Source organism: Carettochelys insculpta, chromosome 8 (genome assembly GCF_033958435.1).
Source record: "Carettochelys insculpta isolate YL-2023 chromosome 8, ASM3395843v1, whole genome shotgun sequence".
Classification (NCBI taxonomy): Eukaryota; Metazoa; Chordata; order Testudines; family Carettochelyidae; genus Carettochelys; species Carettochelys insculpta.
The window spans coordinates 10,755,092-11,908,524 of NC_134144.1; the positions used below are offsets into that span (position 1 = coordinate 10,755,092).

A 1,153,433-nucleotide genomic window follows, 5' to 3' on the forward strand; every position below is an offset into this window, starting at 1 on the left:
CATGGAAGCACTACTGCGGTTTGAAATGGCCATGCATCTGTGCCCACCACACAATGCTTAGTTCCCATGGAGATGGTGAGTACTCAGAGCCACACCCTAGCTTGTTAGGCAGTGCCTCTGTCCATAGACAAGCACCTGCAACACGCACAAGCATTCATATTGAAGCACTCCTGATGATTTCATATACATCTTCCACAACTCTTTTGATATATTTCTTTTTATCTCAACTCTGCTGTCACGTCTCTTCCTTTGCTGTCTCTTGTCTTTTTCCCTTCTAATGCCTTACCACCTTTTTATCACCCCTGGCTTATGTTGGGTCTGTTTAGGCAGTAATTCTCCTTCTGTGCCAGATTTATGTGTGTTGTCAAGCCCTCCTGCCATATGTCCCTGGCTTGATGTGACCAGCATGTGTCTCGTTAACAAGATGGGCACTCCCGTTCCAAGTGCCTTTCACCTGCCGCAGGGGCCATAGAGACAATTTGACTGATGTAAAGCAAACAGATGGCAAGAGCACGGTCTCTGCGCTCTAAGGCTACATCTACACTACACAATAAAGTCCATTTTATTGAAGTCAACTTTTTAACCACTCGTGCCCAAGTGTTAAGCACCCATGTAAATGGCTTGATGGTTTTTTTTAAGGTGCTGAATCACAACGAGTGAGAAATTTGTTGGTACACCTCTGACAATCATGTTATTTAGGGGGTTTAAATGCAGTTAATTTTTTGCTAAAATTTATTCCGCAGTGATATTTAGATACACCTGAAGAAAAACTATTTCCTGCGCGTCTTCTCTTTGAATGGCTGCTTCCATTTTTGCTGCTTCTGTGCTGTGCTATTCCATGGGCTAAAATGGCTACTACAGAGATCAAAGGAAAAACAAACAAAAATCTGTCCGATCAAGGGAGGGCTGCACGCAAATGGGCAGTCAGAGCATTGGGGAGTGGGAAATATCAATTACAATGAAGAGTGATTGAAGAAAGGCTGCTGGGGGTCAAGGATGCTGCTTTGTTCTAGGATGGAGTACAAGCCTTATTTTCTACACAGCCTGTTAAGCAATCAACAAGATCAGAGACTTAACCCAATCAGGCAGCATAAAAAAAGAAAGCTGCCCCTTGACCCGTATGGAAGTGATTAACCAGGTGGTAAAAGAAAGCTCCAAGGATTTGACATGAAAGCTGCAGTAAACCCTTGGATCCAGCCCTGCTTTTTAAAAAAGGGTTGAAAATCAAATTAAATGATAGAGCAACTCACTTGGCTTTGCTCTGCTCTGGGGTCGGGCTACATGGGGGTGGGGGTGGGGGTGGGGGAATAGCAAAACTTCTTCAAAAGCTACAAATAGTACATTTCCACTGGGGGAGACTACGGTGAGTACATAGTGTAGACACAAGTCACTGTCCTCAGTATTAGTTATTATTGCAACCGTATCTAGAGCCCATGCCCAGTGATTGGGTCTCATTTTATTAGGTGTGAACAGTAAGGCTCTGCCCTGGAGTGCTCAGAACCCAGAATTTAGGGAGACAATCACGTATTACATGTCTTGCAAAATGCAGAGTGCCCCAGCCCCGCTCCAGGAAAGCACTGGAGCATGTGCTGAAGTTTAGCCATACAACTTAATCTTGGCGGTCACTCGATAACGAGTAGGATGTCTTCATGTATCAGAGAGGTAGCCGTGTTAGGTTGTGTCTTCGAGAGCAACAAGACGTCCTGTGGCACCTTATAGACTGACATATGTTGCAGCATAAGCTTTCCTGGGTAAAGACCTGCTTCGTCTTTGCCTGCAAAAGCTTCTGCTCCAAAATATCCGTTAGTCTATAAGGTGCCCCAGGACTGCTTGTTGTTCTGGAGAGTATCTTCCTGTTACCGTCCTATTTGTGAGGCCATTGATGGCTGATCAGCCCGATTCTGGAGCTGCGATCTTAACACAGAAAGGGCAGGTGATGGTAGCTGTTGGAGGGGCGCAGGGCAGTTTTTGCTGCTCTTTGCTTCTTCTCTGCTTCTCCTGGTCTGTACTGCGGAAGGACCTCTCAAACTGCACCACCCCCTCACGGAGTACCACTCTCCATTGGGGATGGGCCTGGGCAAGGGTCTCCCAAGTGCCAACCCTGATGCTGCACTTTTTCATGCATGCCTTCAGTGCATCTTTACATCACTTCTGCTGGCCCCCCAATGCTCCTCCATCCTTCCTCCATCTCGGAAAAGAGAATATGTTTTGGGAGGTGCTGATCAAATGTCCAAACCATGTGACCAGTCCAACGAAGTTGTTGGTGAATGGGTTAGTCACGTGCTTATAGTTAAGCGCGTACAACACAGCCATCTCAGAGCTAGAGTGGGCAGTAGTTTTTAGACTGAGCCCCAGGTGACCAATTCAACCAGTGTTGATTCTCAGTTCAGGGCAAGCTGCATCCCTGAGTCACTTCTTTGGGATTTCTGAGTACATCTCTTCCAGGTTTTAGGCCTCAAACCTGTACCTCCTAAAGGTGGAATTCATCTAGCCTTTGATCAAGCCTAGGCTATAGCCCCCATATAGGGAGCCTGCTTACTGCCAGCAGGTCCTACCTGGCTTCATTACCTCCAGTTCTGCCCTGAGGAGCTGTAACCCATAAGGAATTCAGAGACCCAAACCAGCCTCCTTAGAGCACTTATTCTTAACAATGAGAACAGGGCAAAGCCTAGGCGGTGAGCTTTGTTTAAAACCAATAATCTGTGTGTCTATCTTACTGCCCAACCGTGGCATCTGGGTGTTAATGTGCTGCTCAACGGCTGCTGCCTCAGCCAGCCTGTTCCGTCAGGGACTCCCTTTTTAAAACCAGCCTGTGGTCTTGGCTCTGTCCTGCACCTTGTGACCCCAGCTTGATCACAACGCGCTTCAGAGGGGGCAGCTCAGCATTGCGTCTTACCTTTCGAAAAGTTCACTGGGGACGTGAATGTCGACAGACCCACCTACTCCCACTTTCTGGGTGTAAAGCCTGGACATCCAGCTTGGGAAGGAACCCGCTCTATGCCTACAGAGAATGCAGTGAGCCAGTGAGCAGACTGCTTTGTCAGTTTGCAGCTGATGAAGCGGGTCTTTGCCCATGAATGCTTATGCTCCAAAATATCTGTTCCATCACAGGACTTCTTGTTGTTCTCGAAGACACAGACTAACACAGTTGACTCGATCATCACATGTTTGTGGGTTATCCTGAAGCACAATGCAGGCAACCAGCAGCTCATATCTGGGGAGGGGAGCTTTGCTCAGGGCAACTCCCACACGTGTGTGTCTAGCAATAAACATTTGTGGGTTGGCCAGCGCATACAAACACATTAGCAAGCTCAGTCCATTAGCCGTCACTGTACTTGAGTTAGGGAACTTCATTGCAGTCAAACCCCTAGATCATAAAATGGTTAAAAAGCCCTGCCCATCTGGGCCATCCTCCTCTAGAGTACCTAGTGCTGCTCTCAGAGGCAGGACTGTGACTTCACCATTGGCATTAGTGGTGGGTATTTTCTGGCATAACTACCACAATGTATTTGTTTAATTCATTTGAATATTTGATAGAAGAGGTGCCCTGGTGACAAGAAACTAATTAAAAAAATCAGACAAGATCTCAGAAGAGAGAAAGTGAATAAGCAGAGAAGAGCCACAGGCTGTGCTACCTGCTCCCACAAGTAATTAATTAATTACTAAGCCATTCATTAGTTCAGACCTGCAGTTGGATCTCTTCCTCATTCTTTAGAGAACATGTTTTATTTAAAAAAAAGAAAAAAAAAAAACGCCTCACTGAAGCACACCACACAGCACTTGCTTATACAAAAGAGCCTGTTAGTTTGCAATCACCTCTCACATACGTTCTGGAGGCTGCACTTGTGGCAGTCTGAACATGGGAAAAAATGATGAGCTTGTAAGGCCTTGGAGTAAGCTTGCAGCACAATAGAAACACCTCCACTCCCCTGTCACTTGCAGCTGGCCTCAGGATGGCACAAGGTAATTGTTTTCCAGAGTGCAAACACAACAGCAAAGGGGCATCACCTGGTTTCAAACCGCCATTTTGGGGAAAAAAAAAAAAACTCACAAAAATCTTGTAACAACAACAGGCTGAGCCAATCTGCTGGTTTTAAAAAAAAAAAAGAGAGGATTTGGGATTTATGGTGTGAATGTTTAACTCTCTCTGGAGCTTTAGCAGAGCCGTGTCCTCATCGATTAGATTTTAAATTCAGCTGCCTTTTTCTCCCATTTTTCTATTACCTGCTTTTTGTGCTCCACTTTGGCAGTGGAGCCTCCTGAGCAGCAGTGATTTACAGGCTCTGTTATGGCAGGACAGGTCTGACACTGATGGAGTTGCTTATCTCTCTTCTCAGTCCTGCCAGGTGACAGCCTCTCCCTCAGGTATCAATCAGTGCATCAGTTCTTTATTCCTCAGTGAAGGAAGACCTGTCAGCATTGCATTCTGACTGTCATCTTCATCTAACCTGCCAGCTGCCCTTGATTGCTTAAAGAGCATCTTTCACGCACACCAGGCCTAAGCTTTGAGCACGGTGAGAGTCATAACGGCAGCCAAATTTCATTTGCTTTGCAGGAGGCTGGCCCTGACTGGCTTTAACTTCCGAGGCCATCCGTAAGTAAACAGGTGTGTGCAGCCTCGCTTCTCCCTGCCATTGTAATGGCCTCAATCTTAGCCCTAACCTGGGAAGATGCAAATGAAATACTGGGGATGGTGGTATTGCTATGGGATGCCGAAACTATGCCCTGAATGCAAATGTCTTGGAACAAACAGCATCAGCAAGCTGATCTAAACTGCCAGTAGGCCAGGCTGTCTTCCTGCCATAAAGGGAGGTGGGTGAAAGAAGCCCCTTCTGTGCGCAAGCCTGGCTTTCAGCTCCGTCCCGGTGCAATGATGTTTTCCTGTCACAGTGCAGGGAAATGAGACGAAGAGGAACATGAACAAACCGACTCCTCCACTGGATGGGCTTTAGACAAGCTGCCTATTGCAGGAGGCTTCCCAGCACTGATTGGGTGTTACCCTTCGAGGGCTACCATTACCATGACCCAGGGAAGGTTAATGATGGAATGGTCAGGTCCTTCATGGGTACTTTGCTCGGGGGAGGGGGGCGGTGTTGATAGACTATCCCTCGCTTGTGGGTCTTGGCTGCCATGTTCCAGGTCAGGGCTGAGGATAACGCCCTGCACACGTCGGACCCAGCTATGCTATGTGGCTGTGTTTAAATTGCCATGTGGAGCTGCCCCAGGCTTCCTGTGTGACACAGCAGAAGCCTGGACCGCCTTTTCCAGTCAAATTCCTCTGTCCCTCTGCCTATGGAGCCTGTAAGCTCTTTGGGGCATGGAAATAGGTTTGTCCAGCACCTTGTGCCAAAGGGCCTCGCTGTTGGTGGCACTGTTGATAAAGGAAGTAGTTTCAGTAACCATGCTGGGGAGAACCATATGTTCCTTTAACGCCTAGGGCCGAGTTCTCTTCTCAACTCTGCCAGGGTCGTTCTGTTTAAGTCAGTGCCATTTCTTTGTGGACAGATTTGCCTCTGCGCCCCCCTCCTGACAGTAAGACAGCGCCGGGGCACTGACAATCTCGTGGGGCATTACCTTAAGAGTCCCAACACGGAACGTTTTTATGGTGTGAGTAGTTCTGTCCGGCTGCACCTCCGGCTAACGTCTGGAACAGGAGCTCTCTGTGGGATTCTGTACAAAAGTGAGACCCAGGGTGGCAACTGGCAGCATCTGCGTGGAGCAGGGACCAATGAAAGTTCACCCAGTGTGTGGTCATGCGCTGACAAAACAAAGGTTGCCTTTGTGTTTGCCTTTGGCACCAGTTTTAGCGCTCAGCCCATGTACACACAGATGACATTTAGGGAAGCAGAGAAAAGGAGAAATCCTTGCTAAGGAGAGACTCTTGTGCTAGTCAGCTGCAGCATGTTGACCGACTCCTTGGTAACCTTCCGTGTAAAGCAAACTAGCCTTTAATATGGGAAGCAATGGTTGGTAGGGCAATGTTAGCCAGTGGTAGCTAATGGACTATTAATGGGAGATTTGACATTAAACAGTGTGGCACAAACTTGCCCAGTCGGCCCGGTAGGGGGCAACTGGTGGGCGGGGCCCAGGTGGTGGGCGGGGCCTAAGGCAGCATGCTGGCAGCAGGCCCAGCCAGTTGGCTGTGGAGGCTATTCTTCAAATGGCGCAAGGGGCCATGAAGGTGCATGGCCCCAGGCAACTGCCTTGCTCACCATGCCCTAAGGCTGGGCAGCTCTCGGCTGGTGCTCTGAAAGGTTGTAAGACTGTCTGGGTAAGACCTACCTGCTTACACCAGCTCTGACTGTAGCTCAAGATGTTCTGCCAAGTGGCACCAGATGGTGCTGTTATGGGCTGTGCATGCCAACAAATTCTTCGTCTTTAGCACCACGACAACACGTCTTTAAACAGTGATCCTTGAGACACACCGTGGCAGCTAGTTTCAGCTTGTTCTGCTCCGCGTTTGGCAGCACTTTTCGGGACAGCACAGCTTTCTTGGAAGGAGGGCTTGGTGTGTGGGCTGCTAGTCTTGGAAGAGGGTGTTGCCAGTGTTTGTGACTGACTCTGCTTCAGAACTGGGGCGCACGTAAGTTACTTTGAATGCGTGCAGATACTTGTCGCTGATTTCTCCTCTGCTGGGTGCCACCTTGCAAGGCCCCTGCTAGCATTTGCCAAAGGGTGCACTCGTAAGCCAAGAAGGGGCAGCAATGTATTGTTTAAACTCAGTGCTGTTGACTGGGCAGCTAAAAAGAAAATCCTTCTGCTGAAACTCCCCCATCCCACCTAGCCCAGGTACAAATGTAGCACAGACATCCATGTGACTACGTAAATGCAGGGGTGGCCAACCAGTTGGAGATGAAGAGCCAAATAGCTGTGGATAGAGTGCTAAGTGCCACATATATATTTATTTTTATCTAGCTATATAGATAGATAAAAATCTCTCTCTATATCTAGCTAGCTATGTAGATTGCGAAATATAAATATATAAAATATATGGGTCAATGCCCTCCCCCAGAGTCAGGCACCCCTACCCCCCAGCCTGCCCATGCTAAGCCATCCCCCACCCCATACCCCGGTTAACCCGATGCCTGTGCCTCACCGGAGCTGTCACCACACACTTTTCCCTCCGGTGCTGGGGCCCCTGTGCAGAGCGGTGGTGAATGGTCCAGGCACATGGCTCCGAGCAGGTGCCACATTTCATTGCACGATGAGCCGCATGCAGCTTGAGTGCCATGGGTTGGCCACCCCGCGATTCAGTGTTTACACAGCCGTTTGCTCCATTGCCTAAGGAGAACAGCCGGTCAACCCGGCTGAGGACGAGCAAGGGAACTTGGTATCATGGCACCTGCAGTGTGGTTAGTCTGCCATCAGCCAAAAGCGTGAGAGGGCTATTTCACAGCCTGGCTGCCCTCAGAGGCTGCTGAGTTGAGCAGGCTTTGCAGGGGCCAGAAGTGAAAAGCAGACTGTGCTGGGGCGATGGATGTGAGCAGGAAGGTGGTCTTGCTGTGAGGCCTTCCTCTGCCATTTGTTTTTGTGTGTGGCCCTGGACAATTCACTTTGCTGCACTGCCTCAGCTGTTGACTACAGCCAATAATGCTGCCCTTTTGTGAGGTTTTGTGTAATGAATTAGCGCCACAGGCTAGGAGCACTGATATGTTTGCCCAATGGGGCTCTGATCTCAGTTCAGCCAAGGACTGCCCAATACAAATGTCGGTGCACCAGTGACAAACCAAGATGGCATTTCTGTTGAGACCAGCCAACTCTTACAGCCGGGCTGAGAAACTGGGGCAAAAGTTCACCACGCAAGCCAGTGGCCTTCTCCAGACCTCAGCCACTGAAGGCAGCAGCTTAACCATGGCAAGCTTGATTCCGCTGTGAAGCACTTTCATTGGCTACACTGCGACATGCTTGGCTAACGGTAAGGATGGGTGCCTGTAAGACTTGTGCATGGAAAAGATATTGCCCCTCAAGTTCCAGCCATCTGCAAGACCTACAGGTCAGGGTGCTGCCCCTTTACCAGCATGCCTAGCCTAGACCACAACAAAAATGGGCTCAGGGAGTCAGTGCACTGAGCAGAGCTGAGCATGGTGGGCACTGTAGCACTTACCCACGTCACGCATGCTGTTCTGTCTGTGCCAACATCTGTCTCCCATCCGGGGCTCCAGCGTGTATGCGGTTGAGGGAAGCAGAGGCAGAGCAACGAGACGGGCTCCTTAATGACGCAGGGAGGGAGGTTAATGAACTTAGCAGAGAGCTCCCTGGCAAGGGGCTGGTTGTGAGCCCCTCTGTTGTGTTTGACAGGGGTTAACAGCCCATCTGAGCATGCCGCCACCCCCGCCCAGCCCAGAGCAGCGGCATTTGTTCTGGCAGCAGCTGCGCCGATGGCCTGAAACATCCGGGCATGGAAAAGCACAGCCTCACCATTCCTGCCACCAGCGGCCTGCTGGCCCCCAGAATCCAGCTGGGCCAATCACAGCCTAATCCCATCTGCCTTGGTGCCAGGTCCAGCGCTCTGCAACTCCTGCTGCTGGCTCAGCCTGTGTCAACAGCGTCAGCAGGCCGCAGCTCAGAGGAACGCGTGCTGGGAACAATGGAGTGCAGCGCGCCAGGAGGCAATTTTGTAATGCTGCAGCAATGTCAGACATCCTGCCCCAAGGCCACTGCACTGGGGGAGGGGCAAGAAAGTAACTTGTTTTCTGGTCTGAACTTTATGTTTGTTCCCATGATCAGTAATTAGGCCAAGAGCGAACCAGCTGCTAGGCAAGTGTGTATAAGGTGACTGGCTGCAGGGGAGCCCTAGGGCTCTGTTTCTGACCCAGGCTCACCACTGCAATCAGGCTTTGCTGGGCTAGGCCCGGCCTGGGCTGCTAGTGTGGCACAAGCTACTGCAATGTTTCTCCCCATCCTTTTTCCTCGTGCTAGACAGCCCAGTTGCAGGGCAGTTGGCCCCTCCGCTCCAGGCGGTTGTTGGCGGCATGACGTGTGGGATCAGAACTAGCGGTGGTGCTCATTGGTGACAGCTAGCGCTGTTAACTGAGCCCAGCAGCTCACGTCACCTATCACAACTCACACCATTGTAGGAAGGGGTGGGTTACAGCTGACCTAAGGCTATTCAAGCTACAGGTTGAACTGCTCTCGTCTGGCACCCTCAGGACCTGACCGATGCCGAACGAGAGAATTTGTCTGCTGACAGGAGGGCAGTATTGCCTAGCACATTACCAGCACTTCCACTGCTTACTGGGCTCCAAGACGACTTTTGGGGTAAATTGCAGCTGACTAAGAGCACAGAACCCTGAGGGCCAGGCCTGGTGGCTGGAAACTAACTTTGTGAGCCATGTGAAACGTGGCCACAGCTGTGGTAAGCGGTCGTCTGGGTAACGAAATTCATGCCGGATTACCGATGTTGCCAGGTGAGCGAGGACCGCATTAGAGAGGTTCAACCTGTAGAGCGGCAGAACAGCCAGTCTTTTGCCGTGTCCAGTCTCCTTTAAGACCAGACAGAGGTGATTGGTGAGGGAAGTCCTGGGGCCACCAGCCATGTGCCCCCACTCCAGCTCAGGGAAGGGCTGGGACAAGCCCTACCCCCCCCCCCCCGCCCCCGCACAACCCGCCTCGCCTCGCCTCCCCCACCCCAGCTGAGGTGGCCTGGGGGATAGTGGGGCCAGCACTGGCAGCAGGGCAGGGGGAGGGGGTGCGCCCCTCCCTCGCAATCTCCAGCAGGGAAGGTACAGCATGGTGGCCGCACCTCGTTTTACGCCACCAGCTAGGCGGTGCCTTTTCCTGCCAGGGCAGGCCTGGCCCCCTTCCCTGGAGCGGCACAGCTGGTGAGCAGCACGATCTGGGACTGCCTTGCTGTGCGTTCACCGCTGGTGCCAGTGTGTGTGTGTGTGTGCACGTGCCCCATGGCTGCTGGCCACAGGCTTTGGGGGCATACATGACACCTTGTGTTCTCCCCCCCCACCCCCACAACCCGAATATCACGCAGGCTTAAGGCAAGAACTTACCTCAGCAGCGCGACTGCTGCAGATTCACCTTTGGTGTCCTCCTGTGGAGCGTTTGCCTCAGGCTGGGAGGTCAATGGGCTGCTTGGGATGCTCCAGTCAAGCCCACCCCCGCCATCCCTTTCCAGTATTAAATGACGCAGCCAAAGGCCCCACACCCTGGACTTTCAACCCCCCTCAAGCTGTGGCATGTTTCACATGTGGACCCCCTCTGCCTTACACAGCGCCCTCCACTACTCGCTGGTAACAAGCCGCCCTGCCTGGACTCAATCAGTACTTTTGTCCTTACTGCGCCAAAGCAGGGGCAGGATTCCCACAGGGTCAGATGTGTCAGGGTCCGGCAGGGCAGCAAGATGTCAGTAAATGAAGCCTAGTACCTGCCAAGGGCCTCCAGCCCAGTTGTACCATACTGCCTCGGGCCTCATCCTTCTACCCCGCCCCACCTTCTTAAAGTTGTTCTACCGCCTGCCCTAAGGCCCCCTCCCAAACACCATGCCTTGGGCCATCCCTCTGGCCCTGGCAGAGGTCTTAGTCTTACAGTTCCCCAAACTGCACCAGTGTGAGCAATAGCCTTGCCCTGTATCCACTGCCCCAAAAACGTCACTCATCAACCCCCTCCCCCCAAAACTACATTTCCCTGGGATCCTTTGTGTTAACAGGCAAAGCCAGCAGCGCTGGGGCGGGGGGGTGGGGCGGGGGGGATTGTACCACTCCCTCCACACTCCTCTCTCTTACTTTTACATTTTTCTTTTACAAAACAAACTGGAACAGCCGCTCTTCTGTCATATTTATTAAATAGTCATTTTGAAGGGTTTTTATACAAATCATAGAAACACAGTTTGATTTTTCTTTTTTACATGAAAGCATCACAGTTAAAGAGCTGACATCCTTCTGGCCTGGCTCAGCCAGTGAATGGGTGACTATCTTGCCCTGCAAACCTTGGAAAAGTTTAGCTTCTGCATATGGTTTCTTAAGAGGTAATTCCCATGCTCACCTCCCTGCAAAACAAAGTCAGTCGCCTGCCAACTGTGCCTGTGAGTAAAGAGACCCTGACACAGGGAGCGCATGGCAATAACAGACTACAGCAAAGGCTTTATTAACACTGCTTGAGTGGTGTATTTTGGAAAGGGCATTGTGCAACACCATGGATCAGCAACTACTTTGTATGACAATACACTGAATTGCCTGCACCAATTATATTTTCCCTGTTAAAGTTTCACACACAAACACTGTATCAGAACAGTAAAACACAGTGCAGCCAGTGAAGTGTTACCTCTGCAGCATTATTGGCCTGGTTCTGCTGAGCAAAGGTGCACCATCAAGACGCTGTACCAACCACCATGGCATAGAAATGCAGGACTCGTTGTGGGATGTGCTTTTCCATGACGCACAGTTTGGCTCGATCCCTCTCAAATTAGTACCAGGCTCAGCCGTACTCTCATGTCACAGACCAGAGCTACAGTAACACTATCCAGTCCCACGTAATCATTAACATACACGATACAGAGAATTCACATGCGTGCGGAAACACACACAGCAGGCTGACTCTATGTATATACGAACTCGCCCCTTCTAACCGCCTACTAGACACTGTAACGTTACTGTTACGATATATTAATGACTATTGTTCCCACAGGTTGACTTTTATAGGTAGGTGACTGTGGTCATTTTCCATTCACCCTTCCCCTTTTGTGTGATTAGATGCAGGATAACATTGTTGAGGCATAGCAGCAATCGGTCTTTGAAATGGTCTGATACCTTTGCTATCCCTGTGTGGGGGCATTTTTTGGTAAAGGAATGGGTAGTTTGTGTGTGGAGAATGACAACATTAAAGGGACCAATTTTTCAAACTAATAAAAGGGCTGATCTTGTGTGAACGTTTTTGTTAGGGACATGACATGGTCAATGCACTCTGTGTGTGTTTGTGTCATGACTGCCAACTTCCAAGTTAACAATCGTGCGTGCTTATTTTTCAGGAGGATTTTTTTTTTCCAACTACATGCTAAGAGAGCGTTTCATGAACCTCTCAACATTAAGATGCATGCTGAGCTAAAGCACCCTTGAGTCGTGCACATACTCATTCGGCTGCATGTGCGTTCACTCCAAATGCTGCTCATTGTACTGAGCACTTGTTCTGCGGGCTGGCTTGAGCAATGTAGCACGATGCCCAGAAAACTGAGATTGTGCAAAAAAAAAACCAAAAACCTTACACCCAAAAAATGCAAATAGCCTCCCGCCCAAATATTTTGTCATCAGAAATGAAAAGCCAAACCAGGGCAGGTGTCTCACAAGAAGATCCTGGAAGATCACATGAAAACAGGATCTATGGGCACATTAAGAATAAAATTGCTGGCAGGGTTCCTGCTTCCATATGGCTAACCCATGTGCGGTAAGATAGAAACATAAATAGAGCTACCCCAGCTGTATTAAAACTGAAATAATGTCACTCGTGAAAGAAAGGATTTAAAACTTTTTCTTTCATTACATTATAGTCATAACACATATCTTATGTAGCATGATCTCTCTCTCTCTCTCTCTCTCTCTCACTCACACACACACACACACACACACAAAATCAGCCCACTTGCAAATACAGGGATGATATTTCAATTAGGCTCTACCCAGTAGAGCTCCAATGAAGACTATATTACAAAGAGGAAGATGAGGGGAAGGATGAATGCCTGGCTTGGAGTTTGATACATCACTGATCTCTAGGTATAGAAATGATATGGTTTTCTAAGGCACTTGATTAAAACCAAACAAAAGAACACATAATTTTGTTGGTGGTGTTGGCAACAGGTCAGAAGCAGAGCAGCTTTGCTTTGAAGGGATGAGAAGGTGCCTGCATTTTGGTCTAAACTCTTACTTCCTGTCCAAACTGGAGTCTTACAGCTCATGTCTTTGACACTATGGAAAGCAGATGATGTTACCATAATCCAGAGGAGAAAGGATAGTTACCGCCTTAGTAGAGCAGTCAACTAAGCTAAGTGTATGGGGGGTCTCACTCACACCCCATCCCACTCCACAGTATGGTGGATGATTAATAGGTTATTATTCTTCCTTTTTATTCTGTGTGGCCATCACATTATCAAACTATTTAAATATATAATATATAGCAGACCATTCTCTCAAACAAGCCATCTCCAGAGTCTTGGAAATCTTGTGTCTTTTGTTTGCTACCACTTTCTCACATATACTTTAAAAAGAATGAAAGAAATAAAAAGAGCCCTTCTGAGGAAGGCTGCTGCTGTTTCAATACAGGATCTGGATTTAATAAATGGCTCTTATTCATAAATCGCTTTAAGGCTCTTCAGCTTCTCTCTGAGGGGGACTTCTGTGTGACTTTCTATTTTGCTTCTTACTCTCAACGAAGCACGCCTGTTTCCATTGACCCGAGAAGTGGTGTAATTCTTTCCACCCCTGCCCCACCTGGATATGGAATGCTAAAGGCAACAACACGCTTTCATCTTAGGCATAGAAACTGCAGCTCGCCGGGTTTGCGTAACGTGCACGAATAACAAATCCCTTAATTCAAAAGACTATCTGAATGGGCACAGAAGCTGGATGGGTTTTTGTGTGATGGTCATTTCTAAAGATACGATGGCTGAGGAATTTTCAGCCACGTATTTGGGAAAGGAAGTGGGAAATAATGGTCAACATTTTATTTCTCACGCCCGAAAGATAAACCAACATTTCCTTGGACATGTCTCAGTCACTCACAGAAAGGGGGCAGGGCCAGTGGGGAGAGGGCATCTGAGCTCCTTTCCTTGTTCCAGCATGGTTTTCATCGTTAACACCATTATTTAGATACCAAAGTCCTGGCAGATTGTAATCCTTTTATGGGAGTCTACAACTGTGGTTTACCACATGGGCCACATGCCTCCTTCTGTATTCCAAACGGGTTCGAGATTATGGCATTCCATTCCCATAGAAAAAAAAGTAATCTTCACCAGCTGTTCTTGCTGGAATGAAACGTCACATGTGATTCCGTTGCAATCAGTCATGCCTCAGAGCAGCACTTCTGGTGGTTCGTTTTGACCTTGTGCTTGATGCCATCATACAGCTCGAAGTTATAGTTCTCCAGTGTAGTGGAGCTTCGAGAGGACAGACCCGTATAGGAGCATGTACAGTAGAGCAACAACCCAGCACAAATGGCCCCTAGGAGAACGCCAAGAGAACTCATAGCTATGATGGTGACTAGGATGGGATCCAGAGTGTAGAGCCAGCTCTTGTCTTTGTCCAGCTTTGGGGTTACGGGGGAGTTAGAGGAGAACAGCGAGGCGTTGTTGCTATCCAGACCAAAATCATCTGCAACGTAATTGACATTTATTAGCCAGATATCATTTTTTCACCTTAAACTTATTTGTAAATAACAGTATTGGCCACGGTCGGAGTTAGGATCAGATCCTCAGCTGGTGCAAATCAGCAGAGCTTTAATTCAGTCAGTGGTGATATATCAATTTATTCCAGCTGGGGATCAAGTGCAGCTGTAGTAAGAAATCGGGTTTCTTTGGGAATGACCTCTCAGGGTTCTGTCTCTCTGACCTGTCAGAGCACCCATACCTAATGTGCTCCATTTACAAGTCAAACGGCCTTGTGAACTCCAGTTAATGCTTTGAAGCTCATTGCCTTTTGTGCCACCAAAATACAGCTTGTTAGTGTTGCAGTGCTGAGAGCAGTAACAGAACATCATATTTTCTAGAAATGTAGCTGCAACTTGAATGGTTAATAAAAAGGCAACAGGACAGCAGATGTTTAGTAACAGGAGGGCTTTTACATAACCACTTTTTTTTTTTTTTACCCTATCACATATTAAGCCCTTGAGAAATATACAGAGCAGGTGTTAAGCAGCATCAATGTAAACTTTCCTGTACTAGGTACCTCTGTCTTGACTGAAATGGCTCCTTCGTCTGACAAAGTCTTTTCCTATAGCACTGGTGTCAGTGGGAGCTTGGCCATTCACGGCAATAGGCACATGCTAAGGCCCATCATTGCTGGGCCGTATCACTGTTGGATTTCACTGAAGGCAAGGCTGTTACTTGTAATTACTACTGCACTATACTTCTATCAGTCACTGAGATGATTTCGCCTATAGAGCACATGTTCAGAACCCCGTACGTGCACAAATTAATACTCACAATATCCCTTGTGAGGCAGTGGGATAAGTATTATCATTCCAAAGCCACCTAGAGAGAACTTCCAGACTTCAAACCTTGTGTTCAGGTGAACTTTAGTTATAGAGTGCACAAAGATATAAGAACCAGATTCTCAAGTGCCTTGAGACTGGCTTCAGTGGAACTACACTGATTCTCCAGTTGAAGAGGCGGCTTATTATTCTGACAATCTTCTATACATTATAAACTCTGGACAACAGAGGAGGGTGGGTTGGTTTGGGGGAAGCAATCACCAAATCTCATTCCAAATCTTGAAATGAATCCCTAAGAAGCTTTGACATTTTGTAAAGTTCTATATCTAAGGCCCAGGTCTCCCTGACTGAAGAGCTGTCCTCATCCTATGCTGAAAGCCACCAACAGGCTCTCAGCAATTCTGCCAGCGTCTCCTAAACTGATCTGGCTGCTGTCTTAATTGTAACACTTCATGATTGTGCAGAACTTTTCATCTGCAGATGTTAAAGTACTTTACTCTGGAGAGACAAGTATTTTTATTCCCCACTTTGGAGAGGGGGAAACCAAAACAGAGATATTGATAACTGGCCGAAGGTCATGCATACAATGAGCCGCTAGCAGAGAGCTCTCCTGATGGGCACTGGTTTGCTGTGACCTCTAGCTTACACTGCCTCCTCAACTTTTGTCATCAAGCTGTACCTCTCCTAGTTCAGAGCCAATATCATGCATTCTCAACAAGTTGTCATGTGGCAGAAAAGTTGGAGCATGTGAGATTTTAGCAGACCAGCCATTCAGAGCCCACCTGATAGACAGTGATACACCTGGGAATCCACCCTACAAATGATAGTTTACTAACAAATACAGAGGACCAATTTGGGACTTGTGAAAGGGCACTGAGGGGGGTAAGGTGTTTTCTGGTTGGCTGTGAGGATCAGGAAGAAAGAGTCAAGATGAATGGGCTCCCTGGGGATTGGAAGACATAATAACTAGAGAAAGGCTTTAACCAGAACCCCAGGTTCCAAGTATGCCCTATCTCTGGGATCTTTCATTTAGTTTTATGGCTTGCCTGTAGGCCTGAAGAGTTCCAGCCGAACCCGTTGGATCCAAATACTCTTGTACTTGAGGAAAGTTTAGACCAGAATCTAAAAACTGTGGCTTGTACCCTTCTCCAGTAATAAGATCAGACTGTGATAATACAGCATAAGCACCCCCCTATATTGTCTTTCTGAATAGCATTTTATACTCACTGTCTTCATTGTCATCTCCAAAGTCTTGCCCAGGAATTGGAAAGCCCTCCTCTAACCTTGGGAAGTCCACTAGAATGACAAAACATGGTTTTGGATATTGACAACAGTCACTTTATGACGCTTGTCATGTCTGAACTGTATCAAAGTTTTCCACAGCTCTGGCTAAAGTCAATGAATAATACAGAGCATACAACAAAACGGTTGCTTCATGGTACGTTACATCACATTTCTTTTCCACTAAATGACCAGCTTTAAAAAAAAAAACAGAAAAAAAGAAACAGGGAGAAAAGAAAGAAAGCCGATAATCTGAATACCACTGAAACATTGTCACTAGTGTCTTCGTAACGGCCATAACTCATTATTAATATGGTCATGGGTATTATCCTTAGAACTTTCAATAGTATCTTAGTGCCCATCATTAGTTGCCATTAATGCTAGATCCATTTAACACACTCTACATTTCATCATCCCACATACCTCTTAGTGGACACAAAGCCCAATGACCCACTTTCTCTTTGGTTTCAAATAAATTCACAGTAATTTAAGGAAGTCATGTATCATTCTTACAAGTTTTAATGTAAAAGCTAGAGACACAGACCGAGCAAGACAGGGAGATTTGTAACTGGCTGTCCATATTCAGACTTTTATGGTAACATCTCTCTGATCCAAATGCCTTTTAGTGGTGACATTTCTTTTTATTGTTCAGCATAGATCAAGCCCTACTAACCAAATGTGCATTCCTTATTTGGAGTAGAGCTAAATTACTTTCCAATACAATCTTTCCAGTATTGGTTCTAGTCCCGGACAAATGCTTTTATCTTTAAACCTGACTACCAGACTTCAAAACTGATTGTGGGGTGTCCTCCTGGAGACATTTAAAAATATCAAGCTTGTGGAGCATGCAGCCACCTGAAAATCAGGTTCCGAAAACGTGCCTCACGTTACACACGCCAAAAAGAGGCACTGGAAGCACACGCCCCCCTCCTCCCCGGGACAGGGTATCTTGCACTATTTGCAAAAGAAGAAACAGACTGAAGAAAAAGATGTCTACAATTTAAAAAAAAAAATCATCTAAAAATGATAGGGCCAAAGAAGTGTAATAAGCCTGAACAGTAATGTCGCCCAGTTCTAAGATCCATTGTAAAAAATTTCAAGCTACTGATTAAACCTAAATTACTGTGTTTGTCATGAGACACTTTGTGAATCAATGCTACATAGGTGCCTCTGTTCAGAAATGTGTATAGTGATCTACTGCTTTCAAGAACTCCAGCTTAATACTGTTAATTTAGAGAGTTAGGGCAATTTATAGCTCAGAATGACTAAGCTTGACAAGAAGGGGAAAAAGACATACACACATCCACTGAGTAGTTTGAACCATTACCCCCATCGACACTTATCAAGAGGGAAAGAACTTCAGTGCCTTGGCAAACAAAATCAATAGGCTATCCATCACTGCCTCCGGGTCCACTACCCTAGAAGCCTTGGTTATACCAGCAGCACTCTGCACCTCAAGGGAATCTGACAAAGCCAGTTGTTGCCCATGAAAGTTTCCGCTCCAAGAAATCTATTAGTCTGCAGGGTGCCATAGCACTTCTTGTGTTTTCCACCTGAAGAGAACCTGTGGGTCCCAAACTGAACCCTTGTGTCCCACGCCCCCTTTGGGCCCCCACCATCATTCCAATTAAGGAGAAATTTGATGCAGTTCTCCTTCCAAACATATCAGGGTTACTCCTCTAGGGCCACAAGTATAAGTGTGGAAATACCTCAGTTTTGGGGTGCCCAACTGGAAACACCTTAAAGAGGCCAGAGTTAGTGAGGTGTTATCCTGTGTAAATCAGGCTTCTTTAAAGGCAATATAGGTAAAAGTAGTTCATCTGGCCTTTAATCAGGGCTTAAGAAGCGCAAGGCACGCCTCCCTTCATGGGCCTGGTGGGTCAAATTCCCACCTGCTGTAAACAGTTTGTTCTACCGCCTTTCGTGCTTCACAGCCTCTTGTGGAGAAATGAGTCCAGAACTGGGACTATAAGGAAAGCACATCCTCGAGGCCATTGCAACAATCCTGCCAAAAATGTTCAGTTCCACCACTGTTATGATCACACTTCAAGAGCAGAGCAATGATCTCCACAATGAAATGGAATAGGTTATCGGACACCACGGCTTCAAGCAGAACGCTCCCATGTGGAGTGGTCACAGAATGAACAGCGCTGCTTCTAGATGGTAATTCAGGTGCTCTGTTTGAATCAGGCATCAAGGGAGCAGGAGCGCCCAGGATGGGGCAGTACTATCTACATCCCCCCCCAGCCTTTGGGTCTGATCCCAGACCCCACTAAAGTCAATGGGAGACTTTCACTGACTTCATTATGCATTGGACCAGGCACCTTATTTAACATGAACCAACAGAGACACTCTGCAAAGCCCGTAGCTACATCTACCCTAGAGCATTTTGGTAACAAAATTCGGAGTGTCCACACTAAAAGTGCGTTCTGTCAGCAGTAACACAGAACATGACACTTCTGTCAACAGCCTTCTGCCCCTTCCCCATGCGGCAGAATGCTTTCCTCAACATAATCTGTTAACAAAAAAGCCATGTGGCCGCTCCCGAGGGGGGCCCTCTGTCACCAGACAGGGTGTCCGGGTCACTGTGCAGCCCTGTCTGCTGTGCTTCCGGTTGGCTGTTCTGTCGAGGGAGGGCTGGTCAATCCGGCCTCTCTCTGTCCACAGAGCGGGTTGTTTTTTCGATCCCCTTTGCTGGATGCCTGCAAACTGTCAACAGGCGTTTTGTCGGATGATCTCTTCTGACAGTAACTTCTGTTGACAGATCGCGGTAGTGTAGACATAGCCTGTGAGTTTGGGATTATGACTTTTTGAAGCATAAGGAAGTAGCATGGTATCTACAGGCTATCTGCATGCTTTTGTAGCTATCAATAGGTTTCTCAGTCCATATCTGGAGATAAGCCCCAAATAGAACCCCAGGTCTAAAGCATACTTAAATTTTGGACACAGAGTTTGAGCTTTGCATGCTCAGGCTAAGCAAAATCTAGCTCTTTCAGTTGGTCTCTCAGCATTCGTTCAGCTCTCCAGGAAAGACTGGAGACTGACAGCAATATGCTTAACACAAATGCTATTGTTTTTCCAGGCTACTTATTTGCACAGCATTTCCCTTTACCCTCATTGTTCACTAAATGGTTCCTTTAATTTTCAACTGAAGATGGGACTAGAAACACAGAAGGGACGGTTTACGTCCCGTATAATGCTTGGCGATGAAACCAGAAACCCAATTAATTAAGCTGATGCCCAGCTATCAGTAGCTTTTCAAAAAAGATGGAGCACATTCACCTAAGTCTGAGCATTCTAAGATTTGGCCTGCCCAGATGGAAACATTTTAGGATCTGAAGAACTGCCCGAGGGCCTCTCATAAATATTTGGAATTGTTCATGTGCAAAAATCACTCAGAAAGGGCTTCTTCAAGCTAATCATCAATCAAGAAACAAGAGGTCAAATGCTGCTGTCAGTTTCACCCATGCAACCCGTCTCAAAACATGGATAGCGTGAGCATAAGTTAAGCTGAAATTCGGTCCATTACCTGAAGAGGGAATTCTCTGGACTCCTCTGAGGCAGCAGCAGAGATTTCTGCCTCGGGGTATTCCAAAGCCTATTAATTTTGTTTGAAAATGTATTAGAAACTGAACTCTGTTTTAGTTTCTTCTCAATTAGTTTTGGTACACAGGAAGGAACTAAAAGCATATCAGATAAGCAACACTTCTGAAAGAGTATCAGTCCGCTCGGCCTTAAAGCACTGGGGAAAACTTGAATAAAGAGAGCATTTATACAAAAAGCTATTGACTGAGTTAGCCACTTTTCTCTATTTCCTTTGCTAATATTGGTGTTTTGAGGGCCTTCTCTCCCACGGTCCATTTCCTTTTTTAGCTCAGTCCTGTAGCAAAGCCACACACCTTTATTTATCTGAGGGAATTTTATTGCCATTGACTTGTTTGTTATCAGGCATCCGCTCCAATATACTGTTTATGGCTGCAGCTACTCTTCCCCCACTTTTTCTTTTTCCATCCCAAGTAATTAGCCAAATTGGCCTCCGAGCTTGTGCGACCGAGGCCATCAGACTCGCGTCCAGGTCTTGATGGCTATGTGCTCCCTTTGCTGGAAACAGCCCTGCATTTGGCATTAATTAGCCCCTTCATTGACAAGTCACAGCACAGATGCGAAGACCTGAGTGGGCCATTTGAACGGACTCCTTGAGTGTACTCCCTCTAAGTCAGGTCCAAGGCATGTTTTGGGCAGTAGGAACAGGATTTCTACAGCTCGCCTGTGCATAAAGAAAGGGTTTTCATTCTCAAAGCGCCATCCATCTGCTGTCTCTCACATGTACTAAATTCACTTGATGTTTTAAATGAACAAATCATTGAGGAAAGCTATGCAAAAAAGTTAAGTGAAACGCTATTTCAGTATGATGCATTTGGAAGCTCTGCCTGGCTTGAAAGGCACTTTTTAAGACTATGTGGTGAATTATGGCTATGAACCTCTAGCTATTCAAGCTGAAAAGCAGTAAAGATGAAGCCCAACGTAAGTGATGGCTTTCGAAATGGCCGGATGCCTAGCAGAGACTGTTATCTATTGTATCTGAGATCACCGCCAGCAAGCTAAAAGGCTAATTTACGAATCCTGAAAGAGGAAGATAAAGCAGTTTTAATCAATGTAGCTGAACCATCTTCTATAGAATACACATACCAGCTCAAGACATGGGGAGAGCAGGACAGAGGTTGGCAGTTTCAGAGACATTAGGAGGTTTAATATTTATCGCGCTAAAAAAGTTACTGAACGTAATAATGCTCACAGGGGGGATGTGATATAGGAGGCAGCGTGCTGATGCTTTTTTGTTTTTTTAGCTGTAGCTCAGATTGGGTTAATGGTGCAAGTGAAAACAGCATAGAGATGTCATTGTAGTCTGGCACCAATATATATGTATGTCTTGGTCACAGCTGGGTAAATGGTTTTACAGGCACCCAACCAGCCTTGCATTTGGCTAGGAAGGTCAGTTTCAGTGCAGTGGCATTGTTGAGGGACTGACGCTTGCTAAACATGACATCTCAAAAGAAAGAAATCCACCTTCATGCTCATCTCTCACGCTTACACACTTATCACTGCCCCTTCTGCTGGCGAGAAACGTTGCCTGGTAAGCCCACCGTGACTGCAATTGAAAAATGAGTGGCTGTACTGGAATATTGGTGATCTGAAAGCCAGAGTAGCGTCCTGTGACCAAACAGTAATGCACAGACCAGCTTGATGTATGAAACTTGGCCATTCAGGGTTACAGTTGTCCTGCCCACCTGTGCACTTTCATACCTTCAGCCATTTAAAATTAATCCGTTGCTTTTAAAAATAGTTAGAAGAATGATCAGAAACCTTGCAGCTTACCAGGGTTTGGGGCCACTACTCTTTTGCCCTAGTCAGAGTGTGGATGACGCCAGTTGTTTTAAAAGGGAGCACCGGGCAATGCATTGTAGTGACTAGCCTTGGGCTTGAAGAACTGTGGCCTACATAGCTGTAGAATCTGTCCATTGCCTTTAACAACTACGGAACTTGAGTTCTGTATTTTTGGCATCTCCTCGATGTTCTCTACAGTTTCTAAGGAGATAACATGGACTAGTTGATAGAGCACTTGCCTAGGACTCAGGACACCTCCGTGCTCTGCTGCTATTCTCAGAGGTGAGCAAGTCACTTCCTTTCCTATTAATGGGGATAATGATACTGACTTCCTCTGTCAAAGCACCTTGAGGTTTATGGATGCTCAGTGGTAGGTATGAGCTACAGATTTAGTAGTGGGTCTTGAGTAAGGCCCTGATTCAGGAAAACACACAGGTCAGCAAAGCTGAAAGTTAAATACATCCTTATGTGCTTTGCTGACTAGCGTTGCGGTTGAGTGTATGAGAAAGTATTTGCCTGGCTCAGACTCGCCATGAGGTAAGCTAACATAGCAAGCTTTGAAAGGTCACTGCTGTAAGCACTCTTCCGTCTGTCTTGTCCATGCACCCATATGCTCAGCTCCATTGTATTTAGGCATTACCACACTTTGGGTCCTCTGCCGTGGGAGTCACACATTACTGGGTACGCCCATGTGGTCTCTGTGGTTCATTATGCACAGAAGGCAATACTAGTACCATGGCACACAACACAACCACGTTGTCCCTCAAAGGCATGTGATGTTGTGTCGTAGTGGGGAGAAGAAAGGGCTAGATTCTATGTACAGAATCTACAGCAGCGTACCAGTGCTTGCACGCCATAACAAAATGCTGTAACTGAAACAAGAACCTCTCTGTTCATAAGGAAATAAGGACCCAATATTATTTGAACCAGAGTTTTAGCCTTTTACTTCCTTTAGTTGTTTATTTTTAGCTCTTTTTGTAGTGTTAGAACATCTCAAATTTATGTCATTTTGTTCTGACACCAAGAAGCAGCCTGTATGGACCTCCCAGGACATTGTTTCATTCACGTCCCCATGGCAGTGTTTGCTCCCGAGGTGTGATCGCCAGATTGTTGTGAGGTCTCAACATGAGAGAACCTTTACAAAAACACACTGTATGACTGGTTGCTAACTCATATGCTTAGCAGCTGTATTTCATACTGAAATATTCTCACCTTTTCCTTCCTGAATACTACGCACCCTGAAGTTACACACACAAGGACTAAATCACTGCCAACTTTTAAATTAAAGCCATGTTTTGGATAGAGCTTAATGTAAAGGTAAAAAGCCTCTTGTATCAGTTTGTCACTCCTGCTGAGAGTTGTAACTACTGTTCGCTGTATTTAAACCACCTCCTGGCAACTCAGGCCTGACCACAGAAAGGGGTGGGATGCAGGACCATGTATGTCACTGTGGACACAATGCCACAACAGCTGGAGGAATAATTCCCAGCATGGCAACACATGCGCACCCTCGTTCTGCTCCAGTCAGAATGTTACAAATAGCTCCAGGGTTGTGGTGACACAGGGGCGGTGGTGGCTTGACCCAGCTACACCCAATTATGTACCTAGCCTGTTGTAGCTGGGCAGGGGACAAGTCCCACCTAGCTACACTGCCATCATTATGCATGCTGCTGGATCTAACGTGCAGGCATGCCTTGGCATTTTCCACCTGTCAGATGCTGTGTGCATGTAGCTACAGGGCCATTCTCAAGCGCCTGGCGCATGTTATGGTCTTGAGTAGGTTTGAACCTTTGTATCAGTTAAATACGGAAGGAAGTTTTTCTTACTACGAAAGGAAAACAAACGACTGGTGATTCAGACACCCAGGTGCAAAGCTAATCAGAGGGGATGAGAGTGTGAGGGAGGGTCAGGCATCTCTCACTTCCTTCAGACAGCTGCCTTCCAGAGGTTCCCCACTCGCTTCCACTGAAGTCAAGGTCAAGAGCTCCAATCATGTCAGTAATATGGGCTCAGGCATCCAGCCAGGTGTCGCTCAGACATTTTTCCTAACACATGGGCACGGGCAGCAATAAGAACAAAGCTGACAGAATAGATTTAGCACTGATGTCACACCAGTGCTGCCTTTAGCAGGCATGTGGCAAACCAAGGCACCCTCCCTGCCGCTCCACACCCAAATCTTCAGCCATTTCAGACAGACTCCCTGAAGGCTTCTGATTTCTGCCAGTCACCAATGAAAGTTGGGGTGAAATGACGCAGATTGCAGAGGTGGCCAATAACAACCAGATAGACCACCAAGCTCTGTTATGCTCCCCGGAGTTAGAATAGAGTGTGAGTGTCTCCTGCCTTTATGGGTGTACACAGAAACTGTATCCTCAGACACTGCCCGGTCTCCGCAGGCACAACCACCAGATTTTTTTTCTCTCATTCCTTCTTACATACCGAGTAAGCAACAGTCACTGCGACTAGTGCCACCATACTTAGCCAGCGAGGCCGCCGGCTGACGGATGTGATTCACAATGGACTCTTGCATGTGCAGGCCTCGGCTTCAAAGCCAGGCCAGAGTGGGGATCGGGGTATCCGCTTTCCCATCTCATGTCTATTGTGCAGTGAGATGCCCCATGTGGCAACGCACAGATAAGTTGGTGCCAGCTGGTGTCATTTCCAGCTGAGAGACTGCGTATTGGGTGCACACAGAGACCGACCTACTGTCAGCAGGTGCATCTGTAAGACAGGATTGAGTAGCAGTGGCAGGGCAGTCTGAAGCCAGCTTACCCATGCTTGGTGGGTAAAGCTGTCAAGCCAGAGAGGCTTGCGAATACCAAAAAGTATGAGGAAAAGCAGAAGTAGCTGTTCTGCTACCTCACTTAGCTTTTTACCACCCTCCTTGTTGCTGCTGTTTTGGATAGTGGGGAATGACACCATCCCTCAAACTGGCAGTTGTTTCTCTGATTGCTTTGCGGTGGCCATGAGCCAGGATGCTATCTAATCTCGCTTCTGGACCCAGCCTAGAGTCCTTGAGCCTGAGTCTGCTGCCACTTACTCTGGTGTAATTCAGGAAGGGTCATGCTGAAGTCTTGTAAATCCGTCAGTGTAAAAACCAGCATACATGAGAGCAGCCTCTTGCTTCCACCGTTCTTTTCTCTTATCTGTGCATCACCAAGCAAAACATTTCATCCAGCCCCAGCCCAGAAAGAGCCAATGTTACCCTCTCATCACATGGGAAACAAAATCCAGTTATTGCTCCTATCTGCACTCCGGGGTAAGCTACTCTGGAATCAACAGCGTTCTTCCACCAAGGAATTTGGCCAAGTGTGTGGCCAGTCATGTTGCTCAATGAATAATTATTGCACTTTCTGGACCTCTTCTTAAGCAATGGTTCATCTAAGTCACACCCCGCCCCCGCCCCCGCCCCCCCCCCCCCCCGGATATGAAGGAATACAAGAAAGAAGCAGCACTGACCTCTCACCAGCACAGCACAGGGCTTTTTTTTTTTTTAATGCTGTGATTTGTGGTGGCTTCTTTCGTCCTGTTCTACAATTGGTGGACTATTCAGGCAGATGCACACTTAGTACGCATGGTGTTTGTGCCTATTGTTGCATAGTACAAAAGAACTCCAGCCTACAGGTGCTAGCATAATACAGCTAAAATCATCCAACACCTTGGTGTCCAGTGGTACCATACAAGTTGAGTGGTATGAACATAATTTTACGGCAAACAATTAACTGCGGAGCAATTAAAAGCTGCTCTCAGAACTGCCACCGAGTGACACTGGCAGCCAACGGGTCAAGGCCAGAGGCCATGGGGGCTGAACCACCCTCTTGTCCATAGACAACACTGCTGGAGATTAGGAATGAAGACCACTAACAGGGTGGTACAAAGATGTTGGCACTGTCAGTGCCAAGACGGTGTCTCGGAGGTGGCTTATCAGGTAGCTTCAATATCAACAATAGTTAATTTGGCTTGTTTCACAAGCAACTGATATCACCTCACCCACCCTGTCCCTAAAACTGTAGCTATTTTCGAGTACCCCCCGCCCCACAAGTAGTTATATGTTCTATACACAGAAACAGCCATATCACTCTATTGCTTTCTACATGCACCTTTCAGTCTGTCACAGAGCAGTAGCCGTGTTAGGCTGTATCTTCACACACCAACAAAGCAGTCTTGTAGCACTTTAAAAACGAACAACTTAATTTATTAGGATACTAATTTATTATTTATTTCATGGGCCAGACCCACTTCTTCAGCGCTCTCTATCTGTGCTTTTGAATGCCACGTGCAGACAGTGGCCCTGCTTCTGAGCTCACTTACATGTGGCCGTGCCACTTAACTTAGATTTAAGCCAACCTGGAAGCCTAGCGCTTCAGCACTGCTTCATGTTAGTAGGTGCATCTGCAAGACAGGATTGAGGAGCCGTGGCAGGGCAGTCTGAAGCTAGCTTGCCCATATTTGGTGGGTAAAGCTGCCAAGCCACCATGGCTCATGAACACCAAAGAGTGTGAGGAAAAGCAGAAGTATGTTATTTACCCTGCAGGGTGAATGCCATTCAATAGCCTTGCATTCCTGTAAAACAATCAAACGTCCTTTGACCTTGCCTGAAGGACCAGTGGCATTTTAAGGACCAGCTCTTCAGCTGGTATAAATTGCTTCGCCCACAAACAGTCAGATCACTGGTATGTAAGTTAACTACCTTCTTGTTTTGTAGCTAAGCTAGTTTCACGTACTACACGTTAACCACTTGCTTTAAAGTGCCCATTCTCGCCAATGCTACAGCAGAGTGAGATTTTTTCCTCATGCGTATACCTGGGTGCCTAGTATCACCAGCCACTCTACACCTCACACTACAGGCCTGCTACTCATGCTAAGAACTGAACACTTTCAAGGTTTTTTCCCCCCCCTTCCTAAGTCCATGTCTACACTTGCGGACTAGTTTGGCTCAAGCACAGTGGTTAGAGTTTGAAAAAAAAATCCATACTCTGAGCAGCATAGCTACATTGGCCAGAGTCCCTGTGTAGCCAGTGCTAGGTTGGTGGAAGAGTTCATCTGGTGTATGTTTACACAGCAAAGTTATTTTAGAATAATGGCCGTTAGGCTGCAATAATTTTGCGAGGGTCTACACAACACAACCACTATCGCAAATAATTCCAAAATAGCTGACGGCTTATTTCAAATTTGGTCAACCTCATTCTAAGAGGAATCGTGCCTATTCCGAAATAGCTAATTCAGAATAGGGGCTGTGTTGACAGAGAATGCTATTTTGAAATAAAATATTCTGGCGTACTTTATTCCAAAATAAATCTGCTGTTTAGACATAGTATGTCAGATTAGAGCCCCCTAGAAGCGGTGCTGTATTCTGAAATAGGTTCTATTGTGTGTAGACACATTATTTTGGAATAAATTTGGCTTATTCCTGGACTTCTCTTTAGTGTAGACACATTACTCTAGAATAGCTCATTTTGGAATAGCTGCTCCAGCATAAACTATTCTGGAATAATTTTGCTGGGTAGACCTAACCCTGGTGACCTAACTACCGTCTCTCAGGGTGCTGGATTACCTGCACTGTGCAAAAAAGTGTCTCTTCGTGGCCTAGGTGATGTCTACACTGAAGCACTATTGTAGCATTTTAAGTGTAGGCACCACTCTTTGTCACAGACACAAGCTTATGTCTTCCTTCAGTCACACACTGGCTGATTATCTCTCTGTCTGGCAGCATGCTCAGGGTACAGCTCAGTGGGTACATCTCTGGATTAGCACCACAAAGGTGTCTTTATGATGGCCCAGAAATATCTTTGCAAATGTAACTACAGAGTTTGGGTCTGGGCTGTCTGCCCAGAAGAGTGAGCAGCTACTTCCAGGCTTTGCTCTAAAGGAAAGGGATGCTGCTTCTTTACAGCTGTCCCTTCCCAGGAACGCTCTACTGCAGGGGTAAAAGCCATATGTTTTTGTCAAGCTCCATATGTCTTGGTCAAGGTATAGTCAAGATCCAGCCCCCAGAGAAAATACTTATCAAGCAAAACGCTCCAACGAGAAGCAAAAACATCTGGATTTGTTGCATGAGCTGCCCAGTGACAACCTCTGTTCTATTTTTTTGATAGTGCTTTTTAGGGATGACTTCAGTGCTTCAGATTTATTGCTGAAGAGCTCTGGCTAGAATTGCATATGTGCTGGTTTTTGCACTAATACACTAATTTGGGCTGTTTGTGTGTGATGTTCTCCCCTCTCCAGTCTTGGTCATCTTATGTGCGAAGTACGTAAGGGGTAATTAACCCCGCACTACCCTTCCATTCGTTTCCTTAATGGTTTTTGCTCCTTGTGACACCATCAGACTGTTTTCTTGCCTGCTTTCTTTTTTGTGCATATGTGTTTTGCATTTTGCTGGGATGTACAAAATGCAAATTCTGGGTGTTTGAGGGCCAGTGATCTGCACAACTAAAGCAAAAACCAAAAAAAAGGGCTACAGCTAGGCGCATATTTATACAGCCGCAGCACCCGGGCACAATTTGAACTCTGAATTCTATTACTTTGACCTAAAAGCCAAGTAAATCCAGAAAGTGCCATTGCAAAGCCTTATGAATGTCAGGCTACGGCGTAACGCCAAAGCAATCCGACACCAGAGACGACTGTATTAATCCTAGGGCTTGCGACAGTGCAGCTGGGAGCCTGCTTCCCAATGTGGGGAGAAAGACACGCCTTAGCTCAGCTCGAACGAGAGCGCTGATACAGCCAAGAGGCTGCAGCAGCTCAGGCTAGTCACGCAAGTACTTATCTGGCTCTCTGGGCTTGGGCAGCTATCCCAAGCTGCCACATCCGGGCTGCTGTTTTTTGCCGCCTGCAGGCACAAAGCTATACGGTGTACCTGAGTGGGGAATTACACCTTCCAGCTGCAGCACAGCCATACCCTAAACTTGCTACCCTAACCCTCTTCTTATGCCCTGGGACCACGCTTCTAAGCCATCAGCCTTGTACCTGGCTCCATGGCTATTTAGTGGTGACGTAGCCAGCATGCCAATTTGCAGCCCTCCTTTCTTGGGGCTCAGATGAGCAGCACACACATTAATGGTGCTGTGCTGAGTGACACTAGTTGAGGTGCAGGCCCTCACTTCCTAGTTTTGCTTCGGTTTAAAAGCGTTATCTGATGGATGCCTTTAACCACACAACTGTCCTCCTCCTGCTCAGAGTTCTCACCTCTGCAGCAGCCTTCAGCCGCCTAGGCTGCTTTTGAGCACAAAAATCCAGGGGGCCAAGGTCCATGGCTGGTGTAAAGTGGCACAATTCAACTGGAGTTGGTGGAGTGGTCCCAACTGACACCAGCAATGCTGCCTTGACCTTGTAATTTTAAACACAAATGCCTGGCAATGGTGAACAAACCGGTGCCGCATTCCTATACATCTGACCCACAGAAAAGATTTTTGGAAAAATAGCTGTGATTTTTAAATGGCGTATTGTGTGTATCGTGTGGGGAAGCGAGTGCAAAATTTAGCTGAGCTAGCCGGCTTCCCTTGGGCACCAAGATATTATTGGCCCCGCGGCTTATGAGCCTGTGAAATTCCCTGTAATCACGTTTAACAACTTAGCACTTAAGTAACTTTAGGAAACTCCCAGAATAAACATATTGGCTCAGAGGCCCCGAACCCCTACTAGGACTGCTACAAAAGAAAAGAGTCTAAAAGCCACCATTAAGGGCCTGATTTTTGAGCACGGGGGGGGGGCAGATTTTTAGCTGATTATAATCTTGGCAAACCAATGCTTTCTCCGTGTACACCAGCCAGGGATCTGGCCCAGAGGTTCTGGGCACTAACTTGGGCGGAAGTAGAGTCAAAATTAGAGTTACTGAAGGCAAAAACCCTACAGCTGTGAACTGAATGTATAATGAAACCTCAGTTTGCCTCAGTCAAGGTCATGCTCATAAACAAAGAAGCAGAAGCTCCACCCTCAGATGTTTGTATAAAAATATTATCCTTTTATTACATTCCACACAATACATTTTTAAAGAGTTTTGAATTTCCACAAGATATTTTCACACACAGGCAACTGGGCGATGCTGGGGCTGTCACAGTTCTAGAAGGGGAGAACTGGGAGTAAAAATTAAGTGACCTTTTTTTTGTTGTCTTTGGTGATTTTTATTTTTAAGACCGACCCTCGTATTCTTCTCTCACATACACCAAAGCACTTGCCCTGAGGTCAGCAGGCATGCCTTGGTGTAGCTGGGAGGAGAATTTTACACAGGGACGTCATACCAACTTTGCAAATATTACAAGAGGCTCTCCTACCCTTTTGAAATGGGAAGCATGATCTGAAAATGCAGCAACGGTAGGTCAGTATTTTATATCTGTTCTCGTCTATGGTAACAGCATTGGGGATGTCACATCAGAAAGGATATGTTCGATCCTGCCGGTGCTATTTAACGGAAACGCTTGCTAATGAATGATTTCTACACTGGAAGGAGCTCTGAATATACTGAATGTATCCTCAGAGCTGATGGCTGCTCCTGACTGCCTCCTCCTGACTGCAATGGGAGTTGAAGGCACTTAATCCCATGGCTTGCAATCCCAGATGTGTTTACTCTCTGCCTCTGTCTCGCTTTCTAGGGGCATCCACCCCCACACGCGCTCAACATGGGGAATCATTTTTAGAAGTTGGGCACATTTAAAAACTATTTCCCCGCCAAAGCAGTACGGTGTGATCTTCTCAGTTAACCAGGCAGCTCCGAAATCGGCAGAATAAACTGCCACGTGAGCTGAAGTGTGCTCTGTCTAAGGCTGGGTCCAACAGGTATGCCATCAGGGACTGGCTAAAAGTTGAGCGGCCCTAGTCACCATTGTGATATGTGCTCACTCTGCCCAGGTATGACATGGTTTCCTGATCTGACAGAATGAGCGAGGCCAAGAACAGTTAGCATCACAGTTGTCTTTTCTGTGGTGGGGGTTGGAGGGGCAGAAAGGGTGGCCAGAAGTCTTAAAGCAGGGGATCTGATCCCTCGCCACAGCTGAACATAAAAAAGTCTGAACTTTGTTCCACAGAAGCGCATTTTGCCTGCAAACAGATCAGATTTAATGATTCCAACCACCTTCGTGTGTCATCGCTTGGTAATTTATGTAAGGCATTTTCACTGCTTTACTTCAGAGCCAATCAACAGGCAGAGGCTTATCTTGGTTTCCATTATTTCTCCTTAGTTAAAGATGCAGGAATAGCTGGATTTCACCAGGCCTGCCTGCCAGTGCTTTGTTTGTGAGCTGTTACTGATGCTCTAAGAAGCAGAACATTAGCAAATGCAAAACTAATTGACATTCTAGAAAGTCAATTAGCCATTTTATGATCCAGCAGCTACAAACTTGGGCAGAGAAAACAGAAGGTAAATTAGACTCATCTTTTATAAATTTCTAGTCAAATGACAAGGACGATTCTCCCCCACCCCCCTCCCCTTGAAAAAAGTAAACATAAAAACTTCAGCATCTGCAGTGAGGTTCCATAAAAAATAAATAAACCTCAAATTCAAGAAACTACAGTATTTAACATCCACCTTTGATCTGCTTAAATCTACATGTTACTCCAAGGCTGGGTTTAACTGATATAAACTAAACATTCGTTATGAGCTTCTCTGTTATAAGGCAACTTGAAATCTATTCACTTCTGGGTAGTGGGGTGTAGTTTCTGCTACCAATGGCTGTGTTATCACGCCGTCTGAAGAAATAATAAGACAGAAAGGTCTTAACTTTGACTGTCTATGAACCTCTCTGGAGTGATCGCACCATCTAAGGGGGCCTTTTGGACCGTCCAGCATGGCCTGTTCTTTTCATTATGCACTCGCTGACGTTACAGTATGAACTATAAACCCAGCCAAAGCTAGATAAGGCAACAAAAAGCATTCTTCTCTTCCCCAAGTAAACAAATCAGTATATTACTTGCAAACGATACCCCAGGCCTTCCACAGGGGATAACGCATTCCCTGCATAAGCAGAAGCAATACAAGCAAGTTAAAAGGGGCTTCTTTTAAATATACATTCAGTCAGTCAGCCTCAGGCACTCCCATGCACACTTACATACATATATTGATATAGACCCATGCGTGCGCTCACACACCCATCCACACCAACTTCTAGATTTGCCATCACTTTTCCTTGCAGGTTGCCTATTGGGAGGATTAGTCTTTGAAAACAACACAGAGGAGTGTTCCCTTTCAACGTGACACGGACGGGATCTCTCTTCCGCCGATCCAAGATGCAGCATTAGTTTAGAGCTTGTAAAAGAACAGGAAGGACCCGGGCAGGGGTGGGGGGGGGGACAGCAATGTCTAGAGTTCACACGGACGCTAGGTGAGGAGAAAAAGTGCAAAAAATCGAGGCAACGTATTTGAAGTCTGATTTTGTCCTTGCTCCTGTTCCGCTCTCAGCAGCGCGAGCTGTGGCCTTGCTCTAGTTTTATTGTTAAGGTGGGCTCCACTGCCAACGGGGCCCCGTTGGTATAGTGGGAGGTTTTGTAGGTGATGGCGTGATCACTCTTCTTGGCCGCATAGCGGAACCGGTGGTAGTGGAGCACAAGGGCCAGCGCGACGGAGACCAGCACCAGAACAGCACCTCCGGCGGCCATAACGTAATACCAGTAGGCTGGGATGGGCTGCACTGACACCGTGTCCACTGTGGGCTCGCTCCCTGGCAGAAGGGTGCCCCCTGGTGGAGAGACATAGAAGAGTGTTGCTAGGTGGGAGGCATGCAGACTAATAATAAAGAAACACACATGCTTTCAAGAGTACAGAGCAGCGTTAAGTGAGGTTATGAGACCCAGCTCCGGCTATGAAACCTCCTCTTTGGGAGGAACACAGACTTGGGTGTTTGGGGCGTGGACGTGCTAAAGCAGATTATTAATTAGGCAACCTGGATTTAAATACAAATTCCAGCTCTTTTGGGTTACAAGGCCTTCCCCAACTCAGCCGGGCCTTGTCTCCACACGACAGTGGCGTCAGGCAATGACAAAAACGTGTCAGTTTTAGCGGGAGGTAGAGTTTCATAGCAAAGCGGTAGGGAAGTTGCAACAGACTGCTGGGAAAGACGTCAGAGGGAGAAATAGCCTTCATCTGAACGCAAAAGGCAGCGAAAAGATCTCTTACACAGCGTGCCCTAGACATAAATGAAGAGATATTAAAGGCCAGATGGGCCCATCCTACGGTCACCCAGCAATTCCTGCATTGAGCCTACAATCATCAGAAAGTTAGCAAGCCAGGAACGCACAGTCCACGCTACTGCAAATGCAACTCCGGTTTGCGAGCCTCAATTCAGCGACGCGGGTGGCTAACTGTCTGGGGCGCCCTCTGTGTAACCCGTTCTGTGCCTGCACATGTCTAACAAACAAGGAAGAAGGGAGGCGTGTTGGGCTATCAGTTTTAAAGGTCATGTCTGAATAATATGGCATTTGTACGTATACTCTTATTTGCAGCCCATCCACACATGTGCATCCCCAACAGACTCAGACGATGCTAATGTGTATGTCTAAGCTAAAACCCACAAAGCTCACTAGAGCAGGGCAGCACGAACGCTGGTCCAGCTATTACGCAGTCCTTCCAAATTTTGCTTTAGGAGACAAGTCACAGCTAACTGGGGATTCACTATTGGAATTTATGGATTGGCTGGTCCTGGGCGAGAGTCTCTGAGGGAGCGTTCTGGACGACTTGTTCTGCTGTTGAACAAAGACATTTTAGTATTTCTCTGGAGGCAACCCGACTCTCCTCTCTCTTCACTATCATTTCTGTAATAGAGACTCTTCCCACACAGATGGAGCTGCCAGGAGCATCTTACAGCAGATAGTTTGTGGGCTTCTGTGAATTGGCGTCAACTTATTATTCAGCTCACTGATAATAACTGCTGCTTGGCAACCAGCTCTGTGCCTGTTTTCAGTGCGTGCGCAGAAGATTCCAAGGGAAAAATGAAGTATGGAAGGATGGGTCTTGCTATGTGCACAGCAAGGCAGTTTCTCATTGCCGCTCTCCCCACCCCAAGCATCTGATGAGATGGAGGTGGTGACCTATGTGGGAGATTTGCAAAGTTTTGTTCTGCTACAGCTAACGTAGGCGATCAGTTGTTCTTGGTCACAAGAAGTCATGGGAGTGAAAAACAGGGATCAAAACTACACCCAGAGTCTGGGATAAAGACTGGCAAGGTACATGCTGTGTCTTCAGTGCAGGAGATGGATGGGAAACGACCCACCCATTTGTAATTCTTGACAAGCACTGTATATCCCGCTCTCCAACCCCCCCGAGACACACAGTTACACCCGCTGTTAACTGAGATTCTGTCTCGGCAGAGAGGCCATTTACTGGATGGTAACAGAAGGATGAATGCCCCTTTCACTCTCCGGCGGAGGCAGTCCCTCCAGGACAGAGTGGAGGGACATGGGTGGAGCAGCATGGCTATTCACGCGGCACCTCTTCCGGGCTCAAGCAGAGATGCCAAACCTGTCTGACCTACGCAGGACCGTGGGCAAGCCGCTCTGTTCCCCACCAGTTCAATGGGGGTAGCAGCACTGGACTAACATCCAGGATAAATCTGTCACAGATTGCAAGGTGCAGAGATGCTCTGGGAACAGGGGCAATGGACAGTAAGGAAAGAAAGGCACAGTGGGATCATGGGCCACGACGAGGAGCTACAATAATATACATATTAAATAACAAATCACTTGATAGCACCCTCCTGCCCACTCTCCCTGAGTCAGGTTCCTGAGGGACAAAGGGTGTTGACTATCAATGGCTGGGGTTGTCCAGTCTGTCCCCTCTTCCACACAGGTCCTAGGCACTGTTGTCTCCTCACTCAACTGTGGCAGCTCCTTGCTCCTTCCCCTAGTTGCTACCATGAGGGAGACTGGTTTGCACCCTGCCAAATATTAGGGCCCCCTAAAAACTCCCCAAAGCATTTATTTCAATAAATAGACCCTTACTGGGCTATTGCTGCCATGCAAAGGTTGGGGCCAGAGGCCCTGCAGCAAGCACCATTTGGAGTGGGTACGCGTGGCTCTCTGACATCAGTGTGGCTGGCAGCATTCGAGGTGCGAGCGGCTGGCCTGGCGGAGACTGATGACTGCCGTGTGCTAGGAAAGTGCTCACAAGCGCCTGTGGAAACGCATTTCCAACTAGAGTGTTTATTTAATGGTCTTGTGGAAAAATTGCCTTATTTCATGCTGGCTGGTGTGCTGAGAGGCGAGTTTACAAAGTGGTCGTAAAACAATACCCAAGTAATAAAGTGCTGAGCTCTTGGGGGAGAACGTAAAAGTACAAACTGTCCTGCAAAATGATGAATGATTTGAATAACTCCACTTGCCACCCAGGCAGCAAAGGAATGGAAACATGCAGCCATTGTAATTGTGGCCATTTGGCGCATCCTGGCACTTCAAGGGGCAGTGCTTCTGCTGGTGTATGCCATCAGGTCGCTAGGGAAGGTGAAGGCGTGAGGCTCTGACCTGCAAGGCCTTTCTGCTTGGAAAGACTGCTTTCCAAAGGCTGCTGCTCTCCTGTCTCTAAAACCAAGGCTTGCGCTTCCTTGAAGAGGTAAAGGATGCAGAAGGCTGTGAATGAAACCTCCTTCCCTCTGCCAAATGACCCAGGCAGTTGTTTCATTCTGAAGGAGGGGGGCTTTTAGGGCTTCCACGAGGATGAATAATATACTGTGCGAAAGAGCCTTACAGATAACCAGCCACTGCTTCCAAAAGCAAATCCACTTAGCTGAGTGGTAACACATTCACGTATGTCTAATCACCAGCCCTGCTTGCTCAAAAACACCTCCATTTTAATCTGACTGCTGGGGGAAACATGAGAGGGAGCTGCCTCTCAAAAGGCTGAGTTCTGACTGCAAAGGCCAGTAGTATTTAAGATCTTGTGCTTTTACGTAGCACTGCCTAGTTAAGAGAGCTTTACAAACAATTAACTTCCACATGGATGCTCTGAGCTACCACTCCCGCCTTCCACCCAGGAACAGCATGGTAGTGACCACCAAATTTGCCCCGGGCTGCAGAAATCATGCCCCAAATCTCAATGCTCATTCAAAAAAACGTTCTTTCATCCCTATGCTTGCAGGCATCACCTTAAAATGTGCATCGTTCCTGAGCCTGCAGAGCATCTGAGCCAGTTTCTTGGAGAAGTCTGACCCAAACCCTGTGACCTCTGCAATTCCATACCTGTGGAATTGGGTATTTTCCCGAGAATTTGCATGGGGGGGCGGGGGGTCTTTGTCATTTTGTTGCACCTGATTTTGAGGCTGTCTCCTGACTCTGCTGCTGCCTGCAGCTGCCTAAAAGCATGAGGCAGCTGCAGAGAGAGTATGTAAGAGAGTATATGTGGAGTTCACGGTCTGCCTTGTACCTTGCGATCAGGCAACCGCAGCTTCGGAGGCTGGAGGTCAGGGAACAGAAGAGCCTTGGTCATTTTGGCTGGCAAGCCAGGCTGCCTGGAGAACAAACAGTCCAGCTGCCAGTACCGCTCATTAGCATTGGGAGCCAGGGTAATGAGCTGCTAAAAGCACACATAAGCTCCCCCTTCCCCAGGCATGCATGAGGGGAAAAGGGGGTTCTGAAGCACCCAGTGGGAGCTAAACCTTTTGCAGAGTCGCGAGAAAGAACCCAGACTCGAAAACTATTGTTGATGACTTTCACATGGGGGAGCATCTTCAGAAGCGGCCCATCGCTTCACGGGGAGGAAGAAAAAGGAGGGTGATCAGTTAACGCCCCAGTGGATTTTAGGGGTTGTGGCTCTGGAGTTTGGTCTCCTGCCACCACAGAGACCAGGGGGCCCTGACTACCAGATATGACTTCATTATCTGATGCATGTATTTGAGAAGTACATTGAGACGGAGAGAGATTAATGCCCAGGGCTGTACATTTGTTGGTGCCAGAAATGTCACCCGAAGCCCTGACCTCAGCAGCCACAAAACTAGCTTAGCTCTTATTCCCCTGAGCAGCGAGCGATCCCAGACAGTACAGAGCCTGTGCAGTCAGCTCTGTTTCATCCCTTCCCAGCCCCACTCATGCAGATAGCATGGCAGGGTTGTGTGTGTGTGTGACTGCAGCACCTTCGGACTCCAAAGAGTCCCAGCTCCTTCGAGGCTAAGGCCCGGTGTGTGTGACAACTGCCCTTGCACTATTTAAACTTGCGCCAGCAACTGAGCCAGGCCACAGCTGGCTTAGAACCGTCATGTGTAAAGATGGCTTCCAGCCACCTCAGCTCCGCCCCACTCAGGCCAAGGCTGAGTGAAGCTCAGCCAGTGCCTAAATCTATCCCCAGGTCTCCTAATTCGCTTCCTACGTTACACTAGCCTAAGGTAGGCTGAGGAGATAGCAGAGCTCTGGGGAAGTCAATTTAGCAGCTGAGGTCGGAATCACGTTCCTTTGTCTCCCAAGTGTTAACAAAAACAACTTGTGGCATTAACAAACAACAAGCAGTCCTGTAGCACCTTAGAGACTAACAAATATATTAGGTCAGGAGATTTTGTGGGTAAGTCCCCTTCCTTAGGCTGTTGACTGGTAAAAATAGCTGCGAGCCATTCAATACATGCGTAACAGTGAGGTCATCAGCTCTGTTTTTATTGGGCTCCTTATTTTCTGGAAGTTTTATTTTAGATATAGAAAAGTGATTTGCTAAGAGGAAAAAAAAAATCCTCCGAACACCATCACTTTTCTGGGCTCGCTTACACACATCTGCACTCTCTCCTTCCATTCATTCATTCCAGCCTTAGTTCTTAAGGCCCCTTCTGTTTCTGCCGGGTTTGTGCACACTTTGTTTTATGCAGCACTTGTGACGGATGTCATTGTAAGTCTCATTCAGATCTGGGAGGTTCTGCGTGTGTGCAACACAGTCCTGTCCGCTCACGGTATCCTCCATGAGCACCTCTCCTTCCCAGCCACACAGCAGTTTCAGGATTTAACATGAAAACCGAAGACGTAGAAGAAAAAATCATAAAAGGAAAAGAGGAGGAAATATTACGTTAGAATACCTAAAATGTGGTCTGTGGCTCTGAGGTGCAGCCATGTGACACAAATATGTTCCTCTTTGCAGGAACAAAGAGAATCCTTTGGCACTTTATAGACTGACAGATTTATCGGAGCATAAGCTTTCGCGTTCAAAGACCCACTTCATCAGATGCCTCTGACGAGGTGGGTCTTTGCTCATGAAAGCTCATGCTCCAACAAATCTATTAGTCTATAGGGCACCACAGGACTTCCCATTGTTCCTCTGAGAACTCACTGAAAAATACGCCCATATGGATTATTAATGTGTCGGAGTTTTCACAGATTCCTAGGTCAGAAGGGAGCATTATGATCAGCTAGTCTGACCTCCTGTGAAACCAGCTATAGTATTTTACCCAATGTCTCCTGCATCAAGCTCATATCTTCTGGTTGAGTTAGAGCATCTTTCTTAGCCAGACATCCCTTTTTAGTGATGGAGAATCTACCCTGCTCCCAGGGAAATTGTATTTGTCTAGCTTCATGCAGCTTGCAGACACTGGCTCTTTTCATGTCTTTTTTGTCAGGGTCAGATGCTTCATCTCTCAAAGAGGGCCACAGTTGATGAGTCTTATCAACGTCTGACCCACTAGCTGAGATGTAAGGTTAGACTTACCGCAGCCCATGCACCCACACCAGGTCATTGTTAAACTGTGGAGAATTTTTTTTTTAACTTGCCCTTTGAGCCAGCACAGTTTCAATAGATATAAAAGGACATTAATCTAGGGGAGCATGAACTTCATCCTGCCAGGAGCCAAAGGGATGCACTAATTAGAACAGGCTGATTCCAGCCACCCTCCTCCTCGAACAGAGCTGACGCCCACAGACTCCACAGGGGTCAGCAATTCCCAGCACAGGGGCCAAGAGCAGCACACAAACTGATTTTCATCGGCACGTGAGGCAGGCGCTCAGGCCCCCGCCCCATGCAACCGGGAGCTTGCTGAAAGCCATGCCGCCTGTGGATTAACAAAAGACCAGCTAATGCTACCAACCACCACCTAAATGGTAAAGCTCTGCATCTTATTCATTTATTTATTAATGAAGCTGTTGTAAGTCAGACTATCAGTGACTTTAGAAAGTATCACCGGCACTCAGACTGTCCATAGAGGTCAAAGGTCAAATTTTGTTACTCCGCCTTGGAAAGGTTGCTGACCCCTGCCCTACCACAAAGCCCTCCATCTTGATCTGTGTGCCCATCCCCTGCAATGAGCTGGAGCGCTGCATGATGGGACCTGGAGCAGTGCCTCAGCTGTGAAGGGGATCGTGGTCCTAACACTAGGTCATTCCCGTCAGCCTTCCGATTAGCGAGCACTCTTCAGACGCCTCTGCTTTAGCCGAAGGCTCAGGCTTTGTCTACACTGGCACTCGAGTGGCAGAACTTGGTTAAACAGGTGCCCTGAATGACAAAAGTATTGCCCCAAGTACTAGAGCAAACGGCGCTTTGTCGGCAGGAACCAACGCTGCGCGGAGGCAGTGGGAGCGTTTTGTGGGCCAAGATGCGACCGTGTTCACTCTGCCGAATTTAAGGGACACGGCTGTATTGCTAAACGCCGTGTGGTGTAGCCATTCCCTCAGCCTGTGTTGATCGTCTTTTGCCATCTAGGAAGGAAATGCTGCTGCTGCTGCTGGTTTGCAGAACAAATGACTAGCTGGCATGGGCTTTGCTGCTGAGCCACAGTGAGCTACTCAGTGCGCTTGAACAAGGGCTGGGAGGGAAAGCTGCTGGTACTTCTATCACTTCTGGGACACAACAGTCAGCCAAAAGACTGCCACTCGCCTCCCTGCCCCACGAAAAGCTCTTGTCTCTCCTGATGCTGGGTCTGGCCCACCTGTCACCCATTCCCCCACCCCTGTCCTGCCTCAGGTTAGCGAATCCTGTCTCCCCCAGCCCCAGAGCAGAGAGCCAGGCAGTGCGGCTACAGCCTGTCTGGCCCTGGAGGTCAGGGGAACCAAGGCTGCAGCACCAGCCGCCCCAGGACATGCCTGCTGGCCTGATCCCTGGCCACAAAGACCTCCTTCTGCCTCTAGCCAAGCTGCCAGCCCCAGCACTGGGCAGGCAGCGCAGCCAGAGTGTCCCTAGAGTCAGGAGGACATGCAGCATAGTGCAGCCCTCAGCTCCAGCCTTTGGCACGGGAGGAGCCAGCAGGAGGGGGCGTGGATGCTGGTGGAGCATGGCTGAGGTTGTGTGCAGCAGTTTGGGAAAGCAACGCCTTTCCCTTCCGGGGCGTGTGTGTTAATGTGCGCACAGACTTCCCGCTGCGGGGCTGGGGGGGGTCTTTGGGAACCTCCTCTGACTCGCGCGGTGAAGACGGGGAGTTGACAGACCAACACGGAGGCTCTCCAGAGTAGGGAGCAGCCAGGGAATTAGCATTTCCCACAGCAAGGAGGAGGTAGCTGTTTGGTCCAGCTCCTTGGGGACAGCTCTGTAAGCCAACAGACACTTCTTATTCAAACTGCAGCCGTGGGCGCTGGGTGGGGTGAACCTCTGGCTTGGGAAGGCTCGGCCCCCCCACAGCCCCATCCCTCCATCCAAGGCACTGCCCCTTCCATGCCAAGCAGAGCCCAGCCCCCCCTCCACTGTGAACAGCGCCTCCTGCCTCAGAGAAGCTACTCCCGTCTCCTGGAGAGCAGAGTCAGGCAGCAGGGACACAACCTGCCCCTGCCCTGGGGCACCAGAGAGGAGAGCTTGGAAACGTGACTGCAGCCTCCTCGACTCTGGAGTGCCAGAGAAGAGAGACGGGCAGCGGAGCTGCAGCTTGCCCTGGCCAGAGCTCCAGGAAACATGGCCTCAGAATCCCAAAGCCACACCCGCCAGCTTGATCCCTGGCCAGGACGACCCTCCACTCCTGAACCAGCACTGTGCAGCTGGAGTGGCCCCAGAACTAGCAAGGCAGGCGGCATGGCATGCCCCAGCCTGTAGCATGGGAAAAACAGGCAGGAGGGAGCTTGGACTCCGGTGGGGCATAGGTGCGGCGACATGAGGCAGTTTGGAAAGGCGATGCTTACCCTGCCAACGATACCAGCCCCTGGGCTAGAACAGTGTACCAGCTTCTCCCCAAGTCTACGGGGCTCAGCTGAAGGCTGTATAAACAAGCCACGTACCTAGAACCCTTGCACTAACAATATTACCGTAACCATAATATTAGCTCACTCTTAACTCCCAGCGTGCCTCTTCTGATGCTAATAACTTACAGACTGGTCCAAACCCCACTGAAATCAAAGGAAGAGTCTCCGGCAACTTCAATGGGCTTTGGATAAATTGTATCCGGAACGGGGATCCTAAAACATTTTCAAATACAGCCACTTCTGGGGTGAAACCCAGCAAGTTTTAACCGTTCCATGCAACGGGTTAGGAGAGGAGGTCAGGAGGAATACGATAACCAGCTGAAAATAAAGGGGCCATTTTCAGAACACCCTTTAAACCTAAGGAGTCCCACTTTTAATTCTTTGGCGTTTGACTTCTGGCGAGTGAGTGAGTGTTAGACACTGAAAGAGAGGAAAAAAATCACGCCCCAAAGAGGACAGCTCACACTTTTCCAGTACAGAAAGCAGAATCCTTGCTGAATCAGAAGCGTGTTTAATGAGCAGGGCACTAGCTCCGAACTCCTCTTCCTTTTGTTTTACGCTGCAGGTTTTATCAAAGGAAAGGATCCCATTTGGTAGTCTTTAGACCAGCCTCACGCTATGAAATGCATCGTTCCACCTTATTTCCCTGTTATTGAATGTCAGCTTCCAAAGTCCTGGTGGCAGTTGTTCTTTCAATTCTACCGCCTCATTCCTCCCTTCCCCTTGCAAGAGAGCTGCCTGCCACCGTACCCCACTAATAGTGTTGGCATCTGGAAAAGCAACTCTCTTCATGCTTAAATAAATTGCTGCCACCTCATGTTACTCTAATTCACTGCCAATTTTTATGGTTACGTCTGTTGGTGGTTTCCTTTTGCTCCTGGCTCCTATCTTTTAAAGCATCAAAACTCCTCACCGGGCCTTGCCAAAGAGAACAATTTATCTGGGTCTTATTAGTCTTGTTTCCGGGTGTCCTAAATTTAGCTAGCCGTGAGGTAACAAACCCTGCTCTGCTGTCCTCTCTATGCCCCCCATGAAGAGTGCCTAGGCTAGTGCCCTCTGCCAATGGGAAAGCATAGCGTCATATGCTCTTTCTCTTGACTCAAGCCAGGTCCCGTTACTTTCATATGCAAATGCACATTGATTTAAAAAAAAACGTCAAATCCAAAATGAAATCATGCCATCAGAGAAATTACGCAAATAAGTGCAGTTTTACCTGGAATGTAGAAGTTCTCACCTGGGAAAGCTGTGAGAGGTTCTGCAAAGGGAAAACATATTCAGGTTTTAGACAGGAGAATGTTTAACCCTAACAGACGATCCCATCTGAGGCAACGCCATCTATTTATTTGTGACATCTCTGCAGGCCAAACGTCACCATCTGTCCCCTTTTGACTATACGAGGAGCCCTAATCCAGGGGTTTCCAAACATTTTGCTGTGGTGATTCACTAACTCATGGGTTGGGCCCAAAATCCAAAGCGATCGCCACTCAGATTGGGCCTGACTACTGAGGAAGAACAGGAGCTGATGCGGTGGGGTGAGTACAGGGTGGGCTTACTCTCTCATCCTGCTCGCCCAGAGCCCCTCCACACATGGACTACAATCCACTGTCTGGGACTCAGGTTACCATCTGGCCAGTATCCGACTGGCCAGGTTGTTTTTTTTATGGATTTGCCAATTGTCAGAAAAATAATTTAATCTGACAGGGCTTTTTTAATGCGGGTCTAAAGATTTGCATGGTCATCACAACACACTGGGCTAGCTGATGCCAAAAGTGACTGTGTCCAGTTAAACATCCTGCAGCGTTCACGCTTCTGCAGTTTCAGGGATAATCGATCAAAAAGACTGCAAATGCGGCAGCTGTCTGCCCACCATCACAACAGGGCACCTCCTGCGCGCATGGAAGAGGACAAGAGTCAGGAGACGTGAGAGGCATGTGAAATAATGGGCAATCAGGGTGACGGTGTTCCTACCGCACGCCCGAAGAAAGGAGCTCAAATGAGAAAGCGCATTTTCAGTGAACATGGGCTGAATGAAAAAAGGCTACCACGCCTGGCAAAACACTCCTGTCTGTCATCAAGGAAGTTACCAGTCATTACCTCTTTGGTGTTATATGTGGCTTTTGAAGGGGGTGTTGAGGACTGCCTGGTGGTTGGAAGCTGGACTGGTGGTAGGGTGGCTTGGGCAAGGTGGGCACTTTGCTGGGCTGTTTTGGGTGTTTCAGGAGGTGGTAAGATAACGCACAGGAACCTCTCAGCGGAGGCAGGCGTGAGGATCACAACCTTGCAGAAAGGCTGGGGTCCCCTTTCATGGACTTTAAGAAGGAGTGATCAACCACCTGCCCATTGTTGGCCACAGAACCTCACCCTCCCACTTCTGGAAGAGCCACATGACCTCCAGCTGAGTTACTTTAGTCCTCAAACCATGGGTTAAAGACTTCAGAGAATTCACCGTCTGCATTAGTTTACACCTGCAAATGACCCATGCCTCCAGCTGTAGAGGAAGGCAATAAATAAATAAACAAAAATGGTCCCTGCCAATCAGATCTAGGGGAAAATTACATCCCAACCTCAAATATGGTGGTCAGGTAGACCCAGGCCACGTGGGTAAGACTCACCATGCAGATAGACGGGAAAGAATTCTCTGTTGTTACTCAGAGACCTCTCTGTCTAGTGTCCCACCTTCAGCAGCTGGGGATTTTTGTTACTGGCAGTTGCCAATGGGCCACATGCCATGCTAGGCAGTCTGAGACTGAGCGAAAAAGTTGGCTTTTTAAATCCACAATGCCCCAAGTTCTGAAGTGTCTGACTGCAGGGATTTGCTCATCATAAAGCTAGGAGCCTGCTACCAACTGTGATCTGACTCAGTGACTGGTGTTTGGCTTTGGAGTCTCACTTCCAGCCCATCTCTAACCTCACTTTGCACAGGCAGGCTCCGTGTCATTAACGGCTCTCCATTCACTCTATTGTCTTGCAGTTCCAACACACAAAGAGGAGAGATTTTTGACACTGCTTTGAAAAAGTGATCTGTTGCAAACTACCGGATCTGAAAAGCAATCATTAGTGATTACTCGCTCTCCGGAGTTAACAGACTTCCGAGTATTTTTAGTTTACTTCTGCATCACGCCTGTGAGTCACACCACCAAGCTGTGTCTGTACAGAGCACTGTGAAATCATTGCTTAAATTCACACCACAAGTGACAGGTTTTCTGAAGGAAAACATTTTCGAGACTTATTAGAGTTCTTTTCGGGCTGAAAGGGAATCAGATTACTTCCCAGGATTACATTTGAAAAAGAGTCGCCTGTTAAATTTGTCAGTTACTTTTATGGTGCTGACAAAGAGGGAGTGTAGTATGGTGCATATTCTTTCATATTGTGGTGGCTTCAGAAGTGACCTTACAGATGAGATAGCGTTGTATTTTTCAGTTAAAACCATTTTAAAATCCCTTTGTCCGGCATGATCAAAATCAAAATATCGCCATTTACTAACTGGTTCGTAGGTCCAGATTTGAGTTCCTGAAAACATACGTATGTAGCAGTTCGAAGCAAATTTTTAAAACCAACATTTTTGGACCTTTCTGATGTACAAATGACATTGTTTTAACACTTCACGCTATGCTTACGGGTAGATAAAAAACAAATTATCAGCTATCCGGCACGTTTATTTGACTGTTTTAAAAAAGCTCAAAAAGAAAAAAAATATTAGCATTATTGGTCATTTGTGCTTCTTTGTTATGCTGTGGATGCCCTGCCACATTTGTCAAATGCCAACACAAAATTTTACATATGCAAAATGAGCTCTTTTGGCATAAGGACAAGTGGACGCTAGAATTCAAAGAATTCAAGGAAACGGGTCCACAGAGCTCAGAACCACTTCAGGACAATCCACTGCCCTCATTCCATTCTATTCTATTCTACTCTGCTTCTTGTACTGCTGTCATCACCATAGTATCTGAGCCTTCCGGTGGCGTATTAAGTAAGGTGACTAACAATTGTCCCGTGTTCATTTCCTCACGTGTCCCAGTGCCCTATCTTGCTGAATGTAAGAGGTCCCCTGACACCCTGTGAAGAGTCATCTTGCTGATGTGAACCTTTCCAAGTCCACGTTGGGCCATGCCAGCACCAATGGAAAGACTTTGATTTCAGTTTGGCTGGCTGTGCGCCCTTCAGAGGTGTGTTACAGCCAAGCCCCTCTCTGCAGCTGAACAGAAGTGAAGACCCACTCCCCCGGACATCTGCCAACACAGACCTTACTAATTAGGTATTTTATGTAGTCCAACCCCACCCACCACTCCTCTAAGGCCAGACTTTGCTGTGACATTGAAATCATGGCACACTCTATCCCCTGCTCATTATCTGCCATTACAACAGAGGGATGGTTAGGCGAACTAAATGAACGGTTGAATTACCATTCCAGTGGTAAATCTCCAATAAATGTTTTTAAAGCTTACGTAGCTTTCATGTTTAATGAACCTGTCTCCCTGACTTTTGCCCTGGATCAGGAAATGATGAATTCTAGTACCAGCTCCTCTTTCATTATCATGTTAACACCACTATCAAACCCCTCTGCTATTTATTTCTCATTAGAAAAAGCTCCTATTGAACCCATCAGCCCCTCCAAGCATGTAATGCTGACTGGCAGCTGGTTTCCTTTGTCTAGCACTTTGCTTTTAAATCATGTGTATGTCCTTTTTATAGCGTATTCTTTAATAACCCCACCTATTGTTTCAGCCCACCTCTGTAGACAGATATATTCCTCTTGATGCCTTTGACACCAGTACTGTCAGTACCTGTGTTCTCTAGGGACATATTTCCCCTGATTTCGTTCAGATGCAAAGAGCAGCTTTACTGAAATCCAGAAAATCACTGTAAATCAGGCAGGGGAAGAGTTCTCGTCCCTTGGCAGACTCCTAGAAACAAAGGCTCTTGTGAAGTGGACTATTTTTGCACACAAGAGTGATTCCTTATCTAATCTTGTGCCAAGAGGACACCAAAATCACCAGGTGCGAGTCCAGAACAGCACTACACTGGGGGTCAGACTGGCTGTTGCAAAGGTCCATTTGGGCTCTAAGCATCTCTGAATCTGTGAGAGAGCTGTTTACGTACCCATACAATTTTCTAGGGCGATATCAGAGCCGATCCGGATGTCATCGATGGCAATTTCTCCCGAATGTCCTTTGTTTATAACACCCTCAAACACAATCTAGGAGCAAATCAGAACAGAAAAGTCAGAGTTAAGATTCCACTCCCAAATGGACCTTCTTGCACAGGGCGAAAGAGCAAGAAATGTGCTTCCCACTTTTCGATCACACCTGACAAGGGGCCAAAGCTGCATGTTCAACTCCGCCTGGCAGTGAGAATTCTGTCCGACGGGTGACTGAGTCAAAACGTGGCAAAGTCCATCATTTGGCCTGGTGACGGCTGGATTCCCAGTTCGCCCCACTTTTCACAGACTACAAGGCCAGGTGATCAACTCAGGGCGTGTCATCAATTACCATGAGCTCAGCAGGAGTGAATCAGCATAGTCCCACTGAAATCAGTAGAGGCGTGGATTTATAGCGGCCCATTAAGCTAGTACAGGACATGACTAAAAAAAGAGCGCTAATACATGGAATAAGTTTAAAGTGATAATAAATATTAAAATACTGCAGGAGAAATGGGCACATGGTCTCTATCTCATCACTGAGGGCTTTTAAAAATGAATAGACTAATTAACTGTGGAAAATGCTGGGTGAAAACACCTGCATTATTTAAGTAATATTCAACTAGCTGATGTCTGTACATCATTTTTAGCATGTAGCGTACTGCAGGTTGAACCTCAGTCATCCAGCACCCGACTGGTGGTGGATAAGAGAATTTGCTGGATCACAGGAGGTCGCTATTGCCTTGCACATTACCAACACTTGCACTGCTTACTGGGCTCTTAGGAGACATTTAGGGGTAAATTACAGCTAAATAACAGCACAGAACACTGAGAGCCAGGACTGGTGGCTGGAAACAAACTTTATGGGACCACGGGAAACTTGGCCATCCCCATGATGAGTGGTCATCCGGCTAATTAAAATCATGCCGGATTACAGAGTCTGCTGGCCCAGAGAGTTCCAGAATAGAGAGGTCCAATCTGTATATAGATGCCCAGTACTCTTTGTTATCTGTAAGCATATTGTGTGCACTAGTATTTTATTAAAATGAACATACACAATCCAACAACACGTCTTCAGGGATGCCGGTGCAAAGACCTGTGCTTCAGATTTGTAGTCATCGCTTCCTTGCCACTGCTAACGTAAAGCCAGTTTTGCAGACCTCACACAAGCAAAGTGTCCCTGAAGTCAACTGGGAATTTTGCAGGAGTCGAGTCTGCAGGGCCAGACCCTCAGGCTTGATCTACTCTAGGCAGGTAAGTCCACTGCAGATATGCAATTCTAGCTATGGCAATTACATAGCTAGAATTGACTTATCGGCAATCGACTTACCTGGTCGTCTTCACAGAGGGACGTGACAGGAGAAAATCTCCCATATCGACCTCCTTTACTCCTCGTGAGATTGAAGAGTACAGGGATCAACTGATGATCTCTAATATTTTCATTTTGCGTGTCTCTGCTAGGTGTGCAAAATCAAAATCCCGAAAGATCGACCTGCTCAGGGACTGTAGACATACCCTCAGTTTCATAGGACAGAGACTTTTTTCCATTCCCCTTTAGACACTGCATGCTAAGCACAGTGACTCATTAATAAGTAAGATTAGGCAGCCCATATTCTCTGGTGAGCTGGCTGAGTTTTGGGTTGCCTTTCCAGCCAGCTGTGGCTGCTCTTTGGCTGGGGAAGAGACTGATACACTCTCCTGCAAACTCTACCCACATGACCCTTCCATTAGCTTCGCTATGGGGTGCTTGACGGCCTAGGAGAGATCTTATGGGCCCAGTCCTCTTCCACTGTCACAATGGAGGCAGCAGAGTCACAGAGCGGTAGCTGTGTTAGTCTGTGTCTTCACAAAACAAAAAGGAGCAGCCCTGTAATACTTCAAAGACTAACAAAATAATTTATTAAGTGATGAGCTTTTGAGAGACAGATCTACTTCTCCAGATCTGGAGATAGTGCCAGGTCATTTTCCGCACTATTTCCAGATCTGAAGAAGTGGGTCTGCCTCACGAAAGCTCATCACCTAACGAATTATTTTGTTAGTCTTTAAAGTGCTCCTGGACTGCTTTTTTGTTTTGTGGAGGCAGCATCAGGCCCTTACCCATACTGTCTGCATGCCTTCTGGTCTCAAAGTGTCTAGATCTACTTTCAATCTCCCCACGATCCCAATACCTAGACTTGTAGCCAAGGTCAGGAAAGTGATGTTTGATTTTTTTTTTTTAAATTCTCTTTCCAAGAGGGATCCCTGCCCCCCTCCCCGCCACCTTCCTGCTGGCAGCATTTGTTTGTGTTTGCTCCTTAGGGCTTTGTGTCTCTTGTCAGATTACCTGATAATCATCTAAAAGAAAACAGAGGAAAATATTTGTAAAAGGGGAGATTTCAGGGATATAAAAGGCAACAGGATGAACAAAGACCTAAGTCTTTGGATAAAGACAGGCACATTCTGAATAACAAATAGAGTGTTATTTAGTTACTATAGCAACGTAAGAAATACAATGAAAACAGCCCTGCTCCATGGCGTTTCCTAATGATGAATGGGCACAGCTCTTTGAAATATTGACATAAGTATCACTAAAATCCACTGGAAGCTCAGAACAAATGTCCCTTTATCATCTTACTTGATAGTCCATGTCGTAGCTCGGCAGAATGATTCGTCCCTCTCTCCACTCATCCCCTTGGTCTTCTGAGATGATCCACAACAGCTTATTCTCCTGGCTTGCTTGCCGCCACACCTGCAGCATTATCCCACTCCCGCCGGATGCTTGATACTGGAACACCATGCAGACAGCACTCCTGGGCATGTAGATCATGGGGCTGATGAGCCGTGTGTGCTGGTCTTCTCTCCTTCCACTGCTCTGCAGCCGCAAGTAGTGTTTACTCTCTGTTCGAGGAGGAAAGGACAACCTGATCAGATGACCTGTTAGCATTTGTAATGAGTATTGCCCCTTGCAGTTCTCAGCCCAAGATTATAGCAAGCACAGCTGCCAGCACTTTATAGTTCTCATCCAAAGGAGACGTTCTCCCATCAGAACCCAAAATTGTTTCCACCTGTTAATCAGACCAATTTGCAAACCCAGGACGCTCAAGAGAAAACAAGAGCCTTAAACAGATCTTTGGGAACTCACGTGGATTGGAGTGCACATATAAGTAGTTGGGTTTGAAAGTGGAGCTCACAATATAGTCTTGTGAAGCTTTATCTACCATTTCTTCTGAAGTACATCAGCTCATATTTGGCTTCACAGGCTGCACTGGTCTTCAGAACCTACACTATACACATTAACGTTCACCCTTTGTGAGCATCACGGTGATTTAAACTCACACACAATTGTTCAGCAAATCATTTGCTGAACACAGCCAGCTGAATTTCATATTTAGGTTCAAACATATCCCCAAAGTGGGATTTCCTTTCTATTTACAACACAAATACTGTGCTTTATTTCCTACTGATGCTGAATGAAAAAAAAAAGTGAAGAAAAAATAAGTATGTCCATTCTTGCCATGTATCAAGAGTGAACTAGCTCAAAACATAATCTCAGAGGAATCACAATATGGCTCCCCACAAAATGCCATAGCAGGACAATCCTGGAGCTATTTCTAATTACACAAATGCACACATTATCCCTGATGCTGGGAAGACAGAGATGTGAACGGAAAATGGATAGCGACAGATTTTAGAGCAGAGAATTCTGCAACGAGACCAGGATTGGAACAAAACCTGCTGAGCACGTCTACATCCCAAACAATCCAGATAAACCAAGAGATATTACTGGGCATTAGAAAACCTGTGTTGTATCAGGCATAAATTTGGTGTTTCTGCGGTGACTAGTGTATGAAAGAGAAATACCCACTGTATAAATAAAAACCCTGAGACAGAGCAGTAAGGGAGATATCTTTCTCACCAGAAAGCCGTAGTGTGGTAGGATACGATAATGACACTGAAAAGCATAAACCAAAGATTGACATAATTAGGACAAATTATAGTCAGAAAAATGACTCTGTGATAACGACATTGTGGGGGGTTCCATATTTATTCTGCCTGAAATTTGCTTGGCTAACAAGCTTCAAGTTGATTTTTCTAACAGCTCGCACTGTGAATGCGCCTTGCTCTCTGGAGATCAAGCTTGTCAAACTGTGTTCTTTGTGATTCTTTTCATCACTGGTGGTCAGTATTTTGCAATCAAAATCTAGCTGACTACTGTGTCAACGGTACATGAGGCACAATGAAGCCCAGCTCTCAGGTTTTCCATGCTGTAGCTGGATTGCTCCTGAAGTGCAAATAAGAGAGGAAACTTGTTTTTGTAAGAAAAGTAAGCAGCTATGACTCAGACAGTATTGAATGCGGGTGCGTTGAGTACAACAATGCTGTTTTCTAAAACATATAAGTCACTTTTTGGAACATGACTGTATAAAATCCCTAGGGAGAAGGAAGGCCAACCACAACTGATCATATAAGTGACGTTCACTGGTACAACTAGACTTGGAAATGCATGTGCAGGGTGAATCTCTCTCATCCAGCACCCCAGGACTTGACTGGTGCTGGATGAGAGAATTTGCCGGGTGATGTGAGGTCAATATTTCCTAGCACATTACTAACACTCCCACTGCTTACTGGGCTCTTAGAAGACATTTAGGGGTAAATAACAGCACAGAATGCTGAGATCCAGGACTGGTGGCTGGAAACAAACTTTCAGGGACCACAGGAAACTTGACAACACTCAGGATAACTGGTCGTCTGGCTAACTAAAATATGCCAGATTACAGGGTTTGATGGATGAGGGAGTTAAGGATTATAGAGATTCGACCTGAAGCAGCAAAAGGCCTCAGGCATTGCATTTGGCTGGGTTAATCTCCATTACTCAATATCCTTATCTAACCCATGGCATTAAAATAAATTCCACAAAAGAACTATGTGGTCCCTTCTATGTGCTGCTCCTGTAGTACAGTATGTGGAGCACTGGAATGCTGAAATTCATTGAATTTAGAGGGAAGGGCTACTGCTGATATTACTATATTTTATCTGACAGTTTTCCTGACTATTCAATACAAAAATGAACATTGGTACTATATGGCTGGTTATTTGCAGACCATGTGACATCCCTTTCTTCTTACATCTGGCTTGGACTACACTAGGCAGGTAAGTCGATTGCTGATACACAGTTCTAGCTATGGCAATCGACTTACCTGGCCATCCTCACAGATGGAGGCCGACGGGAGAGTTTCTCCTGTCGACCTCCCATACTCCTTGCGACATTGAGGACTACGTGGGTCGACTGCCAACCCAAGATAGTTTGATTTCCCGATTCTCTACCAGATGCACGAAATCAAACTCCAGAAGATCAACCTTCCCAGTACTGTAGATGTACCCTCCAAAATGTATACCACTGGCTCACCATCTCATCTAGACATCTGTAGTTTGCTCTTCCTACTGCACTCCTGCTGCCTTAGCTTCTTTGACCTTAATGGGTAGGACTTTGTAAACCTCTCCATTGGCCTAAATCTGCTCCCTCTGAAGTTTCACCACTATCAACAGAAGAGTTAGCTCCACAAGTCAACACTGAGCAATTTGAAAGTCACACCATATGCATCTCCAGAACTTAAAAACAAGACCTCTAGATTGACTTAGCTCTGCTTTCAAAACCCGAGAAGGCAGTTCTCCTCGAAAAAATCATACAATCAGTCTTCTGCTTCTGCATCAGCTAAACGAAGCTAGAGTCAAATTTCGTCTGAATAAAATACCGAACTTTTGTGCATCCCCTGGACATATGCTCAAACAATAATGGAGACACAATTATTCTGTAAGAAACTCCACTGAATTTGTCCACCTCTTCCAGTTTAATGCAAACATCAGCAGAGAAAAGATCAAAGAGCGTTTGCCAAGTCCCAGTTGAATGAAAATTTCTGAAAGAGTACCATACTGTTCGGTAATGGAGGAGGGGGCTAGTGATTCACTACAGAAAGGTGGCGGAGGAGGAGATGCGAGAAATAAACAAGTGGAGGAAGGAAAAAGAACAAGCTGTACTTCATGTGTAAGCAGTGATAAGATATAATCAGTTGCCAAGGTCTCCTGAATTCAAATTCTCTTTCTATAATTCACCACCAGCCTCTTCAAAAGAAAACCAAACATAAAATTATATAAAAAAGAACAACTCTCAAAAGGAGGGAAAAAACCCCCACCAAACAGCAACAGTATAATTATCTTGAAGCTAAAAGTGCTTCCCAGGCAAGTCACCCAGTCACGAATAAAAACTCCACTTCAATTTATGAGTTTTTAGCACTTTCTGAAAATAGAGTATATTTGACTGTATCTTTGTCATCCACGTGTTGCTTGTTCTCTTAGACTGATCCTGCCAGGAGATCCTTGTGTACCTGGAGAGACCTACTCAAGTCAATAGGGCTCCCATACCTGGGAGCTAGCTGACTGGCTCCAATTGCAAAACAAGTGCCTTGACCTGAAAGCCGTTCCGGGTAGAGATAACTTCCTGTGTCTTTGTATGGGATCTAGCACCAAGGGGCCATGATCCCAAACATGGCCTCAGCATACCTGGTTTTCCAAAGCTAACATCAATCGTCATTCGGGCATCCAAAGAAAAGTGGGTTCATTGAGTGAGGGGCTGAGCACTGAAGACCATGAAGACATTCAAAGGCTCTCAAAAACCAGGAAGTTGCATAGCTGAAGACGACATTGTATCGGCACCTTGGTGCAGGCATATGCAGGCAGTAGATCTGGCTCTGCATCACACCACCCCTGGGCCAGGAAAACAGTCTGGGCTAAATACAGCCCTGGCCAAATTATGTTGACATCCGTAGAGCTGTGTCCACTTACAGCAGGGCTGATGTGACTGGTTAAACTGTTCCCATCTCCATCAGTCACAGTAATCAAAGAATCTTCTGAAATGCTGCCCAGAGCAATCCAGTATCACCTTGACACCCCTTTCAGAGATAGAGTAACCTGCTGAAACACCAGGCTCCCTTCATTCTCAGCTGGTCTCTTTTTGGAGCGATTAAGTGCAGGCTTGACCTGTTTGAACAATCTCAAGTAGTGTGACCCACAGGTGTGCTCATTGCTGGGGCAATTCTACCAATTACACCCCTGCAGCTGACAACAGGTTTTATTGGGATGTGTTTCTGTGCTTTATAATGCAGCGTGGAGAGCCTAGCGGAGGAAAGGCAGACATTACTTGCTATGCCATTAGAAGCTACTGGGTCTCTCTAACGGCTGGCGAGACCTTAATGAAAAGCCTTGTGAACACGCTGACACCAACTAAACAAGGCCACCACGGAGCTAATTGCTGACTCAGCATGCGTGAGCCATGCTGTTCCAGTAGTGGGTATTTTTGACGCGGTTAATGGAAGGCTTGCAGAGCAGAGATGACACCGGAAAGAAAAAAAAAATCCCTTTGGTTGTTAAAACATGTGAAGAAAGACGACATGGAAGATTGGATCAATCCTTTCAGGATCAAATAATGCATTTCAGCCACTTCCTGGGATCTTTGATTCTAAGCATCTGCTCTTGCTAAAGACACAGTCAATAAGGCTCCCACAGAATTGGCATCACAGGTTCAAAAGGCCATCTTACAGGGCAAATCTCTTCAGGCCTCTTTGCTTCTCTGCAAACGGTGCTTCTGCCTCTTCCCATGAAGATTTATGGGTGCATCTGGATTTAGTAGAGCTAGAGCAGCGTGAACCGTCACCGGCCAGACAAAAGTGTAATCAATTATACGTGCACCTTAGCAAACCCCAGAGCTATCAGAAGACTGATTATCCAAATAAACCATCTGGAAAGCCAAACAAACCTTCTGGCCAACGTGCCCTTTCCCCTCCTATTAGGCAGCCATCTCAGAGAGTACTGGGGGCAGGAGGAGATGGGGTCTCAAAGCTCGGGTCATGCTGAAGTCATGAATTGGTACACCAGCTTATCTCACAAGGTCAATCTATTTGCACATGGTTCCTGAATAAATGACAGTGGGCTCCCAAGAAAAACAGTAACACTGACTGGCCACAGCAGCACATCTGGAAGCGTTCCCACAAAACACGTTGGGTGATACAGGCAATCAATTACAACAATTCTCAACTTCACTAAGGGTATTACAGTCTGGCTCTGGAAGACAAAAGGTGCACAGGCTGAGCCCTAGCCCCACCCCAGGAAATTAACAGCAAAACGTGTATTGATTCAGTGGAGCAGGATTAGGTTCTGAGTGCCTACGTTGTCCTGGACTGCAAACAAACAAACAAACAATACAGCCAGGTAGACTTTAAAAATCCCACACGAATAATACGGGGTCACCAGCAGCTTACACATGGCCTAACATTTTTTTTTAAACAAAACGTGTTCTTGCAAAACCTCAAACTAATTTAAACATTTCTCTATGGTTAACAGTTTTGAACAAATAAACCTTCCCCTCCTGGGCTGTGCTTATGGCCCTGAAAGTGGGGCAAGCCACAGGCTAAAGCCACAGTGAAATTCTCTCCATTGATTGTCCTGGTTCAGTCTGAGACAACAACAGAGAAAAAGATACAGAGTAAAAACCTTACCCATTTGTTGTGTATCGTTTCGGGTGTGGTTAGCAATGGTGGATTGTCCATGTGCTTCGGTCTACAGACTTTGGTCTGTCCATACACATGCTTTCCTATCTATCCCAGCTGCCTCTGAAGACAATTCAGGATGCTCATCTTAACAGCTGGAACATGTGGGTGTCTATTCTAGTCCCTTGGGACTGTGATCCTGCCCCACTGACCCCAACCGGAGTTTTGCCATTGACTTCCACTGGAGCAGGACCAGAACCTCATTGAAAACTAGTCCTCTTGCAAATGGTGGTGAACACACTCAATGCAGCTAAAAGGGGAAAAAAACTGCAATCCCTCAGCAGGGCATGACAGTGCGAGAACCTGGGTTCCTTTGCCCCACGTAAAAGGCAAACAGCAGCTGAAGAAAAGAGTTGAACGGAGTTAAACAGTTAAAACAGAGAAGAGTTTAAACAAAGTTAAACAGCTGGGTTCCACTTTTGCCAATGGGGTAGCTGGATTTGTCACGGGAGGTTTTATGGGATGACTAGGAGACAATCCATGTGGCTAAAAGCACAGTGACATGGTGTTCATAAAAGAAAACTCCGAGGTGCTGGAGATTATCTTGGCAATAAAACCAGTGGAAGGAAAGCAGTGGGTGTTGTGTCAGTCGCAAGGAGCTGTGCCGAAGAGGAAAATAATTGTGAGCACACACAAAAATGAAATTGAAAGATATCTCAGGAATCTGAGGCTGTCTTTCAACAGATTTTTCTAATCAAACATCTTTCAGATGATATTTCAGCACAGCCAATTCCTCCTTCCCATGCTCCCTCAGCCAGGGCCCCTCCTTTTAATTTAATTTTTTTGTTTTGCCATTTGATGAAGAACCAGAACCACATACCTCTTAAAGGCACAGTGCATTTCTTTCGATCCTGGGAGAGCCAAGCATTCCATGTCAGCACCTTTACATGTAAGGATCTCCGATAACTCTGAAACAGCCCCTGCACCCCCCTTTAGCGTGTGCCTAGCCCCTAAATTAAACACAGCTGCTCTCCTTCACTCAGCTGCTCACTCTTGGTGGAGACAAGGGTGCAGAAGGAAGGACTTTCTTGCCTGGAGTCTGCCGACAAATTTTTCTAAGTAGCAGCAAAATGCCGGAGGGGGTAACTAGAAAACCACCAGAGGAATGATAGAGTGTGAAGGAACAATATTGCTGTTCTGCTTCCAGGCAGCAAGGCTACAGGAGGCTCTTTTTAACATGACAGGTCTCTTTTTCAAGCAGGGAAGAAGCATACAGTTGCTCCTCTTTGCATTGTGTTATCCTTCCGGGTTTCTTAATGCAGGAACAAAGTTAGACCCAGTGGTCCTTTCTTTGCATCCTTTCAACGCAGTGAAAGGGAGACACACTCCCAGCCAGGCAGCCCAGACCTGATCTTGTCTGACTTTCTTCTCACAACAATGGGGTATAACTGATCTCCGTGGCAGGGCCAGCTTTGGTGCTAGAGCACCTAACTCCTCGGACAGACACAGCGCTCCAGGTGAGAGCACGGGCTGAGGGAGGAGAAGGGGCCAGAACCGCTTTGGGGAGCCAGCTCACATTTCAGTAGCCTGTCCCCCCATGGAGCATTGCAGGCTAGGTCTACACCGGACCTGAAAGTCGGCTGTAGCTATGCAATTCTAGCTATGGCAATTGTGCAGCTGGAATCAACTTATCTACAATCAAGTTATCTGGCCATGCTCAGGTGAGATTGAGGGGTACAGAGGTCAACTGTTGACCCCTGATAGTTTGATGTCACGCACTCCCACTAGACATGCGTAACTGAACCCTGACTGGGTCCGTCTCCCGGGTAGTAAAGACATACCCTCAGGCTCTATTCACAGCTCCGCCACTGATCTGCTGAGTGACCCTGGGCAAATCACTGCCCTCCTTGGTGCCTCGGCTTCTTCTCTGTCCTGTCCATGGCAGGGAATGTCGTGTGCTATGTGTCTGTACAGCGCCTAGCACAATGGGGCTGTAAGCCCTGTGGGGGACTCTAGGCATTACTAGAGAGATAACATCCCCCCTTCTCTCTCTAACATCTAACGTGGCTATAGCTACTCTTTCAGTGCTACTGTAATGCAAACAACTGCTTTGAGAAATCTCCACTGTGGTGGCCAGAGGCAAAGCTCACTAAATCAACAGAAAGCAGCCCTAAGGCTAGGGAAACTGCCATTCAGAAGTACCAGAGAAAAACAGAGGCAAGGAAAGACACAGAAGGACAGAAGAAGAATGGTGCAGACACACAGAAGGCCATATCCTCTGCAGGAGCGTCATTCACTCCAGCTTATCCCCAAACAAATGTTTTAAGGAAAAAAAAGGGCAATTAATTGTTGGAAGACTCAGGGGAGAGGAAATGAAATGAAAAATTGAGTCCAAGTTCTAAAAATAAGTCATTTTTCCCCTATTTGCAGGAGGCTTATTACATTAATTAAACATTATTACAGCGAATGAGATGGGGAGGGTTATTAAGCCTGGGACTGGCAGTAAGTGTTCTCTCCTGTTGCCTGAGGTCCCAGTAATCTTCAGCTAGTAATCTTTTCAAGCACTCAAGGGCTGAAGAGATAAACACTCAAAATATGAAAATGCGTTTCTCTGTTTTTCACACTGCGACCTGTGTTGAGCCCCGGAATACGTCAGAGGGTCCACAGAACCTGTGCTTGACACAGACCAGGGATAAGAAGAGAGCTGGGAGGCTCACTGGTCAGGGGGAAAAAGCAGATGCTCACTGGGATCCTTCACCCTGATCCTGAGCCTGCTGGCTGCACAGCTGGCGCAGAGGGGCAGGTCCTGGCCTTACGCCGTGTCAGGGTTAGATGCAACCTCACTGCTGAGTGTGGGTTGGTCTACACAGCAAAGTTATTTTGAAATAAGTAACCTAGCGTCTACACAACACACATGCTACTTAGAAATAAATTCAAAATAGCGTTCATGTTATTTCAACATTGGCAATCCTCATTTCATGAGGGCTAATGCCTATTTCGAAATAGGCCACAGTGCATCCAATAGCTCTATTTCGAAATAGGCTCCCGGTGTGTGGATGATGTATTCAAAACCAGCTAAATGTTATTTCGAAATGCATTTTTGTTGTAGCAGTGCTATTGTGGAAAAAGGCATTCTGCAACAGCTTATTTTGGAACGAGGCTGCGGTGGGGACATATCCTACGCGTCCTGGCGGGTAAGGGACTGCACAGCGATCGCCCATGTTTGTGTATTTGTATAAGTGGTTTGTGCTGCTTGCCGCCAGGCGGGAGCCTCTGCATTTATTTATTGACAAATAAAACTTGGCAGAATTTTAAAATAGTCTGTGCAGAACCTCTAACGTTTCGGCACAGAATTTTTAACGTTTTGGTGCAAACTACCCTCAGGAGTACCTATATTTGCAGGGAAGGTGGGGATGGGCTTGAACCAGGCAGCTGGCTTCAAGCCCCTTTCTAGCACAATTCAACGCCACAGTTATTGGACCTGTAAGTAAGAAAAGAGCCAACCAAACAGAACATCCAAAGACTTAACAAAGGAAAACAGCCACTTCTGCAGAATCTCTGCCCCTGTTCAGCAGTATTACAATAATCTTTTCCATGGAGAAAATGCTACTGTCCCCTCCCCCCGCACAATGTATGACTCGGCTTACCAGGTAAGGAGCCAGTGCTTGGTCCTGAATTGCTAGGCCAGGTACTTCGAGAATGGAACGACCACATATAATCTGTTGCAGGGTCATGAGACCAGCCACACAGGTTTTCAGGAAGGTCAAAGTTGCAACTGAATCCTACAGGAAGCTGGGCATCTTTTAAAAAGACCATAACAAAAATAAAACTTAATTAAAGAACAACCGGCAATGGAGCAATGCTATTTAACAACTGAAATAGCTGGGCAGTCATAAATACTGAAGAAAGGCTGAAATCTCTCTCTTGTGGATGCTTTCCACCTGTCTCATGTTTCATCAGCTCTGAGGATCAGCCTTGAGTTCTGCATCATCAAAATGTTCACTTCCAGTCCCTCAGCTAATCCACCAAACTAAGCAAATATAAGGGCAGGCACCAGATGCTTCCAGGCTCTAATCAGCACCTTCTCTTCCTTGCCAGGAGTGGCCTAATATTAAATTCCTTCTTAAATGTCAGAGACGAATGTTTCCCAAGTGCCCTGGTGCAGTTCCACTCTGGCTCTAAAAAAAGAAGACTCTTTAAGTGCCCCAAAAGTGCAGCTATCGAGTGACAGGTCTAAGCATACATGCCAGAAGGGAACAGGATGCCTCGGATTATGAGTGGTCTCTCCAGAGTTCGTAGCCGCAAATGAAACTGTTACCTATGGGGATAGAGGGCCGCAGTGGTCTCGTGGTTTTAAAGCAGCACTCTGAGAGCACCAGTGAGCATTAGCCAAATACAGTTGGAACCTCTCTAGTCTGGCACCCTGTGGACCTGACCAGTACTGGACAAGAGAATTTGCCGGACCATGGGAGGTCAATATTGTCTAGCACATTACCAACACTTCCACGGCTTACTGGGCTCTTAGAAGATATTTAGGGGTAAATTACAGCTAAATAACAGCCCAGAACACTGAGATCCAGGACTGGTGGCTGGAAACAAACTTTATGGGACCATGGGAAATTTGGCCACACCCGTGGTAAGTGGTTATCCGGCTAACTAAAATCATGCTGAATTACTTGCCACACAAGAGAGTGCCAGACTAGAGAGGTTTAACCTGTATAGCCAAGGTTTGTTTGTAGCTTCCCTCAACAAAGAGGAATTTTAAAATCACTGTGCCCCAGAGCCAATGACAGTCTGCAAGAGGTCAGTTGCTCATTTGGTAGCCATCCGAAGAACACTACTCTGCAGTAGAAAGAGCCGTTCCTTGCCTAGTCACACCTCAGAGTAAAGCAGTGTGGCCACGACTCTTTTTATTACAACCTACTCTAGTCCCTCTAGGGAGACCTACTATTTCCGTTGGCTTCTAGTAACTCTGATTAAATATGCCTTGTTGCTTGTAAAGTCTGAGAATGAAACTCATAGCTAAACACAAAAGGAACTCTCCTGGGTGCTGGCTCTACATGCTAAACCAGCTCACCAAGGGAGAATGGACCTCTCACACTGCACTGTTCAGCATTCTGGATTTCTGTGGCTGAGTGAACCCTGGTATGCTGGATTCCAAAGTCACGCCGCTGTCGTCAGTAGCCTTTGGGATTGGGGCCTTTTTGCTGCACCTGGAACTTTCATTTCTAGAACTTAATCTTTAGGGACAGTGCGAAAGAGTTTATTTGTTTTCAGGATCTCAGCTGGGCCTTCTTTTATGTTTCCTTCCAGGTCTTAAAGCCGACAAGCCAAAAATCTTACCTGGAAGCCTCTTCCAGTGCAATTTCTAGCAAAAGTTTGTGGATTCAAGGCATCTGAAGAAGGGTCCATGCACTGGGGTACTTATCCAAACCCTCAACTGGGAGGCCAAAGTCAGTTTACATTTACTGTGGTGTAAACTCACTGAATTCAGTGGAGTCACAGACTACTTATGTGGTACCATTAACATGATATCTGAGCATCCCTCACTTTAATTCCTTTATTTTCTTAACATGGGCATGAGGTAGGACAGGGCAACTATCCCCATATACAGATGTGAAATTGAGGCATGGAGACACCACAAGGAACCCATGGAGGAGGAAGGAACTGAACCCAGGTCTTCAAAGTCCTAGGCTCATGCTCATACCCCTGTAGGTCCCTCTGTCTACAGACCTCTGACTGTTACTGGGAAGACCCTTTGTACTGCAATCCAGCTCTAGGGACTACAACTCCCATGATGCTCTGGGAAGAAAAAAGGAAGGAGCACATGGCTTTTCAGTTAAGCTGAGTGAGTTAAGACCGCTGTGGTGGGACACTGTGGCGGAACAGACCACTTCAGGGCAGGTGTGGGGTTTTCTCCCAGCCAGGAACTGCTTTGGGGAGCGAGAGCCTGCTGATGAGAGGCCCTGAAGAGGAAGGACTTTATTTATCTGTGCCCATTAAAGTGTGGCAGGAGCCAGCTCCAGTGTCGGAGGAGCTGGTCTGCTTGTTGCCTTGCCTGGATCGACACACAGAACCCGCACTGGGCTGTCTGCAATCGGGTGGAACGCCGGCAGTGCGCCAGCGCAAGCACCTGCAGTTCTGATAACTGACGCGTGCACATTCGGGGGAGGGATAACTGATGGCCGTGCACATGTAGTTACGTAAGTTTCATTTATTTCTGTGTATATTGTTAATTGATTTTATTCAAGTTTAGTCTGTAACCCTGTTTCCTTAGGTTGTTAAGTAAAGGTGCGTGTTAAGTCTAACTTGGTCTATTTGATATAGACTATCTGTAATTGCTGTGTTGGAGTTAAACCTAGGTTATAACTGGAATAAGTATTTCTGGGGGTTTCCAAAGGCACCCCCTTACACGTGCACAGTAGCCAGCCAGTTGGAGGCACCACCATTTCACATAGCTTTAGAAACCTGGGGTGCAAAGGGGATTCTCAACTATCCAACATCACCCCTGGGACACTCAGGATCTCTTTTAGTATTAAACCCATCAGGCGCACAGGCACACAAGTGAGTGTTGCCTGTTCCCCAGTAAACCAGGGAGGAAAGAAAAGGGGTCACACCATCATATTGTCCTCCCTGTCTCCCTATCTGTACTATCCTTCGCTAGTATAACAGGTCAGACTTTGAGCCTGATTCATCAGTGCTTGGTCCATTGCTAGTACTATCATTCTGCACGTTTCCAGGACTCATGCCTACAGGGTAGGATAAGTGTGTTCATGAAATTGCTAACCCACCACCTACTGTGCTAAGGGTGCTCAGGTCTGGTACGTACCATCTGCTTCTCCACAGCCATCACCACACTCTGTCGTCTCCTCATCAGTAGGGTATGGTGGGGTGGTCTCCTCACTCTTCAAGGTGGGCGTCAGCGTCTCTGAAGTGGGCTTTACATCTGCATTGAGAAAACAAAGGAGAAGAGGAGATAATGAACAGCTTAGTCAGAGAGCCCAAGGGAGGAAACAAAACGAAACTCTTTCTTTCTGAGGGTACGTCTACACTACCCAGGAGACTGACCCAATCAGGGTCATTCTTCTGGGGTTTGATTTTGAGTGCCTAGTGGAGACATGCAACATCGAATTATCAGGGGTCAACAGTCAACCCCTGTACTCCTCAATAACACGAGGAGTAAGGGAGATTGATCGGAGAGTTTCTCGCATCGACCTCCCTCAGTGAGGACAGCCAGAGAAGTTGATCATAGACATATCGATTCCAGCTACGCAATGGCTTTAGCTGAAATTGTGTATCTACAGCTGACTTTAAGGTCTAGCGTAGACCTGCCTTCAGTCTTAGAATGAGAAGATCAGAAAGTGGCAATAGTTTCCAACATGCTGCAAATGTCAACATGGATTGAATCACTTGTGTGGCATCTTTTACACACGGAGGCTTTTTTTCTCCCCCCACCCCCCGCCACTTCCTTCCCCTGTATCTAGCTGATTCATCAGCTTTTTCTTTCTTTTTCTTTTCATTCTTTTTCTCCCAGTTATCAGGTTTTGTTCTCCAGATCTGAAGAAGTGGGTCTGTCACACGAAAGCTCATCATCTCATAAATAAAACTGTTAGTTTTTAAGGTGCTATAAGATTGCTTTTTTTGGGTTAAAGTGATCGGAAACTCACTGCTCTGTCGATCCTGTTTAAAGATCTTTAAACTAACATACTATGTTTTTATGTCCCTATGTAGAGGCTAGCAGGTTTGTTATGTCCTAGGCAGCATATTCTTTTCTTTCATAAAGACAAAGCTACAGAAAAATATTCCCACTGATTGTGCCAGTTTTACAAAGACAAGTCACTCAACACCAAACTTGATGTAACCGCAAATGGACTCAGAGAATCCCTAACTCACTCTGGCTCGGAGCAGAAAGCATCTGTTTTCACGCTCCACCCTCCTGATTGAAAATTTAAAGTGGCTCTGTCCTATTTCCCTCTTCCATATCGACTCTGGGAACCCACCTAAAAGCAGGTGTCAAGGAAATTTAAGTGAGAATGAGAAGATACTACGATTAATGGAACATGACATGAAGTTCCGTTTTCCTCTCTATTTATATGGGTAGTTCAGCAGACAGCAGAGTCCAGTGTTTCCCCAGTTTTCAAAATGATTCTCTGCTCTATTACATGTTATTAGGATTGTGTGTCGGCAACCTTCGGGATATTATTGAATAAAGCCAGAAGCAGAAAGAAATAGCGAAATACGTTGAATATTTTCCATACGCTACTTCCCACCTTCTGTGACTGAACATATTGCACATAGATTCTCATGTTCCTTTTTTGTTTCAGCTGCCTTTTATTCACTGTAAAATACTAAACAACCTCAAAGCCTCCTGATATTTGAGTCCAAATTTGCTCCTATCTGTAAAACCTGAAACGTTGCAGACAAGCAAACTGGGAGCAGCAAGGCACAGTCATTTTGGGGGAAAAAAACCCCAAACCCATCAGCTGAAAGCAGTGTGTCAAAAGCTGTAAGTTGCAGCCACTCCATATGTGTTTTTCTTATTGCTTTGAGATTTATAGTAGGAATGTGACAATGGGAAAGGACCTTGAGAGGCAAAGTACCATGTGCAGTCCATATGCTCAGATCGTCCCACTGCCCAGCACAGCAGGTAGCAATGTACCCTGGGAATCAGTTGCTACAGCTGAGCACAAGATGGGGAGACGAGATAATGAAAATCGCAGAGCCAAGGTCGGATGTGAAGTGGAAAGTGAGAAGGAAAAGGTCTCTCCACCCAGCATGTCTGTGCGGTGAGAGGTACCTGCTGATCATGTTGCGCAGTTGTTGGGCAATTGAAACCAGATGTCTGGAACTTCAAAGGAGAGAAGTGTGGTCAGAAGTGAATGTTCGTGAGTCTTCAAAGGAAAGATGTCAACAGACCTTTGATACAGCCTGTTGCTGACCAGTCACTTCTTTTTTTTTATTTTAAGCTACCTGCCAACAACCTCTTTTTGAGCCTACTAGCTATTAGTTACCTGTTTGAATCAATAAAATGGCCAGATGTTGACAGAAACAGTGGCAGCCAGGTGGGATTCAGGAGGCTGAATCTCTCTAGTACAGCCCCCTCAGGATTTGACTGGTGCTGAATAAGAGAATTTGACACAGGTTCTCTCTGCTCTCTAGATTGCAGTTGTAACCAGGTTTGCTCCCACACTTCCAGAATTACAAACCATGCTACTGTTACAGTGAGGAATTCTTATAAATAAATTGAGCACGTTTTATAGCCAGCAGTTTTTCTTTGAAAAGTTACAAATTACAAACGACTAGACAGTCGCACTGGGAAGTGATGGTCAAGGACATTACTTGGAAAAGCTGAGCTTGGGGATCTTTTTTTAACATGGTTATTGTTGGCACAAGTTCAGTGCTCATTGTGGATAGATGCATATAGGTGAATTTACACAGAAAAGCAGAAAGGGTTGAGAAAGATGTACTGAGGAATATGGCCTGGGTTCTTTGCTGTAACAGAGTTAGTGGTGGGGGCGAGGCAGGAGGGACATCATGGAATCGATTCTCTGCCTATCTTAGCATATGTTAGAGTCGTCTCTGAGCTGCTCTAAACTTCACCAGCTGGCAACGGTCCTCAAGGGATCTGAGGATAGCAGAAAGCTGCATGGGGCAGGAGTTTGTTCTGCTGGCTCTACAGCTGATGGTGACTCCTCCATGCCAAGAGAGATCTCAAGGGGACAGAGAACATGAGTTTCTGTTCCCTGGTAGTACCAGAGCAGCACACGAGGCCTGAGGAGAAAAATCTGACCCAGATTAAGTAAACCTTCAGATAGCCTAAGGGTTGTTCTCTCCTTTCTAGGTGTAAACTGTGACAGTCTCAGCCCACCTTGGCAGACACATCAGGGATTGGAACAAGTAAAAGCAAGAGTCCCTATAGCTTGACTCTAAAGTTACGTCCACGCTGGAAGCATCTGTCGACAGAAGTGTCTGTCAGAAGAGATGTTCCGAGAAAGTGGTAGACAGATCGCAGCTACACATCGAAGTGGATCAATTTTCAATGTGCTCTGTCAAAAAAGGGCCCTCCCGGAGCATCTATGTAGCATTTTTATTGACAATTTCTGTCAACAAAATGCATTTTGTGTGTAGATGCTCTGTAAGCGTTGTTGACAAAACCCTCTCGAGTAGATGTTGCCTAAGATCCCCGCTCCAGATGAGGGCTGTAACAGATTCACACAGAGGGGATTACACAACTCATGCTGGGCCTGGGGCACTACACCTGCTAAGTTTTTACACGAAAAATGAACCACACATAAGAGGTAGAAACTTTTGCATTTTGTTGACAGAAACTGGCAACAAAAAAGCTGTGTAGATGTTCGGGGGGGCGCTTTGTCAACAGAGCAGATTGAAACTCAGATCTGCTTCTATAATTCAACTCATGGTGCAGTTTACACTTGCCGAAAGTCAGGCTGCCTGCTGAAAACCTGTGCCATGCTATGAATAAAAAGTCCATAGACTTATGATTCTTAAGGCCAGAAGGGACCGTTGTCACCATATAGTTTGACCTGATGTGTATCACATGCCATTAAACTTCAGCGAAAGAGGTATGCAACAAGCCTGGTTCTTCTATTTGTTTGATAAGATGTCTTTTAGAAAGACCTCCGCTCTTGGTTACAAATTAAATAATTTAGGGTAAGATCCTGGCCCCAAAGAATTTTTGCCACTGATTTCTACAAAGGCAAGATTTCACCCTTTCTACGTGTTGTTTTGTTTTTTAATTTACTGGTAAATGATTGTAGCATATTTTGTATACATAACAGAAGAAAGGGAGAGTACAAGCGCAGTGAAAGGCTAGCACTGGGTTTTACTTTGTTTAAGCTTTTGAGGCAGGAACTCACACAAGAAAATGCCTTTTACAGATGTTGTTTTACATGGAAATCATACCTCTTTATCACAGACATCTGGAGACCAGAGCCAGATTTAAATAGATCATTGAATTATTGAGAAACCCCTCCAAACCACAGGAATCATCCTCCAGCCCAATGGCATAGTACCAAGATCAAATTACACTTTTTAAAAAAAAATTCAGATACGGACCAAGATGAAACCACTTCACATTGTAACTCAGAGGACCAAATATAGCTCTGGGGTAAGGGGCACAATTCTTCTCAACCTCAGCAAATTTGTTTTGTAATCTCCACGGGGCCCACCTCTGTAGTCAAGGCAAGAACACATGTTTCAGTCCATAACACAAAGTGGACAAACTTTTGGTTCCCTGATCCTAGAACCTCTATAACTATCTCCAGACCCTTTAGCATCATGATTTCTGCAATGCTCCATGTCAGAGAAAAAGAATCCTTAACAGAATTCTAGCAGACAGGATGCTGGGCTGGCAGCCTCTGGCAGTAACCTGCTCTGTAAACTTGTATGGTTCACACTTCACCTGGCTGTGCCTCTTGTTTCCCTCCTACCCGTTACCTAATCTATTTGGATTATAAAATGTTTCTTTCTCCATATTTGCACAATGACTAGCACAACAAAGCCTTAATCTTGGTTAGGGCCTCTAAACACAAATGTGGTACAGGTTGAACCTCTCTCATCCAGCATCCTTGGGGCTTGATTGGTGCTGGATGAGAGAATTTGCCAGACAACAGGAGGTCAATATTTGCTAGCACATTGCCACCACTTCCTCTGGTTACTGGACTCTTAGAAGAGCTAAATAAATTACATAATAAATAAGTAAATTAGAGCTAAATAACAACACAGAACACTGAGAATGATGACTGGTGGCTGTAAACAAACTTTATGGGACCACAGGAAAGTTGGCCACACCCATGATAAGTGGTTGTCCAGCTAAATAAAATCACTCCAGATTATGGATGTTGCCAGATGCGAGAATTCTGGATTAGAGAGGTTCAACTGTATTGTAAGTAACATTAACAATGGGAGATGTTCACCCTTTAGATAGTAAATGAGAACCAGAGCTGGGCTTGCCCCAAACCCCCAGATCTGAATCCTCCAGAACATTGGGAAAGCTTGGCTTTGGGTGCAGATTTTGCAGCAAGATCTGGTCTCAAGCAAAGCACTGGCTCTGACCACATTTTAGTATGAAAAAAAATTGAATTTCGATCACACTGTAAACTGTAGTTTCACAGCTCAGGTTTACCTCTGTTGAGGTCGCAGAATTAGAACACTACCTCCTGTGGGGATGTAGGGACAGACAGATAAGTATATCCCACCTACTTTACTATTTCAAGAAGTATCACCCTATCCTACTGACCTACCGAGTGCAGAAATGAAAGCAAGGTTCAAACCTGTCCAATCACAGCCCAACACCTCCAAACGCATCCCAATCCCAGCTGGAGACCATCGTTCAGGGTGAACACGGATGTACTGGGCAGGAACAGGGTCAAACCTTCGGACTTCAGGGATGTCATAATGCATGTTGCCTTCAAAAAGCTGCAAAAAGAGAGAGATGCTCTCGTGATGTATGTTAGCTACCCACAAACCCAGAGCATGAAGCGTTCTGGCAAACCAATTACTTATTACATGTTCCTCTGAACCTTGTGTTCCATGGCCTAAAAATCACTGTCCATTGCCACAAAGAAAAAGCACTGGAAGCACAGTAGATATAACAAGGTATCTGTAGCCGTAAGATTTCCAAACTTGGTGATATCCTATAGGCCAGAGGTGAGCACACTTTTTTGTTAGGCCCCACTTTTCATCCCTTTAATTAGCAGGGCCCCTCTCAACCTAATGTGATATGAACCAATGGAAATTTCAGTGGTGTTCATATGAAAATAAAAACCCTTTCGGGATGCGTAAGAAACCAGGTCTATAGAATGTAAACACTTTATTAATCAGTCTATAACTGTGAATACACAGACATATAAACAGGAACATATTTCAACATTTTTACTGAGATGGATGAGGCTGAGACCCAGCAACACAGCAACCCCCCCCAACTTTTGAAATTTCATGACCTGCCAAAGGGAGCCTGCCCCCCTCTTTGCTCACCCTTGCAAGAGTCCCTGCACATAGGATGGATAAGGGACAAATGATGACAATGCAGAAGTAATGCAGGAAACTAGCTGTGATAAAATAAATGGGCATTAGAAGGCTGCTCAGGTTCAGTTTAGATCATGCAGATCAGGTCCCTGAAATAGTCAGTTTTGGGTGTACTATTCTGGGTCTGGTTTCCAGCCTGTCACTCCAAGTGAACATATGCTGTTCCCAACTCAAGAGAACCAGAGTTTGTTTCTAACAAAACCGCACAGCACGCCTCAGCCCAAACTTTACATCACCCAGACACCTCCAAGCTGCTCACTGGTGCATGGTTACCATAATTCCATTGGCTTCCAGCATAAATGACATCATACCCCATCTCTGCCTCTACAGAGCGGCTATTGTCTGAGATCATTTGAATTCTCATTTTTCCCCAGTGACTAAAGCAGTGGTAACTGGCAGACAGCTCCCCTTTAGGTTGGCTCTGTGTTGGGAACAAATTTACGGTTACTGCCACAGCTAGCTGCGCAAAAGTCATTTGTGGGATTGGAACTGCCACAATGTTGCAAAAAGTTCATATCTTACAAACATTCAGGGGGAGAAACATTCACCCACACGCGCAGGAAGAAGTTTGCTAAAATCCAATGACTTAAAATTCCTTTGCATCCTGCCTGTCCCATAAGCGCTACATACAGGGACAATGGGAGTCCCGCCCAGCTAGGAAAAGGAAATTCCAGAAACGTCCCAGGAGGCAAAAAGAGGTTTGTAATACAGAAAAAGTTGAGAACATTATGCGCCCTACATCATCCTCTTGTCTCAAGGGGTCAGTAACATCTAGAAGGCATCTTCCTTTGAAAACCGGGTATTTAGCTTTCCCGCAGTGATACCACTCCCTGTCCAGGGGTTCTTTTGTTCTGCTGATAGCAGCCGGGAGGATCGCAGAGATGATGGTGACACTTCTTGGAAGTGTCTGCAGTTCTTTCAGCTCCTAGCAGGCCCAGGATGGGAGCTCCAATAACAGCTCCCCATCTTCAATGGCCAGTGCAGGAGATGCAGGGCACTGCATCTTCCCAGGGCAGGGAGGTCTATGGAGTGCAATGAATGGGGGGTAAAGTCATGGCTTTTCACGAAAGCCTGGGGCTGATGGCTCAGTCCTCACCCCACCACAGCCCTGCCAGCCTATGTCAACACAGCAAAGCTATTTCGGAATAACTTTGCAAGCGTCTACACAATGTAACGCAACCACTAATTTGAAATGGTTTTGAACTAGCGGACTCCATATTTTCAATTTGGTAAAGCTCACTGTACGAGAAATAGCATCTATTTTGAAACAGACACCAGAGCCTCACAGTGAAGAAAGACAAGCGTGGGGAAAGTGAGTGGGGAACAGAAACGCCCAAGCCACCTGTCATTCTCCTTGGAGGTCCCATTCTGCCAGAAAGGCCCTACCTTGGGTTGCATGGTTTTGGCGTCCTCTATATACTCCCAGTCCTTTCCATTCATGCTGTAGGACACTTTAAACTTCTTCACGAAGGAACGAGCCTCCACCATGGTGATGCTGTCTCCTCCTCGGGCCCCTTGGATGACCACTCCTTTCACAGTCTTAGGGACTCCCAGGTCAACCTGCAGCCACTCTTCTCCTGGCTGGGCTTGAGGAATTCGTGGGAACCACCCCGAGCGGCTGCTGACCAGCCGCGCCATGCTAGGGGACCAGTCGTACCCTCTGATCGAGGAGGCAGAGATCTGGGAGTCTGAGATAAGTCCGGAAAGCATCCCCAGCATGTTGGAACAGGGTGAATCTGCACAGAGAGAAAAGGAGCAGGGAAAAACCGTACAGCAACATGCTGAAGTATGCCAGCATTACACCTACAGGGGAATTAACTGCTAGGTACTAAAATGTCAAAATGCTCAACCCAATTGTAATTCCCTCTACTGCAGCCATCGGAGGCAGCAGGACACCTCCCAACAGCCTTGCTCAACATCCTTGCTTTGGGAAGCTCTGTGCAAATTATCCCCTGCCTCCAGTTGTTGGCTTCTCACCCACATCTGCTTCCGAATCTGTTAAAAACATCTCTTTCACAGCAGAGTCCTGGCTGCTGATCATACAGTCACAGCTTCCTTTATAAAACGTGGATCCTCTCAGAAAGCCTGGGCGTGTTCTCCTTCCTCAGGGGCAGAACATCTGCACTGCCAGCTGCTGAGAAGACTAAGGCTGGCAGAATTTGGGGTGGGGATGTGTGTGGGAGAGTGAATTAAACTTAAGGCAGATTGGAGAATTCATGTCCTTGGCTCGACTCTATACCGGAGAGGCTAACACTGACCAGAGGAGCAGGAGTGGGGAAGGAGAAGGGACAGAACTAGCAATTGCCTAACCTGTGATTCGGCAGCCGTAGAGCTCAAGTCTGAGGGCAATCCCATTGTGCCAGGCTTGGGGACGGATCCGGACAAATCGGGTCAGCACTGGGGTGTGAATCTTGTTCAGGACCACTTCGGTGACATCTGTGTTAGCCTGAAATACCTGCAATGGAGAGAAAATATCAGGATATCCTTGGCTAAGCAAAATAATCGCCCAATGCAAAAGGACGGGCAGGGGCTTTCTAAGGCTGCGTCCACACTACCCTCTCCCTTTCGGAAGTGGTATGTCAGTGGCGCGGATTGGAAATGCTAATGAGGCGCTAATGTGACTATTCAGTGACTCATTTACATAATGGCGGTCACCTGGCGCATCCAAAGTGCTGCTTTCGAATTGAAAACTAGCCATGTCGATGGGGTTCCTTCGAAAGGAAACCTCCATTTTGAAAGCGCCCCCTTCCCAATTGCTTTCGAAATCGGGATTTTCTTTAGAAGGAGCCCAGCGATACAGCTAGTTTTCAATTCGAAAGCAGCACTTTCAGTGCTCCCGGGTGGCTGCTATGATGCATATGAAGCACTGAATATTCACAACAGCAGCTCATTAGTGTTTCTGATCTGTGGCATTTACAAACCCTTTCCAAAAGGGGGGGGGGTAGTGTAGACACAGCCTAAGACAGGCTAATGCCCCACTGGCAGGCAGCTTTGAGGACCAGTGCGCAGGGTGCTGGCCTACCACGGAGCCATGGTGCAACCTGGGGGGTGGGGAAGTAGTGGAGGCCAAAATGGTTGGGCCTCATTTCCTGTTGGTTTGAATTGGAACAACATAGATGACTGTCAATAACTGCCTCAGTAAAATCCTCCGGACCAATGGGCCATACACTCTCAACAAATGAGACCTGTGGCAATTGACTCACCAGCTTCCTGCTGAAGAAGAAGGCAGGAAGAGAAGATGGCGATGGATTGGACATACCCTTACAAAGTCAACCACCACATCACAAGGCAAGCCTTGAGCTGGAACCCACAAGGAAAAGAGGGCTCCCAAGAGACACCTGACTTACTGACCTGAAGGCAGGCACTAAAAAGACAGGATACAGCTGGTCAGAACTGGAAAAGATCGCCCAGGACAGGGGACACTGGCAAACGGTTGTCAATGGCCTATGCTCCAAGCTGTAGGAGTGGAAAATGCTTACTGCTACTCACCTGGAGCAGTGGCTCTTTAGCTCTAATAACCTCAAGCACTCAAAATAAAAGGCTAGTTTTCTTTGCCTCAGTTTCCTCATCTATCAAAAGGGGAAAATAGCCTTTTCGCACCTTGGTGACCATGTATGGAGATCTACAGAGACCATCAGCGTGCCAGGTCTAAGTAACATTATTTTGGCCACGCTACGGCTTCCTCTTCATAACCAATGACCACCCGTGCCTCACACACACAAAAGAAAACTTGTGGGGTGACTTTATGATCCAGCATTGTGCAAACAAGCTGTCGTCTTACCAGATGGCCATCATCAATAATTACCGCGTGGCTTTCTACCTCCCCCCCATTATTTTAATAGTTTGGTACGTGCTGTATACACTTGTCACTTAGTTTTCAGTGCCATCGGGTGAAACAAGGGAAAAAGGTAACATCCACCGTGAATGTTGTTTTAAACCAGTTCCCTGTGCCTCACACCTGCCCCTCCTCTCACCCCGCCGCACGGAGCTGAAGTCATTACTTCCAGAGAGAGGTTGGATGTGCTCCTCTCTCGCTGAGTACGCCAGGATTTCAGGGTGAGCGCATCATTTGTTTCAAGCCAGGCACTGCACAGACACTGCAACGCTGGCTTCGCTCTGTGTTCTCTCCTACCCAGCGTATGCATTGCTAAGCACAAGAGCTTCCGTGGAGTTTATCTGAGAGTAGAACAGGAGGGCAGAGGAAGAAAATGCCTGGCACAGGCTCACCTTGCTCACAGGCAAGAATTAAATAATTCAACCATCGATTCCCGCGCTTCGCGGACAAGCGAGTGAGGCTGTAACCTGGCCCGTTGCCTTGAACAGGAGCTAAGAACCATTTCATAAGGTTCCCACTGACATAATTTTTGTAAAGCCTGCAGACAGAACATATTAATGCAGCTCTCCCGGAATCCAACACACTGGGGCATGGAGATTGTTCCAGCAGGGAGAGAGTAATTCAGCGCTAAACCCGTCATGGTTGCTGCTGTCAATGTTCACAGTGCTGCAACCCATATTCGGCTTTCCAAGCAAAGTGCTGGGATCCTGCCTCTGGGAAGTGATGGCATTAGTTATGGGGTGAGAAGGAGGGGGGTGCTACGCCAGGCTCTGTCTGGGTGATTATTGGGCTTCAACAGAAATGCTAATCCAAAGTTTATAGATCATGCTGGTGCTGTTTAACAACACAGCATGGCTTATGAGTTCCTAATATCCTATTTTATCATTGTCCGACCCCTTTCCCATCCCTTCCTTGCTCAGAGGCTCCCAAACACCCTTCTTCCAGCAGGAGGGCTCGTCAAATGGTAGCTGCTGTGAGACAGAGAGAGAGAGAATGTGTGTGTGCGACAGCAAGCGGGAGAGAGAACAGGCCCATGCTCTGAGTGAGAGGATATTTTTCCACCCTAAACTGAAGGCTCCAGCTTTATGTCACCTGAAAAGCTGATGTGCAGCACATTGCCTCAAAACATGAGGCAGGAGAACTGGAATTGTTTATCCGGCTCAGATGTAACCACCTTTTATTTGGTTTAATGTAATCCCAGTTTCCGGTGCTGGGCGCATCGGTCCCTTTCTTCTCCAGGCATATGTCTGTGTGTCTCTGAGGGGTTTTTATCCTCCTTGGTTCAGGTACCTTTCCTGATAATTTATTCCACATGAGGATTACCCTCGTTCCAGCCCATTTGCTGATTATCCCCATTTTGGCTTGTTTCATAGTTTGTTACTTAATTTTCAAACTCCCTCTGCAATATGAAAAATGTGGGCCTCCTTCTGAATTTACTCAAATGCAGGGTGTGATGGACTTCAGCACAGTGACTCTGGGTTTACACACATCAGATAGATCAGCATGGGCCCTTACACCTTTATTAATCTCCTGGGTAGTGCTGAAAACATTTCTTAGGTTGCCTGAAATCCTCCTCCGGTTTCTAATGAGACTAGTCCTTTCACCTCACATTTTGCTTCAGACTGTGGAGACAAGTTCCTTTCCCAGACAGAATGGGATTCTGTAATGCACCACAGCATGCGTTTCAAGCTAGGAAAGGTGCTGAATCCGGGCCTTAGTTATGCATTATGGGCAACTCCCATCAGCAGGAGATGCTAGTAAGGAAGCACAGGTCAAAGTGTTTTTGCCGATCCGTTTTTTAAGGCCAGCTAGCATCTTTGTTGTCCTTGCCGCATTCTTTCCTAAGCGATGGCATCCTGTCTTGGGTACCACACAAAGATTAGTACCGCGTACGGCAGGCAGGAGGAAGCACGTGTCTTAGGCTTTGAGGTACTTGAAAGAGTAACACTACCTCATATAACGGGGACAGCCACTTTTCCGAGGCAGAGTACCAAAATTTGACCTTTTGACCTCTTGGTACTTGGTATCACCGGTCCCCAGCGCCGGTGATACTTTTTAAAGTCACTAATAGCCCTACTTATAACAGTGTCATTAATAAATAAATTCAGATGCAGAGTGTTACCGTTTAGGTGGTGGGTGGTAGCATTAGCTGGTCTTTTGTTAACCCACAGGAGGTGTGGCTTTGAGTACGCTCCTGGCTGCATGGGGGAGGAGGGGCAGGGCTGAGCTCCCGCCTCACGTGCCGATGAAAATCAGCTAACGTGCCACCCATGCTGGGGGTTTGCTGACCCCTATCATATACGATAGGGCTGAGGCCTGGTCTGCACTTCAGACGGAGGCTGGCATAGCTATGGCACTTAGGGCTATGACTGACACACACCCCTGAGAGATGCAGCTATTCTGAGCCATGCCTGGGTGCAGACACAGCTGAGCTAACCTAGCCCTCATTGCTTGGGGAGGTGCTGTCCCCACAGTGATGGAGAATCCCTTCTGCAGGAACAGGCTGCAGCTGCATTAAGGAGTTATGCTGGCACAAGCTGCAGAACCAGAGCTATGCTGCTCAAGTCTTTGTAGTATATGCTTGGCCCTAGGATCTCCTGTGCTTTATTACTGCCTCTCTGCTCTGGGATGACAGCTTTCACAACTTCTCTGCAGTAAGCCCCAAACCCTTGTCTTGATCACACAAGCCATTCACTTTGGCTACTTGCACCAAGATGACTTATGTTGCATTACTCAAATAGGGTTTTTTTTTGCCGGTCCTCTAAACGGTCAGCCCATTTTGAAGCTGGCTGCATTGCTACCCCTTACCTCCACTTTTCCTACCACCTGCACTGACAGGACTGGCCTCAGAGCTGCACATGACTGACTTGGAGGCTATTTTTTAGTGCCCAGCATGGCACACCTTTGGGGCTGGATCAACGGAGGGCAAGTGCTCAGCATGGTCAGAAAATCATGCCCTTGAAAAACATCAAGACGTCCTGTGGCACCTTATAAACTAATAGATATTTTGGAGCATAAACTTTCGTGGGCAAGGAGCCACTTCATCAGATGCATCATCAGGTCACATGCACCTGATAAACTGGGTCTTTGCCCATGAAAACTTATGCCACAGGACTTGTTGTTTTTGCAGATACAGACAAACACAGCTACCCCGACACTTGTGCCCTTTAAAGTTTCTCAAACTGAAGTTTCCACCACCCCACTGCACTGAGTCACCCTCCCCTACTGAGTGGAAACCTTGGCCGCCCTTTGGGTTTCTTCTGAGCTGCTAGACACCGACCTGCTGCTGAGAAATCTATTGTTGAGCAAATTCATTTTAACTAACAGTCTGATCCAAACCCCTTTGAGATCCATGGGAAAAGATTCCCATCGATTTCAGGAGGCTTTGAATCAAGCCCACAGTAAGTTCCATGACACAGGAAGAAGCGGCACCAGTTGTGTAACTCAGAACTGCAGGAAAGCAGAAACCTTCTGTTACACAAGGAGAACATCACATCGTCTCCCTCCCCCTGTAGGCTGCAAGTCACCCAACACACCTGATGCACCAGATCCACTGCTGGCGTAAATCAAGGGAGATCCATTAACTTGCATGGCTCTGCAATGATTTACACAGCCCAAGGATCCGGCTCTGAAAGAGAGAAAATGCCCACAAGAGAGTGGCAGAGTTGGAAGACAAATGTGAAAACTATTAACAAAATTAAAAGCATCTTCTAAGGAGCGGCCAAGACAGCACATGCTCACTGCAGCATCGAAGACCTGCCCGTCCACTCCCTATGCATTTATATTTATTTACTTCTGTTTCAGTCCAGTCGGCAGGTCTGCATGTAAAATTCAATTGCTAATCAATGAGAGCTGCCTCACTTAATGAATTTGCTGCAGAAAGGCAGGAAAGGGGAGGATGCCAAGGCTGGATGAGGCTAGGGGTGAGCGTTCCACCCCCCAGCCCCCACTTGTAAATCATACTCAGGACACACTTCACTTTAAAACTTCCCCTTGTCAGCTAGGGGATTTTTTAAAGCTGCATTAGTTCCAGCAAGTGTGGGAATCCTGCCAGCTGCCAAGTCAGAAGTGAAGCAAAGGCAAGAAAAGCACCATTAAATCCCTAAAGCAGTTTATGATTGGGGCCAACCTCTTCCCTTATTTATATTTAGGGCTTTTTATGTCATCATGCGATTTCTTGGGGCATTCTGGGGGGGAAGCTGCGTGTTTTCTAGGGTGACGGAAGTGACAGCAGCCCCCTCTGCGTGTGTCTCTCTCTAGGCACAGACTAGATTTATGGCAGGATTAGGTTACCCCACGGAGACGGAGGCCTGGAACAGAGCATGTTAACTGGATTAGGGTTTCAGGATTTGAGAGAGAGGAGCATGAAGGAGAAAAGTAGGGAGATTATTTTTGCTGGCAGATAGAAAGGACCCAAAACAGGGAGCAGGGCATATTGGTGGCAGGAGGATCTCAGGGGAGAGGAGAGCGGTAATTCTGCATTTATTAAATCCCCGAAAGGAGAGTGGTGGGGGAAGGTGCAACTCAGTCTCTACACCTCACTCCAGAGGAAGGCGTGCAGGACTGGGCCCTGCCTACAGCGGGCAGAGCACCAGCACCGGAGTGCAACCACTGCCTCCGAGTATGTCCTTCCCCGGATCAAAAGTTATTCCCATTCAAAATACCACATAAGATCCTATATACCTGGATCAGGGAGTCACCCGGTGCCCAAGAGAAATGGAAGCTACTGGTATGCTAGAGAGGACGAACCGGGCCCCAGCAATGTTGGATTGTAGCACTGCTAGGAAAACTGGGAATTGTAGGTCTCCACCTGTGCAGCTCCAGGGGGTGAACAATCACTGTAGGGACAAATGCTGAGTAACCCTCGTTTCACCTGCACAAACACTGAAAGCGAGTCAGGGTTTTGGAGATGGGTGAAACGCCTGCAGCAGAGGAGCGCGTGGGCTGAAGGCTCGTGGCTAGATGTTCCCCGGAGAGCTGTGGATAAAGAAGCCATAGGACTTGGCCTTCACCGAGCTCATCGGACGCGGAAGTGCAACGTGAGAGATGAAGCACTGTTTGTTACTTTTTGTTACAGTGACTGATACAAATGGCCGTTATACTAGGCTTGGAGATGTGGCCTGTGGGTCCACAGGGTCTCTGGTTTGTGCTGTAATTATAAAGAGTGCATGACAAAGGTGGAGCCCCCAGCTCTGCCCCTCATCTCTGTTACTGAGGTGAAACAAAATGCTGGCTCTGTACCCGTCAATATTTTAGAGCGTTGGAGATTTGCACCTGTATTCTGCATCGGGGGTCCATGTCTCACACGTGCGCGTGTACGAGAGAGAGAGACAAATGTATAACAGGCATGTCTGTTCCACAGTCATGTAGCTCCATGTGGACGTATTACCCACGTGCGCAATTTTCTGGGCTAAATCTGGAGCGAAGCACGCTTGCAATGCCCCAGCCTAAGCCGTAATCACTTTCCTCTGGACTGCATAGCCTCCCTCACCTGTTGACTGAGAGCAGCTGGCCTGAGGAGGCAGGTTGGTGGACCGGAGTGGAAACAGAGACTCTGATTAGTCCTGATCTCATTCAGGCAGCATGTCTGCAATTTGGCTCCCCTTCCTTCCCTCTCCCCTCTCCCACAAGCAGAGCAGCACTTTGCAAGACAACAACAGTCAGCTCCCATGGCCTTGATCACTCATTAATCCCATTCTCCTTCTCTTTCCTCTTCCCTTGGCTTTAGTATGTTCTGTATCAACACTGACAGCAGACAGGGAATTTATGCCTCGCCTTCGAATTCTGCAGTAAACACGTCTACCCCCCTGCCCTCTCCCTCAGCACCACGAGCACCAGCAGGGAAGTCGGAACTGCCCTCCGCTTTCTTGAGAGAACATTATTTGCCATCCGCCTGCCTATGCTTGCTCCCCCTGCTCCCCTTTGGAGGAAAACGTGGCTCTTAGTCGACCTGCAGGTAGCGCCACTTAAGCTTGGCTGGCAGCCCGCCTTCTGCAGGCAAGAGGGAGATGGGCCAGTCTTTCTATATGTGCACACGCAGTCAGTAAGACAGAGTCCTCTCCCCTCCCTGCTCCTGGTGGCATCAAATCAAACTGCGGCAGACTTGACAAATCTATTTGGCACGGTGCACTCCGCTATTCCTCTTTGAACCATGCGGCGAGCTGCACTGACGCACCCAGAGCAGTGTGGAATCTGCACATTAAATACAGACATCTGGGAGGTTTCCTAATGAAAAAGCAGCAGCGATTAACGCGAAGGGGGAAGCACGGCCAGCTCGCTGGTGCTCCGTGCACAGAGCTGCGCTGCAGGGCTCTGGGACGTGCAGGCGACTCAGATCAGAAGGTTTCGCACTCATCCTGCTGCTGTTGGAGGCTGAACGTTGAAGGGGAATAAACCAGTCACCCGGATTTCAGGGTAGGCAGGTCAACAGAAAGCAATTACTTCTCCACCAGCCTCGGGAGGTGTGTGCTAACTTGAGCCCAGCTTAAAGGAGAGAGAGAGAGAGTGGAATGAGCATAAAGCAATCAAGAGGGAGAGACTGATTTTTGAAAGCCAAGGGAGAGAATAGGCTTGAAGGAGGCTGCATAGCTGAACTGTCTTTCTAAATACAAAGGGGACAGCTCGTCAGCTGGTGTCACCGGACACAGCTCCACTGACTCCTGGGCAGCTAAGCTGAGTGACACTGGCTGAAAATCTGGCACCTTTCGCTTTGTGGACTAGACCTTCAGCTAGCGTAGAACAACTTAGGTCTAACCAGGCCTGCTACCCTGTTTGACATCAGCTGAGGATCTGGTCTTGTGTTTTCAGAGTCAAATGGGAAGGAAGGATAAATTCAGAGGGGACAAAAATCACCTTCTAGGCGTGGTCTACACTAGACCTTACAGTCAACTGCAGATACTCAATTCTAGATACAACAATTGCATAGCTCGAATCAACATACCTGCAGTGAACTGTTAGCTCTGTCCTCACTGAGTGAGGTTGCCGGGAGTGTTTCTCCCGTCGACCTCCCTTGCGCCTCACGACAGCAGGAGCAGAGGGGGTCAACTGCCGACCCCAGAGAGATCGATTTCACACGTCTTTACCAGATGTGTGAAATGGAACTCCGGGAGACGGACGCTTTGACCTGGCAAGCACAGACATATCCTAACTCTGCTTCACACTGAAAGGGACACTGGCTTGCAAATCAAGTGAAGCCCCAGCCGGCCCAAGCTGGTTTTACACGGCACCTCTTTCTAACAGTCGTTTGGCCTGTATGGCGTACAAAAACAGTCCCAATGAAACTTCAAACTCCCCCGCTCGCATGTTTTGTTGTGCTCTGGAAACTCAACCAACGCTCACCAAGAGGTCTCCTCAGGCCTAGGAGCTTTCTGAGACAACCTGGGCCCAGCTCGGAGGCAGCAACACGCTCTGCACAGTTTTATACTGGAATCATGTCACATCCTAGAGATGGGCCCTACCCACCATGTGCAGATCTGGATCCAATTTGCCCAAAAGTGTTTGGATCTGGAGTCTGGCTCAGGTTCGTCTCCAGGAAACGTGGAGTTTCATGACTGCAGTGTGAATCCAGAGGAGCTAGCTGATTTGCAGTGAGCTTTCAGAGGAAGGGTGGGCTGAAGGTTAGGGCATTATTGCAGGATTCAAGAGCCCTGTGGTTAGTTCTCTGTTCCGCCACAGACTTTGTGTGTGACCTGGGCAAGTCACTTAGCCTGTCTGTGCCTCAATTCCCTCTCAGACCTCACCAGGGATGTTCTGGGGATAAATATACCAGTGTGAGGTGCTCGAACACAACAGTAATGGGCCCAAATAAACCCTTTGGACAGTTTGTTTGAAGCTCAGACACATGCTGAAAGACAGTTGTGGGGTAGGTGAGACCACAAGGAAACAAAACGATTGGACGGATGGCTGCAAAGCAGAGGCAGAGGGTTTCATGCCAGCAGTGGATCTGCCAATGGAGGGCTGAGAGCCTCACTCAGGCAAAAAAAAAAAAAATAAAGGCAGAGTGAAGGAACTTCACCTTCATTTCAGCTTTGTGCCCAATCCTCAGCAGGGAATGTAACACAACAGCTTGTGCTGATGCAATGCTTGTGTGGGAAACAAGTGCTCCTGTGCCCCTCAGTGCACATTTATACAATCCGCTAGGGGAAAGCCAATGGGGCAGCCAACTTCAGCGCCAACCACTACAGAGCGCTAAGGGTACATCTAGAGGATGCAGAAGATCGACTTGGTCAGGGTCGATCCTCCGGAGTTCGATTTCCTGTGCCTAGTCAAAAAACGGAAAATGGAACTCTCTGGAGTCAGTAGTCAACCCCTGTACTTCTCAATATCACAAGGAGTAATGGAGATCAGTGTGCGAGTTTTGCTCATCAACCTCCCTCAGTGAGGATGGCCAGGTAAGTCGACTGCAGATAAGTTGATTCTGGCTACACAACTGCTGTAGCTAGAATTGCGTATCTACAATCAACTTACCTGCCTAGTGCAGACCTGCCCTAAGGGTCATTTCAGAAGTTCCTTTAATTAAAGGGCACCTGTAAAACCCCAGGCGAATTACAATGCTGCACCTACTTAACGCCACTTCTGTTTTATGTACATCTGACCGCTTTGCAGCCAGCTGCTCCTCTATCCATTCTCAAAAACACAGCACCCCACGAGCGTTCCCTTCATTGTGCACGCATGGTGCAGCCAGAGGCTCAAAAAGATCTCCAGGGGTCAAACATCCATACTACACACGACCCACCTCCCCGCTCCTCCCCTCCTGGAGCGCCAGCAATGGCAGGCCCAAGAAGCCCTGGCAACTGTGATTGCTATTGCAGATCCCATACGCCTGACAAACTGAATTGCTCCTTGTTATTTATTGTTCGCTTTATTCTCTAGGACACAGTGATCCCCTCTTAGGATTTGTGCCCTTTCATTTCCAGGCCTCAGTAACTCCTGAATTGCAGTTTCATGTGGTTTTGTGATTGTTAACCCAGCATGGTGATGGGGCTCCAGCCATAAATGCTCAATGAATCTTGTATGGCAAAACACAGGCTGTGAAAAGCATTTTCTCCTTCATTTGCAGTCAAAGAACACACTGCAGGCTCTCGCCACTGAGCAAGGCACAACAGCAGCCAGGTTTTCCAAGGAACAGCGTCTTCTCATCACTCTGTCGATGAGAGAAATCATTTCTGGAGAACTCCCCACGCAGCCTGTCAGCTCTGACCCGGCGGCTCAGCAAAACAGCCCTCAGCAAACAAAGCCCTAAGTCAGTGAAATGGAGTCCCGCCTTTTCCCTCGCGCTCCCCCACCAATGGCCAGTGTGCAGCGGTTACGCAACGAAGAATTTACCTTATGGTTTTTACCATGCCGGTACATCATCCAATCCTCACCATTGGTGCTGACCTCCAGCTTGTAGGAGCGGACGTAGTAGCCGTTCTGCGTTTCTCTGGAGATGGCGCCCTGGGTAGCAATGGCTGTCAAGATGGTCAGGAAACGGAGGTCCACCTGAGCAGGGGGTGACGTGAGAGTGCAAAGAAGACAAGGAACAAAATGTGATACCATTGCAACTGCCATGAGGCAGGCTCGAGCCTGGGACTTCTGGAGCTTATTGCAGGAGCCTCTACAGTCTGAGCTAAAAGCCAGCTGCCTCTCAGCTAAGGCTGTGGAGACTCCTTTTTTCCCTTTGTAAGTAGTCTAGGTGCCACTACATGGGACAGTGACTCACCCCCCATAGGTGCATGGCTTATACCACAATGGACTGGATTATTCCCTCAGTTTAAAAAAAAACTAAGGGCCAAGGGAGCTTTCGTGGGACAGACCCACTTCTTCAGACCAACACGAAAGCTCACCTAATAAACCATTTTACTAGTCTTTAAAGTGCTACTTAAGGGCCAGGGGGTGGAGCTTGACTAAAGCTTTGTTGATTTATTCCCCTTGAGGCGCTAATGTCTCATTTTCTTTTGTTAGAGCAGGAAGACACAGCTGTGACTTTTGCCACTGCTGTCACCTGAATGCCCTGCGGGACGGTCACACAGGTTTGGAAACTCAGCAGTACTGTGTCAGGGTTGATTTTCAGACCACTAAACTCAATATGCTCCAGAGGGGAAAAAAAAACGTACCCCGCGCCACAGTTTTGCAGCAATTTTATACTTCCAGGGGACAGCAGTGACTCTGTGCATGGACAAGGGTAAACAAAATGTCTCACAGGCCACAGGTTGCTCACCGCTGCTCTAGAGAGTCTATTGAGGGAGCGTACGGTCAAGTCAAGACTTGTGCTGGAATGTTAGCAGGCCAGCAGCAAGGGCTGGCTCCTTTCACAAAGGCAGAGTCCTTCTGACTTCCCTAAGCAGCCGCTCAACCTCTGCCTGACCAAAAGGCAATGAAATGTTCCACAAGCCTTATGATTTTTCAAGAGTCAGTTCAGCAGTGTGCCAGTCAACGTGGCTCAGACTGGAGGTGGGAGAAAAGCGGAAGGTTTGGAATGCAACGGTGGGGCTCTGCCAACGCTGGCTTTGCGTCTAGCAGAGACGCTTTTGCACAGTGTGGCGCTGCCGGGGTCGGTTACAAGGACCGCACAATGGTGCCAGCCAGGGCCAGCATGTCCTGTCAGCACTCACTAAGAACACAGCGCTGGCTGGGTCTCTAGCAGAGTGTGCTTTTGACAAAAGCAGTCCAGGGGTCAATTTCACACTGCACATTGCAGCAGCTGCCTGGCAACACAAAACCATTGTTAAGCCTAGTATTATAGTCCCAATTCCCCCATCTCTTCAGCACATGAATCACAGAATCATAGACATGTAGAGCTGGAAGAGACCATGAGAGGTCATCTAGTCAAGCCCCGCATGATGCAACAGGGCCAGGTGGAACCAAATAATCCAGACCATCTCTGCAAGATGTTGGTCTAACGTGTTCCTAAAAACCTCCAAGGATGGAGATTCTCTTCAACTTCCCTTGACAACTTACTCTGGTACGTAACTATCTGCAGAAGTTAAAAGGGTTTTATAATATCTAACCTAAGTCTCTCTTACTGCAGATTAAATGGATTATTTCTTGGCCTACCTTCTGCAGACATGGAAAACTATTGATCACTGTCCTCTTTATAACAGCACTTAACATATTTAATCTTCTTTTCTCAAGGCTGAACCAATCCACTTTTTGTAACCTCTCTTCACAGGTCAGGTTTTCTATACCTTTTATGATTGTCATCGCTCGCCTCTGGCCTCTCCCTCTAATTCGTCCACATCCTTATTGGAGTGTGGAGTCCCAAACTGCTAACCGTTTGCAGCTGAACTCTCCCCAGTGCTGACTGGAGCAACATCTTACATATGATACTTCTTGTAATACACCCCAGAATGAGAGTAGCACTATTCACAGCTGCATCAAATTGTTGGCTTATAATTTAATTTATGATACATGATAAGCCCCCAAATCCTTTTCAGTACTTCCACAGCCCGGTTACTGCCCACTTTGGTGTTGTGCGTTTGATTTTGCCTTCCTCTGTGTCTTTATCGAATTTCATGTTGTTGATTTCAGACCAATTCTCCGTTTTGTCAAGGTTGTTTTAAGTTCTAACCCTGTAGTACAAAACGCTTGCAATCCCCTTCAGAAAACTGCACAAGCACACTCTCGGCTTCCTGATCCAACCCATTCATGAACACGGTGACTAGGCCCAGACCAAGTACTTGTGCTCAACCTACAGTATTTTCCATTTAGTCCATGTTTCCCTAGTTCACTTAATTTGTCAGGTAGGACAGTGTCAAAAGTCTTAATGAAATTAAGACATAAATATTCAACCCCGATAGCTTAGTGCTCTGTTTCCTCTTCCTCCCCAGGAAGCTCTTACAAACCTGGAGGTACTCCCTGTTGGAGTCCACGTTGGGGGTCCATCCGTTGTCATCACTGTTTAGCCGGCTCTGCTGTGGGGTCCACCTCCCATCAGAGTAGGTGGAGGAGGCACTGATCTGTTCATTGGAGACCCTGCCGGATTCCATCCCCAAAGGAACGTTGCACTGGAAGTCTGGAGTATGCACACACACAGGCAAGTTTACAAATTCAGCATCTTTCTTTCCCAGCTGGAAGTAAGCCACGAACTACTCTCCAGCATCCTAGATCAAACCCACATGTCTGGCAAGATGATCGGATTTATGCATAAATAGCTTTGTACATATCCAATGCAAAAATTGTGCCACATGAAGGAGAGGATGGGGTTTGACGCTAACTCTTTACGCGTTGACTTGAGAGCGGGATTTGTACATTGTGTGTACGTTTAATTTCCCTGGTTTTAAAAGCAGGGAATAAGAAGGGGACAAAAAACACAGGGGAACAGGGGAGGGAGTAAAAATGAAAAGCTGAAGTTCTCCTAACTGAAGCATCCATCACTCAGGCATTCCTAACTGAGGCTTGATCTACACTAGGCAGGTAAATTGATTGTAGATGCACAATTCTAGCGCCAGCAATTGTGTAGCTAGAAGCAACTCATCTGTTATTGGCCTTCCTGGCCACCCTCACTAAGGAAGTTTGACGAGAATGTTTTTCCCATTGACCTGCCTTACTCCTTGCAATAGCGAGGAGCACAGGGGTTGACTGCCAATCCCAACAGGTTGGTTTTATGCATCTCCACCAGGGTGCAAAATCAAAGGCTGGAAGATCGACCCTGAGGTCAGTCACTCTTCCAGGTAATGTAGACCTGGCCTGCAACACACCAAATGAAATGCCCAGAGGCAGTCATAATACAAATATCCTTAGCACAGCAGACCTTGACTGTGCACGTCCAGTATACTAAACTGCTCTAAGTCAGGGGTTCTCAACTTGAGGGCTTTCTATTCTTTTCTTTCCTTTTGGAGGGTGAGGCTTGAAACTTATGAGGGGAATATCCTGAAACTATTTTCTGTTGTAAAATGACATCACAGTGAAAGGTTTGACAGTGGTCTTAGGTGAAGGATGCCATGAACAGAAATAAATGAAGTAAAATTGCCACACATGCGTGTGCGAATGTGCTGGGTTTAAATGCTCATAATTTTAGAAGAGGAGAACTTATTTTCATCACATCAAATACTTTCCCCTTCCTTAACAAAGGCTAACAAAACAAGACCAGGTTTGAGCTTCAGGCATTTTTGAACTAGACAACCACAAAATTGCAACTGGCATTTTGGGAAAGTGTATTTTTGGGAAAACAGTACTTTTCCACCCATCAATAATATGGTTGCACCAATGTTGCCCACATTTTCCAAAACTCATTTGCATAGATACCAGGCATGGAGAGTTTCAGCCCAAAAGGAGCATGAGAGCATAAGGAACAAGAAAAAGAATAAGACTAAGATGGAAATTGCAATTCATCATTAACTATAGTTTCCATGCAAAAGCTAAAATATATCTCGTTTCTCTTCTCTCTTTACTGCTGTCTGGGAAAACAACCTCTTGAAAACACTCATCCCAGCTCTCTCATACAAATGCTTGCATACACAGACACTCTGAGTGATGGAAACACTTCAGGGAATTCAGTTAAAAAAAAAAACCCACCTCAAATGACTGCACGAGTACCAGAAACGAGCTTGACTGTAAAATTTCCAACTTACTCTCTGGGATCTCCTGCTTTACCAAGTAGTAGCGGGCAGAGAAGCCATCTTTAGCCACCGCCAGATCGGTGTGGAAGGTCAGTGAGAGAATGCCAGTAGCTGAGCGTATCTCGGAAGGAGTTTTAGTGCCGCAGTACCTGCCTATCAAAGGGCCAACTGCAAAAGAAAGGACAGAAAGTAGCTCCAGCCTTTTGATTGGACTCATTAGTCTTTACTTATTGTCAGCTCTGCTTGCCAAGAACACCTTGGTAGTAGATACAGAGTAGTAATCAACCCAGCAGCATCAGTCAGGATGAAATGAAGGCATTTTTGATTGTTTAGTTTCTGTCACTTATCTTTTTACAAGAAGAGCAGTAGAACAAGCGTAGTAACAATCTAATGCACATTTGTGGGTCTATCTTCCCACATTTCTAGTGCATTTCTGTGTTATCAGTCTACTCACATTACTAATGCATATATTATTTATAATATCTGATACATCCTTTATGGAGCAGTCTTTATTCTTTACTTGCAGGGAGACAGACTCAGTGATCAGAAGATATTTTTCATCTCTAGCTCAAATGATCCAATGATACCATTAGAAAATGAAAGGTGTAGGTTTGTCAGTACAGGGTGAACCTCTCTGGTCCTGAACTCTCTCATCCAGCAACATCCATAATCCAGCATGATTTTAGTTACCCAGACAACCACTTAGCATGGGTGTGGACAAATCTCCTGCAGTCCCGTAAAGTTTGCTTCCAGCCACCAGCCCTGGCTCTCAGTGTTCCGGGCTGTTATTTAGCTGTAATTTACCCCTAAACGTCTTTTAAGACTCTGGTAAGCTGTGAAAGTGTTGGTAATGTGCTAGACAATATTGACCTCCTGTGGTCCGGCAAATTCTCTTGTTCTATGCCGGATGAGAGAGGTTCAAATTGTAATATGAAGTCTATGCTGACAATTCATGGGGATAAACATATACCGTGTCGTTCATTTCTGGGGAGAGAAGGAATTTGTATCATCACTGGATTTAATGGCTGAGAGAAGGCCAACAGGATCTGGCATTTGTTTGGTGCTGCAGAGTACCGATGAGCCCTGCCCCCTATGGAATTTTTCAGACTCACCACTTATGACTATTTAATGGCACAGACATATTCAAAAGCGCTGGCGACGCATCACCCCAGTGCCTACCTTGAGGGATGCCATCCCAGATGTCCAGCCAATCATATTTGCAGTCTCCCTCTCCAACTTGCAGTGGGTCATGCTCTAAGTCAAAGGTCAGAAACTGAAGGATGATTTCCATCTTTGGCTTGGCCATGATGGTGAAAGTGCAGTCCAAGTTGTGGGGATACTTATCGGGGAACCCGGGGGACTCAATAGTGCCATTGGAGCTGGTGAAGTTTCTCGAACAGTCTTCAGAGCCTGCAATGGTAGAGACAGGAGATGTGAAGGCTGTAGCGTGGATCACTCTCACCTTCGTGTGTGCTAGGCAATCTTCTCCACAGCAACAACAGTAGTGGGTCAGGCACAAGGACAACTTTTGCTGTTCATTTTCACCCCATTCCCTCCATCTACCAGATGGGCTTTTGGAGCACAGACTCTTCTGAGCTGGCACTGTGATGTGAAGACCCCAAGATGCAACTGTTCTTGTGACACAACAACACCAACAATGGACCTGGACTCACCATGTTCAGGGTCAGCTCAGCAGATTCTCACTGGCTAGTGCATCCTGGCCTAATTGATATGGGCTGTAAATAATGTACTTGTTCCCTCAACTTACTATGGAGAGGCAGTGGGAGAAATGGGCACAAGGGATAACGCACACATATGGCCAGATGAAAGAATTAGCTCTCTTTGGCTATGTTTGGGGAACTTTCTGAAGGAATCATTTCCCACCGTCAGGGAGGAAAAAGGAATGGAAAGAGATCTCTATGGCCTGCTCATTTTGTGTCTATCTATTTTAAAATATAGCACCATCATAGCGACGCTAAAATTTCCTCTCAACGGTCATGCGATCTGGAGTCTTTCCAGGGCTCTGACACAGACTTCCTGCAAGGCCTTGGGCAAGTCACTTAAACTTTCTGTGTCTCGGTTTCCCTATTAGCAAAATAGGGATAACAACATTTACCTACAAACAATGGTGTTATAAGGCTTACTTCAATGCAGACTGTAAAGCATTGTGAAACCATCATACGGACAATTACTAGCGAAGGGAAAATTACCGACTGTGAGACTGATGCAGCTGACTGGAGAAACAGAGCTCTCTTTCTCATTCGGCGGTCTGCACCAGAAATGTTAGTTATTTCTATTCTTGAGGACGACTCTGGGGTTGCCAAGAAGGCACACAATGTTGCCACTTATATACTGCTGACCTTGACGCTGGCCTCTATCACAGCCAGGGAAGTGCCTCCTTTTTCTCACAGATCCAAGGTGCCTCAGGGTGGTGGGAGGGGGGCGGGGAAGGGGAGTTTGTGTCCTATTCATACCATGACTGCTTTAGAACCACTGCTCTTTTGAGGCTGGACAATGGACAATGGAAATCTCCAGCCTGTGAGCCATCAGAAGGGTAAGAGGGTGTTAAGAGAGGCCTTTATCTCCAGGACTGTAACATTCACTTTTGTCTCATAGGGAGGCTGTGCTTCTCTGTAAATTCGCTACTCCCACTCACCCAGTTAGTGCAAGTCAACTTGGGGTCAACTGGGGACTTGTTATTCAGATCTGCACTAACCTATGCAGGATAGGAGGGAAACTTACGATAACAGCTGGACCACTGGTACTGAAGTATCCCGAGCTGGAGCAATGTTAGAGGAACTCTTAACTGACTAGAGCAGATCAGCTAGCTTCTCTGGTGTGATCACGCAGAGAGAAATTCAAGAGAAGCACAAATCACAAGACAACTCAGTGATCAAGGATAAGAAAGTATTTACTCCTGATCAAATAGAGGCAGCTAGATTTAAGAAGAACCTAATACACACTCCAAGCTGAGAAGGAAAGCTCAGAAATATTCAATAAACCAGATGTCGACTGTCAGGAAATGTCCTCTAGGGACTGCACAGAAATGTAACTGTGATACTGTTAGATAGCAACGATTTCCTCATTTGAGTCACTTGTAGCAGTTAGTATCTTTGTCAATAGCTTGACTGTAACCAGCAAACAATGACTGGTTTTAAAAGTAACCTGCAAATAATAAATGAAAATCTTGTTTATCTCAGCAATATGTATTGAATGCTCCTGTTCACAAGCCTGGGAGATCAATTCCGCATATAAAAAGCAACCCCTTAAAAACAGCCCTGACAAACTGCTCACACTGTAATGCCCCAGAGGCAGAGATGGCCAGGGTCAAAGTTCAGATCTGATCTCTCCCGGAGGATAAAAGCATTTGGAGCGAGGGCATTGGTTTGGACAGATCTCTTCTAGAAGGCCCCAGTGGCATGGCTATACAAGGACTCCTACATTAAGGGGAGTGGGTCATTTTTCTTTTTTCTTTGGAATGGGTTTCAGAGTTTGCTTCGTTTGCTACTCTTTCAGTTTTAAAAATGAAAAGAAGCTTTAAAAACTCCACCAGGTAGTGAAAGAAATAAGAACTAAGCCAGGATGTACCTGGCAGCAGAGTTTCCTTGGTACCATGTGTGCCATGGGGTCAACCTTTTCAAAAGCATGATTCTGCGGGCCCAACTTGGGACACCCTTATTGGGGCCTGATTTTCCCATCCCCTAGTTCCTTTCCCTCCTTGGTGTCCTTTCCCCATGACTTTAGCCCCTCCCTGGCTCATAATCATTGGAGAGAGAGCTTCGTACTGCCTGCCCACTGAACCTCCTACCACCGGCCTAGTGGCACAATGGCTCATCTTGGTCACTGCTGGACTATGCAGGGCCTGGGATTCATAACAAGGGCATGTGGGATGAGGGATCGTGATAGGACCAAGGCTTATGGACAAGGGAGAGGTGAGACAGCCCTGATTTGAGTCAACCGTTTCCCCTCCTGAGCAAAGATTCATCCTGAACCCCGCCCCCCCAGCATTTACCATTTCCTCCGCAAACCCCAGAAAACAGCCAGTCCTGATAGGTGAACTAAACCCCCCAGGGTCATCTGATGAAGTGAGTCTGTGCTCACGAAAGCTCATGCTCAAAGCTTTTCTGTTAGTCTATAAGGTGCCACAGGACCCTTCGTTACTGTTACAGATCCAGACTAACACGGCTACCTCCCGATACTTGCCCCCAGGGTCAGCATTCCCTATAAGTGGTGTACCTGTGGCCTGCTCAGGAGGGATTCAAAGGCTGCCCAGCTGATTAGCAGCACGCCCACAGCTGGGTTATGCGCTTCAGTTGGCGGTGCACGTAAAAAAGGTGTTCCACGTGTGGATGGAAACAGTCCGCGCTAGGGATGTGAGAGGTTAACCAGTAAGCCTCACCCTAACAGAGGAGGCTTACTGCTCATGGTTAAACAGAGCAGCGCCCCTCACCTGCCCCATGGATGGGGGCCACTGCTGTCCTGCTTGGTCCACTGCAGATGGGCAGGCCTGGGAGCACTGCATGCGGGGACACTCCAGCCCGGCTGCAGCACCCCCACCCCCACCATTTAATCGGTTAACTGGTTAAACTTAACATTTAACGGGTTAACTAATTAAATGGTGTTTTACATCCCTAGTCAGCACATGGAGGCAAAGAGTTACCGGGAATATCGCTCAGGATTAGTTAATGTCCTAACCATTAACTGAAACACCAGTATCATGAGCTAGCTGGTGCGTATTTGCACCTCCACCCGATTGAAAAAGAACGGCTCGGCTGCATGCCAGACGCGCTCCATGGCTGCCAATTCATATTCTCCAATTTAACAAGCCACCCCGGAACAGACAGACACATGGACGGATTTTTTTTTTTTTAATCCACACTTCAGCCCTTCTAAATTAAAGTTAGGAAGCCCTGCTTCATTTCTGTCTCCATCCCCAGGCACCCAGTCGTCCGCACCCAAGTCTGTACGTACGCCTCTGCCTCTTTAAGACCATCTGCCTCTCTAAAACCACAAAATACTTATCAGCTTGCATTAAGATTCTGGAAAGAAAACACACAATGCTGCATCTATTTTTGATTCTCCAATATATTCATCCATTTGTTTCATATTCTCTTGATGAGGTGACGGACATGCGTTTTCTTCCAGTACTCTAGCAATGGAAGGCAGGCACGAGGCCTGAGCCTGTGACAGGTATCCTGGTGCAAAACATAGTTATGCCCTTCCACCCCCCGAGCGTACAAGCTTGCTCCCTCTCTCAACTTCTCTCGAACCAGTCTACACAAGAAGCACTAAGTAGTACAGGTGCACTCCTGTAGTGCATCTAGTGAAGAAGGGTTACACCAATGGGTAGAGCTCTCCCGTTGGCCTAATAAAACCACCTCCAGGAGAGGTGGTAGGTATGTCAGTGGGAGAAGTTCTCCTGACAACATAGTGCAGTCCCCACTTTAGGATGGATAACTTAGGGTGTGTCTACACAGCAAAGTGGTTTCAAAATAACGGCTGTTTTTTCGAAATAAGTTTGCAAGTGTCTACACGAGGCAACTGCTATTTGGAAATAATTTCGAAATACCGAACAGCTTAAAACCTTGTCGAGGAAGAGTGTCTAGTTTGAAATAGATACTTCCAAAAAGGGGCTCTGTAGACAGGGAATACAGCCAACTTCGAAATAAGCCACAGTGGCCTTGTCTACACTGCCCCTCCCTTTCAAAAGGGGCATGCAAATGTGTGGGCTGAACATGCAAATGAGATGCTAATTTGCACATCCGGTGCCCCATTTGCGTAATGGTGGCCGCTCGCCATTTGAAAGTGCTGTTTTCGAAACGCAAACCAGCCATGGAGACAGGGTTCCTTTGAAAGAAAGCCCCCCTTTTGAAAGCACCCTTCTTCCTCATTCTTTTCAGGAAGGGTGCTTTCAAAAGCAGGGCCTTCCTTTCGAAGGAACCCCATCCACACGGCTTGTTCTGCATTTCGAAAACAGCACTTCCGGAACGGCAAGTGGTGGTTGTAATGCAAACGATGAAGTGAATATGCAAATTAGCACCTTATTTGCATTTTCAATCCACTGTATTTGCATGCCCCTTTCGAAAGGGCAGGATAATGTAGACGCGCCCACTGTGTCTAATGGCCCTATTTCAAAGTAGGCTCTGTTGTGTCTGGACACTCTATTTCAAAATAGCCCTCAGCTATTTTGCAACGCATTTTGTGCATAGCAGCGTTATTTTGAAATCTCTCTTCCAGAATAGCTTATTGTGACATAACGCTGCTGTGTAGACATAATCTACATTGCTCCGAGGGGTTGTTTTGTCACACCCTTGAATAACATAAATTACTTTGCCATATGTGGAGGTATGTTCAAGTCCTCTCTCTTACACACACACACACACACACACACACACACACACACGCGCACAGAGTTTTTTGTATTTTCTTGAGACTACTTTTTCCTCATGCATGCAGTGTGGACAAATATTTAGACAGAACTGACGTAAAAAGGCCTTTAGAGCTGCTGTTACTTCCTTCCAGAATAGTTTTATACTGAACAGAATTATGAATAGTTCCTGTTACATGAACTCAACCGCCGCCTGCCTGACTTGGTTGGTGACACTGCAAGCAGCAGCCCCCTTTAAACCAGCAATCCACCCATTACAAAAACCTTTGCCTTCCAGAAAGAGAAAACAAAGTCATTGATCAGTGACTAAGTTGTACGTCCACAGGAGCCCTTCACAGTTCTAAAGGAGGGACAATCTTCACTTAGCCTTGACTTAACAAGCGCTATATATGCCATGAAGAAAAGATACAGTGTTTGTAGTTCTGGAATGTGAGAGAATTTAATGAGGAAACTGGCTTTTCATGCCAAGATACGACTCAAAAAGCACTATAATGCACTACTAAAATCTTTACCTTCTTGGAAATGTGATAAAACAGACTTACTGAAAAGGGAAAAAAGAGTAAAGCCCTTTGTATTGAACCAATACTAAAAATCCTATGGAAAGCATGGTTTACTGGATTTGCTCTGTCATGTTAACTGCTTGGAAGACAGAGGCTATAGGACTGTCAGTCCAACGTTTGTCTTTGACACTGACCTGTCTTGTAGATCTCATAGCGCAAAGAGAAGCCAGCACCTTGCCGTGCATAGTCTGAGGTGAACTTAATGTAGAGTGAGGAGCCCGAGGAGATGATGGTCGGAGGCGCAATGTTCCCACAGTGCTTGCCCAGCAGGTCTGCTGACTCACTGTCACCGTCACGTATCTCGATAAAGTCGTATCTGTCCATGAGAGAGGCAAAGGAGATAGAGGAGACACATGACAAAGAGTGATGTTACGGAAAGGACGCCACAAACACAATGCACCCTTCTTCTCGTCTGACCCATGCCAATACACATCACAGAACCATTGCCTGCCTGTTTGCTTCAAACACGGCATCCCCTCACGTGAATCTCTTCATTTCCTCTGCAGTAAACACAAACTACTGGCTTTCATTCTTAAGGTCTCTTATGGCCTACACCCATCCTACTTAGAACCTGAAATCTGCTAAACAAATACAATTCACTTCCACACCCTGAGCGTTGCACTTTACTACTCCTTTGCTGAATTTCTGGACAGGTGGTCGTCATGCAATCTCCCCTGCTACCACTTAGGACAAGCTTCCTATAAAAATCATCCAGGCCACTATCCTCCTTTACCTCTCTTTTCATGAGGCACCGTCCCATAGTGCCCACAAAACACTTGACAGTTCTTAGGAAAATTGGTGTTCTGTGATCACTGCTCATTCCCCTGTTAATAACAACCTCACTGCTTCTCTGTGTATTCCCACCTCTTTGCTGTATCCTTGTTATAGTTTACACAGCTTCTGGTGCAATAGGGCTGAGGCCTGTAGGTGCTACCCACAACACAAATAAGAATATGAATTATAACAAGCACCTCCCCCATTGAAACCTTGCTCTTAGATCTAAATCCCATTCCATAACTAGCTACTGTGTTTCCTTTGCTGCGATTCCTTACTTTTGCTCTCTGGTTTAAGTTATTTGTTATATTCAGCTCTCAGATATCGCTTCCTGGTCAAATGATCATCCGCTCTCATGCATTCTGCACAGTAGGTACCTATCATTATCCCTATGTCAAATTTGCCAGCGAGATAAAGATGGGATTTTCAAATGCACCTAAGTGATTTAGAAGCACATGTCCCACGGGATTTGAAAGCCCCTCACTAGATGACTTGCCCAAGGGCACACAAGGGGGCAGTGGCAGCGACAGGAATAAAACTCATAAGTCCCAGATCAATGTTCATTCCTCCAGACTACTTGTAAGAGTTCCCATTCTAATGCGATACACAGTTTTCCTTCCCTCTCGCTTTGATTGGCTTAGATGAGTTCTCTCGTTATCCATCTGACCACCATGTGGGAGTGGACGAAACAAAAAAGCAGTCATATAACGCTTTAAAGATTAACAAAATGATGCATTATGTGATGAGCTTCCGTGGGACAGAAGAGGGTCTTCAAAGTGCTGCATGACTGCTGTTTTACTTTGTCAGAATACAGACTAACACAGCTACCTCTCTGTACTATGTGCGAGTGGAGGTATCACATCTTGTGCTCAACCCTGAAGCCTTCATACATATCCCCCGATTGGCCAATGATTCACGTGGCCAACGATTTAAGGATTGTTAACACACCTGCACATGCCACCAACTCAGTCCAGGGAAAGCAGAGATAGGCCTCGCGCAAAACTCCTAATGCAAACTCCCTCAGAACTTGGGCAATTCAGTTTCATATCCAGAAGCAGATCCCCAGCTCGTGCCAACTCATCTGTGTCAGTGTACATCAGCCTGGGATCTGACCTCCTAAGTTTAGTGGCTCAAGGCTATCTGGAACAATATGAGCACATGTGTTCACTGCAGCCATCTTTCAGCATTAGCAGGGACATCCTGGTGCTGCTGCTTTGACTTCTTTCAGAATGCTCACAACCTTGTATTAACTACACAGAATGTCCCAAGGCCACTGATTGAATAATCCAGCACCACATCCAAGTAAAAGGTGGAATCCAAATTACTTTACTACTGATTTTGTTACTTTTTGATCAAATTCAATAGAGTTAGTTTTTGAGTTTTGAGTTAGTTTTTGATCAAATGCAACAGTGCTTGAAGTAACCTGAAGGAAATATATACATTTAGTTATATGTTGATTTATTTCATGTTCATCCAATAGTAAACGGCTGTACATGTACAAAAATTACACAAGCAGCGAATGCTCAAACATGGCCACGTAGCCATTTAGTTCAACGTGTGTACCCTTCCAAATGTGACATTGTAACAATTAAGGACAGCATGATCAGAGCGCTGCTTTGAACTGTTGAGAGCCAGGTTTTATGCCTGGCTCTGCCTTGCGCCTGCTGGGTGATAGTTTCCCCCTCTGTAAAACCAGAATCATGGTGTTTACCTTTGTAAAGCACTTTGAGGACTATGGATGATGGATAATTAATCATTATCATCACTCTATCAGCTCTTCCTAATGCACCGAGTGAAACCCTAACTGCAAATATTAGGGGATTGACTGCAAATTTAGGTCTAAGTTAAGCGCCTGCAACCTGTATTTTCATACTGTTTGGTTCAGAGGTTTCCCAGTTCCACGTGAAAGGCCTAACTGGACATTTATGCACCCAGGTAAGGTGTTTGGGTGCTTGCGTTTGGAAATTGGGCTCTGTAACTCACACAATCAACATCAGGGAAGGATTTACACAGGTGCACACAATGCTGAGAGAAGCGACATAAAAGTGACCGCTGATAATGTGGACTAATTAATCACATACAGACCCCCTACTGTGATCAGCACTAGGGCAGATGCCATGTAAGAGTGTGTGTGTGTGGTCAAATGAGTCTCCAAGAAATTCTTCCCTAGTGTGCTGATCATGTCACTGATGTCCAACTTCTTGTTCTCTGGGACTTCCCATCACTCTGTCCTGCTGGGCCAGACCCTTTGGACTCTCCCAGGCCAGGCACGGAGTTGGGATTACTGTCCCCCTGAGGAGTAATACAGACACTGAACCCACTTCCAGTTCTAGACACAGTTCTAGGGTTCAGCAGCCAGGAAACCAACCCCCAAATGGGAACAACTCACCCCATCCCCATGAATCTGGGAAAGCTTATCAGATAAGCCCCCTTTATCATTGAAAGAGAGATCTGCAGAAGTGTTGTTCACCCCAGATAACAAGGATTTACACTGGGCCTGACAATAACAGAGAGGTGGCTATGTTAGTCCGTCCTCCAACAAAACAAAACAGCAGAAATGTAGCACTTTGAAGAATAACAAAATGATTTATTTGGTGATGAGCTTTCGTTGGACAGACCCACTTCATCAGATCAATCTCATTTCCAATGCAGACTCACATTAGTAAGTACAGAGGATCAAAAAAAATTTGCAGTAAAAACTGACAAATCAAGTACATAGGATTGAAGTAGGTGGCAGAGGGAAGGGGCATGTTAAGTGAACAAGGAAGTTTTTATGAAGTACAAGCAGCAGGATTTAAGTGGTTGAAGTGGAAACAGACAGATCAAAGTAAGTTACTAAATTAAAATGAAAACTCATAGCTAGTTCTAACTCATTAAGAAACTGATTGCATACAGACTCTCACCCTGAAGAGCTGTTCTTATTTCAGGCATAATCTTCAAGTCAGAGACAAACTCTTTTACTCTGACTTGGGTCTCCAGTCCTCTTTGTATCCTTTTGGGTTTTGCCAGGCCATTTCTCAGGCCACACAGAAGACGAAGAGCTGATAGCTTCTCATTAGTTAAATAGACTCTGCTCCTCAAGGGTGGGAATCCTTTGTTTGGCATCCCACCCCCACCCCCTTCAATGGAAAAAAACACCAAATCAAAATGAAACCCAATACCAGATGGCGCTATCACATGTCTTCCTAGGACTGTTCAGATTTGCAGGATAAACAAGGTTGTTTACAAGTCATTGAGTTGATTACCCAATTGTTTAGGCTTGGGGGGGTGATGGGGGTTGCATCAATAATGCCTCTCATCAGCACATTAAAAACGACAAACAGACTTTCACTTTATATTTCTAACATCACACACAAGAATGATACATGCACCACAACCAGATAATACTGATCCAGCAGATTGTAACATAAAATGTACAGGTTATTTAAGGTGCAGAAATCTGGAATTCTCTCATCTAACAACATCCGACCATGGATGTTGCAGAACCAGAGACCTGGGTTTGGGGCAGGACCTGCATTAACGAGGCAGGGGCTGGGGCCATAACAGTGGCTGGCAGCCCAGTCCGTGCCACAGCTTGAGTCTCCACCGGGCCTGCTACACATAGTGGGGAAGTGGGATACAGCCCCCGCTAGAGAACAGGGCTGGGGTCAGAGTCCCCGCTGAGCTCCCGCCGGAGGAGGAAGAGGAAAACTGGGGAGCGAAAGCCAGCAGGGCCCAGTGACTGGAGAGCCAGCAGTGACCACTGGGGCCCCAGTGGCTGGGGACCTGGTCGGGGAGCAGTGGGGCTGAGAAGCCAGGGAGCTGGCAGGAAGCTGGCCAGGGAACCATGGGCTGGGAGCCAGCCAGGGAGTTGCAGGGCTGAGAAGCCACAGGCCAGCAAGCCGCCAGGAAGTCAGCTGAAGGGCCGCAGGGGCGGGAGTGGCCAGGGAACTGCAGCTGGGGAGCTGTGGGACTGGGAAGCCGCAGGCCAGGGAGCTGCTGGGGAGGCCTGGGGTAGGAGCGGCCAGGGAACCACAGAGCCAGCAGGAAGTTTTGAAAGTGGCTGGAGGACAGGAGGGAAGCCCCAAGGGCACTGACCACCCCTCGTCCGGCAGCATCCCTTGCCTGGGACTGCTCAGGTGCTGAGGGTGCCAGATGAAGGAGGTTCAAAGCATCTCTGTGTTATGCATATTTACGTTTAAAAGCCAATTTTCACAAAGCATGGGGGAACTATCACAATATATCTGAAAATGAACCCCCTCCACTGCAAGACTCTTACAGCTAGGCCCAAGTTACAGAATCCAGATCTCCAGCCAGATTTCAAATCATCCAAAGCTTAATGGGGTTAAATCCTTAGCGCTATGCAAAGACCCCTGTGTCTATTGTGCTGACCAATATCACTTTGTTCCTCTGTCAATCTGTATCCACTTGTCTTCGCTTGTCTTACACTTCAATTGGAATCTTTTTGGGGCAGGAACTGTCTCTTTGTTCAGGGTTTGTACAGAGCCTGGCACAAAGCCGCTCCACCTACTACAAATAAATGATAATTTTGCTGTTTGTTTGGCCCATTATAGAAATAAAAGCCCACTGTATAATTCTGATCTGAATCCAAATCTCCCACTGAACCACTTGGAGCGTTTATCTGGAGAGCCCTGTGCGGATACAAAATTGGCACCCGTGTCTGCAGAAATGATCTGCGGATACCCACAGATATAAAGTGAATATCCATGGATTTGCAAGGCTCTGTTCATCTGGCGTCATGTCTGGCTGCAGGGTAGCTCTGGTATCTCTGTGTGGCAGATAAACAGTTTTTACATTGAGCATCATGCAATGTTTAGCACTTTCTCTCTCTTTTCTGTGTTTAGTCTCTGAACAGCCTAATCTTATTTACAGAAAACCTAGCTCTTCCTTTCTCCTGTTTATTTGCTTAGCATCAACCTGTTAAAACAACATGCTACTCTTGTCCTCCTCCGGGGAAACAGGAGAGCCCAGCAGTCGTACACACGGGCAGAATTCTCACTTTCCTTTTTGTCACAAGATCTTCTATTTGGAAACTGAGAGCTGAAAGAAGAAGTAGCTTGTTGGACACAGAAGGATTCTCATGTGACTCATTCCAGTTCTGCAAGACACATATGCTTGATCAAGCAGCAACCCCAGAACTGAATGTGCTGCTCAGAAAAGGAAGGCAGCCCAAATAGACCAGGTCTCACTCCTTTCAGGGAGTTAATCAGGCTGGACTCCAACTGAAAAATGCCTGAAGCGGAAATGCTATCTCTACTGGGCCAGGCGCTGAGTTACCACTAACTAGCCAGCCTATCATTTGGTGACAAACACAATCTGGCTGGCTAGCATGAAAGAAATCAAATCGCATTCAAAACTTCCCTTTAAAAGAATGATCTACCAGAGGAAGAACATTTATGAGGTTAGATCCACAGCTCATATATGGAGCTATGCTGATTTATACCAGTTGAGGATCTGGCCTCGCATGGGAGTATCAAAGGAGCTTTCATAAATGCATTAAGCAATGCGATTAACATCTGTCACGTGGTTTATTTTCTTTCTCATCTTCTCCCCAGGGGAAAAACTGTATGTGCAGAGCACTGCTTTGTTTTGGTAGGGTTATGTTTCTTTGTTTACTTCACCCAGAGCTCAGCAAACACTGGAGACATTTTTCCCCCTCTGTATAGCTACTCAAATTCAAAAGACCTTTTTTCTAACCATGTCTGCAGCCCTTTCACATTCAGTGACTATCTCTGTGCTCTGGCATCATTAGCATGAACTCCTGAATATTCAACAAAAGTGAACTTCAAATTGTAAATTTGATTGTAAAATTTGCCATTTCTGCTGAGTAGATTAGTTTACATACTCATAAGTCAGATCACTGTTGTTTCTGTTCTCTTGTTTATACAGCTCAATGGCACAGCAGGAATTTTGAGTTCATTCCGTCTCTATGACATGAATCAACCAATCAGTTTCCATTGGTTGATTTATGAAATCAGCTAACACATTATGAAACAACAAGTTCTAAAGCAAAGCATAGACCAAGAATTAGTGAACAGTTTCAAAAAACATATTAAAAAACCCTGTGAATTTTGCAATCTGCTCCAAGATAATTTGCAATTAGAAAAAAAGACTCTGTTCATCTAATGTGCTATTCACTGGGAAATAATTGTTCCTCTCTACATTAAAACGTTTGGCCTCATCCAAGCATCTAAGGAGGAGTTTTTGCCTCATGAAACTAATCCTTAATAAATCAAATCTTACAACCAACTAAATAAGTCTGCAGGAGGTCCAGAGATCATTTTTGTCAAATGTGGAATTAATATGAGGGATTTTTGTTAAAAAAAAAAAAAAATCTTGGCCCAAGCTCTGCCATCCTTACTCAGGCAAAGTTTTCATTATGTTTTTACAGTCCTGATAAACAGATTTGCAAAGTGGGTTGATATTCACACTAGTATATTACTTCTGCCAAAAGGCACTATAAAAGCATTTGATTTCTTGACTAGTTATACCTCATTCTTGATGCCTTAACTGTGAAATGTTCATTCCAAGAATCCATGAGCTAAGCTGAGAATCCAGGCTAACTTCTGCAACAGAAACTGCTCATTTTCATTCACCCACAGGTTTTGCCCACACATAAAACAACACTGGCCAATTCTCAGGCATGTTATTAAATGTAGTTCTGTTAGAGCTGGGTCATTGGCCAAACCATATTAAAATCTCGGTTTAATAGAACTTTGTTTATGTTGTGCTTAAATACAATTTCTAGGCTTGGTTCCCGTGTGGGTGGGTGGGGGAACAGCTCATTGTTGAGTGGGGCAGCGTAATGGCCTGATGGCATCTGAGCTATCACGACAGAGGGTATTCATTCATATGCAGTACTATAATTCCAATGATTAAGTAAACATGGCCCACCATAAGGCACAATTTTAATGGCTAGCTGAACTCCTTGGTCAAATCTTCACTCTCAAATACCACAGCAAATTCCTTTTCCAATTCTCAACAAGAAGTTGACACTCACTGTAAGAAAATGTGGTGGAGGGATTAATAGTACGTTTCTTGCATGGATGCAGACCACTGTCTACACCAGGGGTGGGAAATAATCCAAGATTTTGCAGGCAAATGGTCAAGGGCTGCACTTTTCTGTGGAGGGAATGCAGGGTGGGGAAGGTCTGGGACAAAGGTTGGGTAAAGGAGATGAAGGAGGATTGTGATCTGGGGCAGAGGATTGGAGGGCAGTGTACAGGGGGGCGGGTGGTTGGGTCCAGGAGAGGATTCTGGCCTGGGGGAAGGGTGCAGGCCTGGGGTGCCAAAGGCAGGTTCTGGCCATGAGGCAATTACCTAAGCTGTCACTGGCCAGCAGCACCCTCAGGTGTTCGACTTATTGAAGAGTCTTTCTTAACAGAATGTGACCTTGCTTTACTGGCATTAAGAGACTTCACATAATTCAGTATAAGACCCGTTAATGTTTCTGTTACTCACGCTCCTTTTTCTCATCGCCAGCCCTGTCTGTTGCTCAGCATCTTGCAATTCTGTTTCCTCCAGTTTCCAAGCCGCTTTGGTGACAGCCCATGGAACACTGAAGGCAAGGTTTGGGGTTGCCGGCCTTAGGATTACAAGCATTGCCTTGGCAACCAGCTCATATGCTGGAATGAATCTAGCTTGTCTCACTCACAGTAGTAGTCTAATCAGTGTGTGACTATCACAAACCAACCAAAGTCCTGCAGCCCCAATTTGCACCTCAATTCTTTCTTACAGCTTGGCCCCCAAATGGCATCCAGACGAAAAGCCACACTGCCTCTTGGGATGCCTCCACTCCAAAGCCTTCTTCTTACAATTGATATGCCTCAACATACACCTCCACCTTTTCATGGATCTAAGTTCAGAAACATCAACAATATGCCTAGTGAGAAAGTACCCAGATACCACTGGGTTCTCCGGCCCAGTGGTTCTCAACCCTTGGGGTGCTCAGAGGTCTTCCATCAACGCATCTAGCTATTTGCCTAGTTTTACAACAGGCTATATAAAAAGCACTACTGAAGTTGGTACAAGCAAATTTCATACAATGATTTGTTTGTGCACCTTTGTGTTTTACACACTCAGACGTAAGTACAACATTTATATTTTAATTCATTTATTTGACAATGCTACAGCAAACATGAAAAAGGTAAGCCATGGTCAGGAAGAGTGTGTTGTGACACTTTTGTATTTTAAGGCCTGATTTTGGGGGGCAAGTAGTTTGTAAAAATGAGGTGAAACTTTGGTCCTGCGTGATCCCAGCAGACTCCTGAAAGGCTAAACTTATCTAGAGCGGTTGTCAACCACGGCTCTGTAATATTCAGGCAATCATTCAGCAACTGTTTTCAGAAGGTCTAGAACACTACACAAACTAGTAACACTACACTGCAGCACAACTTGCTGTGATACAGTAGCACAAATGTGTTGCAAAGGTAGAAAAAATTGTGTCTGAAAATTGTAGGTACTGGGGTAGTCTTATATATAAATATAAAAAGGGGTGCTTCCTAAAAAAAAAAGCTTGAGAAACACTGCTCCAGCAGACTCACCCTACAGCTACCCTGCTGAGCAACACAGACCAAAAGGGCAGATCTCAAATTCATGCTGCTTGATGCAAATCCAAGTATCAACAAACATTCTGTCAAACACATCCTCATAGCTTCTGAGGCCAGTATCATCCAGACCTGGTAAGAGAACATGGCAGGGACATGTAAGCAAAAGGTAACAGGAGGTGGAAGGGATGCAGTCTCTGGGAATGGAAGGCAGAGATTACATCAGGACATAAAAAAACACACAGGCTGTGTCTAGACTACAGAGTTTTGTCGAGAAAAGTCATGGCGCGCCCACACTACAAACGCTTTCTGTCAAGAAACTGTCGACAGAACACAGCCGTTTTCTCGGGAGAGTTAAGTCACTCCTGTACAAGGCAGAACACTTCTGTCGACAGAGTCTGTAAAAAAAAGATATTGTAGATGCTCCGGGGTGGCCCTCTGTCGACAGAGAGGCCTTCCAGTTCACCGGGCAGCCCTGTTTGCAGAGCTTACGGTTGGCTGTTCTGTCGACAGAGGGCTGGGCGGTCCAGCCGTTCTCTGTCAATAGAGGGCGTCAACAGGAGGAGTCTCTATTAGGTGTGGATGAGTTCTGCTAACAGAGGTTCTGTTGGGAAATATGTCCTGATTGTAACTTCTGTTGACAAACCTCTATAGTATAGACCCAGCTATAGATATTTATTACTTCTCAGCACAACTCCAGTGCCTGCTGTCAAAGGCTCTAAATTAGCTAGTTTCCTAACAGTAACAGTCAGATCCAAACCTTTAGCTCAGACAGTATTTTATCTATAGTTTTTATTTTGGCCTTTTTTAAAAGCAGAGATACTAAAAAGAAAGAGAGTCTATCTCGTCAAGCCACACTTGTGAGATAGACATGGGAACTAGCTGCAAAGTTATAATCTCAGCTTTCCCAACATTTTATTATTAGTTTTATTTATAGCAGAGGCATTTCCATGGTGCTTGTGACTGCAATATCTCTGCACCTGGCAAACATTAATGAATGTATCCTCAGAAGACCCTAGGAGGTAGGAAAGTAGAAAGTATTGGTGACTTGCCCAAGGTCACACAGGAAGTTTGCTGTGGAGCCAGGAATAGGATCCAGACTTGATCAGACAGAGTATATTATATTAGACTAGTCTAGGCTACCCAGACACACGAACAAAAAGATGGACAAAAAAGTACAGGCTGAACCTCTCTAATCTGGAACACTCTTGGCCAGCAATATCCACAATCTGGCATGATTTTAGTTAGCTGGATGGCCACTTATCATAGGTGTGGTCAAGTTTCCCAAGGCCCCATAAAGTTTGCTTCCAGGCACCAGTCCTGCCTCTCGGTGTTCTGTGCTGTTATTTAGTTCTACTTTACCCCTAAATATTTCCAGTAAGAGGTGAAAGTGTTGGTAACGCTGCTAGACAATATCGACCTCCCATGGTCCAGCAACTTCTCTTTTCTGGCACCGGTCAGGGCCTGAGGGTGCTGGATTAGGGAGGTTCGACCTGTACTTAGATTAGATACAAACATTCCCAAATTTGGGAATGTTCAATGTTGGTCAGGTCCCCTACCCTGTATTCATTATTTTGTCCTTTTTAGAACAGAATTTCCTACTATAGCTGCTCTTAATAGGAAGAAATGTGGAATCATTGTTAAAATGCAAATTCTACTAAAAGGGCTAATATATACTGCCAGCTACTACAGGTATATTGGAAGATTGATTAAGACTTAGTCAGAACTTTTGCCAGCCAATCAAACAACCTCTTTTACAATATCTCTTTTATATAATTCCCTGAAAGTTATGGATTTTTTAAAATATGTTTAAAGAACATCTTATTTCATGGTGATAATGTCGCAGCTGAGAATCAGCAGTTTTGGTAAAGATGTTTATGGAACAGCTCAGCACAAAGTGGAAAACGATGTAAGTGAACCAGTAACTCAGTCTAACACTAATGTTTAGCAGAAGGCAGAATTAATGTCAACTGCATGTTGGGTAGCTCTGTTAGTTGCTCGGATGTCACCAATCAACATTGTGCTTTTTCATAAAATGCCTTCAAATCAAATAAGAGCATTTTGGAAGCGTAAAAAGAAGTTCCCAGTTACTTTTATCACACCTTAAGCAACAGCAGCATGCAAATCACACAAGTCAAATTGTTGCAAAAAATTCAGGACATTTTTAAATTGCTTAGTGTACGGTCACAATGTCAGAGGCATGAACGAAATCTCTTTCTGATGACGTCATAGCAAAGAACTATACTCTTATATTTGCTGCCAGCAGGATTTTGTCTATAGCCATTAATTAGAAACACAGTGGATGGATTTGACTTACACAGGTCTAATTCACCAATTTATGTGAGGTCACTCCTAATTTAGATGGATATGAGAAAAGAACCCGGCCCAACATATAACCGCATTTGTATCTACACTGGCACGTCCTTCTTCTTCTTGGCGGTCACTCGATAACGAGTAGGACATCTTCATGTCACCCTCCTATTTGTGAGTCCATTGATGTCTGCTCAGCCCAATTCTGGAGCTGCAGATATCATCTCAGAAGGGGCAGGTATTGGTAGCTGTTGGAAGGGCGTGGGGCAGTTTTTGACGCTCTTTTCTTCTTCTCCACTTGCCCTTGTCTGCACTGCGGCGGGACCTCTCAAATTGCACCACCCCCCTCATGGATTACCATTTTCCACAGGGGATGGTCTTGGGCAAGGTTCTCCCAAGTGTCAACACCAATGCTACACTTTTTCATGTGTGCTTTCAGCACATCCTTATACAGTATCCACTGGCCCCCATCGCTCCTGTGTCCTTCCTCCAATTTGGAAAATAGAATCTGTTTTGGGAGGCACTGATCAGACATCCGAACCACGTGACCAGTCCAGCGAAGTTGCTGACCAATGATAATGGCTTCAATGCTGCTCATGTTCGACTCTACCAGGATGCTAGTGTTCATGCACCTATCCTCCTATTTAGGATTCTCCTGAGGCAGCGTTGATGATATTGTTCAACTGCCTTCAAATGATGCCTGTGTGTTGTCCAGGTTTCACATGCATATAATAGCATTGGAACAAACACTGCACAGTATATAAGGAGCTTTGGCTTGGTATAGATGTCCTGGTTCTCGAAGACCCTTTGTCTCAGGCGGGCGAAAGCAGAGCTTGCATGGCTCAGTTGATGCTCGATTTATACATCAACTTTGACTTTAGTGGAAAGATGGGAAGAGCTCCACATCTTCCAGCAGTTCTCCATTGACTTCAGTAGAATCTTCACTGCAGGACAAATATCACGAACACAACCAAGCCTTAGCTATGAGGTTCATCGACCTGACTGAAGCATTTAACTCAGTCATCTATCCCAAGACAAAGCTCAAAGGTCTCAAAGACTGGCTGCCACAACAAATTCATTAGCATTTTAAGGGTGCTTCACGGCAACATAACTGCCACAATACTGAGCAGCAATGGATCCCAAAGCAACCCCTTTGAGGTCCAAATGGGAGCCAAGCAAGGTTGTGTCATTGCCCCATCACTGTTCTACATCTTCATCTCCATGAGCCTTCACTTCATTGATGGCAAGCTTCCAGATGGTGTGAAGATTGTCTAGAAAATGAACATGAAGCTTTTCAATCTCAGGGGACTGAAGGCTAAAAGCAAGACCTCCACAACCTTGATCATGGAGCTCCAATATGTGGATGACAATATGGTTGTTGCTCTTTCTCCCACAGCCCTTCAGACCACCTTAAGTGCCTTTGCTGAAGTGTACGAGAATCTCAGCTTCACACTCGTAATCAAAAAGACCAAGGTGCTCCACCAAACTTCACCGACGGGACACTGGCATGTAGACATGATGGGTGTGATTCTAGTCTGCAGCTTGTATACTCATTCAAGCTGTGCAAAATGGGAACAGACTGCTACTAATTCAGAACGGTGTGTTTTATGCCCATGTGACTCTCACTGCAGAATAATGAAGTATGAAAGCCCAAAGGGCCCGATCCTCATCTCCCGTGCAAACCAGAAGTGACTTCACCAGTCATTGGGTTTACCATGGGTTGAAAGGGGTGTAAATGAGAGCAGAATCAGGCCTAGAGTTGCGTGGCGTGTGCATGGTATTGCGGGGTTTGTGATGGGGCATCTGCCCCACACTGGCACTACAAGGATTAAAACCAACCTAAGCAGGGTGAGTGGTATACAGCCACAGGTGCCGGTGCCAGTAATTAATGCACAGCTGACCCTGATGAAAGGGCAGCCATAGACCAGGACGGGGAAGTTCTGCTACAAGGATCTCAAGAGGGAAGGATAGTTTCCTACCTAGCGGGCTGCACAGCCTGTACTGGGAATGGCCCTGTTACATCTGGCAGGGTCAAAGCACTGGGAGAAGAGAGCTTGGGGCGGGAACCAAAGGTGCTGGGGCTGCGGGGAAGTGGCCCAGGACAGCAGGTGATGTTAGAGAGGGAGGAGGGGCCATGAGAAACTGCAACTAAAGGGTAGCTCTGGGTTGGGGCCTAGGATAGTGGGTGGGCCTGGCCCCTCCTTCCCATCTCCCCCCATGTGCCAGTGATGAAGGTGGCCAGCATAGACTGCAGTGTCTCTCTGGAGTTAAGAGGCTAGACTGAGGTCAGCAACAGACCCCTGAGGCAAGTGACAAGACAGTGGGTTGCTGCTCCCTCAGGAGAGGGGAGGAGCAGTAGTACTGGGACTCAGGCACAGGGCTGTGCCCCAAGGTGAACACTGTGGGTTGGGACCAACATGGGACCAATGGGGAACAGAACAGAAGTGATGGTGAAACACCTCTATCAGAGGGTACTCGGGAGGAGTTGGAGGTGGGGGCTGATGGAGCTAATTCCCAGCATGACCAACAGGAAGCTCTGAGGCAGTGAGTAAGCCCCGTGACAGGGTTTTAGCAATAAACAACACTTCAACTCTGTTTCAGTTATTCTCTCAAATCGTCCTAGCCTAGATGACCAGAACTTCTGAGAAGAAAGAGGAACTAGCCCGCCAGTTCCACAATAATGCAAGAAACACTGAAAACTGCTTCCAAAAGGCCCCAAATAAATAAAAAGAATCCACAAATAACATCTATTTATAACCCCTAGGATTTTCGCCACCACGACAGTAGTGCCAATGGAGAGGTTCTTCCAGCTATTAGTGTACACTATGTGAAATCCTTCCAAAGATGCCTTGTCGAAAGGAGAATCAAAGCTTTTTAAAACCACTTCATTGGCAAGCTTAGACTCAGGTGAAAATTTAGCTCCTTCCTCTCACCAAAATAGGTTCTGAATACTTCCTCCCCCTTCTCCTCTCTCTGCCTTTTTTATGATCCTTTCTTCAGGCTGCATTCTTGTGGCAGGTCCCAGCTGAGAGGAGCATTGAAGTGAAGAGCTCGCAGCTGGGACATAGCTGGAAAACTGTTCATTATATGAGAAAGTAAGATGTGCTAACATGCACTTTAGGGGTTTTCCGCAGGTTATTATTCAGGAGTTACACATGGCTGTTAAATTTTATTTCTGTCTCTTTTTATAAATTCCTCACCTTTCTATCTTTAGCTTTGGGGCTCTTTTCTTGCAAGAGGTTGTTTTTTTTTTCTCTTATTTTTCCCCTCCTGGAATACTAATCAGAATAAAAACAGGAAGAAAGCAGATTAAATACTTCAAGGTTCACCCCCTCCCAACCCACTGCCAGCTTCCAGATTGTTCTACTTTGTTAATACTGTAACAGAATTGAAACAACTCACAGCACATCCTGTCACAAAGACACTTGAGAAACTAAATTTGCACCTTCCCACTTCTGCTACAATCCATTTGTGGAGAAAATTGGACTTGGTTTTCTGTTTTATTTTACTGTCACCACTCACTGGCACTTGCTCACTAAAGGAAGAAATATAATAAATAAGAGATAATAATAAGGACAAACTGAACCTCTCTAGTCCGGCATTCTTGGGACCTGACTCGTGTTGAACGAGAGAATTTGCCGGATCACAGAGGTCAATATTATCTAGAACATTACTAATACTTCCACTGTCTCTTAGAAGACGTTTAGGGATAAATTACAGCTAAATAACAGCACTGAACAGTGACAGCCAAGACTGATGGCTGGAAACAAACTTTATAAGACCATGGGAAACTTGGCCACATCCATGATCAGTGGTTGTCCAGCTAACTAAAACCGTGCCGGATTATGGAGGTTGGCAGACGAGAGTGCCAATCAGAGAGCTTCAACCTGTAGCATAAGGTTCACTGAAGAAAAGTACAAGGCAGAAGCTCAGTGATAGACCGAGTTGGTGTCATGTCACATCCATAGACTGAGACCTAATTACTCACCTAGGAGCTACGGAATAGCTACCAGAATTGGAGGGAAAGCTCAGGCCACTACTGCTAGAACTCATTTACACTTATGGCACTGCCTTTTGTTTGTTTCATTATTGGAATAAACATAGCACACCAAGCACCAGCCACATTAGCCTAAACCTAAGGGAACCCCAACATGATCACCCCAGCCTAATTCTCCAAACAGTTTGTTTCCCATCATCCCCTTAACAAGCCCTGTCCTTAATGATGGCACAGGGAAGTCCTTCAATGGCTGGCCTGCTAAGCTGACTTCTTTTGCTCAGTAGTTTCTCACTCTCCTCCAGTTCACATTCTGGCTCCTTGTCTGAAGACACTGCTCAGTTTAAAGGCAACCCTGATGCAGTCAGGCTGGACTAAAGAGCTACCCTATGTTTCTACTTCTTTAGTGCTGGATTGGTTGTGCAACTGACAATGTCTAACCATTACTGTGGTACACCATAAACCATCATGTATTTGATAATCTGCATCTAAACCTCAACACCCCAGACAATTAGGTACAGAGCAGTACAAGGACAGATCAAGCCAGGGTACTTGGATGCTAAAACCGTCCTGGCGCCTGCACTTTGCCCTGGCTTGGGTACAACTTTCAAATGTTTAATTTTACACACCAGCTAGAAGTACAGGCCATTCCCTGGAAAGCAGGAAAGACCCCTGGGAACTGTAGCATTGGAGAAAGGGCCGAATGAGGACATGGCTGAGGAGAGGACTTGTAGTGGGCACAACGCATGTGCCATCTCACAAGCCCTACAGCGGAAAGTACATCCACTCTTTGCTTGCTGGAATCCACCCTTAGTCGAGCAGGTCCTCAAAGGGTGTCCCTGCACCAGGAATGTTCTTGCCCCTTACTCCCACTGGTTAGTACTTCATAGATACTAGCACCCGGGCAAGAACTAGCGCAGCCCAGAGAGAAGCATTCTCCCGCCACCCACCGTGTCACATGCCATGTGAGCACAGGCTCTGCGACTCACATTGTAAAGCGCTACCTCTTGGGAGCAACGAGTGACAGAACAGCCTACAGTGAGCCAAGACAGAGGGCAACACTTGTAAGGAAAAGCAGGAGCAGTGGGTGGGACCGTGAGGTGATTGCTGTATTTCCTCTTCCCGAGGGACTATTCAAAAGCAGGGTGGCTCTAATCTAACCCAGCGGTGTCCAATGGGAATTCAAAGACTGCCACACTTGGGGTTGCCATTTTTTCTCACTCGCCACAGCCTCCCCCACCTACCTGAATGCCCTCCCCTGGAGCGAGACACTCCCAGGCCCCACCACTGCAAATAAATGCCCTCCCCCACTGCCAGAGCCAGGCACTCTCAGCCTCCCTGTCACCAGAGCCACCGCCGGGGCAGCTGCCTCTGCTGCCCCGCACTTTTCCCACCAAGCGGTGGGTTGCGTGAGTGGAGCGGGCAGACAGCACGCCCAGAGCACAGCTCTGAGGAGGAGCTGTATTTACCGACTCCAAGAGCCACATGACGCTCCCGCGCCTTATTCATCACAACACACTGTCTTATTCACCACTTGTGGCAAGCGGCACATTGGACAATGCAGATCTAACCAATCCAGGAAACTGAAATCTCCTCGTTCCCCCCCACAAGCAGTGCCCAGCTACTTCTCTGTTCAGAGATATTTCTTCCCTTTACTATTAGAAACAATCCTTTGTCCCACTCTCTCTCTAAGGCTATAGCTGCGCTACACCGCTCTTCACACCAGGGCTGTGTCACACAGCCCAGTCGCTAAGAGCTGGCGTGCGTCAGTGCTGCTGGTCAGCTCTTTTGCTGATGAAATACTTCTAACCCCCAAAAGCGGTTTGGTATTTTTTAAACCACTTGCGTTTAACTGCAAGTGTGGACTAAGCCTCCATCTCCCCCACCTGTCTGTTTTGCCCCGGCAGCTCAGCCACAGAGTATTCACATGCCTTGCTCAACCTCCAAGGCTTTGGTTCAGCTGCATTGACACTAAAGGCAAGAGAATTCTCTGGGAGCATGAGGAATCAATAACTCTATTACTATGGGCCTTACAGCTCCAGATTCCAGAAGAAAAGAAGGAGGGAGCATGGGAGGGAGGACTATCCCAGGCTGCCATACGGAAGCAGACAGAAAGAGGTCTCGCTCTGTGACCGCCTGCCCAAAATGGGAAGACGCATGGTGGGGAAAAATCAGAGAAATCAAAACACTGATCGCAAAGGAGATCTTAAGAAATAACTTTAAGCAAGCTACAGCAAACAGGGTACTAGTGGGTTCTGGCCCCTGTAACAATCATGTAACACACAAGCATGCTGATAAGGGATTGGTATTTATTTCCTGCCGACAGCCTCTCGTCAGGCCTACCCTTCTCAAATGTCCTGGCCGGTATCCCAACTCCTAGGGCGACTGTTATATCTTCCTCTTTTATTTTAGTAAAAACAGAAATAAAACCTTACATTGATATACCCAATTCAAGCAGCAGTCCTAGAGAGAAGTCAGAGCAGGTGTCCTGTACTCCCCTGAAATTGTAACTCTCAATGGATATCTGTCAATCACTTTTAGCTCTGAAGCCCCACTGAATTTCTGGGGCATTGGCCGCTTCCTGTTCTGATGGATCCATGAACCGGAGTCTGTGTTTGTCACAGGTGACATTTCTCGCTATGTGTGATGACTCAGTGGGCCTGTGCTCCTTGTGAACAGCATGAAGTCTTGTGGCACCTTATAGACTAACAGATATTTTAGAGCATAAGCTTTCGTGGGCAAAGACCCACTTCATCAGATGCATGGGGAAGGGTTTGGTTTCAGAGGGGTATTTAAAGAGTGGGGTCCCAGTAAGAGGGAGGGCCAGAGCTGACAAGGTCTATTCAGCAAGGTGGAAATGGCCCAGTAGCAACAGCACTTATGAAGGTCCCCAAGAAAGAGTCACTTCCTTTTTTGCTTTTTTGGGGGGTCTTCTGTAGCCCTGCCCCTCAGTGCCACCTCTGGCATACAGTCTGTTGTAGATGGTTAGCTACTCAGCCACTTTCTGCTCGGACTCCAACAGCCTGTCACGCTTGCAAGAGCGGTAACTCTCTAACATCCTTGGTATGGGGGTTTGTGCTAATGGTTTCCCTGCTACTTCAGGATTAATTGGCTTTGGCTCAAGAAGCTTATTAGATATTGGCATCCTTCATCTCTGAGCTGTTTCTTCCATTAAAATATAAAAGCCTTGAGTTGCAATAGTCTAATAACGCTCCATGAGGATCCAAGGAACCTCCCAGGGCTTTTCTCTTTAAACGGGGAAAAAAAAAAAGCTTTTTTGCTGTTTGTAATGGTTTTTCTACTAGCCCAGCACAGAGAGGGCTGGATACTGCATGCTCAAACTCACAGGTCAGTTTGGCTAAAACGAGCTAGTCATGAACAGTAGGCCATATGCATTATTAGCTCATCTGGAATGGCCTGCCAAACAAACGGATTTACGCTGTGTGATGTTTCATTGCTACTCCAAGTGTTGTGCAACAGTTGGCAGTTCAAATTGGTTTTGAATGTTAGTCTCTTCCTAAGAACTTGTATCTCCTATTTAAATAAATAGATCTGTGCCAGCCTCCTTGGGGTCCAGTGACTCTTCTGCATTCCTCTGCCTACGGTCTTTGGACGGTGAAACTCCTGCCTGCTCAGAAGACTTCGTGGCCTCTAGTCTTAGGTGAGCAGTATGCTTGGGGCCTACCAACATCATCTGATATGGCATGGCATGGCATCCTTTGTAGAGAATCCCGCTCATCTGCAGGAATTCCAGCTCTAGCTTTTTATGCTTGGAGTGGGCTACAAGTTAAATAACATCTCATATTTTACAGCTGGTGAAACTGAGGCACCCTATGTAATCTGTCCAAGGTCACACAGGCTAAGTCTACACAGCAGCATTATTTCCAACTAGCACGTCTACACACAAAATGGGCATTGAAATAGCACTCCGCTATTTCAAAATATGGCAGCCACAGATTGGACACTGAATTGCATTTATTTGATTGATTGCCCTGAATTGCAGGGCTATTTCAAAATAGTGGGCTACCCTCTGGGTAGGACTGAAGGCCCACTATTTTGAAATAGCCCTGTTCCCTGGCCGCGTCTACACTAGCAAGTTCTTTTGAAACACTAAAAGGGCTCCTCTGAAATATCCAGAAGAGCACCTACACACAAAAAGTGTTCTGTAGAAATTAAATCAAAAGAACGCAGCACTCCTTCCGACAGCACTCTTCCATTCCCGTTTCAGGAAGAGCGCCTTCCTTTGAGAGCTTCTTTCCAAAGAAAAAAAGTGTGTAGACACTCTGTGGGTCCTTTTTTTTAGAAACAGCAGTCTTTGTGGCGCCTCATTTTTTGATTCCTGGCCCATTCTTTTGAAAGAGCAGAGACTGTGTGGATGCTCTCTTTCAAAGAAGCAGATTACTCTTTTGATACCCCTTTGTGTGTGTGGATGCACTCCTTCGAAATAAGTTCTTTGAGAAGAGATCTTCCAGAAGGAATTCTTTCAAAAGATCTCTGTAATGCAGATGCAGCCCCTGTGTATACAGCCCCCATTCTGAAATACCTATTTCAGAATAGGCGCTATTCCTTGTAAAATGTGGTTGATAGAACTCAAAATAAGCTGTCCGCTATTTCTAAATTATTTTGAAATAGCAGCTTTGCTGTGTAGATGCTCACAAAGTTATTTCAGAATAGAGGTCATTATTCCAAATTAACGTTGCTGTGCAGACACACCCAAAGTAAGCCAATGATATAAGCAGGAACAGACTCTAGATCACCTAATTTCCAGTCCTGGGTGTTAACTGCAGGTCCCTTCTTTCTCTCAGACATAAATGAATGTCTGAATAACATAATAAAGAACAGCAAAGATGGTTGGAAACTCTCTCAAGGACAGCTACGATGCCCCCTAAACATTAATGGAAAGGCAGCAGACTTTGGATTGGGCCCTTGAAGAATAATTTTTTTATACCTGTGGCACCTTTCATACAGCCACACATTTCTTTACAAGTAAAAATTAATGAATCCTCAAAGCAATCATCTCAGGTGCAGAAGAATTATTATCCCCATTTTGTAGAAGGAGGCACCGACACAAAAAGAAGAGAAAAGTGATTATCTCAAGGCTGCACAGCAAGTCCGGAGCACGGCCACAAACAGGGCCTAGGCATCTTCATCCCCAAGCACAAGCATCTCATTCCTTGTGGCGATTTTCCACTTGTTTTAATGAGAGCGCTTTATGATTTTTATATTGGATTTTCGTTAAGTGTGGTCAATACAGAATACAAGAGGAAATACAGAAGAAATATGGTGGGGCAGAGTGTGACTTGAAGGAATTCCCCTCATAGCTGTATTGGGCTGTTGTGGTCTTGGGTCCAGACGCACAGAAGTAAGCAGGGCTACTCATATGCCTGCTTCTCCCTGCAGTAGGTGAATAGTGTCTTGCCTGTATCCCCTCCCCTCTAACCAGAAATGCTGAGCCAGCAGCTGGTGAGTAATAATTTACTCATGGAATAATCTAGCAGTAAATCACTATCCCCAAGAGCAAGGATTAACCAAGGGAAGTCCCATGACTCAGAAGTATGTCTCTAAGGCCCATAGGGACATCGTCCAAAGCAACAATCTGGCCCATGACTATTAACAGTTCCACCAGGGATACCAAATCCTGACCTTTCCATGCCCAGCAGGCTGGGTAAAGCCATGCGGTTGGGCTAATAAACCACAGCAGCACTTCTTCTGCCCCATTGGCATCTCAAGAATTCCATCATTTAAGGATTTACAACCGAGAACACAAGCAAAAACTGGTGCAGAACTGACGCAGGCTTGGGTAGACAGTCAGTGGGCCACAGTAACTCAACGAGCAAGCTGAGAGGCCCCATTCAGTTGAGCGGGGGGTAACTCTGCAGACTAAAGGAATGTTTAAATGTCATTGTGGTCAATTTATTTGCTGTTGATTGTTTTGGGAAACGCACCCACCTAGAGAGGAATTATTAAGGGGAATTGGGGTTGTGGCAGAATTCTGCTCCAGTATGTCCCAATTTCACTACACATTTCATTGGAGATGGTATTGCTCTTCAAAAGGCTCAAAACGCTGTTTCTGTCTGTCCAGCCTATAAACCTACATGAGCCAAGTGCCATCACAATGATTTCCTCCATGATTTCTCTTCCCCGTCATGGTTAAAGTTGCTCTCCTCCCATTGGTTCATTCACAAATGATCTAGTACAGGTCCTTCACTGCATCCCCATAAAACGCATCGCTCTCTCTCTAACATTAGTCAGACATTTCTATTTTCTAGGGACTTCCCCACTTCAGCAAGAAATAGCCTTGTTTCTCAAATGTTTCACATTTACTAATTAGCCACCTATAAGTGCTGAGTTGTCGGCTCTTTAACCCCTGCTGACGGAACGAAGGCTTTTTGCAATGTTATATTCTTGAGTGAAGGGATACGGTCAAGGACAGCGTTTCTTAAACTATGCTCCGCAGAACACCGGTGGTTTGTGAACAACTCGCAGGTGTGCCACAAGCATTTGGAAAAATAATTCGAAGTTTTACAACAAATAACCATTTTACGGTAACAGAAATGGAAAATCCTGAAACACAGTTTTACTTCTACATCTTGCAAGAGCGGTAGTAGTCCGGCAGCACCACATGGTTGATTAACAAGGCGCTAGCTGCCCCTCTCCTATCTATACGGCGGCGTAGCAACTAGCAATGACATGCAGCATGTGCGCTATGCCAGCGTGGCAGCTATGCTGACAGCCAGCTGCTTCATGTTGGCCAATATGCATGGGTGGCACGTGACGATTTACTGAATTTGTTATTTCCACTGACATGAGCAGACAGAGTAAGTTACATTTTGTTTTTGAAAATGCCAGGAGCGAGTCAAAATACTACTGCTGAGGAACCAGGACCATCAAGGAGTGAAGTCTGTTGCTGCACAGAGTTCTGCATTATTGTTTGGTGTTCCACGGTCTCAGAAAGTTTAAGAGACACTGGACAAAGGTGCTGGGCCTAAAATTATATGTGTCAGCTGTGGTTTAGTGTGCAGGCACGCAGCCACTTTGCACTGAGTGTTGGCTTTCTTCTCCTGAGCATGCAGGATACGAAAACCTACCGGACTCAGCCTGCTGGCTAAGAAAGCAGGATACTTTTGTTTGCTTCTTTCAGTGTCTAGCTTGCTAGAAATGTGGAGTGAGGCTCATGCAGCTACCATGGCACCACGCAGGCTAACTAGACTCTGGCTTGAGGTCTCTGGCCAATTCCCACCCCGCACGGGAACACCCATGTCTGCAATGGAACACACACACCATGGTTGTTATCACTGGCCAAGGGAGAGGCCTTTTGGTTGATCTAGGAGTCATGAGCACTGGGTCTACTCTTGACTCCTTGACTGACAACTATATAATCTCAGGCAAGACACTTTACCTCTCTTTCCCTTCCCATCCTGTAGCTATCTAGTCTAGAGAGTCCTCTCTTTGGGGGCAGGACTGTCTCCCCTTCTCTCTCCCTTTGTGTCTATCACTCAAAGCTGCCACCCTCCTTTGGGGCACTTGGTGTTTTCCAGCATCGACAGGCCAGCTTTAAAACAATATATGAGATGTGTACGGTGAGTTAAATTACGGGAATGTCAGCACAGGCCGATTTGTGCCTGTCCCTTTAAATTCTGTTCACCTAATACCAGACTAATTTACATGAATCTCTCATAGTACTTTATACTTCTTCTAGAAACAGTCTGCAGCTAAGATCAGGCCACACCTTTGGATCCAAATTCTGAGTAAGGTCCAACTCTGCACCTCAGGCCCATTTTTTTTGTTTTCACTCTGCCGGCCATCTCTCCAACGGCAAGGACCAAACTCTCTTGAGATGTTTGTCTTGTTTGGCATCATACCACCAGAGGGGGCTGCAAGTATTCTTGCTGAAGCCAACACTGCATGTGAAATCATCATAGTTGAGAGACAGCAAGTCCATTGGACTATTCATAATTCAACGGCATTTTATGCTCAGAAAAAAGTAGAGAGAAAAAAATCCTGCTGGGCTGTTTTTTATGTACGTATATTTTTAGATCATGTTTTCCTGGTTATTCTGTTGCATCTCAAAGGAGAGGTTCTTTTGTTTGCGGTGGGAGGAAAAACCCCTGTTAAAACAGAAAGAACACGGGATTCAAAGGCAGCTTTGCCCACGCTAATCCTTCAGCGGAGTAGTGGCTGGGTGATTTCAGAAGACAATCACTGGAAGGGGCTTTTAACAATCCAAAGAGATATGTAGCTGGGGAAGGGATCTATGACTGGAAAAGGTGGCTATAGAATGAAATGATTCACGCAACATTGAAGCTACTGACCTGGATTTTCCAAGCAAACAGCACATACTGAACAGAGAAATGGCAATTACAAAGGACTGGGTAGAACAGCCATGTGCCAATGGCATTGGGGGCATAGTCGTCATTTCTCAGCTCTGGGAGGCTGGTTTGAGTCTTTCCCATGAGCAAAAATAAAACTTGGCCCATGGACGGCTGCATGGCTTATGCAATGCAATGTGACAGAATGGCAACCTTTCCCACAAGCAGCATGGTCTTTCAAACCGGAGGCTGCTTCCCGGTTCAAATAGCAGATACCCAATCCCACGGCATGGGGCTGAAGAGCAGCCGTAGGAAAACGGCAGCTGCGCTTGCAGTGCTGAGCGGAAGAAATGGCAAACAGACAGGCTATTACAATTATTTCCAAATAGTTGGGCTGCTCTTAATCCGAGCTCCTCTCTCTCCCTTTCCCCTTTTACTCCAGGCTTTACTGCTGCATCTGAAGGGCAGTGCAAACAGAGGCCTGTTTTTTCCAGGCTTTATTTTAGAAAGTGCCCCTCCTACGAGCCCTAAGATGCTGGCTGTGAGTAACACACAGGAGAAGAAAATAACCACAGACAGCCAATTTTCTTTGTTTTGAAGTGCTTTCCAAACTCAGGAGCTTCTCTGGAGCAGAAACAAAGCAAAGAGAGCGAGCAAAACCTTCAATTACACCAAATTATTCCTTTCATGATGGGGAGGGGGAATCCTAGTTCCTCCCTAATGTGGCTGGACACAGCTCAAAAAAGAAAGAAATATGGGACTGAACAGATGTGCTTCCCCACCACACGCACACACAGCAAAGGAAACAAAACAATCTGCACTGAAAGAGAAACCTTGCAGCGTAGTTAGTGCCCCTTCTGGCACCAATACCCTGTTCTGACTCTGGCCTTGCCCCCACTGGAGCAGAAGCACGCATCCAGGCCCTTGCAGATAATGGAAGGAGGACGAGGGACTGGGGTGTGGGTATATTCCAAAAGTGCAACTTGCATTATTTACACACATGCATCAGCCCTAGAAAAGAGCTGTAGGCAGCCCCCAACTTCTGCAATCTCACCCGACTGAGCTTTGTCTAAGAATTGAGTCTAACCAAAGAGCACTGCAGGCAGGAAATTTCTCTTTCTGCTCACAGGGCTCCCTCCAGCTAGAGCAGGGGTCTGCAACTTGCACTGTGGAGCCGCATGCAGCTCTTTAAGGACTTCTTTGTGGCTCGCAATGCTATAACTGCAGAGTAAAAAGACCCTCCTGATTATCTAAAAGCCCAATAACGAACTCATATCTAAACAGCAAACGAGATGTGACTGCAAAATGTTTGATAACTCCTGCTTTAATATGTGTGTGGTACATTGTGGGATATGATCCTCGACCTGCGTTTTGATCGTGTTGCTATTAAAGTCTTGATTTGGGAAAGGAACAGGAAGGTTGCAGAATTCCTGCTGTGAAGGGCAACACGTATTTTAAGAAAGAAAACTTAAATGAAATGTGAAGAAAAACTGGCATAATTAAAATAGGTTCCAGAGTTAAAGTCAGGATGATAGTGGTACAAACACACACACCCGTAAAGTGTGAGGAAATAGAACATGTAAAAAGTTTGTGAACATTCTGCAGTAAACATATATCACATTACAAATTAACGTGTGTGTGCACAGTTTTTAAAATAAGAGTTAGAAAAAGTACGGTTTGATGTTATTTATTACGGACTACCTCATATTCACATACATTGCGGCTCTTGAATTACTGAGTTTTTTCACCGAATTTGAAAAAAATGGTTCTTTTTGCTATTTTGGTTGTCGACCACTGAGCGAGAGCAACAGAAAATACCAGCACAAACCTTTCTTCTAAGGCTACAAAACTGCTCATCCAATAAGAAAGAAGAGCTCGGAAAACTTAGCTGTAATAATGACAGCCAGGTGACACGTGCCACAACTGTTTTCTTATCCCCATTTTACAGATGGGGAAAATAGGCACCAAGAGACATGGGACAACAATTTCAGGTACAGCTCCTAAAGCGCTCAGCACCTGCAGTTCGGACCAGCTTTTCAAAAAGAACTCAGCTCCCACACAGACAGCTGAAGGGCCAGATTTCAAAAAGCTTCTGACATGCTAAGTTCTGAAAAGCTGGTGCTGTGTGTGGGTGCTAAGGACTTTTGCAATATTGGCTGTAATTCGTGCAAGGCAAAAGAACAAGTCAGTGCCTGGACTCTGACCTGCTAATCCCATATCACACTCCTCTCTCTGTATACTAACAACTAATATTACCAAGTTCTTATATAGAGTTTTCACTGGTAGATCTCAAAGAGCTTCTCAAGGGAGATCTGTAGTACCCATTTCACAAAAGGGATCCCCGTGAGGAAGAGTGATGTGCCCAAGGCCACTCAGCAGACCAGTGGCAGAGCCAGAGATGGAACCCACATCACAGCCCAGTGGCACTAGAACGTTTTTATGACCACGAGTTTCGAGTGACCACAATCATGCAACAGTAAAACCCTGATCACATCCATCACTGTTTTGGTTTGGTTACCTGTGCTCATTTACGTCCATGTCCAGGGTTCCTATTTTTCTTTTTTTTTTAAACTTCTCCTATACATGGGCCCGATTCTGCAAAGCAGTGAATTCCCTCAGTATTCACCAACTTCAGCACTGGTTGTGGCTCAAGGTGGGCCACATCCTCAACCAGTGTAGAGCAGTGTATTTCCATGAAGCTATGCTGCTTTACACCTGCTGAGGATATGGCACCCTAATTTTTAATCTTCAAAAAGTGCACCTAAGATTTTTTCTGATTGTTTGGTGTCAGTGGACCAGACCCTATAGTCTCATACACAGATGCTGTCACAAATCAAAGGGAATCCTGGGCGTGAAATGACTGCAGGATCAGCCCCATTTCAGGAGACCCTAAACTTTTTCACATTTCAGACATCCCAATAGCTGTTCGTGAGCTCTGCAGGGTACATACTGGCTTATATATCCACAGAGACCACATCATTAATTCAGCTTTTCATGGCACCCACTGATGCTGTTAATTATTTACTAGCTGCTAATTGATTTTCCTGGATATCCCGCATCCTGATCTCTCCTTAAAAATTACAAGTTATCAAGTGCGGCAGAATCACAAGCAGGGCAGGAAACAGAACCAACAGCTTCTATGGGCCAAGGATCACAGTGTATCAGAGACCTGCAGCTGGGCTTCAGCCCCTTTCTGTGTGAAAGACTCACACAACAGCCTGTTACAAGGTAAGCCAGACAGACTCTTATTCAGAAGGATGGTGATATACTGAGGCAAGTTTAGCAGATCAGGACTATCACTAAGGCCATATCTACATTACCCAGCAGATCGACCAGATCAGGGTCAGTCTTCCAGGGTTCGATTTTGCGCGCCTGGTGGAGACGTACAAAATCAACCTATTGCGAGGAGTAAGGAAGTTTGATCGGAGAAACTCTCCTGTCGACCTTCCTTAGTGAGGATGGACAGCGAAGTCGATTGCAGATAGGTGGATTCTAGCGACACAACTGCCATAGCTAAAGTTGTGTATCTGCAAATGACTTATCCGCCTAACATAGACCAGCCTCAGTTTCCTGTTCCGAGGAGTGCTTGGTCCTCATGTTACTAGATTAAGAGAGGAAGAAGAGCAGATTATCTCATACAGAAAAAGAGGAAGGCTCTTACTTGCAGTCATGTTTCTCAATTTCAAAGTGAGGGTTGAAGTTGAGGATAATCTTTTGATTTGCTTCTGGGGCATAAATGACCCACTCGCAGTTCTGGTGGGAGGGGTAGTCATGTGGGTATCCTGGCGACGTGATGTAACCAGCATCCTTCGAATTCAAACGACCCCCGCAGGGCTGCACTGCAAAAACAACCAAGAGAACAAGCGTCTGAAACCAGCTCCAAAGCTCAAAAGCACTACCACCATTTACACCTTGGGCCGCCTATTAAAGGCCTTTTATGGCACCGGCAGTATGGTCGGCAGCTACAGAGCTAATCATCGGGTGCTTGCAGTGAAGCTGATTATTATATACAGCAATCCCTCCCCACTCCCACACACAAGCCAGCACACTCACTCCTCGCTATACAGGCACAATTGGTTCCCAACTTTCTGCTCAGAGGCGAAAACTTGTAAGAGGGACACTACACTCCCATTAAAATACAGGTAAAAGCCTCTGATTGGTTCCAAGTGCTGGTAACTCAGCAAAGGAGAGGGTTAAAGGCTGGGGGCAGTTTGGGTCCATGAGCGGAGGGAGGGTTAAAACCTTGTGGCAGGCTGGGTCCGTGGGGTGGGTGGGAGGGTTAAGCCTGCGGCAGGATGGGTCTGAGAAGCTGGTGGGTTTCAGGCTGCAGCAGGCTGGGTCTGCGGGGCTGGCAGGTGACGGGTTGTCAGGCTGCAGTGGGTTGGGTCTGCGGGGGCGTGTGTGTCAGGCTGTAGGGGGTTGGGTCTGCGGGGCTGGCGGGGTGTGTGTGTATGAGGCTGCAGCGGGTTGGGTCTGCGGGGCCAGCAGGAGGGGTCAGGCTGCAGGGGGTTGGGTCTGTGGGGCCAGCATAGGGGTCAGGTTGCAGAGGGTTGGGTCTGCCAGGACAGCAGGGGAGGTCAGGCTGCAGCAGGTTGGGTCTGCAGGGCTGGCAGTGGGGAGGTCAGGCTGCTGTGGGTTGGGTCTGCAGGGCTGGCAGTGGGGAGGTCAGGCTGCTGTGGGTTGGGTCTGCGGGGGGTCAGGCTGCAGCAGGTTGGGTCTGCGGGGTAGGGGTAAGGCTCGTATTAGGGCAGGGGAGTTCACTTGTCTAATGAACTAAGGTAGGTATGTGTGTCCCTCATTTTAGCGAGTACTAGTAAGTAAAGTACTCGTTTAAGGGGGGATGAGGGTACCATATTTTAGACAGACCAGAAAAGAGCTATAAACACTCCTGCCTACGCAATTACAAATTTATTAAAAGAGAGGCAGCAAGACAGCAGATCATTTGGAGCTAGCTTTATTTCCTCCCCTCTACTGGCTCTTTTACAAGCTTTCTATGGCAAACTTCCATAGAACCCACAAAGGTACTGTACTGACATTCCTGGATGAAAACTCACAATATCCTCCAGCAACTTAGGGAAGTAGCATCATCCTTGTAGCGTAGGTAAGGAAACTGAGCTGCAGAGGGTTAAGTGATTTGTCCAAGTCCACATAGGAAGTATGTGGCAGTGCCAAGAAGAGCTCCCGAACTCCCGACTCACTGCCCTATGCTTTAAACCACAAGACAGCTTTCCCACTCCCTTCTTCCCGCCCCTCTTCTAATGACCTCTCCCCTTGGTCTTGTCTGCCACCTCTTGAAACGCTTCAAGCCAGTGGAGCGGATAGAATGAGAGACTCCAATAATCAACAATGGTGGTTTTGTGGCCCAGAAATGGCCTGGTAACAATTACAAGCTGAGCAAAGGAAACACTTTCAGCTTTGGGTTATAAGAGGCCCTAGAGGGTGATCTCATCTTAAAAAAAAATTTAATCTTCTGAAGACCACAAATCTGATTTATTATTTCATTACTCGCTGGGAGGAACAATCTGCATCAATTGATAACACACTAAGATTCCCAACAAATTCCCGTTCTCCAGGAGGCATCTATATTTGACATTCCTTGATTCCTCCAATCCCAGCAGAGCTGCCATCACTACCACCAATGCAAACCACAGCTGACTCTTTCCAGCAGATGGTGCTGCTCCTTTGCAATCCAATAGGAGCTGCCAACCAAATGATGCTGAGCCAACAGCATCAAGTGGCTATGGAGAAAATGCTTCCCAGATGCAGACACTGCTCGGGTGACAAAGAGTAAAGCCACTCCTGTGGCTTGATCCCTGGATCAGAGACAGGGTGCTTCCTCCCTCTCATTCCCAGCCTAGACTAGAACAGTGAAATAGACACAGTAGAAGCAAGGGCAGGTGGGTGCCAGTCATGCCTGAGCTGGAAATCAGCTGAGGCCCACTCTCTTTAGGGACTTAGGCTACATCTACATTACTCAGAAGATCGACCTTTTCAGTATCGGTCTTCCAGGGTTCCATTTCGAGCTCCTGGTGGAGACATGTGAAATTGACCTATCGGGGGTCAGTAGTCAACCCATGAACTCCCTGCTATCACAAGGAGTGAGGGAGGTCGACGGGAGCAACTTTCCCGTCGACCTTCCTGAGTGAGGACAGCCAGGTAAGTCGACAGCAAATAAGTCGATTCTAGCTAGAATTGCACGGCTGCAATCAACTTGCCTCCCTGGTGTAGACCAAGCCTGAGTGACCTCAATTGTCACTGAAGCCATCTTTGGGTCATGAGCCACCCGCCACTGGAAATGTGAGCAAAGGCTGAAATCCCTCAACTCTTGTGACAGGTTGAATATAAGAACAAGACAAAGAGGGGAAAGGATATGCCTTCGAGAGTCTGTGCTGCTGGCATTAGTCATGCTTGAATATCACCATCTGCATGAGGCAGCCAGGCCTTGTGAATTATAGATCGCCTCTCAGCAGCCACCCCACAGGACCGGATCTTCTTCACGACGGGTGCAGTTCAGCAACTCCCAAGCCAGGCAACGTTACTGTCTGCGGCACTGCCCTTCCAGACGAACGGACAGCTTGCCAAGCATTCGGGTGCACCGGGGAGAGCGACTGTAGCACTGCCCCACAGCTGGACAGTGAGGCGGTAAAGACACGCTGCCTCCATTCATCCCAGCTCAGATGTGCTAATCCACCTAAGATCCCCACACAGAGCCGTGTCATTTCCTTTAATGGAGATGCACAAGCTTGTTCTCCCTGACAAAGCAGAGGAGGGAATGTGATCTCTAGCGCAGATGAACAATTACGCCGGGTCTTACACAAAGGCAGAGCTAATTAGCCCATCATAAATGAGCCCACTTCTGAAAGTTACTCCCGCGCCTCTTTAAACAAACTAAATTACATTCCTCTGGGTGCTCTGTGTACTGCATACACCACAGGACTGCACTTCTATCCATTCTGTAACAGCTTGTTAGTCAGTGCCACTGGAAATTTAGGCTTAGCCTTTGGGAAGATTTGAGGCCAAGATCCTTAGCAGGTGCAAACTGGAGTGGCCTAACTCCACTGATGCCAATGGAACTACACCAGTTTACACCAGCTGAGGATCTGGCCTTAAACGTGTCTGGACGTGAAGCAGCAGCTCTCCTGTAGGTTGCAGAGGGTGTAATTTTCCAATCTGCATGCTCTTCTGCCAGCTCTTGGCAGGAAAATCACAGCCCGGCAATTTCCTTTGCCCCGTGCCAGTCTTTCTGCAATGAGAGCCAAGCATCCAGCAGCCTACGCTGGGCTGGTTCATCAGACACCACCACCACTTCACCTGCTGCCCCCCTCTGCAAATTCCCTGGATGAAGAAAAAGCATGCGCCGTGTACAGACCCAGTAGCGAACGACCGTGACAGGAAGACTCCGCAAAGGAGGGGAGGGGTGCTCTGTCTTGCCCACAAGGGATTAATCACGGCTTGGTCACCAAACAGAACTATTTTTATCGTCTCCTACTTTTTGATGTTCTAACTCCCACTTAAAAACAACTTTCTCCTCACGCCTCCAAAGGAAACACGGTGACTTTTCCTTTGCCCAAATAAAATAAACTGCATAACCAACCGGCTAAGCACTCATAAAAACATCTGGTTTTGTTCCACGGAGAGCTTGCTCAACACAAAAAGATCTGCAAACGCACATTCTTGCCCAGATCTCTTTCCCTCTCCTCTGGAGAGCATGCACCCGTATGTGGCTATGTGGATTTTAGACAGGCAGGCAGACACAGGCACACACGCATGCCTGAGAGAATTCAGCTGTTGATGCTGATATAATATGTGTGATTCACACTTTGCTCATGTACACACTACCACACTCTCCCATGCAAATCCACATATCGTTGCACACACACACATACACCTAACAGAGACAAAGATTCTAGCTGCAGACTGTTCTTCCTGGAAAGGGTGACACAACGACAAATTCAACCCCTACACGCCATCTTCTCTCCAGCTTCTCCACGAAACTGCTACCGCCAACTAATCACAGGAGTCATGCTGAACCGTCTCGTGTGTTAACGGGCTCTGCCACGTCAACTTGGGTGTCAGAATGTGACCCTTCTGAGGTGTTATAATGAGGTGCCGAAATGTACTTTCACCGCAGAGCTCAGGGTCACACCTTGCTCTGTAAACCCATTCCAGGTCCACAAGGCAGGACTGACCAGTCCCAGAGGCTTGAGCCTGATCGCCCACCGGTTTTATCCCTGAGTATTTCCATTGATTTCAGAGGAGATACTCCTGGTGTAGCCCAGGTAAGTGAGATCAGAAACAGGCCCGATGTTTTATACCCCAAACATTTTTACAACCGAAGTGTAAAAGACAAACTGGCCCACAATCAGCACTTTGGTACAGGTTGAAACTCTCTCGCCCGGCAGTCTCTCGCCAGGTAACCTCCCCGGTCGGCACGACCGTGGATGTTGCCGGACCAGAGAGCTCCAGCTCTGGAGCTGCAGCGCAGCTCTGCTGGTGGCAGGGAGCCCGGCTGGCAGCCTGCTCTGGGAAGCCCTGGGTGCAGCCCTGGTACAGGGATCCAGGTCAGGGAGCCCCATTGCAGGGAGCCCCGCCACGGCTGTGGAGTGGGGAGTTGGGCTGGGGAGCCCTGCTAGGTAAGGGAGCCTGGCTGGGGGACCTTCACAGCCCCATGGTGGGGAGCTGGCCAGGGTCCCAGCTGGGGTTTGGAGCTCTACCAGCAGCTCTGGAGCAGTAGGGACCCCAGCAGCATCAATGCAGAGAGCCAGACCAGGGAGCCCAGCTGGGACACGAAGCCCCTTCAGCAGCCCCACAGCAGCGGGGAGCCCGGCCAGGGTGGGGGAGCCCCACAGCTCCATGGCAGGGAGTGCCATGGGGAGCCCTGGCTGGCAGCTCAGTGGCAGGGAGCCCTGGTAGGAGTGGAGCATCTCAGACAGCTTGGAGCAGGGAGGAAGGGTGTTGGCAGTAGCCAGGAGGGGAGCCCAGCCAGCAGACCGACATCCCCATCAAGGGCAGCCAGAAGGCTTGACACCCCTGGTTCAGCAAATCCCCTTGTTCAGGACCACTCAGGCCTACAACTTGTACTATGATGGCAGATATTACCAACAGCTGGATGAGGCCTCATAAAGCAACCCTGCCTGGGCAAATGATCTAGCGGCTGCTGGAGGGGCCTAGACAACTTGGTGTGAATGTCAATCCAGCCTCTAGTGGACAGACACTCTCACCACAAAAGCCACCACCAAACTGGTCACCTCTTGAGTGGCTGGCAGCCCCAGCAGAGACATCATGCACTGATGGGCATGAAAGCTGAAGGCACAGTAAGAAAAGCAAATATGGTAGGCAGCCAGCTTGGCTTACCAGGGAAATCCTTGGCAAGCTTAAACTCAACAGGGAGACATATAAGAAGTGGAAACTTGGACAGATGAGTAAGGAGGAGTATAAATATATTGTTGGACAATGCAGGGGCGTAATCAGGAAGGTGAAAGCACAATTGGAACTGCAGCTAGCAAGCGATCTGAAGGGTAACAGAAGGGTTTTTACAGACATGTTGATAATAACAGGGTTATCAGGGAGGGTGTGGGGGTCATTACTGGATGAGGGAGGTAACCTGGTGACTGATGATGTGGGAAAGGCAGAAGTACGCAATGTTTTTTTTGCCTCTGCCTTCAAGGGCAAGGTCAGCTCCCTGACTACGGCACTAGGCAATGCAGTATGGGAAGGAGCTGGGCAGCCCTTGGTAGGGAAAGAACAGGTTAAAAGCTGTTTAGAAAAAGCTAGACATACACAAACCCATCGGTCCAGATGTAATCGATCCAAGGGTACTGAGGGAATTGGTAAATGTCATTGCAGAACCTTTGGCCATTATCTTTGAAAACTCATGGAGATCGGGAGAGGTCCTGGATAACTGGAAAAAGGCAGATGTACTGCCCATCTTTAAAAAAGGCAAGACAGACAATTAAGGGTACTACAGACCCATCAGCTTTACCTCTGTCCCTGGAAAATCATGGAGAGGATCCTCAAGGAATGCATCTGGAAGCACGTGGAAGAGGGGAAGCAATCAAGAGTGGACAACAAGGATTCACCAAGGGCAAGTCATGCCTGACCAATCTGATCAGCTTCTATGATGACGTAAATGGCTCTGTGGATGTGGGGAAGTCAATGGATGCGATATACCTTGCCTTTAGCAAAGCTTTTGATATGGTTTCCCACTATATTCTTGCCCACAAGTTAAGGAAGTATGGATTGGACACATGGACTGCAAGGTGGATAGAAAGCTGGCTAGACGGTCATGCCCAATGGTTAGTGATCAATGGCTCAATGTCTGGTTGGCCATCAGTTTCAAGTGGATTGCCCCAGGGATCAGTTCTGGGGCCGGTGCTGTTCAACATCTTTATTAATAACCTGAATGAGGGGATGGATTGCACCCTCAGCAAATTTGTGGGTGATACTAAGCTAGGGGGACAGGTAGATGCATTGGAGGGTGGGGATAGGGTCCAGAGTGACCTAGATAAATTGTAGGATTGGACAAAAAGAAATCTGATGAGGTTCAACAAGGACAAGTGCAGAGTCCTGCACTTGGGATGGAAGAATCCCAAGCATTGTTACAGGCTGGGGACCAACTGGTTAAGTAGAAGTACAGCAGAAAAGGACCTGGGGATTACATTGGATGAAAGGCTAGATACGAGTCAACAGTGTGCCCTTGTAGCCTAGAAGGCTAACAGCACATTGGGGTGCATTTGGAAGAACATTTCCAGCAGACCTAGGGAAGTTATTATTCCCCCACTATTCTGCACTGGTGAGGCCACAGCTGGAGTACTGAGTCCAGTTCTGGGCCTCCCAGTATAGAAAGGATGTGGATGAATTGGAGCAGGTTCAGTGGAGGGCAACAAAAATGATTAGGGGGCTGTGGTATATGACCTATGAGGAGAGGCTGAGGGACTTGGGCTTCTTTAGTCTGCAGAATTGAAGAGTGAGGGGTGATTTGATAGCAGCCTTCAACTTCCTGAAGGGAGGCTCTATGGAGGCTGGAGAGAGGCTGTTCTCAGTAGTAACAGATGGCAGAACAAGGAGCAATGGTCTCAAGTTGCAGTGGGAAAGGTGTAGGGTGGATATTAGGGAAAACTGTTTCACCAGGAGGGTGATGAAACACTGGAATGCTTTACCTAGAGAGGTGGTGGAATCTCCATCCCGACAAGTTTTTAAGTCCCGGATTGACAAAGCCTTGGCTAGGATGATTTAGTTGGGGTTAATCCTACTTCAGGCAGGGGGTGGACTTGATGACTTCCTGACGTCCATTCCAGCCCTAGGATCGTATGATTCTACGATTCCATGAAGCAAAAAGGTTCTATGATTCCAGGAAGCAAAAGGCTGCGAGCATGCTCGCACGTCAGCCAAAATCAGGCTTTAACTTATGTCAATGAGGAAAAATGCTAAACAGAAATAAGAAACTCTTAAACCAATGTTACAGAATCCACTTAGGGAGCTTTAACTAAACCAGAACAAGTTTATTTGGGGACAAGGCCTGAGTCACCCTTCCAGGCCTGGAATGTGTCCGTGCAGGCACGTGGGCTGGACAGGCTGAGGGAAGTGGGCCCAGCTGCCCCATGAGCGGTATGCACTGCTTGGATGAAAGAGAAGACATCAGTCTTCAGTGCGTTCTGGCAGCTTTCAGCAGCCCTCCATTCACTTAATAAAATTAAAATGAAATGTTAAATATTAGCCAGGTCAGCTCCGGGCCTGGTGTGGTCTGCCACTCAATAGCTAAATGGGCTGTTTGGAACCAGCTCCCCCACAGCTCCTGCCAGCCCAGCCTTGCTGCAGGAAGGGAGCTAGATGGAGGGTGGTGGGGCAGCAGAGGAAGTAGCTCTGCTCCAATCCTGTGGAAACACCACAGAGCTGTCATGGCTGGGGTGGGGGCAGAAGCTGCTCCCCAGGCATCACCCTCCCTCAGCCCTTCCAGGGAAGTCGGAACATTCCAACATAACCGTACACTGCTTTCCCTCCCCCCACACGTACCCTGGGAGTGATCCCAAAAGGCTAACAGGAAGGCCACTGAAATGCAGCGCCCTAAGTCCTGTGCAGTGCTGTGATGGAAAACCAAAAGCCTGAGGCATCACATCAAGCCAATGGGAACAGCCCAAAGGCTCCAGCCCTCCAACCGTGTCCTGTGAACTGCAGGGTTTCCCCACACCACTGGGTTTGGGGTGCTAAGATCACTGTCCACTCCCCGGCGCAGAATATATTTCCCCTCCTTGCCGCATGGAGAAACCTCTCCTGGCTCAGAGAGGTAGCCGTGCCAGTCTGCATCTTCACAAAACAAAGCAAGCAGTCCTGTAACACCAAAATGACTAAGAATATTGTTTATTAGGTAATGAGCTCGTTTGGGGAAGACCCACTCGTTCAGGTTCCGGAGCAGTGAAATTCACTGGCTGAGATCAGCCTTTCACATGCAACACGGCAGGGGTTAGACAAGTGAATCACAGGGGATGATGGGGCCCAGGGATCTAACTAAGGGATTGCACGAGATGGCCCTGATGCCTTCAAATGTTGTGAGTATTCTGCCAATTAAACTCCACCAGATTTTTCTGACGTCAGAAGAGCAGGACTCAGTGTATCTTCTGATCTCAAATGCAAAAAGCGAAGGCCAAGCGTAACTTAAATTAACCTGAGCCAAAGAGATGCTTTTCAAAACAAACACACATGCTGCAGCCGCTCAGAGCTGGTAGCTTCTGACAAGAAACCACCAATATAATCTTTTTGATTCACCGGAATCATACTTGATTACAATGCTTTTGTGCAAAAATAGCACATGACATAGAAGCATATCCTGCTCTCTTACCCATTCAAGGAAGGAGACAGAGCTGAGACATTCCAGCACCGGGTCGCCAGCAGGAGGCCTGCTTGCATGAAGAACAAGGATCAGGCTAGGAAAGTCATGGCCAGGACTTCAGAGCCACCAGAGAGGAGGATGCCACCCAGAGGAGCCTTTCAGGGACTTCGGGATGTAACCAGACCCGTGTGAACACACCTGCTGAGCACACATGATCTATGCCATTTATGTACCTCCTTGTTAAGTCCCAATGCCTTAAATTAAGGCGCTCCCTAAAACTACGTGACATGGCGGCCTTTGGACTCCATATGAAGAGACCTAGGAGAGTGAGAGTCAAAACTCCCTGCATGCAAATAGGGAGCCCTGTGAAACATCAGGGCTGCACAGGCATGGATTTGTAGTCTCAGTTTCCGTGCTCCTTGACTCTACAAACGGGGCCCATCACCTGGCCCACAGAAAACAAATCATCTTTATCTGGGTCAGCACTATCACTCAGGTGCAGCTGAGTTCCGAATTAATGCTGTTCACCTGGCACTGGCCTCTCTCAGAAGACAGGAAACTGGGCTAGATGGTCCTTTGGTCTGACCCAGTGTGGTTGTTATGGTCTTAAGTGGTTGCTGAAGCCACAGCCAGGGAGAAAGGAGGATGCAAGAAGAGGGCTGCGAGAGCTCTGTCGGAGGAGAAAGAGACAGGAGGCGAGGATGGGGAGCTGTTGCCCACTGGTGGTCAGGACTCCATCCCATCCAGTGGCATTCTTTGTGTACGCTGCAGCCCACCCGCCATTCCTGCCATCCCCACAGGCCCAGAGATCCATGCACCTTGGATTTCAGCATGAAGGAGAGACGTCCTAAAGCAGCCAGCTCCCTCTTCCTCCCCCACTTCCCCCATTCACCCTCTGCCCCACGGATCAACTCCTCCCATCCCTCCCGGGACCTACCGCCCACCACAATCAGCTGTGGCAGTGTGCAGGAGGTGCTAGGAAGAAACGGGAAGAAATGGGGAGGGGGTGGGGGACAGAACTTAAAGCAGAGCGAGAACAGGAAGAGGCAGGATGGGGTGAAACCTTATAGGAAGGGGTCAAGTGGGAGTGTGGCTTGGGACACAGCTGGAGGGTTGAGTATCCCTTGGGCCCAGCAGAAGCTGGTGCCTATGTTTGTTAGTATTACTAATCACTTACCACAGCCTCCCAGCTAGCTACTACGTGTGCTATGAAAAGGGGTATTAATGCTCACACAAATACCACTTTTCAAATAAGTACTTTTACTACTGAGGCTTTGAACGGCCACATAAATAAATTACAGTGAGCTGGATGCATTTATGTGCATACTTACTTGTTTTTCCTAAAGTATTTTAGGGGAAATTGTCACAACCTGAGGCCACCAAAAATTCGTTGTGTAGTCCAAGGCCCTAAAGGCAACTTTTTCATGCTAGGACGTGTTCGCTTACAGTTAAGTAACTGCCATGGCATACGTGGCTCTTGTGAAGAGCAGACTGCCTTCACTTCCCCGTGAAATGAATGAAATTTGAGGGTACTCAGCACCTCCCAGGATCAGACCTGGAGCTTCAATTCAGCAAACTATCCCCATTCACCAGTGCACTTAAGCATGTACTTAAGTCCTGCTAGAGTCAAATGGCTTAAAGAAGTCCTTTGCTGAATAGGGCCTAGATAGGAAAAAACTAGTGTTCTGCTGACCTGGTGGATATAGGATTATTAAACCCTCCACGGTACTTTAGAAGTCTCTATCTAGGTTTTTATGCGGTCCCCCACCACAGTGCTATCTGAGCCACTACCATATGATAAAAACCTCACCCCAAAGAGCTTCCAATCTAGAAACATGAACAGGGATCAAACAGTACATGTGACATCCGTGATTTAAACACTGCTTACTGACCTGTCACAGAAAGACACACAGCACAGGGGAAAGTTAATAGGGTTAGTTATTTTAGCCCCAATAGCTGAGCTCATATTTCACTGAGGTGTCATAATGGTTTGATTTCTGCTGTGGGATAAAGTTTCAAAGGCTTCCTGAACAACTTAATAGATAAAGATATACACGAACATGCAAACCTATGTACTTAGCTATATGGCACCTTCTGTAAGATTATCACAAAGTGATTAAGCACATGCACAAACTTTGGGGGATTTTATAAAATGGGAAGTTCCCCAGATGCCGTACTATCCGAGTCCCTCCAGAATTAAAATACATTTCATAGGAGAGCCACAGCTAAGCTGATTTTAAGGACTAGGTCTGTGATCTGAACTGGGATTTTGTTTTATTCAAAGTGACTTCAGCCTGTCACGAGACTGCCTCATAAAAAGTCTGTCTGGGCTTAAACAAAAAAGAAATGAGGCAATCCATCAGCTTGGAATGCAGCCGTTTGACCACTTCCTAAGGCAACTGGGAAGGGATACAATATATTTTCTTCCTAGCACTGGACAGCAGTGAACAGTGAATTCCTGGAAACCAATCAAATGCAACTGTACCCTGTGAACTTTTACAAGGAAAAAATCATATTCATTTTTTAAAGGTGACAAACAAAAAGATTTCCAATCTTTGCACTCTACCTTGCTTCCTGACCCCAGGAGGGAACTTAAAATAGAAACCTTATGCTGGGACAACTAGAAACTCTTCCCTGAAAATCACAGGGCCAGAACCTCAGGTGGTGCAAATCAAAGGCGCCAGCTTGATTTACGGCCGCTGAGGATGTGACCCACAGTCTTTAAAAATAGCATTTTTTTAAAATGAAATGAGAACTTTGATGCGATTTCACATCATAGCCATTTCACAACATGATGCCACCTGCACTAATTTTGTTATTTGTCATCTGATATCATAAACAAATGCAATTCCAATAAAGCAACTGGTCTAATAGTGTTAGTTTATATTTATGTCTACTCTTTTCTGGGCTTTACTGCAAATGTAATTCTGGAGCCATTGGTGATAGCTTTGGAATTACATTTCATGTCTGCTCCAATAGTCATTTTTGTGGGGGAACAAACAACATTACAACTTTCAAATCAATGAGGAACAGTAGCTGTTTTCACTTGCTATTGTATTATAATTCCAAGCACCTGAAATTGGAAAAAAGACTACTACCATTTCAGAGTGATACATAGCACCCACAAAGGAATTTGCACGTGTAGATCAAAGAACGCCACTCACAGGAGAGATCAGAACCTCTATTTTACAGTTGGGGAAACTGAGGCCCACAGCAGTGACATGACTCGCCTGAGGTCAAATGGCAGCACTAGACGTTGAACCCAGCTCCTGTATTCCCCCCTTCACTGTGCTTCTGTGACAGAACATGTACTAAGCAAAATAAATCTGATCAGCCTCCTGCTGCAAAAGGCTAGTTTGGGGATGGTGGAAAAAAATTAAGAGGCAATTGAGCATCATGAATGAAGGAAGGGACCATGAATTTGCAATAAAGAGCTCTGATCTCTTTCAATGATAGATGTTACATAAATCTGAAATTATTATTATTATAATGCTAAGAAGGAGAACCTGCATGTTACCCTTATAGCCCCCATCTCCACAACACCTTCAAGGGTCACCTGTCTTATTTTCTTCTGTCTCTAAGCAATTACTGTTGCAATTCCAAGCCAGTCAACTGCAGTTCCCTTTTTCCCCTCTGTGGGGCCTGTCTCTCCAAGAAGGAACCGTATGAGTGGGCCTGCTGAAGCTACTAAGTTACACGGATTTACACTGAGCAGTAGGTGCAAGGCTGTCCCACAGGCACGCTAATACACACTGACCCACTGGAGAAGATGCCACTGCTGTAGTCCTCCCCGACTCTTCTGAATTAGATCACGGTTCTTTTACGGAGCCACAGGAGGGGATGGTATTATTTAAGAACCTTGCTAGGCAAAAGCTGTTTTGTCATTTTGATGGCTCTCTCAAACTAAGTGACTGTTAAGCCTTAATACCACAGCAGACGTTATTACACATTCTGGAAAATGCCTTAAATACATTGTTTCCTGCTGAGCAAACGTTCAGTGGTCAGACAGGAGGAAGGAAGAGACTTGAGCAAGGGTGGGTGTGGCAGGTGTGTGGAATTCACTTTACATCTCTCGCTGTCCCTCTCCACCCTGGGGAGAAAGAATTCTGAGGGACTCCTCTAAGCCAGCACTGCACAAAGTGGGGGGCAAGCCCCCTTGGGAGGGGCATGAAATGTCCAAAGGGGGGCACAGCACAATCGGCTGCTGGGTCTCAGGCTCATCCATCTCATTAAAACGCTGAAATCATGTTCCTGTTTTTACGTCTGTGTATTCACATTTTATACCAATAAAGTTTTTACATTCTACATACTTAGTTTCTTACACGCGTTAAAGGGGACGGGGGGATTCATATGAACATAACTGCAATTTCCATTGGTTTGGATTACATTAGACAGGTTGGAGGGGGCGAGGGGTGTGGGGTCCTGTTAACTGCAGGGGCAAAAAGTGTAAAGTTTGCTCACCCCTTCTCTACGAGGAAACACAAACAAAGTGAAAACGAATAGGATCAGCACAGAAGCCTCTTAACCCTATCAGTTAGCGGTAGCTAGGATTCCATAACCCAAACCCCACGTGGTTCAGAGACAGGCTCTCAACCATCAGAGTGAAAGGTGTCTGGAACCAAGCTCGCTTTTGTCTCACCTACCTAAGGGGCTAAGTGGAAAAGACCCAAAACACAGGTGGTTCAAGTTTTGGGTCCTATTTTTCAATATCTTTGCATCAGCAAATATTTTTTCCAATATGTTTCATGGCAAGAGGGGAAAGGCACAATTCAGAGAAAAACGTCCAGTGTTGTCCACCCTCTGTTAATATGTGGGCTCTCTTTTCACACCAGCTAATGCACTCTTCATCACGATCCCTCCCCACAACACATGAATCACTTCCTCTACCTCCCTTTGAAAAGGAACAGCTCTAAGAGACTATTTAAAAAAAAAAAAACCACTGCAGGCACAAAGGAAAATCCTTGTCCCAAAACAAAATCTGTAGATGAGGCCAAACTGACAGCAAGTCACCTGCATCTTTTAAAATTCCTAGTTCTTGTTTAACTCCGAGGATCAGGACCCAGTCCTACAGGTCCTTAAGGCATCCCCATTGAATTCAGCTTGTATGAATAACGTCTTACTGGGATAAGTCCTTGTTCTTGAAGGGAAGAAGAATGGGCTGATCAATCTGGACCAATTCCTGAAGCCCTCCTTTAGACACAACTCCCACTGAAGTCACTTCTTATGTCCATCACTGTACAGGGATAAACTCTGGAGAATGACAGGGTCCTTTAATATTTTAATGTGACTGTGACTTATGGGAGGAGGACTCTGATTGGGAGTATGATTAAAACCATGCTATGGTAGCCCAAAACAGTGCAAAACAGTACCCTGAGGTGTGTAGACGCCACTGCCACAGTTTCAACCAGAGGGTGGAAAGGGATTTTGAAATTAACCTAGTTATCCCTTTGTTACAATGAGAAATGTATCAAAGGGACTTTGTATGGGGAGGAGAAAACAGGAGCTGTTCACACTCCCCATGCGTACATTCTGTCATCTTTCCCTGCTTTCTGGAGGAGAGACCCTAAGAGGGAGACCCCGAGATGTGAGGCTTGCCTTTGCCACTTCACTTCATGAGAGAAGGCGGCTTACCAGCTTGCAGTTCTCTCTCAAACTGCTGCACTGGCCCCCACCATCACTGCTAAAAGCCTGCTTCAATATTTCAACTTCTGATTGGGCCATGGTGTTCAGAGATAGACGATGTTATTTATACAGCACAGCTGGTCTGTCAGAGGTCACATAATTTGGCAGCCATCCCAGTGCTTAAAAATTAATTTTTCCTTATTAATACAACCGAGGGTCCCATAGGATAGGATCTCAGCCTTATCTGAACCTGACAGCTTCCTAAACCCTGTGAAGGATGCTTTCTCCTCTAAGGCTATCTGTGATACAAGGCCACTGTGTCCTGGAACTCAACTGCACCAGATCTGCTTAGGAAACCAATCCAATAGCTGGTGCAGAGTCACGTACTGCTGAAGTAGGGGAGAGCCACCTTCTATGGGCACAGCCTCCCAAAACCCAACTTTCTCATCTAACCCCCCTGTTATCCTAGTAACAGAGAGGAAGCCGTGCTAGTCTATACACTATCAAAACAAAAAGCAGTCAAGTAGCATTTTAAAGACTAGCAAAATAGTTTATTAGGTGAGCTTTCGTGGGACAGACCCACTTCTTCAGACCATAGCCAGACCAGAACAGACTCAATATTTAAGGGTCTGGCTATGGTCTGAAGAAGTGGGTCTGTCCCATGAAAGCTCACCTAATAAACTATTTTGCTTGTCTTTAAAGTACTACTTGACTGCTTTTTGCCCTGTTATCCTGTGTGTCTTAAGCATAGAATGACTAACGCATGGAGGAGCAGCAGGGAAATGGAGATGGGAAGTGTCTCTTAGAGCCCTCTGGGGAAAAAGCACGTCTGCCAGCTACAGGAGACGCCACCAACAATGATAGTTCTGTGCCAGAAAAAAAGTTAGAAAAACAAGTACCCCCTTGACATGGGTTATAGTCTCTCACTGAGTACATCACTGATAGGTTTTAATGAAGCTCCTGGCAACTGCCAGATTCCTAGCCTAAAAACCCTCTCTCTCTTGCTTCCAGTCAGATTTCAGTTAACAGCACAACAAGATTTTAAAAGGCAAAGCCATGTGTGTGTGTGTGTGTGTGTGTGTTTTCACCCACGCGTGTGTGCATACAAGTAGGTTGTTGGTTCTGCTAGATTACAGAAGTCCTTTCTAAAAATACCATCTTTTAGGAAAATATTTGAAAGTATTCACAAGTGAGCATTGCTCATAGTTGCATAAACATCATCTGAATCATTCCATACCGGGGTCACTCAAAACCTTTACTTTCTTATTTGATTGCTTTTGCAACTAGCTGTGGCGGGGGGGGGGGAGATGGAGAACACACAGTCGTCCAGACATCAGATTTATCTCCTCAGGGTCTTCAGCCCACTCCCTACATAGTTATTGCTTGACTACAAACAATTTGCCAGCTGCACTGTTTATCTCTTACAGTAAAAATGACTGCATGGGTTTTTAGTTTGTGGATTATCATATTATTGTCTATTTAAAAAAATCTCTCCTCTCTCTATTTACCTCCCTTGGGGGAACTTAGAGAGGGACTTTCATAATGGGGAAAGCTTTCAAATAAATCAGACATCCAATATAAATCCATCCACCTCTGACATGTTTTTCTTCCCACTTGCTAATTACTAACATTATTTGTATATAAATCAGGGGGTGCACCTTGTCATAGATTATCTTCTCTTATTGATTTACAGACAGATGTCATATTTCAGTATTTTGATATCACCACCATTTCCTTGACAACACATATTCTGATGTCAAACAGGATGAAAACTTCATTGCAAATGCAAACAGCACTGGAGGCTGTACTGGGGGGAGGAGAAAAGCACTCACCCAAATATTTTATTAAAATGCACAACACCAGAGAAGGACAATGGGAATCCGTCACCTCTAGAAACCTGATTCTGTAGCCACTCAAAGGCATGAGGGCACACAGCACCTAACGGAATCCAGCCTGTATCTGTTCAATGCATTACAGCATCAAGACTTAGGTCAGCAGGAGGGATCTATCCCAGCAGGGGTGCCATGGGCCAACAGTCAATGTGACATCCCATCTGAATAAAATACGAAGGATTTGGCCTTAAAGGCTATGACCACCAGATCAAACCCCTTGTCTCAGAGCTCTCCCATCCCACCTAGTGGTCAACTAGTGTTTTTCCAATCACTCCTGTAAATCTGAACACCACTGTAATTTCAAATTCCCAGGGAAAAGACCGATCTGTTGACTTGTTTTGCTGAACAAGGGTGTCCCCCACCACATCCCCCTTCAGTCTGCGATAAAACTCTTTCCAGAGATTCCAGCATCAGTGCGGGCACAAGAGAGAGAGATTCTACTGAATCCCTCAGATAAGAAAGTCTTCCTATTTTTTAATTTGACATGCAAGGTAGGGGCAAGAGGCAAGGCAGAACTTGCAGGAAGGACCTGTCGATTTCTTCCTGGGACCTTTTTAAAGAAAAATAACTGTCATGAAGTGCCATCTTGGCCATAACAAAGGCAACGACTTCTTTTAGGCGTGTGGTTATGAAACACCAGGGATAAATCTGCTTTGACAGAAATGTGCAGGAATGGGATGAACTCAGTCAGTCGGGGCACATCTCTAAAATCCCCACCAGGGCATCATTTGAGCTACTTGGTGGTACAGATGATCGTAGTTAGATGGTCTTACAGTTGGAGGGGGGAGTCTCTGGTAGGGAGGGTCTCTAGTGCGGGGTGTTGTTTTTGCCCTCTCGTGGCTTCTCCAGAGACAGGGGAAAGAACCTACTACTATAATCAGCACTAGATCCCATTCAGCTGACAAACCCACAGTTCTGGAGCTGAAGAGCATCATTCAAGGCCCCGCTACAAGTGCCTTATGCTTCTGTAATCCTGTGAGCTCCCTGCAGCACATCCATTCTGCACACCCTGAGTCCAGCTCCTTAGCCAACAGATGTCTACACATCATTACCCTCCCTAATTGCCTGACCCTTCCCAAAGGCCAAGGGCTGAACTCCCACATGGCCTCCCTCAGAAGTGCTCTGTCTGGAGCAGGTTGGGGAGCCGTGGAAAAGCCTGAGCCAGCTCTGGCTGTCCAGGGGCAGCAAGCGGGTGGGGCATTTTAGTGCCCAGGGCTGTGGCCGTCAGATCCTCCTTCCCTGACACCCTAAATTCCCAGGAAAAGGATATTAATTCGATAGCAAGCAGAAGAAACTCCAAGCAACTGTCCTTAGGGCTAATGATCTAGCTCCTTCTGGCACGGCCCGTCGACGCCCCGACGGGAGCCCCAGCCCAGCCCCAGCTCTCCCCTAGGAAGGGGGGCCGATCGTGCGGCGGGGAGGAAGCGTTCGCCAGCCCGGCGGCCTCACGTGGGACAAGCAGCCACATCCGCGGCGCGTCTGCCGCTGCAATCGCCCGCTCGTGGGGCGAGTCTCGCTGTGACTCGGCGGGGGAGGGGGGAGCGGGGATGTGCCCCCCCCCAAAACGCGCGCGGACAGCCCGGAGCGCACAGGGCGGGGCCAGCGCGCGGAGGTCGCCTCCAGGCACGCGGCGGCCCCGGCTGGCCTGCGGGTGCGGGAAGCGCCCCTCGGGCTCGACCCCGCCCTCGCTCGCCGCGCCGCCGGCCCGGCAGAGGGAGCCCCGGGGGAAGGAGCGCGGCTGTCCGCACGCGAGCGGTAGCGGGTGGGGGGTGGGGCAGAGGCCTGTGCCGCTGACTGCAGAGCCCAGCGCCGGCGGGAGCGGAGGGGGCTCCGATGCAATGCCCCCCCCACCCGGCTTTGTGCCAGGACCACACCGGAGGGCGGCACCCAGGAGCAGCCCGTGGGTCAGAGACCGCGGGGGGAAGGGGGGGGCAAATCAGGTCCCCTCCTCCCGCCGGCGCCTCGCAGCTGCGGCCCCGATTTGCGGGACACCCCCCCCAGCTGGTTTGACTCTCACCCCCTTAGAGGGTTCCACTGAAAACTTTCTCGCCCGCTGCCCACGCGCAGGATCGCGCCCGGCTGGCGGGGTGGGGGGGGGGGGAGACGGGGTTCGCGAGGGACGTGGCAGGCGGCGGGGGTGGAGGGGGGAGTCTAATGCCCACCGGCGCCCCGATCCTGCAGCGCGTGGGACTGGCAGGCAGCAGGAGCCGGCCCCCGCCGAGGGAGGCGCCCCACGTCCCCCTCCGGGAAAGCGTCTCGGAGCTGGCCCGCTGCATTTCTGCCCGGCTCTGAGAGCGCCGGGGGCACCCCCGCCCCGGAGTCCAGCGGCAGTGGCAGCTCCAGCCCCCTTACGCCCCGTTCGTAGCGGCTGAGCCCGGCAGGGGAGTTTCCAAGGGCCACCCCAAGGGGCAGGGTCCTTCGAGCAGGCGGTCCCGACGGCTCCTCTCGCAAGCAGACAATTATCTCCATTGCGCAGAGCCCCGGGGGGCGGCTGCGGGGAGCGGGGGGTGCTGGCTCAGCCGAGCCCAGTGCGCCGCCCTCCCCCTCTCCACTCCTCAGCAGCACCTTCCCGGAGCTGCCCCTGTTCCCCCCGAGAGCACGGCAGGCCCTGGGCGGGTTGTGCTTATTTTCCCGGGGATTTCCATCCCCCCTCATTTCTCTTCTCAGCACTTCTTCACTCCCTGGCGAATGGAGTCCCCGGCTGTGACCATTCAACAGGGGGTTGCGAGCCGAGCGGAGGCTCTTTGTTGCTGCTCCCAAAACGCAAAGCGCGAGCAGCCGCGGAGCACCTTGGAGGCCAACGCGTGTCGTTAGCAGGGGTCTAATTGTCCACGGGAGTCCGACCGGCTCCCCCAGAAGCTGAGGAAGCGGGTCTCACCCGGGAAAGCGCGTTCCCCATAAATGACCGTATTGGCCTGCCAGGTGCTCCGGGGCTGCGCGTTATCTGCGAAGCTACAGAGGGTCGGGGTGGGGGGAAGGGAAATCTCCCTCCGAGTTCTCAACACCACCCTCCAGCTCACTCCCCTTTTGGCAACTGCGCGGGGGCCAAAGTTCCCGCAAGAAAAGTTTCTAACCACTTCAGAGGGCTCCTTAGACCTCTGCGGTCTCCACTGTTTGTTTCATGCAATAAACGCGCGTATACACCAGCTTCTCCTTCCTTGCGAGCGCAGACACTGAAAGGGGCGGGGTGGGGGGAAGACATCCCGAGCTGCTACCCAGCGGTGCACGTTGTTAGTTAGACACAAAACGAGCTACTCGCTCAGCCCGCGGGGTTGTTTTGTTTTGTTTTGTTTTGTTTTTAAAACACGCCACCCCCGCTTACAACGTATCCAACTTTTTCCGCAGATGCAAAAGTAGGTTGGTTGCCTCCCTGGCCCATTCCAGCCTTATTTAATTACACTTGGTAAACGCTGCCTACCACCGAGAGGCTATAAATTATTTATGCCTTTCTGGCTGGGTTGCGGGGAGGGGGGAACCCGACTCGGGAGATAAGCGCTGAGAGCAAATCTCCTGCAAACTGGAAGGCGAAGGCTTTGTAGTTTTTTGGGGTTTTTTTCCCTCTTTTTTTAAATACAAAAACAACCTTTTGATTTATTCCATCTGTGACATCTGAGCGCAGCCCGAGGCCGTGAGCGTGTTTCAAAACACAGACACCCACACTGCATCCAGGGAGCGAAAAGTTGGGTCTGCAGCGCCGGGGAAGGAGTCCTGGCTCTGGCGCTGCCGAGCGGTGCAGCCGGGAGAGCGCGGCTCAGCCGCGGCGCAGGAAGGGGGCGCACGGCTGGAGGAAGGAACTTCGGTGGCTCTTACCTGCTTCTCCCCGCGCTCCGGATCCAGCCGAGCAGAGAGCTAGCAATCCCCAAAGCAGCGGTAACGTATCCATGTCCAGGGGCAACCGGGTCGGCCTTTGCCAGGGGCTTTCCTCCGCCGCCGGGAGTCCCGCCGGGTATCCACCCCGCTCCCGAGATCGAGTCGGCTTTCGCTTCTCCTCCGTGCACGGCGCCCCGCCTTCCCCCTCCGCTGGCTCGTAACAGCCCCTGGCACAGGAGAGCAGCAACTCCGGCAATGCAGAGAGAGGGAGGCGGTGGCGGCTGCCCCCCCTCCCCCGCTTCCCCCAGCGGAGTCTATTGGAAACCAAACAAATCGCGCGCGTGGGTGAGCGCCACGGGCCCGCCGCGGGTCATTGCCTTGAAGGCGCCTCCATCCCCGGGGAGCCGCGCTGGGCAGCGCACTGCCAGCGGCCGGGCGGGGGGCTGCAGGCTGGCAGCACGGCGCGTGGAGGGAGGGAGCAGGGGGCGGCCCCCGGGCGTGCCTGGGGCTGGCTCGGGCCGCGGGCGCTCGGGAGCGGTTCAGGCGTGCGGCGCTGGGAGCCTGCCTGTGCCTCCCGCCCGGCTCCTCGCAGCCTTTTCAGGCCGCCGCGCCTGCATGTCAGAGCCGAGAGGCAGAGCTATCGCATTACACGCTCGCCCAGGGCCCGCCCCTTCTGTCTTCCCCGCTCCGCACCGCCTGGCACGTGGCGCCCCAGCGCCTGCCTGCTCCGGCCCGCTCGGCAGCCGCGTCCCCGAGCCCACGCAGGCCGGGGAGGGGGGGTTGCCTACCGCTAAAGCCCAGGCCGTGGTGCACCTGGCGGCTGCCTCCAGCCCCGGGCTTCCCAACCTTTTTTACACATATATAAACGCTTCAGCGTCCCACGTCCCGACAGTTTTCAGACATTTTTATCTGCTATCGCAAGACATGGGTTTAAACAACTTAATAGTAACTGGTGGGTTGGACGAAATTGCCTAGAGGACTTGCCCTGGGACTCCTGGGTGTGCAGAAAGGATATATGGAATAACAGATTAACGTAAAGACCCTTTTTAATTCCTTAAAAGGATTAGAGGTGGAGATACACCTGTCTCATGGAGCTGGAAGGGACCGTCACAGCAGGAGGCATCACCAGCCCTGAACTCCATATGCCCCAGATCCCTAACTGGCCCCCTCAGGGGCTGAGCTCACAACCCTGAGTTCAGCAGGGCCAGGCTCAAACTCTCCAACTGTCCCTCCCCACAGCTGAGAAGCACTCAGTTAATGGGCCCTCTGGAAGAGTTCCACCTACCCCCCCCCCTCCAGTGAGAACCACTGCTCCAGCAATCTAACCCAGCCCTCCCACTCCCCTGCTCAGCCTCCCAGTAGCAGGACAGAGCTGACAGGCAGATTAGCTACACCTTCAGAATGGCCATAGTGCCTCAGATCAATGGCCCCTTAGCCCAGGAAACCGCGTCCTGTAGGTGGCTGCGGCCAATTGCGTGAGGTGGGGAAAAACCCAAACGGGAATTATCAAGCGATTCAGCCCCTGGCACAGGTGCTGGAAGGAATGCTGCACCCCCTGCCTTGAAGTGGGCGCTATTCTGTACAGAGTTTCTAGCTGGGTCTAACAGCTGTCAGCACCCTCACTCTAAAAACTGTTCCAGCAGCCCTGGCAGTCAGCGGCTTAGGGATGTCTGGTGCCTGGGGTTGCGTCCCTGAGCATCAGGGCTAATGGCCATTGATGGAGCTATCCGCCACTCTGCAAATGGCCCAAGGGGTTTTGCTCAAGCATATCAGCAAAATAAATAGGACGGGACCTCCCAGCAGAGACCAAGTTGGCCTAGGCGGTGAATGATATGAGCCCATGGTGCCCATGATTCACGAATATTCCAGAATGTCAGCCTGGATCCACCAACTCCCCCAGGTCCCAAACTTCAGGGAGACGTGGGGTCCAGGGTGGCCTAGGGGTTAGTGGTGGGCCTGGAGCCAGCAGCAACAAGTAACCTGGCCCCAGCCTGCTTCGTTCCACCCTGCCCCCACTGCACTTCTTTCCCCAAACCCCCATTCTTGCTCCACCTCTCCCTGTCCCTATTCTGCTCCTTCCCCAAGCCTCTGCCCCACCTTGTTATAGGTCCCGGCCCCTTTGCTGAGCAATGTCAGGAAACAACAGGGTGGGGAAAAGTGCAACAGGCTACCGCTGACCCATTTACTGCATCCAGAGCCAGATCCCCCACTAACCTCCTAGACCACTCTGGATGCGACGTAACCCTGAAGCATGGGGCCCAGGGCAGTCAAACCAGTTCATCCTATGGGTTGGACAGCTGTACTTGGAGCCATTCTGGGCACCACCAAAATTTATGCAAACTTGGTGGCCATGCAAGCAGGGCAAATTTCAGCTAAAAAAAAAAGGTGGACATATGAAAATGCAGTGACTGCTCTGATGTATCCTCCACAATGCCCAAAGGTTAGTAGGCATCCATTACAATGCTGCAGCAGATCAACAGTTGAGGCTAGGTCAGTGTTTAAAGAAAGATAACTGTATCCTTGCATTCACCCTACATCCTGATTTAAATCAAACCAAACACACCCACAACTTAATTCCTCTTTACACTATACCATGAAAGAAAAAAAAAAAGTAGCGCTCCGGCTGTTAAATAATCACATGATAAAATACATGCTTTCATAATGATCGGGAAAGCATTAATTAATCATGAGATTTTTGAAAGTATAACTACACATGCTGATGTGTAAATACTTCTTGGAATTAAACATGAAAATTTATGGGATTTTTAGCTAAGAATAAAATGGTACTGTTAGTGCAAAGAAAACGAACCAAACAAAATCCAGAAAGAAGCCAGCTGGAAAAGAGGAGAAGCTAAGACAGGAGGCAGCGAAGAAGCTTTTGTCCTGATGATAGCATGGTCACAAATGTTACAAGAAGCAGAGAATCTATGCCTAATAATTATTTTTAAAGCAAGATGAAACAAATGTTTACACAGAGCTTTAGGCTAACAATTTTTGAAACGCTTCGGCTGGACTTTGGTATTTTAGGATGAGCTTATGGGTTCCAAGCTGTCTGACTTTAATAAACATCATTACTGCATTATCACAGAGACTGTAAATATCAGGAATAGCCAAAATGATCAAAATGATAAGACAATACCAGGGTTAGCTTGACTTTTGATGAGACTCCGTGACAAAGCAGGAGACAGAAAAAAATGTCAGATGGGGTCACGTCAGGACAAAAATTTCTTATGCCCCTGGGCAAATGTGAGGGCAAATTGTTTCCTTTCCATCTGCTGCTGGAAGGTTGAATCCAGTTCTTCTGTTACATGGGAATCCAAGGGACTGTTTCCTTTGCCTACGCTTCCAGCCAGCCCTATATAGTACAAATTAAACAACACTGGGAAAATAAAAATTCCCTTCCCCATCCCATACATACTATTATCCCATCTGTGGCAATGATAGCTCCATGAAGAATTCAGTTCATTCCACAACCATGTGATACACTGTTATTTCATCTTTGACTGCTTCCCCTGGAGTCTGCTCCCTGAGCTCTAGCAAGACTTTAGCCTACCAAACTTTAGCGTACATTTCAATTTCACCTTAAAAAATCACGGCACAAAAAAGCTTGCGGTCTTACCCCAATCCAGTGCAGACTCTCCATCGTAATTACAGTGTCCAGAGAGCCAGTACGGACAGTTAGCACCGGGCCCAGTACCAGTTTTAAGAGCAGGTGTCTTGAAAACCACCAGAACTAAAAATTCTGAATTCCATCTGAGCCCTGATTTACACTACACATTTAGGTTGGTACGACCACATCACTCAGGTGTGGTAAATCCACACCCCTGAGCAACACTGGTATAGTGCTTGAACTCCATGTGTAGACAGCACTGTGTCAGTGCAAGGGGATATTCCATCAACATAATTTTTGCCTCTTGGAGAAGTGGGGTACATTCACCTGGGGGGAAAAGCAGTTCTATTAGCATAGGTAATGCTGTCATTAAGTGGCACAGCTGCTCTGGTGCAATTGCAGCATTGTAAGTGTGCAGAAGTCCTGAGGCGAGGTGGAATTTCAGAATAAGGGCAAAAGTTGGAGTGAACCCTAAAATCATGACCCACACGTGCAGAAAAGCGACCAGTAGCTTTGTTTAAACAATCTACTCTGTACTTCCTATCATTCAGAGATCTGTATATGGTAATTTAAGGGAGCCTGGGTTTACCTGAGGTAGGTAGGTTGAGGGGGGAAAAAAAAACATGCCACTTAAAAAGATGGCTACCAGAAGACAACAGAAACAAAATACATAAAGGTGTGTGGGGTATAAAGGTTTCGCTGGGGTGATGACAGGCACAATTAACTAGAGCTCCACCACTTTATTATACTGTTCATGCACATGCACCCAAATAGGAACTGACTCTGTTACCAGGTAAATGAACAAGCCCCTGAGCGTAAATGCCAGGGGCCTTACTCTCAGGTTGAGGCACCTAAGTCCCACTGATAGACTCCACTGCTGTCCATAAGACTCCTGCAAATCCCTACACGAGCCTAAACTGATTCGGTGCCTGCAATGAAAGTTCTCTCAGAGCCTTAGTTCCTGTTTCCAGATATGTCCATTGCCACTTCCCCCTAGATAAGCAACGAAGGGTCCTGTGGCACCTTATAGACTAACAGAAAAGTTTTGAGCATGGGCTTTCGTGAGCATAGACTCACTTACCTGGCTACCCCTCCGATACTTCCCCCTAGATGTTATTATGAAACTAATTTGTCACCTAAGCCCCAGAGAGATTCACAAACCAGGGGAAGAGAGATGGTTGCTCACCTATCGTTTGGGTTCCGATTTGGCAGGCTTTGTCAAAGACCACCTACTCAGTAGGGTCCCCTTCAAAGTCCAGCTACAGGAGGAGCTGCCGTCACCAGTTACCTTATTAGTTTAGCCCAGTGCACAGGCCATTCACCTGAGATATAGGAGGCACACTCTGTTCAGGAGAAGCAATTTGAACAGGCCTGCCAACTCCCAGGGGGGAGCTCTAACCACTTAGCTAAGGGACCTTCTGATGCAGGGCTCCCTCCATTTCTCCCACTGGAGCTATTCCTCTGTGGATAAAGGATGGAAGAGTGATTAGAGCAGGGGGACTGAACCCACAGATTCCTGTCTCTCGCGTGGGTGGTCTAAACACAGGCCTGTACATCATTCTCTTGCTCTCCGGCTCTCTCTTTCTGGCCCAGTGACTGCTTTGGATAGATACTTAAATTGTCAGTCGGCCTGAGAGAGAGGTCTAAGTCCCTTTGCAAGTCCAGGTCTGAGAATCTTTCCATTGACACCAATGGATACTGGACTGGGCCCACTTGTTACAGCACCTGTAATGAGCATTACCTTCCATGCTTCTTCTGTCTGCTTTGATACTTCATTCTGAGTCTTCATCTTAGGCCTCATCAAATTCCCACCAAAGTCAGTTCAAAGATTCAGCGGGAGCAGAAGTGGGTCCCGTATTTTTTCATTTCCAGTTTGAAAATATGTGACTATTATTTACTACTTGCTAATGGTTAGATGACTAGCAAACTAGCAAAGTGTGATTTTTACTATATAAATAGTTCTTCTCAGATCATAACACAGATATCAGAGTGTTACAGAAATCCACAGAATGAATCATTCCTCTCATGGGATGTGTATCAAAAGAGCATGGAAAAAGGAAAGGTTACCAAGCCCTAATGAGAGAGCTCACTGACTTTGCAGTGGTCCTGATCTTGCAGTGCTTACAGTATGAGAGCAAAATTCCTGTTGACTACATATGGTGTTTTATCTGGGGTTTGTCTGATTGGGTTCTTTACAGTCGAAAGGAAAGGTATGTTTATACAGGGACCACTAACGTGAGTTTTTGTTGTAGCAGCACTTGTTGTCACTGATTGAGAGAAGATGATAAACTTAGGAAAGAAAATATCAGTCATCAATTCTGAAGTTACTTGCGGTCCCTTAGAGATTTCTCCCACCCACTTTTTGGTATCTCTTCATGGCCACTGCACATGGGGCCTGCCACGGGTTTAATAGCTGGAAGTATCCTCTCCAGAATGTGTTATTTCTATTAAAGACAGAATTAAAGTAGCATTGCCCAGTTCTGTAAACATCACTTTCCACCGTGTGTCTTTAGAAGAGGAAGCTAACCAAGTTGGTAGCATCTACCAGTTCAGAGTTAGGGCAGGGGTGAGTCAAATATCAACTTTGGATCAAAAAATATTTCAGCCCAATATGGGAACAAGCCCTTGGCCAGTTTTTGAGCTGAACCTATTGAGTCTTCACATAAATTTGAATGTTAGAATGAACCACAAGAGCATCTAATTGGCCCTTCTGGGTATCATTTGTCAGTAGCTGTTCACAACAACTTTTTTGCTGTGGCTTAGTGCAAAATTTAGGGCTGGATTTTGCAAGCTCTCTAACACACAGAACCCCACTCTACTTCAATGGGAGCTCAGCTCATAGAAGGCTCTTAGAATCAGGCTCGTTACGCTGTTTCCCTGAAGTTTTAAAGGCTTAACAAGTGTTCACCAGACGTTGCGGGGATGGCAACATTTTTTCCGTATTTGACTATGAGAAACATCCACAAAACCTCACTGAAAATGAGACAATATGTAATTTAATTGTACTTTAATATATCATTTATTGCACCATCTGCATTAGATTTGGTTGTAAGAATTTCACAAAGTGTTGGTTACAATTTAGATGCCATGGAATTCTCCCTGTTCTACTCCTCTGCAGCTGAGGTCATCAGCTTCTGCAAATATTGTCTCTTCCTCACTTTTTCTGCTCTTCACCTAAGGGCTAATAGAGGTAGGATTTCCCTGGCTCTCTTTGGCTTTGCCATTTCCCCTAATTATTTCATCTTTTCGCAAGCAGTCGTCCAATTACTTTTTCTTTGATGGGTACAGCAGCTGTCTCCCTGACCGATGCCATGTCATTCCACGAACTGGCCAACAGGAGGTGCTAGTAAGTAAGACAGGAAATCTTCAGCCTTACCTTAGCACCTCTGTTCACACTTACTTAAAAATTAATCAAGGATGTATCATGTATGTTTATACAATTCTCAGGGCCTCAGAGCAGTGGGTTCTTTCCCTCTGCTGTGTCAAGACATATTTCTGTCAGACACCTGACAACATTCAGGCCTTCCGGCGAGTGGTGGTGGGGAGCAAAGAGGGCAGTTGCCCCCCAGTCCTGGCTTTTCAAAGGAGCAGCAGACGGTGCTCGAGACCCCTGTGAAAGGCTGTGGCAGCACTGCTCCCCCAGCGTGTGGCTGTGAGGGAGTGAGAGCTGACTGCCCTTTGGCCCGGCCACTTCTTCCTTGGCCCTGCCCCTTCCCGGGCATGGAGCTTTGCCCCCTTTCTACTCTGTCCCAGGGCCGGCATCGGCTGTTGACCCAGCTGATGACATTGCAAAGCAAGCAAACAGAATTGGCAGGGCTGAAACACTGTTAGAACTGAGGGGGTTAAAAGAGAGATGCCTGGGCCTGTGTGAGAATATAAACAGAGATTTTGTCAGTTGTAAGACAGAGAGGGCTCAGAGATTCTGTGGCAACATTACCAAGTAGTTAGAGCACAGACTTGGTTCTCTTACTGGCTCGCTGTGACCTTGGAGCAGGACCATAAGCCATCTGTGGCACAATTCCCCCATTATAAAATGATGTTTTGCTATCCTCGTAAAGCCCTTTGAGATCCACAGATAAAAGGGCTACACAAATGCAAAATATTATGACTATAAATGTATCACATCTGTGACTGTGTCTCAATATATGGCCACAAATAATAATTAACCATTATGTATGAACCTGAATTGGGTCAAAATCTCATTTGAAAAGTTGCACTCCTAGGGTGTGCCGACACTACAGTTATTCCAAACAATTTACACCGGAATTATTATTCCAAAATAAACTAATCTGGAATAATGCAGCTACGTTACAGGGATGCCCCAAAATAAGCAAAACTTATTCCAAAATAGTGTGACCACACACACAATAGAGCATGTATTGGATTAGAGCCCCTAGAGGCACTGCTTCCAGAGGCTCTAATCCGAAATATTATGTCTACACAGCCCCTAGTCCCTGTCTACACATCCTCTATTTTGAAATGGGCAGTACTCCTCGTGGAGTGAGGTTTACCAATTTCAAAATAAGCCAACCGCATTGTGTAGATGCTCACAAATATATTTCAAAATAGTGGCCATTATTTCCAAACAACATTGCTGTGTAGACGTACCCCTAGACAGGTAAAGACCAATATGAATACAATTTGTGAACCAGTTTTTCAAAGTGGGTAACTTTTCAAACTAGAATTAGCAATCTGGTTATCATTTCATTGCCAGTGCTGCAGCTGCTAATTTCAGTCCGAAAACAATGATTGAAAGAGTAGGCCTGAGAACGTTGAACTTTTGCTACTGAAAATGCGTCAGGGTGGGTCAGATACACCCACTTCAGTCATTAGTTTGCAGCCTTCCTTCCAATATTTACTCCTACATAGTTTACTAAAATGCCAGTCAAGATTCACTCTGTGGGGTCAGGGTTGTGTGCCCCCTCTACTTATTTTGTAATTAACAAAGTTACTTGTTTGGAGAGGACAGACTTACTTTTTATTCCCTGTCTTTACTGTGTTTAAAATACTATCCGATGCAGGCGTTTCCCACTTCTACTCTTGCTCATCATTCTTATCCATATTAGGCCTTGCTGTTTTTCCTTGCAGCATTGAGCTGTAATGTACCTGGGACCCGTCAGGGGGCAGCTGTGACCAAAAATGAGCACAGCAAGAGAAAACAAAGGAGAAAGAAAAAGAAGACACTAAGGAGGAAATTAAGGAAACACACTCAGGCAAATCAGGAAGGACTTGGAAGAGAGAAATAAGGAAAGAAAAGGTAAGAAGAGAAAAAAAAAGAAAGAAAGCCAGAAAGAGAGAGTAAGAAAAATAGTCGAAACCACAACAAGGGAACGGGAAAATGGATGAACAAATAAATAGAAATGTGAGCAAATAAAAAAGCTAACTAATAGAGTTAAAATACATAATCGGATTAGCAGAGGGAATGATTCATCCTTTCTCTAGGAGATATCTCTCTCACTGAGAGGACTTTAAACCCTGAGGTTCTACACTGAGCTGGGCTTTTTCAAAGCCTGTTCTGAGCTGAGTGTGCCTGAGACAGGTTTGCGATACACCAGGAAAAAAAGCTGCATCTTCAGAGTTAATAAAAAAGCTTTCAGACTTCAGCAAGCTGACTAAATTAGGCTGTGAATATAAAGGTGCTGTATTATTTCTCAATACAGCAGCACTGTAAAAGGAGGAATGGATTTCTTTTGAAGCAGCTGCACTATAATCCAGGGCTTTTGGGTATATTTCAGCCAAATGTGCTTTCCTGGTTTCAGCGGGTTAATTTCATTAAAGGCTCCAACCACTGCTTTAATGTTTGATGGAATCGGCACTGGTGAGGACATTAGACAGCAGCAACCCCCAGTGGAATGATTATAAGCTGATGGTTTGCGTGGCAAATGGAATGAAAAGGGAACACAGAGCCTGGGATGTAGGGATTGGCTTCTAGCAGAGCAAGCAAGACCTGGAGCTACCCTGATGTTTAAAGCCATCACTGAGCCGAATCCCTAGGGACGTTTGGGTCTGGGTCCAAACTTCTCCTGCAGCCCACAACTTCCTTGTGATGAACAATCAAGTGGTTGCAGGGTTTCTCTAGTTCCTCTTTCTCTGGGGACTGTTTTCTGCAGATGACTGGCAGAGGCAGCGTGGAGGGAGTTTCTCTTCTGGTTTCTGAATTCCCTTAAAAAGGGGATATCTGAGTTTGCCCAACCTAGGGTTGCAGAGGCAACTTGCCAGATGTCCAGGGACCACAGTAAGGGCCCAAGAGTACTGAGGTCACAATAAGGCTCCCAGGAATGTCATCACACTTTGGGTCAGGCCTTCAGCTGCAGGAAATGGTGTACACAGCAGCAGGCCCACCAGTGGGGGAATGGTGTAAAGAGAACACCTGCCCCAGGGCCTGGTGACTCAAAAGGCCCTGTGGGTCCCAGCCACCATTAGGGCTGCATCTGGAGTCCTGGGCTCTTTAAATCACTGCCAGAATCTTGGACAGCATGTGCCCAGGAGCACTGGCTAGCCCCCAGCCCCACCCCTTCCATCTGAGAGCCCTGCCCCCCCATACACACCTTGCCCAAGGCCTGGGAAAGGCTGTTGCCTGCCCTGCATAGCAGGGAGTCTCCTCAGTAATAGGGAAGGGTTACGTGCAGACTTTATCACTGATCCCCCTCTCGCTCACACCAAGTAGTTCCGTTGTCCAGTGTTGGTATGGCCTTGACTTTCTTACACCACAGTAACTCATCCCTCATGGTCAGAATTACCCCAGCGTGACTGAAAGGAGAATTGGGCCCCACATATCCAGCCTTTGAGTGTTGCATTGCCCGATGGGACCAGGGTCTTCCCAGTCAGCACCACCGTTTTAATGATAAGGAAGGTCACTAGCCACACGGAAGTGTTCCTTGATCCTCAGTTTACACACACGCACCCTCCCTGCCCAGCCTATGAGCAACTAGGGCCTGACTCTGCTCCCAGTATGGTCAATGGCAGAACTTCCACGTAGCAAACTGAATGGGAGGGAATAGGATTAGGCAGCCAGTCAACTATGTTCACAAACTCAGGGCTGATCTAAACCCCGTTGAAGTCCAGAGTTGGTGCTCATGCCTGGATGTTGTTCACAGAATCATAGACTCATAGAACAATAGAGCTGGAAGAGACCTAAAAAAAGCCATTGAGTCCAGCCCCCTGCTCTAAGCAGGACCAAACCCATCAGATCAGCCCCGCCAGGGCTTTGTTGAGGCGAGACGTAAACACCTCCAGGGATGGAGACTCCACTACTTCCCTGGGTAGACCATTCCAATGCTTCACCACCCTCCTAGTGAAAAAGTTTTTCCTAATATTCAACCTGGAGCTTTCCAACTGCAACTTGAGACCATTGTTCCGTGTTCTGCCATCTGTGACCACTGTGAACAGCCTCTCTCCAGCCTCTTTGCAGCCTCCCTTCAGTAAGATGAAGGCTGTTATCAAGTCCCCCCTCAGTCTTCTCTTCTGCAGACTAAACAGTCCCAATTCCCTCAACCTTTCTTCATAAGTCATATGCTCCAGCCCCCTAATTATTTTCGTCACCCTCCGCTGGACCCTCTCCAGTGTATCCACATCCTTCCTATAGTTGGGGGCCCAGAACTGGACACAGTACTCCAGATGCGGCCTCACCAAAGCCAAATAAAGAGGAATAATCACTTCTCTGGATCTACTGGCAACGCTCCTCTTGATACAACCTAATATGCCATTAGCTTTCTTGGCTGCAATGGCACGCTGTTGACTCACGTCCATCTTCTTGTCCACTACAACTCCCAGGTCCTTTTCTGCAAAACTACTACCAAGCCAGTCGGACCCCAGCCTGTAACAATGCTTGGGATTCTTCCGGCCGAAGTGCAGGACTCTACACTTGTCCTTATTGAACCTCATCAGATTTCTTGCAGCCCAGTCTTCCAATCTGTCTAAGTCAGTCTGGACCCTGTCCCTACCCTCCAGCGTATCTACCTCTCCCCCTAGCTTATCTGAGATTTGGATGAGGCCTACAAACACTGCAAAGCACAGAGATGATCCCTGTAAATAAACCTACCTTCTCAACGTCTCCAAATCCCTCCTTAGCACTCCCCTTGGCTCCAATGCCTGCTAAAAACATGATAATAATTTGGCTGCTGGTGTGCAGAGACCAACGCTATCGTGCTGACCAATATTGTCTCATTGTTTCCTTGTGTTCCCTCATCTGTCTGTCTCCATCTGTTGTCTCTTGTCTTACACTTAGATTGCAAACCCCCTTGGGCTGGAACTGTCTTTTTGTTCCTTGTTTGTATAGAGCCTAGCACAATAGGATCCTGGACCATGACTGGGGCCCCTAGGCACTACAGTAATACAAATAATAGAGAATTCTAAGCCATGCCATTGGTTTCTGTAGGACGAAAGCACCACACATGGGTAGTGAGTGCTGTTTCAGAACTGGTCCCTAACTGCCCAGTATTACAGGGTGTTTTGCTAGCAATCCCATTATCACACCTCCTTAAAACACATACATTCCTAAACCACATTATCACAGGGTCATTGCAACTCCCTCCTGCCTAGAACTTGGCAAACAAATTCGCAGCCAGAAGCAATTTCTTCTTTCTTATAAACAAAATGTCATTACTATTATTTTGGCACTTGGTTTGATAGATCCTGGCAAGGAAATACATGTGTATATTTAAAGATGCTTTTTCTTTTCTTATCATGTTTTAGCTTTTGACCTTTCCTCTCCACTCTAATATTCATGCACATTCTGCAGTGTATTCTCTTTGTGATGCAGTCACATAGCTCTCTCAGCCATGAATAGGATTTACACACATCCCTCAGGCAGATCATGCTCTCTTCTGGACCATTAGGATAGGAGATTCTTTAGTTTTGGGGGGGTTTATATCATTTTTTTAAACAAGTATTTCATTTGCTCCCTATATTTTTAATCTTTGCTTTATAGTTGCACCTCAGAAATATTGGGATTTCATTGTGCTAGGCACTGTACAAATAAATAAAAAGAAAATTCCAAAGCATTTATAATCGAAACAGACCAGGTAAAAACAAATAGCCAAACAAAACATATGTGAAACATACATGGATTATATATGAAACAAACAGAAAAATCCCAAGAGCAGTCTTTTTGTTGTGCATACAGTGCCTCACACATATGGGGACTTAATCTCATCTGAGGCCAAATATACAAACAATAACAACAGGAGGAAAGTAGAGAATTTTGTTACAGGTTGAACCTCTCTAATCTGGAACTCTCTCCTCCAACAACGTCCGTAATCCAGCATGATTTCGGTTAGCTGGATGGCCACATCACAGGTGTGGCCAAGTTTCACGCAGAACCATAAAGTTTGTTTCTAGGCACCAGTGCTGACTCTAGTGTTCTGTACTGTTAATTAGCTGTAATTTACGCCTACATGTCTTCTAAGAGCCCAGTAAGCAATTGAAGTGTTAGCAATGCTACTAGACAATATTGACGTCCTGTGGTCCATCAAATTCTCTCATCCGGCACCAGTCAAGTCCCATGGGTGCTGGATTAGAAAGGTTCAATCGGTAGTTTATAGTTATGTCTACAAGGAGTAAAAAACCTGCAGTTGGCCCAGGTCTGCTGACTCAGGCTCTTAGGCGTAAGGGTCCAGGCCTGACAAAAATTGCTGTGCAGATAAATCCAAGCTTGAAATTCGTATACTGTGATTTTTCCACTCTAGAGCCTGAACCTTGTGAGACTGAGTCAGATGATCTGGGCCAGATGCAGCTATGATTCATACCTTTTATCCTGCACATGAGACAATTTCCAGCTACTCAAGGAGAGATGACCCATGCCGCGAGACTCTCACCATCTAAGAACTGGTCAAATTTCAGCATATAAAATGCTTAGATTATTTAGTCTGACCTCCTGCATGTCTGAGGTCACTAGCCACCACCCAGGCAAACCCACAGCAAACCCAACACCCAGAGCTACACCAAAACTAGAGCAGTATAACTGGCCAAAGCACATTCTGCAACAGTATGCCACAGGCAGAGAACAGGAGGCCCCAGGGTACAACCAATTTTACTTTCCTTACATCCATATTCTTCAGTTTCCCTAACCCTTCTCCCCTCATTCCCCTCTGTGCACCTGCCACATCCAGCCTGCAAATATCAGATTTAAGAGCTCTCTGGCCACTCAACTGTTTCACCACTTAGTGCTGTCACAAGCAGCAAAGGTGCAAGGCAAGCAGTGAATCACAGAGGGAGCCGTCCATACAAATGCCAACTGACATCCAACCAGCAAACCCAAGAAGGGAGGGATGGCAGAGGGGAGGAGGGAAAGTAACCAGGTACCAAGTGATGGTTAGCGCGGGTCTTGAACAAACCCTAGTCCACCCTTCGGCCTTTCCGCCCAAGTGTTGGGAAAGTTTGGTCTGACATTTGGGGCTGACTTCAACAGCCTGAGCCTGCACTTTACCCCCATAATAGCATGTTGCATTGACTCCATGGTGGCCTCTGGACTTGAGCTGGTTTTGATGGATCATGGATCACAGTAAAGATTCCCCTGAAAAGAGTTTCTCTGAGAAGAGCAAGCCTCTTCAGTCAGGCTCTGGATGGGATGCTCCAGCCACACACATACACACAGATAGTATCATAGAACACTAGAACTAAAAGGGACCTCGAGAGGTCGTCGAGTCCAGTCCTGTTCCCACAGCAGGCCCATCTCTGACTAGCTTCCAGTTTTGTCTGCTCCCTTGCACAGACCTTGTGACTTCACCCCCCATTCTGGTCAAGGTGGCTGTGATGTGACTCCCAGTCAGTGATGCTCACTGCCCAGGGAACAAAGGCACCATCTCTTAACACGCCAACCTCTCTGTTATGCCATGGATGTTTCCAGCAGAACTTCTCATTGAGCTTAATGGTGATGCCTACTTGCCACTCAATGGCATGATGTGGACTGTAGCTGGGAACCACACATAGCTCTCCTTACAGCACACAATCAGCAGGCTGCTCGTTTATCATAGGCCCAGTGTTCCAAGCCAAGTGCATAAAGCTGACTCTGCCGGGACCTGTGGACTCTCAGCCCACCTGAAAAAACTCAGGCTGCTCATTTAAGCGACTTAGTGCAGATGTCGGGAGCTAGCTTTGGGAGCCCACACTTTAAAACATTGCCCTTTTAAGTGCTCAGAATTTGTAAACAAAAAATGAAATAAAATAAGTATGGAAGAAAGGGCACATTGAGAGGAAGGAAGTTAGAGCACTAGGCTGGGGAAGCAGGAGAGCTGGGCTTAAGGCCTGCTCTGTCACCTTCTCTCTGAGTGACCTGGGCAAGTCACCAGTCCAGTTGAAGTCAATCAGCTCTGGACTGGACCCTTAATCTCTGTGGCTCAATTGCTCTCAGCTGTACACAGAGGGGTAATAACACATCCCTTCTCACCTACTGTCTGTCTTTCTTAGGCATTGGTATCACTAACAGACCACCACCACCAATCTAACCTCTGTGACTTTAGCTGCACAAATACTTGTTGAGGCATCTTGCGTGCAGTAAGCTCAGCAGGGGTGGAGTATAGGATGATGCGTGCTCGTTACTCTGCTTAGCCTGGTGGAGTACCACTGGTAGGAGAACGCTAGGAGATCGATTTATTGCATCTACACAGACCTGATAACTTGACAGCTGGTGGATCACAAGATTACTGCAGTGTCAATCCCTGGCATCGTGGAGACAAGCCCTTGGAATGGCAGCTCCTGTCTCTTATGCTATGTCCCCATAGCACCTAGCAAAGACGCTACCATAACACAGCTAATAATTCCAGTGTCCTCGTTTTGCCTCATCTCTGTCTGTGAGATGTTCCACGCATCAGCCACAGCTGTGAAGCACACAGGATTTGGTCACTCTGACTTCATCCGGAGTGGGTGGGTCTGTGAATCTCACTATCAAGGATACATTGAGAAAAGTTGGTATGAAATGCAACTCTTGTGGCTGAGTGCACATTGGATAGTAACCGTGGGGATCATTATCATCAAAGAGAACGAGGAATGGAAGCTTTTCATTAACAAAAGAAAAGCTGTATTTAGTCTCTTTCGCCGCATTGTGATAGCAGTGAATACAGGCTTTTTCATATACTTTACAGCTGCTGTTTCATAGGTTTTTCTGCCTCACAATAGTCTCTGCAGTTCTGACTGGGAAGTTGTTGCAAAAGCTCTTTGTTTTTCACTCTTCTATGGAAATAATACACATTAATTGCCTCATTCCTGAGTTTTTTGTTGTGGCGGAAAATTTCGGAAGTGGCGAGAAGGTGTAAATGATAAGTCAGCAGCAGCTGAGAGCAGGGCTGGGGACCTAGCAAGAGCAGAGAGCAGGGTGTCTTGGGTGAGTAATGAAAGAGGAGAATTAGACGACTTATGAGACAGCTTGACCGACTTCTTCTGAGCTGCAGTACAAAGCTACGTCTACACGTGAAGCCTACATCGAAGTAGCCTATTTCGATGTGGAGACATCGAAATAGGCTATTTCGATGAATAACGTCTACACGTCCTCCAGGGTTGGCAACGTCGATGTTCAACATCAACGTTGCGCAGCACCACATCGAAATAGGCGCAGCGAGGGAACGTCTACACGCCCAAGTAGCACACATCGAAATAAGGGTGCCAGGCACAGCTGCAGACAGGGTCACAGGGCGGACTAGTGCTTCCGGGGCAACAACTAGCCGCTCCCTTAAAGGGCCCCTCCCAGACACACACAGCCTGCACAGCACGCGGTCTGAGGAGCCATAGGCACACAGACCTCGGCGAAGCAGTCATGGACCCCCAGCAGCAGCAGCAGCAGCAGCAGCAGCAGCAGCCAGAGGTCCACCCAGCCGCCCCTGCAGGAGCAGTGCTCGCCCTGCTCCGTGCCATGCAGGAGGCAGCTGAGCACCTCCTTGCCGCAGAGGAGGAGATGCCCGCAGGGGAGGAGGACGCAACCCCCAACCCTGCAGCACCCCAACCCCCCGCTGCCTCATACTCCGGCGGCTGTGGAGCTACCCCACCAGCACCGACTGGTGGGAGCGGCTGGTGCTTGGGGAGTGGGACAATGACCGCTGGCTCAGGAACTTTCGGATGAGCCGGCAGACATTTATGGAGCTATGCCAGTGGCTCACCCCCGCACTCAGGCACCAGGACTCTGCCATGTGGCGTGCCCTCCCTTTGGAGAAACGGGTTGGCATCGCTGTCTGGAAGCTGGCCACTCCAGACAGCTACTGATCTGTGGGACGGCAGTTTGGCATCGGCAAGGCCACCGTTGGGGCTGTCCTCATGGAGGTAAGAGGACCCACGGGGGAAGTGGGGGAGGCAGCCCTGGCAGGGCAGGGGGGCCCTGGCAGGGAAGGGCCACACACACCCTGCACACCCCTCATTGGTGCTCTCCCATGTGCTTCCCTTGCAGGTCGTCCGCGCCATCAACGCCCTGCTCCTCCACAGGCTCGTGAGGCTGGGGGACCCAGATGCCACCATCGCGGGCTTTACCACCCTGGGCTTCCCCAGTTGCTTCGGGGCTCTGGATGGGACTCACATCCCCATCCATGCCCCGGAGCACAGTGGAGGACAGTACATCAACTGGACGGGCTACCACTCAGTGGTCCTCCAGGCCTTGGTGGACAGCCGGGGCTGTTTCCAGGACATTTATGTGGGCTGGCCTGGCAGCACCCACGACTCCCGGGTTTTCCGGAACTCGGGCCTGTGCCGCCGGCTGGAGGCGGGGACCTACATCCCCCAGCGAGAGATCCCTGTGGGGGACACCACCATGCCCCTCTGCGTCATCGCAGATGCGGCGTACCCCCTCCGGCCCTGGCTCATGCACCCGTACATGGGCCATCTGTCTGCCAGCCAAGAGCGCTTTAACCAGCACCTGAACAACGTGCGCCAGGTGGTGGAGCGCTCATTTGGCTGCCTCAAAGGGCGCTGGAGATGTCTCCTCACCCACCTGGATGCGGGCCCCACCAACATCCCCCAGATTGTGGATGCGTGCAGCGCCCTACACAATCTGGTGGAGAGCAAGGGGGAGGCCTTCTTTCAGTGCTGGGCTGTGGAGGCCAGCAGGGCCGATGTGCAGCCACCCGCTGCCCCCAGTTGCCAGGTGGACCCCGAAGGGACCCGGGTCCGGGAGGCCCTGCGGGCCCACTTCGATGAGGCTGCGGGGTGAACGCTGCCAGGCCCCCCACTGCCCCCCCCATCCTCCACAACACTCCCTGCCCCTACACCCACACCACGGAGCACCCAACAGCACACCCCCCCCGAACTTTTCCTGGACAAATAAAAGCAGACACTTGTTTGTGAAATCAAACTTGTTTACTTTGAACTCTGTTCTAACTAATACTAACTATATATAGGAACTTCTAACTAACTTAAATATTAAATGTGTATGTATATATTAACAAAAAAAAAACAGGGATAACAAGGAAGGGGAGAACTATTTACATGGGGGGGAAGGATCAGACTGTGCAAACGGGGGTCACAAATAAATAAATACAAACTATATACAAGGCCAAACAACAAAACAGTGGGGGGAATATATACAAGGGAGGGGGGCACGTCCTGGGCCCCACGCCCCTATAGTCCAGCACTGGGGGTGGGCGGCCAGGAGCCCCGCCTCGGCCGCAGCCCTGTCCAGGGCTGGCTGGGGACTGGGCGGACCGGTAGATACGGCCGGCAAGTGTCAGCTGGCCCCAGGTCTCCCTCAGTGGAACGTCCCTCAGTGGCGGGTGGTGGGGCGATGGCGGATGGCGCGGCGATGACAGGAGCAGTGGGTGGCGCGGCGGGTGGAGCATGCAGGGCGGGCACAGCGGCGGCCGGCGTGGCATGGGGGGCCAGGTAATCCACTATGCGGTTAAAGGTCTCCATGTAGGCCCCCCATGCCTCTTGGCGCCAGGCCAGCGCCCGCTCCTGGAGGTGGAGGTGGCGTTGCTCCACCCGCAGCCACTGCTCCGCGACCTCCACCTGCCAGCCGGTGGGTCCTCCGCCGAGGGGCTGGCCGGCGCTCTCCGTTCCTTCCGATGGTGCAGCTGCGGAACACAGGAGGGGGGGAAGAAGAGTGGAGACAGGCGTTAGTGTGGGCCCCGAGCCGTGGCCCTTGTCCCCCCACCCCTGTGCTGCAGGTTCCCCATCCCCGTCCCCGGGAGATGCTGCTGTGATGGGGTTCAAGGGTCCCCCTGCACTGCACTCCGTCCCCTGGCAGGAGTGACTCTCACTTCACTCAGCAGGTACGACAGGAGGTTTATTAAGCAACAGATGCCCAGTTTCTCCCAAAAGTGACAGTACAGCAGTCAGAGACAGTCCTTCCAACCCGTCCTGGGGAGAAGACCCTGAGGGGTGCCCCTCTGGGGTGTAGCTTTCCCCCTCCTCAGGCTGGCTGCCTTCCAGCTCTCCCTTCCCCTAGCCTCTAACTGCGGCCCCCGATTCAAACCCAGCTCAGCTCCTCCCTCCTCTTTGTTCAGGGCAGAGGTGTAACCTGCCAGTTGTAGCCCCAGGATCATCCTTTACCCCTGGGAGCTATTCAGCTTGTTGCTCATATCTAGCCTGAGTCTCGCATTTGCACTCCCCCCACTCCATTACATGCTGCTGCTGCTGCTGCTGCTGCTGCTGGGTGTCCCGGGGGACCCTAGAGTTTCCACCCCTCCCTGCCCCGGGGATGGGGCATGGCACTGTTGTGCTGGGGGGGGTGCAGGGGCTGATGCACTCCTGTGAGGGACATGCCACTGCTGTCCTTGGGGCCATGGCCATCTGGGCATGTGGAGGGCCTTGGCCACATATCTATTACCCCCGCCCCTCAACCCTGGTGGTGTACACCAGGGGGGTTACATACCTGTAGGTCCACTCCCACGGTCGGGGGACACCCGGGGGGCGAATGCCCAGCTGCTGCTCCTTGATGGCAGGAGGAGGATCTGGAGCCCCGTCTCTGTGGAGGAAGAGTCCCCCTCCTCCTTCTCCTCCTGCTCCGGTGCCCCGGGGGTGGGCTCCGGGGGGGGCCCCCGGGGTGCAGGGCTTGCCTCCGGGGTGGACTCCTGCTCCGGGGCCTGCTGTGGCTCCTCAGCCGAGGTGTCAAGCGTGGCTGGAGGGGAGGAGGTGTGCCGGGGGCCCAGGATGTCCCTGAGCTCCCTGTAAAAGGGGCAAGTGACGAGGGCAGCCCCAGATCGGCTGGCCGCATCCCAGGCCCGGGCGTAACCGTGCCGCAGCTCCTTGACTTTACTCCGGACATGGTCCAGAGTGCGGGCAGGGTGACTCCAGGTGGCCAGGCCCTCGGCCAGCCGAGCGAACGTATCCATGTTCCGCCTCTTGCTCTCCATTACCTGGAACACCTCCTCCTCGCTCCAGAGCCCCAGCAGGTCACGAAGCTCGGCCTCCATCCAGGAGGGGCCCCGCTGCCGCTTCCTGGCCTGGCTCCTGCCCTGGCTGCCCTGGCTCCCCTTCGGAGGGGTTCCCTCAGGGCGCTGGGGGGGCTGCCGGGCGGCCATGAGGTCCTTTGGGGGTCTCGGTGGCTGAAGATGAGCGTGCAGGCTAGCCGCGTGTTATTGCTGCTGCCTGCAGGCTCTCTCAGCTTCCTGCACAGAAAGGGAGGGGATGAGGACCTTTAAGGGGCCGCTCCACGTGGCCACCATTGAGCTGAGGGGCTGGAGAGAGCATCTCTCAACCCCTCAGCTGATGGCCGCCATGGAGGACCCCGCAATTTCGAAGTTGCGGGACGCGCAACGGCTACACGGTCCCTACTTCGACGTTGAACGTCGAAGTAGGGCGCTATTCCCATCCCCTCATGGGGTTAGTGGCTTCGACGTCTTGCCGCCTAACGTCGATGTTAACGTCGAAATAGCGCCCAACATGTGTAGCCGTGACGGGCGCTATTTCAACGTTAGTGCTGCTACTGCGAAGTAGCGTGCACGTGTAGATGTGGCTCAAGGGTGATAGCAGGAGTGGGCAGCTGGAGTCGCAGGACAGAGGCTGGGAGGCGTAAAGCGGCAAGGAGAGGAAGCCAGGTGGAGATGTTGAGACCCAGGAATAAGGGGAAGCCAGAGCCCAGCCTGGAAAGGCTCTGACTGGGAGTACGTGCTCTGAGGAGAAACACCAACTCAAGGTGGAGGAGGACACGTTCGTACTGGGACAAACCCAGTATCAGTGCAAAAAAGAAGGACATTACTTAATAATCATAGGGATTTCCATTGCACCTTCCATGAGCAGGATTCAGAGTGGCTCAGGAAGATGGGCTAGTCATAGTAATACAGCCGTTTTGGAGAGGGGGAAGGAGAGGAACAAAATCTTAATACGCACCATGCAGACAGCAATTGGCACAGTCCAGTCAGAACATAAGCTTCTTGATCCTATCTCCACCAGAAAGCCACACCAATCCCTTTTCACCGTCAACAGGAGTTTTGCTCCCTTCAGAGGTCCTTGGCATTCTCAGGTGGAAATAATCCCGTAAAGACGCCATGTTCTTGTTTATTATTCTTCACTTGGCTTCACAGCATAGCTCCAGTTTTGTGTCTGTGAGGGGATAGATATAATGGTTGAACCTCTTGTCTGGCAGCCCCGGGACCTGAATGGTGCTGAATGAGAGAATTTGCCAGACCACGGGACGTCAATTTTGTTTAGCACATTACTAACACTTCCACTGCTTACTGGGCTCTTAGAAGACATTTAGGGGTAAATTAGAGCTAAATAACAGCACCGAACCCTGAGAGCCAGGACTGGTGGCTGGAAACAAACTTTACAGGACCACAGGAAACTTGGCCACACCCATGATAAGCGGTCGTCCGGCTAACTAAAATCATGCCAGGTTATGGATGTTGCCAGCTGAGATTAGCGAGGTTCAACCTGTATTGTCACACATCTAGCCTACTGGCCGCAGTGCTGACAGGAGAGCAGTCAGAAAGCCCCAGACTCTAAGCACATGACAAGTGAACTGACTGGAGTTCAATTCCAGTACTGCAATATATCAGTGGACTGCACACTTGCCACAGCAACCAAGTCCCAGGGTAAAATAAGTCCAAACAGGACTTAAAACCGCAGCCTGCTTCCACTGAAGTCAATGGTAATATCCCTCTGGTTCAGTGGGAGCAGAACCAGGCCTCTTGTGGATTGATTTATGACTAGCACATGCTGTACCGCTTGGGAGCTGTGTGTGTGTTTCTTTTCATTTCCATGGATGTTTTAACAATAAAGCAAATACTTCTAGATTTGTGCCTATGAATTATTGTGCTCCTAATGAGAGGAAGAATTACCTGAGCAGTGTTTAGATGGGGCTCTGCTGCCAGAACAAATGCAATTGCTGGATCATTGAGTGGCTGAATATTACTGTTCACCCCACTGGTATTTTCATTAAAAATATTGCTAAATCTAACTCAATCCTTTTTTTTGGTGGGGGGGGGCATGCAATCTGCTTCTGCAATTACAGTTGCTAAGGAATTGGAATTGAAATCATAGTCATATTACTGTAACTCATTACAGCTACTAATTGGACGCTCATCTGACAAGCACCTTATTGCTTAACTGGGGGAAGAAGACAATTAAGGCCAAAACAAAATGAAACAACTCCTTACGGCTAGAGGCAGTAGAACACAATGCTTTGCATTGTTACATGCTTGGCTATTGTGAGGCAACAGCTAAGCCTAGCCTGGTTCACTTGCATCTACACTGCTGCTGCATTCGAACGCTTGTAGAATAAGCCCAGTTTTCCGAGGTTCTGAGGACTCCCAGCAATCACTGACTTTGCTGGGAGCCGACGCGTCTCAACCCCTCTGCAAACCAGATCCCAAATTGTTTGCAGCTCCTGCGAATGCTGCCACCGAAGACAGTCTCTTTCCTTCCCCATCTGGGTAGTGGTAAAATAATCTGTTGTTTTTCTGTAATTGCTCAAACACAAATATCCAACTCTAGTCTCACAAGTATTCGCTCCACGTGAAGGGCACGTGTTCTGAGCTCTGCGAGATGCAAGCAGCTGTCATTCCAATGGATATTAATTTATATTGTCTCTCATTCGAGTGCTCTGTGCACAGATACACAAAGGCGACGGGATGCCAGCGGGTGCTTTATATGAAGACATCTGGTGGAAAGGCAGACGGTGGTCACACTGGGGAGACTGCACCTGGACTTACTCTTTAAAATCAACGTAACCTGTTGCTTCCCTGCTCTCTGCTTTGTTACGTATGTATCTTAGATTCCTCCCCCCTTTCCCACCACCACCAGTCATTGGGAGAGGAGATTCCAGGAAGGCGGGACATCTGTGGAACATGTAAATGGAAGTCAGAATTTTGGGTAATTGTGTATCTGATCACAACTGGGGCAGATTGGAAGGCAGGAGGAGGAGGAGTGGGGCAGTAATGTATAATCCTTTAGCGGGTCCCCCCCAAAAAAGGTCTCCTCAGGAGATAGAGAAATGCTGCAACACACCGAGTTACTGACTCATCACTCGAGAATATCTGAGATCATAAAAACTTAGAAACGTAGGGTGAGAAGGGACAGCAAGAAATCACCTTGACCAGGGGTGCACAAGGTGGGTGGGAGGGCCCCTTTGGTGGGGAATGAACTTTCTTACAGGGGTGCAGCATGATCGGCTGCTGGGTCTTAGGCTCATCCACCTCATTAAAAATGCTGAAATAGGTTCCTGTTTTTATGTCTGCATATTCACATTTATCTACTGATGAGTCTGGTTTTTACATTCTACAGACTTATTGTCTTACCCCTGCTGAAAGGGTTTTTTCTGTTCTTTTTTTTTTTTTTTCATATAAGAACATAAGTGAAATTTTCTTCTGTTTGGGTGACAGACAGGTGGGATGGGGCTGCTAATTGCAGGGTCAAAAAGTGGAGCCTGACGTAAAAAGTTTGCTCGCCCGTGACCTTGTCCCTCCTCTCGTGCTGAGGAAAGCCCAAATAAGCCTAGAGCATCCCTTATCGGTATTTGTCTATCTTGCTCATAAAAACCTCCATGGACAGAGAGAGTCAACAACTTCCCTTGTATTCTGGTACAACCTCTTCTGTTACTTAGTGATCAGAGGTGAAAAGAGCTTCTTACTATCTAACCTAAATCTCCCTTACTGCTGATTGAGCTTATTATTTCTTGGCCTATCTTCTACTGATATGGAAAATGTTTGATCACTTCCCTCCTTAGAGCAGCCCTTAACATCAGTAAAGACTGTTATCAGGGACCTTCTCAATCTCCTTTCCTCAAGACTGAATGTATCCAGGTGTTAACCTTTTCACATAGGTCAGGTTTTCTAAACCTTTGATCATTCTTGTTGCACTCCCCTAAGACTTTTCTCCAGTCTGTCATCTTTCATACAGTCAGGCTCCCAGAACTGATACAATACTCCAGCTTTGGCCTCACCAGGGTCAAATACATAAGGTAAATCATTTCATGAGGAATAGTGCTTATTTCAAAATAGTTAGTTAGAAATAGGTGCTGTTAAGACAGGAAATACAGCCTATTTCAAAACAAGCCATACTGCATCCAACGCTTCTATTTCCAAATAGGCTCATTGGCTACGTCTACACTACAGAGATCTTTCAAAAGAATCCCTTCTGGAAGATCTCTTCTGAAAGAGCCACTTTTGAAGGAGTGCGTCCATGCACAAAAAAGCAGATCAAAAGAGTGCTCTGCCCTTTCAAAACAGAGCGTCCACACAGCCCCTGCTCTTTTGAAAGAATGGGCCACGGATCGAAAAATCAGGCGCCATGAGGACTGCTCTTTTGAAAAAAAAGACCCCTGAGGCATCTACCTGTGTTTTCCTTCGAAAGAAGCTTTCAAAAGGGGTCTGCTCCTGAAACAGGAAAGGAAGAGCTATTTTGAAAGGAACACCACATTCTTTTTTCACTTTTGAAAGAACGCTTTTTGGGTGTAGACGCTCTGTGGAATTTTTCACCAGAACTTGCTAGTGCAGATGCAGCCCTTGTGTGTAGATGCTCTGTTTCAAAATAGGTGCTGTTAAGACAGGGAAGAGAGCCTATTTTGAAATAAGCCATAGTGCATCTAATGGCTTTATTCCAAAATATGCCCTTGTTAAGCACTATTTCAAAATGCACTTTTGTGTGTGGCAACATTATTTTGACATAAGCTATTTCAGAATAGCTATTCCGGAAGTGGACTTCGTGTTTTTTCACTTTTTGTATGAACTGTTGTATTGTGTTACTGTGCATCTAATCATTTATTCTTTGTACTGTGGTAGTACCTAGGTGCTCCAATCAAGGATTAGTGTTAGGCATTGCGTAAACATCTAACAAAGACACAGTTCATGCCCCCAAAGATCTAAATAAATTAATGGAGAAAGCACTCGTTCATTAGACTCACTTTGGGATGAAAGGCACTGACTCTATTATAGTAACATGTTATTCTGATTTCTCTACAGATCTTCACTGCTCAAACTGGGGCTACATTTTGCTGCTTTTAAGGCACATACTTCTTATAATGTGTGAGATATCAGACTTTCCTTTGCCTAATCTAAATCCCTTGAGGCTTCCACATTTTTTGCTTGACTTTTCATTGCCTTGTATCAAATTAAGTACTTTAGACCTGTGCCAAGTAAAATGCTACTATTGGGGTGAATGGAGAGTATGGATGTTATCTTCCCCCTGCTTTGTACTCATGCAAATGAAAATAATGATGCAGGGCAGGGGGGACTGGGCCTTCTACTTCTGAGTATAAACAAGAATTTATTCTGTATTTTCTCTTTTCAGAGCTTACGGTTGCCGAGGAGATGACACAAAACTCTCTTTTTATTTCCTTCTTCAATTTTTTCTGGTTCTTGCAGAGTTTAGAGTATGGGGTTCCCAGGGCTGGTTGTTGGAGTAACACTTTTATAAACAGTAGGCACGCAACACAGGCCATACAAGGGCCATGTGACATGTGAGCAACTCCCCCATGAACTATCAGAAATACTGTACTGGAGAAGAAACTGTGTTTGTAGCGGCTGCTCTGCCTCTGTGCCACAGTCCTTGCTAAGAAAGGTTATGAATTAATGGCTGTTGATATTGCTCTGCCAGACTATTCTGACTGACTAATCCTACTGAAAATACAGAACTCCTAGATTGTAACCTAGGAAAGCAATGCAGTAGGTTGGTCTAGGCCAAATGGGCTTTTCTGTAGCCTTCCTCCACTACCACCGTTTTCACATAAAGAGATCACCTCGATCAAGGACAGGCTGTATCTAGAAGTCTTCTCTCCCTTTTGCCTTCTTGTGGCTAAATGCAACTCCCCAGCCAGGGATTACTCTAGGGTCGTGCAAGGTTGAGAGTATCCACTAACTAGGATCTGGCTACAAAACTGGTTTTCAGTCACGCTATTAAACACAGACCCTTAGACCTCGGTCTGATTTAAAATCTGAAAGCCAAAACAGGACAGCCCCAACTTCTCTGTTCCCCTATCATTCAATCTTTCCCTAGGAAATGCTTTTTTACCAGATCCCCTGTTCCACCACCAACCTCCTGAGTCATCTTCTCCCTCAATTAAGAAGCATTGTGAAAAGACAAGACAAACCAAAGATAATTTTAGGGATTGAAGGCCTTTGGGCAGGAAGATTCTTTATCCACAGAACAGTGCCAAGTACAGTAGAACCTCAGAGTTATGAACACCAGAGTTACAACTCAACTGACCAGTCAAACACACACCTCATTTGGAACTGGAGATACATAATCTGACAGCAACAGAGATAATAAAAACAAAACAAACAAACAATAAAAAAAAATCCATAAAATCCCCAACACTGCACAGTACTGTGTTAAATATAAACTATTACAATAAAGGCAAAGCAGCACTTTGGTTCTGCACAGTAAAGTTTCAAAAATTAATTAAGTTAATGTTCATTTATAAACTTTTGAACAACCAACCATAATGTTTGTTCAGCGCTACCAACATTTTAGGGTTCTGGACAACCTCCGTTCCCAAGGTGTTCCTAGCTCTGGGGTTCTGCTGTGCTCTGCTAATGGTCACTGCGGCTCAGTCTTCACTAGACAATTAGGTCACCTTAACTATGTCACTTGGGGCATGAACAATTCATATACCTGAGTAACATGGAGTTAATCCAACACAAGCCCCAGTGCAGACAGTGGTAGGTTGATGGAAACTTTTTCCATTGACTTTGTTACCACCTTTTGGGGAGATGGGTTACCTACCCCACTGGTAGTCTCGGCTGGCCATTTGTCAACACGTGTAGCATCGTCATTCCCCAGCAACCAAATGGTTTGGTTAGTTTCCGACAGCCAGAGGGGAGAACGAACACTCTACCTTTTCTCTTGCTGGCATGTGTGTCAGCAAGTAACAATGGATGCATATGTTCACCAGCAGCCTCGGCGATCCAAACATCACAGCCCTGTACTCATACCAGAGATGAGAAAATGAAACCGACTAAAAACAACTGCAAACAAAAATGACATGGCAATGGCTTATTCTGCAGCTCCGCCAAGCCAAGAGCAAAAAGCAGCTTTTCAATTATGCTGTAGATACTGCATCTGTTCTGCAATTCATCCAAGCTGCACGTTTGTCAGAAAGCAAACACCCAGCCTAAATAGTGAAGAGTAAAGTGGATTTTTAATATATGTTTTCAGCTATAGTTCTCTAAACTGCTAGACGTAGTCTCGGCAAGCTCTTTGGGTTTGTCCATGTGGGAGAATGTAGACCACAGTATGATTATAACAGTATGAGGGGACATCTACACTTACCAGAAGATCAACGTGGTGGCAGTCTACCTGGGGTTTGATCTAGTGCACCAGGGGGGCTGGGGTAAATTGAATTGTCAGCACTCCACTGCTGACCCTGGTACTCTGCAAGGAGAAAGGGAAGTTGATGGGAGAGTTTCTTCTGTTGACCTCTCATGGTGTGGATGGCAGGAGAAATCAATTTAGAATACATTGGTTCCCGCTACATCACTCATGTAGCTGGAGTTACGTATCTTCAGTCGACTCTTCCCCATAGTGTACACCTGGCCGAAGTATAGCACAATAACTCTCCTGGTGAACACTTTTATGTGCAACAACTGTGCCTTTTTTCAGGTTTGCTGAATTTGCCTTGGGGTGCCCGCACATTATCCCATGTAGTTTGCCCACTTGTCTTCTAGGTGCATTGATGTTTACTTCTCTTGCAAGAGTGTGTGAGATTTAATTCATTTCTTTACATTTGTAACATGGTTTGAAATCCTCCGATGAGCAGCACTTTAAGTGTCAAACATTGTTATTACCTAGATACTCTGGTTGGATGGGCCAAATACAGCAGGGTCAGTTGTGTAGTGTATTCCAGTGCAGGCCAATGGACTGCATATGTGAAGCCTAACCCTGCAAACCTTTACACATGAGTTATCCCTTGAGGCAAGATGGGTCTACTCCCATGTCTAAAGTTACTCATGAACAAGCATTTACTGGAGTAAAGCTTTGTTTGTTGCAGGCTGCGGACCACTGAAAGATGCAAACCACTATCAACCAGAAGCAAATGGTATACTTTCCTAGTGAGGTGCACTCCCAGGGTAATTATTACCTGTATAAAAACAAAGAGAAGAATGATACTGAGCCGTCAAAAGGCAGCCACCCTGTCAGAGGCCTCTCCCTAACAACTGGCAAGTCCACAGTGTGATGTGAGGTGGTCGCTTGAAATGTCCTGCTGAATAAAAGATACGAGCCAATATTACAGAACTGCAAGGACCCCTTCTCCACGGCTCTTGTTTTCTTCATTGACACAGTAACGGAGAGCTCCAAAGGAGAAGGAAAACACCAGACTGCATGAACAGACGACTGAAGTACCGCAAGGGGGGAAACTGGAAGATGCTCTTGTTACTTGCCCTTTACTGCCTTTGCTCATCCACAATCTGTTACCCAATTAGAATCACACTTCGCCTGGCACTATGAAGTTCCTTTGTATGACGGTCTGGTCTAAGGCTAATGAGCCAGGTGAAGGGCCTCTTTTGCTAGCGCGTGTATACAGGGAGACCCAGATGCATACACAAGGCACTCTGAAGCCCTGTGCCCTGGATGAAGAATAGAGTCCCAGCCTGACGGTATTTGCCTGCAATAGCAGATTAGAAGGGAGCTGGAGGGAGGGGTTGGAAGGAAGGAACTCTGCAGGGAGGCTGCATGGCCAGCTGCTGGAACCCCATGTCAGTGGCAGGGAGGGATTTCAAAGAGGCTGAGTAGAGAGGCTGGTAGGTGGGAGAGAGAGATATTCCGCCTCTCCCCAGTGGGAACCTTGTTGTTGCCATCCGTTTGCAGAGCCTGCATAATTCAGAGTGGCTGATCAAAGCTTCTAAGAGACAGCACACTGCTCTTTCCTGCTCTCTCACAGCGGCCACTTCCCATTCCGAGGGGGCAAAAGCGCGTCTCCCTTTGTGTGCAAGGCCCTGGTCAAAGACTACGTTTTCCTGGTGATCAGATGTGTTTATTGTTGTGGAAATATTGCTCTCCCTGAGTGCGATCAGCTTCCTGGTTTTGTCCGGATTCAGCTGACTGGAAGCCTTCAGCTGTGCCTGCCATACACACTGGGGGCTGAGCTGAGGAGGTGTTGGTCCTCTCAGTAACGGCAGAGGCAAGGGTGGCCCTTTCTTGCCATTCTCACTGGGAACCGAGACAGAGAGGGAGCCAAGTTAGTCTGTATTCTATCAACACAAACCAGAAGTCATGTAGCACTTTGAAGACTAACAATATAATTTATTAGGTGATGAGCTTTCATGGGCCAGACCCACTTCTTCAGATCCTAGCCATACTAGAACAGACTCCGTGTACAAAGCACAGAGGTCCAAAAATTGTTATCAAGGTTGGCAAATCAGAAGAGCAGAGGGACAGGAGTGGCTGGGGCGGGGGAGTTAAGAGTTAGATAAAACATCAAAGTATTTGTAAAAGAGTCCTTATAATGGGTCAGAAACAACAAGAAGTCCTGTGGCACCTTATAGACTAACAGATATTTTGGAGCGTAAGCTTTTGTGGGTAAAAGCTTTGCCCACAAAAGCTTATGCTCCAAAATATCTGTTAGTCTATAAGGTGCCACAGGACTTGTTGTTTTTGAAGATACAGACAAGCTCAGCTACCTCTATCTAATGGGTCAGGTAATTGCTGTCCCTGTTCAAACCACATGTTAATGTGTCAAATTTGAATATGAATGTTAGTTCTGAGCATTCCCTCTCTAGACGGTTGTTAAAGTCCGTTTTCATCTGGCGAGCCCAGACCCCAGTGCACATGGTATGGGTGAGGCAGGGGACGGGCAAGCTCTAGTAGCAAAGCAGTGCTCACTGGTTAGTAGGGTGACCGTATCTCCCTGGGCCAAATATGAGACATGGGGAATGACCTCCATCCTGGCCAAAATGGAATGGATGGTCGCCCTATCTGGGGGGCCGGGAACAGGGCTGCTGCCCTGCCAGTGAAACTCCTGGGACTTCCTAGTGGAAACAGTCACACAAAAGGGAATGAAACACAATCTCATCTACTAGGAGCTGATCAACTATTGGTAGCCTCTCACTGGAAAGACAAAAACAATCCCACCATTGAGGAAATAGGGGAGGTGGTTGTTGTTATGGAAAAAAATTAACAAACCAATGATGCACCCTGAAAAATAGGCATAGGACTGACAAAGACTTAGCTATTTGGTTACCTTTTGTTCAATACTCACACAAAGTTTATTCACCTGCAGAAAGCCAGCACACCTCTCTAGTTTGTTTTTAGTATTAACATTTGATAGACACAATTCACATGGTGAGTTCAGTCCATTTAATAAAAATCACCAGACATATTACAGGTGTTGCAATGACACCCCCTCTCTAATACGGCAACCTCTTCTGTAACATCCCGAAACTCCAGCTCACTATTGTAACGGTCACTTTGGTTTGTTGCATTTCTACGGGCTTCGTAAACGTGCTAAAACGTCCCAAATAAAGAGTTTTACAAAATGCAGCCTGGGCCTATTTCCCCCACTGCCACGTGTAATCACAAGAGCTGTGATCTCCAGGATCATGGCTTCATTTCAGAGCTTGCAGTAAGCCACAGAGCAAGAGCGCACATAAGCACACAGCGCCCCAGGCTGATCAAGTGCAATGAAGGGAAAAGAGGATCAAACCTGCCCAGACACACAATCCCAGCTGCCATGGGACCTGAAACTGAAATCACCTGCAATCAGAATTCAAAATTTAAACAGCTGAGCAAACTCACTCTCACCAAACGCTCGTACGCTCCCCGGGCAGCCTCCTCAGCATTGGGATCTCTTTCTCTCCCTATTTAAACACCTCTGTCTGCAGCCCCCTGTCCACTTCCCTGCCTGGTCACCCTGCCTCTGGCTGTTCAAACTGGAGATGATCTGTGCCTCCCTGGGAACACCTGACACAGATACAAAGCCACCTTTATATGTCTTAGACAGGGCAGTCAGGGACTTGTTCACCCTCTCCAGCCCTAACCCCACCAGTGCGGCCTCCGAGTTGCACTGATGATAGTAGCCCCCATAGGGGCTTAGCTGACCTGTTCCCCAGGCCAGCCTTACCTATACCTATCTCATAGAGCTGGAAGGGACCTTCAGAGGCCATCAAGTCCAGGCCCCTGCGCTCACAGCAGCACCTGTCACCATCCTGACATTTTTTTTAATCTGTTTACCTAAGATCCCTCAATGGCCCCCTCAAGGATTGAACTCACAAGCCTGGGTTTAGCCTTGTTCCCTTCCTGCCCTACGCTGCCTGGGAAGAGAGGCAAACGCAGAGGCATACCGGCAGCCCTATGCTATGAGGACACTCTCTCAGAGGGGCTAGCAGTGAGATTTGTTGCCTGTGTGCGGCCCACATGCATGACTCAAGCAGCCTATCCAGGCCACCCCGCAAGAAAGACTCAGGCCCTGTGAGTGGAACATGCATGTCACGTGCATTTGGGGCTCAGTGGAAGTGCACAGTATGGGGAAAATTTGCATCCTCATTACCCCTCTCTGGCTAATTTTTGCTGCTAAGCACCCCCACCCCATAGGCCGAGTGTATTATCACTCATTTGCACGCTACTGGATACCAAATCAGCACCCCGCACAGCATGTGACCTGCCCTGGAGACATGCGGCTTACATCTCTGACCTGGGTTCATTGTGACTAGTAGCTGGGAGCATTTGGGACAAGCAAACTAGATTGGGGGCCAACAGCCCCCCATTTTCAAGCCACCTTCTCACACCTGTTGCTCTTTTGTCTGCACAGAAAAGCACTGGCACGCCTGGCCTTTGAAAACAGGAGCTTTCTGTTTTTAAGATGTAAGTGGCAATTTAAAGCACCGTTCTGTGGGGCTTTTTTAACTTGGCGCTTTACCCTGGATTCACAGATGCGATGTATGAAAAACTCCAATATAGCAGCGCCTCTGCTAGATGAAATCACGTGGCGGAGGTAAGGTTTGGCAGAGCAGCTGACAGCTCCAACTAATAGGACCGAGAATCCGGAGAAGAATGGGGTAGATTTTAATGGAAGTTTATGTTTTTTCTAATGAATTTTAATGGCAGCTTTCATGACTGCTTCTATGATTCATATGAGAAAATTAAAATCCCACCTTGAAACTTATATGACAATGCAGTTAACATCTTGCAGTTGCTGGCATTATCTCAGAGAACCTTTCAGTCCCATTTCTATGGTGCATTGTTTTCCTCACAAAACATATTTTAAATATAAACCATTGAATCCTCATTGCTTCTTTACAACATTTTTATTCATTACCTTCTGGAGGCAAAGGGCATGGGTTTTATATAGAATTCACAATTGAATGTCTTATTTTGCAGCTTTACTCGACTGTGCATGTTTCCCAAGAAATTATTTTCTTCCAGATGCAGATGTTCTTCTGGAAATGTAACACAAGCCTGTTTCCAGTTAGGGCCCTTCTGTGCTAGGTGTTTTGCTGTGAGTAGGGTGGATGGGTGTCCAGTTTTCAGCTGGAATGGGACCCCAGCAGCTTTGATAAGAACCGCTAACTGGGCTGTCAAGAGTCCAGGTGGTGACGCAAGGGGACTAATGCACACTCCTGCCTACTTTGGCTTCATATGGCTTCTGGAAGTGGTGGCACATCCCCCTTCTGGCTCCTGCACACAGGAGCAGCGAGAGGACTTTGCAGACTACCCACTTCCCAAGCTCCAGCTCTGCAGCTCTTTTTGGCTGGGAGCTGTGGCTAATGGAAGCTGCTGGGGGGCAGTGAATGCGGGTGGGACAGCATACAGAGCTGCCTGGCCTAACCTTCATGTACAAGCTGGAAAGGGGGTGCAAGATACTTCCAGGAGCTTGAGATAAGTGCCACCCAGAGCCCCAACCCCCTGACCCTCCCAACACCTTTCTGTACCCCGGCCTCCTCACCCCAGCCTCACCACGGTTCCAGAGCACCCTCCTACACCCCAAACCCTGCATCCCAACTCACCCCAGCTGCCTGCCCCAGCCCAGTGAAAATAAGTGAGAGTGGGGAGTGAGTGACAGAAGGGGAGGGGAGAGAGTGAGTAGGAGGTGGGGGCTCAGAGGAGGGGTGGGGCAGAGGTGGAGCAAGGGTGTCTGGTTTGGTGCCAGTAGACACTTGGCAACAGTAGCTGTGAGCACTGCCAGCAGTGGCTTTTTGGGTGGGTGGCTTGTCAAGGCCCATTCAAAAATTATTCCCCTTAAACGTGTAATCAAAGCATTGCTCCGAGGAGCTGCTTGGAATTGTTTAGCCAAGCTTTAAATCAGCAGGACTCACATGTAAGAGAGAAGGCTTATGAGATGCAATCAGTCGCCTGGTTCTACTCTGACCCACAACCAGCTGATCTACGTTACATTCAGCATGGGCTCGGTTTCCAGTGACTACCAAGTTATAGTCCCTGTTCCCAGTACCATCATCTCTGGAGCATGTGTTCTGACCCTGTGTAGTTCTATGGTGAAGAACTAGGGGTCACCAAACGAAATTAAGGGGCAGCAGGTTTACCATGACCAAAAGGAATTTCTTTCTTGCGCAGCACATGGCAGGCCTGGGGGACTCCTGGCCAGAGGAGGTTCTGAAGACCGGGACTTTATCAGGGTTCAAAAAAGAACCAGATAAATTCATGGTGGTTGTGTCCACCAATGGCTGTTTGCCAGGATGGGTAGGAATGGTGTCCTAGCCTCTGTTTGCAGGAAGCTGGGAATGGATGACTGGACAGGGATCACTTGATGATTACCTGTTCTGTTCACTTTCTCTGTGGCACCTGGCATTGGCCACTGTCAGAAGACAGGACCCTGGACTAGGGGGACCTTTGGGCTGACCCAGTGTGGCTGTTGTTATGTAGAAAAACATCTTGTTTTGGTAAGAGGAACTATCCCTCCCTGCCCAATTCCTTTACCACCAATTGCTACCTGCTAACTGGTAGGGTTTGGCTCCAACACTCGCCCCTTCTGAAAGTGGCCATGGTTATTTCGTACTTCAAACAGGTACCCAGCCCGCATGGTGCTAGGCGACTTTGGATGCAAGTCCAAAAACTTACCTGGGCAGCGACATCACATTCCCTGGGTGCCCCCACCTCACTTCTTGTCTGCCCGCCAGTCATTCGGGTTTGAATAAATCCATTCAGCCACATCTGCCCGCTCCAGCAACTTTCCCCTTCCCTTAGCACAGCCCGATATAGTCCCCTCCTGCCCCAGAACTCTCTCTCCTGTGACGTCACAGGAGCCTGGGGGTTCTGGAGCTGCTGTCTCTTGGATAAGACACAAAGTTGAGCTCCTGGCCTCTAGAAATGACCTCAACCAAAGGGTCCCTTGCTAAACGCCAGCTTAGAGAATTGCACTTTGCCTCAGTCTCAGCTGAAGTTGCCCTTAATGTGCTGGACTATGTCATGCAGCATATTGTTAGCCTGTTGTCACATTGCACCTGGAGGTGTGCGAGTAATCTACGTCATATGACACCCCCCTTTCTCAGCTTTGGAATCCTCCACACTTGAAGGCATGACATGAAATAATTGTTATGGGTACTAAAATAAAGACCTGTGCTAGGTGCTAGCAGCATGACTCATTAAAACAGATGTGAACAGCTTGGCTAAAACTTTTTGTGCGAAGAGGCAGCAGAGATGGAGGCTTGATACACCCTGTGGGCATGGTTCCCAGGTGAGGAGGGTTTTGCAGATGGGATAAAGTGGACCACAGCTTGCCAGAGAGGCAAGGTAACTCTTCTGAAATAAGGATGATTGTGTTTTCTGCTCTACACCTTCTAATTATCTGCTTATCCTTAGCAAAGGGGGAATGAAGACATAAAAACTTTATTTACCATCCCAGCTTGAGCAAAGTCCTGCTTCTTTGACTGATACCTTTGAAAACTGATCAGAATTTAGTACCTGTGAGAACAGACTTGTGGATATTGGTGCGAAGGGGTTCACTCACCACAGGAGCGCCTCCTTGTGGCCTGGTGTGGCATAGCAGCCATCTCAGAGGTCTTGTGGTGATCTGTCTCTCTTCCTGAAACTTGGCCCTCTGCAGCATTCCCTGTAAGCTGTGTGCCTCAGGAGAGAGTCAAAGGCCATCCACACTGAGTGCCCACAGTAAGGTTTTGTTTCTATTGCTGGTACGCATTTGCACAAGCCTCGGTACACCTAGAAGAATTTATGCTGCACATGGATGGAAACGATTAGCAGAAAACAGCTCCTCACCCCATTTTGCAATTTAGTCTATCAGTCACTTCCAGGGTAACAAAGTCCTCATGAGAGAGTCTTTGGCCCAGATCCAGGCCCCTGGTCCTCACCCACTTACCTGGGGGCATTCCAATGGCCTTGTTCTCTTCTCTGGACTCATACCACCTTGCCATGAAGGAAGGGACCCCAGGCCCTCTCGGTTGACCAGGTTCAAGCCCACACATGCTATAAACCAGCACCATTCCTTGCTGCTGTTTCTACACATCCTTGCCCTTTCAAGCTGTTTCAGTTCTCCTCATTCTTTGGCTGTGCAGAACACCCCCCCAGGACTCTCCCCCGCCCCCCGGGCACTCCAAATCTGGAGGGAAGGGGGGATTCGGGTAGTGCAAATGTAGCTGCCCACACTGGAATTTGGACATGGCAGTAACAGACTTGACTACCTCTTATCCACCCCTTTTGACCAAGAAGCTCTGCGGCACCCTGCTTCTGTTTTCCATCTTCCAGGCCCCCAAGAGCACCACACAGGCTTTTTTATGGCTGATATCACCCCTGCCTAGAGCTGGTGGAACAACACGGACAGCTCAAGAACAAGGCTCAAGGCTCCAGAATAAAGCCTGTCACCACATCTCCCACTGACAGCTCACATTGTCTGCTCCAAAGTCCTCTACCACATCCAGAGCTCTTGTTCTGTCCCAGCCTGCTGTTCATGAAGCCACTCCTGGCCCTTCCTAGCTGGAGCTCGGTTTTCGGGGTCTGGCTTCCAGCTCAAAACCCTTCCTCTAGTTGAGGGTCTCCTGCTTGCTGCACCTCTTCTACAACCTCTGCTATAGCTTCCTTCATAACACGTCTTCGCTTAAACACAGCAGCTAATCAGACATCGGTGCACTGGACCCTGAGCTAACATCTCTGCAAAAAGTGCCTGGGGACCAGGACCTTTGTTTTACAACTCACCTGGAACATCCAACAGCAGAGCATCTCCTACCACTGCACCAGGGCACTGATTCAAAGCTGGCTCTGAAGGAATCACAGGTAAGTTTAATGAGCCATTATCACAGTTTCCTGCAGCAGTGCCAGGTGGTCCCGTAAATCCTGACCAAGCCAGGTCACAACCCCGGAAGATAATGCCTTCAGAAGTGCAAAGAGGCGAGAGAATCAACATGCAAACAGATGGTGGTTTATAGTCTCAAAGCCTTTATTTTAATGCAAAATAAAACAGGTAAAATTTATATATTTGTATATAACAATGAAGAAAAATCATTTGTGGTACCAATTTTTTTTTTTTTTTCAAATTTGGTGTTGAATCCTCCCCTCATCCCCCCAGTGATTTCATAATATTTTTTTATTCCGCGTACAAAAACTATAGTCAGGTATCATAAGAAAGCCAAGAAAAAATAGAAAAAATGACTTTTTATAAAAACATCCTGGTTTATATGTTGATAGTAAACAGCGCTCTCCAGACGGAGTACGTAAGATTACTCTCCCAAACAGCTGCAATCAAGACTGCAGGGTAAGGCCTCATCCTGGGAGGAGATGAGCAACAGCAGCTCAGCGGAAAAGCCCAGGATCAGACCCCAGAAGAGTAATCAGATGGGAGTCGCTCAGAACGTCTTGCTTTCTGAAAACCAAATCTTTGATGGTGTCTATAAGGAGGAGGAGGTAGAACTTTCACTCTATACAAAAGTTAGGCAGCATGTGAAGCAATTTCTAGTAAGGGACATTGTGTGAGCTGGTGTTTAGGGCTGCATGCGTTATTTAACAACTAGTGTTGTTTTTGTTCCTGGGTCCCCTCCCTTTTCTAAAAGGCCCAATGCAGGAGTGCCCACACAGCCTCCTTATAATAGTAGTGTTCACAGTGGTAATGTTTCCTCACAGGTCTGAATGTCAGTGGATCACTAGTGTGCGGTCACTCAAAGTCACCGGTTTCTAATTCTAAATCTTTCACAGACAGTCCAACTTGAACTTCACCAGAATCAGAAACACGGGCCGCAACTCAGCCAGCCCAGCCCAGGAGCTCAGGGAGTCACAGCAGCCCTCCTGGCATGCAAGCAGCCTGCTCTTGTTTAATCTTGATTCATGCCCCTTTGCAAATGCACAGGATTCTGGCACCTGTGGCAACCTGCGGTATCCTTGCAAACTCTCCCGGCAGGAAGGTTTTTTGCTGGCTTGGCACATTTTTGATGAGGGAGTGCGAGGCAACTACATGTCAAGAGCATTTCAGACACGTAACACTCCAAAACATATGGACATATGGAGAAAAGAGCAACCTGTTACTTAACGGCTCTTTTGGATTTTGCAAGTGGTGTATTTTCAACTGTCAGTTGTAGCACCTCGTGAAATTTGCACGGTACATATTTTCCACAATATGGTGCTAAAATCATACGTTTTGCATTGCACAGAAGCAGACTATAGTTACAGTTGTTATATATTATACTTTGCAAATACCGGACCCTGTCAAGGTATTAAATAAGCCAATTGCAATGTTCTCCCAGTCCAGCCCTATGGGTTAAGAAGATGGTCTAGAATACCTTTCGTGCCTGTCCACCAACAAGATCAGAAGTTTTCTTCTTCATAGCTTCCAGCAGCCTATGATGCACCCATATATATTATATTCATGTCTACTACTTTTTAAAAAAGTCTCTTCTGTGTAACCTTTTGGGAAAGATGAACAACTTGGAAGGTGCTTCTTTGATCTGTGTGCCCTAACCAAGTGGTGCCATTGCAGTCAATGGGAGCTTTCACAGGAGGTTTCAGGTTATCCAGAGACAACTGAGGAAGCCCTTCAAAGGTCATAAATAGCCTCAACGCCATTGTCAGCCTCATTTTATCTGGCCCAGGCTCATGAACTACTGTAACTGAACTCCGCAAGCTGTGCTGTGCGGTGGAGCATTTTGCAGGGTTAGTGGGTAATGAATGATGAGGCAATAGCTTATATTCAGAGCTGTTCTTAATTGTGGTCTGGCTTGATCAAGCCACTGTCACAAATGCATGAGTTTCTTTACTGCTGGATCAAATCTGTCTGGGGCTGTATTCCAAAGAAAGCAAAGCATTTTAATTGGTTTTTGCTTGACTTTAGATCACCCTTCATATGCTAAGAGCAATCCTGGGGTTGGCAAATCTGTATTAATTGAATATACTGCCCAGCAGAGAAAGTTTGTTCAGAGACGTCTTTGTGCAGGAAGTACTCGACACATAGGCGTTTACGAGCAGAAGGGGAATGTATCTGATGACTGGGGAGCAGAGGTACAAACCTAGGAGCGATCCATATTCACCATGGACCAGGCTCTAGAGATTGCATGAGTCCTTATCAGGATAAAGGGATAATGCACCAGATGAATGGACCCTTCATGTAATCTGTAACGGGGAAGTGACCGATGAAATGAATCCTGGTGCATTTGCTGCACACAAGAGGGTGTGAGCCAAGTCAAGTCTGAGGCCTCTTTTGGAGAGGAGAGGGATTCAAACTAGCTTCTTCGCTTCCAAAGGCAGAGCTTGAAGAATTCTGGACACTCAGAAGCTACTTAAAATGTGCTTCTGGTTACAGGCTCCGGGGTTCCCTAAGTGATGCTTCACATGACAAATCACTGAGAGAAGCATGCACACAGCTGAAACCTGGTTAGACTGGGTAGCAAGTGTCTGTGGAGTTGAGAAGTCGCATGGCTGGGAGGGGCATTTCAAACTGCCTCAGAGCTGCTTCCTTCCCACTCCCTGGTCCTAGAGAACGCCTAGCAGCCCTAATCTAATGCCTGCGGAGAGCAGGGGGAAGAAGATAGATCCCTCTCCTATCTTCTCTCCCTCCTTCCTCACTTGTCCTCCTTGTCTTCTCTTTCCCCATCCGCCTCAGCTTCTCTCCTCACCTAATTTTTTTAAAAAGCCTTAATTGTTTCAAACCATTTCCCTTATCCCTTGTCTCTTAGCCCCCCAACATTTCTCTCCTCTGATGGCTTCATTCTCTTCTCCAGCTCCTGTTGTTTTTAAAAGCCTAAAATCTCCTCCCCCACCTTTCCCAGTTGCTTTGCAAATCACTGCCATGGGAATTGGCATTGTTTGGCACTTAGCACTGACCCGGCACTGCCAGAGGCTGAGTTTCTTTACAATGAACAGCAGCCCGCCCCACATTAACAGGTGACAATTCAGACGGCAGGAGCTGGGCATGGTGACAGCAGAAGAATAGGACAGAAGCTGAGTACTGCAGGCTTGGAATTCATTAACTGATATGCCAGCTGACACCTCTATGTAAACCTGACTAGAGCGGAGGAAGGCACCGAATTTGCCCTGCCGAGTCCTTCTGAATACTGTATGGAATAGCAACTTTAATGGCATTACTGTACTTCATGCCTGGGGCCAGGTCCTCAGCTGGTATAGATAGGGAAGCTACACGGAAGTCAAGGAAGTTACACTCATTGACAGCTGCTGAGCATCTGGCCCCCAGGCGTTACATTTAAGAGCTGTGCACTGTAGAATACATACACACAAGTACAGACAGACCGACACATTTTTCAGGTGATTGCCTTTTCCACTAACTATCCTGTTTGGTAGTTCTGCGAATACTCTCCCAACTGCCCACGTATGGCTGAGGAAGTTTAGTATGAGTGTGACTGTACCCTTTGCAATATGAAAAGCAAATAAACTTGATACAGAACTATTAAATATGAGGGCTCCCAGATGCACGCTCCAGCAAACAAGCAGAAGGAGGAAGACAGAGGCGAGATTAAACAGCACTGACTATAGCATTCTCCAATTTTTAAACTGCTCGTTAGCGCGAGAGTGGAGCAGCATGGAACTCCTTTGTAAAGTCATCACTGGACATAGCTCTAGGCAGAGAATACATATGTCAGGTCACTAGAAGGCTGCTCTGATATAATACTCCTGTGGCGTGGATCCAAAATGGACTCGTGATAATATCCCTGGTCTCTTACAGAGGGCGTGTTCTGTGCATAGCTGTGGTCAATAGCCCTGAGCTGTAAGAACAGTCACACTTACTTTTCAGCCACTGTTAAACCATTCGAATGCCTGGTCACTCGCGTACCTTAAAGACACTGTATCTTAATTTGATATGGCCCAAGATTCCTATGAACCTATCCTGAGGCTGGCTCAGAAAGAACGATTCCAGTTCAGGAGCCGTCCCTACATGCAGTCAAGCTTGCTAGGACCAACCATGTAAAAGAGAAAGGCAGAAATCCTTCATCCTGGCCCATGTCGACAAAGTCCAATTTTAGGCTATACAGCTGCAGTCAGGGGATTCTTCTGCCTGGACTCCTGATGTCTATATTGGTAGTGCTCTGGGCTGCTCCCACGTGGTCTGGTTCTGCTCAGGTCATTGTACGCTGGTGCTCTGTGTGGTTGGGGAGGTGAAGGTGGGACGTCCTGACGGAGGGGCCCCTTGTGCTGTGGGGTTAGTTGCTGAGCAGGGTAATACTGCGGGTGCCGCAATTCTGCTGCCCTCAGGTCTTGTGAACGAGAGTAGTTTCCTTTTGCGGGATGGACAGCAGCCTGCCCTCCTTGGTAGTATGGGAGATCTCTCTCTTTGTACATCACCCGGGGCCCTGTTAAATACTCCATTGGTTCTGCAGGTCCACGCCTGGGGAGGAAGAAAATACATCTAGATAATTAAAGTAGCCTTCCTAGCCAGTGCCACTCTGTAGGTAAAGCTCTGCATTTAATGTGGGACAGGAAATGCCAGGGACTTGTCCTGATGAGTCAAAGCAGAGCTTGAGAGTAAAAGAAAAAGCCCTCACAGCTGCAGGCTGCAGTATTTCTAATACACAGGACACTGGGCTGTGACATCCAGGCCCATGGACAAAGGAAGCATTCCGCAGCTCACAAAGCCAGCCTTTCTTGATCCATTTGCCATAATGGAAACAAAGACCCTGTAACAATGTGTGTTTGACTGTGTCTTATCTAGCCTGAGGATAAACAGATGAGTTTGGGCCCTAAGCCTTCAGTGCACAAATAATCACACCTCCCAGCCCTGGCTCACTTTTTTCTTTTAACTCGTATAACTCCCAGATCACTAGAGTGAGGAATCTTGGAACTCCTGAAAGAAACCACCAGACTCTGAGGATGCAGCGTCTGTGTTTAATGGGCTTGCACCAGTGAGGTTTCAAACCCCCCTGTGAGTGGGAGAGTCTGATGTTAGTCTGTTCTGTAACTTGTCTGCATCCATACGGATTTGGCCAGCTCCGGTGCGTGGGAAAAGTAACGTGAAGGGAATCCCAGTGGATGTTCTATAAAATCCTCTCGTACTTTTCTGTGTCTTAAGTTCTATGATTTATGCTAATAAGGGATTGATATTTCTCCCTAGTGATTTAATATGTGATAATTTTAAATGGCAAAAATAATCATTCTGCATAGATAGGTCACTGTAGCATCCGCACAATTAGCAGTTTTACCCTTGTGACTGCAAATGTACCTTGTACTTCACTAGTGCAAAACCTCTGATCGACTTCAGTGGAATTTTTTGCCTGAGTAGAAGCCAATAGAAGGACTGTAGGCGTTTTGACCCAAAGAGAAGACTGAAAAATGTAAATCAGTTACACCCACTCTAGGGGCAGAGGGCTAAACTCATTGGCTGTTTTTTAAATACATTTGTGTGGATTTATTTAAAAACCCTCTAATGTAACACATATTAGATGTCCAATTTAGCTGATGACTTTCACTTCCTCTGCCAAGTCCTCTTTTGTTCACACAGCGATTTTATAAGCATACTTCTCATTTCTTAACCTGTGCTCCCCTCCCAGATGCCACTGGAAATTGTTTTGCATGAAGTGAAACACAACATGTGTTTTTCTGCTGCAATCATTTAAGCCCATGAGGTAAATCACCGACATAGGCAACGAACAAACATTATCTGCCTTGAAATGAACCTACAACACTCCCCCTGGAATTGCTTAGTGCAAATGTTTCCTGTTTAAAATGGAAAGAGAGAAAGGAAGAATTCCAGGCCTTGGACTTTTAGGACCCTGCGATCCCCAGAGACTTTTTGCTTTAAAAACAGAACATTATAAAAGACAGGCACTCCAGTTTCTTCATGAGACAGTCCAGGCAAAGTGCTGATGGGGCTGAAGCCACCCTCTGAGATACTAAAAGGACTCATAACCCACACGTGTGTTCAGACAGCTGGTATCTCTGCTCTCACACCTCGGCCTTGCAACAAAGTCTAATTTCCACCGCGAGCCAAAAGGTTTCTCTATCAGAGGCGGTAGGAACGATGACAAGACTTGCTGATGAGTCGTCCACAGTGTATCTTGCAACTGGAAGCTTGTGTTTAAGTGCAAGAGAAATTAAAGCTGAAGCAGTTGTGTGTCAAGGAATAAAAGAAAGAGAACAAATGTTAGTGTGTCATACTAGATATCAGTTTCCCTTTCCGAGGCTACGTCTACAGTATGGACAGCCAAGTAAGCTGAGCGCAGATAGGTTGATTCTAGCTATGTAATTGCTGTAGCTAGAATTGCGCATCTGCAGATGACTTACTTTGCCTAGTGTAGACAAAGCCCAAGACTCGAGAGAAAAGGTGTTTGTCAAGATAATGCTCCTATGTTTTAATATAATCTTTCTTAAATGTTCTCATTAGACAAAGGGAGGGGCACATGTAGTCACGGCCAAAGTCTGTCTCTCAGAGTTTTCTCTTTCATGCTCACACACTCTCTTTGCCTCTCTCTGTGTTTCCCAGCCCCATCCCTTCTGCCCAAGGCCCCACCCCTGCCAGGGGAGCCCAGAGCCAGCCTGCAACTAGTACAAAAATTCACAGAATGGCCCCTCTGCAAAAATTATTGACCATCCCTGCAGCAGAGTATAGGGAATGGCTTCTTTTGCAGAGCATTGAGTGTACTGGGACCTGGAACCCTCCAGAGTAACACCTGGTAAGGAAGAAAACAGGTTCAACCATAAAAGTACTGGGATCAGGCTTGATGGCCAATTTTACCCAGGCAGAGTTTTACCCATTCCCTCTCTATGTCCTCTGTCACCTTTTCGTGGGGTGGCGTACAAATGCCTATGGAGTCAGGGACTGTCAGCTGGAGGATGGAAAAGGAATGGTTAGGCACAGATCTCCTTCATAGAGCCCCTTCGGAAAAGTCAGGTGTTAATACTTCTGTAGCTTTATCCACACGTGGGATAAGAGCAACGCATGCTCAAAGGCAGTCTTTGTGGGCTGGGAAGGCTACCAGAGCCCTGGGAACTCTGCCTCTGCTGAAGCCCTGAGGAGAATGATCTGAGGGAAACTCAACAATGGGGTCCTTGTGGCTGTGCCAGTCCAGGTCTCTTCCCCAGGGGATTTCTGAGCAAAGTGGAGGGGATGACTCAGGCTATTGTTCCTACTTATAAGCAACCCTGGATGGTGAAACTGAACTATTCCCTAATGACTCATTCTAGACCATCTCATGAGCCCTTCTGGCCTTAAGCACTGTTTCTATTACTCCCCTGCCCCAGCCACCTTCACGCCTGTTGGCTTATCATGCATGATTTGCTTAGAAATCCAGGCCTGCTGGCATTAAAGGGAGTGAGAGGGTTGTTCAAAGCACTTTCTGGAGCTCCCACTTCCTACCTCCCAGTGATGCGATCCAGCAGCTAAGGGTCTGTAAGACAAAGAAAGGCAAAGCACAACTAGTTTAACCAACCCTGACCAGCCCCTTTCTTGTTTTTTTTTTTTTTTTTTTTTTAAAGTGGACCAAAAGTCAGTTTTTTAAGGCACCCCCTCCCCCAGCCCCCGACTCTGACACCAACCTCCAGCACCTGAAGTGACACCAGGAAGATCTGTGCTCACAAGCGTAAAAGTGGATGGGGGGAGGGGCACTGTCTAATAAAGGTGATTCCAGCGAGTGAATGCATTGCTACTCCGTAGCACCTCAGTTTTCATCTGACCTTAGGTAGTCTGCTTGTGTATGTTATTACTTTTCTTGGGAAAAAAAAATACCATAAGCCAAACCAAACACCATTACAATTGCAGCCCCTTGGACACAGCATTCATTTCTGAGTAGAAAAGCAATTCTGCATTTTCTCGTGGCACAGGACCTAATGAAATTCTTCTCCTCTCCTCTCCTGCTCTGTTGTTGTTAGCTCCTGGGGGGGTTCAGAGTTCAGAACACTGCCTCACACCTCCCCAGTGACCCACAGTTTGTGGGTCAGATCAACAACCTGAAGTGGAAAATCGATGACCTGCGGGACCCATCCAAACCTAACAAATTGGGTCAAGTAGGTCCAGCCACTCCAAAGGGCCTGATTAGGAGCATGTCCCTTAAGAGCACATGCTGTGCTGTTGTGACCTTCAGCTGTTTGCTCTCTGGTTAGTTGTTTGACCTAGGGGCCGGTAGGCTTAAGGGCTGGCTGCAGATGGGGAACTTACACAGCAGCACTGGAAGGAGCCGATCTTGTTCAGCCTTTTACTGATGGTTGGGAGCAGAAGGTTCAGGACCAGCTAAATTAATATACTTCTTGTTAAGGAAGTTGTGGAAACAGAGAAGGCAGGAGCACCATCTCCAAGGAAGGAAACCAAGTCACAAGAGCTGCATGAAAACTCCCCAAATAGTGACGTGATGTAGGCAAAGTGCCTTTTAAAAGCCTGGTTATTGAATTGTGATGGTGGGAAATACTATTCCCCTCTCTCACAGAGAAGGTAAGGCAGAGACAGAGGTAATGAAAACTTCCCTGTGCGTCCTAATAACATGCTTCAACCTCAACCTATTGGCTCAGAGCGTGCTGGTTGACCTTTAAACTGATCAGTTAGGAACTGTGATCCATTTCTGTAATTAGGAGCCCAATAGACCTCTGGTTGTAAGGGTGACCTGCAAAGGATGATTAAAATACCATGCCTGTGCCCTTTTCTTCTTCCTTTGATGGATAACGAAGGCCTGACCGGGTTTTTCTTTTCCTTAGAAATATCTAGAATAATATTCCCTGTCTTTGCTGTGGATCTCAAAGAGCTTTTGGGTTTGTTTACAACTTAACTGAGAAGAGCAGAATCCTTAAGGAAGATTTCCCTTTTTCTAAAATGTTAATTTAGTGACTCAAGTTAAATGGGTGTCAATAAGAAAAGTGCCATATGTACTACAAGTAGTTCCCCTTTCAGTTGTTCAACTTCTGGTTTCTTGGGTCTTGTGACATGCCTCCAGCTATGCAAGTGAGAAAAACACGCCTCCTACTCTGAAGGGAAGCACATGTTGAGATACACCTCAAAGAGTCGCATATTCTGTAGTTAACGGAAACGCCTTTCTTGGCTTCATCTTCTTTTGCACTTTCTCCTGTACTGGTTAGTCTATGCAAGACTGAGGCTTTGTCTATGCTGGCACTTCATTGGCAACAGTTGTGGTTCAGGGGTATTTAGAAAAAAACGCAGCCCCCCAAATGGCAAACCAGTGAAAAATGCTGGTGAAAAATGCAGGGCTTTGTCAGCAGGAGCACTCCCCAGATGACAAAGAGGCTGATGCTTGGAGCATGGTGGATGTTTTTAGCAGCACAGCTACAGCAACACAGCCATGTCTATAAAAGTTGTGTAGTGTAGCCATTGCCTTAGAGAGATCCTGGGTGACAGCTTGAGGCAACAAGGCTGTGATTACACCACCAGAGAAAACAGGACCCAGTCTGTGTCCCAGGATCTCAGCAGAGGACTCTCTTTATATGCATCGCTGTGGAATATTGCTTCTTCTCAGTAATAAGGTCCCTATCTACTTATATAAATGATACAAAGAAGAACATAGAAACCAAGAACAGACCGAGGAATTAAATGAGGCATACAAGCTTACAACAACATATGAGGTGCTTCTTCTGAGAGTTTGCATTTAAAACTATTTCCAACTCATATTTTTAAAAATCCTGGCTCCAATGTAGTCAGTCTCTCTCTCTCTCTCTCTCTCTCTGATATATGAAGTCCTGGCATGTAACAGAGAAAGCAGCATTGGTTGTAGGCAGTAGCACCAAGAGTTTCAGTAGCTTACTATTCAGTGTGCATATCCCTAAAAAGTCAATGCAGGTTTTCAAAAAGTCACTGCATGGTTCTGAGTTTCATTAAAATCTGTCATTCTGCAGGCTGGTTACTCCTAAAACAAATGTTCTGTGCCATTTCAAACCAACATTTATGGGTTAAGATAATGTTTTTTTGCATTTAAAAAAGATGAATGAAACCAATTTTTATATCACAGCATGAAGAGGAAACTGCAGCACAAGGCACTGGTCTGCTGTAGCCATCAGTGAGAGATGGCTGTACCTCTCAGCAGAAGGCAGATGTCCAGCAATGTCACACTAACCTCACACACAGATTATTTCTGGGCTGAGCTAGTGGAGGTGCTTTCTCCTCCTGTTCTTTTATCAACAATGCATGACTAAAAAATCAGATAACGTAAACTAATACAATCCGAGGGTCTCATGTAGCACACGCCATGCAAAGAGAGCTGTTTTTAGTTGGAGGGCTGTGTTTGGAATTCCTTTCACGTCAGGTTTCCAGTTACCAGACCCTCCGCTCTGGTGCAGGCACGAATGCGGTTGGACAGAATTAGCAGAACACTGTGCAATGTATATTACATAGCTTCGATTTCTATAGGGTTTGTGGACTCATAAAAATAATGATAATTTCATGACCTATATTACTGGGGAAAAAAAAAAGACAGAAAAAATACCTACTTTTGCTACTTGTGCTTGCTTTGGATTGTATGGTGAGGTCCCTTGCAGTTTGCTGGGAATTCATACAGGGCTAAATTGTGGACACAGAGTACATACCTACGGCCTGATTCTCCTTCCACAGCAGCTTTACACTGTTGAAATGTCTCTAACTTCAATCGTTACCCTTGAATGACCCTAGTGTGAGAGCTTGTCTGCACATTTTTTGTGCTGTTGTGACAAAAGGGTTCAAGTTTTGAATATATTTTAGAAACCAGGATAAAGTGGTAAATTCCCAAATAGGTGTTTGTTTAGTTTACTATATACTTTAGAGAGCATTTGCCTGTCGACAGCAACACGTTTTTTCAAGATCTTCTCTTAAAACGTAAGAGCTATGGCCACAAAATTTGGATGCCACTTCCTCCTAGCCTAACGTAAACCAAGGTCGGGGTTTGGTTGTGCCTGGAAAGTGGGAAATGCCTGAAATCACAAGATTTCCCAGCATATGGAGGGGGAGGGGCACTGACAAGAAGGCCGACGTACTTCAGGCTCACCACTGGGGGCAGCAAGCACAGGGAACAGCCATACTGCAGAGTGACCACGGAGGGCAGCCAAAGCAGGAACATAGTGGCCACGTAGAGATGGGTCTCTTGACCCTGCCTTCCTCCAGACAGGTAGGTGCCCCACCCTGCGCCCCACAGGGAGAGCCCTCATGCTCCCCTGCAACAGCCCCTCTAATTAGCTCCCTCCCAAAATGCTAGGGACAGGAAACCTGTCCCTGTCCCCCCAACCCACCCACAAGCTCACACTGGGGCTGGGGAAAGTGGCCCCACCAAGCCTCGCCCCTTCCACTCTTGCTGGGGCCAAACACAACAGCCCCCTCCCCCACCTACCACTCTGACAGGGGAAAGAGGCACAGCCATGACCCTGGGCACAGCCTCCCCCACCCGCCACCTGGAGCTCTGGCCAGGCCAGGCCCAGGCCCAGGGCCACAGCTGAGCTCTGGCTCCCACAGCCCCCTCTGACTCTCCTGGACCTCGGGCTGGGGCCAGAGCCAGCCCTCCCCAGGCCCAGCCCAGGCCCAGGCCCAATGCCTCTGGCTTCAGTGTTGTCTGGCCCAGCTGCCTCATCGCCTGCTATCCCCAACTCATTCTGGAACTTGGAACATGGCCCTTCCTGGCCCCCTCTGGATCACCCCACAGACCAGTCCAGGGTTGTGCTGGGGATGCCGTGGCATCTGTCTCCCCAAGATCTCAGGCCAGGGCTGGGAGCTGGGGCCTGACCTGGACCCCCACGCCGAGGACAAGTGAACAGGAGGGGGCGCTGGGAGCCATGACGCAAACTGCCCCCCCTCCAGGGCAAGCAAGGGGGCTGGGAACCACGCCTTAATTGTTTCCCCCCCGCCGCCCATGGACAGGCATGAGGGGCCAAGATCTGCAGCTTGACTATCCCCACCCCTGCGGACAGGCAGAAGGGGGCTGGGAGCAGGCAAAAAGCCTTTAGATAAGGACAATGTGGTACCCTGGGAAGATTAAACAGATCACTGTCCCACAAAGAGATTATATAGAATGGACATTCAAGGTTGCAAACCTTCTGTAATAGAGTGAGCTGGGCACCCAGAGCTTTTACTGAACTTATTAAGAGTTGGAGATATTTATCAGGTGCCTCGGGCTTCTCAATATTGGGACCAAAACAGGGAATTTAGCTCCTGAAGACAACTCTCCACATCGGTCAAAAGAAGCACAGCAAGAACAATAAGTGAATTTAGTTATCTGAAGGAATGTTTTAAAGTTCTACCAGGAGATGACAGTAACTCATGATGTGAGGTGTTCCTAGGGAGCTTAATCATCCCTTTTATATGTATGAGCACCACCTTAAGGGCCATTGTTCTGAGACTCTAAAAGAAAATAGGAACAAACTGCTTTAGTCTGGTCAGCACGAGAATTTAGGGAGGGATTTTCACAAAACACTCAGCACTGGCTCAACTCTGCTCCTGTTTGACAGTAAGTGTGAAACTCCCATTGACTGCAGTGGAGAGAGTTTAGCCAACTTTTGGAAATCCCTTCCTGGGTACAAAAGCCATGGCCCCTTCCCCCAAAACCTCTGTCCACAAATATCAGGAGCCATAGTAATTAAATATCCCCAAAAAATCCAATCACAGTGGGTGGCGTTCTCTAAGTACCTGATACAGATACAAGACAACTGCTCTGTAATCTTTCCTAGCTTGCTGCCTCTCATTTTGTTCATATGCTCTCAAGCGTGGTAAATCTCCTCTGGTGGGGTACATGGAATAAAGAGCTGCCTATCGAGCAAGACAGTTCTATTCTGTGATCTTTTCAAGCTTTCAGGGGTCTTAAACGGATTGGAGACTTAAGTGGCAAGTCATTACCAGATATGTCATTTCAAATGTTCCTCATTATTCAACACTGAATAATGCCATGTGAGTCATTAACCTCTTGGCTTCAGCTACCTGGTCTCAATAATAGGTAGTCATGTCTCTTGCACTGGGAACCTCCACGTATTATCATGTGAAAGGCCTGGATTACATTTTCAGGTCCCCTTGGCCTTCTGTTTTCTAGATCAGCATGAACTGAAAGCTTGCTATTGAGACAAAAGTTCTCAGTCTCCTGTAACGCTATGTTGCAGCACGCTGAAGTAACTTCTCTGACCAATCAAGGGAGTTATGCATTAACAGGAATCCTATCCAGCCTGCCTTGACTATTGTAACGTAGGGTAGGAGGGAGAAAGCGTGAACCCAGTGGAGATTTTGTGCTGGGGGAAAAAATCAGGTTACATTCTGTGTGTAGAAAAATCTGTTACATACATTTTTCTATAACAAATCTTGGGGTTTTCAACCCTTACACAAATGAAGGTTATGTAAGAGGTTTATTTTCAGTATTATCAGCCCAATACAATAAAAAGTGACTCAACATCTAGTTGAAAAAAATAGGCTGTCACATCTCAAGCTGCCAAAAGAAAAGAAAGCTCAGGACCCAGCTGAATATTACATTTAGATTTGGACTCATACCCAAGGATGACAAATACTGAACAGGTGCCTCACTGCCACTATTGCAAGCGATGTTACACCAAAGTCTCTCTGGATGATAAGGATCGGAGGGGTAGCTGCGTTAGTCTGGATCTGTAACAGCAACCAAGGGTCCTGTGGCACCTTATAGACTAACAGAAAAGATTTGAGCATGACCTTTCGTGAGCACAGACTCACTTCATCAGATGCTGGTCTTGGAAATCTGCAGGGCCAGGTATAAATAAGCCAGAGCAAGGGTGGGGATAACAAGGTTAGCTCAGTCAGCAAGGGTGAGGCTTACTACCAGCAGTTGGTCTGGAGGTGTGAACACCAAGGGAGGGGAAGCTGCTTCTGTATTTAACCAGCCATTCGCAGTCTTTGTTTAAGCCTGAGCTGAGGGTGTCGAATTTGCAGATGAATTGTAGCTCAGAAATTTCTCTTTGGAGTCTGGTCCTGAAATTTCTTTGCCGTAGGATAGCTACTTTTAAGTCTGCTACTGTGTGGGCTGGGAGATTGAAGTGCTCTCCTACGGGTTTTTGTATATTGTCATTTCTGATATCTGATTTGTGTGCGTTTATTCTTTTACGTAGAGACTGTCCAGTTTGTCCGATGTATATAGCAGAGGGGCATTGCTGGCACATGATGGCATAAATTATATTGGTAGATGTGCAGCTGAATGAACCCACGATGGTGTGGCTGATCTGGTTAAGCCACACCATCGTGGGTTCATTCAGCTGCACGTCTACCAATATAATTTATGCCATCATGTGCCAGCAATGCCCCTCTGCTATATACATCGGACAAACTGGATAGTCTCTACGTAAAAGAATAAACGCACACAAATCAGATATCAGAAATGGCAATGTTCAAAAACCCGTAGGAGAGCACTTCAATCTCCCAGCCCACACAGTAGCAGACTGAAAAGTAGCTATCCTACGGCAAAGAAATTTCAGGACCAGACTCCAAAGAGAAATTTCTGAGCTACAATTCATCTGCAAATTCGACACTCTCAGCTCAGGCTTAAACAAAGACTGCGAATGGCTGGCTAAATACAGAAGCAGCTTCCCCTCCCTTGGTGTTCACACCTCCAGATCAACTGCTGGTAGTAAGCCTCACCCTTGCTGACTGAGCTAACCTTGTTATCCCCACCCTTGCTCTGGCTTATTTATACCTGGCTCTGCAGATTTCCAAGACCAGCATCTGATGAAGTGAGTCTGTGCTCATGAAAGGTCATGCTCAAATCTTTTCTGTTAGTCTATAAGGTGCCACAGGACCCTTCGTTGCTCTCTGGATGATGTCATTTGTATTACATGAGTCTCTAAAGGCTTCCAGTTAATATTGGGGTCCCAATGTGCTAAGCAGTGTAAGAGACAGTCTGCATCCCCAAAAGATTACTGTCTAAATAGAGAAATCAGAGAAAGGGTAACAGGAGGAAAGAGAAACACAGGAAGGCCAAGTGACATGACCAAGGTTACACAGCAAGTCAGTGGAAGAACCAGAATAGCACACAGGTTTGTCCAGTATTCTACCCAGTATTGCTGCTTTTCTGGATTCTGCCAAGGGGGAAATTTAAAGGGGCCAAGGTGCTTTTAGGTAGGTAATCCCAGTACCCTATCCAAAATCTATTAAAAAGGCACAAAAGCTGTATGTAATGTCCAGGACCACATGAGAGCTACTGCTGAACATGTAACAGTTCCTCCTTTTGATTGTATGCTCGCTGAACTATAAGTATCAAACCCCTTTTGCATAGCACTCGGAAAGACTCTAAGACCAAATTTCATTCCATTCCATTCGTCACATGAAATGGTTTTAAAGCCCAGTGATTATTCAACTGTGGCGTTAAAATGATTTTCAACAAATAACAGACGTCATTAGAAGCCTCTTCATGAGTAATAACAACCCAAGCGAAGGTTTTCGCTACTCTGCCTTTGAGATCTGACCATACTCTCTGATCTTCAGCCTGCTCGTAAAACCTTTAAGAATGGGCCATTAATGTTATTTGCCAAGCTTCTATTTAAAAACAAAACAAATCTTCCTTCATCTAAATAAAAGCTCTCCTAGTAGTTTCCCCACCATGGGCATGATGAAGCCTGGTTGTCAGCTATACCTCACGTGGTACAATCTGGGTGCTAAAATCAGTACATAACGGAGAGACCCAACTGGAATTAATGGTAACTTCTATTCCCCTCCAATTCTCTTTGTTTCTGGATTCAATTAAACTCACTGAGGCTACGGCTAGAGTAGCCCAGAAGATCCACCCACTCAGGGTCAATCTTCCAGGGTTCGATTTTGTGCGTCTGGTAGGAACACATGAAATCGACCTCTCAGGAGTTGTGGTTAACCTCTGTACTCCTTGTGAGATGTGAGGAGTAAGGATGGTCGATGGGAGAAACTCTCCCGTCGACCTTCTTCAGAGTTGGATGGCAACATAAGTCGACTGCAGATATGTTGATTCTAGCTACGCAATTGCCATAGCTAGAGTTGTGTATCTGCAATCGACTGCCTTTCCCTTGTGCAGACATAGCCTGAGATGTCCTGTTTTATTTTTTCTTCCTTCCAGTAAAACGTAAGCTGAAAGTCCTACAGAAGCTGACAGTTACTTCTGCATAAAAGCTTTTTTGTTGTCTTTCTTTATATGCTATTTCAACCCGCATTGGCTCCAAGGCTCTGATTTATTTATCTGTTCCTTAACAACTCAAAAGAACTGTAAGTTCATCCTTCATTCCGTATTTGCATTTTGTTTGATTCTGGACATTTACTTCCACCAGCAGATGTAAATGGGTGAGTAGACTATAGATTCCTCAGCACACTGTGCTCCAATAACACAGCACAAACTGCTCCTCTTTTAGCCAGTCAGAAAACATCAGCTACAATAATTAAAATCTAAAGGTTTATAACAGGATAAGTGACTGGACATATAATTTTACAGCTGCAGTTAAGGCACTAACAAGGTGTGTAAATCTCCGTATCTCCTGCAAGGAAAACACAAAAGAGGAAGACCTTGGACAAGGTGGAGAAGATCTGAGACTGAAAGAAAACAACTGAGGTACTCCAGAAATCAGCTACAAGTTTTGTCCCGAGACAGAGTTAAGTGGAGGAAACTTGTATATGACCTATGCTCCATCCGGAGCACAAGGGTTTAATTCAAGTTTAAGTCAAATCTCCGTATCTATGAAGGCAAATCAGATAATTATGCCTGACAACTACTCGATTTGCACTCACAAGTGAGATTATAAACTTCAGGGGTTCCTCAAGGTTGGCCCTAAATAACAGGGGCTACATCCTGGAATCAGCACGCACCTGTGAGCTGGGAATCTCACAGACTGAGGACAGGAATCCTCTGCACAGCACAGCACACAGAGCAGCTGTGGTGTTGCCTAGAGCAGCGGTGGCCAATGGGAATTCAAAGATCACCACACTTGTGCTTGTCGTCTTTCCGTGTGTGCCACCTTATATTGTACAAAACTTAACAGAGCCAGGCACTCCCAGCCCCCTCCACTAGCTCTAAATAAATGCCATCCTCCTCCTGCAGAGTCAGGTTCCCCCAGCACTCCCTCACTGTAAATGAATGCCCTCCCCAGAGCCAGGAACCTCCAGCCCTCCATTCTAATTCAATGACAGTGACTCACCAGAGCTGCTGGAGACACTGGTGGGGCCGCCACGTGCTTCTCCCACCAAGTGGTGGGGTGTGTGCTCCAGAGCTGCAGGTTGGCCACCCCCGTATTAGCCACAACACAGCATCCTATTCGCCACATGGGGCAAGTGGCGAACGTATTGGACACACCTGGCCTAGAGGCTACTACAACCACGTGGCTGAAGCAGTCCTTGTTGCTGGGATGCTTTTGAGCTGCGTTCGAGCTGGCTTTCCTCTTAAAATCGCCCACTGTAACACTACCGTAAGCGCGGCAGCATCGGGGGAAGAACTGGAGATTGGACACTACCAGTCCTGCCAATGGGGTGGTGGGGCAGTTGCCCTCAGGCCACTTGGAATTACTGCAGCAACACTGCTGCATGCAGACGGGAGGAGAAAGTGGGGGGGGGGCAGTACCGCAGTTCAGGCAGTGTTGAGGGCTGAATGCACTAGGCCCCCGTCCCTTCTGTCCTTGGTCCTGCCCCTTCCAGGGTGCAAAGCTGGGCCTCCTTCCCACCTTGCCCTGGGGCCTGCAGCGCCACTGGATACTGTCTAGCTAAAAGTTGTACACTGCTTGTAAAATTACCCTTTTTGTATACCCACTACCCATAGCATCCGAGCACCTTTCAGGAAAAGTCAACAGCTCGTTTCCCAGTAGACTTCAGGGAGTCGTTACCCTTTGTCCCTTTTTTGGTTCAAAATTACAGAGCCAGGCCTGTGATTTTTATGACCAATTGGCCTAATTCAGATGAGACCAGATGTAGCTCTTTTTTGATACCAGAGCGAGTGCAATACACAGGATGATTTAAAGGAATGCCTGTGTTTACATGCCACCACCTGCTGTGGATGCCAAGTGATGGATCCAAGCTCTTTTCCACCTTAACCCTTCCCCATACCCCAGGGACACAAGTAGCCCTGACAGAGCAGAGCTCTGAAGATCACTCAGGACATAGACTACTTTAAGCTGCCTTCTCCCCATTCCTGCCCCATTCCACAATGCAACTGCAGTTGAGGAAGAACCAAGATATGGCCCTAATGACTGCAAAAAGTTAGCTAGAAGTGAATGAATAACACTGACAGGATTCAGAACTAGAAGCTTGTAATCCTGTTGTAGTGATATATGACTAGTAAGAGGTTTACCCATGGCTCTGTGGAATGTGCTTTTGTGCTCCATGTCTGCCTGAAATCTCTGTCTCTTGCATGCCTTTTATAAATACTGTGTGCCAGTAACTGTTCCCAGTTTGTTAAGCAGCGTGATGAAGTGTGAACTTACTATTCAATTGTTTCTCGTGTTTGCAAAGTTCTTGCTAGTCTCCAAAATGGCAGCACAGGACAGTCTGCTTATTTGATTAGATTAAGAAGATTTAGTGAACCTAATTCTGGTAGCAGAAAGCACACTGTACTGAAAATTGAGAAACAGCTGTGAATCCATTTAATTCTTCAAATCCCACCTCAGCCCTTACAATGTAACATCTGTGTATATGCGCGTGCATGCGAGACACACACACACACACACACACACACACACAAACCCAATGCATTGTTAATTTGAGACTTTAGCTGCCCAAAATTCAGGAGGTTCAAGATCTAGTTCTCACAAGCAACTGTAACTCAGCCCTTTGTGCACATGTAGCATTTTTATTACTATACATGACATTAACTTTAATGCTTTTTGATATATACAAGCAATGTGGCCTGTTCACTGACTTTAATGCGGTTAAAACGCTCCACATTAACACTGTGGGAGTATTTCTTTCATTTTGTTGCTTGTAATATCCTTGCTTAAAAGAGTAAGATGCAACCATATAATCTGGTGCATATTCCTAAGTATTAGGCTTCATGGGGGAAGGTGTCGTCACCAGGTGTGTTGACAGTGGGGAAAGGAGGGAACCTTCCCTGCAAACTAGATAGAGAGGTTCATGTCTTTCAGCCCACATGGTGCAACAGCCACTGAATATACGTAGGACAGAGCACACTGGTCCTAGACACGTCTTCTATTCCTTGTCCACCTTGCACACCCTCATTGATCTATCTTTCATTTATAAGATGTGTACCCCCTGAACCACTGTGTACATGACCCACCATGCCAAGAACAGCAGTGGGATTTGCCTGGAAGCGACAGAAACAGGACAGGCTCTCCTTAGTTGAATCTGTTAAGAATCTGGAATATATTTCAGAGGGGTTTAAAGGAGGAATCTCTCAATTTTGCCAACTGCTATGTAAAGAATTACATTCTAGTACTGGAACAGATCTTTAACATAATGAACCAATCAAAGAATTATCTTTGCTTGAGTATATTTAAATCAAGGAAATCATCAATGGCAATAAAAGCCTATTAAAATAGCTAACTTAAAGCCACAGTTTTCCAGTCTGCTGATTTACTAATAAATAACAAAGGTCACTTCAATACAATGGAGTGCAACATATTTTTAGACTATATGGTGCAATGTATCTTTGTGCAGGATGTTCATAAAAAGCATCAGGATGCTTCCCAGAGGGAGGCAGAGTAGAAAGAATGCTTTGCAGGGCTGTATACAACATCTCCGGTACAGGCAGGGAGGACAATGCAAGGAAATGTGGAACAAAGTTGTATAAATTAATGGGGAAATTATAGTCAGAATACAAGAACCAAATATATTCATGAAATATCTGTATCCAGGGAGTCCTAAGCAAGTACTAGTTGTTAAGGCTCAAAAATGAATAACCTAAGGGAGAAGGTATATCCCTCAAAGTACAGATAGGGATTTTTAAGAAATCCCATTCTACACTGAGTTTTGCAACATTTTACTCTTCCTAAGGAAAGAAAGACTATAGCAGAATGATATTCATGCTCTCAAATACATTTTCATTGAACTCTGGAATTCTGTATGCGATCATGAAGGAACAGGATATTGCACATACTGGATCTTAGTTATATTTCTTGGATGTTGTATCTAACTTAATTAAGAACACAGGTATCAGACCAAAACTTCCAAATAGGGAAGCTCCTTCCACATCCCATCAGTTGTTGGTATAAATATTTAAAAGAAACCTGAATACATTTTACAAAATGAAACCCCAGGTTTCTAAAGCACTGTTTTTCAGGCAAAAGTGGATCCAAAGCTGCAGAAGAGAACACTTGGTGCCGTGCCTTATTGTTAGTCTGTGCTACTAGAAGTTGTTAAAACCCAGGTTTTAAGATTCTAAATGTAAGATCTCGAGATGAGCTAACATGACAAAATTCAGATCTTGATTGAACACCCATCCCTGAAATTACAAGGTCTGAGTTTTGGAATTGGTACAGTCCATCAAAGTATCAGCTGAAACTTTCAGACCCAAGTCTGTACTCTCACAAAGTTCAGGAGAGTTCTGTTCTGATCTGACCTGTGGTTTTGGCTCAGACCCATCAGTAGGACCAAATGTAGTAAATGATATTTCCATGAGAAAAGTTTAAATGTTTAATCCTCCCACCCTGTCCATTTTAAATAAGCAAAGGATCAAAATGTGGAGCATTCCACATACTATGAATCACTTCACAAACACTTAAAAAGAACCTTCTTGTTGCTTCCCACATGGGAATTCGACAAAAAAGTGTTACTTCTAAGGATGCAATGTGGCTCTCTGTGTACCACGGAAGTCCTTTTAAACTTTTAACACTTCCGGTGCAAGCTGATGCCACTGAAAATTAGAAGCCCAAGGAGAAAAGATCAGTTTTTTTTTTTTTTTTTATTGATTCCCCCCCTCCCTCTTCCACATTGGGATTAAAGTGATTGCCATTGTGCTCGAACACTAGACGTAATTATAATTTCCATTTATATTTGCAGACTGTGGACAAAAGTGTAATAACGGACAGTTGAACATTTTCCATTGTCCATTAAAAAAGAAGAAACATTTCTGATGAAATCTCTGTAAGACCAAGGAAACACTGGAGTAATCTCTCACTAACAGAGCCTTCCTTAGATGTCTGATAACAAAAAAAGAAAAGAGAGCAGCCTGCTCATCACACAAAGGAATGACGCTAAGATGACATTAGGGTTGATACTCGTTCCAATGTTACTAAACAAAATTCTGCATTAACAGTGCTAACAAGTGGCTCCAAAAAACAGTCACAGAATTTAGCAAATAATTAGTTTCATTACTGTTTACAATGCTAAATGGAAAATACCATACTGCAGTCATGCAATGTTAATGAGGCACAGTTCAAATTGCAAAAAACCTGGGAGAGGCAAAAGCTAAGTTACTTTAAGCAATGTTGATTCAGACATATTGAACCTCCAAACAGTTTTATAATAGGCACAAAGGCCTTTGTTTTCAGCTTTTATATTGACATTTCCTGGGAATTTATTAGTGTTTCTTACAAAAATTAAAAAATTAATTAATTCAGTTAATATCGGGGGATAGTTGGGGGAGGGAGTCGAAAAAAAGCAACAGGAAAGTAAGAGTATTGACAGTAAAAGCAATTCAATACTGTGCTTTATTTAATGAACTGTATATTAATAATACCTACACATATGTATGTGTACGTATACATGTCTTCCACAACTTTGCCTTATTTTAAGACAGACTCAAATTTTCACTTAGACTAGCTTACTAGTAACATGAACGCATCTACTTAAATGTAATATACTGGATTTTCTTAATAAAATTAATATTTTCATGTATCTGAGTGGTCAACATTTTGGTGAAATTCAGTAAAAAAAACCAACAACAAACAGTAGCTTTATAGAACAAAGGTATTTTTCAGTAAAAATCAGTAAAAATTGAAAACGAAGGGCCTTAACCGTGCAGTTAGCCTGGGATTTTTCAAAGGCACCCAGTTCCTAGCAAATATCAAACTTTTATTCAAAGTTACACATATGCTTAAGTACTTTTTTGGGCCTAAAATCCTATAGTTAGACCTCGCTCAGTTCCAATTGGGTAATTAAATTCTAGTTACACAAATTTCCCTGGAGTTTCAATTGGCTAGGCTCCACTGTTCTTCTCTTTCTACCACAAACTCTTGGGTAGTATTAGCATGTTACCTTAAACAATTTTCACATTCCAGTGCATAGGTGATTGTATTATAGCCACAGGTAAAATGATCTCTGGTACAATTTTCAGAAATGCCTTGGTAACAAAAGTGACGGTGTGTAAAGTAATATTTTTCATTGGTTCAACTGTTGTTGATGAGAGAGACAAGCTTTTGAACTTTCTTAGGTCTTGTATCATGGATAAGCACAACTACAATACTGAAAACAAGCAACGTTGAATATTTTATCCTTTATATATATAGTTGCAAAGTGTATTGTGTGTTTTGGGTTTGTTAGATGTGGTGTAAATGCCAATTTTTGTACATTAGAATATTCTTGTGTTAATTCTGTATGGTTTTATTTTGGTTTTGCTCTGTATATGCAGTATGAATCACTACTTGTTTGTTACAGTATGACAGTATAGTTGCTCTTAACTTATGTTTTTTAAACTAAGACTCATATAGTCCTGAAAAAGTGCACATGCCATTCTTTTTGTATATATCTTGTTTCACTATTTTTCAATAAATGGAGTCAAATTCTTAATGAAAATGCCAAATCTGTCTCAATAAAAGGGGTGAAATACGGTCATATGAACACAATGTGCCGATATGCTGATCTGTGTAAAAAGTTGTTCTAATAGATTTTCAACTGAGATTGTTTTTGCTTGCCAGATTTTTTCAACTGAGATTGTTTTTGCTTGCCAGATTTTGTTGCAACTTATAGTAGATTGCACCGCAAAGTACTTTTTTTGACCTCAACAACAAAGGCTATTTTTTGTCTTTAAATGGAAAAAAGGCTTCTATTATTAAGTATGTTAGGACCTCCCATTGACTCAAAGCCTACTGTTAACAACAGGGCTTTTTACGCAGGCTTGATACTACGAGTTCTTCTCTTTCACTATGCTTGGCTGCCAATTTCCAAAGCTCAGTCTGACAAAACCTACAACACAGTTCACACTCTCCTTGTCGAATTACATCTGAAGTGGAACAAAATGGGTACGTAATTCACTTTCTATTAAAGTGTAACACCTTCTGTCTCTCACTCCTTTATGGCTGTAATGTAGTAGACATGTTTCCATGTTCTGCTTTGTTTTTTCAGCTGTTGCAAGAGTATGGGATATCAATTACTTCGTGCACAGAGGATGCTGACCAGAGGAACAACACCCAGCTCACATTACTTGTCACCTCTCTATCAAGTGCAGTAACATGTAAATCAACGCCTATTGGAGTCATCTCGAAGTAAAGCTCTCTCCCTTTTTCCATTAAATGGAGTGGATTAACTCTTTTAAAAGTAATATTTACCAAAACGGGATACTTCCTGCTCTGCTTTTAAACATACAAAAAAGGAGCAATATGCTAGCAAATTGAAGCCCACTTTAATAAAGCTTAAAGTCAGTAGCAAGTACGAATTTGGTCAACACCTACTTAACTGGATATTGTTGAATTTTAAGTTTGCTCTGTGGTACGTAAAGATTTTAAGTGCAACAAGACACTAACACTGCTTAAAGACTCAGTTAAGCTTTTAATTTATTTACTGTTTCCAAAATACACAGTTATTTAAAACTCCAGAGTTTTAAATGGCCATGTTACTTATTGTCATTACTTGTGGTTCAAGCCAGAAATGAGTTACGCAAATCATCCCAAATTAGGATCAATAAACCCTTTAGGTCATTTTCTGCCATCTCGTATTTTGTTTATTCCACCTTTTGAAGAAAACCCTTAGTAAAACATTTTGTACAAGTCTCAAAAGAATTAATCTGCATATATATAATTGTTTTAAAAATTCAAAATAAAAGCCCCAAATTTTGCCAGGGCCAGAAGTGAATGTTGGAAAATACAGGAAAGTAGGGATTTCAACTTCTGGCCAGGTTTACCCTAAAGGGGAAGGCTGACTTAAGATACAAGCTCCAGCTACATAAATTACGTAGTGGGAGCCAACATACCTCAATTTGAGCTTCTACGCAGTCTCCACTGTGGGAGGTCAATGGGAGCAAATGTTTCCATCACCTTCCCTTACTCCTCACGAAGAGCAGGGCACCCTCTGAATTTGATTTAGTGTGTCCCTACTCGATGTGCCGAATTCAACTCCAGAAGATCTATCCCATTTCCCTGTAGTGAAGACATACCCTCTTTAATGGCATAATGGGACACAGCAGCCGTGTCTACACGTGCCCGCTACTTCGCAGTAGCGGCACTAACTTCGAAATAGCGCCCGTCACGGCTACACATGTTGGGCGCTATTTCGATGTTAACATCGACGTTAGGCGGCGAGACGTCGAAGCCGCTAACCCTATGAGGGGATGGGAATAACGCCCTACTTCGAAATTGTGGGGTCCGCCATGGTGGCCATCAGCTGAGGGGTTGAGAGACGCGCTCTCTCTCCAGCCCCTGCGGGGCTCTATGGTCACCGTGGGCAGCAGCCCTTAGCCCAGGGCTTCTGGCTGCTGCTGCGGCAGCTGGGGATCCATGCTGCATGCACAGGGTCTGCAACCAGTTGTCGGCTCTGTGGATCTTGTGTTGTTTAGTGCAACTGTGTCTGGGAGGGGCCCTTTAAGGGAGCGGTTTGCTGTTGAGTCCGCCCTGTGACCCTGTCTGCAGCTGTGCCTGGCACCCTTATTTCGATGTGTGCTACCTTGTCGTGTAGACGTTCCCTCGCAGAGCCTATTTCGATGTGGTGCTGTGCAACGTTGATGTTGAACATCGACATTGCCAGCCCTGGAGGACGTGTAGACGTTATTCATCAAAATAGCCTATTTCGATGTCGCTACATCGAAATAAGCTACTTCGATGTAGGCTTCACGTGTAGACGTAGCCAGCATGTGTTACTCCCCTGGGTAGCCAAATGATATGGGATCTGAATGCTGTTGGTCCAGTACTGTTACTAATCTGAACACTACCAACACTGGACAAGAGCTTTGCCCACATCCACAATAATTTCAGTCCAGTTTTACTTGATTCATATTTCAGGAAAGGCAGGATGGAATGCTGTTGAAATTTCTTTTCTTTAAAAAGCCAAAAATACCCACTGTTTAAAAGGCTGAAATGTTAGGCATAACCCTGAGTGGGCAGGCAGACTGTAGATAAGAAAAATTAAATGTGTAAATTCTGTGTGGTATATGGCTCTAGAGTTTATTACATTATCCTGGAATTTACTGTGTGGTTGAAGAAATGAAGGAATTTATTCCATGAGAGGATTTAAGCCTGATCCAACTCCTGAAGTCAGAGGAACTATTTCCAGTAATTTCAACTGCCATTGGCTCATCTTCGTATTAACTTGAGTATAATTTGTTGCTATTTCTCAATGTAAGTGGGACAGAAGCAGGTCCTTAGAAAATACCACACGTAGGTACTGTGCTGATAGGTGTAATAAAAGAACCTTGGATGCATACACAGAAGAAGAAAAAGATAGATGAAAAATAAAATTTAGAAAATTGTCTTGACATATTAGAAAATGGTCTCAGCTATTCAAAGAAAGACATCCTGGACTGCCCCCTGCATGACATCAATAACAGCTGCATTATCAACTGCTTTTATATTAACCTCTTTAGCAATCCTGCTCGATACCAAACTAAATACCTTTTCATCGCTAATAAGCCCTCTCCCCACAAGATGGCCATGGCTCCTCTGAGATCACTGGAGACCACTGACTTCAATTTTGTTAAGATGCCTTCTGCTTCTGTATGGGTCTGTTTCTCTCTCAATGGCATTCCATTTTATTTTGCATTCCTAGTGTGAAGTATCATTTATACTTGTGCCATGTGCACTGCCTTATTTTGTTATGAATCAGAACAATATTTTAGTTCCTGAGGTTCACGTGGCTTGTAATGTTCTTAAGATGGCCAACAAAAAAAACTTACCTTTCTATTTTCTTGTCATATGTTTTTCTTTCCTGTTCCATAAACGTGCAGTAGTATAGTTGCTAAGGGCGCTTTAGATCCTTGGTATGAGAAGTAGCATCTTTCTACTATGACAGCATAACACCCATGTAATACCTCCTTTACCATAATTAAACAACCCCATCTCTCTTTTAAAGATTAGATAAAAGCTAGGGCTAAGGTTATAAAAACAACATCAGCCTGTCTTGCTCATGGGCAACAACACTACAGCTATTTGTTTACTGTAGTCTTAGAGCTGCATCTTGATAGAATGGGTAAGACATTCACAGATTATGCTGCTAGATGCTTGCTGAAGAATACAGATCTAATACATTGTGTTTCTCACAGGTATGTATTGCTGAACTCCTTCTGTCCACCTCTGCTGGCTGTTTCCAATGGGTGTTAGTGCCAGGCTTCACTAATGAAGGCCTGTATCAGAGGGGTAGCCGTGTTAGTCTGGATCTGTAGAGCAACGAAGGGTCCTGTGGCATAAGGTGCCACAGGACCCTTCGTTGCTCTAATGAAGGCCTGTCTCTCAGTCTCACCTACAAGTCTATTTATCTGGAGATACTGAATCTCTAGAGCCAGGTCTGGAAGAGCTTACTTTTTCTCAACTTACTGTAAGTGAAGCTCAAGGCAAAACACAGTGTCATTTCCTCACTTTAGAAGTCCAAGATCTAGACTTTTTCAGATTTAATTTGTAGTTCATCTTAAGCAGCTATATTTTCAGACTGCGTATACAGATCTCCTATTTATAAACCAGCCAGCTGAGTTTCCCAATCTGTTGGTCTCCTGGGCGATTTCAACATCCATGTTGATAATGCAGAGGATACATTTGCATTTCGTAGCATATCTCATTCCCCAGGTTTCTCTCAGCATGTCACTCTGTTGATATATTCTGTGGGACATACCCTTTGTTTTTTAATTTGCTCTCACTCTTTTTAATTTGCATCCACTTATCTTTTTTCACAGATCCTTCATCTCAACCTAAGATGTTTTCTACTGACACTTACTTCTTTCATTAATGTTTTGTTCCTGAAAATTTGTTTTGTTCTTGTACTCATTGGAGGGCTGGCTAATACTGCTTCTTTTTCTCTAATGAGGCTGTGTCTTCATAATTTCATTATGTGTAATATAATATTAACTTAAAAGATGCTCTTTGGAGACAGGATTTTTATAGCTCTCTTTAGTTTTTTGAGCAGAATTAAGTATGGTTATATTCAGTGGGAGGACTTTATGCCTTGACATACACTAAATTCTCTACAAGATTCATGCTTTTTGTACATGTGACACTTTAAAGAATATTTATTCATCCCAGCTAATATCTACTTACAACCTAGGCCAGCTGTTTAGTTTCAAAAAATTAACTGACTTTTAAACTATTCCATATTGTATCAACTGGCTTTTTTCTGTAAGGAGCTGAGTGGCTTTATTAGAAAAACTGACAAAACCCAACTCTGTCAGTTCCTCCATCCCTCCACTCCCAAGTATTCTTCTGGGAGATCTGTTTTTTAGTTCTCTTTCCTTTTTTTTTTTTTCCTTCTCTTTTTCTTTTTTGGTAAGAAATATCCCTGCTGCTGTAGTATTTTCTTTGCCACATTTTCTTTAGTTACTCCCATGGAAATTGCAGGGTGGCCTGACAGGTGCACTTCATGACTTGATGTCTTGACCCCTGACCTTCTTGACTTCTTAAAGAATTATTTTCAGTATTAAATACCTTATTTGGCATAGATAGGAAGCATCTTGTTAATTTCAACTAATGTTCCACTCTATTTTTAAGGAAGCTGTAATTACTCCTAAACACAAATGGTCTTCACTAACAAAATCTTATAGTAGACTTTGTAAGTATGATCTTGTTTACAATCTTTAACCTCTCCGTTAGACGAGAGTTTGGGAGATGTCATGTCTGCATACAAGCCCATTTTGAGATAGATGTGTAAAATAAACAAGCCCCATCCCAAACTGTTGCTTCCTTTTCTATGCCTGATTTGAAGACACTCAGTATTTAAGACAATAAATACACTTGTTTATCATCTTTGTGCACTTTTCTAGGGTTGGAATTTGACAGTGTTTCAAAATAAGTCTGAAGCCACCAGTGTGATACTTCATCTTGATTTTAACATAAAATGCTGCATTGTACCAATATGCAGAAATGAGAGAATCTCCATGTTTCTGCTGTGTATGGTTGGCATGTATGGAATTATCACTGACATGAGCAATTCCGTTCAGGATTTAGATTCTGTCCTCCTTGAAGTATAATGATATTCTTGATTACTCTGTCTTTTAGGCAGTTTTCAGTTTTATTGCCTGGCAGTGGGATACAGCAAGTTAGACTCCAGTGTGATTTTGGATTTAAAATAATCCTTAAAGCAGTTAAGAGCTCAGTCCCTCAGCTAATGATCTACCATGGAGGAATCATCTCCTTTTCTCTGCATGCATTTATCTTGGTTGTTTTATTGCAATTTTTTCCTGAAGGGCCTTGAGTAGGCGCTATATTTCCAATAAAACTGATTCAAAATGCACCTGTCAGGACTTTAATACCAACTAAAATCCTGCACATATTTCACATATAATGAAATCATTGCATGGGATGATATCAGATTTGAAGATTTTGCTGTATCATCAATAAAGTGCCACAGTCAAGATAAAAATCCTATTTAAAATTATCTCTATTCAAGTTACTAATAATATAGATTATTAAAACTAAAAATAAAAACACCCACATGTTCCATTATAAATGATTCTATTAATTACTGATATTTGATTTGGCCTCGACAATTGTTAGGTTATTCACTTTTGTTCAAAGCTATTCCTCATTATAGTTAATTTCTGATGTTATATACTAACACAGTTCTCTTGTGTTTGGGTTTCCAACACTGAAAATGGTATTCAAATTAAAACATGTAAAATAAAATTTCCATTCATAATACATTTTGGAGCCCCCTTTTCTCCATTCATTCTTTTATACTTTTTTTTAAAAAACATGATCTAACTTCTAGCCCTAAATTAAGTTAACAGTGTGTCAGAGTTCCACCTTATGATCATTGTTGAAGCATTTGTTCTGCTGAGACTGGTTTTTCAAGACAATGAGTGGTTACATTTTTGGAATTACTATGAACCACGAATCATTAGGTCCTTTTCTTTTTTTTTTTTTTTTTTTTTTTTAAACCAAAGGTAGATTTAATTTTAGATTTAAAATGCCCATGTTTATTTTTGTAAACTCACATTTAATTAGCGCACTTAAGTCTCCTTTCTTTGACTTAAAAAGCATTTTAATTTTTACACAAAATACCTTCCTCATCTTCATTGTTTCCCTTTTGTATTGTAAAACCACTATTTGTTGCAGCAGAAAACAAAAGTAATAGAGAAAGAGCTAGGCAGAGTGGAGATCGGATGACTTCATGAGATCCCCACGCAGACTGTAATGAATAGAAGCTCCCCGATTGAGAAGCAATGGTTGATAGTATGTGCCAAGATGATGAAACAAGAGGTATGCAGAAATAGAGGGGCACACTGAGCAAAACACTTCAGCATCCTCAGGAAACCTGGGCAATAATGATGTCCACAGCAATAAGCAGTAGGAGGCAGATGGGAGAGTGACAATAAAAAAGAAAACCATTGAGAAATGGGAGAAGAACGCATTAAATGAGGAAGATCTGGACTTTCCTAAGTGCCAGCCTCGCTATGAAAGAATCTCTTTTTGGGAGCAGATATGGCAGCACACGCCAACATTACAGTGAGGAAACTGACACAGAGCTGGTACCAACTCAGGAGGCTTCCAGCTCTAGATAGTAAAGAACCATCATTTTAGATCTTTTCAGTATCAAAAGGTTTATTTCTCCCCTAAGGAAGTTTACCGGGGAGTACAGAGGCCAGCAGCTGGACTGACCACATGGCAGAGACTGGGTGGGACCAGTATAGATTAATGTGAAGAGGGGACCAAGGAAAGAGTCACCGGGTCGAGGTACATGGTTCCAGTAGCCAGAATGCACCAGTGGCATGGATGAGCTGCAGCCCCACTTCCTGCCCCCAATGGAGGATATTGGACTTGATGATCTCAAATTGATCTCCCTGAATGACCCCACACTTTTGCCTACTTACACCATTATTAGGTCTCTGTTCACACTATAAACTTTAGCCAGGTGATGGAAAAATCATGCTGTAATCAATCCTCTGACATGGTTGTTTCTGTAGTGCAGGTTGCCCTTGGGGAGTCATAGATGCCATTCAAACACGCAGAAGACACGAGAGAGAGAGGTGCTTGGGAGGGCATTTTCCATCTCAGAAAACTGATGGAAATGATGAGGGAGTTTAATCCTTCAGTGTTTAAGAAGCTCTGGAATGGGGTACCTAGGGAAGTGGTAGAATCGCTTTCCCTATAAGCCTTTATGTCCTATCTTGACAAAGGCTTGTCTGGGATGATTTAGTTGGGGTTGGTCCTGTTTCCAGAAGGGGGTTGGACTTGATGACCTCCTCAGGTCTCTCCAAACCCTACACTTCTAACTTTTTCAAGATTTGTCAAGCCTGGAGTAGAAGGCAAGATTTGAGTCAAGTTAGCCAGTTTAGATACTTGTGTGAGCATATAACCTGTGTGACAATAGTTTGCAGTGTGACTTGTGTGAGCATATAACCTGTGTGACAACAGTGCAGTAAGTTAAGGACAACTATACATATCAGAGTGCATTAGTACTATATCACTAAGATAGTTATAGGCTAGAGCGGTGGTCAGTAATGGTGTGGAGGGGAGATTACTTTGTTGCCCATCCCGTGACTAGAAAATTGTTTACATCTCAACGGAAATTTTCAGAAAAAATGCAGCTAAATCTTAGTTGTTTCAACCTTAAGATGAACATTTAAAATTCTATGATGACTGCAACAGGCAAGTAAATACTACTGAACATCAAAAGTTGACAGAATAGCTTTGAACAAATGCTTAAGATATTTTCAGCAAGGCAGCCCTCATGACAGAACACACTTCTGATAATTCCCAAGACCTGGCTGTACTTGGATTAACAAATTATTTCATTGCTAATAAAGGTTTGGCAAGAATGACACATTCATAAAAATACAACATACGAATTATTCTGTACAGTTTCCTTTGTCCCAGGTTACTGCTAGTAAAAGTTGCAGTGGTGCCAAAGATCAGTACTGGCATTACTTTGAATGTTGAATATAAAATTCTTGCCATCCTCCTTCATGGGCTGAATCTAGTGCTGCAGTAAGCAAATGCAAATTCCAAGGCAGTATGTAATGCAGATATTAACTGGAGAGATGAACAATGGAAAAGAGAAGGGCAGATAATTTTTAAGCACCAGCAAAGTGACCAGAAGAAAACTATTTAGAACATCACAGTTACAGTATCAGAGACAGAGTGACCTTTTTAGGTTAGCTGTGTACTGGGGAGAGCAGGTTGTAATTGAAATGGGACAGACAATACAAATCAAACACAAAATGTACTGAACAAGGTAGACAGCGGTTCTATCCAAGAAGGTAGCCATTTTTAATTGGGCAGGTGACATTTGTACTGAAGCAGTTTAATACTGATGCAGGTTTCAAGAAAAAAAATTAAGGAATTATTTGCATGGAAAGAGCAGTGAGAGTGATTCCAGAAGGTAAAAGCAGGATGGATGAGCAGATGAGATGAGAGCTGAGGGTTTGTGAAGGTACATGTGAGGTGGGGATATTTGCAGTGCACAAGGAAAAAGCAATGGAATTGTAAAATGAGAGCAGACATGTAGGCAAAACCAGACATCGCAATCTTGAAAAGATGACAACTAGCTTGAACTTGATGAGGAAGCTAGGAGAGCTTGGTAAAGAACCAGAACTCCTCTTTGTTTCCCTGAGGGCCTCCCTTATGAAGGCAGCAGTTGTGGAAACTCTTCTTTTGCTCATACTGGTCGGAAATGGCTTTTGCCTAAATGACTGTCACTGCTACCTCACAAACTGTCACTTAGGGAAGGCTGCGGCCCCTTTGACAGTGCTGTCTTCATGCCTTTAGTGAGAAACTGAAACAACTTAGTCTCCTTAATTTGTCCAACGTTAAGGCTATGTCTACACTAGAGTGATCTGTCGACAGATGTTTTTGTTGGAAGATATGTCTCGACAAAACACTTTTGACAGTTTGCGGCCAGATTGCAAAGTGGATCACAAAAGCAATCCCCTCCATCGACAGAGTGTGGCCAGACTGCCCAACTGCCCTCTTGACAGAACAGCCAAGCAGAAACAGAGCAGACTGGGCTGCCTGGTGTCCTGGAAGCCCTGTTTGTCGATAGAGGGCCCCCTGGAACGTCCAGACTGCCTTTCTGTCGACAGAGGTGTTCTGCCTCATGGGGGAATGGCAGACTGCTGTTGACAAAAGTGCCGTGTTCTGTCGATTTACCGTCGAGAGAATGCCTTGGGGATGTGGACGCTCTGCTGGTTTTGTCAACAATACACTAGTTTTGTCGACAAAACCCTCTAGGGCAGACATAGCCTAAGAGATGAATTGATCACTGTTTTCAAGCACGCACCGGAGCAGAGTTTGTTTTTTTTTTAATTTAACCAAAAAAGGCACAAGAGCCAATGACTGCAAGATGAAGCTAGGCTAATTCAAACTAGCAACAAGTTTAATCCGGAGCGTGAATAGCCTGTAGAGCAACTTAGCTAGAGAAATGATGGCTTCTCCATCAGTGAGGTCTTAAAATCAAGATTAGATATCTTTGTATAAGGCATGCTATTGCACAGTGTTTGACCAAACATACGACTGGCTGAATTGCATGACAATCCTTCAAAGTTCAAGAGCTGAGGCATACCTGGCAGGACTCAGGGATTCAGCCCCAGTCCTGCTGAAGCCCTGAGGCCCAGCCAGTGAGCCCTGAGGGGCTGAAGCCCCAAGGTCACCCTCTCCACTCGACAAGTCCCTATCATAAAACCCCACTGCAAGGCAGTGGTCCTGTTTTCAACCTTCTGCCTCCAAAGCTGAGTAGCTGGTGAAAGGGAAGGGAGAACCAAAGCTCTGCAAGCTACACTTGGATGGTAAAAGCCGCATGTGGATCGAGAGCCACAGCTTGACCACTCATTCGTAGCTCAGACAGAAGTCATGATCTCAAAGCTGAAATTACTGGGTAAGATTTAGTGTTATTAAGCAAGCTAAGAATAGATATTCACAGTGGTCCAGTCTGGCTTTGGAAGCTCTGATGCCTCTTTTACTTATCTAGGAAACGCAAGCTGCACAGTGGATCCTGAATATGACTCTCCTGACAATAGCAATGCAGTGTGCTGTCACTATACCATGGAGCCCGTTCTTCAATTAATACATTGATAGATTTCCCATCTTCATGGTGCATATTATATTGAACACAAAGGGTCTCGTGAATGGAAAGTGTCAGTTGGCTCAGCCCTCTTCTTCCTGGCCACATAAGAGACTGAAACAATCTGAATTCATATTTTAGTCTTTAAAGTTATTTTTAATTCTCTTTTTGCCACACTTGCTGGTTCTTGGATCAGATGAAGAGCCTTGAGGAACTGAAACATTACCTTTTGTTGGCATCATCATTTCTTAGCAAGGGGCTTAGATCTGTGACATATCTCACTGAATCACCAATCCCTGGGCCTGTCTTTGTGACTATCAGCTCAGTTTCTATCAGAGCCTCCTTCTGAATCAATTAGGAGCAAGGAATAACTCTTCACACTAAGGACATAATATTTCTCCAACTAGGGCTGCCATTGGCAAAATTATAGCTTGCAATGTGACAGACCACAATTAAATTCAAGTGTAACCCCTACCCCCCACCTATGAGCGAACAAACTGGTTTCAACTTCATCTCTCTCCACTGGTTTCATCAAATAAATACTTCATATGTGAAAGACAGATGGGTGACGGAAGATAAACAACCACGGTTTGTGGCTCCTCATAAGCCAGGCTCCTGCTTCTCATATAGCACCTGGAGGAGCATAAGAATCAAGTCCTCTTCCTGCTAACAGGGAGGATTAAACATTGCTCAATAACAACATTCAGCACTGCTAACCCTAACCCTGGGTCATCACAGGACTGAGTGCCAAAAACTGTATCTCTCCTGCAAAGCTTTACATTCTGCCTTCACTGGGAGATGACATAGCACAGGGCGGTATGAGATGGGGACCTGCCACTAGCCTGCCCAAGTAACACACCAGGAACTCTGTAGGTAACATTTGCCTCTTTCTTAAAGCCCATACTCTGGTACTAGCTTTGATAAAAAACTTGACCACATAACTCAGTTGGCTACTGATTAAGCTGGTCACTTAATACAGCTTCCTTTAAAGCTCTTGTCTTTTTTTTTTAAACAAGTATTTCTACTTTTAATTAAAATATACTCTTACATAGAACAGATTCTGCTCCCATTAAAACCATCAGGACAAACATTTGTTACTGAAAGCTATAGGAGTAGGATTAAATTAATATACTTTAAATCCTCTGCTTCTTTTTTTGAAAAGGCCAGCTCCCTTACAGACCCGCAGTCTCTCTAATTCTGCTATAAAACAGAGGTTAAGGGCAATGAAGCTACATTGATTCACACCAGCTAAGACTCTGATCCGTTGTGCTTTCATTAAACTTCTCAAAACCTAAGTTCATAGAGCAAAGTGCCACGGGTGTTTGAAAGCTGGAATTTGAACTATATGAAAGACACAGCAGCGGAATTTGGGTAGACTACCATTCACAATTGTGCATGGCTTTTCGATAGCCTCGCACACCTTCAGAGCTGAATGGATGCCCTAGGAATGTACAGTATATTTTTCAAAGTAATGCGATGGTACCTCTAGTTCTCTCTTGCCCATTTCAGAGGGATGCCAAAGCTTTCCTATTCATTCATTCCAATCTCTCATGCTCTCCAACATGGCTCCTGCTTGTTGCCAGGTAGCAGTAACAGCTTTATTGCATGGGCATCTAATTATGCCAGCTATTGTGCTGATCTTTTTCCCAAGAGAAATAAGCCACAACCCAAGCCTGGATGCTTTCCTTTCTGTTGCAAATGTATCCTTCCTGCCTCCCTGGCACTTTTTAAGCTTCGCTTGTCTGCTTGGTGAACTTTGCCAAGTCCCATATGCTGGTGACATTTTTATAAAACTATGTAAAATTTGAAACGTACTTAATTTGTTAGGAAATGGTCTCTGAAGCCCCATTCTACCACTCCTTTCTACTTCTAAAAGCAAGTTGTGTTCAGGCAATTACACCTTTTTGCACTGATTGGTTGATAACAAGAAGGTGAGAAGGATTTTGGTAATCTACTCTTGAATTGGACTGCCTATATATATAATTTTTTTTAAACTGATTTTCTACAACGTTCAAGATGCTCAGTGTCATCACACTGCGCTTGATGAGCTTTGGGAAAACTCTAGCTTATTCCCAAACTTCTATGTAGCAGAATGCTTGGGAGAGGCCAATCTGGCTGCAGACATTAATGGGCACCTGAGCAATATCTCTAATGGAGAAGGGGCACAGCATGGGCTAAAATGTCATCTGCACGCTGCTGGCTTTTAGCTAGACATCACATCCAGATCAAATAGAAACAGCTGTCTCCCACTCCCACTGGTGTCCTGTGAGTTGACTGAAGTTCAACAACTGGAGGAACTGCAAGTGAATAAAGCTAAGCCCTGGAAAGGAGGAGGCAATACTGGGAGGAGAGGAAAATACATTGAAGAACTTGCAATCTCAATAATATCACCCCAGTAATAGCTGCTGTGTAGACATACCTTCAGAGGCTGCGTCTACCCTACCGCGATCTTTTGAAAGATGGTCTTCCAAAAGATCTTCTTGTGAAGGACCGAATCCACACACAAAAAGGAGCATTAAAAGATCAATCCACTCTTTCTATAGACAGCCTCCATGTAGACCCCTGCTCTTTCAAAAGAAAGGGCTAGGGATCAAAAAAATCTGGCTCCATGAGGACTGCTCTTTTGAAGAAATGGCCCATGGAGCATCTACATTTTTTTTTTTGAAAGAAACTTTTAAAAGGAGGCTCTCTTCCTGATCCAGCGAAGAAGAGGACTTCTGGAACAAGAGCCGTATTCTTTCGATTTCGGATAGAAAGGATGCATTGTGTGTGTGGATGCCTCATGTGTTTTTTGGAAAAGGGCCAGATTTTCCAAAAGACCTTGCTAGTGTAGACACAGCCAGAGAGAACATGAAAGAGAAATGCACTACAATAAATGGGGCAGAGAAGATATACTGGGCACTCCTGTTCAGGTTTTTCTTGTGCTCAAGAACAAGCGGATAATCAATGATCTTGAAAGGCAACAAAATTTAAAACTGATTGGCTTTTTTTTTTTTTAATCTACATATACTTAACCTGTGAAACTTGCTGCTAGAAGACATAACTGAGAACAAGAACTTAGCAGGATTCAGAAAAAAAGGAATGGATGTATATATGGATAATGAGAAAAGGACAAAATATAGAAAACATTTCTGGGACTCAAATGGCACTCTGTAAAAGCAGTGCTGCTGAAGCAGTGTTAGTCCCAGGATATGAGACAAGTAAATGAGGTTTTTCTTGGACTAGCTTCTGTTGACAGAAGAGAAACACTTTCATCAAGCTTCAAAAAACTTTTCTTCAGGTCCTCTGAGGCTTTGCATGTTCTTCCACCTGCAGAAGCTGGTCCAATAAATGATATTACCTCACCCACCTCATCTGTCTAATATCCTGGGACCAACATCACGGCAAACAAGCACCAAAACAAGTCGCTAAAAGGCAGTTATTAAACTGCAGATGTATTCTGTGGTTTAAGCAACACAGCATGCATTAAAATGTTCTTGTTCAAGTCCAACGGCGCTGAAGTTTGTGAAACAGCTTTTCTTAGAGAGAATGAATTATTTTCAAGCAATGACATATTCTCAATATTCTAGTTTTTAGTGCTGTATCATATTACATTAAGGTCAATCAGCCTTTGCAAGAGTACATTTAGAAACAAACAGTCAAACGGAAAAAAAGCAAAAGAAAAAAAATGCATGTGCACTGCAGCTACATCCATTTCTAAAAATAACAGCACTCATGTGCCATGACTTTTGGGGCCCTCAGGAAATGCTGCAGTAGTTGACAGTCTCACCTTCCTATAGGAAAACTTGCTTCTCCACATAATCTACCTAAGATTTGCTTTCTTGCTTAGTATGATCGGAGGGGAAATATTCTCTATTGTCATTTTCTTCCCACTGCTCTAACCTTTCTAGCTTTCTAATTTTCACACTCTGCTATTCTAACTCCCCCAAAACCTTGGTTGTTATGTTTGAACATTATCCTCTTTGTCATGCCCGGCTGATTCCAGACTAAAATTATTCGCCATCCATTTGTTAAGAACATAAAGAAAAACAAACCTCTAGGAGTGCTCTCCCATGGGATTGCTTTACAGTATATAGTTACCATATTGGAACAGGATTACTCGTAACATTTTCCATGCAGCAATGGCGGTACTGATGGAGCTGTCATTGCTGCACTACAAACTCAATGCTCTGTCACTGCCAGTTATGATTTTAGTACTATAAACTTTGTCACAGTTCTGCCCCTACTAAGACCTGCTATAACTCTCATACAATCAGCTTCCTCAATGTCATGTTCTTTCCCCACGCATCATGACTCTTGCTGACATGTTCAATGAGAACAACTTTATTTTTTTAAATCAACTGTCTAAATTATTAATACAGTTATAAAGATGGCACTCGATCATCTGCAGAAGGCAGCGAGACAAAACAGCAACATAATCTCTCATTTCAGACATCTGTCTCATGCAGATTTCCTTAAAAATTGCAGGGAGAATCAGCTCAGGAGAAAGCCTCAGTAACATACCTGGGTAAGGATGCATATTGCCTTTCCATCCCTTCAAAGTGGATATTGTGTGAACTCCCATCTGGACCTTTTCCAGACACCTGTGGAGAGAAGAGTAATTAGAGATGAATATCAATTATACACCCCAGTTACTGACAGAGCATCTCAAAATGATAATCAGAGAACAAATGATGCTGCAGAGTGCCAAAATCAACAAAAGAAAGGCAGGGACTCAGACAATCCACAAATCTTGTACTTAACCTTATCATTGCTAGGAAGGAAGGGTTCCATATCAAAAGATTGTTCAGAACAGGTACCTTCTTCGGTGCTGGTCCCTTGGCAGAAGGCCAGCAGAAATACTGTAAAATTTTCTGTTAGTCTCCCACCCAATTCAGTAAGATCAGGAGTTAAACCTGATTATATAAAACATCGCACTACTGCTGAGTATGAGTGCATCGTTCGAAAGGAAGAGGAGTTTACATTTTAATTCCAGGCCTGTTTATCATCTGCTGTCAATTTTTTCCACAGTAAAAAATGTGATATAAACACCTTTTGCTTTTATTCATAACACAAATAAAGACACTTTCCATAGCACTGTTTTAAAGCAGAATATCTAACATGGATGCCTGCGCATTTATGATGCTCTAATCTTGTTTCAGAAATGAAGCATTATGGTGCTCAATGAAAGCATCGGCTCTCTACTTGGTCTGTTTTCAAAATGGCAGCTATAGTTGGCTGGGGTCTGAGAACCTATCAGGACTGGTCAAACTGAGGTAGGAACACTGAACTTAGATGCTTTCAGCTCAGGGGAGTCCTCCAGATTTCACTCACTCAATGCTTGTTGATGGTCCAAGTGTTAAGAGCCTTGTTAAAATGGAACTATTATTCTTTTTCTCCATAAATGCAGAAGGCTCACTGACTGCATTCAGTGTTTCAAACATTAGTATGTAGTCTTATTCTGGCACTGCTAGAATCAGCAGTTTTATAAAGCAATATACCATGAGGCCATCTAAAATCCCCTTCCTCCTTTGCAGATTAATGGCAGAAGGGAAGATTTAATACCTTTTCAAACACTATTTAACAATTCATTAAGAAGAAATGAATAAATCACACTAGGCTTTCTGTAAATGTCTGATTATAAAAAGAGGAAACAAACCAAAAGTAACATGTTTTTCACATTCTGCAGGTCAGAGCACCCTTCTATCAATCTTGTAATTGATGCACAATACATCAGTTTAACTAAAGAGATTTAAAATCTGTGGTGATGGAAAATTTGTGCAGTGGGTTGTAATTAGGTTTATTTACCTATACATAATGTTTTCATTGACAATATCTCTTGGAGAGATCCATTACACAAAACAAGTCCAAAACAAACAAATGTATTATCACATTAAGTTGCTAGGCACATTTCAGGAATTATTGCCAACTAGCCATGTGATGCCAAGTATGAACCCTAATATTCTGGAGCTAATATTAGTAATAATCCAACCTTAAGAACTGTTTCTGGAAGGGCCCTTGGCTAATGTCTCTGATTGAATCAAAATTGTAAGGGGACCTTAAGGGGTTTTTGAGTACCAGAAAACAATCGTTTGATTTGAAATGGCCCTACTTTAACAGTGCTTCACTTAAGGGGGGGAAAAATAACTGCCCTAGATTTCCAAATGGGCAGAAAGCAAAAACAGATTATCTTGTTCATTCTTCCACCAGTAAAAGTGACACACGTTTTATACAGCGAATGAGTACAAAATTTCACAGTCACTTCAGCTGTTCTCACACATCTAATCTGAGCAGGTTGGCAATTTTCCTTAAATAGCTGGGTACTCTGGTGATAGACAAAGCCAGAACTTTTTGCTATTTTTTGAGGAAAAGCAAAGGAAAAAAACACATTTAAGGTTTTATTTACAGAGCACAAAAATTATGTGAAATATGGTCTCCCTGCTTGATGCAGGGTAGAGGATACAGGATAAATGATACACAGGGTAGTCAATCCGAATTCTAAATCAGAATGCAAGTTTCCTGGTAACTACCTTTAAGCCTACTAAGCATAAACACAGTCAATGTACAGCTATGGGAAATGACGACATTTACTGGGTCTTTACCAGGAAAAACTTATGTAGTCACTGTGTAGGTGAAAAGTACTTAGGTTAGATGTGTGCATTGTAACAACCTGAAACATCAATTTTTTGATTGTTTCTCACAGAGAAAATAAAAGCAGGTGTCTCCTGCCAGTTCTCTTTGTGTAAGTGTTCTGAGATACAGTTACCATAGAAACTAATTGTGGATACAGTTTCAAACATTTGGCTCCACATAACTGATGGGTAGACACCCGTGAAAACCTTTTTCATTTTATAGTTTATTTCATGTTGGGGGAATTGTGTCTTACTTTGTTTTGTCTTGGGAGGCTCAGGTGGGGTGAGCTGCCCTCCAGTTGCAGAAAGAACCTGTTCCAACACTCACTGTACAGTGGTGTTGGGCCTGTCTCCCTGTTCTGGACATTGCAAGCTGTTGCATGGGACCACAGGGCTGTACTCAGCTTTGGCTTGGCAACCCTTCCACCACAGGGGGGGTGGATCAAGCCAAAGCGAACTGTGTGCCAGGTCATAACACCTGGAGCAGAGCCTAGCTCTGTCATCTGCAGATGCTGCTGTGAGGTTAGTTTTTTTTCATTCATGGTTTTTAACTTTTGTGAAAAACACGAGGCTCTACGAATAGTTCTCTACACCCCTTGTAGAACTATCCAGTTAGCTGGAAGAGCAAATTCTTCCTGTGTCTTTAATTAAAGACTCAGCCATCCTTTCTCATTTCCTTTTTTTCATCTGTCTAACATCAACAAAGATGACAGATTGCTCAATTAAAAGTAAAATGGCTTCTGAGAGAAGACATTGACCTGAAGAAAAGACAAAAGTTACTGCACTGGAAATGTGTGCCTCTTTAAATAGTTAGCTGTGTTCTAGAAACACCATCAGACATGGCTCTGTACCATTCTTTACACTTTTGGGGATTAGTTAGGGTGAATAATTTGCTTTGGAAAGACTAACTTAATATGATCAAGCACCAAGCAGTAAAAGTAAAGTTGATCTGCAAGTCCAAACATTGGTGCATAATCGGTTTTAAGCACAGTATTTGCTTGCCTTACTATTAACTATAAATAATTAACTGTATTAACTCACAAAAAAAGATCTAGCCATCACTATGCAGAGTTCACTATAGACCTCTGCTTAATTCATAAAAGTGGTCAAAAAACAAGCAAAACATGAGGATGGGAAAAGAATAGGATCGACAATTATATAGAAACTATTATAATGCAATGAAATAAATCAGCAATTTATCTGTAGCAGGAATACTGTGCACGGTGATACTATGTATTAGAAAGGGTGAAAAATTATTGGAAGCTGAGGAAGAAATTAAATGATCAGGACTAAATTTAGCAAGAAGATGAACATTTGAGAGGACAGAACAAACAATGAACTGTATACAATAAGCAGATTAAGCATTTTTATCTATTCTCTCAAAGGCCGTTTCTATACATGCCACTTTTTCCGAAAGTGGCATGCTACTAAATGGCCCAAAAAATGCTTATGAGGCACGGATGTAAATTCCCCATGCCTCATTAGCATACTGTCACACGATTTGGAGTTCAGAAGAAGCTCTTCTGGACTCCAAAACAGCCTGTAGAGGCGTGGCCCCGGGGGATCTCCCGGAAAGAAATCCTCCTGCGGGAAGCCCCTTCTTCATCAGCAGGTTTGGTCAAAGTCAGGTCAGGTTCCTAGAATGCCAGACTAGAAAGGCTCAGCTTGTACCTTTTTAAAATAAATAATAAGCAAACAACAAACAATTAATCTGGGGAACTCACGGCCAAAAGGTTTCACTGAGGCCAATAACATAGTAGATTTCTAAGAAGAAGAAATGATAGTTTGGTTGCAAATAATTTCCTAAATTTGCCAATTCTTCCAAGAAAAACTGCCCCCAAACCAAAAATTAAATGAATATAGACCAAACCCAGTGAATAGCTTACATCAGCAGAGGGTCTGCACTGACCGACAAGAAATGATTTGCCAGTGCCAGGAAATGTTGTCATGAACTGTTAATTGGGGTATCTGGAAATACTCTTCCATATTTACCTGCAAGTAAGTGGTGGTATCAAAAAAAAGAGTCTGGCCCACAAGAAGTCGTGTGCTTCCCTTCATGCTGAAGGTGAGACTGCTCACCTTTTCTGCTCAGAAAGGGTTTTATTTCATTCTTCCTGGTCCACATTTGACTTGTCATTGGGTCTTTTCTCTGAAGCCAACATAAGTTTAAGGCAAAGAAATTTACTTAGGCAAGTGCTAGTTGGGCTATGATATTCAACATGATGGGCGGTGAGCACTTCTGGTGTTGGTAGGGTATTCTATGCCCACAAGCACACCCATACATTATATATTTACATGGAGAGGTCATTACATTTCTCAGTATTGACTATGTGTTTGCATGTTGCCTAACAAGAAGGGGTCCTGGGTTTTAACTGCGGTCGCAAGGTACTACCACAATATAAATGATAATTCTCTTTCCATAATTCCTACGGCCCCTTTTTCGGGAGATCAAGATCCCACTCTGGATGGCATTCTGCCTCTCGCTGGGGTCCTACTTTGCCTGTTTGATAGATCATCATGACTTCCCTAGTGACCTACTGGTGTTCCCCCACTATGTCCTTTCAGTTTGTAGTGTATTAGAATGGAATTGTAACCTAACAATCCAACTCTTATGCTGACTGTAAACTCCCAAATTTCAGAGAACCACACCAGAGAGGGCAATCATACCAAGCCATGACCTCAGGTGGGGTAGGACGGGCATATGTAGGACACACACAGGACATCACAACAGTCTTACTCACCCAGCTCATAAGGCCAATGTTAGAGTTACAGGGTGGGACCCAGTGCATGAGTCCTTACACTTTAAAGGAGACTTGTGCTCCTACGTCCACCTGATATCTTCAGAGCACAAGGCTGAGAATAAGCACAGCATATTACATATTTTGCTACTTAGTACATTTCTCGTGATTATCTCTTAAGGGCTTACTCCAGATGCCTGTCTGACCTCCCTGCTTAAAGCTCTGCTTTTGTCTGGAAGCACATCTAATCACATGGGTTGCAATTCAGCATGCAAAAAAGAGCTACAGAAAGAGGAATGTGCTCTTTGACCTGCAGGTCTCCTCTCTGCTGGGACACACTTGGTTTTTGTTGTCTATTAGGTGAAAACTGAGAAAAACAGAGTGGTAAAAATTAATTTGCCTCTGTTTCCCCCTTGATGGTTTGTGCACAGATCAAAATTCAAAACTCACCAGTTTGACCTTCAGTATTTTAACTATTCACACAGCTCTAGTAACTGGACATTTTAAAACACAGCCACTTGATTGGATACATTTTTCTTTACAAGCCAAAGTGGCAGAAAGGGTGTTATAGAGGGAGATGGACTTGGTGAACAGATGGAGCTGGTCTGGATGATCTAACAGGTCTTTTCCACCTTTGATTCTGTGATCCCTTCATTATGCAGTGTTCCTAGTCCTTCATCTAGGTTTTTTAATTTTTAAAGCAAAAGGCAAACATTTAAATTTAAAAATTCTAACTGTGTCCCTAGTTCAAAAGACTATTTCTGATGTTTTCCTCACATACAGAAAAAAGGGTGTATTTTGGTTTCCTGGTTTTGTAATGAAAGTTGAAACAGTGATTTTGCGTTATTATAACACTCATCATTTCTCTCTCTAATTTGGATGGTTTTTAATAAAGCTCCATTGATTTCCCTGAAAGAAATCCCTCCTGGCAAAAGCAGAACACACACGCTGATTGCTAAATATGCAGCAATTATCATATTCAGCAGCATACTTTAATATCTTATTTATAGATGTATCTATGTATAATTTGGTTTAATTAAGTTGCATTGATTTTAATGACAGCAGCAGTCCTCAAAGAAGGAGTTATATGATCCCATCAATACCACTCTACCATTGTTTGGACATAGGATAGCATCTTCAGTATGTCTCCTTTGTATACGCCTTTCCTTTTCAAGTGGCTATGATGGCAAACCCAAGTGACATTCAGTGGAAAACCTCTAAACCACCTCCATGTGATTGAGATCACTTTGACTTTCCCTATGACTTGCCAGTCTTACATATAGGATAATTTGGGAGAATGAAGACAGAATCAATGTTTTGCATGTGGTCGTGGACTTGACTCTTGCTTTTGAAGAATTTCGTGCATTTGTTTCTATTCTAGATGAAATTTGTGGCACGTACAATTTTATATTTGCATTCCCCAATTATTATATGATGTCCTTAGTGTCTTATGTTGGTGGAGGAAACACCCAATTCTTACCCTTAGCATCTCTCCTTGAGAGTTCCACATGATGATTAAATATTTTAGGGCCCTGATTCAACAATGGCCCTGTGTGGGTTGACCTCTGCATCCGCACAGAGCCCCAGATGCAGGGCCAAGGCCTCGCATATTTTGAAATCAAGCTCTGTGGGCTCAGGGTCATAAGGTGCTGAGCATTCCAGACCTGATCCAGTAAAGTACTTAAGCATATGCTTAATTTTAAATACCTTTATAGTCCCCTTGATGTCTGTGGGTCTGGCGACATCCATAGTTAAGTGTGTGTTTACATGCTTTTGCTGAATCAGTGACAGAGCACTTAGCTTTCCAGAATCAAAGACTACAAAACTAAAACCACAGTAACAGTGCCTTTGTCCCTACTATTTTTGACAATGTTTGTCATAATTTAAACAGTGTAAAATTTCTCTTGTAAAACTCCTGAGAACTAAGATAACACTTCCTTTCTTCACTGAAAATATATAATTACAACAGGAACCATACATATTGTCAGCAGAGTGGTTCTGTCCATTTGGTGGTTCAAGGCAGGTGCTCCAGGCCTGTGGCAGTTACCTCAACAGCCCTATGGATGGGACCTGCAGAGTTGTGGGGAGGCCTGGTGTGGAGCAGGGGGTGTAGCTTGAGGAAGCTGGTGTGGGGTGTGGGGAGAGCAGGGCCCGGATCTCTCATCCTCCTAGGGATGGCCCTGTTTCTCACAAACACTTAACCACCATTCCAATAGTGGAGAACCTTCGGTCTAAATTAATCCACAAGGCCTATAATGACTGCCCTGTTGATGATCTGAAATATTTTTAGGACAGCAAATATACTGGAATGTCTTTAAAACATTATGTCTCAGGATCTCCATCTATCACCCAGTCTTAGTGTGTATATATTTTTCACACAGGGTGAAAAATGAGCACTAGTTTTCTAAATCACTGCATCTCAGAATACATCAACGTTAATTTTATAAGAATTATCCATTTTAAAGAAGTATCCATGTTAAAATGCAAGGGCATGATCTCAAAGGAAGAACTTCAAGGCAGCTATGCTACTGCATTTGTGGTTTCTGGTCATCATTTTTCATTCACTGATTATCACTATAAGTGTTGATTAATAGTTATGTTCATGCTGCTAGAATGCATTTCCCTTGGGTGAAAAAAACATTATTGTGTAAAGAAAAAGGATAATAATCACACCATTCTTCCTCTTTCCCATAAAAAAATGCACAGAGACAAGCATATCAGAGTTACTGATGATCTTGGCTTCCCTGGTTAGTGGTTTTGAACAGTTTTGCTTAAAAGATGAGCTCAAGCAGTCAGAACATTAATTTGACAATCAGTTTGTGAGACAATTAAGTGCTTCTTAATCTCATGAGCCCTCTTCTTTTGGAAAACAAACAAACAAAAAAGAGATATAATCAACAGGCCTTAGATAGCAGTTTTGCTGATATACAGTCATTTTATTTTTGGATTCCTTCTTCCTTAAAATCCCCAAACCACCACGAAGCTTCAATGACATCTGCACATCAAACTTGCAACTAGTAGAGATGATTAACTTAGTGCTTATTTTTCCTCCTCAGTAAGGCCCTAGCTCTTATTCATTGAGGTGAGCTCATGATTTAGATTTACGTACAGAGAAAAATTCTTTATAACGACAATAGAGACTACAAGCACAGACGGGAACTTTAAAAAGAAAACAGGCTGTTCTTATACAGTGGTTGCATTTAAAAACATGGCAATTGCTGTCGCTAAATAGAAAACACGATCTCATCATTTGCCATATCCCCTATAAGCAAGTACATGGAATTCAGCAAAGGGGGAAAATGAAGTTATAAGAGAGAACTAAAAAGGTTTTGAGTGCACAGTGGATATTCTGTTTTCTGAATCTCCATTCCACAATCCCTGGGTCCCAGATCCTTGAGGGCTATCAGTTTCCTTTGTCCATGCTAAAAGAGATCATTTCCTGCCCCCTAACTTTCTCCCTGGGTGGCTTTTCTTTCATTAATCCTATAATGTGTTTTTGTGACTGCTACTTCTTAATTGTCTCTAATGAACACCAGACTGGTGACAGCCTCCTCACAATACTTACTGCTCATGCTTAAAGCAGAGACCCTTCAGCTAATGATAAAAGAACTTTAACACTCCCTCCACTCCTCCCTGCTAAAAGCTCAGTATCATAATCCGCATTGTTTCTTCTTAAAAGAGTAGGTGCACTTCAATTACTTTAACACAGAGGCAGATCAATTCACATGGTCTCACCCTAAACCTCTCACAGAAGGAACCATTTAATTTGGGATTAACATTTTTTTGAGTGGCTGGGGTGGGGGGCTAGGGCGACCGTATCTCCCTGTTCCAAATACAGGACATGGAGCTATGAGGGGGAGGGGCAGCTCCTCCAAGCCCTGGGGAGCCGGGAAGGAGGTGGCAGCTGCTGGCGGTCCCCAGGAAAGCCGGCCAGCACTTCGCACGAGCCCGGGGAAAGCGGCAGCCACCGATACTCCCCAGGGAGCCCCAGGGAAGCCACAGCTGCCCAGGCTCCCGCAGCATCCACGAGCCTCGGGCGGCGGGGGTGGTGGCAAATACAGGAGAATTAGCCTCTTTTAAAAAAGAAGTCGGGATGCCTTTTTGGCGTCCCAAATACAGAACCATCCCACCTAATACGGGATGGGTGGTTACCGGTGTGTGTGTGTGTGTGTGTGTGTGTGTGTGTGTGTGTGTGTGTGTGTGTGTGTGTGTGTGTGTGTGTGTGTGTGTGTGTGTGTGTGTGTGTGTGTGTGGTGGACAGAGGACATGGAGCACAAGCCATTTATCTCCCTTTTAAGTACATTGCAACATACAGTGAGCCACTTCTTCCCATCCTTCAAAACTGCCTTAAATCCAACTCTTTCTGTTAGCCTAGAATTGCAACTAAGCTCCTTTTTACTCCTCCCCAGTCTGCGTTCTTTGCTTTTCCCCTCACTGTAATTAGTTTACAAGACTACTTATCCACACGATTACTGCTTTTAAATTGCAGCCTCCTTTTCTTTTACTCTAGTTCATCATCTTGCATCATTTTGCCTTGCTATGGGTATAACCAGTTCTATAAGGCATTTTCTCATTATGTTATCTCTTGATATAAAGCATTTTGAAATACTTTGTATGACACACACCGTATGGAGTAAATTGAATTGATTTTTTGTTCTCAAAGTCAGGGGCTTTCAGCATCTTTCTTCAGCCAAGTCAGCAGAGTTCTCTGTGCCCACTGCCAACAGGCAAGGACTACTCTTTGCAACACCTGCACAATCTTTTATTATCTTGATTAGGGAAAATGGGATTGTAATGTCAGGACCTGGGGAACAAACGGGGGAGTCTCTCAAGATTTATATTCATTAGGGTTCTAGCGGACTAACGTCTCCAGTCCAGTTTTTGTAGCATTTCATGATCAGAATCCGAGTCTGATATTGTGCTTTAACTGCCTGCACCTGGGATTGGAGCTGGATGTCGGGTCGTGTTGGAGAGGGAGGAAAACAGAAGGGTATGGTCCCAAATTGCACAGCAATGGGTGGAAACAGACAGTGAAAAGCTTCCTACAGTTAGGCAGACTCACAGGGGAGGGAAAACCTTTCATTGCCTAGAAAATCTTGCCTTGTTGGAGGCCCTCAAGAGTAGAAGTGGTAGCCTAGGGGCAGTAAATCTCTCACTAGTATTATTACATGCTAAACACTTAGCTACTGTACCAACCAATGCACTACCACAAGGAAGAAAAGGAGGAAAAGCACAACAAAGGGGAAAAAGGCAAATAAGCAGATAAAAGAGGAAACCTCCCCCCACAAACTGCTCATGTTAAAGAAAACAGCAAACAGCTATCATCTAGTTGTTAAAATTTAACCCCAACCCCTTCTATTGTGATTTAACAGCACACTGGAACAACAGTCTTAGAATTTCAATAGTTAGTCTGTTTCACAGGGTATTAAACCCACCTTAATCCTGTTAAACACTGATATGACTAAAGAGAGTCTCTCTCCTGAAATGGCATTATGACAAAAGCTCTCCAGACAGCAAATTCAATAGGACTTAAAAAAAAAAAATCCCTGGATTAATACTGAGCAAACTGCATCAGTATGAGCAGGTTTCAAAAGCAGTTGCTTTCCATATGCTCTGGCATCAGGTCCTGTTGGATCCCGTGGTACCAGTCTGCAAATGCTACAGACAATGTTTCTCGTGCGTTGCAACTGCTGCTGGGTGGGTGACCTCCTTTGCTTGCTGATACCAGCTGAGCAGTTGGTATAGTTTCTCTGTGATCTGGTACTGTCTGTTGTTTGCTGGTACCAGATGGATACCAGATGGGGTATTGTGGGCAATGTCTTCTCTGCGTTCCAGTCCCAAAATCAGTGCCGAAAGGGTCAGCCTTGTCAGGGAGTTGACTCTAAATGGCACTTCAAAGCAATATTCTGAAAAATCTCAACATCTGTTCCTTACTCCTAATGACCTTACAAATGTTAGAGTCATACTTTCCCTTGCCCAGGAGTTACAATACATCTGTAGGAAAATACAACCTCGCAGCAGCTTGCAGACATCAAACTCACTCCTGGCTAATGGCAGCTCCAGAGGCTACCACCTCCACTAGCCCTGTAAGAAGTGAATGTGAAGTATAATCAATACATTCTTTTCCTGTGATGGCGCCACAATACAGAAGTTCAGAGATACATTAGGGCAGCTTTCATACAGTAGTTTAGTTGTGAAAAAGAATAACAAGAAAATGACAACTTTAAATGCCTCTGAACTGTATCAGGGATTCCTTAATACTGAGCATAAAGCACAGAGAAGGAGGGGAAAAAAGAGAAAAAGCAGAAGGGTATGCTGTTTCAAAATAACTTTGAGAGCATCTACACACTGCCACCCCTATTTCAAAACAATTTCAAAACAGCATATGCCTTATTCCAAAATTAGTAAGCCTCATTATATGAAGAATAGCACCGTTTTCAAAACAGAGGCTGTATAGACATGAAATAGAGTCTCTTTCATAATAGTCTATAGCGTGTCCAATGGCTCTACTTCAAAACAGGCTCTATTGTGCGTAGACACACTACTTCAAAATAGCTGAGTGCTATTCTGAAATGTATTCTGTATGTAGTTGCGTTACTTCAGAATGAGCTATTCTGGAATACCGCTTCCGGAATAATGCTGCTGTGTAGACATAGCTGAAGAGACGTGTTTCTAATATTAATTTTTGATTCGGGTCTTTCAAGATGTTGACCTGACCGTGAAACTGAAGACAAGATGTAAAAAGGTCATGGACTGGTTTTGAATGCTGCATACCACAGTTACCTCCAATCTTATTTTCTATGATTTTTTTGTAAGTTTTCCAAGCTTAAGAAAATACATGCACACTTAGCTAAATTATCTATATACTCAGCGCTAGAATGATGTCTGATGGAAAATATAGCTGACATCAAAGTATAGTCCCCACTCCACCCCCAATTTGCTTTAGAGAGAAGTTATGATAAACAGGTTGTGTGTTCCCTAATGTTACCATGGAAACTCTTTCTTTTCAGGCCATCATGTACAAAGGTAAAATTTGCATTAAAATATGATAGAATTTAATTTTTTTGTTAGACTCAAGTGGGGTCATGCTACCATACAGTATAGCTATTATTTCAAACTTGGGAACATATGTTGAACGGAAAGATCTATTAATCCCTGTAAGCACGTGGGTGACCAATTACTGTTTAATTGCCAACTTGACAGGTATCTCCCTGGCAAATTAATGGAAAATACTTTGAAAATTAGCCTCTAATGCAAATAGAACTGTTAATACCAGATCTGCGAGTTGGTCACCACCAAACATACTTTATTAATTCCCTGTGTACTTATTCCTCAGGCAACACGGATTAAGATTGTCAAAATTTCGGTTTTGCTGATGGCAGAACAGATACGTAGGACACAGTCATGTACTCTGAATAATGCATGTGTACCACTTTCTTGGAAAATATGTTGTAAAATTAAATGTAATTGAAGTAGAGGTATCTGTATTAAATAGAAATAATAGTAGAAGGCGGGGAACTGCAGAGTTAGGCTCTACTTACTTTGTTTTGAATGACCTATAGTGAAATAACACTTTTGCAATTGACTTCACCAGGGTAAAGATTTCATCCTGATCTTTGTCCGCTGCTGCTGCAATTTGTTTTTGGGAACACCTTAATGGCTGTGTCTACGCTTGCATTCCTCTTTTGAAAGAGATATGCAAATGAGGCAAATCAAAAATACAAATGAGGCACAAATTTGCATATCACACACTGCATTTGCATATTCTTGTTTCAAAATAGCTTCTTTCAAAAGAAGAAAACCAGTGTAGACACTGCTCTTTCGAAAGTAAACTCCATCTTCAAAAGAATCCTTCGTCCTTTTATTTATGGGAAGGATTCTTTTGAAGATGGGGTTTACTTTTGAAAGAGCAGTGTCTACATTGGTTTTCTTCTTCCAAAAAAAGCTATTTCAAAATAAGAATATGTAAATTAAGTGTCAGATATGCAAATGTGTACCTCATTTGCATTTTCAATTTACCTCACTTGCATACCTCTTTCGCAAGAGGAATGCAAGTGTAGAAACAGCCAATATGTAAAACAAGTTATCCACTTCCCTTTCAGATAGCAACAGCCTGCATGTCCCAAAGTATCTACCTTCACATTACATATAGTTTTAATAATCTACAAGAGGATGCATTTAACAGCCTGCAGAATATATGACTGTATTCACAATGTCTATTAATTATGACAATCAGCACTTATTGAAAAGCAAATATAATGCTCAAATGGTTAAGAGCAGAACAAGGTACTCACCATCAAAACCGTACTAAACAGAATTTTACCAGAAACCCTGGAATATTCTCTTTTTTTACATAGTCTTGAATGAATAGCAGATACAGGTGGTATTAATACAGAATTTAATATACTGTTGGTAACACATTTGTGGCGATCTAGCACTTCACAATTAAGATATTATACACCAAGACCACCTGAACCTTAATGAAGGTATAGAATATGTGACAGAATCACAGAAGGTGAGGACTGGAAGAGACCTCAGGAGGTCATCCAATCCAACCTGTTGCTCAAAGCAGGACCAATCCCAACTGAATCATTCCAGCCAGGGCTTTGTCAAGCCTGGCCTTAAAACATCTAAGGATGGAGATTCCACTCTGTCTTAGGCAACCCATTCCAGTGCTTCACTACCTTCAAAGAGAAAGTTTTCCCTAATATCCAGACCAGATCTCCCCCACTGCAACTAGAGACCATTCCTCCTTGTTCTGCAATCTGCCACTGCTGAGAATAGCTTGGCTCCATCCTCTTTGGAACCTTCCCCACTGCCTTTTCCGGTAGCTGAAAGTCTGATATCAACTCCACATCCCATTTTCTCTTCTGAACATTGAATAAGCCCAGCCTCTGCTTCCCTCAGCCTCTGCTTAAAATCATGCCCCCACCCTCACCCTTTTTGTTGCCCTCCACTGGACTCTCTCCAATTTGTAAACATCCTTTCTGTAGTGGGAGGTCCTAAAACTGGATGCAATGCTCGAGATGTGACCTCACCAGTGCCAAATTGAAGAGAATAATAACTTCCCTTGATATGCTGGCAATGCTCCTACTAATGCAGCCCAATATGCTGTTAGGCTTCTTGGCAACATGGCTATATTGTTGACTCATATCAGCTTTTTGTTTGCTGTAATTCCCAGATCCTTTTCTGCACAACTACCACTTAGATGGTCCATGGACTGTAGCGGTGCATGGGATTCTTCCATCCTAAGTGCAGGACTATGTATTTTTCCTTGTTGAACCTCATCAGATTTCTTTTTCTCCAATCCTCCCATGTGTTTAGGTCATTCTGGGTCCTATCCCTAGTTTCCAGCATATTTACCTCTCCTCCCTACTTAGTGTCATCCCTGAACTTGCTGAGTGTCCAAACCAACCTATCATCCAGATCATTGTTATTAGTAGGGATAGAACCCATATCCTTCAGCTTGGAAAAGCGTTCAACCATTTGAGTTAAAGAAGAATTTCATTAGCTATTATCATTAAGGGACATATGACCTGCAATTCAGGAGCAGTGACTCCACATGATAGTGGGTTATGAGACACATTCACATTTGCTAGACCACTATTTAAATCAATAGAAGAGAAGAAGTTAAGAAAACATATTTTCAGCATTTGCTACACTAATTGCCAAATAAATAAATCAGCAAATACCATAAAAAGACAAAAGCCAGCTGAACATCAATGTTGGTCCCTCAGATCAGGTTACTTTGAATTAGTGTCCTATTATCGTGACTTAAGATTCCTTTTTGTACTGATAAATTCCTAGGCATAGAGACTTTAAAAATCCAATTTACTAAAGTATACATACACATTAAAATTTTCTTTAAAATTAGAAACACAAACGGAATTGACTGAGAATCTTTGCAGAGCTCCTTAACACAGAATATTCAGTAGGTGCAATGATTTTTAATCAGATGTTTGCAGGGTTGTGGCTGTCATTTTAGACTCAGGATATCAGAGACAAAATGGGTCAGGGTAATGCCTCAACTTATCCGAACAACTTCTGCTGGTGAAAGAGACAAACTTTTCAGCTTCACAGAGCTTTGTGGCAATCTGAAGGAAGCTTGACAGTTTCTCTCTTCCACCAACAAAAGTTGTTCCAAGAAAAGATATTGCCTTATTCACCTTGTCTCTTTTACCATTAGATCACATTTTCAGCATAAAGGGACCAGTGCTCCATTTTCCAACCTCCCAGTGACAACTGGCACAGGTCACAAAAATGTGGAGTGAAGATTAAAAAGGAGAATAGGTCTCGGATAGAAGATCCTAAGTCATGTAATGCATCAGCCTGATCTTGTAAATGGAGATCTTTTCTCCCATTTTTGATACTGTATTTTAATGCTGTCTTGTCATCAGATTAGCAGCTATACTACAGACCTTCCGTTGGGAACGGATAAAGTTATCCACCCAATCATTCACCGTCTGAGTTTGTGACTTTATTTTTCATTTAAATTTTTATAACAATGTCTCCTTTTTGTTGAGAAAAATCAAGCCCCTATATATTCATAGATAATTGCTTATACACAGCATCCAGGAATACATTCTAATTACTTTTTACATCTTTCACATCTTTGTTGTGAAGAAATTTTGAACTCTTCAGTGTTCTCAACAGCTTGAGAATAACATAGCCACAATACATTTAACACTTAGTAGTACTGGACTTGTGGCTCTGATGTGATTTAACAAGTAGTTCTGCTCACGCATTTTGCAATGAGCGCTTCCTCCAGTAAAACTGTAAGGAAACACATCTTACAGCTTATGCTGTAACATGAAAAAAAACCAACCCCCCAAAAACAAAAACAAAAACAAAAAAAACCCCACCACCCTCTCCAACTATATAAATGTATCGTAAAACTGTCAGGGCAAAAACTAATGTTTTTGAAAAGCTATTCTAAAATATCTTGAATAGTCACATATGTAACTAGAGCTATTTTATTTTTACAAATCTGAGGCTGTACTTTGGCAGGCACTCAATGAAATCATTGCCATCCCTGACCCAACTCATTTTGGAATCTACTTCATTCCATGAGTTCTTTATAAACCATCATGGGCTGTTGCACTGAGGTTATTCCGAAAGCTGCCTTCAATTTGCCTTAAATGGACAACATTTTGGAAGTCCTTACTCAAAATGGCTGTTGATGCCAGGAAGTTTTCCTTAATAAGGACCTCAGGGCTACAAACCAACATTTACCTTTTAATTGTACAGTAGCTAAGTAATGTTCTTGATCTTCAGTATGATATTTTAGGGAAATACAAATGTAAGCATATGACAGAGAGAGATTTATTTATACCATTGCAAGAGTTAGAAACCAAAACTATCAATTTATATTTTAAATACAATAAACACTTACTATTAAAAGTAGAACCTTTTGCAGCTTCCTACCACATGGGAATCTGACTTGGAGCCTTGAGTTTGGTCTACCAGTACCCAACCCAACAAAGTACTTAAAGAACTGAGTAGCCCCCTGATTTCATGGGCAAAGTGTTCTGCTGACCAAAGCCTCATTCCAGAAGTCAGAAAAAGCCCTTAACAGTGGCCTGAAAGTCAATGTTGAAAGGTTGTGTGCTTTTTGTCCCCATTGTAGTCAGAGCTGTGAGCAGCTATATTTGATCCTGTGGTATGTGGGGCAATGACTTGACGGAGGTCTGGAACTGAACTGTCATAGGGGAGTGGATTCCTGCAAGGGGGAAAGGAAGGTTCACGCAGGCGCATATACGGACTGATTCTTAGAAAAGCCTGCAGGTGGCTATCAAATTGGAAAAGCTGGACTACAGAAAGTCTGAGAAAAAAGGAGTAGGGCTGCTACCTTGCCCCTCAAATAAAGCACATTGCCCCACTAGCAAACATAAAACCACAACATCCCAGCTTTTAATGGGCCATTTTTTTGTTACTTGCAATGTTTGAGCATACAAGTGACAGTAATTGCTCACACTTCCTGTGGCATAATCACTTATTCAGTAACTCCACTGATGATCTAAATCATCAATTAGTTGTTTGTTTCAGCTGTCCCTTAACCATTTCAGCTAAGTGTCAGAGAGGTAGCCGTGTTAGTCTGCATCTTCGAGAACAACAAGAAGTCCTGTGGCACCTAATAGACTAACAGATATTTTGGAGCATAAGCTTCTGTGGGCAAAGACCCACTTCATCAGATGCACTTCAGCTAAGTGGCTCAGGTTTTACTTAATTTATAAATTAAAACATCTAGGGTTCTTTATACTCCATAAGCACATGCAGCAACAGCTGTCATATTTTTTTGTGATACAGTGCTCCAATTCTCAGTTTGGGACAGATGAGTTGATCATTCACTACCTGCAAGAGATATGATCGCTACAGATGTGTTAATATATTAAGTTCTCCTGAGTGTGCTTGGAGCTCTTTAAAGATGACTGCATCCATATATATGAGAGGCATTGCTGATGTGTTCAAATAGTCTTCTACGGCAGTAAGCAAAATAAAGAAACAGGATATTATTCGCTTCTGTTTATTTACATCATTTACTTGGAGGATGCAACAGAAAAACTTTAATATTTGCTCTCCTCAGACTCCAATGTCTACATTTAAATATTGCAAAATATTTAAATACTTAACATTTATTTAATATTTCACTACTTAAATATGGATTTTCAAAATAAGTGACTCTGTGTAGCATTGAAACTCAACATACTTTTTAAGGCATGAATGCTCTCCTGTGGAGTTTTTTAGGATGGTCTGTAATAGCATTGCTGCCCTTGACAAAGAAAAGCGAGTACTTTGACAATGTTATCTAAGACCCATCAACATTTCAGTTTCTGCTCTGGTTTGGATATTCTCGGCCTAATTCAACCTTGGCATAAGAGGACAGACTCCAAAGCTTAGGGAATCACTCATGGTTACCACTAATAATGGGGTGATTTTGGGTCTTTCATTGTGTCTTTTCTGGAACAGTTTACTTTTCACATGAGGTTTGAATAAGATTTCACAACAATCCTCCCCACCTGCAAAGAAAAAAACAATCCAGAATCTTATTGCTTAGAACAGATGTCTTCATTTCAAAATTATCCCAATCCAGACTCTTCAGAGGCCAGTCAGAACAGAAGCATTGGCCAAAGGAGAGTTCTTGATGGGTAAAACACATTTTAATGTGAGGTTTTATTTTTCATTATTAATATGATGCTTTTATAACACCACAAATATTTCTGAAGGCTTGTTTTCAAAGTTGTTTAACTCTAAACAAGTTTTCTTTTCACACTAAAAAGAATTAAATTGTATCCAACTGTGTATTAGTCAGCAGCCTTTTAGAAAATCTGGCATTCATAGGCACTCTCCTATGGTTTCCCATAGTATATAAAACTGACATTTCTCCCATTGCACTAGAAGACAGGAATGTTATTATTCTAGAAGTTGGAATTTTGGTTTTTAACCATGATCCAACACAAATGTTTGTGATTTTTGGGAAGCTAGCCTGCTCTAAACTCAACATCCTGAAGCTGGAATGAATTGTTCATTAAAATACAAAGAGCTCCTTTTCCATTCCAAAGTAAGTATAGAAACTTCTGACATGTTATGGAAAAATAATGCAGTTCTCAAACTTCCTTTTCTCTGTTTGATTTTTCATCTTGGAACTTTTCCAGATGTAAAAGAAACTGCTTGGTCTGTAACACAAATGGATATGATTCTTCTTTTTGTAATCTTAATTGGGAACTGACAAAACTCAGTACATTACAAATTTGCTTCCATCAAAACCTGTCGACAGATAGTATATTAAATCTTAATGCACAGATCTGAGTGGAGAGCACATAGCTGAATTTTCCATCAACATATGAAGCTCATTTACAAATTAGGATAAAAATTATAAGATCTGCTGTATACGAGGTATCATACAAAGTAATGTCAGGTTGCAACAATTAACTATAGGTAAAGAACCACACTCGATTTTAATGAGTTCTGTGCAGTCCTTGGAGAACATGGCCAAAACAAGGCTGCAGGAAAAATTTAATGACACAGTTTGAGGAGAGAACTGAGGTTTTAAGTAACAGGATTAGTACAAAATTTGTGAAACAATCAAAGTAAATCTTCAAATAGGTTATTTATTCTTAGTTTTTCAAACTTGCGTGAACACTCTTGCTTTCTCTCGTGCACATGCACAAACACATACACTTTATTGCCTTACTCAACACCCCTTGTTCATCCCCTTACCCCCTCATTTTTTATTTTTTTATTTTTCCTGTTTCAGGGAAGCAATGGGGAGGACAGCACCAATAAAATGCTCCTGCTGTAACTCTCCATTTCCTAAAGTGACTGTCCTAAATGCCTATGATCCACCTCTAAAAAAGTTCTCTTTGATCAACAGCTCACTTCAAGTCAGTGGAATTTCTAATGGGCTTTGGACAGGCTCTTAAACCATTTATTTCATAAAAAACATATATTATTCAACAGGTGGGGTATTAAGATATATACATCCCTGCATACCACTTACTGACATGAGAACCAGTATGCTCCAATAATACACCCATACATTCTCAGTGGACTTTACATTTTTCAGTGAAAATAAAGCAACAAACACTTTTTTATTGGAAAATATTTAGACTTTCTACACAAAATCTCTTTTCACTCAATTGAACCTAGAAAAGTAATTTCACTTTAAGTCATCTATCTGTTGTGAATCAAGCTTATCATTTTTCCCCTTGAGTTATGAAGTGAGAGAGACAGGGAGAGAGGGAGAGAAAGACTAAAGAGCACAAAACTAACCAACCAAAATCAAAACCACACATACACAAAAAAAAACCCCTAGAGTAACTGGCAATAATTTTGAAGCTTTATGCTAGACAGCACAAACTGTGACGTATAAATGTATCTTTTTATTTAGACATACTAAACTGAATTATTCAGCTGTTCCTTGGGGGGGGGGGCGGGGGGTGGAAAAACAGGCTGGGAAGGAGGAAGGGCAGAAAAAGAGCGAGGGAACAAAAATAAAACAACAACAAATGAGAAGAACAGAGTTAAACTGGGAAAAAAAAGGAGGTGGAGAGGGAAAGAAGAGAGACTAGCAAGCTGATTTAAAATGAATTTTTGACCTTATTTTTAAAACATTTATGTATCCCAATTGCCTGTCATGAGATTACGTTCCCTTACAATGCTGGCTTTTCAGCTGGCTCTGCACTTTAACTTGATTTATCCCATTTTTTAAAAAGCAGATTGTTAGAAATACCCTTTCCACCAGAAATTCTGTCCCATTATAGTATCAGCTAAAGGCCACTTGTCAACGTCAGCCCTGCAAGACAGAAATGTGCAGTGCGAGCTCTCAGACTTATTTTTGGAGAACAAGCCCTAATGTCCATCTCTGAACATACTGTTTTGCCGTGGATAACATCTTCTGAAACTGTCTGATGTTACTTCCCAACTTATTTGAATGTTTCATTAGATGGTGTATGGTGATTACAGCAGCTGCTGTATATTAGCAAGACATCTTCAAGGAAAGCTGGCTTAGGTATCATGCTGACTGACAAAAGCACAGTATTAAACTTACATAGAATTAAAAATACATCAGGAGGCCTCTCCTCTTCTCCAGCTGTTGGAAGAAAAGCCCATAACAGCAGGATTCCTTCCTGCTCAGCTGCCTACTGCCTCTTTAGGGAACAGACCTGACACAGTGGAGACTAGAGAAAGTTTTTATTTGTTTACAGTGATGGGATTGGTCAGACTGGTGAACAGAGGCTGAGTAAAATCAGCTGTTGCTCAGTCCACAAGTGCAATGGCCCTATGTCAGGGGGATGCTCTTGAACTACCATTAAGTGTGAGGTGAAAGAGGCAGCCATCATTTGTTCAGGACTAGAATATGGTGCAGTAGTAAACTGGGGATGGAAATACTGAAGGAGGCAGGAGACTTCACTCTTGTATCCCCCCAGTTGCTGGTACTTTTTAGGCAAGTCCAGGTACTCAAGGCCTCTGAAATTTTACAAATGACTTCAACTAAGGTGTTGCCACTAGCTTCCGACATCAAGGTAAATTTAAGAGTTTTGAACAAACAATAAATAGCAGGTCTTCCTCTCAACAAACACATTTAACAATTCATGTCTCAGAAAGAGGAATGGGAACAGTTTTGATGTCTAATATTAATCAGTCTAAGACTGAGAGCTTTAAATCTCTTTTGGGTGCTTTGATTAAGGACATCTTGCCTCACAAGTAAAACAAAGCTTTGGAAATCGCTAATCTTTGGGCATTACACTTAATAGAAAAGCCTTAAAAGGGATTACCTATAAGGGACCTTTGTGAATCGTTGGACTTTATATGGGACCATAAATCTGAACCTCTTTGGAGGGGTAATAAAGCCTTATCAATTTCAGCTAAGAAATGGAAATCATCAGAATCCCTTACATGCATCATTGGCCAAGACACTGATTATTTAGTTAGCCTCTGTCTTGGCTAGACAGACATATTTAATTCATATTGTAAATTATGTTTGTAAAAAGATTTTTTTTTCAAACAAAAACTGGAAATTTAACAGATTTCCCAATTTGTTTCATAGCCTTCAAGCCCACAGAATGTTTGGGATGCTATTTTTGAAATTAACTCAGAAAAATTATGATTTTATACACACATATATCAGATACAGATACATAATATGAATTCGTGATTGTGATAAAGCCAAGTTCTGCTTTTTTATTTATTTATTTTTTTAAGGAACACAAGCACAGTAACTAAAGATTTCATTTTTTTCTTTGAAACTGTAGTTTGGAAAGTTTGGGGAATACTGGAGATGTTGATGATACAGTTCAGTTATACTGTATTATAACAATTTTAAATGGCTACATGTTTGGTTTGTTTTTTTTAAAACAAAGCTTGCATTTGTAGTTGTACAGCATGCCAGAGATTTGCATGTCTGAATATTGATTGCTCAAGCAGAATTCAGAGAACTGCAGGACTGACCCTGTAATGGTCTCCTAGGATATTAAGATATTCTAAATATTTAAGGCATCAGAGGAGACAGGAGCATTGGATTCTATTGCTGGATTTATACCACACTCTCATGAAACACTTCTGAACAGTCACTGCACTTAATTTCCCAGCATCCATAGCTGTAATATGGGGAAAGTGGAATTTTGCTACTACACAGTTGTGTTATTATGCCGAATTCAGTCCTACTGTTACATCATTTGGAGATACCTTGAGTGGAGATTCTATAAAAGAGCAAGGTATTGATTGATTTTTTCCACTTAGAAACAATGCAGCTAGCAGAGGCCAGGGAATTGTCTGGCCTGGACTGTTAATGACCAGGCACAAGTATAAAAGAGGAGGGTATAAGTAACCTTAACCCCCACATGTGCTTGCACCTCCTCATTTGTGTCCAGCACTCAAGCACAATCTGAGTCTGTGCTTTCTTAGTCCCCTCGTCATCCCAAATGAAAACAGCAGGATGAGCGGAGGGACCATACTGCATGCTGCTAACAGGCCTAGTGCCACCTTGTGCGCCTGAATGTTTTGGGGGATATCATGCTAGTGGGACCACTTGTGAGGAGTTGTTCCTGGGATGGTGCATACCTGGGTTAGTGCCCATATCTAACAGTAGGTAGACATGACAGCATTTGAAATGACTCAGTTTCTAGTAGAATTCAACTTATATAAATGATTTGTTTGATGAGCTGGAATTATTTACAAAATCCAAATATTCATGTTAAACCGACAGAGATAAAAAAATCTGGAAAAACAAAAACAAATCAGCCAGTGTCTTCTTCCATATAATAAAATGATTTGCTGGTTAGCATTTTGCTGTAAACCTACCCAGTACTGATCATAATCAGATGGTCGTGTTCTCATCTCATCACCCTCGTACAAAGGCAAACCATCTCGCCTGGCCTGATGGTATTCCTTTCGTAACTTTTGGATGCGGTCTGCATTCCCACCAGCTGGACAGCCACTGAAAAAATAAAATAATAAATTACATATGTACACCACCCACTCGCCAGATGGTGCTGAAACCAATGCAATAAACATATCATGCAACTCTGGCCACCCTCTCATCTGTATGCTGCACATTCATTCCTATGAAGAATGACAAATGGCTACCATATTTAAATAAAGAACTCAATAAATATTAAGACACAGAAATGTTTAATTTTTCACTTTAAATATGGAATTTTCTCTGAAATTCCATTTGGTTGAGGTAAAGGATGGGTCGTAATCAGAGCCAGAGCAATGTAAGCTCTTTTGGTCTGGTATTTCATGAGCTATCAAGACTAGGAACAAAAAGTTCCATATCAGAAAAAAAGACAGGAATTCCAGTCTCAGTCACAGAAAGAACTAAGGTTTCAATCTTGAGAAACAAAGGGAAAAAGTCAAAACTATAAAACCATGACATTATTACAGATGGAAAAGTAGGATCTGGTCATTTTTAATGTTTGTACAGGTTGAACCGCCCTAATCTGGCATTTCACCTGGCAACATCTGTAATCTAGCATGAATTTAGTTAGCTGCACAACCACTTATCATGGGCGTGGCTATTTTTCTCATGGTCCCATAATCTTTGTTTACAGACACCAGTCCTGACTTTCAGTGTTCTGTGCTGTTGTTTGGCTGTAATTTAGCCTTGAATGTCTTCTAAAAGACCAGTAAGAAGTAGAAATGCTGGTAATGCTGCTAGACAATATTGACCTTCATTGGTCCAGCAAATTCTTTTGTCCGGCACCAGTCAAGTCTTGAGGGTGCTGGACTAGAGATGGTGAACCTGTATAATGCATTTGTCCCTATCACTGCAAAGACTTTCACACTTGGTGCAGAACTTGATACACTGAGAATAGTTACAGTCAAGTCAATGGAGTGACTCAGTGCGTGAATTTGGCACATGCGTAAGTGTCTGTGGGATTAGGGCTGAATACATTTTACAGACATTGAAAATGGCCAGATGCTACTTTTCAGTATTTATTAATATCACTATTTTATGGGTTATTATTTCCCTCTGTTTCATAGGGTTGGAATACTAGAAGCACTGTCCACATTCCTATTTTTAGAGTACTAGCACAAGCCCTGCTTGTTTAACCCCATGGAACAGTTCTAAAATAGTTTTTCTGCAACATACACTATATGGCAAATGCAGAATACATAGCAGAACAAACATTTTATTTGCATTTGTTTGAGGTGTGTGCTTACTGGCTTTGCAGTAACATAGCCCCCCCTCCCCCCGCCAAACTCATATGAATGAAACTGTAATGTTGGGGCCCATAATCACATGTTCCCTTACCCTGCAACCTTAGCTCTTCCATTTTGTGTGTATGCAAACCAATGCAGATGCTACTCATATAAGTACATAAACACAGTGCTTACATGGCACAGTGTAGGGAATCTGTCCTTTGATATATGTATTGGGTGCCTTTTCTTTAGCAGATCAAAGAGTCAACCCAAAATTCACCTGAGGCTGCAGGGATAAGATTCAACAGATAACAAAAGGTAAGGTACTTTTGAAAAGAAAATGTTCTCCATTTAATAAAGGCAGACCTTAACGTATAAACAATAAGAATGTCTCTGAGGGTGAAAACCGCCTGATTTTTCTATCCACGCATTTAAAGAGATACTTGCTTTTCAAGGCCCACATCCCATTCTTTATACTGGGAGAAAACAGAGCTGTGCTAGTGTAATATAAAACAGTTTCACTCACTCTGGAGTAATGGAAGATGAATATGATGCCTTCTCCAATGCTCATGCAACAGTTCTGAATTTCAACTTGTTTCCTGACAATTATGTGAATATATGAACTACATTCAAACTCACCAGATGAATTCAATCAGTGCTGTGCAAATATCGCATACATAATCTATTAGTTTACCCCAAAGAAACTGAAGCATTGAATTCAGATGGAATGAAGTCATCAGTAATAAAAAAAGAGAAACTGATAAGGCAATATTAAAAAGAAATTCACCATCTTCTGACATTTGCAGGGGAGATCATATGTTGCCTGTAAACTGTTCTCCCATCTACCTATAAATACATAATTAAAATATGGGTTTGATCAGTTATCAGTTCTCTAGTAGGAGAACAGTAGAATAACAATTCAAACGCTTAGGAGGCATGCCTGCTTATGCTGAAAAGAAGCCTGATCTATCAGAGAAATATAAAAATAAATTCCAGTAGAAGTCAATTTATATTTACATAGACCTAATGGAACTCCTCACTGAAGCCTGCGAGTGCAGGAGATGGAATTACTGAAGGAGTTCAATGTATACTTTGGTACTAACCTTCTGAAAGGGCTAAAAAATTGCCACTTACACAGTCTACGACATCACTTATTTCATAGACTTTCCTTTTCACAGATGAATCCCCAGGAGAGTCCATAAGCTTGAGGAGGAAACTGAGGGAGCATCTACAGCACCACACTTGGCCAGTAGGGGGTGCTATAAGGAAAGCATACCCTGAGACAGGTCCATGTGGCCTCTCCACACCCTGAGTTTCCTGGAGTGCAATGCTGCAGCAGAGAGATGATGGAGAAAAACTTTCAGGGTATAGCGCAGGGGCTCACTGACTCAGACCCCTTTGTTAGCGGCAGCTGAGGAAAGACATGTGGCCAGCACTGGATCAGTTACCTATCACCCCAGTCTCCTTTCTGCCATCACACCTCTATACAAAGTGCCTCTTTAGAGCAGCATGTGCTGCCTCCAGTATCCGAAAGGGGATGTAGGGAGGCTCTCTCTCAGAATGAATAGACACTGGCTACCAGAGGACCTCACCCCAAGTATATACCAGAGGACATCAGTGGTAGCTTGTTGGAAGACCCAGGGGTGGGGCCGATAAGGAAGGAGAGGTGCCGAGGTGATTTTTTTTTCACCCTGAGGTGAGAGAGAGCCGAAAAACACCTTTATGCACATTTATATAAACTGGGAAATTTTTTTTGTACCAACACTGTGAAAACAGCAAGTTCTTTCACACTGTTTGCTTCGCTCATTACATTCATCACTTTTGCCTGTGGGGGCTCTGTTTAATTTGCTGGGGTTAGGGAGGAGGTATCAGGAGTAAATGCAGATGTAACTTATGTCACTTTGTTCTCTTCATGAAACCTCTAAAAACAGCGAGAAGTTTTGTACCACGTTTGGCTTGTTAAGAGTTGTGTGTGTTTCCTGGTCACTGAACAATTTCATGGGGAGATTTTTCAAGACTTCTCATCTGGTTTCAGTACAGAAGCCACAGTGCAGCTAGGAGGATGTATGGATCCTCACGGGTCTCCTGGGATGCTTTAGGATGCCCCATACTGTAACCTAGCCCACAAATCAAAAGTAGAAGTTACGCTGTATGCCAGAATAGTTCCATTCCTGGAAAGTATGAGCTGGGAAAGCAGCATGGACTGTTTCTCAAAGGAAACAAATATTAAGGAGCTGGCCTGATGCTGGGGTGGGAGGCAGCAGGCACAATGGGGCTGGTGGTGGTTCCCCACCCAAGAGTCTCTTCAGGTGGGACCAGATAGCTCTGGTATTTGACTCCCTCTCCAGTGCACCAGAGAGTTGCTGTCACTGTCACGGTGGTGACCAGCAAACAGGTCTGTCTGCCTTGCAGCCTCAGCACAGCAGTCACCCGCACTGAGATGAGCTTTCCTTCTCCCCACTACTGCCATCTCACCCAGATCCTCTTCGTCCCCCACGATGGAGTTTAAATATTTTTTTACTTTGTTGCCCAGAGACAGAGCCTAGCCTTACTCTCTGCCCTCTCACCGGTGATGAATGATGCTGTGAAAATTTGAATGAAAATGGCCCCTAGAATATTATTTTCTGTTCTGGATCGAAAAATGTGGAAATGTTTGTTTTTACCTTTTTCAACAGCAAACATTTCAAATACATCAAAATGAGATGTTTCAACATTTCAATGCTGGATGAAAAATTGAAAATGACATTTTGAAATACTGGAAACTAAATTTTGTGAGACTGCCATTCCATGAAATATTGACACATTTTCCATATTTAAAATGAATTATTTATTATTATTTTGAAATTGTGAAATTGCAAATTTTGGCTTGCTTTATGACAGCTTCTCAAAGTGTGTCCACTAGATGTCTGCTACAAATTAGGTCCTCTAGTGCAGACTGAAGATTACAATGGCACTGACAAAACAAAATGGAATGAATAATTTTACACGTGACAAGTTGGAGAATCTACCACACGACTTAATTCTGGACAATATTGTGAATTTGATATCTTGAAATTGCTGTATCACAGAATGCCTGTCTATGTACCCATCACTGCCGACAGAATGGTAGACTGCAGACTAAGGACAATGGTGGATACTTAACTTTGATGACTATGTGCTGACTGGTCAAAAGCAGGACCCTGGACAGCCCCCGGATGACTTTGACCTCAGCTTAAGTCTGCTCTGGAGTGGTGAGGTAACAGTGACTGGGGAATGAATGAACACAGGTTGTTTTTAAACAGATTTCTGTATTCCTCATGTGATTAAGTACAGAACAGTGACTTCGGACTCCTGTGTAAAGTTGTGTGTTGTATAACCCACAGAGGTGAACTATGATTCCAGAATGTCTGGAGTTCTGAGTGTGTGTTTAAGTGATGGGGATATTCTGAAGGTTCATCACTAATTCCAGGAACTGGGCAGTAGGCTGTAGGACTGACCACAGCTCTTAGGGGTGGGTACTAGATAGAGGATCTGCATCTCAAGAGTGTGCCTAGGCAAGGAAAGTGCATGGACTCTGTTCAGACTCCAGAGGCCTAAGACACCTGGGCATTTAAGTGGCTGGATCTTCTCACAGCCCACTGAATGGCCAAGAGGAATCACTCAACTAAATGTTTGTCTCTGCACTTCTTAAAACACACGTCAATATTACAAACAAATGTGGCAAATAAGGACTCACCTGAATCATTAAGATATAGGCATATATTTCTAAAGGGAAACAAACATTTCATTTCCACTGTGTTTCCTACATGCATTAAAACTGCAAACTTTTCTTTTCAGCCAGTTACCTCACGATCTAATTTACCCAGTTGACCTGGCAGCCTGTAATCAACTTGCAGTTACATTTTTAATTTTTTCCACCAACTATGAAAAATGGATACCTTGCTGAAGTTTCCATTCACAAATGAATAAAATACATAGCTAATCTCATGGTGATTCAAAAGAATGGACTGAATCTTCCATTCACTGACTTTAATAACACAAAACTAAATCTATCATAGCCACTGACTACACATAATGGATATGAAGAAATACAATACACCACACTATAGATAAGTATTGTTCATCTATGGCACCTCTCATTTAAGATGTCAAGATCAAAGCATTTTAAAGGAAACAATATGGTCCCAGTTGTTGTTCCTTATACCAAGATGTTACATTGTTTATCAGGTGTTTTAGCAACCTCAATAATAGGAAGAGAAAAAAGCTCAAAAATAATAAAAAGCAAATCCACAGTAAAAATACAATTCTACAATACTTCAACTTTCATCTTTGTCAGCCACTAAAGAAAGGCGCTTTTGATATTGGCATCTGTACGTGAGAAAATGAATGATATTCCAATAAAAGACTTACCAGAAAAATTCTCATTGACAATTCCAGAGCCTGTGAGATGATAAATAAAAGTAATATCTTCAAGGTTCATATAGAGATGACTCAAGTTTTAAGACTATGAATCAGGCATTGATAATCAAATCGAGAAAATATACGTCTTTAGCATTTTGAGCTATGGAAAGTCCATGAGGTTGCAACACTTACTAATCTATAGGGTGGTTTATTGCATCTCTTCATATTTGTTATGTATGGTCAGTTGCTATGATATATTTAGTTTTGTGTTATTGAAGGCAGTAAATGGAAGATTCAGTCCATTTTCGTGTCTCTGAGCAGGTAAGTACCTTGTGTATGTATGTAATTACAGATTTTGACCATGTCAAAATGACCACAGAAGCATACTTAATTTGGCAACTGTGAAATACGTGTCAGAGTCTGAGATTAATCTGAACATGGGCATATTAGGAGGTGTGTGTATAGACGGGTTGATAGGCAAGCAGCAGATAGATACAGCTAAGTACATAGACCTCTCTGTATCTTGAACCATGCACAAATATTTATAAAGCTGCAAGCCTCACAGACAAAGGGCAACAAAACTGGAGATTAGAGATTCATTTTTAAGTATAAATCTATATACGAACATTTTTGCTGAACATCCTTGAGTTATAATTTGCTCTACAATACCTAAAGAAACCAAAAAGTCATAGAAGTTGCTCAGCCAAACACATGCTGTTACCTTTCGATTCTGCAGACTAACATAAAAGCTCTACAACCACTTATGTGCAAAAGGTCAAAGCCTCTTAAAGCAGCACATGATCATCATTTGTCTAGATGTAAATTGAACCCTACTGACCCTATAATATCACCCCTGACCCTTTGACATTAGGAGCTTAGTGGATAGAAAGCAGATAATATTCTCAGGCTCCTGTGGATTATTTTTAAAGTTCTCTTTCATTCCTATTATTACAGATTAATTAGCTGTATAATTAGCCCTTTCCTGCTCTAATCGGCTCACAATAGAAGCTATGCAAAATTATTAGAAGGCTGAGATGCATACTTTTTTTTTTAACTGTTTATAAAGGACCTTTCTGCAATTGGACATGAAACAGCCATCTATTTCCCCTGCTTTCTAGTGACATGCAGCACCGTTTCCTGCTTGTGATGCGAGATGACTAAGCCACTGAGGCTAGGACTCCATCTTCACTCAGGGCCACAGTTTGTCTCCATTTCTTTTTAAACAGCTTGTAGCTGGCTATTGCCGTGCCACGTGAAAATGGGAAGTCAACCCTCTTTTGGCTTGGAAAAACAAAACTGGCATCTCAAAGGGGTAGCCTCATCATAAGTAGGTATACATGAGAGAGTCATATGTAATTCCAATTAAACCAGGTTATTTGTGATCAAATGGGAGGAGAAGACAATTTTTCAAAAACAATTCTTGTGTATAACAAGCCTGTATTCCTTGTTACGGAAAGTGATTGTTTTGTTCTGCTAAATTTAATATGCCTGTTAGAGGAAGGCAATCACTATTTTAATTAATAAAAAAAAGTGGCTTACAGTTCAGTCTAGTCACTGGTAATGCCTGAGTTTCTGACATGCACAGTTTGCTTCTGTCTTGTTGATCTGAGATACGAATGCACCTCAGAAGGGTTAGGAAGAGCAGACAGATTAGGGGCTTGGGTGCGGACAACAACTGAATGCTCCATAAACAATAGACAGTGAAACTAATGAAAAACAGACTTTCCTGGTGTTTTCAGTAACCACTGGCCAATGCAACAGTTTCAGCTTTCTTTGGTAAAGCTATCATTTATGCATTTTATCCATCATGATAAAGTCACATGATAGACCTAATTGAGGGCCTTCTCTCTGAGGTAATTTCTTTTGGATTTACAAGGCAAAGTATTTAAATTGCCTTTTTTGGCACTTTATATTACAACACGGGTTTGTTCTTTTGTTTTCTTTTACTGAAGAAAAGCAGTTGGCATATTTGCAATGGATAGGTCATACCAACAGAAAGTATACATTTTCAACCCTCCCACACCTTTTACAGTGGCTTTAACAATTCCACAAAGCAAATGCTGAATGCTAAATCCTTACATGGAAATCATCACATTTCTTAATGGCTATCACTCCTGCATGCAGCTGGCAACTTTATTTACAGAGTAGCACTCTTCTGCACTAGAGTTTATTACCCATTTTTTTAAAAGGCAGAGAAAAATAAATAAAACACCTTGAAGACTTCTGTGAAGTGGCCCTCTGGCAAAAAGCAAAAGTGGAAGGGATATTGGGTGACGATGCACCACAGCTTAATTTCTGAGTTCCAATATGAAGGATGAGAACTCAAATATCATGAGCAATGCAATTCATATTCTAAAACACAGTTTGCTGACAATGGCAACCCGATGGCTGACTTTATGTTTTATCTCAAAGAAAGCACCTCTTCAGCTTACACAGAAGGGACATTCTGCTCTGTTAGATACATACAAATCCAGGGTATTTGCAGAGCAGCACAAACTAATTGAATGTGTGGGTTCTTTCTACAACACCTGGCCTTGGTGGAAAAAAATGTACATTTATAATGTCACCAGGAAAGTTCCTTAAACCTAAAGTTATAATTGACTGAGTTTGTAACCCTGTGGAAGAAAGAATTTACTCCACTCATCTTACGTATGTAGTCCTTGCCCAAAATGTCGGGTGAGGGGGAAGAGAAAAGATACATCAGATGGTCAAAATGCATCCTTATTACACAGTGAGTTTTTTTTAATGGATGATCGCTACTGGGATAACATTAATCTAGTATTAGGACTTTTACGGGAAAAAATACAAATGTAATTTATCTTTTTAACTGTCAGCTGCATTTCTAGAGCTTTACATTCTGTAGCTTCCAGAGACCTTTTGTCTTTCTGCCATGGCAGGAATATCTTGGACAGCTGTAAGAGCTTTGTAAGCTATCTTTCTCCAAATCCATTAGCTAATTCAAGGAACCTAATTAGAGCTGCCATTTTGATGGAACATACTGAATGCTTAGTACCAACTAGTAACACCATCAATGTTTATTAAAATTACAAGACCCAAAGCTCTCACTTCCACAAGATTATTATTAATGGACAAATACATAGCATTTATTAAAACACATATGGTGTAAAATATCTATATAACTATACTTACACTAAAAGTACACACATGGCCAGAGACCAGATGGGAACAAATATACTCAAACATGGTAAAATTAAAGTAAAACTTAAAATCAATTTTATATAAACGGTTGAAAACTAACATGGCTTCCTTTGGTGATATTTGCGTCTGCCATAAAAAAAAAAGTAAAGCAGGCTAAGGATTAAATATTTCTCGTGTTTTTACTGAGCAGCATGCTGACAATTTGGAGAGAATTTTGTACTTCCCTCAAGAATGTTCCCCAGCTAGTTTCTAGTTTTTCTTACATCAGCCACTCCAGTCACCATACCGTGCAAACATTAATACAGATTCCAACAATGCATTGGTTAAGGCATCGAAAAACTCAAAGGGAATTTGCACTGTTGAGCTGTAACTGAATTTTGCTGCTGACAGAAAAAAACAGTGAAGGGAGCCAACAAATAAAGACATCTGGAGTAATGGTCTCCTATGCTTCATTGTATAACAAACCAAATATAATGAAAGAACAAGCCTGGACTATTGAGAAAGTAGTGGATATGCTTCCCGTTCCTAAGAACATCAGAGATTGAATTACATTAGGCCGTGCTGGCATGCACCTTGCTGTGTAAATAAAAATAAGTTACTTGAGACTTCATGGCCTCGTTTTCAGTTCACAACTCTTACACACTAAAATTCAGAAGGGTTAATATTATTTATTACTCTTACCAACCTGATGTGCATCTTCACATACATCTAATTTTGTCTATCGTCTACTTTTATATACAATCAAACACTGAAATGATAAAAAAGCATTTTTAATACAGATGCAACATGAACGTTCAAAGTCATCCTTAACGCCTATATAACTAAGGTGGGCTTAAAAGATTCCTTTCCTGGGCAAGCTACAGCGGAAGGGACTAAAAACTCTATTGTAATACATTAGCTCTGCCATGGGTGGTAAAGCAAGACAAATTCATTTTAGCTGTCAAAATGATAAGGTCACATTTTCAAGGCTACGGATACCATATACGCATTGTCACAGGCGTGGACATGATAGACAATTGAGGCACAAATAGGTTTCACACATCATATCTAAACATTGTCTTGTGCGCATAAAATCTAGTGCATAGTCTTCTAGAAGCAATAACAGAGTAATAGCACCAAGCCAATCATATAATACACCAGACAAGTTTACCACACTCAGTGCACAGAAGTGTAAATTGTCCTACTCCAGATGGAAAGGGGATCCTGAATTAGCAGAGTGGTGTTGTCTCCCAGGCCACACTACCTATTCCTAATAATTCTTTGGGCAGCGTTGCATAGCAAATTCTCTTTTTCCTCCAATCTGGTAGGCTTTTCATAAATAGAGGGTCCTACAGCTTGACTCCCACTCATGAAGACTAGTATAAATATGGAAATTCATAGCCCCCTAAATGCACTTTATGGCAAATTCTGTAATTTAAAGAAGGTTTGATTGGAACTGCATTTTGGCCAAATATTTCACACCCAGAGGCCCTAATGTTTAACACTGAAATTCACTGTTATGCAGTAAAATAAGGTACCAAAGGCTTTCACATTTGGCTTCTACATTCACCCTCATTTATGGATAGGTATTATCTGAATTTGAATTCTTCCTGTTTTGTCAGTCATCATTTAGAGCATGAATGAGGCTCTGCAATTGCTATCTATGCTGGTCCACTCTTTGCAAATCCTTTATATTGTTAAATCTCAAGAGTTTTCCTCTTTAATTACAGTTTGAGATTCTTTTGATCGGCCTCTTTTACACATTCCTCTAACTGCCCAATGACGCACCTGCCATGGAAGATGTCAAGGCTTCATTTCTTTCACAGGTTGAACCTCTCTAATTCAGCACTCTCATCTGGCAACATCTCTTATCCGGCATGATTTTAGTTAGCCAGACATCCATTTATCTTGGGTGTGGCCAGTTTCCCATGGTCCCACTGACTCTCAGGCTGTGTCTACACTTGGGCAAAATTTTGAAATGGACATGCTAATGGCCAAATTGGAGAATACTAATGAAGCACTGAAATGAATATTCAGTGCCTCATTAGCATGCTGCCAGCTGCAGCACTTTGAAAGTGCCACATTTCACTCACGTGCAGCTAATCTACACAGGGGCATCCTTTACGAAAGCTGATAGGAATAAGGGGATTTTGACATTTGCAGGGCCCTTTTGAACACATGTAGATGACCTGCAAGTGAGCGAAACATGACGCTTTTGAAGTGCCGTGGCCAGCAGCATGCTATTGAGGTGCTGAATACTCATTTTGGTGTGTCTTATAAGTATTATCTGATTTGGCCATTACCATGGCCATTTTGAAGTTTTCCCCGAGTGTAGACGTCGCCTCAGTGATCTGTGCTGTTATTTAGCTGTAATTTACCCCAGCTGTCTTCAAAGATCCCAGTATGCAGTGGAAGTGTTACGGTAAGTGTAAATGTACGGCTGCTAGACAATGTTGACCTCCTGTCATTTGGCAAATTCTCTCCTTTGTCACTGGTCAAGTCCCAAAGGTGCTGGACTCAAGAGGTTCAACCTGTACATAGTTATGACAACATTAAACTAAACCAGACAGTCAAAAAGGTATAAACTAAAACTGGTCCCTACCACAGAGTTTGAATCCACGTTTCCTGAGTTAAAGGTGTTTGCATTGGTATGAGATGCTGTAGACTGAGAAAGAAACAAACCAAACATTTTAGCTTTGAGTTGGAACTTACCCCAAATAGCTAGATGTATCTTCTGGTTCACGGCTCTCTCTAATGAGTATCTTTTAATGGATTTTCCTTCCCATTCCGCACAGTTCCATCCCTAACCCTCTCTTCTCCAGTTATACCTGATCACACTGTTTCAGTGACCATTCTTACCAATATGACTTACAATTCTATCTTTCCAGGCATGAATTTTCTTTTTCCTCTCATTCTTGAATTTCGCCTGTCTTTCTGGTGACGCCGAGATGTCTTGCAGGCTAGGATGCCAGCCTCATCTACCCATTTGTTAGCTTCTCAAACCGTATCCTTCCCTAGGTTCACCGTACACTTAAAAGTTTTCTCAAACTTATAAACTGACAGGTTCTCCACCTTCAAATCTACCCTTGAGACCCAACTCCCCACAGATGACCATAAAGCAGTGAGTCAGTTAATACTAGTTGGATTGTGAGGCAGATGGGGATACCATGCCCATCCTTTATCTTTTTTTGAAAGTTTTAAAATGCTAATGAATATAGTGTATAGTTCATTAACAATAATTTCATTAAAATGTTAATACTATAAAGACAATCACTTAAAAGTTAGAAAGGCCTCTCCAAGATCTGAAGACGACCTCTGGTTAAAGCTTCTCTCTTTCACCAACAAAAGAGAAATTCTCCCTCTTCCCCTTATCTCTTTATTGAGCACATGAAAACTGCATATTTTCTAAGGTTTATAATTGGGCCAAATGGGGCTAAATTTTCCTGAGCAAAAGGCACATCACCGAGACCCCTCACAAATTCTGAGACCCTATTTCAAAGCATAGATATGCTAGAGCTTACTTAATACTAACTATGGGTAAATCAATGTATTTTTCCCTAATCTCATTGTCAAAATAGTGATGGAGCTCAATCTAATTGAACAAAGGGGAAGGTTAAGGAGTGACTTGATTATACTACATATGGGAAACAAATACAAGCTCTTTAATTTGGCAGAGATAGACACATGATCCAATGTCTGGAAGCTTAAGGTAGGAAGATTATGACACGAAATCGAATGGACATTTTTGACAGTGAAGGTAATTAACTATTGGAACAGTTTACCAAGTATGGTGGCCAATTCACCATCACTGTCAATTTTTAAATTCAAGACTGGATGTTTTCCTAAAAGATATATTCTAGCAGAAGTGACACATGGGAAGGCACTAGGGAGAATGGGTTCCCCACCCCAAGGCTGTGGATGGGATGGGCAAGGGGCCAGAGGCTTTGACAGGCACAGGAGACTAGCAGGGGGTTCTGGTGCCTGCAGCAGGGGCTTAGCTCCCTGGCACTCACCAGAAGTGGCAGGGGGAAGCAAACCACCATGGCCCCAGCCTGCTCAGCTCCCAGCTGTGTTGTTCCCCTCCCTCAAGTGACATGTCCAGGAGCCTGGGGAGCTGAGCAGAGTTGGCTGGGCCATGTCATTCTGCTTTCCCCAGCTACTGCTGGTGAATGCAGGGAACTCAAACCCTGCTGTCTGTGCCAGACCCTTGCTAATTCCCTAAACTGCAACACTCTGGAGAGGGGGCTTGGGGAAAGCAGCAGGGTGGAGCAAGGGTGGGATCTGGTAAGGAGAAATGGGGTGTCCCTGCCCTCCCATGGCTGGAGTGGCAGAGGGTGGAGTTACATGAGGGCCACATGGGCGGTCATGTGGTCTATGCTCCACAAGTCCCTCCTGAACAGTCACCCCTGTACTCCAGAAATTATTTTGGGGAATTTCTATGGCCTGTGTTATAGCAGGGGTCACACTATAAACTGAATCTGAGGAAGTGGGTCTGTCCCTATGGAAGCTCATCACCAAATAAACATTTTTGTTAGTATTTAAAGTGCTACATTTCTGCTGGTTTGTTTTTCTATAAACTCCTTTAGCTTCCAAAACACCTTCAGCCTGAGGCAGATGCTCAGCATGGGAAATTTTAGTCTGAATGTGTAAAGTTCAGCCCAGTTATAAACAAGAGAAAAGAGGATTCCCTCATAGAAAGTCACTACCAGCTCTGCTTGTAACAGTGGTATATATTTGACGGTATGATACTTCCTCCACTCTTCAGATGCGATCTGTCTTCTGGGACCGTAAGCTTCATGTACCAGGAACAGTGTCCTCTTATATTTTTTGTACATGTAGTACACTTGAGACCTAATTCTGACCTCTGAGCACTATGAACTACAACTATTTCATAACAACGAGGAATTGGAGAGCTGTCTGGGTGAGCAGGTAGCACTCCTCCAGGTGTTTCATAAAAAACTGCTGTCAGCTTTATGAGATAGCTAATTGACCAGTGCTGCTTTCTTCACTTGTCCATTAGGATAAGTACAGCACATGGATCTCTCACCCATCAAAGACAAGAAAATGCATTAATTTTGGACTTCTTAGAGCTGCTAATAAATCTGACACTGTCTGGCAGTTTTCTTCATCTCCTACCATTTGACAGGTACTGTAGTCACAAGTTACAGAGAATACATTTTCCTCTGTGAAATTATCATTCCAATAAAACTAGCCAGAAGGAAACATTGTCGAGGTACAGAAGCAGGGTATCATTTTAGTTTATTTTTAACTTTAGGAAGCTACTCTGTGCATGTCTGTTGGTCAGAGCACAATATAAATTCATATAAATCCTGCACTATACTGTATATATGAATTTATTATAACAAACAAACATAACGGGTGCTTGTTTCTGCAGCAAAGTTAGTATTCCTCTCACAGTCAGTCAGCCTGGTTTTAGACAAACCCCTTACCGTAAATCCCCGTGACTTCCCCCCCGCCCCGCCTCAAACTGACATTTGTGTGAAATCAAGCATATTCTTCCTCATAATTTTTCATTACTAATGGCTTCTTTTTGGTATGTGCATTTGAGAGGAGGGGAGGCAAAGGGCAGGAAAATCAGTTTTAAGTGCTCTGCAAATGATCTTCCTGAATCTAGGCCTCATAAATCCTATCAAATGTTGTATTTCATCAATAGGCTGGAAAAGCTTTTTTTTCTCTGCAATGATGAAGCCCAGCTTTAAAATTTATGGTTTCATTTTAGAAATGGACTATAAAAAGAGTCTGACTGAGCTGTCTGTCAACTGAACCTGAATCTAGATAGTGAGGTGTGGGCTTTCAAAGTGTTTACATATGCAATTATGTGTATATTTAGTATTCATGTATGTGTGTGCATATGTACACACCTTTTAACAGAAACTGTCCTTAAAAATGCAAAAAGGTTTGCTGTTGGCCATGACAAATTGATGTGTTGCCATAAGAATATCCATACTCTAGTGTCACACTCCTCTTCATTAACTGATAAGAGCATTATATTCTCCCTAAAATCCCTCCATTCACACTGATCATACTGCCAAAGGAAATGTCACATTAACATGATAAAAATTAGTCTGGTATAGTTTAACAAGAGATGGGCCATTGTGATCTGCCTTATGAATTTACATTTGGAGGGGTGTATATATCCCAGAATTGCTTGGTCAATCACCCTGGTGATGAGGATGATATAAGAATCCAAGAGGAAGAGAAGGGTGGGGTGGGAAATCTACAGTAACTGTTAGGTAGGATTAGCATCCTATGTTACCATGATCTTTGTGGCTCAGCTTCATCTGAAATGTAAGTGGTGGTGACACAAAACCTGTGTGCCTTGTCATTTATTATAACATGGTAGTAGCATTCGTCTCCAGGAACACAGCTAAAGCTGAATAGTGAATATGAAAGACTCAGACTGTTGAAATTATCTTTATTCCAGTCAAAGAAGAAGAAAACAAGGAAGTCTCTTCTTCTCTTGCTGCTGAGTTAATGTATGTAAAAGTAAATACTGAAAACTGAATCTGGATAATGTTAAGAGTTATTAAGGACGCACATTTGCAGGTACTTTCTGAAATAAGCCCTTAAAACAAGCTGCTGAGATAGCTCATTTATTGTCAGTAGTGGGACCTGCCTCCAGTGGCAAAGGGTAATCACCTCTCCAGGGTTAGTGGGCAACGTAGACTATTTAGAATGTTGTTATCCCCTGGCATGGGATGTCTCCTAAGTTTAATAAAGGCCTAAGGGCCAAATTGTGCTTTTGACTTTACTGTGATGTAACTGACTGCGGGATGGGTGGTGCAAGGATTGTACACCGGGGCATTATTCAGGCCTTACACATTTAGGCACACTTTGGTTTGGGTTAAGGATGCCATGTTACCTTATTGTTGGGAATGTCCTTTATTTGATCATCATGTATGGCCTCAGTATGAAGTTTCATATTTAAGTTTATATACATTTTTTCAATACTATGTTTCTAGTGACTGTAACTTGGTATTTGGGCAGGGACTGTCTTTTCATTCTGTACGGAACAATGGGGTCTGCTCTATGATTAAGGCTCCTAGGAATTACAGTAATATAACTAATAATATGAAACACAATACACTGAAATGCAGTAGGAGGTGATCTAACATATAGAAATGAATGATGCTGCAGCCTCTTTCATTTGTATGGGATTTCTTGTTATTGGAAGACACTTTTAATCAGAGGATTCTAGTAGCACGTCTACTGAATGGTATATTTCTTACTGCAGCGATGGATATTGGCACTGTCTGAGAAGGAGTAAACAAATTGCTCTGAAAAAATGTAATTATGATTTAAAAAAATAACTTCAATTCCAATAGAGCGATCCACTTCTAACATTAATAATTATGACTGTTTAAAACAATATTTAACAATGCCTGAGGTAATTACAATGTTGTTAAAGGTCTCTGGCAGGGGAGATGCAATAATTTTGGAAGTGGAAGATACACATCCACTTTTTTCTGTTTCCCTCTCAGCATTTTACATTTGTTTCCCCTCCCCTCCAAGATTTCACTTGAATGACGAACTTCCTGACTGCTTGTGCAATTTTCAATACCTGAACTGACTTTTCTTTAGGCAAATCCTCCTCTCTATGACAAGTGCACCATACATGTTTTTCTCAGTCATTTAATTCCTCGTCTTTTTAATTTCTCTCCTGTTTTCTATCTTTGCACTTGTTTTTCTCCAATTTTTCTCATAAACTTCACTGCTGCTTTTCATTCTCTTCCTCCTGTCTTTCACACTCTCTCTCTCCAGACCTATCTTTTCTTCTTTTTACCTCTGCTTTTATTTGTTTTGATCGACTAAAACTAGCTCTTGTTTATGATGGGAAATATATAGTTCAAGGGTAATAAGATATCCATAACCTTTCCCCTCTTGGTCACAAGTCTGAATCTCGGTTTGATCAGCTGTGACCAAAATTCATTGCCATCAGATGGTTTATCAGCGTCATTTATGTGAAATGGTTTGCTGGTTTTTTTCCAGTTTGTAATGGTTAGCATAACTGCCTGACTTCAGGCTTTTGGAAATTTGTCTGGTCTGTTAGACTGCCTACCAAATCTTAAGATTTGCAGTAGTACAGAACATAAGAGTTTCTTATTATTTGTATTGCAGAAGTACCTTACAGCCCCAGTCCTGAACAAAGCCTGGCATGTACTGTATAAACATGGAACCAGAAAGGCCATCCCTGCCCCAAGGAGTTTACAATCTAAATATGACACAAGAGGCATAGAACAGGCAGATGTTGGAGCAGATGGATACGGACGGACACACAGATGGAGGAGCACAAGATAACAATGAATACTCATGAGCATTGTTTGACAGTGATGCTGAATATATTGGAAGAGAGAAAGAGAGAAGTGTCTTGTCTAGGCAGGCTGCAAAGAAGAAAGTTCACGAGCCTGAGACCCCCTGTTGTCTGGAGGCTCTTTCAAGTTTACCATATATTATTCTCCTGATTTTTTTAAAATGGCTTGATATAGCTTCTTGGCAGGTTGGAAAAAATAACTCTGGTGGAAGAGAAGTGTCTAAGAGTCAGCCAAAGTAAGGTCTCAGGTATTTCAATTTCCCAGGCTGGATCTACACATGTCCCCAACTTCGAAGGGGACATGTTAATCAGGGTGAAGGGAGATTACTAATGAAGTACTGCAGTGAATATGCAGCACTTCATTAGGCTAGTTCTCCCCCGTGGCAACTTCGAAGTACCAGCATGCGTGTAGCTGTAGGCACTTTGACGTGCCCACGCTAGTTCCAAGTGCCTGTACTCCCCAAAATTTTGAGGAGCAAAGGCACTTTGAAGTGCCCATGGCGAGACGCGTGCCAGCACTTCGAAGTTGCCACAGAGAAGAATTAGTAATATCCCATCACCCTGGTTAACATGTCCCCTTCGAAGTTGGGGGAAAGTTTAGACAAGCCCCCAGTGTAGGTCATGATGGACAGGTGCCCATATCAAAGACCAAACAGGCATGAGAATGGATCAGAGCATCCAACCCCAGAGTATCACCAATTAAGGAAGTCCCAGATGTACTTTGGCAGGTTGGATTGAGGGAATTTCCACTGCTGACCATCCTGTATGTGTTCAGTGGACAGAGAAAGTCATTGTTTAGTGCTGTCTGTCCAACATCCTTCACAAGCACTAACTGTAGGGAAGAAATAAAGCTGGATTTAAAAAAATTGTAGATCCAGACTGAAAAAAGTTGGTATCAGGTTTCCATCTGATGTACTTTGTAATGACCAGTGGTTTAAAACCCCAAAGGAAGTAGAATATCACTGTCTAAAGCACAATCACTTTACAATTTCTCATTTCCTTTGAAACCCATTTTTCTATAATCAAATAGGTTTCTGATCTTATTAATATGCAAAATGACTCTTCCTTCTCTTTTCATCTGATACACTGTTCCCTATGGAACAGTCATTAAGACCGCTCCATGAATTAACTCAATTTACAGGAAAAGGAAGAACAGAGATACACCCTCACCATACTGCCACACTCCAGTCAAGAGTCTGGGACATACTGAATATACAGTTCTTGAATATACCCTGAAACTTCAGGTACACAGTCTAAAAATCAAGTCTGATCACGATCCTGAGTTTCCTCATTGGCTGGAAAATGTGTTTTCCCTAATTTCTCAGGCTGCTTTGTACTGTTAGTTGTGTATTCTACTCCAGATTTCTGCTGTATCTTATTTATTGGTATAGGAAACAAATCAACTGACATGAAGGAGGCAGCCACAGAATTCACATCTGTGAAGAAAAAACAGGAATACGCTCACATTTGCATTGCAGTATTGTGACCACCTGTAAAACTATGACCTGATCCTATGTCCATTAAAGACAATGGTAAAGGTTCCACCGACATCAGATCCTATGAGAATTGTGTCAATTACAAGTTTACCACAATGAGCAGAACGTTACAAAATTGTTCAGTACTGCTTATGGTAGTCATGGAGACAATGATGGATGGTTCACTCATCACACTAACTAAATCCTCCATTCCCTGAATCCTCGAGCAGGATCAGTCAATTCCTCGTCCTTCAGAGAGAGGTAAAATAAAAGCTGCTATATAACTTCAGTTCAACTGAGCAGTTTGACAACAAATATCTGTGTGGGTGGCATCTGGACCAATGGGTAAATTTTCTTTAAGAAAACAGACCATATTCCAGTGATTTGCAAGTGGTATAAAAACAGAATCCTTGACAAATGGTATTTCAACTTTTCATTTAATTAAAAGGGAAACAATACCCTAAAGAATGTATTACATTACGCAGGTATTTTAAAGCTGTGATATTTCAGAGGGTGGTGGTCCTCATCAGAAAGCAGTTTTGAAACTAGCTTCCTAGAGTCCTTATCTGCATCTCTTCATTACTTATTGGCAGGGATCTATGCTTAGGTAGTTGACTTTATAATTCAGATACGTGCTCAGGGTGCTTTCTTATGAATTCTTAAAACCCTGCAACAAGATGTTGGGTGAAATACAGAACTGGTTCTGTGGAAATCAATGACAGAGTAGTTGAGCTCCTACTGCCTGGCTGGCTTGAGCTCTTAAGATTCAACTCTTCTTCCTTATCTTCATCATCAACTACCATGGGCTCAGAGCTCACTGGTGTCTGATGCCTCCCTCCCTATTTCCTTCCATCTTTCCCTGTTCAGTGCAGAGTGGCGCACCAAGCTACTATATTATTACTATATTATTTACCCCGATCTTGGTAAGAAGTCAGCTAGTTTGAGTTTAAAGCACCACTTGTGCTAGAGATTTGTGTCTGTGTACAGGAGTCAGGTTAGGGGAAACCCTTTAGATACACTTCAATGTAACACTGCAGTTATCTCACTCCATTATTTCAGGAAAGCTTACATAAAGAGATGAACTGCACAGCATGCCTCTTATGCAGACACATCCTGATCTCCAGTTGTAGGTACTACCCCAGCCAAGGAGGGACTTTTGCGTAGAATGCTCTATTATATAACTTTTGCTTGGAAACTGTCAGCTTCTTAGTCTTGTTTAATCATAGCTCCTATGGGACACAGAGGAACAGAGACAGAGTATGTCTACACAACAGCCTTATTTCAAAATAAGCTATTCACAAAGAGATATTCCAGAATAGTTTATTTTGAAATAACCCTGCCCCACACAAAATGCATTTCAATATTTCAAAATAGAACATCTACACACAAGACAGTCTATTTTGAAGTAGACACACTGGGTGCATTACAGCTAATTTTGAAATGGACTACTCTCTGTCAAAATAGGAACTATTTCTTGTGGAATGAGGTTTACTTATTTTGAAATAAACCAACCACTATTTTGAAATTATTTTGAAATAGCAGTTGTGTTGTGCAGATGCTAGTAAAGTTATTTTGAAATAGCTTTGCTGTGTAGACATGCCCAGAGAGAGACGCACACACAGATGGTATGTGAGCTATCGTGGACCTAGCCCACCATGAGATTTACAGATCAGGACTGACATACTGGAAAAGATCCAGAAATGTCTGGATAGCCAGTTCCTCAGTCACAAGTGCTTCCTTTACTTGACTTTTGCCTAAAAATCATGATACACCATCGCAGTCCCTCAAATCCAGATTAATTCTTTTCACAGATTATACTCTTCATTCTATGAAACAGAGCATTTTCACCTGGACTACGCATTACCTGAAATTAGTTTAGAGGAGGCAAAGCCCATAAATGATGGATTGGGCCACAAGCGAGGAAACAGAAAAATTATATTCACCTACTACAAAAGTTAACTGAAAGATTACTGTAACATGTGAGAGTTGTGTTGTGATACTAAAACGACAGACTCTCTTTACAGAAGTATCATTAATTATTATTACATCTAATGAAAAGAACACAATTCACAAAGATGGATGCACACTAAATCAAACATACTTGGCCCGCTGAGGGTTTTGTTTGACTTTCTTATTTTTGATTAGCGCATTCATCAAGATGACATATTCCATTGCATACCCTACCATACATACTGTAAATCGCTGTCCAGGAAAAAATATTTTAATGAATAAAGATTTATTAATCTATTCACACTTAAAAAAGATTTTCTCACTATCACTTTTGTAAAACACTTTCAAGAATATTTGTGCACAAGGAGTGCAACACCAAAGAATACCAGCATCTATAACACTGATGGAGAATCCAGTACACACAGGTTTTTGTTTCACAAGGCTGTGCAACCATCCCCCGGCCCTGACAACTGCGCATATCTGTGCATTAGTGATGCTTTTCCAAAGAGGGTTTGACAACAATAGAGAGTCCCCTGCGTGCCAAACAAGAAGTGACAACTCCATTTGAAAGCTGTCCCTGGATGTGTTTTATGTGCAGAAATTATCTGTGACAGTTCTGATCAAAATAGAGTTTTCATTTCACATGGGAGGTAAATGGACAATAGAATGGTTATTTTAAATGCTACAGTCTAGTCCAATTAACGTTGCAGCCAATTTCTTATGAATTTCCTCTGTATTACTAGTTCTAAACTTTGCAAAACAATGAAAAACTCATTTTCCCCAACAATGTCTCTCTAAAAGAATAGGTCAAAAGGTAAAAAACACAGTTAACAAAAAACAGCTCGGCAGGAATATGGCAAAAAAGTTCAGGTTACACTTATCTGGCTGTGAAACCAAAGAGCATAAAATGGAAAAGAAAACATAAATTCATCATTCTTCACAGAGAGATCCCAGAGACCAGCTTTGATATCCGGATCCTTTATCATAATCAACAAGAGTTTTGCTATTTATTTCAATGAGATCGGAATTCTATTCTAGAATTCCACCTTCACAACAGACAATATAAATCCACAGGCAACAATTATTTGCATTTCAGGTTGCACAAAGGAAATCTACATCTGGAGCAGATAAAGGTAACAAAGACACAATTTGCAATTTTTTCCAATGTCAGATCTAATGGATCCTTTTTGTCTCTGATCTTAGGTACTTATTTCTGTGTATTCTGGAAAATCGTATCTACTAATTTTCAAAGACACACGTTCTCTAGCACCAGCATGCTATTTTAGCAGAAATAAGAGAGTAGAGTTTGAAATCAACAATGATTTCACATCAAAACCAAAAAGCAGTAAAGTAGCACTTTAAAGACTAACAAAATAATTTACTGGGTGAGCTTTCGTGGGACAGAATTATTTATTTTATTAAATCATTTAATTAATTTAATTGCATTAATAATGAATTAATAATTAATATTCAATTAGATTAAATTATTTTGTTAGTCTTTAAAGTGCTACTTCACTGCTTTTTGGTTTTGCTAGTATATAGACTAGCACGGCTTTCTCTCTGTTACTAATGATTTCTCGTTATTGCACGTGCTTATGTAGGGTGGCCTTTTCTTTTACAATATTTTATACTGCTGCGATTACATATTTACTGCATATAGCATTTATTAAGAAAGGATTACTCACCCCCTGAAGCAACTGCAGTTCTTCGAGATGAGTATCCCTGTGGGTGGGTGCTCCACCTTAGAAGTTTGGGCATCCCTGCGTGCCCGGCCAGATGATTTTTAGCAGTGCTTAGTGGCGCTATCAGCACATGCTCAGAAAGTCCTATTGAGTTACTGAGCACGTGCGAGCCCCTTTCCCCTCAGTTTCTTCTCTGCCCCATTAGGCACACAGAGGATGCCCCGAAGCAGAGGAGAGGAAGGGTGGGTGGTGGAGCACCTACAGGGGCACCCATCTTGAAGAACTGTGGTTACTGCAAAGGGTGAGTAATCCTTTCCTCCACTACTTCTCCGAGGCTCTCCCTGTGGGTGCTCCACCTTAGGTAACTTTGAAGCAGTGTGTCCGACAGAGGCGGGTGCTTCGGGCAGCATAGTGTATTTATGAGCAGCCATGAAGGTGGAGCAACCAAACAAGGTTCCTCTGGAAGGGGAAGTGTCAAACACGTAGTGCGTCGTGAAGGTATGGGTAGATGACCATGTAGCTGATTTCCAAATGTCTAATAGAAGAATGCCCTGGATGTATGCAAGTGATTCGGCCGTGGCTCTGGTCAAATGTGTGTGGAGCTGGGCAGGGGACTCATCTCAAATAGAGAGTACGGGAGTCTTATGCACTCCACTATCCACTTGGCAAAGCCTCTGGGAGGAGACAGGAAGTTCCAGAGATGACTGTACAGTGAAAATTAATCAGATTTTTGACGTGCCGTCTCTGTAGAGAGCAATGGCCCTGTGGAGATCCAGCATGTGGAGCATCACCTGGGTCTCATCTTTGTGAGGTTTGGGAAAGAAGACAGGTAAGCTGACGGGCTCTTTACAGTGGAATGTGTAGGAGACCTTTGGTACAAACTTTGGGTGAGGCCTGAGCACCATCGTGTCTTTATGAAAGACTGTGAAGGGTGGGTCTGTCATATGGGCTGCAATTTTTCCACTCGTCTGGCATAAGTTATGGCCACTAGAAAGGCCACCTTCACAGGATGATGGAGGAGTGAGCACGATGCCATCCGTTCAAAGAGTTTCTTAGTCAGAGCCCTAAGAATAAGACTGAAGTCCCAGGTGGCGACTGTTGGTTTGATGGGAGGATAAGTGTTTCCCAGATCTTGGAGGAATTTCCTCATGACAGGGTGAGAGAACACAGAGGCATCCTCTACACGCTTGTGTAGGACAACGATGGTTGTCAGGTGGACTTTGAGGGAGCTAAGGGAGAGACCAGAGTCCATAAGCTCCATGACATATTGCACTATAGGAGGCAGCCAAGCCACTGAAGTGTCAGGTTGGTTTCTTTGGGATCAGGCAGAGGTTTGTTGTCTTAATAGAAAAGGTGAGGGGAAAGGCTAAGGTAAGCCCTGAAGAGAGGAAATGCAGAGTGCACTGCGGTTCTGATTGGGGCCAGAGCTGGTAGCGGGGCTTGCACATGCTCAGTAACTCACTCTCTCTCTGTCAGGCTCGCTGAGCATGTGCAGTCAGCTCCACTAAGCACTGCTAAAAACCATCTGGTGGGGCACACAGGGGCACCGAAACACGTAAGGTGGAGCACCCATAGGGACAAACTTGAAGAACTATATTTATGAAGATGCCTATCTACATTCTGATGCTGGGTTATCACATTTCTTTCCCGTACAGACACAGTCATGTATGTTACATTTAAATCAATAGGTTGATTTTCTGACTGTTTTCAAGAACTATTCTATGAAAGCAAATTACACAAGTCCAGATACACTACTGCAGTGCTGCAGTTTTATAGTTTTGCATATTGCTGAATTAGGCTCACTACTGTCTTCTTAGCAGAGAGGTAGCCGTGTTAGTCTGTATCTCCAAAAACAACAAGAAGTCCTGTGGCACCATATGGACTAACAGATATTTTGGAGCACAAACTTTCATGGGCAAAAACCCGCTCCAAAATATCTGTTAGTGTATATGGTGCCACAGGACTTGTTGTTGTTTTTATTGTCTTCTTACTTGCCAGGCAGAGTTGGTGTGGGAATTAATGTTTTATATATTGCTTTTAAGATATAAAGTTATACATAAACACTTTGTATCATAATCAGACAAATGCTGAAACAACTAAGCTTGGTCATCCCAATCAAGTGCCAACAAACCTTAAGTCACACCTTAGAAAATACATTTTGAAATTTTTTTGAATAGAAACATTTTTTCTTGGTGCTTTTTTTAGTGTTTCTTTCCATCAGTACAACTAGATGGCCCTAACTACCATGGCTAGACCACAGACTCAGGGAAGGAAACTTGCACCTAATTTAGACCCCCATTATTTTGTATGCATAGCTGGGATTTTGTTTTCCAATATGCCTTATTTTGTGTTTATCAACATTGAATTTCATCTGCAAATTCATTGCTCTTTCACCCGGTGTGTGAAATTCCTTTGCCACTTTTTGCAGTCTGCTTTTGACTTATCTTGACTAATACTGTATTGTCTGCAAAATTTGCCACCTCACTGTTTTTCCCTCTTTCCAGATCATTTATGAACAGCTCTGTTCCCACGTCAGACCCCCGGGGATACTACCGTTTACCCTTTATCATTCTCAAATACGATTGCTTATTCCTACTCCTTGTTTCCTAGCTTTTATTGATTCATGAGCGGACCTTCTCTCTTACCTTGCTTAAGAACCTTCAGTGAGAGATCTTGTTAACAGTTGTCTGGAAGTCTAAGTATACTACAGTAAAGCCATGATGAACGCACAGGTTGCATTCCTGGGCAAACGTGCGTAAGTTAAATTTTGCACAAGTTGAGGCGTTTGGGGATAGGGGAGGGGCAGCATGGGTGGGGCACACTGTGGGTGACTGGGGGTACAGCAGCCTGGAGGAGCAGGAAGGGGGCCATTGGGAGAGGCAGGAGCCCCGGGGATGCTGCACCCCCTGGAACCCGCTGGCAGAGCCTGGCCCAGGGCGGGAGGTTCACACGCCACTCGCAGGCCCCTTCCCCACTGGCTGCTTGGGCCACAGAGAGACCCACTCCTTCCCCCTTCACTTTGCATCAAGCCCTTAAAAGAAACAGACACAATTAAACAGACACAGAAACACTCTCCCTCCTCCCTTCCCCTCAGCAGCGTATTGTCTTCCCCCCTGCACCTACTCCTGAGAGCAAACAAAAATGGCACTGAGTGGGGAAGACAAGGGTGCTTATTAAAGGAGAGCTGGGGAAGTGAATACCCGCTGAGCCGATGGAGTTCAATGCGGCATTCCTGCAAGCTCTCCCGCGGACCCTCCTCCAGCTGCCGTTGCTGCTTCTTCACTCCAGGGACGAGGGAAGCTGGACCCGAGAGAGCTGGCAGAGTGCTGCCGAGTGACACATGCCCCCAGCTCGTGCTCTCTGTGGCAATGCAGACTTGCCGGGGGGATTTCTTGTGATTTTGACTTTCTTTAATCCATGAAATGCACAAGTCGAAATCACATAAATTGGGGGTTTACTGTATATTTACTGGATCACCCTAACTCAGGCTATGGCTACACTTAACATAGCAGTTGATGGCTGATACGCAATTCTAGCCACGCCACTTGCATAGCTAAAATGGACTTTTCAGCCATCAACTTCTGTGCCTGTCTCCATGGAAGAAGGCTGGCACTCCTCCCACCTTTCTTAATACGGTGTCGATGTTGATCCAGAAAGCACCGTTTTGCACACGTGCGAAATGGCGCCTGGAAGATTGACCCTAAGCGGGTGGGTCAATCTTCCAAGGCAGTGTAGACATAGCCTCACGTTTGTTGAGCTCCTCAGAAAAGTCTAATAAATCAGTAAAGTACACTTTCTCTTTACAAAAGCCACGTTGTTTGATCCCCGACAAATCATGCTCATGCATATGGGTACACCATGGATTTGTCTAGTGCTATTATATTTTCTGTCCTTTTTTTCCTCTTCCTTTCCTAATATTTGCTAATACTCTGTCAGCCTTTTTGACTGCTGTCATGCACTGAGCAGAATTTTTAGAGAACTTACCAGTGGTGACTACAAGATCTCTTTCTTGGTTGTTAACAGTGTAATTTAGAACCTATCATTGTATCTGGAGAATTGGGATTATTTTTTGCAGTGTGCATTTCATCTGCCATTTTGCTGCCTCATCACCCAGAGGCAGATTTCAGTACTACAGGTGGTAGTTTTGGAATTTCCTGTTTGAACTTTATCTGAACTCTTGGGTGAAGACATCTGCTTCTGGTGACTGATCACTGTTTAATTGATCAATTTGTTCTAAAAGATCTTCTACTGACACAATCATTTGGGACAGCGCTTCAGCTATGTCACCCAAAAAATAGCTCTCATGGGGATATATCCCCACACATTCTCTGCAGTGAAGACTCCTTTAGCTTCTCTACAATGACCTTTTCTTCCTTGAGTTCTCCTTTGTGGCACCTCTGTCATCTAGTGGTCACACTGCTGGATTGGCAGACTTCCTACTTCTGACGTATTAAAAGAAAAGTTATTCTTCTTTCAGAGTCTTTGGCAAGTGGCTTCTCTAATTCCTTCTTTTCAATTTACTTGCCAGGTTTGCACTCCTTCCTGTTTTCTTCAATAGACTTTCCAAATGTTAAAGGATACCTTTTTGCTTCTAATGGCCTCCATTACTGTGCTCTTTAGCCAGGGTGGTATTCTTTTGGTCTTCCTACTGTCATTTTGATTTGGGGTATATATTCGGTCTAAGCCTCTATTATGAGTTTCTACACTATAACTGGGACAATTTATAGCAAGTAACGTAACTGAATAAATCTTTGGCACAGAATTGAGCAGAGACTGCCTGGAAACATCAGTGATGGGTGTTCACTGGAGCAATGGCATCAGCACACACCCTTGAACTATGTAGGCAAGCTTACAATGGCTGCCTAGAAACCCTCTGATTTCTGGCTTTCAGCTAAGACTCTAGAGGTGACTCATTCTCTCTGTAAGTAGCCTAAGTGCCACTACATGGGACTGCAAACCACACCGCTAGGCATGTGGATTACACATGCACACTGTAATCCTTCCTGACTACATATCTATGAAAGCAAAGGAGTGAATTTAGCCTTATTACCGTTCTTAACATGAGTGCCTCAAAGATTTAGCAGGTTATGTATAATCCAATAGATTGAGACCTTTTTCCCCACATAATATCAACAGTTTCATCCATAGGGGATCCCAACCAAAGCCAACTACAAACATTGTGAAATATGGCTTTTTTCCAGGACATGTATCTCTGCAACCTAAGTCTCACATGACCCCAATATTGGGTCAAAAATTCTACTCTGCACTGTCTTGAGGTAAACCAAATTTCAAAGCAATCCAAGTAAGCATGTTGATTTGAGAAGACTTAGAAAGGCCAACTTTTAAACAGGACTGGTGAGACAACTTTATAGCGGTGTTGCCATGCAATATAATATACTATGGAAAAAACCAGAACTAGATTAAAATGCTTTGTTGCTACACTCTCCAGAGGGATAAAGCATTCCAAAGATATAATACCTCCATCTTTCCACTAGTCCAGAACTGAAAACTGTTAGTCTTGGATACAGGGGAGGGGAATAGATTTTACCTCTAGAGAGAAAGGAAAATACGTTTTTGTATGAATTTTTTTTAAATAGCTGTCTACAGTGAGGTTTGGCATATTTGACTTATTGCTAGCAGAGATAAATTAGTGGGTAGAGTATAAGTTAGATGATCAAAGATATAAAATAAATATGGTTTGTCAGGTGGACACGTGGTGTCTATGGGACTATTTAGCGTAGCTGAACTTGGTTTGGTGGGGAAAGACTGAGATCATGTAGACTAATGACAAAGAATTGGAAAGTTGGCAGTGGTGCTTCAGAATTAAACTTAGATTTCTGCCTGTTCAGCTGTGGAGTCAGAATGTGTTGCTAAGGTGCGCAAGTCTTTTTAAGCTTTGCAGCCAGGAGGTCAAAACATCAACACTGATGCAGACAGTGGCATTTACAGAGAAAAGAAGGAAAAGATCAGTCCACACCCTTTATTCTCCCTTGTCTGAAGCAGCTGCAAAAATACTGTATAAAACATAAAGCAAACATCTTTTGTGTTCTTTCAAACCAGGGACAGCAATAACTGAAAAATTGACAAAAAAAAAAGAAAAGAAAAAAAGTCCTTATCCCCCACACCATCACTTTCTTCACGTGAGGGGCTGCAGACTGTTTGTCTGTAATTTGTGTACTTAACAATCAATACCAATTAGGAGCAGGCGCTTTGCTGATTTAATGCTGTTCCCCAAGCCTTCCTCCACTAAACCCATACCCCTGTCACATTATTATGGAAGTAGCTGCTGATTTGTAAAGCAAGGACTTGCATTGCAATAAGCTTCCTCTATCATTACCTGAGATCAGAACAGAAGCACTTCAGGTTCCCTGGTTAGCATCGCACTTACTGCACACAAGTGCTCAATTAAAGCAGCCCTTTCAGACAATTATTGAACATTACTGCAACTCAGATATAGAAAAGAGCCCCAAAAACTGAATGTGCTTTTACCCTCCATCAAAGCTGTATGTTTTGTAGCTGGGCAATAATGCAGCTGCAGATGAATCACCAGGTTATTCTGTTCTCAAGATTTTTTTTTTTAAACTCCCTAAAGTTTACTCCCCACATTCGAACTACAATTGTGTCCCTGAGAAGCAAACTTCTAGAGTGTCCTAAGACTCATGATATGTTTTCCATAGATTTTATGCAGATACCGTAATGATTATCTAAGGCTCATTCCCGCTTATGAGGTAATAAGCGTCTCCTAGGCTGAACACAACTCCAAGGCCCAAGGCAGATGTGTTTATGGTAGATAAACTCTGAGCTGAAGGATATACTTCAGTTAATACCACATTGATAGAATATGCCCTCAAGTTATTACAGAACATTTTAATTTAAAATTGAAATTTTAAATTAAGAAAGAAAATCAATCCTAACAATTGACTGTCAAACTACTGAGCGTGTATTCAAAACGTCAAAACACTTGTTTGGCCCTTTCTTGCTCCATTAGCCTTGCTCTCCTCATTGTGTTCTTGTTCCCAGCCCCCAGCCTCCCTACGAGTCAAGAAGAGTCCAGCACATTCCGCAGTAACTTGGAGGAAAGAACGTGGGTTCTTCCAATGCAATCAATGTGAACACAACACCTCACTACTATTCTGTAGAGAAGAGGCTTGCCAGCCTGTGGGACAGGAAGAGAAGATCAAGGGAAAGATGGGAGGAAGAAAATGAGAAAAAGACGGAATGAGCTTGTTTTCTCCCCCCACAGTTACATCTAACCATTTCAGAAGTTCCTCAAGTTGGTTGGCTTTGCTTTAAAAAACCTCATTTTCATATTCATTTGAGAGTTTTGCTCATCTAGTCTGAAGTAGTGAAAGTAGTTTGTTCAGCACTGGTGAGGCTGCATCTGGAGTATTGCATGCAGTTCTGTGCCCCCCCAGCACAGAATGGATGGAGAGGGTCTAGCAGAGGGCAACCAAAATGATTAGGGGGCTGGAGTACATGGGGCTTATTTAGTCTGAAGAAGAGAAGAGGGAGGGTGATTTGATACCAGCCTTCAACTTCCTGAAGTGGGGTTTTAAAGACGACGGAGAAATGACAGATGGCAGAACAAGGAGCAATGGTCTCAAATTGCAGTCGGGAAGATCTATGTTGGTTTTTAGGAAAAACTATTTCACCACGAGGGTGATGAAGCACTGGAATGTGTTACCTAGAGAGGCAGTGGAATCTCCATCCCTAGAGGTTTTTAAGTCCCGGCTTCAAAAGTCCTGGCTGGGATGATTTAGTTGGGGTTGATCCTGCTTTAGGCAGGTGGCTGGACTTGACAACCTCCTGAGGTCTCTTCCAGCCCTGGGATTCTGTGATTCAAACAGAGACAGCTGCCTGTTTTGTAGGTTCCATGTGAATGTTTTCTGTTCGTATCTAAAAATGGGACTCCAGACTTGCGGGGTGTATAATGATATACAGATACTTAGAGATAGGCTAGTCGAAGCAGTGAGTGTTTCTCTTGCCCCTGGGTCCTCCCAAGCAGCCTTGTTTTCTCTGGGATACAATCCAGAGTATGGTTACAAATGAATTACTTCGCTTTCTGTGGCAGCCCCAGTGTCAACCTCCGTACAATGGCCTAAGTTCTATGCGACTACCAACGTCACTAACAAACCTGTTGCAAGGAGTCATGCATCTGGCAGAGAATCTGTGCTAGAGAGTCAAACTCCTCAAGAGCAATTAGTTGGGTTGCCAGGCTTCCCTGTGTTGATGTAAGCAAAGAGGTCCAGAGCTTTTTCCGGTGTAGCTGCTCATTTATCATTTCTAACATTGACAGTGTGCATGAGCTGATGCAGAAATAAGAGAATGACTCCGCACTGGTGCTTAATGTTTGCAGTGACCGATTGGATCACTGGCTGTATCAACGACTTCATGGTCACTGGCCAAAGTCACATTTCAAAGTATATCAACTGAAAGCACAACACCACTGCCAGGCAATATCTTTCTAGACTGCATCTTGCCCCCTCCCAGTTCTTCCATCTCTCTCCAGTCACCCAAACTTTTTTGTTAGCAACATGCGGCAGTGACTACATCTCTCAAGGTACATTTACATTTTTCTAATGATTACAGGATCCAAATCTTGAGGCTGTATATTTGCAGTGTTGCTCAGTCTTCACTTGTCTTTCCATCAATGATATCTTGACTCTACTAGGGTCCTAAACTCTGCTTAGAAATAATAAGGCTTTTCCACTGATTTCTCCTAATGTCACACACTGGACCATGCATAGAGATGCAGTGTTGTTTTTGTTGACTCATGCTGAGTTTTCATCAGGTGGATCCTATTAGTTCTAGCCTGGGATATAAAAGGATTTGATTGATTTAACCTTGGGCTGGGACTGACTGGTCCTACAGCAGGGGTAGGCAAGACACAGAGGTTGGGAGGGAGGGGAAGGCTTTGCTTACTTCTCCCGCCCCTTTGCAAAATAACTCATCATCCCATTGGCCGGTTTACAGTTTATGGCCAATAGGAGCTCAGAGATTTCGCTAGTGGGGGCAGGAGCAGCACGCAAAGCCTCCCGCTCCCTTCCAGGTGCTGCAGATAGCTACAGGGAACAGGCAGCAGTTTTGAGCATTTTGGGACTGCAGCAGGGAGAGAGGCTGCTACGGGGCTGCTGGCCAGGAGCTACACAGGTCAGTCTTGTGGCCAGAGCCTGCCTCTGGCATCCCAGGTCTTCCCCCCTCCCCCCACTTAATCCTAATCCTCTGCCTCTCCTTTGCATAGTGACCCTGAACCTCCATCCCCTGCCCAGGTCACAGACCTCTTCTCGCTAGGTCACAGCCCAAGCCCCTGTATTCCCTCCTTCCAGACCCCCGCCCCAAACTCCCTTCTGCACACAACTGCCTTCCCAGACCCTGCACCTATTCCATTAATATTATGGAAGAGTGTGGCCCTTGACGGCTTCCCAAATTCTTGGAGTGACCCCCCTCACCCACCAAAAATTATTGCCCACCCCTGTCCTACAGTGAGAATCCTACAGAATAGCCGCCAAGCTGGCGAGAAAGTTTAGGCTGTAGGCTATGTTTTGTTATTATTTAACAATAAAGGTAAGCCCCTAAAGGAGGTAAGTTTGCACCACTTAAATCCAGTATCTGTCTGGTCTGCACAGAATAGATCAAGAACTGTACCTACTTATAGACTCTTAGGGGTATGTCTCCACTCCTGAATTAACTCAGCTGCTTGGCACTCAAGTCTGCGCATCCAGGTTAGCAGCCGCACTGCAAAGCCATCCCTGCGTTCCACAATGGCGCTTTGCTCACTTGCGCATGTTGCCAGGACTTCTGGGGGGCAGATTACTTGGTTCTTTGTGCTGCAGTAAAGCGACCTGCTGTACGATTCTTCCCCAATCAACTGTGGGACAACCTGCCTGTTATTCTAGATCCACAGGAGGGAATTAGGGGAAAATATTAGAAGACTCAAGTTATCTAGCTTGTGTCTTTACTACAAAGTGGGTGAAAGCCTCACTCAAGCTTAAGCCCATTTCACCAGATAAACTAGCCAGCTCAGATCGAAAGCATCACTCAACATTGGCCAGAGATTTTTATTTGCGGACAACAGTAGCATTAGCAGAGGCCAGATATACTTGGCAGTCAATGTCCCATCCAGAACTCCAAGCATTTGATTGTTGTGTTCTCTTTTCCTGGAGCCTCAACTTTCTTCATTCAGATCCACTCAATGCCTGTCTACTGCTGTCATTCTTCCTTGCAAAGTCTTGGCCTTGGTATGTCTGCGCTCTTAATCACAGCCAGAATTTTGGGGTGGACTAGTAAAAACAACCTTGTGCCCACTTCCCCCTCTCCTATATACTCAACACAAAAATGGTATCACCCAGAGCAACAATTGTGGCGATGGCCTTGAGAGGGAGAAGACAGACCGAGGTGCGCAGTCTTGTGACCAAGTGAAGGAACAGATATGGAAATTTCTGAGTAAGGAACTGCCTTCTGTTTGTTTCTATTATGGACAGAAGCAGGATAGCAGCAACGAACGTATGTAACACGCGTCATGCATTTCTCTTCCTAAGGAAAACAATCCTGCAAGCTGGCTGGTTCTTTGGGGCAATCAGGCAACCACTCCCATGGACGCTAAGGGGAGTAGAGGGCTGAGAATCCAACCAAGTATTACTTCAAAACAGAGTTGCAAATTTTCAGTTCAATGAAATCAACATTTTTGCAGGAGCACATCAGTTTTGATGGAACTTTCACTGGGAAAGGTTTCTTAGGTTTAGGATGATTTTTCCTGCTAAAACAAGAGAAAGACAGACACACATGCACACCCTTCCTTCAACAGCCAACGCTTAAGTATTCAAATATTACGTGGGAGAGCCAGGTTCAACTCCCTGCTCTCCTGATTCAGGACAAGGATTTGTCTTGATCTTCCACAACCCAGGCCTATCTACCAGACTACTAGCTATGCTGGGTGGATAACATTTCTGTTGTTGTAGTTCAGCTTTTTAAAAATAAATAATTAAATATTCACTGGACCAGAGACCTAAATCTGAGTCTCCAACGTCTCAGATGTGTACAGTGGACTCAGGAATCAGCTGCTCTCTCTTTGTCTGGTCCAGTGAATAGTCAGTTTTTACACAAACCTGTACAGTTCCCGTGCTAGAATAGCCAACAGCCTGGTGAGTAGGGCATTCACCAAAACTGTTGGAGACCCTAATTAGAGTTCCTGCTCCAGATCAGTCTTGGTCTTGAACATCCTAAGTAAGTGCCTGCACCACTGAGTTTAATGGAGTGAATCTCATCTTCTCTTTTTTGTTTTTCATGGAAAAACCTCTTCAAAACAGAGACGTTTTGTCCAGATGTGGAACAGGAAAATTTCTGAAATCTCAAAATTTAGGATAGGAAAATCATTTCCTGCCTATCGCTAGATGAGAGTTAAACAACACTGGAAATTAGTGGGAAAATAAAATTACAAGGGAATTTTAATAATTTTCTCCTCTTTCTGTTTAGAATTAGGTTTAGTATTTTTATGTATGATTACTAGCATCACAGAGATAGTGTATTTCTCTGTTCACATTACCACAGTGAACCTATTAATTATGAAAACTGTAAGAAAAACTGTATTTCCATGCTGCATATCTCCTAAGGTATATTTTCCTGTTCAAGAAGAACAGTTTAGTTAAATTGCTAGCCTGCTAAATGGAAATACCAGAAGCTATTAGAGGCTTCCATTTTAAATATGCAAGTGACTGGCCTATAAACAAGATTTTAACAGCTTCTCTTTTGAACAGCTCTGTTTAATTAATCTTCAGCCATTAACCATTCATTTAAAATGCCACTTACAAAATCTTAATTTTGCACATTATCAGCTGGTTCACAAATAGCTATCCATGAGCAATAGCGTAATGATCTCCCTCTCTCTTTCTTAGCGCTTACCAACCTTATAGTCAATTTTGGCTTCTTAATTAACCACATGCATATTAGCATTTAAAATTAAATGGCAGGGTTTTTTTTTTAAAGGCTTAATGTGCAGAGCAAAGTTAATACTCTGCTTATTCTGCTGCTTGTTAAAAGGTACAAAACCCCAGCTTTTGTGCAATCAACCTCCTGCACAAGTTAGAAATTGGTACCTTTTGCCTGAAGCCAATAAAATCAGCAATGGAAGAAAGACATACATGCTCATATCATATCATTTGCACATTATAAAAAAAATCTCAATATTTGCTTTAGTTTGTATGTTTAAAAAGCTGAAAACACCATCCTCCAACATAAGTGACGGCAGATCCTCAGACGCATGCATGCGTTTTACAGCTGTGTCCAAAGGACTGCATAAAAAGAGGTGGGTTTAACAATAAATAGGGAGAGTGATCACAGTATTATCACATCAAGAAAAGTTGGATCTGGAGGAAAAAACATCTCATCTACATGAATACTTATCACAGCTGCAATTTAGGGATTTGCTGGATTACAACATATACGATTTTACACATCTGTCAATAAGATCCAAATACAAACCCAGTACTTAAGCATGTTTCTGGGCAGACTTGTGACAAGTTCCAGGAGACACTAAGTCTGGTAACCAATGGCTGGCTTACAGTAAGAATTTATGCAGTATTGTAGGCTCTTCCAGGCAGCGACCATCACAGTACCTGTAACACTCATTCTCACCATGGCTTTAGACTTTTCTGCTATACAAATAAAACAGTAAATTATGATCTGTGGCAGATGAGCTTCAAAGTTATTCATGTTATGTAAAGGAAAACTGTACTCATTTTCCTCAGACTGGCACTTTGAAATTTCTGAAGATAAGCGGCATAAATAAAGGACTATATTTGGCAATGAATTTGGCATACTTTAAAACACATACTGGGCTGAGCAAACACATTGAGCAATTTGTACTTCTTTAGCATCCTTCTTGAGATACATGAAGTCTTTCATCTATCTTTTATATCGCTGTGTTTTAAAAATAAGAACAAGTAAATTGCCTTTTGAAAGTTTGCAGTGGGATTGCAGCATGTACTGTGCATGGCATGTAAGGGATATCAGTGTTGTATACAGCACATTTTCACTATGGAGTGAGACCTAGTGTGACACTAGGGCTGTGTCTACACTACTAAAATAACTTTGAAGTTGCTTACTTCTAAGAAGAGCGTCTACACACACCCTACTTTCAAGTTCAAAATTTGAAGTAGGGCACTACTCCATTCCTGGAAATGGAGTAAGGACTTTGAAGTTGGGCTCCCTACTTCAAAGTTAACTTCCAAGTACGAAGAAATGCGTGTAGACTCTCTGCTGGCTAATTTGATGTAGTCCCTAACTGTGAAGTTAACGTCGAAGATGGATCCTAGTGTAGACGCACCCTATATAATTAAAGTATGATCATGTCTATAACTGTTGCACCCACGGTTATATAATTACTGTACAACAAATCTTGTAAAAATATGGCATGTGAGGTGTCAATGGAAAAGCCGTGATTTGCCGACTATTGTGTATGCATATAATTTTTGTACCTAAAGCAATGAATACTGACTACTGTAGTGGGACAGCAGCCCCACTTTGGCACTGGAGGGACAAAGGCAGGTCAGAGAGGTTGTGCAGAACCCCAGCTTATCAAGAAAGGGCTTACTGGGAGGCAACCAAGAGAAGGCTTGCTGTGGTAGGGCAGATATAAGGATCTGCTCAGGAGAGCAGAAACCAATCTCTCTTCTGAAGGGCAACAGCAGAGGACTGGCTACCTTTGAGAGCACCAAGAACAGAATAGTGGTGGGCAAAGTCAAGGGAGCCAGAAGGAGCTCCAGCCTGATAACAGCCAGACTGGGCCCTGGTTAAAAGGGCAGAAAGGGTGCAAGGGCTATAGGGAAGTGGCCCAGGGAATTGGGGAAAAACGAGGTGGGAGCACAGTCAGAGGGCTATGCCCTGTAGAGGACACTGTGGTCCAGGAGCAACGTGTATCCAGAATCCATAACTGGTGGAGATAACAGAGTGACGAAGGACAAGGCACCTTCTGAAGAGGGCACATGGGAGCTGGATTTGAGATAACGCCCAAGACAACCAGCAAGAGCCGCCATGGTGGGAAGTGCTAGCCTCATAACATTACAGATGTGTTTGCTCAGGGCCACTTGCTCTCCCAACTGGATGGACCGGACACTATGGGTGGCAATGTCATCCAATCTGAGAGAACCGGCAACCCTAGTTTGTTCCTGCGGTGACATCACTAAGGCAATTTATATCTAGTCTAGCTACCATATTGTTAATGAACCACTGAAGTTGATGGCCCATCAATGAACGCAATGAGCCATGGAAGATGCTTATCCCCACCCTTCCCGAATATGGAACCACTTCAGCCACAATATCAGTACTGGCTGCTCCTGTATCGCTGAAGTATGCAAGGACATGTGACTTGCTCAGGTGACTGAAATCCATTTTGTTCCCATACTTCTTCAAAAATTAAGACATTTTTCCCTCCACATGGGAGACAGTATACAATGCCCTGGAAGGATCTCCATTTTACATCTTTCCTCCTCTGATCCCTGAGTTACGGACTTAAACTAAAATTGCTGAGCAACCAATGGACTGAGGATCTTCCAGTCCGTTGGACATTACCAGAGACATTAAAAGCCAGCAGTGTATTCCAACGCTGTTACAAAACCTGATTTAAGAACTTCGCAATGATTGTATGTATTTGATTCCTTTGCTCATTTTAACTCTCTTTTCTTTTCTCTTACAAATGATCCTTTTGATATTAAATACTAAAGGACTGGCAACAGCATAGCTATGGAATAAAATCTAAATATATATTGACTGTGGTATGTGGAGTGTCCTTTGGGATCAGAAGAACCCTTTGATTGATGAAATCGGTTTTAAATAACCAATCATCATTAAGTCTGCCGTCTGAGTGGTGAAACAAGAGCTGGCCAGATATGTTTACTTTTGTTACTGTTCTGGTATATTTTATGGAAAAATAATCACCAATTTAGGGGTGAAGCTGCCTGTTTTTAAGAAGCTTGTTGTGAATCTGGCCTCTTCAGTTGTGACCCCCAGAGGCACAGTGACACGTAGGTTGTGCTGCGGCAGAAGTTTGTAATGTTATGATACAGCCTAGATGACTAAGCACTGTAAAGGGATGTATGACTCACTAACCCTTTCAGTAACATACATCCCAGGGACTGTGGGTGACTGCATCCATGGGGGAGGCTAGCCTCCAGCCCCCGCCTTCTGCCTGAAATCCCTCTCTTTCTGCACTCCCTCCCCCACTGGGCCCAGGGAACACTTGTGGCTGTAACTATAGCTGCTGGTCTGCCCCACCTTCCTCGCTCTCAGCTCTGCCTTCCCAAACAGCCTGATGTGGCCCCAGCCACGCTCCACTGACAGCCCCAACCTGTTTGCCTCAGCCTGTGTCAAAAAGGGAACAGCCAGGAGGAGAGGGTCTGGGGTGGAGTATGGGCAGGAACATATCAGGCTGCCTTTAACACCTGCTGCCTCTGATATGTACCAAAAAAGCACAGCCAGTGCTGCATACTGAGGCAATACACAGTCGTCTCAGGCACAGTCCTTCCTGAGTTCCCCCAGCTGTACCACCTATGGGATAATACAGGCCCAGCTTCCACCTTCAGGCCTGCTCCTGTTTGCTCTTCCCTGCCAGAGGCTGCACCACCCTATGCCACCCATCCTCCCAGTTCTGGAGCTCCTCTGGTTGCACTGCCTGTCCTGTGCTGGAGAAAGTGAGGGGACCAGAGTGGCTTCCAGTTGTGCAGGGCCCATACTTGCCGGGAGTCGAGCTGGGTGGTGTATTCTGGGGTCATGCTACCTACCCACCCACCTGTCTGGGGCTGGGAAGGGGCAAGGAGCTTGGGCTGTGCTGCCTGGTTCTCCAGGATCAGGGTGGGTACAGGGGGTGGTTGCCTAGGGCTGGGTCCAGCAGCCAGAGTGGGGAGGGGCTTTGGGGCACTGGGCAGGGGTCAGCGGTCACAATGGTGCTGAGCTCTAATTGGTGCAGGAGGAATGAGGCCTCAGGCAGCAGAGATGAGGAACAAACCTCTCCATGCAAGGGTTCAATCCACCACCCATGCTTTCTGCTCTTGGCAGGCTCAACAGGCTGGTAGGGTGATGGGAATGCCATATGGACACATTAAGTGAGCAGACCTCCTTGTGCTCTTCCCAGTGTAATAAATATACCTTCGTCTGGTACTAACACATGACAAGAGAGACTGGGGGAAGTTCTCTGCTTACTTTTCATTCCAACACCAACTTTTCATTCCAGCCCCAGCCAGTTTTGAAGCAGTAGCCACTACAGTGGCTATGTTATTGTTATGAAAACGTATTTATTGTTGAAGCCAACTAGCCAAACAGCCACATGTGACTAGTGGCTAACATGCTGGATACCCCGGCTCTACCTGCATTGTACAAGCAATTCCATGACATTGACAGGAAAGAAGCTTCCTTTCATTTCCATATATACTGTTGACCCAAACTTGTGATGAGTGAGTGCTGTTTTTAATCAGACTGTTAGGGATACTCAATTATTGAAGAGATGAGAGCTACATCTGAACTAGAGAGTTTTGTTGACAAAACTCATGGAGCGTCCATACTAAAAATGAGTTCTGTCGACAGTACCTTGGTGCTTTTGTTGACAGCCTTTTGCCCCCCCCACGCCCCCCCCAGGAGGCCCAACACCTTTCTCAACAGACTGTTGACAAAAAAGCCACGTGGACCTTCTGTCACGGGAACAGCTGGGCAGTCCGGCCGTGTTCTATCAACAGAGCAGATCCACTTTCATGTGTGGCTGCAATCTGTCGAAAGAAGTTTTGTTGGCAGATATCTTCCAACAGTAACTTCTGACGACAGATCACTGTAGTGTAGACATAGCCTAGGTGTTGGGAACTTGGTCTATGAGCAGAAACATTTTGTTTCACTGTGGTGAAGGCCACTGATACGGTCTTCTGCTCTAGCCAGAGGGTGCTTGACTGCCCAACTCTGCCCCTTCCTGGCTCCCTCATCCAACCCTCTGATCCCGCCCCATCTCTTTCTGCCCCCTCCCCTGAGTGCACTGCATTCTTGTGCTTCCCACTCCCTCCAGGAGCCTTTGAAAGCAGCAAAACAGTTGTTTCACAGGAATGGGAGGTGTTGGGAGGGAGGTGGAGGAATAGATCAGTAGGGTCACTGTTGGGTGAGAGGGCAGATGGGGGAACTTGGCTGTTGGTGGCTGCTGAGCACCTGCTAAATGGCTCCTATGCAGACATGCATCTGAGGCAAAGGAAGTTTCTTCCTTTTCTTCATAGCTAAAGTACCTCACACATCAAACTTGGGTTTGGAGGAGAGGAACATATGATGTACTTCTAAAGGTACTACGGGCAAAATTTTCTAAAATGCTTGTGAGACTTGGTCCTGAAAGCCTAAGTCTAACTGTGAATCAGTGGGCAAGTGTGATCCCAGGTACCCTTCTATTCACACCCTATACACTACTTCAATGGTATTGTACAAAATACGCCTTGTGAGTTACCCCACTCTGCTCAACAATATCATTGTGAGAAACGTGATAATATTGTACATGGAATTATGGATACTCATGGATATTATGCTTTACAGACTGTGACTAAAATGTGTTTAAACAGCCCAAGGTATGTCACGGAGAGTTGATAAAAAGGCTTTCTCCAGATGCAGGAAGGAGATGAACTACTCTGTATTTGGAAATGTCTGGTTAATGGACTATTCATTTGTATCAAAAATTGCAGGGAGAGAGAATTTGCATTGTAAAAATTAGAATTATTATATTGTAACTGCTATATATTCTACATATGGCTTATATGCAAAACAGCCTGGGTCTTTATTTTGCTGTGCCAATTTACCAAATGTAACTATTGTGTTTTCCTCTGTTCCATGCATTCTCTCCTCCTTTACTGATTTTCCTGTAACAACTTATCTCTTTTTTGAATATTTATGTTTTCAAAGACTTTCCGCTGGTCTATCTTTTTCTAATTGCAAGGCTGTATCTGTGTCCCTTCAAGGGTTAGCGAGACTAGCTCGCTCTATATATTGGAGACAAGCACCCTGGCAATATCCTGGCAATTCTTTTAGTGTAGATCACTGGTTTGGCTAAATTGTAAATTAAGGTTTAAAGAGAGAAGCATTGTTCTTAGGTAACGTAACTGTTGTACTATATCTGAATCCAAATTTTCCAGTAACATATTTAATGCTTTTGCTGTGTTCATGAAGAACCACTTAAATTTCTATAGTACCTCTCATCCCAAAGATCTTGGCAAAATATACATAGGACTACTTCACTTTCACTGCAATGCAGTCAACGCTGAGAAGAAATGCCCCAACTGTTTAACAGTGCACAGGAATGTTACATAATAGTTTAAGACAGAAAGAAAACAATACAGAACTGAAATTACAGCTGAAGTTTTAGGTAGAAGGTATATAGCTATGATGTTGGAATTTGGCCATGACCCAATTGTTAACCTCTCAGTAAGTACAATAGAAAGCTGCCCCCTTGACGTATGCATTCACGTAGCAGAGGATAACCAGGTATTTCACAATCACCTGAGTAATCATCTCAGCACATATACGGAGCAGTACTGCCTGCATTTTTGAACTGCAGATGGCTCCTAGGATTTTTGTGAGGCAACCCATGAGTGGGACACTATAGAAAAGAATATATTGAGATCTTTTATGGGTTTTTTTTTGTAGAGGGAAGGGAAAAGCAGTTAATTATATATCACCTATTAGTAGCACTTATGAGAGAATTTCTGTGGCCAGATAAGTGGCCTCATAATTTTATAAGTCATAAAAATGATCATACTTCTTTTTAAAAAAATGTCTGATTGCTTGATTCAACTGATGAGTTTTAATTCTCTCTGGCAATGACACATAACTGGAATTCCCAGACTAAAATGAGATCATCTATGCTCTGTTTGCTGAAACCAAAAAAGATTTTTAACTCATTTATTTTAGTCACTAATCAAGCCCCCACACACTATATCACTATCTGTGCATCAGAGGTGAGAGGGGGAAAAAACAGCATTGTGAAGAAAAATTAACAGGAAGAAATCACAAGGCAGAGATAGAGGGAAATGCAGAAAAACACGAATTATTCCACAACCAACCTGCTGATAAATGCTCACTCTCATAGAAATAAAATAACTTTTGTTTGGTTATAAGCATCCATTAACCATTTCCCCATTGTTCTGAATCAGGTTGTATTCACACCTGACCTAAGACAGATTTGCTTGGCAATTAATGTAGTTTTTCTTTCCACACTTCCATCTCCTCTCAGTAGCCCACACTGGCAGGATTTCCTTGCCCGCAGTTATTAGTATTTTCAAAAACTGCTGGCTTAGACATCACAAGCCATTCTATGAATTTGTATCAGTTTATTGAGGTTTGGCAAAACTCTGATGGTGAATACAAACTACCCTTTGTCTCTGAGGGAAAGGAAAGATTAGGCTGGCTTTGCCAATACTAAATCTAACAGGAATCCACCCTCTCAATTCCAATTTTTCTAATGTGGTCAAACAGACTGTACAAGCCTCACTATTCAGCTAAGACTTTCCTGCTAGCCAATTGATAATGGACCAACCAGACAGACCAGCTCCACGGATACCTCTGCCTCATGTCTTCCACCTTTCTCAGTTTTTATATACTTTTTCCTGTTAAAGTCTTGGTTTTAGTTTTCCAGTAAATTATGTTTGTGTGGCTTGGCATTAGAGATAATGTCTAACACCCCAGCTCCAAAACCCAAGTCTGGTTGTGGTGTTTGATCAGTTTACTGCTCTATCTTAACTTTGCAGTAAACAAAGACTACATTTACTGGCAAGAAGCACTCCGCGCAACCCAAACCTTAACTGGAAATAAGATGTTCATGGGAAAGACGTACATTGCATTTCACTTTAATTTTTTTTAAAAAAGCAATATATACCACAACTTCAGTTCTAATGGAAATTTTATAAAATGATCCAGTTAAAATGGATCTCTGTAACAGAGCTCCAGCCCTAATTAGGTCTGGTGCAGCTCATTCTGTACCTAATAACAGGTTGAATCTAAGCATGTTTGTACGTGAGAAATTTCAAATTTGGATCTGGATTTTGACTCCTCTGCATTTGACATAACTTGCAACTGTGCATAGAGGGTTGATGGCATAGAGGGGAGATGCCAGTTAGCCTCCATGCACAGAAGAGACAGTTTTCTTCTTCTTGACTTCCTGAGTGAGAGCTTTCTCCAATACCATGTACAGATGAATGAGAAACAGGATTTGGCATATTCTTGAAAAAAAAAAAAAACCCTTAAATTTCTGTTCATGTCACTAACTTCCGATGAGCTCTGTCTCAATGACCCAAGACATATCCAAAGCATTGTACCTATAAACTCAAAACTCTCCCAGATCTATGCTCGCAAAGCCCCTCAAACTTATCCAGCGTAGAATGAGGCAGTGGGGAACCACACTATAAGCCACAGTGCGAGATTCATACATTAACATTTAAACTGCTCCCTCACCCCATATTCCCAATTCCTTTCATGTCCATTCACCCATCTTCCGTGCACATCCCGTGTACACTTATCACCTGCAGAAATCATATATTTCTTATACTGCCCTAACTTTAGACACCAGCTTTAGAAACCTCACAATTGCGGCTGCATCACAGAGTCAGAGGGTTTTCTTTTTAATTCAAAGAAAAACTTCATCTTTTTTTAATGCTATCAACCCGCAAACTTGACAGTAAGGATTAAAAATTGCTCCTTCTTTCTCACTTGGTTATTGGAAAGGCTGTGAAAGGTAATCAGTCTTGTGAAGCTACATTTTACAGTCTGCATAAAATGCCATGATTCCCAGTTCTCTTCCCAACCTAATTGAAAGTGTGTAATAGCGCACAGCTGGGGAAATGTAAAGCGTAAACATGTGCAATATATCACACTATCACACACAAAAAATGCATTATGAATGGGCACTGGGTGATCATCAAGACCAAAAGGGATCTAAAAACAGAATTTTGTTGAAGTATAGAACTTTTCCTGTGTAAAAGAGGGAAAAAAATCCTCTCTCAGCAGTACAGAAATTGTATTGGAGGCAGTTCCTATGTTGTGGTGAGAAATGTGGACTTTTTGGTAATAATTTCTATTTGGCTGCTGCTTTATGGGGACTCTTCAGTGGCACTGTTGGGGCAAAGGTGATTCTTCATTAAACCAATGTAAATCCAAGATAAAACCATTGTTTTCTTTCTAGGAAACGCAAGTACAGGTGAAAGTGAAAAATCTGGCAATCTGTAACCATTGGAAAGCATTACCTGTCAGCAGGATTCTGTGGGTGGTGCTGCTTGCTTATCTTTGCATAAAGTCCTTCCAAGTGCTCCCTTTCTCCTGGAATTGCAGGGATATCATGTGTGTATCCAAAGGTTTCAGCTACCGGGGGAGATGATGGCCTGTAAACATTTGCTGCTGGGTACACCTCGCGGAAATGATTCACTCTGGCATAATTTGGGTCCATCTCATCGTCATCAATATCAGGTGGGGGGCTTGTAGGGCTACCGGCGTAATCAGCAAGCCCTCTTGCCTGTTTCTGCCGTAACTCCTGATGCTTTGCACCAATCCTAATTATTAAAAAGACAGAAAACAAGGCATTTGAATTTACTCCTGGAGTGACAGAAAACCATCAAACAAAATTCTAAACACATCTCTCGGCTGTTATAAATGTAAATGATGTACCTATTTCAGAACAGTAGAACTCCAAAGCAGCCAAAAACCTCTAGGTTCTAGTCCTCTGGCTCTGCACTCTGATAACAGATTATTGAAGACTAGGGTGCAATTTCTCACAAGCATTCCCTATAGGTGGCATTTGTGTAGGTGCATAAACACACAGTTGTAATTATACACGGATCTAATACATTTCTACTAAAGGTTTGTGTTAAAACACAGCACAGGCTTAAACAGCTAACTCAGTCTTCCAACTTTTCATCTAAATTGGCCTAGAGAAATATTGCTTCTTTGGCCTCCTGAACTACAGATATACTTCTCAATAAATTAACTTGAGAAAAATAGACTGAATATGAAATAAATGTGAAGAATGCATAGTTGTCTGCAAAGCAGGAGCAAAAGCAATTTGCTTGAAATTTAAAAATATATATGTATTTGTTCCATAAGTGGAAGACCTCGTGCCTCATTATATAGGGTCTAGGGACACAGTATAACAGGGAGAAATTAATAGAAACCTGACAGAGATGAATTGGTACATATAAGTGAATTAAAGACTATTACTGGCAGTGCTCCACTGTGATAAAGCCTTAAGTGGTATTACAAAACACTTCTGCTAATCAGTGCCATTGTGTAATCTGCGGGGAATAGGAATGGTAAAACATTCAGGTGAATTTCAGACCCAAACTTCAAGGATTCAACATTTACTTCTGAGTAAAAAAAATACAATAAAGTGCCACGAATGTGCAACTTCTGTTAAATGTTAACTCCTCTTTAAGATGGCATAATTAAACACAAACACAATGACAGCAATGTGTCCATAGTGTGGAGAATACTCAGTAGTAAATGAAGTGTGGTGATGCAGGAAAAGATGCAAGGCAGAAACATGTATCGGGCCAGCACTGGTTCCTGTTAAAAAGCCAACCTTTACCCACTGTAACTGTAGCTGAAGTATAACAGCATTTCCTTACTTCTGAGAAATACAGTGAGCGTACAGAAAGAATAGTAAGTAGGAAAATATTTAATGTGGTTAAATACCAGTGACCACTGCGGCAGAAAACACAAATTGTACGTGCAGAACAAACAGTCAAAAGCCTGAAGATGAGGGGGCCCTGGAAGAATATGGAGTTTTGGAAATAAGACGACTGAAACACACAGCTGTACATCTAGCTGATCTAGCCTTTCTAGATATGTGCAACCAGTTGGAATATGTAGCAGAGGATTTTTATTTTGCTTCATCAGAAAATATATTTGTGTTCAAAGTAATTGTCCACCAAAAAAGGAGTTCGGTAAGCCATTTTATCCCATTTATCTCTTGCAACACATCAAATCTTTTCTAAATATACTCATGTACATTAATATGTACAGTGCAACCTTTCAAGACCTGCCTTCCCCTAATAGAGACCAAGGATTTCATTGTTAGAGATGAATACGCTACCCAGACTTCTGTGTGAAAAACCAAGTGCCTCCTGGGGTGGGGAGGGATCTTCCCGCAGAGAGTTTTGATGTGTGTCTGCGAGGTGTGCACACCAAGGTTTTGGCAGCTGATGGGAGGCAGGAATGGAAAAGAGGAAAGAGTATGCAGGGCTCAGCCATGTAACTAACACTCCTCCAGCCTCCTAGGTCATCTTCCCTCTTTCAGAACAAAACTAAACAAAACCTAACACTGCAGTGGGTGAAAGAACAGCAGTTTTCTGTGTCCTCCGTACTGTTCTCTTCATATTCTCTAGCCCCAACCTGTTTACTGCATTTTCTGTAATTTATCTGCAGATAAGGCTACATTTATTTATTTGATTTTACTGACTCTTAGCGTATTTCTGCTGTTGACCCTACTACTTTCCTAAAACACTTGGGCTTTCTGTTCTCATACCACCTATGTTTTGTTTTTCCTTCTGGCCTTTTCTTGTTTTTCTCCTCTACCCAATCCAGCTCTCTCTGTAGCCTTCAGTCTTCTTTTCTACTTGCTTATTCACTCACTGCACCACCTGCATTCTTGGTCTCTCCTTCACACTGCTGGCCCAGCCAGGTCAGAGACCTTGTGAAGAAGGTGGAGGCTGACAAGCAGATAGCCAGGACCCAGAGTGAGTCTTTCAGTCCACATGGAGTTCCCTGAAGTGTCTCATGGAGAGTGTATCATAGTGTTGACATATAGCAAACTCGATCAGTGAGGCATCCCTGTTCTCAGCTAGTCAGCTGTCATATTCATTGGCTCACTGGCTAACGGCGCCTTCAGCTGGGCAGCATTTGATGGGGTTTGTATAAAGTAGGGTCAGGGAAAAGACTTTTTCTAAAGCTGACAGGGCACTGGAACAGATACTGTGGAGAAGGGACATTTAGGCTACGTCTACACGTGAAGCCTACATCGAAGTAGCCTATTTCGATGTGGCGACATCGAAGTAGCCTATTTCGATGAATAACGTCTACACGTCCTCCAGGGCTGGCAACGTCGATGTTCAACATCGACGTTGCGCAGCACCACATCGAAATAGGCGCTGCGAGGGAACGTCTACACGCCACAGTAGCACACATCGAAATAAGGGTGCCAGGCACAGCTGCAGACAGGGTCACAGGGCGGACTCAACAGCCAGCCGCTCCCTTAAAGGGCCCCTCCCAGACACACTTGCACTAAACAGCACAAGATACACAGAGCCGACAACGAGTTGCAGACCCTGTGCATGCAGCATGAATCCCCCGCTGCAGCAGCAGCAGCCAGAAGCCCTGGGCTAAGGGCTGCTGCCCACGGTGACCATAGAGCCCTGCAGGGGCTGGAGAGACAGCGTCTCTCAACCCCCCAGCTGATGGCTGCCATGGAGGACGCCACAATTTCGACGTTGCGGGACGCGGATCATCTACATGGTCCCTACTTCGACGTTGAACGTCGAAGTAGGGCGCTATTCCGATCCCCTCATGAGGTTAGCGACTTCGACGTCTCGCCGCCTAACGTCGAAGTTAACTTCGAAATAGTGCCCGACGCGTGTAGCCGTGACGGGCGCTATTTCGAAGTTAGTGCCGCTACTTCGAAGTAGCGTGCACGTGTAGACACAGCTTTAGAAAAGACAAGCCTGGATATACATCTTAAGTCTATGCTGAAGTTAATACAGATGAAAGCAAACACTAATAAGCATTTATGGGTTTTCTGTATTTCACTGTAGCATCAAACCTCAAACAGCCCTAGCATGAATCATCAGTGAGTGGATGCAAATCTGCAAAAGGCTCCATCCTCTGGTCTACGGATCCCTGAATAAAGATAAAAAAGTACACAGCAGGAGGGACTAGCTGGCCAATGCCAGTGCCACTAGCACAAACTCACCACATTTTATGTTAAGTCATTTTGGAAAAAGTTATAACCTGATCAATTCTTGCAACAAAACCTCTCCCCAGAGTCAGTGCAGCAGGGATCCCACAGCCAAGGAGTGCTTACTGCACTATGACGACAGGGAAGGACAGCCATTTGCAATAGAGCTACAGATATTGCAGCAAGAAAAGGGGCCTGTATCTCCGTTGGCTTTTATACACAAATTGCCTTCACAGGAAATCCTTTTGCAGAAAGATTAATATTTTACATGCCCCACAGGGGTCTATATTCAGAAATGTAAAGATGAAAGCACTCTCTTTGTTTACTCAACCCCACAAAGCTAGTAGCTATTGGACCCAACACATTTTACTAATTCTTCAGTCCTATATCTGGAAGTTCTGCTCTTTTGCCCATTAAATCTTTTATAGCAATTCAAGATTATTTCTGCTATGGGCCAACTCTTGAGATACTTTGAGCCTATGCAAATATATCCAGGAAACCGAAGCCAGTAGATCAGATCCTCAGCTTTTGTAAGATGTCATAACTCCATTGACTTTAATGAGAGTATGCCTATTGATGCCTGCTGAGGAGCTAGTCCAATACCTTTATACTACACATCTGGGAATTTTTACAAGTGCGTGTGGGACACCATCAAGGTCTTCTACTAGCCTTACTGATGGGATGTTTTCTCTCTAGGGACGGTTTCATGAGGGATGGCAAAAGCAGCAGCACATAACATTGTCTAGAAGACACAACTAAGTGAACTCACTGGAATTGCAGCATTGAACTGAAATGGACTCTAACCAACACATACTGTAACCCTTAGAGATTGCAGACTCAAAGGCAACAGAGTAGCACAACACAGTGGCATCGTGTGTCACTTGCTTTCATGTTTGACAGTGAAAGTAATTTGTTCTGCCATCAATACTTTGTACCTTCTGCACAACAAAAGCTGGAATTAGGTTAACAAAATTTTCTTTTGTTATTGTGCATAAGCCTAGCTTCTTCAAATTTTCCTTATGAATGCAGCCTGCTATCACTTTCACTGCTATATGCTGTACCTGCTCAAGAACAATTACTTCCCTTCTATAATATGCTGACCAGTCAATATCAGGTTATGTGAATTTCTTGATGATCAATGTCTCATCTTTTCAACAGGACTATTAGAATTGTATTAATATTTCTTGTTTCTTTCTCACTCTTTCATGGGAATCTATAAAATCTGCTCAATGATCTCTCTTTTATGCTTTCTGTTTTTCATTCCAAACCAAGCTCTAACCAAAGCGTGACACAAACTACAGAGACTATGTCAGTTTTGAATCTACCTATTTTACTAAATCTTCCTTAATTCCTCTTGCCCGTGTTCTTTCTATCCCATTTTCTAAAATTTTAAATATTCGGACTGCATAATATTACTGCAGTTTGATCCAACCCTTAACAATACTGTTTTCTATAAAACATTCAGTGCCTAAAAATCTTTTATTCTGCTATACCCTATTACCTTCCTCTCTCATATAACATTGTGTCTTGCCTCCCAAACCTGTTTCACATTTGTAATGTTTCATCCTGTTCCCTTACTCTTACTTTTTTTGTTGTTGCTTTTTCTCGTAATTTATACCAGTTCCACCTTTTACCCTCCTCTCAAAACCGAGAGTACTACAGTTACAGAGGAGCCCAACATGTAGCGCAGGATGGGTCTGGTTAAACAAGTGGAAGTAAGAGATTACATGTCACTCACCACTGTGACACCAGCAGTGAAACTAAAGAGGAGAGGCACAGGTCACAATCTGAACAGTTTAGCCTAATACGAAGTTGATATAAACTTCCTGATGAGGGAATGGGAAATAAACCACACAGAATGGAGGGAAGCCAGTGATATTTCCTTTCTGTATCCCATATCATTTCTGCTCACTCTATCCTGACACCTGAAACCAAACATCCAATTCAATCATTGCATGACAACTGCATCAACTTCCGTTAGCTGTGCATCTGTGAAAACACAGCCCTCTCACCTAGGCAGCTAGAGCACAGGCCTCTTAGAAATGCTGAAGCATGTCCTGCCCTCCTGACTTCCTGTGAGCCCTCTCTCTTTTAATTGTCATCCAAACTCAAACACAAAGTTCCTGCCTAAACATTTTCTGTAGCTTCCAACCCCAGAATATATCTTGCTTTTCATTGCCTGAAATAAGCCCACATGATATTGGGTTGGTAAAACTTTCAAAATAACTTAAGTGCCATTTTTAAAAGTGGCTTAAACACTGAAGGAGTCCAAATCTCCTGGAACGTCAATAGGCCTTAGGCTAGGTTGGTTCTGAAAAACAGATTGTACACATTTTTGAAACTTTTACCCCCTATCTGAAGAACTATGGGGCTGCTCAGCACACAAACAATAATTTATGGTGTCCAAGCTAATTTATTCCTCAGATGTCCTTCCTTTGTAACCCATTAACACAAATTCAACACCCAGCACCTTCGCGTGTGTGTGTGTGTGTGTGTGTGTGTGTGTGTGTGTGTGTGTGTGTGTGTGTGTGTACACACACCGCCAGTGTGAACTTTCTAAGGAACTTCTAATCAGTAATTACATCGGGGTGGCCACTCAGTTAGGGACAGTGCTTGGTCCTGCCAAGAGGGCAGGGGACTGGACTCGACAACCTCTCAAGTTCCCTTCCAGTTCTATGGGATATGTGTATCTCCATATGTACATAAATCAGCATACGTATGGAAGAGTGCAATGAGCCATATGGGTAGACTACAAAGAGCCACGTTTTAGATATTTTTAATTTCTCTGTCTAGCTACATATATATTATACCTAGATAGATATCCATATAGAGAAATAAAAATAAATATACAATACTTGATTCAATGCCTGCCCCCTCCCACCAGAGCCAGGAACCCCCTGGCCCCCGCTCTAAACCAATCCCTCTCCCCTTCTCCAGAACCAAGCACCCCACTCTAACTTGATGCTGGCGACTCACCAGAGCCACTGCTGCCATCACACGCTTCTCCCACCAAGCACTGGGACACGTGCATGGAGCAGGGGACAGTACACGGCTCCAAAGAGGAGCTGCATTTAATGGCTCAAAGAGTAGTGGGTTGGCCATTCCCGAACTACATCTTTTCTTAGTGAGAAAGGAACAGAGGACCCCAGCCCTCAAGTTCTTCTCTGTTACGTATCAGAGGTGAGATATGCAGCGTGGAAACCAAATGTTTCCAGGTGCCATCTGTAATGAAAACATGAACAAAAAACGCAAGCTACTGCAAAACGGCTGCCGTTACAGTTGTGACTATGTAGACGCAGCTCAAAGGCTCCTACTGACAGCTCTGAAATTGCTCAAGGGATCCCGATAGGCAGACAATGCGCTATTTTCTTCTAGCTAGCATGAATAAACTTCCTGCTATAAATGCACAAGAAATAGTACAACAATCTGTTTTATTATGTCAAGCACAGATTGGAGGCATAATGCCGCGCAGAGCGCACGCAACACCACAATCCTTGCTCCAAGTTGACAAAGTCAAACAGAAAATAAATCCAAACAATGGATTTCACGGAGGGGCTGTTTGATTTTTTTTTTAAATCGAGTACATCACTATGTTTTAATACAAAGGGTTCAAACTGACAGGCTTTGCAGACAATGTGTGCTTTAAGGAGTAATTTGAGCAAACATCAGAGAAGGAAATACCCAAATGCAGACTCAGAGAAGGAACAATAGCTAGCTGTGGTGACACATACCATAGCAATAGATGGGCAGGAGGCAAAGACCATTTAAAGTAATTAGTATGTGATTTGCTATTAATATAGCAAAAAGGGAGTGGCTATGAAAAGCTGCAAGAGATGCAGATAGAATTTCACAACAAAGGCCCAATCCTGTGAGTCTTTTAACCAGGTTAATTAGTGGAATAAATATCCTTCCACTCATTTTGCCTTTCCTTGTGTGTAGCAGAATAAATGCCCATTGCATTTCTTCACTCATGTGATGCTGCCTGAGATCTCCAAACTGCAATGATTACTCAATTTACATCTGATTTGCAGTCTTAATATCTCAACCTTGATTTTACATAACATTTCTGCTTTTGTCTCTCATTTCCCTAATTCAGACATAGATTGAGAAAAGCGTTGTCTAGGAGAAAGTACCCTGTTGCCCCAGGAGGTCATTTGGATTTCATTTGGGTCTAATATTTCAATTCTTTTCTCTAGCTAGTAGCAAAATATATTTCTGTAGTTAAGACATCCCATTTTTCTTCATCTACATACAAGTGGACCAAATTACTTTTCCCTTCAGACCCTCATATGCAATACTCATTAAAGTGAATTGAGTATTTCATGGGCCTATTTGGGGGCAGCATCTGGCCCAATATTGAAACATTTTATTCTTGTTCACATGCATGAACTTTTTATAAAGTATTAACAAACCTCAAGCATAACTTGAATGTGTTACATTTAAAAGTATGATTTGTGTTTTGTTAATCTTTTCTTCTCTGGTCAAGGACAATATTTTAAAATGGAAAGTTAAGTACGTCTCCTAATTTGGGGCTTTAGTTTTCAACCTCCAAAACAATGGGTAACTGACAAAACAAAAAGCAGTCAAGTAGCACTTTAAAGACTAGCAAAATAATTTACTAGGTGTGCCAACAATGCCCAGATGCTTTGCATATTGGACAGATTTCTAACTCCCTTAGACAAAGGGTCAATGGGCACAAAACAGACATCAAAACACTCCAGATCCACAAACCAGTTAGTCAACATTTTAATGGAATGGGGCATTCTGTCAATGACCTCAAGGTATGTGTGTTACTGAAAAGGAATTATCACACCGTTTTGGAAAGAGAAACATCTGAGCTGGCTTTTATATTCAAATTCGGCACATTAACACATGGTTTAAATCGTGATGGGAACTTTCTGAGTCACTATAGGGGCTCGTCTGCATACTTGACTCAATCTAATTCTTGATCTTCCCCCGCAACCCTCCACTCTCTGATTTGCTCACTTGATTATCTTTTTCTGATTTGTCCTCCTTGCTTACTGTTTTTGGTTCTCTGTGTCTTAAATATTGAGTCTGTTCTGGTCTGGATATGGTCTGAAGAAGTGGGTCTGTCCCACGAAAGCTCACCGAATAAATTATTTTGCTAGTCTTTAAAATGCTACTTGACTGCTTTTTGTTTTGATAGTGTATAGACTAGCACGGCTTCCTCTCTGTTACTATTCAATGGGTAACTGAGTTATCACCAGGGCACCTTGGCTGGACCAATGTAAGAGAGGCTGAAATATTCTTATTAGTAGATGCTAAGCATGATGGGGAGGGATAGCTCAGTGGTTTGAGCATTAGCCTTCTAAACACAGGGTTGTGAGCTCAATCCTTGAGAAGGCCATTTAGGGATTTGGGGCAAATAGATGTCAGGAACAGTGCTTGGTCCTGCCAAGAGGGCAGGGGATGGGACGAGATATCCTCCCAAGGTCCCTTCCAGCTCTATGGGATATGTACATGAAAAGGAAAGAAACCAGCTTGACTACAAGGGCTTCTTTTAATTGCCTTGCACTTTGTATAGTGAAAAACACAAGTGTAGAGCTCCACTCATCTAAACATGCAGAGCATACTGCACCTAGTTTGCATAACTGCACGCAATGGTAACGAGATGTGCAATGCTCACCTTAATGCAGAGTCATAGTCCTTGCACCTCCCTCATAACTCTTTGTCCTTCGCTCACACTCCCACCAAAGCTGAGCTACGTAGGGTCAAATATGAATCTAGTAAACATCAATATCCCTGCCAGGTTAATAAGGTTACGTTCTTCACTACTGAGGCACAAATGCCTCTGAGGTTACATCTAGACTGTTGATAGAAGTTTTGTTGACAGAGCGTGTGCCCAGACTGCACAGCTGGAGGCAGAGATCTGCCAGTTGGGAGCATTCTGTCGACACCCCTGTATGCCTTGTTCCAAGAGGAAGAAGGGACATCTTGGCAGAGAGGGTTTTTCCCGATATTTGGCCCCCTGTGGATGGGCCAAATGTTGGAAAAGCCTCTCCCAACCGATCTGTTGGCAAAAGATACATAAATGGGTTGTGCAATTTGTGTATCTTTTGCTGACAGTTCTTGGCAATCTAGATATAGCCTAGCCGAGCCGGATTATGAAAGGGTCCTTAGCCCGGGTTCCTGAGATGCAGTCCACAAAGCCTCTCTTTGCTGCGGCCCTGTCTGGCAGGGGGATGGAGGGGAAGCAGTTCTGAGTGTTGACCTTTCCCCTGCCCCCGCAGAAGCTGCTGCAGGGAAACTCTGTCCCTGCACTCGCCTGCAGGCCTCACTCCTGCCACTCCCAGCGGCCAGGAATTGCAGCCAGTGGAAGTGGCAGGGGAGGTGCCTGCAAGTACAGGGCTTTGAAGAACCACCTGTTTCCTCCTCAGAGCAGCCCCAGGAAAGTACCCCAATCCCCTGCCTCCTCCTGTACCCCACTTCCCACCCAGATCCAGCCATACCCTCGCCTCGCTATTGCATCCTACCTCCTCTACCCAGCCCCCATTCTTGTCCCGCTCCTGCACCCCCGCCTCCTGCCCAGACCCTGCCCTCTCCCACCTTACTCCCTTACCCCCCTGTGCCATTTCTACACCCTGCTTCCCCCTAAACCCCCACCCCACTCCCAGGCACCCCTTCCACACACTGAACCCTTCATTTTTGTTTCCACCCAAGGTTCTAGGAGCCCAACAAAATCTACTAGCTGCAACCCCATACAAGAATCTATCTGTCCCCGGCCTCTGGGGTGAAACATGGTTATTTAACAGTGTTTAGCAACTCCATCTAATTGAAATTACCAAAGAAATTTGCATAAGCAAAACATACTACAACACTTGCCACTTTTTGAACAGCAGGGTGAAGGCTATATAAGATTTTCCATTAACATAATTTCAATTTTTTTCAGAGGTTTTGTTTTGATCATACTTTTCTACCTTGTGTTTTTGTTTCTGCCAATTTAAAAATGATCGGCTTTTACTAGAGCAAACAGTCAGAGAAAGAGAACTGCAAAAGGCAAGAACCAGGCAGATGCAGATATTCTCCCTGGTCTCTTTGCAACTTAACCAATCAAGGAAAAGAAACAAACCAATCGCAGCTATCCTACCTATCTCAGGTTTTAAATACGTATGATCTCTTCAGAAAGTAAACATTTCATAAACAAACAACCAGATAAGCTGAAGTAGGATTGAATGTGGGAGGAAATCGTAACATACTCACGCACTATTCACCCAACTCTAGGGAGTACTGCTCCGAAACAGGAAAAAAAAACCATGATCTGTTCTGATCCCAGGATGTGAAGATTTTGATTTTATACTGAATTCAAAAGACAGCATCTGACACTTCACGCCACAACACTGCTTCATGAACAACTAAATTACAAACCCCATTTCTGTAGCACTAGGTATTTTTGGAAAAACTCTTGTCCAAACACTACATCAGTTCTGAGTCCAGTTTTGTTGTTCATCAATGATTTAGATAAGGGCATAATGGGTACACATATGTTTGCAGATGATACCAAGCTGGGAGGGCGTTCAAGTGCTTGAGAGGACAGAATAAAAATTCAAAATGATTTGGACAAACAGGAGAAATGGTCTGATGTGAACAGGATGAAATTCCATAAGGATAAATGCAAATTGCTTCAGTTAGGAAGGCACAATCAGCTGGACACATACTAAATGTGAAATGAGTGCCCAGGAAAGACAACTGAAGAAAGGGAGGAAAAAAAACCCGAACATTATTCTAGGATGTGTTAGCAATGCTGTAAGCAGGACATGAGAAGTAATACTTCTGCTACATTTTGTGTTAATTAGGCTCCAGCTGGAGTACGGTGTCCATTTGGGGTGTCACATTTCAGGAATGATGTGGACACACTGGAAAAAGTCCAGAGAAAATCAACAAAAATGAACTGTCTGGAGACCATAAGGGCAGATTGATAAAACTGGATTTGTTTAGCCTAGAGAAGACAGAGTGGACATGATAACAGGGTTTCAAACACAAATGGTTGTTACAAGGGGCAGGGAGAAAATCTGTTCTTCGTAACCTCTGTGGGTAGGACAAGAAACAATGGGTATAAAATTGCAGCAAGGGCTGTTTAGGTTGGACATGAAGAAAAAATCCTGTCCTTGTAAACACTGGGCTAAATTGCCCAGGGAGGCTGTGGAATCCCATCACTGGAGATTTTTAAGAGCAGGTTAGACAAATACCTGTCAGGAACAGTCTAGAGGGTGCTTTATCCCGCCATAAGTGCAGGGGACTGGACTAGGTAAGCTTGAGGTCCCTTCCAGTCCTATGATTCTATGAAAAATTCCCCTGCTAACTGCTGGTGTCTGCAAACATGTGCCATAGACTCTGGCAGAGAGTGGAAAGGAAAGGACGTCTGGAGTTATGTTACTGCTCCTAGTACATGCTGACACAAAACACTGATGGTCACACTGATTTCTATAAACTGATAGCGAAGGCAAGGGTGGTCTTTCAAAGCCATTTTTCTGATTCCTCTGATCCTGGAATGGGCAAGAAGTTGCACTAGCTCCAGTGGTAATTATGAACAGCCATCAAATTCTTCTAGCTTAAAGTAGATGAACCAGTTTCCACATACTGTGAGCCCAGGATTGCTAATTTAGTGACATGCTTGAACCCCGTCTTTGAAACTCCCCTGTGTGGAACAGAATGAGTAGATCCAACTTTACGGCATGGGAAGCTCCCCTACATCAAGACATCTTCAAGTGTCTTTTGCATTGCTTGAGCAGTACCAAAGAGAATTATCCTTAGCCGAGAATCTGTCCCCATCTCCTTCTTTCTGCAAGTGTTTTCCAGCAGCAGTAACAGAACAATTGAATAGCCCTTGCTAAATGTTACTTTTTCAAGTTCTATTTTAACTCCACGTTTCCTGTTAGATATGCCTTTGGCCCCCATGAAGTTAACAATGCAATCAAGATGGCATCATTTTAAAGGTATATGTTAAAAAAATAAAAGCGGCACCGCTTGGCATATGACTCAACAGAGAGCCAGGCCATTACCAACAAAATGTTCTGACTCTTCAGATGGCAAGATAGCATAGTCTTTCAAAAAGAGTATCCAGATCACAGTAAAGTTATTATCTCTATGATGTGCAAATGAGTAAGTCTATGCCACAGAAGTGAACTCTTGGGCTATGTAGACAGTGAGGCGATGACTTATTGTGGTGGTTCCCAACGTGGGGTCTGTGAGGATATTAAATGGAGTCCAAGAAAAATATAAAAGAAATAAATATGATAATAGAAAATGAGTTTTAAATAATATGCAAAGTTAAATCAATTATTAATTTAAATTATCTTCCAACCGTTTTAATTGCTGTCTGAAAATTGAGGATGTGATTTCCTTCTTCAGTTAATGAAGTGTACACAGCAGCTACAATTGGCTTTGATGGTGGTCTGCAAATGGTTCAGGGGGTGATTAGGGGTCTGCACTAGTGAAGAGTTGGGAACCACCGAGTCATACTGGGATGTGCTCAGTGGGTGGCAGCACCTGGGAAAGAAGCCTGGCGACCGGACAAAAGGATCACCTGTTAAATAATCCATATTGTGCGGCAGTCTCGCTCTCACTGCCAGTACAAAACTCAGCTTTGAACCAGAACATGCTGGGTTCAAGACCCAGCTCAGCACTGCGCTGGCAGAGTCCTTCTTTGTGGCTGATCAGCGTGTAGCTTGCTGAATCTGTCAGAGCAAATTCTGTTTTAGTGACATAAATTGGAACTGGAAGCTCAAAACCCTGCTGCTGGGTTTAAATGCAATGTCACGACCTAGGAAAGGTGGGAGAGGATTGCTGACATCAGTCAGTCACAGCCAAGTATCAGCCTCTCCCTGCTCAACGGTTGGCTTCTATTACACATTCTGGTATGTATAGCAACAGCAGATCTAAAAGGAGACTCATCTAGAATCAATGGGATAGAATTCATCTGTCCTCCTGTCCACTGCAAGTGCCGCCAGAGTAATAAACAGAAATCTGATATAAACTTTAGACTGTCAGCACAAAACGAAGCTGTGACCTTGACCCATGCAACATCATCCAGTATTTTTTTTCATAACTCCTACATACCGTGCCACGCTGCTATGATCTAATAAGAATCTACAAGTAATTAACTGGAATTTTTTGAAAACTGAACCTTAATCAAATATGCATTCTTATCAGGGTTCCAAGGCAGCCATAAATTGGGACATTTAAAAAACTGGGATCTAATCCAATGTGTGATCTGATCAGGGTTCAATGGTTATAATAAATTGGGGCTATTAAAACTGGGACCCCATCCAACACTTTATTTGGTCTAAACCACAGGACCTAGCTGTGCTGCAAAGTCAGGAATATTCAATGAATAGTTATGCCATGTTGGATTAACCCTTAATAAATAGCAATACACAAAGCACAGAAGTCTCAAACAGGTAAGATCTTCCCAAAGTTAAGAACGTAAGAATGGCCATACTGGGTCAGACCAAAGGTCCATCCAGCCCAGCATCCCATCTGCCGACGGTGGCCAATGCCAGGTGCCCCAGAGACGGAGAACAGAAGACAATGATCAAGTGATTTATCTCCTGCCATCCATCTCCTGCCCTTGTTCTGAAGGCTAGGGCACCATACTTTATCCCTGGCTAATAGCCATTTATGGACCTAACCTGCAAAAATTTATCAAGCTCTTTTTTAAACCCTAATAGAGTCCTGGCCTTCACAGCCTCCTCGGGCAAGGAGTTCCACAGGTTGACTGTGCGCTGTGTGAAGAAAAATTTCCTTTTATTAGTTTTGAACCTACTACCCATCAATTTCATTTGGTGTCCCCTAGTTCTTGTATTATGGGAAAAGGTAAATAATTTTTCTATATTCACTTTCTCCACACCATTCATGATTTTATATACCTCTATCATATCACCCCTCAATCGCCTCTTTTCCAAACTGAAAAGTCCCAGTCTCTCTAGCCTCTCCCCATATGGGACCCGTTCCAAGCCCCTAATCATCTTAGTTGCCCTTTTCTGAACCTTTTCTAATGCCAATATATTTTTTTTGAGGTGAGGAGACCACATCTGCACACAGTACTCAAGATGTGGGCGTACCATAGTTTTATATAGGGGAAGTATGATATCTTTTGTCTTATTATCGATCCCTTTTTTAATAATTCCTAACATCCTATTTGCCTTACTAACTGCCGCTGCACACTGCGTGGATGTCTTCAGAGAACTATCCACTATAACTCCAAGATCCCTTTCCTGATCTGTCGTAGCTAAATTTGACCCCATCATGTAGTACGTGTAATTTGGGTTATTTTTTCCAACATGCATTACCTTACACTTACCCACATTGAATCGTGATACAATCAATTCCCAAGATTTTGTCTGTGAATCAGTATGACCACCTTCAGGCTTTTATTTTTAATAAAATAATAAATATAACAACAATATTCCTAGTCTCAGCACAAGCACAAAAGCACATGGGTTTATTAGCTATTTCTGTGTGGTGGTTTTAAAATGTCCTGTATGGTTAAAATTCTTAATATTTTGCTTTTGAACACCCCAAACATCCATTTCTCATTCCAAACAATAGCTGGCTGTTATCAGATTGTGACTCATGTGGCAATTCTGGTTTTCATATTGATTTCCAGTAACCTACAGATTTTCCATAATTAAATAAAATGAAATAAATGCAGATAGAACAGGAATAGCTTTTCGCTTGCTCGTATTCTCTCAAAATGTTTCGCTCTCTGAATGTTTTTGTTTCTGTAAAAAGCTTTTAGTTTGCACAGGGATCACACAGCTGCAAAATTAAATTTCTGTCTGCCAAATATCAAGAACATGTGTATTGATTTAACTATGAGAACGGCAACTAATGCTGCAGCTGATAAGACAAGGTTTCAGCAGGTTTTGGATAGAAAATTCAGAATCTTGAATGTAGAAATTGAATCCTATTAACTGTCTCTAAATTTGAGATTTGCTGTTACCTAATTTTCAGTTTAGATGGTTGTTATAATAAGGGCCATTCTTTTTGCTTTCTTTCCTTTCTGCACTAGAACTTAATGCTACTTTTAGAAATCCGCTCAATTAATTCCAATGAGAAACACAAAACTAAGGTCTAATTAACAAAATAAACTAACCTTTTCTCATAAAGAACCAGTGTAGAGCATTAGTCTGTCCTGCGTCTTTATATTAAGTAATATGTCATTTATTAAAATCATTCCGGTGACAATAAGGAGCTTCATTTAGTGAAATTTTACGCTAAGGTCTTGAAGATGTTTGACTGCTAGAAAGGATGCTTTAGTCTCAGCAAGGTTACTCCAGTAAAATAAACCTAAAAACAAATGGGGGAAAAATTCTCTTTTAACTATGATTCACTGTATTTGCATTTGAGAAGTGAATAAATTACTAAATGTAAAGCTCAAGCACCTAATATATTTTTCTCTTTTGTTTTACAATAGCTTTCAAATATTAGAAAACTAAAAGACATCCCAATATGAGTCAGAAAGGAAGAAAAAAAAATCCTTGGTTGAAAATATTAAATTAATAAAATGTCCACATCCTCTGGTAATTAATAATTTAGTAACAGAACAGCATCTCGTTTTTCAAATGTAAAAAAATGACAGTCTGGCAGTAACTTACTCTGAACTTACTAAATATAGAAATCTGGCCCAGGTTGATCAAGATTTTCTTTAAAAAATTGTATTTGCTTTTATCTTTTATGGGCAGGTCACAGCACTTTGGACTTAATGTTTAATTATGGCCAAAGCTGCTGAAGCACAAACAAAATTATATTTAAAATAGGGCCTCAGGCCAATGAACCACTGACATGAATGAGGAAGGACAAACCACCAACACAGAGAATGAAACAACTAGGTAAGGAAAACCTCCTAATATACAACATTGCCATGAAGTTCTGACATTCTTCTTTGAGGGTTTGGTCATGTGTGTGTGACTACAAGTTATGAAAAACTAGAAGAGAGTTGAAAAAAGGAATGAAGTGTAAAATTTAGAGGAGGTATGGAATTCATATGCAATTAGATACAGATAAGGCTATTACTGAGAAAGTAAGGCTAACATCCTAAATCCCCATTAACCACTTCAAGTCCATAGTAGCACCAGCTACAGAATGTAATGCAGATTTGAGAAAGAAAGGGTAGGCCTTTTTGATTTAGGCGGTAGACTAAGGGTATGGGGGCTCAGTTGTGAGTTCTGATGCAAATTTTCTTTTGTGATCCTGGACAAATTACTAAATTAGCATCTGCAAAATGAGAATAATGACACTCTTTTCTTTCTCCCATCCTTTATCTTTTATATCTACCCTGTAAATTGTTGGGGGCAGAGTTTGATTCTTTAGTGTGTGTTTTTACAGCATCTCACACAATGAACGTCTAATCTTGGCTGGGGCCTCTAGGAACTACCTTTGATATAAACAACAAATCATTAGAGCTGGTTAAGAAGTTTCAGTGGAGAATGTCAATATATCAAAATAAACTTTCTGCAGAAGCCTCTTTGTTGGGAAGGTTTTTCAGGTCCAGGAAGCAATTTCTGACTAAAACCACAGAGAAATCAAAGCCAAAATAACCAACACCCTAGTGGTTAGATCTTGGATATGGAAGATCCAGGTGTAAGTCCCTGCTCATGCTAAATTGGAGTAGGGACTACAACATGGTTTCACCACGTTGCTGGTAATTGGGCCAATGACTAAGCTGTGAAGTTACGTTTCTCTCTGACTCAATGAACATTTCATTGTTTCTCTCTCATGTTTTTGCATGAGCAATTCTGAAAGCTGTTAGGTTTGTTCTGATGTGGAATGAAAATCAATTTCAAAACTTCAAATTCTTTTTGCAAAATGGAATTCTTGTTTACCGGCCAGCACTAAAATAACAAGGGTGGTATTTTGGTGTAGGATGTGTTAATGGAACAAGACTGGAGCAGGGAATCAAGAAAAGGAAACACAGATAAGACATACTAAAGAAAGAAAAGTGTGGAATGAAAATAAAATGTCCAGGATTACAGCAACAACATTTCACTTCACAGAGTGTGCAGTCTAATGGCTGGTTGGCTTTATAAAATATTTTATTGGTTATGAGGTAATCACACTCCTCTAAGTTGTGAATGAACTTCTTGCTGGAAAACACCACCCACAGAAATCTTGTGCCTTTGGGCGAGATGCTATATGCAAAGTCAGCCTTCCCAAATCATGCAAGGTCATGGAATCATAGAAAGCTAAGGCTGGAAGAGACCTCAGGAAGTCATCGAGTCCAACTCCCTTGAGTCTAGATCCCACCCCTAAAATCAACTACTCTGACCTCTTCCACTAACAGCTGATATGCACAGCTCAGGGTCTGAAAAAAAATGTATCTGATCAACTTATACACACGTGTGGAGTACTGGTTAGTATAGTAGATATTTGAGAAACCCGGGCAGTCAGCATTTAACTGAAATAAAACCCCAAGTGGCCAAACTAAGTTTATTATTCTAAAGATGGAACTGAGACTTTGGAATAAAAATTACTCATGTAACTATTCATGGAAAGGTAAAATTAGATAGGTAATTAATATCACTTATGAAAGTCAAAATTAGAAAAAGTAATTAATACTTTGCTCAAGGTTAGTTAGGAGATTGCTTTGTTTACAGTTCTGTAGTCTATCACTCTGCAGCCAAGTACTTGTTAGTTTTGTCATAAATACAGTTCATTCCAAACAAGAGTGCAGTTGAAAATATGATGCTTACATTCTAGTAAATCTTTAGTGAAGCTTCGTTTGTTAAAGATGAGACAACACATGCAAAATTGCAGTTGGTGAAGTCATAGTAGCAGCAAGATCTATGGTGTAGGCTCCCCACATGGGTTTCTTTGCCAATATGTGCATTAAAATCTTAGGCTTGAATTACATTACACATTATAGGATTACTGAATCTTGGGACACAGTTATAAAACTCATCTTTACTGTCTTCATGAGCAACATCATTAGGTGGATAGTCCACGAGCGAAAACAGTCAGTTTCTTTTAAACTGGACTACTTGAAGCTTATTTAAATCAACTCCCAATATCATTCTTGAACCAAAACATCTTTGAGAGAAGACCAGCTAGTGTATGCCCTTTTCCTTTATTACTGATAAAAATCTTAGCCATCCTGTGACCAAGATAGAGTTCAATAGTGAACTAGTAGATAACCCTGAACTACCAAACACACAGAACTATGCTCTTGTTTTAGTTACAGAACTGGTATGACCTGTTTGTATATATATAATATGTTATACCGCTTTTGTGATGGTATAAGGATTTTTTAGTGGTGTAAGCAGAACTACCCGAAGAAGAAAGGATAGTATTTCTATTCATTTGCATTGCGGAAGAAAAATCAAATAAGTGAGTTAAAAATATCAAATGAGTTCATAACTTCTAAACTCACCTGCTGTTTTCCATTTCACTTCAAACACTTCTTGGTCAGAAAATTAAATCATTATCAGAGCAGAGAAAAAGAAAAGAAAGATGAAGACAGTAGGCTGCCTATTTCTAATACATCCTTACCAACTTGCTGCAAGTCAGGGACTATAATTTTTTTAAAAAGTAATTAACACTATAGAAATGTTAAGAACAATTATCTCATGTCCACTTGGAACATTAGCCCTTTAGACAGAAGGACTCATTCCTTTAAGTCTGCCAACATTTTAGTAAATGGCAGTGGCCCTTTAACAGATGGGATACATACTTATTAGCTTGCCAATATCCTAATAAAAGACACTGGCTTCTTTAAAATGAAGGACACATATCTCTCAGATTGCCAGCATCCAAACTGGGAATCAGCAGTTTAAAATAAACATGGCACTCCACTGCCTGGCAAAATCAGGGACACGCTACAGAAATTTTAAAGCACATGGTCTAAATCCTACCTTGGTGTTATTTAATTTTGAGAAAGTGCCTATTAAAATATTGGGCAAATGTATCCAGCATCTGTACTACAGTAACTGAAGAGCCTACAACCTCCTGAAATGGGTGGCATAAATATTTGCAGTAACAGTTTGAATATCTTTACCCATCAAATCCCTTCAGTTACCAGGTCATGTGATTAAAATACCTTGTGCAATAGATCTGCAACAGGGTAACTGTGCATAAAGGGAGAGAAGAGTCTTAATGTGGCTAGCGAGGAGGAACACAAAGGTAGGCCTGTCCATTCAGCTCGTATGTATGACATCCCTGCACGCAGAGAGAAGCCAGCCGCCCTGAGACACAAAGAGCAGCAGGGCCTATTTTCTCCTCATAATCTAACAAGGGAAGGAGAACCCCGCAGGTGCCTGCCTCCCCAGGTGACATATAATACCATGGCGCAGAACCCTCGCAAGAAAAGCATGGGCAACTTTCGCTTGAGCTAAACAACTGGGTTCCCTTGATGGAAGAGACGGGAAGCTCAGTACACAGAAGCCCAGAAGTAGTGGCTCATGTAGCACTGGGAGAGAAGGGAAGAAAAATGAGGCCAAGCTCCAGGAGAAGCTCCTCTTACTGGTATTGGGTAGCACAGGGCCTGAGGAGTAGCTGTTGCACCACGCTGTGCAGAAGCTGCATTAAGCACTCACAAGCCAGGTCTACACCAGACATTAAAGTCAACGGTAGAGATGCAATTCTGGCTATGGCAATGGCATAGCTAGACTCGACTTATCAGGCTGTCCTCACAGAGAGAGGTCAATGAGCTGAGCTCTCCACTGGCCTCCCTTAATCCTTGTGATATTGAGGAACACAAGGGTCAATCTTCTGCATAGTGAAGACATACCTTTAGAGAAGCCAGGGAAGAAGAACAGAGTCTGTTATGCAGTAGCCCAAGACAACAGCAGCCTCATGGAGAGCCAGAAGACTGGCCTAACAATGCTGCACTGCAGAGAATTTCTGGGAGGGGCTGGGATGGCATATCACTGACCCACGACTGGACCAACTGCCCTGGATTTTCCTCCTACCACAGGAGGTCCTTGCTGCTGCTGTTCTAATCAGCACAGATGTTTACACCAATTACTCACCTTTCACGCTCATCTTTCATCTTTTCTAGTTCTTCTTCTCTTAGAGTGCCATAATTTGGATTTCCCTTCTCGTCAGCTTTCCCACCTCTCTCTTCTTTCTTCTTTCCAAATCTGATTAACACATTAGGGAGAGAATTAGTAGAGGAAAAATGCAATATTTACTGAGCACACAACAAAGCTGGGGATTTCAACAACCATAACATAGTAAGCAATTGCCTAGAATAAGGGACATATCACAATAATAAAATAAATGACCAATTATTCTGATTATGGGCAATTTACGTAGTATTTAATTATGAAGTATTTGAACCTTGAGTTTTTTAAGACATTGGCCGTGTCTACACATGCCCCTCCCTTTTGGAAGGGGCATGTTAATGAGGCACTTCGGAACAGGTTAATGAAGCGCTGACATGCCTATTCAGAACCTCATTAGCATAATGGCAGCCAGTTGCACTTCGAAAGTGCTGCTTTCGAAGCATAGACTAGCTGTATAGATGTGGGTGCTTCGAAATAAACCCCACACTTCGAAATTCCCTTATTCTCAAAATAAAATGAATTTCCAAGTGTGGTACCATTGTGTGTTATGGAAATTACCAGGCCCCCAACGCTACAAATGAAAGCAGGTGCTATGGTTCGCTATTATCAGCGCACATTTCAAAGAAGCTGAAGGGTCTTCTTGCTTGAGAACACGCTCACTCTCTGAAAGTAATCTTCAGAGCAATCCTATGTACCAACACACAGAACTGACATGTTCTGTGCCTACTGGCAAAAAATGTCACTTGTTCACATATGGTTTTAATGTAAAGGTACGGGATTGATTTTTGTTGAAAATCACAGGAAGGTGCAATCAACATGAAAAATAGATCCTGTTCTATTAAATATGAGAGAGATCACTAGTTCAGAGAGCCCCGCTTTAAATCCTCTTACTTTCTGTCTAATAATATATTAATTAAATGTTTATATTATGAGATTGCCCCAAGGACCCCAGTCTCACCTGGGGTTCTGTTGAGCTATGCACTGCACAAAGATATGCAAAACTCTATTCCCGTCCTCATAAAGCCTGCAAGAGGCTATAAAGCGGCAGACCTGCATTTCATTCCTCATTGACTAGATCTTGTGTTTAGTTACATGCGGCACTATGGGCCACCAAGCACTAACCCAGACAAATCTGAAATCCTGAATTTCATAGGTCACAAATGAACAGTCATCTTTACCACATCCCAATCTTTCAAGTGCCTTTACATGCAAATTAAGCCTAATGACTTACAAAAATTATTACTCCATTGAGCATGATGTATTTTAAACCTCATTAACATGCCTCATGACTTTTTCAAGCGGTCAGTAATATTTCCACAGTGATCTTTTATCCTTCTCGTTTTTCATTTCCATCCGAACTGCCTCCAGGACGAGAAGTGAATTCCACTGCACATATCTGAGCTATAACTTGCATTCCTCCCTTGGCCAAAGTTGAAATCATGTGAATGTTTTGTCACACTACAGCTATGTTTAAAACAAGAGGTATGATGACCAGCTCAAGCAGACATGCTCACGCTAGTTTTCATTCAGCTGCTGGTCTCAAAGTAGTAGCTTAGCTATAGTATGGTCTGTGGTTCCCAGCCTTTGCAGTAACACGGAACACTTCAATGACACAAACAATTCCACCGCACACCTACTTTTTTCAGCTGAATCGATCACTTGTAAATGTCACATTTACTCACATTTATATGCTTAGAGTTTTACAAGAGAGGTTTGCAACATAGTAATGCATACAACAAGCTAAACGAGGATGAAATGCATTCATATTTCACATTCACCACAGAATACACTGTCTTAACAAGCACAGACACACTTTCAAAATCTGCTCAACACCATGCTACGGATGTATAGTAAACAAGTACCCACTGAAAATTTCAGCAACTACTAAATTACTTGCTGGTGGAGGAAGTGGCTCCAGAAAGCAGGTTCTTCTCTCTGTCACCCGCTGGAGCTGGGATGTGTCATTTAAACTGCATCCCAGCTCCAACAGGCTCCTGCCCTCCCTCTCTTCCCCTTGCCACATTAGGCAGAGGGGGCAGGTTTCCCATCAGCTCATTCAATTTGGGAAGAAGTGATTCATCTAACCCTCATCTGAATGGGGTCCTGCAAGGTTGGCATTTCCCCTCTGTGAGGGCTCTGCAAAGAACCCCCACAGGGCAGAAACTGACCAACCCTGTGCCAGCTGCAGTGAGGGGAAACTGACCAACCTGGCACCAGCAGGGTCGTCAATCCCCCCACCCCCTGTGGTGGCTCTACAAAGAAGCTCAGCAAAGGTAAATTGACAAAATTTCAACAGCACACCTGCGTGTTGCAGCACAGTGTTTGAAAACCACTGTCACAGGCAGCGGGGAGCAGCAGCACAGATTAGGTTTTCCTGCAGTCTGGGGCAGGTAGAGGAAGCATGCATCAGCAAGAGAGATGAACACAGAGAGGTGAAAAGATATAGGAATAAAAGAAGAGTGACATGGGACCTTGCAAATGTTATTTCTTACACGCATGTAAGAGAAAAACAACCCACTCCCACCTTAGTTCAACACCCCAAAGCTTGCAGGTTGGATGGGAAAAGATTTTATTTTCCAGCACCTGCACGTTCACTGTGGAGCTCTCATGGCTGTATCCTCAAGAGATGGCGCATTAGCACATGAGCTCTGGCCTTGGCCTGGCTCTGGCAGTGTGTTTGTATTCTTCCTGCTTGCAGTTCCCCCCATAGTATCAATTATGGGTTTGTGGAGTCTAGTATTTGTGGATTTTGAAAACATTATTCTTAGGCATTTTGTGTTGCTTCGGGGAAGTAAAGTCAGAGATGTAGCTTTCAAAAATGTAAAAAATGAACACCTCATTTTCAACCTGGGTATTATTTGTTGCTTACAGAAGGAATTTCTTTTTAAGCTAAATGACAATTTTGTTTGTAGTAACAGCCAGTTTGACTTGTCTTTGCACTAACACTGCTGTCTGCTAGTAGAGTGGCTGTTTTCACAAAATGGACAGGTCAAACATAATTATAAACCAACAATGGTGGGTCGGTCTTGATGAAAACAAGTTTTTCTGCTATTTTTGACTTCACCCTGGATCTGTGTAGGCTTATATTTACTTTTCATACTAAATACAAAATATGTTGCCTAAGACTGGGAAAATGTTTTGATTTCAGTCTTTTCTGTTCATTCCTAAACCTTACCTAACTTCATTACCCTTAATTTTTATTATTGTTTTGCAGTACAGCAAAAATCAAAGACTGAATATTATACAAGACTGTATATATTTTATATCTCCATCTACATATATGTGTAACGCCAACAGACCCAGGTTGCTAGCACCAGGGATTGAACCTGCAGTCATAGTGGCTAAAGCCTGGTGCTCTACTGCATAAGCTAAAGGCCAGCTGGCTCTCAGGCAAGGCTGTAGAGCATAGACTTCACTCACCTTAGTATGAGGTCTCAGTGCCTCCAGGTACTACATATGTAACTGTGAAAATCCAGCACTGATTTAAAACAAACCATACATACTACATAAAACCACAAAATATCCAGGATCTTCACTGAGTGTACAGGTTGAACTTCGGTTGTCTGGCACCTTTGGGACCTGATCAGTGCTGAAACAGAGATTTTTGCCAGACCATGGGAGGTCAATATTGTCTAGCTCATTGCCAGCACTTCCCATCCTTATTGGGGTTTTAGAAGATATTTAGAGTAAATTAGAGCTAAATAACAGCACAGAACACTGAGAGCCAGGACTGGGGGCTGTAAACAAACTCTACGGAGCTACAGGAAACTTGGCCTCACCCACGATACGCGGTCCTCTGGCTAACTAAAATCACACTGGATTACAGATGTTGCCAGACAGGAGAGCGTTGGATGAGTGAGGTTCAACCTGTATTTGCAAAGGTCTGTTTTCTCTGATTTATTCTAAATTACCAGACATGATGATTAAAAACTTCTAGTTATCGTAATTTTGCATAATTTTGTGCACTCTAGGCTTAATATTTTTCCAACGGCTAGGGTAGAAAATTATTTCCTTGCTAACCTCACACTGGGCCTGATTCTCTTTCCGCTGCAGTCAATGACAGGACTCCCACTGAGTTTAATGATATGAGAACAAGCCTGTTATCAAAACTGTGTTGTGGTGTTAATCAAGTAAAGATGAAAGTTCTCTGAAAAGTGAATGGCATTTGACCTCAAAGTTTATGAAATTTACATAGATTGCTGTAATCCATAACAGGATTACTGTAAACCCTGCCTTTTCAATTAAAATGATTGATATGCAAATAAAATCATTAGTAAATTAATTTATTGCATAACAATCTTTGGAAGCTCGTTCCACTACACTATATGTCGCAAAATTCTCTTTTTACCTGACAAAACTGTTCCTTATCCAAAAATATACATAGCAAATGGAAGAAGCAGAAGTTCTGAAGAACAAATAGATTGTGTGCACTCTCTGACTTTTCATCTGTTTAGATGGGTCTGCATAGAATGAATCCACTTAAAATAATAATAGGGGAGAAAAAACAAGCAGCACAATTATCAGTTTACGTGACCTACACAATATAGGGATTAGCTGGTGTAATGCCTGTGAGGGAAGTTGCAGCCGTAAAACCATTAGAATGCTCTCCTCTATCAAAGGCAATAATCCAAATGCACTGAGCACACTACTGCTGCACGCAGAAGAGGAGAGGGAATCTCTTTTCGTGATGTCCTCAGAAAGATGAAAATGAGTGAGTCATCCTAATGTGAAAGCCCATGTACTATATTTGAGAACGTGTTGTACTACTCGGACAGATTTCCCTGTGCTGGAATTAGCTCTAGCCACTGAAAGAAGTCACCAGTGTCCTAAGAATAACTAGAGTATTTTCCATTCAAAATGTTGAGTCATTCAACTCTTTGAATTCCAGATGTGTGATTTCTTACTGAAATATTTATTACTATATTATGGGTTCTGGTATATAAAGAGGGAACTTTTATATTTCTACAGAGACTGCCAAGCGATTATGGGTGGGAAAAATGCTACCGGAATAGTCATCCTGTCAACGTCTTTTAGATTTCAAGGACGAAAGCAAACCTCCTGTTCCAGGGCCTGCTCTGGAGTTGCTGGGGAAAATGTCTTAAATGTAAGACCTAAAACTGTGATCATGGCAACATTTCATTTCTGTGTTGAACAGTGAGTCTCCAGATCTCAAATGTGTTGACGTTTACTTCAAGGATTAAAAAGCAAGGAGTTCTCTCAAGTCCCCACACTTCTAAGCAGGAGAAACATCTGCTGGGTAGAGTCCTAAGCAGCTTGCTAGCTAAATTCTGCATTTGGGAATTTTTTTCATTAATTATGTTCCCCCTGTCGGTAGGTGTCACTGCAGCTAATAAAGACTGGAATTGCAAACAGCTGTGGTAAAAGAAAAATAATTCAACAGGGTTCAAGACATGAAAAATACACAAATCCCACTAATGCCATGAAATCTTGGCTTCTCCAGAAATCATTTGAAAAAAAGCTGGAGTGATCTGTAAAGTGTATATAGCAAAAAGAGCCACTGAACAGCCAAAGAACAACATAAAGCTCATGCTGACATTATTAAAGCAGCTGCATAATGAAACACTAGAAATATTAAAAAAAAAACCTTCAAAATTAAATCTGAATGTAAGTAACAGTGAATGGGTGAGCAAGAAAGATAAAGATACTAATAAGGTATGATTTTCAGGTCCACATAGCAACTATAAAAGCTTATTAACTGCCACTACTGCTGTGTGTATTAAGTTATTTTACCACACAGCTTTACAGCAGAAGAAATACTCTCTAGAAGCAATGTTGTGCTTTGATTAATTACTTTCATACATTCACTTTTAAGGGTATTAGACATTGCCATAAAGATCTTTAGTGAGTCAGATTAACTGCTTGTGATTACTGCTCCAGACTCTTTTTATGTTTATGTTTAACAGCAACGTTAATTAAATATTTGTTTTACATTTTTAGTGTTTTTCTAAATACCTATAATGGCTGTTATTAAATGTTTACTTACTGGACAGAAGCTAAGTAAGAGGTATAGTATTAGTGGGAGTAAAGGTTTTGCTGAAGCTACCATACTGCAGAGAATATGTAGCAGGTTTCAGAGAAGTGTGTAACTAAAAAGTGTAAGTCAGTCACAGTTAAAAATACAACATTCTAGAGAATAATTGCGTCTGTTCAGTGAAGGCCTTTTCTTTCATGTCTGGCACCACCCTTTCTACAAAGATTTGATTCCTTTTGCTGCCAGAAAATGGCTACATAGGTATTTTGGGATTCTCAAGCCCATTCAACCTGCTCTGAATCACTTCAGAAGTGACCATAGAATTACTTCCACATGAAAGTAGTTCTAGTAAATGTAATCAAATGCTGCATTCATAGGGCTGCTAGGACAATCACAGAACACTATGCAGAAGGAGAAACTGATCTGGCCACAAGCTATTGAATTTAATCATGCAGTCTCAGTCAATGTGTTTGATTTTTGGAAACTATAAATCTGATATGAATTTTTAAATTAAGCTCTAAATTCAGCCATATTTTTGGTAAATCAAAATATGCACATGGTAACCACCTTTAAATCGCTTTTGTAGAGTGTTCAATTGCCACAACGCAATAGTGGGGTTTCCAGGAAAAGGAAAGGTTAAACGGAAAACGTTGATATTCAGATTTTTCTTTCTTTATTATAGTTGAAGCAGCCTCATTAAAAAAGCCCATATTAACAACCCTCATATTGGTTGCTCCTGGTTTTTTATGCCAATTTTCAGAGAAATGAGGACATATTTTTCATTATATTCAACTGTTGGGACCTAAATGAAAATGACTGATCCAGATTCAGTCTAATGGGAGAAAAGCGTGTCTTTTTAGCAACTCTGATTAAAAAACAAAAAAACCTTCTTCCACTTCTTTGATGCCCGTATTAGCATCTTTTCTCCAGCACACTGAATTAATTAGTAGAGTGACAAAGGAATTAGTCCTGATAGGATCAAAGCTGAAACCATATTTAGTGGAATTTAAAATTAAGAACATAGTGTTAACTCTGTATTTCATGTCACTTTCTATGCCCTACTATTTGCCTTCTGAATTTCCCCACAAAATAAAACCAATAATGTAATATTTATCTTATGGAAGTTCATCTAGAAATTGCCAAAGCAGAGAACTTTTCCATTAGAACACACAAATCTTGAAGTGCGTATTTGTATATACTGCTGATTATATAAACTCAGAAGAATCTTTAGAATGACACAGAGTTCAGAGGGGATATTTAATAGCATTTATATAAAAAATTGGCTGACGAGATTGTTATTGACCCTTAAAGGCAGTCAAGAACCTCCTAGTGTCAAATCTTCTGTTTGCTGTAGTACCTGAGAAATAAATTTCTGTATAAAATGCAAAGGATCAAATTCAGAAGCTAAACATCAAAAGTAAGACCTACAATAGACAGTGAAGTTCAATATTGTGGCATCCAGGTGAAAAGCAACCAAAAATAGTCAGCTAAATGTCTTCTGACTGTGGTGTTTTGGACAAAATACAAGCTCCAAACAAATACCCCTTGCCGGCTCTAGCCATCAGAAAGCCAACTCTTTTGCATAGATGCTGCAGACAAAAGGTGGTCCAGACAGGTCATTAGCCTGGTTATTATCCTTATTTTGGTATGCCTCAAACCCCTCCTTTTAAATGTTGAATTTGCTGGAAGATATCAGTGACTAACTCGGAAGTGCTTATGTAACAAGACAGCATTATCCCCCATCACTAAAAGCCATGCAACACTTCTGTAATATAGGCATTCCACCAGAGCGAGAAAGGAAGAGACATCGAAAAGTCATCTCATACTCAGGTCTTCTCTGTTAAAAAGAGGCCCACATGCAAAAGCACAGGGGCCCTGTCTATTGAATCAATTGCATGGAATAATGCTCATTAGCTTCTCTAGCTATGTAAATACTGGGGATAAATGGTGGTTATTAAGGATAACAACAGGTTAAGATATCTATTTTTGGAGCGAGTGATAATGTCTTTAACATTGTGTGGGAACTGCAGGAATTGTGCTTTTAGTAGGTGGTGTTTTCCTGTGATATTAACTAAACATAGGACATCTATCACATCAAATGGTGGCCTTGCTCCTATTTCCATGTTCAGCACAACCTAGTGCCCAGAACTTCTAATCAACCCCTTTGTTCTTCCTTGCAAGGAGCACCCATTCCAAGCAGCATGTATTCCACATCAGGCATATCATCAAGTAAAGCCTACAGTATTCTGGCACAGCTATGATTTACAACTTAACCAGAGGAAACTGAAATTGATTTATAGTCTGTCCAATCAACCACGCTTTATTTGATTGTCCACTAGACTGCATAACTACCATTGTCCCATATATTCTTATATTTTCTTCCTTTCCCATACCAGTGGCTGATTCTTCCTTTGTTCAATACCACAGGCAAGTAGTTACAGTTTAGAAATTGAACCCCTGCAGTAGCCTAGGTATAACATTTTAAAAGGGATATAAATCCCACAGTAAAAATGATTTAAGCACTTAGGAGCCTAAGTCCCACTGACTTTCAATAGATCTTGGCTCCTAACTGCCTAAACATAATTTTTGAAAAGGGATTTAGACTCGCCAGTCACTTATGTTACTTTGAAATGTTCCCCATTCTTTTGAGTGGTTTCAGTATGAAATTTGAGGGTCAACTCCTAAAATGCGTCATATCCTGAGCCTGCAAACTGTGTCAGCAAACCGTAACAGTGGTGGTACCTCAATTTTAGTTAGCCCATGGGTATGCTTGGGAGGGCAGGCAGAGTCAGAATAGAGACAGATGACAACTAGGCTGCATATCAGGAATCTCTAAACTCCCCTTCTTCCCAGCAGAAGGCCAACAGCAAGAATCTCCTGAGAGATTTCAGTGCCAGGTCACTACGAAGCTAAGCAAATTTCACAGGACACACTTCCTTATATTTTGGCACTCTAGGAAGCTGCTTATCTCCTTTATGGCTGATATAGGGTTAGTGGCTGAATGACAAAGTGAGTTAATATGCTGTTGTGCTTATTCCCATCCCCCACCCCTGGCCCATGGGAATCTAGGGTAACTCTGCATGCAAGTCACACATATGAACGATGTTGAACGTTTTCAAACTAATTCTCACTGAACATTTACTATATATCAAAATTAACATAATGTGACACATTTAAACCCTTGGAGATGGAACCACAAACCTCTTGTGGGTCAAGATTCAAACACGCTAGCCGACTGAAGACAATATAGCTTGCAAAACATCTGCTCATATGCAGTTGGCCCCATTCAGTGTTGTCATTCCCTTACTTTTATACAGGCACCCATCCATGCTCCACAGTAACTGTGTTTATTTCCACTAAAATACGTACATCTAATTTTTGTAGTAAAGAAACAAAACTTGAGTTTGTTTACTTTTCATCAGCGGTATGGTCCAGGAAGTGGTGTTGAAAGGTGGGGGTGCCTGCTGCTCTCTTTGTACAGCGTTCTCAATCCTGATGGGGTGTTCATTGTCGTCATCAAAAACAAACAATAAACTACTACTACTATTACTACAATTAAAATAAAATAAAACAAAACAAAATACAGCACTTACAGAGAACTGAGAGCTGCTCTGCTGAGGGAGCCCTAACTCTTGGCTGGCAGATCTATGTCTGGTATGCAGTGCACAGTCAGATTGACCTAACTGTGGAAGTGTTGTCACCTAAGCGTGGTTCCTGCTGACACGAGCGCCTCGCTATGGGGACTCATTAAACACCAATTCCCTGTGTAATCAGGTCATCTCAGAGTATGGCTACACTATGCTGGTTGTGATCCACCAGCCAATCAATCAATCACATCTGCTTAGATGCAATAAATCAATCTCCCAGCGCTTTCCCACAGGTGACGGTACGCCATCCAGAGGAGGAGAGTAGCTGGCATTGATAGGATAGCAGCCCCCGTGGACCTTACCACACACAAGATGCCACAGCAACTACATCAACTTCATCAAAGCCCATAGTGTAGCTGAAGTAGATAAACAGGGCTGCATGGTATAGAGAAGGCCTCAGTGTTAGTGTAGACTTATTCCGACTGTTACTGGCCTTCTGAAGCTGTCCCACAATGCCACTCACTTACAACAGAATTGATGCAAGTGCTCTGGGGAAGGACACACACCGCCAACACAAGGAACCAAGGGTGTGTGCACACAAGCAATTTATTTATCATGGTGGCTCTATGCTAATGTAAATTAGGTCAACATTATCTTGTAGTGTAGACAAGGCCTTTAAGTTAGAAGTGAGGCTCAACTCTAGCAAAATATGAGATCTGCTGAGACTTCATAGTGGACTCTGCATAGTATCGGTAAAGGTACAAAGGAGCTTGTTAGAGACATAACAGAACTTGGACAGAGTTGGGGAAAGGGAAAGGTGAGTCTGGAGAAGAAAACAAAAAATGCAAGTCATTAGGGCTAGACTGGGGGAAAAATTAACTACAAAGCTGCTTTTACTCAAATCAAGCAGAATGAGAGACAGCAGGTCAGCAGTTAATCCCCTTGTTCTTTTAGGCTATGTCTACACTACAGGAATTCTTCGAAAGAAATTCTTCTGGAAGATCTCTTCCAGAAAAGCTTCTTTTGAGAGAGGGCATCCACACACAAAGAAGAGGATCGAAAAAATAATTCACTCTTTAGAGAGAGAGCGTCCATGTAGCCCTCGCTCTTTCAAAAGAATGGGTCAGAGATCAAAAAATCTAGCGCCATGAGAACTGCTCTTCTGAAAAAAACGGCCTGCAGAGTGTCTACACATGCTTTGTGTCAAAGGAAACTTACAAAAGGAGGCACACTTCCTGATCCGGGAGTGGAAGAGGGCTTCCTGAAGATGAGTTGTGTTCTTTGGATCAAAAGAGAACATTTTGTATGTATACACTCCCCATGTTCTTTCGAAAAAGGGCTGGATTTTCCAAAAGAACTTGCTAGTGTATACGCAGCCTAAGGGTACATCTACACTTCCTGGAAGATCGATGCTGTCAGTGGTGGTCAATCTTCTGGGGTTTGATTTAGGGTGCCTAGTGGTGCCACACTAAATTGAACCATCAGGGCTCCACAGTTGACCCTGGCACGTCTTGCTGTCACAAGGACGAAGGGAAATCAATGGGGGAGAATTTCTCCCGTCGACCTCCCTTAGTGGTGATTGCAGGAAAAATTTAATTAGGATAGCTGGAGTTCTGTATCTTGTGTTGACACTTCCCTGATTTTAATCCCTCCACTTTCTTTTGAGAGAGAGCATCCACACACAAAGACGACGATCGAAAAAAAATTTTTCCTGATTTTTCTCCCTCCACTTTCACACTCAGCAGGAAAGGGAAGAATCACATGAAGAGCTGGGAGCTCGGATGGTGTCCTACCTTTCTCCCTGGGTAGTCTGTGGTCCTGTTTCGTGCAGGGCAGAGAAAGCAGTACAGGTTCCAACTGGAACCTGTCCTTCCTAGTGATAGCTTGTGTGGGAGGCAAGGCAGAGCCCAAAGGGTGAAGACAGAAAGATTCACAAAGCAACAAACTGGAGCTTCAAACTGCGGCGTATGTCACTCCATGATAAATCTGATGCTTCCATTGGTAGTGAAGTTGCAGGTACTGCCATGTTGGTATAACATTTGTAATCTTCATGCTAAAATGTTCCCAATGAACATTAAGTTGTTAACAATAAGGGAACAATAGAACTCAACTTATTTTTTCAGAGTTGAGTGTCTGGGTCAGTTACAAAAAATTACTTAGTCAAGGATTGCTAGGTGACAGTTTGAATGATAACCGCAAACTTTACTCATAATAAAAATGATTAGCTAAGCAAACAGGCATGCAACCATCACTTACACAATAGTACGATTACAGACACTCGAAGAAATAGATTGTCAGTGGGCCATCAATCCACTGACAACAAAGTGAAGTACAGCTTTACAGTCCTGGAACCTAACAGTACCATTCAGAGGTTAATGGGCGTGCTCCCCAAATCAACAAAAACTACCCCTTCAGAATCTGTTATACCACTAACTAACATCACACCTCCTCATTACCATGTTCACATTTCTATCATCTCCATACTGGCTCTTTAAATTACACATTATTTAAATTTACATCCGCAACAATACTATTCTAATACGACCCATATAGATACCATTTCAATACATTTCATAATTCTCCATTGCACTCATTAAAAACCTGCTCAAACCAGTTGTAACCTAAACTTAAGAGCAACCTAACCTTGAATCATGCCCTTGCTAACTTCAGTTTTCTTCCTCTTACAGCCTGGAACGCATCTCTAACTTCTGCTCACACTAGAACGCAATTTTCCATATGTCTGGATGCTTAGGCTAACTTCGGAGCCTACTTTCTTCTTTACACAGGCTACCCCGGGACCCTGTTCATTAGTGTGCTCAACTTCACACCTTCTACTTCCTGACAACAGTCCAGGTCAGAGGAGTTTGGAACGTGTGTAAGGGAAAAGAATCAGTTGTCATATGAATGCTGTAATTTTATTATACCTACTTTGCAATAATAAATAATAAATCTATTATACAGATTTTATTATACCTACTTTGCAAAGGGGAAAAAAATCCCTGAAAAAGCATTTTTGTAATAATTAAAAAGTACCTTACATGTGCTGGTTAAATAAGAAAAACATTAATCAAGACACATTTTGAATTTAAAACTAACTGCTTTATTAAACAAAGGAGTTATTACCTGTAGACTGTGAAATGAACTGATTTTTTGGTCATTATATCCTGCAAAATTTTAAAATTGGTAGATCTCATCCTCTAAAGCTGCTTTTCCAACTCCCTTGGCCAAAGGGTCACAGAGATGTAATGGCATAGTTACAAAAAGATACAGGCCACCCATTCTATGTTCAATCCAACAGATAAAGCTGCTTTTATTTTGCATTCTTGCCTCTCTCATTTCTATTAGCTGCAGTGCCTTTTTCTCCTACTATTATTCATTTCCCTTTTCTCTCCTGTCTTTCCATCTTCCAAGACTTTCTCTGGACCCCATTCATGCTTTATTCTACGGAGCCCTGAAATGTGGGTGTGATGGGTACTACAGAAATACAAGCTCTGGACATTTGGACATTTCTGTTGAAGACACCACAAGAAAGGATCAGTCCTGGAAAGCAGGAAAGACAGAGATCCGGTGCCTCTTTTCAGTGACCAGTCTGGAAGAGGGGAAAAGACAGAGAGGTGGTAGAAAAGGTAGGACATACATGCAAAGAGAAGATGTTAAAAGATTCGCATTAGGCTCCCCAGTGAATTTTTAATTGCTTAGACATTACTAATTCCAACCTCATGGTCTCTTGTATATGTGACATTTCTAGGTACAATACAGAATGAAGCAAAATACCACAACAACCATCAAAGAGATTTATCGTGTTATAATTTGAAAGATTTGTTTCAATATAATAAAAAGAGGTTTTTGATTTTTTAACTGTCAAAATCAGGCTGTGTGATTTAAAAAAACAAAAAACAAAAAACACAAAAACCGTCCTGCTGTGGCCATCGCCATAAAGCTATTGTACATTTCTAATTAGACACAGTGGAATGTGGTTAACATAGTTCCCGAGGGATTTGTTGTTAGTTTGCAGTCTCTTTTCTGTAGAATTTTGCTAATGTTAAGGTCCACCAGAGGCCAATCACAAGAAGCCACTGGGAGGAGAAATCTGTCTGCCTGTCAAAACAGTGGCTGTCAATTATAACTCTAAACACAATTCCTTTAAATATCTTGGTGTAGTCGAGATTACAAGTAATTCCTGGGTCTGAGTGATTTTCTGTTGAGCTAGAGGGGCTGTGGGAGAAACATCTGCCCACATGATACAAATGCACTATGATTTTTTCAACTAAGAGTCCATGAGAATCAGTGTTTAGTCTTTTCAAAGTCCCTTTGAGAGATTTTCCCAAGAAAGCCTTATACACAGCTTCCTGTTTTCAAGAGTTTAAATGGGGCAACTTGACAAACATGGTTCTAGCTTATTTGTAGCAAAACATTTAGACAGTTACAATGTTATTAAATAATGGAACAGTTTAAAATATAATATATAAAATAAAGCTAGCCGAAGGCCGCAATTACACTGTTCACTAGAAGAACCTAATTTAGAACCAAACTCTGGAGCAGAGTTAGCTATTTGCCCTTTGATACAAGCACATAAGTCTCATTATATTATTAAAAGTTATACAAACATATTGAGGAGAACATGCTCCCATGTACTTTGTATTTCAGGAGATTAGCTGCACCTCATTCTGGGGACTAAGGGAGGTACAGTCTGTCATTTTCAGACAGCATCTCTGCTAGTTAATTAAACTAGAATCTCTACTGTCAATCTCAAGAGGGAGCTCTTGCCATGGGTGACACAAAGCCAATTGTCAAATGTCAAGAATGGCAAGAGCTCCCCATTGAGAGGGTGACATTAAGGGAAAAGCACAGCCGAGAAATTTCAACCTCTCTTTGGCCCAGCCCCTCGTTACTGAATTTATATTGATTTTGAAAATAATTATTGGAAACAAATTAGTTCCAACTGCTTTTAAATTTTGGAGAGAATTGTGTAAATTACCCTCAATTACCCCTGAGGGACTCGGTATATGGTAGTTTTGGATTACAGTTATCCTTTCTTGTAGATAATCCAAAACTGTGTGTATAAAAATAAGTCAGCAAGACTTCTAAATCTCTTGATCACTCTGCTGATAATTTCATGACAGTAGAGTGACCAATTAAATAATGTAAAAGCAGAGGACTATACCATATTCACAAGACATCTTTGGCATCTCAGTGATAGAGCTCAAGACATGGGAGGATTCGTCCATCTGTGATACACAATATATTCACCCAAACTTTGACGAAAGTAGGCTGCACGTATGAAACGCTTCTCTCAGTGTCTGACGTACAACAATAAATCTCAGAAAAATGCGAAGCTACAGTCATATCTGACAACTTTCTGACCACTATTCTATGGACTTTCCCAGTACTGCTATTCATGAGTCACAGTATTTGCAAGATTCTATTGCCAGTACTGCTTACCAAATACATAAGGTTTCAGTAAAAATGTGGTAATTGTTTCTGTTTCTTAGATGGCAAACAAGCCCTGCTTTTTTGAGGTAACAGTCAGATAAATTCATTTTGATAGATAAGGGCATGAAGAATGTGAAGAACAGAATATAAAAACAAAGTACTTGGGTAATGCCAACTACCAAGGCAGCTGAAACAATATGAACATTCTACGTTGGCTTGAGGCATAGCCGTGTTAGCCTGTAGCTTCACAAAAACAAGCAGTCCTGGAGCACCTTAAAGACTAACAAAATGTGTTTATTAGGTAATGCACTTTCATGGGAAAGACCCACTTATATAGATTTTCAGATTTGCCCCAGCTCCTAAAATCTTCTCCCCCTGCATCTTCTTGCTCATCATTCATTAGTTAGGTGACAGATGTGTTTAAACTCATTTTGTTGCATTTGTTAGCAAGTTCATGAGACAATATTCTGAAGTTCTAATTTCTTTCTCCTTCCTAGTTTATGCATTGTGGCATCAGGTTTGCTACCAGGGTTTCCCTTTGATTTCTGACCACAAAGATTTTATTCATTCATTCCATTTCACTATCTCTGATAGTCATCGATTGGTGTTAACCTGTATTTAGAGACCAGTCAATATAAGAATATGAAAAATCCCAAATACATGCATGATTACCCTCAACAAAAAAATAATAAGGTCTTTAAAAAAATTTTAATGGGTTACATGGTTTGTCAATAACTAGCAGTCCCGTAGCAAAACGTGCCAAAGGACTGCTTTTTATTTGTGAAACTACAGACTAACACAGTCACCCCCCGATGGAACGTCAAGATCACTGACAGCAAAATCCATTATTACTGTAAGAATGTCAGAAATCATACTGATAACTATTTGCAAATAAATGTAGTCCATTACTTTAGTATTTTTTGTCCCAAACTGTCCAGAAATCAATTGGGATTTTCCTGAATTTGTTCATTATTCATCATATTGAACGTGTTGGGTATTTGCCATTCGTTGTCGTTGATTGGTCAGATGGTATTGGTTCTGCTCCTCAACTGGATGTCCTAATCTTGTGTGAGTTTTGAGGAAAGATAGACTCACAAGACTTTATGGCCAGGAGGGAACATCATAATCGTCTAGTCTGATCTCTGGCAAATTACAGACCTCAGAATTTCTCCCACCCACTCCTATAATAATAGATCCTCTTGCTGAGTTACTGAAGTTCTCAAATCTTGATTTAAAAACTTCCAAGTTACAGAGACTCTACCATTTACTTTAGTTCAAAACCAGCAAGTGGCCCAAGCCCTGTGCTATAGAGGAAGGCAAAACTCCCGAGGATCTCTGCCAGTCTCATCTGAGCACAAATTCCTCCTGATCCCAAATGTGGCGACGAGTTAGACCCTGAGCATGAGGGAAGATCCATCAGTGAGACAATTGTGAAAGAATTCTCTGTAGTAACTCAAAGCCCTCCTCATCTAAGTCCTATATCTGGCCATTGGAAATATTTGCCAATAGCAGTTGTGGATGGACCATGGCCCACTGTAGGTAACCTCATCATACTATCCTCTCCATAAATGTATCAAGCACATATCAAGTTAGGATTTTTGGCTCCCACTGTTCTCCATGGAAAGCTGTTCTGTAACTTCACTCCTCTGATCATTACAAACTTTCACCTAATTTCAAGTCCAAGCCACTTTATATCCATCTGTTCAAGCCAAACTCCTTAAATATCTTCTCATTAGGTAAGTTCTCCATTCTTCTAATCATCTTGCTAGCTCACCTCTACCCCATGCCAATTTTAATTTATCATTCTTAAACATGGAAGACTTACACACAGTATTCCAGATGAAGTTTCACCAGTGTACAATGATAATTACTCTTCACTACCTCTACTGGCAATATCTCACCTGATTACTTTTAGGGTTGCATTAGTCATGGCGGCATCATACTGGTGACTCTCAGTCATCCTGTCATTGAGTTATACATTCAGGTCTTTCTCCTCCTCTGTTGCTTTGAACTGGTAAGTGTTCTGAAAACTCTTGCTCTTGCTGTTAGTCCAACTAACTGTATGATCTTGCACGCTGCAATATTAAATTTCAGTCCACTTCTATTCCTACAGTTTTCAAAGTTGTTCAAATCGCCTTGCATGGTATTCTGGTCCTTCTTCATGTGTGTCTCACACAGATTTTCCTACTTTTTGTGCCAAGGCCATTAATGAAAATGTTAAATAAGATTGGTCCCAAGATCAATCTCGGAGGAGCTTCACTATTATCCTCCCTCCTGCTGAAGAGTTCACCTTTTGGCACGATTGGTTTAGCCTCCCCTTTAACTAGTTCCTTATGCATCTTTCAATTGCTGTATTACTTCCCATCTTCTCCAATTTACTAGTAATTTCCCATGTGAAACTGTATTAAATGCTTTCCTGAAATCCAGATAGATTAGATCTACTGCATTTCTTTGCCTACAAAGTTGAATATTTTCTCAAAGAACGATCAACTTGGTCTGAGAAGATCTAACTTTTGTAAAACCAGGTTGCATTTTAACTCAGCTATTGTTTACCTCCACATCCTCAACTATTCTCTTTTTCAAAATTTGTTCTAAAATCTTGCATACAACTGAGGTCAATCTAAAAGGCCTGTATCCTCCCACATGACTTCTTTCACCTTTCTTCAACATAGGTACTGAATTTGCAATTATCTAGTCAGAGAAAATCCCTGGCACTGTGCATGTAATTTTATGTAACATTTCTTTTAGTATTCTTAGGTGGAAATTATCTGGGCCCCTTAATTTGCTCCCATCAAGCTATTTGAGTTTGGCTTCCACCTTGGATGTGGTAATTTTCTATGTTCAATTCCCAGTATCCACTCTCCTGCTGTTCCTAAGCTCCTTGCCACTCTCTCTAAAAAATGAGGCAAATTATTCATTTAGCTGTTAAGCCATATCTAGATTACCATTAATCTCTACCCCATCCTCCCTGTTAAGTGGTCCCACTTCTTCTTTCCTAGCTCTCTTCTATTTATGGCTAAAGAACCTTCCACTACTGGTTTAATTTCCTCAGAAAGAGCCAGCTTGACTTTCGGGAGACAGAACCTCCCTTTAAGGACTGTAGCTTCATATGAAATTCATAACAATGAAAAAATCACCCTTTTGTTTAATATGATTGGTATTATTCAGAAACAGATCGACACAAAGAAGCCTTTGCTGTGGAGATAGCTGAATGCTCTGCTCTTCTCTCAGAAATACCAATGGAAAGTCTGAGAATTTAAATGTCACGACAGTTTAAGAAAGGAAGCAATCTAGCATTCAGCTGCACCAAAATGCAAAAACATCTTTTTGTCATCAGAACAAATAAGGATTCAGATATGGTTTCTAGACTTACACAATAAAGCTATGTGTATACAGCAGTGTTATTCCTGAATAAATTATTCTGGAAGCTGTATTCTGGAATAGTTTATTTTGAAATAGTGCAGTTACACATAAAATGCATCCCAAATTAGAGCTCAGCTATTTCGAAATACAGCATCTACACACAATAATGCCTATTTAGAAATAGGGCCACTGGATGCAGTGTGGCTTATTTCAAAATAGGCACTATTTCTCATACAATGAGGTGTACTGATTTTGAAATAAGGCATCAGCTATCTGAAATTATTTCAAAATAGCGGTTGTGTTGTGCAAATGCTTGCATAGCTTTGCTGTGTAGACACATCCTAAGGGACAAAGAAAATAGTACAGTGGGGAGGAACATGTCTTTTATTTATATCACTTCAATTTAAACAAAAACACAGAGGAAAAAAATACTTACAGTTGAACTATTCTCAGGGATCACCATCCCCTGACCAGGAGAATGGTGACCCCCAGAGGTAGCTTATCCTATTTTTTTATCAACGCAGTTAAAGAGAAGGAAATGGGTAATGAAGTCTGAATAATCAACTTGCTGGGAATTCCCTTCCTCATCCTCTACTTCTAGTAGCTGCATTGTTTTGCATGTGAGAGTATTAGTGAGTAGCTATTTAAGCCTTCTCCTGTCTATTTGGCTCCAGCTATGGCATGCATTAACAGGTGTGTTGTGAACAAGACACGAGAAGACGTTCTTCCTCTCCACTCTGCGCTGATTAGGCCTCAGCTCCAGTATTGTGTCCAGTTCTGCACACCACATTTCAAGAAAGATGTAGAGAAATTGGAAAGGGTTTAGAAAGGAGCAACGAGAATGATCAAAGGTCTAGAGAACATGACCTATGAAGAAAGGCTGAAAGAAGTGGGCTTGCTTAGTTTGGAGGAAAGAAGATTAAGTGGGGACATGATAGTGGTTTTCAGGTATCTAAAAGTGTGCCAGAAGGAGAAGGGAGAAAACTTATCCTTCTTGGCCTCTGAGGACAGAACAAGAGGCAATGGGCTTAAACTGCAGCAAGGGGGGTTTAGGTTGGACATTAGGAAAAAGTTCCTAACTGTCAGGGTGGTCAAACACTGGAATAAATTGCCTAGAGAGGTTGTGGAATCTCCATCTCTGGAGATGTTTAACAACAGGTTAGCTACATGTCTATCAGGGATGGTCTAGACAGTACTTGGTCCTGCCATGAGGGCAGCGGGCTGGACTCAATGACCTCTCAAGGTCCCTTCCAGTCCTAGCATTCTGTAATTCTATGTTTGGAGGAATTTCATTTCCTGGAGGCAGAGACAAATGATACAAAAAAGTCTCTCACTCTATTGCTTCTTTTTCCTCTAGTACTGCTAGAATTTGCCATTTCACAGAACAGCTGCTCAGAACTAATTCAAATATTATGCTTGTCCTGCAGTTATCAAGTGATCATACCAACAATACTCATTTTGTCTCTCCTGTCATTGTTCTCAGATACCACACAGCCACATTACTTTCCCAGTATCTGACCAAGATAGAGATCGGGTGGAAGCACACTGGCTGCAATTTAATCTTGACAAGTCAGAAGTGATGACCGTCTGCCAGGGGAAGTGTTGAGATGAATGGGAAAGGCAGTGTTTGGTTATCTGCAGTGGTGGTTGTCTGCATTTTGTCAAGATGGTTCACAGCCTTAGAACATTAATGTATCCATCACCACCCTCTGAACCCTAAGGCATAGTAGCAGCCCACAGTGCCATTGTACATATGTGACTAGCCAAGAGACTCAGAGCTGTCCTCTCTAACTCATTCACATCTTTGACATATCCAGGCTAGTCTACTTTAAGATCCTGGAAGAGGAGAAGAATAATGGTATATCTATAGTTGCCGGAAGATTGACTCGTTCAGGGTCGATCTTCCGGAGTTTGATTTAACGCCCCTAGTGGCCATGTGCTAAATTGAACCATCAGGGCTTGACAGTCTACTCCTGTACTCCACATTCTCACAAGGAGAAAGGGAGGTCAGTGGGAAGTTTCTCCCATTGACCTTCTTCTGTGAGCATGGCCTGATAAATCGATCTTCAATAAGTTGATTCTAGCTATGCATTTGTCGTAGCTGGAATTACACATCTAAGAGTGACTTTCAGGTCTAGTACAGACCTGCCCTCCATGTACAGTACAACAAAAGACCTCCAGTGTGGCTGCAGCTTACCTGGGTCAGCTAACTTGGCCTTCCACAACTAAAAATTTCCAGTATAGATATTCAGGCTCAGGCTGTAGACTAGGCTCCAGTCCAAGCCTAACTGTCTACAGTGCAGTTTTATAGCCCCGTAGCCTGACCCAGGTTTTGAGACCCTGTGTCACAGGTGTTTTTTTAATTTCAATGGAATAGCTTAAAAAGTTCGCTTAAATAGCATGGGCACCAGTAGAAGAGGCTTCAGTGGGGGTCTGCCTGAGCAAATCTGCTCTGGGCTCTGCAGTGACTCACTGCCGACTTTTGAGCGCCATTCAAGTGGTGTTATCAGTTCTAGACACTTCAGGGCCACGGCTACCTAAGGAACTGTGTTTTACCTTAGATACCCTGCAGCAATTAAAACCAGCTCAGCTGTTCTACTTTCTGAGACTGACTTTCTCACTTGAGGACTCACATTGACAGAACCTGCTGCTCTTTGAGATTTGTGTAGGGTGACCAGCTGCCCCAGTTTTGGCCAGAACTGCTGGTCGAAAAGGGATACTGGTGGCCACATTCTGCACCACTGACCGGACCGATAAATATCTGGTTGACGGCACTATGCCGCAGGCTGGCATACTCCCTTCTGGCCTCTGTGCTGCACAGCTCCCAAAAAGCAGCTAGCATGTCCCCCTCCAACTTCTTCGTGTAGAGGTAGCCAAGAGGCTAAGCAAACTGCCCCTACCCCAAGTGCAGCCCCTTCTGCTCCCATTGGCTGGGAAGTGCAGCCAATGGGAGTGGTGGGGACAGCACCTGTGGACAGGAAAGTGTGCACAGCTGCCTGGCCATGCATCTGCCTAGGAGCTGGAGGAAGGATATGCCACTGCTTTCAGGAGCTACTTGAGGGAAGCTCCACCCGGAGCATATAGCCTGATCCACCTCTTATGCCCCAACATGCTCCCACCCAGAGCCACCAGCCCTGATTCTCCTCCTTCCCTCTGAATCCCTTGTCCCAGCCCAGAGCACCCTCCTGCAACCTAACCCCATCTTCTGCAGCCCCACCCCACAGCCTGCACGCCAGGCAGTACTCTCACCCCTTCCTTCACCTCAGCTCCTGAGCTATCTGAGTAAAAATGAATGAGTGAGTCAGGGAGGGTAGGTGAGCGGAGAGAGAGCCTCAGGGAAGGAGCAGGAGATGGGGACTCTGTTGGAGGGCTAAAATTATCATCAGACACTCCAGGGAACTAGCAAAGGAGAAGTAACACTGACCATTATTGGGAGTCCTTGCCAACAGCACTGCACTTAGGTCTCAGCCATCTTTGTTGCCTTGGTTTCACAGAGCTTCTCCAGAACCACAAATCACAGGAGGATCCCAACATTCAGACCGCCCCTTGCCACAATCCTCAACATCTCCTATTTCATATCCTGGCAGAGGGTCAACACCACTAGCTGGCTAAGGAACAGCAAGTTCATTACATTTGCCTTAAGCAGAAACTGACCCCTCCAAATGATGTAGGCAGGGGTGCTGAGAGCCACAGGGGAGGGGCACTATATGTGAAAAAGTGTAGAACCAAGTGAAAAAAATCTTAAACAAACTGTTCTATAGACTCTCTAGGGTGAGTAATTCCATGCTTGAATAAAAAATTAGCTGCAGTGATATAAATTACTGGCCACCAAAGCAGGATGGTGATAGTGACTGAGAAATGCTAAGGGAGATAAGGAGGACTACAGAACCCAATAATAATGGGGAATTTCGATGATCACCATGTTGTCTGGGTACATGTCACCTTAGGATGGGATGTAGAAATAACGTTTCTTGACACCTGACATGATTACTTCTTGGGGCAGCTGGATCAGAATTCCACCAGAGAAGAAGGAATTTTTGATTTAGTCCCAACTGGAGCACAGGGAGAGCTGGACCACTTGGAAAGAGTGATCGTAATATAATTAAATTTAACACTCTGTGGTGAGAAAATGAGCACACCATTTGACTTTAGAAAGGGGAACTACACCACAATTAGGTTAGTTAAACAGAAATTAAAAGGCACAGTGCCAAAAGTGAATTTCCTGCAGGCGGAACGGAAACTTTTCAAAGACTCCATAAAAGAGGCTCAACTGAAATGTACACTCTAAATTAAAATCAAAAACAAAAGTGTGCCACCAAGGGTTAACAAACAAGTGAAAGAAGCAGTGAGAAATAAAAAGGCATAGATAAAGAAGTGGAAGTTAAACCCTAGCAAGGAAAACAGAAAGGAGAATAAACTGTCAAATGAAATGTAAAAATACAAATAAGAAGGCCAAAAAAGAACCTGAAGAACAGCTAGCCAAAATCTCAGAGTAATAGCAATTTTTTTTAAAAGTACATCAGAAGCAGGAAGCCTGATAAAGAACCAGTGGGGCCTCTGGACGATTGAGATGCTAAGGCTATGTCTAGATTGATGAGAACCGTCGGCCGACAGTTCTGCAGGAAGACTTTTTTCCGACATTTGGCCTATCCACGTGGGGGCCAAATATTGGAACCCTCCCACCCTCTGTTGAGATATCCCTTCTTCTTCGTAGAATGAGGTGTACAGGGATGTCGACAGAACACTCTTGACCAGTGGATCTCTTCTGAAATAACTGCAGTCTGGATGTGTGCGTTACTGACAAAACTTCTGAGGACAGAAGTCTGCAATCTAGGCATAGCCTAAAGAGAACACTCAAGGGCAATAAGGTCATTGTGGACAAGCTAAATGAAATCTTTCCATCTGTCTAAACCAGGGTTTCCCAAACTTCATATAGTTGGGACCCGTTTTTTTTTTCAGTACATATTTTTGCGGCTCAGAAATATAAAGGTATATAAAAGAAAATGAAAAATGAATATATTTTCACTGTTTATTATTTATTCACAATAATAATAGTACAAAAGAAAATCCGTACATTTTGTAAGGACCAGTATTTTTTTTCCCCCCAAGGACTGGTACTGGGCCATGGACCACACTTTGTGAAATGCTGGTCTAAACAGTTGAGGATGAGGGAGAACCCCCTTCAGGAAGTTGAAGGCTGCTATCAAATCGCCCCTCACCCTTCTCTTCTGCAAACTAAACAAGCCAAAATACCTCAGCCTCTCCTCTTAGGTCATGTGCTCCAGCCCCTAATCATTTTCATTGCCCTCCACTGCACCCACTCCAATGCATCCACATCCCTTCTATACTGGGGGTGGGCAGAATTGGACACAATACTCCAGATAAGGCAGCTCCAGTGCTGAACAAAGGGAATAACTTCTCCAGATCTGCTGGAAATGCTCCTCCTAATTCACCCCAACAAGCCTTTAGCCTTCTTGGCTACAAGGGCACCCCGTTTATTCATATCCAGCCTTTCATCCACTGTAATCCCCAGGTTTTTTTTCTGCTGCACTGCTACTTAGTTGTTCCCCAGCCTGTAACAGTGCTTGGGATTCTTCCATCCCAAGTACAAGACTCTGCATTTGTCCTTGTTGAACCTAATCAGATTTCTTTTGATCCAATCCTCCAATTTGTCTAAGTCCCTCTGCACCCTATCCCTACCCTCCAACGTATCTCCCCATCCCCCTAGCTTGTGACATCCACAAATTTGCTGAGGGTGCAATCCATCCCCTCATCCAAGCCATTAATAAGACAGAGAATATTTTATTGCTTCTATATAAATACATCCACATCTTGAACACTGTGTGCAGATGTGATCACCTGAACTCAAAAGAGAAGTATTGGTATTGGAAAAGGTTCAGAAACAGACAACAAAAATGATTAGGGCTATGTAATGGCTGCCATATGAGGAAAGATCAATAAGACTGTGATTTTTTAGCCAGGAAAAGAGATGACTATGGTGGGGATATGATAGAGGTCTATACAATCATGACTGGTGTGGAAAAACTAAATAAAGAAGAGTTATTTAGTCCTTCTCATAACATGAGAATAGAGTCATCAAATGAAATCAGTGGGTAGCAGATTAAAACAAAAGGAGGTACTTCTTCAAACAGTATGCAGAACTCCTTGCTAGAGGATGTGAAGGCCAAGACCATAAAAGGATGCAAAAAAGAGTAAGATAAATTCATAGAGGATAGAGCCATCAATAGTTATTAGCTAAGATGGCAGCAATGGTGTCCCTAGCCCTTTTGTCAGAAGCTGAGAATAGGCGATAAGCTCATTGATAAAATGTTACATAGCATGGAGCCAACGATCAATACCGTCAGGACACCACCAACCCCACTCCCCCGCATCTTTCAATGACAACTATCTAATTCAATTATATTTTGAGACCTATCCGTTAGCTAATTTTTAATCCATTTAATGTGTGTCATGTTGATTTTGTACCATTCTAATTCTCAATCAAAATGTTGTGTTGTATCAATGTAAATGCCTTACAAGGAGTATATTGTATCAATGCCATTAACTTTAGTCAGCCAAACCAATACAGACATACACACACTGGTACTGCAATGGTTCTCCAAACTGAGAAAGGTGGACTTTCCTCTTGCAAACTAAATCTAAATAAAAATAAGAACTATTCCAACCAGCCCATTTTCAGCTCCTGGATCACCCTTCTGTCATATAATTTACACAAAAACCAGGGGAAAAATTTATGTAAGTTAAACTTTCAGGTCACTACCAAACGTTCACATAAGTCATTCTATTAGTGGTGAGGATTATACTAAAACCATGAAGACAATTACCTTTAAAGAGACTTCTAGAATCATGCATTTACCATACGAAAACTATTTACAAAACTCCCCGTAATTCAAGACACAAGAAACCACAAAGATTCTGTAAGGAATTTCTAGCCATAGAAGATAAACCACAGCACTGTTCAATGAGAAGAACAACTTTGTTGTGATTTTCTATTTACACACAAAGTTTAAATATTTAGTCCTTGGTTTGTGCTTGCTCTTGCATTCTGCTGTCATAAGGGAATCTATGATTTGTAGCCACTACAAAGTAGAGTTGCCCAGAAAACAAATAATGTAGCCCTGTTTTGCTGAATTTGCTGATTTGGCAGCATGAAAATCTTTCCTGGACATGACCTGACTTTACTAGCATTCCAATGAAACAGACAAATGAAACACTGCCTGATTTCTGGTCAGCTCACCCCCACAGCAACCTGCCTGGTCTTGGTCAGTCCACAGAGATAGGGTTGCCAGGGCTTTTGGGATAGTTCACCATGTGGGGTGGGGTGGCCCTATTTCCTTTGGCAATTTCAAATTGTGGAGGTTGGTTCCTAATCAGAACAAAACGAAATTCAGAAATACCAAATCCTCTACAAAATGGAATTTTCCTCCTCGCCTGCTCTATTATACGGAACTCTGAGTTCAATTACTGTACAAATATTTTATAAAACACACACAAACACAATCCAAGGATTGTAGGGATAAGTTGATAAGGATAATCAGTGCAATATATGGCAGAGTTAAGGATCTTCACTGTAAATCTTTCTCAGCTATTTCAGTGTCATAGAAGGATATCTGTTGTAGGGAGTCTGTTTTCTCTCAGTTAACTGTATTGTGTCTCCTGAACAACCACATACACACATCTGGAATGTAGGCAGACTAACACAAAACACGGGAAATATTTCCTACCTAGCTATGCACAGTGGAAACCATCATGAAATTCCCTAAATGAAAAACAAGTTTAGTTTTTTGTTTGTTTTTTTTTTTTAAAAAGAGAGGGTGAAAAATAGGATTTAGAACAAAAAATATCTTGAAAGTTGAACCATAAGGTTGTGACCAATGGCTCCGTAGTACACATGAGTAAAATATCCACAGAGAAGGTCTGAGAATAGAATAATTATCTTCAGTTTCTAAGGTGAATGCCAAATCCTTTGACTAAAAGAGTCATAACTAACTTGGGCTAGCAGAAACCTTGATTGAAACCATTATGTTTCACTCACTTGCTGTGGCTGATCATGCCTACAAGGACTTCCTTCATTATATAGGAGAGTAGGACATAAAAGGAATACAAATCTCTCGGACAGTCAGGTCAGACTGCATGGTCAGTAGTGACACATTTTCCTCGATCAAGGTAGAAATTTTCAGATATGATATAGATGTGTCAAGGTCTCTTTTCAGGAGGAAAAAAAGTGCTGTTAGAGCTCTTGCTGACCTTTGTAACAATTCTATATTCACAGTATAAATGTGGGGGAAAGCTGGGGAAAAAGCTGATCTCTTTCTTCTTGTCTTGATGCTTTAAGTACATGGTAAAATTTCTAACAGGATAGCAAGGAAGGAACTAAGTCAGAAGGAAGTAAGGAAAACAAAATCCGAACAAAATATGACATTTGTTTTATTTTCTTTTAAAAATCCAAACAAGTTTATAACACAGAAATAGGTTGCTTGGATGTAATCAAATGCTTTAACGATGTGAAAAATCTTTCTTTGAGATACAACAGAATACAGAAGATTGCTTCTGAATGGCTACTCCAAAAAGTCTAATCAAAGACATTTGTAAGCCTTATCAAATGCAGATGCACAAATTTAGGGAGCTGGATAATATCTCTTCTAAAGAAAAAGACTGGCAATAAAATTAGGGTGGATTCAAGTAAATTAAAACCTAATTCAGCAACTCATCCTACAAAATCCTAAATATACCTGGGTAGCTCTTCAAAGTTCAGACACAGAATAATGTCCAACAAATGTCTGTCTTTGATGTACTTTTAACTTAAAGAAGTTTTTAATAAGCCAAACCAAGGCACTGCTCTCTATTACAACAGCAAAGCATAGAAAATATTAACTTGAAAAATGAAACAGTCATAACCTAAATACCATCCAGCTGTATTCCACCTGCACATAAACACCCAACTTTCAGAGCTGACTGCTCATACCTTGAGAATAAGTTTCGAGTAAATACTCAGTGGCTACAGTTACACTAGTGAGTTTTTCTGACAAAACCTGGTTTTGTCAACAGAACTGGTGGAAGGTCCACATGCAAAATGTGTTTTGTCCAGTTTGTCAAAAAAAACCTTAGCACTTTCACTGGCAGTGTTCTGTGTCTCAGCCATGAGGCACAATGCTGCTGTTAACTCTGTCGAGAAAATAGCTGTTTGGACGCTCAGGGCAGTGGCGCTACTCTCAACAGACAGGACATCCAGGATAACGGGTGGCCCTGTCTGCTGTGCTTCCAGGTGCCTATTTTGTCAAGAGAGTGGCTGGGCAGCCCGTCTGCTTTCTGTTGACAGAGCCAAGTGCTTTTGTGTGTGGTAGCACTCTGTCCACAGGAGTTCTGTTGGGAAATCTCTTCTCACAGTGACTTCTCTCGGCCGATCGCTGTAGTGTAACCATAGACAGTATGTCTTAAAAGAATCAGAAGACACCGTGTTTAACTCTTTATGAAGAAAAGCAGCCTTTTTACCTTATCTTTTAAAAAAGAAAAAAAGCCCACTTTTTCATGGCTAAGCTATACCGTAAGAAGCCTTTAATTTTGAATTACTTGCAAACTGTCATGCACAGCAATTTGGTGCACTAAATTTACCTAAAATTCTCACATTCCTCTGTTTGTTTCCATTAAAGTGTTAAAAAGCAAAAGACACTACCTTAAAACCAAAATATTTATTTATCAAACGGTAATGCAGTCCACTCATTTGAAGGTATTTTGCAGCTGGTTAATACATATAATTTAAGGGACAGTGTCTCAAAGTGAAGGTTTTATTTAGAGCAATTTTTCAAAGCTTATGAGAAACATTTTTCTGAATGTTAGCATAAAATAAAAACAGCGTTTACGGTCAGAGCCAAGTAGCTTTGCAGAGACTTATGTATTTTGACACTGTGCTAAAGCCTACGGAATGGGAAGTGAAATTAACTCATCTATTCTCAGTGTCTCAGATGAGTGACATGGGGAAAAAAATTAAAACCGACATGATAGAAGGCAACAAGCAGACAGGATTTTTAAAGTACTTTCAGTGCTCATCTAAGGCATATTTATAAACCAAGACAGGTTTTAAAAATAAATCTATGTATTTTTTAAACAATGCAACTTTTAAAATATATGACAATATTAAATTGTTCAACATTCTCCATTTAATTCATGACATTCATTTACCACAACGGGACCACGACCATTGGGTTAACACACAATCTCTGACTCAGCATATAGCAGCAATTTATGAGTTCTTAAATGGGTTGTACTCTTAAAGTCACTGCCTGAACTTTTAACAACTTACTTGGCCCCTGGTCCTGCCTAACTTATCTATCAAATGGCGATGATAACGATTATTTACTCACTGGATGTTATGACAATTGATGCTTATAAAGTGTTATATTATTATTATTATTATTACTACTACTACTACTACAAGAACACCACCACCACCACCACCACCAAGATGGACAGAGTAAATCTTTAGCCTGACTGAGAAAAATGTTATACATAATTGACTTGAGAATTGTTGGTTTTTCTGTCTGCTTTGAAATATCCACTAACAGATGAATCTGCCTGATCCATAATACCTAAATTCCCTAAATGAACACTTGGAGAAGCAAATGAAACAAAATAAAATAAAATAGCAGAGTGAAAGATTACCGATTTCTTTATTTCCTGCAGATCACTTCTCTGCTGCAAAGCGTAGGCTTCATTTTAAAAGATGGACAGAATACAAGTACATTCTACAGAGGACAGTTATTCTGAAATAAGTGTCATTTGGTAAATGGTATAATAACCCTTTAGGATCCTTGATTCAATGGGTAATGAGCCAGTGCAGTCATCAGTGCACAATGTCAACGATAAGATTTTATTATGTCTCACATTAAATATCTTTACATATAAATAGATATCCCTAGCTATATAATATTTCTGCTTATGTTCTTCTTGATAGCGATATTTTTACTCTTTCCATGTATTCAACAAGTCACTTTAAAAATAACATCAAACAACATTTTAATTCAGTTCTCCCCTAGTTCTGTTTCATATTACCTCATCTACCTATATAAATCACATGCCTTTGCTCATCAGCACAACTGACTCTACTGTATTCTGAAGCATCAGAGATCCAAAAACTAAATGCAATTTCACAGCAAGTCATCAGAATGTATCTAGCTCATGCAGGGGAAGGCAATTTAAATCTCCAGTCTATTCTCCATGCCACCATGGAGAATAATGACAATCCATAACATATAACGTTCATAATACAGCTCAGGGGGTAATGAATTACATGGACAATTCAACTACTCACTATTAAAAGACTACCCTGGTAAAAATGAAGGTTTTTGGAGGTAAATGATCATGTGTCGACATAATATGAACAGGACAGCTCACAATATTAGTGATATCCTGCCACATTACATGGGCTGTTTGCAGCTGAGTTTTCAGATTAAATTACGTTTAAAGTTACTTAGAATCACAACCATGTCTCATATTGTCGAGCTCCAAACCACAAACATTTTTTACTCTCCAGACTTTCTTGCTCTTTTCTTTCTGAAAACTTAGACATTTGTACCAAGATCCTAAACAAAGATAGTTTCTGCTTCAGCACCTATAATTTTAAGCATCATTTCCCCAAAAAGATATCTTCTGTTCGATGAGCATTGAAATTCTGACTCATCAAAAGGACTGGGTTATGTTTAGGAAGAGCTACTACACAGTCTTTCAAGAATGAATGGCAGTGAACCTGTTCCTTATGTCTTGTATATAAATGTACATTTCCACAAAAGACTACTCAATCACCAGGCTCGGAACACCATCATTATCTACTATAAACAGACTTGTTAATATGGACGATGTGCAACTTTTTCACAAGCTCCATCTAATTATCTGCTTAAAGTTAGTTAAAAAATATTTAAAGGTTGGATTTGTATCCTTTTCGTATCTCCCCACCCCATTCCCAAGAGTGTGGAATAACAACAAGCTGTACACTCACACCAAAATGCAAGTCTACAGAGCCTGCATCCTCAGCACCCTCCTTTATGGCAGCGAGACTTGGACCCTGTATGCCCACCAGGAAAAGAGGCTGAACGTCTTCCACTTGCGCTGCCTCAGGCGCATCCTTGGAATATCATGGAAGGACAGAGTCACCAACACTGCCGTCCTCAAGCAAGCTGGAATCCCAACCATGCACACCCTCCTCAGGCAGCGTCGACTCCGCTGGCTTGGCCATGTCCACAGGATGAACGATGGAAGGATTCCAAAAGACATCCTGTATGGTGAGCTAGCCTCTGGCAAGAGACCTCCCGGACGCCCCCAGTTGCGTTACAAAGATGTCTGCAAGAGAGACCTCAGAGAGGTAGACATCGAGCTGGACAACTGGGAAGAACTAGCAGATGACCGCAGCAGATGGAGGCAGGGGTTACACAAGGGCCTTCAGAAGGGCGAGTTGAAGATCAGACAGCTAGCAGAGGAGAAGCGAGCGCACAGAAAGCACAATAAGGACTTGCCAGACACCCACTACATCTGCAAGAGATGCAGCAAGGACTGTCACTCTCGTGTGGGTCTTTATAGTCACAATAGACGCTGTAAATGAAGTCCTCAATTGAAACTTTAAAGGGCGCGATCCATAGTCTATACAGACTGAAGGATGTCTACTACTACTACCCCATATATTTTTGCTGTTCAGAGAGAGGGACGGCAAGAAAGCATATAGGTGCAAATTAAACTGTCAAAAATCAATAGTCATAACACTTTTTCTGCAAATGATTTTTTCAAAGTCTTTTTTACTTTATGTCTAACTGAACAATAACATGCATTATGCCCACTTCTCTTTCAGAAACAAGCTGAGGAGGATATCTGTGTCTGGACATAAACCCATCAGGGATTAACACAAAGGAAAATGCCGTATAATGGATTCTGGGAGGTCCAGTATAAAGAGAATACTTTTCTTGACTAACAGAAAAGCATGACAGAAAGTTAAAATTAAGAAAAAAACTGTTACTCATGTAACGAAGGACAATCACATTTTTAATTATTATTTTGTGCTCAATTTACTGAGAATTTTACCTTTAATTTTATTTCACTTATTCATATGGATTATATTGCTGTTTTCCTGCAGACATTTTTGTATTGACTAGATATGGTTATGTTAAAACCCTGTCCCCAATGTATTATCACAGAGTCCCTTATGTAAAGGGCCAGAGGTAGTGAAGCTGACTAACACCTTCTCTCTAGTGAAATGTTTGATTATTTTTTGAAGGCTCACATGGATGCTTAACTTTGGCTAACTACAACTAACTGTAAGTTTAATACAGCTGGCTAATACAATTAACTGTAACCTTTCCCTTAATAAAGTGAGGGATCAGTTGTGCAAGTCCAATCTTGGGACTTGTGTACATATGTGGATGGAAAGCAGGTGAAAGAATCTTTAATCCTCTATGCAGGAACCAAGGCCCTTGGTGTTTGCTACCCTAGAAAAGAAGAGTGGTAGAGCGCTGTCTTCTTCCCCAACAGAACTCGTCCTATGCAGGGAGTTTGCTCACTGGACCGCCTCCAATTATAGGAAGATTAGATGCATTATGAAGAAACCCACCAAATTATCTCCCCCCCCACTTTCAGGAAGAAGAAATGAAAAAGTTCAAGATAACTTTCTTTTTGAGTCAATCTCTTCATAAAGTGAAAGGAAGTAAAGACGAAAAATAGATGCATCTGAGTTTCAAGGTTAGCAGTTTCTCTCTGGACAGTAAACACTTTCATGTCTGGCATTCCATCATACGGAACTTGCAAATAACTGGCATTTTAACCATAGGTAAATTTCAGTTACGTTTTCCATAAATACAGTGGAGTGAAAGTAGATACAAATAAATACAGCAAATACAGTATAAGTACCCTGTGTACAATAGTACTGTTGTTGGTAACTAAAGTACTCTGCATATATTTTTGCTTGTTTCTTAATATCTACTTTTGTTTTTAGTTTAGTGCTGTGTATTGCTATTATCCAGAAAATTTGAATAGCCAGCAACCTCTTGGGCCCGGGATTGCTGGATATAAAAGTGTTTACTGTACTCTGAGAACTGATACTATTCACCTTCCCTCACTTTTCCTTGCATACTTTTGCTCCTATCTCCACAAATTTTTCACAGACTTATTTTATGATTTTTAACATTACAACAGCTATATTTGGTTTTGAAATGTTAGTTAACGTCTACCACAAAAAAAAAGATAAACACACTTAAATGGTCAAAATGGAAACAAAATCTTCTGAATTATCACAATATTTTAAAGTGCCCACCCTGAATTTTTCCCTCCAGAGCACTCGCTTGTGAAAATTTTCGAGACTGACCTTTTGTCTCATTTCAAGATGGGAAATTTTTTTAAATCTTGGACCCTGAGATGGGTAAGTAAACTGTTTCTTGCCCAGCTCTACAAAAGAAAAATGTTACCTTTTTTACTTAACAGATTGCTTCCCCCAAATTCAGTTATATCAGTTTACTTCAGAACTAAAGCAAGTTTTTGTTACTTTTCATTCCTGTTAATGCAGCAGATCCAACAGAGCAAACAGAAGGAGAACAGCATTGTATTCCAATTCTTGAATTTTCAACAGCATTGTACACCCCGTGCCAATTAACAGGTAAATTCTGCTCCAAATTACACTTGTGAAAGGCCACTCAAGAGAATGGGATTGCACAGACCTAACAAAGTGAAAAGCCTCGCCTCAGAAAGCCTTTGCATTTGGGTGATAACGAGTGAGCAGGAAGAAGCGTCTTTGACTTTCACATCCCAGGAAGACTTTGCAGGGCTAGCAGTTAAAATTTACCTGTGAACGGAGAAAATCTGATATGAAGTTAACGAGAGAAACATAAAACTTGGCCATGCTACCAGGGTATGTCTATCGACAGGGTATGTCTATCGAGTTCTGTTGTCGGTGTACACTCTGCTATCTGTCAGCAGAACTGGCCTCCATCAGTGTCTCACAATGCCTTGCCGGAGGGCTCTGCTCAGTGTTTCGATCTCTAGCACTCTGCAGACATGCGCCACTCCCCTTGCAAAGCTCAAGGAAGTACCTGACAACTGCCTGATCTGCTCCCTTTAGGGGAACAAATAACTGTGTTGTCCCCAGTTCTCCCCTCCACTAGGAACACAGGGAGACTGCTGTTGTGGGCGGCAGGGAAACAAACAGCTGCACTGCAGGAGAGCTCACAGAGCTGATGCTGCTCCAAGCAGCGGAGGACACCCACCCACATTGCACTGCTCACATGGCCAATGATGGTGCCCCCAATGTGGACGTGATCTGCTGGCAGAGGACGCAAGTGTGAACATGCTCTGGTGATTTTTGCGTTTGGCATAAGCTTCATCAATGGAACTTGATGGTAGAGACCAGAGGCTCAGAAAGTCGGGGGCTGACCCTGGGTGGGGGTGACATTTTGTAAGTGGAAGAACACCAGCTGCTGGGTCACAGGCTCATCATCTCATTAAAAATGTTGAAATATGTTGCTGCTTTTTGTCTGCGTATTCACATTTATATACCAATAAATCAAGTTTTTACATTTTACATGCTTTTTTTCCTACCCTTGCCAAAAGCATTTATTTTCCCCCACAGGAACATAACCAAAGTTTCCATTGGCTTGGATTAGGTTGTGGAAGTGGGTTGGGAAGTGGGATTCCTAATTGTAGGGATGAAAAGTGGGGCCCAGTGTAAAATGTTTGCTCACCCCTGCCCTAAGGTTTAGGGAAGACGTCAGTGCCTTACCTAGCTAACTTTGTGCCTGTGACAAGAATATAAAATTGCACTCCCTCATATATTCATAGGAGATATTTTGTAGAAAAAGGGAAAATACATAAACAACATCACCACCACACTGCTTACGCTGGCTGGAGGCGGCTGTGCCTGGTTCCCCCCAAGCTCGCTGGTGGGGCGGGGTTTGTGTGTGACAGACCTGCCTTGTTCCCGTCTCTCCTACCTCAGCTGGGCCTGTGCCCTTAGCAGCCGCTCGCAGTGGGCTGTGGCAGGGCCGCGCAGGAAGTTGGGGAGGATGGGGGTGCGTGGATGTGCTGACAGCACTGGGTGCAGAGGCAAGGTAGTACTGTGGGAGGTGGGGATGTGTGTAGAGCCAAGGGTGCACAAGAAGGTGCTAGTAGTGCTCTGTGTGTGTGTGTGTGTGTGTGTGTGTGTGTGTGTGTGTGTATGTGTGTGTGTATGTGTGTGTGCACGCGCGTGAGAGAGAGATGGTGTTGTGTGTGTGTGTGTGTGTGTGTGTGTGTGTGTGTGTGTGTGTAGATGCTGGTGGTATTGTGTGTTGGGAAAGGGTGTGTGGAGATAGTGAAGTGTGTACAGGCTGGGTGTAAATAATAGTGGTGCTGTACCAAGAGGCAGGTCCATGTAAGTGCTGGTGGCCCTGTGTGTGAGGTACAGGGTATCTGAAGGTGGAGCACTCTAGAGGAGCAGGGTGTGCAGAAGTGGGGCAGCGAGCGGGGGCAGGGTGTGCAGAAGCGGGGCAGCGTGGGAGGCAGCGGGGCAGCGTGCAGGGGTAAGGTTTGTGAGCTAGCAGAGGAATGTCAAGCCAGGAGGGCCGTCAGTGGCAGCTGCTCTGAGTTGGCGACAGGGGAGGTGAGGGCTGGGCAGAGGATGCTTCTCAATGGCACCTGCCCCAGGCTCCTGGGTGGTGCTGGGGGATACCGCAGCGGTGGTGGGAGCTGCTTTGGGTCCTGGAGAAGGCAGCAGCAGGGGGCACAGACTCAGGCAACAGGAACTCGCTGGGCACCCCCAACTGCACCCTGAACCGCTCAGCTATGCACCCAAGGCAAGTGCTTCACTCATCTCGCCCTTGTTACGGCACTGGAAGAAGTGCACACAGAGTCCAGCCCCTCTCAAGTGAAATTGTAACTAGAACTATGAGAAGAACTTGACTCTGAAGTTAAGGTAGACCTCTGAGTAACTTCCACTGTAACCTTGTAACCCAAAAGAAAATGCACTAGCCCTAACGAACAGTTTTTATATTGGTTCAGTTGGATCACATGGGCATAACACATGGCGATATTGGGGGTCTGAACCAATGACTCCTGTAGAGAACTGAGACACCCATTGACTTTCATGGCCTTTGAATCTTGCCCTGGATGATCTGGATACTGTTAATGGCATTGTCTTCCTAGTTGTATGGTTTCATACCAATATACGTTAGCTGGATGAGTTTACTAATTTCTTCTCTAATAAAGTCAGAATGCTACTGTATGTCCTCTGCTAGATTAGGCATACTGTTTAGCATTGGCATGCAGTTTCCCCATGACTTCCTTTAGCACCTTCTACTTCATTCTGATCATTTTCATCTGCTTCAATTGACACTGCTGTTTTGAGTTCTGTAGTCAAGCTGAGTACAAGTACTAGTTCAGCTAATCCCTATTTTTTTTCCTGAAGCAATTGGCTTAGTTTTATTGGCAGCCCCTCTACTGAGGATATTAATTTGTTCCTGCTTTCTGGAATTTTTCTGTAAGTATCTAAATGCGTACTGTGAGTCTCAGTTCTAAAGAAGTTTAATATAAAATTGCATGTTGTCAGTCATTTTTGCTCAACTTCTTTGTTTTATATGTTGAAATTGCAAAAGCGTATTCACACCTAAATCAAATTTTTCCATTTCTTCAAAAGATGAGCCTGATTATTTTAAAACTGAATTTTAAGACTGAAGAGACGCTGAGCTCACACTGCCTTATGAGAGGTCTATAATGATCTAACTGTTGCTCAGTCATGTGGTCGGTCATCTATGCAACTTTTTTACACCATTCAATACAATTGATCTTAAAAGATTTATACATTGTCAGCTGAATTTGGTATGCAGTGATTTTGCCCTCCTGTGGTTTGGGTCCTTCCAATAATCATCTGCAAAGGACAGTTAAAAGTCACTGTATTAACAGGTACAATATACCCCAACGGCACTGATACAAAGATCCACCAGCCACCCAGTATCTTCCCTTAAAAATGTCTTCCACAGATTGAGGTTCACCAGCCTCAGTGGGCAGACCAATTAAATACTTCATGAGTCTTCTCCACAAGATTATTCTTTATTTCCTTATTTCTTACCCTCTTTGTAACAGAACAAAAAGCAGTCAAGTAGCACTTTAAAGACTAGCAAAATAGCTTGCTAGTCTCTAAAGTGCTACTTGACTGCTTTTTGTTTTGATAGTGTATAGACTAGCACGGCTTCCTCTCTTTGTAACAGGCATCCTTACCACCCCAAAATTAATAAACTATCATCCCACTAATCAAATATATTACAAACATGATATGAAGAGCAGCTGATGGTTAGGGCACTACCTAGGACTAGGAAGATCAAGGTTTAATTCCATGCTCTGCCAAAGACTGTGTGGGATCTTAGGCACATTTAGCTTCTCTATGCCTCAGTTACACATCTGTAAAATGGAACGAATAATATTTCCCTTTCTCACAAGGGTGTGGTGATTTTAGACACTTGAATGATTGTGAGGCATTTTGAATTCTACAGATGCAAAGCATATGTAAGATTTAAGAGACAGAATAATGCCTAACTTTTTTTTTAAAAGATGTGTGGTGTTCTTCTAAAAACTAAATGTGTGACATTTCATGTGACTTACACATTGAGTCACGAGGTCTGCATGTGAATATAGCTAGGAATTTAAAACACTACTGTTGCAGACCTACACTATATATTATACATTATATATTCACATGTTTAGCTCCGCTGTAGAGTTTACCCATGTGTGAACATAATGTTTCGATAAACATCAAACCCAAAAAAAAGAATCTATCATTAGTACAGTTGTTGTTTACTGTGTGTTCTTTTGTTCAGTGTTGGCCTGAGATATCTGTAAACAAAAAAAACCACAGTGGTAAGTTCTGAATTATTGAACTAGTCAAACCACAGACCCCTGAGATATTTAAATTTTTGGTAGTCCCCACCCCCCACACACAAAATCTTCCTCAAATGAAAGCTTAACCTGGCTGTGCACCCAACTGAAAATAGAGCAAGTAATTGTGTGGGACAGCAGTTACAGTGTGACATACATTTTCCATAGTAAACCCTAGTCTCCAGTGATTTTTTCCATGATGACAGGATCATCTACTTACATTTTTTTAAACTCTAAGCTAAACCCAGAAAAAAGATTAAGTCCATTCATTCCAGTTTGAATACTTTCACAAGATAGGAGGAAGCCAGTATTTCAACAAAAATAAATGTTTAGGACAAAGAACACACTCCTTCCACACATCAATTGGAATATTTTTAGTGTATTTCACACAGTCTATATATGGTGAATGTCTAACTTGGATCACATATTACATACATCACAGCATGGCTACTTCTCTCTCTACTGGCCAAAAATCCAGAACTGTTCTTTGTAGAACACTCAATTACTTCTATGACACAGATATTTAACAGTAATTTCCAAACAAGATCTTTAATAAAAATCATATCTATTTTATTACAGAGGTGGGGACTGAGGCCAGTTACCCATTCAAAACTAAGAAGCTGCACACCAAATGGGTTTTCATCACTCAGTGGGGGCAGCACACATCACACGCAAGTCAACAAATTAGGCAGTTTCACACAGAACTAGACTGCAAGAATTACAAGCATAATGCAAGGTTTCACAAAACATCATCAGTGTTCATAGTGAGGCTGGCATGTATACAATGTCAGCTATGCTTTGAAGGATTTCAAATAAATGTTTTAATTTTAAATTTAAATTAATTCAGCACACATTTACAACACATAATGAAAGTGCTTAACACTAGTAGCCATAGGCAGACACAGCATACTGTACTCGAAAATTTCTCCATACAACTTTTCAAACCATCTCAGTCTGGCTCTCCCATTGCAATCCCAGTCCTTTCTTTAGGAGGCTCAACAGTTTCGATTGAAAGATTTTTTTTTAAATAAACAAACAAATATTTCCTAGGAAGCAGGAAAAGACTAAACGGGTAGACACCGAGTAATATTAGTGTCCAGAGGCGGTGAAGTAGTGTATTAATCTATTGCCTCACTTATACTCTCATATCTTAACCTTTTAAGGGAAAGAAATAATTACTACAGGTTGAACTTCTCTAATCTGGCACCTGACTGGCGCTGGATGAGAGAATTTGCTGGACCATAGGAGTCAATATTGTCAACACTTCCACTGCTTACTGGGCTCTTGAAAGACATTTAGGGATAAATTAGAGCTAAAGACTGGTGGCTGGAAACAAACTTCATGGAACCATGAGAAACTTGGCCACCCCCATTACAAGCGGTCAGCTGGCTAACTGTAATCATGCCAGATTACAGGTGTCACCGGATGAGAATGCTCCGGATTACAGACGGTCAACCTGCAATTTATTTTAGAGTAAGTTAAGTCCTGTCCCAAGAGAGAATGAAGTGGAGGAGACTTGCAGATGACCTGTGCTCCATCTGGAGTACAAGGGTTTGAAGACGACAACAGCAGAGACAGAGAAGTCAAGAGGATTATTTCCATCCTCAGGGACATATATTTCCTCATGCTAGTAAAAATGAAAGACTGCCATGGACCATTAATTATTTTTTTAGAGCAATGCAATGGGAAGTACTGCAAAATGTCCAGCTTTTGTCAAATGGCTCACAAAGTGCTCATATTTAGATTACTTTATAGAGCTGGCCATATTAAAAAAATAAAAAATATTAGCATGTCTCACTAACAAGACTAAATACATTTTAACACACTGAACTCTCACAGTCACCTTTTGTTGGTTGCCAGGGAGGCTGAGCAGCACTTAAAGGGACACACCTCTCCACAACAAGAGAATAAAGGGAAGGCGCTTTCTTCGACTAGTTTACTTCACAAACCTCGCTTTCAATCAAATGCACAACAGCAGCATGTCAGTTATACAAAACAACTCCAAAAGCAAATGCGTTCAGGATTCTAGACAAGGAAAAACAAAACAAAACCAAAACCAACAAAACATAGCTGTGTAGCTGAAAGACTACAAAGTCGTACAGTTTGCTTTTTGCCTTATTTATTTTCTTGCCAGAAAACAGAGGTCTTGCAACACTATCGTCCACCTGTCACTGGAAAATAATGTTTATAACTCTATTTTCACTTTATTGCCTATAAATCTGATAATCTGGGGTTAGCGCAAGGTCACGTATCCACCACCTTCAAATACAGAACAATAAATGGTACAAGACTACTGTATATTACTTTAAACAGAACACTGAGCTTAAATAGTGAAGAGCTATCATGTACACACTCAGAACTTTGTATAGCAGATCCTGTACACATACAGACCACTAGTCAACTTGTGAGACTACTGGCAATAGGCAGCAATACATATCTCATCACAAATTAGACAGCATAGTCATCATTTACACAGAGTTCCACATTGGAATAACTACCACAGATGTCCTCTGTGATCTTGCCTTAAATACTTTGTGCCTCTGTTTCTTCATTTTGAATGACTGCTTACCTTCCTTATATTAACATGGCTGGCTATGGGCAAGGTGTTTTGGAGGGATTAGACTGATTGTTCCACAGAAACTGAGGGTGTTCCTATTATGTATGTGCTGTAATATATTAGCAAATGTTTATTTCTGGACAGTGCGAGGTGCTCGATAATCATACACAGAGACAATCCCTGCCCATTTACACTCTACAAACATACAAAAGAGATGAATAGACAAGGGGGCAGGATATAATGTATTAGTTACATAGCAAATAATAATAATCGTGTACTATTAACTTAGTTGAGCTCCTCACAATCTTTAGTGTATTTATCCTCCCAAGAACCTGGCGTGGTTAGAAAGTTTGTTATCCCCACTGAGAAAGTGGAGAACTGTGCCAGTACAGGTAACTGGCTCTAGAGTTCCCAGGCCAATACAGTACCCATTGGGAACAACAAGAAGTCTCGTGGCACCTTACAGACTAACAGATATTTTGGAAAACAGAAAGCAGTCAATAGCACTTTAAAGACTAGCAAAATAATTTATAAGGTGAGCTTTTGTGGGACAGACCCACTTCTTCAGACCAGTATCAGAGGGGTAGCTGTGTTAGTCTGGATCTGTAGCAGCAACGAAGGGTCCTGTGGCACCTTATAGACTAACAGAAAAGTTTAGAGCATGAGCTTTCGTGAGACCAGCATCTGAAGAAGTGAGTTAACTCACGAAAGCTCATGCTCTAAACTTTTCTGTTAGTCTATAAGGTGCCACAGGACCCTTCGTTGCTTCTTCAGACCAGTGGGTCTGTCCCACGAAAGCTCACCTAATAAATTATTTTGCTAGTCTTTAAAGTGGTACTTGACTACTTTTTGCTTTGATAGTATATAGCCTAGCACGGCTTCCTCTCTGTTACTATTCAGATATTCTGGAGCATAAGCTTTTGTAGGCAAAGACCCGCTTCATCAGATGCGTGAGTGGGGGAGGGGGGCGGTTTCAGAGGGGTATTTAAAGAGTGGGGTCCCAGTAAGAGGGAGGGCCAGAGCTGACAAGGTCTATTCAGCAAGGTGGAAATGGCCCAGCATCAACAGTACTTATCAAAAGAGGAAAAAACAAGTCAGACCAGACAGGGGGATGTGAGCCATTGTCAGTGTCTAATGGGGAGCTAGCAACACCCAAAGCAGAGAAACTGTCTTTGTAAGCTGCGAGTCACTCCCAGTCTCTGTTTAATCCATGGTTAATGGAGTCAAATTTGCAAATAAATTGCAGTTCAGAGATTTCTCTCTCCACTTGACTTCTGAAACTTTTTTGTTTCAGAACTGTCACCCTTAAATCTGCCACTGAGTGTCCAGGGAGATTGAAATGTTCTCCCACAGGCTTCTGTACATTACCATTCCTGATGTCTGATTTATGTCCATTTTTTCTTTTACGGAGAGACTGTCCAGTTTAGCCAATGTAAATTGCAGTGGGGCATTGCTGTCACATGATGGCATATATTACATTAGTAGATGTGCAGGTAAAGGAGCCCCGATGGTACCCATTGGCTTACTTGTTCTTTCTCTAAAATCCTATACTGAGAAAGAGGTGCATGGAAGAGGAGAAGAGTGGACCTCCTGGGTGTGGTATTCCTAAACCATTGTTAACTCTGCTTATTCTAAAACGATGACTGCCTCAAAAAGTCAGCTCTGCTTCCTTTTGCATATCCGCAAAACAAAGGTCAGCCTAGCAAAATACTGGCAAAGCCTGATTATCTTCTATTAAGAATGAGACATATCTTTAAGCATCAGTTAAGTAAATGACTGCGTGTCTGTAATCATTGTGACTTAAAATGTCAATTGGATTTGATATGCCATGTGCATTTAATCAACGTCTCGATATTATAAAAGAAATATTACTTTAGTTTGACTGATTTGTCTGGCATAAATCGTAACTCAGTGAGATAAGTACATTTCACTTTCTGTACAGATGGTTGTTAATGGCAATACCTGTTAAACTGGCACCTGCCAGCATTTTGTAGTTAACAAATCTGTTTGCCTTCCCATTATATGTCCTTAGTTCTATAAATTTGGTGTTAATTATTTTTCTTTTTTTATTTAGCAAGAATTACTGAAATACAAGAAAGAGTCGAAGGAAAAAAATATCTGATTTTGTTGTTTAAAGGTAGAATGTTTCATACCTGCACCGTATTTATTTCTTGTTGACAAAGGTTGTTAACGTAAGTAATGGAAAAGTGTATTGGATGAAGAATAAATACAATAAATACGAGTGCACCCAAAGAGGAGACGCTGTCAAGAGCTCACCTCTTCCACAGAGGAGTGTTTTGGGAAACAAGGAAATTGTACTCCGAGGGTTGGTTTATATGGTGGGACCATATGTTGTAACCAGGGAGGAATCTGCAGCATGCTAGACTACCATGAACTAACACATGGGTCTCCAAAGTTGGCACGCCCAACGTGGGTGTGCAGAGGAACACCGGGGTGGGGACACAGGCTGCGTGCAGTGGAATGTGGGACAGTCCCCACAGTCCCCAGCTCTGCCCTCATTCCATTTCTACCCTAGGCCAGTTCCACCTGTAGTCCTGACTCCTCCACCATTCATGGTTTAGCCTCCAATTTCGCCTTCAACCCAAGCTGCTCTGCTGAGCCAACTATGCAGTAATGGGCTGGGGAGGGCACAGGATCCTCCATTGCTGTGGATGGGGTGGGAGGGTGCAGCAGGAAAAGTTTGGGCACTACTGCATTAACACATCACATAGATCCTGACACTGCACACTGTGATGGAGTGGGGGATACCTGTGTGTATGTAAGTGGCTCACAGAGGGTGTGGGTCTCCTGCTGAGGGTAACCTTGATGACCAGGTAACACCTTTGTACTGGAGACAAAGGAGGAGGTGGAGCCTGAGGGGTTTGAATTGGAACTGGGAGTTGGAAAGCAGTTAGTCTGGCCTGGGAGAGAGCGAGACAAAGGAGGGGGCAAGGCCCCGGCTCTGGGGGCCCCTCAGGGCCTCCTCTCTCCAACATGGATTGGACTGGCTGTCCCTGCCTGCTGGACTGACTCCTCTGTATGACGTTGTGTCCTGTTGGCTAACAAACCCGCTGTTCTCCTGCTGAGTGAGAGTCACTCCTGCCTGCAGATGGGGTGCAGAGCTTGGGGAACCCCGAGCCCCATCCCACACACTATGTCCCATAGTGAATGCGGCAGCAGGAGCAACATGGTAAATTAATGCATCGCAAGCTAGTGCTCTGTGGATTCAGATCGTGGCTTGTCATGCACTAACTGGAGTACACAAGCCCAGAGAAGTCTGTGAGAAGTTTGTCATCCCCAGGAAAGTCCTCCCTGTCAAATTAGACCCCGTAGTTTAAGCAGCACCGTAGTTTTCTTTAGTTTTAACAAGCACTGCAAACAGACATGAAAACCAAGCTTCTGTGTGGGTGTATACCTAAGTAGATATCTCATAGAAATGAGTATGCAGATCATCTGTTAACGATAAACCTCTCAATTGTATTAATTTAATTACAGCCTAAATAATGGTATTTTCACTTGAAGCAGAGATGCAGCTATTTTATAAAAGTATACTTTGCTTCTCAAAATACAAGTTTGTGATTTCTAGTCTTTAAAAGTAATCAAGCTGGACTATGTGCTCTGATCTGTTAAGCAAATATCTCATTATCCAAGTGAAGTAATGAGAATAAGGGGTCTATTCTTCAGTGCACTTGTATAAGTCTCATTAACATTAATGAGATTTATGCATGCATATTAAGAGGAGAAGAGACCCCATAATTAAACAAATAAGTCTTTAGTAGGCAGTCTGCATGATCGTTTTTAGGACAGAAAGATCTTCGTCTTCGCTTTGGACAAACTACAAACATAACTAAGGAGTCATGAATACTTGGAGGAGGAGAACGTCATACATCATTCACGGGTTTTTAAACATGATTTGACAAACAAACCACCAATATGCTGAATTTTTGAATTCATTAGTTGCTTCTACTTTCGCATCTTTCTGTATACATCAAAATAAACAGGTTTATTTTACTGACATATTTGTACAGTGGATTTGCTTAATGATGAAAGAAAATTAAGGTCTCATAATAGATAAACAGTTTCCCGGAAGAGAAGGTCATGTACATTGGCCACCTCCACTGGTCCTCTCTACCAAATACCAAAGGACACAATCTGTCGCAGATTTCTCTGTTAGCTGAGACACAAATGACTCTAAAAATGACATTAAGTTATTCTGATTTGTAGTTCAATCTACTTGTCTCTTTTTTGTTTATCCACGTCTACTTATTTATTTCCATCACATTTCTATACATATTAAACCTTTCTTGATGAAACGTATAGCTATTATTTGCCCTGTTTACCTACATCATATTGCTAGCTCTTCTCACAAATGTTTAACTTTGCAGAACAACACAGGCTAGGAAAAAAATATATAAAATATCACACCGCTACGCTTAATGGAAGTCAGTATCCGTATATTATGCTATTTACTTTGCAATACCATTACAGGATCAACACTGCTGGTCATAAAGTATCGTTCCAAACACAAGGCCTATAATGGCAATAAGGGGGGGATAGAAGGAAGGAGGGTCATTTTTCTCTTCCAACTAAAATGAAAAATTAAAATCAGTAGGGCATGTAGCTCAAAGGAAAATTGGCAAATTAAGAGTACACAAATAAAATATTCATGGCTTGTATTGTAAAAAGGAAAACAAATAATTTAAAATGAATTATGGGAGGAAAAGTAGCATTTCCAAAGGAAAAAAAAGCGACTGTAACTAATATTCTCTTTTTTACATCTTGTTCACTTCACTCCGAAACAGACATGCACACAGAAACACTTATGTGACCTCCAATAGCCACTGGCATACAAACCTAGTATTTTCACTAATACAAATCCAGTAAAACTAATTGTACAATGGAGCTGTGCTACATTAAGACAAGAGTTCTTATTTTCAGTGCGCTTCTGAACGCAGACAGAAAAAAAGAAAGAGATTTTTTCCCCAAATGCACCAGTTTGGATGTCCTTTTGCCTCTGAACCATCAAGTACATGGTCTAGTACTAGAACAAAACATTGTGACTGTTGCCTGTTGGCTTCTGCCTAATGGGAACTAGCTATTAAAATGTCACTGACATGGCTGCAGTACATTAGCTAACTTACCTTCTTACCCATAAAGCCGAATGACTACTCAGAAATTTTACAACCACTATATGGAAAAAGCAATATCGGGACCACAGACATGTTCATTTATTATACACTAGACCCTGTAGCAGCTGCGGTGGGATCAGGGACAGCGTAGGACAGATGTCAGACTGCTTTGGTGATGTAAAGGTTCAGTATTTAACTTACTTTAAAAACGGAGTTAAAACCCAACTTTGCAGGGAACACACATAATGACAGGTGGGACCATTAATCAACTATAGACCACCAATTAAGAATCTACAGTCCATCAGACAGCAAAGGCTTGAAAAAGATATTTTCTTCAGATTAACCTCTTAGATCTGTCCAGCGCTTCCACAGCTAAGCGCTAATTCTTTTTACACTAGTGTACAAACATTAAGAAATTCTAGTGCCCTGCACCAAAGGGTTAATTAACCCTTTGAAATAGCCAGAAGAGTAATTTAGAAAGGGCTTAGACATAATTCTCACACAATGAATGACACAATGGCCTTATTTAAAACACAAAGTATGTCATTACAGCACCTGGTTTCTTATGCAAATTTAGAATCCTTTAAGATGAAGAGAGGTGACTTGAAGAAGTACATGCCTCTTAAACCTTACCATGGCCCAAAACAATGATTAGTGCAGGAAGAAAGGGCTGAGCTAAGAAATTAATGGGATGTTGTCTAGTCTTGCTGAAGTTATGGGTCTCAATGGAATACATAAAAATTTAGAGGGTAACTGGATGAGAATATTTTGATATATTCAAAAGAGTAACTTCTTGGTGATACTTTTCCTGACATCATGGCATATCACAGTTCCACTAACAACAACATTTAATGTAATTATTTATCTGATGTAGAACATCACATGACTTCCATTGTGTTTGCCTGTTTTGGGTTGTTTTATAAAGTCATTACGAAGAAATGTCACAGAATATGACGATACAAAATGATTCTGTGTGAGCTAATGCAAACTCCAGTGGATTTCTGTTGTTCTTTGGATAGTGCATGTACGGGTCAATATTTAGGGAAGTCATACATGTATCACCAGCCACCATTCTTAGCTACCACACCAAGTATCACACAATCAAGTGTCCTGAAACTAAAAGCTGTCAAACATTGACATTGATTTTTTAAAAAAATGACAAACAGACCCAGCAATCTCAAACCTAGTCAAAGGGATAAGCACAGAAAATGTGGAAGCAGAGAGTTCCTGTTAGACTGTGAAAAACACAACACTGTTTTGAACCAGTGATTAGAATAGAAGCATGCTTATCTGACTGTCTCCCTGAATCATATCCAGCTGAATAAAACTTAAATCCATGAGAATTTTAGCAGGAAATCAATTTTTTTAATTTAAAAAATCCACAACCCCCAAGTAAATAGCCGCTGAGTAACAGATGAGGAACTAAGTGAAATCTGTTAGCAACTGGTAACAGCTTTGGTATTTTCTGTTGTGAAGTGGGGGAGGGAAGTATTCAGCAGTGATTCCAACATGTTTAAGAATTTCAGCTGTCAAAGGCTATAGACGCACACTTACATTTTTCATACTGAAGTCCAAGATTAGGGGTGGCTTTAGTACCTTAAATTGCATTGATATTCACTAGAGACACAAGAAAGCTCACGTGGACCTAGTACACATATGAAAAAAAATATGCAGTTGCTAAATACAGTGTGTATGTGTAATATATCTTGCCATACACACATATCTCTTATGATCAGTACAATGTGTAAAATATCTTTCACAGGCTATTACAGGTATTGGCCATCATGTTTGATGGGAGAGCACTCCAAGAACATGGAAAATGTTCAAGGGCCACACTCTTCCAGGTTATTAATGGAGGAAGTGTGGAGTCTGAGATGGAGGTTGGGTGCATAAGGGAGCCGTAAATTGGCCAATGAGAGCTCAGGTATTTTGCAAGGGGTCTGGAGCATCACACAAAGCCTCCCCATCCCTCCTGCTGCCTGGAGCAGAGAACTACCGTGAGCAGGAAGCTGCATAAAGCAACGGATGGCTGCTCTATGCCTGAGGCGGTCCACAGGCCAGAACCAGTGGTTTGGAAGGCTGGATTTGGCTCACAGGCTGTATTTTGCCCACCTCTGGTTTAGGGTAACTCTCCTAGTAGATATTGGATTAGTATATACTTTGACCTGCTCTTCATTAATGATGCTCTCTTCCACAAGACCTCAGGGCTGCTTCTCCACTGTATTTTCCTAGCTCTTGGGCAGAACCTCCCTTCTTAAAACCTATCCTTTTCTTGGTTTCAACAAGTCTGATTTGCTGGTTCTCTTACTACCACTTCCAGCTGCTCCTTCAATATCTCCTTTATTGGCTCTTCCTTCCTTCCTCTGTCACTGTACCACAGGGTTATAGCCTTTGCCCTCATCCTCCTATCACTCTACACTTCTTCTGGGCAACCTCATAACTAGAACCACCATCTCTAGATTGCAGAGGCTCTGGTTTCTGTTGCCATTCAACCATTCTCTTCCCTGCTTGCACTAGTATTTTGGATAACTTCTGTGACATCCTGCTGCCAGCTGAAATTCAACATGTCAAAAACTGAACTCAAAAAAATAAATCTTCAAACTTTTTAAAATAAAATATTAACTATTATCAGCTGTCCTCCACATAGCAGAGACTCAACCTATGTGCCATCTTCAGCTTTTCTCTCTGTCCCACACAGATGTTCTGCCACTAAATCACACCAGCATCAGCTCTTGTGACGTGAAGGGAAGGGAGAGTGAGCAGTGGCCTGCAAAACCCAGGGTTGTGAGCTCAGTCCTTGAGGGCGCCATTTAGGGACCTGAGGCAAACAGATTAAAAAAAAAAAAACAAAAAATCTGTCAGGGATGGTGATAGGTCCTGCGGTGAGTGCAGTCGACTGGATTCAATGACCGCTGAAGGCCCCTTCCAGTTCTGTGAGATAGGTATAACATCTTAAAAATCTGCCTCTCTTACATCCCTGCTGCTAAAATCCATGATTACCCTCAACCTTTGTTACCTAAATCCCCTTCTTCGTGATCCTTCTGACATTCCCCTCACTCTAATCAATCTAAAACTTTGCTGTGAATATCAGCTTGATACCTGATGCTAACGTAATATTAACTGTGTCTACACATGCACGCTACTTCGAAGTAGCGGCACTAACTTCGAAATAGCGCCCGTCGCGGCTACACGCGTCGGGCGCTATTTAGAAGTTAACTTCAACATTAGGCGGCGAGACGTCCAAGTCGCTAACCTCATGAGGGGATCGGAATAGCGCCCTACTTCGACGTTCAACGTCGAAGTAGGGACCGTGTAGACGATCCGCGTCCCGCAACGTCGAAATTGCCGGGTCCTCCATGGCGGCCATCAGCTGGGGGGTTGAGAGACGCTCTCTCTCCAGCCCCTGCGGGGCTCTATGGTCACCGTGGGCAGCAGCCCTTAGCCCAGGGCTTCTGGCTGCTGCTGCGGCAGCTGGGGATCCATGCTGCAGGCACAGGGTCTGCAACCAGTTGTCAGCTCTGTGTATCTTGTGTTGTTTAGTGCAACTGTGTCTGAGAGGGGCCCTTTAAGGGAGCGGCTTGCTGTTGAGTCCGCCCTGTGACCCTGTCTGCAGCTGTGCCTGGCACCCTTATTTCGATGTGTGCTACTTTGGCGTGTAGACGTTCCCTCGCAGCGCCTATTTCGATGTGGTGCCGTGCAACGTCGAAGTTGAACATCGACGTTGCCAGCCCTGGAGGACGTGTAGACATGACTCATCGAAATAGCCTATTTCGATGTTGCTACATCGAAATAAGCTATTTCGATGTTGGCTTCACGTGTAGACGTAGCCATTGAGTGTCATTCTAAAATTCCTTCACTCCAAAAGGTCCTTGTTCATGCTTTTAAGGTCATCAAACAACAACTGGCTTCTCCTCCACCCCCTTTACAATTGTTGTCTGCATTTGCCCCTCTCCCATTTAGGTTTGATTTGAGAATAAATAAGTAGATCCTTGCGCAGACAGAAAAATGTGGATCTTCCTCCACCAAGACCAACACGTGATCCTACCTGTGATGCACTAACCCACTTCTGCTTCTATCTGCACCCACAGCAGCATGCTGTTTGGGGGTGGGGGAGGGGAGAAGATGAGTGAGTGGGAGAGGGAGGTAAAGTCTTGCAGGGCAGGAACTGCGGGGGAAGAGGCAGTGCAGGAGCAGGGTCTTGAGGAAAAGGGGCAGCATGGAAGAGGGGCTGGGGGGGAAAAGGGTACCACGTCGCAGGCTACTCCTGAGAAAATGACACCCAGCAGCAGCAGCTTGCATTACAGTGGAGCAGAGGGGCCCTACCTGCTCCATCACTGGAGGTTGACCCTCCAGGAGCCAGCAGGCCTGAAGCATCGCCAGAGTTGTTGGGCCAAGCCACAGTGGGGATACTGATGCTGGCTAAGGGGCTTAACTCACTGTCTGGGAGGTGGCATGGCAAAGAGGCATTGGCCAGCCTCAACACCAACATGCTCCCTAGGCCCAGCCATTGGCTATGAAGTGGATACCCATGGATTTGCAGGGCTGTGTCAGTAAGACATGTTCTGCGTTATTTAGGGCTTTGCTAAATCTCATTCCGATGTCCTCATGCCTTCTTTGCTCAGCCTGAATTGCTCATCTCCTTTCCTTGTTTCATGTGTCCCTCTTGGCCAGAGCACCCTTCCTGACCTCACTGATCGTGCAGCTACCTGCTCCTCCACCTCCAAGTTTTCACAAAAAACAAGACAAATGAAAAACAAAAATAAAAGCCTTACTGCGCTTTAGAAGCAGCTACACACTTCTCAAGTGAGCATCACAATTACACTGTCCTTGCAAACTTGCCTTCTTCTGTTCCACCTAATCTTGTCGTATCCATTTTGCCTGTATCTTACTTGAGATTGTAAATAATTTGAGATAGGAATTCCATTTCTTTTCTGCTTTTTTGTTGTGCTATATGGCTAAATAACAACTACAGCAATGAAAAATATCAAATAAAAAGGATACCTATCAAAATTAAATCTAATTACGGGAAAAGTTCAGATCAATAGTATATGCAGGTAGTCAAAACAGGAAACAGATTTCATGCTGTTGTCTCTCTCTAGATAAAACAGTAGTACTTTTGCTTGAAATGAGGTTTAGTGTAAACAGTGCATCAGTACTGGAGTCTTGTGATTCCAAGTTTCCTATTTATTATTAACACTACCAACCATACAAACTTAATCTTGGATCTGAAATCAGGCTCTGTTCTCTCTGGCTTACATATCTTTACCAGTACTAAAGATTTTGAATGTGGATCTTTGTTAACAGATCTGTTGGTAAAGCATAAAACAGAATAACAACATTTTTGCCAAATTAGCATGCAATCCAGTTTCTAGTCCCACAGTTTTATTAGCTCTACAGGGCTAACATGAGTATGAAAGCAGATCTGGAACTAAAGATACACAGAGAAAAGAAGTTGAGGGACTCACAATTCTAACTCTAAAACCATAGTGGCCTTTCTAGCCAGATTCCATTAAACTGAATAAACACAAACATGAATTATAGGATATACTATATGCTATCTGAGCAAGTGACTCAAGACCTAATATATTTGTTGGCCTCTAAGGTGCTACAGGACTGCTTGTTATGTGTGAAGCTACAGACTAAGACAGCTATGCAGCATGTATCATTATTCAATCAGAATGTATATCTGTGCATTTATAGACAGTTATTCTTATTAATCATCGTGGTAATTGTATGCACAAATTAAATGTATACTTGTGCATGTACAGTTTGGACAATCGTACCTGAGCACTCCATAAACACATGGAAAAATTTTAAACAGTGCGCAGAGGTTTAGTAGACTTGTATTGACATTAGATGGAAGAAAAACTGCTAAGCCCTAGCACCAGTTCCCTATGGGGCGTGACCAGGACATCAAGTGGAACCATAAGCTCTAGTTTTTATGTTCCTATCTCTGTATCTTGAAAAACCCATGATCTGTGGGGCACCCTTGCAGTAGAATTATTACGGTTAGAGCAAAATTCCACATCCATTAAGACTATGCACCAAGGTTTTGTTCCATACTCTTCTGGCCTACAGGCCAGAATACACCACTAATCTCCAAAAGTTTAATGTAAAACCTGGAAATAGCAAACTTTTGCCGCTGCTCAATCATCATACAGCTTGTCTGCCAAAACCACATGAAATTTCAAGGGCACAAAAAGTTTTGCCTGCCATAGGTCTTTTTCCTTAGCTAACAGTTTGGTACAAAAACTAGACAGGGCTTTCCTTTGACCTGACAAACATTTTTGTGTGCTTAATGAGATCATCAGTGATTTCACAAAACATTTTCATGAGCTTTTGCAGGAAAATGTGTGGGGGCATGCATAGGTTTTAAACACAAGAACTGTACCTTAACATGGCACCAAACCCCTTCTTCTTAGTCTTCTTCTCAGGATCTTCATTGTCTTCTTTCCTTTTCTTCTCTTTAATTTTAGCTTTGCTCTTTCCCTTTTTCTTCTCCTTCTCTTTCTGTTTTTTGTCTTTTTTTGCCTTGGATTCTACATTTTCTAGATCAGGAGTCCCTTGTGGGGCTGAATCAAAGTTCTGAATTTCTTGAGCAGAGAGAGAGCTCTTATCAGATAGACCATCTACAGATGCAGAAAGAAAATGAGTAAAAACAGTTAGGGGCCGTTTATGACCAGGAAAATGCAAATGTGAAATATGAAATCAGGGAATGAAGTTCTGCAATAGTTCACAATGAACATTCATTTACTTGTGTACTTTAAAATGCACACTAAACACATATCTAGTTAAATCAAGCAGGGTTCTATTGTCAATTAAGCACAGAATTATTATAGTTACTTATTTTGAATTATTATTTCTGGTATGAAAACCTTGACATGTGGTAAAACACTATTCTTTTAGAAATCTGCCTTGTTAACATCCATCAATCCAAGAAAGCCCACAAGCTGGGACAAACAGCAAGAGGTTATTTCAACAAGAGGTTCTAAGAGCCTGCATCTGCTAACTACTATACAAAACTAATGCTGTCACTCCTTGCTTTCAGCTATTTCTGATGTCAATGGCCGTGTCTACACTAGCCCCAAACTTTGAAATGGCCATGCAAATGGCCATTTCGAAGTTTACTAATGAAGCGCTGAAATACATATTCAGTGCTTCATTAGCATGAGGGCGGCCGCGACACTTCGAAATTGATGCGCCTCGTGGCTCGTCCAGACGGGGCTCCTTTTCAAAAGGACCCCGCCTACTTCGAAGTCCCCTTATTCCCATCTGCTCATGGGAATAAGGGGACTTCAAAGTAGGCGGGGTCCTTTCGAAAAGGAGCCCCGTCGGGATGAGCCACGTCAATTCCGAAGTGCCGCGGCCGCCCGCATGCTAATGAAGCACTGAATATGTATTTCAGCGCTTCATTAGTAAACTTCGAAATGGCCATTTGCATGGCCATTTTGAAGTTTGGGGCTAGTGTAGACACGGCCAGTAAGAGAAAAGCAACACATTACTCTTATATTGCTTAGAGGAGAGCTGGTATAGTTTCCCTTTAGGAACTGAAGAACTGAAAATAACATTGCAATTCATGCTGTAAAGTAGGGGCTTCTCATTCTGGGGACTGTGACCCCCAAGTGTCTTGACTGACTACTCTGTCCTTCCTATATGGTTAAATGGAGCTTCAGAGAGAACTTGCTTACATGGGAGTGGGTTCCAGCAGGGTTTCAGAATGGAAAAGAGAGCTGGGAAGGAAAAAGATGGGACTCACAGTCTGTCATGAAACTAGGGTGACTGTATCTCCCTGTCCCAAACATGGGACAGGGAGATATGGAATGGGAGAGATGGCTCCTTCCAGTTCCGTCATGCCCCGAGGAGTCTGGAAGGAGGTAGCAGCTGACAGCGCTCCCTGGGAGCCTCAAGGAAGCAGCAGCTGCCGGCCTTCCCCCAGAAAAGAGACAGCTGGCAGCTTTCCCCTGCTTCCCCAAGGCTCGGGGAAGTGATTTCCACCAGCAGCTGTGCCTGGGAGGAGGATTCAAACGCGGGACAATTAGTCACTTTTAAAAAATAAGGTCAGGATGCCTTTTCAGTGTCCCAAATATGGACCCATCCCATCTAATACGGGACCGATGGTCACTCTGCATAAAACAAACAAACAGCAGCGAAGTTAAGGTGACAGACACTACTTAACAGAAATTGAAAACAAGGACCTAACTGGGTGTTAGAAGGACGAGGGAGAAAAATTGTTCTCTTTGACCTCTAATGATAGGACAAGAAGCAATGGAGTTAAATTGGAGGAAGGGAGGTTTAGCTTGGACGTTAGGAAAAAAAAAAAAACCTTCCAAACCGTCAGGGTGGTTAAGCACTGAAATAAATTGCCTAGGGAGGCTCTGGAATCTCCATCATTGGAGCTATTCAAGAGCAGGTTAGAAAAACATGTATTGGGGTGATCTAAACAATACTTGGTCCTGCCATGAATGCAGGGGACGGCACTTGACGTCCTCTTGAGGTCCCTTTCAGTTCTAGTCGTCTATGATTCTGTGAAAATAGTTACATACATCCTTCTGGATTTGGGGTGTGATCCACTCCCATAACTGAAGTCACTTCTTGGCTACGTCTACACTAGCACACTATGTCGAAGTAGCCTATTTTGACGTAAGAACATCAAAATAGGCTACTTCGATGCGTATTGTCTACACATCCTCCAGGGCCAGTGCCATCGACGTTCAACATCGAAGTAGCGACGGAGAATGTCAAAAGGAGCCACCCCGGAAGGAAATGTGGAGCGTCCACACACACAAGCGCTCCCCGTCGAAATAAGGGGCCACCAAAGTCCCAAGCTGCTCCCTTAAAGGGCCCCTCCCAGACACACTTGGCCAGCACAGCAGGAGATCCACAGAGCCGACAACCGGTTGCAGACCCCATGCATGCCGTATGGACCCCCAGCTGCAGCAGCACCCAGAAGCCCTGGGCTAAGGGCTGCTGCACGCGGTGAACATGGAGCCCCGCAGGGGCTGTGCAGAGAGTCTCTCAACCCCTCAGCTGATGACCGTCATGGAGAACCCCGCTATTTCGATGTAGCGGGACGCGGATCGTCTACACGTGCCCTACTTCAATGTTGAATGTCGAAGTAGGGCGCTATTCCCATCTTCATATAGGAGTAGCGATTTTGACGTCTCGCCGCCTAATGTCGATTTCAACATTGAAATAGCTCATGGCACGTGCAGACGCGACGTGTACTATTTCGATGTTGTGCCGGCTACTTCGAAGTAGCAAGCTAGTGTAGATGCACCCCTTAAGTGGAAGTTCCCTCTGGCCCCAGATCTGCATACACAGTAATATAGCTCTAATTCGGCAAAATGCCAGAGCACATGCTTAGTGCTTTGTTGAATGGAGCTTAGTCTGTGCTGGTGGAAGAGGTGGAAGCTTCCCAAACAAGCAAGTGAAACGGCATACCTTCTTCTGCATCTTCAGGTCCATCGTAAGATTTGTCAATGGCAGCTCTAAAGCTCTCATTACAGCCCCGACCACGGACCATGTGAGGCCTCGGTCTGTGGAAAGGAAGCTCATTCTTCCTGACTTCAGCCACAGCTGTCTGTAAGCTCTCCAGTGAGCTGGATTTTTTTAAGCCAAGAGTAGGACCAAAATCCTTGCCTGGAGACTCTGGGGAAGGAAAAGCGAATGTTTACACTTCAAGTGCATAGAAAGAAAAGTAATTAAATTATACATTTTAATTGTATACATCCAATACTCAGTGGCTTTAAAATCCAAAGTAATTAATTTTAAAAACAACATCAAGTTAAACAAAGCTCCATAGAGATTCCAGCTACGATCTGGGGAAACTTTACAGAAAAGACAGTTTACCACTGCTATACTGGCGCTCCCTTTTGATCAAACTTAAGATGAAGGTTGCAATGATTCTTGTACTTTTGATTGCAATGACCCTAACACAGAACACTGCTGAATAGCCCCTGTTTGAGATGATATATCCAGAGAGGTCACAAAAATATAAACAAAAAATGAATTTTTGGCTTTTGGACTGACTCAGATTGCATGAACAGCAGAGATTTGCAAACAAATCTCCTGTGAGAGTATATCCCATGATCTCCTACAAATCACCTAAGCCTTCACTTCAAGTCGCATAAGCTGAACATTGCTATATCATCAATATACTCGGCATGCTTTCCAGTGATGAAGCATAAACATTTTCAGAAAAACAAACAAAATATAAACATATTTACTGCTTTTTGTATTTGTCTAGTGATGCTGCCTCTTTCCTTGTCAAGAGAAAGCAACTAGATTCCTAGTCCCTCATGTCTTCTGTCTATGAACAAACACATCTATCTCATGGCTGACAATGTTTTGGGGAGGCTGTGGTTAATACAGCAGATGTGTCTCATTGTAATTTACCAAGATTTTTCACTTACAAAAAGTATTTCAAGAGGTGGGAAGCAAGAAAAAGTGAAAGTTCTGAGATATACTAATCGGGGGAGTGAAAGGTAGAAAATCCATAAATATGATGCAATTTGAAAAAACATTTTGGTTTTCACTTAATTTGTATATAACAAGCCAGGAAATGGAACTAATAAATATAGAAAATAAACATAGCTTACGTATTTCAAGGCTTCAGTGTAAATTAAAAGGCACAACATATAAAACAGTGTCAATAGGGCTACATCTACACTACAGCGATACGTTGACAGAAGTTACTGTTGAAAGATATCTGCCGACAAAACTTGTGTTGACCCATTGCGGCCATACACGAAAGCAGATCACTCTCGACAGAATTGCCAACTGAAGCACGGCAGACAGGGCTGCCCAGTGACCCAGAAGCCCTGTCTGTCGACAGAAGGCTCCTCTCAGGGCATCCACATGGCTTTTTTATTGACAGTGTCTGTCGAGAAAGATGTTTTGCCTCATGGGGGAGAGGCAGAAGGCTGTTGACAGAAGTGCCGAAGTCTGTCCAAATTATGTCGGCAGAACCCTTTTTTTTTTTTTTTTTATTGTGGATGCGCTACAAGTTTTGTCAACAAACTGCAGTTTTGTCAACAAAACTCTGCTGTAGACGTAACTTAGATGTTACCATCACTTGTAGCTGTCTGACATCAGAACAAGAGACTTACACATACAATTTCACTGGCTACCACTATTGAAAAGATGCTACGATCACAAAAAACCCAGAAATATTGATACCATGCTGTTACTTCAGCAATTCTGGAAAAGTCTCAGTCATTTTAAGTGTCCTTTTTTTGTGAGAAATAAGGGCTGGGACAGAAAAAGATAAAATTAGTAAAATCTTAAAAGAAACAAGAAAAGCTACGCATTGGCACCAAATATTGAATCATCATCAACGTCTACACGAAGCAATTTACACTGCCATTCCCTAGGCACTTTGACATGATTTTTTTTTTTTTAAAAAAAAAAAAGAAAGCCATTTCAGGGGAACCTGGTTGCTAGGTCACGAAGTGCAACCTTCTTTTGTTCATTAATTGCCATTCTGGAGTCTACCATTATTGCCAAATTAGTGTGTGCTAAAATGGATTTAGAGCACTGACTTGCATACAACATAAAGATGCTTAAAATCACTCAGAATGTGTGCATCAGTAAAGGGAACTGTGGTGCTTGTCTGAGGTGGAGAGTGAGGAACAAGAGACAAGAGAAGCATAATCACTGCAAAAGAAAGGACAAAGTGAAAACCTCTCTGATCAGCACAGAAAAGGCTTTTCAGTCAGAAAACTGCTCTGATTGCTAGGTTTGGTCAGGAAGCCACTGCACAGCTCTCAGTAACTGAGAGCATGATACGCTGCATCAGCTAAACTAAATACAATCCTGGAACTGGACAGGGCCAGGAAGCAGATCTGGGGATAGGGCTTCTTGCCTGCATTTGTCAGACAGATTATTACAGAGGTGATGCTTTTGATTTTCATGGAGAACAGCTGTGGCCCGCATCACCGGCAAATTAATAGAGCATCATTAACAGCAGGTTTGGAGAAAGTCATGTCTGGAGATCCCACCTGCACAGGAAAGAAATAATATATGATGAACACCCAGGTTTAAATACCCTTAAGTGGGTGTCTTACACAGAAATAAGCCATCAGTTCAGGCTGGAAGACCATCCTTAACTCATCAATGAAATTCAGATCAATCTCAACATAAGCAGGAAATTTTACATGGCATTTGTGCTTATGCTGATTCATTATGAGAGCAGATAAAGAGAATGGAGAATTTAAAACTCCGTCATACTAAATATAACCATTTGAGGTGAAATCACCAATATTGTGCATCTATCTTATGCTGATTTTTTTTTTGAAAGGTTCAGCTGAGAGAGTTCAGCTCTTTTTGAGAACAAGGTTATGGAAACATTTATTTTTTGTTCACGTTAAAAAACAGCTATTTAATGGAGCTGCCCGTGCCTTCCACGTTGGAGCAGGGGCTTGAAATCTAGCAGGGAAATAGTCTTGCTGTCAGAATTTTGTCTTTACAGTGTAAAATGTAAATGGATATGTAATCTAATTTGGTCACGTTCCACGTCTTTGTTAGCACATGCTCAGTATAGCTTGTTAAAATTTAACAGCTAAATTCTCCAAAGATTCCAATTGTAGGAGGTATGTGTTAGCCAGGGCCGTGGATGGGGCGGGGAAAGGCAAAGAGGACATTTGCCCTGAGGCTCAGCACTTTCAAAGGGTCTGTGGTTCCAGGCCCCCACAGATACTACTGCAGCAGCAGTGGCAGTCGGAGCAGCTGGCCCTTTATATTGCTGCTGCAACCCCAGCCGGTGCTGGCTGCTGTGATGCTGTACTTTTCTCCTGTGGTCCATCTTTCCAGAGGGCCCAGAGGCAAGCCCCACCCACCCACATAGCCAAGTGCCTGGAGAAGTCTGTTGCCAGTCTTAGTTCTAGCTTCTCACAACTACAACATATTGAGCAGAATATACACATGCCATCTCCACAGAGTGACTGAGCAGTCTCTATTTCAGATCTTCAGATATGAATCAGTTACACAGGGCTGCCAGTGCTGCAGCTGACAGCAGGGACATACTTTGCTGGGAGTAACCAATATTGCTTGTGCCTAGTATTACAAGCCCCCCAACCATGACAAGGTGATGATCCATGAAGGGGTAGAGACCAGACAAAGAGTGATCCAACCTCTCCTCAAGGATAAGGGGTTGGCGTAGAGCTAACCCTGCCCGTAAAAAGAAAACTGTTACAGAAACATCCACTAGGAAAACCTTAAATTGTCGTGTCTAGGGAAGAGCAGGAAATCCAGCCGGAACGATTACGAAGCAGGGCAGCGAAAGCTGAGAGGAGGCTGCATCGCAGATGATCCTTCTCTCACCCAGAGCTACAACTCCGATTGGAACATGGAATGTTAGAATAATGTATGAGGCTGGCAAGACAGCACAAATAGCATCAGAAATGTGACAATACAAGCTGGCAGTTTTGGGGCTGTGTGAAACAAGATGGATACAATCAGGACAACTGCGTCTAGCAACAGGTGAAACCCTTATTTATTCAGGGCATGAGGAGGATGATGCACCACACCAAGGATGCAATTGGATCCCTAATTGAGTGGACAGCAGTGTCAGCACAGATCATTACAGCCAGGTTTTACAACAAGATAAGTAAGATTCTGATTATACAGTGCTATGCCCCCACAAATGATGCTGATGAAAATATTAAAACAGGGTTCTATGAGACTCTCCAAAGTATTATTAACAAGAAAGGTAAGAAAGATATATTGATTTTGATGGGTGACTTCAATGCCAAAATCGGAAGTGACAACACAGGAAAGGAGCACGACATTGGTACAGAAGGGTTAGGAAAAGCCAATGAGAATGGCAACCTCTTCACTGACGTCTGCATATTTAACGAAGTGGTGATTGGTGGGAGTATTTTTCCACACAAAAGAATCCATAAAACAACATGGGTTTCACCAGACCACCGGATGGAAAATCAAATTGACCATATCTGTATCAGCAGCACCTTCAGACGTTCTATGCAAGATGTACGTGCAAGGAGAGGGGTGGATGTGGGATCTGACCACCACCTTGTCTTAGCACAGTTCAGGCTGAAACTGAAAAAGCACCACATACAAGTAAACAGGCCAGGGCCGAGATATAACACAGAACTCCTGAGAGATCAGATAACAAAATCACAATTCCAGTTAGAACTGTTAAACAGATATACAGTCCTTAGAGATCTAAGATCAGAAGATGTAGTGGTAGAGCAAGTACGGGAAAGCTCTAAATCAGCATGGAAAGAAGCTTGTGAGAAAATCCTGGGCAAAAGAACAAGACAACACAAAGAATGGATATCACCAGAGACTCAAAGGAAGATAAAGAATAGAAAAGACAAGAAGGCAGTTGTCAACAGCACTAAGACCAGAGCTATCAAGGCAGAAGCACTACAATCGTATGCAGAAGCTTACAAGGAAGTGAAGAAAAGTATAAAGAGGGATAAAAAGAACTTTGTGGAAGCACTATCACAACAAGCCAAGCAAGCCATAGGCCAGAAGAAAGAGAAATTACTCACCTGTAGTAATGATGGTTCTTCGAGATGTGTCCCCGTGGGTGCTCCACAATAGGTGTCGGGCTCGCCCGGCACCGCAGATTGGAAATCTTCTAGCAGTTTCTCCTGGATCGCGCATGCGCCGGCGCACGCTGCCCCCCTGCGTGCCTCCGGCCGCGTGCACGATCGGGTCCCCGCCAGTTCCTTGACCAACCGCTTCGGATGCTCCTGAAAAACACTAGACAGAGATCCGAAGCGGGGAGGATGGGCGGGTGGTGGAGCACCCACAGGGACACATCTCGAAGAACCATCGTTACTACAGGTGAGTAACTTCTCTTTCTTCTTCAAGTGGTCCCCGTGGGTGCTCCACAATAGGTGACCACCCAGCAGTAACCGAAGTAAGGAGGTGGGTAATCGGTTTATGTGCAGCTGGCCCCCGAGAGGACTGCTGTCAACAGACGGGTATCCTCTTGGAATACCCGAGGCAGGGCATAATGCTTGGCGAAGGTGTCATAGGATGACCAGGTCGCCGCTCTACAGATGTCTGTTAACGCGATGCCTTGAAGAAGGCTGTTGATGCCGCCACCGCCCTGGTGGCGTGAGCCCTGGGCGGGGCCAGCAAAGGAGTCTTTCGAAGTTCAAAGCACATTTTTATACAGGACACAATGTGCGTTGAAATTCTCCATGAAGAGAGACCTTCTCCCTTTGACCCGGGAGCGAGAGAGACTAGAAGCCTGTCCGTTTTCCGGAAGGACTTAGTTCTGTCTGTGTAGAAGGCCAACGCCCTCCTCATCTGGGAGATGCAGGCGTGCCTCGCTGCTGGAGCTGTGAGGCTTCGGGTAAAATGAGGGTAAAACTATTGGCTCTTTAAGATTGGACTCCGAAGAGACTTTTGGAACAAAGGCTGGGTGCAGCCTTAAGGTTACCGCCTCCTTTGAGAACACTGTGCAGTGCGACGTTGCCATCACTGCCGCGAGCTCACTCACCTTGCGGGCTGACGTAGTTGCAAGCAGGAAGGTTGTTTTTATCGTAAGGAGACGTAGGGGAACTGTGGCTAATGGTGCAAAAGGTGGACCCGATAGCGTGCTGAGCACCAAGTCCAAATTCCATGATGGTGGAAGCAGTTTCCGAGGGGGGAGTGCAGGTTTACCAGCCCCTTCAAGGACCCGGTAACGATAGGATGGGCAAATACCGTGGGCCCTCCCTCTGTACGCCGAAAGGTTGATATAGCGGCGAGGTGGACCTTTAGCGAGGATAGAGAAAAACCCGCCTCTCTTGAGGTCCAATAAGCATTCTAGTATTACAGGTATAGGAACGTCAAGGGGAGCTAACTGCTTGGCGGAACACCAGGCTGTGAATCGAGTCCATTTCTGCTTGCAAGTCCTCCTGGTGGAGGTCCTTCGGCTACATTCCAGGACTTGTTGTGCTCCCTCCGTACATGTGCTCTTTAAGGAGCTGAGCCATGGATTAGCCATGCTTGTAGGTGCAGACCCTGAGGGTGTGGGTGCACTGTGGACCCTTGAGCCCGCGTGAGTAAGTCCGGCGCCACCGGTGCGGTGGGCGGTCTGACATGCGCAGAAGCAAGGGAAAACATTGCTGCCTATCCCAAGCAGGACTATGAGTATCATGTGAGCTCTCTCCCTTCTGGCTATGTGCAAGACCTTGCGGATAAGCGCTGCGGGGGAAACGCGTAAAGTAGGGAGCCCTTCCATGAAAACATGAATGCGTCCCCCAGGGACCCTCGCCCCACTCCTGGCCTGGAGCAGTATTGGGGGCACTTTTTTTTTTTGTACTGGGTGGCAAACAAATCGATCTGGGGAAAGCCCCCATGTACGAAAATGTGCTGTAGCAGATCGGAGCGGATCTGCCATTCGTGCGTGATTGCACAGAGCCTGCTCGGCTGATCTGCATTCACGTTGTGAGCACCCGGCAAGTGTGAGGCTTTCAACGTTATGTTGTTGGCGATGCACTGATTCCACGACCGGAGTGCTTCCGCACATAGGGCACGGGATCGTGCTCCTCCTTGTTGATTGATGTAGAACATAATTGAGGTATTGTCAGTATTGAATCCTGACTACTTTGCCAGGTAGGTAATCTCGAAAATGTTTGCAGGCGTTGAACACTGCTCTGAGCTCCAGTATGGATATGTGCAGTGCCTGTTCCGCAGGGGACCATAGCCCTTGCGTTACCTTGTCGCCGATGTGCGCTCCCCATCCCATGTGGGAGGCGTCGGTGGTAAGAAAAATAGAAATTTGTGGTTGGTGAAAAGGCACCCCCACTAGCAGATTCTCGGGGTTTTCCCACCACGCCAGGGATCTGCGCACCCCTGTTGTGGGCGACACCACCCTATGGACAGTGTGGGATGCCGGTTTGTAAACGCTCACCAGCCAATGCTACAGGCTTGACATGTGCAACCTGGCATTCTGTACCGCAAACATCGCTGCCGCCATATGGCCCAGCAGCTGTAGGCACGTTAAGACCAGCACCGTGGGGCTGTATGTAATGACTTTCACCAGCAAAATGATTGCGCGGAAACGAGCGTCGGGTAGGTACACCCCTGCTGTGATAGAGTTTCTGCGTGCCCCTATAAACTCTATATGTTGTGTGGGTTCAGACTTTGACTTTGCGAGGTTGATGACTAGACCCAGCGAAGAAACGTGTCCGCTGTGACGCGTATCATGTGTGAGACCTCTGCCTTCGAGGTCCCCTTTCAGCAGGCAGTCGCCCAGATCTGGGAAAAATAAACACCCCCTGTATGTGCAGGTAGGCTGACACCACTGCCAGGGTTTTGGTGAAGACTCTGGGGGCCGAGGAGAGGCCAAACGGAAGAACCCTGTGCTGGAAGCGCTCCTTGCTGACCGTGAAGCGGAGGAAGCGTCTGTGTGCCAGGTGGATTGTTATGTGAAAGTAAGCATCTCGTAAGTCGAGTGCTGCAACCCAGTCTCCATCATCCAGTGCCGTGAGTATCAAAGCAACTGTGATCATCCGAAACCGTTGCTTGCACAAGTAACGGTTGAGGCCCCGAAGATCTAAGATGGGCCTCCAGTGTCCTGTTTTCTTCTCTGGTAGGAAGTAGCGTGAATAAAAACCTTCCCCTGGAATTATTCCGGCACTCTTTCCACCACCCTTATGAACAGAAGGTGAGTCACCTTCTGCTTGAGCCTCGCCTCGTGGCAGCGCCCCTGAGGTGAGGCCTGGTGGGAGGCTTCGTCGTTGGAAGCGACTGGGAGGGGATCGCGTAACCCATGGCTATGATCTCCAGCACCCATATGTCTGTGGTGATCTTTTGCCATTGGGAGTGGAACGGTCTGAGGCGATGATGGAACATGAGATGAGAGTGGCATTGAGTGAGAGTATTGATAGTGCAGCCCCCGACACCCATCAAACTTGTCGCCTTTGAGGCCTGACCTGAGGGCGTACGGCTTTGTTGAGAACGTCACCTAGGAGTTCTGTACTGTTGTCGCTATTGATAGCGCCCTTGGCCGTAGCCCCGTTGATATTGAGCACGCTGTGGTTGTAAGCGTAGCGTCTTTGCTGAGGATAAAATTTTTCCCCTCCTGTATTGGGGAGTATAAATGTCCGAGGTTCTAAGTGTAGCTCTTGAGTCCTTACTGGAGTGAGGGACTGAGTCCGTTGAGTCTGCGAACAGGTTTTGTGTATCAAAGGGAAGGTCCACGATCTTCGCCTGTAGGTCCCTGGAGATACCCGATGTCTGGGGCCAGGATTCTCTACGCATGACCACTGCTGTAGACGTTGAATGTGCCGCCGTGTCCGCCACGTCCAGGGCAATCTGGGCTCCCGTCCGCGATGCTGCGTAGCCCTCTTGAACAATCGCCTTTAACACTGGCTGTTTGTCTTCCGGAAGTGAATCCATGAGGGGAGTAAGCCCGGAGTAATTATCAAAATTATAGTTTGCTAGGTGTGCCCATAATTTGCCATTCTCAATCGTAGGATAGGAGAGGAATATACCTTCCTGCCAAACAGCTCTAGCTTCTTAGCATCCTTGTCTGATCCCCCGATTTGTACTGAGAAGCCTTTGACCTCTGCTGGGACGACCCGACCACCAAAGAATTTGGTTGTGGGTGACTGAAGAGGAACTCCATGCCCTTTGCGGGGACGAAGTATTTCTTATCTGCTCTCTCATTCATAGGCGGAACAGAGGCCGGAGTCTGCCATATAGTAATGGCTGACTCCAGAATGGCTTCGTCCAGCGGAATAGCAATTTTGGATGAAGCTGGGGGTCACAAATTTTTCAGGAGTTTGTGATGTTTCTCCTGCACTTCTGCCGTTTGAATGTCATGCGTGAAAGCCACCCTTTAAAACAGCTCCTAAAACTGTTTAAGGTCATCCAGGGGAGAGACATCCCCGGGGGCCATGGCCCCATCTGGGGAGGATGAGGAGGAACCCCTAAGGTAAACCTCCCTCGAACCCTCAGGTTCCTCCGGGCGATGACACACTTGCTCGCTGGAGGATTGTGAAGGAAAGTCGCGGGTTTCTAAAATTAACTCCCCTTGAGACAACTGTGTTTCTGTCCCGATTGGGAGTGCCCACCGGGGTATTGAGCGGACGGGGGGCGGCGGGGGGGCCCTGTCCCTGGGTGCAGGCCTGTGGTTTGTCTGTGTCCAGCATGATAGGACGACCATGGCAGCATGGGCAAGGGTCCGGGGATGGAGACCTGGACCACTCACGGGGTGTGTACCCCCAATGTCTGGGAGAGCGAGACCTTGTAGCCAGACAAAATCTTCCCCTTACAAGCCAGCTTGCTCGTTGCCCCCCGCACTGAGGAGCACACAGGGCACGGAAATGGCTGCTGACAGCACAGTCTTTGATGCCCTCATTGAGGCCCAGATATGCTAGCTTATCGTGACCCTGAGAAGCAGAAAGTACAGCTAGAAGGCTAACAGGCCAGACTGTCAACATGAGGCGGGGGGCACCCTCAGAAATCACCCCAGCTGGCATTGATCAATATGATGCACACACACAATCACCCAGAAGGGGATGTGCCCCGCCCGCACAAAAGAATGTCCTGTACTCCTAAATTGCTTATCTCTTGTCTTACAAGTGCAAACTAAGTAGAAATGCCCTTGTAACAAACTGGCGTCACAAAGACAGACCAGTATGATCTGGCACCATAGATAAGAAAGAGAATACATAACCCAAAAGGGGTATAAAAGGTGGGTCCAGCAGAACTCTAACTTGGAGTGCATTCAACCAACTACCTGCTGGTCGGGTCAGGTGATTGCCTCCCGAGGTCCACAACTGGGGACGCCCAACCTCGTATTCGTCTTTCCGCGGAATTGAGTGACCGATCCGGCTTGGCTACGCTGGTATCGAGAGACGCAGAGAGGGTAAGATACACCCATGCTAGGTCTCTGACTTTTTTTGTGCACAGCTAAAGAATTAGAGCTCTGTAACTAGATGTCATTGTGCCAAGATATCATTGTGTTAGATGGTAACAGATATCTTTGTATTAGATTGTAACGTAACTTGTTAACACTTGTACTTTGCTAGCATATTAGAAGTAAACAATAGCCTTTTGTAACCGCACGCTTATAACTGTAGCTTAAATAAACTTGTAACTAGTTAAGATCCAAGCCTAACCATTTTGTTAACCCTTTTGTCACTGCAACACAGCTGGCACAACAAAAAGAACTTTAACCGTTTGGTTACTACAGCCTGGCCGTGGGTGAGTGTGCTAGGAGCTGCCTGCTCTAACAGTAAAACACTGGGTTGTTTAGGACCCAGGGGAGTACCTCACCGCACACTACCTGGCCACCGGCTAACAGACCTCCGCGACGACACCGATAGAGGTGAAACTGGCTTGTGATAGTACTCCAGGAGATCCAATCCCAGAAAATGGTGAAGGTGGCCCAAGCCATGGTGACATTGGTTGGAGGAACGGAGAAGGAGGTGTTTTTTTTTTTTTTTTTCCCCTTTTTCCCCTGATGGGCCGGTGGAGACACAGGCCTTCATTGCGGCGTGTGTATCACAGGGGGAGGGCTTGGTGCTAACAGCAGCGCAGCCCTGTCCAGAGATGGACTGCGGTGCTGGGTTTTCGATGTTGCCTTGCCCCTCTGCTGCGGGGCCGGCACGGCCCCCTCCCCTGCCGGGAATCTCGGCCCCGCTGTAAGCGCCACGCTCGGCACCGTCAGCTGCGGTGCTGCGCGGGTATCCCCCTCCAGTGCCTGCAGGCTCTGTGCCTGGCACCCCTGTACCGCTGGTGCCGCGGGGGTCTGTGCCGCCTGTGACAGTGCCGCCGCCTGAGTATGCGGTCAGTAGCTGTGTGCTCCGCTCATCCTGCTCGCTGCAGATGCACGGCAAGGATCGAGCCAAGGAGAGTTCCCTCCATTTCTGCAGAGGGGGGCAGTGTTCAGAGCACAGTGAGAACGCAGCCGGGTAGCCTGTAATTCCCCCAGGCGTCGGATGCCTTCGCTATGCCCCACGGAGGCCAGCATAGCTTCACGGCATGACTCACGCTGTGTAAAACCTGAAGAGGCCATTGTGGTGAGTCCTTTATCGTTAAGAGGGTACTTAGTACTTAATCTGTGCCTTTCCACCCCAAAGAGTGATCAGCGGCTTGTGGCAGCGGGCGGCCGAATGGCCTTCACGTCCGCTCTTTTCTTCTCCGCTCCTCTCTGTTTCCCTCTTTTTTTTTTTTTTTGCTGGTATTCTCTTTGTCTTTGCTTTCTCTCCTTTTTTTTTTTTTTTAAATAACCAAAAAACAACAAATCACACGTGGAAAAAAAAACCTCTAAGTAATCTGACTCTGGCCTTAGCCTGAGTGGATTCCGCCTGCAGCCGATAGCGGTTGGGAAGGAATTGGCGGGGACCGGATCATGCACGCGGCCGGAGGCGCGCAGGGGGGTGGCGCGCCGGCGCATGCGCGATCCAGGAGAAACTGCTATAAGATTTCTGATCTGCGGCGCCGGGCGAGCCCGACACCTATTGTGGAGCACCCACGGGGACCACTTGAAGAAGAATCTAAAATAACGGTATAATATCACAAGGAAGTTAGCAGGTGCAAGACGGGCAGCAGATTGTCCCATGAAAGACAAGGATGGGAGAGTCTTGTCAAATCTAGCTGAACAACTTACTCGATGGAAAGAACATTTCGAGGATCTCTTAAACCGCCCAGCACCAATAGATCCACCAGACTTACCCTCAGCTCCAATACCACTACCAATAAATACAGACAGACCAACTAAGGAGGAGATAAGGAAGGCCATTTATCTGCTGAAAAGTGGAAAAGCTCCAGGGCCAGACTGCATTCCCTCAGAAGCAGTGAAGGTGGACCTTGAAACCTCCACAGACATGCTATACGAACTCTTTGGCAGAATATGGGACACCAAGGAAATACTATGAGACTGGAAACATGGACATATAATTAAAATACCCAAGAAAGGAAGTTTGAATGAATGCAGAAACTGGAGAGGTATCACTCTGCTGTCTATTCCTGGGCAAGTCTTTAACAGGATCCTGTTGGAGAGAATGAAAGCAGAGATTGACAGGCTGTTGAGGGATGAACAAGCTGGTTTTCGGAGCGAGAGATCATGTGTAGACCAGATAACGACCTTGAGGATCATCATAGAACAGTCATTGGAATGGAACTCCCCACTGTATATAACTTTCATAGACCTTGAACAGACCTTTGATATTGTGGATAGAAATACACTGTGGAGACTGTTGCAGTATCATGGCATTCCGCAGAAGATCATTAATCTCATTTGAGTCAATTACGAACCCTCCACTTGCCAGGTTGTACATTATGGCACTCTGACGGAATCTTTCACTGTCCGAACAGGTGTGAGACAGCGATGTCTACTCTCACCATTCCTTTTCCTTATAGTTATGGATTGGATTATGCTAAAAACAACAAGCGGACACCAGAGAGGTATTCAGTGGACCTTCTCTTGTCAATTAGAGGATATTGATTTTGCTGATGACAGTGCTCTCCTGGCACATTGGCATGAGCATATGGACAGCAAAGTTACAGCACTGGATAGCGCTGCCTCAAAAGCAGGCCTGAAAATCAGTAGATGTAAAACTAGAACTATGAGGGTCAACCACACTAAGCAAGACAACACCACTTTAGGGGTAGAGACCCTCGAAGACATAGAACAATTTACTTATCCTGGTAGTGTTGTGAATAAAGATGACCTAGACATCAAATCCAGGATTGGCAAAGCCACAGCAGCATTTCAAACTCTTGTGGCCAGTATGGAGATCACACAACATCTCTGTCGAAACAAAGCTGAGAATCTTCAATTCAAATGTAATGTTTGTCCTGCTGTATGCCTGTGAATCATGGCGCACCACAAAGTCCTCAACACACAAACTGCAGACGTTTTTGAATAGATGCCTGATGTACATATTACAAATAAGACGGCAAGACAAAGTCACAAATGAACATCTGTGGACATGAACAGGGCAAGAGCCAGTCGGGATCCAAATAAAAAGGAGAAAATGGGGATGGTTGGGACATACTTTGAGGAAACCCCCATCCAGCATTGTTTGATATGCCCTAAAATGGAATCCTCAGGGGAAATGCAGCCGAGGAAGACCCTGAATAACATGGAGGAGATCTACAGTCATGGAAGCACAAGAACTGGGATATTCATGGGGCCAGATTGAAGCCATTGCCCAAGATAGAACCAGGTGGAGGAGCCTTGCGGATGACCTATGCCTCACTTGGGGTTCACGGGTTTAACTAACTAGTATTACAAGGATGAGCAGCCCAGGTTCCAGGTAAACTTTTTATTATGCACAGAACTATGTACCCAAGGAGGCAAGAAACTACTGACTATTCTACGTAATTGCAGCCTGTGAGTGCCTTGTGCTGGTCGTCTTTGTTTCTGCCCCAGCCATGCAGCGTGTGTCTAAGAAAACAAAGACTGTGTACAGAGCGAACAGAAGAGTGACAACTGAACACTTTATGGAGGATTTGCCTCAAAACACAACTTCCTTTTTAAAAATTTCCTGACTGAACTAAAACACGAGCAAACTATTACAAATAAAATAACCGACAAGACGTCAGGTTACTTAAACAGAACTCTAACATGTCTCAATCAATCTCTTTGGGTGTTCCGCAGTCCTCCCAATCCACTGTACTGAAACACCTCTTTTGTAAAACCCTTGTTTGTAACAGACTCATGGTCAGTAACAGGCAGTTTACAAACTGCTCTAATTGTAAGTGAAGAGAGAGCAGACGTGTCTGTGCCAAGTTGTCACGTATCTTTGAGGGGATACTTAGATTCCTTAGTAAGAGTTCACCTTAATCAATGGCCAGAGCAGGAATAAGGTGACTCTTCCATCAATACAGCTTTCATGGACCAGTGCCATTCCTGCCATTCTCCTGCCAACAGCCCCTGTCAACACTAGTGCTTAAGTCGGCACAAGGTACGTTGCTTAGGGGACGGCTAATTCACACTTATGTCAACACATGCTGTAGCACAGCCACAATCTTGGTCCTCTGTTTTTGTTTTACAGTTGAAAATTTTCACATCAGTTTTAAAGGCATTCTCTGCACTTCTGACATGTTACGCACCTATTTTCCATTACTTTTGCTGTCACTATTCAACGGTTGCCAAAAACCAACTTCTCTAGGCTCTCTTCTTAGATATGGTCATTCCCAAGTACCCTTCATATATTGGATCTGATATTTTCCTTCTCCTCACATGAAGAGCCATAAACTGTATTTCCTGCAAGAACACTCCTGAGAGCTAATGAAAATGCCATTCTTACAGTAGGAGCGTGCAGGTGGGAATGGTTGCTTTTTAACTCCTTTGCTTCTTGCTTGTAGCACTCCTTGAAACCTTTCGTCTTCAGCAATTTTTGTCTATGATTCATCCCATATGCTTGGAGATACAGCACAACACACTATGTTCACATGCATGTTCACTGTCTGCTCCAGGCTATATATTCTCAGAGCTAGTTCTCTTGTGAGTGTGTCTGCCTTTACTAGGTGGCACGAGTTGGAACTTCTGAGTCATATCAAACCTTATCAAAAGCAGTCACTGTATCCTGGTGGTGCTCTCCAACCTCTTTTTGTGTAGTGGGTGGTTCGCAAAAATTTTTGTTTTGAAGCTCTGACTGTAGTGAAACTCATGAAAGTCATATTCAGATTTACTTGATTCTTTGATTCATGAGGCAAGACCCTGCCAAAGGTCTGTCACTCTTCTAAAATGTGTTATTTTTGTTGTTTGAAATCGACAGTCTTATTCAATTGGGTACTAGCTCTGACAATTTATGGGACTGTCCCCACTCCTGATGCTCAATAGCAGTACTGACCCAAATTATTACATCACCAATATACACTTTTATGCCTGCCAGACCCTCTAGCAAATGGCTCATTGTACGGTGAAATACTTTTAAGCCAAACATGTTCAGCCAAAAGCTGTCTGCCAAGTTATTTGTTGAGTGTGGAGATCTTGGAGTCCCCTGTGGTTAAGATGATCTGCCAAAATCCCATCGATACATCTCATTTGCTGAAGAATTTGGCTCCTGCCATTTCAGACAACAGTTTGCGTCTTTGTAGTTGCTTTTTGGCTCTTCACTTCTCCATATGATACTATCTGACATGATGTTTTTCAACTCCCCTTCCAGCCTCTCTTTTACGGTTCACGAGCTTTTCATGTGGCTTGCACCCCAGCTATGCATCTTCTCTTAGGATGTTGCATTTCCTGTGCATACACCTTTACATGATCACAGCCATACTTGAATATCTAGTTCTATGTTACCTTTCTGGTCTCTATGGTAAACTATTTCTTAACAAGACCAAACATCTCCCAGGTGTATAGGCCAAAGTCTGATTGCTTGTCTTTGTACGTTATCACAAACTCTTCCTTATATTCTCCTTTAAGTACCAGTGTGCATTCTCCCAACACTGGAATTGTTCCTCCATTGTAGTTGTTCAAAAGCACTTTTTAAACACCTGCTTTTCTGTACTTCTTATATCTTAACTTAATTTTCTGTTATCAGCTTTACTTGTGCCCCAGTGTCTATCTTGCATCTCACATAAGTACCATTTATACATGTTTTAATTAGCCACTCTTGAGTATTCAGTCTCCTTCAACATTGTGCGTAAGAAGAGCTTTTTCTCTTCATTTAAGGAATCCTGCTCTGCACTCACCACATGCACTTTCTGGCTTTCTCTTTACATTTTTAGCAGAATGATTGGGTTTATTACAGTTTCTACATATTTGCCTGAATGCTGGGTATTTTCTATACACTTGCTAGTTTCCACATTGCTGGCATTGATTCCTGGTTTTAATTTGTCTGCCCTTGTAACCTTTCCCTTGCTGGTTAAATTCTAATGCTCACATTTATGTGGTGTGTGCCTTGCTCTAGGCCAGAGTTTCTTGACCATAGGTAAGTATACCCTCGGGGTATACCTAGGTCTTCCAGGGGGATACATCATTTCATCTAGATATTTTCCTAGTTTTAGGACAGGCTACATTAAAAAAAAAAAAACTACCAGTAAAGTCAGTACAATCTAAAAGTTCATTTGGACAATGACTTGTTTCTACTGCTTCATATGCCTTACTCTGAAATGTAAGTACAGTATTTCTATTCCAATTTATTGATTTGATAAGAAGATGGCAGCAAGTATGCAAGTTTTCAGAAGTAGTCTTCTGGGATATTTTTACATGGTTTTGTCCATTCCTTGTTGCGGTGAGGTGGCTTGTGTGTCTCAAGGACCCAGAGAGCTATGCCATTGTGAGCTCCTGGAAGGGTCACCCAAACTGGACAGGTTATAGGGTAGAGACCAGACACATTTGGATCACCTCTCCCCGTGGTAAAATGGGTTGGCTTAGGGTTAACATCCGGTGCTTTAATGGAGGGGACAGCAATATCATCATGCATCATCATTGCCAGATTCTACACCAAAGCGCGAAAGGTACTAATTGTGCAATGTTATGCACCAACCAATGAAGCAGCTGAGGAATGTCAAACAGACTTCTATGAGAAACTACAAAGTGTGGTGAACCTGAAAGCAAAGAAGGATATGTTGATTTTGATGGGCAACTTCCATGTGAAAACTGGAAGCATAAATACAGGCAGAGAACAGACCGTGGGAAAAGATGACCTAGACAATATGAATGAAAATAGAGAGCACTTCAGTGACTTTTGTTCCTTCAGTGGATTGCTGATAGGTGGTAGTGATTTTCCACAAAAAAGTATCCATAAGGTCACTTGGGTTTCACTGGATCACCAGTAAGAAAACCAGATTGATCACATCTGTATCAGCAGGTCGATGCAGGACGTCCTCACTAGAAGAGGAGCCAATGTAAGTTCTGACAACCATTTGGTCATGGTAAAACTCAAGTTCAAGCTCAAGCTCAAGAGGTACACCACAACAGTGACCAAGCTGGGACTGAGATTCAACATGGAGCAGCTGAAGGATTTAGAGACAAGAGCTGATTTCCAAGTGGAGCTGTCCAACAGATACGCACTTCTGGCAAACCTCATCACAAAAGATGCTACTGTGGAACAAATTTAGTAACACCCCAAAATAGCCTTGAAGGACACCTGCAATAAAACATTGGGAAAGAGGACAAGGCGTCACAAAGAATGGATCACAGCAGAAACTCTGAGAAAAGCGAAGGAACAAAAGGACAGAACAGCAGCAATTAGCAACAGCAAAACAAGAGCTGCCAAGGTGGAAGCTCAGAGGCTGTATTCAGAAGCCAACAAAGAAGTTAAAAAGACTGTAAAACACGACAAGAAGAACTTTGCGGAAAACCTTGCACAACAAGCTGAACAAGCTGCAGGGCAGAGACACTTGAAAGAGCTCTAGAACATCTGACAGAAGCTAGCTGGGTCACAGCATACAGTGGAACAGCCAGTACCGGATAAGGCGGGGCATGCGCTAACAAACCCAAGTGAGCAGCTTAGTAGATGGAAGGAATACTTTGAAGAGCTACTGAACTGCCCTGCCCACATGGAACCTCTGGAGTTACCACCTGTAAACACACAGCTGCACATTAACAGCAACAGACCTAAAAAAAAAATAGAAATCAGAAAAGTCCTTGTCCATCTGAAAAGGGGAAAAGCACCTGGTCTAGAAAATGTCCCAGAAGAAGCAATCAAGGCAGGTGGTGAGACATCATTCAACTTGATGTATAATCCATCTGGGACACTGAAGACATCCCACAAGACTGGAAATATGGCTACCTTACCAAGCTTCCAAAGAAAGGCAACATGAAGGAATGCAAGAACTGGAGGGGCATCACATTAACATCTATTCCAGGAAAAGTGTTCAATAGGATTCTCTTGGAGAAAATGAAGACAGAAGTTGGCAGACAGCTGATGGAAGAACTGGCTGGTTTCCAAAGTGAGAGATCCTAAATCAACCAAATAGCAACTCTGAGTGATCACAGAACAGTCGCTTGAGTGGAATTCGCCCCTGTACATAACCTTCACAGACTCTGAAAAAAGCCTTTGACAGCGTTGCTAGAGATACTTTGTAGAAACTGCTGCAACACCATGGCATGGCATCCCATCCAAAATTACTAACTTGATTCATTTAATGTATGAACCCTCTACATGCCAACTTGTTCACAATGCTGTCTTGACAGAATCCTTCAGTATACTGTCACGAGTGTGACAAGTGTGCCTATTGTCACCTTTCCCATTCTTGATCGCATTGGACCAGATTATGAACAGGACAACAGAGTGGCTATCAACGAGGAACTTAGTGTAGATCTTTCGCCTAGCTAGAGGACATCGATTTCGCTGATGGTGTTGCCCTCCTTTCACACCAACATGAAAGTATGAAAGAAAAGGTCACAACACTAGACAAAACTGCCTCAATGATTGGACTGAGCATTAACAAGAGAGAGACCAAGACAATGAGAATCAAACAGTTCAACAACACCACCATCACACTGGGAGGGGATGACCTGGAAGATGTGGAGCAGTTCACCTACTTGGAGAGAATCATGGGCATAAAAGGATGAACAGATAAGGATATCAGTGCCAGGATAGGGAAAGCAACAGCCGTATTCAAGACTCTCTATCCCATATTGAGTTCACAAATAACATCCGTGAAGACGAAACTGGGGATCTTCAACACAAATGTGAAGAGTGTCCTCTTGTATGGATGTAAGACCTGGTGTACGAAATAGTTTTCAAATCACAAATCATAAACATATGCCTAAGGTACATCCTTCACATCAAATGGGAAGACTATGTCACAAATGCAGAGCTTTGGAACAGAGCAGGAAGAGGACTAATTAACATTGAAATCAATAGAAGAAAGTGGGGATGGCTAGACCACACTCTCAGAAAACCATCATCCAGCATAGTCTATCAAGCTCTCACATGGAACCTAAAAGGAAAATGCAGAAGAGGAAGACTTCAGACAATGTAGAGAAGGCCTATTGAAATTGAAGGACAACAACTGGGGTACTCCTGAAGCCAGCTAGACGTTTTGTCCCAAGACAGAATGAAGTGGAGGAGACTTGTAGATGACCTATGCTGGACACGGAGTACAAGGGTTAAGTAGGAGTAGTTTTTAAGTGACGTGTAACTTGGAAATACGCAATACAAATCTGACAGCTGCAAAGGGTACACTAATCTGGAATGGTTGAATGGCACTTGTTTCAAGATCTCAGATTACCTTAAGACCATGTTTCTCAACCAGTGGCATGCACACACTTAGGGGTATACAAAATAAGTCTGGGAGGACTTATACTTTTGTTTTTTTAAAAAGGGGTACTTTATAAAAAAAAAAGGGGTTGAGAAACACTGCTGTAGGCTTTGTTGTTGTTGAGATGGACAACACAAGAGCAGATGAAATTCAGCGTTGATAAAAGCAGAGCAATGCACATGGTACTACATTACCCAAAACATACATACAAAATGATGGGGTCTAAATTAGCTGAACCCTTCACTAAAGAGATCTTGGAGTCATTGTGGATAGCTGTGCGGAAATATCTGGTCCTTACTTAGTGACAAACAACAACAATAAAAAAACCTGACAGGATACTGCAATTCATTAGGAAAGAGATAGATAGGACAGAAAATACCCTATTGCCTTTATAGAAATCCATGGTGTCCCCACATATTGAATGCTGTCTGCAAATATATTGGGTACATAACAGATGCAGGTATTGAAGATATAATGGGTTTGGAAGAGGTACAGAGCAAAGAGCAACAGAAATTATTAGGAGTACTGAATATATTCCACTTGAGGAGAGATTAAAAAGACGGGAACTTTACTGCTTCCCCCCCACCCACCCCCTTTTTTTTTTTTTTTTATAGAATGCAGACTAATACAGCTACCTATCTGTCACTATGGAAAAAAGATGATTAAATGGGAGATAAGGCTGAGGTCTTAAAATCATGAATAAAGTGGAAAAACAGAATAAAAATGTTATATACTCCTTCAAATAGACACAAGAATTAAGACTCACTCAATGAAGTTAATAGGCAGCAGAATTAAAGCAAACAAAAGAAAGTATTTCATCACAGTCTATGGAACTCTTTGTCAAAGGATGTTGTGAAGGCCAAGACTACAACAGAGCTCAATAAAGAACTAGTTAAGTTCATGGAGAATAAATACCTCAAATGGCTATTAGTCACTGTGGACAGAGATCTACCACCCCATTCTACATGTCCCTCACCTCTGTTTGTTAGAATCTGGGAATGAGTGAAGGGATAAATCACTCAGTGATTAGCTGTTGTGCTCATTCTCTCTGAAGTACTTGGCATTGGCTACCGTCAGAAGATAGGTTATTGGGCTATATGGATTTTTAGACTGACCCATTATGGCCATTCTGATGCTCTTATACAGAACACAGACGTACCTGTCTCTATTGTAACCCACCAGACCCTGCTCCCCTACCAGAGCTGAAACAGTCCCTCTCTCATTTTCCACAGTAACAGCGTGAGAATGTATATTAAAATTTTAAACCTTACAATGACTTGCCACAGATGTCAGATTATTAGAGTTAAGTGGGTCTAATATTTGTCTCTCTTTTATACAGTAAAGTCTAAATTTATGCAGAGGTTGCATCCTGGGCAACCTCCACAAATAAAATTTCATGTAAATGGGGGAGGAAGGGTTGGGGAGATATCCAGAATTTCCCTGTCTGGGAGAAGTGGGAGGCTGGAGCCACTGCTCCAGCTAGCGATCTGGCTCCCCCTGCAGGCAGATGGGGGCCAGGCTAGGGGTGGGGTTGGGGTGCCTCCTGCTCCGGCCGCTGGCCATGCGGAGCAGCCATGGCGCCCCTGCCGCCCCCCAGCCGTAGTGTGGCTTGGCCCTAGGTTTGCTTTGGCGGCAGCAGCTCCAGCTGCAGTGGGTTTGGCCCTGAGGCTGCTCCACTGGTTGCAGCTCCAGCTGTGGCTGGCTTGGTCTCAGGGCTGCTCCAGTGGTGGAAGCTCCAGCCGCGGCAGGCTTGGTTCCGTGCAGCTCCAGCTGAGCCTGTCCCTTTCCGCCTGCGGTGTTGCAGCTCCGGACAGCTGCAAGGCAGCAGCTGCCTCCTACGGAGCCCCTGAGCCAGCTGGCAGCACAGGGATAAGTGGAGAGGAAAGGAAAATAGAACAGAGTCCCCCCCAGACTCTATTCATGTTAATATAAAAACATGTAAATCAAGTCTGGGTCTACTGTACAGGAATTAGATTGGATACAGGGATCCCATCAGGTAAGTGCTAAATTATCAGCCAGAAAACTAGAGTATTCAAGTGCCTTAATAGCCTCTGGAATCATGGTTAAAGTTTCTCCCTCCCAAACAAAATCTAAAACAGCACCCCTGCTCAGGTCTGTCCGCTCACCTGCTCGAGTTTCTATAGCCCAACTTATTGAGCTTCTGCCACCGCTCTATCCAACACCTCTTGGCCACCCCACTGTTCCCTTCTACATTTGAGTCAGACAGTTTGTGGGCACATATTAAGATGCAGCATTTCATTACATGATTACATATTATCCAATATAATCTGGGTTGCAAGAGAAGATTCTCTAGTCTTCAATAGTTGCATGGAAAACAAAGTTATTGGCAAAGTATGCTGTTTTTTTTATATAAGCATTCTTTATTTTGCCAGCTTGTCCTGCCATGAAACTCTCTCCAAGGAATTAAATTTAGCGATAACTAGGAACTTCAGGTTCCTCCTTGCTGCCGCACCCCCCCATCCCCCACACAGGGGAATGCTTAGTTTCTTCCATGTAATATTTTAGGTTTTCAGTTGAAAAATGGGGAAAAAAGAGCACTATTTAGCTAATAGATTTAGTCAATAAATAATTGAAATCCTTGCTAATGTCCCTATAATTAAAGCAAAAATTCAATAGCTTATGATTATTTTATAGCTTAGCATTACAAAATATTGTTACCTACAAAAGAAATAGTGAAGATTAACTACACATCCCTCTCACTAGAAATGAAAGCGAAATTTCATCAGTGAGCTCCCCATATTCTGTAATCTTAAAAGGTACCTGCATTTATTCAAGGGCTTATCAAGGCCCTTCTCTAACAGATTAATAGTTAAGCATTTAGTCACCCTTTCCCTCAGGCTACAATAAACTTAGTCTGAGATTGGAACTTCTCACTCTAGCACTAAAATCTGCCGATGAAAGAATATCTGAATCCAGATGAACATTGATTAAACTTTTCATTATTAATGACCTTGCTATCAATTATTAAATTATTCCCTTATTAAAATGGGAATATTTAGTGAAGGTGTTTATTTCAGTAGAAGAGTTAGGTCTAACTCTCAGATAGTTTTAAACTTTACATCTTTCCCATTTTAGCTTTTATTTCCTTCACCTTTCTTTATGAGGCTGTGGCAATCACACTAGTCAATCTACCCGCTAAGAGATGTAGGAACTGCCACAAACAGGAAGGCCAGTCACCCCTGTACTTTTTCCACAGTGGCCATTACCACATGCTTTAAGATGCACAAAACCGCATAATGAACAATTAAGGAATAGGCTTAAGGAACAATTAAGGTTGTTTCCTACCCGGCTCACCACCAGCAATTTATGATCAGCTTCTGCCCCACAGCATGAGAATTTACATCCCTTGCACAAAAACCATCCTATGCAAGAACAATAGATATTCCTACTGTTTATGTAAGTATCTATTCCTCTTCTGATTCCTATTAAATGTTAAGGCACAAATAGGAAAGCAATGAGTTTCACAGGTTAATGATTCACTATACACAAAATATTTCCTATTGTCAGTTTTAAATCTGGTGTATTTTCTAAATAATGCAACCATTGTGGGAAGAAATGTGCATGCAGAAAGTGCCAGGGCTGAGGGGGAGTTTGAAGGAAGAGAAGAATAGGAAGGGGAGTCAACCTCTATTGGCCATGTAATTAAAAAATACTCCTCAAACAGCCTGAAATTCACGCAGATTGCAGGTTTATCATAAACATTATATGGTGATTTCTCATAACAAAAACATTAAGAGCATACTTAAGGGAGAGTATTTAGAACTATAATGTGGTGAGGACAATTTTTTGAGGAAAAGGAGAATGCAACCATGATTAAATACAATGTTACATTAGATTATGCACGGTCAGGGATTCGATTGACTGGCCCGCTGAATGTTACTTTCTGCTGCAAGATGCATGGTGAGGGTGGCTTTTTTTAAATAGACCAGGCCAAAAAAAAACAAAAAACAAAGAAGCATGTATATCGTAATATTTACAAACCACAACAACATGAAGATCAGAGACAAAAAGACCTCAGCACCCAGACCAATCTCCTAGTGTCATTTGATAAAGAATAACTTGACCCAAACTTGACTTCCATGTAAGACTTGGACATACAACCTCAATCTTTTGCTTATATGCAGAGGAACTGATGAAACAGGCTGAATTTTGTATGACTGATGAGACCTGTGTGGGCACTGATGTTAAACTACAAATGTGTTTGGTCAGCTAATTCATTTACACTAGTAAATAAGCAGACAAATCTATTGCTGCTCTTAACTTGCCACAGCAGAGTTGAGGTTGGCAAACAGAAAGAAAAACAGCATTACAGAAGCACTGCAGCTCTCAGTCAAGGGCTGCATCTACACTAGCAAGTCCTTTCAAAAAATCAGGCCCTCTTTCGAAAGAGCAAGTGAAGCGTCCGCACACAAAATGTGCTCTTTCGAATTCCTTTTGAAAGACAGTGGCACTTCTTCGGGAGGCCCTGTTCCTCTCCCAAATGAGGAAGAGCGCCTTTTTCCAAAACATTTCTTTTGGAAAAAAGTGAGTGTAGAAACTCTGGGGGCCCTTTGTTCAAAAGGGCATCCTCATGGTGCTGGATTTTCCATCCCTCGTCCATTCTTTCAAAGAGTAGGGGCTGTGTCCGACCCACTTTTTTGAATGTGGATGCGCTCTTTCCAAAGAAGAGCTTCCAGAAGAGGTCTGCTGGCAGATCATCTTTCAAAAGATCACTGTAAGTGTAGCCGCAGACCAGGAGAATAAGGCAGGGTCACAACTGTACAGCATCTTAAGGTATTGGTATCAAGCTCATAAAATAATGCCTTCAAGAATCTCAAAAATCATGTATAGAAGTATTCAAACTACAGTAAAGTATACAACCAGAACAACAGACTTGGTCAACTAAAGTCACGGAGAGGATTTCCAAAGGCAAAAGGGCGGGTAGGCAACCAATGAAAATATATTACCTAATTCTCCTTTAGGCCTTTTAAAAGCCTCCTCTAAATAAACTGACTTTTTTAAAAGTGTGTTTTCCTTCTAAGAAGAATAAGGCAACAAAGGAAAATAGCAGTGATTGGGCACCTCACAAAATAGATTGTCGTGGTCCCAGCCCATAAGGGTCTCATACAATCATACAGTGACTCAGTTAATTCACGTCACTTTCCTGTGACACTGTATACAATTGAAAATGACTCTCACAAATCTCAGTCCTGAAACATCAACCACTCAGAATGATTTGGAAAGAGGGATTTCAAAATCACTGCACTTTTTAGTTTGTGCTTTTCAAGCAAACAGCTACCAAAGGGTATTTTTGTAGAGAGATCGTAATGTTGCTATGACCCTTTTGACATTGGTCCATTTAGCAAGCATGGAAGACATTATGAAAGACGTGATAAAAGCAAGGAAAAAGTGCTTATTTTCCTGCACTCACAAATAAGAAATACCATGCATCTTCTAGCTGGTTTATACTTCAAGCCAAGCATCCTAAATTAGAAATAGAAATATCAAGTACTGAATAATGTTACACCTGACAGACACATCTAAGAAAGAAAAATCAACACATCAGGAAATTTAACAAGTTGTCTGATTGAAAAAGTTTGCTAGACTTAAGATTTACTGACATTTCAATCTATTTTACTGTATATGATGATTGCAAATTAGTTCACACTTGCATGATCTATAATTTCAACTTTGAATAATGGGGATTTACAGCTTGAAGACCAGGAAAGGAGGCTGTTCATTAGCTTAGGAGGAAATGCATGGATTAATGCAGTCACTAAGTATTAGTCAGAACTGCAGGAATATGCTGCTCAGAATGAACACGGGTGTAGCCTTTTTTCGGCAGCCTATCACTAACAGAAATTGCAGTTCTGAGGCAATGTGTTAATATGGCAAGAAAAACAACCTGTCACTAAACATGAGTTTTTCTATACATCTCTGCAAAATGGTAATGAGCTTCATGCAGTCAGAGAAAGAAGAGTATGAATTAAGAACTTTAGTTTCAAGCAACGACATGTTTAGCTAGTGATGATCATTTTAGACAAAAATACAGCTACACTAGTCTCGTCACAATATTTGATGCCACCTATTAGAATAATTAACTTTTTTTATTTGATTGCAGTCTAACTGCAGGCAGTACCTTTCACTTTATACTGTAGCACCACATGCAGCAAATGTTTCTACAGGAATTTGAATCTGTGCCCCAAGCTCACTTGTCTGTTTTCCCTGCTCCCCATTTGGTACCAACTTATTGTGACTCTAAGAATATATTAAGCCACTTTAACTTCTTCAAAATAGGAGATTTCTTCTATGGATGATTCATGCTTACTAAATGAATTCTAGGATTTAGTTGTTACAACCTTCTAGTGGGAGTATGGATATGGGAAAGGCAGAACAGACTGGAAAGCTTCCAGATTTCAGAAAATATGATTCCAAGTGAGCACTTTGCAAACTGATCAGTTGAAAACTGAACAGTAGTGAGAATTCCACTGTCTGGTGATAATAGTATTTTGATTCCCCTCTGATACAAGCACAGAGAATGTGATGAATTTGGTAAACTGATTTAAATTACATTTTACAACATGTTTGACCACAGTCCAAAACTGCGCAACACACGAAGGGCCCAATAATAATGCAACTCCATTTCTGAGAGTCTGTAAGAATATGGGTGGGGCTATCTAGAATGTTTAGTTGTACTTACAAACACAGGCGGAAAGAGGCTATGGTCGGAAGCTGGGCCCCAATGCTATTTTGCAGGGGGGCAAGGGCAGTGCAGCACCATTTCTCAGCTCCCATTGGCCAGTTTCCAGCCAATAGGAGCTAAGCGATTTTGCAGGGAGTGGCTGTAGCACGTGAGATCAGCCAATGGGAACTGAAAGATTTTGCTTGGGGCGGAGCAGCACCCAAAGCTCTTCCCTCCGCCACAGCCCAAAGGGCCGGCTGCAGGACGGATTAAAATGCTTAGTGTGCTGGATCTGGCTTGTGGGCAGTATCTTGCCCACACCTGAGCTAGGACTATCAAATTCAGTATGCAGCTTCCTCTTACCCAAATGTAAAGCAAGGCGAGGTTTGGTTGTGCTGTGAACATGAGATGTGCCTGGACTGGGATTGCTTCCCATAAAATGATGCAGAAGAGAAAGGCACTGGCTGGGGGCACCCCTAACCCTCCCACCTCCCAAATGCATGCTTTGGGGGCAGTTAAAGCTCACCCTCCACACATACTTGAATGGAAACATTGCTGGCTGCTCCCCTTTGCCAGGGAGTGAAGGGGAAGTGCAGTTTTCTGTGTTCCTCACTCTGGCTGGGAAGCACAGGGGGCAGACGAATCTGAACCTGCTTCTGCTGGGGGACATGCACACCTCCACCCAGGTATTCCCACTGGCACTGCAGCAGCCCTGGAGAGGGGCTTCTCACCTGGCTCTAAGCTGCTGTGGTGAGAGAGGACTGGGGTAGTCCTCTCTCCCCAAGGCAGCCTGCATCCTGAACCCACATCTCCAGCCCCACCCCACAGCAATGTGGAAAAATAAACCTAAATAAATAAATTGAGCTAAGGACCCAACCAATGCTGGGGAAATCTTTAACTAATAAATATTTTCATTTGAGCTTCTCACTCAGCTTCTTCTCTTGCTTGATTCCAGAGTTGAAGGAATAACCTTGTTTTTATACCATCCGTCTGTTGCTAAGGAAATGACAGAGCTCAAATCCACAATAACAACTTCGCTCAGAAACAAATTCAGGCCCCGATTCTGCAGTGCACTATGCCTAGGAGGACCCCTGAAACTGGACAGAGCTCTCATAGCTTCAACATAGCTCTGTGTGGACATATGCACAAACACAATAAGGGCCGACAGAGGAAGGAAACACTTGTTCCAACAATCATAGCTCTGAATCAGCAAAAGGGGCAGCTTTTCTTTTAAACAAACAAACAAACCAAACGATACAAGGTACATAGATTTATTTTAAGACAGACATCTTTTCCTTCTGTGGCAGTTTTGTTCCTTTAAATTTAGAATACACTGGGGAACACTACCTCCTTTGAAAACAAAAAGCAGTCAAGTAGCCCTTTAAAGACTAGCAAAATAATTTATTAGGTGAGCTTTTGTGGGACAGACCCACTTCTTCAGACCATAGCCAGACCAGAACAGACTCAATATTTAAGGCACAGAGAACCAAAAACAGTAATGGAGGAGGACAAATCAGGAAAAAATGATAAAGGTGAGCAAATCAGAGAGTGCAGGGGTCGGGGGGAGGTCAAGAATTAGATGAAGCCAAGTATGCAGACGAGCCCTTATAGTGACTCAAAAAATTCCCATCCCGGTTCAAGCCATGTGTTAATGTGCCAAATTTGAATATAAAAGCCAACTCGGCTGTTTCTCTTTGAATAGCGGTGCGAAAGTTTTTTTTTCAGTAACAGGCATACTCTTAAGTCTTTAACAGAATGCCCCATTCTATTAAAATGTTGACGAACTGGTTTGTGGGTCTGGAGTGTTTTGATGTCTGTTTTGTGCCCATTAACCCTTTGTCTAAGGGAGTTAGAAGTCTGTCCAATATACAAAGCATCTGGGCATTGTTGGCACATGATGGCATGTATGATGTTAGTAGAGGAGCATGAGAAAGTGCCCGTGATTTTGTGAGTAACCTGGTTAGGTCCAGTGATGGTATTTCCAGAGAAGATATGTGGACAAAGCTGGCAGCGGGCTTTGTTGCAAGGAAAGGTTCCAGGACTGGTATTCCGGGGGGACAGACTGTGGCTGTTGGTGAGGATCCTCATAAGGTTGGGAGGTTGTCTGTAGGAGAGAACAGGCCTGTCACCTATGGCCTTCTGGAGCGTGGCATCCTGATTAAGGATAGGTTGTAGGTCTTCAATAATTCGTTGCAGTGGTTTGATTTGTGTAAAAAAGCATGTTCCAATTTTCTGTAGTGGATGTGGATTAATGCCAAAGAAAGTAAAATATCTTTTTAAAGGTCTTTCCTGGTAGGGCTGTAGTGTCCAATATGCTTGCCATTCACCACATGTGGTGAACTGGACACCATGGGGTGGCGAAATGCGGCTCCTTAGAGCCACACACGTGGAGCGTCCTCCGTCCACTCCGTGCATGCAGCCCACCACCCGGTGGGACAAGCACATGATGGCAGCGGCTCCTCCTACGGCTGCAGCCCAGAGACACATGGGTCCTGTAGCCCAGGTTCAGTTCTGGCCATGGTGTGGTCTAGGCTGGTTCCTCTGACGGTGGCTCATACAGCTCGGCGGCGGCTCTGGTGAGTCACCAGCAGTTTGCACGGTGTGTGTGCCTGGCACTGGGGGAGGGGAAGGGTATTTATTTTGCGTGGTGGGGCCCTGTGGTGATCCTTAAACTTCTAATGGACATCACTGCGGAAGAGAATAGTAGGTCCACAAATGGGGATATTTCAGTTAAGAGCAGGATAGAGATTAGGTGAGTAACACAAACATTGTTCCCCAGAGACTGGAAATATGAAGCCTGTTGCTACGTTATTAGAATCATAGGTAAAAATCCCATTGACTTCAAGTCAATGGAAATTATAGCTTTAATTTGGTAAAGGATTCCAACAAAAGCTTAACTTTAGACACATGTAAGTTCATCTATACTTAGCCAAGTAATTAAGCATATGCTTTAAGTTAAGCCTATGCTTGAGCTCCACTGATTTCAGAGGAATTTAAGCTTGTATTCAAACTGAATGCTGAATCAGGGCCAGAATAATCTCTTAATCCTTTTAGGCTCTGATTTTTCAATCAGATTATTTTAAAAACATACCTAAAAATATTTATATTGAAATTAAAAACAGAAAATCAAAAAATCTTATTATAAACTTCTAGCTTTTCATTGTTTTCTAATTGAAGCAGTTTTAATGATATTTGCACGTGAATACAAAAAAATCCTTTTATAGCAGTCATCTTATTTACAATTGATTGAATTAAGATGTGCCAAGCCAATTTTCCACAGCAAGTTGCAGTCTGGACACACTTCTACATAAAACACACACCTGTGTAGTAAAAAATGTTTCAAGAATCATTTTGGGGATTCATCAAGGGTATTATACCAACATGGAAAGATTATTAAAAGAAAAGATAAAGTGAGGGGAGTGAAGAAAAGCATTTCAATTTTACTGATTTAACCTGAAATTAAACAAATAATTGTTTAAAATAATCCTTTTGTTCTCCTTCTGCAGAAATTATAAAATAGGGAGAAAATCCAATCTCCAACTAAACAAAAGGGTAAAATCTGCGGCTTGCTAGATGTTTCTTTTGTACACCTGCCTAATCTCTGATCATTGAGCCCCATACACTTAAGATGTTTATGAGTTCATGTGATTGCAGCTACCTTTCTCCTGTAACTGTCCAACAGCCACTCTAATTTAAGAAGCTCTAAATATTGTTGCCATGGGTGACACATGAACATGGAGCAAGGGAAAGCTTGGCTAATAAAAAGGCTTTCACAGCATTTCAGCCTTTGCTCATAAGTAAAGTAAAAATTTATAGCTTTTAAAATACTGGATCTGGGAGAGGTCAGGTTAAATGGCTGCTACTAATAAAAGGAATCAATACACCACAGCATCTGAAGCCGACAGAAAACTGAATAAACACTTAATCCAAATCCACTTGGACCTGAATTAAAAGAACATAAAAATACTGTCTTGATTTTGCTTGCCTTCCTTCAGTCAGTAGTTTACATGGCTGGGCTCCCTGAATTCTGCACAAGGCAAGAAATACATATTTGTTAGCCCAGTGGCAATTAAACCCTGTGTCAAGGCTCCGAATAAGTATCAGGGCATTAACATTATCAGAAAACCACTTTTAGATTAGCAGACTACAAACACAAATGCACCTCAGGCTTTGTCTCCACTGGCACATATGGTCCAGGAAAAGTGCCTTTAGTCAACAAACCGAGTGAGTGTTCCAGACTTGTCACAGGAAAAACAGCCATTTTCATCAACAAAAACCTTCCAGCTCCACAAGGGACCCTCTTGTTTTTCCCCTCTCTGTGTTGTCATCAGACATGCAGCAGACACACCTCAAGGTGTTTTGTCGCTAATTCCAACACCCAGGAAGTGGTCCACAATTCCTAATCAGCTGTGCTAGTCAGCAGACTGACCTCAGGTGCTCCGCAGCCAGGTGACCAGTTTACCCCTCCACCTCCCCGCCCCACCTCCTGGAAAGCCCCATGAAATTTAAATCCCATTTCCTGCTGGCTGGCTTTTCTGTGGGAGTTCACTGGAAAGAATAGTGACTGGCTGGTTTCATCCACACGGGTGTTGAGGCATTTAATGTAATACATGAGGTACGCAGCACAGGACTGACGTTATAAATTGTGGTGCCCTATGGAGCCTGAGCACCTGTACCACTGCCCTCCCCTCAGTCTCCAGAGTGCTCTCACAGGTTGGCTCAGTGTGCAGTGGTCTCATGGCTTCTTCCCAGGTGCCCATACCTGGCCATTGCACCAAATGCTGACTTGCTTGGACCACCACAGAGCTGTAGGATCTCAGTGTATAGGGAAAGGAGTCTGTTCAGTCCCAGAAGGGAGCGAACCATAGGAACTGAGACACGTACGGGAACATTTCTTGATCCTTGTGAGAAAAGGGGTCTGAGCGGGACATGCTGCAGTGTAGACTGAAGACTGAAGAACTCAGAGAAGCCTATCATAAGGCACAACAAGAAACCGATGATGTGGTGTTTCCACAAAGATACGTTGTTTCTATAAGAAGCTGGACACTACCCTCAGCAGTGACCGAGAACCCTAAAGATAACTGGGTGGGCAGTACAAAGAAGACCTAACCCAGAGGATGAAACAGTAGATGAAGAGGTTGAGGTGGATGAGGACCAGGGGCTCCCTTCAGGGTCGCCCACTATGTCTGGCAGCCAGAAACTCTTCTCCACTACTGATGGACATAGCCAGCCTGAGCAACCGCTTTCCAGGGATCAGGAAGCAGGGTCAAGAGCTGTGGCTTGTGGAGAACACGGTTGAGGGCATGGAAAAGTAGGAGGCTGGCTGCATGTCTGTGAGCTGCACCTATTCAATATGGCCGAGCAGGATGGTGATGCTCACTGTGATCTGTCCTGCAGGGAGAGGCTATCAAAACTTTTCGAGAGGTACCTGTAAATTTTCTGCCTCTGTTGTTGTCCTTCCATCTCAGTAGACCTTCTCCATGTTGTCCAACGTCTTCCTTGTTTATGTTTTCCTTGGAGGTTCCATGTGAGAGCTTGATGGGCTATGCTGGGTGATGGTTTTCCGAGAACGTTGCCTAGCCACCCCCACTTTCTTCTCTTGATTTCAATGCCAATTGGTTCTTCTCCTGCTCTGTTTCAAAGCTTCTAATATGTGACAGTCTTGCCATTTCATGTGAAGGATGTACCTGAGGCATCTCTTCATGAATGTCTGTAGCATATTTGTGAATTATAATCCTTTGCCAGCACCTCCCTACCAAGCTGCCAGGAGTACATTTTTGCAGTCCAGTGCACTATTTTCCGATGAATAAAGGCACACTTTTATAATGCACCTACACTTTTACTTACAGGTCAACAACCTTGTATATTAACCATGGCAGTCTTAGATGTAGGCTTTAAAGCAGGGGTCAGCACTCTGTCTGAGGGAGAGCGTTGAAATTTGATTTTTTGACCTCCACGTACAGCCCGAGAGCTGGTGATACCTTTTAAAGTCAATAATAGCTCTACTTACAACAGCTTAATTAATAAATTAAGATGCGGAGCTTTGTTGCTTAGGTGATGGTGAGTAACATTAGCTGGTCTTTTGTTAATTCACAGGTGGCATGGCTTTCAGCAAGCTCCCGCCTGCATGGGAGACGAGGGGTAGGGATGAGTTCCCACCCTGAGTGCTAATGAAAATCGAATCACGTGTCACTCTTGGCACCAGTGCCAGGGGTTGCTTACTCCTGCTTTACAGGCATGTTCCCAGCATTGGAGGGGAAGGAGTGCAGTCCGTAAGCAACTGTAGAGGTTTATTCCAGTGCCTCTCGTTTTCAAAGTGCACCCTCAAAGCCTCCCTGACCTCCTCCAGTAGCGCTAACGTCTGGCTGCTCAAACTCTGCAGCCAAGCACTGTGCCACACAAATCATACAAAAGGCAACATGCCGCAGTAACCATAAGAATATTGCCCTCACTGAGGTCTAGCCTGCCATAGAGACCCCTCCAGCTCATCTTCAATCTCCCGAAGATGCATTTGACCACCATGCCACACCTGCTCAGGCTGTTGTTAAAATGTCCCTTACTGCTGTCTAAGTGCCCCATGTATGGTTTTATAAGCCAGGGCTGCAAGGGGTAAGCTGGGTCTCCCAGGATCAAAATGGGTATTTCCAGAGGCTTCACTGTAATTTTGTGCTCTGGAAATAAAGTCCCTGCCTGTAGCTTTCTGTACAAGCCAGAGTTCCTGAAGATGCGTAAATCATGCATCTTTCCAGAGAACCCCCTGTTAATGTGAAATGGCCATGATGATCCACAAGTGTCTGCAGTGGCAGTGAGACATAACCCCTTCCTTGCTGAGAAACTTGGTGGGAAAGTAGGCTGGTGCTAAAATCAGAAACTATGTGCCCTTTATTGCCCCTCCCACCATTCAGAAATTCAATTTCCACAAAGTCATCCACTATGTCTTCCATATTTCTCAGCATCACAGCAGACTGTGATTTGTTGCCCTGCTCCAATAGTAGACTTTTCCACCTCAAACTGATTTGCACCGATTGGTCGCAATTGGGAGTCACTAAACACACAACAATTGCCACTCACTTCTCGAACAAGAGGGCAGCTTTCATTCTGGTGTCCTTGAGCCGCAGGTCGGGGAGGGTCAGCTCAGCACACAGCTCCAGGAAAGTTGCTTTATGAATCCTAATGTTCTGAAGCCACTGGTCTTCATTTAACACCTGCATGACCATGCGATCCCACCAATCAGTGTTGGTTTCCCAAGTCTAAAAGTGCCAATCTATGCTGTGCAGCTGCTCTGCGGCTGCCAAATGCCATGATAGGTTGCCACTGCCCATATTGTGCACATGGTCAGGCTTCTCCAAATCTTTTTCCTCAGCCAGTAATTTCAAGATGTTCTCTACTGCCACGTGCAAAGTCCTCACAACAGGTATCAGAGCATGTGAGAGAAGTGTAGGATCCATTCTTTCTGTCTGCACATGCCAGATAGCACAGCTGAGAATGGAGTTTGGAAAGAAGCCCCTGAGCAAGGTGCTGTCTGATAGGATGTTTTGCAGGGTCCCACGATGCTCTGCACTCTGTTTTATGGTCCCACAATATATAGTGACAAACGGCTTCGCCAGGCACTGTGCCATACATACCCAAAGTGTACTGCTCCTGCTAGTAGTGGGAGGAGCTTCCACTGTGAACACGATCTGTCAATGGAGGGGGCAAGTAGGTAGGTTGTTTGTTTTTTAGTTGGTGTGCCAACATTAGTTTCCTGGACAACAGTTGGTAGTGTAGACATAGTCTGGGAAGATCCTGCAATATTTATGCACTGAAGCACCAGAGAACAGAGATTTTTCAGTCTTAAGTGCTTACTCACAATTGAACTAAATATATTTCAGTCCCTTACCACCTTCACTGTAACCCTTAACTGCAAACAAAATCACTATGCCAAGAATTAGTATGACCGGAAATACAGAAACCTAGACAGATTAGCCTTCATTGAACTTTAAAAACCAAACAATTCAAGAACAGAACTGATTTTTTCCTTGAACCTAAATTTTGCTCAGTGTGTGCCTAAATTTTCAAGAGTAATCACGAAAACCCATTTTTCTGTACCTGTCTGTGAGGAAATGTAGTTTTTAAACTTCAGCCTGAGAAGTGATACATTTTGCCGGAAGATGTCTTTAAATTATCCACATAGAAGAAACGGATACATTTAAGGCCCAAACACACAGGTTACCCCACGAAAAGGTGATACATTTGAAATTACAGTTTATAAGCTTACATATTTTTTTTCTTGGAAAAGCATTCAGAAAAGTCAGTGTATCTAAAGCAAAAATATAATTCTTGTGCTTCAAAATATTTATCAGATCTATTTTAATCAAGAAAAGGGGTTCTATGGTAAGTGTATCAAAAAAGCTTTAAAAAAATATGTGACAGGATTATGTAGGTTTTCAACAAATGTGCTATCATCAAAAGCATGTCTTTTTATCCCCTACTGTTTCCTAAGAAGATTATCAGAATTTTTAAAAAGGATGATATAAGCATTTTTACTAAAGCTTTCTTAATAGCTGAAGCTACAGTTGAAGTTACATTAGGAATTTATCATACCTAGATGTTTTTATATGCTCCACAGTTGAAATTATCCTGAAATTTATTAATTTATGCCCAGACATGAAGTGTTGGAGGGTTTTTTTTTTCCCCCGGTTTGTTGATGGGGACGTTTTTGGAAAATGGGGAAAATAAATCAAACTCCCTTCAACTACGTCTGAGTTACTGAGGCATGGAAAAGATGACTTGAAGAAGTGGGTCGGTCCCACGAAAGCTCACCTAATAAATTATTTTGCTAGTCTTTAAAGTGCTACTTGACTGCTTTTTGTTTTCATAGTGTATAGGCTAGCAAGGCTCCCTCTCTGTTACTATTTTCCAGAAGTATGCTACTTTCTCCCCCCACTCACTAACAACTCAAAAAGGACCAAAGAGTCTTCCAAACTTTGCATATAAATAGCCAGAGAACTAGGTTCCTTTCTAGAATTTGGGAAGAAAGTAAGCTTAATTTCCATGTCTGCTTTATTTCCTCTAACTTTATTTGGATCTGTGTAATTTTGGCAATAATCATGGACCTAAACAGCATTTCCCACAAGTGAATACGCAGACATATTTCAGACTCATAGTTAGCAATACTTGGATGTGCAATTAAGAAGTAATTATCTGTCCATCCGCCCACCTGCAGCTATAAAGGGATACTTGCAAATACTCCTCAACCGACAACTCTGAGAAGATACATGTGGTAAACTCTGGAAGGTACAAGGGATGTGGGGGAAAATAAGTAAATTAAGAAAAACTTTAGGACTGAGCAGACTGTTCTCATATGTCCTTAAAATATCAAAAACATTTTATAGCTTTTTCCATGAAAGTGAATTGTTATAAAAGCATATAAAAGCACATTCAATTCAGGAAGAAGGTGACTAAAATCATTTTAAGGAGCTACAACAACAGAAGCATTTGCTCTTCCCATTAAAGCGAGCTGATGCATGTGACAGATTAATAGCAGAGAACTCTGAAACCTTTGCTTAGTTCAGGTACCCAGGGGTGCATGATGGCTATTCTACAAATACCATCCTAATAGACCTTAACCCAGACCATCATGGACCATATTTAGGGCTGGAGGTCAAGAACCAGATCCTTAGTTATTGTAAATCATCCAAAATCCACATGGTTCAATGGAGTGATGCCAATTTACATGAGCTGAGGATCTGGCCTTTTGTCTCTCTGCTTGCACTTGGAACACTTGCACCAAACGGTGTTAATTTTGTCAGGAGACACTTGCTCATAAGGAGCCACAGTATAACATATTTCATGCAGATTACTTGCACACAGAATAGATGTTAACAACAGTAGCCTGTGTTGGATTCATATCGGTGACTTACAGTAGAACCTCCTCAGAGTTAAACACCTCAGGAAAGCAGTTTGTTGGTAACTTGCAAACATTTTGTTCAGAGTTATGAACGTTTGGTTGTTCTTTCAAAAGTTTACAAATGAACATTGCCTTAATTCAGCTTTGGAACTTCACCATGCAAAAGAAAAATTATGTTTTTAGCCATTTTAATTTACATGAAAGAAGCACAGAAATAGTGTCCTTACCTCACCACTTTTTTAAAAATTTCCATTCCTATTTTTAGCAGTTTACACTTAACACAATAATATGCTGTACTTGCTTCCCCTGTCTTCACCCCGCTGCTTTCTCATTGAGTACCTCTGGTTCCAAATGAGGTGTTTGGTTAATGGTCACTTCATAAGTCTGATGTTCGTGACTCCAAGGTTCTACTGTATATGTGGAAAAGCTTTTCATTGCTTTATGAATCCACTCAACCATCTATGTGAGTTCCCCAGAAAACACATTTTCAGTTACTAAATCACAGCTTTTATTTTGCCAATACCACAAAAAATATTTTACTGTTCTATAAATACTGTTTTCATCTATTCAAGAAATTCACACTATGGGGACAGAAATAAGAGCATGAATATTTAAAGAATGATATAAAACTACCCCTTCCACATAATCAGTGAAATATTACCATCATATACCTCAAAGTACATAATTATGTACAACTCTCATCTTTGAGGACATTCCTGCCAACTACACTCCATTGCTATGTCCACATGACACGCACCCATTATTCTGAAATATTTTCTGAAACAATGGATGCTCTATTTTGGCATCCCTGTAGTTCTCTTTGCAGGAAGAATAAGGGATGTTTGGAAATAACACTTTACTTCAACATTTGGTGCTGTCTGCTGAAATAGCCTATTTTGAACTACATTTGAAATAAGCTACATAATTTGCATATAAGCTACATAATTTGCATACCACAAATTGTGTAGCTTAATTTGAGTTTAGCGTCATATAGACATAGTCCATGAGACCAAGGTTGACCACTGCTGTCTCCACTTGCTTGTGAGGTCTAGCTATCCGACTTTGCCAAACTACTTGTGCCTTTGAGTCTACTTGCAGCAAGTTCTATTCTGAACATTCATTTTGTGTTATCTATAAAGGTATTTCCAACATGTACAGGGTGACCATATCTCCCTGTCCCATATATGAGACAGGGAGATATGGGGGCGGGGGCGGGGGCAGCTTCTCCCAGCTCCATCAAACCCCCGACACCTGGGAAGGAGGAGGCAGCTGCCAGCCCTCCCACAGAGCCCCATGGAAGCAGCAGCTGCCAGCCTCCCTGGGAGCCTTGGGGAAGCAGCCCCCAGAGCTCCTTGAGAGTCCAGGGAAACAGCAGCCAACGGTGCTCCCTGGGACTCTGGGACAGCAGCAGCTGCCAGCATTCCCTGGAAGCCTGGGGAAGTAGCAGCTGCCCAAACTCCCCCACTTCCCCAAGGCTGGGGGAAGTCACTTCTGCCAGCACGTCTGCCTGTGCAACTGCTGGCGGAAAAGGTCGGGGGGAAGCCCAAGTAGGGGACAATTCATCCCTTTTAAAAAATAAGTCAGGATGCCTTTTTGGCATCCCAAATATGGACCGTCCTGCCCAATACAGGATGGATGGTCACTCTAAACATGTATAAAAGCAACACTACCATTGTGAATTTTCCAATGACCTTTTGAGAAAACCTTTTTTTGATAAGAGCACCTTTTAAGTACCTGTCTTAAATTTTGCTGCCTTAAAAATACCCTACTCTTTTGCTGGTGTCCAGATGCCTCTTCTTGGGCCTGATATCATCATCAGAGGTACTTCGGGCCACCCTTTCTCAGTGCAAATGCCTATTTGAGGTCTCTGAAGTTTCAGCTTTACTGCTGCTGCTCCCCAGGGCCACCCTCTTGCTGACCCCGAGGAAGAATGTGGAGATGAACTCTCATCACATCACTTATAAAAGAACGAAGTTATTATTCTAATATGGATGGCAGTAATCGAGGAGGAAATAATACTTTTCTCTTGCCTCTTTCCATTCTGAATTTCGAGATGCAAGGGGGATATTTTACTTTACAATGTTTATTTTAAGATCTTCAAGCACTCTCATAAATAAAAGGCTCTCCTTTTCTACCATTCTCGCTTTGTGTGCTACATGCTGGTTCCTTAATGCTCGTGAGACAGCACATTCTTTATCAGTTGCCTTCCAGGTCTGATTCTAGATGCTGTGCTTCCCCCCACCCACTCCCTCTGTCCGTGTACACACTTTTGTTTGTTTGTTTTCCCTGCATTTGCTCACGGTGTGACCCACAGACCTTATTCACTGCACATAATTCAAACCTGGCTTTGAGGACAGAATTATGATTTTCCTTTTGAGTTTTTCTAAGGTGCTCTACAGTGTAGTATCCCAGTGCTTTACAAACAATTAATTTATCTTCACAGAGCCCTTGAGATGAGAGGGTGATATTATAACTGTTCTCCAGATGGAGAGCTGGGGCACAGAGAGATAGGCTGAGGCCAAAAATGTCCACTAATTTTAGGTGCCCAATCTGACAACTAGAACTGGATTTTTCAGACTATTTACAGTATATAGCACTTTGTATGTTCAAACCACAGGTTCCACTGATTTCAACTACAGAACTGAATGCTCAGTACTTCTGTAAATCAGGGTATGGGGTATTAAGTCAGGCACCAAGAAAGTGAGGGACCTTGCTCCGCCCTGATTGTCAAGCTGCTCAACATATTCCTTTCCCTCCATAAAGCCTTCCCTTTCCAAATTCCTACTAGGCTTTTGCTAAAACATTTTTTCCCTTGTTTATTTGACACATCTTCATTGTCAAACGCTTATTTACATTCTAAAAGTACCAACTTCCACTTATTGTTGCAATATCCTGCCTCTCAGATGTACTGATTTTATTTCTAAATGCTAGAAGAGTCTGACATAGACATTAGATATCATTACTTGTGTTACTAGCTCTTTAATAGAGTCTTAAGACTAAATAATGACAATATCACTAACATACCCGAGATTATAGCTTCTGCTTCCACTAACATTAACACCTCCCTCATAACCATTAAGAACAATGTACATTAGCATTTTGAACAATTGCAAAGATATTAAACAGCTCTGCTAAACTTCTTTTCCAATGTCAGAACATCTTATTGTGTCTTTTGTTACTGTGACTGCTGCTACAATTTAAATTACACTTTAAGTTGACCAAATGCAGAGGAAAATAGCTTCTCTAGAGTGTTCCACGTTTAGTTTAATCAAACCTTTTTGTAACCCATACAATTATATCAACTCTTTTATTTTATGCTATTGTTTCTGCTCTAACTATATGAAGACGGAATATCTGAACCTGAATTCCATTATTTGTCACACATCCTATTTTTCTTGAAATACTTTTACATTCTTCACCTGCAGTCAGTCTCTCCGTAGATCAATAAAATATATTATTTGCACTAGAAATAAGAGGAATTTTTAGGGTAGTCTACACAAGCCATTTTATTCTAATTCTTTGGGAAGGTAATTAATAGAAACATGTAGTCCTAGTGGGGGCTGACTCATGATCATTTACTTCAATATTTATAAAATGTCCAAGACTTTATGCATACCCATGCATGCTTAACCTGTGCTACCCAATAGCTTTTTCTTCTTACACTTAAACATTCAATTTATTTGCAAACAACTCATATACATATTAAGTTTACCTCTGAGCAGGAAGCTAAACTCAGATATTTGGAATATAAAGATTGTTTTTATATGATCAATAATATAGCAACAGACGTACTATGCATGCTGAATCATATCCCTTTCAAGAAAGGGTATGTCCATGCATGGGTAATATGGGATAAGGGGGAGCAAGTCTCTCTAAAATTAAAGAAATTAACAGACACAAGTGGATTTTCTTCCTAATTACACTTCCCTTGATCCATCACACATGTCCAGAGTGAAAGAAAACTGAAGCAAGGGAAAAATACTAGCATAAGATAATTACAGATATACCCAATGATAAAGTAGCCAAACAATGCACTAGCAGAAATCTAGAGATTCAGTGTATAATTGTATATGAATATATATTAAATGGACCATGCTGCTGCTTTACAGATTCCTTCTGATGATGAACAGGAATTCTCTGTGTACTAAATCCCAGAGGATTTGGTTGAGTGAACCAAGTCCCTGTGAAATGACCATCTCATTAGCTCTGTAGGCTTATTTAATGTCACTCGACGTAAGTGTAGAGTTGATATCTTTATGCAGATGGACCAAGGCATGCACCAGTCCACTCTCAGGCTCACTTTAAACTGAAGAGTTTCATGTCAGCCTTAGGCATCCATGAGCAAAAGGAAACAGTTGAAACTATGGCCATGGCTACACCAGCTCGGCAGATTGATGACCCGCTCAACGTCAATTTTCCAGGCTTCAATTTTGGGCATCTGGTAAGTAAAATCGACCTACCAGGGGTTGGCATTGACCCCTGTACTAAAGAGTACAAGATGTGAGGAGTAAGGTAGGTTGATGGAAGAAATTCTCCCATCGACTTTCTTCGGTGAGGATGGCCAGGTAAGTCAATCGCAGATTCTTCTATTCTAGTTACACAGTTGCCATAGCTAGAATTGCATATCTGCAATCGACTTACTTTCCTTAGTGTAGACATAGCCCATCTCTGGGTGTACCCCACACACTGGGAAAAACAAAGTCTCTTATCTAAGTAATCTTTAAGATGCTACCTGCTTGAGTTCCCCAAGCTCTGTGCTGTAGCAGAAGAGGGGAGAGCAAATGAAAAATGTAAAAATATGAGTAGCACAGAAAATAAAACTACATAAAATCAGTCACAGGCAGCTTCTTGCATCTTGTAAGAAGAGCAAATTGGTGCCACCACAGTGAGCTGCAGCTTAGCAGACTTTTGAGTGGGAGTTGGTAGTAGGGAACCTTTAATCCATTCACTTTGAGGACTCCAGTTTCCAACTTCTCCAAATAAGACAACACAACCCAAATACGAGGGAACAGAGGACATTCCAGTCTGCAGTAACACTGAACATTTTTGCACCAAGTGCAGAACCTGATATTTCCACCTAAAAGTACTGGCACAGTAAACACAGCCTTGAGTGGATAATTCCCTCCTGACACAGCCATTCCAGTGAATAACACAATTTACCAGTGCCAGAGATCCTCTATAACAGATAGATTCCTCAAACAATATCAATCTAAGTTATTAGTAAAAATACCAATTCATTAATTTGTTTCTCAATCTTGTTGCCTCTTCTGATGATTTTATTGCATCCTGGCTTGGTGGAATATTTTGTCGCTTCAAATCTACGAAATTTCTGACTAACATTGAAGTTACCATGTAACAAAGAGGACACCCCTGAGAGGAAGTGTATCTGTATCAGTATCTCACAATTCACGTATTAACCTGCCCTCTGCGTCTCTCTCTCTCTCCAGCCCACGTAGATACAGATACACTCCCTCTCAGGGGTATCCTCTCTTATGAAAGATTAAATATGATAACCTTAATTAACATCAACCAAAGAAGGCTGCTGTTTCTAATGTCACTTCACACTTTTCATTTAAATATTATCACTCTCATTTGTACTGGAAATATACAGCATAATAAAAAGTCTGTAATCCTTGGGTAGGCGCTGTGAAAATACAAAACAAGAAAAAGATGTTCCTCCTACAAAGACTTAAAACCCTAAGGCTATGGTTACACTAGCGAGTTTTGCTGACAAAACCCTGATTTTGTTGACAAACCTGGTGGAACGTCCACACACAAAATGTGTTTTGTCAGCAGTTTGTCAACAAAACTCAGCACTTTCACCAGCAGGGTTCTTCCTCTCAGCCATGAGGCATAATGCTGCTGTCCACAGATTCCATCAAGAAAAAAGCTGTGTGGATGCTTGGGTGGGGTAGGTGGGACACTTCTCTCAATAGACAGGACAGCCAGTACAATGGGCAGCCCTGTCTGCTGTGCTTCTGGGTGCCTGTTTTGTTGAGAGAGCAGCTGGTAAGCCCAGCTGCTCAGTTGACAGAGCCAAGCGTTTTTCCAAATGGCTTTTGTGTGTGACCACATTCTGCTGACAGAAGTTTTGTCAGAAAAATCTCTTCCAACAGTGACTTCTTGCAACACAGCGCTGTAGTGTAACCATAGCCTAAGAGTGTGTTTCCTTGCCCTTCTGCAGCCCTGACTAATGTCAATGAATGGTGTTCCTTTTGAGTGGATAGGCCGGGGGGTCTGCAACCTGGGGATCCAGAGACCCATATGGCTCTTTTAGGACTTCTTTGTGGCCCCCAACGCTATAATTACAAAGCAAAGAAAAAAAAAAAACCTCTTGATTAGTTCCAATAAACAGTGAACATCTAAAAGCCCAAAAAACAAAGAACTCATATGTAACTCTCAAACAATGTGGTCTCAAAATTCTGGATAACTCCCCCCAGCATCCTCCAGAGACAGAGAGAAAGGTCGGGAGTGAAAGTCAGGAAGACAGCAGTACAATCACGCACACAAATAGTGAGGAAATAGAATATGTAAACAGCTCGTGGCTATCCTGCAGTAACCATGTATCACATTACAAATCACAGTGGCTACATCTACACTACAGCGATCTTCTGACTGAAGCCCTTTTGGAAGATCTCTTCTGAAAGAACTTCTTTTGAAAGAGTGTGTCCACACACAAAAAAAGAGGATCAAAAGACTCATCTACTCTTTCGAAAGAGAGCATCCGTGACCCTCACTCTTTCGAAAGAACAGGCTTGGGATCGAAAAATCAGGTCCCATGAGGACTGCTCTCTCACACACACACACACACACACACACACACACACACACACACACACACACACACACTGTGTCTACACGTGCACGCTACTTTGAAGTAGCGGCACTAACTTCGAAATAGCGCCCGTCGCAGCTACACGCGTCGGGCGCTACTTCGAAGTTAACTTCGACGTTAGGCGGCGAGACGTCAAAGTCCCTAACCTCATGAGGGGATCGGAATAGCGCCCTACTTCGACGTTCAACGTCGAAGTAGGGACCGTGTAGACGATCCGCGTCCCGCAACATCGAAATTGCCGGGTCCTCCATGGTGGCCATCAGCTGGGGGGTTGAGAGACGCTCTCTCCAGCCCCTCAGCTCACTAGTGGCCGTGTGGAGCGGCCCTTTAAAGGTCCCCTCCCGCTCCCTTCCGCTGCAGGAAGCTGAGGGAACATGCAGGCTGCAGCCTGCACACGCGGCCAGCCTGCACCACCCTCAGCCCCACAGAGCTGCGATGGCTGCCCGGCAGCCCCCCCAGCGCCCCCAGGGGACCCCCCCCCCCAAGGGGAGCCAGGGCAGCCAGCCCAGCCAGAGGGGCAGCCAGGCTGGGAAGTGGCAGCGGGGCCCCTCCTGGACGGAGGCCGAGCTGCGGGACCTGCTGGGGCTCTGGAGCGAGGAGAAGGTGCTCCAGGTAATGGGGAGCAAGAGGTGGAACGCGGATGCGTTCGCTCGGCTGGCTGACGGCCTGGCTGCCCGGGGTCACCCTGCCCGCACTCCTGACCACGTCAGGAGTAAGGTCAAGGAGCTGCGGCAGGGTTACTCCCGGGCCCGGGATGCGGCCAGCCGATCTGGGGCCACCCCCGTCACTTGCCCCTTTTACAGGGAGCTCAGGGACATCCTGGGCTCCCGGCACACCTCCTCCCCTCCGGCCACCCTTGACACCTCAGCTGACGAGCCCCAGCAGGCCCTGCAGACGGAGTCCACCCCGGAGGCAAGCCCCACACCCCGGAGGCCACCCCCGGGACATCGCGGCAGGAGGAGGAGGAGGAGGAGGAGGGGGGCTCCTCCTCCGCAGAATCCAGCCTGCAGATCCTCCTCCTGCCATCCCAGAGCAGCAGCAGGGCCTCCGCCCCGCCGGGGATCTCCGGACCGTGGGAGCGGACCGACAGGTAGGTACCCCTCTCTGGTGGACACCCCTGGGCTTGAGGGGCAGGGGTAAGAGATATGTGTCCAAGGCCCCTCACATGCTCACATGGCCATGGCCCCAAGGACACCAGGGCCATGGCCCTCACAGCACTGCATCCAATCAGCCCCTGCCCCCCCCGCACCCCGCATGAAAGTGCCATGCCCCATCCCCGGGCCAGGGGGAGCGGAACCTCGAGGGGCCCCCGGGAGGAGGGGGTGGGACACCCCGCAGCAGCAGCATGTGATGGAGTGGGGGGAGTGCCAAAGGGAGACTCAGGCTACATATGAGCAACAAGAGCCGAATAGCTCCCAGGGGCAAAGGAGGATCCTGGGGCTACAGCTGGCAGGTGACACCTCTGCCCTGAACAAACAGGAGGGAGGAGGCGAGCTGGCTTGGACTTGGGGGGCGAGGGCGGGGGCCACAGGTAGAGGCTAGGGGAAGGGAGAGCTGGAAGGCAGCCAGCCTGAGGAGGGGGAAAGCTGCATCCCCGAGGGGCACCCCTTGGGGTCTTCTCCCCATGACGGGTTGGAAGGACTGTCTCTTCCAACAGCTGGTGCGGTCACTCCTGGGAGAAACTGGGCATCTGTGGCCTAAGAAACCTCTCCTGCTCTCAGACCCTGCGGGGTGAAGTGAAAGTCGCTCCCACCAGGGGATGGGGTGCAGGGCAGGGGGACCCTGAACCCCATCCATCACAGCAGCATCTCCCGGGGACGGGGATGGGGAACCTGCAGCACAGGGCTGGGGGGACAAAGGCCACGGCTCGGGGCCCACACTAACGCCTGTCTCCATTCTTCTTCCCCCCCTCCTCTCCTGTGTCCTGCACCTGCACCATCAGAAGGACCGGAAGAGAGCGCTGGCGAGACGTCAGTCGTCCCGGAGAGCCCTCCGGGACCATCGCTCCAGGGCAGCCCCTCGGCTGAGGACCGACCGGCCCCACGGCGGGCTAGACGGCGGACCCCGCGCCTCCAACCGCCGACGGCGACGGACCCCCAGCTGCTGGCCATCCACCGTCAGCAGCTGGAGGTCGCAGAGCAGCACCTCCAGCTGCAGGAGCGGGCGCTGGCCTGGCGCCAGGAGGCATGGGGGGCCTACATGGACACATTTAATCGCCTGGTGGACTACCTGGCCCCCCATGCCGCGCTGGCCGAAACATCGCCCGCCCTGCCTGCTCCTGCAGCCCCACCACCAGCTGCTCCGCCCGTCACCGGCCCGTCCGCCGTCGCCCCGCCACCCACCCGCTAGGGCCAGAGCGCCGAGGGACCCCTGGAGCCACCTGACACTCGCCGGCCACCATACCTTCTGGTCCAGCCCGCTCCCACCCAGCCACGGACCAGGCTGCGAGCGCTGCGGGGCTCCCGGCCGGCCACGCCCAGTGCCGGGTTATAGGGGTGAGGGGCCCGGGACGTGGCCCCCCCCCTTGTATATAGTTGGACCCTGTTTTTTCGGCCCCCCGTTTGCCCCGTCCCCCCCATGTACATAGTTCTCCCCTTTATCCTCCCTGGTTTTCTTTTTATTATGGCAGACAGTTGTTTCTTTGTATTGTTTTATTTTTGTACATATTGCTTTTGTTGAACGTTTGTACATAGTTTTCTGTTTGTGGTTCACATATTTATTTACATCAAAAAAAAAAGTTTCGGAAAGAAAAACAAAAGTTTACATTCAGCCACAAGTGCGTGCTGTCATTTGTCCAGGACAAGTGGGGGTGGGGGCGGTGGGGTGCTCCATGGTGTGCGCGTTGGGGCAGGAGTGTGGGGGAGGAAGGGGCGGGCAGTAGGGGGCCTGGGCAGAGTTCACCCCGTGGCCTGTTAATCGAAGTGGGCCCGCAGGGCCTCCCGGACCCGGGTCCCCTCGGGGTCCACCTGCCGACTGGGGGCAGCAGGTGGCTGGACGTGTGCCCTGGCGGCCTCCGCAGCCCAGCCCTGGAAAAAGGTCTCCCCCTTGCTCTCGACCAAATTGTGCAGGGCGCAGCCGGCACCCACAATCTGGGGGATGTTGTTGAGGCCCGCATCCAGGCAGGTCAGGAGACATCTCCAGCGTCCCTTCAGGCGGCCAAATGAGCGCTCCACCAGCTGGCGCACGTGGTTCAGGCACCTGTTGAAGCGCTCCTGGCTAGCGGAGAGATGGCCCGTGTAGGGGTGCATGAGCCACGGCCGGAGGGGGTAGGCCGCATCTGCCATGACGCAGAAGGGCATGGTGGTGTCCCCCAGAGAGATCTCCCGCTGGGGGATGTAGGTCCCCACCTCCAGCCGGCGGCACAGGCCCGAGTTCCGGAAAACCCGGGCGTCGTGGGTGCTGCCAGGCCAGCCCACGTAAATGTCCTGGAAACGTCCCCGGCTGTCCACCAAGGCCTGGAGGACAACAGAATGGTAGCCCTTTCGATTGAGGTATCGTCCTCCACTGTGATGCGGGGCGCGGATGGGGATGTGAGTCCCATCCAGAGCCCCGAAGCAGTTGGGGAAGCCCAGGGTGGCAAAGGCCGCAATGGTGGCATCTGGGTCCCCCAGATTCACGAGCCTGTGCAGGAGCATGGCGTTGATGGCACGCACAACCTGCAGAGAAAGCACATGGGACAGCACCAATGAGGGGTGAGCAGGGTGTGCGTGGCCCTGCCCTGCCCTGGCCCCGCCCTGCCCTGCCCTGCCCTCCCCCCGTGGGTTCGCTTACCTCCATGAAGACAGCCCCAACGGTGGCCTTGCCGACACCAAACTGCTGGCCCACGGATCAGTAGCTGTCTGGAGTGGCCAGCTTCCAGACAGCGATGCCGACCCGTTTCTGCACTGTGAGGGCACGCCGCATGGCAGTGTCCTGGTGCCTGAGTGTGGGGGTGAGCCACTGGCACAGCTCCAGGAATGTCTGCCGGGTCATCCTGAAGTTCCTGAGCCAGTGGTCGTCGTCCCACTCCCCAAGCACCAGCCGCTCCCACCAGTCGGTGCTGGTGGGGTAGCTCCACAGCCGCCGGCATGTGAGGCGGGGGGTGGGGCGGGGTGCTGCAGGGGTAGGGGTTGAGCCCTGCTGCCCTGGGGGCATCTCCTCCCCTGGGGCAAGGAGGTGCTCAGCTGCCTCCTGCATGGCATAGGTCAGGGCAAGCCCTGCTCCTGCCGGGAGGGCTGGGTGGACCTCTAGCTGCTGCTGCTGGGGGTCCATGACTGCGGCGCCCGGAGTCTGTGTGCCTATGGCTCCTCAGACCACGTGCTGTGCAGGCTGAGTGTGTCTGGGAGGGGCCCTTTAAGGGAGCAGCTAGCTGTTGCCCCAGAAGCGCTAGTCCGCCCTGTGATCCTGTGTGCAGCTGTGCCTGGCATCCCTATTTCGATGTGTGCTACTTGGGCGTGTAGACGTTCCCTCGCTGCGCCTATTTCGATGTTGGGCTGCGCAACGTCGAAGTTGAACACCGACGTTGCCGGCCCTGGAGGACGTGTAGACGCTATTCATCGAAATAGCCTATTTCGATGTCGCCACATCGAAATAGGCTACTTCAATGTAGCCCTCACGTGTAGATGTAGCCAAAGAGCCCTCTGTTCTTAAAACAGGGGTTACAAAAAGTATGGCTTATATTCATATGCACTGAGGCTCTTGAATGATTGACTTTTTTATTGAATACAAAAGAAAAAGCTCTTCTTGCTATTTTGGTTGGCGACCATGGGACAGGCTATGGACTTCTTGTTTTTGCAACATAATCTTTTTCTTGCAGATGATGGCTTAACATTTTATGAGCTACAGATGTATAGTATACAGTACATTCTTCCTCTTGATGTACACATCACCTTAACCTGCCCCCCACTTCTCTCCCTCCAGCCCACCACAAAGTTTTCCACTTGATGGTAAAAATAAGCAACTGTTTTGATATAAAATTAATTCTCTCAGATTTATGTTGAGATTGAACCTCAACTGTTAGGATAAGTAGAGTATTTTAGATCAATGGCTTATGTGTCGGCCTGTAATTGAGCCAATGTCAACTCCCCATACTATCTTTCAGATGAAGACACAAGTGGTTCATTTCTTGTGAAAATAATACAATCAACTTGGTTCCTGAAGTCAAGTACAGAATTTTCTGCTGGTAGGATGAACTGCTTTTGAGAATCAGTTATTCTGAGCTGGTGTTAATAGCTCTGCCCTTCCATATTTACTACAATAGGTAAATTTTCCTGATATTGTACATTCTAATCAAAAGCCTATAATCTACTTCAGCACTGACAGCTTAGTCATCAGTAGCACACATTTTGGCAGAGCATTAATACATTCTTATAGCTAACTGTATAACTCTTCGATGTCAGCATTCTTGCCTGCTGCAGGAGTTTTGAATGATGTTCAGATTCAGTGGAGCATGCTGAAGGAATTGGAAGGATAGTATTTCAGCAGTTTAATCAAAAACAGCAAGCTTGATTAATAACAAACATTGACGTTACCATATAACTACTGCATTTCAATCACTAGATTTTCTTAATCTGCTTTAGAAATTAAACAAGTTATCTTGAAAATGTCAGGCTATTGAGTTATATAAAGACATTTAGAAATTCTATGTGAAATTAAAAATAATTCCCTACAACGATAACACACACTTGGGTAACATTCGAAAATCCTTAAAGCACATCTCTACATTAGCAATTAGTATTGTTATCAATTTCACTCTTTATTTACTCAAGAATCCACTCATGGTTTTCATTTTCTGAGAACCCCACAGAATGGGACAGTCTTTCTTACAAGTGTAAGTAGAGTGCAAATTGAGTACTTCATATATTACAAGAGTAACTCGTAACTGAAGTGGAAAGAGAAATCCTGTTTTTAGTTCTTTACCATAAATAATTTCTTTAGGAATGTTCAAATTGCCATCTTTTTCACCTGAGTTGCAGAAAATTTGCTCTAACAAAAAAGAGTTTTATTTTATTTCAAATCAGGTAGACTAATCATAGAATAACGGAATTGGCAGGAACCTTGACAGATCACCAAGTCTGGTCTTTCACACTCATTGCAGGACCAAGCACAATTCAGATCAGGGGTCTGGAATCTGCAGCTTGCTTTGATTCCACCTGCCATGGGCGTGCTTGATGTGAAGACCAAACAGTCCTATGCCCATAGACTCATTGGCAGTGGACCTTGGGATGCAGCAAACATCTCAACATAACTTTACAGCCCTTTAAAAATCAGTGTTGTCTCTGAAGGTCACCTGCTTGCTCCTGTAGACAGTTGATTTTCGTTTCAGTGTTCATTCATTGTGTGGTGTTATGATCCACCATTACACTATATAGTAAACCCCCCACTTACGTGATTTAAACTTGTGTGTTTCTTGGATTAATGCAAATTGAACTCGTGAGTGGTGGGGAGCCAGGAACTAGGCAGTTCCTGGCTCCTCTCCACTTGTGGGAGCAAGGAAACTGATCAGCACTGGTGGGCTGGTTAGTTTCCCGGCTCAAAAGTGTGGTGGGAAGCAGGAACGAGGCAGCAGCCTGACCCCCAACTCTCCTCCACTTGCAGGAACTGAGATCCAGGCTGCTGCCTCGTGTTCCTGTCCCCCTGCCACTCCCAGGAGCCAGAAAACTGACCAGTGCAGCAGCACTTCCCTGACTGGCATGAAATTTGACTCATGTGTTTGTGCAGGAATGCAACCTATGCCTAAGTTGGGGATTTACTGCATTCTGTACGCTCAATACACGTTCACCAAAATTAATTTACAGAATTATAAAAGGATAAGATTGAGCCCAGCCACATGGAAGGGTGAGCAACATGTAGAAGAAATAGGTGATTGGTCAGACAAGATAAAATACAGGGCAACTGGAAGCTGAAGCCTGCAAGCTCTACTCCAGCTATTTCAGATCTTGGATACAAGAAATGGGTGACCTAAAAATGACAATGTCCTAAGATTCTGAGAAAAGAGGGAGAAACTGGTAATATTGCAGTGGCAGATTTGGGAAAGTTAAATATAACTATAAAAGTGCTGCAACTGCAAAATGTGCTTATAATGTGTTTTGGCCATAAGGTGACGTTAATACATCAACCATACTGCCTATATAAACACAGAACAGTAAGAATGAGAGGAACAATGATACCATGTGTAAGTGCAGAAGGTAGCGTGCCTGTATAAAAAAAAAGGGGGGGTAATTAGAACAGGCAAACTGAGCTTCCTATGGGAGACTCCAGCAGGAACTTCGCTTGCATTGACAACCAATCCATGCAAGATTCAACAGACGAACATCGCCTCGGAGGACGTGAGTTCATCTATAGTTACGCTTAGTGGATGGTATATAACTTTTTTGGAATTGTACATGTTGATCCTCTTGTGATTTTTATTAGAAACTTTAATAAAACTACTAAAAGACAAATACTCTTCTGATTGTATGTGTTACAGCCAACACAACAGTTTCTTGTGTCCTTAGGGAACCTAGAGCTAGAGCTAATAGAGACAACTGTCGAACTTAAGACTGTAGCCACCAGACAGGAACCCAGGGAAGTATCGCACACCTCACAGAACTGGAAGGGACCTCAGGAGATCATTGAGTCCAGTCCCTACCCTCTTGGCAGGATCAAGCACCCTCTCTGACAGATTTTTTAAAGTAAATCTATTGCCTGAGACCCCCAAATAGCCTCCTCAAGGACTGAGCTCACAACCGTAGGTTTAGCAGGCTAATGCTCAAACCACTGAGCTATCCGTCCCCCATGATTAACTATTAACAGAATGAACGACCACACTCCTAATATGATGCCCTACAGGAAAGCTTCCTGATCTGGGGCCTAAGACCAGATAGAGGACATCCATATGAGGGAAAGACTAGAGAGAAGTTGATTCCATACTAAAAAAGAGATGCTTGCAGGGAGCAGGGTCTGGCTATTGGGAAGCGCTGGGAAGTCTGGAAGATGAGAGCTGAGGTAAGAGGTGCAAGGCTGTGACGCTGCTCTGGACCTTTGGTTAAAAACAAAAAAAAACTCTCAAAAGAACTGTGCCAGCAGAGTGTGATTTCACCTTTCCTGGTGAAACAGAGTTAATTGTTACCTGTAGTAACAGCCATTGACTTCATCTCCAGTACTGCTGGTTAACTAACACCTGAATTGCTGGAGCTAACTAAGGCTACCTCTACACTTACTGGGAATGTCAATGGCTGCTCCATAATTTTAGGTATGCCAACTGTGTACCTAAAATAGATTTGCAGAGGTTGACACCGGTTCCTGTCTTCAGCCCAGTATGTTGATGGGAGTGTTCCTCCTGCCGAAATTCCTTAATCTTTGCAGCTCACGAGGAGTTCTGGGTTCTACATTCATCCTGGAATGTGCTGATTCATGCATGCACAAAATGGTGCTCCAGAAGATCGAACCTAAGTGTTTGATCTTCCGCAGCTAGTGCAGACCTAGTCTAAGTCTAAGGGATTAATGGTTAATTCAGTCAGTGCCACCCTTCAGAATGAATGGTAAAGATCAGACACTGCAAAGCAGAGTTAGAAACACAGCTAAGACTGACTGTCCTTAGAATGTTGTTTGTGTACAATAAAAAGTATTTTAGTGACCTTTTGGAAGCAATTTCTATGAAAAGTGCTAGGTATTATTATTATAGCGAGAGCTGCTAACAATGAGAGATGCTGTTCCAGGAGACGTACTAGCAACTATAGAATTCTTTCTTCAACTTCTTTCCCTGTACAATATTGCTGTGTACAGTTTTTACTATGCAAAGACATATATTAATAAGTGCAGGGAACCAATTTCTTACAATAAAACCTTATTTAAAATATTATGAAAAGTAAATACAACATAAGACAATGTTTGAGAAATGAGCTGGAGTTGGAATAGCAATTACCTGGTGCTTCCAGTAAAAACCTACATCTTAGCATAGAAAGATGAGAGGATTTAAATAATAATAAAACATTTTCAACTCTGCTGAGGATTATAGATTTTCCATCCCCTCCACAGACCCAAATCTTGAATGTAGCATTTGGTAAGCAGTGGAGTTAGGGCAGCAATTAAAAAAAAAAAGAAACAAAAGAACAAGTACATTTACGAGTGATTTCATTTTATATTTTCCAGTGGGTCAGCAATAATCTAGTCTTGCTTCCCCCCAGCCCACCAGTTTGTTGAATAGCTAGAAAAAGGGGGCATACAGTCATTCACTAATCCTCCTTCACTGTCTCATCCACTGAACTCTGAGTTAGAGGGACAGATGTAATATCTGGGCAGCTTTCCAAATTCATTAACTTGGTGGCGCCAACGATTTCAGTGTACCCACTGCCAGCACTGGCCCATAAAAACCTAACTCCTGGAGGGAAAGGATCAAGAAATGAGGCTCTCAAGAGTGGCTGCAGGTTTCTTCATTCATGAGGAACAACTCAAAGAACCAGAGTAACAGCCAATGTTTTCTAGTCCCTAGTACACTCAAGGGTTTCCCCAAACATCTGCAAACCGTTGTCATGAGCATAGAGGAACATGTAAATGTACACACTTTACCTGGGGGGTACTAAGCATAACCATAACAGGCAGAGAACAAAGACTGGTGATAAGGATACACTAGAAGACCTGAATTTGTACATTTGTAAAACAAGCAGCCAGAGGTTTTCTAATGACATCAGCAGCCTCTTCATGCTAAGGGCTGACACAGGCTCTCAGGCCATCTGTTTTGCTTTCCGCAATGGACTCAGTCTGTCAGCTGAAAGTAGTTCCTATATTACACCAATATTACTATTTAAAGCGTCCTTAGAAAGCCTTATAATTGCATGGAAACTGCCTGACCCCCTTACAGGATTCAACAGCTTCCTTTGGGTTGGAGGATTTCCATGTAGTATCTGAAGTTCCATCAGCTGAATTTTATCATTTGAGCATTTTGCTCTATGCTCACATGCAAAGATGCAGTCAGCAGTTAAACGAGTCTTGATCTAGAGATTAATAAAACATCAAAATCCCCAAGATTCTAAATGTTAAACTAACTGCTCCCAGTGTGAAGCTTAACTTTAAAGGGCCTGAGCTTCCACACTACCAACAGAAGCAAATGGGAGCTGGAAGAGATCAGTATTTCTAAATGTCAAGCCTGTTTTTTTCTGACTGCAGCTCATGCAGACTGCGTTATATATACAATTTTACTATCACTGCTCACTTAGAACCAGGGGAAAACACTAGATACTATTTCTTAATCCTATTCACTCACAGTATCACTGCTAGGAGCAGAGACTGAATGGCCTGGACTACCATATGAGTGATCTTCTCTACTTATGTATTCTGTACTGACTTCATCCCATGACACCCCATGATGTAAAAAACCCTTTTAGAATGTGTTTGTGTGCGTGAGTGTGTATGCCTTTAAATGTAGATGCCATGTCAGCAACATAATCTGTATTTACTTTTAGATGATTTGATATAGTTTTAATCTATGCGTAGTCAGCTTATGAGCTATATTTAAGGCTGCATGTGTGTCATGGAGGTCACAGAAGTCATGGATTCCATGATTTTTGTGACCTCTGTGACTTCTGCAGCAGCTAGTGCAGTGTAGGTATGGGGTGGGGGTGGGGCTCAGGGCTAGGGCAGTGTGTTGAGTGTGAGGCCACCCTTACCTCAAGGGCAGCCAATGGGAACTGCAGCAGAAGAGGCTGTGGCGTAGGCAGCGTACACAGGAGCCCTCTAGCCTTCCCTCCCGCTTGTTACTGTGGGGACATGCTAGCCACTTACAGGGATCTGTGTGGAGGCAGTTGGGTAGCTTGCCAGCCCTACCAATCCTCCCATGCCCAATACCAGTGATGTGGCACTGGTCCTGTGGCACCACCTGCTTGTACCGCTAAGCACCAGTGGGGGTCCCAAGCTGTTCACGCCCAGCAGGCCCAGCACCACCTCTGGCCTAAATTTTGGTCAGCTGTATATAGTAGATGTTAGGGGCTGTGAATTTTTGCTTACTGACCATGAGCCATCCATGACTTTTATTAAAAATACCCATGGCTAAACTGTAGCCTTACCTTACCAGCCCTGAGCGCTCCTACAAAGCTAAATCATTGCAAGTGACACACTTTAGCTGGCAAGCTACATGGGCCATAAACTATTAATTTCTGCAGAAGCTTTGAAAGTTTCATTTAAAAAAAACGTTTCTAGTACCGATAGCTGCTACTCAGAACCTCAGGGCAAAGGCGAAGTGACAAGAATTAAGCATTTGCTTGATAAAGCTAGGTGCTGGGCCTGGAGATATACACGGGGAAGGAGGACTGCAAAACTGAGGTGCTCTCTCCCCCTAATCCTCCCATCTCCATCAGCCAGAAGGTTTTACTGCAGCACATATGGGTGTGGCATAATAATGCAGAGCTCTCCACAGCCTGCACTACACTCCGGAAGCTTTGAAGGCAAATCAGAAAGCTCCTTGGCTCTTTCAGTTTGCAGAGGTAGGTGGCATATTACATCCCCAAGAGATTTTCAGTGAGTAGCTCCCTTTGGGAAATTGTAAACCTTTTCACAGTCCTGGAAGACTGGGTGGCAAGGTCAGATGGCAGGGCAAAGCGAGTGCGAAAGCTACCAAATCAGAGTGGCACCATTTTACAATCACATGGCACAACTTGTTATAAACAGCAACAAGGTGCAAGGCAAATAAGGGGAATCAGAAATGCCATGTTTGAGAGTTTTCCTGCTTTCTAACTGGAAAATGACAGACGAGCAGCTGGAGCAGAAAGGAACAAGTCCAGGTAGGCATAAGAAAAAAGGCCATGATCTTCAGCTGGAAGATGCAACTTGTGAACAACCTACAATCACTCATGCTGACACTGCACCATTCGTATGCTGAATATTTCAGTCTGCAACAGATTGAGACCTCTGTATGTGTGCCTCCTTTTGTTCCCTGCAATCTGACAGCCAATACATTCACACTCAAAAGAGGGACGTTTCCTGTAAACAGAGGCAGACCTTTTGTGAAATTACGGCCAATAAAAACCTGAATGATTTTACTCAAAGTTCTACTCAGCAAACACTTCCCTGTTTTTAATACTCTTGTTGTATTTTGCCCTGCCTCAACTGTAATTCACATACATAACAGCATCTAGTAACTCCCAGCAACAGGAAGAACTTCCGATAACATAAAAATAAAGAAAGAAAAGCTTCATCATTGTCAGGTTTGCTTAGAGCCAGGTCCCTGGAAAGGGTTCTCGGTGTCCCACTCGCAGTCCTTTTCTCCTGCCCCTGTGAATCAACTGGTACAAGGGAACATTGAAGACCTATGAGGATGGTTCAGCCTCAGCTGAATAAGCTGTGATCTTGGGCTGTGTCATAGAATCGTAGAATCTGGACTGTGCTAAGCATAACTAGAGAATGGCAGCAAAGGGAGCTGTACAACACCTTTATTTACCTTTTCTCCCCCTACAAATTAGTCTCTGATATAGACACGCTTCAGGTCATGTTCTGACATCTATGGATTACTAGAGCAATGCTCCATTTCTTCAGCTACATGCCTTCTCTGGGGGCTGGTAATGGGTGTTGGAGCTGGTACACCAGGTTAACACTGCTCAGGTGCCATTAATCTAATTCTATAGTTGCTACTTACTCCTGGAGCAGAAAATGCAGCTATAGACCTTGCTGCCCCCTGCTTCCTCTTCAGTTCCCTGTATTCCTGAATTTTCTTTCTTTAAAAAACTTTTCTTCTCAGCCGGTCTCTCTTGTTCTACTCCTGGTCACTCTCCATTGTTCCTCCTTTCCCAGTTCCCTTCCAGGAATCAGCTGAATTGGTTGTCTAAAGAGGCAGGTCACCCACTGTTCCAGATATTTGCACCAGAATAGGGTCTTTACACCTTACACACCTTCTACTGTATCTATCTAATGCATACCTTCTACAAGGTTTGTCAACAATGGTGGACCATGCATACAGGCATACATAATACAGCAGTGTTCTGCACAGGTTGAACTTCTCTAATCCGGAACTCCCTTGTCTGGCAAACTCTGTAAGCCTCCATTATTTTGTCACTCCCTTTCCAAGTCATTGAGGAGGCTGCTCACCAAAGGATGAAATCCTGGCTAGTTTTCAATCAGTGAAAGCTGTGCTATTTACCTCATCTAGCCAGTATGTCCCCAGGGGAGCTCTCTCTTCATTTCGCTGCCAAAAACATAAAAGGAGCCAAGCTGGTTTCTGTCTACTAGAAACAACTTTGCACCCTTGGCAAAAAAGATAGTGTTTTTAGGTTTAAAAAGACATCCAATGACAGTCTTTGGCAGCCTGTTCCAGAGGTTAGCTATCCTTATACAGGTGGAACCCCTAAAAAATGAGACTCTCTTGTCCAGCAACCTCTGTGGTTAGGCAGGACCATGGCTGTTGCTGGATCAGAGAGCCCCAGCAGTCAGGTCTGGAATGGCAGGAGGCTGGGAGCCCTGCTGGGTCCAGGAGTCTGGCTGAGGTTAGTGGCTAAGGGGCCAGTAGTCAGTAGCTTGGCCAGGACAGAGAGCACAAGTGGGGCTGACGGCAGCAGGCCAGCAACCCTGCCATCTGGGGCTGGAAGTGGATCCAGTCCAGGGGGGTTAGGAAACAAGGCTGTGGGGAGGGAAGCTGAGAGGCTGGCATCTGGGGCCCGGGGTGAGAATGGGCAGAGGGCTGGAACTGATCTCTTGGTTCCAGCAAGCTCCCTCCTTTGGGACTGGTTCAGTCCCTAGGGTGCTGTACCAGTGAGGTCCCACCTATAGTTCAAGAGTTTTCCTAATATTTAGACTAACCTCCCATGTTGGAGGTTCAGCAGATTACTTCTCAATGCACCTCCTCGATCTGATCCCAAGGAAACATGACCTATATGACAGGAAAGTAGAAAACTATAAAGGAAGAGAGGCCTCTCCATGCTTCTGTTACCCTTATTTCAGGTTACCCGCTTGCATGCAAAGGTATGAATTTACAGATGACAGCTTCTGCTTTGCATCACTATTCCCAGAAAAAGCAAAACAAAGGTTTAATAGATCTAAAAAAAGCAGAGAGGCAAATCCATCAGGAGTAAAAAGACATCAAGATTATCTGCCAAAATGTGTACATTAATATGTCATCCAACATCACCTCACAGTCCAAAGAGCCAAACCTTGAGAGAGCCAATCACATTAACATGGATGAAAGGCTCATCTGAGCATCATCATCAAAAGCTCTGACAATTCAGCAGAAAAGGTGGAACCTTGTATACAGGTCCCCTCTGGTCACTGAGGTGAGGTTCTCTTTAAAGCAAGACCGCCAATTACAAGTGTCATGAAAGTCAGCAGTGGTCCAAGGTATTATATTTTTGACCGGCATTTTGGTATCTAACTCCCATTGTAATTCTATGGGTGCTAAATTATTGTGCTTAGTGACTATTGCCTTAAGCCCCTTTGAAAATTCCAGCCACAACGATGGGTGTCACAGGAACTCTTGCTTTGTACAACAGCAAGACCCTTTCGAGAAGATGCTGCCACTTTCCCATCCACGCATTCAACCTGATCTTGTGACCTGGATTATCAAAAGTATGACATAGATCATAAACTTGCTACCAAGCAGTTTTACCCTTTAGCTCACTGGTGTTTTTATAGCACCTCTCTGTTTTACATCTATACAGACAGGTGTTTTGGAAAGTGAGACATTAAAACAGAAACAGGAAAGCTTTTTTAGCCCATTTTACTAATTAATATGTCACAGCTCATAAAGAAAAACTCATCAGCTTTCCTCCAGTACTGCATCATCCTAAAGAGCTGTGTCAGCAAGGACCTCAAGCAGACAGTCAATATATTTTAAAAGTGTTTCAAGCAGTAAATCAAAATAGAAGAGGAAGCTGGGGATAAAAGAAAAATAAAACAGTACATGAGTTGGATCTTTTGTCTAAATACCAAAGAAGGGCAGTAATTCTTTCTACATCAACAGGATCTTGTGAATACCACCTTCCTCCTGTTATTGTTCTTCTAGTGAAGAAAAAATGAAAGAGTTTAAGGAAGAGCTTAAAACAAAACTGAAGTAATACCTCTGGATTTTGACCTCTTGCATATTTTTGTTCCTCTCACATTTCTAAAGGCACAATGCTCGTGTCTCTCTTTGTTTCAAATTTGTTCTCACTGTGATCTGAAGCATATACGAGTTGACTATGCTAAGTGCAAAGGGAGACAGAGACAGCCCTTCCTGAAGGAATTTTGAAGATGCCCAACGCACAAACGTTGCAGATCCAGGCTCATTCCAGGGCTGACTGAGCAGATGATGTCACCACACTAATTCAGGGATTCTTTTAGTTCCACTGCAATGAGAAGAAGTTTCTGCAGAAAACATCTGCAATTGTAAAAACACTGGCTTTGCAGTGGCCTTGCTCAGAGAGGCCACATGCACAGTGCAGGTGCACAATGTCACAATAACCAGAAGGTACAGTCAGGCTTTTTGTTTATGGTGCATGTGAGTGAAATATAGGCACACCTTAGTCCTGGGGAAATCAGAGATGTTTTAAAAAGCACTTACTTTCACTTTAGACAATAAAAAAGGACTACACGTTGTGGGTGAAATATATGAGGAAACAGAGATGGGAGACTACTACAGCAGAAGCTACATATGCTTCTAATGCTTTTTTTTTGGGACACAGCTCTGTGTAAACATTTGCCTAGATACAGGTAGACCTGGGAAAACACAATGTGCCATTACTTCTGCTCTGTAACTACTAAACACCTTCCATGCTGTAACTAGACCACTAAATAGCAAAAGGATTTTTCCTTCAAGAAAGCTATTGAATCACACATGCCTCATAGTCCTGCTGAAGGAGAGAAGGGATAATTGCATTGATTGCAAGTATGTGATAATTAATTCACCAAAGAAATATGTTTAATTTCCTGAAGTCTAGCATGAGGTGGAATCTCTCCTTTGTATAATGAGACAACAGGCTGTTTTGCTCCCAGTCATAGAAAACAGCTACAGTGTCTCATAAAAGGGAAACCCAAGAAGGGTATGGGACAGAAGAAGATGAAACAGGAAAGGAGAGCTCTCGTCTTTCAGTCACTACGATTCAAGTCTGAAGTGACAATATGACCCACGAAAAGGATGAAAATGGCTCCATGCTCTTAAGCAAATTTCAATATAATTAGCTGCAGGGACAGTGCAGGAAGGTGCTTAAGAAGCTGAAGGGAGGAGTCTGGTGCCTTTGTTTTACTTGATCTGGTGTGGTGCAGGCAATACTGCTACCCACGCGGAAAAGTGCTTTTCAATCCTCTGCCAACAGAATTGCTTTTCAAGATGAAGTTAGGTAAACTCAAAGGACGACAGTTGTTCTAGTCTCCTTGAAATTGGACAAAATGGATCTACCCCACCCCAACCCACCCAAGAATAAAAGATTGGAGGCTGCTGTATCTTTTATTAGGTTATTTATAGAGAATCTGGAGAAGGCTGTGCAAAGAAGTGCTACTTAGGACCCTGATAATTCTAGGTTATTAGCACCTTTCAGTAACTGACTGCCAACAAGTTATGATCTTAACAGGCTGTTCTAGATTTCATTGATAGGAAGACCCTCTATATACCCTTCATCATCATCAACCGTGGGCTTGGTGCCCGTTGGTGTCTGATGCCTCTCTCACCATTTCCTTCCTATTTACCCTTGGCAAACAACAATATTCATGATCATTTTTCCTGATTAGAGTAAAGGACACATCCAAAGCCCTTTCTGTCTGATGAATCGTTTTAGAAGGATTTTTCATACCCAAAGGAGAGGCAGCTACAACAAAATGTTCCTCCTCATCTGTAGGAAAAGGGCATATGAATATCAGAAGGGTAGCTGTGTCAGTCTGTAACCACAAAAAGAACTAGAAGTCCCACGGCATCTTACAGACTCACACATTTATTGGAGCATAAGCTTTCATGGGGAAAGACCCACTTCATCAAATGAATGAGCCGATCCCCCAGTTTCAGAAAGAGAATATTGGAGATACACAGACCAGAGGAGGAAGTCAAAGGAAGAATTTAAAGGGAACTCTTTTACCCTAAATTAAGGAACGGATCTTCAAGTATGGAATTCTTAAATCAGAGAGCTGTATGATAAAGTTACAGCAGACATGCAAGGCTGCACAGGGCAGGTACATCATAAAGAGGAATCTCATTATTAACTAGTTTTTAAGCCCTGTTTTTTTAATCTTTTTAAAAGACAAACATGGACGTAAGGAAAGGTGTACAGTAACTCTTTGAGCGCTGAAGCAGCACCATACACCAGTGGATGCTCCATAAAGAGAAAGGCATGTCATGAGAGAAACAGAAGGACTCAACAAAGAGCAAAGCTGGAGCTGTCCAGATTTGTGAGGAGATATGGAACACAGGCATTCTGTTGGAATGGTCTGAAACACATTTCTTGTGCCAGATCAGATAGAGACAGGAAGAGACAAACCAGGCTCACAACTTCATAAGCAGTTATTCAGTGGAGCGAATGCTGGTGTATGATGGTCATTTCATAAAAAACACTGCCCCTGGAGGCTTGAATTTTCATTTGCTACTTTTCTGAGGGTTAGATGCTGAAAGAATTTTAGTGGTAGTTATATATAACAATATTATATTTAACAATATTATGTATTATTTACAGATTAATATACAGTAGACCCCTTATTTACACGAGGGTTACGTTCCCACAGGACCACGCGTACCTTGAATTTTGCATAAGTCGTCAGTGGCTTTTTTCCCTGGCGGAATGCACGTTCTGCAGCTGGGGAAGCAGCAGGAACACCTGGAGCTCCTTTCGAAAGGTAAGTCCTGGGGTTGGGCAAGGGGGCAGTTGGGGAGGGTTAAGCCTGGTGGTGGATTGGGGCTGCTGGGGTGGGGAGGCAGGGGGTTAAGCCTGGGGTGGCTTAGGGCTGCAGGGGGCGCGTGGGTGGAGTTGAGCCGGAGCTGTGCAGGGGGCAGGGGGAGTTGAGCAGAAGCTGCAAGTGTGGGTTCTGAACCAGGGCCGGGGGTGTTGAACCAGAGCCGTGCATTGGGGGTTTGAACTGGGGCAGGAGAATGGAATCGGAGTCGTGCATGGGGGGTTTGAACAGGGGCGGGACGGGGTTGAGCAGGGGGCACATGCAGGGGCGCTGAGCAAGAGCCGTGCTCCGGTGGTGAGCCGGGGGCGGGGGATTTGAACTGGGGTGGGGGGAGCGCAGTTCAGTGGGGAGGAGGAGGGGTTGAGCCTGAGCCAAGTGCGGAGGTTTGAACTGGGGGTGGGGAGGTTCAGCTGTAGCCATGTGTGAGGGATGGTGAGCCGGAGCCACAGCCAGAGCCAGGTGAGAGGGTGGGCGGTGAGCTGGAGCGGGTGTGGCGGGGAGTGGGGAGGAAGCGGGATTTTGGGTTGTGCTTAACTTGTGTTAATGCGTGTTAAGCACAATTTGAAATCAAGCATTTCAAGGGTTTGCTGTACAAATCACTGCTCAAATGGCCAAAAATGATACACGCTTGTACTAGAAAAGGAACAAACTTGTGAAAAATGAAACTTTATTGAATTAAGTAGAAAGGTGAACTTGTTTGAGATCTAAAACTGATGGAAAAATGCAGCATCAAAATTTGCAGTAAGAAACAGCACTGCATTTCATAGTTATCTATCACAGATACAAGTTCAACACTGCATTACCTAAGTTTTCTAGAAACCCTCTTTCTAAGTCACGTGAATATTTGTATCATTGTTGAGCGGCTAAGCTAAAAATCAAAATTCTTTGCTATGCATATTTGAAAATTAATCACAGAATCACATCACTGGAAGGGATTTTTGAGAGGCCTTCTAGTCGAGCTGCCTGCACTCATGCCAGGATAAAGTCTTATCTAGGCCACCACTGACAGGTGTTTGCTTTTAAGGGGCAGAGTAGCGAATCTAATGACTAAGGATCCAGAGATCATTTGCATGAGAATGCAAAGGTGTACATATGTGATACCTTGCCAACAAAGCCTGATGGGTTAGCAAGGAAGTAATAAGATTTTGTCTGTTGTAAAGACATTGTTGTAAAATCACAATTTATGCTAACACTAAGTATAAGAATTGTGAAATCTCACCAATGCTCCAAGTCATTGTGGGGGACAGGGCAGGTCATCATAACTGCATAAGACATGGATTACAAAGGGCTGCCCTGGTTTAAAGCATTGTAAAGCAGAAGGGGAGGGATATAGGTTGAACCAGCTAGCTGAGTGCCTTGGCCATATAGCTATAAGCCTGGTTTGAGTAGCTCTCCCCACCTGTTAAAAGACAGAGCTGGATACTAGGGTTTGTATCTTGTATGAGACTCTACTTTGGTAGATGCTGCAAACTGAAATCACAGGGTGGCAGCTAAGGCCACTAAGAGCTGAAATCACAGGGTTTTGCCTCAGGCCAAACCTACAGGGGCGGACAGACGGCGTAACCAGCGGCCAGCTGGTGGGAGGAGCAGCGGCAGATGGATGGCGTGATCAGTGGATGGCCAGTAGGAAGAGCAGCAGATGGATGGTGCAACCTGTGGACGGCCGGTAAGAGGAGCAGCGGCAGATGGATGGCGCGACTGGCGGACAGCCGGTAGGAGGAGCAATGGATGGAGAGAAGGCATGACTGGTGGACAACTGGTAGGAGGAGCAGCGGATAGTGCGACCGGTGGACAGAGGATAGAAGGAGCAGCGGATGGCGTGACCAGTGGACGGCTGGTAGGAACAAGCAGAACGCCAGACCAGTGCAAAGGTGGCATTATCTCAGGTTCCACGAGGGAATGCATCAATGTGAGGTGTCAGTGCCCGCATGGACTGGACCAAATTGTAAGTGGGGCATTTGAATTGGGGGTGTGGAGAAAGCTGGGTGTGTGGATTGGCTGTTTACAGTATTGGACTGGTGAGCCTGAGAGGCCAAGGACATTGCTCAATGCATTTGAGCTGGGACATTTACTTGAGGATTGGTTATGAACTCTGGGTGTGGTATTTTCCCAAGCTTATGCTAATTGACCTTTCTGCCTCTTTTAACAGAAGTTCTTTTCTACACTCAGAGTCTGTGCTTGCGAGTGTGGAAGCATTGCCTCTCCGAGGCACCCAGGGGTGTGTGAAGTTCCCAGGCTACTGGGTGGAGGCTTGAGCTGGTTCTGTGTGAGATGGAAGAAAAGGAACTCCTGGTTGCTGTCAACTCCTTCCGGCAGAAGGGCTACATGTATTTTGTATTTTGCTTGTAACACTCCTACTAATACATCCCAGAATGATGTTTGATCTGTTCCACCAGTGTTTCATTTATGATTCACTATAAACCCCAGATCATTTCCACAGTATTCCTTCCCTTGGCAGTCATTTCCCATTTTGTATGTGTGCAGCTGATTATTCCTTCCTAAGAAGGATACTTCATTTTTGCCCTAATATAATTTCATTGGGTTTACTTCAGAGCATTTCTCCAGTTCGTTTAGAATTTTAATCCTATCCAGCACTTGCAACCGCTCCCAGCCTGATATTATCTGCAAACTTCAAAAGTGCCTTCTCTATGCTGTTATCTACATCGCTAATGAAGACGCTGAACAGAACTGGATCCAGAAATGATCCCTACAAGACCCTACTCACAGACTCATAGGGCTGGAAAGAACTTAGGAGGTCATTTGATATGCCCCCCTTCTAGCTTTACTGTGAACCACAGAACTATGAAGTCTCTGGGAACTGTTTTTCAACCAGTTATACACCCACCTTAGAATAGGTCCAAGTAGGTTGTATTTCCCTAGTTTGAGAGAAAATCATGTGAGACAATATCAATACCCTTACTAAAGTCAAGATATACAACATCTACTATATCCCCCACATCCAGAAGGCTTGTTACTGTAATAAAGCATTTTGCATAGTACTGCAACTTGTGTCTCAGAATTATTACAAGGAATACAGGACTTTCTGGGAATACCATTGTATATAAACTTTCATTGCGAAGAAATATAGATCTTAAGCAGTTTAAGAAAAAGTGGATGTTTTTGACAATATAGTCATACCGAAAGATTAATAAATAAGAAAGAAAAAACCCAATAGTCTAGGCTTCAGTAGATATTGCAATATTTCAGATTGTGAGAGTAGAAAAAGTCTCCCAGGAGCACAAAGAGAATAAGACATTTATGTTATTCAAAATTTACACTGTTTAAGTGCCTACCTTGTTTTAAAAAAGACTAAAGGTTTTGCCCTTTACTTATTTTTTTAACTCACACTCGGCTCACTTTTCAATAGATATATTTTTAAAGAAACCATTACTGCTTTTCCTGAAAATGATCCCACCCTATCCATGGAGCAAACACACTGCCAATCAATAAGTAAGCCCTAGTTTATTACGGTGGAAGTGAAGTTATGCATTAATTTGCAAACCTTTCTGTCACTGCAGTTGCTATAAGCTAGGTCCAGCTGTTGATCACACATTGGTTGTTTCTGAGTGAAGGGCAGGTAAAGTTATACACAAGAAAGTTCTTACCTTGTTTGTGTCCAGACAATGAGCTAACTTGGCTTTCATCTGCCACTGAGGGGTGGGGGGAGGGGGAGAGAGAGAAACACAAAGATTAGAAATTCCTTTAAAACCAGGAGTCCTTGAAATAATGTCAAATCATTTCAGACACATTACATATTAATGTTTTCATTTGTAATGGTTTCAATAAAGGCTTCTCTCTCTGATCCACCTAAAAGATCTAGCATGTGATCCAAACCCTGTTGAATTAAATGGAATGACTGCTGGGGGTTAGATCAGGCCTACAGCATTTTTACACCCAAAGTTCACTGGTGAGAAGGGCAACAGTCTGAAAATACCATATTCTGACAGGAAAAAAATCACAGGACTTTGGAGAACTATAATCTTTCACATCAGTGGCCACCAGTGGGAACCCTCACATCTGCGCAAACTCCCATTGCAGTTGATAGACTCTGTGCATGCATCTCGTCTCCTGGAAGCAGTTAGAGAAGTTACTCACTTGTGTAGTAATGACAGTTCTTCAAGATGCGTCCCTGTGGGTGCTCCACAGTAGGCATCAGGCTTGGCCCGGCGCTGCAGATCAGAGATTTCTAAAGCTGTATCTCGTCAGATCCCACATGCGCAGATGCGCGCTGGTCCTTCATCCGCTTTTGGTCATGTGTGCGATCCGGTCTACACCAGTTCCTCGACCAACTGCCTCAGATGCCTCTGAAAAATATAAAGCAGAACTCCGAAGTGGGGAGGAACAGGTGGGTAGTGGAGCACCCATGGGGACACATCTCGAAGAACCATTGTTACTATACAAGTGAGTAAACTTCTCTTTCTTCTTCAAGTGGTCCCCGGGGGTGCTCCACAGTAGGTGACTACCCAGCAGTGACCCCAGAAAAATGGAGACGGGTACCAGATTATGTGCAGCTTGCCCCTGAGAGGACTGCTGTCGGTAGGCATGTATCCTCCTCCAGCATCCGATGAATCGCGTAGTGTCTGGAGAACGTGTCATAGGACGACCATGTCGCTGCTTTGCAAATGTCCTTCAGGGAGACTCCTTTAAAGAAGGCTGTCGAGGCCGCCATTGCTCTGGTGGAGTGAGCCCTGAGCGGAGTTAGCAGAAGGGTCTTACGTAATGCATAGCACATCTTTATACAGGACGCAATATTATTTGAGATTCTTTGCAATGATAGTCCTTCCCCTCTTGATCTAGGTGCAAGAGACACCAGTCTGTCTGTCTGTCTTTCGGAAGGGTTTAGTTCTGTCTAAATAGAACGCCAGTGCCCTTGTCACATCAAGTGCATGAAGCCGTACTTCCCTATTTGAGTTTTGCGGCTTTGGGTAGAAGAATGATAGAGTTATTGGCTTGTTGATATGAAACTCTGAAGAAATCTTTGGCAGAAACACGGGTGTAAGCGTAGTAACACCGCTTCTTTGGAGAAAATTGTGTAGGGCAGGATCACCATTACCGCAGTCAGCTTGCTCACTCTGCAAGCAGATGTGATCGTCAGAAGAAAAGCTGTCTTTAGGGTAAGTAGGTGGAGAGAAATGGTGGCTAGGAGTTTGAAGGGTGGCCTAGACAGCGTGTCCAGGACCAAATCTAAACTCCATGAAGGTGATAACAGCTTCCAAGTGGGGTATAAGTTTGTGAGGCCCTTCAGGAGCCGTGCCATAACGGGGTGAGCAAAGACAGTTGACCCTTTTACTGTGTAGCAGAAGGCTGATATAGCTGCTAGGTGGACCTTTAGTGATTGTAAGGATGGTCCCCCTTGTTTCAGATCCAGTAGATAATCTAAAGTCGAAGGGACTGGGACCTCCAAGGAGCTCAGCTGTTTGGGCAGACATGAAGAAGTAAAGCGCTTCCACTTGTACACGTAAGTTTTCCTGGTAGAGGCCCCTCGACTGCATTCTAGGACCTCTTTCACCCTTTCTGAACGTACGTCCTCTAGGGCACTCAGTCAGGGATCAGCCAGGCCTTGAGGCACAGCATTCAAGGCTGAGGGTGCCTCAAGACTCCCCAGTTCTGTGTGACGAGGTCTGATACAATCGGGAGGGGGAGTGGTGGGCAGCACGACACGTGTTGCAGCACAGGGAACCAGTGCTGATGGTCCCACGCTGGGGCTATGAGTATCAAGCGTGCTCCCTCTCTCCTTGCCTTTTCCAGGACCTTGTGGATAAGTACTGTAGGAGGGAATGCGTACAGCAAGGGGCCCTTCCATGACAGTAGGAAGGCATCCCCTAATGAGCCCAGGCCAATGGCCGCTCTGGAGCAGTATTGAGGGCATTTCTTCTTGTTGTAGGTTGCAAACAAGTCTATCTGAGGGAACCCACATGTGCTGAATATACAGCGAAGCAGATCGGAGCAGATCTCCCATTCATGTTTGAGAGCAAAATCCCTGCTCAGCTGATTTGCCTTTGCATTGCTGACACCTGGTAAGTATGCGGCTCTTAAGGTTATGTTGTTTGCAATGCACCAGTTCCACAGGGGGACTGCCTCTGCGCATAATCTGCAGGATCTGGCCCCACCCTGTTGATTGATACGATACATTGTGGAAATATTGTTGATATTGATCCCAACTACCTTGTATCGTAGGTACTGGAGGAAGTGCTTGCATGCACTGAACACTGCCTGTAGTTCCAGTACATTTATGTGCATTGCCATCTCCGTATGGGACCATCGCCCTTGCGTTGACTTGCTTCCCATGTGTGCTCCCCAGCCTAAGTGGGAAGCATCTGTCGTAAGAAAAACTGTGGTTTGCGGTTGGTGAAAGGGTACCCTGACAACAAGTTCTTGGGGTCCATCCACCACTTCAGAGACTTGTGCACCTCTGCTGGAGGCGATACCTTTTTGTGAGTGGCGTGTATCGTTGGCATGTACGCAGTTGCCAGCCAGTGCTGGAGGCAGCGAAAATGCAGCCTGGTATTCTGCACCACAAATGTGGTAGCAACCATGTGCCCCAGAAGCTGCAGGCAATTTAGTACTCGTACTGTGGGGCTGCATATCAGTACCTGTATCAGAGACTGGATAGTGTGAAATGTACAGTAGGGAGATACACTCTCGCTGGCTATGTCTACACTAGCCAAAAACTTTGAAATTGCCATGCAAATGGCCATTTCAAAGTTTACTAATGAAGCACTGAAATACATATTCAGCGCTTCATTAGCATGCAGACGGCCGCGGCACTTGGAAACTGATGCGGCTTGCCGCCACACAGCTCGTCCAGACGGGGCTCCTTTTCAAAAGGACCCTACCTACTTTGAAGCCCCCTTATTCCCATCTGTGCATAGGAATAAGGGGACTTCGAAGTAGGCGGGGTCCTTTTGAAAAGGAGCCCTGTCTGGATGAGCCGCGCCAATTTCAAAGTGCCACGGCCGCCCGCATGCTAATGAAGCCCTGAATATGTATTTCAGTGCTTCATTAGTAAACTTTGAAATGGCCATTTGCATGGCCATTTCGAACTTTTTGGCTAGTGTAGACACAGCCGCTGTGATGGAGTCTATGCGCGCTCCTATGAATTCTATGTCCTGTGTGGGCTCCATCGTCGATTTTTGTAAGTTGATGACAAGGCCCAGCAAGTGGAATGTCCTCGCAGTAATATCTATCATGTGTAACACGTCTGCCCGTGAGGTGCCTTTCAAGACGCAGTCGTCCAGATATGGGAAGATGAATACATCTTGACGATGCAGGTAAGCCGACACTACAAAGAGTGTCTTTGTAAAGAGCCTGGGCGCTGAGGTCAGGCCAAAGGGCAGGACTTTGTACCGGAAATGATCTGTATCCACCGTGAAACAGAGGAAGCACCTGTGTGCAGGATGAATGGTCATGTGGAAGTACGCATCTTGTAAGTCGAGGGCTGTGAACCAATCCCCATCGTCCAGTGCTGTGACTATAGAAGTGATAGTGGTCATCTTGAAACGTTGCTTGCGGACGTACTGATTGAGAGCCCGCAAGTCTAGGATTGGTCTCCAACCTCCTGTTTTCTTTTCTGTGAGGAAGTACTGGGAATAAAAACCTTTCCCCTGGAACTCTCTCTACCGCTTCCACAGAGATGAGGTGATCTACCTCTTGTTTCAGCAGATTCTCGTGAGAGGGGTTCCTGAAGAGGGACTGGGTAGGGGGTTTTGGTGGAGGTGGGGAGTGGAATGGGATGGTGTATCCCATGGCAATAATCTCCAGTACCCATTTGTCCATAGTGATACTTTCCCACTGGCAGTAGAATGGTCTGAGACGATGGTGAAACAGAGGCTGAGGTGGTTGCTGGCACTGAGTGATGGTTGTGGCTTCGCAGTCCTCTACATAACAGTCAAACTTGGTGCCTGGTTGTCTGTGGTGTGGGAGTACAGCCTTGCTGGGAGCGTCATCTAGGTGGCCTTTGGTGTTGTTGGAGCCCTTGGTCATATCCTCATTGGTATTGCGGGTACTGAGATTGATAGGTGTAGCATCGCTGGTATGAGTAATATCTTTTCCTCCTGTAAGGAGGAGTGTACGTACCCAGCGTTCTAAGCGCAGTTCTAGAGTTCTTGCTGGAATGGAGGACCAAGTCTGTGGATTCGGCAAACAGTTTTTGCTCTATCACAGGGAAGGTCTTCAACTTTTGTTTGCAGCTCCTTAGGAATGCCGGATGTTTGCAGCCAGGATACTCGCCGCATCGCCACTGTGGTGGCCGTGGAACATGCTGCTGTGTCTGCCACATCTAGCACAATTTGTACTCCTGTGCACGAGGCCGTATACCCTTCCTGAACTATTGCCTTTAGATTTAGCTTCTTGTCATCTGGGAGGAAGTCCATGAGTGATATGAGCTTTGTATAGTTATTGAAATTATGGTTGGAGAGAAGTGCAGTGTAGTTGGCCATGTGTAGCAGTAGGGTGGAGGATGAGTATACCTTCCACCCAAATAAGTCCAGTCTCTGCGTCCTTATCTGACACCATGGATTTGTATTGTGGTGCCTTTGACCTCTGTTCTGTGGCACCTTATAGACTAACAGAAAAGTTTAGAGCATGAGCTTTCGTGAGTAAACTCACTTCTTCAGATGCTGGTCCTGGAAATCTGCAAGGCCAGGTATAAATAGGCCAGAGCAAGGCTGGGGATAATGAGGTTAGCTCAGTCAGGCAGGCTGAGTTATCCCCAGCCTTGCTCTGGCCTATTTATACCTGGCCTTGCAGATTTCCAGGACCAGCATCTGAAGAAGTGAGTTTACTCACGAAAGCTCATGCTCTAAACTTTTCTGTTAGTCTATAAGGTGCCACAGGACCCTTCGTTGCTCTACAGATCCAGACTAACACGGCTACCCCTCTGATATTTGACCTCTGTTGAGAGGACTCGACCACAAGGGAGTTTGATTGGGGATGGTTAAATAAAAACTCCATTCCCTTCAATGGAACAAAATACTTTGTCTGCCCGTTTGCTGGTCAGTGGAATAGCAGCTGGGGTTTCCCAGATGTTCATGGCAGCCTCCATGATGGCCTCATCCAGTGGGATGGTAATCTTTGATGACGTAGGAGTTCTCAGATTTTTGAAGAGCTTGTGCTGCTTCTCTTGTACCTCTGCCACCTGTATATCCTGGGACTGAGCCATCCTTTTGAACAGGTCATGGAATTGTTTAAGATCATCTGGAGGAGATCTATCTCTTGGGACGACCGCTTCATCTGGAGAGGATGAAGAGGCATCTGTCTGATATGCCTCTGTCTGTTCCTCGGACACCTCCAGTACTCGTTCTCCCAAACACCCCAAGGAAGGATCAATAACTGCCTCTGGATCTTCTCTTAGAGGGGAGATATGGTCCCTTCTGGTAGGAAGGGGTGAATACTGTCTGTATGAAGAGCATGGATGTGGGGATCTATCCCTGGACCTTGAGTAACTTCACTACGAATGATAGTCCTCACAGTGATGTGGATGCACGTGATGAGAAGGACATGGTCCTGAGTATGTGGATCTGGAGTGTGAGCATTGTCTATACCTGTGATGATGGGAGGAGTGAGATCTCCTAGATGACATAGACCTAGGTGGAGACACACTGTAGGAGTATCCATGCAGCTTGTGCCAGACATCAGGTGCAGGATGCCTGAATCTGGGAGAAGGGGGCCGTAGGAGTGGAGACGGCGGTCTAAGGAAAGGAGATGGTGGTGTTAATGGCCATTCCAGAATAGTTGTTTCAGGAGAGGTGATGCCACAATGAGAAGTTCCGGCGATGGGCTTCGGTGCAGAGTCTTAGAACATGCTTTTCTTGGTTCGTGAAATCAGTGGTTCGGTGCCGATAAGGATGTTGTACCCGATGCCGCAGATTTCGGCACAGGTATCAGTGCCAGTGGTTCCGTACTCAGTGCTTGGGCCTGCAGTTTCACATGAGCAGAGGTATTCCGCACCACAGATCCCCGTTCCAACATCCCCAGTTCCGATGTTCTTGGTGCCGGGGGTCTCAGTGCTGCAGTCGCTGGCGCCTGCTGCTGAGAAGCCTGCAAGGTTTTCGGTGCCACATCCTTAGAAACCTGAGATCCGGGCACTGCCTTCTCTTATCTGGGCTTTACACTTCCTTTGGCAGCAAGTACATCTCGGTTCTGTGCCTCGCTTGTCCTGCTCGTAGGTAGTACTGGCAAGGATGGAGTATGGGATAATTTTTTCCTCTTATGACCCGAGGAGGTCAAAGAGTTTGCCTTCCGTTTTTGTGGCATTGAGGGGCCCTCCGGATGGGATAACTCGGTTGTTTCAGGGTGAAGGGTCTTGTCAAATAAAATCATTTTCAGTCTCATTTCCCTGTTCTTCCTCACTCTAGCAGTCAGTTTAGAGCAGTGAGGGCATTTCCGAGGAACATGGGTCTTGCCCAGACAACGAATACATTTGTTATGGCCATCCGAGGCCGGCACAGCCTCGCGGCATGACTCACATTTCTTGAAGCCTGCTGGAGACATCTTTCTTTGTTGAACACTTAATGAAGTCTAAACTTTAACGAGGGTACTTAACGGGTACTAAGGAACAACAAACAAAGAAACTGCTACTAGACCGTAGATAAGATTCAGCAATTAGTCTATGATACAGATAAGCAGGCCGCTGTGGCTGCTGCTCTGCTCTCTCCCCTCCTTTCTTTTTTTTTTTAAAAAACCATATACAGTAAAATTTTTCTAGGAATAGTTTAACAGTGAAAAGAACTAGCAAAAAGCAACAAGTAAAAGCTTTATCTTTCTAGGCATTAGAGGCGAAGCAAAAGTCCGTTGCAGCCGCTGGCAGTTGAGAGGAACTGGCAGAGACCGGATTGCACATGTGACCGAAAGTGCGCAAAGGACCAGCACACATCTGCGCATGCGTGATCCGACGAGATACAGCTCTGGAAATCTCCAATCTGCAGCACCGGAGCGAGCCCAACACCTACTGTGGAGCACCCATGGAGACCACTCGAAGAGGAGCCTTAATTTACAGGATCTGTGCTGACTGGTTTACAATTTATATTTTTGCGGTCTATATCATCTTGCAGAGACCGTCTCTACAGTCATATCAGTCTGCATCCAGAATAATTTGTCATAGCGAGTATGCCTCAGCTTATCATTATGTATCTGATGAAAACATTTTTCCAGAAGCTAGTGTGGAAAAGTCAATCAACTTTTCTTAAGAATAGCATTATGCAAAAGAACAAGTGCTAATGTAATGTTAAGGCTCACAAATCAAGTAGAGGAAATAAGCACTAAGACTGATAGTTTATTCTTAACTCTATTTGTCTAGCCACCTCTCTGGAATTACTTTTGATCTCTCTTTACTGCATAGTAATATTTTATTCATGCAAAATATAAGATATACTGGAATTTATTACACAACCATCTCTGCAGTGACCACCTTTAAAAAGGTCAACATTTACCCACAATTGCAGGAAAGACCACAGTAGGATTCGCAATACTAGAGAAACATCCTATTCTCTCTCGATGGAAAAACTGTAAAATCTTAGACATCGCAGTGTGGTAAATACAGGTAAATGACTAATCTGAAGAGCAACTACTGCACAACAAGTAACAGTATTATATGTAGCCATCAGACGTGGCTGGACAAGTAAGACTAAAGGGAGAGCTAAAAACTATGTAAATATTTCCCCAGTTTCACAAATGGGAAAAAGAGGAACAGACCCAAAGTCAAGGGGCAGACTCAGCACTAGAATCCAGGTTGCCTGATGCCCAGGCCCATGATCAAGTCTTTAGAATATACCACCCCCTGCACCCTCAATATACCCCATCCACATTCCTCATAAGTAAAAATGGCATATGGGGAGAAACTTTTGTGATAAATGACTGGCACTATATCTACAATACAGAGTTTAAACGGCACAGTTGTGATACTTTAGGAATTTAATGGCTTGGTGATCAAGCCAAAGACCTATGAATGGTTTTGTTTTTCCTGTAGGCACAAACTATGACTGGTCCTATGAAGACATGTGGCCAGGCAACCTGATGCAGGAACCCATTTTAGATCTGCTACTTTTCTAGTCAAGGTGAGAAAATTTTGAATTGAACAAAGAATTCCTGCCATGTGCAAAAAGGATATGAACAGGTGAGGTTGACCAAATAATAGGGGAGTTACCAGACATCAGAAGACTGCCCCTCCCATCCAGTAAATACCGCCTAAAATACCAGCTGGAAACATCTAAGGCTGAACAGGGGGAAGGAATGGGCCTATGCTAGGAAGCTGCAGGGGGCTGGACTCAATGGCCTCTCGAGGTCCCTTACAGTCCTAGTATTCTAGTATTTTATGATTTGTGAAAAAGATGATTAGAACAACTGTTTAGGGTAAGAATTTTTATGTAACTTCTCTTAGGCTGAGTCTAGATTCAGTCCAGCTGCCTGCAGCATAATGCAAATGAGGGTTCACAAAATTGTAAATGACTGCTCACTGGCATATTCATGTGACTCATTTGCATGCCCACAGCAGAAAACAAGCCGTGTAGATGTGGTTCTGCCAGCAAAAACCCCTTCCGTCACGAGGGATAAGGAGTTGGCGACAGGAGTTTTTGCTGGCAGAACTACATCTACGCTGCTTATTTTCTCCTGGGAATATGCAAATGAGTGGCCATTTGCAATTTCGTGAACACTCATTTGCCTCATGCTGCCAGCAGCCTGACTGCATGTAGGTGCAGCCTTAGCGTATTACACTTAGCTGGCGAGTTGTTTATTTTAATGTAGGAGCTTACTTTGATCTGTCTACTTTTACTTGCAATCACTTCAATCCTACATTTTATACTTGGTTATCAAACTGAGTGTAAATAATTACTACTTCAGCAGGAGCAATCACTGTGCATATCTCCCTTTCATTGGTAAAGAGAGCTGACCATATCAGCTTTCTCTGTTTAAAACTTTTACACAGACTAAGACATTTTTGGGAGGTTTTGGTCCCTTTTGGGGGTTGCATTCCTGGGCACTGTCAGTGGCCTTATACGTGAGCTCTCCCAGAAATGGTTAAGTGTTTGTGTTACTTTGCAAAGAGGCAGTAACCCCCAGCTCTGTACCTGGTCTGGGGGAGACGAGAGCTTCTGGCCTCAGAGAACAGGTTAGCGGGAGGCCCAGAGAGCAGGAAGGAGGGCTCATGGCTTGATCAGCACACCCAATGACAGCCTCAAGGAGACTTCTGTAATCCAACCCACCACAATGAGTTTCCGGCATGATAGTTCAAGCTCTGCTCCCCAAAATATCTTCTTTCAAGTCAAAAGTAAGCATAGAAAACTTCAGTCCCACAGGTTGTTTTGACAGTCGTGACTGCGTGAAAACAAGGGATTATAATGGAAAATGATTTGCAACCTTAATTATAGCAGTCACTAATGGCAACTGCTATAATATATGGTAATTACCTGAAGCAGGTTGTGTTACAGTACATGATAACTATTTAAAAAAAAAAAAGATACCAAGAGTCACAGCTTTTTTTTTTTTTTTTTTTTAAATGTGCTTGATTGGGTTTGCCTGGTAGAGTTTTATATTATTAAAGGGATAAACTCATTTAACTCAAGGATACCTTATACGTACAAGCGCTACACATAAAAGTAAGATTTTAATAGTGGAAAGAGAGAGGAAGAGTGAAGTAATTCTAAATTTTAAAATCTTGCAAAAATATACGGTTTGTCTTTGAAAAACTAATTTAAAGATGCCCCAGACTTAAGTGGGAAATATACTTCAGTTAGGATTCCAGCTTATGTTCATAACTTTACATATAATACTGTAACAAGCGCTTTACTATGAAATTACTGATCAGCAAGTTATAAACTTTCACACAATATCTCACATATACTGAAAAAGATTATTATTATAGGGTGCTGGTTGTAAATACAGGGAAGCATTCTTTCACACTGCCTCACATTTAAGTAATCTCACACTACATTAATTAGCGCCGCACAATAATGACACTTATCTTTCACTTGGTTTATTTTTTCCTCAACAAGGCCTAGCCACAAGGAAAGTTCTATTTTTCAAGTTCAACCACTGTTGGATTATCTGTGCAGAAAGGCAACAGAATGTTTTATTTAAAGTTGAGGGGGAACCCTCTCTGCAATTCACCAATCCAGTTATGGCTGGATACTTTTGAAGAAGCATTTAGAGAAGAAATTGCCTCGGAAATTATTGTCGCGACTAACCATGGAAAGTATCAGTCCAAGATAAAAATGCTTGAGAACGTTCTGAGCATCTAAAGACAAGTGCACACAGAAAAATCTCAAAGAACAAAAAAAAAACAGCTATGATGTTCCCTAATGAGAACGTTTATATATAGCTATATATATTACACACACGCGTGCACGATTGAAGCATTTGCAAGTGATAACTGACGGATCAAATCACCTAAAAAGAAAAAAGCCAGCTATGTTTCATACTCTAAGAAACTTGTTACATACATTTTCTTACTCTCTTGGTAGTTCAAACATCTCTTTCACAAGCTAGGCAGTCGCCTACTTTGGGTCTGATCCTTCCCCATGTTCAGTCTGAGATGTTTCTAGCAGGCATCTGAGTGGCGATCAGGGGATATTTTTGTGTCTGACATCACCTAACTCTCCCTATTATTTGGTTCACTTCCCATAAACAGATTTTGCCTAAGGCAGTAGTTCTTAGTGTTTTGCTTTTACAGCCCGACGAAAAATTACTACATTCAAAATGGGTTCCAGAATTAGGTGACCTGACCAAATGTCTTAGCAGGACCAGCCCTAGCCTGGGCTTACAGAAAGTACAAGACTTTTTAATGTTCACTGTCTTGAATACGGGGCATTAAGTTCTTTAAGTGACTCTGAATGGGTTTCACCAGCACACCTAGATCAACAAGCAGGTTTATACTTCATATTTCTAACCACAAATACAGGACTGATATATGCACAAAACAGAACACGTATATTTGGGGGGTATGAGCCATCCACTGATGGGTTAACATGACCCACTTTGCATAAAGCATATTTGAGTTATGTACATTCAAAATATTTATCCATAAAGTTATGGGGGTGCAAGGTCACAGCCACGACTTGTGATGCATTTTGGAACATTAGTATTAAGGGCTACAGCCACTTATTATAAGTGTACAGATTTGAGGAGCTAGCAAGACCCACATGACTGTCTCCTGATGACATGCTGCTAACATGCCAAACATTCTCCATTTAAACACTCACAGTTAGCATTGCTCTTTTTACAGTGCCAACACTGTATCAAGAGGTGGAAAAACTCTAACATGAATATGCAATTATGTTAAGATTTCCAATATTTCATGGTGAAATACTTGAAATAAAGCAGCAATCGAGAATATGATGTAATACTTAGTATCAACAGAAGTAGCCATGAAGGTAAAAATGCTTGGTTACTCCCTTCTAATGAATCTTTGATAAGCATCTCCATTCCAGACTCAAGACAACCTAGCTACGAGTTTTACATCAACGTCTTTCTGTTCCGTGGACTAGCATGAAGTCATATTCTAAATAGGATCATAAGAGTTTTCCTTTTTTGGCTGTAACACTTTCCTTAATGGTCAGTAAATTAATTCCCAACAGTTACTCAGAAAACCAAAATCAATGCATTTGTCAATAGAGATCAATGTTCCTCCTTTTCTGCACAAAAAAAAAAAAATCAAGATGCTCTCCTTTACAAAATTACTGTTTTAACTGACAGTGCCTCTTTATATTATAGTTTTGCATATTGACCAATATCTATTTTTTTAAAAAAAAACCCTTAAAATGCCTGAAGGCTACTGTACCATACTTCTTGTGCACAATATTATGCATGGTTTTGAAAAACAGGGATTTTTGTATTTCTGATTGCTGAAATAAAAAAAGTGAACCTAAATCAATAAAACATCAAGCAATTTCTTTTAAAATTAATTCCTCAAACAACATTCTCTGTTTGAGGAAGCCTAATATAAAACTTTTTTTTTTTTTAACAACAAACAAACCTCATCAGCAGGGATCTTATTCCCTACCTACATACACAAATGCTGCTTTACAAGTTTTTTTTTTAAAGCTAAATAAATTACTTTTCTGATTACAGTAAAGCAGGGAAACAAATTGGTCACTGGCTTTCCAGATGGATGTTGTCCTTACACAGCCCTTTCAGTATAATAAAGACATAGTGTTATCAATTAATTTTAGTCAATGATTGTGCCAGCGAAGGGACTCTCTTTAAGCTTTTATTTTCTTGTTGCAGTGGCTCCCAATCTAGACACAGGAGAGAATTATTCATAGGGATTGTGTCAAATTCTAGCTCTCAACCATCCCTTTGAATGTTTTGTACTTGTTTCACTTATTTTTTTGGAATCCTCTACGACATTTTAAAAGTGTTGGAGAATTTTATCCCATCTATCCCAGGGGCAGGGGACCAGAAGAAGGGACGGTTTACTGTTGTAAGGTAGGATACATGCTGAAAACTCAGATCAGTTTCCTAGTGCAACAGAATTTCCTGTTCCTCTTGATGCTTTTAAGCAGTCAAGGGCCTAGTACATTTTAAACAGGATGACCACCCTTCCCGTATTTGGCAGGACGGTCCCTACTTATTTTTTTAAAGGGACTAATTGTCCCATATTTGGGCCCTCCCCCACTGCTGACCTTTTCTGCCAGCAGCTGCTGGCCAGAGAGCATGTAGGTCACTTCCGTGAGCCTCAGGAAAGCAGGGGGAGCGTGAGCAGCTGCCGCATCCCTGTTGCTTCCCCAGGGCTCGGGGAAGCACTGGGGGCTGATGCTTCCCTGGGCTCCCAGAAAGCACCAGCAGCTGCCGCTTCCCCGCGGCTCAGGGAGCAATGGGGACTGCCGGTGGCTACCACTTCCCCAAGGCTCCAAGGGAGGGCCAGCAGCTGCCACTTCCCCGGCGCTCTGGGGGAAGGCCAGCAGCTGGTGCCTCCTTCCCAGCTCCCCAGGGCTTGGTGGAGCCAGGAAGAGCCGCCCCTCTGCCCCCCATAACTCCCTGTCCTGTATTTGGGAGATACGGTTGCCCTAATTTTAAACTGTGTTCATGGGCCAGATCTACAAAGTGAGCGGCACAGTCCATAGTCACTCTCTCCCAGTGATAACTATGGGCTTGATGCTGAGCACTGGCTAACTCCATTCACCTTAATAGGAAGTACAGGTGCTCTCAGTAGGAAGAGTAAGAAAAAAGTGAGGGTAAAGTATGAACTTTAAGTAGTAACAAGGGCAATATTTTCCAATGTGCCTTAATACAGGGTGAAGATCTGAGTTATTTACAGCTTGAAACATCAAGGGGTCTGAAAGATTTCTCAGATGCTTTTTTCTATATGGACTTCTTTGCTCTAAACTGTTCTTTTAAGAAGACTGTTATTAGTTTGACAGCTTAATTCAGTTATGTTCCAAGAGGTCTCTTGACCCTGTGGTTTCAATACATCCTATACTTTAGCACAAACTTCTGCTTCCACCAAGCATTACAGCTAAAAATCCAACTATTTACACCCCGTGCTACAGACTGCACAAGAAGAACATTTCTAATTTTAAATGAAAGCTTTTTTATTTGCCAGTGTGCAGCACCAATATCATCATCATCATCTTGGACTGAGCCATCGATCAACAGATCTCATCTTCTAAGATGCTGTTAGTGAGCAACTAAACAGAACCAATTGCAGATGTCACATAAAAAGCCACCAATTGCAAGTGTTGTATGTTCTTTTCACATCTTATGCTTTTCCTGTAGTGCCTGGATACACTGATTCTGAAAGCAATTAAGAGCCTGTACAGTAGTTTTCCACCACGACAATCTGTCCTGAACTAGAGTTTCCAGATCATTGGGAGATATGCCACATGGCTTTACACTAGCCTTTAAGGTGTTTATATAGTGCTTATACTGACCACCAGCAGGGCACTTTCCACGAGCAAGCTGGCCATAGAAGACCATCTTTGGTATTTGGTCATATCACTGTTATCACTTCACCAACAACAAAGTCTTCCCTTTCTTTTAGTGGCACATCAGCCCCTCATTCTTCAGCCTTACACGGTCAATTGAGGACACTGGCCCTCACTTCATATGTTTGCTGTGTAGCTACATACTTCTAGGATCAATTGTTGTGATTAATTCATATGTAATCAATGTGTGATGAACAGATTTAAACTGTAGGTAACAATGTAGGATAATGCAGAGAGGGTAGAGAAAGATAAGCATACAGTATTGGTAAGAGTACAAATTAGGCCAGACTGTAAAGTTAGATATGACAAATTGCAGCATAGGTACATCAGGAATTGGGTCAACTAGTCATGTCAACCCTTCCAAGCTTAACAGTAAAGATGCAAGGGTATCATAAAAGATATGCAACACCTGCTTTTCATTTCTGCAAGTTGCCATATTGCAGTGTTTCTCATCCTTTTTTAAACAAAGTACCCCTTTAAAAAATATAAGTATGCCATGACTTCTCTCGTGTACCCCTAAGGGTACGCGTACCACCAGTTGAGAAACATAGTCCAGAGGAAATCCGAAGTCTTGAAACAAGTGCCATTTAACCTTTCCAGATTACTGTACCCTCTTCAGGAGTCAGATTTGTTCTGCATACGACCCAGTTACAACTCACTTAAAAACTACTTAGTTACAAAAGCGTGCAAAAATATCACAGAAGACTACTATTGAAAATGTGCTTTCTACCATCTGAGTATCAAATAAATGAATTGGAATAGAAATATTGTACTTACATTTCGGCGTCAGGCATATGAAGCAGTAGAAACAAGTCATTGGCCACGTCTACACTAGCCAAAAGCTTCGAAATGGTCACGTCGAAGTTTACTAATGAAGCTCTGACATACATATTCAGCGCCTCATTAGCACACGGGCAGCTGCGGTGCTTCGAAATTGACGTGGTTTGCCGCCGCGCAGCAGATGGGAATAAGGGGACTTTGAAGTAGCTGGGGTCCTTTCGAAAAGGAGCCCTGTCTGGATGAACTGTGCAGCAGCAAGCCGCGTCAATTTTGAAGCGCTGCAGCCACCCGCATACTAATGAGGCACTGAATATGTATGTCAGCGCTTCATTAGTAAACTTTGAAATGGTCATTTGTGTGGTCATTTGGAAGTTTTTGGCTAGTGTAGACACGGCCATTGTGTGAATGAACTTTTAGATTGTACTGACTTTATTATGTAGCCTGTTGTAAAACTAGGCAAAAATTTAGATGAGTTGATGTACCCCCTGGAAGACCTCAGGTGTACCCCAGGGCTCAGAAACACTGCCCTATTGTAACATCATGAGAAATTCTGCAATGACTGCAAGTTACCACAGGGATTGATTGATGTAAATGTTAATGATGATAAGGGGAACTAAAAAGACAGGCTATGTAGAGTGAAGCACCCCACCATTTATGGGGTGTGGAAGTCCTGAAAAGGGAAAAGGGATTGGAACCATCCTGTATATGCATACGGATTATGGGTATGAGAAACACTGAATGTAAGGGTTCCATCAGCATGAAAAATCCATTAGGAGATCTTCCACCTGATGAGAGATACACCCAAGTCACAGTGGTAGTATTAGGGATGTGAATCTGAAAATACTGATGCTGGATAATTTATACTAATCCTCCATCTCCACAAAACATCTGTTATCTGCGTATTATGGTTTTTTTAATAAAGATAAGTCTGATAACTTGTGGCTGTTTCTTGGTCACTATTCTTGCCCCCTGCATGTTCCTACAGGCACTGGATCTCGGGATATTTCTATAAGTGGTTGTCACCCTGCTAATTCTGATACTACAGCCCTTAGGGAGCTTGAACCTTTGGCACAGGCTACTATGGTTTGTGATACCGTTGGTAATATAAGACCATCAACATTATGAAGGTTAAAATTGCCATTTTTAATTCTCTCTAACCTTTACAGAACCACATGACTCTCTTTCTAATAAAACGAAGTACAAAATTAAAACTGATCTATCTTGACTATAAACCTACGCAATGTAATTATCGCTTCTCCTAGGTTCCAAGAATTAATCCAAAAGTTCATATAAAATCTCTCATTTATAAGCTAGAGCCATTTGGTGGGGAAAAAGGTTTAAATGCAATTATCTTAAAACTGATCTAAAATTTAAACTTCATTATTACCTGTCCCTTTATGTTCACAACATGAATAAAATATATAGAATTACTTTTTGCTCCCAACATTTCAATTGTCTAAATCCAGTAACCCCAACATTTTTCAGCAGATTGTGGTTCATTCTCCAATTAGAGGTCTACAAAGGAGTTCTAATGTTTCCCTAATTTTTGAGAACACATTATGATCCATTTCTAATACAGGTTAAATCTTTCTAACCTGGAACCCTCTGATCCTGCAAACTCTGTAATCCAGCATGATTTTTCTTAGCTGGATGACCACTTATCATGGGTGTGGCTAACTTTCCTGTGGTCCCATAAAGTTTGTTTCCAACCACCTGTCCGGGCTGTGTGTTCTGTGATGTAGTTTAGCTGTCTGTAATTTACCCCCAAATGTCTTCGAGGAGCCTAGTAAGAAGTGGAAGTGTTGGTAAAGCTGCTAGGCAATATGACCTCCCATGGTCCAGAAAATTCTCTCATCTGGCCCCAGTCAGGTCCCAAGGGTGCCGGACGAGAGAGGTTCAACCTGTACTTCACCTTGCAGTTTGCCCTCAGATAATTTGACAGTATTAATAAGTTGTGTGTGATGTGAGCTGGATGAGTTTTGAGATGTTGATTAATACTTTGTCCCCCAGTCAGCCAAAGACTTATATAGTCTAATTTTGCCAAGCCCCATAATAACTGAAAGGAGAATCTGACATTTTAATTTTTTAAAAGGCCTGCCCCCTCTACTGGATGATTTTATTAATTAATTTTGTACCCAAATTCTTGCTAGGATACTATATTAGAAAGTAGTGACACTCCAGCTGATTTATAGTCTGCAATGACTTACTCATCAGCACAGACAGAGCTTCCTCCTTCCATTTGGTCTCCATAACTGTGAACACTGATCTTCCCCCAGCAACTTTTCAGCCCTATTGTGATCAAGATGCTCCCCAATTTGAGAAATAATAATCTACAGTACCACTCTGTCCCTGACTTGGTTACTTCCTGAACTCTAGGACCTCTCTTAGTTTCCCGAAGTATCATCCAATTCAGAGCAATCCACTAAGGTAACTGATAAAGATCTTATTTCCCATTCCCTTCTCTTAAGACGCTGGCCTCTCACAATTTTGAGGTGACTTGAAAAGTCTGATCTGTAGCCTACTAAATTCTTCATTGTCCAAGAAAAGCTTATTTAGTTAAAGGTTCTCCTCTCCCATATCCTGTGTTTCAGCATATTTATTTAGCAATTTCCACTACATAAATAAGTAGAGTTGGCTGGTGCCTCCATTAATCCTGTCCCAAGCTAAAAGGACTTTAGGCATATGCCTAAATGTTATAGCAGCTGATTCTTCATTCACATTTAAAAAGAGAGGGAAAACACCTTCTATTTTTCTAGTCCATGAAGACTCATCACTGAGCCCTATGGAGCTTCTTGGACAAGGCTGTTCTGAGCAACATCATGGGATACTGGTCATGGGCATTGTGTTGCACATAAAAATGGTACCTTTAAATAGTGATCATACACAGTATTTTGCTTGAATTGATACACAACAAAATTGCTATACACTAATATTTTTCAACTTCATGTTGCTGCAGGTTAAAGCAAGCTACAGTCATGTTTTGCATGCAGTTATGGAAGTACTCTCTATTTATGCAAAGCCTAATTTATTCCTGTGCATAACAATTTATGGAAATAGAAGAGGTTTATATACAAACAACAAAAACGCCTTTTTTTCGAAGTCCACAGAATTTCTCTCACACACACACACACACCCCAGTTTAAGAATAGCAGCAACAACAAAAAAAACAACAAAAATCCATGTTGCCATATATTATTTCTTTTGGGAAAAAATACAGTTGAGAGGGGGGAAAAGCTAGTGTAAATGGATGTTGATGAGCTATTGTAGTTATCTTCTACAACTGTGTGGGGAAATGTGCACATATAGGAGATGGTTAAAGGAGAGGGAAAAATCATTCTTTCAATGACTTGCAAAGAAATTATTGATTTCCTCCTCTCCTTTCCCATCTGTCACTATCTTTTGAGATTAAGTGTCATATTTATACACGAAATGGAAGATACAACACATTTTCATTTCTACATTTCCAAATCTGTTGTGTTGGTTTCTATAAAGGAACATAATGCAAAGGCCTAAACTTGGCCTGTAATCTATACCTAATATGCAAGTGTCAGGATGAGGTTTTGGCTGGCCTTGCAAGGGTGTCTGGAATGAAGGCAAAAGGGTCCCTTCTACTCTTTTCACAACAGTGCAAGGGACATCACTCAAATGTGTTTTCACCTTCAGCACAAAGAGCTGGGGGCCGGGTTCCACAAGAAACAAGAGACTCCAATCAGAACGGGGGAGGGAAGAAACTATACCACACCTTTCGAAAGGTAGGGTTGCTCTCAGGCACACTCCCCTTTCTACTCCTGGAGGTATTCTGGCTCCTGCAGCAAAGAATCAGGCAGAATATCAGGCAGATCTGCTGGAAGTTTAGAACCCTCTGCACCCTGCTGATATAGTGATGGTAATGCAAAGCTGGAGACAGTCCCTAATTTTTACTTTACAATAATGGAGGTGAAGGGCTCAAACCAGGCACACAGCAGGACATTTTAGAACTAATTAGAGCTAGCTGATCTCACTTGAGGCTGCCATGGGGTCCTTTAAAAAGCCTTCTTCCAATAGGGAAAGAGTGGAGAAGGGAACAGGAAATTGGAGTCAGGTGAAAAGATTATAACAAACCAGAAGAGAGTCAGAAAGCTTATAAGAACACCCACTTTGCCAGAGAGAGCCGGGGCGCTCCGACATGATGTGTTCGAGCTCCTTTCCTCCAGGTAACTTCAGAGGTCAGCCAGTGGCCATGGAGGACTGTTTACCCAACTCACACAGACCAGGGGAAACCTAAGCTAGCGCCCTTCTAGCTGAGGGAAAGAAGTCCAAACCGCAGCAAGGGAAAATGGGGCTCATGCTGCAGTATTTAAATTATCTGTGGGACTGTGAACTGAACAGGGATCTGGGGTCCAGGAGTGGGACTGACCTTGCCACACCTAAGACAGGGATGTGCACAAGGGAAGCTGCAGATAAAGTATGAGCTCATGTGGAGTGCATAATCCGACTCCCCAGAGGCTGGCCAGGTCATACTGCATCCTGCACCAGGATGTAGTACACATGATGAATGAAGTGCATCGGGAGGAGATAGGGACCCTTCCATCTGTTTGCCAGTTGTAATAGAGAGCTCTGGTGACTTATGAAATGGCTTTGTGAATTCGCTGTATAAGGCTAGGGACACCTGACGTCAAGGGAATGGAGCATCTGCTCTCTGCTTGTGGCACAGAGTTTAGAAAGAACACAGGTAAAAATATGTCCTGATTCACGTGAAACTGTGAGACCACCTTGGGCAGCAACGCAGGATAGGACGTAGCTGGACCTCGTCTTTGCAGAAAATGGTAAGGGGTATCAGATGGAAGAGCACTTAGCTCAGAGATCCCTCTGGCTGATGTTAGAGCAACCAGGAAAGCCACCTTCCAAGAAAGGTAGAAGGGAGGGCAGGTACTCATGGGCTCAAACTGAGGGGCCATGAGGCTGGATAAGACTAAGCTGAGGTCCCACTGGGGAAAGCGTTATCACATGTGGGGTAATGGCTGTCCAGATCCTTGAGCAGCCAGCCTTGGGATTCCGGAAGACTCTTATCCTCTGTCCATGGGGTGAAAGGCCAAGATGGTGGTCAGCTGCACGTACAGCCAAAACAGTCCAGTGTTTTAGCTTTTCTTGACTTTGGGGCAGCTGACCTTGCCAGTCTTTGGGTTTGGTGCATTAAACCACTAATGTTCCTGACTGAGGATGAGTAAAAAAGGCATTTTTATCCTTTTTGTAGCCCATGGTATCGTCTCTCCATACCAGCCCCGGTCTGCCCCAGCACCTGTGTTGTCTTTTGTATGGCTTTTATGAGAAGTAAGACTACCCTGGAAGGACCCTCTGGGGCATGAAAGTCTTCTGTGGGGTCCAAATCTTCCCCCACTATTCAGCCTGGAGGTATAAGTTTTGGACCACCACTTAAGAAGGTCCTGCTGAACCATCGCTGCGAGTGTGGTGGTAGAGGTTCCGGCCACAGTCTCATGTATTATTTTATATCTCCCTCTGATTTCCTGATATTAAGCATCAATCATTAAAGGTATTAGTAATTATTTAATTTGCATTGCTACAACTGAAAAACAGATCTTCAACAATTGTTTTCTGACCTATAAAAAAAAAGTGCAGGTGAAGAGAAAACAATAGCTTTAAGTGGGATACCACTGAAAAATGAGTATACAACAACATCACTGTATTCTTACTCGATAGAATTGTTCACTATGTACCTAAGAGTTCGTTTTAGGGACAAAAAGGGGTCTTATAAAATTTATTAGTTGCACCGTACAAGCCAGATAAGTAGAAGCCAGCTGGACTCTACTTTTTCTTGTGTCATCAGCTGAATTGTTTACTAATTTCCAATTACAAGGCTAATCAGTGACACATGGGCAACTGCAGTGAAGACTACATGCCTGGAATGGGCAAGTGAATGAACAACAAAAAATAGCTAAAGTAGTTTAGTGTTGATATCTGGAAAATGTCTCCCTTTTGCAACTTTTCTACACAGCCTATCTTGCAGAGATAGAGTGTGTGTGTGTGTGTGTGTGTGTGTGTGCGCGCGCGCGCGCGCGCACAGCATGCACGCGCAAGTCGTGGGTACACAACATACTTGAACACAATGACTGCACAGGAACTCAAACTATTACGGATTTTCACATTTTAGTAAGTGTCTGCAACTTTCTGTGAATGACTGTCAGTCTCCCAAGTTCTCTGCAATTTTAATTAGGTAATACCTGGCTTTTCCAAGAAGTAAAGTGCACAAGAGAACACTGGCACATAACAAGGATACGATACAACTTCATTTTAAAGCATATTCCAGTAAACTTTTGAAAGTAACAGGAAATTTACATCTAAGATCTCTCACCTTGATGACTAGTAAGATGTAAACTCTCAAAGGCAGGCAGAGGAATAAATTTAATCATATTCCACAAGCAAGCATTTGATCTAGTTTCAGCAGCTAAAATAGCAAAGATGTACAGAACTGCACAAAACTCCCACTGGCTTTGCTATTGCAACATTGGCAAAATGAGCCTTGAGAGCTTTTGTGGCTGCAACATGAGTCTCTTCACAGAAGGTGCCAGTGTAGACAGACTTAGGGCTCAAACAGATTTCACTTTGGTCTATGTCCCATATGCAAAATAGAGACTGTGATTTACCAATGTTCGACTGTTGAATATCGAATTCAGTTAAACTCATGTAAAAGGATGCCCTGTGAGGGTTGTGATTTAATAAAAGATAAGACTCCATCTCTATCATGGTGACAGGCCTGGGCCAAGTCCTAATGTTAGGCTGAGGGAACACACACATTCCAGATGGCTGTGAAGAATACCATTTTGCTGACAGACCATGCTAACCACTACTAGAATTTTATAATAACCATATGTCCTTAACTGTTGATATTGTGGTTCTAAATGTCCATTCCCTGGCCACTATGGTCTCAAGTGATCTGCAAGAGATCAAACAAGCGAGAAAATGAGTAAAATAGCAATGGTGAAAAATCTCATGATGATTCTGATTGATAGTGACAAAGCATTTTTGAAGGTTTTGTAACTCCTTTACAGGAGGCCAGGACAGTTGTCTTTGTCTCTACCCCCACAGAGTCTGCAAACGGTCAGATAATGGATCTTTTTGAACGGTGAATATCCTAGATAAACTGCACAGTATTAATACTATAGCTGATTATTTATCACTGAAGAATTTTCATTTTACTTTGTAAACAAAAGTAGTCTGATTACCACTGTGCTATCTGCCTCTACAGAGAGGAGTGTTTTCACACTCCTCTGCACCACAAAGGATGACAAATATTGTTCCACTGTTAGTTGCAGTCAGGGTGGCTCACCTTGATTATGGGAGACACTATGGACTACAACGTGCAATTTGGACGCTTGCGCTTCCTGGTGGCAAAGGGAGGAAAGTAGAGAAGTACTGGGCTCAGGACTATCTAAGATGGTTCACCTAGGAAAGAGGAATCATGGAGTAGGGACACTCTTAATCAATTACTTGTAAGACAGCTAATTTAGAAAACCAATTATTGACACCAGCAGCCTTGACAGCTATCATTCTGGCTCTAATCTCCCTTTCCTGAGGGAAAGGATGATCCTTTTTCAATCAGGTTTCCTTGACTTCGAGGCATACGGTTTTCAGGCCCAAGTACAGACTCAGAATGGACTGGCTGATGATCTGCTAACAATGGATGAAGGTCACAACAATGGCCTCATACCAGTTCTGTTGTTAGTTGTCAGCTTGCAATGCCTCCATTCATCAGATTTTTATGGGCTCATCTCTGGTTCCCAGCAGGGCAAGCAGAACTGCTACTATCTTTGTGAGATATCCCAGTGCATAGTTTTGGACAACTGGCTTTGTGTTTGAAGGATTCTCTCATCCAGGATGCCTCAGAAATATATTTTGTCACCCTCCCAGTTAACATGTATGCAGGTTAAGGTGAAAGGATATGGGTGAGGGTATATTCAGATGACGACAACAGCAAATCAAATCATCCTTTTCAGTGCTTTACATGGCTTGTGAAGTTTTTTTAATAGATGTGAGCAAAGACAAAAGAGAGCTGTTCAAATTTATCACAGGAGGAACATAATGCAATGTTGGCAGGACAGGAGAAACAACTAAAAATTGTTGAGGATGGTATTGGAACTCCAGATGTAAGGAGAGTGCCACAGAAGTCCACAGTTTGGGGCTGCTTCTGGATGCCAGGTGGCACATGTCCCCAGTAGTTATGTCCTCTGTGCCAGGTGATCTTTCTGATGTTGGCCCTGCCTTTGTCATTTTGAGACCAGGCTGTTGTAATGCATTGTACATTTAGCTACACCTATGGACTACTCAGAAACACTTTCATTAGCGATCCATACTCTGTACAGGTCATATATGGAGATCAAAATGTTGACACAAAAAGCCCTACATTGTTTTGGACCTTGCAATCTAAGAGCCTGGCTCTCTATCATATATGATACTGTGGTTACTGTGTCCATGGAGGGAACCATATTGGAGTCTTATGGTTTAAAATGGAAAAAACTGCACCCAGGGTATGTTTGTAAAAGTTCACCAAGACTTTAATATATCTAATCTTACTTCACGTTTCTGTTAGGTTTGCCACCTTTCCAAATGTTGGTAACAGGACTCCCAAGGCCCCACCCATGCCCCAACTCTTCCTCCCAAAGACCCCATCCCTGCTCTCTTTCCCTAGGCTCCGCCTCTTCTCTGCTTTCCACGCCCACCCCCAAGGTGCTGCCCCTGTTGCTTGCTTCTTGTATGCCTACTATGAAATTGCACGTATTTTCTGGATTTAAAAAAATAAATAAATCAGAACTCAAAATTCTAATACAAATCTGCAATATGTCAGAAGGAAATATAGTATGACCACCATTAAAAAGCTTTAATCTATTGGATGTTAAAAATAGCACTCAATCACAGGAGCAACAGTGATGGGAGAAATTTGTAACTTGCCATTCACGGTATATTTAAAGACTTCATCCAGCAGAAGACCCAAGTAATAAGCTTAGCACCACACCAGGGAACTACTCAAACTTACTGGATCAGGACATATGTATACAATAATTAGAAAAAGAGTGAAATGTGCTACACACAGAAGAAATACAAAAGTTTTACTTGGTTCCTGATTCTTTGAGTTTTAAAAGGCTTGGAGACTTCTTCTTGATACTGCTACAATTCAGTTTTCACTTTAGGTTTTTCACCACTTTAAAGCATGTGGGCAAAAATTAAGCAACCCACCCTCACACATATCAAAGACAGTTTGCTAATATTGTGAATACAAAGTTCTCTCAGTTTCACACACACTGCAAAATTTTCTACATCCCATTGATGGGAACTGGGCCATAACCTTCCTGCTGTTCAAGCACCTATAAAAATCTACTTCAATATGTTCAACTTCCTTATCATCACTGATGAAATAAGTCATCTGTCTTAAGAAGGTCAGCTGTTGTCTAATGCAGTTTTGCCATCATCTAAATTCTATCCAAAAATAACACGTTTATTGTTTCACTATAGATTTAGACATGTATGGACTGTTTAAAGACATAATTCTTCTGTCTCAGCTGAGATTTCAGTACAATGCCTAACAAAATGACATCTGGGGGAAAAATACCATTTTTGAACTTTAATAAAAAATGGTAATTGTAATTGGATGTTATAAGAGGCAGGCCATTGTCCCACCACAGCAGGTATGCCACAGAACATGCTCGCTGATGTATATGTTTAAGAAAAGAAAAGGTACTGCAATGTGCTAAGGCTAAAATGGTGACCTGATGTCCTCCCCACCCCTCACCTTACCAAGATCCATGCTCTTGGAGGCTTTCAGATTAATTGATTCAGGCTGTGTGGCTGGTGTCAAAGGTCTGAAGCCGATGTTCTGATCTGTTAAATATGCTGCTGAGTCCACTACAGAACTGTGGAAAGAGCCATGCAAAATATTTAGGCACAAATGCAAAAAACAAAAGTGAAACAATTAAAACTTCCAAAATATAAATGTATTTTCACTTCCAGTTGTCTGCAGTCATGCATCTTAAATCAATCTCTGATTGTCAAGTTTCTTTTGTGAGATTTAGCACCTCCATACACATGTATTTAATTATATATATTTAAATACTGATTCTTTGTGAAGATAACTGCTGTTTTTACAGGCTTAATATTTAAATATGATTTTAGTTAACAGAACAGAAGGGGAAATATCCAGTGCCAACAGTCTTGTTTTCCCTTCTGCTGAGCTCTATTTAACTGCCTCCTGTCTGAATTGTTTACCAAATAGGTTGAGCAAAATGCAGCTGCTGCACCTGGTTCCCTCTCTCTGACATGTCAACAATCTATTTGAATGATGGCATTTAAAAAGACCACCACCATCCACTCCTCTTTCACAGAAGCACCTCATAAATAAACCCGCCCAGAAGATTCAAATCTTGTTTCACAGAGAATTGGAAATTTGATTCAGCTTAGAACTGGAATGAAACCACCAAATTTCAAAATTCTCTACTCTGGAAAATTCCCCTGCCAAAAAAATAGTTTTGGTTCAACGAAAACTCTTCATTTTCATTCTTGATTTTACATAACATACGATTCAAACAATTTCAAACAAAAATAAATTTCAAAATGAAAGATTGAAATGTTTCATTCCAAAAATGTTGAAAAAGATGTTTCAAGAATTCAATTTCTCTCCACCACTTTTCTCCAAAGGGAATTTTAGTGAATAGACAATTTTGCAAAGCATTTCAATTTTGGTGTAGCTATATTTTCTGACAAAAAATGGTTCCAAGTTTTTCTGACCAGCTCTACCCACAAGGTCTCAATCACTATGTCATTTGAGCATAACCCAAGTATTTAAAAACAGAAATAACTTCTCCCTTCCTTCGTTCACAGTAGGAGCCAGATAACCAAAGCATCACTGAAAGTAAAGCGGAAGAGAAGTGGTCCATAATCTGATTAGCTTACAAAGGAATTTGTTTGCTTGTGTATTTTAATTTTATACATGACAGTGTGTTATACACCTTAAAACCAAGATAGTATGATATTAAAATGCCAAAATAGACAAGCTTGTCACTCACATACATTAAGTAAAACAGAATGAAAAAATAAGAATCCACTTGTGTATGATATGTTTAAGGTTACAGAAAATTATAGGACAATTATTCTCTGAAAAATTGTGGGGCTGTGTCTACTGGCATGCCAATAAACGTACCGAAATATGCTAATGAGATGCGGATGTGAATTCCCCGTGCCTCATTAGCATACAGTGACAGGATTTGGAGTCTGGAAGATGCTCTTCCGGACTCTGAAACAGCGTGTCGAAGCGTGGCCCCGGGGGGGTCTTCTGGAAGGAAGTTCTGCTCCCGGAGGCCCCTTCTTCCTAAAATTCTCCTTCCAGAAGACCTCCTGGGGGTCGCACTTCTACACACTGTTTTGGAGTCTGGAAGAGTGTCCTCCAGACTCCAAATCATGTGACCTTATGCTAATGAGGCATGGGAAATTTACATCCATGCCTCATTAGCATATTTTGGGCTGTTTATTAGCTCGCCACTTTTGGAGAAAGTGGCATGCGCAGAAATGGCCTGGATGAGTAAAATTTTTTTTAAAAAATTGGTATACAATGAGGATAGCTCACACAGCACAAGCGATAGACGTATTATTATTTGAAAATTGCTGATATAGACAAAATATTAAAATTCCAAAATAACCAATGATTTATATTGCAAACATGTCAACTTGACCACAAGTATTGTGGTATAGATTCCACATCTATTTATAAACATGGCAATAGTGCTTTTAATCAATGAGAAATAACATCACAATGATCAGTGAGAACCGAGCCATTCTAGCTACAAATAATAAAAATGACTTCAATAGAAAGTACATCCAAACCTATGATTATAATCTTCAGAAAGCAGCTCCTCACTGGGGTGTGGGGGCAGGGGAGGTGGCACTTCATTCTCACCACTACCATGGTCAGACATAGTCAGCTCTGAAACTAAAGAGAGTTAAACAAAGTAGTAGCAGAAATTATATTATACCAGTTCACTGATTAATAACTGGACTGGAAGGCCTGAAGTGATCCACTAATTCTAGAAATACCTACAGTAACGAAACAAGAAATAAAATCATAAGTAGAAAGGGAGTTCCTTGGGAATTCCAAAGAGCTGACTTGTTCTTTTGAAGATCCATAATTAAGGATAAATACAGCAAAACTCTGCTTACAGGCTGTGTCTAGATTAGCCCCCAACTTCGGAGGGGGCATGTGCAGCACTTCATTAGGCTAAATCTCCCCTGCCGCAACTTGAAGTGCCGGGTTGGGTGTAGCCACAGGTCAGTCGCGGGTACTTCAAAGTGCCTGCTCTCCTTCCAAGTCCCTTTACTCCCTATGGCTACATGCAAGCTGGCACTTCATGAGGTTAAATCCCCCCCACGGCAACTTCGAAGTGCTGCACATGCACCACAGCACTTCATTAGCAATCTCCCAACACCCTAATTACCATGCACCCTTTGAAGTTGGGGCTAGCTTACACACAGCCACAGTGATGTGCAGAGAAAATCCCGCATTTGAATGGATACTCACTTCAATCATATATTTTTAAACTCAGCAAATCCTAAGTGCAAGTGTTTGAATTTTGCTGGTTTGCAATATTTATTACCTCCCAGATAGAAAATCAAGCACCTTCCCTGCTGAGAGCTCCTCTTTCTCCTTCTCCATTCTCAATAGAAGGCAAGAAAAGTTGCTACTACCCTATGACAGGAGGTTAAGCAGGAAGCCCTGGATCGTAGACTAAATGCCTCCTGTGATACCATTAAAGGCAATCAAATTTTCACCCGTTTGGCCCACAGCAGGCATCAAAGTAGTCATAATGCTTGAGGAAACCATTATTGCAAAAAATAGATAATGAACAGAATTGCTGTGGCTGTCAGAATCCATGATAATGGAGTCTGAGTAGTGTCTCCTTCATTTTGGAAGAAGTACAGCGCAGTATACCTCAACAGCAGCACAGAGTGAAAGCCAGAGGACCACTTTCAGGTTCTATACAAAAGCTGTTTTAATTCTCTTCTTCTGTCTGAATTTTCTCTTTCTACTCTTCAGCAGGCCATTGCCTGTTTCAAACATGCTGCCTTCTCTCAGTTGTCCGCAATTTCATTTCATTGTGTCCCAGGGAATATCTCCACATCAGCTTCACCGCTGCCATTAGCCACACTCACCTTTACTCACAAGTTTTGCATCTGGTTCTTTTCCTCCTTGTTATCTTCTCTTCCCGCTCCCCTCCACCACTTCCTCTCCATTTCTCTCCTCCTTTGCTACCAACACGTCTGCTTCTCTTCTCCACCTCAGTGTCTGTATCTCTTCCTTCCACTGTTCACACAACTCTTCACTCCGCCCCTCAGACATTCTCCCTCACTCATCAAGCTCTAATCCTTCCAGTTATGTAACTCCCTCCAAGTGCCCACCTTCTCCCCACCCTTTCCCTCCATGTTTCAGGCTTGCCTAGATCCATGACTATCTTCCATAACCATGAACCTTCTCATACTCACTGAAAACTAGCTTTCATCATCATCTATGGCTGCCTCTCCTTCCACTGCCACATGCTCCAGCCTTTCTCTTCCTCCTTCTCAGTCTTATCCCTTCTACTTTCTATCCCCTTTGCCTCTTCTTTGCTCCCTTTCATCTCCCTCAAACAGGCTCAGTTTCTAATTCTCTAATTAGAGTTCTCTAATTCTACTGTTTCTGCATTCTCTAACTTCCTCATTTTTTCCAACCAAGCTTTGGTCTGACTCAATGTGGTGAATGAGGAAGATACCTCTAATATTTCATTAATATTGCATGCATATTGGTGTGTCTGTTATTGTGTTCTTTGCTATATGGGTCAATTTGCATGTAGACTGGAAAGTGGGCACACTTCTGGTAATAACCTCCTAACTGATAATTACAGGAGAATGTAGACAGAGGTTTGCTTGGAAGTCTGTGACACACCCTACTGGGCGGCATAAAATACTTTGAACAGCTTCAAGAGACAAAGGCAGACACAGACCAGGGGACTGATGGTCTGCTCCTGAAGATGGAAACAGAGAGACAGGGATTGCTGGCATGCTGATCAATTATGTTCTCCTTCACTAAGCTTCTGGAGACTGGGGCCTCTGGCACAAATTTAGTTACACTGATAAGATGTGTGTGCAGACTATGCTGTGTTAAAATGTTTTTTCACATTCCTTGAGAGTAATTCAGCAATGGGCAATAATTTGAGGGTGGGCCACTCTAAGATTTTGGAAAGTGTCCAAGAGTTGCATTTTTCTATGAAGGAGGAGCAGGATCTGGGATGGAGGCTGGGTGCCGAAGGGAGCTCAGGGCAGGGAAGTGAGGTGCAGGAAGTGTGCGGGCTATCAGAAGGAGTTTGGCTGAAGCGGGGACAGAGGAGATGAGCTGGGGTGGACTACAGGGATGTTGGGTCTGAGCAGGGCCATGGGTGCAGGAAAGGATTCTAGAATGATGGAGCGGTGTGGGAGTGAGTTCAGAGTCTGAGAGGCAGTTGCAAACTGGGGCATGGGGGAGAAGGGTGCAGAGGATGTCAATGTATCTGCATAACAGTCACAAGTATGAAATGGACATCTTACTAGTAAACAAATCCATTTGGAACTCTTGTGCGATCATGGTTGGTACACAAGGATGTTACACCCTGGGGACCTGGTCTAAGAGTGGCAGAATTCTTCCAACCCAGGACAGTTGAAGGCAAGAGGACTCTCACCTGAAGGGGTGCACTCAGATATGTGAGGGGGTGAAAGGTACAGCTTGGACTGAAACATGACATTCAACCCATAACTTCAGTCACCATCTTGTGATTTATCAATAAAACTCCGTTCTTCCCTCTCCGTCTCAAAGTCCCCATCTATGTCCCCATTATTTCTTACTTCTACTCTGTACTTTCCTATCACTTACTCCCTTTGTGACCACTGGTCTACTGTCATCTCTGACTTTTCTTTCTCCTATCCTTATCAGTTTCTCCTTGTCATCACGGTCACCAACATCATGGTTCACCACTGCTTCTCTCTCCATTCTCTCATTCCCTCACACACCAGTCTGAATGCTCCAGTAAGCCCCATCCTTGCCCTCCCCGCTACGTGCTCCCTCCATTCCTGCTCTCAACTTACTGCGCATCTTGGGAAAAAGCTAGTGACTAAACTGACTCCAGTGAGTGTTCTCACTCTCTCATCTTTCCAACCTTCCCTTTTTCATTTCTAGGCAGTACTACTCCTATGATCACAAACTGACCTATACCACAAGCTAATCAACAACTTTAATTCCTCCCCACACCAAAGGCCCTGAGCCTGTGAGCTATCAAGTGCTCTTTGAAATCTACTGAGTGCCCTTAAATTCCCATTGACGTTACTCCACTGGAATTCAATAATGGAGACAGCTGTTAGCTTTGAGGACCCTATAACCTGTCTCCCATGATAATATAGGGCTTGTTTTGCCAGCCTGAGGGTCTGGAAACCAAAAAGGGCACCAAACACTTAGAAAGCCCTCTTCGGAGAGTGGGAGGGGTCAACTGACAAGGGCTGTCACAGGGAGGTGGGCACGGCTGGCATAAAGAGAGGCTCTGCACAGGGAATATGAAGGAGCCCTATAGCTGCCAGAACTTGGGGTGCTGCCACACCCCCTGGAGTGAAATGGTTTTCATTACATAAATGGTTTATAATTTGATTTAATGGCTCTTAGCACTCCCACTATATAAACTGTTTCACCACCGCTGGCTCGACCTGCCAGAGTAACATCAGAGAGGCCGTAAGCTCCTGTAGACAGGCCTGCATACAGCCTGGCTTAGTAGTTTAAAATAGGTTCTTTTTAAATGTTTTAGTTCTTCATAGATAAGACTTTGCTTTTAGAGGTCTGTCTGGTCAGGGTTCCCACTGTCACAGGGCCTGAGGGGACAAAACTGCAGGTACTGCAGATAAATCAGACCTACTGAGACAATCCTGATTAAATTACAAGGAGTTGTGGGCCAAATCCTGATCTGCGAATAGGAGAATTGCTTGATTTCTAATCCAAGAGAGGAGATACCATATGAGGCCAGAGGCATGAGCAGCATATTCTCAAGGGGCCAAGGGGGGTCAATGGTGCAAGTAGCCCAGGAACTATGACAGTCGGGCTTTTAAGTTTTATGTCATTTGAGCAGGGAGTGCTTCTCTTATTGTTTTTACAGCATGTGCACTTTTAAAAAAATAAAATAGTAATATTAATTGTCTGCATCAATCTTTTCATACACACATGGCACACTTCTAAATGTAGATACTTGTACATCTATGAAGATTATTACAGGGTAGATATTTCACATTTACAATATTTCTTAACCAGCGAGATGACAGCAATTCTCCTGCAAACTCTAATCATTTTTTGGATGCAAAAGGGGGTCTGATGAGGCAGATTCCAGTAATCTTTCAGCACCAGAAATGTAACGTTGCTGGCATTGAAGTATTGCTTCTCGAAGAGGTTGTTCTAAAAATGCTATTTCTGCAAAACAGCTTGGCAAGAAAGAAAAGTAGAGACCTGTGGGTGGCAAGCATTATTCATGCAAAAATAGACTGAACATTGGCGTTTCAATATTGGATTAAAAATCCTCCTCAACTGAAATATCTGCAGGCAAGACAAAATGTAATGTTTTGGCTAGAACAGCTTTTCTCCAGACATTACATTTGGTCTTGCTCCTGTATAATAAAAAAGATCCTTTAAAAAATTTTTGTAGCAAGAAGCCAAATTCAATCTATTTTTGTTGAATTTCTAGAACAGTCTTATGCGTAGAACTGTGATTGATAATAGAAGTAACTTATTTGAAAACATTAATTGAGCGGATGTTAGTTTATTAAACATAATTCAATGTCTGCCACTTTTCTGTTGTTTTTTCTGCATTGGGCACAGTATTGTATTGACATTTCTGCCGAGTACTATTTACTTTATGGGAGCACCCAGAGCTTAGATTCCCAATGGGCAAGGCATGATGCATACATAATAGCAAAGGACAAGTCCCCTGAAACTTGTTCAGTGTGGGAAGACAAGCACATTTGAGTTCACTGGGGCCCTATGGGGGTATACTATTTCACATGCGCAAATACCGTTATAAGACTGGAGCCAATTATAGAAGAAAACACAAAAAGCGTTTGGAACTAATGATATGGGGGTGGAGAAAAAAGTAGCATTGATAGGAATCTGCATTGAAGTAGGTTAAATGTTCAAAATTGAAATAAATATTTCTGTAGTAAAATATATATGTGCGCTGTACTATATTAGGACCATAATCTCTGCTCACATTTACCTGAAGGATTTCAGCTCCGACACAGGCCCCTCTCTTAGGCATCTGTTGCCCATTTCTCCTTCTCCCACCTGGCTTTCTATCTGATATCACTAAGCTCGTTTCTCTAAAATCTGTGTCACAATACAAAGATACTTCACCTATTTTCTCAATAACATTTTAAAATCTCTCTTCTTAGCCCATTGACTGATAAAACTCATCTCTTCCCATGCCTTGGTTTCTCTCTCTTTCTTCAATCGTAAATGGGTCTCTCTCTCTCTCTCTGTTTGACCTACGTCTATGTTGCCTTCCCAACTGCTAACATCCATTCTCCTCTCCCACAGTAGCAAAACAAAGACGTACACTAGAAATTTCTACCGCTAGTATCCCTCAGTAAGGATTGCTCTTCCAAACAGGCCTTATTCTGATTCTTAAAAATGAATCTAATTAGAAATACGAGTAGTCCCAATAGATGGTGAGAATACCTAATGAGACTTGTCAGATGCTTAAAAAAAGTTAGGCAGTTGAGTCAGGGCCACGCTTAGCAGCCAGTGAAGAGGTAAGAAGAGGAGATGGGACGATAAAGTGCCAGTGTTAAAGCTGGCTGTTGTACTCAGCTATTTACCGATGAAGGATATTATAATTATTTAAAAAAAAAAAGTAAAAGTTTCAAAGTCTGGACTGTGAAACATAAATATGATGTTCTAATTCTGTTGTACATTAAAGATTTCTAACCTTAAAATATTCTAAGTCTTAATAAACTGAAATAGTAAATGTTATGACTATTATGTTACAGTATAAATTCCTACCTGATTATAGACAATTTGCTGTGTAAAATAATCACTTTCCCCATCAAGAATGTAGAGAAAATAAACTTTTTAACAGTATATACTTTGCAATCATCATGTGTTTTTTATCCAAACTTTACATGTTCGGCAGTGAGTTAGAAACTGCTACATAAGCTGGAACATGTGCCAAGAATTTAATTCACTACTTCTGAGTCAGCTCTCCCACCCTCTCTGGATCTTTATGTTTCAAAGTAACAGAGCCTGCTCTTACTCTCATTAATATGGTTTCTAGTGGCTGTGGATTTCTGAAAACCAAAAGAGCACTTTTTCTGGCATGAAGAAGGATGGACGGTGCATACCTTTTAGTCTCTCCTGTGGACTGCACGTTACAAATGGTTGCAGGACAGTATCATTGCACCTGGAGATAGTGGTAACAGTCTGACTGCCCTTAAGAGCTGTTTTTTGAAAAAAAGCATGATCTGAGTGTTCCTAAAAAAAACAAAACAAAACAAAAACACAGAACCACACATGTTAATGTGGAAAAAAAAAAAAGTCCAACACAGCAAGGAACAATAAGGACTAAATCACACTGGGATTTTGCATTACTTGTTAGGCATTTACTACACACTAACACTCCAGTGAGAAACATGAAAGATGTCTTCACATCATTGCTGACCACGGAACAAGGGATTATCCTTTTATTAGAAAGGAGGTTGCCAGATATTAGTAACGGTTATGCAGGACACGCAGCCCAGCCGTGGAATTCCCCTCTGAGAGGCGGGGGGGACCACAGTAGACCCTGGCTGGGGATCCTGTGGCTGCGATCCAGCTGGGGCACAGAGACTTGCTGGAAGTCCCAGCCCTGGGATCCTTCAGCAGGAGAGGCAGGGAACCTCAGCAGCCATGCTGCAGGGAGCCATTTGGGTCGCCAAGCCCCCCCCAGCAGCCCCAGCTAGGCGTGGAATTTCCCTAACAAGTCCTGCACCCTCCATTTATGCCAAAATGTCCAGCAGGACATTTTTGTTTAAATGAGGGATGCAGGACTTGTCAGGCAAATTTGGGACTGACCTGCAGATTGCAGGACATCTGGCAACCTGAATTAGAAACGATCGGTAAGGGTGATAAAACAGAGCAAAAGACTTTTTTCTGACCCACAACTGGTTTCATGTTATTCCTCCATCTGCAAGAGCACGTGGTGGCACTGTCAACAAAAGGGCACAGGCAAACACCAGTGGTATTTCTTCGCCAGCCAGTTGGTTCCCTTTGCTCAGAGACTCTGATGATCACACACTAAAGCAGCTTCGTAACCCCTAGAGCCAAGTCTTCTGGCTGGCGGCTGAACAAATTCTCGCCACCCCTCTACTCCATTTTTCTGTTCAGATATTTCCTAGTCTCATCTCCATATTGCAACTCCGAATTTATTCTCCTCACAGTTGCTGGTAAAAAATGGCTCAATTTATCAAGCCCAGAACAGCACTTATGTAGTTGTACTAGAGGAAAAAATGACAAATATGGACAGTAAAATATTTTGGCTAATTATTACACGCTAGAACGATATTGTCAACACTGTATTTTCTTTGAAAAATCAGATACGCACCACAAAGGGGCCTGTACTTGGCTTCCATTTGACAAAACTGCCTTCACCTGAGCCAGCAGATGTTGTACTGCAGGCATCGTGTTTGTAAGTTAGAACGTGTACGTTAGAATATGCAAGTGTTACTGTAACTTTTAACAGGAAGTGGATGGAACGCCAAAGCTATATTTCCCTTAAAAAGGAAAGGTCAAAGGGAGCAAGTTGTGGTGACAGACGAATGTGGCACCGCTAGAATACTCCAGTGCAGGGGGCTTTTGCAACCTCTGGGTTTGCCTCATTCTGACTATTTTTTTAATAGAATTTTAATAAAATTTTAATAAAATGATCCAGTTTTAAACAGTAAAACCGGCCTTGGATATGTAATACAGACACCAACATGTATGTATTCATTTTTGGGTACTGTCACTTGTGCACATGGGTAAGTGGTTTGTAACTTTTATTTTCTATGTGCGTAAACGATAGTACTGAAAAATTCACGTGAAGTAAGAAGGCCAGAAAAGTTGTGCTCAAAGTAAGAGAGACAGAGTTAAAATGCCTTTGAAACTTTTGCTTCATAAGATCAGTGATTTTCTAGAGAAAGATGGGCTGGTCATAGGACCAATTTACAGTAAACCCTCAAGATACATGGGGTTAATGCAACCACCACACCGACGAGAGGGAAACCACTCCTGTCAGGGGCAGCAGCTTGACTCTTGGCTGCCACTCCGACAGGAGCAGTTTCCTGGTTCCCGGAGTGGCAGGGAGCTGGAAATCAGGCAGCAGCTTGGATCCCAGTTCCTTTTCGCTTACAGAGCCAGGAAACTGACCAAGGCTGCTGCCCTGGTTAGTTTCCCAGTCCCATAAGCTGTAGGGAGATGGGAACCAGGCTGCCCCCTAGTTCTTGGCTCCCCACCACTCTGGGAGTCAGCAAACTGACCAGCCCAGCAGTGCTGGTCAGTTTCCTGGCTCCTGCAAGCCCAGGGGAGCTGGGAAACAGGCAGCAGCCTGGTTCCCATCTCCCCTGGTCTTCCATAAAAATGTGAGTTGGGTGGGGTTGGAAAGAACACAACTCTGAGTAATTCAAGGGTTTACTGTACCAATTTTGAGATCCTATGAGCATCTTCTTTTCTTTCAGTAGCCACTGGACAAACATGTTGACTGTCGCCCCTTGCTCTCCCCTATTACAGTGCACTATAACCAGCCAGTTAAATAATACATTCACAGTCTTTTAATTAACCATTGTTTACAATTGTATGTGCCTTTGGTGTACTAGAATTCTTTACATTACACTGGGAAGATTAACCACTTACGCCTGGAGATCCACATCTATTATCTTTTGCAAGTATATTGCTGGCTAAATCAAGTTCTGCAGTGAAAAAAACTACGACTACTAAATTAAAGACAGGGAGCCACTGGGAGAAGCAGCCTTAAATTAACCACACGTGCGCGCACGCACACACACGCATGCACACACAGCTTTTTTCAGATCTTTGATAAATGACACAATCAATATCCCAACAACTGATCACTAACCAGCCTAATTAGAGTATTCAGCTTGTAAAACAGAGCTGTCATGGAAGACCTCCATTAGTGTCCTGGCCAATAAAACAAATAATGGATTTTTAAACATATTCTGCTTGTACCAAGCTGGGATGCAGCAGGCGGGAAACAGTTTTGGGAAAGGCGAAGAAAGACTGGGTCATGGCCCATTTTGCTATAGTGTCCAGCCTCAAATGGAATTACAATTGAACCCAAAGCACATCCCATAAAATTAATTTCTGTTTAAAATGAATTGGATTCAATCAGGAGTTCATTATGTACTCTTCACAGGCATGTGTCAGAATTGTTTACATGTTTCATACATCTGGGCAATGTAGAAAATATACACTTTTATTTTTATTACATCAGTAATTCAGTTGTAGTATTTTTGCCAAAGTTCACTTTTTTAAAAACAGAAGAAGCTAGCAATGATAAGCTTTCCTTCTAGTGCTATTTGTTGGGGGGTTTTCATTCAGACTTTATCAAAACACCCAATACATATAAATGCATAATACTTGTTCTACATAAGATATAGACCAAGAAGAATAAGAGCAGTTGAGTCAATTTGCTTTCTTAAATTAAGAATAAACACCTGACAATACGTTTTCATCCTGTCTACAGTGGTAGCTCCATTGTATGTCTAACTGTGGTACAGACTACACATCTCTGGTCTGGCATGATTGGGACCTAAGTGGTCCTGAACAAGAAAATTTGCTGGATCAGGGGAGGTTTCCTGCCATGGGCCCCCCGAGCCTGCAGCAGGTACCCAGCTTTACCACACCAGACTCTCCCCAGTGCATTGCTCACCCAGCTGCTGACGATGACAACCAGATTCTGACCCCAGCCCTGGGCTGCACCCTGTGGGGCTGCTGGGGGATGCCAGCGCCTGCCCTGGGCTGCCCCTCCACAGGGCTGCTGAAGATTTTGCCCCTAGCCCCGGCTGACCCTTTTGCTCTGGCCCTCTGGTCCAGGAGCATCTGTGGTCCTGCTGGAACACAGATGTTGCCAGACCAGAGCGTGCTGGTTTTAGAAGGTGCAACCTGTAATTGGACTATACAGGGTCCATGTCTCCTACAGGAAAATACGTGAAATTATGCGACAATCTCAGAAAATACCCCAGGCAAAGAACACACTTGTTTGCCTCATCTCCCTCTCTGCTATGTCACACTGCCTTCATATGAGACAACCTTTGTGTAAAGCAACTTCCCAGTGCAGATACAGTATAAAAAGGTTTTTTAAAAATGCCAGTTAAAGTGGGCAGTAAATCACGTTTCAACATACTCAGTTAATTGGAATCTAGCATATAGAGTTAACTATTGACATTTTTAAGAGAAGACAACTTCCCTTCCCCTTAACAACCATTCTCTCTTATTTTTAAATATAAAACATATAAAATACTATTTTCAAAAATAAAAGCAAAGGTAAATTTTGCTTACAGGCTTATTTAAAAAAACAAAACAAGAAACAGTCTCACCCAGAGTATTGGGATGAGATTTTTAAAGGCTTTTTTTCTGTGTGTTCTTAATCATCTTTGCATATGTTTCTTATGAACAGGATATATATTGAAAATCCAGTAAAGTAGTTATTTTACACTGAAAGTTAAAATTTGCATGACTGGTGGATGAGAACCTCTGCAAAATGGCAGATAGCATATTTCTTTAAAAGAATAGTAAAGTCACACAGACAGCTCGCTCATCTCATTTCCTAGAGCTGAGTTCAAAAAAATTCAAGAACCAAACACACGTAACTTTTTTCAAAAAAGTGGCTTTCCTTATAGAAGCATTAATTCATGCATTTGAATCTGAGCCAGGATGTGCCATGTTTATTACAGACCTGTAATGTAAATTATTTAAAAAAGAACAGTTAATGCTACATGTTCGGTGAAATTATAACCCAATTGAAACCAATGAAATATTTTCCAATTGACTTCAATGAGGCCAAGATTTCATCCAGTAGCTTTCACACACAGATAGAAATAGGAAGATAATTTCCAAATGGTGGGTGCAGAATTGGCCTAGTAACTATTATTAACAGAAATATCCATATAATTCATCGCTTGCCACAAGAAAGTCTAATTCATGAATGAGTTTTCGGCATCACCTGCATTTGTCTATCCAGTCTCCTGAGAACCACCAACTGAATCATCCCACGAATATTCCCTTCCATAGACATGGAACGCCTTAGTGTCTCCATGGCTTCATGGTTGGATTTCCCCAGAAGAGACTCTCCATTTACTGCAATCAGCTGGTCATTTATTCGAAGGCGGCCATCCTACACGACAACCAAAACATTAAAGTAATATGAAGCAGGGGTAACATATACAGGAAAGGAGACAGTCGTTTTTCTTTCTTAGAAGCTATATACAATCTAGTTGCAAATATCACCAAGTCTATGTGAAAATCCATTTAGAGCAAGCTGGCCAATTCCCAATATTGGGAAGTAAAATCCATGAGACAATTACAATAACACAGGCCTCTCTCCTTGGGCACTGTACTTTGTGGTGGTCCTAACATGGAGAAAATGGAAATCTGGCCTCTGGGTTAGAATACATAAACCACAAAAATGAGCATCACAACAGATTTTTTTAAATTCTAAAAGCTTTTCATGTATTTTAACCTGCTGCCAATAATAAAACTGAAGTTGTGCCACCTAGAGTGGTTTGGTTTTTTTTTTAAATATCCATTCACTTTTATTGCCAGAGTTTGCCTACAGCTGTAAGAATAATAAACCTATGGACACTTATTTTCTGCCTTCTGTAGGTCTACCGCTGACTTTATTAATATCTGTGAATGATTTTTTTTTTCATTTTGGAATGCACCTGCTTAAGCAGTAAATAAAAATAAAGGGAATTCTTCCAGCAGTGAAGGTTTCCCTCAGGATGTGTCCACACCACAAAGCTATTTTGGAATAACGGCAGGTATTCTGAAATAAATTTGTGATCATCTACACAACGCAACCATTATTTGAAAATCATTTCAAAATAACGGACAGCTTATTTTGAGTTTGGTAAACCTCAGTGTACGAGCAATAGCGCTTATTCTGAAATAAACAGTTTGGAATAGGGGCTGTATGGACAGGGAGTAGGGACTATTTCAAAATAGGGGCCTCCAGTTTCGAAATAGGGGACTTTAGGCTACATCTATACAGAAGCATTATTTCAAAAGAGATGAGTGCTATTTCAATATGCATTTTGTGTGTAGACATGCTATTTCAAAATAAGCTATTCTGAAAGATCTCCTTTGGAATAGTTTATTGCAAAATAATGCTGCTGCGTACACACAGGGGTTATTCCAAAATAGGAGCCTCAATTTCAAAAAAGGGGGGCCTTGGGCTATGTCTACACAGCATTGTTATTTCAAAATAACAGAGATATTTCGACAAGCATTTTGCATGTTGATGCGCTATTTCAAAATAAGCTATCCTGAAAAATCTCTTCCAGAAAAGCTTATTTCGAAAAAAGGCTGCTGTGTAGACATAGCCTTAGAGTTCACTCAGTTCGCAACTATCAAGCGAGTGCATGAAATCTGCAAGAAGGAAGAGAAAGGGGTAGAGACTGAAGAAATCTAGGATGAATGCCGAGAAGGGTGAAAGAACAGAAGGAAAGGAACTATGATACAAAAACAAAAACACAAAACCCATAAGCTTGCTTAAAATTAATCTGGTTCTAACATGAGCTTATGTGCTGTTCAGAATTCTCTCATTAGAACGGCTTAAAAACCTCATGGCTGTGTGATCCAACATATACATACTTTTCTATTTTTATTTTGCTATCACTCTGACGTTCAATTAACTCATGTAGCATTCCTGCCAACTCTAACTAAATGATCTGGTGAGAGTGACGGCAGCCATGTCAAACCCAGGTTTTTTTAAGTATTATTTTTACTGGAACTTGGAATCAATCACTTCCCAGAGCAGTGTGCAATTAGTGCCACAGTACTTAAAAAAAGAGAGGAAAGGAAACCAAACAAGGAGAGAAAAGGAGGAAGAGTGACCTGGAAGATGAGAGAAATAATGAGAGTGAAGGGCAGAAGAAAATCCGGAGGATTAGGACCTTCCTAGAATGGGGTCAGGAAAGGAGCATAGAAAGCGGTCGTGCCATATGAGAGGAATATTGTAGAAAACATGCCCTTATTTGTCCTTTATGCCAGCATGCATTTTACATACAGCCAATAAATATGCTAACTCCACCCTTGTACCACATACAAAAGTGGTGCCTTCTGATACACGAAAGTGAAGGGAGAAAAAGAGTTAAACACTTTGGGACAAGGCATTTTATTACTACTGTGCCCTAATAAAACTCATTGAAGCAATGATTCCATTAATTTCTATGGGATCACAAAGAAAGAAATCTTCCTTTTTGTAATGATCTAAAGATTTTGCTTCTTGTGTTACAGGCTCATGTTCTTTACATACAACCCTTTTACTGTTCTGTGGCTATTTCTGTGCTTTGCTTAAAAATCTATCAAAGCTGCTTATACAAATACATACAGATACACAGGAGCTGTTCAAATGTTAGCCTACCAATTGGAATATAAGACAAAATGATTTAATTAACCAAGACACTCTAAGAAACTCCTGTGCCTTCCTGGTTTTGCTTTGCAAGTCTTTCGTGCAAGATTTAGCATTTCTGTAAATGCTGGCTATCTTTTAGAATGTCAGTTCTTAAAACCATTTTTGTCCTCTTTCAATGCAGTAGGCTTAAATGCAAAACTCATGACTCTTCTGACTGACTAAACAAAAGCAAAGTAGTCTTACTGCACGCTTTACAATAGACTCCATTTACCAAACCATCTCACCAAGGACAATAAAGAGTTGGAAGGCAGACGAATACTGTTTTTGCAGAAAATCAGGAAAATGTTTATTTAGCAGTGCCATTTTGTGATTTTGAAGAATGGAGAAAATGTCTGAACAATCCTCAAACTCAGATTTGCACATCATTGGTGGTAGTACAGGTTGAACTTCTCCAGTCCAGCATCCTTTGGACCTGACTGCTGAACAAGAGAATTGCTGAACCACGGCACGTCAATATTGTCTTGCACCATTACCAATATTTCTACTGTTTACTGGGCCTTAGAAGACATGTGGGGTAAATTACAGCTAAATAACAGCACAGAACACTGAGAGCCAGGACTGGTGATCGTAAAACTTTATGGGACCATGGGAAACTTGGCTACACCCACAATAATTGGACATTCAGGTAACTAAAATTATGTCAGACAACAGATTTTGCTGGATGAGAGAGTAGCAGACGAGACAGGTCCAGCCTGTACACTGTACTGCAAGATAATCTGTTTGTCTTAACACAGGCTACATATTTGTCCCACTGTATAGTATTTGTGCTTTTCCTTTTATCTTTAAAAGGTTTCTTTTGGTTAGGAAAACAACTTTTAGAGTCTGAACCAAGTACTATGTTCTCATTTTATCTTTGAACTTGCAAGTGGGCCACAGTCATTAAGAATGTAATTAATGGCTCCTTGCATATTAAATGTGACTTATGTGGGGAGTCAAAGCAAAAGGTAAATTTATGGCCACATCTACTTGCAGGCAGGTCAAGGGACACAACATCTTGACTGGAATACTGGCCGTGGCACATCACACTCTGGTTACTTCTTGCCTGGACCTCACTCTCTCTAAGTGAGCAGCCATTCTGCTCCCTGACCCATCTCCAACAATTAACTACTAATGTTTACATGATAAGTGTATCTAGAGGCTTCAAAGAGATTTCGACTCCCATTGTGCTGAGGTTGGTGCAAATATACAGGAAGAAACCATCTCTGCTCTGAAAAGCCTACAGTTGTAGTTCTACTGCATTTCAGCTACAGAAGAGGATGTGCAGTGGAGAAACAGGATTCGATCCCAAGTGCACTGCCAAGATGCTACAAGATGTGTGAAAACAATACAATTAAAGAATGAGGGGATGCATCTAAGGGCATTCATCCCACTGAGCACTACAGCATTGTGTCCACAGACAAAAAGTACTATATAACTGCAAATGTCACCTGGAGATACTGAAGCCAAAGAGCACATTCTCTGCAAAAATCACAGAAGGATTGGGTTACTAGGTATACTCATGCATTCATCTTGTACAGTTCTTCAAAGGCATTAGGATTTGTTTGTTGGTTTTTTTGGACACCAGATGCCTGAGTTAAATCATTCCACGATCACCAACATTTGTGAGGAAACTGGGTGAGTTGGGATTCTCTAAATCTACAGCACACTTTCTACTTTCCCTATAAAAGCTAGCCTAACATTCTCAATTTCCCCCTATATTTTTCACAATTTCTTTACTGGACTTCTTCTTCACTGCCTGCTAAAACAAATGACTGAAGTCACTGTGCTAAAATTTCAGAAGTCATTGAAAAACATTGGCCTATTTTCAGTCCTTCTGTTCAGACTGATAAGAGATAATATTAACCAACCAAAACTGTTTACATTTTGGATATAGCCTAATGCATTCTTCGTTTCATTCTGGAAATGAGACATTGGTGAAAGCAGTCTTTCAAACTTGGACATGTTAAAGATATTTGGACAGCATAAAAAGGCACTTTCCATGAATAAATATCCATTTCACAGCACAACATCGATTGCAATGTTGAGAAAAATTCACAGGTCTCCTGCTATGCGTGATCTGTAAAAGTTAAGAAACAATCTGATGATTTGAAGCTGACCTGCAAATCCTGTATTCATGTTCTTTTGAAGACAAATTGTGATTATGTGGAAGGAGGTTGTTTTTCAAAACTGTACCATCTAAAAATATAACAAAGACCAGATTCATCTTTATAGTCCAAAAAAAGTAAGATACTGTGAGATCATCCTCATGGCTAAAGGGTCATGAACTCTTTGAATCTGCAGTAGTCACTGTTTCACAAAAGAACTTTAATTCACTGAAAAAATCCCTCCTTCTACCCACCCCCCTCCACGCTATATAAAACCTGCATTATAGTTGTCTACTCAATCATCTGAAGTGGGTCTTACCCACAAAAGCTCATGACCTAATAAATTTCTTAGTCTCTATGATGCTACAGGACTGCTTATAATTTGAATAGCAATACATGTGTTTAAATCCAAGTATTGTTGGTTCTACATAATAGTAAAATAAACTGCAGGGGTAAATACTGAGAATGAGTGCAACTAAACCTTTGAATTTAAAATTCCCAGTATACGAGGCTTTTAATATAAATGTTATAAGCTTTAATTTAGTTTCTCTCTCTTGCTTGCTGCAAGAAATTTTAGAGTTGTTCACACGTGGGCTACTTCTGTGCTGTGCAAGACAGCCAACTATGGGAATATAGAGAATTGGAAGCCCAGAAAGCATAGCTTTATTTACATAACAAAATTCAGGTTGGTGTGGTGATTTGACTGTACCATGCCAAGTTACTCCAAAAGACGACTTGTTATCTGTACCAGAAGAAGGCTGTCTTTCTAGTACTAGAAAGTTCACATAATTCTTTAAACAGGAGAGATGAACTGTTCCCCTGGAAGTCTGAGAATAGCTTTGAGTTGTATGTTCAGGAACAGACAGACAGAGTAACTCCCTTGGCTTTATAGGAAAACCTGGCACCTAAACCTGGCATCCCTGTTTTTACAAAAGCTACATTCCTTATATTAATGACTATGAGTTCTGGGACCCTTTACGTTATCTTCCCACATCTGCTTTGTCAAACTCCTGTCATTCCATTACAAGCAACTGTGGAAAATAAGCAATCACTTTTTGCCATGACCCGTTCTTCTGTTGTACTTTGCTCCTCCTTGTGAAAGGACATTTTGTATCTGGCCTGGTTTTAAGGGCTGTACTGGCTCTAACATAAGAGCTTTTGAAGTGGAATGTTTGTTAACGAGCCATTTGGCCTAGTGAAATGTAAAGTAGGATTATGCACAATAGTTAATAGCACAAGCACACGTAAATCCGGTGAGAGAAAGGACGGCCCAGTTATTAGCCTAGGAATTGGGAGACCTGGATTCAGTTACACACTTCCTTTGTGACCTTGACCAAGTTATTGTGTCTTCTGTATCACATGAGGATAATCACACTGTAGTCACACTGCAATATCATAGATTCAAATCTGTGAAAATAACATGGATTTTAACATACAATTTACTACTACCTCATAGATCCATTTCTGATAGATCTATCTATCCCAAAATTATTGCACAAGCAAATATATATAGGTGGGAAAACTGATAAACAAACAGTGATCACAGAATTAAAGACATTACATATATATCTGCTCCCTTACATTCTTTATAATTTCACCTTCTGCCAAGGAAAATGCACCATGATAAACAGGTGCAATGGAAAGAGTTGAGGGGGGATAAATTGGAGAATTGACAGGCATGTTAATTGCAAGTATCTGCTGTATATGTTTCTAACTATCCATGAATTATCAATAATGCAGGAAACAAAGTTTAAAACCCTCACACAATTCTAGAACTGGAGAACTGGGAAAAATACTCATCCATTGCTGGTAAAAGGTGGGGGAGGAAAGAGGGTAGGTCATATGGGTAAATTCTGACACTCGGCAACTCAGCAAAAGGGGAAAACACAGTGAAACAAACTTTGTTGGTTAATCAATTTTCACAGAGACAACCTGTGAAGGACCTCCTCCCATATTGTATAGAAAAAGGGAGATGAATATAAATACGCATAATTCAGAAATGTTTCAAACAAAAGGTGGATTGTGACCTATCATTTTTAATGGTAGAACCTACTGGATCTGCAAAACCTATTTTTGTGCATGTATCATTTTTGTAGATGAAGTTATAAGTAGTATCTTCATATTTGTATTATAAATGTTTGTCCTTGTGAAGACATCAATAGGCGGCGTGGCTACTCTATTGTGAGCATATGGCTTCTGAGGGGATAGCCGTACTTAGTGGGTATCACCAGTTACCAGAGGAACTTGTCCATGACCATGCAATCCAGCTGATAAGCCATGGCTGGTTGCCTAAAAAGGACTTGGACAGGTCACCTGCTCATGTGAGTCTCCACCTTGAAGTATACTGTTACACAAAGAGAATAATGGAATTCTCTCCACAGGGGAAAGGAATAAAAGGACCCCGGGATTCCTACATCTTTTGTCCTCCTGCTTGTCTTTTGCCTTCATCTGCCTTGGAAAAACAGAGCACTTTACTGGAGACCCAGGTCAGGATAAGATCATTTCTAACCTTAAGATTTCACCTAATATAAAGACAAGTGTTTAGGGTGAGAACTCATGTAACTAGATTTTTAGGCGGAATCAAATGAGCTGTTTTTCCTTCTCTTTTATTTGATTTACTAATTAATTTTAATCTGTTAGTCCCTATCTGTAACTACTTAAATCCTACTGTTTTGCTTAATAAAAACTCTTTTGTTTATAATTAAACCAGTGTAAATTGTTATTACCTGGGGAGAGCTACCACAGTGAATATCTCCCTTTCTTTGGTAAAGGGGGATTATCTAATGAGCCCTCCCTGTACATATCTTTTGCACACAGAGAATTAAATTTATCTGGGGTTTTGATCCCTTCTGGGGGTGGATTCCCTGGCTGCTGTGCCCTAGAACTGCATCCAGCCAGAGCTGAAGTAAATCAGCGTCTGCATTACTATGCAGGGGTTGGTTACTCCAACTCTGTGCCTTGGCTCACGGAGACAATATGATCTGGCTCAGCAAGACAGAGAGGTGGGGAGCCCCAGAGAACAAGAACGTAGGTGTCAGCAAGAAACATCTCACGGGGTCTTCTGTAACCACACCCCATCAAACAACCCTTCTTTTTCAGAAAGGTAAACAAAGGCAACTAAGTATTAAATATTCATATTAAGGCTAACACCTTGATTGATGCCAGCTGTTATTTAACATGATCTGCAAGTATGTGGCTGTGTAGTTTTTAATGCTGTCAATGTTCTTACTCAGCAGGCAAGGAGAGAAATTTACACAAACTGAACTGAAGGTGTTTCTACAGAAAACAGAATTAATAGGATCTGCTGGGATAATACTGAAGAAAATATTATATTATGTATCTCAAACAGCTACAGGTACTACATGACCATATGATTAAGACTTTTTTTAAATTTTACTAAAAATATCTCTCAAATTTTGATATAAATGCTACAATTTGCTAAACACTTGCAAGTTATTCAAACACTTTAAAAAATGAGCAAGAGTTCTTACTTCCACGAGATAGATGAACAAGTCATAATGTTGTGATTTTTTTAGTCTGTGTTCAGCCAAGACATCAGATCTATGCAACTGTTGTTAACCTTAGCTAAGCCACATTTAGTTCATATTATTAACAATATTTTGATTGGCAAGTAAAAAGAATACAACAAACTAGGTTTCCATTGACAGTTCAGACTGAATACATTATTCTTTACCTCACAGGCTTGTTGAATATTTATTCTTGTAAACATTAAATAAGTTGGTAATTTCACTGTCCTTACACTGCATTATAGCTTCATCACACTTGGAACTCTGGAAAGACTAAAAGCAGCTATGAGCAATATGCTATTACGGGAATGCACTAATGCAGAGGTGCCCAAATTCTTCTATTGTGCCTCTACCTTGACAGTAATGGATTCCTCTATATTACTGCACAACTGGCTAGGCAGAAGAGCTTGGGCTGAAGGTAGAGCTGGCCTGGGAAAAGGGCTTGTCCTTTCTCTCTTCCTTCCTTCGCATTCTACAAAGGTACACATCCCCCACAAATCACACACCCCAATGTACAAAAATCTACATGCAGAAGAGGCCCACTGCAGTGCACCCTTCCCCACCCCAATGCTACAGTGTACCTCATGACATCTCCCAGAAATGAGTTCTCCTCCTTCCATTCACATAATAAAACTCCTGCCATTAGAACAAAGCCACCGTCATACCAAAGAATTCCACAGCCCCGAAATACTGGTCACATAAAGTTAAAGTTGCTCAAATACATTTCCTATCAGTTTAAATTAAAAATCAAGGAAATTCCACTTAAGCAACATTAATACCCACACCCACCTCAACAAAATCAGAGATCCCCCTCAACTTAAGAAAAAGGGATGGCTTTTCCAAAAGCCTTCTGCGGTGAAGGAGATGTAAATCCCCTTCACTTAGGCACTCCTGGAAATTCTATTCTAAGTCCATTCCATTCCAAAATACATTGGCCAGCAAGGGTAATTTTAAATATGAGGTATATATTGGTGCGTGTACTACAGCCACACACACACACGCACTCTAATGTACATAGGCTATTATGTGATGTGCTGGCATGAACACAATTTACAAGAGGACACCAGGAATTCTCTGCAAGTGGGAAGACAAGAATTCCCTCACTAAAAAGTGGAAGAATGATCAAGCCAGAAGCACAGCTGAGCACATGAACATCCAAGTGCTGCCACAGACAAGCACTAACACAATTTTTGCATACCTTAAAAGCTGCACCTCCATGGATAATAGATTTGATGAAAATCCCAAGGTCAGTCCCAGTCTCCCGAGATTTGTTGCCTTTCAAGCTGACACCAAGACCAGCAGAGCCTGAATCGTTCAGCGGTATCTCAAAAGTCAGCTGTTCTGTAGTTTCCAGTGAAAGAATACAGCAGTTGGGCTCTCCTTTCTGTTGGAGAAACAGAAACATGGAAACTTTGGTCGAAAAAAGAGAATATTACACGCACACTACAATGTTGGTTTCCAACATCCAATTATTCGGACAGGTTCATGCAACTAAAAATAGATTTGCACACTAGCTCCTTTATCTGGGTAACAGCTGTTGGGTACCACAAACTAAAAAACAGCACGGCAATTGGCTATGATTTGGTCACATGACCTAACACATTATGAAAATATTTATAAACGTGATTATATGGAAAATGAAAATGGAAACATATGGTACTATAAGTATATAAGTTTGATGCCACAGCATATTACAGGCAAGGACCCTGCATTTCAAACAGCTAGATGAAAAATGTACCCATATAAATTCCCACTGCCTTTTTATATAATGATTACTGATTTTAATAAAAGAACTTTATTAGAAGTAGTTAAATTACACACCGCTCTAAGTTAAATCCTTAACTATTACTGTACCCTGATTGGACGAGTGGGTTCATGGTTTGCAGGCTGGATAAATATCAATGATTTAAACAATTTTAAAACATCAGAATTTTTATTTAAAATCACATTTTTTAATTTTTTTAGATCAATGAATAAAAAATTTCTCATTTAAAAGTAAAAAGTTACATCTAATCACAAACATGCCATACCCACGCTTACAGTCTTATAAAAATAACTTAATGGCTATAGTTTGTCCAGCCTACCAACTCTTACTTTTGAAAGGTCGGGGCTTTCAACTTCTGTCTCTCAGCAAACTAAAAGGTAACATAAAAGGCATATGCTGGATAGGACTGTTTTTGTGCAGTGCTTATGTTGTGATTGATCTTGGCCAAACACAGAAGAGGGAGTTAGTTCAGATGCTGTCTTAAAGACAGGGAGAGAATATATAGGGAAGGACAGAGGCAGCATAGAAAGGAACAGTGGAGTGGACTGGAACACACATACAACTTCCTATATTCCCCCATACTTTTGCCACAGAAAAACCTTTTTTGTTTCTGAAGAGATCCTAACTTGAAATAAATGTGTGGAAGAAATTCATTCCCTGGGTAAAAAGGGAAAATATGTCAAGTGTAAGCAGTGCTGAAAGACAATGCAGGGCCCAGCTGCAAGGATGAAACAACATAAGGAAAATGGCTTATTGGGAGAAAATGATCTGGCTGAAGATGTGGATATGGCTCAGTTAATCAACTGGTTAGTAACTTAAATAATTCACTTTGAAATTCATCAGTCTCTGTGAAAGACTTTCTCTGTGCCTTTCAGCATTAGTGTGATTTGACAAGCTGTTTGCTAAGTTGGATGTAGCTAGAAAAAAATATTTAACTTAGCCAATCCCTGTGGTTTGCTTAATTAGTTAACTAGGTTTAGAATCTATTGCTCAAGGATACAATACAGAAAGCAGCAGCAAAGAGAAATCTAAACCTGCCAGTTGCCAGAGTGTTAATTTATTTTATACATAATGCATGCCGCTTATTTTGGAACATCATGGTCACAGCCCATAATGGTGATGCCATAACTCTATTCCCTATTTTACTTCAGCATAACAGCTTTTCCAAGGGAACCCCATTCTGTATTTGTTTTCTCAAAGATACAGACGTGCCAGTGAGTTCAGTGGGGCTTACTCCAAAATTAAGGGCACTCAAAGCAGAATCTGTTTTTTGGTAGCTACTTTATTCAATTAATTTTGGTGATTTAATTTAATCACCTTAATTTAAATCAATCCACTCTGTTGCTCTGGCCATCTTTTGAAGTGGAACTAAAAATGAACAAAAAGTATATGTACAAAAATACCATTTTCATCAGCACAACTTGAAGTTGACAGTTTTCAAAGGTGATGGGCTGAAGTTTTCTGTTATTACAGAGAAGGGGGCCCACACAGGAAGTGGGAGAAGAACCTTTCCCATCACTGTTCTGCCAATGTTTCTCAAATGTGGAGGTACAGTAGAACTGACCCAGCCAATCACACACTGCATTTGGAGTCAAAAGCACACAATCAGGGCAACAACAGAGACCCCTCAGCCCCAAAAGCAGTGACTTAAGTCAAGTTACTTAACCATATGGGCAGCATCTTTGCCTCCCCTCTAGCAGAAATTCATTAGGCTGGATCTTACTGATTAATGAATTATAGTTATGAAATATAACACCACAATGGGGCTGCTAGGCATATACTGCTAAGGTAGGTAAATCACACAATGTGGCTCACAAGAGGGAATCCTTCATCCAAGGAGAATCTGGGCAAGCCATAAGAAATCTTAGACATGAAATGAACTGCAGCACAAACCTGACAAGCCCAAGATCAGTCTGAGGGAACATGAGTTTTAGCATAAATCGCTGGATATTATGATATTAGGGGCTAAATAAACACCCATTAAGAGATCTTCCATTCGTGCCATTTGGAACAGGGAATGGCACAAAATTTTGGACTTTTCATGGCCCCAAACAGCTCTTTAAAGTACAAACATATGCTTTATAGCACTGTTTCTATGTACAAGTGACTTGAGTTTTAAACTAGACTCCTATATAAGTAAGCTGCTAAAAACATGTAAAAAGATAACCAAATTCTTTGAGTTTCAAATAACTTTATTTAGTTTATTTAGCAAAGGTACTCTGTATATTAGTGCTTTCCACTAATCCACTGAGATATCATCTGAATGCCTTGGCAATGTTATCTGTATTGAACGAGACCTTAGAATGTGTTCAATGAGACATAAATACTACTTTTTTTCTAGACAAGGTTTCTTTTAGATCTCCTTCAATACCCAATTTGGAATTCTTATCATTTCACTGCACCTCTCAAAGAATCACGTAATTTTATTATAAGAACCCCCCAGTAAATTAAAAGTTCAATTTAAACAACAGCTGTTTGTACCTATTACTTAGTGAACCCTCTAGACAATCTCCCCACCCCCACATACCTTTCACAACTGTTCTTCATCCATTAAAGCTAATATCATTTAAAAAAACTGCCCCTTCTTGAGTACAGATTTATGTTCTGCTTTACCCGAAGATCTAGCTAATGTATGCTGACAACCTGGCCCTTTTGGTTACAGCAAGGAGGAACTGGCAAACATGATATCAGAGGGAGCATCTGTGTTTGAAGGTAAATGCAAAGAAAAACAAATCATGCAAGTAACAAAAGTAGAGAAAAATGTTGATTGGAGTTTCAGGAGAGAAGCTGAATCAGAAGAATTTTATATTAGGAAGTACACTAAGTGCCATCCATGGGAAATCTGGACAATCGAAAAGAAGAGCCAAATGTGCATGGGCAGCAGGAAGAAAGATGGCAGGAGTACTGTAGGACCAAAAAATAAACTGAAAGGAACCATGGGCATGTGTATGCTTGTCCCTGCCTGCTCTATGGTTTAGAAAGGATGGGTCTACGGAGAGGGAAGAAATGAATATGCAGGGCATAGCAAATAGTACCCTAAGGACAATGGCACGCAAGCACAGCTTACAATGCACATGGAAGAACTCAGGAGGAAGATGACCTTGGATATCTTAGGGCATGTCTACACTGAAATTAAAAACCCACAGCTGGCCCATACCACCTGGATTGGGCTATAGGGCATTAAAATTGCATTTGGGCTTGGTCTGGAGCATACGCTCTGAGATTTCGTGAGGAATGACAAATGTCTATACCACAAATCAAACACCTCATTAACCTAAGTTTCATGAGTCCAAGTCAGTGGACCCAGGCCAGCCAGACATGTCTAACCTCCCTTTACTGATCAAGAAGCTGGGGAGCAAAGGTTTGAGATGGGCTGCACATGTAATAAAGAACAGATGGGAGGGAGAAGAGAGCAAAAAAAGACATGTATGACCAAGCATATGATGGAAAGACTCTATTAAGGACATCTGAAGAGATCCTGAAACATAAGCCCCAGTATCACAGGCCTGGTCTGAAGCCTGAGGCCTAGGGAAAAGTAGTCAAGATTTTAACATAAAGCAAAACTGAGCTGTGAGCAACAGGCAGGCCCTACTCACAGAACTTGGCAAGAACAGGGATGATATTGCAGAAATACACATACCTAAGAGGTACTAAGCACAACTCACATAAATCCATTCAAGGTTAGTACTAGAAATCTCCAGTACCAACACACTCCCCAGAGATAACATGCACTCACTGAGCCATGCTAAGGATAGATTCAGGATGATATCTTCATGATAGGGATGTTATGATCACACCAGAAGGTAACTGGTAGCACCCATGTATGTTAAAAGGTGGCACCCTGATATGTCAGGAGTGATACGTAACATGTTTGTACCTGTGCACAAAGATGTATCTCAGAGAGGCTGTCTTTGTTTGGCCTTGTGGGCAACAGGAAGTCCCAGCACTGATTGAGTAGGTCCATTCCAATGGGCATACAAATTCTAGCATAACTGTACACATCTGATCAAGGAACTTCATTGACTATAAAACTGGCCAGGTGCCTTCTCACCTTATCTGATTTTGTAGTCACTGGAGGTTCTCTCGGAGTCTGCTGTGCTGGATACATACACAGAGCAAGGGAAGCAGTCAGAGGGAGGGAGCGTGCACACACGCGCACGCATACACACACACACGAATAACTATCGATATTTGATAGAGCAAGCTACTTCTCAGGACACCACATCAATGGCATCAGATGACAAAGAGAAAAAGGAATGGAACTTCCAAGACCAATGAAACCATTCCATTGACTGGAAACAGTGGCAAAGAACTCTGGACACCTCTAATGCAATGTAAATGGGACAAAGGAGGAAAAAAAATTAAGTGACATTTACTCTAAGATCCAGCTAAATATGACTTAAAATCAAACTATGCCTGGTTTGTTTTAACTGTAATGTCACACACTAGGTAGCCATGAAATAAAATTGGATGAAATCCTGTTGACAATCACTCTTCTGAGGATAGCTAATAGGAAAGCTGCATCATATGTAAAGTCAGTTCCACAGCTGAGAATGAAACTAGGCCAGCCCTGTCCTTATCTCTTCACTTAAGACATACCATTCCTTACCTTCTCCATGGAGTCTAGCTGCAAACGCTTGGATGCTCAGCCCAGCAAGTAGCAATGACTTTATCACAAACACATATAGCAGTGAAAAACCTACTGAACATTTCTGGCAGAGGAAGAAATACATTTTCTAAAAGTCTGGTTTCCCCTCATATACCAGTAGTTTAAAATCTCATCCTTATACTCCTTCTGTTCTTCATAATAGATGCCCTTTTTCTGGTGATCACAACAGCTGCAACATTCCTAAATGAAAAGGAATCTCTCCAGAAAATTGTGTTTTTTTGGGAAACCAGTCTAGAGTGAATATTCATTCCTACAAATAAGTTTGAGAAATTAATTTCCTAAGCCTAATTTCTCCTTATGTTGCTAAAACACTATACCGATGTATCAATATTTTGTATTTTATAGCAGAGCAGTAATCCTTAATTGAAAGGCATATGGTCTGGTAAAGCAACTCCACTCTGATACACTAAATCTTCAATTCTATTAGACATATCTTTGCTCTGCTATTTACTACAAAATAATACCATCCTACAATCCTACTTCACTTGAGGATGTGAATGAAATGAGGCGAAACACCAGTAAGTTTCTTTTTGAGAAAGAGCACAGTGACTGTCCAAAATGATACAAACTTGAATTTCAGATGGATTGCTTTAGAGTTTCTCTCAATGCACCCAGTATTTTAAAATTTCTCCAGCCTGTAATTAAGGTGAAGTTTCCTTCACAATTTTATATTATATTACATATAAAGTGTTGTGGAGTGTTTAAGCTGTATTCGACTACAGAGCCAAGTGAGCAATTCCGTGGCATGGTGTGTGATGACCCTGCGCTTAACTGCACATCCTCTTCCGCCTCAATATGCTCAAGGACGCCTTTTCAGTCTTAGGTTCTCATCTCCTCTCAATGAGAAAGGACCTGCCTCTCTCCCTCCAGACCTGGGATTTAGGAGCAATTCCCTGGGACTGTCCCAGTAGGTCTGGCATCAGTCCAGCATTTGCAATTTGCTCTCTTGAACAGTAAAATGGTTACCACTGTCTACCCAACTTTCACAAAACACAGTCCATATATTTTAAAACAAAAGTATTACAAAGATAAAAAAGTCTATATGCACACTAAGCCTGTCAAGCTTCACCCATCCTACACATAGACACAACCAGTCTCCAAATTACCAATGACTTCATCCTAGCAGAGAATGAATGAAGGTTGTGGAATACACATGAACATCTTGAAGACCAAAAGTTATGGTACGGTAAAATTCGATTTCTGGTGACTGAAGCAGTAACTCCTGTCCTGGAGGCGGTACTTAGTGCTTACTAAAACAATGACTGTAGGGCAACTGTGCCAAAGCAGGTGTTGGATATGGTGTCCTTTGCCATGGAGTAATGCTGAGTAAAGGTGTGAGCTGAAGGCTGGATATATGGTGTATAAAACTTTGAGACTGGGATAACTCAGATGCAGTGTAAGTCCTGATGAAATAGGTCCTCAGCTACTGAGGGTCTATATTAGCATACAGTCCAAACCCATTTCAGAAGTATTTGGGTGAAGACTGGTTGATCCTTCATTCTGTGGGGGAACACAATAAACAGTATGGCAGAATTCCTCAACAGTCTCACTCCATTCAAATATTTTCCAGATCTGAAAGAGTGAGTCTGTCCCATGAAAACTCATCACCTTTTATTTTGTTAGTCTTTGAAGTGCTACAGGACTGCTTTTTTGTTCCATTCACAGACCAGTGACAGGCCTGATAACATCGGAGGTACGAAGTGTGGCCATCCCATCTCAGAGTCATGTGCGATTTGGCAGAAAAAAAATGGTAGGCTGATCAACTGAATAGAGGTGAGACTGGACTCTGCTAATCTTGATTGTGAGGTCAAAAGCACTGAAAAGATCCAGGACTGCATGGACCACTATTTCCAGCATTCACTAGTCTGAGCTCACCCAGTTCTAGACCTCCAGAAAAGAAAATAAAAAGAGTTCCAAACTGTAGGCATAAGGACATAAGCAACTGAAAACAGGGGTGTACCACAGAAAATGAGAGGCATCCTTAATGCATTTATCACTGCCTCTTTGGCTACAAATTCATCAATTTTAAACTTCTGAGCTGTGTACGCAAAAAATTGGAAATTGCCTTAGTATCTCTAATAAGATCTTATTACAGCATCCTTTCCCAAAGTTTTCCAGTGAGAGTGGACAGGCACTGGTATTCATATACTGATTGTGATGACAGCTGGTATTACTTGGCAACTACAGGATTTGAAATAAGTGAAAACAGTAATTTTCCAAAAATTAAACACTTTCTGTAATCAAATCTACCTTAAGTCTTATTGCAGACCTCTGAAATATATCAATATGTAATGGATATAGCCAATTTGTAGCCATTTTTAAATTTGTTTGATATGACTGAACAACAATCAATAGTCTTAAAATGTAAATGACTTCGCTGTTATATCAATAAAGCCAGAGCTCTTGTATGGGAAGTTTTGCTCCCCAAACTGGGATTGATGACTGGAGTTTAGTAACATAACAAAACAAAACAAAAAATCATCCCAAAGTCCTCTGTCCTGTAAATTCTTGTTCATTAGTCAGAACACAGAAAAAAATTAAAGAAGGACTACACTTCAAAACCAGAGAAGAGGACTGTGTTAAGTTGTTAGACATAATAGAAGAAAAACTTACAACTACAGAAGACCAGTGGTCTATGCAGTAGATGGAAAATCTTGATTTTGGAGTGTCAGAAGCCTTAAGTAGCAGTGTACTCAAAGAAGTGTTGCCACTGTTTTTTACTTAGCTTTAACAAGTGCATGTTGGTTACAAGTCTCCTGACTTGCTAATTAAAAAGTTACATGTAATCCTTCAAATGGTATAATATCTACTTATGTATTCCAAATACACTTCTGCACCTATAGGCACCTCATCAGATGCCACTGATGTGGTCCCCTGACAGAAGTTCTGGTCCATCAAATGTTGATAACTATTCAGCTGTGTGTGTGAACCCCCTCTGTGTGCTGCCCTGGGCCTGTGCAGATAGCTGTCGCAGCAAACCCCAAGAGCAACTTGAATGACCACAAAATCAGATAGGGGATGAAATCACACGGCCAGGGTTATTGCCAAACAAAGCATATTAACAGCATCCCCGCTCAATGGTTATAGGTATCCTGAGAAAGTGTACCTGCTGACAATGAAGACCAGTCAGAGGAGGGACCTTTCACTGCCTGTTACTCTGAACAAAGACAGCCTCCTGTATACATATGTATACACAGGTACAAATAAGTTATATGTTACTCCTAATGTATTCTGATCTTGTAGTTGCTGGTTTAATCAAAACAAACTATCCATCATGCTGGCTTACTGACCTTATCCTTAGGATGGATCATTTTGTTCCTGTTATCTATGGGGAGTATGCTAGTGTAGGGGTGGTCTGGTATCCTGGAATGTGTTTACATGACTTGTGCCTATTTCCAGTACCTCTTAGGTATGTGTATTTCTGCAATATCAGTTCTCTTCTTGACAGATTCTGTGATCAGGGCTTGCCTCTTGCTCACAGCTCAGCCTTGCTTTATATTAGCAAAGTCCTGACTACTTTCACCTGGACCTGCAGTCTCATACTGGGTCTGTAATACATGGACTTACATTTCAGGACCCCTTCTTACTACAGAGAACAATCAAAATGCATCTTCAGTCTTCCCCACTGTCTAAAATGGATATTGTCTTCTATCTACAACAGCAACAGAACTGTTTCAAAAACAAGCAATTGTGTTATTTCTTCTCTATAAACTCCATGGTATCCACTAAATAGTAAACTCAATCCTGCATCCCCTGAGATACTACATTCAATTAAACGTACTTAATCTAAGAATGCCTGTCCTCACTGACCACTGAATTCTTTACCTATACACTTATAATAATCTAATCCACATCTCCCTGAATAGAAGGGCTGCCTTATTTATTCCCATTGTTCTTTGGCCAAAAGAGAAACTTATAAAAAACCCTAGTTTCCACTGAAGCCAGGAAGGAAATAGCATTTGTTTAACACAACAAGAGGCCTTTCACTACCTGACTGATGCCCTTGACCAGCACACTATTATGGCCTCTCAATGTGCTGGCTGCCCCTTGCTTGGCTGCTCTGCTCTGATAAGAGATGCCAACTCCCCTGAGTGTCATTCGGAGCTCAGAGTGAGAAGCAATGGTCCCACGAGGATTAGTTTCAAAAGCTTATGAAGGAAATAAGACATTTTCATGCTGTTACTGCTATTTTCTGCACGAAACCATAGCGGCTGAAGAGCTGTATCTGAATACTCACTATTTGACAGAAAGATCTGCACCATTCTTTACCTTCTTCCCAATAGGAACTGAGATACGCTTTACAACACACACACATTCCCTTTGGTGGCTAATTATTTAGTGAGCTACCAGAAAAAAACTAGGTTATATTTTGTGGTAGATACACTGTAATACTGCTAAAAGCAATGCTCCAAGTTAACAGTCTGACGTAAAGACACAATTAGGTAAACAGAATCATAGGGCTGGAAGAGACCTCAGGAGACCATTGAATCCTCCACCTCCTCCACCACTGTGCTGAAAACAGGATCAACTCCTTTCTGCAGAACTGCTGCTTAGTTACTTGGTTCCCAGCCTGTACTGAGGCACTTGGGACTCCTCCATCCTAACTGCAGGACTCTGCACTTGTCCTTGTTGAACCTGATCACATTTCCTCCTAATCTTCCCATTTATGTAGGTCTCCCTGGACCCCATCTCTACCCTCCAGCCTATCAACCTCTTCCCTAGTTTAATATCATCTGCACATTTGCAAGAAGTGGGTCTGTTCTCTCATCTGTTGAATAAAACTGGCCCCAGAACTGACCCTTGAGGTACTCCACTTGATACCAGATACCAAACAGAGTATCCATTGAGCCTCATGATCTAGTCAGAGTCAGAATGAAACAATATAATAAAACATCAAATCAGATCCACCAGAAATTATCTAACTCAACTTCCCCATCCCACAACCCTCCCCCAGACTCCTCACCATCCTTCTGGTCTTCTGATTTGTCAACCTTGATAACAGTTTTTGGACCTCTGTGCTATATATATGGAGTCTGTCCTGGTAAGGCTATGGTCTTAAAAAATAGGTCTATTCCACGAAACCCCATCACCTAGTAAATTATTTTGTTAGACTTTAAAGTGCAACATGACTGCTTTTTTGTTTTTGTATAAATTTAGATCATGTAAACTGAGACGTTTAAAGGCTGACAACAATATCCTTCTTCTAAAGTACAAAGATACATAGCTATAGTCCCACCCGCATCCCCTCCTATCGATACTTTTTTTAGAATATTCCAGATTTGTGGTGCCCAACAACCCACAAATAAGATAGTCTGTACAAAAAATCCTTGAGTGAAATAGGATTTTGGTATGTATATCTATAAACACTCTGGAATGAAAGGTACTCTATACATTTAATATTTTCTCTGCACTGCATATGTGAGGTACAAAATATTTGTACAGCAATTGTATTAGTATATATTTTTAAAACATTAACATTTGAATGTGTATCAAGGGCCAGATTTTCAAAAACTAGGCTTCAATTTTGAGAGAGAACAGTTAACTCATAAGGTAGTTTTGTGACTGAATTTATCTAAACCGTAATTTGTGATACTTAAATATGAAAGAAATTCCTAATTTAATTAACTAATCAGGAATTTTAAACACAAAAGTAGTGAAAGTCTGAGTACAACAAACTAAAGGTATAATAATGGTTAAGGCTGTGTTGAAATTTGGTGCTGCCTTTCCTATAGATTAACAAGTAAGAATCTATAAACAAACAGGCTATAAATACTTTAAAAGGGCAACATTTCAGGCAAGCAAGAAATCTTCTTTTTGGTGAAGTATTCCAGGATAGCACAAAGAATTAATTAGGAAAAAGCTAAAACATAAAAGTTAATCACAACACAGCGAATGGAAGAAAATAAGTAACTGAACTTGCCTCTAACTGTGCTTCTGTCCATGCTGCATAGTAAATATATAAAAAAGAGAATTCTAGATTTAAAAGATAGTTACGTTACACAGATTCCTCATGAACAATATTTGTCATAAGAACACCAGTCAGAGGGAGGATTGTTGATCTGCTCCCTCTGCCCCAGCAAGGGATGAAGTAGTGCGCACTGAGTCAAGGTGAATAGTGATCACAACTAGAAATGATTATTCAAAACTATCTTTAAAATAGCAGAGATGCAAAGCTTACAGCAATGTGCACACCAAGGTTTAAAATACATAACAATGTGTGTTAACCTTTTCAACGCCCTATTATTTGTGACAAGTTTTGGGGAAGGGCACATATCTACTACTATGCATATACATCCAGTAATTTGAACACTCACAAAAGTAAGAACATTTTTAAAAGCCACTGCCCAAGGAATGAACAGCACCACACCCTAGAAGGATTAAATTTTAGATGATTATAATCTAAGTGACTTTGGAGAAAAAGGAAAATGATCTTAAAATCAATTAAAAACTAGAGTGTCACCTTAAAAAAAAAATCACACATTTCTTCCCTGGGGAAAATGGGAGAAGACACCCCTATAAACACATGATCAAAACTCTGTATATTTTCAGAACAGAACAGTAGCTTTGGTTTGATGTACATTTCGTTTATTTTGATAAGACCTGGTAAATCCAATCCTAAACAGCAAATCATTTTTTTCTCTCTGATCTACACATCCTTTAGAAAATGTAAAGAGTACTGCATAGCTTAAACCCAAAATGCACCTATATAATGCACTAATCACAGGCCAGTCTGCAGTCTGGGGGGAATTAAATAATTCAAGATCACCTTCTCAGACTTCTGTTTTCCCCATCTGCTTCAACAAGAAAGTCTCATAAAAACATCAGTTTCTTTTTGAGCAATGATAATAATAATAACTCAAAGAGTGTACTTTAGGTTTTCCCTCATGTATAGTGTGCAAACAATGCAATCACATGGTTCCCAGACAGTTACTTAGCCAGGGTAGGGATACCTAAATCCCAATCCTCTGCAAGCCAATATTAACCCCTTTTTACATCACCTCACCGACACCAGAAGCAAGAGACAGGATAAAGGTTTATTGCTCTCAAAATTGTCAGCATAAGATCAGAAGAACAACACTCTCAGACAACGCTCCTGTGCAATTGAATACAGTGCAACTATTCTTGAGTGCAAACCTTCATAAAAAGTTGCTTTTACCTTCCCTTCCAACAAACCCTGTGACTCCTGGGGACAGGGACCAGCATGTGTTATTTTACTCTTTTCTATTGGGACTAGTGCTGAAGCAGCTGGTACATTTATGTAAACAGATCAGAACACTGAACAAGCCCAAATGGAACGATAAATATATTCCAGTTTTGTGCTGCACCCTGGAGACTTTGAAAGACTTTCACGCTTATGGTGGACAGTTCCAAAGCCAAAGATGTTGCCACAAAAAAACGCTACCATGAGGACCCAGAGGCTACAGCAACACTTACCAGAGAAGATCTAACACTTAGGTTCGATCTTCCGGAACGCCATTTTGCGCATGTGCGAAATGGCACGTTCTGGAGTCAATGTCCACCCCTTAACTCCTTGTGAATCACAAGGATTAAGGAATGTGGATGGGAGGAGCACTCCTGTCAACATTCTGCAGGGTGGACAGGAACCGGTGCGAAAAATCAAGTTTAGGTGTGCAATTGGCATACCTAAAATTGCACAGCAGCTGTCCACATTCCCAGTAAGCGTAGATGTAGCCAGAGTGCATGAACAGTGCCTTTGAACATGGTTGTGAAACCAGTCAGAGCTTTTGAGTTCACCAATAACAGCTTGAAATGAACCCATAAATTCAGAGCACTGCTCAAAGGAAGAAGAGGTTTGCTGTAGCAGCATTTACCCTACTGTTAAAACTACCACCACAACAAACTTTTGGGTCAAATTTTACATTAAGTACATAGGGTCTCACGGCACAGTTAATATTATCCTTTGCACATATTGGATTTGCAATCTACTTTCCTCCTAAAAACCAACACACTTAGTTATTTTGTTTGTGTTTTCTTCTCCTTTATCAAAAATTTGGGCAGAGAATCACACTAATTCAAGCTTAAAATTAAAAAATAACAAAAGACACAATCAGCTAGCTTTGATTTCTTTTAAAAATCTCTGCTGAGATTGTTTTCAAAAGCCAGATGACTTCCGCCAACATTGTTTTAATCTAAACATCTGGTAGCCTAGCAGTATTGGAAAGCCTTATTTTTGTAGCAAGACACCAAGCAGATATTACTCAAAGGCTTCTAAATTAGAAGGATATGTTCTTTAAAATCATCCAATACAGATTTCACTTACTAAAATGAGTTACAAGGTAGCTTAGTGGGTTTACAAAGACTACAGCAGAGTCTAGAACAGGAGTCTCAAAATCTGCTTTCCTTAGCAAGATTGCCAGTCCTCAAATTCTTGTGTGGGCCAGTTGGCTGCCCCCTCTGACAAGGCTTGGGGGTCTCTGCAAGTTCCCTCTGCCCACATGCCTCCGGGGCCCCCCTGCCAGATTGTGCAATTCCCTTCCCACCCCTCACCCCCTGGGCATCCTCTGGCACTGCCTACGCAACAGGAAAATTTAATATGCTGCCCACTGGGACCCCTGACACCACCACCAGTAGCACAGAAGGGCTAGAGTGGCTTCCAACTGCTAGCTCTGCACCACTGTCCCTGTGGCCTGTGGGAGGTTTGTGTGGAATCATCCATGAGCCCCGGGGGGAGGGGACTGCCCCAAACACCCATGCTTACAGGTTAACTTGTGGGACCAGTGATGGTGCAGCCATGGGCAAGTGGAGCTGAGAATCAGTCTTCTTCACTCTGCTGCTATCTCCCAAGCCAGACCATGCTGGTGGTGGGATGGTCTGCTTCACCATGGCAGAGATGAGGCTGACGTGGGAGATGGCAGTGGAACAGAGCAGAGGCTGCTGAATCACTTCATTTCATGCTGCTGCCACCCTGTGCCAGGTCCTCCCTTGGTAATCCCCAAGGCTACATCTATTGGGGAGTGGGCTTATGGGAAGGGCAGAGCAGGGGCAGGGTGGAGACACAGCAGGAAAGGACACTCCCTTCTTACCACCCCCTCCCAAGGCCACAGGGACTCATGCCAGCAGCCGTGTGCAGGCTGGACAGTGCAATTGCTTGGGATGCAGATGGCCCACAAGCCATGAGTTTGAGACCTCTGGTCTAGAATTTAATAGCAAGCAAGCATGGCAGATAGCAATTATATACATTTGAAATTCCTACAGCTTCTTTTATCCAAGAGAACATGGCGTATAGCAGCAATGTAGAAAACATAATGCTACGCTGGAAAGACAGGCACAGAACTGGTTTAAAAAAAAAAGTATGGCATACTTAAAAATATTTAAAAACAAAACAAAACAAAAAAGCCAAAGACAATAGACTTCTCCAGCAATGGTGTTTTCTAACTTAAAACATTTTTTTAACTTATTGAATCAGAGTTTGAGTTCTGATCCTAAATATGACAGATGGATTTGTACTTAAAAAGAAACGCTCTCCTTTGTGCCCACACACAGAGTGAGTTTAGAACTCAGGAGCTTTCGGAACAGGATCTCACCAAAGTCATCCTGGTTGACAGCTCTGGGAGCCATCAGTTAGCAATGTTATCTCTTTAATTAACCTGGGATGGGTTTGACAGCATTCCGTCCTTAACTTTCCCCCTTACATAACTGCTCAAGCAAAAATGGAAAATGAAAACAAAAATAGCTGAGCTCAGCACATTACATTCTGGCTGCAGATGAAGAGGACATGTACAGAAACAGGAACCAGTGGCCAGCAGCTGCAGAAAAACAGAGGGCTACTTCACAGTAGCTAACGTACTCCAGGGCTTCCCATAGGACTGTGGACAACACACACACACACACACACACACACACACACACACACACACAACTTTGCTCAACAAGGACACACCAATGACAAGGAAACAAGAGGAAAACTATGAGAAAACCTACCAGAGTAGATTGCAAAGGGAGATGGTACTAATAGGCAGCAAAGCAACAAAACAAGTCAAGTCCTGACAAAATAGGAGAAAGCAAGTCCTTCAAGTAAGAAAACAAGGCCATTTGTTTTCTTCAAAGAAAATAGAAGGAGACAAAGGCATGAAGCACTGTCCTTCCTTTATCCTGCAGAGCTCTCACTGAAATGCCAAGCATATGCATCAGTCAAGATAAGGCAAAGGAGATGGCCTTGTCAGAGAGGAAACAAGAACATACCAGATAGCCCTCTCCACATGAATGGACTCCTCCTATGTATACTTAGCGCGGAAAAGAATATGGTTTTACTTTCCACTTTTTCCAAAGCACTGTACAGAGCCCTACTTTATTTGACAGATGTTGGCTGAGTAAACGAATCTCTTAAATCTGTTAAACACTTTCAGCTTGTACATACCGGAACTTTTTCCATTAAATCAAAGAATGTTTGCCAAGAAAACAAACTTTCTTTGATTTAATAGAAAATCTATCCCTGAAACCAAACTATGAATTTTCCCCTTCACTTCACATTCACCACAGAGTTTGCCACAACTGGCATTTCTGTTTAGAAGATGCTGAATTATGAACAACACGTTTTAGAGGTACTGTCGGTGTTGTGTAGGGAAGACTGAGCCTGTCAGCAACCAGTGTCATTAGTCCATTACTCTCACAAGCAGTAAAATTCACCATATACACTCAAATTTCAAACAAAATCTTAAGCCTAGAAATACAGATCTGTGTTTTCAGACATACTCACTGTCATAATTACTTAATTCATTTACAGCATTCTCTTGTCAACTATGCCTATGATGTCACTTCTGGGACAAAAATTAAACACATAATTATGTTAAATAATGGGAAAAATTAAACGTAGATACTTCTCCAGGGCAACCTTTAAATAATTACTGTTCACCCATTTCTCATCCAACGACAGTTTCCTTGTATTTCTTCAGTCAATTTCTAAGCACAGAGAACTATTCAGATTTGGGAGAACAAAGAAAACATTACCAGCTCTCGAGGTAGAAAGGCTTCTTCTTGCCGAGCCACAATCAGAGAGACAGTCTCCCCTTGCTTAGTGCTTCTCAACATAGCCACTAGTTCTTCTTGCGTCCTGCCGGTGACATCTCTGCCATTCACCTAATGGTTGTAATTAGGAGGGAGAAAACAGAAATGATAACTCTTACTGACAAGCACTGTCTTTTACTTCCTAATCTGGGAGAGGTGTGGGTCAGGGGTCTGAGAACCAAGAGATGTTGAGTTTTAAGGCTTGTCTATGTGGTCCTGTACCACAGAACAGTGAGTTGCAGCACACACTGAAGTGCTGAGATATGAATGTGCCCCTACTAGCGGGAGCTACAAAGTGCCTAGCTTGCATTGACAGAGTCTTCTGGGGCTACATAACTGTGAATCAGATATATGATTTATACTGACAGGGTTTACATGAGGCAATTACATGGCAACACCTCAATGTGTGCGTGTATTCACTCCCCCATAATCTACTCTGCAAAACCATGCACACAAGCACTTAATTTGGTCATCACAGTGACTTTTCAGACCCTGCACAAGTCACTTACCCTCTTTGTTATGTTGGTGGGAATTTATAACAGCTACTTGGCAGGGGTTTTGTGAAAAATTAATCTGTTTATAAAGCACTTTAAAAGTGAAAAAACCACAACAATATTTAAGTATTAATATTGTTTACATCAGTACTCTTTGAGGTTAGCCTATAAAAATAAACATTTGAAACAGAAAATACAAGTGATTGAAAATGTGCACAGAAAAATCTTCACAGTGAACACACAGATTCTTGGATATTATTTCAGAGACCCATTTTTTTTAAACTGGTGTATCTATGTTCAAAATCAGGCAGTCATTGTCAGTTCTTTTGTCTGAATGCCTTACTAGACTTTTCATATGTACCTGATTCTGAACTTTACCAATATTCTTAAGTCAATAAGCAGTCTGAAGGCCCTGTGCTTTAACATAAATAAATAAAAAGATAAAAACCCTATAAAATGGGAAAAATATGGGATTTAAATTAAAAACATGCCATGCTATTTTGGTTACTGGCAACTACAGAAACTACACATGCACAATATGATTATATTATATTATATTACATTATATTGTGTGTATTTTAAGAGTCAACAAACAATACTTAGTAGCTAGCAAGAAGAGGATGTTAGATACTCCCAGTTCTAACCTCCAGTATTCTGTCTCCTGATTGCAAACGACCATCTTTCACTGCTGCCCCTTTTGGCAAAATATTCTTCACAAAAATAGGACCAGGACCATGGACTGAAGAGTCTCTGGTAACCACAGTGAAACCAAGTCCTTCTGGACCTAGAGTATGGATAAAGAAGAGAGTCATCATAAATTTCTGAGAGGAAATATTAAAATTAAAAGAACAATTAAATTTAAAAAGTTAAGTGTCAAGGGTAAGCATTTAGATGAGCTTTCAATGAAAGCTTCTTCAGGCATTGTGCATGATTGCATGGAAGATCCAAGAGCGTGAGTGTCATGCTGCTGTCAGAGGAGAGAGGTTCAGACCTTGCTGTTCATATGAATGAACTGATTTTTTTTGTTTTGAATTACCCATATTCCAGTCACCAGCAGCACTGAAGCATGCAGTGCCAATGGGGGCCCAGCTCTGTGCCCCAGAAGAGGCATGGCCCTGCTGCCCTCTCCCCTCAGCCAGGTGCAGCAGCACTGCCATGGCAATTTGAAGGGGGATGGAGCCCCAGCCACCAGAATTCTGGGCCCCTTTGAGACATCAGATCTGGGGGCAAATGCCCGCCCCCCAGCAGCAATCCTGCCAATCAGAAATCAGTAGGAGGGCTTGCTCTAAATATAATGCCACTTTCACAGTAGTTTTGGGGCTGCTTTAGATATTAATCCATTACAGTAAATATTTCATTGTGGTATTATTTAGTGGTGTAAAGCAAACAAAATTATGGTACAAAAAATTAGGCAAAACAGGGGCTCTTGCGAACTACCAGATAAATATGAGTCAACAATGAGACACTGTTGCAAAAAAAGCAAACATGATTCTTTGCACTGATTAGACTTCAGCTCAAGTATTGAGTCCAGATCTGGGCACCACATTCCAAGAAAAAATGGGGACAAAATGGAGAGGAGAAACAAAAATGATTAAAGATCTAGCAAACATGACCTGTGAGAAGGTTTATCAGGTTGGTCCCTTACAGGTGTCCTGACTTTCTTTAAAAAAAAAAACAAAAAAAAAAACACACACACACCAGAACCAGGGTAAATTGTCCCATATTTTGCGGAGGGGGCTCCTCTGCAGGGTGGCTGCACTGTTTCCTGGCACCCTGCACTTCAGGGCAGCAGCTCCTGCTGCAGCAAATCTCATCTGCGAGGCAGCTGCCCCGTTGCCCTGCATGGCAGTCACTGCTGCCAGGGACCCCTGCCATGGGGCAGCTGTCACACTCCCCAGCCCCTCCTGCTGAAAGGTGGCAAAGCCACTGTTCTTGGCAGCCCCAGCAGGAGGTTGTGGACCCCCCACTCTTGCTTCCCTTCATCAGGAGGCTGCAGAGCCCCCCATTCCTGGTGCCTCACCTGGGGCATGAGACCTCATCACTCAGGAGCCCTGACGCAGGACAACAGCCCCCCATCCCTGGAGACCGGTGTCCCAGATTTACCATGGGGCAATGTGATCACCCTAGCTATGAGCAAACAGTGAAAGAATCCGGATTGTTTAGTCTGGAGGAGAGGAGACATAATAACTGTTTTCAAGTATCTAAAAGATTGTTACAAGAAGGAGGGGGAACAATTATTCTCCTCAAGTTCTCCTAATAGGACAAGAAACAATGGAGTTAAATCGCAACAAGGGAGGGTTAGGTTGGACCTTATGAAAAACTTCCTGTCAGGTTAGTTAAACACTGAAACAAATCGACTAGGGAGGTCATGGGATCTTCAATCACGGGAGATTTTTAAGACCAGGTTTGACAAACACCTGTCGGGCTGGTCTAGATGAGGGATGGGCAACCATAAATAGTGGGTGGGCCACATGAGTGGCCCTCCTTCACCTCAGTGGACTGCAGCAGACCATGGCCACTGGGGTTCTACCCACAGCCCTGTGACCCTCATCAGTTCCCCTCCCCCACATGCCTCTCATCCATGGGGACACAGGAGCCCTGCACTTACCCACACCTCCCTCTCTCCCCCAGAACTTTTGGAGGAACAACAAGTCACGTGATTCGCACTCCGTCCTGCTCCTCACCCTTCCTCGCAGATCTGGAACACTGTGAACAGCTGATTTGCAGTGTCCCAGCTGTGGAAGGGATGGGGGAAGAATAGGACAGCAATCAGTGGATTTGCAGTGCTTTGAAAATAGTGGGAGAGAGGGGGAGGTGAAGAAAGTATAAGGCTCCGGTACCCCAGTGTATGAGAGGCCCATGGAGATGGGGGGCAGCCAGGGTGTTCACAGGCTGTAAGTTGGCCACCACTGGTCTAGATGAGCCTTGGTCTTGCCATCAGTTCAGGGGACTGGACTTGATGACCTCTCAAGTTTCTTCCAGTTCTGTAATCCTATGACTATTACCCAAGCAAGCTCAACATTAAGTTAAAAGCAGAAAAATGGTGAAGATGAGGAGCACAAAATCTTTATATCATTCAAAGGGCATGGAAAACTCTACGTAAGTCTCAGTAATGCCAAGTGAGTCAATACCTTAAACTGAAATCTAAGCACATGCAAATTTTCATCTGTCTGGCAAGCGTTAGGAGACTGAGATCATGAAAGCCATCTCTGCATACGGACATTAAAGACACTACCTCACATGGTATGTCACAGATTACAGACAAACGTGAAGAGTACTGAAGGAGCGAAGTCCAAGTGATTTTTCTTGAGATCCTTTCTATCCCAAGAAAGGAGGAAGGCAGACTACAGCTGACAAAGTCATGTAAGGTAGCAGGTTTTAATTCCAAGGAACTCCTATGCACAGGCCGGTTGTATGGGTTGGATGGCCTCAATTTTACCAGAAGAGGAACTAAGCTTCTAGGAGACAGCAGGATGTTTAACAACAAAGGGGGTAGGGAGACAAATGAGCATCTGTTTAGCAGAAAATCATGATGCCATGAACAAATTTAATCAAGGCTCAAAAAGAAGAAAACTTTTTATTACCTACACGCCTAGCATTGGTGTACAGGTAATTAACAAGAGGAATTTCAGTTGCTCATTTATGAGCATAAATTTAATCTTGGTATTACTGAAAACAAGGTGAAACATTTGCATGATTGGAACATGCACATCACTGGTTATGACCTACTTAAGGAAGGAGCAAGTGGGCAAAAGGAGATGAGGCGTAGCAGTCTGTTTTATGATGGCAGTGCATATTTCCAAGTCATTGATAACTTTGGAAGCAAACAATCTTGAATGCTTGGGGACTGATGTTTTGACAGATAACGCACAAGTCTGGTACTAATGTTCATCTCCTCTAGACCACCAAATCAAGAGAGAACAAGAAAGGTGTTCACTTAAGCACCTGACTCTAATGTATAGTAAATCACCATGAGGGATTTCACTTTGGATTACACACGCTAGAGGTCTCATGCTGCCAGTACTACAGCACACTTGTAATTTCTAAGGCCGTGTCTATACTACAGCAATATTTCGAAAGATGATCTTCCATAAGATCTTCTTTCGAAAGAGCGCGCCCACACACAAAAAAGTGGATCAAAAGATCGATCCGCTCTTTTGATAGAGATCATGCACACAGCCCCTGCTCTTTTGAAAGAACGGGACATGGATCAAAAAATCCAGTGCCATGAGGACTGCTCTTTTGGAAAAAAATAAAGCCTGAGGAGCAGCTACACACACATTTCTTCCTAAAGCAGCTTTCAAAAGGAGGCGTTCTTCCTGATCTAGGAGCGGCAAAGGGTTTCTGGAAGAAGATCCACATTCTTTCGATTTTGGATCAAAAGAGTGCATTTTTTTTAAATTAAATTATAATTGGAGATACACATGTCACAGCTGGAAGGGACCTCAGGAGGTCATCTAGTCCAGTCCCCTGCCCTCTTGGCAGGACCAAGCACCCTCCCTGGCATCTGTTTGCCTCAATCCCTAAATGGCATCCTCAAGGATTGAGCTCACAACCCTGGGTGTACCAGGCCAATGCTCAAACCACTGAGCTATCCCCCTCTTTTTCTCCCTATTTCTCTTTTGTGTTGTGTGTGGATGTGCTGCATACTCTTTTGAAAAAGGACCTAATTTTCCAAAAGAAATTGCCAGTGTAGATGCAGCCTAAAAGTTATATATAACTATTTCCTAATTCAAAAACAGTGGTAGTTATAAATAGGGGAGCTCACTATTGAACCGCAGCTTGACAGTTTAAGAAAAATATATAACAGGACTAAAAACTAGTGGTCGCTTAGTGTAAGTGATCATGACTTTCTTACATTTGTTATGTGTAAACAGAATTTTAAATACCTAGTATTGCAAAGCTGAAAACAATTATGAGCCAACTTAGCTGAGAGAGAAAAAAAAATAAATAAAAACATGAATAAGTCGGAGCTGTGTAAGAACATTTCACTTAATGCCCCAAAAGCCACAATTGAGAAAACAGGCTATGATAGTTAAATAAAATGAATAAATAAATAAAATAAAATAAAACCTGCCAGCATAGTTCAAAGGGAAGCAAAAAAGCAGCAATGTAAACCTTTACTACATGTTGAACCTCTCCAGTCTGGCACCCCGGGGATGTGACTGGTGCCAACAAGAGAGTTTGCTGCACTACAGGAAGTCAATATTGTCTTGCAGCAATACCAACACTTTCGTTATTTACTGAGCTTGTAGAAGACAGTCAGGAATAAACAAACAGCAGCATAAAACACTGAGAGCCAGGACTAGTGGCTGTAAACAAACTTCATGGGACGACAGGAAACCTGGCCCAACCAACGATAAATGGACATCTGGCTAACTAAAATCATGCCCGACCATGACGTTGCTGGACCACAGAGTGCCGGACTAGAGAGGTTCAAATGTGGATGGAAATGGTGGGATTGTCGATAACAACAACAAAAGGACAGGTGTGTTCAATAAATATTTCTGTTCTGTACTTGGGAAAAGGACTGATGAATCAATGGTATTTGTAACCTAAGTGCTTGGGAGACCACTCAAGAGAGATTTAGATGCAGAGCGCCTAAAGCTACCAGCATATGTTTCTATTGGTGCTGCACAACCACACATGCCGAGGTGCCCACAAAATTTATTCTGCCTGTAGATGGAAAAAAATTTAGAGGGAACATTGTTGGTCACATATATCATATGATGATGAAATACTTCCCATTCTAACAATCTGAAGAACTCTTACCCACCAAAGCTTACAATTTTTTTAGCATTTAATGCGCTACAGGACTGCTTGCTATTTATGAGCTACAGAATAACATAGCTACCCCTCTGAGACTAAGAGCTACACAGAATGGTAAACAGAAGCTACGTTAGACATCTTTGAAACAGCAGGTCAAGATAACCTGCATCCAGGAATTTTAAAAAAGCCAACAGAGGAATTCTCTTCAATGTTAACTGCCTATTTTTGGTAAGATGTGGCACACCTAGGATGCTTAAGAGGACCAGAAAAGAATAATATTATACCAATAGTTAAAAACAGAACCCCGAATGACCTCCAGGCCTCCTAGCCTGATATTAATCCCAGACAAAACAATGGCACGTTTTTTGTAATGCCAGTCAACATGGTTTTATGGACTATAAATCTCATCAAACTAAGCTGGTATCATTTTTGGAGGAGACAATAGGTTCGACTGATAAATAGACTTGTGTGAGGCATTTGGCTTGGTACCACATTCTGATGAAAAACTAGAATACAGGTTGAATCTCTCTTGTCCAGCACCCTCGGGACCTGACTGGTGCCAGACAGTAGAATTTGCTGGGCAACGGGAGATCAATATTTTCCAGCACATTACCAACACTTCCACTACTTAGTGGGCTCTTAGAAGATATTTAGGAGTAAATTAGAGCTACACAACAGCACAGAACACTGAGAGCTAGAACTGGTGGCTATAAACAAACTTTAAGGGACCATGTGAGACTTGGTCACACCCATGATAATTGGTTATCTGGCTAACTAAAACCATGCCAGATTACGGAAGTTTGCCAGACAAGAGAGTTCCAAATTAGAAAGATTAAACCTGTACTACAAAAAACAACACGGCATGCATTAAATGGACTAAAAATAAAATACTGACCGCAAAACATAATTGGAAATAGGGACACAATAGGCTGTGTCTCCAGTCAGATCCTGCAGAGATTGATTCTTGTCTCTAAGCTATTTAATACTCAATGCCCTGTAAGAAACTATTAAATCACTATTGATAAAGTTTGGAGGTGACTGTGGGAGTGGTAAGTAATGAAGGTGACAGATCACTGGTACAGAGCAAATCAGGATCACTTAGCGAGGTGAGTGCTGGTAAAGTTCAATATAGCCAAATACAAGGTCATATCAAGTAGAAACAAACACTGGAGTCTATACTTAACAGATTGTGGGACTCTGTCCTGGGAAAGAGTGACTCTGAAAAAGGACTTAGGAGTCATAATATATAAACTGAGGAATACCAAATAGGAATACGGAGGTAATATTATCTGTGTTGGGCATTAGTGCAGCCACTACTGGAATACACTGTTCAGTTCTGGTACCCACAAATCAAGGATGTTAAATTCAGAGATTCAGAGAAAGGCCAAAATAACCATTAAAGGACTGGAAAACACATCTTACAGTGAAAAACTCAAGCTCAGAAAAAAAATTAAGGAATGACCTGATCACAATCCGCAAGCGTCTACAGAGGAAGAATAAAGAATTCTTCAGCTAAACAGACAAAGATGTAACCAGAGATAGTGGTTGGGAGACGGAGTCAGACTAGAACCAGACTAGAAATAAGGTACTGATTGCAACAGCAAGAGAAGTTAATTACTGAAAAGATTTATCAGTGGTTGTGGGAGATTCTCCATCACTGGAAAATTTAAAATCAAGACAAAGTTTTTATAAAAGATGATGCAGGCTTTCACACTGGCAACTCTTCTGGCCATAAGCCATGTCAGGAATGAATGCAGGGAAGGGGGTTAATATCCAGAGGTAACCTCAATTGCAGGTGAGCCAATGGGAGTGAAGTAGCTTTGTTTAAACTGAGACCAATTGCAGCTTTCAAGGAATTTGTTTCTGCAGACCAGCAGAGAGGAAGACTGGGGGGCATTCAGAAATATTCTGGTTGTTGCAAACTCATCCAGAGAGCTAAGTACAGTTAGATGCGATCAGGATATGGTTAATTTAAATTTGTTTGGACTGGCTGCTCTGTTTTCTCTTTTGTGTTGTGGTTTGACTTGATGTTTTTACCCATAACTTTTAAACTGAATCCCAGGGAAATACTTTTCTCTGTGTGCAACCCATGATTTACTTTCTCTTGTTCTGTGAACAAAGCACGATTTTTCTTTTTACTAAAGCAAACAGTCTGATACCTGTGCCTGAGAAGGATCTGTGTACATGCCTTCAGTCACATAGCCATCAAGTTACAGCTTGCTGTTCTCAAGCCCTCTGTGGAGAGGAGAACAGGGTTGGAGTTTTACCCAGTGTGCCTGCCTGGGTTAAAAGGGTCTCCAAGGACTGGGGTGTGCCAGCTACCTTCCAGGGTCCTGGGGCATCTGTGACCCTGAAGAAGTTTTACAGTCATGCCTGTGCATAGGCAAGGTGTTTTAAGTCTCTCCCAATCTCTGCACTCGGAATGTCACAGTCGGGGAGGATGAGCTGACAAACCACTTATCAGGTTATACCAAATGATCATAATGGTCCTTTCTAGCTTCAAAATCATGAACTACTGGTAAAGTCTGCAAGTCCAATTACTCCCCGGGACTGCACCATACATTTTCAACCTTCATTGCTGCATTCCATGAGCTTGCTCTACTTTATTGTGCTCTTAAACAAAATGTCTTGCACCCTCTACATAGCTTCTTCTTCAGATTATGTTGCCTCAGGCTCTAACTACAAAGCCATGGAAATGCTGAATTTGTTTTTCCTGTTCTACTCATTTTTCCTAAGAGCAGAATGCAACAGTATCACCTTATATGAACTTCCTCCCCCCGTGATGACACATCAACATGTAGCAACAAAACAGGGCAGGAAAAACTTGGCAAGAGTCCCCCAAGAACATATTTTTTTAATCTTTTATGAATGTAACAATAACTAAACTGTTCAAACACTCAGCCCCAGGTCACTAGTTCCGTTAAAAGTTGGGTACCAATAACAAAGAGCATGTAGTTGTTACAGTATATTCCTGCTGAATGTTGAACCTTTACCTTTCTTAAGATCTATTTTTATTCTCTTTGTACTTTTCTTGTTGCCAAAGCCCAACAGGGGAGACAGTGATGGTGAAGATGGTTTCTTAACCAACCGAGGGAGATTGGGACTCTTAGCATGTTGTAGGGTTGCCTGAAGATCTGATTCCAGGCTGTTCACTCCAGATGGATCTACTGCTTTTACCATCGGCTTTGTCAGAACCTTTGTTTTTTGAACTCCATCATTATCAAGCAAACATAGGGGACCAATGACAGACTTTTCATATTGTTCACGATTATATGGAGGAACCACTTCCAGGAAGACACTTGGAGATTTCATTGCTTGACGGAAGATATCCTGAGCCCTATAAAGAAAGGCATTAAAACAGATATAATCACCAAAACCAACAAATCTGAGTGTTACAAGGTTTGGGGTTCAATGCAGACCAATTCTCCCTCTATTTGTTAGTTTAATAACTCTGTTTACCCAATGCAGAAAAACACACTTTCATTGTCTTTGCCTGAAAGCCTGTCTGGTCAGAGAATCAAACATACTCCTTTGTCTAAAGCAAAGCTCTTTACCCAGTTCCCCTGAAACAAATCACTGAATCATATGACTGGAACAGACCTTGAGAGGTCATCTAGTCCAGTCCCCTCCACTCATGGCAGGGCTAAGCATTATTTAGACCATCCCACAGGTGTTTGTCTAACCTACTCTTAAAAACCTCCAATATTGCAAATTCCACAGCCTCCTTAGGCTATTTATTTCAATGCTTAACCACACTGATCAGAAGTTTTTCCTAATGTCCAAACTCAGTCTCCCTTGCAACCATTCTTGCCCTGTCAGCTGAGGTTAACGAGATTATTTTTTCTCCTTCCCCTTTATAACCATCTTTTATGTATTTGAAAACTTATGTCCATGCTCAAGTTTTCTCTTCTCCAGACAAAACAAACCGAATCCTTTCAGTCTCTGCTCACAGGTCATGTTTCTAGATCTTTAATCAGTTTTGTTCCTCTGCTATGGACCTTCTCCAACTTGGCCCAATCTTTCTTGAAATATGGAGCCCAGAACTGGACACAATACTCCAGTTCAGGCCTAAATATCATGAAGTAGAATGAAAAAAAAAAAAAACTCTCTTATGTCTTGCCTACAACACTGCTAATACATCCCAGAATTATATTGCCCCCCTCCTTTTTGGGTAACAATTACATTGTTACTCAGATTTAGCTTACAATCTGCTGTGCCCCCATAGATCATTTCCACTGAACTCCTGTCTAGGCAGTCATTTGCCACTTACTTTTCCTTCTTTACTGGAGCACTTTGTGTTTGTCCTTACTGAATTTAATCCTATTTACTTCACACCATTTGTCCAATTTCTCCAGATCTTTCTAAATGTTAATCTTATCTTCCCAGCTTGGTATCATCTGCAAACTTTATAAGTGGGCTTTCTACGCCACTACAAAAATCCTTGATAAAGATTTTAACAAAAGCAGCTCATAATGGGAGCCCACGTCATATACCCTTTTAGTTAGATTGTGAACCATTGATAACTAATCTCTGGGATTGGTGTTCCAACAAGTTTTACACTTTATACCAACTCCATCTAGTTTGTTCATGAGAGGGTTATGAGAGAGAGAACTGGCATATACCACTTCCCCCCATCCACAGGTTTGTGACCTTTTCAAAGAAAGCTATTAGGTAGATCTCACATAATTTGTTCTTGATAAATCCATGCTGTTACTTACCACGCTATTATCTTTCACATTTCCGTAAACTGATTGCTTAATTATTTACTCCAGTATCTTTCCAAGTACTGAACTTAAAACTGACTGGTCTGGAATTCCCCAGGTTGTCCTTATTCCCCTTTTTATAGATTGGTGCTATATTCACCCCTTTTCCAGTTCTCTGGAATCTCAGCCATCATCCATGAATTTTATAAAACAGTCCCTAATGTTTCAGATATCTCCTCAGTCAGTTCCTTGGATATCCTAGGATATTCTTGTCAGCTCTGGCCCTCACTTTTCCTGGGACCTTACTCTTTAAATACCCCTCAGAAGCCACCCCCCCACTCATGCATCTGATGATGCGGGTCTTTGCCCACGAAAGCTTATGCTCCAACGTATCTGTTAGTCTGTAAGGTGCCACAGGACGACTTGTTGTTCTTGAAGCTACAGACTAACATGGCTACCTCTCTGATACTTGTCAGAATTATCTCATTAACAGAACACACCCTTTCAAACCAAATGCTTACATATACTCTAGAATAAAGGAAATTAAAGAAATACTGAAATCAAGTAAGGGCAGAATTAGAAAGTTGTAAAGCAGAATCACTGTCTATTTTACATATTCATTAATAAAATCCCTTCTTAGTTTTTCAAAACAAAACTTTTCTCATTCCTAAACCACCAGCCAAAGGTTAAGTGACATCCTACTTAATTTAGCTAATTTCATGTCCCGTTCTCATATCCTCACAAGCAGTCATTTGACAATACACTGTGGCTGTGTCTATATCTGCATGGCTCTTTTGAAAGAGGAATGCAAATGAGGGAAATACAAAATGCAAATGAGGCACTGATTTACATACCTTTTGTTTTATTTGCATAGTCTCTTTTTGAAAGACATACTTTTGAAAGAAAAAAAGCAATGTAGATGGGGGTCTTTCAAAAATAATCCCCATCTTCAACAGAACCTTTCTTCCTTCAGGGGTTTATTTTTGAAAGAGCCCTGTCTACACTGCTTTTTTCTTTAGAGAATATCTTCCAAAAAGAGATTATGCAAGTGAAGCATGATATAGGCATGAAAGAGGAATGCAAGCATAGACACAGCCTATATGGTTGCTTAACAGCTCTTTTTAGGAGATGCGTATTTTAAACACGTCCCAGAGATAGGAACAGGAGACCTCTTATAAACTAAAAGTAATAGTGTGAACACCGTAAATCTGCGGAGAAACCTACAAGCAGCACCTGAAGGCAAAATAACTGGCAGGACATTTAATAAGAAAAGAAAAAGAAAAATGTAATGGGCAGAGAAAGTTAAATTTCGTAAGTGCCCAAATGCATACTTAAGAGAAGTAACAGAGAGGTGCTGAGATCTCCAGCACACAGCAAAACAGAACTGAATCTATTAACACTAAATGAAAAGGAAGATTCACAGTAGAAATGTGAATGCAGAAATACAACAAAATTTCCTTCTAGCATTCCATCTTAGAAAGAAGCAATTTTTCAGAGCAGTATTCCAAAACTTCCATACAAAATAGAAAAACTGGAAAAGGAAATGTAAGCACTACAGTCTTTGCTAGCTATTGAAGGACCTGTGCAATTAGCAGGAGGAACCATGACCTTACCACTAACAAAAGTCAAACTGATAACTTTCTGTATCAGTAGCGATTGGAACAAGTCCAGCTATTGTACCCATGATTCATTTCAGGTGATGGGGCAGGAATTAAGGCCAATATCATGCCCTTGTAGGTTCTATGGTGTCAGAAGGAAATTAAATCTTTGGCAAAAACCTAGCAAGCAAAGCCCCTTCAATCTTTCAGTTTCAAAGGGGAACTGACAGAGAATTAAGTTATAGTAGTGCTTCCAAGTATTGCAAAAAGCAAGCAGCACTGCAAAGAAACAGAGGGTGAAACTCCCTGCGCTGCTACAGGCCCAGGCATGTTCAGGAGGAGTCAGAAAGAGGACCACAAACATCTACACAGATATTCAAAATTTCAAAAATAATTTGATTAATGCAAAAATCACTTGAAAAGGATGTCTGTTTCACAAGACACTAGCTGCTAGGTGAGGCCATTCACATTTATGTTCCATAACTTCAAACTAATGTGACAATTTAGGGATCAAATTATTTTGTGATACAACTAATAACTAAATAAGTGAAAGAGCTTAATTTTGCAAACACTAGTCTATAAAATCAAGCTTTTTCACCTAATTATCAACACCACCACAAAATAATTGAAGCACTTAGACCACAACAAATGCCCAGAGAGGTTTTGTATTAAATTTGACATGAAAGATAAAACAAATCCATTGTTTTTCTAGTCAGAATTTCACTTTTCTTAAAATTTCATTTTCTGGCATAGACCAGAGAAGCAGAAAACATTCAAATGTAGCACTGAAAGCTTTTTCGGCATTTCAGTTTTATGGGACTCGATTGAGCAGCCCACACGTATTCAGCAAAGTACTTAAGAAGATGCTTAAAATTAGGCACATGCCAAAGTCCAATTAACTACGGTAGGACTTTTGTTCATACTTCTAGCCAAGCATATGCTTAAAGTCATTGAACTAGGATTTCTCCTAAGCACGCACACTTTGCTGATTTTAAGCTGACGCTGCCAGGTTTTCTTAGCTTCATCAGTGACCATTTGGAAGGGTGGAGAAGGTGAGCTTTGGCATTCCCAGTGGTCTCTTTTAGGATGTGGGAACTACTTTCCACAGAAGGGGGACAAAAGATGAGTTAGGTTATGACACTTAAACACCAAACTGAAAAGGTACCATTTTACTATGGACTAGGTTTATTATCAGGTATTTTGAACGTACTAGAAATACAACAGGAAAACCAAACTCAAAAGAAACCCTTAATCACGAATGTGTAAGATAAACACTACTTTCACCAAGCTGATGTAGATCTTCCTAATGTAACACTGAAAATTTACTTTTGCTTTTAAGTTATGAATGCTGAGCGCTTGGTTTTGATTTAAAATGTTACACAAATCAACTGCCCTGGGCCCTCAACAGATTTTGCTGCCTGATGAATATCACTCATCTCTTTTAATATTAAAGATTAAAAATAAAATTAATTACTATTTTAAACAAATATTTGTGACTGTGAAGTTTAAGAGGCTATTCATTCCAGCAATAAGACCTCTTGAATTCACAGATTATCCAAAGTACTCTCTGTTACGAAAGTCAATTGATTTTACATCAAAATTTAGCCTTGTAACAATTTAACTACTCTATACTTTGGGCGTGTCTACACAGGCCCCCAGCTTCAAAGGGGGCATGCTAATCAGGGCAATGGTAGATTACTAATGAAGTGCTGCGGTGAATATGCAGCACTTCATTAGGCTAATTCTCCCCCCGCAGCAACTTCGAAGCGTCAAACTTTGAAATGCTAATATGTGTATAGCTGCAGGCACTTTGAAGTGCCTTTACTCTCAAGACCTGTACATACATGCCGGCACTTCGAAGTCTGATGCTTCAAACTTGCCGCGGAGGAGAATTAGCCTAAAGAAGTTCTGTGACAAGTGTAGACAAGCCCTTTATGTTACAAATAATTATTTTTAATCATTTTTAGATCCCTGAAAACAGATGTAGCACAAGCAACTTCTAGACTGGTTATAGAAACATCACACTCTGGGCACCACCAAAAATGCTATATGCTCAGTTTAGGGTACCTTAATACTAGAAATATCTCAAAACATGGAAGGAAACTAAAGACGAGTAAAAAAAAAAAAAATAGTTAAGTGTGGGTGAAGGAACTGACTTACTTTTAAAAGTTGTGCAAATCATTTTTACGGTATTGTTTTGCTAAACAACTACTAACAGGTGATAATGTAACAGCCTACAACTTCTTGAAGTGAAAATGCAAATGGACTAGAGGATTTATTTATGATTTTCCAAAGGCATGCAAAAAGGAGTAATGAAATGCAACAGCATTGATATACGGGACAATTTCTTAACACTGCATAGTAATTTTTCATCAGAAGTAGTATTCCACTGTTTGGCTTCTTTAAAACTGGAGTGGACAACACAATGTAGAATACATGGTAGCACGTCCTATTTCCCTAGCAGGTGAAGATTTTCCCAGTATTAGAACTTCTATGCTTTGAATCTACAATGAGAACTATATATTACTGGATTTGGAAGTTTCATGAAAGAGAATTATGTTGCTTTAGTTATATACATATTTTATGGCATTTTACTTGAATCATGCTACATTAATCACCTCAGTAAGTACAGCATTATATAAAATTCTGGTAGTTAACAGAATCAATTAAGCAGCACTCACTGTGTAAAGGTTTTATCTACAAGGTCCACATTGTTAATTTTCACAATACACTCATTTTCATGGAAAAGACCATCACGCCTAGACCTGCTGTTCTCTTCAATACCACGGATAAATAGTCCTAGAATCCTGAAAAGCAATAATAAAGCTGATGATTATTCTGCATTAGATTTGTACACAAGACATTTATAATAATTACAAATAGATATTGGTCTCTACTGAGGAACAAAGTTCTTCTTATGGTCCACTAACCACAGCATATTAAGTCATTAGTCTAAAGGAGAGATTTTCAAAATCTCTTTTCCATCAATGAACAAGGACTCCAAAAAAGAATATGAAACCAGCAAGTGTAATTTTAGTCTGCTGACATTGTTGGTAACCCCACAGAGCACTTAAGAAAATACTAAACTATTATTCAAAGGTTGGCAAAATGGAGGGGAAAACCAGCCCCATCCTTCCAGACAGTGTTAGGATAGGATCTATGCCAAATAGGTGCGGGATGGAATCATTATAAGGAAAAGGTAAAGTTAAGTGCAAAACAGTAGTTCTAATTACACTAGATCAAGATAAAAAGGCATTGCTACAAGGAATTGGAAGCCCATTTCTGCTGAAGGAAAGACAATGCCTGACAGGAGCCGTCTCTTTCCAACCAAGACCAAAGAAACAGAAATTAAGCCAGTCTTGCCTGTATTGAAGCCTGGGGCTCCTTGAACCCCTGGAAACCACAGTGTTCAAGGTGAAAGGACAGCATACATGTGTTACTAGCATTTTGAAAAGCCCTAGCCTGGGGATCTGGATTATAGCCCTGTGCGCTTCTTCTATATTGTTTCTCAAATCAGTTAAATCTCCTCTGACCCACAGTTTCCACACCTGACAATTTAGATCAATATTAATTTCCTATCTCACAGGGGCACTGGGAGGTTTAACTACATTAGTATTTGTAAAGTGCTTTCAGAAGCTCAAAAATAAAGTGATGTGGAAGTGCCAAGTAATACTACATAAAGAAGAGTCAGACTCTGCCTTAGAGAGGCTGATGTCCTCATAGCATGCTAACCACTAAATCAGCAAAATGGGAAGGATTTCAGGTAAGAACTGTACTTTTCTGAGAGTGGATTAAAAACCTGTGGTGTCAAGTAGACTGGCCTAACATTCCATGTAGCTGTAGACTGTGTGTGTACAAAGACCCCTTAGAAATGTGATTTTATACATTCACCCATGCATGCCAAATGAGCATTGACACGGAAGACATTTAGGTTGTAAGCTACAAAGTAAGCTCAAGATTCAAACTCAGGCTCAAACCTACCCCCATCTTCTCCCCACCTCTAACCTGAATCATATTAATCCAGTCACAGGACTCCATGAGGGTCCATTCCTTATTTCTCTGCAGTACATAGGCAGCCCTAGTTATGTTTGGGTGACCAGCCAAAGGACCCAAAGTCCCAGGAGCAAACTTTCTTTGTTCGTTGGACAATCGAGTTTGATGGACAGTCAAGTTTTTCCACACTGCACCATGAACCAAGGTCGAGAGTGATCACAGTTCGGGAGGGTACTAGGAAGTCCGAGATATGGTTGGCTGGACTCAAATCTGAGCACTGAAGTATGTAGTTGGAACCCTGGGTTAGGGTCTGGATTAGAAAATTCTTAAACTTCAGTTGACTATCAATGTAGATGCTCAAGACCTGCGTTCTTTATCCCAGGATCTAATAACTTGAGTTCCACCCACCCACGGCTTACATTATAGTGTAGACGTAACCTTAGAGATCCTTTTTATTTCTATTAATCTGTGAGGGTGTGTCTACACAGAAAAGTTATTTTGGAATATTGGCTGCTAGTCCAAAATAATTTTGCGAGCAGCTAGAAAGCAAAATTGCTATTTTGAAATAATTTCAACACAACACATGGCTTATTTCAAATTCTGTAAACCTCATTCTATGAGGAATAGCATCTATTCCAAAATAAATATTTCAGAACATGGGCTGTACACACAGGCTACATCTACACTTATCAAAAAGTTCAAAATGGCCACGCTAACGGCCAGACCGAAGAATACTAATGAGGCGCTGAAATGCTCATAGGAATAAGAGGATTTCGACGTGGGCAAGGGCCTTCGAAAAGGACCCCCAGATAGCTGAGCCGTACAGGAGCAAAACGTGGCAATTTCAAAGTGCCACAGCCAGCAGCATGTTACTGAGGCGCTGAATATGCATTCGTATTAGTATTCCTTGATCTGGCCATTAGCATGGCCATTTTGAAGTTTTTGGTAAGTGTAGACAGAACCACAGGGAATAGGGGATATTTCAAAATAAGCCATAATCCCTCCAGGGGCTCTAATTCGAAATAGGCTATATTGTGTATGGATGCTCTATTTCAAAATAGCTGACAGCTACCTCCATACAAATTTTGTGTGTAGATGCGTTATTTCAAAATAAACTACTTTGGAAAAATCTCTTCCAGAACAGCTTATTCTGAAATAATGTTGTTGTGTAGACAGACTGAAGCACCAATGTGTAATTTTAATTTCATAGTTCCATTATAACACTACTATTCATCTGATCTGTATTGAAAATTTACCAAGCAACAGAATGGCGAAAAGATACAAGTTTTGTTTCTCTACAAACATATATTTTTAAAAGTGTGCACTTTTCTACTGCTGAACATTCCACTGCTAGAATAGAATTTTGCATTTTAACAAATGTGTCATGTAGGAGATCCCCTTATCAAACTTCACTATGATAAAGAAAGCTTTTCATTTGGAGAAGGGAGGCAAAATTTGACAATTTCCATGAATACCACTAGAAACAGGCAATTATTTGCAGCTAAGGAATTTAAAATAATTACATTCAGATTCAATCTAGTAAAAATAAGGAAATGAAAGAAATTGAAAATTAAATCTGGTGCTGTGATCTTAACTTATCCCACTGTGCCTAGACATTGCAGCCACATGGTACTGTAAGATCACCAACTGGCCTGATATTCCCCATATGTGCCACAGTATTTTAACACCTGGGTTGAGTTAAGTGCTCTGACAGTCTAACCTCATTACTTCATGACTTTTATTGTGGGAAGTCTCAACTTTAACATTACTTTTATGTGACTTTTAAATTTAATTTCCTTCTTTCATGGTAACTCCACATGCAAAGAAAATGAAAAACTATTTCAACTAGCTTTTGTCGTTCATTCGTACACTGCACTCCAAGCATTCTGGGAGAATAAAAAAAGCAGGATTGTAATGAAAATGTCTAAATGTTATTCACTGAAGATGAGTACTTGCATTACTGTACAGTAAAAGTTCTATTATCCAGCATCCCTGGGGAAGTGGGGGTGTCAGATAATCAAACGGGCCAGATATTGGAGCCGGGCAGCCGGCCTCAGCTGGGCAACTGTCCCCAGCCAGTCAGCCTCCTGCAGCATGCCAGTTCACTCAATCATCTGGTTATCAGGGTGCTGGATAACAGAGCTTCTCCTGTAATAGCAATACTATCCTCAAAGAAAATACCTGACAAGGTGAATGTCCAACATTCCTGCTAAAAGTGCCCTTTCATTAAACAGAAAAAATGGCTTCTCCTGCTATTTCTTGCATTTTTCTGAATTATGAATTTGTACACTGGGCCTCTTTTGATTAAACAACAGGACCAAGTAGTTAAACCATTCTTGTATTTTACAGAGACACCAGTACTATACTGCCAAGTGTCATTAGAATTTTTCAAGACAACTGAGTAAACAATCAGCCTGTCTGTCAAAAAATAGCTTGCTGTAAGCCATGCTCCACAGCATTTGTAAACAAGAATATTAACATGCACAGAAAGTAGGCCAAGGAGCTCTGCTGGTTTTTCAGCGAGTTCTTTTCAAGATGAATCCTTGCAGTTAGAATTCAGCATCACAAATATTGCAGGAGTAATAAAATTAGTGATATTTTGTGATTTTATTGGGCCTTCCACCTGAGATCTCAGAGTGCTTTAGAAGGATTAGCAAATTAAGCCTCACTATGCCTCTATTACATAAGGAAGCATTTACCTATATTTCAGGGATGGGGAAGCAGAGTGCATTGCTCAAGTTAAAACAGGAAGTCTTTGACAGCACAAATGACAGAACTCAGAGCTCCTAACTTCTAATCCCTCCTCCTGAAATAAGGTAATGACATTTTTTTTCAAGCAGCAGATGGTCGGCCTGCTTTTCAATTTGGCACCTAAAATACCCCAGTTGAATTGGAGGCTATCTAGAGTCTCAGATCCTGCTAAGAAAATAGTCACACACAATACATTACCTTAAAAGGAAAAAAAAACACATTTTTTCTTCCCCACTTCAACATTCTGAAAATCAATAAGTTAAGAAACATTTCTCTTTATGGTTAGACTGTGACCTTTTTAAAGTTTATAATTACAATTGGCCTAATACCAGAAGCAGACATTTTACTGTAAAGTGATGCCATTTAATGACACTAGCAATTTTCCATCCCTGTCACAGGGGTCTCATACTGCCAGCACTACAAATTAGCTCTTTGGCAGAGACCTGCTATGCCAAATTTCAGTCTAGAGAAAAAATTTAACATCTGAGTTACACAAGCTGGAAAATAGGGAGTTAAAATGTAAATGCTGACACACTCACCCATAGTACATCAATATGAACTTGCCACTATGGTAGGTAATCTTGTATCATCTCCATAAACTATGTTAAATTAGCTCTCTCTCTCTCTCCTCCCAGATATGTGTATATATATATAAAAATCCTCACCAGTGACAGAATGATGGTCTTCACGTCAATCTGCTGCCCAAGGGGTGGGGCCAGGACAAGGGCCAGGACCAGGGCATGGGGGGAAGGTCCCAGGAAGGTGCATGACTCCCTGACCAAGACCAGCCCTGCAACCTCCCTGAAAAGGCCTGGGTGGGATGAACAGCTCCCCATGTTCCCAGCTCTTCATCCAGCCCACAGCCAGATGTGGTTTAGCTCTACCTGCACACCTTACTGCCCCAATGGAGCCACGCACAGCAATCTCTCCCAAACCTTCCTGGGTGGCAGACAGACCAGGGCTGGGAGAAGGGCTGGAGGGGGTTGGGGAGGGGAACAGGGGTCAAGGAGTGGGGAGAAAGCTCTGGGAAGCCTGGATCTAGCCACACAGCTCCCTTACTGCCCATCCAAGAAGAGAGGAAGTGGTTGGCAAGCGTATCAAGCAGAGAACACAGCTCCCTAGTTTACAATACTCTTACCATGCAAAAGTAAAGCTCCTGGGATAGTATAGCTTTTGTATGTGCTAAAGAACATCATCTGAAAGGTGACTTGGGAAAAAAAGAACTGACCAATAAGTCATTTTGACTTTTTTGTGTCTGGTCTGCTATTTAGCAACAAGGGGTCAGGGAGAGAAATCCAAATAGACCAAAATTAAAAAAAAAATTTCACAAGAAAGATAATCATCTTAACTAGAGATCATGTTACCATGTTTTCATTCAGGAAAAGGAAACTCAAAGACTCTTGAAAGTGCCAACATAATGAATATATAAGTATTTTTTCCCTCTAAATTTACACACAGAACAACAGATGTCAGTGAAGAAAGACCATATTGGGCTTGGTTATCTTCTGTTAAAAAAACAGTTTTAGCTCCCCTTCATGCTTTCACAGTAGATATACTTCAAGAGAAATAAACACAGCTGATGCCTTTTTCATTAACTTGCTTCTCTGAAATATGGAAAACATCTTACCTTCCACTCAGAGATGAAAAGAAGGGTACTACATGTATCCCCAGAGGGCCACCTTCCCCAGAAATCTCCACTGTTCTTGTAATACCACTAAGAAAGAAGGAGCAAAAACATATGAAGTTGTACTAAGGACCACATGAGAAATGTATAGAGAAAACACATTAAGACAGACAAGAAAGGCAGACAAGGGAATTTAGGTGCAAAACAATGTACATAAAAGATGTTGCAACTGGAAATAGTTGAAATAACATCTTTGACTTTGTGGATGAGAATGTGTTTTGAATTAGAACAGAAGGCGTTATAGTAGCAGTCATTTACTTAAGGGCTTGTCTACATAGGAAAATTGACTGGACAGCTATTACAGAATGAGCTATTGTTCCCCAGGTGAATACTATTCTGGGATAAAAAATGTTTTACTGGAAAATAGGTATTGCTCCAGAATAAACCAACTCATTCCAGAACTATTCCAGAATAGCTGTGACCATGCTAACTCTTTAATCAATTTTCTTATGCAGACAATCCCTAAATATGCAGACCATATTTTAAGGATCTCTAATCAAAACAACAGGAAAAACAATCAACATGTAATCACAACAATGTGGCCCACACACTGGGCTCTCAATTACATGCAAGCAACCCTCCTGATTTAAAGAGGCAGAGTGACAGCATCTGAAAAAAACAACAATTTGGCCCATTTTAATGAGAAATAATTTTTTTGTGAAAATTTCTGAGATCTCCTATGATGGTCCAAATATGGGACATAACACCTCCTTGCTAGCTGCTACAACAGGGGTCAGCAGCCCACAGCACAGGTGCCAAGAGTAGCATGCAAACCGATTTACATCAGCATGTCAGGCAGGAGCTCAGCCCTGCCCCTCTTTCCTCATGCAGCCAGGAGCTTGCTCAAAGCCACGTCACCTGTGTTTTAATAAAAGACCAGCTAATGCTACCAACCACCACCTAAACAGTAAAGCTCTGCATCTTAATTTATTTATTAATGAAGCTGTTGTAAGACTATTAGTGACTTTAAAAAATATCACCAGCACTCGGAAAATACATAGAGGTCAAAAGGTCAAATTTCAGCACTCCACCTAGGAAAGGTTGCTGGCCTGTGCTAGAGACTGTGCTAATAATATTTTGCTGCTTCCTGGCTCAGAATTTTTTGAAACAGAGTAGGCACTGAAATGTAAATTATATATCAGAAGTGGCTAATATGGAAAAAGAAGCCATTTGGTTGGATTGACATGTTCTCAGGACAAATAATCAGGCTGAAAAAATTTCCTGCTCTCTTTTTCAGTCTGATTTTTAAATCCTTATGCCATCTAGAGCATTGTTTCTTAAACTATGTTCCGTGGAGCACTGGTGTTCCATGAACAACTTGCAGGTGTTCCGCGAGCATCTGACACCTTTGTTGATACCATACACTGATGGCATATATTTTCGGTGATTGAAGCCAGATACATTAAGTTTTTCATTGCTGTGATACTCGATTAAATTCCTTCATTTTATTTTTGCTGTGTATGTTGCTTTTTGGTTTTTTTGGTATGACAATTTTTTAAAGAAAATTTTCATAGGTCTTCTGTGGTCTGAAAAAGTTAAAGAAACACCGATCTAGAAAGTTAGAACCTCCAAAAACAGCATGTAAAAGAGCAGAAGGGAATGCAAACCAGCTAATAAACGTGTGGTGGATATTCCTTCAATATCAAACAGACCCAAATATAATCAGACTACTTTAACCAATGGTTGTTAATTCCTGTTCAGAGAAAGTATGAAGCTAAACTAGGGAGACCACATCACATATTGCCCAGAGTGATTCATCTACCTTTTTTAACCAGGAAGAGGATACTGGTTGCAAGTGAGTGCTGACTGATTTAGACATTTCTTTTAGCTTAATAAAGTAAATTTCCTGGTTAAAATTCTTTATTCAATTGCATAATGATGACTTGGAAGCAACTTGCCTTACAAATCAGACTGGTTTGCTAATGATGCTGTGGAAAAGAAAAGCTAATTAATGTATTCCTGTCCCATGATCTTTTGGAACATTGTTTTTCCAATACTGATACTGCTAAAATATGTTGCTTTAAAAAATGTATATACTCCAAAAATGGAATAAAGTGCATTGAAAATCAATAATGCCAAAATAAATGTCTCCTATGAACTAATTTATCTGATGTGGAATTCTATGCCTATAGCAGTCACAGGCAATAGACAAATGTCTGCTTTATTTTGCTACATATTGTCCTTTCTTATCTCACCTTCATGATTTACAAGGGGGGGGATGAACCCCGTCAAAGTATTAGTACAAGTTCACATAGGACTTCTAGACTAAATTTAATTGATTAATTTGCTCTTAAAAATTAAGGTCTGATCAGAACTACTGTCAAAAACTCAGACAAAAATCTTGTGAGAGAAAAGGATTTTTTTTCAATTCCATTCACACTTCCATCTATTTCCTGCTTTCAGACAGAAATGGGAGCATCAAAATACAATGAGGTTACCTTTATAATACTGTAGACCTGTTCAGAACAGAAAAACCCCAAGAAACTAAGTAGATAATTCTTAAAGACCCAACAAACATGACCACAGGAAGTGGATTTACTGTTTGATTTGTACAGGGAAATTAGCAAGAATAACAGCTGTCCCCGAGTAACTTCTTTGGGGTAGGACTTGTTTTCCTATTCCTTCTATGTATTATAGAGGAATATTCTGAGGGCAATCAAGACAGAAAGGTTCTTTGTTGCCTTAAATTATTTTAAGTCAAAAGTTAGGCTCCAGGCCAATGGAAATATACAAATTTATTTTTAAGTTTAATAAAACCAAATGAGCAGAAATACACGATATTTAAAACAGGAGATGGACAATTTATATATTAATGTCACTATTCTGACTATTTTGCAAACACATAAGAGAAATCAATTTTTACTCCCAGACATTTTGGTTAAGAGAAAGCTAAAGATGAGAAAATACAGTACAAGCTGTAGTATATGGCATCCGCAGGGAACTCGGGATACAAGGTAATAAAATGTGCTGGTTATCTGAGCTGTGGCCAGCAGTGGCCCAAGCTCTGCCTCCCTCTCCCCAACCTCTGGTAGGGCAGCAGCAGCTGGCCCTATAAGAGGAACCAGCCCAACAACTGGCGCCCCCCCCAGTTGCCAGTTAACTGAATGTGCCAGTTAGCCAAGTGCCAGATAATACGGCCTTTACCATACTGCCTTCTAGAACAACATTAATAGCCTGTAAGGACCAAATTCTACTTTTTGTTAGATATGTGAAAATGCAGAAATGCAGGGTGCGAGCAAAAAACATTTCTTTAAAATTCTGAAGAGCAGATAATTGTGAAAGCTGGCAACCTCCCATGAAATCTCACCTTTTGTGTGTTTTTACCCTCTACTATACAGATTTAAATGGGGAGACCAACATTTCTCAAACTGGGAGTCTTGACCCAAAGAGAGTTACAGAAGGATCACAAAGCTATTTTAGGGAGATTGCAGTATTGCCATCTTTACTTCTAAGCTGCCTTCAGAGCTGGGCAATTGGAGAGTCATCGTTGTAACGTTGGCCAGCCTATATGAAGCAGCACTACAGAAATAAAGATGGTAATACCATACCTATGTCTGAGCTGGGTGACCAGCGAATGGCAGCTGCTGTCTAAGGGCCCAGCCCTGAAATCAGCTACTGCTAGCAGCGTCATTGCCTCTGTGTTGCTGCTGGTAGTAGTTGTGCCTTGAGGGCTTAAATCTCCACAAACAGCTTCAACTCTCCGGCTGCCCTGCTCTGAAGGGAGTGCTGCTGCCACACCCCTCCACACACAGCTACTTTATGGGTCAGGACCCTACAATTCCAACAGCATGGAATTTCAGATTTAAATATCTAGAATCATGAAATTTACCATTTTGAAAACGCTATGACTGTGAACGTAACCAAAATGGACCATAATTTTGGTAAGGCCCTACCTATATACATGTTCACCCTGTTTCCACAGTCTGGAGCAGCTAGCTGCCGCTTTAGACTGCCCCTTAGAGTATATGAATTACAACAATGTACTGTTTCACATCCCCAGCTGGCTCATGCTGGATAGAAGGGATCTTTGGGTGCTTAACAGCCTTCAGATTCAAGTTCCTGACTGAAAAGAGAACATAATTTTGTCAATAGGCAGTGCAGCAGCTGATACAGAGAGAATTAAAAAATGCAATAGATGTCTCTCTACACCTGCAGATAATGTCGTAACACTTGCTGAATAACCTGAGGGAAGGTGGAGAGCGGTAGTTAGAAAATTTTGCTGAAATAGCTTTTGCAGCTTATGACCACATGGATGAGCCCCAAATTTCGGGCCTCAAATTAATGAATTCCACAGGCACAGTTACATAGAGTAGACTGTGGGGGCTCAGAGCAATTATAAGCTCTGCTGACAATGTGCTCACAGGCCTTATAAATTCTTGATAACTCACGTCTAAAAATTCAGAGGGGAAAAAAAAAGTTTTCCCACAACCAAAACCGCAGGAGAGGGATCCAGAGATGAGGCTATTTACAGACTCTGCACCACCCAGTGTACACAAAAAGGTGAAGGCTCTGAAAATGGATAAACAGCTCTACCATCACAGCAGAGCCAGGGGGAACATACCTTCACAAAGTGTTTGAGATCGACTGGTTTGCCTTGACTATGTTTTAAACACATGCTGCATAGCTATATACATTTTAGACAGTCTGTACATCTGTCTGAGAGTCCATCCGTCTGAGAGTCTCTTTGCTCTCTGAGACCATCTTCCTAAACGACAAGCATTAGGACCACCATATTTGGTACACAGCTTCCTCTCAGAATGTAAAGCAAGGTCAGGTTTGGCTGTGTCAGGAAAACAGGAAGTGTCTGGAATGGGATTGTTTTCCATAACACAGAAAGGGAGGGGGCTGCTAGGAAGGACAGCAATGCTCCACAGTGACTACTGGGGTCAGAAAGCATGAGGGACAATTATACTGCAGACACATTGGGGCGGAGGGGGTAGCTGAATGAGGAAGAGGTAGTCTACATTCTACATTATTAGTCATGGATAAATAGTGCCTGTCCTGGCTGGGGGCCAGGAAACCTGCCTCTGTGTCCCCCTTCGGAACCACAGTCCCCCAGCCTCAGATGAGCTATAAGCAGGAACCAGACAGTGCAGTCCCAGCCCCACAGAAGAAGCTACCAGCTGGGCAACATGGCCCCAGGAAACCCATGGAGCTACTGTTGCCAGAGCACAGCTGTCCTTGCCATCACTGGTGGTGTCCCCATGAGTCCCCCTCAGACCTCCCAGCCCATAGCCCTGACTACTGCACCTCCTACCCTCTGCCCTGAGACCCCACACAAGGACCCAAGCAACTCCAACTACACTCTCTAGTATGTTTATAACTGAAAGAGCAGGTCTGATCCAATAAAGTCAAAACTGAGTCTACCTTGCAGCTACGAATGGGAACTTCAGAGCATTTAGTTCAGTGATTGGCAACCTAAGGCCCATAGATCCCATGCAGCCTACCGGGTCTACACCTGCAACCAAACAGGCTGCTTGTCTGCCCTCATTCCCCGTGTGCCTCTCGTGCACTAGGGCACCGGAGTCCTGCAATTCCTACACTTCCTGCAACCTCCGAGCTCTTTCAGAGCGCCAGGAGTAACCCTCCCAGAACTGGAACACTGCAAATCAGCTGTTTGAGGCTGTTCCAACTCTAGGAGAGGAAGGAGCAGGGACAGAGTGAGACTCAGCGGACGGGCTGCACTCTGAAAATGCTAGGACAATAAGAGAGGAACAGAGTGCAGGACTCCAGTGCACCATTGTTCTAGAGGTACACAGAGGAGAGGGTCCAAGAGAGGTTGCTCTGCATGTCACAGGTAGGCCCACTGATGGGGGGAGGCAAAGGGGGCAACTGCCCTAAGGCCTAGCAATTCCAAGGGGCCCAGAGCTCCTGGTTGTCACCATGACTACTACAGGCACAGCAGCAACTGGAGCCCTGGGACTCTTTAACTTGCTGCTAGAGCATTGACGCAGTGCTCCATGTGGCTTTGAGGGCTAGGGGTTGGGGCTGCTGCAGTCTGTGTGACACTGAGGGCTGGCTGGCCTCACCCATCCACCAGAAGCCCACCCCTTCTAGAACCCCCACCCCCAAGCACACCATTCTCAGAGCCCTGTGGGGCCTGTTGGCCCTGATAGCCACAGGGGAAATCCCAGTGGGCCACAAGTTGCTGGTGCCCACTGAGATATGGCCTGCTCATCTGTTCATGGTTGCCCATCACTGATTTAGTCCCTACACAAAAAAATGCATGGAATGTGCAGATATATGTTGCCCTTCTAGGTTCCAGAGCACCAGGTACTACTATGGCCCCCCTTTTCATCTTGAGAGATGGTAGTTAGCAGCAGCTGTGAGGATCTACATGCAGCATTTGAGTCTGCAGCTTGTCTCATTGTGTATGTGTCCAATATTGGATTTGCAAGGTCAACTGCAATAACTGCATGTAAGTTTATTTCCAAATTCTTGAGCCTGAGAGCCTTCCCTTTTAAAGGCAAAGCTCTTTTGCATGGCTTGCAAATATACTTTCAAAGAATGATGTGCCCTGTCGTAGCAGTCGTCGACAGGTATTTTGATCTGATTTAGATTCCCAGAATTTTGAATTGATGTTGAATTTTTTCATGGTGTTTTTGCGTGCATCCTTGAATCTTAGCCTTGGTCTTCCTCTTGTTCTCAACCCACATGACAGTTCACTGAAGAGAATATTTTTGTGAACACATTCATCACACATTCTTATCACATGACCAAGCCAAAGTAGTCTTCTGCTGTTGAGGATCGCTATGAGGCTGGGTATGCCAGCTCTTGACAGGACATCTGCATTTGAAACTTTATCTCGTCAGTTGACATTCATAATTCTGCGGAGGCAGCGAAGATGGAAGCTATTCAATTTTTTTCTCCTGGTTTGAGTAGATGGTCCATACCTCAGAAACATATAGCAGGATACTCAATACACATGCCTGGTAGGCCTATTACAATATCAAGACTCTTGTCCTTACCAAACTTTCAACATAACACTCTCTCTCTCTCTCTCTCTCTCTCACACACACACACACACTCACACTCTCCAGATAAAGTCTCGTAAGATTCAAAATAAACAAACACTTTTTTAGATGCTTATTTGAATCAAGCCTGCCAGTCTTTCAAGGTTCACCCCTCACTATTAAAATCCTGTTTTGGAAAATTAAAGTTGGTGCATGTCTCTCTTTACATCTGTTGTTCTAAATCCACTGCAGTGGTCTATATTAAAAGGTAAGTATCTGCCTTACGTTACCACACTGTGGTGGTAGCGGAGACCACAGTCAGATATATCATGGACCAAAGTTACTATTATAATTCACTCTTTAAATACTTCACTGCTCTAGGCTTATTGATCTCTGACAGAGCCTTTACAGTGCATCACATTGGTCAGGATGGGTTTACACACACATTGTTAAAAATGCTGATGAATATTGTGTAAAATAAATATAGTGGCTTGCATGCTCAATAGCTCATTAGAAACACTAAGGGCAAGCTGAAGGCCTAAAGTTAGGTGCTTAAGTTTGCACTCCAATCTTCAGGCTTGCTGTGCACCTACAGTGCCTTTGCAGTCAAACAACCGGACATTTTTTGTTTTTTACAATTCTATATTAAGAATTAATGTTTTGTGAAATTTAAAATGGGAAAACTAATCTGATGTGACCTTATGCTAAGGCATTCTAAATTAGCTTTTCAGAAAAAACACAGACAACTGACCTGGACTGTTGTAGGGGATTTATTCAGAATCAACTAATGAAGCCTTTTCCTTTTTGACTTTCACAGAGTCCATGAGAGGACCTATGCCTTGGTGAAATTCCATTTCTCCTGGGAAGTATGACAGTCTGGACCTTCTTGCATTAGGACATGCTGTGGGTGGATGTATCCCCCAGTCTCAGCTGGAAGACGCTTCCCTCCATACTGAGAACAAGAGAAAAGCTCTCTCATTCATCTCTATTTAAGACTGTGCACAATCCAACAAGCAGCAATAAATGGAATAAATAAGGTGAAGGTCAAATATCCACCATGCTTTACTTTACTTACACCTTCGGTTCAAGAACCTGTCCAGCCATGTCCAGCCTGCGTGCCAAGAAATCCTTGGCACAGGCCGAACATGGGGAGGTGGCACTGCTGGGGTTGATAACTGTAAATTCCAAGAAGATTTGTAAGAGGGAAAAAATGCAGATATGAAACTGCTGCCTCTGGAATGGAATGCTCCAGAGTAAGTAGGAATGCGTAGCTGCAATCCTGAGCATATCCTGTGAAGTCTGCACTGACCATCAATAGATGAGAAGCAAAGGAAACATTTACTCCCAAATACAGGGAGGTTAAATGTACTTACTGAACTGTGCTTTTCATCCCTTGTTTGTACTACGCAAGTTTATCCAGCCGTATCGACTGCTGCAAGCGCTGCTTAGGGGAAAACATCCCACAAATACAGGCTATGCTGTTTGTTTGCCGAGCGCAGGGTTATGCTTTTCTAAAGGAAAAAAATGCTCTTTGCCCAATTACAAATGGGAATGCCAGAGGAAGCATACCTATGTTTATCCATGAAAGGAATGCGCCTGGTTCTGACCCAGGATTTTATTTACATATTATACTAATGTATTTGCATACACAATTGAAAAGTCTACACCAAATGTGGGTTTTTTTAAAAGCTGCCAGCTGACACTCACTGATGAGAGAGTAAACTGCTCCCAGGATGTCGGCATCTGCTTCGAGTAGCAGTTCCAGGGCAGTCAGTTCAATGCAGAAGACAAACTGATTTAGAAAAAACCCAAAGATGGTCAAAATCGATCCAAAATGACTTAAGACCCAAAGGAGAGACTGTAGATGAATGAATGCTGTGGAAATCTAAGGGAAAGATCTTAACAACAGTAAAAGGTAGTGAAGAATGCACTGTAATGCGATGAAGAAGGAAGCTGAACATTCAGGCCATGTCTACACTCAGTAAAAACTTCGAAATGGCCATGCTAATGGCCAGACCAAAGAATACTAATGAGGCACTGAAATGTATATTCAGTACCTCATTAGCATGCTGGTAGCTGCATTTTGAGCTCATCTGAATAAGGGGATTTTGAAGCTGGTGGGGTCCTTTCGAAAAGGACCCTGGTGTAGATGAGCTGTGTGGCAGAGAAATGCTGCAATTTCAAAGTGCCACAGCCACTGGCATGCTAATGAGGTGCTGAATATGCATTTCAGTGCCTCATTAGTATTCTTCCATCTGGCCATTAGTATGGCCATTTTGAAGTTTTTACTAAGTGTAGATGTAGCCTCAGAGGATGGTGGGAGGGGTTGCAGACTCCACCCTAAGAGAGGACAGCAGTGCTCCAATCACCCCACCCTACAAATGAGCTGCTATAAAAATGGGAAATAAGCATATTAAATGTGAAATCTCCAAAATACATTTTAAAAAACCCTGACCTTCCCCACCTCATTTATGTAACTAAAATGAATTTGTGTCACAGAGACCCAATACTGAGTAAAAAAAATCAAGCATCTTTCACATAAAATCCTACTTTTCCTATTTTTGCTTAATTCACATTCGGTCAACTGCCTAAAAATGCAGAAACAAATCATACAGCTTGCAGGCACCAGGTTTTTACAGTATGTTCCACCTCTGCTTTCCAAGCTGTCAGGATATAAAACTACAAACAAGACTATAAGCAAAGTGAACAGAGGAGAAGAAGGAAGGTGCTAACAGATATACTTTATTTATATAGTCACCGTGGCTAAATCAAGAGGGTCAGAGAACTGTGACCGTTCTGCTAAAAAGAAACGGAAGGCAAGCAGGAACAAGTGTAATTAAACACTTAATGAATTGTCCAGGCATGAAATATTCTCTGAATTCCAAGTAGTCCAATGTTAATGAACTAAATATCTACCTTCACAGGGATGAGGTTTATTTTTTGTTCACAGGGTTATTTTTACCATGGGAAAAAAAACCTAAAAAGTCTGAAAAAACAACACTTCTCTTTCCACATGGTTTGCCAAGGGGTGGAATTTCAGGGCTGGTGATAAATTCCTACTGAACTACTACAGAGTCTAGTGATCCTACCATTAGCTGTAAGCCCTTTCATTCAAGCAGATCCAATCAGAAAGGGGAATGGTAGTAAGGAAAGATGCTATATTTCTTCTGCACAAATGTGTTATTTTCTTTATAACAATCCATAAAATTGTGATGTTTGTGCTAAAAGTAGAAAATATGGACTTGATTTTAATAAGTGTTTCTTTTATTTTATACTTTAATTGTAGCAGTATTGAAGAATGAAAATTTTGTTCCTTCCCTATGACCATTATTTTCCGCACCCGTTATACAAACATAACACCTTCTCTTCTCTTGAATATCTTCATCCTAATAGTCAGTCAATCAAAAATAAAAATTATACCCTCAAAAACTGCAAAAAATGATACTATTACAATGGACTCTACCATCCATGCTGTACATTAAAAAAACTGATCACTACCCTCTCACTTAAACAGAAAACTTAGGGAGAGTTAGTGATAAAATCCTTGTTTCTCTTACTGCACAGTGTCGACCAGCTTCAGTTCTTAAAAACAAAACAAAACACCTCACCCTGACCCCTATAAAACAAGCCAAGTGCTTGGACAGTCTGGGAAGACAAGGCCTCATCCTATGTGGTTCTGAGCACCTCTTGGAAGTTCTCAGCAACTTTTATTTCCCCTTTAAGTTATTTTCATGAGAAGTCACATTTAAATGGTCACAGTTTTCAGTAAATGAACTGATTTTCTTTAAGGAAAATAGTTTTTCCTCCCTCTATGAAACTTTTAATTTCACCAAATAGTTACAAAATCACAAAATTTCAAAACATACTTAGATTTCTTTGCTTATTTATTTTTATATGTACATTACTTAAAATCAGGGAAACAGTTTTGCCAAAATTGAGGGAAAAATCAATTTATAAATATGGTGACCAATATTCAACACGATTTGGACATGGATGGTTTTGGAAACTGGAATTTGTCTGAATATGCTATTTCAAGATACGTCATCCTCATCTGATGGTAATGATTTAGAGTCTTGAAAATTTAGAAAGTCCTTAAGAAAATCACAAGACTCATTTAGGCAACTAAAGTGAAAAAATGCAGCAGTTAAATTTAAAAATAATAATTGTATAGACAGGAAGATAACTGTTTCAGAAATAGCATAGTAAAAGGATCTAATTTGAAATGCAATAAACGACAAGACTATTTCACCAATTTCTGGCAAGATTTGTTATTATTGCCAATATTTTAATATATTCAGACAGTTAAACTGAAGTATTATAAACTGAATAGTTCATCTTCAATACCTACCTCACTGTTATACACAGAAGACAATTAGTTAAGAGGGCAAAGTGTCATTTTTTACAAAATTGTAAAGAAGGGGAGGGCTAAGAGAAAGACATGCATAGAAATAAAACAAAGTGCTGAAAATTTAAGTACAAAAATTTTCCTTTGAGTTTTGATAGATTATAACCTACCACTGGCTGAATTCCACAGAAATTGCAGGACAGCTTTGGTTTTCTTTATGATAAAATCTGTCCTGAATTTAATTTAAATTGCCTAAAATGCAAAAAATTAGTCCCATCACATATTTCCAAACTACAGGAAGAAACATTTCAGGGTCCTCATTTTAATATGAGGAGGGGAGAGAATTATTTTTAGATATGTCAGATCTTTCCCACCTAAACAAGTTTAAAATGTTCTGGTATTTTCTGCCAGAAGATTAATTTACTCGTGGTTTTTATCTGATTAGCAAACTATATTTTCTACTTCCCACTTTCCAATCTGGCCACCGGAATCCTTGAATTCATCATTTGCAGACTGGATGATGGTAGCTCACAGAAGGTGGAACAACATAAACAGAGTTTGCTACAGACATACCATCCTTCTGTTTCTGCCCCTCCATGTTTTTTGATTCCCCACAATCATCTTCCACTGCCTTTTCAAGACGTGACTTCAATGTTTACTACTCTCAATAGATCAAGACCCAGCTACATCTCCATTGCATGTCACTATCCATGAAATCCATGAACTACCAGAGAGCCTACAAAACTCAGAATGAATCAAGTTCTAGGGACCAAATATTCTCATTCAAGGGCTGTGAAATGAGCTTTCAGAGAAAGCCAGACTAGTTCAGAATTTGATCAGTTTACAGGCATGCTATAACACCCTGCTAAGTGTGAAAGTCCACCCTAAGGATGATATACACAGGATAGAGATTAAATGCAAACAGATGATATAGCCTTCTTTAGTAGCGAGAGAAAGGCGTGCAGAAGACTTCGTGAACTAGACACTTCACCTTGAAAGTCTAATTTACTTTGGAAGCACCTCAATACTACAAAAGAGACAAGTGACTGACAGCTGGAGATGTGCACAATTATGAAGAGTCCTGAGTAGAAGCAAGGTCTTGGTTATCTTGATAAACAACATGTTGTCAAATAACAATATGAATCAGGGAAAAAGTTACATTACCAAAAATACACTGGTACAAGCGTAAGGGCAACAGTAATCACAAGTATATCGTGAGCATGGCTTGATTAATCCCAATTACAAATTAATGAGATCAAGAGCCATTAAACAAATGAGTGCACATATTTGGAAATACATAATAATTACATCAGGTGAAACAGAGTGTAGGAACCTTTAACTAAATTTCATAAAAAAAAAAAACATTGGCAACCGGGCTGACTATGTTCAACACATGCCTGATGAACACTAATCAGTGAGCATATAGCTTGAAGAACTGACAGGTGCACAGCAAAGATGGGAAAAAAAAGATACCTTTTCCCAACAACACTACCATTCTACAAATAGACTGGTGTCTGAATGCATTTAAAAAGAACCTGGAAATTGCCACACCCAGCAGATGGTGACCAGAGCCCCAAAGGGTGAGACTAAACAAACCAGCTATGTCAGAGTTTGGAGACCATGAACCTCCCCCATGGTTCTTTAGAAGAGAAGACAACCAGACAGAGAATGAAATGACAAAGACAGAGAAAGAAGGATAAACAGACACCTCTGTATCAATAGGGAGAATGAAAATCGGTGATGTGCACCTCCCAAAAAATAAAAATAAAAAAGATGACCTAGTAGTTGGAGCTGTAGTCTGGAGCCTGAGCACAATTCTCATCTTGGTAACAGAATTCCTGCATAACCTGGACAAGTCCTTACCTGGTTTCAGTCCACGCACCACAAATGAGGATAACAATGCTTCCCTACCTCACATGAGAGTTGTAAGAATAACACAAACGCTGAGAGGGGTTCCAATACTTTGGTGATGGGGACCATATATGTATGACAGCTAAAATATATAAGAAATCATCATGACAGTGCTGATTACAATAAGGCAAATTTCAAGAGGCAAATAATCTGAAACCAAACTCTCAAAACTCAGGAGAGATTGGTGGCAGTCTTGCTATCTTTAGCCCCACTGACAGCAACAGGAGATGATGATTATTTTGAATAAGGGAAAAATTGTGAATTGGAAGCCTTTCATCATGTTTTTATGAGACAGTTTAAAAATACCCAGCAAATGCTAGACGTGATAAAAATCACAAAAGCTGGAAACACTGTGCTTACATTTTAAAACAGACTACTCAGTAAGGATGAAAAATAATTCCATGGACATGATGCCATATGTCTAGAAGTCTAGTTAAATATTCCTGCGGTATCCCGTCTCTTTTACCTGCGTTTACCTCTACTCTGTAGGAAGGATAGGAATAGGGACCTCTCTTTTTAGTGCTAGAACACCGTAAAATGGTACAGAAGAGGTGTAAAACAAATGTGGAGGGGGGAAAAAAAAACCCAAGGTTACTGCTTCTAAAAGCTTCTCATACATCTCTGCTAAAGCCTGAAACACAGAATAATAATTTCAGAGAGAACTGGCATAATAACTTACATGGAAAAAAGTGGATAATGGAAGATGCTTAGGATGCAGAAATAGTAAGTGATCCCAAGAAAGAGCAGAATGAAGGAAGACAAAGATTTGTGAGATGGCCTAGAGTGAAGTGAGCCAGAGAGAACAAATGAAAGCAAAGATGTAGGTGAGAATGGAGACTACACAAACTGCTCAGGGCTTTTAGTTTATACGGTTTTGGCAACTGACTAGAAAATGCAAAATTATAGTAAAGGGTTATTTGCCTTCACCAAAATTGAGTTGTTAGTTTGATTATGATAACTTAGTTGTCATGTTTAGTTTTCCAAATTATACCTTTTATTTTACACCTATGCAATGTTTGACATAACTTGTTTTCTACAACAAAGCCCATTAACGGACACGAGAAGGGATTATTTCACATTCTACAAAAATGCCTTCAGACTCATAGAATCCTAGGGCTGTATGGGACCTTAGGAGGTCATCTAGTCCAACCCCCTTGCCTGAAGCATGATCAACCCCCAATTTAATCATCCCAGACAAGACTTTTTTCAAGCCAGGAAAAACGTCTAGAGATGGAGATTCCACCACCTCTCTAGGTAACGCATTCCAATACAGTTTTTTCTAATATCCAACCTACACCTCTCTCTCGGTAACTTCAGACCATTGCGCCGTGTTCTGGCAGCTGTCGCTACTGAGAACAGGCTGTGTCTTCAGGAAGTTGAAGGCTCCTATTAAATCGCCCCTCACTCTTTTCTTCTGCAAACTAAATAAGCCCAGATTCCTCAGCCTCTCCTCACAGGTCATGTGCTCCGGCCCCCTCATCATTTTCATTGCCCTCCACTGAACCTGTTCCTATGCATCCACATCATTTCTATAACATGGTGCTGAGAACTGGATGCAATCCTCCAGATGAGGCCTCACCAGTGCCAAATAGCAAGGAAAAACAACTTCTCTAGATCTGCTGGAAATAGTTCTCCTAATACACCCCAATATGCTGTCAGCCTTCTTGGCTACAAGGGCACACTGTAGACTCATATCTAGCCCCTCATCCACTGTTATCCCCAGATCCTTTTCTGCTGCACTGATACTTAGCCAGTCAGTACCCAGCCTATAACAATGCTTGGAATTCTTCCATCCCACATGCACAACTCTGCACTTGTCCCTGTTGAACTTCCTCAGATTTCTTTTGGCCCAATCTTCCAATTTATCTTGGACATTCTTGGACCCTATCCCTATGCTCCAATGCATCTACCTGACCCCTAGCTTAGTATCATCCACATATTTGCTGCGCGTGCAATCCATCCCCTTGTCCAGGTCATTAATAAAGATGTTGAACAACACCGGCCCTAGAACTCATCCTTGGGGCATTCCACTTGAAACCAACAGCCAACCAGACATTGACCCATTGATCACTAACCTGTTGGGCCTGACTGTCTAGCCAGCTTTCTATCCATCTTACAGTCCATGTATCCAATCCATGCTTCCTTAACTTATGGGCAAGAATGCTCTGGGAGACTGTATGAAAAGCTTTGCTAAAGTCACATCCATTGACTTCCCCATGGCCACAGAGCCAGTTAACTCATCCTGAAAGCTATCAGATTGGTCAGGCATGACTTGCCCTTGGTGAATCCATATTGACTACCCTTGATCACCTTCCCCTCTTCCAAGTGCCTCAAAGTGCACATCACCTGTGCAACCACACATTTACTTCCATGATTTGACTATCTCACCCTGGACCCCTTCCTTCAACAGGGACGATGGACAAGAATACCGCTTGTGCTCCATATCCCTTGATCTTCCTTCCCAGAGTTACATAATCCATGCTCAAGGTTGTTCTTTGCTGTGTCATTAGTTCCTACATGGAGAAGTAGGAAGGGGTAATAATCCCCTGCTGGATGGTTTTTGGAAGTCCCTTGTTCGCAGGTTTGATGGTTTTTGGGAGTCTCTGTCACATCCTGGATTCTGGCTCCTTGTAAACAGCAAACTTCCCAAGATTCCAGGTCTCAATGGCATACGGTTGACTGACTACCATCACCCATGTCTTCTTGGGGATGGTGGTCATAGAACTCCCATCCCTAGAGCTATGCATGCCAGGTCTTCTAGTCAGTGGGATCTTCTTATGATCCCTTCCCTGAGAGGTCTCTGCCACACCATTCTCCACTGTATCATCCATGCAGAGAGCCCAAAAGTGCTTGCTTACTTCCACCGGAATAGGAGATACCTGAATTGGCCTTCTTCACCTGGAGGTTACATGATTCCAGTTTTTGTCCTAGTTCCTTAGCCTCTGGCTTTTGAAGCCTTCTCTCCTTTGGTCCCTCTACCCCAGGTGAGTCACAGGGGGAGGGGGCTCAACCACACACACACACTCACTCTCTCTCTCTCACTGCCACAATACCTGAGCTCAATTAGTAATTGAAATTCAAATTCAGACAATCAGCCTAGCAAACTGATATTTCAAATTCAAACAATGAGCCTACCAATCAAACTCACCCACAAGTAATTGAGCCCAATCAGTAACTGAAATTCAAATTCAAACAAACAGCCCAAAAAACAAACACAGCCATAGCTTTCATCTGGTTCAGTGGGGTTCACCTTCTCTCCCAGGCAAACTCCCATTTTAGCAGCCCCCTGTTTGCAGCTCCCAAGCTGATGCTGCTCCCACTGGTCTTTCTAACAGTGTGATTGAGTCAAATAGCTTCTCAAGATTAAAATTTAATTTGGCATTAACAGGTGAACACGAGAATGGAATCACTCCGCTTTGAAGTCACTGGGCTAAGCTCTTAATGACATTCAGCATGGCAGCAATTATACCAGTGGAGAATCTGACCTACCTTGAAATTTGACAGTGTACACAAAGGTTATTTTTGGCTTTGGGTCACATTCTGAATTTTGCTTAGAATATCAGATTGGAAGAAATTTCAAATCTCAAAGTGAAACATTGTCTAGTTTCCCCAAGTTTCAGATAACAGCTTCCCATAGCCAGTCACACATACAAGTCAAGGTCATAAACATTCATCATTCAAGGTAAAGGATACTCATACATAAAAAATACTTAAGGAAACAAGGGAAGTGAATTTTCAGGATGGAAAAGGGAAAAAAAGGAAGGAGACACCCTGATGATGAGCTCATGTACTTAAAATAAAAATGTAATAGTCTTCTCAACTTGCATGGCAGAGACACATTCATGAATCAGTATTAAGCAGGTGTTCATACCTGAGGGTGAACTTGGCCTTCTGAGAACTCAGCTGTTCAGTGTGCCCAGTGAGATCTGTATCTCCATCTTCACAAGATAACTGTGTAGCACCCTATTGAGAGATTCACATTTTGAAACAAAAGATGTTTTGTTAGTTTGAAACAACAGCTTCATTTATAACTGAGTCTCCACTTGGAATGGAAAAACAACAACAACAAGCAGAAGTATCTTGGTACTTCAAATGGTAGTAGGAAGGAGAGGTTCTTTTCTATATACAGAATGGGAGGAGCTCTTTGAGCACTTTGTATCTGAGGTAAACTTTCTGGTTTAATACTCTGTGAAGTCCATGACTCTTACTTGCTTTCAAAAAGAATCTTTCAGAACTCAAATGTGAATATACTGTACAGTACTCAAGGTCACATGGGTTATATAGTCACATGACATCTCAGAGCTAGAAGGGACCTTGTGATGTCATCTAGTCCAGTCCCCTGCCCTCTTTGCAGGCCAGGCACCATCCCTGACATGTATTTGCCTCAGTCCCTAAATGGCCCTCTCAAGGATTGAACTCACAACCCTGGTTTAGCAGGCCAATGTACAAGCCACTGAGCTATCTCCCCCCCGCATTAGATCTATGTAAGATAAGGGCAAACACCCATGCCCACACTTATTTGGCTCATTGAGGCACCTCCACTTCCATTTTGTACTCATCCGCTAATTGCTCATTTTCTTCTCCTTCCCTTAGTGACTAATTCCCTCCTCAGTGATGACCCGTCGAGGTTCAGCTCTCGGCAATTCAGGGTGAAAAGGTATCAGGGAGGGGGAAAGCTGGCTCTGCTAGAGCCCTGACTCACTTAGCCATCTTGCCCCATGTCTAGATCTCTTCTACCCTGATGAGCCAACCAGAAGCACAACATACTCTTTTCACCACAGCTCTCTCCAAATTAAAGGGACAGTGAAGGAGCTGCACACTAGAGCTAGCATGCCCAAAAAGTTGCTTGTGAAAAGAAAAGGCCATCTGGCTTCCACTAACCAATCTGCCAGAGGATGAAGGGAGAAAGGCTGGAGGGAAGGGGTTGAGGAGAATCAAAATTCCCTGAGAAAGAAATTGCTTGAGGCTGAGTATTTCTGGAGTTTGAGCTCCTTTGATGTATAGTGACTGTATCGTGCCTTATACAGAGCTGTCCTGAAACTTTCACTTCTTACAATCCACAGCCACCAGCTCAGCTCATGATGGACTGGCTGTCTTTGAAGAAACCCAATAGCCTTGCCTCCTCTTCAGTGTCTGATGTGGCAATAATACTAGAGAAGGCAGAATGTTTATAAAGCAAAAGCATTTTGCTGCAACAACTTCACCAAAAAGGAAGTTACAGAGCCATTTTGACCACACACAAACTATATTGTACAGGGGGACCTGACATTCACGCCAAAGCACTTTGGAAACTATTATTTTATTTCTATTCTGGAACCTCATGTACTTTATGTTTGACTTTTTCCTTGCGGGGAGAGGGGAAGAGGTACCAAACAGATAAGACCACTGTCAACTTGTGATGTATTAGCTTTAATGTATAGTACTTCACTGTGACCCTCATGGCAATAATATAAACAGAGCAAAATCCATAACAAAGACCTTTTCTGAATAGGTCACTTCTGCCAGCTCTGTAACATGAACATAGCTGGAAGATATAAATCTTCAGATGTCAACGTATAAAGAGAATTCAATCCACTGTTTGATCTTAACCTGATAAGAAACTAAAGCTAATTTCTTCAATGGGCACACAATCTTCCTATATATATATCCGTACTGATACTAAGTTTACTTCAGATAAGCAGAGTGGCAAGGTTGCATACCAAATCTAAAAATAATATCAACTTCTCAACAACCTAGGGCCACTGAAGAAACAGTGTTGCAACTTTCCATTTCTCCCAGAAACAGAATACTGTCTCAATGATTTCTAAGATTCGTTTATATAAGCAACAAAGGAGAGAAAAAGGCAAAGTATACTCAGAGAATCACAGAATCATCAGGAGAGAAGAGTCCAACCCCCTGCTGAAAGCAGGGCCAATCTCAACAAGATGGATTTCCTTAACATCTAGCCTTGCAAACTAATGTCGTAATCAGTAGATCAAGCTGGTATTTTTTATTCTCTTTCTCAAACTCTCATTTTCCTAGTTCTCAAACTATTTTGTAACTGGAATCTAAAGTAACAGAATCATTACCTAATCTGAACAGACGTCAATTCACTGCAATTGACGACAGACAAATGAACAAAGCTAACAAAAAACAAAAGCTATTTTTGTCATTCAAGTAAGTAGGTGAAACCGTACGTAGAGGGGGCAGATGTACAGATGTTTTGCAGTTATTCTCATAGTAGAACCGTACTCAAGAGACAATTTTCTACTAAAAGTGTAAGAGTTCCGTACTTTGGATTATCTCATAAATCAACAACACAATCTCAACAAAGGATAAGCGATGCATACCTGACACAGTCTCCAACTAATGAATTCCACTTCCTGACAAATCTAGCCTGTGCAGTAACAAGGTCCATAAGTAAATAAAAGGAATGTACAGGTTAAACCTCTCTAGTCTGGCACTCCCAAGAACTAACTGGTGCCAAACAAGAGAATTTGCTGGATCCCAGAGGGTCAATATTGTTTAGCAGTCTTATACTTTCACTGCTTACTTAGAAGAGATTTGGGGTAAATCACAGCTAATTAACAGCACACAACACTGAGCACCAGGACTGGTGTCTGTAAACAACTTCATGGGACCATGAGAAATTTAACCACAGCCATGATAAGTGGCCATCCAGCTAACTAAAATCATACTGGATTAGGGATGTTGCCAAACGAGAAAGTCCTGGACTAGAGAGGTTAAACCTGTAGTAAATCTAGCAATTTAATAGCAATACAGACTTCGTATTTCTGGTGCTGAAAAGGCTTTTGCCTTCGTATAGGGTTGGCAATAGTAACATGAATAGAACTATCAGAATTTGAGATCATATTGCGCCTTTTATACTCACATATATGCCTAGATTTGAAGAACTTCTGAATCACCTGCTCTCTGACATAACAGAGACCTTAGATTCACACCTCAATTTCTGTAGGAAACCCAGAACTTTGAGCTGAGCATATTAGCTCAAACAAAAGACATAAGGCATTCAATCACAATAATCAAATCAGGAGCTGAGAAATAATACATACAGACTTACATATTAAAGCATCTTATTGACAGAAGGTAGGTGGATCAGAAATCTGGGAAGTAGCATGGATTCTCTTGTTTCAGTACAATAAACACCAGAAGTGCGCAGAAGGGAATTTCATATTATACCTCAGCTAACCCGGAGAACTGCACTACGTTTAAACCCATCACCTTCTGGCCCAAATGTGAAACCACAGGCAGTAAGCTTAAGGCAACATGAAAAACATTTTAAAAAATAAATAATCCCACAATAACGTTTCCAGGGATGATTTCAGACTTTTCAACAATCAGCAGGAGTAATAACTGTGCCATCACATAATTTACTCTGATTCAACTGACAGCATAATACAAAAGAACTACCGTTTTTATTTTGAAAATAAAGAATATAACATGTTAAGTCATGCGGAGAAAGGAAGTCATGAAATTGCACATATCAAAAATAGAAAAAACACATTTTCACTTTCAGCTTATTTAAGAAATTTAAAGAAAATACCATTTAAATTTGTCTTTCAAATTAGGACCACAGGGGAGAGAACAAGTCTTTTGTAATGAAGTTAACCTTGAAACCTATTCTCTTGGCCAATCCTGCACAAACACATATAACCCAAATCTTAAAGAAAAATATATTCCTTTTGCTACACTTCTCAAATCGTGCACACCTGCATGTGCATGAGACTATCCCATCTATTGTCTGAGATATATTAAGTACATGTTCCCAGGGTGAGGAGAGGTTTTTCTATCTTCCTACCTCAACAATAAATACCGCGTTTAGATTTGTCATACATTAAACACAATATTGAAAAGACAAAGCAATAACCAGGCAAAATAGGTGTAACCCATTATAGAGCACACGATAAAATGTCAGACCATTTATTAAGTATTGGAGGGGTAGCCATGTTAGTCTGGATCTGTAACAGCAATGAAGGGTCCTGTGGCATCTTATAGACTAACAGAGAAGTTTTGAGCATGAGCTTTCATGAGCACAGATTTCTGTGCTCACGAAAGCTCATGCTCAAAACTTTTCTGTTAGTCTATAAGGTGCCACAGGACCCTTCATTGCTGTTACAGACCATTTATTGTGAGTTTTGAAAAGCATTATGTTTGTACAGTCACACTGGATGGTAACACAATCCCAACCCAGTAATGCTCAACTTCAGAAACCATTTAGAGCTTGGGTTATAAAAGACACCACAACTCTTCCTGGTAAATCCGGAATTCTGTGAGCTAGTAGTAGTTTAAGGCAATGAGCAAGGATGGGCAGGCAGTGTAAAAAGGCAGATTCAAAACTCTTGAAAAGCTAGAGTTGTTATAAATAATTATTTTCTGCTTTTTCAAGGCACTCTGCATAGTCCTGCTTGTGACAATCTAGCTACAAGTAGGAAGAGAAACTGAGGAATTCTAATTAAATAAGAACTATTGATGAAACAATTTGGTGTCTCCAAGAAGACAGTCCCACTGATAAAACTCTATAATGGAATGGAAAGCTGCACTTGGGTCAATGGCAGATGCACAGCCTGTTTTCCTACCTCTACTACAGTTCTGCTACTATTGTTTTCAACATTAGCATTGACTAGGCGATGGACAAAGCTAAGGAGTCAGCTGTTAGTGCTGCTGAGCTGAGCGCTGTTCTTGTCTTGAGATCTTAAATAAGCCAATAACACTGTCTTGTTGGTTCAGTTTGGTGAATCACTTCATTTATGGCCCAAACTTGCTGGTCAAAAAGCAGCACACGTTGATCTGTTGGTTAATCCAGATGAAACAAATATCCTAGCCATTACCAAAATGCAGCCTCCACCTGCAAAATGTAACTAGCTTTGCATTAGGCCACCTGGGCAGGACATCAGCAAAATGGCTGCTATAAAAGACTTGGACATCATCATATACAGTACTGGAGTGACTATGCTCAAAAGATGTAGACACTTGTATAGCAGCAGCTGCTGCCGTGTTTTCAGCCCTTCGACAGCCTTTGTGGAGATACCGTGACATCACAGCTAGCTACAAAGTTGCAGTTCAACAGAACTTTGGTTGTACAAACTCTGTTGCATGGGAGCAAAACATGGACCGATGATGTCTTCATGGCACTGGATTGACTTCTATTCAGTTTGCTGTCTGCGCCAAATTAAGCTTCAGGACAGATTAGAAATGAGGATATTATAAGCCAAACATAGTAACTGCCTCCATCAGCATGGGATTGGTTTAGGCAGCTTTCTAGGTATGTACAACTCATTAGCATGGAAGGCCAACCAATCACGAGTGTTTAGCAAAGAAAGCTGCTACACAGCCAGCTACCACATGGTCACCAAAAGCTTTGATGGTGCCAGGGAGAGACATGCAGAAAATCCAGGCAGACCACTTGAGAAACCTGTTCTACAGATCAGTCTGGGAGGTGCTCAACCCAACTGAAGACTTGTTTTGTTTAGGATCTGCCAAGATGATGATGCTCAGAAAGCCTCAGAATCATATGCAGACTTGAGTGAGTAGTGCTGTGTAAATGTCTGAAGACAACCCCCTATATGAAGCCCAAGGCAAAATATCTTGATCTGGAACATTATTTTAATTGAAAGAGTTAAGAGTTATTTGAAGTTCAAGCTTACAGGGCTGCATCCCCTAAGGACACTGGTTTTTATTAACAAAGGAAACGCAGCACCAGAAAATCCTAATCCTAAAAGTAAAAGGTCACAAAGCAGCAGCAGCAGCTTACAGCTCTTTATCTCCTTATTTGGACAATGGCAGCCCTCCTTTCAAGAAAGTTCAGCAGGAGTTCAGATCTTCGCAATTTAACAAACAAAACCTTGCAGGGAAACTTGTGGGCTTAAAGGGATACTTAGTTTACAAATGCAGGAAATGTATCATCTATTGCTTTCCCAACAGACAAGTTTAATTACCACATTTAAAAAGTGAACATTTTTAGCAACACTTTCAGGATCATAGGAGCTTTTCTGACAGCCAGGATGAGTTTAAACACTGAGGAGCTATTTTTAGCTTTTAAAATAAACACTTTCATAAATACTCCCAAACCAATTAGCCACAGATAGAAAGTAAAGGTGTTTACATTTAGTTAGGACTAGACCCAACAATTCACAGACTGCATATAAGAGAGAAAAGAGTGTAAACTCAATCAGCTAACAAGGGGTGAATACAAATGTGTACGGTTTAATTTTAAAATACCCTGAAAATAAATTAGTTGAACCACTAACCTAGAACTGTTCTAATGTTTAAACACAACTGTCAGACTGCTTTTTAAAATTTGGCTAGAATGATTCCACTTCTAAATTCAGTTCCTCACAAAAACTTCAATTCTTTTCATATTGTTCTGTTAGAACAAAGCAAAGGCTATTGATAAATAAACTCATACCTATATACAAATACGCAAGCGTGTGTAAAGAGAGAAAGAAACCCAAATTAAGCATAACAAAGTCCTGTGGCACCTTATAGACTAACAGATATTTTGGAGCATAAGCTTTCATGGGCAAAGACCCGCTTCGTCAGGTCTCTCCCACAAAAGCTTGTGCTCCAAAATATCTGTTACTCTATAAGGTGCCACAGGACTTCTTGCTGTTTCTGAAGATAGACTGACTCAGCTACTTCTCTAATACTTGTCACCAAATTAAGTGCTTTTTTGTTAAATTACAACAAATCAGTGGCTTAGTTTTACAACATTACTACAAATATTTCAAGAGACAGGATTTCAATCTAAATAACTGAACTCAGGCTCTTTCCTCACTACTGAAGCACTATTCCTACCCCCAAAAAAATCAGAAACAAAAAACAAACAACTCCAAACATACCAGTGATACTACTTTGGGTTTTTTGGTCTAGCCTAGTAGCATTAGGCAAACAGACTAATAATACAAAAGCCTGCATGAAGCAGTTTACAGTTAAATATTACCAGTTGACTAATTCTGAAGAAAGTACCATCGGGAAAGCTAATGTCTATGATTTTTAAACAGACATTTAATTTAAAGTAAGCATTAGCTATTTCTTCTTCTATAGCACAAGGATATTTTAAAGCTAGATAACATATAGCTGAGTGATATCTTACAAAACAAGCCTATTTTGTTTTATTTACATATATAAAATCACTAATCACATATATAAAATCACTAATTTGTAGAAGACAGGCTGGATCAATTTAAAAAAAGAAAGTATTTTTAAACAGTAAAGAGAAAAACAAACCTGCTCTGTATGAAATACTTTTGGTAAGCAAGATTAAATTCATTTAGGTATCAGAAACAAAAACTACTGATGTCAAGATTAGCATTTCATCTGTTCAGCTAATCTTTCAACATTAGACTATCACCACAATGTCTGTCTCTACCCACATAATAACAAATAAAGATGGGAAAAAAGCTGTCTGAAATAGACATTTGAAGCAGAAGTTTTAGTACTGCACATGTAGAGCTAAGAGAGACCTCAAGAGAATTCTAGCTTCATTTTATCACCTTGCTGTTTCTTTCACTGAATTCAAACACAAAAAACTTTTGATACCAGCTAGTCATAGAAAAATGTATTTCTGAATATGCTGCTAATTTCAAAATCCATCTCAAAGATAAAAATTGCTGACTGATGGACATCTAATCTGCCATATTTTAGCTAATATTTTTGTAACTGTAAACATATATTTAAAAAATAATGAAACATTCCTAATTGTATACCATCCATTTGTCTAGGAACCTGATGGCACACTACCATTAAAAGTTTAACCAGAATCTCTTGAAATAAGCCAAACTAATGCATACGCCCAGCCAATAAAATATGGCTAAACTGAAAGAAACAATTGTTACATTTTCTACCAGACTTTTCCAGTCTTTCCAGAAGTGTGCTTAATGTAGTTCATTCTAGCACCATAAAAAGTGATATATATTTTTAAACAGCCTCCCTTACTGATTAAACTACATCATCCTCTTGACTATTCAGAATAAAACTCATTTGAAATGGATACTTGATAGAATTCTTCAGTATCTACAAATGCAATTAATCACTTGATGAAGATAATTTTAGTGCAGGCAACAAATATGAAAATATGAATGTTAAAGCTGCTTTCATTTTATAAATTAAAATATATTCCACTGGACCACTCAATATGATTTTGGAAAGTAGTATGAAGCCAGCTGGTAGATTGATTAAGCAAAGGGCTCATTTAAGAGACAAGTAGAAAAGTTGTAGTTCAGATGTTCTGAACACCATATGCACATGATCTGACATGTAATAAATACTGTGCAGAGGAAGGCCATATATATTTTTGACTTCCAGCAACATGTGATAAGCTGGGAAATGGTGGCAGGAACATTTCCTCTCTCCGCCCCTCCACACCTAGACAGGGTTTCCTGGATATGTGAATGTGGCATGAGATACTCCAATTCAACAAGACACTTCCTAAGCACAGACTTGGAAATCAGTGGGACTTGTCATGAGCTTAAAGTTAAGCATGTGCTTAAGTACCTTGTTGAATTGGTGCCAGAAGGAGACGCAGGAGGAAGGAAGGAAAGATCTAATGATTAGAAAGTTTTGTTATGGTACCATCAGCAAAATAACGTTGGAAAAACTTTACAAAAGGGAACAGAGGAGAAGAAACAAAGCTTGTAAATTAAAAAAAGATTATTGGAAAGGAAATAGCACCCTGCCCTTATTTATTTTAAATATCTTAATCTGGGCTTAGTTATCAGTTACTTACATGGGTTTACACATGCTCTGAGTTCTCTCAATTTTAATTTCTAAATAAATATGCATGCAGTATGTTAAAAAGTAGTATATCCACAAAGTATGTTTCACATTAAACCCTGCTGTCACTGCAAGATTTCTGGGATAGTAAAAACTCGACCCAGCTGTAAGAGCCAATATAAATATTTGAAAATTCAGACATCGGATGACAATTGCACAAATAATCACAACATGAACAGACACTGTTTCCTACCTTGCCCTAAAGTTCTGAAGGCGAGGGAAACAGCGATGTGCGTTCATTTGAATGTAGTAAGCAATGTATATCATAGAGAGAGCGCACTCTGTAAAGAGTTAGAAAAAACCTGAGATGGTGTAGAAATAGTAATATTTGAGTTCCTTTGAGATTATGATTCGAGTAAAAGTAAACTACGCACTTAAACAGATCTAAGTAGAACAGGGATCATTTCTGGCCTATGGGATTGTAACTAGAGCACACAATACTGGTCTGCCTCAAATTGAATAAAAGCTGCGAGGGTGATTAAACACAAGGCTGTCACTCCAAAATCAAAGGTCTCTTCCACTTAAGATAAAGAAAATTCTCCGTTTGCTGTGATACAGGTTAAATCTCTCTAGTACGGCACCCTTGGAAGCTAGCCGGTGCCAAATGAAAGAATTTGACAGACCACAGGATGTCAAGATTGTCCAGTTGCATTACCAACACTTCCACTTCTTACTGGACTGTTAGGAAAGATTTAGGGGTAAACTACAGCTAAACAACAGCACAGAATACTGAGAGCCAGGACTGGTGGGTCCAAACAGACTTTATGGGACCATGGGAAACTTGACCATATCCATAAATGGTCATCCAGCTAACTAAAACCATACTGGATTATGGATGGTGCCAGATGTGAGTGTGCTGAGTTAAAGAGGTTCAACCTGTAGTATTAGTGTTTACCCCTATTTAGTCAGTTGTTTGGTGAAGGAAGCTAGGAAGAATAGACATAGCAAATCCTAGTGTAATTAAGTGCAAGACTCAAAGGAAGAGAAAAAATATTAATGTTGGTAAAAGTCTTTAAACGTGACCTCACACCGCTCCTCTGTACACAAAACATGTCAGGACTTAAGACCAGGCCTTGAGAGCTTACATGGCTACATCAGCCCAGTGTAAAGCTGCCTTTTATAAACAAGCATACAAACTATTGGGATATAAAGTTATTACTAGTCTCAGGCCTGGTATACACTAGAAAATTAGTTCAGCACATCTGCATCACTCAGAAGTGTGAACAATCCTCAGACCTGAGTGGTGCCCACAGGGGAACCTCTCCCATGGGCACAGGCAGCGTTTGCACTGAAATTCTACAGCAGCACTGGTGCAGTTGTGCAGGTATGTGCCGCTGTAGCATTTTCAGTGCAGACAAGCCCGAAGACTAAATTTTGTTGCCTGTCAGACATCAGGCAGCTGTAAACTTTTGAACAGGAAATTCAGCGTTTGTGGTGAAATATTTTGGCAAAGCATAGTGGCCATTTGAAGTTTCTCAGGGATTTGGCATTTTAAAATAAAATCCCAGGAAAACAGATGAACGGGAAAACCAGGTGATCATCTGAATCTAATAAGCACAGATGTGTGGTGACTACACTTATCACCTATCACATACATATCAACTTTAAAGTCTAGTATGTGCACACCTACCAAAATGAATGAATTTTTCAAGTCCTTTGAGAGCTGTCATGATGAAAATATATGTATATGTAATATACGCTTTAATCAGACCTGATTTTTTTTTAAATAAGACCATCTTTCCACAATTAGAAACCTTCCCTATATTATACCACAGACCAGCTTACTAACTGCAGACAACTGTGTGTTTTTTTCCCCCAATGGAGTGCATGACAATAGAGAAAGCACAGTAAGCCCTGGATTTAACGAACTAATGGTGGAGAAGGGGTATCCCTTAATGCCAAAAGTCTGTTCAAGCCAAATGGTTATACGGTATGACAATGCACTGACCTTCCCAGCCCATCACTCTTCCCTCCCCACATCTCCATCTCCCTTTCTCAATCACTGGGAGAGAAGCTGTGTGCCAACTTGGCTCTGTCCACCTCCTGCAACTTTTGGCTCACTCAGCGCTGTGGCTCTTCTGGGCCCGACAGCCCCAGCAGTGGTGGCTCCTCTTGCCCTGGTGGCGGTCCCAGCTCCTCCAGCTCCAGCGGCTCTGGTGAGTTGCTGGCATCTATTTAGGAGAATGGGCGCTGGAGGAAAGCATCTGTTATTTCCGAAGTCTGTTAAATTGGAGTCTGTTAGATCGAGGGTTTACTATAGTAGCAAAATTAACTATTCGGAATTTATAAATCCATAATCACATACTTGAAGTGCTTCAACAAAGAATAAAAATAAGATCTAAGAAAGAAAGCAGAAGCCTTAGTGATAACGAAAAAAACATTCTACATCTGAGCACAGATTTTACTTTGCAGATTTTTGAACTCGTGTAAATAAAGCACTGAAGGCACTGCTTAGAACCAGATATTGCATGGACAGGCACTGTGGATGGCTCCAGCTGTGCAAATGTACTTTAATTTTAATGCCTTATTTACCTTTTGGTCTTTTAATTAATTTGAAGTGGATTTAGTAGAAACGTGCTGGATTAACAGCCCTGAAAATCCATGACTTAATTTATTCATGGTGAATATATGTCAACACTAAAGTCAAGTGCAAGACAGTGAAGAGCCAGGTCTTGGGAGTTTAGAAGTTACCATTCCCATTTCCTCCCACACTTGGATATGAGAGATTCGTGTTCAGATACAGCGCATACCCACTGACTATTTGAGTTCCCATCAGTGTTATTTGGGGGCATTCCTATGGGGGAAAAAAAATCACTCAGGAGCTAAGCTGGCTCGATAAACACAACTCTTTCTCAGCTGGAAGGGAGGTCCCTTGGGGCAATAAATTAATGCAACAATTAGCCTTAAAGCTCACATATATTTCTGCCAGGAAATCTATAAAATGGCCTCAGAGCAATTAACAAATTTCCAGCCTGACATGCCATCTCCAGCCCCTCAAATTTCAGCATCCCAAACATTATCTACATAAAGGACTTTCTGCTGACTTGAAGGGGGAGGAGAAACGGGAAATTGCCCACTCAACACTTCTTTAGTTTTTGGGTACTTTGTGCTTTTGCCCCCACTAAGCAGTGTCTTGGAATTCAAAAGGCAGAGACTGCAGCATGTTATTTGAGAAAAACATACGTATAATGTATCAATGAGAGGGCAGATAGCCTACTTGCAGTTTGTGACATCTTTCCATCAAATCGAACTAATCTTGGAAGTTTGTGTCCTCCACTTGTATTAGTGCACCATGGCACTATGACAAACTTAGTTCATTTTCAGCATTTGCACAAACTACAAATCAATTTGCTTGTCTGACTTTAGCAATGAAAGGCAGTGGAAGGGTACTAAGACTATTTGTACTGGAAATCTATATTTTATCTAGCTACTATATGTACAACCAGTATATCTGCAATTGAATGGTTTACATTAACAGTTTGTCAGTATGCAACATGACTTAAAAAAAAGCAGTAAGTGTATTTTCCTGCTTGCACTCCATATATATTTTTTATTTCTACCACAAGCAGCATAAAGCACCACTAAACGGCACTATTTAGGGACGATAGTTTTCTGTGTCTTGATAGCATTTGGAGCTCAGGGAAGAGCTAATTCCTGGGGTAGATGTACATTACAGCTTATGTCAACATAGCTTATGTCACTCGGGGATGTGAGGAAATCACCTCTCTGAGCAACACCAGTATAAGCACTGAGGTGGCGGTCTTCCACTTACCTAACTAGTGCTGCTCATAGTAGTGGTTTTATTATTCTCATGGGAGAGCTCTCTCCAATTGGCATGGAACATCCTTACCAGACATCTGTGCCAGCATGTACTTTTATGTATAGACAAGGTGTGTGAATGATGAGTTTACAGTTTGGTTTCTTAGTCAGTTGTTCAAAGAGTAATAGGTCACATCTTTTAAAAATAATCGCTATAAGTACTGTACTAACCAAATCAGCATTATTTCTTTAACTACACATTGAATAAACTGATAATGTACTAAATATAGCCTGTGCAGTCATGCATACTATTTCGTATCTCCAGCCACTGAAATATGGATTCCATATTTCAGTAGCACCACATGAAACTAAAGAAGGAATATTTTCAAAAGTACGCGTGGTTACTTGGAAAACTTTTTACAAACGTATCTATTAATAACAAATCAGAATCTTTAACAGCAACTAATATGCATTCAAGTGTTATTTGAAATGCCTGAAAATAGACTTATGTTCTCAAAACTGATTGTACAAATGTAACACTAAGCTTTCTTCTCTATTCCCTTCAGTTAATCCATTATCAAATTTATTTGACTTTCACAATCAAAACAGGAATTTTTTTTGAGGCACACTTACAAGCTTATTCTAATATCTGAAAATCAACAGTTACAGCGCAAAAACTTATCTAAAAGTACCTCCTCATCATAAACTGCAGTGAACTTGGCCAAAAATGGTTTCAAAATGTCAAAATCCAAGCTAGCTTCCAGCTTTCACAATGATTAAAATTTCTAGGTATGTATTTTTTGTTTGCACTTCCACATCAAAAATTTCAACTCTAAAATCACAGACAGCTTAACACTAGTGACGTGCAAAAGAGAGCAGCTTGCTTCCTCACCATCCAGTTGGTTCTCCGTTGCTGAGAATAAGACTATAAAGCTCTGTCAACAGGAGAAAAATGTGCTGATTTACCTATGTTGGTTTAGAAACTAAATTAGTTAAATCAGCGCAATCCCCTAGTGCGAGGATGACTTGACTTTGTTTCAAAAGTCCCTCACACTGACTTAGGTTCAGTTGGTAAGGAAGTGACTTGGCTCTTCATTAATAAACTCAGCAGATAAAACTTGGAAACAGTAAGAAGGAAATAACATGGCCCTGACCTTCCAGTATAGGGAGGTTATTTTATATCACACCCCGAGCAGATTACGGTCCTATGCCTGGACTTGGAAGGATAAACTCAGTGTAGATGGATTCTCTGATGCCACAGCTCCCATAGCAACCATCCCTCCCTATTGCCACTATAGGAATGATGACTGGGGAACAAGACACAGCACAGGTTTCCCTATGCACTACGGCTTTCTAAAATTTGCTTGCTTACTTAAGACTGTCTTGACATCTCTGTGCCTCATGGCAGTACTTCATATAGTGAATAGGGCAAAATTTGAGTTAGTGGAGCAGCAGGTTCTCAAGATACAGCCTGACTATCCCTCCAAAGTAAAAGAACATTAAAAAAAAATCAGCAGGTTCTCTTAACTTCTCTTCAGCGCACTGAGGTTCAAACCATTGGCCTGATTGTCCCCTGACTGTCATTCACTAACGTTACTCTTTGCAAGTGCCTGGCATACCCTCTCGCTTAAGGGAAGCGATAATGATAACATTAATAAAGGAAGGATCCTGTGGACCAGGCCTGCATGAACTGCCCAATGCCACACAGGAATTCTACCATGGAGCAAGAAACTGAATCCAATTCCCCTAAGTTTGAAATCCCAAGTACTAGACCACCTTCCTCTCATGCCCCCCTTTCAAAAATCTGCCTCCACTGTCCCCGGGATAGTCTGTGCATCCTTCCCCTCCACCCCCACCAATCTGCACATATCTGCCTCTACACAGGGAAGAAGCATCAAGCTCCCTGACCAGACAGCAGAGGCAAGATGAAGGGATGATGAAGAGACAGTGAAAGAATTAGCATGCAGTCAGTGCTGTGGCTTGGCAATCCAAGAAGCCACTGGCAGTGGCGGGACAGAGTGGGGCTGTGGTAAACATAGGTGTTGGGAAACATTAAGCATGTCAAAACTTTTGTTAATACACAGCTAAGGCTGCTTGGTGGTATCTTGTCCCCTTCAAGAATGCTGAGCCCAGCAAAACCTGCACTGTTGACAACTAGGAAACAGAAATAAAGTACACGTCATCATCTTGTGCCTCAGTAGGCTCATACCACACGTATTTGCCATCTACCTTTGAAGATACGGCAAAACACTTAAGGAGTAAGGCAAACTGACTCTTTGTTAAAGCACAACCTGTACTTAGTGGAGCCTTGTGCATGAGTTACCTACATCTGCCTGCTTGGAAACGTAGCCTAATGGACAAAAACAACCCCACTTCTATGTTTTACAATCAGTTCACCCTTAGAAAGAGGATGCCATCTAATATGGTACTTCGACTTAGCCATCATTAAACCTACAAGTGACTTTCATATCTCAGCTCACTGTTAATAATCCTCCTGGCAGGAAGAACACGAGTGCTTGCATAACCTACAGAACGTAGAGCTGCAACTAGACAGATTGCTGTATCTGGAAAAATGGGAAATATGACAAAGAGGAGTTTTGACATTCCCTTCCCTCTAGAGGAAAGGACTTCTCAAAAGGGAAGAAAACAAAATTAGAAACTTTTAGAAAAAAAGCAAGTTCAATAACTTTCAGTGCTATGTTCGTCTCAGAAATACTTCAAAACTGAGGTAAGTCAGTCCTAAGGCAAGTATATTCAAGACAAACCAGGAAAAAGACTTGCTAGTCTCACTCAATAAGGGACAACCCCATTCAGGATATTTTGAAAGAGGATATTCTAGCCTCCAGTTAACCTCTGAAGGAAATAAAATAAACACATACAATGAATAATTTAAAGAAAACATTGCTAACCAAAGTCTTGCAAGTAGCAGAATATCAAGGTCTACATTTTTTTAAGCAGGAATCCAAGCTCTTTGAAAATGTAACAAGAGAAGAGAGAATAACCAAAAAGCCTCTTTCCCAGAAAAGTGAGGACTGTATGCCTTTAGTGGTTGCCCTTGTGTTATAGGGTGAACCTTTAACCAACATCCAGGACTAGAGCAGAAGAGTGCAAACTTTCAGGTATGTCTTATGTTTAAAAAAGGGCACATGCATCCAAACATATGCATGTAGGTATTGGGGTAAATTTAAGACCTCTTCCCCTTGTGATGGCCAGTGAGGACTTAGAGATCTGTCAGTAATGGAAATAGTGACATCAAAAGGTATTCCGGATATACTTTTTATTTGACACTATTTACAAGGTCAAACACCAACTGAGAAAGCAGAAACTTTAAAACAAGTTATACAGAAATGGTTTGCTGGAAAGTAGTTATTCGGTATGAGTGCATGTCTACTTCCTGGAACTTACAGTATAATTTTCCATAACTACATGGGGGATTTGATAGCGGCCTTCAACTACCTAAAGGGGAAGTTCCAAAAATGATGGAACCAGGCTATTCCCAGTGGTGGCCATGACAGAATGAGTCTCAAGTGCAGTGGGGGAAGTCTAGAATGTACATTAGTAAAAACTATTTTGCTAGGAGGATGGCAAAGCACTGGAATGGGTTACCTAGGGAGGTGGTGGAATCTCCATCTTTAGCGCTTTTAAGGTGAGGCTTGACAAAGCCTTGGCTAGAATGATTTGCTTGGGAATAGTCCTGCACCGAACAGAGGATTGGACTAGATGACCTCCTGAGGTCTCTTCCAACCCTGTTCTTCTAAGAGTCTATCTAGATTTTTATGCTAACTCAAGACCAAGAGAGAGAGGGTGAGGGAGCAGCTTGATTGATGCCCACTTACCCAACATGCTCCCAAGGAAGTTCCAGAAAAAGTGCACAATGGCTTTCTGCTTGGTTTAAAACTTCCCCATCTTGTATCCAACTCCATGAACACTGTGCACGAAGGTGATATTTAGATTAAAGGGTTTTTTTTGTTCCTGCTGAGCATTAGATACTCACTTTATTTATTTATTTTAGTCAAATTATTTGCTCTTCAGCGGATTCAAGGACTGTGTTAAGGCAAGACTTACCAGCTCACATCAATGCAAGTAGCTTATGTATAATACAATAAGTATCAACTCTTCCAATATTTACACTTTTGCATTGTCTCCCAATTACAAATGAGGATTCAGCCTCATGAGAAATTTTTTTAAAAAATAGAGCTAAAAAAGCCCTGAAAATCATATCTTGTTATAAGGACAATAAAAAGCTTCACAACATTTCTCAGTATGGTACAGAAATCTCCAGGGTCCCAAGCTATTCTTTGTTTTGCACCAGGATATGGAAAATGTAAAGTCAGTCAATGCCTCTATTAACTCTATAGATGTATATAGATTCCTAAAATAAAGCATTTCCTATTAAACACCAATACATTGAACACATTTACAGAATCCATTCTCAGACAGGTGAATGTCTCTAAAATAAATTCACCATATGTGATCTTCCTGGCCTTAAATTACAATAACTCTATCTAGTCTTCCCCACACCCATTGTCATTTTGATTCATAGACAAACAGAAATGAGTTTTCCTGCTTTTTCAACTCCCAGTCAATTTCTTAGCTTTGAGTTAATATCAACAAACAAAGAAAATATTCTCTCTTTGCCAGCAGAGAAAGCTACTGCGCAAGGCATGATTTTGAGATGCCCATGCCATAGCAGCAGAATCTTCACAAGCTAGGCATCGATCAGGGTCGAGAATGTTCACAAAAAATGAGGTGTAGTTAGTGCTTACTCCATTCACTATTGCCTGTCATTTAACTTTCTGGTGAGGCACATCTTTCATCAATGTCTCTTGAAGTGCCTTCCAAATTTTGACAGCATCTGCAATGCAGCAGCAATTTCTCTGAAGTTTGTTTAATGCTATGGATATAGGCTTCAGTATACTGAGCATATTTCCCCGTTCCTCTTTAGTCCAATGTTTGGTAGTTGGGATGAAATACTTGCATCTATTTTATCACAGTTTGCTTCACCAAGTTTTATGATCATAGGCCGGTTCTTGATAAATTGTTCAAAACAATCAGCCACAGAATTCCATAAAACATCTTAAGGGAGAATTAGTTTGGCTCCTCTTACTCTCTGAAGCAAAATATTTCGTACAGAAGTATGTTGTGACTTCAGCAACATTTTCTTTCATTCCCAGAGAAGACATACGTAAGTCTTCAGCTAAAAGATGCATTAAATGTGCTCTGCAGCTATGTGTTATTAAAGAGCATCCTTGTATTTCTACTTCTAAATACAGACTGCACCACCAGAAACTGACAGTCTGTGACCTGGCAACATCTGTGGTGCTACCAGACCATAGATGCTCCTGGATCAGAAAGCCCAGGAGTCTAAGGGTAGGGGGGCAAGCCAGAACAAAGTGGAGACCCTGGCTGGGAGCAGCACAGAGCTGGGGCCAGAGCCCCATGGCAGGAGCCAGAGTCTGGACCGCTCAGGATACCAGCAGAAGCTGGCTCAGGATCCCAAAGGCTCTGGCAGCTGGGGGAGGGGAATGCTGAAGAAGGGTACCTGCAATAGGTACTTGGGAGCCACTGGCAGGAGACTCCCTCTGGTCAGCAAATTCTCTCATTTGGGATTGGTCAGGTCCCAATGGTGCCGGACCAGGGAGGACCAACCTGTATCTTCTCATCTTTGCCACATTTGCAGCATTGTCAGTGACAAAACTGTACATGTGACAGCTATATTTTTGATCACAGTTTATTACAGGTTTCAGTGCGACATCTTTTAAATTCCCAGTGCACATATTGTTTCTGAAGGACATGCAACCCCATCTTCAGCTTTCAAACAGGCATCTATTACTTGATCATTGTGTACACTGCTCCACCCACCAAGGTTTAAACTGAGAATTATGCCCTCAGTATTTCTTGCACACTCTTCAAATTTCTTTTCATACTCTGTATCTAGCAACTTTCCATCAATGTCTGCTCTACCAAATGGAGCGTACTCTGGTCATAAGAACTCAACCACGTCAAAGAAATGTTTGTTGTTAATGTGAAAAGAAGAGTTTGTGGAATTAATAAACTCAACAATCTTTTCATCTATGGTGTAATTTGCTTACAAAATTTCATTCTTGCAACTAGGCCCTGCATCTACTTGTTGCACTGCTTACACTTGACGCATTTTACTTTTTTACCCGAGGAAGCAATTTCTTCCAAACATTCCCTAAAAGGTCTCTCATATGCTCAGACACCATAACAGTTTTTCTGTGGCAAAAGTTTGGGAGACCATAGGAAACTACGTGTGCACTGAATAAATGTCTTCACTTTCTTTCCAACCCACTCCACTGTTCCTTTCGCTCCTCCTCCCTCCTTTCCTATACATTGTTTCTATGTTTTTAAGACAGTACCTTTACCTTTTTTTGTGCTGGTACATGGCCATACCAAATATTGTCACCTTGGCAGCCCTAGCCATGAATCCCTGGTTAGGGGACAGGGGGCCCTGGCAGCACTGTAGCATGGCACCAGCTGGGGTGCAGAGCCCCACCAGCAGCCCAAGCCATGGGCACCCCAGCAGCCCCACAGCTGAGAGCTGGCTGGGACACCAAGCCTCACTGGCAACCCCAACTCCGAAGGCACCAGACAGGGGTCCCTAGAAGTCCTGAGTCAGGGGGCCAGCTGACTACCAACTCTCTCTCTCTCTCTCTCTCTCTCTCTTTTAAAAAAAAAGTGCACTGGTCTTAACTAACTCCTCTGCCTTCCTTAGATCAGCTCTACCTCCACATACACACAGGGCAACAACAATCCTATCCATCCTGCGTCTTTCTTTGACCATGTGACTTTATCCTGCCGAAAAACAAACTGCAAGCCCCAAGAAGCAAGAGCTGGCAATTAGGCTGGACTGATTGGAGCCACTAATTCATTTTTATGAAACTAAATGTAGGTTTAACATTTTCGTGATGAGACAATTATAACTTGTATTTAAAGAAGAGAAAATTAGCATTTTATTGACTATTTGATATAACTGATTCAAAAAAAAACCAGATTTTTTTAAAATTAAAAACCCCACTTACTTTTATCCACCCTGCTCTGCCGCCTACAAGTCTCTACCCTCAGCAGGTCCAATCAAACATTCTCCTTCGTTAGAGCAGGAGAGAAGATGGGAGAGTTTGAGACAACCAATACAATGCAGATATAACAAAGGTCCAGTGAAAGCCTAAATCCCTTCAAAGATTTACGGATTGCCATTTAAACATAAGAAGTTATGCCACCCTGGCTGGATCTCTTGATCCTAATCCTCAACTGGAACAATAGGAAGTCTACAGGATTTTAATTCTGTACAATTAAATTTTAGTAAATTAATTTTATACAATTCTGTATATAAAGGTCCAATATTCTAAACTCATTTTAGGATCTGAAATAGTAGCTGTGATGTAATGCTACATTTATGAGTGGATATTTATAATAAAACCAGAAGAGTTGACTCACAAGGCTAAAACATTAATACCACTGACTTATGTTAAATCCACAAGGTAATTTAAAAACATAAAAAGAGCAAGCACCTCTGAGAAAATTTCTAACAAATCCTTTTGAATCCATGAAAGTATTTTCAACCTCTCCAGGGTTTAAAAATACATTTTAAAATAATCTTTTGTAAAATGCTTTTGGTTTTATGTTAATTATTAACTGCTTTTTGAAGTAACAGCCTGGGTGAGTAAATAGTTTGACAGCACAGTGGTATAAACTGCAATGGAAAAAGCAAAATAATTATTTCATGAAAATGTGATTGAGAGAAACCAAGGTGCACAGAAATTTTTTAAGCAAACACAGATCATCAGATGGAAATTGACTGGGAACAAATCAGCAGAGAAATAAAGCCATATGGATTAATTAGAGTTGAAATACTATAATAAGCAGTGTCTTGCATAATATACCTTACTGGTAAACATTATAAATATGAACGGACCAATCACAAGTATTCCAAGAACTGCTACCAATGCACCTGATTTCTAATTAATTGAAGGAAAGTAAACAACATGATCCCAAAGTGTTAACTTGATTTTCATATCAGATAGGTATGTTTATTGATTGAAATTGTTTTCTGGGATTATAGAAGGGTTTAACTGCTCTATAGCCATAAACTAATAGAGCACTGCTTCCTTAATTGCAAGAGCAAAGGTCAGGGAGTAGACAGTTGCTGCTGCCTAACCATGACAAGTGACATGAGCAAATGAGTACTGTTCAATGATACAAGAGAATGGGTTATTAGCTCTCCTGTTTCTTGTATACCTCCCTAAACAAGCATGCAAAGTTCTATTATTTCACAGGGAGAGCAATAAGCCAAAGTGAGTTGTAAGGATAGTTAGCAATAAAATGGGCTTCCAGCAGCAGTATCTGTTTTATGGCTGTGGTTTCCTGTAAACAAGATATCCCCAGAAGCATGTTTAGTACAGATGTCTATGATATGAAGTGAAAAGAGACAGCTAATTTATTTCCTCTAGTGCCATTTACTAATTCCAACTTCTCCCATGAGTCTGTGGGAAATCTTCAAGTTTGTTTCCATTGTGATGGAAACAAAACAGAATCCCTATGACTTGGGCAACCGTATGTCCCTCCAAATATGGGGCAGGGATATCTGGGGGGCGGGAGGGGGAGGGATGGCTCTACCAAACCTTGGGGAACCAGGAAGGAGGTGGCAGCTGTCAGCCCCAACCCCGGGGAAGCTGCAGCCGCCAGTGCTCCCCGGGCCCCATGGAAGCAGCAGGGACTCGGCAGCCACCCAGGCTCCCCCGCTTCACCAAGGCTTGGAGGACTCCTGCCAGCAGCTGTGTCTGCACAGCTGCTGGCAGAAAAGTCCATCCAGGGAAAGGGCCCAAATATGGGACAATTAGTCCCTTTTAAAAAGTAAGTCAGGATGTCTTTTTGGCCTCCCAAATACAGGACCATCCCACCAAATACAGGATGGATGGTCACCTTACCTATGACAGACTAGCCTTCTTTCCTCTACTTCCTTCAAATAGTCCTATCAGAGTCACAATAAACTTCGCAATATAGCCTCAACTGTCAAAATTTTAAAGCCATATAATAAAGAGCAAACAAAATTCCTGAACTTCTAGTGGGATTACAGTTTTACATTTAAAGCTGAATCAGAATAAATCACACCATGACAGTCAGGAAAACTGCAGGTTAGAATCACCTTAACTAGTGCACTGAACGTATAATAATAAAAATCCTTACATCTGAGTAGCATGTAAGGCTGCTGCTCAGGTTACCAGGTTTGCCATATTCCCTCTGGATTTCCATTAAGTGCCATGACACACCTGTTTTAAAAAATTAGATGCAGTTAGTTACATTGTGGTCAGCTTCTTAGGCTGCATCTGAGAATTTCCAATTCCGACCACCTCCCTAATTGTCCTAAAATGTTAGGCTGTGTTCAGTAAGGCTGGAAAACTCATTCCTGCTCCAGACAACAATCACATGGTTACTGGAAGACAAATATGCCGTTTATATCCATTAGTTTCCAAAACTGTCTTGGTCTGAGTTGGTTTCTTGTGTTTGTTTGTCTGTCTGCTTGCTTTGTTTGTTTGTTTGAAATCCGTTAATCCCTCGTAACAGCAGAAAAAAGAAATCCTAGCAGCCTAAATTCGAAAGTAGCTTGTATAGTCACTTGTGCAGGCATGCCAGGGAAAGGTACAGTTGACTGAAAGGTTTGTTTTGCACAGGGACAGTAAGAGTTGGTATGATATAACCAGCATGCCTTCATACAGAAACTAAAACACAAACACAACTCTCCTCATACCACATCCACAAAATATTTTACTGATCAACTTTTACTTCAGAAACCTGTAATTTATTCCACCCTTAAATTGTTCCACAGCGTTGAAGTTTTGTCTGGGACTGAGTTGGAAGAAGAGAATGGATTGATGTTGGAAGTGACCAGAGTCTGAGATGGAATATTTAGATGTTTAGGATGTGGTTTGAGGTATTTTAACAGTTAATGTTGCCTTAGCTCATGATTTCTTATGTTAATCAGAAATTTTCTTGAGCAGCCTTAAAAATAAGTGTGTGCATGCACGCACCACACACATGTATTATTTAGGTTTTAAAATCTTGGTTTAATGAGCTTATACATAGCACATAGTGCGGCTTTGTTTACTACTTGATTATTTCCAATATTAATACTAAAGGATAAACCAAACATGAATTATCCAGGTCTGATTATAATTAGAAATACTTCACAAGCAGAACTGCTGAGAGAACAACATATCCAGGCACATATTGGAAAATGAAGATCTATCCTAAACTAATTGAAACAAACAGCTGGTAAAAATAAATTAGCTTGTAGAATGTTTTGTGAACTGAGGTCACATATTAAAGATTCCCCACTTTGCCTCACAGAACTGTAAGGCATTTCCCACATATCTTTTTAATGGTATAAACAACTGATTTCATGCTACTGTACTCTTGCTTGCAGTTTTCTTTCTAGTAGATATGGCAGTTTCTATTTATCTGAACACTTAATAGCCTCAAAAATAAGTGTAGTACAGGAGTGACCTCCATGTATTTAAAAATTTCAAGTAAAAATAGTATATCTCATTTTTCTTACTGGAATGTAAGAGAAATATCTTAAATAGTGTGTGAGAAAGAGGGAGACTAATTTGCACTTACTTCTGCATGGGAGAAGGATAGTGGTCACTCACTCCAAAGTCCAGGGTCCTAGCTCAGGATCCTCTCAAAGTTCTCGCTGTCCGTGGTGTGTGAATGAAGGAGTGTCATGCTCGAAAGGCAATGTAACATCTAATGGAAGTCAGTGTCACATAAGGAAAGGTGCTATTCTCAACTATTTGGGTATAATCCCATAGAAGATTCTGTAAATTCAGAGCACAAACCCTGCATCACACACTACAGTCAATGGGAAATAGCAAATATGGGGGACCTGAGAAATGTGATAGTGCTGACCCATGTGAGTAAATAGATTGGTGCATTTGGTAACAACTGTAGCTGAAGGCGAGTGCTTTGGGGAGGTGGGGTGGGATGGAACTGTTGCACTCTAATGCATATCTATATTCAGTCTAATGGGAAGGATCAGAACCTCCCTAACTTATTTCCGGTTTAACTTCTCAACCACGTAAAGGTAGGGAAAGAATATATGCAGTCAATGGTATTATGTCAGAAATCCAACCTAATGAGCACAAACTTGCACCACTTGCCTATAGATAGGAGGCAGTCATCAACAAGAACAATGTGGAGATACAGTTCATTATAGCCTGCTATTGGAAGCCTGAATAAACAGGAACCTACATATTATCACCCCCTTTAGACAACATCTCTATCAGATGCTCAGGGAAGATTTTGATCTCAGATGATTTATCTGTCTGGACTAAAGGCTTCTAAATTAAGCAGATGCATTTGCAGGGATTTATTCTTAAGCTAATACAAAACATATGCATGAGCACACACACAAGACTCAAATGGGGAAAGAGCAGCCACTCTGACTCCACCTTTAAATATGTGGCACTACACCTGCAGGGCACCAAAGTGCACTAGGAAGTGAGATGGTTTCTGTGATACAGACTAGTTCAAGTGGATGTTACACCGTTTATGGAACAATTATCTTGCAAAGACTAGCACAATGGTGATGTCTCAGTATTTGCCTGTTTTGAACCCGTGGAAGGTAGCTGTTTGAATTGGACTGCACTATGCTGCTCCCTTGCAATCTTCTCTCCAAACACTGGCGAGTGTTTCCTTTTTTCCTGTTTTGAATGGGAATGCAGGTGAGCTGTCAGAAATGGTATGGATCTTGCCATTGTGCCAGATAAATGAAAAGTGGTCAGACAACCCATTTCTCCAGGATGACTTATTTAAAGCCTGATGTCTTGTGTGCAGCACACCCTAGATATGATGCTACTGCTGTGTTCTGGGGAAACGGAGAACTGGTAAACTGGGGCAATGGTTTGTGGAAAATTAGATTAAGAGTAGTAGAAGACTTTCCATACTCCCAAAGTGGTGCTGAATCCTCCCTGAGCAGGAGCAGATGCTGTGCTGCCCATGAGAGGTGCAAGTTACTACTTTCAAAGCCAGGGCACTGAAGCTCTCAGATCCAGGAAGTAGAATTCATTCCTGGCAGCAAGGAGAAGATCCACTCCACTGTTTCTGGGAGGCTTGTGTTCCTGTGTTTGGTGGGTACTCCTCTTTGATAAAGACAGGTTAAACATGGATGGCTAAGATTTCCTAAGCTGTCTAAAGGATTTGAATTCTTTACTCCCATTAAAAATGAAAAATTAGTGATATACCTACAAATGTGCATAAGTATACAAACATACATAAAGGTTGCTGCTAAAACTTCATTGACTTAAGCTGAACATGTTCTTTTCTGGGTCTGCTGTTGTGGAGGATGAAGGAGAAAAATTGAACCCGAAGAACCAGCAAAGGAGATTTTAACCTTTTCCAAGCTCCTTAGCTTATTGTTTCTCGATTCTGGAGAGAGTTTAGCTTCTCTGTGTTAGCAAACTACAAAGAAAGGAGCAGAGAAATCCAGTTGTTTATGAAAATTGGACTCGGGAGGACACAGATCATGGCTTCATTTCGAACTAGGTTAAAAGAAAGGCCCTTCTTATCTACAAATTTTGCACTTGCAGCTATGACTTTACAATGGCTTCCTGTCCTATTAGCTAGCACAGACATAGCTCATGTTCTGCTCTACCCATCTTGGAAAATAAACAAAACTAATCAGGTCTAAAAACTAGTTTATGTTGTGCTGTTCAAAGTAAATAGAAAGAGTCTGGCACAGATAAACTAATTTCCACCTGTTTCTGCTTACTGCATATACACTAACTTAATTTAGATTGATTAGATAACATCTGCAGACTTACTACAGTGGCACAAGGCTACTACATCCATTCAGATTATTTCAAAAAGCAGTAAAATGAAAAGTTCTGTGTGATCCTTTCAATTTTATTTTAGCTCTTTATTTATCTCCCCACTTCAAAGCACTTTCAATATAAGGAACAGTTTCTGTATCTGACATCTTTGTGAAATTAAAACAGAAAAAGTGGGCCAGCATCTAACTGCTTTAAATTGCAAAGCACAACAGCCTTGAGTCAGAAAAAGAGTATTTATGAGAGCACATGGTATAATGAACCCAGGAGTGACATTTGCAGTGGGAAAAGCATATTAGAATAGAATATAACCACTTTCAGTACCATTTGTCTTATTTTATAGGCACCTTCCATCCAACAATCCCGCTTATGCTTAGAATATAGCTAACCGCATACTCATTCTGGTTAAAATTACCAATAGGTAGAGCTCAAAAAAGTTAGTCCCAAATTTTAATCCCCCTTGCTTACTTGAATTAACTGGAAGAAAAGAACAAGACACATACACACATGCAAAAATGGTCTCAATTCAGCAAAGTACTTAAAAATGTGCCACTCGGGCCATTCACATGCTCAAAGTTAGGCGCATGTGCGCACACACACTATAAACATATATGTATCTTGCTGCTTCCAGGCCAAACGGATTACACATCATAAAAGACCAGTTTTCAAATGGTCTCTGGGCAAAGTTTAACGTGTTGACAACAAGATAAAACCCCTCTATATATGGCTTGGTCTGCCTGTGGGACTGCCTCTCACACCAGAGCACACTGACCCACCAGCAAGAAGTCCTGAGCTGAATCCTGCAAGAGAGGCTTAAGCCTGTGAGGGCTCCTTCTTGTCTCTCCCCATCCCGCTTGTTCCAAAAGAGCCCATATATGGTGACCTTTCAAGTGCACTGCCTAAAGCCACTGTTTGAACCAGGGTTTGGAGGTGGTTGAGGGAATGTTTCTTAGATGAGGAAGGGATAGAAAAGAGTTTTGGTCAGTATCTGGCTGGCTGAGATCCTGCTGGAATGATTATTTCAGTGCTGCTAGAATACTGTTACGTTTTATAATTAATGAAAGTACTGGGATGCCTACAGCGTTGGCTAGTCAGCTTCTAAAACTGAACACATACATTTAGTCCACTCTTGTCAAACAACAAAATACCTGAAACAAGCAAATAACTGAATTTACAGTATATCTTGGTAATAAAATTCATTATGTGAATGCACACTTGATAGACAGAAGTAACAGGACAGCACTACTTAGAATTATTTCCCAATTATGTAGCATGCCTTCATCTATGAACAGCACTGCTGGTGCCCTTTTTTCCAATTTTTTATTATATTCTTATTTGTTTCCAGAAGCCAGTAAATGTTAGGATTTATATTCTTGGTTAATCTATATTCTACCATTTAAACTTTTTCATCTCACAAACAATATTGTGTGTGTGTATTATATATATACACATCTACACACACACACACACACACACACACACACAGAGTCCAAAAGCCTGAATCATTTCATCTGATTAAAAATGCATCATAAGTCAACAGGAAACTTTGCATATCAAAATTTCAAGTGTAGCTTCTGAGGTTTAATTTTCACTTAGTAACCACATGCCTTTCAGTATTATTCCAACACTTCCTCAAAGTTGCAAAGTAGTCCCAAATGTATGCTCAGGACTCAAAGACCTTTAACTTGGTAAGTGTCTACACCATTACAAGACTGGAGAAAGGTGTTAGGATAATGGTTGGGCATTAGGTATAAATTTTTTATCACTGAAATCTTCTTCAGATCCCAACTGTGGCTCTGGCACTTGTGAAATATTATGGTAGTCCCCCAAATTATTATTTTAGACTTGATACTTGTGTTTTGTGCTTCTATATTTTCACAAAGATCATGAATCCAGAAAAGGATGCCCTTGAGGAAGCATGTGGAAACTTTGATGCCCTTGGACCTATAACTAAGGTCTCACATCTCCTGAGTGATGATTCCAAATTCTCATGTAGTGAATGCAGAAATCTAAAACAAAATAAACAAACAAACATTATTTGAAAGAAGAGCAGAATATTATTTGGAGAAGAATTTGACAGACTGCTATAACTAAATTTGTTCCCAAGAATGCTAGCTGTTTGATCTCTTTGTTGCTGGCACGTCCAAGTTTTGATTCAACTTTCAAACCAAGTAGAAGAGGATAATGTTAATTTCTTTTACTGGGAAAAGGAAACATTTCTCCTTCCTGGCTTTACAAACCATTTAATCTCTATCTTCTTCCATGACCCTCCTCTTCCCTCAATCTTCTTACAACTTTCCTAAAACATGCTTTATAAAATTCCCCTTGGAATATGCTTCTCCTGGGTCAGAAGCAGATAATTAATTTTCACTCTTACAAAAAATGTTAAAAGATAGGAGGATGAAGAATAGCTGGCCCTCGGGGTATGGGGGGGGATGCTTCCTTTTTTCTTCAGAAAAACTGACACACTACATTTTAATGTCATTTTTATTTTTTTAAATAATACTAAAAAGCAGAAGGAAAGGAAGGAAAATAGCCCAATTTACCTCCAAAATTATTAAATGTAAAATGTAAGTGATTACCTCAGACATGGAGTTATTTAGCTCTAAATCAGCTGAATCAGACCTCGCTTGTACAGAGGCTCTTTTCCTGTAGGGTCACATTACCTTGTCTGAGCCAACTGCTTAACAGACAATGCAGATGCCCACAACTACTGACTAGCTGAGACAATAAGATGAAACTATTGCTGTCTCATGATATTCCTCCAACCAATTCCCTTATGTTATGCAATTTAAATATGTAAAATATCACTCACAAAATGACCAATGATCATTGACTAATTCAAGTAGGAAATATATTGTGCATACCTGTATATTTTACTAATAAAAATCAGAGGTGGGAACTGAAGTGCATGGATTCAAATCTAAATTAAATTGAGGCTTCAGGGCTGAGTCAAGGAAATGATATTATGTTTGGCACCACCACCTTGTAGTTATTCCTAGCTGATTTTTCAACAAAACTTGCAGAAATCTCAGTTGTAACAGCTATTATTGCAAGATTTCTCTTATTTTGAGCCAAAATTTGATTTCGCCTGTGAGATTTCAACTGCACCCAGACTGCAATTGTAAACCGGGGCCATCTTCCTCCTGCCCAGATTGGCCATGCAACCATACAATCTAAATCCTGATTGTTGATTCTCTCTCAACACCTGCCTTGTAAATTAAAAGGTTAGTTCCAGCAATTATCAATACAAATGCAAGTGGCATCCAAAGTATAAAATGTACGTAAACGCTGGAATCTTCAGAAGAATATTCTAGTTTTAGTTTTCACTATATTGCTTTACAAATTTACTGTAAATTATGACTGACAATAATCAGGATTTTTCCACAGCTCATGTATGTGCTGAGCAGTAGTATGCCAATGTGATCATTTCAGATATAGAACTAAAGGTCAGGGAGACACTGGGTATCCATGATGACTGAACCCCAGACTTCAAAAATCTCTAGGATTGGGCAGCTAAGAAATCATGCTCAGTCTCCAAAACACACACACAACTATTTCAGCCAAATTAAACACGAAGTACCTTGATTCCTGGTCAATGAGAGACTGAAACAAAGCCACTGAACTCATTAGCAACAGCCTAGAGAAATGACCTAGTCCAGGGGTCTGCAACTGAAAACCGTGAGCAGAGCCTTTTTTTCAAATACAGTTACAAAAATCAATCCTTCAAAAGCCGCAGTGCATGTGAATATGAGACAGTCCTTAATAAATGATATCAAACCATGCTTTTATCACCCTATTTTAAGAACAGTGCATACACAATAATTTGTACCACTTAGTTGTTACCCTCATCTCCAGGCTTTACCCGCCTCAGCCCCCAAATCTGCCCCTTCCCCGGGCTTTACCCTCCCCTCCACAAACCAGCTCCCCAGCCCCAGGATTAACGCCCCAAAACTCAACCTCCCCCCACCTCAGGCTTAACTCACCTCAGCACATGCAGCTCTGCAGCAGCCACAGCCGCCACCTTCCCCCTCTGCTCCCCGCCATCTCCTCCTTCTTGTCACGGCTGCATGGCTTCGGCAGGGGCAGGCTCATACACCCCTCCCCACAGCTCTCCTACCAGCTCAGACTTCCGCCCACATGGGGTGGCTCCCTGCCGAGCCGGCTTTCTCTTCCAGACTCCCTGCGGCAGCTGATTGCTGAGCAGCTCTGGCTGCTACCACAAAAAAAAACTAAATTTCATTGGCTCAATGGCAGGCAACTGGATTTAGATTTTTGTTTAAGTGGTGGCAGCCTCCAGAGCTGCAAGAGGAGTCAGCGACAGCAGCTCTCGGAGCCGCGGGTGGCTCCTTAAAGAGCCACGTGCAGCTCCAGAGCCACAAGTTGCTGACCCCTGACCAGAATATGAGAAACGAGCAACATATTTCAGTACACTAAGATATGCTACATTAAAATGTTTGAGCATAGTTTCTTCTTATATACATATTTTGCTTACAGTTTGCCAATGCATCATTTTAAAAGACCTCTGCCATTACTCACCGAGTGGACTATCAGATGGACAATTATGTGCATGGGAAGTTATTTGTATAACTTCCATTTTATTAGGTCAGACTCAATGTAAGATTCCACTTTATTTTAATAAAATATATCTAAGGCTTATAGGTGCGAGAACTCCATGAGACAAGTTGCCTGTTCTCCACCTTAGTTTTTAAATTGCACTGTCAAACTTGGTCAGTGAAGTAACTTACTAAGGTTTTACTCTAGTATCTGTGCAACCAGCTGGTAACGGTGCAGTTTAGGGAACTCATGACTCTACACTACCTTATATGTGTACAATCAAACAACTGCACAATGTAGAAGGTAGTAATGAACAATCAGGCCCTAGAACTGTGACTTAAGAGCAAAGGTTTAGTGAGTATTTCAAAACCTTACACCAAAACCTTAACTATATGTCCAGCTCCATCACCAAGCAAACATCCATCTTTGACACCATGTACGTATTATATATTTTTGTTTGCACATGTTCACAAAAAACAACTACGTCTCTCTTGTAGAGAGCTCTTCAACTAGGCAAAGTAACATGTTCATAATGGGTAATCCCCATTGCTTCTACTAGATGTACACATTTAAAGTGTGAGTAAACATACCTGTCACTAAAATTTTTACTAATACAGCAACTGTTATTTACTAGCTCTTATTAAGTGCCATTAAAAGGTCTAGCTGTCTATCGCAAATAAGAAACATATGTAAATACCTAAAGGTATGTGTGTTACTGAAGAAGAATTATTGCACCGTTCTGGAAAGGGAAACAGCCGAGCTGGCTTTTATATTCAAATTCGGCACATTAACACATGGTTTAAATTGTGATGGGAACTTTCTGAGTCACTATAGGGGGTCGTCTGCATACTTGGCTCAGTCTAATTCTTGACCTTCCCCCACACCCCTCCACTCTGATTTGCTCACCTTGATTATCTTTTTCTGATTTGTCCTCCTTGCTTTCTGTTTTTGGTCCTCTGTGCCTTAAATATTGAGTCTGTTCTGGTCTGGCTATGGTCTGAAGAAGTGGGTCTGTCCCACGAAAGCTCACCTAATAAACTATTTTGCTAGTCTTTAAAGTGCTACTTGACTGCTTTTTGTTTTCATATGCAAATATGTTTATTGTTGCCCTTTTATCTCCACTAATCCCTCCTTGGTACTCAGCACTGCATAAAAACAGTAAAATCTGATATTCAAATAATGCAAGCAACCAAAGAATTAAAAGCATCTCTCTTCCTAGCATAAGACACTCACCTCCTTTTTTCAGTTAATCAACTCATTGTACTGAAATCTTGTTGAATAGTTGCACATAATTTTTAAAACCTGCTTCTGAAGTAGATACAGATTCCTTTTGGCACATATACCATAGCATACTGCACAATAAAGGTAAAAGAAAAGCTAGTGCAGGACCGAGAAACAAGAGAAAAATCAAGACGAAAGAGCAGCTTTTGTTAACTTGACAGTCCTCGGCTAGTTGCATGCTATTCTTTATCCAAGATACTTTAAAAGTAGTAATTTTTTTATGGTTTAGAACTGCCAGACAGCTTCGCTTTCTAAAGCGCCTCACACCAACAACTTCAAAACTAACTCACTCCAGATGTCCCTATGATCATCTCATCAGACATCAAAAGCAGTACACTGACAAGCTCTCACTGATTATAAGTATTCTGTATATGTTTCCACAGAGTAAACACACATACATACACACACACTTGCTACTTTAAAAATACAATTCATCTAAATCAGAGTTCTATTTTAAAACACACAAGCAATTCTGAGGAGTCCTCTGTCTCCTGAGGGACAAAAAAAAATATTTTAAATCTTCCCAAATTTTTCTGTACACTTTCTGACAAACATTTCAAGACTAGTAACAGAGAGGGAGCCATGCTAGTCTATATAATATCAAAACAAAAAAGCAGTCAAGTAGCACTTTAAAGACTAACAAAATAATTTAAATTTCAAGACTAACGATTAAATTGGATTATTAATAAGAGACCTTGATACTGAAAATGTTCATATACTATAAGCTCCCTATAACCATGTAATTCTCTGTGGAGAGGACTGGGTGATGTGCTACATCAGTGTACCACAATCTTGCCTCTTCCTCCACCACACTCATACCACCCTTGCTGTCCTTGGCTAAGAAAGTGTTCTACCACGTTCCTTGGGGACTTCTTACAAAGAGGAGATACACAGTACACTCGTGGTTCTCAAACTATGAGGCATGGGAGATACCCAGGGATGTGCAACTAGCCTGTCTTTTGTTGGCCAGGGATGTAGTTATTCTGGAGCATACCCAGTGCTCCACTGAGCACAAAGTAGGGGCAAAAGGAACCAGAGCTGCTCCTGTGGCAAGAAGGTGGACTCCATATGGCTCCTGCCCTGAGAGACATGCTGCTTCCTCCATGGCACCAGTGCAGTTACAGTCTAAGCAAATAACTGGTCCCAGCTGGGGGTGACCTTGCTTGGACTTGGCCTGCCCTAATTCTGTAGGGGGTTACCCAGCATCATCAATTTTGTGCTGTGCCAAACCCACTTGGACCTTTGCTGGTGGACCTCTGAACGCCTCAAACCCAGCCCCTGGGCTGGCGCCTGCCTAGAAGCACCAACTGCACTAAAAAAAGGGCTCTCCGCCTGTGAGTGCAATGTTCATGAATCCTGTTCTTTATCCTGCGTGCAAATTGGGAAAAGGGGAGATGCCACACAAACCGTGGGTGTTACAATTTCCTAAAATGACTAGGCAGTGTTGTTTTAGAGCCTGTGATTGGCACTCTTTTGAGCAGAACCGTGAGATAACACAAAAAGGTGATTTATGAAATTAATACTTATGACACGAACATGCAGTGATATGAACAGCAAAGTAACAAACTGACCAGTCAATACCACACCTCATCTGGAACTGGAAGAACACAATCAAGCAGCAGGGCCAAAAAATAAAACCCACATATACATTTCAGAGTAATGAACACCCTTAATTCCCAAGGTGATCATAACTCTGAGGTTCTATTGCATACTAATTTATTACTTCTTGCAAGCTACAGCATTTTTAGTTATTTTTGTTGCCTCAGTAAAGTATGGGAAATGGATATCGTTTTTTCCCAGGCTTAGGGAGGCTCACTGTAGCAAAGTTTGAGAATATCTACAATACAGTAACAGCCCCTTTTCGTCCTATGTAAAAGTTTAATCAAGTTGACTCAGTACTAGATAAATCTCAGAATATCAGGCTAGTTTAATCTCTCTCTCACCTTTGTTACTACAAAGAAAAATAACATTTGAAGTGCATAAGAGTCAGAGGTACACATAATAAATACAAAGAACACTTCATAGTTATACTACTTATAATAGATATAAAGTATTCTTGGGTTACATCTACACAGCACGCTAAGTCTGGGATCTGACTCGGCATTAAGCCCAAGCTCTCATTCTAGCCACACAGAAATTAGTCTAATTCATGTCAGGGAACCCTCTGGACTGAGACCCATCAACCCTGCATGCAGGTGGGTCAGAGACTGACCCCTGCGGTGACACTGGACAAAGCCAAAGGCATTTTTCAATTTGGACAGAGCTCAAGTCTTCAAAGTCAGCTATGGAGAATCTTCTAACACTAAAACAACAGTCTTTCAATCCCAAAACATTTTGTTTCAGGAATGCAAAGCAACCTCCTTGTTTAAATGCAGCTGCTCAGCATTTAGCCCTTCATTTCAATCCATATGGTTCAATGGGAAAAAGAGTCAATGCTCGCGTATTACCTGTCAGTTCATGTATTAACTATGGCCAGCAGTAAAAAGTTCTCCATCAAACATGTTGATAACTGGCAAAAGGAATACAGACTGATTCTGGTCCACATGTTGCATGAAGCAAGCAAAACATTCGACTTCAGAAAGAACACAGCATAGCTACAGAATGATATGCATGCAACTGAAAGCACAGCTGATTGATCAGACAGCAGAACAATGCAGCAAGAAAATCAAGTGGCTGAAGACAGACTACCACAAAGGCAAGGATTCCAATGGCACTCCTCGGAATGGCCTCTCTTCCTACCTGTTTTAGGAGGAATTTGACCAGGTACTGGGAACTGTGGCAAGCACTAAACCCACAGTAGTGCACAACAATTTGCTGAATGGGGATGTCAGCCTAAAACACCTCCACCATCATAGGCACCACTGGAAGAGAGGTAGATGAAGTACAAGAAGTGGCCTAGGTGTGAAGGGTGGTAACAGAAGAGGCTATGCTATCAGAACCACGTCAGCACATCCTCAAAGAGCTATTTGCAGATGGGCCTTGGCAGCCTACTGCAGAAATGGCATCAAAACAAAAAGGTGCTAGAGCTGGAGTCCAAGCCTGAGACTGGCAAGTTTCTGCTGCCATATTTGTTTTTACTGACATGCAAGTGAAAGGAATTTCTGGCATATGGTCCCATTAAGTTATTAATAGAAGCTGTGGTTTCGGTGTGCTTCCATAAAGTGCAGACTCCATGCCATTCCGCTAGAACCATCCCCCCAACTTTTCCTGCACACCACTCGGGATTCAAAGCGGACAGCAGAAAAGACGAAAACGAGTAAAATCAATTACAATTAAACTTTGATTAATTACTCACTGACTGTTTTAAATACTGGTTGTGACTCCACAATTAACAACTTCACATGCCCGTCCCATGTAATGCAGCATACTTTACACATCAGCCACAGAGGGGTACTGATTGCCTTGGCTACCTGGACGACAGCAGCCCCAGTGTAGGCTTGCCCACTCCGAACTGATTGCCCAGTGACTGGTAGCCTTCCAGCACTGCAAGCTTCCACACAGCTATTGCCACAGGCTTCTGAATTGCCAGAACGGTCCCACCCCTCAGCCATTTCACGGTACCAGAACCTCTGCTCCACTGTGTACAAACCATTGAGTGCAGCCAGTATCTCCCCATCCCTCCTCCCCAGTTTCTCCATTTCATGTATGTCCATGTCTTCCTCAGAATCTTCATTGCTCTCATGGCTGCTTAAGCACTGCACATACCACAGCACAATGCGTGAGGAGCTCATAACAATAATCTGTACAGGTTTTGCCCTAGCCTTGTAATGGCATCTGCATGGGTATGACAAAAAAGGGGCAAAACAATTACTTTCCAAAGGGAGAGGAAGGAGACAAGTGTCCTAAGACACTGACGACACACACTTACATTGACCTGCAGCACATTTTTGTCCCATCACACACTGGGACGGACACCCACAATTCAACAGGGCAAGAGGAACTGTGGGACAAGTGCCCACAGTGCACTGCTGACAAAGTCAAACCTGGCAACGCTGATGGGGGCACACGCTTTAGGTGCCAATGTGGACATGCACCTTCAACTTCACAAAACCAGGTGTTAGAAAAATCAGTCTGAACAAAGTTGACCTAATTCCCTAGTGTAGGCATACCCTCACTTCCTCATTAGAGAGCCATTTATGAACTAGGCCTTTAAGTGTAATATGGGTAGGTTGGATAGAGTAGTTGACCATGTAGCTGTGATAATAGGTTCAGAAGGAGAGGCAGCAGAATTGGTGTGCAAATTGACATTCTGGTAAGGAAAGGGTATCACACCTGTCTGGGCCATGTAGGAGACATTAGGATGAATCCGACACAGTCCTTCCACTGGACGATGAATGCATTTCCCAGGGAGTGTTTCCCTAGTCCTGCTCTGGAGCAAAATTTGGGACACATCTTACTGGCTTCAGTTGCAAAGTAGTACTACCCATGCTTAACACTAAAGAAAAACAAGATTAGACATTAAATGAACAAAAATGTATGCAGAGTACTTTATTTACCAACAACAGTAATACTGTACACTGTAAGCATATTGTATTTGTTGTATTTATTTGTATTTGCTTTCACTTGACTCTACTTGTGGAAAACATAACTAAAATTTACTTATGGTTAAAATGCCGGTTATTTGAGAATTCTGGATGATAGAATGTCAGTTGAGAGAATTTACTGTACATTATGAGCGACCATGTACTATAGGGATGAGATCTCTGCACTTGTGCAGTGCTTACAACATGGTGAGGAAAAACGGGAAAAGAGAAAACCCAGCATTTTAGTTTTCTGTGTTGGGTGGGAAGGTTGAGGGAAAAGGAAAAAGAAGTTCTCTAACTACAGTAGACCCCCGACTTGCGTGGACTCGACTTAGGCATTTTTATATTAACACGAGTCGAGTTGAGGGGAGACCCTGCTTCCGTGTGCCCTGCCGTGCCACTTACCTGCGAGCGACCTGCCTGCCAGCAACATTCTGCCGGCTGGCTCAGGGGCTCCTCAGGAGGCAGCTCCTGGCTCGCGGCCACCTGGGATTGCAGCACCGGGGGCAGAGGCGAGCAGGCACAGCAAGCATGGTGCATGGGCAAATGCCAGAGGGGGCTCGCAGCCCTGCTGCTCCAGCCGGTGGCTCCAGACCCCCCGCGGGCAGGTGAGCAGGTGGGGGCCAGGTAAGGAAAGGGGCGGGGCTGCCTCCTCTTCCAGCCACCATTCTCTCAGTGCAGTGTGGCCATAGCTCCCCTGCCACCCCCCAGCCCTCACCCCTCCATGGAGCCTCTAATGGCGTGGAGCCTGCAGCGGCCAGCAGGAGTAGAGCAGCCCCAGCACCATGCATGGTGAGAGAGCTGAGGGGCGGCTGCGCATGCATGTAAGGCTGAGGGAGATGAGAGGCACCAGGCCGCCTCATCTTTCTGCTCCTCCCAGAGCTGGGGCTGGCTGGGTGGGCTGGGACTGAACGGGGCGGGGGGTAGGGGCATGTGGCCTTCTGTACCCCATCCAGCTCCCAGCCCCGTTGCTGCCGAAGATTCCCCCGCACCACTCCCTGTTGGTGGAGCTGGCGGCCCTGCCCCCAACTCGAGTTGCACAAAATTCGAATTACGCCTTGTTCCCAGGAACGTAATTCTCACACAAGTTGGGGGTTCTTGTAAAGAGAGGGTAAGAACAAAAACAAAAATTCTAGCTAAGGCAGATGAAAGCAAAAGTATCTCAGACAAGGCTGTGGAGCTCTGTCTTAGGTCACTTATGGTGGAGAAGGACTTGAGGAGACTGGTTGCTCACACCCGGTATGGACACATGGCTGGAGCATGAGGCAGGCTCCACTCACGTGCAATCAGTATGTATACTGCTATAGAAACCTCCAAGTGAAGTTGTATTGACCCCTGCAGTGGAGCACCCAAAGGGTTCTCTTGAAGAAGAATAAATAATTGGCCCTGCTAAGCATGTTGGACAGAGGTTTCATCCATTTAAAACAAAGCCACATGAAAAAAGCTTCATTGCAATGCAGTTTCCTAGCTCTAGTTTTCTCAGGCTACATCTACACTATGAGATAAATTCGAATTTAAGGCAGTTAGCTCGATATTACCACACGACTGTCTTCACTGTAAATACCATTAGCTTGATTTAGGGATCACTAATAATGTCAGAACTGGCTGGGGGTAGCGTCAAGTTCGAATTTAAAAGTTCAAATAAAGGCCAGTGTGGAAGTGCCATGTCTTAAAATAAAATGTATTAGCCTCCAGAGATGTCTCATATGCACCCCACAGTGCCCCCACAGTGTTCTGCTCTGGCCGCTGCTCTCCAGGTGCACAGGAATTCAATTTGGGACCAGGAACCCCATGGCTGTGAGGTCATATTTGTATGAGAGGCTGAGAAACATCTTTCCTCCTTTGCTATTAGCTCTGTGAGCACATCTACCCATTACACATAGCCCCAACATGGTTCTGTCTCAACCTCTCCTAGCTGAGCACTTGGTATTTTTTTCTGCACTGCCTGAAGCCAGCCGCTGCCCCATCGCACCAGAGGGCAACAAGGTCGTTGTGGGGGTCATGCTTATATGAGAAGACAAGAAACTTCTTCTCAGCAGTTTATGTTTTGTGCATGTGCCCCTTCTTCTTCCCCCACAGGCACCATGCAGTCATGGTCTTTCCCCCGCTCAACCACACCATGTGGCTAGCCCCCAACTCAATAAAAGGACATCCCTGCCATTCGATGCTGCACGTCCCGGCTTGCATGTCGTGAGGGCTCCAAGCACAGGTAAGATTTCCAGCAGCTTGCAGCCGCCAGAAAACTGTGGGATAGGTTGCCACAGTGCACTGCTGCAACAGTTGATGTTTGCCAATTGAGGGTGGCAGCAATAAGTTGACTTTGTGAGGAGCACTTGGGGAGGTGAGGACAGTCAAATTTATAAAATCCAGCATTACACCACATATATTAATAAATTCAAATTTATCTCACAGTATAGACATAGCCTTAGATTCCACCTTGAACCACTGGAGATACCAATCGGACAACTTATTCTAAAATCACTGAATCCAAATGGCCTATTCTGCCCTCCAGTAGTTTAAAAAGAATGTGATTAAACACACAGAATGTTTCTGCCTTTTTTTTTTTTTTTTTTTTTTTTTTTTAAAACGCCTTTTTATTGTGGAAGAAGCTATTGCTAATCTACATGTCAAATAAAAGCATTAATTTACACCAGTGTTTACATGTCTATATAAAATGTTGTGGAACAAACAACTGAGTTGGGCTGATACATGCGCATATGCACACACTTTATGCTAGTCCTCAGGCACTTAATCATAAAGGTTGATACTTTAAAATCACAATTAACGGTGGAAGAACTGGAGGACGTTTTGACCCTTTTTAACAAGGGCTTGAAACATGAAAAGGTTCTGATTAAATATGAACTTTATCCAAAATTGCAAATTACATATCCACAATACATAAAATGAAACCAGTTTTGACATGTTTAATGAAAAATTCAGGCTGGGTTGAGCCACGGGAGCAGCTCTTAAATTGATTGGACTCTAATCTTTAAAAGATGAGTTAAATGAAAGTTAAGCAGCCCACTGATTAACTCGGAGGGCAGCTAAACACCTTCTGGGAACAAGGCAACTTAAAGGAAGTCAGAATGCATCCTCAAAGCGGGACAGAGAATTCCTGGGTGGGGTGGAATCCTGGACTTGCTGAAATCAGTGGAAAAACTCCCCTGTACTTCACTGGGGCCAGGCTCTCTCACAGTGAGCCTAGTTTGTGGGTTTAATCAAACTATGGTATTAAAATTATGATTTTGGATTCAGATTTTAGTTGTAATATTTCATCCATCAATGCTGAGAATGGATTTCAGATTCTTTTGCTTTACACAAGTTGATCCTCTCTCATCTGGTACCCTCAGGACCTGACCGGTGCTGAACAAGAGAATTTCCCAGACGACAGGAGGTCAATATTTTCCAGCACATTACCTACACTTTGACTGCTTACTGGACTCTTTAAAGACATTTAGGGGTAAACTACAGCTAAATAACAGCACAGAACACGGACTGCCAGGACTGGTGGCTGTAAACAAACTTCGTGGGACCATGAGAAACTTGACCATACCCATGTTAAGTGGTCATCTGGCTAACTAAAATTATGCCAGATTACAGAGTTTGACAAGCTCCGAATTGGAGAGGGTCAACCTGTACTATAAAGTTTATTGGCTGAACCAAATGTAACCCATATCCCATGAAGGCAGTCTTATTACAAACTCGTGTATTCAGTAGTCTTTTACCCGTCACTTCAAACTATGCATACTGGCATACCCGTCTCTTTGAAAGTTATGACACTTAGGCTGGGTCTACACGTGCCCCTTCCTTTCGAAAGGGGCACGTTAACGAGCAGGTTCAAAATATGCTAATGAGGTGCTGCAATGAATATGCAGCACTTCATTAGCATAATGGCAGCCACGGCGATTCAAAAGTCAGCTTTTCAAATCGCATGCCGCCCATGGAGATGGGACCTTCCGAAACGACTCCCCAGTTTTCGAAAGCCCTTCTTCCTGTCTGGTGATTGGAAGAAGGGCTTTCTAAAACTAGGGGGGTCGTTTCGGAAGGTCCCGTCTCTACGGGCAGTGCACGATTCAAAAAGCCGCACTTTCGAATTGCCATGGCCACTATTATGCTAATGAGGCGCTGCATATTCATTGCAGCGCCTCATTAGCATCTTTCGAACCTGCTCATTAACATGCCCCTTTCAAAAGGAAGGGGCACGTGTAGATCCAGCCTTATTGTCATATTAGTAATATCACATAGAAGCTTCTGACTTCCAGCTTGAGAATTTCAACTAAAATATGTGTTAGAATAGATTGCTGTAACCTATGACTGTGGTTACTGCTTGCTTAAACACCCATTGCAATATTCTTTTGGTTACCACATATTAGACTTGCTCATACTACTTACACACACAGATAAACTATGCAATACAAATACTTCTATTCATGTTCTGTAGGCATTATAACCAGCACATGTGGAGCTCATCACATGGTTAGCTACTAGAACTCCAAGACAAAACTTTCTTTTATTAAACTACTGCATATTTGTTATTTTCCACAATATTCTCCATCTACTTATAGTGTATTATTTGTAAATCAAATGTGTGTTCACTTCCATTGGGACTCAGATGATCAAACATCTCTCAAGATATAGAACTATATTCGTATGCCAATATACATTTCCAACAGAAATATACCAACAGACAGAATGTTCTCTTAGTAAAAAATATGTATCCATATAGTAAACGAACATAACGTTTTCAACTTCATATTCTATACCAACTAATCAAGAAGTTAACCATAATTTTAAATTTAAAGCTTTAAAAGAAAGTCACCTGTGTCACAAACACATATACTGATTTGTATTACACACAATATTCTAAATTGGCGTAATCTATTCGGGATGACCAGATGCATTTTACCTTTGGCTCTGCATTCATTAAGGTAAATTAAATTAATTAATGTTATATGAAGGGGTGTAGAAATAATTTGGATTTCCAACAGCAAAAGACAGAATAAATTAATTTTGATTAAAATAAGCTTTTAGAATAGATTTGAAATATCTAACACGTGCTAAACAAGTTTTTGATACTGCATGTTCAGTTTGCAGACACTGATTTTTCTTGTCCCTCTATTCTAAAACAAACTTTAGCTAATAATTTTCTTTCAACAACTTTTTTTGACAAAGCATCTTTCTATGCATCAGCAGTATGAACTATGCAAGTTCTAGGAATGCAGTTTAATTTGTGGTGCCGCAGTAATTACTATACTGGCATATTTATTATAATCACAAAACACTAGTTTTATTCCCCCCCTCTCTTCTTCACACCAGAATAGATTTTAAGGTGGAATTTTAAATGATATTTAAGTATCTGATGCCATTCACAGTTACCATTAGGTATTTAGATTTTGCTTGTTGCACCCACAATGGAAGGAGGGATGGTGTGTTTTGAGACAGAACTTCTTGCATGAACTGATGCAAATCACTTTATAATTCTGTGTCTCCTATATACAAAAAGTGGGGAAATAGGAACCCTATGTAATCTTTAAAGACATGAAATTTACCTCTTGCTGCAACAGCTCAACCCCGAATAGCCCCTTTAAATTAAAAAAAAAAAAAAAATCTGGCACTCATATTCCACAGAAAACTCTGAAAATCTGAACTGGCAGCCTGGCTACAATAGAAGTACAGTACAAGCTTTATTATCCGGCATCCACAAGGAACCAGGGATGTTGGATAATAAAATGTTCTGGTATTCGATTTGGGGCCAGCATCCTGCCCACTCTGCCCCTTTGGCTGGGCAGTGGGCATCTTGTCCCACTCTGCAAGCCCCAGTTGGGCAGCCAGCTTGCTCCACCAGCGCTGGCCATATAACCGGTCCCGTGGCAGCCAGCCCCAGCCCATGTGACAGCCCAGCCCCAGATGAGTAACCGCTCCATAGCAGCTGCAGGAGCCAGCCCCAGCCAGGCAATTGACCCCACAGCTGACCCCTGGGGCATGCCAGTTAACAGAATGTGCTGGTTATTGAGGTTCTGGATCACCAGGCTTTTACTGTACTGCAGCTCCAGCTATACCACTGTAGCCTACATTGTAAGGGGTTTTTGGTCAATGTAATCAATTCTCTGGAGAAACAATAACTAAGTCAAACAGAAGAATTCTTCCAGCCACATACCTGTATATAAGATAGGAGTTGGATCAAGCTAACAATGTACCACAGATTTTTCACAGCTCTCAGAGACGTAGCTCGGTATGGTATAGTCAAACTCACTGGCTACGTCTACACTAGCCAAAAACTTTGAAATGGCCGTTTCGAAGTTTACCAATGAAGCACTGAAATACATATTCAGTGCCTCATTAGCATGCGGGTGGCCATAGCTCTTCGAAATTGACACAGCTTGCTACTGCGCGGCTTGTCCAGATGGGGCTCCTTTTCAAAAGGACCCCGGCTACTCCGAAGTCCTCTTATTCCTATGAGCAAATAGGAATACGGGGACTTCGAAGTTGCCGGGGTCCTTTTGAGTTAACAGAATAACTGGAAGGGTGAGCTGCTCCATTCAGCTCAATTTAGGGCTCAGTCTAAAATATGATAATTTGAAACTACACATTGCCAATTATTTCATTGGTGATTTTAGCCTATTTTGCAGATCTTTCAAGGACACACACACACAAAAAAACAACCTGAGAAGTATTCTGTATTACAACTAAGTAGATCTTTTAAAAAAATTCATCCACATGGGCAATAGGAATCTGACAAGGAAAATCTAACTCACAGTTTAAAGAGAACAAACAATTGAAGTTTGGCTTTAGAAAGTGTTGAACTAAGACACTATACCCATGAGGATCTCTGGCACACATTAAAACGATAGTAACTTGTGAATAGTCTATAAAATATAATGCATATGATAAAATAGAAAAATTATTTTTAAAGGGGTTAGTCATGTCAACAGGATCAACAAACAAAAGAATATCCTCTAAAAGTGATAATACAGTGTTTGTCAGCAGCATTTGCAAAATGAAGACTGGCATATACATTGTTTCTACATATGTGGTTGAGTCTCATCTCTGTTACTTCAGTTATACAATGTTGTAATCTATAGTTACACCTAAATATAACCAGGATAATAGAGTGCAGAATCAGGCACATTGTGCTTTTTTAGCAAAAACAGGGCCTACAGATTATCCCCCTGCTCCATGATATACGTAAGGTGGCCCACTTCACCTACACATATACTTAATGTGACCCTCTGCAGAATCTAATTTAAAAAAATACTTTGATCTTAAATTTGTAAATAAAAGCTTTCATGTGTGTCCTAACTGCAGCACTGTTGCTTTCATGAATGTGCAGTGAATCTGAAATACTAGCCCTACGAGGCATCAACTCCCTGGCCATCACATTAACCTTACTTGTACATTAGCACTAATGCCTAATGAGAACAGCCATATCAATGTTAAAGTGATCAGCAATTAAATAGTCTGTAAAATCAGGAGATGAAGACCTCAGAGAGTGGTGACTGGATGCTGCAGGAGAAGAGAAATACAGAGTGAAGAAAGGGGGATGAAGAAAAAAAGACAGAGATACAAACAGCAATGGTGGTAAACAAAGAATATTTTGTTACTGAGTGATGCTGAATTGGATGGCAATGCAGAAATAATTAATGAGGGTAGTAACTAAAAGATCAGTTCCTACACAAAAATCATAATCCAGTCTCACACTTTACTTAAATCTCCCATTCATAAGAGACTCACAGTGAGTTAAAGATCTTATGCAATTCCAGCATAAATAGAAATGGAATTCAGCTTTTTCCATTGAATGAGCTTGACTCCATTTCTTGGAAACATTACCTTAGCTCACAAAACAAAGATACATAAACACACACACACACTCATATATATAAAATTACACACACGATTTCTCTCTTAAAAACAAACAACACAATACTTACGGTCACAACGGGCTTCAGACTATTGCCAGTGGCGTGTGCAGCACCTGGGTAGAAGTCAGCAGGTGGGCCCATCGCTGGGTCACTGCTCCGCCTCACTAGCAGCCGTGTACCTAAAAGACAAAATAAAAGGTCCACAGTCAAAAGACCTTCAGGATAAACCTCTATTCAATTACTGTGCAATTTAATTTAAAAGACCTACAACTTACCTGCACCCAAACTTACTATTTCTTTAGGTACCAGCAAATTGTGAGGTTCAATAGCATTTATTAGCTACTGACATACAGAAATGATAAAAGCTGCAGATTCAATAGTACGATCCTCCACAATGGCAAAGCTAAAGGGATCAAATGTACATTAATATAAAAACCCGCAGGCAAGCAGAGTGACATTCTTTCAAAACCAGTATAATAACCACTTTAGGATTTTATGACCATATGTATTATCATAATCCAATATGGAAACCATATGCCCACTTTAAGGAATAATCCCGTAGGGTATAAAGACTCTGCTAGTTTTGTTAGTTTCCGTTGATAAATAGTGGCTAGTGTTCAGACTGACACTTTCAGATGTACCAACAGCCTTCATGTTTCAGGCCAGCTTTTATTTTATTGTTTTACTGCAGACATTAGCTTGGTAGAATGAGATCTCAGGGTCACATTTCAGTAGTTCTCTTTTCATCAAAGGCACTCCAAAGCAGTATAGTCAATTATTCATTTATTGTAAGCCTTTTATGCAATGTTCTGAATGAATACAGTCCTCTTTTCCACATGAACATGTGAGGCCATATGGGATGCAATGCCACAAGAGAGAAAATATATCTATCTCCATCTTTTCCCTAAAATTGAAACAGCGTATCTCTCTGCTTTTCCACATGCCTGACTCAGGAGGGACCTTGAGCTGATTTAGGCCAAACAAAAGAGCTGCTGGAGTTAGGCTGAAGCAACTTCTCCACATTGCTGAGCTTGTCCATCTCAAAGAAGTTGAAGGGACATTCAGAGGTCAAGTCCAGCCCCCTGCACTCACAACAGGATCTATCACCACCCTTGACAGATTTTTTTTTTAAACTTATTTGCCCCAGATCCCTAAATGCCCCTCTCAAGAATTGAACTCACAAACCTGGGTTTAGCAGGTCAATGCTCAAATCACTGAGCTATCTATCCTACAACTTATACCACGAAGTTTCACAACCTTGGCAGCTCTGCATCTTTGACTTGTATTTGGATTTTAACGTAGCATCTATGGCCAAACGCAATTGCATAGATTTGGATCTCACCAGTTATTCATGCCTTTATGATTGCCAGTATACTCTTTCTGAAGTTACCTGTGAAGACCAAGGTGCTATCAGTACACATATTTTTGTGACATTCAATTCCACCCATATTGGTGTTCAGTGCAAACATCCCATTCACCCTCATCCTGTAACTTGACCACATCTCCTTAACCTGTCGTGTCTCACATCTTCCCTTCCTTAGCATACTGCTTGAGACAGTTGGCTTTCCTCCACTCTACAGCCACCTTTGACTAAAGTTATTTTGAAACAGACATTATTGTATAGCCTATTTTGAGTAAAGTTCGAAACAGTACCAAATGTTGAAATAAAGTGTTATTTTGAGATATCCCCTACTCCTCCAGCAACGAGGACTACAGGGATGGTGAAAGAATGAATGCGTTACTTCAGGAAAATATTTTGAAACAACAGGTGCATTTCAAAGAGACAGTAGTTATTTCGGGATACCAAGGTATCACATAATAGCTCTGCTGTGCGGTCGTAGCCTCAACGGTCAAGGTTAGCGTCAGATTGGTATTTTTATTTGTAACTTCCCAAACTCACATTCTTTTTCCAACTCCACGTAGTAGACTTTTCAAAATCAAAGCTAAAACCACAGCCTTATGACTTCCTCCCCTAAGGGTCATAAATCAAGATTTTCAGGAAGGGACAAATTTATTCTTTGCCTATGAGCATGGAATTAAAACACCAGCTCCAGCCCCTTAGCTCATGCTGCTTTCCAAAACTACACCTGCTGCAACTGCTTGGTCTTGTCCTTGTCATCCCATCATCTCTTTGTACCTTTTCCTGTATTATCCCAAATTATACCTCACCTCTCTGTTAGATTTCAGCCATCCTCTCCCACTCATCTAATCATACACAAGCCTTAGAGAGCTCATCTGAAAACAAATACCTAGATGACCTGTCATCCAAAGGATGAAGGCTGGCCCACTGTCCAATAGCAGTAGCCACATAAAGATGCCAATACTACTACATTTAAACCTTAGTGCTATGAAAGTAAAACGTGTTAGTGCCCCTACCAAGTTGCTGGACCCCAGTCTAGGAATCAATCTTCCATAACAGCTTCTTGCTAGTAAATAACATACCTGAAGTCTCCAATTACCTAAAACTGATTCTTGGCCAACAGAATGAATGAAAGAGGGGAAAAAAAAGGCAGTGTGAGTGAGAGAGAGACCAGCTTATGTCTTCTATTCTCCTCAAACCACAGCCTGGTTTTGAGACTTCTTTCCATTAAAATGCTTCAGAAACCTCAGGGCAGACACCAGTCACCAGTGCTTTGTTGTCCTCTGTGAATGGGTAGCATAAAGATATAAAAGGCAAACTTTCCTGCTGCTTTTAACAGCTCCCGCCAAAAAAACTCCATCACAAAATTAAGAATACAAGGATTCCTTCAAAAGGCTGAATGGTGCTCCCATATTAAGTAAAAATACTATGTAGCTGTGCCATCTGGTGCATGACTCACGTCATAAAAGTGTAACAGGCCCATCCATGGCTTAAGAGCTGGGAAGTAAATGTTTTTTTTCTCATTTTGTAAAAATTTTCAAGATTTCAAAACCTTTTCCAGTCCCAAGTTGGGTGAAAAAAAAAATTTCAAAAAGTTTCACAGATAATCCAGACAAATTTTGGATTGTGTCAATTAAAACATTTTGTATTAACAGTTCTGAAACATTTATTTTAGGGTTTTGACTTTTTACAATTGTTTATCTTTCTTGACATTAAATTCCAAAACAAAATGTCATTTTGAACCAAAATACTGTTTCAAAAACATCAGAGTGGGACATTTCAACCATTGCTATATTTTCATTTCAAATTGAAAGATTTGCTAAAATCAACTATTTCCTGCCACTACTTCCAGTTTGACAAATCAGCATTTTCCAACTCAAAGCTTTGGCATAAAATTCCCACCCAGCTCTACCACTACTCTGCTACTGCTGCAGTTATTTATTTTCTTCTTCTTTTTGTAAATTAAACATATCACTGATTTGCATCAATTCGACAGTTTACAGATGTTAAGAAGAAATGTAAGCAAACATCCTACTGAACTGTCAACCAGTCCCAATGTTATAAAAGGTGGTAAACATCAACGTGGAACAGAATCTAACAAAATGAGAAAGGAAATTTGCAACAGAGGAATTCATTGAATACAACGATTCCCACTCTCCCAAGCTGTGCTCATCCATAGATCACTAATCATATCTGAAATAAAGGAAGATGCATCATTTATATTGTTGCTGCTTCTATGACCTATGTTACTTTGTACCGCAATAAGAACTGCTCCCATGAAAACCATCAAAAAATGATGGCTGCATGGGCTGCCTTCCATTTCCTTCTTCACTTCATACAATAAGAGGTTAAAGATCAAGCAAAGTTGTAGTGCATGGAGGTGGTAAAGAATCTGAAACATATCTGTATCGATATATAGTACAAGATAACTACAGACCTAGAAGTTCAGTGCCACACAATTCACATGAATAATATACCAGTAGTCTCCAAACATTCATGGTCATGCCTCTTACCCTGGTCTGTACCTTTCCCCAACTCCAAGCAGGGGCTGGGAGTGGAGCCGCAGTTTGAGGAAAAAGAAGGAAGATGCAGACAGCTGGGGGTGGGCTGGAAGGTGGACCTGCAGCCAGATGTGATCTGCTCTGGCCCCAGGCCATGAACAGGGAAGCAGCCAGTGGCAATGGTGGGGCGAAGCTGCACTGGAGGATGGGGCCAGGGAGGCTGGCCATTGGTCCAGGCCAGAACTGAGGGAAGAGAGGAGCTGGATAGTACCCGCCTTCCCAAACTATCCACTAGAGAGGAGCATCCTACAGTTTCAGAACCTTTGTCATGTGACTAGATCAGATACATCTCACAAAACCCTTTCCCAGGTAAAAAGCATGTGAACGAAGCCACAGAAAGCAATCCATACCTACTGAGACATTAATTTACTCTTATTTTATTGCAATAAATATCATCAAGCCCATTTACTTTTGACAGTTAAATGGCCAGCTATGAGAAAACGAGATACTGTTTTGATATGTCATTTATTGTTTCAGGTAGCTCATAAAAACACATTCATACCAAGTCACTGGTGACTACGCTATGCATGAGAAATAGCATGGAAATCAAGGGTCATTTTTACATGATACTCTTAAATATATGAAAGCTAACAAGAATTAAAGAACTGAATTACCTGGAAGAGTTCAGTGTTACAAATATTGATATTATCTATCAAAATTATTTTAAAGCTATTTTTAGAGGACCGCTATTTGAATATTTACAGTTGCCTTAAGAAGGGAGTGAATGTTGAGATTCAAAAAGTTAAAATTTTACAAGTGTTACAAATTGTCAACAGCAAAATATACCAAGTAAACATCCTTAAGTCAAATTCCAATACATTTTCAAGCAGTGTTTTTTTTAATTTTTCTTATTGATAAGTTTAGAGGATTACTGATGAAAATACTCTGTGTGTGTGTGTGTGTGTGTGTGTGTGTGTGTGTGTGTGTGTGTGTGTGTGTGTGTGTGTGTGTGTGTGTGTGTGTGAGAGAGAGAGAGAGAGAGAGAGAGAGAGAGAGAGAGAGAGAGAGAGAGAGAGAGAGAGAGAGAGAGTGAGAGAACTCTTACCAATAAAGCTGAATCCTTCCAAACCTAGCTGTACAATACTCAAGCAATTTCAGCACAAACCATCTGTCAATGCTTGCGAAAAATGTGGATCTTTTACTAGTGATACAGATAGTACTAACACTGGTTAGAGACTATAAGCATAATTAGGAAAGGGTATATATAAATAATGGTATCTTGATAATACATATAGTTAAAAGGATGTTGTATACCCCTTACACATAGATACCTTAAATTTATTCATTACTGTCTCCCATCAGAACACTGATAATACATTCTAAGTACCATCATACTTTTCAATCCAGTACAGATACACGTTGGATAATAGGACATTTTTGATTTAGAAAAAAAGACAGGCATTTCTCTCATCAATTAGGGAACAAAGTGTTCTTGTTAATGTATTGGATCTTTTGGGGGGCAAGAGTATCTTTCCCCTTCTGGCTTGCCTTTTATTACCTTATGTTTCTATATAGTTTTTCAACTTCTTATGCTGAAGCATTGGCTTTGAATATTTATTATAATGATCCATGGAAGAACAGGTAGACAGTGCAGTTCTTCCAACACAGAACACCCTTTTCTGGATAGGTCACATCATCAGATTATCTCAAGACGCTATTGTTTGGTGGTATTCCAAAACCCCAAAACTGAAGGTATTATCACATGGTCTTCTTTAGATGATAAATTCTAGATCTCTAAAGTTGTACTGCTAAAGCTGTAAGTGCCCCCTCGTGACCATATTTTATAACCTTGGTTAATACAGGGACTTTTTTCCTACAATATAATTTTAAATGTTGAACCCAAAATGTGCCATCCTATTAATAGTTCAAAAGTGTATATGGCTGTGTTAACATTATTGTTAAACTTTGACATAGCTGATAAGAAACCACCCTGCAATCTTTCCCTCCTAAAGTAAACCATGTATTACCTAGTTACAAAACAAAAGATCAATCATTTTCCATTTACTGGCATCAACCTGTCAAAGGATTAGTATCTACAGAGATTTTCTATTAGTAATACATTTTCCCCACTAACCCTTATGTTTTGGAAAGAATTTTTTTTAAAAAACTGAAATAGTTGAAACACGCATATGGTACAATTCAAAGCTTTTTTTATACAAATATTTTAACTTCAGGAAAGAAGAGGAGAGTAGTTCTGCCATTTGAGCCCAATTAATAACTGTAACATTTGGATAAATGCTATGTCACAGGAAACATCTCCAAAAAGAATATATTTAAGCACTATATTTTTTATTTTAGAAAAAGAGTTCAAATATATGATGAGCTATCAATGCAAAGGCTAAACAGGTTATGTTGGATCTAACTTGCCACTTTCCTTGAAGAAGTGAGTCTTATCCATGAGAGCTCATTACCTAAAAAATTGTTGCTCTTCAAGCTGCTACAGGACTGCTTGTTATTTATGAAGTTACAGGCTAACATGGTTCCCCCCTTTGATGCTTTTTCTAGAGTTTGACTTTAGAGAACCTAAGTGAGCAATAAGACGACAAAGTCTGTTCCCAGGCTTCTCCTCAAGCTTGCCTGTTCCTAGAATTCTTCCTGCTCAGCCAAGTGTCTAGTTTCTCTCTGTATCAGCTGCGAAACCTAATTCCTCCCTTTTTATTTCCCTCAGGCTTGATGTTGCAGGTAGGTGATCTGTTGTCTGATTCAGCCCTGGTTCCCAAACCAATCACTAGATGCTTCCTGTACTAGTCCACTGTGGCATATGTGCACCTCTACATCAAAAAAGAGAGGGCTGAATGTGTGAATATCAAATCACAAGTGAACCTGAAAGTGAGCTTTTATTGGTGTTAGTTATGGTGAACACACCCAAGGGGCTACACCACTAGTTTGGGATGAAGCAGTCCACAGTAGTAGTATTAAGATACAAAATGCAAATATTATGGTTAAATCACATTAGCAAGTCTTAACTCTCCTGAATATTGTACATCTGTTGACAAGCGGGTGCTTTCATTTCCCCCTGTGGCTGCTCTCTCCCAGTTCCCATCTTAACCCACCTCTTTCACCCGCCACAGCTCTGCCCTCATTCTTCTGCCTCTTTCTGCCCCAGCTCCACCCTGCCCCTTAAGTCATACCCCACAGTTCTCTGCCCTCCAAAGCACCCCCAGCCAGACAGCAAACAGCCAATCAGTAACCTTGCCAAACACGCATGGCTGGGGAGTACTGAGTACCCCCTATTTTTTTCTGCAGGGGCTTCAGCACTCACGGAGTCAGCATCTACGTCAGGGGGTCTGCAACCAAAACAGCGAGAAGAGCAATTTTTTCAAATTCGGTTACAAAACCAATACTTCAAGAGCTGCACTGCACATGAATACGACGCAGTCCTTAAATAAATAATGCCAAACTGTACTTTTTGTCACCCTATTGTAAGAACAGTGCACGCACAATGATTTGTAATGTGATCCATGTAAATATTTAACCCTTTTCTGAGACCTACTAGGCTCCAAGATCGGTCCTATCTGGTGGCACTCAGTACCAGAAATTAACTGGCAATCCAAAGGGGCTCTCTTTAGGACTGTGCAGTACAGTAGGGGTAAGCAAACTTTATGCTGGTCCCCACATTTGGTCCCCACAATTAGCAGAGCCCATCCCCCAGCTTGTCCAATGCCCCAGAAGCGAGCATCAGGCTTCTGTAAGTTATGCGCCAGGCTCCATTGGTAAAGGCAGGGGCGGGGAGAAGAGCCAGCAGAGGCTGCAGCGGGGAGGCTGATTGTACTGTGTCCTGTTATAAAATTTCATGCCCTCTGCCTTGTGCTTAGAGCAGAAGCTGAGGCATCTGGAGGTGAATTCTTTTCCCACACTTCATTCGTTCAACTTAAGCAGAGTCCATAAATTGCACACCAAGATTGAGTAGCAGCTTTCAAAGCACACCAGCAGCAACATAGAGTTAGCCAAAGCCTGTTTTTCAGGCACAAGTTTGCAGTGCTAGTGAGGCCTAGCTCTCTCTCAGCCTTAGTTGCCCCATCTGTGAAATAGGTTTAATAATAATTCCTGTCTCACAGAGATTGGAGAATGAACCAGAACTTTTCTGGTTGATCCCCTTTAGCAGCCTATGGAAAACTTGCTTGAAGTATCCTATTTGCTGGGACCTACAGCCCAGAGCATGAAGGGAGCTGAAAGCTCACCAGTGGCGGGCAGACCCTGAGCCTTAGACCATAACAGACCTGGGCTACGTCTCCACGTGTATGCTACATCGAAATAGCTTATTTCGATGTAGCGACATTGAAATAAGCTATTTCGATGAATAACGTCTACATGTCCTCCAGGGCTGGTGCCGTCAACGTTGAACGTCGACGTTGGGCAGCACCACATCGAAGTAGGCGCTGCAAGGGAACGTCTACACGCCAAAGTAGCACACATCGAAATAAGGGTGCCAGGAACGGCTGCAGACAGGGTCACAGGGCGGACTAGTGCTTCCGGGGCAACAGCTAGCCGCTCCCTTAAAGGGCCCCTCCCAGACACACACAGCCTGCACAGCACGCAGTCTGCAAAGCCATAGGCACACACACCTCGAGCAACGCAGTCATGGACCCCCAGCAGCAGCCGCCGCCGCCAGAGGTCCACCCAGCCACCCTGTAGGAGCAGTGCTCGCCCTGCTCAATGCCATGCAGGAGGCAGCTGATCACATCCTAGCCACAGAGAAGCAGCAGGGGAGGAGGAAGCAACCCCCAACCCTGCAGCACTCCGCCCACCCCCCCCGCCTCGCACGCCGCCGGCTGTGGAGCTACCCCACGAGCACCAACTGGTGGGAGCGGCTGGTGCTCGGAGAGTGGGACGACGACCGCTGGCTCAGGAACTTTCGCATGAGCCGGCAGACATTTCTGGAGCTATGCCACTGGCTCACCCCCGCACTGAGGCACCAGGACACCTTCATGCGGCATGCCCTCAGTGCGGAGAAAAGGGTCGGCATCGCTGTCTGGAAGCTGGCCACTCCAGACAGCTACCGATCTGTGGGCCAGCAGTTTGGCGTCGGCAAGGCCACCATCGGGGCTGTCCTCATGGAGGTAAGAGGACCCATGGGGGGAGCGGTAGGCAGCCCTGGCAGGGGAGGGCCACACACACCCTGCACACCCCTCACTGGTGCTCTCCCATGTGCTTCCCCTGCAGGTCGTCCGCGCCATCAACGCCCTGCTCCTCCACAGGCTCATGAGGCTTGGGGACCCGGATGCCACCATCGCGGGCTTTGCCACCCTGGGCTTCCCCAATTGCTTCGGGGCTCTGGATGGGACCCACATCCCCATCCGCGCCCCGGAGCACAGTGGAGGATGCTACCTAAACCAGAAGGGCTACCACTCAGTAGTCCTCCAGGCCTTGGTGGACAGCCAGGGCCGCTTCCTGGACATATATGTGGGCTGGCCTGGCAGCACCCATAACGCCCAGGTATTCTGAAACTCAGACCTGTGCCACTGGCTGGAGGCAGGGACCTTCATCCCCCAGCAGGAGATCCCTGTGGGGGACACCACCATGACCCTGTGCGTCATCGCAGACGCGGCATACCCCCTCCGGCCCTGGCTCATGCACCCTTACATGGGCCACCTGTCAGCCAGCCAGGAGCGCTTCAACACGCACCTGAACCACGCGCGCCAGGTGGTGGAGCGCACATTTGGCTGCCTCAAGGGGCACTGGAGGTGTCTCCTCACCCGCCTTGATGCGGGCCCCACCAACATCCCCCAGATTGTGGGTGCGTGCAGTGCCGTCCACAACCTCGTCGAGAGCAAGGGGGAGGCCTTCTTTCAGGGCTGGGCTGTGGAGGCCGGCAGGGCTGACATGCAGCCACCCGCTGCCCCCAGTCGCCAGGTGGACCCTGAAGGGACCCGGGTCCGGGAGGCCCTGCGGGCCCAGTTCTATAAGGCTGCAGGGTGAATGCTGGCAGGCCCCCCACTGCACCCCCCCCATCCTCCACAACACTCCCTGCCCCTACGCCCACACCACAGAGCACAACCCCCCCACTTTTCTTGTAAATAAAAACAGACATGTTTGTCGTGAAACTAGAATATATATCTTGAACTTTTCTTCTTATATTATAACTATGTACAGCCAAAATAAATATTATATACATACACACGTATTATAAGATGAAAGGAAAAAAAAAAGGGAAGACAAGGAAAGGGAGAACTATTTACATGGGGGGGCAGGTATCATCATAACGTAATAGAACAGGGGTCTAATACAAACTATTTACGAAACATAGGTGAGGGGGATATATACAAAGGAGGGGGGCCACGTCCTGGGCCCCACACCCCCTAACGTCCAGCGCTGGGGGTGGGCAGCCATGACCCGCGCCTCGACCACAGCCCATGCCGGGGCTGGCTGGGGGCCGGGCGGACTGGGAGATAAGGCTGGCGGGTGTCAGCTGGCCCCAGGTGGTGGACAGCGGTTGGAGCGGCGGGCAGAGCGGCGGCCGGCTTGGCATGGGGGGCCAGGTAGTCCGCTATGTGCTCAAAAGTGCGCATAAAGGCCCCCCATGCCTCCTGGCGCCAGGCCAGCACCCGCTCTTGGAGCTGGAGGCAGCGCTCCTCCACCCGCAGATGGTGCTCGGAGATCTCCAGCTGCCGACGAAGGATGGCCAGCAGCTGGGGGTCCGTCGCCGTCCGGTGGTGGTGCTGGCTCCGCCGTCGTCCCCGCCCTGGGGCCGGTCAGTGCTCTGCCAAGGGGCTGGCCTGGAGTGATGGCCCCGGTGGGCTCTCCGGGACCACTGACACCTCGACGGCGCTCTCCGGTCCTTCCGATGGTGCAGCTGCGGAACACGGTGGGGAAGAAGAGCGGAGACAGCCGTTAGTGTGGGCCCCGAGCCGTGGCCCTTGTCCCCCCACCCCTCTGCTGCTGGTTCCCCATCCCCGTCCCTGGGAGATGCTGCTGCTACTGCTGATGGGTGTCCCGCCCCCTCCCCCTGGGGGACCCTAGGTTCCGCTCCCCCCATCCCCAGGGATGGGGCATGGCACTGTTGTGCTGGGGGGGCAGGGGCTGATGCACTCTTCTGAGGGACATGCCACTGCTGTCCTTGGGGCCATGGTCATCTGGGCATGGGGGGGGGCCCTGGTCATATCTATTACCCCTGCCCCTCAACCCCAGGGGTGTGCACCGGGGGGGTACATACCTGATGGTCCACTCCCACGGTCGGGGGACAGCCGGTGGGCGGATGCCCTGCTGGAGCTCCGGGACGGGATGTGGATCCGGAGCCCTGCGTCACTGGAGGAGGACTCCCCCTCCTCCTCCTCCTCTGGTGCCCCAGGGGTGGGCTCCTGGGGTGGGCCCTGGGGTGCGGGGCTTACCTCCAGGGCGGACTCCGCCTCCGGAGCCTGCTGGGGCTCGTCGGCCGAGGTATCGAGAGTGGCCGGAGGGGAGGAGGTGTGCCAGGGGCCCAGGATGGCCCTGAGCTCCCTGTAAAAGGGGCAAGTGATGGGGGCAGCCCCAGATCGGCCGGCCACATCCCAGGCCCGGGCATAACCCTGCCGCAGCTCCTTCACCTTACTCCTGACGTAGTCAGGAGTGCGGGCAGGGTGACCCTGGGCGGCCAGGCCCTCGGCCACCGAGCGAACGCATCTGCGTTCCACCTCTTGCTCCCTGTTACCTGGAGCACCTCCTCCTCACTCCAGAGCCCCAGCAGGTCCCGAAGCTCAGCCTCCGTCCAGGAGGGGCCCCGCTGCCGCTTCCCAGCCTGGCTGCCGGTCTGGGAGCCCTGGCTCCCCCTTGGGGGCGGTGCCCTGGGGGCGCTTAGGGGGCTGGGGGGTGGCCATCGCAGTGCTGGGGGGTTCTTGTGGCTGCAGAGGAGCATGCAGGCTGGCCGCGTGGCTGTGCTGCTGCCTGCACACTCTCTCAGCTTCCTGCACAGGAAGGCAGGGGGTGGGGACCTTTAAGGGGCTGCTGCATGCGGCGACCATCGAGCTCAGGGGCTGGAGAGAGAGTCTCTCAACCCCTCAGCTGATGGCCACCATGGTGGACCCCGCTATTTCGATGTTGCAGGACACGCAACGGCTACACGTTCCCTACTTCCTGATGGGGATAGCAACTTCGATGTCTCACTGCCCTACGTCGATGTCGACTTCAAAATAGCGCCCGCCACATGTAGCCGTGACGGGCGCTATTTCGAAGTTGGCGCAGCTACTTCGAAGTAGCCGGCACGTGTAGACGCGGCCCTGGACAAGTAGGTGGAAGAGAATCCAATAGCCCACAGTGAATGTGAGCATCCTTCTGCCATCCAAGCTGCACACTTTTTTTCCTGCCCTCCAGCTCCCCTGAGTCCATAGTGTGGAAAAATCCCACTACTAATTAATTTGAGCACAATGTCCAAAACCCTGACAGTAACCGTACAGCAATCAGGTCATGGTAGGTCTACATGGTTACTGCAGCAATGCAGACTCCCTGGGATCTGCTTCTCTCCCACCCCGGGGGGCTCCATTCACAGCTGGGCTGCAAGCACTCTGCCTCCTGGGTTGGGCTCACAGCCAAAACCAGTCCCCGCAAGGGGGTGCTTACCTTGCCAGTGAGTGGCAGTGCCTGGGCTGGCTGCAAACATGCTGCTGGCTGGAGGGGTTGAGCTCCCAGCCTGAACCTGCACCTCCCCCCAAAAGAAGGGTGTTTACTATACCAGAGAGAGCAGTGGCTGGGCGGGCTGGCCAATTCACAGCTGGGCTGCAAACATGCTGCTGGTTGGCTCCCAGCCTGAACCCACCCCCACAGATTTTACTTCCTTAAACAAAAAAGGCAGGGAGCCCTCCTACTACCTCCTACCGCAGCTCCACTCTTGCCCACGCTGTTTCTGACTTTGCTCCCTGTCGACTACATGGAACAGCTGTGATTGGAGCGGAGGCAAAAACAACCTGGGAAAAACTCCAAGGCTGCAGAGTTTGCAGGAGCTGAGCAAAATCCTGGATGTTTTCCAATTTTGTAAAAGCCTGGCGGACAAAGAGTTAACCAGATGTATGGTGAGCTGAATTCCCACATCCGGAGCCACAGAGGAGTCAGTGCTTGGAGCCGCAAGTGACTCCTCAAAGAGCCTCATGTGGCTCCAGAGCCACAGGCTGCCGACCCCACGCTAGGTCTTGGTTTGTTCCAAAAGTGAAAAGCCAGCAGGGGCGAGTATAGCCTCCTGGTAAGAAACTGGCCAGCCAGGAGACAGCCTATGTTAAACCAGGGTGTAGCCATGGATGGGCTTGTGTGGGCCACTTAGCATCTAGGCTCACTCCATCTGGTAGCTCCAGCTAGAATGGGAAACAGGTCCAAGGGCTTGCAGGCCTGTGAGCCCTGATCCCACTCCCCAGCAGGAGCGTCTGGTGGGCAGAGAGGAGCAAGTCCCCATTCACTGACACTGCTCTGCCACTGGAGCCCTGAATGGGGATGAACATGCTAAACCTCCATGACCCAACCCCACTCCCCCATCGCAGTGCCAAGTGGGCAAAGAAGAGCATGCCCTCAATTCTCATTAGCCCTAGCAGGAGTACTTAGCTGTGAGGTCCTTAAAACATGAATTTTTTTAAAGGGTCAAATAGAAACAAAGTACACGTGTATCACTTACAACAGTGGTTCTCAAACTTTGGTACTGGTGACTGCTTTCACATAGCAAACCTTCTGAGGAGCAGGGGGTGAAGAGGTGGTGGAGATGGAGGTTCATTTTTATGGGGCTCCTCACCAGAGCATCTATCCCTCCCCCTGCTCCAAGTCTGATTGGAGAGGAGCTAGAGATTGTCCCATCACTCCTGAACTCCTACATCATTGCTCACCCACCCATCCGCACCCTGGCTATACCAGTGCATTGAAGTGCTTCCATAACTCTGCTTTAAGCGCCGAAAAATAAGTCACTCCTCTTTTTAATTTTCCAAATAAAGAAGAAGAATGACTATAGAAATGAGCATTCATGCTTTGATTGAGCACAATAAACTGGATGGAAAGAGATTTGTAATAAATGGCCTACAAAATTAAAGTCATAATTCAAAATTTTGTTCCTAACACAAAAAGGCCAACTGTGATGGGAAAAAGTCACCCATCAAATATGTATCAAACTATCTGTTGGAAAGGTCATTCCAATGACAATTACTCTCTTGATCGGCTATGCATTCCATGTTCTACAGACGACGGTAAATCACACACCCCTAGAAATTTTAAAACTGCCTTTGTTGAAATCAGAACTCATATCCAGTGCTGAATGTACACAAAAATACCAAACACCACAGAGGTCTGAAATCACGTTCTTGGTGCAGTTGGATAATTACTGCCTGAAAAATATCTGGTATAAACAGACAGTAACAACCATTCATACCAGGGCCCAGAATGGCTTTTAAACTGGCCCTAAAAGGAATCAGCCCAGGTATTGTACACAAGGCAAATACTAAAAAAATACAATTTTGATCAAACTCAGGAAAGCATATCACTACAACTTACATAACATCATGAGACCTGAGAGACAATTAGAATGCCAGTTTTATTGTCATGTATGAGCGGGGTACCCATGTTAGTCTGTATCTGCCAAAAAAAAAAACAACAAACACGAGATGTCCTGTGGCACCCTACAGACTAATATATTGGAGCATAAGCTTTCATGGACAAAGATCCACTCCGTCAGATGTGCGCTCCAATATATCTGTTAGGTCTATAAGGTGCCACAGGACTCCTCGTTGTTTTAGTTTAATGTTCAGTAAATTATTACATCCCCTTAGTATCCAATGGCCAGTCTGTGTTTCTTATTTTTCTACAGAAATTTCAGGACACAATCACAAACAGATACTTTACCCAGTAAGTGCGCTCCATTTTAAGACAGTGCCTCTCAGCTAGGATGGTTAAATTCACTCAGACTTCAATTTCATTACTTAGTATCACCTGAGGCAACCTACATTTGTCCTAATGTACTTAAAAGGTAACTCTCAGTAGGTAGCCCATTCTAACCTCATTACAAAGCTATGGCACTTTCTCTTATATTAAGATACCTTTACTTTTTAGGTTAAAGCCAATTTTAATTACTCATAATAGCAGCTATCTACATAATTTGTTTGACTACCTGTCTTTGGTATTTTTAGAGTGCCTGTCATCATGGTATTTAAATTCTCATAAGTACAAGGACTAGCTTAACAGAAGGCGACCAGGCACACAATCAGGCAACTGGCTTACTCCAATCCTCCAAAAGAAAGTTAATCCATTTCTAAAAGTATGAACCCTTTTGTATGCTTCACTCTGGATTAAATTCAAAAAGCAACTCTAACCCTTAAAGTGAAATATAGTAGTTCTCTTTTTCATATTAGAAAAAAAAGTAAAAGTAAAAACTTAAGAGGTTTTAACAAAAATACTGACTTTTATTTACATTTTTGTTTTTAGGGATTCCAGAAGAAGTTTCAACAGCCTGATCTTTTCCTGTCACACATTACAAAACACCTATTTATTTTCATTAATTACATTTCTACAAAGCACAGTAATTGCACCTTTACTTCATATAGCCATAGCCAAACTTCTGTGGGGTTTTCAGTGTTTAGAGTGGCACATCACAGAAGCATGAAGGGAATGAAAAAGTTTTAAAATTTTTCACCTTGGATTCAGACATTTACCTATCACTACAAGAATCCGAGATGTTAAATTTTCAGTAGTGATTTCAGTTAAATTTTCAGTTAATCCAGACCCTTAAACTTCAGAACTGAAATATTATATCAGCATGAAAAGAACTTAATGCCTTCTTATCTTAAGGCATTACACAATTACCAGTAAATGCACTGCTTGTAGACTCTCTTTTTCTCCCTAATGTACCAGGCTTAAAAGAGATCGTATCTTCAGGATGAAATTTGGAGTTTGATTAGATCCTGGCTAAATCACTACATCTGCCAGTTGCAGACTGACGTCAGGGCCTAGGGTCACCTCTGTCACCATGGAGCACCTGTTTTCAGTGCTCCACCAAGGAAGTGTATAGATTGAATTGAGTTCCAGGTGCCTCTGACAATCACCACTTCTCCACTGAATCACTGCTGATTGTTCAGTTGCCTAAACTAGAAACTTTCTATTTTGTGCGCCCACGATAGGTGAACTGCAACACCTGTTGCAAGAGCTGCACGTACATACCACATTGTTATTTTGCAAGTTTTTGTGTCTCATAGCATTGCTGCCACATGGTGCAGGGATGGTCCAAAAATCAGTACTTAGCATGCTAGCGTGACATCCCATAGTGCTCTCTCACTGTGCTTCAGACATTCCAGGGACTTTTCTCTCTGTACATTGTGGTTTTCCCCCAAAGGCGACATTGGTATTTATGGCTCCAGCACAAACTAAACAAGTCCCCTGACTAACTTCCTGTCCTCCCATCATTCATCTCCATTAGAGAATGCACGTCAAATTACAGGGTAAGGTTACATCATAAGAGTTGCAAATGTTGGATTCTTGGCATTCATGTGACACTCTTCTATTTCAGAATGGCTATATCTCGAAATGGAAATGCTACACCTTACTATAGTCAGGGGTCAGCAACCTCCAACACAGGTGCCAAGAGTGGCATGAGAGCCGATTTTCATTAGCACACAAGGCTGGAGCTCAGCAGTGCCCCTCGTCCCTCATGTGGCTGGAAGTTTGCTCAAAGTCAAGCCACCTGTAATTAACTACCACCACCTAAATGGTAAAGCTCTGCATGTTAATTTATTTATTAACGAAGCTGTTGTAGGCAGGACTATTAGTGCCTTTAAAATATAATGCCGTAAACGTAAGACATAAACGTAAAACATAAAGCACTCGGACTGTACAGAAAGGTTTAAAAGTCAAATGTTGGCACTCCACCTCGAAAAGCTCTCTGACTCCTGCTTTAAGTAATATACAACCATATTTAGAGACCAAAGAACAATTGCCAATATTGTGAACTGTTTGATGCTGAGGGACTTCTGGTAACTCATCAAAACAAGAAGCAGTCAAGTACCACTTTAAAGACTAGCAAAATAATTTATTAGATGAGCTTTCGTGGGACAGACCCACTTCTTCAGACCATGGTAAGTCATGTTATCTGTTTCCTGTGTACAGCAGGAAGCATCACCTGGTAGATGATGCTGATGCTCACACTGGAACTATTGCCTATACCTATAGAGGAGTGTTCACTAAGGCATATTTTTTTCTGGTTATTAAAATTAGCAGAAAATGCAATAGATGTTTAAAATATATTCGTGGATACTCTCTACTACTATGAGCACAACACTGAATATAGGTGACCTTTCATTTGGAATCGATTTGTAGAGAGTGACTCAACATGGGTCCAACACTGCTCAGCTACTCAAGAAAAAGTATTGACAATAGTTTTGTGGTCCTGCAATTAATTTATACATAACACATTAGACCCCTCAACTCTCAAGAGCATATCTTGCACTCCTCATGTCAGTGGTTCACTTTTAATAGTCCTGAGATTAAGTGCTTATACGCTTTAACAGCTCAATCTATTAGCATAAAAATATTCAGATAAAATTGTACATGATTTATTTTAGTGTCTATTTCATTTATGTAACCACTTTCATCTTGAGCTACAGAAAAGCCCTTAAGTAATGGATGACATCCATGTACATAGTTTGCCAAGAAAAGCCTACCTCTAAGGTGAAATATGACAACTCTTAAGTGGCTAACCCCACTACAACAATAGCTTACAACAAGAAATAAAGAATACCAGTCAACTATGTATATATAAAAATAATGTAGTTCCTTTTTCTATAAAGTCTCTCAACAAGCTAACAAAAGCCAAAAAGAAGCATCACTCAATGGACAACTGAAAAATCAAAACACTAACTCAATAGAAAAAAAATGAAAAAATTCAGAGAGCTAATAAAACCCAGCCATTTCGACTGTCAGTTTACAATGCTTTCTGTAGGTTTTTTCTAATTCCCTTTATGATTATCAATTATGAATGCATTTTAGTATACTGCATACTTGTATTACAAATCCTACAGATAACATCTATTTACCTGCATGCTACATGTTTGTGTGATATTACAAATATATCTATCTATAGATAGAGATTACAAACATTAAGCCCAACTTGTGTTATTTTTAATTTGCAAGCAGGAATGTGGCCAGGACACACAAATTGTGTCATGTAGAAAATGTGAGTATTTGGTTTTATAAATATGTGCGCCTCAGTATAACAACTCTCACCATTATCCTGCCTGTGAGAGGGAAATGAACAGCAATGGCAAAGATGAGGTACCATCTTGGAGGCCTTGGGGAAACAACAGGGAAGCTACAAGTCTCCAATTAGTCTGGCAAGGTTTACTCTTCCCATGCTGAATTTAAGATCCAAGGGGAAACTGAAACCCAAAAGAGTCTAGCCTTGATAGGAAGGAGGATGGCCAATCATCAACTGAGAGGTTAGTCTCTGATGGAGACCCAACATTCTATGGAGGCCACTGGGATGAATGGAAGTGTGCCCCCCCACCCACCCAAAAAAAACAAACAAAAACCACTACTCTGCAGACCTACCACAGATGGGTATACCCAACAGCTGGGAATCTCTGCTCTGTAGCTCCCTATGTAGAATGGTGTCCACCTCCTGATGGAGAATTTCCTCTTAAGAATAGCTCCTAAACACAGACCAGGATGTGGGTTTGGGAAGTGAGTTGGAAGAGATCAAGTTTTTCATTCTCCCACTCCCACCTCCTGACTATTAACTGGAAAATGTGTGTGAAACTTATTTCTAAAAATCTGATTTGAGTTTACTTGACTTTTGACTTTACCTTTGCAATGTCTGTTTCACAAACGCAGGTTTTGTTTTAGGGTAACTCAGTGTAGCCAGTGTTTCTTGGCAACCTTACTATCCTTATGAAGTACATTTGAGTTATGAATTGAAGAGGCTGGGGTTCTGGGCTTATCATTGAATCCACGCACACTGTAATGTACACAAGATACTCAAGTGCTTTCCATTTAAAAAACAAAAACAAAAAAAGGCAAGATACAGGGAGAATCTCAGCTTTGAGTAGAAACTAACAGTCCCACCTCAATTTTCATGACACAGTCCCATCCACATTCAATGGAATGGAGACAATATTGCTATTCTTTCTGAAGAAACAAGGAAACTGGTCATGTGAAAGTATATATCAGATCTAATTTTAAGTATGTGCATACACCCTAAATGAATGAAAAAGTATAAAATTACCATACTGTATTACCATACTACCATAGCTAACAACTAAATTATTCCTCGACTGCATGAATAAGGAATTAGTCTGTGAAAAACGCCTTGGCCTCAGTGTTAATTGTTTGTAATCAGGCCTAACAAGAAACCAATAAAATAAAAGCTTGTGACTTATAAATCTAACTGAAGCAAGCGAGCCAACCCCAGTTCACTCTGGGAATTTCAGTTCTGAATTCCAAAGACTTCAGCAAAGTCCTTCTAGCAATAACAAACTACTACATAATAACTCGCTCTATAATTTGAAATCAGACACTGTTGGAAGCAATACACGATACCCTGCTTCACTTCTGCTGTGTGTGTGGTGCAAGTATGTTTATCTAGGATCAGATGCCAAAACTTAACCTCATATTATGGGCATGGCAGATACTTAAGATGTGGTGGCCTAATTAAAGGCATCATGTTCCCCTTCACTTTCTTAAAGGCAACACTTCAAAATACGGTTTAGCTTTTGTATAACAGTGGATGCAAATGCTTCCATCTGTTTCTCTGTGAAGTAAGATTTAATGAACAGAAAAAGACATTGAGACAATAATCGATAGTTGTATAATTATCTACAAACTGTTAAAAAGAAATAAGTGCTAAATATTATGAAAACAATTAAATAAAAGCTGAGATGCATTTTTGAAAAAAATGTTAAGACATATATGGGAACAATATAAGGTGGGAGGTACCCTTACCTTTAAACTCAAATAAGGTTGCTTTTAAAATAAGAATTGGATCGTTTTCAAAGTTCAAGAGATTTGCTAACAAATAATGACCATCCTGCACCTTTAAGCAGAAGGATTTTGAGCGGAAGGGGAGGGATGAAAAATGCTGTAAAAGGGGCAGAGTAGTCATTTACTCATCACCTGGGAACAGAGGCTTGAAAAGCGCAGCACAGTGCTGGGAGCCTTGCTCGTTACACAACCCAGGCTCAGGCAGGCCCATCCCTCACTGACTTTCAGGTTGTAAAATACCAGGTTTGATCAACAACAGCATTACACTAGCTGTCCCTTTTTGGAGAGATGGGAGGAAATTTTTCCTTACCACCATACTGGCTTGGGTGCAGTTGGGGGATTTTTGCCTTCCACACAGCACATTTTGGGTAGGGTTTTGCTTATGCATGGCAATGCAGTAGGCTATGTAACCCTATGACTGGTATGGCAGAGAATTCTTACAGCCCATCTTTAACCCACCTAAGAAAGTGAATGGTAAAGTCCCAGAAATGGATTTACTGGGGGGATTAGGAGGGAAAAACATGGGGAGATGGTAAAACTCGCACCTAGTAATTATGAAATAAACACAGGAGTTACCTGCATTGTACACATATCTACCAGGTAGGCCCAGAGTTTCAACAATAAAAGTTGCGACCTGATTAAACCCATGTCATATTTCTCCTGTCCTTCTTTTGTATAGTCAAACTACTAGCATAGCTAATTTGGTAAAGAGAAAACTAAAATCATAGTCTTAGTAGGACTGGTTAATATCTGGAAAGTACTGAACACAAACATATAGAAATAAGTAACTATAGCAAAGTAGAAAGGAAAAATAACAAAAAAGGCTTTAAGGCTATGTAAATGGCATAGCTAATAAAAATAAAAGAATGATTAGCAAATACTTCTGATTTCTTAAATGTTATATGGATTCTCTCACTTTTGGAAAAGAAAATAATTAAGCATCTTCTGTTTATTCAGCCCCAAATTCTACTATTCTTCTAGGGACATCATTAAAAACAAATGGACAAAATGGCAGATCCAGACCACTAAAGCAAAGATGCTTCAATTACCTATTTAAGTAAATTCAGAGATCTTTTATAGATTCAGACTCTTTCACAGCGTAAGAACTTTGGCAAATGATTAAAGTATACTCCTGTGCTGAAAAATGACTACATAAAATTGTTATCTTCTGTCTCCAAGGATTTTCTCCCTATGTATATTCACAGTCAGATCTTTCTTCAGTGAAAACACTATTTTTCACTTCAGCCAAACAATGCAGAATCAATTCGGTAATTAGAGTGGCAGTTCCCAAACTGGTACATGTATCCCAGGGGTAAGCAACACAACTCTGAAAAGGGGAACCTGTCCAGGAGTAGATTTTATTTATTATTTTATTTATTGCATTTAGATAACAGGCGCCTCAGACAAAGCTTTAAAACCTTGTTGGAATTTATTATATAAAAGACTGTAATTAATTTACACCGAGCGGTTCCAATGAAAACACAGATAGATTGAGGCACTAATGTACAGAGCCCTCACTTCCAACTCAGAATTCATGTTTTTTTTTAATTTTATATGTTATGCTAACAGTGAAAGACAGGTAGCGTTAAGGAGGAAAAGAGAAGTTACTCACCTGTGTAGTAACAATGGTTCTTCGAGATGTGTCCCCGTGGGTGCTCCACAGTAGGTGTTGGGCTTGCCCCGGTGCCGCAGATCAGAAATTTCCAGCAGTCTCCGTCAGGTCGTGCGTGCGCCGATGCACATCGGTACTTCGTGCACTTTTGGTCACGTGCGCGATCCGGTCCCCCCCAATTCCTTGACCGACCACCCCGGATGCTTCTGAAAAACACGAAACAGAGCTCCGAAGTGGGGAGGATGGGCGGGTAGTGGAGCACCCACGGGGACACATCTCGAAGAACCATCGTTACTACACAGGTGAGTAACTTCTCTTCCTTCTTCGAGTGGTCCCCATGGGTGCTCCACAGTAGGTGACTACCCAGCAGTGACCCCAAAAAAGGAGGTGGGTACCCGATTTATGTGCAGCTTGCCCTTGAAAGGACTGCTGTTGATAGGCGTGTATCCTCATCAAACACCCGGTGCATAGCATAATGCTTGGCGAAGGTGTCCTAAGATGACCAAGTCGCCGCTCTGCAGATGTCTTTTAGCGCGATTCCTTTGAAGAAGGCCGTCGATGCCGCCATTGCTCTGGTGGAGTGAGCCCTGGGCGGAACTAGCAGAGGAGTCTTACGAAGCTCATAACACAGTCTTATGAAGGATATGATGTGATTTGACATTCTTTGTGAGGATAGGCCTTCCCCTTTCGACCTGGGTGCAAGGGACACCAGGAGTCCGTCCATTTTCCGGAAGGACTTAGTTCTGTCTATGTAAAAGGCCAACGCCCTCCTCACATCTAGTGGGTGCAGCCACGCCTCCCTGCTGGAGTTGTGAGGCTTAGGATAAAATGAGGGCAATACTATTGGTTCATTAACGTGGAACTCTGAGGAAACCTTTGGAACGAAGGCTGGGTGTAATCATAAGATCACTGCTTCCTTTGAGAATACTGTGCAGGGCAGCGTTGCCATTATTACTGCAAGGTCACTCACCCTGCGAGCTGATGTAATTGCAAGAAGGAAGGTAGCTTTCATGGTAAGTAACCAGAGGGGTACCGTGGCCAATGGTTCAAAGGGTGGTCCCGACAGCGTGTGGAGGACCAAGTCCAAGGTCCATGAGGGTGGTAGTGGTTTCCGAGGGGGGTACAGGTTTGCCAGCCCCTTTAGGAACCGTGACAATAGGATGGGCGAATATGGTTGACCCTTCCTCTTTGTGTTGAAATGCGGATATGGCTGCGAGATGGACCTTTAGTGAGGATAGGGAGAGCCCGTCTCGTTTTAGCTCCAGCAGGTATTCTAGAATTACAGTTATAGGGACGTCCAAAGGAGCTAACTGCTTGGAAGAGCACCAGGAGATAAATCGTCTCCACTTCTGTGCGTAAGTCCTTCTGGTGGAAGTCCTTCGACTGAACTCCAAGACTTGTTTCACTCCCTCCGAACATGTGCTCTCTAAGGCGCTGAGCCATGGATTAGCCACGCCTGTAGGCAGAGTCCTTGAGGATGTGGGTGCACTATGGACCCCTGAGCCTGAGTGAGGAGGTCCCCCACTACCAGTAGGGGGAGTGGCAGGCGGCATGACATGCGCAGAAGCAGAGGGAACCATTGCTGTCGGTCCCAGGTTGGGACTATAAGTATCATGCGTGCTCTCTCCCTTTTGGCTTTCTCTAAAACCTTGTGGATGAGTGTTGTGGGAGGGAACACAAAGTAGAGGGCCCTTCCATGGCACCATGAAGGCGTCCCCCAAGGATCCCCATCCTATGCCTGCTCTGGAGCAGTACTGAGGGCATTGGTTGTTGTTGTGAGTGGCAAACAAATCGATTTGGGGAAACCCCCATTTGTGAAATACTTGTCGGAGCAGATCGGAACGGATCTGCCACTTGTGCGTGAGCGCAAAGCGTCTGCTGAGTTGGTCCGCCTTCACGTTGTGGACACCCGGTAAGTATGAGGCTTTTAGCGTTATATTGTGGACAATGCACCAGTTCCACAACCGGACCGCCTCCGCGCATAACGCGCGAGATCTGGCCCCTCCTTGTCGGTTGATATAAAATATGGTGGAGGTGTTGTCGGTATTTATGCCAACTACTTTGCTTTGCAGGTGTTTTCAAAAACGTCTGCACGCATTGAACACTGCTCTGAGTTCTAGTATGTTTATGTGCAATGTCTTTTCTGCGGGGGACCATAGCCCCTGAGTTACTTTGTTGCCGATGTGCACTCCCGATCCTATGTGGGATGCGTCTGTTGTAAGAAAAATCGTAAATTTGTGGTTGGTGGAAGGGCACCCCTACTAGCAAGTTCTTGGGATCTGCCCGCCATGCCAGTGACCTTCATACTTCCATTGTCGGCGATACTGCCCTGTGGATGGTATGGACTATTGGTTTGTAAACGCTCGCCAACCAATGCTGCAGGCCTCACATATGTAGCCTGGCATTCTGTACCACAAACGTGGTGGTCGCCATGTGCCCCAACACCTGTAGACATGTTAGGATAGGCACCGTGGGGCTGTACATCATTACTTGTACCAGGGATTTGATGGCGCGGAAACGGGCATCGGGCAGGTATACTCAATGTAATAGAGTCTATGCATGCCCCTATGAACTCTATATTTTGCATTGGCTCGGTCTTTAATTTCGAGAGGTTGATAACTAGGCTCAATGAGGCGAATGTGTTTGTAGTGGTGCGTATCATGCGTAGGACCTCTGCCTTCGAAACCCCTTTCAGTAGGCAGTTGTCCACGTATGGAAAAAGGAACACACCCTGCCTGTGTAGGTAAGCTGATACTACTGCCAGTGTTTTGGTAAAAACTCTGGGCGCCGAAGAGAGACCGAATAGAAGAACTCTATATTGGAAATGTTCCTTGCCTACTGTGAATCAGAGAAAAACGTCTGTGTGCCGGGTGAATTGTTATATGAAAATACGCATCCTGTAAGTCGAGGGCTGCAAACCAGTCTCCATCGTCCGGTGCTGTGATTATGGAGGCAACTGTAGTCATCGTGAAATGCTGTTTGCGCAAATGCCAGTTGAGGGCCCGTAAGTCCAGGATTGGCCTCCTGTCTTCTTCTCTGTTAGGAAGTATCCCGAGTAGAAGCTTTTCCCTTGGAATTGTTCTGGTACTCTCTCCACCACCCCTATAAACATGAGATGGTCTACCTCCTGTTTTAACCTTGTCTCATGAGAGGGGTCCTTGAAGAAGGACCGGGTGGGAGGTTTCAGTGGTGGTAGTGATTGGAAGGGGATCGTGTATCCCGTAGCTATAACTTCCAGTTCCCATTTGTCTGTCGTAATGTTTTGCCATTGAGAGTAGAACGGTTTGAGCCGATGGTGGAACGTGTGCTGAGATTGGCATTGAGAGATGGTCTTGATATTGCAGTCCTCGACATACCCGTCAAACTTGCTGTCTCAGGGCTTGCCCGGAGGGTGCGCGACCCTGCTGGGGGTGACGCCTGGGGGCCCTGTACTGCTGCAGCTGTTGGTGGCGCCCCAGTCATAACCCCGTTGATATCGTGTGCGCTGTGGTTGATAAGAGTAGCGCCTTTACTGGGGGTAAAACTACTTCCTCCTGTACGGGGGAGCGGGGCGGGGGGGAGGGTATATACCCAGGGTCCTAAGCATTGCTCTCGAGTCCTTGCTGGAGTGTAGGACCGAGTCGGTTGAATCTGCGAATAACCTTTGTCTATCAAATGGAAGATCTACGATTTTTGTTTGCAGATCTCTGGGAATACTGGACGTCTGGAGCCACGATTCCCTACACATTAGCACTGGTGTGGCTGTGGAACGGGCCGCCGTGTCCGCCACATCCAGGGCAATCTGAACTCCTGCTCGTGAGGCCGCGTAGCCCTCCTGGATGATCACTTTCAGCACCAGTTTCTTGTCCTCAGAAAAGAAATCCACGAGGGAGGTAAGTCTGGAATAATTGTCAAAGTTGTGGTTTGACAGGTGTGTGGCATAATTTGCCATTCACAGTAGTAAGGTAGAGGAGGAACAGACCTTCCTGCCGAAGAGGTCCAATTTCCTCTCATCTTTATCTGACCCTCCTGACTTATATTGGGGTATCTTGGATCTATGCTGTGATGATTCGACCACCAGGGAATTTGGTTGGGGGTGGCTAAACAGGAATTCCATGCCCTTGGCTGGAACAAAGTATTTCTTATCCGCCCTCTTATTTGTGGGTGGGATGGAGGCCGGAGTCTGCCATATGTTGGTGGCTGATTCCATAATCGCTTCCTCTAGTGGGATGGCAATCTTGGATGAAGGCGGGGGGTCTCAAATTTTTCAGGAGTTTATGGTGCTTTTCCTGCACCTTTGCTATTTGAATGTCCTGTGTTTGTGCTAGCCTCTTGAACAGTTTTTGGAATTGCTTAAGGTCATCCGGGGGAGAGATATCCCCGGGGACAACTGCCTCATCTGGGGAGGACGAGGAGGCATCGCTATGATATACCTCCTCTAATTTCTCAGGTTCCTGACTCTGTTCGTATGCTTGCTCTTTTGAGGGTTCTGGAGGGGGGTCCAGGGCCTTTGGACCAATTTCCAGCTGGGAAAACTGTGATCTTCCCACAGAGTGAGACTGTGTGAAGGGGCGTTGGCGAGGTGTGGATGGGGATCTACCCCCAGATCTGGACCCCCTGTGCCGGTGTTCAGTATGGTAAGGACAGCTGTAAAAACAAGGGCAAGGGCCCAGTGATGGAGACCTGGACCACGAATCGGAATGTGTACATATGGTGCCTAGAAGGGCATGACCTCCATGATGACATTGACAATGGCGGAGATGCTCTGTGATAGTATTCGTAGGGATCCATGCTGGAGATTGGTGAAGGTTGTCTGAGCCAGGGGGATGGTGGTTGAAGGAACGGGGATGGAGGTCTGAAGCAGGCTGTTGGAGTTGCTGCCTGGTGTATCTCAGGGGTGGGAGGGGCTAGGCAATAACGGCAATGCGATGACGTCCAGAGATGGACTGTAGTGCCGGGTTTTGGCCTTTGCTTTTCCCCGTCCCTGAGTAGCAGGTGCCGCCCCCTCCGGAGCCGGGGACCTCAGCACCGTAGTCGGTGCCGCACTCAGTTCTGCTGTGCACGGTGCCACGCGGGTAGCTTCCTCCAGCACCGTTGGGTCCCGTGCCAAGTACCCTCACTCTGGTGCCGTCAGTGCCGTGGGAGTCGGTGCCACCGATTCCGGCGCCTGTGGGGCCCTCGGTGCTGACTGCTTAATGGTCGGAGGCCCTTGCACAGCTGTGTACGCTGCAGACTTCCCGATATGAACAGCCAACAGGTCAGGGCCCTGTGCTCCGCTTGTCCTGCTCGCAGATGTTACCGGCAAGGATTGAGCTGGGGAGAGCTTCTTTTTCTTTTGCACAGAGGTGGTTAGGGAAGCCGCCTTCCTCTTGTGCGACCCTGAGGGCCCCTCTTATGGTCCAGGTTGGAGGGCCTTATCAAATAGAATCATCTTCAGCCTCATTTCCCTGTCCTTTCAGGCTCTAGCTGTAAGCTTAGAGCAACGAGGACACTTTTGTGGCACGTGGGCCTCCCCGAGGCAACGGATGCACATGCTATGCCCATCTGAGGCAGGCATAGCCTCACGGCATGACTCACATTTCTTAAACCCCGGCGAAGACATTGCCTGGGCATTTAAGTCTTTGAATGTTAATAGAGCACTTAACAGCTAATCAGTCCTGGAACAGATTGTCAGGGATTTTATCCCTTGGGCATTATCATCCCCATAGGCCAGGGGAAATAAGCCTTTGGCCATTAAACATCAATACAGGTACAGGAAAAATCTAAAGTTACATAGGCTGCCATTTAGCAGCCCCTGCAACGGTCACTCTGAGTCCGTTGGTCTCCCCGGTGACCTGAACTCATGAATTATTCATGGCTGCAGGTCCAAAATGGAGCCCTCCGATTGGCCCCATGTGAAAATTTCCAGCACCTTCAGCCGAGAGGAGGACCTGTTTGAAAGCACCTGAATAGAACCTGAGTATTTAAATCATGTAATGAATATTTATGAGATCCCTCTATAAATTCAGGAGCCACAGCCCATTCAGCGGCCCTGAGGGACTCAGGCTGAGCTCCTGTTACCTCACACGGAGGAGCGTGGCCACAAAGTGGCGTCCGCTGGATTCTGAGGCTAGGCTAGACAGCCAGAGCTGAAATCACTGTGGCCCCTTCCTTTCTGCGGCGCCAGCCAAAAGAGCTGACTGAAATCACTGCGGCGCCTGCCGTTTAGGCAGCGCCAGCCGGGAGCGGAAAAACACCGGCTCACCTCAGGAGCCCACCGGTGCGGAAGCGGTGCCAACGCCCCAACGCACCTCAACGTCCACAAGCAGCGCATTGTGTCGGGGAGCAGCAAGCGGGCCCCTCGGCCAAGTCACCAGGTGGCAAACTGGCCCCCACTCCAGTGGGGGTACTGCGTACCTGATGACATAACCAGGGACCCACCAATGATGCCACCAACGCTCCCCAGCATCTGCGCCTGCTGTGCTTACCTGGACCTTCATTTACTGGACGACACACATCTACCTGGACAAGACCTTCATTCTCCGATCGAGACACGTAACCTACTTATTGGCCCGTGGCACAGCCCAGGACCTTTGACAAATCAGACACCTCATACAGCACTTTTGGGTACTGGGTTCCCTAACGGGGGGGTTGAGGTTGCACCTCAGCCACGCCCTTTCCAGGGCCATGGAAGGGCTGCACCCGGGGCTCAACCCTAGGGCCGGGCTTGACCACCCAAATTTACAAAAACATTATACATTATCATTAAGCTGTACACTTGAATTAATAGTTTGTCATTGTAATTTAAATTAAAATAGTTACAGGATTAGTTATAGAATTAAATAATAAGTCTTACCTACTTACCACTGAGCAGGTGGGTTACTACAGTGAAGGCATAGCCTCCCGGTTCCCAAACAAACCCTGCACCTTACCTATCCCAAAATCTCCAAGCACTAACTGAGAGGGGCCATGGCAAACTCTCTGTTAGAGGAGGGACCTCAGAGGCGGAGCCTTAAGGTCCCCAGTGCTGGCCAGAGTAGCACCCTCCCCCCACTCGGAGCTAAACTGAAAAAGAAAATTACCTTTTTCCTCTTACCCTTAAAAGTTCTTCCTAACCATTTCACCTTTGCCTTCCGGATTAATAAAAAATAATACACAGGTTGCTTCAATGGACTTGATATTAATACTTGGAAGTGTTTAGATTTATATAGGATAATAATATTATGAATAGTTTTGTGTGTTTATTTTACATGTGGTATTGTTTATTTGCCTGTTGTTGGCTCTGTTAATAAATAGAATAATACGTTTACCCCTAAGCCACCTCCTTGTCCCACCTTCACCCCTGGAGCTTAGCCACTGCCTGTCAGGGGGGTTACAACTTACAGCGGGAGGGTACGTGTACAACCCCTGGTCCTCTTGCCGGCGGGGGGTGGGGCGGTCTGCAGAGGGGCGGGGTGGCCTAACATCGCTGGGCCTCCGCTGTCTCTCCAATACACCTTAGGTCCTCAAGGATCCGGACGACTAGGGCGGGGAGCCTCGCAATCCGGTCGCGCTAACCGGGCGGCTCGAAGTGGGTCTTAAGAGGGTAATAATTCCCCGCGACACAGATAACATTCGCAGCCTTAAGATAGCGGACCGCCTGAGGTGGCCGCCGCTGTTCTTGTCTCTCTCTCTCTTTTTTTTTTTTTTAAAACTATATACACATCTAACGTGGAACAACTTCAACGGTGATAACTAAACTATCAACTAATAACTATTAACAATAAGAAATCACAGTTTTATCTTTCTCAGGTTTTGGAGCTGGAGCAGATTCCGTCTGCAGCCGTTGGCGGTTGAGAAAGAACTCTTGGGAACCGGATTGCGCACATGACCGAAAGTGCGCGAAGGACCGACACGCATCGGCGCATGCGCGACCCGACGGAGACTGCTGGAAATTTCCGATCTGCAGCGCCGGGGCGAGCCCAACACCTACTGTGGAGCACCCACGGGGACCACTCGAAGAAGAACAGAAAGTATCCATGACAAGAAGGGACTGGCAAGCAGCTGGTAGAGCTCCAAACGGTGTGTGTGATAAAGTTTCAGAACCTCTAAATCAGAGGATGCCCCATATTCTTATTTTGCTCATACGTCAACAGTATTGATAACTTCATTTTATTTGCATTTTGAGGTCAGGTTGTCTTTGGCTTCAGACCTAATGTAACTGAGGACAGAAAAGAATAGACTTACATAGATGACAATAAGGGGCATAAATAGCTTTGCAGAAATTTTATCAATGAGATGCAAAAGCCAGGAAGAAAAAAAGGTGGACTTGGAGAATTCATATTAAGTTTGCAGGACACGCAATCAGAAAACCCTTCATTTAAATGAAACCAATCTCAAACGCAATCACTGAGATAAACGTGGAATACCAACATCCTCATTTTTACATACTCCCTTTTTAGGAGCAGACATTCACTTTTATGTACAGAGAAACGTTCGTATATATTGGAAATTAATTGGTAACGTAATTGGCTGTTCTTTTTACACCATTTTCATTCTCCTTAACGCTCCAGAACATCCTAGCGTCATTTCTGCCATGAAAAATGAAACTGGTAAACGACATACGGGGACCGCTAGCAATGCCAAAGCTATGCCTGGAATTGCCATTATGAACAAAAATTCAATTTACTTGCTTTACATAAGCTTGCATGAGACTAAAATACGAAATGAAATTCCTTTCCCCCTCCCCAGATGTGATTACTGTATTGAGATAAGACAGGGCATGGTTACGAATCCATTAAAATATGCTTGAGGGGGATTATGTGAACAGTACTTACTATTCAAAACATGCAAATGTATGTTTTACATTTCATGTTGTATCTTGGATGTGTAATATAGAATGTTAACTCATTCAATTAAAGATCCTTTCAGACAGATGAGACCTTTCCACACATATCAGGAGTACAGTTCAGAACATTCTTCAATATATTTAAGTTCTGAATTTACAGCATGATTACATCATTTCCTGTAACTCCAGACCAGTGTTCCCTGGAACCTGGACACTTTGGATAGCTACCCTGGAGAGATTAAGGCGCCGCCCAGCTGATCAGCAGAGTGTCCATGGCCACTATCAACTAATAGCATGTGTTTCTCCAAGTGGTGCACCTCCACACATGGCTTGGTGCACATAAAATTATTTCTGCACACGGATGGAAAAAATTAGAGGGAACATTGCTACAAGCCCAAAACATCCTGAGGAAGGTAGAAACAGCAAATACCCTGAATGACCTACTAAAACAGGTGGCCTTTAAATGCGGCTCCTCAGAGCTGCCTACCTGCTCCGCACATGTGTCCCACTGCTTGGTGGAAGAAGCTCGTGGCAGCAGTGGTGGCGTCTCCAGTGAGCTGCTGCCATTTATTTGGCAGGAGCTGGGGTGCCTGGCCTGGGGGAGGGAGAGGGCATTGAGCCACATATTATAAATACAGACATTTATCTTTATATAGCTACATCTACAGATATATAGATATAGAATAAATATATAATACATGGCTCTTTGCACTCTATCCACCATTATTTTGGCTCTTTGTCTCTGATTGGCCACCCCTGTACTATAATATAATGTTAACCCGGAAGTTTTCAAGGACTTCAGGTAGCTTGAACACTTTCCCTGAGTGGCCCAAATTAGGATAGTAAAGGTTCTATTCACAGCATTATCTTTCTTTCAAATTAAATGTTGGTGCAATGTTGTTGACATCAGTCTTTTCCTTTTGTTTTTTTAATGAAATTAAAACAAAGCAAGTAGAACGCAAAACGTTCCATTTCAAAAATCTTGAGTGGTCTACCTTTAAACAAAAAAAGCACAAATATTTTAGACCTCAGGTGGAAATTCTATCCTTAACTCACCCACTAGTGCTCAGGAATTTTATTGCATGTTGTTCTGAGACCCCTATAATACATAGTCACAACAGGGTAAAGTAAGGCAGGGTAGAAGCCTTACTACTTTCGTTTGTGTTCTAAGCCACATACTTGGAAGGAGAGCTCTCCATTCAAAAAAAACTAATGCTGATCTCTAGTTAAAAACAGGAAAACATTCAGCAGTGTCATCAATTTGCCGGATACATGTCAGACACTACTGGTACTTAATGGGCACACAGGAATGGGACTCGGCTTCAATTTGGTTTTGAAAGATTCTGTGTAACTTCACCACAGCATTATCATCAGGGAAGCCAGATGCAGCACACAAACACCATGAAAATAAAGAGGCAAAAGACCAGCAGCATAGAAATGATCTGGCTCATAACCCTCCTACATGAAGATCAGTAATTATTTTAAACATTGGAAGACATCGCACACTTACCCAATTTCAGTGAAGGAGAAGTCACCTCAATCTCACCACCAATTGGCTGAAAGGCAGCCAGCTGGGCAGTCACCTCTGTCTCAAAAGGGTCTGGGCTGTGTCTGTCTGCCATACTGCCACTGGTGCTGTCAATCTTTTCGTGCAATTCTTGCTCATCATACACAGCAACCAGCTGTAAAACAAAAGATATCATGGTTAACATTTAAAATATGGCTGACACTGATTTCTAGTGCAAATATTGCTTTGGTGGTAGGATAAGAGTATTTCAAGCACATTGGAAAATGATAGAGGCACGGATTCAGGTAAGAACTTACGCTTGTTAGTGATTTCAATGGGACTCAAGTGGTAAACTAAAAAGACATGCTTTTCTGAATTGGGGCACAATGTGCTGCTATTATTAGCAAGCATCTTAGTATTGTAGAAAATTTCTGCTTGGATTTTCATTACAAATATCTACTTAGAGGAATCACTATTTGAGCCATAAAAAAAACAAAACAACAAAAAAAACCCTCAACTTAAGCAATGCTTCTCATACTCTTCTAACTTCCCAAAAATAAAATGGGAGGTAAAAATCCAGCTGGCCAAGTTTAAGCTCCCTGTTTTTAACAGATCTCAAAGTGCAACATATAGGTACCTCTAGGTGACGTATACAAGAGTTTTTTGTTTTCAGTTTATTTTCTGGAAAATAAGAGGAACAATACATGAATATCGCATTCTTCCAATATTCTAAGATATGTACAAGATAGCACGGTCAAGAATACAAAATATCATTTAGTAGCCTCTTTTGGTTTTTCACTTTTAAAATCCCAGTGCCTACAGAGAGCTTTTGTGGATTAAACTTAAGGCGTATGTGTCTTTTGATCCACTCTCAGGGTATCCACCGGCATCAAGAGTAGATGATGTATTTGCGACCGTATTAACAACTTCACAATCCATGTATTTCATTCAGGCAGTTGTCTCATTCTAGGTTTTCAACAGACAGATATTATCCATTAAATATTATCTAAAATGGTTTCTAAGGCTTAGAGCATAGACTTAGGCTGTGTCTACACTTGCATTCCTCTTTCAAAAGAGGCATGCAAATGAGGGAAGTCAAAATGCAAATGAGGTGCAGATTTACATCTCTGGCACCTCATTAGCATATTCTGTCAAAAGAAGAAAAGCAGTGTAGTCACAGTTCTTTCGAAAGTAAACTCCATCTTCAAAAAAAAAAAAATTTTCCGTTTTTTCAAATGGGAAGAATGGTTCTTTCAAAGACGGGGTTTACTTTCAAAAGAGCCATGTCTACACTGCTTTTCTTCTTTTGAAAGAAGCTCTTTCAAAAGGATATGCAAATGAGGTACCAGATATGTAAATCTGTACCACATTTGCATTTTCGATTTCCCTCATTTGCTTGCCTCTTTCGAAAGTATGCAAGTGTAGACACGGCCTTAAGCTTTATTAAGAGACTGATTTGGTCTACACTAAAATTGAAAAGAGCACAAAAACCCTTTATAGATCACTCAAAATCAAGCAATAAGGCTCGGGTCCTTTTTTAACATGTATATTAGTGTATTTGCACTCATGCACAAATATAGATATACACTGCAGTTTAGTATCAAAAAGATAGGCTGAGATATGTAAAATAGCAAAGCAAGGAGATAAATACTAAAAGGAACTCATTTGCACAAGGGAATAAAAAGTATACAAGATAGAGGAATGATAAAATAAAGGAGAGAATAAAAGAAGAAAAATTAAGTACTTCTCAGGAAGAAATGGACATGTTTAGGTCTTCTACTCATATACAGTTTGGTTGCTAGTAAAGTTTCAGCTCATGTTTACTAATACAGAGCCCAAAAACAAAAAAAATTGCATGAATAATTAAGAAACAAAACGTTCTCTCTTTTCTATAGGTTCTCTTGTTTGTTAAATAACTATTAACATTAATGTCATGGGAAAGCTATGACAAAAATGTGTAACACTTTTTTTCCCCCAGGAATGTTGTAAAGACCATCATACATAGTTCAAGGAAGTTCACATTTGTGGGTTAGCTTCCCAGAAGGCTTTGTCTATAGCTCTTACCAGCTTCATCTTTTCTGTGATAACTTTCCCTCATTCCCCAGAATTGCAGCTGTTACTGAGGGAAGAGGAGAGTGAGATAGCACAGGATCAACTCACTGAAAGCTTTGAAGATCAACACCAGAAACAAACTCCATTTGACATTTGATGGGTAAATAGAGAAGTGAATGGAGCATGAGTGTGATGTGACGATCAACAGGCACGCTGTTCTGTCTTGCACCAGGTGGAGCTCCTCTGTTGTTTCATTCCCCAGAGCATAACAATAGCGTAAAATCTCAATATAACAGCACACATATTACAATAGTAATTTATAATACTACTACTATTATGCAACTGTTCAGCACTTTTCACCTGTACATTTTGGAGCACTTTACAGGAGGTAAGTAAAGCATTATTACCCTCTTTTTACACAACTGTAAAATAAGAAAGTACATGAAAAAGCGGCAGTAGTCTTAATAGTGTATTACTGAAATGCACTGAGAACTAAAACCACAGGTAGTGAAAAAATTACATATGGTACAACACACAATACTCCACACACTGACCAACACAAGGTGACAAAAAAACGCATCACTCCCTGGCTCCAGTCACCTTACTGGCTACTTAATTATCAAATCATGTTTATATTACTAACTTTGATTGTTCAAGTTATTTATGAGCCAGGTCCTGGCTGTCTTTGAAACTGCCTCGTCCCAGGTACAATGTCAAACCTGGAAAGAGAACCCACGCCCTAACTCCCTAATCAAAATGAGATTACAAATGAGTGGGTAATTTTGACCGAATCTACATGGCAAAAGTGGGATGTGGTCTCCAAGTCACCCCAAATTATTAAAGGCATTTTATACTGCCTTCAGTACTTGAGAAACCAGTAACAATAAGTATCCAAGTCCCCCTAGCTGTGCATCCTTTTATCAGATTCTTATCATATTACAGTAATTATTTATAAGCATTTCTATAACAGTAACCACCAATTAAGCTCTTTTTCTAATTTTAATCTCGATGCAAGCTGTCATCTTTTGCAGCATGTAAAAGAGGATAGTAAGCGGCTCAAAAATGTAAGACCATCCTTTGTCAAGGAAATAAAAACTAACTTATTTATTAAAAACATTTATTCAGGAGAGCTACGCAGGACTCCATTTACAGAAGCACCTCGCTCATAAACCACATTAACATTACAAATGCATTGCTAATCAATCAAAACATTATAAATATCAACCTCAGCCTTTCAAAAGGAATGAATACATTTAAGGATATGCAAATGAGCTATTTAAAAATAATTTTAGTAATTGACTGCTTGTTTCCAGTATGCAAAATTCTTTAATTGGAGAGTATCACTATCTTTGTACATCAGGAAAGAGCTGATAGCCTCTAAGCAAGACTTTTTAAAAAAAAAACAAAAAAACAAACACCAACAAAAATAACCCCCTCCATTAAAATATGTTTCCAAATATCCTCATGTTTTCATTTGGTCACTTTGTTAAAAGTGGCTCTTCAAGTAGTTAAGCATATTTAAAAAACTAAGCTGCCTTTGTGGATCAGCATACGAATTCTTTTAAATACATCAGTGTATCAAAAGATTATTCAATACAGACAATCTTCAGAATGTGAACCCACTCTTGAGCTGATACAAGTTTTCCACTTGGTATATTTGTTAAAGCATTTCCATTTTTTTAAAAAAAAGTGATTTGTCGAAAGAACGCTATTTTTCATCATCACAGAATAGTTTTAAAAAGCATTTGATATGATTAAGTCTTCAGCTCCACATTATCACTGTAATCTCTGTAGAAATCTAGCACCTTTTAATAAATTAATCAGTCACCAAAATGAATAATAAATTAGCAGATCCATGACACTTTTACTTGCTATTTTACATACTCTAAATACTTTGGGTCCAACACCCACCAAAAAGATACCAACATTGAACAGCGATGCTTTATTACCACTACAGTTACTAGTAACTGTAGCAAGTTTATTGTGAAGCAATTTAGTAAGGTCAAGTTTTGGTTTTGTACGGCTGTGCTATCAAGACATACAGAAATTACTGACATATTATAATTGTTCGTTACATGATTTACACACAAATTATATAAAATTTTAGAGAATACATACCCAAACACACAGAGTACAACAACAAATATATTTAACCTTATACACAAAGTTAAAAAACAACAGGAGGAAAACTATGCTATTTGAATGAGGTCTGAATACAATGAAGTGTTGTACTCTAAGGATTCAGTGGCCCACTAAGATACAGAAAATTAATGGAATGGTTCATTTAGAGTCAGCCAAAGAAAATGTTCCCAACATTCTTGATCCCCATAAGAAATATATTCTAGCCTATGAATACAATTTTCAGCAGCTGCATCTTCTCCCCACACAAAGCATGTTTGCACATGTAACACACAAACACACACACACTACAGTTATTCCTACCCATAATTTAATTATACAAACTGTATTTATTAGCATGCAACAATAAAAAGGATGCAAACTATATTATGAGTTCTAATGAAAAATCTGATTAATTTCAAGTTTTAACCAGGCACAGTTAAACCTAAATAATGTTGTGAAGTTTTACAATTTCACAAGGAGAGCAAAACAAATTATTACCTTTAAACGAACTGTGGAATGTCGGAAACTTATTTGAAAACATTTGTCTATCTGTACCCTAACAGCAACTGGCTTTTTGGATTCTGGGTATACCATTCTAAAGAAATATTTCACAATGATTTCCCTTTTCAAAAAATGCTTTTAACAACTAAATTAGTGTTGTTAATCTTATTTTTTTCTTAAAAAAATAAGACAGTCTTCATGTGTACAGGAACAGGTATAAACATACGACTTCACTAATTTCAGCCAGCACAAGTTGAACTAAAGAAATACTTCTACTTCTTCGCCAACCTAAAACATTCTTCACATTGATAGTGACACTTTGGGGTAAGACCGTAAGAAAATAACAAAACTTGCACACAATTAAATTCATCAGCTTTCAAGTACTGCCAGGTTAAAAATAATTTACAAAATAAATGTTTTACCTATGTTAACAACACATCAGGAGATTAAAAGGAAGGATTTTTATGAAGTAGGGGGATCCTTTTCAAAAGGCACAAACACGAATTTTGCATCCAGCTCTCATTAACTTTAATTTGGTGTTGGGTAACTAACTGCCCTTTGTGCCTTTGCTAATATCCTCCCTCTAAGCTTGCCAACTTCCTAATCACATAAAACTAAACAGCCTTGCCCTGCTCCTGAGGCCCCTCCCCTGTTCCACCCTTTTTCTGAGCCCCACCCCACCCCAATTCCACCCATTCTCCCTCCACCCACTTTCACTGAGCCAGTTGGAGTGTAGGAATGTGTGAGTGCTCTGGTTGCAGGATCAGGCTCCAGGATGGGACCAAAAATGGGAGGTCCAGGGTACAGCAGAGGATGAGGGTTCTGGCTCTAAGAGGGAGGGAAGGGTTGGGGCTGAGGGGTTTGGTGTTAAGTGGCTGGCTCAAGAGTGGGGCTCAAGGTTGGGATATGGGTCCTCTGAGTGAATTAGGATGCAGGGTGGCCAGAACGGTTAGACAGGAGAGAGTTCAGGGTACAGGCTCCAGCCAGGATCTGCTTAGCTAAAGTGACTACTGAGCAGTGGTGCAGCAGGGCTAAGGCAGGCTCCCTGCTTGCCCTGGCTTCATGTGGCTCCTGGAATTGGTCAGCATGTCTGGATCCTAAGCACAGGAAGATCCCGTTCTTAGTAAATCTACCACCCCCTCACACCAGCCACAAAGCCAATAGTCTCGCCCATGCCTTGAGGCCTTGCCGTTCTTCTTGTCTAAACAGCCTACACATGGAACTGGAAGCATTTCAGAAAATGCTACTGTGGAGATCCTGAATTTCAATCTCTTACCTAGCAGCCTACCTTCAACTTCTAGGACCTCTCTTCTATCCTTCCCTATATCATTGGCATCTATACGTACCACAACCACCAGCTCCTCCCTAGCTCTACACATAAGTCTATCTAGCTGCCTCAAGACATCAGCAACCCTCACACGAGGCAGGCAAGTCAACATGCTGTTCTCCCGGCCATGAAAAATCCAGCTGTGTATGTTTCTAATCATTAAACTCCCCTTTACTTACACCTGTCTTTTCCTAAGAACTGGGAGTCTCCCTCCCCCAGAGACACGTCCTCAGTGAAAGAGGATACATGACATTATGTGGAAAAAAGGTCCTAAATATGGGATAATTTCCCTCTGCTCCAGTTGGATGATGTTCTTCTAGGAGACTTTCACCTTCCTCAACAGTACAGAGGCTGTCTAACTGGAGATGGGACCATTCTGCTGTGTTCTGGAAAAGCTCATCTGTCTACCTCCCTAAGTATTTCCAGTTCTACCACCCCGGTCTTCAGAGCCTGCACACCCACGGTGTCCAATAAGCTCCCCATTTGCCACATGAGAGCTGCACACGCGGGGTACATCCCTCCGGCCGCTCCACACACGCACCCCATCACATGGTGGGACAAGTGCATGGCAGCAGTGGCAGAGGTGCTCCTCAGCCCCAGCGGGCTTCAGCCCTGGGTCACTAACACCATGCGGCTTCAGCCCAGGCCAGCTCTGAGTAATCTTGGCGGGTGCCTGTTTGGGGGGCGGAATGCCTGGCAGGGGAAGGAGGCAGCGCATAGCTTAGGGGTGAAGGGGACTGTGGCAACTGGTTAAATTTCTCATGGACACCAATGCTGTACCCAGCCCCGGAGGCCAAAGAGCTACTTGCACTCAATGCACACATATGGAACCTGCCCATAGGGCAGGTAATATACATGATACATTGGGTGCAATGAACAGGATAACCCCGACTTTGGTGATGGGCTTCTGCCTGGGCTTTCTTGACCTTCAAGTTTTGTTTTGTTATGTTAAATCAGGCAGTTTGGGTTTTAGTTTAAAGTATAGTAAGTGTATTCCACACACCCCTCTTCCCCCCCACCCCCGAGTGCGGTGGCTGACACCTCCGTCACCTGCACCACCTCTGGTGCCTCAGAGCTCTGGGGCCCACTGTTGCATGCAGCAGCTGAGAACTTTGGGTCATCCCACTGCACTCAGAGACTGATATCTCCAGAGTCCCCCGCCACAGCTAGGAGCTGCAAGTCTCCCTGCATCTTCCTCCTGCACCCACCATCACCTGCAGCAGCTTGGAGCTCTGCGGCCTTCCTCTGACTAACAGTTCCAGCAACACTGAAGCAGAAAATGTCACTGACAGATTCTGTGACCTCTATGACATAATCTTACCCTTACACATTATTAAAGATTAGTGATTCTGTCATTCAATACCAGGTAAGATATTAACTTCCATACAGTTTTGCTCACTTTGCAAACTGTTGGGTCTCCGGTCACTGAATGATGTGGGAAAACTCATGCCAGAGGCTGGAGACCGGCAGTGTATGTTTGACATCATGAGCCCAGATTTCTGGAATTCTTGATTCTGAGCATTATGCTGAGCCTAAGAGAGCCTATTAAAAAGGAGAGCTCTATAATCTGTCAAACCTACCCTATGAATTGGAAGAGATTCTTCATCTAAGCAACATACAAGTGGGTCTGTTAAGATCCTCTCCGACTGTCCTAGATTATAATACATCAAATAGCTTAAACACAACAACCCACTCACAAAAAAGGAGATAAACCCCACCTTCTGGTTTCTGGCACAAGACATTTAGCTATTTTTCTGTTACAACCACTAGTACCGATGGACAGTCTGTCCTCACTTTGAAATAACCTTATCTACAGCAGAGTTGCTCAGAAGACCTGTAAAGACTGCTATTTTGTTGTGAGCGCTGCAGAAGTGTAGACTAAACTCAACATAGTTATTCTTGGGATGTACGGCAGCTACAGAAGAATAGGTTCATTTGTCTCATCCTTCTAGCATAAACTCAGATATTGCACATTTTTGGTTTATAAACGTAACAGGCTTGCATTTAAACATTGCTTAGATTGTTCTCTGTACTGTTCCTCTGTAAAGAGATTCTTGACTTCTCACAAAATTGATATACGTTGCATTCTTACTAAACAGGTGATCCTGCATCTTCTTCCTAAGTACGGAAGATGCATGGTAGTTACCTCTCTTTCAGATCTAATGTTCCTTAGCATTATTTTCATTTAAGGAGTTTCATTTAAGGAGCCTGGTGTCATAGTCTTTCATATTCAGAGAGCCTTGACGTAATTAAGGTTAAGATTATGTCAAGGAAATCACAGATTCTGTGACTTTCACAGAGCTCCATGACATTTTCTGCTTCAGCCCTTGTGTCAGCTTCCACAAACAGCAGTAGGCCTCAGGGTAAGAATGCAGCACAGGTGGTAGAGTCCATGGAGCAGTCAGCCACCACAGATAACAGGCGGACAAAGTCTCAGGCACCACTTGGACCTAGAGCAGTGGTTCCCAACCTTTCCAGTAACACAGCACACTTCAATGAGACAAACAAGTCCACAGCACACCCATTTTTTTAGCTGAATCAATTGCCCTTAAATGTCATATTTATTTATATTTTCCATGATTACAGTCTTACTAGAGGGGTTTGCAACTTACTGGTGCACACAACAAGCTAAACAAAGATCAAATGCATTCATGTTTCAAAGCCACCACAGAATATACCATTTAGACAGCGAGCACAGACCCATTTTCACAATCTGCTCAATGCCATGCAGAGGATGTTGAATAAATGAGTAACCACTGAAAGCAGGCTCACCTCCCTGCCAGCCTACTGGAGCTGGGCTGTGGCATTTAAACCATGTCCCAGCTACAACAGGTTCCCACCCTCTACCTCTTCCCCTTGCCATAGCAGGGAGTGAGGTAGGACTTCCCACTAGCTTGTTTGGGCTGGGAAGCAGCATTTCAGGGCAAACAGGGCATTTCCTCTCATAGTGGCTCTGCAAAAACCCACCATGGGAGGGAAATTCATGACCCTATGGCAGCTGGGACTCAGGCAGCCTTGCTGCTTGAACTCCAGTTGGCATGGAGTTGTCATGGTCATGCAGGTGGTGTCGGAGAGAGGGCTTTGGATTCTTTGATCATGGGATGCTGGAATTGCGACTCACGAGGAACGTGAAGGATAACAAGAAAAAAGTTTCTACAGGCATGTTACCAAGAAGAAGGTGATCAGAGAAGGTGTGGGGCCCCTACTGGATGAGGGAGGTAACCCAGTGACAGATGATGTAGGGAAATCTGAAGTACTTAATGCTTTCTTTGCCTCTGTCTTCACGGACAAAGACAGCTCCCAGACTTATGCGATAAGTGATGCATTGTGGGATGAAGGTGGACAGCCTTTGGTAGGGAAAGATAAATCACATCCATTGATTTTTCTCCTATCCACAGAGCCAGTTATCTCATCGTAGGAACTAATCAGATTACCCTTCATGAATCCATGCTGACTATTCCTGATCATTCTCGCCTCCTCCAAGTGCCTCAAAATGACTTCCTTGAGGAGCCCCTCCATGATTTTTCCAGGGACTGATGTACGACTGACCGGCCCATAGTTCCCTGGATCATCCTTCTTCCCTTGTTTAAAGATTGGCACTACATTTGCCTTTTTCCAATCATCCAGGATCATTCCCGACCTCCACGACTTTTCAAAGATAATGACCAAGGGCTCGTCAACAACATACGCCAGCTCTCTCAGAACCCAAGGATTTATCTTGACTTTAGCAAAGTTTTTGATACGGTCTCCCACAATATTCTTGTCGGCAAGTTAAAGGAATGTGGATTGGATAAATGGAAGGTAAGATGGATAGAAAGCTGGCTAGAAGGTTGGGCCTAGAGGGTAGTGATCAATGGCTCGATGTTGGGATGGCGGTCGGTTTCTAGTGGAGTGCCCCAAGATTCGGTTCTGGGTCCTGTTCTGTTCAACATATTTATCAACGACCTGGATGAGGGGTTGGATTGCACCCTTAGCAAGTTTGCGGATGACACTAAGCTAGGGGGAGAGGTAGATACGTTAGAGGATAGGGACAGGATCCAGACTTACTTAAACAAGAATTCTTATGAGGTTCAATAAGGGCTAGTGCAGAGTTCTGCACTTGGGCCGGAAGAATCCCAAACATTGTTACAGGCTGGGGTCCGACTGGCTTGGTAGTAGTTCTGTAGAAAAGGACCTGGGAGTTGTAGTGGATGAGAAGATGGACATGAGTCAACAGTGTGCCCTTGTAGCCAAGAAAGCTAATGGCATATTAGGTTGCATCAAGAGGAGCATTGCCAGTAGATCCGGAGAAGTGATTATTCCTCTTTATTTGGCTTTGGTGAGGCCACATCTGGAGTACTGTGTCCAGTTCTGGGCCCCCAATTATAGGAAGGATGTGGATACACTGGAGAGGGTCCAGCGGAGGGTGACGAAAATAATTAGGGGGCTGGAGCATATGACTTATGCAGAAAGGTTGAGGGAATTGGGACTCTTTAGTCTGCAGAAGAGAAGACTGATGGGAGACTTGATAACAGACTTCAGCCTACTGAAGGGAGGTTGCAAAGAGTCTGGAGAGAGCCTGTTCACAGTGGTCACGGATGGCAGAACATGGAACAATGGTCTCAAGCTGCAGTTGGAAAGGTCCAGGTTGAACATTAGGAAAAACTTTTTCACTAAGAAGGTGGTGAAGCATTGGAATGGTCTGCCCAGGGAAGTAGTGGAGTCTCCATCCCTGGAGGTGTTTACATCTCGCCTCGACAAAGCCCTGGCAGGGCTGATCTGATGGGTTTGGTCCTGCTTAGAGCAGGGGGCTGGACTCGATGGCTTTTTTAAGGTCTCTTCCAGCTTTATTGTTCTACGATTCTATGTCAATCCCCCCCCTCCACCCGCCCTGCAGCAGTTCTGCAAAGAGCCACAGCAAGGGGAAATTGATGACATTTCACAGAGCGCTTGGACAGTTCTTGCTATACACTGGTTGAAAACCATTGACATAGAGCAGTCAGCCCTGTGGCTACTGGGACTTGAGCTCTGAGCTCCAAGAATTGTGGCAGGGATGCTAGAGCTTTGATTCACTGGGGCTGAGGTGGGTACTAGACACCAACCCCATCAAGCAGCCGGCTTAGGCTCTCTTCCCCCCAGTGGCCTTCAGTCAGCCCCCATCAATACCACCCCCACTACTTTAAGTACAATTCACAGACAGATCACATGCTTCCATGAATTTCTGTTTAGTGCCTGTGACCCGTCCACAACTTTTCCTAAAAAATAATAACAGCAACAAAATCTTAGCTTTACCAGTGACGACACTGAATTTATGTGTAGGACGTGTCCATGACTCAGCTGGCTAGAACAAATCTCTTTCATGGTCTGCTCAGTGCACTGGCTTCAAAATTTACAAGATGAGGATTTTCTGAGCAAGAGAAAACCATTCTGGGTAGATGAATAGCTCTTAGCTCCAGTACTTCTGCATGGAACTACACTTCCTACCAAGATCACCCTCTTCTAGGTGAAAGGCATTGTATTTTCTATTTATCACTGTCTTAACAGTTCCTAATATTCTGCTAACATTTTGACTACCACTCCACCTTTGGCTGACATTTTCATAGAACTATCCACAATGACTTCGAGATCTCTGTTTTGAAAGGTAACTGCTAATTTAGACCCCATTATTTTGTGTGTGTAGTTGAGATTTTTCCATGCCACATTAGTCTGCATTTACCAAGAATGAATGTACCTATCACATTGTTGCCCAGCTACTCAGTTCTGTGAAATCTCCTTACAACTCTTTACAATCTGCTTTGGAATTCATTATCTTGTGTATTTTTTTTTAAATCATCAGCAAACTTTACCACCTCTTTGTTTCTCTCTCTTTCCAGATAATGTATTAGTATGTTAAACAACACTCGTACAAGTACAAATCCTTAGGAGACATCCTCGCACATCATTTACCTCTCTACACTCTGAAAACTGACCATTTAGGAAACAAAGGGTAGCCATATCTTTCAACCAGTAACCGATACACAAGAGGACCTTCTCGCTTCTGATTGCTGCCTACCTTGCTTAAAAGTCCACGTACAAAAGTCCACTGGTGACAAGTATCAGAGAGGTAGCCATGTTAGTCTGTAGCTTCAAGAAGAACAAAAAGTCTTATGGCACCTTATACACTGACAGATATTTTGGAGCATAAGCTTTCGTGGGCAAAGACCCGCTTCATCAGATGAAGCGGGTCTTTGCCCACGAAAGCTTATGCTCCAAAATATCTGTCAGTCTATAAGGTGCCACAAGACTTTGTTGTTCTCAAAGTCCACTGGCTCATCCTTGTGCTCATGTTTGAGGACATCTCGATTACACAAGGATCCCTGGATGATTGGTGAACTTCATGCATTGACAGTGCACTCCGATATTTATAATTCACTCCATTAACTTTCTAAAGATTGTGGGGGACCACAGCCCACAGCAGACTATAGTAACCTTATGAAGAACAAGTATGTGGGCTGTTGGGTCAGTGCTTTTATGTTTCCCAGGAACTGAGGCTCATCCAAGGTCAGCCTGCTACAGCAGGCTAATCCAGCACCTGGGGTTACCCAACCACCTGCAATCAATTAAGGCCCGTGGAACCCTTTAAAAAGGCTTCCTTCGGGTAAGGAGAGGGAGGAAGAAAAGTGATGGACCAGGAAGGAGGAAAGAACTGCAGAGGAGAACCTCCACAAGGAAAAGGCTTACTGGAGCAGCCAGTAGAAGGTACTGGGGAAAGCATGTGGGGAAGTGGCCCAGAGAGGAAGCTTTTGCTGAGGTAGATGGTGCCTCCAGCAGCAGCAGCTACCTAAGGTCCCTGGGCTGGAACCTGGATTGAGTGGGAGGAGACTGGGTACCCTCCAGACAGCCCCACTCCCCCCAAGAGTGCTCAGAAGGAGACTCAACACCCATGGGGGACCTTCCCTGTTTACGACTGTGCTGATGAGAAGGGCTCAATAGGCTGTGCCCTGCCCCTGGGAAAACGGGAAGGTAGAGCAAAAGGGATGCAGCAAGCCTCTGAGGCATTTCTTTAACTGCCACAAAGCACAGGCCCCACAAGCAGTTGCTCAGGACCTTGTCACAATATATACTACCACTTATTTAAAACAGCAACAAAACAAGGGAGAGAGGGGGAGAGATTGTTGCAGAATCTTCGAATCATCACAAAAAACAAAAGTTTAAAGTTTCTCACAGTGTGACAAAGTGTTCTTTGCAAAACAGGCAAAATAGTTATTGCTTCTAATTCTCGTTCTCAAATCATCTGAGCCATTTTCCTTCAAATTTGGCCAAAATTCACATCTTGTAGCCCATCGATCTTATGTTGCAGCTGTACATATCTAAGTGACTGATAAGACTGCATGTATTCATTTCAGTTCAGTTTTGGCTTTGATTAGCAAGGTGACAGTAGATTGAGTAGTTAACACAGATGCGGGGCAAAAATTTAGCTGATGAACTCTTCACGCATGACTGAGTTATTTTCTTAAGCCACTTAGCAAGTATTGTAACACAGTTATGTGGTTCTATAGTAACAGTACAGCCATTCCTTTATGGCTGACTGTAGGCTGCCTTCCTGACATACAAAAATGCTTGTGCTAAAATGTCAAGGATTTATAATTATGATGGCAGATGCATAACATACATGAAGCAAGACTTATTAGCATTGATTGAAGTAAATATACCAAAGGACATTTCTCCTTTCTTGTGTAAGAAAACTCACATTCAATGTTATTTGTAGGCTGTCATACTCATTATGATTTCATACGAGACTGTTTCTGAGTTGTGCTTGAGAAGAAATGCCCTTTGTTTTCATTTTTCATCTATCCCAGTAAAAAAAACAACCAGAGGAAACACTATTAAGTGAAAGATGGATTGTTTGCTTTCTGATTTACCTTTAAACTGATTACTGTCACCTACAAGGAGTTTACAGAAGACTGAGTGCTTTGGCAAACAGCTTTTAAAATCACATGGAGATACAACCATAAAAATCTTAAGGTCTTTATGAGATATAATATGTACGATTACCAAATGAGTCTCAGAGGGGTTGCTGTCTTAGTCTGTAGCATCACAAATAACAAACAGTCCTGTAGCACCTTAAAGATGAACAGTTTTATTTATTGGGCAATGAGCTTTCATGAGTAAGACCCACTTCATCAGATTGGGAGCAGAAATAAGAGTCCAAGTTTTATATGGGGGGCAAGCGGGAGAGGGGTGGGGAGAGGAAGTAGTACTACAGTTGTTACAATAGAATTTGTGTATTTTATAGTAACAAAGTTTGAGATACAGCAACATATCTTTATTAAAGCTGTCAACTATCCAGGATTATTCTGGAGTCTTCAAGAATTAAAGATTAGTTTTGAATAACAGGTTATGTATTGAGGGGAAAAAAAAAAGAACTGTTAGGAATACATCCAACCAAAATTGGTAACCCTGATATTGAAAACACAGAAAAAGGACAGATATCTTCAAATACTAAACTGTGGCTTAACTGTTGCTAAATATTAAACTAGTTAAAATGGAGTCATGGGAGAGCCTTACCTATCTCACAAGGTTGCTCTTATACTAAATTAAACCTTAGTCCAGCATCAGAAGCTCCTCCAAAGGAATGCAACTTTTGAATTTCAAAGTACAGGTTGAATCCCTCTCAACTGGTATCCTCAGGACCTGACCAGTGCTGGACGAGAATTTACCAGACCACAGAAAGTCAATATTTTCTAGTTCATTACTAACACTTCCACTGATTATTGGGCTCTCAGAAGACATTTAGGGATAAATTAGAGCTGAATAACAGCACAGAACACTAAGAGCCAGGACTGGTGGCTGTAAGCAAACTTTATGGGACCACAGGAAACTTGTTCACACCCATGATAAGTGGTTGTCTGGCTAATTGAAATCATGCTGGATTACAGAGTTTGCCAGATAAGAGAGGTTCAGATTGGAGAGGTACAACCTGTAGTAGAAACACAAAAGTAAGTGGACTGAATTGAATTTGAAGAGAACATAATTTCATTTAATACATGAGCAAGAGAAAATATCTACTGTTTGTGGCTTTTATAATAGGTGTTCTGATTTTTCAAACCATAGCAGGTGAAGTATGATAATTTAGACACTGACAGTAAATCTGCATTCCAAATCCAAATCCGCCCTTGTGTACAGTGCTAGATATTTTTATATAAATGAAATACCAGTTTGTCCTCTTTCATCCTACGTATGACCTCCTCTCCATGATGGACACAAAATTGAAGAAAGCGGAGCCTTGGAAAAGAGGATTGACATGTTGCCTTGTTCCAACTTACTTACATGAGAACTTCTTGGTTTTATATATAAAGAAAAAGGTATCCTAAAAGGGCACTATATAACTTCAGGATAAACTTCAGTTATTTGCTTCCTCCAACTCTGTGCAGGTTTTACATAGCTGTTTACTTGGCCTACTTATTTAACGCAATATTTATGACCTAAGACTGCAAAAAGTTGTACTTCTCTGTAAATTGATAAAATAATAAAATTGTAAAAGCTGAATGTTCCTTACAGATTTCAACCCTAATTTGTAAAAAAAAGTCATCAGTTTTAGTTTGTTATGCACACAAAAATAGAGCAAAAACCATCTACCTAGAAGCTGAATGATATTAAAATGAAGAGGGCCTGATGTGGCCTGGAGGAACTTCTAACAATCTATTCTCTCCCCTCCTCCCCTGCCATATGAACTGAAGTACAGTAAACCCTTGATCTTATGGACCCTGATTTAACAGACTTTAGGAACAATGCATGTCTGCCAGACGGCCATTGCTCTCAAAGCCCACTTAAATCGGGGCCATACAATCCTAACACCCTGAGCCACCGCTTCCTGGACCGTTGCCACAGCTGGAGCCACCATGCGCTCCTCCCAGCAGGGGTGGGGCAAGTATGCAGGCAGATGGCTCTTGCACATGCCTCCCCTCCCCCCCAGCTGTGGTAGGAGGAGCGTGTGATGGCTCCTTTACCTACGCAGCAGGGTTCTGCAGCGCCCAGCGGTTCCAGCCGCATGGCAGCTGCCAGCTCCAGCATGAGCGTGGGGTCTGACTGATCCAGCCACGGAACTGGGCTCCGCTCCCCCGGGAGGAGTGAGTAGCAGGCATTTTGGGAGGGAAGGGAAGGGAAGGGACCGGGGGAGCCTGCTGGGGGTGGGTCTCAGTAAACCCTACGATTTAATGGATACCTGGGTTTAACAGACACCTCTCCCCCGCATTAGTCCATTAAGTTAAGGGTTTACTGTATGCATCAGGTGTGACAATACAGTGTTTCCTTAAGGCACATTTGTTAACATCTATACTCCATATCAAGGTTAATTTTATTTTCAAGCTTGAGTGAAACAATGTTTTGGCCTCTTTTGTCAGCTGAGGGTTGGGGGATGGGTGGAGATAAGAAGGCTTGAGGGGTAGAACAAATAGGGAAATAAATGCAAAGAATATTTAAACTGGCCACGCCTAGGGAAGAAAAACATAAAACCATCTGTACAGCACAACACACACGGCAACTTCCATTAGTTTATGCATGCTTGATAAATCTTGGGATACTGCCAATATATCTCAGAACTCTAATACTATTCTTATCCATGCAGAAAACAATTTGTTATTTACAACTGCCACAAGTATAAATCTCACTAATGTTTGGTGTAGCACGTCTGTACCATTTGCCCAGCTTACAACATTTTAGATAAAACTAAGTGTCATGATGACATGGATACGGTTATATCCAATAAGATGATGCTACAAATGTTTGAGGGCCCTCCAACTCTTTTTAAAAAAAAAAAAAAGAGGCGTTCCTGATGTATTATAAAAGCTACGTGCACTTTTGAAACAAAGGAAAAAAACCACATTTCCTATTGTCTCACGTGCACTGAGAGTGACCTTGTCTCACACCAGGAATAACCAGAAAGCCCTACCTCTTAAAAGTGTTCTGAAAGGGAGGTCATCTCAAGCAGGCATTACCCTAAAGAAACTCTCTAATGATTCCCTGAGTATGTTCTTCATGAAAGACAAAATTCATAAGAGGAAAAGAGAACAAGATTTGCACAGAAACCTTGAGAACTAGTTTAAGGTTCCTGAAGTTCACGTTACCACATAAATTAATAATTGACTGCATATTCAATTCTTGACCCCACACAGCTGACTTCTGTTTGCCTTCTACACGCAAAAATTAGAAAAAGATATTCACGTCTAGAAGGTTATACAATGCCAGTTACAGCTATTCAGTCATATTTGCAGAATGAACGACAAACGAGAAATGGCATAATGGACGGTTCGCATATGAGAGGCAGACCCCACAGAGAATGGGTAGACTGGGGTGGTGCTAGTCTACAGAAACTCAGCCACTCCGCACTGGAGAGGGAAGGAAATAGTGAGAGAGGCATCAGATACCAACGGGAGCTGAGCCCATGGTTGTTTTTGATCATGAGGAGAATGGGTGAAAGCAGATTTCTATTAAAACTATGCTCCTGTTATGAGAAGAGCCATAAAAGGCAAAATTATGTAACATTTAGTAACTTTTTTTTAAGAAGAGTTGAGATCATAAACACTACATTTTTAGATATATTAGTTTTCAAGCAAACTATCAAGGAGAGAGACTTGACAAAATATTTTGGACTTGACATCTTAATGTAGCTTTACTGTGAAAACAATGAAACTAAAAGGAACATTTCCACAGATAAAGTTGCAGCTCTGGAAATAACAAAAAACCCTTCAGTGACAATTACTCACTTCAGCAATCAGTTCCTAGCAGACATCCTACTGCTGCTTTGCTTATTACAGTCCTTAAAAGAATGGTCTACATGATGCAAATTTCAGTCCATTTTCTTCTGTAGCATTAGGTTCCTACAGTATAATTTCATAGTTAAATGTTCACCAAGTCCTCATAAACTAGAATGGTAACTTATAGTAAATACATTTAGAGCTGCTGTAATTCACAATGAATTCAGCATATAGGTGATGGAGTACCGTATGTAAAGTTAGAGGCAGGTGTGTGTACAGATTGTACATGCACACGCACACATACATGTTAGATATTTGTGAATGAGCAGGCCTTCGAGAATGTACCACTTCCTCTGTTTACTGCAAGTGATACAGCACTTGCATTTCAAATTCAGAGTGTGCACATCTCCCTTCCAAACAGAACACACATGATGAATAATGAATATTCAGAAAACTGCAGTATTAGGAATACTTGTAGCCCTAATAAAACCCAGGATTCAAAACGTAACACTACAGAATTCCTCCCTTAAATTGTGCTGTAATTGTCCTTCTCCTCTGAATTCTTGAATCCTCTAAATGTCAGGCTGTTTCACGGGAGCTCTGTGTCTAGCATGTTTATTGAACATTGCAGACTCAAATGGATTATTGTTACACTGAGTTATAAGGAGTAGCACATTGTAATACTATGCATTTCCAGTGTGAAAAATGGTTAAAACTATTCTCCCAGTAAATCTACATTAAAAAGTTTGAGAATGTCTTCCTAGGAAAGCAACAAAATGAAGGGAAACAATCTTGTTGGGTGCATACTTTTAGCAGTAAACTAAACATACCGAACCCTTCTTAACTATCTCAACCTTAAATGCCTAATACTTAAGGAATAAAGATGTTCAGAAGTACATTTGGAGAAAAAAAAATAATTAAAATTCCAGATAATATTATTTGATACAATATGTGGACTGTCAGACCGATATTTTGACAATTTTGTATGCTTAAGAAATAGTTTATTTTTGATCAAATTAGCTCAAGTTCTCTGCAAAACAATGACATAGCTTGGGAACAATCATATTTGACCGGTCAGTGCACATACAATAAATTAAAATGGAGTTCACTTTAAGGGACTTCTGGCCATTAAAAAAAAAAAAACCATAACGCTTATTGACAAAAGATGATTTTTCTAGCATTACCACTCACAAAATGAATTATGAGCTCTATAGTTCCCAAGCTAAGCCAACTCTGCTATTCTCTTCGAGGATGATATATTTAAAAACTGCAACCAAAGGAAAATTTTCTGGTTCCTGAAGATGTATGTATTTGATATATTTTAAAAATTCTCAATATAGCTTAAAAGTAGTGCTCCCACTGTTGATTCTGTCTGGGTTCTTATGTTAAATATGACAACGATTCAAGTCAATGGGTCTTACGTAAGTGCTATTAAAGGTAAGTATTGGAGGGGTAGCCGTGTTAGTCTGGATTTATAACAGCAACGAAGGATCCTGTGGCACCTTATAGACTAACAGAAAAGTTTTGAGCATGAGCTTTCGTGAGCACAGATCATCACGCATCTGATGAAGTGAGTCTGCGCTCACGAAAGCTCATGCTTAAAACTTTTCTGTTAGTCGATAAGGTGCCACAGGACCCTTCATTGCTGTTCAAGGTAAGTAATGGCTACACAATCAGATCCCTGATCACTTCAACTTGTTACAAAACCTTTAATTCATTTAAGACAACTCATATCATATTCCTAAAAATCAATTATTAACAACAGTCAAGATAGGAGATTTCAGTGATTACAGATGTATTCATTATGGTACTAAAGGGCACCAATAAAAACTGATCTGCTACTTCACACCGTAGTGTACTCATTTATCTCCTATTTTAAGTAGGAAGTAACTGAAGAGATCTAAAATAATAACTTCACCCAGTTCTGTCTGCAAAACAGCACCTCTAGTAGAGCAAAATATTGCAGTGGAAGGGATTTAGTGATAAATCATACCATGTTCTTAAAGCAGGGGTGGAGAACCACCAGCTTACAGTCCACATCTGGGCCACAGTTTGTCTGGATCCGGTCTCTGAGGCTCAGGGCTCCCCTCCATAGCATCTGGCCCAAAGCAAGATGGAGGGTTTGGAGCCCTGAGCCTCGCAGGCCAAATCAGGGCCAGATCCAGAGCACACGCTCTGCCGGGGGCCAGAAGCAGCTTCGGGCTCTGAGGCTGCTTGCTGCTGTACCCCCAGTCAGAGAAGGGATGGGGAGCAGCAGAGCTGCCTGGAATTCTAACCAATCAGAGCAGTGGAGGGCAGAGCCCAGGAGGGGGCACTGAGCCACGTGTAAAGCGTATTCTTATTTTAGCACCAGACTTCTGATGTAGTTACTAGCCCCTATCAACAGAAAGGGCAGTATCTCTGTAGTTACGCAAGCTCTTGCGAATCACTGGGGATGCATCAACATCTGCACTAGCTGCTCAGGGAAAGAGTGTGATGCATCTCTAAGAACACATCACTTTTCAGAAAGCTTCCAGCAGGGCCTCTCTTTTACAATAGCTAAACGACCATTGACGGCATAAAAATGCCAACAGCAATCTGGTGGAATGCAACATCTCCCCGAGTCCCTGGCTCATGAAGCTGCAAACTGGCCCCCTCAACATCACCAAGGAAAGATTCAACTATCTTAGTAGGTGCAGAATGACAGTGGATTGTGGTAAGATAGAGTGAAGGGAGGCTGGTGTTTGCCATAAGTCTTGTTCTCACTGAAAAAAAACATTCCTAATGTGTCCCACATAGTATCTGTGACAAAGAGGGGCAAGCTGTTGCCAGGATGGAGATGCAAATACTGAGTTGGAACAGCTAAACTGCTACAAGAGGCTTTGAAAGAATACTTTTACAGTGAGCCTTAGTAACAAGTTGTGGTGCACCAGGTTCTAACTGCTCCTGCAACTTGGGATGCGACGACAGTTAGGAGTGGATGTTCATCTATGAAGAAAACAGTGACAATGCACCAAGTAACCTATGAGTTGTGTTAAAGTGTGCAATCACAAGTAAAATGACACTTCCAATAACACCAGGCATTTTGGAGCATATGTTGGGAACTAGTTTCCAAATAGAGTACTATTGAGTAACAAAACACCCCAAAAATCTGTGCAAGTTAAAACAAATTTTTAAAGCCTTAATGAATGCATGGAACAGTGTAAAGAAGTGTATTCATACCCATATTAGCTACACATACACCAGCCAGGGCACACTCAGGTCAGTGTTTATGAAGTGGCGGTTGTTTCTGATGTCATCTGGTGCCAAGTGTGTGACAGACCAAACCCCCCCCATGCTTTAAAATAGTTTGTGAATATAAATATGCGTAACTCAGATGTTTTGAGCAAAATGGGTCTTGAAACCTATTGTGTTCAATGGTATAATCTGCTGGATCTGAAGATCTTATTCTTGCATTAAAGTTTAAGTATTATCTACACATTTGGCTTCCAAATGCTTGTTGTGGTGAAGGATCTCAGCAGGAGGTGGGGCTAGCCTATTGTGAGTATGGCTTGTAAGAGGATAACAATAATTAGCTGACAAAAAGGGCTTAATAAGAGCCAATCCTCACCTGAAGAACTTTGCTGTCCACACTGAGACCAGGGAGCAAGCAATGGTTGATTGCCTAATAAGGACAGAGACAGGCAATTTCAATAATGTGACAATTTCCACCTTGGAGAATATTTTTACACAGAGAACAATGTAATTCCCTCCACAGGGGAACGGTATCAAAAGGCCCCTGGGGCTCCTCCATTTTTGATTTTCTGCCTGCCTTGGAAATTGCCTGTCACACCCAAAGGAGAAACAGTAAGTGCTTTACAATTTACTGGAGACCAAAGACATGGTAAGATCATTCCTGGCTTGAAGCTTTCACCTGATATAAAGGCAACTGTTTAGGGTAAGAATTCACCAGGATAGAATTAACGCATGTTCTCTTTTGTTTGATTTGGTAACTCACTTTGATTTGCCTGGATTTTTTTTTTAAATTTATAATCACTTAAATCCTTTGCATAATAAAAAGTCTTTTGTTTATAATCAAAGATCTACAATTCTGTTCCTAGGTCTGTGTGCGGAGTTTACCCCAGTCTTGTAAATTGTTATTAGCTGGGGAGGACTACCATTGTGCATATCTCCCTTTCATTGATAAAGAGGGCTTACCTAATAAGCAAATCTTTTGTGCAGAGGCGAATTTATTTGGGGTTTTGATCCCTTCTGGGGGCTGATTTCCTCAGAGGGCAAGAAGGCAGGTCTCAGTGGCTTAATCAGCACACCGAGGAACATCCCAAGGGGTCTTTTGTGACCACACTTCATCACAGAGTAGTAGGATGTGGTCCTAGATGCTACTTGCAGGAGAGGGAGGGGTGTATGGAGGAGCTAAACTGAATTCTCCACAGACTGCACAGGGTGAGGGAATGCTGAGCCTGAAGGTACATAAAAGTCTGTGGCATCTGTTTCTGCTGCAGAAGCAGCCCTATTATGTCCTGTTATATCTCCTTTTCCGACTCTCTCGCTTTTCTCCTGCCTGTTCTCTCCTTACCATAAAATGTTCATCCTTCAGGGTCTCTGTTCATAGTCTGATACAGCGCAGGTTTGCAGGATCTCACTGAACATGTCGTCCTGAGTCATCTCCTTTCTCATCCTTATGTGGCTCAGGTGTTCCAGAACTGCCTTCTCTTGGTCCTCCAAAGATTTACAAATGGCACATTGAAGCTTCTGCTTCAGAGTGCTTGTGCATAGCACCACTCATGCGCCTCTAGCCAATGGTGGATATGGCCCACCAGGATGAGGAGAGAATTGGCTAGTTGCACAAAGCTATGAATATAAGGCAATGTCAGTGAGTTACTGGCATCGTTTTCAACACGAAGACAGACAGCACAACTGCTGCAGGCGTTCCAAAGCTGCCCATGGCCCCTAATCTGTACGCTGCAATAGTGCCTGCCCAACTTATTACCAGCTATATAGGAAACAGTATTCCTGTGGAGCAAGGAATCAGGCTGCTATCCCTGGAAACCTTCAGGGGAGGATGGCAGGGAACCTCCACAAGAGTTTCACTGAGCTCTCAACATCCCTTTGTATGTAAACAAATGGCTCTACTGGCCCTCCCCACCTAACTGAACATGGGAATGAAAAACAGATAACTGCCTCTCCTTGTTGTGCCACTATCACTTCAACTAGGAATAAATTAACAAAAAAATTGACAGCTGTGTCCTGCTGCATTAGTGGTGCCATTACTGAAATAAGAGATACATTTACAGACTTACCTGAGGTTCCTGTCCCCGGGTTGGGCTTGACTGTACTTGCCTGCCAAGACCGACTGGACTGCAGTGGCATCTCAGTTAGGCCCTGGCTCATGGCATAGCTAGACTCACCCTCATCCCCCAGTCACGTTCCTCATGCCTGTAGTCTTCCTCTTCCTTCCTCATTGTTCAACCAGGGATCTGGGACCCGTGCTACTCCAAGATACCCCCACCAGTGCATGGAGTAGTGGTGACGTCTGACAAGTATGGCCTACATCTCTCTGTAAAAATAGCAGGTCTGTGGCTCAGCACTGAATGGCCTACTTGCCTCTCTGCCCTTCTGGTATGCCTACCAAAGTTCCTTTGCTTTTATGTGGTATTGCTGCTAATCCCAGTCATCTTCTCCTGCATCCCCCATGCAATCTGCTCATAGATGCCCATGCTTCAGTCACTGATCCACAGCTGTGCTTGCACAGCCTCTTCTCCCTACAGGTTCAGCAGATGCAATATTTCATGTCTTCATTAAGTTGGAGCATGTCAGGAGCGTGTAGCCAGAACGGCCAGCTGTACAGTTGTGCTTGTCTTTTTCTAATTGTTCATGTGGGCATTTCAAACAAACATTCTTGTGGAACTAAGAAGCAGGGAGGCCATCTATAACCCCTAGTGAATGGCATTTACAATTATTGCCAGAGCAGTCAGTGTTGGGCATAGAGGGGCAACTGCTGGGAACTTATTAGGGTTGACCTAGTAACAGTGTCTACATTCACACAGCATCAACTTGAATACATCAAGGCTCAAGGTTGCATGTGGAGGTGATATGACTATGTTGGCATAATGGAGTAATTACAACACCTGGAAACAGATTTAAATGTAGACACATGCACAACTCAGCTGACACAAGAGTGCTTATGGAGACCTACTTTTGTAGGCTACACCAGCGCAAAGGACCCACAGTAGGTCAGTGCAGACCCATTTATGATTGTGACAAAATTGAAGATCAAAAAACATTCAGAAAATAATGTGGCTTCAACATAACCTAAGATAAATGCAGAAGGATAAACAACAGGAAACCTTTGACAAATCAGCCATTTATGTTACCCTGTCCCTGACTAAGATCACAGGCTTATTAATCTGTTTATAAAGTGTCAAATTGGCATTTTTCCAGTATACTGGGATTTGTGAATGTTCAATATGAGGGGTAAGTATGATACTAAAAGAAAGCTCTAATATGCACTAAATACATTCCTACCATAGATTCACTAAGCATATAAAATGATGTTTGTTAAGACCTCTGTAGAAAGATAATTTCTGATTTACGGAAGCAGACCGCTTCAAAAATCCATTCAACAATGGTAAATGTGATCCTTGCATCAAAAGCATGGGGGACTGTCACCATCAATCTCTAAAATAAATTAAGTTTTATTAAAAAAATACCTTCTAAGGTTATGGTCACGTGGGAATCACGTGTCATCCAAAACAATTTTATTTTTAGACTGTAGACTGACACTTCAAGTGACTTAGCTGCTCCTCACAGCCCAGCTGATCAGCACCATTGTGCAGCTGGTCAATTTTGTCTGCTGTCATTCAGAAGCTGGTGGGCAGCAGTAAAACTTGCCAGTATCATGCCATTTTCACAATTCTACCAGTCAAAATCTAGACATCAGCAGAGGCAGACCAGGGTGTTTCTCATTGAGGAGGGCACAGGAAAAAAAAGGGCTACAGAAATGGTGGAGAAACAGATCTCTTTTCTCTCCATTCCTTACAGGCTAGGGGAATGCTAGAGTGGAAAGTCAGCCACTCCCAGAGCAGCAAGAAGGCAGAGAATTTAAAATACATCCTACTAATCAGTTACAAAAACAGCACCTGGGACACGATCCTAAGAAATCCCAGCACCTCCCATGTTTGCAGTAAATCAGAGTGTCAAGCATGTGTGAGCACATGCAAGCCAGGTGAGAACAGAGGGGACATGAGCTTCTCACAAAAGTGTGCATCACTGATGGGATACCCACGCATTTAATCTCGTGACAGAAATTCTCAAATGCCATTAAATCAAGACCAACAAAAAAAAAGGCCACGCCTATTAGAGTAGTAGTAGTAGGCATCCTTCAGTCTGCATAGACTATGGATCACGCCCTTTAAACTTTCAAATGAGGACTTCATTTACAGCGTCTATTGTGACTATAAAGACCCACACGAGAGTGACAGTCCTTGCTGCATCTCTTGCAGATGTAGTGGGTGTCGGGCAAGTCCTTATTGTGCTTTCTGTGCGCTCGCTTCTCCTCTGCTAGCTGTCTGATCTTCAACTCGCCCTTCTGAAGGCCCTTGTGTAACCCCTGCCTCCACCTGCTGCGGATGTCTGCTAGTTCTTCCCAACTGTCCAGCTCGATGTCTACCTCTCTGAGGTCTCTCTTGCAGACATCTTATTAGAATGCAAACAAAAAGGGGTAGATAGAGCACGTCTTACAGCGTGAACATTCAAAGCTGTTTCTGAGGCCCATTTTCCCACATTCATTCTAATAGTAACTCGTATTTGGAAAAAATGAGGAAGATAGACATAGTGGACACCGTAAATGAATAACACCACATAGGTGACAATTTCCATTTTGATTATGCAATTAACCATCTCAAAGTTTTCCCTTACAAAAGCACCAGCCAAAACCAGATTAAGTTATTGTCATGAATGTGACATACAAGAATTTACCAACAAAGGCATCGAGTCAGTTGTACAGTTTCTTCAACAACCATGTTTGTATTTGCTCTCTAAAGAGGCTTTCATAACTCTACCCAGAACCTTTCCTTTAAATTATTTTTAAACCCGATTATGATATTCTTCCAAAATGTAGGGGTTGTTATACCAGAATTCCTTCAGCACAAAACGGACTTTCTAGATTGCCTGTAGAATTATAGGCTGGAAGAGACCTCAGGAGTTCCTTATGTCCAGCTCCATTGCCCAATCCTCCAATTTATCTAGGTCACTCTGGACCCTACCCCCACCCTCCAACTTCTCTCCCCCCCGCCCCCCCCGCTACTTTTAGTGTCATCCACAAACTTGCTGATGGTGTAAGTCCATCCCTTCATCCAGGTCATTAATAAAGATGTCAAACAACATCAGCCATAGAACTGGTCCTTGGGGCACTCCTCTTGAAACAGACTGCCAACCAGACATGGTGCCTGCTCACTACCCATTGAGCCCAACAAGCTAGTCAGTTTTCTATCTATCTATCTTGCAGTCTATTTTTCCAAGTCCTACTTCCTTAACTTGCTGGCAAGAATTATACGGGAGACAATATTAAAAGACTAAACATATTCTGAAGACTTCTTTTCTCTAACACTTGGCTAAAATCAACCAGATACCATCAAACAATTTCACCAGTATGTACAATATGGAAGATGCCATCTAAATTTTACCTTTAGAATGGACTAACAGAAAATTTTAGGGGAGAACAACACTTCACTTTTACAGAAAGGTTCAACTTCTAGTAAAGGATGAGTGGTTCTCCTCCGATATCTAAAATGGTGTGGAGATCATCTGAAAAACTGGATTCACCCAGAGAGTATTAAATGAAACAATATAATTTAGCACCTCCAGAAATGGACAAATAGGCAGTTGAACAAAATTGTGGCACAATAACCTGCTGGTCACCCTTACAGTAAGTTTCCTGTTATTAAATAACACAAATGTACATTATCCTTGAGCAGCAGGACCATGAATTTGTTATTAGCTAATGAGCTTTACCTAAATCACTTGGCCAGCTCTGACCCAAACTTCTAAGAATGTGAATGATGGCCTATGTGAAAAATTTGGAAATCTCAGTTCAATTTCTCCAGCATTACAAAATGTACTATTGAGAATCTCAGTAGAGAGACCAAGTACCGAAAGGGCATGGATATTGATGCATCTTTTTATTTCTTAAAAAAAGAGAGTTCCCCAGTAGAAGACTGGCCGATAGTGATGTCTGTCTGACACTTGGAAGACTATTAAATTTACTCCATAACTAAAAACTAAAAAAATCCCATGATCCTGCAACCTTTTAAACTACTTTAAACAATGAAAAAACGTGTTAGCACTCAAATTTTGTAGTTCTATGTACAGCCTTATAAGTCTGAGTTTGCTTTATAAAATTCTACAAAAAAGTATTTATGGTTCTAATAAGCTTAATGAATGCTTTAAGTCTTTCTTCCACTGAAGAATTAGGGACTCATCCATGTGTTTGTCAGTAAGTATCTATACTACTGAAAATCTAAATAACAAAACAAAAAAAGTATATATTAGAAATAAATATAATAAAATATAAATTTAATGGGAACAAAAAGACTTGATTTTCTGTGGAGAGTAGGTATCTAATAGAGCAAAAACAGTATACATTTTTATATAAACTGTAACAAAAGTCAGTCTACACGAAAAGTCATTTACGTACTCTACTTTAAGCCTGCAAAGACCATCTAGAGAATTTCTCGTTTTTTCCCCCTTAATGGAAGAAATGTTTAATAAACCTATACTTCATTAGTTAAACCTCCTCTATCACCATTTACCATTTAACACTGCCTACATTCTCATTTCTTAATTTAAAACTCCTCCAATAATGTAGGGTCCCATCAATTAAAATCCACTGTATATTAATTATGGCTCTAACTATGCAATGATGTACCTCACCCATCTGCACTAGTTTCTTTATAGATTTTATTTATCTATGGCTCGAGGTGATTTTGCCCTAGGCAGATATGTGCACAGAGCACTGTGTTTTTTATTAATTCTAATGATGAGAACAGTTATTACTAGGAAATTATTGCAAGTATACTACTTACTGCAATCTCAAAGAAAGCATGCCTTCACACCAGAAATGTAAGATCTGAGATGGAGGACTCTTAAAAAGCTCTCATTGCCTGAAGTGCTTTGACCTTCCTCCCACTGGAACTGGGGCTTCAGCTTATTTAATGATCCATGACATTTTGCAACTAATTTTTATTAGCAAAAAAGCAGAACTTTCACATTTGCCCTTTGTGACACCGAACGCCACAATGACAGTACCACACATGATTTTAAACATATTATCTTTCTGAAGTTTGACTAAGTGGTCTGGGGGTTCCACACCCTTTAACTTTGTTTGGCTCCTAGACCAATATTTTTATTCCAAGTTCTAATTTCTGCACTTACTGAAGAAACATAAAATGGGATTAACCAAATGTTTCCATATGAACCACCAGTTTTCATGACTTGCTCATGAATTGCTATGAGACTTTAAGGGACTTTTTGCATGGGATCGAACTGCTGTGGAGCATCAAGCTATGTAACCCCCTTATCACTTTGTCAAAATACTTGGAACTCGTGATTTACTTCATATTATTCAGGTTTTATGCCTGATAGAGAACTCTGCTGTTCTCCATAGGGCCCTATTTCAGCCTGGACTTCACAGGGAAAGGAGCCTATATGCAAAGTGATTTTAAATGAGATGAACTATCCTGCTGGAATACTCACTTTGGCAGCAGTATAGACACTCCAAGAAACAAATCTTTTCACTGAGGTTCATCAGTGGGGACAAAAGAAGGAAAAAAAAAAAGACCAATATTAGAGGAAACCTCCTTAAATAACCAACCAACTGCACAGCTGAAAAGTGGAAAACGTTCTTTAAAAAATATGTATCTTTAAAAAGTCCATTTAGGTGACAGACCCACAAGCACAAAAAATTACTTCATTCTTTAATTCTTCCATTAAGAATATACTTTTAGGAAAAAAAAAATCTTCAGTAACCACACAAAGCAGTTACATTCTTACTGAGTTTCTGTGCCAGGAAAGATAATGGAGCAAGTAACTAAGGAATTCATCTGTACACATCTGGAAGAAAATAAGATGATAGCTAACAGCCAGCAAGGCATGGTAAAGAACAAAATCATGCCAGACAAATCTGATAGCTTTCTTTGACAGAATAACAAGTCTTGTGGATACGGGAGAAGCGGTGGATGTGGTATACCTAGACTTTAGTAAGGCATTTGGTATGGTCTCGCATGACGATCTTATCAACAAACTAGGCAAATAAAAACTTAGATGGGGCTACTATATGGTAAGTGCATAACCAGCTGGCTAACTGTTCTCAGAGAGTAGTTATTAATGGTTCGCAGTCATGCTGGAAGGGCATAACAAGTGGGGTTCCTTCTGCAGGCGTATGTTTTGGCACTGGTTCTATTCAGTATCTTCATCAGTGATTTAGATATTGGCACAGAGTATGCTTATTATGTTTGCAGATGATACCAAGCTGGGAGGGGTTGCAACTTCTTTGGAGGATGGGCTCATAACTGAAAATGATCTGGACAAACTGGAGACATGGTCTGAGGTAAACAGGATGAAGTTTAATGAGGACAAATGCAAAGTACTCCACTTAAGAAGGAACAATCAGCTTCATACATATAGAATGGGAAGCAACTGTCTAGGAAGGAGTGCTGCAGAAAGGGTATTACGAGTCATAGTGGACCACAAGCTAAATATAAGTCACGAGTGTGATGTTGTTGCAAAAAAAAAAAAGGAAATGTGATTCTGGGATGCACTAACAGACGTGTTGAGAGAGAAAGACACAGGAAGTCATTCTTCCACTGTAATCAGCACTGATTAGGCCCCCATTTGAGTCTTGTGTCCTGTTCAAGGTACCACATTTCAAAACCCAAACCCAAACCAAAACCAAATGGGAAGAAAGGGCTTTTGAAGTCTGGGGGTCCTTTCAAAAGGCCCCTGACTACATAGGTGCATGCATTTTGAAAGCGGCACTTTCACAAAGTTCACAGCCACCATTATGCTAATGAGGCACTGCATATTCATGGCAGCACCTCATTAGCATCTGCTGAAGTGTCATTTTCAATCCCCTCCAAACTAGAATGGCTAGTAGTGACTAGTCAGCAATTTATAACCTCTAAAAAAATCCTATAACCTGCTTAAAGCAAGCAGGGAAGGGGAGATGAAGAATAAAAAATAATGATTTCAGACACTGGCCACAGAGAAGACAATGTTATAAATTATTTCAGTCGAATGAATCAGTACTGATTGTTGTCCCCATTTTGTAAAAAAGTGTTCAAAATTGATAAATAAAATGCAGCAGAGCTTGGTAAAGATCACCAGTTTAGCTTCACTTATCTATTGCACATCTGCCATACCACATTATCTTACTACTCAAGCATCATTTTTGCATTTCAGTGTAGCAGCTCTATCAGATTATTGCCCAAGACATTTCAGCTGTGTTGCAAGTAAGTAAGTGGACATACAGGAATATTATGCATGGCCTGTAGCAGTGACACTACGCAAAGGAAATGTGATTAGCACTAAATTGCATCTGACAGGGAAATCAGAAAGCTGTCAAACACAATGACATGGATTCAGTATTTAGAAGGTAAAGGGGGGAAAGAGAGCTGGCCAGCCTAGCAGAGAGACAGCAATAAAACACAACAGCTATGATAAATTAATTCATTTACTTTTGAAAAATTAGAGGCTTCCACACAGAGCTCTCATTTATAATCTTGTCAATCTGGCTGTGTAAATAAAAAAGTGCATATAATACACACTGGGAAAAAAAGCAAGCAAGCTTATCAGAGGAGAAAAAAATTGCATTTAAATCAACTCAAATAATTTGCTTTAAACCATACTGGACTGAAACTTTAATAGGAGTGGTTAATGTAAGGATGTCACAACTGTTACTGGGATCACTAGATATGTAGTTATTAGTTATTAACGTTTGGAGAAGTACTCCAAGGAGATGATGTGCTCTATGTGAGGGAGCATTATGATTGCTCAGAGCTCCAGTATAAGAAGGGAGAAAAGCCAGTTGAATGCGTTTGGGTTAAGCTTAGAGATGGAAGCAATAGAAGTGATGTTGTAGTTGGTGCCTGCAATAGACTGCCAAATCAGGGAGATGAGGATTTCTGTAGACAGCAAAGAGAAGCTTTCAAATCACAGGCCCTGATTCTCATGGGAGACTTTAATCATCCAGACATTTGTTGGGAGACCAATACAGCAGCGCACAGACAATCCAGCAAGTTTTTGGAGAATGTTAGGGACAACTTCCTAGTATAAGTGCTGATAGAACTGACCAGGGGCTGTGCACAACCTGACTTCCTGCTCACAAACAGGGAAGAACTAGTAGGAGAAACACAAGTGGGTGGCCACCTGGGCTGCATATCACGAGATGGTAGATTTCAGGATCCTTACAAAAGGAAGAAAAGTGAGCAATAATATACAGACGCTTGATTTCAAAAGGGCAGACTTTGAATCCCTAAGAGAACTGATGGGCAGGTTCCCCCGGGAAATGAAGATGAAGGGGAAAAATTTCAGGAGACCTGGCAGTATTTTAAAGAAGTCTTGCTGAAGGAACAAGAACAAACAATTGCGCTGCATAGTAAGGAATGCAAATACGGTAGGCAACCAGCTTGGCTTAACAGGGAAAACTTTGGTCAGCTTAAACTCAAAAAGGATGCTTGTAAGAAGTGGAAACTTGGACTGATGACTAAGGAGGAGTATAAACATACGTCTGGAAAATGCTGGGCAGTAATCAGGACAGCAAAGGCAGAATTGGAATTGCAGCTGGCAAAGGATGCGAAGGGTAACAAGAAGGGTTTCTACAGGCATGTTAACAATAAGAGGGTTATCAGGAAAGGTTTGGGGCCGTTGCTGGATGAGAGAGGTAACCTAGTAATAGACGATGTAAGAAAAGCTGAAGTCCTCAATGCTTTTTTGCTTCAGTCTTCACAGCCAAGGACACCTCCCACACTACGGCACAAGACTGTGCAGTATGGAAAGGTGGAGGGCAGACCTCACTGGGGAAGGAATGAGTTAAGAGCTACTTAGAAAAAACTAGATGTACACAAATCCATGGGTCTGAATTTAATGCACCCAGGGTACTGAGGGAATTGACAGATGTCATTGCCGAGCCTTTGGCCATTATCTTTGAAGACTCTTGGAGATTGGAGGATGACTGGAAAAAAGGAAACATAGTGCCCATCTTTAAAAAAAGAAAGAAGGACAATCCAGGAACTTATTGACTGGTCAGCCTTCCCTCAGCATCTAGGAAAATGATGGAAGGGATCCTCAAGGAATCCATTTTGGAGCACTTAGAAGACAGGAATGTAGTCAACATGAATTCACCAAGGGCAAATCGTGCCAGAACAACCTGATTTGCTTCTATGGTGAGGTAACAAGCTCTGTGGACATGGGGAAGTCAGTGCATGTGATATACCTTGACTTCAGCAAACCTTTTGATATGGTCTCCCACAACAGTCTTGCCCATGAGTTAAGGAAGTATGGACTGGATACATGGACTATAAGATGGATAGAAAGGTGGCTTGATGGTCAGGCCCAACAGGTAGTGGTCAATTGCTCAATTCTGGATGGCAGTCAGTTTCAAGTGGAGTGCCCCAAGGGTTGGTTCTGGGGCCAGTTGTTCAACATCTTTATTAATGACCTGGATGAGGGACTGGATTGCACTCTCAGCAAGTTTGCAGATGACACTAAGCTTAGGGAGAAGTAGATATGTTGGAGGGTAGAGACAGAATCCAGAGTGACCTGGATAAATTAGAGCATTGGGCCAAAAGATATCTGATGCAGTTCAACAAGGAAAAGTGTAGAGTCCTACACTTGGGATGTAAGGATCCCAAGCATTGTTATAAGCTGGGAAACAACTGGCTAAACAGCAGAAAGGGACCTAGAGGTTATGGTGAATGAAAGGCTGGATATGAGTAAAGGGTGTGCCCTTGTAGCCCAATAGGCCAATGGAGTGAAATAGGAGGAGCATTTTGAGCAGATCAAGAGAAGTGGTTGTTCACCTCTATATAGATAGGATGTGAATGTACTGGAGTAGGTTCAGAGGAGGGCAGCAAAAATGATTAAAGGACTGGAGCACATGACCTGTGACAAGAGGCTGAAGGATTTGGGCTTATTTAGTTTGCAGAAGAGAATAGTAAGGGGTGATTTGATAGCAGACTTCAACTTCCCGAAAGGGAGCTCTAAAGAGGATGGAGAGAAACTGTGCTCAGTGGTAACAGATAGCAGAACAAGGAGTAATGGTCTGAAATTACAGAAGGAGAAGAGCAGGTTGGATATTAGGAAAAACTACTTCACCAGGCAGGTGGTGAAGCAATGGAATGCATTGCCTTGAGAGGTAGTGGAATCTCTATCCCTAGAAGTTTTTAAGTCCCGGCTTGACATATTCATGGCTGGGATGACTCAGTTGACATTGATCTTGGTTGAAACAGAGGGCTCGACTCGATGACCTCTTGAGGTCCCTTCCAGCCCTATGATCGTATGATTCTATGAAGAGCCAAATAAAGTAAAACAGTAGATGCTATTAACATGTCTATCAAATGGAGTACCTAATGAAAGAGAGAGTAGAAATAACTATCATGAGGTACTGTGTGGAACTTCAAACAATGAATGTTGCTGCTGTGTACCATATACGATAGGAACCTAGGTAAAACATGTTTAATTAAGAACCAAGTCTCAGCCATACCTTTTAATTTCCTTGCAACTGTCACACACTGTCAGAACCTCAATGTTACTTAAACATATTTTGTGTGTGTTAATTGGCTACATTTGCGCATCCAATCTTGTCATACCATGGGAGAGCACCTTTTCGTGGTTTTCTCTTGAGTCAAGAAGAAAACTTCTGTCTCCTGAGAGTCAATTAAAAGGATTGAAAATACACTCTTCCACAGGAGGGGTGAAGAGAGCAATGCTCGTTAAAAATAGACAAATCACTCACATTATTAAAAACCTATACATTTGTAGTACTCCAAAAACAGCGTTCACATCATATTACTGTATTTTCAAGGAAAAAACAAAACCAACACACAAAACAATCCCAAATTGTTATAGAAAGCATATTTTCCAACATCTGCTTGGTGAGAGAACTCACACAGGAAGAGAGGAAAAAAGTGGACTATGTATGCCTTTCCATAACTCATATCAATCTAATCTCAAGTATTCATTTACCAACAATTTCATCACCAAAATCCACTATCGTTATTAGTGTTTTCAACACAATATTCACCAAGCATATAAAAATGGCCACAGCACTCAGACTATATTTTTAAAAGTACTTTACATAAACAGTTACATAATGTGGCTTGAAACACTTAGCACCACACAATAGTTAATTCACAAACAGGGGCAGTGCCATGCAGAATAAAACTGCTTATTTCCATAATGTATAGGAATTACTTTCCAAAAAATTACTACTCAACAAAGTCAGCAAGAAGAATAATCAACAGTTATTTTGGCCAGGAATAACCAGAAATATATTAATGAAGTATAAATTCCTTGGAGGCATTCTTTGCAGTACAAGGTTCCAGACAGAGATGTGGCTTTAATCTGCAATTGTTTGTACTCAGTTCTATAAAGCTTTCCTTATAGCCATGAAAGGATGAAGAGGAGAGGATGGTGAGGGATCATAAGAGATGAAGATGATGAAAGCTTGTCCTTGTTCTTATTTTGTTCTCTCTGTCCTATGCAACTCTTGGTCTCTTCTCCAGGTTTGAAGAGTACAAAAACCTCAAACACCTTCCAATGTAGCCTGTCCCCAAACTGTGGGGTGTACCCTACTATAGGATAGAGAGGAACACAACGGTTGCATCTACACTAGCCCCCTCCTTTCATAAGGGGTATGGTAATGAGCAAGTTGGGAAGATGCTAATGAGGCACTGCCGCGAATATGCAGTGCCTCGTTAGCATAAAGGCATCCACGTGCGATTCAAAAGCAACAGGAAGAAGGGGCTTTCCAAGTTTGGGGGGTCCTTTTGAAAGGCCCCGTCCCATTATGCTAATGAGGCGCTGTATCTGCCTAACTCACTCATTACCGTGACCCTTCCAAAAGGACGGGGCTAGAGTAGACGCAGCGTATGTGGGGGAGCCCCTGCGGCAGGATCCAGGCCAAACCCCATGGGGGGGGGGCAGGAAGGGAACACTACCAAAGCCTTGATCTTCCTCCAGCCTAGAGAAGACTCCAACCGCAGTTCCACTCCACCCCACCCCAAATCAACCTTTGGCCCTAAACACAGCTCTGCTGTGCCTGCCACTGCATTCCCAGCCCTGTGCTGCCCTCACTCACTCTTTACCATTTTAAAAAAAAAATACATAGGCCAGAGCTGCTGCTTAGAACACTTTTATCCAAAATATTCATGAGGCTCTGCTAATTTACACAAAGTGTTCAGAATTGGCAGGTTAAATGTGTGATTATAAATTATTTTAAACGTTCAATTTATATCACACAAAATAGAATTTAGTATACAGTATTTTCATATCAAAAAGCACCTAGAAGTACTGGGTAAAATATGGCCATGTCACAGACAAGGTGCTAGGGGAGCAGGAAGAAGGCAGAGCAGTGGCCAGAAGGGGTGGGGTTTGGAGAATGGGTACAGGCCCGCCCCTGCAAAGGCCACTGGGTCTTCCAAACTGGATTGTGAAAATCAGGTTTCCATAGATGACCTGCACGCCATGAGTTAGAGACTCCTGTCCCAAAGTATCTTGGCCTAAATTATTCTTTTCATTTGGGAGAAAAGCCCCTGGATATTAGCTACTGAAAAGAATAATTTTCCTGAACAAGTCCTCCTTATGTGTTATAGACCAAAATTTCACGTTAATATACATAGATTTACTTCTGTCTTACCTACACAAACATTTCTTTTCCATCTATCCTATAGCTAAAGAATTCACCAAAACTCAAAAATTCAGTTCCTATCAATCTCTACAAAGCTCAATTGCTGTTTTTGCTGGTAATTATAATAGAAAACATACACTGATATGCAGCTGTTTTCAAACAATTTTGTAGCTGAATACAGATTATGACATATATTCAATGATATTAAGGCAGTTGGGTAAATTATCTCTTTCCCCTTCTACTGAATTTATTACCAGACAGCTGATTCAGATCAGGTTAGCTGATCCAAATAATTTCCCTCTTTTTAAAAGCAAAGTTAAAAAAGGATCGGTTCAGTTATAAATAGGAAATAGCTGTAAAAACAGGTAAGAAAAATGCTTTCCATTTAAAATGACAAAGCTAAACATTGTAATGCAGGATCCCAAAGCAATCCTCTAAAGCGCAGGGTTTTTTCCTCCACTATTTGCATATTCTTTGCTTATGAAAAATAGGAGATTTTGCAGATGGTGAAGTAACTACAAGGCAGCACTAGGTATGTCCTCTGAAGGTACAAGGAACAATACTGATTTTAAAAATATTAAAACTTCAGAACAATTTTACATAGCTGTAAACCTTAATTAATGTAGGGCCTAAAGTGTTGTTTTCATTTCCACTTCCCCCTCCCATACAACTTCCAATTTTACAAACCAATGCTGTTCCTGGGCTCTTGAGCTTGAGATGTCCACCTTTCTCAGAGTAACAGTATCATTTTAAGAGTAGAGTAAAGTTTTAATCTGGATTTTCTTGTTTAGGTTTTTTGGGAACCACGCCAAGACACCGTCATAACCAAGGTGGGGAGAGAGGAATCACCCTGTCCAATTTCTCGTAAGTGTGCAGCTTGATAGGAAGACATGAAAAAGGATTTCAAGTGCAGAGAATACAAATGGCAACATGGATATGTTATTTTTGTTATCTGTCACGTGACGGTGAGGGAAAGGAGGCCTGAACTTTAAATCACGAGGGATTTTTAGAGTGTCAGTTGCAGCACGTTCGGGGCTTAAATTAAGCCAGCTCATGAAGGGTCTGTGGACCTATGTTCTTAAGGATGACATTCTGAGCTGCAGAAAAGGAGGTTACTCACCCTATGAAGTTACTTGACATTCTTCAAGATGAACATTCCTGTTGTTACTCCATTCTCAGTGAAGATGCGTCCTTGTACCTTCAAATGGAGATTGTCACAGCAATTCCCACACTGGCTGCGCACATCTGGTGCCTGCCTCACAAGCATTCAGTTCTTGACTACTGCATGCATGGCCTGGACTGCTCAGTTTCTTCTGTACAACAAAAAATGCCCCATAATCTGAAGCACATGGGAGGACAACAAGAAGTGGAACACCCTTGGGACACTCACTTCGAAGAAAGTCTATTTCCATGCAAGATGGGTAACTTTCTCGTCTCCTTCAACAGAGGTCCCTGTGGGTGCTCCGCTCCAGGTGACAGAACAGCAGTGGGTTTTTGGATTTTGTAAAAAAGGTGCTGTCCAAACTGCTCTACCAAATCTAGCGTCCGATGAACATAATGCGTAGCAAACGTAAGGTCTGACACCAGGAGGCCACCTTGCACATATTGAAGAGTGGAATGTTATAAAGAAAGGTTGCAGAACTGAACACAAGAGTATGTCCTGATTCCTACAGGAGGATGGACTTGCTTTAATTCATCTGATATCCATTTGCATAGTCTCTGAGTCAAGCTAGCCTTGCCCTGTGTGTGTTGAGTGATAGATGTAAAGAGCATAAGGGTCTGTCAAAATGGCTTTGTCCTAGCAAGATAGAAGGATAATGTTCTATAAATGTGGAACATTTGCATAGCTCCTTCAAAGGCCCAGGGATGTGGCTTTGGGAAGTATGTTGGCAAATGGATAGGTTTGCTCCAGTGAAAGGAGGAACGCACCTTAGGTGGAGGTCATCATTGGAAACCAGCGTAGGTAGAACATTCAAAGATTGGGCACCATTTCTCTTTACTATCAACTAATAATGGGTATAAAGCCCCTTCCCCTCTACGTTGAGCAGGAACCAACTTCACAGCTCCCAGTTGAATGATATGATGGACCTTCTGAGGGAGCAATTGTTCAAGAGAAGGGTCCCTGAAAAGTGAAGGGAGAGAGTGGGTTCCCATGGAGAGGAATGGAATGGTACAGTACAGTCTAATCAGATGATTTCTAGGGTCCATCTCCCCATAGTGAGAGCTTCCCAGTAAGTGAGAAGTGGGCCCAGTGTCTAAAGCAATGGAGGCACTGGGGAGGGTGAAAGATATATATCCTTGACTAAGACTCAAAATCCACTTGTTGGAAGCATGAGGTTGTGCCACTGTAGATGGTGAGGGTATCATCATTGGGTTCTGCATTTCTGGCATTACTGTTGTTACTATTATATGGTCTTTGACGTTATTGCTGGGTGTAAGAGAGATAGCATGGGCACTGATATGGCTGACATTTATCGTCTTGTGGCAGGCATACGGATGCTGAGAGGTCTGACTGTGGCACAAGTTCTTCACTACTGAGTCCAGGGTCAGCAACCTTTCCGAGGTAGAATGCCGAAATTGGACTATTTGACCTCTATGTATGGGCCGAGTGCTACTGATGCTTTTTAAAGTCACTAATAGTCCTACTTACAACAGCCTCATTCATAACTAAGTTAAGATGCAGAGCTTTGTGTACAGACCTGTTTACAAAAGTCATAGTAAAAGTTGTACCAAAATTCACATACACATTTGTCACAATTGGAGAAGTAAATTGTGTAGCCCTATTAGCAGGTGGCTAGTTTGGTTCCCAAACAGCTGTTTCTGGACACGCCTTCTTAATTTGCGCAAGTAGCCCTGGTAAATACTTGTGGATTTAATGGATTTTATCTGCACAGGTCTCCCTCTTCCCAAAAGGCGAAAGAAACCCAGTGTGTCCTGGTGCAGCACACTGATAACAGACTGGTCGGCTGGTGGCAGGGCTCTGGATGTTACCAGCACTCTGTGCTGGGTGGCAAGGCAGGCACTGTGCATTCATGGCACATACAGGGAGTACTGTGAAAATTTCCAAACAAACAAAGACACAGAGGGGCACCTTGACCTAGAGCAGAGCACCCTCAGGGACATCTTTCAAAGGAGAATTTTATTTTTCATTTAAAAGAGCATGCAAGTCCAATGCTTACAAACAGTGTGGACAACAGCCATGATGGGCCTGGGGGCCAAGAGGTATGTGTCTGGTGGGGTTGGGCAGCCTAGCCATCAGAAGCAGTGTGGAGTGACGTGACTTGTGACATTTCAAAGGGGCCCCTATGCAGTTGCCCTACTTTCCCTGCCCCAACCTCCCACCCCCTTGGCAAGTCAGGTCACAAAAAACCTCAACCCACACCAAAAAAAACTTTCCCCATTCTGACTCATGCAGGCAGAGTTATCCTATTCATAAGGATGAGGTGGGGTGGCTGCCCCAGGCCCCATGCTTTTGCGGGGACCTGCAGTGACTGCCCCAGCCATCTTATGGACAGGAGGGGAAAGGATTACCTGGGGCAGGGAGCGGGCAGTGGGGGCAGGCAGCAACAGCAATAGCAAATCATTTCTCTTCCCCTTGCTCCTCCTCTTGCACTTGACGGGAGCAGCAGCCTGCTGCATTTTGCCGTGGTCTCCCATGCTGCTGACCCTGGTTCTCTGCTCCCCACTGCCCACAGACAAGCAGGGCTCAGAAGGCCAGGAGGACACAGCAGTGTGTAGCAGGCTGCTGCTCAAGCCACGTGGTGAGTAAGGGATGGGTTAAGGAGAGGTGACACACTGCTGCCGGTGTCATCTGCTGCCATGCCCTGCCCCAGGTAATCTTCAGCCAGGTAATCCTCAAGGAAAGGGTCAGGGAGGGTGGGGATACAGCTGAGAAGGGGCAAGGCTCGTGGCATTGCTCAGAGCCCCTGCTATCCCTTGGGAGGGCCCTGCATGAAGGACATAAGCCAGAAGGGATTGGCAGAGCAGAGAAAGCCATTGGAAAGGCCACCAAAGTGATACCAATATCAAGCATTGCAACAGAGACCAGCATGGGACCTCCACTGAGCTATGTCCAAGGACTGCAGCTAGGTGATCCCCCACCAAGACAGAATGAAGTCTGAATAGCCCAGGTAAGAAAATGAGCCCTCTTCTTAACTGGTGTAAACTTTGAGGAGCCCTGCAGCACATGTTACCACTCTAAACTTCTGCGCTGTGAGAGGCATTTCATACTGTTTCTCAGAAAGGTAGAGATTAGTTTGAAGACCTTGGAAGAGTAACAGTGATTTTTTTTATCCCCTCACTTGGAACCATAAGAATTATAATGTGCTAGTAAAGTATGCCACTATACAATACTTCAGGGTGCTGCCGACCAAGATTTAGAAATGGAAATAGGCAATGGAAATACAATATTAAGAAAAATAAAGAAGGGGTAGAGGTTTTCATGTAAATGTGCAAGGCAATATTTAATATGATGTTGTAATAATTTTAATAGAGATGAAAATCTGCTTTATGAAAATGTGTGCATGTTATGGGAACCAATTAAAAACAGTTTGTGCAAGCTCATTTGACTACTATTTTCAACATAGCCGAGTCATATACTATTTAAGACTTACTGTGGAATCTGGCCAAAAAAAAAAAAAAAACCTGACTCAAAAAATCTGCTGTGGTTGCTTCTTCATTATACTGACCTTCCATGCAGCATATAAAATCATCTATAATATTTAAAGCACCTGGGTGCCTGTGCTATTAAACATCAATACAATCTGTGTTTATATCATCCCCATGCTAATCAGATCGATTACTACTGATATATTGCCTTGTCATGCCATCATAATACTAATCAAACAAATGGAGCTGCAGGAAGATGAATCAGATATCTAGGCATTTAACAGCACACAGCTCAAAGGGGGAAAAAAAATTTAAAAAAAGCAAAGCAAAGGCCACTGTGCAGCTCTGTCGTAAGCATTAACAGAGCTGCCAGCAAGTCGTGGATGTTACAAGTGGTGCTGCAGCAATTTTGTCAGCAGGCACCAAATCGGACTATAAGCCATTTTGGAGTGATAAGCCAGACATGAAAAGGAAATATGGCTCTTCATTCTGTTTTCCCTGCAAGAGGCAGACTAATAGATTTTTTGGAGCATAAGCTTTAGTGGGCAAAGGCCCACTTCATTAGATGCACGATTTAGGAGAAATTTGTACTTCGTCAAAATAAAAGATGAAAGAATTAAGAGTTTACAGTTTTGCTACACTCATAGGGTCCAGTCCTGCAAGCCGTTACTGATGCAGGAGTCTATAGGATCAACTCCATTGCTCGATAGGAGACAATTTACTAGGTAACAAGTTTTATATCCTGTGATTCTGAAGAGTACAGTGGTCAACTGCTGACCCCACACACACACAACTGACTCTCTCTACCAGGCACACAAAACCGAACTCTGGAAGGTGGATCCTGAACAGCCATCTTCCGCATAGTCTAGATGTGCCCTGAGACACTAATAAAAACAAAAGAAAAGAAAAAGAAAAATCCCCTCTCTCTATCTTCTGCTCATGGTTACCTTAAAAATAGCCATGGGAAAAGATTATGAAACTACAGTAACTAACCTAGGTTTCTTTTAAAAAGTTACCTGGAAGACAAAACAGATGGCTTTCCAAAAACAACAACAAATAAGCAACTTAAAAATAAAAACCCTTCCAAATTGTAGGAGCAGCAGAACCCAGCTGGTATTCATTTGAACCAGCTGAGTGCTAAAAGCAGAACTAATCTGCACTCTAGATCTCAAAATATTAACACCTGATGCAGTTTAGAAAAGGGAAAGAAAAGGAAAATATGCATGTAAGAATTGATCAACAAATACTGTTAGTAAAGAGCAAAAGAGCCATCAACTATCCGTACCACATGAGGACCGCACAAGTCTTCCCACCCCCTCCCATCACTACTTTGTAATCATACAATTCACTTACGCATAGCAGGATATTTGCTACTCAAGAGGTCATCTGCTTCTGCTGAATATTCCTCACCTAAAATCCTAGTCTACAAAGACATCACCATTAGTTTCTGTGGCGTTTATTGGGATCACACTGATCTGGGACGGACTAGAAAGTGGCTCTCCCATGAACCGTCAAGTTTCATCTTGAATTTTGCCTGGTTTCTGCTCAGAACTATGGCTTGAGCCATACTTTCTTCTAACTCATTAAATTGGGACTGGAATTTCAGGTTAGTGAGCAAAATCATGGAAGTTCCTTCGCATTGCATTATGGAAGTTGAAGACTACTCTGATTACGTTGTCAAACTGAGGATTGTGAACTCTCAATAAACAGAGACACTGTTCTCATGCAAATGCTACCTGTAATAAATAAGACAGGAAAGAAAATGTCGGTAGAATTGTTCCTGTAAGCAAAATGCTTTTCAAAGGCTTTCATGAGGTGGCAGGGGCTCTAATTAGAAGTGGATTGTACAATGAAGCAATTCAGTAGCAGGAAGTCTTCAGTCAAAGCTGTTATATTTGAACTTATACAGAGGAAAGCAATAGAAGACTGCAGTCAGTAGCCAGACACATATGTACAAAGGAACTCGGTGTGGCTTCTATAATTCAAGATTCTGATGTGTCATTTGTACAAGGCTGGACTTTTACCACAAGTATAAGTTCAACATTGTTTTATTAACAGAATTCTAGCAGCACGTTCCTCACTCTCAGAACTCCAGCAATGCTTAGTTCTTAAATCACGAAAATTACAGTGGTCAGAAGGAGACACTCTACTGTACCCCTCCAGTCTTCTAGGACTCAGTGAGGACCAATACACTAATAAATGCCTTCACAGATATAGGCAAAGGCATCACAAAAACCAACATCACAGCATGGAAACAGCAAACAAAAGTGTACATACATTATACACAGGAAGCCTGCTGAATGATCAGTGGAGCCACTGGATGATCAAGATGCTAAAAGTGCACTCAAGGATGACAAGGCCATTGAGGAGAAACTAAATTAATTCTTTGCAAAAGACTTCACTGAAGATTCCCACTTCCAAGTCATTCTTTAATGTGAGAAATATGATAACTGTCCCAATCTGAGGTGTCACTAAAGGTAGGTTTGAGCACAAATTCATATATGATACAGTAATAAGGTATCAGGACCAGATAGCATTTACCCAAGTGTTCTGGAGGGCCTCAAATGTGAAGTTACAGAACTACAAACTGGGGTTTAGTATTGGAAGGGTAGCCATGTTAGTCTGGATCTGTAACAGCAACAAAGGGTCCTGTGGCACCTTATAGACTAACAGAAAAGTTTTGAGCATGAGCTTTCGTGAGCACAGACTCACTTCATCAGATGCAGCATCTGATGAAGTGAGTCTGTGCTCACGAAAGCTCATGCTCAAACCTGGGGTTTGACAGCTATCATTTAAATCAGCTTCTGTATCAGACAACTTGAGGATAGTTAATTTGACATTAAAAAAATGCTCCAGAGTACATTATAAGTAAAGAGCAAAACTGTCAGATTAAATGACTTGTTGTGGAAGAATCAACATAGCCTTTGTAAATGGAAATGTCGTCTCAACAATCTTATTAAAATTCTCTGAGGGGAGTCAACAAACGTGGACACAGATGATTCAGTGGATATAGTACATTTAGACATGCAGAAAGGTTCCTCATATAAACAAAATAAGCAGTCATGGGATGAGGAGTAAGATCCTCCCATGGATCAGTAAGCAGGTTAAAGATAGGAAACAAAGGATAGGAATAAACCGGTCTGTTTTCAGAATGGAGACAGATAAACAGTGGTGTCCCCTGGGGATATGAACTAGGACAAGAGCTGTTTAACATGTTCACAAATTATCTTTAAAAAGGTAAACAGTGAAGTGGCAAAGTTTGTAAACAATACAAAATTATGCAAGGCAGCAATATGATTTGGATTTAACTTAGAATTACAATGGCATCTCACAAAAGTGGCTGAATAGGCAACAAAATGATAGATGTATTTCAGTGCTGATAACTGCAAAGTAATGCATACTGAAAAAACATAACCCCACTTTTATATACAAAATGATGTGGTCTGAAATAGCTTTTACTACGTTAAAAACCACACACACACAAAAAAGATCTTGGATGTTTCCAGAGAGGTGTCCACAATGACTCCATCTAATGTGCAGCAGAAGTTAAAACTAAACAGAATGTTAGGAAGCATTAGGACAGGGATATGTAATTAATAAGAAAATATCATACTTCTATATAAATCCATGATACACCCACATCTTGAATGCTCTATTCAGATCTGGTCATCTCATTTCAGAAAAGATACTAGAACTGTAAAAATCACAGAAAAGTGCAACAAAAATGAGAAGTGGTAATTGCTTCTGTACGAGGAGAAATTAATAAAATTAGGACTTTTCAGTCTGGCAAACAGATAACGAAACAAGGATATGATTGAAGTCTTTAAAATCTTGATAGATGCGTAGAAAATGAGTAAGGAAATGTTACTGACTCCTTTATAGAACACTACATATAGGGGTCACACAATGAAATTAATAGGCAACATATTTAAACAAAACAAATGGAAATACTTCTTCAGACAATTCAGTCAACACATGGAACTCCTTGCCAGGAGACGGTGTGAAGGCCAAAATTTTAACAGTTCAACAAAGGACTAGATAAATTCATGGTGTAGGCCCATCAAATGTTATTAACCAGGATGGGTAGGAATATAACACAATTTGGGGTAATTCTATACTAGGAAAATTAGTTGATTTCAGATATGCCATTCTAACTACAGTATTTGCATAGCTAAAGTTGACATACAGTAATTGATTTACTTCCCTAATGAAGACTGAGCCTCTATAGTCTCACATCAACATCCTTTACTCCACACAATAGCATTCAGTATAGGGGTCAACAGCCAAGCTGGAGAGAGTGATTTTGCCACGTCTTCACCAGATGCTCAAAATCAACTCTAAGATTGACCATCAGGACATTGGTCTTCTGGTAAGTATAGACATGCCCTTGATCACTGCCTACCGTGTTAATTCCCTATGAAGCACCTGGCATGGCCGTTGTTGGAAGACAAAATACTGGGCTAGATGGACTATAAGTCTGACCCAGTGCAGCTGTTCTTATGTTCTTAAAAAGAGAAAAAGAATACTTTTGGGGCGTCCACTCGCAAAAGTATAAACACCACTGAAAATCAGAATATATCAGCTTTAGCATTGTTCAGTAAATGTTTTTCAAATAAAGAAAGAAAAGCTCAGGAGGAGGATGACTCACGAACCACAAGACACTAAATGCAAATAAACAGTCTTTAAAAAATTAGTTTGTTTCCTTTTGGTAATCTGTGGGATTTAACACAGAAAACCTACTGATGCAGCGATAAAATAATCACTCTGATTTTACTCAGCATTGTCTTGCTTCTCATTCAAATACTTGCTCACACTATGTTTGCGAGAAATAATGCAGGGGATGGGATTTAGGATTTTACAGGGTCCATAAAAATTGAGTGTTTACTGTATTTTGTTTGAGTACACTTATGCAAAAAATCTACATTTTAAGTTGCCCTTTCTTTTTTCATTTTTATAGTGCAAATATTTGTAACAAAGTGAGCATGATACACTTTGTAGTCTGTTGTAATAGCAATCAACATATGAAAATGGAGAGAAACACACAAAATATTTACTAAATTTCAGTTGAGATTTGGTATTTTAGAAGTGTGATTAAAACTGATTAATTGTGATTAATTTTTTGACTTGATCATGTGAGTTAATTGTGATTAACTGACAGCCCTGGATACTTTGTTGTCCAGATCACCAGCGTCGACGACTTGGGGTAGTGCTGGCAGCTTTTCCAATGCTCAGGTCAGCATACAGTTCGGACAGCTTTGGCGAGTCCTCAGCTCCCCAAGAGGTCAGTAGTATACTTCCAGCTGGGAAGCAAGCAGGAGTCCGGCTCCTCTGTTGGGTGATGCTTACTGGGCTTGCAGACACACCTTTCATACTCCTGTCCTTGACGTCCAGTAGGGGAGGAAGAGTATGTTTGGTTTCCACCAACAGGGCTCAGAGAAGGGCTCGATCCCTTTGGGTCCATGACAGGGAAGTCCATTTCTCTACAACAGGCTTGTTTTATTTTTTAATGCAGGTTATTTCTCATTTAATTCTACCCTTGTAAGTTCAGCTTTCAAGATAAGCAGTCTGCACTATAGAACTGATAATGGGGGAATTGGAAAATATTTTTTTAAAGCGCAATATCATAGTGTAATCAAAAATAAAGTGAGCATTGTACACTTTGTATTGTGTTATTGCGTTGTAATTGAAATCAATATATTTGAAAACATCAAAAATATTTAAATAAATGATATTCTATTAGAGAATTGTCCAAAATATGATTTATCACTTAACACCCCTAAAGCTATCCTAATTTAAAAGATGATTCTTTTCTTTTAAAGATTTTTTTTTTTTTTTTTTTTAAGTACCTCGATAAGTTAAACCCAGCAAATCTGTAAATCTCAGGCCTGCCAGCCTGCAGTATAAAATGGCAGAAAAGGAGGCATACACCTACTATATAGTGTTACGATGACTGTTGATGTTTATGAAGTGCACCGAACCTGAAAGTTATCATACGCTCATTAAACTCCTCTTTGTCTAACAAGTCAAAAAAGTTTTAAGAACTAAGTAAATGAAGATTTATGTATATTCATACCATGACCTAAAAAGCATAATTATGATGTGTATCTGTAGTTGTATATATTCCCAGTGCTACTCTTCAATACACACACTTATATACAATAATGTCTTTCATATCTGGCAGCCTTGGGACCAGGAGGTTGCCAGATATTCAAATAGTCTGCGTAATAGAGAGGTATACCTAGCAATGCATAACACAAAAGGAAAACAAGATTACATATTAAGAAACAAAATGTATGCAGAGTACTTTACCAACACCAGTAGTATTGTACAAATGTAAACATACTGTATGGCTACATCTACACTAGCCCCAAACTTCGAAAGAGCCATTCAAATGGCCATTTCGAAGTTTACCAATGAAGCGCTGAAATGCATATTCAGTGCTTCATTAGCATGCGGGCGGCTGCGGCACTTCGAAATTGACGTGGCTCGCCACCGCGTGGCTTGTCCCGACAGGGCTCCTTTTCGAAAGGACCCTGCCTACTTTGAAGTCCCCTTATTCCCATCTGCTCATGGGATGTACATTTCAGCGCTTCATTAGTAAACTTCGAAATGGCCATTTCGAAGTTTGGGGCTAGTGTAGACATGCCCTATTTGTCGCATTTACTTTCACTATTCTGTACTTGTGGAAAACAAGCCTAAAATTATGGTTAAAATGCAGATTATTTGAGAGTCCTGGATGATAGAATGCTAAATATGAGAGTATTTACTGTACATATACAGAGAGAGAAGTGCTGGATTCCCTGCTGGGCTTGTGCGTGTGAAGGAGTGGGCTTGGCTCCTGAGATCATTTCTACATTGACATTAGCTGTGCCATCGTTTAAACCAGCCTGGGGCCGTTTTAAATTATGCCTTTTCAGCTGGGCAGTATACCACCTACAAATAGAACTGAAGGCCAGTATACAACCTAAGAATAGTTGGAACATATTAGCATTCCAGTCACACATCACCCCCAGCACTGTAGGCTTCAAGAGGAGCAGGAAATGCTGGCTCTACACCACCTGGGAACCTCCCTAAATCACAGGAAATCCCCACATCGGACAATGTGCTAGCTCTTCCAGCCATTTCATGAGAAACTTGTACAGAGTGACTAGAACGCAGATGTAGCCATGTTTGTATCACCACAAAACAAAGGAGCAGTCATGTAGCACCTTAAAGGCTAACAATTGCCCTAACCAGTCATCTAGGCAAGGCACTGATGAGGACACTGATGGATAGACTAAGCTCATCAACTAACAAATTACATCATTAGTCTTTAAGGGGCTACAGGACTGCTTCTTTGTTTTGCGAAGAACTGGGATGAGAGACTACCTTGCTACTTACAATATTAATACAGTAAATTACAGAAGGTAAAGATCACATACAAGATGCAACACATCTATCAAACCCAGCCTTTGAAAAAAATTAATTTGTGAATAGAAAACATATGTATTTTCCTGAAAGGCTCAGAGTCATCAAGTGACAATGATTTCAAAAGGCAGCCATGAGAATTTCTAATCATTTAATGAAAGCTAGAGAGAACTCAGCATGGGAGAGAAAAATGCTCAACAGTTTGTAGGGTGAGAGACACTCATTGTCATACATTCTAACCAAAATTTCCATCCCAATCTATTCTATCCTCATTCTCAGGTCTGATAAAACCTGTTTACTTTCAGCTCAGCACACCAATACATATATCAACTCTTTTTAAAATGTTGTATGGGATAAAATTTATTTCATACAAAGACATCTCATATTTGGCACAAAGAACCATTTCCTATTCTTGCTACATAAGACTCACCTCGCTCTATTGTTGTATAAATTTCTTTATGAAATATTATAAAACATTGATTCAGGAACTCCAGAGAAGTACATCAATAAACAGAAACACTACAGCCTATTTTCTCTAAAATAACTGCAAGATGTTGGCTCTGCTCCTAAGCAATTATTACAATAGTTAGCCCCCGTTCCCTATAGGGTTATGCAAATTTAAAAAAAAAAATTGATTCTGTCCATGGAAAGTAATTTGTGTGCTGCAACACATCAGCTATAAGTTCCTGTGAGATAACAAGGCTTTTTACATACTCCACTGTATTTACAAAATGCTGTGTGGCACCTTAAGACAACTAGCCAAAAGAAAGGGAGATATAGAGGAGCTGACGACTTTGAAGGCCTATAGTTTCATTAAATCTCTAGTTCTTCCTCTAGGCTCTTTCCCTCAGGATGTCACCATCAGACTTCATTTACATGCTTTCAGTCTCCCATAACCAGCTATTAAAAAAGAAAAGCAAGAAATGATATTAACACCAGGCCAACTGTTGTCTAGAAATGAGTGATTCAGAACAGAAAAAGCCCGTTAGCAACTAGTGCTTTCATAAAGAGAATAATGCCCCAACCCTTTCTCTTTTCAGTGAATACAATTTATCTCCAGCTGGAAATTTCTACTGCATGTAAGAAATGAAACTCATCCAACAGCCCTATGATCACAATATATTTTTTTGCTTCTAGAGTTCACAAAGCATTCAACAATTTCACCAATTCTTTCAAAACGCAATCATGCTGCTGCTTTTCTCCTAACTAACATTCCTTCAGAAGATCAGTACATGTCCATATAAGCCTCTAGCATGCCTAGCCAACTCCCATCTAAAATTAATCTGATACTAGCAACAAGAGTTCCAGCAGGGAGATCAGCAGTCTGAGTTCCAAAAATCACATCACGCATAGTACTCTGCTGGCAGAATTACCAGATACACTTTTCTATTATTTAGTTTTTTTTTTAAAAATTGTAAATGGTCAACCCTCAGACTGCTTAGAGCTCCTTAGGCACACAAAGGTTTAAATATTTGAAATCCACCAAAATCTTAAATACATCTATCACTAACGCAGCGTTGGGCAGTCAGTCACTTTCGCCACACAGATTCTTTCCTTCCCATTCACACATCCAGAATCCACTTACCTCCCACTCCCCTTCACCCATTCCCTGACTAAGGCTGCATCTAGAATTACCTTGAGGGTTGACAGCTGTTACGCCAATTGCATACCCAAAAAAAAAAAAAAAAAAAAAAAAAAAAAAAATCGACTTTGCAGCTGGCAACTTCTGTGCCTGTCTTCACGGCAGAAGGTTGATGGGAGTGCTCCTCCCATCAACCTTCCTTACTAACATGAGGCTCAGGAGGAGTTCCCAGGTCAATGTTGATGCTGGAATGCGCCATTTTGTACATGCATGAAATGGCACCCCAGAAGATTGACCCAGAGGGGTTGATCTTCTCCAGTAAATCTATCTGTAGGCTAAACTTCTTGGAGAACAAGCTGCTTCCCTACTGAAGTAGAAGACAATTTCTGGCAAGATTCTGGAAGAAACACCACACCAATAATACATGGTGCAATTAAAGTATGTTTACATAAATCTAAAAGCTAGAAACAGTGAAATCTTCAAATAATTCCGTGTTATCAGTGCTGTTAAAGAGGGATCTGGTATTGTTAAGCATTCAAACATCAGGAGTCTCTAGATCCAAATGATGATGATCTGATCTTAAAAGTAATGAGACTTGATCATCATAAATTTTGGGTACTTTTTATTTCTGGCTTCTTAAACCTTTACAGGTTACATTTTAAAGCTTTATCTCACAACAATAAAAGGTTAGAAACTCATTTTTAAAAAAAGAGTATGCTGAGAGTTTTGCATAATCATCTTACTCCCGGAGCTAGAGCTGTTAGAGAGACATTGAATATGGCGAGATTTACTATAAAATCATGACTTAACACCTCATAGGGATTAACAGGGAATAAAAGTAAGAAAATACCTCAGGAAGCAGAGTGTATTGCTTTAATTTTGATTGACTTTATAAGCAGGTTAAATGGATTGAGGAGCAAATAGTTAAGTCAGATGCCAATCCAAGAACAGCTACGAACCTATTAGCAGGCACGTGGGAGTCAAACCATATATAACTGAGGAGCTCATTGCATTCAAAAGGGTACAGCAAAAGTAGCAACAGGATACTGAAGAGCTCTTGCAAACAAAGATGGAATTTAGTGATTCTCTCTCTCTCTCTCTCTCTCAAGATACAAAAATTGCAGCTGGTTTTTTTCCCCCAATTCATTTTAATAATTCTCAACATTTTAAACACAAACCTTATGACATCTATGTTTTACTTAAAGCCATAGCTATTGGAGGCATATGATGTGATGAAAAAGGTAAGAGATTCACAAGAAGGTCTTAGTGCCAAAGTTCAAGATGTAGGCACCACTAGCGTTCACAAAACTCTTCCTCAGATGCCACTATGTGTGCAGGTACCTGAAGTTCTTACACCTGTACATTTCCACACTTAAAGTGCCTGAGATGCCTAACCAAAGCATCCACACAGCTGCTTACAAACAAGTCCAACAGCTCAGCACCGAACACCTCTGTTCTCCAGTATGATTCACACACTAGTTGTTTTCCTGCCTATGTCATTTTTGGGGCCTGCTCCATAGACATGTTGAGCGCACACCTAAACCCACATCCAGAGATTAGAGGACAAGACCAGGCGTCACATCTCCTCTTTGCCAGAGTTGGAACAGCTACTTGAATTTCAAGACATAGGAACGGCCATAGCTACACATTCAGACCATCTCGCCCAGTATCCTTTCCCTGACACTTTTGGCAGCTGGAGGTTTTGGGAACACAAAGAATGGGGCTGAGTCGCAGACAGCCACTGAAGGACCTATCCTCCACGAATAGAGTCTTGAGAGTCCCTCTTCTGAGAGGGTAAAGAGGACTGGAATGGGAGTAATTCAAAATATATCAACTTTATCAATTTGCCATTTTCCTTCTCTAGCCCTTATATAAACAGTTTCAAACAGTAAAAAGGATTTTTCATTGCAAATCTCTTTTTTTTTTTTTAAAAAGAGATGCAATAAACCTGCCAATTTCTGCAAAGTAGTTTCAAGGCAGCCAACTTTAATTAGAAACTCTAAAACTGAAATATCTGCACCACACCTTACTCTCTTTTAATAACAATGTTCAAGTCATATCAAAATGTGCTAATTTTTGCAGTTTTTAAACTGAAAAGCCATCATTTTATTAGGCCATCAGATACCATTTGCTTACCTCTTTTCCTGGCAACTAACTGCAAATGAAATGTTCTGCAGCAATGAAAATTATAGGAGTACATTTATAGCAGCACTCTTGTAAGCTGATGTAGATGAGGCACAAATAACAGAGGGCAATGACAGCACCCAACAATTACAGCCTCCAGGTTAGTTTAGAATGCAGAATCCTCTTTTTAAAGATGTTATTCTTGTAAACTTAAACAAGTACTTCATGTTTATTACTGGTGTTGCGGTAATTTTAACTTTTTTTTAAGCAAAAGATTTTAATTAGTTCAGTTTATAAAAGTTCCCCCATCCCTATACCCTACAAACAGAATACCACTATCTCCACCCAAGCAGAAAAAGAACACAAGGCAAACAATCAGCTACCCTACTTAAGGACTACAGTCAAAATTTGCAAACCTGAGTGGCTAAAGGTAGCTATGTAAACGTGGAGGTCAACACATCTGTGAAAGATGTGGCCTACCAACAGGGGAAAAGATGCTTGAAGCTGGGCTCTGTGTGATCTTATCAGCATATTTGAAGTCAAGGTACGATACAGATTCAGGTGCCCCACTCTAGAGAACCAGAGTTGAAAGTTATGGCAACGCACATACTTTGGAAAGCAGAGCCACTTTTCAGAGTATGTACTTTAAAAACAAACAATTTAGAACACTGAACTAAGCTATATAGGAGTTAGCTATTAACTTGTTTTTCGTTATAAATGAAATGGGGTAACAAAACCAAATAACACAACCTACTAAATCATAGGACAGGATTAGAAGGAATGTCCAGATTTCATCTAGTCATCATGGAAAGACTACGTATTATCCAGAACACCCTAAAAGGCATTCGTCCAACCTGCTCTTAAAAATCTGCAATGATGGGACTCCCCACGCAATTTATTTCTGTGCTTTATTGACCAGATTTTTTTTCCGCTGATGTCCACTTCAATGCCTGTAATTTAAGACCATCTGCTTCTTCCCCTACCTTCTTAGGCTAAGGAGAACAAAATTTCACCCCTCCTCCTTGTAAGAACCTTTTATGTACTTGAGAACTTTCATGTCTCTTTCTGTCTTCTCTCAATAAATCAATGTTTTAAAAAAGCCTTCCCTAATAAGTCTTGTGTTCTAGACTTTTAATCAATGTTGGTTTTTTTTGCTGGACTTTCTCCAACTTGACCACATCTTTCCTGAAATGTGGCACCCAGAACAGGACATAGTCTCCAGCTGAGGCCTAACCAACGTGGACTAGATCTGAAGAATTATTTCCCTTGCTCGCTGAAACACTCCTGCTCAAATACGTGTTCAATATTTTATTACTGCAAGAAATACAGTAAACTTATTCTGACACATGCATAGTTTATAGATAACAGAAAATGGAATCAGTTCAGGATAAGCATCATCATAATTTTGTCCACCAACAACAGAACTATGGCAAATACAAGTTGAACCGCTGTAATCCAGAACACTCTCATCCAACAAACTCTGTAATCCATCATAATTTCCGTTAGCCAGGCAACCACTTAATATGGGTGTAGCCAAGTCCTACACAGTTCGTTTACAGCCACCAGTCCTGGCTCTTAGTGTTCTGTGCTATTATTTACCTCTAATTTACTCCTAAATGTCTTCGAAGAGCCCAGTAAAACAGTGGAAGTATTGGTAATGGTAACATGCTAGAAAATATAGACCTTCCGTCGCCCGGCACCAGTCAGGTCCTGAGGGTGCTGAATGAGAGAAGTTTAACGTGTTGAGCTGGGATTTGCAGGGGGCTGGACCCGAGCAGCAGGGCGTGGGTTGAGCTGGAGCCCTGGGCGCAGATAAAAGCCAAAGCCCTGTGTGCTGGGGAGTGTGAGCTGGGGCCAAGGGGGGTGGAAGGGGGTTGAACACGGTGAACCGGGCTGGAAGGGTTAGTTTGGAGGGGGTAGAGCCTCATGTGCCTGCAGCAGCTGGTGGCTGATAGCCCAGTGCCTGCTGGGTGGTGGGGGGGCGTGCAGCTGGGGATGGGGGTTGAGCCAGGAGGAGGGGGAACTGAACTTGGGTAAACCAGGGCAGGGGTGGGTTGAACTGGCAGGGGGGATTGAGCCCCTGCACACGCCGGTGGCAGCTGACAGCCAGAACCTCAAGCACGAGGGGGGTGGGGGGTGAGCTGGGGCCATGGGAGGGAGGGGTTGAGCTGAGCAGCGGGATTGAACGGGGGTGCACCAGGGCAGGGTGGTTGAGTGGAGAGGTGTTGGAGCCTTGCTGGGGGCTGGGAGCCAGAGACCCAGGCACGGATTGAAGTTGGAGCCCCACGCATGATGGTGGGGAGCCAGGCAGGGGAGAAGTTGAAGGGGGTGCACGAGAGCAGGGTGCTGGAGTGGGGGGCAGGTTGCAGCCCCAGGCGTGCTGAGCCAGCCATGTGGGGGGAGCGGTATCTGGGTCTGGGGTGGGGATCAAATCCCATGAAAAATTATAGCTAACACATTCTCATTTTCTCATGAAAAATTATAGCTAACACAAAGTTCATTTAGGACCAGAAAGCAAAACGGATATTCAATGAAATCACACTGTTCAAATAAAAATGACCAAAGAAAACATTTTTAATAGCAATACATAATAATCCTATGAAATTCAGTATCATAACATGCTGAAACCAAAAGCTTAATAGAAGCCAAAAAATGGCTAATCAGAACATCCTTTCTAATGTCACCGTGAATGCAAACAGATCAAGATATACTTTAAGACACAAGCCAATCACTAACTATAGGGTATTAAAAAAACCTTCAACCATGGGCAAGTTTTCTCACGTTTGTTACTTTAATAGTAAACATAGTCAAGACAGATATAGTCAGACAACTTAGACCACTGATCCATTGCTGAAAAAAGTAGAATTTTTTTATGGCTTAAAGCACCAGACTGGAATTCAGGAAAGTTGGGTTTTCATCCAGCGTATGTTACAAGATTTCATGTGTAACACTGAACAAGGTCTGTTGTACCCAAGTACCCCATCATAAGGCATGGATAATACTTCTCAACCTCACAGGACTTGTGGGAACAAGTCCACTAAAACAAAAGGTTAAGATGTTAGGTGCCATAAAAAAGCCTATAAGCAAACTAAACAGACACAAAAAAAAACTAAACCACAGTATCAGAAAAGCCTCAGTCAAATACTTAGTGAATGCATATGCATATCGGAAAACACACACCAAACTGTGGAACCCTAGTTGGCAATCCAGCAAAGATTTGAGACTGAACTACTCACTCTCAGAAGTGGTCCTTCTAAAGTTGAGGCACATCAACGTATCTTATAGCTGGGTGACTGCAAAGTCACTGTACATTCTGTATATAGGGGACTTTAGTGTCCATGGCTGTCAGCACAACTGCATTACAACATCCAAACCACTACAATAATATTCCTGTAAAAGTTCTATGTCTTCTTCCTTGTTATCTTACAGAGAATCTATAGCCTGGTATGATTCACTGATCTGTCCTCCAGGTTGAAGGCAAAGTAGACAGATAAAAAGGAAAATTCAACATAAACAAGAAATGTATCAACATTTAGAGAGCTAACACGCATAGTAAGACGTAATTTATTCCAATGGTGCTTGAAAAAATTAACAAATTGCAGTAAGTCACTAGTGGGACTATCCAAATACATAAATAGTGTAAGGACATTACTAATCTAGTTACTCCATCCAGCACGGTAATTTGTTACAATTAACTTATCAGAGAAAGAAGGTGACCTTCAATAAACCACCATCTCAACAAATACACAGGACTCCTGTTTAAGTAATAAGACAAAGCCAGTGTCTCATGTCAAATGCTCACATGCCTCAGGTACTTTCCAAGGCAAAAGGCAAGATTATGGCTCCAGCAATGCAGAGAAGAGGATGAGCCAGAAAGCACTTGTTTACTGTAACGGTTCTCACAAATGACATTCTGCTGCAACTAAACATGCCCCTACACTTCTGAAGAATGGAGTAGTTAGCTAGCTGTATCAACCAAGGGCTTTTAGAAAAGAAAAGGCTGTTTTTCAGTTTCTCCAAGTTGTCTGCACTTAGTCTCCTCCACTCTCATACTTTTCAGGTGTGCCATGTGTGTGCTATCATCATATTTACTCTTCTGTCAGTTTCAATAATGTCTGAGTTTATCAGCCAAGTTCAACTTTCAAATTAAAAAAGCAAGCTAGACAATGTCTTTTCAGTTAGAAACATTTATGGCCTAGCACATATTTCTACTTTTCATAAGCTTCTCACTGATATATCACCCAAAGTGAAATTCTGCCTAAACTACGTACCTGTAACTCTCAAGAATCACTTTGTAGCTCTTTTTTAGGAGAAAGGTGATATGAAATATCTTAAAATGGGAATTTTGGTAGATGCCAGAAATGAACGGAGAAACAAAGCCAGGGACGTTTCTTCGTCTACAAAAGATCTTATAGCTCCATCTAGCTCTGTGCAACGGAACTCAATTTCAGCAACATTTGCCCATAATAATGTAATATAAATACTGGCTGTATAACTGGCATAGTAGTACATTTACGTTCTTTTAAATGAAACAATTGGTTCTAATAGTTTCTCTTATTTATATGACTATTCTGCATTTTGATCTTTTCTCATTAGGCTAGAATTTTTGATTTACAAAAATCATCCTTCACTTGCCAAACAAAAGAAGCCAAGTTAGAATTTTCCAGATTTTAAAACTTATAAAATGTTCCACAATAACACATTTGGTTTCGCATACATTGTACTTCCTCTCTCACTCAAAAAGATGAAAGCTCAAACCCTTTTTCAAAGTTAACATTTGTTGATGTAGCAGCATTAGATGCACTTGAGCTACAGGATAAGTACTGCTCAACAAGTCCACAGAGGCCTCGGAAACTAAGTTCTCCTAAAACAAATGAGTTAGTTTACAGTTGTACATTTTATTTGAACGACACATTTTCCAAGTTTACCATAAGGGTTAAACATCAGCAAAGATACAGATTATGTCATCAGATGTTTGTAACTTTTAAAATGAAGCATCTTTGTTATTGTTAATCATTCTGCTGCCAAAAATCATCTATTATTTCTGGCTACATCTATACTACAGCAATCAGTCGACAGAAGTCACTGTCGGAAGAGATCTACCAGCAAAACTTCTATTGACAGATTGCATTAACACACAAAAGCAGATCAGAAGAGCAATCCACTCTGACAGAGAGCAGCCAGCCTGCCCAGCCCTGAAGCTGACTAGATGCTCTGCAAACAACGCTGCTCAGTGAACCGGAAGCCCTGTCTGTTGACAAAAGGGCTCTGGAAAGTCTACACTGCACTTTTGTCGACAGAAGCAGTATTCCTCAACGTGCAAAGGAATAACATTGTTGGGGAAAGTGCTCTGTTTTATCGAGACTGTCGACAAAATGCTCTCTCAGAGAGAGAGAGAGAGAGTGTGTGTGATTTAGCTGAAAGTAGAAATGTTAATAAAAATGTTTGCCAAACTTAAGCAGTTAAAGGGAATGTTTAAAAATGTTATGTGTGACTAATTTCTTCCATTTCTATCTTTTAATTATATTCATTTAATTAGCAGTTTAAGCTGGTCTGAGAGCTCAGTCTGAAAGGATTTTGACTAACACAGAAATCTGTTTCCACATCATATTTTCATGTATCATGAATGATTAAAGTGTTACAGATTCAGATTCCCGATGTAACTTCAAAACAAAATCGGGGACTGGATTAGCTGACTATAAAGAGCCGTATTTCACAGATTTGGACATATGACCTACCAGACATTTTGTGGGTTACAGACTTTTGCAAACTAGCCAATAAACGAACAAACAAAATTAAACACACTAGACCTATGTACTGTAGTATAAAATTTACTACTTTACTTTATTTTGACATGTGTAAATTAAGTACTTTTATACCATAGCATGCTCTATTTTGCATGGGTAATAAAGATTTAGTAACATAAGACCTGAACACACTATTTGGAGGGTGGAAATTATGCTCTTTAAAATAACGACTGTGATTATTTACAGATTAGCAAAGTAAGAATTTGGGAGGTTCTGGGTTATCTAGCAAATGTCAGAAGAAAACTAAGCCCACTACAATTTATATGAAGTTTTCTCTAGCACAACAACAACAACAACAACAACAACAACAAAAGTAAACGCATAAAAAATCTCCACTCTCATTCCAGTGGAAATTCCTATATTTAGTTGCAAGGCATTTATAAAGTGAGGAGTGTGATTTATACCAAGTGGAATTTAGTAATCCTTCCCAAGAAGGATAGTGGTTGTTTTATTACTATGGATCACTCAGGCCAGGTAATCGACAACTACCTGTTCCCTGACCTTGCCTGTGTCTTTCATCAGCTAAAAAGAGAATATTCTTTTGCTTACATCCTTGAATTCCTATCTGGGCATTTTCGGACTGCCATCCTCCAACTATAATATGACCTGATCAGTAAGATATACAAACAAAAGATCAGGTTGTTTAGTCAAATGTATTATTTATAAACTTCTGGTGCTTATTTTTTTATCTTCATAATTGTTCGATTTTTTCAGTTGTATAAGAAAGTAAAAGATGGTAACAGAGGACTGTTCTCTCACACTAGTAATCAGTGTACCTTCTTTTCTAAATTTCCACTAAATCTTCAGTTAGCTGAGGTTTCTTTTCCCCTCAAAATTACCCACAAGTTAGTGTTTTAGCTCCCTTAACTTTAGTTGGCATCAACTCAGGGCATAAACACACTTTCAAGTTTTGTTGACAAAAACTGCCTTTAGTTGACAAAACAGCGAGACCATACTTATTGTAATGCAACTTCTGAGTAGGAAAAATGCCCTGATTTGGGACAAAAAACTTGCACCCTCTCAGAGAAACTTTTTTTCTTTCCCCCTCCTTTTATTATTGACATAGCTAAGATGGACTCTGCTGTTTGTTTTGTTGACAGAACTGACTTCTGCCATATCCCACAATGCCTGTTCTGAACTCTCTGCTCAGTGTTTTGCTCTCTCATGCCCCACTGGTGTATGCCCCCTATCCTTTCAAAGTATCTGACAAAATGAGTGAGTTGCTCTGTTTAGGGAACAAAAGAGCAAAATATTTGGAATGCTCCTATTCTGTCTTTCACTAGAAACACAATGGCAGGTAGACTGCAGCTGCGCAAGGAGAGAGAGAGATTGGTTGGTGTGTGGCTTTGACCTTCCTCAGCACTGAGAGCTCATAGAGCTACTCAGGATGCCACTCCCAGCAGCTGAAGAGGCTCTGGGAAAACTCAGGGAATGCCAAGATTCATAGCAATCAGCTCTGCCTTCCCATGACACTGCACTGTGGAGTACATACTCGCAGTGCACTGTTCACACTTTGGATGATGGTGCCCCCAACGTGGACATGATCCGTTGAAAGAAGGAGCAAGCATGAACACCCACTGGCAATTTTTGCTTTGTCGACTTTCTGTTGACAAGAACTCAGTATGTAGATAGACTCTCAGTCTGCGTTTTGCCCTCCTTTTTAACTTGCAAGCCTGAACTGACCTGGCATGCCTGTTTTGTTGTTAAATCCCTTTTTCAACACACACCAACCACCACCGCTGTCCACTGAAGTCACACCAGCCATTGCTTTCCCCACCCTGTGTCTCATCCCCAGCTCTCATCTGATTCTCCCCACAACAAATAAGCGTAGTCTGCAGGGATCAAACTCAAAGACCTTTTCAGGATTCACCAATCTTCTTCAGCACTGATTATTTAAGACTTCCTCTCTATAACTTCAACTTAATCAATATTTTGTCATTTCTCAAAAATTTCTGTCCTTGAACTACAATGGAGTAATATGAACTCATTTCTTAATAAGTTAAATTCAAGGAATTCATGGTCGGATTCCTAAATTCCAGTCAGTAAAACAGATGATGCTGGACAGCTTCTCCCTTAGCTGGCATCTTTATTTTTCCAAATTGAATTTTCCTTCTTTAGAACTTGGAAACTTCTTTGGTGAAAATTCTTAAGGCTGGTCTGTTGTCTCGCACATGACCAACTGTTGCTATGAAAACGTGCTTTACTCCTTACAGTACATTTGACTGTAGAATTCTTTTTTCTTTCCGGTCATCTACTGCAGATAATCACTTCTTTAATTCTTTTATAAAAGTCATTAGCAGAATGTAGCCCTGTATATAATTTTGACATCCTCTCTTTTCCCTCTTCATCATTTCATCTCTCCTCTATAGCTCATATTATATATTGTGACAAGGTAAGGCTGGGAGGGGTGAGAACAAGAGGGAAAAGCAGGGCTGGCAAACAAGCAGAGTGTGAGCAGCTGGGGAGGAAGCACCCTGGGCCAATTGGGGCCAGCTGGTCCCACTTAAGCCTGCTTTTAAAAGAACCCTTTGCCCAGTAGGACAGGGAAAATGAAAAGTGATATAGGAGAGGATAGAGATTGAAAGGAGAGACGCAAAAGGAGTTTTTCTAGATGTACCAGAGGAGAGAAGTGCTCAGCCACAAGCGGCTAAGGCCCCTGCCCAGGAGGCCCCGAGATTCAGTGTAAGGCCAAGCAGACTGACGAGACAGGAGGAGCCAATCCAGGAGGGAGAACGTGCTGCTGCCACCGCCACTACCTGGAGAAGGTGCCGGGAGTGGTGGGGGCGGGGAAGAAGAGAATCATCTAGGCAAATGGCCCCAGAAAGAGCTGTGGTGTTCATAACGAGGGGAGCCCTTCCCACCACTAGCAGCCACAGAGGATCCCTGGGCTGGAACCCAGAACGAGTAGGTGGGGCCCAGGTTCCCCCAGACCACCATCTCCCCCCACCCCACCATATCAAGAAGGGCAACGGTATTCTGGCTGTGGGGTTAGGGGACTAAACAGAGGCCTGGAGCCCAGGAGCAAGGCTAGCCTTGCCACAATATTCTATAGTGACATACTTGTTAATAGAAATGCAATAGGAAGGGTTCTCATATGTTCTCTAGATCCTCCATCCTTAAGTGTCACTACAGTTCTCGTTCTTCCTTGACTTAAAAGCTCCTCAGAATTGGACACAGAAATTGGGCTCTAATTCTTCCTATTTTGTTTCAATACATCTTCTATCTTGTCTTGGTTTATGTGCTTGAAACATGGACCAGATCAACTGACAGACATGAAAAAGATCTTCCCCCAGTTTCTTCTGTTAAATTCAGCCCACCCAGGAAGATTTCCCAATTTGGAATTTAGTAGATCTGTATTCTCTTCTGACAGCCTATTATGATTGGCTTTTAAACTTAGCTCTCCTTCACGCCATCAACCTCCAATAAAATATTGTCACACTTCTTTAAAGAATGATTTTGTCTTTGATTATGTTCTCTGAATAATAACACACATGTAAAGGAGACCTAGATTTAAAATTTCAATGTTTGTACCTAAACTGTTTAATAAATATTAAATAAGGCATTCAGTCAGAGAAAACAGTTTTGAATTTGAATATACATCTCGATGTGCAGACATCACAATTACTCAAATTCAGCCACACATTTCAAGTAAATAAGAAAGACGTGGTGCAAAGTATGTGCAAATGTATTTGCTACTGAAAAGATTAAGAGTCCAGAAGAACAAGAGTTAGAAACAAATTGTAAGTACCTATAGTTATGACTACATTTAAGCCACCCACAGAGATGGAGAACAACAAAACCAAGAACTAATGAGGTGTTGAAAGATTTAAATCACAAGAGCAGGATTTACTAGTGCTAGTATTTTCCCTTATCCTTTATTTCACCAGTAATAATTAATGCATTTGTGGATTTGGATTGGGATTGTCAAAGAAGCCTAATGAAGTAAGGCATCCAGCTGTAATGGTTTTAATATATATCAGAGAGGTAGCCATCTTAGTCCGTATCTTGACAAAACAAAGAAAGCATACCACCAAGTTAAACCTCACTTAAAAACTACCCACTTACAAAAACATGCAAAAATATCACAGAAAACTACTTCTGAAAACTTGCTGACTTTCTACCATCTTATTATCAAATGAATTAATTAAAATTGAAATATAAATAATAAATTTTATGATGCTGTAACCATGAAAGGCCAACCCACCAGGGGGTCACTGGGTGAAGAGGTTGGAACACTAATTAGGGGAGGAGCCATACAATGTTGCCACTATTTTTTTTCCATCTGTGTGCAGAATAAATATTGTTACATGCACTAGCTGGGAAGCACCTAAATCTCTCCTGGGTGGCCACTTGTGCTCAGCTTACAGGGAACACCAGTGTCATGGTACTGCCATCCTTACTGTTGCATTGCTTTAAAACCTGGCTACCCAAAGAGAAGCAGCTGCTGGCCAGACACCCATCCCAGAGGGCAGTGCTGCCACCAGCGGCAGCACAGAATGGCAATACCACACTATGGGGTGGGGTGTCTGCCCAGCAGTTGCTGCTCTCCAGCTGCTTTGTGTAGAGGTAAGGGTGGCAATAGTGCAGCCTCCCTACAGTAGCCAGATTTCATGGAGAAGACCAGGATTTCAGAGCTTATAAATGCTTTTTAAGGTTGTGAATTGGTAGCACCCAAGTCATTAAAGTTGAAACAGAACCAATATAATTATACATTGACTAAAATATAAGGACTGAAGAAACTATGCTCATTCAGGAGTATCAAAAATATGGATTGTCATAAAATCATTATATGAATGTCCTCTATAATCACTGAAGCTAAATGCATACCCTACAACTAATAAGAAAATGAATTATTTAAATATCTTTCATATAACAAATAGTACTGCCAATTTAATATCACACCAGAATTAAAACAAAAAGATGCCTTAAGATTCTTGCAAGTTTCTGCTCGAGTCTTTGCATATTTCAGAGTTTCATCAAGGTATTATGAGATTGGGTTCCTGGATGGATTATTTTATACCCAGTGGTAATGGGTATGAAGATTCTTAAAAGGACATAAACCAACCTGTAGTTCTCTTGCTGGAATGAACTCAACTCTGCAGCTCCACAGAAGTGTTTCTCTCATTTTTATGCAACATCTCTTTTCCAGGGATTATCCTTCTCTAAATTAATATAGGAGGATAATTCCAGTTTGGAGCTACAATTTATAGGTATACTTGGCACTTCATGGACTTTTAAAAAAAATAAAAATTCATTTTTAAAACTTACCTCCCCTTCTACCTGTGTACCTAAGACATGGTTTCCCAAACTGGGGAGCATGAAGAAATTTCGGGGGGTGGGGGTGCAACATGACCCAGAGCCCCACATCATCTCCCCCACTTGAAGAAAGAGCTGGCCTTTGCTTCCAGCACTCAGCCCCTGCCATTTTCATGGGCAACCCAGTGCAGCGGCTATAAAAAAAGCAGGCTGCTGGTGAAGACCCAAATAGAGTTAGCTGCCTCCTGCAAAGGTGAGTAAGCACGGGTTGGGGAAGTGAGGGGGAAGAGGAATAGGATAGGTGGGGAGGCTGGGTGCCTGGCTTTTGGGGAGAGAACGGGCTCAGGCAGAGGGGGCGCACAGAGCTTGGGCAGCCAGTTTGCAGGGCTTGGGCTGTTGGGCAGGTGGCTGGCCCCAGTGGCTTGGGTCTCAAGCAGGTGGCTCATGTGGCTGTCCAATGGCAGGGGCGGGCAGCTGGCCCCAGCAACCCAGGGCTGGGTCGGCTCGGACGGCTGGCTCAGGCAGCTCAGGGCTCAGGCAGGCAGGCAGCTCTGGTGGCTAGCACGGGACTCAGGCAGCTGACCAGCTGGGGGCCAAGCGGCCAAGAAAAATAGTTGTATTTATTTTTAATTTTAAATAACCTTTTTATATTAAGTTTGTGTTTATTTTAAATTACAAATTGAATATTTTGTTAAAAAGTGTAGGGGGCTTGGATGGTGGTAAAAAAGAGGCGTGGAGATTTTTCAAAAATCGTAAGTGGGGTGTGATGCCAAAAAGTTTGGGAACCCACTGATCTAAGTTCTGGCACTTATTCACAGTTTAAAAAAAAAAAAAGAGCACTTACTGGAAAAACCTGATCCAACCATTCAGGGAGATCCAAGAGCAGTATACTGTGTCAGCACTTCATTTTCAGTACCTTAAATTTAATTATCTAAATCAGATGACTATTTACCAGGAGCTACAGACAGTCTGATGCTACAGATCCTATGACTCTTGCTTCTGCTGCAGAGAGCTGATTTTGGAAGCCATCTTCCTTTCCATTAGCCAGTTTAAGGAAGAGTGCAGAGGAATTTTGATTTTTGAAAGCTTGCAATCATTAGCCACTATCAGAGTTAGGAGTCAGCAGATAATAATATGGACTATTATCTTTCTTATAACCACAAATGTATTGCACAAGAGGCAAAGAAAGAAACTCGGTCATTTAAAAGCTTAGAGAATCAGAAATTATGAATCTGAAGAGACCATCTTACAGAATTCAGCTCAGAGCACTCTCTTGAACCGTTCCTGCTGTGCTACATTATGCAGCTTCAGGACAGTTTTGACAAAATGTGAAACAATGGATACATTGCAGGTGAGAAATACTAGACCCACACTGAAGAAACAAGTCACTTGTCCAGCAACAAGAACATTTACTGAAATACTATTTTCTCGCTACCAAATAATTTTCTCTTTTTATGAAACTGCAACCTCAAGCCAGTGAGCACTAAGGCCCAAACTTCTACCATTACTATTTTTGTCTGTCTTTCTGTTCGTTGGGTTACTTAAGGGTAGCTATAGCAAACAGAACATTATGAACTTACCGGAAAGAGTGGCTTATTTCTTTTAAAACACAGCAATGAAGTACTACAAAGTACATTTTAAATGGCTCCTATTATTAGAGTGTTTCATACACTAGCTAACTGAGATCATGTCTACACTAGTGCATAAAGTTGACTTTAAGGCACTTAGCTCAATTTTATAATAAGACTGTCTTCACTGCAAATACCGTTAGGTCAATTTTAAGGGGTGGTAAAGTCAACTTCCTTGCCCGACCCTTCTCAAGCAACATACGGCCAACTTCAAAATTTAAAAGGTCAAATTAATGCTATTGTGGAAACAGTGTTATTTTAAATTGATTTTATCGGCCTCCAGAGATATCCCACAAGGCCCCAAATGTGTCTGTTCTGGACACTTTCACCTCCACTGCTCTCCAGGTGTGCAGGAAGTAAGTAAAAGGAAGCCCAGGAATTTGAATTCATTTTCTTTCTGGTCAACGTGACTAGCAGACCTCAGAAGCACACCTCAGAAGTGAGCGCATCTAGCCATGAGTTCACAGGATTCTACCTCTCAGAGTTACAACAGAGCCCTAGCATGGCACCATCAGGAGATGAAGAATCTCATTGCTGTGTGAATCTGAGTGTATGTGCACATGCTGAGTAAACTGTGAACCAGCAAAAGAAATGCTGACATTTATGGGAAGATTTCCCAGGGCATGCTGGAGAAAGGTTACACTGGGGATGCTCAGCAATGCTGGGCCAAAAATCAAGGAGCTCAGGAAGTTTTATCAGAAGTTGAAAGAAGCCAACAGGTGATATGGCTCATCTCCCAAAACACGCTGCGTTTATGGGCAGCCTGATGTGATTCTAGGGAAGAACACAACCATGGCCAACAAGTACTGCATGAACTCCTCAAGAGACGCTGCTTGACTGTCCAGTGAGTGCAGCAAGGATGAGGAGGTGGAGGCCAATGAAAAGGAAGATGCTGAGCAAACCAGTCAGCAACCAACTCAGCAGGTGGCTAAGGAAGCTTATCCTGCCAGCAGCCAGGATTTCATTCACACTCGAGAGGCAGTCCCCTCATTGCAGGATGCTCCAGAGTCAAGCAATGCTGGAGAGGGATCTTCTGGCAAGTATTAACTGCTATAAGTGGGTTGAGGCTGGGTTGGGGCAGAGGATTACTTCTGTTGAGCATATTTTTTAAACTGTTACTAGCAGGTTGTGGGTAGGGTGAGGTGGATCTGTGCATCCCCAACCCAGGCCCCTAGAACAGCTTATTAATATTTCTGGGGATGGTGCACTTATCTCTTTTGGAGCAGCTCTCCATAAAGGTCTCAGCCGGATACTCTTATTTTTCCTGACAAGGTTTTTGGACAGGCCTGATTTATTCCTGGTCCACAATAGCACAACTTGCTACGCCAACCCACCAGTAAGTAATCTGGCATCATGGCACCACACATCATTCTGCAAATTTTCTAGCCCTGAGCATATTTTCTTTTTCACTCAGTTACTCTTAGGAGGCTGCTATCTCTTCTTGCAAGCTAGAAGCAGCAAGGGAAGTTTCATGAAAGTTTGTCCCTTTAAAATTATCAAGCTGTTCCCTGTCCATTTAAATTTCCCACGACTGCCCTATCACACCACATGGCTGGAAGATTCTCCATCACCCGCCTCCTCCGTGTGTCTGGTGGGCTCTCTGGGTAGTTCCCCCCGGCCTCAACCATGTGTCTGTGCTTAGGTCAAATCAACTGCCATTGTATTTAATCATTTTTTGTTTAACTACGCCTGTATGTAGGCTTGTACCTTCCTTGTATTAAGATGGCAGAGTGAAGGGGCGGGGGGAAAGGGCGGCGTGACAAGCTAATCTCTCTTATATTTACACACCCACACAGAGTCCAAAAAGAATGAACATGAAACAAGTACTACAGAAATTTACTATGGTACTCACAATTTATATAAAAAATGGTTGGCAGCAGTTTCCATGACTTATAGTAGGTGAACTGCTTGGATCTTTTAAGAATCCAAATGATAAAATGTAAAATCACCCAGTTTTATTTAAATTTAAGAACAGAGCAACTCTGGATATAAAACACTAGCTTCAAGGAGTCAAACAAAGATGCCATAAGCAAAAAAAAAAAGCTATTTTAACAGAATACACTGGAGTTCAAAAGTTTGTAAAAGAGCTTTGCTTTTTTTCTACGCTCTGACCTTATTTATCATTACAGGTATATTAACTTCATAAGCAGAATGCCTCATGAACTGGCATCAAAAGGGACCAGATCTAAGATAAGAAAAAATAATTCAGGCTCCATGTCTAATGAAAGATGTGTCTCTGCCAAGGGCTATCCCATATAAAAGGAAAGATTCAAGATGTAAATATTTATATAAGTGCAAGTGAACTGAAATTACTAACACCTTTCATAAGTAAATCTTGAATTCAAGGTTAAGTGATCAAAACTGTGCTTTAAATTATGTATCTTATTATTTGGTCTTTTTAAAACACCATGGCTTCAAATGATTTATTGGATAATTGTTTAATAATCCAGAGACCAGTTGTATTAGACCAGTGGTTGATCTTCTGTGGTATTATTAGCCCTATGAGGATTCTTCCTTCATGACCTGAAGCTTTTGCATAAATAAGGTTTTCCCATCCTCAAGATAATGGATGGTTTTTAATCTGAAGAAGAAACTTTTGCATCCAAGCCTCAGACATATACACTCTATATTAAGATAAATATATAATATTTAACATATTTGGCATGGGTGATTTGAGCTCAGACTTTCCTTTTGTAATTAAAAGAATTTGGAATAAATTTAAGGGAACAATTTAAAAGCACTTTAATAGCTTCTGTTAAATATTTTACCAACACTAACAAATGTTTTCAAAATGAAGATGTCTTGCCTATATTGTAGCAACCTAGATGATAATTCATCCCATGTTAGAACATATTTTAGGTCCAGAAGTACAAATATACAATCTATACAAGATTAAAATGTACTTAAAGCTAATAGGGAAAAAAAAAAAATCAGACAAAAACTTTTTTTGTTAAAATTACTGATATATCAAAATCAAAAGTTCAATTTTAATAAAATTGTTCAGGAGACCAAACAAGTTTCATAATGTGCCTTGGTTTCCTGTCAGCTTATTCCAAACAGCAGCAAACTAGAAGATTGCCTTAAAATCCAAAGACTTCCAGGGTTACCCAACAACCAGGCAGCCCTGAAGCTGGACTCCATTCTCTTTCACAGAGAATTTTGAAAATTTTTTATTTCATTTGGACTCAGACCACAAATTTCAGGATAGCAAACTCCTGCATGCAACAGGATGCCTTTCTCCACTCAACTCTGCATTTAATATTTAACAGATACAGTTTACACGCATCTCCTTCTGTTCAACATAAAATGAAATTTTAGAGACAACCAGTTAAATCTTAAATACTTTTCAGATACATGCTTGATTTTAAATTCCATTCAGAAGCAGGCTATTCCTACTTGTTCCTTTTGAGATTTGACTTGACCTCCTGGGTGTATGAGATTCAAATTATATTAGCCTAAGATTGGTTATAAAAAAAATTCTCGATAACTATTTGATCATAAATTTAATTTCAAGTTTTACATGCAAGAATTAAGAAATGCATATATTTGGTACAACATGAAGGCACAAGAATATTTATACCATTCTAAAATGTAAGCCAAACTAGACAGCATTGCTAGTAGCCTTTACATTACTTTGAACCCTTTACATGAAAGGTGCTCTGTGTTTTAATTATTTTATTTTCCGACCTTATGGCTGCAAGATATGATTTTTCCTCAATTCCAGAGCTATTTAGGCTACTTTAAATACCTTGTTTTTTTATAATTCTAAAATTACACAGGAGATACCAACTACATTCAATATATTACGCAAAGAGTGATTCAACTATTATATTCACTAGCACCTTTGTAAATTCTTCCAACATTTGGTTCACAACATCATCCAAGACATAACAACAACAACAAAAACTGTCAGATACAGAACACAACATTTAGGAACTTGATTCAGAGAAGACAATTTAACTCCCACCTATTCATCTAAAGTAATTATTTCCCAAAACTTGTTTGGTTGTTTTTTGTTCGCAGGGGTTTAGACTTGCTTTTAAAATTTTCCTCTTACGTTATATTACGATTTACTATTCGCCACACAAAATGTGAGAAATCCACTCACATCTTCTCTTTCATTCTGCACATTTGAGAAAAGATTACTTGATTTTTTAAGAAAAGAAAGTAAAAACAACTTAGTCTTCTTTTAATTCCACAGTACATAAACCAAATACAATCCTCAGATCAGTCATCTCTCTCTACTGATATTGCTAGCACATTTAAAATTTAGTAGCTGTCTAGGAGGCCTGTTTCTCCTACTTTATGACACCAGAGCCTGGCTTGATTTAAAAGAACGTAAGAACAATAAATATATTTCCATTTCTGAATTATTGTCATTGTGTCAAAGAATCCCTTGGAAGCCATGAAAGCATAATACAACACTTTTTACAGTAATAATTTTAAGTTATTTTCAGTCTTCAACAGTAAATTCTTCTGACAGTAAATACACAACGATGTTAACATGACCTCTGGAAAAGTGCCAGTATAAGGTTTATTACCTTCTTTGTTTGAATTCCACAAACACCGCTATGTTTAACTGGAGGAAGGACAGAGGAGTGTTGGAGGCCAGCAGAAGTCATATAAGGACATGCTGAAGGCACACATGAAAAGGTTCAGCATCAGTAGTGACACCTGGGAGAACCTTGCCCAAGACCATCCACAGTGGAGAACAATAATCCATGAGGGGGTGGTGCAATTTGAGAGATCCCACCACAGTGGAGACAAGGAGAGACAGAAAAGAAGGAGGAAAATCAAAAACTGACCTGCACCCCTCCAATACCTGCTATTAACACCTGCCTCTTTTGTGATAAGAGCTGCATCTCCAGACTTGGGCTGATCAGTCATCAATGGACTCACAAATAGGAGGGTGACATGAAGATATCCTACTCATTACCAAGTGATCGCCAAGAATTCCTACAACTTTTTACAATGTTAGGAAGTTAATTTTTAAGATTACCCGATTGTATTTTTAGCAGTTCTCCACTGAAACCAATCACATTTAAACAAAATGTTTCTTTTTGCAACATTCCAGCTCAGTATTTACAGAGCCACATTTGCAGGGTTACCTAAATTTGGTCCTCTGAATAGAAATATCATCACGGTGACTACTTGAAAATAATCAGCATTAGAGTGCTACTCAGCATGAGCCTGAGAAGAAAGTGCACATAACATCTCTGCATGATTGTAATACTGCCATCAGGGATGACGAGCCAAGCACTGGTTCTCAAACTGTGGATCAGCATCCCAAAGTGGGTTGTGAGATTCCATTTTATTGGGGTCACCAGGGCTGGCATTAGACTTACTAGGGCCTGAGACCCATTTCCTGCTGAAGCTCCACTGCCTGGGGCTTTCAGCCTTGGGCATGGGACTCAGGTTACAAGTCCGCACTTGGGTCTGCACCCCTTGGGCTTTTGACTTTGTACTCCCCGTTCCACTCCTATGGCGTCAGGGAATGGGCTAGGATCAAGCTTCAATCCTTACTCCTCACGTCATGTAGTAATTTTTGTTGTTAGAAGAGGGCGTACAGTGCAATGAAGTCCGAGAACCCTCTCTACAGCTCCTAGGAGTAATGCTAGTATCCCAGACTCTTTGGCTGAGTCTTCACTACAAGATAACAATCAATTGATAAAGCCCAGTGTTAATAAATTCGATTTTGAGCATCCTCACGTTCCCACAGGCTCCCCACAAAATTGACTTACTGCTGCCACAGACAAGTCACCAAAACTGACTGCTGAATCAATGTCTTGTGGCAGCCTATCCCACAGTTCCTTGAGCCCCATGGTATTCTGGCTATTTTCACTAGCGTAGCACAGAAAAAAAGTCCTATAAATGGTTGTGGGTATCTGACATCATCTTCCCATCCTTTGTTTCCCTCATCCCCCTGCCATGTTAACCAAACATCCAAAAATCGTGCCTGCCAAAGGACACTTCCCCCCAATGGCTAGAAGTCCCCCAACCGTAGCCTGATCCCGAAAATTGTGTCCCCTGAGGGAGACTTACCCCAGGCAGCTACAAGGCCCCCAAATACCTGTCCCCGCCATGTCCCACCCACCAAGGGAGACTTCTTCTGGCCAGCTACAGGACCCTCAACGTGTGCAAGCTACCGGACACCTTGTGCAGCACATCCTTCCATTGGTTTGGGGTCAAGCCACATGATGCAGGTGGCCATGGGAAAGTTCCAGACTCCATAGCGCCTCTCGGGGAGGGAAGGGAGGGGATGTGTGGGGCAGGACATAATGTGAACATCTGAAAAGAAGTTTCTCATCCTATCATATAAGCATGATCCACACCCACATCCTAGCTGCCATGTGGTGCGGGGTGTGTGCGCGCCAGGCAGGGCAGGAAAAAAAAAAAAAAAAAGCAGCTAGCAGAGGTAGGAACAGAACCACAGACCCCCCAGTCACACTAATAGTAAAGAAAGAAAAGATTTTTCAGCTTTACATATGAGCGTGTCCCGACAGCCACAGGCTTCCAGGTGCCAAATTGAAACAAACAGTCTTCCTGTTGCCTAATTCCTGCCCATCTGAGAGCAGTGGAGATGGAAGAGGACAGAGCAGAAAACTGTGGGGCACATATGGGACATCTCCAGAGGATAATGAATTCAATTTAAAAAGACATGGCACGTCCTCACTACCCTTCATTCAGATTTTTAAATTTGAACTGAATGCTACACCTATCAGGTGACAATATTATATCAATGTTGATTTTAGTGCACCATGAATTGAGCTAATGGAATTTACAGTGAAGACAGGCACTTAGTCTTTGTCCGTCCATGTTAACTATAATGGAGCAGCACAAAAATTAAGAGGCCTGGTTTGCAAATTTCACAGATATCAGCTAACACCATGAGAAATTAGTATCTCTGAACAGCAGACCTTACATGCCCTGCAAGAATTCCATACATACGAATATTGGTATTGGTGGGTGCACACATCAATACCAACCTGTGAAAGAACTTCTAAAGCTTTATTTGCAAAAACACATACATCCGTTCCCCTTTACCTTGTTGTCTACAGTTGGCCTCCTGCAGACAGAGGAAGGGCAGGAAATTCATTTGAGACATATGGGGTGCCTGATGCATGATTTAAGATATAATCCTGGTATTTCCAGTACTCTGGCTCTGTGTTACCAAAACTCAGTGCTGATACTATGGTTGAATGTTCAGGGACATGTGCTGTTGAACCATGATGCTACTTCCTAATATAATACAGTCGGAACTTCTCTAGTCTGGCACCCTTGGCTTTGACCAATACTGAATGAGAAAATTTGCCAAAGGCTAAGAGGTCAATATTGTCTAGCAGCATTATCAACACTTCCACTGCTTACTGGGCTCTTCAAAGACATTTAGTGGTAAATTACAGCTAAACAGTAGCATGGCACGCTGAGAGTGAGCACCGCTGGCTATAAGCAAATTTTATGGGACCACAGGAAACTTGACCATGCCCATGATAAGTGGATATCATGCTGGACTATGGATTATGCTAGCCAAGAACCGAGTGCCAGAGTAGAGAGGTTCAATCTGTACTACCATGAGGGGTACACATCCTGCTTCATTTTCTGCAAAACAGCAATACCAACTTACAGAGTTACTAATACAATATTTATTTTCTATTCAAATACTACTTTTTTCCCAAGAAACAAAGGAGGAAACATGGTCAAAGACTGAACTGTTAAGAGGAGAAAATTTTGGAAAACAAGGTCGCAAATTAAAGAATAATCAGAATTTTGTCTCAGTGAAGAAGTCAGTGCTGCTAGTCACAGGATTAGTTACACAAATGCTTTACTAGTTTAGGCCTTAAGAATGAAGTGTTGTATATGTGCTATCATAATTATCAATACAGTTTTCTTGCTCTTACCTTTAAAGACCTTCACAATATAGCTGTGCTTTTAAAAACAAAAATCAAATACGTAAGCCCTAGCTGCAACATTCTGAATTAACCTGAAAAGAACAATATTGCTGCAATTAAGAGCGAGGGAAGCAGGTTTCAGTGCTCAAGGCACATTCAAAAAGGCTGCTACCATCGGCGACTCGTATTGATTGAGAGAAATGGCTTTCTGCCCTTTGTAATTCTTGCTTAATACACAATCACTACAGTCTCACTCTGGTTTCCCCCCCCCCCACCCCCGCACTCTGTAAGCTTAACAGATGTGAAATGAGTTCTAAACAAATAATACCAAATACAATAGTATGTTCTTTCATACACTGTACTGCAAAAAAATCCACTATCCTGTTCAGCTGATGAGCATAAGAGACCTAAAGAGGAATCAAGCCAGTTTGTCTGTGATTAAATTTTACTTACTCGCTTCAAATAACACTGAAGGGCTTACGTATACCCCCTGCCACACACCACAATCCAATTGCCTTAGTTATCTGCAGCACCACTGTACTGCTTTCTAAATCAATTTAATCACTGATTGAGTCTTAGACTCATGCTTTCGCAATGAGAAACTTAATTTAATGCAAGAGCTAACTCTGATCTAAAAGAAAACAATATCAGGGTGAAAGGTTAAAATTATTTATCCTTAAAAGTAACACATGGAGAAGCCATTGGTTTACAATGCCTGAGAATGTTTGTTAATATTCTGCAAAGGTGTTTTTAATCAACATGTGGTTATATACACAAAAACACACTCACATACATGATCCACGAACCACAGCCACACAGGTTTGTCGCTCTAGATGGCTTCAGTGGCTTCCTTCAATACCAAACTGACTGTTATTTTGCACTTATCTTCCTCGTCAGGTTAATATTTCAGTTAATCCTATACAACCAATTTTTCAGTTAATGTCATCATGGGGAATTTCATCTGAGGTGACAACAGACAAAATACAGACTGGAGAAACTACTCTTCACAATTAATGCACTCTATAAAACACACAAAAATAAATAATTTTAAAGCTGCAGTGCGATAATAAATGTATTTGACTAGGAAATTCCTGGGGAAAAAAAGAATTGGACTTCTTCAGAGGAGCCTTTTAAAAAACACCCTAATTCTTCAGTAACTCAATAAATTTGTCAGACACAAATCTAGGAACTGTTTACACAGATACTGTCCTCTGACACTAGAAAACAATGAGTTTCCGCTTAGCTGGTGAGAACAGATAATTTGTTATCTGGTCTTCAGGTTTGGGAAAGTTTTTACAGTGGAAAGGGTTAGTTTACTACGGCTGCTACCAGGCACATGTGATGCTGAAAATCAGGAGTCAAGACAGACATAAATATAAAACGTTAACATAACTATTGTTCTGGCAAACCTTGGCTAAATAAAAGCTCATGTTTTTAATAAATTATAAACAGAGATGTGACAACAACAAGCAAGGACCTTTGATATTTTACTCTTCAGGAAAAATAAACCAGAATTAGTTGGAAACAGGGCAGAGCCAAAGGCCTTGAGCAATGAATTTTGAAATAAAACCTATTAAAACATTTAGAGAGTCTATTAATTTTACAAGTGCTATTGATCTCACTTTGTGATTTCTTCGTTTGTCTCCCATTTCCAACAAAGGCTAGCACATGTAGCTGCGATTATGGTATACTACCATTAAAATAATGAACAATTTAGTTCTGTACCATTTTATCAGCACACAGCTATACATAAAGCTAATAGTGTTAGTCATCAACTACATAAATCACAGGAGTTGTCAACTCTGAACTCACTACATTCTTACTTTTAATACCAATGTGGAAACTACCCCAGGATCAAGTGGCTGAGAACTCTCATGCCTGTGGGTCACTGGCTGCAGCTACACTACTAAGTTATTTTGGAAAACCAAGCCCTTTTTCAAAACAACAGGTGGAGGCATCTACATACAAAAACCCTCTTCTGCTCCCGGACCATTTTTTTCGTGTGAAAAAGCAGTCCTCGTGGCGCCCGTTCTTTCAAAAGAGCAGATAGATCTTTCAATCAGCTTTTTTGTGCATGGATGTGCTCAAATAGAAGATCTTCTGGAAGAGACCTTCCGGAAGAACAACTTTCAAAAGATCACTGTAGTGTAGACGCAGCCACTGTGTTTCAGGAAGGCTTGTCCCCTCAAGTTGCCTGGTACATAGGAGAAGCATGGATGAATGGGCTATTTTTTCATTAGTCAAATGGAGAATGGACAATGGGATTGTCCATGGACAATGGGATTGGGATCATTACTGACAATGTAGGTCTAATCACATGCAATTCTTTCCTTCAGGTGGTCCCTGTAGGAGGAGTACATAAAAGTATACACTTGTGACAATCACAGTGCAGACAATGAAAGTATATTAACATACAGGATAAACAAAACAATCAAGCTAATGAGTGGCAGCTTTATGAGTATAAAGAGTGACAGAATCTGCACCCCAGAAATTCTTCCTGGCTGTTGGGGGCAGAGAAAATTAACTTTGTTACTGTAAAAGGACCAAAATGATATTTTAGGTTATTCATCACTGAGGGAACAATAGGTTAAGGTACTCTTTGTGACTGTGAAAGCCAGATGCTGTAGGTCTGAAAACCAATGATGCGAGTAAAAGACCTACTTAGAAAAAATTATAACTTGCTGAAATCAAGTTTTAGTCATCAAAGTATACCTTGTTTTGCTTGTATTCAGACCCATCTATGGGTAAGCATCACTTTAATCTTTAGTCTTTATTAATAAAGTGATTCTTGCTTTACTACAAAGCCATCTCAGTTTGTATATCAAAAAGAAAGGTGACTCTTCCTCTCACCTAACAGATGTCATATGTTCAGTCTCTTTGGAAGTAGTCAACAATTTCTCCAGTAATAGGGCCAGGACACTTCACGAAGATGTCTCTGGAGAACTCGGGTACTAGGATTCTCTAAGTGCTACCTATAAGTTAAGATTTAGACTAGCAGGGCCTTGACCAGTTTTTTGTCAAGGCAAGGAGGCTGGTACATCAATCAACGGACACACATCTTAAAAGCAACAGCAACGCACTCATTTTCACTAACGCAGAGAGATAATAGTGGCTCACAGTTCTGAGTGTCCAAACACCACATCACAGAGCTTCTTGCATCCTCTTCCTGTCCCTTCAAAGCCACAGGTGACTATGACTAGCTCTTAAGTGGCAGTGTTACACCCAGTCCTATGGAAGATGCAGGCTGATGGGAAGGGTGCCCCACGGTTCAAAAAGGGCCCAGGGCTCATAGCCGCCAGCACTAGTGCAAACCAGAGCAAATGGCAGCACACGCGGGCAGCACTACGGCCTAGTTGTGGGATGCAGGGAGATGTAATGCCCTTCAATCATCACTAAGGGCTGGCACTCCAGCCCTGCACCTGAGGACCCGGCTTCCGAGAGCGTGGAGCGCCCCCCCCATACCTTTCTCAGGGGCCCGGCAAGTGTTTCAGTCCCCCTGGTTTTAGGGCTCTTCCCAAGCTGGTACAAAATTTAGTGGATCCTCCTACCTGCCAAAAAACCCACCAAACTTACACTACCCTTTCTTGCACAATCAGTTAAATTTGGAGCCTCATGACAAGGAGCAGTGAACACACCAAATATTCCAGCCTGAGTGAATGGAAATTCGTATTGACTAGTCGCAGCTGCAAATGTACCCTAACAAGGACAAAGGCAGAAATGTGGAAACATCTCTACAAACTAATATTGTTTGTATGAAGCTTCTAGGCTGTCACGTAATACAAGGATCAGGGTCGTGCTAGACAATGCACTGGCATACAAAAATATGCTCTCATCAGGGACCATGAAGTCAATACAATTTAATAGTAAATACTACATGAAATAAATGAAAAACTATTTGAAAAGTTCTGTAAGACTCTTCCGTAAGGACTGACTGTTTATTTTCATTAAGGCTGTAATAAATATATACCATGCCTTTATATCTGAGACACTAGGTATCGGAAATAACATTTCAGATACTGTGGTAATTTTTTTTTTTAAATGGTCATCTCAGTAAAACAAAAAACCTGAACAAGAACAATCTGTGTCTGTAAACTAAGACCTCCATTAGAGACAGCCTGTGTCTATAGTCTTTCAATATTCAAGGTGGCTAAGGAAGGACCAAAGTGAGCCTGGCAACAGATAACACACAAAACCAGTGTTTTTCAAAGAGAGCTACAAAAGATTATTAGAGCCTGATTTGATATACTAATTCCTCTGGAAACAGCAGGGTCTCTTCATCCACAAAAAAAAACAGGATCTCTCTCAGATCAATCTTAATAGCTGCACGTTATAATGATGAATCCAGTGTATTAAAAAGCTAAAGTAATGTAGACTTAAGTACAAATTGGCAAATCAACACATTTCTTTCAAGTTCCCCTCATCTTCAGAGGGAAAACACAATTTAACAGACACAAACCTCCGATGAACAAGCGATTCAAATATTCTTCTTCTTGCAATCCTATACCACTTTAGATTTTCAATTTAAGTGTAAGCAGGTTACTCTCCGATTATCTCCAATGCAATGCACTTTAAAAGATATTTACGTGCATTTTTCATTGCTCCAAGTTAATTAAAAAGGGCAAATGAGAATATTTTCAATGATTATATATCTATATAGCTATGCTATGTATGGGGTATACTAGAATACTGATGTGAAGCTATACTGCATCAGTAATTAAAAACATATATATATTTGTCTTAATCTTTGCCTGCTTGAAGTATCTCATTCAAAACTTCAGATGTGAATTTAGTAAACTCAAGCCAAGCAAGAACTAATATACTTTATATGTCAACAAACAGCTGAAAAAAATGTGTTGCTCAACTCCTACAAATTTTGTGTATTTATTTATTTATTTTTTTAAAAAACAAAGGCCATGTAGTATTTAACTTCTTTCCTCTTGCAATGTAATACTGGTTTTTAAGGGACTGTACCTGCAGTGCTACTGGGGAGAAAAATTGTAATGTGAAGAATTCAGATGGTACTTTGGTTGGTTTGAATCTGCTAGACCAGAGCGTTGTGATGTGCCCACAGACAATTCCATTCATTACCAGACAAGTGTGTAAAAACAAGAAAATATCAGTGTATTTGCATTCTTAAGGCAAAACACCTTTCAGGGTCAGTACATTCACACACCAAGGGAGTTTGTTACAGGTGACAAGTATCAGAGAGATAGCCATCTTAGTCTGTAGCTTCAAGATGAACAAGAACTCTTGTGGCATCTTATAGACTAACGGGTATTTTGGAGCATAAGCTTTTGTGGGCAAAGACCCGCTTCATCAGATGCATGAGTGGGGGGGAGGGAGTTTCCAGAGGGGTATTTAAAGAATGGGGCTCCAGAAAAAGGGAGGGCAGAGCTGACAAGGTCTATTCAGCAAGGTGGAAACGGCCCAGTATCAACAGCACTTATCAAAAGAGGAAAAAACAAGTCAGATCAGACAGGGGGACGTGAGCCTTTGTCAGAGTCTAATGGGGAGATATTAACACCCAGGGCAGAGAAGCTGCCTTTGTAAGCTGCGAGCCACTCCCAGACTCTGTTTAATCCTTGGTTTCTCTCTCCATTTGATTTCTGAAATTTCTTTGTTTCAGGACTACCACCTTTAAATCTGCTACTGAGTATCCAGGGCGATTGAAAGTGTTCCCCCAAGGGCTTCTGGTACATTACCATTCCTGATGTCTGATTTATGTCCATTTATTCTTTTACATAGAGGCTGTCCAGTTTGGCCAATGTAAATTGCAGTGGGGCATTGCTGGCACATGATGGCCTATATTATATTATTAGACGTACAGGAAAAGGAGCCCCTGATGGTATGGTTGATGTTAGGTCCTGTGATGATACCACTGGTGTAGATATGTGAGCAGAGTTAGCAGCGAGGACTGTTGCACGGGCTGGTTCCAGGCCTACAGTTACTGGTTTGTGATTTGTAGTGGCTGGTGAGGATTTGTTTAATGTTGGCAGGCTGTCTGTAGGCGAGGACAGGCCTGCCTCCCAAGGTCTGTGAGAGTGAAAGATCATTGTTCAGGATGGGTTGCAGATCACAGATGATGTGTTGGAGTGGCCTTATGTGGGGGCTGTATGTGATGGTCAGTGGTGTTCTCTTGTTGCAGGTGGTTATCTTCAGCATAACCTGGTCAATTGTCCTTGTAGCTGAAAACAGCCAAAAGTTTCCGAGTTGCTGAAGCTACAGTAAAACTTTTTCATAGCATTCTATTATCCAGAACTCTCAAATAACTCACATTTTAACCATAAGTAAATTTTACTTAGGTTTTTCCATAAGTGTAGTGAAAGCAAATCGTAACAAATACAACAAATCAAGTGTACAATGTAGAACAACACTGTTGTTGGTAAATAAAATACTCTGCACACACATTTGTTTGTTTCTTCAGATCTAATCTTTTTCTTTAGTGTTAGGCACTGCTAGGTATACCTCTCTATTACCCAGAATATTTGAATATCCAGTAACTCCTGGTCACATGGCTGCCGGGTATGGAAGAGTTTACCGTAAAATGATCCATCAAACAGCCACTCCAATATCTTGCATGTGGGCAGCAAATGTAAATAGTCCAAATTCACACTGTTATAACTGAGAGCAGAATTTGGCTCTTAGTGTCCCAACTCATTTCATAATGTGAATTGAAGCACTGGACCTTACTTCTGAAACATACAGCAATAATGGAAGATTTTAAGGCAAGACACTATTCTCAGATAAATGGTGTATTAATTGTTGCAAGAAATGCCAAGAAAATAAGTTCATAGTTAATTACCAACTGAATAAAATTCACATTTTTTTCAAAGAGATTTCAATTTGATGAAATTTTAATTTCATTCTTCAGTTCTGAAAGTTATGACTGTATAATTAAAGTGTCTACCATGATGTAATGTAACTGCTATTACAAAGAGCTCAAGGACACATATGAACTTCACAAGAAAAACCTGTAAAAGTTTTATAGTATGGGGATTATTTGTTTCCTCAAAATTACAGCTCAATAGTCAATGTTCCCCAGCTTGCATATTCTATACGAAACCTTCTATACATTTTAAACCAATTATGAAAGCACTGAATTTGGAATTTCATTACCACAAATGAACAGGTCTTCACTACCATTAATGTTTCATGTGCAACAGCGGATATATTTAGTATATTCCTCTAGACATTCTGGAGTTTTCTGCCTATCCTGTAAATGTGACAAAATCTGAAAAACAAAAAATAATCAAGACATAACTAATATTGGATTGCGTACGTTAGTGCTACACAGAATAATATTTCAACCACTATGAGTATGCACCATTGGTTTAGTCAAATTTCTGTAAGAAGTATTGCAGATTTTTTTTAGCATGTGTTTATTCCTAGAAAACACATGCCTCCTTTTTGTCAGTTAGTAGAAAAGTTAATGATCCGCACAAATAAAACATGAAAAGCTGAAAGGTACGAAAATTGAAGTTTCATCTCAGACAAGTGAAAATTAATTCTGCTAATTTTTACAAAGTATTTTTATATTTTCCAGACAACACTTGAAAGACAAGGTTATTCTTTCCATTATTTCTGATACTTTTCTTCATTTGAGCAATGGATGTTAGTTTCCTTACTCTTGCTCAGTGCATCTTCCTTTTGTGCAAGGTTTTGAAATTGCTGGGTGTTAGAAGTTACATGTTAAGTTTATAAATTTATTGTTCACATCTGGATGCTTCTGTACACTCCATTTAATGAAATGAGTTTGAAGTTCTCAAATGCAGTCCCTAGACATTTGTGAGCATTACAAAGCTTCCATAAAACATGGCCCAGTGTCAAACTATGCCATCTAGGAGGAGGAGGAGGAGGAGGAGGACTGTATTAGCAGTGCATCAGAAGTCAAAACAGAAGAAGTCCACTGATGGATCTACCCCAGGGAACATGTACATCTCCTCTTAGAGCTAGTCACAATACCGGCAAACTTTGACAATACATAAACACAACAGAAGCACATATAAAATGAATAAAATTCAATATATAGTAAAAACTCTATTATCCAGCACCCACAGGGATTTGGGGGTGTCAGTAATCAAGTGTTCCAGGAAGCAGAGTGGGGCTGGTGGCCCATCTCCACCAGTTCCCACTGCTCCTAGTCTGTCAGGCAGCCCCAGCTCGTCAGCCGGCCCTGGCTGGGTAACTGTCCTCACCATTGGATAACCGAGCTTTTACTGAATCCGATTTCAAGAGTTAAGGTCTCTTTAATGCTGCAGTGAAACCTGAAATAAATTTTACACAGCCATCTCTGGTAGTTTACAAGCAATAGTTGTACTCTTTGGTTGCAAAGATGCAGAGGCCTATAAGCCAATTCTGCCTAACCCAGTTCAATTTTATAACATTTTTCCCCTCAATATGGCTCAGTTCATGCCTCCAAACTCCATTACACACTGTAATGCAACTGTATTTAGCAATTCACAAAAGCCAGCACTCCTAATAATAATGTTAGGAATTAGGGACTGTGTCTAAGAAATGTGGGGCTACAACCTCAGTTGTGAAAGATGATGCATGGGGATGTACCAGTTCTATCAAAAGCACATATGTTGCACAAATGTGCTAAACTGTTACATGCAAGTAAGGAACATCTTCAAACATTTTGCAGAAGGACTGTCCCTGGAATAGTTTTCTTGCATAGCACTGAAGCACACTATCTAAATTAATTTGCTATGATACCAGCTGCAAAACAAAAATTCCTCATAATAGCAGCAGGTTCAATCACACAATAGCAGTAATGGTAGGGGTTAGCAGTTGTCTCTTCTTACACAAAATGGCTACTACCCTTTCTGTCTGACTTAGTAATGTTCAGCCTTCACTTGATATTTATCTGCAGGGCAGAAAATAATTGGATGTCGCACCTATTAACTCAGTTTCATTCTGCTAATTATTCTTTAGTAATATCCTCATTTTTCCTTTCAGCACTGCATTTTAAAACAGGATTAAACGTATGCACTGGTGAAATAATTTTCAAGAAGAACGTAGTAATTACTCTCAAACTTCCCTTTAAATAGGAGGTAAAAACAAGTCTCAAGAGATGGATTTATATTGAATTTAAAACATCCGCACAATTTGCTACCTTTTTACTTTAATTTTAAGTATTTTTTTAAAAAAATCTCACTTTTTTAGAAATAAATTCTTCCATCACTCTCAAAACATGACGATAAAATTTCAAAAACTACCAGAAACCAGATGCATGAGCCCACTTCAACTACATAACTACTTCCAATTTCTGCATCATATTTACACCAAAGCTACAGAAACTCCTAATTTTTTCTCCCACTTAAATTTGGTTCTCCAATATATTGTAACTGATTAATCAGTGGAATCTACCTTATATTTTTCCTCCTTTTGTTTCTATTTTGATTACAAGAAAAATCAATTTGCAATTAAATGTTTTTATGTTGTAAATTAAATATACCTCTGTTTCCACTTTGTTAGAAAGAGCAAGGACAACCACGTCAGATCAGTAAACCAGATGACTTTCCTGGGCTCAAATTTTAGTGTATCTGGTCATAGAATAAAAATATATTGCATGAAATACTTCCAAGAAGATATAGCTAGTAAATATGAAATGATGCAAGATTTAGAGATAAGAGAGAGTCACTGAAAAAGAGGTGCTCGAACAGTCAAAATTGCTCAATTTATAAAATATATGTAAAGAGCTTAACAGAAAGTTAAGATACTAGGGTTTAGGGCAGGGACCAAAACAGAAAGAAAAGCAATTTTTTTCAAATTTGGTAAAAAACTCACTACTTCAAGAGCAGCAATGCAACTGAATAAGAGATGGTCCTTAATAAATAATGTTAAGCCATATGTTTTGTAACCCCAATTTTAAGAACAGCGCACACACAACGATTTGTAATGCAATACATGTTTACTGCAGGACGTTCACAAACATTTTACATACTCTATTTCCTCACACTTTCAATGTGTTTGTACCAATGTGTTCCTGACTTTCACTCCTGACCCTTCTTTATCTCTAGAAGATGCTAGAGGGAAGCTACCCAAACATTGAGATTACGTTTTGTTTACTATGTAGACATGAGTTGCTCATTCTGGGCTTTTAAACATTCACCATTTATCCAAAATGATCAAGGTTTTGTTTTTTCGTTTTGTGTTTTACTTTGCAATTTTCGTGTTGGGAGCCACACAGAAGTCCTTAAAGAGCCACATGTGGCTCCAGAACCACAGGTTGCAGACCCTCGGTTTAGGACAATGACCAAATTTAACATACACAAAGAGTCAGGAAAACAAAACACCATTGTGAATGCCTTTGCAACACACAGACTAGAAATTCCAAAGGGAATAGCAACAAGAAACAGGCATTAAGACTCTTCAAAATACAAGTTTCAGAAAAGCTGAACAAAACATTTTTTGCCAAATTACCAAATTGAATAATCTGTAACAGAAGAACAATGTAATTCTGAGTATAAATGAGAAACAGGATCCATCTATTACCACTCTCCATGAGCCAGAAGAATGAAGAGGCATCTCTCCAATTACAATCCCCCTGACCCCTGCCCGCCTGCCCCCCGAGAAAGCCACAGAAAACTGACCAAACATACAGACAAATCTGCACAATACAGATAAGTATGAGGAAAATGAAGATATTACTGGTTATACATTGGCAGCATTTTGACATACCATTATTTGGTTGCTGGATGATTTTTTTTTTTTTAAGACTTTTTAGGATTGATTTTTTAATTCATAATGTTGATATCACAACAGATGCACAAACTGGTGAAAAAGATGTTTACGTTGAGAACAATCAAAATTTACACAAAAAGTGCTGCTTGAGAGTTTAAATTTAAGGATATTTACTGTGTACTTGGACACGATAGCTTGTTTTTTAACAGCTATAAGTCTTTCACTTTCTGGCTCTCAATGCAAATAATTGTCTTATTTCCCCACCACCCCATTTCTCATAACTGTGGAAATCTGAAGAGATAACAAAATGAAAGGGTGCTATATAATAAACATCCATGTTATCTACCAAAAATGAAACAAACATGAAACCCAGTCTGAATGCCCATAACAAAATAAATAGGAATTGCAGAATTCAACTTAAAAAAAAACAACTTCACTTTAGTAAATGTTAAATTGCCCACATCTTAGCAGAGATATTTCTACACAAAATATATAGACTTGGCAAAAATCAAATTTTTATAATTGATATTAATTTTGTCCCCTCAATTTAAACTTCCACATTTGCAAAAAATTGTTAAGGGATACACAATTATAGAATGACTTGACACCATGATTATAAAGCTTGACCGTTTTTAATCTCAAAATTGTCAATATCATCAAAATATCCATGAACTCTAATAAGTTCTGAAATTAATATTTTGTTGGTCTGAATGTTTTGAGTATCAATGGACAGCATGCGCATAAAGTGAAATTGTTTACCTAGATTTACAAATAAAAGTGTAATCCTTCCATACTAATCACATAAACATATATACATAAAATTTAAGATTCTTGAAGTGTATAGGGAGGGCTTGCCATTCACGGATTCACTTATTCACAGATCAACACTCCATGGTTCATCGCACTCTGCTGTGCTGAACCACACCATTCCACCTTGAGCACAACTCAGCACACTCATGCTTTCCCAGAGCTTCATCACAACCATAGCAAGGCTTCTAAAAACATCCAGCCTTAATTATGGCATCAAAAAGAAAAGCGACTGACACAGACAGTGGTCAACAGGTCAAGAAGGGAGAAAAGGTGATGATGTTAAGTCAGAAAGTCGACTTATGGGATAAACTGGTAAGGAGTCATGCTGCGACCTGAGCAGGTAAACTGTTTGGCATTAACATCTGAAAGGTCTCTCCATTATGGCTAAAAGGGTCTCAATCAATTGGGATCAGATTGTGTCAAAAAACTATGGGGTTTGGAGTGATAATTAGAGTAAGAAAGGATTTTATTGGCATTTAAATATTTCGATGCATCTGAAATATATGCTCATTCCATGCATTTATTCCTCTAACAGCATATTTTAATCCTCATATTCCCCATGGCAGTGATAGATGTTGGCTACCTAAAACGTTTCAGTCCTGCCTACTAGCTTGTTCCTTCCTTGCCAATTATTCATGTTGGGTACCTTGAAACTGCTCCTTGTATTCAGGCTTCTAGTTCAGTCCTATCCCACTGCAACTAATCAACTCCCCAGGTGTGTCCTGTAACCAGACCTCCTTACAGAATAAAGGTTTCTGTTAAATCACAGATTCCCATATAGTGATACAAAACTCATCAGCTGGGGCATATCAATAAATGATAAGTCTTATACAGCTTTTTTCCCATCAGTAGATCTCAGAGCATTTTACTACAAAAAGAGATTATGAATCAGCTCCAGCATACAGATGGAAAACTGGATTATACTAGGTCACTTTACAGCATACTTAGAACTGAATCCTTGTACTGTAGGGCATATTCTCTCTCTCTCTCTCTCTCTCTCTCACACACACACAATCCATCATGACATGACTACAACTACTTAAAGTTACAATACACTCCCACTTACAAATCCACACTATTGTACATAAGTCTGGGTTAGAAAGACCCAACTTTAAAGCTTTTTAAACTGTTGACATCACTCATGAATTGCATACTGTACCATGCCTATGGTCAATCTAATCCAATATGTTGTCTCCAACAGTGGACAATTCCAAATTCAGAGGAAGGTGGGATAATACCTTACCACAGAAACCAAATGGTTTATTGATTATCATTACTATTACCTATTGTTATTTGTTTTCCATATTAACATCCAATCCACCTTTTGAATCTTGCTCAATGTTTGGCCTTAACGACATCCTGTGGCAACCGAGTTCCACAGTTTAACTACATAGTTATAAATCATGTCCAAATCCTGAAATTTATCCCTCTTTCCAGTTACAAGGAAATCACTTTTAGGTTAAATTTACTCCACCACCTGCACTGCAGGTATGACAGCTATCATATAAAGAAAAATGTGTACAATTATTCATTAATTTATACATTAAACAGAAATTAAACTCACAAGTAATTTAGAGATCAGATAAAATGTTCTCAAGTTCATAAGAAACATGTAAAATTCACTGTTGCACTCATTTAAAAACAGCTGCTATTTCATTGGCATCAATGATATTTATAGGAGCGGAAATGAAATTTAGACGACAAACGAAGAATTACAGCTAAAGCATGCTATAGACCAACAACATTGTCAGGTAATTAAGCTGATCACCATTCCAGCCTCACATTACATTCTGCACGTTAATATTTAAACATGAATACTGTATTTGTATAGCGTGCACTTCAAGTAAAATTAAAAAGTTACCATGTCTACTTAGCTAAAAAGAACTAATAATGAGAAATACAAAGCATATTACTGTGTAATGTAATGAAAATACAGTTCTGGCATACAAGCAACAAAAAATCCAAACAAAAATATCTTTTATTGCATATTGTATAAATATTGGTAAAAGTACCAATTATTGATGTCCACAATCACTATCTAATTTTTACTTCTAAAAGTCAAGGTGTGTTTAACAAAATATGATCAATATTTTTCAAGTTAACTAGTGAGACTAGGTTCTGATCTAAGCAAATTACTTTCTTTTAAACATACATTTACACACAGTAACTTCATATGGAAACCTAATACTCAACATATTTCCTTCCTTGAATCTGCACCGCTATTAGCACTGTGGAAATACAAATGTATTTTTTCTGAAAGGGAGGCTTCCATTTTCTCTCAAATTGTCTGTGAAGCTCTGATTACAGAATCTTAATTACTAATGACGATGTAAGAAGCAAAAAGACCACAGCTTAGTATCATAGCCTGGCAATATCAATTTAAAATACAAGTTTTGTTTATAATCCGAACAAAATTTATATCTCAAACACTGTGGAAGAATGTGTAATTTACAGACAATGCCATAGTTATTTACACTCATTTTGACTAGAATACTTTAAAATGAAAAATACATCAGTTCTCTTTTCTTTATTGTATCCCTACAGTAGATGTTATCATAGTGCCATTACAAGCAAATGGAAACAACAGCTAGGGGCCAGAATTAACAACCATCAGTAACGAGGTATTATGCTACAGTACATAGAACACAGAAGAACGTTCCACCACTCCTCGCTTCACGTTTCATCTGAATGTTAGTGGACAATTAGCTATCGTCACACACAAAAGGAAAGAAAAACGAAATAAAATATCTGGCTTAAGTTGCTCATCACATACATATTCTGGCCTACAAAATTAGAGAATCTATTTTTGCAAAAAATAAATTCCTGGAACCCACTGCCACCAACCCTACTGAAGGAATACCAACACCACCTATTTTCTGAAACATTTACGCTCTGACTGCGAAATGCTGCTATGAAAATAAAAGTTACTCTATAAGCTCCCATTCTTCTTACTCCTCACCTGTTGTAGACTAGGTTTTTCCTTAAGAGTTCCTTTTGGCAGGCGGTCCTACTAAAGACAATCAAACTCTTCTAGGAAGAGTCTGCTGCTAGTGCTTCATAGGGAGAAACTGACAATTGGGCCCCTTGACTCCTGTTCTTCTCTTCCAATGGATGCAGTTCTCAGAGGCCACACCAGTTTCTCCCACAGCTCCAATTTCTTCTGGCTAGATACCTTTATGTTCACTAGAAGACAATTGCTTGAAGCAGTTTTACAAGACACTGTATTTACTATGTAATACATTCTCTTCCTCCTACCCACTGTTTCAGGAATTCAAGAAAGGCTTTCAAATTCCATTTGGGTAATTCCAGGAACAGTCAATCTGCAGTGGAGCAGAAACCTATACTGTTTGGTGTATCTCAACAATTCACATAAGCATTCTGTAACTCCTCAGAAAGACAGAAGGGGAAGACCTCCTAAGGCTAAATCTATACTAACTATAACAGAAATCTCTCTTAATGATGCCACTATTTTAAAACTAAATTAGCCAGAATTATAGTTTTTAGAAAGCTTTTCTTCGTTATTTTAGATTTGCAATTTTTTAGCCATGGACACTCACAGGCTGAAATGAGTTTAAATTCTGTAATTTTAGCTAATAACTACTGTTGCCTGGGTTTCTATAGTTACGCATGGAAGGGTCATGACTACCTAAAATGCATACAGTCTCTCTCATAATTAACCACGTCATGATAGACTGACAACATTTAATGATTAATTAGGCTAAGACCTCAAATTCTTAGCAGGAGGTAAAGCACTGAATGCCACAATGCATGGAGCACTTGTTGGAGTGGAAGAGAACACAAAAGAGATTAAAATTTTAAAGCACAGGTCTTCAAATAAGCTACTCAAACATTAATATAATTGTTTCTTTGGGTTTTGACCATACAGGAAATGGGAAAAATCTCTGCTCATGAATAAGCCAGCTACAGTACTAAATTCTCACTCTTTGCGGTCAATCGATAATGTGTACCACATCACCCTCCTATTTGAGAGTCTGTTGATGGCTGAGGAGCCCGATTCTGCAGCCACAGGACTTACCACACAAAGGGCAAATGTTAGTAGCTCTTGGAGGGGTGCAGGGAAGTTTCTGATGCTCTTTTCTTTTCCTCCAACCCTCCTTGCATGCACGGCAGCAGGACCTCTCAAATTTGCGACACCCCCTCACAGATTACCCTTCCCCACTGGGGACATTCTTGGGCTAGGTTCTCCCAAGTGTCGACAATGATGCTGCATTTTTTGTGTGCGCCTTCAGCACGTCCTTATATTGCTTCCTCTGGCCCCCCAGCCTTCCTCCAACTTGGAAAACACAATCTGTTTTGGGAGGCTCTGATCAGACAGCCGAGTCACTTGATCAGTCCAATAAAGTTGTTGGAGAATGATAATGGCTTCAATGCTGGTTGTGTTCAATGCTATTTAATTCAATTCTAGTGTTTGTGCACCTATCCTCCCCAGAGATATTTAGGATTCTCCTGAGGCACCATTGATTATAGTGTTCAAGTGCTTTCAAATGACGTATGTTGTCCAGGTTTCACATAAGTACAGTAGAGTTGGAACAACAACTGTGTGGTATACAAGGTGCTTAAGCAGGCACTCCCAATGCACGCTTCCCCCTCCCCCCCAACAAAACACAAAATCCTATCCTGGAAAGGCACATCAGGCCTGCTCTCTCTCTTTGGGCCCCTTCTCCTCCCAGTATAGCATAACGGATATTTGAATCACCACGCTATCTCTTCAAGCCACTTCCAAACAGAAAATATCAAATGTGCAGAAGACATGGTGCTTTCCAACAAAATCAACCTGACTAATAAGAAGATATAAACTTTAAGATCAGATATACTTCAGATGTGAACCTAATCAAATTTGCAAGACAAACACTAGTGTTTTATCTGTATAGGATATTAAGTTTTTCCCCTCACTGATGATTTTCTTCACTGAGAACTGAAAAATGCTGCTTTTTACTACATGCTATTTAATGCAGTGTCTTATTACACAGATAATCTACATTCAGTGTTTTCAACAAAATATACCCCATTTTGCACAAGTGCATATAATGTCACAAATGGAAGCACAACACTTGAAAAGTATTAATACTACTCTACATTCCAACATCAGCTGCACCAGATAGGTAAAGAGGAAAAACGCACGCCACAGGAAAAGTAAGCAATGAAATTCCACTAAAAGAAAAATAAAATGGGTTGGAAATTAAGAATTGTAAAACACTTCTTGAAATGACTATCTGCCAAAGCACATATTACATTGGAACCAGAGGTGGAGAAAGTATCCTAAAAATTACTTGAGTAAAAGTGGAGTTGCTTTGGGGGAAAATGTACGGAAGTACAAGTTCCAGTGTCCCTCTGGAAAACCTGAGAAAGCACACTGCACACACGAACATACGTTCACATGCACATCTAAACTGTACTCAAGTACCCAGAAGTGAAGGCAGCTGCGCTTTTATTTGAATAACTTTTTAGGCGCTTTTTCCACCTCTGATAGGCACACTATCTGCACCTTCCCAAGGCTCCCCAAATGTCTTAGAATTACCAGTCTTCATCATCCTACCCTAAACTTTACAATCAAAGGCTCTGGGTTCATCCAGAACTTCTTACCAGCACAGACCTCTTTTTTGAAGATATTAATGCACCTCCACCAGGAGGATGCTCAAAAAGGGACCAAAGTCATGTCTCTCTCTCTCTGGGGTTCTGCTTCAGAACTTATTCACACACATGCTTACTGCTAGTTCCTATTACCTAAAATAATATTTATTTTAAAACAGTAGAGAGAGAATTGGTTAAAAGACCACACATAGGCTACGTCTACACTTAGGGGAAAACTTCGAAATGGCCATGCTAATGGCCAAATAGAAGAATACTAATAAGGCACTGAAATTAATATTCAGTGCCTGATTAGCATGCTGCCAGCCACAGCACTTCAGAAGTGCCACCTTTCGCTCCTGCATGGCTCGTCTACATGAGGACCCTGCAAACATCAGCTGACAGGAATAAGGGGATTTTGATGTTTGCAGAGTCCTTTTGAAAAGGATCCCCATTTAGACAAGCCACTTGTGAGCGAAACACCAGCAGCACGCTAATGAGGTGCTGAACGTTCATTTCAGCACCTCATTAGTGTTCTTCGATTTGGCCATTAGCATGGACATTTCAAAGTTTTTTCTAAGTGTAGACATGCCATACACACACGACTATAGCTCTCAGGTCCATTTCATAATGGAGATGGTGAGGTGTTAGAATTGTATAGGAGCTCTTTCAGAATTAGTCCATCAATTTTAGTCCAACATCCTAGTATTTAACAATAGGGTAGATCCAGGGTGTAACAGGAGACCACAGCCCTGTGACTCAAGTGTCCCTGAATGAAGCTTAAGCAGATCTGAGGGGTTTTTTTGGTCTGGGAGGTAATGTGCCTGATCCTTTGGAATTGAAACAAAATTTTCAGTACTTCCCACCATATTTGACATGGATGTCTGAGAGGAAGCATAAAGCTGGATTCCTTTAAAGAAACACTTTTTTTAGCTTCTGGGTTTCCAGTATGATAGTGGAGAAGTTATACTCTTGCTAGCTTGATGCAGTAAGTATTGGAATACCCACAAGCTTTGGGGAACGTCTCCCCTATTCTTTGCAGTTTGCTAAAAATGAGCAACCTCAGCATGACCCCATCTGGATCCCTGGTCATAATGCCAAGTAATGAAAGCTCTCCCATCTCTCTCCTCATTAATGTGCCAGCCTCACTATGAGAGGTCCAGTCACAGAGACCCCCTGGTGATTGTCACTTGATGTGCTAAAATATCATTGAGCCTATTTACTCTGCCCTCCTGGGAACCCTCAGCTCTGTCCTGCTCAGCCAGAACTTCTGCCCTCCTCTAGAACACACTCAGAGCTAGGATCACAGCCCTTTGCAGTATAATAGACACCAGGGTCAGATCAGCTCTGGGAAGGCTTAGCCAAAGAAACTTGTCTTGATACCCAAATCCACAGCCTCAATGGGAACTGAATTCCATATAAAACTATCTTACTCTCAAAAAAAAGTCTTACAGAAGGTTAATGCATCTTCATCCTCTCTCTCAGGTTAATGAGAAATATGCAAAGATTCCTTGCACCTTAGATCCCATTTCAAGTAAGGTCCTTCTCAGGCCTGAGATGTCCTTTCTGACCTGAGTCCAGCAGAATGGTCCCAACATCTGTGTTTCCAGGTGTCTCCAAGTATCTCTTTGAAGTGAAGCAGCAACCTGTAAAGCCAGCTGAAAAACATCATTGTTTACTTACCCATCTTACACAGAGCATCCTTAAGGCGAGAACCTATTGTTTTGTTCCCTCACCCCTTTGTGGAAAAATACAGAAGTCAAAATATATTCCAGTATCAGGTGGCATCGTCACATGTCTTTGTAGCACCCCAGAGTCCATGAGTAAGTAGCAGTAGCTGCCAGAAGATTATTCTCCCCCAGTCAACTGTCTCTTGCTAATGACTTGCATTAGCTGTGTCTTGTTTCTTCATGGTTGTTCATGACAAGCTGGTAATAGGTTTTTCCCCAACTTGAACACATTGATAATAAACCTACAGCCAATACTCCTAATTTCAGATACAAAAAAGACACATGCATACGTATGGAAAAGTTGTGTTCAGTAGTTTACAACTCTTCCAATGATATATTACATGAAGCATTTCACCTAAAGTATATTCCAGTTATATTCATAAGCATACAGTGCAATGTCACACTCACCCTCACTCAGTAGACTGGCCTGAGTATGTGTCAGTTCAACCCTTGCCTTCACTGGTGTCACTGATTAAGACCTACGTTCTATTGCATTCATAACAAAAATTTGCGACTCCATCTAGGAAATGAAGCCAAGAAATGGAAACAAGTTTTAATGTTAACACCGCAATAATTCTGGAAGAAAAATAGTTAAATGAAGAGATCAAAAACGTAAGTTGGCTTTCCCTATGAATTACTCTAACCATTAATTATTCTTCTCTGCTACGATTTAAAAAAAAAAAAAAAAAAAAAAAAAAATCCCAAAACAGTGAACAGAGAGTTACAGGTTGAAACTCTCTAACCTGGCACCCTGGAATTTGCTAGATCATGGGAGGTCAATATTGTCTAGCACATTACCAACACTTCCACTGTTTACAGGGCTATTACAAGACATTTAAGGGTAAATTACAGCTAAACAACAGCACAGAACACTGAGATCCAGGACTGGTGGCTGGAAACAAACTTTATGGGACCACAGGAAATTTGGCCACATGCACGATAAAGGGCCAGAGGTTCCTGGGCAGTGCCCTGCTACCAATGTCTTCATATTCTTTAGGGCTCCTTTAGTACTTTTTGCTGTATAGTCATTCACTTCTCCTTTTAATCTAGCTCTGTGTTGCTGCTGGTCAGCCAACAAATGAACAACTTCCTCAGTGCACCTGACACATCCAACACTTCCAATTTCCCTCCTGGACAGGAGGATGTCTGCAGGATCCTGCCAGCTATGCTAGCTGTAACTGGGCTGGTAGTCTCCCGTGTGCCCCGGGGTCAAACAACAAGCACCTCACCTCTCTTTGCTCTGACTGCTCAAATGAAACTATTCCCTCAAGCATTTTGTGGTTGAAAATAGCCTGCCTTTGTCCCTAGATTTATTAATATAAAATAAACTACAAATACATTCAAAATTACAAAAAGGTCTGTTCCTAATTCTGTGCAACGTATTCTCTTCCTCCACCCACCTGCTTAGAAGGCACGGTCTCTTCCTTCCCGAAGAACTTCAAAGTGCTTCCCCTGCTTTGTCACAGTCTCTCCAAGGTTTCCCTGCTCAGGGTAACTTCTCTAGTCTCTGGGTCTTTTCTGAAATAGCTTTTACTCCTTTGAAGACTCAGCCACTGCTTCCTAATCCTTCTCCTTCACTGCAGACACCTGCTGCCCTACCTAGGGAATTACCTGATTCAAAGCAGTAAGCCTCATTCTGTTCTGCAATCACGATGGGCGACCCACAGCCCTACAGCAACAACAGCAATTACTTTACCCTCCTCAGTGTAAGACTAAAAGCTTACTGTTAAAGGCTCACTGATAGCATTGTCTCAGTTACAAAATTAAAATGAAATTTTGAAATGCTACATATATGATAAGTTTAGGATAAACTACTGTGTCCAATACAGTAAATGTACCAAACAACAATGCAAATGGCTTAGCAACCTCTACCCCCCCGCCCGCCACATAATTCCTTATAAGCTATCACTGCTTTGAAGAGGTTTTATATTATTCTTGAATAAAGTACTTCTCCATAGTCCAAATCCTTGTCTAAAGGAGGAAAAAGAAAACATCAGAATGTTCACAGATTAGCTTAATACAGTCCAGCAACCTCTGTAACATCCATAATCCAGCATGCTTTGTTAGCCAAATGACCACTTATTGTTGTGGCAAAAGTTTCCTGTGGTCCCATAAAATTTGTTTACAGTCACCAATCCTTCCTCTCAGTGTTGTGCTGTTATGTAGCTGTAATTTACCCCAAATATCTTCTAAGGCTATGCCTTCACTACAAGACAAATTTGAATTTATTAAAATCAATTTTACAAAGCCAGCTTTTTTTAAATATCCTCACTTCCCCCAGACTCCCAACATATTCAGCATATTGTTTCCCCACTGAATTCACCAAACATTGACTACTGCAGCAGTGCATTGTGGGAACCTACCCCACAGTTCCGTCAGCCCTGCATTCTGAGCCAGAAGCCAGATATGGCAGCACTGTCAGTTTCTTGGGTCCCCCAAGCTGCAGGACCTGGGAAACTGACAGCGCAGCAGCCCTAGTCAGTTTCCTAACTCCCACTAGTAGCAGGGAGCAAGGTACAGCAAGTAGCATTGTGGGATACATACAGGACAGTTGTGGAGGCTAATAAGTTTGAATTATGGACATGGTGCTTCCACAATAGCCTTTATTCGAGATTTTAAATTCGAAATTGACACTATACCCATCCATTAACAGACATTTTCTTATCGATATCAGGGCAGACTAAATCGAGGTAATGACATTTACAGTGAAGACAGTGACATTTTAGTGTCCAGCTAACTCCTTTAAATTCGATTTTATCTAGTAGCGTAGATGCAGCCAAAGAGTCCAGTAAGCCATAGAAGTGTTGGCCATGCTACGAGACAATATTGACGTCCCATCATTTGGCAAATTCCCTCATTCAGCACCAGTAAGGTCCCGAGGGTGCAGGACCAGAGAGGTTCAACCTGCAGTTAAAAATTATATAACGAGAAAAACTCACTTAAGAACATTTTATATGCTAGAAGAGGAAAAGAAAGTAGAAAAAGACCACTTAAAACCTTGCCCTTTAAGTAATACTGTTCTGGTATCTATACAACACTAATGACAAAAGCAACAAAGGATAACAACAAACCCATCGCTGTGAACAGTTTTTTTTTGTTTTTTCTAAATAAAGGCATCTTAACATATGTCTTCTTAAAAATCAAAAATTTAAATGACCCCATAAACTATAATTAAGCATTAAGCCACAGCAACGTCCATTAAAATTCTTGTTACCAAGTCTTCCAGACAGCAAAGCTGACGAAAATACCTCTCTAACCTCCACAAAACATTACAGTTCTTTACATACAACATCTAATTCACTATAGGTAGAGATAATTCAAAGGGTACCCAACTGCTACCACAAAAACAGGAAACCAAGACAAAGGATGAGAAAAATGCAACTCATTTTAAATTGAGGGGGGAAAAAAAAAAAAAAAAAAAAAAATCTATAAATTACTGTAATTATTTTAATAGCCATTTCAGAAAGGACACTAACAAAGGCTTGGTTTTCTCATGCATGCACATACGTCTCTGGTGATCCTTAAGAGGGCTAAGGGCTATTCTTATCTACAATTCCTACCTAACTCTTGCAATTTGCTGAACAATAAAGCTAATTTATATCATTTCAATTTTTTTTTGATTGCACTTTTTTCTTTCCCCAACAAACACATTACAATCTGCTACTTCTTTGTTATCGAATGCAGGACTCATGCTGCTTGCCAAAATTGTACAGCAGATTTTTTTAAAGGAACTGTTTTTAAAAATAGCATGGTGCAAAAAGTAGAAAATCATTACTGATGCTCTTCAGTAGCAGATTGTGTTAATAAGACAAAACCATCATACAGATTCATGTTATAAAAGAAAGAGAGAGAGGGAGAAAAGGAACCATGCACCTCAGCAGGAGAGCTGTAAAGATTTTTTTAAACAATAACTATGCTTCACCAACCTAAGTTTTCCTACCATTTCGTAAAATTCCTGGGCACCATATTGGAAGTTACATTAATATCTCATGGATATTAAAACATCCAAACTGAAAAACAAAAAGGTTGAATGTAAAAGGGTTTCAGAGGATTCGTATTTTAAAGGTAAACATCAGGTTTGTTTAAAATACATAAACTTCTCATCCATGTACATATAAAAAGAGAGGCAGCCAAGTGGGATGTAACTGTTGTAACTCACTCTGGCTTTGCCCACCAATCGCTGCTTTGGTGTCCTGTGGCTAGAGCCACAAGACCAGGGGGTCAGGAACCTGTGGCTCTTGAGACACATGCAGCTCTTTAAGGAGTCATTTGCGGCTCCAGTTGCTGACTCCTCTGTGGCTCCAGGTGCTGTAATGACCCTGCCCTGCTGGCTGCTGGAACAGCAGCTCCTATCTCCAGCCTGGCAAGCACTCAACTCTCCCTCCTCCCTCTCTAGCCAGGTCAGGGCAGCAAGGAGATGGGGTAAGGGAGAGGGGGAGCGTGGTGTGGGGGCTGCAGCGAGCAGCGTGGCTCCAGACAGGTACAGAGCAGTTTGGGTGTCTCTTCCCCCACTTTCCTGGTTCCTTTTCCTGCCTCAAAAGCTGGCCTTCTCCTGAATCTCCCTCCCCTTAGCTGTAGTGCTCTATCCCCAGCAGCTACGTGCTGATCCCTTATGCTTCCCTGTGAGGCAGGCTAGCAACATCTCTGGCATGCAGCAGCATCCTGTCCCCATTCCACTTTGGACACAGCGTGTGCTGGGTCAGCAAAGCAGCGACTGCCCCGCTGGGTCTGTTGCTGCTGCCCAGCAGGGGAAGGGTGCAGAACAGAGACCCTCATCTTGGAAGCGCCTGCAGGATATGCATGCAGAACATCAATGTCCGTACATAAGGCAATGCACTTTATATTGTCTTTCTTTAATAGGACAGCATCTCAATGGCGAATCAATGTACCGGTATGGATCACTAAAATCTCCCTGACAACTTAAGAAGGCAGCAAGCCAGTCCCTGGGATCAAAAAGCCTTAGATGGGAGAACTGGCCATATGGTTGTGCATCCATAACCCTGCTACCAAACAGCACTTAATTATTTGAACCAGCTCAAAGACAATAAGTTCTGCGAGCTAATTTAATCTTCTATGGTTTCGGAAACAGTATTTGCTACCACTTATTACATAAGTGGTAAGCTTGGCTATAGACACAGTTATGTTTAGTGCCCTGATTCTACAAATGTCTTTAAAAGCATGTGGAGCCTCGATTCTCTGTGCAAAAACCTTATTCTGGCATCGTGTGGGCAGACTTTGTCCTACAATGAGTTTCAAGCTTTGACGTTATTTATGAAGGACTGCCTCATATTCACATGCATTCCAGCTTTTGAAGTATTGATTTTGCAATCGAATTTGGAAAAATGGCTCTTCTCGTTATTTTGGTTGCAGACCCCTGCCCAAGACCAAATCTCTCACCCGGATTTCTCCTTGCCCCCTGTAAGAATAAATGTGCACATGAAATCAAATGCATGTCCAGTTTGTAAATCGATCACTCCATAACTGATTCAGCTGTCCTCATCCTCAAAAAGAAACCTGCAGAACACCTTCAAAAGATGAGCAGGTAGGAGCTTAAATTCGTTACTCTGCTAGACACCAAAAATCATGGATTAAACAGAGACACGGGATTTACAGCTTATTACAATATGCAACCCACTAACCCCAGCTTTTTCTCTTCCAATGACAGTGTGGTTAATACTTTGAATGGTCCCTTTTCAGTATGTTCTAACAATTTATGCTAAACAATCTGTTCCAGGTTGCAATTTGCTGCGATGGCACCACAAGTCCTTTTTGCGGTCCTGAAACTCTGCGTGGCTCAAAAGCTTGTCTCTTCACCAACAGATGGTACCTCATGCACCTGGCTCACCTTAAATGTTGGTCTTGTACAATTAGCATATATCTAGTAACATTTCAAAGCCTACAAGGGCCAGAATTGAGCCACATAAAATGTATCAGTATCATTAGTCTTTGTTAATTTGTAAATAAAAATAAGGCCATGACAATGAAGTATAAATTATGAAAAGTGAAATACAGAGGCTCTGAAACCAAGACACTGAGATGGTGTTTATTGTGTGATTATATTAAGACCATAGATTACACAGATATAGATAGTATTCCACTTTTAATGTTAAGTTTCTCATTGTGTAGATAAGCCTGCTTGCTCCTTTATGAATGTCTACAGAAATAGATAAAGCAAATAGTAAACGTTCAAAAGACTATTTCTAGTTTGCTAGTCTGGACAAAGAAATCAAGTCTACAGTTACTACCTAAAGTGACACAGGGGAAAAAAAAATAAGGTCACAGTAATGGTTATCACCCTCTTTCTCCCATCCCAATCTTGGAATTCAACTGCTGGTCTTTTATATTTGTCCAGGTTATACATGTGGAACCTCTGTAGTCCGGCACCCTCGGCATCTGTGCTGACCCAGAGAATTTGCTGAACCGTGGGAAGCCAATGTGGTCTAGAAGCTTTACCAACACTTCCACTGCTTACTGGGCTCCTCGAGGACATCTATGGGTAAATCAGAGCTAAGCAACAGCACAGAACACAGAACCAGAACTGGTGCCTATAGACAAACTTTATGGGACTGTGGGAAATTTGGCCACACCCATAAAAAGGGGACATCTGGCTAACTAAAAATCATGCCAGAACACAGGTGTTGCCAGCCCAGAGAGTCTCAACCCATACTAAAAAAACTTCTTGCCATATTCTTTAAATTATTTGCTTTTCTTTTTTGTATTTTATATACAAATTCACAATTATGCAAATAATCATGTCTTCATAATTCATCTTTTGTTGTTTACAAAGTAGCACCATTCAACCATCTCTAAATTGTTTACGTTCCCACTATTTCACAAGTCTTGCACAACAGGTACCACAATAGATTGCCAGTGATCTGGTTGAACACAGCCGAACTAAAATGCTTATTGTGCAGCCACAGAAATGTATTTATCCCTGACCAAGTTTTTACAGACACTGAACCATCTCTTCCATTAGTACTTTATTGCCTGAGGTTGAATGCCACCAGTGTTTCTGCCACCTCCCGATCTCTTTTGGGCAAAGCAAAATACTACACATTATTTCTTCATGGCTGTTCCTTTCTTATTTTCAACAGCAAAGGGATGCTAAAAGGAAAGGCACAGTTATCATTGCTGTAATTTTGAAATTACCAGTATTTTGAAGCACACCACCATTGGGAAAGGGGGAAGGAGAAAAGATTGCTTGAAGTTTGGCCTCTTGACTTCTCACTGATAGAAAAGATTCTCTTGTGATAGGGAACCAGGTAGAGGCAGTTATAAAGCCTCCTCCACCCCTCTTTTTCCCATGTTCAGATATTGTACTACAACAGAATAGCAATTCCAATAAACAGCTGAAATATCTCTGCACAAAAAAATACAATACAACTGAAGTAAGCGACCATCTATTTCTACTTTTTATATAAGTGGAAAACAAAGTATATATTCCCTACTAATCCACCCACTACACATTTATGCAGTGAAGTCAGGCTATATACTTCAGAGTTTGATGACATCCAACTACAAAGCGAGCCTTTAACCTTGTTTAAGAATTTCTAAAAATGATGAAAATATGGAAAATATCTTCCAGGCTTCAGAGCCTAGCAGCTTTGTTTCTTTGAGCAAAGTCAATAGACTTTTAAATCAACAAAGCACATCCATTAAAGATGGACGGCATAGACAATGTTATGAATATTATAAGTTATAATATATATATTATATAAGTTATAAAAAACTTATTCAACCTAGTGAAATAAAGTATTTCTAAATTTTTGTTATCAAAATTCTAATTAAGATTCCAAGAAGACTGGTAGGAAACAAGGTCAAATTGCATTTTTATAAGCCTTATGGAAGCAACCAAATCCTTACTGAATTAAGTATTTTAGGAATATACTGTCTTAAAATTACAGATGGTTCTGTATTCCTGTGGGACTGTTTCAATTTTTTAAGGTAAAGGACAGGATTAATGTAATTTCTGTATTGATATTAGAAACTTCACATCACACATAGTCCCACAATGTCTCCTGGATTTCTGAGGAAACTTTGGTGAGGGGAATGCAAAATTCCAACTCCAAATCCATCTTTCTGAAGATGCCCCTTGAGCAGAAAGCCATTGTATGGTTGATTACCTATTGTAGGTTTCCTTGAGAGCCCAAATAGGATAAATGACTCTCAGCCAAGGGTGTTCTTGTTCTCCGCAAAGTGTGTTATGAACTTGAAACAGGAAAACCCTAGGCAGGGTTTTGAAGAACTCCCAGGGCCAGTAATGGAGCTGGAGCAATCTCTAATAAAATCACCACCATGGGTGCATCTATACTAGGCACTAACTGCAAAGTTAGGCGCTACTTCATAGTAGCCTACAGAGAGTCTACACGTTTTCCTGTACTTGAAAGTTAACTTCAAAGTAAGGGAGCCCAACTTCGAAGTCCTTACTCCATTCCCAGGAATGCACTAGTGCCCTACTTCAAAGTTTAGCTTCGAAGTAAGGTGGTATGCAGACGCTCCACTTTGAAGTCTGTTACTTCAAAGTAAGCAACTTTGAAGGTCATCTTTGTAGTGTAGAAACGACCCAGGTGTTCAGTTTCTTCATGATTTTTAATTTTGTTTCCCCCGTCACGCTTTTTCCTTAAAAATTAAATAGTCTTGCTTAGAAAAAGGCAACTTATGGCAAATGCAGTGTACAGTGTCAGAAGAGGAGCCAAAAGGAACCTGTGAAGGAAGCCTGCCTTTTGTTGAGAATCTCAGTATATTCAGGGTACTGTGCAACCTGGAAAAGGAGAGAGAAACATATGTCTCCCCCCAAAGAGAGGAAACGACTAGGGAACTAGAATCCCAGAGAGTGTGCCTTTGCTAGACTAGAGGGGGACTATAATGCAATTGCACAAGTTCTGTATGAAGTGAAGAATATTTTGTTGGGGCACACTGAAGGACCAATTAATAGGCCATCTACTTTAGGGGGAGAATGTAAAGGACTCTCAATGAAAAAAAGATACAACACCATGTAGTCTTGCACAAAGTGGTCTGGTACGGACTCAAGACCAAAAGAAGGCTTAATGAGAAAACAAGATTTTTCCAAATTCTTTCTACTTTCTGGATTTTAAAGAATTATAATAAAGCCTAAGGATTACTCCTTTGTGCTCTCTTGCAGTATTTGATATTTGCTGGGGATTTTCTGAAGATCACAAATGTAAATACAGAACAATTGTTTCTGTAAACTGTAAATCATTACAGTACAAGCTGATGATTTAGAACTAAGGTTATAATTCCAATGAACCTGAAAGCAATGCCATCGGGACTCTCGTACTCCCAGCAGGGTCACTCGTGGTGGCAAGGTCAAGGAGGAGAGTCCATGAAGAACAATCCTAAAAGTCCTCAACGTCAGAACAGGCAGAGGATAGCGAGGGCAATTATACAATGCTTGTGAAGGCAGATGACGGCTTCAGTGGACAGGAGACTCTCAATCATCATGGATCCCATGCCACTGGATCCGAGCCTTCTCTCTGTCAAGAACTCTGTGCTGGCTGCAGTGCAACAGGTTCTGTCACCCCATCAAAAGAAATCATGCCCAGACCTCTTCCTCTGGGTACTACTCTCGTAAACTTAAGCCCTATGGCAAATGGCAACAGGAGCAGAATTGTGAAATTTGGAAACTATTCATCATAAGCCAGCACGTAGGCAGTAAATGTACATAACACTTATTCTATTTTGATGACTGAGATGGTAGAACTGTCTAGATGCTGCATCCACAACTGAACAGCCCTATTTAGGATCTGCTCTGCTCACCCCACATGGGGAGGGGGCTAGAAAAGGGGTGCCCTAAACAAAGTCCACCTTAACCCCCTCTCCCCCCAGCTGGATAACCAAGTCCAGCGGGTTCACCTCTATGCGGCTGAAATTGAACAGTAAACTTTGGAACATAGAATATTCTTACTCTAATAGACAACCCAGACAGTAGGAAACTCAAAAGATGCATTGCAATTATCGCCAGTGAGCTGTGACAATTCAACATCGAGATAGCTGCCCTGGCAGAACCATGTAGACCAGACGAAGGATAGCTAAGAGAAGCAAGCGGAGGGTACACGCTTTTCTAGAAAGGAGCCCCAAAAGGAAGAAAAACGAACTCATGGAGTAGGATTTGCCATCAAAAATGCACTGACAAAAGATCCTATCTGAAGTCCCTGTTGACACCAAGGAGCATCTTATGACTCTTTGCTGGAAACTTGCCAAAAACTGTCATCAGTGCTTAGGCACCAACTCAACACGCCAAAAAGAGGACATAAAGGAGAAGTTCTATACCTAATTGGACACAGTCCTGAAAGACATCCCCTAGGAAGATAAGATTATTCTCTGGGGATTTCAATGCCAGCATCAGAAGAGAGGCAGATCTCTGTCAGACTACAATTGGGGGAAAAAGGAGTCAGCAACAGCAACTCCAATGGAGTGCTGCTCCTTACAAAAATGTGTGGAACATGAGATGAGCTCACAAACACCCTCTTCTGCCAGAAAACCAAAATTTAAGACCTCATGGCAACATCCTCGATCGAAGCACTGGCACCTCATAGACTATGTCATCACCTGCACTCAGGATGGGTGTGATATCCTTCTCACAAGTGCCATGACTGATCACCGCCTTATTTGATCCACAATGGTGATTACGATTTCACCAAAACAGAAAAGTCAGAGGAAACCAATCTGTCGAAAGATTAACGTATAAGGCCTGAAGTACCTCATCAGACGAAGTGACTTCCAGATAGCACTTCTAAGGAAGCTGTCAACAGTACACCCTAAAGATGTGGAAGAACACTTGTGTCAACTGAAAAATGCCATCATTGGAGCTTGTGGAGAAACTACTGGCTACCAGTCCAGGAAACATCAAAACTGTTTCAATGAGAATGATGTGGAAAATGAGCACTTGATTGAGACAAAAAGGAAAGCCTTTGGGGCCTGGCAAAGTGACATCAACTGCACAATAAAAAAGAAGCACGTGCCAAGGCAGAAGTCCAATGTAGAACAAGGACTCTGGAAAACCAGTGGTAGACTAAGAAGGTGCAAGAACTCCAGTATCTCACAAACATCAAAGATAAGAGTTTTCTTCTATACCACCAAAGCTGTTTATGGATCAAAAAAAAAAAAAAACCACAGAAACAATCCCATGAGATTAAAGGATGGTACCTAAATCTTGAAAGAATGAAGCCATTGCTTCTCGCTGGAGAGAATGTTATTTTGATCTCAAACTGCTCCTCCACTGTGGTTCTAGAATCCTTTGACCAAATCTCTCAGCAACTGCCTAGGGACAATCTTGCAACACTTCCTACCCTGCCATCAAAGTGATGAAGTGCAACAAGGCACCCAGAGTAGATGGAATTCCCAAAGTTTTCAAAGAAGGAGGGCCAGAGCACCACGAACAACTTCACCTCGAGTCTCAAGATCTGGAATAAGAAGCACATGCCACAAGATTTCAGAGACACTGATTGTCAGTCTCTTCAAGAATGGTGACAAGTCAGACTCTGGAAACTATTGTGGCATCCCCCTTCTGGCAATGGCAAGAAAAATCTTAGCTCAAATCCTTGCAAGCCAACTCCTGCCACTCACAGAAGAAATTCTCCCAGAATCCTAGTGTGGCTTCTAACTGGTCTGAGGAACAGCAGACATGATCTTTACCACCCAGCAACTGCAAGAAAAATGTGAAAACCCCAAGCTTTATATATGAGTTTCTTAAACATGATGAAAGTATTCTACTCCATCAATCATAGCACCATGGAGACCACTCAAAGATCGGCTGCCCCAAAAAATTTATTAGCATCTTGAGGTTGCTTCACAACAAAACACAACTGCCACAGTATTGAGTAACAATGGATCCCAAAGAGGCCCCTTTGAGGTCAAACCAGGAGTCAAACAAAGCTGCATCATTGCCCCATCACTGTTCTGCATTTTCCTTGTCATGACCCTTCACCTCATTGATGGCAAGCTTCCAGATGGCCTGAAGATTGTCTATAGAATGAACGGGAAGGTTTTCAATCTCAGGAGACTGAAGGCTAAAAGCAAGACTTCCACAACCTCAATCACGAGCTCCACTATGCAGATGACAACATGGTTGCTGCTCTCTTTCTCTGCAGCTCTTCAGATCATCTTAAGTGCCTTTGCTGAAGCATAAGAGAATCCTGGCCTCACAGTGAACATCAAAAAGACCAAGGTGCACCACCAACCCTCACTGACAGGATAACCTCATGTACCTTGTATTGAAGTCAATGAAGAACTGCTGGAAAATGTGGAGCACTTCCCATACTTTGGAAGTCCTCTTTCTGCCAGAGTCAGCATTGATACACAAACCCAGCATCATCTTCGAGAACAGGGACATCTATACCAAGACTAAGCTCCTTGTATGTAACTTTGTTCCAAAGTTACTGAATGCATGTGAAACCTGGACAACATACAAGAGTCATTTGAAGGCACTTGAACAATATCAATGCTGCCTCAGGAGAATCCTAAATATCTCTTGGGAGGATAGACGCATGAACACTAGTGTCCTGGAAGAGTCAAACATGACCAGCATCGAAGCCATCATCATTCATCAACAAATTTGTCGGGCCAGACACATGGTTCAGATGTCTGATTAACGCCTCCCAAAACAGATTCTGTTTTCCCAAGTTCGAGGAAGGGTGTAGGATCATTGGGGGCCAGCGGAAGAAATATAAAGACATGCTGAAGACACACATGAAAGAGTGCAGCATTTGTGTCAACACTTGGGAGAACCTTGTCCAAGACTGTCCTCAGTAGAGAACAGTAATCCATGAGGGGGTGATGCAATTTGAGACGTCCTGCCGCAGTGCAGTCAAGGAGAGGTGGAAAAAAAGAAAAGAACATCAAAAACTGCCCTGCGCCCCTCCAACAGCTACTAATACCTGCCTCTTCGGTGATAAGACCTGTGGCTCCAAAATCGGACTGATCAGCCATTAGCGGACTCCCAAATAGGAGGGTGGCATGAAGACATCCTACTTGCTGTTGAGTGGCCACCTAGAAGGCTTCTTTATAATGTGTTGTTGATATATGAATTACATTAAATGATAAATATAAAATCTTAAAGTCTTTATCCACCATAACCCAAAACTGTTTGAGGTTGAAAGCTAATTTATAATGTATACAACATATGCTAAATAAAGTAAGTTTCTGGGGATTTTTGACTTACTTTCTGAGACACTCATATGTGCTGTTGATACCATATCTAGTAAATCAGAACTTCTTGCCTCATGTTGAAATCGGTATCAAATTGTAGCACAGAAATTAATTCAATAAAAGCAAAAGGAAGGCATAGTTGGATGATAGCACCACTGAAAATAAATAACTCATAAATCCTTTAAAGAGCTACCCATCTGTCTGATCCAAAGTATATGAAGATGTGATGTTGACAAATTACAGACCTACAACTAAAACCAAATCTCTATTAGGAGCAGTAATTTACAGACCACCTCTTTTCAACAGAGAACAGCTAAAGATTAGAGGAACTGGCTGAAAAGAAATTAAGTTATGTGAAGATCAAATGTTATCAGTTAGAATTTGCACAGTGGGAATCATCTGGATTTATTGTCCTTTAAGTTTTATGAAGTACCTTTGGCTCTTCTGAAGGGGATTGGGAAGTACATTTCAAGCAGTTTGCCAACATTTCAGCATAATCTCATTTTGGGCCAAAATGCATACAAGGGTCAGAATTCCCTCTGAGACTGACTAGAAAAGACAACTCTAGTTGAGTCTGCATTGTACAAGTTCATGAAGCAAATGACAAGCTGTTTCTGGAAACACAGTGAACCTTCCTGCTTGGTGAAAATGAGAATTTAAAAATGGAAGAAGTTGTTGCTCTTGATTTACATATGGAACTGCTTAGCATTTCTGCCACACACAAACAGGTAATATGGTAATAAGAGGAACTGACATTATAGTCTAAAGATTTCAACCTCTGTCTTCACTGTACTGCAATAACGCAACTACAACAATATTGTGACACACTGATTATTTTACATACTCCTAATGTTACATGTTACAGTATGGTTTTCCATGTAAGTGGAGCATGTTTTGCTTATATTTGTTAGAGACAAGCACTGAATGGACTAGGGCAGGGGGTCAGCAACATTTCCAAGGTGGAGTGCAGAAATGTGACCTTTTGACTTCTATGCAGGGTTCAAGTGCTACTGATAATTTTTAAGGTCACTAATAGTCCTACTTACAACAGCTTCATTAACAAATAAAGATGCAGTCTTTTGTTCATCCACAGGCAGCATGGCGGCGGAGGAGCGAGGCTGAGCTACTGTCTCATGTGCTGAAGAAAAAAAAATTGGCTCATATGCCAATCTTGGCACTTGTGCTGGGGTTACTGACCCCTGGACTAGAGAACGCTATACGCTACTCTTTACTATACAAAAAAAAAAAAAAAAGGCAAGAACTAACCAAACCCCATACAAATGCATTTAACAATGTTATGTAACTATGAACATCTGGGAAGGAGAAACTACAGTGACTGACATGCTGACTATAGAACCTGAACTTTTCCCTTCATTCCTGAAATGATGCCGTTATTTTCCCCTCAAATGAGACATGTCCAAGTTTTTCACATGAGTGAAAGCTACAGCAATCTGGAAATAACAGGTTTTTTTATTCAAATGTATGCAACAGATATTAATACAAAAGCTACTGCTCCTTGTTAACTGAAGTTTTTTCAAACCATATCTAATAATGCCTGTATGTACACTGTAGTTATGCTACTCTTTGAAAAATAGTTCCCTATCAAAGCTTTTTCCCTTTCACACATTTCAACCCAATTAGAGACATGAAAGATTAGTGTGAAAGAGACAGTTATTTTTAGAAAATTTATGCATAAAACCCAAATGTGTTTAATTACTTCAATATTTCCCATGTGTAGGAGAATCATTTTTAACTAGTCTATACAACAGTGTTCTAAAAAACTGAAATCCGAGTCAGCAGTAGTTTAGGGCAGAGCTGTCAACTGGAAATCAAATAATCAGTTCACTTCTAATCCACTTTTATTCTAATGTTCATCAGTTTGTTTGTTTTTTTTTAAATATAAGCAACTCCAAAAATCATAGGCTTCTCAACATTAGTAGTTCACAGGGTTTCTTTCACAAACAGTGAAGTCCTGGCAGGTCTCTTCTTAGCCACCATGCAGTGTGCGGGCGACTGTACAAGACAAACACAGTTTCCTTACTACACAAAAATTTCTATATAGAATATACAGAGCAGATACAAGGTACAGGGAAGCTAAAACCAGGATAGGTCATTAAAAATCATCAACCAAAGAAAAAAATTAAGTTCTCGTCAATCCATGGTTAGCGGGGGTAGCAGCTTCACATACCAGAGTGGGGAGGGTTGTTGCTTGCCTAAAGAAATGAATGGAAACAGAGTGGAAGAATATGACAGAAGGAGCATGAAAGTATGCCCTCTCAGAGAATGACTGAACCCCAGGCCCCCTTGAGTTTAGAGGCCCCAGACCCCCAACAAATCTAACTTCTCATCCACGGGGTCATACTAAAACTGAAATGAATATCTGAAGATAAACACTTGAGACAGTTATTTATAAACAACTAAGTCATTATACCAATAGCATGCTTTAGGGAGCAATGTAAAGAAGTAGACAGCATTATCGTCTCCAAACTGAAACCAAAACTCATTTGTCTGACTGATTGCCTGAACATGAAGTAGGACTGAGTGGACTGGTAAGCTCAAAAGGTTTACACTGTTTTATTTTTGAATAAGGGTTTGTTTTTGTTTTTTTTAAATTCTACATTTGTAAGTTCAATTTTCATGACAAAAAGACCTCATTACAATACTTGTATTGGAGCAGTCAAAAATACAAGTATTTCTACTACAAAGAACAAAAAAGTAATAAAATATAAAATGAGCACTGAACACTTTATATTCTGTTGTAATTAAAATACTTGAAAACATCCAAAAGTATTTGAAGTGGTATTTATTATTGTTTAACAGTGTGATGGATCACAACAGCCATAACTGAAATGAATTAATACTAATAGGCATTCACTAGCTAGCAACATTCCCAAAGGCATCAGCATGACCATATTTGGTTTAATCAGAACTCCTACAGGGTAATATTTTAAATATTTGCATTTATTACAAATAAATGCCCTAGGACAGGCATTTAACTTAGTCCATACCTCTGGCTGTAAACAAGGAAACTAACCTAAACAAGGAAAAATGAATTCAACAAAAAGACATTTTATAGGCATCTCCTTTTAACATGCCAGTAAGAATCGATGACAAGTTAGAGACTTAAGTGATACCGGATTAGCTAACAAAGGTTTAAATATTCTTTACCATTACTAAAACAGAATTCTGCCATTTTACTTGTACATTGATAAAGTGTCTTTTATATTTGCATATTCCTCTTTAAATTTAACCAATCACAAGATACATTAACCGGTACAGATGCACCACCAACCACTTAGGGGTTTTATACATAATGCAAATCTAAGTAATCATACTATGTTTAACAATAAAACTCTCTACTGGGGAGGAGGGTGGCTACCTTGGACAGATTAGTACCTTTGAGTTTATTTATTTAGTTGTTAAAATTCTCTTTATTAGCACACATCCATATCTTGTAACATTGTTTGAAGTTCTGCATTCACTCATCCTAAGGAACGTTTAGATTTATCCACCTATGCCTACACATACAAAACTAACCACCACATTTGTCAGTTACACATGCCTATATATTAGGAACCTCCTGTTAGCTCCCTTACCTTAAAAAGGTGAAAAGATCCTTTGGAATGTTCTACCCTGGAGCTCCAAAAACCTGACTGCTTTTATGTTATCTGTGCATTAGGATTAGATAATGTTGTTAGGGCTCTGAAGATATAAAAGCCACAAAAACTGAGAAATACTGTAACTGGATAGGGAAGATCTTCTTTTGAGAAGATAGCATTGGGGAAAAAAAACAGGCACATACTAAGAAGATCTTATATAAGTTAATTCAAACCTCTTATTTTGTTCAGGAGTAAAAAATTATGGCTAGCTTATATGGAAGAGGGTGACAAAAACCATACCATTTCTGACAGTTAATGGACTTCTACAAGGAAGACTGCATATACCACAAATAAAAATGGCACAGGATTATCAGAGGCATGTAAAGTTTCCATACTGAAACATTTTTATTTTGCCACCTCCTTGAGAGCATTCAAAACAGATTAGAAATCAATAGCTCATTATCTTTAATAAATATATTCATTTTAAAACAGAGTGTAGTAAACAATTCATATATTCCCAAGAATGGATACATCTATTTTACAATATTTGAAATTGTACTGTATGAAAGATTTACCTGGTGACTATGATAATGCTTCATCACAAAATTCTCGTAATGCAATCCACTCAAATGTTTAGAATTTCTTTATTGCTGTTTTTTTAAATTGGAGCCAGGAGCACACTGGGTAAAATTCCAAGAATTATAATTCATAGTAACACCTACTGTTTGCAGTACCATCCAATTTTAGGAATTTAAAAAATATTTAATTTGCTATTTCTGTGATATTTTCAATAACAGTACTACTTATAACTAGAAGAGATGTAAAGTTTATGTTCTCAGACATCCTCCACACAGCAGTCACTATTAGTCTAAAGCTTGTAAAGTTGGAAGTATTTATTCACATGCTATAAAGACAGTTGGGGTAGTTTAATATAAACTGTGAATTCTACTTGAAAATAAAATGAAATAGAAGGATTTCTGTTTGACATTTGAAGAGAACTTTATCACAGCAAACATTTGAAATTTACAAACTTTAGTTAACCTGAGATCCTGTTGCTTTTTGGATGCTCTCATATTACTTATGATCAAGCAGGCAAGATGATTTTCATAACCTATTTTTTTTCCCCAGCAAGATCCTACAGTCTCTTCACCGCTCCCCCATATATTTTTGAATTGCCTTGGGTCACCAAGTCTTCTTGAATTCTCAAAATGAGTCCCCATCTGGAAAAGGTTGGGAACCACTGGTCTACACTCAAGTAACACAGCAACTGCAACCTAGACTGTGGGACTCCTGAGCCCACCACAAACCACAAGTTTGCAGTTTGCCCCAGACTAATACTGATGTGAGGTACAAGCCTCTGAAAGGCACATCACATACATGTCCCTCCACAGGCAGGGACATGCCCAACTGTCATATGAATGATCTCCCAGCCAATGAACCAGCAGTAGGGAGATTCCAGCCAATTCTTCACAATTCCCCAAATTTGCACCCCCAGAGCTGTACTGTCTTAAGCCTGGCCAGTGTCAGTTCATTACCTAGTTTACCACTGTGACAAGGAAGGTAGTGAACATGCAATGGTTTCAGAGAGCCGTGCTCCTCTATATACTATCAAAACCAAAAGGCAGTCCAGTAGCACTTTAACAAAATAATTTATTAGGTGATGAGCTTTCATGGGACAGAAGTGGGTCTGTCCCACGAAAGCTCACCACCTAATAAATTATTTTTTTAGTCTTTAAAGTGCTACTAGACTGCTTTTTTGTTATGCAGTAGCTTATGCTGAGCTGAAATTTCTCTAATGACTTCAACCAAAACACAATGGCTTAGGTAAACTATAAAACAGAAATATTAACTACAGATTACGAGTAGCAAGCAGAGAGATCAGAGCTGGAAGCTTAAAAAGTAAAAATAAAATAAAAATAAATTCACTGTCTAAGTTCTGTAAATCAAGCAAGATTTGAATCAACCAATGTCTCACCTGACATTGCTTGATTCATGATGGATACAAACAGGTAACAGCTCCTCAGTACACAGGCTGGGACTACCTTCTAGCCCAGGACCACCTTTTGCCAGTTCAAAAGTCCTTGTCCTCCAAACATTCATCCAGATGTTGAGCAGAAAAAAGGCAGGGGCAAAGTGATGTCACTCTTGCTGGAAAGATCTTTACTGTGGATCACTCCACGTGGGCACAAAGTGTGGGGGGTTGAAACATGCTTAAGTGGGGGCACAGTGCAATTACCGCCCCACCCCCGTGTGGCTTCCACTGCCTCCCCAGCCCTCTGCTTTCTCCCCTATGGCCTCCACCACTGCATCACCAAGGGACTGCCCCTACTGCTGCTGGGCCAGTCAGAATGTTCAGAGGCCCCTATTCAAGAGGCGGGGCCAAGCCAGCAAATTCATGGCTTGGTAAGGCAGCAGCACTGGTCCCTGCAGCCCATGTCACCCTGGCCCCCAGGAGTTCTCCAAGACACCATTGGGAAGTGAGCGCTGCCTGTGGGGCTGCAGGGCTGCATTCAGCTTGGTGCCACTGCCACTCATCAACAAGCCATAGTCATAAGTTCCCTTGAGTCCCGCACATACCCTCCTTTTGGGCACCCCCTGGAGCCCTCCAGCTCCCCTTTCCTGAGCATCCCATCCCCTTCCCAAGTGCCCCCTCCACACCCCTTCCTGTGTTTCTCCCACAGATTGGGGCAGACCCAGCTAATTGCAGGACTGAAAAGTGGGGCTTGATGTAAAAAGTTTGTTCACTCCTGGATTAGTTGACCCCACATGCCTCCTCCAAGAAGTCTTGTGGACAGTGGATTGTGTTGATGAGCGAGTAACACCATCTGGCTACTGAGGGCAACTACTCTGTTGTAACTGAAAGGTTGCAACATGTTTCAAAAACAAGTATAGCAATACTTCATACACAATCCAAAAGATTATTCATGTTCAACAGGTGAAGACTTCTAAAATGGTACCACACCAGATATCCTTTGCATGAAAAAAACCATCAGGATGGATATGGGGGCTCCAGATTTCTTTGAGGTACACTGTCACAGTATCACAACTGCAGTGATCCTGTTGCAGTTGTAGTGCTTCAACCAAGATAATACCTACACTGACAGGAAGCTGTCTCCAATTGGAGCAGATAATCCACCTGTCCAAGAGACAGTAGCTAATTCTTCCATTGACTTTCTTGACTTAAACCCTTACGCCCCACCTAGAGTACAAGTCATCTGTAAATTTCCACTTCACTCTGTCACTGGACAAAACTTCTAGCTGACCTCAGGAGTACTCCAGTTGTTGTCAAATCTACCATGGTTCGAAATTATGTCAGCATAGCTATATCCCTTAGAAATGTAGATTTAAGTTTCCTGTGTAGACAGTCCAAAGCATTTGTTGTTCATTTACATTTCTGTTAAAATACACTCAAACTTATTTTCATAATCAGAAAATTAAAAAACTTCTTATGGTGCCATAGTCCCGGTGGAGTTTTCACTTAGCAACAATTCAATCGCAGTCACAGTTTAAGTGTACAGAATAAAATACTGTAGCCATGGAGGAAAGTTGAGTACAGAATTAAGTGTGTGAATTCATGTATTGGCTAAATTAGATTAAGTGTTCAAATTAATATTAGAGTAGTCCTTTAAGAATTTAGCATCTGGTGTCAGAGATTGTTTCTCTCCCTCAAAATTCTCTCTGTTAATAGTGCAAATGTTTCAACTAAACGTGTGTAGACTACATTTATTTATGAAGGGGCAGTGGTAATTTCCTACCCATTATTCTTCAAAAACAAAAGTTATTTCTTCAAAGCCCATTATTTTCAAGAGAACTTCAAGCTGCTCTCTGAGGACTTCTCTTCCACAATGGAAGGCAGTGGCCTATTTATTTAAAGACAATATCTTAAGTAAGGTAAGCTATAGCTTTAGTTCTAATGGAACCAAAGAAAGAGTGATAACCTTTTGAAAGGGGTCAATTACTCTGAACTTGTCTTAAGAATATTTTTATTTGCTGATTTTGAAAATGGCCATTAATTCTAAGTATGTTTCCAAGGGTAACTAGTTGCTGCATCACTTCAACTCAGAGACGGTTGGAAGAGGAAGCTGGTGAGCAAAGCCATGCATGATCAGGTGGTAAGAGGCAAACAGTGGGGTATAGGTTTCAGCTACTTCATGCTGCTCTAACAATAAAAAAAAGAGGTAAAAGCAAAGTTGAAGTGGACACTCTGCTCTGTCCCTTAAGATGCTCTAGAGCAGGAGTGAGCAAAGTGTGTGTGGGGGGAATGAAATGTCATAAGGAGGGGGTGCAGCATGATCAGTTGCTGGGTCTCAGGCTCATCCATCTCATTAAAAATGTTGAAATATGCTACTGTTTTTAAAGTATGTGTATTCACACTTCTATACAGACTAATGAAGTTTTTACATTCTACAGACTTTTCTTATACATGCTGAAAGGGTGGGCTTTTTTCCATATGAACATAACCAAAGTTTCCACCACTTTAGATTACATTAAACAGGATGGGGGGGCCCTGATAATTGCAAGGACAAAAAATGGGGCCCCAACATAAAAGTTTGCTCAACCTTGCTCTAGAGTACCATAAAGATGTTAACTGTGTACCAAAGAATGGCAAATAAATAATTAATAATAATAATAATGAAAAAAGGGTCATACTTCAGATTTTATTGAAGTGACTGTTAAAAAACAGACATAGCACACGGACTGCGAAAGCTTCTGTTCCTCTGGGTATCATGCTTGGATTTTCCACATGTATAAGTTCTGTTTAAGAGTATACAAATATAAATATAATATATAATCGCAATTGCTGAGATTTAGGTGTATAAGTTTAACAATATTGTTTGGATACTAGCCATCAAATATTTGGGTACATCATTCATGGAAAGATTTACAGAGAGTTCGTAGGGCATAGCAAATGTATCCATCAGCGCAGATTGTCCCTCAGCAAGTCAGAATTTAAGGTTAGCTATTGGAAAATACAATCCACCAGGGAAGCATCTCACAGTTACTTTCTTTCCTGACTGAGCCACTCATCCGCATTCCTGCTCATCCCTCCCAGTATTGTCAATATCTGGTGATGTGTTCTATATAGATGTCCCTCGATGACCTGATGTGGTGACTGACTCCTGGTGTCAGACACCATCAGCCCAGCATAGCACTGACCATTCTCTACATTCTCTCAGCACTCACTCATTAATGGGCTCCCATGCACCCAGGCCTCTGATGATCAGTGCATGGAATTTGAACCTTGTAGCTCCTAGCTGTTAGGGTGTTGATCAGATATGCACATGTGTTTAGCTTGGAAGACTGGGCATTCATCTGTGACCACAAGCACCACATGCTTTAACCAAAAATCACAAGGATAGTGTATGGAGTCACCAAAAGACAGAGTTAAAATTGCTTGGATGCCCTAACTGTTTATTATGTAATATATGAAAACAAAAAAGAAAACAAAAAACAAAGGGTGTTCCAGAGGGGGGGAAAAATATAAAACACAGTTCAGGATTAATTCTAATAATCTATGCTCAAAAAAAAAAAAAATAAGTGACACTTTTAATGTTTAACAGACTGATGAACTAACATTAGGTGTATATGAAAAATGTATAGTGCAGAGACAGCAATTTTGTAGCATTAAAATCATATGTTGCAGATTTTTACCAGTTTAATATGGAGCTCTTAACTATTAAACCTATTTTTAAGGTTTAACTATTACAAAATTATAGGTATAGCCTAGACACACTGTTTCAGGGTTGCAATAAGTCTAATTAACCTTAACCATTAGTCAGCCATTTGATCCACCCTACTGACAGGTTTCACCTCGCATCCCAACCTATTTGGCTGAATGTTACTAATTTCCCCCACTTATTAACTTAAAAGTGACAGGGCAGAAAGCTGTGATCATGTTGTAGCACTTTTATATTGCCTTTCCATTCACAATTCTCTCTCTCACCTCTCCTTCACTGTGTCCCTCAATAATCAAATGTCCAGTTTCACATTATTAACTGCCATTAAAATCAATTCAAATATACAGCAGCTTCCTTATTAAAATGTACAAAGAGCACTTACGACATACATGGACATGTAGGAGAAGAATACAAAATTTGATCCTGCTGCTCATTCACCGCACTATGCCTTAGAACTTTTAAAATTAAATTTGCCTAGAAATTCTCTGCAGCCTCTTAATTGCTGCAGCAGCAGCTAAATATTTCACCTTGGTTGCATGAAAGAATATTATTCAATTATTTCCTGTTTAAATAGGTCAAAGAAAAACCTGATTTAAAAAAAAGAGCCCTTCTATCTTATTTCAGTGTATCCAAAGGGAAAGGTTTCACTACAAGAGAGGATGGAAATTGGAAGAAAAAACAACCTACGATGCTACTGAGCCAAAATATCCAAGGGCCAAATTCTATCCTTGAACAGAAGCAAGTCTCAGTTTCCAAGGGAAATAGCACATTTGTAATTGAAGACCAATACCTTCCACTCTAAGAATTGGCCAGTATATTAGCAATACAGTGGACTAGAGCCTCATCTTTATATATTGGCACAGTTCTACTCATTTACACCAAACAAGCACCTGGCCTGGTATCTTGGGAAACACTAGTAACAGTGTCAAGTTGCCAGGTATCACAAAAACAACTCTGATGCAGACCTTCTGCACTAAATTATTTTGGTCTGTCAGGATCAAAGAGTGAGTTTCAGTAGGATTACATGTCTGACTTTAATCTGTTTAAACTCATTGCTGAACAGGGACAAAAAGTTCCCACTTTGTAACAGGACTGACTGTTGGCCCAAACAATTTTTAAGCAATGCGTAAAAGGGACACTCCTACATTATAAAAACTGGTCAAATTTTTGAAATTATCTGCTACATATATACATTGCAAGCTTCAGTGCTGACTCATTAAGAAACAAAATGAAAATGTTCCTGCTATTGTTAAGGAACGTGGTACTAAGACTAATATGCCAGGTTAAAGCTAACAAATGGCAGCATTTAAAAACACAAAATGAAAAGGAGGGGGAGTACCCACTGAACCATGAGACTGATCAGGTTATCCTCCAAGCCTGAGTAACCACGGGGAATACCAGTCTGGCAACTAAGAAACTATGGGTGGATTAAAGCTCTCATTATCAAAGTATGGGTGTAACATTTATTACAAGAAAGACTCAAGTTTTAAGTCTTTTAAAATATATCAGATTTGATATTTAAGGCACTGGTTCATCTAACCTACAGGTTGCACCTGTCAAATCGAGTACTCTCTTGCCCAACATCCATCCATCATCCAGCATGACCACAAAATGACTGTCCGAGCACAGCTGGCAAGTGCAGGAGCCCCAACGCAGCTGGGAGCCAGAGCCCATGCATGTCTGTAGCCAGACATGAACCCCCCATTTGGCCTTTTCTTCTTCTTCTCCCCCCCCACTGGGAGAGACAGAGAGAGAAACAAGCAGGGGAGACAAGTAGCCTTTGATGTCCTTGGAACGCAGGTGCGCTGTCTCGCCCAGCCTCTCTACTATACACAAAAACCAGACAGTGAATGGGCTAGCTAACGGCCACCCTTCTGGCTGATCTCGGTGATTGACACGCCTGATCACTTCCCCAGAAAGAACAGGGAACCCCCGCCCATCACCTCCAAAGGTGCCCAATCGTCCACAATTCACAGGTGCAAACTGAGCCTTGCACCTTCCCTGGGAAACCTGGGGTTCAAAAACATTCCTCCCGACTGGCCACTTGAGACCAGGAAGAAGCCTACATGAAAAAAGGGGTATAAAGGGGTTTGGCAGCCCACCCCCCTTGGAGTTTCAATCACCTACACCTGCTGGTCAGGTCTGGAGTTAACTCCCGAGACTGGGGACGCCTGGTTCGTATCTACTTCTTTCAGAGGGATTGAGAGAAAGATTCTGGGTCACACCAGATCTAGGAGGCAGGGGTAAGAATTACACCTGTATTACACTTCTTTCCTCTAGGGATTGAGGGAAAGACTCTGGTTCCACCAGGTCTAAGAGGCAGTGGTGAAAATCACACCTGCAACGTGCCTTTCTTGTGTACACATTAATTGTATTAGTTTAAGCTAGCTAGTTTGTCTAAAAACTTTTCTTAAGTTAAATTGTGTTGTCTCCCATTTAAAAACCACGAGTACTAACTTGTACTTTAATCACTTGTCTTAGTTAAATTGTTTCCATCTTTGTATAAATAAAAAGTAACTGTTAAAGCCTCTCTAAGTGTAATTTTCCTCTTGCTGCTGTACCCGAACTAAACACAAACCAAAGAACCCAGCCTGCCCTGGCTGCTTAGCGTAGCTGCTGGTGTGGCATCACCCCCTTTGCCCCCCCAGACCTTTAGCTGGCACCTGGGCATCGGCTCACAATGTCTCACGGCTGCAGGATGAGATTCTGCCACAGGTGCAGGAGTCCAAGTCCCTCTTGTACCTCAGTAGTGGGGCAAGAGGCTGTTGCGTGTCCAGGAACCGAAGCTCCCCAGCAGCGGGGGGCCAGGAGTTGGGGCCCCCCACCTGCACTGCAGCAACAGGGGCCAGGATGCTGCTGCGGAGTTGTGAACCTGAGCCTCTCAGCAGGAGCTGGAGCCCCATCTGCTCTGCTTCAGTGCAGCGTCAGGACCCTGAGCACCCACTTCTCCTGCAGCACGGGGAACTGGGACCTTACTGCCAGCAGAAGTTAGAGCCCCCATATGCCCTATGGTGGTGGGTGAAGAGGGGCTGGCTGAAGCCGTATGGCAGCCCCTGGGAGTCTGGGCTGGGGCCAAAGCCCCAGGGAGGGAGGCTGGAGGCTGGTGCTCCAGCAGTCCTTAAGCACAGCCCTACACTTTCCCTTATCCAGCAAATTCTCTTGCTCAGGACCTGTCAGGTCCTGAGCATGCTGGATAAAGGAGGTGCAACCTGTACTATATGAAGAGAGATTCCAACAGCTCTCAAGCAAAATAAAAGTTCCCAAAGATAAATACTTATCATGCAAATCAAAGTAAACGTTTCATGGTTTTTGTTCCTCTGCTTACTAATAAAACAGTATAGCAGACTTATGACACTCCACAGAATCATGTGCATGGAGGTATGCTGGTTTGTCACTTGCATAGCTCACAATATGGTGCAGTCAGTAGTAAAATTAGTATGAGCAAAATCAGAAACTGAAGAGATCAGGAGCATGGCCAAAACAATTTAATATTTTTGAAGTGGAAGGCTTCCCTTCACTCCACCCCTTGCTTCTCAATAATCACTGTCAAGTCATCAATAGTATCAGTTCTTCAACTAATAAAGAATGGTTGAAAGAAAAACAGAACATGCTCATAAGATTGGTACAAACAAGTTGAGCTCTCATTGATGCCTAATAGTCAACAGCTGAGAAAAGTGTTAAAATTACAGAATATTCCCGGGGGACAGAGGGAAGGAGAGTAGAGGCAGAAGGTCTATACATTATCTCATCAAAACAACAATCACTGTTGCCAAAACTAAAAGTTATATGCAGATAGGCTTTCATTTTAGATCATTTTAGCTGAGAAATGTAGCTTCTATACTACCTTCTCAACCAAAACAAAAGAAGACCGAGAAAATAAGCTGTAGGGCAACAAAAGGTCAACTAGAAGCACGACACTCATCTAAAATAAAAAGGATTACATAGCTCTGTTCATAACTATTACTATAATTTTGGTAACTACACACAGAAGAGTTGGGGTAAAAAAATCAAAAGGATTATAAATTTCATATAGATCTGATACCTTGAAAATCAGTGACCTATATGTGGTAATCAAAACCACTCAGATAGCGTATTTTCTATCTATTCCAACAGATTAACTTCAATTTCATAAAGGCAAAGCAGTGTACAGTCATACCCCAAGATACACCCATTCGGATTATGAGAATTCAAGTTTACGAGGAGTTTTGTTTAAAACCCCTACCTCATCTTATGAGGCATTTCTTCGAATTTATGAGGACAGATTTCAATTTCACGCGCCTGAGCGGGATGCAGATGCCCTGCAGCGGGAGAAAGGCTGCGGCTCCAAGACACAGCTGCCCACAGCTGCATAAGAACATAAGAACATAAGAATGGCCATACTGGGTCAGACCAAAGGTCCATCGAGCCCAGCATCCCATCTGCCGACGGTGGCCAATGCCAGGTGCCCCAGAGAAGGAGAACAGAAGACAATGATCAAGTGATTTATCTCCTGCCATCCATCTCCTGCCCTTGTTATGAAGGCTGGGGCACCATACTTTATCCCTGGCTAATAGCCATTTATGGACCTAACCTGCAAAAATTTATCAAGCTCTTTTTTAAACCCCAATAGAGTCCTGGCCTTCACAGCCTCCTCGGGCAAGGAGTTCCACAGGTTGACTGTGCGCTGTGTGAAGAAAAATTTCCTTTTATTAGTTTTGAACCTACTACCCATCAATTTCATTTGGTGTCCCCTAGTTCTTGTATTATGGGAAAAGGTAAATAATTTTTCTATATTCACTTTCTCCACACCATTCATGATTTTATATACCTCTATCATATCGCCCCTCAATCGCCTTTTTTCCAAACTGAAAAGTCCCAGTCTCTCTAGCCTCTCCCCATATGGGACCCTTTCCAAGCCCCTAATCATCTTAGTCGCCCTTTTCTGAACCTTTTCTAATGCCAATATATCTTTTTTGAGGTGAGGAGACCACATCTGCACGCAGTACTCAAGATGTGGGCGTACCATAGTTTTATATAGGGGAAGTATGATCTCTTTTGTCTTATTATCGATCCCTTTTTTAATAATTCCTAACATCCTATTTGCCTTACTAACTGCCGCTGCACACTGCATGGATGTCTTCAGAGAACTATCCACTATAACTCCAAGATCCCTTTCCTGATCTGTCGTAGCTAAATTTGACCCCATCATGTAGTACGTGTAATTTGGGTTATTTTTTCCAACATGCATTACCTTACACTTACCCACATTAAATTTCATTTGCCATTTTGCTGCCCAATCACTCAGTTTGCTGAGATCTTTTTGTAGTTCTTCACAATCCCTTTTGCTTTTGACTGTCCTGAACAACTTGGTGTCATCTGCAAACTTTGCCACCTCACTGCTTACACCATTTTCTAGATCATTGATGAACAAGTTGAACAGGATCGGTCCCAGGACTGACCCCTGGGGAACACCACTAGTTACCCTCCTCCATTGTGAAAATTTACCATTTATTCCCACCCTTTGTTTTCTGTCTTTTAACCAATTCCCGATCCATGAAAGGACCTTTCCTCCTATCCCATGACCACCTAATTTACATAAAAGCCTTTGGTGTGGGACCGTGTCAAAGGCCTTCTGGAAATCTAGGTATATTATTAGGCATCCCACCTGCCGCATCTCTCCGCAGCACCCGGCAACTGTTTCCCAGAGCCCCCAGCCCAGCCTTTACCTGTGGCTGTCTGGGTCTCCACCTCAGCTCTGCAGCAGCGGCGCGCCCCAGCCCAGCCAGCGGCCGTGGGCTCCCAGGTGCTCCCACGAGACGTGGCTGCTGGGCGAGCAGCCCATCCTGGCCCCGCTTCTGCCGCTGCCCGCCCTGCACAGCTGTGCCTCGGGCACCGCTTGCCACCTGTGGCATTCCTTTGCATTTGGGGTCTCTCCGCCGCACAGCCCCGCACGAGCGAGGCACTGCCCTTGCCAACTGGGGGCCTCCTGTGCCTGCCTAGTTCCCTGCGTGGCCAGCCCCTGACACTGCCCTGCCCACACCCTTGCACCGGCCCACTTCTGCGGCCACGGGCAGCTACCTGGTTTTGGGCCACCCGCCCAGTCGCTCTTCGATTTCCATTGCCCTGTCTCTGCAGGTAAACAGACATATTGTAGAGTAATTAATGAAGGGAACATGCCTTGTTAGGTTGTGTTATGATAACTAATGTTAACTATTGAAGTAATTGTGTTCATTTTAATGGGATTTGGTGGTGTTTTAGTGTAAATGCGTGTAAATTCTGGGGCTCAAGAATGCATAAAAATTTTTCCCATTGAAATTAATGGTAATTACATTTTTGACTTACAAGAATTCAGCCAAGAGTTTTTCAGGAACGAATTACCCTTGTAAGGTGGAGGAAGAGTATCTCAAGACACCTAGTCCCTGATACTTCACTGTTGATCCAATCAACAAATACTGCAATTATACTAGAGGGGCTTCCTGACCATACAAGCTTTTACACACTTACACTGGTTGTTATGGAATAATATTAAATATAAATGGAAATTTTAGAACCTTTCTTGGAAGACTGCACATAAATATAAAAGGAAGAAACAGATATACCCATCTAGAACACTTTTTCAAAAACTTTAAATACAAAAGAGCGTGATCACATGGCCAGTGCTTATCCTGTATCCTTCTTTACCAGTTGCACCTGCTTTGATTCCTCAATGGTCACTAAAATCTGTGCAGTCCCATAACTGAAGAGCAGCTGCCAGTAACCTGGGTCAAACTAATTCCAGTATTTTCTTAAGCCTGGTAACTTAAGTCAGTAGCTAATGAGGACAAAGGACAATCGAGTCTTCAACTTCAGTAATGAAATGTCTTCCAAGAAAGTGTGTGTGTATCAAGTGGATTGCACAATGATGATCTATGAGAAAGTTATTATCCACTTGAAAACATGCTATAGTGATGCAAGGTATAAATAATGCACTAGGAAAAATAGTAAATTAATGTTTTAAAAAGAAAAATAAGTACTGTAACTTGATGAAACACTACATACGAAAGACCTTTAGTTCAGCAGGTATCGTACCCTTTTAGTTGTCTTCTGTACAGGTCATATTTTATAATAAATGATTTTATCAACACAAGCAAAATCAAAACTATTTTCTAACACTGCAGCATGAACTAAAGTAAGCAACAATATGAAATATGTTTGTCTGAAAAGCTACAGCATGGAAATTAGCTTCTTCCCCAGACCTGAAGCGCTCTGGGTAGTTTGAAAATGTGTCTCTCACCCCCAGAAGTTGATTCAACGAGAGATAATGCCTCCTGTACCATGTGTCTCCAAACTAACGCATCTTTTAGAAAAATAACCAAATAACAAAATATCCAGCAACAAAGAATCTACCACTATGGTTATTTCACTGAGTAATTACCTTCAGAATTAAAAATGTGCACTTTTAAATTTGTCTAGCTTCAACTTTCAAACACTGGTTTTTGTTATCCCTTAGTGGGACAATTCAGTCTATTATCTATCAGACTTGATATTTAAGGCATTCAGCTATTTAGGCCTCCCTCCTACCATCTACTGTGTTTAAATTTCAGAGAATAATATTTGTCTACCTTTTCATCTGTGATTCAGAAAATAACCTTGTACAAGTTCCCTCCAGCTTTATTTCTCTGCCACAGAACTTTTCCCAATCAAGGAAATCCTATCTTCCTTTCCAGGAATCAACCCTCCCTGTTCCCCACACCTGAGGTACAGAACTCAGTGCCACAGTGCACTCGTTCTGGCTGCTTGCTCAAAGGGGGGACCTAAAACATAAAGAAGGAAAACAAGCCATTGAGAACTACTCTGAAACAGTACTGGGCAAAGTCAGAGGGGCTCTGTATGGAGTTGGGGGCTAGCGGGGGGGGGGGCGCGCGTCTTCATTACCCCAAGCACAGTTCACCCCAGTCCAACATAAGCATGTAGAGCAGGGGTCAGCAACACTTTGTAAACAGTGGGGGCACAGCATGATAGGCCTCCCTCCCCTCAGCTTCTGCTGCATCACCAGCCCTCTGCTGCCTCTGCTTCTGCCGCCTCTGCTGATGATGCAGTGGAAGTTGTGGGGAGAAGGGGAGCCAATCACACTGGGCCCATCTGGCAGAAGGGGCAGGTGCACCTGTGGTGCCTTGCGGGTTCCCAGCAGTGGGGGTGTTCTGGCATTGAACTCAGGCTCCCCGGGGACGCTGCAGTCAGCCCTGCCCCACAGCGCTTCCCCCAGGAGGCGACACCACTCACCCAGTGCCTGAGCCCCTGGCCAGCACACGCTCCCACCTGCACCCCTTTCTGTGGTCCTCCCACAGCTTGGTGGGGGAGGAAGGGGAGCCAGGAGGCCCAGCATAAAAGGTTTATTCACCTCTGGGCTAGAGCATGCTTGTGTTTGGCTCCTGCCAGTGTTACTTCCAGACACATCAAGATTCTGGCCTGGCATCAAACTTTCTGACTTACACCAACACTCAAGAAAAGTGAAATTTCGTACAGACACACAGACATCAGTGTTGACACTAGATTCCACAGAGAAAGACGCACAAGTGTGTTGTAATAAACCACCTTACAATGCACAAATGAAAGTACCTATAGTTAGAAAATATATAGGTTAAAAATATTGATGAGATTAAAAAGCCTAATGTGACAAGAAAAAAAATTAAAAAAGAGCCAAAAGAAAAACAAAAACAAAAACACCACACAACTTACTCTGAACCATCTGCTACAGTCTGTTGCTAGAGACTAGATAACAGATTAAAATCAACCGTTGGTATGACATAGCATTGCCTATGTTTCTGTCATTGCTGTCCCACTCATCATCCTGTTTACGTGGTCTATTACATTCCCTTGGCTGAGACCCTTACCTTTTTGGAGAGCATCTTGATTGTCTCAATTTCATCTGACAGAAGATTAACACCACCCTCTAAACCAAACTCCAATTCATCTGTCCGCAGAAAATATTTTTTAGTAACACAATATGATTCAGAGAATGTTGACAATATTACACTGAAAGCATATCCCTTACACAGAGTTACATCACATAAACTAAGCAGAAAAGGCAGAAACAAGTCCAATCAAGGTTTCTTGAATTGTAATGCATATGTTAGGCTATTATACCAAAAGGAGCCACAAACATTTTAACCTTTTTGATGTTGTTTTGCTGCTGAAGTGTTTTATTCGTGGACACCACGTTACTTGTATGCAGAAGGATACAACATTTTATATGTAATAAAGATTTCATTTCACCTTTTATGGCTAATTAGTTGAACTTTGACAGTTCCATAAGCATTAAATGTTGGTGCTCAAAACAGCAATTATGGGTATTTGTTTCTAAATAGATAACTATAGCCATATTGCGGAGCTATTGTTGCATATATACACCAAGCTGGGGAGAGGAGAAGGGACTCTGCATAGACAAAGACCTGAATTTTCAAATTCTCAAGTTAACGTGCTCCCTAATGCTTTTTTAGTAGAATGTTAAAAGTTTAAATGAGCAATGAAGTGTTTATACTGAAAACAAGTCATGCAATGAAAAACTGATCTTCATAGCAAGTAAATTTAGGGTACAAAGAGCTCAGCCACTTAATTGATCACGTCTTGCCAACAGTGCTAATACAAGTATTTTCTGGCACCTTATAGACTAACAGATATTTTAGAGCATAAGCTTTTGTGGGCAAAGACCCGCTTCATCAGATGCATGAGTGGGGGGGTGGTTTCAGAGGGGTATTTACAGAGTGGGGTCCCAGTAAGATGGAGGGCCAGAGCTGACAAGGTCTATTCAGCAAGGTGGAAATGGCCCAGTATCAACAGTACTTATCAAAAGAGAAAAAAACAAGTCAGATCAGACAGGGGGAATGTGAGCCTTTGTCAGAGTCTAATGGGGAGATATTAGCACCTACAGCAGAGAAACTGCCTTTGTAAGCTGCGAGCCACTCCCAGTCTCTGTTTAATCCATGGTTAATGGAGTCAAATTTGCAAATAAATTGCAGCTCAGAGATTTCTCTCTCCATTTGATTTTTGAAATTTTTTGTGTTTCAGGACTGTCACCCTTAAATCTGCCACTAAGTGTCCAGGGAGATTGAAGTGTTCTCCCACAGGCTTCTGTACATTACCATTCCTGATGTCTGATTTGTGTCCATTTATTCTTTTACAGAGAGACTGTCCAGTTTGACCAATGTAAATTGCAGTGGGGCACTGCTGGCACATATTATATTAGTAGATGTGCAGGTAAAGGAGCCCCTGATGATGTCACTGGTGTAGCTATGTGAGCAGAGTTGGCAGTGAGGACTGTTGCAAGGGCTGGTTCCAGGCCTAGAGCCACTGGTTTGTGATTTGTAGTGGCTGGTAAGGATTTGTTTAAGGTTGGCAGGCTGTCTGTAGGCGAGGACAGGCCTGCCTCCCAAGGTCTGCGAGAGTGAAAGATCATTGTTCAGGATGGGTTGCAGATCACTGATGATGCACTGGAGAGGCCTTATGTGGGGGCTGTATGCGATGGTCAGTGGTGTTCTCTTGTTTTCCTTCCCAGGCCTGTCTTGTAGCAGGTGGCTTTTGGGTACCCGTCTGGCTCTATCAATCTGTTTCCTCACTTCCCGAGGTGGGTACTGTAGTTTGAGGAAAGCTTGGTAAAAGGTCTTGTAGTTGTTTGTCTCTGTCTGATGGATCAGAGCAAATATGGTTGTACTTTAGTGCCTGGCTGTAAACAATGGATTGTGTAGTACGTCCTGGATGGAAGCTGGAGGAGTGCAAATAAGCATACCGGTCCGTGGGTTTTCGGTATAGGGTGGTATTTATGTGACCATCGCTTATCCGCACAGTAGCATCCAGGAAGTGAATTTCTTGTGTGCACTGGTCCAGGCTAAGGTTGATGGTGGGGTGGAAACTGTTGAAATCACAATGGAACTCTTCAAGAGACTCCTTCCCATGGGTCCAGATAATGATGTCATCAATGTAATGCAGGTAGAGGAGGGGCGCTAGGGGACGAGAACTGAGAAAGTGTTGTTCCAGGTCAGCCATAAAAATGTTGGCATACTGTGGGGCCATGCGGGTGCCCACAGCAGTGCCACTGATTTGAAAGTATAATTTGTCCCCAAATCTGAAATAGTTGTAGGTGAGGACAAAGGTTTTGATCTGATCTGACTTGTTTTTTCCTCTTGTGTTAAGAATTGTTGATAATGGTTCATTTCCACCTTGCTGGATAGACTTTGTCAGCTCTGGCCCTCCCTCTCACTAGGACCCCACTCTTTAAATACCCCTCTGAAACCACCCCCCCACTCATGCATCTGATGAAGCGGGTCTTTGCCCACAAAAGCTTATGCTCCAAAATATCTGTTAGTCTATAAGGTGTCACAAGACTTCTTGCTGTTCTCGAAGCTACAGAGTAACATGGCTACCTCTCTGCTACAAGTATTTTCTGTTTCTCAGTGATGGCAACAGTAAGAAAAACAGCATCTACTTCAGAAAAAATGTAAAGTGAAATACATTTGAACTAGAAACTTTAACATGAATTTCTTGTCGTGAAGGAGAATCGTAAGAAAAATCTAACCACCTGAAGTTTGACTTCAGTTCAAGAAAAAAAAATCTTAAGTATGCAGTAGAATTGGCACAAAGTTAACCACTCCAACCAAACCAAAGATTTACATTAGCATTAAGACCTTGTCTTTTTAGGACAGAAAAGCAAGGAGAAAAGACTGAGTCTTTCTACCCATTTGTGACTTTTCCCACTTTGGCCAGATACCATAACTCAGTGTTAGCACAAAGATTATACTGCACAAAAAAGTGTAATTTAAAAATATAGGTTCACTACGAATCACCTTCTTTTTGTGAAAGCCAGACCCTTCTGTCTACATTCTACTATATATTTGACAGAGTTTGTGCATCTGTCTGCCAGCATGTCCATCCGTCTGAGTCCATTTATTCAATAATTACTCTTACATGGGAAGAGCTAGGATGACCAAATATGGTGTGTAGCTTCCTCTTACAACTTAAAGCAAGGTCAGGTTTTGGTTGTGCATGAAATGTGATTTTTCTCTCTTCAACTGGAAAGGGAAGGGTCTGGAAGCAGGGACCAGAACGTTCTAGAATGGCCACAGGGGAGCACCAAGCAAGAATGCCTCCATCAGCTTGGGGCAGCCTCAGGAAGCAACTCCGCTGGCCCCAACTGGCCACAGGAAGCAACACTGCCAGCCATCCCTGCCTTCGGCCCTGACTCCTATGCTCCCCCAACCCCCGCTCCGACTCCTGCACTTGCCCTCACTCCCCAGCCCTCCCACCCTGAGCCACCACCTCTCCAAGCCCCTGCACCCAATTCCTGCTCCTTCCACAGCTCCAGCCCATGTCCTGAAGGGCTGAATAATGTTGTGCAAATCTTCTAGTTGTATATGAATGTATTTCATCTTCAGCAACATCACTATTAATTGTTAAGAGTCTAATTTTCAACAGATTCAGAAATTAAAAGCAACGTAATTTATGTGGTCTAGCATATTTTGAGAAAAAAAGAAATAATTCAATTAGAAGAAAAGAGTGAAACCAATGCAAGTCTTTGGTTCCAACCCTGTGTAGCTGTCCAATCTCATAGTAAGGAACAGGAACCTACAGAAAAAAGTTGCCTTCATGTAAGCCTACAATTTTTTTTGCCCAAAGCAAGCTAATTCATCATATAGCAAATTTAGTAGTATCACAGAGTGGCAGAGAAGGTCAAGAGCCATAGAAAACCTCCTAATTCTGTACATTTTGACAATCCTGACATCATAAAATACTAGTAATACATTAGTTTAAATATTAGACTACCAAGTGATTGAAGCAAAATAAAACGAACAGTGCTATAGCAACTTAAAGGCTAACAATTTATTTATGGTGCTAACGGACTACTTTATTTGTTTTTGGTGAAGTTACAAACTAACACCACTATCCCTTGGAGACTGAAGCAAAATAGTTTACTTCTAATTTTATATTCCCATTTGTAACTCAAATTACAATGTGAAGTAAGCAAGGCACTTTGAGGAATACCCCAGGTTTTACCTTGTGATGAAGTGGGGGATACCTGTGTGTGTGTGAGTGGCTCACAGAGGGTGTGGGGCTCCTGCTGAGGGTAACCTTGACGACCAGGTAACACCTTTGTACTGCAGACAAAGGAGGAGGTGGAGCCTGAGGGGTTTGAATTGGAACTGGGAGTTGGAAGCAGTTAGTCTGGGCTGAGGGAGAGAAAGACAAAGGAGGGGGCAAGGCCCCAGCTCTGGGGGCCCCTCGGGGCCTCCTCTCCCCAACATGGATTGGACTGGCTGTCTCTGCCAGCTGCACTGACTCCTCTGTACGATGCTGTGTCCTGTCGGCTAATAAACCCGCTGTTCTCCTGCTAAGTGAGAGACTCTCCTGCCTACGGCCGGGGTGCAGAGCTTGGGGGACCCCAGAACCCCATCACATACCTACATTGTATTTACTAATGGTTGAGAGACCTAACACTGAAAGAGTTCGTTACAAGAGGGAACAAAGAAAAAAGAAAAACCAAAAAGCTATTGCTAGAGATAGGAGTTTGAGGGGGGAAGACTTTCTTAGGCTATGTCTACACCCAGCCTGTCCACTCTCTTGACAGAACGGACCCCAGAACCTCATCAGACAGGGTCACATGGCTGGCAATCCCTTCCAGGAGCTATGTCCTTAAAAGGGACTCCCCACCTGCCCTGACCCACTCTCTCTGCCCATGCTGAGGCTTGCCTACCTCATTGAGGGTCAGCATAGCTACTGTAGGGCTCACAAACTTTCTGTGTGAGAGTCTACACCGTCCAGACAGCCCAGGCTTGCACTGGACCCACTCAGAGTTACTCGAGCTGCTGATCACCCTGATCGCAGTCATCCTCCACCTCCTCTGGGAGGCTGCACCTAAATACCAGTATCAAGGAGCATGTCCTCAGTGCTTAAGCACCCCATGCGCGCAGATCTGGAGGTATATCACCAGTTGCAACTGGTGCAATGACCAGCAGTGGCTCCAGAACTTCTGCATGAGGAATGACACCTCCCTGGAGCCCTGTGCCTGGCTCACCCCTGCCCTCCAGAGGGAGAACACCCGGATGTGGCCTGCCCTCTCCCTGAAGAAGCAGGTCACCATTGCTCTCTGGAAAATCACCACCCCGGGACAGATATTGTTCTGTCGGGAACCAGTTTGGCATGAGGAAATCGACCAATGGAATCATCCTCTTGCAGGTGAGGCATTCTTAGGCTGCAGGCCTTGCATGAGGGAAAGTGGGGTGGGGGGTCCTGCCCAAGAGAGACCCTCAGGAAGCCAGGTTGGGGTGCAAGGAGTGGATTGGACAGCATGATAAGTACCAGTCTGCAGTACCACAGCTCAAGTGGCAATAGCTCCCTGAACTTCATCCCTCCACACAGTGCCCAATCAGAAAACACACTATCATCATGTCTCTTCCTTTGTCTCCACTACTTTTATGCCTATCCCATCCCTAAAAGGGGACAGAACTTTCCTTCTAACCTAGTGGAATATTAGGAGGAATACACGGTAGTGAGAACATCTGCTCCAAATGCTCCACACAAGCCCACTGAAAAGCAATATTCAACAATTTAAGAGTGGAAATACTGCTCTCTCATTCATCAGGTTGAAAGGAGCAATATCTAAGAATAAGTATCACATTAAACGTGTGAATTACTATGAAAACTGTCACAACAAGACACGCTCAAAGTCCATTAGTCTTCAAAGTCCAGTCAAGACTCCTTAAATTTGATGATAGCGTCAAGAATAAGCATTTATGTAATTCATTTCTCTCATGAAGCATCTGCTACAGGTTGAACCTCTCTAGTATGGCACTCTCGTCCAGCAACATTCATAATATGGCATCATTTTAGTTAGCTGGATATCCACTTACAATGGGTGTGACCAAGTTTTCTGTGGTCTGATAAAGTTTGTTTATAGCCCCCAGTCCTGGGTCTCAGGGTCCTGTGCGGTTATTTAGCTGTAATTTAGCCCTAAATGTCTTCTAAGAGCCCAGTAAGCAGTGGAAGTGTTGGTAATACTGCTAGACAATATTGACTTCCCATGGTCTGGCAAATTCTCTTGGCCAAACTAGAGGGGTTCAACCTGTATTTAAGAATGCCTACACACAAGCCAATGAGTAGTACACCTCCATTAAAAGAGGAAAGTCACAAAGCCCAGGTCCCTAACTTTTCACACCTGTCACAGTGTAAAAGTCATTTGTAGTCTAACTTCAAAAGCCACAAGATTTATTAGCACCATGTTTGCTTATTTTAAAGCAGCCCATGGATATTAATACAGCAAATGTACTAACATTTTCTGCCATATGAATGTCAAAACTAATTCAAAATAGCGTAGGCAGTGAAGCAGCTGCCCAAATCACAAAATTAGGTTTTAATTGCTTAAAACATAGCATACCTGCTTATGTCTAATTAAGACTACGGCAGTGGTTACTGTGCCAAGCTATATTAGTCTTATTATATTAAGTATCATTAGCAACATTTAAGTATGGACGCAACTGAACACAAGTATTTCCACTGAGATCACATGACCATTGAAATACACTCAAAAGTCAGACTCTGCAGTAATACACATTATAAATACTCAAAATACATAAGGAAGACTTTATTATATATTTTCAAAAAAATTTATATTTTACTATTGAATTTATTTAAAGGTAGAATTTTAAATCTGATATTTCAAAAGTCTTTTTCCTCAGAATGAATGTATGTATTTTCACAAACCACACCTCTATTTAAAATATGCGGGAAGTACTTACTGCCAAATGTGTATATTGTTTGACGTTAAGCATAATGTTTACAGATGAAGTGTTGCATATCCCATAAGCAGCATTTTAGAGTCTGTTTCTATGCTACATTACTTTTCAGTTGTTGCCTTCACTTAGGCTCAATACTGTCCACAGTGCATTCTTCAACTTGCCCCTCTCCCCACCCTCTTTTATAAATAAGTAAGTAGTTGTAAAAACATTAGAACTATGAGATGCTAATAAACAGTAATATATGAAGATTTACTCAAGCTCTCTGCAATTCTTGGTTTTCGTGTCTTTATACTAAGGATTTTATAACGTTTCAACAGTTGGAATCTTTCCAAGGATGAAGTTACTCAGCCCCACAACTGTCTCCCTACTCAAAAATAAATAAATAAATAAAATACTCTGTCATCTGTCAGCACCTTCTTGTTGATTTTTAAAATCAACTTGGCAAAGCATTATCTGAAGAAAATATTTTGACCTTCTCAGAGTTCATTAAGGTTTATGTGTAATTTTAAACTGAAAGGATGATAGATGCAAAATCCTATTCTTCATATTTAAACAAGCAATTGAACTCCAATTATGTTGACAAATAAAGCAGACTGATATATTCCATGATTGTGCTAGTCACAAACCCAGTGGTCACATTTTTATCAGACATATTTACTAACCAAAGCTTTTAATTGTACAAATTGCTACTTATGACCTTGAAATATTTGCTGCCATTTATTCAAGATACAAGCTTGATCCATCTCAATCTGAACTGATCCTTTAAAAATGTTGGAGTCCATTAAGTGAGTGCCCTTCTTTGCAATATGCCCCAAGAATTTCTCCTTTATATACCATGTCACCTGAACTTACAACAACATTAAACCTGAAGTTTAAAGCTTCAACAGATGAAAAAAAATGTAAATATAGTCAAACAGGAATTGCAATAGGGCTCTAAATTTAAGTGAGTTTTGTTTAATACACCTACACTGCTTATATGGCCATGAAGCAAGTTATGAAACAAAGTTGAACACAAAAAGTTTCCCTAGTACTCAAGAAGCATACAGCACAACTGCATAACCTGTAATACTACACTTATTTTAATGATTAGGCTAATGAGTTCTGAACTTCCAGCCTATGCGGCTACAATTTCATAATTACACAGCTTGAATCTTCATCAGCAAATCCAACTGCTCCTGAAATTCAAATCATTTTATAATCTTGAATAATGCATGGCACCTCTGCAATAAGAAATTAAAGACAAATTTCATAAAAATGCAGAGACTCATAATATATATTCGGCAAGAAACAATGAGCTGCTAAGCAACATTTAGTCTAGTAAGTAATCAATGTTAGCATTTTTTCCATCTAGCATCCATGTTTCAGACCCCATTACAGGTGAATTGACTAATTACATTGGAAATACAGTTGTATTCATGATATAACCTCTTCACAGAGATGCTAAACTACACATTCTGTTCCCTAAACATGCAGAACTGACCCAAATTAGAACCACAAGAATACTAGAACAGGAAAGGACTTCAAGAAGCCATCAAGCCCAGTTCCCCTGCCCTCACAGCAGGACCAAGCACAATCTAGCCACCATCCCTGTTAGCTATTTATCCAACCATACTTAAATATCTCCAATGATGGAGATTACACAACCACACTAGGAATTTTTGACAGTAGTTAACCACCCTGACAGTTAGGAATTTTTTCCTAATGTCCAACTTCCCTTACTGCAGTTTAAGCCCATTGCTTCTTGTTCTATTTTCAGAGGCTAAGGAGAATAGTTTTTCCTCCCTCTTCCTTGTAGCACCCTTTTAGATACTTGAAAGCTGCTATCATGTCCCCTTCTCAGCCTTCTCTTTTCCAAATTAAACCACCCCATTTCTTTTAAGCTTTTCTCTTAGGTTGTATATTCTAGACCTTTAATCATTTTAGTTGCTCTTCTCTGGACCCTCTCTAATTTCTCCTCCCTAAAATGTGGTGCCCAGAACTGGACACAGTACTCCAGCTGAGGCCTAATGAGCACAGAGTAGATTGGAAGGATTACTTCTCATGTCTTGCTCAAAACACTCCTGTTAATGTGTAGCAGAACTATATTTGCTTTTTTCTGCAGTGTCACACTTGTGGACAGTTTGTGGTCCACTTTGAACCCAAGATCCCTTTCTGCAGTACTCCATCCTAGGCAGTTGCTCCCCATTTTTTGGGTGTGTCAAACTGACTGTGCCTCCCTAAGCGGAATACTTTGCATGTGTCCCTAATTGAACTTCACCTTATTTTCCTCAGACCATTTCTCCAGTCTATCCAGATCATTTTGAATTTGGACCCTATCCTCCGAAGTAATTACAACCCCTCCTAGTTTGGTATCATCCGCGAACGTGAGAAGCGCACTATGCCATTATCTACATCATTGATGAAGATATTGAACAGAACTGGCCCCAAAACTTAACCCTGTGGAACCCTACTTGTTATTTTCATCCAGCCTGCCGGTGAACGACTAATAACTACTCTCTGTGAACAGTTATCCAACCAGTTATGCACCCACCTGATAGCAGCCCCATCTACTTTGCATTTCCCTAGTTTACTGAAAAGGTCATGCAATACTGTATCAAATGCTTTAGTAAAGTCTAGGTACACCACAAGCACTGCTTCCCCTTTATCCACAAGCTTGTTATCCTATCAAATAAAGCTATCAGGCTGGTTTGATTTGTTCTTGACATATCTATGCTAACTGTTACCTATCACCTTATTATCTTCCAGGTATTTGCAGACTGATTCCTTAACTATTTGGTCCATCAGTATTTCCTGGATCAGAAATTAAGCTGACAAGTCTAAATTTCCTTTTAAGAGATCGGCACTATATTTGCCCCTTTTCCAGTCTTCTGGAATCTCTCCAGACTTCCATGACTTTTCAAAGATATCCAAGCTACTAGCTGTTACCTCTATCAGCTCCTTGAGTGTTCTAGGGCACAATTTATCAAGCCCTGGTGACTTGAAGCATTTAACTTTTCAAAGCAATTTCTATTTTTCCCCTATTTTAATTCTTGACCTACCTCACACATAAATGTCAAATACCAAATAGCATTATTTCTTCCTCTCTTTCCCCCAATTCCCTTTCAATGGCATAGGTTTTTGTTTTTTTTTTGGGGGGGGGGGGATGGGGAGGTTTTGGTTTTTTTTTAATATTAAATAAACTAGCAGTTTTTACATGATTTCCATATAAAAGCCACTGAAAAACGATCACTTGTTTTAGCAGTTTTGTTTGAGGTTTTTACAAAATAATCCAAAAACTTAGAGCATCAATCAAGAGGAGACACAAAAGGTCCCCAGCAGAGTTCTGCAAGGAAACAGCGTAGAGGCTGACACTGCTAGATCATATTCCAACAAGTCAGATTTTTTTCCCGTCCCCGAGATCAGGATTTAAGGTCACTGATGAAAAATTGGAAAACCTACAAGAACAGCTCCTGTAAAATGTATTTATGCTTTAGAAAGAGATGTTGAAGGACTCTTTTTATTTCAGAATTTTCTTCCTTCCAATTCTCTTCCTTTTAAGTGAGAGCTATCCCCAATTGGCAACAACACAGTAACTACATACTGTGCAATATTTATTCCAACTGAAGGATGTTGTGAACGTAATTGCTAATTTAAAGTATGCAAATAATTCTCAAAAACATTTTTATTTTTACGTTTTGATTGCTGAGAATTAGTTATGAACATGTAAATACCATTTATGAACATTTTCCCAATATGGGTAAAGATTTTCACACCAAGAATTTAAGTAAATAGCAAAACATGGAGGGAGTATTTAAACTCATGGGAAAAATGATGTTGCAATGTCATCTTACACATTATTGCTGTTAACCTAAGTATGTCTTCAGACGTTAGATACAGAATGGAGAAGTCAAAGGAGTACCCTGAATGCAGCAAAGCTAAACATAGGAATACTGAATGACTGCTTTTACAAGTTACAATTGTAATACTAGGAATAATCACAATGGTTTAAAGCAAAAGTATACAGGAAAAAATAAAAGGTGAAATAGGCATTTTTATTTACCACTCTCTACCCACACAAATGCCAGGATGTACTTTCCCTTACACACATTAGATCATTACTGAAGCAATACAAAATAGGAGTGCCAACTCCAAAAGAACAGAGCAGCAGTGTGTAATTTTGGCTCATACATAAGCATAGTTTGGCTGGGATATTAAGTATCAAGGTAACACTTAAAACCATTTTGAAAAATCCAGAAAAAAATATCCCTGACTTTAGAACTGTGTATCCCTTTATCATCTCTTCATCACCAAGAAACTTAAAACAAAGCATTTAAATTTTCAACACTATAAGACACTGGCAGAAGCCCAAAGTAAACTGAAAAAAGTGACACACACATCAGTTTTCCATGCATGTTTGCAGCAACAAAGTTAATGGCCAGGGATATCAGATATGTTAAAACAATGATTTTGCTATGGTATTAATTCATTGAAAGTCATAATAAAAGCTTGGACTGTTAAACACACAAAGCAGCATTCCACACCTTATAAGGAAAAACATTTTTCTTTAAAAAAAGAAAACAAAAATGTCGTGTTTGGTGCAGGTTTCATTAAAGTCAAGAATTTCTCTTACAATATACCAGCCTGAATTATCATACATACACTTCATAGCAAAGGATTTAGACCCATTTAGTTACTATAAAACTGTTCTAAATGCACTTTCCACTATGCTATACATGTTGTCATTTTGGCAGGCCTCATGCCAAGGCCTCTACATGTTAACTGAACATTGACCAATACACAGTTGAACCAATTTGGCTCAACCATGTGTTAGTAGTGTTAAGAGAGTTAATATACATCATTTATTTATGAAATGCTTGTAGGATGCTGCATCAATCTCACATATAACATCTGTAATTCCATGTTATGAAGTTACAGTGATTTCATTTCCAAGCTCTATAACTCAACAACAGGACAGAATCATTAACTCAGCAGTTCTCAAACTGTGGGTTGAGACCCCATTTTAAATGGGGTCACCGGAGCGGGCTTAAAATTGCTGAGACGTAGTTGAAGCTGAAGCCTGAGGCAAATCACCCTGGGACAAAGCCAAAGGGCCTTAAACCTTGGGAGATGTGCCTGGATTCTAGGCCCCCTGAAACCCTTGGTCTTTGGTTCCCCTCCCCATCCACTTGGCGCTGTGGGGTTCAGGCTTCAGTCCCTGATGCTGGGGTTGTATATTAATATTTGTTGTCAGAAGGGGCTTGCAGTGCAAAGAAATTTGGGGGAAAAAAGCCCTCCCCATTAACTAATGCAAAATGCTGGCTTCCTGAAGAAAATGGCAAGTCTTGTCTATCACGAGACCTTGAGTTCCAAGTTCCCCCAGATTTGCTCCCCAGGCCAGGCCTGAAGCATCTGCCACCAGGAAGACAGAGAGAGAGAGAGAGAGAGAGAGATGCCTATGGACGGGTGAAGAGATTCCCTGCACATAATACCTGTGGATCAAGCCACCCCAGAAGGGACTCAAGAAGCAGGCAAGGTAGGGTTAAATTCTTGGCCAAGCAGTCGAGGACTGGTTGACACACTGATTCTAGCCACAACTGAACTGACTTACCTGGAAGCCTGCTATACTGTATTACACAGAGACTCTCCCATGCATCTTAGAAGCTTCCGGTAATTACTTGCTGTGGTGGTGAACTGCCTGAGACGTCGAATAATGTCACCAAAGGCCTGAAACCTTACTTCTGGGAGATACGCTCTGGCTATGTTGAGTCCAGCACTACCCCTATAAACTCTATCCTTTGCACTACGGACAGCAATCATTTCCTTCATTCAAAAGGAGGCCCAGCTTGTTAAACACTGTTCTTAGAGGGCAAATTTGGCCTTCATGGGAGGCCTGGAGCAGCCATGGACTCAATCAGTGAGGCATGGAAACACCCATACCTGTCACCTGTGCAGGAACACGCCACAACTGCTATACACTTCGGAAATACCAGATGTGCAGCTGACAGATGGAGCAGGAGAACTGAACTAGTAGTTATTGCTGGTCACCATAAGCCTGACCTATTTTCAGTTGGGTGGAGTTATTCAAACATGAAAAGTACACGTCCTTCAAACTGCAGATGATATACCAGTCCCCTAGACCCAAGGAAGGGATGATGGAGGCCAAGTTCTGCATGATCTCCTTGACCTTCACGAACTTGTGGCATTCCTGTAGTCTAGAATGGGTCTTAGCCCACATTTGGCTTTTGGCATTAAGAAATCCTGGGAAGAAAAGCTCTTGCCTCTGTGCTTCTGAGGATCTCTTCCACAATTCCCAGCAAGAGAAGCAGGCACCCCTCTTCCAGCTGACCTTGCCTACCTGTGAAATTGCTCGCATTTGACATGGACTCATCAACATGTGGGATCCATTCAGTCTATCATGATGGGCTTTTCTCAGAGCTCAGCTGGACTAAATAATGCTCTAGAACCATCGTGTCCAATATGTTCGCAATTTGCCACATCTGGTGGTGAACAAGACGATGTGGTCTGGCAATTCCAGTTCTAGGGCTGCATATAGCTCTTGGAGCCTTTAAAATGCAGCTCCCCCTAGTGCTCCATGAGGATGAGTGCCATCTGCCTGCTCCATGCATGCACCCCACTGTTTGGTGGGAGAAGTCTGTGACAGCAACAGCCCTGGCCTCTTCTGGCCAGCCTCATCAACTGCAGATCTGGTGAGTCACTGGCATTGATTTAGAATGGGGGGCTGTGGGTGTCTGGCTCTGGGGGAGGGAGAGGGCATTTATTTAGAGGGCAGGGGACTGGGGAAGCATGGCTCTGGGGGAGGAGAGGGGCATTTTTTAGAAGGTGGGGCTGTAGCAAATATGGAAGGACAACAGCCACCAGCAAGGCAATCTTTGAATTCTTATTGGACACCACTGCTCTAGAATCTCCTATAAAGACCTCTTTTCCCACCACCCCTTTGGGTTGTGAGAGATCTGATAATCTAATGAGAATAAGCTTCTCAGAAGCAGCTGTGCGTTCTCCAGATATAAGCACATAGTACAATTAAAAAACAGGAATGCAGCACTTTCGATGACACATAAGGTTATTAGGTTTTCATGTCACAGAGATCAATAAGGGCTTATCTTCACTGCGGTGTTAGCTTACTGCCTCTCAAGTTAGTCTAGCTCAAGTTCAAGAGATCACACTGTAAGCAAATATGTACTCCAGCTGCACCAGCAAATGGATTAGCATCCCAAAGTAATTGCATCCTTAACTGCATTAGTAACTCAACCCTCAAGCTTCAACCCATAACCCCAAATGGGCCAGCTAACTTGCATTTTTAAGTACCATTTACATGAGCTAGAGATTGTGTGTGGACAGGAACTGGGTTACACGTAACATGTGGTACAGATAAGCCCTAAGAATTGAAAGCTGCTTTAAGAATACAAAACCTTACATGACACTGTGTGAGACAGACTTTGTGACAGAGATTGAGTGTGTGTGGCAGTGTATGTGTGACAGTGACTGTGTATGTGGCACAGACTGGGTATGTGTGACATTGACACAGCGTGTGTGCTGGCTACTGATGGGCAAGTTTCTGAGATAAGCCACCTCTGTCTGTTTAAAGAGGGGGGGGGGGGGAAATCAGTCCTGCACCATTGTCTCCCTCGCCTCCCCTAATCCACACTTCTGAATAAATCACTTACCATTCCTGCTTCACACTGGAGCAGCTCCTTGTCTCCCCCCATTGGTCCAATACCTGCTCTACAGAGATGGGGTGCAGGGGCAGGGGAACACCCTGACTTCAGCACCATCCTCTCCCCTCCATCCTCTTCCCCTCTGCAAGCTACTAGGCAAATCCTAGGAGCAGCTCTGCTGCAGACTGAACAAGATTGTGGGGTTGGGAGGGACAAGCCCAACGCATGCTGCTGGCTGTAAGTATCCCTGCTCTGCTAATCAGCTGGGCAGGCTGAAGAGAAATCTCAGCAGGCCTGATCTGGCTCCCAAGCCTTATTTTGCCCACCTTGCTCTAGCCCCACCACTTCCGGGGCCCAGAGCCCCTCATCGAACACACACGGCAAACATAATTGTTATATAAAGACTAGTTTGTTACAAATTTAAGAATTCACACTAGTTTAATGTTACATCAGTTCTACAAGCCTTTTTTCTCAAAGTGATTACGTGATATTTATGTTGTCATCATAAAATCCCAGTGTAATTTTTCAATTTGAAATACTCGCTGTACCTACACAGAGGAAAACCAAGCCACATATAGAACACAAACACTCAACAATGGAGGACTGCTCTGAGAGTTACACATGCAACAGGTTTAAACAGCAAGTTAAAACTTTTTAAAAGGTGGAACACATTCTGCAACTGCAAAAAAAAATGTGCAAGATACTCATTTGCATTGAAAAAAACTGGTAACTGCATCTGGAGTGTCATTTGCTCATGAAAGTGATCGCATTGTGGAGTCATCAGATTTTTTTATTTATCATTTTACTGGTGTAACCCTTTGTTCTATGTTTAGAACTTTAGCCTTCTGAATATCACGAATAATTAAATTTTCACATATTCAACAAAAAATCCTCAAAGAAAAACATATTAAAAAGAATACAATTCACAGGGAGAATTAAATTTAAATGTGTGCACAGGGGCATCTTTTAAAGACTGCAAGCACTTAGGAAATTCTAAATGTATGAAACAGAATATGATGAAGATAGAATAAGGAACACAGCCTAATTTGTGCAATGTTAACATCAAAATTCCTAAAAAAATTATGACATTATGCAAATTAAGTACCCCTTCTTACTTCCTTTTACTTTAATTATTATGAGTTTTGCAATTGAGATAAAGGGGAGCAGAATTTACACAGATTTATTTTTTTTAAAAAACCATCACTGAAACGTGGACAACAGAAAGAGAGAGAGAGAGAGAGAGAGGAAAAAAAAACCCCACATTTTCACTGTAGACAAGCTTTCTACCCTAGAGCATAGCCCTCAAAGAGTTACATTTGAAGCTATTTTCCCACAAGTAAAAGGAGAAATCAACCCAGTGATTTAGGTGGGATTCTGAAGAATTAGTGAGAGAAAGATATTTTAATATTTCCTACAACAAAGTCAAAACTCTCTCTTATAGGCTGTAAAAGTTGCATACAATTCAAAACCCAAAACATACTACTAAAACAGTCATGCAAACTCCCCCACACCCAATACAACATAACTAGTCAGATTCCAGTAGCTTTTAAACAATTGACTCCAGCCTTGACATCCAATTCATTGTTACAAGACCATTGATAAGACACTTCAGTATGCCATCCACAGTTACTCTGCTTTTACCACATGCATCTGCTGAATTTAGGGCCTTGCAATGTGTCTGAATAGCTAGAGCTATTCCTTCCAATGCGAATAACCTCACAGCTGTCAAAACTTAGGTTTTCCATCATACTGCTCATTCATTCACCTAAGTCTTACAATCCTCAACACTGCTACATCCCAGCATCCCCTCAGCCTTCTTATATATCACCAACATTCCTCAAATGCACATTAGAAGTCCTGACAACAGTCTGCAGTTCAGAAAATTGACCATATACTCCAGTCTCTAACCCACGTTTCTTCTTGTTTTCGGTCTATAAACCAATTTCTGATTTATGTCAATGCTTTGCCACTCACATCCAAAAACCTGTTGCCTCCTAAATAAACTGACAATTTGTCAATCCAAATAAGTTATATTTTGTTCACACATTACACAACTTAATAGGTGACTGAAAATATTTTCTTTTTCAGAAACTGTGGTCATTTATTGCTATCATGCAATGATTTAAGGCCAGGGTAGGCAATAACGGGATGGGACGGGACTCCAAGACATTGGTTAGTGGTCAAGGCCCGCACTTTTCTATGGAGAGGGTGTGAGGTCTGGGCTGGAGGCTGGTGACGAAAAGAGAGCTCAGGGGAGGGGATCTTGGTGCAGGACAGGCAGTTTGCGTAAAGGAGGGGGGTTGTGACCGGGGGCAGAATATTGGATTTCAGGATACAGGAGAGAATTCTGGCCTGGGGGAGGGACACAGGACACTGGGGCTGGGGAAAGAAGGTGCAGAGGGTTAGGATTATAGCTAAAGAGAATTCTTTCAAAACGTGAGCTATTGTTTCAAAAATAAAACAAGGGTTCACAGTAATATAGGCCCATCATGAACTCAGTGGCAACCTTAGGAGATTTCACAACAATGTACAATTCAAGGGAGACCACTGCTAGATTATATAACGTATTAGAAATCCCAACTTTAATTACACACACAGTACAACTGTCTTTTTCTTGCATTTGTTAATTTATTGAAACACAACTAATCCAACATGAAATGCTCCAAAAGACCTTGCTGTACCTCCACATAAACTCGGCTTAAAATTATGTTGTTTTATTTGCCTTATGTTAAAGTACGTTTTGTAGTGTTAACAGCAACCTACTGTTTTGAAGCCAAAATTATTCCATGCAGCAAATCAACTCTAACTAGGAAAGAATTTTTCTTTCAATAAGCACTCATTTCTCCCCTCTTGTAAAGACACCAACATCTCAAAGGTAAGTTAGTTTAGAAAAGTATGAATCAATCTGTAATAATCGTAATTATCAGTGCTACTGAAATCAGGAAAAAGATGACCCTATGCGAAGAAAAGTCCTGCAACGAAAAGGCTTTTTCTTCAGGATAGGAAAAAAAAATTTCACAATTTTCAAAAATATATTAAATGGACACTTAACGCCTGCTTTAATGTTACTTTACACCTGTACTTTTATGGCTTTAATTTAAAATACAAAAATGAAACTGATCTGAACTACACTCTTCATATGACGTACACAACTAATTTATGGATGATTCACTTCAGCTATACTCATCTGCCAGGGTCATTAAGCAGAAGTGCTAGGTAGAGGCGGAACCTCTCTAATCCGGCACACTCTCATCTGGCAAAATCCATAATTCGTCATGATTTTAGTTAGCCGAATGACCACTTATGGGTGTGATAAGTTTCCTGTGGTCCCACAAAGTTTGTTTACAGCCACCTGTCCTGGTTCTCAGTGTCCTGTGCTGTTATTTAGCTCTAATTTACCCCTAAATGTCTTCTAAGAGCCCAAAATGCACTGGAAGTATTGGTAATGCTTATAGACAATACTGACCTCCTGTGGGCTGGCAAGTACACTAGTTTGGCACCAGTCAGGCCCCAAGGATGCTAGACTAGAGAGGTTCAACCTGTATTTTTATGAAAGCTCTTCCCATGTAAACACTGCATGGGATGCCTTAGGTCAGGAATTCCCAAAATGGACATGTGTGGGGCTCTACATCAAATCTTCTGGCTTTGGAAGGACATGGTGCCAAAGGTCAGACTGCACTGGAGCACACTGCAAGCTCAAACCATGAGGCTCGACAGACCTGTTTTTAAATGTAGATTAATCATGGTTTAGATCAGTGGGGATGGGACAAAGAGAAATGCTGAAGAACGAGGAGGAAAAGCTAGGGTCTTTGGGAAAGCAGAGGGAGAGAAATCCCAGAATTATGGTGAATAAAATACAAGGACAAACAAAAAACAGTCAGGAAATATATTTATCCACTTTCATTTAACTGCCTGAATACAAACGTAGGTACTGTATCATAACCACGAAACTAGACTAAAATCCAACTTTGCTTCAGCTGAAACATGCCAGGATTAAACACTTTTAGCAGCTTTTCTTAACTGCAATTAACATTTCAGAAATAGGATAGTTTAGTGTAGACCTGGGTTACAACACTGATGTGGCAACTCTTCAGCCTGATGATCCTTCCATTTATCTCATCGTGAATCCTTGATTACTAGCAGGACAGCAATTTTTTTTTTAAGTTTCCTGAAACACATCATAAGCCTACAACAAAGCACAATTCTAACTGGAAAATTATTTTGTAGACAGGAGAGTGCATGAATTAGGCACGACTGTATGAATGGCTATATCCCGTTAAAGGTCAGTGAGAAAAGTCTCCCATTACAACAACAATGGAAGTTGTATGTGGCCCTAAATGCTGATTTTCAGCTGTGTGTGGGGTATCTGTACAGTCCATGTGATAGCAACATGGGAAAAGGCCAGCAAAGGAAAACATGACTAAGGGAAGACAGACATAACCATGTTCAATCTTCCAGGGTTCAATTTAATGCACCTGGTAGGGAGGTGCTAAACGAAACCCTGAGGGCACCCTCCGCCCCTTACTCCTTGCGACAGTGGTCAATGGAAGTCAATGAAAGTGTTTCTCCCACTGACCTCCCACAATGGGACCATGCCAGAAATTCAGTTTAAGGTAGGTTGACTCCAGCTACACAAGTCTCATAGTTGGAGTCGCATATCTTAGGTCAAATTTCTTCTCTAGTGTATACCAGCCCTAAAGGAGCTAAACATATCCTTTTGAATTACAACATATATGTTCATTTCTATTCTCCACATATTGACCCATACCAAATATGCCCACTAGAGTATACCAGTGTTGCCTGCCCAGATTTTCAGCTCTGTTCAGAATCATAGAATACTAGAACTGGAATGGACTTCAAGAGGTCATGGATTCCAGTTTCCTGCAAACACAGCAGCACCAAGTGCCCTCTATAGCACACTGATTCTGTGGCTATGTCTACACTAGCCCCCGCTTTTTGAAAGGGGGATGCTAATGAGACACTTCAGAATATGCTAATGAGGTGCTGCAATGAATATGCTGCGCCTCTTTAGCATAATGGCAGCCATGGCTCTTCGAAAAGTACCACTTTCCATCACACACAGCTTGGCTACACGGGGTCCTTCTCAAAAGGACCCCACACACTTCAAAATCCCCTTATTCCTGTAACCAAATTGGAATAAGGGGATTTCAATGTGTGCAGGATCCCTCTGAAAAGGACCCTGTGTAGACAAGTGGGGCGCGATCAAAAGCGGCTCTTTCAAAGTGCTGAAACTGCCAGTATACTAATGAGGTGCTGCATCTTCATTGCAGCACCTAGTTAGCATCCCCCTTTTGAAAAGGGGGCACTAGCGTAGACATAACCTATGTGAATTACAAGGCAAAATTGTTGCAGTTCTTCACACCAATCCATGAGCTGTTCTCAAAACCTTCCTCTGGAGACATTAAAAAAGTTAGAATTATTACTAGCATATAATTAATATGCCATCCAACTCTACATCCTCTCCTTACCAAAAACTACCCCAGTTTATGAAAAAACTACAAGAGAATCATATAATGTCCTGAATTAAACAATTATGTTTTAAAATCAAATATCCATTTTATGTGAATATATCAGCTGTTTGCATCCTACAATTTGCTTCTGCGGTAGTACTCAATGAAGAACATAGCTGAAAACACGTCCAAGCAGACATGTTTACAGGCACCAAACACTGAACCTCACTTTTGACATCTGGTTATTGAAGACCCCACAGAAAGGCAAGTATAATACTTTAATTCAAACTCTGCCAACAGCCCCTCCCTCTTTTTATCTACCTTATCTTTGTCCTCGACCACATCTGCCAGCACATCATCTGGGTCCAGAATCCCGCCATCTGTATACTCGAGGTGGTGAATGTTCACCCAATAAGCAGGATCCTGTGAAAACAACAGAAAAACGAGTTTTTGTTAAACCAAAAATTTCAGCTTTTTAGTTCTATCAAGCCAATAAGAATTTTTGTATTTTATTTTTACTTCTCTCCTTTAGAAAACATATTTACAAAATATTCCATTTTACACAGATTATTTCTGGTTCAAGAGTTCAAAGAAACATCTATGATACAAGTACCATGAATTTTTATGTGAGATGGAATTTTACCAATAGAATGCCATTTGATATCTTCCTAAGATGTATGCTAAATCAATGCAGATATATAATCATTTGTTAAACAAAGAATTAGAACGTAAGTGAAATTGGATGGGTTTTATACATTACAAGAAAAATTCAGAGAAATCATGCTTTATCACTGTAATTTAGAGTGAAAGTATTGTCTGACAACTTGGGGAAAACATTTATATTAGTTTTCCAAAACACACACTCTTACCCTAGGACACCTCACCTGCACCATCTACCAAGAAGGTATAATGGTATTCACTGAGGCAAAAATTCACAAAACGTCTGTGAACAAACAAGCTTACTCAAATAATTAGACCTGGCACAACAGGAAACAAGTTAGTCTTCTGCAGACAGCCCCTTTTTTGCTCCCGTAGTTTCAATAAAATTCTATGCTTCTAATTGAGGCTTTATCAATGCTTCCCCTGAAGTTAATGGCATAATTATCAACTTTAATGAAAGAAGGTTTGGTTTCTGAATGAACTGCTTACTAGAGAACTTCCTAGGTCATTTCTGAGATTAAGCACTGAACCAGAGCTAATCATCAACAACATTGATAAGAAGTGCTTCTTGGAATGCTTCTCTGTAGTAGGGTAAAAAAGTATAACCTGCTTCGTTAAACAGAACTCAGTATAAAGCAAGCATACTGTGCCTTACAACTGAAAACGAATTAACAGAATCACAGGACAGGAAGGTACCTCGAGAGATCATCTAGGCCACTCCCCTGCAAACATGGCAGGACCAAGCACCATCTAGACCAGCGGTGACCACCACAAATCATGAGTGGGCTGCGTAAATGGCCCTCCTTCAAATCAGTGGGATGCAGCTGCTTACAGCCAACTGGGGCTCCACCTGGTGCCCAATACTCTGCCCCGCCACCCCCACCCATCTCTTGCACACCTGGACCCCCATGTTTAATCTGTTCCTCCCAAGACTCTGAGCACCACAAATTGCCTGATTCACATTCCATCACCACTCCTCTTGCTCCGTCTCAGTGCTGGAACAGCAGCGAACAGCTGAGTCACAGCTTTCCAGCTCTGGGAGGGAGGAGGAGAAGCCCAGACATAGCATGATTCAGGCAATTCATGGCATTCTAAAAATGCTGGGAGGGACAGGAAGGAAGGAAGCATGGGGCACCAATGTCCCAGTGTGTGAGAGATGCATGGGCCCAGCTTGAGCCACAGTGGGCTGCATCTAGCATACCCATCACCGATCTGGACCATCCCTGACAGATATTTGTCCAACCAGCCTGTAATAATTTCCAATGGACTGAGATTCCACAACTGCCCTAAGCAATTTTTTCCACTGCTTAACCACCCTGACAGTTAGGAAATTTTACCAAAGTGCCCAGCCTAAACCTCCTTTGCTGCAACCTAAGCCCATTGCTTCTTCTCCTGTTCCCAGAAGTTAAGAACAGTTCTTCCCCTTCTGTCTTGTAACAACTTGAAAACCGACACCATGTCCCGTCTTCTCTTTTCCAAACTAAACAAACTCAGTTCTTTAAATCTTCTCTCATAGGTCATGTTCTCTAGATCACTAATCATTTTTGGGGCTTTTCAAAGGACTCTCTCAAATCTGTCCACACTTCTTTTGTGCCACATGGCACCCAGAACTGGGCAAAATACTCTCAATGAGGCCTAACCCCTTACAACCCCTCCCAGCTTATATCATCTGCAAACTTTAAATGTACTCTCTATTCCATTATCCAAAACACCAATGAAGATACAAAGCAGAACCCAACAGGAATTATGCAATTCCAGCCTTAAATTTAGCCCAGTGAATTCGAATAAAGTAGTTCATAATTAAACTCACAACCTAAAACACTGGGCAATTTAAAATTCATAGGGAAGTTAAAAGCAGAAGCAGCACAAAGAGGTAGACAATCTCTAACAGTGACGTAAGTGCTAAGCGGCAGAATCATAGATAGAAAGGGAAACAGTCCAGCCAGGCTTCCCCTGCACCTTTATGACCTCTTAGATGTTGGTAATATCAGACAGAGATGATCTACATTTAAAATTTTGAAATCTAGTGTAGAAATAGCATACCTGAGTGTAGTAGCAATGCAAACCTAACTCCCAGAGTAGATGCAGATAGGTGGATGGAAAAAAAGCTTCTGGTGTCATGTTTACCATAGCTCAGGGAAGTGGTATCACTACACTGAAGTAAAAGCCTCATCTGTCAATGCAGACTGCATGTGCTCCATAAAGTTATGCCAACATAGCTGTAATGACTCTGTTTTAGTCCCAGTAACACAGGCCTGGCCAGACTCCTTGAGTAGATGCTGGTCACTAGGGCTGTGTCTACACATCCATTCCTCTTGCATGCCTCTTTCAAACTGAGGGAAATTAAAAATGCAAATGAGGTGCAGATTCACATATCTGGTGCCTCATTTGCATATTTTCAAAAGAGCTTCTTTCAAAAGAAGAAAAGCAGTGTAGATACAGCTCTTTTGAAAGTAAACCCTATCTTCGAAACAACCTTTCTTCCCCAAAAACATGGGAAGAAGGGTTCTTTCAAATATGGCGTTTACTTTTGAAAGAGCCACATCTACACTGGATTTTCTTCTTTTAAAAGAAAATATGCAAATGAGGCTCCAGATATGTAAATCTGCACCTCATTTGCATTTTCAGTTTCCCTCATTTCCACACCTCTTTCAAAAGAGGAATGCAAGTGATGACAAGTGTAGCCTAGCTGATTGCTCCAGCTTCCTCCTGTCCTCCTCTTCACAGGGCCCACATGCCCCACCTCACTCTCCTGGTCTTTCATGTTCTTGACCATTCTTCTCTACTCTTTGTTCCTCTTAATTCTTCACCTTCAGCCTTTCCCTCTCCTGCAATCTCCCACAGGATCTCCTTGATACAACCCAAATGTCTACTGGGAAGCCATTTCCTACATTATTTAAAAGTCACATGTGCACAAACACACACAAAACTAACAAAGATAAGTGGGGTGGGGTGGGGGGGAATCACAGTCAATTAACTAAAGGTTTGTTAGCCACCATCATAAGATTCTGCAATGTATCCAGTATTCCCACCTTGGGTCTCCATTATGTCGATTTAGATTTCAAGTTCCTTGAAGCAGAGAGCATCCCCATAGGTTTGTACAACATCTATCACAATTAAAATTTTGTGAGGTGCTACTGTGACACAAGCAACAAAATAACCCCCTGAAAATTAAGGGGGTGGGAGCATCCCACATCATATTTATATACACAGTGATATTTTGTCACAGCTTTCATAAAGCCCTGAACAGTCTGACCACTTCAAGGCACCCTAGAGCAGAAGGGCTAGATACGTAACACAGGTTGGCTGACTATACAGGCACATTACGGACCAGTTTTGATTTGGCCTATTTTTATAGCATGTAACCATGCCAAGAAGTTCTAGTACCTCAAAAATCAGTATGGGCATGAGATGTCAACATATTTATTACATGCTACCACCTCATCTGTGTCAGATTCAAGTCCCAGTTCCTCCAAACAGCAAGCATCTCTGTTCCTCAGTTGCCAAAGCCCACCTGCACACAACATATCATACCAAAATTATCCATCCAGTATGACCACACTGGATCATATTAACATAATTTGAACATGTAGGCCCACTTCAGTCTCAAATTTGCATGCCAGAACATAAAATGGGTACACCTTCATCCAGTGACCAAAAAGGGATTAATAGGTACTAGTCAGTTTCAAAGCAGTTGTAAATTAGAACAGGTCCACACACACACCCCCGCCCACACACCCCCCACCCCCATGCATGCGCAAGAGTTAGCACATAATCCTCTACAGAAACTCAAACGTATACTGGAAAGATAGCAAATTCCACCCTGCCATAGGTAATGTTTAAACAAGTTGTTTTTCCCTAGCAACCTTATCTAACTTTCCTTTAATGACAAGTTGTAAACTGAACTACTTTATGTTGATAAAAAAGAAGTTCACAAGCCAGGAAAAAAAGGTTTCCTTAAGAGTACTTAAAGGCCATTTATCTCCCATGGTATATAGCTAATTAGTAGCTTCTTTACTTCTACATGCTATTTGAATTGAAAATTGAATATTTTGCACAGCTCTCAATGAGAATTTTCATAAGACAGCTGAATGTGTGGACAAAAATTCATTTCATGTTTTTTTTGCCCCCCTGTGCTTGAGCCTGATACCTGTATTTTCACTACAAAACTCAAAAAATTTGCATATGTTTGCAGTTACTCTCCCACCTTCAATTACAGGGTAATATTATACAAGAACTTAGCATGCCCTACCATCAAATGTACCCTATCTGTCCAATGACTCCCACAGGTTGACCGCTGGCTTTATTGAGTTTATGTACGTTTATAAGGTTCAGAGATATTGTAACATTTTTATTTAATTACCTTATTCAGCCACACTAATAATTACATAAAAATATCTTCGTTTGAAACTACGCAACCTAATTATTCATGTTAAATATCAAAATGCGTGAATGACAAAAAATCTACTAAAAATATGCTTTTTTCATTGTACAATGGTGAAATTCTGTCTTTGCAGATCACTATTGAGATCACTCAAAACATTACTCAAAGAGTTTTCAAGAATTCAATGGATTTGAGTTGCTTTCATGATGCTTACCAAATTCTGAGGTTTTTTTTAAGAAAAAGGAAGTCTCTCTATCACAGACAAGCATGGGAAATCAGACAAAACAATTTAATGCAGAAACCTTGTACAAGTTAAGAGTCACATGACCATTAACATCAGAACGGCCATACTGGGTCAAACAAAGGTTCATCTAGCCAAGTCTTCAGACAGCGGCCATGTCAGATGGAATAACAGAACAGGTAATCAAGGGATCCATCTCCCTTCACTCATTCCCAATTTCTAACTAACAGAAGCTAGAGATATAGTTGTTTTTTTTTTGAACCCTGTTAAAAGTCCAGGCTTGCACAAGATCCTCAAGCAGGGTGTTTTAAAGCTTGACCGCACATTGTTGGAAGTACTACTTCTCTTTGTTTCACACCTGCTACCCATTAATTTCACTTGGGCTGTGTCTACACTACCACCTTCCTTTGAAAGAAGGATGGTAACGAGGCTGATTTTGAGGAATAAGGGGACTTCAAAGATGCCCCAGCGCTTCGAAGTACTGCGACAAGATGCGCTCTGGTACTTCGAAGCTTAAAACTTTGGAGTTGCCGGGGCGGGGGTGGGGGGGGGGTTGGAATTTGCTTAATGAAGTGCTGCCTGTGCATGGCAGCACTTCATTAGTAAACTCCGATCAGCCTCATTACCATCCTTCCTTGGAAGGAAGGTGGTAGTGTAGACACAGCCTTGGTGACCCCTAGTTCTTATGCTAAGAGGAGGAGGAAATAACTTCCTCATTTTATTTTTATTTAGTTTATTTTTTCCTCCACACCATTCATGATTTCATAGGCTTCTGCCATATCCCCCCCTTAGTCATCTCTTCTCCAGGCTAAAAGATGCCAGGTTTATTAATAACTCCTTTCACAGCAGCCATTTCACAAATCATTTTTGCTGCCCTATTCTGAACCTTTTCCATGCCAATGCATCTTTTTTGAGATAAGCTGACCACATCTGCACACAGTCCTCAAGAGGGGACATACATGGATTTATATAGAGGCAGTAAGATAGAGAATGAGACGGACTATCCCCTTCTTAATGATTTCCAAAATTCCTTTTGGTTTTTTGACTGCTGGTGCACATTGAATGGATGTTTTCAGAGAACTATTACAAGGACTCTAAGATCTCACTCTAGAATGCCAACAGCTAATTTAGACTTACTTTGTGTCTAGTTGGGATTATGTTTCCAATATGCATTACTTCGCATTTAACAATACTGAATTTCATCTGAAACTCTGTTGGCCAGTTACCTAATTTTGTGAGATCCTCTTGAAGCTCTGCTTTGGAATTAGTTATCTTGAGCAGTTTTGTATCAGCTACAACTTTTGCCACTTCACTGCTTACCCCTTTTTCTCCAGCCCATTTTGACTATGTTGAATAGGATTTGTCCCAGTACACACCAGACCTCTGGGGAACGCACCACTCAAAACTTCACTCCATTCTGAAAACTGACCATTTACTCCTGTTCTGTTTTTAAACCAGTTACCAACCCACAAAAGGGCCTTCCCTCTCATCTGAGGCAGCTTAATTTGCTTAAAAGCCTTTGATGAGGGATCTTACCAAAGGCTTTCCAAAAAATCTAAGTATTCTATATCCATTGAGTCCCCCTTATCCAGATGCATGTTGACCCCTCTCCCCCTCCAGAATTCTGATTGGTGGGGAAGAGTCAGCATGTTTTTGGTAAAGGGAGATTATGCATTACCAAACTATATTTATCTCTGTCTCTGAATTCTGTTTTTACTGTAGTTTCAATCAGTTTGCCAGGTACTAACGACTTGGCAAACATTAATATAGCCAGGCATAGGGTTAACTGCAGAAGAACTTTGTATGTGACAGTTCAGAGGTTAGGGGTATTTTGACAACACGCTCCCCCATATCTGATTGGGCCAAGGACATGCCTTAGGAAAAACCAGTACTGCAGATAAGCAGTGGTGCTACTGTAGCAGAACATATGTAGATCGGGATAAAAGGAAGGGAACGAAACACGTTGTGATCTAGTGCAACTAGCTGTAACAAACAAATGTAAACAAAATAAGGAACAGAACAAGTACTGATCGATCAATAACTAACAAACAAACAAATACCTTAAATGGTAATGACTGACCTGGTGGAACTGCATAGCAAAGGAAAAACATATAAGGCAGCACAGAAAGTATGGCAATTTGGACTTCCCTGATGGGCCACGGTGCCAGTGCCTCGGAAGGCTAGAGAACACACACTTGTCTGAAGCTGACCCAGGTCCCCAGCTGCTGAAGAAACATAAGAGCCGCTTTCCTGTCATGCTCTTAAGTTAGGGGTTTTGTTAAAACTTGTCAGGGAATAAACTGCTCACGTTTTACAGATACCTGTGCAGCGTGTTTTGTACTCAGAGACCAGTGTCAAACCTAAATTACTCTTGCCTGCAACACCAAGAGTATCTATAGATCCCTTTTTAAAAATTGGTGTCATGTTAGCTATCGTTCAGTCATTTGATACACAACCTGATTTAAAGGATAGATTACAAATCCCCAGTTAGTAGTTTTGCAATTTCACATCGGAGTTCTTCCAAAACCCTTGGGTGAATGCCATCTAGTCAAGATGGCGTTACTATTTCAAGTAGAACAGTTCCTTGGATTTGTCACCTAAAAAGAATGGCTCAAATTTGGAAATCTCCCTCACAACCTCACCACGAAGACAGATAAAAAGAACTGGTTCAGTTTTTCTGTAGTGACCTTGTTCTTGAGTACTCCTTTAGTATCTGAATCATCCAGTGGCTCCAATGGCTGTTTAGTTCAGCAGGCCTTCTACTCCTGATGTACTTGAAAAAAATTGCTATTTCTTTGAGGGTTTTAGCTCTTATAATAAATTTACAAAATATAACAAGCTGCTTTAATAGCAAGCGATGCTTATCGCCAACCTTTTAATGGTAATATAAAACAGATTCATAGTTCATAATACTGAGACATTTGATTTAAATGTTATACTTGAAAATTACACAAATGTCTGTGGGGTGGTGTGTTTATACCAAACTAGCCTAAAAACCAAGTTATAAATTTTATGCTATTTCATAAGTCTGCTGTACATGGTTTTAAGAAGGTTTTAATGAAAAAAACAGCTGGTAAAAATACTTTTGTTTTCTACTGTTTGTGTCCACTTGAGATTTTATAGCTTCTATCCTAGATGCCAATGTTTTAGGAAGAAAAGCTGTGTGGTCCTAAAGAATGCAATATGCTGCCCAAAATACAAGACCGAAAAGCTTAACTAAAATCCACCCCCGCATGCCATAAAGTCTTAATAAAAATTTCTGTAACTTGAACAGCAAAAAGAATCCGGAAGAGAATGCTTCTGTGGGTGGGCTTAAGAGGAAAGCAAGATCCTGCTCAAGTCTGATGCAGCAAAATTTAATTTTACCCACAAGCATCCTAAGAAAAACACTGCCAATATAAAAGTTGGCTTCTCTCATAAATACACAAAAAACAAATAAGATGTTCCAGAATAGCTTTAACAGACCTTTTCAGTATTCCCATGTGTAAGCAAAAGGAATTGTTAAAAATTTATACTAAAAGATGTGCAACTAAACAAACATCATTCCATTAACAGAAGGGAAAAAATTTCTTGATGTGTGGGAGCTACTTTCCTCCTTTGCCTAGCACTTCTAGCAGCTCATGTATAACAGCAGACCAGCACTTGGTGGAGCATCATGATCTTATGAACAAAACCTCCAAAACAAGACTGCATTTCCCATTTGGTTGTTAAGAGACCAAATTTCACATTCGTGTTGCCCAATGATTCTGAAGCCTTGTAAAGGAGCTATCATGTAAGAAAGTAGAATATGTTTGTAAAAATCATATCTGAACATAGTATCAATAGCCTAATTACAAAAAAATTCTTGAGTTCACCTCCACAAGTACAAATCATCAGTCAGATTACAAAAATCACCCATTCATTCACATGCATATCAAGTCCATAACAAGAATATTAATCTCCCCAGCTTGCCTGACTCACCCTGCAGCAGGACAGAAGCCACAAACCTCAGGGGCCAGATCCAGAGCACAGGCTGGGGGGTGTCCTTCATGTTTTAAACAGTACGGGTGGGACCTTAACTGGAGCCGATTGTCTACCACACCACAGATGCTGCTGGATCAGAGAATCCAGGTTTTTAAGAGGTACAACCTGTATTAAGAGAAACTAACTGGTCCCTTCCAGAACAAGAAGTCGTCCTGTGGCACCTTACAGACTAACCTCTTGAATGTTATGTTAAACAACCTATTCCAAATTGCATTTAGTTGTAACAATCTTCTGTTTCCCAGACCTGCAGAAGAGCCATTGTAAGCTTGTCTCACATGCCAGCTGAAGTTAGTCCAAACAAGGCAGGCCCTCATGCATCTTGACTAATATCCTGAGATCTAGAGGACTACTTCTGCATGTGCTGTTGTAAAGAGTAATTTTCTTCCTCCCAGAACATGGCGCTGCATCTCTGACTATCTTGGCTAATAGCCTTTAATGGACCTATCCTCCGTGAATTTATCAATTGTTTTACCCAGTTATACTTCTGGCATTCACAACACCCTGGCAATGAGTTTCATGGGATGATTGTGCATTGTGTGAAGATGTACTTCCTTTTCAACCTGATGCCTTCTAATATTATGACTCTGGGATCTTGTATTATGTGAAGCAGTAAATAAGTACATTTCCTTATTCACCTTCTGCTCATCATTCATGATTTTATAGACTTCGGTCACATCCTCCCTCTTAGTGGTCTTATTTTCTAGCAGAATTATACCAGTCTTATTAACCTCTCCTCATACAGAGCCTGTTCAACACCCCTAATCTTTTTTGTTGCTTTCTTCTGTACTTTTCCCAATGCAAATAAATCTTTTTTGAGATGCGGTGACCGGAAATGCATGCAGTATTCAAAGTGTGGGCTTACCACAGAGTTATGCAATTGAATAATGATATTTTGTTTTATTACTTATCTTGTTCATAATAGCTTCTAAACATTGTTAGCTTTTTTTGTTTTCCACTATACATTGAGCATAAATCTAATGTAGACCCCATCATTTTGTATGTATGGTTGGGATTGCATTTTCCTACATTTTCCAGTTCTGAGAGATCCCTTTGCAACTCTTTAGTCTTCTTTGGATTTAACTATCTTAAGCAATTCTCTTTTGACTGCAAATTTTGCCACCTCTCGGGGTACCCCTTTTTTTCTGACCATTTATGAATATACTGACGAGCTCTCATCCCAGTATAGACCCCCTGAGGGTCATCACTTCTATTCTGTAATCTGAATTTATTCCTATACTTTCTCTTCTGTCTTCTAAACAGATAGTCTACATCTACAGTACAGAGACCTGGCAACAGACATTACCATCAGAAGAGCTCTTCTGGCAAAACTTCTGTCAACAGATGACATCCGCTCTGTCAATAGAGTGGCCAGACTGCCCAGCCACTCTCTTTGACAGAATGCCTAACTGGAAGCTCAGAAAACAGAGCTACCCAGTGAACCAGAAGCCCAATCTGTTGGCAAAGGGCCCCCAGGAGCCTCTACATGACTTTTTTCCTCGACAAAGCCATTTTTCCTCATCGCAGAGAGGCAGAACGCTGTCAGCAGAAGTGCCAAGTTTTGTTGACAGACTGTCGACAAAATGCATTTTGTGTGTTGACTCTACATGCATTTTGTCAACAAAATTCTAGTGTAGACATAGCCTTAGTGATCCATGAGACGATAGTCCCTCTTACCCCAAAACATTTTGCTTAAGAGCCTTGGGTGAGAGACCTTGTCAAAGGTTTTCTGCAAACCTAAGTACACTATATGCACCAGATCCCTGTTGTCCACACGCTGGTTGATTCCTTCCTCCAAAGAATTCTAGTAGATTCTAAAGGGAAACCATGCCTCTCCAAACACCATGTTGAGTCTTCTAACGCATTACGTTCATTTGTGTGTCTGATAATTTTGTTCTTTACCACACTTTTTGCTGGTACCGAAGTCAGTCTTACCAGACCAATTGCCAGGAGTTTCATAGTACCTGCAGTCATTTGGTCCAGAAACTGATTTAGAGGATAGTTACAAAGCACAGTTACTAGTTTATCAATTTTTCCAAAATCTCCTCTAATGACACCTTAATCTGGGACAGTTCCTCAAAAAGCATGACTTAGGTTTGGGAATTTCCCCCACATTAATCAGCCATGAAGAACCATGCAAAGAATTCTTTTACTTTTTCCACAATGACCTTATCATCATGCTTGAATGCTCCTGTAGCAAATTGACTGTCCAGTGGCCTGCACGGTTGCTTAGTGGCCTTAGTTAGTTTTTACTTAGTTATTCTTCAAAGTCTGTGTGGTCTGCCTTAATATTTTACACTCAACTTGTCAGAATTAATGTTCCTGTCTATCGTCCTCAGAGGGGTTTAGTTTCCAAGTTTAAAGAAGGACCCCTTTTCACTTTTTTGTTTGGCCATCATGGTATTTTTGGTCTTTCCCCCCCCCACCCCAAATTTGGGACACACAGTTAAGCTTCCACAATGGTATTTAAAAAAAAAAAAAAAAGATTCCGTACAGCTTGCAGGCATTTCATTTTTGGAACTATAATTTTTAATTTCAATGTAACTAGCTTATTTTGTTTAGTTCCCCTTTCTGAAACTAAATGCTACTGTGTTGGGCTTCTTTAGTGTTTCCTTCCACCTTTCTACCTGAGAAAAATTAAATTATATTTTGGTTGGTGTTACCAAGTGGTTCAGCTATATTCCCCTCTCGAACCAGATACTATGTTCCACTTCGGACTAAATCCAGAATTGCCTCTCATCTTTGGGTTTCAAGACTAGCTACTTCAAGAAGCAAGTCACTTATGGTGTCTAGAAGCTTTATTTCTGATTCCCATCATGAGGCGATATTACCTCAGCCACTAAGACGATAACTGAAATCCCCAAATTAGTACTGTTGATGTTTTCTATTTTTATAGCTGCTCCAATCTCCCAGAGAATTTCAAAAGTCCCTATCCAGATCAGGTGGTTTGCTATAGTCATATCATTAAAATATGATATATCTACTAAATAAATTTTATGGCACAGTTTGATTCATTTGTGATTGTTACTTTCTTTCACATGTAGTCCCACTCCTTCACCATCATGACCTACTCTGACATTCCTATATATTTTGTACCCTGGTATTACCACACCATGATTATCACCATTTCACCAACCTTCTGTGATGCCTGATTAAATATCAGGCCCTTAAGTTCACCCACTGCCTATTGCTCTATTCTCTGTAGTTAATTTAATGGAATTAAAAAGAATTTTTGAGCACAAATCATGTGTGACATAAAAATATCAAGTCAAAAAGGAAGTATATGGTAGGAATAACATATACAGGTGACATTCAATGGGCATGTATACCAATTCCCTGAAGTAACAATCGAAGAAACCCTGCATTCCCATATTTACGGAAAACACACACACACACACACACACACACACACACACACACAAATTGCTAACAGAAGTAACAGTAGTTTGATTCAACCACTACACCTGCCCACAAGAAGCTACAGGGCCACAGGTCTACAAAAAAACATTAGGCAGGTAAAAATACAGCATTTATGCTGGGGATGGAGGGGTGTGTAGCTAAAAAATAAATACATTGGAAAACGTGATCTATTCATGCCTACAATTCAGCTATATCTGGAATCAAATCTACAAAGTAATGTAATGTCATGGACATAAGACCTCTCTAAATAATGTACACATGCCAAGAGGTTAGCTGCCAGAACACGAATACTGATTCTTTGAAATCATGTTTCTCTTTTGTTCAGCAAGGTGAGATCATCAGAAGATGGAAATCCCCACAATATCTAGTGGACAAACTACACAAAATTGATTTGAAGAAAAGTAAAGTGTTACAATGCAATACAAGGTTTTTTCTTCTGTTTTAGAACATTTGTTTTCATAATATACCCAAGAGAAATCTTAAGCAAGCAAAATATGTCTGAAAATCATTCTTCTACACCACATACTTTATGTAAGCCAAACTTTTATAGCTGCTTTTACCATGACTACAAAATGGTCATGAAAATTTATCACCACCAAACATTGTACTCAATTTTTTACCATGATGAAGAAAACCACAGAGAAGTGGAATGCAGAAAAAAATTTGCAGTTTATCAAAAATAAAAAAGGAGACCCGGGAGAGCAGAATATTTGAAGGCCACTTTAACACACTCGTCAAGTTAATGCAGCAGATCTCATTCTCAAGCTCCAAAGAAAGCTTAACTAGCAATCGGAGCTCTAGGAGTTCAAAAGAGATCAATGAAAATCAATCATGTATGAATACCAGGGAGTCACGCATTTTGTAAAAATCTTTACACCACAGTTGTCAAATGCCAGAGTCAAAATGATGGGGTAAAAAGAAGTCTTCTTGCAAGTTGCAATCACAGACCACTATTCCTGCACAAGATGCTAAATTAAATCCCAAATAAAGCTCTGATAATGTTTTTAATACCTGTTATTAATCTCAGTGTGCTAGGGTTTAAGGCTGACGAATTCAATTCCACCACACTGAGGCACTAATGTGCCTGAGCTCCATTTTTTGGCATGTTCATGGAAGGTATCTAATTGGACACAGCACAAGTCATGAGCTATGCAGTGTATCTAAGGGTACTCAGGAAGATCACCGTAGACCAATTCCCAGTTTATGATCTTGTGGTTAAGTCAGTATTTCTTTGCTAATGCTTCCAGGTTTTCCCTCTGAAGTCAATAAAGTTACTAAGATGTATAAAGTCCAGAACACAGACACGCTTGCTGGATCAGTCTTAGGGCTTATCTACACTAGAAACTTGAGCCAATGCAGCTGTGCCACTGCAGCACTTCTGGTGAAGATGCTCTACACCCATAGGCAGAATAACTCCATTCTGCAAGAGGTGGTAGCTATGTTGGTAGAAGTTCTCCTGCCTACATACCACTTGGTTGTACAGTGGTCACTCAGGGCTGTGGATTATTTGCACTGAGTCACAGTTATACTGAAATAACCCTGTAGCGTAGACCAGGATTTTATCATGAGCTGCCTTGATTTTGTGTGTGAAAATAGGGATATCGCTATTTCCCAACCTCAGAGAGAGGTTATGAACAAAAATTGAGAGACAGAGATGAAGAGCATGTAAGTACCAGCAAGGCAGGATGGGCTACTGATGCACCATGGAGAGGGAGTGAAAGAAATAACACTATGCAAAGCATTGCTTAATTTTCTTATTTTTGTCAGAAGCATTAAAGATTAGGCTCAGAAAGCAAAAGGAGCAATATCTCTGGTGTTGTACTAGGGGTGCCAAAAGCCTCCTCTTTATGCAAATCATTCTTATATGAAAGGAAAAATAATTGTTACATTTACAATGTCAATCCAATTCAAGTGATTAATCCAATTTCTAGCCAGCCTGGGGGTGAAAAGGGAGTGGGAGAACAGTCCTAGCCTCTCATGCTCTAAAAGAGCTTGAAGGAACATTTCTTGAGAAAGCAAAGGGAGTTCCAGCAGTTGGTCAGCAGAGGAGGCACTAAGTGACAACCACCAATTAGCAACAGCTGACCCGCTCTCAAGTTTTCTATGAAAATCTTTGCACCTTGATAGATGACACGTTTTACTTCATTCTAGTCAGGCTTTATAGCTACCAATTTCTCGACTATTTAACAAAGTTTGTAGCTACACGTGACCAGGCAGGCTTAAAAAATTTTTTGGCCCAACATCAAGAGCTGTACCTCCATTACTTTGAAAATGAGATGGGAGACAAAGAGGAAAAGACAAAAGCAGGGCAAGTAGTATCAGCATCAAATGGAAATTAGTAATGAGGCAAAACAGAGATCAATATTTACTTTGATCTTTCCCCTATATTTTTACACATTGTCCAGACTTTTGTTTTAACACAAATGTAACCAAAAGATTACCACATAGAATTTCATCTGAGAACAATTCTTTTCTCCCTGCCAGTTTTCTTCTACTGTTCCTTACATTTAACTCTAAAATTTTCCTTAACAACCTGCCCTCAACACAAAGGGAGCTCTTTAGAAAAAAACGTCAGTGTCCTCCTGGAGCAAGCCACATGTAAAAGACTGTGGGCAGGGTTACCTCTACTTTTTTCCCCTCCCCGGGCAGAATTTTTTTAAGTACACCCAGGCATGTGCAGATATGTACCGCCAATAGAAATACATGCCACTGGCCGTGGGCACTCTCATCGGCTAGGCGGCAATTAAATCTCTCCTGGGCAGCTGCCCAAACTCTCATCTTACAGGGAACACAGAGTGTGAGTCCCTGAAGACTGTTTGCCCAAGAAACTGACCGCTCATTTTCAAGCAAGGAGAAGATAGGTAGCACCTTCTTGGTGTCAAAGAATTAGGTCAGCAGGTTGCTTCTCAGTAGAGGGGTTTTAGGAGAAGTGGCCAAAGTAAAACAACTAAGTATTAGGATCCAATAAGACAATAATTGTGGCTATTATAAGAATGACTTGCAAGTTGTTATTCAACCTACAGCTTTGAGATCGTTCTAAAAGAAACATTCTACTAAATCATAAAATAAGCATGCCTTGAGACTAGGGAATTAAATGCATGCCTCTGTAGAAGATAAACTAGAGAGAAAGTTTCCTGGGAGTAGATGCCCTAACCTCTCAGCTAACAGCTGAATATTCTTCTGCTACATCTAGTCCCACTAACTACCTTGACTGCTTCTGTATGAATGTTGTCTGGGCCAGTTGCTTTTCTGCTTCAGTTGGGCAATGGCATTTCCGATTTCTTCTTTTGTCGGTCTGTTGCTGTTAAATTTACGGAGGTGTATCATAAACAGATGCCTCAAGTACATCCTTCACATCAAATGACAAGACTTGGTCAAAAATGAGCACCTTTGTGACAGAGAAGCAACTGACATTCAACTCAAGAGAAGAAAGTAAGGATGGCTAAGCCACACTCTAAGAAAATCTTCATCCAGCACAGCCCATCAAGGTCTCACATAGAGCCTCCAGAAAGGAAAAACGCAAAAGAGGAAGACTGTGGACAATATGGAGAAGATCTACTGAGATTATAGGTCAACAACTGGATTACTCCTGGGATCAGTTAGAAGTTTTGTCCCAAGACAGGGTGAAGTGGAAGAGATTTGTACTCTGGGTGGAGCACAGGTCCTCTACAAGGGTTTAAGTCAGAGTCAGTCAAGACAACATCTGGTTGTTTCTTTTGGTTCTAGTCTCTCTGTTGATGAGCCAAACAACTAATCTCTTAAACACACAAAACGTATGTAAGGTTTTATTTCAATCCAGAAAAATGGAAGACACTTATAATCACAACAGCTTTCACATCTGAGTGACAGCTAAACATAAAGGAGCATCAAGCATGCAGCCATCTGGAATCAAAATAGTATTCATTCACATTATTTCTTCCCAAACCTCTAAGGCAAAGAGTCAGAGCCTAGTCCAAGACTCCCTCTTAATATGATGCTCATTTCAAATCAATTGTCATTAGTAAACATTTTGTCAAAGCTGCAATACAAAGCTATCGGATTCTTCTACCTTTAAGTATGCACAGATCATGTATCTTGATATATTTTATAACCAAATGCTAAATCTAAATGTATTGTATTTACAAAGTTCCCATATGCAAAGAAACCTGAAAACACTGCTCCAAGTGTATCACTAAAGTCGCAAACATTTATTAGGCATGTTTATTTTGCTTTTCTGGAGAAAGGGAGATTAATTTGCCAATGTACATATGCAGGAGTCAGAAACCAATACAGCAAGAGCAGCCATTTTTTCGAATAATTCAAGAGCTACAATTCCTGTGAATGAGATAATCCTTATAAATAACATCAAGCCATATGTTTTGTAGCCCTATTTTAAGAACAGTGCACAGGACTGGTAATGCGATACATGGTTACTGCAGGATGTTCACGAACTTTTTACATATTCTATTTCCTTACACTTTGTGTGTGCATTTGTACCATTTTCTGACTTTCACTCCCAAACCTTCTCTCTTTGGAAGATGCTGGGGGAGTTATCCAACAAGCTGAGATCACATATTGTCTGCTATTTAGCTATGACTTGTTCATTCTGGGGCTCTTAGATGTTTATCAAAAAGCAGTCAAAGTTTTTTGCCCCCCCGCCTTTTTTTAAAAATTCTGCCACTATAGCATCAGGAGCCACAAATAAGTCCTTAAAGAGACATGTGGCTCCAGAGCTGCAGGTTGCATAACCCTGTACTTACTCAACTGCAACCTTCGTGCTGGCTGTGTTGTCACATACCAACTAACCCACGCTAACTAAACAACGTTTTTGTATTGTGTTACTGTAGATCAAGAAATGTTAGAAACCAGAAAGAAGATATAGCCACCACCTTTAACATTAAACCTTTGATATCACTAAGAAAGGTGTTATTTAACATTTTATGTATATCTATTGCATATGCAGAAGTAAAAGCCTTCTAATTGCCTTTAGTTCAGAAAGGAAACTGTAAATATTTACACTTTCAATACACACACACATGCACGCACACACACGCACGCAAAAAATCAAACTGGATGGAAAATGCAGGTTGCCAGCACCTGTTTTCCCTGAAAGCTGCATGCCTGTGCAGCTGCTCAGGAGAAAAATCAAATGCCACCCAGCTGATTATCAGAGCGCTCACAAGTAGGTGTGTGTTTCTACCGCTGGTGGTGCACATTTAAAAAAAAATGTATCCCACACATGGATGGAAACAATTAGCAGGAACAGAGGCTAGCCAGCTTTTTTCACTCAACAATTAAGGCTCAACCCTGGGAAACTCCCACCAGGTCCATCGTACTTCACCTATAACTTCTAAACAATGCCTTCCATATAGTTTTATGTGATCAGTTCTTACTGGCAGTTTAGAAGACAGAGGCAAGTGGCATACAACAGAAATCTGACACAGAAAACAAAATAACTACTTGAAAGCAAACAGTAGAGAAATCATCAGCGTTTCTCCAAGAGGTCTGGAGCATAGTTTTTCAAACAAAAAAACTGAACTTCTATATTTCCAAATATAACTACAGAGCTTTTCTGGGCATCTTCCAATCAAAGAGCTAGTAACTTTCTCTCATAGCTTGTTTAAGCTAAGAGGGGGAAAAACAAAAAAAAACCAAACCCAAAGTTGAAGGAAGCTTTCCCAAAAATTATAAAGGAGGAAAACCTTAAGTGGACTGCAATCCAATAAGCCTTTTGGCAGCTTTGTGTACCTAATATGGAATCATTTTCCATTATCAATGGCTGTATCTGTCCTACCACCCCACTTTAAAAGAGGGATGCCAATAAAACATTTCAGGATATGCTAATGAAGCACTGCAATGAATATGCAATGCATCATTAGCATAATGGTGGTCACCACACTTCGAAAGTGCTGCTTTCGATTGCATGCAGTCGTCTACTGGGGGTCCTTTTCAAAAGGACCCCGCATACTTCGAAATCCCCTTATTCCTATTTGGTTAGAGGAAAAAGAGGATTTCAAAGTGTGTGGGGTCCTTTCAAAAAGGACCCATGTAGACGAGCCACACGCGATCAAAAGCAGCACTTTTGAAGTGCCACGTCCACCATTATGCTAATGAGGCAGTGCCTTATTAGTATATCCCAAAGTGTCTCATTAGCATCCCCCTTTCACGACTGTAGACCCAGCCAAGAGGATATTTCCAGCAGAGTTCAAATTCATCATCTACAGCCTGCAACAGGGATGGGGAACACACGTCCTACAAATCTACTAGCCCCAGGCTCTCAGAAAAAAGTTAATCCAGCCCTGAGGAGGAAGGCCTGCACCCCAGTCCCCTGCAACCCCTCTGTGGCTGGAACACAACTGAAGGAGAGGGAGTGCATCTTCCCCCGCCTGCCACTTCTGAGTTGAAGACATCTGTGAGGAGTGGGAAGGAGAAAAAACCAAGGACCAGGTCAGTGAGGGTGGGTGGGTTTTTTTTGGGGGGGGGAGGGGCAGGAGGGGAAAGGAAGGGGAGATACTTTGCTTCTAACTTGTTTGTGGCCCCTGCCTGATTTTTCTGCCTGTCAGTGGTCCCTGATCCAAAAGGTTCCTCACCCCAGCCTACATAAGAGATCCTGATAAGATCTCTTGGTATCTTACCCAATGGTTAGAGCAGCGATTCTCAAAACTATAATTGGCAGACCTCTAGGGGTCCATAGATTGTGTCTAAGATTTCTAAGGGGTCTGCATTTCCATTTCAAATTTAGGAGATCACAAATGAAAAAGGTTGAAAGTCAATGAAGCAGAGACACAACTGTCCTTCAAAGTAGCACCCTAAAACTTCCATATTCACCACTGTTATGATTGTATGTTTTGTATACGGTATGCCTTGTGAGTTACTTTAAAAGCTTTTTTAGTTGAATCTCAATAGTCTCTTCGTGTTATTTCTGTATGTGAAGTTATGAAATATTGCTATATTGTAACTGAAATATGTTGTGAGACGCACAGAGTTGATTTTCAATAGCAACAAAGGAGCATCTATCACTGGCCAGACAGGCTTTGATGGTTCATCCGAAAGAATCCAATCTCAGACTCCTTGGAAGGGTCACATACGCAATGAGGGCCTCTTAGGCCCCCAGTGTCACAACAAGGATCTTTCTAGCAACTGGAAGAAAGTGTAAGAGACAGGGGCATCACTTGGCTTCTCTTCTCCACCTCCCACACTCTTCCCAATCTCAACACCCAGAAAATTACCCATAAAGCAAAGACCGGGAAGGGAATCCAGCCTGCGTACTGAGAAAAGGGAGCTGCACCGTAATGCCGATTAAGGTGAGACACTGTGACTATTGAGATCCAACTAAAAAAGCTTTTAAAGTAACTCACAAGGCATACACTAGCACACGACATCGAAGTAGCCTATTTTGACGTAAGAACATCGAAATAGGCTACTTGGACGCGTATCGTCTACACGTCCTCCAGGGCTGGTGCCGTCGACGTTCAACGTCAAAGTAGCAACGGAGAACATCGAAAGAAGCTGTCCTGAAAGGAAATGCAGAGCGTCCACACATACAAGTGCTCCCCGTTGAAATAAGGGGCGAGCAAAGCCCCAAGCCGCTCCCTTAAAGGGCCCCTCCCAGACACACCCGGCCTGCACAGCACGGATCCACAGAGCCGACAACCAGTTGCAGACCCTGTGAACGCAGGATGGACCCCCCAGCTGCAGCAGCAGCAGCAGCAGCCAGAAGCCCTGGGCAAAGGGCTGCTGCGCGCGGTGACCATAGAGCCCCACAGGGTCTGGACAGAGCATCTCTCAACGCCTCAGCTGATGGCTGCCATGGAGGACCCCGCTATTTCGAAGTAGCAGGACGCGGATCATCTACACACGCTCTACTTCGACACTGAACCATCTTTGGATAGGAATAGCGATTTTGATGTCTAGCCGCCTAACGTCGATTTCAATGTCGAAATAGCACGTCACGTGTACTATTTCGACATTGTGGCATAAAGCAGCCGGCTAGTGTAGACACACCCTGCTTGATTAGAAACTGCTTCATCTGTAGCATTTAGACTTATTTCTTCTGTATTCTACTTTGTGGGAGTCTCCATGTGCTGATAGCTGAGTGATCATAGCATCTCGAAGGGCTTATTGATTGTCGCCATCAGAGTCTTGTGATATTCCACATGGGGTGGAGAGTTAAGAGGGTAGAGTGGTCTCCAAGTTCTAGGTTATAGCCAGTGTGCACTGCAAATGGCGTGCTTGGGCAGCCACCCAGGAGAGATTCAAGTGCCACTCAGCTGATCAGCTGGGAGCTCACAGCTGGCAGCTTATTTCTCTACTAGTGGTAGACATCTCTACATGCCTCAGCACACATAAGATTTATTCCACAGATAGATGGGGAAAAAATAGGGAGAATATTGGGTGTACACCAGGGATGCAGTCACTTTCCTATTAGTATTATCCTACCACTACAGACCCCCCAGTTATGGGCCAGGATCCCATTTTGCTAAGCATATGGGCTATACTAACTGGCTGGTGACTTTTCTATTCTAGTTTCATAAAGCCTGAAGTTTTCCTTGTGTGTGTGTCTGCAATTGGTGCACATTCTTCAAAAACTTATTCGGACCAATAAAAAAATACACTGGCAGCAACTGGGATTTCTTCCATTTGATAATGGCTTTTTAGTTACACGCTCTTAGACAACTTCAAGAAATTTCAGCCACTCTTCCTACTGTTACATGAGATATAAAGAAACCAATAAGAAATAAGCTACCTGCAGGAAATGGTCTCTTTCAGAAAGGTTATCTGGATTCTGATTTTCTGTGTATTTTTGGTAAGACTGCAGGGGTAAAAAATTCTTTAGGTTCTTAAGAATGCTGCAGAATGTTTTAAACCAGCATTGATAAGATCTTATTGCTTCCAAGTGACTATCATTGAGGGTAAGTTAATTAGACCATCAGTCATGTCTTATGCCCATTTGCCTTTTGAAAGATGTACCAACGAGCAGGTCAGCCAGAAAGAGTGTTGCCTATATCTATCCCAAAGAACTATAAAAATAACCACTACTTTTGTGGCCATGCTTAGTTGGGTGACTAATCTAAAAGAAAAAATATATTATCCCACAGAACTGGAAGGGATCTTGAGGGGTCATTGAGTTCAGTCCTCTCCACTTACAGTAGGGCTTATGACCATCCCTCACAGATTTATATTTTTAACCTAACCTGCCCCAGACACTTGGAAGGCCCCCCTCAAGGATTGAGCTCACAACCCTGAGTTTACAAGGCCAATGCTCTAACCACTGGGCTATTCCCTCCCCCAAAGATGTATGTTTGAGGCAGAATTTAAAATTATTTGGCTGGTGGATTCTTTTAAAAGGATGATTTTTAGTAAAAATAAGGTAATTTTTATTTAAACAAGTTTTTTTTTTAAATGCTAGGCAATTTCTTTTTAAAATGCACATTAGTCTCTAACCTACTATAAATATCAAAACCACTGAAGTAAATTAAAAAGTTTGCTGCAGCATTGAGTTCTCTTCAAGTTTCAGTAAGTTAAAGATACTTTTATTTTTTAATTGACGATCAGAATCACGGAGAAAAACAGCTAAATTTTTATGTTAATTCATGCTTTACAAGTATATTGCAATGGTGTGTACTTTAAGTCTTTTTTTTTTTCAGTCTACAAATGTAGCAGATACTGTTATTTACATTATAAGAGATCAGGATTTTCTGATCACACTGTCAGAAAACAGTGTTTTGAAACCAAAGATTTTTGTAGGTATGATTCAATTAAAATGAAATTTTCATCAGTAAGGAGTTCTCCAGTCCAGTTAGACCAGAAACTCCATCCTGAGGAAGACAGACTCAGTGCAGAATAGGCAACAGCCTAGTGGCAAGAGACTCACCTGGGACATGCAAGACCCCCATTCAAATCCCTACACTGCATGATTTGAAACATACAGATTTTAATCCATGTTTCCCAGATCCTAGGTGGCTGTCCAAACCGCTGAACTTCAAGTCAGTCTCTTGTTTTGCTTTTTAAATCTACCCTGTTGGAACTGTTCCACTTTCAATCAATAAACTAAATATTCATTGGATCAGAGAAAGAATCTCTTCTCCCTCTTGCTCTCAAGGTGTTTATACTGCCCTAGTTTTCACCATTTTCGTGATAGCAGTTTCAGCTAAACAGCAACTGTTTAATGTTATTACAGCATGCACAAGCTGTGTCTCATATACCAGTGCTTCTCCATCTCTCTCAAGTTGTTTACAACTAACAATAATCACCAGGCCTTATAGCATTCAGCTCTATTTCCTTACTCTGAAACATTTGGGGTTAGATTCTAAAAGCCCAACAACAACTGCCAGAGTGGCATCCTCATGATTTATCCTGCCACCCGCTCAGTAACTTCACAGACTACCACACATCCACAGAATCCCCAGAGCACCATATTCCTTTAAAGAGCAATGCTGACACTAAGGTTATTTGATGTCTGATGCAGCACATAGCTACTGTGTATCACATAGATAACCTTTTAATCAAACCGCAGAAAATGCTGAGTCAAAATTGTGACTGACTAAAAATAAAGCACCTTGCAGGAAGAGTTGACACTACAGGTTGAACCAGCCCTCTCTCATCCAGCAACATCCATAATCCAGCCTGATTTTAGTTAGCTGGACAATCACTTATCATGGGTGTGGCCAAGTTTCCTGTGATCTCATAGCATTGTTTCACAGCCAGTCCTGGCTCTCGGTGTTTCTTTGCTGTAATGCACCCGTAAATGTCTTCTAAGAGCTCAGCAAGCACGGAAAGTGTTGGTAACGTGCTAGACAAACACTGACCTTCTGTGGTCTGGCAAATTCTCTCATTCTGCACTAGTTAGCTCCTGAAGATGCTGCATGAAAGGTCTTCAACCTGCACAAGCTAGACAGTCAGGGAATCAATAGCTAAAAAGCTACAGGTCCTCAAGGAAACATCCTGCAACTGGCCACTGGTAAAGAGGTTCCGCAGAGGTCACCAGAAAAGCATGCATGCCCGCCCAAGAAATGGAAAGAAAGATACACTGAGTATTCAGATATGCATACCATACATACTATGCATAACAACTTTCAAAGACTTCAGTCCTGACATTTACTTCCTGAACAGATTTTCTCTTAAGTGTGTTGACTAGCATTCAAAAAATTGCTTCTGATTAAAATGTTCATGCCTAACCACAGTCACTTTATTTCAAAGACTGCCTTGAAAGAAAATATTAGTTAGCCTTTTTATTTATACAGGCAGGGAGTAAAAGTATGAAAACAGCTGAAAAAAGCTTTTCCATTGTATCAACTGCTATAGCTCTTTGGCACCATTATTTTAAGGCTGAAAGACATTTTAATTAATACCAAGAGTGGTTTTAGATAGACACATCTTTATACCAAAACCTGCAGTGCTTATTGCACCAAACTCACTAGAAAAGCCTAAAGAATGCTGTGCTCTATATGGTGGAGGAAATCTGCTGGTTGAAAATCAGGATTCAAGGCTCTGCACAGTATGATGCAATTCAATTGACTGACCACACAGAACAAAAAAGCAGGGGAAAAAGTACATTTCATATAAAGTACAACCATAATTGTCAAGTAACTTCCACCACTTTCTGAAGAATGTATCTTATTGATATTGCATAAAATGCCAAACCAATCTGCCTGTCATTTTCAAAAGCTTGTACAGAACGTCAGCTCACCATGATTTCTAACAAGCAAAAACATTTCGCCTTTGTGGGAAATAAGTGTTTAGATCAATTTATTTCAATTCCATCCTTTGCCAGAAGCTTTTCTGAACATGATAAAGCAAGTAATCAGGGAAGGCGAGTGTGAGCACATTGATCTGGAAGAAGTGAATGGATAACAGAAATTTTGCCTGCTAATTGTCTCTCTGTATCTTCTGTAAATCAATTTAGACTAGATTGGTTTCTACTGCCATTTGCCCAAATGAAGAGTGAATTGCAACCTATCAGTATGTACTACTTTAAAAAGCCCTCAGATAGTGAAAATGGAGTTCTAGAAGGAAGCAGAGTATCTAGTCTAGCTCTCAAAACACAGAAAATTCTTAGCATTTTGAGCTTGATAAACAAAATTTATAGACCCTAGAATGATCATGTAGGTAGCATACACATTTATAGTATTTCTAGGATGGGTCATTCTTAATGGACATACTACATCTTCTCCAATTTCATCCACTTCTACTTATTTGATAGATTACCTGATGCCTGTGTGTTTAAACAAGGCACTCAGTATTAACTGAAGCCAATAACCAGTTCTCTTTTTACTGATGAAACCTGAGAAGTGGCATGACCTATTTTTCAAGTTAAAGTACAGAAAACCCCACAGGACATCATCTTGACCAGTTTGATTTTCAGCATTAAGGCAGTTTTTCTATCCAACTTAAAAACCCCATGTGATAGGAAAGGAGAAAAGCCCTTAACTAGTATATCTGGATTAATGGGAGCGATGAAGCGCATCAGTAACCATTATTGATATTCCTTAAACTATGTTTCACAGAAAAATGTTTAAGTTGTAACTAAAACTTTGCAGATTGATTTAGTGAAAATTAGCAGACTCATCAAAATTAAGACTTTAAGAAAAGCAGAGGATAGGACACCTTTGATATTAATGGCTAAAATATCTCCTCTGCTTCCACTCCTCCCCACCCAAAAGTTCGGCATTGAAATGATGCCCCAGAGCATTTAGAAAGAATAGTTCTGGTAGCTTCTTGTCAAAGAGATAATAAAACAAACTATGAGGAAATTAAAAGGAATACAGTAGAAGATGTGGAATCAATTTTAGAATTGCATTAAAAGACACTGTTACCCCTTCATCAAAACCATTTTTGTTCCCATGAAGCCATTATTTAAAGAAATTCCCACACAAACATGTTAAATACCAAAGCCAGTGTTTTTAAACAGTAAATCTTTCTTACCTATCTCACCTATCATGCTAGCAAAATACTGAAAAAGTTACAGCCAGTCTTTTGTTTGCAACTTCCTTTAAGAGTTTCTCCTCCAAGGCTCCTTCATTCCTCTGCCTACCCTCTTCTTTTCTCCCTTGTCTGCACTTCTTCCACAGTGCTTTAGTCCACTAAGTTATTAGAAACTTGACAATGAACTTAAACTTTTAAAGGGAACAAGACAATGTTTAGATATGGGGATGAGAAATTTAAGAAACAAAACCTGAGTTTTTAAAAGTCAGATTTTGGTTATAAGATCTAAGTTACAAGATACAACTTATTCCTGATGTAGAAAGCAGATTATGGATAAATACAATTTCATTAAAAAAAATAAAAAGAATGAACAATTTTAGGGCATTTAATCTAAGGACCACAGAAGCAGAAACAAAGAGGAAACAAGAAGTACAAATTCTGCCATTAATAGTCTGTATATTATTAATATTACAGATTTCACATAACTGCCTCCTACTTTTGTTTGTTCATAGCTTAAAAACACTTGAACGGTGTTTTAAGCCCACTCTGCCACTCTTCTGCTCACTCTGTTAATTTTCTAAAAACTTTGACATCTTCCACAGTGTGTGTGGAAACTTGGACTGTTTTTGCAAGTCAGATACTGAGTTTTTATTGAAAATATTTTTAAAGCTTCAGTTTTCAAAGAAGCTGCAAAAGGATATTTAGTACTCCTTCCACTGGCTACTTCGCAGCTAGATACTGTTCCAAAAATTGTGATTGTAATACTATGTGACAGGCATGAGCGCAGAGAGACATGTAAAGTTAGAGAAATATTTTATTAGCCCCAAATAAATAAAATAAAAATTAAAGGTGACAGCCTACAACATTAACCCTCTCTAAATACTTATCAGCACAATGCTTCTGACATACAAGTCAGTCAATATATCACTATTTCATATCCAATCACAAAAGCTCATCTAATAAATTATTTTGTTAGTCTTTAAAGTGCTATTTTACTGTTTTTTGTTCCAATCACAGATGTGCGACCATTGCATTTTCACTGCTACATCACTAATTCAAATTCAGTTTGGTAGTCAAGAAGTTTACCACTACCTTCGTGGAATTACTACTGGTTTTGGTTTAGTTCCTAATGACATGGTACCTAGATCACAAAACTATAAACAACTGACACTAGTAGGAAAGCCAAACATTCAGACAGCAGAAGCACTCCTGCCAAGTGAATCATCTCATGGTTAAAACTGATCCCAGGTTTGAGAAGGACACAGTTCATCTTTGAGGACAAAACATTAAGGGTGCGTCTACACTAGCCGGCTACTTCAAAGTAGCCGGCACAACGTTGAAATAGCACGCGTCGCGTCTACATGCTCCATGTGCTATTTCGACATTGAAATCGATGTTAGGCGGCGAGACATCGAAATCGCTATTCCCATCTTCAGATGGGAATAGCGCCCTACTTCGACGTTCAACGTCGAAGTAGGGCATGTGTAGACAATCTGGGTCTTGCTACTTCGAAATAGCAGGGTCCTCCATGGCAGCCATCAGCTGAGGGGTTTAGAGACACTCTGTCCAGCCCCTGTGGCACTCTATGGTCACCGCGTGCAGCAGCCCTTAGCCCAGGGCTTCTGGCTGCTGCAGCTGGGGGTCCATGCTGCATGCACAGGGTCTGCAACCAGTTGTCAGCTCTGTGGATCTTGTGCTGTGCAGGGCAAGTGTGTCTGGGAGGGGCCCTTTAAGGGAGCGGCTTGGGGCTTTGCTGGCCCCTTATTTCAAAGGGAAACACTTGTGTGTGTGAATGCTCCAGATTTCCTTCCGGGGGGGCTCCTTTCAATGTTCCCCGGAGCTACTTCAACATGGAATGTCGATGGCACCAGCCCTGGAGGACGTGTAGACGATACATGTCCAAGTAGCCTATTTCAATATCCTAACTTTGAAATCGGCTCCTTCGATGTCATGTGCTAGTGTAGATGTAGCCTAAGTGTTTCCATCTTAGAGAGGTGACATGCATTCAAACACAATATGATCATGTCTACAAGCAAGGGTCTTCCCAATTATACACTGACTCTTCTTTTATGAAAGTGAGAATTTAAACTGTAAATTTCATTTGAAAGGGAGGTAAAATGTGTCACTGTTTAAAAGAAGGGTGTTGTATATTTCATTTCACTGCTGTTCCCTTCTACTGACCATACATGAGAAGAGAAGCTCACTTATTAACTTAAATAACTTTAAATCAGGCTTTCAATGTAACAAGACAAAAACAATGCTTAGTTAAAATTTTAATGTCCAGCCTTAATTAAGGGATTGCTTTGATTGCAAAATTAACTCAAGACATAATTCAAGTATTGCCCCAGACTTCAGTTCCCTCTGCATGCAAAAACCTCTAATTTAAATGCTCTGAGCTTTTAATTCAAATAGGCGGATACCAAAACAGAAACTTAGAAATCTTAGCACTGCACATGAGCAAATACAGTACCAGCAAGGGCATAGTAACTCAAGAGTTATTTTTCAGCATGGGCTCTCTCACTGAAGCCTAATTTACAAGACATTAAAAACAAAAAGGCAGTCTTGTAGCACTTTAAAGGCTAACAATGACTTGTTAGCTGATGAGCTTTCGTGGGACAGACCCACTTCTTCAGATCTGGAAATTCTGTATGGTCATGAGACGTAATTCAAGTTAGCTATGCAATGAAGAATATCCTAATATAGCAGACATGTCTAAACAAAGAGTAGTTAAATAAAAGATGGCATGGCGGCACCCAGAAAGTTTATGTGTAGTTATTAGTGCTACTGGGTATAAATACATGAGAAAACCTTAATTTGCATACCACAAAAAACAACAAAGCAGATGTTGACTAATACTGAAGGTTTGTTTACCTGAGAGAAAAATATTGACAGAGATGAAGCAAAAGTAGACCCTGACTTCTCAGAACAATAAATCTTGATTCTCCAGAAAACAAGCACTAGAATTCCTAGAATTATCTCTGCATCACACGCACAAGTTTTTCTTTAAAACTATCTGGAATTTTTCCCTTCATCAACATAAAATTCCTAAATAGGACACCATCTTTTAAACTGATTTTTACTGGGGAGAATTTACCTCTGTTTTTTAGGCAATTTAAGTTTCCCCCAATTTTTTTTTTTTTTGTTAAATAAAGCCTGCAATGAGTCAATCAGGATGGAGCGCAAGATGTTTGACAATTTAAAGCTGCACCAGTTTATTGGCAATTCTGTCCCCATAGCTGAGCTTCATCCACAACAATGAAAGATCACCTTATTGAAGCACTTTTTGGCTGATAAATAAAATGATTTCTGACTTATTAACTATAATTGTTAAAGAGTCTTTATTGTTAAATTATGCCATGAGTCTGCCAAGTGACCAGTTCAAGTTTGTTAATAAATGCAACAGGCTATATAGCAAGAGAAGTGCCTCCAAAATTTTCTCTTTATTTGCAAAATCATATGCAAGTGGAATAGCTATCCATTTGCAGTACAGTTTTTGTCCCTATCACAGATGTTACAAAACCAGTGTAAAAAGGAGCTTAATTCTTGAGATTACGAATTTGTCTAACATTAACAGAATTATTCATACAATCTACATAAGAAGAATATTGCCCCCATGCCCTCAGTATGATCAAAGGCTGGAATTCCATCAAATGAATGTGACAAGATAAAAATGAATGCAAAGTTAAAGTTGTCTGTTCAGAGCAGCAGAATTCTATCAGAACACAGAATTAAAACCTTACATACATATTAGGAAGTGTAAATCTAGCACCACATTAATTAAATAAAAAAAAAAAAGTCTTCTGGCTTATCCACTTCTCATTCTGCATCTTTGATATATTCCCCACCCACGTCTATTTTTCCTCTTCCCCTGTCCGATCACTGCATGCCTCTGGCTCTCATCCCAGTTTCACAGTATACATTTTAACCTGTTTGTACTCCGATTACTGAAGTAGTATATTGAGTGTCTTATCACTCTGATTTTGTACTCTAATGTCAGTCAAAATAAAGTGATCTAGACATTTTAGCCCCCCCCGCCCCCCCAAACTGAAGTCAATAAACAGTTAAAACCAAGTATTAGAAATTCAAATTTATTATATGGTCTTACTTAACAGCAGATTTCAAGAAGTGACTAGTGCTACATCGTCCCAGTCTGTATCCAGTTTTTACCATTATTAAAATCCACGGGCACAACAGTTACTTTTTAAAAACTGTGAACCAAATAACAGGCTTAATTCATCCATGTTAGACTGAATGAACAAAGAAAACCACGAGCCCACTAGAACTGTTAGTGAACTCTATATACTGTATAATTAAACAACCTAAATTATCATAATGATTCTTCAGAATACTTCTAATAGTACAACCGCCAATGATACTTCACTAAAGATTTAACACCTCTGCTTATTTAAAAAAAATCACCTTTCCTTGAAGTATTACTGAACTATATGTAATGTTGCTGTAGCCGTGTTAGTCCCAGGATACTAGAGAGTTGTGTGTAAGCTCAAAAACTTGTTTCTCTTACCAACAGAAGTTGGCCCAAACAAAAGCTATAACCTCATCCAACTTGTCTCATTAGATTAGCTAGTTGGGCATCAACAAAAACAAATTAACAGTCTGGCTAAAAATTCCTTTATTCTCTCAGTTGCTCAGCCTTCATTCTGAACACCTAAATCATTTCATTAATTTGCCAGCCACCATGGGAAGACATCTAGATACTGTCTAGTCTAGAATAAGGTATTTTCCTGCTTGTTTCTTTCTGGGCTTCTTTATGCACCACAAAGCAGCAAAAAGAGCGCACAAACAAAATTTTGAAGTCACCTTGAAGCTTTTTCTCATTATTTGTTCAGATGGCTCAGCATTATAGTCTAAACTTCTCCAACATAAGCAGAGAGCTGGAGTCAAAGTTTACCTAGGCCAAAAGTCTGTGTCTTACAAACCCAAAGTATTAGTGTGACATTGATGCATTTTTGGATAGTCTGAACCACCCCCATAGGTGGGCCACAGTCTAAATAGTATTTGTTAGTTTCTGTAACTCCATGATGAGATTTAATCCTCAGATGATTCTCTTATAACTAGTGAATATATAGATATGCATGTTGTACCAATATGGCTATAACAGTACTATATTCTTTCTATACGGTATCTCACATAGGAAAGTATTTTACATGATAGGTAAAGCACTTCAGTAAACCCTCGAGTTACGCAGCAATTGCATTTCAGCAACCCCCACATAACTCAGATTTTGTGCAAGTCGAGGGGAGATGAGACAAGAATCATGCTGCCCCCTGGTTTCCTCCTCCCCGCTCTTTCAGGAGCCAGGAAACTGTCCAGCCCACTAGGGCTGGTCAATTTCCTGTCTCCCAGTGTGGCAGGGAGCTGGAAACCAGGGGGCAGCCTGGTTTCCCTCTCCCTTCACAGAGAAGGGAAACTGAACAGGACAGCAGCCTTGGTCAGTTTCCTGGCTCCAGCCAGTGGAGGGGAGCTGGGAACCAGGGAAAGCCTGGCTCCCCTCCACTCCTTGGAGCCCGGAAACTAACCAGGGCTGCTGCCCTGCTCTGTTTCCCAGATCTGCAAGCAGAGGGGAGCCGAGAGCCAGGCTGGCGCCTGGTTCCCAATTCCCTGCTGCTCCAGAGAACCAGGAAACAGCTCCTGTCAGAGGTGGCAGCAGTCAGGCTGCTGCCCATGACAGGAGCTGTCTCCTGCTCCTGTAAGGGGTGGTAAGTCATGTCAACCCCAAGGCACATGCAACCTGTTTGCACATACCTCGAGGGTTTACTGTACAGCTACTTGTGTCACAAAACATAGAAGTCACTGTAACCCCTCTATCATCGTTAATACAGACTTGTACGATAATAAATTTAGCACTTCAGTAGAAGTTGACCTAAATTAACATTCAGAATACTCTTGGGGGAGATAAATACTACAATTCCAGTTTTGCACATGAAAAAAACAAAGACGGAGGAGTCATATGATTTGCCCAAAATCACAGAGGAAGTCTGTAATAGAGAAATAATCAAGTCTCATGGATTTGATTACCCCAATCTTGTAAGCTCTCGCTCATGGGAGTAGTCTCAGCGAAACAGTCTCAATAAAGAAATAAACTACTCAACTCAAGTGTTTGCAAAAAAACAGGTCTTTGAACAAACTATTGGTCAATACCATACTGGAGTTATTCACTGGCCAGTCCTGCTATTTTTAATCTCAGCCAGACCCAGGTAAAAGAAACTTCAACAGGTGGCACCTCTATTCATGCAGTATCCCTAAAGAGCATGAGGCCCAAGCCAAAGTCTTACAGAGATTTTGTTGTAGATAAATAATACTGGTGGAACAGTATGTGTGGCACAAAATACAATCTAAAAAATGCAAAACATCTGGAACATTTAGACCAAGCCACTCTAACTAAATGGAGCTTCGCTTGTCTATACCAATTGTTCACACAGCTATTAAGCAAACAGAGACATAGCTGTGCTAGTCTATATACTATCAAAACAAAAAAGCAGTCCAGTAGCACTTCAAAGACTAACACAATAATTTATTAGATGATGAGCTTCAGTGGGACAGACCCACTTCTTCAGACCATAGCAATACCAGAACAGACTATGGCTGCGACCTGAAGAAGAGGGTCTGTCCCACGAAAGCTCATCACCTAATAAATTATTTTGTTAGTCTTTAAAGTGCTACTGGGACTGCTTTTTTGTCCTATTAAGCAAAGCTGTTCACGATAGTAGCCCACCAAGCAATGACTTCCAGCTATTATTTACCATAACAACTACTGGAACCCAACTTTCATTTAAAAACTGACTAGTTCTATTCTTCATCGCACTAGTTCAGCCAGCTCTGACTTCTAGTCTTTATTTACTCTAACAACTGCTGAAACCCAACTGTCATTTAAAAACAGAGTAGCCCCCTTCTCCAGTGACTGAGCTGCATCTCATTCCAACCCTGCAGAATCAACACCCCAGCCACCACCATTGCTTATGTCATCCATAAAGTCACTTGGTGAGAAACAGGAACAGAAAGGTAGCCGCGTTAGGCTGTATTCTGTCAAAGCACAGCAGCAGTCACGTAGCGCTGTCAAGACTAACGCAATAATTTATTAGGCCACGAGCTTTCCTGGGACAGACCCACTTCTTCCGATCTACTTCTGGTAGGGCTGAAGAAGCGGCTCTGCCCCACGACAGCTCCCCACCTCCCAAGTCATTTTGTTCGTCTTCCAAGGGCTACACCACTGCTGTTGCGTTAGTGAGAAACCACTTACCAGGTGAGGAGCTTCCCTGGGGCAGACCCAGCGACCAAGCGGGCCCAGCGACCAAGCGGGCCTGCCCCAGGGAAGCTCATCACCTCACACATTCGCTCCGTCTCTAAGGTGCCCCCTGCCTGCTCGCTTGGCTTGTTTCAGGACGACCCCCCCGCGACTCGTGAGACAGGGACACCTGGGGGGAGAAAACATCCACTTCGCCCCCGGGCGGCTCTTCTCTTGAGGCCGCAGGAAGCGGCGCCCTGTGCTCACACCCAAGTGCCTCTGGCAGCCCAGCTGGCGCGGAGGCGCAGGGGTGTGAGGCGATGGGGGGAGGGGGCGGCTCTTACCTTTTCTTTGGTTTTGAGGTACCGCTGCAGCGCCTGCTGGGTCAAGTCGCGGACGCGCAGCCGCCCGTCCTTGCAGGGCACCACGATCCCCGTCCTCCCAAAGGAGACCGTCACTTTCATCTCAGCCCGCCGCGCCGCCGGGGCCCGGGAGCCCAGGCGGGAGCCGCTTGCCCGGGGCAGGAAGTCGCGGCGCGGGCCGGGCCGGCAGGAGCAGGTGCCTGGCCCAGGCGCAGGCCCCACGGCTGCCCGGGGCGGGCCCGGGCCGCTCTCCCCACCCGCGGCCGGCCCGAGAGCGCGGGGGATGCGGGCCCGGCTGTGCCGTGGGGCTTGAGGCGGAGCCGCCGCCGGAAGGGCCCGGTCCGGGGACGCGGCGGCAGCTGCTGCTCGGCTTTGCCGGGGCTGCGTCTCTCAGCGGCTGCCCCGGGCCCGGCCTGCCCCGCGCGCTCCGCAGGGCCGGGCGGGGAAACTTTGTGCCGGCTCCGCAGCTCGCGGCCCGGCCCGGCCTGGCCTGGCCTGGCTCTTAAAGGGGCCGCCGCGCCCCCAGCCGCGGGCCTGGGCACGGCGGGAAGGCAGTGCGGGGCGCGCCTGGGGCCTGTACTGCTCACACAGCGCCGCACAACCCTGCCCAGCCCACAGAGCGCTACACAACGCCTGCACTGCTCACACACTGCCACACAATCCCGGCACTGCTCACACACTGCCACACAATCCCGGCACTGCTCACACAGCGCCACACAACCCCTCCACTGCTCACACACTGCCACACAACCCTGCCCAGCCCACAGAGCGCTACACAACGCCTGCACTGCTCACACACTGCCACACAATCCCGGCGCTGCTCACACACTGCCACACAATCCCGGCACTGCTCACACAGCGCCACACAACCCCTCCACTGCTCACAAACTGCCACACAACCCTGCCCAGCCCACAGAGCGCTACACAACGCCTGCACTGCTCACACACTGCCACACAATCCCGGCACTGCTCACACACTGCCACACAATCCCGGCACTGCTCACACACTGCTCACACACTGCCACACAATCCCGGCACTGCTCACACAGCGCCACACAACCCCTCCACTGCTCACACACTGCCACACAACCCTGCCCAGCCCACAGAGCGCTACACAATGCCTTCACTGCTCACACACTGCCACACAATCCCGGCACTGCTCACACACTGCCACACAATCCCGGCACTGCTCACACAGCGCCACACAACCCCTCCACTGCTCACGCAGTGCTACACCACCCCTCCACTGCTCACACACTGCCACACAACCCCTCCACTGCTCACACAGCGCTGCACAACCCCTCCACTGCTCACACACTGCCACACAATCCTGGCACTGCTCACACAGCGCTACACAACGCCTCCACTGCTCACACACTGCCACAATCCCGGCACTGCTCACGCAGTGCTGCACAACCCCTCCACTGCTCACACACTCACACAACCCCTCCACTGCTCACACAGCGCTGCACAACCCCTCCACTGCTCACACAGCGCTACACAACCCTACACTGCTCACACACTGTCACACAATCCCGGCACTGCTCGCACAGCGCTACACAACCCCTCCACTGCTCACACACTGTCACACAACCCCTCCACTGCTCACACACTGCTACACAACCCCTCCACTGCTCACACAGCGCTGCACAACCCTGCACAGCCCACAGAGCACTACACAACCCCTCCACTGCTCACACACTGTCACACAATCCCGGCACTGCTCACACAGCGCTACACAACCCCTCCACTGCTCACACATTGTCACACAATCCCAGCACTGCTCGCACAGCGCTACACAACCCGTCCACTGCTCACACAGCGCTGCACAACCCCTCCACTGCTCTCACACTGCTACACAACCCCTCCACTGCTCACACAGCGCTGCACAACCCTGCACAGCCCACAGAGCACTACACAAACCCTCCACTGCTTACACACTGCCACACAATCCCGGCACAGCTCACATAGCGCTACACAAACCCTCCACAGCTCACACAGCGCTACACAACCCTGTACAGCCCACACAGGGCTGCACAACCCCTCCACTGCTCACACACTGCCACACAATACTGGCACAGCTCACACAGGGCTGCACAACCCCTCCACTGCTCACACAACACTACACAACCCCTCCGCTGCTTACACAGGGCTACACAGCCCTGCATCACACAGCATTACACAACCCAACACAGCTCACACACTGCCACACAACCCCTGCACAGCTCACACAGGTCTACACCACCTTGCACAGCTCACACACTACCACACAATCCCCGCACAGCTCACACAGCACTACGCTACCCCTCAACTGCTCACACAGGGCTACACAACCCTGTAAAGCTCACACACTGCCACACAATCCCCACACAGCGCTATGGAACCCTGTACAGTTCACACAGTGCTACACAACCCCTCCACTGCTCACACAGGGCTATGCAACCCTGCACACACAGTGCTGCACAACCCCTTCACTGCCCTCACAGGGCTACACAACCCCCTCACAGCTCCCACAGCGCTACACAATCCCCGCACTGCTACACTCAACAAACTGCACTGTTGCACCCCACAACACAGACAACATACTCCACAGCATCTCACACAACACAGGATCTTACAACACACATGCCCCAGCATACACACTACACACATCAGCACCTCACACTTCAGCAGCATATCACACCATCCATGCCTTATCATACACCATATGGTACGTCACTGCAAAATATAGTCTGCCCTACAAACACAGAATTCACCAGCATATACACATCATCATTTTCACACAGCACACAAGGCACCATGCATACTTCACATGCCATACTCCATTCCACGCACAATATTCGGCAAAGTATGCATAGACATACCACACCACTGTAACAAACTATATGCCACATCCCACACACCATCACACATCATCCAGCAGTATATCACACACCATAATACACCACAGACCACACAGAGCACATTTAGTCTCTGACTGTCAGCCCCATTTGTTATGACTGAAGCCCTCAACTCCAGGGATGACGGCTGGAGACAAAAAGTGAAAAAATAGGAACCGTAAACTGATAAGAAAGTCAGTTGCAGTACTGGTAGGCTGTAAAAATGAGCCCACACCAGGCTTACAGTTCAGTCTGTCCGCCCCAGGGCAGGGGGATGCTCCCACAGTGAGCCCCACTTCAGGAGTACAGCTTGTGCTGTTTTGGCCACAGGGTCTCCAGCTGAAAGACTCATGCAGGGCAAACAGTCAGCAAGCAATGTAACAGCATCTGCAAGGAGACTGCATCGCTCGAAGTACATCAGCCTAAGTGCTACATCTCTCACAGAGATGGAGTTCTTAAATTCATAGAATCATAGGGCTGGAAGGGACCTCAGGAGGTCATCTAGTCCAGCCCCCTGCTTCAAGCAGTATCAGCCCCCACTAAGCCATCTCAGCCAAGGGCCTTGTCCAGCTGGGACTTAAAAACCTCAAGGGTTGGAGAATCCACCAGCTTTCTAGACAACGCATTCCAATGCTTCACCACCCACCTGGTGAAGTAGTTTTTCCTAATATCTACACCTACACCTCTCCCTCTTCAACTTCAGACCATTACTCCTTGTTCTGTCATCTGACACCACTGAGAACAGTTTCACCCTCCTCTTTAGAGCTCCCCTTCAGGAAGTTGAAGGCTGCTATTAAATCACCTCTAAGTCTTCTCTTCTGTAAACTAAACAAGCCCAAATCCCTCAGCCTATCCTCATGGGTCTTCTGCTCCAGTCCCTTAATCATTTTTGTTGTCCTTCGCTGAACCTGCTCCAGCAAATCCACATCCTTTTTATACTGGGGGGCCCCAAAACTGGGCACAATATTCAAGACGTGGCCTCACCAGTGCTGAATAGAGAGGAATAACTACTTCTCTAGATCTGCTTGAAATGCTCCTCCTAATGCACCCTAGTATGCCGTTAGCCTTCTTGGCTACAAGAGCACACTGTTTACTCATACCCAGCCTTTCATCCACCATAACCCCTAGGTCCCTTTCCATCGTACTGCTGCTGAGCCAGCCAGTTCCCAGCCTGTAACAATGTTTGGGATTCTCCTGCCCCAGGTGCAGAACTCTACACTTCTCCTTGTTGAACAGCATCAGATTTCTTTTGGCCCAGTCCTCCAATTTATCCAGGACACTCTGGATTCTCTCTCTACCCTCCAATGTATCTACCTCTCCCCCTAGTTTTGTGTCATCCACAAACTTGCTGAGGGTGCAATCCAGTCCCTCATCCAGCTCATTAATAAAGATGTTGAATAACACTGGCCCCAGAAACGAGCCTTGTGGCACTCCGCTCGAAACTGACCGCCATCCAGCTATTGAGCCATTGACCTCTATCCGTTGCGCCCGACCATCAAGCCAGCTTTCTATCCATCTTATAGTCCAAGGATCCAATCCATATTTCTTTAACTTATGGACAAGAATGTTGTGGGAGACCGTATCAAAAGCAAGGCTGAAGTCAAGATATATCACATCCACTGACTTCCCCATGTCCACAGAGCTTGTTACCGCATCATAGAAGCTAATCAGACTGGTCAAGAAGGACTTGCCCTTGGTGAATCCATGTTGGCTACTTTTGATCACTTTCCCCTCTTCCACATTCTCCAAAATGGATTCCTTGAGGATTCCCTCCATTATTTTCCCAGGGAGTGAGGTAAGGCTGACCGGTCTATAGTTCCCTGGATTGTTCTTCTTTTCTTTTTTAAAGATGGGCACTACATTTCCTTCTTCCAGTCATCCAGTATCTCCCCTGATCTCAAAGAGTCTTTAAGGATAATGGCCAAAGGTTCAGGAACGACCTCTGCCAATTCCCTCAGTACCCTCGGGTGCATTAAATCCAGACCCATGGACTTGTGCACATCTAGTTTTTCTAGATAGCTCAGAACTTGTTCCTTCCCCACAGATGGCTGCCCTCCACCTTCCCATACTGCATTGTCTAGGACCGTCACATGGAAATTGACTTTGTCAGTGAAGACTGAGGCAAAAAAAGCATTGAGTACTTCAGCTTTTCCTACATCATCTGTCACTAGGTTACCTCCCTCATCCAGTAATGGCTCCACACCTTCTCTGATAACCCGCTTATTGTTAACATGCCTGTAGAAACCCTTCTTGTTACTCTTCACATCCCTTGCCAGCTACAGTTCCAATTGTGCTTTCGCTTTCCTGATTACTGCCCATCATTCTCCAACTGTATGTTTATACTCCTCCTTAGTCAATTGTCCATGTTTCCATGTCTTGTATGCATCCTTTTTAAATTTAAGCTGACTAAGGATTTCCCCGTATAGCCAAGCTGGTTGCCTACCATGTTTGGATTTCTTACTATGCAGCGGGATGGTTTGTTCCTGTGCCTTCAGTAAGACTTCTTTAAAATACTGCAAGGTCTCTTGAATTCTGTTCCCCTTCATCTTCGTTTCCCAAGGAATCTTGCTCATCTGTTCTCTCAGGGATGAGAAGTCTGCTCTCCAGAAATCAAGGGTCTGTATGTTACTTCTCACCTTTCTTCCTTTTGTCTGGATCCTGAAATCTACGATCTTGGTCGCTGCAGCCCAGGTTTCCTCCCACTTCTATATCTTCTACTAGTTCTTCTCTGTTTGTGAGCAGCAGGTCAAGTTGTGCATGGCCCCGGTCGGTTTCTTCAGCACTTGTACCAAGAAGTTATCCCCAACATTCTCCAAAAACTTTCTGGATTGTCTGTGTGCTGATGTATTGGTCTCCCAACAAATGTCTGGATGATTAAAGTCTCCCATGAGAACCAGGGATTTGGAAGCTTCATTTAGCTGACTGAAGAAAGCCTCATCCATCTCATCTCCCTGATCTGGCGGTCTATAGAAGACACCAACTACAACATCACCTCTGTTACTTCCACCTCTAAGTTTAACCCAAAGACACACAACTGGATTTTCTCCTTCCTCACACTGGAGCTCTGAGCAATCATACTGCTCCCTCACATTGAGCGTAACTCCTCCTCCTTTTCTCCCGTCTGTCCTTCCTGAACAGTTTATAACCTTCCATGACCGTGCTCCAGTTATGCAAATCGTCCCACCAAGTCTCCATTATTCCAACCACCTCATACTTGTTTGACTGTGCCAGGGCCTCTAATTCTTCCTGTTTGTTCCCCAGGCTTCTGGCATTAGTGTACAAGCATCTTAGAGAAGGGGCCGATTGGCCCACTTTCTCCTCTTCACCCAGGAAACCCACTTGATCGTTCCCTCCTCCTTTGCCACTTACCTCAGGGCTTGTGTCACCTTCCCCCGACGAACCTAGTTTGAAGCCTTCTTCACTAGGTTTGCAAGCCTGCCTACAAAGATGCTCTTTCCTGTCTTTGTGAGGGGGATCCCATCTCTTCCCAGCAATCCCTGTTCAAGAAAAAGAATCCCATGGTCAAAGAAACCAAATCCTTCCCTGCTACACCACCTACTCAACCATGCATTTACCTTTGTGACTTACTTCTGCAGGAGCACCTCTCAAGTGCAGAAGCTGACAGAGTTAAAATAACTCAAGGTGGCTTAGGTCAACCTGGCTGTGTCATGTAGCCTGGGTTTAACTAGTGTTTTAAAGGTTATAAACCTAACTTTCTGAATCTTATGAATTTAAATAAAGACTTTCCCTTCTTCATTTTCCATAACTATGAAAATTCAGTGCTATAACAAATTAAAATATTTATATCCCATAATAATGCATAACTGTGAATATGTACATCAATAAATGCTTTAAATAGATATTCTCTGCTGAAATTATTTTTTGTAAATTATGCCAAGTCTAACTATACTCTGCAAAACACAGTACTACTTACAGTGCACCATAACACACCTCACAGCTTAGCAAACCATAATGAAGTTAACAAAAATTCTACAGCACATTTGCCATAACACATAAAACTTTGTGCATACCACAGCACCAATATGTGCACATGCACTTTAAACACACACAATACAAAGCGAGGGAATTATAAGCACAGCTATACAAAATTAAACCCCAAATCAACTCAAATTATAGTCTCAAAATAAGTTCATGTTCTCAATTACTCAAAATTTGATTCACTTCTCCTGAATCAAATTACTGTACTTGGTAAAAATCACAGTGAAACCAGGCCAAAATTATTTGACTATGAGGCTCAAAGAATCTCCAAGTGAAACTTGGGGATGAGATGATGGTGGTAAATCCAAATGAATTCAGGCAACAGATATAAAGAGACTGGATGGACGAGGCACTACCTTTTATTGAACCAGCTTGTAGCTGGTCCAATAAAAGATATTATCACAACTATGTTGTCTCTTAATATCCTCTGATTAGCATGACTACAACACTGCATATATCAAAGAAAAGAGAAACACAAGTTCCTTATGAACTGAAACTTACTGGTCTTGCACAACTCTTCATTGAATGTATAAGTGTCTGCCACAAGACAGTGGCACTTGAGGGTTAAAAAAAGACAAATAGCTGAAAAAATAGTAGTACTGGTGTTTCAGACACAATATTTACGGGGATGATTATTGTTATAGCAATGATCAAAGTCCTCTGTCACTGGGGAAAATGATTACCTGGAAAAAGTTACTTACCCAAGCTGCACCTCAGGATTCCAAATCATCCAGCACACACAGGTTCAGACACATGTTTCACACCCGCAGCTCAAAAATCTGTACAAGGGTACCGACTGATAACTGGTACAGGGGAGCCAGTGGTAACCTTTTGCCCATGTTATTTTATTTTAGCCCAGCATTTTAAAAAGATTACCAAAATTCTCTCTCTCTACCCATTTTTAGACATGGGGAATGTTATTGTTTTGTTTTTTGAAGAAACTAAACAAGATGAAGTTTTGACTAAGTCATTAGACTGGAATTTTTTCTCGTAGCTTGGACAATAAAAGTCAATGAAGTCATTTTCAGTTACAGGTTCTCAGTGCTGCAATGTTTGCATTTTAACAGATATTCATCTGTGGTGTTTTTGTTTTTGTTTTTGTTTGTTTTTTTTCCTCCACTGGGTTTCAGCAGAGGTCAAAAATAATTGGGGAAACATTTCTGTTGCTGGTAAATTTTATAAGGCTAACATTTCGCAAAATTTAAATTTGGGTCAAATTTAAAGTGGCCAACATCCCTTTAATATGTTAGTAGAATTAGTTAAAAGTTGTGATATATTTTTTATAAGAATTAGGGCCAGTTTCTTTGCTGATCTAATTCTGCTGATGCCAATGGAGTGAGGCCAGTCAAGAGTCTTGCCTTTTATATCTAGATGGTTTAGGAATCTAAAAAAATGTATGTGATAGAACCATACAGTTTTATATGAATGGCAATACCAAGGTAGAGTAGTGTGAGCCAGACAAAGGTAATTCATCATCCTTGGCTCAAGGTAACACAGGGCTTCTTCATGGCCCTACCTTCCCTTCTTGAATGGCAGTACATTAAACCTCTAATCTGGCACTTTGTCATCCAGCAACATCCATAGTCCAGCATGATTTTAGTTAGCTGGATAGCTGCTTATCACGTGTGGCCAAGTTTCTCGTTATTCCATAAAGTGTTTTTGCAGCCACCATTCCTGGCTGTCAGCGTTCTGTCGTGTTATTTAGCTCTAACTTACCCCTAAAAGTCTTCTAAGAGCCCAGTATGTGGTGGAAGTGTTGGTAATGCTGCTAGGCAACATCGACCTCTTGTCGTTCAGCAAATTGTCTCATTCAGCGATGACCTGTTCTGAGGGTGCCAGACTAGAGAGGTTCAACCTGTAGAAGGGGGACCCATCTGACATCAGTGAAATAAATGCAGAACAGCCAAGCTTCCTTCTTTTGACCCTCCTCCCACCTATCAGGAGCCTGAGCCCTTTTCCTCTGGGTGGCAGCAAGGTGGCCCCGAGTACTTTCATCAGCATTCAAGTTTTGTCTGCTTCGGCGAGTTGGCTGAGCTCACGTCGTTCTTCTCCTGTCACTCCCGAAGTCACATGTTGGAGTAGTCTTGGCAAGGCCTTCCAAAGCAGTGGGGATTTGATTTATCACTTCAGTCAGGTATATGAGGCCATTCAAACGTCTCAGAGCTCTTATTTGAAACTCTCTGCCGATTCAGGCAGACATCACTGCGTTAGCATTAGTTGAGTCCCTGTGTTATGTTTTCACATTTTTCTCCCCCAGCCATGGGGGGCGGGGGCGGGGGTGGGGGCGGGGGCGGTGACGTGTTTTGTGTTTTGAAAGTGAACATTGAGACTCTATGATCTATAATCACATGAGCTCAAACCTGGATCTTTAGGCACAGGCCTAGATCTTAATCTAGTCACAGATTAAAATTTGCAACATTTTTATCTATATTTGTCAGCATTTTAATTTTATTCAACACAAACATTCAAATTCTAAAGAATAAAATATAAACTTCCAAGACTTTGTACCAATGGACACCACGTGTCATCCCAAGGGATTTGAAACAATCCATCTCTTAGGGATCTCTCTCATCGCTGTGTAATTCAGTGCAAGAGAGGCCAGCAGGAGGGATTATTTGCAAACAAGGTGTATAGGAAATGGATAATATGCAACTCTGTGTGTGCTGTACTGACAACAGCACAAATTCGATCTTTGCCCTGCTGGAATGTTCAGCCAAAAATTGCAGGGGGTTCTGCTGGAAGTATCCTATTCTCACCCCAGAAGCCTTGATGCAGAATAACGATTGCCACTGTTCCTCTTTCAGATTCCCATTTATGAGGAGATTAATGAAGAGGTAGTGAAAGAGATTAAGACCTATCTTGATGCCTCTTTCATCTCTGTGCTTGATCCTGAAAGCAATCTGTTGAATGTAGTGTTAAAGAGTCCATGTGTGGAGTAGAAATGTTTCAGCTGCAAATTTCCACAGGGACATCTTTATGGTCACATGACATCTTTGCAACAGTAATATGCCTCCAAGAGGCTGGACAAATCTAATTCTCCCTCGGTAGAGCTCTCACAGAACTGCTTTATTGCTTGCAATGTGTGCAGAATAGAGCAGTATATTTGTTCACTGATTTGAGCAACTGTGGTGTCATGCTCACCCTCTGCTCTTTACAGTCTGGGATTGCACCTGTGGTGGTGCTATTTATGCACTGCCCTCTGCCTCTTGCTCAAAGCTGTGCCTAAAAGCACACTCTGGGCTTTAAAACAAAGGAAATTGCTTTTTAACATGGCATCACTGTATTATGTCTATGAAGTGTCATTTCCAGATTATATTTACCTCAAAGCTTTCTGCCACTGTTTTCCTTTGTTATGTGATACATTACGTCTTTCATTAATTGTTCAATTTACAGACATATTTTTGGCTGGTACCATGAACACTTCTATTTGCTGTAACTTGGCCAATGTACAGCCATATACTCGTTTTAATGAATAATCTTTATTTTTAGAGAGAGAGCTTCCAAACACCGTCATGAGGGTGCAGTTTTTGATTAGCTGTTTTATCTAGTCTTACTGCTTTGTAAATAAGAGCTTATTTTTCTCGTATCCCTTTTTTCTTGGGGCTATATGATAAAATCTAGAGATGACAAAACAGAATTTCTTCCAGATGCATTCCTCAAGGAGGAAGGATTTGTACAGTGTGGAAGGAACAACACCAACAAAACTAGTGACACCCAGGGACTGAACAGAGAGCAGCTTCCAGTACTGAAGAGCTCTATCAGCATTTCCTGAATGTTTCTGTCTCTGCAGAGAATGGAGAATGCATAGTAGAAATAAAGTTGATCCTGCTTTTTCTGGTGGGAATACCATCAGTGTAGGTCTCAGGCCAGGCCTGCTTTGTCTGGGAAAATGTTTAAAGATTCTGAACCAAGATTGTGGTCAGAATTTTGCATAATATTCTTGGGATCTTGGCCCTTCACTTGCTAAATATTCTGCCTTGCCATCATCTTTTTACCAAGTACACTCCAAAGCATTATCTTTTTTTCCCACATTGTCTCCATTTCTTGCAGATGTCCAAAATATTCCAACTATAATTTCTTGACCTTCTGTGACAGGCAGATTAGACCTGGCCTATAACCTGGGGTGATGAGGGGACCCTACTTTCTCTAGTCTAGGGCCGCCACAAAAGCACAATTTGCCTCTGATATTGTGTATGACATACTGCAGTGATTTGCAGTCTTCTTTGGTTTATGGACTCTTAAAAATTTCAAATGGAGTTGCAGATCCCTTTGAAAATATTAGACTTTTATAGTAACTGATGCACACTTTTTGCTTGAAGTGATAGTCATTCACACAAACATTTAACATTTTTCTAGAATAATCCACAAATTCATATGGACAACAGAAAATATTTTTGCTCAGCTGTTTTAACCAGTTCATACTGGTGAAATCTATGATTTCTCATGAGCTATGCACCTTTGCCTTCTTTATTTTCACATTGTTACTGCTTTTAGACAGAGTAATTAGATCATTTCTGGGATCTTGCAGGTTGTTTGCAGAAACTGATGATAAAAATCAGGTATTTTTTCAATACTATCCTGTTCATTTATTTTTTGGGGCACCACATTTCAAGAAAGATGTGGAGAAATTGGAGAAGGTCTAGAGAAGAGCAACAAGAATCATTAAAGGTCTAAAGAATATGAGCTATGAGGGAAGACTGAAAGAATTAGGCTTGTTTACTTTAGAAAAGATAAGACTGAGAGGGATAGCAGTTTTTGAGCACAGTGAGAACATAACAGGACCACAAATATAAGTGGGAAGCCACTTGGTGTCACTGTGAAAAATAAAATCATAGCATGGAGGTATTGAGCACTCTGAGTGCTGTCACAGTTGGGCTACGTCTACACGTGCCCCAAACTTCGAAATGGCCATGCAAATGGCCATTTCGAAGTTTACTAATGAAGCGCTGAAATGCATATTCAGCGCTTCATTAGCATGCGGGCGGCAGCGACGCTTCGAAATTGACGCGCGTTGCCGCTGCACGGCGCATCCAGGCGGGGCTCCTTTTCGAAAGGGCCCCGCCTACTTCGAAGTCCCTTTATTCCCATGAGCTCACGGGAATAAGGGGACTTCGAAGTAGGTGGCATGCTTTCGAAAAGGAGCCCCGTCTAGACGTGCCGTGCGGCGGCAAGGCGCATCAATTTCGAAGCGCCGCTGCTGCCCGCATGCTAATGAAGCGCTGAATATGCATCTCAGCGCTTCATTAGTAAACTTCGAAATGGCCATTTGCATGGCCATTTCAAAGTTTGGGGCACGTGTAGACACGGCCTTGAAATGCTAATTTAACAAAGATTCAGGAAACCCCTTTGCTAACAGAGATATCTACCATTTTGAATGACTGAGTCTTAGAAGGCAAAATCCTTATCCCTTCAAAGATAATGGTAAACTTCCATGATCTTTACTACAACTGTTTTTTGGTCTAGATCACATAAACTTGGGTTCTGACCACTACATGATTGTCATGCCATTTGTGATGGCTGTAAAAGATAATGGACTTTCTTGTTTCCTTGTGGCACCACATCTATTTCTCCTTTCGCCTTCATTCATTCAAAGGTGACCAATATTAGTGCTTTATTAATAAGAGTGGAATTGTTTATTTAGTGCACTATCAGGTGATTGCATTGTTAGTAGTTGCATGCTATTAAAAGTGAGTTGCTACTAACTGCATTCTTTCAGGTCTTTTCTCTATGGTAACAGAATAAATAGCATATTGCATCAACAGACATCAACACTTACAAGACTTTTTCTATTTTTTTTTCCTGTTCAACCCTCAGGGCTCCGGGTTCTTTTTTAACATTTCACATCTTCTCAGCAGTGAAAAAATGCATTACATCAGGCTTTAGTAAAGTTTTACTCCCTTTATCCCCTTGGTTTATTTTCATGTACTTCTATCAGGATTTTACTCTGATGATATTTATTCATGCTGGGTGCCCCATCACACACCCTGAAGTCTTTTGGAAGCTTGCTGACAATGATTAACAAGCTACAAGGGTTTTGCAGATATTGCTGTCACTCCAGCTCGCCTTTCTTTAACGGGGCTTCAGGGGTGCAAGTGAGAGGAGAATTTGGCTTGTTTCTCATTAACATATGCTTTCTGGTCACACCTAACCAGACTTTGTGCTATACAAGTCTGCTCAGTCATTTTATTATGCCCTTGCTATTTTGACATCTCTCTGCGTTCACTAGTCAGTGTTTTCTCTGCAGCAACAACACTCATACTTGGGAAGCCTGAACCTGTAGAAGTCAGGAAGAGATTTTCCAGACTCCTCTCAGGCTATGTCTACACTGCCACCTATGCCAGCAAAACTTACCTCACTGGAGGGTGTGAATATTCCACCTCCCCGAGTGACATAAGTTACACCGACACAAGGGTTAGCATACAAAGTGCTAGGCCAGCAGGAGAGCTTTTCCCATGAACACACCTTCTGCCATACATGAGGGTGGTTTTTTATACTGATGGAAGAGCTCTCTCCCATGAGAATACATCTTCACCAGATGCGCTGCAGTGTTGCAGCTGTATTGGTACAGCTGAGCCACTGGAGCACTGCATATTTAAACACGACCATAGCGTGTCAGGCAATGGGCTATAAGTTTCTTGTCCTTCAGTGTTTGCTGCTGTTTCTCCCTTTTATTATTACAATCACTCAACCCTCCATTCTCACCCTCACTCCTCTCTTTCTCATTACTTCTGCACCTGTATTTTCCCATCCTGTGATCTCTCTTCCCACATTAATACAATTCTAACAGCAGGCCTGGGCTTTCTTTGCCTCAGATCTCAGCGCAGATGAGAGGCAGACTATCTCTTAATTTATATCATTTCCTGACTCTTTCTGTCTCACAATGAGCCATTCTCAGAAGCTGGCAGAAAGTACATGAGAGGAAATTTAAATAGCCAGACTGCTCTGCAGCATCAAAACCAATCAGGAATTCTTGAAGTGAGGTGCGTGAGAGACTGTGGTAGAAATCAACAATCTGCTATCGCCAGTAGGATGTTTGACATGCCAGGAGCAACACATTGAGCTTGATCCCAACTTGCAGCACAGATGCATGGGAACTATTGACTGATTTGCAAAATAGTTCATGTAAAAATGCGAAGGAAAATGTTCCGACCTGCACAGGGGAACTCGCTCCTTCATCAATCTTCTGCTGCTTTGCAGCCACCAACTTGCTCTTGCTTATTAATAGGAGTTTGGCTTAAGGCCCTGCTTCAGCAAACCATCATACCACCATAGCTACTCAGCAAATCTCTTGGATATTCACTGAAGTTCAATTTACTTAAAGCACTTAAATAAGTGCTTGCTGAAAAGGGGTGGACTGAAGACCATGCTTGCATTTTTTTCTGACCTGAGACCAGAGGGAAGAATGAGTAGCATTAGGTTCTGGAAGTCATATTTCGGCACCTAAATAAATAGGTTAACTCATGGGCTATGTCTACGCTACAGCAAATCCTTCGAAAGAAGTTCCTCGAGAACAGATCTTCTGAAAAAACTTCTTTTGAAAGATTCACACGCAAAAAGGCAGATACAGAGTGTGCACACAGCCCCTGCTCTTTCAAAAGAATGGGCCAGATACCGAAAAATCCAGTGCCAAGAGGACTAGTTTTGGAAGAAGGGTCTGCAGAGCGTCTACACAGATTTTTTTTTCCAGAAAGAAAATTTTGAAAGAAGTTGCTGTTCATAATCCAGGAACAGAAGAGGGCTTCTGGAAGAAGAGTGGCATTCTTTGGTTTTGTATCAAAAGAGTGCATTTTGCATGTAGACCCTCCACATTTTTTTTTCACTCAAAAAAGGGCCGGATTTTCTGAAAGAACTTGCTAGTGTAGCTGTAGCTATGGAGATGAAGCAGTCCATTTCAGATTGACTTTCTTTCAGGCACTATGTGGAGAAATTGGAGAGGTTCCAGAGATGAGAAACAAAAGTGATTAGAGGTCTAGAAAACATGACATGTGAGGGAAGAGTGAAAAAACTGGGTTTGTTTAGTCTGGAAAAGAGAATAGTGAGAGGGGACATGATAACAGTTTTCAAGTACCTAAAAGCTTGTTACAAGGAGAAAAATTATTCCATTTCAACTATGATGATAGGATGAGAACCAATGGGCTTATATTGCAGCAAGAGAAGTTTAAGTTGGGTATAAGGAAAACCTTCCCATCGGGATGGTTAAGCACTGGAATAAATTGCTTAGGATGATTGGGGAATCTCCATGGCTAGTCTACACTAGAGAATTTTGTAGACAAAACCCTCAGAGCATCTACACATGCAATGCATTTTCTTGACATAAACTGTCAACAAAAAAGCTGTATAGACTCCTTTTGTCAACAGAGTGGATCAAATTACCACTTTTCTGTGTAGACATGATCTGTCAACAGAAGTTTTGTGTTAGAACATCTCTTCCGAAAGTGACTTCTGTAGACAGATGCTTCTTGTGTAGATGTATCCCATCACTGGAGACGTTTAAGAGCTGATTAGACATACTTGTGTTAGGGGTGGATGAGATGGTGCTTGGTCCTGCCATGAGTACAGGGAACTGGATTTGATGGCCTCTCAAAGTTCCGTCCAGTTCTGTTAGTCTATCTCCTTATAACATGTCTAATCTCCTGTAGCAAATGCAAACCCTGGATCAGAATGTTACCCTGGCCAGACCATCTTGTCAATGTAATTTCTCATCTCAACTCCTGTACAAGGGAGGGATGCTAGTGGGCAGGTAGAGGTGCACATAGAATGCCCTAGTGTGAAAATTGGCTCTCCTTGTGGTTGGAGCAAACACAAAATTGGTAGCGTATTGGTGTGAAAGACTGCACTGGGCAATTCCCTGATGGGAACCTTGGCTGTAAATTGATCACTAAAGCTGTGGGCTGGTTAAAACCCATACCTCTTGTCCTTCCTTTTTTCCAGGTGAACACACTAAAGAGTTTATGGCAACAGCTTCCCTCTCTTCTCAGTCTGTTCCAAGGACCAAGTCCTTTGGCCATCACTAGGAACCTGAACGATTTCCCAATGAAGAAATTGCCTATAGTAGGAGTTGTACAAGACCCAAAGGGTAGGCTTACACAGCAAAGTTATTTATATCGCTTCCAGAATAGCTTATTCAAGAATAATGCTGCTATGTGGATTTACCCTAAGAGATGTCCCAAAAGCTTCCAAAACCTTCTCTTCAGACAACGGTGACATTGCTGATTAACTGTCACCCTGTCCTAGAACAATTTAGTATCACTACTCCTAGCTTTTAAAACTCATAACCTTAGAAAACTAGACAATTTAAGGCTCTTTCACACAATATGGAGAGGAAGAACAACTGGGGAAAAATAATACAAATACACCTCCTACCTCCACCCCCAAGAAACCTCAGGTATTTTATTGGAAGTTAAGGTTAGGGCACAGGTGAATGTATCATCTGATGTCACTGAAACGGACAGGATGAGATGATGGTATCTAGAACTGGGGAAAAGACTACAGGTCATGTTTCTCCAAAGACAAGCTATAGGGATTTTCATAAAATAAGCCAAGACTGTAAAATCAGAGAAGTTTCAGGATGCTCAGTGTTAGCTGTTAAGGGCCTGGTTTTCAGAAGTGCTGAGCTCCAGCAACTCTAAATGAAGTTTTGGTGCTCAACCTCTCTGAAAATCAGCCCATAGGTACCTAAAGTTAGTTCCCTACTCCCTGCCTCCCCCCAAAATGGAAGCATCCCAGATTGTACAAGCCTTTTGGGAACATGGCCCATGATGACTTGTCTTCATTTGGCAAATCAGTCATAAAATCATGAGCAAAACCCAGAATTTCACATTTCCTGTCCTCAGCTCAAATCACAAGACTGTTTTTGTACAACAAAAAAGAAGTTTTAACATTGGCTTCAAGAACAGATTGTTAAGCTGCCCAGAACTGGAATTAATTGTCTCTTAGGATGCTCCTTTCTCTCTCCAACAGTCTTACATTAAAAGGGCCTGCTAATTACATAAGACAAAATTGTTTACTTGTTTTGCTGGTTGTTTCTTGCCATTTTCCTTATTTTAAACTACAGGTTTTGATCCTGTCATGCTAATTTTGTTTAGATTTGGATTCATTATTAAATTACTTTGACGATTGAATAACTATTTTTAAATAATATGAAATAATTTTATTGGCATTTTAGATGCTTTTCAATTAATTTGATGAAGTGTGAAATTTGCCATTTTTATGATAACTAACCCATGAAATCTCTCTCTCTTTCCCCAGGATTTACACAGTATGGATTTTCCATTGTAAGGTTACTAATTACTTTTTCATCTGTTTCCACACCAGTTATGGTGTTATGGAGTGCAGAAGCTATAATTCATCGACTGAAGTTAATTTTATGGCCACTGAAGGGTGCATTCTTGCCTGACACTGAATGCTTTCTACAAGGAGAGGAACACCATTAACACCTATTGATATCAGTAGGAGATGAGATCTTGCTGTACTTTGCAGGAGGACCAAGACTTCATAGGGTGTGCCAAGTTTTTTGTATGCTATGTGTGGGTGGGTTTAGATCTATTTTATTCTAACCCTAAATAAAAGCAAAGATGTGTCAACAGCAGACTATGGGATTGGTTTTCAATGGAAACTGATATATATTTTGCATGGCTCTTCCTGACAACTTCACCCTTTCTACAAACTTCACATGTTGTGGGAGTGCTTCTTACAAAACAATTTGCTTCAGAATTGTGTCTGCTCACTTCAGGGGCCAAAATGCATTTTTGCTGCCATTTATTCCTGTTAGCCTTGCAGTTCCAACATACTGTAGAGGTAGTGAGTGGGATTCTGGTCCTTCTTGTTTCTTGTCAACAGAATTGTGTGTTGTCAAACCAAGGGCAGCTGTGCAAATCGTATTCATGGCTCTAAGGTTGCACAGGTCTGCCTGAAAGCAGAATTTGATGATAATGGGGCTACACTGTTGCATGCATTCCCCTCTTTCCCATATCCCTGAATAGGGGTAATGAGATGGAAAGAACTCAGCTTGACTCAGCTCCCAGGCAGACTCTTCAGGACAGGCAGCTGATACATCTTTTTTGGCTTCAACACTGATTACCTTAAAGTGTAAATACCGAGCTACAAACATGAACCTCCGGTGTTACCCTTTGCACATCTTCTTTAAGTACCATGTAATCAATCCACAATCTTCCAACACAATGCTCTACAGTAAATACTTTTTTTTTTGCAATCATGTTAATGCATACTTAAGGATGCATCATAAGATTTTAAGGATACATCTAAACAAAGTTATTTGAAACAAAATAGGAAGAAAGGTTCTTTCGATGACAGGGTTTATCTTCGAAAGAGTCCCATCTACTCTATTTTTTTTCTTTTGAAAGAATCTCTCTCAAAGGGATATTATGCAAGTGAAGCCTGAGATACGTAAATCAGCACTTCATTTGCCTTTTTATTTCTCTCATTTGCATTCTGCTTTTGAAAGAAGACTGCAAGTGTAGATGTAGCTACATGGAACAGCGCCTATTTCAAAAGAAGCCATGGTGTGTTCAATGGCTCTATTTTGAAATAGGCTCTATGTGGTTAGACAATGTATTTAGAAATAGCTAAGTGATATTTTGAAATGCATTTTTGTGTGCAGAAGCATTATTTTGAAATAAACTATTTCAGAATAGCTATTCCAGAATAAGGCTGGTGTGTAGACATGCTGTAAGAAGCTATTGTGCACAAAAGTGCATTACTTCCTTTATTCACCCTGAGAAATTTAAAAAAGAGGCTTATACTTTCCAAATTAAAAAAAAAATAACTAAATAAGTCAAAATCACATTGGGACAGAGCTGAAATATGGAAAGCTTCAACCCAGGTGGTGATTTTATAATTAAAGTTATATCTGTTTGAAAACAAAGGTTTTAATGGAAACAGTTTTACTGCTTTGAGCATAGCAATTGCTACCAGTCAACCAACATAAGCACAGACAGATTGAGCCAAGAAAGTAGACTGTTTTAAGTAGTTTCATGTTCCAATGCTGTAGTCTTGAGCAATATAAAAATATACATAGTAAAGGAGAGACCCAAAGTAGGAGATAGTTGAAAAGGCAGAGTAGAGCCAAACTGATAGTAAATGGTACCGTGTGAAAAAGAGGAAGCAGTAATAGAGGGTATATATGTGTACACTTAATGGGAGATTGACCCGTTCAGGGTCAATCTTTGGGCATTCCATTTCACACATCTGGTAAAGATGCACAAAATCGACCTCTGGAGTCCACAGTCAATTCCCTGTACTCCTGCTCTTGCAAGGAGTAAGGGAAGTCGACAGAAGAAATGCTCTTCTCGACCTCCCTCTTTGAGGACAGACCTTACTGTCAACTGCAGATATGTTGATGCTAGCTACGCAATTGCTGTAGCTATAACTGCATCTCTGCAGTTGACTGTAAGGTCTACTGTAGACCAAGCCTGAGAGTGGGAGAGGCTAAGAAGGGAGACAGAGAAAGCAGGAGCCCAAAAGAAATAGGGTGTCTGCTCAGATTGTCTCAGAAAGCACTACTGCAAAAACAGTTCTAGCAGAGCTGGGTTAAATTTCTCTACTAAAATAATGTGTCGAGATTTCAAAAAGGATATGGAAAGATTGTAAAGGGTTTAGAAAAGAGCTACAAGAATTATGCCTAAAATAAGCCTTATAGTGAGAGACTAAAGCAGTTCGATCTCATTAGTCTAACCTACAGAATGTTAAGAGTTGAATTGATCATGACCTATAAGTAAGGGATGGCCAATCAGTTAGGAGCTAATGGCCACGGACAGAATGCAAAGAGCCAGGTGGATAGATTGCAAAGACCCACATATTATATATTTATTTTTATCTATCTTGGATAGATGGATGGACAGCTAATATGTGGCTCAATGCCTTCCCCCTCCTCAAGAGCCAGGCTTCTCCAGTCCCCTGTTCAACTCAATGCTGGCGACTCACCGGAGCCACCGTCACTGCTGCCACTGCCACCATGCACTTCTCCCACCAAGCGCTGGAGCATGTGGGCAAAGTGACACACAGCACTCCCAGTGCCTGGATCCAAGCCACATTTAATTCCTGAAAGAGTTGCTTACGGCTTGAGAGCTGCGGGTTGGCCACCGCTGTATTAGTACCTGCTTGGGGACAAGACTTCTGAAGCAGACGGTTCTTTAGCAGGAAAAAAAGCATGGCATAACAAGATCCAGTGATCAGAAGCATTATGCAGCATGTTACCAGTATAATAAAATAATGATTTCTCTATTAAACTTCAGCTCTTCTAATGGAGTATGTTACAAATAAGTCAGTTGTGTGTGAGAGACCCTGAGGTGTTGTAATAGGAGTTTTCTCATGCAGAGCACCACAGTAGGGAGTATACTTCAGAGCCTGATGACATTATTTAATTATGCTGATGTATCACCATGTTCCCTGTATTACCTGAATAGGGTATTATTACTCTGCATAGGTAGTTATGCATGAGAAACAGAACAGTACAGAACAGGAGGGTCAATTGCAAACAGACATATTTAGCAAGATGATAAAGAAGCATGTTGATGAGCAGTGATTAAACACACAAGTGGGGAAAATGGAGTGATTAGAGATTTAGAAATGCTATAAAAAACAAGTGGTATTTTACATTTTGTGTGACGGAAAAAGCCTGCAATGAAAGTTCCTCTGTGGTATTTAGTTTTAGTTCTGAAAGCTTGCTACAGAAAATGAAACACCTAGGGCTTTTTTTCTTGCTTGCTTACATTAAACGAGCATAAAGTGAAGAAAATAGATCCCTCCCCCCTTTTTTTTGGGCTTTTTTTTTGCCATTAAGGTTCTTGCAATAATTATGATGCCTAGAAAATATTTCCAGAGGAATTCATTTTTTTAAACATTTCAATCCTTCAGCCTTTAGCTAACTGATCCTTACATTCCAGTTGTGGGTTTGAGTGCATAATGCCAACTTCTGAAACATTTATTAAACACAACTATTTATAGGATGTGAATTGGGTTACTCATGTTTGTACAGTATTCCCATGATGACAGCTGAAACACTTTAAGAAGGAAGACATTAACAAAGCCCCAGATCTTTTCCCTTGTTGAAGAGCTCATCACCCATGGTAAAAGGATGCTGCCTTGGGAAACATGGGCTGAGATCAAGTCAGAGCACACAAAGAAATCACTTCCACTTGGAAAAGCTTGTGAAAAATCAGGCATAAGTGCTCAGAGATCCTCAGATGAAAACCACTGCAATACGTGTGCAAAATATTATTATATTTTATTTCTTAAGGCGAACCATGCCACAATTTTGGTATCTATTAGCATCAAGCAATATCGAGAACAGTAACCACATTTTGAACTTTGAGGAAAATTTCCATTCTGAAATATCAATTTCCATATCTGAGAATTCAGTGCTGTAATCTTCTGCCATATCCCATTAGGTCCATTACAGCATTAGAGTCTTGTCGTCTTTTATTACTTCTTGCAGTGCTGGTAAAGTTAAAGCTTGTAAAACTGCATGGGTAGCTATGAAGATGAAGTATTATTTTGCTACCAATAGTCCATATAGTGTTATTGCACCTTGAAATATAGTCTGTTGGGTTATTTTCTGTCTGTGGATTGTACAATTTTATAATAATGACATAACTATTGCAAATCCTCCACTTCAGTGTGTACTGCCATGATTAACTCACAGTGTTGCCAGCTCACACTGTTTTATTGGGAGTCTCATGTATCTGGTGTTTTACTTAAAATTCAGGTCCTAGAGTCAAGAGATTACAAGACAATTGCAGCTTTCATTTCAAAAATGCAGTTTCTGACCCTTAAACTTGCTGAGAACAGCTAGAGATTGTGACACAAATGCATACGTTACAAAAACAGACGACAATTTTAACAAATGTCATCTTTTCTGCAGATCTGACTCATGATTTTTAATATCTGAGGTTGGCAATATATGGAATTGGCAGAGTTGGCCAGCGATCAATCATGATTGTAAATCGAGTTTCATGAATAAATGTTATATCATTGACGTGCTTAGACAGATGCAAGGCTGCAAAATACTTTGTTAGATCTGCTTACAGTGTATGAATCCCACCCCTGTACTTTCACACAGCTCTGCTACATTAATAGTATACCATGTTGTTATGTCTGACTCTTTTTTTGGCTCTTCAGGTTGGGACACTGACACAGAAACTGGTGAGAAGCTCATCAGTGAAATTCTGTATTTCTTCCCCAGGGTCCACTTCCAGTTTAAAGAAGCTGATTTGCAGCATGCCTTTTCTATTTAATGCCATTAGGCTCCAGCTCTTGTCTGCTGGGATCAAACCAGACACCTCTTAAGCTAAGGAATGAATTTCACCCTCCTGAGCTAGAAGACGCCTTCCTCTTAGCCATGATGGTAGCATACTCATTGATATCTAGCTGACTTAGATTCCACAAGAGGAGGGCAGAATACCACACTGGGCCTGCATGGCTTATTTCAACAAAGAAACATTATAGTTGTCTACACTTTGGATGACGGGCACATGAACACCAGTGTTCCCCAAAGTATTGCTGGGGGCACAAAATAGAAAGATCCCAGATTTAGTTTTCACCACTGCATCCATACACAAGAGTTGCAGTGTCATACTTTGGTGTGTACTGCTATTCACGTGCCTATTGTCTAAACTGCTTTGTAGTGTAGACAAGTCCATCAATGACATCTTTAAGCAGTGTTGAGTCTCTTTTTTTCAGCTCCAACTGAGATTAGGGTGTGCGTGCACATAATAAGAAATTGCCCTGAAGAGGTTACAGAATGAACACCCAAGACACGCAATGGAAATATCAGCATTTCCCTGCTTTACAGATGTGGGAACAGAATTTACTGGTCCAAAGTCATACAACAAGTCTGAGGCCTAGCCAGAAACAGACTAGCCTAAAATCACAGTCATATGCTTTAACCAAAGGCCAAACTTCCTCAGCACATTGCCTGGTTTCCCTGTTCTGGGAGGTGGGAGGGGGTTGGAAATGTAGCCACAGAATATAGTTGATACTTTATTGTGTTCACATTCATCTCTGTTCACTACAAGCTGCTAAGCACTCAAATTGCTCTGAAAAGGAGACAGTCCTCTTCCTGGATTTTGCTGGAGATTAGAATTGTGTCACTGTGATTAAGAGTGGTGGAAACATGTTGAATTGCTTTTCTAATGTTATCTTTAAAATCAACAACCACTGAGAATATTTCAAACATTAATCTTCTGTGTTTTCTTAAGACAATACAGGCAGAAAATGATTTTTCAAATAAGATGTCAGTAGAAATTCAAGAGGGTCACCCTAAAAAAAAAAATCATTCTTGCTTGTAAGAGACAGTTAGCTTACCAGCTGGTTCAGCATCACTCTTTACAATAGCTGAGATCAATCTTTCAGTCCTTTTTCTGTACTTGTATTGCAGAGATCAGCATTTTGACCTGAGACCCAGTCATGGTATTGTCATGAGTGCTGAGCAATGTACTTCCTATGAAGCAGACAGGAAAGCAAATTGTGATTTTGAGAGTCACAGGCTATCTTCCTGGTTCTCCTTAAGTATGCTTATAAGATGGCCATTGGATTTTTCTAGGGATAAGCCCATATGCTGCATTTTTTAAGAATACAATAGTAAAGCATACAGCATCTGTTCACACAAACACACACAAGCACATACACTGTCCCACCATTCACTCTTGTAGTTACTAGTCCAGAGTCTGGATCAATCTGGTGACAGATTGATGATGGGTAGAGAGGAGCTGGGTTCTGTTAGTCGGACTGATGTTCCAGAATCTTGGTAGGACAGAACCTGAAGAAGTGGGCAAGACACCCCATCTTTTATAGGAATCCGTTCTCATGTAAAACTATGGACTATGCACCAGGTTGCAATCAGTCATTTTGCAACATGTGTTTATCTGGAGATTGTTTTCATTGTTTAAAAACAGTCTGCTGGCAACTTTTCTGAGTGTTGCCCCACCGTGGTTTGGATGAGATTTGTTCTCTTCACACAGTACTTGCTTTTAACTTCAGGGTCACCAATTTTCTCTGTCATCAGATACAATGGGTATGTTTAATAGTTGCTTGGTGTTCCTGAGTCTCCAGTTCCTCCTCTGACCATATGGAGGCTGTGCTGGCCCTCAGCCTAATCTCTTTTCAAACACTCACATTTTCCACTCACACAAACGTAGTTGGTTCACACAAACAAGGATTACATTTGCATTTATAAAAACAGATCTAGTACAAAATAGTCTAAGATTCAAGTAACAACTATTATTACACACACACACACACACACAGAGTGAGCCACGAGGAACCTTCTGGTCTGTTTCTGCCTTAACATTAATAACAAACACAAAAAGCCTCCTTCATGCACCTTTACTAAGAGCACCAAGCGTTCCTTTCTGCTAGTCAGAATGGCTGGCTGGCAAGGTACACTGAAGCACACTACTTTAGATGCCTGGATACAGCGTGATGGGCTATGTGTATACAGTGGAATGATTATGTGAGCTGGCTTGATCCCTGCCCACTCTCCCGGGGAAAGGAAACACAGCAGTTCTACTGTGCTGCTATCCATGATCCAGGGAGCTGGTACAAAAGAGTAAGGGAATATCACAGATCAGGGTTCAGAAACCTTTCCAAGGTGGAGTACTGAAATTTGACCGTTTGACCTCTTTGCATGGTCTGAGTGCTGGTGATACTTATGAAGTCACTAATAGCCCTACTTACAACAGCTTCCTTAATAAATACATTCAGATGCAGAGCTTTACCTTTTAGATGTCGGTTGGTACCGTTAGCTGGACTTTTGCTAATCCACAGGTGGCACGGCTTTGAGCAAGTTCCTGGCTACTTGGGGAAGGAGAGGCGGTGCTCAGCTCCTGCCTCATGTGCCAATGAAAAGTGGCTCATGTGCCACTCTTGGCAACTGTGCTAGGGCTGCTGACCTCGTCATAGATCTTCTTGCATGACCATGCCAAGGAGACTACAATGTGACAACAGGCCTTCAGTGATCCGTGTTCTTCTCAATTCCAAGGGGGCATTCGTTTTAGAGGGGATTTCAGTTGTACGGCTGTGCAGTGGGATACTCTGATTAGGCTGAAGGTTGAAGGTTCTATACAAAACTACATAGCAACTTTCACACGAACTGTCAGGAAAATGCTGGCTGAGAAAGGCAGGAAGTGATTTACAAAAAGCAATAGAGTTTGAAATAGGGAGTGTAGAGGAACAGCTGCAATAAGTGAGGAATGGAATGTTAAAGCATGTTCCATGGTAGGGTTTTTTCATCAGAGGAAAGGAGGGGAGGGCGAGTGCACAAACCCAAACTCCTTCACATTTGTCCTGTCAGTTTCACATTCAGGGGTACAAATGCTTCTAGAAAGTTACAGTCATATTCATTGACTTGGGCTTTTGGCTCAAAAATATATTGGTCAGTGAGAAAAGCCTTTTGAAAGCAGCCCCACTGTGGGATAAAATCTCATGAGAGTGGCTCATAAGCTTTTGACAGTACCTGAACCCCTGAGCGGTTTCATTCACTTATCCAGACTCTGAATCTAATCTTTACCCAGACATCGCTTCCTTAGTAATTCTACAATACAGGTTGAACCTATCTAGTCTGGGACTCTCTGGTCCAGCAACACCCCTGGTCTGGCATCATCAGGGATTCAGCGGTACTCCAGAGTTGGAGCACTCATGGGAAAAAAAAAATGGTACAGCAGCACCGCAGATGTTGCCAAACCAGAAAGCCAAGCTGGTATCTGGGAGTGGAGTTCCATGGCCAGGGCCAGAGCACATCAGCCAGCAGCTGGGAGCAGGTGGCTGGGAGAGAATCCTGGAGGTCAGAAGCAGAGGCTTGGGCTGGAGGCCCAAGGCTGGTGGCTGGGAGCAGTACCCAGCAGCCAGGAGTGGAGCGTGGAGTCTGACATTGACTCCCTTGCTCTGGCAAATGCCCTTTTTCAGGATCAGTCAGGCCAGGGTGCTGGACAAGGGAGGTCCAATCTGTACCAGGCAATGTTTAGAATCAATTACAGCCTGAAATGAACACCCAGCTTTCCATGCGATATCTGAAGTGACAAGAGTTAGCCAAGAGGAGAAGGGGCATGTCAAATAAATGGGTAACACCAGCTACCTATTGCCTCCTGCCTGCCAGAGTGAGCATTGCTGTAGGAGGTTTTCATTTCCCACAGCCAATGTTTGTCTCTTTTAATGTTTCAGCAGTTAAAGGACCCAGGCTGGAGCCTCCATTGCCTTCAATTAAGACAGTTGCAGGGTGTTATTTTCTTGTCTCTCTGTTAAGAAGGCAGACTCTCTGGGCCACCTAGCACTTTCAAGGCTGATATGGAATCATTTGGGTAAATAGCACTTTTGATATAACTTTGATTTCATGTTTCCTTTAATGTGGCTAGTGGTCAGCACGGGTTTTGCCGCATCAGTAGAATAAAAACACTAGTATTTTGCATACATGTTTCTGTGGCTGAAGTTTAGCTCTCTGGAGCCTTGGTTTAACTGATGATAGCTCCCTTCAGGTGATATTCTTTTTCTTTTTTTTTTCCCCTAAATGCTTCAGTGCGTCACATTCTTGCCTATTTGGCTTAGTCAAGGAGAAAATATCTGAGTGAAACAAATAGCATGAAGAGCAGCACAAAGTCACTGATTTGGACAACTTATGTGATAGGATTAGCAGACCTTTCACAGGGCAACCATCCCTGTGAGGAAGATATTCCTGGCCAAACTTGTTCTACCTAATGCATTTCTTACAGTGGGCTGTGCTCTGCTTTTTCTCATCCCTTGAAAGCTTCATAACAGAATACTAGGGCCCAGGGAACCTAAGTATAGACTGAGGTGCCTAAATAATTCGCGAGATCTTCAAAAAGGACAGAACACTCAGCATCTTGGTTCATTACTTAGCATCCTAAATTTAGGCTCCCATTTTTTCACAATGTTGGCTTCTGTGTCATATTCCATAGCTCCAGTTCAACCCATCCCTGGTATGGACCTAAAGTCAGGAAAACATCTCTAATCAGAATGCTTAAGTTTAAGCTAATGCTTAAGGCCCGTTGAAATCAAAGGGACTTAAGTACACATTTAATGTTAAGTCTGGGCTTCAGTGCTTTCTAGAATTATGGTTACATTTAACAGTTACTTTTCTGAATGAGGACAAATGACATCATGATAATCGGTGTCCAATTTCTTTGTGCTTATTAGGTATTTGTGCATGCCACATATTTTTGGTCAGCAAGTTGTGAGTATGTGTATGGATTTTTTGGTGGCCGTATAACCATCTGCAATGTACATCTTACATATTCAGTGTTTTCTTTCAGAATAAAACTCTCAGCCACAGCAAGCTGGCATCTTTCAGTCTTCAGTCACATTCACGGAGAATGTCACACAATTATCATGCACCTTAGCACCTGCATAATGGAGTGACAGTACATTTTCTCCTTTCATGTCTACTCACTCCTTACAATCATTCTCACATCCATCTATCCCTTCTTTTTTGCAGTTACAGCACAGTAAAGCAACGTCTGAAGCATCAAATGCAAACATGAGGAAAACCCAGTATTAACTGTGTCACTTACAATAAATGCCAAATCAAATCTCTATATTTTGCAATCTTTACTCTTTCTGCAAAATTGCTTTGTTTCCATTTTGACAGCCTTCAAATTTAGAAGGGTGTATGATATTATTAATAATATAACCGGATTCTAATTCTTTCCTGTCTTATTTATACTTTCTTTATGCCTTACATTAACGTTAGTATTTCATGTATTAGTTGGGAGCAGGATGGTGCTGTCAATGCAGAACCCTGTGGATCCAGGATCAGCACCTCTAGGTTCATGCTATACAACATTCTTGACTTGAACAAGCATTGGTGCAGCTGACACAGCTAGAAACAGGCCTTGCAAGATCTACTATCAAGCTGCTCCTGAAATTACATTAGTTAAATCAGCAGACCACGGATGTAAGCACATGGAGAATGAACCCACTGCCTTGGTGTAAGATTCAAGCAACATATAAAGACCTCACTCCCAAAGCATTTGGAAAGAATGATTAATTTATAGGTTGGGATATTTTAATACTATTTCTGCCATTTCACTTTCAAACAGAGTGTAGATAAAAAAAATCTGAGCTATTTTTCAATAGTTTACATGCATTTTCTCACTTTACCAAGTAATTTGTGTTAATATTATCCCCAAATTGTAACATGCAAATCAGCCTTCATTCCTGAAATTAAAGATCTAACAGAGGTATTAGTCTCCTTTCACCTGGAGGCATTCTTCCTAGAGTTAATAACATAAAAATGAATGACTATGTGGCCACAAAGAAGGGAGTGAAACATTATACTACATAAAAAATAGATGCAGATCTTTAAATAGGGTGCAAGGCAAGAAAGGCAACGATCCAAACAGAAAGGTAACACTGTTTTGTGACATTTCACTGCTGGACAAAGGAGTAAACAAACAGTCATTTTTTATTTTTATAGCAGCTTTCATCACAAGAAGTCAAAGTTCCGTAGGAACAGTTCACTGGTCACACCGCAACCCTGTGAGATTGGTAAGTGTTACTATCCTCAGGAGGCACAGAGAGAGGAGGCTTGGCCAAAGTCATACAGAAAGCTTCGGGCAGGGCCAGCAATAAAATGCACCTCCCATCCTCTCAATCCAATGCTTCAGCTGCTAGTGAAATGTCCCACCGCGTCAGCAGTTCTGTGAAATTTATGACACTCACAGGTCATAATTTAAGTTAAAAAGTTGGAGGTTGTCATACATTTGTGTCAATGATTGGGCTTCTGTTGCTACAATTTTCGTTATGAATAGTAACAGTACCAAGCAGGTCAGCATCATAATCCCCATTTTACCGTTATCTATGTTAAGGTGCACAACGGTGAAGGAACTTGCTCCAGGTCACCCAGCAGACTTGTAGCAGAATTGGAAGTAGAAGCTAGGTCTTTTGAGCCCCGGTATATTTTTTCAACAAACTAATGCAATGTGCTTTTTCTCCATGCCTAAAAAGGTCTGAATTTTGAATTACATTTATTCTACACAAGCCCTGTCCTTTATTTTCAAGTCATGACTTAAATGACGAGCCAAAAGTAGCCACTCAAATAACTCTTACTGACCTTTGAGTTCTGGAATGATACTTTCATTCTTCATCATGCTTCAAACACTGTATAAAAAAACATGATAAGAATCAGTTTTAAACTATAATACCATGATAGCTGAAGAAGCTCTATGGCATTCATGGTGTGATGGCATTGGACACGAGATGAAATGACATACAACTAATCAATTCATTAACAATTGATTTTCAGTTGGCAGGGGAAAGGAAACTCCTGGAGAGTTCTCCTTTGCTCCTCTTCTCTCACCTATGAGAAGATCACTCAGAGAAAATAATAGATTTCAGAAGCTGCTGTGGGCCTACAGAGAGACATGTGACTGAGTCACGTGGTACTGGACTCCATCTCGGAAAACCAGTGCTTTTCCATTGATCAGCATGGGAACTAAAGTTCCAGATAAAGGTTTCCTACCATACACAAAATATACTTAAGCCAGGGGAGGGCATCGTTGTGATCCTCCTCTGTCTCCCCACCCAAAGGAATATTGGATGAATGAAATATGTGAAGTTTGAAGCCACAGACCAATGAAGCCGGCTTTAGAGAATGTCTGCAACCTCTCTAAAACAACTTTTGGGGTACAAATTTGCTACTTGTACCAGTTTCTTTGGTACCTGAAGCTCAGTTTGTACGTTTCTTTTATTTGCTCAGTAGTCTGCTTTGATTTGTTTGCCATCTCTTATAATCACTTAAAATCTGCCTTCTGTCATGAATAAACTTCTTCATGTTCTTTCTAAAACCAGTTTGTGGAATTCATAACTGAGGTACGAGGCAGGCAAAAAGCTGTGAATATCTCTCTACATTGACGGAGGGGACGAATTTCAATGCATTTCTGCTGCATAGTTCTCTATACAGTTCAAAATTATACAGTTTGGGGTTTACACTCCCACTGGGCTGTGCCCTTGAGTGCAGGGCAATTCCTTAGCTGAGCTCTCCCATACAGAGCTGATCTTAGCATCTGGATGAAACTGCAGCTGAATGTGTCCCTACTGGAGAATTTGAGAGCAATGCAGTACAAAGGGAACCAGTATAAAGTATAAAGACTGGTGGGTTAAGCAAGCTTAGTAGTATTCCAGTCCCAAGCGGCACCCTGAGCAAGGGGAACCTGTCTTATATGGCTGTTAGTTAGAGCTGTCGTAGGCCATGTCTACAATAGAATTAAGGTCAACTGTAGATGCATAATGCTAGCTGTGGCAATTGCATCACTAGAATTGACCTATCTACAATCGACTTGCCTGGCCGTCTTCACAGAGGGAGGTCGACGGGAGACGCTCCTTCCTTTCTCTTCACAATACTGAGGAGTCAAGGGGTTGACTGCCAACCCAAGATAGTTTGATTTTATGTGTCCCTATTAGGTACACAATATCGAACCCCAAAGATCGACCCTGACCAAGTAAATATTCCGTGTCGTGAAGACATACCGTTAGCTATGATCAACAAAGTATTTTTCATGAAATATTTTAAGGGAAAAGTTTGGTTTCAATGAAACTTCCAGCAGGAATGTCTGTTCAGAATCAGCAAGGAGTTGGGGTGGGGTGGGGGAGTAGTTTTACTTACCAGCTCTCTGTTCTTGGGAAACCAGAGCCTAGTATCCAGCCTGTCTGACTCACAAAAAGACCTCCCCATCCCCCAGTCTCTGCATGAACCAAAGAAGATCAGAACTTACAAATAGCAATGAAAAGGCAGGGGAAGATACACCTAAACCTCTCCGGAAAATCCCCTGGGCTCATTTGCATCAAAGATGGGACAGAAAGGCATCTCCATTAACAGACAGAATGGAGAACAGACAGTACAAGGCAAGAACTTTCATGAACTGTGGGACCAAAAAGCAGGGAAATGGTGCCTGATGGGAAATCTCTGCTCCAGACGCAGCAGTTGGAGCCTGGGCTCTAGGACCATCCCTCCTGTTTGGGTCTTTCACAGCCCAGGCACCAGCCTTGACACATTTCCATGGAATGGAAAAAATCATTTGTGCACACACCCTACTCCCGATGACAGCCACCCGTTCAATGCTGCTATTTTTAGCCCCTTACGGGGAGTGTGAATCAGCTGACCCACCTCTGAGGATTGCTGCTGTGGCTTTTCATTTGCAGGGTAGACAGGCAGCTGCCTCTTCAGCCCCAGCTAGGCTCAATATACAGCTGTATTTCTTCAGGAGCATTCAGGTTAGGTCTGCCCTCCTCCCCAGCCTTCTTAGTTATGGGGTACATTGCCACCTAGTCAGTCATATCTCCAATTGGAGCAGGCTCTGCAAGGTTGGAGGGGCCCAGCTGTCTGGGCCCAGTACTGTCCTTCAACCTCTCCAGGAGCAAAGTGGGGTGTGTGCACCCCATCACACTCCTATTGTGCTGAATGGGAATATTGCCAGACTAGCTGCAAATGAGGCCTGGAGGGTCTGAGGGACCACAATTTCAGTTATTCAAGGTTAATAGTACAGTGTGAGATTTAACATGCAGTGCAGTGCACTTAGAATGCTAAAGGGTGTACCACATTTCATGTTTTAACTAGCTGTTATAATATAATAGTGACCTCCTCTGTCACTTGGGCAGAGCTGCTACTTAAGGGCAGGTTACAAGGTGAGGGCCATTTTTAAAAGTCTTGCCCTCGGTTCACTCAGAACGCGGGTTTTCTTCCTGCCTTGCACCAGCCTGAGAAGAGCTGTAAAAATAATGAAGGTAAAAGCTGTGGGCATATTTTATTATTCACTGAGCCATGAGTGAACAGTTTAAAATTAGAGCAAAATAGGGGAATACAGAATGTTTATTCAGCCAAACCAGTGTTTTCTCTGGGATCTAAAAAATGCTTAATAATAAATGACAACTCCCATCCCACAGCAAAGCAATAATTTAAAACTAAATTTACATTGTAATTAGCCTTTCAGAAACGTGAAGAACTTCAATATAGACGTCCATTAATAACCTCACGGCTGTTAGAAAGCCTGTTCCACCCACACGTGCTATTTAATTAAACTCAGAGTTCCTCATTCATACAAACAGACAGTTACGAAGAGCAGGTGGCTCCTGATTTGAAGATAATGGATGGATGGATCTTGATAAAATACCATGGCCCACAGTGAGATTAACTAATATCTTGCTTGTATCCTTGAATATTTTACTTAATCCTTTCATAACGCTACCCTTGCTTTTCTCATAGAGATACAAAATTGAGGATTTCTATCATAGGCTCCCATAGAATCCTAGGTCTGGAAGAGACCTCAAGAGGTCATTGAGTCCCATCCCCTGCCCAAAGCAGGCCCAATCCCAGCTAACTCTACTGGGCATTAATTTTATTTAATGCTGCAGAGCATTCTCCACAGCGAGAAGCTATTACAACCCATTAATTTAGAGTGGCTCGTTAGCAAAGCTGCAACATACCTCATTGCTAGATTGTCCTGGAGCCTACTCCTCACTCGTGGTGACAAAGTTTGCAGTGAAGACTGGGAGAATCCAGCCATTCAGGCCACAGAGGCTGGACACAATTCCATGTATACAGGTTCAAGTTCCTCTTGTTGCCCTCACAGCTGCCCTTTCATACGGCAACAAGCCCTAGAAATTCTGTTTCCACCTTACACAGCTTCACAGAGACCTCAGGAGAGAAGGACAGAGGTTAGGCAGTGGGAAGGGAGTTTTCCAGTTCTCCTGTGGTGTGAATAAACCCCTCCCCTATTTACTGGGCTTTTGCAGGTTCTTAAACTCCGCAAATCTGAGCCCACAGTGTTCTGTGGGTATTTTTCCCAGCTCTTGCAATTGGTGAATTGCACTCAGGGAATCACCTGCTGGCCTGGCCACAGATTGACGGTCGCCTCTGAGAAGATGGTGTATTGGAGCTGGAGAGCTTCAGGGAACAGGATTGAGGGACTGGGAAAGAACAGTGACAACCACAAAGCTACCTAGTGCCTGTGCTTTGGGTGTCCAACATAGGTTTTTGCTCCAGCAGGCATCCGCAGTGTATTGCAATACTCTCTGAAAGCAGGAAGTAATCTTAAATACCATCACTATGCCGGGGCACCTATTAGTGCAATGTAGGGAGAGAGCCATGTGCTTTTATCGCGGTATTCACTAAAGATTTCAAAGCCCTTTGTGGGGTATCATTATACTCAAGTTACTGTCAGGAAAACAGAGGCAGGAACGAGTGCCGTGGCCCAAACCACCTCCTGAGCAAGGGCAGAGAGCTGGATTTAGAACAGAAGTCTACCCACTCTAGCCCTTAGTTGCTAGCTCATGTTGTTGCAGCAGTGACATTATTATTATTATTATTATTATTATTATTATTATTTGAGGGCTTGTGGGGAGCCTCTGATACACCAGGACGGTCAATCAGCATACCTGGGTAATTAACAAAGGAGTTCTCATAAACACGTTGTAATGAGGTTCCCCCATCACCTGCTAGACAAGGGGAGGGAACGGAATCAAAAACCTCTATTAGAGACAAGCTTCACACCTGGGGGGTGCCTGCCAGCCGGAGATAAATGGTGTTCATTAGGCACTTGGTCCTTATAGCTGGCTAAGAAAGCTCAGTATAAGAGGACTGTAGAGGAGGTAATGCTTTCCTGCAGTGCAGAGGAAATTGCAAGAAGGGATGATAGAGGTGCAGTACTGAGTCTTGAGGCAAATAGGTGCTATGGGAATGAGTAAAGACAGTTATGCATTTATAGCTAATGTGGAAGCTCAGTGGTAGGCTATAAAAAGAGAAAAGCTGATGGACATAATGCCAGGGTCTCACCAAGAAAGATGATCCATTTTGCTTAGCAGATGCACGAGCTAAGTCAAACAATGAAGTATTTAAAATTTGAGAAACTATTTATACGAGAATAAAATGAATCTTTTATGCTCAGTTCTAACAGCCATTTCAAGAGAAAATATAATCATAGTATAATCAATGGAGTGAGGAATATGTTTGGGTTGAATGATGAATGGCTCTCTGGACAAAAAGATATCTTTATGTATGAGTGCCGACAGCTAACGTAGCTCTAAGCTTCAGCCTGAAATAAATAGCCATCTTATCTTTAGAAAGCTGAATGCTTCCACAAGTGCAGGCAAAGACATGATAACTCCCACCTCTTATGTTTTGGATTTTTCTTTGTGTTTTATTGTGTTTTGCCTCCCACTGTTGCTAGGTGAACTTCCATTTTTCAGGGGAAATTCTTGAAAAGGTGTGCTCATGTGAAGAAAAATTTCCACAAGCGTTAGAATTGATTTTTACCCTGTATTCCTTGAGCATGGCATTGACATCTATTCAGTGTACTCCTCACACTGGTGATTTCCTAGACAGGTTGAATCTCTCTTGTCTGGCACCCTGGGACCTGCCAGACCATGAAGGTCAATATTGTCTGGCACATAACCAGCACTTGTACTGCTTACTGGACTCTTAGAAGACATTTAGGGACAAATTACAGCTAGATAACAGCACAGAATACTGAGAGCCAGGACTGATGGTTGGAAACAAACTTTATGGGACCACAGATAAGTGGTTGTCCAGCTAACTAAAATCATGCCAGATAATGGATGTTGCCAGATGAGAGAGTTCTGGCTTAGAGAGGTTCAACCTGTACTAACAACCCAAGCAAAAGGGGAAAAATATACAGATCAAAATATAATAGCTAAACCTTGTACCACAGATGCGGATGAGCCCATAAACCTCTTGAACGCTTGGGCTATGTCTACACTACAGTGAACTGTTGACAGAAGTTTACGGTCTGAATAGATCTTCCAGTAAAACTTCTGTTGACAGATCATGTCCACACACAAAAGTGGATTGAAAGAGGAATCTGGTCTGTCGACAGAGGAAGGCCAGATTGCCCAGCCACTCTCTCTACAGAACAGCCCACTGGAAGCTGAGCAAACAGGGTTGCCCGGTGAACCTGAAGCCCTGCTATCAACAGAGGGCCACCCAGAGCATCTACATGGCTTTTGACAAAAGCATTATTCCTCATCGTGGAGAGGCAGAACACTGTTGGCAGAAGTGCCAGGTTTTGTCAAGACTGTCAACAAAACACGTTCTGAGTGTAGATGCTCTGTGAGTTTTGTCGACAAAACCTCAGTTTTGTCACCAAAACTCTCTAATGTAGAAGTATAATAATAGACTGTAGTATCTGACGATGACATCTTGAGCTTGCACAAGCTCTTCGGTTGTGGACTCGCATGTGGCTGAGGAGTCCTTATATTTAAAGAGAGACAAACTGCTCTTAACTCCTTTTTCCAAAACTGGCTGTATACAAATCATATAATCTCTTCTGTCCTTGACCGCTTTGCTCCTATGCTCACTGCTCATTTTGCACAAACATTCACCCTTGGTTCTTTCCCCCATGTCTTTCCTTTTGTTTCTGCAGGTGCTGTGCTGAATAGTTCGGAGAAAGTTCTGTGCTGAATTCTCTCTTCTCTGCCTTTTGTTCTCTGTAGCAGTGGGTCACAATATCCTGTATTCCTTTAGCCTACAAAGACCAACTATGCACCAGCCAACAGCCATGTTGAGCTGCCATGGGTAGGGACAAGAACCTCTTCTGAAGTGGAGTCATTTTACCCCCCACAGGTACAAACCCCAGTGAAAATTAGTCAGTGGTGTTCACCTCAGTACGAATAGTCAAAGCCAAATCATGGATGAAATTGAATGAGACCCCATTTATTTAAGAAAAAAAGAGATAAACCCAAGAAGTAAAGAAAACCGTTTCTTGTTTCTCATCTAGGCAAGGACTCCAAACACCACTAACTAAACTTCCTCTCACAGAGTTCTACTCCAGCCTTGTTTAATCACATCCTTGGATCATTTCATCGGGTTATGTCTCTTACTCCAAGTTTTAGGTCTGCTCCCATTCCTTATATTCTTTCCCAGTACAGGTAGCACTCCTCTCCTCATTTTTTTCTTCATCATCCATACTCAACTTCTCATCTTTTTCTGTGCATCTACCTACAATCTATGACCCTGAGTCATTAAATCCCATTGACTCTGTGGATTTTAAACACATACTTAAGAGCGAATCTTAACAGGTGGGTTTTACTGACTCAGCACCCATCTCTGGAAAAGCTTTAGCAAGCTTCCCTTCAGCTCCCTTTTTCATGGATGCTTGTTTCATAAAGCCTCCAAACCATAGAGAAATCCATTCTACACCCAGTCCTACATTTAAAAGACTGCCCTCTTACTTTTGTCTGACTTACAGCGTAAGCTCTTCTGGATAGGCCTGCTGGCTAATTCTGAATTCCTTTATGGTGCTACTACATTCTGTATACAAATACAAACACCAGGGAAAGTGCAAGAAGTATATCAAAGATGAACCACACTCTCTGTTTCTAGTAGGTAGCAAGCTGTGGGCATCTTCAGTCTAACAACTATATTGTTTCAGATGATTTTTAAGCCAGTGTTTCTTAAACTATGTTCCGTGGAATGCAGGTGTTCCATGGAATGCAGGTGTTCTGAGAACAACTCACAGGTGTGCTGTGAGCGTTTGGAAAAAAATTATCCAAAGTATATACTTTCGGTTATTAAAACCAGTCACTTCTTCATTGCTATGATACCTGAATAAACTACCTCATTTTGTTTTTGGTGTATATGTTGCTGCTTGGGTTTTTTTTTTTTTTTTTTTTGTCTAACAACTTTTTTGGAAGACAATTGTCGTAAGTGTTCCACATAAAATATTACTGTTTAGTGCTCTGTGGTCTCAAAACGTTTAAGAAACACTGTTCTAAGCTATTTGGAATGGGAAGGTGGGGGAAGGGAGGATGACTGTGGGAAAAAGGAGGACAGTGGGAGCTATTTTGGGATACTGTGGTATCCTGAAATAGTGGCCCTGCATCTATGCAACATGCCGGTAATTCTGAAATATTTTTTGAAATAACAAGTACGCTATTTTGACATCCCTGTACACCTCACCGCAGGAGGAGAAGGGGATGCCTCAAAATAGCACTTCATTTTGACATGTGGTGCTGTTTAGACAGCTCCGCATGCCAAAACAGTGTATTTTGAGTTTAGGCTGTTGGGTAGACATAACCTGGGGGAAGTGGAAGAGCATTACAACGTTAATGACTGTGTAAACAAAAGCACAGAAATGAATCTGGAGCTTCTAGTTTCCAACGTAATGCGAGGGGGTAGTCAGATTTCCCGTGGGAGTATGATATCCGGAGAGAATGTGTACTCATGAGAAACACAAAGAGATATTCCTTCCCTGGCCCCAAATTCCTGTAGGAGCCATTTGGAAAGACACTATGCAGCTCTCACCTTGAGTTACCCCGTGTCCCAATTTATTATTTTTGGAAAGCATAATTATTCAATTTCCACATAATTTTGAAAATTGCCCTGCTGATTTCTTCTTTTCTTTTTACAGACTGTCCAGAAAAGGGAATACAGAAATTAATAGTAAGCTGACCTATTAGTTTGTTCACAAAACCTCTTTGTAGCTGTTATTGTATGGACCTCCTGGCAATAGAATACAGTGACAGATTCATAGAAAGAGGGGAGAATGTACCAACACTTTCTTTTCTTGTTTCGTTTATTACTGAGTCTGTATGAAGGCTAACATCTTTTTCCTCTGCCAGCCTTACTGATATAATCTCTTCTTCTGTATTTTGTTCCCTAGCAAGGCTCACATTATTCTTGTTCTAGCAAGAGGGATAGCTACTTAGAGAATGAGTGTAATTAGTTTGAAGATGCGGTGGCAGTACACTTAATTGTTATGTAAGATTTGCTGTCAAAGGATTCCCACACCTGGGGCTGTTGATAAATAAGCCTGAAGCAAAGTGATTTTGGGCTCTTAGAACATCTTTATTTGAACTTTGCCTTGCTGATGACAGTATGTTCAGAAAAAAACAAAACCAGAAAGACTTTATAACCACCTCCTAGCCCTAGAGGGATCTTCAGACTTAAAGACAGCTTAAAGGAATTTTCTCTAAAAGAGATGAGTCACAGGGTGTCGGGGTCACCAGGCCCTGCACCCCCCACCCGCAGTCACAGGTGACTCTCATTCAGCTGGTAGAACAGAAGGTTTATCAGTTTACAGGGACACAGTATAGAACAGACTTGTCAGCTCAAAAACCAGAAACAGACAGTATATTCCATCTTGTGGAGGGGGTCCCTGAGCTGGGGCCCTGGCCCTCCTTCCCTTCTGTCCAGCCAGATGAGACTGCCCTACATAACTGTCCAGTTCCAATTCAAACCAGCCAGGCCCTTCCTTCTTCCTTTGTCCTGTTTCCCAGGGAAGAAAGATGTTACATGGTTGCCTAGGTTACAAAGAGCCTGGAACCCCCATTGGCTAGGTGTGAGGAGTCATCACACTGAAACTCCCATTACCACTATGCACTGATGCTGTGCTTAGGGAAACTGAGGCACCACCTGGTGTTGCTACAGGGCATCAAGAAACACATGCAACCTAACCTGGGGGTTAAAAATCCTCACACACTCAACTTCATCACAAAATGTACGCATACAGATAAGTTCTGATTGCAGGATCTTTGTTGCTTGTCATATTGTAATAAGCATAAAGAATACATCTTAGAGTTTGAGATTCCAGTATGAATCTGCAGTGTTGACAGTAGAAAAATCTGCTCTTGATTTATCATCGTAGCAAATTTGATACAGAAGTCACTGAGAGAGGATAAATTACTCATTTTTAGAGTCACTTTGACTATAAGCCTACTTTAATTGCAGAAGGATACAAAATAAATGCCAAATGGAAGTTGGAGAAGCAATTTTTTCTCTTTATTACTGACACAAAAGAAGTCATGAGCTTATTCTTTCAGATACTATAAATTCATAATACACTGTGCATTTCTAGCAGGATTTCCTAGGAAAGAGAAGTAAAGTCTCTCTACAGATTGTTACCGTTCCAAAGCAATAGACTGGAAAGACAGTATTGATTTCAGTTATCCCGCTAGTTTTACACTAAACTTAATTTCAGATGAGAAAATATAAGACTTACAGTTTAAAGATTTCCCTTCAAGGAGTAGCTTGATCAGTATGGTCACAGTCTAGATTGTTACCAGGACATTCCTCACGTATTATGGTCCTTTTTTTGCCCCGGAATAGCCATGCAACTCTATTCAGGTGGCCAAATACTGTGCACAGAATTCAAGTAACCATGGCAGTCCAATCCCTTGGGATCAAATGCAGTGAAAACAACCAGAGGTAAACAACTGTCTTTGGGGGAAAAAAATACATCTCAAGAAATATCCCCTTCAGCTGAGCTGCGGAAAAGCTACAGCTTCTTCCTTCTGCAAAAATTTAAGCCTCAGAGACTGTATCTGTGCCCATAAGCTTTAAAATCAGAGTTCTCAAGTGTTAGATACTTTTGGGATTTAGAAAATTGGAAGCACATGGCAGCTCTTTTAAGAACCAATTAAAGTGACATTTCAGCATGAGAGGAGTGCTCAGAACACTGCTGTAATCAGTTAAAGCCTAATGGTATTTTTCACCCCTTTTCCCCCTTCCTTGGAAATACCAAGGGAGAAATCCCTGGCCCAACTGGAGTTTTGCCATTGGCTACAATAAGGCCAGGATTTCACTCAGCTGTTTGAAACAATGCCACATTGGTCTATAATGTCATTATGTCTCACAAGCTACGGAGGCAGGGAGGGTGTAACGCTTGTTCAGGACTTCGTTAGCAGACCTCCAAGGAGAAAAATCTCAGGCAGCCTTAGCTATTCAGTGTAACACACTGGAGGTACCCTTAATATGAAGTGCAAAGCTGAGTTATGAATGAATCAAATCTAAGCTATGGCTGGCAGCTGAAGATAGATTTGCCACATGTAGGAATTTATTTATAAAAACGTAACACTTTTTCAAATGACCAGGAACCACGAAGTTGCACAGTATCACATCTCAATAACTATGCTATCCATTACTTTTGTCTGCCTCCCACCCCTTCTTTCCTACTGTTTGTCTTACATGATTTGCCGAGTCTCTTGTTAAACTAAGTCCTGGTCCTGCAAAAGCTTATGCATATGCTTAACTTTGTGCACTCACTGAAGATAATGGGATTACTCTTAGTACTTTGTGTTTGTGGCACGGGAGTCTCAAATTACAGACTGCAGGACAGGCATACTAGTTTCTCGTGAGTTTGTACCTAGCCAAGCACAGTGTACTAATATTCATGTAACCCTTCACACTCATTAATGAACACCTGAGACTATTTCTGTGGGAGGTGCTGGCAGTAGTGGTCTGTTCAAGAATGGGATGAACACACATAAATTTCCCCTGGAGTTACAACTGCCTTGAACTACAATAATCTTTTTCTTTTCCTAGCCTAATACAGTGTGTGCTGTAACCGTGTGTGCTCTTAAACACCTGCTGTAGTCCTTCCCACAGATGCAATTCTGTATTGGTCAATATGACTTGGATATATAGAGCTTATGATATGACAGGTAGGAAGAGTTTGAAAAGCACTGTACTAATATAAGGGAATCGTAAAATGAAATAAGATGATCTCTTTTAATGTATGCTCCCTGGAGCACTTGCGGGTGGCCCACTGAGAGCTGGCAAGTCATATGGTACTAGCTCAGCTCCTTGTCTGCAGCTGCCAAATTGTATTATGACACTGTCAAATATACATTAAATAACTTCCTAATATTACTTTCCTAAGAAAATGGCTTTCATCACCTCAGGGATGTTCTGCAATTGCAAGCAGGCGAGAGCTGATCAACAGGACTCTCTCTGTAGCAGGATGTGGTCCATTCGCTGAAAAGCTTGAGGATCCTCGAAATAAGATGCCAAAGAGGCAGAAAGAAATTACGCTTTCAGAATACTTCATCTAAATGCCTCAGATAATGAGCCCTAATGAAGACACCCCATTCCACTAGCTGAGTCATGCCACTGGCTAAGATTTTCAAAAGTGACTATTTTTTGACACCTCACTATTTCAATTCCCAAATCATCAGCCACTTTTGAAAATCCTAGACATGCCTATGGGACTTTGCACAGGTTTAACGGCTCACCTGTGTGGTTTGCCTGGCTGGACTGAAGCCAAAAGGTACAATCATGCCCAGTGGAGAAGTGGAGATTTTACAACATTGTTAACTTTTTAGGAACACAGTCTCTGTTTATTGCACAAATCCCAGAATTCCCAGATGCCTCTAAAAGCCTTACTAGACTTCCCTTATAACATGCTATGATTCTTATACAACCCAATATTTGACTGTGCAGTGCATCTATGTGTACCATTGCCAGGAGTTTAGAATAAAACCTGGCAGATGGTAACTGAAAATGATAACGTAGGTGAAAAAGTTAGCGTTATCGATAATATCTGACCAATGCAAACCAACACATAATTTGCATTAAGAGTATTTGTGTCCAGAAAATAAAGTAGACCTGAAAGACCTATTGCTAATGCCTGTGATATCTGCAAATCATTTATTTCCCTCACAAACAGCGCCCCAAACAAACAAAACAACCCAATTCAAACCAGTACCAGTACTGCTTTCCCAAGCGAAAGTGTCTCGGGCAGATGACAAATTAAAATTGTCCATTTGTCAATCACACAACTACATGTACATCCATTTTCCTCGGGTTTTGTTTCAAACCTCCCATGTCACCACCTGGTTTCCTATTTCAGAATTTGAACATATGATAACATGGCCGTCCAGGCTGGCTTTGGCTTTGTACCTTTTTGAAACAATGGAGGATTGTCTCCCCATTCCAGTATAAAGCACAGAGCACCATCTGAAATCTGCAACAAGAATATGGGAAGCCTGTAGACTTCCAGTCTCATTATAGCGTTTGTTAAAAAGACAAATTAAAGTTGTGCCATTTTCCACTCTCATTGCACTCTTTGTCATCAGATTAAATATTAGACTTTTAATGTCTCTGTGAATGATAATGGTATGCTCTACTCTGCTGACCTTTTCAATATGCTATGTTTTGATTGGCTGGCATTTCCACTCCTCCCCCATCTGGAACGACTACACTGAACCAGTTGGGATGGCTGGGATGGGCAGCCAAAGAGAATGTACAGTAGTGAAAAGGTCGCCATGGTACAGTCCCTCCCATCTTTTGCAGAATTTATCGCATCATTAAAATTCTTAAGTCAAGGCACGAGAAGACAGAGAATAGGTACCATCTAAAACCCCTCTCATTACTATGCTACAGGTGAATCGCAAGGTTTTAATAAAACAGCAAAAATGAAGAGCCAAAGAGTCAAACTATCTTCAGGCTACAAAACATCTGCTTACACTTAATGACTCCCCCACTCCTGTCCCAGGATTGTTAAATACATTGAAAAAGCAAGCTATTCCTGCACTCCCTAATCTGGGCTTGTCCACGTTCTAGGTTAACATTCAGAGTGTGGTTTTTAACAACACTAATGTGTTGTACATTAATTGGTTTGTGCAGCTCCTACTGGTGCATAATAAAGGTCTACAGACCAACTGATACACAACATGTTATTGTGTATTAGAAATTACATCTTTGGAGAACGCATTATCTCTCAGGTTCAGGGTTCTGTGCTTGAAATAAAATAGGTGACAGTAATATCAGCACAGGGTAGGTCTACATGGCACAGTTATTTTGAAAAACAGAACAAAATAAATTCCTTTGAAACGGAGGCTGTCTTATTTTGAACTTGGTAAACTTCATTTCATGAGGACTCCTCCCTCGCAACTAATCCCAGAATACAGAAACCGATTAGTACTTCTAATAAGCATTTAAAGCAGCACTATAGGAAAGACTGGGTATGCTTTATGGGGGGACCTGAACTATGTTCTGAGCCTCAGACTTGCTCTACACACAGAATTTATCCCAGTTTAATAATGTTGGTTGGTGGGGATGATTTCTCTTAAATGCAATAGTTACACCAGAGCAACCCCAAGCAAGATTCCCAAGTGTGTGGACTCTCCATCACTGGAGATATTTAAGGCCAGGTTAGATAGACACCTCTCAGAGATGGTCTAGAGCAGGGTTTCCCAAACTAAGGTATGCAAATCAGTGGTGGTACACGAAAGGATTTCAAGGGGTACACGGCAGAAAACAAATGACTAAAAATACTCAGGAGATAAGCACTGGGATGGCACTGGGAGAGAGGAGGGTTAGCTGATAAGGCCAAAGTGCTGAAAGAGGTTATGTGAATGTTTTAAGTTTGGGAAGCATTAGTCTAGAAACTCTAGATTGTGGTTGGTGCTGCCATGAGGGCAGGGGATGGGACTCGATGACCTCTCGAGGTCCTTTCCAGTTCTAGTGTTCTATGATTTTATGAACCCTGTTGTGTCAGTGGTCAGGTGCCTGATACTAGTGCAGCTGATTCCTCACGACTCCCTTCACCACGTGGACGTGTGGACAAGGCCTCAGAAGGCTTGGAACACTTTTTAACAAGCCAAGCTGGCCTTGGCATTTTTGATATGGCCTGTTTAGCAACTCTCTCTCCTCCCTCTTCTCTCAACGTGTCACTGACTTCTGTACCCTGAAATGGTGCTGGTGTAGGGCTGGACTTAGCATTTAGGGAGTGTTGCTAAGTAAGATGGTACTAGTAACACATGACACCCCAAACTGAAATGACTTCTAGGGAGATTGTCCAGGCATCTCCTGAAGGAGTGGAACCCTGTGCTTGTTCCCTTGAGCCCCAGCCATCAGTTTGCATCAATTCTCATGCTACTCTTGCAGAGAGAAGGACTAACGACTTTCTTACGTGTCTGTGTTTCTTTAGCTGAAAGTTGAGATCCTCCTCCACTGGTCTCCAGGTTTGTCTGTGCTCACAAGGAGCTCTTACATGAACCCTGCAAGCCCCCTCCAGCTGAACAGTGAGAGTTGTACTTAAAATCTAAACACATATCTTTTGTTCAGTGCTAGCTGTGAAATAATTCTTCTCCCAAAAGGAAGCTCCTTCAATGTTTTCCCTGTTCTTGTAGTAAGAGACCTTGAACATATAAACATCTTCACTACACACTCCAGTGGAGTCAAGGCCTGTTGGTAAGAGCCCTCCCTCAGGGAAGACACTGCAGAAGGGAATACAGCTCATTCCAAATCCTTGTAAGTGCTAGAGATATTTAAAGCATTAATCAGCAATTAATACAAATAAGAAACTCAATCTCTCTCATAATTAATACTAATTATGCTTTACAGTCATACTTTCCAAGTAAAATGACAAACAATATACATATGGAGGAGGCTGGCTGACAGAGGGTCAGAAAAACGGGAAAGCTGCTAAAACAAAGGAGAAAGAAAAGTGACTGGGGAACTTGAGAAATGAGTGGGACCACTCCAGCAGGAAGGTCCTATGATGATGGTATCAAAGCTGCCCCATAGGTTTTTCAGGTGGTTAGGTCAATGTTTGACAAAGTTGGGTTCTGATTCAGGGTTGCTGAGAGGTTGTGTATCCAACTTGACATATCTTGGTACTAAGTTGCAGAGATTCTAAGTAATCACAGCTTTCAATGGGTTGGTTATGGGAATTCCGCATCTAAAAAGTCAAGTCCATGGTGTCTCTCGTTGGGTAATATTGGTGACTTAGAAGACTGTTTGTACAGACTGCCCCAGAACCTGAAGACACACCTTTTCTGCAAGGAATTTCTTGCCCTGCAAAGTGAATTCCATTGAGTAACACTGAGCCCCTGGGATGTTTGGTGACCACCCAAACCTGTAAGGAATTCAGTCACTGCCAGTCCTGTAAACCGGGCTGAAGCTTATGCTATTATGGATCAGAGCCGTGACATCAGTACCCATGCTGCAAGCATAAAGGGCTGACCACCAATGTCTGTACTAAGCTAGCGGTGAAATTTACCAGACGAAGCTAAAAGCAGAGAGTGTCCTGTTCTTGCATAAAGACAAAGGATGGGACGGCATATCTTGGGGAGGGTGAGGAGGCAAGAAACAAGCAGGACCTAATCTATGGGGCAAGATGGCACCGTGTACTTGTCATGAAAAGAAGTTGTCCATTGCTGCAAGGATGCTAGGCCAGCAATAGCCTGCAAGACACAAGTCTCTTCTTAATGAAGTCTCAGTTCTTGAATGCATGTTCCGATGATGTTTTATCTGTAACCCTTTGTTTCCACTACTTCTATTTGCTATTACTTGAACCCCCATGCATCGTTAAATAAACTTATACTTAACTTCACTGCAATCAGTGATGCGTGTGGTGGAGCTGTGCTGTGAGGTGGAACTGGTAAGCTTGGATGTACTGTTTTCTGTGGAAGAAGCAAATCTGTGACTACTGCAAGTGTCCAGTGTACCAGAGGCTGGCTGCTCCAGGGAGATTCTCATGGGGCTTGCAGGCTGTGGTGTGGTCATTGCTAACTTATAGAGTTACTGGAGATCTGTAAGGCCTTGGGGGACTCATATTGCCCATGGACAGAACAACTGGAGAACAGACCCCTGACAGGCCCAGATATGACTTCCTCATGCTAAGGGCAGGTGGTCATGAGGTGCCTCTCAACCCTGGGTACCACAGGGAAGCAACACAATCTGAAGAACGGTGGCTTGGCCAGAGTACACATTGTGACTTGTCTGAGAAGATCCTCCTGAGTAATAGCAAGCATAAGCACAAGAAAGGAATTCCTAGCAAAGCACCTCATGGCATGTTGGGAGTTGCATTTATACTGATGTCCCATCAGACATGAGTATTCTTCACCTACGGTCTGCCCCCCATTAACTCTGCTCTACTGAGAGCAAGAGGAGTGGGTGTGCAGAAGCTTTAAGGTTTCGTTCTGGTCAGTGCAGAGGCTTCAGCTACACTCTGTCATTACACTGGCCATTCTGTGTTGCTTTGGGCTGTGGAAAATTTTGCACCCTGAATGCTGTAGTGAAGTCAGTCTAACCCTGATTGTAGGTAAAGCCAACAAACTACCTTTCCAAGAGCTGGCTTGACAGCCTTGATGAGGAAAACACTTCAGGCCATTGTAGAAAGCAGCTTCACTATGGTAGTATGCCTGCTGTGCTGCTTTAGTGTAGGCATGACTTTACACCCAGGCTGCAGCTACACTGCATTCCACTTTCGGAAACAGAATGCAAATGAGGGAGGTAAAATGCAAATGAGGTGCAGATTTACATATGTCATGATTCATTTGCATATTTTCACATGATCTTGCTTCTGGAAGAGCTTTTTCCAAAAGAAAAACAGCTGTGTGGACAGGGTTCCTTCAAAAACAAACCCTGATTTTGAAAGAACTCTTCTTTCTATTTTGTTTCAGGTAGAAGGGTGCTTTCAAAATGGGGATTGTTTTCAAAGGAACCCCGTCTACATGACTGATTTTGCTTCGGGAAAAGGCTCTTCTGGGAGTGAGAATATGCAAATGAGACATAAATACGTAAATCCATACCTCATTTGCATTTGCAATTTTGCTCATTTGCATTCTGCTTCTGAAAGTGTAATGCAGAGTAGCCGCAGCCCTAGTGCTTAAACTTATGTGTATCTCCCACTCTCATGTGCTCTGAACAGAAGTACCACAGTCTTGGGTGACCTATATGTAAGGAATCGAAGGACTAAGTTCATGCTCTTACTCACTCATGCCCTGGCATATTTGCAAAACACTCACAAGGCAATATGGACTCTCTTTTTAAAACAAGTGTTTGTTACCTGGATATTCTTTTGGTTCAGTTGGCCCAGCCACAAAAGTGCTGGATGGGTTGCTGTGTGTGGGCCATAGCTGGAAAGCAAACACAGGGTGGAAAGTTCATGAGAACAGCTGCCTCTGCCTATACGCAATGAGCTAGGGCTGCAGAAACATCAATTTATAGTCAGCTGGAAGCCAGTTCAGAGCTGAATTAGCAATAGCATAACACCTTATACAGGTGCTGGAAATATTGCTATAAACAAGCATATTTCATCTTCATATGTGGCCTCTAGCCCACCTACGCTTAAAGGAGCTACAGCCTGTGCACAATGAATGAGTGTACAGCCATTGCACAAACATTTGCCAACCAGTAACACCCACGTACTCCAGCTGTTCTACTGTCCTTGGGGTCTAGAGGAAAAAGGATGTCTCCGTGTAGCAAAGGCTGACATCTTAAAGTAGATGACTCTCTAAGGCTTCAGATTGTATCTGTTCTGTAGCAAAGCCCCCCTCTGCTGCAAGGCCAGTATTATTTACCTGCCTATACATCCTGCTCAGGACTGGAACACAGATATCTGAATAGCAGAAGGCCAAACAAGGGCATTCATAGAGGCTCACACTGTGCATACCTTCAGATCCCATGAGGGCTACTTGTGTATGCTGCACATAACGGGCAGCTCCTGCAGACGTTCTATGTTGAAGCAATGCCTCTGCAGCTAAGGGCTCTGTGGAAGTCGGAAACCATCGAGATTTAAAAACCAAGCTCGTGCATTGGCTTTAGGCGGAGGTTGCTAGACCTCCATGGTATGTAGAGCAGGAGTGAGCAAACTTTTTCTGCTGGGCTCCACTTTTCATCCCTGCAATTAGCAGCCCCCTCACCACTCAGCACTTGCCTAATATCATCCACACCAACAGAAATGTTGGCTGTGTTCAGATAAAAAAAAGCAAACCCTTTCAGCACATGTAAAAAAATAAGTCTGTAGAATGAAAATTTTGCTTTACTCAGGGTAGACAGGAAACTGTCCAGCACTGTGAAATCATTCTTGTTAGGGGCAGCAGCCTGATTCTTGCCACCTCTGATGGGAGCAGAAAGGCTGCCACCCCTGACAGGAATGGGGAAACTGACCAGTGCAGAAGCTGGTCAGTTTTTCCGCTCCTGTGAGCTTCAGGCAGCTGGCTCCTGGCTCTCAGCTGCCTGCCGCTCACAGGAATCGGGAAACTGGCTAGCGCTGCTGCACTCGTCAGCTGCCTGGCTCCCTGAGTGGTGGGCAATCCAGGGCCAGGAGTCAGCTTCCTGCCATTCAGCATTGCATTAATCCAAGATTTGCGCAACTTGAGTGAGCATATCTCGGAGTTCTACTGTATAGAGGAAGCATAACCCTATTGACAGCATACTGTATTGGAACTTAGGAAACCTGGGCTGTACACCTGGCTCATTAACTTCTCTTTGCCTCTGCTCCCTGCTGTCCATTTGCCATGTCTACTTAGCCTATAGGCAGTCTTGGGCTGGGACTGTCTCTCACTCGCTAGGTACAATGCCTGGCACAACGTAGCCCTGCTCTCAGCTGGGACTTCCAGGCACCATTGTAATACAACTAATAGCGATCGCTTATGAGGACTACAATGCTGCTTCACATGGGGCTCTGCCCAAAAGGCTACATGTGGGACCACTTGGCTCAGTGCTTGTATTTGAATTGTACAATGAACACGAGGCACGCTAAGAAGGCTCCGTTTCACGGGTATAACCATGGCACAAAGAAAAGAAATAACCTGCAATGATTACCCCTTTGTACATGCCTGCTAGTAAATAGCTGGTGGACATTACTGTTTATACTGTGACAGTGCCAAAATGTGCAATGCAATGTACAGACACACTGCATATTGTTCCTGTGCCAAAGAATTCAATGGTCCCAAAGGAGAAGCTGATGGGGAAGAGATTCAACAACTCAAGTCATCCTGTTGACAACTGCCATGTGCTCTTGTTAATTCCATATTGTTTATTGTTTGTTTTCATGTACACATCATAGACACATGCCTCTCCCCAGTCACTACTAAAACCAACACCATTCACATGTTTGTCTCATGTTAATAATCCTCTCCCCACCCTTCTCCACATCACAGTATAATGTTCCCTGCTGGAGCTGCTCATGTAGGGCAACAATTGAGCGATCTCATTGCTTTCAAAGGACTTTGGATCAGGTTTAGAGTACCTGTATGGGATTTTTCCTAGGCAGCAGTCCACTTTGCTTTCCTTTGCCATGGTTTTCTGTCCTCATGCAGGCTAGCAAGACACATGGGGTTTTGCTACAGTGAATTTGTTTAAAAGTCCACAGTAAAAGAACCTGGTGCTCGCCTATGTTCTATAATGTTATCATTTAGCAAGACATGTGGCTTCTGCAGTTTGATCTGTGAAGTGGTTTTCTCTTTCTGTTGTGATGGCCTTTGTTTTTGTGGTGCAAGACTAAGGAAAAGATCTCTGAATAAGGGAGCAGTTTCATTCCCCTGTAACAGAAAGATATGCAAGGCTTTTCAACAGGAGAATAAAATACAGCCCTGCCTTGAATTCCCCTTTGTTCCCCCCAAAACTTTACAACCTTACTTATCTTTAAACTAAATAGTTATGTATTTTTTCATAACATGCTGCATAAATACATCTTCATGCATCCCGGAAGCTGACAGCTGCACTCGGCGATACAGTATGACAGCTTAAAATCCAAGAATCAATCACAGAGATATAGTGACTGTACAGTTTTCACTAGGATGTATCACAGAACCTAGGAGCTATTTATCTGAGCTCTGCCATCATCACTCTGATAAATTAAAGCACCACAGCCAGGAAACAATTGTGTTAGAAAAAAAATAGTATCATAGATCTGCCAGGTTACAGTACAGATTCCAAGAGCCAACCAGGGGCAGGCAGTGCTGTATCTCTGTTTCCAGAAACCCACGGAGAAGCCTGATGACAGTTCGGTTCTCAGACAGCCCCATTATGACCTAATTAGCATACATGAATTGCAGATTCAAAGCATTAAAGTGATGTACAAATCATTAATTTTTTGTCAAATCTGTGTCAGCCGTGTGTATGCCTTCCTGTTTTAATGTTGCATGACAGTGAAAAGAAGACTATTCCTCTATATATGCAGAGGAGCGATTTGGGGTAGTGGTTATAATGAGATCTATTTAAACACTGTATCTTTTTCAGCTTTGAGTATATCTCTTTGGCAAAATGCTACACTTGTCCCATTAGGGTTAATTGTGAAAGAATGTCATTGTATTCAACCCCCTAGAAGATAGGCTGTAGCTGTCGGAAAGAGATGTAAAGCTCACTTCGTATGAAAACCTCTTTTTAATTCCGAGGTAAATAAATAAAAAATATGTTTATTACTTACATAGGCTGGGCCTGATTTAAAAATGGATGAGTATCTGTATCACCACTTCAAGGGGGTGAGAATATTGGTGTGTAACAGCTCTGAAAAAGCAAGCCATATATATGTAAGCCAATCTCTGCAAAAATTTGACCCCATTCATATGACACTGTGGCATAAATTAATGCCTGTAAAGGGTTAAACCCAGAGGGAGGGGCTTCTCTGTTGGCAAGCTGCCAGGGGAGCCAATGGGAAGACAGAGGGATTGTTTGAATTGAAGCAGTTACCTGCTGAGAGAGTCTTTTCTTTTGTCTGGCTGGAGGAGAAAGACACAGATGTTTTAATTCTAAGGAGGGCTCAATGAAATCCAGGGGATATTCAGGCCACCAGACAACCTGGGCATACAGATATGTAAGTAGAAAGGAAATGTTTAGTCAGATGTGCTCAGCTTATCTTTTACTTTGGGTTTAGTGTGAGACTTCTCAGGTTGCCTGATGTACCGCCAATACCCTGTAACTTCTAAACTGAATCCCAGGGAAGTAATTCTCTGTGCGTTCATCTTCCATTTTTTCTCAAATTGCTCTGCAATACCAAGCAAGCAAGTACATTATCTTTATACTTTGTTTTGTTAATAAATCACATTTTAAGGCAATGATTTGGTTCCTGTATCTTAGGGAAGGGTCTGTGTATATCTCTGTCTAAGCTTGTAAGTTTAATTTCTTCCTCTTTGTTTTCAAGATCTCTCATAATGGAGGATTAAGAACTTGGGGTTACTCCACAGGGAGACATCCCAAATGCATCTCCCTGTGTTTTAAAGGGGGCATTTTCTCTCTGGGGTGGTGGTGGTTACTTCCCAGGGCCAGAGAATCTGTGACTTTGGGAAGCTTCTAAGTAGACCCCATAGAGGCAAGGTATTTAAGGTCTCTTATGAGCCCCCACCTTCTGCACTCTGAGTTTCAGAATGGGACTCAGCCTTGACATACCAGAATAGACATATATAGTCATGTCTGTTCCATTAACTTCCAAACCAAATGTAGCACACACCACAACACCAGAGGAAAGGAGGACAGCTTTAAAGATGGCATTTTTGCTCTTCAGCTTTTATGAGAATATTCAATACTCCAGGCAGCCAGTGGTTGGCTGCTCTCCCAGTTGCAACACATGCAGTCAGGCTGGGTGTCCTTCCCGCTCTATGTTTTGGAAATGCAGTCCTTGGGTTCAGAGACTGACTGCTCACTACTGCCTTTCTGAGTTTCCTTGTGCTTGCCCTCCCTGAAATGGGCTTACATTAAAACCACAATGATAAAACCACTCAACTATTTGCTATTAGAGAATTCTGGCCATCCTACTAGAGTGTCATCCTGGTCCCATTTCATGCGGCTGATTATCCCTGCAGAATAGTTTACATTAAGCCTGAAGAATGAAGCAGAACAGTTCCCTAAAGGAAGACTTTTATTTTTTACATAGTGCTGCCCAGATGCAGGAAGCGTGGTGCATATTACTCATTGACTGTTGTCTGCTGTCTTTCATGCATCTTAATCCAGGCATTCATTGACTTCAGTGGGGCTGGGTAGGGTTTTGAGGAGGGGAGACTGAGCCTGAAGGCTGTAACCAAGCCTGTCAAGAGCTGCAACCAATTAATGGTGCCTTCAATTCAGACCAATCACATAAGCACAGATGCTGGCTGGGTCTAGCAAAGGGTCTAACAGAGTTAGGCACCCTTTTTCCACTCTGGTGGAGGTTGGATTCTCAAATTCCTTAAGATCCTTTGAAATTTCCCACCCCCTCCATCTCCAAGGTCATAATCCCATCCAACAGTAATGTCTTGGCAAAGCCCCATACTTCCAGATTTCCCAAGGACCCTGAAGGTGCAGTTCTGAACAAGGGGCCTTTGTTTTCATTCTGCCAGTTTCAAGAGTCACCCGTTCTTTTGGGTACACTATTTCTCCTCCATTTCCTTAGCATGACTTGTTGAGCAAGAGATACTCATCAGTGTGACCAATCTTTTCTGACAGCAGATGACTGCAGAAATGACTCCCTTCTGCCCAGTGAAAGAGTATACAGTGGACTAGAAGTGCCTTTCAGAAATCCCATTTGGGAAAGAGACAACCCAAGCTGTTTTTATGGCTGCAGAGATCCCTGTCTTATACCCCAAAGGGCCCTCTACAATACATCACGTTATTGCCAACCCAGTGGATGTCCTACTAACCATGTACAGTTTGTGTAGCAGACATTTTCATTGTCCTATCAGAGCATTTTCATTGTCCTATCACAAACCCTATCATTGGGAACAATAAGGAACCACGGCTGTGAATTAAATCCCTGTGTAGTTTAAGTGGTTTAAACTTTGACCACACAATGTCATTGTGAGAGTAACACACCAGAATCCATCTGTTAATAATAGTCAAATGGGGAAAGCCCGGTTCAGCTCAATGTCATGTGGGGTACTCTTGTCAATCAGCACGGCAGAGGTAAGGAGCTAATGGCTGAGGTGTCTATGTGAGACAGGAGCTGGCAGAGATGGAGGATGGTCTACCGGATAAGGTGTCGGACTTGGACTGAAGATCCCTGCAGGGCAATGACTTGTGCGTACTATTCCTGCCCTGTTCACTCCTGCACTTGTGGAACCCTGCCAAGGTAGGATGGAAATGCTGTTGACCTCAGGAACCAACAAGAAGAAATGGTGACAATTATAGCAGTGCAGGCCTGTTGATGGGGGTGGGAGGGCGATAGGGACAATAGCCCTAGAGTCTGGCAATACAAAAGGGCCTAGAGCTCCCGACTGTGACAGCTGCTGCTGCAGCAGTGGTAGTGCCTGGAACCCCAGGTCCTTTAAATTGCACTGAGGGTTGGTGCAGTGTGGGGGCGTACGTTACAGTCCAGGCAGCATTGAGGGCTGGCTTCCCTGGCCCTGCCCTTTCCACCCAAGGCTATGCCCTTTCTGGGGGTGTGGAACAGGCTCCCCCACCTTGCTGAGAGGCCCGGTGAGTCGGTTGGCCCCACTGTAGCAATGACCCTAGTCTGGGGAGCTTGTCTGCTATTTGTAGCTGAGGTGTGCACCTTGTGCATCTTGCTGGATGAATTCCCGGCTGCTTGCAGGTACCCATGCAGCAGCAGCAGCAGCAGCAGCAGAAGTCAAGAGTGTTTTTGACCATTGATGCTTGGCAAATAAGTCATTTGCTTCCAGTTGCATGTAGACTTCCACCACATCTGTCTACGTCTTTGTCCCTTTCAGAGAGAATTACTGCAAGACACTGCATGGATGTATGGTTTTAGGTCACTTTAAGCATGAAAGAACGAGGCAGCCTGCTTGTTGAATAAAGTTTTTTGTTGAGCGCATGTTAAGCCTGTGCTCTGCCCTAACTACCAGTTTCACACCCAAGAGTGGCCATATGTGTTCAGACCAAAGACCCATATAGCTCAGTATCCTGTCATCCAACAATGGCTGGTGCCAGATGCTTCAGAGAGAATGAACAAAGCAGGGCAGTTTATTATGTGCTCCATTCCCTGGTGTTCAGACCCAGCTTTTGGTAGTCAGAGGTTTAGGGACACCAAGAGCAAAGGGTTGTGTCCCTGACCATCTTGGCTAATGGCCATTGACAGGCCTATCCACCATCAGTTTATCTAATTCTCTTTTTAACCTGAATAAAAAAGCAGTCCTGTAGCACCTTAAAGACTAATATTACTTATTAGATGATGAGCTTTCATGGGACAGACCTATTTCTTCAGCTCTGGAGAATCCTGATAACCGATAACTGAGATGAAGAGAATTTAAAAGAAAAGATAGAAATAAATTAAAACTGATGCATCAGCAACGTATGACAGAACGAAGAGGGGGAAGGAGGAAGAAAAAAAGTTTCCGCAAGTGTCTATTAAGTGTGGTGCCTGGGGTCACTGCAAATATCAAAGGACTATTAAGAATGACTCCAAGCTCCCTTTCTTGGGTCATCATCATCTTCAATAACCGTGGCCTCAGCGCCCGTTGGTGTCTGATCACCACTAACGTAACTCCATAATTTTGTTGGCTTTCTTGGGATTATGTTTTCCAACGTGCATTACTTTGCATTTATGAACACTGAAGTTCATCTGTCATGTTGTTGACCGGTCACTCAGTTCTGTGAGACCCCATCGTGTCCCTTTGCAGTCAGCTTTGGACTTTATTGTCTTGAGTAATTTTTCATCGTCTACAAATTTTGGCATCTTACTGTTTAACCCTCTTTCTGGGTCATTTATGAATATGTCCAACAGCATTAGTTCTACTATAGATTTGTGGGAGATGTTCTATTCACCTCTCTCCACTGTGAAAACTGACCATTTATTTCTATCCTTTGTTTCCTGTCTTTTCAGCCCCTCCTGATCCAGGAGATGACCTTCCTTCCCTCTGCTCCTATGCTGCTTAGTTTGCTTAAGAAGTTTTGGTGAAGGGCCGTGTCAAAGGCTTTCTGAAAGTCTAAGTTCGCAGTATCTACTGGATCACTCTAGTCCACATTTTACTGATTATTATCAATATTATGGTAACACCTGGAGGACCCCACTGAGATCAGGGCCTGATTATACTAGACACTGTGCATACACTTAGTAACAGAGAGCCCTTGTCCTTAAGATCTTGCACTGGAAATAGACAACACAAAGGAAAGGTGGGAGGGAATGAAAGGCATAAAGACTGGCAATGACTTGCTGCAGTAGATGAATGCTAATCCAGGGCCCTGTCCACTATCAGTGGTTCCCAACCTAGGTCTGCAGACCCCTGAAGGTCCATGAGGGTATTTATTGCAGGGGGGTCCATGAAAAAAACAAAAGATAAATAAAAATGATCAAATAAAATAAGTTTTAAATAAATTGAAAAGTTACAATCAATTATTATTTTTAAATTAAATGTCTTCCAATAGTGTTGTTAATTGCTGTTGTGGTTTCCTTTTTCATTTAATGAAGTGTACATAATGGCTAGAATTGGCTTTGATGGGGGGTCTGTGAATGGTTTGTGAGGTAACTGAGGGTTCAAACTAAAGAAAAGGTTGCGAACCACTGCACGAGACCATATCGACTCTAAATTGACTCCCAGGTGAAGTTTAAGGGACTGTTTTTTGTCGCGTGACATCCTAAATGGCTTGACCCTCGGCTATTTGAGAGCTGCCTCTGTCTCCAGGCATTACCATGTGTCATTGGAAGTGTTGGAGCTCGTGCTCTTAGGTTAAATGAGAGGAAGGTGATGACAGGCTGTTCTTGGTAGAGTCCTTGACTTTGGAATCCATGCTTTCTGTCCTCTGTTGTGTGCCACTACTGTCTGCATTTTTCTGACCTAGAGGCTGCCATAGCTCACCTGTTTTTCCATGTTTTCTGTGGGCAGAAGAGTTGACTCATAAACTTGTGGGAGAATGACACAGAGTTGATTTTGGATGCATGGTTTTGAGATTATTTGAAGTAACAATCCTTTTTCCACATTCTCCATGTTTCATGTATTTCAACATGATTGGATGAATTTGCAGTTTTAACTTTAGTACCACACCTGGAGAAGAGGAGAGAGACATATGGAAATACATGGGAATGAATAACTGCATACTTGACTAGAGAGGCATCGACGTGGATGTGGGTGCAGGTACCATTACACCATAAGCATAGCCTCAAACATGAAATTCCACAAATCTCCATGTCCTTGTGCACTGAGGGTGAGACACATTTCTTTTCGGAGGCCCACAGAAGAAAATGAGTAGAAATCATTGAAGTTCTATTTCTACCTCGGGGGACTCCATAGGCCCTCTGTAAAAAGTGAATTTTATCCCCTTCCCATTCCACCAGGAGCACATGCTAATAAAGTAGTGGGCTGGCGGTCACAAATGCACATGTCTGAAAAGACACCAGCATGCAAGTGTGCTCTTTAGCTGTGTGTTTCCATCCTTGGCTTTCATCCCACTGCTAAGGAAGAGTTACTTGACACCTGGGCAGCAGTGATTTCATTAGAACAAGATATTTGTTCCCAGCATTCCTTGCTCATCACCTTATCATTTGGACCTCTGTAGACAACACTGTGCAAGACCAAGCTCTGATTCCTGACTGATCAGCTGCAGTGGATTTTGGTCACTGAGCCTGAACTTTTCAGTGCCTTTGCCAGAATGTTATTGTAAAGACCACGTCACCTTCTTGTGGACTAAAAAAAGCCAGATTCATGTAGCACAGCTCCTCTCCTGAGGTCAGAATCACATGGAATAACTGCAGCAGGATCAGAACAAAGCCCACTAATTAAGCAGCAAAATCCCAGAGTGTGCCAGCTGGCTCTGGGGATTTGTTTAATTTCATTAATTTGATAGCTGCTGCATCATCTCACGCAGTAATTGGTGTGTTGAGTCTGTCCCTGTGCTCTTATGTGAGAGAGGAGAGCCATGGTAACTCCATTTCATCTGAGTTCAGACAGTCTAGACCCAAACTGCACTTTATTAGCAATCTTCAAAAAGCATTATTTATTGAGTAGCTTTCTGGGAGATTGTTCAGTTCAAAACCATTACCAATGCAAATTTCCCATGGTGTGTTGGTTAAGCTAGTTGCTGTTATCATAACTGAACCTGTAGACTTGTCTACACATTACAGTTCTGTCTAGCTCTTTATTTGGGGTTAGTCAGCCGAGGTATAGGATTTGCACATTCATGATTAAAAGTTAACTTAGACATTTCACCTTTCTATAACAACGTATGTCACCTCGATCATTTAATTTAATAGGGAACACCCATGAGAACTCCCTATTTCTGTCTGAACACCAGGAATGTTTCACAGTTTATTTGCACCATACAATGAATCCAAATGTACCTTAAAACCCGAGTTGAAATAAAACAAAACCACAAGAGGAACAATTATAAAAAGGAGTAAAGTCCTGAAATACTTGGCCATGCTAATGACCTGAACCCATTTGAGTTCATCAAATCCCAGGCTTATCCCAGGATTCATTCTGTTTCTAGGTCAGGCTTTAAGATATTTATAAGAATTACAAGATTGCTGCTCTGATTTTCTGTTGTCCTGATCATCAACTTTGGCATGGAGGACATTCAGGTACGTTATGTAATAACTTTACTGCTCTGAGGTTAGGATTGGAAAAGACTGCAGTGATATTCTTCACCTTCTATCCATCAAAGTCTATTGAGCCATAAGGATTTCAGCTCCTGTTGTATTTCCTTTATTATACCAGACAGTCATATGGGAATTATTGCCTTAAATTTGTGTCATAAGGCCTCTTGAGTCCTTGGTCCCATCAACAGATTGGGTCAAGATGATCTTCTGTGCGGAGGACACCATTTTGTTTCTTACAACCTGAGCCCCTATGCATGGTGCACATGAGGTCATGATACATGAAGGATGCCATCCTCTTCACAGCATGACTTTGCATGCTTCATGCCTACAAGGTCACATTCTGGGGAAGATGCCATTTTGTACTTCAAAATGGTATCTTCCATGCTGTCTAGGGTCACAAAAGCAAATAGTGGGAAGTCTGGGAGCCCCTGGTAGAGGACAGCCAAGCATGGAGTTAAGGTTTGTTCCTTAGCTCTACTTCTTCATTGTAATATTCCCGATATACTACACTTGGATGTCTTCTGGCGACACAGCTATGCACCAGATATTTGTGTAGTGTGTGTGTGTGTATGTGTGCGTGTGTGTGTGTGTGTGTGTGTGTGTGTGTGTGTGTATGTAAAAACGCCTCCTGTAATCAAAGGTGAGTTTTCTATCTCAGGTCACCAACGGTATGTCTACACAGCAAAGTTATTCCAGAGTAGCTTATTCTGGAGTTTTTATTCCAAAACAAGTTATTCCAGAATAATGTCTCTACACTACAGGGAAGCCGCAGAATAAGCAAACCTTACTCTGAATTAGAACGTCTCCGCACAATAGAGCCTATTTTGAAACAGAGCCATTAGACGTACCATGACTCAATTTGAATAGCCCCTATTCCACACAGCTCCTATTTTGAAATAGGCGCTACTCCTCATAGAGGCTGTGGCCACACTAGCCCCCTCCTTTCAGAAGGGGCATGGTAATGAGCCACTTTGGCAGATGCTAATGATGTATCACCATGCATATGCAGCTCCTTATTAGCATAATGGTGTCTGCGCATGCTTTGAAAGTGCTGCTTTCGAAACACATGCCACCCAGGTAGCCAGGGGCCTTCGAAAAGCCTCCCTGATTTCCAAAGTTCCTTCTTCCCAAAACCAAATGGAATATCAGCAGATGAACACTTGAGACTTGTTTCCCTGCTAGCTCATTCGGGATAGGAAACAGCATTTCAGCTGCCTCCTGGCACTAACGAGGTCCTGTGGGGTCAGCATTTTCCTTCATGGTGGCTCTGCAAAGAGCCACTACTAGGGGCAGGGCAGGGAGGATGGGATTAAAGAACCCCACTCCAGCTGGGACTCAGGTGGCCTTGCTGGTACGGGGCACCCAGCTGGTGCGGGGTTGTCAATTTCCCCCCCATGATGGCTCTGCAAAGAGCCACCATGAGGGGAATTGACAAAATTTCACAGCCCACTTGGACAGTTCTCATGGCACACCAGTGTACCACATTGAAAACTACTGTTTTAGGGGACCCTGCATGCAGAGTAGAAGCAGGTATGCCATAGGGTGCCGGTGTAGAAACTTTTAAGGATTGTGGATATGTTGTTGGAGCCCACACTGGGGACAAAGAAGAAGCCATAAGAAAAATAAGGAAGCAAGGAATGTGAGAAGCTAGAGAAAGAAGTGGGAGAGCTCTGGGCTAGTAAGTCCAACTATCTAAAATCATGAGTAAGCCCCTCCCCAAAATCTTGGCTTGAAAACATGAAACGTAATAGTACACAAGGGGTTAATTTATTCACCTTCTTGTTTTTGACCTATGTCTCAAGCTCTGTCTCCACTGCTTTGGTGGCTGGAAGTCTGGAAGCACATATAATGAAAGCCAAGATCCTCACCTAATTGCTCCATTCACAGAGCTTGGGCTTCAAAAAACACCAAGTATCCGAAGACTCTCAATAAAATCACACCAGATGAGGGTGGACGGAAGGGAAATTTGAGGAGGAAGACAAGGAAGTGGCTTGGAAAGAGAAGGAAAACCTGTGGGGGCAGATAATGAGGGAGGAGGAGCAAAGAACTGAATGGCTGTGTTATGTGACCAAGGTCACGTATATTTATACTGAACATGCAGCTTAGGGCACTATTTCATTTGCATGAGTACTTCAGTTTTATAAACCATAAAAATATGGTGCTGTAACTTTTTTAAAGCAATGCTGGATGAGATAGTGCTCCCAGACCTCTAGAAATAAGTAGTTTTCATGGGACACCTGAAGATTTGACATTGGAGGAATAATGTTTTTGTGTATTGAAAAGGAGCTTGGAATTATAAGTATGATCTTAATTTGATGTATCTATCTAATTTTTTAGGCATCTACTTTAAAGGCCACCACGAAGCTTGCACCTACCATAAGTCAGTGAGTAAAACAGGCTGAATTTCACAGGTATATTTATTTTCACTGCTTTGCATCATTCCGGCAACACAAAAAGACTCAAGTTTATGACTGCTTTGCATTGCCAGAGCAGTCCACACAACCAGAGCACATACGCATGATTATGGCCCATAGAGAGTACAAAATAATTTTTGAAAGATATTTTTGTGAATGATAAGTTATGTAAAACTCGCTTCTTCCTGGCATTATTTATATCTGTATAGTTATCCAACTGCCAATAAGTCTGAACCAAATGCAGCCTCACGCATGAAAATTGAGAGTATATATCAAGGCACATTGTGTATAATTGGTGCCATTTGAAATGATGAAGTGGTACTAGCTGATCTTTATAAAATAATATTTTGCAAATATACAACGCCTTCCATCTGAGAGCTCAGAACACTGTGCAAACGTTACTGAATTAACCCTCTCAATGCCTATGAGAGGCAGTGAACTATTACTGTGCCTATTGCATGGATGTGAAAATGGAGGCACAGAAAAAGGGAGAGAAAAGCCAAAGGCCAATTTTTTCCATGTTGTGTACCTTAAAGTTAAGCATCTAAATCCCTATTTAAATACCAATGTTTTGACTTTTATGGGAGATGTGGGTTCTTGTCAGCTTTGAAAAAGACATTATTTTTATGCAATTGTTATCCCTCTTGTTCAGTAGCTCAGTATGTGGTTATTCAACCTAGAGGAAAGCCTTGTGACTTTACACTACTTTGGAGAACTTGGCCTGAGGTTCCTTTGTGTGCTCTGCATTGTGTGTCAGTGTGTGTTCCCCTCAGACCAGACCAACACCAACACCAACAAAACACCAGGAACAGGATTTATTCTGTAAATAACAGAGAATGATATTACAGTTCAGCAGCCTCCTCTCTGCTTACAGCCTGCATTTGCTCAGCTTAGTCAGTGCCGAGACCCTGGTGGTGGTGGAGGGAGGGGGCCAGGGCAAAGAACCAGGAAGTTCTCACAATATGCCACAATTTGTAGTTCACAACTTGTCATTCCCAGACCTGTTCTTGAAGCACACCATGCCTTGGGCTACACTATTATGAATGCAGGTACCTATCTTGGCTCTAATGATTTGCTCAGAGTCACTTAGTGTGCAGCAGAGTGACAACACTCTGGGTCTTGTTCTTGAACCAAAAGACTGGTGGGAAATGAAAGTGACAAAACGTTCAGTTCCCAAGTTCCTCTATTTCAGTGTTTCTTAGAATTTTTGAAACCATGGAACACCAAGCAAGAATATTTTTTATGAGGAACACCTATGAAAATATTGTTGTCAGACCAAACAATCAAACAAACAGCAACATACGCAGTAAAAATAAAACTAAGTCATTTAATTAGGAATCATATCAATGCAGAAGTAACATTGTATCTGGTTTTAATAACAGAAAATATATACTTTGAATTTTTTTTCCAAACACTCATGGCACACCCACCAGTTGTTCATGGAACACTAGTGTTCTGCGGAACATTGTTTAAGAAACACTGCTCTATTTAGTTCCCAAATTGTTAATTTTTTGCATTTTTGTATTACCCCTCCCCATAAGCAACAAGAGCCCCCAATTTAACAAAAAGCATGCTGAACACACTACAGCAAACTAATTTGAACTAAGGACCTACTTCAGCCAGAAATTGGCAGGGATCTCAATCTCACCAGAGCATGGGGAAATTCTGATCTGAAATTCGATCCCAGAGTTGGACCATCTCAAGCTTTAACTCTTTTGGAAAGGTACTGATTTTCCTAAGTAACCTTGTCTGTGTGAAACCAAAATAAAATGCCAGGCCAAAAACTGTAGATCTCCTCATATTCTATTTATTTGCTGCTGTTTTACTGGTGATTGTCTGTCACAAATGGAAAGGGTTGGCCATGATGAAGAACAAGACTACCTGTACGCTGAACATTTTGTCACTCTGTGCCACAAATGGCTTTGGTAAAACACAGGGTCAGCCTTTGCTGAGCTCTTTGCAAGATGAGAGAAACAAGGACACAACTAGCATTATCAGAGAAGGGAACAAAGAAGCCTTGGAACCAAAATGCCTGCTCATTTGTACCCCCTTTTTAGGACAGGTTGAGCCTCTCTAATCCAGATCTCTTTCATCAGGCAACATCCATAATCCGGCATGATTTTAGTTAGCTGGATGATCATTTATCATGGGCGAGGACAAGTTTCCAGTAGTCCCACAAAGTTTGTTTCCAGCCACCAGTCCTGGCTCTTAGTGTTCTGTGCTGCTATTTAGCTGTAATTTACCCAAAATGTCTTCCAAATTCCCAGAAAGCAGTGGAAATTTAGTAATGTTCTAGAAAATATTGACTTCCTGTGATGTGGCAAATTCTCTTGTTCAGCACCGGTGAGGTCCTGAGGATGATGGACAAGAGAGGTTCAACCTGTAGTGCAACTCTGTGGATTTAGAGTGATTGCTGGTTACACCTGTAGGATGAGAAAGCAGCCCTTAGATGGTTCATGTTTTCTGGATAAGTCTTAGTGGCTGGCAGAGGGGAATGAAAGTGGAATAAACCCTGATAGGTTCTGAGAGGCAAAGTGTCAGATGAATCATCTGGAGAACAACAGTTGCTACTAATTCATACTATGGTATTGGTGTCAGCCTCTGAAAAGAATGATGATCCACCCACCAGCACGAAGACAAATGGTGCTATTCAAGAGATAGTGTGTCTATTTAGGTCGGGAACTGAGGAATCAAAAAAATGTCAGAAAGTGGATTATAAAATATTGTAGAAGAGTAATAATACTTGGCAGGTTCATTTGCACCATCAACTAAGTACACAGTCAGCTACTATGTTTTTCACAGGACCTTAATGTCATCCACATTGATCTGTATTTAGTGTCTGATCAGTAAGCTAAGTCTGTGTTTTCTCTCTCTCTTTCTTCTGTCTTGCTGTCTTTCAAGACAACACATTCTTTCCCTGGTTTCTCAATTAATGGGCTGAAAGAAATATTTACCGAGCAAATGTGGAATGCATCAGAGTGCTTTGCAGAGCTGCCCAGAGGTCAAAGGTCTAGAGTAAAAATGATGTTGAAACAATAATTAATTAGCTGACATTCCCAAAGCAAATTTTCTAAGAAAGCGCCGTTGTAAATCAAGACACCCTGCCAAAATTGACAGGAAAATAAATAACGAGGGACAGAGGGAGAGGAAAAAAGGAGGAAAGAAAATGCTCGAGAGCAGAGCTGCTTTATTTACACTTTGAAAATGATCTGATCTTTTTCAGACATTGTTCCAGTCCCCAAACAAAATTCTTCTTCAGTAAATAATTCCAAGCTGTTTTCAATGGCTAAGCCACAAAACGTTCCTTCCTGAGTAAATTTTATTGACTGCATGGGAGACTGATCAAGGGACTTACCAAGGACTTACTTATAGGACTTCTGGTCTGGAGAGGTCAGGTGTTTTGGGAAGTGCCTGGAATATTCAGTGTTGCATACACAGCAGAACTGCTGTAAGAGCTTTGAGAAGTCTACCAGGTTCTTCATGCTACTGTAGTGACAGTGTAAGAGTCACTTGGGTGAAAAGGATGAAGGTGAGTCAGTGAGCAAATTAGTTCTTCTGTCTAAGAATCTATCTGTTGTTTGTGGTTTAACGATGTTGGATTTAGGGCAAGATGAAGACAGAGGGTTTCAGAAATGGTTGTGGCCTCGTCAGCGTTATGGATCAGAAGGGTAGCTGAGTTAGCCTGTGTCTTCAAAAACAACAAGAAATCCTGTGGAGCCTGTTAGTCTATAAGGTGCCACAGGACTTCTTGTTATCAGTGTTATGGTTAATCCTTCTTAAAAGTGAGTACAGCTTTAGGCACAATGAGCCATCATCTTGCTTCTTTAAGGACCACGTGCCCCTCTCCAGTTCTCCAGCACAGAAGGAAAGAGCAGTTAATAATTTAGGTGGTAACTCCTCAGTTTTAGGCAGCTCAAGTTGGTGCATACCTCGCAGCTGAAATAACCAGGCGGGGCTCATTATCCTCTGAGTAAGCAGTTCTTACTTTTTTCCCCCAAAGCAGGTCTTGGAATGAAAACAAAATAAATGAAAAAAATCAATTTAGTAGGCATGAAGGATGAGCTTTTCCAAACTGTGGCAGGAACAGGAACAACAAGCTGCTGTTCAGATGTATAACAGAAAATATCAACCAAAGTCTCTGTTTATTTAGATGAGGAGGGTGATCCCACATTCTTTACGCACATGAAGCTCCAACTGAAGGTGATGGGAAGGCTTCAGTGCGGAGCGCAGAGCAGGGCTGTAGCTAATTTAGTTTTAGCCACATGCTTGTATGTTTCACCATCCTCTTCACGGAAATTGTATCAGCTTCCCCATTGTTATTCCCACTGGAAGCCTATTTTCACACTAGTAAATATCCTCCTCCTGCATTCATTTTTACACATGAATGTTCCGTTTTGTGTTATAGGGCAGCTGTGGCAGCAGTCCTCTGGGGACGCTGCTGTAATAGATTCACAGGGTTGAGTTGTTTAAGTGGGATTTCACTGTATTACACAGAGGATTTTTTCCTAAGGATGTGATTATTCCAGGATTGATCCTACGGCCATGTCATGACCACTCCTGGCATTGTGTGTGCGTGGCATGGGATTAGTCTGCTCGTCTCGTATAAAGTGACTTAGACATTTTGTCTTACTTATTATCATGTAGCATTGTAGACCACTTTACAGGGGCAACAGCTGCAGCCATTGCACCTACAGTTATATCATAATTTGGTATGTCAGCCACAGCAGTAGGATGCAGGCTGCAGAACAGATTCTTCTCATTTGTCAATACATTTATTTCTCTCTGCTTTTTGAGTAGTAAAACAACCATATCGTCCAAACAAGTGGGTACCCCAGTGACTGGAGATAAAAAACATGGGATGGCATGTAATAGCATCAATACTGTCACTTTCTTTCAGTGGTTATGATCAGTGGCACTGACAGCAGCTGCAGGCCCTGGGATAAGGTCGGAGGGTGGCCCAGCTCCATGGCCTGGAAGGGGCAAGGCTAAGAGCTGAAGGGGCAGGGCTAAGGACAGTTGACCCTCAGCATCTCCTGGACTGTGGCACTGGCCTCTCCCCACCCCCTCAAAGTTGCGCAGAAAGGCAGAGCAGCACGGACCCAGAAATTCAAAGTTTTCCCAAAGTAGCAGCAGCAGCAGCAGTCAGAGCTCCAGGGCCCTTTGAAACATCTGGCCCAGGGGTAACTGCCCCTGCCCCCTCTGCCCATCACTGGGCCTGGTTGATAAATAATTAGATGCTTGGCAGTCACTGAGTATGGCTAGAGCCTGTTTTTCAGAGGTGTTGAGCTGGCTTACAGGCATTGAGACTCTGAAAATCCCCTGGCTCGACTCAGGATTGTGGGTGCCCTGCATATTTGATCGTCAGAGCCCCTGTATCTACTCCATGGAAGCACTGCTGAACCTGCATGCTCAGTGGTATTAGAGAGAGCCTGGTGTTGCTCTCAGTACTGACCCTCCTTGACTGATTAACTGAGGAGTGTCCTGACCAACCACACATCCAACAAATAAACTAAGCAGTTGCCATCACCCATGTGTGCTGGCATTGCTGGTGGTAGTGGTGGTAGAGGGGCACATCAAACATTCTGCGATTACAGCAGAACCTAACATACAAGCAGTGAAACAAAGATGTTGCTGGATTTTCAGCTGAAGTCTTATCTCCACGGGTGAGGGCGGGTTGCAGTCAAGGCTGACAAACTTTATCCATGGGCCACCACAGGCCTACAATAAATCCATCCTGGCCCAAGGTAGCTGAGGGCAGCACCTAAAATGCCAGCATACCCAGCGAATGCAGAGATACAGAGAAGGGAGAGGAATCCAGCCTGATAACTAGCATCAGCAGTCATTTGTTTCGGTTTTTTAATTAAATAATCTCCAGCCACAAAAGCGCACACAAATCCCCCACAAACACTGTCTCCACTGCTTCTTCCTGATTAAGAAAGGGGATCCCCATTAAACCAGGAATTTGGGATTTAGCCCTCCTATTTTCAGGCTGTTGCCTGCAGGTCTCTGTAGGGACTGAGGACAGTACAGGGTAATATGGTCTGGAGTAGACTCTATTGTCAAAGGGCAGTAACAGAGTAATCTAATATGGTTCTTTTTAATTTTCCTTTTTCCTGCATTCTCTAGGCAGGAATGAAGGCTGCTCTTTGTTCAGACACCCAGTCTTGATTTACTTTTAGATTTGACAGCAGCTACTGAGACCAATGATTACAAGAATGTGTTGATACTACTGGGAATTGTAACAGAGGTGAACAGGACCAGATTTACTTAACTTTTTCCAGGCCCTTTGATTGGACAATGGCTCATCCACCCAGAGTTCTCCCTTATGAAGGGCTTCATCTATTCCACTGTTCTGTGCATTGAAATCTAGGGGCAGGGTGTCTCTTGTTCACCCTAGGACAATGTGATGAACCCCAGGTCCTAGGTATCCAGCTGTGACAAGTACTTGACTGAGGATGACCTTCCTAAGGTTTAGCCTCAATAAGAGGAAAGTGATGATGGACATAGCATCAAGAAAATGTGGGTAAGGATGGTGTCAGCTCCCACAGCTTGCCTGTCCTTTGTGAGTCAGGTATGGAACTGGTGAGGAGGACTAGACCTTGGCATTGCTGGTTACCTCTTTAATGCCAGGTGACAGCAGTAGCTAAAAGTGCATGAACACTAAAACATAGCCAGTGGGACAACCACAAACATACATACATGTTGGTCCACTGGCTATGTGTCTTTCTCCCATTTGTGGATCTTGCCTTGAGCACTGTGATGTTCAGTGTGGGTTATTTCAGTGGATCTACACCTAGCTTCCTCCAAGGAGTATCTGGAAGCTTCAGCTGATGTGGCTGGCTTACACAGCAGGGCTGGCTGCCTGGACTGCATTATCCCAGGGCTTCATAGATCAGAATGATCTTGTCTGGGGAACCTCATGAGTGGCTCAGTTTTCCTTCTGCTGCAGGAAACTGCTGTAGGAGAGGCTGATCCCAGTCATTGTTTCATACACTCTCTGCTGTGATGGTGCAAGAGACCTAGCCTGGATGGATTTGTATGGTTCCTCCTTATCATTTTGATAGTTCATAATACCTGTGGTATCTGACTCCTCCCCACCTGAGAAATAGCCTCATTTTATCTAAGCCACCAAGAAATATGTCAAGTCTCTTATTCAAGCCTGAAAAATGTATTAATCTGTGGCTTCTCACTTATCATATTGTTTGTCTCGCAAAGAACAACACCACATTTTAACTCTTTGCAAAGGAGCTGGCATCCTGTTGTTATGGTAACTAAAATTCTAAAAATAATGCAAAGAAAAGACCACCTTTAATTGATATCATGAGAAGTTGTTATGGTAACCAGAATTTTAAAATTAACTAGGTTAAAACTATACTTTTTATCCAGAGCTTTGCATAAACAAATTCTGATTAAAATATCAAGTTTAATTTAATCAGTTAATTAATGTCACTAAATGTCATTTATCTTATAATTCTCATTTATATTCAATCCAATATTACCTAACTTACTGAATTCTAACTGTTGTGCCATCAATCTGGTGTTTTGGAAAGGAATTTACTCTTGGGCATGGAGCAGCTGAAATATAATTTGTTGCTTTTATCCCTGGTTTTAATTTTGCTGACACTAGTGTAAACCACAGGTCACTCTACTGAAGGCAACTTAGTTACATCAGTATAAAAGTGTTTCAGGTGAGCTCAGAATCAGTCTCACTTTATTGTAGTTTGACTGTTGCATCAATGCAGATTACCCTCAGATCACTCCCCAGGACTGATCCAGTCTTCTTTGTTTACACGAGGCCTACACTTTGAGCTGCAGGTGTGATTGCCAGTGTGATACAATCAGGCCAAAGGGTTACAAGAAAGTAACAGAAAGCAGACATATTAGTCTCTGCTTTCCTGGTAACCAAACATGGTCTATCATGGGTTAATGAAGACACCTTAATTAAGAACTTGCTAGAATCAGTTGAAACTGTTAGGTTAATTAGGACACGTGGTGGCAATCTAGAGCCTGCTAGAACCTGATGAGTCAGTAAGGTTTGTTTAGGACACCCCAAGCCAATCATGGGCCAACTGTTTAAAAGCTTCCCCTTTGGGCCACGCCTACATTACCCGGAAGATCAAACTGCTCAGGTTTGATCTTCTGGAATTCAATGTTGCATGTAAAATTGATCTGTGTGAGGTTGGAGGTCAACAGGAGAAACACTTCTGTCGACCTTCCTTAGTGAAGACAGTCAGGTAAGTAGATTTCTGATACGTCGACTCTAGCTACGCGATAATTACCATACCTAGAATTGCATATCTAAAATCGACTTTCTGATCTAGTGTAGACCTGTCCTTAGTCAGTTTAGTGGCACTCCAGGAGTGGTGAGAGGAGGACACCTTGCTGGAGAGCAGGAACTGTAGAGATGCTGTCACTTACACAGAAAGGAACCCTGCAGGTATAGAGGCAAGGGAAAAGGAGCAGCCTGTTTGGGGACCATCTCCTTTGGGTCCCAGAAGTTTGAGGGAGGTAAATCCCTAGCAGAAGGAGGAGAGACTGAGTTAAGAAATCTAGTCTAGTCTCCACATCTGGAGAGTCTACTAGACAAGAGTTGACGTGTGGGGGTGCAATAAGCTACCCCAAATATCACACTGGGGAGGGTCAAGGACTCAGCAGCTGGTGGGTAGAGCTGTCACATCTCTCTAAGCCCCCTTCAGGATCATTGCATTCTAGAATTCAGCCTCCATTTGGAAAGTGTGACCATTCTTGATTTGTAGATGTTTTAAAGACATGTTTTCCTGTAGAACCCAGCTTACCTAGCAATCCAGATGATAGAACTGATCTATCATTATTAACTGCATCATCATTCTAAGTCATCTGCAAACTTAATCATCAGTGTTCCCTCCTTCTCCCGCTCATGTGTTTCCTTTCCCTTTTGCCTCCATATTTTCCTCTGGGATGACCTCTACTTCCTTCTGTCCCTGTCCTTGCTCCAACTCCTTTGTCCTCAAGGTCAAACATTCAAATGCATTTCTCTCCTAAGGCACCTCGTTTATCCTGCCAAGAAGTGTTAAGTCACATGACTGAAAATCGATGTTTTCAAAAAATATTCTTGCCAGCAAGATGAATGCAAAATTTCCCCAGTCAGTCATCTTGCTTCTCAATACATACTACTCCTCAGCCCTCATTTGTGCCTGGCCCAGTTGGACTGCAAATTCTTTGGAGGAAGGTACCTTATCTGGAAAGCTTCCAGGTTTCTGTGCAATGCAATAAACAAGTTAATAATAATCACTACAATGAAAAATGCATGTACAGTGGGGCAAGAACATGTATGTGAATGCATAAGCACAAACAGTCAATCACAGATGTAGATCAACTAATATATTTTCCTCTCTCAATATACTGTACTTGATCCATAAACCAATTGTGGATGGGCATGTTTTTATGTTGTAATGAAATGGAGTCTTCTCAGCAGAAGTGGCTCCACTTGAAGTCCTACTTCAAGTGCTGCTTCACAAATTAAGCTTGTAATTCACTCTGGTTTTTTTTTAATCTGAGTTGCCAGTCAGAGAACAGCAGATTTTACTTTAGTTTATATCTTTATAAAGAAAATCTTCCCTTTCAAGGTTTGTTTGCATTTCCTGATTTGATTGGTTGCAATGGTCATAAGAACATAAGAACAGCCATACTGGGTCAGACCGAAGGTCCATCTAGCCCAGTATCCTGTCTGCCGACAGTAGCCAATGCCAGGTGCCCCAGAGGAGGTGAACCGAAGACAATGATCAAGCGATTTGTCTCCTGCCATCCATCTCCCACCTTCGACAAAAAGCTAGTCACTATACCTTACCCCTTGCTAATAGCCATCTAGGGACCTAACCTCCAAATATTTATCGAGCTCTTTTTTAAACTCTGTTAGAGTCCTGGCCTTCACAGCATCCTCTGACAAGGAGTTCCACAGGTTGACTGTGCACTGTGTGAAGAAAAACTCTCTTTTATTAGTTTTGAACCTGTTCCCCATTAATTTCATTTGGTGTCCTTTAGTTCTTATATTATGGGAACAAGTAAATAACTTTTCTGTAATCACTTTCTCCACACCATTCATGATTTTATATACCTCTATCATATCGCCCCTCAGTCTCCTCTTTTCTAGACTGAAAAGTCCCAGTCTCTCTAGCCTCTCCCCCTATGGGACCTGTTCCAAACCTTTAATAATTTTAGTTGCCCTTTTCTGAACCTTTTCTAATATATATATATATTAGAATATATATATTCTATATATATATCCAATATATCTTTTTTGAGGTGAGGAGACCACATCTGCTCGCAGTACTCAAGATGTGGGCGTACCACAGTTTTATATAGGGGAAGTAAGATATTCTTCGTCTTATTTTCTATCCCTTTTTTAATTATTCCTAACATCCTATTTGCTTTACTGACTGCCGCTGCACACTGCATGGATGTTTTCAGAGAACTATCCACTGTAATTCTAAGATCCCTTTCCTGATTTGTTGTAACTAAATTTGCCCCCATCATACTGTATGTATAACTGGGGCTATTTTTCTCAGTGTGCATTACCTTACACTTACCCATATTAAATTGCATTTGCCATGTTAGCTCTCCCACTCAAACAGATATTTAATTTACTACTGCACAGGGACAGATTTCTCAGCTTTTGGCAACATTCATCTTTCCTTACACCATATCTTGGCTCTGGTATTTTGCTTTCCATAGTTGTGCAATATTCAGCTGAAGTTAATGGGAGACTCCCTGCCTGTATGGAAAGCAGAATATTACAGTTGACTTGATGAGATCAGCTGGGTGGCTCACAGAGGAGAATTTTGCCCTCTGGGCAGAACATTTACTTGCCAACCTATTTACTGTAGTTGTGGAGCTTATGTAATAGCCACTTCTCCTGTGCTGCTCTTCCAAAAATAGCAATCTCAAAATCTTTAGTTATTAATTGGAGTTGGGGAGGAACATGTGCAGCAAACCAAAGGGAAGACAGCCACAAAACATTCACATACAGAACTGGAATCTGAGTATAGAAGTCCAAGAAGATGCACAGCAGCAGATACACACCTCCATTCATTGTGGTTGGAGGATGTTTATTCGGAACTGGACAGCCATGTTTTCACATGTCACCATGGAGGTGCACAAGTACACAAACTGATGAGAAGTGGCAACCCACTGTCTGTAGTCACTGTATTTGGTCATTTAAAATATAATGATTAAAACCAGGGGTAAAACAGGGTTCTTTCCCCAAAGAACTAGTCCCAAAAACAAGCACCTTCTTGTTTTTGTCAGGATGTTTAAGTAAAACTAAATAATTAAATTCTTAAATGTTCCATGGGGCCTCATGGACACTAGGGAGGTAGCTGGCCCTGGGGAGCTAAGAATTACTTTCTTTGTCTGTCCATTGTGTTGCATCAAAAGGACCTGGTTTCTAGAAGCTTCTGTAACATAAAAGGATAATTCTTTGGTGGCACCATTATTGCAGGTCACATTATTCTAGGTAGCCTTTGGGTATCAGACATGTAGGGTGAGATTATTAATGACTGACTTAAGTTTTGAAATTTCAGTGGGAGCAGTTAGGTCAATAATGAGCATTTCTGGACTGCCCAGCTAGCAAGAGGTGGAGAAAGGTAATTTTGTCTCATGGAGGATTTTAATAGAGTTTTTTTTTTCCTCTTTTATAAAGTTCAGGTGCCTCTCCTCTATAACCTGGAATCCTTAGTTAGACCACATATCTAGTGATGCACCAGTCTTCTTTTTTGAAGAGGAGAGGCAATGCGTCATGGCAAGCCTGTGGCCAGAGTGCATCATGGGAGATTAGTTCAGTTGGGAATCCTGGTGCACAGAGGTGAATGGAAGTATGAAGCACATACGCTCAAATGCTTATGAGGATCTAGAACAGCATTTTCAAATAAAAATATTTTTGCTTTTTTCATTCATTTTTGATGAAGAATCAAATTTCCCATGAAAAGGAGAAGTGTTAAAAAAGCTTAGTCAGTCAAAAACCTGATTTTCTGTCAAAAATAGCTTAAATGGAAAAAACGTTGACCAGCCCTACCAGTCATGCCAAGGAGGAGACCTTGACCAATCCTTTTAGATGCTAAGTTCTTGGACCAGGAATCATGCAATGCACACTCCATATTTTTGCAGTGCCTACCACTACAGGTTTCTGGCCTGGCTGAGATTCTTATATACTACCCCAATGTAAATACTCATAACAAACCATAATTCCTAAGATTGAGAGAGACTGGATTGGTAGTAATGGAGATATCTTTCTTCCCTATGTGGTGCACAAGGCCTTGGAAGCATATGATCATATAGAAAAGGACATGTGTGCTTTCACCTTGTATTCCATGTGACTTCAGTGCTTAAGGGCTTTGGTGAATTGTAGCCTATTTCTCTCCCAGCATATTATTTCATTTTCTGCTTCCTTTCTTAGGGATCTTCTGGTTACAGATAAGTAAATAACTGATCATGAGTGAATGGACAGATCGTTATCAGCCAGTCGGTCCAATCCATGTGAGTAGAAGTGTGAATCCTTAAACTAGCAAAAGATTATTACACCAGACAAGTGTTTAGAAGTATTGATCTGATCTGACTAAACAGCAGCTAAGCCAAGGCAGTGCACAGCTGCCAAATTACAGTGGAACAGAACAGCTGGAGACAGTGAGAGAAAGACAGGAATTACTCATCTGACACCCCTCCAAATCATGTTTGACACGATATTTATCTTCCTCTCAAAGTCATTCTTTCCAAGTAAGTGAGAGTGGGATGTGATAGTTATGGGGGTGTTTTGTTTCCTGTTGAAAAAAACAAATTTTGAATGAGCAGAATCAGAGTCTAAAATGGTGTAATAGCAACCCTGGAAACTAGTTAAAAGTGAAGGATGTTAAATTAGATCTTGGAAGGTCTTTAAGAGCAGTATCAGGGTTTGTCTTAAATTGTCAGACTACCTTCAGAGGTTCGATTGTGTGTGTCTAGTATGGATGTGTGAAATCGACCTCTCAGGGGTCACAGTTGACCCCTGAACTCCTTTTGAGATGTGAGGAGTTAGGGAGGTCTCCCCTCAACCTTACCCAGCAGAGATAGCCAAGTTAGCTGAGCTTAGGTATGTCAATTCTAGCTATGCAATTGCCATAGCTAGAATTGTGTATTTGTGGTCGACTTACTTTGTCTAGTGTAGCCATCACCTCAGAGAAAGAGTGTCCTTCCCATTCTGTCCCAGAGCACACATTCACTATAGGTGGGTATTTTCCTCACCAAAAACAAAACAGAGCTCCCCAAGTTCTGCACCCCATCAGCAGACAGGAGTGACTCTCTCACAGCAGATGGAACAGAAGGTTTATTAGGTGACGGGATACAGCCTGCTATGGGCTCATCAGCACAGCAAATAGAAATAGTCAATCTGACCCATACTGGGGGAGGAGGATCCCCAGGGGATCCAGCCTCCTTTATTTCTCTCCTGCCTCCAGACTCACTCCCCCTTTAACTGTTCAGGCTTTGAATTAAAAAACCAGCCAGGCTACATCCCCTCTTTGTCTAGCTGGAAGCAAAGGTGTTACCTAGTCGCCTAGGTTACAAATGGCCAGGCCTAGGTCAGTCAGCAGGGACCTCACTCCCAATGTGACCCACTCACACACACGCACCACCCATTTCATCACAGACATGCCTTGCTGAATGCTTCTTAGGCCAACTTTAGAGTGGAGCATGTGCTCTCTTTCTATTGCCAGCGGCTCGCAGCTCAACAGAAATGCAGTGTGTAGTCTGGTCACACCCTTGGTCTCACTTGGTAATGCTAAATTTCCTTTTGAAGTTTGTGGTGCACTCCCTCCATGGCACAGTAATCTGTCACTCGAGGTGATGTGAGGTGTGTATTTTACTTACCTCCTGAGCATGTGTGCTGGGAGAAGACCTTTTAAGTTATACATGGGGAATGGAAGAGGGGTAGCTAGCTCTGGGAATCTAAGAATTGCATTCATTTTCTGTACATTGCATAGCACCAAAAGGGCCTAGTTTCTAGAAGCTTCTGTAACATAAAAGTAATTATTTGATGGTACTGTTATTGCAGGTCATAGAATATTGGGACTGGAAGGGACCTTGAGAGGCCAGCGAGTCCAGCCCCCTGCCCCAATGGCAGGACCAAGTACTGTATAAACCATCCCTGACAGACATCTATCTAACCTGTTCTTAAATAAATCCAGCCATGGAGATTCCACAACCTCCCTTGGAAATTTATTCCATTGTTTGACCACCCTGACCATTAGGAACTTTTTCCTAATGTCCACCCTAAACCGCCCTTTCTGCACTTTAAGCCCATTGCCTCGTTCTATCCTCAGAGGTCAAGAAAAACAAGTTTTCTCCCTCCTCCTTATGACACCCTTTTAGATACCTGAAAACCGTTATCATGTCTCCCCCTCAATCTTCTCTTTTCCAAACTGAATAAGCCCAGTTCTTTCAGCCTTTCTTCATAGGTCACATTCTCTAGACCTTTAATCATTCCTGTCGCTCTTTCTTGAACTGCGGTGCCCAGAACTGGACACAATACTCCAGCTGAGGCCTAACCAGAGCAGAGTAGAGCGGAAGAATGACTTCTTGTGTCTTGTTCACAACACACCTGTTAATGCATCCCAGAATCATGTTTGCTTTTTTGCAACACTGTTGACTCTCATTTAGTTTGTGGTCCACTATAACCCCTAGATCCCTTTCTGCTGTAGGAATTCCTAGACAGTCTCTCCCCATTCTGTATGTGTGAAACTGATTGTTCCTTCCCAAGTGGAGCACTTTGCATTTGTCCTTATTAAACTTCATCCTGTTTACCTCAGACCATTTCTCCAATTTATCCAGATCATTTTGAATTATGACCCCATCCTCCAAAGCAGTTGCAACCCCTCCCAGCTTGGTATCATCTGCAAACTTAATAAGTGTACTTCCTATGCCAATATCTAAATCTTTAATGAAGATATTGAACAGAACCGGTCCTAACACAGACCCCTGCAGAACTCCACTTGTTATACTTTTCCAGCAGGATTGAGAACCATTAAGAACTTCTCCCTGGGTACGATTATCCAGCCAGTTATGCACCCATCTTATAGTAGCCTCATCTAAATTGTATTTGCCTAGTTTTTTTTTTTTAAATAAGAATATCATGTGAGACTGTATCAAATGCTTTACTAAAGTCTAGGTATACCACATCTACTGCTTCTTCCCATCCACAAGGCTCATTATCCTACCGAAGAAAGCTAGCAGATTAGTTTGACATGATTTGTTCTTTACAAATCCATGCTGGCTGTTCCCTATCACCTTAGTGCTTGCAGATGATTTCTTTAATTACCTGCCCCATTATCTTTCCTGGCACTGAAGTTAAGCTGCCTGGCCTGTAGTTTCCTGGGTTATTCTTATTCCCCTTTTTATAGATGGTCACTATATTTGCCCTTTTCCAGTCTTCTGGAATCTCTCCTGTCTCCCATGATTTTCCAAAGATGATAGATAATGGCTCAGATACCTCCTCTATCAGCTCCTTGAGTATTCTAGGACGCATTTCATCAGGCCCTGGTGACTTGCAGACATCTAATTTTCCTAAGTGATTTTTAACTTGTTCTTTTTTTATTTCAACTTCTAACCCTACCCCTTTCCCACTAGCATTCACTATGTTGGGCATTCTTTCGTCAGACTTCGCAGTGAAGACCGAAACAAAGAAGTCATTAAGCATCTCTGCCATCTCTAGGTATCCTTTGGTTGTTAGACACAGGATGGGATTATTAACAACTGGCCTAAGCTTCAAATTTTCAGTGGGAGCTGTTAGTGCAAGGATGAGCATTTCTGGACAGCCTAGCTAGCAAGAGGTGAAAAAAGGGAATTGTGTCTCATGGAGGATATTAATATTGTGAAACTTGGTTTTGTTCTGATTAGAAACAAATCAAAAATTTCAAAACTCTCCAGGAAAGGGACTGATATCCTGGAGCCACAGGCCTTAGAAGCCCTGGGCTCCACAAGTCTGAGGCAGACCATCTGGTAGACTATCCCAGAGCCACGGATGCTGGAATTCCAGAGTTCCCATCTGAGGGGCAACCATATGGCTGTGGACCCTGGATTCTGTTGGAACGTCAGCAAAATTGAATTAGCTCTATGGAACACCTCAATTTTGCCAAATCAGAAAATATTGACAAAACCATACTTTTGTCTGAATTTTTCTGATCATGTCTAATCCCAACTTTACTGTCTACGGTACCCTAAGGAAAAAATCTCTCTGTATTTAAAAGGTGTGTTCAGCAAGTATGCATGCAAGAATCACAAAGTTAAAAAAGCATTGCTATTTCTTATGATGAACTATGAACAAGACAAGCTACTCACCAACATCCTTGATGCAGTGTATTAATTTGCTATGCAGCATGAAAAAGAAAAATTAGAATTAATATAAAGCATTGGTCTCCAAACTGTTAAATAACATGGAACAGTACAATAGCCATTAAATACAGTGTGGTGAGATAAATTTAAATTAGGCTTCATGTAGTACCCTGTAATCACCCTTTTAAAAAGAAGAGTTTACATATCAAATATTTACATATTTTCTTATCACAACAGCTGCTCAATCCCTAGTTATAGGAGGCCCTATAAAACAATAAGATGAAAGATAGATCACTCAGTACAATCACTTGCTTTCATTTATTATTGTATGATTGATTATTCATATTACTGTACTGCCTATTCTTGGACCAGGATCCTATTGTGCTGAGTTCTGCACAAACAGAACAAAAAGAGTCTCTGCCTGCAAAGTGCTTACAATACAAATTCTCTGTCTTTTTATTTTTTCCATGTGAACAGTTTGCACCTGGGCCCAGGTGGCCTAGTGGCTAGGCCCCCTGGCCAGGGCCTGTTGGGTTGAGTTTGGGGCATGGCCCCAAGAATCTAGTTCCCCTTTTGGCAGGAGAGGGGTTCCCCAGGGAGGGGCTCCTGCTCCCCTCAGTACCTGGGGGAAGGTCCTGGGCTACACCGTCTAGCAGCTAATTGTGTGGCAGCTCTGGCCTGGGGCCTCCTGCCTTAGAGCCAGCTCCTGCTTCTCCACTGGTCAGCCTGAAACTGAGCTGGCTTCCCTCCCTTTATACCCCTCCAGGCCTGACACTGGCTGCAGGTGAACCGGGGTGGGGCTGATTGGGCCAACAGGCCTTGTTTAACCCCTGCCTTGCCTGGCCTGCCTCTCACCCTCCTACTCTCTGGTATTGTTCTGTTCTAAGGAAAGAGATGTGGATGGGCAGGAAGTGATTTTCCCTTGTGAAAAAACTTCATTTCAACTTTCAACTTTTTTCAATGTTTTTCTTTGAAAAGTTCAAGTTGGTTTAATTTTAATGTAGTTTTGTTTACAAATCTTATTTTAACAACTAAAAGTGTTTTGAGGCCTAGTGTTGCATTGCTTATTCCCCCAAGACTCTGGACAGTCAAGAGAAGCTGGATTTTGACTCTGTGCACAGCCCAGAGGCCAGAACAACTCCTAGGGTGAAAGCGTCACTTCGCCTGCAGTAGCCCAGAGATGTCTTGAGACTTTCAGATACACATCTCTGAATCACAGTTCTTCCCCATTCCCTTGGGTTTGCCATTTGCGGCTATCCTACATTGGTCCCAAGTGACAACCTCTCCACTGGATCAGATGGAGAGCAAAGGATGGTGGAGCTAAGACTCTAGGAAGGATGAGTAAGCCAGCACATAGCATGTTCCTGGACCCAAGATCTTTGTGAAAAGGCACAAGGGGCTCTTACTCCCTTGTTCCTGCATGTTGGCTAAATCCTAATCACTCCTGGGTGCAAGTTTGGGAGCAAGATGGCAGCATTTCATTGCACTCCATTGTGTCTTGACTCCTATATTTGCTGGCTGTTGCTTACACAGTTGTACTGTTTATGAACGAGATATCTAAACTTGAAAAGAATTTTAAAATGGAAATTACCACCCTCCCCCCATGGGCTCTTCTATCTTTGATCAGATAGAGGTGTTCCTCACTCTTGGGCTAATAAGAGTGGCAACTGAAGGATTAGCTGTACAGTCAGGAGATGAGTTACCTTGTGTGGGCTTCAATCAATTGCCTTTTTGTGAGAGAAACAGCTGCTGCCTGGGAAGCAGTTGTCATGGACAGCATGACCAGCGATATTTACGTATGAATGGACCTCTCTCTGCATGCATATTATTGGTCACAGTCAAGTGGGTAAATGTTGGACAGAAAAAAAAGGACTCTTGAAAGGACGAGTTGACATAATAATATTCCAGATGTTCCTGACTGAGCCTCAGGAGCCAAACTCTACTGTGTGCTGGCAGCAACACAGATGCGTATATCGAGCAATAGAAGAGAGGCAAATTAGCATACAGATTTCATCTGAGACTTGTAAAAAGATGGCCTCAGGAACCTGAAATGACAAGTGGGATGTGAGATGGAGGCTAGGTTTGATCATATCACTGTCCTGGCAAGTCTTTTAGGAAGACAAAGCCCTCGCTGGGATGATTTAGTTGGGATTGGTCCAGCCTTGAGCAGGGGGTTGGACTCGATGACCTCCTGAGGTCTGTTCCAAACCTAGGGTTCTATGATTCTATGGCTATTTTCCTCCACTGGCAGCTGCCACCGGATGCATCAGAAGATGCAGCTCCCTTATAATGCATCTAGGCATGACCCTGATTCAGCATGCACTAGGGCGAGGTCTAAATGACTCAAGATGCAAGGGCCTGATTCAATTCCCAGGGCAACGGGCATCTTTTCATTGGTGTCAGCGAGAGCTGGATTAGGCCTAAAGTGGGAATTGTCCCTGCAGCGACAACCCCACATCCTCACTCTGTGAACACATTCTCACAGCTCCAGGTGAGGGAGCAGGCGGCTTCTTGAGAAATGCCCACATTCTTCTGCTTCCCCTTTGTTCATCGTAGCTGTGAAAGTTCATGCAGAGCCTCAGGCTCAGCTGTTTGTGTTCCCACCGGCATCAGCTCTGGCACTGGAGCACCTACAGCCTGGCTCCAGGGAGCTGCTGCTGTCCCATGCAGAAGGAGCCAGAATACCAGGCAGGCTGGCAGCAAGTGGCAGGTTGGAGATAGAGAGCAGAGCTGAGTGAGTAATTAAGTTTTCAATTTGGCGGCCAAACCAAAAACGTCCAAAGGAAATAGACTTTCCAACCTAAACTGAATCATTCTTTAGTTTTCCTTCTGAAACAACCGAGAAAATTTCAGGCATCTTTGACTGACACCCCTGAGCCTTATTTTGTGGTGGTGCTTTGAAATGAAACTGATCCCTTTGAAACAAAATGTCAGAGCCATTCATTTTTAAATTACGTTGAAATGAATTGGTTTTTTTTCAGTTCCCTGGCTCATTCTTATTCCCCCCGAACTCTTCACCAAATTAAATGCAATGTTTTGGTTGCCCCAAAATAGCACTTGGTGGTGGACTGACTTTTTAACTGAAGTACTTTTGCCAGTCTCCAAAGGACAGCCCCCAGCAGAGGAGAAACAAAAAGAGAAGAAAGGAAGCAGAGTGTAATGGGAGTGTCTCTTGTAGCAGCTCCTCTTGCTGGACCCAGATTTGCTTGTGCTGAGCCACCGCCCTGCCAAGGAAATTCTGCTTGGAGCCCTCTCAGAAAATGCAAGGAATGCAGTTTCCTGTGGGTTTAGTCTTTATGGGCTGTTCTCTTTTACTTTAAACCTCCTTAACGAAACAGGATCACAGGTTTCACAGTCTCTGCCCTCAGAGTCTCCACAAGGTAGAGTTCCGCCCACCCCTAAATCCATCACTCCAACCTTCCTGGCTCTTGTCTCAAAGCCTTAGTGATAACGGGGCTTCTCACAGACTCCCTTCTGGCCATTGGTTGCTTGGAAGCAGTTCCCATCTGCAGCTGCTCCAGCTGCAGGCCATCAGGCATAGAGTCATTGGCCCTCAGAGTCACTGGCCCCTCTGACCTCATGGGATTTTATCCCTTGTATCATCACAGAGATAAGAAAAAGGGTAGAGGCAAGAGGGGGAAATGGGTGGCTAAGAAATGCATAGCACGGAGGACAGAATCTAAGGGATGTTGTCCAGTCACTGATAGGGTGTCCAGCGATGGTGGGGGATGACTGATCTACAGCTGGCTGCGTGAGAGCTGATTACCTTTGACACGATAGTGCCCAAGAATAAAAATAACAGGGAAAGATAGGCAAAGGCTTGCCCATTTGAAATGATTGGCTAGTAACTAGCTCCTCAAAAGCAGGGGCTTTTCCTAAAATCCCTCACTCCCATGGTTAATACTTCTGCACATAGCCCTGATAACACATATTGTCCCTTGGGTGGAAGCAGGCCAGTGGCTGTCCATGGGCTACTTGCATGAGTAAGGGTCAATGAGATCAGTTTCCTAGCCAATAGCTACCGTGTCACAGGGGTCATGGTTCTCCTTTACACTGCGCTGGTAAATTACCCTTTGAGGCTCATCGACACTGCAAAAATAGTGCAAAGGGGCATTTGTGTCAATGAGGATTGTAGTAAGTACAGGCCCAGTATGAGGCCTTAGGCCTGAACTAAAGTAATGGTCAAGACTTTGCTAACAGAAAGCAAAGTTCAGCTGTGAGCTAAAGGAATGCATTGCTCACAGAAGTGGGCAAGAAGAGGGTTGATGGTGCATAAACATATCTACCTAGCATATTGAAGTAGGAACATGGTACCAGAACACCCTACCCTGGAACATTCCACAGATAAGAAAGAACAGGCCGACCCATCCCAATGACAGGGGCAAAAGTGTAATATGATGGACAGAGTTGTTTTGTTCGAACCAACACGTACAAGGTGAGAGGCGGCACCTGACTATGTAGAAGGGTTGTACCTCAATATGTCAGGAGTGATGTGTAAATTGTTTGTACTTGTGTATAAGAATGTACTCCTGGAGTGTGGTCTGGGTCCGGCTGAGGGGGCAGTGGAAAGTCCTGCCACTGACTGAGCCGAGTCCATTGACCTGGGTGCATATTTGTAGTATGCCCTGACTTAGACTAAGAAGTCAACAGGGAACTACTATTGTGTCCAATACGGCAATAAACCTGGCCGACGTGCCTTCGTACCTTACTAGACTCTGTGCTCATTGGGGGTTCTCTTCGGGTCTGCTGTGTTGGCTATCTGCAGAGCTGGGGCAGTGCGCAGAGGGAACACATGCACGCAGCCGAGTGATACCAACATTGGAGAGAGCAGAGCACCATGCTGGTAGCATCTGACAGCAAGGATAAGGCCAGGTGTACACTGCAAAGCTGTGGGTTGGGGTGTGAAGAAAAATTACACCCCCTACCTGACATAGCAATGAAGGTAAAACCCCTCACGTAGATGCAACTATATTGACAGAAGAACTCTTTTGTCAGCATAGCTAATATCATTCGGAGGTATGGTGGTGCTATGCTGGCAGAACTTCCCCTTGTGTTGGTGAATGCCATGCCTACACCAGGGGATTCTGCCAGGCAAATGCTACTAGCAAGAGGTTTATAACAGTGGATCTTAAATTGTGGTCGGTGGACTCATGACTCCCTCACCTTTGTTCCCCAGCCAACACCCTCCCTACATTGGGGAGCCTGTGCTGGCTTTCCAGCCCAGCACTCCCCATGTTACAGCTACATACCTACATTTTTATGCTCCAGTAGACAAATGTGAACAATTTAGTATTTAAGGTATTTAGAAATAAGCAAATGCATTTTGCCATCTTGGGTGTTTGGCTGGTGTTCTGCAGAAAGGTTTGCATTGAGGAAGGTGGGCCAAGGGTCAAAAGTTTGAGAACCACTGGTTTATATTTATACCATATTGTAAGAGGCAAAAATGGACCATATTGCTGGACCTGTGATGGGATATATAAATCCATCATTGAACAGGAAAGGGTTAAAGGGCAGGTCTGGGCTCAGGAGGCCACACTCTTCTGCTTTTGCTGGTCACGCTCCAGTGGGAGGGGAGGTTGAAAAGGGAACCAGCTAGTTTAGTGGAGGGTGGACAGGACAGGGAGAAGGACTTTGGCTAGGTCTACATTAGCTGTGGAAGATCAAATGCTTGCGTTCGATCTCCCGGGGCGCTGTTTTACGCGTGTGCAAAACGGCACACTGCAGGATCACTGTCGAACCCAGAACTCCTTGCGAGCTTCAAGGATTAAGTACTGTTGGCAGGAGGAGCGCTCCCATCAACATTCTGCGCTGAAGACAGGGACCAATGTCGACGGCTGCAAAATCGATTTTAGGTATGCAATTGGTGTACCTAAAATTGCATAGCAGCTGCCAGCATTCCTGGTAAGTATAGCCTTTCTCTGAGAGTTCTGGAGAAGGACAAAGTTTGAACTAGAGAAGGAAAAGGAATGATGGTGAGCAGCAGTCCTTGCAGGCTGGAGCCAGAGAGGCAGCCTGTGAGATATTGGTTACAGGAAAAAAATGCAGCATACGGTAGGAAAGAGGACAGAAGGTGGCCCCAGGAGGTCTACTTGAGATGATGGAGGATGGAAGATGCTGTGTAAGTGTGAGTTTGAAACCCAGTGGACTGGGAGACCCTGAGTTTCCCAACCTCTCCTGCTAGGCCAGGTGACCTCTGGGAACTTATCACGAGTGGTGGACCATGGACCATTCCCACTGGGGTACCTGCTTAAAAGACTGCTAGCTCCCCAGAGGTTGTCTGTGCTACCATCAGGAATAGAAGGTGAGAGAGGTGATTGGTCACCCTCTGATATCACTGCACTTTAGAGCTGTGTTGTCACCATAGGGGCAGAACCATTCCCCAGAGCTGCTTCTCTAGCCTTCAACCCCTTGCGTACTAGTGGATGGCCGCCTCCGAGCTGCTATGGTCCAGTTTCATTGGCAAAACTAGACCGGGGAGTCCATTCTGTGATGGAGCACCCCTGTTTCCTTACCACTCACTCAAACACCTGCAAGATTCTGTAATTCTCAAAGGGTCTCAGTCTTTCGTATGAAATAGCTGGGTTCTGCTCTAACAGATTTCCAGGGCCCTTCAGTTGCCCTCCCTGTGGCTTATAAATGTGAAGCAAATAACACTCACCCAGCCAGTGGAGGGTGGTAGCAGAGGGTTGCATTTAATCAGCATCTCTACACATGCTGAGTTAACCCAGTCTAATTCTATGTCAGGTAAAATTTCTGCTTTGAGGCATCTAATTACAGAGGCTGGGTGTGTACAACCAAAGTGGTTGGAAAAATCAAGCATAATATGCTGGCATTTCACCCCTGCCAAATTAACAGTGAAGACCTTTTAAAGGCTGCTTAATTTAGGCTTGCTTACTGTCAGAAGTATGCCACAAGATAGTAACAGGCCCAGCGTGCTGTTGTGCTGGGGAGGTAACTCCCTCTGTTGGATCAATGGCTGGCAACGCTCCACTGCAAAGAAGCTTATATAGCAGCGTTGCAGACCACAACTGTCTGCACTCAACATCTCTGATTCACTGTCTGAGCACAACAGAAAGAACCACGGAGGGAGGAGAAGTAGGGGAGAGATAAAAGGAGGTTTTTCCTGGCCTCCCCTCTTGCAGCACTGTGCTGGGATTCAAACACATTTTTAAAATAAAAAAAAAAAAAAAAGGAAATGAACGGGAATAGTACACTGCCTGCCTCCTTTTATTTTCCTGCATATTTACGTGGTGGGGGAAGGGGAAGCTGTGGTTTGGGCCATGATTTTGGATGTGGCTGGGAATACATTGTTTTAAAAGAAAAGGTTTTAAAGGAGAACACTAAGCAGATGGAGAAGTGATGTGCCATTTATCCAGGTTTTGTAAAGTAATTAGCTAGATTTCTGGGTGATCTATCTCTCCCCTTCAATTAACTGCAATAAATTTCTCATAAAATATTTTAAACAACTCTGGACATTCCTCATACATTACATTATTTATGGGCCCTGTTTATTATCCTTTCCCTTAAAGCAACTTTATGTATTGTGTCTTACTTCTCAGCCAGGAAAACAAGCTGCAGCATTATCTCAACTGAAGGTTAGCCCTGCTGACTTTCTTGTAATGCACACGCATACTGCCCCTTAGAGGCAATATTCTGCCACGACTGCTGGACAAATCAGAGCTATTAAGATATATGTTGATCACAATGTATTTATGTCATTTTGACCACCTGGGTGGTTTGTTAGAACTAGAGTCGTTATAAGGGTTCACACTGTGATCTGAGACATACCAGTGTAAATAAGGTGTAAATAATACCACTATTAATTTCAAGAGAGATGCTCCACGTTAAGAATGGTGTATCTGATGGGAGAAGCTTTCCGTGTCATGTAAAGCTGTAAGAACCACAGCTATAACTGCAAAGGATTTCCAGAAGCTGCTGAACATTGCTACAGGAGGAATAAAAGAAATCTTATTGTGACTTGAGTCAAACTGATATGTTGCCATCCTCCTTAACAAATGAGTATGGCAATGATCAGAAAGGAAACAGCAGGCTAACTCTATTACTTCATCAACTGCTATAACAACCAACAAGCCCATTATGGCTCTGCTTTGCTACTCGCTGGGGACTCCGCCTCTGCAAAACAATGGGCATCCTCATGGAGTGTAAGACAATGACAGCCCAGCCAGGTCTCAGCCACCCAAGGGAGGTGATCTCATATCAAACTCGTCTCTGTCTCATGCCCTGATGGAATATAGATATACATATAAAAACCTCCCTGTCTCATTCTTTTCATCACCCAGCTGTTTCAGACTGCACAGGATAGAAGCAGTAACAGGCAGAGGGAGAACGTAATTGAGGACTAGAAAAAACCTTCTCATGTCTGTCTGTCTGATCTGACAATTTCCTTAGGACAGGCTGTATGTTAAACAACCCAGTGTACATATTTCCAAGTGGGGAATGAGCAGGAGGCTGTACAAGAGGCAAAGCCGTCATGTAAACACATTGGAAAGCAAGACATTTAATTTAAAGAGAGAAGAGCAAGGAGCACAGGAAAGCACCTGGAGTCAACAGAATTGTGAGCTGCTTGTCCATCTCAAAAGGGTGCCACGTTAAGTCAGACAGACTTTGAGATCCCTCGGTGGCCCTCTGGTCTTGTGCCCGCAGAGAATGGGAGTGCTAGAGAATAGATGGATTGGAGGCCAGAATTTGCAGAGATTAAATAATTCAACAACTCCACCATTTTCTTGACCCTATCAGTCATGCCAAATCATTGGCCACATCATTTCTCTAAGTATTTGGAGGTCTGTATCTTCTGAAGAGCTCATTGTAAATATTAGACTTTCTGTACAGAAAACATGGCTCAGGCTTGTGGATGGCATTGTACAGTTCCTCTCACTGATGCAGTAACAGAATAGGGGCCCCAGTGCAACTAGTTGTGATTGGAAATATAAAATTGACACCCCACCCCCCATCCATCTCTATTCTCTGTTAACTGGTTCCTCAAATAGGGCTGCAGGAAATGTACTGGGCTAAAGGACCAAAACACAACCAAAGGGAATTTGTTTTAGAAAACTGTGAATTCATATGCACAGGAATGTTTCTGTGGTATCTGCTCTGGGAGTAAGAACAGCCAGAGGGGGAGAAAGGGCTCTTCCCTCAGCAGCCACTTCAGGAGCAGCGCCACAGAATTCTCATGCCAGAAGGTGACTTGGCGTGAAGCTAATAGGGCAGAAATGGAAGGAAGAAAAATGGGAACGCTCTCTGCCAAGGAGACAACCACCCCAGCAAACCGTAGACTGAAAGATATGATCCAGCAGCTTAGCAACTACTAAATAACATGGGCTCAGATGCACAATGTAAATATGGGGCAGCCTGGGGAAGGTGTGCTGAATTACAGCCAGGGAACAGCCTTTGCACCGGCAACCAAAAGGTGTGTGTGGCTGTTGGGGGAAATAGGATCTCGTAAGCTATTTATGCCACCAGAAGATTCTCCTACACTTGACTGATCCAGCTCTGGTCAACTACAGCACAAAACAGCTCCATAATAGGGTACAATCTCGGCCAATAGGGCCAGTGGTTCAGCTGCAGCCGTAAAGCAGACCTCTGTGCTCTGCCTGTCTGTTATCATGACAGCACTGTTGTGGACTAAGGCCGGGATCATTTATTTCTATGCCACCCAATCTTCCAGCCCATGGCCAGTGTCAGGGTGCAGGGGTAACACATCCTGGGAGCAGTCACGCAGCACCACAATGACTCTTTGCTTGGCTTTGTGAAGCTACAGATTCACACAGCTACCCCTCTGAGTCTGCAGCCTGGAAGAAGTTATGAAATAAGGGATGGGGAGGGGGTGTGTTTTATAACAAAGATGAGACTTAGCTCTAAAATCCCTCTCAGAGTGTCTTATTCAGTGAAACTTTAATTAGCAATATGCTGTGGAAGTGCAACTAACCTTTGAGAGTGACTGAGGTCAGCTTAGAGGTCATCCCCACGCAGGCCATGCTCCACTGAGGACAGAATTCATACTGCTCAGGGAGCAGACGGTGCATCCAGGTTTGCTCAGGATTTCCTAAGGCTGGAGCACTGCAGGCCAACTTTTTCCAGAGTGACGCCCTCTGTATTGACAGTGAAAGTCTCTGACCCCTACCCGCGATTTCCTCTGCCTTTTTTTAAACTTGCTTTCTTCCTCTTCAGGGATTAATTTGTAGCATTTGGAACTGCCCCCACCCCTATGCACACGCTCACTTACACATCCTAGAGCTGGGATCTGAGTCATCTGATGAGGGTAAGTAGACTGATGTCATGCAAAACACCCCAGGCTTCCTCATTTTGAGTCAGAGAAATTGTTCCTCCAACCGGGCAGAGTGGCGGGAACGCTTCCTGATTTATGTCCCTAGCTGCGCCTATGAACAGCAAAGATGATTTGACTGGAGGACAGGTTATTTGCATCCGTGTGACCTCCCATCAAAACAAACACCAGGCTCTCATTTGACACCGCAGTTTATGTCTGCATGTGCCAGCTCTCCAATAAACAGACAATGAGGACTTCTAACAATATTTTTACCTCACAGGAAAGAGTCCCTGAGTGTTTCCTTGTGGGCAGAGGATATGTACAGATGCATTAACCACATTCCTCCTTTTCTAGCCATAATATTCTCTATGTGTTTTAATTATGAGTGTCTTTTCATTTTCTTAGTTGCTGTGTCCCAGTTATATTACAGGGTACTGCCTTGATCTAAATCACTGTCACAGTGTTTGCCTAGTGTATGACCATCAGACCCTAGTTTGGAACTGGTTCCTTCTTATCATTCTTCTAGTGAAGTCAAGGGCATTTCCTCAATAGGAAAAGGAACATATCGAGCCACTTGAAAATTATGGAGGGCTCTATATCTCATTTGAATCCACCTCGTAATCTAAGGTTAGGTCTAGATTACCAAGAATTGTTGGAAGAAGATATGCAAATTGTGCAAAGCATTTGCATATCTACTGCCAACAGTTCTGTCAGGAGATGCTTTCCCAACATTTGGCCTGTCCACGTGGAACCAAATGTCAGGAAAACCCCTCGGATAACATCTCTCTGCTTCCTTGTTGAACGAGGATGACCAGGGTGGTGGCAGAAAGCTCCCAGAATGGCAGACTTCTGCTGAGAGACTTCTGGGCCCTCTGGTCTAGCATATCTGGCATACAAGACAGCTTATTTTGGCTTAGAGCCACTGGAAGCACTATAGTTTATTTTGAAATATCCCCTATTCCTGTCTATACAGCCCCTATTCTGAAATATCTATTTCAGAACAGACATTATTCCTCATAGAACAAGGTTTACAGAATTTGAAATTAGCCATCAACTATTACAAAATGATTTCGAAATAGCAGTTTTGCTGTGTAGACACTCACAGCGTTATTTCAGAACAGTGGCCATTATTCCAAAATAACTCTCCTGTGTTGACACAGCCAAGCTACGTCTACACGTGAAGCCTACATCGAAGTAGCTTATTTCGATGTAGCGACATCGAAATAGGCTATTTCGATGAATAACGTCTACACATCCTCCAGGGCTGGCAACGTCGACAATCAACATCGACGTTGCGCAGCACCACATCGAAATAGGTGCTGCGAGGGAACATCTACACGCCAAAGTAGCACACATTGAAATAAGGGTGCCAGGCACAGCTGCAGACAGGGTCACAGGGCGGACTCAACAGCAAGCCGCTCCCTTAAAGGGCCCCTCCCAGACACAGTTGCACTAAACAACACAAGATCCACAGAGCCGACAACTGGTTGCAGACCCTGTGCATGCAGCATGGATCCCCAGCTGCAGCAGCAGCAGCCAGAAGCCCTGGGCTAAGGGCTGCTGCATACGGTGACCATAGAGCCCCGCAAGGGCTGGAGAGAGAGTGTCTCTCAACCCCTCAGCTGATGGCCACCATGGCGGACCCCGCTATTTCGATGTTGCGGGACACGGATCGTCTACACATGCCCTACTTCGACGTTCAGCTTTGAAGTAGGGCGCTATTCCCATCCCCTCATGGGGTTAGCGGCTTCGACGTCTCGCCGCCTAACGTCGATGTTAACATCGAAATAGCGCCCAACACGTGTAGCCGTGACGGGCGCTATTTCAAAGTTAGTGCTGCTACCTCGAAGTAGCGTGCACGTGTAGACACGGCTCCAAAGTGTGTGGCTTCCCATCGTATTCATGACATCAGAGAGGCTATTGGCTGCACTGGGTCACTAATCACCTGTGAACATACTAAACTTTGCTTTATGAAGACAATTGAGCTTGGAAAGAGTTAAGGCTTTCAACACTAAGGGAACAAATTGCTTCATGGGGAGGGGAGCCCTCTCAGAAAATTGGTTGTCAGTGGGTTATCCCTTCTGAGATCCATGGATTAGTGGACTTGGAGCAGGCATCCAAGTGGAAAAAATGTAATATCCCTGATGTGAGGGGAGCAATGGCTCCTTCACTCCAGCTCAATTACAGGGGCTCTCTTATCATGGGCATCAGATGATGTTTATTCCATTGCCTTTTTGACTTCAGTCTGTCACCAAAGTTTTATTAAGTCCTTGAGGACCATCTAGAATTGTAACACTTCTTGACATAGACAGGCAGTTGGGTCATGTTGGCTACTCAGTTTCCCCTAGACCCTCTCCAAGGATGACATAGGCCGAGACCACTTGAATTTAGAGGCTCCAGCCCTGCCTGGCCCAGGCCCCCAATGTATCTAACTTCTTATTTATAGGAGAATACTAAAGCCAAAAGAATACATGAAAATGAACAGTTGAGACATTGATTTATTATCAATTAAGTCGTTATATCAATAGCGTGTGTATTAGAAAGGTAACTTTAATTGTGAGTTTCCACTGCAAGGAAAGCTTGTCATTTTAGGAATGCTTTTTTGGCTTTATTGTGTGCAAACTCATTTTTAATTGAAGAAAAATCTAACTTACGTGCAACATCATTGTTAACGTTAAGCATTGTGAACCTATTCAAACACTCTTGTCCCATTGAAGAAGTTCTTTTGGTTTGCGCTCTGATTTAAAGTTGGTAGAATGTATGTTTCAGGAAGACGATCTTGTCACAGAGATCTCTTGATCAGAGATCACATGCTACTTCAGAATCTTCCACTTTTGAGGACTGCTATTGGAGAGGTTGTACAATTGATGGGTTGTTACAAAGCATGTACCTGCTTCCTTGCATGATTCAGTGCATTCAACACTGACAAGATTTAGGGTGTGGTTGTCACAACTAGAGAAAATGCTGATTGGATTTGCATAACATGGAATCATTCAGAAAAACTCAGATGTGACCGAAAAATTGATGAAGGCCTGAAATCCTACAAGGATTTAAATGAATTTTTTGCAGGTATATAGAACTTCTTTTGTTGTCTCTGTTATAACTGCAAGGTGTATAATAAATGGAAATTACTCGGTAGAAAAATTTCAAAATTTGAGGCCCCTTTGTTTTCCAAAGCCCAGGCCAAATGGCCTTCCTCCTCCACTTTTCCCAGCCCACACACTCACTTTTTTCACCCAAATACTGCAATAGTACTGTATCTGAACCCCAGTTCTGCAGAATGTGTATGATCTCAGTGGGAATGAAAAGTCTGCTGATAGAAATCAATTTCTATAGTTTCTCTTCCTTCATTCTCTGCCCTCAAACACGTCCTGTTCTCAGACCAGAATGTTCTTTCAGATCCTCCAGTGTAAATCTAGAGTAACTGCAATGAGTTAAATTCCAGAAGATGAAAGGAAATGACTCTGGATCTCCTCTGGTATAACTGTGAGCTCGGACTGCAGTCTGGGAAGAGAAATACTAAGACCTTAAATTCCTTAAATACAGTATGGCTACGTCTACACGTGAAGCCAACATCGAAATAGGCTATTTCGATGAATAACATCTACACGTCCTCCAGGGCTGGCAACGTCGATGTTCAACTTCGACGTTGCGCGGCACCACATCGAAATAGGCGCTGCGAGGGTACGTCTACACGCTAAAGTAGCACACATCGAAATAAGGGTGCCAGGCACAGCTGCAGACAGGGTCACAGGGCGGACTCAACAGCAAGCCGCTCCCTTAAAGGGCCCCTTCCAGACACAGTTGCACTAAACAACACAAGATCCACAGAGCCGACAACTGGTTGCAGACCCTGTGCCTGCAGCATGGATCCCCAGCTGCCGCAGCAGCAGCCAGAAGCCCTGGGCTAAGGGCTGCTGCCCACGGTGACCATAGAGCCCCGCAGGGGCTGGAGAGAGAGCATCTCTCAACCCCCCAGCTGATGGCCGCCATGGAGGACCCGGCAATTCCGACGTTGCGGGACATGGATCGTCTACACGGTCCCTACTTCGACGTTGAACGTCGAAGTAGGGCGCTATTCCGATCCCCTCATGAGGTTAGCGACTTCGACGTCTCGCCGCCTAACGTCGAAGTTAACTTCGAAATAGCACCCAACGCGTGTAGCCGTGACGGGCGCTACTTCGAAGTAGCGTGCACGTGTAGACACAGCTTATGTGGGATGCAGCTTCCCCAGACATCTCCATGGAAGACAGAATGCTATCTAAGGCCATGGCAGCAGTGACAATGTTCATGATTTATCACGTCTTGTGATATTTTTCTTAAATTTTTCTTAAATTCCCAGCCCCCGAGACCAGAGATTTTTCTTAAATTTTTCTTAAATTCCCAGCCCCCGAGACCAGAGATTTCATGAGTCTCAGATCACTTGAAAAGGTAGGAGAGAACCACAGTACATTTGTGTCTAGGACTCCTGGATGCAGGCAAAAACTTGAAAATAAGAGAAGGCTTAAAAATTAAAAGAACCCCAAAATTATTTTTTAAAAATCTTATTTATTTGAAGCCACATGTGATTTTTCTGGGATCTCACTTGTGATTTTTGAAGGCTTGGGGTTACCAGTATTGTGATGGATTCTCTGGATATACAGTCTCCATCCCTTTCACCTTACTGGGCATTGAGATCCATAGAGAGTCCTATGCAGGGCCTGGAGGAATGTGTGAGATAGAACTATTCCCTTTCTTCTGCACAGAGTGGAGAAGAGCCATGAGGGTGGCTATAGGGGCATGATCTGAGCCAAAGGACAAACTCACAATGAGGTTACAATACACAGGTTGAACCTCTCTTCTCTGGCACCCTCGGGATGTGACCGTTGCTGGATGAGAGAATTTGCCGGACCACAGGACCAAAACTTTCACTGCTTATTGGGCTCTTAGAAGACACTTAGGGGTACATTTCAGCTAAATAACAGCCCAGAACACTGAGAGCCAGGACTGGTGTCTGGAAACAAACTTTATGGGACCACGAGAAACTTGGCCACCCCCATGATAACTGGTCATTGGGCTAACTAAAATCATGCCAGTTTACTGATGTTGTCGGATGAGAGCGTTCTGGATTAGAGAGGTTCAACCTATACTACAATGCTGAAATCTACAAAGTGTGGGTATTTTTCTTTTTCTGCTATATTTGATGATTTGAGGGGTAACTGATGTGCTGCAGAAAACTTAGGATGGCAATGGACCGGAGCTGCCCACTAATTTGGTTGTAGAACTTGGGAGTAGTACTGAGGAGTTTGGCTGAGGCTCATAGATGTTTTAAATGCTTTCTGTTCAGAAAAAAATAAAAAAGTCTGCTGATAGAAATCAGTCTCTATATGTTCTCTTCCTTCATTCTTTACTTCTAGTGCAGTTTGCTGCAAACAGAGCTTGTAAAAAAAAAAGTCCATAACTGCTGTCCATAGAATAACAAGACAATGCTGTTAGGATTATTCCTTAAATCTCTTCTCCAGCATACTAGCATGGGAGAATGCTTGTCCTTCCAGACTAGTGCTATATTGTACTTTGCTCAGAACAGAGTTACGCACTCAATCATACAAACAAGCTAGTCCTGAGCTATGAAACTCTTTCTCACCATAAATCCTACTCCTGTTTGAGACATTGCCGCTGGCTGTTGTAGAAATGATTAGGTTGTCACAAACAGAGAATTATGGCTTCAGATGGAGACAGATGAACTCTTAGGAAACTAAGATCAGGTAACTAGTCACCTTCTAGCCATGTGGTCCTATTTAATTACATTGCCAACTCCTCAGGGAAGGAACTGTTTCTCATTGTGCGCACTGTGCCAAGGACATCTTCGCTGATCACTAAATAAATGGGCAATTAGGAGATTGAGCAGAATTGTTTCTAAATAAAATATTTTGCAAAGCCTTCCAGGAGATACCATCTGGTCTCTAAGGTGTAAGGCCTGATCCCATATGTGTTAATTTTGTATTCCTGAGGGATGCACAAAGCTAAGTGTGTGTATCTGTCTGCAGGAATGGGATCTCCTATATTTGTAATTTCTCAGCTGCAGTATTTATTTAAGGCATTTAAAAAGCATCGTGATCTCTGACAACATGTGTCAAGCACAGGCCCTTAGGGACCAGCAGCAAAGCACTGCAGACAGCTCATGACAACTCTTATTTTAATGCCCAGTTTTAACAAGGCTGTTTCCTTCATCTTCTCAGGTCACCATAGAAGGATGGCACTCGACCAGCACCCTGGCAGCTGAGACAGCAGAACAAATCACACGCCTGTTGAGAGCTGAGAGTGAAAATAAAGGTGCAAGGAATCTAAGGGAAGTTGTAGCACGCGTGGCAGATGTTGTTACTTTTTGTCTAGTAATCCTCCCTGTGTCAGTCACGTAATAGATAACATTCCCAAGAGAGGTTCATGGGCATGGAAAGTACTTTCCAAGTTTTATTTTTTTTCAAGCAAGTATGAAAATAATGTTACAAATGTACCAATATGAGCAGGATGGAAAAAATATAGATCCATAAAAATGAAGGGAGGGGAATACAGATTGATCCCAGATGCTCTGGTCTGATAGGACCACAGATATGCCAGACCAGAGAGCCCTGTTTGCAGCTGGGATCAGAGCCAGTCTGCTGGGCTGGCAGCCCACAGGGTGGGGGCAGTGGGGCCGGAAGCAGTGATGTCTGGTGGCAGCAAGAGCAGCAGAGCTCATGGGACTGGGGAGAGGAGTGTAGCTGGGGAGCTGGTGCTCCTCCCGTCCCAGTTTGGAGGCCTAACCTCCCCAGGTCAGCAAAGTCCCTTGTCTGGGACCAGTCTGTAAACTGTAATCTGGCATGACTGTAGTTAGCCAGACGACCACTTATCATGAATGTGGCCAAGTCTCGTAAAGTTTGTTTACAGCCACCAGTCCTGGCTCTCAGTGTTCTGTGCTGTTATTTACCTGCAATTTATCCTTAAATGTCTTCTAAGAGCCCAGCAAGCAGTGGAGGTGCTGGTAATGCTGCTAGTCAATACTGACCTCCCATCGTCTGGGAAATTCTCTTGTTCAGCACCAGTCAGGCCCTGAGTGTGCTGGACTAGAGAGGAAGACCTGTAGTAGTGAATTAATTGGAGGTTTGTGGCATTAAAAAGTTGGCCTCCCTGAGCCACAATACTGATAATTTTCCAAATATTCATTGAGAAAATTGTCAAATTCACTAAGCTATTCAAGGCAGTTTTAAAAAATTACCTTTTCGATTTTTAATTGTCCTCTTCATGTCCTCTTAGCAGAAATCCCAAAGAAGACATCTGCTTCACGGTTGCAACATATTTCAGCACTTTCCTCCAACACTCCTCCTCAAACTAAGCCAATAAAGCATAAGCAATTCCTCTGAATAATTTACATCTTTGAATGAACTTACACATAGCATTAATATAAGTTTTGGAAGTTTCATCATCAGTAATCTCTATTGTAACATTTCTCCAGTTAGAGTGCCCATTAACAAATGTTTGTTTTCCTTTGCTATGGACAGGGAATAATTTGAAAACATAACAGTAGACTGCCTTGGTGGTTTCTGAAAATGGAAAAACAACAACCATTTCTGTGGCCCCATTTTTCTTCGTTCTCAGAAAATGGGACTCATGAAGACCTCTAAATTGCTTTCATCCTCCAACCTCTTACTCTTTTTCTCAAATTACATATTACCTTTGTTTACTGGGACCCCACTCTTTAAACACCCCTCTGAAACCACCCCCCCACTCATGCATATGATGAAGCGGGTCTTTGCCCATGAAAGCTAATGCTCCAAAATATCTGTTGGTCTATAAGGTGCCACAAGACTTCTTGTTCTTAAAGCCACAGACTAACACGGCTACCTCTCTGATACTTGTCACCTTTGTTTTTGTGTTTTTTACTACGGCTGCATCTGCATAGGCAGCTTTTGTCGACAAAACCCATGGAGTGCCTACATGGTTAAAGCTTGTCAACAAAACTCAGCTATTCAGCTGGCAGTGTTATACCTCTCCCTGATCAGGTATTGCACTTCTGTCAACAGAGAGGGCTTCCAGTTCTCGGGGCAACCCTGTTTGCAGAGCTTCTTGTCAGCCATTCTGTCAAGACAGGGCAGAGCAGTCTGTCTGCTCTTTGTCGACAGAGCTGATTGGTTTCTCGATCTGCTTTTTTGTGTAGACGCAGTCTGTTGACAGAGGTACTGCCAAGGCTTCTCTGTCAAGAGTGACTTCAATCAACAGAGGCTGCCTGTGTAAATGTAGCTTAAGAAATATTCATATAAACGTATTCAATAAACATTTTGCTTCCAGAAGAGGATCTTCCGGAAACATGTGAGATCTTGAGGGAATATGCTAATGAGGTGTGAGATATTTTAATTCATGCCTCATTTGCATCTCCCGCTCCGCTCATTACCATGCCCCTTCCGGACATGGGGGCGAGTGTAGACACAGCCTCAGTGACTTTCAAAAGTATCACTGGCACTCGGACCATCAATAGAGGTCAAAAGTTCAAATTTCAGCACTCTGCCTCAGAAAGGTTGCTGACCCCTGTCCTAAGACAATGCGTGCGCTTCGCCTCGCTTTCCTCTTGCAGTAATTTGACTGGAACATAAGCTTGCTCAGTTGAGTTTTTCATGAGGAAGTGATACATGCTAGTATGAATCCTGGTTTTTGAGGGCTTAATTTCTAATGTGACTGATGACCAAGCCCATGACTGGATGCAGAAGGTGATTTGTGTGGTTTTCATGTCGCTATTGGGCTCTAATTTTTTACCTGATTATCAATAAAAATAAATGAAGAGCAGCCCGGAATGTTACCATGTCTGCGAGGCACACACAGCTGCTTGCATAAAACAAATTTAGACATGGGAAAAAACATTCCCATTCTCTCAGTGACAGTTATAAGGACAAATTCACAAACAGAATTTGCATATTTCTTTTCTTCTCCTCACCCCTCTCACAAACAAAAACTGCCAACCTGTTAATCAACTCCCTGATGGCAGACAAATGTTTCAGGGAAACATGTGCCAGCTATCCATTGATATTGGCCAAAATTCAATAGGATGGAATGAATTGATGAAAGCATTCCATTTGGTGCAATGCAATATCTGATCAATAGCAAGTAATTGGACATCACTTTGTGGAAGAGAGAATACTGAAGCTGTTACATCACTATGAGTTATGGATGATATTAATCACTGCCAAACTGTTTCATCAATGTAATCTCTTTTCATCAACAGGCTGTGGCATTTGAAATGTTGGACATAAAACCCTCTGCACTGTATTAACTTGAAATTAAAAGCTGTGCATCCCAATGAAATGTAACATTTGTACCATGTGTGAGCAGTGCTCCCTCATCATTGTGCAAAGTTACAGAATTCACACTTTTAATGAACAGAGAAAAATACAGAACAGAATCAAACAACAAGAGCTCAGCTTGGTTGCAGGATATGCACTCAAATACACTTTCCTTTCAGTTCCTCCTTTTTGCATGTAATCAACACAGAGCCAGCAGGGAGAGAAATCCAGTTTATGCTAGTTCCCAGATGTTTGCAACTTAGGGAAGTATTGAATACATATTATCAGGGCGGCTTTTGAAAAGAAGCTTTTGGCTCCCCTCACTGTTTCCTCCTTTGAGGTAGCTGCTGTAAATGCATACATCTCTTGCAGTACCTGTAACTGTAATTTCTGTTGCTTTGATGCTTTTGATAAATTCCAGCCACTTTGTTTTTCAAGTCTGTAGTCATTAAGAGATGTCTTTTACTATTCAGATGTAGATGTTCACTGGATTAGGTAAGGCTGCAAAATATCTAATGGCTGATGGCTGCTTTTCACTCAGCACACATAGGGGAATAGCTGTGTTATCCTCAAGGATGATTAGTGGTATACTGTTTTCGTATGCCCGTGTCAGGTGGTTAGAGGAAGATCCTTGACCTCAAGCAGTCACTAAGCTTCAGTTAAAAAGCAAAGTTAGGCTGGACATTTCAGATCCAAAGAAGCAGCCGGATGTAGCAAATGAAGCATTTGCAAATTGTAGCGGTAGTGTGCATCAAACAGCTTCTTTGGTACTTAAGCACTTAGACTATGCCTGCACTAGAAGCATCTGTGTACAGAAGTTACTGTCGGAAGGCATGTTCCTACAAAACTTCTGTCGAAAGATCGTGTATACACATAAAAGCAGACAATCTTTTGACCTGCTCTGTTGACAAAAGGGCTCCCAGGAGTGTCTACATGGCTTTTTTGTCGACAGTTTCTGTTGACAATACACATTATGGCTATAGTTACACTACAGCAATCTGTCAACAGAAGTTACTGTCAGAAGAGTTGTTCCAACAAGATTTCTCTTCTCAGATAGCGTCTACACATAAAAGCAGTTAGATGTTTTGACCCTCTCTGTCGACAAAAGGGGCACCCAGCACACCTACACAGCTTTTTTGTCAACAGTTTCTACATATGCTCTGTGAGTTTTGCTAATCTACAAAACTTTTAGTATAGGCGTAGCCTCTCTGTATTAATGGGCCTCTGTCTTTGCCTATCACCAAATGAAACAATTTTAGTATTAACTGGGGAAGGGAATGTAATATTTAAAACAAAACATCCCAAGTGGAATAAAACTAACTGAGAAGCGAAAATTTCTTTAACAACACACTGATCAGATGTTATATTGCCGTGACATCGCTCTAGGATATTTATATGCCTCCTCTTACCATGGCATGTGAGCCTATCAGTCTTTAAGGGCTTTAAGGGCTTCATATTCATAATGCCTCTGTGAGACAGGGCTATTATGCTCATTTTATCGGTGAGACACAGAGGTGTAGAGAAACTAAGTGACTTACCCAAGACCACATAGGAAGTGTGTGACAGAGGCTGGAACTGAACTCATGCACCCTAACACTTAGCCATTGCACAGATGAGATGAGCTCAATCAGAAAAGAGCAAACTGTGCAGCCAGCAATAAGAATGGAATGAAAAGAATTTACACACAGGGTCTGACTTTCAGTGCTGAGGTTCTGCATCTCCCATTGGTCCAAGCACAGCTGTGAGTGCTAGACCTTTGAAGATTAAGGCAGACTTTAAGGCACAGAGTCACCCTCATGCAGGTGAGAATGTTCTCTGTGTTCACTTTTGATATGAAGCCCAAGGGGGAAGCTGTGACAAGAGTAGATGACTGTATTGAGTCAGTGTTGCCCAACCATGATTTTATCACAGATATTGTAAATAATTTTCTCCTCCCTTCTGGAGGTTTGAGAATCTCATCTTTTCGTTTAACAGCAGCAACAAGTTTCTGGCCCTAAAGACTGGAGAAAAGCTCGAAAACCTGAAAACCGAAAGGATGAAGAAACCCAGAAGAAAAATAAAATGGCTTAAAATTCAAGATTTTTTAAAAAAAATACAAATTTAAGGTTCGATCTCATTATTTGTTATGGCCTGACTAAAGATTTTTGCATGTTTGGTAGTTTGGGTTTAGCTAAGCCCTCAAAAAAACAAACCAAAAAAACCCTACAAAAGCCTTTTCTTGCATCTGAAAAATTAGATTGCAGCAGATATAAAAGCAAATTTTGTTGTGAGACTTCCTGTATTTCCAGGGCCAAAGTATCAAGGACACAATTCAGGAAAGCCCTTAAAAACAGGCTTTTAAGTCCATTCCTGTTCTGAAAAATACAGATGGTGTATGCAGAGGGATAGTGATAGGTCCTGCTATGAGTGCAGGGGACTGGACTTGTTGACCTCTCAAAGTCTCTTCCAGTTCTAGGAGATAGGTATATCTCCATATATGCAATATACATTACTTAAGCATGTGCCTAAAACACTTATGCACATGTTTTAAAGTTGCATTGTGACATACACACATGCTTGAATAGTCTCAGATAGGCACGCGTGTTAGTCTGTAGCTTCACAAATAGCAAGCAGTCCTGTGGCACCTTAGAGGTTAACATTTATTAGGTCATGAGCTTTCATGGTTAAAACCCACTTCCTCAGATGGTTTTTTAATCCTTAAATTCACTTCCTCAGATGAATGGATCGGAAGTAAATTTAAAGATTAGAAAACCATCTGAGGAAGTGGGTTTTACCCACAAAAGCTCATGACCTAATCAATGTGGTAGTCTCTAAGGTACCACAGGACTGCTTGTTATACATGCTTGAGTTAAGCGCATGTTTTAGCAATTTTCTGGATATGGATTCATTACTGGCTTAGGGGCAACAAGAACAGTATGACTGCACTTCTGCAGTCTTCTTTTTTTGGGAACAGAGAACACCAGCCATATTTGTAGGATGGGGGACTCTACACTGTGGAGCAGTGACTCTGAAAAAAGATTTTGAGGGATAATTATTTAAACATGAGCTCCCAGTGCAATGCTGTGGCCAAAGGGACTAACGTGACCTTGGGATGCATAAACAGGGAGATCGCAGGTAGAAGTAGAGAGATTATTTCATCTTTGTATTTGACTCGTGTGTGACTGCTGTTGGAATAGTGTGTCCAATTCTGGTGTCTACAATTTAAAAAGGATGCAGATAAATTGGAGAGGGTTCAGAGAAGAGTCATAAGAAGCCTTAGAAAACCTACCTTACAGCAACAGACTCAAGCAGCTCATCTAGTTAGCTTACCAAAGAGAAGGTTGGGGGTAACTTGGTTACATTCTATACGTCCCTGAGTACAGAAATACTATTTAATAATGGGTTTTCAATCCAGCAGAGAAAGGTACAACACAATTCAATGGCTGGAAACTCAAGTGAGACCAGTTCAGATTGGCAATCAGGCATGCCTTTGTCATTCTGACAGTAATTAACAATTGAAACAAAAAATTTATCAATAGTCTGGCAAATTTTTAATGAAGATTGGATGTGTTCCTAAAATAGGGTTGCCATATCTGAACTTTCAAGAAGAGGACATACCTGGTATCTGTATCAGTATCTACCAACTCATATTGTATTAATGTGTTATAGTATATATAGTACATTAATGCAATGTGAGTTGGTAGATATTGATACAGATAACACTCCCTCTCAGAGGTGTCCTCTTTTTTGAAGGTTCAAATATGGCAAACCTAAAAGACATGTTCTGAGAATTATTTTGGGGAAATTCTACAGCTTTTACTATACACGAGGTCAGACTAGATTACAATGATCCCTTCTGGCCTGAGGTGTTATGAATCTTTGAATGCTGGCTGGATTATGAAAGCATAGAGGAGCCCAGAATTAAAAAATATCAAGTAGACTTTTTTTTTACACCTCAGAGAGGTTGGCGTTTTTACTAGCTTCTCAGAGAATGTATTGCACTTGGTTTTGTGAGTATTTTTCCCCTGAACTTGTCTGCTGACCTGTAGGAAATATATTCAATGTTTATTTTTTTGCTGCGGCTACTGGAAATGGGCCACCAAATAAAACAATGTAATCACAGCTGATAATGTGCTTACACATTAAATAAACTAAGAAGTTAAACATAAGTAAAGAAGCTAAGCCAACCCCCAGTGGATTTTGGGCTGAGCAGGGTTAGGAGCTGAGGAGCAAGATGCTGGTACTGTTGGGTATAATGTCTTTGGAGGTGTAATGCTCAGTCAGTCACACTCTTCTGAAAGGATGGTAGTCATGTTTACTGGCTCAAGAAAATAGCTTCTCTCTGCATAGGCAACCATGGGGTGGTAAGATGATTTGTTCTGTATTGCACCTTTAAATAGGGGTGAGCAAACTTTTTACGTCAGGCTCCACTTTTCATCCCTGCAAATAGCAGGGCTCCCCACAACTTGTCTAACGTCATCCAAACCAACAGATATTTCAGTTAAGTTCATATGAAAAAAACCCTCTTTTCGGCACATGTAAGAAAATAAGCGAGTAGAATGTAAAAACTTTATCGGTTTATAAATGTGAATACACAGACACAAAAACAGGAACATATTTCAACATTTTTAACGTGATGGATGAGCCTGAGACCCAGCAGCTGATTGTGCTGTCACCCCCTTATGAAATTTCATGCTCACAAAGAGGTTTGTGCTTCCCTGCCCTTACAGCAGAGGTGATCCTAAAATGCAATGGGGCTGCAGGAACTGTGGGACAGCTGCCCACATGTATTGCTGGCACAGTCGAACTTTGGTAATTTGATAGGAACACACTAAGTTGATTTTCTGAGCAGGTGCGGACACTCAACTTCAGTGTTAGAAAATCTAGTGTTAAAAATTCAACTTTAATAAATGCGACTTTATTGTCAAATGTAGACATAGCCCTAGCGAACTGCTGTCACAGAGCAAGTTGTAGGCACTACTCCAGTTTACACTGGTATATTTCCATTGGCTAATTTTGCTCTCCATCATGTCCCCAAAAAGACAACATGCTCCACATGCAAGGACCCCTACAAGGAGTCCCAGTGAAGTCAATGGGGCTCTCCACAAAGGTGTCCCTGCTGAGATTTGATTGTGGCTGAAAGCCTTTTTTAGTTAAGTTTTTCTGTTTCATTTAGTCTACAACAAACCACCTAGGGGGAGAGTAGACTGGCTCTTTGACTATGGAACTTCCCCCTGCATACATCTGTATGCGAGCATTGTTCAAATCATCAGCCAAATATTGCCATAAATGACAGCTCCACAAAATGTGTTGTTTTGCTCCTGCATTTATATTGTGCTTTATTTTAGCAACTAATTATCTAACAGCCATGCAGAGGGAGGGCCAAAAATGTAAAGTAGATTTCATAAAGGGAACCAAGACACAAGGCTGTACATAAACAGGAGGGTCTACAGCTAAATGCATTGGTGATAAGCCACTGGGCTAACTTTCCTGAGAAGGTTGAAAGGAAATTAGTTGTAATGATTGTGCTGTATTCCTAATGTGCTCACTCCAAAGTGGCCTCAGGATCAGATTTAGCTCGGTATTTTAGTAGTGGTTAGACGTAGTAAAACAGATGACTGGCAGCAATGTAAAGAACATAAAAATGGAAGTTACTGTGTGGCTATATATAACCTATGAACGACGCTCAGTTTTTCAGGGGAAGCAGCAAACTGTTCTGTCCATGGCTGAGTTCTGCTGCTGAGGCTGTACTGATTTACTGAATGGCCATGAGCGTAACACATCACTGCTCTGTGCCTTATTTTCCCCATTTGTAAAAGGGGATGATTCTATTTTTCCACCTCTGTAAAGTGCTTTAAGCTTGGTGGGCAGGGGAGGGGGTTTTATATACGTGCAGGTTGTTATTGGTAATGTGCATTCGTATTTGTACTTCACTTTGTGGCATGTATGGGATGAGAATTATAGAAGGTGAATAAATGGACTACATCTGTCTGTCCAGGTATTTATTTAGCACTCATCATCATGCTATCTGAGCATCTAACAAAAGTAAATATTAAATATTTCAGACAATCTTGTGCTTTCCTCTTTCCTAGTGATACAGATGGTTTTTAACCTGTACAGGCTTTAGAAAGCTCATAAACTCTAGTAATTATCACTGTGTAGTCTCTATCAACTATTGGTCATATTCATAAGCACAATTTACTTCCTCTCTTTTATACAGCAGTATTAATGATTAACAAACAATTGTGATGGAAATAAAATAAAAAACATTTCACGAAAGAGACAATGACCTATTTCATGTGGAGCCTGCTTTACATGTTCTCTGATGTCTACTATCATAAAGCTCCATAGGATTTAATAGGAAATCATCACCTCTCTATAAATTTTTCAGCCAGCCTATAGAAATGAGAGAATCCATATCTCTGCTGTAGAAGAGAATTCCTGTGGGATGGTTCAAAAAAAAAAAAAAGAACTATAGAAAGGATACCATTCTCTAGTTAAGTACATGTGATTTCTATGGCACTCAGTTACTTCATATAGAACCCTGCCAGTTTCATCCCTATTAAAATCTGTGAGACTTTCCTCTTAAAAGCGTCTGAATTTGAGAAGAGAAGACAGGGAAGGAAAATATCATATTAAAGAGGCAAATAATGTCTGACCTGAATTAGCCCCAACTGCAGTCCCCTTTCCTGAGAACCTCGAGAACAGTGAGACCACAGCAGCTCTGTCATACAGGAGTGTGCGTGGGTGGTGAGGCATGGCTGTTTTTGGTGCATTGATCAACATCAGAGCAGAAGTAAGTTGGTGGGGGTAAAGCCAGGGATGGATCAGGAGAGGGGCCAGGATATGCACATTACGCGGTGTTTGCTTTAGAAGCAGCTATTCAAGGCTCTGTTTTCTCCTCATTGTTCAGCATGTGGCTCCCTGGCTTATTCACTCTATGTTACGCGAACCCTCCTCCACAGACAGAGTGATTAATTTACACATAGGTTTCCTTGTGGTGCTCATCACTAAGGTATCTGTGGGTTTCACAAATATTATTTTTTTTCACCCTATGAGGTAATGTGTTATCCTCATTTTACAGAGAAGCACAGTGAAAATAATGTAAGAACAAATTCACTGATTTTTGAGTGCCCAATTGAACCACCTGATTTTTCAGAATGTGTGTCATAGTATACAGGGGTTGGCAACCAAAATAGCAAGAAGAGCCATTTTTTTTCCAATTTGGTAAAAAACTCAATAATTCAAGACCGCAATGCATGTGAATATGAGATGGTCTTTAATAAACAATGTCAAACCATATTTTTGTAGGCTCTATTTTAAGAACAGTGCACACACAATGAATTGATACATGTTTGCTGGATATCATCCTTCCTGGGATCGCCTGATTGTTCTGACTATCTTATTTGTGATTGTGCTTTTCATTATCTTTGGTCTCATCCTGTGTTGTTTGTAAACTGAGCTCTAGGGTGGCCACCCAGGAGAGATTCAGGTGCTGCCCAGCTGATCAGCAGAGCACCCACAGCCCGCGAGATATGTTTCCACAGATTGTGCACATCTGTATGTGCCTTGGTGCACATAACAAGATTTATTCTGCCCGGGGTGGAAAAAAATTAGAGGGAACCTTGGTCTCCTCTCACATTATTTACACTGGATTAAAGCTGCAAAAACAACATTCCTATATCTAGGACTGGCTTGGTTCAGATGCTTCCTGCCAAACATATTCTAGGAACATATTTCCAGTGTGCACCTAGTTTTTTTTTATACATCACCCATCCATACATTATGCGATAATACTAATGACCAGCATGTTCCCAATTTACCTAGGATGCCTGACATACTGCCTTTTAGATACAGATTAAGACAACAGTGAGCAAGGCCTAAAGAATGTGCCAGGTATAATGAGTACTAAGGTCTGTGATATCCTTTGCCAGTTGGCATTGAACATCTTTGTAGGTCGCATGGTTCTTTCTCAGTCTACTGCCTCGGACACCACCATGAGGTCCAATTTTCGTCTCCTTTGCATTAGGTTCCAGTGGCTTCCTCCTCCATGTTTCCTGGATCAAGACAGAGGATGGGAAACTGAGAGCACAGGAGAGACTCTTCCCCTTGTTTCACTACCAGATCCTGGACTTGGACTCACCATGGCCTGCGAGCAACTGCAATGAAGTCCTGCTCAGCCCCTGGGTGAGAGCATGCTCACTGTGGCTGGAATTAAGCTATGCTCAAGCAAGTCTACTAAGCAGGTGCAAACTGTAATTTTTCAGCAGTTTAAGTATACAATGGGTATAGGCAGATTTTCACAGGGATACAAAATGGTGCAGCCTCTCCTGCAGAAATCACTTTCCTGACAAAGCTTGGCAGCACTAGGGCAGTTCAGAGCAAAGGCCAACATATGATTTTTATTACAAAGGATACAACATATTATGCGCTAGCTTTATTCTTGGAAATGGCTGAACCACATTGGCTGAAATTAAAATAATAATAATCAGCCTGAGGCTGACACTTAGCATGAAAAATGTCAGCCCAAATAATTAACATCTGGCAAAGCAATGAGCAACTGAAAACAGGGTCTTCTAATGAGAACTGTCAGGTGGCCTAAAAGATAAGCTGTGCTACTACAGGTTGAACCTGTCTCGTTTGGCACCCTTAGGACTGACCAGTACAGGACAAGAGGATTTGCCGGATCATGTGAGGTCAATATTTTCTAGCACATTACTGACATTTTCACTGCTTAGTGGGCTTGGTGAAGGCGTTTAGGATTAAATTACACCTAAATAACAGCACAGAACGCTGAGAGACATGACAGGTAGCTGTAAACAAACTTTATGGGGCCACAGGAAACATAGCCACACTCAGGATGACTGGTTGTCCAGCTAACTGTCCAGGTTACAGATGTTGCCGGACAAGAGAGTTCTAGAGTAGAGAAGTTCAACCAGTAGTCTCTCTGATAACACACAATTGTATTGTAACTCTCATAAATGTAGATACCTGGGTTATTTGTGTCTAACTCTTAAAATCCCACTAACTTCATTGACTCAATAGTATCTTGTGACAGTGAATTCTACCAGTGAATCATGCCTTGTATTGTTAAGTTAGGAGTTTATGGAGAATTCAGTCAATCATGGCTGCATCATCCCATACCTTTAAATCTGAAGTCTCTAAATTTTATTGTGTGAACCTCTCATTCCAGCATTATCAGTAGCATAATGAGGAGCAGCACCCGATGGACTTCCTCTGTCACATGTATTATTCCCATATACTTCTATAATGTCCCTCAGCATTTAGCTCCTGGCTTCACTAAATAGTCCTATTTTTGCTTTAATCTCTTCTGACATTTTCTTTGCCCTTCTGGGGGACCTTTTCTATTTCTGAAATATCCTTTGAGCAAAGGAAAAAAGTTGTTGTTTTTTTATTTTAAAACCCAACAGTTTTTAGCAACACCTGTCACTGCTTCCATCTCTCCAATCAGTGAGCAATGCTTGGGTCTGTCTCAGTAGGAGCTGACAACTTGATGATACTTCATCAGCATGGCTCTCCTGCTGAGAAGTAAATTGAGACAAAGGAAATGGCTCTTGCTACTGGAACGGATGGGAAATCAGATTTTCTAAGTTATTGTTAGGTAAGTTTTATTATATGTTATCTTTTAATAAAAGATCGGAGGCAGGAAGGCTAGTTAATTTAACAGTAGACAATGACTCTTGTTTGACTCCAGCCAGTTCACTTCCTGTTCTGCAGGCTTCTCTCATGACTACATTAGATGGCTGCCATTGAAGATAAAATGTGGGTTTTGTGGTTGATGGAGCAGACTGGGTCATGAGATCTGCAGTCAATTCCTGACTCTGCCACAGATGTCCTGTGTGAAAGTGGGCAAGTCACTTACCACAATTAAGCAAAGCATTTAATCATTTGCTTAACGTTATGCAAGTTGCAAAAGGCTTGCAAAGGTCTGTATTGGTCTTGCATTCCACACATTGCCATGGTAGAGCATGGTACATTATACTGCACTTTCCTTTAAGATGAACAGGAAAGTTTATGAAGTTCTTGATACTGTTGCTTCAGCCTTGCCTGGCTGGAGACTTCACGAGAGAGGCACGCAGTGGTTTAGGTGTTCAGTGCTGGCTTTACTATCAGATGTTTGACACTTTAAAAAAAATGAAAGCTCTAGATTATGAAAAATGCAAGCTCTACTTCTGTAACGCCCAATGGACTTTTGCGTAACAGAGGCTGAAGGAGCTGAGTTAAGGGTGAATTTGTGGTCCTGTGTGGTTAGATTGTGACTGGCCCCTTTGTGGGTATGTGGTCAAAATGGTGTTGGTGGGAAAGTACAGGAAACTTTTCCTGCCTGTGTACTTCCCTCTCCCTCCCTCTGTGCAGTCCCTTAATTCTCCTACTGCTCTCTGCTATCATCCCCGGTGGTGCAAACAACAACCACACCAGCATGTGTAGGAGATGCTGAGCGTATATAGGGAAGGGTAGAAGAGATGTTCTGGAGGCCAAATTTAGGTTACTAGGAAAGAGACTGAAATCCAGAACATCTTTGGTGGCATTCTCTGAAATGCTTCCAGTTCCACGCGCAGGGCCAGATAGACAGGCAGAACTTCAGAGTCTCAATGCGTGGATGAGACGATGGTGTAGGGAAGAGGGGTTTAGATTTATTAGGAACTGGGGACACTTTTGGGGTAGGGGGAGCCTATACAGGAAGGATGGGCTCCACCTAAATCAAGGTGGATCCAGACTGCTGGCATTAAACATTAAAAAGGACATAGAGCAGTTTTTAAACTAAGAGGTGGGGGAAAGCCGATTGGTGCGGGGGAGCACCTGGATCGGACGGAGACTTCTCTTACACGAGGATCCATAGACAGGGATTCCCTAGAAGTTAGTCAGATAGGGAACGTGGGAAATAATATATGGGCAAGATCAGATGTGAAACAATCGTGCATAAAAAAATCCACCACGTCTGTGAAAGGCGGACATATAAATAGTGGTAGTTTTCTAACATGCTTTTACACTAATGCTAGGAGTCTGTCTAATAAGATGGGTGAACTGGAGTACCTCATATCAAAGGAGGAAGTTGACATAATAGGCATCTCAGAAACATGGTGGAATGAGGACAATCAGTGGGACACTATCATACCGGGATATAAATTATATCGGAAAGACAGAACAGGTCATGCGGGTGGCGGAGTGGTACTATATGTGAAGGATAATATAGAATCAAATGAAGTAAAAATCCTAAAGGAATCAAAATGTTCCATAGAATCATTATGGATAACAATTCATTCCTCTAATATGAATATGGCATTAGGAATATATTACCGACCACCTAACCAGGACAGTGATAGTGATGCTGAAATGTTAAGGGAGATTAGAGAGGCTATCAAAATAAAAAACACAGTAATAATAGGAGATTTCAATTATCCCCATATTGATTGGGTGCATGTCACCTCAGGACGGGATTCAGAGATTAAATTTCTTGATGCCTTAAATGACTGCTTCTTGGAGCAGCTAGTACAGGAACCCACAAGGGGAGAGTCGATTCTCGATCTAGTCTTGACTGGAACGCAGGATCTGGTCCAAGAGGTAACTGTTACTGGACCGCTTGGAAATAGTGACCACAATATAATAACTTTTAATATTCCTGTGTTGGGAAGAACACCGCAGCGGTCAAACACTCTGGCATTTAATTTCAAAAAGGGGAATTACACTAAAATGAGGAAGCTAGTTAAACAGAAACTAAAAGCTAGAGTAATTAAACTAAAATCCCTGGAAGCTGCATGGAAACTGTTTAAAGACACCATACTAGAGGCCCAACTTAAATGTATACCCCAAATAAAAAAACACAGTAAGAGACCTAACAAAGAACCACCATGGCTAAACAGCCATGTTAAAAAGGCAGTGAGAGAGAAAAGGGCAGCTTTTAAAAAGTGGAAGTCAAATCCTAGTGAGGAAAATAGAAAGGAACATAAACACTCCCAAATTAACTGTCATAATGTAGTAAGAAAAGCCAAAAAAGAGTTTGAGGAACAGCTAGCCAAAAATTCAAAAAACAATAGTAAAATGTTTTTTAAATACATTAGAAGCAGGAAGCCTGCTAAAAAAGCAGTGGGGCCCTTGGATGATAAAGATATAAAAGGAGCGATCAAGGAAGACAGTGCCATTGCGGAGCGATTAAATTATTTCTTTGCTTCAGTCTTCACGGCTGAAGATGTTACAGAGGTTCCTAAATCTGAGCCAGCCTTCTTAGGCGACAAATCTGAGGAACTCACTCAGATTGAAGTGACATTAGAGGAGGTTTTGGAATTAATTGATAAGCTGAATAGTAACAAGTCTCCAGGACCAGATGGCATTCACCCAAGGGTTCTGAAAGAACTCAAATGTGAAATTGCGGAGTTATTAACAGTGGTTTGTAACCTATCCTTTAAATCCACTTTGGTACCAAATGACTGGAAGACGGCCAATATAACACCAATATTTAAAAAAGGCTCTAGAGGAGATCCTGGCAATTATAGACCGATAAGTTTAACATCAGTACCAGGTAAATTAGTAGAAACACTAGTAAAGAGTAAAATTGCAAGGCACATAGAAGAGCACGAATTGTTGGGCAAAAGTCAGCATGGTTTCTGCAGAGGGAAGTCGTGTCTGTCTAATCTATTAGAATTCTTTGAAGGGGTTAATAAACATGCGGACAAGGGGCACCCAGTGGACATAATATACCTAGATTTCCAGAAAGCCTTTGACACGGTCCCACACCAAAGGCTTTTATGTAAATTAGGTGGTCATGGGATAGGAGGAAAGGTCCTTTCATGGATCGGGAATTGGTTAAAAGACAGAAAACAAAGGGTTGGAATAAATGGTAAATTTTCACAATGGAGGGGGGTAACTAGTGGTGTTCCCCAGGGCTCAGTCCTGGGACCGATCCTGTTCAACTTGTTCATCAATGATCTAGAAAATGAGGTAAGCAGTGAGGTGGCAAAGTTTGCAGATGACACCAAGTTGTTCAGGACAGTCAAAAGCAAAAGGGATTGTGAAGAACTACAAAAAGATCTCAGCAAACTGAGTGATTGGGCAGCAAAATGGCAAATGAAATTTAATGTGGGTAAGTGTAAGGTAATGCATGTTGGAAAAAATAACCCAAATTACACGTACTACATGATGGGGTCAAATTTAGCTACGACAGATCAGGAAAGGGATCTTGGAGTTATAGTGGATAGTTCTCTGAAGACATCCACGCAGTGTGCAGCGGCAGTTAGTAAGGCAAATAGGATGTTAGGAATTATTAAAAAAGGGATCGATAATAAGACAAAAGAGATCATACTTCCCCTATATAAAACTATGGTACGCCCACATCTCGAGTACTGCGTGCAGATGTGGTCTCCTCACCTCAAAAAAGATATATTGGCATTAGAAAAGGTTCAGAAAAGGGCGACTAAGATGATTAGGGGCTTGGAAAGGGTCCCATATGGGGAGAGGCTAGAGAGACTGGGACTTTTCAGTTTGGAAAAGAGGCGATTGAGGGGCGATATGATAGAGGTATATAAAATCATGAATGGTGTGGAGAAAGTGAATATAGAAAAATTATTTACCTTTTCCCATAATACAAGAACTAGGGGACACCAAATGAAATTGATGGGTAGTAGGTTCAAAACTAATAAAAGGAAATTTTTCTTCACACAGCGCACAGTCAACCTGTGGAACTCCTTGCCCGAGGAGGCTGTGAAGGCCAGGACTCTATTAGGGTTTAAAAAAGAGCTTGATAAATTTTTGCAGGTCAGGTCCATAAATGGCTATTAGCCAGGGATAAAGTATGGTGCCCTAGCCTTCATAACAAGGGCAGGAGATGGATGGCAGGAGATAAATCACTTGTCTTCTGTTCTCCTTCTCTGGGGCACCTGGCATTGGCCACCGTCGGCAGATGGGATGCTGGGCTTGATGGACCTTTGGTCTGACCCAGTATGGCCATTCTTATGTTCTTATGTATTGGCTAGGTGATCGGTGGAGAACATAGTACATGCAGGGGACTCCCTGGTGACACTGTCCCTCTCACAGTTCCTCCATGGGTGGTGCCACTCTGAACTGTCCAAAACACAGGCAGGAGCTCAGGCAGTGGTACAATCTGCTGTAGGGTGTCCAACAAACAGTGAGTCCTGGAAGCAGGCTGGTGTTTGACATAGTGAAAGCAGCGCCTTCCCTGGCTGTTTGAAAAAGCAAATCCTTCAGTTGTCTCCAGTTTGTGTTTGCTTAACTCCAGGGAGCCCACTGAAATGCTTCTGCAGCAGTGCAGAACCCATACAGCTTCCTTAACGCCTGCTTCTGCAACTCACTGGCTCCTGGAAACCCATGCACTAAGCAGTTAAAACAATTCCGTTCTCTGAGGAGCTCTCTCCTGGGCAACCTGTAGCGTGAACAAGGTATCATCTGCTGTAGCTGGGAGCACCGGGCTTAAAAAAGTCTTGATAAGGGGCATGCCTGAGCCTGCAGCAGTTCCCAGCCAGCATCACACCGTACTGAACATGGCTGCAGTTCTCCTGTGTGCACAGCGTACTGCCTGAGGAAAGCAGCAGTTCTGAGACCCAGCCTCTTGATCCCCAGGCTGACTGGGCCTAGAAACCCTCAGGGAGCTCTTGTGTAAGGGGACTGCTGGACAATACGAGATTGGTTGGTTGGCTCCCAGTATCAACAGGGAGGAGAAGGGTCTTTGAGAAATCAGGATCCTGAGACTGACAGTCCCCAGGAGCAATGGGAAGAGGCCAGCCCTCCAGGTCAGCCTGACTGCCAGGGCTGACAGGTCAATGGGGGAGTGAGGCGTTTGGGGAGAGCCTGGTCCTGCATGTCAGCTCCATTTTCTGGATCAGACTGAGACAACATTTGCCTAAGCTGAGCTGGTAGCAGAGTCACACCAGTCAGTGAGAGCCATAGCCATAGCCATAGCCCAGCGGCAGTGCATGCAGGGGAGGGAGCTGCCGTCAGAGACGCTGAGCCGCAGCCCAGAGAGCAGATCCATGCTGGGAGTGGGGCTGCACCCACAGAGCCAAAGAAGCCCCCTCAGAGCTGAGGGCAGCACAGCTGAGAGTAGAGCAGGAGCTGGGTGTGGTGATACCAGCCTGCTGTCTGCTCCTGAGCTCAGCTGGTCCCAGCTCAGGCAGGACACCTGGCCTTAGAACAGCAGCTGCCCTGTCTGATTTCCCTTCTGGAGCAGCCCCCACAACTACCACACCCAATTCCAGAAGCTTCTGAGTGTGGAGTGCTAAATCTGCGTAGCAACAATAACCAGACACAACTCACTCCTGCTCCCCTCCAGGGGATTCCTAAAGAGATCTGTCCCTATTATATACAGTGCCTGGGTTACATATAGACCAGGGATGAGCAAGCTTTTTACATTGGGCCCCACATTTCACCCCTGCAATTAGCAAACCCTTCTCTCCCCCCGGCCCCCACCAACGCTGGCCCCCATCTAATGTAATCCAAACCGACAAAAATTTCAATTATGTTCATTTGAAAAAAGAATGCTTTCAGTACATGTTAGAAAATAAGTGTGTAGAATGTAAAATCTTTATTGATCAGTACATAAATGTGAATGCACGGACATAAAAACAGTTACATATTTCAACATTTTTAATGAAATGAATGAGCATACCAGTCAATTGTGCTGCATCCCCCCTTATGAAATTTCACTCCCCTCTGCTGGAGGGGGGCCGGCGCCCCCACAGTTTACTCACCCCTGATATAGACAAGCCTCTATAGAGTATGGGTCTGATCCTGGGCTGCTGTGAATCAGCAGAGCTCTATGGCTGTCTGTGCAGACTGAGGCCAGGTGAGAATCCAGCCCAGTATAAATAAGCTGTTTATGGCTGGATTGTGTGAGAAATTAAGTCAAAGTTCCTGCTGACTTAAGCAGAAGTAGAGGAAGGCCTTTTATGACCAAGGAGGGTTTCAGAGATTCAGTGCCACAGTGGAAGGCTGAGGGTTAGTCTTCCAGAGAGGGTCAAGATGAAAGTCCTCCATAAAAGACCCCTTGCATTCACCCTCACCCACTTATTACATAACATTACTGGAAATATGTAGATATAATTATGGAATCTACCTTTCCCACTTCCAGTTTTACAAACTTCTACTAATTAAACAGTTTGCTTGTTAGCAGGAGAGGCTTTCTTCTCCTTTCTGCTTATGTTCAGTAGGGGAATTATAAGTCCCATTTCAAGGCTCTTATTTTATTTGCAATAATCTTGACTGACAGAGAGGAGTCTCTGTTTATCACTGCACACTAGATCGCCATCCAAAAAGAGCAACGTATTTCATTGTGTAACTCTTAAGGTTGCATTTTTGATGCACGTGTGGCTTCTTTATACTTCCTGAACAGACAATTCTTAAAAAGAAAAGGGTCAGATAGTTGTATCATCCTGGGAAAGGGCTAATACAATGTTAAAGGACTTCATAGCCCATGGTCCATGGTGTGAAATATTTATGTGAAAGTACGAGGGTTGGGGTGCAAACAGGCCGGAGATAGCTTCCTCCCTGCCTCTTCAGAACTTAGCCGAGGTGCAGAGAAACTTCTCATGCCAGCACGGTTCAGGGTTTGGCTCCTCCTGGGACGTGGCCGAGGCAGTAGGGTCTTGAGCTTTTCCTGGATACCTGCACCCCAGCCAAAAACAGTGGGGGAAGGAAGGAGCTTTCCAACAGAGGTGGAAAAAGTACTCAAAAGTTACTTGAGTAAAGTACAGCTGCTTCCACCTCTGGGTACCTGAGTACAATAAAAATATGATATTTGTGTGTATGTGTACTTTTACTGAGGTAGTTTTCCATAGGGATACTGGTGACTTGTACTTAAGTACATCCTCCCTCTGCCCCCCAGAGCAGCTGTGCTTTTACTCAAGTAACTTTTCGGGTACTTTTTCCACCTCTGCCTGCTGGCCAGACTGTTGGAGAGCTGACTGTTCCCCATGGGCTGGTTCTCCATGCAGTGCTGGGGGCAGGACGTACCCGACTGCCAGGAATATGGAGGAGCACTGGGCTGGTTGGGGGTGTTACCCAGGGGACAGAGGCAACTAAGGGAGAGTATTAGGAGGAAGGGGAAAGGTAAGGCAGCCCCTGTTTCAAAAGATGCAGGAACTCCTCTCTTCCTGTATCTATCACCAGGTGGATAATCCCCATGTTACATACATAATTAGAGAAACACTTTAATTAAATTTATAAACAGTATTTTAAGGTTAATTTAGAGTAACTAGAAAGAGGGCAAACAATCAGGCAATAATAAGCACCTGCCCATAAACATATAACTGAATAACAGTGCCGGCATTGCAAACAAAAGGCATAAAGCCTAGGCCTGAATATCCATTGATTGGAAAGCAGAAGGACCTTAAAGAAAAAAAAGAGAAGTCTACACTTGGGGTGGTTTTAGCTGTCACCTGGGAATCTATAACCCTTGAGCTAATTTGAAGCTCCTGGGGAGGAACTCCAGGGAGATCCCCGCGAAGGTGCTCTGTCTCCTCTTTGATGATACAGCTCCAATGGCCTGGCAGATAGATGTGCAAATGGAAGCAACCGCACTTTCCTTGGATGGAACAGCCACACCCAAATGCCTCTCAGATGGAAAGAGCCCCTCCCTTTGACGGACAGGTGTTAAATATAGTCTCTGGGCCGTGTGCAATAGTTTTAGTGCCGTGGGTACACATAGGTAGGGTTGTGGGCAGCATCCTGAGGTGATGGAATTCTCAGTTCAGTTTTGGCGGGAAAAATCCAGTCAGCACCGGCTTTGTTCCTAACCCTGAATTTCGAGATGGAGTCTTTCTCTCATAACCTGAACATGTTTAATGAGCACAATACCCCTCAACAGGGGTGAACGGCCACAGGAGAGACCAGACAGCGAGAGGGGGAGCTTGTAAAGGGCCAGTCGGTCAGTAGTGGAGGGTGACAAGTAACCAGCCGTGGCCAGCCCACTATCACCAGCCATCCCAGCAAGCAGCCAGTGCTGGCTAGAAGTGGAGGTGAGGTGAGAGCCTGCTGGCCTAGAGCCGGCATGCAGCAGGGACTGTACTCATGGACCAGCAGGGGGAGCAGCCGGCCTCACACTACAGCTTTGCCTGAGAATCAGCCTTGTACTCCCACCACCATCCTCAGCCACTGAACATCCCCACTCATCACTGGTGGGCAGGGATCCAGCAGCAGTAGGACCCACCAGTACAGATGGGAGGGGAGAGACAGAAATATGGGACAATTGGCCCATTTTGAGAGAAAGTCAGGACACCTGCAGGAAGACTTAGATACGGGATGGTTCCTTCAAAAACGGGACATCTGGTCCCCCTAGCTATGGAGGGGAGAAAACAGAGGGGGAGAGGGAGACAGAAAGGCCTGAGATAGTAAAGGGGTTACAGCCCCATACCAGGCTGGCTCCAAGAAAGCAACCAGGAGACAGAAGGGGACTGCAAGCTCCTCACTTGCAGGGCCGACAGACTCGATTTAAACCTGTAGAAACCTGATGTCTACTTTGAATGCTGGATCAGGCCCACTGAAAACCTCACACAAGAACGAAAGGGCTACAAATTATCTCCCAAGTAGAGCAAAGACAAGACATTTGTCAGAGGAAAAAATCTTTTCTCAATTAAAGAGAGCTATCTTGGAGTTACCTCTTCCTTTAAAAATCATGATCTGCCTAGTTCTGTAAATGGATGACAGAATTTTGACTGTTAAACTTAATTGATACTGAATTTAAAGAAATGATGTTAAATCATTTTGCTGTTTCCTTTGAAAATTAGTTCTTGGCATTGCATTTCTCTCTCCATCACCGTACAAGGCAAAGTTACATATACTGAGGAAGCAAGATTAAAGTGTACAAAAGGTAAAGCACTCTGAGAAGGCGACATCTGTGGCATGGCAAAAGATGTTTCAAGGAAGCATAAACAGGCAGAAGTAAAACAGAAAAATAAGACTGACGTTTAAGTAAAATCAGCAACAACTTGGATTTATATAGCACTCCATATGTTCTGCATGGATGATACCCCAAGGCACTTTAGAGTGAAATAAGGTAAGAAGAACATACTAACAGAACAAAACAAAAAAACAAAAGCAAAACAAAACAAAACAAAAAACCTAAAAGATGTTTCCAGCTCTGACTAGGTGAAAGTCTTTCCTTGACAAGACTTTTGGTAACGGTGTTGTTGAGGTGCTGTTGTTTTACATAACTGACTCTGGGCTGCCTGTAGTTGCCTTGGTTGTTGGCTTGTTTGTTTGTTTTTCATCTAATGTTGTGGCACAAGTTGCAATGAGTAGAAAAATTATAAGTGGTCAGGGTGATAATGTTATTCTGTAGGGCACTACGAATAAGGCAATTATAGAAAAAAGTTGGCTTTGGGTAAGAGGCAATGCAAAATATTGTGAGACTTGGTATTTAGCTAGTTAGCATGTTGGTTTTATTTTAGAGAGTAAAAAAAATCAAGAAAATCTCTTTTTCAGGGGCCTGTCTGGGTCGATTTACCCAGATCTTGTGCTGGTGAGAAATTAAAAAAAAAAATTACAGCTCAGCATAATATTTACAGTAAGAAATGCAAATAATTCTAGCACAAAACCAACCAGTTGTCTTAACATTGTACACCTGAATCACATCTACTCTAAGCACTCTTCAACCTCATTCTAGAGTAAAGAGTGAGTAATGGGATCCCCAGGATGCCGCCTGGGACAGTGGAACCTCTCAGCCCCCTTTACTCACTATTCTGGGTTGTCTCTCACAATGCCTTACCTGTGGTGAGCAGCAAACCCCTCCAGCTGCTGTTACCACTCAGCACAACTGCATGTGAAGCCCACACTAGCTAGAGTGCATGAATGCTTGCAGAGCCACTCATGAATGACAGAGAATGGCACCAGCCAAATCCCTTCAGCTCCAGCCTTGGATCCTAAGAACATGTGATCTTGCACTGATCAAGACCCTTTCATGAGTTATGCAAGTTTATTAATTGGTTCCCACTTCACAAATGGAAATTGGATATACCCCAGCCTTTGCAAACCAGTGCTGAGTTACCAAGGACTTTGGCAAACTCACTGGTAAAGGTAACCAGTAAAGCAACTTTATTGATTATAAAAGATTTCAAGTGATTTTCAAAGTCCGAGAAAGTTACCAAAGAAAACAAAATAAGAACACAGTCAAAATCTCAAGCCTGTATGAACCAGGCACTATATGGACTGAGCAGTTTTCTCATCTTACTATGTGCTGCAGTGCATGTTACATAGGTGTCAACCTTGAAACCTGTGCCAGTCTCCTCTGCTGGAGTTTTCAGTTCAGTCTTCTGAGCATCCTTGTTGCTTGCAACATCACTGTGGGGAGGAGAAAAAAAAGTGAAGCATGGGGCCACTGTGTTCTGTGTTATGCCATTAGTCTGCATGCTTGGAGAACACAAGTCCAGGCATGTCTGGGTAGCCATTCTGAATTACCAGGCAAGTTTGAGTAATTCCTCTGGCATGGTCTTGTGCAACGGAGCCATTGAATTTTAAGTCCCTTGCTGGACAATGGCTTTTGATGGTTGTTTGACAGCTGCCTGGGCACAGGTTAGCTCCCTTGTCCTTGTCTCTGGGGATCTAATATCTGGGGGATTCCTTGAATCTCTGTGTATTTTAGTGACAACAATACAATATAATCTCTTAACTTCATATGCATTAGTGCATATGTAGTTGGATAAGTGGGTTTAAGAAGAGCATAGCCTCTCTTGTGATCTCTCACATGACATGTTCTATATGCAATATCACAGTTATAGACAAAATGATGAACATGGGGTAACAGGGCTCTCCCCTGGGATGTAGAGTGGCACAGAGGGATATTCCCATTACAGTACACAATGGAGGCTTTCCATTCTCTCACTCTCATTCACCAAGCCCAAATCGCCAGCATCAGCTTCAGTACTTCCTTTCCCCCAGTGCATTTCTCCTGACTCTAAAAACTGTTCAGGGTTGAGGCATTCTCCCTCTTTCAGCCTAATTTTACATTTTCATTTGCCAGCACCTCAGCAAATGGTCTCTTTGCTGTGGGAACATCACTGAAAATGTACAATTTTTTTCAGGCCATTCTTGTGTAAAAGCTGACACTCGCTGCCATTGGCGTGAAAGCTCTCTGTGCTTTACTGCCTCAAATCCCCATTGACCAGATGCTGAACCTCTACAGCTAGATACCAAATCTAGGTCTCTTCACAGGGGTATATGCTGTTGTATGTGTTTAGAGGTGAACATGAATGTCCAGATGGAAGAGTTGTACTTCTTATTAATGTAATCACAGGGATTGTTTTAATTGATTTATTAGTCAGTGGTAAGGTGATGGTACTCCAGGGGTTTGTGTCCAGGCCCACCCAGGAACCCTCCAGAGGTCCCCTCATGTGCCAGCATTTGCCTCTGTATGCAAGCCTGCATGGCATGCCAGCCAGGAGTGAGGATGGAGCTGTAAACTGGGTTGGTGCACCAGGCCATACTCTACTTCACCTGGTGCTGCAGCTGGAAGTGAGTCTGGAGTTCTAGGACTTGCCCTGTTCCCTCAAGTACTGCAGCCCAAGAACAGGGGTAGGGCATGGGGGGGGCTTAATCTCCCCTGCCCCATCATTAACCCACCCACCCAAAGTTGGGGCTCACCCAAGTGTATCCTTCTGGCTACACCACAGACCCCAATTAGGATTCCCACTATACTAAGTGCTGCAGAAACCAACAACAGCTGCAGGTTTAACCTCTCTAGCTCAGCTACTGGCTCAACTTCCTCAGGCCTCTGAAAATCCCAGCCCTAATGTCCACCCATTTCCTCTATCAGGACAGAAGAGGTGCTGTGGCAAATGCTGATTCTGACTTAACTTCTCATGAATGCTGCTTCACCCCCAGGGCTAAACCCACACATTGTCTGGCTCGTTGAAGACCCTTCTCCCATGTCGGAGATGAGAGCCTTGGTGTAAAGAGCATAGTTAGGGAAATGGGACATGGTCACTGGGGACAACAGACTCACCAGGCTCATGGGCAAGGTGGGAGGAAGGGCCAGGCTACATGCCCTCAGAAGGGGCAGTGCCTCAGGTGGAAAGGTAGGGCTGGGCCTAGCCTCCCCCAGGCAGCCCTCAGCGCCGCCCAGAGTGTGCCACACCTATCCCAGAAAGCCCTCAGCACCAGCTGCCTTCATTGCCCCTATCGGTGGGCCTGGCTGTGGCCAAAGGATGCTGCAGTGCCTTGTGTCCCCAGCTGCAGCACCAGTCTCCTGGGCAGCTATGATTTGCACCAGGTGCGGAACTGACTCAGGATTAGGAACCCACAAATGTGACTGAGCTACTTTTTGTCTTTGCCTTAGGGAGGCTGCTATGCCCAGCCCACTGTCGCTGTCTCGCTCAACCACAGAGAGCCCAGCAGGGGAGTGTGCTGCACACACCCACTGACAGCTGCTCCAGAGTTCAGAGACAGAGATGGGGAAGAGCAGCCCCCACCAGCCAGCAGCAGGTTGGAGCGAGACCCCCTCCCCCCAGGAGAATTCCCCTCTGAATCTCTGCCCCGAGAACTGTAGACCCCCTCGAACCACCTGCAGTGTAGTGCTCACCCTGGAGGCAATGGGGAGTGCCCCTCAGCTCCACTGAAAAGCTCGGTGACTTTTTTACTGATATCTCATTGATTTTATGGACAGGTCCAATGTTAGCTCTTTATAGCAGACAGTCCAGGGATTTACTGGAAGAGGAGAAGAAGATCTGTGAGGTGGTGGTCTTGGGGTTTCAGCCTTGTAAAAAGCATCAGGCCTTGGGACTTCAGCCCCTGGCACACACTGGGACTCAAGAATTTAGGCCTATAAGAAGTGCCAGGTGACTGAAGCCCTGAGTCCAGTCACCCCTCCTTCCTCCTCACCCCCTGTCCCCCAGTCACAGGGCTAAAGTTCTGAGCCCTTACCCTCCCTCACATAGGGATAAAGACCAGAGTCCCAGCTGGACGAACCTACAGGAAACCATCATTGAGAATATAAGCCCTGCCTACAGGTATTTGAGATGAGCTGTCTTTGTGCCATAAGGGGTTACATGGAAAATTATCCAAATGGAAGTATGAGGATGGAAGTCTAAGTCCATGATGTGTCTGATAAATGCAGGGCATGCAACTCCACTGATCTGAACACAGGCAGAGGATGAGTGAAGGGGACTAATGAAAATAGCATGACTGAAAGGAGTGGTAGGAAAGACACCCCTGGGAAAAGCCAGGGAAGTGACTAATAGATTGCATCAAAGACATTGGGAAGCAAGTAGATTTTAGTGCCACCTCAGACATCACACAGATGGTTGATGCTTGCATAAACATCTGCCCCCCATTTGAAGAGACAAGGGGAAGAATAAGAGAAAATAAGAGACAGTATGTGATTAATATAAATGAATGCTGTAACTAAGAATAAAGGGCTCACTAAGATTTTTCAAAGGTTCTCTGGCAGCTAAGAATGCAAATAAGTGTTTTCCTTAACATGCTTGTTAAACCAGTGGCAAAAGTAAATCTGGCTCTCCCATTCACTTTTCAAGTGGTCAGGTTCATTGCTCCTGAAAGCTGGTCACTAATTGGCAGGAGATATGTATGCCCAGGAAGTGTAATATCAGCAACTTCAATGGAGTTATTGCTGCTTGTGCCATTACTAAATTTGTCCCTAGCTATCTCACTCCATGGGTTGTAAATGCTTAGCAGTAAGACATACCAGTTGTAAACATTCCATAAGGCCTTAGAATGACTTTTGCAGATGGTTACTGCATGGCACTGACAAACATTTATTTATTATTTATTTAAAATATTTTTACCTTACCTCTCTATTTAAAATATTCGAGGCAGATTACAACATTTTCAAAAACAATGTAAACATATATAAAAATTAAGGTACAGGACCTCAAAGGGACATAAAACCTACTAAGACATCTCTAGAGGAGAGTGATCCCCCACTCCTGACATACACACCAATAAAAGCACGAGGAAAAATGGTAGCTTTAGCCTGATGCTGAAACAATTCTAAGGTTCATGCCATGTGAATATGCCAGAAAAGAGAATTCCACAGCCTGGAAGCAAAAACTAAGAAGGCCCTGCTCCACATAGGTCTTAATCTTCTCTCCATAAGTCAGGGAGCAGTCCTCAGTTTAGGACACTGAGAATAGGGAAGCTTTGTAAAATGGGGGTGATTTGTGAGGATCCTCACTGGGTGAAGAGAGAGAGACAGATCATAAAACACATGTTCACAATACTACTGTTCCTATTGGCTGCAGATACAGTATTACAGGTGGCTTGCCCAAATCTGGGCTTCTCATCTTGATCTGTCCTTTCAGGATTACCTGGAGCACCAACATCAGTCCAATACAACCAAAACTGATCTGACCAATATTAAAGAAAATCAGATGAAGGCACCAAACGATGTTACTGCAGTATGGTGTAACAATTACCTCCCATACTATTTGATGGTTTTAAAATGGCTAAATTTCCCCTTCCCCACCTTCTTTCTGTGCATCTCTGTTTTGGTTAGGACCAGAAATGCAGATGCCCAAATAGCGTATGACACGGTGACTGGCTGGACTATCTAGCTGATGGGCCCAAACTGCAACTCTGGGTTCTTCACCTAAGCTTTCCTGAGGTTCAAGGGCCCTTGAACTTGGGGCTTTGGTGCATGACCTACGACACAGAAATAGCAGCTAGAAATGACGTTCTGATTTAGATCTACACTTCCCCACATCTATTGAATGTCCAGGGCAATCTAATTTCTGGCTCAGTCAGATGCAGGATGTGCCAGAGAGCTCATAAGAGAGCCTGTTTTTGCATAATTTCAGGCTAAGAAGAGGTATATAAGGCTCCAGACTTAGCCCTCACAACAGCTGCAGTTTGTCCACTACTGATCATCACAATGGTCATGTGAGAGATTCCTCTTTGTGATACACTGGCTACGTCTACACATGCAGCCAACATCGAAATAGTCTATTTCGATGAATAACGTCTACACGTCCTCCAGGGCCAGCAACGTCGATGTTCAACTTCGACGTTGCTCAGCCCAACATCGAAATAGGCGCAGCGAGGGAACGTCTACACGTCAAAGTAGCACACATCGAAATAGGGATGCCAGGCACAGCTGCAGACAGGGTCACAGGGCGGACTCAACAGCCAGCCACTCCCTTAAAGGGCCCCTCCCAGACACAGTTGCACTAAACAACACAAGATACACAGAGCTGACAACTGGTTGCAGGCCCTGTGCCTGCAGCATAGATCCCCAGCTGCCGCAGAAGCAGCCAGAAGCCCTGGGCTAAGGGTTGCTGCCCACGGTGACCATAGAGCCCCGCAGGGGCTGGAGAGAGAGCATCTCTCAACCCCCCAGCTGATGGCCGCCATGGAGGACCCAGCAATTTCGACGTTGCGGGACGCGGATCGTCTACACGGTCCCTACTTAGACGTTGAACATCGAAGTAGGGCACTATTCCTATCTCCTCATGAGGTTAGCGACTTCGACGTCTCGCCGCCTAACGTCGAAGTTAACTTCGAAATAGTGCCCGACGCGTGTAGACGCGACGGGCGCTATTTCGAAGTTGGTGCCGCTACTTCGAAGTAGCGTGCACGTGTAGACGCAGCTTAAGTGATATCCCCCCGCTACAACTTTCCTATGTATCGTAAAGTCTTGCCAGCATTTTTCATTTTTTTCCATTGCTTTCCCTATTTGCATTTACTCAGGAGCTACCAGAGCTTACCCACTTTTGAAGTAAGCTTAAGTAAATGCTGTTTGTTGATGATGATCAGTCCTACACAAGTACTTGCATACAAAGATACGTTTTCTCAAAGCTGTTTGCTTGGGGATAGGCGGCTGTTTTAATGGCAAGTTTATTGAACATTGCGCTGTTTATGTGCTGTTATTATTTGTCCTTCAGGGCTAGTGATATTATATGAGTCTTTCTGGTTTTCATTAACACCTGGATCTCTTTTTGCAATTAGCAAAATGATACACTGCATCTGCCATTCCACCCTTTGCCCTTGCCAAAGAAAAGACAGTGAATGGAAAATGTGTTCTTAACAGCAGTAAAAAGGGCTAATGTTGACCTGTACCTGCTTACAGATTTAATGGGAAGGGCTGAATTAGTCAAAGAGAATGCTTTCTATGCAAACAACCATCCCCAACATTAACAATAATTCATATCATGCATACGATGTCAGGCAACTCTGTTAATGCACCCACCTGACAAATGTTGTGAAAGTGGCTGCAAATGGGATGTATCATTCAACTGTTGTGACTAAGATCATAACAGAAATGGGAAGGGGGGCAAATGTAACTTATTCTGGATATGGTCCCAGAACTGTAATCTCATTGTTCGTCATGGTGAATTATATAGAAGTGCAGAAGAGGAGAATATGATTTTATTTGTGTTATGTATTTTAATCACTTTCCTTTGCCACTCAACGAATAACTCATTGTGAGACACTTGCAAATGGGGGCTATTAGTTTTGAGCTATGAAATAAATGGGCCAAATGAGGCTGGAATGTAAGAATGTTCTGCTAGCGACATTGAAATGTGACTAGATCTCTACCATGGGGAACCAAACTCAGCTCTGGTTTAAGCAGAAGCAATTCTTGTTGATTTGCTGTGGAGCTGGCAGCTTCATCACGGTTGAATTTCTCTATCTTTAAGGCACCCTTGGAATGCAGGTGGTTGGTCTCTTTGCTAGGAGCTGAAGGGCTTGGAGAGCATTCTGAAGCTGGAAACCACAAAAGAAAAATGTGTAATTGGTTCAAAGACTGGAGTTCGGAGCCACACTGAATGAGTTGTATAATAACAGAGAGGGAGCCGTGTTAGTCTATATCCTATCAAAACAAAAAAGCAGTCAAGTGGCACTTCAAAGACTAACAATAATTTTTGAGTCTGTTCTGGTATGGCTATGGTCTGAAGAAGTGGGTCTGTCCCACAAAAGCTCACCTAATAAATTATTTTGTTAGTCTTTAAAGTGCTACTTGACTGCTTTTTTGTCTTGAAAGAGTTGTGGTTGCTAAGATGGATTGAACCACATTGTTTACTTGCAGGAGTGGTTACAAATCTACTGACAACAGTATGGCTGTTTAGGCCAGTTTCAAAACTGGCCCATTTGTGAGGTGGTTGGTAAGAAGAGACAAAATTTGGAGGTTCCTAAACAGCTTAATTCAAAATTGGAGTCATTGGCTGAGCCTCTCCAGCATCAGAAGACTCAAGAGACTTCAGGATGGCAACCCTCTAAAGCAATGATTTTTAAACTTTCTGAGACCACAGAACACCAAACAATAATATTTTTATGGGGAACACCTATGAAAATTTTCTTTAAAAAAACTTGCCAGACCAAAATAGCAAACAAACAGTGCCATAAACAGCAAAACCAAAATGAAGTACTTCAATCAGGAATCATAGCAACTAAGAAATAACAGTGTATCTGGTTTGTACAACAAATATAGACCATCAGTATATTTTCCCAAATGCCTTTGGCAGACCTGTGAGTTGTTCACAGAACACCAGTGTTCCATGGAAGATAGTTTAAGAAACACAGCTCTCAAATGCACGCAGGTTTTCAGAGGCTGTCTCCTGTGTGAAGTGAACTTTGGGGAGAAGCTGCTACTGCGTAGTGGAATAGATGTCAGGAGGGCCCGGCCAGAGACGGTTGTAAAAGTGCACTCTAACATAACTGTCTCTCTCTTTAAAATGTGTTTGTGTAAAATCCCCTCATGTTTTAATGCCTCCTTAGCCGGGCGATCTCACAGATCTAAGACAAAGCTAATTTTACTAACCCTTTCCCAGCATTGCATCTGCTGTCTGTAACTCAGTGGAATGGTACGCAGAGAGAGGTCCAACGTGACCACCCGTGAAATAAGTTGCCATGACAACACAGAGACTGAGAGACGAGCCTGACTGCTGAATTTATACAAACCGTTTTTCTGTGTTACAGGTGATTTGGGGGTCTGCAAGTCAGTGTGCTCTCTGGTGGAGTTGCTGCAGTGGTGTACATGGAACAGTGTGAAAGAAGGTTGTAATTCTGGGTCTGGGTTACGAACTCTGGGTCAGCAGCGTCTGGGAGAGCTGTGGAGACATAGCAATCAGTAGAGTGACACATATGGCCAGAGGCATCACATCTGGGCAATTAAGGAATGGGGCTAATACATTCTGAGAAGGGTCCTATCCATGCCTCTGAACGGGTCCTGGATGTGATGAAAGGCTTTGATGGAGGAGTTGTAAAGTGGGGAATCGGTGTGCTACCTTGGCAAAACTCTGGGAAGTAAGCAGCGGCATTGTCCAGGAATCACTTAAATTGGTACAAATGAGTTTTATTAGAGTCATTCAGTTAAATTTACAGTATTTCAGCCCAGAGAGCTCTGTTGATTGACAGTATTATGGTAGCAAAGAATGGAAGAGAGGGATAGATTTTTTTTTACTTAAGTCTTTTAATAAAGATTTATAAATCAATGGGGGACAATTAAATCTCTCTTGATTCTGAGGGGCTTTTCATGTGGGTTTCTATTCTATTCCCCTTCCTATTCAAAGTGTATGTGAGGCCAACCAGGCAAGAGGGAGGAAAGACTACACTAGCTAAAACCCTTCCTACAAAAATAGCTGAAGGTCTCAGACATTACTATGTTCCAGTTCTGAACTCTGAAACATCAGCGTAAATGTAAGAATAAATCCAACTAAGTCATTGGAGTTACTTTGGATTTGCTATCATACAAGTAAGATCAAAATGTATAAGTCTAGGATTTGAAATTCCTTTGATGACTCTCTGACCTCAGGGATTTCAGCTTCTTGCCTCAAAGAATAGAAATGAAATCAACAAAAGTGATCAAATCATGAAATATTAGATTTCTGTCATTTAAAAATGTTACCACACTCTGCAATAATGCCCCCAAATCCACCTTACCAGCAGTTCCCTGTGAGCTGTTAGCTTGTGCAGCCACCCAGGAGGACTCAGGTGCCTCCCACGTGATTAGCACAGCTCCCACAGCTGCCAACAGCTGGCAACATGTGTTGCTATTGGCGGTGCACATCTGCACATGCCTACGTGCATATAACATTTATTCTGCACATGAATGGAAGAACTTAGAGAGAACATTGCTTGCAAGAGCCAGTCTTGGGCCCACCATGGCTGTGTTGCATAACTAGGTACAGCTAAGCTGATTCTGAGGAGGAAGACCCCATTCCCATGAGGCACAACAATAAAACTAAATGCAGAGCCCACCTTCTCTGCACCTCTGCCTTCTGTGACTACAGCATAGGAATGACCTCATGAGCATGCCCAGTACCTCCTGGCTAGCCCAATGTGGCGAGGCCTGTCACCTCCCTGACTAAATCCCAGAAACGGGAAAGTCTGTGTCAGCTGAGTGGCCTGAAGGCATCTTCTAAATGACAGTGAAATAGTTACATCCAGCCAGGATGTGAAGTGTGGGGGTGACTTTGGGAAAAGTTTGCTCCTAAGGACACAGATTCCAGAAAATATTTAAAGGGCCGAGTCCTGCTTACTATCTTCTCATGGAGCAGTGGCTGAAATTCCACAATTTCCCTCATGTTCCAAGAGGTGAATGTCTTCTCTTAGTTGGGACAGACTCAGCAAGCGGCCTATGCCAAAATTGCCAACTGATTGACCGATTTGACCTCTCCCCTATTGACCTGAAGAACCAACCCCCCCAAGCAGTTTACCACCATCACACCCCCCACTTTCACTTTGCACCTTGGCGCAGCCATGCTGGCACGGGGGGCTGGTTTGCATGGCCGTGTGGAGTCCTTACCTTTGAGTCAGGTCAGGGCTTTGGTGCACTGTGTTTTGCACATTCCCTGTAGAATTTTATCCTTTCCTTTAGTTCTGAGAGCTGTGAAGTTGGTTCAACACAACTAAATTGGCACTGTGCTGGTCACTCGCACTCTATATGCACATACACACCCCTAAGCAGATTTTGCTGAAAATGAGATTATAAGCCAATGAGCTTGCTTTGGACTGATTTTAGCTAGTTTAGCAGCCCAGTTGTAGTTTTCTTCATTCGCAACCTTGTTGAGCTTCAGAGAGCAGTTGGCAGTGCTTTCAGCCTTTCTATTCCTCCCAAAACAGACATCCTCAAGAGGCTGAGACAGAGGTTAGGTATACACACCCAAGTTATTTCAAAATAACAGCCTTTCTTTCAAAATATCTTTGTTAGCGTCTACACAATGCAACCGCTGTTTCAAAATAATTTCAAAATAGGAGTTGGCTTGTTTTGAAATAGGTAAACCCCATTCCATGAGGAACGGCACCTATTTCGAAATAGGGGCTATGCAGACAGGTAATAGTGCCTATTTTGAACTTAGCCATTATTCATCCAATGGCTATGTTTCAAAATAGGCTTTGTTGTGTGTAGCGGTGTTATTTCAAAATAAACTATTATGAAAACTCTCTTCTGGAATAGCTTGTTTCGAAATAAGGCTGTTACGTAGTCATTTCCAGAGAGTGTATATACTCTTCAAATCTCTGGTGAACAGCTTGCCACCACTCTGGTTGCTTTATCTTCTGCTTCCTTGGTCAGTGGTGGATAGAGTGTCAGGGAAGTGAAACATACAAGCATAGAGAAAGAGCAATTATGCACGAGGCCAGAAAGAGAAGGATTTCAGCATTCTTTATTGGGAAATGTTGACTTTTGCTCCCTTAAGCCTTTTGTCTGATATATTTGGAGACTAAACAACCTTAAAGGTCCTTTTCTCCCATTGCTTTCTTTTCCAATCTGCTTTTGGTCACTCTCGTTCATCTGTCCATGACTGGCTGCCTGGACTAATTTTGGACTGACTACATTACCTTGCATTACCAACATATGTGACAAATAAGTAATGTACCTAATCAGAATGCATTAGAGTGCAACATTCCAGCTACTGAAGGACACTTAGAATTCAGCATGTTGCTTCCGAGGGTCATTTCCCAAACACCATAACTGTATCATATAAATAGATACACATGGACTAACCTAAAGTACAGAAATACTAACTCTTTCAGATCTGTGCCTGCTTTCTTTTTTGGAACAAATATGTTCACTGTAATGATAATGAGTGGCCCTTTTTGCAGTTTTAATTTTCATTTTTTTTCAAAGGTCCATTAAATGTTTTCTTAAGCTGCTGTCTGGTCTTGAAAATATTTCCAAATTTTAAAGGATAACATGTACCTCTAAAGAATTTCTCAAAACACGTCTGACAGATTCTGTGCAGATTTCAGCTAAACCTCTCCCCCCTTCTGAAACAGTATTATTTCATGAGGGATAGGAAAAGTATTTGAAAAGATGCTAAAAATACACTTTTATCACAAGTCATCTGTACAAGCCAGATGTCAGGTATTTCTTTCAATTAAGAAGAAAAGCCTAATTTCCTGATAATTAGATCCAAATGAGGTGGCAATCAAATTGCTCTGGCACTGATCACAAAGTGTGATCCTCCTGTATTACAAATATTAGTACTTTATTGGGTGCAAAAAGCACCATGCAAAAGATGCAGGAACCTATCTTGATTCTTCCTGCAACCAGAGAGCCCTATTCTATGTGGCTATGTCTACATGAGAGGCTTTTCCCAGCGAAACTGGGCTTTCGTCAGGAAAAACCACAGTGTCTACATACAAAATCTGCTTTGTTGACAGTGTGTTGACAAAACCCAGCACATCCGCTGGAAGCGCAGCACAATACCTCTCGCTGTTCAGATATAATGCCTCTCTCAACAGTCTTCTGTTGACAAAACAGCCATGTAAGATGCTCTGGTGCCCTTTTGTCTACAGACAGGGCTTCCAGTTCACTGGGCAGCCCTGTTTGGAGAGCTGCCAGTCAGCTGTTCTGTTGAGAGAGGGCTGGGCAGTCTGGCTGCTCCATCAACAGAGTGGATTGCTCTTTCAATCTGCTTTTATGTGTAGATGCAATCTGTCGACAGAAGTTTTGCTGGGAAATCCCCGTCCGGCAGTGATTTCTGTCAACAGAGGCTTCTCATGTAGACATAGCCTGAGAGTAGAGGGCACCCAACACCTCTCAGGGCTAGACACAGGCTTTTCAGGATGGTCAGGTTTCTACTGTGGATGTCAACTAGCAGCCTTTTCAAAGGACATGTGAGCAGAGGAGCTCTGCAGCCTGTGGAATACATGAAAGCATTCTGTGGCGGGGGGTGGGTAGTATGGGAGGCTGGCACAACCTTTAACACAAGGCAGTGTGTACTGTGCCATGCATTATCCTTCCAAGCCAGCACCATGTCAGTACCCAATGTGAAATAGGGATGGGGCCTCTTCTCCCATACCTTTGTGAATCTGCACCAGTCAGTTGCAATAGCAGCCTAACCTCACCATACGGTAAGCAGTAAACAGAAGGCACAGAAGAGCTCCGATCTGGCTTCCCAGTTAAACAAGGCATTCAGTGAGAAAAACAGCACAGACACAAAACCAATTAGCTGAGGTTCATGAGAGTTTCCCATAGAGAGCAGCTTATACTTTGTTATGGAACCAGATTCATTGGAGCAAAACTCTGCTTCCATATGGCTCTGGAAGCGACTTCGGGGCTTACAAAGCCCAGCTGGTGCACTGTAGGATGGAATTTCTGTAGATGGGCAAGCTGGATACAGACTGTCGTTTCTACAGTTTTGGACAAGGATCTTGCTCTTAACACTTAAACTTCATCCAGATACTGGTATTCCTGCCTACCAGTTTTCCTGCTAATCTGCTAGGGTGGTCCTGTTCTGACACAGCATGCCAGTTGCAAACAGCGCATAGATGCCAACCTAAATTGGATTGAAAACAGTCAGCAGCAGAGCCTCCTGCTGGTGGACAAAGTGCCAAATGAAACCACATGGTCTCTTACTAGAGATTGGTGTGCCTAAAGCTTTTCACACATCAAGTAAAAGGATTTGGAGGTGGAGGAAATCACTGTTGTAAAGAGACAAGGAGAGTGAGGGAATATATTTTATTGGACCAACTTCTGATGGGGTGAGAGTGTTTTCAAGCTCCACAGAACTTGTGATACTCCAAGTGCCACAGGAGGGACCAAATTGTTTTCAGTCCACCCTTGCATTACTATGGTGCTAGTATGATGCTCTGAGAACCTTTTCCAGATCTGAAGAGAAGCTCTGTGTAGCTTGAAGGCTTGTTTCTTTCAAGGCTGGACTAATAAAATATATTTCTTCACCCCTCTGGTCTCTCTAGTAGCCTGGGATCAACAAAATTTCACCAATACTGAAGGATATGCCCTTCTAGTGCACAGGACCTCCCAGGCCACTTCCAGCTTTTGAGGTTCCAGGTACAATCGAAATAAAAAAAGATGACACATGAAAACAAAACAAGGCACCACAAATTTTTGGTCCAGTAGGGATGTGCATAAAAAACAAGTTGCAAAACGTATGAATGAATTTGTTTGCTCTCAGAATAGATGGGGTCGTGGTTTGTAGCAGAGGCGGAGGAAGGAACAGTGCTGCTCTATCAATAGGTTGCCTTTTCGTACTCACTTTTGGAACTCTTTTATCGCATTATCAGGCAAGGTTGTGATGTCTCACATGTGAGGTACAAGTTATCTGCCAGAGAGCTGCCTTATGGCAATTACACGGATTACGCACTTTCTCAAATATACCAATAAAATATAACCAGTATTCCCCCAGCAATGTAACACGTGTGGTGCCTCAAAAATTCATGAAAATACTTCAGAAGGAGTACAGAGTAAATGCTGTGCGCACTGTAATATAGACAAAGTTGAGCTGACTCATAGTAAAAAAAAAGACTTCATGCAAAGCTGGACCTGTTAAGCTGTTTTTCATAGCTGTCTCATCTGTTATATTATGCATGGATGCCTGTTGTGCAGGTTAAAAGGAAAATAAGTGAATACCTGGTAGTTGAGTGAAGTATTAAGATACAGAAGTTAAAGAGAAGAGATGCTATTCTAGAAGAAGTCTGATAATGAAGGAGGACAGCATGTTGTATTTGGGTCTGGATCCCTATTTTCTGTCACGTGGGTTCAAAGCCAAATCACGGTTAAGACCTCTTTCCATTTTATATTCAACCCAGATCCAAAACTGTATTCACATCCAGGGACTCAAACTGAAAAACATTTCCTGCCCCAACAATCGTTTCTCCCCCTGTGAAATTTAAAGGTGTTCGGGTATGTGGCTGTGCTGTTGGATTTACTGAATTCTAGGAACAATGAGCATATGCTGCCATTCTCTTTAAGTTCTGCTTTGCATTTAGGCATAGGGTAAAGCTATCTAAAATATGCTGTATTCTTCTTCCCCTGCCATTATATATTTGCTTTCCTTCTGCTATAACTTAAGCAGATGTTGCTTTTTTGCTTACACTACAAGTGAGAGGGGCCTGCTAGTCTTGTGAATTTCAGGGTGCTGGACTGGCTGTAGCTCGGGGAAGAAGAAATAGGCAAGATTATTTGAATCTAGACACTCTCATTTTAATGTTACACTATCCCTGAAATCCCAAGCACTCACCTCCTTTCCTTTTACTATTACTCACTGGATCTTCCCCTTCCTTCTACACTATCCTGACTTCCCTATTCTTTACCTCCCCCTGAAACTAGCTATTGTTCACTGGACTCAGGAAGGATCTTGTTTTGTTTCTGTTGCGAATACCACAGTTGGCTGTGTTATGGTTTCCTGTATAAGCAGAGATTGGGCAGCTCTCCAAGACCACATGTGATGCAATCATAACGTTGAATCTTTTTGCAAGTCCATACCAGAAGCTCCCTGCCTTTTTGCTTCCTTTGAAATGGTTGAGCTCTAAAGAGCCCTCAAGTTTTACACTGCTGGTGTCTCCAAAAGAAAGGAAATCTGTAAACTGCCCGGTGATATCCAGGGGAGGCATTGTTGTTTCTGGCATCGCACGACAGATATTCTTTACAGTTCTGTTTGAAAGTGTAAATTTGCCCTGAATTGCACTGGGTGAGACAGCCAGCTTTTCCTGATTCCAAGACCAACAGATCCTGTGGATTGCAGGTCCTGAGAATACAAGGGTCTGAGCTTCCTAGCAGCCAGACTACAAGTAGTTTTCAGAATCTTTGTGTTTGTAGACATCTGAGTCAAAGTTTGAGCTCATTTAACTTGATGTCATTGATTTATTCCTGATGGATATTGGTAACTGAGATTAAATTGGCCTAAGCACATCTAACTACAAGGGGTCCTTGATATACATTGGGAACAGAGACAGTAAAGTTGTGACTTAAAGCAAAACAATGTATAATGAGGAATTTTCCCCCCATAAGAAATAATGTAAATAGAGGGGGATAGGGATTGTAAGAGCATAAATTTTGCCTGTGTGACCATTTAAACTCTAATGTACTGCTCACTTACCATAACATATATTTAAAGCATTTTAAGCAACATTTAAAGAAATTATCCTAACCAAAGTACATTTTGAAACCATTTTTATCCTAGGTGCAGTATTTTTACTTGCTATTACTATACATACATGTAAAACAATGTGTTTAAATAAATCCTAACCCAAAATACATTTTAAACCATTTCTATCCTATGCGCAGCATGAGACAGGGTAGAGTGGCAGAGGATGCTGGGAGGTTACGCTGTTTTTCCATTTTCTCAATGACTGAATGACTTCAGTGCAAGAAATTTTTATATCATGTTCCTCAAAGTTTCAATGGTGTAAGTGTGAAACAACTTATATTGGAGTGACTTACATTGAGGACTGACTCTACTCGTGTCTCTTTCCCTCACTCCCTCCACTAGTCCATCGATTATTACTTAATGTTGTATGTGCTTCTATATACTGAAGAAAAATCATAATGCACTGGCAATGAATGTACAAAAGTTTGTCTTTCAGTGGTGCTAGCCCATCGCAGCTGCAGAATGTACTAAAAGAGTGGAGGTCAACCTGTAGTCTGGGGGGGTCACATGCCTGGTGGGGGAAGAAGTGGTTCTGTGTACTGCCATTCCTCCTACCTCTTGCAGGGGGAACAGTAGCTCAGGGAATCTCTGGCCTGGAGGCTTTTTCCCTGCTGCTCCCATTGGCTGGAATTGCAGTCAATGGGAGCAGTGAGGGTTGGTGCCTGGGCGCAACAGAGGGCATGGAGCCATGTATGCCCCTGGGGGGGGTTGCCCCAGGTAAGCACCTCCATCACTCTCAGGCACCCTACCTCCTGCCCACACCCCGCAAGCCCACCACCATCCTGCTTCTCATCATCTCCCTCCCAAACAATGAACCCCTCATTTTTAACACCATCTTGGGGGTGTGCGGTCCTACAAAATCTGACAGCCCCAGTTCCCCAGAAGAATTAATGTGGCCTCGGAAAAGTCCTGAGCCTCAGTCCTCTCTCTCCTGTGGGGTTGGAGTGGAAAGGGAGTTAGGTGTCTCAGTCAGGGGCCACATCGGTGAGGGTTGTTTTTGTTTTTGTTTTTTTTGTTTTTGTTTTTTGTTTTTAATTCTCACTTGAGTGTGACCCAGACTGATTTTTCTGTAGGTAAGTGGCCCTGACCCAAAAAAATTACCCCACCTCTGTTGTTAACAAAGGATGATAGAAGTGTTGTGATCTGTCAATTCAAAATGAATTTCAGGGAACACGCAGGTTGACCATGAGGATCTCTAATTTAGTTTATTGTTTCTTGCCCTGTTAGAGTTTAAATAGCAATGAGATGATAAACGTTCATGTTCACTACTTTTTCCCTCTTCTAACATTCAGACCAATGGGATGAGACTTTCTGAATGTACTTCTCCCTGGGTGGATAGAGCAATTTGCCTTATGCTGGCCCATTTAATTTTTGATAGTCTTCCTGGATGTAAAGTGGAGGGATGACAACTTCAGTGTCTAGGTCCACAAGTTCATAGCAAACTTTTCAAAGTCATAAAGCAAAACTTATAAAGGGACACTATGTAGCACAGAATCATAGAATCCTAGTGCTGGAAAAGATCTCAGGAGGTCATCGTGACCAGCCCCCTGCCTAAAGTAGGACCAGCCTAACTAAATCATCTCAGCCAAGACTTTGTCAAGCTGGGACTTAAAAATCTCTAGGAAGGAGATTCTACCACCTCCCTGGGTAACCCATTCCAGTGCTTCATGACCCACCTAGTGAAATAGTTTTTCCTTATATTCAACCTAGACGTCCCCCACTGCAACTTGAGACTATTGCTCCTTGTTCTATCCTCTGTCACTACTGAGGACAGCCTCTGTCTATCCTCTTTGAAACCTCCCTTCAGGTAGTTGAAGGCTGCTATCCAATCCCCACTCACTCGTCTGTTCAGCAGACTAAACAATCCCAAATCCCTCAGCCTCTCCTCATATGTCATGTGCCCTAGCCCCCTAATCCTCTACTGGATCCTCTCCATGAGGGGCCTAGAATTGGACACAATACTCCAGATGTGGCCTTACCAGTGCTGAATACAGGGCATTAATCACTTCCCTAGATCTGCTGGAAATCTCCTCCTAATGTAACCTAACAAGCAATTAGTCTTCTTGGCTACAATGGAACACTGTTGACTCATATCCAGCTTCTCATCAACTGTAATCCCCAGGTTCTTTTCTGATAAACTGCTGCTGAGCCAGTCAGTCCCCAGCCTGTAACAGTGCTTGGGATTCTTCCATCCCAAGTGCAGGAATACAGATATTACAAGTGAGATTAAGGCATGCACCAATTTACAAGGATTCCATAGAGTCTAACCACAAAATACAATTCTTACAAGAATGATAGTTTTGTTCAAAATAGGCAACATATATGTGAACTGGTTTGGTTTCCAGATATGAGTTTGTCTGTTGTGAGCTAATGCCCACCACCTTGACCAGAGCTGGCACTTGGTTCATGTGTGTCTCACTTCCATTTAAAGTTTTATTTGTGTACTGTATGTGTTATCACTAAGACTTTTCAAATGCCTCCATATCATAAATTGTGCTGCTTGCTGGTATGCAGTCAGTCATGAAGGATATTTGTGTCCTGGATGGCACAAACATACCAGTGGTGTGATTCCTATCTTGGGTTCTGCCACTTCAGATTTGTATCTCTTTCATAAACACAGAAGCTAGGAGGGAAGTCCTGAGCACCACTCAGAACTCTAATCCTACGGCTTAGATTGGGTAGAGAGGAATCATAACAAGGCCTGTGAGTGAGAGATGCAACAGCAGAAGGCAAAGCTGGGAGTAATGGGAGCAGGTGTCTGGCACCTCTCAGAGTTGGAGCTAGTTCCCTGACATTTAGAAGGCATAATGGTTGCAGATTTCCATGCCAAGTATTGGGCGTGTGGGATTTATCTAGCATGTGCCCACCTACTTTCTGCATGTGGACATTTGTTCTCCCACCCACCTAATTAGAAAAATAGAGAGTAGAAAATTAAGGGGTGGATTTGTTGTTCTGTTATGGCTATCTGAAGATAAAGTTTGCTTTGCTGCAGAACATGACAATCCATAGAGGCATAGCATTGTCTGTAAACCCAGCATTAGAGTTGGCTTTTCCCAGGAAGACTTCCAAGAGGAGAAAGCGATGGAATAAAATGCTGCTGCATGTGTGGTGGGGTGGGAGGGATCATGATGGGCTTTTCTTCAACTGCCACAACACTCCTGTGGTCTGGAAAGAACACCCCCACCTGCAGCTTTCTATACAGGCTGTGTTCCTGAAGGATGCATTGTGTCAGGCACCTTTCCAGAACACCGCACATTGATATCTGTGAAACACGTGGTGAGCCACAAGTGTCTGCAGCCCCATCAAGAAGTACCCCTTCCTGTTGATGTACTGGATGGCAAGGAGGGCTGGTGCTAAAGTCAGAATATATGTGCCACCTATGGCTCCTCCACAACTGGGAAATCCCATGTCTTCCAAGTCAGCCATTATGTCCTGCACATTTCCCAGAGTCACAGTCCTTCATAGCAGACTGTGATTTATTTCCCTGCACACTTGCAGCAGGATGGCACCAACTGTGGACTTCCCCACTCCAAATGAATTTGTGACTGACTGGCAGCACTTGGGAGTCACCAGCTTTCACACAGCTGTTCCCACATGCTTCTCAACTGAGAGGACAGGTCTCATCCTGGTCTCCTTGTGCCTCAGGTTGGGGGCCGGCTCAGGACAAAGCTCAAGGAAGGCAGCGTTATGCATCCAAAAGTTCTAAAGCCATTGGTCATCATCCCGCACCTGCATGACCATGCAATCCCACCACTCAGTGCTGGCTTCTTTAGTCCAAAAGCGCTACTCTCCCCTGTACAGCCGCTCCGTGACTGCCAAATACAATGACCAATTGCCACTGTCCCTATCATGCACACTGTGAAGCTCTTCTGAATCTTCTTCCTCTGTCAGTAATTTCAAGATGATCTCTGAAGCCATGTGCGAGGTCCCCACGACAGTTACCAGAGCATGTGAGAGAAAGGCAGAATCCATTCTTTCTCATTGCAGGTGCCAGACTGCACTGCAGAGGATGGCAATTGTTTAAAAGGCATGAAAGGACACCAGAACTCCCTGAACAAAACAGTGCCTGATGGGATGGGTAATTGTCAGTCAGCTTCTGAGAGTATACATCCATCCAGAAATATCCAGATATTAGCATATTGCCTACCAGAGCTACCTTCCAAGCTTAAGCACATGGGTGGGAAGTGACTTCTTATACCATAGCACTTCACTGTACAGAAAAAAAGTATCTGACTAAGGAGCATGGGTTCCCAGCTCAGAAAATCCTGCAGAATTTAATGCTCAACTCCAACAGAAATTCAGGGTTTCTGTTTCACAGGGACTGAGAACTCTGTAGCAGTCAATGGAAACTGCATTTTCTCCTGCTCAAAACAAGGCCCTAAATGTCTGCTGAATAGGGCCCTTTTAGACAGATGGCTAGAAAGGAGTTTAATGCATCAACGTTAGCTATACTTGTGGCTTTGTGGTTTCCTAGCTATGAGTTGGAACAGCAGAAGGCTTTTCCTCTGTTCAGCCTCCAGACCTTTATGAAACACAGGGAGTAGAAACTTTATTGGCAACAAGTCCCTACTTAACAATAATCAGACCATATTGGGACAAAGTATTTAAAGTATGTAGCAGTGTGGGACTTTTTAAAACGCAAGCTTTAAGATATGCAGTGCAACGCTTGCAGAAGTCTCCCTCAAAAGAAACCATTGCACATAGTGGAGCTGAGTAAAACCATTTACCTTCATGTCTTTTGAAGTGACACAGTGACATTTGTAGCTGTTGCATTAAAAGAAACATTAATAAATTGGGCTACAAACACCAGGGTGAATGCAACAGACTCCAGCTGAAAATGTGCTGAAGAAGCAGGATGTGGTCTTCAGGTAATTGGCAAACAGGCGACCTGATGGTTTACTTGTTAGACTGCAAGCTGGTGTTGAGGCTACCTGGGGTGCCATTCTATTCAAAGAGAAAATGGGGTTCTTTTAATTAAAGCAAGTTGTGCAGCATCATTTCATTTAGACTCATCTATGGCTTTGTAAACAAACGATTGAAATCCATCTCCTCAGGGCTGTTGTTTGAGCTCTCCAAGTGGAATGAGAGAGGGGCGTGGTCAGTGAGAGCACAAAGGGAGGCTGAGGACTCCAACTCAGCCTGTGAGCATTCTCACAGGTGGCTGAAGTCAATGACTGGAAGGGGTCTGGTCACTGCAGCCTATTCATTAAGCTTTCATTGGTGGGATTGGATGGTCTATTTTATCTCACTTAGGCCATGTCTACACTAGCACAAATCTTTGAAAAGGCCAGGCAAATGGCCATTTTGAAGATTACTAATGAGATGCTGAAATGCATATTCAGTGCCTCACTACCATGCCGCCGGCCGTGACTCTTCAAAATTGCTGCGTTTGGCTGCCGTGCAGCTCGTCCAGATGTAGGAAAGGACCCTGCCAACTTCCAAATCCTCTTATTTCTATCTACTGATAGGAATAAGGGGATTTCAAAGTTGTCGGGTCCTTTTGAAAAGGACCCCTGTCTGCACGAGCCATGCGTTGGTGAAACACGGCAATTTTGAAGAGCCACAGCTAGTGGCATGCTAATGAGATGCTTAATATCCATTTCAGAGCCTCATTAGTAATCTTCGAAATGGCAGTTTGCATGGCCATTTCGAAGATTTGTGCTAGTGTAGACATAGACTTAGGGTGTGCCTACACAACAAAGTTATTTAAAAATAACTTTACTAGAGTCTACACAGTGCAACCACTATTTTGAAATAATTTCAAGACAGTGGTTGGCTTATTTTGAAATAGGTAAACCTCGTTGCACGAGAAAGAGAGCCTATTTCAAAATAGGGGCTGCATAGACAGGAATAGAGCCTATTTCAAAATGAGCCCTAGTGCGTCCAATGCCTTTTTTCGAAACAGGCACTATTGTGTGTAATGTTCTATTTTAAAATAGCTAAGTGCTATATTGAAATGTATTTTAAGTGTAGCTGTGCTATTTCAAAATAAGCTATTCTGGAAAATCTCTTGGGCTACATCTGCACGAGTATTTCTGTTTCGAAAGAGGCATGCAAATGATGATAATTGAAAATGCAAAATGAGGCACAGATTTACATATCTGGCAACTCATTTGCATATTCTCCTTTCAAAAGTAGTTATTTTGAAAGAAGAAAAGCAATGTAGATGCGGCTCTTTTGAGTATAAACCCCATTTTCGATGGAACCCTTATTCCTAAAAAAAAAAAATAGGAATAAGGATTCCTTTGAAAATGGGGTTTATTTTCAAAAGAGCTGAGTCTACACTGCTTTTCTTTCATAAGAAGTTCTTTCAAAAGGAGAATATGCAAATGAGGTGCCAGATATGTAAATCTGCATCTCATTTGCATTTTTATTTCCCTCATTTGCGTGCCTCTTTCAATAGAGGAATGCTAGTGTATATGTAGCCTTGAGGAATAGCTTATTTCAAGATAATGCTGCTGTATAGACATATCCTTAGAAAGGAGTGGTTGTGGGTGTGTGCTGGTATTTCCTGAACAATAGCTCAGCATAACACCCCAATAGAACAAGCTCTCCTCGAGTTAAAGAGAACATGGGCCATGACGGCAAAAGAAGCTGAGAAGGACCAGACCTCCTAGCAAGAAACATGTCTTGCGCACATCTAAAACTGTTGCATTGCTTTGAACAGTGATGAGTGGGTGAGTCCTGAAGGGCTGCATGCCCAAATATGGCATGAGGGGCCAGCAGCTAGCAGTCCCAAGCAGGAAGAAAAGAGGCGTGACCAGAGGCCAGGATGCACAGGGAATGGAGAGGGGGATGGGAAGAGGCCAGGGCAGTAACATTCTCCCAGCCAGCCTCTGGCCAGTCTGCCTGGGTTGCTTCCAGCTGCCTGGTGCAGAGACAGTGGGACAGACCTCCTACTCTAGATAACGTGGGATGGGGAAGGGATAGGAGGGGAAAGAGTGTGGTGGCCCCAGGCTGGGGGTGGGAATGAATTATTGGGGGGGTCACCTGACGAGACAATGTCTCTCCCCCCAGTATCCTTCCCTCCTCAGTTTAGTCAGGTAGTCTTAAGGAGACAACATTACATGCTTGGAAATTGCTTTGGAATTAATGCTGCTATACAAACTGCATATACAGTGCAGTGCTGTAGTTATCCGACAGCAACACAATTTGACACAGGAAGCGAAGGGCACAGCAAGTGAAGGATATAAATAATTAGGATGCTATGACCACCATTTGTAGTCCTACTCTGAACTCTGCCAATCTGAGCTCAGTGATGACACCGTAGATGAAAGACTGAGGAAGCTGAATATCAGATTAGCAGGGGCCAAATATACAATGCAAGTGATGCACTCAACCACTAACGGAAGGAGGTGGGATAATGACCACCGATAAACCTTCTAGTGGGTTTGTCTGAAATGGGCATTTAGAAACATTAGGTAACAGGGGTCAGCAAGCTTTCCAAGACGGAGTGGTGAAATTTGACCTTTGACCTCCGTGTGCGGTCTGAGTGCTGGTGATACTTTTTAAAGTCACTAATAGTCCTACTTATAACAGGTTCTTTAATACATAAATTAAGATGCAGAGCTTTACCATTTAGATTGTGGTTAGTAGCATTATCTGGTTTTTTGTTAATCTGCAAGCAGCATGGATTTGAGCAAGCTCCCAGCTGAATGGGAGAGCGGAGGCAGGGCTGAGCTCCCGCCTCGTTTGCTGATGAAAATCGGCTCGTGTGCCACTCTTGGCATCTGTGCCAGGGGTTGCTGACCCCTGTTAGGTTACATGTTTTAAAACAAGTTCAACATCACTTAGCATCTAGTCTAAAGGAAGTCTGTGTTAGATGGTTGTGGTTAATACTAGGTAATAGTTCAAGGGTTTTCTTAGTTTGGAAACATCCATTCAGAACAGCACAAAGTCATAGATGATTTACTCTGCTGTGAGATTATTGTAACATAGCTGTGGTGGTTGCCTGGGAAAAGAAGCTGGAACATGTGGAGGAAAACTACTGGCCCATAGCGAAAAGATGCAGGAGACTGTCCCAGATGGGCCCCAAACGTCACCAGTCTCTTTCACAGAAGGGAAATGAATTTCTTTATCTTCCTTGTCTTAACCCTGTCCTGCATCTCTGAAACAGGTTTAAGATGGTTCATATTGTGGAGCAACAACAAGAAGAGAAACTCTTCGTCTTGAAAAATTATGCCATTTGGTATCTATGGCAGGAAAAGTGTAGGAAAAAGGGGAGTGACAGTAAGTATGAAGACAAGGGGACTAGTGAATTTTTGGGGAGGCCAAAGGAGAATGGAGAAAGACAAGTCATGGGCCAGGCCAGTAGCAAGCACTATAACTCCTCTAGAAAAGGGAAAAGAAAAACAAATCAAATCCTCTCTTTTTGCTGCCCTTTGTAATTTTACAGAAATCATCTGTAATTCTCCCTGGAGTCTCTTATTGACAGCTGGCAGATGTAGAATGAGAGAGGGTCCCCAGAATGACTAATCACCAAGTCACAGCTGGAATCTCCATGAAGACATTGCCACAGAGAGAAGAGGAGCTTTTGCTGCCACATAGTGGCAGAAAGAAGATTCTGCAAATTTTACATTCTTCCTTGTCCTCCTTGTCCAAAGAGGTCATCATGGTTTTTGTACTTTCCAGTAAAAGCTAGCTAATTTTGACAAATTAAAGCCAAGGAAAAGACACCAAGCAGTGCACGTAATGTGGGATTCATTTAGTGTGCAACATCATCCTTTATAATCTAGATAAAATGTTCATGTGCCACAGGCTTATCAGCAAGTGGTTTTGAACAGGTGCTTAAAAGCCTGTGTCTCAGAAGCAGTGGGTGAATGGTACCTCTTATTGCTATGGTTGCTATAGCAAGCTCTTGTTCTTAATTGAATACTACAGTAAATAATACTTTATAAGCTGGAGGTGGGAAAAGGCTCGAACACCAGTTAGAAGTGCCCTGAGCCACTTTAAATTACTTTTTTTTTTTTGCCAGAATTGAACATTTCGTGCTGTTGGGCATAGAATGGGAACACCTGTTTATTTTGTTATGATGCTTTTTTGTCTCTAAAATGCCATGAGATGCATAATGTGCATCTGAGCTCTATGGTAAACAAGTAATAGAATGATTAATTTCATTTAAAAAAACTGTTTTCCAGTTTAAACCCTGTGTGGGGTTTTTAAACCATGGACTTAAGTTGCCTCTGTTGTAACACCACAACTCATCCCAGTGATGACACTAGGATGAACTATAACTTTATTTAAGTGTGACCAGTCCTGGAACCTTATAGTCCTCAAACATTCTAATCAGAGAGCTCATGCACTTTGCACCACCAGAGTAGCATATGGACAATGCTGTCCTGGAGACACTCTCAGAATGTGGGTAGAGGAGGTAGGGGGTCCTCTATGTCAGGGGTGTTCAAAGTGTGTGCGGGGAGGCCCCCTTGAGGACAGCATGAAACTTTATAAGGAGAATGCAGCATGACCAGATGCTGGGTCTCAGGCTCGTGCATCTAATTGAAAATGTTGAAATATGTAACTGTTTTTAAGTGTGCGTGTTCACATTTATATACCAATGAATAAAGTATTTACATTCTAAACACTTATTATTCGTGCTGAAAGGATTTTTTTTATATGAACATAACCAAAATTTCTGTTGGTTTGGATTACATTAGGTGGGTAAGGGGGCCCCTGCTAATTGCAGGGATGAAAAATGGGGTCTGACTTAAAAAGTTTGCTCACCCCTGCTCTACCTGATAAACAGCTGAGAGCAACTGGGACTTCTTATTAGCTGAAAAGAGGGAATCACTGGCCTAATGTGAGGGTAGGAGACTGAAAGACTCCTGTGGGAAAACAGAGGGAACAGTAATGTTACTACTACAGGTTGAACCTCTCTCGTCCAGCACTCTCAGGACCTGACCAGTGCTAGATGAGAGAATTTACTGGACCAGAGAGGTAAGTATTGTCTAGCACATGACCAACACTTACACTGCTTACTGGGCTCTTAGAAGACATTTAAGGGGAAATTACAGCTCAATAACAGCACAGAACACTGAGAGCTAGGACTGGTGGCTATAAACAAACTTTATGGGACCATGGGAAACTTGGCAACATCCATGATAAGTGGTTGCATGGCTAACTAAAATCATGCCAGACCATGGAATTTGTTGGCTGAAAGCATTCCGGTTTAGGGAGGTTCAACCTGTAGAACCAGAGATTCTACCTATTGTGCTCTAGTAAATCTTGCTTGCTTGTATTGAACCATTGATCAACAAATCTCACCTTCTATGACAGTTGGTGAATAACTAAAACAATTCTTGATTGGCACAGAAGATTACAGATACATAAAGACTTCATGCTGGCTTTTAAGGAATATTTATAGCGCTTATACTGGCAACCAATACAGCGCTTTCCATGTGCAAGCTGGCCATGGAAGACCATCTTTGGTATTCTCATAAGATGACCAATACAGTGAAACTGTTTGTTCCTAAGGATTGAAAGCAGTAAAGTAAAGCAGTAACAGGTTAAATGAGACATGAGAAGCTGGGTTCTTATTTACAAACATGGGCTGAAGAATAGCCTTGTGGTTAAGGCATTAAACTATGAGTCAGTTTCATAGCTCTTCTACCAATTCACTGTGTGACCTTGTGCAGCTCACTTCATCTGCCCATGCCTCAGTTTCCTATCTGTAAAACGGGGCTTAATTCTCTATTTCACAGGAGTCTTGTAAAGGCAAGTTGACTAATGCTCAGATGCTGTGACAGCGGGGGTCTGGCTGTGAGCACATCTGTTGTAAGCCATCTATCTCTGGAAATAAAGGACCCAATTACTCCTCACTAACTGTTTCTCATAGATGCTGTCTCCTAATTAACAAGCTACATCTGTTTCTTACTATAATTAGCTCACAGTTCAATAGGTAGCACCCGTCTCTTACACCTGTATTACAATCAACATGGAAATTACAGTAAGAAATGCTTCCTTTCCCCCCACCTCCCTTAAAACAGCTTCGGTTACACACATTGTTAAGCACCTAATAGAAAACAACTGTGCATTAGAACCCTCACAGGCAGGAATTAAAATGTCTCTTTGATGGGTACCAGTTCCCTGTTCCAAACCTGCACAGTGTGACTGGCCTCCTCTGAATTCAAGAGGAATGGGAATACCCACAACCAACCAGGCCTGTGTAAGGCCAGAAAGCTCCATTTCCAGCCACCTGTGCAATGGAAAGGGGAAGTGGGGTGGGGGGAAGGGAGTGAATGCACCAGCTGGCCCTGCTGGTGCAGTGCTTTAACTGAATTCTTTGGGGTGGAAGAGTGTGAGGTCTCGGGTCACTTCCTGCCAGGTTTGTTCCAAATGGGAGGGGATATGTAATTGCACTGTCTCGCTGTACCATTAGTGTCAGGACTCATTAGGAAGCCAATCCACTCAGTGGCAGTAGGCACACAAAGGAAGACCCAGCCAAAGTCTGCAGGCTGCAGAGCGGGAGTTGGGGGGGAGGCGGGAGCAATTGTAAAATTTCCCGTCTGGGTAATTAGAGTCAGCAGGGAATCAGATCCGCTACCGCAGGGCTTTCATTTCTCTCCTTGCTATTTGAGCAGGATTGGCAGGTGCTGCTTTATTCCAGGGGTGAGGTGATGTGCCTCTGTCATAATTCACAATAAGAAATGATCATCCCTTTGCCGCCATGCTCCTGGAGTGGGCTGAGCAGGCAGACGGTGATTACTATTGTTATTAGTATCTTGTTAGCACAGACGGGGGAGAATGCTGCTTGTGGCTGCTGTGGTGGGGGGATCAGGGGCTGCACAACAATATACCATAGGCTGACTGGCAAATGTCAGCTTAAAAAGTTGGTAAGAAGAGAAGTTTAATGTTTTGCTTTCCCAAGGTCGGGCTCCATTTGTTATCTGTAGAAAAGAGCAAGTGTGCTAGAAGGATTATACTGTGTGCAAAAAATGACAGCCTATTAGTTTCGTTTAAAGAAAAATTGCAGCAAGACAAGTTAACTGACTCAAATATCCGGTAAACAAATGTGAAGCTTCTGACACACTCCATATTGCTTATTACTGTTTGTTAAGAGGTTTGCTTTGGACTGCGGAGCTGGAGAAAGACCTAATCCATCTCTGTGCACAGACATAATTGAGGACTTGATTCAAATCTATGGCAAGACCACCCCAGTGACTTTGTTCAGCTTTGGCTTAGGCCTTTATTCCCCTGACAGACCTAGAGGATCAGATATTCAGCTGATACCACACTTAGTCACAGTAGGAAGGCCAAGGAGTGAGTGAGAAGCCATGAAAGAGTTTCAGAAATGCTTCTGTAAACAAGACCCTTCTAATTCCATAGCCATCCCTCCCCACCCCACTCCCAGTGACTTCTGAGTTAGATTGGATCAGTGTGCAAGTCACAATCAGATTTTTGGCAGCAGTGCTGCTTAGTTGAATCTGGTATCTGAAAATCAAACTCTTCTTTCTGCTTCAGCCAGCAACAGCAAAAGGAAATATTTAAGGGAATTAAAACTTAGCTGACTGGCACATTTGTTGACTATGCATGAGGTGGAATACACCACAGCTCACTCTTCTGTGATTCTGGCTCTCTAGTTCTAATCGTAAACGCTTGGCTCCCTTCCACCCCCATATACCTAGTGTTCACACCTCTTTTTAGCATGTTTGATTGGCGACAAACAAACAAATCCCAATCATCCATCATCTCCAGCAGAATCCAGTGCACAGAAGATTAAACAATGGAGACAGAAGCAGGAATAGCTGCCGATTATAGCATATATTGTTGCATTTAATTCCCAAATATGCCTTGACAGAGGGGGGAACTACACATGGAAACAGGGAAAAGTTGGAGTTGAAACTCAGTTGAAATGGAGCCTGTCCTGGTGAGAAACAAAAGAAATGTATAGTTGAGCCTTTTTAATACCCCCAGCCTCTGCGCTTAATTGACTGCTACTTAATCAGAATAGTCCCATCCCAGGTGGGTCCTCTGTGTAGATTGCTTTAAATCTGATTTGGGATTTGAGCGTTACTTGGATTAACTCATTAGAGGAGCAGAGTTCTGGTGAGCTTGCTTCTCTCTGGCAGTAGAACATAGCACAGCAATGGTATAACCCTGCAGATGCAAAATCTAATGAGATTAGGATTTCATCCATTCAGACAGACCTCAGTGTTTGAATGGTTGGCCTGCACTTGGTCTGAATCCCTGTGGGCTGGGGAAGGAATGAGGTGACCGGATTGTGACATGGCATCTGGGCAAAGAGAAACAGAGCTGCTGTGTTGTGCAGACGTATTACAGAATCAGGCCTCTTTTGTTTCCCAAATACGCATGGGATAAAAAGACAAATTTTCTTCAGGGGGGAGGGGTGCTCTGCACTTAGGGCTGGGGGCTGACCCCTGAGGGGAGCTTTGCTGCTGTTTTTCAAGGGTAGAAGGACTCTTAACTCCACGGTTGTTTTCATGTTGTCATAGGGAGACTGTAAATCGTGCCTGCCAATATGTGTGCATCACACTTTGCTGTGTTCTAAAATTACATACACACAAGAGTAGCTGCCTGGAAATATTCCATTCAGACTTTTTCTTCGGTGGAGGAGGAAGGGTGTTTTTTGCTTTAGTCTTTTTTTTTTAAAAAAAAAAATGTAATCTGGCACCTTTCCTGCTGCCACAGAGACCTGATCAGAGAAGTGTGATTTTTTTTCTCATGTTCCCTGGAGGTACAGGTAGATGCTCAGTGGTTGGGATCTTTGAACTTGGCCTTCTGCCCCACAAAATGACTGGGGAACCTAAAGCTTCCATAATGTGTGTTTGCTAGTAAATGGTCAACTGTGGGAGCCAGTTTGGAGCCTGGGCTGCAAGCCCCTTCCTGAACTGTACTAGCCTGCCACCCAGTGATGGCTTTTGGCAATCACAGGTGCTCATATGACATGTCTTGGCAGCTACTACTTGCCAATGCTGTAAAGAGGCATTTCCTGGTGTTTGTGGCAGTTTTCCTTCCCTGATTACCGGAAAAGGGATTCAGACTCTGCCTAAAGTATGTTTTAAAATGCGATGTATGTGGGAAAGAGTATCTAGCTCCCTTGCTGTTTCTTTCTGAGACAGGAAACCAGCTATTGAGTAGTCAGTGTTGCTGTGTCGCAAACTGGTCACCTCATTTCCTTCCCAGCCCACAGAGATTCAGACCAAGTGCATGCCAACTATTCCAACACTGCAGTCTGTCTCAATGGATGAACTCCATTGGATTGCTCATTGGCAGCACTACACTGGCTTGTAGTTTTTGCATGTCCTGAACAAGCAAGAAAAGCGATTACTACTTGTCTCCTCTTGGTGGGAGACCACAGCAGTGATCACATCTTCCCCTATCCTGCAGCTGGAAGAGCTTTGTATGGATCCAAATAAAGTACAGTGGTGAAGTGCTGCTGAAATTGGCCATGGTTCTCAAACTAAAGAGCTAGAGGAGCTGATTATCCCCCAAGGCAGTGTTTCTTAAACTTTTTGAAACCACAGTAACAGAGAGAAAGCCATGCTAGTCTATATACTATCAAAACAAAAAAGCAGTAAAGTAGCACTTTAAAGACTAGTACAAAAATTTATTAGGTGAGCTTTCATGGGACAGACCCACTTCTTCAGACCATAGACATACCAGAACAGACTCAATATTTAAGACACAGAGAACCAAAAATAGTAATCAAGGTTGACAAATCAGAAACAAATTATCAAGGTGAGCAAACCAGAGAGTAGAGGGGTGGGGGGTAGTCAAGAATTAGATAAAGCCAAGTATACAAAAGCGCCCCTGTAATGACCCAGAAAATTCACATCCTGGTTCAAACCATGTGTTAATGTGTTGAATTTGAATATAAAAGAGAGTTCAGCAGCCTCCCTTTCAAGACTGTTGTGAAAATTCCTCTTCAGTAAAACACAGACATTTAAGTCATTAACAGAATGGCCCATTCCATTAAAATGTTGGCTGACCGGTTCGTGGATCAGGAGTGCTTTTATGTCTGTTTTGTGCCCATTAACACTTTGTCTAAGAGAGTTTGAAATCTGTCCAATATACAAAGCATCTGGGCATTGTTGGCACATGAGGGCAGTTGAGGAACATGAGACTCTGCCTGTGATTCTGTGAATAACCTGGTTAGGTCCAGTTATGGTATCTCCAGAATAGATATGTGGACAAAGCTAGCAGCAGACTTTGTTGCAAGGAAAAGTTCTAGGACTGGTGTTCCTGTGGTATAGACTGTGGCTGTTGGTGAGAATCCTCATAAGGGTACCTGTACACACACACCTCCTAGAACTGGAAGGAACCTTGGGAGGTCATTTAGTCCAGTCCCTTGGTGGGGCCAAGCACCATCCCTGATATCTATTTGCCCCAGTCCCTAAATAACCTCATCAAAGATTCAACTCACAACCCTGGGCTTCAGCTGGCCCCTGTTCAAACCACTGAACTATCCCTGCCTCAAAAAGGCCCCTTCTTCCCAAATGGTACACTAGAACTCATAACCTTAAGAGGTTTACCTACAACCTTAGCTACTAAGCCATTGCACTACTGAAACACTCCCTTGTTTGGCTTTTGGAGGAGAGAAGAGGCCTGTCACCTAGGGCCTTCTGGAGTGTAGCATCCTGATTAAGGATAGGTTGTAGGTCTTTAATAATGCGTTGCAGTGGTTTGAGTTGGGGGCTATAGGTAATGACCAGTGGCATTCTGTTCTTGGCTTTTTTGGGCCAATCTTGGAGTAGCTGGTCTCTGGGTATTCATCTGGCCCTGTCAATTTGTTTTTTTTTATTTTATTTTTATTTATTTTATTTGTTTTTTGAAACCATGGAACATCAAACAATAATTTTTTTTTTTATGCAGAACACCTACAAGAATAAATTATCACATGCCACACATGCGTGTTGGCTAACATCAAGCAGCTGACAGACAGCATAGCCGCCACACAGGCATAGCACTTGCGCTGTACGTCACTAGTTGCTACGCTGCTGTATAGATCGGAGAATATTAGAGGAAGGAGCAGTCCTGCTGTGTTGTCAGACTACTACTGCTCTTGCAAGATGTAGAAGTAGAATTGTTTCAGTATTTTCAATTACTGTTATCACCATAAAATGGTTATTTATTGCAAACTTTGAATTATTTTTCCAAACACTCAGGGCACACCTGCGAGTTGTTTACAGAACAGCATTGTTTCGCAGAACACAGTTTAAGAAACACCGCTCTAAGCAGAGAAAGACTTCTTACACCAGTGTAGCCTTCCACAGGCAGACTCAAGCCTGGGACCAGTGTAGCTTAGTGCAGAAGCCTTTACAGTTTGGGCTAAAAGTCAGCTAACTCTCAGCTAAAGCTGTAGCAGAGACTCATTATTTTGCTCTGTAAGTGGTCTAGGTCAGTGTTTCTGCATTTGCCTAATTTTATAACAGGTTACATAAAAACACTTGTAAAGTCAGTACAATCTAAAAGTTCATTTAGACAGAGACAGTGACTTGTTTCTACTGCTTCATATGCCATACACATGTAAGTACAATATTTCTACTGCAATTCATTTATTTGATAATAAGATGGCAGAAAGTCCACAAGTTTCCACTAGTAGTCTTCTATGATAGTTTTGTAAAGTAAGTCATTCTTAATAATGGCTGGAGATACATACCTCATAGAGCTGGAAGGAACTTTGGGAGGTCATTAAGTACAATCCCCTCTCTGCTTGACAGGAGCAAGTACCATCCCTGACATAAATATATTTTTTAATTATGTTTGCCTCAGAACTCTAAATGGCTTTTGGAGGGATTTGAACTTACAGTCCTGGGGGTTGGAAAATCAATGCTCACACCACTGAGCTCTCCCTTTCCTGAAACCCAGTAGCACTTAGTGGCACCCAAAGCAAACCTGACTCCTGAAAAGGTTACAGTAATCTGGAAAGGTTGAATGGCAGTTGTTGCAAGACCTCAGATTACTTTAAAACTATGTTTCCAACCTGGTGGTGTGCATACCCCTTATATACATACAACATCCTGTGAGAAAACAAACATCCTGGGAGAAAACGTGTCCCCCCGCACCCTCCCGAGGGCAGGAAGAGATCAGTGGAGAGAGTGCAAAGCTCCTTTCCACCCCCACCTTCATGGTGACCAGTTATTACAGATATGCTTGGATCCAAAAGGCGAGTAGGAGCATTTGTTTGGAAAAGCAACTTGTCAAGCCAGGGGCCTGTGTGTTTCAGACATCCCTGGAAAGCAGCAGAAATGTTTCATTTGGCTCAGATAATCACTTTTTTCTTCCCAAGAGTCAGTTGCTACCAATCCATTTCCACAAAACCACCCTCCCTGCTAGGACTAACAGTGCCCAAGAGAAAAAGCAGCTTGTTTTCTTTTCTTTCAAAGTCCAGTCTAGATTACTTGAGATTTTTCTTAAACACATCTTAAGTGTCATTTAACCGAGGAAAAAAGAGCTAATTGCGCATTCAACAGACAAAATAAAAATCCAGTTGTAGATGATTGTTTTAATTAGGTAAACTAGGAAAAATTAGCACATTCTTGAAAATCACGTTTAGTCCTGACTTAATAAGCAAGGGTCACTAGTTGGAAGCAACTACACACGAGCTAAAGCTGCTGCATAAGCGTGTCTTGTTGGCTGGAGAATTTAATAGACCCATAGCCTTTGTTACTGAGGCTTGACATTAAACCTTGACAATAGCACCTGGATTTATCTAGGTAATCAGATATATTGAGCAGTGGATCTTTAACATGTGGGTAGGGAGAGGGATGGCTGGTCATTTTTCTTTCATGCTGTGGAATAGATTTTGTTGCCAGCCAAAGACAAATGGAAGAGGGGGAAAATCTCATGATCAGATGGCCTTCTTTAAAGGGTGAGGTGAATTGGGTCATGTGGGAACAATGCAGTAAAAAGCATTTTTAAGGTGTTCGTAGAAGGGAAGCAAAACCTTATTTGCTCAAAAAAGCGCTGAACTTCCATTAATATGTACTGCAGCTCTTTAAATGTTCTGCTAGTCAAGTATTGTGTTAAGTGGTGGAAAAAACACTGTCACTGATTTGCATTTTGTTATTAATTCAGAGAAATGGATGTAGGGGGGGAAGAAATTGTCAGAGATGTGCCTTAGTGAATCTTTACACAATAGCAACTATTTCTGTATGGGAAGCAAATACTTCAGGGTAAAAAAATCAGTAAAATGAAGACAAATGCAACTCAGAGCAGCTCTTGTACTTTATCTTCATAGAACGATATGGCAAAGTCTGTATTCCTGCACTCGGAGGTGAATTATGGGGCATGGTAGAGCCTATGGGACTATGGCAGCTGTGTGCAGAAGGAAAGGTGTTATAACGAATTCGGTGGCAGTCTAGAAATGGCACATTTCATTTATTAGGTTATTTGCCCCTGCTTTAAATTCATGGTCTGCTGAAGAATATGAAAGCATCTTTGAAATTTGTTTAAATGGAATCTCATTTAAACGTTTTGTTGAATGGGGCTTTGTCCTGGTATTTCAGACCCACAAAGGCAGTGCGGGCCAGTGGACAGGTGCAGCACTTGAAGTCAGAAAACCTGGAGCTGTTCCTGGCTCTGCTGTATGAATTTGGGCAAATCTTTCTTCCCCCAAACCTTACCTATTTGAATTTAAATGCTTTGGAACAGGGGTTGTCTCTTGCTCTATATGTACAGGACCAACCTGGATGGAGTCATGGTCTTAGATCTGGCCTGTAGGTTCGACAGTAATATAACCATAGGCGCATGAAGTATGGAGGCTGTAGCACCCTCCAGTTTTCTACCTGGCTTCCTTCTGCCCAGGAGTCAGCCCTGCCACCAGCTCCACCTGATCCATGTACCATCATTCAGTGTCCTGGTGTCTCTGTGTCCTGGCCTCCAGGCAGTGCCCCTGGGGTCCCACCAGCCCTGGCACCCCTTGAGGTCCTCAGAGGCTCACCAGCCCACCTGCCATATGGGCCAGGCCACTGGCCCTGGAAACTACACTGCTGCTCTGGGACCTACTGCCAGCCCAGCTGTAGCTAGGCTGCCAACTTTCCTGGACCAGACAAACTGGATGCAGTTTGTGACAGTGGTGTCCGGTCTGGTATTGATGGCAACTCTATGTATGACACCATGCTGGTGTGGTGAGAGATGCAAACAGGTTTGGGGGGTTAGGGCTCAGCACCACACTCCTAAAAATAATTCCAGCGCTACTGAACAAAACTGTCCATAATGGAGTCAACACCTGATGTTTCCATGTGCTGTTCAGTAGGCTGAAACAGGGTGAGTCCTATAGATACTGTTGGTGCAAGGCATAAGCAGACAACGTACCTCGCTTCTCTCCCCAAGAGGCTCTGGGGAACCTGCTTCAGAAATACCTCACAAATGCCAGTCACCTTAGCCGTGTCTACACGTGCACGCTACTTCGAAGTAGTGGCACTAACTTCGAAATAGCGCCTGTCATGGCTACACGCGTCGGGCGCTATTTCGAAGTTAACTTCGACGTTAGGCGGCGAGACGTCGAAGTCGCTATCCTCATCAGGAGATGGGGATAGCGCCCTACTTCGATGTTCAACGTCGAAGTAGGGACCGTGTAGTCGTTGCGCGTCCCGCAACATTGAAATAGCGGGGTCCGCCATGGCAGCCATCAGCTGAGGGGTTGAGAGACGCTCTCTCTCCAGCCCCTGCGGGGCTCTATGGTCACCATGGGCAGCAGCCCTTAGCCCAGGGCTTCTGGCTGCTGCTGCGGCAGCTGGGGATCCATGCTGCAGGCACAGGGTCTGCAACCAGTTGTCAGCTCTGTGGATCTTGTGTTGTTTAGTGCAACTGTGTCTGGGAGGGGCCCTTTAAGGGAGCGGCTTGCTGTTGAGTCCGCCCTGTGACCCTGTCTGCAGCTGTGCCTGGCACCCTTATTTCGATGTGTGCTACTTTGGCGTGTAGACGTTCCCTTGCAGCGCCTATTTCGATGTGGTGCTGCACAACGTCAAAGTTGAACATCGACGTTGCCAGCCCTGGAGGATGTGTAGACGTTATTCATTGAAATAGCCTATTTTGATGTTGCTACATCGAAATAAGCTACTTCGATGTAGGCTTCACGTGTAGACGTAGCCCTTATGTAACATGGGCTCTTATCCAGTGTGTAAGTGTATGTTGGGCTGGTACATGCTTTGGTTTGTGGAAATAATAGAAGTATTTTTAGGGAGCGAGAGCATACAAGAGGGACAAAAATGCACCCCCATTCAGTGTCTCTAGTGGGTTAGCACCGTCTCTGCCTACAGACAAGCTTACCACTGTTTTGTGGGAGAAAATTGCCCTGGTGTTGCTAATTCTTACAAAATTGCACCGAAGAAGCAGGGGAAGGTGAGGAGGGAGTGAATATGAGGCAATGCAAGAGAAAGAATTTTTAAACAAGATAGTTTAATGTGTATCTTTCTTAACATTTGCGGAGGCTTCATAGCTTTAAAAAAATCTCATCTGAAAATGAAGCTGAATGTATTTTTATATATATCTACAAATCACCCCAGAATAGACCTTGTAATTTATGTTACTATGTGGTGTATCTGTCTTCGCTAACAGATATCTGCGACTGCATCTCAATGTGTCTGTAAATATTCAAGGCTTTGGCTTTAATGAAAAATACTGTCTCTATAGAGAGGAAAGGTAATGGTTTATATGCAAATGTTACAGTGCTACTTTTTTTAGTATCTCAGGAAAAAAATATCCAACCATAGCCTTCAATCCTATTTAAATAAAAATAATAAAAAAATCACTTTGCCTCAAGAGATCCAAAAAGCTGAATATATTTTCCTAGCTGATTGATGCTTTTCCATTTATTTTTAAATGTAATTTTCCCCGGGTAAGGAATTGTTCTCTTGAATGTCAAGGAGGAAATATTTCCAAAATCATAATCTCTGATTGGCTGGTTTGAGCCTAATCAGATAGCTCAGTTGTGAAGAGGGGTTGCAGAAAGAAAAGAAAGGGGCGATTTGTCACGCTGGTTTTCCAGCCATTGCTAAAGAGCTGCTTGTAATGCCAGCCTGCCAAATCTCCTGGCCACAATCAGATTACTCCCCCGCCCCATCCATGTACACGCATACACACACCCTTGCCCTTCAGATCTATCACTGACAGAATGGTTATTAAACAAAAACTCAGCCCAGGGAATTATTAATCGCAAAGATTCATTTCTTTATCAAATGTTGTGGCCTGGAGGGAGAGCTCTATAAGCTTTCAGAAAGACCATAGCACATTCATCATTGATGCAGGGGGTGTGGGCTTGGCATTCTTAATACTTGTCAGACTGGAAGCAGGAGAAACAGAGATCAAAGCAGCTGCTTGCTGTTTGGAGGGCAAAGAGCTTATTTTTTTCTGCCCTCAAGGTTGTGTGTTTTAGCCCAACAAACTTCTACAACTCCTAGATAGTGCTGGTTCTGCCAGCTATGTCAGAACACTGAAAGGAGGCAGGTTGTGGAATCTCCATGGCTGGAGAGATTTAAGACCAGGGTAGAGATAGACATCTATCGGGGATGGTCTAGAGGGTGCTTGGTCCTGCCATGAGGACAGGGGACTGCCCTCGATGAGCTCTCGAATGCCCTTCCTCTTCTAGGCCGTGTCTACACTAGTCAAAAACTTCGAAATGGCCATGCAAATGGCCATTTTGAAGTTTACTAATGAAGCACTGAAACATATATTCAGCGCCTCATTAGCATGCGGGTGGCCGCGGCACTTTGAAATTGGCATGGCTCGTCCAGACGGGGCTCCTTTTTGAAAGGACCCCAGCTACTTCGAAGTCCCCTTATTCCCATCTGCTCATAGGAATAAGGGGACTTCGAAGTAGCTGGGGTCCTTTTGAAAAGGAGCCCCATCTGGACAAGCCACACGGCGGCGAGCTGCGTCAATTTTGAGGTGCCGTGGCCGCCTGCATGCTAATGAGGTGCTGAATATGTATTTCAACGCTTTATTAGTAAACTTCGAAATGGCCATTTGCATGGCCATTTCGAAGTTTTTGGCTAGTGTAGATGCAGCCCTAGTGTTCTATAAGGAGTGTTACGGAGAGAACATGCTCTAAACCCTGTGCCAAACACTTTCACTAGTGGTCGTTGGTTTTTGGGTGCCCAGTTTGAGCCTGACTTTGACAAGAGCCACTGGCTGAAAACTGTAGGTGAAGTTGGTCAGAGCTGCTGAGGCTTGTCTCTGGTAAAAATCAGTCAAGTCTCTTCAAATCAGATTAAACTGAGGTACCCAAAAATCAGAGGCCACTTGTGAAAAGTTTGGCTTTTGTGCAAGTTTTACCTTGAGTTCACACACATAATTTTAAATTATTGTCACAATAACTGTGAGCTGTATCTCTGGTCAGTTAAGATGGTGTTTTACAGGGCCTGAGGCTGGAAGTATATTCCCTGTGATTAGTCAAATTGTTAATTAACACTGACCTTGTTCACTTTAATACCATGACTTTTAACCCCTTAGTAAGTGGGGGGGGGCGGAGGGGTGTTGTGTGCTTCTGGCAGTATTGAGCTGCTCTGTGAGGTCTATAAACTGCTATTTAGTTGGCCCTCTATGAAAGGGTGGTATATTATGTAGTGCAAGAAGCCTTTATCATTAAAGTTCCAGCAGCCCAGTGGCTGCATTACCAATTCTCACACTATCACTTTAGATCTGCTACCAAGCAATTTTTCAGACTGGTGAGATGAGTGGTGGGTTTGCATGCAGAAATCATTACCACTTAGTCACATCAATCTCTTCTCAGAGGAGAAGGAGGATTGTGTGGTTAAAGCCCTGGAATGGAACACAAAAGACTGGGATTCAGTGCTTAGCTTTGTCTCTGTCATTACGGGTGACCTGTGGCAATTCCACTTAAGGACCAAATGTGTAAGAGGGTATAAATAACAAGAGGCTCAGCTGCAAACATTCTGAGTTTTGAATACTCAGACCCGCCTATTAAATCCCTTCCACCATTTCTCCATCTGTAAAATGGAGCTAATGTGTCTCTATATGACAGGAATGCTGGAGTAGTTATTATCCCTAGAGTCTACGTAAGCAGCTGCTGACAGTAGCTTAAAGTCACTGGGGGCAAGGACATTGTCTGAACACATGCTTGAAAACTGTGCATGGGGCCAGAGACCCCAGTCTCGTCTGGAGCTTCTGGTTCTACTGCAATATATGTAGGCTCTAAAAATCATGGAGCAAAAATAATAGTGGCTCTCAGAGACAGGAAATGTGGCTGCCATGCAGTGGAATGTGTCAGGCTTGCAGTTCTTATTTGTCCAAGGAGCTGAGAAGAGACACAAAATATCCACCTTCTCATTCCTTCTGGGAAAAATGAGGCTCGTATTGGGTCAAATGGAGTCTCAGTGGCTTACAAGTGACTCAGTATTTGGCTTGTGGTGTTGCATCAACATGTAAGACTGTCTCTCTCTAGGGCTTCATCTACACTGCAGCCTTGTTCTAGAAGAGGGCTGCAACACAAATGTATTTTGAAATAGCTATTTCAAAGCACATAGTCTGTGCACACAGAGCTTATTTTGGAATAAGTGCTGTTAAAACAGCTATTTCGAAATAAGCGGCATTCTCTGTCTTGGCAGCACCTATTTTGAAATAGGTGCTGTTCCTCCTGCAATGAGGCTTACTGATTTCAAAATAATAAGTCTGCTGTTTTGAATTTATTTTGAAATAGTGTGTGCATAGTGTAGACAACAGCAAATTTATTTCAAAAACACAGCTATCTCAAAATAACTTGCCTGTGTGGCCATAGCTTGGGAGTCAAGTTACCTGATGAAGCAGCTCCTAGCTCTGCCAGGTTGAGGACTATTGCTTTTGAAGTGAATCTTTTTGGGAATGAAGTCCAGTTTCCCAGGGTCTTGTAGTTATTCAGGGTGGATTAAGCACAAGAGTTAAAATGTGCAGTTATGACCTTGGAAATTAATTCTTTATGGAAACTGCACTCCTTCCATTGCATATATCCTCCCACATCACAGAGAATATTTGAATAAACATCAGGTAGCCTCCATTATGAACAAAATAACAAAGCTGAACTACAGGCTACATACTATACCAGGGTATAGCAACCTTTCTGTGGCAGAGTGCCAAAATTTGACATTTTGACCTCTATGTACAGTCCGAGTGTTGGTGATACTTTTTAAAGTCACTAATAATCCTACTTACAACAGCTTCATTAATAAATAAAGATGCAGAGCTTTGCTGTTTAGGTGGTGGTTGATAGCACTAGCTGATCTTTTTTTAATCCACAGGCTTTGAGCAAGATCCTAGTTGCATGAGGGAAGAGGGACAGGGTTGAGCTCCGTCTTGTGTGCCAATGAATAACGGCTCATGTGCCACTCTTGGCATTCATACTGGGGGGTAGCTGACCCCTGTACTATACAAAACGTATCTGGTTTGTCCACCAGGGAAGCCCTGAAAAATCCATATATTGGGGAGGACTTTCACACTGCAAAAGCCATGTTCTTTTTTATGTTTGTTATTATTATTCAATTCAGCAATCCACGAGTTGTTTCACATCTCTGAGTGCAAGACCTTTGGTGGAATATGAAACAAAAGGAATGTCTGCAACCCCATTTGATTGACAAAACCTTTGTCCTTGACGGGTGCTTTAACTTCTGCCTCCTCCCTTGAACAACAAAGTTTTGCCGCAGCAAAGTGGGAACATTGCATTGTCAGCAAGAATGCTCTTCTGAGGACAACACAACCCCCCCCTCACTTCATAAGGGGTGGAAGTGTTTTGTTGGCTAAAGTGCTGACAAACAGTATTCACACATGTTGACTTTTAACAAGAAGGCTGTGTCATCACAGCTTTGTCACCAAAAGTTGTGTGGTGTAGACATAACAAAAATCTTGTATTGTGGGGCAGTTTTGCCACTTTGTTCTTTTATTTGCAGGAAAAAGAATGTGCACATCCTAATCCTGAAACACACTAGTAAATAGTCTTATCGTCCTTCTTAGTCTATTGCAGCCAGCACCTCCAGACTTAGAGTTAATGGGATTTTTCTTAGGAATATACAGTAAGACTTGAATTATTAGAGCAGAATCTTTGCATGGGTGGATTGCACATATCCTTTTCTCCATTACATTGGTCTTCTCACCTTTCAGTGAGAAGCTACAGCTGGGCCCATAAGTGGGGACTGTACTCAGGATCTACAATCCTCTTATTAACAGTTCAGAGGTGTAATAGATCTTTTGAGCTTATATACTTTTTTCATTTACACCTTTTCTGCTGCTTTTCATACTGAACTGCTTGGAACAGCATCAATGCATATCAGATGTATGGGTGATACCCAGCAAACCTTGGTACAGGTTTAATCAGGTGTTAGCAGTTTGTGGGGAGGTTTTTCCACAGCTATAATATCATTACTCGGTGCCTCTCCTGATATTAACCAGCTACTGGGAGACCAGGGCCTTCATTAGAGAAATGGCTTTGTCAAATAGGGTAGGACTTCATGAAAGTCTGGATTCTGGGCTTTGGTTTGGAATTATTTCTGATACCCAAAGACCAAACCATTCAAGAATCCAGCCTCTTTCATTCTTGTTCATTGAGACAACTTTTTCCTCTATTGTCTGGGCTTGGACATATTGGCAGGGTACCCAGGTGAAAAACTAGTAATAAATATTCCCTAATGCGTGAGCCACATAGTGGTAGGGAAGGGGCGCAATGATTTTGCTGCCATAGTTCAAAGACCATGTTGCTGTTCTGTTTTTAATTATGTATTGCACATGAATTACTCTTGGATGGCTATTTGTTGTTCCACATAAATATTGAACATTATCTATTAATAGTCTCATAGTAGCACCTAGAGGACCACGTTGAGATTGAGGCCTCATTGTGCTAGGCCTGGAGGAGTTGACAATTTAGGCAGCCAGCCAAAGGGCAGGGAGGAGAAACAAACACAGGGAGGGGAAGCTTGAGATTGCCCCACAGAGTCAGAACTAGAGCTCACTGAGTCCAGTGTCCTATTGATGGGCTCACACTGCCCTTTGCTATAGTTTTAGACTAACTCCGGCTATCTACAAGATAGTTTCCTTCCCAGTTACTTGTGTGTCTCCCAGCCTTCTTTTACACTAGAAAGTTTTGCCGACAAAACCAGGGTTTTGTCAACAAAGCTTGCAGGGTGTACACACACGAAATGTGTTTTGTCAACACAGTACATTGACAAATGTGGCACTTCCATCAACAGCGTTCTGCTTCTCCCCCATGAGGCAGAACACCTTTCTTGACAGAATGTGTCGACAAAACAGCCACGTGGATGCTCCAGGTGGCCCTCTTTTGCAGACAGGGTCATTGTGCAGCCCTGTTTGCTGTGCTTCCAGTCAGCTGTTCTGTTGAGAGAGGGCTGGGCAGTCTGGCCACACTCTGTTGACAGAGTGGATTACTTTCTCAATCTGCATTTGTGTGTGTTCGCACTCTGTTGACAGAAGTTTTATCAGAAGATCTCTTTCGACAGTGACTTCTGTCAACAGATTACTATAGTGGCTGTGTCAAGACTAGGATTTTTCACTTAGGCCGTGTCTACACTTAGGAGTCAAAGAATACTAATGAGGTGCTGAAGTGAATATTCAGCGCCTCATTAGCATGCCACCAGCTGTGGCACTTCAAAAGTGCCACATTTTGCTCCAGGTAGCTTGTCTACACGTGGGTCCCTTTTCAAAAGGATCCCTGTGTAGATGAGCCATGTGAGCAAAATGTGGCACTTTTGAAGTGCCAAGGCTGGTGACATGCTAATAAGGTGCTGAATATTCACTTCAGTGTCTCATTAGTATTCTTTGATTTGTCCATTAGCATGGCCATTTCAAAGCTTTTCCTAAGTGTAGACGTAGCCTTAATGTTTCCCATAGTTGCAAAACCAGTGATGGCTCTGACTACTGCTTCAGACAACTGATAGCTGTTTAACCACTGTATCACCAGATCTACTCTGAGTGGGTTTGGATGATACAGTGCCTAAACCCCCTGTCTACACTAGGGATCCTACCCTTGTGTCATGGCCAGGACCTAAGCAGTCTTGACCTAATATTCAGAGTAGGAGCTGGGATTCATGCTGGATCAGATATCAGGAGGTCAGAGTCCAAGACAGGCTAGAGGGTGAGGGTTACCAAGAGTCATGAGCAAGAAGTACAAGCAAATATTACAGGGCTAGGTTACCAGGAAAGCAGCAACAGACAGTAGGATTGCAGGGGAAGCAATCCGTAACAGGGAGAACCAGTTGCATGGAAAACTTCCTGTTCATGGTCTTCCATTAAATAGAGGCTGAGAACCAAGAAGGAGCCTCAGGGCTCCACCAATCATATCCCAGGACTAGAATATTCACTCGAAGTTCAGCAGCTGTTCGAGCAGTTGTTGGTGAGTAAGTTGGGGGGGCAGGTTGCAATTGCTTAGCTTTTAAGAACATGGTGGACGATGGTGCAAGGTCTGTGGTCCTTCATACGAGCTTCCAGGAAACCCTAGAATAAAACTGCTATAGAGACAGCCAGTGATATCAAGAACTGTCAAAACAAAACACAAACTTTAAATGAGAAAAGATGGCAAGGAACTCAAAAAACCACCCAAAGCTAACAAATTTGACAAAATGATGGCAGATGAAATTCAGTGTTGACAAATGCACTTTGGAAGGGACAAATTAAACTAATTGCATGCTGATGGGTTTTTATTGAGTTGTAACTTGCCTGGAAAAGAAGATTTCCATGAAGATGTCAATTCAAAGTGAAGTATTGGTCAAATAAAAGCAAACAAAATGTTAGTCTGTGTTAAAGAGGAGGAGAGAAATAATGTAGAATAAATGGGATTATATCAATTGATGTCACAGCTTCAACTCAAATACTGAGCTCATTTCCGATGGCTCCTTCTCTAAATGGCCATTGCAGAGAGAGAGAAAGAGAAAGAGACCCAGAGGGGAGCAAACAAAACTATTAAAAGTGTAAGGTGGGGAGGGAGGGATTCTATGCAGGATAGAATTCCAGGACTAGGATTTCTTGGTTCATCAGGGGATGGTGACCTAAGCCCTTGTAAGTGGGGAAAATGGGATAGCGGCAATAAACGTAAGAAGAAAAGTGCAACAGAGAAGGATCCCAATCAGTACTGTGAAGGTTGGGCAATTGGCTAGTTATGTTAGTGTCTGTACTCAAATGGAAGAAGCCTGGGAAACAAGCAGGAAGAACTGCAAGTCCTGATACAGTCGAGGAACTACAATGTGGTTGGAATAATGGAGACTTGGTGGGTTGTCTCACATGATCAGAGCTCCAGTATGAAATGGGAGAATTCCAAAGCGCTTAGTAACATAGAACCACTCACAGATATCTTAAATGTCTGCTATCCAGTCACACAGCAAGTTGCAATGGCAGAGCTGAAATTGGGAGCAAAGAATTAATGCAATCCACTCACCCTTGATCAAGCTCCCTCTCCACACTTCACTAAAATGCAGCCTTCATTAGAAAATCTCTTTAAACAAACAGATGAAGTACACATAATATTTTTACTCCTCAAAATCTGGAACACTATATGCCATTTACATTGAGTCATTTGAAATTGCTCCAAATGAAATATTAGACTGTGTTGTGCCAATGCTTTTAAGTCTCTGTGCGAAGGTTGTAACAAGCATGCTCGTATGCAAAAACCTCCAGTCAACTGCATTCCGGATTTTGTGCAGAAAGAATAGAAATCTGTTGTGATGCCTCATGTCTGTGAGTAGTTTTCTGTGGGAGAATATATGACTCGGAGTTCATGCATGTAAGCAGCGCGTATGGCTGGAAGCTGATGTACTCAAAGTTCAAAATGGCAATCAGATGGAAAATTTTAAGTGGTGGTAATTAATCATGGGCTCTTATTGCCAAGGCTATGCCTATGCTGCACTCATCAAGTTAGCATGAGTATAAATAGCTGCGTAGCTGTTGTAGGAAGTGGCAGGAGAGGTATGGCTGCATTGTGCTGTCTAGAAACTGGTGGCTGAGCCACATCTCCATGATCTCTACTGCATCAACACTTCTATTAGAGTGTGATCCTGGCAACCCCTGAATTTTCTGCCCCCCCCCCCCACATCACTGCAATAATATTGGCACAATGCATAAATCTGATGAGCAAACTTTCTATGTTGGGCCCCACTTCTTATCCCTGCAATTATCAGCACCCCCACCCACTCCCCATCTGTCTAATGTAATCCAAAGTGGTAGAAATTTTGGTTATACTCAGATTAAAAAAAAAAAACCCTTTTGGCATGTGTAAGAAACTAAGTCTGTAGAAAGTAAAAACTTTATTCATCAGTATATGACTGTGAATACACAGACATAAAAAACAGTAACATATTTCAACATTTTAATGAGATGGATGAGCCTGAGACCCAGCAGCTGATCATGCTGCCCCCCATACAAAATTTCAACCACCCCCCACTTTTCACACCCCTAGTGGAGATGACTGATGACCCTGAATTGAGTTTAATACCCTTAATTTAATTTTAAGGAGTAGAAGTTGGAGAGGTATTGATGTGTTTGTTCTGACTCAATGGTTTTGATAATGGGATAACTACAACCTAATCAGAAGTTCTCAGTACTATTAAACAGTACATATTAAACACGCATTCAGAGGGGGTATTGGCTACCCCAGCCTTGCATCCTCCTGTAGGGTGTGCTTAGAAAGTCTGAAGGGGGTGTCCTCCTTCTCTTCTTTTCTCTTTAGACCCGTGTGTGGGGAGGGGAAGGTGTAACAGCAATGGCCTTGCATGTCACTCTGAACCCAGTGAGATGTGTCCTCATTCTGACATCTGATGGGAGTTCCACAGCTGCATGAGCCATTGAGTACTTCCTTCTTTGCTTTGGTATGTCTTTCTCTTGGACTGTCAACTCTCTGTCTACTATGATCAGTGAGGATGATCTGCAAGACACAGGCTGCCCATGACTTAGCCAGGGCTCTACAACTGTCCAATATAAACTGTGATGTATTCCCCACGCTTTAGGGAAAATAGGTTATGAATATAAATATGCATACCTCAGAGATGCTTTGGATAAAGTGTGGCTTGTAATCTATCTTTTTTTTTCCCCAATGGTATAACCTGCTGCATCTGTAAATCCTAGTTTTGTGCATGTGTCCTTTTTGTAGTTAAAGTTATAAGTATTGTCTACATATTTGTGTTCCAAATTTTTGTTTCTGTGAAGAACATAGCAGGAGGTGAGGCTGCACTATTCTGAGAGTATGGATTGTGAGAAGATAGCAGTACTTAACCAATAAAAAGCCTTTAATGGGTGTCAGTCCGCATCTGAAGAACTTTGCTGTCACATTCAGACCTGTGAGTAGGCATTGGCTGGTTGCCTAAAAAGGACGGAGACAGGTGATTTCAGTCATGTGCCAAGCTCCATCTTGAAGAATACTTTTACACAAAGAGAGCCATGGAATTCCTTCCACAAAGGAAGGGTATAAAGAGGGCCCTGGAGTTTCTCCCTGTTTTGTCTTCAGCCTGCCTTGGAAATGACCTGTCATGCCCTAAGGTAAAACACTATGCGCTTTTCTGGAGACACAAATCAGGGTATAAAATCAGTCCTGACTTGAAGCTTTCGCCTTCTATGAAGGCAGAAGTTTAGGGTAAGAACTCACAAGTAGAGGAGTAGAATTAGCTATGGATTTTCTCTTTTGTTTGATTTGGTAGGTCACTTTGATTTATCTGTTCTTATCTATAACCAATTAAATACTACTGTTTTGCTTAATAAAAACTCTTTTGTTTATAACCAAGCCCACAGTAAATTGTTATTAGCTGGGGAGGGTTACCATTGCATACATCTCCCTTTCATTGATAAAGGGGGCTTACCTAATGAGCTCTCCCAGAGAGAGATGAATTTGTTTTGATCCTTTCTGGAGGTTGATTTCCTGGGTGATGTGCCCAAGAACTGCATCCACCCAAGCTGTGGTTAAACAGTGTGACTACATCTAAATGGGAGCTTAGCAAAGCGCTGCCAGGAGCAGTGCTGTGCTAATGAGGTTTCTAGAAATTGCAAATGGTTGGCCATTTGCAAACTCACATGGCTAATCAGCATAGCTGTGCAAGATTTTGTCCTTGGCAGAGGGGGTGCTGCCAGTACAGAGGCCGTGTGGATGTGCCTCTGCCAGCTAAACCCCACCTCTGTCTCTAGCCCCTTGTCAGGCCTCTGTATGTCCACACAGCCTCTGTACTGCTGGCACCTCCCTCTGCCAAGAGTGAAATCTTGTGCAGCTATGCTAATGAGCCAAGCAAGTTTGCAAATGGGCAACCAATTTCTAGAAACTTCATTAGCATAGCGCTGCTGGCAGCAGTGCTATTCTAAGTGCCCATTTGGACGTGGCCTGTCTGACGTGCTCTGAATGGGGGCAGTAACTCTTTGCCTTGGCTAGTGGAGACCAGAGAATCTGGTTCAGCAGGACAGGCCTGTGGGAAGCCTCAGAGAGCAAGAAGATGGGTGTCAGTGGCTTGAGGAGTACACCAGGGAACATCCCAAAGGGGCTTCTGTGACCATACTCCATCACAAACTTTACCTCAATTTTGGATGTGAGATTAGGTTTTGCCAGAGCAATGAGATCATTCTTCTCCCCAGCGCAGAGGAAACTCCCCTCAGTGTGAGGAACAGTATCTCTGCTATCCAGACTGCCATGCCAACTTGAATATACAAGATATAAGCTAAATTGTGCTAGTGGCATGTCTTTCAGAGGTGCAGAGTAGCTGCGGCATCGGTGGGATTTGTCAGTGCGCTGCACTTTTGGAAACGAAGAGTGAGCTCAGAGGCTCAGAGTCCATCTTGGAAATTTCCTAAAGTTAAAGTGAGACAAGAAGCTGACAGAGAAGAGACAGAGTGTGGGAACTATTAGAAGATTATTGGATGGTGGAAAGGAAGAGGGACATGCTAGGATGACTCCATCCCATTCCATCTAGGTGATGGGGCAGAACACCTAAAAGGTACATTGTTGACCTGTCAGCAAATGTGATTTTGAGCGAATTTGGGGAAAGTCTCACTTTAATCAAAGTATCCATCCCATCTAACCTAGGAACTGAGGCGCCTTTAAGAATATGCTGCCCCATTCAGCCAATCAACCCAGCAGAACAATTAATTGATTGATTCCAAGACTAAAATATAGTAGAAGGGATTTGATATGTGTTTGAATTCAATAAGCCTTTTGCCTGAAAAGTACGGTTGGTTTGGATTTACTTTACCCATACAGATGGAGAGTTTAGGCCCTGTGCAGTTTGACTTGTATTTTCTGAAATCCAAAATGAATGCTGTCATTAGCTTATTTCTCCTCAGTGTCCAAAGTCACTGTATACTTGTAGTCCAGTTTCTCTCTGTGCCTGAGAGATCTGCACTCCTGAGTTCTTCAGCCTTCCCAATTTTGTAGTCCAAACCTGTTGAGATGTTACACCAGTGGATCACGTTAGCCGTGTCTACACGTGCACGCTACTTCGAAGTAGCGGCACTAACTTCGAAATAGCGCCCGTCACGGCTACATGTGTTCGGCGCTATTTCGATGTTAACATCGACGTTAGGCGGTGAGACGTCGAAGCCGCTAACCCCATGAGGGGATGGGAATAGCACCCTAATTCCAAGTTGAACGTCGAAGTAGGGCACGTGTAGACGATCCGTGTCCCGCAACATCGAAATAGCGGGGTCCGCCATGGTGGCCATCAGCTGAGGGGTTGAGAGACGCTCTCTCTCCAGCCCCTGCGGGGCTCTATGGTCACCGTGTGCAGCAGCCCTTAGCCCAGGGCTTCTAGCTGCTGCTGCGGCAGCTGGGGATCCATGCTGCATGCACAGGGTCTGCAACCAGTTGTCAGCTCTGTGGATCTTGTGTTCTTTAGTGCAACTGTGTCTGGGAGGGGCCCTTTAAGGGAGCGGCTTGCTGTCGAGTCCGCCCTGTGACCCTGTCTGCAGCTGTGCCTGGCACCCTTATTTCGATGTGTGCTACTTTGGCGTGTAGACGTTCTCTCGCAGCGCCTATTTCGATGTGGTGCTGCGCAACGTCGATGTTGAACGTCAACGTTACCAGCCCTGGAGGACGTGTAGACGTTATTCATCGAAATAGCCTATTTCAATGTCGCTACATCGAAATAAGCTGCTTCGATGTAGGCTTCACGTGTAGACGTAGCTGTTGTTCCAGATACTGTTATCTGCTACATGAGTTTGGCCAAATTGCCTTCCTGAAATGGTTCTTGCCAGAATAAATTTTTGACTGTTTTTTTCCAGATTGTCGTTCAACCCACTCTCCATTTTACACCTGTTTGAGAAGGTATCTATCTGATAGGTCATACTGATGACACTATGAACACTCACTTATGGGGTGAAAAGCAGGAGCTGTGCTGAAAATGTGATTCATACAACAAAGTCCAGCCCATTTATGCTTATTAAAAAACACATAGCAAATTTCTGCAAGTGGCAGGAGTTTGTTGTAGTGAAATTCCACTTTGGGAAATTTATATCCCAGGCCACAATTATCCCTTGCATATTGGCTTGGTTACAATGTTCTTCACTTCCTGTCTTACACTAATATGTAGCACTGTGGTACACTTCTTTGCAGCTGCTGTGGTCCACCTTGCACTTTCATGCAGCTGTAGCATTTTATAACCTGCTTTGGGATCTTTGAGGATGAAAAATGATCCCACAGCATTTTACAAAATGATAAGTGCACTACAGAGTTACAGGAGATGACTTTGACACAAGATTATCCATTTTGAGTACCTCCATTTTTGAATGCCCAACCTTAAGACCCTTAAGAAGGGCATGACTTTTTCAGAGGGCAGTGCTCAGGACTTTCTGAAAATTAGGACCGTTGAAGGCATGTCAAGTGGAGCACCCAAAAAATGGGGGCCACCTCAAAATGACCATGCATTCTTGTCCCTTGTATGTTAGCAGTGTTCTTCTGTGCAGATTTTCATTCTGTGACAGCAAGAAAACAATTTTGCACATCTAAAAATTAAATCAATTTGTTTCTGCCTTCCCTAATTCTGTCCCTCCATATCCATTTGAATTACATTCTCTTTATATGCTTTCCCTTCTGCTCTTCAATTGGTTATCCCTTGGTTTTATATTCATAAACATGCTCAGCCACTCATATATAACAAAGATTAAAACTACATATATAATTCCAGCTCCAAAACTGTATTTTCCTCTTCTTGGATTTTTAAATGCTTTTCCTTGCTAATTACTGAAAAACAATAATTCATCATTTTTACTGTTTAGATCCCCACAGATTTTTTTAATCTTCCACATATATATACACAGAAAACACATCCATTGCCAATCCTTTTCTAACTATTAATCATACTTAGAAACAGAGTTAGAAAGCAGTATCTGCCAAAAAACAAAATGAAACAAAAACAAAAACGAAAAACAACTTAGCTGTTGCTTCTTTCCACAATGTTAAAGGTAAATGTGTGTTTCACATTAGAAATTTGTGTAACATATCTCTTTGCCAACAAGCTAACTTCTCCCTGTTTTGTATTGTACTACTTATGTGGTCTCCTGCTTAGTTATATAAGTAATCCAGATGGTCTAGTGCTACTTATTACTTATTTTCTGGATCCCACACATACAACTGTATTCTACTCCGCTGTGAATCCTGCAGCTCTGCAATTGTGCCTGGATATTTTTAGCTATCTATTTATCCATGTGATGCAAAAGTGGGCCAATGAATGACCTCCAAAGTGCTCTGGTCACCCTTAACATAACTTTAAAATACCCAGGTAAGAACTGATGGTAACCCACCACAAATGTCCATTTGCCTCAAATAAAATCACATCTGTGTGATTGCTCCTTTTCTCTCCCACATTTTCAAATATCTAGGCGAAAAGGTTTTGCTTTGCAACAAGCTCAGGAGGTGGAGCTGGCTAGGAACCAGAATTTCCACTCTGTAGGAATTCCCCAAATTTCAAATCTGAATCAAAAACCAAAATTTTGAAATAGTCCATCAGATGAAAAGTCTGAAAAACTTCCCTTCTGGAATTTCCAATCCATTTTGGTCACATAACATGATATTTAATACATGACATTAATATTATATTAAGTATAAATAATGGTCTTTTAATTCTGACTTGAATAGTAAGCAAAATAAGAAAAATTAATTTCAATGTTACCAAAATTAAACCTTCTGATAATGAAATGAATCAAAATGATCCTCAGTTTTTTCCTGTTGAAATCTATGCACTATCACAAAACATTTTGATTTTGATAAAACTGCATTTTCTGGTGGAAAACTATTCTGTTGGAAAAAATGTGACTGGCTGTACCCAGAAGTCATTGGATTTGAGTGATTTCAGAATGAGTGAGAGATTGAAATCCACTGCCATGCCGCCCTCACAGAGAACAATCTGCCTGCCCCTATTCCTCTCTCATTTATTCTAGTATCAGAGGGGTAGCCGTGTTAGTCTGGATCTGTAGCAGCAACGAAGGGTCCTGTGGCACCTTATCGACTAACAGAAAAGTTTAGAGCATGAGCTTTCGTGAGTTAACTCACTTCTTCAGATGCTGGTCCTGGAAATCTGCAAGGCCAGGTATAAATAGGCCAGAGCAAGCCTGGGGATAACGAGGCTAGCTCAGTCAGTCAGGCTGAGTTGAATTGTCATCAGTAGATCTGGAGGTGTGAACTCCAACAGAGGGGAAGCTGCTTTTGTATTTAGCCAGCCATTCACAGTCTTTGTTTAATCCTGAGCTGAGGGTATTGAATTTGCAGATGAATTGTAGCTCAGCAATCTATCCTATCAACCATGGATGTAGAGGCTCTGTATACCAACATCCCACACAAAGATGGAATAAATGCTGTCTGGAACAGTATCCCTGATGATGCTACAGCACGTCTGGCGGCTGAGCTCTGCAACTTTATACTCACACACAACTATTTCAGATTCGGTGACAATATATACCTTCAAATCAGCGGCACAGCTATGGGTACCCGCATGGCCCCTCAATATGCCAATACTTTCATGGCTGACCTAGAACAACGCTTCCTCAACTCTCGTCCACTAACACCCCAGCTCTATTTACGCTACATTGACGACATCTTCATCATCTGGACCCATGGGAAGGAGACTCTGGAGGAATTCCACCGGGACTTCAACAACTTCCACCCCAACATCAGGCTCAGCCTGGACCAATCTACACAGGAGATCCACTTCCTTGACACTACCGTGCTTATACACAATGGACACATCAGTACTACCCTGTACTGTAAACCCACTGACCGCTACGCCTACCTTCATGCCTCCAGCTTCCATCCCAGACGCACCACACAATCCATCGTTTACAGCCAAGCACTTAGATATAACCGCATTTGTTCCAACCCCTCCGACAGAGACAAACACCTACAGGATCTGCACCAAGCATTCTTGAGACTGCAATACCCACCTGAGGAAGTGAGGAAACAAATCAACAGAGCCAGACGTGTGCCACAAAGCCTCCTACTACAGGACAAGCCCAAGAGAGAAACCAACAGAACACCACTAGCCATCATCTACAGTCCTCAGCTAAAACCTCTACAGCGCATCATCAGGGATCTACAACCCATCCTGGACAATGATCCCACACTTTCACAGGCCTTGGGAGGCAGACCTGTCATTGCTCACAGACAACCTGCCAACCTAAAACAAATCCTAACAAGCAACTATACATCGCACCACAGTCACTCTATCTCAGGGACCCATCCATGCAACAAACCTCGTTGCCAGCTCTGCCCACATATACACACCAGCAACATCATTACAGGACCTAACCGGATCAGCCACACCATCGTGGGCTCATTCAGCTGCACATCTACCAATGTAATTTATGCCATCATGTGCCAGCAATGCCCCTCTGCCATATACATTGGACAAACTGTACAGTCCCTACGTAAAAGAATAAATGCACACAAATCAGACATCAGAAATGGCAATATACAAAAACCCATAGGAGAGCACTTCAATCTCCCAGAACACACAGTAGCAGATTTAAAAGTAGCTATCCTGCAGCAAAGAAATTTCAAGAACAGACTCCAAAGAGAAATTGCTGAGCTACAATTTATCTGCAAATTCAATACCCTCAGCTCAGGATTAAACAAAGACTGTGAATGGCTGGCTAAATACAAAAGCAGCTTCCCCTCTGTTGGAGTTCACACCTCCAGATCTACTGATGACAATACAACTCAGCCTGACTGACTGAGCTAGCCTCGTTATCCCCAGGCTTGCTCTGGCCTATTTATACCTGGCCTTGCAGATTTCCAGGACCAGCATCTGAAGAAGTGAGTTAACTCACGAAAGCTCATGCTCTAAACTTTTCTGTTAGTCGATAAGGTGCCACAGGACCCTTCGTTGCTGCTCATTTATTCTAGTGTGTCTCTTCTGCTCTCAAACTCAACAGTGGCAGAGAGATGGTGTGTTAGATGATACCCAGCATCTGTAGGTCTTAAATTTAATGCCAACACCTAAACACCTAGAAATGTCCAAGTGCAGATTCTGGAGGATTAGGTACCATGCTTGTGGCACTCACAAACACCTCAGCTAAGATTTGAGCCTCTTCTCTCTTCAGTTAATGCGGTCTTTGCCTTTGGCTGTGACTGATGCAGCATCTTGCTTTGTAGTGAGATAAAGAGATGGGGCAATCCATCCTCCATTGCTGGGACATGCTCCTTCCCTATTTATAGTCCTTTTTTTCTAAATATGTACCTAGGTTTCTCTGAATTTCTTCCTACCCACTCCTGCCAAATTTTGTCCTAGCTCCAGACTGCAATTTTCAACTCCTCCATTTACTTCTTCAGTCAGCAAATCTCTCTCATTACCTACTTTATCCCTACCACAATATTTTCCACCTATTAAAAGGAGTCACTCTGTCACTTGTCCCACTTTCAAATGTATCCTCCAGCACTCTCAATCTTACTTCAGTCTGTCTGTTAATTGTCTGTGGCATGCTGTATCACACCTGCATGCCCTTCTCTCCTATCAGATGGTAATCTATATCCAAGGTGCACAGACACACTAGATTCTGAGCTCACCATCAGTCAGTTCCATCATGCCCCTCTTTGCTTACCTGAAAGGAGATTAGACTCCCCTCAGGCTCTTCCAGCCTCATTTGCTCCATTTCTGACCTCTCAATTCAATATTTAAAAAATTCTCAGTCAAGAAATGTTCAGCTGTACTCCTATCTCCATTTGGATTTAGGGTAGGTCTACGTAGCAAAGTAATTAAAAATAACGGCCATTATTTCAAAATAACTATCCTTGTGTCTACAAAATGTAAGCGCTATTATGAAATTATTTTGAAATTGGTACACCTCATTCTACAAGGAATAGCGCCTGTTTCAAAATAAGCTATTGCGCGTCCAATGGCATTATTTCAAAATAGACTCTGTGTAGGTGCTGTGTTTCGAAATAGCTAAGTACTATTTTTAATGCATTTTGTGTGTAGTAGTGTTATTTTGGAATAGGGCTTCTGGAATAGCTCACTTTGAAATAAGGCTGCTGTGTAGACATAACCCTTATGGCCCCTCAGCACCTCAATCCCTTTTGAAAATAAGATTCGAGTGCCTAAATCAGTTAAGTGTTACAATGTAGAGCAGAGCAATGTCTGCAATAACTTTTTAATATCCTGGCCTAACCAATTGCGTTGGAACAATTTGTGCTCAGAGCACAATCCCTGTATGTATTGGACACCAGGTCCAAGCAGAAGGTGTGAGAGCCCTCCAGCCCTTCAGTTCCAGCACTCCTGGGCCCACCTGCTTCAGTTGCTGATCACTCTAGTGGATAAAATGGTTGGGAATCGGGACATGATGCAAATGGAATTCAACCAGCAGTACAGAATGCATCTTGTGCTCCTTACGCTAATGAAATCCTTCTGAGGAACCCCCTGAATAGCCTTCCACACTCTCTCCTACGTAACCTTTTCTGTGGGGCTGGCCTGGCAAAGTCACTGCTGTGCACTCTTCGACACTAATTTCTGGACACACTGTTGCTGCCTTGTTTCAGAGAATACTGTTATGTTTATGGAACAAAATGTTCTAAGAAGCAATGAAATTCAAAGCTCTCACTCTGTTAACTCAGGGTCTTGTGCTTTGGTGGTGTAGCAGCTCCAAGTCACTGGGCATTGCAGCATGCATCTTGGCCAAGGTATACACTAGACATTACAGTCAACTGTAGACACGCAGTTCTGGCTATGACAATTGTGTAGCTAGAATTGACTGATCTGCAATCAACTTACCTGGCCATCCTCACAGAGGGAGGTCAATGGGAGGAGCTCTAACGTCAATCTTCCTTACTCCTCGTGATATTGAGGAGTACGGGAGTTGACTGTTGACCCCAGATAGTTTTCTTTCAAGCTTCCCTATTAGACACGTGAAACTGAACCCCAGAAGATGAGCCTTGACTGGATCGGTCTTCCATGTAGTGAAGACACAACCTTAGTTCAGCAATGAACTGACAGAAAGAGATGAGGGCACAGCACAAAGCTCTTCTCTCAGTTACACTTTCTGTAGCCCGATTGGCTTCACTTGAGACATAGCCTGATTATAAATGAAAGTAGAATTTGGCCAAGTATGTTAATAGTTCTAACGGTCAGGTCACCTTGGCTCCAGTGCTCCTTTAATGTTGTGTGTGCTTGAAGGGATATATTCTCAGCCAGCCCGACCTCTCCCTAGTTGTGAGTGTGAGTGTTACTGCTATATGAAATGTAGGTCTAGTTTCACCTCTATTTCAAAGTGAAAATGAGAGGGACAGATCCTCTGAATCCTTACTTGGATGAGTAATTCTAGTCACACAGCTAGCCCTACTGAAATAATTGTCTCTGTTATGTGACTCTGGGTTTGAACGTGTTTTATTTCGGCTGATTCTCCATTACAATAAACACACGGTCTGAATCAGAAGGGAAAAATTCACAGGCTAATAGGATGAGGTCTAAGACTCAATTCATAGGTACTGCCCATGACTACTTTGGTAGAAAGTAATTTCAAGTTTAAAGAAGGAAAACAGCACTGGTCATTAGCCACACGTCATTATAAGGGTGGCTCTGAAATGAGGTAACATGTCTCAGTGGCTAGGCTGCTGAGCTATGAGAACAGATAGTTGACTTCTAGTCCCAGCTCTGTTGTACCACTGGACAAGCCGTATCCTTTCTGGTGCTACTTCTGCTAGTTGCCTAAGGGCCTGTCTCACACTGTGTATATGCAGTGCCTAGCACACTGGGCCTCTAGTCAATCCTGTAATACTGATTATTAGTACGTTAACAAACATTTCTAGTGTTTGTAATGGGGTGGAGAATAGAACTGATGGGGCATACAATTCCTTTACTGTCAGTTGAGGGGTGGTGAGTCAAATTAGATAGCAGGGCAGTGTTTTATAATAAGGAAAACAAGGATGGTCCATTAGTTATAGTTACTGGCTACACTAGGACTGATCCCATTTGATCAGTTGGCAGGAGTAAATGGGACCAATGCCAACTTTTGTCAAAAGTGGGGTTCAGGGGAGTAAGTGGTGAGACCAGCCGTGTGCTGGGGGCAGGCAGGGCTCAGGCCAGCTCTGTACATGGAGTACAGGGGGAGAGAGAAGGGGACAGGGTTCAGGAAAGAGGCCTGGCCCAATCCAGCCTCATATGGAGGGGAGCAGAACTCAGAGTGGCCCCACTTACTGTCCTGTTCTTGCTTTAGGAAATATATTCACCCTATGTAGTGCTAGTCTGGGATTTAGGACACCCGAGTTTGTTTCTGCTCTGCCACAGACTTTCAGTATGAACTCGGTCAAGTCACTCAGTCATCTATAAAATGCACTTTGTAATCACAGGGATGTTGTGAGAATAAATACATGAGATGCTGTGCTACTATGGTAATGGGGACTACAGTAGTACCATGACAGGTCCACAGTGAGCACTGTAACATTCAGTTTTGTTAATGTATTTTTGCATTAACTATTCTTGGAGTATAGAGCCAGCCACGTGTGTGTGAATGTTATCAAAAGGATCAGTGTTTGAAACTGGGGGAGGGGATGGTTTATGAACAATCAAAATTTGCCCAAGAGAATTCTGTCTTTTTCATGAAAGGTGTGGCACATTAGTGTGGTGCAGGCACAAATCTGAGGGAAAGGTTAGCTGTTATTTGGAAATACAGGCCTAGATTTCACTTCAGGCTACGTCTACACTAGGCAAGTAAGTTGATTGCAGATACATAGACTCGACCTATCTCCAGTAGACTTAACTGTCCATCCTCACTGAAGAAGGTCGATGGGAGAGTTATACAAGGAGTATCAGGGTTGACTGCCAACCCCTGATAGGTTAATTTCACATGGGTTGATATTCTGGGGTGATTGTAGACATGGCCTGAGTCTCAAAGTAGTGCATTGAAATAGGAGCCCTTTGGGAGAACAAATTGAAATGAACATCTCACTTGGTGAATGCCACTAGATCTGTACCGAACAGGTAAAGTAGTCACTGCAAGAAAACCTCACCTTACTCCCTCAGTGCTACCTGAATGTGGGTGCATGTGGGTTTGGAAGGAGAGGAGCAGTAAGGAGTGTGGTGTTTGGTGGTTTGTTTTTTTTTGTTTGCATGGAGATGCACATTTTGAATGTTCTGGGGTTTGTTTTTGTTTTTTAATAACTGGACCCTTGAATACTCCCCCCTCATTGGCAAGACCCCCACCTTGCCCTCTCCACCTCCTCCTTTGGGAGTTCCCTAATCTCTGTATTAGTGGCAATCCTATAATCTCATATAATTGTATTAGTGTCAATAGCAGATTAGTTTTAAGTGCCCCTACAGACAGGGAGCTGTCAGTTCTGCTATTGTTTCCTTCTTAATGTGATTCTAGGCAGTAAAGAAAAGCAGCTGAGAGCCCTCTGTCTCACATTGCAGCCCACAGTTTCTAAACCAATTAAGGAAAAGGGATTTACAGTCAACTGGATTAGGGGCTTTGTTTATATTATCCTATATTTCTTTTTTATAATACCCTCCATTTTCTGTCTATCCTTGTAATCAACTATTATTTGCTGTGCTTTTGAAACACTCCTCTCCTTACCTACCCACTTACCTATACATCTCACATGTGTGATTTCAACCCATCTGTCTAGCTACTTCTACAAGGCTGTCTTATTACATATTTGTTTTCAACACACACGGCATATGAAGCCTTTTGTGTAATGTGGAGAAAAAAACTAGTAGTTGCTCTTCGATAGCTTTCAAACAGATCTTACTAACATGTTAAGTTCTGTGCACAGATTCAGGGAAATACTCCAGTTCCACCAACAGATGTATCTTGCTGGAATGTTTATTTAAGACCCAGTGAGGTTGTCATTTGTATGGCAAGAGCATACTCCATTGTTGTCAAGCAGGGAAATGGTACCACTAAAACCCCATTACGTTCACTTATGGTGAAGGAAATGAAATCATACTCCTGTGGAAATATGGTAAATGAGATCAAATAGCTCCCAGGTATGGTCTCAGAACAGGCCAGCTAATTAGCAGACCAGGGACAGACACTGATACCCTTATGTAGTACCTTCCTCTGCAATTAGTAATTATGCTTTCAATAGTAGGGTGCAGAATAAGATCCTGTTTGAGCTGCAAAATTATCAGACTCTGGGGCTGAGTGCTAAGTGATGATTTGTTTCTGTGCTTTAACAAAACAAGTCAACAAAAAATGGCAATTTATCTGGTTCCTGGTCTGCACCCATAATAGACACACAAGTGGTAACCACAATCCATAAGCATCTGCAATGCCTTAGCTATTGCCCTACAGGGGAAATAGCCTTGAATGTCTAATTCAGAGTGAATTCCAGCTAAGGAGCACCAGCACATTGAGGTAACCATGATTTTGAATTTTCCCCAGCAGGTGTTAGTCTAGCAAATACTTTACTTTAGGGTTTGTTCCTAAGGCAGAACTGGTTTGGAGGAGCATTTTTATTCTGAATGGCGATTTTGCTATTGAATTCCATTTCCTAAAAACACTTCTTTCTTCCAGTCAGCTCAATATTTAAACAGGTTTAAATTTTAAATCTCCACCACTGTACAAACCCACTTAGATTTTTAAATTACAGTAATTCTTCACTAGCTTTCATTTTTAAAGCAATGCAATATGAATAATCCATTCCATGAATCTTAGATAAGTTTGGTATTTTGATACTGTGTAATTTGCTGCCTTCCAATGAAGCCTTGAAGTGCTGGTGAGCTCTTCCATTCCAGGGCAATACCTCCATTACAAACAGGTTTTAAAGAAATAAAAATGAACATTGATAGCTAAGCCATGCAGATGGCAGCAGAATTCAACTAAAGGGCTCTCTCTCAAAATGTATTGTTCCTATAGTGTTCATGATACTTAAGAATGGTCATATTGAGTGACACCAGTGGTGCATCTAACCCAGTATTCTGTCTTCTGACAGTGGCCAATGCAAGATGGTTTGGAGGGAATGAACAGAATAGGGCAATTATGGAGAGATCTGTCCCCAGATGTCCAGCCTCAGCACCTGGCAATCAGAAGCTTAGGGACTTGCAGAGATGGGGTTGTGTCCCTGACCATCTTGGCTAATGCCACTGATGGACCAATCCCACAGGAACATCTCATTCTCTTTTGAACACAGCCATGTATAGTACCCAGAGGCACTGAGCCCTCATCTGGAGCGAGTGAAGTCCCTGCTCTAGAGCCTCAACTGAGAGCTTGTTGGCTTTCAGCTCATGTGGTAGAGTGCAGGGCTTTAGACCCTATGCTTACAGGTTCTATTCCTGAAGCCAGCAACCTGGTCTGTCAGCATTACAACTGGTGCCTTGGCTAGGAAGAACTGCTGGAAGGTCTCAGAAGCCCAGGGAAGCATGTAGTACCCAGAGGCACTGAGACCTCATCTGGGGTGAGTGAAGTCTCTGTTCTACAGCCTTGGCTAAGAGCCAGCTGACCTTTAGCTCATGTGGTATAGTGCAGGGCTTTAGACACCATATTCACAGGTTCTATTCCTGGGGCCAGCAACCTGGGTCTGTCAGCATTACACCTGCTTTATGTCTTCACAATTTCCCCTGGCAACAAGTTTCACAGGTGGACTGTAGTTTTTGTGAAGAGCATCCTTTTGTTCGTGTTTAGACCTAGAGCTGATTTATTTCATTGGCTGACCTTAGCTATTGTGTCCCTTGAAAAGTTAAATAATGCTATCTTATTCACTTTCTCCATATCATTCATTTTTGGCAGGGGGAATGCCCCCTCCCCTTTTTCTGGAAAAAAATCCTTGTGTCTACACAGCAAAGCTTTTTATTCTGGAATAACGGGGCATTTTACTCGAACTAGTAACTTCACCAAAACAAACAACTTCTGTTGATCTCCACTCTCCACTTCAATTTCAAAATTCACTCAGTGTAAACTAAGCAGAGGTGATTACAATGTAATTGGCCTCCAGGAAGGTATACCATCATTGCTCTTATTTCATAATTGGGCTCTCTAGTATGAGCGCTCAATTTCAAAGTGCTCTTTCAGTGTGAACACTCCTTTCAGAAATAACTTATTTTGACATTGGAACATTGAAATAAGTTATTTCTGAAAAACTTTTCAATGTAGACATAGCATATTCACCTCACCTCTTTTTTTCCCAGCATGAACCGTCCATTCTCTTTTAATCTCTCCTCCTATGAAAGCTTTTCCTATCCTTAACAATTTTTGTTACCCTTCTCTGTCGCTTTTCAAATTCTAGTTTATCTTTGTGATGTGGTGATCAGAACTGTATGGAGGATTCGAGGTGTGGGCATGCCATTGATTTATATAGTGGCTTTGTATTTAATATGTCTTTCATAATGGTTCCTAACATTCTGTTAACTGTTTTTCACTGCTGCTGCACATTGAGCAGATGTTTTCAGAGAGCTATCCACAATGACTCCAAGATCTTTCTGGAGTAGGAACAGCTAAATTAAATCCCATCATTTTGTATGGCTAGTTGAATTATGTTTTCTAACATGCATTACTTTGCATTTGTGAACCAACCACAGATGATCGATAAAATGCAAAATAGCCCTTCTGCTCTTGCAGAGATCTGTTTTTAGTGCTTAAGGGTTCAGTTTCTTGTCACCTCAATGCCACACATAGCTTTAGGGGCGCACTCAGAAGAAAGGGACGTGATCGGAGATGTGAAAGATTAACAAGCTAGGCCGAGATTTTCAAAAATGATTTTTGGGGTCCAAACCTGAGGCCTTTTAAAAGAACCTGATTTTGAGATGGTGGCTGTTGTGTTTTTGCACTTGTCACAATAAAAGTGATATGAAGAAACCACACAGGTACAGTTGGGTCCCAAATAATTGTTTACTAAATATACCCAGATATGCAAGGCCTAGGCTGCAAACATACTTTTGTTTTGGCTGGTATCTAGCACCTTCTAATTCTAGAACACAGTGGGCACCAAAAGAGGGCTCCCAAACTATTTAAAGAGATAATACCTTTGCTTGGTCTTCTCCGGTTTTGACGGTCTTGGAGCCTGCTTATAGCTAATTGACAGTATATTCAATTTTTCACCAAAGCTGCTTTTCTCCAAAGTTGCAACAGGTCAAAATTAAAGTTAAGCATGTTAACAAACAAACAAGCCCCGAATAGTTTCAAACAGCCTAGCGGTAAGTCCCATCAATTCAAATTTCATCATCTAAATTCAAATCCTAACATAAACAGAATATTTGCATGGTTTATTTTTAATGTCAGTGAAGAAGGTTCTTGTTTTTGGAGTATTCTGAAACAGCTGGAGGAGAGGAAAGTGATCAGAAACAGTCAATGTGATTTACCCAGGGCACGTCTTGTCTGGCCAACCTGATTGCCTTCCATGATGAGATAACTGGCTTTCTTGTATGGGGGAGGTGGTGGATGTAACATACCTTGACTTTTGCAAAACTTTTCATACAGTCTCCCACAGTATTCTTGCTAGCAAGTTAAAGAAGTATGGCCTGGATGAATGGATTATAAGGTTAATAGAAAACTGGCTAGATCCTCAGGCTCAATGGATAGTGATCATTCTCTTTATGTCTAGTTGGCAGCCCATACCAAGTGCAGTGTCCCATGGGCTGTTCTTGGTGCTGGTTTTGTTCAACATCTTCATTAATATCTAGTTGATGGGATAGATTGGACCCTCAGCAAGTAGCGGATGACGCTAAGTTGTAGGGAGAGGTAGATACATTGAAGGGTAGGGATAGGGTACCACAGTAACCCAGACAAATTGGAGGATTGAGCCAAAAGAAATCTGAGCTTCAGGAAGGAGAAATTCAGCACTTAGGATGGAGCAAGCTCTGATATAGGATGGGGACCAACCGGCTAAGTGGCAGTTCTGCAGAGATGGAATTTGGGATTACAGTGGACTTGGTAAAGGCCTCAACACCAGTTCAGAGGTCTATGAGGGAGTCTGAGATTTGGGAGAACAGACAAGGACCAAGGCAGGACCAGCAGAAATACATTGTCAACCCCTGCATTCTGTGGCTATTACATCAATAATAAGCAATTGCCTGGCTGCAATATCTATCCTGCAGAATTCCCTGTGTTGTAAATTCCTCCTTTCCCCATTAGCTGCCTCCCATTGCACAGGGACCAGGGCCAGATCTTCCCTTGATAGAAAGTTGCTGAATGGCCCTGGCCTTTCTCCAGCCTTCTACCCATATCAGATTAATGACTGACATAGCTATTATAATAGCTGTCTGCAGTGTCCTGCCTAATATATGAAAAAGGCAAGGGTGATCTCTTCAGTGCACAGTGTAATGAGGAGGCAGCAGAGCCTGCAACAGCCTATTCATGGGCACAGATAAGCCACTGCACATGAAACTATTTATTATATATTGGCATAGTCCCTAATTTCTGGTTTTCTATAGAGTCCATTATTATAGTCATGTGGTGGGCGGGCGGAGAGGCGCACAATTCTGCACTCTTATATCAAGCTAAAATTTCCCTTTTGCAAACAATGATGGGAATGTCCTTCATAATCCAGGAAACTCTCCTTCCAAACTTCCAGGCCTCTAAAGCAGTGGTTCTCAAACTCTTTCTATTGCAGACCACCTGAATATGGCTGAGGGTCTTGGCAGACCACTTAATGATCTTTCCAAATGTTGTTTGAACCATTAGCTATCTATAGTAAAGTGCTTTGTTTAAAAGCACTGTCTAAAATACCTGAATAAGAATTAACATTCTTTGCTCTATAGTTAAAAGTGCACAAGTCATATTTTAATAGCAGTCAGGATCTCTCCCTTGCCTCAGCAGCCACAGATCTGAGGCTGGGAAGGAAGGCTGCCTCTTCTGGCAACAGCAGCCCTGGAGCTGGGGAAAGTTGCTTCTTTCTCTTGCCATTGCAGCCCTGTATATCCTAAATTCCTCTTACCCGCTCTTATCACACTGTTGCCCCACCACCTACCTCCAATTTCCTCACTGCTCCCTCCCATCTAACCCTATTTCCCCCCAAGGCCACCACCTCACCTAACATGTGAAGGTTGAGGGTCCAGGCACCTAATTAGTGCATCCACCATACAAGCCACTAATTAGGTGGGCAGCCCCTTCATTCTCTCATGCACAGCCATCCAGGTGCACACCTTAGAGGGAACTTATTGCAGACTGCCTGAATAGAGCTCACAGGCCACTTGTGGTCCATGGACCACAGTTTTAGAACCTTTGCTCTAAAGCCATTTCCTGTAGGTAAATCCTGCACCATCAAAGCTTCTCGCAGAGGTCCTCGTGGGACCTGATTCCTCCTGATGAATCTGCTTGTCCATCTTATGTTCATAACCTACACAAGTAGAAGTTAGAGAAAAACCTACATAAAATACTGTTTCTGAAAAACTGCAATGTGATGCTACTTTCTTAGAATCCAGAACCCTAACACATAAGAATTGAAAAAGCAAAGTGAGACCAAGTTGGCAGTTGCCCAAAGCACAGGAGATCACTCATCCCACCTTTCCTCTAGGCTGAAAACCCAGTTCATGCAATCCCACCAGGCCTGCAAGTGAGATGGGGTAAATATTTACATGTTCCAGCACAGCCGTCAGCATGCCATCTGTAGTCTCTGTCCTGCTCTAGATCATTTCCATACAGATCCAGAGATGCTGCCAGTCTGTCTCCCAGGGCAGCTCCTCATCCCTCTAGTCCCCACCCATCTCATGAAGTGGCATTCCTCTCTCTATTCAGCTTATTGTTCACTACTACATTCTATCTATCCCTGACATCTCCCTGCTGACCCATATCATATTTAGCTGAATGGATGAGTGTGTATTGATACTGAGGATTCTGCTCAGCACACTGTAGAATAGACAAGTTTCCATCTTGAGTCAGATCCACTGATTATCCCAGATTGTGCTTCACAGGGCCATATGATGCTTATGGCTCTCACTGGTGCCCATCTCACAGGTACACATGGTGACAAATAGCAATGTTCTTTGAGTATTTTTCTGTTGGCCTTGCACCTATAGACTTGGTTTGATTTCTATATTTGGGGGGACAGCTCCAGTCTGGCCAACACTATGTTTGTGGCGGGAACAAAAGACCACATTTCCTTGAGGCTTGCAGTTTTGGGGAACAAGAACCTCCTGACCTTCTTCCATGCTACATCTAGGCTGGGAGCGCCTCATCTCCGCAGTGGTTACCAGTGTTTGTATGTTGGCCTCAGACCATCTGGCAGCCTCTGCATCAGAAGGTTTCCAGACATAGGAAGACATGGTAGTGACTAATGCAGAATGCAATTGCCCCTGAAGTAGTTGATCATTGGGAAAATAGCACACCAAATGAACTTTGTAGGGTGTTTTTTTTAAGTCCTGTAGCCTCTGGCAACACTGAATGCAGAAAGGAGATTAGAAAGGCCAACTAAGCAGTGACTGTTGCACTGTTGAATAACAGAGTGTGGAATTCAAAGTGAGCTTTTTGCTCTCTGAGCAGTCAGTCTGGCATCTTTCATGAGTCCTAAATTCTCATACAGATGTGTTTTGTTTTGAAGGGGAGAGGAAAGCTAGTTTAAAGAAATAACATCATTTACATAAGCCATGTCGAGATACAGGTCTGTCTTTTTGCACAATGATTTTTTTTGGGTGGAGGGGGAATTCAGATAGAAGGCTCTTGTATTAATATTGTAAATCCTTCAGAAATTCATGAGAGAAGAGGCCTTTAAAAGTGTAATTGTAATTTACATTACATTACAAAATAGAATGTGTAATAGAGAGTAAAAAATCTTGAAAAAATGAGAAGCCCTGTGGCACCTTATAGACTAACAGATATACTGAAATATAAGCTTTCATGGGCAAGGACCCTCTTTGTCAGAGCAGCAACGAAGGGTCCTGTGGCACCTTATAGACTAACAGAAAAGTTTTGAGCATGAGCTTTCGTGAGCACAGACTCACACAATGAACAATACTTACACAATGCATCTGACAAATGAGTCTTTGCCCACAAAACCTTATGCTTCAATATAACTGTTAGTTTACATGGTTCCACAGGACTTCTTGTTGTTTTTGCAGATACAGACAAACACAGCTACTCCTTCAAAAAAACTTGAGTGGATGGTAGATGTTTCATAGTGTGATTTGTGAGGAGTTAACTACTGAAAAGAATCCATTTTTTTTCACCAGTTTAGGCTTATTTTCTCTTTGTGAACTGCCTTTCCAAATGCATGCATTTTTACAAATATATTTGAAATTATTCGGTGAATGGTTTGTGACTATCAGTCTGGATTTCTCATTAATTATTAGCTGTTACTTTGAATACTCACTGTTTTAATTTCATATTTGCATGGTGATATCCTGAATCACACTGCTGAACCCTGAATAGATGAACTCAACATTGGGAGCATGAGCACTTCTACAAAAACACTCATGTGGCTCAATATTTGCATGAGTATTTGCAACATTTTCTCTTTTCAGGCTAAAAGTGATTGAATGTTTAGCAGAAAGTAACTGACAGGCTACGTCTACACATGCACCCAACTTCGAAATAGCTTATTTCGATGTTGCGACATCGAAATAGGCTATTTCGATGAATAACGTCTACACGTCCTCCAGGGCTGGCAACGTCGATGTTCAACTTCGACGTTGCTCAGCCCAACATCGAAATAGGCACAGCGAGGGAACGTCTACACGCCAAAGTAGCACACATCGAAATAAGGGAGCCAGGCACAGCTGCAGACAGGGTCACGGGGCGGACTCAACAGCAAGTCGCTCCCTTAAAGAGCCCCTCCCAGACACACTTTCATTAAACAGTGCAAGATACACAGAGCCAACAACTAGTTGCAGACCCTGTATATGCAGCACGGACCCCCAGCTGCAGCAGCAGCAGCCAGAAGCCCTGGGCTAAGGGCTGCTGCCCACGGTGACCACAGAGCCCCGCAAGGGCTGGAGAGAGAGTATCTCTCAACCCCCCAGCTGATGGCCGCCATGGAGGACCCCGCTATTTCGATGTTGCGGGACGCGGATCATCTACACGTCCCTACTTCGATGTTGAACGTCGAAGTAGGGCGCTATTCCCATCCGCTCATGGGGTTAGCGACTTCGACGTCTCGCCGCCTAACGTCGATTTCAACTTCGAAATAGCGCCCAACACGTGTAGACGTGACGGGCGCTATTTCGAAGTTACTGCCGCTACTTCGAAGTAGCGTGCACATGTAGACGCAGCCACAGAGTGCAACCATCCACTGTCAAAACAAGCCCATTCTTAGGACATAAGAGTGGCCGTACTGGGTTAAAACAATGGGCCATCTAGTCCAGTATCCTGCCTTCCAATAGTGGCCAATCTGCTACAGAGAAATGAAAAGACCAGGCATTCATCAAGTGTTCCATTTCCTGTCATCCACTCCTAGCTTGAGCCAAACAACAGTTAGGAACATTCAGCGCGTCCCTGACAATCCCAGTTAATAGCCATTGATACACATGACTCTTCATACCCCTCCTACTCCCTCCTCCCCCCCAGCCACGGCTACTTTAATAGTTAATTTAGACCCCATCAATTTCTATTTCTATAGTTAGAATTGTTTTCTAAAGTGCATTACTTTGCATTTATTGGTATTGAATTTCATATGCCCAGTCACTCATTTTTGTGAAATCAGTTTTTAAGTTTTCACAGTGTCCTTGGGACCTAACTTTCGTGCATAACTTAGTACTGTCTGCAAATTTTGCCACCTCACTCTTTACCTCTTTTTCCAGATCCCTTCCTGTGACCATATGCATCTGATAATTCTGCTCTTCCATATAGTTTCAGCTGGTACTGAAGTTAGGCTTACTGGCCTGTAATGGCCAGGATCATCTTTGTATGTATATTTTTAAAATAGGTATCAGATCAGCTGTCCTTCATGCATGTGGTACAGAAGCTGATTTATATGATAGCTTGCATGCCATAATGGGTCTTGTTGAAGGAACTCATATGAAATTGCATGCTCTTGGATGAATACTAATCTGCTGCTACTATCCTACTACTGTTCAATTTCTCAGTTAATTTCAAAACCTCCTCTATTGACACCTCAATCTGGGACAGTTCCTCAGATGTGTCACATAAGAAGTATGGTTCCTGTGGCAATCTTCTTCATCTCTTTCTGATGTAAAGAATTCATTTAGTTTCATTGGCCTTATCTTCTTTGGGTGCTGCTGTAGCACCTTGATCATCTAGTGGTCCCATTGATGATTTGGCAGGTTTCCCACTGCTGATTATGTTAATTTTTTTACTGTTCAAGTGTTTTAGCTAGTTGGTCTTCAAGTGTCGTTGAAACAAATCTCTTTTCATGGCTCAAATCTACTTATGAAATGCAGAGAACAGCATGTACCACTAAGGAGCACAAGATGCTGGAAACCAACATGATTGTAATACTTGCTAAAGACAATGGCCATGTTGTTAAAGTAAATATTAAACCCAACACTCACAGCAAAAGATTTTCTGCTGTCAGTCTGGTTTTCGCTAAAGAATGCCACATAATCACAGCCTGTAGCTGAGGAAAGCCTATGAGAGCTGCCTATTGCACTGCAACCTGAAAGTTCTTAAGTCCAACCTCTGACTAGAGTTCTCCATCGGCTAAGTAAATATCATAGAGACCCCTCCTCTTAAGTGTAGTTCCCAGGATACAGCTATGTTTTTCATACCTGCTTCCTTTCGCAAACACACTTCCTTTCAAAATGAAAACCATCTGAACCTAAACTGTATCTTAGAGCCAGAACTCATGTCACTGGCTGGCTCTTGAGGCTGAGCTGTATTACTACTGCCTTTTTAAAATCTAATATAACAGAGAAAAATCTCCTTAAGTGGCCTTGAATTTTCTGACTTCAAACAGTGCAATTAAAGTATATCCCAATTCTTAAGATTCTTGAGCAAGGCCAGGTTGCATCTTTTTCCTTCTCTTTAACTCCCTGCTTCAAAGTCCTGGGCTCTACAGAGTGTTTTATTTTACTGACTACTTTAAAACAAGAAAAGGGATTTAGTTCCAGGGGTGAAATATCACTTCAAAGCAGCTCCTTTGAGAGGAGGGTCTTTGACTTTGCATCTGGCTGGGGAGACACATGGAAAAGGTTACTGTGGAGCAGCTGGGAAAGGCAGTTTCTTAATCTTAAATTACTCTTGCTGCAGCAGCAGCAGCTCCAATCACTTACACAGGCCAAACATTGTTTTTTCAGCTTATTTGAGTCTGCCCAGTTCCTTGTAGGAATTTCCCCAAGGTGGAGGGGATTTCCAGCTTGTTGAAGCCTCTTTTTCAACAATCTGGGATGACTCAAGCAGTTGCTGATGCTCAGGGAAGAGCTCAAACATAGAGTCTTTCAAAGTCAACAGCTGCCTTACTGGTGAAGGAGGTTGCCTGCTTGACTGACTCCATATATCAAGCAAGTCTGCTCTTCTTGTGAGAAGAGAGACACTCGGCTTTCTGTTGCTCATTCCAGGCATGCTGTCTCTTGCATGGGATACCCAGTTGCATTAAAGAACAACATGCAGCTCTTGTTCAATGCCATTTGTGGACAACTGCCGATTCCTGGATCAAGTTTACCTCTCCAAACTTGCTGCTTTTAACAGCTCTGATCCTGTTTTGAGTTTTTCCCCGCTTCATGTCTCTGAACAGCCTAGCAATGATGTGCTTTAATTCCATTCAGCTGACATGCACAAAAGGGTTAGTCACTCGAACTTAATAGGATGTAATGACTCCTCGCCCCACGGAATGCTCTGCTAGCCATGCATTGCTTAATTAGATGCAGATTCATGGGTGGGCGGAGTAGGAGAAGGGGGCAGCTAAAATAGTGAAGAGAATAATTGTTAGCAGCCCTGAGCACCTCAAGGCATCTTCACCCTGTAATTAGATGCCCATGACTAGCCTGTGCCAGGAGACTTGAGCTTGGGCTAAGGGGCTATCTAATTGTGGTGTAGATGTCGTCTGGCCTTGAGATGCAGACTGAGCTCTGGGACCCAACCATGGCACAGGGTCCTAGCATCTGGACTTGGCCTGAGACCAAACCTCTACTCTGCAGTTAAACAGCTCTTTAGCTCAAGCCCTGTGAGCCTCACTCAGTTGGCACAGGCCAGACCTGGGCATCTAATTGCAGTGCAGATATACCCTTTGACGCACTTCATTTCCAAGTGTATAAGCAGAGCCCTGAGAGCATCTGAAAGTAAGGAATTTTCATGCCAAATAATCACTCCAGCACTCTTTCCAAATCTTCATTACATTGGATCTTAGGCTGTTGTGACTCCATATGATTTGTTTTGGGGGGTGTATTGTCTGGATTGGTATAGAATTATACTGTAAATGATGGCTCTGGCATTTTAACCAAGCACCTCCTTGAACAGGATGTTGCCTAGTTGTGTCCAAAGAGACAAAGAAATAGCAGAAATTGCTGTTGTAAAGTATAATGCTGGAATTACTCAGTGAAGTTATATGTTCTGTTATGCAAGGAGTGAAACTAGATGCTCAGAATGGTCTTTTCTGGGCTTCAAAAATATGAAAATTGTTAGGGAGGCAGTGAAAATGGGTTAAAATTAATCCAAAAATAGTCCCCTGTAATTTTATTTGTGGTTAAGTAAACTCTTTATTCTAGTTAAATGTCATCTTAAGAGATCAAAATGAATTATTTTGAAAGTATGTTGCTTACTCACAACATTCATTATGGTAATACCCCATCATACTTAGCCAAGCTGTTCTCTTTGATCTGCTACTGCGGCCTTTTGTCTGTTCCTTCAGTGAATCAACATTTTGTTGGTGCCAGAGATAGTGGGGGCGTTTTTTGAGTTCTGTTGTATATGGTACTAGCCCTGTGGAATGACAGAATCCACCCTTCATGGTGATTTAAAAATCAAGGTTTGAATAGTCCCTCCTTTATGAAAAAATAAAGAGCAGTTGATAAATTATTGATTAGCTGATTCACTCCATTGCTCCTTATTTTTTTTAATTCACCACTGTTATCCATTGAACATTATTTTCTGCAATACAGTGAACCGTTCTGCTTCAGCTGGGATTTATTTGTATATCTTTAAAAGGGCTTGGTGTATTTTGATGAGTGGTGGTATGGTAATTTGTTCTTGTCAAACAGTTTGGGTCATGTTTTGTGACACATTCCAAATGAATTCCATTTGTCGAAAGCACCCGTCTTTAGTATCTTCAAATTAGAGCTTTTCAGTGTCACATTCCTTTTTGTTCCAATATTTTTGTGTGGATTTAGTGCTCATGAATGGCAGTCAGATTGACAGCCCTAGAAACTCCTGCCTAGGAGTGGGAGAGGACCCTGGTATAATAGGCATTACTGAAGCATGGTGGGATGACAAAAATCAATAAGGTATCGTAATTCTTGGCTACAAACTATACACAAAGGATGGCTTAGGTCACAGAGGTGGGAAAGTTGCATGACACCTGTTTAGACTCCATAGCATCGCATAAGGTAAGAGTAAAGCAGAGAATCTTGTGCAACAAATTCTATACAAATACAAATCCTCAATCACTACACTAGCAGGATTGTTACCAGATTTCTGTTCAGAAAAAGGACACTGTATGCATATTTTAAGGGAGCTCCAGGAAACTGTTTAAGGCCAGGTCTATACTAGACCTGAAAGTTGATCCTAGATATGCAATTCCAGCTACAACAACTGTGTAGCTGGAGTCGATGTACCTAAGATAGACTTATCAGGCTGTCCTCAAGAGTGTGGTCCACAGGAAAAACTTTCCTGTGGACCTCCCTTACTTCTTGAGATAATGAAGAGTGCCAGGGTTGACTGTCAAGCTCTGATAGTTTGATTTCATGCTTCCCCACTAGACTCATGATATCGAACCCTGGAAGATTGACCCCAACTCAGTCACTCTCCTGGTAAGTGTAGTTGTACCTATATAAAATAGTAGTAATAGTGAATTACAACAAACCTCATAAACTGATCAAGTATTGCAAAAGGACATGGTCTAGATCGGTCATTTTTCAACATGTTTAAAAATTGCTTTGTGGAAGAGATGATGCTCGACCACCCAGGAGGTGAGGCAACTTATGTTAATCCAAAGGCACTACAACAGGGATTAGTTCAGACATGATGATACTTAAGTTTCACATATTAGTGCTCCAGTACAATTAACTACAGGGCATTGGGGTACCAGAGACTAGCATATTGACATATTTTAGAAAGGGAGATTGCAATTAAATGAAGAAAAAGCATAAAGAGAATGGGAAGAGCTCCATGAGACTTCACACAAGTCTAACCAGGTCAAAGAATGATTTGTAGGATGGCAAAGATTTGTCAGCAATGATATTCACCTTCCAGTGGGCAATCCCTCATGTATAGGTGTCTCTGGAACCTTCTAGTTATCTCATTGACAGGTAGTGAGAAAGGAACGCAGCATTCTGAGAAGGAACGTGCAATAATTTACATACTGGCACTATAGCATTTGCAATACTTTCTGTTCTATCCATTTGTTAACTGTGAGGTTTGGGTTTTTTTTTGTTGTTGTTGTTTTGTTTTTATTTTTTGACCGGTTGTTTTTCGCTGGGATTTCCTCAGAGGTAACTGTGCCTTTTCCCTTACCAGTTATAGTTAATTTAGCTGCACCGCTCAGCCTACCAAAACCCAAATGTGTATGTTCAAATTTTAATTTCCATGGTGTAACTGACTTATTAAAAGTAATGTTAACTTGACTGACTGAAGGCAAGGGCTGTAGCTGTTTTATCTCTTGTTTGGGACCATGCAAAGGAAAGTACTCTTCCAGCCCTAAGGTATTTGTAACTCCTGAGAGTTGCTTCACCTGAGGAAGGGAAACGGCCATCAAGAAGGTATGAAAAGAGGAGGAGAACAGGCAGTGTAGCTCCCATAAATGAGTCCTCTCCTTTCCAGCAGCTCTTCTACGCCAATAGACAGAGCCTGGGATTTCTTGGCTATTCTGGTAGGCTGAGTTTACGTATGGATCTAGGCCAGGCAGATGGCATCTGTTGCCTTTCAAGGCACATGCCTCTTTAGAAGACTATCAATTTTGTCAGCTGAAATGAGCCTTCAGAAATACTTGTTTGGAAGTTCATAACAAACCAGATTTATTTAATAAAGCCCCCCGCTCTGAAGCATAGCATCAATGCAAAGCCCAACGTGAGTGGGGCAAGGGGTACAGAGCCTCTGACTCAGTGGGGTTGTTGGTCCACTTCTGGTGTCCAGGAATCTGGAAGCTGTCATTGTTAACAGGTTGTGATGAAGTGGGGTGTCTGAGGATTTTAGTCGCTTTGTTTGCCAAAAGCCTGGGGAACAAACAGGAAGAATTAGAGGCCCTGGCATAGTCACACAAGTATGAGGTGCTTGGAATAACAGAGACTTGGTGGAACAATTTGCATAACTGGAGCACGGTCATGGAAGGTTATAAATTGTTTAGGAAGGACAGACGGGAGAAAAGGAGGAGGAGTTGCGCTCTATGGCCATGTCTACACGTGCCCCAAACTTCGAAATGGCCACGCAAATGGCCATTTCGAAGTTTACTAATGAAGCGCTGAAATGCATATTCAGCGCTTCATTAGCATGTGGGCGGCAGCGGCGCTTCGAAATTGCCGCAGATTGCCGCCGCGCGTCTCGTCCAGACGGGGCTCCTTTTCGAAAGGACCCCGCCTACTTCGAAGTCCCCTTATTCCCATGAGCTGATGGGAATAAGGGGACTTCGAAGTAGGAGGGGTCCTTTCGAAAAGGAGCCCCGTCTGGACGCGCCGCGCGGCTGCAAGGAGCGTCAATTTCGAAGCGCCGCTGCCGCCCGCATGCTAATGAAGCACTGAATATGCATTTCAGCGCTTCATTAGTAAACTTCGAAATGGCCATTTGCGTGGCCATTTCGAAGTTTGGGGCACGTGTAGACACGGCCTATGTGAGGGAGCAGTATGATTGCTCAGAGCTCCAGTATGAGGAAGGAGAAAATCCAGTTGAGTGTCTTTGGGTTAAGCATAGAGGTGGAAGTAACAGAGGTGATGTTGTAGTTGGTGTCTGTTATAGATCGCCAGATCAGGGAGAGGAGATAGATGAGGCTTTCTTCAGGCAGCTTAGTGAAGCTTCCAAATCACAGGCCCTGGTTCTCATGGGAGACTTTAATCATCCGGACATTTGTTGGGAGACCAATACATCAGCACACAGACAATCCAGGAAGTTTTTGGAGAATGTTGGGGATAACTTCTTGGTACAAGTGCTGAAGGAACCGACCAGAGGCCGTGCGCAACGTGACCTCCTGCTCACAAACAGGGAAGAACTAGTAGAAGAAATAGAAGTGGGAGGGACCCTGGGCTGCAGCGACCATGAGATCGTAGATTTCAGGATCCGGATGAAAGGAAGAAGGGTGAGAAGTAACATACAGACCCTTGATTTCAGAACAGCAGACTTTGACTCCCTAAGAGACCGGATGAGCAGGATCCCTTGGGAAATGAAGATGAAGGGGAAAAGAGTTGAAGAGAACTGGAAGTATTTTAAAGAAGTCTTACTGAAGGCACAGGAATAAACAATCCCGCTGCATAGTAAGAAATGCAAACATGGTAGGCAACCAGCTTGGCTTAACAGGGAAATCCTTAGTCAGCTTAAATTCAAAAAGGATGCATACAAGAAATGGAAACGTGGATGGTTGACTAAGGAGGAGTATAAATATATGGCTGGAGAGTGCCGGGCAGTAACCAGGAAAGCAAAAGCACAATTGGAACTGCAGCTGGCAAGGGATGTGAAGAGTAACAAGAAGGGTTTCGACAGCCATGTGAAAAATAAACAGATTATCAAAGAAGGTGTGGGGCCATTACTGGATGAGGGAGGTAACCTAGTGACAGATGATGCAGGAAAAGCTGAAGTACTCAATGCTTTTTTTGCCTCAGTCTTCACGGACAAAGTCAACTTCCCCATGATAGTCCTAGACGATGCAGTATGGGAAGGTGGAGGACAGCCATCTCTGGGGAAGAAACAAGTTCTGAGGTATCTAGAAAAACTAGATGTGCACAAGTCCATGGGTCTGGATTTAATGCACCCAAGGGTACTGAGGGAATTGGTAGAGGTCATTGCTGAACCTTTGGCCATTATCCTTGAAGACTCTTGGAGATCGGGGGAGATACCAGATGACTGGAAGAAGGCAAACGTAGTGCCCATCTTTAAAAAAGGAAAGAAGGACAATCCAGGGAACTAGAGACCAGTCAGCCTTACCTCAATCCCTGGGAAAATAATGGAGGGACTCCTCAAGGAATCCATTTTGGAGCACTTGGAAGAGGGGAAAGTGATCAAAAGTAGCCAACATGGATTCACCAAGGGCAAGTCCTGCCTGACCAATCTGATTAGCTTCTATGAAAAGGTAACAAGCTCTGTGGACATGGGAAAGTCAGTGGATGTGATATACCTTGACTTCAGCAGGGCTTTTGATACGGTCTCCCACAACATTCTTGTCCATAAGTTAAGGAAATATGGATTGGATCCTTGGACTATAAGATGGATAGAAAGCTGGCTTGATGGTTGGGCCCAACGGGTAGAGGTCAATGGCTCAATATCTGGATGGCGGTTGGTTTCAAGAGGAGTGCTGCAAGGCTCAGTGCTGAGGCCGGTGTTATTCAACATCTTTATTAATGAGCTGGATGAGGGACTGGATTGTACCCTCAGCAAGTTTGCGGATGACACAAAACTAGGGGGAGGAGTAGATAAGTTGGAGGATAGAAAGAGAATCCAGAGGGACCTGGATGAATTGGAGGACTGGGCCAAAAAAAATCTGATGTAGTTCAATAAGGAGAAGTATAGAGTTCTGCACCTGAGGCGGAAGAATCCCAAACATTGTTACAGACTGGGGACCAACTGGCTCAGCAGCAGTACTATGGAAGGGGACCCAGGGGTTATGGTGAATGAAAGGCTGGATATGAGTAAACGGTGTGCCCTTGTAGCCAACAAGGCTAACGGCATACTAGGGTGCATTAGGAGGAGCATTTCGAGCAGATCTGGAGAAGTAGTTATTCCCCTCTATTTGGTACTGGTGAGGCCACATCTTGAATATTGTGTCCAGTTTGGGGCCCCCCAGTATAAAAAGGATGTGGATTTGCTGGAGCAGGTTCAGCGAAGGGCAACAAAAATGATTAAGGGGCTGGAGCACAAGACCTATGAGGATAGGCTGAGGGATTTGGGCTTGTTTAGTTTACAGAAGAGAAGACTTAGAGGTGATTTAATAGCAGCCTTCAACTTCCTGAAGGGGAACTCTAAAAAGGAGGGCGAGAAACTGTTCTCAGTGGTGTCAGATGGCAGAACAAGGAGTAATGGTCAGAAGTTGAAGAGGGAAAGGTGTAGATTAGATATTAGGAAAAACTATTTCACCAGGTGGGTGATGAAGCATTGGAATGCGTTGCCTAGAGAGGTGGTGGATTCTCCATCCCTCGAGGTTTTTAAGTCCCGGCTTGACAAGGCCCTGGCTGGGATGACTTAGTGGGGGTTGATCCTGCTTGAAGCAGGGGGCTGGACTAGATGACCTCCTGAGGTCCTTTCCAGCCCTGTGATTCTGTGATTCTGTTTGGTTGCATGTGTTTCCTACTACCCTGTAGTAACACCAGGTGGGTGCCTCGGTTTCCCTAGGCATAGCAAGAATGCATAGTTAGTGATACAAGTTTCTGTGTGATGACTTTGCACATGTACACAATGGGACTCCATGCCAGTTATAACCTAGTCAACCAGGTGACACCTCCCTTCCCCAGGAGACAGAACAAAGGAGGGAGGAGGGGCCTGGCTGGTTTGAATTGGAACTGGGCAGTTGTAAGGGGGGAGTTTTGGCTGAGCTGAAAGGAGGAATTGAGGAAGGAGTGCCAGAGCCCTGGCTTGGAGACCCACTCTGGGATCCCTCTCCCCATGATGGCTTGTGCTGACTGCTTCTGGTGCTGATGACAAGTCTGTCCCTGTTGACTAATGAATGTTCTGTTTCACCTGCTGAATGAGAGTCACATCTGACTGTGGACCCCACCACTCTGATATAGGTCTGTTGGGGTTTGGTAGGCTCATTCCCCCTCCACTGGGTTCCATATCCAGGCCCTCAAGATAGACAAGGAGAGTCAGGGTTTGTTGACTTTGAGGGTGCCCTGAGCACCTGCTTCCCTTCCCTCAAGACTCTTTACTCTGCTGGCCTGTTCTCCCCTTGCTGAGTGGTGAATCTAGGTGGCTTCCTAGCAGCCTGCTGACAGGATTTTCTGCTGCCTCCTCTGTTAGCCACCTCACCCTTCTGCTTCCCAGCCCTTGTATCCTCCCAGCTGCTGCTAGAGGCCAACAGAAGTGTCTGGCAGTGCCTATATTAAACCTTGGTTTGTGGGGCTAATGTGGGGTATATGGCATCACCTAGGCTGAGGCCACACTAGCCTCTCCTTTCGGAGGGGCTATGGTAATGTGGCACATTGGAATATGCTAATGAGGTGCTACCATGAATATGCAGTGCCTCATTAGCATAACGGCAGTCATGTCTGCTTCAAAACTGCCGGTTTGAAAACACATGCTGCCTGTGTAGCTGTAGGCCTTTCAAAATGGCCCCCTGATTTTGAAAGTCCCTTCTTCCCATCTAGTTTTGGGAAGAAGGGGCTTTCGAAATCAGGGGTCCTTTCGACAGGCCTCCCAGCTATGTGGGCAGTGTGTGTTTTGAAACTGACAGTTTTGAAACACATGTGGCCACCATTATGCTAATGAACCCTATTGTCTGCCCCTCCCCACAATAAAGTCAACTCCAGACTGTAGAGAGGTGATGGGAGTAAATGAAAGAGTACAAACACACTGTTTCTCTTTTCTGGGCCTGAGTTTTCCCCCTGCAAGGATGGGTGGGAGTAAATGCTCTTTGATAAGAGGACAACGCTCCTAAAATTCAGTTATGATTGCAAAAACGCTGGTGGTTGAGAAGTTTTTTTATGCTTGGACTCATTTGTAGCCAGTATACCCTATCAGCTCCCAGCTTCTGAACAGATCTATACCATTGTCCAAGCCTTGGCTGTAATCTGAAGGGTCTGATGGGGGCTTTGAGTGTTGGGTATGATGTAAGCACACTGGGAGCTGGGTAAGTAAGTGAGAACATTTTGCTGTGAAGTATTTCCCCTTGTTTTCAGTAGAGTTGCACATGCTTGCGAACCCAATTAGGGATGTGTGGGAAACAAAAATAGACATATCTTTTAACTCAGTAAAAATACATCGTAATGGGAGAGTCTTTGGGACAGGACACTGAATGGGAACATGAAAACATACTACTCTCTACACACCGACTGCAGGTGAAGCTTCTCTTTGGGAAGGCTAGTTCTCTGCCCTGTCTTTTCTGACTGAAACCCTGCCCCTGCTCTCAGCCACCTTGTTACCCTGGCTGAGGGTGGGATGGGGAAAGAGCTCAGTATGGGCCATGGGGATGAGAGGGGACAGAGAGTTTGGCCCTGGCCAGGACAGCAGCAGAACTCTGGGGTCTGGATGGAGCCCCTCAACCATTCTGCTCCTTCAGTCCTGGAGCTGTGGCAGGAGATGATTTTTCTGGAAGCCTCCAGGCATGGGCCAGTAACCTCCTGCTGTCCTGACCCCCACCGCCCTCTGGCAGCGTAAGGTTAGGGAAGATTTGCCCACATAAATAGGAGTGGGTAGTAAGTGGGGGATTTGTTTTGTTTGCTTTGTTAGAACCTGTCTTCTGATTTTTCACCTAGGAGAAAGAAAAGCCCACTGAGGATTTAAATGTTATGTAGAGTTCCTGCACTTATAACATCTTGAATTTCAGATGTGGGGGGCTTCTCTTCATCATTTTCCCCATTACCACCCCAGGTCTAGGAGCCTGAAGCTGTAGGAGTTTGTCTGCCATTTGGTTCTCTGGCAAGCAGCTGACTGCAAATGATTGCAGAGAGTTATGCTGTATTAGGCCTCTGCTAGAAGGTGGGGGAGGGGATGGGGAAATTAGCAGTTTCCGCATGCATGCCACTGTCTCTAGAATTAGGAGCTGACCCTCTTTATTATTGCCAGTAAAATTAAAGTGGTGCTCCAGTCATCCATGGCAGGCTTCCAGCTCTCTGCTCTTGTGGGGGATTGCCCTTTCCTCTGAGATAAGGAGGGATGGATGCTTTCCAGGAGGGAAGGAAAACCCACTTCAAACTGCCTAGGGCTACAGATGCACCTGCTTGCTTTTCAAGGAAGACGCTCACTATCCATGAAACAGCAGAACTGGAGAAATAAATCAAAGGTAATAATGGAGGACAGCTCCTCCCTAGCAAATATATGATTTCATCAGCTAAGATTCACAATACAATGGCATGTCTGGGTCTCCCACGCTTACTAATGTGGCTGCCCGGCTCATTTTTTATTAGCACAGCAGGCTTGGTGTTTTGCTTTTAGAATTCCAATTTTGTTACCAAGCAATTCAATGCAGGGAACATCCTTCACTGGAATGAATCTGTCGCCTGGGACACATTGGTGTAGCAAGGAGGACTTCTGCTGTATCCAGGTCCAAGCACAACTGGGAAATATATGACCTCAGTGGGCCTCTTAAAATTTGAGTAATGGAGCTGAGGGCATCTCATTCCATTCACAGGTGGTGATCTGATTTGTGCATCAGGGGCCTTTTTAGCCAGTCAGCCATCAGGAGGATTCTTCCAGGAATCTATAGTCCTTAAATTCAAGAGGTCTGGTGACATCCTGTTCTTTCCAGTACATTTTGAGGAAAGAATGCTGGTCATAGTGTACAGAAACAAGGTGGAAGAGAGGGATCTATTAAAATACCAGATATCTGAGCATTCCAGAGAATAGAACACACAATATGAAATTCTTTAAGCTATTCCAGAAGAGCTTATTTCAAAATAAGGCTGCTACACACAGAAATGCATTTCAAAATAGCACTTAGCTATTTTGAAATATGTCTGTGCACATGGAGCCTATTTTGAAATAAAGCCATTGGATGTGCTGTGGCTTATTTCAAAACAGGCTCTATTCCTTGTTTTAAAGGACCCTATTTTGAAATAGGCACTATTCCTCATTTACCAATTTTGAAATAAGCCAACCACTTTTTTGAAATTATTTCCAAATAGCAGTTGCATTGTGTAGACATTAGGATAGTTATTTCAAAATAACTTTGCTGTGTAGGCTTACCTTTTCTGTGTGACTTTGAGCAAACTCATTTAACCTCATTTGCCTGCCAGAGTTTGCTGCCCCATGCAGTAGAGAAGTGTCCTTGTTCCTCTCTGAGGGGGCTAAAATTAACTCATTTTCAAACACGTGAATATTCTTGGCTCCTCAGTGTTACTGTATTGTGGCAGTGCCCCAAACCCTTAATCACAATTAAGTATCCCAAACAATACACAGGAAGCCACTCCCCCTCCCAGGGATAGCTTACAATAAACAAATCCTGAGCAGACTGCAGGTGCAATCTTCCCACTGAACCCTCCTCACCTTCCAGTACAAAAGACCCAGGTCAACCTTTGTGAATCTGAAATAGAAAAGTTCTTCAGAAATAAAAGGCTGTTGCCTGGTTTTTATCCCTAAAATCTCCAAGTCAGGAGCTGTAGACAATGAATGTAGAACTGTATTGCTAGCCTCTGGTTTGGCTTCTTGTCTCCAAGATGCCTTCCTTCCTGCCTAAACAATGAACACACTCTTGAGTGTGAAGGGCCTGCTATTTCAACATCTGCACTTGTCACCCAGGCTGTTCTCCTCCAGTCATGCTTGGCCTTGATCATTCAGCGCTTCCGAAAGAAAGGAATGAGAGCTTCATAAAGAGCCTCCTGTTTAATGTTGAGTGGTTATGTGAAAAGCAGTGGCAAGGTGGGTTGGAGAAAAGCAATTTTTTCCCCTCAATGTTAAGTGGTGCTTCAGTATTGATATAGCTTCTCAAATAAGGCAGTCACGGCTACTTGGTCATTTCTACTGCCCCCTGCTGGGAACATCTTTCTGCAATTTTCTGTGTGCTGTAAATCTGACATTGTAATTGAGATTCAGCACAGACCAATTCCCATTCTACCTGCAAATGAATTTGAGTCCTGATGAATTTTATTACAGGCATGAAAAAGCTTCTTCAGGCTGTGCACTAGTAAAATAGCGCTCTTCAGAAGGAAGGTTTACCAGCCACCTGTAATCTTTAGCACACAGTATACCAGCAAGAGATGGGGGTGTGATGCTACAGAAGACAGTGCACAAAAGGCATATGGAACCCTGAGATCAGCTGCAATCATGCCAGTGTTGGAACTCTTCAATCTTTCAATCTGATCTACAGTGTCTTGGCATAGGGTTTTTGCTCATCTCTGATCATACTAAATCAGTCCTAGCAGAGCTTTTATTATTTTATTATTGCCTCACCTTTTTCATTATGAATGGACAAATTCTTCCCTTGGTTTCAGCAACTTCTCATATGACCATCACGTCAGTGTTGTCAACGTTGAATTGTCATAGGCCAGTTTTAGTCTACTGTGCATGTCACTTGTTAAGAGAATGCATGAATGATACAGTGTGTAGGGAACAACTTCTCCATCCTGCCCATCTTGTACATCCCTATGCAGCTCTGCACTGTCACTTAGAGGAAGGAAGGATAGATTCAAGCAGTAGCTCATGCTAGCCAATCTGGGTACATCTGTATATGGTTTGAAGCATTATTTCCAGTAATTTCCAGGTTAGCTCTGCCCAGGCTAGTGTGCTAAATGTAGAGGTAGAGTCTCACCAGGATGGACCAGTCACAGAATCACAGAATCTCACAGAATCATAGGGCTGGAAAGGGACCTCAGGAGGTCATCTAGTCCAGCCCCCTGCTTCAAGCAGGATCAACCCCCACTAAGTCATCCCAGCCAGGGCCTTGTCAAGCCGGGACTTAAAAACCTCGAAGGATAGAGAATTCACCACCTCTCTAGGCAATGCATTCCAATGCTTCACCACCCTCCTGGTGAAGCAGTTTTTCCTAATATCTAACCTACACCTCTCCCTCTTTATCTTCAGACCATTACTCCGTGTTCTGTCATCTGACACCACTGAGAACAGTTTCTCGCCCTCCTTTTTAGAGCTCCCCTTCAGGAAGTTGAAGGCTGCTATTAAATCACCTCTAAGTCTTCTCTTCTGTAAATTAAACAAGTCCAAATCCCTTAGCCTATCCTCATGGGTCTTGTGCTCCAGCCCCTTAACCATTTATGTTGCCCTCCGCTGAACCTGCTCCAGCAAATCCACATCCTTTTTATATTGGGGGGCCCCAAACTGGACACAATATTCAAGATGTGGCCTCACCAGTACCAAATAGAGGGGAATAACTACTTCTCCAGATCTGCTCGAAATGCTCCTCCTAATGCACCCTAGTATGCCTTTAGCCTTGTTGGCTACAAGGGCACACCGTTTACTCATATCCAGCCTTTCATCCACCATAACCCCTAGGTCCCTTTCTATTGTACTGCTGCTGAGCCAGTCGGTCCTCAGCCTATAACAATGTTTGGGATTCTTCCGCCCCAGGTGCAGGACTCTACACTTCTCCTTATTGAACCACATCAGATTTTTTTTGGCCCCATCCTCTAATTTATCCAGCTCACTCCGGATTCTCCCTCTACCCTCCAACCTATCTACCTCTCCCCCTAGCTTTGTGTCATCCGCAAACTTGCTGAGGGTGCAATCCAGTCCCTCATCCAGCTCATTAATAAAGATGTTGAATAACACCGGCCCCAGCACTGAGCCTTGCAGCACTCCTCTTGAAACCAACCGCCATCCAGATATTGAGCCGTTGACCTCTACCCGTTGGGCCCTACCATCAAGCCAGCTTTCTATCCATCTTATAGTCTAAGGATCCAATCCATATTTCCTTAACTTACAGGCAAGAATGTTGTGGGAGACCATATCAAAAGCTTTGCTGAAGTCAATGTATATCACATCCACTGACTTTCCCATGTCCACAGAGCTTGTTACCTCATCATAGAAGTTAATCAGATTCGTCAGGCAGGACTTGACCTTGGTGAATCCATGTTGGCTACTTTTGATCCCTTTCTCCTCTTCCAAGTGCTCCAAAATGGATTCCCTGAGGAGTCCCTCCATTATTTTCCCAGGGATTGAGGTAAGGCTGAATGGTCTCTAGTTCCCTGGATTGTCCTTCTTTCCTTTTTTAAAGATGGGCACTGTGTTTACCTTTTTCCAGTCATCCAGTATCTCCCCCCGATTTCCAAGAGTCTTCAAGGATAATGGCCCAAGGTTCAGCAATGACCTCTGCCAATTCCCTCAGTACCCTCGAATTCCCTCAATACTGAAGTATATTCTAATCCAAAGCTCTAGGCAAGTACAAATGATTAGTCTGCACCACTGTGGCCATGCTGCTGTTTTAAGCACTCTAGCTCCACCAAAATTAGCGTGTGTTTAAACTGGAAATTACATCTCCCAGCTTCAGGGTAAAGGCACGTCTGTTTTTTAACACAGTCTGTCCCTAATATTTAAAAGCTCACCCTCCAATCACAAGAATAAAAACGTCTTCACTTCCCCCCCGTCCCAGCATGTGATGTTAGTGGCTTACACAAAATAAAGTGGTGATTTAGAGTAGCTGTGTCTGTCTTCATAATACAACGTTTCCCCTCTTTTCTTACAAACTTTGAGTAGTGAATGGCTTCAAATGTCAACATTAACATCACTCTTGTGTCTTACTGAAAAATGATGACAACCATCTATAATCGACTAATTGCACTCCACTTTTTTTTTTTTGGGTGTACAACCAGACAGACACTTCACCTGTCAGGGTGTCTTAGAATATGAGTGAACAGTCTGTCCTATCTTGCATTTAGCTCTGACACTCTGGTACTTTCCCAGACCTGAAGAAGAGCTACAGGCATCTCAAAATCTTGTCTTTTTCCTCAACACAGATTGGTCCAAGAAAAGATATTACCTCACTACCTTTTCTGACAATAACTGTCCTCACTGGCAGCACTCATTGAAATGAAGAGGTGTTTGCAAGTGTTTCAGATTCTGCAAGCTCAGCCAAACATTGCATGATTTGTGCTCTAGGCACATTTTCAAAGGTCTTTTCACAATCACAACAGCCAAAGGCTTATTTTTTCACAAAAGCATAAACTGGGGAACATTTGACCACTTGTTCTTCATACCCAGCCACAGACAATATGCCAACACTTTGGAAATGTGGATTTTCTGCTCTGTAGCCAATATTTGATCCTGTGAGATCAATAAGAGTTTTTTTCTGTGATTTTAGTCAGACCATGATTTAGGTCACCTTTGAGACTGGCGAAAACACTGCTTTATGGTGGTGACTTCAGCAAGTCATAGTCAATATTAAGGTGTTTCTAGATTGGCCAGTACTGCCTTTAAAATAAAGGGAGATAAATAGTGTATCAGAGTTTTTCTCATGTAGCGGCAGTTTAAATTTCAGTAGCCACTGCACAGAGCACGGTTCACTGAACTTTTTCATCCCCATGTGCTAGGCATTGGTAGCTGCCATTTAAAAGTGGTTATTCCCATGTGGGAATGAGGGAGTGTTGGACAGCTCGAGTTTTGTGCTGTGGAGAGAAGATGTGCTCTCCTGTTAATGGCTTGAATTTGCAACAGGCCTCTGCTGAATGCCTTGCAGCGATGATGCAGCTTGCTGTCCCCAGAGAGCATTGGGGTAGGGGGAGAACTGGGGGAGGCAGGCCTGGAGGTAAGGGAGCAGAATGTAAACAAACCATCTGGCAAGCAGGAGACAACCAGACAACTGGAACTAACCTCCATGATTAAGACAATACAGATGGTACACTAAATAATGCAGGGCATTATCATCCCATGCTTGTCCGTGTCATTAAAAGGGTCTGCTCCTGAGCAATAATATCCTAGAAAAGTCTGCTCTTGTTAATGTCACCCAGCAGCCTCTACAAAGCAAGCATGTATGCCTCTGGATTTTTACTCCTCAGGAGAGGAAGTGTTTGCCTTTATAATCAGCCTGAGCTATCCACTGTGCACGGCAAACCCTTTTGTAATGCATTTTCACTAGAACTGCTAAGTTTTCCATCCAACGTGCCAGAGACAGTGTCTCACAAGCTGCAGTAATTATCCTGACAAGGTCAATTAGTAAAATGGAGGGGAGGGAAAAAAAGGATGCAGTAACTTGGCCACTGGTTTTCCTTTTACTGCTGTTTCTCTGCAGGCTGCTGTTGGCACAGATTGACATGGAAACTGCATTGCACCAGAGAGAAACTATCCTGATGCCAGAGGGAGAGTAATCTCCAGGCAGAGATTGCTACCTTGCTTTGTAGTTGCTTAGAGGAAGCCTGCTACCTCCTGAAACATGGTCAGTACTGGTACTACTGCAAACAGTAGCATGAGCAGCCTTGTGTTTATGGCTATCCAAAGCACCTGAGAGATCTACCTCTGTGTTAAATTCAGACCAGAAGAATATGAGGAGGGAGAGACTGTCATTTCTTTATAGAAAGGGATTGAAATAAGAGGTGTGACTTCCCAGATGTCATGTATTGTGGAGGTCACGGGCCTTTCCTCCCATCTGCAGTCAGTTGTGACTCTCATTCAGCAGGGAGAACAGAAGTTTTATTAGTAGAAGAGACCTAGTTCAGAAACCAGAAACAGTCAGTACAATCCAACTTGGGGAGAGGAGTCCGGAGGGGGTGCCCAAACTAGAGCCCTGGCCCTCCTGCCTCCTTCTCCAGCTGGATGAGACTACCCCACTCAACAGCTCAGTTTCAGTTCAAACCAGCCAGGTCCCTCCTCCCTCCTTTGTCATGTTTCCTGGGGAAGAAAGGTGTCACCTGGTTGCCTAGGTTACAAAGAGCAGGGAGGGCCATTGTCTATGTGTGAGAGGTCATCACCCTGAAACTCCCATCACCACTATGCATTGATGCTGTGCCTAGGGAAACTGAGACACCCACCTTGGGTTACTACAGGACAGTAGAAAACATGCATCCTAACCAGGGCAATAAAATCCTCGCACACCCCACCATTCATTGGAGATTTGACTAGTAATAGCTGCTCATCAAATGTATCAAGCTTTGTAAAGAACCCCTCTGGGCCTGGAGGTGAGTACATATGTACTATATCCCTGCAGAGCTCATTTGAATGAGCAAGATCTTCAGGGAAAACAGTTTATGCTTTAGCTCATTTTTCTTACAAACTTGACATTAACATGCATTATTACCAGATAAATACTTCAGCACATCATATCATAAGACAGTAAGAGTGACACCAACTGTGAATGTAAGGAAGAAATTGGGTCCTCAAGGTATCTTTCAAGACTGATTTGAGAGACTGAGTTATCAAAGAATCTCCTGAAATCTTGTTTTCTACCCTGCTCCTCTGCTGGGTCCTGGAGTAACTTGTTGTTCAAACTTAGAAAGAATCCTATACTATTTCCTTCAGGCATATTTCTTCCACACGTGAAAACTAGTAATTGAAACACCTCCTCTCCTTTTGTAACTGAGGTGGGGGGAAAATAGCCAAGGATTATTGACTGAAACCATACTTACCCAGCTTCCAGTAATTTTGATTTTTTTAAAGAAATGTAGTTAATGGGGGACTTTTTCTCCCAATCACTTCAGCAAATCTAATTTTACCTCGACTTACTAATAAGTTTTTACAAACCTTTAGCTCTTGTTCCTGACATGCGATTCTTGCCATGGGTGTTGCAAATGTGAAAGAGGTGTAGTTATAAATGCTGATTCAACTTCAGAGTACTGCAAGGGTGGGATGCTGCTCAGAACAGAAGATGATAGATCCTGGCTTAATCCTCCAGAAGTGTTCTGGGTAAAGAGTTAAAATAACCTCCATTATCTGATGACTCAGCTGAAGGCGGTTTCCAATGCTCTGTACCTTATAGCAGTACCAGCATTCCCCAAATTCCTGAAAGCTGAGCCCATCCCCCAAATGAGGAAAACTCTTCACATTGCTGCTTCTACCCTGCCATATGCGATAAGGGCCTATCTGTATTTTAGATATTCATAATACAACTTCCTCTCCTCCTGCATATGCTTCAGTGAGCTGTGAAAAAGTTAACAATTTTGGCATTTAAAGCAGCTGAAGTCTATTAAAATGAATGGCCTGTTCATATCTCAGAGCTCAGTTGGACATCTCGTTGGTTACACTCAGGGCAAGCTTTCTAAGTTCTTTCCACAACCATGGCAGCTAGAGATTTACTTTACAAAAGAATGGAAGCTGACGTTTGGGAGAATATTTGAGAGTCATTGTTAATCCTCTATACCTCTAAGTGCCCCACACCTGAGAATTGCATTTTTTTATTTAACGGCCAATTCCTGGGCCCCATAACAATGAAGTCAATAGGAATTTTCTCAGTGATTTCAGTGGGCCCATAATTAAGAACCTATTTCATATGAGACAGCGAACTCCTGCATCCCCTGTAAGGTGATGATCTTTGTCACTTCAGCTGCCCATATTCAATAGAAGATTTTGTAGTGTGGACAATGCTGCCAATGAAATAAGAGAAGGGAAGCAAATTGTGTTTATGAAGTTTTCCTGCATAAGAACATAAGAACATAAGAATATAAGAATGGCCATACTGGGTCAGACCAAAGGTCCATCGAGCCCAGCATCCCATCTGCCGACGGTGGCCAATGCCAGGTGCCCCAGAGAAGGAGAACAGAAGACAATGATCAAGTGATTTATCTCCTGCCATCCATCTCCTGCCCTTGTTATGAAGGCTAGGGCACCATACTTTATCCCTGGCTAATAGCCATTTATGGACCTAACCTGCAAAAATTTATCAAGCTCTTTTTTAAACCCTAATAGAGTCCTGGCCTTCACAGCCTCCTCGGGCAAGGAGTTCCACAGGTTGACTGTGCGCTGTGTGAAGAAAAATTTCCTTTTATTAGTTTTGAACCTACTACCCATCAATTTCATTTGGTGTCCCCTAGTTCTTGTATTATGGGAAAAGGTAAATAATTTTTCTATATTCAAGCCTGCAATTTATCTTTCTGTGCCCACTGCCTGAAACGTGCCTGCATGCCCCATACTGTTTGAAGCCAGATGGGATTCTTATTCCAAGCACTCACAAATGAGAAGATCTTAGCTATAGCCGCATTGTAAAACATGGCCATGGAATTCTGAAGAAGAAAATTCTACATGAGGTCACTTTACTATGCAATTGTTTATTGACAGAAAGCCCGTACTGAGCTGTCAAGGTAGAGAACATGATGCTTTCTATTGGCTCAAGAGCACATCTTGAATACACAAACTTTCAGGCTTTCTTCTGGGGCAGGCAGTTGACATAAAAAGCAAGTATCTCACCTGGAAGTGGAAGTAATTTCTATCCATTTTTTTTTCAAATCCTTGTTGTGTAACTTTGCTTTCTTCATTTATATATTGTTCAGGAGTGAGTTTTCCTGTAGCATGTCAAATTAAAATTCTGCTCAGTAAAACCCTTCTAAATGTGTTAGCTCTGCCAAAAACAAAGAGGCTCTTGTAGTGTCCTTCCACCATTCTTGGTCAATGTGCTGAAAGTAGATTTAGAATTGGTCAATGCCCTTTTGGTAGGCCTGAAGGAAATAGTATGGGATTTTTTTCTAAGTTTAAATGACAAGTTATTTCAGGACCCAGCAGGGTAGAAAACAAGATTTCAGGAGCTACTTTGTCTGCTGGGGTGGGAGGCTTGCTGAAACTTAGAAAAGAGGTAAATTGCAGTGCAAACCTGATCAAGGGGTACCTCATCAAGTGACCTCTTCATAACAGTGCCATCTGTTGTTATTTATTTTAATATCCATCAGCAGAACAAAGTAACTGATGGTGCTTTACAATCTACTGCACCAATCCTGCAATTGGATTCAAATGGGTAGAGCGCTGGTCCATATGTATACAGCTGCAGAATTCGGTCTTATCTAAAGAATTCATCCACAAGTAGCATAAACACAACAATTTTTCAAGTACATGCAGCAACATGACCAGGGTTGAAATGAAGAATACAAGACAAAGTTAAATTGTTTGAGGAACATTAGCCTTAGGTAAGGTTGGTGCAAGAGACAGATTATTGTCATTTTAAAAGATATTCATTCTGTAATCCAGCGTGGGCTTCACAAAAGCACTAAGTATTGGAGTTTTACCATTGACTTCAGTGAGAACAGAGTGAGGCCAGTGCAGAATGCTTTCCTACTCTGCTCTTCATGTACAATTGTGCTACCTCATCTAGACTACAACAGTGCAGCAGGAGACCTCCATGTTAAGTACATGCTTCAAAAACTGTTAAAATTACTATACTGTTTAAGGATTATTGGGGGTATGGGGCATAATCCCCTAGAAACAATTCTACTTGGAAATGGAGCATCAGCACTACTATAAAAGTGCAGCCTATCTGAGGTAATGTTAGATGGAGAGACTATTTAACTTTCCATTAATTATGATCACAAACTGGGGACAGAAAATCAAACCCCAGTCTTGGCCAAGAAAGTATGAAAGCATGATACAATGCAGTGACGTGTCCCTTGAGCCAGTGCCACAGACATGCTAAATGAAAGCTCTGCTCTGATCCTTTACCCACAAGACAAAAGCAGAAAACACAAGCTAATAAAAAAAGAAGTAAAACATCCCCTTTATTACAGCCTGATTATTCTGACCTTTATGCAATGTGTTATTGACCATTCTGTTAACATTTATTTAAATTTAATTTCACAGACCAAGACATGACAGAAAGTAAAATACGTTAATTTCAGTTGTAAAACTTTAATGCATCTTTGAATTAATTGGGCACTGTCTTCATATCAAATAAAATAAATGGGCTGATAATTGATTAAAACCTCAGGGAACAATGGAATCTGATTGGCTAGAAAAAAACAGAAGTGACCTATAAAAGGTTAAGACTTTCAAATTTCTTGGTCAACATACTTTTTTAAAAAAATAATCTAACTCCAGGATTAGATTAGACATTCTGGTTTGATAGATAACTTCTGCCAAAGCAAGTATGAGCTGTGATGAAAGTTAACTCTTAGCAAACTCTGGACTCTGCTTCAAAAGAGAGAAACGTCTCTGAGCCTCTTTTGTTTAACTTTTTTAGTGTTCTCTCTAGCAGGGGTAGGCAAGCTGTGATCCAGGGACCGCATGTAGCCAATTGTGGTTCTATGTGTGGCCCCTGAGACATTTTGTTCACCGTTGCCTGTGCACATGGTTAATTACTGGTTTTCATACACATAAGCCGTGTCTACACGAGCCCCTTCCTTTTGGAAGGGGCATGTTGATGAGCGACTTCAAAAGATGCTAATGAAGTGCTGCCATGAATATGTAGCATCTCATTAGCATAATGGCAGCCACGGCGATTCAAAAGTGCTGCTTTCGAATCACATGCTGCCCATGGAGATGAGGGCCTTTCGAAAGGAGGCCCCCCCCAGTTTTCGAAAGCCCCTTCTTCCTAACACCAGATAAAAAGAAGGAGCTTTGGAAGACTGAGGGGTTCTTTCGAAAGACCCTGGTCTCCACGGGCAGCGTGCAATTTGAAAGCAACACTATCGAATTGGCACAGCCACCATATTCATGGCACCACCTCATTAGCATCTTTCAAACTTGCTCATTAACATGCCCCTTCTGAAGGGAAGGGGTTCATGTAGACACAGCTATAGGGTTTTTCCTACCGGCCTTACATAAGTGGCACGCACTTACAGCAAGGGCATGGGAAGTGAGGTGTGTGCTGATTGTAGGCAACATTGTGAGAGCCGTGAGCATTAAGTGCTGCTGCAGTTCAACTGGAAGAACCTGCAATTCTAGGTGCTCCAGGGCAGTTAGCAGAACTACTCTGTGCCAGGAAACTGTCTGGGTTACCAGTGGTGAGGGGTATTCGGGGAAAGCCCTTATCCACCCTCCACCCCAATCCCCGCTTTGCTCTGCCCCTACCCCACCCATATCTTCCTCTGGAACTACCTCTCTGTTGATGAGTGTGGAGGGCTGGGGGGTTGGATGTAACCCCTTGGGCACCCCCTACACGTCACCTCTGTTGGTTATGACAACCTTGCAGCCCACTGAGATACAGGGATACTCATGCGGTCCACTCACTGGCCTAGGTTGCCCCTTGCTGCTCTTTAGTCTGGCATGGCTTTTTACTTTTCCCTTTCCATGCTGTGCAGTGGGAGCAGTCAGCCATATCTCCCCTGAGTAGAAATAAAGGCTCATAGATGGAGAGGAGGTCTGGTTATTTCTCTGCCTCTATTATAAAGCATTCTGCACACTGTTTCTCCTCTCTCTCCCCCATCCCTCAGGCCAACTTTGCCTTTTGAGAAGAGAGTAGAATGAGCAGCTAGAATGCAGCTGCTGCTGGGGTGCAGCTACCACTCCTACCTCAGTCTGGGACAGAGGCTATGTCTACACTAGCCCGGAATATCGACCTGCTCAGGGTCAGTCTTCCAGGGTTCAATTTTGTGTGTCTGGTAGGGATTGTGAAATCAACCTCTCAGGAGTCATGGTACACCCTTGTACTCCTCACGAGACTTTCCCGTCAACCTTCTTCAGTGAGGATGGCTAAGTAAGCTGGGAACAAATATGTGAATTCTAGCTGTGCAATTGCCATAGCTAGAATTGCATATCTGCAGTCGACTTATTTTGCCTAGTATAGACATAGCCCGAGTGCCCTTCCTTTGTGCCACAAGCCTCCTGCCACAGGGGGAGTGCTTGGTCTGCTCTTGAAACTAGTTCTTCTTCCCAGTCATGCGAAGCTCCTGCTCCCTCTGTAGGGCTAGTCTGAATGCATCGGAGTCCATAATTACAATGATCCATGCCTCCGAGGGTTAGCTGTGTTAGTCTGTAGCTTCACAAATAGCAAGCAGTACTATAGCATCTGAAAGCTAACACATTTATTAGGCCATGAGCTTTCGTGGGTAGACCCACTTCTTCTGATTTTGCTATCTGAGCTAATAAATAAATTTGTTAGTCTTTAACGTGCTACAGGACTGCTTGTTTTTAATGATTCATGTGTGAGTCCACCCCCAACAGGCAGAATGAGCTAGTTGAGTTTTACAAGTTTCCAGGTCAGTGAATGCCTCTGGAAAGTCATTCAGCCGTATGCTTGATCCCGAGCCCATACCCTACTATGTTGTAGCTGTTTCTCCAGCAGCTTTTTATTAGCTTAAAAATATTGCCGGAATAAGGTGTTAACTTGCATGCTGCTACCGCTGCTGCCTTTGTTCATGTGCCTGATTACTGTAGCACTCTTTCTGCAAACATTCTGCCTCCCCAGCAGCCAAAATGCAACAACCAGACTTCCTACTGTGAAGATGAAATCAATTAGATGCCTGGGCTATGTTTGCTGGACTGACTCCCAATTCATCAGTGTATCAGCAATAAAATGCTGAGCTTTACCTGAGTAGCCCCCTTTAACTTTTCATTTAAGAAATGCCTGGAAACCTACCTAGTCTGGGAAGCATTCCAGTTACAATGACCACATACCCCTCTCTGAATGCCTATTTGGCACCTGTTTGTGTTGTAATGACTTTTATTACAGCATAGCAGTAATGCTCCATAAGCACTCACGAAGCCAGGTTTGTCAAGAGAGAAGGCAGGTTGCTTTTTGTAATTGTGCAAGCACACTCAGAACATCTAGTTCCTAAGATATAAAACTAGGATAGCTAAGCCCTTCCCAACACTGGATGGCCTCATTTGCATAGTCACACCCATACAAATAGCTTACTACATGTTTCTGGCCACTTGTGCTTGGCTTTGAGAGATTCAGAATATGTCTCTTTTATTGAGCTCAACCTGGAGAAGAGAGCAGAGCCCCAACCCACAGCTCTCATAAAGCAATGTGCTAATAGGAGAATGCAATTTGTTGTTTTGTTTTGATGTTTTGTTTAACTGATTTGATGCTAACTGATTGGGGTCCATTCAGCAAAATGAAATCTTCCTAGTTGGCAATCTAAAACAAAAATATTTAACTTGGATTTTCCCTGTGGAAAATCAAAACTGCAATTGTCCCACAAAAAATGTTTTTTTTCTTTAATAAATTGCACTTTTGGGAAGAAATCACTTTAAATCACTCCAGTCAGGCACATTTTTCAGAGAAAAACTGACTTTTTCTATTTCACAGTGACCCCTGTCCTCATGCTGAGAATTTGATTCTGTGAATCTCCAGCATTACTTCCAGTAACCTCTGGGTTTTCTTTTAAAGTCTGCTATGTAAGTACTAGCCAAGCTCAACCCTGCTTCACTCATAAGATCTGACAAAATCACATCTTGAGATGAAATGGCTCCAGGAAAAAAAAAAGTGTACTGCTATGTAAGTCATACTTAGCACTCCTCCCATACATCACAGGTCAGGTTTCTATCCTATATCTATCAGTAGTGACTTAGAACTTCAGCTACACCAAGAGAATGTAAAAAGATATGGAGGTAATAGTCCAGGAGAGGGAATTGACTTTGGCTGGACAGATGCACACCCTACTCTCAGGAGAAACAGTGCGTCTGAAGGATAAATTGAATTTTGCCTTTGTCATTCTAACTCAGGAATGACCCACTATTGCTGTTCAAGGATGGCTAAGTTGTACATAAGACTGCTTGATTCTTCACTGCTTTATGCATCTGTTTACACGGGGGCAGAATGTAAATGCCAGCACACGCCAATGATCACATTTTACATCTACTTCGCTTTCACTTTCAAGAGGGAGAAAGGCTATGCACGGTGCAAAGCTGAAGAACTCTGTTGTTCCTCCTTTTATGGATTAGATGGCGAAAGCGCACATTACTGCAGAGGTGGGCAATAATTTTCGCAGAGGGACCATGCCAGAATTTTGGTACCGATTGTGGGCTGCTTCTGGGCTCCCTGGAAGGGGCAGGGCCTTGGCCAAAAGGGGTGGGGCTGGGGGCTACACAGAGAGATAAGGAGAGTGCGTGAGTATGAAAGAGAAACACTTTGTGTGTGAGGTAGACTTTGACACAGATTGAGTGTGTGCTGCTGTGCATATATGTGTGGCACAGACTGTGTGTGCGTACTAGCTGCTGCTGGGCAGGTTTCTGAGAGAAGCCACCCTCCATCACTTTAAGAGACATCTGTCCTGTTCTGTTGTCTCCCTGTTTCCCTGCTCTGCACTCCTGAGTGAGTCACTTACCATCTATGCTTCAGGCTGGAGCAGATCCTGACCTCTTCTGCTTCCTGATCCCTGCTCTGCAAAGATGGGGTGCAGGGGCAGGAGAACACCCTGACTTCTGCACTATCCTCTCCCCTTCACTCCTCTGCACAGGTAGCAGGAGAATCCTAGGGACAGCTTGGCTGCAGACAGAACAAGGTGGGGAAGGGGCAGCTGAACACATGCTGCTGGCTGTAAGTAAGTATGCTCTGCTAATCAGCTAGGCAGGAGAGAGAGTAATGCTTGGTGGGCTGGATCCATCCCCAAGGGCTGACTATGCTCAGCCCTGTGTTACTGAGAGCTGCCTGCATAATGCAGCTGGTCAGTATTTGTCCAGTATTCTCTTGAGCATGAGCTGCTAAGATCAGGATGTATAATTGGCATTGGACCTCGAGGTCAGGAAGATTTCTTTCTCAACAAGGGAATGAGAAGCAAGCTGGGAATCTTTTCAGTTACACTTTTCTACCCCAGTAGGATTCTTGCCTGACCTATCTGAGATACCACTGGCCTTTGCAGAGGTCAGCCTCCTTAGAACTCACTGGCCTGAAGAGCTTGACACTGAATGCCAAAAATAAATTGGCTCAGGCTCATATGACTCAGAAATCATGGGCTTATCCCTGGGATTTTCAGATTCCAGTCCCTCAGAAAGGCACACTCTGGATCTTATATTTATAATGAGTCTTGATAACTAAAAATTACACCATGTTAGGCCAAACCCTATCCTCACTCCTTTTTCAGAGATGGACTCTTTATGATGATCGACCCCTGCCATCCGCAGACTGATGGAAGTCAAGGATTCCAGAGGGATTATATTACATAACCAATGGACTGCTCCTTAACAGATGAGTGAGATGAAATAATTCTTGTCCCCAGGCAGCAGCAGACCAGCACAAAACCTCCCTTCTTATACTTTACAGCTGACTTGTGATAGAAGAGGCAGCTAGAAAAATTGAACAGAATGTCTGTACCTGCAGATGGTACAGCATCATTCTTTCCCAGAGTGTCTTTCAATCTGTCCTCTTAAATGCTTATTTACTAGAGGACCTGCAGATAGTGCCAGTGGCTCATAGTGCCTGCTTCTGTCCACAACTAACCAGAGGAGTGAGGCTGTCCTATTGGATGTGAGCCCTCTGTCTCCCAGGCTGGTTTGCTATCTTGTAAACCAGGGAAGCTTCTGCTGATGTGAAAGGCAATGGTTGGTTTTAAATGGGGAGACTGGGCATGAGCACATAATATCTGAGCTGCCCTCTGCCAATGCATTGGCTGAATCTTCAGCTGTTCAGGCAATTCAGGGAGTTAGCCTAGCAGCCTTATGTAAACCCCAGTGGCAGCGTGGTACCTAGTTAAAAGACAGCATCCTTCCCTTTGCACCTCTCTTGTTTTGTTATAGGAGTGCCCCATTTTGCCAGGCATTGTGCACACATCATAAAGACAGTTGCTGCCTCAAAGAACTGGGCCTGTTTAGTTTAGAAAAGAGAAGATTTTGAGGGGACATGATAGTGGTTTTCAAGTACCTCAAAGAGGGTTACAAGGAAGAAGGAGAAAAATTGTTCTCCTTGGCCTCTGAGGATAAGACAAGGAGCAATAGGCTTAAACTGCAGCAAGGGAGGCTTAGGTTGGACGTTAGGAAAAACGTCTTAATTGTCAGGGTGGTTAAACACTGGAAGGCTACGTCTACACGTGAAGCCAACATCGAAATAGCTTATTTCGATGTAGCAACATCGAAATAGGCTATTTCGATGAATAATGTCTGCACGTCCTCCAGGGCTGGCAACGTCGATGTTCAACTTCGACGTTGTGCGGCACCACATCGAAATAGGCGCTGCGAGGGTACGTCTACACGCCAAAGTAGCACACATCGAAATAAGGGTGCCAGGCACAGCTGCAGACAGGGTCACAGGGCGGACTCAGCAGCAAGCTGCTCCCTTAAAGGGCCCCTCCCAGACACAGTTGCACTAAAGAACACAAGATCCACAGAGCTGACAACTGGTTGCAGACCCTGTGCCTGCAGCATGGATCCCCAGCTGCCGCAGAAGCAGCCAGAAGCCCTGGGCTAAGGGCTGCTGCCCACGGTGACCATAGAGCCCCGCAGGGGCTGGAGAGAGAGCATCTCTCAACCCCCCAGCTGATGGCCGCCATGGAGGACCCAGCAATTTCGACGTTGCGGGACGCGGATCGTCTACACGGTCCCTACTTCGACGTTGAACGTCGAAGTAGGGCGCTATTCCGATCCCCTCATGAGGTTAGCGACTTCGACGTCTCGCCGCCTAACGTTGAAGTTAACTTCGAAATAGTGCCCGACACATGTAGCCGCGATGGGCGCTATTTCGAAGTTAGTGCCACTACTTCGAAGTAGCGTGCACGTGTAGACACAGCTGAAAATTGCCTAGGGAGGTTGTGGAATCTCCCTGACTGGAGATTTTTAAGAGCAGGTTAGATAGGTGCTTATCGGGGATGGTCTAGATGGAGCTTGGACAGGGGACTGAACTCGATGACCTCTCAAGGTCCCTTCCAGTTCTATTGTTCTATGATTCTATGAAAGAGTTTAGTATCTATGCGTGTGATGAGAGGACAGGTGGGTAAGGCAAATAAATTAATGGAGTGAATGGCAAAGTACTCAGTGAAACATTGTTCAGTAGCTGAACAGCTAGACATGTCGGCTTACCTGCTGCCTGGCCATTAGCAAGTGGCATCAGCACTGGCTTTCACTTTTATATTTTTCCTGGGTGTTCTCCATCCACACTCCTCACAGAGGCTCCACTTCCTCTGTATGCCTTTCCCAAGGCCCTGTCTTTTCTTTGCCTATTCCCACTCCTGCCCTGCTCCCTCTGAGGCCCCAGTCCATCCAGTACTTGCTGCTCTCTGTCTTTTTTCAGACCCTTCCCTGAGCCACCAAGCAGGTGTTTGGTGGCATCCCCAGCCAGCTATGGGTATGGTCACCAGGTGTCCAGTTTACAGCCAGAATACCCAGTTGAAAAGGGGTGCTGGTGACTTTGGTTGACACTGCCAACTGGGTGGCTCAAAGTCCAGTTGGCAGCACAGCAGAGACCTGGGCTAAGTGATGCTCCCTACCTGCCTGCTTCTGTGTGGCTCCCAGACACCAAGTCCTTTCAGTGTCTAACCTTGGGCTCTTCAGTTCCCGTTGGCTGAGAACTGTGACCAATGTGAGGTGTAGGGATTGTGTGTTAAGTGCAGTGCCTGGAGCCTCCTTACGGCTGGAGGTTGCAGGGACCTAGTAGCCACTTTCTGGAAGTTGTGGGAAATGCTACCAGGACCCCAAACTCTCTCCTGCACCCCCAACCTCTCATTCCTGGCCCAACTCCAGAGCCCTCCCCTCCTGCCTGCTAGCCCCTGCCCCAGCCCAGAGCCTTCTCCCACACCCCGAACACCTCATTTCTGGCCCCATCCAGAGTTTGCACCCACAGCTGCAGCCCTCACCTCACAACACACTCCAACCCTTGCCCCAGCCCAGTCAATGTCTGTGACAGTTCAGGACAGCAAGTGATGAAGGGAGGGGGTGGAGCTAATGGAGGTGGCGCCTGAGAAGGGGCAGGACATAGGTAGGATGGCAGGGTAGGGGACTTCAGTTTTGTATGATTAGAAAGGTGGCAACCCTAGTTGTGGGTGCTGAGCTCCCACTGTTCTTTCCAAGTATGCTCCAGCCCTGCAATACCTGCAGATTTGGCACCTATGTCAAGTGGCACGTCAGCACCCTGGTGGAGGTGAGTTTTTAGGAGGGTTTTGAAAGAGAAGAGGGTTGGGCTCAGCTGTCGTTTACAGGGAACTCTTCCCAAGCAGAGGGGCAGCCTGGGTGAAAGTGAGCTGCCCTTAGAGGAAAAGTTGGTCTAAAGGACACTAACGTCTGTCCTTATGAGCAAAGTGAGCATGGGAGAGAACGGTTTAGCAAAATGATTTGACAGGTGAGGTGAGATAGAGCTTCTCTTCACCACAGCCAATGACTGCTGGGGAGGTTTGGCTGTCAGTGCCATGGGCCTAGCAGCTTTCGGTGTGGATACTGTTTGAGCAGGGCAGGGTTTGGGGTACTTCTAATGTTAGTTGGCATAATTCTCTTCAGGGTTTGGTGTTCCTAGCTGGGCTTCTGTCAGGCATCTCTATGTGAATGGCAAATATATGGAAGTTTACTTTGGGCAGTACATGAGCTCAGCACCGTTCAGCCACTCCAAGACAGCTGCTATTGGTGTCTGGTGCTACATGATCCACACAGGTTCTCAGAAGACTGTTTTGCAGCAAGGAGGTTGGCAACCAAAGTCTAGTGCATTTGTCATGAGAATTGGGATGTTTGGAGCTCTTTGGGGTCACTGTCCTTGGATGTGTGTGGGAAGGTTTGGCGGCTGGGAGTGGCCTTCGGGGTGGGTATTTGTTAGAAGGGATCCGCTGGAGCAGGTTGGGAACGTGTTGTATTGATAAACTTAAAGTGTAAGCCAGATACTCAACAGTTCAGAGAGGCTGTGCCTGGCTGGAATGCAACCTTAATTTACTTGGGCCCGAGGTTCATACATTGAAATGGGGGGCCATAATGAGGCAGAATACCCCCCAGAGTAGCCAAGGACCAAATAGCCCAGTCCTGTTCTCACCATGTGTCTGAGAATGAGGTATCACGCTTGTAAATGACTTTCACAATGCCCAATTAAGTTGTGAGCTGCAGGGGTTTAAATCTCCTAATCACAAGGCTCAGAATCCTCAGCTGCCACTCAAGTTGCTCTCTTAATGCAAACCATTTTACAGCACTAATGATAGACTGGCATTGAGATGCACTAATACCACACCCACTTGCTATGGCATCAGTTCAGCAGTATTATTCTGTATCTCTTCCCCTTCATACTGAGGGGTTTTTGCCATGCAGACAACCATGGCTGCATTTAACAGCTTCATTACTTCAATTGCCATTTCTTTCTGTAAAAAAGGAGAGAGAAGAATGTGCCACTTCAGGAGGCAGTCAAAGGTTCTCTCGCGCTGCTTGGACAGTTAGAAATTCCTACAGCCAACATGTTGCGCAGAAACCAGCGGAGCTGCTCGGCTGGGTTTGCCAGACGGCTGCTGAACTGTGCTGCAGGTGTTCTCTGTAACAGCGACACATGTTTGAACCAGGAGCCCTGTGAAATCCAAAAATGTGCGCTTCCTCTGCTTTGTCAGCATGGCTCCTCTTCGCCTGCAAGGTTTTCAAACGCACAAGGGAAATGACTCACCCGGACGAATGTGGGAATTATCCTGTTTAGCTGCTCTGCTTTATCCTGTCAGAGAGCCACAATGAAAAACCCTAGTCACAAGAGACCAAAGGGTCTCCCACATGACTGACAGACACCAACTGTTTGAGAACTCTCAGATCCTGTTATCAAGAGGAACCTGACCCTTGTGCTGCACCTCCATTTATCATCATTTTAATCCAGTTGGAAGTCTTTTCAAAAGCCTCCATTTTCTTTCATCCTTTCCCCACTCTGTTACCCTAAGTGTTCACACCTCCTTTTTGTTTACTCACTTTTTCAAGGGGAAAAAATACCCTAACATTTTTTCATTCATTTAAATAAAAAGGAGTCACTTTTCAGAAGGTTCCAGGCTGAATCCTCCCCATTAAACCAGTAAAGGTTACTCCACTGAAGTGAGTGAAATTAATCCAGCCCATTCTTACTAAGAGGTTCTTGTCTTGTATTTAATTGTTCATGAATGTTCCCAGACTGCAGTAGAGTTTATCCAACATAAGCCCTGAGGTTCTCCACACCAACCCTTATTGTTATTAAAGTAGCACCTATCTTAGTCTCAGGTATTCTGCATTGTCACAGTGAGAGATAGTCCTGTGAGAGCTTCACCCTGACTCCAGGCTTTGTGAAAATTCGTTTATGAATATAAATATACAAACTTGGAGATACTTTGGACAAAATACCTTGTCACTCGTCACTTATCAATTTTAATGTTATGATTTGCTGGATATGTGTATCCTATTCTGATGCATGTATCATTCTTGTATGTGAAGCTAGAAATATGAAGCGTTAAGTCTGTTTAAAGTTTTAAATATGCTGATGAGAGCCATTACTGGTGCCCTGGAAGCTTAAATGACTTGTAAACTGCCTCGTTTATCCTGTAAGTCTCGGAGGTGGTTGGTCATAGAAGACATTTGACTGTACCACCTGGTATTGGGTTCCATTTTGATCCACTGTTTTTCCATAGGAAGGGGGAGTTGTAAAACAATGGTTTCCCACTCTGAGAGAGAGTTTGTTTAAGCAATAGGAAGCTACCATTTTTTACCTTCAACTAGCCTTGGAAACTGCTTATGACACCCTGGCTGTGTCTACACGTGCCCCAAACTTCGAAATGGCCATGCAAATGGCCATTTCGAAGTTTACTAATGAAGCGCTGAAATGCATATTCAGCGCTTCATTAGCATGCGGGCGGCAGCGGCGCTTCGAAATTGACGAGCCTTGCAGCCGCGCGGCGCGTCCAGACGGGGCTCCTTTTCAAAAGGGCCCCGCCTACTTCGAAGTCCCCTTATTCCCATGAGCTCATGGGAATAAGGGGACTTCGAAGAAGGTGGCGTCCTTTCGAAAAGGAGCCCCGTCTGGACGCGCCACGCGGCTGCAAGGCTCGTCAATTTCGAAGCGCCGCTGCCGCCTGCATGCTAATGAAGCGCTGAATATGTATTTCAGCGCTTCATTAGTAAACTTCAAAATGGCCATTTGCATGGCCATTTCGAAGTTTGGGGCACGTGTAGACACAGCCCCTAAGAACAAAGATCTATGAAAGGCTGTGGACCCAATGCACAGTAAAAGGACAGCTCTGGTTTGAAGACTTTACCTGACAGGAGAACAACTATTTAAGGCAAGAATCTACATGTAATAATATTATTAGAGAAGTGAGAACTAGCTATGTATTTTCTTTTCATTTTAATTTAGTAACTTGCTTTGATCTGTCTGTTTTTATTTGCAACCATTTAAATCCTACTTTTGATGCTTAATAAAAGATCTTATGTTTATGATCAAGTCCAGTGCAAATAATTATCTGTGGGGGGCATCCTTGTGCATATCTCTCTTTCATTGATAAAGAGGGCAAATGTCCTCATGAACTTTCCCTCATTAAAACTTATAGAGAGAGAGACAGACTTCTTGTAGGTCTGATTCCTTTTGGGGATTAGTTCCCTGGGTGTTGTGCCCTAGAACTGCATCTTCCCAGAACTGAAGTAGTTTAGTGTCTGCATTGTGCTGCAGGGAAGGGCAGTAACCCCACCTCTGTGCTTAGCTGAGGGAGACCAGAGGATCTGGCCCAGCAGGATGTGTGGTGGGGATCTTCAGAGAGCAAAAAAGTGGGGTGTCAGTGACATGATCAGCACACTCTGGAACAATTCCAAAGGGTCCTTTGTGACCATGCTTCATCACAGGTTTCTGGACTGAAAAACTGACAGTCAATGGCTCTTTTCCCTGGAGTGTTTGCATAATTTTTAGGCAATTGACTTGCTTACTGTGGAGCCCTAACTCAGTGCCTGAACTACAAGACCAAGAGATTCCTCTTCTTTCTGTGGAATATCTGCCCAGCCCTGGAGGAACTGCCTTTAGCTGTGATTTTGCCCTTCCAACTTGTGACCTCACTGACAATCTGCTGACAAAGGGGCTAGTTATGCAATAGCTTCTGTGCTCTTTAGGAGTAGGGAAAAGGCAGTGATGTGTTCTGTGAACACATCTGGATAGTGATAGTTTGTGTTTTAAATTAGAGCATTGGTGGGCCAAATTGGTTTTAATTCGTTATGTTTATTAGAAAAAGCATCTTTAAGTGCTTACATTGGGAGTTAAGTGCTTATGAAATGACCCTGAACATCTAAACTGAAACAGCAGGTTTCAACTTTGGAAACAATGCCTGGAATCTAGCATAATCCATGTGACTTTTAAAACAACACAGAATAACCATGCAGAAAACGTCTTGGTTTTCATGACACCACACACCAGCCACAGTCTATCCTTGTTGTTACCGTGATAGTATCAGAATCCAGAGGGCAGGGGTCGGGGGTGGGTGGTTGTGCATAGTTATTGGGAGGATGCTAAAAGAAAAATCAGATTTTTCTAAAAACAAAGCAAAGAAGAAAAAGCAGATGGGTAACATTTTTTGTGTGTGCATACATTTGATTTGAAGGCACAGTATAATTGCTGCCTCCCCCAAAGATAAATGAATGGTGGGCATGTGGCACAAGAACAGAATGAGAAATCAGGAAGAGCAGATGTCTGATTCTGGCTGTGGCACTATGCTGTGCTCTGCAGTGGAACAAAGGGGGCATGAGACTGGTTTCATTGGCCTCCCAAAGATTCCTGTGACACCACCCCTCAAACCCCTACAGGGTAGATATAGCCAGAGCCCCTGTGTGCATCAGCTGTTTCCGTCTGCTGGAACAGCAGGTTGGCATTGTACAGAGCTAGATCCAATCTAAAACTGACCTTTAAGTCTTTCTCTGGGCTCGGGATCTGGGAAATGCAAAGGTGATGTAAAGAGTCAGATCCCTGTGTAGTCAGACAAAAAAACTTCATTGCCTCAGTTTTCCCTTGTTTAAAACTTGACTGTTGTGAGGATTAATTAGATAATAACAAAATGTGTTGTATATGTGAAGTAATATATATACATCAAACATAATAAAGATAGCTCAACATGAAATGTTTGGTTCCAGTAAAGCATTGCAAAACTCTAGGTGCTTATCTGAACCACACCTGAACTGTCTGAACCTGAAAGATCAGCATAACTGTGCCAGAAGGCTCATGGATTTTTTTTGGGGGGTGGTAGGTGGAGAGAGGCACTTTCTGTTCCAGTACATGACAGTACCAGGAAGTACTGGAAACAAACCCCACATGAGAAAGCAGGAACCTTCAAAGGTTCTATTCAGATTGAATCCAAAATCTTGGTGAAAATTTGGCGTGCTGTTAGTTTAGGGGATATTCTAATTTCCTGTGCATAGTAATTCACTCAACCCTAAACTCACCTGTGTTTTCATGTTTCTGAGACACTAGATTTGAGTGTTCTCATTCCGTGGCTGCCATTGCCATGAGCAATAAGTATGTGTAATTTAGGGCAATCCCAGTAAAAATTGTCATCTATGCTTTGGGGGAGGGGAGCAACAGACTTGATAGCCCCTGGGCATGGTGGGCGGTGGGAGCCAGGTCCATGTTCCAGAAGACACAGAGCCTCAGGTGGAAGGGATAGGCTGAGTCAGCCCTCAGTGCTGCATGGATAGGGCAGTGCTCGTCCCTCCTCACACCCACCCTCAGCCAGCCCTGAGAGCTGTCTGGAGCATGCTCCACAGCTTTCTGGGGTCAATTTAAAGGGCCTGAGTCTCTTGCCTTTGCCACTCCTGTGGTAGTGATGGCAGATGCTGGAAGCCCAAGGCTCTTTAAATTGCTGGACCCAATCACAACTGCTCCCTTTGCCCTCTCTGTCTGCAGGCCTTCCTCTACTCATCAGGATAGTGTTAAAAACAGCAGACTGGAAACAAAGAGATTGGCCAGTCAGAGAGGGATGTGTACAGCCAGTACCATACACAAATTCTGGAGGATTGTTTTAACTCTCTCCTTTTCACACCCCTCTCCCCCAACACACACACTTTTTTTAGCTGTAGTAAAATTCAGAGGACTAGCATAAGAACAAAGACCCCTCATAAGACATGGAACAAAAATCCAGTCTTCAAGTTCTCTGCCCATTTCTTCTTTACGGTGTTACCAGGAAAGCCGTGATACAGTATAGTAAGGATTTTAAAAAGCGCACTATACAGTTGAACTGTCCGGGGTGTTATTTATCCTCCAAAGGGCTGATTAGCACTGAAATCAGGTTCACCAAAAGGTTTCTGATCCTTGTGCTAATTCGAATACCGTCTCATACCTGTTTATTTGTTTATTCTTCAATGTATACAATACTCCTGTAATAAAATATTAGGTGCATGTACAATCAATGTTGAACACAGATGACAAAACTGAATCTGAAATCTGCAAGTGCCGAGATTCGCCCTACGCAGTCTACCCTTTTGATAAAAAACTGGTTAAACAGATTTTGCAGGGCTTTAAATACATGGCAGCTCTAACCACAGATTTGCATGGTATAAATTTTTTCCCTGCAGGGACACTAAAGTTGTCACTTACCAAAGAAATTCTTAGCACATCACAAATAAAGTAAAACTTGACTTCTTTAGTCGGGCAGCATTTTAAATTATTCTCAGGCAAACTTTTCTGAGGGAAGAATATATTGTCTTTTCATGAAACATATAATTTAAAAAAACAGAAAAACATGAAGTTGAGTAAAATTGCTGGGTGTCACACGAAACTTAAAATGTCCTACTCTGGAAAGGGTTTTGGTGTTTCTAAAGCCTTGCACAGTAGCTCAGTTTTCTGGGTCTATCTGCTGTCTTGGGTGACAAAAGCACATTTTCCAGCTAAGTATTCCTATTAGCAATGGTGAGTCCGAACAACTGTGAGAGACTAAGTTGGTTGCTTTTTCTGTATTGCTAACAAAATATTTTGTCAATTTTAAGTCATTTGCACTTGCACAACTGCAGCTACCCACAGGGTACTGAGATCATAATCTAGGCTACAGAACCTTTGTTACTTTTGATGATGTTGAACAAATTTCAGATTAAATCTCCAAAGCTGGTGGTTGGAAATACAATAATTTCTCTATCACTTGAACAGTTTTGATTGCTAAGAAATAAATATACACAGAACTCCAAGTCACATTTTTTACCAACCCTTTTCAGAGTCTCACCTGTGATCCCATTAGTCTGCTTTTGGGGGATGAGAAAAGTAAATACATCTCAACAAATATTTTATTCAAGTTTTGCCTTTTTCAATCAAAAATAATCACAAAATTCTTACACTGGTTCCTTATTAAAGTTACTTTTTAATCAGCTAATACGATAAGCCTTCAAATTCAGATTGCTTGATCTTAAAGTATTGCAACTGTGATGCACATTGTGAAATAACTAACTGATGAACCACATGAGTTCAATATTGTCTATCAGCATTACTAATATTCCCATTGCTTAGAAAACATTTAGGAGTAAGTTAGAAGATAAATAACAGCACAAAACACTGAGAGCCAGGACTGGTGGCTGCAAACAAACTATATGGGACCATGGGAAACTTGACACACCCATGGTAAAGGGACAGCTGGCTACCTAAAGTCTTGGTGGACTGTAGATGTTGCTGGATGAGAGAGAGCTGGACTAGGTATTTACAATTTGTGCAGTGGATGTCAGTTTCATAAGTCACTCAGTCAGGCATCTAAAATCTAATAACATGACTAATGTAACTCTCAGATACCACGTGGCTTCTAACTGGGATGTTAAAGACCCAGTTTAAGCTATGCAAAACATATCTAGAGGCTATGATGATTGCCAGATAAATGCTTGTAATAACAACGTAAAAAGGTGCTGGAATTTCTTGCATACCTCAGGGTTTGGATTTTGGGTTGCCTTTCACTAAAACATTAGTATCACATATAGCAATAATGTTGTTTTGAAGGAAAATAATTTTCAACCTCTGCTCTATCTTAATCATGTTTTTTTCAAATCATGTTTGCTAAGGTGGTAATATTTTGTTTGTGCTCTTAGCTCTAACAATTGCAGAATTTATTTTGCTTGTATCATGAATAAGGGTCTGTTTCATCAGCAGTGCTGGGACAGTTTATAGCTTCCATGAAGTCTCAAATATAGCTCTCAGGCAAACTGCAGGCTCTCTTCAGTGTCAGCAGAAAACCACCTGAGGCTTCAGTCAAGTTATGAGCATCAACAGTATGAACAGTGACACTAAGGCCGTGTCTACACTAGCCCCACACTTCAAAATGGCCATTCAAATGGCCATTTCGAAGTTTACTAATGAAGCACTGAAATACATATTCAGTGCTTCATTAGCATGCAGGTGGCCGCGGCGCTTCGAAATTGACGCAGCTCGCCGCCGCACGGCTCGTCCCGATGGGGCTCCTTTTCGAAAGGACCCCGCCTACTTCAAAGTCTCCTTATTCCCATCTGCTCACAGGAATAAGGGGAGTTGGAAGTAGGCGGGGTCCTTTCGAAAAGGAGTCCCATCGGGATGAGCCGTGCGGCGGCGAGGCACGTCAATTTCAAAGCGCCGCAGCCACCCGCATGCTAATGAGGCGCTGAATATGTATTTCAGCGCTTCATTAGGAAACTTCGAAATGGCCATTTACATGGCCATTTCGAAGTTTGGGGCTAGTGTAGACATAGCCAAAGTGTGATAAAACTCACAGTCCACTGCTCAGTATAGTTATAGGCATATAGTCCATCATTGCAGCTCAGCAGGATCACAGCAGTTTGAAGTTATTCTGGCATCTCTGTAATTGAGATTAGTAGCTGTCCACCATGTACAGGCTGAACTTCTCTTATCCAGCATTCCGGAGACCTCACCAGTACCAGACGAGAGAATTTGCCAGACCACGGGAGGCCAGTATTGTCTCAAAGCATTACCAACACTTCCACTGCTTAGTGGGCTCTCAGAAGGCATTTGGAGGTAAATTACAGCTAAATAACAACACAGAACACTGAGAGCCAGGACTGGTGGCTGTAAATGAACTTTATGGGACCCTGGGAAACTTGATCACACCCATGATAAGTGGACATCCAGCTAAGTAGAATAATTCTGGATTATGGATGTTGCTTGATGGGAGAGTTCCAGATTAGAGAGGTTCAACCTGTACTGAGTTTTTAAAAAGACGCAGAGATTTCCCATGGTTCAGATAGAGGCCAGGAGATGTGTCAGTATTATGGTGCTTTGCACAGTATAAACTCTAGAGCAGTGGTTCCCAAACTTTTCATCGTCACGCCCCCCTTTTGATTTTTGAGAAACCCTCACACCCTCTGCCTCTTCTTTACCATAATCCGACCCCCTTTTAACAAAAAAATTCAATTCATAATTTAGAATAAACACAAAAACTTGATATAAAAATGTATTTAAAATTAAAAATGAGCACAAATAGTTTTTCTTGGTTCCTTGCAGGTGCCTGGTGCAGCCCCAGCTGGCCAGCTGCCTGAGCCCCATGCCAGCTGCCAGAGCTGACCACAACAGCTGCCTGCCCGCCTGAGACCTGTGCCCCCAGAGCTGCCCACCCGAGCCCAACACCACTGCGGCCAGCCACCCAGCCACCCGCCAGCCGTATGGGCCAGCCACCTGCCCACCCACCGGCAGCCTGAGCCCCACGCTGCCAGGACCGGCTGCCCACCCACCAGCTGGCTGCCCCAGGGGAGGACCAGCTGCCCACTCAAGCCCCATGCTGCCAGGGCCAGCTGCCTGCCTACCATCCCAATCTGCCTGAGCCCCATGTTGCTGGGTCCAGCCACCTGCCGGCCAGCCCATCGCACCCAAGCCCCACACTGCTGGGGCCAGCTGCCCACCTCCCAGCCCAAGCCACCTGAGCCCCATGCTGCCAGGGCCAGCCACCAGCCCAAGCTGCCTGAACCCTGAGATGCTGGGGCCAGCTGCCCAAGCACCGCGAGTCCCACAAGCCAGCCAGCTGCCCGAGCCTCGCAAGCGCGGTGAGCTGCCCACCCGAGTTCCTCCCATACCACAATGCCAGACACCCCCAACCTCCCATCCAATTCCATCCTCCTCCTCTCTCCCCAACCCACACTCACTCATCTTTGCAGGAGGCAGCTAGCTCCACATGGGTCTTTGCCGGCTACCTGCTTTTTAAAGCGGCTGCGCCAGGTCACCCATGTAAAATGGCAGGAACTGAGAGCCAGAAGCAAAGGTCAGCTGTTTATTCAGGTAGAGGGAATGGCAGGGGAGGCTGGAGCACCTCACACCCCCCTTGGAATTTCTTCATGCCCCCTCAGTTTGGGAAACCGTGCCCTGGAGAGACCAATACTGAGAGTGGCAGCAGTGCACAGTGAAGAAGCTCCTTTCTGACTTATATGTGCAAAACAGTGATGGCAATGAAGTTCACACCTGATCTGCATCTGACCCCATGACTGTAGCAGCAGATGCCAGTAAACCTGGAATCCCTGAGTCCTTTAGGTATTTTGCTACTCTTTTCCACAATGAAGGAGTGATGTGGTGCCCAATGAGGTGATCATAATCTGAGCCAGTCATTCTGGCTGCTTTTGAATGGCTGAAGTAATGTTCATTTAAGGTAAGAGGGTTAGTCTGTAATACAGCCATTTCATATAATGAGCTGCTTGCATGACTTAGACTAAGTGCTGAGGCATGGCGGTGCCACAAACACTGAACTGGTTCGGGACTCTGCCTAAAAGAGGTCCTTCCCACTGATTCAAAGTAGCACAATGCTCCATTGGAGTGAAGCTGGTGCATTGCTGGCTGCTTTGTCCACAAGTCAGCTGTAAGTCTTGTACGTTCCTCTTCTGCACTTTTTAGCGCATCACCAACATGTTCGATAAACACAAGGCAGTGGCAACAGAGCCCATGTGGGAGAGGGCGGCAGGATCTGGCAGTGGCAGATTAGCAAAAGGGCAAGAAGGGGCAGATGGCTCAGGGCACCCACGTGTGAGGGGCCTCAAGGCTCCATAACTCCATTTTGTTTACACAATTCACTTGAATGGAACAAAAGAAATGTCATGTCATTCTTATTTTAAAATTGATTTAAGTGTAGTGTTCTTGTGCATCATGAGTAATAATAAGCACAAACAGATTTAAAGCATAAATAATGATGTTACATTAAAGTTTTAATACACTGGGGGAGCCTCTTGTGACCATGTTGTTCCAGGACCCATCTGTTCTTAATCCACCCCAATTTGGAGCCTGGGTTTAAGTCTTCCGAACACGCTGTTTTGTAGTGGTACGCCAGGGCAGACACGTCTGGTTTCTTGCTAGAAGTGACTTTTAATATCCGGCCTTCAGTTTAGGACATCTTTTAAGAGCATCCCTTTCAGTTTTCTTAGCCTGTGCTCTACCCAGATGTTATTTAGGGCCCCATAAAAGTGTTGTCTGGCTCGCAGGTGGCCAGTTAGAGGGCAGCACCACAACTAAATCTGCTCCAGAGCCGGCTCCATTCTTGTCTTCTCCTACCTCCTTTGTTTTCTCGGTTTCTTTCTGGTCACTGAACAGAGAAGGATGCCATTTTGAAAGCCATGACCACCCCATCAACCTTCTAGAGCTAGAAGGAGTGGACTAACCATAATCAGTCAGGCAGCTTGGAAATGGCTAAACTATATTGCTTCCTCTTCTGCTTTTGCTCAGTGCCAGGGCCATGTCTCTGTTCAAGGAGCATGCATGTTCCTGTCAAGGAAGGAATATCACAGCTCAGCATGCTGATACCAGTCACAAAGCAGATAGATGTTCCTGCCTGAAACAAAGCGGTAGGTAGTCCTGATTCCTTACCTACTTGTGCTGCACCCCTGTTGATCAGCTGAGGTGCACGCATTGCTTATAAAAGAAGCAGAACACACAATCTGGGCTGGAAATGATTGCTGAAGTGTATCCTTATAGCTTTGTTCTACCCACAGTTACACCCTTTCCCCGTCAGGAGTGATGTGTGCATTGCAGCAAACAAACTCCATCAGCTAGGTTGTCCCAGTGAATGAGAGTGCCTCCTTCAGAGAAAGACTGCTGGTTCTGTGGAAGCTGGGCAGGAGCCTGGTTTGGTGTATGGACTGGGAGCAACTTGAAGTAGAACAGGTGCTTGCACCAGAACAAGCTGTGTGAATTTCTCCATATGACTTGACAATCTGCTTTAGGATCTCTTCTCTAAGCTCTAACTTTGCTTCTGTTTGCCAGGCCAGGTTGTAGAGTTTCTTTATTTCATGAGGAGGTGGTGAAGCACTGGAATGGGTTACCCAGAGAGGCGGTGGAATTTCCAGCCCTACACGTTTATATGTTCTGGCTTGACAAAGCCCTGGCAGGAATGATTTAGTTAGAATCGGTACTGCTTTGGGCAGAGGGTTGGACTCAATGATCTCCTGAGGTTTCTTCCAGCCCAGGGATTCTAGGATTCTACAGTGTCACCAGTGTCAGTTGGGTAGCTATGCTAATCTGTATCTGCAACAGCCTTAAATACTAACAGATTTATATGGGCATAAGCTTTTGCAGGCACAACCCACTTAGTCAGATGTGTCACTCTCCACTCTGTCACTCCAAGACAACAGGCACCTGCTGCATGCTGATAAGCACCCACTGCTTTGCCGGGTAGCAGAGTGCTATGGTACCATATTTATTGCTCTGAACAGAACTGACTCAGAAACAAAGTTCTGCTTGTCTGCTCCCATGCTCCTCCAAAAGCCACAGCTAATCAATAGATGACTGTCTCGGTGAATAAGCCGTGACTTCTCCCCCTCCCATAGGCTTTACTGCCTGTTGTCCTCTAAGCAAAGTCAGTTCTGTCTCCTTTTTTCAGTCTTACTTTGCTTGTTTCTCTCAGATAAAAACAACAGTGCATTTCCACCTAATGGCCCACCTACAGTATGAACAGGCTCAGTTCATGGCCAGGGTTAAAGTATATACATTAGAACATGTTGCTTGGTCATCAGGATGCAGGATTACAATAGTTATGCAGCAGAGTTTCCAGCCTGGCTCTGAAAGAGTTGGGGTGGGGGGGCGGGTTGGGGGACCAGTCTTGTGGTATGTTCCTTGTGGGACTTTTGACTTGGCCAAAGCAGTAGGCTGCTCAAACGTCTGGTGAGAGAACTCATTCATGGGTGATTTCAAGCTCCATATGCAGCTGTGTATGCTATTCAGCTTTTCATGTGCAGGCCAGGAAAAGAACCTTCTGAGCTAGACTGTAAGAACCATGTTCCTCTCTCCACTCTGGCAAGAAAAATGTAATTAAGCCACAGATGCCCCTAAGTTGGGTAAGAACATAGATCTTGAAGAGTAGATAGACACCGTGTTATGGCTTTATCTTTCCCACTTACTGAGACAGAGCCAAATTCATTGATGAAACAAACATTGGAGGTGCTGCCAGGACCAGTTTGGACTGGGTGCAGAACAGAACAGCCTTTGGGCTGCTCCAGCTCGCACCTGAGTGCTAATGACCCCTCTGGTTTATTTCAGAGATTGATCCCAGGCATACCCCCAGTTTGCCTCTTGCACTAGTTTTTGCCAACTGTGAACCTGCTGGGGAGGCTCCATATGTGTGGGAAAATCTCCTGGGAATCTTTTGGCTGCTCCTTTGTTCAAACCTGGCCGAAGTGGGATGTGAGGTACATGAATTCTACCACAAGATTAGCCCAGTGCCTTCGACTGCAGGACATCTGCCACCAAAAAAAGTACTTCTCAGACCACCCTTTCCTGTCTAGAATAGAAAAGGAGCTTCTCAGTGAGTTCTCAAGCAGCAAGTGGGTTAAAATAAAATCACAATCCCCACCCCCCTGCCACACCCACACACAAAGGGGATGGTGTTTTAGCAGGTAACTGGAATATGCTGGCCACAGAGCTCCAAGGAACCCATCTGTGTGGAAAGATGCCAACCCTTACAAAATGAGCAGTGAGTGAGTTCCCTGCTTTTCTCTCCTATTGCTCCTGCCGAGGTATTGTTAAGGGCCACTCTGCTCTTTTATTGTGGGGGGTACGAATGATGTGTAATGAAAATCAGGGGCATGGCTGTCTCCCTTGCGTCTACCTCTCCTCTGATTTGTCTAGTGGCTGCTGTTTGTAGCAGGTAGCAGTCCTCCTGGTATTTTATTCTGCATTGCCATGTTGACAGTGATGTCACATCAGATGAGATGCACAATTCTTATCTGCTGATGTCAGCACCAAAGTGAAGGAAATGGTCTTTTTGCCTAAACTGTTGTAAATCAGCCCAGTAAACCAGACTATACATTATGCTTTTGTTAGACTGAGAGTTAAATTACAAGGAAATGAATGGTGCATAATAATTCCCCATGTCACTGAATTCCCTGCTTCTCAGCAAAATGTTCTCTCCCACATAGAGGTTTACAACACTGGCCTTATCACTGTGGAAAAGGCGCTATCTAGTGGCTGTGATCCACAAAACCATTCCAAGGTGTGGAGGGGAGGAACAGATAATAATGGATACATGTAAACAGAGACCGGGGTATCGTGAAGGGAAGCCTTGTTCAAATGGGTCATATTACCTCAGTCATAGATGTATTACTGTGCTAAAGTCAACACAATGTCCTCTGAAGAAAATTCAGGCCCCAACTTACCTGACACATCAGTTTTGCACTGGTACAATACCAGAACCAGCCCTAGACCAAATAGTGCCCCAGGCAAACAGCATGTTTAGCACCCTCTGCCCCACCCCACCTGCAGTTTAACTTCTGAATACCTTATTTTTTATTGCACTTGTAAACCATTTCATGCCTTTGATGCAAGATTTGCATGCATGATCTGTTTTTCTTATGAAGGACAATAAATTTGCACATGAAGATCCATAAGTCTGTATTTATCCATGCCATATTTAAAGAACATGTAGCTCTGAGAAAGTCTGGAAGGTTCCATGACATTCAGCAATCCAGGAGGTTAGTGAAAAATGAGTCCACATTCGGAATACTTGGAACATTTTACTTCAGACTTTCTAGTTTCTGTTTTATCACTAACAATGTAAACAGCACCTCCTGTCCAGAGGCCACCTGAGCCTGGTACCCTATGTGGTTGACCGGGTCACCTGCCCTAAATCTGGTCCTGTGTAGTACTACTAAGATCAGTGAAGTTACTCATGATGTACTTTGATCTAAGTAAGAGGAGACTCATATGATAAATCTCTCTCTCCTTTTTATTTAATATATTAGTAACCTTTAAATATGAACTCCTATTTGTCAGGTGTTTACAGCTGAATTCCTGCTGGGACAAAGTGCTAAGCAATAATTCCATTTCTGAGGGGTACTGTTATATTCATTTCATCTTCTGCTTGCATCAAGTGATTCAAATAATCATGTAACAGCATCAATTCTTTAGAGCCCCATTTTCTTCAGCAGGGTTTGCTGATTTGAAGATTGCAGAATTAATTTGTATAACCAGTTGTTTACTGGATCTTTAACAGCTGAAACTGAATAAGCATCACATGTCTACGGTCTCTCTGTTTGTATCATTGTGTATACACACACATGGGTACACACACACATTGACAGAAGCAAATGTAACCTCTATGCCAGAGTGTGTCAAGGGAAATTCCCATAATTCAGGGCAGATTATTGGGGGTCTTTATGGCTATGTCTGTATGACAGCCTAAACATGAAATAGGCTATTTCAAAACATCCCTTACTTCTCAATGAGGACTACAGGGATTCCAAAATAGCATGCCGGTTATTTCAGAATAACATAAAAACTGATAGTTAAAAAATGTCCATAGTGTTATCTAACAGTAAATATCATGAGACAATATCTGAGTCCGACAAGTGACAGGAGGAAGAGATGCTCTTCCCTCACCACCAAAACAGAAAGAGCACTCAGACAGGTTCATGACATCCAGTGGTGGCCAAGTGTTGGCCTGACTTCATGTTGAGCGTATGTGCTAAGGAAGGAAAGAGAAACTGGCTCGCTGTAAGGAGTGAGCAGGGAGAGCACAGATTAGTCTGAAGGGCTGACTAGAGTCTGGGCTTTATTGTTATTTTTATTTTATTTTATTTTTGTGGAAATCCCTCCTCACACCTTGGTCCTGAAGGGCAGCATGGCCAAGGAAGTGAGGAGAGCCGGGGAGAAATTCCCTATACTACCAGTTATTTGGAGGACATGGCAGAGAGGAGGTGATGAGGAGATTTGTTAGACAGAGCTGGTGTAGAAACACAAGGCCTTTCCATAGATGTCCCTAGTATCTAGAAGCTTGCCTAGGGTCTGTCAGGCTTCAGGCTAAGTCCATTGGTCTCTTTGTGCATGGAAGGACACAACCCCATATGGGACCATGTATTGTGATTTGGGCAAGAGAATCCCTCAAATCCCATGCCCCTGGGATTTTGCTGGTTAATCTGGTTCCCACTGTCTGCTTGATTTAGGTTGAAGTCCTTGAGTCCCACTGGATTCAATGGGGTCACACTGCTGATACCAGAGAACAGAATTTAGCTCTGCTTGTGACAAGGGGTTTCTTGGAGGGCTATCATACCACATTACACTGTGGGGGTGAAGCTGTTCAGGGCAGAGTGGAAACACCTTCATCTCTCATGGATCTTTCCAGTGTCCCACCATTTTGAGATGAGATCAAAGTTAGGTTGCTTGTTTCCTTCAGTGTCAGCTTGTTATAACTAAATGTGACTTGGATCTGACTGAAAAGAACACATTGCTTAATGACAGATCATCTGACGTACAAGGAGCATATGATATCACTTGGCACCTTTATGTCCGTATAAAATCTCTTAAATCTGTTATTTTCATTGTTCAGAAATGTACACATTGATAATAAACAAACGTGTAGGAGGAAATGAGAGAAGAGATGCTTCTGTAGAAAGAAATGAGTGTCCAAGACTGAACACACACACACAAAGCGAGAGAGAGGGCTCTCCACATGAAAACATTTTCCTCTTATAAACACTGCAAAAGAGAATTTCATAATTACAAACTAATGTATGTGGCATTTTTAACAAAAAAAATAAAGCTTTGTTTCTCTGAGGCACCATATGTATCACATCCTGCAGTTGCTATGGTAATTACTCGTATTTTATTGAATAGCACTGCAAGGGGTTATACAGAAGTGAACTAAATAGCCCAAATGCTTGTTAGAATGAATATGCCCAGTTATTTATAAAAGGTGCCATGAAGCACTCAAAGAAAATAAGAGGAAGGGAGGGGAAATAAGGACTTTTATAAAGCCAAGACTGCCATTGTTCAGTCATTTTCCTTTTATTAGAGGAGGCAGTCTGTGACCCTCACAGTTAAAAGGAAAGCTAGTATGTCAGTCTGGGGCTGGTGAAAGTGTTTATTTCATGTATTTGCTTTGCTGCACCATTCCAGGTGGAGCCAATTATAAATAAATGAATTGGAGAGGAGCCAAAATTAGGACCTTAATCTCCCCCTTCATATTTCAAGAAGTAGGTTAAATCACCACATCTGAATCTGCTCCTACCATTTGGGTTCTAAGCTGGATCAAAGAACATAAGGTGCCAGTCTGATTGTGGCTTGATAGCTCAAACAGAACAATTTGCCTGAGACAGCAGAAATCTTGTGAGAACAATTCGCTTGTGAGATTTCAGCTTCCGAGATTTCTGTGCTGGCTTGGGCTGATTTGGCCTCAGCCCCTGGCCTAAACATGATCTGCATCTGAACATTGCCTCACTGGAACATTTTTGCAACGGAATACAGCAATTAGCAAAGCTATCCATCCAAGGAATGTTTCTATGCAGTGTAAATAAATTAACAGGAATTAATTAATCCAACTAATTAATTTGATTGCGGCAAATTGATAAAATTTTACCAAATGCACAACATAAATTATTTGCCTGTATGTCATCTGTAGGGTGCTCATTAGTTCTTTATGATATCCAGGTCACAGAAGAAATACAAGACCTCACTATCCTGTAATATAAAGGGAAATAAACATATTCCTGACATATGACATGGGGACCCTCAATTTCAAATAGTTTAGGTGTTTATGTACCTCAACCATCAGAATAACCAAATTTTATACAGTGAGTATACTTAACTTAATTGGGGAGAATGGTCATGATGTCTTGAGTCTGTGCCTTTAAAGTTTGACACCTCTGCTGAATGGGGTGAAATAAGATTCTACCGTGATTTGGCAGGCAGGGCCACTTTCTGGTTCCCATGTCCCATGTGATTCTATGTCAGGTCTAGGTTACAGACTTCTAACACAGAAGAAGGGTATCAAAACAAAAAAGCAGTCATAGCACTTTAAAGACTAACAAAATAATTAATTAGGTAATGAGCATAAGGGTGTATGTGTGTGTGTGGTTGCAGTTAGGGATAGGTTACTTTGCTTGTTAAGTTCTTTGGGTAAAGGCCATTCTTTCGTTCTGTTTTTCTTTTAACAGCTTCTAGTAGAGTGAGGATCCTGGTCCATGTCTAGATACTTTTAGGCTCTTCTACAATACAAATAATATGTAATAATACCTTATTTTGTCTAATTGTGCACCTTCTCAAACTTCCTGGATATGGAAGTTGTTTTTAAATTGAATCTGACTGAAAAGAACCACATTGCTTAATGACAGATCACAAAATTGTGCAAACTCCAGTGGGTTTAACAAACCCTTTCTCTGCACCCATAGGCTATGCCTACACAGCAGCATTATTTTAGAATAAGCTATTCTGGAAGACATTTCCAGAGTAGCTTGTTTTGAAATAGTGCGTCTACACCCAAAATGCAAATCAAAATAGCACTCAGCTATGGAAATAGAGCATCCACACTGATTGGCCAGCAGGATGGGGCTGATGGCCCCTGTTTTTGAAATAGCTCTGTTCCCTGCCTACACAGCCCCTATTCAGAAATATTTACTCTGGCATAGGTGCTATTCCTCATAGAATGAGGTTTACAGAACTCAAAATATGCCATCCGCTATTTCAAAATTATTTTGAAAGTGTTTCTGCTTTGTAGAAGCTAGCAAAGATATTTTGGAATATCATCAATTAATCCAAAATAACTTTGCTGTGTAGACACACCCTTAGGCTGAGAAATCCACAGACCACAAGGCCAACCCATCCCTCGCTCTCATTTTGGTGTCCTGGCTTCTCCTGGGTCCACTCAGGGAGGAGCCCTTTGTTGCAGGGTTCTCTCAGTACTGTGCCAATTAGGGGGGTTAGTTGCCCTTGCAGGACATACCCAGCTAAGGCTTCTCCTTGGCTCTAATGATCCATCTTGGTAAGGTAGACTGTAGGCTAAGGAGAAATTGGCAAGCTAAGTGGAGGGAACATGGCACCACAAAGCAGCCAAAATGAAAGGAATTTAGCCTGGGTCTATAACCTTTTCTGCAAAGTTCTCTATAAGGATAAGACCCCAGTAACATCTAGGGAAGTCTCCAGTAGCCTATCTCTATTGGAAGGTAGTCTCTGGGGAGACAGAGCCAGTGCCAAGGAATAGAGCCTCTGATGGATTCCTTGTGATCCTGTAGCCTGGTCTGCAGCTGGACAGATTCCAGTGCCCTCTGGTGAAGAAATGGAAGGGAATCTCTGTCAGGAACCTCCTTGGTGTGGGTTTACCGAGGAGAGGGAAGACCCTTCCCAGCTTTGGTTCCATCCACTTGGGCTAGCCACAGTGCATCAGAACTTGAGACCCCCAGGTAGTTGATGTGATGCAGAGCCCAGTTAGCGAAGCTGCCTGAAAAGACTATAGAGATGGATTTTTACTGGGATGCTTCCCAGGGAATAGATTTCACCTGATGACAATGAACTGTGTTTCCTCTTCAGCAGCTAAGCTGCTTTAGCAAGCTGTCCACTGGGTGCCTCAATTAAGAGGGTTCTCCTGGATAAAGCATCCATGCTAAATTAGGTTTGATTTTACTGTGATTTTCTCTCCTCAGTTGTTAAGCACTTCCCTTTTACGCTATGGAGGATGTGTTTTGTCTGAGCTGGGAATTTGGTCTGCCACCTCAGAGTGACATCCTCCAACCAGATGGAAGCAGGATGCTGTCTCCAGCCCTGCAGCCAGAAACAGGGATGTGTTTTAGCTGGAAAGCAAGCAAGCAGATTCTTTTGCATGGGAGGCTGAGTCCATCTCTCCACCAACTCACGCTAATTATGTCAGCTTGTCTTTCACCCAGCCTCCTCTTGCTTCTTTGTCTATGCCTACATCTGTGACTACCAATTAACACAGCAGTGACTTGCTGTTGCACCCCCAAGCAGACCAGCCTAGCCTTAGTGGTTTTCAAATACTGTTTTGACCTGAATGAATTCCTTTTGTTGGACAATTATAGCTCTATATAGTCTATAATTACAATGGGAGTCTGGGCCTGTGGATACCAGTAAGCAGTGATGTATTGAGAACAAACAATATTACAAGGCTGTCAATATGCCCAAATACTCTCATTTAGCTCATTTAAAAATGTTTAAGAAATCATTAGCGCTCAAACCAAATGCATGAAGTGTGATTATCTCCTCACTGCTAACAGGAAAGCTTGTCACTTCTGTTATGTGAAGCAGACAGCACAGCAGCAGAATTTATTTTTAAGCAGCGTGTGACATAAATAGCAATCTTCAAGGGGTTTTGCCATTAAAAACACCACCGGAGACTCAGCTGCAGTCCGAAGGACTTTAAGAAGCAATGTTTTGAGAAGCGTTTGCAGTGGAGCCCATAAAATATTTAGCGGAGGCTCTAAAGACATTGTGCTTGGCTTCCCAGAATGACACAAATGCATTATTAACTGCTCAAGAGTTTAGCCATGGGAGGGGAGCTCAGCAATGAAGATGGATCCAACATGAATGTGGGGCAACATCAGTTTGTAGGAGTCACCTCAAAGCATAGAGAACAATATTTAGCCATTACCCAACCAGGGAAGAATGCCTGGGTGGTAGTTACTCAAGTGTGTTGAGAGCCGTCAAGAGAAAAGGATGCATGAGGGAAGCTGGGTGGCTTAAGGAATTAGAAATGCAATAGAGAACATCACACCTCTTGTTGCAACCAAGTACTTATTACGAGAAGAAGGTATGGAGACTTATGGTGGATTCAGTCAACTTCTCCTTCATACTTCCCAGCTATCACCAGCAGATAGCCTCAGATTGATTGGGCTAGAGCAGGGGTCTGCAACCTGAGGCTCTTTAAGGACTTCTTTGTGGCTCTTGATGCTATAATTGCAAAGTAAAAACAAAAACAAAACCCTCCTGATTATTTTTGATAAACAGTGAGCATCTAAAAGCCCAAAAATCAACTCATACCTGAATAGCAAATGGTATGTGATCTCGAAACATTGGATAACTCCCCCTAGCCTCCTCAAGATACAGAGAAGGTTTGGGAATGAAAGATAATGGGACAAACACACTTGTAAAGGTTACATCTACACTACAGCAATCTTTTGAAAGACATTCTTCTTGAAGATCTCATCTGACAAAGCTTCTTTTGAAAGAATGCATCCACACACAAAAAAGCCAATCAAAAAACTGATCTGCTCATTTGATAGAAAGCATCCACACAGTCCCCACACTTTTGAATGAACAGGTGGGGAATTTAGAAATCTGGTGCCAGGAGGACTGCTCTTTCGAAAAAAGGGCCCTGCTGGGCATCTACACATTTTTTTTCTGAAAGAATCTTTTGGGAAAAGGTGCTTTTCGTCATCTGGGCGATGAAGAGGACTGCTGAAAAAAGTGCTGCATTCTTTCTATTTCAGATCAAAAGAGCACATTTTGTGTGTAGATGCTCTGCAGGTTCTTTTGGAAAAGGCCCGGTGTTTTCAAAAGACATTTCTAGTGTAAATGCAGCCAAAGTGTGAGGAAATAGAATATATAAAAAGTTTGAGAATGTCCTGCAACAAACATGTGTCGCATTACAATTCATTGTTTGTGCACACTGTTCTTAAAATATAGGTTACAAAAAGTGTGGTTTGACATTACATATTAAGGACCATCTTGCATTCACATTCGTTACAGCTCTTGAATTATTGAGTTTTTTATTGAATTGGGAAAAATGGCTCTTATTTCTAGTTTGGTTACTGACCTCTGGGCTAGAGGATGGGTCTTTGACTTCAATGGAATGATTGGGTCTTACCCACAAAAAGCTCATTACCTAATAAATAAATTTGTTAGTTTTAAGGTGCTACAGGACTGCTTGCTATTCACATGCATAAAGTTTAACACATTTAAGTCCCTTGCTAGATTGGGATCAGAATCAGCCTGATGTTGTAAGCTCAAACCCTGAACAGGATTGGAGATGGAGTTATCCATACTGTCTGCAAGGCAGCTCCTGTAACCTTCACTGCCACTTTGGACCTGTGCTGAAGATGGAGAACATCTGTCTCCAAGGGATGTCAACTCTGCAGCTTTCATGAACACTTAATGCATTTTTAAAGTTAAATCTATACCCATTTATTTCCTAAGTTTGTCTGCATGAATTAATTTCCCAGAATAACGGCATGATTTTTGGTATCATATGAAAGTCACTGACCTGGAGACATGCAATATATTTTTGATTAAGTAAATGTGTGATCAGCTGACCTTCAAAATCAAAATGGTAAAAATACCTTCAGCCTGCTTTTAAAGGGAAATGGAAATGCTTAATTGATTTAAAGTTCATTGAAAGTGAAAACTTAACATAGGGGCAAATCATTAATTTCATCCTGGAAAAGCATAATTGCATGAGCACATGTGCATGAAACTAAAGTGCAAAATGGAGATAAAATCTGCTTGTCTTTGGATAATCTGTATGCAGGACATTGGGATGGAAAGTCTTACTTCCCTGTCCACCTCAGACCTGGTCGTGAGGATAGGTCTACAGAGCACAGTTATTTCAGCTGTTACGTTGCGTAGCCTAGCGTCTTCATGACACAAACACTATTTTGAAATAAATCCAAAATAGTGGTTGAGTAATTTCAAAATTGGTAACCCTCATGGTATGAGGAATAGTGCCTATTTTGAAAAAAGCCATAATGCATCCAATGACGCTATTTTGAAATAGGCTTCCTGGAAGTGGACAATGTATTTCAAATAGCTAAGTGCTATTTCGAAGTGCATTTAAGTTTGCAGCAGCTTTGTTTTAAAATAAGCTATTCCAGAGTCATTTATTTCAAAAAAGGACTTCTCTGTAGACATACCCAGAATGATTACTGATGTGAGTCAGACTGATTTAGATGTGGATTGGCATGGATTGGTTGTAGGGCCTAGGCTTGGTGTACAATGTAAGGATGCACACAGTTCTGAGTGAAAGATGATGCCTGATTGACAGGCATCATAGGCTACGTCTACACTAGCACAGTACGTCGAAATAGCCTATTTCGAAGTAAGAACATTGAAATAGGCTACTTCGATGATTATCGTCTACATGTCCTCCAGGGCTGGCAACGTCGATGTTCAACGTCGAAGTAGTGACAGGGAACGTCGAAAGGAGCCGCCCTGGAAGGAAATGCGGAGCGTCCACACACACAAGCACCCTATTTCGAAATAAGGGGCCAGGAAAGACTGCAGACCGGGTCACAGAGCACACTAGCCCTTCCGGGGCAGCTGCAAGCCGCTCCTTTAAAGGGCCCCTCCCAGACACACGCGGCCTGCACAGCACGAGGTCTGCAGAGCGGTAGCCACTCTCTCACAGACCAAGTCACAGCAGATATGGACTCCCAGCAGCAGCTGCAGCAGCAGCAGCAGGAAGCAGAGGCCCTCCAGGTAGTCATCCAGGGGCAAGCGCCCTGCTAGGTGCTGCCCGGGCGGCCACCCAGTGGCTCCTGCCAGAGGAGCCCACCCCAGAGGCAGACAGGGACATCCCTGACCACCGGGATCCCCTCTTCCTCCTTCACCGGCTGCTCCCCCACCAGCTCCGAGTGGTGGGAGCAGCTGATCATGCGGGAGTGGGACGACGATATGTGGCTCCGGAACTTCCACATGCACCAGCAGACCTTTCTCGAGCTCTGCCAGTGGCTCACCCCAGCACTGAGGCACCATGACACCCGGATGCGGCGTGCCCTCCCCGTCGAGAGGAGGGTCGCAATAGCCGTCTTGAAGCTGGCCACTCCAGACAGCTACCGCTCCGTGGGACACCAGTTTGGAGTGGGAATGGCCACGGTCGGGGCCGTCGTCATGGAGGTAAGGAAGCCCAGGCACGCACCCACTGGGGTGGGGGGAGGCCGGGTGCAGGCTTGGGGAGGGAGGGAGGGAGTGGCCAGGTGTGGGTCTGGAAAGGGAAGGGTACCGGGGAGGGACGGGCTGGGCAAGTGGGGTACCCGGGGAGGTGTCTGGGAGCGGGGCCTGGGGAAGGGCCCTGGGGCACCCTGCACAGCCTCATGGGCACCTGTGTTTCCTCCCAACAGGTGGTCCGTGCGCTTAACGCCATGTTACTCCAGAGGGTCGTCCGACTCGGGGATCTGGATGCAGCCATCGCCAGATTCACCTCCATGGGGTTCCCGAACTGCTTCGGGGCCCTGGATGGGACCCACATCCCCATCCGCGCCCCAGACCACAACGGAGAAAGATACATGAACCGCAGGGGCTACCACTCTGTGATCCTGCAGGCCACGGTGGACAGTCGGGGCTGCTTCCAGGATGTGTACATGGGCTTGTCCGGCTGCACACACGATGCCCATGTTTTTAGGAACTCGGGCCTGTGCTGCCGGCTGGAGGCATGAACCTACATCCCCCAGAGGGAGATCCCGCTGGGGGACACCACCGTGCCCCTCTACCTCATGGCAGACGCAGCCTACCCCCTCCAGCCCTGGGTCATGCGCCCGTACACCGGCCACCTCAACACCAGCCAGGAGCGGTTCAATGCCCGCCTGAACCATGCCTGCCAGGTGGTGGAGAGAACATTTGGCCATCTGAAGGGCCGCTGGCGGTGCCTCCTTGCCCAAGTGGACGTCAGCCTCCAAAACATCCCCCAGGTTGTGGGAGCACGCTGCACGCTCCACAACATCGTTGAAAGCAAGGGGGAGGCTTTCATCCAGGGATGGGCGGTTGACGCCGGCACAGGCTTCCCCCAGCCGGCTGCTGCACCCAGCCGCCAGGCCCACCATGAGGGGGTACGGGTCCACAAGGCCCTGCAGGCCCAGTTCAATCAGGGAGACCCCTGAGCACCTCCCTGGCCTTCCCCGGAAGACCCCCACGCCCGCACAGCCCGCACTGCCCGCACACTGCCCCCAACACCCGCACGCCACCCCCCCAACAAGCACACACTTCCAGCTTTTTGGAAAATAAAACCTTTTTTTTTTAAACCGGATAACTTGTTTGGTTCACCAAAGAAACTGCAACTAATATACAAAAAGGGGGACAACTATATACATGTGCCAACAGCCGAGCCATCCGCTGGGCCCCCATCAGTCCAGGGTGGGGGTAGAGGGGCGCGAGCCCTAGCAGGTATGGCTCGCAACCCCCCACCCCCCGTGTCCGTGGTCCCCAGTGTGGCCGGCTAGGGGCTGGGAGGACCAGCAGGTATGGCTGGGATGCCTCCACTGGCCGGTGTTCAGCCCCAGTAGGCTCTATGGAGCTTGCCAGTGGTGAGGCGGGTGGGGCAGCAGGCAGCAAGGCAGGTGGAGCAGCGGGGAGGGCGGCCCAGGGGGCAGCGGGGGGCAGGAGCTGGGCGACGGCCTCCCAGATCAACCCGGCTATGTCCCTGAAAACCCCCATAAAGTCCTCCCATGCCACCCACCACTGGGTGGACTCCTGCTCAAAATGGAGTCTTTCCTCCGCCATCTCCGTCTGCTGCCAGAGAGCTGCCAGGAGCTGAGGGTCCACCGGGGCCATCCCCAGAGTCCGGCAGTGGTGGGACTGTCCCGCTGGCCTTGGGGGTGTCTCCGGGCGCTGGTGGTGGCTGACCTCCGGCGAGCTGTTGGGGACAACAGAGGGGGCCTGGCTGCCTGGGGCGTCAGATGCTGCAGCTGGAGAGAGGGAGACAGGGAGGGGAAGGCTGTTAGTACAGTGCCCTGGCCCGTGGTTTGTGCTCCCCACCCCCTCTTGGGTGCTGGGTCTCTGTCCCTGTCGGTGGGTTTGATGTCCCTGTTGGCTGTCGCCATGGCATTGTCCCCCCACCCCCGGGGTCAAGACTGAGTTCTGTCCATGGGTACGGGTGCTGATGGGCACTGATGGCTGTGCCACCGTCCTGGGACTGTACTGTGGCTGGGTATTTGCGGGTTGGGGTCCACTGGGGGTGTGTGAGGCTCCCGGTTGTGGCTGGTGCCCCCACCCTGTGGCCCATGGGTGTGTGCTCTGTGGGGTACGTACCTGACCATCCATTGCCACGGTCGGGGGAAGCCTGGTGGGCGGATGCCCAGGTGGTGCTCCAGGAAGGGAGGTCGATAAGGAGCCCCCCCTCCTCACTGCTGGACCCCTCCTCCGCTGTCCCGAGGGGGGGGCTCCTCGGGTGGGCCCCGAGGTATGGGGCTGGCCTCCAGGCCGGACTCCGGCTCTGAGACCTGCTGGGGCTCATTGGCCATGGTGTCAAGGGTGGCCGGGGGGGAGGAGGTGTCCCGGGGGCCCAGGATGGCCCTGACCTCCCTGTAATAGGGGCAAGTGGCAGGGGCAGCCCCAGACTGGCTGGCCAAGTCCTGGGCCCGGGCGTACCCCTGCCGCAACTCCTTCACCTTACTCCGGACGTGATCCGGAGTGCTGGCAGGGTGACCCTGGGCAGCCAGGCCCTCGGCCAGTCGGGCGAACGCTTCTACATTCCACCGCTTGCTCCCCATCACGTGGAGCACCTCTTCCTCGCCCCAGAGCCCCAGCAGGTCTCAGAGCTTGGCCTCCGACCAGGAGGGGCCCCACGTCCTTTTGGCCCCCCGCTTGGCTGCTGGGGGTGGCTGGGTCCCCTCAGGAGGGGAGCCCTGGGGGGCGCTTCGGGGGTTGGCTTGAGGCCATAGGTGAAGGCAGTGGGGATCGGGCCCTCTGAGAAGCGTACAGGGCTAGCACGTGCCTGTGCTGCTGCCTGCACACTCTCAGCTTCCTGCCACAGGAAATCCGGGTCCGTGGTGCCTTAAAGGCTGCTGCGCGCGGGGACCATAGAGCCCCGCAGGGGCTGGACAGAGCATCTCAACCCCTCAGCTGATGGGCGCCATGGAGGACTCCGCTATTTCGAAGTAGCGGGACGTGGATCGTCTACACACACCCTACTTCAATGTTCAACGTCGAAGTAGGGTGCTATTCCCATTCCTCAGATGGGAATAGCGACTTCGACGTCTCGCTGCCTAACGTCGATTTCAATGTTGAAATAGCACCTGGCGCGTGTAGACGCGACAGGTGCTATTTCGACGTTGTGCTGGCTACTTCAAAGTAGCCGGCTAGTGTAGACGCACCCATAGTGAGATAGTCCACAGCAATTGAGAAAGGAAGTAGCGGGGAGAGGATGATAGTGTGAGGGGAGATTAAGATCTGATTTAGCCATGTTCAGCTAGCGCAGATGGTTACATAGCCGTAGCTAGAGGTCAGAATAGAGAGGCTAAGATTTTAGTCTGGACACCAGGAAACAGGTCTGCTGAGGTAGTGTCAGTCATTAACAGAGAGATAACTTGCTTGCTCTTTGTTTTTCCTCTTGGCCTTCTTCCTGCTGCAAAAATCTCTGGTTTAAACTTTGGTGCCTCTGTGCATCTGTATTACACTAATCAGTAAGTTCTTGTGTCTGACTTCTCGGCCTGGTCCAGTTCTGTGGTGTGAGACTAGCAAGAGAGTCTTCCAAAAGATTTTTAAACTTCCCATCCACCTCGATCTCTTTCCCTTTCACATTTCAAGATTTCATGATTGCAAACTCACCCTTGATACCAGTGTAGTTTCTTTCCGCTCACACTTTTCTTCCTGGTGGTGTTTCAGTCACACAACTTCTGCAATAGGTTTCATTTCAGTCATCCTGGATGTTTACATTGTGTTACAATAAAATGAGCTGTGTTACCATCTTCATTCTGATAAAGAAGACTGGGGCAACTGGCTAGTGAATTGTGTGTGAGCCAGGGTTCAAAGGACAGGAGCTTATAAACTAGATAGTCAAACTCCTTTCCTATGGTCTTTCTCTCTGTATCTCCAATATGCAGGCTGAACCTCTCTCATCTGGTACCCTTGAGACCTGATTAGTGCTGAATAAGAGAATTTGCCAGACTAGGGGAGGTCAATATTGTCTGGCAGCATTACCAACACTTCCACTGCTTGCTTGGCTCTTAGAAGATATTTAGGGGCAAATTACAGCTAAATAACAGCCCAGAACACTGAGAGCCAGAACTGGTGTCTGTAAATAAACTTTATGGGACCACGGGAAACTTGGACACACCCATTATAAGTGGTCATCTGGATAATCATGCCAGATTACAGATGTTGCCAGACAAGAGAATGCCAGATAGAGATGTTCAACCTGTATGTCAATGCAGACTGCAACAAAGGATGGGAGAATTTTGTTTTAGAAGTTTCTTCTGAAGGTAATAAGGGAAATGTAAACCAGTTGTTTGTTTTTTGTTTACACTCCTGGACAGTAAGAACATAAGTAATTGTTGTTCCAAGTACTTCACTGAATATATAAAATCTTTCTATTCATAGTGGATTTCTTTATTTAACCAATAATTATTATGTAGAAAATTAGATTGCTGTAGCTCTTTCAGTTCATGCCACTGCATGCCAGCCACCCAACCCAACTCCCTCTCCCTAACCACAATGCCATGTATATCTTGGGGGCTGTCCAGTGTAACCAGCAATACCTTAAAAACTAACAAAATTATTAGATAATGAGCTATAGTGGATAAGACCCACTTCTTCAGATGATTGAAGTAGACAGTTAGAATGTAAGGTTTATGTAGTGGGGACTGGGGGAGGAAGGAGGAAAAACTGTGTTACCTGCCAATAGTAGGACCAGTAGATGGGGAAAATTAAGTAGGAAACCCTGGATTTTAAGTGTCCACTACAATCATCTGAAGAAGTGGGTTTTTGCACATGGAAGTTCATTACCTAAGAAATATGTTCTTCTCTTAAGGTTATATCTACAAAGCAGCCTTCTTCTGAAATAAGATATCCTGGAATAGCTATTCCAAAATAGCTTATATTTCAAAATAATTCTGCTATATACAAAAATGTATTTCAAAATAGCACTTAGAACCTTTGTCGAAGTAGAGTCATTGGATACACTGGCTATGTCTATACTAGCATTCCTCTTTCGAAAGAGGCGTGTAAAGGAGGGAAATCAAAATGCAAATGAGACACAGATTTACATATCTGGCACCTCATTTGCATACTCTTTCAAAAGAGCTTCTTTCAAAAAAAGAGAAAAGCAGTGTAGGTGCGGCTCTTTCAAAAGGAATCCCCATCTTTGAAAGAACCCTTCTTCCTAAAAATAAATAGGAAGAAGCGTTCTTTGGAAGATGGGTATTACTTTCGAAAGAGCTGTGTCTACATAGTTTTTCTTCTTTTGAAAGAAGAGTATGCAAATGAGGTGCCAGATATATAAATCTGTGCCTCACTTGCATTTTTGATTTCCTTCATCTGCATGCCTCTTGTGAAAGAGGAATGCTAGTGCAGGTGTAGCCATTATGGCTGCATCTACACGAGCCCCCTCCTTTCAGAAGGGGCATGCTAATGAGGCAGTTTGGAATATGCTAATGAGGCACTGACATGAATATGCAGTGCCTCATTAGAATAATGGCAGCTGTGCGCAATTTGCAAGTGCCGCTTTCAGAACACATGCTGCCCTTGTAGATGGGGGCCTTCTGAAAGGCTCCCCCGGACTTCAAAAGCCCCTTCTTTCTGTTTGGTTTTAGGAAGAAGAGGCTTTTGAAGTCTGGGGGGGTCCTTTGAAAAGGCCCCCATGTACACGGGTGGCAGGCATTCCAAAAGTGGCACTTTAGAATCACGCGTGGCAGCCATTATGCTAGTGAGGCACTACATATTCATGTCAGCACCTCATTAGTATCTTCCAACCTGCCTCATTAACATGCCCCTTCCAAAAGGAGAGGGCTAGTGTAGATGAAGCTTATGGATTATTTTGAAATAGGTGGCATTCACTGTGGCCATTTCTACACAGGCCACTTCCTTCAGAAGTGTCATGCTAATACACAGAGCGAAAGATGCTAATGAGGCATGGATGCAAATTCCCCGTGCCTCATTAGCATAATGTCATGTGATTTGGAGTCTGGAAGACCGTTCCTCCGGACTCCAAAATGCCATGTAGAAGCATGGCTCCGGTGGGGGCTTCCGGAGGGTCCTTCGTCCTGAAAATTTTTTGGGAGAAGGGGCCTCTGGAAGGAGGACTTCCTTCCGGAAGCCCCCACCAGGGCCGCGCTTCTACACGGTATTTTGGAGTCCAGAAGAACGGTCTTCCAGACTCCAAATCATGTGACGTTATGCTAATGAGGCACGGGGAATTTGCATCCATGCCTCATTAGCATCTTTCGCTCTGTGTATTAGCATGCCACTTCCAAAGGAAGTGGCGTGGGTAGAAATGGCCTGTCTTAATAGCAACTATTTTGAAATAGGTGTTATTTCTCATGAAATTAGGTCTACCAATTTTGAAATGTCACCTCTTATTTGAAATAGTTGTTGCACGCTAGGATAGTTATTGCAAAATAACGGCTGTTATTTCAAAATACCTTTGCTGTGTAGACCTACCCCAGGGTGCTCCAGGACTGCTTGTTATTTGTAAATCTATGGACTAACATGGTTACCCCTCTGAGACATTGTAACCAAAGTTTCCATCTGGTACATGAAACAAGAGGAAAAACAAGTTTGCTGTGGGGTATCTATTCATATCCATTATCTCTGACTGTTTCCGATAAGCCTGTAGTACTGTGGTAGCAGAAGCATGTTGCACACAATGGAAACATTACCTGCTTTCAAAATTTATGATTCCCCAGATGGAGGCCTTTGAAAGTAATTTAGTGTTGCACAACTTCCTGATTTCACCTGAGTGTGCAGTCTGGTGCCATCTTAGCACTATGTCTGAATGGAAACAGAGATTCCATTAGAAAAGCTTCACAAAAGGATCTCCCCATCCTCGTTCTGTTTTTACTAAACTAATTACTTCATTTGTGGAAGGGGAAAGGGCTCTTTCTTCATCCTTCAGCTCCACACTCACTACCCCCTCGACGGTTTGATCCCTGAGGGCATGATACTTCTATGGAGAACAGGAAAGGAATATTTTCCTCTTGCTTTCCACTTGAAATTTGAAGCTGTATTTTCAGAATGAGGAAACATTCAGCCTTTGCCACCAGTGTGGAGTCAAAGGGCCTGGGGTGAAAGGGAGAAAACTTCATCATTACAATATATGTGCCATTGTGCGCTGTTATCATCCATGTATTTTGGACCGCTTACTGCTCCTGACAGTGGGGACAGATTGTCCCTTCACCAGTGGGATTATCCTAAGGAAGCTTAATGTGTCTTTTTTTTGTCCTTTAAAGAATAAATGTCATTGAGGCTTCTGCAGATCGCATCACTTTCCCGCTTACAACTGACCTCATCTGATGCATGGGAGAGGAACATCTTTTTATGGTGTTCCCAGAAGATGGACACCTCAGAGCCATTCCATCCTTAGGACAATGTGGGGCAGTTGCCTCAGACCCTGCGCTTTTGGGGGCTCCGCAGCAGCTGTCCCATCCGTCCTATGCATGCAAGGGTGGGACGATTACCTGGGGTTGGGAGGGTGGCAGAGCAGCCTGCTGCTGCTGCTGCTCATGTAGTGAGTGGGATGGGGGGAGGGCCCCCCTGCTGCTACCCAGCCCCAGGTAATCTCCCAGCCCTATTGCTAAAGTGAAGGGTTAAGTGGGTGGGGGGCAGAGCAGTGCAGGGGCAGGCTCTGGTGCTCGCGGGTGTGCAGGGAGGGAACTTCCCTGAGCCTGCAGCACTGGTGGAGGAGGGTTGCCCCAGACCCTGCCTCACCCCTATTTCAGGACAGTCCTGGCCAGCCTTATGAATTCTGGTGCCCTACACAGCTCAAGCACTGGCCTACTGTGGGAGGGGAGGAGGGTATCTCCACGTGGGGGGCAGTGCGCAGGGCTGTGGGGGCAGGAATAGAAGAGGGAGGCTGGTAGAATGGGGAGCAGTGCGGCCTTCCAGAGCTGGAAGGCCGTGGGTTTGGGGCTACTTGGGCTGGGAGGCAGAGATGGTGGAGCTGCTGGGGCTGGGAGGCAGGGTAGGGGGCTGGTGCTAAGCATACACAGCACACTGCTCTGCTACGTTTGGGACACAGAGGTGTCCCAGATTCAGTGATTCCCTACCAACTGCATGTTCTGCCTATGCCTAAGGACAGGCCTGCCTGTCGGAGACAGGAGCAGGAACAGTTGGACCAGTGATAGCTCATACACCTGTGTTTTTTTGGAAAACACTGCATCTTCTCTACCAACATATGTGTCCATTTGAATGAGTTCCAGCCTGACTTGAATTAAAGGAGAAGTTGGGGTAGAGTGGGGGGAGAAAGCAACCCCCTTCATTTGAATAAAAACCTGAAAGCTAAGTAAGAAATACGGTAAACCACAGCTTCTGACCACCAAACAAAACATTGTAGTAACAATACATAGGGCGTCTCAAACCTGACTGATCATGGGATGTGTTTATAGTCTACCCAGAACTGGATGTTGTGGCTCATCCATTGCTTTAGAATGGGTTGAGTAAAATCTCTGGACACCAACACCCTGAACTTTTGCAGTAATGTTTTGAAACCCAGATCACTTTTTGTTTGCCTGCCTTCTTTTTAATAACAAAGTGCTCTCTGTGTCTTAGACTTGCTTGAACAATCTGGATTACATTTACTGTATGAGGCAGGGCTGTCACATAAGGGAACAGATGTTCAGGATGTATCATAAATGCACAAACTATACCCCACCCATAATTTGTCATCATTTTACCCACAATGGCCTGATCTTGCAATTATTGTTATTTTTTACACCTCTCACTGGGCTACAGTTTTGAGCGTGCAATAAGTGCAGGGTGAGGTCCTGAAATGTTGACTCTGCACATTCCCCAGTCACGGCCACTTTTAAAACTGTGACTAAAGGTAGTTTCCTTTGACACAGCATCCCTTGATGAACAAACAGTTACTGGATAATGCTCAGAAAATGTATTTACTGAGCTCCATTTTGCAGCCAGAAATATATATCCTTTATTGTTCCCTTTTGGCATCCTGCCCACAATGTTGATCCATTCTCAGCCATAACCCTGATAGTCAGCTACACCCCACTTCACTTCATACACTTCATCAACACAGCTGGATATCCCACAAGCTACCATACCCTTTGCAACCTTCTTTCTGCCCTTTCTTCTTTGCGCTGCATAAACCCAGTCTCTCAGAAGCTCTAAAATTACTTGTTCTGTGAAGTTAAATCTTCAAAGCCCTTTGGAAATCTAGTGTTTGAAAACTCACCCCTTTATCGCATTTGGGATTAACACAAAAAATGGCAACATAGTTTTTTCCATTCCTAAGAAAATTGCTATTGACCTTCAGAAATAAAAGCAGGGACTGGCTTGATGATTAACTTCCCCAAGGAAAGGGCCAAGAAGAAAAAAGCCAGGACAAAGCAAAGATCTCACCAACAAGTTTCAAGAAAGAAAGAAAGGAAGAAAGAGAAAAATGTTTCTGTATCTGTATTTAGGAAGGACCTAAGGTTGAACCTGAAGCAGAATTCCACAAACATCTTCCTAGTTCAGGTGCATCAGAATTCCAGAACTGCAATTTGCAAATGGTCCCTAACTTTACCCTGAACCAAATCAAATTCCAGTTCTAGAGCTTCACAGTTCACCCTCTGCTTCCAAGTATAGTGGCTTAAATCCATGTCTTAAATCTCAAAGGGAAGAAAACATTTTGCATGTCTAGAATTCAGTGTCTGGTCCCCAAGCCTTTTTACTCCCTGTGCGGAGACAAATAATGGGAACAGTGAAAATAAGGAAATCACACAATGGCTGTCTGTCACGGTGAGATTTATATACCTCCCTTATGCATGTAAAGCACTAATTAATGAAAACTGCGAAGCTGGGACTTATAACTTATCGAAGGTTTCAAATTAGCTCCTCAAAGATAAGTTTACATATCAATGTCTCACTTCTTTTATCTTAAAATGTAATTAATTCAGCCTTTGCCAAATGTCTGAGCCATGCAGCTTCTCTGCCCTGTTTTCTGACCAACGGGCTGAAATCAGACACTATAGGCCTGAATTTTGCAACTATCTGAAGTTATTTTACTCATGTGAAATTTCTGTAGGATTACTCACATGACTGAAATACTGATGTTCAGGCCTGCCGATTAGTGGGGAGCCTGCAAAGGAGCAGTTACCCCTGGAACTGGTTTGTCAAAACGGCCCAGACCTCTGGTCACTCCCACCAATACTCAGGCAGTGGCAGCAGCCAGAGCTCTGGGCCCCTTTGAAATGCTGCAGAAGCACTGATCTGGATGTGTGTGGCTGTGACGCTGCAGTCCAGGCAGTGCTTTCAGCTCACAGTTCTTGGCCATGCCCCTTCTGCTCTTGGCCCCGCCCCCTCCAGAATGCAAAACTGAGCTCCCTTCCTACCTTGCCCTGGGGCCTGTGGCAGCTGTTGGCACTGCTGTTCATGTTTTAAATGATTGAACTCATGGTCAGTTTATTTGGGCACGTTTCCTGCTCCCACTGGAGACAATGGTAACACTCCTACTGACTTTACCAGTGCAGGGAGTATTGTGCATGGTGGACAGTCACACATCCATATACTGCTCACCATGCTGACTGCAGTGTTCCCCGAAAGTTGAGCACGAGTGGCTGCCCAGGAGAAATTCCAGTGCCGCCCAGCTGTGTTTCCCACAGCTGGCAGCCTGTGTTTCTACTGGTGGTACACATCTAGACATGCCTTGGTGCACACAAAAAATTATTCCACCCTTAGATGGAAAAAATTAGAGGGAACACTGGCTTACCAGGTTGGCATATTCTCACTACCAGAACAGAGACATTCTGTCGAGTGTCTGAGAACGGGTCAATCCTTAGCAAAAGCTGGAAGCAAATTAAATTTTTTCGTTCAGCCCTAATGGCTTTGGAAAATGCCCTCTCATGCTAGGAAATGTGAAAACTGCACTGCCGTTGCATTGCCACCTTTATCACCCTTTAAAAGGGATTCACTTAATACGATTAGGCTGGAGATGCATTTTGGTTTGAGTCAATACAGGGCCACCCAGATGCAGTTCCATATTTATCAGTTTTCATTATCCTAGTTGCAGATTTAAATGACATATTTGCATTCGTCTGCCAGCGAACATGACACACATCCTAAGTTACACAGCCAAACTGCTCACAGGAATGGGCTTACTGTATGTATCTGCAGAACCATGAGGCACTGTGCCTTGCTGAGCTGTGTGCTTCCTGGCTGACTTCAGCTAAGCTACTTGACAGCTCGTGTGGAATGAAAAACGTGGTCAGCAGGGGCACTCTGGTTTTCCAGCAGACCAAAGAATGACAAATGATTTTGTCATTCCTGTTGATGAGGACATCACAGAAACAGCCCACTGGTGTGCATTTTTTCCTCAAGACAAGGGGACAGGAGAGTGTTTGAAATCAAAGTGTTTCGTGTTTCCCTTTGCTTTTATCTGTCCACAACTGTCATTCACCACTTTAGAGACAAGCAGAAATTACTGCCATTCCTGAGTGGTTTGGGTATGTGCATGCATGATAAGATCATACAATACTTGCTACTGCTAGGGTTACCATATTTGAACTTTCAAAAGAGAGGACACGCCTGAAAGGGAGTCTCTCTGTATCCATACCTTCCAACTCATGTTGGATTAATGTACTAGATATATTATAACACACTAATACACTGTGTGTTGGTAGATATGGATACAGAGATACTCCCTATTGGGGTGTCCTCTTTTTTATATGGTAACCCTAGTCCAGGGGTTTGCAACTGAAACAGTGAGAAGAGCCATTTTTTCAAAGCCAGTTAGAAAATCAATACTTCAAGATCTGCAATGCATGGGAATATGAGACAGCCCTTAATAAATAATGCCAAACCGTGATTTTTATCACCCCTATTTTAAGAACAGTGCGCACACACTGGTTTGTACCAGTTAGAAAGTTTAAGTTACTTTCACCCCTGGATTGGAGAACAAATGAGGACAAGGAAATCACTGCACCTGGGGATAGGCCCTTAAGCAGGAAGGAGCAATGTTCACATCAGCCCTCCACACACACCCATTCCCAGGCTCTATCCTCTTAGCCCCAAAACCCACCCTCCATCTCCAGGCTTTATCTGCCTCAGCTACCAAATCTGCCCCCATCCCCAAGCTTTACCCCCATATCCTGCAACCCCTGACCCCAATCCCAGGCTTAACCTCTCTCAGCCCCAAACCTACCCCCACCCCCAGGCATAACCCCTCTCAGCCCCAATCAGCCCCGCAGAACTAACACATCCATGGTACTGGTTGGAGAGCCTATGCCAGGTAGCTACGTGCACCCAGCAGAAGGAAGACAGGTGTGAAGGTGTTCTGCTGGTGGAGATGAGCAGAGTCATGCCCACTGAAGGGGTATAGCCGCTCAGGTTGCAGGACTTCCTTTCTCAGGGCCATGGCTATACCAAGGGGGAGGTAATGGTAGCATGTTGAGCTCCCAGAGAAGGGCTGGCCCAGAACACAGGGGCTGTACTAGCTACACGCAGGAGCGCCTGCAGCCTGGGGCTGCAGCCCCAAAACCCCTCTCTGAATCTGGCCCTACACTGGGGCTGAGAAGAGGTGGCACTGGCCCAACATGGAGCTGCTGAGGAGCGGAGAACATGGCAGCTCTATGCATAGCAGCGTGGAGGGGCAAGTAGCAGGGTGAATAAGGAACTTTCTGTGGCTCCCTGCTCTGCTACCTCTAGAACAGTGGAACTAAACTAAATAATTGGCTTAACAGCCAGACTCCTCCCACTGCCCTGCTGGCAGTTAAACCAATTAAATTTAGCTCTACTCTTTCAGTTGTGGCAGGGTAGGGAGCTGCAAGAGCAGTTAGCGGTGCCTACACCCAGAGCCGCAAATAACTCCTTAAAGAGCCGCATATGGCTCTGAAGCCACAGGTTGCTGACCCTGCCCTGGAGTCACACTTGGGCATGTTTTGGTTAATGAAGTGGTAGTCCCAAGGGGCATCCTGAGTTGTTAAAATGACATCCCCTGAAATGTGTATTAACACCCACAATGACTCCTCTTGGTGGGATAAACTGAATGGGTACCCCAGAAAAACACACTCACAGATGCATGCTCTTGGGTGCATGTAGACATAATCCCTGCTGGGTCCCAAGGGCCTTAAATTCTAACCCTGCAGTTCTCAACCTGGAGATTCCATGCCCCACCCCCTCCAGTGGCTTGTAACCAGGTTTCAAGGAGTTGTGACCCCGTCTTTATTTATGGTTAGAGACAAGAAGGGTCCTGAAGCTGTTATCTTTGCTAATCTAAAGCCACAGTGTGGGAAAGTCTGAGAACCACAGATCCAGCCTAGTCTGCCTCAATAACTATATTTATATTACCCGTCCGGCCCAGGCCAAAGCCTCATTTTCTGTTCAGGTCTGCCAGGCATGAAAGCAGGCAGCAAGGGGTTAGTGGCTGGGGAGTGGATGCAGCTGGAGTTCGTTAACCTATGACGCCCAGCTGACATGTATAAAAAGAGGAAGAGGAAAGGTGTGGGCCTTTGCTTGGAAAGCTGGATGCAATACAGGAAGGTACTTTGTTGGCCTGCTCAGCTCTGAAAACCTTTATTTTGAAACCTGTTTCTACCCCACCAAAGTGGGGACTCTTATGTGGTCCCCAGTAAGGAAAGGAATTACTCTCTTTTTGTCTTCTGGGAATGGCTATTTCCATAGTTGGGGAGGAGGAGCCTATGCAACCATTGTTCACTTTGATTCTTCCAGGTTGCTGTAGCATCTAGTGCCTCTGCTCATAGGTGTGGTGGGTACAGTCTAGAACAGGGCACCTACAATTTGTCACCCTCTCCAGTTAACTTATCCCCCTCCAGTGGTGTGTTGTACAGAAATCTTTAGAATAAGATGAGCTCAGAGCCAAACCTCATACGCCTGGGAGGGTGAGCAAGAGGGAGCCCTGCCAAAGGAAGAGTTTGTGCTGGCTGCTCATGCGTGGGTACTTGCTGAGGTTTCATGTAGCAGGCAAAACAAGGGGTTGGGGCCGGGGTAGTATCCATGCAGTAAAGCATCCAGAATCTCAAACCCTTCTGAGAAAGTACAGCTGCTGTCCCTTGTCTCATTATCTTTCTGTGAATCCTGCCCTCTAGCCTGTTGCACGATCTCTCCCTTTCCTTGATAGAAAAGGGCTGCAGGCCCCTCTCATGTACCTGTAGGTGATAAGGGTTTGTCTTCCCTGTTCCTGGGTTTGGGATGGACTGTGTCATCTTCCCTGCTGGCAGAACCCAATACCACCCCCTATGAAGCCCTACTGTTACATCATCTGGGATTTGGAGGCTGCGGGGGGTAGGGGTCTTGCATTTTTGCCCCAGATATATCAAGGCCAGTAAGCACCAGGGACTTCAGACATCATGTTTGTCTGTTTATATCTTGGCATAAAAAATCCTCCAGCTGCAAACTTTAGCCAGTCTGCACAACTACATCTTGCTGTCATGGTTAACTCCTCATGCCTTCCTCCTCTGGTTTGTTACACCAGCTTGTTGTTTTGGCTTAATTTGGGCTATAAGGACTTTGCATGCACATGACCTTCTCCTATGGGTGCTGCTGTCATAAAAAGAAATCAGGCTGGAAATTTGCAGTGTGGGAGCTAAGAGACCATCAGCCTGTGAGATGCTGTTGTGTGGTCTGGTGCCCAACTTTTAGGGACGTCCCAAAGGATACCTCATTGTGGGGAAAGATTCTGCAGTCATGCTTAGCGAACGACAACTCAAAGATCTGGGATTCAGTTCCTAGCTGTGCCACAGGCTTCCTTGGTGACCATTGTTCCCTGGAGGCTGTAAACTTGTGTGGTGGTTCAGAAGAAATTCAAATGCCACTCAGCTGATTGGCAGAGTACCCACAGTTAGATTTTTTTGTTTACTGGTGGTGCCCATTGACACATGCCTCAGTGCACATAAAAATGATTCTGCACTTTCATGGAAAAAAATCTGCACATATCTGGAAAAGATTAGAGGGAACATTGTGACCATTGGCAAGTCATTACTTCTGTGCTTCTTTCTCTGAAATGGGCCAGTGATTTTTCGTGCCTTCCATTCTCCCACCCCTTGTGTGTTTTGACTGATAGGTGTCTGGAGCAAGGTATGTCCCATTACATGCATGTACAACACCTATCACAATAGGGTCACAGATCTCAGCAGGGGTCTTGGGTGTAGTGATAATAATAATTAATAATAATAAATACTGCAGGGAACTGCCAAGCCTCCTCTGAAAACAAGACTCCGAGACTGAAGTTCCATTAAAGGAAAGAAGCTGACTGTCAGGCTCTGTCTGCTTTCCCAGAGGGTGGGAGCCTAGCTGAACCTGGAGGGAGGCTCAGCATAGGGATGGGTGAAGATCTAGAGTGATTCTTTTGCCAGAAATTGTCTCCCTTTCTCTCTGATGTCTCTGCAGTGAATATTGTGGCAAATGCTGCTGAAAATACTGCCATATCATGAATACTGCTGAAAGATGCTCACTCAGTCAACTGACTATGAAGGCATTTGGGGCTCTTTATTTGCTTTCCACGAATTCCCGAGCAAATTTTGGTTTGCAAGAAATGTACGTGCAAAGAGGGGATGGCATTAATATTTAGCAAAACATATTTACACAAATTTCTTAGCAGCCAACGTTGTGTATTTGTGAGTCAGCTAGTAAGGATGAAATGCCACTTGACATCAGTGCCCAGCCAAACAGCATGAATAATGACTATTTTAAGCGCTAACTGTGGCAAATAATTTGCAGGCAACAGTAGGGCTGAAATATGTTTGCATAGCCAATTTGATCAATATCAATCAAATTATTAAAGTATAAGTCCATGTAGCGATTCCCAAACAAGTAAAGGGACTAAATTCATCAGATAAATTGCTTGCTGAAAACACTTCACACAAAATTAAAACTGTTGATTGGATGCTGCTCACAAATGAATGTTGATATCTCCACACCTGACCTGTATAGAGGCCAATCTATACACCGACAAGTCCCCATCAAATGACTTAAAAATTGAAAAAAAGAAATAGGGAGCCATTTTTGATATGTCAGCTTTCTGCCTAATGCACAGTTGCTGTAGATATTCATTACTTTTAGGACTGTGAAAAAGGTATGAAACTAAAGTAACACCTTCATATCTGACCCACTAGAACAGAGGAAAAAGACCCCAGAGAGTTCCTCTCCTTTTGCTCTGGCCAGCTCTATATGCTGAGGCCTGCAGTTCTGATCTCCTCTTCTTCCGCCCCAGTAGGCTCACTCAAATACTGCTATTGCTTGGAAAATGTGGATTTATGGCCCTGATTCTCAGCTCCCTGCCTAGAACAACAATTTACCTTTGTTCTTGTCCCAGTCCCAGAATCTTATTTTTTCCTTGCACCCTGTGCAGGAGGACTTGTGATTGAACTCTTCAGGAGTTGTCACAGAGAGGTGGCTGTGTTAGTCTGTACCTTTGCAAAACAAAAAAGCAGTCATATAGCACTTTAAAGACTAAAAAAATAATTTACTAAGTGACAAGCTTTACTGGGGCAGACCAGAGATATGAAGAAGTGGGTCTGCCCCATGAAAGCTCATCACCTAATCCGTTATTTTGCTAGTCTTTAAAGTGCTACATGACTTGTTTTTTTTTCCTTCAGGATTTATGACTTAAACTAATCTCTTACAGGGCCTGATTCTGTCTCATTGCAGTCAGAAAGAGCTTTGCCCTTGACTTCAGTGGTAGCAGGGTCTAAAAGGTTAGCATTTTTTAGTTTGCACTGCCAGCTTTATCTCTAAATTATGTGCTGGTGTGCTAATAATTTACTCTTCCCTTGAGTTCGGCCTCTTCAGTTATACCATAATTCAGTCTTCCAGTCCAAACAGCCTATCTTCTGAAGAAAAGTATTTCCCCTAAATCATGGCCATTTAAAGATAATTTGGAAATTTTTTCGTGCCTCTGTCCATTGTGGGTGTGTTTTTTTTAATGGCATTCACTTCTAGAAGGGAGCTGCTCATGTTTGTTTGTTGCTCTCTTGATCGCTTTTTTGGCTTGCATTTCCCATTGTGATTATTCATGTACATTTCTAATTAGTTTTCAAACACTGTTTATATTTGCCTTGATCTGTAGATATCTGCTCATTCATGTTCATAGCATTGTCTTGGTTTGTGTAACTGGCGGCTTTTCTACCAGAATTCTATTAGCAGTAGTCATCCTTGACTAGGAAAGATGAGTTTGGCAGTTAAGAAAAGGGGCTTGGGGCTGGCACTTGGAAGACATGCTTGGTATGTTTTGCAGTGTCGTTCTGCTTTTCTTTGTTTTGTTGCTTGCTTCTCTATAGACCTCTCCCTGTGAAAGCTTTTTCTTTTTCCTGGACAGTTGAGCAAAACATTGTCTGATATTCCAGACACGGATCTGTGAATGGCTGCCAGCCATTGCCCAGAGTATTGACTTGGCTTTTCTGTGTGATCTGAAAAACAAATATGAAACTCTTAGCAGGAAAATAAAAATCTTTCCCATTACTTTCAGAACCCCAGTGGGGCTCTGTTTGGCATTTCACTACCCCACCACCCAAGGCTCCATTTTCTGGATTTTATTTTCCTGTGTCCCACAACAACAGGCGTTTAACTCTGAAATCATGGTGATACAAAATTTTGCTCTCATTAAAGAATTTACTTTCAAACCCAGGATTTGCCTCTTATACAGCATGCCTTCTTTCAACTCTTGTTACTGATTGGTGGCTCCATGTTTGACTTGTAGGCAGTATGACCTAGTTCTGGGGTCAGCAACCCCCAGCACAGGTGCCAAGAGTGACACGTAAGTTCAGCCCCACCCCTTTTCCCCCAAGCAGCTGGGAGCTTGCTCAAAACCATGCTGCCTGTGGATTAACAAAAGACCAGCTAATACTACCAACCACCACATAAACGATAAAGCTCTGCCTCTTAATTTATTTATTTCTGAATGAAGCTGTTATAAGTGACTTTTAAAAATATCATTGGCACTTGGACCATACATAGAGGTGAAAAGGTCAAATTTTGGCACTCTGCCTCAGAAAGGTTGCTGACCCCGACCTAGATGACAGAGAACCAGCTGGGTAATCAGGATACTTAGCTTCTATGTACGCTCTGCCATTGGCCTGTTGTGTGACACATTGTTTCAGGAACCAGTGCCTCAGTTTCTTGACCAAAATGGCAGCTTCCTTCTTTGCCAGTCTCTGCGAGTTACTGTTAAAAAGCACAATTTAAATCAGGGAGGTAACAGTGTCATTTATTGTCAGTCACTATGCTGAGTGGATTAAACTGTACTCAGGTAATTGTAGAATTCCATACAAGTGATAAAGACCATTTTACAGTGTTAATTTGCTTGTTTCCTAGTGACAGTTGGAAGGGTTTGTGTTGTGTAGGCCTGGTTGAAAACTTTGGGCCGCAAACTTTATTCATGCCTAAATGATAGTTTTCATAGAAAATGTGAGCAAACCTAAACCGTTCAGTGTGGCTAGTGGTTGTTCTTACTTTGGCTCCTGCCCCTGTGAAGTTATGTCTCCCACAATATCCTCAAAACCCCTACTGCCCCACACTGTCATTGTTCTGGTGGAACAAAGCTGGCAAGGGAGCATGAATATTACGAGAGAAGACATTCTTTCCAGTAGATGTGTCACATTGCATACAGGTCTTTGAAAATCAGACCTTGAACACCCTTCACTCAATGATACAGACAAGAGTGAATGGAAGGTTGAGTTCCCAGTGATTTGTGGTGTTGGAGTGCTGCCTTCTGAACTAGCTGAAGCTCATGTCTTTGGGGCTCATTTCTAGGTATATGTAGAGAATTGCAGTAGCCAAAGGTAGACATTACAAACGCATGGACCTTTGTGATCAGATCTGAGTCCAACAGGTTTGAGTGCAAATTTCTAGGCAGTCAGTGATGGGAATGGACATTTCTATTTTTGCCACTAAAGCACACTGGTCCATGTGCACTGCAGAGCTGGAGGACTCCCAGGCTTCTGACTAACTTGACAATCTGAGGGCAGGTCTTGCCAATAGATGGAGTTTTTAGGGACGAGATTTCTTCAAACACGTCCCTCTTCCTACCAGCATCACCTCAGTCTTGTCGAGGTCCAGTTTCCTCAGGAACTGATCTCAGCAAGGCCTGGCAGAGGCTGTGAAATGGTTCTTTTGTCATAGAATGGAAAGCTGAATGTTGTCTTCATACTTCTGGCAGTTCACCACTTGCTGCCTCGCCAGAGCTTCCAATATCTCCCTATAAAGAGAGATGTCTGTCGAGGTGGCAGGGGACGGGGGGCGGGCAGGAATTGAGTCTGTAAATGCACAGGCTTCTTTTCTTCTGTCTGAGAGGAAAGAGCGGAGCCATTTCAGAGGCTTTTTCCCTAGGCCCAAGTTTATTAGGTGTCAGTTCAGTCTCTTGTGCTGAGTTGTCCATCAGCAGTTATTTGTGCTTCGCTGTGTGGATCAGATATAAAACCTGCTGTAATTCTTCCCGGAACTTCCGAAGCTAGTAAAAAAGGAAAAGCAGATGCATGGGCCCTTCCTGTGCAGGTCTGGCTGCAATGCCTGTGGTTTCTCATTTCTTCATCCATTCTTACCCTTGACCCCGGTGTGCTATCCAGTTCCCGCTGTCCGAGTCTCCTGAAAATTGTGATTTCCTCTCCTGACAGGCAGCAGGAAGCATAGAAGGCTGTTGGGCAACCTTTGCTCTGGGAAGACTGGAGGGTTATTAACATAAGGCATGGTGACAGGCAGGTTTGGGAAATGCAGATAAGATCAGGAAGAGGGAGGAAAGCAAACAAGGCCATAGCTTAGGGCATAGGGACTATTTTGAAAACGGCCCAGAAACACAGCTTTAAAACGGCCCTTTCCCTCCATTGTTGTATCCATAAGGGGAGCACTGCAGACTGGAGGATTTCATTTTCCTTGTCAGCTGATGTGGATCCCAAGCCCTTCAGTTCAGATCCGAATCTGAATTGGTCAACTTGGGGTTTGGATTCAGATTCTTGGTTCAGCACATTAGAGAAAATAATATCCATAGATCTCAAAACATGTTATTTTATACACAGGCAAACTGGAGCACACAGAAGTGACTTGTTATACAGCAAATCAGTAGCAAAGTCAAGAACAGTCACCATGTTTACCTAATTCCCTTGCCAACGACCTACCCACCAGACAGCACTGGACAATGCTGTTCGACAAAGCACCTTAACTTCCCCACAGCTCTGATGAGTTCACAGCTAGCATTTTGACGTGAGCTATTTCTAATTATCAGCGACTGGCAGATCCAGGGCAAGAGCAGGGATATTTTGTTTTGGTTTGGGGGTGTTTGCTTGTTTTTCATCTTTCCTCCTATCCCACCCATTATCAGATCTAATTTGCATTGCCTCCCCAAATCAAAATATCAAAGTGGAATGTCACAGTCACGTTTTCTAACATCCTGATAAAATAATCCTCTTGCAACATCTTTTTACTAAGGAGACTTTTTTCCTCATAATGTAACATGACAACGGCACCTCCATAAGCCTTGGTGTTGCGATTATATCTCTTACCTTGCTGCAGTAACTGTTGTTTAGTGTGGCTTGTCAGGCTGTCAGATAAAGGCATGCCACTTTCTATAAGGAATTATTTATGAAGATTCCGCTAGTTTTTCTGCTGGAAACGGATCACTTCACTCTTCATCTCACTGACTTTTTACATTAGAAAACTAAAAATAGCCCTGGGTTTATACAGAAAGACCTTCAATATCAGGCAGTTTCTGCCTTGCCTTTTAGTTGTCTGTCCAGTTTCTCGGGAATAAAGCTAAGTACACAAAACCTTTTCCACACTGCGGAAGACTGAGCATACCTGCACCATAAACATGTATACAAGGTTATATCCCTGCATGCTGAGCACGTTCAATCCACCAACCCCTTCCTTCCCCTGAAGGCACAAAACTCCCATAAGTCACATTTCTGAAAAATGGATGAAGCAAGCAAAGTGCTTATAATGCCAGCTAGAAATGAGTTCATTGCTGCCAAGAGCTGTGCAAACTTCCCCATCCCTCAGGCCATTTCTGCAACAGGCCCAGTGCTGGATCTCTCCTGAGCAGTAGCTTGCAACACAATGAATGGTTTGTGTTATGAGGTGAGCAGCACAAGCAACATGTGGGGATGTCACCGGGGTCATGTGTACCTCGAGTGCTGTGGGTGGCAAGGGCTGGCCAGCAGCTAGTGAGGGTACTAGCAGGGGAGGGCCAGGTGCCCATAGCAGGGGTCTGTCCCCCGCCTACACTCACTGGCAGTAGTGGGCGGAGCAGAGCAAGGTGACCCCAGCTCACTCTGCCCTCCTGAAGCACCACTCCTCACTCAGCAGTGGAGCCAGGAGAGCAGAGTGACCTAGGGTTGCATTGCTCTGCTTACTCACAGCTGCTGATGAGTGCAGGGAGCAACTGGACCCTTCCTGCTGGCGCTGGATCCCTGAACCTGCTAATCCCTCAGTCCATCTCAGCTGGGGAGAAGAGGGGAGGCAGGGGTGGAGCTGGGGTGAAGAGGTGGGAAAGGACAGAGCAAAGGCAGGAACGGGTGAAGACGTGGGGTCTGGTGTGGAGGGGTGTTGTCCCAAACCTTCTCCAGGCCGCTGATGGGAGGTTCACGGGTACCTCTGGTTAGCAGGTAAGGATTTCTCAGGTAGCCCATTGTCCATTAGTTGCAAGATTGAGGTTAACAAACTCAGCTCTGCTAGTAACTCAGGCAGGATTTCATCTCAGGTGTTCAGAGATAAAAGTTGGATCAATTGAAAGCAACAGAAGTGACTCCTGGCCACAAGTCAGATGTGTGAACTGCCTAGGCCCCCAGCATTTCTGGGTTTCAGATGCTGAGAGATGTAGCCTGTGTAGTGTCTGCTGGTATTTTTTTGTCAGGAGAGTGGCTGGATCCTCAGCAAGATTCAATGAGCGACCAATGTCAGTGAAGTCACAACCAGCTAAGTCAGAGTGTTTCCCCTTTCAACACACATGCATCATGTTCCCATTTCAGAGCCCATGTCTAAAATTCCCAGGTGCTTGTTCTGTGTAAGACTTTTATGGTTTCCTCTTAGTTTGTTAATGATATTTTGCTTTCCTGCAGTAGGTCCATAAGATTTGTATGTAGCAAACACACATCTCAGATATGTTTCTTCACTGTTCTACCTGCAGCTTAACTGGAAGACTTGCTGCTGTTCTAGAAACTCCAGAAATGGAAAGCAGGCTGACTGCCAGCTCCTGCCAAAGAACCTGTGTTTGGTTCCACATGATTTCACAGAACTAATTTATTCTTTGGCAATGTCAGGCCTGCACTTTACCTTAAGTGATTTCCAAAACCAAACCAAGTCCACCAGTTTCTCTCCAGTATGAAGCAAAACAAAAACACACACAAGTTCATGTATTGTCACCAGACAAAAATTTGCTAAGAACCAGCAGAAATGAGGAGTTAATGGGTCCCATATGTGGTGGCTAACTTGGTTTTATGAGGTTTTCCAAGTGATTTCTGAAAAGATTTCTATAGCAGCAAATGAGATCAAAATCCCATTTTCCTGTCAAACAGGACAAATAACATTCCAGGACAACTATTATTCAGGTCACATTTTCTCCCATATTTCTCTATATACACTGGAGAAAAACTTGGATATGATTCCCACTCTGTAAAGAGTAGACCATGATATTTAGTGCCCCTAAGCAATAATATATTTAAAAATTTAAAGTTTCCTCTCAGAAAGAATAGTCTGAGGCTTTAGATACCACTTAACTTAGAGTGCATCTTGGGGAGACGTCTAAATGTTAGCTGCCTGGTTAGATATTTGCCTAATTCAGGAACACTTTACCTATCAAGTAATATCTTACACTTGCACATCAACTGTTCAGTTCAATTCAATGAACATGATTGGTGATGCAGTCACCAAACATTCCAGCATGTCAGGTTTTCCAAAAAGTTTCTGGCAATGGATAAACATGATATCTGACCCTCTAACCACACACGCAGTGAAAAGAGCTATTATTTCTTTATAACTGCGTTCTCAACAGTTGAGACAAGAAACATCACTATTTACATTTTCTGGCATCACTTCTCAAGAAAGGTCAAACCACTGGAATGCATTCCTGGGGGTGTGGGGGGACCAACAACCCAGGAGGCATTTAATACAGGATGTTTGGGATGGTGATGCATGTCTGGTTTTTCTAGCTTGGTTTTGGGGCCATTATCCTTGTGGGGTTAAGTATATAGAGAAGTTGAGATTCATCTCTTGTCACCGGACACGCAGTATAGAGGACCCAGTGGCTGAGAATCATGGTCACTGAAGGACCAGCTCTCTTTCGGAATACACGAGGCAGCTACTGCTAATGAAACTCAAAGGAGTTGGTGTGCAGCGCTGTTTCGTTAGAGTGTTGCAGCCACTAATAAGATCGCTGTCCTGTTGGCGATCCTGCCCTATTCACCTTGAGACCTCATTGCAAATCTCACCTCTTCAGTAAGACATTCCCCAAAAAATCCAGTAGTGTGCTTCAGTGTAGGAGCCAACAATGAAATGTGACTCTTTTTGGCATAGACCTTCTCCCCCATCTTATAATCTTTTTTATGGCACCCAAATACTGTAAGGGATATGTACTTTGAAAATGCTAACAGATAACTTGTCATTTAGTCCTATTGCCTCAGTTTCCCCCATCTCATAGGCATACTGGGAGACTCACTTCTTGGTGATCTTCAGATGGAAACACTTTAGATGTGCAGTGTATCATTAATAGCGGAGACGGAAAATGGAGAGGCTTAGAATTGGGTAAGAAGCAGACGGGAGGGACAAGGCTGTTAGAGGTACATATGTGGGGGACGAGAATGATGCTCACCAACAGTTTATGTAGCTAATTACACTGAAACAGACAAAAGCTCCTTTTCTCTGTGTCACAGGGTGAACTGTCCCTTTAAGAATGTTGGGCTTGGCTAGGGTCTGCAACCTGCAGCTTTGGAGCCATGTACGGCTCTTTAAGGACTTGTTTGTGGCACCTGATGCTATAATTGCAAAGGGGAAAAAAGCCTCCTGATAATTTTTGATAAATGGTGAATGTCTGAAAGTCCAACAGTGAACAACTCCTTTCTAAATAGCAAACAATATGTGATCTCGAAACGTTGGATAACTCCCACTTTAACGTGGAGTGCCTTGTAGGATATGATACTGTATCTGTGTTTCAATCATGTTGACTTTTGGAAAGGAAAAGGAAGCTTGTGGCACGCCAACTGTGAAGGACAACACGCATTTTAAGAAAGAAAACTGCAATTAAATGTGCAATAAAATTGGCATAATTAAAATAGGTTTGGGAGTGAAAGTCAGGAAGACAGTGTTACAAACACACACACATGTAAACTGTGAGGAAACAGAATATGTAAAAAGTTTGTGAACATCCTGGAGTAAACATGTATCGCATTACGAATCATTGTCTGTGCATGCTGTTCTTAAAATAGGGGTTACAAAAAGTGTGGTTAGACATTATTCAGGACCATCTCATATGCACATGCATTGCAGCTCTTGAATTATTGAACTTTTTATCCAATTGGAAAAAGTTGCCAACCCCCGGACTTGGCCGTGTCGTTGCCGGGCTATGGGGTTAGCAGCTCAAAAAGGCCACAGTAAACTGAAGAGTGAATCTACCTGGCACTAGCCTGCTGTGGATGGTCCGCCTGGACCTGCTGACACCCATTAAGAGTTCATCAGCATGCTTTGATCTAGCACTCTTTGAAGGGGGTGAAGAGGAAAGTGCATTAATGAAGAGTTAATGCCTGTCAGCAGGTTAGTCCAAGGCAGGCTCATGAGGGGTAGTCAGGGCAGTTTGTAACTCAGTAAAGGGGACAGAGGAGTTGTAGGAGGACCTGGAAGACTTCAGGGAGAGGAGAGCTGGGCATCCAGGAAGGCAGGGAGCATAGGAGGAGGCCCTGGAAAGAAGCAGGGGAAGGTTGCCAGGGGAGTCTGATAGCTTGGGTATTCAGGGCTTCAAGGGCTGGGACCCTCTATATTGCCACACAGTGAGGAGTGCAACAACCGGGCAGCTCTGGTATGAAAGGGAGAACAGAGATTCTTTACACTGCTAGAGAGTGAAGTGATGTAGCAGCCCCTGTGGACAAGGGGAAGGTGAAAGTGCTGACAAGATCCCAGAAGAGGGGCAGTATTATAAGTGTGTGCTGGGAAAGGGCAGACAGGCTCTCGGGACTGAAACTTGTCTTGTGTGTGTGTGGATTTGGTTTATGCTCTGGGATTGAGGCGGGGGGAGGCTTTTGGTGACTTGAACGGTGGACCAAGTCACCTCAGTGATCTAGAACACTGGATACCTGTAACTGAGTGGAGACAGGGAAACTGTGGTGTGATATGGATTGGGAAACTGAGGCCCAGAGCCAGACTGGGTAGGCAGACTGTTCCCCAGTAATTGCCCAACAAGTTGGGCTAATAATTTCCAAGAGAATGGTCACAGGTGACTTCTGGTAGCACTTAAGAGGCGTATCACCTTTGCACCCCTCTTCATGCCCCTGCCAAAATGTCAATTGCTAAACTGAGTGCCTCTACTTGCCCCCTGCTTTTTCCCCTGGGTGACCCTCCCTGCATCACTTCCCCTGGCAGGCACCAGTCACCTCTGGGAATGGTGCCAATAAACTGGGAGATCTAGACACTCTAAAGAAGAAGCTACAAGTGTTCATCTTTGACCTGTTTTTATTCTGTTTTTATTATGTAATTATGCTCTTGCCTGGTTTGTAACCTCCTCATTTACAGTTACTCCAAAATACATCCTTTCCTTCCTGACCCTGGCTGCTGTAGGTTCATGTCATGTCATTTTATCTTCAACTCCCATTTGTGTGACCTACACTTGGAGCTGTAGAACTATAGAATTCTGGAGAATTATACCCTCCAGGCTGGGAAGGTCTGACGCTACAACTCCCAGAAGGAGACGTAAGGTAGTGGTGGTTGGAGACTCTTCTGAAAGGGACTAAGGCAACTATCTGTCTCCTTGACATGACAGCCCAGGAGGTATGCTACCTGCCAGTGGCCCATAGCTGAGACATTACAGAGGGATTGTCAAGGATTACCCAGCTCTCTAACCTCTATCCCGTACTACTTGTCCACGTGAGCATTAATGATACTGCAAAATATGCCCCTCAGTAGATCAGAAGTGAGTACAGGGTTCTGGGAATATAGGTGAGAGAACACCAGTAATGTTCTCTTTGATCCTTCCAGTCAAGGGTGGGGCCCAAGCAGAGACAGATGCATCCTGGAGGTGAATGCTTGGCGGCAAAGATGGTGTGCCCAGGAGGGCTTTGGGGGCAGGTGGCCAAAGATTACAGGTAAGTCAAAAACATGGAGACCTGGGAGGCAGGTCAGAAATTGTGAGGTGTATGAGCTTTAATGGCAGGGATAAAGGAGAGACAAAATGGAACTGGGGAGGGAACAAATCAAAATCTTAGATGTCTTTATACTCATGTGAAAAGAAGGAGGAATAAGTAAGAAGAATTCATAATGCTAGCTATTAAACACAACTATGACAAAGCTGGCATCACAAAGACAATATGCATGACTGAACTATTGGTACAGAGGGGTACAGCTTGCTCAGGAATGACAGGTAGGAAAAAAGAAGAGATGTTGTTTTATATATTAAAATATATACATTTGGACTAGAGTTGAGATGGAAATAGAAGACAGACTTCAGGTAAGGATAAAAGACTGATATCCTGGTAGGGGTTTACTACAGACCATATAACCAGGAAAAAAAGGTAGATGAGGCTTTTAAAAAAATCATCCAAGGAACAGGACTTGGGAACTTCCACTGCCCAGATGTCACAGCAGGGGCACAGATTATCTAACAAGTTATTGGAATGTACTGGAGACAACTTTTTTCCCCAAAGGTGGAGAAAACTACTGGAGGGAGACTGTTCTAGGTTTCATTTTAACAAATAGGGAGGAACTGGTTGAAAATTTGAAAGTGGAAGGCTGCTTGAGTGACAGTGATCACAAAATGAGAGTTCATGGTTCTAAGGAACAGTAGGAGGAAGAACAACAAAATAAAGACAATGGATTGCAGGAAGGTGGACTTTAGCAAACTCAGGAATTATTAGGTAAGATCCCATAGGAAGCAAGTTTAAGAGGAAAAACAAATGAAGATAGTTTGAAGTTTTTCAAAGGGGCATTATTAAGGGTGCAAGAGCTAACTGTTCCACTGTATAGGAAAGATAGCTGGTATGGCAAGAGACCACCCTGGCTTAACCAGGAGATTGTCGGCAATCTAAAAAGAGTGCTACAAAAAGTGTAATTTGGCCTCATTTCCAAAGGATAAATGTAAACAAATAATACAGGTATGAAGGGGCAAAATTAGAAAGGCCAAGGTACAAAATAAGATCAAACTTGCTAGAGACATAAAGGGTGTAATGATGATGGTGATCACTCATTGCCAAACACAGAGGATAACCAGAAAACATTCTACAAATACCTTGGAAGTGAGAAAAGACCAAACACAGTGGCCCATTACTCAATGAAGAGGAAAAAACAATAACAAAAAATGTGGAAATGGCGGAGGTACTTAATGGCTTCTTCACTATTACCTTTCAAAAATTATGGAAGACAGGAGAGATTGCAGAAGACTGGAAAAGGGCAAATATAGTGTCCATCCTTTAAAAAGGAAATAAGGATAACCTAGGAAATTACAGATCAGTCAGCTTAACTGGAAAGATAATGGAGCAGATAATTAAAGAATCCGTTTGCAAACATCTAGAAGTTAATAAAATGATTAATAACAATCAGCATGGCTTTGTCAAGAACAAATTGTGTTAGGCCAACACAGTAGCTTCCTTTGACAGTGTAACAAGCCTTGTGGCTAAGGGAGAAGCAGTAAATGTGGTGTACCTAGACTTGTAAGGTATTTGATACAGCCTCACATGACTCTTCTTATCAACAAACTAGAGAAACACAACCAAGATGGAACTGCTATAAAGTGGGTGCATAAGTGGTGGGATAACTGTTCCCAGAGAGGTTCACAGTCATTCCAGAAGGGCATAATAAGTGGGGTTCTGCAGGGATCGGTTTTAGGACCAGTTCAGATAATGGCACAGAGAGTACACTTGCAAAATTTGCATATGATTCCAAGCTGGGAGGACTTACTCATGCTTTGGAGGATATGACTCTAAGCCAAAATGATCTAGACACACCAGAGAAATAATCTGACGTAAAGAGGATGAAATTCAATATGGAAAAATGCAAAATACTCCACTTAGGAAGGAACAATCACACATTGCACACATACAAAATGGGATATTACTGTTGAGGAAGGAGTATTGCAGAAAGGTATCTAGGGTAAGCTAAATAGGAATAATCAGTGTAACACTTGCAAAACAGCAATTATTCTGGGGTAAATTAACAGAAGTGTTGTAAGCAAGACATGAAAAGTAATTCTTCCATTTACTCCTCAACTGAAGTATTCTGTCCAATTCTGGGTGCCATATTTCAGGAAAGATGTAGACAAACTGGGAGGGAAAAAAGGTCCAGAGAAGAGCAACAAAAATGATTAAAGGTCTAGAAAACAAGACCAATGAGGGAATACAGAAAGAATTGGGATTGTTTAGTCTGGAAAAGAGAAGACTTAGAGGAGACATAACTTTCAAATACTTAGTTTGTTACTAGGAGAAGGGAGAAAAATTGTTCTGCTTAACCTCTGATGATAGAACAAGAAGCAATTGGCTTAAACTGCAGCAAGGAACATTTAGGTTGGAAACTGGGGACAACTTCTTAACTGTCTGGGTGGCTAAGCACTGGAATAAATTTCCTATGGAGGTTATGGAATGTTCATCACTGAAGATTTTTAAGAGATGTTAGACACTTGGCAGGGATGGTCTAGGTGCTGGTTCCCTGCCATGAGTGTAGGGTACTGGACTTGAATTATTGAGGTCCCTTTCATTTCATGGTTCTAGAGCTAGCTAAAAAGGCTCAATCCTGCTGGTACTGAGGCGCCTCAACCTCCCATCTAGTGCAACGGAAAATGAATCACGTTTGAAGAAAGAGGCTCAGCATCTTGCTCGGAATTAGGAATAAAGGCAAAACCTCACTCGGTCAAAGCCTTGCTGTGCCCCTGAAGTCAGTGGTGTTTTGCATCAATGTAAGCGAGGGTCTATTTAACAGTGGAGATGCTTGAGAAATGGAGGAAATCTGCTCTGTTCAAAACAAACCCCCATGTGCTCCCAGGCTGGCAGGCTGACAGCGAATTGCTATATCAGGACCAGTCCAGCTCGAGTTCCGGAGCAGCCTGACTCTAGCCGGGGAGGAGGTCAACATAGAAGACGAGTGAAAAGTCAGCATGATCCAAGGAAGTAACAGAGAATCCTGTCTGACATGTGAAATAATGTATCCAGGAAAAAGATACGGGTCTGGATGGGAGGGGAGGCAGTAATTGTTTTTAGCATAAGAAATGAGGCCTCCTCTCTGCAGTCCGCCACGCTAGAAACAGTAGCTGCCTGTGCCAGTGTTTAAATATTTAAACTGAAAGATGTAACTGTCCAGCCTGTCCCCACAGTCCTTCCCTAGGGTTGAGGGAAGAGCTGAATTTCCTTACAACTTAATTTAATTCTGAACTTTGAGACATAAACACTGACACTTGTGCCTTTTTTATCTGATTGTTTCTACACAGAGTGGTTAAGAAACTCCCCTTCCCCTGAATGGTGTATTCAGAGGCACTGCAGGCAATGAACGCCTGTGGAATGCTCACTCATTTGCCCTCCTAGGGGGCTCATAGCTGCGCTGTAAGACCTGCCTGGTGGGCTATTCCTAATCTTTCCGCACACTGGGGCAGTCACAAAAGGGAACCAGGAGGGCAGATTATGGAGTTTCCTGTCAGCCAGAGAAGAGCTTTGCCGTTGATTTGTTTGTCTCCCCTGAAGCACTATTACCAAGCAGGGGTTCCGAAGCACAGCCTAGCTCCCATTAAGGTTCTATTTGCAGTATGGAGTGATAGAGGTCATAGGTATTAAAGGAAAGCTCATTTTTCATTTTTTTTTTCCCAGGGAAAGCAAAGTACCAGGCCCTTTGTGTGTCTTTACATCCACCTGATTTGACCTGCATAGACCTGGTGCCTGGGGACCTATTAATGTCCCCTTAGGCTGCCCCTGTAAATGTAAACCAGCATCCGTACTCAAACAAGGCACTGAACTCGGTTATCTTCTCTATGGGAGGCGGATTTATTATCTTTCCTCTGCTTCCCACAAACACCCGCCCCACTTTTTCACACTCCCTTCTCCCCAGGCCTCTAACACTTACACATTGGAAAAACAGTAGTAACAACAGTTGTGCCTCTGGCAATAAAACCACAGGCCTCCCAAACCCCAAATGGCAAAAAGGCATTTCCATTCCAATCCCAGTTTTAAATTAAACTGTAATGAAAAATCAGCTGTGGCAGCTGGGACCAGAGATGGTGATTGTGTCTAGGAACAAAAAGGGGGGAAAGGCAGAGAGACAGTGAGGGAAGCTCAGTCTGGTAATAAAGCAGCTGGTAAGCCTTCAAGTAAAAAGAAATTAGAAAAACAAATCTAGTAGAGAGACAAACAAAGATGCCAGCTCTTCCTCCCGATCACAGAGAAGCCACTAATCAGCTTCCACTTTACGAATGAGTACTGGGGGGAGGGGAAGATATTATATGGTCCTGTGCTGACATCTGGAGGAGAGAGATGGGACTATTGGTCCACGTCTATCTCCGATGTAACTCTGTTGACCTTGGTGGAGTTCAACCGAAGATGGGTTTTGCCTGCTGGAATCTCCCCCAGTTCCTCCTCCTTCTGTTATCAATTTGAACTTGACTCATTCACAGTGGAAGTGACTTTCCTAGAATTCTGCAAAGGGGAGATGACGGAACTACTGATCCTACCCTTGGCCTTGTCTTTCTGGCCCATCCAGTCTGGCCAGCAAACGAAAGGCAGAGATAAGGAGGGGAGCTGGTCAGAAATCTGATTTTTTTTTTCTTTGAAAAACAATATTTTTTTAACTAGAAGTCCACCTTTGCCATGGAATGCTGACACATTTTATGGAGTAAAATTGTTTTGGCAAAACTTTTTGCCCAGTAATAAGCAATGAAAAAAGAGTGCACATCTTTGAAAAATGAGAGCTCTGTATCTACCATGAATTTATTTTAATTTTTTCACTGATTCATTAAAAAGAAGTACTTTTCCTTTTCTGTAGCCCTTCCTGAGTACACTTTAAAAATACAGTTATGTAAATAAACTACTCCAGTTAATCCTCTTTGACCTACAATTAAAGCATACAACAACCCACTTCCTAAAATCATGTTTAACTCTTTTCTCTCACCCATAGTGTTTGTTTATTACAATAGCACCTAAACAACATTGAGGTATTATTGCACTCAGCAATTAATACAAAAGAGTTCCTGCCTAGAATAGGTTACGGTGTAGAAATTAACAAGACACAGAAAAGGGAGGGGAGAGGTAGCAATACAGAGGAGTGAAGGGACTTGCCAAATATTACCCAGCACAGCAGTGGCAGAACCAGCTCCCTCAAATCCTAGGCCAGTACCTTATCCACTGAGCCACACAGATTCTCTCTGGCATCAGCTCTGGAAAAAACAAACAGACCTTGCAGGTTTGGGTTATCTACAGCCAGGCCAACTGCCACTGCAGGCCTTGGGGCAAGATGGCAGTGGGGCTTGGATCTGCACCCTGGAAGGGGTGGGGCCTAAGGTGGAAGGGGTGGGGCTTATCATGATCAGACATTAGCACCACCTGGACTGCAGCACTGGGGCCCCTTACTTCTCCCTCACAGCTTCACGGAGTGATGGAGCAGCGCTGCCACACCACTTCAAAAGGGCCTAGAGCTCCAGCTGCTGCCAAAGTAGCACCAGGTCCCTCTGAAACATTATGCCCCCCCACTTTTGGCAGATCCGTTCATCTATTATGACATTTTATAATGTGTCTGAGTGTTACTGCATGTATGCAAATACATATGTAACTGAGTGCCTAATTTAACTGAACAGTCATGTTTGTATATACCAATAGCAACAAACTTCTCCTTGTATGTACAGTTTCCCAGTTTGCATGGACAAGTGTAGCAATTGTGCGTTCATTTTAGAGGCATAAATGAACAATTGTATGCACTTATTTTAGTAAGTCAGGCCCACTCCGTAATAGAATGAATGTGGTCTTGGATGCAAACCATGACTGTCAATAAAAATTAGCAGTTCTTTGAGATGAAAATCATACATATATTAATATGTACATTTAATTCCCAATTTAAACACATTTGGTATTTTTCTTTGCATTATTTTTATTTAACTTTCAGTGGTACCTAAAAAAGAAATGAATTGTACCTGTTTCCTGCATATTCACTTCGTATTGCTTGTAAACTGCATGATCCTAAAGGGTGCATAAACCTTGGATCTATGTCCATATTTAAGCATCAAACAGCTGATCAGAGCTTTGAAAGTGCCCAGAACAGTTTACTCTGAAGCTATGGCAGATTCTCCTTGCTCTGAATGTTTGAAAACTAGGCAAATTAGGTGTTTAAATATGAATTTAAAAACTTACATTTAGGTACTCTTGCCCGAAAATCTCAACCTGTATCTATTATAAGGCTTTTGGTTTGGATTTCTCAGCACTTAAAAAAAAAAAAAAAAAAAAAAAAAAGCCCACACTTCAAAATCTCTTTGGCCACACAACTGTATGTTGATATTTTGTATAGTTCCACGTCTAAAATGTTCCCCCCCACTCCACACACACCCTTTTGGTGATTTATTGCTTTGGGAAAACTTCATGAGTATGTTGATTTGTCTAAGGAGCCAAGGGAGCTGTGTCCCACTTCTGTTGAATTTTAGTACACCTAACATCCTTAGATTAATTTGAAAATTCCAGCCGAAAAGACAGAGATGGAATTTAGGGAATTTTCAAAAGTGTCCAAGTGTCAAGTCAACAGAACTTGCCACAAAAATATTTTGAAAATTCCACTCATCTAGCTATGCTGAATACCTTCCTGTGCATCCTAGATTGTAAGGAGCTTCACACCCAGCAAACCTCTGCATTCGTCGTCTGTCTCTTGCAGGTCTCTCTCCCTCACCCACAACACATCAGTGCATGTGGTCATTTAATGGTTCTAAAGAAGAAGTCCTTAAATGAGGTCCTGAGCAACAATTGTCTTCCTATTTGTTTGACAGGTGTATAACAGATGTCTTAATTAACCATGGCTGAACCTCTCAGGGTTCAGCAATACTAGTTGGATGAACACCCAGTCCTTCAGACACTGATCTGAACTTTATCTAGATGATCCAAACCTCTTGCGCTGGCAACACTGTTAGTGCGCTCTCAGGAGCATGCTGTCTCACCAGATTTCTAGGGCAGATGTTTGTTATTCCTGGAGCTCAGAGGAAGTGTTGACTCTGGATGCTTCTTACTGTACCCCAGGCTGATGTGCTTTCACAAATTTTATTGTTATCAAGTCTAGAGACCAAGTTTTTTAAAAGATTCAGCCAAGAGCAGAGCAATATTCCACAGCTGGGTTTCCTTCCCCGCTCCCCAGTTTTGTTTCTTTGATAAGGCATCTTGGGCTATTTGCATAACAATGTGCTGCTGGATTGCATTGGGTCCTTTTGTGTGTTCAGTTATTTGTTGCCTTTCATGCTTGTCTACTGGCTCAGGACCAAATTCTGCCATCTTTTGTGTGCCAACAGCTTTCATTGATTCCAAGACAATACGAGGAGCCAATGGGAGTTTCCTATGGCTTTGTGCATCTGGGGGCAGAACGTAAACCTCAATCAGTGACTCGCTAATTCTATACAAAGCTTCAAAGACAGTGCTTTCACAAATCAAAATAAACCTGTGCAAGCATTTCAAACTGATGCAATCTGCACTGTGAACCGTTACTTTTCAAACAGAGTCATTTGGATGGGTTAAGTTTAAAACAGCTTGGGGAGACCACAATTGGTTCCTTGTAATTATTTTTGATCGTGTAACCTTTTGTTGAATACACAACCCTCTGTGCAATGTTTGTGGAGGATTCACTGACCCTGAACCACATCAAAGAAAGTTTCTCAATATGCTTTACTGAGAAATTTAAATGATAGGAGGACATGTCTATGTACCTTTTATTTTGAACCTCTCTCCGGCAACATCCGTAATCTGGCATGATTTTAGTTAGCTAGCTGACCACTTACCATGGGTGTGGCCAAGTTTCCTGTGGTCCCTGAAAATTTGTTTACAGCCACCAGTCCTGGCTCTCAGTGTTCTGTGCTGTTATTTAGCTCTAATTTACCCTTAAATGTCTCCTAAGAGCCAGGAAGCAGTGGAAGTGTTGGTAAGGTGCTAAACAATATTGATCAACTGTGATCTGGCAGATTCTTTCCTTTGGCACTGATTGGGTCCCAAGGGTGCCAGCCTAAAGGTTCAACCTGTACTTCAAAGCTCTAGAGGGCAAAGCCTTTCATGGTGTGGAAATAAATCTTTGTGCACACAAACATCCCTGCAGCTCTTGATCTGTGGGCACCATTCAGGGCTACTCTGAACTAGGAGTATTTGCAATATTAACATACTAGGGGCCTGTTAATATTCCACATACTAGAACCTGCTTCCATTGAAATGAATGGCAAAAGTGCCACAGGCTTTATTAAAAGCAGGTTTAGGCCCCAAACAAGCATCCCATATGTTGTGCTTTGCTGCACTTTTCTCGTGACCAGTGTTGTTGAGGAAGGGTAGTTCTCTGGACTATGACTTAGAAGATCTGGCTTCAGCTCCCAGCCAGGCCATAGACTCCTTGCGTAAGCTGGGGCAAGTTATTTAATCGCCCTGTGCCTCAGTTTCTCATCGGTAACATGGGATTGTTGTCCTGCCTTTCTTCCACCATGGTTTTTTCCATTTAGATTATAAGCAGTCTGGGACAGGAACTCTCTCTCACTGAGTGGATACGCAGCGTCTGAAACAGTAGATTTGGTTTGGAGCTGTCATTGCTACTGTAGCACACAACACTACTGTAACAAATAGTTTTTAAAACCAAAGCAAGAATTATTTACTTATGTGACTAATTTAGAGTCTTTACTTATCTCCTTCAGAGCATTTACAGACATGAATTTCTTGCTCCTCGCAATACTTCTATGCAACAGGGATATGTTATACCTGCAGAGGGCATGGCTGGTGAGTTGGGGTCAGTATTAGATGTAAGATTTGATGTCAGAGTTCCTGAATCACGGGGCTGCCTCCAGATTACAAGGCTCTGTCTCACTTTAAATTTCCCTGGCACTGGGATATCCTTTATGGGAAGGAAGGTGGGTATCCAGGTATTGTTCCACAAACATATCCAGTGCCCAGCATTGGAGTGTATCCATAGCTGAAATACGGTTGCAGCCCAGCTGTCCCCAGCCTCTGAGCCAGCCTTTAAGAGACATAGACCCCAATGTAGTGTAGAACAGCCCTGAGGCTTCTGTATAAAGTAGTAGAACAAGTCCAGCTAATCAGAACTTATTTCTCCTCATGGAAAAAAAATTGATTTTTCATTAGTATAACAAAAGCCCTCCCTGCCCTCCCCAAACCAAACATTCTGGCAGTCTTCTGCTAAAAACTTTCAAAAACATCTAGCCAAAATTTGGCCAAAACTTTTAAGTTTTCGTATTTTCAGTTTTTCTAACTGTAACATAAATATTTTCTTTTGTTTAGGAGAAAAGCCAATAATTTCTGCAAAAATGGTAGTTTAATTGAAAACCCAACATTCCACTTAAAAAAGGACAATTTTCACCCAACCCTGGAGGTCAATGCTGGCATAAAATTGCCCCCAGGATCCCTCAGTCAGCTTCTTTGTGGTTACTGCTCCCACTCAGCTGTGCCCAGTACTTGTGGAGGCAGTGGGGAACTAGGAGAGTTATCTCAGAATCAGGTATGGCATTAAGATAATAATTTAAGAGCTTGGCAATAGCAGCACATTTTTGCAGATCTGTAAGACAAAAGAGTCCAGTTTGCCCAGGGCCATTCATTACCCTCTGGCTCCAGCTCACAAACAGGAGAATATGGAAGTCTAAAACACTACAGATGAAAACCTTTGTTGCCTCAACTCTTGCAATATTACAGGTTAGCAGACCAGAAGTAGCTGGTATACAAGGGGGCCAACAGACTTGCCAAGTCTCTGGGTAGGGAGAGGAAAGGCCAGATCTGCAGTCCTACAAGGGGTGGGGCCTCAGGTTGAAGGAGCAGGGCCTCAGGCGGAAGGTGCATGGCTGGAGAGAGCCAGCTATTAGCTCCACACGCTGTGCCATGCCCCACAAGCAACACTCAGCTGCCTGGAACATGCCACACGGTGCTCTAAAGGCAATTTAAAGGACTTGTGCATCTGGGAGCCCCAGGCCCTTTTGAATTAGTGGATGCTGGGCAACTGCTCCCTTTGGGTTAAGGTTAGATCAGTATATCACTGGAGGGAAGGAGCTGTTACTGGTAGATTAAGGAACTGGCAGTCAGGACTCCTGGGTTCTGTTACCATTTCCATCAGTCTTCCCTACTATTACTGCTGAGCAGTTATCACTTCAGTAGATCCAGTGAAGTCAAAGGCCAGCTGACATGAATAATCAGTAGGAGGAAGAGGGTTCAGAATTATGACCCATGGCTGATCAGGACTTACCTGATCAGACAATGTAATAAAACTCATGTAGTTGTGAGAATTGATTGTGCCTCGAATGTATACCAAATGCTCTGAGATCTCTGAATAAAAGCTGTTATGGAAATACAAAGTGTTAATATTTTAGTTAACCTCCTTCAAAATGTTCATTCCATACAAACAGATCTTCTTTCCCTCTCAAAACTTGTAATGGATTAAAACCTCTAGACTGTTCCTCCTGCTCAAGGAATTCACCCCAATGTTTCTGAAGCAATATAAAAGTAACCATAACAAAAATTGCCATTTTTGGTTTGCTTTCTAACCTTTTAGCAGCAGAAAGTATGAATCTCAACCCTTGCTGTTTTTGATCTTCTGCTTCACAAGTCATTGCAAGTTCATTTCAGAAACTGTTTCACTAGTGGGTTTTTTTAAAGCTATAATTACATAGTGTCTGCTTCTATCTCATTGGACTGAGTGGCCGTCATTTACCTGTTTTCTGTACTGGATGGGGGAGATAATTCGACAGAAGCTGTAATTTGTTTGAGAAAGCCAGGGGCTATTTGATATTAACACAGAGCTGAGGTTTTTGGCAGGGAAGCAGACAGAATCACAGAATCACAGGTCTGGAAGGGACCTCAGGAGGTCATCTAGTCCAGCCCCCTGCTTCAAGCAGTATCAAACCCCTCTAAGGATCAACCCCCACAGACATTGCCTCTGTGTGCATGTGTGTGTATACACAAAATCACAGATAAGTGAAGGAACTTTTGGATTTTTCAGATCTATAAAGAGACACTGCCAGCATCACAAAATATAATAAACATGGGCTAGCGCCTCTGCTGGGGTGTAAGAACTAGATGTCAGCATTATGAGATAATATTTGGTATCTTTTGAGCATTAAATGAGTGTTTGATTGTGCACAATTGTTCCAAAGAGCTCACTTAGAAATCACTGCAGAGACATAAGCACACCAGTTGGGCAAAGATGCTGCAGGGGTTTTAGGATTTTTTTTTAATGGCGGATTATTGCTTCTTTGTTGTCTTGCCAGAATAAATGTGTGAGTTGAATGATGAAGGTATGTATTGGATGTGCAAGAACGTAGGATAAGGCATAAGTGAGAGCACTATCAGGAAAACAGGAGACTGGCAGGGTGTGTTTGGGTGGGAAGATTGAGTGGAACAGAGGAAGTAATCTTCATGGATTATTTTCCTTGAAGAACAAAGGTTTAGGATTACCTGACATTTTTCGCTCTATAAAACCTCACCAGTCTCAGAGGGGTAGCCATATTAGTCTGTAGCTTTACAAATAACAAGCAGTCCAGTAGCACCTTAAAGACTAACAAATTTATTAGGTCATGAGCTTTTGTGGGTCAGACCTACTTCTTCAGATGAATAGAGTAGACCCTTAGAATCCAGGGTTTACATTGCACAGGAAGTGGTGAAGTAAGGAAGAGAAAAGGGGGAGGGGTATCTGTCACTAGTAGGACTACCAGACAAAGAAAATTAAGTTAAGTAGGATGTGTCTCATTCCTGAGAACATCAAAGGTGGGGAAATTGTCCTTGTAATGCGTAAGATAGCTAAGATCTCTGTTAAGGCCTAATTTAAATGTGTTACATTTTCAAATGAATTCCAATTCAGATGTCTCCCTCTGTCATTTTGGGTTAAAATTCTTTTGTAGAAGAATGACTACTTTTAAATCCATTATTGAATTCCAGGGAGGTGAAGGTGTTCCCCTGTGAGTATATGTGTATTCCAGTTCCTGGTGTTGGATATATGTCTGTTCATCCTTTGGCACAGAGAATATCCAGTTTGTCCAATGTACATGGCAGAGGAGCATTTTTGGCATTAGCTTATATCACATTAGTGGATGATGGTGAGGTTAGGTCCAGTAATGGTGTCACTTGCATAGATTTGTGGACAGAGTTGGCAATGGGGTTTATTGCAGGGATAGGTTTCTCGGTTAGTGTGTCTGTGCTATGATGGGTGGCTGATAGCAAATATTTTCTTGAGATTGGGCAGCTGTCTGTAGGAGATCATTGGCCTGTCCCCAAAGGCCTGTGAGCATGAGGGATCATGTTCCAGTATAAATTGTAGATTGTCAGTGATGCAGTGTCAGTCAATGAGCTGGTCAGTGAGTGCTAGCTGAGGCCAGTGAATTGTTATATGCATGGGAACATCTGATAGAAGGACTTAGCATTCACTAGGCATTTTGAGGCTAGGCTAGAAAATATAGTCAGGGCTCCTGCATGCTGTGCTGGATGGAATAAGCAGACACTGATGTTTCTCAAGCACAGTTATTTAAAACCTTTTACCTATTATTAATCCAGCCCACCATTTCTCAGTCAGCATTCACCACTTACAAAAGATGGATTGGCAAACTGTATGATCTGATTGAGTTCTAGTTGTGTTGAGAGTTCATCAGGCAGGCTCAGAAGTCCTTCAGTTCACTGATAGATTTGGGCCCTGGCCCGTGCTCTCTTTTGGAGTCAGTGGGACAAATGTCAAAGGCTCCAGTCCTGTAGCCTGGATCTGTCCAGTTATTGAATCTGCGCAAGGGCAGGAATCCACCCACATGAATTTAGTTGTCGGGCTGGGGGAAGGCAGGTAAGCCACAAAACTACAACAGGTGAACATCAGCAGGTCACTGGTGTATACCTCAGATATGTTGTATTTGCAAGGTAAGGGCTGAATGCTTCCAATCATCCAAGAAACTCCCCAAAGCATAATACAAAGTTAACTTCATTTGTAATAAAAAATCCCTGCAGCCAATGAGCAGCAATTGTTCTATTTTTAGTGTTGCCTCCTATTTAAATCTCGGGTGCTTGACACAGTTTAGATGGGTGATAAAGACAGGCCACAAGAACATTCTTCTTTTTAAGCCTGGCTTTTGATCAGCACACTCTCCCCTTTATGATCAGCACCTGAGGGTTTGAAGGCCAGAGCTGAACACTAGGGTGCAAGAAGACAAGATGAATATTTGAAATTAGCTATTTTTTTAAATATCTTTATGGGTTCTAGGAACAATTTTTGGTGGTTCCACCTTGTAATGTAGATGCAGTTTAGGAGTGTCGTCATCACAGCAAGATGGATTCATGAACAGTAGAGAGCAGTCAAGAGGTCGGACATTAGATGGAGAGTTCAGAATGAGTCCAGAGGGGGCTCTTTATAGCACCTGTCTGCCTGCTGGCAGGCCCAGATTAACCAGTGTGCACTTGCTGCATGTGCACAGGTCTCTTATCTCATGAGTCTGCTCCCAGCCAGCAGAAAAACATCCCAGCAACAAAAACAGGTCCCCTGTCTTTGGCCTGGCCAGCCCTCTGTTATGATGGGGAATGGCCAGGCCAAACCTGAGTGTGTGGCTTTGGGATCTGGGGTTGCCCTCATCCCTCCTTCTACCATACCTACCAAACTGGCAGAGGCTCCCCACACTCCTCCCACCCTAAAACTCTAAAGCTTCCCCCACAGGAGTGCATCCCCCTTAGTCCCTGGCTGAGGAAGTCCATTCTAGGTGGTTGGAGGGCAGTACACTGACATTGTACCTAGGATGACTGATGGTCTTGTCACAGGCTCTGCCTAGTTTAAGGAAAGTTGGGAGAACAATTTTCAGGTGTTTGAATTTGGGACTGCGTGCTGGCAGATGCTGCGAGGTGAACTGCGTGCAGCATTCCCACTCATTTTGGTGGAAACAAAAGACCCTCAGCCACCCAGCCCCTTGAGAAGCACAGCTCCTGGCTGCATCAGGTCTAAATCAGCAGCTATGACGTAGGAGCACAAATAGCCACTTCTCCTCTATACAGCAGAGCAAATATGTGCCCACCATTTCTCCTACTAATGAGGGCTGATTCATGAAGGTTCCTACCCCAGCCCTGCCTTGATTACAGTAGGAGAGGAAATATCTCACATCCACTGACCTGGTACCCTTCTCCTCATCCCCTCTTTCCCTGAGTAGCAAACTCAGGCTTTTTCCACTGATGTCTTTTTGAAGAGGGTGTCAGCAACCTATTCCCTTCTTCCCATTGTCAGTCGGGAGCACTCCTGGCCCTCAACTTCTCTCTTTGAGGAGGCTAGCGAAGAAGCCCATTACCCCTCACCCTTGCCAGAAGCTATTCTGACAGCTGGCAGTAAGCCTGCCCAGGAATACTTCATCTGTCAGCTGCCAGATTGGGGAAACACTCTTCCAGGTCAGGCTGCACTCTCTGCCAGCACTATGCTAACCAGGATCCACTGACTTACGGGAAAAGTCTGAGCGGGCCTTCTCAGCTCCCATCTTAAGGGTATGTCTTCACCACCTGGAAGGTTGACCTGGTCAGAGTTGATCTTCCAGGGTTCAATTTTGTTTGCCTAGTAGGGATGCACAAAATCAAACTATCTGGGGTCAGCAGTTAACACCTATACTCCTCAATATCACGAGAAGTAATGGAGGTTGACAGGAAAAACTCTCCCATCAACCTCCCTCTGTGAGACTGAACAGGTAAGTTGATTGTAGATAAATTGATTCTAGCTACATAATTGCTGTAACTAGAATTGCATATCTGCAATCAACTTTAATGCCTAATGGAGACCTGGCCTAAGAGTTGGGAAACTTCCTGACTCAGGGAGCCTTTTGCCTCAGGCCATACCTTGGGTGATAGTTCTGCATTAACCCAGGGCCAGGTCCTGAGTACTCTGCGGGAAACTGGACCTAACCCACATGACAGGGTTGTCTGAACTCTGTGGCTCTATTAAGTGAAGAGGTTTTACTGTGTTAGCTTTGAGAATGACTTGGTTTTCCAGGACAGTGTCCATCTGCTGGTGGGGGCTGTTGAACTACATACGTTAGAGTACTGCAGATGTTGGGTGTCCCATTCGCAGCTCACATGTGCTCTGTTGAAGCTGAAAAGTTGAGAGGCAGACATTGTGGAAATGGGGAGGGGAGGGGGGTGTTGATTCTCTGGAAGTCAGGTGAGGCTGTCAACACTGTGAAGAAGTTATTCTCTTTTTCCTTCTGCTCTCTGCATAGATGTGACATGGCATTTTGAAGGGGGCTTGAATTCCATGCAAAGAACTCTTGAAGCAATCTTCCCTGTGACTCTGAAGTTCGCTAGATCTGTTTTACTGGTAGCTGGGAGACATTAGTCTCTTCTCACTCACCATGGGCTTCCTGAGTGATTTTGAGCAAGTCACTTAAAGCCCGACTTTCAAAATTGCACTTGAACATAGAGGCTTGTGCAGTCATGGAAGATAGGTCTGTCAATGACTAGTAGCCCTGATGTTCAGGGACGTAACTCTACGCTTTGGATGTCCCTAAACCTCTGACTGCCAGATGCTGGAATTAGATAACAGGAGATGGATAACTTCAGAACCACCTTGTTCTGTTCATTCTCTCTGAAGCACCTGGCATTGGCCACTGTCTAAACGGACCACTGGTCTGACCCAATACATTATGTAACTAAAAAGTAGATTCAGTTTCCGCAATCATGTTGCTGAGGGCAAACGGCCAGTCCCATCATTAGTATCCCTTTACATATGCAAACATCTAATTTGTGCTTGCAGTCACAGCTGTGGTGTCCATGCGACTAAATGAGCACAGGTTTGGAACCTGAGCTCTTGACAAATGGTGACTCAGTTCCTCATCTGTAAAACAGACATAATATTCACCAGTTTCATGGGGTACCACAAGACTTAATTCCTTAATATTTCTAAATTACCTTTAAATTGCTTGAGGGAAAGTGTTATCAACACGCACTGTGTTATTATGACCTATACTAGTTAAAAGTAGTGCTGTCTGAGAAGATGATGTACTTGAAAATACTGTTACTGTTATAATGGCATCCGCTAGCGTAGCAGTGAAGAATTCATTTTTATGTCTTTGCCTTTAATTTCATCATGATTTAAAAAAAAATCCCAGAGCGTGTGGCAGCTGCTACAGCATTAGCAGCCTTGAAATAGAATGTGTTACTTAGCAAAATACAGCTGCACAGGAAAAAAAAAATGAATTGATTAATCCCACAAGATGGTTTTTCGTATTTTAAATTCATATTGTTTAAACTTGAATATGTTAGCCTCTGAGCTATATTTTGGTTATGCTTTTCCTAAGGCGCCCACAATTTTCAAGATCTGCATTGAAAATGAACAGCGTCCATGCAGCTCAACCTCTCCTGCTGTTTGTCAGCTTCTGCTTGTTTCAGTGTCACAAGCTGGGCTTCTGAGATTGCTCCTTTGAGGCTTTTTATCCACTGTGATGTAAATAACTATTCCTAGCCTTAGGTTCTTCCTCCATCTTTGATCAAGTCATCGTGAAACTGGCCCTTGCAATGAACAAGGGACTTCATACTAACATTATTAGAGTGTAGAGGAATACATGGTATATTTGACCATGTTAAGGAATACAAGCCCTGGGAGAGTAATAAGAGACATTCAGAAGTTTCCCAATTGATTATTGCCAGCTCAGACACTGCCATTAAAGAGTATATTCCTGGTCCTTTGCCCTTGTAGTGTTGTAAAATCATTGGTACATCATGAGCCTCGGTGTCTGAGTTCCTCACACTATGGCTTGTACGTTAAAAAATAGTCTTGGGGCTCAGAGGGTATGTCTACACTACAGAGTTATTCCAGAATAGCTTATTCCGGAGTGGTCGTTCCAAAATAAGCTATTCTGGAGTAACACGTCCACACTAGAGGGAAGCCCCAAAATAAGCAAAACTTATTCTGAAATAGTGTGTCCCCACACATTAGTGCCTATTTCATATTAGAGCCCCTGGAAGCACTGCTTCATTTCAGAATAAACTCTTCTGGAATATTTTATTTCTATACAGCCCTTATTCTGAAATATCTATTTCAAAATAGGCACTATTCCTCATGGAATGAGGTTTACTAAATTTGAAATAAGTTATTGGCTATTTCAAAATTATTTCAAAATAGCAGTTGCATTGTGTAGATGCTCACAAAATTATTTCAGAATAGCGGCAATTATTCTGAAATAACTTCGCTGTGTAAACACACCCAGGTGGGTGAATTCTCCCAGTGATCTCACTGAGCTTCCAGCGAAGACCAAAGGGACACTCCAAATGCTGTCACCACAGAAAGGGTCTGTCAAGACTGGACTAATGTTGTTTGATTTGAACAGACATAACTCTTAAATTCAAATTTTATATCAGCTGTCATTGCTGAGCCCACAACTAAGGGACAGATGTACACACAGCCCTAGGGCCAGTGAAGCACTGGAGTGATTTAAAGTCACCTTTTCACCCCCTATTTCTCAGCTACCTGCAGTGGTCCTTGGCCACAGCTGAGAAGCTGGCTCTGAATCTGTGTCTCATGTCTTCTGTTCCTGCTCCCAGCTATCAGCAGGCTTAAATAAAGGTCCTTTGGGCTAGATGTTCCCTCCAATATATTTTCCTGTGGAGGACATGAGTCCAGCTGTTGCTGGAAGGGAGCCAATTTGGCGTTGTCTGCCACATCTCCCCACATCTCCCCATGAGCTCTGATATGTAATTTCTGCATGGGTTTGGTGGGTGCATAGGTGGAAGACAGATGGACTACGGAGGAGTTATTCTTCATGGCAGAGTCCCCTTTCATACTCACATGGAGTTCCTGGCAGTACTATCTTACGAGGAACCTCACTTCATAACTCCCATCACCCCAGGCAGTCAATAGTAGTGTGACTCCTGAGAGCCTGTGCTGCCCTAGGGTGTGCCTGGGATGGCTCCAGGCCACAAAATCAATACCCCAGCCCTCATACTCTGACAGACGTGTGATTCCCGCCCCCCCCGCATAAATATTGGCATACTAGTGGATTTGAAAGGGTAGTATCTCTTCTTGCACCATGGGATGCAACGTCTACATCCTAGGGAACATAGGAAACTCATGATGAAGCGGGTTTTTGCCCACAAAAGCTTATGCTCAAAAAAAATCTGTTTGTCTATAAAGTGCCACAGGACTTCTTGTTGTTCTCTAAGATACAGACTAACACGGCTACCTTTCTGATACATGGAGTTTCTAGACTCTCTCCAGTTTTTCCTGATGCTTGTGTGATCTGACTTTTTGATCTAGAGAGAGATCCAGCTTTTTGGTCAACTTATTGTAGTGCATCACTGACTCATTCAAGCCCAAACTACTTAGCATATTAACCCAGGTGGGCTTTCCATATATTCCTCCACACACTGAAAAACCACTGAATTAATATTCCATTTCTCGTTTGAAAAGGGCTATCTTATCCTGTGGTAGAGTGTTTTTTCCTCCCCCCAAATGATTTCCTCACCTAAACGGTGTTTCACCTTTTTATTTAGCAGCTCCCTTTTCTGCTCCTGCTAATTTATTACTTGAAATGCTTCCTAAAGTCTTTTAGTTTGTGTGCTTCTGGCTGATGACATTCATGAGCCTGAGCTCAAGTGTTTTACAGCAGCTTCATTTCCTCTTTCAAAAACTGCACGATACGTTAATCAGGTTTTAATCTCCTGGGTTTTTTTCCCTATAGAATGCAGGTTTGGTTTACCTAAATTTTCTGAAGACTGATGAGAATCTGAGTCATTTTTATTGCCTCTGATTCTCTGTCTGCTTCTGTAGTATCCTCTTTTATAAGTAACCAGGAATACATTCCAAATGTGGCCTCACAAATACTTAACCAATGCTATTATCATTTCCTGTGACTTATATTTGATATCTCTATATTAATGTTTTCCAGGATTTTGCAATGCGTGGTCATTGAGGTTACATTCCTTTCCTCTGTTTGTTTGTTTTTTAATATCCCTACATTGGCACTCCTACATATTGACCTATTTTTCATGCTGAAGTGCATAAACCAATTGTCTTTTCAAACAAGTCGAGGCACAATATTCTGAATTAAGCTCTCTTCTCATCCTTTTGTATTGACTGGCCATTGGCCCCTCTCAGACATTGTGTCATGGGAAACTTTCAGGTTTTGGACTTCAAAACTAATGTTAAGATTTTAAGTGCAGCTGAAGTTCTATGTAGGATATCTGCTGTCAAGTCAATTTTGCTCATGTTGATTCTACACTCACTATGAGTTAAAATTTCTTTGGGCTCCTCTGCTACCCATCTTCCAATGGCTTTGGGTTTAGAAGCTGAAGTTATGAGTTGTTTGTAACTGTTCCTGGAGTAACTCAGGTTGATCTATCTCCCACCAATTTCAAATGGGAGCCAGATCAGCAAATAGAGAAGGAACTGTTGCAGGGTTGTCAGGTTGTTCAGTGCAGTAATGAAAAGCACTGAGATTTTAGCAGCTTTGCTCAGGAGTTTGATTGAGAAATAAAGCTGAAACATGAGGCTTTTCCCAAGAGTGTGTGGAATTCCTGTCTCTTCTTTGGGTAGTAAATACATGAGTTTTTTAAATCTTCTTCCATCGTCAAAGCCTCAAAAATGGTGCTTTAAAAACATAAATCTACAAACTGTTATTTCCTTTCCCAGCTTTTAAATTCAAACTCAGGAGTTGATAGCATCACAGGCCCAGAAGGCAAATCCAAATCTAGATAAAGGGAAACTCCTTTGGCTACGTCTACACTAGAGTGATCTGTTGACAGAAGTTACTTCTGTCAACAGATTGTAGCCACACGTGAAAGAGGGTGGAGAAAGCGATCCACTCGGTTGACAGAGTGGATGGACTGCCCAGCTGCTCTGTCAACAGAATGTCAACCAAAAGCACAGCAGACAGGGCTGCCAGGTGACCCAGAAGGCCTAGCTGTCAACATAGGCCCCCCCAGTACATCCACATGGCTTTTTGTCTACAGATTCTGTTGAGAAAGATGTTCTGCCTCACGGTGGAGAGGCAGAAGACTGTCAACTGTAGTGCCACGTTTGGTCAATTTACTGTCAACAGAATGCATTTGTAGTTGACACTCCATGAGTTTCGTCCACAAAACCAGGGTTTTGTCAAAAAACTCTCTAGTGTAGACGTAGCTTTTGGGTTTAGGTTTAGCTAGACTGAAGACTTTAGCGTCTGAGGGAACATCTCTACTGCAGTTAGATATCTGTGGCTGGCCAGTGCGAGCTGTCTTGGGTCACCTCAAAGGGTCCTAAAGCCCAGGCTACAGCCCAAGACCAAATATCGACATGCAATTAAATACCTCTTCAACCTGAGCCCTGTGAGCCTGAGTCAGCTGGCAAGAGCCAGCCATCAGTTTTTAACTGCAGTGTAGACCTATCTGAGTGTTATCTACCTACAAAGCAAGTTTGTCTGTAAGCACACAATAAGCCTGTCTGACTATTACCCACATTGTTACATAATGTATATACACACAATTGACATTGCCTTCATATAGTCTTATAATTGTCTCCTAGAGTAATATGTTGTAACAGGTATGTCTCCTGCCTCATAAACACTGTACTGACTGTCTGCCTCAAGATCTAGTAAGGTTTTATTCTCATATCGCGTGTGCCACTGCATGGCAACAAGTCACCAAGCGATAGCATATATACAGGTGCAAATGTGATTGTGAGTGGTGTGATCACAACTCTGGGTCCATAGTTGCTTCATCCTGATGTGTAATTGTTGTATAGTTATCTAGCAGGGCAAAGACATTGGCCTGTGTAGAGTTATATGTATGTAAGTGAGCTGACCCTTTTCAAAGGTCAGCTAGGCTCATTCACTAATTGATCACTTTGGATTGCTGTGTTGATTTTATACTCATTTGATTAATCCAAGTCAATATAGGGTGTGAAGGAATCCTATACTTCCTACTGTTGAATACACTTCTACTCGGGGAATCCAGAGTGTCTGAGCACCTTGTGATAAGACTGCCTCTAAGAGGATACGTTATCTGGGGAACTGAAGCACTAGATAAATTATGTGTTCTATCTAAAGTTACAGTAGAAGTCTGTCGCTGAGGCTGGATTTGAATCCCACTCCACATGACCATAGCTTTGAGACTACGTAAGATCTCCCCGACCCTCCTTTCAAGGCAAGCGTGAACCTTGTGAGTTCAATGATACATGAGCTTCCTGAAGTGGTATTTAGCTTTGCATAAGCATTTTAAGTTTATAAACTTTTCTTATCAACATAACTTGGTTCAATAAAGAATATTACCTCTCCCGCCTTGTCTCTAATATCCTGGGACAAACACAGCTACAATGATGCTGCATGCTGCTCTTTCTGTGATTTACTCTCTTGCTATTGTATTGTTCAAAGATAATTCAAGTTAGAAACATGTCTCCCTGACTGCGTACTGGTGAATAAAAACTGCATCCCCAAATCTATGGCTGGCCCTAGTGGATGCCCTGTATAGCAGGCCAGATGCACAGCTGAAGTAAATTGAGAACCTTTCAACAGCTTTCTGCCTTTCCCTCATGAGGCAGAATGCCTTTCGCGACAGAATCTGTCGACAAAAAAAGCCATGTGGATGCTCTGTAGGCCTTCTGTTGACAGAAGGGTTTCCAGATCACTGGGCAGCCCTGTCTGCTGTGTTTCCAATCAGCTGCTGTCATGAGAGGGCTGGGCAGTCTGGGCACTCTCTGTTGACAGATCGGATCACTTTTTTGATCCACATTTGTTGTGGACCCACTCCATCAACAGAAGGCACTGTCGGAAGAGATCTTTTGACAGTGCCCTCTGTCGACAGATTGCTGTAGCATAGATGTAACCCATCTCTTTGCTTATGTTTCTCTCCTTGGCATGTATTTGAATATTCAAATACTGTGATGTCCCCTATCCACCACACATATCCTCATAATTCACGAGTAGGTATTGTGAATAAGAACCCTGTGTTGTGCTTGGCAAAGAATTCACCAAACTGGTGTGGCATTGGGCAGCTGAATGTGACACAGTTAAATCCCCCTGTTTCGTCTAGCTTTCACCTCTTTCAGCCTAGTGTGAGGATGGCTTTTGGTGAGTTCTTAGCTCCATTATCTAAGTGTTCTCATTCAAGTAGGAAAATAGCTTTTCTTAATTAAGTTCTGGTTTTCATATGAAATTAAAGGAACATTGTCTTTTTAGCACCCAATTGGTATTTTAAATGTGTAAGTAAATGTACTATTTCAAAATGAAATACAATATTTCATCTCTCTGGCTGCTAAGCTTGTAAAATACTGACTGTAATTCCAAGCCCAACTTGTTGTGGGCATGGTGGGGGTGAAGATGACGAGTACACCTACCACTGTGCCCATGGGCAGGGGCATTGTACTCATAGCCCCAGGGCAGGGCAGAGCAGTTTCAGAATTCCATCAGGCCACCATAGTCCAGGTCTCCTCCTATCCCTAGTCAGCCTTGTGCAGCCTGCCCTGCACCCCCCCAGGTGGAGCAGAGATTGCGGGTAGCCTTTACCATTGTAGTACTGCTTTGGGTAGACCCTCTGTACCCTGGCCTACAGACTAGGTTGACCCAATCAGTAAACCTGCTTTTTTGTGTGCAGATAGTGGCTTTGATTCTCCATCACCCTACTTCTGTGTAAGGGACAAGCATGGAGGCTGCTGGGTGGCTCTTTCTTACTTTTACACTCCCTGTGTTCTGGGGCTGTTCAGAGCTCTGTGTGGCATCAGGTGTAAGTCAGAGCAGCCTCTGGGCTGGTCTAATTTACACTGTGCCTCCTCTACCCTCCTGTAAGCAATAGTAAAAAAAGTTTCTATAATCCATTACATTCTGCCATGTGTCCCCTCCTTTGATGATATACCACCATGCCAGCGGCTGGGAGCATGGCTGATTTAGAGTGCAAGCCTGTTCCACATTGCAAAGAGAAAGGCTAATATTCTCAAGGGACCATATGTGGTCCCTTAATACTGTATGGCTAGCATTTAAGGGGCCTTAGTGTAAGTGACCCTCAGGCCCTATGTTTCTTAGATGCCTGTGTATCACCTGTGTGTTTTTAGGACCTAACCTGCCCATGCAGTTAGCCATGAATTTCTATTCGTTATCATTCTTTATCTAAAGTCCTTGCCAGTGCCTAATGAGTAATAAATAAGAATGCTGCCTGCTTGGCAGAATGATGACTGTCATCTAGAGAAAACACCTGAAACAGAATGAGATGCTAAATCTCATGACAGCTCGTGAGCTCACCTTCCACCTCTGGGAGCCTGAGTTTAATAGAAATTCATGGTGGAGAGAGGGTGTGTAGGACTTAACCTCCCTCCTCCCAGCCCTTCAGAATCCTGCACAGCCCTCCTGGCAACTGGCAGTCTGCTTCAGTGGTGGGGAGACAGCTGAAAAGAACTGGTAAGCTCTTGCAGGTGTTGCGGCTTACACAATGCTGCTCTCTATCAAGCCAATAATATCACTGCCTGCCTGACTTCCAGGAACTCCCAACCCAATACTGCAGGCTGAAATTAGGCCTTCCTGGGGTGGAACCCTATGGCAAAGTTCTACCACCTGGTGGAAACTCTGTGAGTCCCTGTGTCGAAGTGGGGCACGTGCACAGAGTAGCTCTGCCATCCTCTTCTGTCTGGAGAGCTTTACGCCACCATGGGCCATAGTCCTCCCTGTAGTCATGCCACGTGGGGAACAGAAGGACTGATCCTGATTGTGCCGGATTCATGTGCAAGTGAGGCAGGCTCCAGGCATCCTCTCCACCCCACCTCCAGCTGCTTCACATCTGCCCAGGCCTGGGTACAATCTTGCCTTTATTGTTGATCTTCTGTAGAACACACATGACCATGCAACTTTTATGCAGAAAAGCTTCTCTCCAGCCCCGGGTACTGTGTCTGTCCTGAAGGTTAGGAGACAGAAAATACCAATTACTTTTACTGAAAATGTGCCAACTGGCACACTACAGCCCACCCGTCCCCACGCCACGCATACACATATTATAAACCCACCCACAGTGAGCAGCAATGGCAGCAGATGCTTTTGACTCATTGCTTGACACCGTTTCCTCCAAGCCATCTTTTTCTGTCATTCTCTAGCCCCGGGTCCTTTTGTCAGGCTGAGCCTGAAACATTGGCATCTCCCTATCCTCTGCCTGCCTCCCTCCACCATGATCTCTCTTGGCTAACTTAGCTCATAGCTTATTTGGCCTGTTAGCTCTCCTTGTGACCAAGTGACCTGCCCAAAATCATTCCATGTTCTTTATTGTCTAACTCACGTTGTTCTCCTGAGTGTATTGACTAACTGCAAGAGATGTTCTCTCTCTTTCAGTCCAAGTTATTCCAAATATCAATCACTCCACAACCCACCTTTGCTGCTATTAACCTTCTTCCTGTCTTCCAAATCAAAACTAATTTCTCACTTGCATATGTCAACGCCACCAACAAGCATCGATTAACTGTCCATCATTTTTAAAGCACACAGCCCTGCTCCTCTTGCTTGTATCTTAATGCCTCCCATATGCTCCTCATCAGTCTAAATTTCCTGGTTTGCTTCCTCCGGAATGTCATTCTTCATTATAATAAGTTTCCCCAAGTAAATTTATTCATCATCTTTTTCAATGACAGCCACGTTCTTCCACCGCGGGAAATTGAACAGTATACCATATGGCCAGGCCAGTAAACTTGAGTGCTTGCTTGCTCAATTGCTTTAACACATTGCTGCCTTCATGCACCATTCGGTTTGCCACCAATGTGTCGGGCATCCACCGACATATGCATTAGACATGTTAATGGCAAGTTGGAAATTAAGCGAAGCTGACAATGTGAGGAAAGAGCAGTATGATCCCATTAAGTTCTACAATTCACTACTTTTACTATTTTGTGGGGGTGGAGGGGAAACCTGAAACTAATTCATCAGAACAGGCTACGTCGCTAGCCTGCTGAGCCTCCATATGACACCTTTCAAAACCGTAACAATGCACGAATTCTAGAAGTATGTGGTCTGCATCTACAATTGCTGCAGCTATGCTCTGCTTGTGTACTGCTGGTATCATTGTTAGCTTCCCACTCACACTGTGATCATTCCTAAGCCTGTGCTGGGCTTTGGCTAATTAATACTGTACCATCAGCTGCTGTGAGGTTTAATTTCCTCTGTATGCCTATTAAGAGTTCGCTCTCCCAACTTATCCTTTTTGACACATTGAGCAAAGTGCATTCAATAATATTGGAGGAACCTAGTATTTTCTTGTCTGGGCCCTGTTCTTATTTTGACATCTTGCATGTCCCCTTCCATAGATGGATCCCTTTTCATATGACAGCTGATGGCGAGATACATGCATCCATATCTCTGGGTTGGAACGAATTGTCTTCAACAGTGTGTTGTTTCTGCATTGTTCCCCTTGCCTGCAGCGCTATGTAGGCCTTTCCTCCTGGTCACTGTTTCACTCCTTGGGCCAAAGTCAAACCTGCTGCAGACACATGCAACTCCACTGAAGTCAATAAGATCACATCTGTTTACACTACAGCTGGATTTGCCCCCTTCTCTTCAAATTTTTTGCTGTTCATTTACTGATTTTTCACTTAACTTGGGAAGATGTTGGGCCTACCTATATTCTCATTTTTAAACTAGATTTACACCAGCGCATCTGATTTAAGTGGGTTATCTTCAGAATCAGGCCTCTCTTTGTGTATGACTCTTCTTCCACTGTTTAGACATTATTCTTTGGCCACTTACACCTCTGTAAATTAGGAATGTTTCTCCTAAGATCAAAGGGGTTATGTGGATGGGGAGGAGAAATCAAAGTGCTTGGAATAACAACAAAAGGTATGTTCTTGTGAGTTTGTTTCAGTGGCACATAAATTGCTACTGGGCGGTTTCTAGGTGTGCCTGTGTAAGAGGATATGAGCCTGTTACAGATTACAGCTTCAGCTCTTTCACAGAAGTTGTAAGATACTTTTAACTCTGGAGTGTTACAGGATGCTGTCACAGATGATCCCTTGGGATTGGTCCCAGCATGCTGATCATGCCACTGACACCCACCTTCTTGCTCTCTGGGGCTTCCCAGAGCCAGATCCTTTGGTCTCCCCCAGGCCAGGCACAGAGTTGGGGTTACCACCCTCCTGCAGAGCAGTGCAGACACTGACTCACTATCACTTTGGAAAGATGCAGTTCTAGGGCACAGCACCCAGGAAGTGGTGTTGGGTCCATGTGGTCTGGTTGAGTTGGAGACCCTGCAAGGGCTTCCCAGATGTTAAAGCCACTGATGGGTTGGCAGAGGGGCTGTCCCCCAGGTGCAAGGAAGCACCTATGAGGTCAGATGAGGGATTTGGGCTTATTTAGTTTGCAGAAGAGGAGAATGAGGAGGGATTCAATAGCAGCCTTCAACTTCCTGAGGGGGGACTCTAAAGAGGATGGAGGGAGGCTGTTCTCAGTAGTGACAGATGGCAGAACAAGGAGCAAAGGTCTCAAGTTACAGTGAGGGAGGTCTAGATTGGATATTAGGAAAAGATATTTCACTGTGTGATGGTGAAGCACTGGAATGTGCTACCTAGCAAGGTGGTGGAATCCCCATCCCTAGAGGTTTTTAAGTCCTGGCTTGACAAAGTCCTGGCTGGGATGATTTAGTTGGGGTTGATCCTGTTTTAGGCAGGAGGCTGAACTCGATGACCTCCTGAAGTCCCTTCCAGCCCTAGGATTCTAGGATTCTATAAGCTGGGTGCAAAACCTGCCACTCCTACTTCCTACACCTCTGCAATGGTGGCTGTCACACTTGCACCTATTCTGGCGTCTCACCGATATACAAAAACAGTTGATATACAAAATACAATTCACCAGAATACAGCTACATCCCAGGGAACTGGAATGATCTTCGAGGAGGAGAACATTGGGACATCAATATTACTAACAGCTTTCGCACAGCAGTGCTAGCTGGACTCTGCCAAATATCAAACATGCATTTTTCATAATAAACAGTGTTTAGGTCATTTAAAACCTCACAGTATCAAGCTTTTCAAAACTTTATGGATTTTTAACTCAAAAGCCTGGGAAAAGATTAGCCTTCCCCTGGGGCTACACAAGCACCAGAGACTACAGATTCACATTGTCTCTCTCTCAAATCCATCTCATTGGATGGAGCCCAGTCTGGGTCACAGTAGTATTATTGGTGCGGGGTGGGGTGGTTAAGTGTTGACAATGTGCTCAGTGGTTTCATTTCAGAGAAAGGGGGTAATAAAACAGTACAATGATGGTTCACCTCCAGCATGAGGCTTGGAAGGAACCTGTAAATAATCCATGGTTTTTCAGGAAAAATCAATGACAGTTTCTCAGAGCTAAAGATTGCTTTTCAAGGCTGCCCCACAGGGCAAAAGGGGCTACAATAACCTCCTTGTGGAAGCCAACATCTTCTCAAATGGAATCTTATTTAGTCTGAGGGAACTCTGAATAGATAAAAGCATTTGGCCAAACAAAGCATGGCCAGACTCTTTTTATAATGAAATCTGGGACTCTGTGATACATCTTCTCTTCCCTGAAATCAGAGCGGGAGACCCCTGGTCTGATCTATGACCTTCAGAAGTACTTCCTAAACTTCAGCTGTTCATGGTTTGATCCAGGGAACAGCTCCTCTGCACCAGCAATGGTGTTAGTCCATTATACCTACTAGTCCAAGAGTAGAATAGCTCAGCAGGATGTAGATGGATTTAAGAGCAGTCACCCACCTATAATTTCTGAGTATGCTTCAGAAGACAGAAGGAGTAATATTGGCACTGAAATTAGTTGTGGGATAACATTATTTTCATCTGTGTGCTCTCTATGTGTAAGTGATAAAGCTACTAACATGTACAGGTCATGCTATTATTTTCAAATATACAGTGCAATCACTTTCTGACTGGCTCTAACAGCTGTGTACTGTTGGAAGAAAAATCTGCTCCTGATGTGGAGTATAGCTCATTCCTATAATGACAAAACCAGCTGAGAATTTCCATAAAGGATGCCAATTTTACCGATGTTTATAAGGAATCTAATTGGGGTGGTAGATGTGAACACAGGTAAACTTGGAATTTAACTAGCATTCATCTCACATGGGCCATCAAAAAGCTGATCAGATAATGATTCCCACTTCAAATGAGAGTCAAGCCAACACAGATAAACTACAAACTGACCCAAATCTGCTATCAAAAATGTGGTGAACAAAACCAAGGCCTCTTTATCAGTGGGGCTTGAGAATGTTTGTTTGATTCCTTAGAATAATTTTCACCCATCTGTGTTTTTTGGTTTCAGCAGGGCCAGTGATAAAAATGACAGAATTTTCCTTGGAGGGGATTAATTCAAAAATAAATTGAGGCCACTTTACTTCTTAATGGGAGCATCCACACAAGGGGTTAATGAGCTTTAACTAATGCGCTTTACTTTTCCACATTAGTTAATTCAGCTTAACTTGCCTGAGTGTTTCTGTGTAGACAAAACCTGAGGTTCATCCCTCACTCTTGACTGCTGGTGTGGTGAAAGTGAATCAGTGAACTAAAGCATGAGAATTCTTTTTATTTTGGTTTCTAGAAATCCCAAACAAAATCAGGGACTTATTGAGCTCACCATTTTATGAACACATAGTAAGAGAGAGACTCTTCCCTGAAGCTTTATAGTCTAAACAGATAAGATATGTAAAGTGTGGGGAAAGAAGGAAGTAATAGTATGTCTGTCTTGTAACAGGAAACTGAAACAGAAGCCAGTTCTATACCAAACATTAAAGTTGGTTGTCGATACGCAATTCTAGCTATGACAATTGCATAGCTAGAATCAACTTATCTACAATTGACTTGCCTGGCTCTCCTCACAGAAGGAGGTCGATAGGAGAAACTTTCCCACAGACCTCCCTTATTCCTTGTGAGAATGAGGAGTTGACTGCCGACCCCAGATAGTTTGATTTCGTGTGTCCCTACTAGGTGCCTGAAATTGAACCCTGGAAGATTGACCCTGACCAGGTTGATCCTCTATGTAGTGAAGACCTACCCATACAGAGAGAGGTGAATTGTCCAAGGTCACATAGGATGCCTTCAGAAGAGCTGGGAATGAAGCCTACATCTACATCTACAACACTCTGGCAGCTTAGCCACAAGACAGACTTTTTCTCCTTTGCATTCAAGACTGCATCATCCACCTTCTGAATGCAGGAGAAGTAGAATTTTCTATAGCCCATGCTAATTTGATGGATCTCACACTTTGGATTCCATCATTGATTAAGCATGCAGGTGTCAGGTTTGCTAGGAGAGACAGTGAGGAATCTTCCTTTACCATGTGAGTACAGCTTGTTTGGCGTCCAGTGAGGGCTCTGGAAATGCTGTGTCCACAAGAGTGTGTTCGGAGCTTCACTACAGGTCTGAGCATCCTAATGTTGCATGCTAAGATCATGTCATCTCACTTGCACAGTCACTCCTGAATTGGTAAATTGAAGCCTGTCCCATTTCCCATGGACTTTAATGAATTTGCGGATTCCTCTAGGGGTAGAGTCAAGCGTCAGGGAGAGGAGGGAGAGCGTCAGATGTGGGCTGTCATCAGGAATGAAGGAAGTTCTCTGAAAGTGTGACGGCCATGACCCTGCCCCACTGTACTGCCCCTGCGCCCGGAACACCAGTCCTCACACCATCCCTTTCCCAAGGTTCCCAGTCCTGCACCACCTCTTCCCCAGAGGCCCTACTCCTGCTCTTTCCTCTCCTCCCCTATCACTTACCCTGATGGATGGAAAAAGTAGAAGGGCCTTGATGTCCTGCCCCACCCCTCCCTCCACTCCAGCAGCTGTGTGTCTCATTGTTTTATTTAACTAATCAAACTTGCTTTTCAGCAAATGTTGAGTGGCTGTCTCTGGGGTGCATCTCTGCCCTCAGGTGGCTATTTGAGGTGTCTTCAGTACAGTGGGGCCCCATTCTCTCTGTCCAGCTTCAAGATCTGCTGTGCATGCTCTGGGTCTCCCCTGACATCATCCTCAGTGACTGAATTAAGTTTGCTGGTTGGCCTTTCAGACTTTGCTGGGGGAGGGAGAGAGAGCTGAGCTGGGAATGTAAACAGTAGGCAGGCTCCTGTCTAGTGATCTCTGAAGGCCTTTGTAAACTTGGGACTCTTGCAGTCCGTTTTGGCTAGGGCTCTGTGAAGTAGATTCTGCTGGACTCACAGCCATAGGCACAGGGAGTAAGGATGTGTATGGGGGGGCGGGTACTGCAGCAACCCCCAGCTTTGCACCTGGCTTCCCTGCACCTGGGGGCTGGCTGTGCTGCCAGCTCCTCCAGCCCTCAGTCCCAGCCTCCTGGTAGCACCCCCAGGGTCCCACCAGCCCAGCCCCAGGTTGTGCTGCACCCCTTCCACTGGCCTAATGATGAGCTCTAGCAGCCCCCTACCTGGGGTCCAACTGGCCCTGCTTCAAGCTCTGCCCCACCCCACATCTGGCCCTGGCCCAAGATCTACTGGCCTCAGCACCACCAACAGTTGCCATGGGTCTCATGGCAAAATGGGAAGGGCCCAAGCTCTGCACCCCACAAGGGGCAGGGCCAAAAGCAGAAGGGGAGGACAGTGGTGTTGAGCCCTCTCCCTAAAAGTCGCATGCAGCCAGAGCAACACTTCTAAGGGGCCCAGCTCTCTGAACACCCCCTTTGCCATCCACTTCAGTGGGCCTGGCTGGCCACCGGCTGACTTTGCCGTGGGCTCTGCAGTCTGCTAGCCCTGCTAGTGCCAGGGTTCCCACCACTGGCAAGTCTCTGCAGCTGTCCCCCTCTGTGGCCCCAGAATTAAGGCAGTGAGGGTTGCAAACCCTCCTGGACTGGACAGGTCAGAGGCCATTTGCAACAATGAGGTCTGGTTTGTCCAGTCAGGGAGAGTTGGCAACCGAACGTCAACAGGTCTACAGGGCACGGGTGATGCTCAGCCACTTGGAGCCAATGTGTCCCGTTAGCCCAGCCTGGCTCTTCCAAGTCCATCCTCCCTGCAACAAAGTATTCAGAGATGAGAGCTCCTGCAATTCTCCTCCTATGGGTATTCCAGGCTGAGTCCTGCTTAGGCAAGACGTCCCATTTTTAATCTCTGAATATTGTAGTATTTGATTACTGTTTAGCCACCCCTTCTGGACCGCCCACAGGGTCTCTCAGAGGATCATTCCTGTGTAATTTTGGATCAAGAAGAGGGTCCTTTCCTCAAAGACAATGAGCCAGACTGCAGCAGCAAAGCCCCAAACCTCCCACAGTGTATGTTCATGCTATCTCTCCCCTCCTTCCCCGACTCACGTCCAGAATTTGTACTGCACAAACTAAACTCCTTGTGCTGTGGCACTCCAGATGCTTTCTGAAAATATGCTTATGAACAGGACATAACTGAGACGTGCTTTATGCAAGATAAGGCATGTGAGATATCATGGGGATTTATTGAATAGGATTGTCCCATTCATACGCATGCATCATTTTTATACCTGAAGTTAGGAATACTGACCTGGCTATCTGTATTTCATAGTGGTTGTTTTGGGACACTTGTCCTGCAGACACTTCGGGGACTACAATGGAAAAGCCAGAGTTTAAGGGGGGGCCCAGGCTGGCAGAATAGGCTGAGTCAGAGATATCTCAGTACTTCAGTTGGCACCCTAGGGGTCTCAACCTATCACACTCCTTTTTAAAGGTGCATGTGCTCTGAGCAGCCAGACATTTTCCCAGCCCTCTTCAGATTCGTAGTTTCCACAGGATTCCTTCTAAAGCTAAAGGTGGGTCTTCATTACCCTTCCAAGGTTTGATTTCATGCGCCTAGTGGGGATGCACAGAATCAAGCTATCAGGAGTCAACAGTCAACTCTTCTACTCGTCAGTCTCACGAGATGTAAGGGAGGTCAAAGGGAGAGTTTCTCCCATTGACCTCCCTCTGTGAGGACGCCAGGTAAGTTGATTATGAATAAGTCGATTCTAGCTACACAATTGTGGTAGCTGGAATTGCGTGTCTGCAGTTGTCTTTAAGGTCGAGTGTAGACCTGCCCTAACTAACATAGAGAGGAAATTAGTCTTGTGAATAGTCCTCGGGTGCATCTACACTACGAACTAACTTTGAAGTTAGGCACTACATCAAAGTAGCCAGCAGAGAGTCTATACACATTTTCCTTCTCGTGGAAGTTAATTTCCCGGCAATGGCGTAAGGCCTTTGAAGTCGGGCTCTCTACTTTGAAGTTAATTTTGAAGTAGGGAGCCCAACTTGGAAGTCCTTACTCCATTCCCGGGAATGGAGTAGTGCCCTACTTCGAAGTTTAACTTCAAAGTAGGGTGTGTGTAGACACTCTACTTCAAAGGTCTTTTTGTAGTGTAGACACAGCCCTAGTCTATTTAGATGCTAGTTATTTAACATTGTTCATGGTTTTGGAGTTGTGCACGGAGGTACAAATAGCATCTGCAAAGAATGGTACTTCTTAATTGCTCCATCCAGACAAAGCACTCTGATGGGCTTTTTGTACATTCAGAGCGCTCAAACACAGTTTCTCCAACCATGAATCTGTTCCCTTCTCTCCCCTGCCCACCCCTCAAATGCCATATGTATAGCTTGAGGTTGTATTGGCGCCCGTAAATTTCCTGTGAGCCGCAAAACATTAAGCCACTATTATCCTTATAATTTCTTTATCTCCCTTTCTACCCTAAACCATTTCAAACTAAATTGAAATGGAACACCCGAGGTTTTCCTGGGATGTTTATTTCCAAGGTGTTATTAAAGTACTCTTATAAAGTCAAAATCTTTAAGCTCAGCACTTCCTAAAATGGCCTGATTTATTAAAGCAGGAATGTTTTTATTAATAGGATTGGAGTGTCAGCTTGTTCTTATCTTTGTACATTTCTAGGCTGTGTATTCTTGACATACTTTCCAAGAACAAATATTGAACGTTCATGAACTTGCTTCTATGATTTCCCATGTACTGTATTATCTCTTGAAGATGCTGCTTGGAAGGTTGTTGTTGTGTTTTTTTAAACTAAGACTTTACTTTGTGTCTTTCCTTTGCCTCAATTCTCCATGTGGCCTCATATTTTCTTGTCACTGGCTGTCTCTGATACTTCATTTACACTGCTAATGGCTACCAAATGTTCTCATAGTAAAACAGATTGGTATTTTACTATTTGAGGTAATGCATTTGGAGGGATCTTGTGTTCTGATTAAAAATCTATGGTCTGTGTTATGGCTGAGGTCAGATCAATTTATTATAATGGTCTTAGAATCTGTAAATCTGTTATATTCAACCCACTTTTGACTTGCAGCTTCACAGACTCATAGGTTTTTAAGGCCAGAGGGGACAAAAATAATCATCTAGACCCAAATTTTTAAAGATCAATGGTATTTTGTCTCCAAAGTACCTAATTCACTTTTGAAAATGAGATTTAAACTCCGATGTTGGTGAGGAATTGTAATGCTGAGCACAGTAACCTCTAAATCCACCTAAATCCTCTCATGTGACCTCCTCGATAATAACAGGCCATAGACTCTCCCTGAAACCACATTCTGGTGTGAACTAGATACAGGTAGCTCTTCCAAGGAGAGTGGTGTTTGCTTCTGGAGTCCCATCTCCCCATCAACCCTCCCTCCCGGGCCCATTCCCTGAAAGATCAGATTGAACCACTGATCTGACCAGTACACTGTTCTTCTGTCATACAGGATTTTAACTTAAGAAAACAAAACTCAATTGGGTAAATGAGAAAATGAGCATTACCTGCTCCTAAAATAAATAGCTAATCGTTACTATAGTTACTGCTAACAGGACAGCATTTCCCTTCCTTTATTAAAAACCAAAAAAAAAAAAAACAACTTTTTTCTCTTACAAAGCATTTAGGTGCATTCATCCAAAACCCTGGGCTGACTAAACCATTCAAAGTGCAGCGATTCATCTACAATATGGTTTATGACAGGGCATGGCTTTGTATGTAACAGAGCTAGAAGAGATGGTTCATTTTACAAGACAGCACGGCCTACATTCCAGTGACAGCTGGCTATTATAAAAGCACCACTGCCATTGGCAATAACTGCTCCCCTCAGGGAGCCGGTTTCAGCAGAGAGGTCAAAGGCTGCAAGGACAGGGAGATGGAACTACTCTGTCGTCACTAAACGTGATCCTTCCGAGTCAGTTTTGAAGTGCAGAGAAGCAGTAGTGCAGGGTTGTTGCTTACACAGTACCTGTTCCTTATGTATGTAGTGAATATTAGTCTCCAGGGTTGTCTGCCTGGCACCGTTCCCCAGCACTAAACTCACTAATAGACGAAAGGTCTCTATTCACCTCCATTTACAACCCTCAGTTGTTTCTCACAGTCTTTACGCTCGATAAAAATAGTCTCTCGGCCCCTGCTTCCCTGCCCAATTTTCTTTCCCCAGAACTGTCAAAAGAACAAATTTGAGCACTTTATTCTTTGTTTGTCTTTGCCTTTCCCTTGTCCTGAGTCAGTCAGCACCATGTGGCTCTCAGCAGGCAGGAGCAGGTGTCTAACCCGCTGCATGCTAAAAGCCAAAAATAAATTTAATACAAGGGAGAGGCAGGCAAAAGGGCAGAGGAATAGAAGGATTTTAATGTTTTCAGTTGGTGGGGTATTATTACTATTATTAGTTTTTTATTATTCAGAGATTAGGGATGGTGGCATGCAGCTGGGATGTGGGAAATAGAAGAAGCTATAAGTGAAATGTAGGACAGCTAGTCTACCTCTTTCGGAGCCAGTGCTTCATTGTTTCTCACAAAATATTCGACTGTGCAGTGTCTAATTCAGTTTTATCAGCTCAAGCAATGAAGCCTTCACCACCTCCCTAGGGAGAAACTGTATAATCTACCATGTGTTGATCCTGGTAATCACCTAGGGGACCGCTCTCCCATCCTGTTTCTGTTGGAAGTAGGTGGCCATTCTCAGAAAACCACAGCTACCAGATGTCCTCTCTGATGCCCTCAGTGGGATGATTCTGAGGAGGGGGCAAAGAACAAAGGGAAAGGGAGATGGAAATATTCTGTCTTCTCCAAAGATGAACCCTGCAAGCTGGATTTGAGGCTCAGTGGAGGGTTAGCGCAGGGTAGCCCAGTCTAACAGATCTCCCTGTTTTGGCATTTCTCCTGATTCTGAGCAAAGGCCAGCTCCCCAGCTGGTGTAAAGCAGTGTTTCTCCATTGGAGCCAATCGAATGATACAAATTTACACCAATTGAGACTCTGTCCTTATTTTCATCTTTTTTCTCGGTTCTAGTTGTAACCCCTTGGACCACTTGGAGCTCTTTCTTTGATCTTAATTAGTTGGGCACTCAGCTACTTTCGTCCCGACATCCTTACAAAAACATCCCCATCGTAGTTAAACATTCCTTCCCCTTAATCACTGTTTAGCCAAATTTTTCTTCCTAAGGTCGTTTAATCTCTCCTCATAAATCAATCTCCGGCTCATTAATCAGTTTTGTTGCTATTCTTTGAATTCTCGCCAATGTGCTGACATCTGTCTGGCATTAAAGTGCCACAACAGAATGCAGTATAATGGTTGCTTCTCTCACTGGTATCACATAGAGAAGGGCTATGATAAGATGACTCTGTGTATGGAAAATATGATTGTTATCAAGCCCAAGAGACAGTAAGAGATATGAAGAATTGTGGTGAACTGAGATGAAGTCTTAATTATGGTAATAGCTTGTTTATGAGAGAAAACTACTGAAGTGTATGTACACAAACCCACAATTTTTAAGTAAGGGGCGGCTAGTATGGGAATAGTACACCCAGAAGAAGGAAGGTTTGTTTTAAAATATAAATGGATTGTTAGGGCCTGGTCTTGGCTTTAAATATTTGAAACCTTACAATATACATATGTAAGAGATGTTTATGCATGAGGTTCATGCTGGAAGCATGCCTTCCAGAGCAGTGTTTCCTGAACTATGTTCTGCGGAAAGCTGGTGTTCTGTGAACAACTCGCAGGTGTGCCATGAGCATTTGGAAAAATAATTCAAAGTACGTATTTTCTATTATTAAAACCAGACACAGTCTTGTGTCTTCATTGCTATGATAGCTGATTAAATTACTTCATTTTGGTTTTGCTGTACATGTTGCTGTTTGTTCTATTCTGGTCTGACAAAATTTTTTTAAAGAACATTTTCATAGCTGTTCTGCATAAAATATTTTTCTTTGGTGTTCCATGGTCTCAAAAAGTTTAAGAAACACTGTTCTAGAGTTGTGTGGAAGAGCAAATGAAGGGCTCATCCCTAGACAATCCATTCCAGTTTTACAATTAGCGCAGGTGCATGCTGGGACAGTACAATCAGTGCTCTGTGCAGATGTAACCCAAGCAAATTCACAGTCTATGTACTTCACTAGGCAGTCTCAAAGCCTTGCTTTAAGGAGCTGTCACCAAATAGGGACTTGACTTACTGAATTAAACCCTTGTACTCTGGGTGGAGCATAAGTCATCTACAAGTCTCCTCCACTTCACTCTGTCTCAGGACAAAACTCCCAGTTGTTGTCCTTCAGTCTCAGTAGATTGTCTTCATGTTGTGCGAGGTATTCCTCTTATGCTTTTTCATTGTGGGTTCCATTTGAGAGCTTGACAGACTATGCTGGATGATGGTTGGGAGTGACTCAATAATAATACTGCATTTTGATATCACTTGTCACATTAGTAATTAGGCGCTGACCATAAGTCCTTGCTGTTGTTCCTGCACTATTCTATAATTAGAGGCCTAAGCACCTTCATTTGTTCTCCTAATTCTGGCTCTTTCATGCCATTCTGGTGTCCCAAAGCAACCAGAACTTTGGCAGATCTGATTCCTGGATATTCCCCAGCACAAGGAAATGGAGGGCTATCCCCATGTTATGCCATTGTTGATCCTTGTGGTTCCCTTCCGGCATAAAAGATGTTCTAAAGGAAAAGGACCATGGCCCCAGAAAGCCTCCCACCCAGTTTATTGGGGTTGTGAGCATTTGGGCAGAATTTAAAGCAGTGTGAGGGAGTCACAAAAGTGATTTGGCACCAACTTGGTCACCACCTCCATGGTCTCCCTCTCCCACTCTCCAAGCATCACGGCTGTGCTGCCAGCCACACTTGAGTATCTTCAGTCCCTAGATATTTTCAGTGCCAATTTTTTGGAGATTTTACCTTTATCCCATTTGTGTCAAATTATCAGTTTAGGCTGGCTTGCTTGACAGTGTGATTGGGTAAACAGGCAAGTTTGGTAGGCTGTAGGTTAACTGGATAACTGAACTAGGCACTCTGGCCAATCAGTTTTCAAGAAAGAGGCTTGGGAACCTCAGCAGTGCCATTGACAAAAGCCATTGTGAAAAGCCACTGTGCGTTCTTTTTTACGCTTCCTCTGGATGATGTAAGCACTGGTGCTCAAGTAACAGTAGTAGCTGAACTGGGAGCTCTTTGTCTGCAGTTATCATTTTGAATGGCAGATATTAATTAGTTTTACTTCGACAGCCATTCTCCAGTAATAGCTCTTCAATAGCCATTCCTCTCTGACTGATTTATAACAGCTCTTTGCCCTCAATTAATAGATAAAATAAACTTAAACTTAAATCTTATTACTCATAATTGAGAGTTGGAATAATGGTGTGGACATTACATTTTTTAATTTTAATCATGAGTGCATTTAATACTCCATGAATGAAAGCAGTCTATTGCTCTGGCTTGAGCAAGACACTGGGTAGTCACAATACAAGCTTTGTCTTGCTGTTAGACCAATACACCTTTAGCTGGAACTGTGCTGGGCTCGTTGATGAGGCAGGATAACCAGTCTGCATAGCTACGTCTACATGACAGCCTAAACTTGAAATAAGCTTCACAATTTGCACTACACAAATTGCACGGCTTATTTTGAGTGTTGTTTGAAATAGGCCAAATGTCGAAATAAAGCGCTATGTCAAAACATCCCTTACTCCTCCTGCAATGTGGACTATAGGCTACGTTTACACAGGCAGCCTCTGTCAACAAAACTGGGCTTTTGTCGACAAAACTTGCTGAGTGTCTACGTGGTTAAAGCGCTCTGTCAGGAATTTGTTGACAAAACTCAACTGTTCAGCTGGCAGCGTTATACCCCTCCCCAATCAGGTATAAGGCCTCTGTCAACAATGTTTTGTCTATAGAGTGCCTATGTAGGCACTTCTCTTGACAGAGAGGGCTTCTGATTCTCTGGGCAGCTTTTTTTGCAGAGCTTCCAGTCAGCTGCTCTGGCTAGAGAGGGCACGGCAGTCCAGCTGCTCTCTGTCGACAGCGGATTGCTCTTTCAAGCTGCTTTTATGTGTAGATGTGATCTGTTGGCAGAGGTACTGCCAAGGTTTCTGTCTACAGTGACCTCTGTAGACACAGGCTACCCATGTAGACATAGCCTAGGGGTACCAAAATAGCACACCTGTTATTTCAGAAAAATATTTCAAAATAACAGGTGCATGTCAAAGATACAGAGTAACTATTTCAGGAAAGTAAGGTATCCCAAAATAGCTCTGCCATGTAGCCTACGTGTGTTCTAGATTATTCCCAAATATGGCAAGGCAGGACAAGATTGGTATCACCAGATTCTTCTTTTGTATCCTAAAGCAGGCTTTCAGCCTATATCTGCAGGAAGCCAAGGTTAACGCAATGACTTATAGTTCAACTGAAACCTATTTATTTTACAGCTGAAACCAAAATGTGGTTAAAATCATGCGCTTGTGTATCAAATGAATCCTTGTTGGTCAGGCTTACTTTTACTTTATTATTTCTAACAATGTTTTTATGGCTACTTACATTTTCAAATATTTTATGCCTCTTTCTGCATCAATTTCTACGCAACATATGTCAGTTCCTTCACATTATTTATTTTGCCTGCATTTAATACCAGCTTGCCTTTAGACGTGTTAATAACTTCCAGCTTGCAGTGCACAAAATTAACGGCCACAGTATTGACGAGCTTGCCGTAGATGTTAATAATCCTTTATTTGTGATGTTTTTGTTACTTCCATCTGTTACCTCCGGAAGGATGACTTGGTAATAAACCCTGATTATACCTTTGCCACAAAAGAAGGGAGAGGAAATGAGACATCAGCCTGAACTCTACTCGTGACACAATTATATTCAGTGATTTTTCTTGGCAATTTAGAAATCTCTGAACAAACAAGAATCTAATACAGATTTTTTGTTCATGTTTCTACCATTTTATTACTATTTCTGAAGACTCAGGGACAGTTGGAAGGGTTTATATGCCCTCCAGCATGACAATCTAATAGGCCCCATCTACATTTAAGTGCAATAGTCCATTATGTCGGACTAACCCTTAATGTAATTTGGATCTGATCTTAGGTCCCCATGGCTACATGTTACCACATTGTAATCTGTGTGCTTTCATTTGAAAAATAAAATTTATGTGATATATGGGGTCATCAAAGGTGTAAATTTACTTGGATTGTCCAGTTTTGCAGGCAAACATCCTGATGTCTAAGTTGAAACGAAGTATTTGTCGCACCTCCAGTAGAGTCAGCCATATGATCCATACTTTCCTTGACTATTCTCCACACCTTCATATAACCCCTTAATCACCAGCAGGTACCCATTTGCTCTTCTTCCTGTCTTACGGTCCATAAGAAAATGGAATGTGTTACCTAGAGAGGTGGTAGAATCTCCAACCCTAGAGGTTTTTGAGTCCAGGCTTGACAAAGTCCTGGCTGGAATTATTTATTTAGGGTTGATCCTGCTGTGGGCAGGGGGCTGGACTCGAAGACCTCCTGCGATCTTTTCCGGCCCTAGGATTCTATGATTCTAAGACACAGCTATATCTATTGGAGCCCAGAGCTGCAAAAAAAAAAAAAAAAATGCCCCACCTGATGAGGCTATCTAGGCACCAGCTACTGCAATACATCTACAACTTAAGAGCCCAAATCTTCAATGATGAAGGGAGGCAGGGATCACTGATGAACTGCACTGAGACAGCCGGCATGCAGAAGAGCAGCTTCTGGGCTTTGAGGATCTCTGCAGTGTGGAAGGTGTGTGTGGTGGGATAGGGATGATGTACATGGAAGCACAGGTTTAGGGGGAGATCTCCCACTCTTTCAGTTGCAACAGATTAATTTAGACAAGGCCTGGGTATTCTTACCACTGTGTTGTCTGGATCAGCTCTGGGTTGTATTAGACAGCCGGGCAGTGAACACTGCTGTGCTCTGTACTCTGTCGCTGCAGCGATGGGAGATCTCCCCCTAAATATGAGCATGTCTGTTGCCTTGGGGCCAGGCTGCACATGAGAAATGAGCTGTGCTTCCCACATCACCTTTGCTGCTTTTCACACCTTTTCACGATCCGTAGAATTTTAGTGCATACACACTTGCAATAATGCCCCTTTCCTCCCTGATGCTGCCTGCTTCTATTGCTGCTCTTGGTGCTAGGAGGAAAAGCAGACTCTGCAGAGCTACTGCATTTTCTCCCCCAGTATATAGGAGGGTGGTAAGGGGCAGAGAATGGCTGATCCTGAGGCTCTGGTCTTCTAGCACAGTGGGCAGCATCGCAGTTCTGGGTGAAGTACACTGCCCCAGGGATAGACCCAGTGCAATTTACTTGTTCCCCATAGCAGCGTGAGAACCAGGAGGCAAATAGTGACAACAAAAGTCACCTTCTCTCTATGGAGCTGCTGTCAGGGCAGAGTAGCAACATAGTGCCCCTTACTCAGGCGCCATAGAGTGTAGGCAGCTACCTCCACTATGGGGCTATAATTCCATGAAATAATTTTGGTGACTTTAGTATTTTCAGATACTCACTGTTATCTCCCACCCCTTTTCACCACTGGGCTGCCTCTAAACTTCTGCTGTGGCAGCTCAGCCCCCACATCTCAGGCTCACAATTCAGGGTGACATTAAGCTTGTGAACTCTGACATTCCAGTGCACCTAAATACAAGCACGTGTTATGCTAATTGGAAGTGTATCTTATCGCTCCAAAATGTCTTCTTCAAATATACCAGAGTGCAAACATTGCCAGCACCTTCCTCGAAAGGTATTTTTTAAAAAATATTTTCCATTAACGCTGTGAATGAAGCTGGTGCATAGTTTATAGCTGGAGTCAGAATTCTACTTCAAAGATTGCAAGCATGTCCCACAACTCACGTAACTGAAGCCTGATCTCATGCCAAAGTGACTACCGTAAGAAACCAAGAGTGGGCTGGGGGAATGTGTTTGTCTGTGGTGAGAGCCAGGGCTCAAAACACTGACGTGGAGAGGGCGTGAAGATGGTTTGAGGATTAGCTCAGAAAGGAAAACAGTCACTTCCTTTCTGAGTGGGACTATCAATGTGTTCTAGCTTTCTGGAAAGGAGGAGGCAAATATTATTTCATTTTTTAGTTAAAACCTTAGTACCAGTCTGGTTTATTTCTCCTGTGAGGTAAAAGTATGTAGTACCTCTCGCTCTTGTTCCATGACTGCCCCAAAACATCACTATGTGGAATATTACTCTGCTGTGAAATGCATGAATCCCTTTTCCTCACATGCTGTTGTTATTAGAAAATAGCTGGAGAATGAAATGGCAGCAAGAGCTGTTTTTTCTGATCAGAATATGATCCTGTTAGGTTTCCAAATAATGTATTTGCAACCAAGCAGGAGTTCACCTAGAGGGTTCGTTGTGGTGGCTGCCGCACAGTCTCCAGGTAACAGATAGTAGAAAATCCATGCTCATGGGAGCCAGGGATAAGACAGGAGTGAAAAGGGAGGAAGCACATTCAGAAAGCTGGCACAGAAAGGACACCCTTTCCATGTTCAGAGGTAATGAAGGGTCCTTCTGTGCAGCCCACAGGGACATAGTCAGAGCTTACATGCGTCAGACAATCCTTACTCACTGAGTGGCCTAACTGCAGTTCTCTCTGAGGTAAAGAGAAACCAGTCAAGGTATTTTCTTTAAAAATCTCGTCAAGTGGCCTCCATCATAATGGGATGGGACAAGCTGACTTCCCTCTGGCAGCAGTTCTCACGAGCTTTCTGCAGTCAGGGCCAAGTAACTATGCCTGTAGAGCATGACCACTTGGGAAAGGGCAGCTTAAAGAGCTGGTGCCAACCACAGAGCAGGGGTGAAGTTTGCCTTGGGGAAAAGCTGCTGGGGTGTCTGCACTAAGACAGTCGTTAGTCATCACTTCCTCCTGTGCCTCTCCTTTGCTTAGGACACAGGCACTGTCGTCCTGAGAGGAGCTTTGGGTGTCTGTCCTAGCTGGATATGAGGAACAGCACCAAGGACTGGAGGTAAGTAGACTCAGAGAAGACTTGGGAGTGAGTTCAACTCCTACAGGGATCTTGCCTAGGAGTGTTGAATTGGAAGACACCAGGGGCATTGCTGTAAAGGGTGGTGGCTAATTCTAGGCTCATGGCTGGCTAACTACACCTGCTACTTCTACCCTAATGAGCCACTACAGGTAATGGCAGGCCCAACCTAACCCTAACCCAGCCCCCAACAGCAGGAGGAAATCCACTTTTCTAATCTAAATCAACCATTTCCCCACCTCTTGTGGGTCTATAAAGTCATTCAGGGCAGCTTCATCGCGGCTGATGAGCCAGCATTCCAGCAGCAAGCTTATTACCAAGCCTGATGTTTTGTCATTTAACATTACTCCCTATCAATCTTGATTATCTTCCCCGTTCCTTCTCTCCTCACCTACATCATTTCTCATTATCCCTTTTTAATTTTATTGAGTTATGTTTCACGAGCTCCAGTAATTTCTGAGCATTCCTTATTTTGTATTAACCTTCACCTTTTTATCACTGTTCCCATTTATCCATTGCTTCAGTTTCAAATTGGATGTAGCCTGTTTCTGCGAGGTCCTCCATCAAAGGGAGTTGAGGGCATTGAAGAGTAGGGTGATCCCCAGACAAGGGGTAACTCATGGTCTCTAGATATATTAACTAATTGCTTTACTGCCCCTGTTCCAGTTGTGGGCTCAAATGCTAATACTGTTCCTTGCCCTGGAGAATTTCCAGGGGATGACTGAGCAGAGGGGACATTTGTCTATTTTCTTAGACAAAAGGCTAACAGCCATGCCGGGGGGAGAGGTGGAGTGTTGCCTGTCTTGCTATTTGTCGTGTAACAGGGTGGACTTTGGGGCTTTTGTTCCGTGATCTCTCACCAACATTATCCCACTTTGTTTTTAAAAGGGGTGTTGGAAGATCGCCTGTTTTGATTAGTGAGGAGATTTTATGCTGGATCCTGATAAAATCTTATGCAAGACTTTTGAGGGTAGAGCTAATTTGCTTAGGTAAAATTTGCCTGTCAGATGTTTTGTCCATCTTGAACACCAGGTACCTTGATGAGTAGATTTAGCATTAAAACAGTTCACCAAGGCTTATGCTGGACTCTCCATCTCTAACCATTTTTGTATCAAGATTTTATTTTTTCAAACAGATCTGTTCTAGGAGTCATATGGAGAAAGTTCACAGGCCTACGTTAGAAAGGAAATCAAACTAGATGACCATAAATAGTCCCATCTGCCCTGGGAGTCCATGAATTGAAGCTCTTAGCTCTGGATTGGGAAATGGGCTTTCATATTTTGAAGACGCTTAAGTTCTAAGAGTTACGGCTTAGCAAGCCATTAAGCAAATAATAGTAGTAAAACTATGAATCACTAGTGAAAGAACTTATAAAATGCAGTGGGGGCTCTAGTTTATAGATGCTTTCAGGTAGTAAAGTGTGACCATTGGGATAATTTAGGAAATCGCATCAATCTGTTTCTAGTAGTAACTCGGTTGGAGAGATGATCAGAACTCCAGAGTTCCTGGCAGTGAATCCATGCTCAGTCTGTGAGACCATTTCCTTCCGCACCATTTCCTCTGTTAACATAGGTAACATGGAAGTGCTTTAGCATTGCTGTACTATTTATCTCCCTTCCCCTACAATTTCCAGTGGGGTGGTTAGAGCACTGGCCGTGTAAACCCAGGGTTGTGATTTCAACCCTTGAGGAGGCCTTTCAAGGTGTCTGGGACCAGTTAGATTGAAAAAAATCTTTTCAGGACACTGATAGGTCCTGCTGTGAGTGCAGGGAATTGGACCTGATGACCTCTTGAGGTCCCTTCCAGCTCTATGAGATATGTGTATCTCCATGTTTCTTGAAATAACTGAGGCTTGGCTGGCTGGTTCTTGCTCACATGCTTAGTCTCACTGATTGCTCTGTGTGGGGTCAGGAGCAATTGCCAAAGACCTTGGGGAGGAGGGGCGGTTATTGTATTTCTCTGCTGCTTGCCAGGATCATCTGGGTATATCTCGGTTAATGCCATTGCAGGGGCCTCAGACTTTGGTGCATCTCAGTCCCTCCTGTTCTCTGCCTGTGGCACATAAATCTAGACTCCGGAGGGCTTTACCATCTTTGGTCTCATTTCAATTGTTGGGGATTGGTGGGCACATGCTAGGTGGTTGTGGTAGACTGTGATTTACACCGGTGTCCCAGTAGATGGTCTGGTGGGCCCTTCTGGCCTTAATGGCCATGACAAATTATCCAGAATGTGAAAATGCCACTGTGAAATAAGCAAGTAAAATGTATTTAAATAATTGATCATCACATCAAACTGCACAGGCATTCTGAGCAGTTGGGTAGGGTGCAGCTAGACTGAGTGGCTTACTCCTAATACACATTGCTGTACTCTTCTGGATAGCATTGCTCATCGAAAGGAGACGTGCAGTGTTAAAGGTAGATGACTGCCAGTTTGTGATCTGTCTTGTTCAGTCTGGTTAGCAAAGGAGCTTTTCACACAGTACCCGCCTTTGGGGCTGAATTTTCTATCAGCTCAGAACACTGGGAGTTCTTTAACATGCTGGCCAGGAATCCAGTGAGAGAGAAGAGGGTGTGGCCCCTTTGTGCAAATTTATTCACCTGCCTGAGTAGCCTACAGAGCCCAGTGCCCATTTAGAGAAGGGGACCCAACTGCGGTTGCTGACTGGCCGTAGCAGCTCCAAGCAATGCAGGTTTCTGACATGTTCCTTGAGAGACTGGCTGTGTAGTGGTTACTTTGTGCTGCACCAAAACATCTCTGGAATGGGGTATTTAGCTCCTCGAAGGATCTTCCAGTATCATAGAGCCAGCCAGCAGGACCAACAACCACTGCAGGCCCCAGGATAAGGTTTGTGTGTGTTGGGGGCAGCTCTGTGTCCCACAAAGGGGTGGGGCCAAAGGCAGAAGGGGTGGGGCTTAGGGCATTTAGCCCTTAAAACCACTCAGACCACGGTGCTGCTCCCTCCCTCAGAGCTGTGTGGAGCAGCGTTGCCACAGTGTTTCAAAGGGGCCCAGTGCTACTGCCCTTCCCCCACCAACATTGGCAGCTTGGAGCCCGCACAACAGCTTGTGTGCTAGCTCCTCCTATGTCAGGTGGGAGGCAGAGGCAAGGAAAGCGACTCACTGGGGCTTCATTAGACCCCCTGGTCCGCAGTTGCTGTAATAGTCCCTTGTGGCCATTGTCAGTCTCTGGGTTCATTTATCTTCTAACGCAGGACTGGCCCAGGGAATCACATCGATCGTATAACGCGGTACGTTACTTGCCTGCAAGGGAAGATGCGGGCGGGGATCACAAGCTGAATACATGTCTTCACTCAGGAAGGCTTTCCTAATTTTCAGCCTCAGTTTCCCTTTCTCATTGTTATCTCTCTATTCCTACCCACTGGGGTCAACAGTCATCGCAGGCCCTGGGGCAAGGTGCAGGGGGGCAAGGCCAAGGGCAGAAGGGGTGGGGCCTAGGGCCATCAGCCTTTAGCACTGCTCAGACCGCAATGCTGGGCTCCGCCCACGCCTCGCAGCCACATGGAACAGTGCAGCAGTGGTGCCACTGTAACAGTGGTGTCGGCCAGAGCTCCAGGCCCCTTTGAAATGCCTAGCCCTGAGGCAGCTGCCCCCTTTGCCCCCACGTCAGCAGGCCTGTTCCCAGCTACCGTCCCTTATGCCACAGTAAGGGCTTGTCTACTTGGGGACATAGCCTCTGTGAGCTAGCCCAGGCTAGTTCCCCATTTGGACATTCTTATGCTGCACTAAGAATGCCTTTATGTACTTCAGTTTAATGCACTTCCAAAGTGGAAGCCACTTCGCAATAGCATCCCTATTTTAGCAAGCTCTTTGTAATGCCTTTTCCCTCCTTGGTATTCATATCCTTCCATATTTGTATAGTGATACCAGGGCCCGTCCTTCAAGATCACTTAGTTTAGTGGCAAGCTTAACAATCATTGATTTCCTCAGCCTCTTGCCTGCTTTTGTTGCTCGTCACTCACCTGCCTGCAATTTGTCCATAAGAATTGACTATAAACTCTCTTCAGTGTTTTGTTTGTAGAATTGTTCTGTGTCCAGTCTTTCTCAACTCTCTGTGGTTTGACTCAGGATCCAGGGACTTTTTCCAGTTCATGGTGGGTTTTTGTTTTGTTTTGTTTTGTTTTGTTTTTGGTGGCCTATCTGACTCGTTCTTTCAGAGTTATGTGCCTTTAAGTAAACTATAAACTTAACAGAGCCCTTGTTTGTTTGTCACTGGAAGCAGTGGTCTAAATCTCCTCAAACTTTGGGGAAGTTCAGCTCTAGGTATGAAACTTTGCCTCCTCTTTCATTAACTAGTATCAGAGGGGTAGCCAAGTTAGTCTGTATCTTCAAAAACAACAAGAAGTCCTGCGGCACCTTATAGACTAACAGATATTTTGGAGCATAAACTGACAAAGCGGATCTTTGTCCACGAAAGCTTATGATCCAAAATATGTTAGTCTATAAGGTGCCACAGGACTTCTTGTAGTTTTTCATTTACTAGGTTTCCTGTGAGGCCATGTTTTTATATGAAATAAATGTTGCAAATGATGCAGCATTGCTGCCCTCTTCTGGGGGAAAAATTGAATGTGGGGGAAAAAAGATAAAAATCAATGACAGACTAGAAAGAAGCAACTTGCACTAATATGGGGAGGGAAAGTATCTTGGCTAAGCAAAAACACAATTTTGAGGATTTTTTTCTGACTTGGAAATGAATCAGAGTCTTTGGGTTTGGCCATACTACCAAGTTTTGGCAGTGAAATTAATGTTGATGCGCAGAAGTCAGCAAAAAATCGCTGAAGTAAGTTTGCACTGGCAGATTGTGGCCACATTTTTAGCTTCCCCATCGACACTGTGGGTATGAATCCCATAGTGCCTAGTGACACCTTCTTTGTCTAGGCAACGTGGGAATACAGAATGGAGCACAGGACATTTTAGAGATGTGAAAAACATCCCATGAGACACCGCTTTGTTTCTCGGTCCTCCGGGGGCTTCCAGCTCCCTTTCGCACTATTTGAGAAACTCCTAGTCTTTGCTGTGCATGGCTCCCACACAGCTCTCCTGCGCTGTGGTCAGTGTTGTGAGGATGTCACATACTGCAGCCGAGTTATTGCTTAAGTTATTGACAGGAAGGATGACGCGGTGAGTGACATGGACAGCAGCAACCTGGCACTGCATTCAGCTGTGCAGTGTAGACTGTGGCTTTTGGGCTAGCAAAACCAGCACTGAATAGTGGGACCGCATTGTCATGCAGGTTGGGGGATGAAGACAAGGGCTACAGAACTTTAAGATGCACAAAGCAACCTTCCTGCAACTGTGGGCTGAGCTGAGCCCCAAACTGTGACACAAAGACACCCAAATGAGAGCTGCCCTCTCAGTGGAGAAGCATGTGGAAATTGTTGTGTGGAAGCTGATTGGCAACAGAGGTACAGCAATCAGTGTTTGGTGGAGAAATATGCCACTGGGGCTGCATTTGAACAAGTGTGCAGGGAACTGAATGGCATTTTACTGTGGAGGACTGTGACTGAGAAATGTGGAAGACATAGTGGCTGGCTTTGCAGAAATGGGCTTTCCTCATGAGGGGTAGGTGGGCATAAATGGTGCACACAATCCAATTGTAGATCCACCCCAACTTGCCATCTAGTGCATCACCTGGAAGAAATACTTCTCAGTGATGCTTCAGGGACTTGTGGATCTCCGTGAGCATCTCTCAAACATAAATGTAGGATGGTCTGGAATGATGCTTGATTTCCACACCACAAAACTGCAGTGGAGGAAGTGGAAATGCCCATGGTGATCCTGGGGGATCCGTCTCACCCTGTACAGCCCTGGCTCATGAACCCTCACATGGAGCACTTGGACAGCAGTAAGGAGCAGTGCAACAACAAGCTGAGTTGATGCCACATGGCAGTGGGATGTTCCTTTGGCAGATTGAAAGGGGAATAGAGGTGTCACTATGGCAGGCCAAACCACATAGAGGATCATATCCCCAGGGTTATAGCCATATGCTGCTTACACAGTCTGTGCAAAAGTAAGGGTGAAATGTTTGCTCGGGGTGGAGTACTGAGGTGCGGCGCTTGTGCACAGTTTGAGCAGTCAGGCACTGAAGTTGTAAGAGGAGCCCATAGGGCTGCCATTAACATCAGAGAGGCTTTGAGGAACCACTAAGACAATGAGGGGCACTGAAATATTTCTCTTTTGGGGTTGCTTCCCTGCTGGTCCCACTCATCCTGAGTAACACATGCCCGTGAAAGATTGGGATGCGACATCCTCTCTGGGGGCCTGAGCTTGTGGAACAGAAAATAGTCATTGTACCATTAAAAACGTTTGCCTTTATCGATCACACCCCTCAGATGAACATTTGCTGGTCAGGGAGGGTGTTAGGGGTTGGGGAAAGTTGATCCAACATGCAGTTGTGAGGCTGTTGTAGTCACAGCTGTAGTAGGGAGTGGAATGCGGCAGACACTGAGTATTCCCTGACAGTGAAAAGGAGAGTGTGAGAGTAGAGGGTGGGTTGCTGGACAAAGAATTCTGTATCTGACTCAAGGGAGGTTGATGCCACTTACGTTCACTCTGCCTCTTGATGAAACACTTCAGCATCTCCATTTCCTCCTCCCTCTCCTTGATCATACGGTCAGCAATGTCTTTCATTTCTCTTTCCCATCTCTTCTTCCTTTTCTAGGCTTGAACTGAAGAATCGTTCAAACCCTCCTTCAGAATTTCTTCACTGTTTCACCTCGGTCTCCTCATTTGATATGGTCTGTCAGCAGGAGAAGTCTTCTCAGTTGTCAAAGTCTCCTGTCAAGATAGAGCATGTAAAATTCCTGCTCTAGGTTGAAACATTTCACTCAAAAGTACCTTATTCAACTTTGGCAGCTACTTTCCCACTGAGCCTTGAGGGAGGCACACAGCTATTCAGGCATTCTGAACATGGTGAGTTTTGGGGAAGGGGGCAAAGGGAATGAGGGATGTAAGACAATACAGTCCTGTGTTGTGCAGCAGGTTTGCATGGAAATAATTATAAGGATGCCCCACAGGATGGCATCACACCACTGATATCTTGCTCATGAGAGTCAGCAGAAAAATATGGGCTCTACTTCTGGATGTTATTGGGGGGCGTCCCACTCCTTGTGCAGACCAATTATGTACCACTTTGGTTCCTTTAATACTGACTGAAGAAAGGAATGGGAGATTACTGTACCTCGGGGGGACAGCGGCACTGTGAGAGAAGATTAATAAATACCTCAGGCAAAGTTCCAGAGCACTTCTCTGTAGGATTCAATTGACAGCTCAGTGTGCATCACCACCTTGCTTGGCTATAATGCCTACCCAGGAAACACTATGCAGCTGAGAGAAACACAACCACCTTCCTTCATTTCTTTGACTTCCCCCACCCCTGCAGCCTCCAAGCCAGAGCCACTTACCCTGCATCTGTTCTCTTGCTTCCCGCTCCATGTCAAGCTGCTGCTAAGACTCGCTATTTACCTTGTGACTTGAGTAGAGTTCCTAGCTGCCTGCCACACCAGGGCTACGTCTACACGTGCACCCAACTTCGAAATAGCTTATTTCGATGTTGCGACATCGAAATAGTCTATTTCGATGAATAACGTCTACACGTCCTCCAGGGCTGGCAACGTCGATGTTCAACTTCGACGTTGCTCAGCCCAACATCGAAATAGGCACAGCGAGGGAACGTCTACACGCCAAAGTAGCACACATCGAAATAAGGGAGCCAGGCACAGCTGCAGACAGGGTCACGGGGCGGACTCAACAGCAAGTCGCTCCCTTAAAGGGCCCCTCCCAGACACACTTTCATTAAACAGTGCAAGATACACAGAGCCAACAACTAGTTGCAGACCCTGTATATGCAGCACGGACCCCCAGCTGCAGCAGCAGCAGCCAGAAGCCCTGGGCTAAGGGCTGCTGCCCACGGTGACCACAGAGCCCCGCAAGGGCTGGAGAGAGAGTATCTCTCAACCCCCCAGCTGATGGCCGCCATGGAGGACCCCGCTATTTCGATGTTGCGGGACGCGGATCGTCTACACGTCCCTACTTCGATGTTGAACGTCGAAGTAGGGCGCTATTCCCATCCCCTCATGGGGTTAGCGACTTCGACGTCTCGCCGCCTAACGTCGATTTCAACTTCGAAATAGCGCCCGACGCGTGTAGACGTGACGGGCGCTATTTCGAAGTTAGTGCCGCTACTTCGAAGTAGCGTGCACGTGTAGACGCAGCCCAGGTGACCCCATTGTGAGCCCCTTGTCCTCATCTTGTGTTACCTCTTCATCTAGAACGTCATCCTCCATAAGTCCTCTTTCTGCTGACTCAGCACCTTCAGAAGTCTGCACAGGGTTCTTTGCAGTAGAAGTGCAGTCTCCTCCTAGGACTGTGTCCAGCTCTTTATAAAAACTACATGTCTTGGGGTGCAGCACCAGAATGATAGTTTGCCTCCCTCACCTGATGGTACGACTGCCTCAGCTCATTTATCTCTGCTATGCATTGCAGTGTGTCCTGATCATACCCCTTCTCACACAAGGATTGAGAACTGTGCCGATACATGTCTCCATTCCTACCAGTAACACTGCTGGGACTACAGACTCCTCTCCGTGCACACTGATAAGATCCCAAAGCTCTGCTGTGGTCCAAGCAGGCGAGCATTTGGTGCAACAGACAGATGTGATCAGCTGGGACCTGTTCTAGTGTTATGGAGAAGTAAATATGGGTGCTTTCATGCTGAAATCCTCTCCCAAAGGATATATCTCAGTTCAGTTTTATTCATGGAGAGACACAGACTGGAGCAGTACATTTGATTGGCTCCTTTAAAAACTGAGAAGAGGACTGTCAGTGGGTGGATTTTCCATTCTGGAGTACACACTCTGGACACAGTCTACACTTATTAAAAGTTTGAAATTTTTGTTTTAATTCTGCATCAGAACATAAACAATACCTTTCAATTTTTTGTGAAAAGATGTGTGCAAGAGACTCAACTCAGAATAGTCGATGGTCTGCTGAATAGGGCATGTTCTTGAATTGTGGGAGACTTGGGTTCAAATGCTTGCTCTGACTCAAGTTAAAAAAAGCCCTTGTTTCTGGTTTGCCTACATCTTGGCTGAGCACCCCAACAACTAGGCAGTGGGTGTTTCTGGACAGGGAGAAAGACACCACACGCTCACACACACACACCAGAAATTCCATCCTGGGGCCTGAGAATCGCTTTTGACTAACTGGCATTTTCTGACCAAAACGAATAAACGGTCCAACAAATTCGTGACCAGCTCTGTTCAACTAGTCAAATCTTCCTGCTAAGCTGAAGGAAAGAGAGAGAAGGGGAAGCTGGACTTCATAAGTTCAGTCTTCAAACTAAGCATTGCTTTGGTTTTGGTTTTGGTTTTGGTTTTGGTTTTTTTGCTTGTTTTATTCTACTTCCACTCCTCAAATACCTCCTGCTTGCTGGAGGGATAACTCCCAGGGAAGCATTAGACTGCTTGACTCTAAAGTTAGTCACCTGTAACCAAGTTTCGCAATGGGACACAAATGATTTAAACAGTGTCATACATTTCTTCCTTAAAGCATCTAAGCAGAAGTGTCAAAGCCTTGGTGCTTCCTTATCAGCTGGGTTTTCATGCCAGAGGGATGCATGTCAAATTTACCTTATCACAGTCTGACACAAGGGATTTGACATATGTAACTTCCATTACAGCTGATAAGTTATGTGCGGAGGATTTGTGTGCAACAAGAGGATAACAGATCTCTTATTTCTTGACCAGAATAGTGACTTTTCAGGGAAATACCTGGGGCACTTCACAATGAAACATATTAAAAACTGACACGTCCAGATAATGTGTCAAATTTGTAGGCCAGCTTTCAAAGTGGTTAGTTCTGCTGTCTGTCTGTCTTCATAGACCTAGACAGACAAACCAACAGGCATTTAACAAGCCAACAGCTGCTGCTGAGAAAGAGGCCATGTCATTAGAGCAAATCTGAAGCTCAGAAAAGGCTTGGGGACCAAATTATTAATGGCCACAACAGAAGCCAGTGAAGTGAGTGAGTAAAGCTGTCTCTATGCACCCGTAACCACCAAAGTTCTAGACGCAGGAAACATTTACTGGCAATACAAAAAGAAAAAATCATGAGGCACAACAATCTGTAATCCATGTTGATTAAAGAGTGTGAAACTATCAGATTGGCTGCTGACTGAAGTCTTGCAAATAGGCATCGTCCAACTCAAAGCGCAACAGACAGAATGGTATCCGTCTGGTCCTGGATGTGTGGGTTTGTACTGTTATGCACCATGCTCAAGGCTCATCTTACAGGATATGTGGCAGTAAGCCCTTGTGTATCTGCAAACACAATCAAACACAGAGTTCAGTATTATCTAGACAGGGATATTTTTTAAATGTAAGTAGGTGTTCTCAGTTCAGTGACTTCCTGTGTCATTTTAGGCAAGTCACTTGAAAAGGAAGAGCCTGATTCTGACACTTACTTACACCAGGGTAAATCAGGAGATCAAAATTACACTTTCAGTGTCTCAAACCTGGTCTAAGCTAGAAAATGAGAAAAAGTCACACCTCTGAGCAGCATAGTTAAGCTGACCTAACTTCCAGTGTAGACAATACTAAATTGATAGAAAAGGTGGGTTACCTACACCACCTATGTTTACACTGAAGTGCTACAGTTGTGCTACTGTAGTTTTTTAAAATGTAGACATACTCTCTGTTTCCCAGCTATAAAACAAGGGTGGATTTTTCACCCTCTTGCCTTGTCCATTTAGTGCAAGGATCGGCATGCTGTTACCATGCGCATACAGTCCCAATCCCAGTTGGAGGCCTCTAGGGAAATAATGCAAATAATTAAGTAGTCGCAGAAAATTAAAATCCAAGTGGTTTAGGCCAGGGGTCAGCAACCTTTCTGAGGCAAAGTACCTAAATTTGATCTTTTGACCACTATGTAAGTTCCAAATGCCGGTGATACTTTTTAGGTCACTAATAGTACCACTTAGAACAGCTTCACTAATAAATAAATTAAGATGCAGAGCTTTGCTGTTTAGGTGGTGGTTTATAGCATTAGCTGGTCTTTTGTTAATCCACAGGTGGCATGACTTTGAGCATGCTCCCAGCTGCATGGGGGAGGAGAGGTGGGGCTAGGCTCCCTCCTTGCGAGCTGATGAAAATCAGCTCACTTGCCACTCTTGGCATCCATGCTGGGGGGTTGCTGACCCCTGCTTTAGGCTATAATTCCAAAAACTATAAAACAATATAAATGCCATCACATCGCTTATAATGAAATGAAATTAGCCATAAAATGACCTTGTAGGATGATTGACCCACATAAATAATGTATACATTTTTAACAATGTAAGTGATTACCCATTGGAACAAACTGTCAGATGCATTATATTCTCAATGGCTTCAAATTAAGAAGGGATGCCTCTCCCAGAAAGAGAGATGTTTTGGCGAAGAACAAGTTACTGGGCAACTGGCTGAAATTCTGCCGGCTGTGCCGTGCAGGAAGTCATATTAGATGATCTAATAGTTTCTTGTGGGCCTTAAACTGCAAGAGATGTTACAGATTCATTACCTATCAAGGTGCAAATAGGAATCATAATGCATGCCAAAACTCTCAAATGAGAGAGAAGCAACCATATTTCAGGCAAAAAAAAAAACGTTATAACCTCAGTTCAAGATTATTTCCCCATGTAAATAACTTTCTTTAATGATAAAAGTGAGGAGACAAACTTGTGTGGAAAGGAAATAAACTTTGGACTGCAAGTGATGTCTCTAAATAAAGGCAGTTGGAAAGGAATGTTACCCTGAATTCCAGAATGCATATGAATATTTTATCGATCTATTCTATTCAGGTTTTCCACATCTAACATGTTACCTTACAAAGGGGCATCTAAAGTGTCTCTATTACTTAAAAATAGTGATTAAAGAGATTAAACACACACTGGCAAATTCTGAAATGGTATAATTTCAAAAGAGATGTGGCCAACTTGAAAATCGCATTACCTAGTATGAAAGATGAGCACACTTCAAAAATCAAAATTGACATTATTTTGTGTGTGATGGTTGCTTGGATTGCAAAATACTTGCCAGCAGGCAAAATACAGTAGCCAAAGGCACATGTTTTTTTGTGCAGGAGTGGCTTCTCCCAACTTCTGACTCAGGGACGCATGCACTTCTCAGAGTGGAGCATTTTTTCCAGTACCATAGGGTCTGAATTAGTTTATCATGAAACACTGAATACATCTTCAAAAGGAACATTAATGACAACCTTATAGTGTCTGTACTCATTTGATGTTTCTGTTCTCTACAAACACTGTTTGCAGTGCTGAAAATTTGACATCCATAACTTTTGGTCAGACTCTTTGAAAGGGTGCTCAGCTAAAAACTGGCTAGAGGTTGTACCTCTCTAATCTGGAGCTCTTTTATCTGGCAACAACTGAAACCCAGCATGATTTTGGTTAGCCTGATGACCACTTATCATAGGTGTGGCCAAGTTTCCCATGGTTCCATAAAGTTTGTTTACGGCCCCTAGTCCTGGCTCTCAATGTTCTGTGCTGTTATTAAGCTGTAATTTACCCCTAAATGTCTTGTAAGAGCCCTATAGGCAGTGGAAGTGTTGATAATGCTACTAGACAATGCTGACCTCCCATGGTCCAGCAAATGCTCTTGTTCAGCACCAGTTTGATCCTGAGGGTGCTGGACAAGAGAGGTTCAACCTGTATTTCAAAAACTAATCAGCTTCCAGAAATTCAAACTGTTTGCTGCTCTTTAATGTGTACTCACTTCTCTGCTTAATGCTGCAGAAGTAATGTTAATGTGAGCCTGTGATCTGATCTGATTGCCAGCAGTCTGTGTCTAGATTATTCTCACTGATGATAAATTACTGAGACGTCTACTGAACAATGGCAGCAGATAGAAACAAGGGGCAAGAATCTTACTCTCTGTAGCCTTTGGAATTGGTAGCAGGGTGGATTTTGGGGAGAGATGATACAGATTGGGAAGGAGTCAGGAGTAAGTAGAGGAGACATCAGGTAGGCGGTTGCTGTATTGGATTAGTTGGGGATCTTGTCTCATTTAGAAAAGCATACACTGTCCCCATCCAGTTCAGACTCTAAATTTACCCTGTTGCTCTCTTCAGTCTGACCACTTCATTAGTGCCTGACTCCTTCTTGGTGGTCACTTGATAATTAGTAGGATGTCACCCTCCTGTTTGTGAGTCTGTTGATGGCTGCCAAGCCCGATTCTGGAGCCACAGGTCTTATCAGAGAAGGGGCAGGTGTTGGTAGCTATTGGGGGAGAGTGGGACAGTTTTTGCTGCTCTTTTCTTCTTCTCCGCCTCTTCTCATCTGCACTGTGGTGGGACCTCTCAAACTGCGCCACCCCTCATGGATTACCACTCTCCACCAGGGACAGTCGTGGGCAAGTTCTCTTTAGTGTCAGCCTCAATGTTACACTTTTCCATGTGTGTTATATTGCTTCCCCTGGCTCCAATGCTCCTCTGTCCATCCTTCAACACTTGACTCCACCCCATCCATGAACAGCCCTATTCCCCGTAGCCTTCCTTCTCCCCAGTTACACCTTTTCTCCCATATCTGCTCAGCAACAGAGCGCTGAGGTAGCTGATCACTAGAAAGGACATAGAATCAACCTGTCTAACTTTACCTTCAGCAGCACTTAGTACTGAACTTGTGGGGAATAGGTTCAAGGAAATGTGACTGAGGGTCTGCAGTCTTCCTGGATGCATGTGAATCCAGTTGGTGGGTGGAATCTTAGCAGACTTCAAGAATGACTGTCATGCCTATTAAATGACAGTAAGTCTGGAGCTTGGTTTCTGTGGCTGGAGAGTGGGCTGTGACTCAAACCTGGAACAAACAAATCAGAAATAAATCTACAATTAATGGCAGACATTACTCTGCAGCTCCATGCCCCTTGGTTCTGTAACAAGGCCTACTGATTGTGGTGAACACTACAGCTGAGTTCTATAACAGTGAAAGATGCACAGAAACATAGACCCAGAGCAGCTTTAATTATCTGTGTCAAAACTGATGATTGCATATTTCAGAGCTAGACCCACAAAGGTGCCTAGATCCTGCTTTCAGTCACCACTGCAATCCACAAAACTTCTACTCCATTGCAGCTTAAATTTGTAGGCCCATAAATTCACATCACCCAAGTTTTTGCCATAAAAGGTCCCTAGATACCTACATTTCGGTCTCTGGGCCATGTATGCAGCTGACTCACTCTAGGCATTTGGATACCTACCACTCATCTAAGCCCATGTGAGCTGCAAACTGGTGGAAGAGTAATTTCTATATGAAGGGCAAGCAGCAGGTCTAATCTGGATTTTAATAAAGCATCTGATACAATTCCACGTGGGAAATTATTAGTTAAAATGGATGTTAATACAAGAATCAAATGTGAGAAAGAAATTACCTAAAGGGGAGATTACTGAAAGGCTGGGATGGGGTGCTGGTGCAGTGGGTAGGAGACAGATGACTCTGACCTGGGGAGGTGTGGGTAGAAAGGAAGAGGTTCTAAAACATGAGAAAGGCACCAAGAGGTTGGAATCAGAGGAAAAGGATGTGGGGAATTGTGGAGTGAAAGGGACACAGAGGCTGCAGGTGGTTTGTTTTGGGTTTTGTTTTGGCTGCACCTTCCTCAGACAAGCCAATGTGGCAAGCACCTTCTCTCTGACTATATGGTAAAGGCAGTGACAATGTAATTTTCCCTAGTCAGTTCTGCCCATGCTGTCTGTCTCCGATTTTGGACAGACAAAAGCTGCTAAATTTCTGTTTGTTCAAACCTGGGTTCAGTGTCTACCAGAAACCATCAAGCAATTTTTCCCAATCCCTGTTACTTTCTGGTTCTGCTTCAGATACTCATAGTCAGAAGGTGTATGACAAGTCATACTCTTATCTTCACCCCACCTCCAGAGGTGTCATAGTCTTGTAGACGTTTGTCTTGTGAGGTATTAGTTGTGATCATTGTTGTCCTGGTGAAATGCTGTATGTGGAGATATAAGAGTCTATGTGCGACATTGCTGAAACATGTTCCATGTCAAAAAACCAGGAACAATCCAACTTTTCAGTGACAAAAGGCAAACTGATGCCTTGGCCAGATGTCAACATAATCAAATGAACTATCACCTGGTTAAGCTGTCATTCTTTGGCAGGTGGAGGGGCGCATGAGCAATTCATGTGTTGGCAAATGATCAGCTGGAGGTTCCCATGCAAATAGACTGTCTCCTGAACCTCAGCTGGAGATGATGTCCAAAGAGGAGAATAATAATACAAGGTGAGAAGTGCATACAAATTCTCTCTCCCCTTTCCTTCCGCACATGACATCCACAACCCCTGACAGACAAGGAAAGCAGCACTGGAATGAGGAAGAGGTCCTGGAGGAAAGACATCCAGCCAGTGAGACTGCTAAACCATGCAGTGAGAGAGACCTTTGTTTTAAACTCCTATAGCTTGCTAAGTGAGGGGTTAGTAGTTGTTCTAGTTTCTTGTAACCAATTTCCAACTTTTAGGCTTCATTACTTTTGATCACTTAAAATTATTCTGCTGGTAATACATTTGGTTCTTATCTAAACCTGTGTATTTGGACTGAATTGTTTGGGAATTTTCATTTGAGCTAACTGGATTTGTGCATGTCATTTTCTATTAGTAAAATGATGACCTTCCTATGAGTTTCTATGAGTGATGTCCAAGAGGGTACCAGGCAGCACAGGACACATATTTCCAGGGACAAGCCTGGGATAGAGCTGCCATCTTGTCAGAAGAGTTAGCAACCCCACTCTGGGACTGGGAATTTTCTGGTGTTACTCTATGACATAACTCAAGAGTGGCTGACTAGAGCACTCGTATAATACAGCTGGGAGTAACTTATCTGCTGGAGGCTGTAGGTGGTCACACCAGGACTGGTTGCTTTGACAGTGAAGCTGTGCAAAAGGAACCCCAAGTTGGAGAACTGAGTGCAGGGGACAGCTGTTCAACAGTCCAGATCATACCCTGGTTAACGTCAGTGTGTAATGCCAAAAAGAAATGAATTTACATAGAAAAGTCAGAATCTATTTTTGATCTTACTGGCTTTGTGCCATTGCATTCTCCTCAGTGCCCTGTGGTTCCTTTGTCATCTTTGCTAGTCAACTCACAGGAAAAGGCAGTATCACCTGCCTTTTTCTGATAATTGTGATACCACATTTTCCTGTTTCACAAACTTCATTTCAGTCTGACTTGATCTAAAAGTTTAACCAGCATAAAAAGGAAACCATGAAAGTTACATTTATTTTAAGTAACCTAGCACACGAAGTGGGCCATCCACTCTGTCTGTGCCTAAATTCAGATGATAGCAGAAGGATAGGGAAGAGAAGGGTTTGGAGGCAGCAGGTATTCACATCATCCCAGCCCCCAAAACAGAACTGCTCATCCCCATACCCACTCTCATAAGATACTTGTTTGCTTACCTGGTGAAAGATTGTGGTGAACATTTATGTTAGAATCTTAACTGGTCCCCTGTCCCTCTAGCACTCCTCAGGCGGGGAGCTGAGACACAGATAAACCAGATGACTTTTCCCAAGGTCACATGGCTCTCCCAGGTTCCAGACAAGTTCCCTGACTCCTGGGCCACCCTTCCTATTGGTACAGACCATTTGGCACTACTAGAAACCAAAGTTCACTAGTGCACAGGCAGTAGCTCCTTTGCACAGCACTTTTGGCATGCCTGATCTATAGGCTGGAGAAAACATTTCTAATGAGTGGCTCTAATGAGTTGCTGCATACCCTTTGAGTCCACAGCATCTGTACTCAAATGGCCAATGTGTGTCGCAGTTATGAGCTGGACTCAATGTATCCAAAACTGATTTTGTTGCTACTGTGCACACAGCAGGAGGTCAACAGGATAAACTCTCCTGTTGATTTCCCTTAGTCCTAAAGAGTGACAGGAGTACCAGTGCTGATGCATGAGCCCTCTAAATTCTATTTAGCATGCCTAGGAGGGACACACTAAATCAAACTCCAGAAGATCAACCTCGATCTTCACTGTAGTGAAGACATACACTATCCTGTTGTCTTTCAAAAGTCTACTGGGCAGGCAAATCTGGTACTGCCTGAAGGAATTGGGGTATGAAACCCAAAGAGGCAGATGAAAGAGCTAGATAAATTCATGAGCAATAGAGTCTAAAAATGCCTGTTTGGCGGGATGGACAGGGATGGGTTCCCAAGCGTCTGTTAGGAGGCTGGGAATGGATGGCAGCAGAGACATCACTGGTTGATTACCTGTTTTGTTCACTCCTCTGGGACACCTGGCATTGGCCACTGTTGGAAGACAGGATACTGGGGTCTGATCCAGTGTGGCTGTTCTTATATTCTATGATTAAGGGAGGCCAGCCAGAGAGTCAGCAGATACATACTGAGGCTAGGGGAATTTACATTTGGCTATAGGAATCCTCTATAGAATTATTATAGACATATTTTGAGGCTTGTAGAGCCCTATGGAGTCTGGCCAGGCTAAGGACTGGTTTGGCAATAGTCTCTTGCTCCTGGGTCCCCTACCGGAGCCGTCAGTCCTGGGCAATCTCATTCCTTGAATCCTATCTGGGTCTCATTACCTCCAGACCGTGGCACCTCAGGTCCAGCTGCAGTGCACGGCTGAAGAACAAACATCCAGACCCCCTCTCAGTCCTGCAGTGTCTGTCTGCCCTAAATGACGAGCAAGAAAGGCAGTGGAGAGTGGAGAAAGAAGCTTCAAGGAGGGCTCCCCTGTCTACTGAGCTCTCTAGCAACCTCTCTTCGAGGACAAATTCCCCTCTTCTGCTCTATGGTTAGCTTCAGATTTTTAAGCTCCACTTTTCCAAGTATCATGTGTTCTGCAGGTGTGCCTACTTGGTACTGCTTGGCCGTGTCTACACTAGCCCCAAACTTCGAAATGACCATGCAAATGGCCATTTTGAAGTTTACTAATGAAGCGCTGAAATGCATATTCAGCGCTTCATTAGCATGCGGGCGGCTGGGACACTTCGAAATTGACGCGCCTCACCGCCGTGCGGCTCGTCCCAACGGGGCTCCTTTTTGAAAGGACCCCACCTACTTCGAAGTCCTCTTATTCCCATGAGCTGATGGGAATAAGGAGACTTCGAAGTAGGCGGGGTCCTTTCGAAAAGGAGCCCCGTTGGGATGAGCCGCGTGGCGGCAAGGCACATCAATTTCGAAGTGCTGCAGCCACCTGCATGCTAATGAAGTACTGAATATGCATTTCGGCGCTTCATTAGTAAACTTCAAAATGGCCATTTGCGTAGCCATTTCGAAGTTTGGGGCTAGTGTAGACGTAGCCCCTGAGAACAGGCTGCTCCTCAGGCTTTCAGCCAGTGAGATTTGGGCCTGTCCCATCATGCTCTGCAAAGTCGTTTGGACCTGCAGAAGCTGTAATCCACTTGCCTTTGACCTCTTCTACATACAGTCTTCCTCCACAAGTGGATAAGTCACAAAGCACTCCCTTTCTTAACTGTGGTTTCCCCTTGATTTCCTTCTCCCTTTCTCACTCTGGGGGTCAAGAGAGCTGTTAATCTGGGAGAAGATTTTTTTATTATTATTACTGCATGTAGTCTAATAACCCTAACAGCCTGAAAGTAGAAATCTGTGCTATTCATTGCATAAGCATAAAATAAAATAGAATGCCTACCCTGAAGAGTTTACAGGCAGAAGAGGTGAGGGATTGGGATGATGGGAGGCCACTCATTAGATCTTTGTTTAATATTTTAAATTAAATACTTCTTAATTTGCAGCATCTCCTTTCTGTGGGAGACTGCAACAGCACTGCTCTTTACCATCTTAAAAAACACTTCTGTAGCGTAGATCAAAGGCTTCACGTGCTTACGTGAAGTCTTCCTTTCAAGAGTTTTTGCTTAAAAAAAAAAGCAACTTTGTTTCAATTCCGGGAAGCTGTGTGGTTAATCATTCGTTTCAATACAGCAAATTTTATCTTGCTAGTACTGAAATGAATGCCCTCAATATATGGCTACCCTTTCAATCATGATTAACAGATCCTGACCTAATTGTTTTTATGAAGCTGGGACTTGCTGATGCTGCTACTTTGGATCCTGAGTTGTCCAAAGAGCTGTCTGGGTTTGAGAATGAGAATGCTTCCAGAAGGGGATTGACTGATTTGACTTATAGAGTAGTGGCACTTTCTCAACAAATCTGCTCTTGGTGTGCTCAAAGTTATAGCCACATAGGATCTCAGAGCCTGGTTCATCTGACTCAGGCTTGGACAAGAGAGCTAAATTAATGGCATAAACCTTCCTGCTTGAACTGTTTAATCTGGTGACGGGGGAGGGTCTCGGTTGCTGGTTTCCAGCCCTAGAAGGAATGTTTATAGTGTCATTTTGCACCCTGAGACTGAGCCTTAGGTTTTAATTTTCAGCGTAGAAGTAGGGTAATTTGACTCTCACCTACAGCACTGCACATGTGCAGAATTCATGTTTCCTGCAGGTTTCTTTGTTTCCCTTCAGAAAAAAATGCCCCCCTGAAATCTCCTTCAGCTGTGGGAAACTGCATCACCTTTCCGACCCACTTACTGCCCCATCACCACTGAGGAGCAGCTGCACAGGTGACTTAGGGACAATTTCTCCCCCACCTGCCTGACTCTATGCACCCAGACTACTCCCACATTCAACCTGCCCCCGCCCCCCTCCAACTCTGACGAGCACTACACCCCTGTCCTGGTACAATGCTAATGACCCCCTTGCACCAGGTTCCCATCCCATATACCCAGGCCCTCTCCGCTGAGCTCCAGCCACTTTCACCTGGACCTCTTCACATATTAAGTCCTTCCCTACTTGGATCCTGTCAGGCCGAACGTGCCTGCTCACACATTACAGAGGGATATGGCCCCAGATATTTCTGGTGTGGGATGGGTGCACCCTCACTGCCAAGTCCATGTCTTGGGAGAAGGGGGCTTCAGGGTGATAGTTGCACTACTATGCAGCCAGTTTGTGCTCCCTGCTACTACACTGGAGCTGTAACATTTATTTGTTGACAGAATTTTAAATTTTGATGCAGAATTCCTTGAGGAGTAGGACATGGAAGGGATGTTGAGAGAGCAAGTTCAGCCCCATGCACTGAGGCAGGACCAAGTAAATCTGAGACCTATGGTGTTCAACATGCTAGCCACTAGCATGGCTCATTGGCTTGAACAATAAACATATATTCAGAATAATGTGGCTAGTTCACTTGCAGTAGCCACTGTCTTTGGCCCTACCTAACAGGTGTTTGTCCTGCCAGATTTTAAAACCTGCACAGTGGTAGCTCTCCCCAGGTAATAACAGTTTACACTGGGCTTGATTATAAGCAAAACAGTTTTTAATAAGCAAAACTGTTGGATTTAAGTGGATATAGATAAGGACAAGCAGATCAAAATAAGTTACCAAATCAAACAAAAGAGAAAACATATTCTATTCTAATTCTATTCCCTTCAATTCTAGTTATTTGTGAAATCTTACCCTAAACAGTTGCTTTTATATCATGTGAAATCTTCAGGTCAGAAATGATTTTTTTCTGACCCGGGTCTTCAGTAGAGGTCTCTGTTTTCCCTCAGGTGTCTCAGGCAATTTCCACCACAGGCTCAAGACAAAGATGTAGCCAGCTAAATACAAAAGATGGAGGAACTCCCAAGGTCCCTCTATGCCTTTGCCCTGTGGAGGGAATTCCATTGTTCTCTTTGTGTAACAGTATATTCCAAGGTGCAGACTGTCACATGAGTAGTTCACCTGTCATTTTTGAGTTATACCTATTTATATTCATAACCAATTTTTCATAAAGGGTGGGGGTGGGGGAGGGTCTGTCACAATTGTCTACTGCTTCCCCCATTGTAAACTTGGCCAGTGACCCTGTCAAAGAAGACAATTAGGCAGGCTTGACCTGAGTCTTTTTTCTTGATAAATTCATGCTTTCGATTCCTTAAAGCCAAATGTTCGCCAGGTGCTTACATATTAATACTACATTTCAGTGTTTTTGTAGGTATTGAAGTTAAGATGGATGGTCTATCATTCTCCAGGACCTCTTTGCTCCCTTTCTTAAAGATAGGTACTAAGCTTGCCTTTTCTAGTCCTTTGGATCCTCACACATTCTCCATGAGCTTTTGAAGATAATTGCTAGTGATTCTGAAATAACTTCATCTAGGTCCTTAAATCTCCTAGCATAACTTTCATCAGGCCCTGCTGACTTGACTGTATCTAATTTATCTAAAGCAGGAGTGGGCAAATACCAGCATGCAGGCCAGATCCAATCATCCAGGTTGAGGCCCTGGTTGGCCCCCACCTCTCTGTTTACTGGTGCCTCCCCAAGTATTGGGCAATCACAGCACTCGCTTGCCACAGATCACTATCAGCAGCCAATGGGAGAGGCAAGAAATAGTATCCTAGGCTACACCACTTTCCACCACTCCCAGCACTTGCTGTAAATATTGCAGTAGTGGTGTGCCAAGGATGAGCCCTGGTAGGCCGCCACTTTTTTATTGCTCACCTCTGATCTACAGTCTGTTTTCTCTGTATGGTCTTGTGTTCCTTCTCCTTTGTTAATATTGAATATCTGGTCACCATTAACCTTTTAAGAACACTGAAGAAAAGCAGGTATTAACATCTCAAGCTTCTTGATATCATCAGTTATTAGCACTGCTTCTACACTCAGGAGAGAAGCTATATTTTCCTTCGTCTGTTTGTTGCTTCACATATATTTAATTAACCCCTTCTAAGTGCCTTTTATGTCTCTTGCTAAGTGTAACTCGTTTGTGTCTTTAACCTTCTGATTTTTGTCCGTAGTCTCAGAGGGATAGCTGTGTTAGTCTGTGTCTTTGCAAAACAAAACAAGAGGTCCTGTAGCAGCACCTTCAAGACTAACAGTTCTGTGGGAAAGACCCACTTCTTCAGATTTTGGAGCAAAAATGAAAATACAGGGCATATATATAGCAGGCGGGGGAGTGAAGGAACAAATAGAAGTGGGGGAAAGAGTGGAGGGTAGAGTCACCTATCATTAATAAGACTTGTGGAAGAAGTAAATTAAGTTAAGTGGGGTAAGTGTTATTCCTGGGAATATCAAAGGTTGCGGACTTGTCCTTGTAATGCGTAAGATAATTGAGATCCCTGTTGAGTCACAGGTTAAAGGTATTAAACTCACAAATTAATTCCAGTTCAGATGGCTCCCTTTGTAATGTGGTGGTAAAATCTCTTTGTAATAAAACACTTACCCTAAGATCCATTATAGTGTGTCCTGTGAGACTGAAGTGCTCACCCACAGGTTCATGTGTATTCAAATTCCTGATGTCTGATTTGTGTCCATTCATCCTTCAGCATAGGGAATGCCCTGTTTGTCCAATATACATGACAAAGGGTTATTGCTGGCACAGGATGGCATATATCACATGTAGTGGACATGAAGGCATATGAGCCCCTGATGGTGTGGTGCAACAAGACAGCTTGCTTTGACTTTTGTCCAGACATCCCATATACAGTGAGTTTTATGGGCCTGTGGAGCTCAGGCGCCATGTGGACTCAGCTCCAGCAATGCTAACAGCAGCATAGCCTGAGTGTGACTGTGATGAATTCACAGCAGCACAGCCTTTGCAGCAGGCAGTTTGTATATAAACAAACAGGATGATTAACATAACAAAAAGGCTTGTGATTAAAGTGAACTAGGGATAATTAACAGTAACGAAGGGTCCTGTGGCACCTTATAGACTAACAGAAAAGTTTCGAGCATGAGCTTTCGTGAGCACAGACTCACTTCATCAGATGCTGGTCTTGGAAATTTCCAAGACCAGCATCTGATGAAGTGAGTCTGTGCTCACGAAAGCTCATGCTCAAAACTTTTCTGTTAGTCTATAAGGTGCCACAGGACCCTTCGTTACTGTTAATTATCCCTAGTTCACTTTAAATTTCACTTTAAATTTAAAGTTCACTTGGAAATTTCCAAGACCAGCATCTGATGAAGTGAGTCTGTGCTCACGAAAGCTCATGCTCAAAACTTTTCTGTTAGTCTATAAGGTGCCACAGGACCCTTTGTTGCTGTGACAGATCCAGACTAACACGGCTACCCCTCTGATACTAGGGATAATTAGTAACAGAGAGGGAACCGTGCTAGTCTATACACTATCAAAACAAAAAGCAATCAAGTAGCACTTTAAAGACTAGCAAAATAGTTTATTAGGTGAGCTTTTGTGGGACAGACCCACTTCTTCAGACCATAATATAATTAATTATTCTTCAGATAATTAGATTATCCCAAAAGCATTGTCAGCTACTCCAGTCAAAGATAGGAAAGAACCCATGGGTTGATAGGGGAGTTCAGCCATGGAATTTAGAGACAGAGTTTGAGGGGCATCACAGAAACATAGGCCATGTCTACACTGCAGGGTTTTTTTGACCTTACTTATTGTTTTAATGTCTAAAGAAGTAATGCTGGAAAATCACATTCACACAGCCACAGCATTGTAAAACAGAGCATTCTCATTTAAAGCCACGGTTCTCATTCACAGCCACAGCATTGCAGAAAAGCCTTCAGATGAGCTGATAAGAGCTATGTTTTGTTCACACCTGTTCCTTTTTGACCTTGAAGGTGGGCAGAAGTGTGCCATCAAAAGTTGTTTGCAAAGCTAGAGTAACTATTTCTTATCTCAAATTATCCTGCTTGGATCTATGAATGCTTTGAGTGATGGGGGTCAGAAAAAATGGGTTTTCTGAAGAAAAAGCTGGTGTAGACAAGACCATGAGGCATGGTCTTGGTGGCATGAGGATAATCAATGTGACACAGTAATACCAGCATACAAAATATATTGGAAGGACAGAACAGGTGATGGTTGGTGAGTGGCCATATATGTGAAAGAAAGCATAGAATCAAACCTTAAATGAACCAAATTGTACTATAGAATTTCTATGGATAGTAATTCCATGCTCCAATATGAAGAATATAGCAGTAATTACAGAGAGGTAGCCATGTTAGTCTGTATCTTCATAAAACAAACCAGTAATCACATTAACACTTCAAAGATTAACAAAATAAGTAGGTGATGAGCTTTTGTGGGGCAGACCCACTTCTTCAGATCTGGAAATAATAGTAGCAGGGCTGTATTCATGACCACCTGACCAGGAGAGTGATAGTGACTGTGGAATGCTAAGGAAGATTAGAGAGCGACTATAAAAAAAAACTCAGTAATAATGGGGGATTTCAGCTATCCCCTTATTGACTGGGTACATGTGACCTTAGGATGAGATGAAGAGATAAAGCTTCTTAGCACCTTAAATGTCTGCTTTTGGAGCAGCTGGTTCTAGACCCCTTCAGAGAAGAAGAAATTTTTGATTTAGTCCTAAGTGAACCACAGGATCTGGTCAGGATGTGAATATAGCTGGACTGCTTGGAAATAGTGAATTAAATGAGTTTAATATTCCCATGGTGGAAAGAAAAAACACCACAGCAGTCCAACACTGTGGCAGAAAGGTGAAATACACAAAATGAGGAGGTGAGTTAAACAGAAATTAAAAGGTACAGTGTCAAATATGAAATCTGTACAAGCGGCATGGAAACTTTTCAAAGACACCATAATAGAGAATTAACTTGAATGGATGTCCAAAATTAAAAAAAAAACCCACAGTAAGAGAACCAAAAGAGTGCCACTGTGGCTTAATAATTAAGTAAAAGAAGCAGTGAGAAATAAAAAGGCATTGTTCAAAAAGGGGAAGTTACATCCTAGTGAGGCAAATAGAAAGAGCATAATCTGTGTCAAATGAAATATACAAACATAATTAGGAAGGCCAAAAATTTTTTTGAAGAACACCTAGCCAAAACTTCAAAAAGTAATAGCAACTTTTTTAAAGTACATCAGATGCAGGAAGCCTGCTATACAAACTCCCTGCAGAGCCTTAATCACAGAAACCCACCCACTAATGTCATCAACTGCCAGTGAGCATTTCAATGAGCAGGCCATAGCATTCAAGAACTGAAAGCCTGCATCCAAAATAAAGAGACTTTAACACCACAGATGCCCCCTCCTGGATTACAAAAGGAGACATTGGAATTGAAGTTTGTTCTAAAATTTGATACTTGGTATCAATAAAGATAGCAATTACATTACGCATGACAAGGACAGTTTCCCCATCTTTGATATTCCTAGTGACCTTAGGCAACTCACTTAACTTAGACACTTGCAGTAAGTATCAAAACAAAAAAGCAGTCAAGTAGCACTTTAAAGACTAACAAAATAATTTATTAGGTGAGCTTTCGTGGGACCAACCCACTTCTTCAGACCATAGCCATACCAGAACAGACTCAATATTTAAGGCATAGAAAGGCATTGAATCTGTTCTGGTCTGGCTATGGTCTGAAGAAGTGGGTCTGTCCCACGAAAGCTCACCTAATAAATTATTTTGTTAGTCTTTAAAGTGCTACTTGACTGCTTTTTTGTTTGGTAGTATATAGATTAACATGACTCCTTCTCTGTTGCTATTCAACTTGCAGTAAGGAATTTTCTTCCCCCTCTTCTCCCTCCTGCACCCTCACTTCTGTACTATGTATCTGATTTTTCTGTTGTCATTTAATTTTTTTCTATCTTTCTATTAAATTCTCATCATGCCAATTTACTTTGATCAGAATTTCCAGATCTTAAGAAGAGGGTCTGCCCCATGAAAGCTGATCCCCCAATAAGTCATTTTGTTAGTCTTAAAAGTGCTATAGGACTGCTTTTTTGTTTTCCAGAGTCTTAAGTAGGTGTGTGTTGGGGGGGTTGGATGAGGGAGGGGCTTGGGCAAAAATACCACCAAAATTTCTGCAAACCTGCTACACACCTGTTTCTGTTTGTTGGTCTGTACTCTTCCATAGCAATTCATCCATTTGTTTTGGCCTTGTGTTGGATTCCATGACACAGGTTCTGAGTCAGGTGGGGACTTGGTAACCTGCTCTAATCCGACAAAGAAAGGTTAATTTGAACCAAGGGGGAGGACAAACTAACTAGCTAATGGGCTAATTAGAGGGAGAAGTAATTCCAGCTGCTTGGAGCAGATAAATGCAGAGAAAGCTGGCCTTGGGAAAGGGAGCATGGACCCTGAAATGAGACAGGGCGAGTTGCTGCTTTCCTGCCCCCTTTACACTAGGAGAGGCACACATTGGGTCTTGTATGTATGCAAATAGTACTACAGGCAGCAGCCCATTACAAAGCAATAATAAAGCCTGGTGGTGGTAAAGGGGCCTATAGTGACTGTGACCTGAATCCAAGGCCCAGTCTAAACTGCCAGCTAAGTCAGCACCACTGTGATCGGTGCAATGGAGTTAATTTAGCGGGTCTGGCAAGGGCAGGCTAAGTTGATGGGAGAGCTCTGATCTGTCAAGAAAGACAAAGTGTTTAGGTGCCACTGCAAGTCAACCTAAGTTACGTCCACTTCGGTTATATAATTTATGTCGCTGAACTGGAGTAACCTGAATTGATTTACACCATTAGCTTAGACCAGGCTAAAGGTGAGAGAGGCTCATGGGAACAGGCTGTGACAGGTACCTTTTTGGTCATTAAGAAGTTGTTGGTGCCATATTGGCCTCTTACTATTCTTCCTGTCTTTTTTTCTCACAAGGATAGTTGTTATGCCTTGACGACTGTCACCTTAAGAAACAGCCAGTTATCTTTGGAACTCCTGAAGTCATTAGAGTCCCTTCCCATGGCAGCTTACCTACCTGTCCTGAGTTTGTCTAAGTCTGTGCAGAGGTGAAAGTAGGCAGACATTCCCCAGTGTGCCACTCCAGCAAGAAGAAGATACCAGTTGGGGCACCAGGCTGCAGGAAGGAGGAGGCATGCTCCCAACGAAGCTTCCGTGGCTTCCTGAAGGCTTCCTCATAAAGCAGCAGGCAGCCAGGTAGATGATAGGGGCTGGCTGGAGGTGCAGTCCCTCCAACCCCTGTCCGGGACTGCCACAGTCCTGGGTGCCATGTAGGGAGGGCAGCTCCCCTTTCCCGAGATTCATGTGGGACACTGCTGGCTGTGCCCCTTTCCATCAGGGAGCAAGGGGAAAGTGCACAATTTGCTGCAATCCTCTCTCCCCCTCTGGATGGAGGGGGCAGGTCAGCTGTTCTCTTCCCCTCGCTACCTGACAGGAGCAGAAGGAGGAAGAGCAAACAGTGAAGCTTGGTGGAGGAGAACCCTAACTCCTGCTCTCCCCACACTGCCGGTCTCTGCCCTGAGCCCCCACCCTCCAACCCTAACTCTACATCCTCCTACATGCCAATCCCCTGCCTTGAGCCCCCCACCTTACACATACATTTCTTGCAAATGCAGTTGTATCACCCCCACCCCAACCTTCTGCTCTGAGTTGCAATACAATAGTACCTGTAGGAATTTTAAACTACTTTCACCCTGAGCCTGTAGTCCTTATTCTGTTCTTCTCGTGCTGCCTTTGCCTTCAAGTCACCAAATCTATCACTTTGTGATCACTTTCCCATAAATTGGCTTCCGCCTTCAGATTCTTCTCTGTTGATCAGAACTCAGTCTAAAATGACTGTCCCTCTGGTAATTTCCCACCACAAAGAACTGACATTGAAAACACTCAGTCATAATGTTCATATAAAGGTGGTCAAAAGTTCCCAAGTGAAACATTTTTCTCTTAGAAAAGTGTTGGCTTTTTTGGTTTTTGGTTTTTGGTTTTTTTTCTGAAAGTGAGTTTGGCCATCAGAACATGTCAGTTCCAGTGAAAAACAGTGTTTCACATTTTTGGAACAGAAATTTCCATAGTTTTCATTTGAAACCCATTTGTTTCCATTTCATATTTTATAATTTGTATAAATTTAGATTAGGAAATAAAAATGGTGATAACAGAAAAAATATTTGAATAAAATATTTTGATGTTTATCAGAACTTTGACTTGACACAAAATGCTTTCAAAATTTGTTTTTTCAGGAAATTTCAAATGGGGGGAAGTGTTCTGATTCAGAATGAAAACAAATCTTGAAATTGCAGCATTTTTTGAAAAAAAAAAACCCATGAAAATTCCAGTTCCTTCACAGCTCTAATGATCATTTTGTTATTTGCTTTTCAATAGCACCTAGCAACTTCAGCCATTGATCTGCAAACTCAGCAGGACTCTTCCTCTGAGTGAAGTTATTCACCTGAGTTAATGTTAGCAAAATTGTTCCCTAAATTCTAATTGTCAGCCCTGATCTACAGCAATGCAAACAGAATAAAAAATCATCTGCTTCTCAGGCTTTTGGCATTTTCTACTCATCACAGAGGAATCTCATGGTGGACCGGTTTTGTTCTAGTGGAGAGGTGGACACTGGGTGGAATGGGGCTAGGACAGGGGTTTGCAACCTGAAGCTCTATATGGACTTCTTTGTGGCTCTAATTGCTATAATTGCAATGTAGAAAACACTCTGAATTATTTGATAAATGGTGAACATCTAAAAGCCCAACAATGAACAAATTATATTGAGAAAGCAAACAATATATGATCTCGAAATGATGGTAACTCCCCCTTTAATATGTGCAGTGGATTGTGGGATATGGTACTCTATCTGTGTTTTGATCGTGTTGCTAATAAAGTCTGGTTTGAAAAAGGAAGCTTGCAGCATTCCTGCTGTGAAGGGAAACACACATTTTAAGAAAGAACACTGACATGGAGTGAAGTAAAATCGGCATAATTAAAAGAGGTTCTGGGAATGAAAGTCAGGAAGATAGTGGTACAAACATACACACAAAGTGTGAGGAAATAGAGTATGTAAAAAGTTTGTGAACATCCTGCAGTAAACATATTGCATTACAAATCATTGTGTGTGTGCTGTTCTTAAAATAGGGGTTACAAAAAGTATGGTGTGACATTATTTATTCAAGACCACCTCATAATCACATGCACTGTGGCTTTTGAATTACTGAGTTTGTCACCAAATTTGAAAAAAAAATGGTTCTTCTTGCTATTTAGGTTGCCGATTCTTGGGCTAGGAGGAGGTGCATGTTGTTCCCTGTATTCAGCTCCATGGCAAATCCCCAGAAAAGATAACAGACCAGACCAATATTTTCCTGTCTCACTCAAACCTCCCAACTCCAGATGGTCCTAGAGGAAGCTGCATCCTGGGCAGAACTGTGTGCCCAGGGAACTAGGGTGGACACAGAGACATTGCTGAGGCACAGAGCTTCCGCTCAGATCCTTTCGGTCTGTCTTAGTGGAGTTGGAGTCCCACTGCCTCTTCCACGGAAGAGAAAATCCCTCCAGCCCCAGTGGATGGGCTTATATGTGGAGATTTCTGAGGGGGTTTTGCTGTGGGAGTGCACCCTACAGAGTCTTCTGCTAGTGATCATAAATCAATCAAAAAGAGCCCAGCTCGGTTTCGTTTGGTTTCATTCCACATAGTTGCCTCAGTGCCTCCGCTGAGTTTCTCTCTAGTGTTATCCCAGGCAGTCAGTACCCAAGTCAGCCAAGCCTGTCTGTGAACAGCTAGCCTGCACATCCCTTCCTGACTTCTTGTGTCCTCACAGGTGCTATACTCTCATATTTCATTAGGTCTTTGGAAGCGCACCCCATGGTTCTCTGTGCTACGGTAAGCTGAGCCTCTCTCATTCTGTTCCAGCAAATTGTACGAGAACTATCATCATGCTTCCTTAATTTATACTAAAGATCACCCAGGGTTACATTCATATGTATTTTATTAAATGCCACTATTAGATTAAAGGAAAAAGGGAAACTGCTTTCAAGCGCATACACATATCCTCCTGCACTCAGACACTTACTTACCAAGTTTCTAAATAAAAAAATCTTCTGTACCTTTTTCTTGATATTAGCTCTTACCACCACTCATTGGCTTTGAGTAAAGTTGAGAGGAAAGGGGAAATGCTATATATTCACTGGAACGTAGCTCAAGTCTGCAAATGGCTTCTTGGTTGGTCTTATTCTGATAAGATCCTCATCTGACCTGCTATGTTTATTTAAGCAGGTGCTTCAGACATAATTAAGGAGCTTCTTTTTGATTGAACTGGAGAAAAAGAATTGAACTTGGTGACAGATGCCCATTTACAGTGGGGGAGAGGTCTGTTTTTCCAGAGGAAATTTTAAAATGTGATTTCATTGCAATGGGTGGAGTGTAGATACGCTGTTTCCTCCTACCATGAGTTCTCAATGGAAACTGTGACTCATAATATACCACGTGAAGTGGATTTTTCAGATACGTTTATGTTTTCCAGTCAAGATCATTTTTTTATTAAAAATGGGAGGAGGGGGAACTGTAGTTTGCTTCAGTTGTGTCAGAGTCGTGGAGGAAGAGTGGTTTGTTTGAGCTTTTTGAAGCTTGTCATAGGAAGTACTCAACGCTGCTCATAAAAGAGAGGAAAAAGCTTGCTTAGAAATGTGGAATCTTTGGTTGGGAAAGGAGTTACAGGTGGCAACACATTTAAGCAGCAGCAGCTCCATTGCCCTAATATGGAGACACACTTAACTCATAGAACTGGAAGGGACCTTCAGAGTTCATCAAGTCCAATCCCCTGCCCTCCTGGCTGTACCTATCACCATCCCTGACAGATTTTTTTGAGCTATTTGCCCCAGATTCCTAAATGGCCCCCTCAAGGACTGCACTCACAACCCTGGGTTTAGCAGCAGCAGCAGCAGCATCGATAACCATGGGCTCGGTGCCCATTCGTGCCTGATTCCTCTCTTGCTATTCCTTTCCATCTTTCCCGGTCCAGTGCAGAGTGGCTTACTTTCTGCAGACTAGCTCCACACTGATCTACTATATCATCCACCCATTCTCTGTGGGGTCTGCCTCTCCTATTCGAACGTCCATTATGCCAAATACCAGGGTCTTGGTTTTTTGTTCGTCGTTCATTTTGCAAATATGCCCAAACAGTTGTAGCTTCCATTTTTATAACCTTCTGCAGCAGGTTCTCTTTCAGCTGTATCTTTCTATATAATTCCTCATTGGTGACCTTCCGCATCCATCCTATTCTCAGAATCTTTCTATAACAACTCCTTTTGAATGCCAATATTCTTCTTTTCGAATCTTTCATTATCGTTTTTGCTATGCCTCACATCCATACAACAAGCTGCTGAACACACACATTTTCAAGACACTCAGCTTCATTCCTAAGATAATCGCTTTGCTTTTCCAGATCTTATCCATCGTTTTCAAACTCGCTGTGGCTTTCGCTATTCTAGGTGCTATTTCCTTCTTACAGTCTAGATCATAAGTTATGCTGCTCCCCAGATATGTGAACTTCCCTACATTTTCTAGCTCAATACCATCTACACTGATCTCCTTCCTATTTCCTTATCTCCAAATACCATTGTTTTTGTTTTGTTGATGTTCATAATCAGCCTGTGCCGCTTCCCTTCTTCATTTACAACCTGCACTGTTTTCACTAGCTTCTCCTCATCTTCCTCAATGATCACTATATCATCCGTGAACCTCAAGTTGTTAATTCTTTTCCCATGCTAATACCATCAGTCAGGTGAGACAAACAAGGTTTGGAAGAAAGGGCCATCAGAATGGGGTAGAATATCCCCTCTGCAGGACAAGGTTTAACCAGTTGCATTTGGGCCCCTGTGATGGATGGGAGCTGGGGTACTGGCCTTTTCTAGACACCCCAGCCATTCAGTTAATTAAATTACCTGTAAAGGGCTACAACCCAAGACAGTGGGTCCCTGAACATCTCCAGAAGGTGTTGGCAGGCAGCCAGGTGAGCCAGTGGGTAGAGAGGGCAATATTTGTATTGAAGCAGTGATCTGCTGCTGCAGTCTTTTGTGTGAGCAAAGGTGAGCTGGGGGCGATGGATTAAGTCAGGAACCAGGCACCAAACATCCAATGATAAATCTGAGACAACAACATACATGAGTAGAAGGGGGATGTTTAGTCCAATGTGATCAGGTTAATTTTTAAATTTTGGTTTTGGTTTGTGGGTCTTCTCTGAATGTTTTATGTTGCACCCCCTGCCCCCGGTACACTGTAACTTTTAAATCGAATCCCAATTAATCTACATTTTTTGTTTTAATCTACATTTCTTCAGTTGCTCTGTAACACCCAGAAACTAGGCCTGCTTACCAAGCAAGCCTTCTTTGTTCTGTTAATAAATCACCTCTTTAAGACTATGATCTGATTTCTTTGTCCTAGAGGGCAGGAGGTTCTGTGTGCATGTGCCTGTGACTGAAGGGTCAGCTGTTAAGAAATCACCATTTGTTTTCAAGCTGTCTCCTGAGGGTGGTTTAACAACTTGGGTTTACCACACAGGTGCTGCGTCTACACGTGCACGCTACTTCGAAGTAGCGGCAGTAACTTCGAAATAGCGCCCGTCACGTCTACACGTGTTGGGCGCTATTTCGAAGTTGAAATCGATGTTAGGCGGCGAGACGTCGAAGTCGCTAACCCCATGAGGGGATGGGAATAGCGCCCTACTTCGACGTTCAACATCGAAGTAGGGACGTGTAGACGATCCGCGTCCCACAACATCGAAATAGCGGGGTCCTCCATGGCGGCCATCAGCTGGGGGGTTGAGAGATACTCTCTCTCCAGCCCTTGCGGGGCTCTGTGGTCACCGTGGGCAGCAGCCCTTAGCCCAGGGCTTCTGGCTGCTGCTGCTGCAGCTGGGGGTCCGTGCTGCATATACAGGGTCTGCAACTAGTTGTTGGCTCTGTGTATCTTGCACTGTTTAATGAAAGTGTGTCTGGGAGGGGCCCTTTAAGGGAGCGACTTGCTGTTGAGTCCGCCCCGTGACCCTGTCTGCAGCTGTGCCTGGCTCCCTTATTTCGATGTGTGCTACTTTGGCGTGTAGACGTTCCCTCGCTGTGCCTATTTCGATGTTGGGCTGAGCAACGTCGAAGTTGAACATCGACGTTGCCAGCCCTGGAGGACGTGTAGACGTTATTCATCGAAATAGCCTATTTCGATGTCGCAACATCGAAATAAGCTATTTCGATGTTGGGTGCACGTGTAGACGTAGCCAGGGGCTGTGTCTACACGTGCCCCAAACTTCGAAATGGCCATGCAAATGGCCATTTCGAAGTTTACTAATGAAGCGCTGAAATGCATATTCAGCGCTTCATTAGCATGCGGGCGGCAGCGGCGCTTCGAAATTGACGAGCCTTGCCGCCGCGCGGCACGTCCAGATGGGGCTCCTTTTCGAAAGGACGCCACCTTCTTCGAAGTCCCCTTATTCCCATGAGCTCATGGGAATAAGGGGACTTCGAAGTAGGCGGGGCGCTTTTGAAAAGGAGCCCCGTCTGGACGCGCCGCGCGGCGGCAAGACTCGTCAATTTCGAAGCGCCGCTGCCGCCCGCATGCTAATGAAGCGCTGAATATGCATTTCAGCGCTTCATTAGTAAACTTCGAAATGGCCATTTGCATGGCCATTTCGAAGTTTGGGGCACGTGTAGACACAGCGGGAGACATCCTGATTGTGTCTTCCTGTGTTCTCCAAGGGGTTTTTGCACTTGGTTGCCTTCAACATATTACCCACCGTCACGGAATCTGTGAGCTTTCAGGAGGTGGGGGGTAAAAAGAGCAGAGGCTGTGTGGACACTCTCTATTGAAAGAGCAGATTGATTTTTTGATCCACTTTTATGTGTGTGGCCTCATTCTTTCAAAAGAAGTCTTTTCGGAAGAGATCTTCTAGAAGAACTTCTTTCAAAGATCATGCTAAGTGTCAGAGTGGGGATCAGCTTTGATAGCCCCAGTGTCAGGGGACCCTGGACCACTGCGGGCAGGGGAAACATTAGGGTACCTCTACATTGGGGGAAAAATCTGCAGCAGTGAGTGCCAAAGCTCAGGTCAATTGACTGGGCTTGCAGAGCTCACACATAGAAAGTGTTCTCTCCCTGCAGAGGAACATTTTATAGATACAGTTGTAGGTCCTTAGGCCATTTCCAAGCCTCCTCTGTTTCCTTGGCTATCACCCAGCTCACCTCTGAATCCATATTTGGGGCACTGTCAAGTATTCCCTGTAAGCTGAGCTCTTGGGTGTGCTCTCAGTAGAGATTCAGGTGCTGCCCAGCTAATTAACAGAGCACCCACAACTGGCAGCATGTTTCTAGTGGTACACACTGCTCTGTTGTGGGGGCCATGCAAAGCCATAGGGCTTCACTGGGGAAGTATTTGGTTGACTTGCCACTTGGGAAGCTGTGAGGGACACCACCATCCATAGCTGGCAAGCTCTGCTGTGGGGCCTGGACAATTTTATCCCCACCACTCTATTGCTTTGGAGATGGTTTGTGCCTCAACAGACAGCAATGTCACGCGTAGGAGGACACAAGGAGAGCCATCATGCCTAGACCCTGGGCAAAGGGGACGCCCCCTCCCTTTGCACGCGCGTATATGAGCTGCGCACAGTTTGGCCCCTGGCTCTACAGTGAGAGATGCAGGTGCATAGTATTGGTTGTTGCTGCTGCCGCCTGTGTGCCAGGATGCAGTGATCGGGGTGCAGGCGGCAGTACTGGAAAATACGCAGCCAGCCTGAGTATCTCAGATAATAATTGCTGCTTTGGGTGTGTAAAGACTCAGAGAACTGATGCTGGGTTTATAGTATGAAATATCTTCAATGCTGCATTTATTAGTTTTTTAAAAAACCCTTTTTGTGCTGCAGTTACAGGCTTCTCCCCAAGCACCAGAGGTGATTTCTCCTTATTAAATCTTGATTTGCAGCCACATCAGATCTTATTACTCAGCTGAGGTGCTAACTAGCATAGAATGCTCCTTCGATGGTGATCCCTGCCCCAGTCCCTTTTTCATAGTTCCAAGGCACTCATCTGCTCCATTCTTTTTGCAGCAGGAGATGGTGGAGCCTCTCTTCCCCTCTAAGCTGCGTCTACACGTGCACGCTACTTCGAAGTAACGGCACCAACTTCGAAATAGCGCCCGTCACGTCTACACGCGTCGGGCGCTATTTCGAAGTTAACTTCGACGTTAGGCGGCGAGACGTCGAAGTCGCTAACCTCATGAGGAGATAGGAATAGCGCCCTACTTCGACGTTCAACGTCGAAGTAGGGACCGTGTAGACGATCCGCGTCCCGCAACGTCGAAATTGCTGGGTCCTCCATGGCGGCCATCAGCTGGGAGGTTGAGAGATGCTCTCTCTCCAGCCCCTGCGGGGCTCTATGGTCACCGTGGGCAGCAGCCCTTAGCCCAGGGCTTCTGGCTGCTTCTGCGGCAGCTGGAGATCTATGCTGCAGGCACAGGGTCTGCAACCAGTTGTCAGCTCTGTGTATCTTGTGTTGTTTAGTGCAACTGTGTCTGGGAGGGGCCCTTTAAGGGAGCGGCTTGCTGTTGAGTCCGCCCTGTGACCCTGTCTGCAGCTGTGCCTGGCATCCCTATTTCGATGTGTGCTACTTTGACGTGTAGATGTTCCCTCGCTGCGCCTATTTCGATGTTGGGCTGAGCAACGTCGAAGTTGAACATCGACGTTGCCGGCCCTGGAGGACGTGTAGACGTTATTCATCGAAATAGACTATTTCGATGTTGGCTGCACGTGTAGACGTAGCCCTAGTGAGCTGAGCTCATAATCCTAAAGCATAAATAGAAATGGCAACATTTCATTGCCAGGGGAAATTGGAATTGGGACACCACTGAAGCGGGTCTTTGCCCATGAAAGCTGATGCTCCAAAATATCTGTTAGTGTATAAGGTGCCACAGGAGTTCTTGTTGTTCACTTTGAAAATGATGAGCTGAGATGGGTCTACAGAACCCATCATCTGTCTTCAGTTCAGCTGCAGACCATCAGTGAGTGAGTCCCAAGTCCCCAGCGCTGGCTCTATGGACAGCCCTGGGGAACCCTAGTAGGTACAAATGAATTTTTAAAATAACCTGCCCTGGTAGCTTATGCTTGTGCCACTTTGATTGTTGTGATGACTGCTCTATAACAAGATACACAGGTACCGATGTTCAGAAGTTCTGGGAGGGGTGCTCAACCTCTAGCTCTGCCTCAGGCCCTGCCACCACTTGAGGCCTTCAATAAAGGCCTCTTCACACCCAGTTCTGCCCCTCCCAGGGAGGCACTGGTCCACAGGGCCCACTGGTGGGTGAACAGTGCTGGGGGGTGGGGGGTGACCTGGTAAGAGGGCTGCCAGTGGAACATTAAGCCTTGGAGCTCCCATGGAGCCCCCCATAAATGCTGACAAGATACAGCCATATGCTTGCTGAAACTCTGTATATTAATCTGATTGCAAGTAATCATGTGACACTTTTACTATAGATCCAGATCTTGAATTCCTTTGTTTGTTTTACTTTAATTCCAAACTGCTCTCCCCTCTCTTAAATACATACTTTAAGACCTCTGAGGATAGGAATCCTGAAGGAAATTTATGATGACGCAAGCTGCCAAGTTAATGAAAAGTACATGCTAACGGAATGTGTCCCCTGGCTTTTCATCATGACGTTTCATCCCTGCTCTAGATTTAGCTGCAAAATTTAGCTGCCTCAGCCTCAGACAAAGTGGGATTGCTCAGACTTGGGTTCTTAGTCTAGCCCCTTATGAAGAAAAACTTGAAAAATTCAGGTACGGGTTTGGGTTTCAAGCCATTTTGCGATAAACAGGTCTTTAAGTCATGGCTAGGGCAGACAGAGACTCTTAGTATCTATAAAATGCATGAAACCCAACTCAGGACAGGGCATGCCACTGTCTGCAAACATGAGCGGCACAGCCTGGCAGCCATGTTGTATGGGGGATGGGGTCTAGCTATGTGGCGAGGGGGAGGGGGCCAGCCCACCAACCACATGATGGCTTGGGAAGGACATGCTGCTGTCTGGAAGTAGGGTCTGCACAGCCCTGCAGCCACATAGCAGTGTGGGGATGGCTGATGGCAGGATTTTCATCCGGCATTGCTGGGTGTCCCTGGTGTAACCTTTCTCCAGTATGCCCTGGGAAATCTTCCCATAAACGAGGACGTTTCTTTTGGTGGTTCACAGTTTGCTCAGGACAGATTACTCCTCCCCCACCCTCATCCCCCACACACAAAAATGAGATTCTGGAGACCTGATGACTCCATTCTGTGGTTCTTTTGCGACCCTGCAAACTCATGGCTAGTAGGTGGTCTGCTAATCATGCTGGCCACGAAGGAAAGGAAATTGGTTCAAAATTCCCAGGCTGATGACCCCTGCTTCCTGTTATCTCCTTCCTGCTCACCTGGACAGCAGCAGAGGTGAGGCGATGACCAGAAAGGACGCATTGAGGGGCCTTGTGGGACATTTTCAGGGGCTAATAAAATAATTTTTAATAATGCTGCCATGTGCACTTGCATAAGTTGACATTGAAAAATCAATTTTCGGCATTACTCCCGATGAAATCGGGAGTAAAGAAGTCGACTTTAAAGTACATAATTGACCTATGGAGCACTTTGATGAGGACTGTTGGTTTATAAAATCAACCTAAGACCGTTAAATTCAATTTTGTCGTCTAGTGTAGACCAGGTCTAGGACACAGTGGGTGTGTCTACACTAGCCAGCTACTTCAAAGTAGCCAGCACAACATCGAAATAGCACGTGTCGCGTCTACACATGCTGTGTGCTATTTCAACATTGAAATTGATGTTAGGCGGTGAGACATCAAAATCGCTATTCACATCCAAAGATGGGAATAGCGCCCTACTTCAACATTCAACGTTGAAATAGGTCACGTGTAGACGATCCGCGTCCCGCTACTTCAAAATAGCGGGGTCCTCCATGGCAGCCATCAGCTGAGCGGTTGAGAGATGCTCTGTCCAGCCCCTGCGGGGCTCTATGGTCACTGTGTGCAGCAGCCCTTAGCCCAGGGCTTCTGGCTGCTGCTGCTGCTGCTGCTGCTGCTGCTGCTGCTGCTGCTGCAGCTGGGGGTCCATGCTGCGTGCACAGGGTCTGCAACTGGTTGTCGGCTCTGTGGATCTCGTGCTGTGCAGGGCAAGTGTGTATGGGAGGGGCCCTTTAAGGGAGAGGCTTGGGGCTTTGCTGGCCCCTTATTTCAATGGGGAGCACTTGTGTGTGTGGACGCTCCACATTTCCTTCCGGGGCAGCTCGTTTCAATGTTCCCCATAGCTACTCCGACATTGAACGTCAACGGCACCAACCTTGGAGGACATGTAGATGATACGCATTGAACTAGCCTATTTCAATGTCCTTACTTCGAAATAGGCTACTTTGACGTAGTGTGCTAGTGTAGACATAGCCAGTAAGTTATCTGGGAAATGCTTGTTAAAAGTAAGCAGTCCTGTAGCACCTTAAAGACTAATAATTTTATTTATTAGGTAATGAGCTCTTGTGGGTAAGACCCAGTTCTTCAGATTTTGGAGCAAAAATGAGAATACAGGGTGTATAAACATATAGCAGGGAGGGGGAAAGAAGAAGAAGAAAAAGAGGAGAAAGCGGGAGGGTGAAGTCACCTGTCATTAATAGGATCCATTGAAGGTGTAAATTAAGTGAGATGAGTGCCATTCCTGAGAATATCAAAGGCAAGGAAATTGTCCTTGTAGTGCATAAGATAATTGAGGTCTCTATTAAGCCCCAAGTTAAATGTGTCAAACTTGCACATGAATTCCAATTCAGATGTCCTCCTTTGTAATCTAGTGGTAAATTCTTTCGTGATAAGATGGCTACTTTAAGTCCATTATTGTTTGTCCTGGGAAATTAAAGAGTTTCCCTACAGATTTATATGTATTCCAGTTCCTGATGTCTTATTTGTGTCCATTCATCCTCTGGTACAGGGACTGTCCAGTTTGTCCAATGTACATGGCAGAGGGGCATTGCTGGCATATGATAGCACATATCACATTAGTGGATGTGCAGGTATGTGAATCTCAGATAGAGTGGCTGATGTGCCTAGCTCCAGTGATGTTGGCTCGAGTATAGATATGTGGACAGAGCTGGCGATGAGGTTTGTTGCAGGGATAGGTTCCTGGGAAGATTTTTGTGTAGTATGGTGTGTGACTGCTAGTGAGTATTTTCTTGAGGTTGGATGGCTGTCTTCAGGAAAGAACAGGCCTGCCACTCAGGGCCTGTCAGAGTGAGGGATCATGTGTTCTCTCACGGGCTCTCTACTTCTTGCATAATTTGGGTGACCACATTTTCCCATGTCAAATATGGGACACCTGACCCCAAGGGGTGGAGAGCTGCTGTCCTATGTCACAGCTCCCCAGCAATAGGGACTGCTGCCCCATGATGGGACACCAGGTATGGGGTCTTCATAGCCCCCCAGTAGTGGGGGAACAGGAAACAGGACAGCTGCCCTGTGGCAGGGCTCTCCTGCAGTGGGGGCTGCCATCCCAAGGCACTGGGGATGTAGCAGCTGCCCTACGGCAGGGATCTCCAGCAGCAAGGGCTGCCACACCAAGGTATGGTGTAGCTGCCCCACAGAGGAGCTCCCTTGAAGTGGGAGCTGCCACCCAAAGGTGCAGGCCACTAGGGAACAGGAACCCTGCAAAATATGGGACAATTTGCCTATTTTCTTAAAAAGTCAGGAGGCCTGTGAGACAGCTCAAAGGAGGGATTGTCCTGGTGAAAATGGAATGGATGGTCACCCTATTCGGCATGTAAAACAAATTGACATGTTTTTTCTACCAGCGTATTGTCAATGAGGCAACTGCTGGAGAATATTTTATAAACTTTCCCAAACACAGTTGTAAGTTTAACAGCTGAAGTCAAAAAGGACGGAGCACAAGCTATTGTGGCTTTCAAGATGTTCACATGTTTGTGTTCATTCTGCTGTATTCCTAATGTAATAGTGATGATGTTGCCAGCTAGACAAGGGAAATTCAGCTTGAGACTGCTGCAATTTTAGATTAGCCATCTTCAATCTCCCAAATGCTGTCCTCCTGGATGCCACTTAGGCCTTTATAAATACAGCTATCTGACCTGGAAGATGATAACACAGTAGAACTGGGTGAAATTTTTTGTTCACAATTTTTTTTCAGTGAAAAAGGGACTTCTTTCCACCAAAACTAAAAAATTTCGCAGGCTACCACTTTTCCCAATTTTTTGTTTGTCATAAAACCAAAATTATAATCTTCCCAATCTTTTTCTTTGATTCCTTTTGACACTGAATATAATGAATGAATGATGAAGAGGAAATGATCCCCTGGACACCTTTCCATGTTTTCTTTTGCCACTCAAATTTTAATAAGCTGTTTCATTTCATTGCAAATACACATGGGAGGGAGGAGAGAAGTGTGCATTGGGGAGGGGGATAAAAATTCAAAAGACTTCCAAAAATATTACATGAAAAAATTCAAAATGACCAAAAATGTCCTTTTTCAAGCTCAGTGAAAAGGAAACCATTTGACATATTTGAAACATGGTTGTAATTTCTCACTGTATTTTTGACCAGCTCTACTCCTTCATCCATGTCCTTGCTTTTTACCTTCATGGAGATTGTCATGATTACCTGGCAAGATGCACTGTTGGGATTTTCATTAAGTGTACCCCAACATATGAGCCCTCAATCCTTCCTCTCTCTAGGGCAAAGTGGGGGATGGGGGAAGCAGATTCTGCAATTCACTCCTTAGTTTGGCACCTGAGTACAGCCCCCAGGGGGCTATTCATGACTACTTCCACAGATGTGTCTCTGCTCAACTTCTCTCCAGGGGCTGTAACAATAGTTAATAGAGTAACCACCCAGTTTTTTCAAGCACCACTGTTTAACCTTAACAGCAGGAATATTGGAAGGCCAACCCGTTCACATGAGTTATGTTCCAGAGAAAGCTGCGAATGGCGAAAAACATGAATACTGGGAGACGGGTAGGGTAGGGAGCTGTTTGTGACACAGAAACCACATATTCCCTGCAAAGAACATATTGTTGCCTGCTGTTTAACAATCAATAAGTAAGTTTAAAGGCAGTGAATTAACAGATAGACTGGAACACAAAGGTAATGCAATCACCTACAGCCTTACTCACCCAAATAATTATTTGAATTTGCTGCTTGGGAATCTTATCCTGGGGATGGGATGATCCCCCCATATTAATGTTAGTCTGTGGGCCCCAGGACAGCCTGGGGGTTTACCTGGGGGGCTGGGCATTGGGTGGTAGCACAGGTCATCCTCATCGCTCCCTGAGTGGTCTGTGACTTTATTTGTAACCAATATTATGTGCAACTGTTTCCCTGTTCAGTTTTGTATTGCTGCCTACTTGAACTCAAAGGGCTAATGGAAACCATAGCTGGGGGCTGGTCTAGGAAAGGAAACGAGGATAAAGAGATAGAATAATCACAGGTGCGCACCTTCAAAGCAGCTAAGAGAACCATGGGGTTATCACTGGCAGCTGTTACTTCCTGGGGCTAGCAACAGCCACAGGATTTGTTTTCTGAAGATGCTAAAGTTCACAAAAGAGCATGGCTGGTTGACTGGCAGAAAGGAGAGGGGTCGGTAATTGGTTCAGCAAACTGGGAGGCTGCCACACAAACTCTTTCTAAGCAATGCCAAGGCCATGATCACACTATCCCCTGATAAGTCATGCAGTTGTTTTTTCCATATGTGCCCTGAGCAACATAGTTAGGCCAGCATAAGAGGCAGTGTGCACCGCTCTTCTGCCGACACAGCTACCACCACTCACTGGGGCGGGGGTTAATTATATCCATGGGAGAGCTGTCTTCCAGCAGCCTAGAGGATCAACATGAAAGACCTTACAGCAGCAGAGCTGCCACAGAACTGCTGTGCTGCTGTAGGAGCTCTAATGTAGCAGTAGTCTGGGTATCAAGGCCAGGAGCAGCTAAAAACCCAACCTAAGGTCTAATTTTCATGTATAGTACAGACAGGGCTATCGGGGAGTGAGGGGAAGCAGGGCCTGGGACAACCCTCCTGTGCCTCGACCCTGTCCTGCCTATGCTGCACCCTCTCCGCCCCCAATGCACCCCTTCCCTGAAGCCCCACTCTGCCCCCCAAGAGACCTCACCCAGGAGATTACCAGGGGGCCTGGCACAGAATGGCAGCAGGGGTCGCCCCCACCCCAACACACTCAGAACAACAGGTGGAGCGATTCAGCTGCCTGCTTGGCTCTGTCACCTGTCTCCCAGCTGGCAGCTCTGCTTCACTGCAGCAGCAAGAAGCAGAGGGCCAGAGCTCCAGCCCGTGCTGTGAACAGAGCAGAGTGGGCTGGGGCCAGTGTGAAGACCAGGTTACTCTGCTTCCAACTGCAGGCAGAGTGGCCCAGCTGGGAAATTGGCAAGGGAGCAGAACAGGCTGCAGAGTCACCTAGGCACAGCATCAGTGCATAGTGGTGAGGGGCATTTCGGTGATGACTTCTCACATGTAGTCCAGGCCCTCTCTGCTCTTCGTAACCTAGGCAACCAGCTGACACCTTTCTTCCACGGGAGACAGGACAAAGGAGGGAGAAGGGCCTGGCTGGCTTGAATTGGAATTGAGCAGTTGTGTGGGGCAGTCTCATCTGGCTGGAGAGGGAGGAAGGAGGGCCAGGGCCCCAGCTTAGGGACCCTCTCTGGACCCCTCTCTGCAACATGGATTGTAGAGCCTCCTTCTGGTTTCTGAGTTGACAAGTCTGTTCTCCACTGTGTCCCTGTCGACTAATAACCCTCCTGTTCTACCAGCTGAATGAGAGACACCTCTGACTGCAGATGGGGGCAGGGCCTGGTGACCCCCTGACTCCATCTAGTGGCAGGGGGAATGATGGAGAGGAGCAACATGACAAGCAGCAGGCACCTGTGGAGTGGAGGAGAGGAGCAAGGAGGGACTCACTAGCTAGCCGTGGGCAGTGGGGGGCTTCGGGGACAGGGTGAAGAGGGAGGGGAAGAGGCAGGGGCCAGGCATCCTGCAGTGAGTGGCTGTGTCGCTCCCTGGCCTGTGATACCCACCACCCATGAATAAAGCGGATATCTCCCAATTCATCACAGGGAGGAACTGTAAACACCTCTTTCCTCTGCTACCTCTTCTCTGTGCGAGAAAAGGGTGTTTCCTTACCGTGGTGTACATGAAGTTTCCCAAGCCATCTGAGAGCCATGTGGTGTAATAAAAAAAGCGGGGTTTATTAAGAGCAGAGAGATCTGGTACAAACCAAAGAAACAGTCTGGTCTAAAACCTTGCAGAGCTGCTCCAGTGAGGCTCATCTCTGTAACAGTGTGTGAAAAAGTGACATTTCTAGAGCTCAGTATTTCTTCCCCCGCTGAACTACTAAGGCAGCCCTACTTCTTATCTATTATCAGAAAGCATCTCAGAGGCAGCCTCTGGTCTCCGGAGCCTTTCTACTTCATGAAATTGCTGTTCTGTCTGGTAAGAGTCTCCATAGGTTACACAGGGCTCTCGCAGTCAGCACACCTCAAAGATCTGTAAGAGCTACGGCTTGTTATCTAACAACTTTCATCAGTAGATCCTCAAGTGGCTTGCCAAGAGAGGCAGTATCATTATCCCCGTTGTACAGAGAAGACAGACCTGGGCCAGTCACCCAGCAGGCCAGTAGCAGAGCCAGCATTAGCACCCAAATCTTCTGAGTTCCAGTGTGGTGCCCTAACCACAGACATTCTCGTTGCCTATTTATTATTAATTCATTATACAGGTTGAACCGCTCTAGTCCAGCACACTCTCCTCCAGCAACATCCATGGTCTGGCATGATTTTAGTTAGTCAGATGTCCACTTATCCTGCATGTCGCCAAGTTTCTTGTGGACCCATAAGTATGTTTACAGCCACAAGTCCTGGCTTCCAGTGTTCTGTGCTGTTATTTACTTCTAATTTACACCAAAATGTCTTCTAAGAGCCCAGTGGAAATGTTGGTAATGCTGCTAGGCAATAGTGACCTCCTGTTGTCTGGCAAATTCTCTCATCCAGTACTGGTCAAGTCCAGAGACTGCCAGACTAGAGAGGTTCAACCCGTAATTTGTTACTTCTCATGGCCTGCTGTGCTTGTCTGAAGCTAGGTCAGCTTGGCTGGGGACTTTCAGCCCTTGTCTGCAAGCCTCATTCAGGGTCTGTTATTGTGGAGAAGCCATTTTGAGGTGCCAAGTACCTCCTTTCTAAGGTTTTCTGTTCCTGACAGCAAAAGACACCTTGCTTTCTGCCTCATAGGAAAAGATAATATAATACTTTTATAATATTGAAGTATAATATGAAGTCATATGAAGTAAATATGAAGTATAATATAATACTTCAAAGTAGCCGGCACAACATCAAAATAGCACGCGTTGCATCTACACACACTAGCCGTGTCTACACGTGCACACTACTTCGAAGTAGCGGCACTAACTTCGAAATAGTGCCCGTCACGGCTACACGTGTTGGGCGCTATTTCGATGTTAACATCGACGTTAAGCGGCGAGACGTCGAAGCCGCTAACCCCATGAGGGGATAGGAATAGTGCCCTACTTCAACGTTCAACGTCAAAGTAGGGACCGTGTAGTCGTTGCGCGTCCCGCAACATTGAAATTGCGGGGTCCTCCATGGCGGCCATCAGCTGAGGGGTTGAGAGACGCTCTCTCTCAAGCCCCTGCGGGGCTCTATGGTCACCGTGTGCAGAAGCCCTTAGCCCAGGGCTTCTGGCTGCTGCTGCTGCAGCTGAGGATCCATGCTGCAGGCACAGGGTCTGCAACCAGTTGTCGGCTCTGTGGATCTTGTGTTGTTTAGTGCAACTGTGTCTGGGAGGGGCCCTTTAACGGAGCGGCTTGCTGTTGAGTCCGCCCTGTGACCCTGTCTGCAGCTGTGCCTGGCACCCTTATTTCAATGTGTGCTACTGTGGTGTGTAGACGTTCCCTCGCAGCGCCTATTTCGATGTGGTGCTGCGCAACGTCAATGTTGAACGTCGATGTTGCCAGCCCTGGAGGACGTGTAGACATTATTCATTGAAATAACCTATTTCGATGTCACTACATCGAAATAAGCTATTTCGATGTAGCAGTCACGTGTAGACGTAGCCACTGTGTGCTATTTCAACGTGGAAATCGATGTTAGGCGATGAGACGTCAAAATTGCTATACCCATCCGAAGATGGGAATAGCGCCCTACTTCGACATTCAACATTGAAGTAGAGTGTGTGTAGATGATCCGCATCCCACTACTTCAAAATAGCGGGGTCCTCCATGGCGGCCATCAGCTGAGGGGTTGAGAGACGCTCTGTCCAGCCCCTGCAGGACTCTATGGTCACCACGTGCAGCAGCCCTTAGCCCAGGGCTTCTGCCTGCTGCGGCTGCAGCTGGGGGTCCATGCTGCGTGCACAGGGTCTGCAACTGGTTGTCGGCTCTGGATCTCGTGCTGTGCAGGGCAAGCGGGTCTGGGAGGGGCCCTTTAAGGGAGCGGCTTGGGGCTTTGCTGGCCCCTTATTTCGACGGGGAGCGCTTGTGTGTGTGGACGCTCCACATTTCCTTCCGGGGCGGCTCCTTTCGATGTTCTCCGTCACTACTTCGATGTGGAACGTCGAGAGCACCAGCCCTGGAGGACGTGTAGACGGTACACATTAAAGTAGCCTATTTTGATGTCCTTACTTCGAAATAGGCTACTTCAACATAGTGTGCTAGTGTAGACGTAGCCATAGAGACATTGTTTTTAATACAATGCCCTAATTCTAGAGTAACTGAACAGTTTGTTTCCCAGTGGGCTGTTTAAGACACAGCATCACAGATTCTGAGAGCGATGGAGGCTTTGAGCTGCTCTCAGAGTGTGAAGTAATCTCCGACCTCTCTGGGGAAGTGATAACGGTCTGGTGCAAAGCCACAAAAGCACAATAGAGCCCCAGTAGGACTGAAAAGTTCATCTTCCTGTTTCAGGGTGATGAAGAGCTCTTGAATACTCTGCTCTTTTATACCTCACCTTTGTGCTGTAAGACAGATGAATAACGGGATGGGATAAGGAGGGTGTATCTTGCGTTCTCATGGAGAAACTGATCCTGCAGCCCTTACTTATGTGAGTAAGAGCTGCAGGCTTGGGCCTTTCATATAGAAAACATATACTTGTTCTTCTGTAAAGAATGTATGTAATTTCTCCAGCTGTACATGAAAAGGAGGAGCCCTGCAGTGTGAAGCTGTAGTGAGAATCCAAAAAAATGAAAAAAAATAAAATTACACAGTGACTGAGGTTTTCAAACGCACTAGAAGAGGGGTAGGCAACCCTGGCAGGGTGCCACTCTTGTCATGCAAGCTGTTTTTCAGTGGCATGTGGTAGGAGCTCAGCCCTGCTCCTCCTCCCCGCATTCAGCAGGGGAGCAGAGAGGGATGGGCGAGCCCTGCCCACAAGCCAGCCAGAGGAAGGGCACGCACCTGGGCTGTGCGCTTCTACTTCTCCCCTCACTCCTGCCCTGCCTCCTCCCTGTGGAGCTGTCTGCCCATCCAACCCCTGCCTGCATTTCGCCCAGCCTGGGAAGGTGACCTGCAACCCAGGTGAGTCACCATGGCTATGTCTACACTAGCCCCATACTTCGAAATGACCATGCAAATGGCCATTTCAAAGTTTACTAATGAAGCGCTGAAATGTATATTCAGCGCTTCATTAGCATGCGGACGGCCATGGTGCTTCGAAATTGATGCAGCTTGCCGCTGCGCGGCTCGTCCCAACAGGGCTCCTTTTCAAAAGGACCTCTCCTACTTTGAAGTCCCCTTATTCCCATCTGCTCATGGGAATAAGGGGACTTCGAAGTAGGCGAGGTCCTTTTGAAAAGGAGCCCCGTTGGGACGAGCCGCGCGGAGGCGAGCTGCATCAATTTCGAAGCGCCGCAGCTGCCCACATGCTAATGAAGCGCTGAATATGCATTTCAGCGCTTCATTAGTAAACTTTGAAATGGCCATTTGCGTGGCCATTTCGAAGTTTGGTGCTAGTGTAGACATGGCCCATGTGGGGCCAGGAAGGGGGCTAGGCAAAGAGGCCTTAGCGAGGGGGGTGGGCTGGCCCAGCCCCAGCCCCACTCTGAAACCCCCCCAGGCCTGCCAGAGTCTGAGGGGACAGGTGAGCCTTGAGTCCACCCCCTCCTCCCACCTGGACAGGTGAGGGTTGGGGCATCTCATATATCATCCGCACTCGGACTGTATAGAGAAGTCAAACGATCAAATTTTGGCACTCCACCTCAGAAAGGTTGCTGACCCCTGCACTAAAACATACATTATATTCTCCCACCATTCTCCCCGTCGTCTGGGGACTCTGTGTGTGCGTGTGCATGTGCATACACGAAAGCACCCTGTACAGTGCTGTTCAGAAATTTGAAGACCAATCTGAGAATTGGCAGCATCAGGCTAAACTAGCCCTAGCACATCAATAATATATGCAATAAAATGGTACTTGGCCATGCCACTGGAGTTGGCTGTGGAGGTAATTCATTTGTTTTCAGCAGCTGGTGTCACAGAAGAACCCGTGCTGCAGAAGGTGTTAATGGAATCCCTCTGCACCTTTGCAACAATATCCTCGGCAAAGGAACATTCTACATTTTTCAACTGCAAGATTTTGTGGTTGTCGTCACACTGGATGTGCAGTCAATGGATACGGCCATGCCCAAGTTAATACCAAATATCTACAGCAAAAAATAACTAGAAAAAGCCCAAGAGCTAATGTCTCATTGTTGAGCCGATTGGTATCATGTGTGTTCAGTCTAAGGGAACCTCTTTGACTGTAAAACTGACATTTCAAGTGGCCGGAGGCTGCAGGTTCCAGAAAACTTCCTGTGCAACTGATGACCTACTTGCAAGCTCACACCTAGAACAGAAATATAAGAAACGTTTGTAAAGAACCCTGAATGGTGCCAGTTTCCAGCTCAGCTCTATTTCTAATTTATAGCTGGTTTCTATTTGAGGGCTGAATGCAGTGAAAGCTTTTGACATCCTCCCAGACCTGAGCCAGCGGCCAGAGTCTGTCCATTACGATAATTACCTGAAGTTTGAAAAGTAAGTGTTCTCAGAGCTGAACTAGAGTCATTTCCCCAGAGTCATTGTAGGAAATATGTGTTATTGCAAGAGTCTGAATCAAGTGAAATTTCCCACCATTTCCTCATTCCTGCAGTTATTACATTGCACAGGTCTGAAGCACTAACACTTTGCGCTTTGGGGATTTTGCTTTTAGTTTGCTATTCCTGTCAGATGACACCAGGCACCTACAAAAATTATAACAACTTACTCTTGTAATAACTCAGCTTTTTGGAAGTTAGTTGGAGGCAAGCCAAGCCTCTTCCCACCCCCACCCCTGAGCCTGTTGCTAAGGATGGAAGAATGATTCAGTAAAAAGACATAGTACAACCTTACAATGCTGGTTTTCTAGCTGCATTCACAGCTGCCATGGGCATATATTCGCTGTTGAACTCATGGGAGTTGGATTCACATTGCTTTTTCTGCAAAAAAAAAAAAATGCCCTGAATTTAAACCGCACTTACTCTTGCCTTTTTCCTTTTTTAATGGGGCAGGCAGGTAATCTCGCTCTGCTTTCAATAGGATAATAGAGCCAGCTGATGTTCACCTCCCAAGTTCACAAGTTGGAAGAGGAAAGCACACCACACTGTCTCCAACAAAACACCTTTTTCCTGTGGCCATTGTGTCCTTTTGTATTGAAGAGAGTTTGCTCCATAACGGAGCTGGAATTACTCTGCCAATGTTTGCCCCTCATGAAAAGCCAGGCAAGAAAATCCCACCTAGGTGAATTGCTTCCCAAGGTATTTTTGTGCACCTGTGCAGAATTCCCTCCCCTTCCTTAGGGCGCAGGTCATTAAATTAATCAACTAGTTTAACTGAGAAAACTCAAAACTGAGCTGCCATCACCAATGACTGAATTCCAGTGGTATATGAAAAGTTCAATTTCTGCATTGAAACCCTTAGCACCTGCTCTGTGTGTCTGTGTCACACATGAATGCAGGCCCTCCATGTATCAGCTTTGGACCTACAGCTGTTGATAGACATTGCTTACCTTCATTTTTAAGCAACAGGCTATTGTGCAGCAGATACAGGAAACCATAGCAAATGCAGTGATCCCAATAAGTATCCATGGCATCCTTTCTGATACAAAGCAGGCTTCTGAGTCTTGGACATATTAAAAAAAAAAAGAATCAAAGATTAGCAGTATAAATTATTTCCCTCCCTCGAATCTTTGTAGGTGACACCAGTGCTTGGACTGGTCTGCAAAAAGTGTGTGCAGATGGGTGGGAAGGGCTCACCAGGTTTGGTAAGATAGTGACCCAACTCATTTTTGATGGAATCCTTTTTTCAGGTTGGCAACTCCACATGTTTTAAGCAGTGGAGGGAAACGGCAGATGTTAGTGTTTGAGAGGCATCTAAATGAAATGACTGGTTGGCTTGGTGAATCAGCTCAAGGAAGACATGCCGAGCAGCAGGCAGATCGTAGCAATGGTCCCAAGGGCTACATCTACACTATAAGGATCTTTCGAAAGCAGTTCTTCCCGAAGATCTTTTCCAAAAAGGCTTCTTTCCAAAGAGCACGTCCACACACAAAACAAGAGGATCAAAAAAAATCTATCTGCTCTTTCAATAGAGAGTGTCCATACAGCCCCCAGACTTTAAAAGAACGTGCCAGGATTCGAAAAATCCAGTGCCATGAGGACTGCTCTTTCAGAAGAAAGGGCCCCTAGGGTGTCTACACACGTTTTTTTCCAAAAGAATCTTTCGGAACAAGGAGCTCTTCCTCATCTGGGAGAGGAAGAGGGCTGCTGGAAAAAGTGCCACGTTCCTTCGATTTCAGATAGAAAAAGCTCATTTTGTGTATAGATGCTCCACAGGTTCTTTCCAAAAAGGCAGCCAAGGAATTTGTATGGAGAAGAATTGAAAGTGGCTTTGAGGCTAGTATGCTTAACAGAATGGAGGGGGTGAAGGACAATCTCTGAAAGGAGACCAGAGCTGCAGTATCGCTGGACCTTGAAGGCCCAAACCAGATTAAGTATGAATTTAATAAGCCCCACAATGGGGAGATAGTAGTCTGAAGGAGTGGTGACAGAAAGGGAGTAATGTTTTGGATGGACTGGAGGGAGTCTTGGACATATTAAAAAAATAGAAGAAGACAAGATTAGAGACCCAAGGAAAGTGCAATGGTCAAAGTATGGAATGATCTGCCTGTGGTTGAGCAATCTGGATGCCCAGGCATGAAGGAAGGGGTAGCTATAGGAAATCTAATGCAGAAGGAGAAATGACAGGATTTGGATTGTGGATTAATATATTTTTAAAATCAGAAGGAACCATTAGATTATTAGGTTGGACATAACACAGGCCATTTGCTCCAGAGTCATGGACAGACTTGGCTGGGCAAGGTTGGAGGGAGAGGACCAGAAGGGGCAGTACCTCTAGCAGAAGGAGTGGGGCTGGGAGCTAACCTTCCCCAGCCAGCCCTTCAGCACCACCTGGGGCTCCAGCAGTGATTTTAAAGAGCCCTGGAATCCAATCGCTGCCGTTGCCTCTGGGAGCTTCATGCCCTTTTAAATTGCTGAGTCCCAGGGCACATTGTCTCACTCCCCATCAGTGGGCATGCATGGTTACCTTGCTATTCCCCCAGCAGAGGAAAGAGAAGAACTGAAAGGATGGTTTCATTATCCATCCTAACAGAGAACCCAGATAATAAATAAAGAGAATAAAGATAAATGTAAGGTGCTGCACTTAGGAAGGAGTAATCTGTTTCACACATACAGAATGGGAAAAGACTGTCTAGGAAGGAGTACAGCAGAAAGGGATCTAGGGGTTCTAGTAGATCACAAGTTAAATATGAGTCAACAGTGTGATGCTGTTGCAAAAAAAGCAAACATGATTCTGGGATGCATTAGCAGGTGTATTGTGAACAAGACACGAGAAATCATTCTACCACTCTACTCTGCGCTGGTTAGACCTCAGCTGGAATATTGTGTCCAGTTCTGGGCACCCCAATTCAAGAAAGATGTGGAGAAATTAGAGAAGGTCCAGAGAAGAGCAACTAGAATGATAAAAGGTCTGGAGAACATGACTTATGAAGAAAGGCTGAAAGAATTGGGCTTGTTTAGCTTGGAAAAAAGAAGATTGAGAGGGGACATGATAGCGGTTTTCAGATATCTTAAAGGGTGTCATAAGGAGGAGGGAGAAAACTTGTTCTTCTTGGCCTCTGAGGAGAGAACAAGAGGCAATGGACTTAAGCTGCAGCAAGGGAAGTTTAGGTTGGACATTAGGAAAAAGTTCCTAACTGTCAGGGTGGTCAAGTACTGGAATAAGTTGCCAAGGGAAGTTGTGGAATCTCCCTCGCTGGAGATATTTAAGAACAGATTAGATAGATGTCTATCAGGGATTGTGTAGATAGTGGTCGGTCCTGCCGTCGGGGCAGGGGACTGGACTCGATGGCCTCTCGAGGCCCCTTCCGGTCCTAGTGTTCTATGATTCTATGAACCCAGAGCATGTGCAGACAGGCTACAAACTTGCTCAGCCAAGAGGAGATTCCAAGAGACAGCTCAAAAGATGACTCATACTAGTTCAGTACCCACTGGGTGTGATCACAGCCCCTTTCAGGTAGGGAGCAAACTGTCCTGTAAATGTTGATAGACCAGGTTCCTGAGTCAAAGGGGAGAGCAGCATTTTCGCATTAGCTCTAGTGGGAGTTGGGAGGTGCTGAACGCTCATTAGATTTATGTATTGCTTCTGCTATCAATACTGATAACTAAGCCTTTGCCTGTGACCCAGGCAGGTAAATCTTGGGATGGATTTTTGTGCTCATTTAGAATTGAGTCAAGGTTTCGCTTTGGGATCTATATGAAGCAGGATAGTGTTTCCTTATTTCTAAACCTGGAACGATGACAGAGGGGCTGTGAACTTACCATGGATGTACAGATAGGTTTCATTTACCCTACAGTCTATGTAGGGAGCAGGCAAAAGGATTTCCAGGCAGCAGATATACATGCCAGTGTGTTTGCTCTCCAAATCTTTGAGGGTGAAGGATATGCTGTTCCCAGCGTGCTCTGGCAGACAGTAGCTGTTGTTCGATTCAGGAAACGACTTCCCGTTTTCCATGTGGAGTGCACAGATTTTCTGTCTCTCCTGCCCTTTCAGTAGTGTCATGCTGAACCCAGTCGCATTTTTAGGGTAGCTGAAGTTGAACTTGAAGATTCCCCTGTCAAACTCAACCGTCACATGAGGATCAGAGACAGGAGGTTGTTCTGTGGAGAGAAAAAAAAATTAGAAAATCATGTCCCACTCTGCAGGAAAACCTTCAAGGAAAACCAAATCAGGCAAACCAAGCTATAGCACTGAAATCTACTGTGGTGTGAGCGTCCCGAACCATCTGTAATTGGGAAGTAACACAATGAGCATTTCCTCGACACCGTGAAAGAGAGAACAAAATTATCCTATGTCATTTAGGGATCTCCTTAAATTCTCTTCCATTGTGGTTCTGGGCATGTTTAATAGTCAGTTGTGGACACAAGCAGTAAATTAGATTTTGAAGATGCTGCGGAACAAACAGATGCAGTGCAAGGCTCTGAAATGCCCAGCAAAAGCTGGGGTGGGTCATACTAGTGTTAGATACTGCATATTTGTTATTTGTACTATGGTAGTGCCTTATGGCCTTATTGAATCCAGCACTGAGTAACCAAAGAGTTCCTGTCTCTGAAAAGTTTGCTATGTAAATAGACAAGACAAACAAAGAATGGGAGGAAAATATCACCCTGTGCCTATTTGTACCATCCAAAATCCACGTCCACTCTGGTCCCAAGTGTACGCACAAATCCCTGAGAAGTGAAGCCAAACCCTCATGTGCAAATGAAATAATTCTTTTTCTTTCCTTCTCCTTTCCGCCCACCCCCCGGCTTTTTTTTTTAAAAGAAGTCAACTAAACACTTCAGTGAGGACCCGCTAGTACCTTTCAATATGGCTTTTGCAGTAATCAACAGCTAACAGAGCTGGGAAGCCAGCTGGGAGATGCGTGAATTTCTATGTACATTGTAAAGAAGGACGTGTTTCCTTTTCAGCATATGTGATACAGAAAGATATTGAGAGCCCTCTTAAAACAGTTCATTGAAATAGTAAACATTTTTAAATGTCTCTTACCTATATTTTTGCACAGTCGACGTGATGAACAGGGTTCAGCCCCTGAAAAATAAAATGTAATTTGCTGTTTAACGTAACTAAGGGCTCATAATATAAAGTTAAGATGGTGATATTATCTTCCAGTGTTTTTATTGAAAGCCCATGAAGCAGCTAACCACGAACAACATAATGCAATAAAATCATTGCAAAATATTAAAATCACAAGATAAGAAGCATTCATTGGTCCACCACTAACATCAGTCACTGTGTAGGATTCATGAATTCTTCAAACACCCATGCAAAGTAAGTATTATCTCTACTTTGCAAGTAGAAACTGAAGCTGAGAGTTAAATAATTTTGCCTAAAGCAATAGCGAGAATCTGTTAGGCAGGATTCAAAATCAGAATTTATTGGCCACATGCTTCTTTCGTTCAAATAGCGGCGATCTGTCTTTTGTACTGCAAAACATAGTTGCCATACTTGCTGAAGGCCAGTGATAGAAATAACTTAATGATCTCTTCCCCATCCCCACCCCAGTCATTAAGCATACAAGTCATGAAAGCCTGTGGCCAACTGTATTTTCCTGGGCCCAGAATTGTAACTACCAACTTCAAGCAAGACTGAGTGCTGACAAGGTCACTTCACCAAGTAAACAGTTTGGTAAACATAACACAATAATCCATCTCTGAAATAACAGGTGAAAATGTGACAAAATGTGAAATTACTGGCAAGGCAGTGGTACTACAGTAAAAGGTCTGGGTGTTCTAGTGGATCATACATTGACTGAATCAACAATGTTATGCAGTTGCAAAAATGGCTAATATGCAGGGGCATATTAAGAGGAGTGTTTTAAGATATGAGAAGTAATTGTTCCACACTGCTCAGCATTGCCAAACCCTCAGCTGGAGCATTGTGTTCAGTTTTAGTTGCCATGCAACAAGTCCATAAATGTGGACAAATATGAGAGGGTCCAGAAGAGGACAATAACAGTGATCAAATGTTTAGAAGACCTGACCTATGAGGAAAGGCTAAAAACCTAGAAGTGTTTAGTTTTGGAAAAAGACCACTCAGGAGACGATGCTTACTCCTTGTCCGAACCTCAGTAGATGAGAAAGAGCTCACTCTGCAGAAGGAAGAGATCAGATATTAGAAAAATCTTTCTATTTATATGGATAGTTAAGCACTAGAATAGGTTTCCTGGGGAGGTTAGGGAGTCCTTCTTATTGAGGGGTTTTAAGAACAGGTTAGACAAATACCTACCTGGAACGATCTAGGTATATGTGCATTGGTCCTGCCTCAGCACAGCAGCATGGAGAAGATGACCTCTTGAGGTCCTTTCTACCTTTACTTTAGCTCAGGGGTAGGTAACCCCTGGCATGTGTGCCAAGAGCAGCACTCAAGCTGATTGATTGCCATATGAGACAGCTGCTCAGCCGTGCCTCCTCCTCCCAGCGAGCAGAGAGGACAGAGATCCACAGGCGCTGCTGTGCTCCCACAGGCACGAATCGCAGATCTGCCATGGAAAGGTGGGGACATGTGAGCCCTGCTCCTCTGCCAGCTGTCAGAGGGGCAGAGCAGGCTTGGCTGGGCTGCAGGGGCAGGGCAGCATGGAGCTGGGGCAGAGCTTCTCCTGCTACTGTACTTGCTCCCTTCTCCCACTACCATCTGCCCTCCTCTCCACTGGGGAAGGGGACTTACCCCATAGCCCCCCCACCTCTGCCATCTGCCTCCCCCTTGGGGACAGGGACTGAGCGCCTCTGCCCCCCACTTGCCATCTGCCCCAGGGCAGGGATTTTTTTAATCCAACTGCCCCTGCCTCTGCCCACTGTCTGGGATGGCGGCCAAGCACTCTTTCTTTTCATTTGTTCCCTGTCTTGCTACCTCGCCAGCCACTGCCACCATCCTTGGGGCAGGCCATGAATTCCAGTGAGGTGTCTGGAGGTCCTGCTTCCCCAGGGCTGCCCAGTTCCTCCCCCTCAGCTCACCTGCCCCCAACTTCTGCACGCCAAGGCTCTCCCACCTGCCACCAGCCATACCTAAATGGTAAAGCTCTGCATCTTCATTTATTTATTAAAGAAGCTGTTGTAAGTTGGACTATTAGTGACTTTAAAAAGTATCACGGGCACTTGGACTATACAGAGAGGTCAAAAGGTCACATGCTAGCATTCTGCCTCAGAAAGGTTGCTGACCACTGCCTTAGTGATTCTGTAATGATCACAGCATGAAGAAAGTAACTCCTGTGAATTAGGTTTTAATGATGCATAAGAGAAAAACAAAAGAATGATAACAGAGAGATAGCCGTGCTAGTCTATATATTACCAAAACAAAAAAAGCAGTCAAGTAGCACTTTAAAGACTAACAAAATAATTTATTAGGTGGGCTTTCGTGGGACAGACCCACTTCTTCAGACCAGCTTCCAGATGGTCTGAAGAAGTGGGTCTGTCCCACGAAAGCTCACCTAATAAATTATTTTGTTAGTCTTTAAAGTGCTACTTGACTGCTTTTTTGTTTTAAAAGAATGACAGTTTGACGAGTATTCTTCCTAAGCCCACTGCCAGCTGCATTTTGCCTTGCCAAAATGGAGACTGCCATGAAGTGTTGCAAAAAGAGGGCTCTGAAATTTCCAAGATGACTAATAGAGATATTGTAGTGAATACTGTTTTCTAACTACTAATTTGTATTGGATGGAAATGAATTGTCATCCTGTGGGAAGCTCTGAACCTTTAGAGTTCTGCCTGTAGCTAGTGGTTGTTTCTGTTATCTTCATTGTCCCAAATGTGCAGCTTTAGCATGTGATACAGTTTTGAAAAATCCTATTCACCCAATCGCTTGGAACAGGTAACATTTCTGACAGGCGTTCAGAACATTAATGCATTCATGACAGCATTCCCTTTTAAGCCAGCATCAATCAGAGCTGGATTGAGGCAGACAAGGAGATTTCATGCCCACATGGATAAATGTTTCTTGTTCCAAGACTGGATGTTATTTCTGGGACTCTTTCAATCCAGGGTCATAACTAACTGGATACATTTGTGATGTCACTCCCTAAAATACACATAGATGTGGTGATGGGTGGGGTCCCTAAGCACTGGTTTTTCTACAAAGTATAAAACATCCTCTTTTTCTGTATTCAGGCATTTGGAATGGAGCCATCTGACTTTAAGGTTGTATTGCTTCCTTAAAAAACAGGCTGCAGTAATGCAATAGCACAGCAGTTCTCAAGCTGTGGGGTCAGAACCCCCAAGTGAGTTGCAAGCCCATTTGCATGGGGTCGCAAGGGCTGGCTTAAACTTGCTGTGGTCCAGGGCCAAAGCTAAAGCCTGAGTCCCACCACCCAGGACCAATCCAAAGCCTAAAGGCTTCTGCCCTGTGCAGCAGGGTATAGGTGTCTTCTACCTAGGGCTGAAGCCCTTGGGCTATGGCTTTGGGTCTTTCTTCTCACCCTATCCTGGAGTCTAGTATTGATATCAGAAGGGGGATGCAGGGCAGTGAAGTCTGGGAGCCACAACAATAGCAACAAGAAGTCTATGGCAGGGGTTAACATTTCACACAAGCAGGTGTAACTCTGGACTTCAGTGGAGTTTCTCTCAGTTTAGCCGGGTATAAGGAAAAGGAGCATCTGGCCACTTATAATTTGGTTGCAATGTAGGTCTGTGTTATAGTGTCTGAACAATCACAGAGGAATCCTACTCAAAGTAGAAGGATGGATGAATTGCTAAGTAGTGGTACAAGAGAACAGCACAAGAAAAGAAAGACTGAGGCACAAAATGAGCTGTACCCAGCAGGGACAATAAAACGAGGTATTGGATACCTTAGGAACAAGGAGATGAAGAAAAATCTATGCCCTCTACCTAGTGGAAAAGGAAAGCTACAAATAGATACACATGCACAAGAGCTATGTTGGTTTCCATACAAGATGTTTCTACCTCAGTCTAGCCAATGTGCTTCCAGGGCTCATCTTCATTGGGTACTTTGGTGGGGGCTCAAGGATTTATTCACCAGGGTGGTTGGTTGTCCAGTGACCAATAAGTGCTTTCTGCCAGCTGCTCCTGGCTTTCAGACTGGGGAGGGGCCCTGCACCATTTGTAAACTGCCCAGGTAAAACTACAGCTGGCCATTGCAGAGTTAAAAGAAAAAATCAAGTTTGACCTTTGTTTTGGAACATGGTGTTGAAGGTGGGACAGCCAAGTGGAAATAGTCTTGGACTGCTGGATAGTGATGGTGGGATTTTGTTTTGCTGTTTAACTCTCAGAACAGAGCCTTAATTGTAACTGATTTGTGAAAGTCACAAACATAATCTCGGTGGGATGTGTTGGCTGCTGAAGGTGAGCTTGGATTTTTTTTTTTAATTCCAGTGGCATAAAGAAAACAAAAGCAGTTTTAAGTCACTGTAGCACTGACACTTCAGGACACTTTATGCCCTTTGAACTCAATTAACCTACCCCTATGTTTGAAGCTAAGTATGTCCATAAATCTGTGTATAATCAGGACCCAGCCTCAAAGACCAGAGTTGCTCTACAGAAAGAATGGTAGTGGCCACATATGTACTACAGGTTGAACCTCTCTTCTCCAGCACCCTCAGGATCTTCCTTCCTATTTCCTTATCTCCAAATACCATTGTATTCCTGATTGGTGCTGGATGAGAGAATTTGCCAGGCCATGAGAGATCAATATTGTCTAGCACATTATCATGAGCAGAAGCTAGTGAAAATGGTGCAGATGCTAAATGAGGAAGGAAAGCAGTACGGACTGATAATAGACATTGTTAAAACAAAAACAATGGTATTTGGAGATAAGGAAATAGGAAGGAAGATCAGTGTAGATGGGATTGAACTAGAGAATGTAGAGAAGTTCACATATCTGGGGAACAACATAATGTATGATCTAGACTGCAAGAAGGAAATAGCAACCAGAATAGCGAAAGCAACAGCAAGTTTGAAGGTAGTAGATAAGATCTGGAAAAGCAAACCGATTAGCTTAGGAATGAAGCTGAGTGTCTTGAAAACATGTATATTCAGCAGCATGTTGTATGGATGTGAGACATAGGTGATAACAAAAGATTTGAAGAGTAGAATATTGATGTTCAAGAGGAGTTGTTCAAGAAAGATCCTGAGAATAGGATGGATGCAGAAGGTTATCAATGAGGACTTATATAGGAAGGTACAGCCAAAAAAGAACCTACTTCAGAAAGTTCTAAAATGGAAGTTACAGCTATTTGGGCATATTTGCAGGATGAACAGTGAATGAAAAATCAAGACCCTGCTATCTGGTATAATGGACGGTTTGAATAGGAGAGGCAGACCCCACAGAGAATGGGTAGATGATTTAGTAGATTGGTGCGGAGCTGGTCTACAGAAACTAAGCCACTCCACGGTGGACAGGGAAAGATGGAAGAAAACAGTGAAAGAAACATCAGACACCAATGGCCGCTGAGCCCATGATTGTTGATGATGACGACAACATTACCAACATTTTCACTCTTACAAAGACATTAGAAGACATTTACAGGTAAATTACAGCTAAATAACAGCACAGAACTCTGAGAGTCAGTACTGGTGGCTGTAAACAAACTTTATGGGTCCACAGAAGACTTGGCCACACCCATGATAAATGTTCATCCGGCTAACTAAAATCATGCCGGATTATGGATGTTGCTGGATTAGAGAGGTTCAATCTGTACTTACCAGTCTATACCATAAATCCCTATGTTTTGGGATATATATCATAGAATCATAGAATCATAGAACACTAGAACTGGAAGGGACCTCGAGACGCCATCGAGTCCAGCCCCTGCCTCAATGGCAGGACCAAGTACTGTCTAAACCATCCCTGATAGACATCTATCTAACCTGTTCTTATATATCTCCAGCACAGCCTCTATTAAAATCTCAGTATTTGCCACTCAGTACCTCAGCCTAGTATCTGAGATAAGCATGGTTCCTCCCCACGCTGACAATGAGAGTTCTCTGTTGGAAGCTGTAAGAACAATTGGCAAATGTTAACTTTTTTAAATGGATACATGAAAAATGCATAATAGAACTTTCCAGAGCCAGACCCCACTGCTGTCTGATACACAGCGCTGCACAGCACAGCACAGCACAGGGTTACCATGACCCTTTGAATGGCAGATTATTAATGTGGACTTTTGGAGATTTTTTGGAGAAATGTGCTAGGCAAATTTGTTTGAGGGGGAAATTAAAATTATAACTATGTAAAGTCCTACTAAGTAAACTGAATGAATGCAAAAAACACACACCAGATTGAAATCTTGAAGTTTTTGTTTTCTCCATTTAGTCCCTGTTCCTTCATGTCTTATGCAGGGTCAAATTCCATTTAAATGGAGTCAGTAGTAGGCTGGTAGGGACTAGAACATGAAGCTGCAGGTTCTCATAAATGATTTATCAAGACTGTGCCATAAAGTTGTAAAGACTAAATAAAATAAAATTGAATTTTTATGGTAGTTTCTGATTGGAAAGCTATCTGTTGATCATGCCTGGGGCCTGCAAATTTGCAAGTGCTTTTGTTTGTGCTGCTATGTTTTTCTCACTAAAACTCTGATAAAATGCTTGGAAGTAGTATCTTATAAGGCAACTTTTTCATAATTTCTTTCCACCCTCACAGACGTACTCTAAAGCGGACAGTCCCATATTTCACCCCATCTTTTTCATTTTGTTAATAAATCTAGTAGTAAATAATTATTGTGTTTATACATTGAAAGCAATGTAAAAAAAACATTTCCTAAGAGATTTCATTTTATCCTTTAGAGGAGCTTCTGAAATTTTTTTCTCCCTTTGCTTTTCCTTTTTCCCTCATTCCCAACTTTGAGGGTCAAAACTATTCCACTATCAAAGAGAACATTCTTATCCTCCTTTCCAATGGATCCAGCTACTCTGGATAAAGCATGTGAGTTGGATGTTTCTGCCAGAATGATGAGCCAGGAAGTGGTTAGTATTGATGTTTAGTTGTCATTAATAGGTTGAGACAAGGATGAGCTCACACACTACTTGAAATGTGGGGTGAAATCCTTCCTCCCACCAAATTCAATGGAGGTTTGGCATTGCGTTCCATAAGGCCAAGATTTCACCCATTCTTTCAATCTGCCTGTGTGAAGGCTTAGAATGGTGGCACTGTATTAACTGACATTTCAAAGCATATCTTCACAATCAAAAGGGCTAGACGCTTTTTTTTTCACTTAAATACAATCTTAATTTCTGCATAAAACCACAGACACTTTAAACCTACTTTATTTCACTGGAAATCCAGTAGCCCATATTTCTAATGGCCCTAGGTGTGACCTTCCATGGAACAAATTTAAGTAGGGCTTAGTAATAATACCTACCAAATCCCATACTTCAAAGAATTGTTACTTACAGCAAAGCACACTAAATCCTACAACAGTATGTAGGTTAATGAGATTTCTTATTTTCATCTAATATTGACTGAAATTCTGCACTGGGATAATGTATAATGGGAGTTAGGTTTCAGTGTAAAAAGAAGTGAGTTATGATATTCTGCTTTCTACACTATAATGCTTCAATAGGGTGCTGAATCCCATAAAATGTCTCCTCCGTGTTGTGGTCAAATTCAGATCAATGGCTCCTGGTAACACACACTCTGCATTTCCATCCTGCAAAGTAAATGACCTAAACCACTTCTCCAGCCCATGTAAGTTTTCCAAGTTAAAAGAATTCCCCTCTTCAACATGTCTCTTATTAAAATCAATAGCTCAATACAGGTCTTCTTGTTGGGATGCTTGGGGTACTTTTTTGTTTCTAATATATTATGCTTTTAATGGATGATGATCCGTAAGCGAAGCTTGCTACAGCACTATAACAGCTACAGCTGAAAAATAGCTCCAAGCAGATGAGTGAAAAATGTAAACAGACAAAGTGCATATATTTTGGTGTCTCAAAGACAGCATAAATAGTCTGTGCTGGCACAAATTCAGGCCAACTTCGGTAGCACAGACAGGAAGGTTGAGAGCAACATCTTTCCACTTGGCAACTACTTTTCTTAACTGTTTTCCCCAGCCTCATCCCATCTTCCCCATTTATGCCCTCTGGTCCCTGGGTGGTTTAAATGCCTTACGGATGATTATAATAAGAAGCAAAACCCAAATACCACTTACCACAAAGGGCTTCCAACTGAAAGCAGAAGAGACAGAACACTAAGACTCCTGACTTCATACTTGTCTGCCCCAGACACCAGCCTCAGCCTTCTGCCCTCAAGGTTTTCAAAGCTGAAGAAAAATTCAAATTTTGTCATTGTTTTCTGTTTCTTAGGAGAGGAAGTGGTTTTGTGGCCAATGAATGGAATTATACAATAACTAAAAGGGTTCTTTTATTTAAAATAACACACAGCAGCATTATAGCTATGTCAGCAGGAGTTTTGCTATTACATGCATCTGGTGGGGGCGGGAGCTGTGTTTTTGGTTTTGTTTTTCCCCTAGCTCAAGTCTGTCTGTCTTCTTCCGAGCACTGATAGCATCTGTGTCATTATCTTACCTCATAGAATGTAGGCCACCTTTAATGTTCACCTTCACAGGTGGCTACTTAATCCATCCAGCTTAATTCATCGCCTGTATGCACCACCATCACCTATGTAGTATGTGTTTTGCAAATAACCACTGGCTAGCACACCAGTTCTGACACAGATGAAGAACCAAAACAAAAGTATGTCAAACTGCTTTCTCATGCACCACTCTCTGCCACCAGTGCCTTTTAGACAACTTGTTGTTGTCTCTGTCTTAAAGCTGTTGGTGGGTACAGTAAGCTTGAGGGAACGGCTTTACTAGTCAATACACATTCCTTTACTATAGGTTGAACCACTTTAATCTGGCACCCTCAGGACCTGACCAGAGTCAGACAAGAGAATTTGCCAGACTACAGGAGGTCAGTATTGTTTAGCAGCATTACCAACACTTCCACTGCTTACTGGGCTCTTAGAAGATGTCTGAGGTAAATTACAACTAAATAACAGCACAGACCACTGAGAGCCAGGACTGGTGGCTGGAAACAAACTTTATGTGACCATGGGAAACTTGCCAACATGATAATGGGTCATCCCGCTAACTAAAATCATGACAGATTACAGAGGTTGCTGGGTGAGAGAGTTCTGGATTAGAGAGGTCCAACCTGTAGTCTACATAGGTTATTAGTCTATGTAGTTGAAGTACCCGCAAATTCAGTGGAAACAAAATCATATCCAAGCAGGATTTGCTTAGCCCTCTGTCTTTCTGGGAGCTCATTCAAATAAATTCCTGTTTAAGCCACAAGGACATAAAGATCTCAGGGCCTCCAAAAAAGTAGGCAGGGGGTTGCAGTGTCCACAGCCAAAATTTCTTCGTTCTGTGTACGTGGGCTCTGGGCTGCTGCTGTTTTGTCCTGGAGGAGGATGCACATTTGTGGTATGAGGAATGCTCTGGGACCAAAGGGTTACATCTACACCCAAATGATTATTTACACACATATACTTTTATTATTTTAGCTGGATGAAGGTGGGGAAAATAATTTAAAATTCTAGGGGATTTGTGATATTTCAGCTGTATTTTAGCCTGTTACCTTTCCTGAAGTTACAAAGATCACCTGAATGGAGTTAAGGTACCTTCGCATGGAAATAAATGGGTAACCAGTTCAGACACTGTGCAGAAATGGATCTTGGTTCACTTTGGATGTGCTTTGAATGTTACCAAATAGCAAATAATTTATAACAACAGTATTGTCTTGCACATGCTTCACAAGCCAAAATTCTCCACTTTTTTAGATTGGGTGAATGCTCATTAGCCATTAATTTACTGGCCCCTTTCTCAAAGAGTGCTTTCTTTCCCACCACCATTGTCAGGCAACTTTATGAGGGACATAGACTCATTGCAATTCCTGTGATGGTGAACCAGTACAGCCTCTGACCAGCCGTGGGATAGCTTGCTAACTTGAGAAGCACATCTAGGTAGTGAAGAACAGGCCTGAAAGTAAGATACTCCTATTTTCTAAGCCAATCCCTTATTTCATTTAACCTTCCTCAACCTTCCTGCCTTTGTTTTCTTCCTCTGTAAAATGGAACTAATACTTACTGATGTCACAAGGATAATTTTTCTGAGAAAAGCTAATGCCAGTTCCAGCTGATACCCGGTACAAACAATCTTTTTCCACGCACACTTCCTATTTCTGTAGCTATTTTTGCTCTGGCACACGTGTTTCCTTTTCCTGGGTCCAGCAGCTCTCCTTTCTTCCTCTGTCCTTTATTCTTTTAAAATTCTTCAGGGACGTGTTCTATTTGTCTATCCATGCATTCCTCTAGCTGCTTGGTCCATTCCACCTCTCTTATCTTGGCTTCTCCTTGTGCTTCACCACACACGAAACGGACCTTTCGTCGGTTGCACTGACTCATCTCTTTGAAACTTTTCTCCTTCCCTTCAGCTACTAAGTCACATCCTGTCTTTAAATCTTCTCTTAAAACCTACCATACCACTGAGATTTAAATCTCATTTGCCGCTTCCCCATTACTGCATCTTTCCATTCTCTCCAGTATATAAATAACCTGGAAAATCCTTTCTTGCAACTTTGCTGCTTCTGAAAAATAGAACATAGCACAGTTTCACAAAAACAAGCCAGCCCTGTAGCACCTTAAAGACTAGCACTGTTATTTGTTAGGTAATAAGCTTTCATGGCTGAAGTGGGTCTTAACCCACAAAAACTCATAATCTAATAAATAAAATCCTTAATCCTTCAGGTGCTACAGGACTGCTTGTTTTTGGTGAAGCTGCAGACTAACATGGCTACCCCTCTGAGACTTTAGCACAAGTTCTTCCACTGGGAAATGACCTTGTACATCTATATAGCGTATTGCTTTGTCCTGTCTAAACCCAGATGGCTCAGATGCCAGCAGCTCAACCCAACAGAACTTGGCAGTGAGGATTTTGCTTCTGACAATCAGCTTGTATTCTTCTTTGCTCAATTAAATTGCATTATTTCAGTTATAGCTGTTACTATGCTACACAGTTCATCTTTCTGCTAGCTGCTAGTTACCTCTCATATATCCTTTGTCATCTTTTGACCAAGTTATAAGTATTAACCTTACAGCTTTCTGTCCTTTTTACCTGACTCCGTTCCCCTCACCGTTCGCTATTTCTGCATATTAATAGGCAACTGCTCACAGCTGTGTAAAATCTTCTCTCACTTGTAAAGCATTTTGTGATCCTTTGTGTGATGATGCCAAAGTCTGTCTATGCAAATTATCCTTTCTTTAACCCTGATGCTTTTCATTCCCTGTTTCTAGAACAGGTCTATGTTCTGGAGCCTCTCTGCCATCCCTTGAGGGTCAGAGCACGAAACATTCTCTCTAGTGCTTTTTTTTTTCTCTGAGGGGGGAGGTGCTGCGCTATTTTTAATTTTTTTCATGGCTTTCAACGTGCCACTCCTCCCCACCAAGCATGTAAACAAGTGAGTCAAGGAGACACAGATTTTGCATTAAATGAAACTTATCTCTCTCTTGCTATTAGTCTGATTTTTAATTCCCGCTCTGTGAGACATTGCAGCATTCTCTCCATCACTAGGGTAATAGAAGCAACCAGGGTTCACCTCAGCTCAGCGGCAGGGCAAGCGCTTCTTTGCAGAACAGATATGATGAGCTGGGTTTGCTGCAGGGAGGAGGGGGTGGGAGGGGCGCAGGGGGATGTGGAAGGGGATGTGTATGGCTTTTATTTCTCAGTACATGATGTATAGCTCAGGTATCCTGTGACTCAGTCTCTCAAGAGCATAAGACGAAAGCCTTCAAAGTATTTCAGTCACTGATTCCTTTCACATACCCCAAGGAATTAAAACCATGGTCCATCAAGTCCTCTCCTACAGCTGGGCCAACAGCTACCATGGGCCCCAGGGCTAGCTGGGAGTGGGGCCTGGCTCCGCGTCCAGGAAAGGTCAGAGCCAAGAGATGAAGGGGTGAGGCCTAGGGCAGTCAGCCCTCAGTGACACCCAAATCCTGCTGCTGAACCCCCTCCCCAGCCACATGGACTGGCAGAGCCATACTGCCCCAGCCCTTCAAAGGGGCCCAGAGCTCCAGCTGCCACCACTTCTTATATAGCAGTGGCAACAGCCAGAGCTCTGGGCCCCTGTGAAACTCTGAGCCCTGGGGCAACCGCCCTCCTTTTCCCCCCACTCCTCTCTGTGGGCCTGCTCTTATAGAGTAAGCAGTTAATGAGCAACCAGGGCTACGTTAAGGCATAATAGGTTCATGGCTTGGCCCTGCTTCCCCAAGTCATGTGATGTCTGAATCTCAGCACTTGCCTTTTAACAAAATGTTTCTTCCCCTCATCTTTGAGAACAAAATCTAGAAACGTGTGCTGGTGGGGGTAGGCTAGCCCACATCTGCCGTAGCCTCTAGGAGAGGGGAGAGCTATAGCCATTGACCATGGAGAAAGCTCCCTACCTTCATTGCCTGTTATTCTTGAAAACATGGACATCTGTGCTATGGCAGCTCCGAGGAGGAGTTCCTGTCACCAACTGGGGCCTGCACCGCTGTCGTGGGAGGGGAAAAGCCACCAGTCCAGCCTCGGCTTGAGTGGAGACTGCCTGGAGCCCCCTACTCTACAACCCAGGGAGTAGCTACGGACCCGATGCACATTTATCTGGATCTCTCTACAGAGTGGAGCATGACAGGTATACACAGATCAGTGCAGGGTCACAGAAGCTAACCCCCTTGTGGGTTTTGGACTCAGTGACCCTATGACACTGAACTAAATACCACCGCTGAAATCTTCACACCAGAATGGTTCAATGGCTGTCAATAGGATGAGAACACCCACCTGTGGTTATTTGGTCAACAGTACTTTGGATTGAAAGAGCCTTTTGCTGAGGTGGTTGGGTTTTGTGGTGTGGCTTTATCTCACCAACCCTAGTGTTTACTCTTAAAGGTAAAATTTAGTTACAAGCAGAGGTGAAATTAACTGAAATTTGTTACAGGTGCTGTCCTACAACAACCCACTCCCTCTGGGGGTGAGGAGTGCATCTTCTTAGAGGGCATTTTTTCCACTTACTTTCTACTGTGAATTGTACATCTGACATGACAGATTAATCTAGTAGGGGTGATGCAGATTGTTCCAATCTCTGTTTATATACTGAGTATAAAACTGCTTTACATCATGCAGGGGATCGTTGAGGGGGGAATACTGGCAGCTGGTTTGGCAGCAGGCATTGCTCTGCCCCTGCTCCCAATCTGTCCGCTGTGGTCCTGGAGAACCATTATGATACCCTGGATATGAGAGATAAGGAATTGCTCCCTAAGGAGGAGAAGTCATGTACCCCCAAGGCTGGGAGATTTGCGGCCACCACTGCAAGGAAGAAACGTAGGGTTGACGTGGTTGGAGTCTGTATTTGGAGGGGGATGGAGGCACCCATGTGTCGCACTGACATGACATCCTGGCAGGTATACTGCCTGCCAGGGGCCCATATCTGAGACAGTGCAGAGGGACTGTTGAGGATCATCTAGCCCTCTGATTACTACCCCATAATACTTGTAAATGTGGGTACTAATGATACTGCAAGGTATAACTTTGAGCAGATCAAGAGTGACTACAGGGCTCTGGGAGTACAGGTGAAGAAATCTGGAGCACGGGTGATGTTCTCCTTAGTCCTTCCTGTCAAAGGCAGGGGCTCGGGCAGAAACAGGTGCATCCTGGATGTGACTGCATGGGTACAAAATGGTGTCACTGGGAAGGCTTTGGCTTCCTTGACCGTGGGATGCTATTCCTGGAAAGACAGCTATGCAGAGATGGGGTTCACCTATCAAGGAAGGGGAAGAGAGTATTTGGATACAAACTGGCTAACCTAGTGAGGAGGGATTTAAACTAGGTTTGACAATGGCAGGTGGCCAAATCTCACAGACCTCAGAGATGGGTCAGAAAAGGAAGAGAGCATGGCTATAATAGCAGAAATAAAGGAGGGACAAAGCCAGTCGGGTGAAACTGACCAAGAAATTGTAGAATTCATGATTCTAAGGAATGATAGAAGGGACAAAAGCAAAATAAAGACAATAAATTTCAGAAAGGCAGACTTCAGTAAACTCAAAGAGCTGGTAAATAAGTTTCCAGGAACCTACAGTCAGCTTATATTCTGTGCCAGGAAAAATAATGAAGCAAATAATTAAGGAGTTCATCTGCAAACGTCTGGAAAATAATAAGATGATAGTAACAGCCAGCATGGATTTGTAAAGTACAAATCAAATCATGCCAAAGTAATTAGATACGATAATGAGCCTTGTGGATAAGCAGGAGGTGGTAGAAGTGGTATATCTAGACTACAGAAAAGCATTTGATATGGTCTTGCATGACCTTTTTGTCAGTAAACTAGGAAAATGCAGCCTAGATGGGGCTACTATATGGTGGGTGCCTAACTGGCTGGATAACCATTCTCAGAAACTGGTTATTAATAGTTCACAGTCATGCTGGAAGGGTATAACAAGGGGGTATTGCAGAGAGCAGTTTTGGGACTGGTTCTGTTTAATATCTTCATCAATGGCATAATGGCGTAGAAAATATGCTTATAAAGTTTGCTGATGATATCAAGCTGGGAGGGGTTGCAAGTGCTTTGGGTCATAATTGAAAAAGATCTGGACAAACTGGAGAAATGGTCTGAGGTAAACAGGATGAAGTCTAATAAGGACAAATGCAAAGTACTCCACTTATGAAGGAACAGTCAGTTTCACATATACAAAATGGGAAGTGACAGTCTAGGAAGGAATACTGTAGAAAGGGATTTAGGGGTCATAGTGGTCCACAGCCTAAATATGAGTCAACAGTGTGACAATATTGCAAAAAAGCAAATATGGTTCTGCAATGCATTAAAAGAACAGTTGTGAGCAATACATAAGAAGTAATTCTTCTGCTCTACTCTGCACTCATTATATCTTGGTTGGAGTATTTTGTCTAGTTCTGGGTACCACATTTCGGGAAAGATGTGGAGAAATTGAAGAAGTTCCAGAGAAGAGCAACAAAAATGATCAAAGGTCTAGAAAACATAAGCTATGATAGATGACTGAAAGAAGTGGATCTATTTAGTTTGGAAATGAGGAGATAAGAGGGGACATGATAGCGGTTTTCAAGTATCTAAAAGGGCATGACAAGGAGAAGGGAGAAAAAATTTTCTCCTTGACCGCTGATAAGAGGACAAGAAGTAATGGGCTTAAATTGCAGCAAGGGAGGTTTAGGTTATACATTAGGAAAAACTTCTGAACTGTCAGGGTGGATAACCACTGGAATAAATTGCCTAGGGAGGCTATGGAATCTCCATCACTGGAGATATTTAAGAGTGGGTTAGATAGACATCTATCAGGGGTGGTCTAGATGGTTCTTGGTCCTGCTGTGAGGGCAGGAGACTGGACTTTATGACCTTTCAAGGTCCCTTCCAGTTCTACTCTTCTATGATTCCATGATCCACCTTTATCATTTATTTGTATGAGGTCCAGACAGTATTGTAATATCACGTCAGACCAGATATGAATTCATGCCACCTGACAAGAAGTAGAAACAAACACTTGAATAGGATTTGTAATGTAAAATATATGTGGGTAAAGTAATGCAGTTTTCTTTCCCATTGGGGGGTGTGGGAAGGCTTAGGCGGGGGTTGGTAGCATGAAGCTTGGCAGTGGGACACACCTCTAGTTATAACTGCAGAGGCTGGGATTCAACATGGAGTCTCTGAAGGTGGCAAGTTCCAGCAAGAAGCAAGCTGACAGCATTGTCAGCTGGGTGTAAGACACATCAAAGGTCACGTTGAAATTGGTATAATTAAGGGTTGGGTTTTCAAAAGCATCTGAATGACTTAGGATACCATATGGGGCTAAATTTCCCCCATGGACTTAGGCACTTTTCAAATCTATCTTAACAGCCTCTAATTTGTGGGGGTTCTGTGTAGACAGGCCGCATGAACTATGCTGTGCCATTCCCATTCTAGACAGCCTTGAACAAATACAGCTTTGGTGGGAGCGGCACGTAGACCTAGGCGAATGCTTGCATAAGAATAAAAGTGTGGCTATTATGCTTTCTTTTCAGTACCCTCAAGTAACTGACCTATTTGTGCCCCACACATGGTAAGCAGTGGGCCCACAGATCTGCAGCAAACATGACTTCCCACCTGCTGGTCACTAAAAATTGAAAACAACGTTTTTGGTAGTGTTGAGGCCTAGCTCCTCCTCCCCATACCCTGGATGAGGAAGGGAGGTGAGGAGCAGGTCTGATGGGTACAGTATTGGGTGCATGATATCTGTTGAAGGACCATAGCAGCTGGCATGGTACTCCAGAGTGCTGGGAGATTTCTGTTTCCATGAGGGAAAAATCCTCCTAAAGCCCTCCCACACTCCCTCCCAAAACAGGGCTGCCATGACTGGGCCATTCACAAGGTAGCCAAAGTGCTTCCCGTCAGTAGTGGAGACACACCTAATACCATGCAGTGAGCATGCTGCAGTGTTTTACAACACTGCTGTAGAGTGAATGGAAGTTATTTTTGCAAAGGATGACCTGAAAGGGATAGAAAAGTGTAGCTATGTAAGACTACTGAAAAATAAATTGAGTTGTTTCAAAGCCTGCCCAGTGGCTCATAGAAAATTCTCTGCACTGTCCCATGGGTTTCAATACATGTAAACGATTTGTCATCTTATTGGACAGTTCTAGAGAGGGCTCTAACAGAAACATACAGAGTGCATGTTGCCTTTGTCTTTGGTATGTAGGGCAAGAGAAGGAATTCCTCTTCCATTAGGTACAAGCCAATTTCCGCAGTTCACATGATAATGGAAACTAGGTTCAGCTGAAGAGTTAAATTAGGAAGTTTTGCTAGTGAAAGTGTTCAGATGGCAGGGGGAACAAAGATCAATGATGGGAGATGGTATTTTAAAGACAGGGCTCTCTGCCTCTGGGACAGGTTACAGCCGGACAGGACTTTCTAAACCAGGAGCTCCCAGCACAGTCCAACTTGCAAAGAGACATTTTGTCACACTGTCCTGCTCTGCTCAGCTGCTCCCTTATTTAAGAGCCTCGTGGTACGCCACTGAACAAAGCTTCACATGTGGGGCACACGCTTTCCTCTGGAATAATATCATGGAGTAAACTATTTCATATCTGGCAACCCTGGGACTGGGAAATTGCCAGATATTCAAATATTCTGGATAAAAGAGACATATACCTACTAATGCATAACCCTAAAGGAAAACAAGATTAGATATTAAGAAACAAACAAAAATGTATGCAGATACTTTATTTCCCAACAGCAGTAGTACTGTACACTGAACTTACTCTGTATTTGCTGTATTTACTTTACTGTAAATACAAATAGATACACTTATGGAAAAAGTAACTAAAATTTACTTATGGTTAAAGTGAAGGTTATTTGAGACTTCTGGATGATAGACTGCTGGATATAAAAGAGTTTACGGTACATCAGTATGAAAGTTTATTCATGCTAATTGGTGATCTACTAACATGCAAGTTGGTGGTTTACTTACAAAAGTTCAATAATTGCTTTGACCTCAGAGGGCTCCCCTTGGACTTTACTGACCTTGCTCATACTGTTGTAATTCTTTCTGCTCTCCCAAACACATAACAGAGAAGATAAACGACATCATGCAGTTATGTGGAATTGCCACGGTGGGGAGCTGATGATCTATAGTTTATTGCCACAGGAAATCTGTTCCTTTCTTTCTTCACTCGCAGCAGCTACAGTCTGAGAAATGTCTTGGTAAAAAGCCTTTGGAAACAAGAGCAATCAAAAGAAACCCCAGAAGCTTCTCTTGTGCACATGCAGGGCTGAGCAGGGGAAGGGAAAGGAGCAGCTGCCTTGGGGTGGAGTAATTTGAAAGGGCTCAAAGGCTCCCAGCCACCACTACTGCTCAGGCCTGCTGACAGGGCAAAGAGGGCAGCTGACCCAGGGTCCCTTTAAAATGCCATGGAATGCTGCTCGACATGGGGCGGGGCTGAGAGCCCTAAGCCCCACCCCTTCTGTCCTTGGCCCCGCCCCTGGCCCCCCCTCCCACCTTCCCCATGGACCCACGGCAGCTGTCATTGCCGCTGCTACATCAGCAGCGGCAGCTTCCACAGCCCCAGGCATTAGATCATTGCTGGAACCCCTGGTGGCACTGATGGGCTGGATAACGGAGGGTAGCCAAGGCCCTTTTGCCCTTTTTTGATGCTGACTCTCCCCAGGACTTGGCGAAACCTCTCATGAGCCCTGTTCATTTGTGGTGATTATGATACAGGCCCTGTAAGCTCTTGGGTGGCCACCCTGAGAGATTCGGGTGCTGCCCAGATGTTTAGCAGAGCACGCACAGCTGCCAGCATGTGTTTCATCGAATCATAGAATCCTAGGGCTGGGATAGACCTCAAAAGGTCATTGAGTCCAACCCTAACTAAATCATCCCAGACAGGGCTTTGTCAAGTTGGGAATTAAAAACCTCTAGGAATGGAGATTCTGTCACCTGTGTAGGTAACATATTCCAGTGCTTCACCACCCTCCTGGTGAAATAGTGTTTCCTAATATCCAACCTACACCTCTCCCTCTGTAACTTCAGATCATTGCTCCTTGTTCTGCCGTCACTACTGAGAATAGCCTTTCTCCATTGTCTTTAGAGCCCCCTTCAGGAAGTTGAAGGTTTTTATCAAATCACCCTCATTCTTCTCTTCTGCAAATTTAACAAGCCCTGATCCCTCAGCCTCTCCTTATAGATCATGGACTTCAGCCCCCTAATTATTTTGGTTGCCCTCTGTTGGACCTGCCCCAATGCATCCACATCCTTTCTATACTGGGGGGCCCAGAACTGGATGCAGTACTCCAGATATGGCCTCTCCAGGGCTGAACAAAGGGGAATAATAACTTCTCTAGGTCTGCTGGACACGCTTCTCCTAATGCTTTCCAATTAGCCTTCTTGGCTACAAGGGCACACTGTTGACTCATATCCCGCTTCTCATCCACTGTAAGCCACAGGTCTTTTTCTGTTGCACTGCTACTTAGTCAGTCAATCCCCAGCCCGTAATAATGCTTGAGATTTTTCCTTCCCAAGTGCAGGACTCTGCGCTTGTCCTTGTTGAACCTAATCAGATTGTTTCTACTGCTGATGCCCATCCCCGTTTGCCTTGGTGCACATAACAAAATCCATTCCACCCATGGATGGAAAAAAATAGAGGGAACACTGGTTATAGGCTCTTTTGTTACAGCTGTATCCATCAATTTACATTTTTCGATCCATCTGCTTTCATCAATGGGCACGCTACCCATAAGAAACAACACTTCATTGGTTCTATGTCTTTTGTTTGTGAGAAGTTCAATTAAATGCAGCTATTTTTCTGAGCTAGGGAAGGTGCATTGGTAGCTCTCCTGCTCAGTCCAAGTTAACAACTGTACCATTGGGAGAGCTAAGTTAGAGGCCAGATTACTATGATATTTACACCCGTGTAAACTAAGCATACCCATGACCTTTTGGTTTACTACAGAATGTAAATGTGAAATGAGCAACAGAATCTGGCTATAGATTTCAGAATCTGAAGAGCCTGATTTTTGCATGTTTTGTCCCAGGATTCTGTACAAATTTGAAGAAAAATCTTGGTCTCAGTAACAGAAGTTGATGTGTTCTCTGGAGATACCCAAAACCTGTCTTTGTGTTCCGAGGTCACTGTTTCTGTTTGGATAAGAGAGGGTTGGAATACAGTCACCATACTCAGAAAGGTTTGCTAAATCTCATTGCACAGCATAAGGCTCATCCTTCTATGAGGCTATTTACACCTTGTTGGATGACAAAGCACACACTTGTTAAAAATATTTGAATCAAGTCATGCTGCAAAACTGGGAAAGACCAAAAGACAACAAAATAGCTGAAATGAAAGATATGTCGTCACTCCAGTTTCATTCTGAATGTAACTTTTTCCCTCCTAGATTAAGACCCGATTGAGCTATTAGTAAAATCAGAATTATAATGGAAGTTTTCACTAAAGTACACTAAACAGCTTTCAGGATAAAATGTTCTATATAGCCCACAATCTGCATTGGGAGACAGCGTTGACCTTCTAACCCATTCTGAACATTGCCTTACCAGCTTGGTTGTGAAAGGGGGGCCAGAAAACACATGCTTGCATTTCCATTGTTAACATCATTTCTAAGGTGGTATAATGATTGGAAGCAAATACAAAGCAAGATAGGTGTTCAAGCAAGTGAGAAGTATTGGTCTGTCCACAGCTTAATTTGGAAAAAAAGACAGGGGATGCTAATGAGGTGCTGCAATGAATATGCAGCACCTCTTTAGCATAAAGGTGGACGCAGCACTTCAAAAGTGCCATTTTCGATCACACGCAGCTCATCTACATGGGGTCCTTTTCAAAAGGACCCTGCACACTGAGAAATCACCTTATTCCTATAACCAAATAGGAATAAAGGGATTTCTAAGTGTGCGGGGTCCTTTCAAAAAGAACCCTGTGTGGATAAGCCTCATGCAAGCAAAAGCAGCACCTCATTAGCATATCTTGAAGTGTCTCATTAGCATCCCCCTTTCAAAAGAGGGGGCTAGTGTAGACATAGCCACAGTGGGTTGCATACAATGTCTCATCAAGGTAGAACAATTCCATCGCACCATGAGAGCATCAAAGTCTCTGTAAAAGTTTTCTATAGTCGCAGGAAGGCAGAGTAGGGAGCTGCCTTACAGAAACGGGATGAATTCTGCCCCTTTATAGGCAGTAAAGAGAATTTGGCATATTAATTAGAAAGATAATGAACTAAACCTAGAAACTGGTAATACATTTTCTCTATAGAGTACATACAATTGAAATGACTACCATAAAACCTTACTTTAACCACATGGCTCACATTTTGAACCATTACAGATCACATATTTGGTTTAACTGGCCTCTTCTTGCATTTCAGGGCTGCTTTGCTGATCATTTCTGGGTATTTCTAATGAATTCCTAACCTGTGCTTTGTGCTGAAGAAGGCACAATATGTTTCCCCTTGCTATATCTCTGGCTTTGCAGAAGTTGACAAGTTTGCTTCAGTCTCCTTGCCAGGAAATTAATTTGTTAACAGCTCCACAAAGGGAATCTTGGTTCTTTAGCTCCAACTGTAGCATTTCAGACTTTTAGTTCGGCAGATCCCCAGTTTGCTCTCCTGAGTGTTGTCTGAGAGGGGAGTTGCACAGACAGAAAAGGCCAGTCATGCCATCCTGTTGGAGGTCTCACTTGTTTCCACTAGGATTTGAGTTGTTTTCTAGTGACATCTGTGTGGCTCCCTACTGTTTGTTTGAGCTTCTGGTTTTGGTGCCTCTCATGCCTTGAAGAAGGAAGCAGTAGTTGGGGGATGCTGACAGATGGGGGAGTCACTTGTCCATTTACAGCTTTGCATTCCTAGGATTGGTCTGCGCTAGGCATGTAAGTTGATTGCAAATACCCAATTCTAGCTATGGCAATTGCGTAGCTAGAATCAATTTATCTGCAATCTACTTGCCTGGCCCTCTTCACAGAGGGAGGTCAATGTTCCACATAATGTAGACATACCCTTTGATGCAGGATGATTCAGTGTTAGTATCTCAACTTCATGAGGTAACTGGATGTAAAAGATATGGAAATGCATCTCTCTGTACTGCATGGCTTTTTTCCCTCATGTTTTGTGGAATACAAGGAATTTCCCTCTTTCTTAATATTTGCCCCATGCACATCTGCATGATAACTGATTTGTTGTGTCTCCATTGGTTTTTATGATGTTTGGAAGACTAGCAAGCTTGGAGAACTTTTTTTTTTAAGGAAGTTGTTAGTCAATAGCCATTGGAGTTTTCTGAAGCTCTTTCACCTCTGTTGTAACATACAATCTCTGATATTTACTGAAACTGACTTTGGAAGCACACTGTAATATTATTTGACCAATTTGGTGAAAGATTTTGCAATGCAGCTTTCTCCACTCTAATGGGAGCTTCTGTGGCTGTAAAAAGTGCTGAACATTAACCTTAGTACAGATTGAACCTCTCTAGTCCATCACCCTTGAGATCTGACGTTAACCTTAGTATAGATTGAACCTCTCTAGTCCAGCACCCTTGAGATCTGACTGCTGGTGCTAACTGAGAGAATTTGCCGAATTACAGGAAGTCAATATTGTCTAGCAGATTTACCAACACTTCTGCTCTTACTGGGCTCTTAGAAAACATTTAGGGGTAAATTACAGCTAATTAACAGCACAGAGCCCTGAAAGCCAGGACTGGTGGCTGTGAACAAACTTTATGGGACCACAGGAAACTTGGCCACACCCAGGAAAAGTGGATATCTGGCCAACTGAAATCACGCCAGACTACAGATGTTCCAGATGAGAGTGCCGGATTAGAGAGGTTCAACCTGTATTTGTGAGGACTAGGACTCTCCCTGCTTTTTGTCACAATATAAACTCTGCTTCTTGATGCACATGACACATCTCTTGGGCTACGTCTACACTAGTGAGTTTCTCCAAAAAAGTTTGGGCTTTTTTGAAAAATCCCACAGAGCATCTACACACAAAAATGCATTCTTTCGATATTAAATCAGAAGAATGCAGCACTTTCTCCAGCTACCCTCTTCCTCTCCCAGCAGAGGAAAAGTGCCTTTTTCCAAAAGGTTCTTTCAGAAAAAAACGTTGGGACACCCTGGGGATCCTTTTTTTCAAAAGCACAGTCCTGTGGCACCACATCTTTCGATCCCTGGCCCATTATCTTGAAAGAGCCGGAGCTGCGTGGATGCTCTCTGTTGAAAGAGTGGATTGATTTTTTTCAGTCCACTTTGTTGTGTATGACCATGCTCTTTCCAAAGAAGTTTTTTGGGAAGAAATCATCTGAAAGAACTTCATTTAATGGATCACTGTAGTGTAAACATAACTTTGCTGTCTCACAGCTTTCCCTACCTAGCACAAGCTCCTCAGCAGTAATATCAGCTGCTGCAGGTTCTGTTTGCAAAGCAAAGCTAGCATTGGAAAGAACTGTCATGCAGCTCAGTGAGCAGGCGACTGTAACACATGGTGTTTCTCGGAGGAAGCGAGCATAAGGTTGACTTGTTCATTGTGGGCCAGGGTTCCACGCTATAACATACACTGTGGCTTGTAGCTCGCCAGAAGAAATGGGGGTTTGCATCAGTATTGTTCCCTGCAGTACTGTAAAGTTGTAAACATAAACTTTGGGACAGTTGATATTTTTGAAATGCAAAAGTTCTAGCCAGAGGAGGATAGCCCCTGAGTGGGATTGCAGTCTTGCTACAGTAAGTGCAGCTGAACGTGGACCATTCCCTGTATTAACACAGCCTGGCCTAGTGTGTGAAGCTCTTTCAGATATCTCTGTGTATGTGCACAGTGAGGGCTGGGTCCTGGCCAGCCTTCACTGGCTGCACACATGAGGGTTGTTATGAGGCAGCCTCAGATTTTGATCTTACATATTCTGGGGCTGTGCATTCCAAGGAGGAAGAGCCAGTTTGCTGAATTCAGTGTTAGAGGCTGCCGCAGTGATCACGCATTTTACTCTTACTTCATTCTTCTACCCCAAGTCGTACGTTGTGTCTTCCAGTTGCATTTATCACAAACCTGGACAGTGAATTCTCTGGGGATAGGGACTGTATTCTTATTACTTTTACAGTCCCTGGCACAAAGTGCTGCTATCCTTGACTGCAAGACTGTCTGAAAACCATCTCTCTTTATTGTGTCTCAAGACAGGTGCCCAAAACAATGAATCCAGGAACACTTAACCCCCATGTGCACCTATGCACAGATGTACTGGCTGCATTCTCAGCATGGCTCTGAGTCCTCTGGGTGAGTTGCCATTAGTGGGGATCAAACTCCAGAGCTCTGCATCTAAAAGCATGCGCCTCTGCTACTTGGTGTGTTAGCTCAAAGCCATTAGCAGACTCCAAGCCCAATCTCTGGAAGGGGACAGAGCACCACATTCCGGGTGAAAGGAAGGGTGCAGAAGTGGGCTGGAGGTGTGTCTGAGAAGGAAGAGGGTGCAGGAGCAGTCTGGGGGTGTTGGGTCTGGGTAATGTAGTGTGCTTACTTGACAGTCTCCCCCCATTCCTAGGCACACCCCCACACTGCTCTGATTGGCTGGAATTGGGGCCAATTGCTGCTGTTCCCTTGTGGTGGGAGGGTGAGAAGGGGACGTGGAGCTGCTTCTTCCCCCACCAGGCACAGCCCATGAGCCAGATTCAGCCCCAGCTTGTCTGACCATGGTCTGCAAGCCTCAGGGCTCCACACCCCCAACCCTGCAGCAGGCTGGATGTTAGGGAGAGGAGACCTGAGCCTTGGAGGATGGATCCCCAGGCTGGATCTGGATCATGGGCCAGAGGTTCTCCACCCTCGCATCAAAAGAACTAAACCTCACCCCATTTCTGTGACGTGGGCCAGTGACTAATACAGGAATCACATCACCCACCACTGAAAGTAGCAGCTGTTTAATGGTGCACAGCAATGCG

At 43.3% G+C, this 1,153,433-nt stretch overlaps 3 protein-coding genes across 9 annotated transcripts; all 3 read right to left on the reverse strand.

The window, feature by feature from the left end:
* Window positions 1-10,774: 10,774 nt before the first annotated feature.
* Window positions 10,775-140,549, reverse strand: NRP2 (neuropilin 2). Of its 4 annotated transcripts, none has more exons than XM_075001349.1 (17): window positions 139,962-140,549; window positions 119,473-119,650; window positions 92,013-92,194; window positions 86,110-86,340; window positions 84,943-85,098; window positions 83,215-83,384; window positions 80,717-80,872; window positions 69,868-70,012; window positions 68,944-69,293; window positions 66,804-66,948; window positions 61,340-61,456; window positions 58,158-58,310; window positions 48,606-48,868; window positions 45,955-46,051; window positions 42,089-42,109; window positions 16,372-16,440; window positions 10,775-14,306 (listed from the first exon to the last, which is right to left on the reverse strand). In XM_075001349.1, the coding sequence occupies exons 1-17, from the start codon at window positions 140,032-140,034 to the stop codon at window positions 13,999-14,001; spliced, it is 2,814 nt and encodes a 937-aa protein (XP_074857450.1). In that variant the 5' UTR covers window positions 140,035-140,549; the 3' UTR covers window positions 10,775-13,998. The 4 variants fall into 4 exon arrangements, with proteins under 4 accessions (XP_074857450.1, XP_074857449.1, XP_074857452.1 ...); XM_075001348.1 differs by having other exon boundaries at window positions 42,068-42,109; XM_075001351.1 differs by lacking the exons at window positions 10,775-14,306; window positions 16,372-16,440 and adding an exon at window positions 29,755-32,477 and having other exon boundaries at window positions 139,962-140,548.
* A 17,439-nt stretch (window positions 140,550-157,988) lies between these two features.
* On the reverse strand, window positions 157,989-772,968 carry PARD3B (par-3 family cell polarity regulator beta). Of its 4 annotated transcripts, XR_012646411.1 has the most exons (25): window positions 772,436-772,968; window positions 739,542-739,643; window positions 597,199-597,370; window positions 565,537-565,646; window positions 521,741-521,832; window positions 504,604-504,690; window positions 498,914-499,039; window positions 492,925-493,268; window positions 484,807-484,946; window positions 483,612-483,740; window positions 467,408-467,593; window positions 458,127-458,297; window positions 453,274-453,403; window positions 446,728-446,833; window positions 444,649-444,764; window positions 419,770-419,814; window positions 355,268-355,474; window positions 352,218-352,455; window positions 300,836-300,946; window positions 280,153-280,455; window positions 236,610-236,745; window positions 213,965-214,044; window positions 160,816-161,028; window positions 159,359-160,094; window positions 157,989-158,558 (listed from the first exon to the last, which is right to left on the reverse strand). XR_012646411.1 is itself a non-coding variant. In XM_075001347.1 (23 exons), the coding sequence occupies exons 1-23, from the start codon at window positions 772,553-772,555 to the stop codon at window positions 161,004-161,006; spliced, it is 3,276 nt and encodes a 1,091-aa protein (XP_074857448.1). In that variant the 5' UTR covers window positions 772,556-772,968; the 3' UTR covers window positions 160,717-161,003. The 4 variants fall into 4 exon arrangements, 3 of the variants coding, with proteins under 3 accessions (XP_074857448.1, XP_074857446.1, XP_074857447.1); XM_075001347.1 differs by lacking the exons at window positions 157,989-158,558; window positions 159,359-160,094 and having other exon boundaries at window positions 160,717-161,028; XM_075001345.1 differs by lacking the exons at window positions 157,989-158,558; window positions 159,359-160,094; window positions 160,816-161,028 and adding an exon at window positions 176,253-180,646.
* Window positions 772,969-1,123,693: 350,725 nt separating this feature from the next.
* Window positions 1,123,694-1,137,186, reverse strand: ICOS (inducible T cell costimulator). Its single transcript, XM_075001964.1, has 6 exons — window positions 1,137,129-1,137,186; window positions 1,129,022-1,129,063; window positions 1,127,794-1,128,132; window positions 1,124,922-1,125,034; window positions 1,124,262-1,124,352; window positions 1,123,694-1,123,724 (listed from the first exon to the last, which is right to left on the reverse strand). Exons 1-5 carry the CDS (start codon window positions 1,137,184-1,137,186, stop codon window positions 1,124,263-1,124,265), a joined length of 642 nt encoding a protein of 213 aa, XP_074858065.1. The 3' UTR covers window positions 1,123,694-1,123,724; window position 1,124,262.
* Window positions 1,137,187-1,153,433: the final 16,247 nt, after the last annotated feature.

What these genes read in the sequence shown, in the direction of transcription:
- NRP2 (XM_075001348.1), bottom strand. Translation starts at nt 140,034, where the DNA reads ATGGATACGTTACCGCTGCTTTGGGGATTGCTAGCTCTCTGCTCGGCT. An exon ending in CCAAAACCATGCAACCCAAG is followed by an intron (nt 66,949 to 68,943) that starts GTAGGGCCTTTC and finishes CTCTTTTTGCAG; the next exon opens with CTTTTTGAAGGCAACATGCA. An exon ending in CGCCCTAGAAAATTGTATGG is followed by an intron (nt 42,110 to 45,954) that starts GTACGTAAACAG and finishes TTCCCTTTGCAG; the next exon opens with AACCTCTCACAGCTTTCCCA.
- PARD3B (XM_075001345.1), bottom strand. Translation starts at nt 772,555, where the DNA reads ATGAAAGTGACGGTCTCCTTTGGGAGGACGGGGATCGTGGTGCCCTGC. An exon ending in TTTTCATCTCTGAGTGGAAG is followed by an intron (nt 499,040 to 504,603) that starts GTAAGATGTTTT and finishes ATTGCTTTTCAG; the next exon opens with GATTCTAGGACTATTTATCC. An exon ending in GTAGATAAAACCTTTACACA is followed by an intron (nt 493,269 to 498,913) that starts GTGAGTGCTGCT and finishes CTTTCTTTATAG; the next exon opens with GGCTCAGGATATCTTCCGTC.
- ICOS (XM_075001964.1), bottom strand. Translation starts at nt 1,137,186, where the DNA reads ATGAAGTCAGGAGTCTTAGTGTTCTGTCTCTTCTGCTTTCAGTTGGAA. An exon ending in TCAGTTGGAAGCCCTTTGTG is followed by an intron (nt 1,129,064 to 1,137,128) that starts GTAAGTGGTATT and finishes TTTATTTTTCAG; the next exon opens with GGGCTGAACCCTGTTCATCA. An exon ending in AACCTATCTGTACATCCATG is followed by an intron (nt 1,125,035 to 1,127,793) that starts GTAAGTTCACAG and finishes AATATGTCCAAG; the next exon opens with ACTCAGAAGCCTGCTTTGTA.